This window comes from Leptopilina boulardi, unplaced genomic scaffold, assembly GCF_019393585.1.
Source record: "Leptopilina boulardi isolate dan_hultmark-lab unplaced genomic scaffold, ZJU_Lbou_2.1 LbouV2_372, whole genome shotgun sequence".
Lineage (NCBI taxonomy): Eukaryota > Metazoa > Arthropoda > Insecta > Hymenoptera > Figitidae > Leptopilina > Leptopilina boulardi.
Window position 1 is genome coordinate 2345036 of NW_026137943.1, and position 1153433 is coordinate 3498468.

Consider the following 1153433-nt stretch of genomic DNA (forward strand, 5'->3'; position numbering starts at 1 on the left):
AATATATCGCTGGTTCCAGTAAAACTTATTTCAATTCCAGGTGATGATTTTGTTTTAGGATTTCGTGGTTCAGGCCCGTCCGTCGTCATGACAACCGTTACCATGACAACCGTTACCATGACAACCGTTACCATAGCAACCGTTTCCATGGCCTTTTCTTTCCATAGCAACGGTAATAAGTATTACAGTAATATTAATTAAATTTTACTAATTCAAAAGCAAAAACTAAGCTAATTCTTAATTAAAATTTTTACTAATTCAAATTAATTATAAAATTTTTACTAATTCATAGAGAGTACTTTACTAACTTTCCAAACAAATATTACAATCTCCCAAAATGAAAAAAAAAAAATTAAAAAGATTTCTAAAAACAATGTGTTTTAAATTTGAAAAATAAGGGAAAAAAAAATTTTTTCCGACGGATAGAAGAAGAATTTTTCTTCTTTCTTCATTTTGTTATTGCGAAACGAACCAATAAACCGAGAGCATATTTGGCGAATTGTGTGCGAGTTCTTTGGAACATACATATATATATATATATATATAGGTATCTATATATATGAATAAGACGGATAAGGAAGGGAGCAGCCAACCAAAGAACAGCTACTGTGCGTGCACCGCTTCACGGATAAGAACTAAGAAGGGAAACACTTCCTGTTGGCGGTCGCTCTTAGCCAACCAAAAGTGAGTAGCTGGCTACTGTGCACCGCCCTGTGTGTGCTAAAATCCCAGCTACCGGTTTTTAGACCAGTCGCGGCTACCGACTTTCCTTTGGGGCCTGAACCACATATTCTCCCCTCCCCCCACCACCACCACCACCAACCCCTCTCATGTTTCTCGTTTGATTCTGATTCCCAAACTGTAAAAGGGCCTCCGGACCCTTTTATTATTTTTTATATCAAACCCAAAATGGTGGTTCCTTTCTATAAAAACTTCTGCTTTTAGAGTCTTTTTTTTAAAAATATTTTATCATTGTTTTTCTAATTTAACTATAAAAATTATTTAATTAATTTTCTAATTTAAGTATAAAAATTATTTAATTAATTTATATTATATTACTTTTCTGCATGGAATTAATTATCGAGAAAACATATTTGTAATATAAATATTATAATATATAAATATTATTATTTATTATTAATATTTATCAGGGGAAAAAATTATTATTTAATAAAGGGATATACGTTTCTTTAGAATAGTGAAAACATTCGCTGTTTTAGTGAAACATATATGTCTCTCTTTCATAATGAAATTTAAGGTGAACATTTTTTTCTTTGTATAAATATATTATATATATATTTAAAAGTATATCAAATTGATACTTTTAAATTAGTGTGATATAAAAGTATTCATATAATAAAAATATTTATAAAATATTTATATAATATTTTTTATTATATAATTATAATAGAATATTAGAATTTAAAATGAATAATATAAAATATGTTTACTAAGTCTAAGTCCGCTGATTTTCAGCGGAATGCTAAAAATTTCGCTGAGGGTTTGGTGGAACATCCATATTTTTTTTTGTACTACCAAACTTTATATCGAGCTTTTAGCATATAGCTGAATTTTTACTGATTTATGATTTAAAATACTGGATATTGTATTTACATAAGTTTTCAAAAGGGAAATTCTATTTTTATTCGTCACAATTTAGTCCTTAATAATAAAAAATTAAGTTATTATTCAATATTGTATTTTTATAATCGTACAATTATAAATAAAATAATTATAATTGTACAATTATGATTAAATTGCATTATTAAATCCTTCATATCCCAATGGTAATTAAATTTCCATAAAAATAATTCGATTTTTAATTAATCGAATATATAATTTATTTACTAATAACTACTTAATTTTCACTAAAGAAATTATATATTCCTAAATTATCCCCTTTTTAAAAAAAAACTTCCCTTATTTATTCGCAGTTTTTTTTTGGAAATTAAATATCCCAATAAAATAATTAAATTATAAATATATATACAACTTACGAATAATTGGAATGATGAAGAAACACTTTTGATGAATTTTGACAAAACTGATAGAATCACACGAATTTGTATTTAATTAAAAAAAAAAATGTTTTCCGATGAATTAATCCAATTAATTCGAAGCACGGTTTTTTTTTTTTTTGGAAGCTGCGTGAAGCCAAAAGGCCTGACAGGTCTGGACCGTTTGGGTGCGCGGCGTCGACTGAAACCGTCCGGTTGGTTGGTACTTGGTAGCCCGAATAGTAGACCGAAGACGGTAGGTCGTAGTGTAGCGCTAAAGGTCTTCGCTTCTTCTGGTTGGAGGACCGGGACCTCCCTACCGAACTCGGGCCTGGTGGTTCTTCTGTTCAACCTTCCGCGCAGCGCGATGCCGTTTTGAAGCTGCTGGATGATAGTAGTAGTAGTAGTAGTAGTAGTGGTAGTAAAAGAAAGAGAAGAAGAAGTAGTAGCGGTTTTTATCCCGACCCAATGGAGTGTGTTTCTGTCCTTGTCTCACCGGTCGCCGAATAGCAGCGCGGTTACTCACAAATCCTTCGAGACGCAGCTTCTTGAGCTCCCGCTTATAGGGCCCCGCAGTCAAAGGATGGGAGCGGGGTCCAATTCCCCCTCCTCTCTTTCCCTCTTCCCCTCTCTCTCTCTCTCTCTCTCTCTCTCTCTCTCTCTCTCTCTCTCTCTCTCTCTCTCTCTCTCTCTCTCTCTCTCTCTCTCTCTTCTTTTCTCTCCGTCCCTCCAATGTCTATCCCCACTTTGAAAAACTTAAGGACCGCCCTCATGAGACAAGAGAATCATCCCTCTTTTCCTCTATAAGCTGCGAAGAAATGATGATTATGATGATGATGATGATGATGATGATTGTATGTGCGGCTTCAATATCACGATCAGAAGAAGGTACTCCTACCCCCCCTCGGGGGCGGTAGCCTCCACTACTTTCAAGCGACGAGTTAAAACTTTGCTGCGTAGGTAGCACCTCATCCAAAAGGGCCACCAGTCTTCTTTTAAACCCTAACCATAATCTCTCTCTCTTCTATAATTAAGAAACTCGGTCAAATTTTACAATCCTTTTTCCGAAAAGAATTTATATGAAAAATTATTATTATCGAAGTCTGATGGAATGAGGATTTTTATTGAGAAAATCAGAATTTATCACAGAAAAATAAAAGGTATTAAAATAAGTTGCAACGCTGATTATTTTAATCTAATTTTGCTTATTTTAATACCAAAATGGATTAAAATAAGCAAAATTGGATTAAAATAATAAGCGTTGCAGCTTATTTTAATGCCTTTTAATTTTCTGTGATATCAAGATGAATGCATATGCAATATTTATATGCGGGATGATTAAAATTCCATTGGAAATGTAAGAATTTATTGCAAATAAAAAAAGTTTCATGTTGCTAATTATTGGCGAAATTTAGTTTTAAAGAAACATTCAAAATCTGTACTCTGGATCGTTTAAATCCAACACAGAAAATTATAAGGTATTAAATTAAGCTATGCAACGCTTATTGTTTTAATCCAATTTTGCTTATTTTAATACCAAAATGGATTAAAATAAGCAAAATTGGATTAAAATAATAAGCGTTGCCAGATTATTTTAATGCCTTTTAATTTTCTGTGAAGAATTTCTTTCTGCTACCAAATAGATTTCTAATTCTAAATCTAATTATCTAATTCAGTTTTTAAAATAGATGAATTAGAGCTACTTTTAAATCCAATTCTTAACTGGAATCAAAACTATTTTCTTTTTAATTTCAAAATTGTTTGAGTAGAATTTGGATTTGACTTTCGAAATCCAAGGATTTTCTAGGCTATACTATTAAGCTTTTCAAAATTTATAATTCTAAAATCTGTGTTAAATTAAAAAAAAAATAATTTCCTACCATCAAACAGTTTTACACTCTCAAATTCCTTAATTCCAACTTTGAAAATCTGAAAATCATAACCCCTTTTATAAATTGGAGAAGATCTTCTAAATCCATACAAGTTTTCTCTGATTATAATTCCAAACATTTTTATTATTCTTCAATTCCAAATTTCTATTTACATTCTAAATCCAAGGGGTTTAGGCTACTATCAATTTGCAGCTTTGATGCAAAATTTTGACTTTTAAAATCTGTATTAGTCTTTGAATCCAAAAATATTTCCTGCACAGAAAATTAAAAGGCATTAAATCCAATTTTACTTATTTTAATCCATTTTGGTATTAAAATTAGCAAAATTGGATTAAAATAATAAGCGTTGCAGCTTATTTTAATGCCTTTTAATTTTCTGTGTGCTCCTACTATTATATCATCTTGATTTGATCTTCTAAATCCAAGGATTTCATGATTGTTCTCCAACATTTTTCCCTCTAATTCCTAATTTATATCTGGAATTTGGATTCCATTTTCTAAATCCAAGAAATTTTATACCATCAATCATCAAAAATATTCACCTAAATTCTAAATCTCAAGCCTTCACAGAAAATTATATAAGGTATTAAAATAAGCTGCAACGCTTATTATTTTCATCCAATTTTGCTATATTTTAATACCAAAATGGATTAAAATAAGCAAAATTGGATTAAAATAATAAGCGTTGCAGCTTATTTTAATGCCTTTTAATTTTCTGGTGTTATGAACTACAAAATAAGATATATATGTATAAATACTACACTGATTCCTTGTATCGAGTCATAAAAGTCTACCAACACGAATCCAGGATAAAATTTGATCAAGGTATTCTAAAACTATTTGGGATTCGCAAGTTTTATAATCGTCACTTGTTTATACATTCATAATTTTTTCTTACTAAGTCTTAACGCTACTGGTTTACGTAATTTCTACTTCTAAATATATACAAAACTTTATAGATTCTCCTAAAATTCATCGCCGAATTCGCATTCCTCAATTACTAGGACTGAATTGATAATTTTCAAATTTCATTTTTCTCCGTATATATTAGAGAATATTCCAAATAATCAAAATCATCAACTGTTCTTAATGTACCTATATATAAATAATCCGAAGCATTCCAATCCTACCCACGTTATAAATATATAACGTATACGAGTGATTCACCATTCCTCGCAAATTCCACAAATGATGGAATGAGATTTTCCTTTTTCCGCGCGCACGTGAAGAAGAATTCAGTAGCTGAGTTTGAGGAAGCTCATGGAAGATACGCTCTTCATTCAACAAAGCGTGAGTAGCCTAGCGGCATCTTCGTCTCTTGTATATTTTTTGTCATTTTCTTTCTCACGATTCCTCACTCCCTCTCTTTCTCTCCCTCAAAAGAGAAAGAGAGAGAGAGAGAGAGAGAAAGAAACAGAGAGAGAGAGAGAGAGAGAGGACCCCTCTTTTAATGGGAGAGAAAGAGAGATGAAAAAGAGAAAGAGCTGAGATCGAATAGACATTGAAGATAAAAAGAGAAGGCGTCGAGAGCTGAAGAAAGTGAGATAGAGTGAGAAGAGAGCGAAGAGCCTGGGTATAGAGAAGGGAAGTGCGGGGGCTGCCTTACTGCCGCAAGGGTTCCCAGGGCACGTGGGAAATGAACAGTAGTCACTGTCAGATTCCCCTCCTCCTTCCCCTTGCACACACCCTCCCACTTATCGCGGGTCCAGCACCGCAATCTCCCTACTCCTCATCTCACGCTGAAGAGAGATTCTCTTCGTGAACCATCTCGTTCAGGAGGGTTTTGGCTCCGCCTTTTAAAAGATCTTCAACTAAGCTGATTGGATGCACCATTCACGTGGATGATCGCCTCCTTTTGTATATAAGATGAGAGAAAGAATTTCAAAGAGGAATTTCATTCCCTTGTGAAAGAAAAAGAAGAAAATAAAAAGAAAGAGAGAGAGAGAGATCTCTTCCCTTTAAGACAAATTCCTCTGGTGAGAGGGTTGCTTTTTAGAAAAGAAGAAGGATTTTCTATATATATATATATGTATATATATATATAGTCTTGGAATTTCTTCTTAATGATGATCAAGCATAAGAAGAGGACGATGATGATGATGATAGTGAGTATATAAGAATATAAAGAAGGAGGTTGGTCAAAATCGTGGGGATGATGACGATGAATATAACTGAGCGTGGGTTGCGCAACCAATAGTAAAGAATCCGCCATATTGCTCGTAAGACCTACGCCTTCGAACCACCCCCGCCAAACTTGAGACGTGACCACAGTATTTCGCATAATGAACCAAAAGAGAGAGAGAGAGAGAGAGAGAGAGAGAGAGAGAGAAAGAGTGAATCGTATGGGAATCACGAGGAGCTTCAGAGAACGTTTAAGGTTCACATCTTCGTGATTTGCCCTGGGCGCGTATACGACTTTTATATGCATATATATATATATATACTGCTTTGCTTTGCTTCTGTCGCGCTTTCTTCTTTTTGTGATTCACATAGAATATATAGAGAAGAGAAAGGATTTTATTCCCTCATCGAGGGAACGAAATTGATGAAAATCCGATTAAAATCGTTTGTGATTGAAAATTTTTTCGATAATGAAAATTCGGCACGATTCAAATACAGATTTAAATTCTATCCTGTTACTATGGTAACGGTTGTTATGGTAACAATTGCCATCGAAACGGTTGTTATGGTAACAGTTGTCATGGAAAGGGTTTTGCTAACACAGAAAATTATAAGGTATTAAAATAAGCTGCAACGCTTATTATTTTAATCCAATTTTGCTTATTTTAATCAATTTTGGTATTAAAATTGGTATTAAAATAAGCAAAATTGGATTAAAATAATAAGCATTGCAGCTTATTTTAATGCCTTTTAATTTTCTGTGATGATAACAGTTGTCCCATGGAAACGGTTGCTCTATGGTAACAGTTGTTTATTTAAGTAGAGTGTAGAGTTTAACTTAACTGTGTAGAATTTAACTAAATCAATTTTGTTTATTATATAAGCGTGTGTAGAGTTTAATAGTGCAGAATTTAACAAAACTACTAATAAAATTAAGAGAGTTTTAAAATTGCGTATATGTAACTATGTGTAGAGTTTTATGAAAATAATTTTCATTTTTTTAAAAATAAATTTATAATTTCCTTATTATTTAATAAATGTGATGGTAGAATTTACTCTCTAAATCTGAATTAGTAAAAATGTTTACTAATATTTAAATTAGTGACTCACTTTTTGCTTTAGTATTATTAGTATTAGTATTATTAGTATTAGTATTAGTAACCTTTACTATAGTAAAGGTTACTAATAATTAGTAAAATTTTACTAATTGAGAAGCAAAAAGTGAGTAACTAATTCAAATTAGTAAACTTTTTTACGAATTCAAATTTAGAGAGTAATTTTGTTGACACGCATATAAATTTAACATCGCAGTTTACGTTAGTTTTAATGATGTAGAGTTTAAATTTGCAGTATTTATGCGAGGGTCTGTTTTAATAATAGAAAATTAATTTTGCTAAAAATTCTACATATATATAGTTAAATTGCAGACCGTAAAACTCTACACACAGATTTATTTAAGTAGAATGTAGAGTTTAACATACTGCGTGTATAGAATTCAACAAAAATAATTTTATTTATTACATAAAAATGCGTGTGTAGAGTTTAACAGTGCGCAGAATTTAAGAAAGCTGATAAAATGTAGAGAATTTTAAATTGTAGAATTTACTATAACTGTGTAGAGTTTTATCATAATAATTTTCATTTTTTTAAAAATAAATTTGTATACATATGTAGAGTTTTTTTTGTAAGGTTTAGGTATATGTAGAGTCAAATTTGTAGTATTTGAACCGGAGTGAAATTCCAAAATCGAGAGTTAATTTATTTATATATAAATAGTTCCAAGAGTTTCTAAACAACTTCTTGGGTAGAGAATAAGTGCGCGTTGAGAATGAATGGACGATCGTGTCGAATTAGGAGACGATGGTGGTCCTCTTTATCACATTTCTAGCGCATATATATATATATATATATATTGTGGCTTCCACGCCGCACAAGTCTTCTTGGAAACAAAATGGCGACAAAACCACAGAAAGTTTGTCTCGCCAAGAGAATAACCCTAAACAGAAATTAATTTCATGGATTTAAGTGAAAAAAAAACAATTTATAATGCTAGGTTTTTAAAATGAAATTTAACTTCACCCACATAATTGCAACACATGTGACAAGAGTTCCAACAGGACTGAAACTAATTTTGAATTAATTAGAAACAAACGTCGCACTCTCATCTCGTCTTTATTTTTTATGTGAATTTTATTTTAATTAAAATTCTCATAATAATATAAACATTGATAAAAATTTGAAATTAAAAATCTGCTGAAAGTCGGTTCCCGCACTTGGAAATAGATTCCCCGGAAAGTGCCCCCTATGGAGGTTCTATCAGAATTCCGCCGTAACTTCCAACGTAATTCCGTCGGAATTCCATCGGAGTTCCAAAGAATTTCCGACGGAATTCCGGTTAATTTTTTTCAATAATTTTCGAGTCCTAATTCCATCAGAATTCCGATGGAATTTCGATGGAGTTCCGTCGGAACTCCGTCGGAAGTTCCGGCGGAAATTCTTTGAAACTTCGATGGAATTCCGACGGAATTACGTTGGAAGTTCCGGCGGAATTCTGATAGAACCTCCAGGGCGGGGCACTATCCGGGAAATCTTTCCAAGTGGGTTATATATAATATATTATTTAAGAGCATTTGAACCTTCGTGACGTCACAAATCATGGCGCATGACACGCAAACTTCTCAGGTATGTGAAAAGCACAATTTTGAATATTTTTTAAAAAAACCTTTTGGAAAATGTTCAGAATAACATAGACTCTGTCTGTTATGTGCGGAAAATTCAAAATTTTGCGTTTAAAACGTTTTTTAAACAATGCCTACATATAAGCAATTCGTGTATTTTTCCTTACTTGTGACAACCAACTTAAACATTGTTTAAAAAACGTTTTATACGCAAAATTTTGAATTTTTCGCACATAACAGACATAGTCTATGTTTCTCTGAACATTTTCCAAAAGGTTTTTTTAAAAAATATTCAAAATTGTGTTTTTCACATACCTGAGAAGTTTGCGTGTCATGCGCCATGATTTGTGACCTTAACATTGTTTAAAAAACGTTTTAAACGCAAAATTTTGAATTTTCCGCACATAACAGACAGAGTCTATGTTATTCTGAACATTTTCCAAAAGGTTTTTTTAAAAAATATTCAAAATTGTGCTTTTCACATACCTGAGAAGTTTGCGTGTCATGCGCCATGATTTGTGACGTCACGAAGGTTCAAATGCTCTTAATATATAAAATATTATTTGAAAAAAAAAATCTTTATCTGGAACATAGCGATATGTTTCTTTAATATAGTGAAAACTTTCTCCATTTTAGTGCAAAACATATCACTGTTCCAGAGAAACTTATCGCTATTCCAAATGAATATTTTTTTAACGTGCGCGTTATAATAATTTTTATAATATAAAAATTTAGAAGTGTATGATTCACATCCTCAGGTGACAAAATTTATCTATATATGTATATATATATAGTCGAAGTTTCGTGACGTGTGTCTCATCACCTCATTTTACTTGGTGACACATTCCGTGTTCTGAGGAAACCATATTCGAAGAGGATGAGTTGATCATCAGAGAGGTGCCGACATGTTTACAGGACAGCGATAGCGCAGGAAACGGAAACTGAACGGAAACAAAAGCTTAGCAAATAGACAATCGCGTCAACTTTAAAGAGTATTAACAGGACAAATATAATATATATATATATATATCACTATCGAAAAACCACTTTTATTTATATATATATAATTTCCAACACGACACACCTAAAAATAAATTGTATTTGTAAAAAAAATCACAATTTTTTATTAGAGTTGCCGCGCACACCATAAGTCATATATAATTATGGCATAAAACTCACTTGACATAAAATTTAAGTATTCACAGAAAATTAAAAGGCATTAAAATAAGCTGCAACGTTTATTATTTTAATCCAATTTTTCTTATTTTAATCTATTTTGGTATTAAAATAAGCAAAATTGGATTAAAATAATAAGCGTTGCAGCTTTATTTTAATGCCATTTAATTTTGTGTTGGCATAAGAACTCACTTGACAAAAAATATACATTTGACATAAAATTTACTTGGCATAAAACTCTCACTTGATATAAAATTTTCTCTGAAATTTCAAAAAAAAAATAATAATAACAAAATTATAATATTAAATTTTTTAAATAATAAAAGAATATTTGATCAAATCTATATGTATATACAATTCTCATGTCATTTCTGGATGATTTATATATAATTTGAATTTGCGCAAAGTATGTTTGTCGTAAATATAGTGAAATGTTTTCAGAAAATGTGAAGAAATTGTTGAATAAAATAACAAAGAGACGCAAATTCAGTATTTTACTTTATAATATATTAGTTGAGGTTATTTTATAAAATATTGCATAATAATGTATATATAATAGACCAAGTTTTAGTTTAAAGCAAGAAAATTTTTTTGCGACAAAAATAAGACAACAACAATGACGACTAGGGATTTTCATATTACTTCACAAACCATATAATATATATAAGAAAGTTCACCGTATGTGGTTTCTCAATCAAATAATTAATAGCATTACAAGTGGAGTGGCTTGTAATTACAAGGTATGTGGAGTTCCGGGGGAATGTCTGCCGAGATAGAAATTGACTTGTAAAATATAATTCATTTTACGATGAGAAAACTGTGTGTGTGTATAATTAGTATTTTTTTTTTAATTTAATCAACTTTTTCGAAAAAAAATATATAATTTTGCCTCTGTGGAAGTGATTTTTTCAATTGACACCATACATTCTTTTTTTTCTGTAATTATTTTTCTCTCTCTCTCTTCCTCTTTTTTTCCATCCAGATATGTGTAAGTTCTTCAAAAAGGTGATGGTAAATATTAATATACGAGTCGTGACAAATATTGTCAGAAGCAATCCCTTGCGTGCTAAAGCATTTGAAAGTGTATATATATATATACATATATATATATAAGAAAAGTCCATATAGGTGAGATAACGAGATACGATTAACGACTAGAGGGGGCCTTCTGTCAAAACGGCAGGTAAGACCCCGCGGGGTTTTTTTTCTTTTTCTTTTTTTTTTTTTGATTTTAAGATAACGAGAAGAGAAAAGCGACAAACCTCATCTTAGGAAAACAGAACAAGCTATAAAAGAGCGGCAGATAAGTGGATCTCCCAAGTTGTTCAGCTCTTTTTCTTGACACACGATGAATTATCGACAGCCACCCTGAAAATAGGCACTTTCTTAGAGAGAGAGAGAGAGAGAGAGAGAGAGAGAGAGAGAAAGGGGGGAAGCAAGTGTGTGTGTGTGTGTGTCCATAAGGGCCCCTTCATCGCTTCAGTGGCTCGTGGCTCGCAGGTATGCAGCCGAAAAGTGGAAAGTCGATATATCTTCTTTCTCGCCTTCTTAAGTATAATTTCGACTAACTTATTTTTTCTTAACTTTCTATCTCTCTCTTTCCCTCTCACTTGAGAGATGTTTCACTTGATGAGATTCAAAGTCATGATGAAGTTGTTTCCATTCAAACATACATTATATCCCCTTTTGTCTGTCATGAATGAGTAATTTAATTATATATATATATACGTATAATAATTAGGATTTTCATTACGCAGTATTGATAAATTAGGGCGGTATTACTCCTCAACTGACACTGATAAAAAGCGTAACTGCAAGATTTGCAACTGTAAGATTTTCAAATAAAAGATAAGTAATTGCCAGAATCGTAATTGAAGAATTCTTAACTGAATGATTCCTAACTGAAGGATTCCTAAGTGACGGATTCTTAAGTGACGGATTCCTAACTGAAGGATTCCAAAGTTACGGATTCCTAACTGAAGGTTTCCTAACTGAAGGATTCGTAATTGAAGAATTCTTAACTGAATGATTCCTAACTGAATGATTCCTAAGTGACGGATTCCTAACTGAAGGATTCCAATGTTACGGATTCCTAACTGAAGGTTTCCTAACTGAAGGATTTTTTAACTGAAGGATTCGTAATTGAAGAATTCTTAACTGAATGATTCCTAACTGACGGATTCCTAACTGAAGGATTCCAAAGTTACGAATTCCTAACTGAAAGTTTCCTAACTGAAGGATTTTTAAACTGAAGATTTGTAATTGAAGAATTCTTAACTGAATGATTCCTAACTACAAGATTCCTAACTGTAAGATTTCTAACTGCAGGATTTTTCTAACTAAAGGTTTCCTTACTGCAAGATTTCTAAATGCAAGAGTTTTATGACAACTCTTTCTTCACTGTAATCAAATTTTATAAAAACTTATCATATATCAATTATTTAAATTTTTGATATTTTTCTATTTAAAATAAAAAATTAAAAAGTTAATTTGTATTGTAAATAGTTAATTTAAAATTGCTCATAGAATTTCTATAATAAATGTATATAATATATAATATAGATTTTGAAATTAGTATAGAAAATAAGTCTCAGTAGCGCGAGATATAAAGTTTCTCAGTTACAAAATGATGAATCGCATTGGATAAGATCTTTCGCATTGCAAAGTTCTCTCTGTCAGCTTCTGGATTTTCAACGCATTGGTATCGCGCTATCATGCTCCATAATTTATATATATATATATATATATGGGACGTTCTTTGTCAACCGGACCACCCCATCTCTCCATAATTGGTTTAATTTAAAAAAATTTTATCATATTGGAAAAATTAGCTTGGAATGTCTACTTTTTAATCCCGTTGGGCGCTTTTTGAAATTCAAAATGGCGACTTAAATATGGCGCCTAAACCACATAAAAAACACAAAAAATCCACTAATATGATCTATATTATTGTTTAAAGCTTCACATATGACGATAAAAATAACCACAACATAATTTACTTACAAACTGATAACGTATCTCCATTCAAAATTCAAAAATTCAAAATGGCGGATTAAATATGGCGGATAAAATTAAAAATTGAGCTAGACTCGTGAAAATTACTACTTGGGGGTTTTCGAGGTCGCTGATTACGAATCCGGTGTTAGTTTTCAAAAATTCAAAATGGCGGATCCAATATGGCGGACAAAAATTTAAAAATTGTTTAGATTCGACTGAAACTTGTTACTCGGGGGTTTTTGGGGTCGCTGATTACGAATCCGTTGTTAGTTTTCAAAAATTCAAAATGGCGGATTGAATATGGCGGACAAAAATTGAAAGTCGTGTAGATTTGATTGAAACTTGTTACACGGGGGTTTTTGGGGTCGCTGATGACGAATCCGGTGTTAGTTTTCAAAAATTCAAAATGGCGGATCCAATATGTCGAAAAAAAAAATTAAAAATCGTGTAGATTCGATTGAAACTTGTTACACGGGGGTTTTTGGGGTCGCTGATTACGAATCCGGTATTAGTTTCCAAAAATTCAAAATGTCGGATCCAATATGATGGACAAAAATTAAAAAATCGTTTAGATTCGCCTGAAACTTGTTACTCGGGTGTTTTCGGGGTCACTGATTTCGAATCTGCGGTTACTTTTTAAAAATTCTAAATGGCTGACCACAAATCCAAAAAATTGAGCTAAACTCGTTAAAATGTCTACCTAAGGGTTTTTCAGAACAATCTTTACGAATTCATCGTTACTTTTTAAAAAATCAAATTGTGAATATAAAATGGTGGACCAACATATAAAAAATTGATCTAACTTTTTTATATTGAACGTAAAAAGGTGCCATTTGAACTTATCAAATACAACGCCAGATAACTTTTTATGGAAATTACGTGAGGATTATTTAATTAATAATCACAAGACTAGCTTAATTTTTTAATTCTATCTGCCATTTTGAATTTTAAATAGAGATTTGTCATCAACCATTTAAAAATTTTTTAAAACTGACATCGGATTTGTAATCAGCGACCAAAAAAACCCCTATGTAGACATTTTTACGAAATTAGCTACATTTTTTAAATTTTTGTCCGCCATATTGGATCCGCCATTTTGAATTTTTGAAAACTAACACCGGATTCGTAATCAGCGACCTCGAAAACCCCCAAGTAGTAATTTTCACGAGTCTAGCTCAATTTTTAATTTTATCCGCCATATTTAATCCGCCATTTTGAATTTTTGAATTTTGAATGGAGATACGTTATCAGTTTGTAAGTAAATTATGTTGTGGTTATTTTTATCGTCATATGTGAAGCTTTAAACAATAATATAGATCATATTAGTGGATTTTTTGTGTTTTTTATGTGGTTTAGGCGCCATATTTAAGTCGCCATTTTGAATTTCAAAAAGCGCCCAACGGGATTAAAAAGTAGACATTCCAAGCTAATTTTTCCAATATGATAAAATTTTTTTAAATTAAACCAATTATGGAGAGATGGGGTGGTCCGGTTGACAAAGAACGTCCCATATATATATATATATGTGTGTGTGTGTGTTAACTGTCTGATCAAAATGGCTATATATATAAAGACCTTCAAGTAGAGTTGCTCATATTTCAATGATTATGAATATATCACACATTTAGAATCGTTACAAATATATCCATTTCTAGAATATAATCTTGTAACTAGGGATTCCAAAGTGAAGGACTTCTAACGGAAGGATTCCTAAGTGAATGATTCCTAACTGAAAAGTTCCCTAACGGAAGGTTCCCTAACTGAAGGATTCCTAATTGAAGGATCCTAACTGAACGATTCCAAAGTGAAGGATTTTTAAATGAAGGATTCCTAATTAAAGGAATCCTAACTGAACAATTCTAAAGTATTTCTAAGTGAATGATTCCTAACTGAAGGTTCCCTAACTGAAGGATTTCTAACTGAAGGATTTCTAACTGATGGATTCCTAATTGAAGGAATCTTAACTGAACGATTCCAAAGTGAAGGATTTCTAAGTGAATGATTCCTAACTGAAGGTTCCTTAATTGAAGGTTTCCTAACTAAAGATTCCTGAACTGAAGGATTTCTAACTGAAGCATTCCGAATTGAAGGTTTCCTAACTGAACGATTCCAAATTGAAGGATTTCTAAGTGAATGATTCCTAACTGAAGTTTTCCTAACTAAGGATTCCCGAACTAAACGATTCCTGATTGAAGGATTCCTAACTGAATGATTCCAAAGTGAAGGATTTCTAACTGAAGAATTCGTAAGTGAATGATTCTTAAGTGAATAGGTTCCCTTACGTAAAGTTTCCTAACTAAAGATTCCCTAACTGAAGGATTTCTAATTGAAGGAATCCTAACTGAACGATTCCAAAGTGAAGAATTTCTAAGTGAATGATTCCTAACTGAAGGTTCCCTAACTGAAGGTGTCCTAACTAAGGATTCCCGAACTAAACGATTCCTGATTGAAGGATTCCTAACTAAACTATTCCAAATTGAACGATTTCTAACTAAAGGATTCCCAATTGAAGGTTCCCTAACTAATTACCCTAATCCTGAAGTTATGAATCCTTTATAGTTAGGAATCATTCAATTAGGAATCCTCCATTCAGAAATCTTATATAGTTATACGAGAGACAACTCTACAGTATAAAAACTAAAAAAGAACTATAACTGTAAAGATACCATTAATTTCATATCGAACATTTTGTAGACGTCAAAATAAAAGAAGAAGAGTCTTATGGAGAAGTTTAAGAGCCATATATCGAAATGTGTTGTACGCACGTCGTCTCTTTTAAATTATACTATATTCCGGTACATGCATATATGTAGGAATAGATTTGTCATCGGAAAGCGGTCCCTTCGAAAGGTATATCCGAACGAAAAACGCAAAAGTCAGATGGTCACATGTTCCCGTTTGGTTCATAGGTGTACGAAGAGCAATACAGATAAACGCGGAGTGTATTATAAGAATAGTATAGAGGGATATGCAATGGGCACAAGGGGTCTCCTAAGTCGATGATAATATCTGTCCCCCCGCAACGGCGGCATAACATCAAAGCAAGTTGTCTCCTCTCTCTCTCTCTCTCTTTCTCTCTCTTTTTCTCTCCTGTCTTTCTTATACTCAGTCGGCGAGAAATCGCGAATCGTAGATATGCGGACGCACCCAACACAAATGTGTGTATGCGTATATATAATACACAACTCTCTGCCCCCAACGACTCCTAATGGTGGTTCCACAAGAGATATGAGGGCCCATCCATGGGGCTTACATCTTACATTGTATCCTGCATTCCTAACCGTCCTCTTCCGAGAACAAACGAACTTTGACACCATACTGCCCACGCAAATTATTTTCTTGATTCAATTCTCACATTTTGTTTTTACACAAATTCTTTGAAAAAAATAACTTTTCACTTTTGAAAATGTCAAAATGTAAAACTTTATTTTATTTTTGTCAAGCTAAATTCTAGTTATATTATATTCAGAATATCGATTTTATATATCAAAAAAAAAAGAAAAAAATTTAAGCCCTCGTAATATGAAACACGATGAAAATTAAAAGAATGCACTTTTCGGTGCGGATGATTGTGATTTTAGTAAGAGGTTCTTTTGTATATATATATATATATGTAGGGGCGCGATGATTATGGATGAGAAGGAGATGAAGGGCCTATTGTGAGGCAGAGGCTTTAAAGCCTCGGGCAAAAAATAGTCATATGGTGGAGTGGAAAAAGGAGTTGGTTTCGCATAATGGGAGAGACCCCATATAGGATGCGAAGTTAAAGATTGTGGATGAAGCCGCACCTTGGCGTTGTGCGTTATGCTCCGCCCGCAAACACGAGCGCGACGCAAAGTTTATTGCGACCACCGTAGCATTTGCAAAAAAATTCTTCTCTTATATATATATATATAGTAGACTTTTATATAAATCGCATAGTAAAAGCAATAAAAAAATCGATTATATTACTCGCTTGGAAAATAAGTATAGACAACAAAAAAACGTAGGTACTATTATATAGCGATCAATTTTCAGTGAAAACGACAGTTTTTAGTCAGACCTAAACATCAAATGCTATAAAAACAGTCGTATTCGTAATACCAAGATTCCTAACTGAAGAATTCCTAAGTGACGGATTCTTAAGTGAATGATTCCTAACTGAAGGTTTCCTAACTAAAGGATTCCTAAGTGACGGATTCCTTACTGAAGGTTCCCTAACTAAAGGATTCCTAAGTGACGGATTCCTCACTGAAAGATTTCTGAGTGAATGATTCCTAACTGAAGGTTCCCTAACTGAAGAATTCCTAACTGAGCGATTCCTAACTAAACCACTCCTAACTGCAAGATTATAAACTACAGGATTCCCAACTGCAAGTTTTCTAACAGCAACATTCCTAATTAAAGGATTTCTAACTGATGGATTCCTATGTGACGGGTTCCTAACTGAACAATTCCAAAGTGATAGATTTCTAACTGAAGGATTCCTAACTGAAGGATTACTAAGTAATGATTCCTAATTGAAAAATTCCTCACTGATGGATTTCTAAGTGAATGATCGTAACTGAATGATTCCTAACTGAATGACTCCTAACTAAAAGATTTCTAATTGCAACATTCCTAATTAAAGGTTTCCTAACTAAAGGATTCCTAAGTGACGGATTCTTTACTGAAGGTTCCCTAACTAAAGGATTTCTAAGTGACGGATTCCTCACTGAAAGATTTCTGAGTGAATGATTCCTAACTGAAGGTTCCCTAACTGAAGGATTCCTAACTGAAAGGTTCCTAACTAAAGCATTTCTAACTGCAAGATTATAAACTACAGGATTCCCAACTGCAGGTTTCCTAACAGCAACATTTGTAATTAAAGGATTTCTAACTGATTGATTCCTAAGTGACGGGTTCCTAACTGAACAATTTCAAATTGAAAGATTTCTAACTGAAGGATTCCTAAGTAAGGATTCGTAATTAAAAAATTCCTCACTGAAGGATTTCTAAGTGAATAATCGTAACTGAATGATTCCTAACTAAAAGATTCCTAATTGCAACATTCCTAATTAAAAAATTCCTAACTGAAGGATTTCTAAGTAATGGATTTCTAAATTAATTATTCCTAACTGAAGGTTCCCTAACTGATGGATTCCTAAGTGACGGATTCCTTACTGAAGTATTCCTAACGGAAGATTTCCTAACTTTAGGATTTCTAATTGAAGGATTGCTAACTTTATGATTTCTAACTTAAGGGTTCCTAACGAAAGATTTCCTAACTAAAGGATTCCTAACTGTTAAATTGTTAACTGCAGGATTTCTAACTGCAAGATTCCTAACTGCAACTTTTTTTATAATAAAACCCTGCTATCATAACTGCATAATGACATTATTAATTATTATCAATGTCAAATATAATATAAAAAACAAAAAAAAATCATAATTCTCATACTGCAAAATATCGATACATGAAATCTGTTTTTTTTTCTTATCTTTTTATATTGACAAAGAAACATAAATACATATATGATTTGAAATAAAAATCAATTTGAAAATCCGGGCTAATTATATTGGTTGTCATTTTTTTTTTATTTATCAGAGAATTTGCGATTGATAAGATGACTGCGTTTGAAGATTATAAATTGTAGGTTTACTTCACAAGTCCTGTTACTGTATAAGATATACTATTTTATCGATATATTGCCCGCTAATAAGAGAATCGCATTAGCCGCGGATTATTTTACAGGTTAGATAAATTTGCTCGTATTATCACCAGCTACAGATTTTTTTTTTTGCGCTTTCGATAATATACAAACTGATAAATATTATATTATTTTACAATAAAAGTTCTTTTTTTTGTTTATTATTCTAAATAATAATTATTGGAAATAAATTAAAATTGGTGAACGTCTAATTTTAATACTTTTATTATAGCTTGGAAATTTTTTTTTTGGGGTAAATTTAATCCATGACATATGTGTATATATATATCAGCGCGCAATGCAAATGGAAAAAAAGAGTGAGTTTCGAGTATGCAAATTTTTTTTTTTTTCTTAACGAAGGATTTAGAAACGAGATAAGTCGAGCGTCTTTCCTTTTTATTTCAACGATCCTTAAAGGAGCTATATATATATATATATATATATATATATATATGGGTGTGTGTGTACAGAATTTCAAGTTTTTGCTTTTATTTTCTTTGGAAACGACTTTGCGTATCTTGTCGTTCTGGTTATATTTGGAAAAAGATTAAAACACAAAGGAAACCTATCCCCTTCACACACCCCCCCCCCTGCCATTGCCATTCACACCCTTCATTCTTGTCTAATCCTAGAAATATCAACCACTTTCTCTCTAAAACCCAACATCTTATAATTCCAACACCTTTTATATATATTTTTTCTAATTAAATATTTATCATGATAAGATTTATAAATTGATAGCTGGGCACTTTTATTCAGAAAATTATAATTTATTTTTTAAATGCAAATTAGAAAGCCAAATATCGTCATTGTGAAGCCTGCGTCCTGCCCCCGTATATTTTGAATGAATTACAATTTTGTTTGTTATTTTTGAAATTTTTTTTTTTAGCAAAAATTGACAATTGCTTGTTGTTAATTTTTGTGGAAGAGTATGAAATTTTTTTTATTTTTTTTAAGCAAAAAGTACATATATGTAATTTAATGGTCATCAGTATAGAATCAAGTGGGGTAATATGTTCATTCACGCTCTCGCTCTATACATGGAAAAGGAAGTGAGGGAAACGAGACAAGACTGCTTTCATTCATTCATTCATTCATCATTCTGTGTGTTCACGCGGCTCATTCAGAGATTCTTCATCTTCCATTGTTCCACGTTTGCTAGTCCATATATAATATTCTAGATATACCAAAATATTTGAAATAAATTTTTTTTTTTTTTTTGCTCTACTTAAAAAATAAAAAAATTTCCATTTTTCTTCTATACCAAAAAAAGTATATATTATTCATTATAACTTACATAAATTTTCATAATTCACAGCATATAAGTTTCCGTATAAATTACCTCTAATTTTCGTAAATTATCATAAACAACCATATATAATAGAATTTCATTTTTGGTTGTAAATTATTATACCTATAAATTTCCATAGTATTCTATAATCAGAAATTTGTTTTCATTTATTATTAACAATTATCATAAACTTTGAATTACATTAAAATGGTAAAAAAAAGTTACACTGAGGTAGGAAATGATATTTACTTATCTTTAATTAAGTAAACAATTAATTAATTAATTAATTGTTTATACAAATTATTGCTATTTATTAACTTTTATCAATTTATATTTGCATGAACGGAATTTTTTTTTAATTTTTTAATTATTATTATTATTATATTTCGGAGGGAAAAATTATTATAATTAATAATATCAACTAATTATATATGATATTGTGAATCGATAAATAGTTGCTAATGAAAAGAAAAGAAAAAAAAAAAATGTTTTGAGACATATATTTCTTTGGCGCCTCATCTGCACGAGCCGCATGTGGCGACCATGACATCGTGAATATTTCAGTGAATTCCTTTCGTCGAGCTCTGTCATTATTATATTCAACAATGTGGGGCGTCAATTATTATTCGTTATTCTCTTCTCCTTTGATATATATATATATATATATATATATATATATATATATATATATATATAGGCAATTTGAATAACGTCAAACAATGACTGGTGTACTTGAACTTTATATCAGTCATTTACAATTCAAATTTGCATTATCATCATCATTTTTTGTTTCATTTATTCTTAAAGAAAAATCAAAATTATTTCAACAATTTTAATAGTGTATAAATTGTAAAAATTTATGCCTTAAATTAGGGAAATTAATTTGATAATTTATACATACATACATATATATATATATATATATATATATATATATATTTATATTAATAGAGAGAGAGAGAGAGAAAATTTAATTAATTCAAATAATCGGTTACTTAACTATTATTAAATAAATATTTATTTGAACCAAATAATTTTTATTCGAATTAAATAAACTGTATTTAAATTAATAATTTTTGTATATTTTAAACAAATACCATTCAATTGGCTCAAATAATAAATTATTTAATACAAATAAATATTTATTTGATAATAGTCAAATAATCGATTATTTGAATTAATTTTTTTCAGTTCTATATACAATTTTCAATAATTTACCAAAAAATTTTGTAAGAATTCCAAAAAATTCGAAAAAAAAGTTAATTTATACTGCTATTAAATAGAAAGTTGATTTTTTTATCCATATATCTATATAATTTAAAATGAATAATGTGGGAGTGTTGATTTTTCAGAAAAAAGAAATGATTAATATATATATATTATATGGTTATTAATGGATTAGACCAGGAAATTACAAATCATCGACATTGTAAAATGACGTAAAATAAAGAAGTTAACTATTATGGATAAAACACACCTGAAAATTCAGGTTTATGTCCTTCGTCATTTCTATTTGCCTTCAATTTAATCGCGTATATAAGGGGTAAACGATAGGTTATTTCCGGCAATCGTAAAACTACTCCTCACTCGTTTAACGCGAACGTTATACATCTATATACGTCAACCATAAAACCGAATGTAAATAATACTTAATAGTCTACAAGTATATATATATGTATTCCCCAGAGTATGTCTCGACCCACTTGATTAATATAATATGAAAATATTTATTATATTTTTATCTTAATCATTAAAATTTTATACTTTTTCTTATATTAATATATTTTTTCCATTAGGATAAAAATTCGAAACACAAGGTGTATATATATTAAATCGAGTTTAAAAATGTTGCTTACATGTGTGATATATAGATACAAAATTTGGGTCAGTTAAAATTTATTGTTATACAACCATTTCTTTTTCTAATTTTGTATTTGATTTCAAAGAAATCTATTTTTTGGGTTTATTTAGAAGTACTTTTATTATTGGCCGTTAAATTATCACCAATATATTGTGAAATCATGTGACTTTTAACAATAATAAAAATTTATAATGATGGCTGATGCAATAATGCGCGGATTATTATATTTATAAATAAATATTACAATTCTTTGAAAAAAACATATTATCTTTAAAATATGTCAACTATTCTATCACACGGATTTCATTTTTTTTTCAACGTTTCCGATAGAAAAAAGTACGTTTTTTTACGAATTTGATGACAGTTTTATAGTGTTTTTTTGAATCTTTTACTTTTATTTTATACAATTTTTAATAATTTTATTTATTTTTTATAATTATTATGTAAATATTATATACATATTTATAAATAATGAATGTTAAAAATAACTAGTATTATTTTAAACATCGTTTCTTCTCTTTTTTTAAATTTACCCGCCTCCTCGTTATTACGATGGCCGCTAGACGGCTCTTGCGTTAGTTTCTCTAGTGGCGTTTTGTTTATATTTTACAGACAATTTTATTTATCTTTCCTAAATATTTATCACAATTAATAGTGTTTCTCGAGGACTTTTCGGGGTGCAGTATTTTTTTTCTTTATTAGTAAAAACAATTTCCATCTATAGAGGACTCCATATATTTCCAATATTTCTGCTAGACTTTTCTACCATACATTTGGAGGTTGGGATCTACTTTACATGAACTTTAAAGCAAAAAAATTTTGTATCAATCATTCTAAATAAAAATAAATTTACAAAAAAAGAGAAAATGTCAAATAAAAGAAATTATGTATGGCAGTTTTGCAAATTTTCTGCAATTGGTTTCGGACTTAAGTGAATAAAAATAAATAAAATAACAAGATTAATATTAAAATTGATTATCTATTTTTAGGAAAATTTTTGTTAAATATAAAAAATTATGTGTGGCAGTTTAACAAATTTTCTGCAATTGGTTTCGGACTTAAATAAATAAAAATAAAATAAATAGATTAATATTAAAATTGATTTTTTTAAATAACTTTCGTTGAAAAGAATTATGGTTGGCAGTTTTGTAAATTTTCTGCAATTGGTTTCGAACTTAAGTGAATAAAAATAAATAAAATAACAAGATTAATACATATTAAAATTGAATATTTATTTTTAGATAAATTTTCGTCAAATAAGAAAATTATGTGTGGCAGTTTTGCAAATTTTCTGCAATTGGTTTCGGACTTAAGTGAATAAAAATAAATAAAATAACAAGATTAATATTAAAATTGATTATCTATTTTTAGGAAAATTTTTGTTAAATATAAAAAATTATGTGTGGCAGTTTAACAAATTTTCTGCAATTGGTTTCGGACTTAAATAAATAAAAATAAAATAAATAGATTAATATTAAAATTGATTTTTTTAAATAACTTTCGTTGAAAAGAATTATGGTTGGCAGTTTTGTAAATTTTCTGCAATTGGTTTCGAACTTAAGTGAATAAAAATAAATAAAATAACAAGATTAATACATATTAAAATTGAATATTTATTTTTAGATAAATTTTCGTCAAATAAGAAAATTATGTGTGGCAGTTTTGCAAATTTTCTGCAATTGGTTTCGGACTTAAGTGAATAAAAATAAATAAAATAACAAGATTAATATTAAAATTGATTATCTATTTTTAGGAAAATTTTTGTTAAATATAAAAAATTATGTGTGGCAGTTTAACAAATTTTCTGCAATTGGTTTCGGACTTAAATAAATAAAAATAAAATAAATAGATTAATATTAAAATTGATTTTTTTAAATAACTTTCGTTGAAAAGAATTATGGTTGGCAGTTTTGCAAATTTTCTGCAATTGGTTTCGAACTTAAGTGAATAAAAATAAATAAAATAACAAGATTAATACATATTAAAATTGAATATTTATTTTTAGATAAATTTTCGTCAAATAAGAAAATTATGTGTGGCAGTTTTGCAAATTTTCTGCAATTGGTTTCGGACTTAAGTGAATAAAAATAAATAAAATAACAAGATTAATACATATTAAAATTGAGTATTTATTTTTAGATAAATTTTCGTCAAATATGAAAATTATGTGTGGCAGTTTTGCAAATTTTCTGCAATTGGTTTCGGACTTAAATAAATAAAAATAAAATAAATAGATTAATATTAAAATTGTTTTTTTTTAATAATTTTCGTTGAAAAGAATTATGGGTGGCAGTTTTGCAAATTTTCTGCAATTGGTTTCGGACTTAAGTGAATAAAAATAAATAAAATAACAAGATTAATATTAAAATTGCGGTTATCTTTTTTTTAAAAAAGTTAACAGTGTTTCTCGCGGACTTTGCGGGGTGCAGTATTTTTTTTCTTTATTAGTGAAAACAATTTTCATCTATATGGAGGAACCCATGTATTTCTATAGCATTTCTGACAGACTTCTTTTCTACCATACATTTGGAGGTTGGGATCTACTTTAAAAAAACCTTAAAGCAACAAAATTTTTATCAATCATCCTAAATAAAAATAAATTTACAAAAAAAAAGAGAAAATGGGTATAGAAAAAAAATTGGTTAATCTCATATCGGTTTCTCGCACGCGCGCATCTCTGTTGGAAATGTTTTACGACATAGGCAAAAAGAGAGGCCATTATAATATACAGCGCGAGATATACCTCTTTACTCGCGGCTCTCTTGCGCTGACTAAAAATCGACAAACAATCTATTCCAAGGAGGATAATATAAGCGCAAACGGTCATATATATATGTATATATACCTGTATGTTGACGAGGCGTTACAGATGATAAGTCGTCGTTTGCGATGATGTCGGCGGCGGCGGCTTTCTGTGAAAATTTCGGCGTAACTCAAAAGCTAAGACAAACATGGGCGTGTTTCATGACAACCGCCAGGTCGGTAAATCCGGTAAAGAAATAAGGCATAACGCAGAGAGTCAAAGTACATAGATATATTATATATATATATATACACCTGTGAAATATATCAAAATTCTTTCGATAAACATTTTCAATCAAAATTTGAAAAATAGTAAAGGTTTAATTAATTATATTTGGTATTAATTAATTTACCTACTAGTTCTACAAAGTACATAATTATTATACTTTAAAGGGAGAATTAAAAAATACCCAGGCATGGGGAATCGAACCCTAGACCCCTAAGGACAAGTAAACGACGAACATGACCACGCAGCCACAGTGACTTTTAATGATTCTTTTTTTTCTTTCTTTCTTCGCACTTGTATATATTATATATAATCGACTAATTTTTAAATAAATTAGAAAAATTCAAATATTTTTTACTCGTTTTCCATTGTTTCTATTGGTATAAACCAAAAATATTTTAAATGGAAAAAAATAATTTATTAATAAAATTAAAAATAGAAATATTTAATGTATCATTACATGTGATTTTTAAGATGTGTATAACCGCACAATGAATACAATGAGCATCCTTGAGATTTAAGCGGGAGTGATTAGCGGTATTATAAAGCGTTATTAGTATATCATATATAGCAGTTTAATGAACAGTCATGCCGCCATTTTCTTTCTTTTTACATTTTTACCTGTACATTATAATCTACAGATGATGCACAACGTGCCATTTTATTGGCTTAGATCTTGTATATACTGACTATATACATATATACGCACGTCTTTAATATTATTGTTACGCGCGACTCACTATTCCTTATACGGCAACTCCATGACGCATTGTCAATTATTTCTGCTATTAAGTCCATTTTTGTAACGTGAGAAATATTATTCCTTACCATCTCTATATATATATGTGACACTCCATGAGATCTGAAGTCAAAAAAAAATTTTAGGTTATGTTTAATGATAGTTTTTAATTTTTTAATCATATAATTAGAAAAAAAACAATCACTAAACATAACCTAAAATTTTTTTTTTACTTATCTTGTCGAGTGTCACATATATGGATGAGCCATAAATTGTTTGCGCAAATACAATTCAAAATAAATGTAGAATTATTTGTAATTTTTAGATTAAAATATTACTTTCAAAATTTAATTATTTTTGAAAATTTTTAAAAGAAAAAAAAGAGGGGGAAATAAAGGGCCCCAGCCAACGCCCTTTATAGTGAGGTACAACCATCTTTACTGCTTTTAAAAAACTCATGCAGTGAATTTAATATTTATCACATGTGATTTTTAAATGCAGTTTATTTACCTCTCCTTAAGGAAAGGGATAAAAGGAAAATGGTAATAATGGCTGTTGGTAGTAATACCTATAACTTAACCTAACCCAACCTATCCTAACCTAACCTATCCTAACCTAACATAACCTAAAGGTTTTTGTTTACATTTATAAATAGTACAAGTAAAACGACTTTAAGTAATAAAGTTTTCTAAAGTTTCCGAGTTTTCAGTGATGCAATTTCCCGGGAACTTTTTCACGTGGGGATGACTGTTAAAATCCGGATTTACTATATTTATATACAGATTTACTCTTATTTATATCATATATGCAATAATTGAGAAAAATTTTACAATCGAAATTTTATTTTGCAAAAGGCATAAATTCCTATAAGAAGAAAGATTATATTTGAATTTTAAAAACCAAAATCTGTTTAAACGACGTTATCGTTCTTTTTTTCATAAAAATAGAAAAATGAATGAACGCATTTATTGATGAGCGAAATATATATATATATATATTTTTTTTGTGCGTGCGCATACATAAAGTTATTCAAGCGGTTGGAAAGTAATCGATGAATTTTACGTTCATCGACGAAAGGTATAGTTTTTACGAGCTGGTTCGAGATAAAAGGGGTTGCTTTATCGGTTGGGGACTTATATACCATCAGAGAGGTGAGTGTATATGAGGGACCATTTTCAATGTCCCATATGTGTATATATATATATATACGTTGTTGGGACATTATACAATTCGTGCATGGAGGTCCATTTCCAATGCGCGCGAAACGATGGACACGCGTGGGCGAAAAAAACGAGAGAGAGAGAGAGAGAAACGCGCACACGTTTCAGAAGGATGTGTGTAAAATAACTTATGGTAATCCCCCCATATAGTTGTGTTTGTACCAGTGCAAGCTTGTCTCGCCGATAAATCGTTCACCTTGGCCTTCCGCAAGCATTTCTTTCTTTTCACATATATATAGATGATTTTTGCTCGACAATTATATGTATGTTTGCGTGACAATACCCATATGTGAATTATTTTTTTGTATCCTATTATAAAAAAAACATTAAACAAAAATATGTTATTCTCTGGGCGATCAGATGTTGGCTTTATCATTTGTTTTTAACTTTTATATTTTTTTTGTTTCAGATGCGACTGTGGACATAAAAGAAGATATAAGAAAAAAGGTGTTTTATATTAATGATGAATAACAAATAATAGAAAAAGAATAATAATTTCTTTACCGACAGAAAAGAAATTCCCGAATCTGATTGGTTGACGGCAATTAGAATTATGGACAATCAATCAAATTTGTTCATTTCTGTAGATAACTTTTTTTTTCTTCTGACAAACGTTTAAATAACCCTTTACATTTTATTTTACTAAAAAGAATAGTCCATCTGCCTGATTCGTGTAAGAATAAAAATATAATTTTGCAAATTTCCTGCATTTGGTTTCGGACTTCAGTGAATAAAAATAAATTTTTTTATTATGTGTGGCAGTTTTGCAAATTTTCTGGAATTGGTTTCGGACTTAAGTGAATAAAAATAAATTTTTTTATTATGTGTGGCAGTTTTGCAAATTTTCTCGAATTGGTTTCGGACTTAGGTGAATAAAAATAAATTTTTTTATTATGTGTGGCAGTTTTGCAAATTTTCTGCAATTGGTTTCGGACTTATGTGAATAAAAATAATTTTTTTTATTATTTTGGCAGTTTTGCAAATTTTTTGCAATTGGTTTTGGACTTAAGTGAATAAAAATAAATAAAATAACAAGATTAATATTAAAATTGATTATCTATTTTTAGGAAAATTTTTGTTTAATATAAAAAATTATTTGTGGCCGTTTTACAAATTTTCTGCAATTGGTTTTTGACTTAAGTGAATAAAAATAAATAAAATAACAAGATTAATATTAAAATTGATTATCTATTTTTAGGAAAATTTTTGTTAAATATAAAAAATTATGTGTGGCAGTTTTACAAATTTTCTGGAACTGGTTTCGGACTTAAGAGAGTAAAATTATTAATGACGGGGGAAATAAAAATTTTTGAATTAAAAACGTTAATTTTTTATAATTAATCATGATAAAGCTGACAAGTCGCTTCTGAAGATTCATCCTCATCCAATGTACCATAATATCTATCTATCTATCTATCTAAACAATCAGTGTGAAAAACGGACATATGAGCGTTTCTCATTTTTTCATGTCCTTCATTTTCTTTATTTTTTTTTTATTTTAACTTTACTCAAGCGAACAAGAAATCATTATCGTGAATAATCGACGTCACGTCAATGCGATTAATGCTTTTCATTGATCATATATAAAGTACGCCGTTCAAAGGCGGTAGGATTGCTTTATTGCTATTATTATCGTTGTAAAACATGTATCCGACTTCCGATCAAGGTTCGAGTATCGAAGCCATCAATCAAAAAGAAACTCGCATTTCTAAAGAAATATATATATATATATATATATATTATTGTAATTATATTCTTATTATACAATTTAGACATTTAATTTTTTTCTTCTTCAATATAAATTGAATAATTGTGAAGAATAAATTACTACAAATTTTGATTGACTCATTAATAGTTTATTACAATTTTCATTCATTATTGTTATTACTAAATTATTAAGTATATTTTATTTGTAAACATAAATTATGTGTTTAAAAAAGCGCTTCTTTGAAAAATTTGAAAGGAAAAACTACTTTAAGAACGCGTGGCTCCATCTAACGAGAACTCTTAAAAATTTGACCCGATCTGTCGATAAAGAATTTTAAAATTACCTACAGATGGTAAAAATTATGGGTTTTCATTTACCATTCGTTGATAAATTGTTTACAGTTGGTAACATTGTTTAGTTATCGACCAGTAATAAATTATAAATTATTCATTCCTTCCTTTTAGTGTTTAAATAATCATCATTATCATCATTATCTTTCTTTTTAAAAATTGCAAAAATTTCCTTATAAATTTTTTTAAAAATTAATTTTATTCTTAACATAAAGAAAATGTAATTAGAATTAATTAATTTTTTTTATTTTATTCAATAAATTAGAATTAATATAATTATATTTCATTAAAACAAAAATAATAATAAATTTATTATTATTTTTTATCTATCACGAAAATATTAAGAATTCGTAATTAAAAAAGGGTGAAATTTTTCGATTCTATTTTTTATTGTTCTCTTCTTAGTTATAATTTACAAAAAAAAACATTCTTAAATCAACGCTTCGTATAAATCTAAAAATATATATAGGCACTTAATTAAGGCGTAAAATTACGTCCTAAAAAATAACAGGAAAGCTGCAATTACAATCATACATTTGAAATGTCATTTTTTGCGTCGCTTTCGTTGTATACATATATATATAATAAAAAAAAAATTGTACATTTTTATGAATGAACTATTCATATATCAATTTGTTTTCAAAAAAACATTTATTCTATAAATATTAGGGACGGAGTTATTCGACTTCGCGTCACTATTATATATTGCAATTTTCTAAACGAAAAAATAACGTCATATTGGAAGACCTTAATTTTCATACACACACACACATACATACATACATACATATACAAAAATTATCACATATAATGAAAAAAAAATTCTTTTTTTAAAAAATTCAACGTCCCAGGGGGTGAAAAATTTTTGAAAATTTTCAATTTACAAAAATCTTTTTGCTCATGTTTTTTTTATTTTTGAAAAATAGTGGATAGAAAAAAAAAAGAAAGAATTTGTGACGCAATGGCATTTGTGGTCTATATGCATTTTGAACCAAGAAAAAGAATCACTTAATGTTCATCCTTCGGAGAAGAAAGGAACTGCCAAAAATTGTGAGAAGGGTCCGAAAAGATTTTTAAGAGTTCTTAAGTTCGAGAGCAGGTATATAGTAGTATAAAAACCAAGATTTTAAAAGTTGTTCGAAACATTGGTTTTACTGGTATTGCACCTGCCACCGAAACAGTGGCACATGTTTCTCACGTGACCACAAAAATTTGCATTCTCTTTTATATTTAAAATTTACACATATCCAACAAGGACAAAGAATCTGGTTTTTTAAATTTCTATTTTTTTTGTCTCAATCTTTTTCTTCTTTTACAAAAAAAAAAAAAATTTCTTTTAAATTCACCGCGCTCACGAAATCGAACTCACATCCTATAACTTTGAGTTCTGTTTAAAAAAAATAAGAAAATTTCTATTATCATTTTTTTCAAATTTTTTAATTTGTTTACATTTTTTTTCAATTTTTATCTTTCTGTAACATTTATTTTTAATTGATAGAAAATTTTCTTTTTTTTTGTTGTAAAGATTTAAAATGTGATAAAACTAATTTGTTGATAATATTCGGGATTTTTTGTGTAAAATATCAATTGTCAATGGATTTAAAATTTTTTTTTTTTTTTTTAAATAGAATCTCAAAGCCGTCGACTATTTCTACCTGTATATATAGACACCTGCATAAAAGGTGTATATAATATGTACATATATACGTGAAAAACCTATGTAAACTCGAAGGTAGACGATATCTGTGTATTTTTGTCTTCGCAGCGTGAAAAATATGAAAACAATGATAAACGATAGAATTGAGTTTGGAAATTTGAAACCAAAATTCGAGGAAGTTGATGTGTTTTCTTTTCTGTTTGACATATATATGATTTTTTGTACTTCACACTTTCCTTTAATATGTATTTTTCAAATTATACTATATATTTCCCTGAAAAAAACGAATCTTTTGTTTTCTTTGTTATTTTTAAACTTCATTTTCAAATTTCCAAAACTTTGAAGTTAATAAAACATTTTTTTTAGACACAATTTTTCAAAAAAAAAAAAAAAACTTATTTTCTACCAATAGAATTTTGTAACGAACAAAAACTGAGAATTAACAATATAAATTAAAAAAAAAAAAAAATTAAAAATTTCACAAAATTTTCTATTCACATTAGTTACTTCGAAAAAAATTACTACTTATAAATAAAAATTCTGTTGATCTCTTAAAATGTAAAAAAAAGCTACCACTGAGCACCGGTATAAAATACGCATCACGTAACATTTAAAATGAAAATGTATTATAACATAAGCCACAGATCTTCGCTTATGTGATATCACATATATCAGGTTCTTGTCGCATCAACACATTTTAATCAAATATTTTAAAAGTTATAAACGATTGATTTTAATAAACAGCATGTGCTATTAACAAATTTTTTTTTCCTTCTTTTTTTTTTTAAATCTAAATGTCAGTCATTGTCGAGGAAGACAAATTTAAAAATACATTTTTATTTTTAATAAAAAAGCAATCTTAAATATATCTAGTTTTTACATTTTAAGTATATTTATATATATAATATATTCGCTATGCATTTTATATACACAAAACTATATTATAGAAAAACACTTTTAAAATTTATCATTAAAATATTCATTTTCTCAAAAAAATTTTCAAGTTTGAAAAATTTTTAATAAAATCTATTATTTATTATTAAAATAATTATAAAAAAAATAACTATATAAGATAATTTTAAGAAAAAAAATCGAAAACAATATACTTTGTAAAGTGTTTTAAAAATATAATTTTCACCGGTTATAGATATTTTAATACATTTTTACAAAGTTTTGTCCACCTCTAAATATGTTTAAAAAAAAAAAAAAAAAACAATGACTGATCGTATATCATTCATAAAAATTAATAATTATTAAAAACTAGAAAACATAAAAAAAACGCTATACGTTTTTTTTGCCGCTGGTTAATAATATCACTGGAAAAGAAAAAAAATTATTTAAAATTGCACCTTTAGCGCGGAGTTTTATATATATAAAAAAAAAAACGATTTCGTATAATTATAAATTCGTTCACCTCTCTCGTATGGAGGCGCAGAAAAATTGAACGCCGAGTGCTTTCTACGCCAACGCTCTTATAATCTATTAACAGTTTAACGGAAATAGCGATTTTAAAAATTATATATATATATGTATATACATATATAATATACTCGCATGATTTTTTTTCCTTAGTATTAAACTCTTCATTTCGAAAAATGAATAAATTGTACTTAATAAAATTGCCTTCAATTGAATATGACATTGCTTTTGTATTAATTAAGAAGCAAAAAGGGAAGCAGAACTTTACCGAAATGCTGTTGTCAACTATTTCCATAGCAATCGTTACTAAGGAACTGTTTCCGTAGCAACCGTTTCCATGGCAACGATTACTAAGGAACTGTTTCCATAGCAACCGTTTCCATGGCAACGATTACTAAGGAACTGTTTCCATGGCAACGGTTACTAAGGAACTGTTTCCGTAGCAACTGTTTCCATGGCAACGATTACTAAGGAACTGTTTCCATAGCAACCGTTTCCATGGCAATGGTTACTAAGGAACTGTTTCCGTAGCAACCGTTTCCATGGCAACGATTACTAAGGAACTGTTTCCATAGCAACCGTTTCCATGGCAACGATTACTAAGGAACTGTTTCCATGGCAACGGTTACTAAGGAACTGTTTCCGTAGCAACTGTTTCCATGGCAACGATTACTAAGGAACTGTTTCCGTAGCAACCGTTTCCATGGCAACGATTACTAAGAAACTGTTTCCATAGCAACCGTTTCCATGGCAACGGTTACTATGGCAACTGTTTCTATGGCAACGATTCCATAGCAACCGTTTCCATGGCAACTGTTTCCATGGCGACGGTTACTATGGCAATAATTCCATAGCAACACTTTCCATGGCAACGGTTACTAAGGCAACTATTTCCGTAGCCACTGTTTCCATGGCAACTATTTCCGTAGCAACCGTTTCCATGGCGACGGTTACTATGGCAACTGTTTCCGTTGTAACCGGTTTCACAGTAACTTGAAAAATTTTTAAATTGTTGTTCATCTTGGCCTCAATACCCTAAGATGGAGATCTGCTTCTCCAATATTTTCATTTTGACAAAATATTAATAATTAATTATTCCAACTTCCAATCTTTGTTCTCAATTAATAAACAAAATTTTTTAATAAAAATCAATAATTGGATTTTTATATTACCCAAAAAAAAAATTCCCATTACTCTATCGACGCATAATATCGGCAATGGTGAAACCTTGCCTCGCGGGTGTTGGTCTAGGTGGAGGATGAGCTGGTGTTTGAGGAGTAGGTGCCCTGGGAGGTCGAACTTCCTCTTCACGTTCCCTCTCACGTTCACGTTCTCTTTCCCTCTGTCTTTCTCTCTCGAATTGTCTCTCTCTTTCCAATTCTCTCTCCATTTCGCGTTCTCTCTCCTTTTCTCTTTCCTGTAATTCCAAAAGAACACGAGATGGACCCGGTGAACCAAGCCTTCGTCGATATGATGACAATATTAATGGTGGAGGCGGTGGCAATGGTGGTGGTGGATTTTGTGTAACAGCCAAATTTCCACTGTTCACTGTTAATGATGATGGTGGTTTCACCTGAAGAAGATCTCTTCTTATTTGCAACTGTGGCCTTGATGGCGTCGATTGAGGATTGGAATAATTTATCGATGATCCTGATGATGATGATGATGATGTGGAAGGATTTATTGATGAATTCGATGAACAGGATGAGGAGGAGGTTGATGGACCAGGTTCTGGAGCACCGTCCTCCTCGGGACTGTCTTCATCGCGTAGTGCCTCTTCTAATGCCTCAGGTGGAACATCACCAACAGCATGTGTTAATGCGTGTCTTCGAAGATCACAATTTCTGCGAAATACCTTACCACAAGATGTACACTCATAGGGTTTATGATCCGTGTGAGTTAAAAGATGTGTCTTTAAATTTGAACGTTGATTAAAACTTCGTGCACAAACCGGACACTTATGTGGTGACTCCTCCATGTGTAGAATTTTGTGTACCGCCAATGTTCGACTTTGACAAAATCCTTTGCCACATTCACCACATTTAAATGGTTTCTCCTTACTGTGAATATATCTAAAAGAAAAATATTTCATCATTACTTATATATATATATCTCTCAAGGGGGAAATATTCAAAAAAGAAAATTACTTACCGATGATCCCTGAGATGATCCTGTCTTCTAAATGCCTTTCCACAAATATCACACGAATAGGGCCTCTCATCAGTGTGCGTTCTCTCGTGTATAAGTAAATTGTAGCTCTTGGTGAATTGTCGATTGCAAAATTTACAAATAAATTGCTTTTTTGGTCGGGAAGCTCTTCCTGGTGCGCGAAGAAGTCGACGATCAAGATGCTGATGTGCAAGAGGACCACCAGGTGGATAGAGAGCTGAACCACCAGGAAATGGTCCTGAAAAAACTGGATAACCAGGTGGTGGTTCAAGAAGTGGTGGAGGTGGCAATAGAAGACCCCTGGCTGCTAATTCTTTTCTTTTGTCAGCCATCATTGCCATTATCTCATAACTTGATGATGTTTTTCTTCCTGATGATTCTGGATTCTCATGATCGGTATTTGATGATGATGATGAACTCGATTGTGGCGGTGCGGTTAAATGATGCATCTCACCGGGATATGGAGCTAGATGAAGTCTCGATGGTACTACAGGTACAAACGCAGATGATTCACGATGATGTGGATGACCTAAACCAGCCACTAAACTATGATGATGATGATGATACGCCGCTAATGCTCCCGATGGATCAAAATTTCTTGATGATGAAGATGGACCAGCATTTGATGAGGAACTTGACGATGGTCTTGGACCCAACATATCGCGACCTCTGGAGGAATCATCCACGGCAGAGGCCGACGACACCACAAGATCTGTCGGCATTTTTTTCAACTGGAATAAAATATTTATTTTAGATATTTTTTTTGTTAGCTGATAATTGGTTACAAAACAAAAATTAGAGCTAATCTCAATTATTAATAATCAAAACAAGTTTAAAAAATTTCGTTTATAAAATGACACTGAAAAACGGTTTCTTCCTTTTTGATTGTATCTATTATTTTTGTTATGGTAAATTTTGTTTCAGATGGTATTTAATTGTTTCTAATGTTATCTATATATTAATCTGAATTACTGTTGTTTTAGGTGTATAGTATTGGTTATTAAGCTGTAACTGTTTTGATGCTGCTTAAATAGTATCTGCTGTTTTTGATATAGTATCTGCTATTTTGGATAGTTTCTAAAATTTTGGATATAGTATATGTTGTTTCAGATGCTGTATTATTCCTAAAAGAGATTATACAGATTAAAAATTTTTCTTGCATGTTTAAAATCAGAATTTTTTATTCAGTATTCACTCTTTTGGATGTCGTCCAAAAATTTAGTATAGGATAACAAATTTTTTTGGATTATTTTCTTTTATTAGGTATGATAACAGTTGATTTTAATGGTATCTATTGTTCTAGATAATATCTGTTCTTTTGGATAGCATCCGTTAGTTTGGATAGTATCCGTCAGTTTTGATAGCATCCATTATTTCGGATAGCATCTGTTATTTTGAATAACATCTGTAAATTTGAATAGATAAATTCAAATGTTTTTTTGTTTACTATTTACTCTTTCAGATGCCATCCAAATTTATAGTAAGATATCAAATTTATACAGCATCATAGACAAATTGTAGTATATTTTTTATGGTACTTTTGATTTCGGATAAGGTTTTTTTTTAATATACCTTAGATAAGAATTAAACAAGAGATATCAGTGTTATGACATTTTAAATGATTTTCTTGAATTTATAATACATCTAGATAATTTTAGTCTTAAAAAACCTATCGTAAATATTACTTTCGTTTCATTGCATCATTACAAAAATATTAATGTTAGGTTTTCTAATGATTTTGATTGAGGATTATGACCTCTTAAACATTACACCAGAACTCAAAAGACAAGTTCTATCAAAATTTGTTGACAATCAACATATAGATAAGCCATATACATTTTGGAGTCATGGACTAGTATCCCATCAAAGTACCGAAATTTCTACAACCGGTTTTACGTTACGGCCCCGCGCTTCTATTATAAAGAAACCAATCAGGCAAGAGGATGAGAAAAAAAAAACCTTCTTTCGTATATAGCAAAACTTTCAAATATTCTCTTGATGATTTGTTGGAGGAATAAAGGGGCATAACAAAAAAAGAAAACCGAAAGTATAATGTGAAAAAAATGTTTTCAATAGAGGACATTTGCAATCATATGCAATTTTCAAATGAATAGTGTGGGAAACAAAATTTATCAAATATCGTTACATATATATTGATGCAAGAAAGGTATACACAGTTGTAATAATTGTTTCCAATTTTTCTACTTTCACCTTATCTCTATGAACCGAAACATTAACGCGCTTATGGGTGACCCAGAAAATATATGTCTCTCACGGGTGAATATAAATATTTCGATTCACTTATAGAAAGTATTTCTTTGAATTATTGATATTTAAGAAGAAAAACAAGAAGAAGCAGGGTCAATGCTCCAAAGAATATGTGATAAATGTCTAATAAGCTTTTTTTTTTATCGAATCCCAAGATTCACGGCCCAATGATTGCACAATGTCTATCAATATTAGAATGAAATAGCACTTTTTTACCCCCACCCCTTCTCATCTCTAAGGCAATCAAAAGCGGAAGAAAATTCCAAGGATAGAAAACAAAAGATTTAGAAGAAAAAAAAATGATTCAATTGCGATAATCTTTTTTAATTCGTTATCAAACGTATTTCACAAAACGTTTCATGGGACTGGTTTATCTGAACAAGCACACCTGCCAACATGGCTTCCGCGGTCCCGTCATGGCTGGTCCCAGCAGCCATGTTTGATCAGAAATTCTCCTTGGGATTCAGAGAACATTATATATTCGAAAAAGATCATCAAAATGATGAAAAGAAACTAAAAATTCTGAATTATTAAATTCTTTTTACCTTAACTGTAAAAAAAGAGATGAGTGTTTTTCTTTTTAATCCTCTAGAATGATCATCTTGATGATGAAATTATTGGAAACCATTTGAAAAAATACTTCCAAAATTTTGGTATCCCAAAATTTTATTGATGGTATCAAAGTTGGCTTCTTTTGATCTCGTTATGGGAAACCATTTCACTTACACATGAAAACACATACACACACAGACACAGTTACACTTACACTTATGGTTCACCTTGGCACTATGATTTCCACTAAATGTTAACTGTAGCACATATTTGATTAAAAAAATCACTATCTATTTTTTTTTTCCTATTGTTTTGCAAAAGTTGGGAATTGTTGAAATGAGCGCGGTTTTTAACTGCGTGTTGGACGCCGTCAGGTAGGCTTCTCCGCACACCCACGCAGGTGAGGCCTCACGCTCACTCTACACGCACACACCACAAAATACACTATACTACAAACAGCAACTCGAAAGAAACTCACGGGGAGTCTTTCCATTTGGCGGCCGCTAGTAGCGCTGCTGCTGGATGCTGAGCGGCGTTTCTCTGTCTCACTTTGACTCTTGCCTGCGTTTGAATTCCCTTTGAAGAAAAGAAAGAGGAGAAGAGAAAGAGGGATAAAAACCAAGGTAACCCACCTGAGAGAGAGACAAGGAGAGATCCTCTATATATATATATATGTACTATGCCAACCTCGTGCAGGTTGAACAGGAGGTTTTTTTTCTTTTTCTTTTTCTTCCCGAAGCGGCCGAATGGTATGAGAAACAGGTGCGGATCAAAAAAGTGATGTGCCCCTGATTCAGTGGCATCTAAAAAAACCAGCTGCTTTTGTTTCCCCTGTCTATATATATATATATCCGAGATCAAGCTGTTACGGTAGTAAAACTAAAGGGAAGAAAAAAAACTTCTGATAATTTGACTATGAACCCTTCGGGGGGGGGGGGGGGGGATATTGAAGAATTCTTGTAATTCGGATTCTGGAGTGATTATTTTTCACGTGAAGAATATACTGAATGAAGAAAAATGAATATTATACTTACTAAACCTGAAGGTAATTTTTGTTTACACGACTACCCAAGCAGCACGGTATATCCCTTGAATATCACTGTGGAATATTCCCATAATCTTCCAGGAAAATCAAAATGTCCGCATCATGGGAATATTCCACAGTGACATTCAGGGTATATTCCAGTGACATTGAGGGGAATATTAAAGGGAAATATTCCAGTGATATTGAGGGAATATTCCACGGTTATATTGAATTTTTTTTAAGTGTTGAAATAATAGAAATATCCCTAACAGCATCCGGATATTTAGGATATCCTACAGACGTCCCATGGATAACCGACGATTAGGATATCCATAGGATCTCCCAAGGATATCCGTTAATATCCTATGAATATCCTAGGGATAACCTAATTTCCGGATACGAGTAGGATGTCCGTCGGATATCTTAAAATATCCGTTGCTGTTATAGGGATATTATAAATTGTTATTTGAATAAGCAGGAAGATTAAAAACACATTAAAAAAAAATTCAATGTAACCGTGGAATATTCCCTCAATATCATTGGAATATTCCCTCAATATCATTGGAATATTTCCACAATATCACCTGAATATCCCCTTAATGTCACTGGAATATTCCATGAAATGTCACCGAGGAATATTCCCCTCAATGTCACTGGAATATACCCTGAATGTCACTATGGAATATTCCCATGATGCAGACATTTTGATTTTCCTATAGAAGATCATGAGAATACTCCACTGTGGTATTCAACGGATATTCAGGGAATATCTGCTTGGGATACTTTTAATCTGTAGTGTTAACAATATATTACTAAAACAAATTGTTAGTGCAACAATACAGATTTAAAGTAGTGAGAAAACAAAAAATTCGAAAAATAAACAAATCTTATTAATAATTTGATTAGTAAATGAATGTTTGTTTACATTTTCGACCACTTTGTTGACAATCAATTTAATCCATTTTTCTATATTGCAAACAGCAAATTTTTCGTTGAAATATTTAGCTACATAAATACAAACAAACTTTCGGTGGACCTTAACAAGACTCCACTAAAAGTTTGTAGACATATTCTGAGACATTCAGCGGACTCTCAATTTTAAAATCTGTATTGTTCATATGAAAAATATTGTTTATTATACCGCTTAATGGTTAATTATATCATCAATTAGTAGAAAATTGATTCTTGCCAGTGATTTTGATTTAAGAAATATTATTGAATTCAAAAAAAAAAAAAATAAAGAAAATGGTATGTATATATATATTGTGGTACCAGTAGGAAGAAAATTTTCTATCCGGCACTGAGACAAGATTGAAGGTTGGTGGGTAGAGTGTGGAGGGAGCGGTCGGTGTATACCCCGCTAGCCAGAGGCACTCAACGAGGAGATCGAGACTTGGTCTCTCTTGGCGGCAGCCGCCGACGCCCAGCCGGTTTTACACAGTAAAACCCGCGATCTTGCTCTTCTAAAAGCTGATCTAAACTATATATGTGTTCGAAAAGTTCGCCCTCCCTCCCTCCCTCCCCTTTTGACTTCATCCTTTACCACTGGCTTTAGAATTCTCTTGATCAATCTGTATAGACTATATAAGAGTTGTTCTCGTGCAGAATCAGGCTACTGACCTCCGACAATCATCTCTCTTATATATACATATATATATGCGGCATTATAATGATTCAAATCATTCTTGATTGATCATCGCTCAAAATTGTCATTTATGTATCTATAATATATATATATTTCGATATTTTATATCAAAAGGGGGGAAAAGTAGAAAGGACACAGAAACATTTATTGCGGAATCAGGTAAACCATGTTCGTAAGCGAGACAAGTGTCACACACGATGACCGACTGGTGTTACGTACTACCCACGAGAACCGCAAGTAATTTAAAACTTCATGATTCAGGTTTACAAAAAAAAATATTCTAGCAATTTTTTCAGTTATCATTTTTGATTTAGAAATTTTGAAATTCGAAACAGGACCTGCGCTAATACAATATAGCAATAATGTATAAAAAAAAAATTAGAAAATTGTAATGATGAGTCAATTCTCTAAATTTGATCGAATAAGTGAGAGTTTTCTGATAAATTAGTTGGAATTAGCAACTGAATCAGTTCAGTAAGATTACCACTGAAATTACTGATTCAAACAGTCAAATTTGCTTTATCATTAATCGGTAAAACAGTCAAATCTGCTTTATCATTAATCGGTAAAAACAGTCAAATCTGCTTTATCATTAATTGGTAAAACAGTCAAATCTACTTTATCATGATCGGTAAAACAGATTTGCAGGTTCAATCAGTAAGAAATTCTACTAATTTTCAGTGAAACATATAGTGAAAATTTTACTTTCAGTAGACAAAATAAGTCCGATTTAATATAAGGGAAAACTTTTATTAAAGTGGTTCAATTCAAATCAAAATTTTCAAAAGAAACACAAATCTTCAAACATATATTTTGCTTTTAAACCCGTTCTTTATATTGTATATGTAACCGCAAAGAATAGATATATATTTTTGTTATGACGAATATAATCAATCTTGAATATATATGTAGTCGGTACAAAACTCGACATCACAAAAGATGATCAATCATTCAAAAATGTAAACTTGATTCTAATCACATATGTATATAGCATATATACATAATCTTATAGGATCTTTATACCGAATTACAATTTTAATATATAATACTTAACATGTGATTTATAAAGGCACTCGAAAAATTCATTAGAACAAAGAAAACTTAATCTCTAAATCTGCGAATTAGTAATTTTCTACTAATCAAAAAGTGCGTATTCGTTTACCAATTGAATTAGTAACAGTTTTGACTAATTTTTAGTAAAAAAAACTACTAATTGCTAGTAGAAAACTACTAATTCATGGAATAAATCGGCTTACTAATTTGAATTAGTAAAAAATACGATTTATTCCATGAATTAGTAGTTTTCTACTAGCAATTAGTAGTTTTTTTTTACTAAAAATTAGTCAAAACTGTTACTAATTCAATTGGTAAACGAATACGCACTCTTTCATTAGTAGAAAACTACTAATTCATGGAGTAAATCGTATTTTTTACTATTTCAAATTAGTAATCCGATTTATTCCATGAATTAGTAGTTTTCTATTAGCAATTAGTAGTTTTTTTTATTAAAAATTAGTCAAAACTGTTACTAATTCAATTGGTAAACGAATACGCACTCTTTCATTAGTTGAAAACTACTAATTCAGATTTAGAGATATTAAAAAAATATTTATTTGAATCAAATAAAAATTTTGTTTGAAGTAACCAAAAAATTGGTTATATTTACCAAAACTTTTCTTTGAGTATATTATAATGTATAAATGATAAAGAATTTTGTTCGAAAAAATTTAAATGTATATATCTTTTTATAAAAATATATATAATGAAGTAACTTGTTGACGTTTTCTTTTTTTATTCTAAAATTTTGAAATTCATCAATTTTTAAATGAATCGAAGAGTTAATAAATCATATTGTATATTGGCTTTCAGTGCTTTATATACATTGTAATATATATAATCGAATTCATTTTGGAAAAACGGTACAAAAAATACATATATGTATATATGGTGGCATCATCATGATTCATCGATATATTCAAAAGAGCAATGAGAAAATTTTTTGATAATGACCAAACAGAAAATGGAAATTTTTTTGTATATATATATATATATTTATAATAACAAAATCTTGACATATGTGACAACAGAATTTCATCATGATGAAATGACTGAATATATATTTCTATATCAAAAATTGATTACTGGCACGGTACTGTAATTTCTCTGACAATTTCTGGTAGGTACACGGAGAAAAATGGAAAAACGAATAAAGTAACACTTTTACTATATATTTTAAAAGTAAAACCGGAACTGTGCGCAGTTTCTGCGCATTTCTATCAATTTTTACTACAGAAATAGTAAAATTGACTCCGAAAATATAGTAAAAATTATTCCGGACATAGTAAATTTTACTATATTTCCAAAGTAAAAATTGCCCAAAAAACTGCGCAGAAACTGCGGACAGTTTCGGTTTTACTTTTAAAGTATAGTAAAATTTACTTTATTCGATTTTCCATTTTTCTCCGTGATAAAATAAAAGGTAACGTATAAGGAAAAATAAGGTAAAGTTTTAAAAAGATTTTTGTAACTATAACAGGTGTGCAACGTAAATATTTTGACCTTTTATATATAGTATATATACAAATTGAATGTATACGCGAAAAAGTGGTTTATCTCTCTCTCTCTCTCTCTCTCTCTCTCTCTCTCTCTCTCTCTCTCTCTCTCTCTCTCTCTCTCTCTCTCTCTCTCTCTCTCTCTCACACTACTTTGGAAATAAATTCCTGTCAAGATCCACCTGGTGGCTCGTTGAATTTCTTTTGTGTTCCTCTGCACCTACTTACATTTCTTTTTCCTTCTGCGCTTCTGCTCATGACTCTTCTCTTTTTCTATACTTACGCGAGGCGCAAGTGTTTGTATCAGCCCAGTGAGGATGGCACGCGAACTTACAACCACCATGGGGATCAACGCGCATTCCTTTGGGCTCCTCCGACTTCTCCCACCATCGCTTTTAATTTTTTTCTTTTCTCACTCTTACCATCTTTTTTCATCTCTCTTCATCTTCTAAATCCCTATTCTATTTTTTTAAATATTCATTCTTCTAAAAACACTTTTTATTCTCTAATTTTCTATACGCTTCTATTTTCTTTTTATATTCCGACAATTTTTTTTTCTTATGTTTTGAGAATATGTATTTTCTTGCTAAATGTAAAAAAAATTGTAACACGTAATATTAGAATAATATTACAGTAATATTAAGCTGTGATATTACAGAAATATATTACTGTAATAATTTATATTAAAAATTACAGTAATATTACAATAACATTACATTAATATTTAAGTAATATTTCAGTAATATTAAACGGTAATATTTAAGTAATATTACTGTAATAATTTAGATTATTTTTACAGTAAAATTAACGCACGGAGAAAAAGAAAAAGTAATTTTTACTACTTTCAGAGTAAAACTGGACCAACTCGAAGTTTCTGCGCATCTCTGGCAATTTTTACTCCAAAAATAGTAAAATTTATTATTTCTGTAGTAAATTTTACTGTTTCCGTAGTAAGTTTTACTATTTCTAGAGTAAATTTTACTATTTTTGGAGTAAAAATTGCCAGAGATGCGCAGAAACTTCGAGTTGGTCCAGTTTTACTCTGAAAGTAGTAAAAGTTACTTTATAAAAGAAATCTTTTTTCTCCGTGCGGGTAATATTACAATATTATTTCAGTAATGTTAATGTAATATTACAGTAATATTAATGTAATAATATGTTTAACAATACTGAAATATTATTGTAATATTATCCGGTAATTTTACTGTAATATTACTGTAATAATTTATATTTTATTACAGTAATATTACCGAGTAATATTACAGTAGTATTTTAGTAATGTTAAGCGGTAATATTTAAGTAATATTGCAGTAATGTTTCAGTAATATTTCAGTAATGTTAAGTGGTAATATTTAAGTAATATTGCAGTAATGTTTCAGTAATATTTCAGTAATGTTAAGCGGTAATATTTAAGTAATATTACAGTAATATTTCAGTAATTTTAAGCGGTAATATTTAAGTAATATTACAGTAATATTAAACGGTAATATTTAAGTAATATTATTGTAATAATTTACATTATTTTTACAGTAAAATTACCGGGTAATATTACAATATTATTTCAGTAATGTTAATGTAATATTACAGTAATATTTTAGTAATGTTAAGCGGTAACATTTAAGTAATATTGCAGTAATATTTCAGTAATATTTCAGTAATGTTAAGCGGTAATATTTAAGTAATATTGCAGTAATGTTTCAGTAATATTTCAATAATGTTAAGCCGTAATTTTTAAGTAATATTGCAGTAATGTTTCAGTAATATTTCAGTAATGTTAAGCGGTAATATTTAAGTAATATTGCAGTAATATTACAGTAATATTTCAGTAATGTTAAGCGGTAATATTTAAGTAATATTACCGTGTAACATTACTGTAATAAAACGTGCTACTTGGGAATTTACCTATTATGTAATAACATGAGAAGTAATGAATATTTCTAATTTTTATACATTTTGCATGATAATTCAATTTTGAAAGCAGTAAAAATTTTAACTCCCGTAGCAAATTACAGATATTAATTTATAATAAATAAAAATGACTGAGAAAATAATTTCTTACTTTTCTTTGTTTTGCCGTTTGTATATATATATATATAAGATAAATTGCATTGTAAAGAAAAAAAAATAAAAGCACGATAACTCGTTTTATAATATGCTGAAAGAGAACGATATTAGCAGTAGTAGTGGTTAAATAGCTGTTAAATGTCCAGAACGGCATGAGAGAGTATTGTCGCGTTTGGTCTGATGCTCACAGAACCGGAATAGACATGCGTTTTATGAGTAAATGAGGCTGTTAAACATCGTCTCTCCCAAGTTGCGTTTGGTGCGACTTATATGAAGTTTATATACAAAAACAAAAAACCAGTTGAGAGTAATACAGTGTCAGTATTTTTTTTTTTCTCTCTCAACAAATGTTTACCCGAAAGTTTCACACAACTTCTGAGTTTTTCGTATAATTCTTTTTGCATATAAGCTTTATACAATGCAATTAATTTTTAATTATATTTTTAGTAAAAAAAAATTGTAAATTTTTTTTTAGTAATTTACTATATATTACTATTTACTAATTTTACTAGTCTAGAAAAATACCAATAGTTATATAACACAGTTACAAGTAGTGTTACATACTTCATTGAGTATAATTGGACATAACTGTTGAGAAAATCGTATATATATTGTATATATATATATATATATATATATATATATTTATAACGGTATATTTTGATGAGCGGAACGCGAGAGAGTTTGATTTTAAAACTATAATCACTATCAGAGGATTAAGTGGATTAATTTTCTTTAGAATTTACATTTTTATATTCCGATTTTTGGTTGCTTCTCAATAAAAATACTTATTAATAATATACAAAGTAGCAGGTAAACGATTTTAAATTCGTGGAATTTTTTTTCTGACAATAAATTTTGGTCTTAGCATTTTATTTATTACATCCTGATTACATCCGAATATAAATATATACTCTTTCTTAATTATAATTTTATTTTCGTTTTCTTTTTCTTTTATAAAATTTTTTTTTTTTTTTTGTAAAATAATAATATAATTTGTAAAAAAAAAGAAATGTTTAAAAAATAATAAACTAAATATTATAAAATAATAATAGTCGCAATACTTCTAAGAATTGTAATGATTATGTTCTTTAGGACATATATATATTCTTCAAAAAAATCTTCACACATCTTTTGACATAATATTGTTCCCATTCATATCATATATTGCTTTACATACATATATTCAACTTAAAGGAAATATCTTTATATTTCCTAAGAATTCTTTGTCCAAAATGTTCTCTATTACGAAATTATAGCGCCCGTGTTTCTTTGTTCGCCTCGCGAAAGAAAATGTACTTTTCTTTTTGTAAGAAATCTGCTACTTTTTTTTTTCCATTGTCGTTTATTTTCCCTCTCGATAATAACCCAAAAGGGGCTTCTCCATCTTTGAGGGTAAGAAAACTATTCAGATGAAAAAAAAAAAAAAAAAGTTGGAAGCTAACTCCTGAGAATTTTCAACGCACAATAGCACGATTTTTTGAAAAAAGGCAAAATAATAATCGCAGTGGGTACATTTTTGGCTACCTGTCGTAACGGAATGAGTCGAATGAATTTAAAAAGAGACCTTGGAGTATTTTAGGATATACTGATGAGATTGTATTCATGTGACGTTTGAGGGGTCACGGATAGTGTCATGAATAGAATTTAAAAAAAATTAGAGAAAAGAAATTATTTCTTATTCCAATGAAATATATAATATTGTATATCTAATATAATTTGTATGATTTAAAAAATCAGCTAAAAAATGAAGCTGTTAAACCACATTTAAGGAAGATCAGAATTTGTTATACCATATCCAAAGTAGTATTAAGTAAATCCCCAAGAAGAATTTAAATCCTTTAAATTTTTGAAACTATCAGAATTCTACTACACCTAAAGGAATTGTAAAACCATCGAAAAAAGAAGCTAAATCAGAATTTTTGGTGCTATCATTAACTGTTAAACCATTTAAAGAAGAAGCTAAATAATTAAAATCCATTATATTAAAGCATCCGAAAGAAGTTAAATGATTAAAATTTGTATCAAAATTAGTTGTACTATCCAAAAGAGTATTAATTAAAATTCCCAAAGAAGAATTTAAATCATTAGAATTTTTCAAACTAACCAAAAAAATGATAAATCGGATTTTGTGGTGCCATCATTAATTGTTGTACCACCTAAATGATAGTATATAGTTAAACCATCCAAAACGAATCAAAAGAATTCGTTATGCTACAATTACATACAGCATAAAAAAAAGTTACATCAAAATTTTCGATGCTATCCGTGATTCTAATTCTGCCTATACAGCAATAAACCAAGTTAAATCCTTAGAAATTGTTATGCCATCAAAATTCTATTACCTAAAGGAATTGTAAAACCATCGAAAAAAGAAGCTAAATCAGAATTTTTGGTGCCATCATTAACTGTTAAACCATCCAAAGAAGAAGCAAAATAATTAAAATCCATTATATTAAAGCATCCGAAAGATAAATTAAATTATTAAAATTTGTATCAAAATTAGTTGTACTATTCAAAAGAGTATTAATTAAAATTCCCAAAGAAGAATTTAAATCATTAGAATTTTTTAAACTAACCAAAAAAATGATATATCAGATTTTGTGATGCCATCATTAATTGTTGTACCACCTAAATGATAGTAGTTTAACCCTTCCAAAGAAGAATCAATAGAATTCGTTATGCTATAATTAAATATAGCATCCAAAAAAGTTAAATCAAAATTTTCGATCCGTAATTCTAGTTCTGCCTATACAGCAATAAACCAAGAAGTTAAATCCTTAGAAATTGTTAAGCCATCAAAATTCTATTACCTAAAGGAATTGTAAAACCATCGAAAAAAGAAGCTAAATCAGAATTTTTGGTGCCATCATTAACTGTTAAACCATCTAAAGAAGAAGCAAAATAATTAAAATCCATTATATTAAAGCATCCGAAAGAAGTTAAATTATTAAAATTTGTATCAAAATTAGTTGTACTATCCAAAAGAGTATTAATTAAAATTCTCAAAGAAGAATTTTTCAAACTAACCAAAAAAATGATAAATCAGATTTTGTGGTGCCATCATTAATTGTTGTACCACCTAAATGATAGTAGTTAAACCATCCAGAACGAATTAAAAGAATTCGTTATGCTACAATTAAATATAGCATCCAAAAAAAGTTAAATCAAAATTTTCGATCCGTAATTCTATTTCTGACTATGCAGCAATAAACCAAAAAGTTAAATCCTTAGAAATTGTTAAGCCATCAAAATTCTATTACCTAAAGGAATTGTAAAACCATCGAAAAAAGAAGTTAAATCAGAATTTTTGGTGCTATCATTACCTGTTAAACCATCCAAAGAAGAAGCAAAATAATTAAAATCCATTATATTAAAGCATCCTAAAGAAGTTAAATGATTAAAATTTGTATCAAAATTAGTTGTACTATTCAAAAGAGTATTAATTTAAATTCCCAAAGAAGAATTTAAATCATTAGAATTTTTTAAACTAACCAAAAAAATGATAAATCAGATTTTGTGATGCCATCATTAATTGTTGTACCACCTAAATGATAGTATAGTTAAACCATCCAAAACGAATCAAAAGAATTCGTTATGCTACAATTAAATATAGCATCAAAAAAAAAGTTAAATCAAAATTTTCGATCCGTAATTCCAGTTCTGCCTATACAGCAATAACCCAAGAAGTTAAATCCTTAGAAATTGTTAAGCCATCAAAATTCTATTACCTAAAGGAATTGTAAAACCATCGAAAAAAGAAGCTAAATCAGAATTTTTGGTGCCATCATTAATTGTTGTACCACCTAAATGATAGTAGTTAAACCATCCAAAACGAATCAAGAGAATTCGTTATGCTACAATTAAATATAACATCCAAAAAAGTTAAATCAAAATTTTTGATCCGTAATTCTAGTTCTGCCTATACAGCAATAAACCAAGAAGTTAAATCCTTAAAAATTGTTAAGCCATCAAAATTCTATTAAAGGAATTGTTAAACAATCCAAAGAAGAAGCTAAATCAGAATTTGTGGTATTATCAGAATTTGTTGCACTATCTGAAGAAGTACTAATATTCAACGGGAAGAATTTGAATTATTAGAATTTTTGAAACTAACCGAACTTGTACTACCTAAAGGAATTGTTAAATTAGTACTATATGTTAAACCATCCAAAGGAAAGCAAAATCAGATTTTCTGATGCCATCAGTATGCCTACAGAATTAAACCATTCAAAAAAAGAAATTAAATCAAAATTTGTAACGTTATCAAAATCTAAAGGAGTAGGTTAAAAGATTCCATATATTTGAATTTTTTAAGAATTTGTTAAGTTATCAGTGCTGCACTATATATCTGTAGGAATAATTAATCCAAAAAAGAAGTTCCCTAAACTATTTAACTGAAACGTAATTTGGTAGATATATCTTTTCAGAAAATTTAAAAAAGGAAAACATGAAACTTAAATTCTTTCATAATACGAAAAACCGACTTATTGATCATTTCAAGCAGTCGTTGATCCAAAAGTTCGAAGAATAAGGGGGAGGTGGGGGGGGGGTTCAAAAGCCGGGCGCAATCGTCAATACCCGTTGGTGGTATCCGTTTGATAGTAGATAGCAGACCGGATGATGATGGTATGTTCTCATTACGTGTCGTGTAGGTATGCGGCGAGTCCGCGTTCTTCATGGATCGGCCGGTTTTATATATATATCCCTAGTAGAAATTTGTCCTAGCTATTTTAAAGGAACTGCCTAGTCGCGCTGGAGTCTGTCTAGTTACTTGACTGACCAGCTAGCTAAAAACTCGAATGTCATGTCACGCTTTTTTCATCAAGTTATTATCCAGCCCAACTTGATAATTATTTATCAATAGGACTTTTGAAAAACTAGTCAAATTAATTCTTTTAAATATTTCGAAATTCATTTAATAATAAGATTTAATGTAGTAAACACGTTTATTTTATGTAATTAAAAAAAATATTCCAATTATCAACAAAAATTATTATAAGAAAATATATTGCACTAAATATAGTAATTCGTTATAAAAATGTAATTTTTCATTCACAATTAAACTGGATTTAAAAAAAAAATTTACATAAGTAAAACGATTGAAGCAACATCTTGACCTGAACTGTTAACAACACTGAAACAATTATAATTTTTATATTAATATGAATGTCATAACATAAACCTTAAAACACTTCTCGCAGTTTCAACGAAAAAATCTTGGGGCTACCGGGGAGCGAACACGGGTCCGCTGGGCGGGAACGAAAGAAACGCACGCTTTACGCAACTCGGCCGTTCTGATCAGTGATATTAGAATAAATGCTTGACGTATTTCACTGTACCTAATAATATTATGAATTTGTGCATATTATTTTTATTATTTTCTAGGCAAATAAACATTTTAGATGTTTATTTGATTTTAAATGATTTACTTATAATTTAATTTAAACATTAGACAATTATAAAAAACTAATTACTAATTTTTTTTATTTATTATCCTCAAAAATTATATGTAAAATTTTATAAATAAAATTATTTTAATAAATTAATAATTATTGATATAATATATTATTATTATTATTATTATTATTATTATTATTATTATTATTATTATATTATTATAATATACTCAAACAGAAAAATAATATTCTACTATATTTGTAAAATTTGTCTGAAAATAATAATAATTGTTTAATCATTTTTTTTTAAAAACTAAAAACACTTTTTATTCAAGGTAATATTATTTTCATAATAATTTAATTTATTGCAATTATTTTATTATAATTTAATAAATTTTATTATTTTAAAAAAGCGCGCGCTATTTTGTCTTGGGCCAATCAAGTGATTTCAACTAAATATAGGTTATGTTCGTTTCTGATTCATGACAGCTGGCAAACATTTACAACAAATAATATTTTGCAAGTGTATATTTATTGCAATAAGATAAGTTATGCAAAAAATATATATGTGGAACAATAATTTACAGTGATTTTCATAAAATGAATATTGATTTAGATGCTCTGGAAAGCAAAGTTCATTTTTTCTTAAATTCAATTTTTTCGACCACCGAGATATTTCGATACATTTTCATGTGTTTTGTATGCACTGTCTTTTTTTGAGAAAGGAATATTAATATTATTATTATTAATTTTTATAAACAAGTTGTAATTTTTTTAAATCAAGCAAGCGAAATGTCAATACACAAAATCCTAGCATAGCTGTCCAGTTACTAGACTTATTGAAGCGCCACCGCCATGACAAGGATATGAATTTAATTTCGAGCAGCACTGGACAGTGCCATTAAAAAAACTGGATAGCTTTGAGTCGTGGAATTATCAAGTTCAACTTGAATTTCTTTCAAAAAGCACTGATCAGTAACTTCACAGTTATTTATCAGTTCAGCTAGAATCAGCGTCCGCGAGAAAAACTGTCAAGTAACTTGAGTCAATCTAGTGCATCCACGACAAATTTCTACTAGGGATATATCTATATAGCCAATGTTTAAAGCCATTCCACTCTCTCATGGAGCGCTGGATCTTATATATATCTGAACGATGTCTTTTGCACTGGTAGTGGTGACCGGGAGAACGACTTCCCGAGAGGTAAGAGGAGAAGGAACTAGTTCAGTGAACAAAACGACTAAAGAGCCAGTTGCACGCCAAGCAACCCGATTCACTCTGCATCTAAACCTTTAATATAAATAAACTTCTCATATATATATATATAAATATAAATAAATACAAAATCTTTTTTATATTTTCAAATTTTTATATTTTTATAATCTTTTTTTTTAGGAATATAATAATATTTTTATGATAAATTTTTTAGAGTAGTTAATTTAAAATTAATAATTTAAAAATAGAAAAATTATCTTGTAAACAAAAAAAAATTGGTTTTTTTTCCATAATTTTTATATAGAGGGAGCCCTTTTTGAGAATCGTGAGGTTCTATATAAGAGTATACCGGATTGCCTGTGGACCTGAACATTTCTTTGCGATTTAAATTATAGCCCGCGGCTGAGTTCGGCACGGCGGCCGCTGGACCCATGGTATACGTGTGTTATTAGAGCGACTCGGTTCAACCTAATTATGCAAAAACTCCATCCTATATATATATATATGTATTCTGATCCCGTATGTCTGAACGTATAACGCGTGAGAGTATATAAAGTATAATTCAATGTTCCTAAGAAGAAAAAAAAAACGCGATGAGAATAATTATTAAAGAGATGAATTTTAGGAGACACAAGTTCATTTCCCCCACCCCTCTTTCTTCTTTTGCACCCCCCTCCCCCCCTCTCCATCTTGTCTCATTCACATCAACGAAATACCTCCTGCCAATAACCCTATAATCCCGCTATAGAGGTGATTGCTATCGTCGTGAGAATATAGACATCCGCAATATTATTTCATGATGAGTAATGATCTAAAATCATGATCAAATATTACAATTGACATTAAAAGTTACATTTGAATTTTTATTGTTTTTTTTTTTTTTAGAAAGTTAGAAGTTTTTTAAGTTGCGATAAATTTGTCGAATTAGAATTTTTTTTTAATGATAAAGAGTTGGTTATCGATATAAAATCCACTCCAGTTTCTCTTTTCGACTAAATCCGCTTTTTTCGATTCCTTTTTGTTCACCTCATCATTTACTGGCTTTCTCTCTCTCTCTCTCTCTCTCTCTCTTCCTCTCTGTAAACTCACACTCATCTGGAAAGTACTTGTTATGTATCTCGTACCAGGTAGACTAGCAGGTACTTAATACAAACACATTTAAAGGAGTTTATATATGTATATACGAGACTAGGAAGGCCCCTTTGTAAACGCCTCGACAGGGCTGGCAACCACTAACTGTTTCCCGCTATACGATACACATCAACGTCAATATACACTGAGAAAAAAAATTTAGTGTTTGCAACAAAATTCTTTGGTTAGGCAATTTTTGGTTCTTGAAACCAAATTTTGGTTGGCTGAAACAAATTCGTAGAGTTATCTCAACTAAACATTTGGTTAGGCCAACAAAATTATTTGGTTGAACGTTTTTAAATTTCAATCAAAATTTGGTTACGACAACAAAATAATTTGATTACGACAACAAAATAATTTGGTTAACACAACAAAATAGTTTGGTCTAAAAAACCAAATGATCGTTTGTTGTCCTAACCAAAATTTGGTTGCGACAACCAAATAATTTGATTCGCTCTCAGCTCATAGCTTAAGAGAACAATTATTTAAAATCACTCACAAGGATGCTGCGTAGTCCAGTGGTCAGAGCTCCCGACCTTCAGTTTTAAAACAGAGGTTCGATCCCAGGCGGAGATGAGATTTTTCAAAGTTCACAAATATTTCAATTGGATAAATATAAATTCAATGTTAAATTGATAATAAATAAATAAAAAAGAAAAGAGATAAGGCAGAATAAAATTTTTAATTAAAAAAAAAAACCGGTTTGTTTGATCAACCAAACATTTTTGTTGACCTAACAAAAAAAAAAATTTGGTTGAGCTAACCATACATTTTTGTTATGCCAACAAAAAACACTCAACCCAATTTTTTTGGTTGACGCAAACAAATACTTTGGTTGCTTAAATACCAACAAAATTTTTTGGTTGACGCAAACAAATACTTTGGTTGCTTAAATACCAACAAAATTTTTTGGTTGACGCAAACAAATACTTTGGTTGCTTAAATACCAACAAAATTTTTTTTGTTCACCCAACCAAATTTTGGTTGCTCTGACTAAACATTTTTCTCAGTGTGTATAAATTCAAAAAATGCATATCATCCATATTTAGAAATCCCAGAGAAAATAATTATAGTAATAAATTTATAATTTAACAAAAATTTCTAAATCATTTTTTGTTCAGAATCTATTAATTTTGACCTGGCTCTAACAGGGCTCAGTTACGGAAGCTCCAAATTAAATAGAATCCAATTGGAAAAATAAATTCTATTTAAATCAATTAAAAACGGTGCCCGATCAGAGCCCTATTTGGCCCATGTTGACTTTCCAATTTCATTCAAAATTAGAGTAAAATGGTAAAATTTTTTTCTCCCTAATTTTAAATTAGTAAAAATTTTAACTAATTTGAATTGTCCACTTAATTTTTGCTTTTTAATTAGTAAAATTTAACTAATTAATAGTAGAAAATTTTTTTTAACTAATTTAAAGAATAAAAAAAATTCATTATTTTCTTTGTGTATTAGAGAGATTTTACTATCTTAGTAAAAATAGACTTATTTTACAATTTGCCAGGATAAGAAAATAAGAAATGGTGAGCGAATAGTTTTTCGCGTGATAAGTATATATCCTGATAGAACATATTGTGGTCAGTTGCGTGTCTTGTGGGAAAAATAATATGCTCTGCATTAGGTTGGAAAAACATAACAGAATTTTTTTATTTTAAACCTATATATAGTTTCTCAAGTCTGGCAATTTAAAAAACCATAAATAATAAAGGATAATTTTATCAATATTTCAATTTCCAAATTACACAGAAAATGATTAAAATTTAGAACCAAAATTAAAAAATACAATAGAAAAAAAAATTTATTTAATCGATATTATTAAATAAATATTTATTTATATCAGATAATTTTTATTTGAATCAATTAAATTTTATTTGTTTCCAAGTACAAAAATTATTTGTTAAAATAAAATTTATTTAATTCAAATATAAAAATTATTTGATTCATAATTAAATAATTAATTTGATAATAGTAATCAATTATTTAAATCAAATAAATTTTTTTTAATATTGAAAATAATGTAAAGATATACATAATTTTCCTATCGTTAGGTATTAGCTTTTTGCAGTTAAAAAAAATTCTAATATTCATTAAACTTTTATAAATAAGACGAAATGTTTTTATTTTATTTTTTTTTTTGATATATATAAGCTTAAATGACATTCCAATTACAATTTCAATTCTTATTACCTTGACCTACCTTCTTTTAAAATTACCTTACATACTCGACTGATATGCACGTTCTCAATATATATTCTTCAATACCTAACTTTGAGATTTATATATATATAAATATACATTACGAAATTCGTGCTTTCAACAAAATATATAATTAAAATTACAATCTTACCTTTTATTTCATTTACAAAAAAAACAAAATTCGGAATTATAAATTACAAAATTAACGAAATTTCGAAAATTTATAATTATAAATTACGAATTTTATTCATTTTATTTAAATTCGACATTTTTAATGTATACCTACACCAAGAGAAAAAAAAAATTTTCTTACACAGTAAAAATCTGAGCTCAAAATGAGTAACGTACTTTAATGTGCAACAAAAATGTGTCAAGTAGGTGGCGCCACGTTTTCGTTTAACATTGGCTCATTTTGAACGACCAAGTTTTTTCTGTCTAGAGATAAATAAATATTTACATGTTACAAAATAAATTTTTATTTGAATTAAATAAATAATTATTTAGCTCATAAGCAAATTATTTTATTTTTATAAATAACTTTATATTTAATAAAAACTGATTCAAAGACAAAATTTCTCTCGGTGTAGGAATAAATTTTTATTGCATTATTTTAATCATTATAATTAGAATTTATTTTTGATATTAACTCAATTAAAAAAAAATATATAAAATCAACATGTATATAAGACAAAATATAAAAATATATTATTATTAAAAATACATAGCAAAATAATACTTGAAAAAAAAACATATTATAAAATGAAAAAAATGTTTATTCCTAAAATAAAAATTGTAAATTATTTCTATAACTGAAAAATAAGATTTTTTTAAGACAGAAAAAAAAGGAGGATAATTATTAATTGGCATTCGCCGTTAGATAACTTGTATTAAAGTCTTTATTATTATCTCAGATTTTGAGCGGGTTATTAATTTTTTTTTTTTTTTAAATCAATTTCCTTGACCATTATTTAGAACACATTGTTCGCCATGACACAAAATGTTATTTTTTTTTTTTTTTTTAAATAAAATAATTAATCAGCTCTCATATATTATAACACGTAATTAGGTATTCTTTTTATATATTTGTCATGATTAGTGCTCTCTTTTATCTGTAGATTTTTATAAACATTTTTTTTTTTTTTTGTTTTTAAATGCAAAACCCGAAAGGGGTGTGCGCGCGAGGTATACAAATTCACTTTATTTTTTTTTGTCTTAATAAAACAACAACATTAAAATTTCACTCGTTGCACATTTACGCACAATTATTATAACTTTCAGACCACAATTATATTTATATGTATATATATATTATATATTATAAATTAATAACGATAAAATGTCACTTTGCACATTTGTTCAATAATTTTCGTACTTACACATAAATATATATATATACTATATTTATATCGTACACATCGACAAAATATCCGTAATTATGGATTTCTATACAATAAATATATATACATATATAAGTGAGTGTATATTTATATAATTTTTATATATTTTTTTTTTGTTAATATCGTTTTTTTTATGTTTACGCGCTTTTTCCGAAATTATAATCATAATTATATTTATATAAGCATAACAGTTTATATATATATAGCAATAATAAGAATAAACATTTTTTTTTATAAATTATTTTAAGAACCCGTTTCTGATGCGTAATTTTTTCTTTTTATATTCCATATTGAATAATTGTGGATAATGTTAATTAACTTTTTTATATTTAATATAATTTAATTATAATAAAAAAAAAATTTAAGTGCAATTTTTCTCTACAAATGAAAATTAAAATAATCCACAATATTCCATTCATTTACATATATATAACTATATATATATATCAGTATATATATAAATAATTCACAATAAAATTTAATCTCGAAAACATGTAACAATAATAATCGAATATTTTTATATTCAATAAAAATAAAGCACATTGTCAACAATATGTAATAATTATTTAAATAACAATCTCAATGTAAAATTTTCGTCTTTATATTATATATATATATTTAATTTTTTTTTCCGGGACGGTTAGGGACGTTGACACCAAATGGGAATAGAGACAAATATAATTGATTCATTACTGAAAGAGGTTGGAGATAGGGACAAAAGTCGTCAATATTTCGAAAAAAGAATTTTTTTTTCAGTTTTTTTTTAATCTTTATGAAAAATTAGATATCACAATTTATATATTTATATATTTAATTAAATGATAATTTTAGAACCTTTTTTTTTCATTTACTTTAGATTTTTTAGAGCTTAAGTCATGTGACATTTGACATTATGTTTAATCAAATTTATAATACACATTTTTATTCTTTTTCAGAAAAAAAAAAATTTGTCAAATTAAAATTTTTTATAGTGAATAGTTGTTTACATTGGGACAGTAGTGTCTATGATTGGAACAACAGTGTTCCAATGTAAACGACTCCAAGTAAAATGACAGGAAAAAATGCCAAACGAATCATGACTTTCTCTCATTAAATTCAATTATTTATCTAGTTTTGTCTTAAATTATCATCGTTTTTTTTACGATTTTTCAATTTTTTTTTTCGCCGCAATTGTCCTGCTCCGAATTATATCGGAAATGGATTCGAGGGACGGGGGAATTCGTAGTTTATGTCGTTTTTCTCATAAATCTAAATGGACTGCAGTCAACCTACCTTAATCCATCTGTCGATAGAATATTCTATCGCTGCAAGCCATCTGCAATTCATTTTCATTTTTATTATAAATAACAAATACGATAATAATCTGTAAATATATCTAAGCCTGTTTTAATCATGTTTAATTTAATCTTCCGAGAGGTTAATGGCAGTAGATATATTCTGCGCCTGCGCAAAATGTTTGTCGACAGCTTCAAACTGCTTTTGCGCAGGCGCAAAATGTTTGTCGACAGCTTCAAACTGCTTTTGCGCAGGCGCAAAATGTTTGTCGACAGCTTCAAACTACTTTTGCGCAGGCGCAGAATATATCTACTGCCTTTAACCTCTCGGCAGATTAAATTTACCCACACGGTAAAAACGATAAATGAAAAAAAAAAATGGAAACAGACCTCTTTTTATCGATTTCGGATTCAGTGGCAAATGTAAATGTCCTTTGAGTTGGATCAGGTGGTTCTAGTTCAAAGGCATGCTTTCTACCCCCTGAATTTGGTGCACTTGCATGAACCCTAAAGCCATGAAGACATGCAACTCCAAATGCTTGCTCGGCATTGGCGTCATCATAAAAATAGAGTGCTGCATCTTTTAATACACAATATCGTCGTGACCATCCTGATGATGCAGTGGCTCTTCTAATGTGTCTTTGTAATTTACTAAGATAACCAAAACAATCTGGTCTTTGAATTGAGCACGGTGGCATCAGTTGCATCCTTAGTGATGTATCTAACCAGGTACCAGCCTATAACGACAATTTTCTCAATTTTTGTTTTTAGAAATATTGCGTTAAAAAAACGGGGAGAAAATTTACTTTCTTTGTTCAATTTCAAAAAAAAAAAAAAAATTATAAACATTTTCGACACAGTTTTTAGTTCTCTTTTGATTGGCATAATTTATGTGTTTTATGCATTCTTTTTAAGTGAGATTAGTTACGATTTTTTTGATTCCTCTAAATGATCAAGTTTTATCATCTTCCCGGCAAAATCGACAGTGTCGAAAATTGCCACTTTTATAAACTATACAGAAATTTACATATATACGGAAAAAAAGTTTGCCTGATGTGCAGCTAAAAAAAAAAAATTGCGTTTATTATCAACATTTGTCGACAAAACCAATACAGCCGCCCTTTTTATCAGGTAGGTGGCAGCACTCTTTTTTTCTCTTCTTTAAATTTTTTCCCTATTTTTTTTATTAAAAGAAAAACTCTTATTTGTTAAACGGAAATATTGATAAAAAAAATTTGTATTATTTTATCAACAATATTGCCAAAAAACGATTAATTTTTTAATCAAAACTATTCCGAAAGAAATTAATTTTTTTTATCAAAAATTCACCAATATTTTTGATATAAAATAATACATTTTTCTATCAAAATTTCCGTTTAACAAATAAAAGTTTTGCTTTTAATAAAAAAAAAAAAATACAGAAAAAATTTAAAGAGAAAAAAGAGTGCTGCCACCTACCTGCTAAAAAGTGCAGTTGTATTGATTTTATCGACAAATGTTAATAATAAACTGTAATAGATTGAAAATTAATAAAAACATTAAATTTTTATAATTATTTAACAATAATCATCTTAAAATGCATAAAACTTATTGATTTTAATAATTATACTATCAATTTCATCATTTTTTATACATTTTAGACAGAATTTTAATCTCGTGTTCCACAAATGTTCGGCAAATTTCGTGGAACATTCGCATCATACAATCGGCCAGGGATTATTAAATACTGCTTCCTTTTTTGAAATTTTAATATTTTTCACGAATATCTTAAAGAAAGAATCAGATCAGATTTTAGGAGGGTAATTTTTAAGCATCTGGAGTCATTACGAAGAGATCTCAGCAATTTTTTTTTAGCTACATATCAGGCAAACAATTTTTTCCGTATATAAACATCGTGTGAACAAGATTGAAACCTAGGTTTTTAGGAAAAAGGTAAAATTAGATTAGATGAGGCTGTATTTTTAAAGAAAATTGAAAAAAAATCGAAATTAAAAATTATATTATCATTAGTTGATATACGTACTTGATTATTTCTTTCGACTGCTTCACGAATAACGGTGCTCCATCTAGCGGCAGCTTCCTCAGTATCGGCAGCCAAATGTAATGTCGGTGCTCCTTTCTTTCTGATGGCAAAGCTGTGCAATCGTTTCTCTAATGTTGGCTCCACGTCGTATTTTAAAAGCATCACTGCTCCTACTGGCTGTGAATCCTACAACAAAAAAATCAAGTATTAATAAAATATTCGTTAACAAATAAAAAAAAGTATTAATTTTCAACATACCGCGTCAGTCTTATAATAATAAAGGCAGTTGTCACGACGAAGAGCAAACCATCTTCGTACCCATTTATCGGGACTAGATGAAGTGGCAGCTTTCCTCCATAGATAACCGGCGCAAATTGGTGCTTCAATTGAACTTTCTTTAGTTCCACTTCTACCAATTTGTGGCGCTAAAACATTACACGTTGTTGCCACTTCAAGTTCGAGGACATCTGATCCAGAATGTGCCATTCTAACCACTTCGGAATGTGTTGCATCCATAACATTCCTTCCATTAACTGTCATTATTATGTCACCTATTTCTAAACCAGAACTTTCGGCTGGTGTATCAGGTTCAATAACTGACACCACAACTGGTTTTGAGCCATGAATTCTAAATCCAAATTCACCACCAGCTTCGCGTTTTATTATCACTCGTTTGTCACTTTCTGAAAGATGAAAAAACAAAAAATATTAGAAAATTAGGTGATGCATTTTATAGTTTAGATAATTTTTTATTTATTTTTGTTAATGATGTTTAGAGGCCTTTTACAGTTAAGATGTTTATTTATTGGTTGACATAACGTTGTTACTACATGTTTCGGGCTATTCAGCCCTCATCAGGTAACTTTTGAAATAAGTATAACAAACATAAGACAAACACGTAAGTAAAACAAAATCACGTGTTCGATCACATTATTTTAATCTATTATTTTGATTAATTTATTTAATTTAAAAAATTAAAAATTTGAAAAATTTTTATTTTTGTTTGTATATAAAAGCAGGAGAGGGATTTGTGTCAGTAAACATCAAATTTTTGGTGAATATTACAAGGTTTTCTGAAAACGCTTTATATTTTAACGGATCCAATATCGAAGCTCGTTTAACAACATGTCAAAGGGATTTTGACCAAATCTCATGAATTTTCATGTCTCTCGCTCCATCTACAGCATAATCAATCATCTTTATTATTCTCTTTTTTCTCTATACAAGCTTCCACATTTTTTTTTTTATTATATCCAATAGAGCGTACGTTTATATTAACCGAACAAAAGAAGGAACATTCTAAGGCATTTCTTTACTTTTTTTTGCTTCTTTATGGAAACAAAATAATTTTTTGCATTTTCTTATTGTTAATTTTTAAAAAAAAGTAGATTTTGTTTAATGTATGAAAAAATATTTTCCCCAAACAATAGGAAACATTTAGCAAAATGAGAAAGTAGTATGCAGTGCTGTACGTTGGGAAAACATTACTTAGGAGTAGAAAAAAGTTCAGAACAAAAATATACATTTACTTTCTATTCTCAATAAAGAATTCTTTTTTAAATAATATATTTTGTATATTATTTATTATTATTTTACATTATTTTTTATATTTTATATATTGTTTATTGTTATTTAGAAATTAATACCCCTTTCAATGTTAGATTTTATGGAAAATTCGAAACACGTGTTTGCGAAACTATGCCAATAATTTCTTGGCTGACGTCCGATTTTGTACTTTGATCACGTGTTCCTCAAATTTCATTCAAAGTACGAATGGAAAATTGATTGATTGAATATATATATATGTATATGTACACAAACGTCAGCCAAAGTGACGCCCTCGTTACACATTAATGGCCCTCTTATATATTGAAATCATTTCTAAATTGGTACTATAGTGCAATAATGAAAACAAATTTAGACTATATATACAATGATACAATTTCCATTTGACTATTATTTAATATAATTATATATAATATTATTTAATTTTATTAATTAATATTACTATTAATATTAATAATTCATAATGCAATAACAATAATAATATTACTGTATAGTATGGTTAAATTCAGCAATTTGATATTAGCATTAAATCTTTGTATAATATGTGATTGAAAGCACTCTAAGAACTTGCATGTTAAACGATTTGCATATTTCATCGGGAAACACTAAATTCTAGAAATCAAATATTTCATTTAATCGCTAACATCGATTTTTCATCTTTTCAAACTCATAATTCTTATATAGTCTATAGATCATTTATCATTGTCATTTTAAACACATTACTTCCATTTCTATTTGGAGAAAATTTTTTTTTGTATAAAAAAACAATACCTTTGACAAGTGAAAAATTATTACGAAAAATTATTCAAAGCAGTTAAGGTGAATTATTTTAACAGCTTAAAAAAAAGTTACCCCATAAATTAATAATTAATTGCACCAATTATAAAGTTTTATTTCAAGAAAAAAATTTAATTTTTTTCATGAAAAGAATAGAATTTAAAAAAACATGTTTTTTTTTATATGAAGTCTAAAGAAAGTGAAATTTCTTAAAAATTAAAAACAGGTAAAAAATTGTTTTGTTTTATATCGAGTCTAAAAAAGCAGAATTACTTAAAAATTAGAAACAGGCAAAAAATTGTTTTGTTTTATGTCGAGTCTAAAAAAAGTGAACTTTCTTAAAAATTAAAAATAGGTACACTACAAAAAGAAGTATCTTATTTTAAGATGTTTTAGTCGCCTTTTTAAGATGCTTTTCACAACTTGCTTCTAAGTTATCAAAAACATCTTAAAATCCATTAGTTTCTTAAGATATAAGATAGATAGGAAGATACTATTGGTAACTTGCTTATAATGTGTCTTATAATAAGATACTTCTTTTTGCAGTGTAAAAATTGTTTTGTTTTATATCGAGTCTAAAAAAAGTATAATTTCTTAAAAATTAAAAACAGGAAAAAAATTTTTTGTTTTATATCGAGTCTAAAAAAAGTAGAATTTCTTAAAAAAATAAAAACAAGTAAAAAATGTTTTGTTTTATATCGAGTCTAAAAAAGCAGAATTACTTAAAAATAAAAAACAAGGGAAAAAATTGTTTTGTTTTATATCGAGTCTGAAAAATGTAGAATTTTTTAAAAATTAACTAAAAAATTGTTTTATATTGAGTCTAAAAAATATAGAATTTCTTAATAATTAAAAACAGGCAAAAAATTGTTTTGTTTTATATCGAGTCTAAAAAGAGTAGAATTTCTTAAAAATTAAAAACAGGTAAAAAATGTTTTGATTTATATCGAGTCTAAAAAAGTAAACTTTCTTAATAAATAAAAAGTCAAAATTTTTTTTTCTGTTTTACATGGAGTATAAAAAAGTAGATTAGGTAGGGTTTTTTTTCCAATTTTTCAGAGATTCTAAATTATACAAAAAAAAAATTCTTTAACCTTCGGCTAAAATTGTTCACTGTAAATTAAACATAGAATCAAAGGTGGAATGCCAAGTTAAGTAATTGTAATGTTAATTGACCTTGCATTAGGAATCGTTTCGAAATCATTCACAGGTCTTGAAAGTGTCACGGTCACTTGAAAAAGGCTTTTATTTTTCTCTAATCACTAATATTTTAGATTTTACTGTCTAAGGGTTAAAATTTTTCTATATATTTTCAAATAGTTATAGAAATATGAAAATAGAAGAGAAATGTATAAAAATTAAGAATTAATAATTTATTTCTATACCGGTCGTTGGAACGCCAAGTTTTTTTAATGCTTGACTCTCCCTGCACCAAACTCGAAGCATACACTTGAGAAGTTCCTCCAGTGAATTTTTTAGAGAAATATCTTGCCCGATTTCGGGCACATAACTGCCCATAGAATCGCACACCATTTCACCAAAAAAAAGCCCGAATTTGATCTAAAAGGGATTTTTAAAAAAATGCGCTAAATTGTATTTTAAAAAAATGAACATTGGCGCAAAAAAAAAAAAAAAAGAAACTGAACTTTGTATAAGAAGCAAACCGAAAGTTTTAGGCTTTCAGTGGACGTCTATTTGGAATGCGACTCGGCGCCCTGACCCACTGACTGGTAGCCAAAAAGCTTCTTCTCGACCCATCGACCCCCTTTCCCCTAACCCCCCTCTCTTCGTTGGCTCTTCTTCTCGTCATAAGAGATCTTTGCGCTCTGCAGCCGGCTGCGTCGCGACGCCGGTATTTATTTTTAGCCAACGTCAGTATTACGCGAAATTTATTTAAAGAAAACGATGAAAAAAAAAAACATTTTTTTTTTACACCCGAACCCTAACACTCTCAATCCATCATCAGGTGAGGTCATGTCATTAAAATTCTTAATCTCGAAAAAATTTTTCTCTCCTAATCACATATATTTAAAAATAGTTGATGATTCTGTTTAGATAAAATTTAAAAATTAGTTTTCAATCTCAAAAATAAACTTTCAACTGTCTGCTGAAAGTCTACGAAATGTTTGTACAAACTGTTTTTGACTGTTTTACATATAAATTCTTTTAGAAAATACTTTGCAAAACAAAATTTCATTTCATAAATTCAAGTATGTGAATCTCACTTGAAATTGTCCCCCATTTCTAAGTTGAAAATAACTTCAAGAAGCACTGGAATCTCAAGAATGAGAATTAAAAATAAAGAATTTAAGAAGTTATCAAAAAAAATTATATTTTCTGCACTTGGAGAAGTAAAATATTTTTTTATTACTAAACATTTTTCAAAAACCTCTTTGCAAAATTATTTTAAATTATTCCAGTTAAGTTTATTTCTAAATGCTAATTTTGTCTTTAGAGCTTCACAAACATTACGAAATCTATACAACTGCAAATTCCATTGAAAGTGTTGGAAGAAAAATAAACTTTCGCGTCCGTTTACGATCAAAGAGAAATTATTTTTTTTAAATTTCACATCATTGAAAGTTTTACATTTTTACAGAACAAAAAAAATATATTATTCTTTTTTTTGTACTTCGAAAATATGAAAGATAAAAGAAAAATTTCATTGAATACTTACCGAAATTTTTTCGTTGAATTCTTTTGTACATTTCAATGCTCGTTTTTCTGTGTACCATTCGTCGAGTGGCGGCTTCATATTTTTTTCTAAAGCACTTTTCACTTCCAGTTGATTCCTGAGAGTTTCTTCGTTCCTTGGCAAAATATTCGGGAAAATCGTCGTCATCTCTACTGTCAGGTCTTTTCCACGCAAAACTCTCTTGAAGATCACCGATATAAATCCATTCTCCACTTGTGAATGGTTCAATATAAGTGCCCTCATCCTCTCGACCTAAAAAAATAAAATAAAATCATCTTTTGTTTGTAATTTTTTTTTTCTTCTGTGCATTATTATCGTTTCAATCCTTTTAAAACATGAATTATAAAACAAAACCAATTTAAAAGTTTTTGTGGACGTAAGTCTAAATTTAAAAAAGACAATTAAAATTTATATTTTGTTTTTAGAGACCTGTTAAAATTTCCAAACTCGCATCAGTACTTCGAGCTTGAAGTCTTCTTTTTAATCCATCTTCAACTGATCCCCGACTACTTGATCTCCCTCCTCTTTCTTCGGATTTTGCTCTAACATCTGAACGTCCTCCAGTGCTTCTATGATGTCGTCTATCGCCTCGATCCTCTGAACGATATCTTTTGTCAAATTTTTTATAAAGCCTAGGTGTTGTGTGCTTTGGAGTTGTTCGATGACTATCAGGCGAATCAGCAAAACCCGCCGGTGGCTGAACAATATCTTCCGGAACCTAAACAAACATAAATAACAAAATTTTGTTTCAAACGGATTTATCAAAAATTGATAATACCTCTCGTCCGCAATGATGACAATGTGGAGTATCTAAAGTTTGATCAGTTCCTTCACTGTAGAAAACACTATCACTACCTGGACTAACTGATCTCAACGATTCAGCAGAAACTGCCTTTAATCTTGCCTCAGGACTTGGTGATTTTACAATAACTGTCGTATGTCCATTATGTCCGGGACTTCTTTGATAACGTCCAGGACTCAATCTTGTCGTACAAATATCGTCCAATGCACGTGATCTTCTTCTTGGCAAACTACCAGTTATTGCTGCATTTTTATCCTAAAAGAATAAATCCAAAGAATAGAAGAATTATTATCTTTAGATTATAGCACACTGAGAGAAGAAAAGCACAGAATCCGTACTGTGACGAACGTCGGCCGTGTAAAATGGGTATCCGTTTTTTAGTTTTATTCAGTTGGTGTCGTTCATAGTTCAGATACTAAGCGGCGGCAGCGGTGTGAACTAAGTTATACGGAATCTGTCTCTTAGCAACCGACAGATACTGTACTTCTGAACAGTTCCATATCTGTGTCAAGCCAAGCACAACATCCATTTCACATTTTAGTACGGCATCTATCACACAGTGAGCAGCGCTCAACTTGGTGTACAGATGCTGAACATCTCCATTTCAGATTCCGTGCTTTTCTTATCTCAGTGCAGAAAAAAATTAACAACCTCGTTACTTCTTCTTCGAGAAGAAAGATTACTTCCAGTTTTACGTCGTGGACTTTCTCTTGTTCGTCGATGATGTGTACCATCTCCACTATCTCTATGCCGATGATGATGATGATGATGAACATGATGATAATGATGACTACAACTTGAATCATCAGATGTTTGTACATGTCCACCGTCTTCAGTTTGTTCACGCCATTCTTCTTTTTGTGGACTTCGAATTAATTGCTGTTGCGTTGAATCACGTCGTTTATTATTTCTATGTGGACTTTTTGTTGACATTGGTTTTGTACGCGATCTATGACGATGACTTGGCGTTGGACTTACGTCCATATTATCTAATATCATTTCAGTTGAACGTTCAACATCAATTTCACTACCGGGAAAATCAAGTGTAAATGTTTTTCTTCGTTTTCTACGCTCCTCCTCTGTCCACATATGATGATCAGGCGGTGATTCTGCATAACCACCTGATGACGATCGTTGTCCTTCCTAATGATAATTAAATTTAATTCTTAGATAATTAAAATTATTTAGAATAGAATTTTTTTTTTTATTGAAACAAAGGCAAATTTGTACCTCGCGATCTAATTCAACTTCGGAGGTGTGGCCACTGAGAGAAGCAGTTGGAAAGGGTTCTTGAACTACAGCAGTGTCTTCTAAATCATAACTTCCAGAACTGCTACTGGATGTTGATCTCGTTGGAGAAGGTGGTTGTTCCGTAGCTAAAGTTTCTTCCTTAATTGGCTGTGGACTACTTGGTTCTTCAACAACAGCCTGAAATTTGAGTATTTTTTGAACTCAATTTCAAGGAAATCAATGGAAAAAAAAATAAAATTTGCGTGATTTCGTAAAGAGTAGCAAAATTTTATTATCATTATCTTTGTTCACAAAAAAAAAAAAATGGGGAAATTAGTTCATCCAGTGTGGATAATGATGATAAAATCACGCGACTGGAAAATTGCTTCTACACTACTGAGGATAGAATAGTATCGATCAAAAGAAAAGAGAAGGTTACCTCGCTTCTAGCTAAACTGTATATAGAGCTGGCACTTTCAAAAGAACTTCCATCAGCAGCAGTAGCCGTTGCCGATGCTACTGATGGTGCAGCATTAGATGGTAAAAGTGGTGGTCTAGACCATGAACTTGTTGTCGCTGATGTTCCAGTACCAGTGGTTCCTGTTCCTGTTGAAGTATTGGCAGTGATATAATCATCGGTTGTCGAAGTCTCCGAAACGTCAGTTCGACCACCAGAATCAGTTCGCGCTAAACTTAATCCAAATTCACTTGATGATTGCGAATGAGTTTGTGAATAAGGAGGACCAGTGCGCCACAATGAACCACTCTTTGGTCTTCCATTTGTCAATAAAGACGATGCTTCGATGCTGAAGAAATATTATAATCAAAAGAAAAATTCTGCAAATTTTTAATAATATAGAAAAAAAAATATGGGAGATTAATATGAACCTTGGCGTTAATGTGACGGGTGTGGCAGCTTCGAGACGAATACGTGGACTTGATGGTGAAATATCGAGTTCATCTTCAACGTCAAGGGCCTCGGTATCCATTGACGATCGTTGTTGATGTTGAAGAAGTAAAAGATGCCTTCTTCTTGAAGAGGGCGTTAATAACGCTAATGAATCCGCCTGAAGTACAGTCGCTTGTGATTCATTCCAAATACCATCACTGTGATCTCTTGTTCCATCGTTTGCCAAAGAATCAGATGATGCAAATGGAGAGAGCAATCCAATTACTCGACCAGTGCGTAGGAAATTTCGATTTGATGATTCCTCTCTTGATATTTGAATAATTCTATTAGGCGCTACAATTTGCAAAAGAGAATATCATTATTAGAAAATTATTTTCATTATTTTTTTGCAAATGAAGAATGAAACAAATTTTTTTTTTTTTTAACAAAAATCTGTTACCTGCAATAGCAGTAGGAGAAGTGGGTGAGGTGGGGAGAGATCGTGGAAATAAAATCTCACTGCTACAGATACCTTGAACTCCATCTTCAAGTGAAACACTTCTCTTGCGAAAGAGACCTCGTCGAACAATGTTTTCATGAAATTCCTAAAAAAAATTAAAAAGGAACAGAAGATAAAAAAAATTTTGTTTTATATCGAGTCTAAAAAAGCAGAATTACTTAAAAATAAAAAACAGGGAAAAAATTGTTTTGTTTTATATCGAGTCTAAAAAAAGTAGAATTTCTTAAAAAAATAAAAACAAGTAAAAAATTGTTTTGTTTTATATCGAGTCTAAAAAAAAGTATAATTTCTTAAAAATTGAAAACAGGAAAAAAATTTTTGTTTTATATCGAGTCTAAAAAAGCACAATTACTTAAAAATAAAAAACAGGGAAAAAATTGTTTTGTTTTATATCGAGTCTAAAAAAAGTAGAATTTCTTAAAAAAATAAAAACAAGTAAAAAATGTCTTGTTTTATATCGAGTCTAAAAAAGCAGAATTACTTAAAAATAAAAAACAGGGAAAAAATTGTTTTGTTTTATATCGAGTCTAAAAAAAAGTATAATTTCTTAAAAATTAAAAACAGGAAAAAAAATTTTGTTTTATATCGAGTCTAAAAAAAGTAGAATTTCTTAAAAAAATAAAAACAAGTTAAAAATGTTTTGTTTTATATCGAGTCTAAAAAAGCAGAATTACTTAAAAATTAAAAACAGGCAAAAAATTGTTTTGTTTTTTATCGAGTCAAAAAAAAAAAGTAGGATTTCATTAAATTTCTAAAACAGATAAAATATTTTTTGTTTTATATCGTGTCTTGAAAAAAAAAAAAATTCATACCTCTTCCATGGGATCGTCCTGAGGTGAAGAAACCCTCAGGAATGAAAGATCGTCGGGTGTTGAGGAAAATTGTACATGAGCGCGAATATTTCGATTCCAAGGATCCTGATGATTTCTTTGACATGTGTGAGGATAACTTGGCTCACCAGTTTCGCCAATCAATTCACGCCTCTCTACCCTTATTTCACCATCCGATAAAGTTTTTTGAAGTGGTATAAAACGACGAATTGGTTTTGATATTCGATCCAACATTGCTCTTGCGTCAGGTGACACGGGCGCTGGTTTAAAATCAATTAAAATTTCCTGATCATCCAATTCAAAATGACCTTTTTTATCCTGTAGGAAAAAATTTTTTTTTAAAACTATATTCTATTTCATTGTTTTCATTTTTCTATATATATATATATCTATAATTCATTTGATTTCCTACATTAATTATTTGTGAATTGTTCAATTTTCCTTTTATTATTCTATTATAATTAGGTTATGCATATTATTATTATGCAAATATTCTGTACTGAATTTATAATTTTCATATACCAATAAATTAAAATTTTGTTGTTTTTAGCTAAATATAGAATTTTTTTATTGTTATTAATTTTTATCAATCTTCATTAATAAAGTAAATTTATTTTTCTTTATATTTTACAAATATTTTACATTAGCGTAATATGTTAAACTGAATAAATATTTGAAAAGTTAATTAATTAAATTTTACAAGTTTTATAATTTACTTTATTAATCTAGCTATGAAAATATTTATCTACTGTTTTTAAAGTTTTTTTTTTACCCCTCAACAAAGAAGTCTGTCTAAACTTCAGTGTATGTGAAATGCCGGAGGTTCAGACTGGCGTACACACCACTATTTTCAGACTTTGATCTTTTACATTTTGCTCCGGGTAGTTTGCTTTATATTTCACTCACATTTTTTCTATTTTAAATATTATATATCTACTTTTATATACATATATAAAAACCCCAAAAAAAATTCCAAGATGACCAATTTACGGTAAAATTTTATTTAAAAATAAACATATATATAATTTCATTTTCTTTTTAAATCTAAATATAGAAAATAAAAAAAAAAATTTTTCCCGTTTGTGAAAATTCTTTTAAAATTACAGTTAATGGTACGAAGTGCATTGTAGAGCGAAGGAGAGAGAGAGAGAGAGATGCGAGAGCAGCAGGAGTGAATTCTGCATTTTTGTAAAATTCTTTTGTCTCCTTTTGTTGGAAAAGTTGGTAATGGTTTTCCTGTAGTTTTGCTCGTTGAAAACGCCTCTTTATAATCGATATAAGAACAAAAATATTTCCTCTATTTTAAGAGAAATTCTTAATGCCTCAAGGGTTTTAAAAAAATAATTCTCAATTTTTAATCCGCAAATACAAATTTGTTTTTTAAATTAAAAAAAAATTATAATTATATTAATTATTTTTTCTACTGTATGTCTAAATATATATGAATATAATTGTACAATTGGACAAATAATATAAATTATAATTTAATAATTTTTTATTAATAATTATTCAAATTTTAATAATTAATATTAGTTATAAATTATTTTTTAAAAATAAACTCACTTGACTTATGTCACCGTTTTGAAATTGTTCCTTAATTGTTTGAGGTGAACGTGGTGGGGTATCGACCATAAACGGTGACCTTGGGGGTTCTTCACTTTGTGTCCTCTGAAGTGGTTCATGATCACCCTCCTCTTTTGTATGACCCAATGGTGATCCAAAATGACCAGCCTCTGAATAACTTTTTGTCAATTTTCTTCCATTACAAATGCCATTTGTTTGGGCTCCTTGCGATACCATTTTTACCCGATGAATTGTCCTTGGACTCAAGGTCACAGGTGGAATTCGCCGAAAACCCGTTGGAACATCAGTTTGTGTTGCTTGTGCTTTCATAGCACCTCGTTTCGGTTGTTTCTCTATATAGAAAAAAAAACATTTTCCCACAAAAAAAATTCATAAAAGAAAAATTTTTAAATAATTTTTTTTTAAATTTTCTTTATTAAAAATTAATTATTGAAAAAGTATGAATGTTTAAATGTGATTAATAAAAAGTTTTCTAATTATAAAAGATGTTAATTTCCGTATGGTGGTATATATATCGAGTTAAATGGAATTAAAGTATTTTTATAATGAATATAAACTAGCATTTTTTTTTCTTCTTTTAGTGTATATATATATATATGTATATTCAAAAGAGAGCAGTGCCTTTTCATTTACCTCTATTCTCTTTCGCATATATGGAGATTAGTTAGAAATGCAGATTATGAACATTTGTGTGTGCCAAGAAATGTGGTTATAATATAAGCAGTGAAATTAGCTTTCCAGGGGGATAGTTAATGAAAGAAAATTAAGGTAGGAAATTGACGATCACGGCAAATGGAAACTTAATGAAGAATTACAATCTAATATGCTGAAAGCTCATTGTAAATATATATTATTTAATTTTTCCAATTTCGAGGGAAAAAAAAAATTGTATAGTTAATGTTTTTTTTATTTGTGAATTAATTATACAATTAGAAAATGTGTTTATCTAATTTTTTTTTACTAATGTCAAATTTTGCAAAAAAAAACTCTAAAACTGTATTGTCTGACTAAAACTGGCTTTTACTACTTATTTATAGTAAAAAGTTTACTATTTATCCCAAAAAAAATCCGATTCGTCCGACAAAAACTAGTGTTTACTACTAATATATCAAACTTAAAATTTTTTTCTTAAAAATCTTAAAATCTTAAATTTTGTCTGACAAAAATTCACTTTTACTACTTATCCCCAACTTAAACTTGTTTATTCTAAAAGAAATTTCTACTATTCCCCAAAAAAATTTGAACATTTGTAAGGGAAACAAATCAAGAATAGTAGTGCCAATATAACCATCAAATAAATTATTCTCTGCCGCTCTATTTATTTTCCCCAATGTTAAGAAGAATTTTTCGATTAGATTTTCCCCTCCTTCTTCCTATATTGTATATATATATATATATATATATATATATATATATATATATATATAGTGGAAAACTTACCGAGAACAAGTATTCGAGGCTCGGCTACTGGATAAGAATGTGCTGAAGGCAACGTGGAACACACAGAGCCTTGCATGGTTGGTTGCGAGTCAATGAGTCGTTCTTGATTGTGAGGTCTTGGAGGACTTCGAGTACTGGGCATTTCCGTTAATGTATGTGACCTCGCAAAACTCACATGCTTTGTTTTTGGCAACGATGAAGTTTGTAATGATGACGGTGGAATTGGCGATATTACTGGTCTTGGTCCTTCTAATTTTGTCAATTCTTCATCCTCTGGGTCCCAAGTATACCTTTAATTAATTAGAAAAAAATTTAGAAAAAAAAAAATTATAATTATAAAACTTTTCTTTACATATTTATTTTTTATATCTATAATTGTTATTATCATCATCATCATCATCATCAATATCATAATTATTTATTATTAGCACGATTATTATTATACGGTATTTTATATTATTATCGTTTATTATATCAAGCATATGCTTGTTAAAGTTGACTAGATATGAAATCGATAAATATTAATAGCAATGGTATGACTAGGTCCAATGCCATGCATCTTCGATGCATAAAATTATATCAGTAGTAAAGGATGGTTTTAGTCAGACAGAATATATGAGTAAAGTATCAAATCAGTAGTACAAGTCAATATATAGTTCTACTTTCTAAATTTTTTGTAGCAAAAGATGTTTTTAGTCACACATAAAGTACAAAATTAGTAGTAAAAGTAAATATTAACCAGGCCTTTTAAGTATTTGTACACGGAAAATAAATCTTCACTTATAGCGATAAGTTTCACTAAAACAGCGATATGTTTCTCTAAAACAGGGAAAGTTTTCACTATTCTAGAGAAAAATATCTCTGTTTTAGATAAAGGTTTTTTTTCCATGTCTTTAGTGGTATAAGTTGATTTTAGTCAGACATAAGAAATAAATTGTAAAATTAGTAGTAATTGACAAATATATAATAAAAACGAAATAAGCATATTGTGAAAGAAAAAATGATAAAAGTTATAATAAAGATAAAAGTTACACGATATAATGAAATTCAATAGATTACTTGACATGACGAATTTACAATGTAAGCTTTCTATATATACATAAGAATATATAATCTATATTGTAGAGATAACCTACTTAACAGATGTTTTTTTTTCTTATTTTATTCTTTTAGTTATAAAAAGAAATGACAAAAGAAAGAATAAAAGCAAATAAAAAAATTTGAACAACGATGACGTAATTGATTGATAATTAACGATGTTAGAAAAGATGATTTATGGGATTAAATAATAATAAATTTCACAAAATGGTGCGAAAAAAAAAATTTTTATCGAGAAATATTTTTTTGATGTAATGTGTGTATATTAATCTCATGTAACATTAAATAAATTAATAGGAAAAATTGTCTAAATAAAAATAGAATGATTAGTAATGATTTTTTTTTACATTATTTATTATATGTCTGACTAAAATTTACTTGTACTACTGATAAAATTGCAATAAATTAGAAATTCCGATTAAATATTGACTTGTACTACTGATTTTATGTTTACTTCATTATGTCTGACTAAAAGTAACTTATACTACTGATATAAATGTAAATATTTAACAAGTCTGACTGGATTTTTACTTTTACTACTGATTTTATTTTTTATTCATTCTGTCTGACTAAAACCCACCTTTACTACTGATGTAAATTTAAAAATGTAGAAAGTCGAACTAAATATTGACTTGTACTACTGATTTTACATTTACCTCACTATGTCTGACTAAAACTAACTTATACCACTGATATAAATGTAAATATTTAACAAGTCTGACTCGATTTTTACTTTTACTACTGATTTTATCTTTTATTCATTCTGTCTGACTAAAACTCTCCTTTACTACTGATATAAATTTAAAAATGTAAAAAGGCGAACTAAATATTGACTTGTACTACTGATTTTATACTTACTTCATTATGTCTGACTAAAACTAACTTATACTACTGATATAAATGTAAATATTTAACAAGTCTGACTGGATTTTTACTTTTACTACTGATTTTATCTTTTATTCATTCTGTCTGACTAAAACTCTCCTTTACTACTGATATAAATTTAAAAAGTCGAACTAAATATTGACTTGTACTACTGAAAAAATTACAAAACTTTAAAATGACTGACTAAAAACTTACTATTACTAATTGTTATTTTATTCTTTATTTATTATGACTAACGTCTGACTAAAGATTTACCTGTACTACTAACAATATTTACAAAAATTTAAAAAGTCAAGCTAACTATAAATTTGTACTACTGACAAAATTTTAAAAATTATAATTAAATTTTTACTTTTACTATACTTATTTTCTAATTCTATTTATATTTTATTATTAAATATAACCAAATAATAGAATTTATTATTATTATTATTATTTTCTTCTTTCATATGTAATTTAGAAATTTTTCGGTATGATGTGGTTTAGAGGAACTTGTACATTCACACAAAGCATTCATTGCACTTTTTATTACACGTGAATCTGCCCTCCATACCCTCCTCCCCCCCAACCCCTTCTCTATTATTTCGAGTTTCTATAGTTCACATATATGACTGGCATTATCTTGTGAAATGTAAAAGCCACACTATGGATCCCCTATATACACTGTGCGGTATTTGAATCACAGACGAAAGACAACTGCTGTTGATTGTCTCAACTTTTTTTTTTTCTCACCTCTTGCTATAATCCCCATCAAATGAAAATTAGTCGACACTTTTTGCAAAAAGAAAAGGTATTTCACTTTCACTATATAATATCACTTTATTTTCATTTCGATTTCACTGTGCAAAGTGAAAGTGTAGTGAAAGTGAAATGAAAGTAGTGGAGGCAAAATTAACTGTGAAAATTTTGGTCCATCTTTAGAGGGATCATAAGAGTGACAAGTGGCTCTTTTGAAAGTCAAATAAAGTACTATGACCTTCTAGATATAGTGAAAAATGTGTTCAGACCTCTTATTTGAGATAAAAGTAGGAAACAGCTGAAAATCAATGTGGTATGAGAAAAGTTAGTGTTTTGATTTTTTTTTGTATGAGTAATTCTAAAAAAAAGAATCTTCTCCAGAAGTTGAATCTTTCATCTTAAATTTTTTCTTAATTTTTAATACTCCTCTTTGTTTAAATATTAACATTGCCTTTATTTACTTTTTCTTTTGCTCTTCTCATCTTTTTCATTAAGTATACATATACAGTAAATTGTCTCTTATTTTCATTAACCTTTAATTGATTCTATCTTTCTTGACTAATAAATTATTATCTAACTGAATGTACCTATTATTTTCTGTATTAAAAAATATGTTTAGTTTCATTAAATAATATTATCAGGGAAATTTAATTACCACTGAAATTATATATTATTTATAGAGATAGAGGGAGAAAGTGAGATAAATTTTGATCGTGTGAGGCAGTAAAAGGTTAAGAACTTGAGAGAGAGAGAGAGAGAGAGAGCAAAACCTCAGAGTAATCAGCACTCATAGTTGTTAAAAGTGTGTGGGGTTAACCGCTATTTCAAGGTACGCCATGAGTTAAACCACAATTCACCGAGTTTTGGTATGTATTAGTAATCATGTAGTCTACTCTTCAAAACAAGATACAAACTATTTACACAAGCCAAAACTGAATGGCCTTAATTACTCGAAATTTCATATTTCCCTCGATATTTAGTGTCAATGTTCCTTCGCTTCATTTTCACTTCATTTTCATTCTACTTTCACCCCACTTTTAGCTTACTATTACTTCTCTTTCACTTCACTTTTTTGTCGAAGTGAAAGTGAAGTGTAAGTGAAAGTTAAATGAAAATGTAGTGATAGTGAAGTGAAAGTTGAACTGTTTTATTTATAATTTTTTTTCCCCTCTACCTTTTAGGATCAGGAACAGTGCAAAAAGAAGTTGGCCTACGACGAAAATAGGAACTCTCAATTAAATCATCGTCGTCATCAGTTTTATAGCGATTTAATCCACGTGGATAAGTCGAATAAGGCTGTTCGTACATTATTTGCAATGGTTTACGTGGATATGGAGCATCGCAAAGATTCTCCTCACTTGGAGCACTGCGAACGCAAGCTGAAAGAATTGATGCCTTTGTTGAACTACATGGCGATGGTCCTCTATTGGTAAGGCACCCAAATATTCCACCTCCTGATCTTTCAACAGCATCCAATTGTCTACTTGTAATGCAATATTGTTCCTTAATATCTTCACGTGAATAGAGTGGCGTTGCACGACGATCCCAATCCATGTGCATTGAACCACCATGAAGATCGACCTGTGTCGATACATCAACCTTCAAGGAAAAAACCTGTGAAATTTAGAAAAGAATCTCCCATGTCGTTAGCTGATGTCAATAATCTAAATATTCTAACTCATTTTAAATATTAGAGGCAGAAACGTTGTCCCATTTTTTATTTCATCCTTTTCACATCATACTTTTTACTTTCAATTTTTTTATTTCTTAACTTTCCACTTTCTGTCTTGGACTTTTTACTATTCAATTACTTATGTTTTAGCACCTACTGTCCAATTCTTACTTTTCACCTTTTACTTTCTATTTTTCACTTTGCAAATTCCAATTTCCACTTTTCCCCTTCTACTTCTAATTTATCACTTCCTACTTTCCATATTCCACCTTCTACATTCTTTTTCCCACATCCCATTTCATTTTTCAATCAATGGAAGTAGAATATGGAGGTAGAAAGTGGAATCCTTATTTCTACTTCCCAACTTGACACTTTCTACTTCCCACGTCCAATTTATACTACTCTATTTCCTATATTCCACCTCCAACTGTCCAATTCCTTTTTTCCATCTTCTACTTCTAACTTTCCACTTTTTATTTTCTACCTCCCCCCTCCTACTGTCCAATTCCCACTTTCCCCCTTCTACTTCTAATTTATCACTTCCTACTTTCCATATTCCACCTTCTACATTCTTTTTCCCACATCCCATTTCATTTTTCAATCAATGGAAGTAGAATATGGAGGTAGAAAGTGGAATCCTTATTTCTACTTTCCAACTTGACACTTTCTACTTCCCACCTCCAATTTATACTACTCCATTTCCTATATTCCACCTCCAACTGTCCAATTCCTTTTTTCCATCTTCTACTTCTAACTTTCCACTTTTTATTTTCTACCTCCCCCCTCCTACTGTCCAATTTCTACTTTCTATACTATACCTTATACTTCCATATCCTATATTCTTTTTCCCAAATCCCTCTTCATTTTTTAATCAATGTAAGTAGAAAGTTGGAGGTGGAAAGTAGAAAGTGGACAATGAGTGGTGGAATATTGTATGTAGAATAGAGAAAACTTCAACTCCAACTGTCCAATTCCCACTTTCCACTTCCAACTTTCCACTTTTTACTTCACAGCACCAACTGTCCAATTTCCTATTTCCCACCTTCTACTTCAAACTTTTCACTTACCATTTCATACTTTGCACCTCCTACATTTTTTTTCCCAAATCCTACTTCATTTTTAATCAATGGAAGTAGAAGATAGAAGGTGGAAAATAGAAAGTAGAAAGTGGGCAATGAGTGGTGGATTATGGGAAGTGGAATAGTGAAAAGTGGGAGGTGGAAAGCGGTAAATGAAAAATAGGAAGTAGAAAGTGAACAGTGGGAGGTGGTAGGTGGAAATGAAAAGTAGGAAGTAGAAAGTGAACAGTGGGAGGTGGTAGGTGGAAATGAAAAGTAGGAAGTAGAAAGTGAACAGTGGGAGATGGTAGGTGGAAATGAAAAGTAGGAAGTAGAAAGTGAACAGTGGGAGGTGATAGGTGGAAGTGGAAAGTAGGAAACTGAAAAGTGGAAAATTAGAAGGTGGTAAGTGGGAAATGGAAAGTAGAAAATGGGAAGTAAAAATTGAAAAGTGAGAGATGGAAAGTAGAAAATGAGAAGTGGAAATTGAAAAGTGAGAGATGGAAAGTAGAAAATGAAAAGTGGAAATTGAAAAGTGGAAAATGGAAAGTAGAAGGTGGTAAATTGGAAATGGAAAGTGAGAAAAAAAAACATGTATGAAACTATTTTTTAATTATTAATCATAAAAAAAATTGCCCGGAAAAATCTATTTCTTACAATGTAAATATAAGAAAATGTTTTTTTTTCAATATGAACCAGTAAGATTAGATTGATATTAGTTGAAGCTTGGGATGATAACGATGTTACACGGTAACACAATATTAGCTCAATTCCGTACCTGTCTTTAATTTCCCATTGGGATTCATTCATCCTCGTCAACAAGATATACATATATATATATATATATTTAAAAAAACAATTTCAAAGTAAAATTTTAAACTTTTTTCCACTAATTCCTAAATTTGTTTATAAATAATCTTTTAATTTATTTTTTTTCAAATTAAATAAATATTTCATTTTGCTTCATTTTTAAAATAAAAACTTTCGTTATTTTTTTACTATTTTTTTTTCAGGAAACAATTTTATAAAAAAAAAGTAAAAGAAAAGAATATTTAAAAAAAATAGATAAACATTTTCTCAATAATCGTAGCCGAATTTTTTTTTTTATCCAAATGCATAAAAGATATACATATAGTTGAATATTTTGTAGTTCATATAATATTCCGCAAGTTTGGAATTCAAACTTTTCCATATATTTACATTGAACAGAGTAAAATTTCAATTTCAACAAAAATATTACTTTAAATCACATTATCTTCATATTGAAGGGGAAAAATGTTTTCGAATACATAACTGAAGCATAAGGGAACGATATATTTTTCTCAATTTGATGTTTTGGAAATTTTTAAAATTTTCTAGATTATTTATTATTTATTAAATTTATTTTCTATCGTCATATTGAATTTTTTTTTTTTTTTTGATAATCGGTTTATTATTAAATAAATATTTATTTAATTATTATGTTTGTTTTAAATACAGAAATTATTGGTTCAATTATTTGATATTAAAAATTATTTTGTTCAAGTAAATATTTATTTGTATACTAAAGTAACGGATTATTTGAATCAAATAATTTTTTTTTTTTTTGCAGTCAGGGTATTTTTCTTTTTTTTCATTAAAGCCCTCGAAAGTGGGTTACAAACAATCGTCATGCCTATCAGGAAGTTTTCCTCGTGCTTTTCTCGCGTAGTAAACGAGGGTTACTGACACACGAACGACGAGCCCACCCTCTTTGGGTAAAGGGTGTGCGCGGGCACTTTAAATCCCCACACATAAGGGAGGGCAAATCGCTGTCACGGTCTCTCGTCTCTCACCTAAATATAGAATTGGACAACGTGTCATGCCCTCTAACATCAAAACAACTACGTTCACATGGTTGTTTTAATCATAAAAAAAAACCAATTTACTTTTTTTTTATTTTTTAGAAAATCAAACCTGTGGCTGATAGGTGACTGGATTCGATCGAAGTAGTTCATTATCACCAAGAAACACAGCTGGTGTCATTGTATTGGGAAGATTTCTTGGATTCATTGAAATTTCCGCTGATTTTTTTATTTGACCTCCTGATGATGGTCCCATGGTGATTGGGGCCCCAGACATGCCGGAATTAGCCGCACCCCGATGTCGTTGAGCCTATCGATCTGGACCTTTCTGTTCTCGTGAGAGAAAGAGAGAGAGAGAGAAAAAAAAAGAAGAATAGATTTTCTTTTTTTAAAACTCGTTAGTTTTTTTTCAACACACAATTTATACCGTCGGACACTCTTTAAGAGAACTAAATTCTCGGAATTCACCTCGAGGGATGGTTTTTCTGTTATTGAATTCGAGGGACGGACACTCGATGATTGTAAAATAAGGAAAAAAAAAATATTTATAAATTTTTCGTTAAGACAAGGACGAATTTTTGTTGAGAGAAAATTAAATGACGAATGAGAATTACAATGATGATTATGATGATGATGATGAAGACGACGTTTAGGAGAGCACCGGGTGACGGGCGGCGTCCACACCGCCGCGACGCCTATCGTCTCTCCCTCTCGCGAGGTACTTGTATGTGCGTGGCGCAGAACTAAGCGCCACCATCGCAACATCCGTGAATATCATCCTTTTTCATCTTGAGCAAGCGCAAAACTTATGGTCCAGGCCGTCATCACCATGGTAACAGCGTCCAAATTTCTGAAATTCGATAATTTATTTAATTTTCTATTCTAAATTATTGTATTCTATTTTATTCTTTTTTATTCTATTCTTTTCTATATTTTATTCTTATATAAAAAAAATCTAATAACCACAAAAAAATATTAAAAAATTTCCAAAAATAAGTATTAAAAAAAGACATAAATTTCCAACTATAAAGCATATAAAAATAAATAGAAATTATCTCAAAAGATATATTCCAAAAAAATGAAAACATTAAACGAAATTGAATTTCATGAAAAAAAAGTCGATAAAGAAGATAACGAAAGTGCTTCAAAATTTTACGAGAGTGAGATTTTGTGCCGACCGAGAAATTTTCTAATTCAAATAGTTACCGGAAAAGCGCTTTCACAAAAACGAGCTGTACACATGGTTAAAGAGAGATGCTGCTGCTGCTGCTGCTACTACTACATAACTATACAAACTGAGAGGAAACATTGTTATCGTCTGTGGCGCATTTTCATCTTATCTATGTCTCGTTGAGTCAAATCGATCATGAACTAATCCACTGGGTTTTGATAATAACATGCGAGAGTGGTTTTTTTAGATTCTAAAGGGAAGGGATGTGTCTCTAAAACAACTTCCGCCTATCACGATAACATTTAGAACTTTACAATCCATAGTGTCTTCTATATTTATCTTAACTATTATTTTTATATATTTTATGCATAAAGATATGGTAAACTGAGAGAAGCTTTATTTATTGATTTACACTGTATATATATATATATATATATACGTATCGCAACATAGCGGAATTTACATTGAATAATGGAAATAACTTCAATCAATAGAGGAATAAATTTCTCCATTAATAATTTCGACTATTTTTATTATTTTATTGTAATAATAACAATAATAATACCTAATAATAATAACAATAATAATAGGTATAATTATTATAAGTTGTTGTTGTTAATTTATTTCATTATTATTACTATTTTATTAAACGTTTTTATATGAAATTTGCAGGATTTGTTAATCAGTCAACAGTGGCGCCATCTGTAGTACTTGTAGCCGAGGCAAAACAACAGCTGACTGTAGAAAGAATTAACCTCAAAAAAAATTTTATTGTCACATTGAACACATCGGATTCTAAAATACTGTATTTGAAATAAATTTTTTCACTTCAAATACAAGAGAAAAAAAAAGTTATTAGAATACCCAATCGTAAATATATTTCCACTGTATTTTCTCTTTTTTAATAATTTAAAGTATAAAAATCCTATATGTAGTAAAACAGAAAATTTATATTTGAAACAATTTTTTTCTATTTAAAATCAAAAAAAAAAAATTAATTACTAATACAAATAAAGAAATATTTATTATTTATTTATCTTTTTTCCAAAAAAAAAAATTGATAATTCCAGATACATAATATTTTTTGAATTTTTTTTTTATATCTTCGAATATAGAATTATTTAATAGTTTAATTCACAATTGAAATCAAAAAGAAAATTGTTTATAAACTAATGTGAATTTTATATTCAAATTATCTTTAAAGAGAAAACTTGACAAAGCCCAACCCTGTTTATATATGTATATATACATTATATCGAGACTCGCGTTTATGTTGACTGTGTATACCTTTAGTTTCTGTCGTATATATATATATATATATATATAAAGGTCACACATGAAATTTGCCAGGACTTGTTAATCGAAACTTGCTGAATTTGCTTTAATTCGTTTTTTTCACTAATATACATTGTAAATTATAATGTATGCATCATGACCTGTATTCAGAAAATCAACATATACTTAGGCAAAAAAAAATGTTAATTCTTGAAATCTTGCAAAAAAATATTCGTTACATTAAAAATAAAAAAAACAATTCTCTATAGCAACCGACCTTATATTATTTCTATTAATTTTCCCAGTTAAACAGTTCATATCATATTTCTAGAATAATAAATTATAATTGATCGTGTTCTTTAAATATATATTTATACCATTTTAATAATTAAACAATATTATATTATTCTTGGAAAAACCAAAGCATAGAAGTTCAATAAAACTTTCTGGTTTACAATAAACAAAAAAGAAAATACTTGTCAAAAATGTTTTTGTAAAGAATGGATTGTATTATATTACTGTTACTAAGGAATAAAAATCCCTAGCAACGGTTGCTATGAAAACGGTTGCTATAGAATCGGTTGCTATAGTTACAGTTGTCATGGAAACAGTTACTATGGTAACCCTAAACAAGATTAATAGTAAAATTAATTATCTTTTTTTAGAAAAATTTTCATTAAAAAAAAAATTATGTGTGGCAATCTTTGCAAATTTTCTGCAATTGGTTTCGGACTTACGTAAATAAAAATAAATAAAGTAACAAGATTAATATTAAAATTGATTATCTTTTTTTAGAAAAATTTTCGTTAAATAAAAGAATAAGGGTGGCAGTTTTGCAAAGTTTCTGCAATTGGTTTCGGACTTAAGTGAATAAAAATAATTAAAATAACAAGATTAATATTAAAATTGATTATCTTTTTTTAGAAAAATTTTCGTTAAATAAAGAAAATTATGTGTGGCAATTTTGCAAATTTTCTGCAATTGGTTTCGGACTTAAGTGAATAAAAATAAATAAAATAACAAGATTAATATTAAAATTGATAATTTTTTTTTAGAAAAATTTTCGTTAAAGAAAAAAAAATAAGGGTATCAGTTTCGCAAATTACACACACACACATACATCTGGACATTTGTTTTAAACTTTAAATATATGCATTGTAGACTAAAATAAGCCCATATAACCCTTTTATAAAAAATCAGAAATTGTCATGAATACAAAGCTTTCTCGTGAAAGCAAAATTATCTTTTATTAATTTTAAACCAGAAAGTCGCCTTAATTTAATCAATAAGAGTAATAAATCTTTTTAAAAAAGTTAATTAACTTGTTTTCCTATTTTTTTTATCATTTTCGTTATTCGCGATTTATTTCCTGCAAACTGTGAAACAAAATTTTTTTTCAATTCATAATAGAGAAAAAAAATTATCCATTTTTTAAAAACCTTTCTAATTTTATCGTTTTGTATGGTATTGTGTTTATATATGTGTATGTTGTATGTGTTAGTGTGTATGAGAAATGAAAATATAGTTTTGAAAAAAATAAAACACTTATAAAATTGAAATTAATATCTATTGAAATGGATCTCTTTCAATATATAGATATATTTATTTTGTTTGTGCAAGCAGATAGATATTTTTCCAATAATTACATTTGGCATTGCACACGGCAGGGCTAATAAAGTTCTGGGTATGAATCCCGTTCTCTGTACGTGACTTGGTTCTAAAATACTCATCTGATGGATATAAGAAAGAAAATAGAAGCGAATCCTCGTATTTTTATAATCTTCGATTGGCTTCTTGTTATAGCCCCCAATGTAACGTCACGTGACTTTTATTCTGGAATAAATTTCACTGATATTGCCAATTTTTTTTTTTTTTATCATAAGAGATCATATTTTATTTTATGTTTTTCGCTGAATTAACAAAAAATCTGAAATTATTATTGCGAGGAAATAAATATATATTCGAAATATTTATATCATTTGAAATTTATTCCATAAATTTTATATTTATTTATTGTTTTTTTTTTTTTTGAAGAAAGAATTTAATTCTACTTATTATGGAATAGAAAAATTGGAATAAAGTTGATTTTTTATTTATTGTTTTTAAAACTGACTTTTTTGGAAATTCGGAATTATATTTAATGTTTTAGTTGAAAATTAGGATAAATTATCAAATTTTTCTTTACTAATCTCAACATATTCCTCTAAGTTGATGCGATCCTATTATTAATTTAATTAAATGATCATCATAAGTTTCGAGACTTTGACGATCGACTGGAGGTTTTGCTTGAGGGTTATCTCAGCTAATCTAGTGAAAATTAATTCCTATGAAGTGTAATGTGTTTTTCTTCATTGTTTAATTAATTTATTCAATAAATGAAAGAAAATTTATTTGAATTTTCAAAATTACTTTTTTTAAGATGTAATTTTTTTTTGTCAATAGGAAAATAGTGAATAACTTTTTTTTTATATCACAGTGATAAAATTGACAAAACAATTTATTAAGTTTAGAAATTTTTGCATTAACAATAGAATATCTATTGTAAGTAAACCATGTAAACAGAATGTTGGTACTTTGAAATTGACCAGACTGTGGTGCTGTCAATTTGGCTAGTTTTGTGGTTATAATGTTACAGACATTTGTCGTTTGTAGAGATGATGAAATTAATACTCGTAAACTAGTCACGTATTCATACGACATCTGCATTTACTGTTAACCTCTAAACATTGTTTCAATTTATTGGATTTACTTACAATATCAAGAAAATTCATTTATCACATTTATTTTTTTTTTATTTATTAAATATTTAATATTATTTCGCTAAATAAAAAAGAAAAATTCTGAATTTTCTCAAAATAATAAAATTAATGTCAAAAGAAAATTTAAATTCTCCTCTAAAAAGTCTTAATATAAAGAATAAAAAAAGGTATTTTTACAAAAAAGTTAAACTAAAAAGTTCGACATGATTCTAGTTGAGTAAAGTGAACTTTTGAAAGTTAAACTCTGCGTCAAAAGTTAGACAAGATTCATGGTAATGTGTATTACAAGGAAGATATGGTACTTATATAACTGAAGGTATGCGTAATTCCAAACGTCATTGAGATAATTTATAAAGTGGGATAATTTTCAGCCAACAAAGTGAATCAAAAAGTTTAGTAAATCTTTTTATTTTTAATACTGATTTACTCAAAATTAACCAAAAATGTCTGACAAAAACTTACTTTTACTAGTTATAGTACAATATTCATGAATGTCTGACCATACTTGATTTGCACTACTGATTTAATGAAATTTTAACCAAGAATGTCTGGCTGAAATTTACTTTTACTACTTACAGTAAAATTTTTTTAAGTGTCTGACTACAATTTATTTTTACTACTAATTTACTGAAATTTAACCAGAAATGTCTGACTTGAACTTACTTTTACTACTTATTGTTCAATTTTCATGAATGTCTGACTACAACTGGCTTTTACTACTGAAGCGGAAAAAACATTATTCTTTTCCAAGAAAAAAATTATTTTTGTCTTTTTGAAATTCTCTCTCTCTTAAAATTTTCTTTTTCCATCTTAAGAAAAACTTGATTAAAAAAACAGTGTTTTAAAAACAATGTTAAAATAAAAAGGGAAAAATATTTTTCTTTTTTTTTTTTAAATAAAAAACGAAATTTTCTCTTTCTACTTTAACGAACGTTTTATGTCAATTACAATCCAATACCAAACGAAATATGTGTATACGATAGACATCTTAGATGTCTTTGCGCTCAAGTTCTCAATTACTGTCGGACAGGAAAACTCCATTACATTGCAACGAAGATGTCTGCGGCTTTTTTTCTCTAAGAATACTTGGTGGGAGTATAACTCTAATCAAGTAATTGAATCGATTCCAAAGAACAAAGTCTATAAATTCGTGTAAGAAAATTTAACGATGTACGTGATATAAAAAAAATCAATTGAAATAAAATAATTTTTCGTTCCAATTGTATTCATTTTTATTTTTTTTTTTTTTTGATTGACAAATATTTAATTTAATAACGATAAATTATAATTAACTTAATATATTTTAAAAACTTAAAATAAAACTTTATATAAACAAATTACTTAATTTAATTTTCTTTTCTTTTTAAATTTAATTTTTTTGGGGGGATTTGTATTTGTAAAATAAACTTTTGTTTCCTTTCTGTCTCATTTCTTCTACTGACATGTGTAGAAGGATCTAAAACTGTCCTGTTTTTATATTCTAAAGAAAGAAATGTTTGTACACTAAGTGGAAAATAAAATTCTAGTCTCTTAAAATAACTTTTTGAGTAAAGTAAAATATAGAACTTGTATTTTTTTTTGTGTTGCAACTCGAGAGAAAGTGCAAATACTTGTTCATTTTCTTTATCTTGGACTTATCAAGAGTGTTGTAAAAAGATATTTGCTGGTTTAAGTTTCTTGAGAAATGTCAATTCTCTCTCTCTATATGTACAGTGAAAAAAAAATTCTTTAATTTAAAACACTCGATTACTTGATTATCAAATTATTATCAAATAAATATTTACTTGATAATAGTCAAATAATCGAGTATTTGAAAAAAAAAAATTTTTTTCAGTGTATATATGAGGTATTTATTTATTATTACAAATAAATAAATTATAATTAAATGATTAAATAAGTAAATAATAATTAATAATAATAATAATAATAATAAATTACATTGTAATTAAATATTATATTATATTTTAATTTAACATTTTTTTTATTTTTTTTTTATATCGATGTTTCATACTGTAAACATTAACCTGAAAATAACAATAATTGCTCGTAAAAAATTGAGACATTAACAAACTTAATATCTTTCTAAACGATCTCAACACATTCCTCAAATTATATTGCTAGTTTTACTTTGTATTGTTTTATAATAAAATCTTGATAGTTTGTCGAGAGAATATTGAGAAGAAGAAAATCTCTGTTATAAACTATTTTTAAAGAGGCACTAACAATTCACTATAAATCTAGTTTCAAAAATTTATATCCAATCCTAAACAATTATCTTTTCCATTTAAAATCATTAAAAAAAAAATATTATAATTAAGAATTAAAATTCTTTTTTAACAAGAAATTTTTTTTTAATTCCACAATATTCAAAAAAAAGTTTAAAAGTATGACTCAAGGTCAAGGTCAAGTCAAGGTCGTTCAATGTCATTTGAAGGTGTATTTTGTGCAAGAATTTGCAATGAAATCGACTGCCTAAGAAAAACTGAATTTTTTTTGTGAGTTTTTTATGCTTTTGGATGAGTTTTTGGTCATAAAAATGGTCTTCCTCTACTCGGATCAGGGTGTCAATTTTTTTCTACACTTTTCGGTGTATTTTGTAAAAGAATATGCAATAAAATTGTCTGCCTAAAAAAATTGAATTTTTTTGGTGAGTTTTTTATGCTTTTGGATGAGTTTTTGGTCATAAAAATGGTCTTCCTCTACTTGGATTTGGGTATCAATTTTTTTCTACACTTTTCGGTGTATTCTGTGCAAGAATATGCAAAAAAAGGTCTGCCTAAAAAAAATTGAATTTTTTTGGTGAGTTTTTTATGCTTTTGGATGCGTTTTTGGTCATAGAAAAGGTCTTCCTCTACTCGGATTTGGGTGTCAATTTTTTTCTACCCTTTTCGGTGTATTTTGTGCAAGAATATGCAATAAAATCGTCTGCCTAAAAAAAATTGAATTTTTTTGGTGAGTTTTTTATGCTTTTGGATGCGTTTTTGGTCATAAAAATGGTCTTCCTCTACTCGGATTTGGGTATCAATTTTTTTCTACACTTTTCGGTGTATTCTGTGCAAGAGTATGCAATAAAAAGGTCTGCCTAAAAGAAATTGAATTTTTTTGGTGAGTTTTTTATGCTTTTGGATGCGTTTTTGGTCATAAAAATGGTCTTCCTCTACTCGGATCAGGGTGTCAATTTTTTTCTACACTTTTCGGTGTATTTTGTGCAAGAATATGCAATAAAACCGTCTGCCTAAGAAAAATTGAATTTTTTTGGTGAGTTTTTTATGCTTTTGGATGAGTTTTTGGTCATAAAAATGGTCTTTCTCTACTCGGATTTGGGTATCAATTTTTTTCTACACTTTTCGGTGTATTCTGTGCAAGAATATGCAATAAAATCGTCTGCCTAAAAAAAATAATTTTTTTTGGTGAGTTTTTTATGCTTTTGGATGCGTTTTTGGTCATAAAAATGGTCTTCCTCTACTCGGATCAGGGTGTCAATTTTTTTCTACACTTTTCGGTGTATTTTGTGCAAGAATATGCAATAAAATCGTCTGCCTAAAAAAAATTGAATTTTTTTGGTGAGTTTTTTATGCTTTTGGATGCGTTTTTGGTCATAAAAATGGTCTTCCTCTACTCGGATTTGGGTATCAATTTTTTTCTACACTTTTCGGTGTATTCTGTGCAAGAATATGCAATAAAAAGGTCTGCCTAAAAGAAATTGAATTTTTTTGGTGAGTTTTTTATGCTTTTGGATGCGTTTTTGATCATAAAAATGGTCTTCCTCTACTCGGATCAGGGTGTCAATTTTTTTCTACACTTTTCGGTGTATTTTGTGCAAGAATATGCAATAAAACCGTCTGCCTAAGAAAAATTGAATTTTTTTGGAAAGTTTTTTATGGTTTTGGATGCGTTTTTGGTCATAAAAAAGGTCTTCCTCTACTCGGATTTGGGTGTCAATTTTTTTCTACACTTTTCGGTGTATTTTGTGCAAGAATATGCAATAAAATCGTCTGCCTAAAAAAAATTGAATTTTTTTGGTGAGTTTTTTATGCTTTTGGATGCGTTTTTGGTCATAAAAATGGTCTTCCTCTACTCGGATTTGGGTGTCAATTTTTTTCTACACTTTTCGGTGTATTTTGTGCAAGAATATGCAATAAAATCGTCAGCCTAAGAAAAATTGAATTTTTTTGGTGAGTTTTTTATGCTTTTGGATGCGTTTTTGGTCATAAAAATGGTCTTCCTCTACTCGGATCAGGGTGTCAATTTTTTTCTACACTTTTCGGTGTATTTTGTGCAAGAATATGCAATAAAACCGTCTGCCTAAGAAAAATTGAATTTTTTTGGTGAGTTTTTTATGCTTTTGGATGAGTTTTTGGTCATAAAAATGGTCTTCCTCTACTCGGATTTGGGTATCAATTTTTTTCTACACTTTTCGGTGTATTCTGTGCAAGAATATGCAATAAAAAGGTCTGCCTAAAAAAAATTGAATTTTTTTGGTGAGTTTTTTATGCTTTTGGATGAGTTTTTGGTCATAAAAATGGTCTTCCTCTACTCGGATTTGGGTATCAATTTTTTTCTACACTTTTCGGTGTATTCTGTGCAAGAATATGCAATAAAAAGGTCTGCCTAAAAGAAATTGAATTTTTTTGGTGAGTTTTTTATGCTTTTGGATGCGTTTTTGGTCATAAAAATGGTCTTCCTCTACTCGGATCAGGGTGTCAATTTTTTTCTACACTTTTCGGTGTATTCTGTGCAAGAATATGCAATAAAATCGTCTGCCTAAGAAAAATTGAATTTTTTTGGTGAGTTTTTTTATGCTTTTGGATGCGTTTTTGGTCATAAAAATGGTCTTCCTCTACTCAGATCAGGGAGTCAATTTTTTTCTACACTTTTCGGTGTATTTTGTGCAAGAATATGCAATAAAATCGTCTGCCTAAAAAAAATTGAATTTTTTTGGTGAGTTTTTTATGCTTTTGGATGCGTTTTTGGTCATAAAAATGGTCTTCCTCTACTCGGATCAGGGTGTTAATTTTTTTCTACACTTTTCGGTGTATTTTGTGCATGAATATGCAATAAAACCGTCTGCCTAAGAAAAATTGAATTTTTTTGGTGAGTTTTTTATGCTTTTGGATGCGTTTTTGGTCATAAAAATGGTCTTCCTCTACTCAGATCAGGGAGTCAATTTTTTTCTACACTTTTCGGTGTATTTTGTGCAAGAATATGCAAAAAAACCGTCTGCCTAAGAAAAATTGAATTTTTTTGGTGAGTTTTTTATGCTTTTGGATGAGTTTTTGGTCATAAAAATGGTCTTCCTCTACTCGGATCTGGGTGTCATTTTTTTTCTACACTTTTCGGTGTATTTTGTGCAAGAATATGCAATAAAATCGTCTGCCTAAGAAAAATTGAATTTTTTTGGTGAGTTTTTTATGCTTTTGGATGCGTTTTTGGTCATAAAAATGGTCTTCCTCTACTCGGATCAGGGTGACAATTTTTTTCTACACTTTTCGGTGTATTTTGTGCAAGAATATGCAATAAAATCGTCTGCCTAAGAAAAATTGAATTTTTTTGGAAAGTTTTTTATGGTTTTGGATGCGTTTTTGGTCATAAAAAAGGTCTTCCTCTACTCGGATCTGGGTGTCAATTTTTTTCTACACTTTTCGGTGTATTTTGTGCAAGAATATGCAATAAAATCGTCTGCCTAAGAAAAATTGAATTTTTTTGGTGAGTTTTTTATGCTTTTGGATGCGTTTTTGGTCATAAAAATGGTCTTCCTCTACTCAGATCAGGGAGTCAATTTTTTTCTACACTTTTCGGTGTATTTTGTGCAAGAATATGCAAAAAAACCGTCTGCCTAAGAAAAATTGAATTTTTTTGGTGAGTTTTTTATGCTTTTGGATGAGTTTTTGGTCATAAAAATGGTCTTCCTCTACTCGGATCTGGGTGTCATTTTTTTTCTACACTTTTCGGTGTATTTTGTGCAAGAATATGCAATAAAATCGTCTGCCTAAGAAAAATTGAATTTTTTTGGTGAGTTTTTTATGCTTTTGGATGCGTTTTTGGTCATAAAAATGGTCTTCCTCTACTCGGATCAGGGTGACAATTTTTTTCTACACTTTTCGGTGTATTTTGTGCAAGAATATGCAATAAAATCGTCTGCCTAAGAAAAATTGAATTTTTTTGGAAAGTTTTTTATGGTTTTGGATGCGTTTTTGGTCATAAAAAAGGTCTTCCTCTACTCGGATCTGGGTGTCAATTTTTTTCTACACTTTTCGGTGTATTTTGTGCAAGAATATGCAATAAAATCGTCTGCCTAAGAAAAATTGAATTTTTTTGGTGAGTTTTTTATGCTTTTGGATGAGTTTTTGGTCATAAAAATGGTCTTCCTCTACTCGGATCTGGGTGTCAATTTTTTTCTACACTTTTCGGTGTATTCTGTGCAAGAATATGCAATAAAATCGTCTGCCGAAGAAAAATTGAATTTTTTTGGGAACATTTTTATGGTTATTTCAATCTTAATGCTTTCTTCACGAGGAAGCAAATTTTTTTGCTGATCGTAAAGAGGAAGCAAAATGTTCATGTAATGAACATCTAAATTTACAACTTGTTTTTTAATTTAAAAGTGAAAAAAAATTTAATAGTAAAATAAAAAGGAAATTTTTAAAATACTTTAGTATATATAATATATTATAAGACAAAACAAAATAAAAAAGATTTAACCAAAAGAAAAATGAGACAACATTTTTTTTACTCCATTTTATACCGACTCTTCTCCCACTGTAAAAATTATTCATTTATGATGAATAAAATATTACTAAACTACCATAAAAAAAATGTAAGCCTAGAATTGACTTGTGAATATTTTACAGATGTGGGAGAGAACTCGAAAGAATCTCAGTGTAATCACAGAAGCAAATGGAGAATAAAAAAAAAAGTGGAAAAAAATGAAATATTTACCAAAAAAAAATTTTTATTATTATTATTATTATTCTCTTAAGATTTAATTTTATTAACTTCTCTCATTGAGAGAAAAAAGCAATTATTAATTTAATCCCTCTTAAAGATTCCAAAAAGTCAATAATGATTTATTTATTTATTAAATAAATTAATTATTTATTAAATTTACACATAATTTAATCTGACTGAAACATTTTTTTTTACATTTATTTTAATTTTAATTAATAATTTTATTAACTAAAAAGTAAAAGCTTGTTGTGCTGCAACCAAAATGTATATATTTATTTTTGATGTAATTTCTCTGAGGTGAAACTATGTTGCTAAAGCACGTACGACAAACATTGGAACACACAAACGACCCCAGCAATACTTGACAGGGTAAAGTGCAACGGTGAGAGACCTATGATGGGGGAGAAGAGAGTGAGAGAGGGGGGTAGGGAAGGGGATATAAGAGATCACTCATCTCTTTGTCTACAGGATAAAAATTTCTAGAGGAATTGTTACCCGATTGTAAAAGCTTTTAAGTCGATTTCATCTATATTTTTGCAAATGAATTCTTCCCTCTTATATATAAATCTAAATTATCGAAAAGAATTGATATCGACAGATTATTAATATTTAAAGTAGAATTATTGTTTTTTTTTAATGGAAAAAAAATTTTTTTCACCTAATTTTTTGTTTTGGTAAAGTTTTTCACTTCTGTATTTATTCTTTTTCCCTTCGAGAATGAAATTAAATTCTTGAATTATATATATATATATACATATCGTCATTGTAAAATAATTTTAAGTAAAAAAAAAAAAGTTGAATGTATTCTACTTTGTCGAACGAAAAATGTAATCTACAAAAAGTATATAGAGAACAATTTTGCCAACTTTGGATTTTTCGTTATAAAAATTGAGGTAAAAAAAAAATCCTTTATTATAAAAGCGACATTATATAGGGAATTTTCTCTCAATTTCTGAATGGTCAGCTTATGATTTCCCTTGTGTAGAAAAGTTTTTATCATTAGATTTTTCAAAGAAATGCAGGGACAAAAAAAAAATTAAATTCACCGAAAACTATTTTTTCAAAAAACTTTTTTTTAATACAATATTTTATATTATAATTTTTTTTTATTTTATTATTATAATTTTCTATATTTTATTATAATTTTTTCATAGAATTTTGATTTTGTTTTAAAAACATTATTTTTTTTTTTGATTAAAAAAAATATATTATTTTTGTATTTTTAGTATTATTTTTTTTGGAAATATTTTTATAATTTTTCATCATTTTGCAGAGGGAAATATAAATATGTAACTCTTATATAAATACCTAGCAGTGATTTGCGTATTGCATTATTTTTCGATAAAATCGAGAATTTAGTACGTATAAACTATATTTGAACCTCCCATAGAAGTGTATCCTCAATAATCTATATCAAGCCGTTCGATATTTAAGTAACTTTGCTTTATTGACCGCCCGCTTCGCAAAACGCAGCCAAGCTTGCTACCTTATCAAACAAAAGAGTTCACTACACCACATTGCCTACAATCCTATACTTACATATATACATCTTTATAATAAAGCTTCTAAAAATAAACTTCATTTTGTTTATTTTTATATTATCCCCTATTCATCATCCTTATATAAACCTTTTTTTTTTTTTTCTTTTTTTTGTCTAAAATTCATCTACGAAAATCATAGTCAATATTTTCTAACATAATTATTTATAAATAAATAATAAAAATTAATTTTAATTCACAAAAAAAATCTGAATTTTTACAAATTTAAAAATAAAAGCTTTTTTAAAAATTCAAAAATAATAGCTTTTTTAAAAATTCAAAAATAAAAGCTTTTTTTTAAAAAAAATTAATTATTTTCTTTATAGAAAATATAAAAAAAAAAATTGTTTAAAATTTTTTTCTTTGACCTAAAACCATGAATAGAATTTTCGTCAATAAACAATCAGATTCAAGGTTTTTGTGGTGAAAAGATGGAAATTTGAACATATATATAGAATGAAATTATTTTTGGATCAATGCCAATTGAATTTGGTTCTTTGAAAAAAATTTTTCTAAAACTAATAAACTAAAAATTTTCAATGAACAATCAAATCATTTTTCTTTGTTAGGTATTATTAAAGTATTTTCTTTCAAAAAAAAAAAAAAATCTTGATTCAATAAACATGCTCGAGATTCTTTTTTTTTTCTTTATTTTTTTTTTTAACACTATTTTAGAATCTCTTGACTTCAACGAGATCAAGTGCCGAAGTGATATAACGTCTAATGATAAACTCTATCTATATTGAATATATAGAGGATGCAGTGTGATGTAACTAAGGTAATTAGTCTTGATAAATTGATAGCTTTCTTCATGAAAGTTGAGTATATAATATGTATAAGACAAGTATAAGGAGTTTAAGTGTAAAATAATCAGTTTTCATAATAATAATAATAATAATAATAATAATAATAATAATAATAATAATAATAATAATAATAATAATAATTTTAATCATAATAATATAATAATACAATAATTTTAATAATAATATACCGAAAAAAATTATTATAATATTAATAATTATTATTAATAGTGAAAATGTTTTTATATTGCTTTTTTAAAATTTTCTTACAATAAAGCATTTCATATAAGCGCGCGTTTTTCCTGCCAATGAGAGAGATATTGTGGCGCATGCGCAGTTGCAAAATGACAGAAAAAACAATTAGGTTAGGCTCTGTCACTTGTGACGTCAGAGCGTTTCGAGATGAGACTTCGTAGGCCTGAAGGGACAAGAAAGCAGACGACACATTATAATCTTATGGAGAAATAAATTTGATGTCACTTTTATTGAATTTACTCAAATCTTAGTCACTTAAAATGCTTATCGTTTTATTATGCATTTAAAATAAAAAATTATTGTTACTTCAAGCCAACAAAAGCATTTCAAGTGATTAAAATTTGAGTAAATTTAATATAAGTGATTTCAAATTTATTTCTCCATAAGATTATATTACATGTCGTCTGCTTTGTTGTCCCTCCAGGCCTCTGACGTCATATCTTGATCTCGAAATATATCGATGAACGCCTAATCGACAGAAAGAATTTGGCGCGATTTTTAAAATCACAATTTTATGGATCATTTTTTTATTGATTGATTTTAAAAATAGCGCCAAAATCATTCTGTCGATTGTTTTTTCAATTATATATAAAAATTCTGTAATATAGAAAAACCGTTTTTGAAAATTTTTTGAACGGACATTTTTCAGTATAAATATACACTTGACCAAATCGTGTATCTATCAAAAGTTTTAAGACACTCAATTCTATATATATGTGTTTTGTAAGTGCTCCTTTACAACTTGAAACACTTGTCAAACACTTTAACAAATTCTCATCATCATTGTCCACATGTTTCAATAGTCTTTTCAAGTGTGTTAAATTTCAAGATTCTCACATTGTAATTTATTTCAGTGGAAAATTTTGGCCTGTTTTCAAGTTTCATCAAACTATGTGTTGTTCAGCATCTTCAGCTTGAACTATAATGTAAGAGCTTTCGACTATATATATATATATATATATGAAGTCCAAAAGCTGTATTTGTAGATGTGTTGTGTAGTTCACACACACACACAGTATCATGGAAAACATGCTCTCATTGTCTTATATACGAATCCAATACGAACGACCCTCATTGTTCCACAATGGAATGGTAACTTGCGCGCCCCGGTTAATATTCCTGCCGTGTGAAATCTATAATTAGAGGGAGAGAGAGAGAGAACAAACTACAATACGAGCATTTCTCACAAGTTGTTTCTGTGGAATTTTATCGACATTATTTTCAGATTTTAGCTGGAAATTTCACAGATTTGCGTTAAGCGAGAATTTATCTATTTATTAATGAAAAAGATTCATTGAAATATTTTAATTACATATTTAGAATATTTAGTGATATCAATTTATATTTATATTGATAATTTATTTTTTTCAAGTACTAAAAAAATTGGGTACAAGTACCGTTTGTACAATTAATTTTATTTTTCAATCTCTAATAAAGAAGTGTAAAAATAGTTCAGTGACGCTAACGCTAGACGGCGCTTTCAATTTTATAACCGCAAAAAAAAAATCTAAACATTCAAATTTCTTTATTTCACTTTACGAAAAAAAAACAGTCGTAATTTTTGTGTCACATTTTTATGGACTCCAGTGAGTAGTTACTGGTGCGATAGGAGATAGCAGATTATAAACAACCGAAACCTTTTTTTTATAATGTTGATGTCAAGTGCGAAATACATACTCTCAAGGGTGCGTTAACCATTGTTTTTTTTCCCGGACATTTTTTTTTCTATGCTTCTGTTTTATTTTCTTTTTTTTTTGAGATGAATTCTTTTTTTTTTCATCGTCAATTTTGTTTATTGAAATTCCGATAAAACTAGTAAAGCAGAAGAAAACTGTCATGTATCAAATTTCAGAATGCATAAACCGATCAGAGGTGACTGCCCAGGGTCATTTGCTTTTGACGCCTATTTACCCTCGAGACTTGCAATGTTCCTTTGATGCCACATCCATATATTGCAAGCCATTCTGAACCAAACTAAACAGAGCTTTGCCAAATCTGACACGTCGTTTATTGAGAGAGCTTCACGCTGTATAACTATCTTCAACGATTTTGAGGTATATATATATATAAAATAGTTAAATAGGACCTTGTCAAACGTTTATTGATTTTATTAAATTTAAATTATTTATTTCTATTTCAAATGTATCAGAAGAATTTTCGGTAAAATAAGATAGATTTATTTTCAAGGGAAGGGAAAAAAGATATAAATTTTTTTTTTTTTTTATTACAAAGAGCAGAAGAAGTCGCTTCTGGCGCCATCTGTTACTGATTGATAAAATATTGGGTCAATTAACCTCATCATATGTTTGAAATCTCTATAAAGAATCTTTTTTTTTTTCTTGTTTTAGAGGAGTTTCAACAGAAAATAAATATTTAGAATATAAAATCGTATAATCTAATGTTAACTGGATTTACCTATATAAGGCTAAACAGTTTCTTATAAAGTCATTACAATTGGTTTCCTAATTCAATATTATCATTTATATAACCTAGAAAACGTTTAAAAACTAAATTGTAATTATATATTTATTTATTACACTTTTCTATATGTATATATAATAATGCGTACAAGAGGAATACACTCGTATAAGAAAATAACCTCTACAACTTGACGATAAGATAAAATTTTCTTAATAAAAAAAAAACAATTGCTTTTTAAAGATTTAAAGATATTTGAAGACAAAATATTTGACCAAAATTCCAAGCTGTACTTTAACGCAGGAAATTGTAATTATATTATTCAATTGTTTTTTTTTTTTTTTGGAAGTGATGATGACGTCATCATCGCTCGCGCCATTTTGAGTTTAGGTCTACAGTACCCCTATCTTCAGTAGTATAGTGGTCAGTATCCCCGCCTGTCACGCGGGAGACCGGGGTTCGATTCCCCGCTGGAGAGAATTTTTTTTTTTTTTTTTTAATTTTGCAAAATTGTTAAATATAAAACTTTTAATCTTTTTTTCTGTTTCAGATGCAGCAGTATGATGATTCCTGCACAGTACCTAAAATTTCAGCTATATTGCCAACATTCCATCAATATTATCATTATTTCTGGAATTCTGCTGCAATATTAGAATATTGAGGCAATGTTGCGAAGGGATGTATTAGAAAACTAAATCGTAAAAAAAAACAGTATCCCCTCCTGTCACGCGGAAGACCGGGGTTCAATTCCCCGCTGAAGAGAATTTTTTTAAAATAACTTTTCTCTATTTTTGCCAAACTCATGATTGTTCAATTATTATTATTATTATTATTATTATTATTATTATTATTATTATTATTATTATTATTATTATTATTATTATTATTATTATTATAAATTGACTAGCAATTATTTTCTGTAACCGTATTTATCCATGACATAATTTTCGTGCCTTGACGCTTATAACAGAATGTTTATATGACAAATGAAATGTCTGTGACATGAAACTTATGTAATTTGGAAATTATATTATATTGCAAGTCAGTAAGTGAATTTTGGATTATTTAGTTATTCGTAAACAGGCGACAAATGACGATTCTAATTTCATGGTAAATTTAATAAACTTGAAAATTTATAATAGAGAAAAATTAAGAATAAACGAATTCAAATAAATATTAAAAAAAAAACTTTACTCAATTGTAAAATTATTGAAAAGAAAAAGCCTCTGTTTATATAAAAATAGATGTTGTGAGAGAGAAGCGCAACGCCATCTACGGTTCCTTGCTCGAAGCGTCAATACGCTGCGCAGAAACTTGTGCGCACAGAGCGGGAATATTTGAAAATGTTAAAATAATTTCTATTCAATTATTTTTATATTTAAAAAGAAATTTTAATAGAAATATAAAAAAATATTTTTAGATTAAAATTTTTTCACTTATCTCTTTTTTGCTTTTGTTAAATATTGGTATGTATGTTTTTTTATTTCAATTTAACGATTGCTATGCTCTTGTCACACTTTTTGATATATATATATATATATATATATATATATATGTAAGCCGCGGGATTTAATGGTTTAAAATATGAGGAACTTGACGAAATTTTATGTCTTTCTCTTTGTCGGAAAGGGAGCTTTGGGTTTAATTCCACGCTACATTATGCAGATTAGAAAATTTAACGTCGGGAGTCTTGACACGGTGATACTATGGCTGGTGGGATACACATATATATTCCCTCGAGAGATTAGGAATATACATTGCGGACTCCTTTGAATCATGCTAGGCACGAATGGAATGGGATTTTCATGAATGTGTGATCAGAGTTTTGACACACACATATATATATATTTAACTGTTGTAGTTTTCTCACAATTTTATATTTACAACATTTTTTTCGTACAGATTTTTATTTAGTGAAAAAACTTTATTTTATATTCGATACACAAAATCTTTTGTTACAGATATAATCTTTTAGATTTTTTTTTTTCATTTTTATTTATTCACTTATTTTCCAGTTAGTTTCCAGTTGGTATGAGTTGAGAAAAGTATTTTTCACTTTAAAAAAAATAGTAGTCAACGAAATAAATGAGAAAGAAATTATTGAGTTAGTTTTAAAATTTTTTTTTCCTTTTCCAGGAAAATATTTTTTCAAAAAAAAAAAATTATTTTTCACGTATTTTCCAGTTAGTTTCCAGTTATTATGATTCGAGAAACATATTTTTTACTTAAAAAAAAATTGTAGTCAATTAAATAAATGAAAAAGAAATTATTGAGTTAATAAATATATAATGAAATGGAAACTAAAATTAGAATAATTTGCATGAAGTTAACATTTTAATTTTTTGGTCAATAATGTTGTTGTTCTAAAACGACAGTAAAAATAAATATTTCCTCTGGTTTTTTTTCTATTAACGTTGGAATTCTTTTTCTTTTCTTTTTTTATACGTCAAAAAATTTTACTAATTTTTGTAAAATTATATCTATAACCATCAATTTTGTGAGTAAATATTTTTTTTTTGTCCTCAATTTACATTCGTGGAAATTTTTAACTATATCCTCGCGCTCGATTTCTCGTTTCACTATACTCTAAATATCAAGATTCAAAAGAGAAAAAATAAATAACTATCAGTATACGACGATCTCTTCAAACAAAATTCTTTACTCTTTTGCCTATATGTGAATTTCATACGCCTTTAGAAGCATAAAATGTAAACAGAATACTGTGCCTTTTATCTTTTTTTTTTAAAAAAAAAAAAGTTTTCTTCAAACTTTTTTCTTTTAGGGAATAAATTTTTTTTTTAACAAGAAATTTTTATTATCAAAATCTGTAATATTAAATAGATAGAGTTTATGTATTTCTAAATTAATTATAAGAAATAATAAAAAAAAATTCAAATTATTCTTATCATTATCATTATTAAAATAATTATAAAATGATTTAAGAAAATTATGAATATTAATTCAATTGAATTATTATTTTTCAAAAAAAAGTTAATATTTTAATAAAATTTTTCTTTTTAATCAGAAATAAAAGTATGAAGAGAATTTTTTTTATTTCCTACTATTATATGTGTGTTTTAAGACACTCTTATTATTTTTAAATCACTTTTTAAAATACTCGACTATATCCCCTTAAAATAATCCCCTTTCGTAAACGATTTCTCGTAAAAGACTTATAAAGACATGGGATATTACGTTGAGACTCTTCTTTCATTCTCAATTTTTTTTTCTTCCTTTTAACACCTGTTCTCTTTCTATATATGAATCAAAGACTTTAAAAAGTTAGTGAGTGATAAAAAAAAAAATTGACGTATATTCCCACATGCAATCATTAAAAAAAAAAAAAAAAAAAAAATTGAGCGGGGAAATTTTTTTTTTTCTTCTTTTGTATAATGTTCAGATTTTTGTTGTTAAGTGTCAGATTCGACAAACGTCACTGCCAAGAGGCCACGAGGTATTTCCATGATTAACATTGCTTTTAGAGTTACAAATGAAAAGGCGCAAGCGCCTCATCGACCGCGCGAGAGTTCACTTTTCTTAGGGTCAGTGTCCCTATAGTGATGTGTTTAAACTAAAGATTGAAAAAAAAAAAGAAAAAACACAGTCCATGGCCTAGGACTATAAAATTATTTCCTCGCTCAAATTCATTTTTGCTAGAAATTTATTTTTTTTTCATGAAAAAAATAAATAATGAAAACCTCTAAACAAAAAGAAAGAATTTTTATTTATACTACCAAATTATTATTTATTTATTTTTTTACTATTATTATTATTCGTCAATGAAGAAAAGAAGAAAACATCTTTTTGTTAATTCAAATAAAAATAAAATTTCTTTAATGTGATAATTAATAATGCAATATTTTCATTTAAGCTTCTTTATAATTTCCTCTTTTCTGATTGTCGTCTTTTATTTTCTTCATGATACTGTCAGACCATTGTGATTGATAACATATAGACAAAAAAAGATATTGTATACACGTCATGAGAAGAATAACTCGTGTAATCCACATATTCTGTGTGGGTATAGCAACTCTATATATATATTTACCAGTGGACAAAACGGTTTTATTTTTTATCACATTTCAAAATAATCTCTCCAATTTAAATAAAACTTGATACTATGATATATTTATTTATCATATATGTGACGCTTTTGCGATTCAAAAAGATTTTAGGTTATGTTTTTAAACTGAAAATACACAATGCGAGTATCAACTCCCAACACAAATCATTGATGTTTTTTTTTATTTAAAAAAATATTCAATGCAATTTTTCATTTTTGCTTAATTAAAAAAGAAATTTTTTATTAAGGTAAAACTATCACTAAACATAATTTAAATTTTTTTAGGAGATAAGTATAACTTTTAAAATAAAACTTTACTCAATAGCAAATTATTGTGAACAAAAGTAAATTACTGCCTGCTTATATAAAAATAAAATAGAAGTAGTGAGAGAGAAACGCGACGCCATCTGTGGTTCTTCTCTGTTCGAATCGTCAATACTTGTGCGCACAGTGCGCGGGATTATTTGAAAATTTTAAAATAAATTTCTATTCAATTATTCTTATATTCAAAAAGAAATTTTAGTAGATAAAGAAAAAAAAACTAGATTACAATCTTTTTAATTTTTCTTTTATAAAATATTGTGGAAAATTTTTTTCATTTCTTTTTTCTTCTTAAAATCCCTGTTTTTAAATTTCCAAACTGCTAATTATTGGTCAATTTTCTTAAATAACGTTAAAGTTTTTTGCTTTTTCAAGCGCAGTGCAGTACTCACGGCTTATGTATAACTCACATATATATATATAGTATATGCTACGAAAGCATATAAACACGTTGGTCTGAATTTACAACAGGCACCTGCTGTTGCAATAGTTTGAAGAGTTGTAATTATTCTCTCTCAAAATATATATATATATATATATATATATATATACAATGTGAGACCCGAAGTAGACAAAAACAGATTTAGCACTCAATATAAATAATTGAAGATTACTGTCACAATTATAAATATATAAGCAAAATAAATTATTGACAAACTATATCTCAGAGCCAAATATTTATTTGATTTAAATAAAATTCTATTATTCTAAAAAGTCTATTATTTAGAAAAAACTTGTTTGAAAAATCAATTTATTAAATTTCTTAAAGTTTTTGTTTTTTTTTACTTTTTTAAAAAAAGGAATTTAATTTTATGAAAAAAAATTTTAAGAAAAAACTTTTTACACCACACTTTCAATCAGATTTTTAAATTTCAGTGGAACAACTTCGTCTCAGGTGCAAAGTCTTAATATCTTTCCTACCTTCTTTCTCTTTCTCTCTCACTCACTCTCTCTCTCTCTTTCTTTCTCATTAACCTGGATGGAGTGAGGAGTGATCGCTTCCATAGCACAACGTTCTTCTACCATTTCTAACTCCCTTGATTTACTACCTTCATAGAAGCAGAGTCGAATAATTGCTTTTCTAAAACCGAAACTAAATTTCTAGTTTGGAGATTTTCAATTGTCGGACATTTCATCAATATATAGTGTATGTGTTCGACAAATAGTACGTGAAATTTGTTTTTACATACATAAAATAAATATTCTCCATTTGAGAGGAAAATTCCTCAATTTCTCTCATATTGTTACTGTAGCAAGCGTTACTGTAGCAAGCGTTACTGTAGCAAGCGTTACTGTAGCAAGCGTTACTGTAGCAAGCGTTACTTATGAGAAAAATTTTTTTTCCTTATTCTAAATGAAGACATGAATTCTCTTGAATTGAGAGGAAATCGGTAAAAAGTTAAATTAAAAAAAAAAGAAACTATTTTTTTCTCTCTTTCAATGTAAATAAGAAACAAATATTTGACATTTACTTTTTTCTTTCCTAAAAAAGAAGAAAATCTCAACTATACATATAACCTACTGTTGTATGTACGTTGTTTTGAGCTTAAGAATTCATCTCGCATCGTCGACCCTGTTGTCGAGTTGAGAACTTAATGAGGCAACACCAAGGGGATGGTTAAGATAAGATAGAAAAGAAGAGGAAAGAATTTCACACTACCGAGAGCTAATCTCACTTATATCTTCTACTTCTATCATAGATATATTGTAATAACATTCATCAAGATTTTCTTATCTACAATATAATAATAAAGTTTTATATCAAAAAGTTGTATAAACCACATTTTTTTTTTTTAATTTTGAAATCCTGTTTTTTTCTTCGTCAAAAATTATTTATCAATGATTGATGAAAGTTTTTTAATTTAGAAAAAAAAATTGTTTTTCCAGCTATTATTATTATTAACAATAAAAATGAATTTGTTAATTTATTTTTAATATATTATTTCATATTTTCTACAAGTAAAAAGTTTCATTACACTTATTTATTTTCAAAAAAGATAATATTTTTTGTTTTCTTTTTATTTTTGTGTAACAGTAATGGAAGGAAAAGCGAGAGACAGAGAGAGAGAGAGAGAGAGAGAGAGAGAGAGAGAATGAGAGAAAATGGAATTAAAAAAAGGGAAAATAGAGAAAGATAAATTTCTACTACTGCACGAACTTGATTCTCGAAAAGACAAATATTATGTCTTATTGTGATGTTTCTTTTCCCACTGTCTGTCGTCTCCTCTATCCAATGTGTCACTTCACTTTAAGTAGTAATGGTATGACAAGGTGAGACAACTATATTTCAATTGTTATCTCAATACTGGGATAGTAAATGTATTTAATGACAAGAAATACAATTTTTTATTTTCATGAAATAAAAAAAAAAAATCTATTATAACCATTATTCTGAATGTGCTTTTTCTCTATACTGTGAATGAAATCAATTATCTTCTTTGTTGACTGAGGAGAAGATAAATTACAAATATGACATATGGGACGTTTTGTTAATTTACCTATACCAGTGAATATCAAATTTCATCACAGGATTATTATTTAAAAATTATAATTTTTATAAAAATAGTAATTTTTGTAAACAGTAATTTTTATAAAAATTATTTTTTATAAACAGTAATTTTTATAAATAGTAATTTTTTATAAACATTAATTTTTATAAATAGTAATTTTTTATAAATAGTAATTTTTATAAATAGTAATTTTTTTAAATAGTAATTTTTATAAACATTAATTTTTACAAGGTAAAAAAACCTTTATCTATAAAACAGCGATATGTTTCTCTAGAATAGCGAAAACTTTTGTTGTTTTCGTGAAACATATTATATCGCTGTTCCAGTAAAACTTATCGTTAATTATTTAATACAGTATATCTAAAGTAAATTATGTATTAAATGTAATGATAGTTAGAAATCCGACGGTAAATATTTATACTTATTATCGTATGTCGATAAACGTATTACCAAGCGCGGAGCGTACCAATGTAGTACCCAATTTCGCCGCTCGAGCCGCATCGACGAACTCTCTCGCATGCGCCCAGCCCACCGATCGGCTATATAAGCTGCGCTCCCGCACAGGATCGTCACTCTCGTGCTACACGGAGTCGAGGTGGGTCTTACCCCGAGGAGCCTTGTTCCAGGAATTTTACTCCGAACAAGTATCGTAGAGAGTTTTACTCTCGTTCGACGCGGTTTTACCCGTTGAACATTTTGTCGGTCTTTAATGTATAGTAACAAACTGTAAAGAAATGTAACGCAATGTAAGGTAACGTAACAAATGTATAGTAAGGTATTATAAAGTAACGTATTACGATGTAAAGCAAAGTAACAAAAATGTATTGTAAAGTATAGTAACGAAATGTTGTATTCACGCAGTTTAAAGTAGATTTTCCGTTTTATTTCCGTTTTTAGATATACTTAGAGTTTTACTCTGAATAAAAGTGGAACACGAGTTTTACTCGTGGTTTAACCAGTTTATCGCGAATTTTTAGGCGACGTTACTAGATTGATACCGATTTTCGATTCCGCGGCTCAACATATTTTGGATAGACGCCGACAAATCATTACTCGAAACCGACTTCCGCGATTTACTTGTTAATGTCCGTAAAATTTTTTTGCATATATACCGTTGTGAATAAATAATTTGTTTTAGTTTGTAATTAACCCTGTTATTATTATTTTTCGTATTGCTCGGCTATTGATTCTATAATTACAAACGTTACATTAATAACAGTCAAGTAACAAATTTATTTAAATCAAATAAATATTTTTTTACAGTGTAGTTAAAATATTTACTAATTCAAATTTAGAAAATTAAAATCACTGTTGAAAAATAAAATACTTTTCAAAAAATAAAAATTTCTTCTATATGATTGAAAATAACTATATTGAAAGAGTTTATGACCCGATTTTTTTAAGATCAGAATATATTCTCGAAATCTAGGTAAGTATGCTGAGACTCTCAACAAATGTCTTGACAAAAGACAATAAACCCCCTCCCTCCCCCCCAAAAAAAAATCTCTTCTATTAGAATCAACTTTGAATATATCAACAACAAAGTTCAAGATGAGTGTATATGGAGTTCAGTTTTCTGAAACCAGGCCAAAAGTTCTGCCTTTAGAGAGAGAGTAGAGGAACTACGGGGACGTTCGACTTATATAGAATTCTATCGCCTTTTTATCTTCACCGACAGAAGCATGTCCAATAAAATTCAACAAGTTAAACGTGATCTCAGCGTTCCTTTTCAAAACATACTCAATTACACTGGGAATATTTAATTTTCACTGCAACCACAATTTGAAGGAAAAAAAAATATATATATGTCTCTAATGCAATTTTCAATAAAATATTAATTTTATTAATAATTATTATTATTAAAATATCACAGAAAAAAACCTAAGCTCAAAATGAGTAACCGTACACTACTAATTTTGATGTGCAACAAAAATATGCCTCGTAGATGGCGCTACGTTCGATGTCGCTTAGAATTGGCGCTCATTTTGAATTGCAACAGAAATAAGTTAAGATTTTTTTTTTATAAAAGTTTGGTAAAAAAGAAATTATGTCAAAATAAAAATTCTCCCAATAAAAAATGTTCGGTGTCTAAAAATTTTGTCAAAAAAAAAAAAAAAATTCTTTTAAAAACAAAATTAACTCAAAAGCTAATTTGAAAAATGAAAATACAAAAAAAATAATTATACTATAAAATTTGTTGAATTAAAAATTCATATATTAAAATATTTAAAATATTTAATGATGAAATAATGAAAATTAATGGCATTTGATTTGGTAATTATCGAAAATTGAGAACGTCATCAATCCTCATTTTCAATGAGGCCATATACAATTATCAACAACTGGAAATTGCAATGAAGTTTTGAAAGCTAAGGTATACACACACACACACTCCTCACCCCTCAAAATGATTGTATGTGAAATCTATTTTGAAAATCCACATATTATATATATATATAAAGTAACTAAAGTTAAAATCCTTATCATTAAAACTTTGCAGCTGTGAATTTGAAACTTCCTCGTATATTATACTCTTAACCTTCTAAAAACACTTTAGGAGAATATATATTAAAATTTCAATATTGATGGGAGGTGTCTAATGTAGAATATAAATCATCAAATATTTCAACACGTAAAGAAGATTTCATTAAATTCCTTTAAATTCTCCTTTTGTAACTAACACAGCTTACATACATATATATATATATATGAAAACGTGTTAGTTGAATATAAAAAAGGGGTAAAGAAAAGTTTAAAATATGTGATAAAAATTCTAATCAAAAGAAAAAAAAATATTCATTGTTTTGTTAAAAAAAAAAAATTAGTTTACCTTGCAATTGATATTTTTTTCTTCTCTAATTTTGTAAATAGTTTTTTCTTACAAATTTTTCCAATCCTCTGCTGCATTCGACTGGTTACTTTCTTCATCTATACGCATGATTATTCGATAAAAAATAATTACCTAGAATTTTCAATTTAAAGAAAATTAACACAATTATTTTTTTTAGATGAATTTTCATTTTTCAAATTATGTGTAAAGTAAAAATTTGTTTTCAAATGCAAATTTTATCAAATGAAAATTCGTAAAAAAAAGAATTGAATTCCGTAAGAGGAAAATTGTAACTAATAATTTTTATCGGATAATCATCATCTTATCATCGTCTTCTTGAATTTCCACAGCATCTGAAACAAAAAAAAAACCTATTATATTAGTTTAAGTAAAACAATTGTTAAATTGATGGGTTTTTTTTGTCATTTCATGTTTTTGTTAAATTACAAGGATGCAACGATTAATTCTGAAAGTCCTTGGCTAAACTTAGGATGCAATATATATATATATTGCTGGTGGCTTATCGGTAACTCCGATTTCCATAGATACAAGCGATTTCATGTAAATCTGTCAAGAACGGTCGGAAAACCACACAGCATCAGCATTTATAATGCACGACGTCGTTCACACTAATGTATCTTCAGTTCTCTCCCTTTAATCCCCCCCCTCTCTCTCTATCTCACACACATACACTCATACGATACATTGCAAAATTGGGTAACATACGTCGACGATCGATTCAATACTAAAATATTAAGCATCCTTCAATTTCACGATGACGACCAATTCCTCAGGGAAACAGTCTCTATATATCATCTTTTCTGTTGGGATTCACCGGGGGGACAATATTAGTTCAGTGGTAAGTTAAATATGTCTAGTTGATAATTTACATCAAGGATTGCAAGTTGCCATGTGAATTTCAATATTTACTTATATATATTCTCTAAATTTGAATCAGTGAAATAGTTGGAATTTAGCAAATGAATCAAAATTTCCACTGGAATTCAGTGATATTTCACTGAAAATTAGTAGAATTCTACTTTATTGATTAAAACAGTAAAATCTGTTTTACCGATTATTGATAATAAAGACTTGACTGTTTTACCGATTAACAATAATAGATTTGACTGTTTTTACCGATTAACGATAATGCAGATTTGACTGTTTTACCTATTAATAATAATGCAGATTTAACTATTTTAGAAAGAGGAATTTTTTTTTTATCTAAAATGTGTCTTTTTAAATTAAAGATATACAATGATATTAAAAATGCTCACTGCATTATTTTCTTTTTTTTAAATTTTACTGTTATAAACAACTCTTGATGACATATAGAGATTTATATTGTAAGCGAAAGAGTCTTTTTATGATACAAAAATTATATATATATATATATATATATACATTTTTAGTACAAAGTTGTAAAACAAAAAAATGTACTATTATCATAATGTATAACCAGGTTTTTTTTTAATTTTCTTTTTTCCAAAACCAATTTCATTTAATGTTTATAATAATTCTGCAAAAATAGTCATTCAGTTTAAAATTTATTACAATTTTTTCTGCGGAAAGGAAAAATTCTCTTTTATTTTCAGGTACAAAAATAAAATATACTTTCATAAAAGAAAACATTCAGAAAATCCTGCAGAGTTTTCTGCGGATCGTTATTAAAAAAAAACAAAAAACAAAAAATTCCCAACAAAATTTGTTTGCGACAACAAAATTCCAATCAAAATTTTGGTTACAACAAAATAGTTTCGTCTGACAAATCAAAAATTATTGTTTCTTATCGTAACAAAATAATTTGCAACAAAATAATTTGTTTAACACAAAATTCCAATCAAAATTTAGTTACAACAAAAAATAATTTGTTTGACACAAAAAAGTCCCAACTATTTGGTTACAACAACAAAGTATATAGTTTCGTCTGAAAAATTAAATGTTCGTTTCTTAGTTTACCCACTTGGAAAGATTCCCCGGAAAGTGACCCCTATGGAGGTTCTATCAGAATTCCGCCGGAACTTCCAACGTAATTCCATCGGAATTCCATCGGAGTTCCAAAGAATTTTTCAATGGGATTCCGACGGAACTTCCAACGTAATTCCGTCGGAATTCCAAAGAATTTCCGATGGGATTCCGCCGGAACTTCCAACGTAATTCCGTCGTAATTCCATCGGAGTTCCAAAGAATTTTTCGATGGGATTCTGACGGAATTGGGACTCTAAAAATTTTGAAAAAAATTAATCGAAATTCCGTCAGAATTCCGTCGGAATCCCATCGAAAAATTCTTTGGAACTCCGATGGAATTACGTTGGAAGTTCAGTCGGAATTCTGATAGAACCTCCAGGGGGCACTTTCTGGGGAATCTTTCCAAGTGGGTAAAACAAAATTTTTGTTTGTTAGCCCAAACCAAATTCGTTAATATTTTTCAATTATAAAATTGTTGATCGCACAAAGTGCCATTTACAAACTACTTGTAAGAAATTACTAATTTTTTTTTTTTTTTTTTTTTCTTTCTGTGTGTCGCTTCTCTCATTTCACCTCTCAACTTAATGACAAATACTTGAAGATAATAAACTCTTCTGCAGTAGCCGATAATGACTTCTAATCCACGGAGCAAACTCGTCAAAGTACATTTAGCATTGCAGAGAGCAAACTCTCTCTCTCTCTCTCTCTCTCTCTCTGTTTCTCTCTCAGCTCATCCAATATTCGACGGTCGATCTCGACCTGAAAACTCTATCCATCACCTTCCGCCTTCTGAACTACTGCTATATAAGCCGCGCTCTTACTCACAAGCCTCTCGCGCGAGAACCTCGTAAACGCTTCGCATGTCAGCCATAAAATATGTCATCTATGACTGACGACACAAAATCCCATAAGGTTTCTCTATATATGCTAAAAGGGGTTCACAAATGTCACATTCAGAGTCCCCTCTCTCTAAATATATATATATATGTATAAAGAAAAGAATAGCCAAATCGTGTATATATAAAGGGATCCTTTCTTCAAAAGAAGCGAACCTACAGTGAGAGAGCGAGAAAGAGAGAGAGAGAGAACGACTTTTCTATTGACGCTTGCGCCTCAACTTTCTCGCCCTCTTTTCCTCCTTTCTTCACCACCCACTGATCCAAACCGCCACTTCCAGTTTGTGGGGTCAGTTCAGTTTGCGCTCGACCGAGGTCCTTAATGTTTCTCTCTTTCGTTCATCACCGTTTTAATTCGAAATTTCGATCTCCTTTTGTGCCGGCTATATGAAAACCACCTTCGCGACAAAAAAAAAATTAATAAATAAATAATATATCTTCCCAGTGTTAAAAGTGACTTGTGTGGAGCAAATAAATTGGGAACTTTATTTTTTTTTTCCCATAAAAAAAAAAAGTGTGTCACTAGTGTTTTTACAAAAAGAAGAAAAGAAAACGGGGCTATACAAAAAAAATTTCACACGGGAAGAAAAAAGAAATGGGAGAACAACTTGGCCATCATTGAGAGATGTGAAAACAAAAAGAAATTATTCCTGAGAGATGAGAGAAGAACCAAGGGTGGGTGTGTTTTTTTGTGATGTGACAAAAAAAAAGGAGAAATTTCTTTTTATCTCCAAAAAAATTCTTCTCATTTTCAGTAATTTATAAAAATTTGGACCCTATAATTTTGAATTTGAAATATTATAATTTTTTTTTTTATAATTGACAATAAATTCCTTAGGTTTTTGTATTTTTTGTTAAATTTTAACAAAATTTATTATATAAAATCATGATGAGGGTAGGAGAAAAATTAGAAAAAAATCCCTTTTTGTAAAAAACTCTTCAAATTTGAATTAGTAAAAATTTTAACTAATTTAAATTAGTGACTCACTTTTTACTTCTCAATTAGTTTAAAATTTTTGAAATTCCAAAGAATATTTAATTACGACAACAAAATAATTTAGTTAACACAAAAAAAAAAAAATTCCAACCAAAATTTTTGTTACGGCAGCAAAATTAACAATAACAAAAAATTCATTAATCTAACCAAACATTTCTGTTATGCCAAGAAAAAAACACTCAACCAAATATTTTCTCTCTAAATCTGAATTAGTAAAAATGTTTACTAATTTGAATTAGTGACTTTTTGCTTCTCAATTAGTAAAATTTTACTAATTATTAGTAACTTTTACTAACAATTAGTAAAATTTAACTAATATTGCAAATTATCTTTAATAATTACCTCAGTTTAGAGGTATTCTTCTGAATTAGTAAAATTTTACTAATTATTAGTAACTTTTACTAACAATTAGTAAAATTTAACTAATTCTAAAGCAAAAAGTGAGTCACTAATTTAAATTAGTAAACATTTTTACTAATTCAGATTTAGAGAGTTGATTGATACAATAACAATAAAATTTTAATTGTATCACAACCAAATTTTGGTTACTGAGACATAAATTTTTTTTTACAATTAATTATAGATAAATACTAATTCAAAAGCAAAAAGTGAGTCACTAATTCAAATTAGTTAAAAAATTTTACTAATTCAATTTTAGAGTGTAAAATACAGTAAGGGAAAAAATATGTAATTTTTTTTTCATTCACTCATTTTTCCCTGAGATGAAAAAATTAAACAGTGAAAAATTCCATGGAAATGATATAAAAATACGAAAATTAAAAGAGAAAAAAATTTCATTTACACAAAGAAAAATAGTTTTTTTTCAAAGAAAACTGAAATTATTCTTAAAAACATTTGACAATATATAATTAGAGAGTGAAATATTTTGTGAAAAACATCTGTCAAAGGATGAAAAAAAAAACAGATCTCTGAAGAGTTAAAAAAAATACATGATAAAAAAAATACAGGATAAGAATATTTATTTAAAGAAAAAGAACATTTCAAAGGCTCTGAAAACTTGGATGCAAAAAAAAAAAAATTTTAAGAGACAAATGAAATAAAAGTGAAAACCTGAAAAGAAAAAATTGCAATTATAGTGCAAATGATAGAAAAATGAGATTTAAAACCAAACTTGGTTTTAAGAAAACTAAAATTATGAGAAATTATTCAAAAAAAAAAAATACCAAAATATAAACCTCAAGATGATAAAAAAAAAATTGAAAATTAATATTCATACGTTTTTCATGCTAAATTATACGAAAAAAAAAACAAACTTTTCTCTAGTAGTGAATTTCAATTTATTTTAAATTGTGTGTAAATATTTTCTCGTGTGTGTCCTACTAAAATACTTTCGAAATGGATTTATAATTCACAATAATCTAGAAATACGCTTTAACCTAGGTGTTAATTTTGGTTCTGCTCTATTCATAAATAATGGAATTCATCATTTATTTCTCAACATATATGTGTGAAATTATTTCACTACTATATTCGAGTTTATATTTTTTTTACCAAAAACAAAAAGAAAAAATTCTTTTTAAAAAATTTGTTTAAAATTAATTTGCATTTACTAAAAATAGATTTGAATTTATTAACATTTAAAAATTAATTTTGATATAGAATTTCCTTCTTTCTTTTTTTAGTTAAATTACTTGTAAATTTATTGAGAGACAGTACACCTATAAAGTTTAATAGCATGTAATAATGTTTTTGTTCAATCAAGTGTATTTACAACTAAAACGCTTTTATGTTAACTTTGTTAGTAGGTTGATTAAATATTTTCTTGTTTCATTCAATAATAAATTGGCTATTTTTGAAAATTTCAATTGTTCAAAAAGAAAAAAATTATATTAGTTTCTATAATTGAAAAATGTTTATGAAAATTGTTCAAAAAAAAAAAATAATTTTAATTTTCTATTTAACTGTATATTACAGATATTTTTCAAAATTAACTATTATTTTTTTTCAACTTTGAATTTTGTAACAAACAGATTGTAATACAAATGAAGGACTTCCTTTTAAAAGCACTTTTAAATTACCATTTCCACCATTACCAGTTTTTCATTCGAGAATCTGGGTTCATTTCAAGTTGGTTGACCTAACTGCTCAAGATAATTTATCTTCCGACATGCAGCTTTATTATTCGCGTGAACTTTTTTTTTTTTTTAATGTCCTCCATACATTTTATTAGTTTGGAATTTTAATTCTCGCTTTTTTCTATATAAAATATGTGCGTTGAGATTACCGTTTAATGTGAAAAGATGTTATTTGATAAAAAGATATTTTTATATTTTTTTTTTTTGTATTTTTTAATTTTCTTTTGAGATTTTTTCTTATAAATTATTTTTTTGGTAGAGACATTACTGTATAAAGATATAGTTTTATATGTAAAAATATTTTATCAATTTGACTGCAAAATTTCTTTTAACTTTTATACTTGGATCTTAAATTTTTAAATCACATTCCTTCTTGTGAAAATCTAGTTTCACATTTCAAATTTTAAACTCTCTAGCCCATAATTTAAGCTGTGCTTCAATGTAAGCCAAGTATCCCGTAATTTACAAACCGCATTTTGTAATTCAATTTTACAATTCGTTTTTCAAATTTTTTAAATTCACTTTCACTTATAATTTATTTATCAATTATTTATTTATTTTTAATTATTTATTTTCTTATTTATTTATTTTTATTTATTTATTTTTATTTATTTCTTTTTATTTATTTAATTATTTATTTCTATCAATTATTACTGTTTTTATACTTTGTTTCCTATTTACTTTATTTAATATTCTTTCATTGTAAAACAATGTATAAATAAAAAAAAATTTCTTATCAAATTATTGTAATATTAATATCTTTTTTTTTAATAAAAATTTTTTTTTAATATTTTAATATTATAAATATTATTATTTAATATATTTATCGAATTGGTTTTAAATTGACAAAATTATATGGCATTTGGTTATAATAGTATTGATTATAATCCGAAAGGAACAATAACAATTTGTCAATTCGAATCTCGTTTCTCTAAATCGCCACTTTCACACCTAATAATAATACCTACATTTTGACAAATAGAGCAATTTGCTTATCGGTAATTACAATAATAGCCCTAATATATATATAAATATGCCTAATTTGATTGCAGTTAAAAAAAAGTTTAAAAATAGATTCAAAAAATAATTCAATTTTTATTATTTGTTTTAAAAAACTTTGATTATATTGAATATACGAAAAAAAACATTTACCTGAAACAGCGATAAGTTTCACTAGAATAGCGAAAGATTTAACTGAAACAAGTAAAACTTTTGCTAATATAGTGAAACCATTCGCTGTTTCAGGTAAATTTTTTTTTAATTGTATGTGGCGTTACTTGCCTCAATCAATGTTAACGTTTAATTAAAAAGTAACGGTAACGCAATTTTGAAATATAACGGTTATATTATATTATATTATATTATATTATATTATATTATATTATATTATATTATATTATATTATATTATATTATATTATATTATATTATATTATATTATATTATATTATATTATATTATATTATATTATATTATATTATATTATATTATATTATATTATATTATATTATATTATATTATATTATATTATATTATATTATATTATATTACATCAAATTAAATTATATCAAATAATAATCTTGATGAAAATTATTTTTCCTCCTTATAATTGGTATTTCGATTATCTTTATTGCACATATGGGGCTTCCGTGAATCAATTCGAAGTGATGCTGTTGTCTGGACAAAAATCACGATAGCATATGGTTTATTGGTAGACCTTGCGTGCGTGCACACGCAGCCTATCGATTCTTGTGGCTTAGCCGCCTGCACGACGTGTGACGTCACATGGGTCGAGTAGACAGGGTTTCGATCGTTCTGACGAGGTTAAAACGAGGTGAAAGCTTTTTTTTCTACTTTCTTCCTCCCTCGAGTCATTATAATTTATTTTTAACAAATCGTAAAAATAGTTTTTCTTTTTTTTTTCAAATTGCAAAATTTCACGTATATATAAATTAATCATATAAATTTCAAAGTAAAAAAAAAAAAAAAAATTTATTAATATTACAAGTGTCAAATGACAAAATAAAATTGATTTTCATTATGATGAAAGAAAAATTAAAATTTATTTTTATTAATTCAAATAAAAAGTTGTTTGAAGCAGGTGATGTTTTTTTTTTTACAAAAGCAGCCGAATTTCGATTCCTCTCTCTCTATATATGCGTATAAATTCGATATTCAAGGAACGTGCGAATGAGAGATGCAAATATTACATCATTAATTATTCATGGGAATGATTCCCCTTCTGGTTTTCTCTACTTTCTATCGTCGTCGTAGAAAAAAAAATCTCCCTAAGAAAAATATCAGATCTTCTTTTTTTATTTGTCGAATCAGTTGACTCGACAAATGTATTTTAAAGAAAAAATCCAAAAAGAAGACGCTATATTTAAAGTGATGTAAATTTTTTTATTGAAATTAAAATTAACACAAAGTTCAAATTTGTCGAGAACAAAATTCACTTTGGCTAATGACAAAAAAAATACGGCTATGTCTGACGTAAAAATTCTTTTACTACTTATTGCGAATGTTACAACGGTTCTGTCTGACCATAACGTGTTTGTACTACTGACTGTCCAGTAAAATTAAATTTTTTATATAGAGAAATATTAACTAAAAATAACTTTCACTACTTGAATTCGAATCTTTTTTGTCTGACTATAACTCACTTTTACTACTTATTTTACAATTAACTGCATTTAAATAGTTAAATAGTGTCTGACATAAAACTTACCCTTACTACTTGAAATTGAAATTCAAAAATTTATTTACTCCTGTCTGACTAAAACTTACTTTTACTACTGCTGCTGAATTCAAAGTAAAAAATAGTTATATGTCTGACTAAAATTTACTTTTACTACTTATTCTATAGTAACAGAAAATTTAAAATAATTGTTTTTTTTCTAACGACAATACAATAGCAGATGTGTCTGACTAAAACTTTCTTTCACCACTGACAATTTTACAACAACAAAAATGTTAACTGTCTGACTAAAAATAACTTTTACTACTTGGTATTTTTTTTCATCCTATTACTAATTTTCTTATTCGAAATAAAGACCAGTTTTTTTACGACTAATTTTCCAAAAAAAAAACCCTAAAAATTGTAGCATATTTTAAAAATTACATTTTACGAATAATGCCAGATATTGGAAATTTTTTCCCACCCCCACCACCCTTTACACATATACATGTATATGTACATTTATTCAGTGACCTAGATTATTGTGAAAATTTAAATGACCGCACCCCTTAAATATAGGAAAACTAATTTATTTGCTAAACATTCACGCAATAAGGCTCTAAATCCTATTAAACCAAAATGAATCCATTTTCACAAGAGGAATGAAACACAGATATATATATATATATATGTATATATATATATATATATATATATATATATATATATGTATATATATATATATATATGTGTAATATGTATGTGTATGTTATTAAATGAAACTTGGGTCAAGCTACTTTCATTGTTTACATTTTACTATTGGTTAAACTCATTGTTGACATTTTTATTATGTTGAGTTAAAATGAGAAAGAGAGAAGTTTATTGTTTACAGTTACAGTCGCACGCGGTATTTAAAATTTTATTATATATATGTTAGTAAAAGGACATGTATCGTAAAAGTAGATAATAGAATTACTGTGGCTAACTAACTGTATCGCAAAGATTTTCTATTTGCAAAGAAAATCCTTTGGTTATAGACAATTTTGTTTGTCGTAACAAAATTTTGGTTGTCGTAACCAAATTTTGGTTCTTGTAACTAAATTTTACTTGGCTGAAACAAAGTTCAAGTGTTAGGTGAACAAAAAATTTAATTGGTCCAACAAAATTAATTGATTTGACCATTTTTTTTAAATTACAACTAAAATTTGGTTAAGACAATAATTTGGTGATTTCTAACTGAAATCACAATTCCTTATTAACAATTTTGTCACTATTTGGGGAAATAGATCTCGTATAAATTTTCCAAGAATGAAGTGGTCTATTGCCATTATATCAATAAAGATGAACTATTAACAAGATGAGATTAGTGTGGTGTGAGTAAACACGATAATTTCAAGTAGTTTACGTATCAGAGTTTCAGCCAACGTTTCAGAAATGCCAATTGATTCTCCTAACTGATGACGGAGTTCAAGTACATACGATATAGATATATATATATATACACTACTAATTTAGATAACTTTTCACCTACTCTTTGTATTAAAGGTGAAAATGTCGAAAATAATTATTAAAAATGATGATTTAAAAAAAAAATCATTGAAACTTCTGACTAAAATGGAATTTTACTATTTATAGTAAATTTCGGTCTGACTAAAATATACATACTTTCACTACTGATGCGAAAAATCACAAGTTATATGGAAAAATCATTCGTCTGTGACTGTTTTTTTTCTACTGAAATCAAAATTCAACGTGAAAAATGTCTTTGAAAGCTAAAATTTTAAAAATCCTTCAGCCTGACTATAAATTTACCATAACTACTTAAATAGTGAAAAAAAAATTTTAATTCAAATTGTTTGCTTCAGAAAAAAAAAGAAATGAAATTTTTACAAATATACAAGCGAGAGTGTATTGAATTTTGTAAATAGAGAGATATACTCTATTTTGCCAGAGATCAAAGAGATATGTGAAATATTCATTTTACACGACTTTCATTCTATTTGCATCAGTTGGTCAAGACATGTAATGAAAATTTTACAAAATACAAAAGCAAATTTTTGAAAAAGAACCGCAAATTCAGGAAAAAAATAAAAAAAAATACCAATCACAATAATTTAATTTTATTTGCAAACTGATTTCTTTTATAAAAAATACTAACCTGTCTGACTGAAAATAACTTTTATCACTTAGTAAAACCTTTGGTTTCGAATATTCCCGTCTTACTATAAGTTACTTTTACTACTAGTACTGAAATAAAAATAAAAAATAGTTGTCTGACTAGAATGTACTTACTACTTGAAATTAAAATTCAATATTTTCTTTAAAAATACTATTTTTTTATTTATTAAATTTATAGAAAAAATTTCTTTAAAGTTTGTTAAAATTTTCTTCTTCTTTTTTTTTTTGCCCACCCAATTTTGATCATAGGTCAAGTGGCTGTCTTCGATTTGGGACCAACGGTAGCAGAGCCTAGATCAAGATGAACCTGATCAACATGGACGCGGAGAACCGCGTGGTTCTAAACGTGGGTGGAATAAGGCACGAGACATACAAAGCCACGTTAAAAAAAATTCCAGCAACGAGGCTATCGAGATTAACCGAAGCCTTAGCCAATTATGACCCAATTCTCAACGAATATTTTTTCGATCGACATCCGGGTGTATTCGCACAAGTTCTCAATTATTATAGAACGGGCAAATTACATTATCCAACCGATGTATGCGGTCCATTATTTGAAGAGGAACTTGATTTTTGGGGCCTTGATTCCAACCAAGTTGAGCCATGCTGTTGGATGACGTATACACAGGTAATTTTATAAAACAATTTTTTTACACAAAAAAAATTATTATAAATTAATTTTTTTTTAAATTGAAACGAAAATTGAATTATTATGTCTCAGCAAAATTCATTTTAATTGGTAATTTTAATTTTAATTTCACTTCCACTATCACTTTCACTTTCACTTTCACTTTCACTTTCACTTTGCTTTTCTTTCAAGTCACATTCACTTTCATTTCGCATTCGTTTCCCTTTCACGTCAGTTTTACTTTACTTTCACTTTCATTTTTATTTCGCTTTTATTTCCCTTACACTTTCCTTTCACTTTGCTAACAGTGAAAGTGAAGTGAAAGTGAAAGGAGAATAAAAGAGAAATGAAAGTGAAAGTGAAGTGAAAGTAAAGTAAAAGTGACGTGAAAGGGAAAAACGAAAGCGAAATGAAAGTGAATGTGACGTGGAAGGAAAACAAAAGCAAAACAAAAGTGCAAGTGAAAGTGAAAGTGAAAGTGAAAGTGAAAGTGAAATTACAAAATAGCACCCCAGTTGTTTAACTACAAAAAATAAAATTATTATTACCCTTCACAATTTTCAAAAAAAAAATATATTGCATCCTGCAAACATTATCAATATTATAAAAATATTTATATAAAAAAAATAAATTTCCAATTTTCCCCCTATCAATATATATATTCCCCCTAAAAATAGGTATTTTACACTCTCACATCACGTGACAAGGTATGATTCGTGCCGAAAATCAATTTCCAATTTTCATAAGATTCTGATTTTATATTCCATATAAAATTGTTTTTTCTCGAAATAGAAAATTTAGTATAAGACAAAAATTACACTCAATTGCAAAAAAATTTTGAAAAAATTTAAATATTAAATAATGTTATTGTTTTTTTTAAAGCAAAAGAAAAAAAAACCTCTTGAATCTATTTATTAGTTTAATGAAATATTCATAAAAATTATTTTATTTAAATAAACGAATAAAAAAAAAATGCATCAAAAGAAAAATTGTACGATGAAATTGAATTTTTATTCTCTGAGAAGCTGATTAAAATCTGACGTTGATCCAACCCTCGATTATGAAAGATCCTTCTACCTAGCATTTAGGGAGGAAAATCCACTTTTTAACTTAAGATCAATATCGAGACGATGAGAAAATATCTCAAAAGTTCCGTAAATTCTATTTAAACCTATTCAATCACAATGTAGAAAAATAATTTTAATTTAATGCACTTTTTTTTGGTAACGAAAAAAAATTTTTTCAATAATTAAAAATATGTTTTCTTTTAATTATATAAAATAAAAATTTAAATAACTATATAAATATATATTAGTTAGAAAAAAAATTGTTCCTTTAGAAATTTTTAAATGAAAACAATAGTTTATCCTTTCAAAAATGTGTCAAACATGGTTAGGATTTTGAATATTTCATTCTTTACATAGAATCAAACATTTATAGGCTTTTGAAAGCGAACATTGTCGATTCTCTCTGAATTTTATTCTTTTTATTTTATAAACTGTTTTTTTTTTTGTCAAAGAGAAGTAAACTCTACTAGCGAATATGTAATATTCTCACGGAATGGAATATAAAATTTTTCGTTGGAAAAATATTTAAAAAAAAGCAAAAAAAATTTTTTTTAAATTAAATTATTTTTTTAAAAATACTTTTCAAGCTTTTCTATGGTATTCCCGAGAGTTTATCTCGGAAATTTTCAAATTTTTTGTCTACTTTGGTCCATTGTAGGTCGGATGCTGTGGATTCTATCAAAAACTACATTTTACATTTTTTGTAGAGCACTATCTGGGATAACTCTCCTGCATTTTCGGAGAATTTATCTCGATAATTTGAAATTTCGAAATTTCTACTCAACTTTGGTCCATTGTAGCTCGGATGCTGTGAATCCTATCAAAAAGTCCCTTATACAGTTTTTGTAGAGCACTATTTGGGATAACTCTCCTGCATTTTCGGAGAATTTATCTCGATAATTTGAAATTTCGAAATTTCTACTCAACTTTGGTCCATTGTAGCTCGGATGCTGTGAATCCTATCAAAAAGTCCCTTATATATTTTTTGTAGAGCACTATCGACGGATAACTCTTCTGCATGGCCCGAGAATTTATCTTAAAAATTTGAAATTTCGAGATTTTTTCTCATCTTTGGTCCATTCTAGGTCGGATGCTGTTGATTTTATCAAAAAGTATCTCTTAACATTTTTTTTAGAGCACTATCTGAAGATAACTTATCTATCTGTTTTGGAGAAATTATCTCGAATTTTTGAAATTTCGAGATTTTTTCTCAACTTTGGTCCATTGTAGCTCGGATGCTGTAGATTCTATAAAGAATTTCCCCATTATATTTTATGTAGAGCGCTATTTGGGTATAACTCTTCTGCTATTTCGGAGAATTTATTTCAAAAATTTTGAAATTTCGAGACTTTTTCTCAACTTTGGTCCATTATAGGTCGGATGCTGTGGTTCCTACAAAAAGTGACCTCTACATTTTTTATAGAGCACTATATGTGAAAAAATCTTAGTCTATGCTCGAGAATTTATCTCAAAAATTATAAATTTCGAAATTTTGTTTCGACTTTGGTCCATTGTAGGTCGGATGCTGTGGATCCTATTGAAAAGTGACTTGTATAGTTTTTGTAATGCACTATATTTGTTGATAAATCTTATTCTATGCTTGAGAGTATATCTCGAAAATTTAAGTTTTTAAAATATTTTGTTTGGTCCATTGTAACTGGGATGCTGTTGATGTTCTATCAATTGAAATTATTTACAAAATTTTTTTTTTTTTTGTTCTAAATGATAAAAAAAAAAAGCAAACACTTGCTCTCTAGCGCGCGATCGGTTTGTCTTTTAAAACCGCAGCTCTGACGTCAACTTAATCAATACTATTCTTTTATTTTTTATTCTCTACCGTGGAATTCAAGATGCTGAATATATTTTTCTACTTTTTTTTTCATTTGACGTTTAGGAAATATGAATTTTTTACTACATCCAGAGGAAAAGATATATTTTTCTCAGAGCCAAATAAATGTTTATTTGTTGCAAATAAATATATTTATTTGTTGGAAATAAATTTTATTTTTTCCAAATATAAATATTTATTTGTTGGAAATAAATTTTATTTTTTCCAAATATAAATATTTATTTGTTGGAAATAAATATTTATTTGTTGCAAATAAATATTTATTTGCTGCTACAGAATTTTATTTGATTCAAATAAAATTTTTTATTCAAACCAAATAAATTAATTTAGACACTATTGTTTTATATTGCCGAAATTTTTAATTATCCATTAATTACAATATTCCAATATAATTTCTGCTTTAAACATAATAATATTTGTTTTAAAATTATAGATCAGGGAAACTGTATATCAAGAATTATAGAATTAACTCTCTTGAATAGTGTTTGTTACTTGAACTGAATGTAACTGAATTTAATTCAATTTATACTCATATTACATTGATTTGTATTAAGTTATAGTTTATAATCTCAATATATCTTCAGTAAATGGAAAATATTTCCAAAAAAATTATATTTTTAAATATAATTTTTTTTTTGGGAACAAAAATTTCGATTTCTAATGTACAATATTACAAAACAAGATGAAAGAAGGGAAAAGAGAAATTCTTTTTTTCATGCAGATTTTCCACTTTCTCTGAAGTTGTATATGTGTGTGTTAAAATGGTCCGTGAGGGATCGTTCATAGCCGCAAGGATTCAAATATTGGAAAAAAAATACGCAATCCGTTTCCGTTGAGACTTCATTGTGATTCTACATACATACGGACGTGAAATGTGTATAGGGATGAGTGTCATTCTTCAAAATCATCTCACATATTCTATATAAACGTCTCTATATATAGGTATACCGGAGATAAATGGAACAACATCTGCAACTTGTCAGATGTTATAATAATGCTCTATGCATAATATAAATAAATCGAGAAGAAAATATTTTTCTATTAAGCTCATATTCTACAATGTAAAAAAAAAACATATTTGCACATTTATTTTTTATTATTTGGAAAAAATTTATTTTTTTTGCAATTTTTTTTTTCTTTAAAATTAAATAATTTAAATAATATGGTGTCTGACTTTAATTTATAATTACTACTGATTTGTCTGACTAAAACTGTCTTTCACTACTTTATCTAAAAATTTATATCAATTATCCTACAATGAAATGTTTTATTTGAACCAAATATAAGTCTGCCGATTTTTTGCGGGAAGCGCAGCTTATATAGGCGATCGGTAGCCAGGACGCTTGCGAGAGAACTCGACGATATAGCTCGCGCGGCGCGATCAGGTACTACGATGCACATTACGATCGGTAACTTTTTTATCGACATGTGGTAACTATTTTTATCGACGTAGGGTAAATATTTATATAAAATATTTACCCGCGAATTTTCAAACATTCTTTACAAGTTAAATAAACATATAATTTTTCTCACAGCCTACTAGCCTATTTATTTGTCGTAAATAAAATTTTTTTTTATTTAAATCAAATAAATATTTATTTGAACCAAATAAATATGTATTTGAATCAAATAAATATTTTTCCCAATGTAGTAAAAATAAATTTTAATCTAACGTTTCTTTTTTTTTTTATTGAATAATTAAAATAAATATTAATTGAAAATTAATTAAATTTCAAAATAATTACATCAAAATTAATCTTTATAAAAAAATTGGTATTATTAATAATTAGAAAAATAATAAATTTTATATATTTATAGAGAAAATAAGTCAAACGCAACTGACAATTGATATTGACGCGTCTATAGTGGGCCAATATTGTGGTCCCAGTGCACGGTAAATGACATGCATAAATTGTACGGTAAACAGAAACAGTCATGTATTTGGTAACAAGATATTCAATAGACAACATGATTATACTCTGGAGGGATTATTACATCGTTTATACACACAAAATTGATCAATTTATTTTTTCTCCTAATTGAAAAATACACATTTTTTTTTTTTTATTATTATTAACAATTTATCATTCCAAAGGGAAAAATAATAATAAAAAAAAAAAAGATTGCAAAGATTATAAAAAACGTTATTGTTTTCTTTTTTTTTATCATTCATTTGTGCGTGGAAAACATCAAAGGAAAATTATTTTACTTTTTTTTTCTTTTTTTTTTTTTGATGAAACATTATTATTTGCCTTTTGTTCAATTTTATTCAATTTTTTTAATTACTTTTTTTCTAAATGTGAAATGAAAAAATAATACAAAAAAAAAATTATTAATTTTCAAATTCTGTTAATATGAAAAGATTTTGGAAAATTATTTTAATCTATAAATAAATGTTTTTGACATTTAATTTAATAACTGTAAAATTAGAAATTAAAAAAAATTTAATTTTTTTAGAAATAAAAAAAATAAAAAAAAAACACTTGGATTTCTGTATTAAATGGATATTTTTAAAAAAATAGACGCATAAAATTCGCTATATCAAACGAGGAAATAAAATTGAAATACATTTTTATTGTATATATATATGTAATATTATGCGTTTCTCTATATTATACGGTTGTTGGGATTTTTTTCCAAAATAAAAAAAAAAAAAAAAAATTTTTCCTTCCATTACGGTTTCTTTTTACTCGGAGAACATTTTCCATTCTGCATTCAACTGTAAATAATTTACTTCTACTCTACCTAAAAGTGCAATTTTCTCCGCGCGTATATATATATGCGAGAAAATCATAAAATGTACTATAGAAATTTATAAACAAATAAAATTTAATAGAGATTTTTTTTTCGAATAACGCGTATACAAAATTAAATGATAAAAATATTTTTTATTAATTTTATATGCAATTTTTCTTTTTTTTAATTTATTAGTAAGAACAAAAGTCAGTCGTAGACAAAGGTGACAACGACCGTTACGAAATGCAACTGCGCATGCGCTACTGCAACTCTCTCATTGGTTGAAAAAGGCGCTCTTATTTTAAATGCATCAATATAAAAAAAAACTGTTCGGAAAACAATAAATAAATTTTTATTTGTTTCAAATAAATATTTATTGCAAATAAATTTTATTTTATTTACGACAAATAAAAAAGTTTTAAGATAAATATATACGTTTATTAAACTTAAATATATACATTATATTTGTTTCAAATAAAATATTTCACTGGATGTAGTTAGAAAATAAATTAATTTCGTTTGAACTAAAAAATAATTTTCTATTCTCATCGAGATTATAATTTTAATATATAAAAAAAAAAATTAAATACCGTAAAAGCTTTTAGCAAAATTTTTCACTTTTATACAAACAGAAAACCTATATATATATATATAGAATTGAGAGGTTTACTGAACCATATTTATGCGCACACGTAGAACTTTAATTTCGTTTTGCGCGAGAAAATTTTATTCATCATCGTATTCTTCAAGTTTGAAATATATAGATGTGTGCTCGTAAGTTTAGTTTAAAAAAAAATGATAAGGAATTGAATTTTAATCAAATACACTTTAACGTCAAACTTTGCGAAATCAAAACCCATATATAAAATCGCTTTTACTCTATAGCAGAAAAAAAAGGCGCAATAAATCTTTTTCGGTTTTTTTTACATTATTTATTAGTGGAAAAAAAAAATTTCTGTCGCTATAAAGAGAAAAAAAGTTTTAACATATTGAAAATTTTCATTTTGAATTTCTTCCAACTATTGAAAAAGCAAATTTTCTTTTTTTCAATTTTATTTTTAATTGAAATTCTTAACATAGGATAAAAAAGAAATTTTCATTGTTTCTTTTATTAACAGAGAATAATAGTAAATTATATTAAAATATAGTAAATAAACATTAATAATAATAACTTTAATTATTTATTAATTATTTATTACTTCTATTTATTTAATTATTAAATTATTAATAATTAATAATAATTAATTTTTTATTAAATAATAATAAATAAATTGAGGTCGAAACTTATATTTTTAAATTTAAGAATATATTTCTTCGTTGAACGTATAATAATAAGATAAAACTTGTCGTGGCTTTAAATAGAAAAAAAAAGTTTGTGACTTATTATGAAAATGTGAATGAGAAATCGCGAGATCTCGAAATCGCTAAATCCAAAAACAGATGAATAAATGTAAATCTGAAGAATTTACAAGTTCATGGCAAAAGCTCTTTTGGCTAGAAGATTTAAAAAGAAAAATGATCCAATAGAGATAGAAAGAGTCATATTTATTATTCAATAAAAATGTGCACATAATGTAAAAATAGAATAATAAAGTGTTTTTATATTCATATAGAGCACATGTTTGGTAAAGTGAATAGAATTTCTATTTTTTCTTTTTTTTTTTTTGAATGTATTTCCCGTTTATATGAAACAAAAAAAATCTTGATATGTATCTGTTCTCATTTCCTTTTTCAATTCAGCAGGCCTCATTCAGCAGGCGCAACGAGTAAAAAATATAAAGTGTCATACTTCGCATATATGTAGAGAATTTTATATCTTGCAAAAAAAGAAAAAAAAAAAATGAGACACACAAAAATTTTTCGACACTCTTCACATATTCTCATCAAAAACCTATTTTTAACTTTTTTTTTTTTTTTTTTTTTAATCGCGAGAAACATTTTAATTTTCAACTTTTTCTCTTTTATTTTCGTTATTTTTTTTTTAGATTGTAAATAAAAAATTTTGTTTTTATTTACTTAAAAAATCCAATTTTTTAAATAATTTATTTATATATTTTATTATATTTATTAAGATATTAAATTAAATTAATGAAATTAAAAAAAAAAAATGATAATAAAACGTAATGTTTTTTTTAATTTTTGTAACATTTTCTATTTGTAATTTTGTAAAATCGAAACTTGTGAACAAATGAGCTGTCGTTACATCGATACTGTTTATCATTGTTATCTGACAGTTCTCGTTTGTTTACATCAATTTATGTTTCCATCAATATCTGTAAAGTGTTATTTCAAACGAGATTTTTCTTTTCTTTTTCAACAATACAGATAAGTAAATTTTTTTTGTTCCACAATTTATTGTTTTTTAAATTTTAATTAAAAATCAAGAAATTTAAATTAAATTATTCTTTTGATTAAAATAATTTTCAATTATTATTAATAAAATAATTAATAATAACAATAAATAATAATAATAAATAATAATAATAAATAATAATAATAATAAATAATAATAATAATAAATAATAATAATAATATCAAAATTCAATTCTCTAAATATGAGACAATGTAGCATGGACTATTCAGACACCATAGAGAAATGTTTTCAATTGTTACTGAATTTGATTCTTTTCAATGATAAAATGACATGAAACAATTTTCCGCATGTTTTTTTTTTACTTTTTCTATTAAAGCATTTGCTTTTCTCCAATTTCTCTCATATTTCAATTCTGGAATGCGATTTTCCGCCAAAATTCATGTCAACTAGTGAAGTATTATCCGCTCAGTGGATTTGTTTCAGTGCACGTATACACATATAGCAATTTTTAGATACCTATATATATATATAGTTTGATATGTGTTTTCCCCGTTAATTTGAAAAAAATACACATTGAGAACGTGAAACAATATTAAAATCATAGCCGGAAGTTAGAATTTATGAGAAGTTCGACAATGAGAGAAAATATAATTCGTGAATTGTTTCGTGAAAAATGTTCACTTTTGTGATGAAAAAGGACTTATTATTTCTGTACAATATGAAAAATTATACTCTTCAGTTATTGGTAAATAATATCTTTTTTTGTTTCTTTAATTCAAAAACCAATTTAGAATTTTTTACTTTGTAAAAAAAAAAAGAAAATTGTGTCTGACTGTAAAGAATGTTTGAAAATTCGCGGGTAAATATTTTATATAAATATTTACCCCACGTCGATAAAAAAGTTACCGATTGTAATGTGCATCGTAGTACCCGATCGCGCCACGCGAGCTATATCGTCGACCTCTCTCGCAAGCGTCCTGGCTACCGATCGCCTATATAAGCTGCGCTCCCGCAGAAAATCGGCACTCGGCAGTCTTCTCTCTAAATCTGAATTAGTAAAAATGTTTACTAATTTAAATTAGTGATTCACTTTTTGCTTTAGAATTAGTTAAATTTTACTAATTGTTAGTAAAAGTTACTAATAATTAGTAAAATTTTACTAATTGAGAAGCAAAAAGTGAGTCACTAATTCAAATTAGTAAACTTTTTTACTAATTCAGATTTAGAGAGTTTTTTTTTGTTAATAAACGTTATTTTTCGAAATGTGTTTGTAATTTTAATGTAATACCGTTGCTTAAAAACGAACCCTAATCCGGCGAGCTAATCCAACACTTATTTTATCATTACATTCATTACATAACTAAAATTGGTTTATACTACTTACATTGAAAAAAAAAATTCGAATTTGGTTCCGTCTGACTATAAACAAACTTTACTACTTAAATTGTTTACAATTTTTATTTTTGTCTAACCAAAAATTACAACCACTACTTATATTCAAATTAAATTTTAAAAATTGTAAAAATTTATTATCAAAATTTAAAAATTATTTATAATTATGATAATTATTATTATATGAAAATATTTATTATAATGTAAATTTAATTAACACTTGCTTTTGTTCTTGTTGTAATTACAATTAGTCGATTATTCATAAACGCCTAACAGCTAATTATAACCTTCTATCATAAACAAGCTCATAAGAATTGAATGAACTCATTCAACACTTTCATATTATTCGTTAAGCTAACTGCGTACAATTCTATGTTATGTAAACCTTAACTGTTATTTAAACATAAAACAAAAATACACATACTTTAGTTTTCTTTGCATATTATTCTTTTGTTTAAAAAAAAAACCTTTCAGAATTTGTTTCCTTACAAATATAAAATTATTTTTTTATTTTTTAAACATTTTTTTGCTATTTTTTGTCATCATTTTTTAACTCAAGTTTTTTTGGAATAATTTTTAAAATTAATTAGTTTTTCAATAAATTATTATCCTTATATGAAAACAATAAAATTTGAAAAAATAATAAAAAAAGGAGAAATTTTCAAAAAAAAAAAAAATTCCATAAAATTCCAGAAGGAAAAAAGAAAAATAAAATATAAAACTTTGTTCGCTATGGGAAAAATTGATTTAATGTTCCAACTTTCGATCTGGGTAAATAGAAATTTTCTTGCATGAATTAAAATTGAGTTAGATTGCACAAGCAAGCAGACCTTTAGCTCTGTACACTAATTAAAACTTTGTATTTTTCATAAATGTAAGACGGAAAATGAGCTCTTAAAATTTGTTTACTTTCTTCTTAAAAATAAATAAAATTATATATATATATACATTCAGCATTAAAAATCAAGAAAGAAAAAGTGTTTATTTAAAAAAAAAAAATTTCTTATTTATCTCGAGAGTATAAAACTTTCAACAAGTAAAATTTCATATTCATTTTTATATATAAATAAAACTTATATCTGTAAAATATTTTTTAAATATAAATTATTAGATTTAAAAATAATTATATTTACCTAATAATAACAAATTTAACATAATAATTAATAACAATAAAGTACAAGGCATTTTTTTGTCTGTAAAACTATTATGTAAAATTATTATATAAAATTATAAAATTATTATGTAAAAATTATTATTCATAAATTATTATTAATAAAATATGAATAATAGAAAAAAATAATATCTGTTAAAATTTATTATATATTGAAATTATAATTGAGATATATATAAATATGTGACAAAAAAGTGAATGGAGATTAATCTCAGCAATATATTTATCTTCTGTCTTCATTGCACTCTATTTTGCAACGTCTGACCGCATTAGCTTCATTCTACTGTGAGAATTTCTCACCCCACTCTTTCTATATACTATTTCATATTTAGCTTGGACAGCACAAAAACTTTCGTTCAGCTTTTTAACGCTCATATATAATTCAACATGCACAAGGAAATAAAATTTAACACACATAAATTTGATATATGTAACTCTAAAAAAAAAAAAAAAATTTTTTTTCCAAAAAAAACAAACAATGAGAATAACACTTTATATATAATTTTAAGAAAAAGAATTCATCATCTTTGTAAAAAAAAAAACACACAATAAGAAGGAGCTTAAAATTAATGAAAATCTTAAAACAAAGAAGACAATACTTTCTTTTGTTATACTTTTTCATATATACATTTTTTTTTTTTTGTTATAATAATAAGCCTTAGTTTAGCTATCCTGCAGTATAGAAACAAGAAATTTTTCTTCAGACAAAAATCTTTTCTCTATTCTTATAATACAATATATAGAGAGAAGGAAGCCCTTATTTTTGGTGAAAACTTTCGACGAAAGATTTGTGATAATAGGAAACTTTTGGAAGCTTTTACAAATGTAGCGTAAGGAAATACTTGAATGTAAAAATTAATCGACTGTGATAATACTTTTTTTTATTACAATTATTATAATTCAGAAAAGTATTTGTCTAAACGTTTTAACTATAAATTTTTCCATTATTATTTATTTATTTATTTATTATTATTATTATTATTATTATATTTTTCAGACCAAACTATATTGTTGTCGTTACCAAATTTCCCTTGAAATTTTGTTGTGTTAACCAAATTTTTGTTTAAATCAACTAAACTTATTTTAATTGTGTCAAAATAAATTAATTTTTAGGTTTTTTTTTTAAATTAATATTCGTTAAAGTCAAATTAACTTTTTTTCTAAATTTACCAAAAATAACACAGTATTATTAAGAGAATAGAATTTTTTTTTCCCCCTTTTTTGTAAAGTGGAAGTCAATTTTTTTTCTTTTTTTTTTTCGTCGTGAACTTTAGAAATTCTTATCGCGAAAGCCACCAATCGACGCGCGACAATGTAAGGGAATTTAGCGTTCCACTATGTGCAAGAATGCGCTCACGGCTTTGATCTATTTTATTTTATTTTATTTTATTTTTTTTTTTTAACTCGAGTAATCGATAAGAGACGGCGTTTGCTGTGAACGCTATATAAGCGCGCGAAGAAGACCACCTGCCGGACGATCGTTGGATGAGAGAGAGAGAGAGAGAGAGAGAGAGAGAGAGAGAGGGAGAGAAAGTGCAAAAGGAATAAATAGGTTTTTGCTACTACGGAAAATCGAGCTGGGTGCGATAAAGTTCCGCGTCGCCCTTACCATTCTCGTTCAAGCATTTCGAAAGATGTTTGAAGGTAAAAAAAGAAGAAAACTTTATATAAAAAAAAAAAAAAAAAAAATTCTTTTGTGGCTTATCTACAAGGACGATTTAGTATAAAAAAAATAAAAAATAACCAACGACATAAACTCACTTTTCTATTTTAGAGGTCTTAGATAAATTTTTTTTTTCAACCACTGATCTTGGTTTATATTTTTATTTTCAAATTTTTTTTTCCTCCAAAATACATAATATAAAGAATAATATTTTTTGTAAATAATAATAATAATAATAATAATAATAATAATAATACTAATAATAATACTAAAAATAATAATAATAATACTAATAATAATACTAAAAATAATAATAATAATAATAATAATAATAATAATAATAATAATAATAATAATAATACTAAAAATAATATTAATTATAATAGGTAATAATAATAATAATAATAATATTATTATTATTATATAGTAGTTTACTTTACTTATTCAATATCGGAAAATTCTTCAAACTTTAAATGAGCATTTTAATTAAAGTTAAATTTATTTTAATGAACCCAATTTCACAGTGTTTTATATAATTTATAAATATAATAAATTATAAAACTGAAATATGTTTACAAAACATTTTATAATTTATATTTTAATTCATTATATTTTTTTAATTCGAATAAATTAAACGATAATAATAAAAGTAGTGAATAGATTACTGTCTGACTAAAATATACTTTTACTACTTATATTTTAAGTATTTTAATTTTTTTTTTTTTTGCTAATTATAGATTTACTTACAGGGGATTTAATAGTTGTGTTTGACTAAAACCTACTTTTACTATTAATAGAAAAAATTACAAAAAAAAAACTGTTTCTGACAAGTAGTAAATGTATTTTTTTGGTCAGACAAGAGATTATTAATTCCCATTATTCGTTTGGCAGTAGTAGAAGTAAGTTTTAGTAAGACGGAAATATTAAAAGTTTTTGTAATTAAAAATTTATTTAAAAAATTAAAAAATTGACAGTAGTACAAGTAAATTTAAGTCAGACATTAAAAATTAAGCAGTCAGTTATTAAAAAAATTAATGTAATTTTAATGTAAGTAGTTAGTGAAAGTTTTAGTCAGACGAGAATCTATTAAATTTTATTATTCTATATTGTCAGTAGTAAAAGAAATTTTTAGTCAGACGGAAATATTAGAAAAAAAAATTTAGAAAAAATGTATTTTTTTCGTAATTATAAAAAAAATTGAAAAACAGTAGTACAAGTAAATTTAAGTCAGACTTCTGCTTTTTTTCATTATAAAAATAATAATTTTCATTTTTTAATTATAAAAAAAGAATCTCTTTTTTTAATGTAAAAATAATAATTTTCTTTTTTCTTTCATCTATTTAAATAAACTTTATCCAAGAGAAAGAGAATAAAAGTCGTCATGTCTGGTCGAATATTATACCGTTTCTATAGAGAAAATTGCGTCCAACTATATAATATTCGCAGATGTTTTCCACTCAGAAAATTACTTTTCAGTGAAAAAAAAAAACTCTTGACTTGTAATAAACAATTTTTTTTTTTTAAATTAAAAATGATTTTTTTTTTTTTTTAAGGAAAAAGTAATCTTCTTTCTCTTTTTGTTTTCAAATAAATTTTTAATTTTAAAAAATTTTTTAAAGAAAGAAATAAAGAAAGTTGTATTTTATAAAATCGTTTGAAAAAAGTTTTGCGGTGATCTGTCGATTACTTTCTTTCGAGAACTCAATCATTCCAAACGAGGCGCACTAACGAGTCTCTGGAATCTAAAAGTCCTTTGCCAGTCAAGAAACTTTTGTCGCAGACAAGAGAGTTTCTGATTGAAAAAAAAGAAGAAAAATGAAAAAAAGAAAAAAAAATTGTCATCCAGTATTTCAATAAAATTAAAATACGCCATGTTGCTACAAATTATCAATGACATTTCGATCCTCTACTCAAAGTAAATTATCAAAGACTTGAAATAAATAAAAAAAAAAAGAGAGTAAATTAGAGTTTTTTTTCTGTTTTTTGACTTGTAATCATGGACAATTTTATAAAACGCCGCCCTTTTCAAAATTATTATTATTATTATTACTATTATTATAATTACACTAAAAAAAAATTTATTTGATTCAAAATAATCGCTCATTTGATTATTATCAAATAAATATTTACTTGAACCAAATAATTTTTATTTGTATTAAAAAAACTTTATTTTAACCAATAATTTCTTTCTTTGAAACAAATACCATTTAATTGACTAAAATACAGTTTATTTAATTCAAATAAAAATTGTCCCGAAATATAAATAAAAAATTATTTGGTTCAAGTAAATATTTATTTCATAATAATAATAATAATTTGTTTCAACTATGATGTTCTTTATAATTAAATTTTCAAAAAGACAAAATCATTCCTTTTTTTTCGTTAAATTAAAGAAGAACTTTTAATGTAATTAAATTTTATATTATGGAATTATAAATAAAAATTAAATTTTTTTCTTTAATTAAAAATTCCTACTCAACATAAACTTTGGTGAAAAAAAAAAAAATTGTTTACCAACAATTATTTGTAACAGGATTTTTACATTTTGAAAAAAAAAACTCCACTATTTTCATTATCAAAGAATTTAATTTCATTTCATAATTTGGATATTAAATTTAAAAAAAAAAATTCCCACGTTTTTAAAATGTAAAAAGGGGAATATGATTCTTTTTTTTCATAAATTAAATCTGTTAATTTTGGCTTTCCCTGGAAGAGGAAATGTGCATCTAATTAGCAGAGATGAGCTTCAGTTCCCTTTGTGTTTACTATGCATGGAATAAAATTCTTCTATTAAGACAAATCCACGAAAAATCTCTCGTTTGTAGATTTCAGACTTTTTCAGTTTGTTTAACACATATATTTATTTAAATGAAAAATTGAATTGAAAAAAACATTTCCAAAAATTTTCTTCCGTTGAAAAAAAAGAAAATACATTTAAAAACAGAATTAATGAACCAATTAAAAAAAAATTGAGAATTTTTATCTAATTCAAAGCTGAAACTATTATTCTTCTAAACAACTTGTTTTTTTAGATTTATTTATATTAAAATTAGAATAATAATAATAATAATTATTATTATTATTTTGAATATTAATATTTTTTGTCTATTTATTAAATTATTATTATAATTAATAATATATAATATTTATTTACAATAAATAAAGTAATTATTTTACAAAAGTAAAAATGTTTTTTCTTGCATATTTTTGAAAAAAAAGATTTAATTAAAATAAATTGTGAATTTAAATTAAAATCAGAGCACTCTCCGTAAGGAATTACTTTCTCTTTGTAGAAATTTCTCAACTGAGGAATTATTTTAGTATAAATTTATATATATATATGATGAAAATTAAATAAATATAATTACTTGCTTCCTTTGATTATTAATAATAAAATACACTACTCTAGAGAGACAATTAAATTATTTATTTTCATTATTAATTAATTAGAAACCATTTAATGTTTATAATATTATTATTATAATCCAATACTACCATCAACTACAATAATTATAACATTTATTATTATTTTCTCTTTACTAAATTGTTATTATTATCATCCTACAATATCCAATATATATATATGAAACCATACAATATATGCAAATTCCAATTTTACAAAAAAATTAGATAAAAAAAAAAATGAAATTTGTTTTTGAATTATAAATCATCTTGTGCAATTTTTGTTTCATTGGAAATTTGTGTATATATAAATTCTGGTATATATATAGAGAGAGAGAGAGTCTGGCCTATAAAATGGATATATCCTCGTTGGTTTCTCCCCAAGGGAAATTCAATGGAATTAGAGAGAAAACGATTGCATTTTCTATTGACAAAAAACATTGAACGAGAAAGACCATTAGCCAAAAACCAATCGTATTTTTTTTATTAATTTTTACGTAATAATAATTTTTGCCATTAAAATATAATTTTTTTCTTTTTCAATTTTCCACAGATAATTATATATATATATATATATAACATATCACGTAAAATTGTAATCAATATTAATCGTATCGCAAATGCTAATGAAACATAAGTCAAGCTCACCTTTAAATATTTAATTAATTATCGAAACTCTATATCGCAATAAAATAAAATAAAATAAATTAAATGCTTTTCTTTATAGGTCAAAATCCAATTAAAATAATTAAATTTTAACTTTTGATTTTCTAATTAAAAGTATATATATATTAGATTAAATCAATTAATTAATTTTTAATTTGTCTTTTTCGATAAAAAATTAAAAATCACATGACAAAGTGTCACTAAAATTTTAATTATAACGAAAAAAAGGGTATTTTTTCGAAAAAGAGTCTTAATGACATTTTTTTTCCATAAAATCTTAATTATAAATTTAAAAAAAAAAATTTTTGGAAAAAAAGTCGCAATGAAAATTTGTTGTTTTTTTTTCAGCATCGAGACACGCAAGAGACTTTGACAGTATTGGACAGGTTAGACCTCGATACAGAAAAGCCAAGTGACGAGGAACTTGCCAGGAAGTTTGGATTCGAGGAGGCCTACTACGAAGGTACTCTAACGTGGTGGCAAAAGCTCAAACCAAAAATGTGGTCCCTTTTTGATGAACCTTATTCCTCAAATGCTGCCAAGGTCGGTAATTTTTTATTAAATATTATTATTAAGATTAAAAAAAAAAAAAAAATTTATTAAATTATTAAGATAAAAAAAAAAATTTTTTTCATTTATTTATAATTAATTTTTCTTTTTGGTTTTGACAATAAATTTTATAATCAATGATAAATATAATTAATGCTATAATTTTGATAAAGATATAAAAGCTTAAAAGCCCTTATAGTAGGCAGATGCTTTTAATGAAATGAAATAAATATAATTCTGACAATAAAATGTAATAATATAAATTATCAAGAGAGTATAATTTGCACGAATGGAGACAGAATATCTCTCCCCCTTTTTTTTGAAGATAATGGTTACAGATAGCATATATATATATTATATAAGAAAGAGAGAGAGAGGAATAACAATCAATAAATGTTTCCCTTGAAAACGACTGTTCCCAAGACATTTGATTGTTTTCCCAACCTCCCTTTTTATATAAAAAATAGAAGTGGTAGTAGTAAACCGTTTTTAATGTATCCCACATGATTTGCTCTCAAGTGTCTCACTAACAAAATTTCCTGAAAAAAAAATTATTGTTAATTAAGAAAAATAATTGAAATAAACTATAATTTTACTATCTCACCTTTCTTATTTCAAGGAAATTTTTCATTAATCTAAATTAATAATTATAGAATTATTTTAGCATATTTAAAAAAATAAATTATTTTAAAAAAAAAATTTTATATTTAAAAAGCATTTATATTAAAAAAAATTTATATTTAGTTCTCATTTTATATTTAATTTCAACTTTAATTTATTTTATTCCTTTAATTCGATAAATTTTTTTTTTATATCACAACACACAACCCTCTTGTGTGTTAATTACTTTTCTCATCAATCATATTTTTTGCCTTTATTCTTTGAATCTCGCTATATAACCATTTTCCTAATAGAATCTGTAACTCAATTTCTCAATTTATTAAATTTCGTATATATATATAGAACTATACAGAAAAGGGATTTCATTATTTATCCTAAAATCTATTACATTATGCATGAATGTTTATAAAAATAAAACACGTTTTATAATTAAACTTTTATTAAAAAATACTTTTTATTTCTTTTTTTTTTGGAATATTAATTTTTTTAGATATAATTTTCATTGTGTCGAATTTTTATGAATAATTCGAACATTTATAAAATTCGGCTCAGTGAAAATTATAACTAATAAAAAAAAAATGCAAAACTCCAACAATATTGATTTTTAGAACTTATTCATATATGTTTCTCTATTTTTAATATATTTTGAAAAATTGATGAAACAATAATTTATAATAAAAACATTATTATTGTTGATATATTTATAGTGGCTTGTTCAAAATATAAATCGTCATAGAAATAAAGAAAAATGTGACCATTTTTGAAAGGGGGGACACAAAAAATAGAAGAAAGATTTATGAATCGTATAATTCATTCATTTATTTATTTTATTCGAAAATCCAATCCATTTGTTGAATCTTGTGGTTTGGTAAAACATGGTTAGCATTATATATAGAGGGGACAAGTAGGGTATATGCCTTTTCGGATTGGAAACGCAAACGTTTTCTTCGCTAAGAGGATTGTCGAATGAGAAAAGTAAAACCCTTTATATTTGGCAACGATCCTTATTCAAGTAATACACCAACTATCCTATTCAATGTATTTATGTCTATATAATCATGTTGTTAACGCTCTACTTATCATTCTAAATAGCCACCCCCACCCCCATCACCTCCTTTACTGTTGTATCGATAAAAAGCATTTCATCAAAATATTTCGAAAAAAATATTTTTATATTTTACATTCTAATAAAATGTTAAAAATTTATTTATATTTAATAAAATTTCTTATATTTTCATCCACAATATGTTTTTCTTTTTTTTTATTTTCATACAAAAAAAATTAAATTTAAACTCTTTTAATAGAATTAATTAAAGTTTTTTATTCAAAGTAAACTCTGAATTGCGCATAGGTATTTACATTAATAACTTCAGAGTATTTCAGCACATTTAAGTTTATTTCTAGAGGGTATAATTTGACTTGTTCATAATAAGAAACCCATTTTAGATTCTTAATTTTCACTAATTATATACAAAAAAAAAAATTAGACTACTTGAGAGAAAAAAGAAATACTCTTTGGCTTTTTTTTAAAGAAGAAAATTTAAGTGTTCACATATATATTTTTTTTATTTCACATCCACTACTCGAAATATATCATTAATGGAGTCTTAATCTGTAGATTCGATTTTTTTTCGTTGAAATGACCTACTTTTACAATAACGGATGTCGCGCCCTCAAATATATATATATATATATATATATATATAGTATATATGTATATGGCAATCAAATGACAAATATACGTATGTGTGTTTGTCGTAATATTTTTATTTTCTCCTCAAATGATTTATCAATGTCCTTTTTCTTTTCTTCAAATTAATAAAGTGTCTAATTATATAATATTATAGAATTGTTTCATTTCTCTCTCTCTCTCTCTCTCTCTCTCTCTCTCTCTCTCTCTCTCTCTCTCTCTCTCTCTCTCTCTCTCTCTCTCTCTCTCTCTCTCTCTCTCTCTCTCTCTAATTATCTACAATCTTTAAATATATATATATACTATATTTTATCTCAAAATTTGGATTTTTGTTTGTCTTGTTTTTCCCCCTTTCTATTTATCTTTAATTATATACAAAGATTAATTGTTTTGATTAATAATCTATAAGAATCTATTTGGAGAAAACATTTCTATTATTTATGAAGAAAAATAAAAAAAAACCGATTAAATCGAAAAATAATATTACACAATGACAATATTGTATTTTTAATCTAACGTCTATAAATAAAGAAAAATAGTTGATTGTAATGTATTAATATATTGTCATAAGTATCGGAATAAGATTTTGTTTAAAAAAAATAGTATTTATATTTTTTATTTTAGTGTAACATTGAACAGTTATCATATTAACTGCAACACATAATTTTCTTACCTAACGAAAATTTTTCTACAAAAAGATAATCAATTTTTATAATAATCTTGTTATTTTATTTATTTTTATTCACTTAAGTCCGAAACCAATTACAGAAACTTTGCAAAATTGACACACATAATTTTTTTATTTAACGAAAATTTTTCTAAAAAAAGATAATCAATTTTAATATTAATTTTGTTATTTTATTTATTTTTATTCACTTAAGTCCGAAACCAATTGCAGAAACTTTGCAAAACTGCCACCCTTATTTTTTTATTTAACGAAAATCTTTCTACAAAAAGATAATCAATTTTAATATTAATCTTGTTATTTTATTTATTTTTATTCACTTAAGTTCGAAACCAATTGCAGAAACTTTGCAAAATTGCCACACATAATTTTTTTATTTAACGAAAATCTTTCTACAAAAAGATAATCAATTTTAATATTAATCTTGTTATTTTATTTATTTTTATTCACTTAAGTCCGAAACCAATTGCAGAAACTTTGCAAAATTGCCACACATAATTTTTTTATTTAACGAAAATTTTTCTAAAAAAAGATAATCAATTTTAATATTAATTTTTTTATTTTATTAATTTTTATTCACTTAAGTCCGAAACCAATTGCAGAAACTTTGCAAAACTGCCACCCTTATTTTTTTATTTAACGAAAATCTTTCTACAAAAAGATAATCAATTTTAATATTAATCTTGTTATTTTATTTATTTTTATTCACTTAAGTTCGAAACCAATTGCAGAAACTTTGCAAAATTGCCACACATAATTTTTTTATTTAACGAAAATCTTTCTACAAAAAGATAATCAATTTTAATATTAATCTTGTTATTTTATTTATTTTTATTCACTTAAGTCCGAAACCAATTGCAGAAACTTTGCAAAATTGCCACACATAATTTTTTTATTTAACGAAAATTTTTCTAAAAAAAGATAATCAATTTTAATATTAATTTTTTTATTTTATTAATTTTTATTCACTTAAGTCCGAAACCAATTGCAGAAACTTTGCAAAACTGCCACTCTTATTTTTTTATTTAACGAAAATTTTTCTACAAAAGGATAATTAATTTTAATATTAATCTTGTTATTTTATTTATTTTTATTCACTTAAGTCCGAAACCAATTGCAGAAAGTTTATTACTACTATGGCAACTGTTACATTAAAAACGGTTACCATAGTAATTAATTTTCAAATAATATCTTTAAAATATTGTTTAAAAAATATTAATTTAAACTTCTTTTTTTATAATTATATGAATAAAAAATGATTAATATTAAAATGTGTTTCTCTTTGAATTTTCAGATAATCGGCGTCGTATCAGTGTTCTTTATTTGCGTGTCGATTCTCTCGTTTTGCCTAAAGACACATCCGGACATGAGGGTACCAATAATTGTCAATAGATCAGCAAAAGTTGGCAACGAAACAAAATGGGTATTGGACAAAACACATACAAATGCACACGATGTATTCTTTTACATTGAATGCATTTGCAACGCATGGTTTACACTTGAATTTCTCATAAGAATCACAGCAAGTCCAAATCGTTGTGATTTCATCAAGAGTTCAGTGAATTTAATCGATATGATTGCAACATTAAGCTTTTATATTGATTTGGCATTACAAAAATTTGCATCACATTTGGAAAATGCCGATATATTGGAATTCTTCAGTATAATTAGAATAATGAGATTATTTAAATTAACAAGACATTCGTCGGGTTTGAAAATTTTAATACAAACATTTCGTGCCTCAGCTAAAGAATTAACCCTCCTGGTGTTCTTTCTGGTGCTCGGCATCGTCATCTTCGCGAGTCTGGTTTATTATGCCGAGCGTATTCAATATAATCCAAAGAATGATTTTAAAAGTATACCGCTTGGTTTGTGGTGGGCGTTGGTCACAATGACCACCGTCGGCTATGGTGACATGGTGCCAAAAACATATGTTGGAATGTTTGTTGGCGCCCTCTGCGCTTTGGCCGGCGTACTCACAATCGCACTGCCAGTGCCCGTGATCGTCAGCAATTTTGCGATGTATTACAGTCACACGCAGGCGCGAGCTAAGCTCCCGAAGAAGAGACGTCGAGTTCTACCAGTCGAGCAACCCCGGGTCCGTGCACCTGGGGCTCCCGGGGGAGGTGGAACTGGAGGCGGTGGCGGCGGTGGTGGTGGTCCACTTGGTAGTGGACCACAAGCCGCCCTCCTACCCCCAGGAGCTGGAGGATGCGGTGGAACAACGGGCGCACAAAATCGTAGGACAAATGCCATTAAGACCAATCATCCTAAGGATCCGTTTGCCAGTAAAACAGGTAAATATTTATAAATAACTCATTTACTTTTAGAAATTAAATTTTAGAAAAAAAAATTTCACTCATTTTTGTTGCAACTTATTTTTTATTTGATATAACGAAATAAGTAAGCGACAAACTTAGTTACTCATTATGGTCCTAGCAGGAATTTTAGATTTTTAGGTTGGGAGCATTTGTAAAGTACGGTTTCCATGGCAACTGTTAGCCTAGCAACCGTTTCCATAGTAATCGTTTCCATAGCAACCGTTTCCACGGCAACTGTTACCATGACCGTCTTTTCCTTAGCTTCCGTTGCTAAGAACTTTTTTTCCTTAGCAACGGTAATATAAATATTGACCACGAAACAAAATGTTAAATATCATTAGCTAAAGTAGTAAAAACAATTTTTATTAACACAAAATTATTTCATTTTTACATCAAATGATGCAATTTGATTCAAACAAAAATTATGATATTTTTACTATAAGTAGTAAAAGCATATATTTTAGTCAGACATATACCATGAATTGCACTTTTATTTAAAAAGAAAATTTATTTTCCTTTTCCATAAACCATATTTCGCGTGAATATAACCATTAAATCAAAAAACATAAAGCAAAATCTCAATAATATAAAAAGGAATAAAATTTTTTCTATTGATCGGTTTCGTTATTTATAAACCAAAGACCTACATTACTTTTTTTTGGCAAATGTCCCTATATTGAAAACGTTAAATTCAACTGAATGCAAAAAAAAATTTGAAAGCTAAAAATAAAATATAAAAAAAAATCTCTTTATATTTTTGATCCAAATAAAAAAATTGTTTTCATATATAATATCTATATATAGGTTTCGGTATAAAATTAATATTGGAAAAATCATCGCGTGTACAATTTCAAATTTTAATAAAAAAAAATATATATATATATACATTAAAAAAGGTAAAGTTTATTGGAAAAGTTTTGCAAATTTTTCTAAACTAATTTAAATTTAAAGTAATATAAATGTAAATTTGAAAAATAAGAATATTATTGGAATTCGTCAAAATTATTTGATGAAAAACTATTTTCAAAGTTGAAGAGAAACTCGTAGTACCCTAACTTTAAAGTACACGTCATAAGTTATTCTGTTTACTATCATAGTTACATAGGTATATATAACAAACTTAATGCATAAAATCTCTTTTAGCTTTAATTTTCAAATAATTAACAAATCTTCATTTTTTTTAATGACAATTTTCATATTTTATTTTAAAAATAAAAAACTTTTATATTAAATTATCCTTCTTTGATATTTTACTCTTTTAACTTGAAAGAAGAGAGAAAAAAAAAATTTGTTTCCAAACAGCAATTGAAAAAAATATTTAAAGTTGTCACTCTATCTTCCCATATAAAAATACTTTGCCCCGTTTTTTTTTCAATTTTCCTAAGTAAAAATTCTACTTTCTCATTTAAGTGCGACATAAATCCAAATTGTGCCAAGCGCACTGAGTTCTAAAATGTTGGAAAATTTCCTTCACAAATTTTGTTGAAAATAAAAGATTCATCACTCTACTCACTTGGAAATAAATTTCTATGAGAATGCATTCCAAAACTTTACTCTATATATATGTATATAGAATGCACCCTAGAGAGAAATATTTTTTTCCCCTTTCATTTTTTCGCTAAAGAAAGAAAGATAGATATATATATATATATATAATGATTTCCGGTTGAACATTGGTAAAATTTGGATCAAGTCCAAAAATACGAGTAAAATGTATTCTGAACAACACTGTATCCCATGACAAATTGTTCTATTTTATCCTTCCCTTTTTCCAATCGCAAAAATATCGTTTTCAGTTTTTATCGCATCACAAATTTTTCATGTTTAATTATCAATACCAAACACGACTTCACCAATGTTTCCATAAAAAAAAAAAAATGCTTTCAAATTTTCTCGTTTAAAAAAAAAATAAATAACTAATCCTACAATTTGCCAAAAAAAATATTGCGAATTCGTATTTTTCAATTCTAATAATTTTTGACTCGAAAATGAAAAAATTTCATCCAAATTTAATTAATTTTTATTTCAAATTTTAATTTTTCCTAGGGATCAGTTATAAAAAAAAAAAAAAATAGTGAAAAAAATTTATTTGCTTCAAATAATCAGTTACTTGACTATTATAAAAAAAAAATATTTATTTGTATATCAAATAATTTTTATTTAAATCAAATAAACCCTATATTTATAAATCAATTATTTCTGTGATTCAAACAAATAAAATTTAATTTACTCAAAAATTATTTGGTTCAAGTAAATATTTATTTGACATATTTTATGTCGATTATTTTAAATTGAAAATTTTTTCTCATATTTATTATTTCATTAAATTAAATTTTTGTGAAAAAAAAATTGTATTTTAATTTTTATTTAAATTGAAATATGAATGGAAAATAATTTTAATATATATATGTATATATTGTTTTTGAAAATCAGTTGTGCTTCTATCTATTATCAAGGTGGAGGTCAGTGGTCCATATGTTTACGTAATACTATCTGCTTTGTTTTCATCGTGATTAAATAGATTCAGGCTCATCGTATATATATATACATATATATTAAACAGGTCCATGAAAATTGCTTTTATCGTTGAAGATTGAATCGACCTATTCGTCCAATAATTCAATAACGTTTATACACAATTAACAATTTTTTTTCGTTTATTCCTTTGAAAAGCACCTTTTCAAATTATTGATATTGTTTAATTCAAATATTTTATATAAATTCCTTTAGAAATATAATAAATCATTTCAAAAGAAAAAAAAAAAATTAAAATTATATCCATTATTTCTATTCACATGCAAAAATGACAAATTTTTAATTATAATTTATTTACCACTTTTAATTAAAATACAATTAATAAATTTCAAATATCGTAATTTTTTTTTATTTACATCTTTTTAAAGAAATAAAGTCTCTTTCAACTACTATAGTATTTTATCAAACTAATTAAATTCACTAATTTAATTAACATGCACTTATAACACAAAATACGTCAATGCAATATGAATAATAAAATTTTAAAAACAAAAACCCATTATAAATTCTTTTGCGCTTTTTTTTCCCCCGTATCCTTGATTTAATTGTAATTATAATTTTTATATTTTTAAATTGAAACAAAAAAAAATTAGAATTATTAAAAAGAAAATAAAGCAATAATTTTTGTGAATAAGAAAAAAAAAAAAAAAAAGATTTTATGCTACATAAAGTGGGACTTAGATTAATTTTTTTTAATATCATATAAATCAAGAATAAATCAACGAGAATGAAGAGAGAAAGAAAGTAAATTGTTGAAAGATGTTTTTTTTTTTAAATTCTGAATTTTTTTTTTGAAACAATTTTTGTGTGAGAAAAATTCAAAGGGGATGTAGATAAACAAGAGTTTCTTTTCTCTATACATTTCCTTGGGAATTTTTCACTTTCTAGAAGGTATATCATGAGGTTTTTTTTATGCGATGAATCGAGCTAAAAAAAAAAAAATTCCGGGTCAACATTTCTATCTTTTTCGTTTTTTTTTTTCGGTACTAGCTCGTTTTAAATTAGAAGTTTCCGGAACAACGGGGCTTTTCAAATGAGTAATTACGCAGTCTTGCTACCACTTTTCTTCTTGAAAAAGCTAAATGGATTCTTACATATATAGAAATGTCACTGAGGTCAGAAAAGACGCAATCTTAGCGTTAGTCGCACTCAATATATATATATATTATATATATATATATTATATATATATATATATATATATATATATCGCAAAAAGAGTCAATCTCTAATAAAATAAAAGTCACAAATCTTTAATTAACACAAAATCAAATTTTATCCCATTCATAATTTTTTTTTTTCACTTTTAAATTTTTATTTTATTATCATGAATAGTTCCAATTAAGCAAGTTAAACTTTTTTCAATTTATATTTATAAATATATAAGAAAATAATTTTAAAAATTTTACACAAATGATACAAATTTTTCTCTCAATTATGATATAAAAGATTTATATATATATATATATATATACAGTGACAATAATATTGATTTGTGTAACACATCGCGTCGGAAATTGATTTAAAGTTCATTACGAGAAGATTGTCAATAAATTGGTCTACATATATTAATACGATAACTAACAACGTAATTGAGGCAATGAATCGATTAATTGAAATTCAGCAACGTGCGCTTGTCTCAGTTAATTATTATTCAAAGGAAGCTGAAACAAATTATTAATTTCCTTAATGAGTCCCTCAAACTTGAAACAAATTCTTAATTCAAATTCTAAAGGTGCAAATTTCAATTATTTATTATTCTATTACATTGGTTTTTTTTCTTTGAATTTATTATTATTATTATTATTATTATTATTATTATTATTGCTTGTTTATTATTATGATTATTATTTTTATTTTTACTCTAAAATAGAAAAATTTAAACAGTTGTGTCTGATTGAAAGTGAATTTTTTACTTATATTTAAATTTAAAAGAAAAATTAAAATTCTATGTCTGACCTGAAACTACTTTTACCACTTTTAATGAAAAGTACAAAAATTTATATGTAACTAAAAGTTACCTTTACTACTTGCAACGAAATAAAATCGATTTTAAACATTTCTGTCTGACAAAAACGCACTATTACTACTGAAATACCAAAAATATGAAAAGTTATTAATATTTACAAAAAAAAATTATGTTTTACTAAAACTAACATTTGTTTCTGAAATAAATTCAAAAATTATAATTGTCTAACCAAAATTTACTGTTACTACTGAAAATAGAGGAAAAAAAATATCATTTTTGTCTGACTAAAAACAACGTTTACTACTGAAAGTAGAAATACAGAAAGTTCTGTCTGACCAAAACTTATTTTTACTACTGAAATACCAAAAATATGAAAAGTTATTAATTTTTTCTTTTAAAAAAAAATTTTATGTCTAACTAAAACTAACGTTTACTACTGACAATAAAAATTCAAAAATTGTAGCTATTTTGTCTGACCAAAATTTACTTTTACTACTGAAATTACCTAAAAATCGAAACTAAATTCAGTTTTAATAATTTATTTCAACTTATCGACAAGAAAAGTAGTCTCTCTCTCTCTCTCTCTCTTAAAATAAATCCCCTCAATTCTTATAAATTTTGCAACTAGACAAGTAAGATGTACCCCATTGATGTCAAAAAAAAAAAAAAAAAAAAAAAAAAAAATTTCCAATATAAAAGTTCTTTTTTTTTTATTTCGTTGATATACACGAGAAAAGTTAGTTTCAGTCGTACAATTGAGATTGGAAATCTGAATGCATTATCGGCTGTGAAAATGCAACAACGAAGCGATTTCGCGAAGCCAGATCTTTCTATAACGCTACTTCCGTGTCAGTCAGAAAGATTTATAGGTCTCTAGTTTTTTTTTTGCCCCCTCTGCAACTGGAAAATACGTTATCTCCCACTGGGAAATAAAATGCAGTGTCGAAACTTTACGATAGGTGACTTATGTATTATAGTACCATCTAAATCTCGAAATTCTGGCTCGTTTTTTGTTCGTTGCCTATATAATAATAATAATAATAATAAATTTCCATATATTTTATTTATTTTAGTATTATTATTATTCATTTTATATATATATATATATATATATATATGTATATTTATTTATGTATTATTTCGAAATACAATTTCCCAGGATTAACATGAAATTTCATTTGGGAATTGAAAGAGCGGGAAAATAAGAGTAATACCCAAAATGAAAATTTTAATTAACAAATGTTTCAACGTAATTTAAAAATTTAATTTTTTTTTAAATTATAAAAAAGGAAATTATTGTTATTTTTTTATACTAGTAGCAAAATACTGTTTTTTTAAAATTATTTTCTCAGTAGTGTAAGTCAATTTTAGTCAGACAACAACGTAAATTAGCCATGTTACATTACTTTAAGTAGTACAAGAAATTTTTAGTCAGACAAGAGTGATAAATATTCGTTATTACAATATTATAAGTAGTAGAGGCAAGTTTTAGTCAGACAGAACTTTTTTTAAACTCTTGTAGTTGTGATTTAAGTAGTAAAAGATTATTATTTTTAAATTTTATCAGTAGTCTAAGTCAGTTTCAGTCAGACAGAAAAAATTAAATAATATCATTGCAGCAGTTTAAGTAGTACAAGAAAGTTTTAGTTAGAAAAAAATATATCATTATTATAACAGAAAAAGTAGTAGAAGAAAGTTTTAGCCAGACGAGAACGATAAATATTATTTTTAGATTAATATAAGTAGTAGGGACAAATTTTAGTCAGACACAACATTTTTCAACTGTTTTATAAAGTCACACTTGATAATTATTTTGGTTACAGTAGTTAAGTAGTAGAGGTAAGTTTTAGTCAGACATAACTTTTTTTCAACTCTTGTAATTTTATGGTAAAAAAAATATTTTTAGTTTTATCAGTAGTTAATGTCAGTTTTAGTCAGACAACATCGTTAATTAACATGGTTATATAAATAAAAGTAGTACAAGAAAGTTTTAGTCAGACATTTTTTTTTCATCAAATGTAAATGTAAAATTCCACTGAATGCAAAAATTAAAAAAAAAATAAAAAAACTAAAAAAATTTAGAAAAGTAATGAATAAAAATTATTTTTATTTAATTTTAAATAATTTTTTTTTCAAAAGTAAATTAAGTTAGTGTTCTTTGATTTTAGCTAAGATTGGATTAATTTTTCTTTTTTGGTCGTTTTTTTCGACGACAAAAAAAAAAAAACTTTGAAAGCAAGTTCCAATGCCAATAAATCGCACTGCAACCGATAAGCTAGAACAGTAGAAACTCGAAACTGAATTGCTTCGAGAAAGGTGTTCATCCTTTCAAAAGCTTCTTCAGTAAAAGAGTTTCCCGTATAGTTAATCCGTGTGATAAAAGAAATTGAGAAGGTAGGAAAAAAAGAGAGAGAGAGAGAGAGAGAGAGAGAGACCATAAATTTTCACTCTCCTAAATTCGCCATAATTCTATTCTTTCACGAGAAAATTTCCGGTCAAGCAATTTTTTTATTTTTCAAACTTTTTTTCATAGTAAAACGGAAGTAAATTTTTTGTTACACAAATAAATTTTGAAACTAATAATTCAATTTTATATTTAATTTAATTTAATTTTTTTTTATTTAATTTTATTTAATTTGTATAAACAATTTAATTTTTAAATAATTCAATTACAAAACAATTGTTTCTTTTAAAATGAACGTTGCATTAAATTAAATTAATTATTTAAATAATTTAAATTTCTAATAAACTTGAAACAAAAAAAATTATATATTGTTTTAATTTGACACGATTCAAAATCTCTTAATGCTTAATAAACTTATTAAATAAAGCATGACCATTAGGTAAATCGAAGCGACGCGACGACCCTCTTCAAATCTCATTCATTTTTAATAACTTTAGAAGTAATGAACACTCTTTTAACGTTCTTGGCCTAATTTTGAAATATAATTCTAATTTTCGATATAAGTAATCATTAAAAAAATTGAATTTTCTCTTCTAATGTTACTATATATTATTGTCAGGGATTTTAATTTTTTATTTTTAAATTTTTCAAAAAAAATTTTTTTTTATTTTATGTAAAAATGCATTTTTTTTTTAAATATAGTTTTTATATCTTCATATTATTCTGTCTCTAAGAAGATAAATTCAGAAAAAGTGAGGAGAATAAAATTTTCTTAAATGATTTATGTATACGAATGAATATTAATTTTTGTTGAAAAATATTAAGACATTGGTAAAAAATGTAAGATATATTATGAATATGAATTGAACAATATGAGAAAAATTATTATCTTCATGTAAATTTTAAACAAGAGCCAACGAAAAATTGTTTTTTGTAAATGGAAACAATTTTTCATTTCAAAAAAGAAATTTCTGTAGAAAATGGAAATTTTTTTTTTTCTAAAATGCATTAAAATATATTCTACACTTTTTTTTTGTAAATAAAATGATTTTCACCTTTTTCAAATGATTGAAAATAATTTTTTCTATCATTTATTTCAATAATTCTATTAAATAACGTCAATTTATTATTCGTATGAAAATGTTTTGCCATCATAAATTCGATAAGAAAAACTTTACGTCAACTCCAGTTTTGATAGTCGAATTAATGTTTTATTCTCCTCATTCTTTTTTTCTATTTTTTTCTTTTTTTTTTTTTTTTTTTTTTTTTTGTTAATGGTCTTCAGACTGGTTTGCTCCAATTCTACATTTTATCCTAGTTTGAGGGAATATTTTCATTTTCCAATATTTGCTCCAATTTACATCTTCTATGATTCATTTTACATATTCCATCTCGTATACTTTTTCCTGTTCTTTTTCGTTTCTATGTATATATTTTCTTGTTTTTAGAAAACGCTTTATATAAAACCAAAATGTGTCTCTCATTAATAGAGTGATAATAAAAAAAAAAATTACTTCTTGAATAAATATATATATATACTTTGGACTCATTTCAAAAGTTGGTCAATATTAAAAACTGACATTCTGTATAATATAAAAGTAATTCCAATAGTTTTTTTTATCACGTCTTTATTTTTTATTTATTTTTACTTTTTTTTATTTTAAAGGGGAAAATTATATTTTATTTTTTTCAACTAATGAACATGTATCAAATTTTCTAAATAACAATGCTAATTTCGAGCAATGCAACTCAAAGTGATATTCACTTTAATTTAGACGCTGTGTAGTTGTTACTTTATCAGCCTTTGTTTCCTAGAATATCACTCATCTTAAGAGAATCAATTTTCTAACGGTAAAATACATCGACATTTCTGCTTTGAGAAAAAAACGGAAAATTTAAATTTAAATATAATGAAAATATCTCTCAAGTAAAATAATTATAATAATATTCAAATTATAAACAATTTTTCTGTCTGACTTAAATGTTCTTTTACTACTTATACTGAAATTTAAACAAATTCAACAACTAAAACTTACTTTTACTACCTGTGATAAAGATTTAAACATTAATGTGTCTGACTAAAACATACCTTTACTACTTACACTGAGAAAAAAAGTTTTTAAAATAATTTTTTTTGCGACTTTTTTTTCTTTGTTTTAAAGCACAAATTTCTTTTGATTCAAAAAAAAAATTATTTATTACATAAAAAAATTATCTCATCAAAGAAATTTTCTTTAAAAAATAATTTTTTTTTGTAAAAATTTCTTTGATTTAAAGCACCAATTTTTTTGATTCAAAAAGAAGTATTTAAATCAAAACTTTCTTCTAATCCAAAAAACACTGTTTTTATTTTAAAGAAAAAATTTATTTTGGATGAAACAAAACGAGTTAAAAAAAACTGATTTCTTCTTTAAAAAAAATTTTTTCTGGTGTACGACTTTAATAACCAGAATTTTAATAGATGTCTGACTAAAATTTACTTTTACTACTGACAATAAAATTTAATTTTACTTTTACTGTTGACAATAGAATTTTAGTTTAATTGTTCCGTCGTATCAAAACTTAATTTTACTGTTTAAAACACAAAAATATCAACTTTTATATATATATATATATATATGTCTGACTAAAATTTATTTTTACTACCTACAAAAAAAGGAAAACAAATTTTTTAAATAAATCCATATTTTTCTACTTTTATTCTATTTTTTAATTTTTAACTTTATTTTACTCTTTTTTTACTCCTTTTTAACTTCTTTTTATCTTTTTTTTACCCTTTTTACTCTACTATTTTAACGTATTACTTTTTAACGTTCAATTTTCATTGATATCACAATAATTTCTTTGGTTTTCAGTATAAATGCTCGTTCACTTTTTTTTATGGGGAAATATAATCCTATCACGACTAAGTCCATTTACTGTTTTTTCTTCTTTGTCAAACGTTATATACCAATAGGATTATTGTCTTCGATCAGTTTGTTCAATTCTTTTGTATTTTGTCATTTTAGATAAAGTCTAACATCTGACACTATTTGTTTTCTTTTCAGAAAGTCACATTTATGTATTTTTTTTTTTTTTTTCTTTTTTGAAGAGGCATTACCTTTTTTACAGATTATAAAAACAAAACATAATCTCTTGGTAATTCTATACAATAATAATAATAATAATAATAATAATAATAATAATAATAATTTTTTTTTCTTCAAAATATATAATATAAGAAATAATCATTTTTCTAAATAATAATAATAATAATAATAATAATAATAATAATAATTTCAGTCCATTAAATAAAATCTAATCAAGCGTATAAAAGAAAATTTGATATCAATAGATTTTTCTTTCAAAGAAATATATAACAAGAAAGGGAGATTTTTTTTCTTTTTTTTTTGCAAAAAGAATCAAAACATAGACTCGTCTCAAAGGATCTGTCTATACTTAATCCAATATCTATTGTAAATATTCTTTAATAGAAAAATGTATTACAATTTTATGTTTATTTAAAATTTTTGGTAACTAATTATATCAGATAAATAATTTTTTATTCAATTTAATTATAATAATTTTTTTTATTCAATTTACTATTTATATAAAATAAGTGATATACACTAAAAAAAAAAAAATTTATTTGATTCAAATATAATCGATTACATGATTTAAATAAATATTTACTTGAACCAAATAATTTTTGAAATCAAATAATTGAATAATTAAATAAACTTTATTTGAACCAATAATTTATTTATTTGAAACAAATATACCATGTCAAATAATAAATTATTTAATAGAAAAATAAATATTATATAAAATTAATTTTTTTTTATTAATTTATATTTATTCATTTTCTTTCGCATTATTTAATTTGAAAATAAAACTTAATATAAATTTTTCCAATTGTTCTAGATGACGATAGGAGGAACTCAAATCTACGGACCAACGGGACCAAGACAACCGGAGGTTTGGGGTAAAAAAAATAAAAAAAAAAAAAAAAATTGAAGGTACCAAAAAAGAAATTTATTCTCCACTGCCGAGTTTCCTCGACTGAATTTTCAACAATGAAAAATAAGGGACAAAAAAAATAAAGGAGAACAACAATATCATATACATTATATGAGTATTAGTGAGGACATTGTGTATAAAAAAAGGGGGGGAGGATATAATCGACAAAAAAAAAAAAAAAAAAAACCGCAAACAGATTAAGAAAAAGACGATCGGACCATCTTCGATCCTCCCCATGTTATTCTTTGACATTTACACATACACACACGTGTAAATCGAATGACTTTATCAATCACCATCATAGCATGTTACGCACCATCTCCTGACTATATATATATATATATAGGGTGTCACTCAAAAAGCTAATTTTCCATCATTCAAAAAAAAAAAGTTGACAAGAAAAAAATACAAAAATATTCCCAAATTATTGAATGTGTTTATTCTGTTAATAATATATTTATATAAAAAATCTCATCGATTTTGGAATATTTTCTCAACAAAATAAAAAATAAATCTTGTCACTTTTTTTTTTTTTGTCTCCCAAAAGTAGATCATTAAAAATAATTTTCCCATTGAAAACAAAAAAAAAAAATACAATTTTCAAATTAACTTTCACCCATAATTTTTGGGTTTCCATGTACAATTTTTTTGTACATTGTATAATATTATTGTAAAATAAATTTGTACAGTGCTAGAGTTGAAAAATAGTACATATTATTCTATAGACATAAAATATTATTATTAATTAATAATATTAATCTTCGACATACACTCATTTTATACGATTCAGATAACATATCACAGCGATTTTTTTCTAAAAAGAAAAAAAAATACTCCGAATTAAAAAAAAAAGTTTTGTTTTTTTTTGAAAAATAATTTTAGCTACAAATTCGGAGTCAATTTTTTATCAATATTTCAATATATATATATAGTGATTTTAAATATTGTAAATGACAAAAACTATAATCGCATCGAAAAAAAATATAAACTGTTAATAATATATATTATAAGGGGGGGGGGAAGGGGAAAGTGAGGATATTTGAAAATGAAAAAATAGTTTGAAAAACACATAAAAAAAAGGGCGGAAGAAAGTGAGTGCAAAAAAAAAAACCAAAAGGGAAGAGAGGAAAAAAAAATGTTTGAGTGGCACCCTAATCGTCTCACTGCCTTTGTCCAACCTACGCCCCCTCACAATCACTCTCCTCTATCGCTCGTGTACATTTTACCCCATCTCCATTGTGCCCCGCCACACACCCCCTTCTTTTTTTTTCAAGAAGCCACGCTTCGAAAATCGTCGCTTAACCGACTTGTTAAAAAAAAAAATAAAAACTTTTTCTATTGTGCGAAAAACGCAGGAAAAAAATAAGACACAAAAAAAATGAAAAACAAAAACAATAGTAAATAAAAAAAAAAAATAGAAAACAATACCAAAAATTAATTTTACCTAATTGTATATAAAAAATCGGAAAAAGAAATTTTTTTATAAAAATATTATTATGGAAAATTAAAAAAATCTGTTACAAATGTTGCGTGTGATAAAGAAAAAGCGCGCCTTTTTTAAAGTCTTGACAATAAATTGTAATTGCATTTTTCTAAATATATATATATGTATAGTCGTGGTAAAAAAAAAGAGATTTTCGAAACGTGGCCGTGAATTTTTATTACAAGCACACACAACCCCCCCCCCCACCCCCCTTGATGCCGCCGGGACCAATCAGCAGCCTTTCCTATATAGAACCTTTCATATTCACAAAACATACACACACGAATACATACACAGGCCGCGAGAAGGAAAAAAAAAAGTAAAGTCTCTCCCTGACGTCCAATCATGTTTACTTCCCTTGGCAAAAAAAAAAAAAAAAAAAAAAAATACGAAAAAAAATAAAAACAGCTTCCATGAAAAAATCCATTATCAGTTAATTTAGCGCACACCTCGAATGTGAGAATTAATTTCCGGTCAAGTTTTTTTTTTTTTTTCTTCGAACAAAAATAACGAGAGAGAAAAAATTTTAATTGTATTGAGAAAATATTATTTTATAAATTTTTAAATTCTAATTTTTCATTTAAAAAATTATTTTTATTTTATATATTTTTAAAGAACTTTTTTAGTGGACAATTAAAATTTTTTTTACCTCTAATGTCCACCCTCTTCCCTATATTAATTTTTTTTAACAATACTTTACAACGTTTTTAAGAAAAAAAAATTTTCTCTATTATCTTTAAGGGGATTGTTACTAAACGAAATTTTTAATTTCTAAAATGGATATATTATTTTTTAATAACAAAAATATAATATTTTTGCAAAAAAAAAAAAAATTTCTTATAATGTAAAATTAAAATAAATATATATATTTTTTTATTACACGGAAAAAAAATTTACCTAAAACAGCGAAAGGTAGGGAAATATACTCAGGGTTAAACACCGTTTTGAACTTTGTTTATAATCTTTTTTTTAAAAAAAATAAATTTAGTCTAGTCAGGGTTGGACACTTTGTGAAAATTAAAGCGAATTATGGTTAAAAAATTATAATAACATTTATAACATTACTGAAAACGTTTTTCATGTTAATTTTTTCATTTTTACATTATTATTTATAGTTGACAATTAATATTATTTATAACGTTAATGTTTATTTGTATATTTATTTATAAATTGTGTCAAATTCATAATTAACAAAAATGCTATTTTCGAATTGTGCTAACCATAACCAGACATGTTTCACGATTCTATTTTTCACTTAATTCTTTCTTCAATCATGAACCCCACAATACATGCAATAAACTTATCTTGCCGATTTCTTGTTTTCTTTATTCATTTTTTATGTTTAATCACATCGTTCACAAAACTTTTTTCGTTTCTACAAATGCACCGACGTCACAGCAGACGCTACTTTTGATTCTCCAAAAATGTAATGGCACAAAAAGTTAGGTTTCACTACGAGATGCTTCGCCACCTCCATGCATAGATGGCGCTAGTGTTTTTATTTTAAGAAAAGCTAAGTGTCCAACACTAAGTATATTCCCCTATTATACTAGAATAGAAAAAGTTTTAATTGTTTCAGTTAAATCTTTTACTATTCTTATAAAATCTTTCGCTGCTACAGATAAAATTTTTTTTTCGTGTACAAAAACTATAAATGAAAAAAAATTTTATTTGATTTAAATAATCTGTTACTTAACTATTATCAAATAAATATTAATTTGTAACAAATATTTGTTATTTGAATCAAATAAACTCTACTTAAACCAATTATAACTGTAATTATTGAAACAAATAAAATTTAATTGACTCAAATAAAAATTATTTGATTAAAAATTATTTGGTTTAAGAAAATATATTTATTTGACAATTAGTCAAGTAACGGATTATTTAAAAATCAAATAAATTTTTTTTTTCAGTGTATACATAGTTTTAAATAGTATTTTTTAAGAAATTTTATTTTTTTATTGCCTTTAATTGTCAATTATAATAATTTATAAGAATTTTTCCCTCTTTTGAAAACTTATAAATTCAAATATTATTCTATTAAATTATTTTTACTCAATTTTTTTCTTTTCAATAAAAACTTGGTGGTTGTAAAATCAAATTATTTCTCCCAGACGTTTATTCTATTTTAAAAGCATATGAAAATATGAAGATAAAAAACTCTTCAGGCGATGACAATTTTTTTTTTTTTAGTCCCAAGGGATCTTCATGCTAAAAAGCGTGGGAAGATCTATATCTTCTGAAGGGATGGGGGGGAGAAACGTTGTAAAGTACAGTTAAACATGAAAAATATAATTCACACACACACACTTTTTTTTAATTCACCAATTATTAAACGCTCATACTAATCAAAATGATGCTAAAAGAACTAAACTAAAAAAAATTATTCTAATAAATAAATAATTCAAAAAAAAAATAATGCTAAAAAAATAATATTAAAAAAAAATAATAGAAAAATAATAATAGCAAAAAATTCTCCCAAAATAGAAAGCGCAATTCATTTTTAAGATCAAATTTTTTTTTTTTTATTTATTGAAAAAGAAAAATGGAAAAAAATTCGACTTTCCTATTAATCTACTTAAAAATGAAACGTTTCATTTTTAAGTAGAATCTATTCTTTAATCAAAGTAATTTTTTATGTCGCACATCACTTTTAATAACGAAGTAAATATTTCCCCCGCAATTTTGTATTTTAGAGATCATATTTTAGTGCAGAAAAATGAAACGACAGGTTTCTCAAGGAATTAAAAAGTTTTTCTTTCATTAAAATTCAAGTGCTACGAAATTTATTCGTTTCAATAAATTTTTTATTTAATGGATTTAAACATTAAAAAAAAAAATAAATTATGTACATATAAGTGTTACTAAATTTTAATAGAGTATAATAAATTATAAATTAGCGTTTTTTTAGTTAAAATTTTTTTATATATTAAAAAGATAAATAAAATGTCATTAAATTTTTTTATTACAAAAAATCTTTTATGTTTAATATAAAATTTTAAAAATTGTTACAATATATATAAAAGGCTCTATAATCGCAAATTCCTATTAAATTTGGTCGAATATTTAAAATTGTACTTTGAAAAAAAATGTTTATTTGATTTAAATAATCGGTTACATTAACAAATAAATGTTTAATTTGAATCAAATAATTTTTATTTGAATTAAATAAACTGTGCATGAACAAATAATTTATGTACTTAAAACAAATATCCCAGATAGCACGTAAGCTTGTGGCAACCTTGCCGCGCAATATTGCCAACCTTTCACGGCAAACTTGCCGCAAGCTTCAAATTCCCACCTGATCCAAGCTTGCATGGTAAACTTACCGAAGATTGCAATGTTAGATTACCATGCAAGCTTTCAGTCAAGTGGAACATTTGAAGCTTGCAGCAAGTTTGCCGTGTAAGGTTGGCAATATTGCGCGGTAAGCTTGCCGCAAGGTTGCTGCAAGCTTACGTGCTATCTGAGATCATTTAATCGACTCAAATAAAAATTATTTGGTTCAAGGAAATATTTATTTCATAATAGTCATCAAATAATTATTTGAATCAAATAAATTTTTTTTTCAGTGTAAATACGCAACAAATAAGAATTGAAATATATATATGAAAGACGAGAGAAAAAAAGAAACAAAAACCTGTTCTTATTTTCTGCTAGCGGTTCGATTTTGCAGGTCAATGATCCTAGGAAAGTTAGCCTGCATTTCCGAGGGTGCGATATTTGAACTTTGATAAGCGTGAGTGCACTCTCAACCGCGCTTAACACTTGGAGCATATCACGTGCTCGCGGTTTCGATACGCATCGGCGAGCTGAAAATAGCCACCCAAAGAGAAAAGAGGGCGCGCCATGCTATGAGGGTTTTGTGAGGATCGAAGAGAGAAAGAAACTACAAAAAGAAAAAAAGGGACAGAATTGTCGAGAGAGAGAGAAAGAGAAAAATGAAAACCAGGAAAAAGAGAAGAGGAATGCGACATCGAGGGTGACGAGGAAATAGAGAATTCTTCAAATTTCCTCTCGAATTCGAAATCTGGAGCATACACCCACTTAAATAGCGAAATGAACGAGTTCACATTGAGGGAACAACGTGGACATTTTCACCCCCCCCCCTCCCCCGCTTCCCCTCTTTTTATTTGTTTTTCTCCTCTATATATTCTCTCTTTTATGTCCCTTTTCCTTCTCTCATAAAAAATTACAATTTTTTTTTTTTTTACTGAACTGCGAGCACGGTCAATCGAAACAAAAAAAAAAAAAAAAAACTCACATATCCTTCCTCAACATACGTATCTTATGTATACCTCTTATGGATTATTCATCTGCACATATTTATAAATAATAGTGTATTTAAAAGTGTCTGTGTATCATACACAGACCCATGTATACAGAGAGAAAGAGAGAGAGAGAGATAGAGAGCTTGCACGACTCGGGCCGCGCCTTTGGCGTATCGACGAATGTCGCGAACCAATCAGTGCCAGGTTCCGATTTTTCCTCTGCACTCGTCAGCAAATCAGATCTATTGAAATTGCAAATTTTAGCAAAAAATAAAAAGCACATACACAAAAAAAATAATTGACACGCAGAAAAAAAATATTCAGAATGATTATAAACAACGGAAGAGCACAAAGTGAATACCAAAATAGACAAACTTTATATATATATATATATATATATATATATATATATATATACAATATGGTGTATGTATACAATATCTCTTGACACGTATGGTATAGACAACGCTTACGATATACATTATTTATAACCATCCATATATGTGAAGATACGACCATATGTATATATTATAGACTCTTGATTTAAATACAGCTGAAAAATCATAGAACACTGTTTTTGATATGTAAAAAGAATATATATAATGATTATGGTTACAATCATAACAACCATTACACAGAAAAAACGTTGGATAAATTTTGTTGCGGATAATTTTAACCAATGCTAATTCACATAGACAGTGGCGCCCTCAAGTAGGATAAAATTTTTTGCAGTTAATTCTTATACCGATTTTGGGGTAAAAATTCTACTTTTTTTTTAGTGTCATTGTACGACAATAGTGACCTAGTTCACTTTAAATACAATCCACGCATTCGCAATGATTTTTTCACACACCTAATAAGTTTATTACTTGTTTTCAAAAATATTTAAAGTACATTTATGGTGATTATGGTCATAACCAACAATCATTGATCAACCATTGCCTTCTTAAAAAATCACTCAAATCACGTCAGACTGTCCTAATATGTTCCAAGTTCTTTATTCTGAACTAACGAGCCAAGTACATGTTCCCAGTCATGTTTAATGTACATTTATGGTGATTATGGTTATTATTAACAACCATTTTATCAACTATTGTAGTTTTCAGATGACTCATATCACTAACGGACTAACTTAAAATATTTAACGTTTTAATTAAAGACCTGACAAGCCTAATACTGGTAAATAGTCTTTTATACCCACTTGGAAAGATTCCCCGGAAAGTGCCCCCTAGAGGTTCTATCAGAATTCCGTCGGAATTCCATCGGAGTTCCAAAGAATTTCCAAAGAATTTCCAATGGGATTCCGACGGAGTTCCGACGGAGTTCCAACGGAATTCCGATTAATTTTTTTCAAAATTTTTAGAGTCCTAATTCAGTCAGAATTCCGTCGGAATCCTATCGGAAATTCTTTGGAATTCCGACGGAATTAGGTTGGAAGTTCCGGCGGAATTCTGATAGAACCTCCAGGGGGCACTTTCTGGGGAATCTTTTCAAGTGGGTATAGTCCTAAAAAGTGACTATGGTTAAAACTGACAACCATAGTAAAATAACAGTGATATACAAAATAAGTTTCGAGTGTTCTTAATCGAAAGCATAAGAAATAAATACAATGGTTGTTACCATAATCACCATATATATATTCTTTTTACATATCAAATACGTGTTCTATGATTTTTCAGCTGTATTTTTAAATCAAGAGTCTATATGTCTATGCAGTGTTTACGTTGTGTCAAGCTTTGTTAGATTTCCGTGATTTTTAGTTCTTTAATCGCATATAACAAAAAAAACTGTTCATTTTTTTGGTATTTGGCATTAACATTTTTTTTTGTTCAGGAGGTCATAAACTACAAATGGGCAAAGTTTAAAAAAATTTAGCCGGGAACTTTTGCGGGGTCCTTTGTTTAAATTAATTTACATAACTAGAGAAATTTTTTATTTGTTACAAATAAAATTTATTTAAATATCAAATAAAAATATATTAGTCTTCACAGTTTAACAACTATTTATTTGTTTCAAATTAAAAAGTTCAGTTAGCACAAATAAAATGTTACTTAGTACAAAGAAAATTTTAATCAGCACAAATAAAATTGTAATTAGCACAAATAAAATTTTAATTAGCGCAAATAAAAAATGTTAATTTAAATAAAATAAAATTTAATTAAACCAAATAAAATTTTATTTAAATTAAATAAAATTTTATTTGAAACAAGCAAATATTTCTTTGACTGTGAGATAAATATATATATAATTTCTCTGGGTGCAATTTTTTTTATCTAGATAATTTTCAAAAGTACTCGAGTCTAAAAAAAATTTGGTAAATACAATTATGGAAAATTTTTATAATTTAATTAGTTCAAATAATACAATGTTAAAATTTAATCAGTTATATAGATATCTATATATATATTTTTTTAACTTTATCTCTCCTTTTTAAAAATTTAATTAAAACCAAAAAAAAAAGAAAAAAAAAAATAGGTAAAATATTTCACTTTTAACACAGCATACACGTTAATTGAAATAAATTACAGGTCACGTGTTATATTGCGTTACCGATGAGAATTATTCTGAAAATGAATGTTATCCCTGCCTTTAGATAATATTATCCATTAATTTGACATATTTTCTCTTCAATATTCTGTAAAATGAAATATTTCATTTTATACATGAAAATGAGTTACGAAAGGTAATTTTCAAAAGAGAGAGAGACACTAAACTTAAGGAAAAATTGGTACATAAAATTTTACTATTGCTTGTATTAAACTTTAATGTTGTTGAATTAAACTTTATTACTCTTGTATTAAAATTTTATTATTTGTATATTAAACTTTATCAGTAATGCTATAAACTTTACTATATTGTTTATATATTAAAAATTGACTATTTTCAGTTTAAATAAAAAAACAAACAAATATTTTTATTATTAATTTTTTTTTTCCTAAAATGAAAATATAATGAATAACCAACCAAATTTTCCAGTAATTACAAAAATTATTATATTAAATTAAAAAAATCAAATTTTTGTAAAAACTGAAAACTCATTTTTGACGTGTAAAATTAAAAAAAGAGAAAATATATTCCTATCAAAATGAGAAAAAAATTTTTTTTTTTTTTTTTTTTTTAATTTTTGTAACATACACCTATAAAGTTACTGTTCATGGAAATTGTTTTGAATGAATGGATGTTTAATTTGAATTCTGTTAAAAGCATATACAAACACATAAAAAATAAACAAAAATAAAAATTCACAAAAATTTACATACATATACTCACGAGGCAAATGAAAATTAAATCACTCCCGGGAACTGAAAAATCCATGTTCAGTAGATGCAACAAAAAAAAAAAAAATTTGTTACAACTGTTGCAAGCAACAAAGAGTCGTTAAGTGAACTCTCACTGGCCATTGTTTATCTCGTAAAAAGAATCATTATAATAAGAGATTCGTAAAAGTTACCCAAAAGGCGCTTTATAGACTCATGAACTTAAAAAGTTGTAATTTTAAAAATACTAAAAATTCTCATAAAAAAAAAATAAATTATTTCCAAAATGAGGTTTTTTTATTTGAATTTAAAATGATTTTTTCCCAAAAATTTATATTCTCTATGCTTAAAAGAATTTATTAAAAACTAAAAAATAATTTTTAATGTAATTTTAAAAAATGTGTTTTTATGGAAAAATTAATATTTTGTCTTCCTATTTAAAAAAAAAAAATCCCTTCGGAAATAATTTCATTTTTATTTTATTTTTTTATATTCAGAATGACGAATTAAAAAATATATTTCACGCACACAATATTCTTGAAACGCACAACGACTTGAAGACGATCCTCAATTAGGTTCGAGGCCTGCTCTCGTAACATTATCCTTGCTTTTTAAAAAAAAAAATCAAAAATAGTATACGAGAACAAGCGGAGGAAAAGAAATCAAGTAAAAATTGAAAAATAAAGCCGATTTACGTCATTTGTGGCGTTTTTCACATCTAGATTATGAAAATCAATTTAAATAATTGATTCGAAAAAAAAACAGTGAAAAAGTAGGTAATCCTGACTACAATATTTGAGATTATTTTATTTTTAATTAATTATTTTTAATTATTTTTGATTATTTTTAATTATTTTTGATTATTTTTATTTATTTTTATTTATTAATTATTTTTAATAAATAATTATAAAAGTCAATTAATTTACATTTTTATTATAAATTATTTTAATTAATTATAATAAAAAAGTAAAAATTTAAAAAAAAATTGATATATTCTACCATTAAAAAAAAATACAATTATTCTTTGAACAAAAGATACAAAAATAATTTGCATTTGAATAAACGAAATTTTGTCATTTTTTTTATTTTATTTTATTCGAGAATCATATTTCTTCTTCTTTTTATATTTGCGTGTTAAAAAAATTGATGGGAGACTCATCTAGTTCACGAGTTATGAATATTTAACGTCTATATACGCGAATCAAATGTCGAGTATTGTCAGCGTCGCACACACATTCGGCCAAATGTAATTTACAATTGAGAATTTTTATTTCATTTGAAAAAAAAAAAAAAATTTCTTTTTTTCAAACAATGACTAAATAAACTGAATTCAAATTTTTTTTTTCCTTTTAACATTATAATTAAAGTTTTCATATATATTCGAGTATCAAAATATTTAATATTGAAATTTATGTAAAGAAGAATTTTTCAATTACGTTTTTGATGAAAAAAATCGTCGACAGGTCAAATAAAATTTTCATGTGAATAAGTCAGGGGAAGAAAACAATAACAACACCACTTTCAAAAGCTCAAAAAAAAAAATGCGCTTTTGATTATATTTAAAAATTCCCGCCATAAAAAATGTGGAGGGAAACATTTTTGAAAAAGTTCGAATGCACCAAAAATACATCTAGACAAAAAAAAAAAAAAAAAAAGTTCCGCCCACGCTCCTGCTATTTTACTGCCACAATTTTTGCCCAGGCGTGTATTATATATAAGTATATAAATGGCAATTTTGGGTGCGAGATAAAAAAAAAATATTTTAGTATTCCCCTGTAATTTCCGGACGAGAGGATTTATTATATTTGAAAGATGTTTTTTGTTTTCTCTTTTTTTTAGGGGGGGAAACTAAAACTTGAATGGTTGATATATCTAATAATAGTTTGTTCGTGTAAAATTTGAAATTTATCAATAGACAAATATTTAACGCAAATATTTCTTGACTTTTTCATTTGTTATAATCTAAATAAATTATTACTTGAAAAATTTTTTTTCAAAACATTTTTTTTTTTTTTTTGGTAGAAGACAAGAAATATTTGTTAAACAAATTTTTAAAACCAAGAATTTTAATTTCACCGAAAAATGGATAAAGAAAAGATCCAAAAGTAAGAGAAAAAAAATTTGTAAAAAAGGGTTGAAATATGGGGACCGTGAAAAAATTTTGAAAAATTCTCTTCTAATATAGAAAACAGAAAACAGTATTTCTAAGAATTTTATTATATTGTTTTTTCCATATATAACTCTACATTTTTTTTGTAGAGAAAAAAAAAATTAACAATCCCTCTAAGGGGATTTACTACTTCAAATCAGCTTCAATAGCCAGTATTAATAGAAACACTTTATTCACTCACTGTATCAAATTTTGATTAATATTTTTAGTTTATAATTTGAAAAAAATTTAAAGAAAGTCCATCACTTGACTTTTCGAATAATATTGTATAATAAATTTTTTACTTAATATAGCATAAATGATAATTAATATTATCGAAAATAAAAATACTCCTAAATAAATGTAAATAATAAATAAAAAATAATTAAATGTATAAAAAAAAAATATATTAATTCAATTTAAATATAAGTCTTGTTCATTCGTAATTAGTAATATTGTAAATATAGTTATTTTTATCCTAAAAATTCTTATTAGATTTTACTATAAAATAGATAATTAATTAATAAACAAAAAAAAATTGTGGTCCCTTGAAATTTCAACCTTTAATTAACAATATCAAATTTTTATAAAATATAATAAACAGCTACGAGATAAATTTTTTTTAAACTCGTGTTTCTTTCTCTTCTTTATATTGAAATTAAAATTCTTTGGTGAAACATTTCAATTTTAGAATTTTAAGCATTGCTTTTAAAAGCGACAAACTTTTTTAAAACGGAAAACGAAAGATAAACGGTATATATGGAGTCTAACTTTGTAAATAATTCATGAAATCTCTCGATATCGCTTTCCTAAAAGCTTGAATCACATTTCTGAATCAGTTTATTAAGAAATTCAGTTATATAAATAAAAAAAAATAAAAAAAAATGTTTGAAATTCTTTTCCATTGTCGTTGCTTTGGATTAACTAAATAAATAAATAAAAATAATATTCCTCCGTAAAAATAAATTGGTTCAATAAAAATAAAAATACTATTTGAAAAAATTCGCATTTTAAATTATAATAATAGAATTTTATTTTAATAACGTCTTCTAGAGTAATAATTTTTTATTAAGATTCATTTTTATTGATATTTCTTACTTTAATACAATTCACGAATATATTTTCCTTTTTTTTTTTCTTTAACAACTACTTCGCTTCAACGAAATGATTCATGAAGCAAAAGAGGTTCCTTATTTCCCCTTTTTAAAACTTTTTCCCAATTTTTTTTTTCCCCGGAAGTTTGTAGTTTTCAACTTGAGAAAAAATAGAATGACATTTTTTTCAGTGACACAAAAATATTTTACAATCCTTTCTTTTTAATTATATTTCTTATTTGAAGAGAGGAAAATAATTTCAATTTTAATTAATTTTAACTTCATTTTTTGTTAAATACGATTTTTATTTATTTTTATTTATTAAATAAAAAATAAATAATAATTACATATAATTTTAAATAATTTTATATTTATATATTAATCAATAAATAAATAAAATAAAAATATAGATTTTCTTTTAAAATTTCCCGCCATTAATTATTCAATGTGATAAATGGTTGGTACACCTGTTTCTCACAAAAATGAAAAATCCTTCTCATTGGGGAATCCCGAGTTTCTTTTTTTTATTTCCTTTAGAAAAATAACATTTCTAAAAATATTTTATTATTTACTGTTTCTTTGTCATAAACAATATTTCTGACTTTTAATATATATGAATTGTAAAAGAAATTTATTTCATGAATTCGTTTGATGTACACTGAAAATATGATAAAGAGAAAAAACTATCAAATATGAGAAAATATAAAATCTCATTGTGTGTCTGACGTAAAGGCAAAAATCATTTTTTCCAATATATAAAAGGATAAAAGAAAAATTTAGAAAAAATAAAAAATACAGCAAAGTATTTGTAAAAAAAAAAAAAAAAAACAGTTGTCTTTGACTAAATCTTTTCATCTCATAGTAATGATAAGAATTTTGTCACATTTTTTTTATTTTATATTTATTTTTTTCCGCAATATTTTCTTTATTATAAAAAAAGAAAAATACCTATTCCTTATTTTAAATTTACTGATTCAGAAAAGTGTCATTTTTTTTAGGAAAGCGTGTAGACTGATATAATAATAGTTCTTATATAATCCTCGAGATTTGGGATATTTTGAAAATTTAGAAATATGTATATATTTTCATTAAATAAATAAAAATATATAAGAAAAAAAAATATATATATAAATAATTAATACGTACACTATATAAAAAACAATAAATCTCAAAAATCAAGATCTAATTTTGCAATAAATATAAAATTTGTCAGACAAAATAAATTTTGATTTTTGGGAAAAATTGCAAAATTCAGGGAAACAGAGGGAGACGATTCGATTGGTTCTGACAGTAGAAAAAAAAAGAAGAGGGGAAAAAAAGCGATAGGCAAATTTTCAGAATAAAAAAAAAAAACAACCATATCCGAGGCGGGCACAAAAAAAAAAAAAATTTTCTATAGTGTCTTTGCGCGCACGCATGCCACGGAAATAAGACTTGCATTCACACACAAATACAATTTCACCCAAAAAAAAAGTGATTAATAGATTTAAAAAAAAAAAAAGAACACAAATTTCGCGAATATTCTATATTCCCCTCCCCCCTCCATATTCACCAATTATTATAACACACCTACGCATATATTTTACCTTCCATTTTCCATCACAAATTAATAAATAAAAAAAAAATAAATAAAAAAAAAAAAATGTAGTCATTCACCAAATCACCAATTTATTACGACATTGCGTCACTTTGCCGAATTCTAATATCAATATCATTATACCATGGTTAAAGTTATGGTTGCTATTTCTAATGTAAAATAAAAAAAAAAAAGTTTCACATCATTACTATAATGTTACCATCATCGTTATAATTATTCTTGTGATTAATGAACGGCCGTTTGTCCGTTCAATGTCACGCGCTGACTATATTTATAATAATTCATTTATAAATATAAATATACATAAGTATTTGCGGTGACCCAAGTAAAAAAAATTATACACATAATATAGAAAAAAAAAAAAAAAAAAAAATTAACATGAAAATTGTTAATAGGAAAAATTGCTCATGACTACTAATTATTCAAATACAAGTTTCATGTCATTTTTCACATAATTGTGTATTATTATTTTTTTACTTGGGGGGGGATTTATTATTATAAATAAAATAAGAAAGACTAATATTATTATTATTATTACTAAAATTATTATTTGTATTATCCTCACGATAGCGACCGCCATTATTGTAATTTATTAATATTTTTAATATTATTGTTATTAATATTATTATTATATAATTATAATTGAGGTATGAAGCGTTGCAGATGATTTTAAAAAATTATGAAACACAAAAAAGAAAAAAAAAAAAAAAAAAAATGAATTATATATTATTGTGCCGCGAGCTGAACGCTGCGTTTACGATGAGCTAGCTGATTTGTAAATAAACTATTTGACTCTTTGAAAAACTATTATTTTATTTATTATCCCTCGATTTGTCTCTCCTATTTTTTTCTGCGTAGCTTTAGATTAAAATATCCAGGGATTCCCCGAAATATATACACAATTCTATTGCGCATAGACGTCTGCGCATAATAATGCAGTTTGACCAATTGCTAATAGATGGCGAACACTCTTTTCTCACAATCATTTTTTTTTTTTTAATATTAAACGTTTTTTTATAAAGTAAACTGAAAAAAAATTTATTTGATTTTAATAATCGGTTACTTGACTATTATTAAATAAATATTTATTTGTATTAAATAATTATTAAGTCAATTAACTTGTATTTGTTTCAAATAAAAAAATTATTGGTGCAAATAATAATTATTTGGTTTAAGTAAATATTTATTTGATTCAAGTAAATTTTTATTTGTTTCTAGTAAATATTTATTTGAATCAAATAAAATTTTTTTCATTGTAAAGTAGAAATATTTTTTAATTTCTTTTTAATAATTACAAAACGAAACAAAAATCAATTTCTCTTTTTTTTTGTGATAAAATTTAATATAAAGAAGTGTAATATAAGTAGGTAATACATCATATGCTCTTTCAACTGCATTATTTATACGCGTCAGAAATCTATACGCTATCTGCAGTGGGGCAGTTTCCCCTATCTATTTTCAGTTGAGATAATGGAAGGGACGTAATTAGGACACTAAGTCACATATGTACGTATATTTATAAATATATATATATATATATATATATATATAGTATCATAAAAATAAAAACTTTTTTAATTATTCAAAGTGCAATAATAAAATATTATATATAAAAGATTCTTAAGATTGAGATAAATAACATTCTATAAGACGCGGGAGAAAGGGACCATAGAACCAAAAAAAAAGTTATAGGTTATGTTAACGAGAATTTTAACTTAATTAAAAGTTTCTTTTTATTTCTGTAATATAAAAATCAATTTTTATTGATTATTTTAGACTTAAATATTATTGTTTTGCATTAAGAATTGATTTATTTAGAATTATTTATTTTCACTTGGAAATTTCAAAACATAACCTATAATTTTTTTTTTTTTGCTTAAGGTCCCTTTCACCGCGTCAAATATTGTATATATATATTTTTCCAAACAAATTAAATACAAAAAAAATAGTTAAAAAGATTAAAAATTACAAATATTATTTTGTTCTGAATTCTCAAATTCTACGACGTGATTTAGAATTTTTAAAATACCCCAACTTTTTCGAATATTTTGAGTAAATGAGATATTAAAATTTGAAAATTAAAGTAACTTGGGAGATTATGTCACACTAACATTCTCAAGTACAATTTGTAACTTTTAATGAGAAAAGTGCGCGTTCTGCATTTCTAATGTTATTTAAGTCTAATACTTAAAAGGCAGAGACAGAAGGACTTCATATTGCAGGGGATTTCAAGTCGTTATGAGAGAAGGACGAGATTAATTCTCAAACGTTCCGGTCAGAAACTGGAAATCGAATTTTTGAAATTTAATTTTAAGCTAAACATTTTAGAAACTAAAAAAAAAATTGTGTTCTCTTCCGCATCACCCAGGAGGTGGAACACTAGACGCGTTTTTTTAACGTGCCTCCCCATTCCACAGTTTGTCCATTTACAAATTAAAACTAAATTTTTAGATTTGTGATTAGGCAACAAAATGTGTAATTAGGCCTAACCACGATACACAGTAAAATTTATTACGCCAATATTTAGAATATTTCCAATATTGCCGGCACATATTGGAAACATTCCAAATTTTGTCGGAATATCTTGTACTGTGCAGGTGACCTGAAAGAGAAAAAATTAATTATTAACAACCTGAAAAGAAAAAAAATTTCATTAGTAACCACCTGAAAAGAAAAAATTTTTTATTAGTATCCACCTGAAAAGAAAAAAATTTCGTTAGTAACCACCTGAAAAGAAAAAATTTTTTATTAGTATCCACCTGAAAAGAAAAAAATTTCGTTAGTAACCACCTGAAAATAAAAAAATTTTTATTAGTATCCACCTGAAAAAGAAAAAATTAATTATTAATAACCTGAAACAGAAAAAAATGAATTATTATCAACCTGAAACAGAAAAAATTAATTATTAATAACCTGAAACAGAAAAAAATTAATTATTATCAACCTGAAACAGAAAAAATTAATTATTAATAACCTGAAACAGAAAAAATTAATTATTAATAACCTGAAACAGAAAAAAATTAATTATTATCAACCTGAAACAGAAAAAATTAATTATTAATAACCTGAAACAGAAAAAAATTCATTATTATCAACCTGAAACAGAATGAAAATCATTATTATTAACTTGTACATAGTTTCATTATAAACAATCTGAAAAAAAATTTTATTAATAGAAATTTTCAAAAAATAAAAATATATAATAGAAAAAAATGTTTCATACCACGATGATCTTGCTGAAAGAAAAATTATTAGCAGCACACAAAAATTTTAGCTCACTTGCACTTTTATTTGGAGAAAAAACAATTTTTTTTCCCAAATAAATGTAAATGAACATTTTTTTACAAGAAAAAAGAAGAAGATAGCGACACGGTTGTATCATGCAAAAATTTTATAACTACAAAACGTTCACACCAAAAAAAAAAAAATTTCCTACCTATCCCTATATTTAAAAAAAAGAAAATTTACACCACATTCATAAAACTATCGACCTCCCTAAACGTTTCTAAAGGGCGCGAGTTCCTAACGAATATGGCAATCTCACATACCACCCAGGTGCAAAAAGACCTACACTAGGGATTACGTCCCGGGACACATCCGTCACCTGAGTTTAATCGCTCACAAAAATCACAAAATCACACAGGGATGAATCTAATTACTTCCAATTTGATTTGAATTTAAAATAATTTAATATAAATTTATAATAATTTAATTTTTAAAGAATTTAATATAAATTTACAATAATTTAATTGTTAAACAATTTAATTTAAACAACTGTAAGTTAGTAAAAAAAAAATTTTTTTTTAAGTATTATCAATTAGATAAGAAAGAAGGGGGGGATAAATTAAAACATGTTCACCTGAAATAAATAACAATTTTCCAAAATTTTTAATGTAGAAATTAAAATTTCATACATTTAAAATAATGTCTTGTTATTTTTGGTAATTAATTTCTAAAATAAAATTTATATTTGAGAAATTAAACATTTCAGGTGGTGTCGCTATGTTCGTATAAAAAAAAAAATTTCACTCACCGATCGCGGATTCCCTCGACGGAGCGATGGCAGCATCGCCTCTTCTGGACCAGTCCCCCAGTGGCCCCTCTTCTATGCGGGGAGACCGGGGAACTATGCAGGGGCCATGCTTTCTCTGCATCCTCCTTCCTGTCCTTCAGTCTGAAAAATTAAGAAAAAAAAAAAAATGTTAACATTGAGAATAATCTTTTTTTTTTAATTTTAATTAATTATTAATTATAAAAAAAAATATTTAAAAATTGAGAACAAAATAAAAATTTAAAAAAAAATTAAAATTATATTTTAAATAATTATTAATTTATAAAATGAAAACTCTTACCGGTGACACCCTTCGCCCATGCCCGATCTCCATCCCGGAGCGGCACTCGAACGGTGATTTCCAAAATTTGGCACAAAAAACACTCACTCGCGGTTTTAAAATTTTTTTCGGACACTCCCGAACCACGTGTTGTCAACTATTAAAATGAATTTTTAATTTTTAATAATACGATCGCGGTTTTAAGTAATACGAACACTCCCGATATGAAAAAAAATTATTTCAATAAAAATCAATTTACAAAATAGAAAATTTAAAAAATATTTCACTCGATCGCGGGTTTAAAACAGACGAGCACTACCGAAATGTGAAATTCACTAATGTAAAAAATTAAATAATTTCGCGAACACGTGGTTATCAGGACGAAGATACTTTTCCAAAATGTCTGACCGACGCGACGCAATTAAAGTGTTCTCCCACACCCCAGTTTGATGCAATGAATTTATAACCACGTGGTCGTACGAAAATTAGACGCGCTAGGAGAATTTCGAATTTTCCACCAATCACATGAAAGGAAAATAATCGCGCAATAGAGGGGGTAGAAACGCTTCTCTGTTTTTCTTTCTCTCTCTCACACTTTTAATTTCTCTTATTTTATTTTATAATTAAATATTAAAATATTGAAAAAATAAAAAATAATTTTCTATTTTCAAATAAAATGTATTATAAAAATAATATAATAATAATCGAAAATATACAAAAAAAAAATTTATTCCATTTAAAGTGTCACATGATAAGGTAAAGAAATATTTGCCACAATTTTGATTGGTTGAATTCTACAAATCTAACGCACGTAACTGAACTCAGAAAAAAACAGGTGCGTCTGATTTTTGTAAGACCACGTGATTTTAAAATCAGTGCAAAAAATGAAATTAATATTTAGATAATAATGAATCAAAAATTAAATACGTCACAAAAACTTTTGTACTATATGTGACGCTCGACGAGAGAAAGGAGCTTACGTCAAAACAAAAAAATTTTTAGGTTATGATAATTATTTAGTTCGTGGCATATGGTGTATACATTGTTTAAAGTATTCTATAAAATTATAGAAGCTAAAATAATCAGTTTCTATAAATTTTTTTTTAAAAATGAATTTTAAGTTATTTTTTTACTTTCATATACGACAACAATAAGTATTAAGCCAATTTCAGAAGTTCTTAATTTTTAACTGTGACATTTTGGAGAATAATCCCCCTTTATATATATGTGTGTACAGTATATATGTATAATCCAGTGTGAATTAGAGACTATAGGAATTAGCCAAGAACAAGCTGATGGTCAACCCGCAAGCTCAACCACAAGGTAAAGATTCCGAAGTAGAGATTAACTCCTTGACGCATTCACGCATATTCCCAAAAGTCTCGCCAGTTGAAAATTTCTCCCAAGTAAGAAAATGTATTTTATATCTTCTATTAATTTCAATAAACTCATTTAATTAACATCGCATTGTTTATTATATTTTAATCTCGTTTTTCGAGATTACACATTGTAGTTCCTTATACTTCCGCCAGGCGACACCACACGTTTAAAGTTAAGAATGGAAGAAACTACTTTCCTATCTATATTATTCGCTATGTACTCATACATAAAGGCCTAAGCAGAATAGAAACGTAACGTAACGCAATCGTAAACGGAAGAATAGAGAAGGATAGTCATATGTTGTTGTTCTTATCTTACTAATTCTTTCGTTTTGCGATTACGATTCCGGTTACGTTTCTATTGTGCTTAGACCTTTAAGTTTGTCCGTGGCACACGATATTATTAAAGCTCGCAAGAAATAATTAATACACGGAGAGAAATTTCTCACCTATTTTCGTATGAAAACTATTTACTCATTTAGTAAAACAACTACTGCGACATTAATAGCATAAAATTTATATCAATACCACTCTTGGACATACTAAAATAGTTTGGGTTGTTCCCAAGAGATAAAGTGTTGTTGATTCTTCCATATTAGTAGAAATTTTATGGTCTTGTATTGAATTGCTATACAAATAATTATTATTATACTAACTAGCGATGTAGTCCTCGCTCGCTAACGCTTGCTCGGTTATAGTTGTACTTATTTTTGTTTACTTAATGTAGTTTATGAATATTATATATATAATTTATATTTTAAATTAATATCTTATTAATATTGTATAAAATTTATCTTAATTTTGATCAGTATCATTGAAGAAAGAAATGAAAATTGTTAAATATTAGATGTTATTTTTATTATAATTCTGACAACAATCTTCTATTATATTAAATTAACAAATTTCCAAAAACGACACCGACCCCGTGACCTCGACACCGTCCTTGGAAAATCTATTTTCACTTATTTTCAAATAAATTAAAATACTTTGCTATATGCTTTTAGAAAATCTTACATACTTTTTTTTGTAACATGTTTTTTTAATTTTAACCCGAAAAAGGGTTATTTTGCAACATAAAGACAATAATATAAAATTATAATAATTGATTAATAACATCACTAGATGTTTCGTTTTAAATTAAGAAATGTTAAAATTATTAAATAAAAACATTTGATTTTAATGACACTTAAAATTAAGACACAATATTATAGGTTACTAACTAAAAATTGAAAAAACAACAATAAATAATAAAAAATAATAATAAAAAATTGAAAAAATCAAAAAATTCTTAAAAAATTGCAAAATAACCCTTTTTCGGGTTAAAATTGAAAAAAGATGTTACATAAAAATAGTTTGTAAGATTTTCTAAAAGCATATATGCAAAGTATTTGGATTTATTTGAAAATAATTGAAAATAGATTTTTCAAGGACGGTGTCGAGGTCACGGGGTCGGTGTCGTTTTTCGAAATTTGTTAAGTTAATATAATAGAAGATGTTTCGTTTTAAATTAAGAAATGTTAAAATTATTAAGTTAAAAACATTTGATTTTAATGACACTTAAAATTAGACAAAATATTATAGGTTACTAACTAAAAATTGAAAAAACAACAATAAATAATAAAAAATAATAATAAAAAATTGAAAAAATCAAAAAATTCTTAAAAAATTGCAAAATAACCCCTCTTCGGGTTAAAATTGAAAAAAGATGTTACATAAAAATAGTTTGTAAGATTTTCTAAAAGCATATATGCAAAGTATTTGGATTTATTTGAAAATAATTGAAAATAGATTTTTCAAGGACGGTGTCGAGGTCACGGGGTCGGTGTCGTTTTTCGAAATTTGTTAACTTAATATAATAGAAGATTATTAGTAACTTTTACTAACAATTAGTAAAATTTAACTAATTCTAAAGCAAAAAGTGAGTCACTAATTTAAATTAGTAAACATTTTTACTAATTCAGATTTAGAGAGTAACGCAAGAGCCGTCTAGCTATTTTTTGCTAGAACTAAAATCCTTTTCATTAATTTTTCTCCTAATTATACAAAAAAACAAGAAACGTACGTTTTTTTCGATAAAAAAAAGAAATCAATATTTATAGAGGAAGTTTTTTTTAAAGTTTTGAATTTAGAACTTGAATGAAATCGCGTGACAAAGTGATTTGATTATTACTATATATATATATACGAGTACTATTCTTACAGTGCTGACATTGCAGACATGTTACAACTCTTTTATTGTTCCCAACTTCTTTTGTGTGAGAGTTCATTTCAAGAAATCGTTAAGTGTCACCGATTTCAAGTATATAGAAGAAATGCATTTATTTTCCATGAATATTATTTTTAAAAAAATAGTATTTTTTTCAAATAAAAAGAAAATTTATAACTTTTCATCATGATATAAATTTCCATTTTTTTTTGTTTTAAAATTCGTAAAAATTTAATTAACATGGAAAATTGTCGACCAAAGGGCTCTTTTTAGTCAAGTTTCTTCAAAAACTTTAATTGCTCTCGTTTTTTATCGTATAAAATCGCATTAAATACCAATTTATTAGAGAGCTCTTTTAAAGTTCTTCGATTTATCACAAACCAGATGCTGAGTCTCCAGTCTTTCGACAAACCACTATTCTAATTTGTGAAACTGTTACAAAAAAACTTTATTTAAAAAAAAATTAAAAATTTACAAAATAAAATAAATTCATGAAATGTAATTAAATTATTTATAATAAATTTTAAAAAATACTAATTGGATTTTAAAAGGACCTTAATTTGTTTAGAATAACAGCGTTTTTTGATTTTGTGGCCTTTGGTCCAAAAAAAATAAAATAATTTATTTCATATTAAAGATGTGTTTATTATTCTCCAATGTCTAATGCATTTTCGCCATATAACATGGCTCATCAGGACTACAGAAAAAACATGTGTTTCATTATAATAAATAGGACGATAACAACATTTTCAATAACAGAAAAAACAATGGACACAGAACTTACCACATTACTATTGGAATTTATAGTTTAAATTTTGAAAAAATATATGACATGTGGTATTTTTACCAAAGGCCACAAAATCAAATAACGCTGTTATTAAAAAATACTTACAAACAGGAACTGATTTTTTTATGACAATCTTATAATAGAAGAGAAGAGCTTGTGCGAAATAAACTTTTTTGATTTAATATACTTTGATGTTTTTACGAAAGATTCTAAAATAGAGAAGAGGAGAAATGAAAGTTAATTCCATAACTTGAGTTTCATATATAATAAGTTGTTCCTTGAAAATATTGCTCGACTTGATTCGCGCACGTGTTTCTCCAAACAATATTCGCACAAAGCTCAGTTTCTCAGAAATAGCTACTTCTTCCAGTCATAAATCACATTTTCCAGTTCTAAGCGCGCAAAATAATTTCATTCTCTTGATGAAAACTGTATATATAAGTATACATATATTACCAACTCGTTTTTACCCTCTATTAAACCATCTTCTCACTAAACAAATTTCATTCCACTTCAGGTGGTAAATTTAATAAGCATTTGTCTTTTTTTCATTAAATAAATATTATTTTAATTACCATAGTCACTATAATAAATTATATACATTTCAATAAATATATTAATTTTATAAAATATGTTTCAATTTACAAAAAAAAAATCAGAGTAAAAAAGAAGTTACGTTTTTCATAAATGGATTTTATATTAAGGTTCTTCCAAGTGCTTTTTATGAGAAAAACATATTTGACTTTTCTAAAAGGCGGGACGTTAACTTTTTGATGAAATTAGACAGAAATTGGTGGCAGTGATAAAAGAAAAGCAAAAAAAAAAAAAGTTTTTTATTTCAACTCTCCTGAGTAAAGTTTGCGTCCACGAAAGACAAACTTTGGAAGAGTTTTTTTTTTTTTTTTCTTTTTTTTTGCTGATGACTGAAACCTTTAGACTAGTGGAGAATTTCAGTTACAATCAATTTCAAGGAACACATGGCAACTGTTCGTAATTCAAGCACATTCCCACATAGTCCTCGAGCGAAGTTCCAGTATCTTCACCAGGACCAAATGCCACTCTTATATGAAATGGAGACGCTGAAGTTTCAACACGACAATTTCCATCTGCATCGAATTCATCAGGATTACATAGCGAAGTTCCACAATGTTCAAGGTCACAGAATCCGGATCCACGATTTCCAGGCTAACCATATAAATACCAAATACTATTATTTATTATCGTTAATTAAATAATTTTTAATTCTTTAACAAAATTAATTAAACAAATAACAAAAAATGTGCTATAATTAGTATAATTATCAACAAAATCTAATTAAACAATATATTCAAAAAACCAGACACCAATACAATAATATAGTTTAAAAAAAAAAACAGCCGGAATAAAAACTAAAAACAGAAAGATATAATGTCCAAGAGATAACGAATATCCAGTCAATTGGGGTAAGCTTCCCTAAAGCTTCTTTCACTTTTAATCTCATTAGCGAATATAATTAACATCGAACAAAACTCTACGGGTATAATTATTCCTTTAATCTCAATTGCGACATAAATTTTGTGGAACGTAAAATATTTTCTTTTTTATACTGTGTTATAACATCAAATTATATACCACTTCGTGTAAAGGTTATATAATTATTTTTTTTTCTTTTTAATGAAAAGACGAGATGAAAATTTTTATGTCACTTTTCGACTCTTCTAAAAAAAAAGAAAAGAAAAAAAATTCTCCATGTCCAAAAGGAACTTGTAATATATTTACTAAAATATAAACTATAAAAATAATTATACATTTTTAAATTGCAATTTTTTTGACAAAGAATATTTTTTTATATTATGATAATAAAATCTAAAGAAATAGTTTTATGAGAAAATTTTAATCAATTTTTAACCAGGATATTGAATGTTAAAAATTTAATGATTCTTTCGCGTAATTATAAATTCTAAAGCTATACATCATAAATTATTTTTCTTCAGAGAAGTAAAATTTTAGATACATTAAAAGTGACAGCTAATCAATATATAGAAGAATATTATTAATTGAGTTTGCTTCATAAAATATTTTATAATTTTGTAATTTAATAGTAAGTGTTATTAAATAACATTAAATAGCCGTAGTTATTAATTAAAAACTTAAAAAAATCTGTTATTTTTTTTTTTTACTTTTTGTTCATAGTAAGAATTTCAGTTCATATTTTGAAGTCGAGAGATGGCAAAAGCAATTATTTGTATAGAAATTTAGAATATGTCGTTATAACCAGACGAATTTTATCAATTCGTCGTTATAAGCAAAGTCGTAATAATATTACAGCATCCGAATAGGAACCTATATATATAGAAAGATAGATAATTTTATTGCGAACACGATGATATAAGGTCACTTGTTTTGTGGTTATGGTTCATCTTCCCTGATACGCATGCGTCACAGTTGCCAATGATCGTATCGAAAAGCAACTGCGCTTGCGCCACGATAACTCTCTCATTGGTAAGAAATAGCGCGCTTATATAAAATATGCTTTTATTAAAAGAAAATATTAAAGAAATATAAAAATGTTTACTGTTAAATTGATTGTTTTTTTTAAACGCTCAATATTAATTTTCTTAACGTCTATATAATAAATATAAAAATGTTTTATATAATTACCGTAATAAATTCTTCAAAGTCACAGGGAATGAGTACTCTGTTCCTACAGCGTTGAATTATTGTTGGTTCTGGTCCAGTGCCAGAGCCCTCGACATCCATGTTAACGGATGTATCATTCCGCCTGAATCGCGGGGGGCCAATTCGAAACGAATCGGATGTACATGGTGCGTAGGAAATGCTACACATACCAATTTTTTGTTTCACACAAATCAAATAATCTTGTGATGCCAAAAATCTTCCATTTGGCAAATAATTGAGTGTCTTTAATATTCCATTTATATCCTCAAAATATTGAAGACATCCAGCGGGAGCACGTTGAGCAAACGGAAGTTGAACAATTCGCATTTCCCACATCCGTGATTGAAGTCCACGCGGTAACCGGAAGTCAATGGACATTGTACCATCGCTTATGTCTGTGTAAACTAGAAAACAGAGAAACGTCAGCTCTCATATACATAGATATATATATATACATATACTATACTCCAGGGGACAGCAACGATCAATCAAATTTGAATTCATCACTGATAACCGCACACGAGCTTCATCAAGTGAATTTACAATTAAACTCATAGAAATTATACGCGCTTTAATCATTACTATAATTATATTTATAACCTTATTTAACATAAATATAAAATAAATAAATTGACAATATATTTTTTTTAGTTGCCAAAAAAATACATCCAATTGCATAAATGCTCTCCTTCCGGTTTGACGGCATTTTGAATAGTCGTGACATTTCTATAATAATTTTATTAGTTCATGGCATATGGTGTATGCATCCACCATAAACTAATAAAATTATTATAGAAGTGTCACGACTTTTCAAAACGCTGTCAAACCGGAAGTGCAGCATTTATGCAATTGAATGTTAAATTAAAAAGAAAATATATTTTTTATTTCTATTTATCAGAATAACCTACAATATGTAGATGGTTAAAAAATTAACAAGATGGTAAAAAATTTGAAAAATAAAAATATAAAAATTACCGACACAGAAATCTACCTTACCGACTGATGGTAAAACAGTTTTTGAAAAATATATAAATTACCGACACCGAAATCTACGTTACCATCAGTCGGTAAGAGAGATTTCTATGTTGGTAATTTTTTATATTTTCGTTTTTCAAAAAACTGTTTTACCATCAGTCGGTATGGTAGATTTCTGAGTCGGTAATTTTTACATTTTTATGTTTCAAAAAAAATTTTCACTCTAAATGAAATTTTTTTTGGATATAGCGCTTCCTCTAATATATCGGATACCCGCTTACATCGAATATTTTTCCATGTCCCTGGAAATCCAATATACATGGGTTTTACTGTAGAATAAATTTTCCCTTTATTATTATTATTTTACAAAAAAAAAATAAAACTTGAAGAAAATAAATTTTGTTGGCAAGTAAAAATTTCGTGTGGAAAAAAGCTGTTTTCTAGAAATTAATGGAAATAAGAAATGTCTCTTATGTTTATTTTTCTTGAGATGTCGTGATATTACTCTCAGTCCTTTATTACCTGCCTTTATGCTTTTCTTACTTTCGTGATTAGTTACTTCCTGCATTGCATTGCAATTTTTTTTTTTTTTTTTTTTTTTTTGCAAAAAAAATATTGCTTCATTTGTTACATCTACTATTTTGCATACACTTTTGCATTTTATTTACATTTAAAATAAAATGTTACATTTAATCTGTACAAATATTTTCCCTATTTATCATTAAAAAAAAAAAAAAAAAATTAAGTCAAAGCAAAAATAAAAAGAAGAGTGAAATTTTTTAATATAGAAAAAATGTCATGCAATATAGCGTAATGAGATTTTTAACGTGGTTCCTTAGTATATAAAATAGTATAAAGAATTTTCATGTTATGAAAATATATGATGGATTATAAAAATGTCAGTAAATTAAAAAAAAAAAAAAAATATTTCTCAAATATTGGAGAAGACCGTTAAATTTTTACACATAAATAGTCAAGAGTTTTATATGTTTGTATATTGAAGTTAGACTTGTTTTGGAGAAAAGTAAATTGTGTGTATATATATGTCCGCATAGGTCTAGAATTTGACATGTGGTTTCCTGTATAGAAGATCAAAGGAGTTTCTAAAGCTTCCTAACTAGTTATGCTGCAGTGACAATCTCGTTAGACGAAAAAGGATGAAGGAAAATTACTCTCCAAGGTACAATCGTATTTGTCTATTACGAACGGTAATTTTCCTACCTTCATCCAATTTTTTTTTCCTTCCTCCCATAGAACATTTAATTAAGATTTCCAATTTTTTTTTAAACATTTTTAGTAATATCACGAAAAAGAATATTCCAATTAAATATTTCGAAGTAAAAAAAAGAAATTAAAAAAGAAAAGTTTAACAATTTAAAATACACTTAACGCATTTCGTGCAAAAAGAGAGTGGGGTTGAGAGTTCAGTGATTGGACATTCTCACTCTACCAAAGTTGCGCGCGCATTATTCTCATCTGAGTTATCGACAAACTATAACCTAAAGTGACGCTATTTGAGGTCATCGTTATATCATAAATAATTTAGCGTTTGATAAAAAATATAAATAAATAATAAGTCTTTCAAAAATACTTACTATGCTGACCACTGTTCCAGCCGCACAATTTTAAACTCTTATTTCCACTTCTTATCTGAAATAAGAATAATTTTTACCTACTCAATCTTTATTAATACTAAATTAAAATTAAAACTATCCAATAATCAAAGATGATTATTAAAATTTCCTATAAGACATAAATAATTTTAATTAAACTAAACGAAATCTACAAAGAACTCTTTGATTTCATTTAATAAATTATTTGAAATTGATTTCCATTTAATTAAAATTTTTTTTATTATCTAAAAAATTTACCTCCATGAAGTCCTCATCACAAATACCAGTTCTTCTATTAGGTTGTCCCTGAGAAAATAAAGAGTAAATTTTTTAAAATGAAATATCATTTAATAACCAGCTAATTTTTTAAAAAATTTTCTTATTTAAAAAATGAAACTATATGCACAAAAAACAAGGATGAAAAGAGAAAACAAAAGCAATGTTAACATTAGAGAATTTAATTAATTCAAGATAAATTATATTATTTTAGAGGAAAATGTTTCCTGAATTATTTAAATTACATTATAATGTTTAAAAATGACAAAAAAAAATTATAAATGCTATATAATATTTTGAGAAAAAAAAATAGTTTTAATTATTTCAGTGTAATTAAATAATTAGAGAAAGTCCACAATGGCACATCTGTGACCCCTCTCTGAAAGGTCAAACTTTATATACGAAAATCCTTTTGTCTTTCATTGCGCAATTGTTCTCATGTTTCTCCGTATACTGAAGACGTACACCTACTAAAACAGTTACAGTTCACAATTATTGTGAAACAAGTTTCGTAGCAGTAAACTGTCCAACCTGAGTATTTAATTTCATTTCCATTTTAATTGCAAAAAATAATATTTCATATTCTAAGTACTTTCCGCTATATTCTCTAATGACCCTCAAAAAAATTTTCAAATTTTTTTTTTTTTTTATTAAAATAGAAAAAAAATCCAACTTCTCATATGAATAATTGTGCAGTTTTTGAGGTGAAATTGCATTGGCTCGCTTCCCACCTTGTTTCACTGTAAATTTCTCATACCAAAATCGTCCCAACCTAAACTCGCTCGAGGCACACTCACAGACTGTGCAAGTTAAACTTTTCCCATCTTAAAATATATAGTACATTTTAAATGTTATCAAGGAAGCCGCATGGTTTATAATGCTCTTATGAATATGTCTTCTTCTTGCTGGCAAGGAAACGATAGACTGTGAAATTGCTCTCTTTTGTAATTTATATGATAACTTTCTAACAGCATGCAATTTAAATATGATAATGAGCCAAAAATTCTTTACAAAGGAAAAAAAAATGAAAGTTTCTTTAAAAAATTACAATAGGGTATAAAAGGGTATCGTTTATGACCACTGCACCAGTTGTGGATACTTTCAGATTAATGTTGGTATTATTCCCAAAAATTACTATTAAAGAAAAACAGTAAAAGTAACGAGATCTTTTTTTTGTAAATAAAAAAAAAAATTTTGTTATCGCAATAAAATTAGGGGTTTTTTTTTTTTAAGCAAGGTGATAGGAAATGGTTGACAGATGTGACCTTTGACGTTAACACATGCAAACGAACTTAATAGAGTCAGGGAATGATATAGGATGCTGTTACCTGATGGAAACATGCAGTGTGAGTGTGTATGTATAACTTTTCGGTTGTCAGAGAGAAACCACCGTATCGCTAGTAGGTTAACTTAACTTTATTGAACCTATCAAATTCTAGCTACTACGCTACTATGTCCAAGTCCATTTGAATTAAAATTCTTTTACCGCTTTTCCATGTTTCTTCAAATTAAAATTCAAGTTTTGTCCAACGACATTTTGAAAAATCGTGACACTTCTATAATAATTTTATTAGTTTATGACATATACATTGGTTACGAACTAATCAAATTATTATAAAAGTGTCACGAATTTTCAAAATGTCGTCGGACAGCATTCATGCAATTAGGTTGTAAAAACTAAATTGTTTCCCAGTGGGCAAAAAACGTTCTTAAAACATTGGAAAAAATTCTTAAAATGTTTTTAGAACGAACATGGAACCCACTGGGTTCCTAAGCGTCCCTTACGATGGCGCCAGTGTAGCGCCCGCGAATTTTAAATTACTAAAATTCCTAATTTTAATAAATGTTTAGAAATTCCAAAGGTTTTTGTAAAATGAAGAAGCATAAAATGTTAATCAATATTAGATGTGATTTTAAGAAAATAAATTCGAATAAATAATCTCCACCGCTAAAGATGAATGTCTTACTATGTTAAAATGTAGAAAGTCAATCCTTAGTTGGCTGATTTGTTGCTCGATTTTCCTGATGGTCACTGTACAATTCATAGGCTGATCGATGAGGTTCGGGAATCCTGGACTGGTAACGTAGGTCAGATTATTCAGCACCTCTCCACCGCAACCAGTCGTGACTTATTGGGAAAAGAAATAATTAAATAAATATCACTAATGCAATATACGATTGACCTAAATATTCCCCTATGCTCGCATATAAATGTCAATGTAACTAAATATAATATGTATATATATGTGAATTGACAATTTTAGAGAGTGCACTTTGGTCAACGATTGAGGATTCTATATATATATAAGGCTTCGCATAGTACTGTTCAAAATTCAAGTCCCGATAACGAGTTTCCATTCAGTAACTTCCCAGCTTTAGTTGGTCCTTTATTCAGTCAAGCTCCCTAGCTGAATGTTTGCACGAGCTTCTCGTATGCGAAACAACTCAACCCTGTGAAAAATTCAGTAGCTCTCTCTCTCTCTCTCTCTCTCTCTCTCTCTCTCTCTCTCTCTCTCTCTCTCTCTCTTTTCTCCCTTCAAAAGTCCCTTACTCCTCTATAACTTTCCCCTTAACTGACATATATCCTTAAAGAGAAATTATATATACCCAAATTTCAATTTCGAAAACTAATTAATTAATTCTCAAAATTCCGAAAACCAATAATTAACTTTAAATATTATTTAGAAAAAAAAATGTAACGATTATATTATTATCAGTGTAGATGACTAAAACCAGGACATTGCATGTCAAGAAAAACATGAAACATATCTGGGACACTTGTTTACTGCAAAATTTGAAAACATGCAAATGTAATTATTCGAATAATTAATTTTAAATACTTCAGAAGAAAACCTATCCTGCAAATATTTACTGAAAACTAAATTTATTTTTTTTTTTTTTTATAAGCAATGAAATGACTCCAATGCGAGGATATTTTAACTAAACTTTTAATTAAAATTTTATATGTGAAACAAGATTATCCCTATATATATATAACTTTAAATAATAGAATAATACAATTTTTGCAAATACATCACCCTTTTGCGCATTTATATTCAAAAGTTTCAAAGAGTAACAAAAAGTTTTAATGAAATAGAATTTTTTTAAATTTCTTTTCTCTTAATACTTTTTTAAAAAGAATAATACTTTTTTTTTTGGTTATAAATGCTAATGATCTGAAAACATAAATAATTCAATGGAATTATAATCATGCCATATTTTCATAAATTTTAATTAATTTTTTTTTTTAAATAAATTTTTAACTTATATATATCGAATTTTTAATGTAAAGAATTTTTAAAACGACGATTTCGTTCGAAATTATAAATAACCGAACAAATAATCGACAGAAAGAATTCGGCGCGATTTTTAAAATTCACCAATCACGATTTTTTTTTTTACAATTTTTGATTGGTTAATTTTAAAATTCGCGCCGAATTCTGTCTGTCGATTTATTTGTTCAGTCATTTACAATTTCGGACAAATTCGGTACATAAAAAAGTAAAAATTCATTTAAAAAAGAAATTCTGTTAAATTCTAATTTGAAAAATAAAAATTAATCTAAAAAATGAAATTTTTTAAAATTAAAATTTATGATTTTTATAATGCGCCCCGAAAATAGAGGAGGGAAAAAATGAAATATGCAAAAGGTACGTCGAAAGGATATAAAAAATAAGAAGGTAGAAATAAGGAAATCAATAATAAATCCCTTGTCAAATACTTGGAAAGATTCCTATTTCTAGTCTCAAAGGACAAAACAAACTTTTTTCCAAAAGGTTTCAAGAAGGTTCCAATTACCTTAAAGTTTACATCACTGTTATATATATATAGATAAAGAAAAAGTGGATTTTTCCCAGCTGGATGAAAAGCAAATTTTTCCCCACAAAATATTATTTTTCATATATTTACCCAGAGGAAATTTATAATAGAGAGAAAATTGCTTTTGAGAATGCATACATTTCGAACATATGCGAATATATATATATATATATATATATATATATATATATATATATATATATATATATATATATATATACATAGTAATTCTACATTTCAAATAAAAATTATTTTCTAACTTTTATTACATTTTACGCTAAATATTTTTTTTTATTTCCAACTTTATAACAAATACGTATTATTATAAATATTAATATAAAAAAAAAATTTATAAATTTTATAAAATAAATCTTGAATAAAATGAAAGAAATTAATAAATTAAATTTTAATTAATTAAATTTTTTTCTATCAAATTAAAGTTAAAAAATAAAAATATTTTATTTTTTTACGAAAATAAGTTTAAATATTATAATTAATTTTCAATTTGAAAAATTGTATAAAAGTAAAAATTCGTGACACGTTCTTTTATTTGAACGTTAATTAACATTAAATGGAAATTAAAGTAATTATACATAAAAATGACGAATTTATAAAGTACATCGTAATGTTTTTTTTTTATATTTATTTAATTATTAATTCTGGGCACGTGATCGACTGGAAATTCCAGAAGGCAGGTTATAAGCAAGGTACCTCACTTATGTGGGACATAGAACCGAACTGAAAGGCAATTAAATAACTGTACACGCGAAAAGTAAGAGACGAGTTCTTCAGAGCAAAAATCTTTACTATATATATATAGCGCACTTTTCTGCGATTTTAAGCTTTTAAAAAATTTATATACAAAACACAAGAACCAGAGGCAAGTATTTTGTCAAGAAAAGAAGACGTTTTATATAAAGAAAAAAAAAAGAAAAAATCTTCAAAATTCTTGTTTTCTCGTACATTTTTTTTTTTATTATTTTTTCGAGAAATCTCCCGAGAGTTAAGTATGATTGACTTGAACTTTACTTGCTTGCCCAAATAACTTTTCATATTTTTTTTTTATTTCTCTAAAAATGCAGCATAGACCGAAGCCAAAGTTTTTCATGGCAAATATTTACAGTAATAAAGTGTTTTAAAAATACCAATTATTCACAAAATTTTGATACTCTCTTGATATTACTGAATGTAATAATTACGATTTTGTTTTCATAATCAAATAACTTTTTTCTCCAATACAAAACTGTGATCTTAATAAAAAAGATGCCAACGACTGTCACCAAACTCAATTGCGCTTGCGCAACTATAACTCTCTAATTGGTAGAAAAATAGGCGCTCTTATTTAAAAAGTAAAAAATCACTTATTTAAATTATTTTCAATACATCTTGTTACTAGATTATTTTCTTAAGGAAAAAAATATTATTTTCTTTATTTTTTAACATTTTCCAAGAAAAAAAAAATGTTAATAATAACAAAAAAAAACAAATTAGAAATTTTTAAAAAAATGTTTGAACTTACAAATGCAGCATACACCAAAGCCAAGTGCACAAGGGCCATGTGACTTTCCTTGTTGAATGCGACACTCATACGTGTTCATGCATATTCCCCGAAGTCGTTTATCTTCCGAGAGACATTCTTCCTCAACCGGAATAGGAAAAAAATTCAAAACTGTAACAAAAATAAAATATTTTTCTTATTTATTTAAATAAAAGAAGAAGAAGAAAAAAAAAGAGGTCAAATTTCATGGAGAAAAATCTCTTTTTTCAAAATTAAAGGACACTTATATATATCGATTGAAATATAAATCCCAACTTTTTGTTTGACGCTAAGTGATAATGGACAGAATGCTCGTATCACACGGGGCAAATATAGTGAGTTGCTTTCAAACTAAAACCTTTAGTGGGAGAATGTTTTCAATATATGGACAGTAGTCCAAAAAAAAAAAAAATAATAATTTTATGTCATATGACAATATTCGATTCTTTTATTGAGAAAAAATAATGCAATATATTTTTTTTTTATCATTCTTATTGTCACTGTAACAAATGGTAATGTAAACATTAATGTAGAGCAATGTAAACACTAATTAAAAAAAAAAAAAAAAAGAAAAAGCTGGAGAACAATGTTGAAAAGGTTTTTTTTTTTTTTTTTTTCCTCTTTTGAACTTTGTTCTCATCTACTGCTGACTCGACTCATTGAAGATCTGAGTTTATAAGTGGGTGTCGAGACTGAATTAGAATCTTAAAAATGTTCGCCATAATTCGCACCTCTTCTACTTTGTTTCGGTCTTTCGTATTTATATATTTAAAATCATCATTCGCGAATAAAATTTTATCGAGTGATTAATTGCGAAAGTTAGATATTTTTTTTATAGATAAAAAAATTTTATATATATATACACTTGTATGTATACAATATTATCAAATATCGCTATATATATATGTAATATAGAACTTGTTTCCCCTTGAGAAATTGTTCTTGAAATTTAGATTCATGAGCGACGACAAGCCTCAACTGAATAATTCCTTAGAGTACTTTATACTTTGGCGAGACATTTCAGCAAGGGAATCTGGCATTGCTTGAATATTTCCATGTAGCTTGAAAATTGCATTTAAAATTTGACGAAGTACCACAAAATGAGGATTGTGATTTTCTTAACATTATATTTTTCTCCGAAACTTTTAATTATCAAAAAAAAAAAAAAAAAAAACATGAAAAAAGTTGTTTTTTTAATATCAAAATTTTTATTATTATAAATTAAATGGATTTAGGGAAAATTAAATTTCAAACTTAAATTGTTATTCATTGTATATATACGTGTATAGATAGTGAATTATTCAAATATAAGTAATTAAAATTATATATTCACAAAGGTAGGATGATTCATCGGTATTGTATAGATGTGAAATTTGTATCTGCTTTCTGAATAGTTTAATTTAATTGATACTTGAACTCTAAAAGTCCTATATAGTGTGTTCCATGGCGTTTCACTTTCAGTAATTTCATTCAATTATAAAGTTAAATTGCCTCAGTTTAGAACTTTTATTGTAATAAAGTCATTAGTACCAACATATTACATATATTGACATTCAAAGGAAACGCTACTTGAAAGTTAATAATTAATTATTAATGTTTGAACATTTGATCATAACATATCTATATAGTTATAATATAATAATGGATTAAAAATTTTCTTTAATTTTTAATTCAAATTTTTTTTTTTTTCAAATATTTTTAGAGCAAACATATCCTTTGGTAATTAACTTTATACTCGTCTGTTAATTTATTAGATTGTAGATTTAAATTAAAGTTTTGATGTATATATATGAAAATGATGATTTTGATTTGAAAATCAAAAAGGATAGAGTTTATTGAACTGGAGGTCATAGGTTCAAATATACACCGTTATGAAAATTAATGTACAATATAAAAACATCAGAAAGATAAAATCATATAAATACTTGATAATAAAGCGATGTCCTATTTGATAAAAATGAAATCGCGACTCGTATATATACGCGCGCTGTATTTTACTTCAATATATATATATATATAATTTTCCGCTTTTATAATATAGAATCGATTTTTAATTAACGTTCTCTCGAGAATATACAATAAGTTATTTAAAATAAGAAAATAATATTCTAACAGAAATAACCAGTTTATTTAAAATTGTGTTTAACATTCACAAAAAAATTATTTTTATTTTTTTTGATTTCGTAGTTGGAAAATTATTTTCAGTTATAAAAATGTAATAATAAAGTTATTAGGTAACGTCTCTTTAAAAAAGACATATAATCCACACCCTAGATTAATAGAGTATCATTTCATGTTCTATTTATTCTAAAACTCGTAAATTCAGTCGTAAATCGTATTTGTTTTAGCTTTTTTTTTTAACGAGAGTTCTAAATGAAGAGTTTTTCTCTTACAAACTGAATCCCGAACACCAACTGTCGTGATAGGTGGCAAGGCAATTACTACGAGGCAGTGATCGACGAACGAGTAATTAGCAAAGTACACACATACAGTGGAGAGGGACTATAGATAGAAAGGGGGAGGGGGAGAAGTTTATTGAGGCGATTGAATACTCACCCCTTGCAAGTCGAGAACTAGAATCATTGGATTCTAAAATATTCGAATTCGACTCAAATTGAGAAGTGGACCAAAATTTAAATGAAGGCCACTGATAACTTGGTATTACAAGAGAAACGAAAATAAATGCACAAGTAACACACTCGTGATGATATTGTCTATAAGTAAATAATTCACGTTTTGACAAATTAAAAATCAAAAATATTATAAAACACCATGAGATCATGATCGAGAGACGTCACTGACCGATGTCCAAACCGCATCTCTTTTACTGGCAAACGTTATTGCTATTCGTGTATTCTCAAGGTCTACCCATCACGGAAGACCATAAGGAAACTGGGTGACCAGACCCCCTTCTCTTTTGCGAATCTTAAACTCATGAGAATAGTATACTGCTTCTGAATGCATTCATTGAAGTTTTATATATCTAACATAACATGCATTCTTTAATCTCGTAATAAAACATAAATATAACCTCAAAATAGACATTACATTTTATTGAATTTATTTTGTCAGGTAAAAAAATAATAGAGACATGCTGATTAATTTTATTTAAATTTTTTAAGAATTTTTGCATTTTCCAGGAAAACATTCTATTGTAAAAAATGGAATAAAATTGATTATTCTTAGTCTACTGCAATTTAGGTTCAATTGGTAGGTTTTTTTAAAGGTATTTTGAAGGTACAAAAGGTAAAAAAATAATAGAGACATGCTGATTAATTTTATTTGAATTTTTTAAGAATTTTTGCATTTTCCAGGAAAACATTCTATTCTAAAAAATGGAATAAAATTGATTATTCATAGTTTATTGCAATTTAGGTTCAATTGGTAGGTTTTTTTGAAGGTTATTACGTGTTTTGTTAAGGTAAAAAAAATAGAGACATGCTGATTAATTTTATTTGAATTTTTTTAAGAATTTTTGCATTTTCCAGGAAAACATTCTATTCTAAAAAATGGAATAAAATTCATTATTCTTAGTCTACTGCAATTTAGGTTCAATTGGTAGGTTTTTTTGAAGGTATTTTGAGGGTACAAAAGGTAAAAAAATAATAGAGACATGCTGATTAATTTTATTTGAATTTTTTAAGAATTTTTGCATTTTCCAGGAAAACATTCTATTCTAAAAAATGGAATAAAATTCATTATTCTTAGTTTATTGCAATTTAGGTTCAATTGGTAGGTTTTTTTGAAGGTATTTTGAAGGTACAAAAGGTAAAAAAATAATAGAGACATGCTGATTAATTTTATTTGAATTTTTTAAGAATTTTTACATTTTCCAGGAAAACATTCTATTCTAAAAAATGGAATAAAATTGATTATTCATAGTTTATTGCAATTTAGGTTCAATTGGTAGGTTTTTTTGAAGGTTATTACGTGTTTTGTTAAGGTAAAAAAAATAGAGACATGCTGATTAATTTTATTTGAATTTTTTTAAGAATTTTTGCATTTTCCAGGAAAACATTCTATTCTAAAAAATGGAATAAAATTCATTATTCTTAGTCTACTGCAATTTAGGTTCAATTGGTAGGTTTTTTTGAAGGTATTTTGAAGGTACAAAAGGTAAAAAAATAATAGAGACATGCTGATTAATTTTATTTGAATTTTTTAAGAATTTTTGCATTTTCCAGGAAAACATTCTATTCTAAAAAATGGAATAAAATTCATTATTCTTAGTTTATTGCAATTTAGGTTCAATTGGTAGGTTTTTTTGAAGGTATTTTGAAGGTACAGAAGGTAAAAAAATAATAGAGACATGCTGATTAATTTTATTTGAATTTTTTAAGAATTTTTGCATTTTCCAGGAAAACATTCTATTCTAAAAAATGGAATAAAATTGATTATTCATAGTTTATTGCAATTTAGGTTCAATTGGTAGGTTTTTTTGAAGGTTATTACGTGTTTTGTTAAGGTAAAAAAAATAGAGACATGCTGATTAATTTTATTTGAATTTTTTTAAGAATTTTTGCATTTTCCAGGAAAACATTCTATTCTAAAAAATGGAATAAAATTCATTATTCTTAGTCTACTGCAATTTAGGTTCAATTGGTAGGTTTTTTTGAAGGTATTTTGAAGGTACAAAAGGTAAAAAAATAATAGAGACATGCTGATTAATTTTATTTGAATTTTTTAAGAATTTTTGCATTTTCCAGGAAAACATTCTATTCTAAAAAATGGAATAAAATTCATTATTCTTAGTTTATTGCAATTTAGGTTCAATTGGTAGGTTTTTTTGAAGGTATTTTGAAGGTACAGAAGGTAAAAAAATAATAGAGACATGCTGATTAATTTTATTTGAATTTTTTAAGAATTTTTGCATTTTCCAGGAAAACATTCTATTCTAAAAAATGGAATAAAATTGATTATTCATAGTTTATTGCAATTTAGGTTCAATTGGTAGGTTTTTTTGAAGGTTATTACGTGTTTTGTTAAGGTAAAAAAAATAGAGACATGCTGATTAATTTTATTTGAATTTTTTTAAGAATTTTTGCATTTTCCAGGAAAACATTCTATTCTAAAAAATGGAATAAAATTCATTATTCTTAGTCTACTGCAATTTAGGTTCAATTGGTAGGTTTTTTTGAAGGTATTTTGAAGGTACAAAAGGTAAAAAAATAATAGAGACATGCTGATTAATTTTATTTGAATTTTTTAAGAATTTTTGCATTTTCCAGGAAAACATTCTATTCTAAAAAATGGAATAAAATTCATTATTCTTAGTTTATTGCAATTTAGGTTCAATTGGTAGGTTTTTTTGAAGGTATTTTGAAGGTACAAAAGGTAAAAAAATAATAGAGACATGCTGATTAATTTTATTTGAATTTTTTAAGAATTTTTGCATTTTCCAGGAAAACATTCTATTCTAAAAAATGGAATAAAATTGATTATTCATAGTTTATTGCAATTTAGGTTCAATTGGTAGGTTTTTTTGAAGGTTATTACGTGTTTTGTTAAGGTAAAAAAAATAGAGACATGCTGATTAATTTTATTTGAATTTTTTTAAGAATTTTTGCATTTTCCAGGAAAACATTCTATTCTAAAAAATGGAATAAAATTCATTATTCTTAGTCTACTGCAATTTAGGTTCAATTGGTAGGTTTTTTTGAAGGTATTTTGAGGGTACAAAAGGTAAAAAAATAATAGAGACATGCTGATTAATTTTATTTGAATTTTTTAAGAATTTTTGCATTTTCCAGGAAAACATTCTATTCTAAAAAATGGAATAAAATTCATTATTCTTAGTTTATTGCAATTTAGGTTCAATTGGTAGGTTTTTTTGAAGGTATTTTGAAGGTACAAAAGGTAAAAAAATAATAGAGACATGCTGATTAATTTTATTTGAATTTTTTAAGAATTTTTACATTTTCCAGGAAAACATTCTATTCTAAAAAATGGAATAAAATTGATTATTCATAGTTTATTGCAATTTAGGTTCAATTGGTAGGTTTTTTTGAAGGTTATTACGTGTTTTGTTAAGGTAAAAAAAATAGAGACATGCTGATTAATTTTATTTGAATTTTTTTAAGAATTTTTGCATTTTCCAGGAAAACATTCTATTCTAAAAAATGGAATAAAATTCATTATTCTTAGTCTACTGCAATTTAGGTTCAATTGGTAGGTTTTTTTGAAGGTATTTTGAGGGTACAAAAGGTAAAAAAATAATAGAGACATGCTGATTAATTTTATTTGAATTTTTTAAGAATTTTTGCATTTTCCAGGAAAACATTCTATTCTAAAAAATGGAATAAAATTCATTATTCTTAGTTTATTGCAATTTAGGTTCAATTGGTAGGTTTTTTTGAAGGTTATTACGTGTTTTGTTAAGGTAAAAAAAATAGAGACATGCTGATTAATTTTATTTGAATTTTTTTAAGAATTTTTGCATTTTCCAGGAAAACATTCTATTCTAAAAAATGGAATAAAATTCATTATTCTTAGTCTACTGCAATTTAGGTTCAATTGGTAGGTTTTTTTGAAGGTATTTTGAAGGTACAAAAGGTAAAAAAATAATAGAGACATGCTGATTAATTTTATTTGAATTTTTTAAGAATTTTTGCATTTTCCAGGAAAACATTCTATTCTAAAAAATGGAATAAAATTCATTATTCTTAGTTTATTGCAATTTAGGTTCAATTGGTAGGTTTTTTTGAAGGTATTTTGAAGGTACAGAAGGTAAAAAAATAATAGAGACATGCTGATTAATTTTATTTGAATTTTTTAAGAATTTTTGCATTTTCCAGGAAAACATTCTATTCTAAAAAATGGAATAAAATTGATTATTCATAGTTTATTGCAATTTAGGTTCAATTGGTAGGTTTTTTTGAAGGTTATTACGTGTTTTGTTAAGGTAAAAAAAATAGAGACATGCTGATTAATTTTATTTGAATTTTTTTAAGAATTTTTGCATTTTCCAGGAAAACATTCTATTCTAAAAAATGGAATAAAATTCATTATTCTTAGTCTACTGCAATTTAGGTTCAATTGGTAGGTTTTTTTGAAGGTATTTTGAAGGTACAAAAGGTAAAAAAATAATAGAGACATGCTGATTAATTTTATTTGAATTTTTTAAGAATTTTTGCATTTTCCAGGAAAACATTCTATTCTAAAAAATGGAATAAAATTCATTATTCTTAGTTTATTGCAATTTAGGTTCAATTGGTAGGTTTTTTTGAAGGTATTTTGAAGGTACAAAAGGTAAAAAAATAATAGAGACATGCTGATTAATTTTATTTGAATTTTTTAAGAATTTTTGCATTTTCCAGGAAAACATTCTATTCTAAAAAATGGAATAAAATTGATTATTCATAGTTTATTGCAATTTAGGTTCAATTGATAGGTTTTTTTGAAGGTTATTACGTGTTTTGTTAAGGTAAAAAAAATAGAGACATGCTGATTAATTTTATTTGAATTTTTTTAAGAATTTTTGCATTTTCCAGGAAAACATTCTATTCTAAAAAATGGAATAAAATTCATTATTCTTAGTCTACTGCAATTTAGGTTCAATTGGTAGGTTTTTTTGAAGGTATTTTGAGGGTACAAAAGGTAAAAAAATAATAGAGACATGCTGATTAATTTTATTTGAATTTTTTAAGAATTTTTGCATTTTCCAGGAAAACATTCTATTCTAAAAAATGGAATAAAATTCATTATTCTTAGTTTATTGCAATTTAGGTTCAATTGGTAGGTTTTTTTGAAGGTATTTTGAAGGTACAAAAGGTAAAAAAATAATAGAGACATGCTGATTAATTTTATTTGAATTTTTTAAGAATTTTTACATTTTCCAGGAAAACATTCTATTCTAAAAAATGGAATAAAATTGATTATTCATAGTTTATTGCAATTTAGGTTCAATTGGTAGGTTTTTTTGAAGGTTATTACGTGTTTTGTTAAGGTAAAAAAAATAGAGACATGCTGATTAATTTTATTTGAATTTTTTTAAGAATTTTTGCATTTTCCAGGAAAACATTCTATTCTAAAAAATGGAATAAAATTCATTATTCTTAGTCTACTGCAATTTAGGTTCAATTGGTAGGTTTTTTTGAAGGTATTTTGAAGGTACAAAAGGTAAAAAAATAATAGAGACATGCTGATTAATTTTATTTGAATTTTTTAAGAATTTTTGCATTTTCCAGGAAAACATTCTATTCTAAAAAATGGAATAAAATTCATTATTCTTAGTTTATTGCAATTTAGGTTCAATTGGTAGGTTTTTTTGAAGGTATTTTGAAGGTACAGAAGGTAAAAAAATAATAGAGACATGCTGATTAATTTTATTTGAATTTTTTAAGAATTTTTGCATTTTCCAGGAAAACATTCTATTCTAAAAAATGGAATAAAATTGATTATTCATAGTTTATTGCAATTTAGGTTCATTTGGTAGGTTTTTTTGAAGGTTATTACGTGTTTTGTTAAGGTAAAAAAAATAGAGACATGCTGATTAATTTTATTTGAATTTTTTTAAGAATTTTTGCATTTTCCAGGAAAACATTCTATTCTAAAAAATGGAATAAAATTCATTATTCTTAGTCTACTGCAATTTAGGTTCAATTGGTAGGTTTTTTTGAAGGTATTTTGAAGGTACAAAAGGTAAAAAAATAATAGAGACATGCTGATTAATTTTATTTGAATTTTTTAAGAATTTTTGCATTTTCCAGGAAAACATTCTATTCTAAAAAATGGAATAAAATTCATTATTCTTAGTTTATTGCAATTTAGGTTCAATTGGTAGGTTTTTTTGAAGGTATTTTGAAGGTACAAAAGGTAAAAAAATAATAGAGACATGCTGATTAATTTTATTTGAATTTTTTAAGAATTTTTGCATTTTCCAGGAAAACATTCTATTCTAAAAAATGGAATAAAATTGATTATTCATAGTTTATTGCAATTTAGGTTCAATTGGTAGGTTTTTTTGAAGGTTATTACGTGTTTTGTTAAGGTAAAAAAAATAGAGACATGCTGATTAATTTTATTTGAATTTTTTTAAGAATTTTTGCATTTTCCAGGAAAACATTCTATTCTAAAAAATGGAATAAAATTCATTATTCTTAGTCTACTGCAATTTAGGTTCAATTGGTAGGTTTTTTTGAAGGTATTTTGAGGGTACAAAAGGTAAAAAAATAATAGAGACATGCTGATTAATTTTATTTGAATTTTTTAAGAATTTTTGCATTTTCCAGGAAAACATTCTATTCTAAAAAATGGAATAAAATTCATTATTCTTAGTTTATTGCCATTTAGGTTCAATTGGTAGGTTTTTTTGAAGGTATTTTGAAGGTACAAAAGGTAAAAAAATAATAGAGACATGCTGATTAATTTTATTTGAATTTTTTAAGAATTTTTGCATTTTCCAGGAAAACATTCTATTGTAAAAAATGGAATAAAATTGATTATTCTTAGTCTACTGCAATTTAGGTTCCATTGGTAGGTTTTTTTGAAGGTATTTTGAAGGTACAAAAGGTAAAAAAATAATAGAGACATGCTGATTAATTTTATTTGAATTTTTTAAGAATTTTTTCATTTTCCAGGAAAACATTCTATTCTAAAAAATGGAATAAAATTCATTATTCTTAGTTTATTGCCATTTAGGTTCAATTGGTAGGTTTTTTTGAAGGTATTTTGAAGGTACAAAAGGTAAAAAAATAATAGAGACATGCTGATTAATTTTATTTGAATTTTTTAAGAATTTTTGCATTTTCCAGGAAAACATTCTATTCTAAAAAATGGAATAAAATTCATTATTCTTAGTTTATTGCCATTTAGGTTCAATTGGTAGGTTTTTTTGAAGGTATTTTGAAGGTACAAAAGGTAAAAAAATAAGAGAGACATGCTGATTAATTTTATTTGAATTTTTAAAGAATTTTTTCATTTTCCAGGAAAACATTCTATTCTAAAAAATGGAATAAAATTCATTATTCTTAGTTTATTGCAATTTAGGTTCAATTGGTATGTTTTTTTGAAGGTATTTTAAAGGTACAAAAGGTAAAAAAATAATAGAGACATGCTGATTAATTTTATTTGAATTTTTTTAGAATTTTTGCATTTTCCAGGAAAACATTCTATTCTAAAAAATGGAATAAAATTGATTATTCTTAGTCTACTGCAATTAAGGTTCAATTAGTATGTTTTTTTGAAGGTATTTTGAAGGTACAAAAGGTAAAAAAATAATAGAGACATGCTGATTAATTTTATTTGAATTTTTTAAGAATTTTTGCATTTTCCAGGAAAACATTCTATTGTAAAAAATGGAATAAAATTGATTATTCTTAGTTTATTGCAATTTAGGTTCACTTGGTATGTTTTTTTGAAGGTATTTCAAAGGTACAAAAGGTAAAAAAATAATAGAGACATGCTGATTAATTTTATTTGAATTTTTTAAGAATTTTTGCATTTTCCAGGAAAACATTCTATTCTAAAAAATGGAATAAAATTGATTATTCTTAGTCTACTGCAATTTAGGTTCAATTAGTATGTTTTTTTGAAGGTATTTTGAAGGTACAAAAGGTAAAAAAATAATAGAGACATGCTGATTAATTTTATTTGAATTTTTTAAGAATTTTTGCATTTTCCAGGAAAACATTCTATTCTAAAAAATGGAATAAAATTGATTATTCTTAGTCTACTGCAATTTAGGTTCAATTGGTATGTTTTTTTGAAGGTATTTTGAAGGTACAAAAGGTAAAAAAATAATAGAGACATGCTGATTAATTTTATTTGAATTTTTTTAAGAATTTTTGCATTTTCCAGGAAAACATTCTATTCTAAAAAATGGAATAAAATTGATTATTCTTAGTCTACTGCAATTTAGGTTCAATTGGTAGTTTTTTTTGAAGGTTTTTTGAAGGTACAAAAGGTAAAAAAATAATAGAGACATGCTGATTAATTTTATTTGAATTTTTTAAGAATTTTTGCATTTTCCAGGAAAACATTCTATTCTAAAAAATGGAATAAAATTGATTATTCATAGTTTATTGCAATTTAGGTTCAATTGGTAGGTTTTTTTGAAGGTATTTTGAAGGTACAAAAGGTAAAAAAATAATAGAGACATGCTGATTAATTTTATTTGAATTTTTTAAGAATTTTTGCATTTTCCAGGAAAACATTCTATTGTAAAAAATGGAATAAAATTGATTATTCTTAGTCTACTGCAATTTAGGTTCAATTGGTAGGTTTTTTTGAAGGTATTTTGAAGGTACAAAAGGTAAAAAAATAAGAGAGACATGCTGATTAATTTTATTTGAATTTTTTAAGAATTTTTGCATTTTCCAGGAAAACATTCTATTCTAAAAAATGGAATAAAATTGATTATTCATAGTTTATTGCAATTTAGGTTCAATTGGTAGGTTTTTTTGAAGGTATTTTGAAGGTACAAAAGGTAAAAAAATAATAGAGACATGCTGATTAATTTTATTTGAATTTTTTTAAGAATTTTTGCATTTTCCAGGAAAACATTCTATTCTAAAAAATGGAATAAAATTGATTATTCTTAGTCTACTGCAATTTAGGTTCAATTGGTAGTTTTTTTTGAAGGTTTTTTGAAGGTACAAAAGGTAAAAAAATAATAGAGACATGCTGATTAATTTTATTTGAATTTTTTAAGAATTTTTGCATTTTCCAGGAAAACATTCTATTCTAAAAAATGGAATAAAATTGATTATTCATAGTTTATTGCAATTTAGGTTCAATTGGTAGGTTTTTTTGAAGGTATTTTAAAGGTACAAAAGGTAAAAAAATAATAGAGACATGCTGATTAATTTTATTTGAATTTTTTTAAGAATTTTTGCATTTTCCAGGAAAACATTCTATTGTAAAAAATGGAATAAAATTGATTATTCTTAGTTTATTGCAATTTAGGTTCACTTGGTATGTTTTTTTTAAGGTATTTTAAAGGTACAAAAGGTAAAAAAATAATAGAGACATGCTGATTAATTTTATTTGAATTTTTTTAGAATTTTTGCATTTTCCAGGAAAACATTCTATTCTAAAAAATGGAATAAAATTGATTATTCTTAGTCTACTGCAATTTAGGTTCAATTGGTATGTTTTTTTGAAGGTATTTTGAAGGTACAAAGGGTAAAAAAATAATAGAGACATGCTGATTAATTTTATTTGAATTTTTTAAGAATTTTTGCATATTCCAGGAAAACATTCTATTCTAAAAAATGGAATAAAATTGATTATTCTTAGTCTACTGCAATTTAGGTTCAATTGGTAGGTTTTTTTGAAGGTATTTTGAAGGTACAAAAGGTAAAAAAATAAGAGAGACATGCTGATTAATTTTATTTGAATTTTTTAAGAATTTTTGCATTTTCCAGGAAAACATTCTATTCTAAAAAATGGAATAAAATTGATTATTCATAGTTTATTGCAATTTAGGTTCAATTGGTAGGTTTTTTTGAAGGTATTTTGAAGGTACAAAAGGTAAAAAAATAATAGAGACATGCTGATTAATTTTTTTTGAATTTTTTTTTAAGAATTTTTGCATTTTCCAGGAAAACATTCTATTCTAAAAAATGGAATAAAATTGATTATTCTTAGTCTACTGCAATTTAGGTTCAATTGGTAGGTTTTTTTTGAAGGTAATACGTGTTGTTTTAAGGTAAAAAAATAATAGAGACATGCTGATTAATTTTATTTAAATTTTTTAAGAATTTTTGCATTTTCCAGGAAAACATTCTATTGTAAAAAATGAAATAAAATTCATTATTCTTAGTTTATTGCAATTTAGGTTCAATTGGTATGTTTTTTTGAAGGTATTTTAAAGGTACAAAAGGTAAAAAAATAATAGAGACATGCTGATTAATTTTTTTTGAATTTTTTTTTAAGAATTTTTGCATTTTCCAGGAAAACATTCTATTCTAAAAAATGGAATAAAATTAATTATTCTTAGTTTATTGCAATTTAGGTTCAATTGGTAGGTTTTTTTTGAAGGTAATACGTGTTGTTTTAAGGTAAAAAAATAATAGAGACATGCTGATTAATTTTATTTGAATTTTTTAAGAATTTTTTCATTTTCCAGGAAAACATTCTATTCTAAAAAATGGAATAAAATTCATTATTCTTAGTTTATTGCAATTTAGGTTCAATTGGTAGGTTTTTTTTGAAGTTAATACGTGTTGTTTTAAGGTAAAAAAATAATAGAGTAAAATTTTTTTCTTTTCAATCTATTGAAGCAAATAAATTTTTTTTATGATTGAAAAATGTTGATTTTTTTTTATAAATTTGTAATTTTTTTTTATCTTTAGGCAAATTTACATATTTTATTCAACTTTAATGTAATTGATATTTGACTTACGTGAAGTGTATGTGTACTTATGTTTCTTTGGAGAAAACATATTTCGCCTAAGCATTTAAGGAACTAATAAATATTAAATTCAAGTTATAATTATATTAATGTTACGAAAGAAATTATCGCAATGTATGGTATCTATCTGTTTTCAACTCGGCGCCCGAGAAGTTTCGGAACTAACAGCTATAACTCTCTCATTGGTTGAAAAATGGGCGCTCTTATTTAAAAAGTAAAAATCACTAATTTAAAGTATTTTAAAGATTTGTATTTTTACCAATAAAAATTGAGTATAAAAACTATTTTTATACAATATTTTAAAATATTTTAAAAAATTCATATATATTGAAAGAATGTTTATCGCGTTGAGTGTATAATAAAATTGAATGACTCTAATTTGAATGATTTGGAGCATTGAGACCATTCCAATCAATTTCATTCAATTTGGATATACACTGAGAGGGGAGAAAAATCCCAGGACCAATATATATATTAAACTATGTCACGCTTTTTAGCAGAATATTTTCACTTCTTCACCGAATGATGTGTCACGTGACAGGTGTACAGAAGACATATATTATACTCAAATCGACAAAATTTATATATACCACTGTATCCCCTTTCTTTCAATTTGCCTCACGTTCTCTCTTTTAATCATTTAATAAAATCGATTGATAGATTGCATTTGGGCTCTGGTTTTATAAAAACTTTGTCGAATCAATCAATTTTCCCTAAATGGGTTAAAGTCTTATATATATATATATATATATAGAGAGAGGGTAAAAAAGGTTCAATATTGCTATATATGACAAGTTGACGCATTTAACTTTAGGTTCTCACGTTTTTTATTTTAAAATATGATAAATTCACTCCGTATATTTGTAAAAGAAATTTATTTCATTCAAATAATCGATTATCATATAAATATTTATTTTTATTTAAATTAAATAAATTGTATATGAAGAAATAATTTGTTCTCTTTATTAAGAATAAAAAAAACATTCTTTTCTTTTAATACGAAAATAAATGGATGACAAAAGTATTGTATATGAAATTTTGATGCGCGTATACAACTTTTATAGGGAATAGTTTATCTTCACAGGTATTTCGTGAAAATGTGACAAAAAAAAAGGTTCGCAGTTTTTTTTTCGAAGAAACCTATTCTATTATTTATAAGACGATAAAAAAAAAAACCCCCCCACTGAAGAAAATGGCAAGCTATCAACACATATATTTTTTATCGTCAAAAAAGGTTTGCGTTCAAATATCTCTTATCTTACGATTGATTTCTCATTTTTTTTTCATGCCGAAACATATTATTAAAACATAATATATAGTGAGAGGACATCGAAAAAAATTTTATTGTTGAAAACAATAATGGTAAGAAAAATAATAACACATTATAATTGAAATAACGTGATTGTCCCTCGTTAAGGAACAAATTAATTTAACGACTCAATATAATGTTCACTAAATGACCACAATTTTCGAATATTATTACACCCTAAAGCGAGCACACCCTGTTGTATATTATTTCTGATTTATCTAACTTTATTATCACCGAAATAGGGGTGAAAGCATTCTAATGTATTAAAATTATAACACATGGATAAACATTATTTGTATATATATTTAAATAATAAATTTAAATATTATATGTTTAGGGAATAAATTTAAATTTAGTTCCAAGACTGGGAAATATTAGAAAATTTATTTTCATGAATGTTGAAAGGGAATATGAACAGGAAGTTTCATTACTGCGACATTCGAGATTTTCTCTTGCTTGTATATATATATCCACCGCTTTATTTTGTCTATACATATTAGAGTGACCCTTGTAAAGTTTGCTTAAGTTAACCATTAGAAGAAGCGTTGTACAAAACCGAAACACTGTAACTTGTTTTTTTATTTACGTTATGTTACCCATTATTTTTCTTCTTTCAAAAAAGTCCACCAACTTCGATTAAGTAGTTAATTCCCGATTAGTTTAATGATCAGCCTTATGTCCCACCATCTTTGCAACGGATAACGACTTAACTTAACCGTCTGATATTTTTTTGAAACATGAAAATGTAAAAATTACCGACACAGAAATCTACCTTACCGATTGCTGGTAAATTATTTTTTTAAGGAAATTCTAGGAATTTTTACCATCAGTCGGTAAGGTAGATTTCTATGTCGGTAATTTTTGAAATTTTCATTTTTTCAGAAAACTGTTTTACCATCAGTAGGTAAGGTTGGAACTTGGTAATCCAAGTTCCAAATTCCAAGTTCAAATCGAATCGAAACCTATAAGTAAAAAAAAGAAGAGGCGTTTTATCTTATGTTTAGATACATACAACAAATCACATCAATTATGCGAAGGCTTAAATGTATTTAGCACATAATTGGACCACCCCTCTCTCACTCTCTCTCTCTCTCTCTCTCTCTCTCTCTCTCTCTCTCTCTCTCTCTCTCTATATATATATATATATATATATATATATATATATATATATATTCTTGCAAAATATGCGTGGGTCGTGCCAGAATTTGCGGTTGAAGTTGCACCCCTTAAGCTAAATAAGACTTGTTAGCTGTGTAACACGTGGAAAGCTCAAATTTGAATAGTCTTATTTGGATTACATTTCCTAATTGCCCTTACTCCTTATTCAAATAGAATACTTATAATGCAAAAGCATATTGAAAATTATGTTTAAATTAACCGTAATTAAACCGCATTTTAATTTAAATTTCACATTACATTTAAATTTCATTTCATATAAAATAAAATTCATTTAATTTGGAAATAAAATGTTTGGAAATATATATAAATTAAAATATTATTTTCATTGTATAAAATTTTTTCTCGGTTAAAAAAATCTCGTAAAAAAAAAATTGATGATTAAAATTTACAATATGTAACTTTTTTTATTGCAACGTAATAAATTTCTAATAAAAATTATAATGATAGAATTTTTTTTTCTTACTAAAAATTGATGTATAGAAACGCCAACGTCTATGGTATATATTTTTTCGAGTTGCCTGCATTTATTGTCTGTACACGTCTCATCGATCGTGTTTTCCACGAGAAAGGCTCGTTTGTCTGATTATAGGGGCAAGATATTTTCAGCGTGTGCGTACAATAAACTGCAAATGTGTAAGCAACACTAAAACAGTAACCCTCTGAATATAAATGTAAATTATGAAAAAAAAATAAAAATTTATAAAATATTAAATTAAACGAGCGATATGTCCTATCTAAAAACAAGGGAATAGAAAAATAATGCTATCTCTACCTCTTATTTCATAAGTATCGAAAAAAGAAAAATTAAATTATTGTTTAATATAATAATTTAAAATTCATAAATTAAAATTCTGTTTTTTTTTATTAATTACTTGATGTAATGATTATATTATTTTTTTCACCTTTTCTTCAGTTTAATTTGTATATTTATTGCAACAAGAAAATAAAACATACATAACCTTAAAAAATATTTGAATAAAACAGACATTGACATGGTAAAACACAAGAGGGGCCATCCATAAATTACGTTGCGCTTGAAGGGATGGGGGGTCCAGAATTTGCAACATTCAATAGAAAAAATGGCACTAATGTATGCAAAATGTGCAACATGGGGAGGGGGGGGGAGTCGAAAATGGTGAAAAATAATGCAACGTTATTTATGGATGGCCCCTAAGAGTACAAGAGATGAAAATAGTATTTATTTCTCATAATAATAATTATTATTATTATATATTATTCGAAATTGATTTTCGCCATCTTGACATATGATACGAGCTTAAGCTTAACAACTACGCAACTACGTTCACTGCGATTACGAACCCAGCTCTAATTTGAGATGGATTCTTTTTCCTCAAAGTTTAAAAGTTAGACACTTAAAATGCTCAGTTTCAGCAAGTCTAACCAGAAAATGCGAGCATTCGAAAACCATGATTTCTGGTTTCTGAGTGCTCGCATTTTCTGGTTAGACTTGCTTGAACTAAACACAAGTGTTGCACAAAAAACACCTAGAAGTGTAAAAAAAAAATTGACATCCAGATACGAGTAGGGGAAGACCCCTATTACGTCTCTTTAGTCAACCCCTAAGATAAAAAATTCTCAAAAAAAATTTAATTTTTCTTAGGCAGACGATTTCAGTGCAAATTCTTGCACAAAATACACCTAAAAGTGTATAAAAAAATTGACAGCCAAATACGAGTAGAGGAAGACCATTATTACCACCTATAAGTCAACCATAACCAATATAAAAGTTCCCAAAAGAATTCAATTTTTGTTAGGCAGACGATTTCAGTGCAAATTCTTTTCCAAAATACACCTGAAAGTGTAGAAAAAATTGACAGCCAAATATGAGTAGAGGAAGACCCCTATTATGTCCCTTTAGTCAACCCCTAAGATAAAAAATTCTCAAAAAAATTTAATTTTTCTTAGGCAAACGATTTCAGTGCAAATTCTTGCACAAAATACACCTGAAAGTAAACTGCCTCACTTTTCCAGATTCTCCAGGTTTCCAGAAAGTGTAACAATCCTGAAAATGACAAAAAATAAAAATTTAGAACAAGTAATCATTTAAAAAATTTCGTTTTGTTTTTATTTATATTTGAACGAAATTATGTTTATATAATGTTATAATATACTTATAAATTCCATTATAGTTATATAAAATTATGATAAAAATTTTTCTTTAGGCAAAAAATTGTTTTAATTACAATTTGTACAATTTAAGATTACACAGCACAATGATTATACGAATATTTTGATTAAAATTTTAAAAAGAATTAAATTAGTAATTAATGGTTATAGGAACAATGTAATTAAAAAATGGATCAAAATGTTTTCTGATGAAAATGCTTTTCACTAAACAGTCAGCGTAGGCAATAAAAAATGCCGTAAAATTACATTTTTTAATAGATGAGAAATCCCTAAACTGACTAAATAATTTGTCACTCTTATTTTGCCAGTAAACTAGCGAAATAGACACAAAATAACGATAATTTAAATAATCTTTTCCTGAAAGAAGTTCTAAATTTATTATTGTAATTATTATTAAAATAATTTTGAAATACACAAAATAATAAAATTAAAAAATGTTTTAAGTCATTTAAAAATTCAGAACATGTGTACACAATTGCATTTAATATATGTTGGGCGTTTTGAGGTTAAAATGTAAAAAATATTTTAATAATTGGTACAGTTACAAAAAAATTAATAAACAGGTTAGGAAAAAAAGTTCTACATTTACCAATAGTCGTTTTGCTTTTGTTAATTTATCAATTTGAAATCTGCACTGCTTTAATATTTTCATTCTTTTCTTTATTTTTCGGCCGGCAACTGTCAACAAATTGTAAAATTATTTCACATTCACAAGTTTTGTTTACACTTTTTAAAAAACAAATTAACTTGTATACTTTTTGCGAGATTTGAAATAAATTAATTAAAAATGAAATATATTAAATTAAATATTACACTTTTTAAATAAATAAATAAATTACTTTAATGTCATTGAAGTCTATGCGTTTAAAAAAAAAGAAATTAAAACTAACCTCAAAATGTAAACTTGGAAAATTTATTTGCACAGCGCATTCTAAAAATATTAAATAATAAAAGGGTAAATTAAGTAATTAAATAAACAAATGCGTTTAATAAATAATTAATTAAGCACTAATTAGCAACAATTAATTAAACATTATTTGCATTTAAAAGTAAATGTTCATAAAAAAACAAACAACAATATGAACTTTAAAAACTGTAAACATATAATAGTAAACAATTTCAAATTAAAATGTTAAACAAATAAAAAATAAATCACTAATATACAATAATAATAATAATAATAATAATTAATCACAAATTTTCTCCCTGGCGGATTGGGTAAACCGAGTTGTAACCGAATTGGGTTACGTTTCGGTAAAATATTGTCGTTAATCGATGAAATATGTTGTAAATAACTATTAGGAATGGTTAATAGACATTTAGAGTGCTTATTTATGCAATAATAAGAATAAATTAAGATATAATTACTTCATAATATGTGTTTTAAGTGTACAGTGCATACAGTTGTTGAGTTACCATATATGTATATTACCATCAGCGGCAGCTGTGATACGCGCTTTAAACACTAGATGGCGTTGAAGATTACTTTGTGAATGAATTTCTAAAATTAAACCCTTGAGTGTCAAATGTGTAAGTGAATATAAGTTTTAAAAAAATAGATCGATTTATTAAAACAACTTTTTTCATTTGTACAAATAAAAAAAAAAAAATTATTAGGAACTTATATTCACTTACACATTTGACACTCTAAAGTTTAATTTTAGAAATTCATTCACAAAGTAATTTTCAACGCCATCTACTGTTTAAAGCGCGTATCACTGCTCCCGCTGATGGTAATATACGTATATATGGTAACTCAACAACTGTATGCATTGTACACGTATAAAACACTTATTATGAAGTAATTATGAATTAATTGTCTACAAATATATCAAGAATCAAGTACATAATATTTACAATATTATGACATTTATGACCACAAATCAGAAATGGAGCTCCATCTCCTTGACGTTTTTCAAATTAACCTTCATTACATTTACCGACAGATTGTGTACTAATATTTATAATTTTATATTTTAGGGTTAATATTTTGAATCTTCTTCTTCTTATTAATGACTTGAGGCACAGCCAACTGTCAGAACAATAAATATTTTGAATAAAATGTGCTTCTGCCGGAAAACCATATATCACGATGTATGCTGTTAACCAAGAATCACATGTGAATTTTAGAACTTATGGTTTCTATCTGTTTTCAACGCGGCGCGCGAGTAGTTTCGGAACTAACAGCTTCCGACGAAAATTAGCCGTTTTCTTATGCACTACATTGGTCGTAGTCTATTCTCCATGACCGTGAATACAGAAAACGGGGCCATCTTTTATATACAGCCGATATGTCTCCTTATACTACTTCGTGGTTCTTATGAAAATTTGTAGATGGCACCACAAACTCAGAAAAAACCGCATTGGTTTCTTTATCCTCGTAAAAAAAAATAAAATTGTTTATTAATATTTTTTTCTCTAAAATTTGTATATTTATATTTATTCTTTTTAAAAAAAGAAAACAGTAATTATTAATTTGAATTTAAAATTCAAACAATTCTTGCAGATGGCGCCACTTTTCATGTGATTCCCCTATTTTCATTTAGAAATTGAAAGCAAATGAATTTTTTTTTTTTCTATTTACGTATTTAAAGTATATATATATATATATATAACTTATCTTTATTGCGTGACTCACAAACACACTTGTGTAATCCTATAAAACAATTGTTCAAATACAAATGTAAAATAATCAGACCTAGTTGGACTAAAGTATAAAAATTTCATTAAAAAAACTAGTCGCATTTCTTATATATATATATTGGATGTGAAAAAAAAGAATTTTTATTCAAATAGACATTTTGGAATAAAATTATTTTTAATATAAACAAAAAATTTGGTTTATTAACTTTAAAAATTTTTTTAAATATTTAAATGTAGAAAAATATTTTTTTATTGTTTATAAATATTGTGTGTGATTAAGAAATAGAATTATGTTAAGAGACTTAATAATAACAAATAATTGGACAAACTTTGAATAGATTTGGAAAATTTGCAGTCGAATCTAGCCAATCGGATAATGAATCCCAGAGAAATATGTAACTGATTTATTTTTGGGAAGAGATTGGAGGGTCGAGCTTGGCTATTTTGAGAAGGTTGCCGCACTGAAACTGTTATTGTGTCTGTTATTCTTTTCGTCGCAAAATGTATGTATATGTACATTCCCCCCACTCTGAAAATGAGTTTAAGCAGGTCTAACCGGAAAATGCGAACAGTCGAAAAATTGCGACCCCTCAGATTCTAGAAGTGCTAATTTTCCGAGTGTTCGCAATTTCCAGTTAAACAATTAAAATTACATTCCCCCCACCCTATAAATGAGTTTAAGCAGTTCAAACCGAAAAATGCGAGCAGTCAAAAAATTGCGACCACTCAGATTCCTGAAGTGCTAATTTCCGAGTGTTCGCAAATTAATATTCAAATTTTTCAATATTGGTATTCTTTAAAATTAAAATACAAGTATAAAAAATTTCAAAAAAAATGTAAATTTCTAAATTTCAATCAAATTTTAAAAACTTCGAAAAAAAATTTTTAAATTATAATACTCGAAAAATGTTTTAAATTAAAAATTAATTTTTTTTTAATAAAAATCTCTATTTAGGAAAATAGAAAAAAATTATTGTGTTAAAAAAAATTGTTTTGGAATTCACTCTTTAATTTAGGTAACTTTTATATTCTAAAATTGACATTAACACCCGAAGGGGTGGTTTCCAAATTATATACATTAAGATATCAGATATTAAGTCCCTTTAAATCTAAATATATACGAAATTTTTGAGTTGAATGTCCTGGGATTTCCGGTCCTTGAGGCGATGCACTTCGCTTTTATTTCCATGCAGCAGATTTGTCCCCAACTTTTTTTTTTTTTTTCCTTTTTTCCACCTATATTTTATCCGTCTCTCTATCTCTCTCTCTCTGCTCATTGCCTCTGTTTCCTTCCTATACTCTTTTTGATCTGAGATCTCTCGTCATCCCCACTTTTTTCTCATTCGAAATTTAATAGCCCTATATCCTCTAGGACACTTCAGGACTATTTCCTGTGAATTCACGTCGAACAAGCCGGATGAGAAACCGCAAATGCAAAACCCTTTTATGGGTAAAAAAGAAATGCAACACATGAGACACGAGCTCATTCAGTTGTTTTATTTATGAAAGTGAGAAAATATAAAAAAATTTGTAAATCTCGTATATATAATTTGTTTTACCAAATGGTCTCTTTTAATATATGAGACATATACAGAGAAAAAAATTTCTTTGATTTAAAGAAACTAATTTCTTTGACTTACTTTCTTTCATTGAAAATAAAATTTTCATTGAAAGAAAAAAGTTTCTAGTTTTTCTTAATTTCTTTGAATCAAAGAAATTTGTGCATTAAATCAAAGAAATTCTAACATTGATATTTAGGGTCAAAGTAACATTTATTTGAATTAAATAAAAAAATTTTTTGAAACGAAGATAATTTTTTTTTGTATCAAAGATAATTTCTTTGAATCAAATAAATTTTTTTAATCTACACAGAAAGTGATAATTTATTTCATTTTGTTTTTTTAATATTTTAATGTATTTTTATTCCATTTTTTGTATGTAGAAAAATTTTATTTTGTACAAAAAAAAAATTTATATACATAAAAATAAAATAGTAAGAAGTAAGTATATATATATAAGGAAAAAATAAATGGTCTATAATACTTTATTATTGATTCTTTCAGTTTTGCCTTGTATTTCTTTTAAATTGCAAAATGATCTATGGTGAACATCGATTTTTCAGAAATTATTATTCTTATCTTATGTGACCTCATTTTATGGAAAAATTTTTCTTTTTTTTTTCTAGAAATATAAAATTTTTTCAAAGGCCACGTTCTAGAATTCCAATTTTGATTGGGAATTATATATGTTATTCTTTAACAATAATAAAGGACACGTGTAACTTGGTTGCTAAAAACTAAAAATTAGATTTAAAAAAAAAAAAATTAAAGTAAGCAACTAATTTTTTTAAAAATAATTTTAAAAGAAAATAGTTGCTCCAATATACACCAAAAAAAAAAAAGATTTCTATAATTCAAAGAAATCGCAATTTCTTTGACAAATTTTTCTTTGATACAAAGAAAATTTATTTGTTTCAAAACAAATTAACTTTGATTCAAAGAAAATTATCTTGGTTTCAAAGAAATTTTTTATTAAATTCAAATAAATGTTTCTTTGACGCTATATATCAATGTTAGAATTTCTTTGATTTAATGCGTACAAATTTCTTTCGTTCAAAGAAAATTTCTTTGAATTAAAGAAATTTTCTTTGAAACTAAAATTGTTTTGTTTCAAAGAAAATTTTATTTTGAAGGAAAGAAAAATCCAGTCGAAGAAATTGATTTCTTTGAATCAAAGAAATCTTTTCTCTGGGTGTATAGTAGAAGAAAACTAATAATTTAAGGTTAGGTTATGTTTGGAATTTAAAAATTTAGTTCCCTTAGAATAAAGTTGCTTCAATTTACAGCAAAAAAACTATATCAATTTAAGGTTATGTTATGTTTGGAATTTAAAAATTTAGTTTCCTTAGAATAAAATTGCTCCAATATAAAGCATAAAAAAAACTTATTTAAGGTTATGTTTGAAATTTAAAAATTTAGTTCCCTTAGAATAAAATTGCTTCAAAATACACAGCAGAAAAAAACTAATTTAAAATTATGTTATCTTTTTACACATTTTTTTGAAAATGAATCTCGAATTTATTTATTTTTTTTTCGTACAAAAAAGGGGATTCCCCAAAAAAAGTATATAAAATTTTAATATCAGGAATAAAATTAAATATATAGTTGCTCTGGGCATAGTCTCTAAAGTTCACTGCCTATATATATATATATATAAAATACACGTGCGCTAAAGAGACGAGTCGAGCGGGACATTGTATATGTACGGGGCAAATGCACCATGGTCGGGTAAAGAATCGCTCGTATGGGGGGGACACAAGAAGACAGCTGTGGGGCAGCTGGCAGCGCGTGCCACAAACCTATGGGGTCGCCTATACCAATGTGTGGATGATGATATCCAATATTCACTATACACAGTAAAGGCTATAGTGTGGCTCATAACTACCGGTGCTGCACGTATATATATATATTCCAGACTCACGATTCTTCTTTTCAACCTGATTTCTTATTTTATAATTGTTTTCATTGTTCACACAATTCATCTAAATATAAATTCAATTTTAATTACCAAAAATTCATCTTATTTCTTCATCCATCAATTAGATGTGAGGAATTTTAATAAAGTTTTAAGGCTAGAAATTTTTTTTTTTATATTTCTTATTTTATCTAAATTTATTCCTTTCAACAATTTATTTAAATAAACCAAACGTTTATTTAGATCAAATAAATATTTTATTTGATACAAACATAATTTAAAATACATCCAGAGAAATGTTTTATTTTGAATCAAATATATAATATATTTGAATTAAATAAATGTATATACATTTGTCTCACAGCTTACTAGTCTAATTTATTCGCAGTAAATAAAATTTTTTATTTAAATCAAATAAATATTTATTTGAATCAAATACAAATTTATTTGATATACCAATTAAACTATATATTTGGCCAAATGAGACTTGTGTTAATTTAATTTAATTTTTTTTTTTGCGCGCCTTACAAAAATTTAAGTTGAAAAAAGAACAAAAAAAAATTTTCTCTAAATGTTTATTGAAAATGAAATAAATTATTGAAATATCTTAATAATAAGGGAACTGAAATTTAAAAATTAAAATTCTTTCTTAATAAATAAATAATTAAAATATTCTTTAAATAACTATAAAATTTAAAAAATTTCAACCCCCCCCCCCCCAAGAAAAGATTTCTGCAACATGATTTTATTGAACATAAATTCTACAAAGTGAAAATAGAATTAGCTTATAGGTATATATATATATATGAAGGAGTTTCTTGCACCAAGTCCTTCTATATAATAAAATTTAAAGGAACATATGTCTATCTTCTAACAGGAGTTAGAGAGAGGGGGGGGGGGGTTCAATTCAGTGAATGTCGGGTGAATGTCTGCAGTGGCGAGTTGAACGATAATAATATTCGAACAGCTGATGTTTCTTGTAAGACCACCACCTCTACTCGTTGACTCGTTGGGGATGTTCCCAATCTTCGTCATTTAAATTTAATTTTTAGAACTCTGTGAGACCAGCTGCATCGTTTTGGTCTCTTGGACTTGAAGAATCATATATATATATACCCTCGACAAAAATATATTCCGCAAAAAAAAAAACAACAAAAAAAGATGAGAATCACAACCAAGGGAGTGTAAAATTTTTATTTTTCATATAAAATACTTTTTTTAAAAATCATTATCTACATTCGAATATATTCGAAATTTATAGAATATAATTGGAGAATTTGTATTGAAAATAATTTAACTAATATTTCAAAAAAAAAAAAAAATTATTAACGTATATCTTTTGCTTTTTGCAAAAAAGTTTTATTGAAATTAAAAACATAATTTTCCTTGTGAAAATAAAAGTCATTTGCAAAATTTGACTATAAAGTCGCCCACATAGCCACAAATTTAATAGATTGTAAATTTTGTCGACATTCAAAAAAAGGGAAACCACAAATTGTAGTAGGAGATAGTTTAAATTTTAATGTTCTTTTAACATCCTAGCTGAAATTTTTAAATTAATTCCAAAAAAATATGATTATATGATGGAGAAAAAAAAATTGTTACATTAACAGTTGGATTGTTAATATAAAACGAACAAATATGGTTTGTAGTTGCCAAAAATTTTTAGTTACAATAACAATTCGAAATTGTATTAACTACTAGTATATTAATACTACAAGTAGTACTATAATAGTAGTATACTAGTAGTAAAATAGTAGCCTGTTAGTACTACTATATTACTAGTACATAAAATATTATAACACTAGTACTAGTAGTACTATACTACTATTGTACTAGTACTAGTAGTAGTATACTACTAGTATACTAATACTACAAGTACTATACTACTAGTATACTAATATTAATTGTAGTACACTACTAGTATATTAGTACTAGTAGTACTTTATTAGTAGTATACTAGTCCTAGGAGTACTATACTACTAGTATAATAGTACTGGGAGTACTATACTACTAGTATATTAGTACTAGTAGCACAATACTTCTAGCATATTAGTATTATTATACTACTAGTATATTAATACTAGAAGTACTAAATTAGTAGTTTACTAGTACTAGTAGTACTATATTAGTAGCATAATAGTAGTACTACACTAGTTGTATACAAAAATCATTAAACTAACCTAATTTTTACATTTATAAAATACTTATTTAACATTATATAAGAAATTCTAAAAAATAAACATTTTTATTAATAAATTGAATTTATGAGAACCATAATGTCTTTATTGACATAGAAAAAAATATAATTTTCGTGCAACATTATCAAAATTGATACGACATTTCGTATATTGGTATATATGTATATATATACATATATTGTAAATATGGAAACTAACAAATTGGAAACAGGTGTTAAGTTCAATAACGAGTTATTCCCTTTTATTTATATATATTTTTATGACGTTAAGTATAACTTCTTTCCCTCGAGGAATATAATGTAATTTGAGAAATAAATACTCACACGTCATTTATTTAACATATATATATATATATATATATATATAAAATTATTTAATAATTCAATTCATTCAATTGCCCTCTCATTTTTATTTTTATTTTAATAACATCTTTTAACCAAATTGAACGTTTATATGTTATATATATATAATAAATTTTACCATGTAGTGCTTTACTTTTTTTGTTTTTACTGAATTCTGTTGTAAATATTTTTTTACTACAGTACTTTTTAGAAGAAACGCATTTTTATATTGCGTAATTTATGTAATAAATAAATAAATAAATAAATTATAATGGATATTATATAGGAGAATAAAAAAGAAGAAAAGTTATCAGATTGTTTTAAAATTGCCTTTCCTTATCAAAATTTGACTATTGGCGCGAACACTGCGTCAGTACTAGTAGTACTATATAAATAATATACTAGTACTACTAAACTACTAGTATAAATATAATAAAAGTACTACACATAGTACTATTATACTACTATTAGTATCACTAAACTACCAAATCTAGTAATAGTAGTATTACACTATTAGGATATCCATACTAGTAGTACTATACTACTATTACTAGTATACTAGTAGTATAGTACTACCATTACTAGTATACTAGTAGTATAGTACTACTAGTAGTATAGTACTACTATTACTAGTATACTAGTAGTATAGTACTACTATTACTAGTATACTAGTAGTATAGTACTACCATTACTAGTATACTAGTAGTATAGTACTACTAGTAGTATAGTACTACTAGTAGTATAGTACTACTAGTAGTATAGTACTACTAGTAGTATAGTACTACTAGTAGTTTAGCTCTATCAGTAGTTTAGCTCTACCAGTAGCATTATTTTAGTACTAGTAGTTGTATATTAGTAGTACAGTAGCAGTAGTATACTAATAGTAAAATTAACTACTATCGCAGTACTGACAGTACTTGTGCCAATACTTCGCCAGTACTGTGCCAGTAGTAAATTTTTGATAGGGTTTTTTTTTTCTAATCAGATAACAAAAAAATAAGAAAAAAAATTTTTTAAAAAAAATAAATAATATTTAACTGAAAATTGTAAATTGTTTTTAAAAGTGAATAATTTAATTTAAAAATTTTGCGAGGGTACGTCACTGAACCAACCGGTGTGGTGGAATAAATGTATGGCTCATAGTGGGGGGTCAAATTGAGCCAATGGTAGAAGGGATTTGAGAGGTCTACACAGGAAGCGTTCGTAAGCGGAACGGTTGCCGCGAACTTGAAGCGGCATTCGCACGTGGACCATCGTCGCTGCCGGTAGTGTGCAACCATTTTATAATAAAAATAGAAACATAAAATTAAATAAACAATTTACGTCGTAAATTGCGTCACCATTTTTTGTTCTAAAAATTCTTATCGTTCGCTGCCAGAAATAATTGTAATTGAGAATTATACTAGATTGACTTCGTTTTGCTCACCCCGGTAATCGACGAGAGTGCATTGTTGCTAGTTTCTTTTTTTTTTTTTAATTATTATTTTGTTGCATATATTTTAAAAATATATATATATTTATATATATTCAACTTTGTGTTAATACTGTGCCATTTTTTTTCAACTGTGTGATTATTTCAAAAAAAAAATTTCGTGCTCTCTTTGGATTACGATAAAAGGATAATTTGAAAGTGAAGTTCATAAAAGAAGAAACAAAAATGTAAGATTTAATGAGTTTTTATATTTATTGTTTTATTAATTTGATTTTGTTTAAAAAAAATTTATTTCAGTTTTAAAAATGTAGAAGAAATATTTTTTTTTTTTTTTGAATTTTTAGATATGAATTATATTTCTGTGTGGCAATATATCTGGCAAAACAATTTTATTGTCAAAAGAATAAATAATATTTCTATTTATATTATGAAATTATGTATATTTTTGGTAATAAATTTTTTGTTATTAATTTACTTTTTGTTAATTTTGAGTACAATTTTTTTTGTACCTTTATTAACTGTTGAGAAGCTATTAATTTTTTTTTTTTTGTTAATTTAGGGGAACAATCTTTTGTACCTTAATTAACTAATGAAAAGTTATTCTAAAAAGAATAAATCTTTTGAATTCTATTTAAGAATCAAAATCCTCGATTTTCTAAGTTTAAAAATTTGTATTTTATTTTTAAATAAGAGATCCAATTTTTAAATTTAGAATAACATATTTTTTCGGTAGAGAAATTTATGAGGACTTTTAACGTTGACTGGTGAAAATATTAGAAAATTATTATTTGTAAATTTACTAAATTTTTGCTATGAATTAGTTAAATTTTACAAATCAATAAGTAAACAAATTTTTTTTCTATAGTTTATTGATAAAATTAAACTTATTCATGGGGAAAAATCAGTTACTAATTATTTAAATTAGTTTAAATTTTTACTTATTCAGATTTAGAGAGTATTTCGTATTTATTGTTTTTATTTGTTTTTTATTTGTTTCTTATGTTTTTTTTATTTATTTCTTATTTTTATTTATTTGTGTTGTTTTATTAATTTTTTAATGTATTACTTAAATTTCGGTGTATTTAATGAAATTTTTATATTTCCTGACTAATCATTAATTTGTATCATCATTAAAATGACTCTTTTTCTTATTTCGAATTGTTTTTTGTTTTCTTTCAAAACTTCACTGTTTGTTACAGTTAAAATTTCTCGAAATTTAATTTCACATTTCCTCTTTTTGTTTATTACATATTTTTTTTTACAAATATTTGTAAATTTATTTATTTTTCCCTTCACGGGCAACATACTAATTCAAAAAATATTGCAAAAAAAAAAAAATTGAATCAATGGATCGATTATTATACGATCGCCATTTTATATTTATAGAAATTGCACAGATTTGCACAATAGTATATGAGGCATGACTCATTCAATGTGAAGGATGATATGTTTTAAAATTCCCGCGAATAAAGTTAAAAAATTTTTTGAAGCAAATTTCATTGTCAATTTTATAGAGAAATTTTTATTATTTATTTATTTGAAATGATTATTTTTTCTTTTGATTTAATTTTTATATTTTTTTTTGCCTTTCCATTTTTATATTTTTTTAAAAATAGAATTTCAAAAATCCAAATTTGAAAATACTTAAATGGAATTCAAAAAATATAAAAAAAAAAATAAAATCTTGTGCGTATAAAAATCAGTGATGAATGGGGAGATTCTATCAGGTTGAGGAAGGGGAATTAATGCTTTTTGCGTTTGTCGGCAAAAGGGGGAGAAAAGAAGGTGAAAACTATTATTATGTTTATTGAACCAAAAATTTCGATTCAAATTTATAGTTGAAAAAAAAAAATTCTCGTTATTTATTATTTAATTACTAATTTATTAATTTTTAATTTCAGATACTAAGAAAATTAATTGATGAAAAGTAATAGAATTTCTTTTTTTGTTTTCTTGCAAAAAAAAAAAAATGATCACTGTGAAAATTCACAAATAATAATAATATACTAATTAGATTTCTTCACTTGTAAATATATATATAACTTTTTCCTTATACTGTACTTTTATTTGAAAATTATAGTTTCCTGAGTTCGTTTACTTGAAAAACATTTTCGTACCAGCAATTTTAGTAAAATGTATTATAATTATAGATAATATATTGTTTAATTTGTGCTAAGGAAAGAAGTTATCTACGAAGATAAAAAAAAAAAGTCACTGACCAGCCTAACGTATATCTTAGTTGAGCATAAAGCATTGTATTGCATATCATTAAAAAATAACTTAATAAATATTTAGAAACATGGAATATAATGAGAAGAAATAAAATTTAAAGAAATATTTTTTAAATTAAATATAAAAAATTTTTTTTAATATTTTAACTAAGTATAATAACTTACACGAAAAAATAAAAAATAAAGGCCTTTTATTATTTGAAAACGGCTGATCCTTCTTTATATACAAAAATACGGGGACAAGTTTTTTTTTTTTTTTTTTTGTTGCCTCAAGGTTCTATATGAGATCGTAATATTAAAATATATTTTACATACAAAAAGATATCATATTTCATATTTTTATGTATATCAAAATTTATGATTACAAGAAAGTATAATTGTGTCTTATTTCCTATTTACAAACAGAGTGAAAATACCTTTTTTTTGTATACTACGATTTAAATATTAAATAAAAAAAATTAATTTCAAAAATATAAATTTTATAAAATAATGAAATTAAAAAATAAATTCCAAATTATAAATTTGTTTTATACAATTTAAATATAATTTAACTTCAAATGTTGACACAATCGTTTAGTTAAAATTTACGATGTTCAATCTGATGACGACTCTTTGCATTAAAAGTTATTTGGCATCAAATCAAACACAATAATTAATTTAAAATTGAAAGATATAAAGTATTTTGCAAAATACTATTTCTATTTTTATCTTCTGTAAACAATAAATATTGTTCAATAATGATTTTATTAATTAATTATAATTATTATTCCTTTTATATATTTTCTTAAAAAAAAACACATCTATATCAAAAAGTTGGAAAAATATAAATATTTTTCTGGTGGATAAGATAAAAAAAAATATTGTTAATCTGTAAGAAGAACCTTGAATGTTTTTGCAAATAAAAAATGGAATTTAAACATTTTTTAGATTTTTGTCTTTTATTTTATTTTTTTTTTTTACTTTTCTTTTTTTTATTATACTGATTTTGCAAAAAAATATATATATATATATTTAAACGAATGGTCGAACAAATATGGCGACAAAGAGGACTAGCAGAAGCACTGCGGGCACGTGTTCTCCACAACGTTTATTAATAAACTCACAGTCGGTCGACGATTTGTGAGCTTATAACGAGATCATGAAGCTTTGCAGCTTTGTTAATTCTCTTTTAAAAACTTATCTAATTTAAAGACAATTTTTATTTGTAATTCAATATTGAATTCAAAAAATTTTCGAATAATTTTGGGGGGGGGAAAAAATTACTTTTATAATAAATCATGTCTCATATTTGATTGGATACTCATAATTATTCTTATTATTTTTATTATTATTTTATTATTATAATTAGTATTATTATTATTGTTATACTATTATAATTATTATTATTTTCATTATTTTATTATTATATATATTATTTTTATTATTATTATTATTATTATTATTATTAGGTATTATTTATCAATAATTTTTTTAATAATAAAAGTTTATTTGTAAAGACAGAATTATTTGTATGTATGTACTATTATAATTGACATAATCAGAAGACGAAATCTAGAGGGTTTTCTTGAGCATGTTCAACACCCTTAAGTGCCACTTATATATATTAACAAATAATTTTAACTCCTTGAGAATAATAAAAAAAAGTGACACACATTTTTATCTTCTGTTTTCTTAAAAAAAAAACTGTAGTTAATATAGAGACAGCGAATATTTATTAAATTCTGGATATTTTTTTTTGTGTTTTACACGTCACAACTAATTTTTTAGCATCAACAGCAAATTTTTAAAATTAACCAATCAGTAGTTATAAAAAAAAAATGATTGGTTAATTTTAAAATTTACGCTCAAATTTTTTTTGACCAAATATTTATTCGGACAATTGAAAGTTCGGTAAAATAAAAATTCAACCTTTTAAAAATTATTTAATTATTTGTTAGTTATTAAATTTACTTAATAATAATAATTAATAGTAATTAATAATAGTATGGCGATCCTTAATTATTATTTGAGACAATTAAATGTTTTGTTTTTTCAAATACAGAAATTATTGGTTCAAATAAAATTTATTTAATTCAAAAAAAAATTATTTGTTACAAGGTAGTAATTAATTAGTTATTTAGTAAATTAGTTATATTTAATTAATAATATATATATGAATCTCAATAAATAATTAAAAAGTAACCGAATATTTCAATGAAATAAATTTTTTTCAGTATATTAATTAAAATTTCTCTCTAAATTTGAATTAGTGAAAAGTGAGCTACTATTTTCACATTAGTAAGAATTTTTTACTAATTTTTTAGTAAAATTTTACTAGATTTAGTAGTTTTAAAAAATTTTTTTTAACTAAAGTTTTAGTAAAAAAGTGACTAAAAATTAGTGAAAATTCTTACTAATTTAAATATTTAAATAAGTAGCTCACTTTTTACTAATTCAGATTCAGAGAGTAAATAGTTATATTTCTGTGTGAAATTATTTATGAATATACGGGGAAAAAAAAGAAATTGCTTACAGACGCTAACTGATGTTTGCTATCGAATCTATCAAAATTAGTAACCACAGCTAAATTTTCGACAAATTTTTTTGCTACTCTCTAAATCTGAATTAGTAAAAAAATGTTTACTAATTTAAATTAGTGACTCACTTTTTGCTTATAGAATTAGTTAAATTTTACTAATTGTTAGTAAAAGTTACTAGATTAGTAAAATAATAAAATAATATTAGTAAAATTTTACTAATTCAGAAGCAAAAAGTGAGGTACTAATTCAAATTAGTAAATATTTTTACTAATTCAGATTTAGAGAGTATATGACAACGAAAAATTTTGCTATAATATACAATATCAGTCGTAATTTTTAAAAATTTACTGTCACAGTAAACTTTTTTTTTGTCTTCACAGTAAATTTCTTCGCTGTCCCTATATATTAGCTATAACGTAATTTTATTGCTCTCTAAATCTGAATTAGTAAAAATGTTTAACTATTGTGAATTAGTGACTCATTTTTTGCTTCTGAATTAGTAAAATTTTACTAATTATTTTATTATTTTACTAATCTAGTAACTTTTACTAACAATTAGTAAAATTTAACTAATTCTATAAGCAAAAAGTGAGTCACTAATTTAAATTAGTAAACATTTTTACTAATTCAGATTTAGAGAGTGTGACAGTAAATATTTCGCAAAAACTTTTTCTATGCGTGTAGTAAAAATAATCATAATTTTCTAAAAAATTTTCTAAAATTATAAAATGAAATTTTTGGAGGAAAAACCTAATTTTCCAATGGAAATACACCGGAAACGGATTAAAGAGGAGGCTATAGCAAATTATTATTTGCCATGAACAGCAGTAATGTAATGGAAAAAAAAGTTCGACCGTGCCATGGAACTCAAATGATGTAAACAGGGCGAATATATATATATATATATATAGAAAATGATTGTAGAAACATGCACCGGTTTTCTGCAGCAGCAGCAGCAGCTGTTGTCGAGTTTTAAAGGATCTACCGTAAAACCAGCATTGGCAGGGTCGAATAGTAAGTTGGCAAGGATAGTGGCGGGCGGTAGTGGAGGGGGGGGTTATTTTTTCCAGAGGGGGACTAAAAGGCCCATTGGCTCTAGGTATGTACCGTTGTACACAATGAAAGCGGGGACCCTTCGGTATATATATATATATATAGTTAAGTTCCAAACAAGGCCCTTTCTAAAAATCATATGGAGGCTTATGCCCATGTACTTTTGTACGAAAATCCTCTACCTGGGTTCTGTGTAGCCCTCTTCTTGAAAAAAAAAAATCACAAGTCCTGCCCTCACACTATATGTATTGCAGCAAAATTTCCTCCTTGATTTCATAAAATGAACGAGGTCATGGTCCCAAAATGAGAATCTAGAAAAATATCAGGCCCTTTCTTCCCTCCTTCTTTTTTTTTCTCTCTCTCTCTCTCTCTCTCCGGTTTCCACACTGGGAAAGAGAAATTAAATTTCTGCAGCTGACATTAATTTGGCATCCATATGGCATTGCTGTGCTTTTTTTTTCCACATTTCAGCAGGAAGTGAATTATTTTGAAAATATTAACCATTTTTTCACTATTTCATTTTTACAAATAACCTAGAAATATTACAGTAAAAATTTTTTTTTTTAAATTAGGAATTATAGTACCTACAATGAATTTTTTTTTTTAAATTACGAATTATACAAATATTTATATAGGAGACGTATGATTATCCCATAAAAATTAGTTAAAATTTTCAAGAATTTTATTATCATGCAAAAAAATCTTCACCTGGAACAGCGTTAAGTTTCTCTGTAACTGCGATATATTTCTCTAGAATATAGCAAAAATTTTCTATATTTTTGTGAAATATATCGAAAATTTTTTTACTTGTAAAAATAATTAATTTTGTAGATGAATTTTCATTTTTCGAATTAACATTTGATTAGAATTTCGTTTTAAATAAATTTTTAACAAAATTTTTGTGTGTCGTATTTTTATTCTACAGAATTCTGAAAATGACGAATTTTTATTTGTCCGAAATTGCAAAATGACCGAATAAACAATAATCGACAGAAAGATTTTTGTTTTTGGACAAATAAAAATTCAGTGCCTAAAAATTTTGTTAATTAAAAATTCTTTAAAAAAGAAATTCTGACAATAATGTTAATTCGAAAAATGAAAATTCTAACTAATGATTTTTATGGTATAATCATTCGTCCCATTTATAGGTACAGTGAAAATTTTTTTTTAAAAAATTAGCAATTATAGAAATATTTATTAGTACCTATAAATTTTTTTCTAAAAATAGTTTGGAATTATTTTTTTCTTAAATTTTCGTACTTTTTTTCTGTTACAGACAATCATTCCAGTCAATATCAATGCTACGTAGTCTGTGATAAAAAAAAGAGTTTTAGAATCATAAGGCTGGTTTTTGAAAAAAAAAAAAACCGACAATTTTCTGTCATTTAATCTGTCGGGCGAAATAGGTACACATTTTTTGAGAATGCTCATGCCTGGAGCAGCAGGTCTCACTGCAGTTGGTGCAGTGGGCGCTCCAGCTCCAGAAGATTTGGTGACTGGTTTAGGTGCATTGGCTGGAACGACACCACAACAAAAAGATACCACGTGGACAAAATTATTTGTTGGTGGTTTACCATATCATACAACAGACAAAAGTCTCAGGGAACATTTTAATGTTTATGGCGATATTGAGGAGGCTGTTGTCATCACAGACAGACAAACTGGCAAAAGCAGAGGATATGGTTTTGTAAGTATATTTAAAAAAAAAAAAACAATTTTTAGTATTAATTTTTACTATTTTTATTATTATTTTAAATTATTTTAAATTATTTTAAATTATTTTAAATTATTTTAAATTATTTTAAATTATTTTTTAATTATTTTAAATTATTTTTAATTATTTTTTAATTATTTTTTAATTAATTTTGTATTATTTATTTTTATTTAATTATGTAATTTATATTTTTAATTTTGAAGCCCAAGAGCCACTGGAGCCAAAAATTTTCAACAATAATTTCTAATTTCCAAAAAGTAATTTTAAATATTGTTTTTGAAATTTTTTTCTTCATGTATTAAACTTTTAATTAATATTTTTTTTCCATTTCGTTTCCCTTATTCATGAATAATTTACTGGCTTGTAAGTAATTTACGAATGATTGTGATTACTGATTAATGGTATTTTCTTTTAACGTTATCATCTAATTTTCACGATGCTTCGACCCAATTGAAATATAAGGGATAATTTCTTTCATTTTTTTTTAAAAATGCTTATTGCTTTATTCAAAGCCTAATTTTATTTTACATTAAAAAAAAAATGTTCACTGAATTAAAAAGTGGAAGAAAATAATTTCTCCAAATTACTATTTTTGAATATTCTTATTTTTTTACATTTTTAGAGATGAAAAAGTATTATTTTTTATTTTTATTTTGTATTTATTTTATTTTATATATTAAATATATAATTATTGTAATTGTAAGAGTGAAAAATTAATTTTCATCAAATTTTATTAGTTATAGTAATAATATACAGTGAGGTTTATTGTATATGCGTTAGTTCATCATCAGTTGTCAGAAATACCATAAAATTGGAAATACAATAGAAGGATACATAAATCTATATGTATATATGTGTCTATATAAAATTAATGTATGTCCATAAATAAGTCATAATGTTTAACATAAAAATTTTTGTAGATTTTTTTTTTTTCAGTGACCTACGATAATTTATTTATCTTCAATAACTTCCTTGAAATTATCAACAACAACAAAAATGAATATTTTTGAGTATTTTAAAAAAAAATAAAAACTAATATAAATTCGAATTATATAGTAAATTATTATTATTATTTTCATTATTATTATTATATATTATTTTTTTTTATTATAACGGTAAAGTAAATGGATTTTGATTTTTTTTTTTTTTAATGGAAAATAAAAATTGTGATACAAATTTGAATTATTTAGTAAATTATTATTATTATAATGGTAAGCTAAGTGAATTTTGTGAATTGTATCTGATTGGGTGAAAAAAAAAAGTTTTGCAATAAGGTATCTAATGAAACATGTAATTACGATATTCCATTGAATATATGGAAGACGGTTCTCAACGATAACAAAACAATTTATCACAATAAGCTTTACTAGCTCTCACGGAATTGTTCAGACAGATATGTTTTTTTTTTTTTTAAAAAAAAAGAAAAAAAAACACGTTTCGACGACTTTACGCAGCTGATAACGTCAGGCTGTTCTTATAACCTTTGAGAACCATATAGACTTGTTTTTATTATCGCCCTTACAGAAAATACTAATTTGTAATTTTAAAAGGAGCATTCATATTTTACTTTGCTATTTTCATTTTCTGTTTTTTTTTTCTCATTATCATATAAATAATTTTTTATACATGGACCAAAACCAAAACCATCTATTTTGATTTAAAAAAATATATATATAAAAATAGAAACTAAAAAGCAAGAAAATTGTAGAATTTATGAAAAAACTATTTTTTGCTAAATTCTTAAAATTACAAAATTTCAAAAAAAATTTTTAAAAAAGTGAAAAGTAAAAAAAAACCCATTATATTTGTAAAATTATTTCTAAAAATCCATTTTAAAAAATGGTATAGAAATAATAGGAAACAAAATTTTTATGTTAAAAAAAATTAATCTTATAAAAATTGAAAAATTTAAACAAAAATTTTTGTGTGAAATAACTAAATTTCAGGATACGATTGATTCATCTGATTTTAGGTAATCATGGGGGATAGACCAGCGGCTGAAAGAGCTTGTAAAGACCCCAACCCCATAATTGATGGTCGTAAAGCGAACGTTAATTTGGCGATACTCGGCGCAAAACCCAGAGGAAATCTGCAAGCGAGTAAGTTGTGTGCAACTTGTTGAAAGAGTCTTAAAGAATTTTTTTTTTTTTTTTTTCTTTGCTTCTTACATACCTTCTAAATCCTTTTTTTCTTTCATTTAATTTTTATTTTCAAAAAATTTATGTGTGTATTTATAATTATTAATAATCTAAATTATATACAATATTTCAATTTTTTTGCAATTGAATTCTTTTCGTGAAAAATAATTTCAATTACTAAAAATTTTAATCTTAGTGACTCACGAAATACAAAAATTTAGTAAAAGTTTTTAATTAGTAAAAAAAAAGTTTGCTTTCGAATTAGTTAAATTTTACTAATTTAGTAAAAAAAAAAAAGTAAGCAAAAAGTGAGTCAAAATTTTTACTAATTTATAGAAACCGTACATTTCTCGGTAATTTTTACTCCGAAAATAGTAAAATTTACTATTTCCGGAATAAATTTTACTATTTGAAAAGTAAATTTAACTATTTTCGGAGTAAAAAATTACTAGTTTGTAGAAACTTCGAACAATTTAGATTTTACTTTTAAAGTAGTAAAAGTTACTTTATTCGTTTTTCATTTTTTCTCCATGTAAAAAATATAGTTGTATAAAAACTATATTTTTGAATAGAAATCTAACAATTTTTTAAAAGCAATTTAGGACACATGGAAAATTGTCTTTGCCACATTTTTTTTTTTTATTTCTTTCATTGAATATAGAAAGTCACATGTTTGATTTAAAATAGAAAAAAAGGGGTCTATCGATTTTTTGTCCATGACCTGTTTATATATATATATATATGTAGAGTACCTGTAATTTTAGAAACCAACGAAACCATAGAAAAAAAAATTGCAGCTGTTTATACATCCCGTATGCATATTTTTATTTGATGATTGTCAGCATTTTTTAAAATGATTTTCTAAAATAGTCGTAATTTATTAATTTCAATGTTTATTGGGGTAAAAGTAAAAAAAAAAAAAAAAAAAAAAAAAAAAACTCTCTTACAATTAGGAACCCTGAAATTACATTTTGAATGGTTTTATATTGCATAGTAGACCTAATCGATTATTTGTCATGAATTTTTTAACAGCCACCGTGTATTCAGGAAAAATATCATTGGTCACTTGACAAGCGAATAAGATAAACAATAATTAAGAAATAGAGTAGGATTTATTTTTTTCATTTTATCTGTAAAAATTAGTATAATATACAAATTATTATAAAAATTACGATTTTATTAAAAAAAATTTTTTTTTATTCTTAAATATTTAATTTTTCTAATTTTATTTCTTCTTTTATTTTTTCGAATTTTATTTCTTATTTTCTAAATTTCTAATTTTCTAATTCCAAAAATGATTAAAAAATTTTTGCGAAAAAAAAAAATTATGACTCAAAAAAATTTCCAAATAAAAATATATTTAATTAACATATAGAGAAAGTAATTTTTTATTTTGTAAATTTACAATTTCCCTTTTTTTTTACAATGAGGCCACTTTATGTTTGACTTTCACTCTAATGATACTTCTTCAACAACAATAGGTATATTACTATATATATGTTACTTTATTAGCTTTTACTGTCATCCCTCACCTATATTCAACTAAATTCAATATATTGAAGCAAAAAAAAAAAAATTATCACTTTTGACTTTTTAGAAATTCAATTTCTTTGTTTTCATATTTTATTTTATAATTTGTATTATTTTTGAAAAAATTCCTTGACATGAAAATTCTTAATTATTAATAAAAAAAAGGGGGGGGGGAGAAAAATGTAAATTACAGTAAAAATGTAAAATTTTGAATGTAAAATTAAAATTTGAATTATTTAAATTATATTGAATAATTTTTTTTCTTTTGACTTGAATTAAAAGAGCAAAGGACAAAGTGTCAAAGAATTTTAGACGACAGCAATGTGCATTTCGTTATAGAAAAGATAGAACACATACTGAGTCACTCACTCTCATATGGCATTGAGCCAACATAACTTGAAGATTTCTTCTTCTTTTGCGCGCCCTTAGTCTAAAATTGCCTTTAAGCCGAATGCTAAGAAATTGTTTTTCTTGTTTTGTCACAAATTATTCACTAAAAGTCGCGACAGCCGACGCCGTCTTGTATCCAAAACTTGATTCTCTCTCTCTCTCTTGTTTATTTTAGTTTCGAAACAGAGAGAAAGCTCCAAATGTCTGTTTTAAGAACATGTCAAAGTATTCTTAAGACCTCGGACAATGCCTCTTTAATTTATATTTTCATTGAAAAAAAAAAAAAAAAAAAAATTTTCTCCTATTTTTTTTTCATTTTTAGTTCCGTTATTCACTTTCTAAATTAAAAACTAATTTTCTCTTTCTAAATAATAATTTTCTTTTTATAATTAATAATAATTATTTTTATAAATAATAATTTTATTTTTGCAAATAATAATTTTTTTTATAAATAATAATTTTATTTTTGCAAATAATAATTTTTTTATAAATAATAATTTTATTTTTGCAAATAATAATTTTTTTTATAAATAATAATTTTATTTTTATAAACCAAAATAATTTTGAAAATATATATAAAAATAAATTTTGTCTTTTTTTTTAGCATTCCCATTCGCTGCAGGTATTCGCGCTGGATATCCCACAGTCCTTCCCAGCCAATATAGGTGAGTAATGATTTTACAAAAAAAAAAATAATAATAATTTTTCAAAATTAATTTTGTCATTTGAATTATACACAAATTAAGTGCAATGTGTTTTGTCACTGCAATCATAAACTCTCAGTCGAATATTACGTTCTCCCTCTTACGAACGAATATTAAATTATCAAAAATTCATATATTCCCCAAGAAACAAAAAAAAATTAAATTTTTCCATATTTTTTTCTCTATTTCCATTTTTTCTATTTTGCTAAATTTTTGAAAATTATTTTTTTTTAAAAAAACATTTCGAATTTTTCAAAATCATTTTTCTTTTATCAAATAATATTTTTTTCATTTTCGAATAAAAGTATTTTGTACAATACAGGGTGATTTCTACGTTCCGGACCCCCAAAAAAAATTTTAATCTCATTTTTTCTAAAAAAAATAAATTTTTTTTCGGCAGTCCGGAATATAAAAATCACCCTTAATTTGTCAATAAATATCTAATAAAACAGTCCGCAAACTTTGAGTTGATTTTCTTTTTCAAATTTTAATTTTATGCACATAATTCATGCGCATTTTTAAATTTAATTTAAAAAAAAATTATTTTTGATCGATAATATTTTTATTATATTAAAATAAAGAAGGGAACGCGATATCGAAGGCAGAGATCCGAAAAGGGAAAAAAAATCCCGTTTTAATTTAATTTTTTTCATTCTTTTTTTTTTTTTTTTTTTTTTTAAATTTATTTTGAAACGGATCCCTGGAGAGAGTTATTGAAAACAAAAAAAAAATTTCTGTTAAAATATCGACAATGACGTTTCAGCATCCTGAAGCGCGCGGGTTCTTGAAGGAGCTACGATCCTATATAAATGATCGAGAGTCCAAAAAAACGACACAGGGAAAGAGCAAAAAAAAAAAAAAAAATAAAAATGAAAATCCTGTGAAATGAGAGATGAAAGAAAAAAGAGAAAGAAAGAAAGAAAAAAAAGGGCTCGCGGCACACGCACACGTAAAACGATGCCATCAAGTACCTACGTGCGAATTTCTTTCGGTACATGAGCTGATCTTTTTTAGATCATCGATTTTTTTTTTTTTGGGTTGTGTTTTTTTGTTTCTTCTTTCTTGATGATGAAGTGACGTGATGATTGCGGTTGTTGAAAGACTTTGGAATTGTTTGTTACTAGTTTTCAGTTTCATTTTGTTCTTTTTTTTTTTATTTTCTCTTTACCTCCTTTTTGTTTTCTTCGCACTTTTTCTTAATCATTAATAATTTGATTAATCTGATTAATATATTTACTAGAAAAAAAAAAAAAAAAAAAATGAGGTCGATTTTAATTTGGTAATATATTATTTACGTGAGGGTTTCTATTTTCTTTTTTTTTTATTTATTTGATATGAAAATTGTGGCTAGAGATCAGATAGCGTGTAAAAATGGAATTAGAGTTGCGAATGGTGCGCGCGCAGCTAGTTAAAAGTGGGGATAGGGTGCATGAGCGAATCACAACGATTTCACTATTTTCGTGACCAATTGCGATTGATGCTTACACCTTATCCCCACTATTTGCGCGCGCAAGTTTCTCAATAGCGATTTTCAAACGCTTTAACGACTCTAATTTTCTTACATCTATTCTGAACTTTTATTGAATTTCAAAACATATTTTTATTGAATTTTTATTTTCATTAATTTATTATTTATTTAAAAATTATTTATTGTAATTTAAAAATTTTCGAATCCAAAATTATATGATTTAAATTATAATAAATTTTTATTATTAAATTTTATTTATTAAATTTTATTTATTAACTTCTATCTAAACTCCTTTTTCTCAATTTTGCACTTTTTTTCATTTTAATCTATTTTTATTATTTACATGTAGTTTTGCTTCGATTAGTAGAATTCTGGGTTTTTTTTTCTATTTTTTTTTCAATTAAATAGGTTTTGGTAGCGGTACTAAAATATTGTCATGAAATGAGATCCAGGCAGGAAATTTCGTCGAAATACCGACCTGTCCGTTCAAATAAGGAAAATCTATCAATATTTTATTTGCCACAATTCTGTCGGGTTAAATCGATATATCCTGCTTATAAATTATTTTTTTTCCAAATTGCATGAATCGATCTTGATACAAAGTCAGCAACAATGAAAAAAAAACAAAAACTTTTTTGTCTTTTATTTAATTATAATTCATTATTTTAACTATTTTTTCATTAATAGTATTCACAAATGTTCATTTTCATATAACCCTGTTGATATTTTTCAAAAATTATAATTTTTTTTTTTTGTATTTTCATTTTGTATATTGTATAAAAATTCAGGCCAAAAATCTAACATATTCTTTTTTTTTTATTAATAACCTTGTGTGTGTGGTGAAGGCTTACACTACACTTGGTGTCGCTATTGGTGTTGTATTTTTTTTTTTTTGGTGTTGTAAATGGTGATTTTTTTTTAAAATTATATATTATAACACACATTATATAGAGCTGGGATAAAAAAAAAACCAGAGAAAAATAGTAAAACGAAAAAAGTAGAATTTCAGTGAGAAAGAAGGTTAGTCTATTTTTAAAACGAGTGTCAAAACGTTTTTTTGAAAAAAAGTATTTTAACAGGTTTTCTAGTTTTATATTTTGTACTTTTTAACAGATTTTTAAATGACAGAAATCTATTTTTATTCTGCATGTTTTACATATTTTTAATTTTTCATTCACGTATTTATGAAAAGTTATTTAAACGACAAGTTTTTGGTTATGAATTCGTACTCTGCGCGCGCAACACGCGAAGAGTGGGAGGTAACCAATCACAGCGCGCTAAAGTGACGCTAACCTCCAAACAAAAAAAAATAGTAGTACTTAATTTTACATTAAAATTAAAAATAATTAACAGTTATTTTTTTCCTAGAGATATAATTGAAAATCTTAAATATGAGAATAATTATAAATAAAATAACAAAATTTTGATTGTAAAAAAAATAATTTTTCTAAATGTGTTTATTTAAAGTGATGGATGAATGATTTTTTTTTTTTTTTTTTTTTTTTGTTATTTGTGAGGAATGAACATGTCGTATTAAAGAAAACGATGCTAACGACGCTGAGTGTCGCGGGCGGCCATTTTGGATCCTGGCGTCAGTCCAATCTTAATTTAGATCCACCTGTCCCTCTTGTGTCAGCCTCTATCTTCGCGCACGAGTCTTCCTTATACTCGAATATGAGATTGCCTTCTTGTTTGAGGATTTAAGGCCGTTTCTTCTCGCGCGTCTCTGAACCTTCTAAAAAAGACTCTCTGCGCGCCGTTTCTATTTCCGCCTATAGGCGACGGATCCACCTGTCGTCGTCTATCTTCTGACGTAAATTCATCTCACTGCGATTTCAAAATGAATAATCTTTATTTTATAACTTTATCTATATTTATGGTTTCAATTGATTTAGATTAGAATTCTCAATGGTGATGGTGTATTTTAATTTATAGAAAATTAATTTTTATTTTTTATAACAAATTTTATAAAAAATGAATTTTTCAATACATTTATCTGGGGGTTTTCAGGGTCACTGATTATTAATCTGATGTCAGATTTTCAAAATTCAAAATGGCTGATTCAATATGGCGCGCAAAATTTTAAAAAGTTATTAATTTTTTATTTTATATCCGCCATTTTGAATTTTGACAATTTAACATTAGATTCGTTATCAGCGACCCAAATAAAACCCCTAGATATTAAGGTTTAAAAAAAATTTAATAACTCAAAATTTTGAGCGCCATATTGAATCCGCCATTTTGAATTTTGAAAATCTGGTATCAGATTGATAATCAACGACCCCGAAAACCCCCAGATAGCAAGTTTTATAAAATATTAATAATTTTTAAAAGATATCTTGTCACTTTTCATTTAGGGGTTGTTTTCACCCCTAAAACGACTTGATCTAGAAAAACGGCCAGATACGGGTATTTTTTTTTTTTTGGTCCTAGTTTCCAAAAATGTTGGATTTTTTTTTTGGGTCAAAAAAAAGTTGAATTTTGTGTAATATACAATATAAAATAGAATAAAATACACACCCTTAAGAAATTATAAATATTATATAAATGAATTTTTTGTATAAAGGCAGTTTTGTATTTTTTTTTTCTTCTTTTTTTTCGTGTAAGAGTTTGAATAGATACGGTTTTTTAAATATTTTTTTTATATGGAAAGATCCAATGGGGGGAATAAAGTTAAATTTGTATATGAAAGAAACTTCTTTGTTGCCATTGTTAACCACCGCTAAGAAAAATGATTGGTTAAGGGATGTTTCTTCAGTTGATGATTCTGCCTCTTTAAAACGAGTTTTTTTGTTCCTTCATAAATATAATAATATAAAAAATATATTATTTAATTCTTCTCTACTTTTTGTTATTTCTTTGTTATTTTTTTGTTTTTATTATTTTTTTTTATTTATTACACTTTGTATGAGTTCTTTTTTTCTAATTTGAAATCGGATTAAAATTTTGCATTTTAAGACAGTTTTTTTTTTTTTTTTGCAATAAAGGAACAATGCTCTTCTATATATGTGTATACTTAAAGCAATATTTTTAATTTGCAAAGTTTATGTGTGTTGCGCTAAGATTGACATCAAGCACAACATTGTTGAACTAGTTTAACAAAAAAATTTTTTCAATTTCACAAAATTCTTAGAAAAAAATCTATTTTTCATTTCAAATAAAATGTTTCATTATTTTTAATAAGAAAGTTTTAGATTTTTAAGAAAAGAAACTAAAATGTAAGAATGAAAAATAGAATTATTCTATAATTATGATTGAATCAAATATAAACTTTAAGTTGCTTCAACTAAAAGTTTCGTTGATTCAACTAAAATTTGGTTTTTTGTTCAAAAATTTGATTGTTTCGAAAAAAAAAATATTTTTCAGTGTTCCAATAAAGATTTTAAAAATAATACTAGACGAAACGTTATATCTTATTCATCATTGATGACTAAACTGATTTTAAATTTGGCAATTTTCCAATAAATTTTCCAGGAAGCGTTTCACACTTTCATGTTTTCCATTGCACTTATCTAAAAATATATCTTAAGTGTCTCAAAAGAATTTATAAGTAGAGAATTTTTTTTTCTATATCATTTACAAAAATGATGAAATAAAATTCATTTAATATTAATTAAATAATAGAGTACTATAATCCCCTTTTATCAATTAGATTAAAACGCTAGGTAATTTTCAATTTTGTAATTTTGACCCAAAAAAAAAAAAAAAATTCAACTATCCAGTTTTCCTTCTGGAAAAATAGATAATAATATAATTTAATTCTAATCGTGAAATGTCTATATATATAATAAGCAGCTGCACGTGTGGGTGACATAATGAGGACTTAAAAATGAAAAGAGGGGAAAAATGAACTCGTTTCAACTTGTTCCCCTTCCCCTTCTTTTATTTTTCTCCTCTCTTGAAGAATTATCCTTAATGACTTGGCCACATAATAAGGTACATGTGTTTTTTCAGGCACATGTATATATATATATATATATATATATATATATATATATATATATATGAAAATTAGCATCACTGCGGTTATTGAAGTAAATTCTAGACTGTTTCGTCCTGTGGGGATTCACAAGCAGTGAGGGGGTTGGAAAGTGAAGGTGTAGGTTCACCACGCGACAAACTACCCAAGATCGTAATCACTTCCGCTACCACTTTGCGACGGAAATCGTGAACACTTTAGTTTCCGTCACGAAACACCTAAGTCCCTTTTAATATTCTTTTTTTTTTTCTTCTCAAGTTTTGTTACTTTACTTTTTTTCATGTGACAAAAATTTGAAAAAAAACAAAATTTCTACTATTCACGCAGTTATTAATTTTTTATCACAGTAAATTGTGGAATTAATTTTTTTAACACCGCAAAATAAATTAAAATTAATACCAAAAAAAAGAGAAATTAATAAATTTCATTTACATCGAAAATTAGAAGAAAGGGACGTTAGAAGCAAATAAATTATAGGTTATGTTTATAAAATTAATTGGTTCAAGTAAATATTTATTTAAGTGAAATAAATTTTTTTTTTCAGTATAGTTTATTGTGTAATTGTCACAATAAATTTTTATTTTGTTATATAAAATAAATAATACTAATAATAATAATCATTATAATAATAGTAATAATAATAACAATAATAAAAAAAAATAATGGTGTTAATTTATAGTCATTTTTTAAAAATAGAATTACATTTTTAAAATATTCGAAAAAAAAAAATTGTAAAGGAACAAGTCACCACATCTGCTTTTGGGTCCCCAAATACCGTCCAGGGGGGTCTCACACACGTAGAAGGGGAGTTTAAAATTCAAAAGCTTTCAGTTTTTTTTTTTTTTTTCTTTCTGCTCGAAAAATTTTAAATATAATTATGAAAAAAAGAACTTTCTAATTTTTTTTCTTTTTTATAAAATTTTTAAATTTTGTTTGTGTAATTGATTAATATGATTTTGTTAATTTAATTTTTTTTTTTACTTTTTTGTGAATTCAATGTGAAAAAAAGAAAACTTTTGAAAAAAATCACTTTTCTCTTAAGTTATTTTAGAATATATATATATATATATATGAAAATTGTTCATATTTTAACAATTGCATCGAGATTTGAAATTACAGTAGTGCAAAGTAGACTTCTGGGGACAGTGAATTTCAAAGACACGCGAGCTATTTATAATGCAGGGACCTGCGTTTAGATGAACCGAAAGATAATTGCCTTGAAAGAGGTCTATAGAAAAATGTTGCAAATTTTTTTTTTATAGAAAACAAGAAAAATTATAAATAAAAAATATAATAAATAACAAAAATAAATAAAATAAAATAAGTAACAAAAATAATAAATAAAAAATATTATTATATAGGTAATAAATAAAAAAAAATTAAATTAAAGAAAATTGCGTGATTCCTAATTATCCTAATTGATTGCAATTAATAAATATTCACATATAAACGAATTAACATCATTTTATATTTATCATTCAAATATGTAATGTTCCATATTTGAAAATGATAAATTTAAAATTAAAACATTAAAATAAATACAAAAAAAAAAAGTAATTTTATCCTAAAAACATTTTTTTTTTCAAAACCTGAGAATGACATACAAATTAATTCAATTTTTACAAGCAGAATACATTATAAAAATTCTCTTTATATATTAAAAAGAAATTTTTTAAAAAGAGAATATTTTTTCTTATTAGTTCAAAGGTATGTCGCAAAGTGGTAACAGGTGTCATGGAAAATATATATATAACAATTTTAGAATATCTAGATTAGCCTTCCTCTTGGCGGGGGGAAGGAGGGGGGGAGGGGAGAGATGGAAATTTTCTGAGAAGATATTTGGATCGATATATTGTTATTGATTTTTTTTTTTTTTTTTTTTTTTTTAATATAAAATATAATAGAAAATAAATTATCTATTTTCTTGAGCGCGCTTTTGAGGGCAATATTGTAAACGGACGCAATTATTGTCTTTGGGACACTAATCTATTTCCGCAGAGTTGACATTCGAGGTCGCAGGACGAATATTGATTCCTTTCGTAGACTGGACACTGGTCATTATCGATCCAATGGAAAGTTCAGGGCTGTCCAGGAAATGGAACCTTTGGCACCCGATTCCTCGAATTGACTGCAAAAGTTCTTTTTTTCAATTCTATATATATATATATATATATATATATTTTCAAAAATCAATTTTCCATCTTAAGTGATTGCGAAAAAAAATATCTTCAATTATATCTCGTTTTTTTCGATTATCTCTTTCAACTTATTTTTAATTTAATAATTCAACAATTAAATAATTATTAATTAATAAATTTAATAATTTAATAATTTAATAATTAATAATCTCAGGATTAAAAAGAAAAAATAGAATTTAAACAAAAAATCTTTACCTTGAATAGCGATAAGTTTCATTGGAACAGCGATATGTTTCACGAAAACAGGGAAAATTTTCACTATTCTAGAGAAATGTATCGCTGTTCCAGATATATAAACTCACAGAAATGGTAATATATTTGCTCCAGAACCAATATTTATTTGATTCAAATAAATTTTTATTTGATTTAAATAAATATTTATTTGTTTTAAATAAATTTTTATTTGATTTAAATAAATATTTATTTGATTTAAATAAATATTTATTTGATTTAAATAAATATTTATTTGTTTCAAATAAATTTTTATTTGATTTAAATAAAAAATTTTATTTACCCCAAATAAATGGGCCAAATAGGCTGTGTGACAAATATACGTTTATTTAATTCAAATATATTATATTTAGTTCAACTAAAACATTTCTCGTGGTCTAAATTTTTTTTCCCCAACAGGTGAAAATGGATAGAAAAAAAAATCATATGTTAAACATGCATAATAAATGAAAAAATAATTTATCATCATTCAATAATAACATATATAGCTTTATTAATATAATTTAAATCAAAATTTTTTTTCACAATAAAAAAAAAGTCTAATTAAATTTCTGTCATTCTGTTATGCTTTTTTCCTATAAATATCATATTGTTTTGGAATTTGTCATTTTTTTCCATTAAATATTTAAAAATCTATCACGGAAAAAAAGAGGATTTATTTGAAATAGCGAAAAGTTTCATTAGAATAGCGAAAAATTTAACTGAAACAAGTAAAATTTTTTGCTAATTAAAAAACGTTTCGACTATTCCAGATAAATCTTTTTTGGCGTCCTACTAAAGAAGTATATCGCGTTTTTATTTTTCAAATTAAATTAGGTACTAACGTTGGTGTTAGATAATATCGTGTGTCGTGTGCCGAGAAGTATTTTTTACTATACAGTACCTACACGTTTTGATGTTGGTTTGCCGTTTCTTTCTATTTAATTTTTTTTTTATAATTTCTATTTTTTTTTTTTTTTTTTTTTTTTGGTGACACTATTTCTTTGATTGTTTTTGTGTCGCCTCTAATTTATTCACGTGAGAGCATTGTCAGTGTTTATCAATGCTTCCTTACGCTTTTTCAATTTTTAGAAAATATTTCTATTTAATTATTATTATTATTATTATTATTTGAGTATGAATTAGCGTCTGTTGAGCGCGCAGAATTTTATTGCGTGCGCAATATGTGCGGGTAAGGGCGCACTCACACCTTCTGGCTGCCTGCCTGCCTGCAGGAGTTGTCATGGCAACGTGCAGGAGTAAGAGAGAGAGAAAATTCAAATTTGAATTTACTATCTCTGTTACTCCTATACGTTGCCATGACAACTCCTGCAGGCAGGCAGGCAGCTGAGAGGTGAGAGTGCGGCCTAACAAATCAGTTTTCACGATGCCCCACTCCAAAAATGTTGCGCGCGCAGAATTTTCTGTGACACTAATTCAAACTCTTGGTTTTTATTTTCTAAATTACTTTTTCTCATGTTTTACACACTTTTTTTTTTTGAAATACTTACACATAAAGCTTCAAACTTTGGGCAATTTGTCCCTTGATTATTTTATTTTTATTTTTCGTTTGCTGTTATTTGTTTGGTTTTTGGTAGTTTTTGGGACATATTGCAAAAATCGAAAGTTTCAGGCAAATATTTTTATCAAAGAGTTTTCGTTTAAGTTTTATAATTTTTCTTTATTTATAAACACTGGAAAACAAATTTTATTTGATTTAAATAAATATTTATTCAAATAAAAATTATTTGATTCAAGTAAATATTTATTTGATTCAAGTAATCGAAATATTCGAATCAAATAAATTTTTTTTTCATTGTATTCACTTTGCAAAAAATTGAGAATAACAAATTCGATTTTCGAAATAATAGTAATAAATAGAAAATTTTGTTAGATAAATAAAAGAAAAAAATTTTGCAAATTTTATAAGGAAAGTTTTTATGAAAAAATAGAACTTTAATTAAGAAAGTAGCAAAAATATTTTTATTTCTTGAAAAACGTGGTTAGAATTTTATGAGCTTCTCTTTTTTTTTTTTTTTTAAAGAAGACGCATGTTTAAAACGAAGATAACGTTTAATCTCAATTATTCTGCTTCAACACCATTTGGTTTTTTATTTACTCAGTTTCACAAACTCATATAAACACAATGAAAACAGCCGTAACAAAATACCTTCTTATCAAAGCCACAGGTGTATCGAAAGTTGTTTTTTTTCAAAAAACCATTTTTTTTTATTATCTAACAGTTTTTTTTCGATATAAAAACATTTTTTTAATTCAAAAAAAAATGAAAACCAATTTTCTTCACTATGGCTTGAAAAAAGGCATTTCATAACAAAAAAACATATTTCCTTCATCAATAATAATATTTAATTAATTAAATAAAAATTTCTAAAAGTTAAAACAAATTCTAAATTTTACAAAAGAAGTGAAAATTATTATTATTATTATTATTGAAAATGCGAGGAAATCTGTTAATGGGAAGCTTCGGTATGTACACTTCTTAAAACACTTTCTCCTTTTGAATATTGACAAAAAAAAAAAAAAAAAGAAAAAAATCGTAATTAAAAAATTGTTTTTCTTGCAGCGTGCCACCTGGTTATATGTATCAATCACCATATTTGGCAGCGGCAGCACCAGGAGGTTTAGTTCAACTTCCGGCAACGCAATTGAGTCATGCGGCAGCAGTTGCTGCAGCTTCGCAATTTTATGAATATCAAAATGCCGCTGCAGCGGCGGCAACATATCCTGGAACGTCGTATAATTTTGCTGAGGCCTATCCATATACAAGTGCTGCAGCCGCTGGTATGTCTTTGAAAAATGCTACAACCAAGAGCAACGAGATCAATTTGACACACCTACACCACAGTCAGCACAGCAATGGCAACCAGACAATGCTGACACATCAACGTTTGGGAAAAGTGTTCCTGCCACAATATCTGCCAACCATACTCCGTGGCAATGGTAGCGATTCTAATGAAAAAAAAAAAAAAAAAAATGATTGGCAGAATTTTTTTTCTTTTTTTAATCGTGGAAAAAATTTATTCACAAATTAAGATAAAACTAGCTCTGATTAATATGAAACGGTTGGGTATTTTGAAAATTGCATTTATTTTTTAAAATTTTGAATAATATTCTGAAAAAGAATAGTATTCTTAAAATTAGAATAGTATTCGTCAAAATGAAATTGTATTTTCAAACTTAGGAAAGTACTTGGGAAATTGGAAAAGTATTCTTAAAATTGGAATAGTATTCAGAAAATTAGAATAATACTTCTAACATTGGAATAGTATTCTTAAAATTGGAATAGTATTCCTAAAATTGGAAAAGAATTCCTGAAATTGGAATAGTATTTCTAATATCAGTTTATTATTCATAAAATTGGAATAGTATTCTCAAAATTAGAATAGTACTTCTAAAATTGAAATAGTATTCTTAAAATTGGAATGGAATTCCTAAAATTGGAATAGAATTCCTGAAATTGGAATAGTATTCCTAATATCAGTTTATTATTCCTAAAATTGGAATAGTATTCTTAAAATTGGAATATAATTACTAAATTTGGAATAATATTCTTAAAATTGGAATGGTATTCCTAAAATTGGAATAGAATTTCTGAAATTGGAATTGTATTCCTAATATCAGTTTATTATTCCTCAAATTGGAGAATAGTATTCTCAAAATTAGAATAGTACTTCTAAAATTCTTAAAATCTTAAATAAGTACTTCTAAAATTGGAATAGTATTCTTAAAATTGGAATAGTATTCCTAAAATTGGAATAGAATTCCTGAAATTGGAATAGTATTCCTAATATCAGTTTATTATTCCTAAAATTGGAATAGTATTCTTAAAATTAGAATAGTACTTCTAAAATTGGAATATAAATTCTAAATTTGGAATAGTATTTTTAAAATTGGAATATAATTGCTAAATTTGGAATAGTATTTGTAAAATTGGAATATAATTGCTAAATTTGGAATAGTATTCTTAATATTGGAATATAATTGCTAAATTTGGAATAGTATTCTTAAAATTGGAATGGTATTCCTAAAATTGGAATAGAATTCCTGAAATTGGAATAGTATTCCTAATATCAGTTTATTATTCTTAAAATTGGAATAGTATTCTCAAAATTAGAATAATACTTCTAAAATTGGAATATAATTGCTAAATTTGGAATAGTATTCTTAAAATTGGAATATAATTGCTAAACTTGGAATAGTATTTTTAAAATTGGAATGGTATTCCTAAAATTGGAATAGAATTCCTGAAATTCGAATAGTATTCCTAATATCAGTTCATTATTTCTAAATTTGGAATAGTATTCTTAAAATTGGAATAGTATTCATAATATCAGAATAGTATTCCTAAAATTATAATAGTACCTTCTAAATTAGAATAGTATTTCTGAAATTTGATAACAGCATTCCTAAAATTGGAATGGTATTTTTAAAATCAGTTTAGAATTTCTAAAATTTGAATAGTATTCTCAAAATTAGAATATAGTACTTCTAAAATTGGAATAGTATTCCTAAAATTGGAATAGTATATTTAAAATTGGAATAGTATTCCAAATATCAATTTAGTATTTCTAAAATTTAGATATTATTCTAAAATTAGAATATAATTGCTAAATTTGGATTAGTATTCATAAAATTAGAATAGTACTTTCAAAATTAGAATAGTATTTCTAAAATTTGATAACAATATTCCTAAAATTGTAATGATATTTCTGAAATCAGAATAGTATTTCTAAAATTGGAATAGTATTCTCAAAATTCGAAAGAAAAAGAAAATTCCAAAATTTATTCTTAATTTCAAAATAAATTTTTTTCAGTCTAAAATAATTTTGCTTCCGTCCATAAGTCTGAGAATGTCTATATTATCGTTCTTATTAATAAATACTGGCAGTCTACATTTTTGACACGAAAAAAATAATCATAAATTTTAAAATAATGGATCCAAAATGGCGGTTTTTTTTAAGTTTATCAAATTCACTTGAAACTCATTACTCTGGTGTTTTTAGTATCGTTGATTACAAATCTAACATCAAATTCATAATCAGCGACCCCAAAAACCCCGGAGTAACAAGTATCAAGAAAATTTAACGAATTTTAAAAAAATCATCCGCCATATTGGATCCGCCATTTTGAATTTTTTAAAATTTCACTTCAAATTTGCAGTCAGTTACCTCAAATCCCCTATAAATACGAAATATAGAAAAAATCAAATCTAAGGACATATTGTTAATTTATTTGAAGGATATAGAAGAAATATTTACAATTCTTTTTACTTTTGGATGGAAGCAAAATATATAGTAGGTCGAGAAAAATTTTTTCACTGTCATATAAATATTTTTAAAAAAATATATATTTTAAAACATCCCCTAAAAAAAAGACTTTTAAAAAACAATTTTCGACCTATTTTATTCAGATTAAATTTTTAGATAATAGAATAATTTTTTTATTTAGTATTTTTGCTTTATAATAAAAAAAAAATACTGCAATCTATATTTTAGAGTTTATTTTTAATTATTTTTTTTTGTGCAAAATATCGAAATATGCACATCAGAGTTAAATATTTTTCACTTCTGCTTTTGCTTAAATGTACAAGAGTTTTTTTTTTTTCATGCAAAATCTTTCTCTCTAGAATATTTAAATAAAAATAATTTATAATTTTCAATATTCTATGATTGAAACAATTTGCAATTAAAAAAAAAAAAAGTAGTTAAAATTTTCAACATTTTTTTTTGCCACTACTGCAATTATTTAATCTTTTGCTTTGGTCATCAGGGTCGCTACCGATATTATTTCTCCTCTCTCGCTTACTTATTTTCAACTTTTGGAACTGTTTTTTTTTTTTTAAATTTATTTTCTATTTAATAAATTAGAAAAAAATATTGCGGAACATGTAAAAAAAAAAAAAAAAAAATTAAAATCAATGACGAGAATGAATAATAGAAAAAGTAGAAAATAGGTAAAAAGAAGTAAAAGTGGGAGAAAAATTCAAAACGCAATCTTGCATGTTTACGTTCCTATATCATATCTATTATGCGATCGACATATATACATTAAATGCTGAGCTGTCTGTGGTGGTGGTGGTGGGTTAAAATGACCAACGGTAATCTGCAACGATTGAGCATCGCTTGCGTTCAATGTTTGGATTTTTTTTTTCCACATATATTTATAATAATAAAAGAAGAAAATTTTTTCTTATAGAAAAAATAAAAATGAAAATAAAATTAAATGAATAAAATTTTGTAATTTCTTTTTTTTCAGCAAATGCAGCAGCAGCGGCGGCAAGTTATGTAACGCCATATACGTACGCAACTTTACCAGGAGCAACAGGATTACCAACTGCAGCGACAGCAGGAGCAGCATTTCCTGGATTGCCTTATCAAACGACTCCTCAGGAAGCTAGGCTTCAGTAGAAAAGCTCAAATTTTATTTCTTGATCATTATTTAATCGACGAATCTCAAAATCGTAATTTATAACTATATATAGATATCGAACATCTTTCTACTAGAAAAAAAAAAAAATTTGTTGAAATTTCTTGTCTCTTTTTTAAAATACGTCTCTTTTACACAAAACAATTCTATCTCTCTTGAAAAATTTGACAAATTTTTTTTTGACAAAACAAGAGAAATTTATTCTAAATATGTTTTAAAAAAGAATGAAATTTTATCTAGATTGTTTAAAATTTTACAAAAATCAAGAGGCTGGAAATTTTATTGTTCATTGTTGAATTGTCATCATTTAAAAAAAATATATACAAAACAAGTTTTTATTCTTCTAAAACTTGATATTTATATTTCTTTTGAAAAGGAAAATCTTTCACATTCAACATACGTCCTCATATTAATTACTCTCTAGCTTCCCTAATCTTCCCTTTATATAGGAGCTAAAAAAAAAAATTAGCGCATACGCCTCCAAAGAGAAGTAGATATTAATGTTATACTATTTATAAAAGAAAAAAAGAATGAGACCTTTTCCTTCGATTCTCAGTATAAGGAATCGAAAGAATAGGTCGATTGTAAAATAGAATTAATCATAGAGTATAAAATTAGAAGAAAGAAGCATATAATAAGGGTCTCTTGTATCCACTGTTCTTCTGTATAATGTCACTTTTTGAGAAACCTCTTTTTTTTTTTGAAGAGTTTCTTATTTTATATTATTTTTTCTAAGACGCAATTGTATTTTTTCTTTGAAGCAAATATTTTTTTTTTTTCAAATGTATTTTAAAAAACTTTTTATTCTACCATTTCAAGAACTTTTCTCAAGAATTAATTGTAACGGCAAAAAAAAAAAATGTTTTCTCTTCGACTGATTTTAAGTTTCGTCTTCTTTGTAAAAAAAAAAAATCAATGACAGAAAATTTATCGTCATTTACAGATCAGCGAAGTTAGGAGTTAATATTGTTAAAACTCTAACCGAAGTTGCCTTATGAGAATAATGTCATCAGAAGTGTCTTAATTTTGAGGCCTTGTAAAAAAAAAAAAAAATATTCAAGAATCCCTTTTTCTACATAAAATATTAAAAAATTGTAATAGAGAAATGAGTCATTTCTATATGAAATTTGAAAAAAAAAATGAAAGAAACAAGTGCCTTAGAAAAGCGCTCTTGGAATCGGTTAGAAACTAGTCAGTGTCACGTTTGTGTATGAAACGCAGAGAGAAAAGTGGATGAGTGAACAAGTTTAAAAAAAAAAAAGTGTGAGAGAGGAAGAGCGAGAGTCAATTATCAAGGATCGCGTTTTGAGGTCATCTAGTCTTAAAATTAGAGACCTTTGAGACTTTAGAAATCGATGATTTAAAAAAAAAATTAGGTGGCTTAGTAGACGTCGATGAAGAGAGAATCATCGAAATGTATAAATAAAGTAGAAAAAAAAATCAAACATAAGTCTCGAGAAAGCAGAACATAGTTTCGGATATTATTATTATGTAATAGGACGATTAGTAATATAATACAGTTATTAGGAGGAAATAGTAATTACCTAATTATTATATTATTATTATTGCCATTATTATTATTATTATTATTATTATTATTACAATTATTATTATTATTATTATTATTATTATTATGACTATTATATTATATTATTATTTTATCTATTTGATAATAGTTATTACTGTTTTGATATGTCTCAATATCACTTTCAATTACAACTAGAATTATTATATATATATAGTATTGCTACTGCATAGGTAAATATGTACTTAAAAGAAAAAAAAAATCAAGGAAAATTAGAAAAAAAATACGCTAAGCGTCAATGACTGTGAATGTCATGACATTCTAAGTGCTTAGAATTAACGACTGTAATATATATATACCTATATTGTCTGTTAACTACAATACTATCAAATATTGTCGTTCAACATATTAGTTTAATTAAAAAGAAGCAAAATATATTGTCTCTAAGAGAAAAATATAAAGTTTTAATTTTTTTTTCTACTTCTACCTATATATATTAAATTTAATCATGCAATTTTTTGTTTTTTTTTATTGGAATTTTCTCTGCATTAGTAAAAATATGATTACGATTTAGTTTTCTAAGATAATTTTTTTTTTGCTGCTGCTGCTACATCTGAAACAGAAAAAAAGATTAGAATTGTGTGTTCTAAAAATGAATTAGTGTTTCTTTTTGTTTCCTGATTTTGGGTCAAAAAACCGTATCTAGAAGAGAGAAAATTTATTATAGTAGGATTGCAATTTAGTATTTAAATAATATTAACAAAATTTTATGTTGCATTAATTTTTTATGATTTAGTTTTCAGAAAAACCACTTTTTTTTATCGATGAATCTGCTGCTGCATCTGAAATAGAAAAATAAATTAGAATTCTGTATTTTAAAAAAGAATTATTTTATTATTTATTTTTATACCTTATTTCTTGATTTTGGGTTAAAAATCTATATCTAGAAGATTGAAAATGATTACTGATGATGATTTGCTGCATTTATAATATTACGATTTAGTTTTCTAAAATAATCTTTTTTTCGCTGCTGCTACATCTGAAACAAAAAAAACAAAACATCAGAATTGTGTGTTCCAAAAAAGAATTATAGTATTTCTTTTTACACCTTGCTTTTTGATTTTCTTATTTTAGCTCAAAAATCTGTATCTAGAAGATTGAAAATGATTGTAATTTTTCATTTTCTATCAATAATCCTTCTGCTGCATCTGAAATAAAATAAAAAATATTACATTACATTTCTACAGTTTTGTGTACAGTGCATGTTAAAGTTGCTCGCACTATATCCACTCTTTGCGTCGATACGTTACCATTGGAGTTTCACCTCACTCAGTTTGACTGTAAGATGTCAGCACCTAACTCTTATGAACATAAAACATAAACTTTTGAATTACTCTTCTTTTATCATTTTTATTGTATTTCAAGAGTAGGGGAAGCAAAGTAACAACTAAAGCGGATGATGCTCAGTTATCCAGTGATTATTCGACATTAGAGTGTTCCTTTAATTCTCAAATCACCTCTTGTCATCTTTATCCTTGAATAAAATCAATTTTTTCAAAAAACAATAATATCGAAACTCTTGTTATTTTTTTTGCAAAAAAAAAAAATCGTTCTCCAAACGAACGATTATAAGAAAGTGGATTATCCTTCCGGCGTCCATGCAGGAGCAAGTCACGTGACCTGTCATTAAAAACGGTAAAATTTTAATTAATTTGAACAAAAATATCGTTTTTTTTTATATCGTTACTCGATTAATTTATTTTTTAACAAAAAAATTTTTTTTAATTAAAATTCTATTGGAAATAAAAATGTTTAAATTTTGCTTACTTTTTTGGAGTCGATAAATATTTGTAATCGCAATAATAATGCTCAGTCATTTAGATTATCGAGATTTGTAATCAGTAAAAATTGTGGAAAAAAAAATGAGAATTCTCTAGTTTTCCTCTGAATGTACTTTATCAGTAGTTTTTTTTTTTTTTGAATTAATCGCTGTGAAAAATTGAGATTTTTAAACAATTGCAATAATTGTCACAGTCACGTTCGAATATTTCTTTTTCTTAATATTAATAGTAAAATTAAATTATTTAAAATTGTAAGAAATGAAACTTAAAAAATTTTGAATTCTAAGAATTTTTTTTTGATTATTCAATTATTTATTATTTAGTTTTCAATTATTCAGTTAAATTTTTTTTTTTGTATTATTCTGAGTCACATAATGTAAATTCAATAATTCCAAAAGGAAAAGTTAAATAAAAATAAATTTTAATAAATTTCATTTGTATAAAGTGAATTTATTTCTAAAGCACCAATTGGATTATAATATTTATAATGATAATCGTGCACTATAGAGAATACGTGCTACTTTTACAGATCTTAGCTATGACTGCGCCCTTTCACTTCATTATAATACCAATTTGTGTCAAAAAGACAACAATGACAAATCGGTTATATCACAATTTCTTATATGGACATTAATTTTTTTTTTTTTAATTCAAGACTAAATTATAATTTCTTTTAAATTCTATTATAACATGATTATAAAAGAAATTGTTTTTGGTATTTTTTAAATTATTGATCCAATTTTTGTGTAATTTTGTTTTTACATGTTTTATGTCATCAACAAATTCGTCTATATAAGATTAAATATTACTTTACTAAAAGCGAAAATGATTGATGTCATTACACTAAATATTTAAAAAATGTTCGATTAATAATAAATAATCTCTTTTTATGAACGTGCTTAATATGTTTGTTGATAATTACACATATTTTACGATTGTACAGATTACAAATACATTCATGAATATTATAGTATAGCCGTGTATTTTATGAAAGACAAAATATACATTATACACGAAGGAGATAATAAACGTTTCTTAGGATATGCGCGCATCCTGTAAAATTTCCACAATCAATTTTAATTTTATTTAAATGAAAAAATTTTCACTTAAAAAATTAATTTTTCTCTATGTAAAAATATTTTCTTTAGAATTTCAACGAAAATTTTCTGTAAAAAAATTAATTATTATATATTCAAAAAAAATATTTTTAAATTCAACTGATTAAAACAATTAGAATAAGATATTTTTTTTCTTAAAATAAGTATTTTATTGTATTGTTATAGGATGAAAAAAGTCTTATTTTAGGTTTTGCAATATTTTTAAAACTCTTTTTTGATTTTTCAAAAATTTATCAATTCAGGTTTATTCAAAGTTTTACTATTACTGGGAAAATTTTACTGTAACAATGAATTTTTTTTTTTACAAAAAGCATTATCGATCTTATCTTTCTATAAAAAAAAAAAAATTGAGTACCGGAAATAATTATAAAATTTTTTGTTTTAGTCATATTTAATATTAATATTTTGAAAAAACTTTTTTTTTCTGCAATGAAAAAATTGTTTTTAATTGAAAAAACGTTTTTATTTATATATATATATATATATATTGTTCAATGCATTTTAGTAGTGACTGTACAAGATTCGCAGAGAACAGTAATTTACCTCTTGTTACATGCCTTTAAACAGATTTAACAAATCGTGTACAATAATTGTATAGAAATGCATTTGTCGAACTCACAGGTCAAACAATGTTGGTAGTTTCATTATATAAGAGAAAATTGTGCATTTAGATAACAAATATCTTTCAATATAATACAAAAATAATTAATTTTTATGTATTATTTAAAGTTGTGTCGCACGATGTCATAAAATATAATAACATCATCAAATATGCATTTAAACATTTTTTTTTTGCAACTATTAAAAATTTATTTTCTTTCAACAATGCGTTTTTTTTTTTTGGTCAAATTTTAGTAAAATAATTTTTCATTTATTGACAATAAAAATAAGAGTTAAAATATGTAAGTAACAAGCAACAAAGTATGTGTAGCTCTTGAGTTTTAATAATTTATACATTTGCGATAAATTTCTATTTTAATACTTCTTTTAAAAAGAAAGATTTATATTTAAGTAAAATATTTTATTATTAGAAATTCATTTATTATAAATTAGAAAATTAATATTATGGAGTAATTTTTTTGATTTTCCGGATCCCCTAAAAAAATTTTTTTTTAATCTCACTTTTTTTTGTTTAAAAAAAAGTGGAATTAAAAAAAACAATTTTAGGGGGTTTGGTACATAAAAATCACGCTCTTTATTATTTATTAAGGACTGCCGGAAGGATGGACGAGGATGCAAAATGCGGTCTTTGTGGAATTTATCCCAAATGGCTTGCAGGAAGAGCAACGTCAAAAGTTTTTATTATAGTTTATGGCCTTCTTGGCACTGTTCAAAGTATGGCTTTTGTGTATGTCATGGTCACGTTAACAACACTTGAGAAAAGGTTTAAAATTCCAAGTCAAACAACAGGTAATCAATTTTTTTTTCTTTCAAAAATTGATTTTTTTTTTGTACACAGCAAATTTTAATGATGAAAATATGCAAAAATTTTATTTTATAACATTAGACTAAAAAAAAGAAACATTAAAATATGTTCCTAATTTTATTATAGTGACATATTTTTTTTTTCGAAAAATATTTATTCAAAGCAAATAAAATAGTATTCAAATTAAATAAATACGAAACTGATATAATGAAATAATATAACAAAAATAAATAGAGATTAGTAAATTTTTTTATTATAATCAATGAAGTAATGCTTACTTTTCCGATTAAGTTTTTAGTGAAGGTTAACTAATTTTTTGTAACAGGCATTATTTTAAAATATTGTTTTTGATTAATATTTACAAATTATAGAAGATTTTTCAATAATTAGTTAATACAAAGAAGATTGAAAATTATTTGTTATCAAAAAATGAAAATTGGTTGAGAACACTGGGAGAGGAGTGAGACAAACCAATCATTTTCCCAGTACCCCCACTTCTCATGCGGTGATTGGTATTCGTCTACCCCCACCACTCTTTACACAGTGGTTCTCACTATGATCAAAGGCTAAACTCATAATATCAATCTTAATTTAATTAAATATATAATATTTTTTGTTTTAATGATAACAATGATAAAAACTAATAATTTGGGTGTTAAAAAATAAAAATTTTTTTTTTTGTTAACAAAACGAGTTACAGAATTGTTTGAAATTTTCTGTTTAGGAATAATACTCTCAGGAAATGAGATATCACAAATTTTATCACTAGTTTTAACATATTATGGAGGATCAGGTCATCGGCCAAGATGGATAGCAGTTGGCGTTGCATTGAGTGGACTCTCATGTTTTGTATTGGCCCTTCCACATTTTATATATGGACCGGGTAAAGATGCATTGGCATTGACAAGTGAATATCTCGATCAAAATTTAATTAATTCAACATCAATTGACGATCTTCCAACTTGTTCGGGAGAAAAAAATCAACCACACTGCGATGAGGAATCATTGCAGGATATAAGCATTCTTCCAAGATTATTGGTATTTTTGTCACAATTTATTTTAGGAATTGGTACCACACTTTATTATGGCTTAGGACAAACTTATCTCGATGATAATACTCGAAAGAAAAATACTCCAATGCTATTAGGTACGTTAAAAAAAAAGTAATTAAAAAAAAATTCAATTTTTAAAAAATGCAGTTTTCCAATAAAAGTAAGAAAAATAAAATAATCAATTTCTTATATTCCTGGAATTGTGAGGAATTTGTTTATTATAATTTCTGTATATATACATTTCGTAATAAACGATGACCAACATATATGCGAGTGCATATATCGTTTAATTGAGTCCCAGTGTCAATGCCACGATATCAATGCGGGAATTTTATTTGCACACCTTGAAAACAGTTTGATTTAATCAAAATATTTTGTTACTACAAAAAAAAAAAAATTAAAAAACCACATTTATTTTTGAGATGATGTAAAAAAGGATAAAAAATGAGTAGTATATATTTTTTTATTAGGGTAATTTTAATTTCTTTTTGAATATACAATTCTTTTGTTGTTAATAATAAAAAATTATTGTGGCAATTCATCCCTTGGCATATATATATATATAGGTATTTATATGTTTTGTCTTATCTAACTTGATAAATGACCGATAAAAAGATTAATAATGTTAATTTCTTTTTTTAACTTGTTTACCTCTTTTTGTCTGCTACCTGAGATAATATCAAAAGTTACTGCAAATAGTTATTTATATTTATTCGTTTTCGATTTATTTTTTCTATTTTTTTCCAAAGAAAAAAAATTATTAATTCTCATAAAGAAATGTTTTTTTTTTTTTTTTTATCGAAATTAATAAGAAATCATTAAGAAATTATCAAAATAATTCAGTTCTTGTTTTTCTTTTCAATAGGAAATTTTGAAATATAAATTTCACATTAAACAATGTCAATATTTGATAAATATACGTAATTTTTAAGAAAAATTTTTTTTTATGTGAATATTGTATTTGTGATATAATGATAATATTATTTTAAATTCCGGTAAAAGTTTTGTACGATGTATATATATATATGAGGATAACTTTTTTTTTTCTTATTTTTTAATTACAGGATTCACATTTGCACTTCGAACACTTGGACCTGTTGTGGGATTCGTTTTAGGCTATGCTTGTTTAAGTTTATATATAAATCCTACTTTACATCCAGTAATTACTAAAGAAGATCCACGATGGTTGGGAGCATGGTGGCTTGGTTGGATAATTCTTGGAACGACTATGGCAATGTTTGCAGTTTTTATTGCCATGTTTCCTCGTCATTTGCCAAAATCAAATACATCTTCAAAGAAGGTAGTGTATGCTTTTTTTTTTTTGATTTTTTTTTTAAATATAGTTGTAAATATACAGAAAAAAATTAGACAAACAAAAAAAGGCTTTCATTAAAATGTTTCGAAGCTATTATATATTAATTTTAATAAAAAATCATTACCATTGTAACCGTTACTATGGTTACTGTTACTATAGGAACCGTTGATATGGTGACGGTTGCTGTAGAAACCGTTGCTGTGGTTACTGTTGCTATAGGAACCGTTACTTAGGTGACGGTTGCTACAGTAACTGTTGCTATAGGAACCGTTGCTATGGTTACTGTTGATATAGAAACCGTTGCTATGGTTACGGTTGCTGTAGGAACCGTTGCTATGGTTACTGCTACTGTTGGAACCGTTGCTATAGGAACCGTTACTATGGTGACGGTTGCTACAGTAATTGTTGCTATAGAAACCGTTGCTACGGTTACGGTTGCTGTAGGAACCGTTGCTATGGTTACGGTTGATATAGAAACCGTTGCTATGGTTACTGCTACTGTTGGAACCGTTGCTGTGGTTACTGTTGCTATAGGAACCGTTACTATGGTGACGGTTGCTACAGTAATTGTTGCTACAGAAACCGTTGCTACGGTTACGGTTGCTGTAGGAACCGCTGCTATGGTTTCGGTTGCTGTAGGAACCGTTGCTATGGTTACTGCTACTGTTGGAACCGTTGCTGTGGTTACTGTTGCTATAGGAACCGTTACTATGGTGACGGTTGCTACAGTAATTGTTGCTATAGAAACCGTTGCTGTGGTTACTGTTAATATAGAAACCGTTGCTGTGATTACTGTTAATATAGAAACCGTTGCTATGGTTACTGCTACTGTTGGAACCGTTGCTATAGGAATCGTTACTATGGTGACGGTTGCTACAGTAATTGTTGCTATAGAAACCGTTGCTACGGTTACGGTTGCTGTAGGAACCGTTGCTATGGTTACGGTTGATATAGAAACCGTTGCTATGGTTACGGTTGCTGTAGGAACCGTTGCTATGGTTACTGCTACTGTTGGAACCGTTGCTGTGGTTACTGTTGCTATAGGAACCGTTACTATGGTGACGGTTGCTACAGTAATTGTTGCTACAGAAACCGTTGCTACGGTTACGGTTGCTGTAGGAACCGCTGCTATGGTTTCGGTTGCTGTAGGAACCGTTGCTATGGTTACTGATATTGTTGGAACCGTCGCTATGGTTACGGTTGCCATAGTAACTATTACTATAGGAACCGTTGCTATGGATACTGCTACTGTTATTACCGTTGCTGTTTTTACGGTTACCATAGTAACTGTTGCTATAGGAACCGTTGCTAACACTGAAAAAAGGGTTTGATATTGACAACCAAACGTTTGGTTGGTATCTAAGCAACCAAATTTTTTTTATTGAATCAACAAAATTTTGGTTGTCCCAATCAAACTTTAGTTAAGACAACAAAAATCCTTTTTTTCTAATTTTGGTTGTGTCAAACAAATTTTGATTGAGACAATTAAAATTTTGGTGATTCAACAAAAAAATTTTGGTTGCTTAAATACCAACCAAACGTTTGGTTGTCAATACCAAAGCCTTTTTTCAGTGAAGGAAATCGTTGCTATGATTACTGCTACTGTTGGATCTGTTGCTATGGTTACGGTTGCTAATAGAAACCGTTGCTATTGTCACGGTTGCTGTAGAAATCGTTTCAAATGCTTACGGTTGCTATGGTTAAGGCAAAGAATTTTTTTTTTATAGTGCATATAAAAAGAAATTATTAATTTTTCTTTTACATAAATTAAAGCCACAAATTGGAGAAGAACCATTAAAACATGATTGCTCACCAAAAAAAATGGAGAAAATTAAAGAAAATTCAAATAAAAAAATAATAAATACAGAAATTGAATTTAAACCAACTGTAAGTGATTTCATGACATCAATGAAACGATTAATGCTGAATCCAATTTTAACTTGTAATAATTTAAGTGGAGTTTTTTATATTCTTGGTGCGTCAGCCTATATTACATTTATGTCGAAATATATGGAGGTTTTATTTGGTGTTTCAGCTGCAGGTAGTTCAATGATAACAGGTATGATAAAAATAGTTAAAAAAAAATAGACAAATTTTTATATAGTTTCTCAGATAAAAATAATTTTCTATTTTCTAGGACCCATCACATTAATTGGAATGGTATTAGGTTTTTTGGTATCGGGAATTGTTATTAGTAAATATAAACCGGGACCACGAATTTTACTTGGTTGGAATGTTATTATTGGTTTATCGTATATTTTAGGACAAATAGCATTTTTATTTTTAAGCTGTCCTGGTACACAAATACAAGGAATTGATCCAAATTCAATGCAGTGAGAATTTTTTTTATTTTTGCTTCTTTCTTGCTTTTCAATTTTATAAGAATTTTTTGGGGGGTTTTTTTTAGGATAAATCTCAACTTTCCATGCAATGCTGATTGTTCTTGTGATAATGTGAAATATTCACCAGTTTGTTATGAGCCAACAATGACAACATTTTTCTCAGCATGTCATGCGGGTTGTAAAAAAGTACTTTCAAATGGTGAATATGGAAATTGTAGTTGTACACAAAATCAAATGAATATTCAACATTCATATTATGAATTAAATGCAAATATATCATCATTGACTGAAGATGGATATTTGACGACAAATATTTTTGATATTGTTAAAGCTGGTGCATGTAAAAATGATTGTAAAAAACCCTATTTAATATTGACAATTATAATGTGTCTTATTCAATTGTTGACATGTTCGGGAAAAATTGGCAATGTTTTAGTTAATTATCGAAGTGTTGAAGATCGAGATAAAGCATTTGCTCAAGGAATAACATTAATGTTGATCTCACTTCTTGCACTTATTCCAGGACCCATTATCTATGGGGCACTTATAGATTCCACTTGTCTTGTGTGGGACGAGGCTTGTGGTATGAAGGGAAACTGTTGGGTTTATGACCCAGATAAGTTTCGTAACTATATTAACAGCACGGCAATATGTGAGTTTTTTGATTTAAAAAAAAAAAATAATTTTTGATTAGCTTCTTTCTTTAAAATTATTCTATGTTAAATTATAATCTGAAATAAAAATTTTTTTGAATTATTTCAGGTTTTACGATAATTGGCGTTATATTTGACATTGGAGTTTGGTACCTTGGCAAAAATGTCGATTTGTATGGAGCAAATGACGATATGAGACATGATTTTGTCAAATCATTAACAGTAGAGCAAACAAATAATGCAGAAAAACATGAAAATAAAAATTCAACTTAAATTTTCTATTTCAAAATTCAGTTTTATCACACTTGATAAAATTTTCACTTATCAAATGCATTAAAAAGTATTTTAATTTTAATGATTTCTAAATAGAAATTTAATGACTATAGAATATCAATATGTGATAAAATATATTTTGTAGAAATTTTTTTTTTAAATATTGAATTTTCTATATGTCGTTTAATATATAATATTAATATTTAAAATGAAACGATTGTAAATAATAAATTTACAAGATATATTTTAATTTATATTATAGAAGAAAATAATATTGAAAAATAATTTTTAAATAAGAGATATTTTATAATTCAATTTTGCGAATTTTTATTCGCATTGTGATAGTTTATTTTCGTGATATTCTATTTTGATAATTCCAAGTATAATTGTTCAAAGTTGTTTATCAAAGTATGTAATAAAATGTTATTTATCGACAAAAAAAAAGAATTGTTTTATTTGAAAGATTTAAATTTTTCAGTTTGTTATCTACGAACAAAATTTTCTACTTTATCGACTATTATAATCATCTGTCGATAAGATAGTTTGTCATAATTGAATATTTCTAAATCAGATAGCTGAAAGAGAATTAAATATTTGTCGAAATTGCTTTTCTTTAAGAAAATAAGAAAAATAAATCTTAATCATTGAGACGTTACTAATAAAATTGGAACTTAGCGCATTTCTGTAATTTTTCCACTGACAGTAATATTTCACTAAAAAAATAGAATTCTAATTCAGTCAAATCTGTTTTACCGATTAATGATAATGCAGATTTAAATTAGTAATCAACTTATTTTCAGCGAAATGTGACTGAATTTCCGCATTGAAAAATTTACTGAAATTTTCTAAATTTCTATTAATGATTTGATTCAGATTTAGAGGGTTTATTTACGTTTTTATTGAATGATTTTTATAGAACTAATTTGATTTTAAATTATGTTAAATGTATATAAAATGACACACGTTGACCGTGACCTAGTTGTTGAAATCAAATTAAATTCAAAATTTTAACTCATATTTTTTTAATTTATGTTGTTTTTTGAAAAATAAAAAAATTGACTGAAAAAAAAATATATAATATATATGGTGATAAGTGGTATCAAAAGCACGTTCTAAGAAAAGAAAAACGTCGAACTAGCCTAGACTATAATGATTCTAATCTCACTCGTCCGGCCTTGATTCTTCTACCACTATATGAATGCTGTAATTTAAACTCGCAAGTGGGTGGTTGCAACTGCAATTTGCGATTCGTTTGCAAAATTTCATGATCTCTCAACTACGTGTACACCTATTTTTTTTCAGCATATTTCCCTATTGTACATTGTTATACACGATCTTTTTATAAAATGGTTCATTTCGTTTTGTTTTATAGTTTAAGAGTTACATAATAAGTCCACTTTTTGCTAATTTCTTTAAGAATTTTTTTTTGAAAATCAAAGGGAAACGAATTTATAAGAATTAATTTCATACTAAATCATATTAATAAAAAAAAAATTAATTAAAATTGAAAATTAATTTTGAATGTAATTTTTAATGTTAATTAATTTTTTTTTTAATAATTTTTTTATATATTTACAAAATATTTTCATTTAAAATTCGTTCTAATGTCAAAAAAAAAAAAAGAAAGTCACGTTTCCAACTTGTTTTGTATTTTGACTTCTGGTATTTAATTAACGTAATTGAAATATTTAATCTTATGTGCAATTCGTTTGAATTTACGACCCTTATCACACAGGAAACTGATCCTCCTTAAAACTCTTTTCAAATAAATACATAAAAGAATTGCAAATCACGATGTTCATCAATTTTATTTATTTCCTGTTTATCGAAAAATGTTCTCTCTTTTTTTCCCTATTGAAAAACTCTGACGTTTAAAATTTTGTTTTAAAAAAGAAATTTTTTTTTATATTTTTATCTTTTCAAAAAATGTTTTTTTCTTAATTTTTTTTTTCAAAATCAATTTTCCCCAGTTTTTTTTTTGAAATTTAGTTATTTTTTTTTTGTTTTATATTGTAAAAAATTAGTAAGATCTGTAGCAATAAGCTCTTCTTCTTCTCATACACGTGGCTTCATAATGTATGACAATTTGACGTATGTATACGCTACCGCGCTATTGTCGATGTGTGTTGTAGATTAAGGGTAACAAATTATCTTTATTATACCTGTTGCTCAATCCAAATATAATGACAAGCAAATTATATTTTAAAACATATATATATAAATATCTTTAGACTTGATTTAAAACTACAAACTCAATATTTCTTTTTCTCTTCTTTATTTTGTGATACTAAAAAAAAAAATGTTTGCTATAAGAAAAAATTACATTACCCAATGGTAATCCTACCTAAAAATACATTACAAATAAAAAAAGATTTTCTTTTTTAAAATTTTAAAATGATTTTTCAAATTCTAAAACAGGTTTTCATTTCTTATGATAACAAAAAATTTTAATATAATTTTAATAAAAAAAATTTTTGAAACCAAATAATTTTATCACTTCTTTCATCTTATCAAATCTCTTTTTATTTTTTTTTTTTTGAACTGATGTAAGTAATCGTGAAATAGATCGACAAACTGTCGCATCGAAGATTTCCTCTGGGTCTCTAGAGCGTCTTCAAATGATGAAAAGTGGGGACAAGAAATCACCTCGCTTCTGAATACAACTTGTCAAAAGCCAAGAGTTGAATTCAGTTAGGAATGAATATCTAACGTTTTCGGACGCGAATTCATTTTTCCATATAATCAAAACGGTCATCATCATCGCATTGACTCTTTCCCACCTCCTTCCTCCCTCCAACCCTTTCTTAATTCACAAAAATGATATCTCTTTGTAATAATGAATAATACAATTGAAATTTTCATTTATTTTTAATAGAAAATACTTTTCAAAAAAAAAAAATTTATTTTCAAATATGGATTTAGAAATTTTTTTTTTTTTTTTTTGAAAAAATAAAAAAGAAAGATGTTGAACGTAAAAAGAATTGAAAGAATAAAAAATATTTATTATAAATTGTGAAAATTAGATTTCAAAAAAAAAAAAAAAGTGACGAGAAAGAATAAAAAAAACACGGGGGGGATAAAATGAAGAATTCGAAAGATTTAAATAATACAAATTGTGAAAAAATACGCGAGGAAAATGCAAAACTTCTTAAAATTCCAACGACACCGACAAAAATACCAAGAACACCATCGCAAGAACTCGATGAACTTTTTAAAGATTTACCATTAACAGAAGAAACAAGCTGTGGAATTGGTTGTTTTCGTGGACCATTTTTACAAAAATTTGCTAATAAAAAAGCATACGTTTTTCTTTATGGAGTATTAGGATGTATATTTGGCGCAAGTTATGCATATTTTAATGGTACAATAACAACAATAGAGAAAAGATTTAAGATACCATCGAAAACAACGGGTAATTTTGTAAAATTTGAAATTTTATCATTTTTTTTTTTTACAAAAATATATTAGAATTTTTTCTGTGTTTAATTTTTATTTTCGAAAAAAAGTGAAATTTAACATAATTGAGTTCCTTTTTTTTTTTTTTTGCTAAGAAAAAGTGTATTTTTTATTTAGGTATCATCACTGTGGGAAATGATATTTCTCAACTTTTTGTATCTGTGGTATTGTCATATTATGCAGGAAAAGGACACAGACCAAGATGGATTGCCATAGGGATTTATACGGTGAGAATTTAAAAAATGTTTCAACCATTGAGAAAAAATTTATTCTCAATATAAGACAATTTCAATTATTTTATATTGCATTTTTTTTTATTACAATATTATGCTCACAAATTATTTTAAATTTAATTCCTCTAATTCATTTTTTAATTTAATTTGTAATTTGAATAATTAAATAAAATTTCTAATTTTAAATACAAAAAGAAATTATTCTCATTTATGGAATAATTTAAAATAAAGAAAATAGTTTTAAAAAATTGAATAAAGAAAAAGATAATTTGTTACAATTTTAGAATTATTTTTTTTTTATTCTATTTTTCGTACAGTAAAAATTTTCCAACTAATTTAAATTTAATTAATTTACTTTTAAACTTTTTTTTTTTTGGTAATTATTTAAAGCCTCGTGGTTTTTATGATGTAATTATATCAAATTTACAATTTTTTTTCGAAATAAGTAAAATTTTACTTATTTGTATTTTAGAGCGTTTTCTTTTTTTAAAGAAAAAATTAAATAACTAAGAAATTAAAAAAAAAAATGAAAAAATAGAACTATAAATAAAGGAAAAAATCTCTAGTGTAACGTTTGATAAATATTTTATTCACCTCATTATTAGACAAACAAGAGAATAATAAAATTCTTTTTATCTAAATACTTGATGTGACAATATATTTGTACTAAGATATAAAAAAAAAGTAATTCCATTTTTTCTAATTATATCATTCTATGAAAACCATAAATCTTAGTTGCAATACAAAACAAAAGTTACAAAACTTATCCTCACAATTTTGAGAGTATTAGGAATTTAATGTTAAACTAAAAAAAAAAAAAATAGAAAAAGATAATTTTTATCTAATTTGAGATTTTTCTATTAACATGTCAAAAAGAAAAGAAATTTATTTTTTTTTAAATTTTGTTGTTTTATATATAAAATTTTCTTGTTTTCTCATATATATATATATATATACATTGTAAGTTGAAAGATATATGAATGAAAGCATATTCGTTTGCGACATGAAATGACGAAATCCATCCATATAGTAGTCACTTGCAATATACACCGATGGCTTAATTAAATTACGAGACACTGGAATCGCATCCACGTTCATTCACTAAAACTTACAATATATATATATATATCAATATTTATTTTGTTTATTAAAATTTTTTTTTCATATTATAATAAATAAGTGAATCTTCAAAAAAAATTGAATTTATTTCAATGAATAACGAATATCATTTCCCCCTAAAAAATTAATGTTAAAAAATTATCAAGTTAATAATTTTTTTATAATCATAATAATAGTGATAATAATAGTAATAATAATAATAATAACAGTAATGATAATAGTAATAAATAATAAAAATAATAGTAATAATAATAGGTTTTTGAAACTGTTGCTATAGTGATGGTTGCTATAGTAACTATTGCTAAGGAAACCGTTGCTATGGTTACGGTTGCTATAGGAACCGTTGCTATGGCTTCCGTTGTCATGGTAACCGTTGCTATAGTTACCATTGCTATGGGAACGGTTGCTATAGTAACTGTAATGAATTAATTTTTAAATTTTAAATTTATCTAATTTTTTTAATATAAAAAAAAAAAAATGTTGAAAAATTATAAATTCTTTTGCAAAAAAATTAAATTTACTTTATATATATATTATAAAAAAAAAAGTCAATTAATTATCATTTAAGTGAATTTTAATTCTATCCGCAGACGTTTGCGCAATTTTGTAAACAATAAATGTGTTATCAATGCTCTCTATATACCTGTGATGCGTTCAATAAATAATTTTTCCATTTTTTTTTTATTTATTACTACTCCTATTAATTATAAAGGGAAAAACGATAAAAAAATTTTTTAAACATCAGCAAAAACAAATCAGATTATCATTAGACAAGATAAGCTTCGATAAATATCTCAATACTATATAATAATAATAATAATTAAAGCCTTTAAAGTTGCACTTTTATTCAGAGCATTTTTTTATTTACTCATTTTGAACTTATAAAAAGTTCCATTTTATAAAACTAAAATAACTTACTAACTAATAATAATAATAATAATAATAATAATAATAATAAAATAATAAGAATAATAATAATTATTATTATATAATAATAATAATGTAAATATTAATTTAAAAAAAAACAATTATAATTAAAAAACAAAAAATTGTTCTCTCTCTATTTTTGTAGGTGGTTTTATTTTGTTGTTTAACAATGCTTCCACATTTTCTTTATGGTCCAGGAAAAGATGCATTAATGTTAACAAAAGAATATGGTATTGCCGAACAAAATATAACAAATGAAAGTCTATTAAAAATGAAGGAGGGAAAATTTCTTTGTCAAAATAAAGAGAGAAACGATAGTTGTACAGAGGAAGATGGAAATTTTACACCACAAATTATACTTTTTTTAGCACAAGCAATATCGGGCGTTGGTGGTTCATTATATTATACATTAGGCGTATCATATATGGATGATAATATACAAAAATCAAAAACACCAGCACTTATTAGCTTTTCTTATTTTATAAGAATGTTGGGTCCTGCAATTGGTTATGGTTTAGCGTCATTTTCACTTAAATTTTATATTAGTCCAACATTAACACCAACAATTACAACACAAGATCCAAGGTAATTTGAAGAAACAAAAAAGAAAACATTTTTTTAAAAAATAATTTTCAGAAAATAAAAAAAACAGAAAGAAAAAAAAAACAGAAAATAAGAAAGGTATTTTCAACATTTTTTGGTTTTACTAACAAATTTTTTTTCTATAATATTAGTTCGGAAATTATTTTCACCGAACTAATTTTAGTTTTTTTTTTTTGGAAATTTTTTTCCAATTATATTATTGAGATATATACGATATATAGAGAGGGTCAATGATATATAATATAAATTAATAAAAAATCAACGTATTTGAGTGCATGAGATTATTATATTGTTCTATTGATAAGAAATAATTGTTTGTGATTACTTACAAATTATTAATAGCCTTATTTTTATCTCAATAAATCAGATTTTATAGTATATATCTTCACGTACATTGAAAAATATTGTATATTATAAAAAAAAATTTAGAATTTTTGTTAAAAATCATTATAATAAAATTTTGTTTCTTTTTTTTTTCATTTACCGTTTCCATAGCCACTGTTACTATAGCAACTGCTTCAATAGCAATGGTTGCTATAGTAACCAATGGTATAGTAACCGGTGCTATGGTAACAATTGCTAAGGAAACCGTTGCTATAGGCACGGTTGCTATGGTAACAGTTGCTATGGAAACCGTTGTTATGGAAGCGGTTAATATAGTGCCGTTGCTATAGGCACGGTTGCTTAGGAAACCGTTGCTATGGAAACGGTTGTCATGGAAACGGTTACTATAGAAACGGTTACCATAAAGCCGTTGCTATAGGCACGGTTAATTAGGAAACCGTTGCTATGATAACAGTTGCTAAGGAAAAAGTTACTATGGACACAGTTGCTGTATTATAATCGTTGCTATGGAAACGGTTGCTAAGGAAACCGTTACTATGGAAACAGTTGCTGTAGTATAATCGTTGCTATGGAAACGGTTGCTAAGGAAACCGTTACTATGGAAACAGTTGGTGTAGTATAATCGTTGCTATGGAAACGGTTGCTAAGGAAACCGTTACTATGGAAACAGTTGCTGTAGTATAATCGTTGCTATGGAAACGGTTGCTATAGGCACGGTTGCTATGGTAACAGTTGCTAAGGAAACCGTTGTTATGGAAACGGTTACTATAAAGCCGTTGCTATGGAAACGGTTGCTAAGGAAACCGTTACTATGGAAACAGTTGCTGTAGTATAATCGTTGCTATGGAAACGGTTGCTAAGGAAACCGTTACTATGGAAACAGTTGCTGTAGTATAATCGTTGCTATGGAAACGGTTGCTAAGGAAACCGTTGCTATAGGCACGGTTTCTATGGTAACAGTTGCTAAGGAAACCGTTGTTATGGAAACGGTTACTATAGTGCCGTTGCTATAGGCACGGTTGCTTAGGAAACCGTTGCTATGGACACGGTTGCTATGGTAACAGTTGCTAAGGAAACCGTTGCTATGGAAGCGGTTGCTATAGTACCGTTGCTATAGTAACAGTTACTTAGGAAACTGTTAATATGGAAACGGTTACTATGGAAGCAGTTGCTACAGAAACGGTTGGCATGGAAACGGTTGCTATGATATCTTATTATTATTTTGTTTTTCTTATTATTATTCTTAATTTTTATTAATATTCTTATTACTTTTGCAGATGGCTCGGTGCATGGTGGTTGGGTTGGATAATTTTGGCAATTTTACTTTTTCTTTTTGCAAGTATTGTTGCCCTATTTCCAAAAACATTACCACGTGCAGCGGCTAGAAAAGTACTTGCTCAACAAAAAATAAAATTGGCTTCAAATTTAAAAAATAATGATGATGATGATGATGATGATAATGAACAAGAATTACCATCAATTAACGATATGATACAAACATTTAAACGTCTCTTAACAAATAATTCATTTATGTGTAATAATTTTGCGTCTGTATTTTATTTTATGGGCTATATGCCATATTGGATATTTATGCCAAAATATATTGAAACACAATATAAACAATCGGCATCTGTATCATCGTTAATAACAGGAACAGTTGGTCTTGTATTTAGTGCATTTGGAATACTTTTATCGGGTCTTATGATATCGAAATATAAACCAAAAGCAAGATATTTAGCTGCATGGAATGTAATGATTGGAATAATATCTGTTTTGGGAATGATATCATATGCATTTTTAGGATGTTCAGCAAATGATAATCAAGTTGCATTACAATCGAATGGTTCATTGAAAACAATTCTTCCATGCAATGAAGATTGTCATTGTGATTATGTTACATTTAATCCTGTTTGCACACAAGCTGGACAGACATTTATTTCTGCTTGTCACGCTGGTTGTACAACTGTTGAGGTTTGTATGAATTTTTATTTGTAAATTCATTTTTTTTTTAAGACACTGCTTTTTTTTCTATTGAAGATAAGGAAATTATATAATTTTTCAAATTTACTGATATCGTTTGGGGAAAGCCGGAATTTTTTTTTATCTACAAGATAAATATAGTAACGTTTATTTATAAAAGTAAAATTTACTGTTTTAATTAATAAAATAATGAAACATAAAAAAATTAACAAAAAAATAATATAAATAATAATTAGAAATGAATTTTAAAAAGTCACTATTTTTTACGCTCTAAAACAAAAAACGATTTTTATAATTGAAATTCTTTTTTTTTAACTAAATTTTTGTATTTATATGAGCAAAGGAAACATTTCTCTGATTGGTATAATGTACCGACTTTAACAGAGAGTCACTTCCTACCATATGAGTTCTTATAACCTTTTGTAGTTATTCGCAATTACTGCATCAGGCTAATTATTCTAAATGAGTTCTTATTGTGACCAGTTATCGAGTGATCTAAATATTTTATATGTGTCAACAATATTTAATGGTTACATCCCTTTGTCGATAATTTGAAGATTTGTCAAGGGCAAAAATTTATTTTCTGATGAAAAAAATATTGGTCAGTTAGATAATGAGACAATTATCTCGTTGAGGCAATATTTATTTTTTTAAGTAGTAAAAGTCATTTAATGAAATTTAATGTATTTTTAAGAAATAGTTGTAGTTGTCTGTCGGAGTGAAAAAAATTCAATATTTTTAAAAGGAAATCCCCAGTTATGATGAGAAAAAAATTTATACGTTTCAGTAAATAAAGTTGAGATCATTTATATTTTAAACAAAAAAAAAAAACACTTTTCCGAACTAAAATTTTGTTTTGTTATAAAAAAATTGATTCATTCGTAAAAGTATAATGTAACACTTTTTTGTATAAACAAATTGAATTTTCAAAAGAAATAATTGTATTATTAAAGTACGTATAATGTTGAAGTAGAAAAACCTTTCATTATCAGACAAAATTGAATTTTTAATATGAAAAGTTGTCTTACTATTAAAAGCAGATTTTTGAGTAGATAAAACCTTTTTTGTAAGACAAAAATTATGTTACAGTAGAAAAAGTAGTTTTTGTCAAGACAACATTTATTTTTAAGTAGAAAAATCCTTCTTCGTCAGACCAAATTAAATTTCGAGTAGGAAATTTTTTTTTTAATTTCGAAAGCAGATTTTTTAGTATGAAAAGTCTGTCATAGTCAGACGAAATAAGTAGATAAAGTAGTTTTTGGTTTGACAACTTCCGGTTTCAAGTAGAAAAAACTTTCTATGTCGGACCAAATTGAATTTTCAGTAGGAAAATTCTGTTTTTGTAAGTCAAAATTTACGTATCAGTAGAAAAAGTGATTTTTGACGAGACAACTTTTTTTTTGAAGTAGAAAAAATTTTCTTTCTCAGACAATTTCATTATTTATTAATTATTATTTATTCAAAAAAAAAAAGAAAAAAATGAAAATATTTTCAATTTTTCTTCCATTTTATTTTTTCCTAGTTACATGAGGATGGAAGGAAAATTTATACAGATTGCAGTTGTGCAATGCCAAGACAATCACGAATCGAGTCAAATATTTTTCTAAACAACACAACAACATTCACTCAAGAACCATCTGAGATTTGGAGTGAATCTGAAATTTTTGGTTCAGCTATTCCCGGCTCCTGTCCAGTTGATTGTCAGGAGAAGTTCTACATTTTCCTCGCAGTTGTTTGTTTGTTGAAGTTTAGCGGCGCCACCGGAAGAGCGTCTAACTTTCTCGTTTCCGTGAGATGTGTCGAGGAAAAGGACAAAACTGTGGCTATGGGCTTTGGACTGATGATTATGAGTCTCTTTGCATTCATACCGTCACCTATTCTTTTCGGCTATATTTTAGGTAAATCAAAGGAAAAAAAACGATACAAAAAATATTTTTATTTCAATCAAAAATATTTTTATTTCAATTATAAAAATATTTTTAATTTTTTCTAAATTGCAGATAAAACTTGTCTCGTGTGGGGTAAAACGTGCAATGGAACTGGAAACTGTTGGCTTTATAATGGAGAAGTTTTGAGATATTTAATGAATTTTACAGCTGCCGGTATTTGTATAATAATTATTTTGTTGTTGTTATTATTATTAGTATATTTAATTTAAATAAAAATGATTTATTCTCACAGGTTTCGTAACAATCGGTACATTCTGTGATGTAGGAGTTTGGTACTATGTTAAAAATGTAAAAATATTCGATGAGGAGGCAAAATTAGATGACATCAATGAGGATCCAGGAGAGCTTTAAAGTCTGAATTAGTCGTGAAAAAATTCAGCCAGCCAGCCAAAAAGACCTGCTTAATCAATTTTAAAAATTACTTTTTCAAAAAAAAAAGACGAAAATAATACAAAAAAAACAATTTAAAGTGCCTTAGGAACAAATTAATATAAATTAATTAACATTATATTTATTATAATTTCTGTTTTTTTTTCATCAAAATTTACATATGGAAATTATTTTCATCATTGTGGATTAGAAAAAAAAGGACTTGATTGTTGAAAATTATGAAATAAAAAAAAAATTGCTTGCTTTAAACGTCGAATTTTTATTATTAATAAATATATGTAGTTTTATTATATATTTTGAAAAATGCCAAATGGCTGAAGAATTTATTGTGATTGTATAAATAAAAATACAAATTATAATTCTTGATATAAATTATCATATATGATTCCTACATTATCTACAAACAGTATCTGAATTATTAATATTTGAAAATTTCCTCACTTTATTGGAAAAATTATTATATTAAATCATTGCAACATTTTCTTTTTTTCAATAAAATAAAATGTATTTTTTATTTTCATTATTCACATAAAAATATTTATAGTTAATTAATAAAAAGATAAAAAATATCTGGCAGCACTAGAAATTTTTTTTATAATATTTAAATGAAAATAATGAATGAAAATTAGATGTATTTTTTTTGAATAATTAATTTCCCTATTGTTTAAACATTAAATATATAATGTTTCTATGGATACAGTAAAAAATAATTTAAAAATGCATTTTTAACTGTAAAAAAATCCTATTTATTAACTAATAATAAAAAATGTGTTCTGTTTTATTTTGTACTTCCTACGCATTTCATGAATTAAAGTTTCTTTGGTTATTTATAAAAAAAAAAGAAAAATATTTTTCATACTGAAAATTCACAAACTATCCTAGTAGAAAATAGAATATATTTTATATTTTTATAAAATTCGCGTAAAAATTTCATATATATAAAAATGTTTTCAATCCAATATATTATCGGAAATTGATAATATATTATTTTTAAGCTACTTCCACAATAGCTAAATCGCATCGAGACGATGCGCGCGCTCATCCATTGCCAACTGTCGATAATAGTGGAATAGGTAAAATAAATTTTTTATCGACAGTTGGTAATGAATGCGCTCGCATCATCTAAAAATTTTTTTCGTTCATGATTTAGCTATTTTGGAACTATTTCAGCGAAACAGTAAAAAAATTAGGTTATGTTCGTGATTTTCGAATTAAAAATAAAATAGCAGAAAATCTTTATAAATCTGTGCAAGCGAATGATGATGTTTTGAAATTTTTACTCGTTAAATTATCCCTAGATGTGGAATTCAATTCCTGTAATTGTGGAGTTATTCTTTCTCTAACATCAGGTAAACTTCCAAATCCAGATGATTCTTGACCACCAGAAGGTGGTCTTATTGAAAGTGGTTGATCATTTACATCCGATTGTGATTTAAATCTTCCATCCTCCATTGTTTTGAATAATGTTCTCACAGTATCCAATCTATCTTGACTAGCTTTTTTCTCATATTGCGGTGAGAGCATTCTCTCCTCTAAAACCTCCTTAGACGATCTTAAATCCTTTGCCTGTTGAACAATGGGCTCAACAATTGGAATTCCAATTTCATTAAAATCACCCGTTTTTCTCCAAGGTTTCTCAAATGGACTCGTTGCTCTCGAACGTCTTGGATCTTCATAATGATCCGGATTTGGAAATCTACGTGCGCCTGATTCAATTGGAGACAATTTACTCTGTGGAATTGTTTTAGGAATTGTTTCCGTTGCATCGTGATCTGAATCAAAATCAAGGGGTTTGTAGGCAACTTTAGGACTTGCTTTCTTCAGAGGTAGACTACCATCGTCACTCGATGTATCCAATTCATTATCAGTGTCATAGTCTTCGGATTTTACTTCAGTTATAACATTTCTATCTTGAGTTCTTCGATCTCCAGGTCCAAGGGGACCGTATTTCAAAGGTCCATTGTTCTTTTGATGATCGTCTTCGATTTTTTTCGGTAGTACCTGAACAGCACCTGGTGGTAATGATCTTCTCTCTTGTACATCACTGGGACCTGCTTCTACTTTAAAAAATAAAAATTCGTTATTAAAAATTAACAAGTACTTAGAAATTAAAATTTACCTTCAACTTCTGCGGCTGGAATTTCCTCAATCAATAACGGTTCTCTTTGCATTCTATTTATCTCCTCTAATTCCCTACCCGGTTCCTCTTCAACAATTGGTGTATCGTAAAGATTTAAATTTTCACAGAACCACCAAACCATGATTCTAATTATTGCGCTGATCGCTAAAAACAAAATTGTCGCATAACACAAATAATCACCAAGATTTTTTGAATTATGCAAACGACAAATATTCGACTCAGCCGAACCCCAATAAACACAAGTGGTGTCGGCAATTTTTTGATAAATCAATTTTCCCGGTACATGAATGAATGCAGCGACCAATGTCATCCAAAAACCAATTGAAAGTGCTTTATCTTGAACGTAGACGGATCTTAAATTTATTAGTAAATCTCCAACGATTATTGATGCCAAAAGAGAATAGGCAACAATAGTAACAGCCTGTTGTGAAAAAAATATTAGGTATTTATTTTGAAAATCGAAAAATACGGACCGTAAATAAAAAAAAAAATAATTTTGATAATTGAAAATAATTAAAATTTGCTTTTTATCATCATACCTCAAAAATAAGCCAACCAAATTGACAATTTTTATATTCACAAGAGCCATCCCGTGCTCTGGCATCAGTCAATCCAGCCGACAAAAGGCACTTGCAGCCAGTGTATATTTTTTCATCATCTATATAATCAGATTGAGTGCAGCCAGCATGACAGGGACTGTAGTATGTATATTTCCCACTGCTGTCACATACTGGTCTAAAGTTAGCATCGCGTGAACACTGACAATCATAATTGCAATGTCTCGATAAAGAAAACCTATATATATATAATTTTCGTAATTTATTAAATTCAGCGTTTTATTGATCAAATAGAAAAAAATTATATTTTCAATTAAAATAGATTAAAAAAACAAAACGATCGACTAAAAACGAAAAAATTTTATATTTATTCATTATGTTGAATTTGTTTTTTTATTTAATTATTTTTGTGTTTGGTTTTTTTTATTTATATTTTTATTTAAACACTCGTACGGTTGCCATGGTAACAGTTACGATAGGAACCGTTTCCATGACAACAGTTACCATAGAAACCATTTCCATAGCAACCGTTTCTTTTTCCTTAGCAACGGTTACTAAGGATTTTTTCTTAACGGTACTTAACGGTACTTAATACTTAACGGTATTATTAGTATTGTCCACTATAAATTATTTAATTTTTTTGTTTGTTGTTTTTAATTGATTTTTATAATTTTTATTATTTTATTAATTTAATACTTTTTATTTTTAAACTACTTTTATTTTCATTTATTTTTTATTTTGTGCTTCAGTTTTTTATTTTTTGAATGTTTTTTCTTAGGGGAGAGTCAGTACTAGTCGGGCCAGTACTTCGTTAAAAGCCCTTTCACATTGGCGCCATCTACCTTTGCATGCAAATACTTACTAGCGTTAGTAATAAACTTTTAACGTCACTTTTAGTAACTCTCAGTGAAATGCGCAATTCGTACAGATGTGTTTTGTAAAAGTGCACTAAAGATTAAAAGGAAAACTTGTTTGTGGTGTCCGAAAAAATGAATTGAACAAAAGAAGAAGATGCAAACAATAAAGTAAGTTGACTAAGTTTTGTTGTTCGTTTGAGTGTTCTTTGAAAATGTGGTGCCTTATTTGATGTTTGTATCATGCGTTTTTTTGTCTGGTGCAATAAAAAAGTAAAACAACGTGATAGTGATGGTTGGGCCAATAAATGTTGTGTTAGTTGGGCCACTTAAAATTTTGCAATTATGATACGTTCTGACATTATAAATTTATTTTTCCACGTAGCGATGTGTCAAAAACGTCGTTTACCGGTGGAAAAAAAAGATTTACGTTTTAGAACCTAAAACGATTTATAACGTCTTATGTCGAGTCTACTGCAATGACGCATTAAAAACGTTTCGTGTTCTGAAAACGTTTTGGGGGCGTTCATTAATTTAAATCAGATTTTTTTTTAAATTTGTATCCCCTCCCGTTTTGTGAGATTTTTGGGAACCGTAACGACAAAATTTATTTTTTTGAAATGCCTATAACTTTTACACTTTTGGTCCAATCATTTTCTGTTGTTCAGAGAAAATGTTGCACTTGAAAAGATCTTTCCAATCATACGTGAGAAAATCCGAAATTTGGTTTAGAACGGAAGTTATGGCCACAAATCAAAACATGGCCCAACCGGACAGACTCTTCACTATTTTTGTCAAATTTTGTTATTTTTAATATTCTTTTCATCTTTTTGTCAAATTTTGATATTTATAATTTATTTTTGTATTATTTTTTTGTTTCTTTTTGTCAAATTTTGTGATTTTTAATTTTTTTTTTTAATTATTTTTTTTGTTTCTTTTTGTCAAATTTTGTTATTTTTAATATTTATTTTTATAGTATTTTTTCTGTATTTCTATCAGTTTTTTAATTTATTTTTGCTTTTGTCAATTATTTTTTAATTTTTTTACCGTCTTTTTATTATTTTATTTTTTTTATATCATTTTTAGTCAAAAAAAAAAAAAATTATATTTTTAGTACAAAAATAATTAAATTTTTAGTAAAAAAATAAAAAAAATAATTACAAAAATTAATAGAAAATAAACTTACATTCCATTTATATTTTCGCCAACTATTGGTTTCTTGTCACAGGCAACAAATGTAAGAGAAAAAAGTATAATTCCCGTTACGATAGTGATTACTATACTATAAATAGCAAGTGTCCTGGCTGTGGGTTTTACTCTTGCGATTAACAAGCCCGATACTATCACAACTAAACCAATCACGACTGGTTTTAGAAATGCTGTAAAGTACATTTAAAAAAAATTATAATTTTTATTCGAAAACTTCAAGTTAAATTTTTAAAATCCTTAGGGAATTTTGAATTGATTTTTAAAATAATTTTTAAATAATGAAATAATTTTTAAATAATGAAATAATTTTTAAATAATGAAATAATTTTTAAATAAGTTTGAATTAATTTTTTAATTAATTTTTGAAACATACTTGTAGCAATTCTTGAGGTGAGAGGATCATTGAATCCTAGAAGTAAACCAGTAGGCCTGGGCGCATAAAAACGAGACTCAAGGAATATGTTTTCGTTTGCTATGAAATTAACAATGGCCATGGCACAGAAAGCCGCTGCAAAAACATTAGAGATCAGAATTTTATTAGTAACCAGTCTCAATATCGAAGGTAGAAAACGAGTACTGCCGACTTTTTTAAAGGTCATTTGTGAAGTTCGTGCCGTTCCACTTGCTTCATCCAATATTGTTGCCGCTGCTTGCTGCACCATCTTTAACAAGTTCAAGTTTATTTGCAATTACGACACATTCCATTATTTTTAATGTAAATTTTTTCCTAAATTTTTATATTAATAATTTTTAATAATTAATATTAATAATCCTTTTTATCAAAATTTTTTTCTATACCTCCGATGGTAATCTTCTAGGAAACCATGATAAAAAAATAGCTCCTATTAATATAAGAACTGTCAATATTGGCCAACCAAGCCACCATGCTCCAATTTGTTCTGTATATGTCTGTACAATTTCCAAATTTTTCGAATCTATTCTACAAAAAAAAAAATATTTATATGATTTTTATGTTCCAGACCGCCTAAAAAATTTTTTTTTTTTAAAATCGAAAAAAATGAGAACCCCCCTATATTTTTAAGGGGTTCCGGAACATAAAAATTACCCTCTTAATTTTCAAATTGTTTTGATTTATAAAAAAAAAAAAAATTTATTTTTGTGATGAATTATTTTTACCTCAAACATGACCATGCGAGAATATAACCAAATAATGTGCCAATAATTTTGATAGCAACAATTATTCCAAGAAATGATGAGATATGTATTTTTTTTGTATTATCATCTAAATAAGAAATTCCAAATGCATAATAACCAATGTTTGCAACGCCATTGAGAATTTGAACGAAAATTTGAATGGGTATCACTCCATTTTGTATTTGTTCGTCTTCAAATATAATTCGTGACGATGCACTTGAACATAATTCTTGACTTGCGTCTAAAATAGAAAAAATTTAACTTTTTAAAAAATATAATATTCTATATAAAATTCTTTATAATAAATCGATTCAAGTTTCGTGAGCAAGATAAGATGCCGCTCACCGTATACGATAACATAAAAGTAGGTCGCTATACCCGAAGTAGATTGACAATGACAAAAAAAAAAAAAATAATGCATTTCTCTCATAAAGATGCATTTTTTAAAAAAAAATTTCTCAGGAAAATTAGTATTTTACTTCAAATTTCTATTTTATATATAAAATTTTTGTTTTTTTATTTATAATTTTTTATATAAATTTTATTTTTATTAATGAGAAAACAAGAGTAAACTAAAATTACCTGCGTACAATGACATGTGAGTGTTATTTGTCGCTTGTTCTATTACTCTAAAATGAGTGTCCCATTCTGGCATTATAATTAAAGTAAATCCTAAACATTGTATAAATGTAACACCACCTAGCCAAGAAATTCTGTGAATTCGATCGCCCCAATAGGCAATTATAAGACCAAGAAAAAATGGTGTAATTTCCGAAACTGTGAGTATCCAATCTGAAAAAAAAAAAAATTTCACCCAAATTTAATTACATACTTGTATAATTAAATAAATTAATTAATTAATACAGTAATTAATAAATAAATTAGGAAATAATTATATCTCCTACGGAGGAAGCAATAAATACATTAATTAATAAATTACAAATTAATTAATTAATTAATTAATTAACAAATTACAAATTAATTAATTAATTAATTAATTAACAAATTACAAATTAATTAATTAATACTAAATCAATAAATAATTTTGATAATAAGGAAGCAATAAATAAATTAATGAACAAATTACTTAAAAAATTAATTAATAAACAAATTAACAAATAAATTAAATAATTAACAAATGAATTAATTACCTAACAAATTAATAATTTAATATATTAATTAATTAATAAATTTACTAAATAATTAATTTAATTTTTCCCCTTCGAAGGAAGCAATTAATTAATTAATACAGTAATTAATAAATAAATTAACAAATAATTACTTCTTCTATGGAAGAAGCAAAAAAATTTAATTTATTTATTAATACATTTATTCAATAAATAAATACTTCCAAGGAGGAAATAATAAATTTATTTTTTTAACAAATTACTTAATAAATGAATTAATTAATAAATTAATAAATAAATTTATTAATTAATTACCTAAGAAATTAATGTTTTAACAAATTAATTAATACATTTATTAATTAATTACTTAATAAATTAATGAATTATCAAATGAATTATGAAATTTATATATTAATTAAATATAATTACGATTTTTCATAGCATATAATTTTTTTTTTTTTTGTGATTAAATGTAAATAAAAAATTGACCAACCCATCCAATAAGGATCAATTTGAAATCTTCTTGCTATTGTGGAACTAGTTACATATAAATAGGAATGTGCTGCTGCTTGTAATAGGCCCAACCAACACAGGAGGCTTACAAACACACAACGTGTCGCAAATCGTTCTAATTTCGGGCATCTCACTTGACTGCAACCACAATCTATCGATTGCTCGGAAATGGGATGCGCTGGTCCTGTCAGACCTTCAGCCTCCGACCTCATCACCTCCCGAGGTCCTATTGTCATTGCCCCACCTATAAGACCAATTTTTTTTTTTTTTTTTAAATTATAAATTGAATAAATCTTCCATAATCTGACATAAAAATTATTATATTTTATTTATTTTTTTTTTAATCCACTTTTATGTCATAAAAATTTGTCCACAAAAATAACATGTATCACTGATAACACTCATAATATATAATGAATCATCAGTTTCATTATATCTCTGTTGTAATGTTTTTTTTGTCGATATTTCAATTCACGTTAAATATTACAATAATATTCATTTATTAAAAGAAAGGCGATTAATTTTTAATTATCAACTTTAGAAAAAAAAAAAACAATATTTTACAAGTTTACATTCAGAGAAAAATGACATATTTGTCTCAGAGCCAAATAAATATTTATTAATAAATTATTATTATTATATTATTATATATTAATAAATTTTTGTTTGTTTCAAGTAAATTTTTATTTTATTTAAATAAAAAATTTTATTTACGCCAAATAAATGGAATAGTAGGCTCTGAGACAAATATACGTTTATTTAATTCAAATATATTATAGCTGGTTTAAGAAAATAAAATTCTTTGGGTGTATAGTATAGTGTAATATAATATGATATAATATAATATAATATAATATAATATAATATAATATAATATAATATAATATAATATAATATAATATAATATAATATAATATAATATAAGAATTATTATTATAATTATAAAAATTTCCAATAATTAAAACGCGAAATTTTATTTTTATAAATTATTTTTACAAATTACATTACCATTATTCTAATTTTGGAAAAAAAAACAAATTTTCTAATAGAAAAACAAAAGAAAAACGAGAGCAATAAATAAAAAATTGTTAGTATGTCTCGTGTGTGTAATAGAAGACTCGTTGCTCACGTGTACAATGCCACTAATTATGATGATGAATGCTCACGACATTCGGACGCGAATATTATTAATCCAGTCTCTTTCTCTCTCTCTCTCTCTTAATCTACATATATTTATCTACTTACCGTTTTATAAAATGAACACACGCGATTTTTTCTCTAAAACACTAAAGTTTTTAAAATCGACACTTATTTATAAAAAAAAAAAAAAAATTCATCTATGGCGGCATTAGTCGTTCGTTTTTTAAATAAAAGGTCACGTTTTTTTTAGAAATTCATTTCATATTGACAGAATAAAAAAAAAAGAGGAACATCTGCGCGTATTCAAGAGACTAAAACCGGCAAACAAAAACTGATGACTTTAGAGGTGTGGTGTACACGAACACGCATGTTATCGTATACTAGATACGACCTGAAGATATCTTCTGATAAAATTCACAGCCACACATATATATATATATATATATAGATTGTATAAACATGTGCGCGACACGTATACCTATATAGGAATAATATTACTCAGCGAGTACCTGTTATTCTTGAAGCGGCGTTAGCGCAGTTGTTTTATCTGGAATCCCCTCTGCATGCGCTCAATTCTACGTGAGTCAGTATATATATATTTTAGTATAGTCAAGTTCCAGATGAAAGACTCAGCGACACCTGATATCTATTTTTTTCTAATTCTCTTTACAGTTCACATTTATATACTAAAATTGAGAATATAATTGAAATTAAATTTTGATTTAAAAAAAAAAAATTAAGAAATTGTCTTGTAAGGTGAGCACGACAAGAAATTCCTCAATTATCGATTGACGTGAGACGAACAATAAAAAAAATATTATCAAACTTATATTGAAACTCAATTTATTTTCTAAAGGAATTAGAAAAAAATTTTATAGTTTTAGGTTAAATAATCTTTGTTACGATTTAGTTTTCTATAAAAAACCTCTTTTACTTTTATTTGCGATAATAATTCTCCGCAATAACTGAAATAAAAAAAAAACGAAAAAAAATATTAAAAATACAGAAAATTTGTTTATTACATAAATTTAGCTTTTGCCTTTGGAAAATCTTGGTCAATTTTTTTTTTCAAGATTTTGTTCGCAAAAAGGAAAGAAGCACCTGGTCCGTTGCCTTGCAAGGAGTTACCTTAACTTAAGCACACTTAAGTCGATGCTGTAAGAAAATGACGAATGCCAATTAGCATATGAAAAGCCCCCTGGCTCTTGCACCCAAGTCTTGGTTCCGGTATTCTCTTTCTCCAAGCGCTTGGCAGGGCGATCACGTTTTTGAATATTAAGGGCAGGATTACACCGAGAGCTTAACGCGCAAAATTAAGTCCGTCGCGCCTTCGGAAAAATCACCCTTAAGACCCAACCCCGTGCGTCAGCTTTCAAAATCGAGAGACACTTTACCTTTTTTTTTTCACGTCACTCGACAATTTCTTTTCTAATATATATATATATATTTCTTTAACCAATATATCAAACAATATAAATATAAAAACATGTATTTAATTCAAAAAAAATTATTTCTGTTAAAAAATAATGTTATAAGAGAATTGAATAAAAATATAAATTTAAATATATATACTGTTAGTTGAAAGTACAAAGTTTAAAAGTAATTAAATAAGGGTATGCAAAAAGGGGTTGAAAAAACATTCATGGTGAATGCGCCCTATTTCCTGAGAATTAGTGAAACATTGTTAGTCGAATAGAATTAGTGTTGCTCCCATGAAAGCAAAATTCTTTTATTAACTCTCTCTCTCATATAGAGCAATTCTCTCCACTGCGATAGATTCGTGTAAAATATTGGCAACATATATATATATATATATATCTATATTATAAATATGATACGCGAGGACTATATATTCGAAAGTATATATATATATTGACAGATATTCCTATATATGTATATCTGACACTGGAGGATGCGAGGCTTTCCATTAGTCGAGTAAGTGACCAGCGTCCACATTTTCTTTGATGTCAGTTAATTTACTAATAACATCGTTGGGTCTCGTCGCGAGAGCGTCCTCTAAATATTTGTATCGTCAACACATTGATTTGACTTTACTTAATGAAGATTCATTATTATTTAAGCTTCTAGACGAGGTCAAACTTCATATTTAAGGTATAGGAAAAAAAGTATTTCTAGGATGTGAAAATTTGCCTCATTTTTGTAGCTATTTTACTTTATTTTTATCTCATTTCACTTTTGCAATTTTACTTTCAATTCCATTTTCACCTTTTCGCATTCACTATTCCACTTTTACTCTTAATATTCCATTTTCACCTTTCCAACTGTTTCTATAGCAACTGTTTCCATATGACAACCATTAACATAACAACCGTTTCCATAGTCACCATTTCCTTAGCAACTGTTACCATAGCAACGGTTACTATAGCAACGTTATCATAACAACGGTAACTATAGCAACCGTTTCTATAGCAACGGTTTCCTTAGCAACTGTTACCATAGTAACGGTACTATAGCAACAGTTACCATTGCAACCGTTTCCATGACAACCATTATCATAGCAACTGTTTCCATGACAACCGTTACCATAGCAACCGTTTCCATATTAATGGTTTCCTAAGTAACTGTTACTATAGCAACGGTACTATAGCTACCGTTTCCATAGCAACGGTTTCCTTAGCAACTGTTACCATAGCAACCGTTTCCATAGCAACGGTTTCCTAAGCAACCGTGCCTATAGCAACGGCTTTATAGTAACCGTTTCCATGACAACTGTTACCATAGCAACCGTTTCCATAACAACGGTTTCCATAGCAACTGTTACCATAGCAAACGTTTTAATGGCAACCGTTACCATAACAACCATTTCCATAGCAAATGTTTCCATGGCAACCGCTTCCATAGTAACCGTTGCTAAGGATTTTTTTCCTTAGCAACGGTAACATTAAAATTGTTCACAAAACCCTGCAATGAAGGCGCCATACGCCTACTTCTCTCATATTTATGTATTAACCTGAAATCTTCTAAAAGTGTGGTTCTTCAAAAAGAATCAAAATTTTTTTTCCCCATTTTTTTTAAATTAAATTATTATTTTACACATAAAGGAACAAAAAATACCGTTGCCTAATAATTTTAAAATCTCACTTAACAAAAGAAATATATATTACACTCGGTAAAATCAATTCAATAGACTCATCAGATAAAATTGATATGACAGAGGGAGAAAAGAGTTTCTTTTTGATCAATCTTAGGAAATATTAAAAAAAAAAAATTTTTTAAAAGAATCTTCGAGGATTAATTTATACAAAGAAAGGGGGGGTTAAGGGAGAAGTTGAAATCAAAAACTTTGAATGGTAAGATACGTGGGTTGTATATTAAGGTAAAAAAAAATGTTGCCAACACAGAGAAAGAGTGAGAGAGAGAAAAAAAAGAGAGATGTTGGAAAACCTTAGTAAGGGATTACGTCGAATTAAGTAGGCGAAAAAGGGGGCTCGTGGCCCCGTAACACTTAATTTTTCCCTCGATTTTTTAATCTCCTGGTAAATATCGTCTCTCTCTCTCTCTCTCTCTCTCTCTCTCTCTATCTCTTAGTGGCCCCCGCGCTTTTATTCCCTCTGTCTCTCTTATTTCTTCCATTCTCTCTCTCTCTCTCTTTTCTTGCCAATGTCTGGCAAGCCTGGGCACAGCCATCAAAGAAGAACCCATTTAAAAACCTCATCAATGCCTAAGCTCCTGCGCTACCGTTGGAACTAATCCCTCCTATTTTAACGCGACGGAAGGAAAAGGAAACGCTTTTAAAAGTAAGACTCCGCCTTTGTTGGTTGGGATACAAACGTTTTATTTCGACTTGAGAGAAGTAAAAATTGCATAAATGTCCGTTTCTTTCTGTTTTGCACAATCCCTCCTTTGCGATGTGCATGAAGGGTGGGTTTAAAGGCGGGGGGAAGGGGGGTATTTTTTTTTCTCCTCTACTTCAGTTTCATTCTATATACACTCTTAATTAGCCTCTTTTTTTTACAAGCCACACACACAGGTTCATTTTTAAAATAGACTAATTTTTTTTTTATATAAAAAGAATTGGAATAAAAAACGGAATTTTTTTTTACATATTTATGATTAGCCTCATTCTTTAAACTATTTCACTTTCATTTTCATCATTCCACTTTCATAATTCAATTACAACTTTCCTGAAAGTATCGTTTACTATCATGGTAACGGTTGCTATAGTAACTGCTGTTATAGTAACTGCTGTTATAGTAACTGTTGTTATAGTAACTATTGCTATAGTAACTGTTGCCATAGAAACCAACGGTTTCCATAGAAACCAACGGTTGCCATAGTAACTGTTGCCATAGAAACCAACGGTTGCCATAGTAACTGTTGCCATAGAAACCAACGGTTGCCATAGTAACGGTTGCCATAGAAACCAACTGTTGCCACAGAAACCAACGGTTGCCATAGTAACTGTTGCCATAGTAACGGTTGCCATAGAAACCAACGGTTGCCATAGTAACTGTTGCCATAGTAACTGTTGCCATAGAAACTGTTGCCATAGAAACCAACGGTTGCCATAGTAACTGTTGCCATAGTAACTGTTGCCATAGAAACCAACGGTTGCCATAGTAACTGTTGCCATAGAAACCAACAGTTGCCATAGTAACGGTTGCCATAGAAACCAACGGTTGCCATAGTAACTGTTGCTTTAGTAACTGTTGCTATGGAAACGGCTGCTATGGTAACAGTTACTAAGGAAACGGTTGCTATAGTACTGTTGCTATGGTAACAGTTGCTAAGGAAACCGTTGCTATAGAAACAGTTGCTATAGTTACCGTTGCTATAGTAACCCTTGCTATGGACACCGTTGCTATGGTAACAGTTGTTAAGGAAATCGTGGATATGAAAACGGTTGCTATGGAAACAATTGCCATGGTAACGGTTATAGAAGTGGAAATGAAATTACGTAATCTAGTACTTTGTTTTAAAACATTTTTCCAGATTTGTTACAGAATTATTAAATAATTAATAATTTTAACAATCTACATTACAAAAAACGGTATCGATCTATTATCTTTAAATCTGAATTGCAATAAAAAAATATATTTCCAAATAAAACATTTTTTTGTTTTTTAAATTAAATTTATTCAAATTGATATTTATGATTATATTAAACCGTGGAGAAAATAAACAAACATGTTTACAGTTGACATAAACAGTGAAAGGGTTTGTGTATTTTGACAATGCGCTTTAAACTATAGCTAAAGGAGGGTGTTTTGACTGTGCGCGGAGTTATTCTCGAGTGTTGGGCTAACATTCATAATGAAATTAATCTGCGGACAAGCCGATAGACCGCTGATGAGCGACTGAGTGGCTAAAAAGCTTGATTTTCATCTGATGTCCTCTATATCCTCCCATATATGTCACGCCCTCTTGTCAACAAGAGAGATCCATTTCTGAAATTGAAACATATATTTCAAAGTTTCAATATTTACAAATCTTTTCCGCATATAAACGATGAATATATTTTCATTAAATGATAAAATATTTTTGAAATCTTTTTGTAAAAAAAAAAAAAATAATAATTGAAATAAAAGATGTTTTATGAAAGCGAATACTGAGAACAAGAGAATGAGAGAGAATGAGTATTTAACATCACAATAACTTAAGATCTCAGTGAATGAAAACGTTCAGGGTGCAAAGGATTAGGAATGTCTTTTATATGACATTTCAGATCACGATTAATCATTATAATCAATTTTCTTCTCACATAAATCGTAATTTCGCATAATATATTTTAATAATTTTATATATACAACAGACTATTTTTTTTAATTTTACTTAATGATAATTTTTAATTTTTATCATTAAATAGAAAATTAAATTGAACAACCAAAAAGGAAAGAGTTTCCAATATTACGTTGACATTTTATTAATATGTCAATATAAAAAGTTTAAAAAAAAAAATAAACGTCAAAATCAACAACTCATTACTATCATATTACTCTCGTTTCATTCAAGGTATCCACGACGCAATCACAAACAAAAACGAAGATATCGTCCCAAGAGCGCAAATTAAATTAACCATAGGTCTTTTGGTGTGTATATATATATATATCATGATGGCAAAAGACTGGAGGGATGAAAAGCTTTCATATCTTTCAGTTGAGCAGTATTGGCCCTTTGAGATGGTTTTTCAAATAGAAATAAGAGTTTTAAAAATCAACACACGACAAGCTTTCTGAGGCAGATCAAAAGGCGCGTATCGATAATTGGTAGAAATCTTTCCACTCAACGAAAGAACTCTCGACATCGTTTGGACTCACAACTTTGAGGATTACCTTCTTTTTTTTATCAATGCAAAAAAAATAAACGCTTCTTATTTTTTTTACTATCTTCAAGCAGAAAAAAAAAAATTGGTGATTATGAAGAATTTGGCAAAACTCTTTTTTTTGAAGAGAGATATTTTTTTTTTTTGTCTGATTTTCACAATGTTTGCATATAAATAAAAGAAGCTCGCCTTAATCCCATTTACTTAAGAAACGAATCGATCAAGAAGCGTTGTCGTATACTTATTTTCGCGAAAGGCCGATTCAAATGAAAGAAAAGAAAGAAAGGGCAAAATAACGAAGGTAAAAGGAAAGGGGTTAATTTCTAATTGTTTTGTTAAATGACGCGCGAGTAAGAATCCTTCCGAAGGACTTAAGCCCCAACGCGAGAGTCGGTGGTTTCATTCCGCTTTCCTTGCTCCTACTTCTTCAGCGCCCATCTTAATTCTTAGCTTTATTCTCTATAAGACCTCTCTCTTAATTTCTTATTTCTCTTGCTCCAATCCCTCTCCCACTCTTTCACCTTGTGCAATTTATACTCGATTCCACTAGCCACAAGAACTGGAGGAACCCACATTGGGGTTGTGAGCTTGAACAAAAAGAGAACAGAGAGTGAGAGAGAGAGAGAGAAAGAAAGTCAGTAAGGGTTGAAGAGAGGGACACAAAACTGAATGCCAGGCTTAAGAAGACAATGCTTCGCTTTCAAACGCCGGCTTCGAAGACCTTTCTTTCGTATTAGATACTTTAATTCTTTAAACGTGTCCCTTGAACAACGTCCGCGAACTGTAATCTATATTCTTTCTTTTCTTCTTCAGTTACTTGGGCAAAATTATTTAGATTTGAAAAATGTTTTATGCAAAAGGGTTACTTTAGGAGAGAAAAAAAAAAGGTAAACACGCGATTTTAATTGAGATTTTAGAGAAAAATTATTTCAACACTTTTTAACGCGCGTGATCATAATTTTAATGGATGGGGAAAATTGGGATTAATTTACGAAGAAATAAATTTAAATTAGTTAAGATTATAAAATTGGGAACATTTCGTCAATATTTTGATTGAGAAATTATGAAAATACATGTATGGAAAAAATAAGAATTTACCATCGGAATTGTTAATATATCTAAAATCACTAAATTTATTTCCGTGTTACAATTTGGTTTTCTAATTAAATTTTTTTTTTAAATAATGAACCTTCTGCTGCATCTAATGCTGCATTTTCCGTTACAAAAGTACGTCAAAAAAATGTTGTATTAATTTAATCTGCATTGCTTTTTAATGCATATAGTTTACTGTGAATTAACAATCCAATTTTAGATAAATTCTATCCTAATCTGACTTCATAACTCGAAAATGAGAACTTGACATCATTTCAAAATTGGTCAATATAGTTCACTCGGTTATTCTGGTTAAGTAACGACATAAGAAATGAAGAGAATTCAAGTTTCAAACTAATTTCCCGACAGTTAGCCAATACTTTAGTTATTGAACATGTCATGGAATTTCTCTCCAGATATATACCGAAAAAAAAAATTTTTTCTTTCCTCACTATATTACTTTGGTTAATTCTAATTTCTAATTCATTTCATTAATTCAAATTTAGATAATACGAGATGAAAATAAATACTATTTTCTGATAAATATATATAATTATAGTGGAAACCTCAACTTCATCAATAGAATCAAATGGAAGTAAAGCGATCGAGAGTTGCCTTAAGATTCCTAGACTCCTAATTAGACAAGTTGCATCAAGTGGTATCGAAAGATCCACTGAATTGAGTCGGCCACTGGCTAGTAATGGCCACTTTGAGGGCACCTCATAAGCTAGTCCTAAGAGTCATAGCCACTGTCCTAAGTGGCCTTAGGACACTGTTTCTCCACTCTAAAGGAAGTGGTTGAGTTCAGAGAAACCAAATCGAGTTTAAGTCTTACTTGAAAAGCCCATTATATATCAATTGTTAGACCTTAGAAATTATTATTTTACTATTGGTTATGCGGTTTACCTCCAATAATCAAAATTGTTAATTTAGAAAAAAGGAATTAGTAATTTTGGTTATCATGATGAATTGTAAAAATACAGTATCGTAACGATTTAAATTTTTATATTAATGATTAATTAAAATCGGTACTATTTCAGTATGTTTCTTTTCACAAGGAAAGAAAATAAATATTGTATATAACCTTGTAGACAGGGCCATTCTTCTTTCTCACCATTCGTTTCACAGAGATAACTTGGAGAAGGTTACACAAATTTTAAACAACAATGATTATCCTTCATTATTTTTCGATAAATACATTAAAATTCGTCTTAAAAAAATTAAATTTCATAATGATAGTTCAAAAAGTACAATTACACTTTCTCAATTATATAAAAAAATTCCAAACATTTGTTTACCATTTAATAATTCCAATTTCTCTAAGTTATCGAAAATTTTGAAACCATACAACATTCTTTCTATCCCAATTGTTAATAAAAACCTTAAATCAATTGTCAAATTGGGAAAAGATGCAACTAAAAAATGGCAAGAAACAAATGCAGTTTATAAATTTAACTGTAAGAGTTGCCCTGCAAATTATTTTGGTCAGACGAAGCGTTCACTAAAAACACGTATAAATGAACATAAAAATACTAAAAATGAAACTTCTGTGGTACGTGCACATCAATTAAGATTTAATCACGATTTCGATTGTAATAACACCACCATATTAGATCGTGAACCACATTATAAAAAACGATCGATTTCTGAAATGATACATATACTAAGCAACGAATTTACAATAAATAAGAAGGAAGATATTTGTTTTCTCAATAAGACTTATTTTCCATTGATTAGGAAACTTAATTCATAACATACGATCTGATGTTTTCTTTTTTCTGTTTACTCTGGAGTTCATTCACCTTATATTTCAGTACGTGTGGTGTTCTTTCAAAAACAGAATTATATTTTAGTTTTGACTCGATGTTCTCATCGTAATGACGAAAATTGTCGCGTGCTCCGTTTTTCTGTTTATATTAATTTATTTAATTTTAATTTCTGAACTGATTGTTATAACAAATTTTAATTTCGACTAGTTGTTATGTAATATGACTTTATAAATATTCAGGTATTATTGTTGTTTGGTTTATGTTAATTTTGATTAATTTGTGCTGTGTATTTATTAATTTTGGTGTTTTTTTCAAATAAATTAGCCTGAAGAAGATAGCAAACCAAGCTATCGAAACGTAGCAACTTAACATGACATAGACTTGATTTATGTTTCTTTTACCTTCCTTTGGATCGAATTTACCTTTTACACATAAAGAATAAATCTATTGATACAATAATTTACTTTTGGTGAGAAATCCTGGATAATTAGAACTTCGGATATCTGAAATCTACTGTTATCTATACTAAATTAGACGATCGTCTATAATTTTGAGACGCTGAATAAAAATATTTTTTTCAAAAGATGATCGTTTTATAATGTTGCAAAAGGCCTTTTAACACAAATTCTAAAATTAAGTGACTTTCGATACAATATAGAAATTGTATTAATGATTATAAACTTTCGACAAAGCCGCACTAACATTTTGAACCAAAGTAGAAGTATAGGCATATTATATATGCCTTAGGTATATATACAAAATAGCAAGTGATTTTAATATTGAACATTGAGGAAGAGGGAGGAGCACACTGTGTATATATATAGGGGTGCAAGAGAGAGTGAGAGAGAGAGAGAGAGGAGTAAATGGAGTCACCGTTGGAAGCAAGGGTTAACTCAATAGAGCTATAAGTGAATTACTTATCGCGTACAACCCAGTATACAGACTAGATGCGTTTAGCTATAGGTCTCTCGACTTTATATGTCAGCGGAAGCCGGCTTGTCATTTCCCTCCGCGTGCCTTCGTCCTTACCAGCCTTCCGGAATACGATCTTGATGGACGCTTGCTCAAGAAAATTCAGTTAGTCCTCCGACCTTTGTGTCCTCTTCTTGTATAGAGAAAGATGATGAAGAGAAAGAGCCAACTAGTAAAGTACCCTGGACCCGGATGGATGTCTCTTTAGAATTTAATTAAGACTTAATTGACTTCTGATATTGCCCGAACAATTGAGCGAATTATCCAAAGAGTTTCACAATTCTTTTACTCTTTTGAAAAAAAAAAAAAAAAAATGACAAAGAAAATTGTTAGGAAAAGTTAGTCAAAGCTTTATCAAGGGAATAATTCAAATTCGGAAAGATAATGCCTCAGAAACTACCATACATTCCAGAGACGATGTTACGCCATCAAGTTATGTAACTTCTCATACTCTCCATCTGTATATATATATATATATATTCTACGACAAGGGAGAAGTAGGTGTGCCCTCCGACGCTTGGTACTTGCAGATATGTTATATATCATGAAGAAAACTTCCAGCATAGATAACCTACTTGAGGAGTTAGCCCGCGTACATGCAAATTTCTGAATTATTATGCCGCGCGGAGTATATTATGCCAAAGCTTCGACCACCTCCCACTCATTCCTTTTTCGTGCCATATCTACGAATTTCTACTTCCAGTCGACTTCCAGCAAATTTTCACTGTAATTTATTTCTTATTATCCATAAATAATTTCAATTAATCATTATTATATTGCACTATACAAAAGTCGCTTAGTTGAATTTATATTATTAATATTTAAAAATCATTATAAAATTTATTATTCTTAAATTTTTCTTTCAGGTATATTGCCTTTGTCTGATGTATATATATGTGTGCTTCCTCTATCTATATATGTCTCTCTTTTTGGCCCTCAAAGGCTTGAAGTCGAAGGATTATGCCAAACAACTCGTCGTCGTTTCCAACGAGTTAGAATTTAGTAACAGAGCGACATACGCGAATTATTGAACGTAGCGGTATTAAATTCTACATGTGGCGACTCGACAGAATTCTATATCAGATTATAGAGGATGAAAACTGGGAACTCACCGATACACTGTCGTCAGATGTACCACTGGAATTAGAAGCAGCATAATTTTCACAAAATTGCTGCGCTACTCACAATTGAATTTTCCTATCTATCATTAAATTTCATTAATTTATTTCCCTTTTATCAAAAGGTTCAAAGTCTATATAAAAATAGTACAAAAAATCAGCTATATTTAAATTGGAAATAAAAGATGTTCGTCTTTTTTTTAAATAAGACTATCTGCTACTAAAAGAATATGCTGAATCTGCAAACTTTCTCTTTTGTAAACGAAAAGTATAAATTTATATTTACAGCATTAATGAAAAAAAAAAAATTTATTTGAAAACAAAATCGTAACAATATTAATAGTATTTTCTGCAACAAAGACATAGTAATTTTTTTCTACTTCGCTCTAAAGGAATTTTTAAATGATAAATGTTCTTCAAGTTAAAAATCTGATAATTGTCATTCGGATCGCGTACGAACTATATATTTGTATTTTTTTTTTTAAACTCGATGCATGTAACTGCGCTTTTACGTAAAGTATATATATATAAACGTGTGCTCGAAGATCCGTAACGCTACCCTCCAACCCCTCGTAAACCTGAATTTATTAACACTTCGAACGACGAGGGAGATTTGCCGAATGGTTTTCAATTTGTACCTTAACACCCTGAACACACATGTCGCGCGGTGTAGATATAGAGTACCAGACATAAACTTCACGATTTACAAATGTACAAGCTTTAAAGAGCAATCTTTTTGACATGAGTACCTTATTTTTCTCGAAGTAGATATTCAATGTTATATCTTATACGCATATATAACACAACATTCTCTTCCTTATGGAAATTTTTTGATTAAAACAATATTTTCTGTTAATTATAAATTAACGTTTATTGAAAGCAAATTTTTTTTTTCTTTTATAAAAACAAATAATATTTCTATTATAGTCAATTAATTACTAATTCCTAATACGCGTTTTAACTCTTTACGGCCGAATAGGAACTATTGTTCCCAGAAACGTATAAAAAAATTTGTATCTTCTAGCTAGCTTTTTAATTTTTTTCGGTTGCCATATTGGATCCGCCATTTTGTATTTTGAAAAACTGACCTCGAATTCGTAATTAGCGATCCCAATGTAGTAATTTTCAGAAGTTTAGGTCAACTTTTAATTTTTTTCAACCGCCATATTGGATCCGTCATTTTGTATTTTCGAAATTTGATCTCGAATTCGTAATAAGCGATCCGAAAAACCGCCTAGTAATCATTTTCAGAAGCTTAGCTTAACTTTTAATTTTTTCGGCCGCCATATTGGATCCGCCATTTTGTATTTTTAAGAACTGACCTCAGATTCATAATCCGGAACAAGAATGAACAGGGAAAAAAAAATTTCTTTTTTCAGTAATTCTTATCTAATTTTTATCAATACAATTTGATTTCATACAGACATGTAAAACGTATAGCAGTTCTATAGGAGTTTATTCTCAGAAGCATTCAACCTTAAAGAAGGTATAAAAAAAAAATTCCCAAAGAAATTATATAAGTTCTAAAAATTTTTTTTTTTCAACATTTTTCAAAAGTCCTTCACTTTTCCATACTGTGATATAATATAACTCCTTTGGATGCATCTTGCGCTGTCCTCGTAATTTCCAATGAAAGCTCTGGGAAATTAGCTTCAGGCATACGTTACCCTCTTGTTACCCAGTTTTTTTTTCCTTTCTTTAAAACTTGATTCTATCTACTTTCCCTCACTCTTTTTTTTTTTCTAGAATATAACCGTGGTGAACGATAATGCGTGATTAGAAAGAGAGAGAGAGAGAGAGAGAGAGAGAGAGAGAAAGAGCCAAGTGGAGAAATGTCTCTCTGCAAGAGAGAAAAAGTGGGGAAAAAAAAATAAAATAAAATAAAAGCGGCCAAAGTAAGTCGCGTTTGATGGTGGAGGTTTTAGGAATCCTACCTTCACAATTTCTGGAAAGCTCACAGGGAAGGCGTTGCTTTAAAGCTCCGCCTGCAAGCTCATTGGAACGCCTATAGATGACACGCCCCAAAAGATCGTCTTTCCCTAAAACGCATACATGTGAACTTCACCATTAATACATACACATACACATATTTTACTATTTATACAAACACTGTGAAAAATATTTATACATTAAAGAAATGTGCATCTATATATATAGTCAATCTGGTAAATCCTTGCCTCTCTCTCTCTCTCTCTCTACCCCATTTCTAAGAAGTCTTGCATTTACTTATTCACCTAGGGGTAGAAATTTATAGAAGCCATATACACATTCAGAATACTTGAGACATATATACCGATAATGCAATTGATGCTGTACACTACTCCGCAGGTATTGCATCCAATCCGCAAGTCAGATGCTATCGCTATACGATGTGACTTTTTATCATTTATGCGAGCCGATAAATTTATGAATGGAGATCAATTACAAATATTAAAAAATAATGCAAAAAGGAATTTCTTTTCTTCATTTGTTGACCTCATAGAGAAAGTATAGAATTAGTTTTATTTTCTCAGATTTTGACCAACGGCAGAACGTTTTGGATTTTTTTAACGAGACAACTTATGTCTTAAAAGGAGAACCCTTTTTTGCAAGTGTGGATCTAAAAATAATTTCCTTATAAGAAGGATTTTTAATGAAACTTTAAAATCTGATTTGTTATGAATTTTTCTTTCTGAACAGTTTTGCTGTTAGTACAACAGTATTATACTGTTATTTTGCATTGTTAGAAATCGGACTCATAACTTTACAACAGAATATAATTTGAAGTTAGTTTCAATCTCGAAAAGTGTGAATCTTTTTAATGAAAAGTTGAAGTCCGATTTTTAATAGATTATGAATTGTTAGATGAACAAAAAATTTGTTTGCAACACCAAATCACTCTCTAAATTTGAATTAGTAAAAATTTTAACTGATTTTGAATCATTTTAACTAAGAATTAGTTAAAATTTTTACAAATTCAGATTTAAAGAGCAGGTTTGTTACTTCCGTAAGAACAATCCAACTGTATTTATTGGAAACAATTTCGAATTGTTGGACGAATAAAAAATTTATTGCAACAACAAACCAGATTTATTGGTTCTCCAACAATCCAACTTTTTTCTGTGTAGATGTAAACCTATATTTGCATTTAGTAAAATTAAAATTGTTTTTTTCTGTTTCAGATGGAAGGTAATTGGTATATGGAAAATATAAGATTTAGAAAACCAAATCGTAAGAATTTATGTTTCCATCGTTTTGATAGAGAAGAAAAATCTAGGGACGAGTTTTCCAAGGAAGAGAAATTGCGATATTTTTATCGTAGAAGAATCATCAAGTGGAAAAGTGTGTTTATTTTAGAAAACCAAATCGTAAAAATATATTTTTTTTCCTTTTCGATATCGTAGAAAAGACATCGATTTGCTATTTATCCGCACTCGGTAAAAACGGACTCGCACAGTATAGAAATACAGTATGTAGAATAATACAGTACAAAAAAGTTGATCGCAAAAAAAAAATTGAACAAAGACAATTGCCAACCCTCATTAAATACAGTCTAAAATCTGTTCTAAACAGAATAATTTATTTTCTATTTCCTTAACAAATAAAACGTGTATTTACATTAACAATTTAAAATTTTTTCTACTTTCTATCCATTTTTTTTTCGTTTCATCATATCTTGTTGGAATTTTTGAGCCGTGGTTCGATGAAAAAAAAAAGAAAATCGAATTCATTCAATATATACCTGGAAAATGTATTACTTAATATATATGTATATTTGTACTTTGCGGATATATATAGTGCAAGTATCACACTAGCATTTATGCAGGGAAATTGTACACAGTGCGCCTTATCTCGAAACTTGAGACACACCCTCAGTTATTTTGTATACAATCTAGACTTGCGCAAAATCAAGGAAAGTTGCGAGGATGAAGTGAATTGCGTGGGAGGAGATGAGTACGAACAGAATCGTGAAACACAAGGAGAAATCAAGTACACAGAGAGGGAGAGTGATAACTGTTTTATTAAAAGGGGAAAAAGATATAAATATATATATATAATAATACTAATTTTGATAATGAACAATTAATATTTTCTACTTCAAGGTCATATAGAAATATTTATTTTGTAATAATAAATAATAAAGCAATAATAAATTACATTGCAAAAATTTACTCACTAATTCAAATTAGTTAAAATTTTTACTAATCTAAACTAAAAATTAGTGAAAATTTCTACTAATTTTTAGTTATTTTTCACTTAAACTTTCAGTATATAAAAATATTACTAAATCGAATAGTATATAATATTCTCTAAATTTGAATTATAGTTAAAGTTCTAATTAATTTGAATTAGTGACTTACTTTTTTTTGCTTTTGAATTAGTTTAAAATTAGTTAAATTTTACTAATTTGATAATACAAAAAAAATTATTTAATAAATAAAATTTAACTAATTCAATAACAAAAAAGTCACTAATTAAAATTGGTTATAAAATCTTTACTGATTCAAATTTAGAGAATGTTTTACTCAAAATTAGTTAAAATTTTTAGCCATTTTTCACTTTAAACTTTAGTAAAATGAATATTACTAAATTAAATAATGAATTATTTTGAATTAGTAAATGAGTAATTAGTAAACTAAATTTTAATCAGTAAATTAGTAAACTAAATTAGAATTAGTAAAAATTTTAACTAATTTCAATTAGTGACTAATTTTTTGTTTCTGAATTAATCAAATTTAACTAATTAAAATTAAAAAAAATTTCTACTATCGAGTTAGAAAAATTTAACTAATTTAAAAGCAAAAAGTAAGCCTGTAATTGAAATCAGTTAAAATGTTTATTAATTCAAAATTAGAATATGTATTTAACTAGAAATTAGTGGAAATTTTTACTCAGTTTCCATTTAAAAATTTAGTTAAAAAAAATATTATTAAATCAAAATAGTGAATTATTTTGAAGTAGTAAACTAAATTTTAAATAGGAAATTAGTAAGCTAAATTTGAATTTTTAAAATGTTTAACTAATTTCAATTAGTGACTTTTTGTTTCTGAATTAGTAAAATTTAACTAACTAAAAGTAAAAAATACCACTATTGAGTTAGTAAAATTTAACTAATTCAAAAGCAAAAATTGATTCTCTAATTGAAATAAGTTAAAATTTTTTGCTGATTCTAATTTGAGTGTATTTAACTAAAAATTAGTTATAATTTCTACTAATTGTAACTCATTTTTCACATAAAACTTAAGTAAAAAAAAAATCGTTACTAATTTCTAGTCATTTTTAACTTAAAACCTTAGGGAAAAAAATAATACTAAATCAAAAAGTAATATTTTACTAAAAATTAGTATAAATTACTAACTCTTTGGAGAAAAGTTTGCAGTGGCAGCAAAAAATTCGTAAACTTTTTCAAGTTTTTAAGTTTGAAAACCCTTTTTTTTCTTACAACTAAAAATATTGGTTTACTCAACTAAATAGTTGTAACTGATACCAATAAAAAAATTTTTTCTCCCAACCAAATATCCAAAAACAGAAATTTTATTTTCACAATTTTTTGCTTAATATTGTACATAAAATATTTGTTTTAACGTGCGATAGCATTAATTTGACTAATTATTGTGAGCTGTTAATTTATTCCAGTATTTAAATTTATTAGGAAAAAAAAAAAATTAGAAAAAAAAACAAAAAAATTTAACAATATCTCCCCTCTCTTTTCCAAAAGAAAAGCTATAGCTCCTCTCATTCCCCTCTCTTATAGAAAGGATCTTTGAGGAACCGCCCCAGCGTGGAAGTGAGACAGAAATTCGAGATCTGGGGATGATGAGGATACCTCCTTAAGACTGAGGGTGAGCCATCCGTGGACCAGGATGCTGGGCGATGGTGAGGGAATCGCTAAAGAAGTGAATATGGAGGGGTGTAGTCGAGAATGTGATCGTGTATGGGTAACGGTGGGGCAAAACGTGCGCCGCGACGCTTCAACATACTAAACACGCACAGTCGCGGTTCGGTTGCCGTACTCAACGAATCTGTTTGTATCTTCCCGCTTTATCATACACATATATATATATATATGTATACCACACCACGTGGTACACTATCTGCAAAAATATTACGTTTTCATATTCAAAAAAAATTTATTTTTCAAAATTAACAAAATTTTCACATTCTTTCTCAGTATTGTGACATTATTGTGATATAAAAATTAAGAAAAAAAAAAATTGTTTTCCCTATTTTGAAAAAAATATCACGCTAATACGTTGAACTTTAGTTATAGTGCTAATAAATAAACATTCTAAAAAATTTTTGGTCAACTTTTTAACCGTTTGAAAAATAATAAACAATTTTAAATATTACAATTTAATTAAGAAAAAAAAATTATTTTCTAAGTGTTTTTCGGTAAAAAAAAAAAAATAAGTGAGAAGAATTTTGATTGTGGATTAAATTATAATTATTCGAGAGTGAAGTGATTTTTTTTTTGAGAGAGAAAATGTCAATGAACTGTGAGAGGATTTTAAAATGTTTCCCGCTAATTTGAGAGGTTGTCGATTTAAACTGAAGTGATTCAGCGAATCGCAATATTATTAAAAATTTATAGTGCAACACGCCAGTGTTTGCGGTTAATTTAAGATTGAAAATTATTTTTTTTTTTAAATATCGATTAGGATTGAGATTAAGAAAATAACATCTCGCTCCGAATGGCGTCAACATTCGACTCGGGGGATCATTGAGAGGTTTTTGAAGGGAATGGATTTTCAGAGCGTAATGGAAACGATGGCAGAGGCATGGGTGGCTGCTAACACCAAAAATGAAGTGCAGGTACTTTTTGTACTTTTTTGTACTTTTTTTTTAAATTTAATATGCGATTTGTAGAATGGTAAATGTTAAAAATTACACACAATGGTTTGTAAAAATTACTAGCATGTATAGTAAATTTTACCATACTGACTATAGAATATGTATAGTATATCAAAGATTACAGTACAGTATGGTAAATTTTAACATTTGTTAAAACTAATTTCTACATTGAAAATAGAACAATTTTTTAAACTAAGAATTCTTTTTTCTTTATTTAATCACCAATAAATTAGGATTTAAGGAAATAAATAATTAATAAAAAAAAAGTGATTAATAATTTATATAATTTTGATAATTTCGGAAAAATTTGACCTGAAAAAGAAGATCAGAATTAAATCCAATTTATTGTTTTTCACAACTAATTGGATTATGAATTTGCAAATCCTCTTATAATTTCATTTTCATTTGTAAATATAATCGCTCGAGGAAATTTAAAAAAAAAATCATTATAAATAAGTTATTACATTTTTCAATGTAAATGGAAAATTTTATGGATGATTTGGATAAAAAAAAGAAGGATAATATGGGATTTACAAGTCAAAGTGATAATAATTTTACTATTCAAAAGTTAATGGAACATTTTTTTTTTATTATGAATAAATGATATATACGCATATGAGAATGAGAAAAAAATTCTCTCAATGGCAAATTATTTTTTTTTAGATCTACATTGAAAAGGAAATGTATAAGAAATTTTCATAAGTGGAGTATAGAAAATTTTTTGCTATATATATGTTACAATTTACACCCAGAGAAATGTTTTATTTGAACCAAATATAATATATTTGAGTTAAATAAACGTAAATGTTTGTCTCACAGCCTATTAGCCCATTTATTTGTCGCAAATAAAAATTTGTTTGAATCAAATAAAAATTTGTTTGAATCATGTAAAAATTTTGTTTGAATCAAATAAACTTTAATTTGCAACAAATAAATATATAATTTCTCTGGGTGTATTAAAATTTTTACTAAATCTATTGAAATTTCTTAAATATTTTCTTTTAGTTTACCTATATATTTTTATTGTTTAGTGATAAATTATAAATTATTTCATTAAAATAAAAATTTATTTGAGCCAATGAAAAATTAATTTAAAATAAAATTTTTATTTACTACAAATAAATAAGTTAGTAGGTTTTGAGACAATTATACGTTTATTTAACTCAAAATATAATTTATTTGGTTCAAATAAATCATTTCTCTGGGTGTATAAATTATAAATTACATATTACAAATTATAAATCATATAAAGAATAATATATTAATTTTAAATAAAAAATAAAAACTATTTACAGTTTCATATAATGTGAGATAAATATTATAACATATTTTCAAATATACACAAAGAACGAGAGGTATTGAATTTTGTTTTTAAATGCTTTTGTGTTATTGTATGTTTGATTTTGTAAGGAATTAGTGGATTAGCAAAATTGTTGGTATTGGTGAATGGAGCATCACACAAGGATGGTGTGTAATGCCCATTCAAGTGTCTTTGGCTGGCAATGAATGCACATATATAGAACTATGCTTTTGAGTCGCAGGTTTGTAAGGGCGATAGCCATGAATATTATATATATATATGTATATACGATCGCTATAGCTATATATATATAAAGCGACTCGAGGGTGCCTCGAGGTCGAGAGGCAACCCCTTCTAACATTACACAGCCAATTGGACACCCTTCTGATTTCTGCTCCCTTAACATTCACAACCGTTGCCATATCTAATTCAGACCAATTCACTTCCTGGACACCTTTTTTTTTGACTTTTGTTTATATACACATTCTGCGACCCAGAAATTCTTCAGTTCAAAAAAGAAAGAAAGAAAATACCGATATATCAACATTTTTATTCGGTATTAAATTTTGATATACTTAAAACCAGAGAAATATTTTATTTGGACCAAATATAATATATTTGAGTTAAATAAACGTATATTTGTATCAGCCCATTTATTTGGCGTATAAATAAAAATTTTATTTGTCATAAATATAATTTTTATTTAGTCACTGCTGCCAACTACAGCCGTATGTGTGCGGTATAACCTCACAAAAGGCACGATTACAGTTGGTAGCCTATACAAAATCGCTCAAAGTAGAAATAGTTCTTTCTTAATGTTATATATTATTCATCATTAATATTAAACAAACCTCTCCACACTGACGAATTACTGAAATTGCACTGATTCGCAGAGTAAGAGACTATACTAAACCACAATCCCTCAAAATAAAATTAGTTTTTCCTTAATGTTACTTATTATTCATCATTAATATAAAACAACCTTTTTTCACGTTTCATTTTTTCTTATATCATCTTTTGGGTCGCCAGTCATCTGAAACAAAAAAAAGCACAGTTCAATACAAATTTTTAAGGTTATGTTTTGTTGAAACTTGCGAATAACGTAAACTTTTACTATTTCCATTAATATTAATATTATTTTTTCCACACCGACGAATCACTGAAATTCAACTAATTTAGATACAAAATCGCTCAATATAGAATTAGTTCTTCCTTAATGTTATTTATTATTCATCATTAATATTAAACACCCTTTTTTCAAAACCGTTTCACTTTTTCTTACATCTTCTTTTGTATCGCCAGTGATCTGAAACAAAACAAAAAATAAATTAGTACAAATTTTTGAGGTTATGTTGAAACAATAATTACTTATCATAAGATAAAAGATATTTGTTTTTATTATACTTTATACCTTAAGTAGCAGTAAACAATCGATTCAGAAATAGATCAATTATCGTTAATTTAAAAAAAAAAATAATTAAAAAATGAAAATAAAAATTAATTTAATACGAATAAATATGAGAAATAATATTTGTAAATTCACTGGGGAAAAAAAAAATTATGAGATTTTATCCCTATATATATTCTTTTTTTTCTTTTAGTCGTAAAGACGAGAGATTTCCGTTTCGGTAGTGGAGAGTGGCTTTATAACGACATGAAAATAGGCGCATAACCACTGGGTGGACTGAAATATCATGTTGAAAAGACTAGAGGAGAGTTTTCGAGGGTGGGGGGGATAATCCTCGGTAAAACCACGGGCAGCTTTATATATGCGTTTGTATATATATATATACATATATGTACATGTGTGTGCAGGGGGTCACGGGTTCTGACCACGATACGGATGTGCCCCTGCCTTCTTCCTGTGTGCCACGACCACGTTTATGGCTTGGCATTTGGGTGCAATAAGACCACATTGCATATCCATTCGCAAAAACCAAATCTTCAAATAATCGACAATTTGTCGTCTCAGCTATTCTTTTTCAGTTAAAATCGAAAATCGTACTAAATTCGATTTGAATGTTTACTCTGTTGAAAGGAATAATTAAAAAATGGAAAGAATTAAAAAAAACCTTTTTTATTAACTGAAAATTTTAAGTAACGTGTTGGGTTGTAGCATATTCTAGATTCACAAACTATTCGCGTTTCAATTCGTTTACATGAAGCACTACAAATTTTCATGATACAAACACTGGTACGTTGTTATTTGTCTACTGCTGGGATTAAGCTTCCATAGTCTGACGCATCGGTACATGCTTAATTTCAGTTTCCTGCGGAAAAGAGTGAGAGAGAGAGAGAAAAAAAAGAGAGAGACAGTGAGAATAGGACCCGTGAATAGTGAGGGACGTAAACAGACGGAAAGAGAGAGATAATCCTCCCGAGTATTGGTGACATATTATTTTTAATGAGAAAATTCATTTAAAACACTACATACTTTCAGCTATGTGTAAGAAGAAAACGAAAATTGATGAAAATTTATATATATACTAGTTCTAATAACGAATTTGGTTTTAATTTGGAACGTTACTCTTTTTTTCTTATATTTTAAGAATAGTATTTTTCCTATGGAGAAAATTAGCGAATATTATAAATTGAAAGATTTTAATAATTTAGATTTAATTTGATTTTTTTAAAATAAAGTTAAATTAAATTATTTGTATACCTAAGCAGAACTTCAGAGAGGTTAAAGACAGTAAATATATTCTGCGCCTGCGCAAAAGCAGTGGATATATTCTGCGTTTGCGCACAACAAACATTCTGCGCAGACGCAGAATATATATACTGCCTTTGCATCTGCGCAGAATATATACAGCTTCTGCGCAGACTCTGAATATATTTACTGTCTTTAACCTCACGTAACAATATAAATTTATCCACACGGTGAAAACAGTCTCTAAGTATATAAAAAAAAAAATTTTTTTAAATAATATCTGACTGTTATGAAATAAATATTTAATTATTATTTGAATTAATTAAATAGCATTTGGTACAAATACAGAAATTATTGGTTCAAATTATTTAATTCAAGTAAAAATTATCTGATTTAAATAATTATTTTATAATAGTTAAGTTTTTGATTATTTAGAAAAAATAATTATTTTTTCTAGTGGAACACTTTTTTTTTGTGGTAAAAAAAATATCAAAAAATTTTAAGAGACCGTTGACTGTTTAAACCGCTACCACGTGTGCGTATCAACAATTCAGGTAGTGTACAATCAGGTATGGAACTATATATATATATATATATGAGTGTGTATGGTCACGGTATTTGGCCACCCCTTTTGCCCGGAATGATTGTAATCCATCTATCCGGCCCGATGCCGATACATCAAACCCAGGAACTCGCGTCTCTTTCGCGTTGATTTCATTTCGCTCCAGTTCCTCTTTCTCATTTCAATTCATTTTTTTTTACAGTTTCTATATATTTTTTTTTATATTTATTTACCAGATTTCTCATCAAAACCTTATTGTGAATAAAGAATTTTCTATTTACTATTTTCATTCATTTTACACCTAGGGAAACGATATATATACGTTCCACTAAAGGGACCTTATAATAAAAAAAAAATTGTAGGTTATGTTTATGATTTTCAAAGTGTAAATGCATAAAAAGATTTAAAGTTATTATTAAGTTTTCATTACATTCGAAAAATTCAATAGAAACTATTTTTTATTTTACCTAATTAACTAGAAACTTTTTATCACGGTAAAACTATCACTAAACATAACCTAAAACTTTTTTACCATAAGGTCCCTTTTCCCGTGGGGCATCATATATATATATTTGTCTCACAGGCAAATAAATATTTATTTACTTTAAATAAATTTTTATTTAGTTCAAATAAATTTTCATTTGGTTTAAATAAATTTCATTGAATTTGAATAAAAATTGTATTTGCCCTTGATAAAAAATATTTTTTGTATAAAAAATAAAATTATTATATAAAAATAATAAATATATATCTATTGAAATGTAAAAAAAAAATTGATAATAAAATGATAAATATTATATCGTTCATTATAATAAGCTAAATCCTTCGTGGGGGATAAACCTTTGGAGTGAAACGTGATTTTCGCAACGTAATCGTATACACATATGCATTATCCATAGAGGATTATCTGCAGTAGCGAAAGCGTTCAATTATCTACAAATTTCGAGAATTTGATATTTTGATCTCGATTTTGATAATATCTGATTAGTATAGATATATATATATATTAGATTAGGTTATTGTTTTTTGATCATCTTCTAGAAAATATATAATATTTCATTAATTTTTTCTTATAGCAAAATTAATCTGTAAATAATTTTCTCTACACTGAATAAAGAATTTATTTGATTCAAATAATCGGTTACTTGACTATTATTAAATATTTACTTGAACCAAATAAATTTTAAAACCAAATAATTAAATATATAAACTGTATTTGAAGTAATTTTTTGTATTTGAAATAAATATCATTTCAAATAATAATTATTTGAAACAAATGATAATTAATTGAAACAAATTAAAATTATATATTTGATACAAATAAATATTTATTTGATGCAAATAAATATTTATTTGATACAAATAAATATTTATATGATTCAAATAAATTTTTATTTGATTTGATAAATAATAAATAAATAATGAAATAAAATTCTCTGGATTGAAATATAATAAGCAAAAAACAAAAATAACAAAAAAAAGTGTAAATGTGAGAATATCAGGAATGTGATTTCACTTGGCTTCTTCATCCCTTGGTGGCAGCGTTAACAACGGTATCACTTTGGGCGTTAGCTGGATAAGCCTCCTAACCCCATCCACCTGTTGCCCCTTCTTACGTCCCTCGTGCGTTCATTCTCGTCTCTTTCACGTCTGGCTATATCCTCTGATTTCTCTTGCTTCAACTAAACGAGAAAGAGAGAATATCATTGGACCCTCATTCTCCATCCTTTTTCTCCTTCAACAAAATTTCAACTCCTTGTATCATCCCTGAATTCACTTTAATTTCTCTCACTCCTTTTAAAAACCCTTTTTTTCTCTCTCATCCCTCCTCTCTGAATTTTTATCTCTTTTTATTCTCCGCGCTTCTTATATATTTTGCCTTCCTTTTTTATTTCTCTCCCCTCTCTCTCTCTCTCTCTTCATTTCGTTTTCGATTCTCTCTTCATACATCATCCTTCTCTCTTTATTTTACTACCCAGGACCAAAGGCTGCTTCGCTCTTTTGGGCTGTTGGACGTGTTTTTTTGCGTGTGCATACCACAGAGCAGTAGCTCCCGAAACAGTAGCTCGTATACCGGTACAGTCCTTGCAAAGAGAAAAAATTGTAAGCGCTATTTAAAAATTTCTTCTTCATCGCAAATAATATATTAACGATAATTACTATTTTTAATAATAAACCATTATATGAATTATATATATATATATATATATATATATATATTTTATAAATTTTCTCTACCCAGATGATAAATCCCAATCCGGATTTATATACATAAACATTTATTTTGATGTGGTATCCAAATCGAATGAGATTTTAACTCTTGCATTCAATTATTATTGTGGGAGATGATAATCCTGTACAGAGAGAGAAAGAGAGAGAGAGAGAGAGAATTAATAAATTTGATGGGGAGATAAAACTTTAAAAATGACTATACGATGAAAAAATAATGAAGCGAAAGAACTTTTTTTTTTGTACATTTATTATTATTTATAATTTTAATGAGAGACGGAGATTAAAATACAAAAATGAAATTAAAAAAAAAAATGTTTAAACACTATTTGAAATTAAAAAGAAAAATTTCAAAAAAAATAATATTAAAACTGATTGAAAACTAAAAAAATTTTTTTAAATTTATTTTTAAATATTAATTTTTTCCATGTTCCTAATAAAAATCTGTTCAGATTTTGCGTGTAGTAACTTCGGGAGTGGTATATATATATATGTATATATATATAGAGCGCATTCTGGGTCTAGTTAACCCTCATTGACACCGTGGATGGCTTAGCCGTTAGTGTTAAATTCACTCATACATAAATCTAAGTCCGCGCTTATGCCTTTAGCACAGCTTGTGCGGAATATTGTTGAGAGAGAGAGAGCACGTGCTCAGATTTCATCGTGCCACGACGTCGACGGTTAGATCATCCGGTTTAATTCGGTCAAACCGGCAGCCAGTGTCGACAGCTTCAATATAAATCCAAACGTTCGAGGTCGTTTCTTTTTCAATTCATAATAATATATTTTTAATCAAAAATTATATTATATTGCATTTACATTTTTGAAATATATATAATTTTTTTAGAGTAATCTCTAATCTTCTTTCTTTAACATTCAGTCGAATTTACATTGCATTATCAATTGGAAAAACAAATTTTACTAATTTTCCTAATTGAGTAGAACGCATGCGCAGAATGCGCGCGCATCCTAATGGCGTTGCCATGACAACACGTGCGTTAGAAAAGGAAAAAAACTGTAGGCCACGAGCGTACAATTAAAATACTTTTATTACAATTAAAATTTAATCTAAGATTCATTTTTTTGGGGTGGTAACTTTAGTATTATTAATATTATTAGTATTTTTAATATTATTAATATTCTTTTTCAGAGTCAGGCTTTGGCATTGACGTACAAGGCTTCATCACCTACGAGACCAAATAGTGTACCCTCTTTAACACGAAGTCCACAATCCCAACCATCTCATCAGTCACAGAGTGCCCCTCAACCTTCAACTGTTCAGTTCCATCAACAACAAACGCCAGTGAGTTCAACTCAACCAACATTTTCGACTCACAATGATCACCCTAAGCAGGAGGTCACCAGTAGTCCAAAACAGGAAGGTTTTGATCTCAGCAAATCTACTTCCGGAACCGGTAAGCAGATGATTATAAAAAATTAATGGCAATTGGATTATGACATCCGAAATTTATACTAAATCCATTTCTATTAAATTTTAAACAATTAACAAAATACTTGGGATTTTTTGTCGTATCTTTTTTTTAAATGATTTTTTAAAGAAGATTCGGAAACAAAAAGTATTTTTTATGATTTTCCTTCTCTGGTGTATATATACGCGGTTCAGAATTCGTGAACATCCCATTACATATCACCCTTCGTATATCTCGTAGGGTAGCTTCTCATGCTCGTAAATCTTGGGTGCAAACGAATTAAGTCACCTTTACGGCGAAAGAGAAAGAGGTATTTGTGTGTGTGTGTGTGTGTGAAAACGGGCTTTAGCCCATTTAGGTATTAAGGATTACTTTTCTGGGAAACGAAAAATCTCAGATGACATACCTACACGTCTCATTCTCTTTCTCAATTTCTCAGGTATAATATTTAATATTGACTTTTTACCAAAAAGACTTTCAACCCGGATTATAAGATAATCACTATATGGAGATAAAGGGGGACACGAAAAAAATATATATTATTTGAAGAAATATGTTTTCTAATTAATCTTTTTTGTTACAATGAAATGAAAGATTTTGTATCTGCATTAACAAAATCTTCTGGTTTTAGCATATTTTGTCCTAACCAAATTTTGGGTTTTCCTGTAACAAATTTGTACCAACATTAAACCAAATGTTGTCATAATCAAAATTTGATTACGACAACCAAGTAATTTTGTTAATATAAAAAAATATTTTGATCAGAAAAACTAATGGTTATACCCTATCCGAAATTTTGTTACGACAACCAAATAATTTAGTTCGCTCTCGTTTCGTATACCTTATGAGAATTACAATTAATTTAAATTCCTTATTTCATTTTCTCCCCCAATTTTATAGACAAAAGAACAAAAATTTTAATTGTATATGGATTAAAAATAGGGTGTTTCAAAAAAAAAAAAATCTAAACAACTCACCCGATACATTATATTATTGCGCGAGGTCTTCTTTCACGAAAATTTTCTCGGGGCCATGGAGATTATACGATTACGACGACTTATCGTTAGAGAGAGAGAAAGGTGTGCGTGTGTACCCATGGTATCGTTCGGATTTAGTTATCTTCTTTATTGTATATTTGTGTGTATATATAGATTCATGCATGAATTTGTGTGTGTATTCGCTTGCGCGCGCTTAATCGCGCATAATGTACACTCACATGGATGACATTGAGTTTGTGTGCATGGGATTTGAGAGAGAGAGAGAGAGCAGAGAAACCTACATACGTACTGGCATAAAACGAAGGGGAGGATATTGTGACCCTTACGAACTAATCCGGATTAAATCCCAATCCCCGGCTATGCGGCTAGGCGACCTGCGAAACGTGCATTGTATATGTATATATATGCGCGACATACGATCGACCTCGACTATATGCTTAAAAACTTAAATCCTTCACTAATCATTCATCTTTCAACTAAATCTTGATAAACGTTCGATTTTTCACGAAATTATCTAAATCATATTTATAATTTATTATTAAGGGCTTTAAATATTCGTTTTGAGATTTTCGACTTAGGTCGGTTCAATTGAAGATCAACAGATATAAATTAACCGAGCAAAAAAATTATAGGTTATGTTTATGATCGTTTGGAGTGAAAAGTATTTTCAGACTGTTCAATAAAAGCTGATTTTGATTTTACTTATACTTAAAAACAGATAGGGTAACTAAATACAGTGTGCAAGAGAATTAGTCACTGCTGACAACTGTGATATAATAAAAGTCACGATTACAGTTGGCAGACTACAAAATCGCTCAAAGTAGAAATAGTTCTTCCTTAATGTTATTTATTATTCATCATTAATATTAAACAAACCTCTCCACACTGACGAATTACTGAAATTGCACTGATTCGCAGAGTAAGAGACTACACTAAACCACAATCCCTCAAAATAAAATTAGTTTTTCCTTAATGTTACTTATTATTCATCATTAATATAAAACAACCTTTTTTCACGTTTCACTTTTTCTTATAAATCATCTTTTGGGTCGCCAGTCATCTGAAACAAAAAAAATACACAGTTTAGTACAAATTTTTAAGGTTATGTTTTGTTGAAACTTGCGAATAACGCAAACTTTTACTATTTTCATTAATATTAATATTATTTTTTCCACACTGACGAATCACTGAAATTCCACTAATTCAGATTAAGAGAGTAAATACAAAATATCGCTCAAAATAGAATTCCTTCTTCTCAAAACTGTTTCACTTTTTCTTGCATTTTCTTTTGTCATCTGAAACAAAAAAAAAATTACTACAAATTTTTGAGGTTATGTTGAAACAATTATTACTTATCTTAAGATAAAAAATATTTGTGTTAATTATCCTTCATACCATAAGTAGCAGTCATACAACAGACTATACAGGAGACCAAACTAATGTATTTGAAGGCAAGTTTAGTCGGATGTTCAAGTTTAGCAAACTTCTCGCTAGGGTGTATCATAGTCGATCGTGTCAGTTTACCATATATGTATTTAAGAAATTAAAATATATAAACTTCTAAAAACAGACGTAAGTCGAAATAATATCAGTAAAAAAAATTGCTTAGTTTATTTTAATATTTTCATTTTTGCAGATTCGGTGCAATTACTCGGTCATTATTTCGTGTGTATTGTAAAGTTAACCTCAAAAAAAGTTTGAGTTGCCATCCACATCTTTCTTCAGTGCTCTCGTTATATAAAAAGTATATAAATTATAGTATACTTTTTTTTTGTTATCACAAAACAATATCTTCAGGAAGTTGAAGAAAATAAAAAATATTTGCAAAGAGAATAAAAAGAAAAATTTTAAAGTAAAATACAAATAACGGCGCAGTTGTGTATATAGTCATGGGTATTTATAAGAACTTAAGAAGATTTACTTTTGTTACACCCGATGGATGAATATGGCAAGAGAGGGAGAGAGAGAGAGAGAAAGAGGGGGGGGAGGGTACCAAGTTTGATATCAAAAGAGAAAGAGAGAAGGGGGATCCACGTATCGGGTGGGGTTAGGATTATCTGAGTTGTGTGCGTTGGATTTCGGATTTGGAAGGCACGCGGGCAACTCGAAGCACACACGTTCAATAATACTGGATTAATCCTGTACACACAGAGAGAACCTCCATACATATACGTAACTTTCTACACACATCTTGACAAACATTCCTACTACCTATAAAGGGCCTTGGTCAAATCCAGAGCACACACACACATATATATATATTCTTGTGAGTCACGTGCAAACATCAACACATGTACAAAACACAAACGCTTATTTTCGTCGTGACACATTCTCAAATCTGCGTATTTACACACATACACATTATACATATATATATATGTATACTTTATATAGCGTCAGCTACTAAAGGATTTGGCAACTACACTCACATAGAGATTCCATTTGCTCTCAAAGATAATCCCGGTGAATAGAGAGTCTGGATAATCCTCGTACAGGGCTTCGCGTATCTGTTAAAATATATGGGTTTTGAGCTAAATATGTGTATGTGTGTTTATATCAGTGTGATTGTGCATTATTTACGATTTGTTATGTATGCATTAATGTATATATGCGGTGGGGAGATATACTGAAAGAAAGGAAAGATATATACTAATATATATGTGTGTGGACCACATACGTTTTGATATACTAAGCGGCTTTTTTTTGAGTTTTACATCTCCTATCATAATTCGTTATTGACGTCATTAAAATATATGTGACGTTCCGCGAAAAAGATATTTAAAATCAAAAAATTTTTAAGTTATATGTTTTTGATTTTTAGGCACAAAATATCATAAAATATTGCAAATGGCCGAACAACAATCGATTTTAACGCGATTTTTAAAATTCACCAATTTCTTGTGACAATTATACTGATTGGTGAATTTTAAAAATCGCGCCAAAATTTGTAAAAACAGATTGTAAACAATGGGCTTAGTTAAAAAATTATTTTTTATGTATAAGTAATTAGTAAAAAGATTCAACTAATTTTCATTTTAAATTTGCATTTTTATCCTTTTTGTTAAATTCAAAATTTCCAACATTGATAAAAAAATTTATTGCTCAGCGTGAATTTACATATTTTGTCCTATGTTGCAAAATTAAAATATTATAAACAGATTGTAATAATTTTTTTTCTTTTTGATCAACGAAAACCTGAAATTTAGAAATCCATGAGAATCAGGCCGGTATATCCCTTGGGACGTGTCCGGAAGGCTTTCTCTCGTTCTGAAATCCTGATTGTTCCATCCGCTCCTTATCCCAAGACTCGTCTCAAGGATAACGCTGGAATCATCTCTTGTAGAGTCTATCCCGTGGGATCACTCCCTCTCTCTCTCTTTAAACCTCAACATTTCCACTATGTATACATATATATATGTATTTTCCTTTTCCCTCTCGTAGATTACCAAAAGCAACAGGCGACTATACTTGGCACGTTGTATTTTCACTCTATACTGAAATTATCGTTTGCTTATAAAAACGAAAGATATTTATATAAATTAAATTTATAGAAATTTTTTAATTCCTTAAAAAAAGCAAATTGAAATTTTAATTCTATTTATCTTAAACGCTAAGCGGATCTAAATCAAAGCTTTTAGCCTTGTAATCCGTTGAGAACAATGGCTTAACTAAGTCTATGTTCCCAACCAAAGGTTAGAGAACATCTGATCGTTTTGAAAAAAAAATTTTTTTTTGTCCTTAACGAAAAAATTATTTAAACAAATTTTCCTTAACGCCGAATTTTTAATTTAGAAAAATTTCATTTGTCCAAGTTGGTTTTTGCCAATTATGAGTAATTAACGATTAAATTAACTGATCGATAGTGAACAGTTAGAAAAAAGATTTAAAAATTACTGTTATATTTTTAAATTTAAATAAATTCTCGCGCCATTTTTATTGCAGCGCCACCTTCACTACCTAACCTTTTTTTTTTTAGTTTAGATGTACACTGTAAAAAATCTTTTTGGACTTATTACAAATTTTAACACAAATTTATTCAAGTGGGACATTTAAATCTTTACACAATTTTCACTAAACATTGCAATTAAATATTCCGAACATTTCAAATAAATCTTTAGGAAATCTTTAGAGAAAGTTTCGGTGCTGTGGGCGATCTTATATAAGAGCCCATAGTTAACCTTAAAATTTTTTTTCATCAAAAATATATGAAGCACTTTGTCAAAGATACTTATTAACATCTTAAACTAAGATATTTCAAATAACTAAAAAGTGACTATATCTTATATTAAGATACTTCTTTTTCATTGAAATATATTGGCTTTAACCTAGAAATTTTAGTTTTTAAAATTGATAGTGATTTTACGCAAAAATATATAGGTTATGATATTTAATCAAGAAATGTAAACTCGGGTCATTTTTTACAAATAGATTTAGAGACATATGAAAGTATAAAGTGGCTCGTGTCCATGAATGAGAGAGAGAGAGAAAGAGGGGATGAGATCGATCGTTACTTGATAATTTGTAGGCCTACCAGACGTCTCCTGTATCAGGAGACCATACATTCTAGTATATATAGTTTCTTGTGTGTGCGTTTTATATACACAACACATAATATTCGTGTCTCAACTCAGTGAAATAATATATATGCAAATAAGATCTTTTGTTCAATACATGATGGCTTATTTTTACGAACCGGACAGTAGAAGATAAGTGAAGGTTAATGGTATTCCCGAAAACCTTATATAGACAGAGAGACGTCTCGTGACCCAAATAAGGGCTTTTTGTAGGACCCCAGCGAATAGGATAACAGGAATATTGCTGAATATATATATATATAACATCCTTACGCACCCTCAGAACGCATTCGTATATATAATATACAACTTTCCTCCTGAGGAATTTCGTCCTGGATGTGTATATTCCTGTGGGATGCGTATGCTTTCCTGCTAGTTGTTTACGCATGATCTTCTGAAAAAAAAGAACGCGTTCACTCTCATATATATATACATATATATATTCTTTGTGGAGTATAGGAACCAGTTGATAAATAGGGAATTTTTCAATCTCTATAGATGGAAAAAACAGAGTTAATTTTTTTAAAATATAATATGTATTTGAGTATTATATTATATTATATTATATTATATTATATTATATTATATTATATTATATTATATTATATTATATTATATTATATTATATTATATTATATTATATTATATTATATTATATTATATTATATTATATTATATTATATTATATTATATTATATTATATTATATTATATTATATTATATTATATTATATTATATTATATTATATTATATTATATTATATTATATCATATAACAGTGAAAACTTTCGCTGTTTTAGTGAAACATTTCGCTGTTTAAATTATCCGAAACTTATCGCTGTTCCATATATAAAGAATTTTTTTTCCCTGCAATAACAAGTTTATTTGGCTCAATCAAATTCCTTTCTTTGTTCGGCAAAAATTTATTAAAATAAACCAAACGTTTATTTAGATCACATTTGTTGGTTATTTTAAAAAAAAAAAATTATTTGAAACAAACAAATCGCTAAGTTAGTGGAGAGAAATTTTCCAGTTTAATTTTTTTTGAAAAAACAAAATAAGAATTAAAAAAATTTGTTATTTATTAAAAAGGACATAGAAAAGAACTTTTTTTTTCATGGCTATATACTATCCTGTTATTTTGTAACACGTATATCCCCTCTAAATCGCCCCGAGGTATTTCTCTATTTATATATACAATAATATACATATATATATATAGAGGTTGTTTCCTTCCTTTGTGGATATATTTTGGATTTTGTTAATACTAGTTTGTCATTTATATATAAAGCGCGCGCAAACCTATGTTTGTGGTGAAGGTGAACGCGGATAAGGCAATTGATGGGGGTTAGTAGACACCCCCATGGGAATGTGGGTAAGGCTACTGTGTGACCTCTCCATCCCAGGAGAACAGGATAATCGCAGAAGACGTGGAGAGGTACTAAAAGAGATTCGTTAAGGGAGAGCGAGAGAGTATAAAGGGGAAGAAGGATAGAAATATACAAAAAAAAGGGGTTGGAAAAACAAGAATTTTTTATTATACAATTTCTGAGAAAGTATTTCGTAATTTTTTTATTTAATTACAACGAAATTTATTTTACTTACAATGAAAAAAAATTATTAATAATAATAATTATTATTATAATAAAAAATTATAATATTGTAGGTAATTATTATTATAATATTATAATTATTATTATAATATTAGTATATATTAACATCTACTTATAGCAAATAATTTTTGAATTGAACTAAATAAACTGTATTTCAACCAATAATTTATGTATTTAAAAAAAGGTACCATTTAATTGAATTAAATAAAATAATTATTTATCACGGAAGAGAATATTTACCTGAAACAGCGAATGGTTTCACTAGAATAGAAAAAGTTTTTTTTATTTGATTCAAGTAACCGATTATTTGAATCAAATTAATTTTTTTCCACTTCATATTTTTTACATCCATAGAAATTATTAAATTATTTAAATTAGCAAAATTAGATTGTATTTTAAAGATTAAGGATACTTTTTCTTTGAAAAGAAAATTTGAATTAAAAATTCCAAAAATCAAAGTGATTTTTTCTAATTTTCTCACTTCAAATAAAATTTTATAAAATTTCTAATTTTATTTTGAAATAAATAAAATTTATGAATATGAGGAATACAGAAATATATAGAATAAAGAATATATAAAATAAGAGACAAATTTGAACTAGGACTAAAATCCTTTGAATTGTTTCATGAGCTCCTGGTAAGAGAACCCCTTGAAGTTTGGAGAAATCTAGGATCGAAGGATGGGAAGCACACATATTTATTTCTTCACAAGTAATTTGCTAATATTTCAAACGAATGCGAAATCTTTTTTTTTCTATCGTTAAATGATATTCAGAAAAAAATCTTGATATATAGAAAAAGAAAGTTTTATTCTTCACAACCAGGCCAGGATCAAATACCTTGTCGATTTTGCTAATCGTGCGAATATCGCATGCGACCACTTTTATGCTTTCCTGTTCTCTTAAGGATTCGCGTATCCTTAGAATTAGGCACAATCAATTCTAAGTTACTTTTTTTTAACGCTCTCGGCATTGAAGCGAACGATAAAAATTCTATTTGAACTAAATAAAAAATTTATTTAAACCAAATGAAATTTATTTGAACTAAATAAAAAATATTTTCTAGCAAATAAAAAATATATTTTTAAATATCAGAACTAAATAAATATTTATATGTTTCAAGTAAATTTTATTTGGACTAAAGAGAAATTTATTTGGTACAAATAAAATATATTTGAGTCAATTATAATTTATTCTACCAAAATAAAAATTAATTTATTTAAACCAACTGAAATTTATTTGAACCAAATAAAAAATATTTTCTAGCAAATAAAAAATATATTTTTAAATATCAGAACTAAATAAATATTTATATGTTTCAAGTAAATTTTATTTGGACTAAAGAGAAGTATATTTTGTACAAATAAAATGTATTTGAATCAATTAAAATTTATTCTACCAAAATAAAAATTAATGTATTTGAAATATATTTTCCATCTCAAAACTAAATAAATATTTATAGGCTTTAAGTAAATTTTATTTGAACCAAATGAAAATTTCTTTATACTAAATAAAAATTTATTTAAAAAATGAAATTTATTTAAACCAAATAAAATGTATTTGAACCAACAAAACTTTATTTGAAATCAATAAATAGTGTTGTGACAAATATATTTTTATTCAATTCAAATAAAAAATAATAATTTACCCAAATAAATTCAGTTTTATAAATTTTAAAGTTTGGAGAATAACAAAAATTTCTCCGGTTAAATTTTGTTTTGAACCATAAAAAATAATTCCCACGTTAGAAAAAAATTGTTGGCCCTGAAAAGGGCCGATTTTTGTTAAATTCGTTGATTATCGATAGATATTAAAACCATATTCGATAATAACAGCTCTTTCAAGTGATGTCTTCAATAAAATACTTCTTCGAAGATCACTTTTCGACACTCTTGTAACTTTCTTCTTCTTGACAATAATAGCGTTGATCCATTGGGCGTTTGTTCTTATTACTCGCTGTTGGTCCATTGTAAATATTCAATTATTCCAACAAGACTGACACTTTTCTTCTTTGATTTCACTGGGCTAACTGGTAGAGGGAAAATTTTTCATCTATCTTTTATACGCAAATGAATCCCCATGTTTTCGAAAAAACCCCCCTTCCAATTTAGCAATAGCCAATCAGAACAAAGGAGGAAGTTTATAAATACAAGTTGAAAATATCAAACAGTAATTAGTATCACTTGAAACTTCTTTGCGCTAGGACGAAAGGAACAATAGTCCTTTAAAGGGTCTTCCGCGCCAGGCGCCAGACGGGACAACACTTTAATTATCTCACCGCAGGTAGCAAAGACATTGGGAATTGGATAAATCGATACTCACACAGTGTAGTGCTAAATTATTTTGAATTTGTTTCTCCATATCGAAAAAATATAATTTCCACATTTATCCGTTAATTTTTTTATTTATTATTTGATAATAATTAATAATAATAATTAATAATTGAATTTATTATAATAATATTAAAATTTAATTATTTGGTTCAAGTAAATTTTTATTTGAATCAAATAATTTGTTTTTTTTCTATAAATAAACAATTTATGTAGCTGCATAATTTTTCATGAAAATAAAAATTAATTTCATTTCTATTTTGTCTTTTTTTTCAATGTGCAAAAATAATCTTTTTCCAAAGAAAGAAGTACTATTTCTTATATTTAAAACCGCTTCTGAAAAAAAAATCCTACATATATAGTGAATTGAATTCTCTCAATAAAAACCGGATACAGGAGTGCCGCTACTAAGTATATATATCGAGTTGCGTAAAGAAATCGCGATCTTAACTTTAATCCTAATCCTCTCGACGTTTCTACTTCACGATAGATAGAGAGAATATTATAATCTTCAGATTAAAATGCTGCGGGTAAATGGGATTTTTGATGAGGAAGAGGTTATTATAGGGATAAGAAAAAAAAAAGTTGGTGGGGGTACAAGAAGAATAAACGGGGGAAATAAATAAAGAACAGGAACATGATCTTAATTCTCCAAGTCCCCAGTCAGCTTAAATAATCTCTATCTTTTTTCTCTCTCTCTCTCTCTCTATATATGTATAACGTTATATTGCCCAAAAATTTTGCCCATCAGAAAGAATAAAAAGAAGAGGTGGGGGAAAGTTAAGATTCATAATTTACGATCTTTGAAAATAATCCCCGCGACAGTAGCTATATATGTGAGTGTGAGGTGCGTTCTCCCGACAGGCAAAAAATAATATATAAAAAAAAGCCTTATCCTTTGATCCAGGATTTATTTAACTATGTCCCGGACCAGCTTATCCCGAGGGAGGCTTTAGGCTTTTCTGTATAGGAAGGGGGAAGAGTATTGATTTTTAGCTAGGGATTAGTGCATAGTTGAAGCGAATGTGCTTTGTGTTGTATATTTTATAACAAGAAGCGATTTTTTAAATATTTATTTTCACGTAATTTATAAATTTATGTTTATATGATTTTGCAATAATTACGAGAAAAAAAAAGATTCGTCTCTTCACGTTCTTTAGTCTTCTTTTTTTTAAATTATTAGAAGATCGAGATTTGTACACCCAGAGAAATATATTTGAGTTAAATAAACGTATATATTTTTCTCACAGCCCATATTTATTTGGGATAAATAAAATTTTTTTTATTTAAATTAAATAAAAATTTATTTCAATCAAATAAATTGTGGAAAAAATATTTCTAAACTTTTTTCTATTTTTCCTCAAAAACGAAATTTGGTTCTTCTCAAGATTTGATTTGTACTTAGATTCGGTTGTGTGTACTTAGTGTATCGACTTTTATGAGCTAAGTAGCTTGACGGTTGGTAGACTGCAGATAAAGATAACGAGGGACCCTTCTTATTCTTTTCGAACTTTTTTCTTTTTTTTTTTTTCCTTCTTATGCAGCTGAAGATTAAGCTGAGATCACTGACCCGCGTATAGATAAACCGTCATCCGAAAGCTTACTCACACAAATAAATATATAAATTTGTGTGCGTGCATTTATTAGTTGGCAAAAGGTTTTTATCAACCCTTGTTTCGGAATTGATTCGTCATAAATGTTCGTTGCACTTTGAACCGATGAACATTAATAAATGTGTTTCACTCATTATTGGCCTGGTCACCGATAACGTAAAACGCAGTATATAAAATCTCATTTTATACAGAGGTTCAAGAGCGCATAAAGAAAAAAGAAATAATTTAATATAGGAAGACAATCTGTCTAGTGTGTAAAATAATTATTGCATTATTCCCTTCGCTTTTGTTAAAGATAATTAAATCCAAGTGTGTTTTTGATAATTTTTTTTTAAAATACAAAAGCTTTTTTTTTTATTACAATATAAATGGGATAGAAATTAGAAAAAAATTTATTCAAAAAAAATGCTGTTTATTTTATCTATTTTGTTTTTTTAAATTTTGTAATCCGATTTGTAATATGTATTTTGTAATTATGATTTTCAAACGATTTTTATAAAAATATATCGTAAAGAAAAAGATCTAAAGTAATGTTTTTATATTTTGCATCATAAACGATTCGTAAAAATTATTTTAAATTATTTGTTATAATTACTAAATTATTTATTATTAAAATTCAAATTAATTAAATATGTTAATTCTTGTAAATATATTTTATTGTATTTTTAATTAGCAACACTTTCCATTTTAATAAAAGACAAATTTCTAATATAAAAAAAATTTATTTCTATTTTTTTCAATCATGAAAATTATTTAATTAATTATTAATTATTAATTAATTAATTATTAATTATTTTAATTATTATTTAATTTTAATTATTTATTATTATTAATTATTTGTTTCAATTGGAAGATTAAATTTTGTAAAACGATTTTTGCGCGATTTGTTTTCAATTTTCTGTTAGAATTATGTGACTAATGCTTTTGAAATAGTTATATATTACAACCGTGTGTGGCGCTGCTGCGCTGTGGTTCTGTTGCAGTGAGTGAAACCTCTATATTACTTGTTCTTTGTTTTTAACAATATAATATAATAGAAAGAAAAATAAATTAAATAAAATATAACATTTTTGTATAAGCAGCTGATTGGACAAATAAAATAACCTATAAACTATGATTCAATATGAGATAATAGAATATAATAAATAATAATAGAATATAAAAAATAGAATTTTTAGGTTAGGAATCTTGTTGACGTCATTGATAACCCCATTAAAAAATTCGAGATTAATTAAAAATAATTTATTAATACAACCACTTTGAAATGTTTTTCTGTTCCCTCATATATATTTTTCCCAATTATTCATTATCTAGTATGAAACACTTGCTTTTAGCCACTAAATCCAATACAACGCACTAATCACATTCAACGAATATTTTTACAGTTTTTCTATACAGATTTATTTTAAGTAACGTGAAGTTGTTTCTTAACTCATTTTGATGCAGCAAAAATGAGTTCAGTTTTTTTTTCTATGCATAAAAAAAACAGGTGCACTAGTGCCAAATAATCTCGTTGGGATTTCTAGATAAAAAGGTTTAATATACATAAATATTTAAAATTAAAAATAGATTACTTTTTTAAAAATTGTTTTATAATCCTCAAAAAACAAATTTTATATATTTAAAATAATTCAAATTTAATAATTAGATATATCGAAGAGCAGATAATATTTTGTTTTTTTTTGGGAAAACGAGCGAGCATACGTGATTTTGGAGAAAATCATATTGCAATATAGTGAAATGAAGCATCCGGCAAATGGGTGTTGATGAGAATTGCTGATTGTAAAGAGGAGGCAAATGTGTGTGAGCACGTTCCTATATGAGCATGAGAGAGCAGTGTAAATCGTATTAGGGATTATTGCGCGATCAAAAATATCCCCTGGAGGATAATCCCTAAAGGCAGTGTCAATGTGTGAGTGGAATTAACTTTGCCTGTGTGTCCAACAATTCTCTCTCTCTCCCTCTCTCTTTCTCTTCATCCATAATTTTATCCTTCTTCCTTGCGTTTAATAATTCTTTCTCTCTTTTTACATATTCCCTCTCTCTCTCTCTCTCCTTCTAACTCTGTTACTCTCTGTTACTTGGATCGTTAAATCCAAGTACACACGAATATCTCGTCATTTTCTACCTCTGTATTCAGCTATTAATTTATATCTTTCATCTCTCTTTCAAGGACATGTTAAATGTATATATATACATGAAACGTATTCGTTGATTGTCACATGCATTTTGTGAACATTTTTTTATTTTATTTACTTTTTTCGTTTTTGAAAAAATATCCATTGGTATTTATGTAATTGAAAAAAAATTGTAGAATACTACGAGTAAAAATAATAAAAAAAAAAAAAAATAATAGCAATAATAATAAGATTATTATTACAATAATTTTTATATGACAAAATTAAGTTTAAGTAAAGAATAATAAGAAGGTAATTAAGAGGGAATATTTACTAATTACTATATTAACTATAATGAATAGGGAAGATTATTTATTAAGAAACAATTTTTGGGGAAAATTATTTTTTTCAAAAGAAAGCATCGGGGAGATGGGATTTCCCGACATTGTGTATTCATAAATGGCCACAACGTCGTGGCCTTAATGTTCTAAGACTCTTAAGCAAAAATGTAAAGGTAGCCTTTAAGTCCGTATTAATGTAGTCGGTGTCGTTATATCAAAGGCCCTCGTCTTCTATCTATATTTTTTAATAGGATTTCATTTCTACTCTCTCTCTCTCTCTTATTAAATTTTTAAAAACTTCAATTTGAATTTAAACATTTTTGTGTATTTTCCCCTTTTTTTAACTAAAAAGAATATTGTTTTTGAGATGGTATTTGTTTCAAATACAGAAATTATTGCCTAATAAAGTTTATTTAATTCAAATAAAAATTATTTGGTTCAATTAAAAACAAAAATTCTTTTAAGAATATATTTTTGACGCCTAAAAATATTTCCCATTCTTCTTGCAGTTAGAATATATATGTTAAAATAAGAATAATATTCTTAAAAGAAGAATATTTTTTTTTTAAAATTGTTTTCTATTTTAAATTATATATTCTAACTGTAAGATTAAAATACATGTTAAATATTCTTAAATAGGCGCCAAGAAAATATTTTTAGAGTTTTGTTTTTTCGGTGGATCCGGTTATAAATATATATATATATATATATATGTTGCAATTGACGATATCGCAAAAGGCAACGCGCGCGCGCGCTACAATCCTATTTCTTTCTTATGCAAAATCTAAGGCGTACAGAGCGTTAAGGGATTAAAAGTCTACTCTATAGGGTCAGCTGAAGGCTTAGGACGCCTAACAAGATTAGCCTAAGACGTCGAGTTCGCATATACCAAGGATTATATATTATGTATTCACCTGATGTATATTCACAAAGATCTAGTTCGCCTAGAAGTGGTCAGTGAATTTACTTGCAAGAAATTCTCATTAAAATTTGCCAGTTAGACATTTCATTTAAATGCCCAACTATTATGATTTCATCAGTCTTACTTTTGTATAGTCAAATAAAAAGATTTTCCATTTAGTAATAGCTTTTTGATTATAAGTTTTAGAAAATATAAAATTTATTTTTTAAAATTATAATACATTATAATAAAATATAATAATCTTAAAATATAGTAATAGTAATATTATATATATAGTAATATATAATAATAATTTATTTTATATTTATAAATTTTTTTTTTTTAAATAAAGCGAATGGAACAATTGCGAATTCGTTAATGATTGAGGTTCTTGTAACTTTCTTTCTCTTTTTCTCTCACACGTCATAACAGAGTGCATTCGAAAAGATATAGACATATATAAATGGAAGAAAGAACGTCAAGGGGAAGCCTTATCTACTCCCTGGTCGACTAGTACTCCATTTCAAGTTGAGATACGAGAGCAGCCACGGTTTTAATGTCTTTTCTCCTGTTTTTGATTAAGAGAGGCAAACCGACTATATAACGACAAAAGAAGGAAAAAGGGCTCTCTCTTCCATATCACGAACAAGAGTGAGATACAAGATTATATATATATATATATATATATACACTTTGAGTAATTGTCGACTTATGATTATAAGATTGTCAAAAGATGCTTTCGTTCCTCTTTAAAATGATACCACAAAGAATTTTTTTTGATATTTTATCATTATTTGTTTTTTCTTTTTTTTTTTTGATAATTGATATTATAAAGGGCTTTAGAATATAAATTTATGTAGGAAAATTTTTAATGGAAGAAAGTTTTGAAATTCTGTTCTCGCTTATGTATATAGAAGGGGCTAAAGGGTATAGCGGTTTTTGTAAGGGGGATGCTCTGATACGATTTCACGCTGGATTTGCGTAAGATCTCCGCTAAGGAGCCCTGTATAACCCCCGTTCAACTCGCCGCATACTCCTTCTTCAGTTTAGAAATTGCTCAAGAAGATTAAGGAACGATTTTAGTCATTGTTTCCCAAAAACAAATTTTCACGACGAAATAATAATAATAATTGTAGCAAAAATAAAATATGTCCTATGACTTAAAATTAATAATTCATTGAATTAAATATTATTTAAATGATTTTAATTATTTTTATTATTTGAAGTTTTTTTTACTTCAATTAGAATATTCGAGTTTCAAAATATTTTTATATTGAAATTGGGATCGGCTAAACTGCAATACGCCATCTGGTGGGGACCCATTCTCTCCCTCCATTTTCTTTCTTTGTCTCTCTTCAATTAATAGGTTAGAAAGAGTAGAAAAAACAAAATGGAGGGAGAGAATGGGTCAAAGTTACTAGATTGTTACTAGACCACCGTTCCCAATACTATGTATTTTTTCGATCAAATATTTATTGAAATTAAAATTTTATTTTATTTAAATGAACAAAAATTTATCAAAGAAAAAATTCTTGAAATTTTTTTAAGTTATCCCAAAATTCCAACCTCAAGTCTCTCCTCGGGATATATATATAACTTTTTCACGTTTTCCTTAGATCTTATTTTTAAAATTCTTTCTTCTAATAACAAAAAATACGTAATTATAATTTTAATATTTTATTTTATATAAAAATTTTTGTTCTAATAATCAAATATTTTATTTTCATTTTTAGGTTAAGTTTGCGAATTCGTTATATTTACTTTCAATGCGTTTATATATTTCTCCATGATTTATTTTCGGAGAAGTTGCACTAGTTCTTCATTCAACATTTTTTGAATAATAATTAATATTTACTTACTAATATATCAAAGCATTTAACAAAACTTTTTCATCGTTAACTGTCCATGCCTTTTGACGTTAAGTAAAACTGACGTCACGCAGAGTTGCCAATGAACGCAACTGCGCTTGCGCTGCTATAACTAGAAAAAGGCGCTCTTATTTAAAATGCCTTATTATAAAAAAATGTTTAGAAAACAATAAAAACTAATTGTAAACGTTAAATTTATTGTTATTATGTTTTGTAATCTAATTATCACGGGAATTTTTTTTTATATAATTAAAAAATGTTGAATTTAAATTTCTAAATAATAATAATTAATAAACACATACGTGCTTTGTTAAGACTTAAAATTATTTTGAAAATAATGAATAAAACATTTAAAAAAAACATAATTAAAAATAAAAAACAATAAATATAACGCTTACAATTTTTTTTATTCAATATATTAAATAAAAAAAAAATATTTTGCCAGTCGATGCGTGGAAAATTTGAAATTGTTTGACAAGTTTTGGTGCGAGTGTATAATAATAAGAAGAAGGAAGGGTTAAAACTTGTACTAAGATGCTTATAGAGTATAAGCTCTTATACAAGACTGAGAATAAGAGGGGTTGTTTCGTCGCCTATTCTTTGGTCCACACATCCACATATATGTACATATAATCGTTCCTTGCAAACTCTCTCTCTCTCTCTCTCTCTCTCATTTTCCATCGTAAATGTTTTCTGCGTTCAAAAAGTATATGTTCTAGTCTATTTGTAAACTCCCCCCCAAATTTTCTAGTTACGTCTATAAGATTAAAATTACTTTAGCAAACTGCGAAGGGAGCAAGAACGCGTCTCGTAAAGGAGCTTAATTTAGATATTTTCCTATATATATATATATATATTCAGAGATAATTTACATTTAACTGTTAATTTCTTGTTTTTTTTATTTTTTTCAAAAAATTGTAAAAATTTTCAATTTAAATGAGTCAGTTTCTTGTGTGACAACCTGATTTAGAATTAGGGACAGGGAGCAGTTGAAATCCTCAGAAGGAAGAGGAGCTGATCCTTCCGGCGACCAAAGTGAGGGAGAGAGAGAGAGAGTCCTGCAGGATGACGTAGTAATCCCAAGGGGAACCTCCGTACTCGGCCTTAGCCTTGGCTTAAGCCATAAGGGTTTGCATACACATTCTCACATATATATGCACACATACATTCAAGATAATTCACATACGAATCTAATCCGAGAGGGGTTTTAGCGTGGCTGACCCTTAGACGTCGAGAAATAGGTATCCTGGACTTACAATTAGTTGTTATACACGGATTTATTATTCACTATAATCCACCCCTCTTCACCCTTGGATTTTAAATCTTCAATCGAAAAAAAGAATTCAATCGAAATATATATGATTCTGAAAAAAGGGGGAAAAAATGTCTCTTTTCAATGTAGGGAACATTAAATTCCTATCTTTTTAGTTTGTTTCTAAGTAAAAATTGAAATGAGGCAAATTTGTACCAAAAATACGCTCTCTGGGTCAAAAAGCATTTTTTCTATATATGTAAGGTGGAAAAAAAATTCTTTTTAGAAAACAATAACCTAAAAATCGAAATATTTCTTCCTTTTCTCTTCTTTTTTATGTATATTTTCGAGAAAAAATGATTTTTATTAGAATATAAAAAAATATATATATAATTAAAAATCGTGCATGTAAAATATTGCGTGTCGTCGCGTAAAGTTCGCGTGCGATTTAAGCTCTCTGTATAGCCTAAGTAAAGTAAAGTATAGTATAAAGAGAGTATTGGCGAAAGCACTAGATAAGACATAATGAGATAACCTTCTGGGCTTATAAGATCACTAGCCACGCGACGAAACCCTCCAAAATCCCAGCGTTAGCATCACATTTTTAGGATTGGATCACGCTATACCTTTTTTTTTTTCTTAATCTTTATATATTTTCTTGCATTTTCCATACAATAATTTATCATTTTTAATCCTATTTATTTATCAATTTAATATATTTAATGAATCACCATTTTTTTTTGGTGGTGGAGGACAAAAAAAAGTATATTCCTTTTCAAGAATATTTTTTCTTAAAAAAAATTATTTCCTATGAAAATAAATATTCCTGCTTTGTATATATATATATATATTCAAATTATGTCATTAAATTAATTAAAAATTTCAAAAAGTTATAAAATTGAAATCGGAAATCACGAAAATGGATTTTAAGGGAGTTTGGATCTTTAAATCGTGAGCGTAGTTTCTAACATAGAGCTCATTAAGCGAGATGAAAATACAATTGAAAAAAAAATGGATGGAAACGAAAAGAAGAGAGGAACGGGAGAGAAATATAGAATCGAAAAATGAAACGAGAGAGAGAGAGAGAGAAATATTTTAGAAAGGGAAGAGAGGAACTTTTATGCGGATGAGAGTGAGGGGTTCATGATAAAGACTTTCGAAAGAGTTGGTCCCTTATCTACAAAGTACGACATCCGCCGGATCAGCCTCAGATAACTGAAACCGCCTACACTTCCTTCTTTGGACGTTTAGACTCTAAATTCCAGGATCGAAACAAAGCCTCATTTACGTCCGGTTAACCGTGAAAATATACATATATATACAATTTTTTTACTATATACATATATATATAAATGCTCACTAATCTTTCACGCTTCCATATGGTTCTTATAATTGGCACTGATTTATTGCATATTTGATAACGAAAAACTTCCGTTTCTCAAGTTCAACGAGCTCAACAAAAATAAAAGCTATTATATATATATTTCTGATTCTTTACGTATATAGCGTACAATTTCTTATCCCTTATGTTTTTTTTTTTTAAAGAAATATGTAAAAAAAATTCAACGTGAAAAATTAATTTCTGTGTTTACAAACAAAAATAATAATCAATGGCCACTTTTAGTCATAACGTTATATAATTTATTTTTTAAATGCCAATTTGAGAGCCAAATCGTATTGGCCTCGTACTATTCTATTTAGTACGAGTTAGTAAGTTAGTAGAATTAAATACTAATATGGTTCCAGGTGAAAAAAAATTTTTTATCTATATTTTTCGATGTTAATTTTTTTTTTTTGCGTCATAGTGAAGCCTAAATTATTTCATAAAAATCAAAACAAAACTTTGTTATATTTTAGCAGAAGTAATATAATTAACTTCCCCAAGTAGATTATTACATTACATTACATTACATTTTGAATTTTTGAAATCTGACTTTAGATTCGTAATCAGCGACCCTCAAAACCCCTGAGTAATAATTTTTAAGTATTTTTAAATCATTTTTGCCATTTTTTGAAAAATTGTCCGCCATATTGGCTCGGCCATTTTGAATTTTTGAAATCTGACTTTAGATTCGTAATCAGCGACCCCAAAAACCCCCGAGTAACAATTTTTAAGTATTTTTAAATCATTTTTGACATTTTTTGAAAAATCGTCCGCCATATTGGCTCCGCCATTTTAAAATTTTAAAATCTGACTTTGGAATCGTAATCAGCGACCTTAAATACCATAGTATACACATTTGCACAAATTTTGGTCATTCAAAAATTTACTGACATTTTGGGCCCACTTATGAGATTTTGGCCTCGACTGCGAAGGGGTTAAATAAAGTGTAATTGCATTAATTTGGCAAGAATAAATGCCGTGAATACGAATCAGATTAAAAATCAGAATCTAACAGAATTGTCATGGTGAAGCCTTCACATATTTTATAATTTTCTCTGTTAAATAAAGTGTATATGTAAATAAAGTGTTGATATATTGTTTAAAAAATCAGTAATGGTTGTGCGTCATGGTAAAGCCTTTTTCAGTAAAACGCGTATTTTATTGATAAAAATTATATGGTAATAATAAAATTACATTATTTATAAAAATATTTGAATTAATCGATTTTTCCGAGACACACTATTCAATTTTATAAGTAAAAAGAAAAATTGGAATATAAGAATTCCTTTTTGTTATATATAAAAAGGAAATAAAAGAAAAAACATATTTTTTGATACCCTTCAAAGACGAAGTGATAATGGATTCATTCGACGGAAGCGAGAAAGAGAATTAAAGGGAGAAAGAAATCAGAGTTTACTAAGTGAGAAAAAGATTATTTTTTTTTATTCGCGCATTGAAAACGATTTTTTTTTTTTTATATATCTTGTGAGGGTTATTTTTTTTTATCTCGTGTTCTCCAGTGAATTATATGGAAAGTTAAGCCGCACATAAGGTGTGAGCATAACATTCATTTAAAAGCTTAAATAGTTTGTTTACAAGCTCGTAACTTGAAAATGGAGGGAAGAATGTAGGCGAATGGATGGGATTTAATTTTCTAAGGTTTCTTTCTTGACTTACTCTTTTATATATATACATATACAAAAAGCCCTTGATCGAAATCTAATCATAAAAACATATTCCATTTAATCAAAAATTTGAAAATATTTTTTTTTTTGAAATTAAAAAGAGGAAGTCGAAAAAAATAGTTGATTACTTATTTAAGAGGAATTTCGTAAATTTTAGCATTTAGGGTAAATATTTATTTATCCTAAATTTTGAATAATCTTCTACAATGAGCCGGCGATGTTGCATAAATCTTCTCTCTGTTAAACACGTGTGCACTAATTAACCTAATTTTTATTTTCCTCAAGATAAGATTTCTGACAAAAGTTTAAATAAATCTCATTCTCTCTCTCTCTCTCAAAAAAAGAGGCTATCAACTGCAATTTCTTTTTAATTGTTGATTAAGAAACGTTGCAAAACATTTGTTAATTATTAATTAATAATTAATTGGAATAATTTTTTTTTTTATAAAAAGAACTTTCACTTGATATTGAGAATTAAAGATGGAAAAAAAAGTGTAACGACGATAATTCGCCAAGTTTTTTTTTTTTATAATCTCCAACTTTTTAAAGACATTTCTCATTTCTGGTGTTGGTCTGACTTGGACTATCAGACTTCCGTTATCATTGCCGGGTTCCGCGTGACGGAAACGTCAAGTCGCATCGTCTTTGACAGTACCCATTGAAAGATAAGCTCCACCAGAGGACACCCTCCAGAGGACTTAAAATCTCTCCCTTTTTGTATATATATATAAGGCAAACTCGATTTCTTATTATTTTGACCAGAGATTCCCCTTTTTAGAAACGTCATTCTTTTTTCTTTTTGTTAACCTCTTTATTAATTGTTCTTACATTTTTTTTAATTCATTTTTTTTCCAAAATTGAAATTTTATGCATACTGAAACTAATTCGAGAGGTAAAGAAAGAAAATTGAAAATTTGTACCAAATTTCAGTTCTCTGGGTCAAAATGGTTTTGTTTTATGTTAGGATTATAAATCGGTGTAAACAAAAGTTTCTTTTGCTATTATTACCTTTGTGAAACCGAAACCAAAATGAAAATATTTCTTTCTTTTTAGCTTTTTTATTGGTAAAAGTAGAACATTGCAAATTTGTACCAAATTTCCGCTCTCTAGGTCAAAATGACTCTGTTTTATATAGTGAATATAAATTGGTGCAAAAAAAGTTATTTTTGCTAAGAAACCTAGAAATCAAAATTATTTTTAACTTTTTTGTTGATAAATATAGAAAAGTGCCAATTTTCAGCTCTCTAGGTCAAAATGGCCCTGTTTTATTTACGAAACAAATCAATGCAAAAAAAGTTCCTTTTTCTATTACGTTCATGAAATCAGATACCTAAAATTCCTGTCTCTTCATTTCAGATGAATATAATTTATTTCAAAAAATTTATTACAATAAAAAGATAATTAACAACTTTTCTGTTTGATAAAATTCTATTGAATGAAAATTTTCATTTACTTTTTCATAGCCAATAAAATTTATTTATTGATGCAAAAAATGATAATTAATATAATATATTTTTTTGTTGAAATTAATAATATATGCTTTTTGAGGGCAATAAAATATGCAATTTAATCTCAAAGGTAGATTGAGACATTACTAATAAACGTAGTTGTAGATATAAAGGGAGTTGAACGAGCAAATCCTTCGATGTAAAAGCCCACCTTAAACCAGCTGATCCTGACACAAAGACGGCGGCAGAGCAAGACCCTTTAATGAAAACTATACGTCCCTGGATTAAAGTGGCCACTGGTCAGCCCATGGAAACCAACTACCCGATACGAGAGAGAGAGAGAGATAGAGCTTGTCTTATGCAACCTGCTGACTAACCTATATATATATATACATACAGTTAGGCACTCTATATGGTCGTCGAGCGTATTAGATGGAAGTTTGGGCATTAATACCTAATAACATGACCACGTCGGTAAATCCTTTGTTGGCCATCTTGGTCCAGACTTAACACCTTCAGTTCATGGATACTGCGAAGACGGTGATCTGGACCGAGAAGAGATCGTAGAATTGATCCCCTTCACTTCTAATTAACAGTTTAATTTAAATTTTGTCAAGTTTTCAAAAATTAAAATCTCACAGAAGAGATTTTTTTTTTATATGTCAATTAATATCTTAAGATTAAAATCCAGGGTAAGACGCTTTTGGATTGGCACAAGTGGAGAAATGTCCTTTGACAGTGGTAAAGTGAATTCCCGTCTCTCTCTCATTTACTCTTTCACCACGTGTGCCTTCTCTTTGGTACTATGGGTTTTCAGAGAGGTCTGGGATTACACGCTGAAGTGGGATAGAATCAGAGACTTAAGTCAGGGTTAAACAAGGATCGTCGCTATTGTACCGCGAACCGAGGTTCCATTGTCTCTGGATAGACGAGTGGATCTGCATATGCTTAGCGCGGGGAACACTTGGGACACAATCTTCAACCCTCTATTTTCCACCTTCGCTTTTCACATGCCACATTTAGATTCTACCTTTTATAATTCAACCCCTTTTTGCGCATTTATCCGCCAATACTTGATTTTAATTCCTCAACCTTGGCTTTTACTTTATTGTTAGCTTCGGATTATGGATTATTTTAATATCTACAAAGAACCTTGACTTCTTATATTTCAAGGTTTTGATTATTAACAAAAGAAATAGTAAATAAACTCATTGTTTTATTAAACTATTTTTACCAAAAAAAACAAAGGAGATTTATTTGTAATGAGGATTTCTTTATTGATTTCAGTTAAAAGTCTTCCAGTTCATTGTGTCGTTGAAGCGATTCACAGTATTGTGGAAAGTCGCGCGACTTCTCGTGACAATTGGAGGAGGCCTCATGTTGAAAAAGACACCTATGTTTTTATTCCAGCCGTGATGCCATTTCAGGTGAGTTTTAAATTGTTAACATTAGAATTTGTTATTTAGAAGTTGAGACTAATTATTACCGTTAGAAAATAAACGAAATTCTGATACCACTTCTTACAACCAATGCTTCAAGAAATTTTGAACATTTGTAACTGATGCTACTGGTAACTGATTCTTGAAGTAGTACTGTTCAAGTTTCTTTAAATAGTTCTGTAAATGATACACAGCAAATTCTGAAAGTACTGGAAGCAATTCCAATAATACTTTAACAAATTCTAAAAGTGGTTTTGAAACTGATACCACTTCAAATCCTCAAAAAAAAAAACTTGAAACTGATGCTACATTTAAACCTCTACAAAATCCTTAAACTAATCCTTAACTAAATCCTACATCTAGTACTAGAAGAAATTCCATAATTGGAATTTTAACAAATTCTTGAAATACTCCTAAAACTGATGATAGTTCAAATCTTCTAAAATATCCTAAAGCTACACCAAATCCTCTACAAAGTTTTAATAGTAATGCTACATAAAATTTTCTACAATATCCTAAAATTAATGCTACATCAAGTTCTCTAAATGATTCTGGAATTGATGTTTCATTAAGTTCTAAAAGTAGTTCAGAAACAACAACAAGTCCATTAAGTATTCCTGAAACTGATGCCAGTTCAAATCTACAAAGAAGTCCTGAAACTTTAAAAAATCCTGAAACTAATGCTGCAGCAAATCCTCTAAAAAATCCTAAAACTAATGCTACATCAAAACCTCTAAAAACTCCTAAAATTAATGCTACATCAAGACCTCTAATTAGTCCTAAAATTGTTGCTTTAACGAGTTCTAAAAGTAATTCAAAAGCAATAACAAGTCCACAGAGTATTTTTGCAATTGATGCTTCCTTAAATCCTGTAATTGACGCTTCATAAATTTCTTGAAGTACTCCTAAAAATTGTTAAACACTATTTTTTTGAATTGTTGAATTATCTACAAATACTCGTTTCAGTACTTAAATTCGAATTCCGTGAACGTTACTTATAAATAACTTTCTGTTCATTAAAAATTAACAATCAATTTAATATATTAAAATTCAGTAAAAATTTTTACCTGAATAAAAAAAAAATGTTTGTCTTATTTCAGGATCTAGTTGGTGAAACATTGGTGCGATTAGGTTACTCAAATGATCTCATTCTTAGTGCTCGTGGGAGTATTGTGATAAGAAATTGGAAGCCATTGCCCACTGAAAAAGTGGCCGAAGGTCCACTTTTAACAGTAGGTGATATTTTGGCAGAATTAATTCACCTGACTACCCTCAAGATTCAGGTCTACAGATCAAGACCACCACCTCCTAGTCCAGCAACTGAGGTCAGAGATAAACTTCTAAGGTTTCTCCTACTTCACAGCCACGCATTTCTAGTCGGATGTCCTCTCGATGAGGTAATATTTTTTCGAAATTATTCTGTCCCCCATAAAATTCTTCAATTTTTCAAAAAAAGGTTTATTATTATTTTTTATTATTAAGAATTTATTATTATATAAATTTATTATTATATTATCATATTAAATAATTGATTAATAAAAAACAAGAATTTAAAACATTTTTTTTTTTGGTCTTTTAAAAGTCTTTAATTCCTGATGAATAAATGGGAAGCTTGTCAGAGTGAAACGGAAGTAGAGAATGTTGCGGTTAGACAACCGCTTAAAAATGTATAAAATGTAAATCTAGCCAGAGAGTGTTTGTCGCCAGGACACCTAATCTCATTAAGAAGTCCTCCGGCTGGTCTCTCTGCTTGCCTCTTCTACTTCTCCAAGAGACGCGCCACTGGTAATCTTCAGCGGAAGCTCGCTTGCGGTCTCTTGATCCCCACCTTAAATAAATGCTTTCTCGGTTTTTGACTCCACCAGCCAAAAAGCCCTCACTCCTTTTTCTACTTCTGACAAGTCAAACAAATTTCTTCATTCCCTTGAAATTAAACAGATTTAATTAAATACCCAAAAAAAACATATTTAAAAAAAATTATCAATTTCCCACAATTTTTTTGTAAAACAGTATTTGCTTATCCAATTATAATTCTAGGTATCACATTTTCCTTCAATTAAGACATTTTATGCGTGATATATAAAAATGTCTTGACAAAATTTAGTTAATGATAAGAAAGAGATTAAATTTTCCGAGGCCGTGAGTATAGATATAGAGAGAGAGATTTACATAAGACGTTTAAATGAACTATATATACATTTTCGAAAAGTGGATTGAGAGTGATGAGGCAAATGAAGAGACAGAGAGAGAGAGAGAATGTTATATATGTGTATATAAGAGCATTTGAATCCATGTAAGTAATGTGAATACAGAAAGCATCCTAGTGAGGTTGGTACTTCCTTCGACTATCTATAGTCAAAACGAAGATCTCATAGCCGTAGCGTATGATAGGATTACCCTTTACTCAACCGAATTCGCAGCCTTCATCAAAAGCCCCCTTTCGATATCGTGGAGGGGGGAGGGGGAGGCAGAGAGGGAGCCACCCCGGGCCAGGCATTATCTAAGTGCACTCTCTTTGAAGATCCAACGTCTCCACCCAGCGAACTTTAATGCCGTTCACGTTGGTCTATGATTACCAATTTTCTCTTGGTAGACGTTATACCCATCCAAATTCATCGGAGATGACTTCAGCTAATGGTAAATGATTGACGTGAATGAAGACTCCACGGGGCTACAAAAGTCCGTATCGAATTTGAAATTGTTTTTTATTAACTATTCTTTAATTTAAAATTTTTTTGTTTTCAAATTAGCGCGCTATTTTAGCAAATGTTATAAACAGTTGGCAAGCATGTACAGCTTCTGTTAGTTCAAGAATCCATAAAAATACTGAATTTGTTATTTGAGAAAAGAATATTCCAATTGCAACAGATTTTAGTTAATGCAACTCTTCTTTGTAGCTGCAGCAAAAATTTTGGTTTTATTAGATTTTAGTTGGCATAACAACACAACCAAAAATAAAGGAAGCAAAGTTTGGTTATGCCAACTAAAATCTGGTAAAATCAAAATTTTCTTGAAGCTACAAGAAAATTGCATTAACCAAAATTTTTTCACAGAAAAAACGATGCGATAAATTTTGTTCTGGGTTTTAACCAATGTTATTTTTCATAAACAGTGGCGTCCTAAACTAGAATAAAATTTATTGTAGTTAATTTTTATACACCACCGTTTATGAAAATCGACATTGGTTAGAACCCAAAAACAAAATTTTTCCAGCGTTTTTTTTTCTGCAAAACATTTTGGTTTATGAATTTCTGTGTAGCTTCAACAAAAATTTTGGTTTTACCAATCAGATTATAATTGGTATTTGGTTGTGTTAAACAAAATTGTTATGCTAATTAAAATCTAGTAAAACCAAAATTTTGGTGCAGGTACAAAGAAAGAGTTGCATTAATCAAAATCTGTTTCAAATCGAACCTTTTTCTCTTAAATAACAAATTCAGTATTTTTAGAATTTACTAATTTTTATGGATTCTTGAGCTAACAGAAGCTGCACATGCTTGCCAACTAATAACAGAATTGCTAAAATAGCTGTAAATTCATAACAGAAAATTGAAATGTTTAAAATTAAAAAATTAACCACTTTTATATTAAATAAAATTTATTTAAAATCAGATAATTAAGAATCTCGTTCAAAAAAATATTTCAAAGTCAACACCAAACAATATATATATATCTTTTTCTACGAAAACGTTGCATCATTTTCCGGTGCAATAAAACCCTTTTTGAGATTAGAATATCTAAAAAATTAGTTTACTTCCTAAAAAAACCATTTTTTTGTATTTAGATATACTGTTCTCTGTTTTTTCCACATTCTTGATATGCGCGATACGGAAACCTGTTTAAATTAGATTTTAATGAGAATGATTTATAAGTTCATGGGAGATCTCTGTCGACAGCTACGTCACGGACAATCTTTAAAGAATAAATATACGTGTAAATCAGGCTTAACCAGTCTTTCAGATAAGCTGGTTGTTACGACTCATTTTGACGCCTGTTTGTGTGTTTGCTAAATGATTTCTAAAATCTAGCTGATGTCTGTCAACTGTTCTTTGAATGATTAAGGAGAGGGTTGTAAAACTTGCCTCACATTCTTTTTTTTTAAAAAAAAAACTCAAGGGTCTTTTTGTATAAACGCTACCGCTCATATTAACTTCATTAATTGACGTCATCCTTGATCCTTCTATAGAATGTTTGTTTCTTATAAATCATATCGATAAGACACTCCTACTCTATTTCTTTTTATTTTCAACATTTCCATAATCTTAAAACCTTGTCTTTTCATCTTGTGACTAAGCGTCTTATTAAATTTTGTTTTTTTTTTCGTTTTTAATTACAAGATTAAAATTTAATTAGAGATTAAAATCTTAATTTTCTAAACTTACAAAATTTAAAGAAATGAATAAAATTTTCTGTTCTAGTTAACATTAGCTTCACTTTGTAGAGGTGGTAATGATATTACAGAAGAGACGAGAAGAAATTTTGAAACTTGGTTGCATCAGCAGCATATGGCTTTTGGAATGAATCATCTAATTCCGCAGACAAATCATCAAACCCAAAGTCCACAACCCGATGGAACGGGTCCAATGGGTGCAACAAGTCACATTGGTCATCCAACACATCCTGGTCTTCTACCCTATTCACATAAAACAAGAATGCGAACGAGTTTCGATCCAGAACTCGAATTACCAAGACTGCAACGTTGGTTTAGTGAAAATCAACATCCAACACGTTCACAAATTCAACATTACGTCACCGAATTAAATTCCCTGGAATCGAGACGTGGACGAAAACCATTGGACGTTCATAATGTTGTTTATTGGTTCAAAAATGCTCGAGCTGCCCAAAAGAGAGCCGAAACAAGAGGCGTTAACGGTTACAGTCCACCTGGTCTCAGTCCAAGAGGCGCTAGTATGATTAGCGAAGATTGCTCCGACGATGAGGAGGATTCTAGGCACCAGGTGAAAAATTATTTTGAAATTTAAAAAATTTTGAAATGTGAAAATTTTGAAAATTTGTTTTTTTTTTGGTTCTCAGTCGGCATCTCCGTATCCACCAGGAAGTCCTCCAGTGGGACCATTGTCATTAACAACACGACCTGAGGATCAACAATCATCATTGACACCATCGTCAGTGAAGCAGGAGGATGGAAGAGCGTCTTCCGGTTCTGAAGATGATGAAACTAGTCCAACTGATCCATTACCACCAGGATTTCCCTTATTACCAAGTCCGATGTTCAGTCAAAGTGTCATGTACATGTCACATTATCTCACACCACGTGGACCACCGGGATGTCCAACGAATTTATTAGACGAGAGAAGAAAACGTAACCGGACATTCATTGATCCCGTCACGGAAGTTCCAAAACTCGAGACATGGTTCACACACAATACTCATCCCAGTCATGCGGTAATTATTTATCACTGGATCATTTTATTTTTTGATTATCTCGTTAATTTATTTATTTTAACTGATTTATTTTATCTAATTTAACTAATTTACCTAATTTTTCTAATTTATCTAATTAATTCTTTTTTTTTATCTAATTAACAAATTTTGTAAATCATTTTTACACATTTTTGTAATCAAATTACATGACCTTAGATTTTTTTTTGTAAATCCAATTGATTTTTAAAAAAATTTCCACCATATTGGATCCGCCATTTTGAATTATTAAATCCTACAATCAGATTATTTATTCAAATTTAATTAATTAATCAATTTTGCGTAATTTTTACGATTTCTATTATCGCTTTACATGACGTTAAATATTTGTTATAGTAAATTCAGAGGATTCTTAAAAAATTTCCGCCATATTGGATCCGACATTTTGAAATTTTAAAAATAAAAAGAGGAATATTTTTTATCCAAATTTAACTAATAAAAAAATTCCTTAATAATTTATACAATTTTTATAAAACCTTTTTTTTAAAACCAATTTTTATAACCTTTGTTATTTTTCTGCTAGTATCCTAATTAATCTAACATCAGTTTTTCAAAATTCAAAATGGCGGATCCAATATGGCGGACGACAAAATTAAAAATTGATCGGATTCGCTTGAAACTTGTTACTTGGGGGTTTTCGGGGTCGCTGATTACGAATTTGACATTAGTTTTTCAAAATTCAAAATGGCGTATCCAATATGGCGAACAAAATTTCAAAATCAATATGTTTCGCTTGAAACTTGTTACACGGGAGTTTTCGGGGTCGCTGATTGTGAATCTGACATTAGTTTTTGAAAATTCAAAATGGAGGATCCAATATGGCGGACTACAAAATGAAAAATTGATCGAATTCGCTTGAAACTTGTTACTCAGGGGTTTTCGAGGTCGCTGAATACGAAACTGACATCAGTTTTTCAAAATTCAAAATGGCGGATCCAATATGGCGGACGACAAAATTAAAAATTGATCGGATTCGCTTGAAACTTGTTCCTTGGGGGTTTTCGGGGTCGCTGATTACGAATTTGACATTAGTTTTTCAAAATTCAAAATGGCGTATCCAATATGGCGAACAAAATTTCAAAATCAATATGTTTCGCTTGAAACTTGTTACACGGGAGTTTTCGGGGTCGCTGATTGTGAATCTGACATTAGTTTTTGAAAATTCAAAATGGAGGATCCAATATGGCGGACTACAAAATGAAAAATTGATCGAATTCGCTTGAAACTTGTTACATGGGAGTGTTCGGGGTCGCTGATTGTGAATCTGACATTAGTTTTTGAAAATTCAAAATGGAGGATCCAATATGGCGGACTACAAAATGAAAAATTGATCGAATTCGCTTGAAACTTGTTACTCGGGGGTTTTCGAGGTCGCTGAATACGAATCTGACATCAGTTTTTAAAAATTCAAAATGGCGGATCCAATATGGCGGCGACAAAATTAAAAATTGTTCAGATTCACATGAAACTTGTTATTTAGGGGTTTTCGGGGTCACTGATTATGAATCTGACATTATCTTTTCAAAATTAAAAAGGGTGGATCCAATATGGCGGCGACAAAATTAAAAATTGATCGAATTCGCTTGAAACTTGTTACTCGGGGGTTTTCGAGGTCGCTGATTATGAATCTGACATTATCTTTTCAACATTCAAAATTGCGGATTCAATATGGAGGCGTCAAAAATTAAAAATTGATCGGATTCGCTTGAAACTTGTTACTCGAGGGTTTTTTGAGGCCATATTGAATTTTAAAAATTCCAAAGGGTTAATTAATTAATTTATTTATTTATTTACATAATGCTAATTTTTAATTTTCAATTTTTTTTTTTGAAAATTAACAAAAATATTCTTCATCTGATTACAGTTGATATTGAAGTACACGGAGGAATTAAATAGAATGCCATATCGGCAAAAGTTTCCACGATTGGAAACAAAAAATGTGCAATTTTGGTTTAAGAATCGTCGTGCCAAATGTAAGCGTTTAAAAATGGCACTTTTCGATGGAGAGTCACCACAGCCTCATCCCTATCATGCAGAGTAGATTGCTCATATCCTGTGTAAATAACATATTCAAATACACAGATGATATATATACATTCGTAATAAATTTACAATCTCAGACCAAAAAAAAATAAAAACTACACACGCACTCATAATTAAAAAAAACAAAAAATTGAAAAACTACATAGAAAATATGTATTATGATATACATAAACGTGATTAAACTCAGCATTATATTATAGACAAGCGATATATATAAAAAAAAAAAAACAATTACACAGTAAAAATTATAAAAAAAAATACGCTTGTTAATTCATATTCCACGTTGATTATTCATAAAAGTCTGTGTAATTATTTATTCTTAAGTAGTAATATATTTTACTTTTATGTTTTACAATAAATGTAAATACGAAAATGATGTCCAATAAACTGTACGCCACTGTAGAGACTATTATTCAATTATTGTTATTTAATAACCTTCTTCTTATATGAGGATTATATATAGTAATTTATGTTTGTTCTCCACAAAATTTTTGTTGTTTCTATTCTATTATGTATTGTAATAAAAACAAAAAAATATTACTTCTTTGAAAAATTATAATAAAAAAAATAATTGAAAAATTATAATTTTTATATTTTCCTTTCCTTTTTTTAAATTAAATTTTTTGAAATGAAAATTTTTAAAATCTTATATTCAAATATTAATTTTATTCATCAATTTTTGGTTATTAATAAAGAAAAAAATTGAATTAACCTTCTTTTTCTTTATAATTCGTGTGATACGATTTTCGCATATCTGGGAGAATATTGCGGATGTTACAAGAGACAAGAGGATGGTATCTCCAGCAATGTGAAAAGAAAGGGTAGGTATATGTGAAACTGTTGTATAACACAATGAATCAAACGTTCATATTGAACCTAGAATATGATTTCTAAACATTGCATTCTCTCTATTTGCGTATATATATAATGTTTCGAGAAAATCATATAATGCGCCTCTCTCTCGTCCCTCTTAAAATCTATCTACTATAAGATAAGGCATTGGAACTGTCACAAAGCAAAACCCAGCTCAAAATTCTACAATGGTCATTGGATTTCTAAACACTGAAATTCTCATTGTTTTCTATCCTAAAACTGTTAAATTTATAAAAAAAAAAACAAATTTTCACACAATTTTTTACTAATAATAATAAAATAATAAAAAAATAAATAATTAAAATAATAAAATAAAAACAAAAATAATTAAAATATAATAAAAAATATTCTTTATAAATGGAAAAAAAATAATTTTCCTTTAAAAATTTATATAGAGAAAAAAAAAATTTAAATAATACATATACTAAGGGTTAATAAAAAAAGAAAAGGAAATAACTCATGATGACAGAGAGATATGATTTTTTTTTCTTTTCATCGCAAATTCTTAAGATGATATTTTATGTCGATTTACGAAGAAGTTTCTTGGTTAAATTAAGCCGATGTCTTTTGACAAATTAAGATCAGATAAAGGGATGATCCTCGTGGTTGCTGACTTTTAGATTTTTATAAAGCTTCCCCCTCTACCCTCTATATACTATCATCTCACCCAAACCACTTTGCTGTCGGCTTCAGTCCGCGTTCAATTTTCTTATCCGACCCTCCAGGTTTTTCCTTCGACCTTTTTTTTTTTTTCTTATTCGTGAATAATTCCTATTATTTTAAGATTAAATTTCGAAAAATTTATTTACCCTCAAAAAAATTAATTTGGATAAAAAAAAGAATTATAAAATTATAAATTTAATTTTAAAGTATAATTATTAATTATAATTATAAATTAAAATTATAAATTATAATTATAAAATTATTAATGGAAAAAAGAAATAATAAATTGTTAATAAAGATAAAAGAAAAATGGAATTTAATGGAAAGCTGAAAGTTTATATAAGAGAGAGAGAGAGAGAGAGAGAGAGAGAGAGAGAGAGAGAGAGAGAGAGAGAGAGAGAGAGAGAGAGAGAGAGAGAGAGAGAGAGAGAGAGAGAGAGAGAGAGAGAGAGAGAGAGAGAGAGAGAGAGAGAGAGAGAGAGAGAGAGAGAGAGAGAGAGAGAGAGAGAGAGAGAGAGAGAGAGAGAGAGAGAGAGAGAGAGAGAGAGAGAGAGAGAGAGAGAGAGAGAGAGAGAGAGAGAGAGAGAGAGAGAGAGAGAGAGAGAGAGAGAGAGAGAGAGAGAGAGAGAGAGAGAGAGAGAGAGAGAGAGAGAGAGAGAGAGAGAGAGAGAGAGAGAGAGAGAGAGAGAGAGAGAATTGATGATGTGTGTTATTGAGAAACGATAACGGGAAGGGATAAACATTTGTGAGGAATGAGGATAAGAAGGGACTGTGGCGCAGTATTAAGTGAACTCAAATTCGATGTTTTGCGAATGAACTGACTATAGGATGGATCCTTGTAAGACGTTTTAATTGGACAAATCCGCCTATCCTCATTAAATCCAGAAACTCTTGTTCCGCTTTTCTCTGTATGCGAACTATGCCCGTATCACCTTTCATCTTCGTGTTATTCCTACTTGTCCCGGAATTGTATAAATCCTGCGAGCTCTTTCCATCTTTCCTTTTTCTTCTTCTTCTTCTTCTTGCTTTTTCTTTCCAATTGGAGCGCCTTTTCCTCTTATATAATAATTCTATATTTATTATGCTCATAAAAAAAATGCTGCTAAACGATATTATATATTTTTTTTTGCAAAAGAAACAATTTTCACAAAATATTACAAAACGTATATAATTCTGTAAAAAAATACAAAGTAATTTTACAACGTCGCAATTTGGAAAAAAAAATTACCCCTAGGCTGTAGAAAAACATAACCTGTAATTTATTTTATAACCTAAAAGTAAAAAGAACCTTGTAAACAAAACCGAATGTAAATTAACCAACAAGTTACCCAAATTTTTAGGTTATGTAATTTAACATCTTTTAGTCAATTATATGGCTTTTAAAAAATTCTTTTATTAATATAGAGTCGGTTTTTACAGTTTAAATTTTTTATCCGCAAAAATTAAAGGAAATGTGCGTCTGCGCAGAATATTCGTCAATATTCGTAAATCTTCGTACACAAGAGTACGAATGTTCTGCGCAGACGCAAATTTATCCTGCTCCTTTAATCTGCGGGAAGATAAAATTTATTTCATTTTATTTATAATCATAATCTACGTTTTTCCCCAAAATAAGTAAAATAACAAAAATAAAAATAAATAATAAATAAATTACATAAATAAAGTTAAATTATAAATTCCAATAATGTAAATTGATCGAGATTATGTTAATTCATATGATGGCATTAGATATTTCTTTCAACACACAGTAAATCCATAGGATTCTTAAAAATATTCCGCCATATTGGATCCGCCATTTTGAATGATAAAAACCTCAAATGAAATTATTTATTTATCCAAATTTAACTAATTTTAAAAAATTCTTAAATATTTTTTCCCACAGGGGTTGCTGATTATGAATTTGACATCATATTTTCAAAATTCAAAATGGCGGACTACAAAATTAAAAATTGATCGGATTCGATTAAAATTTGTTACTTAGGGGTTTTCGGGGTCGCTGATTACGAATCTGACATCAGTTTTTCAAAATTCAAAATGGCGTATCCAATATGGCGAACAAAATTTAAAAATCAACATGTTTCGCTTGAAACTTGTTACACGGGAGTTTTCTGGGTCGCTGATTGTGAATCTGACATTATTTTTTGAAAATTCAACATGGAGGATCCAATATGGCGGACTACAAAATGAAAATTTGATCGAATTCGCTTGAAACTTGTTACTTGGGGGTTTTCGGGGTCACTGATTATGAATCTGACATTATCTTTTCAAAATTAAAAATGGTGGATCCAATATGGCGGCGACAAAATAAAAAATTGATCGAATTCGCTTGAAACTTGTTACTCGGGGGTTTTCGAGGTCGCTGAATACGAATCTGACATCAGTTTTTCATAATTCAAAATGGCGGATCCAATATGGCGGCGACAAAATTAAAAATTGTTCAGATTCACATGAAACTTGTTACTCGGGGGTTTTCGGGGTCACTGATTACGAATCTGTTGGTAGTTTTTCAAAATTCAAAATGACGGATTCAATATGGCGGAGTGAAAATCAAAAATTGATCGGCTTCGCTTGAAACTTGTTACTTAAGGGTTTTTGAGGTCGCTGATTATGAATCTTGCATCGGTTTCTCAAAGTTCAAAATGGCAAATACAATTTGACGGACGACAAAATTAAAAACTAATTGGATTCTTAAAATTCTTCCGCCATATTGGATCCGACATTTTAAATTATTAGAAACTTTGAGATTATTAGTTGAAATTTTAATTTAAAAAATCTTAAAAATCAAATAAAGAATTATTGGAACTTTTGTCCTCCAATCAATTAAACAGAAATTGGGGGCAATTTTTTTTTCATCTATTAATTATACAAGAGCATATAGAGTTTGGCGAGTTATGTTTGTCTATTCGATGATTGAAACTAACCTAGGAAACATTAGATATATATAAACACAACTAAAGGAGTGTGTATTGTATGCGCTTTGGCATTCAGGAGGACGTTCTTATCATCCTATCCGGAGAGCTGTCAGCAAAGTTCCTGAATAACAGTCGCGGAGAGCCGCGCACGATGTTCTCCTATCTCTGAGCTAGGATTCTGTTTCTATGTGACTACCGGACGTTTTGAAAATAGATAATATATATACATACATAGAACGATTCGAAGGTTGATTTTTGTCAGCAAAAAAAAAATAAATCTCTTGAAATAATTAAATTTTTAGCTATTATAAAAACCCATTTTTAAAAATTATAGTTGCTTTTTCTTTAATAATCTTGTAAAATAAAAATACAATGATAAAAAATAGTTGTCAAGTAAAAGTATAGTAAAATAAAAAAAAAAATGTATGGAGGGACTTGGGATATGAAGGGTGAAACGGGAGAATTGGAGACCTCGCAAATTAGCCGCAGGATTGGCCTCTTGATCCTTGAGGGACGCGAATCGTCAGTGATGTTAAAGGAAGAAGGCAAAGGGGTGGGGAGAAACAGGGGTAGTAGATGAGGTCGTATAAATGAACTTTGACCCCGCCTTCTTATTCTTTAATCCTACCCTGCTTGGCTGGCTATAAAAAAGCTATACTAAAAATTACGAGTCGGTAAAGCCCCCGGAGCTTCTAAGCAGTGGCCGAACGATTGAAAGTAATGAGACGCGATGTAGCGGATTTCAGTAAGCATCATCGTGGGAAATTTGTTGCAATTGATGCGGGGGAAAAGATAAAAAAAAAATCTATTTTTTATCCTAGAAAATAGATATATTTTTTATCCAAAAAAAAAAATCTTTTACAGCATTCGAAAAATATCTTGACAATTTTTGAATATTTCAATGCTATTGGATGATTTTTTTCAAAACATATATTATTTTCACGAATCAGTCCAGCGACAAATCATTCGAATCCGCAAATAAGCCAGGAAATAAGAAAAACAAAATGAGTTTTCTAAACGGATCAGAAATATATATATGTTTTAATCTCGAAAACACCTCCCTTAATTTGATCTATAGCCAAAATATTACATCATTAGAAGAATTAAGATGCCTTAGACGATTTTGGTCATTGGGAAAGATCTATATATACACGAAGGGAAGAAACTGAGATCATACCACTTAGCCCCCTTTTTTTTCCCTCCCTATCCTTTTTTTTCCAGTGTCGAAATATTTTTCGCGATCGTAAATAAAAGAAATCCTTGTAATGGCTTTCGCCAAGGACCTTCCTCTCCTTTTTCCCCCTACCGTTTCTCTCAAAGTTATTAAGACCCCTCTCTCTCTCTCTCTCAAACCGCGTTATGGCCTCAGCATCCCGAAACCCAGTTAATTCCTTAACCCTTATAGACTTGGAGAAAATTTAGAGACCTCACTTCCTAAGACGATGGGAGAATAGAAACCAAGGGGAGAATGCGGAGAGAGAGAGAGAAGAAGATAGAATTTGAGGGAGAAAATGAGAGAGACAAACAGAAAGTATATGATAGAGGTGAGTGAGAGAAAGATGTCGGGGGAGGGTAAAAGGGGGTGAATGTGTATACCAGGTGCTCTTAGGATCTCAGCATCTTATGCCCGGGCGATACATAATTTATGTTGCCAGGAGAGGCTTAAAGACAGTATTAAGATCGGTCGCTTCTACTCATGACCAGTTATTACCCATTTTAAGAAATCGAGTACCCTCATTACATTCTTTTTTTTCATTTCTCACATTTATTTCTTTTTCTATATACTTTTCCTTTGAATGAAATGTTTGTATTCTTATATTGATAATAGTGGACCACATTTTATAAAATTTTAGGATAATATTGCCATTAATTTAACAATACTTTTAATCATGTTAATTGATTATAAAGATCTGTGATTAATTAGAGAAAAAAGCAGATTATACTCTAATGAGTAAATAACAATAAACGTCTATACAAATGAGGATTTCTGATTTGAAGGGTTCGGATATTGTATATATATATATATATATATAATATCATTACTAAGGAACTATTTGTGCTGGCGGCTAAAACATGCGTAACAAACATTTGCTTTTTAAAGAAGGCAACCAAGCGCTTATAACCCAAAACATTTTGTTTGACGATTTGATCAAAAACTTTTCTTTTGACGAGTAAAACCCTCGTGGGGATGCGCGACCCGTCACACAGCTTTTATCCATGGCTATATCAATTGAGAGAAAATTCCCCCTTCTAACAGTAGCAGCCCTTCTAGCCCATGCAGAAACCTTATCCTTTCTCGGATCCGTCGACGCGATTCTCTCTGTTTCGATATTTATGGCTTTCTGTTCTGTATATGCACATACTCAATCCGTGTGCTCTTATCAAAATCGATATAAATTTATGAAATTAGATTTTTTTCCGCCCCAAATAAATTTAGAGAATCAAAAATTTTGCTAATATTTGGTATTGGATTTTTTGTCATGAACAAAATGGGATTAATTAAGAGGGGAATTTTATTTTTGTACATTAAGTATAGAGAAATTTTTATATATAGCAATAGGGTATTCTCATGCAAGTTCATTTTTATGTCTATAAAACATCCAAGTCTAAAGCTTTCTGAAGGTAGGTTATTTTCGCATCTCTTGGCTTATTTTAGTGCTAGTAGTATATATTTGAAAGTTGTTGGTGTTGGTATAGTATAAGCTTCTATCGTGCTGCGCAAGGCAATACAGATTTATGTAAGTATTTAGCACAGGCTCTTTGCTTTATCGCAAGCGGCCCAGCCTCAAGACGTCCTTCTCTGATACCGGCACCGCAACCTCTATTCCCAAGGATTCTAGGAAAATTTCTAAACTTTTTCTTTTTTTTAATTTTATTTTAATTCTTTTGGATACTCAAAAAAAAATATGTGTACTCAAAATAGATGCACTCAAAAAAAATATAAGATACAAGTACTCAAAAAAGTACAGAATTCTGGTTTGTTAAAATTAAAATTCTGAATTTTTGATATTTTATGAAAAATTGATGTAGACTTCTTTCTTGTCTTTGACGGATTTAAGAAAAGTCTTTTGTAAGACATTGATTAGCTTCATGATTCTAAAAGGCCAAAGAATTCCATTCCAGCTTAAGTCGAGGGCAATCTAAAAGGAAGGTTGATAGCATGGCTTTTAGCTCTTTTATACGCTCTATCAAACAATACCCTCTCTTGTCTTCTATTCTACTTTTTTTTTGGATTTAACACACTTTTTCTAATATTCTGATTAATATTGCTAATAGTAAAAATTTTAAATCCCTCACCTATTAACTATTTTACATTTTGTGATTAATTCTGCTAATTATTAGACTAAGGAAAAAAGGTTTGAGTTAACATCCAAATATTTCGGTTAATAGAAAGTGAAAACAAACAACTACTAAAGAATAAATCTGTTGGTACAATAATCTGTACTTTTGTCAAGAATTAAATAAATCTTGGATAATTCGAACTCCGGATCCTGGTACCTGCAGTTATCCAAAGACAATTATCCAGACTTAAACATAAAACTTCAACATTATTTGGGTATGTGTTACACGACTGCCTTACCTCAAGTTTTAAATTACAGTTTCGTAGGAATTTCGTCTATATACAAAGAAAGTAAGATTTAAAATTTTTTTGTTTTACAAAACTTTTCTATTTCTACAAATTCTTTTCTTGGTGTTTAAATTTTATCCTTGTTGCAGTGGAATGTTTTCATCTTCAGGTTACAAAGACTGTAATTAGTGCATCGTATTGGATTTAGTGGCTAAAAGCAAGTGTTTCATACTAGATAATGAATAATTGGGGAAAATATATGAGAGAACAGTAAAACATTTCAAAGTGTTTGTATTTATAAATTATTTTGAATTAATCACGAATTTTTGAATGCGTTAGTGATGTCAACAAGATTCCTAACCTTAAAATTCTATTATTTAATTTCGTTAATTTGTGTAAATCAACTTTGAGAAATTTATTTCTCTCAGTGTTGGGAGGTCAATATTTCGAGAAAATTACGATTTAATGTATGTTTAAAAAATATTATTTATTAAAACCATATTTCTCTTTTTTTCAATACCCTTATAGCTTAGAATCTTCTGCTCTGTAAATGAAACAGCAACCACCTTAGCGGACCAAATAAATTTTATTTCTCCATTTTGAGAGGTAATATAATACAGATAAGAGTAGTTTTAAAATAATCTGAAATAATCAGCATCTTGTAAAGGTCAGCATTTGAAAAGTATTTTTTTTTCACTTTTTTCCAAGCAGTATTCACATGGGGGGGGGTCATATAATGAATATACGCCAATCTAAAAAGGTGAAAAAAGAAAAATACATCATTTTTTTTTACCCCGCATGTGACTCTCCCATATTCGTTGTTATATAGTCTGAGAAAAGGAAATCTCGGAAGCTGTATAGCATGGGATGGGTCTTGTAGGGTCTTTACGGGATCCATGGGTGCTGGAGCAATAAATCTGGCGGGTATATCTGAGCTCATGAATGTTATTAAGATACAACCCCCCGCGAAGCTGAGCGAGATGGCATGGTGTGTGTATATACCAAGAAAGATACAGGTTGGAGCCGAACATTGAGAATAAAAAGAATGAAATAGAACACGCGAAAAGTGGGGTTTGATAGAGAGAGAAAGTGGGGTGGTAAAGAGAGAAGAAGAAGAAGAAGGGGCAAGATATTCTTTCTTTCCTGGTAGCCGCGACTTTGGTATCATGAAGGAATTGAAAAGGGGCAAAAGAGAATGAGAGGCAATAGAGGAAGGAGACGAAAGAAGGAACGACCTGGAGAAACGGTTATGAAGAAATACCGCCTAAGGTAATCCTACTATAGATCACTGAGCGCCCGGTGGACGCCTTCGTTCGCTTCTCTCCTTCGCGTCTTAATACTGAAGACTTAACTCATACTTAACCCGTACCCAACGAGGACGACGTGCTCCGTTGCTTAGCTCTCGCCTCGAAATCGTGTGCGCGGGGCTTTCCCTTGGGGTGCAACTTAACGTACCAGAGGATTGTCCCAGTTATCTTTTCTTCCTACTCTCTCTCTCTCTCTCTCTCAAACTAATTCGGATCGCGTTTTCAGATTATGTATGTCCTCTTGAAAGTTTCCTAATGGCTCATTTCGAGATTCTTCCAATTGCTCTTCACCAAGAGAAAAAAGAAGAAGGTGCGGACGTAAATTAAAATAAATGCAGACATTGTTGGCTAAGTTCAATTTGTTAGGAATCTGCTTTATAATTTTAAAAAAATAGTCATCGTAGTTTTTCCAATCCCTAGGAACTATGCAGGTTCTTGCCCGAGTTATTATACCGCAACTTACACGTCAACAATTTTGAAGAAATCTGAACACTTTTGAATCAGCTTCCTCTCCAGTGATTTGACTAGAGTCCGCAAACTTTCAGCGGACTTGTGTCTGCTAATAATCTGTTAAAAGCATCGAAATCTATCCGCTGAACGTTAGCAGACTCTCCGCAGACTTCCAGCGGATTTTTAGCGGACTACTGTCTGCTGAAAGTGATGATTCAAAACACTTAGAAAACGTCTTAAAAAATGATCTCTACTTGTTTATCATCGATTATAGAAAAATATCTAAAACGTTCCATCATTGGCTGAAACTTTGAAGACACCTTTAAATGTCTTACAAATCAGAACAAAAGTGTTATCCTTTTTTGCTGTTACGAGTATGGTGTCGTTTTTTTTTGTTCAGGTGTAATTCAAAAAAAAATGTAACGTTTTCTTAATAAATCGACTAAAGTATATAGAAAGGTAGGGTATATACTTTTCGTCTTGAATCTATGTGTCCCCCCCATGAACTTCCCTCCTAGTTAATTAATTAAGACTTTCATATGAAATGGACCACGACCAGGAGATCAAAGCAAAGATATGGTCTTCACTCAGTCGTGTCTTTCAAAGTGTTCTGTCTGCCAATTAATAAAGGACCTATATATTTGCCAGCACTCGCATCTTATCCTATATAACAGTAAGTAAATACGTCCAGATTTAATCGACCGGGAAACTATCTACACTTATCATAATAATTATACATACATACATATATAAATATAACTATAAATTTTTATATATTATAATTAATATATAATTAATTATTAATAACCATAATTATAAGAAATATTTTTTTTAAAAAAGAAATATATTTTCATTGAGTCGTTGCATTGATATATTTTTTGTTTTCTTACCGCAAAAAAAAGGCAACGAACGTTTTGGATTTTAAGATATAGAAAAGAGACATGTATATATATATATATATATATATATAAGCTTGAAGGGTGGTTTATGTATTACTGGTAAGATATCCGATGATTTAGCTGCGGACTCAAGGCTCCCGGGAATGGCGAGTCTTATCTCTTACCGGTACCGCAGTAACCGCGGTGTAATCTTTTATTAATTCTCCGACTTACCAAATTTATCGTAGCTTTTGTTTACTGTACTGCCACAATGTCTTAAATCTCACGAAACTGCCCTTCTTTTGCATTATCTCGCAACTTCTTATATATGACATATACTTCTTCTTGGCCTATCCCCTCTCTCTCTCTCTCTCTTAGAATTCAACTATCCAGCAAAAATTATCTTTGAGTTTTTAGTAAAATATTTCAAATTGAATCCGATTAGGTTCATTTTGAGTTCGAGAAATAAAATGTTTCCCTGTTCCCTCGGTTCCCTCATATATTTTTCCCAATTATTCATTATCTAGTATGAAACACTTGCTTTTAGCCACTAAATCCAATACGACGAACTAATCACATTCAACGAATATTTTTACAGTTCTTCTATACAGGTTCATTTTGATGCAGATTTCATAATAAGATGCAGCAAAAATGAGTTCAGTTTTTATAGACTGCAAAATCGGATTTCAAATTGAATCCGATTAGGTTCATTTTGAGTTCGAGAAATAAAATGTTTCCCTGTTCCCTCGGTTCCCTCATATATTTTTCCCAATTATTCATTATCTAGTATGAAACACTTGCTTTTAGCCACTAAATCCAATACGACGAACTAATCACATTCAACGAATATTTTTACAGTTCTTCTATACAGGTTCATTTTGATGCAGATTTCATAATAAGATGCAGCAAAAATGAGTTCAGTTTTTATACACTGCAAAATCGGATATCTTATATTTTAAGACACTTTCTTCCTATTTTTAATAAAATTTAGACAAAAAAAATTATTTTTTTCTTCACTTTTTTAATTTGAAAAATTTATTTTTCAAAGCATCCTTGTGGGCAAAAAACCATGTTCGTTCTAAAAACGTTTTAAGAACGTTTCATGTCCACCAAATAATGTTCTGGAACAATATTTGAACATCCATGTTTTTAAAATGTTCTAGAACATTATTTGGCGGACATGAAACGTTCTAAGAACGTCCTTAAAACGTTTTTAGAACGATCATGATTTTTGCCCACAGGGATTGCAAAAAAAAAATTTTTCAGTTTTTTAATTTGAAAAATTTATTTTTGAAAGGATTGCCTCACCTTAATTGAAAAATATATTTCCTATTTGCAAAAAATTTTTTTGTTATTTACAAGAATTGTTTTTTTTTTTTTTTGTGGTATATAAAGAAGCTCAGTCACAAAAGTTAATATCGACGCTCAACGTTGAGCCAGCAGATGATCCCCGGTGGTTCGTCTTGGTTATACGCATAAGGGACTACTCGCAGGTTTTGGTTTAGGGTGGTAGTTATTTTCAATTACCCCAGAAAACCCCCTTCCCCACCCACTCTAACTTCCTTTCTCACTCTCTCCCTCATCGTTTCGCTCAGAAGCGTATAATGTATGCGAGATAAAGGCAGGAGAGGCGCCGTCGTAGACTAAGATATTATAGGGAAATGGTATAAGGTATGAGTTGCCAAGAAGAAGGTATAGAGGGAGGGAGGGGGGGTGGAGAGGGGTGCGGGGTGCTCATAAGTTATCGCAGATTTAAGGCTCTTAGACTTAAGGGACTCTAATAATAATATAGCGCTATTCTCGCCCGCTATGGAATTCGCGAATACCACACACAAAATGCCAACTTCTTGTACATATATGTATATATATATATATATATATACACATAAAACAGAAATGTCATTCATATTTAATTACCATCAATTTACCGCTTCGTTTATAACTCCCATAAAAAATAATTTTAAATATTTTTAATTATTCAAAAAAAAAAAATTTAATACAATGCAATACAAATTCATCAGTTGTTCGGTCGGTAATTTATGTATATCACGATAGTATCGAAAGTGACCGTTGCAAACGCCGGTACAACGAAAGCAATAATTAGTAATGGGTTCTTTAAATTTTGTTAAAATATACATCTTTGAGGCCAAATATTACGTCTTCATTTTGGAATATTATAAAATGAACAAAAGAAAAAGTAAACGTTCATAATTTGATAATGTGATGTTACCCTCTTATTTTTGACAAAACCGTGTGTATTTTGTGCATAAAATGATTACTCCTGTACTTATAAAACTAATTTTTTTTTTGCAGTCTCGAAAACCATTTCAATAAATAACTAAAATATCTTTTTAAACACTAAAAAAATCATATTTTCTACTCTCTTTATTATAATTATTTACTAATTAGATTAGATTGAAAATCAATTAGGTTAGATTGAGTAATAAGGTTAGGTATTACTAAAATTTCGCGGTAAATTCAAATTTAAATTTTGCGGCAAATTTAAATTAAAAATTTTATATTAAGAATGAATAAAAATTACTTAAGTTATTTTTATCTTTCTGTCTCTAATAAATGTTAATGTTAATGAATTAATGTCTAATTAATGTTAATTAATTTCAATTATGACGTCATTAATTCACACGCGATTTTCACATAAGTTGCAAAATTTTCCATCTTCAGTAGTATAGTGGTCAGTATCCCCGCCTGTCACGCGGGAGACCGGGGTTCGATTCCCCGCTGGAGAGAATTTTTTTTTAAATTTCTAATCGTAAATTAAAATTTTTGAATAAATTTTTCTAAACTTATTTAAATTAGTTTAATTTTATCAAAATTTGCCTAAAATAATTTTTTTTCCAAAATTTTTTTTTTTTTTTTGTTTTCTTTTAATATTTTTCTTTTTGAATAAAAAAAAAATAAAATTTGCTGACAGCATTTGTAATAAGAGAAGTTATTTTTCACTTCAATTTGCATTATATTCGAGAAATGACTTATAAATTTTGAGAAAGCTGACGATCCGTAAGTTTTTCTCTCTCTATATATATAGTATAGACCTCTGAGGAAGAATAGGCTATTGATGTTATAAGAGCGTTTGCTGTAAAGTTTTTAAGTCCATGTAGCAACGAGTCTTCGTGTAACTTAGTCCGCGGGTTTTGAAGAGCGGCATAGCGGACGACTTAAGCTCAACGTCCGAAACTTAGTCGTCAGAAGAACTAAATCCGACATAACCAGGTTGTCAGATCCTCTTTTAATTTCCCTTCAACTTTTCTTTTAGATACTTATTTATATATTTAAAGTTTTCAGTATTTTTTTTTTCAATCAAAAAAAAAATTATGTATAAATAATTTTTTTTTTTTTTAAAATAACGTCACATGAAAAAATAAAGCAAAAAAACCATTTTCTTAACTGTCAAACAATTTTGAAAGGATGTTTTTTCTTATTTTTCTAATTTAATTAATAATAATAATAATAATAAAATTAATATTTTATTTATTTACACAATTTTATATAATATAAAATGTAATTAATAATAATTTATATTTATTTAGTAATTTATTAATTTATATATATTTATAATAATAATTATTATTTCTATAAAATAATTTAAAAAATAAAATTAAATATTTTTATTATTATAAAAATTGATAATAGAAAAAAAAAATAGTTTTATTATGTTTTAACGTTTCTTTAAATAATAAAAAATTATATAAAAGATTTAGTTTACAACTGTTTTTTTACAATTTGTATCGCGCCTAAAAATATGTTACCGAAAACGTCGCCGCGACAATCGCTGTAAAGATAATCATACATTAAGGCGCTGTTAACTGTTGTTTCAATTTTTCTATTAACGTCAAATGATATTTTTATTATTTTATTTTTTAAACAATTGTAATAGATCAAAAATTTTTTTTTAGATATGAAAAAAATTAATTAATAAAAAAAATACCATATTTTCGGTTATTTAATAAAATGAAGTTTTTAATAAAAAAAGAAGAAACAAAAATATAATTATATATCCTAATTAATTAATAAAATAAATTAATTTTATTTAATTATATTGTTTAAAAAAAAAATTTTTTTTGTGAAATGAATTTTGCTGATATAAAAATAAAAATTATTTTCTGTATATAATATATTTAATATCAATAATCTTGTGTTTTGTACAAATAATACATATAAATCAAAATATTTTATTGCCCTTCAATAATATTATATCCATTGGATATAAAGATATGAATCGTGTTTATTAAATAGAAATCAATTATTTCAATTCATATACTATTCAAAAATTTTAATTAAAAGTAAATTCTATATTTAAGAGAAAAATAATGACAAAATTTAACTGAATTCCTCAGTTATGTTTTATATTTTGCCAAAGGTAGATGTCTAAGTGAAAATAAAATGGAAAAAATTGAAGTAACGAAAGTTATCAAGGCGCTTATTGTGGCCAGAAAAGGTGGCATGCCTATTGAAGATTTGGACAGTAAGTTTTTAATTTTTTTTTTTTAATTTATTTATTTAAACAAATTTTAATTTTGATTAAATAAAATAAATTTTTTTTGCAACATAAAATTATCTTTTTTAAAAACAACACGAAATGCTAATAATAATAATAATATGAAATAATTAACAACAGTACTAACATTATTAATAATAATATTAATCATAATAATAATAATAATAATAAAAATCAAAATAATAATTATTAAGTAAAGATGAAAAATAGAAATAATTATTATTACTTTTACTATTATTTCATACTATTATTATTATTTTTTTTTTATTGTTATAAAAAATTATTATTGCAGAGGACTACCAAGAAATGGAAGCAGCATCTATTCCATATTTAAGAATGGGTTATAATAGTCTCTTTGAATATCTTCGAGAAGTGAAAGAAATTAAATATAAAAAAAATAAATATGGAAATACAGTTTTGACTGTCGATGACGAAAAACTTAATCATTTAAATGAATTAATTAAACATCAAAAACCAGCTAGGGTAATATTTTTAAAAAATCAAAAAAAGAAAAACATAACTTTTAAATACTATAATTAATATTTAATAATTATATATATTCATGTAATTAATTAATATATAATAAACAAAATTTTTTACTACATTAAAATTTTTAATTTTTATAGACTAACAAGAAACGAAGTAAAAACAATAGAAAAACCACTAGTAACAAGAATTATGATTTTGAAAATAACAACAAGAATAACAATAGTTTTGATTATCATCAACAATACAACAATAATTCTGATTGTCATCAACACTATAACAATAATTTTAATTATCAACGACAATACAACAATAATTCTGATTGTCATCAACAGTATAACAATAATTTTGAATATCATCGACAGTACAACAATTATTCTCCGTCAGGTAGTAAAATTAATTCATTTTAATTTATTTTTATTCATAAAAAATTTATCAAAAATTTATAAAAAAATAATTTTAAAAAATTATTTATTTATTTATTTACATATATATACGGGCAATATGCGTCATATTTTATATTTAAATTATAAAATTTTTTTTTAAATAATAAAAATAATTTTAAAAAATTATAAAATTTTTTTTTAAATAATAAAAATAATTTTAAAAAATTATAAAATTTTTTTTTAAATAATAAAAATAATTTTAAAAAATTATAAAATTTTTTTTTTAAATAATAAAAAGTTAATAAAAAATTTATAAAAATAATAAAAAATTTAAAAATAATTATAATAATGAAAAAATAATAAAAATTTATAGAAGAAAATTAATTTTTCTTAATAAAATATAGTGAAAAATCTGTATAAATATTTGTTTTGAAATATATTTTAGTTTCTTCCGGTTATAAAAGTGCGTCCACATCTTTCTCTGAAACATCTGAGAAACCTATGATCAACATAGATTACAGAAAAAGGAATGTAAGTTTTTTTTTTCAAAAAATGGTTTTATAAATTATTTTTATTCTTCTTTTTATTTTACAGTAAATTATATATTTTCCTTTTTATTATTTTTTTTTTGAAATTCGTAGTTCGAATGTAAAAAAATTGTTTTTTTTATATTTTACAATAGAATTATATCTATGAGCCAATTTTCAATAAAAGGCAGCTCATTGGAGATGACTTTTTCCTTCAACTGGCAATTAAGGAACTAAAAGTTCCAATTTGGAGAAAAGCAGGTAATGTTTTGGAATTATTTAAAAAAAAAAAAAAAATATTAAATATTAAAAATAAAAATTAAAAAATTAAATATTAAAAATAAAAATTAAAAAATTAAATATTAAAAATAAAATAAAATCTAAATTTGAACTTTAATAAAATTAGGTTTATAAATTTTTTTTTAATTTAAACATTTTTTTAAAAATTATTTCTTTATTGTTTACAGAAAAAAGTGCCCTATATTCTGGACTATGTGTCTCAGGTCAAACTATTCGTCAATGTATAAAAAGATTGGGAAATATAACTGAAATCGCAGATAGAGTAACAATTTTGTTAGGATCTATGGACGTATACCAAGTACGTATTAATAGATTTTAAAAAAATATCAATTTCACAGAAAAAAAAAAAATATTTGATTCAAATAATCGATTACTTGACTATTATAAAAAAAAAAAAATATTTATTTGCATTAAATAATTATAAAATAAATTTATATCAACTTATATATAAAATGTATACATCCAGCAAAATAATTTATTTAAACTAAATAAATAATATATTTGAGTTAAATAAACGTGTATTTTTGTTCAGAGCCAAATAAATATTTATTTGATGTAAATAAAAATTTTATTTATCATAAATAAATATTTATTTGGTGTAAATAATAATTTTATTTATCATAAATAAATTTTTATCTTTGGCTCAAATAAACTTTCCTTTGGCTTAAATAAAATTTTTTTTTCAGTAGCAGTGATAATAAAAATAATTTAATCATAATTAAGTGAACAATAAAAAAAAACACAATTTCGATTAATTTTGTTTTTTTTTTTAAATTTCAGGGAAGAACTTTGGAGCAGATGCAAGCTGACTATAGAGAGCTTTTGAACATCCTTGAAGTTGACTTCAATCTACCAAGAACGTCAATTACAATTTGCACTATACCACCATTGGCGAATTTGAGTTTTAGAATTGATTTCGAAAGATCCAGTACATTACAAATGTTCAATAATTGGCTGCGAAATATTTGGCGTGATTATTATGATTTCGACTTCAATGGCGTTTACTGGAACTACAATTTGGCTGATTTTGATGAAGTTTTCAGAAATGATATCGGTGCCATTAAATACCATTATTTTCAAAAGTAAGTTAAATTTTACTAAATTTTATTATTTCTTTTTATATTTAATTAATTTTTTATTTTAAACAAGAAATTAAAAAAATTGTAACTGATTAATTTTTCTTTTATTATTTATTTAAAATTTAAATAATAATAATAATAATTACAAAATTCGTTAATAAAATAATAAAAAAAAAATAAGTAGGAAAAAAGTAATAAAAAATAAATAATAAATAAATAAAATACATTTTTATTTCAGTGATGCTCGTTATGTATCAGGCACTCGACAACCATATGTCCTGTTCAATGGAAGAGGACGAGAATTAGCTTTACATCTTCTACAATATTCATAGGCGAAAAAAACAATATCTGATTTTATTTGTTTGATATAAATTCTCTTTAAAATATCCCCATTCCATCCCCAAATTTTAAAGAGGAAATATATCACCCAAATATATCAATATTTTCCATTCCCTATTTTATTTAAAAAAAAGAAGATTCAACGAATAAACGAAAAAATTAATTAGAAAAAATCTCATTCTAAAAGTAGAAAAATATTTTTTAATTGAACAAAAAAATTGTTGAACTTTTTTTTTAAAACAGAAAAATTAACTATATTTTAAATACCATTCTCCAAGTCGACTATTGAAATGGCTTATTTTAAAAATATAGTTATTTTGCTCTTTAAAAAAAAATAGTACAAAGAATTTTTTAATTAAAAAATATTTTATTCTATTATTAAGCAAAAAAAAAAAGAGATTTTTTAATTCATTGAAGATCATCTATTTATGTGCGTGTGTGAATCTATTTATTGTATGTAATTTTTATGTATAAGCGTATGTGTATATATTTATTTATTTATATTATCAATTGCGTCCAAATCAGTATTATAATAATATATTGTGAAAAACGATATTTAATTATAAAAGTTTATTGACCGATAATTTTTTTGTTTTATTTACTAGTACCTATTTGAAAAAAAATTATATACATAATAAAAATTAATAATAATATTTTTAAAAAAATAATACAATAAAAAAAAATGAAAAATTCCATTAAGTGGAATTCATTTTTACCTCTATTACATTTTTTTACAATTTTTGTCACTAAATGGAAATTTAATACAAAATTTTAATTTTGTTTTGTAAACATAATTTTTGTGTTAGAAATTTAAGGGAGAAGATCGTAATAAATTTTTCAACAATTTTTAATTTTTCTTATAATTACACTATAAAAGAAATTAAGTAAGTTCAGTAATGGAAAAATCTACTTTTATTATTTTAAACTGAAACTACAATATATAATTAAAATAGTTCTGTCTGACTGAAACTTACTTTTACTACTTATTTAAATTTTGGAAAAAATATGAAATAAAATATGAAATTTTATGAAAAAATATGTCTGACTAAAACGTATTTTTCTACTAATATTTAAACTAATAAATTTTCAAACGTTCAGTTTGTTAACTTTTACTACCTAAATTACAAAAAGTTAAATATTTTCACATGCAAAAAAAAAAACTTACAGTAAAATCACAATAATCAGAAAACTATACTATATAAAACTTTTCTACTTAATGAGAAATTACAAAAATTGGAAACAAATCAAAATTCTGTCCGATTAAAACTTACTTTTACTACTAATAGAATAATTATACAAAAATATTTAAAAAGTCTGACTTAAAGGTGCATTTCTACTGATAAATAAAATTTTGTCTGACTAAAATCCACTTTTACTACTTTTACTTCAGTTTATAAACTTAATCATTCGTGTCCGACTAAAATTTTCTCTCTCTACTGAATGTCAAAATTATTGTTATGTAAATAGTAATGTCTTGCTAAAATTTACTCTTACTACTGATATACTTAAAACAGCAAAAACTTTCAAAAGTTCTGTCTGACTTTAATTAACATTTCTTACTTTTAATAAATTATAAAAATTATAATATTTATGGCTGACTAAAACATACTTTTTCTACTAATGATAAAATTACAATTATGTCATCACAGAAAATTAAAAGGCATTAAAATTTTTGATATTAAAATAAGCAAAATTGGATTAAATAATAAAAGCGTTGCAGCTTATTTTAATTTTCTGTGTTGCTAAAACTTACTGTTACTACTAATAATTAAATTACAAAACTGTCTAGACTAAAATTTACTTTTACTACTTAAAAAATAATTTTCCCTGTTTTTAGTAAAATACGGCTAAGACAATAAACTTTTTTTTGTCTTTTATTTTTCTCTAAGTACACTGAGAAAAAAAATTTAGTGTTTGCAACAAAATTGTTTGGTTAGGCAATTTTGGTTCTTGTAAACAAATTTTGGTTGGCTGAAACAAAGTCGTAGGGTTATCTCAACCAAACATTTGGTTAGGCCAACAAAATTATTTGGTTGAACATTTTTAAATTCCAACCAAAATTTAGTTACGACAACAAAATAATTTGGTTAACACAACAAAATAGTTTGATCTCAGAAACCAAATGATCGTTTGTTGTCCTAACCAAAATTTGGTTGAGACAACCAAATAGTTTAATTCGCTCTTAGCTCATAGCTTAAGAGAACAGTTAGTTTAAATCTCTCACAAGGATGGGTAGTCCAGTGGTCAGAGCTCCCGACTTTCAGTTTTAAAACAAAGGTTCGATCCCAGGCGGAGGTGAGATTTTTCAAAGTCCATAAATATTTCAATTGGATGAATATAAATTCAATGTTAAATTGATAATAAATAAGCAATGAAATAAATAAAGAAGATAAAAAGAAAAGAGATATGGTATAATAAAATTTTTAATTTTACAAAAAAAACTGTTGGTTTCATCAACCAAACATTTTTGTTGACCTAACAAAAAAAATTTGGTTGAGCTAACCAAACATTTTTGTTGACCTAACAAAAAAAATTTGGTTGAGCTAACCAAACATTTTTGTTATGCCAACAAAAAACACTCAACCTAATTTTTTGGTTGACTCAAACAAATAGTTTGGTTGCTTAAATACTAACAAAATTTTTTTGTTGGCCCAACCAAATTTTGGTTGCTCTGACTAAACATTTTTCTCAGTGTAGTGAACTTTTTTTTGTCAATAAATTTCGCCATAACTAACATTGAAAATTATTTTTTAAAACGAAGAATAAGAAGAAATTTTCTAAATTTGTAAGAATGGTCCATTTCAGTTAAGACGGATGTGACATCTTTAGTATATAAAGTGAGTCTAATGGACGTGGGGTCAGCGTAGCACGCGGTTGTGAATCCAAGCCTAAGTGGATGGATTTCACGTTGAAATTTGAATGGGCGCTTTGCTGTTTGTGGTTCGTTGCGCCCTTAACAAGATCAGGATGGAATAGTATCACGACATCGTATCTCTCTCTCTCTCTCTCTCTCTCTCTCTCTCTCTCTTCGTAAGGATGAGGTGTGTGCTGAGCGCGGAGAGAGCACATCTGTCAGTACTCCCAACCCCCTCCCCCCTCTCTTCCAAACGCGACTCACGAAAAGCGTGTTCACGAACGACATTTGAGAGATATATATATATACAGTTTCCGGCGCATTGTCTAATCGTCGTTGAGGATTTCACCTCTGTCGTCACCTCTCTTTACCTCTCGTAGTGACATTCGATGTGCGTCTCACTTTCTTGTTTCGCGAGACGCTTTCAGACGCGACAAATCCGTATTCGAATTCGCTGCTAAGTCTCTCTCTCTCTCTCTCTCTCTCTCTCTCTCTCTCTTTCTCTCTCAGGGGGTTTACGAAGCATCCTTTCAGATGCTTCTTCGTATGTCAACGTTCTTCACTTTAAATTTCGACATATATCGAATGTAACGAAACGAGACTTAAAATCCTTTTTTTGTGAAAAATCAGAACTGTCGTAGTTTTCAATAGAAATTTCGCATTTTCTTCATTTTCTTTTTTTTTCTTTTTGATTTTAGAAATAGTTTTTTTTTATACGGAAACAAATTTTCACTTCGAACAGCGATACATTTTACTGGAACAGCGATATTTTTCATTAAAACAGAGAAAAGTTTTCGCTATTCTAGAGAAACATATCGCTGTTCCAGGTATAAAGTTTTTTTCCCCGTTATTTTTCTTATCTATATAGGTACTGATAAATCGTAGAACAGTTTAGTCTAACTAAAATTAGCTTTTAGTACACGGAGAAAAAGAAAAAGTAATTTTTACTACTTTCAGAGTAAAACTGGACCAACTCGAAGTTTCTGCGCATCTCTGGCAATTTTTACTCCAAAAATAGTAAAATTTATTATTTCTGTAGTAAATTTTACTGTTTCCGTAGTAAGTTTTACTATTTCTAGAGTAAATTTTACTATTTTTGGAGTAAAAATTGCCAGAGATGCGCAGAAACTTCGAGTTGGTCCAGTTTTACTCTGAAAGTAGTAAAAGTTACTTTATAAAAGAAATCTTTTTTCTCCGTGTACTTTTTAAATTGTAAAAAGTTAATAAGGTAGGGATGACTAAAAATTACTTTTACTACTTATAAGAAAATTGGACTTTTTTTTAGCAGTACTGGTCTGACTAATACTTACCTTTACTACTTAAAAAATATAAACTAACTATAACGTATTTTTCTACTCACAAACAGTTATACAATTTAGTTTTGACTAAAAATTTTCTTTTAGTACTTTTACTAAATAATAGCAAGTTAATATTTAGGGTTGACTAAAACTTACTTTTACTACTTACAAGCAAAATAGAATTTTTTGTTTAGTTACGCCTAACTAAAGCGTATTTTTACTACTTATATACAAAAGAATTTTTTTACCAGTACTGTCTGACTAATATTTACTTTTACTACTTAAAAAAGTAAAAATAACATAAAAAGGTCATGTCTGACTATAACGGATTTTTCAGACTGAAGTTGACTTATAGGGAAATCAGAATTTTTTGTTTCGTTATGTCTGACTGAAACGTACTTTTACTACTAGCATATAAATTACAATTTTTTTTACACTACATTTACTATTTTCAAATACTTTTACTACTTCTACTAACTTACAGTAATTTAAAATTTACGGCGTACTGAAACTTGCTTTTACTACTTGTAGTAAAATTGTCTGACCAAAACGTGCTCTTACTACTTATACAAAATTAACAAGAATTTTATCAGTTAAACTTACTTTTACACATACTCTTTCTACTTGTATAAAAAATTACAAAAATCCCAGCAATTCTGGCTGGCTAAATCTTACTTTTTCTACTTAGTGTTAAATTGCATATTTAGTACTGATAAAACATACTATTTCTTATTTTTATCCAGAACAAAAAATTACAATTTACAATCTTATTTAGAAAAAAATAAGCAGTTTTGTCTAATTAAAACTTACTTTTGCTACTAATCTAGAAATTACTATAGCATATTTTTCGACTAATAAACAATAAATGTTTTTTAAATGTTGTCTGACTGAAAGTCGCTTTTACTACTTTTTCTGAATTAAAAAAAATTTAATTCTTACCAAAACCTACTTTTACTACTTATTTAGAAAAAACGGGAATTTACAAAATCTTATCTATAAAAAAGTAGTTTTGTCTGACTAAAATTAACTGTTTCTACTAATAAAAAATTTACAGTAAAAAAAATTGTTACGTCTGGCATATATTTCACTTTAACTTAAACTACAAACGATATAAAGTTTTCGTCTGACTAACATTTATTTTTACTACTTTCACTAAATTAGAAAAAATTTAAACATTTACGTCTGACTAAAATCTACTTTTACTACTTATTTAGAATAATTCAAGAATTTACCATATTAACTACAAGAAAAGTAGTTTTGTCTGACTAAAGTTGACCTATTCTACTAATACAAAATTTACAGTAAAAAAATTAGTTACGTCTTTTACTAAATTAAAAAATTTTATTCATGTATGACTAAAACCTACTTTTACTACTTATTTAGAAAAAAATCTCCAAATTAAAATCTTATAAAAAAATGAATTTTTTTAGTCTGGCTAAAACTTACTTTTACTACTAATAAAAAATTTACAGTAATAAAAATAGTACATACATATTTTACTACAACTTAAACTACATACGGGTATAGTTTTCGTCTGATTAAAATTTACTTTTACTACTTATACTACATTAGAAAAATTTTAATATTTACGTCTGACGAAAACTTACTTTTACTACTAATCTAATAATAACAAAAATTTCATCAGTGTTTTGACTGACTAAAAAAAAAGTTTTAGTTTTTTTTTTTTTGTTAAGGTAGTGCGATGATATAAAACAGCGTAGGGTTGAAAAAGCAAAATTGAAGCTCAGGAAAAGATTGGATTTAATTTTAGGGACATGCCAGAGCAATTACGAGTGCACATTTCAAAAGACACTGAGCACCCTTTTCGTTTTTGAGACACGTGAAAGGTGTCAAGCAAACGATAGAGGGTTCTCCTTAAAAGCCGACAGAAGATAAGCTCTTATTTATACCTCTGATTTTAAAATGTATATATATATATATAAGGGAGCAACGAATCAAAATAAAATAACAGATCTAAAAAAAAATTCATTGATCTCTCTTTAATTTAAATATAAAAATTATTTATAAATATTTATTTGTCAATAGTCAGGTAAATTATTTGAATAAAATAAATTTTTTTTTACATTTAAATTATTATTCGCAATTACATAAATTAGTAATATTCAAAAAAAAAAATTAAAATCTAAAGTTCAAGGAACTTTGAAAAAAAAAAAAATTGTCGACGTTGAAACGAGTCTTTGGGTGGGGTCGAGACTAGGAGTCTGGTAGAGGTAGTACCAGTCCCCCCTCCCCCTTCATGAAGGAGGGAGGGGGGGTGGAGATGGGGGTGAACTTCCAGGTCCTCGAACTGATCAATACTTGAAACACCGCGAGGTATCGTCCCGCTATTTCCGGTGTCCCCAGCCAGCGGAAATGAAGGCGTTAAAAATATATATAGAAAGCCGATGTGAAACTCCATCCCGGCCGAAAAAGATAGCGATTCCAATGGTATTATATCCTGCCATTCGCTCGTTTCTTGTAAAACTCTTGCTGTGTGTGAGACTGCGCGTCTTTATCTATGAATAAGTCTCTCTCTCTTTCTCTCTCTCTCTCTCTCTCTCTCGCTCGCTCGCTCTCTTTGGAGCCAGCCGCGAGAGCCTGATCGACTTTTAATTATAGCTATCTTTAGGTATGAAAGAGAGAGAGAGAGAAAGAGAGAGAGGGGGGGGGGGTTTCGCTAGACTATATGCAGATGAATCGATACAGATCATCGACGAGATAAAAGAAAATTGATGTATTTCAATCTAATGAGCTCGCCAAAGGACATTTTCTCGATTCATCTTTTTAATTTACAAAAAAATTTCATTATTTTTCGAATTTTTTTACCTTTCTTTTTAGTGCTTCTTCTCATTTATTCACATAGAGGAATGTTTTATTTGAACCAAATACAATAAATGTGACGAAGGGACCTTACGTCAACAAAAATATTAGGTTATGTTGAACGGCAGTATTATCTTGCATAAAAAGTTTCTTTTTCTCTATGTAAACTCAAAATTAGTTTTTTATGGGCTTTTTTGAATGGAAAGTTAAACAAAAATATTTGGTATTGAGAGTTGAGTATTTTCAGTTCACAAATAAAAAACATAACCTAAAATTTTTTTTTGACATAAGGTCCTTTCTCTCGTGGGGCGTCAAATATTTAAATTAAATAAAACTTAGATTTGTCTCAAAGGTAACTATTATAGCCCATTTCTTTGGCATAAATAAATCAGTTTCTCTGGAACAGCGATATATTTCTCTAGAATAGCGAAATATTTCTCTAGAATAGCGAAAACTATCGCTGTTTTAGTGAAACATATAACTGATCTAGGTTGAAGATTATTTTTACGTGCTTTGAGCAAAATAAATTTTTATTTGAATTAAATAAACCATATTTGAATTAATAATTTCATATTTTTTAAATATGAAAAAAACCAACAGGGAGGCGTAACCAGGATTGAGAGTGGAATCTCCGGATTTGCGAAATCGTAACCAAAGGGGTTGGTTGGCATCAACAGGTAGAGAGACCATACTCGCGCCCACTTGGATAAGCCGCGGTTTAAGCGCCGGCGCTGGTTAAGCCGCTCACACCCTCTAAGGGGTGTGACCCACCTTTCATTGGTCCAGTTGGACGTGTGAAAAACAAACTTTGCCCTGCGCAAACAAGAAACATGGATTTTATTTATTTTTTGCAAAAAAAAAGTGAAAAAATTCCTGATTTTTACCATAGTTAAAGTGAAAGTAAGGCTTTTAACCAGGCATGTCTGACTAAAACTTACTTTTACTACTGGTGGGAAAAATTAAAGTAATATTATCGTAGTTTGTGTCTGAATAAAACATGGTTTTACTATTTAAGAAAATTTTATGGTCTGACTAATATTTACATTTACTACTTGTACTAATTAACAAGAAAAATGTATGTCTGACGTAAACTTACTTTTACTACTTATAGAAAACTTAAAGTAATATAAAAAGTTCATGTCTAAAAGTGCTTTTCTACTGATAAAGTGTAAAAGTTTGAAGCGTCTGACTAAAATTCACTTTCTCTACTTTTTACTAAATTAAAACTTTAATGACTGACTAAAACTTACTTTTTTTACTTATAGTAAAATTAAAATTATGTCTGACTATAAACGTAATTTTGCTACTATTAAAATTACAAAATTTCGAATAGTTCTAAAAAAAATATTTAATATTTACGTCTGACTAAAGATTTCTTTTACTACTTTTAGTAAAATTATAATTTTCTGGTTAGTTATATCTATGTTAAACGTATTTTTCTCCTCAAAAATTTGACAAAAATTGTCTGACTAAACTTTTACTACTTATATTAGTTTAGAAAAATTGAAAATGTACGGCTGACTAAAGGATACTTTAACTACTTACAGTACAATTACAATTATTCTAGTTATGTCCGACTAAAACATACTTTTACTACTTATATAGAAATTATAATTTTTGGCCTCACTAGTAGTTACTTTTACTACTTAAACAAAAATTAAAGTAAAATAAACAATTTACGTCTGACTAAAACGTATTTTTCTACTAATAAACAGTAAAAATTAGTTTGAACAAAATTCCCTTTTACTATTTTTACTAAATTATAGAAGAAAAAAAAATTTACGACTGACTAAAATTTACTTTTACTACTTACAGTGAAATTACAATTATTTGGTTAGTTATGTCTGACTAAAACATACTTTAACTACTCATATAGAAATTATCAATGATTAATTGTACTGCCTGACTAATACTTACTTTTACTACTTAAAAAACAAACAGTTTTTGTTTGACTAAAACGTATATTTCTACTGTTAATTAAACTTGAAAAAAAGTTTTCAATTCTCTTCTGTTTGACTAAAATACACTTTTACTACTTATACAGAAATTACAACAATTTTGCCTAAGTAAAATATAAACTTTTCCTACTAACAGTAAAACTACAATAATAAAAGTTCTGTCTTAAATTCTACTTTTATTAATTTTTATTAAGAAACAAAATCTTTAATTGTTTTTTCACTTATGATTGAAATTTGCTCGTACTATATAAATTTGTTTTCAATTTTTCTATATACAAGAAGAAAAAAAATATGAAGCGATTATAGAAAAAAAAAATGCAGAATCCGAACTCTTTTTAGAGTTTAAAATTGAGCAAATAGGACTTTGTAAGGAGGATCGCGGGTTTGTTCGATAAGGAAGTAAGTATTATATCAGTAGTTCAAGCGGAAGGGGGAAAATATCCGCATGGGTCAGCCAAGAGGGGCTTAGACGACCGAGAGATGGCCGCGCTCAATATCGGCTTTACGGATACTTGAGGTATTTATCTAATGTCTTATATTTTCCACTGTCCTGACCATTCAAATTTCCATTTGTGTGGTTGACAACTAAAAATCCTCAGAGTCGAGAAGGAGAAAGAAATTCTTTCAAAAACAAATTCTTATCCCCACAATTATGTAGAAGCAAATTTTTTTATAATTATCTTTTCCCAAAAAAAAATTAAATAAATAATATAATAAAATTTCCATCAATAAATTCAATTTTCTATGGATTAATGATAATATTAAACATAATAATAATAATAATAATAATAATAATAATAATAATAATAATAATAATAATACACGGACAAAAATTTTCACCTGGAACAGCGATATGTTTCGCTAAAAGAGAGAAAGTTTTCATTACTTTAGATAAACATATCGCTGTTTCAGCTAAAGATTTTTTCCCGTGTAATAATAATAATGATAATAATAATAATAATAAAAATATAAAAAAATTACATTTTTTAAGTATTGACATTTTTAAAGAAAATTTTCACTTTAATTTATTAAAAATAAATTACACAATTTTCATTAATTTTGTTGATATAAATAAATTTCAATATTGAACAGCGGAAAATCTTGGTTCGCTGAGTTACGTTATATATATATATATATATACATTGGGTCAATAGCTGTGTTAAAGCAGATAATTTCATTTGAAATTTTACTTTATTTTGCAAAATTTTATATGTAATTAATTTTTTTTTTATAGAAAATTTTTGCAATTTACAAAAGACAAATTTGGTAATTAGATAAAAATTTCAAAAATCTCTGAAATTTGTAAGTTTTCATAAAATTAAAAAAAAATAAATTAAAAAAAAATACAAAAAAAATACAAAAAAAAATACAAAAATAATTTTTTTCAAATTTGTCTATGACAAAATTTTGGATACTAAAATTTTTTTTTTTTTGGAAAAGAATTCGATTTCCCGCCGACTTAAAATAACAAAAAATAAAAAACGTCACAAATCTACCGTTATAATATACGAAAGAGAATATATATATATTCATCATCAGATAACTAGTTATCTTGTTAAACAACGTGCCCGCGTTTGTTATCAAAGATAAGTCAGTAAGTTTCTACTCTCTAGAGAGTAACCGCTCCCATTGAATTGAATTTTTAGTGGGAAATTGAGAATAAAATTTTTCTTATATTTTTTTTTTTGATGAAAAATGACAAATATTCAATAATTGTGCGGATAAAAAATTGAAATAACACAAATTTTTAATACCAAATGAACTCTAAAGATGATTGTTATCTTTATCAAAGTATTAATATGTTGGAAGTGATTTTTCATGAAAAAAGTTTTATGGGTGATACAATAATTTTTTTAAAATGGAATTATTACAAAAAATTGTGTATTCAAGAACAATTTTTAAAATTAGAAAAATATATTTTTTTTTATTGTGTTTGATATTATTATTTTTAATGATTGATGCCGAAAAATTGTGTCCACAAAAATGCTCGTGTCATTTGGATCAAAATCCACGTATTATAATTTGTTCCGGTCAACAATTATTAGAATTTCCTAAAAATTTGAGTGATTTGGTGAGTAAGAATAAAAAATTGATTTTTTTGCTTTCAATAAATATATGACGTAAGTACCGAATATAGAATTAATCTGATTATTTATTAATTAATTAATAATAATAATTATTATTAATGAATTACCATAATTATCTATTATTAATTAATTATTAATATTATTATTAATAAATTTCCCCAATTATTATTAATTATTAATATTATTATTAATTAATTTATAAATTATTAAAATATCGTTCTCCTTTTCAACAGGTAGAAGATTTGGATGTTTCACGAAATAATATATCTGAAATTTCAAATGATATAAATCGCTTAAAAGAATTGGATGAATTAAATTTAGAAAAAAATAGACTGACTTCATTGCCTGATAATTTAAATGGACTTCAAAAACTTCAAAAATTACGTTTAAATGGAAATAATATTTTAACAACCAATGCAATTGCTTCATTGAGTCAATTAAATTTATTGAAAGTTTTATATTTTTCTAATAATCCAATATCAAATTTAAGTGGATTGGAGATTCCAAATCTTCAAGTTCTTGACGCCAGTCATTGTGGTAAATTAATTAATATACAAAAAAAAAAAAATTTTATAAAATAAAATTTCAATTTTTAAATTTGTTTACAAAATTTTTTTTTTTTTTTTTACACGTTCAAAATATTTTTCTCTTTTTCAGAATTCAAAGAATTTGGAAACAATTATTTGAATGGACTTAAAAATTTAAGAATGTTGAGTTTAGCTGAAAATCCATTGACAAATATTGATAATCCAATAAGTGAAAATCTTGCATGGTTAAATCTTTCGTATTGTGATTTAAATTTTTTACAATCAGACACTTTCAAAGGTCTTCCAAATCTTGTGGAATTAATTTTAAAAGACAACAAGCATTTAACATTCAGTACCAGGTAAATAATCATAGCAACCGTTTCCATAACAACAGTTTCCATAGCAACGGTTTCCATAGTAGCGGTTGCTATGGTATCAGTATCCATAGCAACGGTTGCCATGTTAACAGTTTCCATAGCAACAGTTTCCATAGCAACGGTTTCCATAGTAGCGGTTGCTATGGTATCAGTATCTATAGCAACGGTTGCCATGCTAACAGTATCCATAGCAACGGTTGCCATGGTAACAGTATCCATAGCAACGGTTTCCATGTCAACAGTTTCCATAGCAACAGTTTCCATAGCAACGGTTTCCATAGTAGCGGTTGCTATGGTATCAGTATCTATAGCAACGGTTGCCATGGTAACAGTATCCATAGCAACGGTTACCATGGTAACAGTTTCCATAGTAGCAGTTGCTATGGTAACAATATCCATAGCAATGGTTGCCATGGTAACAGTTTCCATAGTAGCGGTTGCTATGGTGACAATTTCCATAGCAACGGTTACCATGGTAACAGATTCCATAGTAGCGGTTGCTATGGTATCAGTATCCATAGCAACGGTTGCCATGTTAACAGTTTCCATAGCAACGGTTTCCATTAAACGGTTACCATGGTAACAGTTTCCATAGTAGCAGTCGCTATGGTAACAATATCCATAGCAATGGTTACCATGGTAACAGTTTCCATGGCAACAGTTTACATAGCAACGGTTGCCATGGAAAGTTTGCATAGCCACGGTTACCATGGTAGCGTTTGCTATGGTAACAGTTTCCATAGCAACGGTTACTTTGGTAACAGTTTCCATAGTAGCGGTTGCTATGGTGACAATTTCCATAGCAACAATTTCCATAGCAACGGTTACCATGGTAACAGTTTCCATAGTAGCAGTTGCTTTGGTAACAATATCTATAGCAACGATTGCCATGGTAACAGTTTCCATGGTAACAATTTCCATGGTAACAATTTCCATGGTAACAATTTCCATGTCTATAGTTTACATAGCAACCGTTGCTATGACCGTTTTGTTCCTTAGCAACCGTTGTTATTTGATATTTTTTCCTTAGCAATGGTTGCCTAAGGATTATTAATATTAATATTGTCCATGAAACCCTATAATTTGTTATTATTAAAATTTAAAAATGTATTTTCTAATATTTGTAATTTAAAATATAATTCTTTTTTTTTTTTTTTAGAAAAGAGGCACTACGTCATAAAAATTTAAAACGATTAGATGTGAGTAATTGCAATTTGGATAGACCTGGAATTCATCAACTTCCATTTCTCACTCAAGTGAAACTTTCTCACAATGGAATTCATTTGCTTCCCGATCGAATATTTGCTAAAAATCGTGCACTCACACATCTTTATCTCGATTATAATCGTATTGTTTATTTAAATAAAAGTTCATTTATTGGTTTAATGAATTTACGTGTACTCGATTTATCTGGCAATCAATTGGAACAAATTCATTGGTCATTATTTCGTGATAGTATTGTATTAAATATATTAAATTTATCATCGAATAATATTAGAGATATTGGAAATTTAACAACATCAGCGTTAACAATTGATTTTTCTTCAAATCTTATTTCAAAAATTGTCACCAATTCATTGATAAATATGCCAAAAATAAGAACATTAAATTTAAGTGATAATATTATTGAAACTATTTTTCATTTAGAATCAATGAGTTTGAGAATATTGGAATTAAAACGTAATCGTTTAGTAGAACTTACTGCACAAATATTTAAAGGATTGCCAGATATTGTGAAAATTGATCTATCTGGTAAGAATTTTGTTCAAATAACATTTTTCTTAACTTTAATTTAACTTTTTCTTTGGATTTTTAAAATTGATATTTTTGAATTTTTTAGGCAATCGACTGACAGAGGGTCCTAATCCTCTAATTTTTGCCAATAATCCCGAATTGAAAATAATTCAACTCGAGGATAATCCATGGCGATGTGATTGTTCACAATTGCATCCAATTTATAATTTTCTAATTCAATTGCCAGTGAAAACAGAAATGGAATATCTAATTTGTCAAAGTCCAACAAATGTCTCTGGATACACTTGGGAAACTGGTTGTTACGATCAATGGTTCGATCCACCTTATACTCCAAAAAATAAAACTTGGGGTTTAGTGGCAATTAGTATATTAACTCTAATTATTGCCGGTGGTACAATAATGTCAATAAAACATGCAATGAAAACAAAAAGAATTGCCCGTAATCAACGTCAACAATTAGAAAGAGCCGAAGCTAGAGAAAGATTAAGATTACTTCAAAGAAGGTACTTTTTTTAAAAAAAAAAAAACCCCCATTTTAATTTTATAAAAATAGAAATATTTTTTTCAGAAACGAACGACTCGAGGAAGAATTAAGGGGTCAATCATCAGAGCCAAGAATTCATCCAATGGAATTAATTGGTCCACCAAGCTATGAGGAAGCTGTTCAAATGCCACGTATTGCACAATCATTGGACAGGCTTGATGTTGCAATAACGGAAAATACAACGCGAATTTTAGGATCAGTTGATAATTTAAGAGTGAAAAAACGTCGTACAAAACGTATCACAAGAAAACGAACAGTGAGCGAAGATAATTTAGCAAGAAGAGAAGAACGTCGCGTGGAAAGAATACGTCGTAATGCATCGCGAACAACAATAACAAGTATACCATCAATACAACATCAATCAAGTAATAATTTGGAAATATCATTAAAAATAAAAACAGATTCCGATCAAAGGGAAAGTGATTCGACAAAAATACAAACACGACCACCAACGCCAATGAGTAAAAAGAAGAAGAGAATTGTTTTATCAAAAGCAGGTACATCAACAGATGATGAAGATTCAGATTTTCAAAATACTCATCAACGAAGCCGAAGAAGTTGCATCATTAAAAGTACAATTAATCTTCCAAATTTATCTCGCGAACCTCGAAGTGGTTTTAGGCCATCTTCAACGACTGATAATAATAATGCGAGTCCATGAATATATTTCATTGGGAAATATTTTCAATGTGTGAGAAAATTTTTTTACTCTTAGATCAGTTATTAATATATATATAGGAGCATTGTAATTATATAAATGTGTGTTTAGAATTTATATCATTTTTTGTTACGTTAATAAAATTCAATTTACTGTAAAGTAAAATTAATAGTTCTTTTTTTATTACCTTGGATTTAATTAATCTAAAGTTTCAATTTTTTTTTTGATTTAATTAAGCAAAATCATTGAAAACATTTACCATAACAATGGTTGCTATGTTTTCCTTAACAATTGTTACCATGGTATTGGATTCCAAAGCAATGATTTCCATAGCAACTGTTGCCATGGTAACAGTTTCCATAGCAACGGTTGCTATGGTTTTCTCACCAACTGTTACCATAGTATCGGTTTCCATAGCAACGATTTCCATAGCAACGGTTGCAATAGTAACTGTATCCATAGTAACGGTTGCTATGGTAACAGTATCCATATCAACGGTTACCATGGACACAATTTCCATAGTAACCGTTGCTATGGAAACGGTTGTCATGGAAACCGTTGCTATGAATACTGTTTCCATAGCAACCGTTACTATGAAAACTGTTTCCAAGGTAACGGTTGCTATGGAAACTGTTTCCATGGTAACGGTTGCTATGGAAACTGTTGCCATGGCAACCGTTGCTATGGAAATTGTTGCCATGGTAACCGTTACTATGGTAACCGGTACCGTGGTAACAGTGGATAAGGGAACCGTTGCTATGGAAACTGTTGCCATGGTAACCGTTGCTATGGAAACTGTTGCTATGGCAACCGTTGCTATGGAAATTGTTGCCATGGTAACGGTTGCTATGAATACTGTTTCCATAGCAACCGTTACTATGGCTATGGAAACTGTTGCCATGGCAACCGTTGCTATGGAAATTGTTGCCATGGTAACCGTTACTATGGTAACCAGTACTATGGTAACAGTGGATAAGGGAACTGTTGCTATGGAAACTGTTGCCATGGTAACCGTTGCCATGGCAACCGTTGCTATGGAAATTGTTGTCATGGTAACGGTTGCTATGGAAACTGTTGCCATGGCAACCGTTGCTATGGAAATTGCTGCCATTGTAACCGTTACTAAGGTAGACGAATTACACTAAACAAAAAAAATATCACAATTATATTATTTTAAAAAAAACTTCCTAAATTACAACTTAAAAAATTAGAAATATAATTTTATTTTTTTTTCGAATAATATACGTATATACAATATTTTCAATAATCGACTACAATAGAATATAAATTATAAGTTTTTTTTTTTTTTTTTTTTTTTGTTAAATTTACATTTTTTCTCTAACAGTGAAAATCTTAATAATAAATTTATTTGTAATACATATATGATTTAATTGATTAAATTATCGATAATTTTCTCAAAAAAAAAAAAACAAATAATAATAGTAATATTAAATAATTTTTGACGGATTAAAATTAATTTCAGTTTTGTATATAATAATTATATACATATATTGACACAAATATTCATAACAAGATATATAATTATATATTATATGGGATGTATTATTAAAAGACTGCAAATGTAAATATAATAATATAAAGTCTTTATATCATGTTAAAATCTAATCTTAATTTTTTTTTTTTTATCTTCTAGTTAGAATCTAACGAGGTGAGATTGATGATGTAACATACAGGTTTTTTTTTTTCTTGTGATGTACATAATATGAAAATCTAATAGATGTGAACCTTACAAAAAAAAAAAGGAGGAAAAAAAAATTGTCAAGACGGAAATCCCACTTACTCGTTTAAATCGTAGTGTTTAGTTCATTTGGCTTACAAAGATGTAATAAATACTTGTCGTTCACAAATAAAAAAAAAAAAAAAACGTGACTTAAAATGACACATTTTTAATCACTTAAAAAGTAAATAACGGTTCACTGCCCTCATATATTTAATATATTTATATATATATATATATCTACTATAATGTTAAAACGTTCTGAACTCTCATATTTCTACGTAAAATTATTCTTAAAATGTAGAAAATGGTCACAGCTTATTATTTTCATACAATAAGAGAAACTGTCGAAAGATTAAAATTTTTTATTATGTGAAAATATATTTAAATATTTCACAAATTGATAGAATTTTATTACTATAAAAAGGTGAGATTTTTTTTTTTGTTTCTGCTAATTAAAGAAGTAAAATATTTTTCACGTAACGTAACTGTAAAAACGAGTTTTTTTGAAAAAATGCAGTCAAAAGTTTCCCTCATGGTGTATTATAAGGCTTATATTTTAAAGCTACTTAGAATTAACACCTGGTAAGTAGAAATTTTCATAAATGACAAAAAAAAAAAAAATAAAAAAAAAAAAATGCTAAGAATCCGTTGTTCGTTTATCACGAGATGACTAATACAAAAGGTATTCATTCATGCAGCACTCATCGTTACTTAATTTATTGTCATTAATAAAAAGTGTGCAAAATACATGCATGAGAAAAATTCTATTTCTCTTGAACCTGAGTTCATTTATATTAAATGTTTAAAAACCAATCCCCCATTAAAATAACGAAAAAATATATAAACAAATATTTATCGAAATGTATTAATAAAAAAAAATTCGATTTTGTTGGAAAAATACAAAAATTACTAACGAGGAGTAAAAAAAATATTTTTTTTTTGGGGCACCAGTATTGAAAACTATTTTTCTGTTATGAAGTAACTATTTTTTTTTTTTAAATTTTCTTATTAATTGTTTGAAGAGTGACTAGCCTCAACAAAAGTCTTTTCTTCGGAACATAATAATCTTGATTAAACATATATGACTGTAATGACAATTATTTCTTATCAAAGAATTTTTATTTTCTTTTGAAAACTAGAAAAATAATTCAAGCGATTCTTTTTTTTTCTTGTAATATTATGAAAAAATTGTATTATAACAAAAAAATTGGTTTCTATTAAAAGGAATTGTTTTATACGACACGGAGACAATTTGTAAAATGGACCTCTAATAGATTCACCTATAGTACTAGTCCCATTTAGGAATTAAGCATCTATTACGATACGTCCGTTTTGTTATATATTTCTGACTAAAAACTATTAGCACTTTATAGACCACTTAAACAGAAAAAAGAAACCTAATTTTTTTTTTACATTCTCATTATGAGAATATATAAAATATTTTTTGTTTCTATATTGTTTTTTCTAATTTAAAAAAAAGAATCACTGGTGAGTGGCGAAATAAATTGATTTCAAGGTGTTTTGACTAGGTTTTCACCCATTTTCGTTCGTGTGATGAGAATTGGCGTTTTTGGCACACTATCGGGATTTTCTTGTAGAATAATTTTCACTCGTTGTGCATCGGGACTTAGAGGTGGACTACCAATATCCGTCATTGGTGTATTTGGTGGTGCTTTTATTTCATTTTGTGATAAATTAAGTGGTGGGATTTTAAATTTTTCGGGATTTTGATGTGATTTTCCATTTGTTGATGGTTGTACTTCGTCTTGGGATATTGATTTTCTTGGTGGTTTCACTGGATCCAATTGATCGGTTACTGATGATTCATCAATAGGAGATGATGTTTCTTTAACACCATTTCCATTTCGATTTAGTACCACCTTTTCCTTATCGTCCGTTTGTAAAGGTACTTTAATTAATGGTACATTTTCTGCATTTCCATTTATCATTTTTGGTTGTACTGCATTACCACCACTTTCGAGTAGGGATTTTCTCATTTCCTTGAGTTCAGTACCACGTTCAACGTCATCGGGTACACGTTTCTTTTTGCAAAAATCACCTTTGTAGGCGGCAAGAACAATGAGAGCGATAAATATACCAAGAAGCACTATTAAAACAACCATTGGTGCATTTCCAGTTTTTGCCTCTTGTGAAGCGTCAGCTAATTCTTGTTTTGTTTCACCATCTTTTATTGGAATTTCATTATTTTTAACAACTACAGTTTTATCAATATTTGATTTTTCTGATATTTTATCAGATTTTGTTGGCATTACATCAACATCTGATTCTTCATCTGGTACAACGGGCATAAATTCTTCATTTTCAATATCGGCAAATTTTGGAGCTTTTGTTGATGTTGTTTCACCACAACTACCAAATATTGTATCAAATAAACTACAATTATTTGTCGGATCTTTGTCAAAATTTAAATCCTTAAATACAGATTCTTCTTCTCTTTTTTTGGTGAAATCAATTGGCGGTGTTAGTGTACCGGAACCTTCGTCATCATCTCCAGAGCCTTCGTTTAAAAATAAATCTACTTTATTTGTTGTCTCCGTTGGATTTGTTGATGTTTCGGTTGATGATTTTTCTTCGCTGTCAAAAAATAGACCATCGTCAATTTTTAATTTTGGTTTTTCCAATGATTTTGTTGTGGTTTCTTGTGTTGGTTGAGTAATTTCAATTGTTGTTTCTGTAATTGATGGTTCTGTTGGTTTTGGAGCTGGTGTTTCAGCTTCGGTTGTAAATGGTACTGGTGTTTCTGGTGCTGGTGTTTCAGTAATTTCTGGTGCTATTGGTGGTGTTTCAACATCTTCAAATTCACCATCGTCATCATCTATTACATCCTCATCACCTGAACCAAATTCTTCTAAACCATCGGGTTGATCCTTCTGCATACCTTCATCTTGTTCTTCAAATGTACAAACCAATTCTGAACTTGGCTTCAATAGGGACCATCCCTTAACTCCAAGTGGTCCACTGCAAATTGCTCTTTTTGATAGTTTAACTCCTTTTTCCACTAATTTATCTCGTACTTTTAAAGTTGCACAATTACAATCGATATGATTTCTCGTGATATCGAGAAATTTGAGATTTTTCAAATTGAGCAATGCATCGGGAAGATGACGAATGTTGTTCTTTTTTAAACTAAGAGTGCGTAATTTTTTTAATCCCTCCAAAGAACTCGAGTTCAATTGTTTAATATGATTTTCAGCTAAATTTAAAGAATGTAATTGTGATAAATGAAGAAATGTTCCTGGTGAAATTTTTGATAAATTTCCTTTTGAAAGATCTAAATGTTTTAGGCTTGTTAAATTTTGTAGTAAAATTGGTGTTAGAATATTTTCCGCTACTGTTGTCTTCAATGTAACAATATCCTCGGATTTTATGTTCTTGATGTCCTTTAATGAATGACAGGTAGCAATTGTGAAATTTTCAATACTACATTGTGCTTCCGTTGGCCTCCAAAAGTCCAGGAGGAAAAGTAGGAAGAACCCAAAGAGATCAGTGGACCGCATTTTTACTCTGATAGACCTGAAAAAAAAACATTTCATTAGAGACATTTTTCAAAAGATTTTTGAAAAAGATTTTTTGGAAATTACTTTTGTAAACGATTATTGCGTTTAAAAAAGGGCGCCTTCATCGGAGGGTTTCGTGGCCAATATTAATATTACCGTTTCTAAGAAAAAAAATTCTTAGCAATCGTTGCTAAGGGAAAAAATGGTTATGGAAACAGTTGCTATGGAAACGGTTACTATACAAATTGTTACTATGGAAACGGTTACTATAGAAACGGTTACTATGAAAATTGTTACTATGGAAACGGTTGCTATGGAAACAGTTACTATGGAAATTGTTACTATGAAAATTGTTACTTAGTAAATTGTTACTATGGAAATGGTTACTATGGAAATTGTTACTATGGAAACGGTTACTATGAAAATTGTTACTATGGAAACGGTTGCTATGGAAACAGTTACTATGGAAATTGTTACTATGAAAATTGTTACTATGGAAATTGTTACTATGGAAATGGTTACTTTGGAAATGGTTACTATGGAAATTATTACTATGGAAATGGTTACTTTGGAAATGGTTACTATAGAAACGGTTGCTATGGAAACGGTTACTATGAAAATTGTTACTATGGAAACGGTTGCTATGGAAACAGTTACTATGGAAATTGTTACTATGAAAATTGTTACTATGGAAATTGTTACTATGGAAATGGTTACTTTGGAAATGGTTACTATGGAAATTATTACTATGGAAATGGTTACTTTGGAAATGGTTACTATAGAAACGGTTGCTATGGAAACGGTTACTATGAAAATTGTTACTATGGAAACGGTTGCTATGGAAACAGTTACTATGGAAATTGTTGCTATGAAAATTGTTACTATGGAAATTGTTACTATGGAAACGGTTGCTATGGAAACAGTTACTATGAAAATTGTTACTATGAAAATTGTTACTATGGAAATTGTTACTATGGAAATGGTTACTTTGGAAATGGTTACTATGGAAATTGTTACTATGGAAATGGTTACTTTGGAAATGGTTACTATAGAAACGGTTGCTATGGAAACGGTTACTATGAAAATTGTTACTATGGAAACGGTTGCTATGGAAACAGTTACTATGAAAATTGTTACTATGAAAATTGTTACTATGGAAATTGTTACTATGGAAATGGTTACTTTGGAAATGGTTACTATAGAAACGGTTGCTATGGAAACGGTTACTATGAAAATTGTTACTATGGAACTTTCGGATCTGGGTCATGAAACCCTAAAAATTTAAAAATTATAATTAACTAATAAATAAATGATAATTTTAAAAAATTAATGATAATTCATTGTTGAATGATAAATTTAAAAAATAATCATATCGTCGACGATAAAAAAGGAAGTTATTATTTTTTTTTTTTACCCAAAAGACATTAAAAGAGTTTTTATTGTGGAATAAAAAAAAAAAAATTTTAATTGATTTCAAAGTAAATTTGTCGGAAAGACATTAAAAACAGAATAACAAAGAGCATCATTATATTTACTACTTACATCAGTTATATGAACGTCAGTAGAGAGTAGAGAGAGAAAAAAAAAATTGGTAGTTATAGAGGTTAATGGCATTCAATGATTGAACACTAACGATTAATGAATCTCTGTCTTTCTTTGCAAGAGATGATAAACGATAAAAAAAAAAAGAAGTAAATGATAATTTAAAATTAAAAAAAAAAAATTTTTTTTAAATCAACATATTAGAGGACAGGTAAACATTTTATTATTTAAAACTAACCGCATGAGAACAAATGAATTTCAATTATTTTGTTAATATATAGTTGATAAGAAATTCTTATCAAACTGATGACACAATTGAAGAAAGTGCGAGTAACGTATGCAAACAAAAAAAAAAATAACGCAAACAAGAATTTAATATACCTATTAATCAAATTTTTTTTTAGAGTTTGTAATTGAATGACTAGAAATTAGAAAAATTATAATTTAATTAAAATAGTCTTTTTTTTTTAAATACGAGGTTATTGAATAAAAATGTTTAATAAAAACTGTTCATTGTTTTGTGTTTTTTTTTTTGTCAGTAGTTCCTGTAGAAAAAAAACGAGGCCACTAATAAATCAGAAAGAAAATTGAGAAAAATAATTATTGTTTAATTCAACACAAGTTTTTTTTAATTAATAATTTTTAGTACCATAAATCAAGGAATTATACAAAATCTCATATTTTTCCATGCAACTTGTTTGATTAATTTTTTTCAACTTTGAAAGAAGAAGGTAATTATTTTTTTTTGTTTTTGCATAAGAATTCATTAAAAAATTGTTTTCCTGCACATTAATATTATTATTGTCAATATTTAGTATTATTATTATTATTATTATTTTCCAAATAATTATAAATGAAACCTTTTTCTTTTCTATAGAAAATCGAAAATTTATTTTTGCAGCAAATAAAAAATATGAAAAAAAATAATTTGAAATAAAAAAAAAAGTTTTATTTTGAAAAACGTGAAATTTTGGAATATAACGATGAAAAAAAAATACATATTTGTTTACATACAGTTTAACATAAAAATGTGGTTCTACGTTCCAAAAATATATTTTTTTCCTTTTCCTTTTTTTTTGCAAGATTGATTGCTTTAAGACATTTTTAGATTTGGTGAAATGACTTTATATATATATATATATATAGGATCGGTGAACTTTGAAACACCTTTTCATCAATGATTATAAAGATAAACACAAAAGTTTATTGAATGTGTAATTCGCGATTCACTAACGCACTTTGCAAAGACTTTTCGTATAGGCAGCATCAGAACAAACTTCCTTTGCGCGACGCGATTCTATACATAGCAACGCAACATTCGGCATGCTATTTGCACTATTTTGCATACTATTCACCAAATGGCGACAAACTCTGACGTCATTGACGATTCTATGTATCTATATGTGTGTGTTTATATATATATATACATTATGTATACGATACGCGTAAACGATATGAGTCGCGCATAATATTATATACATAAAAAAGGAAGACAATGGATAATAATCAAAACCTTTTTCGAGGAAATTTTAAGTAGTGAGAATTATTATTATTTTTTTTTTTAATAAATAATAATTATAAATTATTTATTTATTTATTTATTTACACGGGCAATATTATAAAATAAATAATTATAATAATAAAAATAATAACAATAATAAGAAAAAGAGAAAAAAGAAGAAGGCTAAGATTTATTAAATAATATTTTCTTAATAAAAGTAGTTATAACTTATAAATTTTCTACCAGTTTTTTTTATTTAAAAATAAATCCTTATTCTTTCTTATCAGTAACTCCGTTAAAATTTATCCACAATTATCTTGATGGTGATGTTGACTCATTTAATCAAAGTAACAATATTAAGTCGAGAAATTTGTTCATAATCAAAGCAAACAATTTAAAAAAAAAATTATTAACATTACGAATAATTTTTTATAAATGAAAATTAATTTATTGACAATAATTTTATTGTTTGTATTTCCTTTTTTTTTGGTAATATTCCTTTTTATAAGTTTAATGAATTAAAAGAAACTTTTACTAAAATACAATAAAAATTTATATTAAAAAAAGTAATAACAATAATAGTAATAAAACTTATAATAAAAATAACAATAATAATAATAATAATTTATAATAATAATAATATTAATAATACATAATAATAAAAATAATAATAATAATAATAATAATAATAATAATAATAAAAATAATAATAATAATAATAATAATAATAATTTTTAATAAAAAATAATAACAATATTAATAATAGTAATAACAATCCAAATGATTATAATAAAAATAACAATAAAATTTTTCTTTTGATATCAATTCTTTAAAGTAACCTCAGCATATATTGCCCATTATCTATTATTCAATTTACGTTGTACAATAAAAACGTAATTATTGTTTACTTCATCAAAGAAGTTCAATAAGACAATATAATTATAGTAATGAGTTATTATATGTGTTGCGTGTTAATTTTTAAAATTAATATTTATTCTAATAAAATAACTTTTTTTTTTGACGATAATTTTTATTTTATTCGAAATTTTTATAAATTAATCAATATTACAAATTTATAATAATATTTATTGTTACAATTTATTTAAATAAAAAAAAAATATTTTTTTGTTTTGATTAAAAACATAATTTTCTTTTTGATGAATCATTTAATGAATAATTCTTAGTTGACATTATGAAAAAAAAAATTATTCAATATAAAAATCACTATTTATTTAAAAAATAAATATTTTTGTCATAAATTTAATTTATACCGTCATTAAAATCCTAATTTTAATTATTGAGTAACTCCTGTTTGTAATCGTATAACTGGTGTTAAATAGAATATATAATAGAATTAATATTTCATTTCATATGAAGGATATTAATTTTATTTATATATTCAAAACGAAATTTATAAATTTATTATATATTATTATATTTTATTATAATATTAAATATATTATTAAATATATTATTAAATATATTATTAAATATATTAAATCTTGCATTAGCGTACATATATCCTGAAAAATTGAAAAAAAAAAAAATTCGAAACACAAAATGATAAATAAACTGGACCAAAGGAATGGATTGAAATATACTCACGTTTCGTTTACTCAGATGTGGCTTCAGGAGGAGCGCGGCTCCGGTAGCATCTGTAACATTTCAATGAATTCGCACATGTAAAATCCTGTTTACAAAACAATCTTTAAGATAAAAGGTTTTAAAGATATAAATGACGCAAAAAAAAAAAAAAAAAAACGAAACTACTATTATTTTTGCAAAAATTTCGCATAAAATATTTTTTATTGAATCACGAATGTAAAAAATTTTAGTTGCAATTTTACTTATTTTTTTTGTTTTATTTATTTTTTAATTTTTTAGTTTTTTTTTAATTTATTTATTTTTTAATTTTTTATTTTTTAAAAATATTTTTTAGTTTATTATTTTCTTTTGTTCTTATTTTTATTTTTTAATTTTTTAGTTTTTTTTATGTTTTAGTTTATAATTTTTTAGTTATTATTTTTGTTTTTTAATTTTAATTTTCAGTTTTACATTTTTTTTTTATTTAAAAATTAAAGAAAAATTTATTTAAAAACAAAATTTCTTTTTTTTTAGAATTTTTTTGAAATTAAAAAGTATTTTTGTTTTAAAAAATGCAATATAATCAGTTTGTAGAAAAGGAATAAATATTTATTTTTATGAAATTAACAAGAAGCACGTGGTGTATTATTCTATTAATAGTTCATTCTTGGCTGGCTTGATGTCACTCGAATACCATCGCACGTGGAGAATATTTCATTCATGGTGTGTATCTATATGCATGACACATTATTGAATGGAGAAATATTGTTTTTATATGTGTCTATATCAAAATTTCATCACTTTATTTTAATTAAAAAAAAAAAAATTGAATCACGATGAAAAATTTATGTAATATTTGCAAAAAAGAAAATTTGATTTTTTTGAAATAATAAAATAATAATTTTTTTCTCAATTTAAAAAAAAGAATTTTTTTTTTATTTTTTACATTATTTTTATTTATATTTATTTATAATATTTATTTGATATAATTTTTTATATTTATACTTATATGTAATTTATATAATATTTATTTACAATATTTATTTACAATATTTATTTACAATATTTATTTATAATATTTATTTATAATATTTATTTATATATATTTTTAACTAATTTATATTATTTATTTATTTAATATTTATTTATTATATTTATTTATAATTTATACAAACGGAGAAAAATGGATAACAAAAATAAAGTAATTTTTACTATAGTCGCAAAGTAAATTCTAAAGTGTTCAAAATTTCTGTCAACTCTTGTCCCGGAAATAGTAAAAAATACTATTTCCGGGTTTTAAATTTTATTATTTCGAAGTCATTTTTTCTATTTCCGGAGCAAAAGGTTATTTTACTTTCTAAGTAGTAAAAATTTACTCAAATTTTTTTTTCAGGTAACATATTTATTTAATAATACACAGAAAAAAATCTTCATCTGGATCAGCGAAAAATTAAATCACTAAAGTAGGGCGAAAGATTTAACTGAAACAATTATAAATTTAGCTATTTTAGTGAAAACTTTCACTGCTTTAGGTAAATCTTTTTTTCCTTGTATATTTGTATAATATAATATAATAATAATAATTATTATTATAATTATAATATTAATTAAAAAAAACTTATCTAATATAAATAAAAAAAAAACATTTTTTCTCAAAATAAAATAAAACTTTTTAATTTTCAAATTTCACAAAATGAGAAAAATTGAAATTTTACACGCTTTCTTGATTTCTATTTACAAACAAAATTTGATTTCATTATAAATGAGAAAAAGGATCGATTTGTGAAAGAGTTTTTTCTTTTTTTTAGTTTTGTATGAAAAATTTCTCTTTCCTTTCGATTAAAAGAAACGGTAATGTACACACAGATTGCGAAGAAGCAATAAAGAAACGCATATATAGAATTTCGAGAAAATCTAAAATATATATATATATATATATTCTCTTTTTCGCATTCATTATATGGACATGTCAATCGAGTGTCAACAACGATATCCGTCAGAATTGATTAGAGAGAAGTCATCGAATGAATTCCAAAAATGATGAAACGAGTGCATACAAGTGTGACAAGTTTGGTTCAAAAGGAGGCTATTTAGTTGTTTCGAGAGTATAAATAACGGTTTTGTCTATATAGCATATATATATATATATATATGGTCCAGTTTGTCGCACGTGTTTTGTATTAAACTCTTAAATGAGAAAACCATCTCTCTCGTGTGATGAGCATCTCAATGTCAATTTCTATATAGTATAGAAGCCGGAAGTAGAAAGTGCTTTTACGGAAAAATTTATACACAAATCTCACTTGAAGATTCAATAAAGAAAACAGTATTTTCTAGCACCCATATAATTCTTTCTATTTTATAAATAAAAGATTATTTAGAAGAACAAAAATTTATATTTTCTTCAAATAATTTATTTTTATTAAATATTTAATATTTAAATAAATATTTAATTGAACCAAATAATTTTTATTTCAATTAAATAAATTATATTTCCAATAAATTGTATTATTTATTTTATTTTCAGTATTTAATTATTTTTTCAAATAAATTTTGAAATTGAATAAATAATTTTTGTATTTTAAATAAATATCAATTAATAAATAAAAAATAATTATTTTTTATATAATAAAGTAACAAATTTGAATCAAAAATTTTTTTTTATAATCCTTTTTTTATTATCTACAATTAAATAATTTAATTTTTATTATTTTGTTTATTTCCTAAACTTTGTGAATTTTTAAATGAAAAACAATTTTTAAGATTTCAAAAATGGAATTTTAATGAATTAATTTATGAATGCAAATTTTCGTTGGATGATTAATCTCTGAAGGCAAATGTCATAACAGTAATATGAATTTAAAAAAAGAATAAAAGAAGCACTATTCCTTTTTATATATTAAAGTTTTAACTGTGAATTCAAGTATTGAAAGCGCCTAAAATACAAACGCAACACATTTTTTTTTTCCTCTACATATATATGTAGCCGAAGTGGTCAAATCGATTAAGTCACGCTCGTCGAATGACTTTGAAGAAACCCGACGAAATTGCATTCACTCGAAAAGGAAAAAAAAAACGAGAAATTCAATTTTTAAACTAAATGATTCCAAGGATTTCAATATACACAAATACAAGATTTACCTCTTTTAATCTATATAATCCATTTATGGAATAGTTCTTTTGATCAAATACCTTAAATTCTAAATTTTCTCTAAATTATTTGCGATTTCGAAATTATTTACAATTTTCAATAATTATTTCCATTTTTCGTAATTTGTATTTTTTTCTCTAATTATTAGCATTTTTCAAAAATTATTTGCGTAATTGTTTGCATTCTATTTTTTTTTTTTTTTTTGTAATTATTTGCGAAAAAAAACTCCAATTTGTTTATTAAGAACAATAACAATATTATCATAGACAAATCATGTGATATAAACAAAAAAAATGACTTGCAAATTTTTCTAAGACAAAATAAAAATAATAATTTAAAAAAAAAATCTACTCAATGATAATTACAATAATAGCTCTATTGTGTAAAAGATAATTTGAAAATAAAATCATTATAATAGAATGTATATAAATAATTATCTAAGAATAAAATTTTTATTAAATCAAGAAAGATGATTTTTCAGAAATGAAGATGTCACTTCACATATATATCTATGAGTTTGAAATTTAAGAAGAGAAATGAACACTTGATCAAGACTTGTTTCGAGAAAAAATCTCATGTAACCTCATTTTGAATAGATATTGATAACACATTTAGTCTTGCGGAGAAATTATTAAACCATACATACCGTAAGGTATTAATTATCATATAATAATTACTGTCACAGTTTCTTTTTTTTTATTCTAATTTTCTTTAAAATTCACTTTTCTATATTTAAATAATTAAAATTTACTTAAATAATTAAAAAAAAAATTATTTTTTAAATAAAATTTTAGAATAGAAAAAAAATTGGATAAGGCAATTGTTATCATAACAACGGTTGCTATGGTAACTGCTACGATAGCAACCGTTGCTATACTAACTGTTGCCATAGTAACTGCTAACATAGCAACGGTTGCTATGGTAACCGTTGTCATGGTAACCGCTACGATAGCAACGGTTGCCATAGTAACTGCTACATAGCAACGGTTGCTATGGTAACCGTTATCATGGTAACTGCTAACATAGCAACGGTTGCCATAGTTACTGCTACATAGCAACGGTTGCTATGGTAACTGTTGTCATGGTAACTGCTAACATAGCAACGGTTGCCATAGTAACTGCTACATAGCAACGGTTGCTATGGTAACCGTTGTCATGGTAACTGCTAACATAGCAACGGTTGCCATAGTTACTGCTACATAGCAACGGTTGCTATGGTAACCGTTGTCATGATAATAGCTGTAATAGTAACGGTTACCGTAGCTACTTTTACCATATAGCAACCGTATTTAAATAAATAAATTTCACGTATTTAAAAAATAAATTTTATTTATTTTAAATAAATTTTTGTATGTTTTGAAAAAAATAAATTTTATTTATTTGAAAATAAAAAAAATTGGTCCATTTAAAATATATGCCATGAAAAATTTTTAAATCAACGTTTGGTGATTCAGATAAAGAATAAATAATGTCCGTTAAACTTTCAATGGTGTTAATATATTGTCGACATTAAATCAAAGATAAGTAGGTAAATGCTATTAATAGAAAAAAAATATATATTTTTATCATTATATCGTGAATTAAAGAATTCTGCGTTTTTAATAAATTAAAAAAAGGAAAAAAAAAATTTTTTTTTTCTCATCTCGACAATAAGATACTTTATATGCGAGGAAGCCTTTAAACCTTGAGTTTGTCACAAACATTTATAAATTACATTTAAATAATGAAAGTCATACTTAATAATAAATAATTATTATTTAACAATTGAAATGCAACTATGTTTATAATTCTAGTTACATAATTTTTTTTTTTTTTTTTTTGCTACTATATTATGGCAGTAAAATTTTATTGACAGTATGGTAAAATTTTCATTTTATTCTCTTTTTTAATTTTGTTTACGTTTTATAATGAAAATTATTTCAAATAATTATTATTTGTGTAATAATTAAATAGAATTTGTTTCAACTACAGAAATTATTGGTTCAAAAACAGTTTATTCAATTTAAATATAAAAATTTTTTTTGGTTCAAGTATAAAAACAATACTTTGTTGGCGATAAGATTTTTTAATTTTGTTTTTCAAAATGTTTAATTGTCAAATAAAAATTAATTATTAGCATATTTTTTTTGGTGACAAAATTTTTTTTTTTTTTCAAAGACAATTTGATTAAAAATATTGAAAATAAAAAAAAACAGTACAGTTATAACAGTAGAATTTTTTTTTTTCGATTATTTATATAGAATAAATAGAACGAGTTAAGTAGAGAAGTCAGATCAATGACCATGATCCTTCCAGTTCTTCGATCAGAAACGACCTTCCATGCGATCTTGCAATTTTCAACCATTCAAAGCAACGACTCAACATTTATCATATATGAATAAATTTTATGTATATATATATATATATAAAGTATAAATCTCATCCTTTTTGAAGCGCACGTAGGCTTATTTGAATTTGGTTAAAGCCGGAAGTGACGATCTTTACCGGAATCATTCACAGGAAACGAACAAGACATTCCCAGATTTAATAATGGTTTTGAATTGGGCATTTACTTTTTTGAAAAATATATTGTTTCCGTTTTAGAATTTAAATATATTCTTATGCAAATTAAATATTTTAGAATTTAATTTACCTACATTTTTTTTATAATTCAAAATTATATTGTTTACTTGATAATATTTTAAAAAAAAAAAAAAATGATACATAAAATATATTTTAACATTTATTATTATAATATATAAATATAATTTATATATTATTTTTTTGCATAGGAATTTTGTACAAAAAAAAACCAGATGAAAACAAAATCGTATCAAAAATATAAAATAGCGTGTTAAAAAATTACCAGTTAGGTATATATATATGAAATTGCAAAACAAGAAAATAAAAGAGGAAGCGAGAATAAAAGCAAACAATATACCGATTTGTGTGGATCAATTAAAAATTGAAGAATGCCTTGTGTGTTTAATTTAGCAGAAATAATAGCCTCCAGAATCCTTGATTGGATATACACGCATTATTAGCGCTCGGTGGTAACGAGTTTTTTTTTTTTTTTTTTTTTAAATTACATGTTGACATCTTAACAGAGAGAACAATGTCTGTATAATGGACCAGAAACCTGATAGTTATTTTACAAGCCAGTAATCTCTCAATTTACATTCCTTCCTTATAATTTAATTTTACGCAATGAAAGTCACTGTCGAGTGCAATTTGTGTAACATGCAATAATTTAACTCTATCTATATTGTCGCCCCCTCTGACATAACAGAATTTACAAAGATTTATATATATTTCTATTGAGCTCGCGTTATAGTTTATTTACGTATATATATAAGAAAATTGCCCTTTTTTCGTTTTATCGATTTTTAAAAACTTTTCAATAATTGCTAAAACTGTTAATTATAGTTTTTTTTTTTAAATTAAATTTCCGGGTGGAAAAAAGTTTGGATAAGGAAATTGTTATCATAAGCAACGGTTGTCATGGTAACTGCCACGGTAACAACGGTTGCTATGGTAACTGCTAGGATAGCAACTGTTGCTACGGTAACCGCTACGATAGCAACGGTTGCCATGGTAACTGCTACGATAGCAACGGTTGCTACGGTAAACCGTTGCCATGGTAACTGATAGGATAGCAACCGTTGCTGCGGTAAACCGTTGACATGGTAATAGCCAACGATAGCAACGGTTGCTATGGTAACTGCTACGATAGCAACGGTTGCCATGGTAACTGCTACGATAGCAACGGTTGCCATGGTCACTGCTACGATAACAATCGTTGCTATGGTAACCGTTGGATTCTATGGCAACAGTTACTATAGCAACAGTTACTATGGCAACCGTTGGTTTCTATGACAACAGTTACTATGGCAACCGTTGGATTCTATGGCAACAGTTACTATGGCAACCGTTGGTTTCTATGGCAACAGTTACTATGGCAACCGTTGGTTACTATGGCAACAGTTACTATGGCAACCGTTGGTTTCTATGGCAACAGTTGCTATGGAAACTGTTGCCATGGTAACCGTTGCTATGGAAACCGTTGCTATAGTTACTGCTGCTCTAGGTACTGTTGCTAAGGAAACCGTTGCTATAGTTATGGTTGCTATAGAAACCGTTGCTATGGTGATGGTTGCTATAGTAACTGTTGCTATAGAAACTGATATCATGGTAAAAGTTGACAAAGAAACCATTACTATGAAAACTGTTGCTATGGATACTGTTACCATAGCAACCGTTGCTATGGTAACTTATCAAATAGCAACGATTGCCAAACTTCTATGATAGCAACCGTTGCTATAATAACAGTTGTCATAACAGAAGTGGCCGCAAAAAATAAAATATATAAAAGAATTTTTGTTGCCTTTTTCTTTTTTTTTGCATGGCATTTAAAATTTTACTATACATATATATATATATTTAAAATAATGAAGAATGCAAATTTCAATTGAATTCTAATTTTATATTCAGTGTGTCTATATTTATTTATACAATTTTAATCGAAAGATAACGAATTTTTTTTTTTTTTTTTCACTCGTGTGGTAAGTTGTGTCGTAATGTTGATTTTTTAAATAGACTAGGCGCAGGTTAATGAACCCACACCTATGCATTGCCGAGGAGGACGAAGACATTTTTCAACCTCTCTGGGTATAGAGTTGTACCAGTTATATATATATATATATATATATGTATGTATATGTGTGTGTTTGTTCTCCTTTTTTGCGTTATTCTTGAGCCACTCTGTCCTGAGTTGTTCTCATGCGTGTTTGCGACGACAAATTGTACAACACTTTCGCGGATTACCGCATTTTTCTCATAATCCATGTTTTATGGAATTTTTATATTTTATTATAAACCACTTGCAATTTGTAACAAACTGTTCTGTCGTTTGCCTTTTACAGTTATAGTTGCAATAATTTTTTTTTTTATGTTTTTTCTTCGGTATATTTTTTTATATTCTTTTGAAATTTTTTTTTATTTATTTATTTATAAATATATATAATAATAAATAATAATTATAAAATTATATAATAATATAATAATTTAATAATAAATTTATAATTTATTTCTGAATTTTTTATGTTATTTATTCATTATGTTCTATTTAAATTTTTTGTTCTTTTGTAAAATTTTTTAAGCAAATTAGATAATCTATAATACATTACATAAAAGTAGACGGTAACAAATTGATATAAATCTCATTTTTCTCATTATAGTCAGTTTTTATATTCGTTAATAAATTCGACAAGATTAAATTTCAAATAATTATTCTCTTTTTTTCAAACTTTTTTTATTAGATGTTATCAATGACTATAATTTGAATCAATTATTATTCATTAGATTCATCTTCTTCATCATCGATATTATATTTCTTTTTAATAATTTAAAAAATTCTTAATACAAATAACATGTAACAAAAAGGATTTTTTTTTTTATTAGCATTTTTGAAAGTTTTCAATTTAATGGGATTTTAATTTTTTTATTATTTTTTAAAGCTTATTAAAATTTACAAATACTTTTTTGATAAAATTCCGCAAAGATTACAAAATATTTGCAATTCCAAACATTATGCACTAAGCAATTTACCATTCATTACCAATTTCATTGACCAACAAACATTTTTCTTTTTTTTTCTCATCAAAGGCGCTAATCCACATGAATGTAAAATAAGTACCGTTTTTTTTTCTCTCTTTTGCTGTCAAAATTTGAATAATATAAGCAATCAATCGTAAAATTGCGTTGGTATGTTAATTTTTAATTGTTGGCATTTTGACCTCTGCATTGAGAAAAAAAAAAAAAAAAAAATGAAAAAATATATTCGAAAATATAGAAAAATAAAAGAAATTGACATTCGACAAATTCTCGAAATAAAAGGCGTCGGCCAAACGAAGATGTTAATGTCACAATCTGTACCTAAGTATATATATATATATAAATATTCTGAACGAAACGAGACGAGACAAGATAAAATAAATGTGCGAGGTCATAGGTCATCTGCGCCTCGTTATATCAAGTATATATAATGCTAATATATACTGACCAGTGACCATCGACGTCCTTCAAAAACCTAATCCATTTGTCTCATCACAATTCTAAATCATTTTTTGTCATATATATATATATATATATATATATATATATATATATATATATATATATGTAATCTCATATATATTCTTTATTATGAAAAACCTGATCCAGACATCTAATTAGCATTTAATTTATTTTTGTTTTCAATATATGACACACTAACTTGATTATTATAATATAGAATCATTAAAATGTGTCTAAATTGCAAAAAAAAAAATTAAATTTCCAAAAAGTGAGATAAAAATTAAATATATTTTTCGATTTTTCTATTTATAATAAAATACAATTTTTTACAACGAATTATTTCTGTATTTATTTATAAATAAATACAAAAAAATGAAATAAGTATAATAAATACTTAAAACTAAAAATTTTCAAAAAGAACGAAAATTTGGAAAAATATTTTTTCTATTTTAAGTAAGAACAATATTTTGTTATATGTTTTGAAAGATGTAATATTGCTTTTTGTTGGAAAGAAAGCACTAAAGAAAAGAAAATATTTTCAATATTTTTCAAAGTATGGTGGATAAGATTTGTCCTTGGTAAAATTTTAGGGTGAGACAATTCTCGATTTACGAAATTTTTCCAAAAATATCTCTTTATGGACCATTCGAAAGATTTTCTTGCTTTAGGGAATTTTACAATTGAATTTTATAATTGCTTTTTACAACTGTTACTTTTTTTTTATTTAATTTTATAATTCGTATTTCCCACCAAAAATGACATAAATTTTGAGGTTATGTGTTCATTTCAAGACTTTCAATATAGCCGCAAGTCTCCCGCCAAAAATGACATAAATTTTGAGGTTATGATGGTTTCAAAACTGAATAGGGTCGAAAGTCCTCCCCTCTCTTCGTATTTCCTGCCAAAAATGACCTGAATTTAAAGGTTATGTTCGTTTCAAGACTGTGAATATAGTCGCAAGCCCCCCCCCCCCCGCCTCCCTCCTTACGTTGAAGGAGAGGTGGATTTTCCGCCGAAATTGAACTAAATTTTAAGGTTAAGTTATTTTGTCGGGATACGATCAAGAAACAAACATAACCTCAAAAATTTAGGCCAAAATTTGGCGCAAAAATACAATAAGGAACAAACATAACCTCAAAATTTAGATCAAACTTTGAAGGAAAATGACCAAAAAACGAACATAACCTTAAATGTTGGTAGCTATTGGTAACTATTACCATGGCAACCGTAGAAGTGTATGACGGACGGACGACAAATCGAAACTATAAGGCTTTCGGACCAGAACCAATCTTAATCCTAAAAATCTACAAAAGACAGTAAAATAAAAACATTTTTATTTAAAAAATGAAAAAGTAAGTTTTTTTTTTTTGTTCAACACAAAAAATGGAAAGTGAAATTTTTACAGTAAATTTAATTAAAAATTGTTTGTTGAAATTGCCCTCATAAATTATTTTTTAACGAGCAATTTAAAAAAAAAACCGATATGGTTTTTTGTATAAAAGATAATAAAAAAAAAAATTAAGTCAACGAATTTTCCCATTGTCGTTTTTTTTTTTAAAAATAGTTGAAGATAAAATGATAAAACCTCATAAACGACTGTCTTTACTTAATGACATTTTATGTCACCTAATCGCAAAATCATAATCTCTAAGAGTCGATGTTATCTCATTTTCATCTAAAAAAGAAAAAAAAAAAGAAAAAAGTAATAACTTTATTAAAAGCGTCGATAAAGACATATAGTCGTTCTACTTTCTAAAATCTGGAACACATATAGAACTTTTATTTTTTTCATTGAATAAATATGTATATATTCATTATCAAGCATAATTTGTAAATAATTACTTATTAAGTATTCTCCTGTAATTAATTAATAATAATTACCGTTATTAGTTTTCGATTACTACTATTTGAATTAAATTTAACTTATTAAATATTTTTTTAAAAAAATTTGAAAATTGAATATTTCCAATAAAATAGAAAACTGACATAATTTTTTTTTTAATTTGAGAATACTATTTAAAATCGTGAATCAAATTAAATTTTTATTTATTAATATTTTATATTAAAAATTTGAAAATACAAAAAAAAGACAAATTTTGTTAATTTTTTTAATTTAGTATTAGAAATATTAAAATAATATATGTTAAATTTTTTTATTATTTTGAGAGAGTAAAATTGCAAAATGCAAATAATTTTGCGGAATTAATTAACCGATCCTGCGGTGGCGATTGTGAAAATAATTCTTGACATTGGAATCAAAGAATCAATCGATATGTAATGGATGATGGATATATAAAAAGCCTTGACCATCAGGAGTCAATGCACGTTGAACAATAAGCGTCAACATTTCATTTCTGAGAAATAAATACCAGACATCGCAGTCCCATATACTGCGGAAGAATATTTTATATATAATTAATAAATAATTAAAAATAAAATTTCTTATATTAATACATTCAGCAATTGAGGAATTTCTTTATATAATTTACACCTTCAAAAAAAGGCTTCAATTCTTCATCGTTTTGTAACAATAATTCAAAAAAAAAAAATTTCAAATTAAAAATTTAATTTTTGTAATAATTTCATTATGAGAAATATTTTAAATGCTTTCTATCATTTCAATAATTTAATTTACGCGAATAAAAAATTGAATCATTTTTTTTTCTTTTTTTTTCTTTTTGAAATAAATATAAACAGAGTAAAAAAAATATTGTTCTGAATTTGGCAATTAGCAATAATATTGTTAATCTTCATCGCTTAATATGGATTTCTGAACCTCCTCGACCTCGTTATCAGACCTGAGTAAAATGCAGAAGATATTGCTTAATATATATTATGTATATGAAAGTAAATTCAGGAAAAGAAGCAGAAAACGAATCCAAATGAGCTTTCATCATATATGCTGAATTTCGTAATTTCTCTCTTTCTTGAGTTCATTTTACTGTTACTGTAATTACTATAATTTTGTAATTATATAACACCTAAAGAGAATGCAGTTAACATTGAAGAGAAACTGCAATTGACATCTAATTAGAGAAATTAAAGGCAATTTAAACACATGTCTTTTTCATATATTTTATATATATATATATATTTATATGTATATAAATACAACATGTATATAATACAACAACCCGCCATTTATTCAAGTACTTAATTTAATCAATTATATATTAATCAATAATATTATTTGTTCTAGAAATTGAATTTTCGATGAAAGGGTATAAATTTACGATAATTTATATATTAATCAGTTTTCTTCACATGAAAATATGTTTAATTTACTAAAATTAAATTATTTAATTTACTTACTATGAAAATTTTAATTAGTAAGAATTTGTTCACTAATTCAAATTATTAGAAATATTTTTAAAAAATTTTTACTAAAATAGTAATATTTGTTTTAGAAATATTTTTTAAGTTTTAGTAGAAAACAAGTAAGAATTATTATAAATTTTCAGTAATTTTTAGTATTTTTTTAGTCTATTTGATTTAATAATATTTTTTTACTAAAGTTTAAGTGAAAAGGACTAAAATTTAGTAAAATATTACTAATTAGATAAAATTTTTACTATTATTATTTTTTTTACTAAACTTTTACTTAAAAATGACTAAAAATTTGAAGAAATTCTCAATAATTTTCAGTAATTTTTAGTATTTTTTAGTCGATTTTATATAGTACGATTTTTTTTAACTAAACTTGTACTGAAAAATGACTAAAAATTAGTAAAAAATTTCACTAACTTTTAGTATATCTTTTTGTCCAATTCATTTAGTATTAATTTTTTTTTTATCTAATATCAGTCATTTTTTGTATTTTTTAATCTATTTTAGTTTGATATTTTTAGGAAAGTTTTACTGAAAAAACACTAAAAATTAGTAAAAAAAAAATTTCATCAATTTTTAATAATTTTTAGTATTTTTCATTCTATATTTGATACAGTATAATTTTTCGCTTAAGTATTAGTAAAAAATAATTAATAATTAGTAGAAATTTTTACTAATTTTTTGTCACTTTTCTTATTTTTTTGCCTACTTGTCATTTATTTTCTAAAGTTTTAGTAAAAGGGACTAAAAATTAGACGAATTTTTAAAACTAATTTTTAGTAAAAATATTACTAATTAATTTAATATTTTTACACTTAATATATTTTTTTTTAATAAACTTTTACTCAAAAATGACTAAAAAGGAGTAGAAATTTTCACGAATTTTTAGAAATGTTTAATATTTTTTAGACGATTTAATTTACTATGATTTTTACTAAAATTTGAGTAATTTTTAGTATTTTTTAGTCTATTTAATTTAGTTTAATTTTTTTTTACTAAAGTTTTAGTGGAAAATTAGCAAAAATTAGTTGAAATTTTTTACTAATTTTTAGTATTTTTTAGTTTATTTGATTTAATAATATTTTTTTTACTAAAGTTTTAGTGAAAAAGACTAAAATTTATAGTAGATATTTTCACTATTTTCTAGTTGTTTTTAGTCATTTTTAAAATATTTTTTTCTATTTGCATTAGTAATATTTTTTTTTTTTTACTAAAGGTTTAGTGTAAATGACTAAAATTTAGTAAAATATTACTAATTAATTAATATATTTACTATTATTAGTTTTTTTTACTAAACTTTTACTGAAAAATGACTAAAAATTTGGAGAAATTCTCAATAATTTTTAGTAATTTTTGGTATTTTTTAGTCTATTTTGTATAGTATGATTTTTTTACTAAACTTGTACTGAAAAATGATTAAAAATTAGTAGAATTATTCACTAAATTTTAGTAAAATATTACTAATACTAATATTACTAATATTACTAATACTTTCATAGTAAAACGGGAACTGTCGGAAGTTTCTGCGCATGTCTGGCAACTTTTACTCCAAAAATAGTAAAATTTACTCCAGAAATAGTAAAAATTACTACGGAACAGTAAAATTTACTACAAAACTAGTAAATTTTACTATTTTTGAAGTAAAAGTTGCCAGAGATGCGCAGAAACTTCGGACAGTTCCCGTTTTACTATGAAAGTAGTAAAAATTACTTTTTCTTTTTTTCCGTGTATTATTATTTTTTTTACTAAACTTTCTCTGAAAAATGACTAAAAATTAGTAAAAATTTTTTTTTCAATTTTTAGTCATTTTTAGTATTTTTTAGTCTATTTAATTTAGTTTTATTTTTTTTTTTACTAAGGTTTTATTTTTTAAAAAAATTAGTAGAAATTTTGAATTATTTTTAAATTTTAAGAAAGAGGTAAAAAAAATTTTTTTTTCAAATTTTTTCACGTGAATGTTGAATTATTGTAAAATTGCGTCATTAATATTCACACACAGTGCAAAAGACAAGAGAGCAAGTATATATTGTCAAGGTCGAAGATTCAATTTCAAAAGTTTTTAATTTCCTTCTATATAATGAATCCCCAGCCCCGGATTACTCTGCTTTTCTGATTAGTGACATTGCGTAACTGAAAGTACCTTTAGCCTCGTCTTATCCACACGTGTAATAAGGTGCAATCATGTTTATTCTAGATACATACTTCATAAACTCAAGAGATAAAATGTCTTTAATCACACTTTCTTGACAATTTTACAATATTACATTTCATTTAATAATATAATCGAAAATATTTCCAGTTTTGTTTTTTTTTTTACGCATAAGAAATATTTTCTTTCAAAACTCCTAGAGATAGAAAAAGGGAACAGAAAAAATATTTGTCTTCATTTTTTATTATTTTTCCAAAAAAAAAATTATTATTCCAAAAATTAATTAAATTTTTTTTTAAATTTATGTTCACAAAATTAATTATTTAAAAAAATTTTGTTAACAAAATAAATTTTATTTGTTTGTATATTTTTTGTTTGTTTGTAAGTAGAAAAAAATAAATAAAAAGAAAATGGGGGGTGAATATAAAATATTTAACATATTGTAACATTGTACATATGCAAAAACAGAATTACATGAAGCTAAAAGAAGATCTTGCTGAGAGTTGAGAAAATATATTTGTTAACCAATGAAAACAAGATTAAAAAGATAGATACCAACACAAGTGTTATCTTGCAAGCCAAGAGTCACGACTTTTATAACAGTTTTTTTTTCAAATTATTTTTATAAAAGTCAAGGTTATTTTTTTATTTTTTTTCTTTTTTTTTAAAAAAACGAGTATTAATGAACGAGCGTTTATTGTTCAAGAAAAAGGAATATAATTATAATCGCATTGTTTTTTTTCGTATATTAAAAAAAAAAAAGAAGTATATATATACTTTGTCGAGACATATAAAATAACAAGTAATTTAAAATCTTAGTCAAAAAAAAAATATATTTATGAATATTATAGAATTTTTGAATAAAAAAAAAACAGGTTGACTTCAATTTTCCGGTGAATTCATTTGCAGAAATTAATTCAATGAGCTTAAATTAGATTTCCATTAATGTGTCAATGAACATTGATCTATACAAAGACTATTAAAATCATCTTGTAAATGACATGTCCCCAATATAGATAATTAAATATAGATAATGTAAATAAAAATTTTCAAAATAGATAGTATAAAATTTGCATTAATTTTCTTAATTCTTCAAATATTAATTTTTTTCCAACACACCTATTAGCCTATTTATTTGGCGTAAATAAATTTTTTTGTTTAAATCAAATAAAAAATTATTTGAATCAAATAAATATTTTTATTAGGCTGTGAGACAAATTTCTCTGGGTGTAATTCAAAAAAATTACATCACTATTTATCTAAAGTTATATATATGTAAACCGTCTAGATAATGTTTATTAAAAAAAATATGCAATTTGAGAGGAGGGACACATGTGTGGTTGAAAGTGAAAGTAAAAGTAACAATCAAAACAATAATCTAGGTCTGGGTCTGAGGTTCCGCCCAAAGAACTTATATATTTATTATTACATATAAACTTTTGTCAAAGATGAAATCTTAAATATAGAATTCCTTTTTTTTTTTTAATTTGAATTTGAAACCCAACCTTAGATGCGAAGGTTGAATTTATAATTAATTTTTATCAGGACTTTTGTGTGTGTGATTTCTTCATTTTTTGTCATACGATACAATCAAATGTAATTAAGAAAGTTATCCTGAAAAGTGAAATGAGGAAAAGTGAACCGGGAAACACGTTTCTAAAGAATGTGATTCAATTTAGCATGATAGAGCAATATAAAAATGAATTTACAAAAAAAAAAAAAATGCTCCGATTAGTCAATTTTCATAGTAAAATACAATAAAAACATTTGGTTAATTTACCGTTGTTTCACAATGGATTAAAAGAAAGAAAAAAAACTTGGTTTACTCCAATAATTTTAGAAAAAAAATTTATTTTAATCAAATATATGTACCATTTTTTGTATTAATTTTTTTGTTATTTCAAAGAAACATTTGACTTAAATAAATCTTTATTTGATCTAAATAAACGTTTGGTTTATTTTAATACATTTTTTTTTTGAAGGAAGAAAGAAATTTATTGAGACGAAAAAACTTTTTGTTAATTCAAACAAAAGTTTAATTAACTGTACAATTTATTTGGTTGATTTTAACAAAATTTGGTTATTTAAAGACAACATTTGTTGTTTATTACAAATTTTAGATGCTTCAAAAAAAATTGGGTTCCTTCAAACAAAATTTAGATGTTTTAGATAAAATTTGATTCTTTCAAAGAAATTTTGGTTATTTTAAACAAAAAATTTATCATATCAACCAATTTTTTTTTGGAGCAACAAAAATTTGTAAGAAACAATAAAATTTTATTTTTAAACAATCAAAATTTGTTTGAAAATACCAAATTTTGTTTATAATATCTAAATTTTTCATGTAATGCCGAATTTTGATATAAAACAACCAAAATTTTGTTAGAAATAACTAATTTTTGTTCGAAACAATAAAAATTTTTTTTAGAAATGATAAAATTTTGTTTGATTCAACCAAATATAGTTTGAATCAAGTTGATTAAAACTTTGGTTGTTTTAAATAAAATTTCTTTATTCTAAACTAAATTCGGCAGTTTTAATCACACTGAAAAAAATATTTGGTCAATACAACCAAACTTTGGTTGTGCCAACCGAATTGTTTGGTTAGCCTAACCAAAGTTTGGTTGTACTAACCAAAGTTTGGTTGTACTAACCGAACATTTGATTGTTCGGACCATACACAATTTTTTCAGTGCAAATTTTGGTTGTTTTAAAACAAAATTCGGTTGTTTCAAAAAAAAATTTAGATGTTTTAAACAAAATTTGTTTGTTCTAAACAAAATTTAGTTGTCTCAAACAAATTTTGGTCGTTTCAAAAAAAATTGTGTTTATTTAAAGAAAATTCTGTGGTTCCAAACAAACTTTGATTGATCCAACCAAAATTTGGTTGATTTCAACAAAAAAAAATGGTAGATTCACACAAAATTTGGTTCTTTCTTACAATATTTTGTTGATTAAGACAAACTTTAGTTGAATCAAGAAAAAATTTTGTTGTTTCAAACAAAAATTAGTAGTACAATTAAATTTTGGTTCTTTTAAAAAAATATGTATATTTCTTCTAAACAAATTTTGGTTGTTTCTAAAAAATTTTTCTTGTTTTAAAAAAATAAAATTTGTTTGTTTCTTACAATTTTTGGTTGGTCCAAATAAAATTTTTCATGTTTTAAACAAAATTTGGTTGTTTCTAACAAATTTTGGTTGATCCAAACAAAATTTGGTTGAATCTAACAAAATTTAATTGTTTCAAACAAAATTTAGATGTTTTAAACAAAATTTGTTTGTTCTAATCAAAATTTAGTTGTCTCAAACAAATTTTGGTCGTGTCAAATAAAATTGTGTTTATTTAAAGAAAATTCTGTGGTTCCAAACAAACTTTGGTTGATCCAACCAAAATTTGGTTGATTTCAACAAAAAAATGGTAGATTCACACAAAATTTTGTTGTTTCTTACAATATTTTGTTGATTAAAACAAAAATTTAGTTGAATCAAAAAAAAATTTTGTTGTTTCAAACAAAAATTAGTAGTACAATCAAATTTTGGTTCTTTTAAAAAAATGTATATTTCTTCTAAACAAATTTTGGTTGTTTTCTAAAAATTTTTCTTGTTTTAAAAAAATAAAATTTGTTTGTTTCTTACAATTTTTGGTTGTTCCAAACAAAATTTAGATGTTTAAAACAAAATTTGGTCGTTTCTAACAAACTTTGGTTGATCCAACCAAAATTTGGTTGATTTCAACAAAAAAATGGTAGATTCACACAAAATTTGATTGTTTCTTACAATATTTTGTTGATTAAAACAAAAATTTAGTTGAATCAAAAAAAAATTTTGTTGTTTCAAACAAAAATTAGTAGTACAATCAAATTTTGGTTCTTTTAAAAAAATATGTATATTTCTTCTAAACAAATTTTGGTTGTTTCTAAAAAATTTTTCTTGTTTTAAAAAAATAAAATTTGTTTGTTTCTTACAATTTTTGGTTGGTCCAAATAAAATTTACATGTTTTAAACGTCGTTTCTAATAAATTTTGGTTGATCCAAACAAAATTTGGTTGAATCTAACAAAATTTAATTGTTTCAAACAAAATTTAGATGTTTCAAACAAAAATTAGTTGTTTCAAACAAATTTTGGTTTATTTAAAAAAAAATGTATTTCTTCTAAACAAATTTTGTATGTTCCTTAAAAATTTTTTCTTGTTTTAAAACAAAATTCGTTTGTCTCTTTAGAATTTTTGGTTGTTCCAAACAAAATTTAGATGTTTAAAACAAAATTTGTTCGCTTCTAACAAATTTTGGTTTGTTTCGAATATACATTTTTTCTTAAGTATAAACAATATTGAAAGTAAAAGAAAAAAAAAGTCGAATGAAAATTTATCCAATATTTTGACAATAGAAAAACTTGTAAAAAAAATCCTAAATTATTTTGAATATTAGAAATTTGAAATTGTCAGTTTTATTACTATCAGTAATTCCTCAAATATTTGCATATATGGACGTCATGTGAAGTCAATTGATTCTCAAACAAGGAAAAACCACAATTCATTGAAAAATAAAAAAAACCGTTCCACCTTGTCCCACCTACGTCAGTAAATCTTCACCATGATTATGAGGCAAGGATGCAGGGGGACGAAAAAAAATGAGAAATAAGAAATAACACATCAGGAATGTCTTTGATTCGTAACACACAATTTTTGTATTGAACAAACGATGTATATATATATATATATATACGAAAGTGTTATAAACGCCATGCTAAATGCCTACTGGTTACCTAACATGAAGAAATGAGAGAAAGAGAATATAACCGAAGACATGAACTGCTGACATAAACCCAGAGGAGTGACATGATACTTTTATTTTCATATTGCACCAGTTTTACAACTGTGAATGTGGACCAATGAAAGCAACATTTCGCCTCCAACGAAATTGTGAAATTAGAGAAATTGTCATATATATATATATGTACACATATAAAAAGAATGTCACAAAAGAAACAAATTGTGGAAAAAAATTATAAGGAAATAAAGTGAAACCTAATTTGGAAAAAATTGCTCCATTTTGTTGATTTTTCTACATTTATATATTAATTTTGACAATAAAATTTTTTAACATTTCGAAAAAAGGTGATGAAGAAATTTTTTTTGTATTTTTGTTGTTGTTTTTCAAAACTGTTATTGTTTCTTTATTAATTGTTTATTAATTGTTTATTAATTGTTTACTAATTGTTTATTAATTGTTTATTAATTGTTTACTAATTGTTTATTAATTGTTTACTAATTGTTTATTAACTATTTATTAATTGTTTATTAATTGTTTATTAATTGTTTATTAATTGTTTATTAATTGTTTATTAATTGTTTATTAATTGTTTATTAATTGTTTATTAATTGTTTATTAATTGTTTACTAATTGTTTATTAATTGTTTACTAATTGTTTATTAACTATTTATTAATTGTTTATTAATTGTTTATTAATTGTTTATTAATTGTTTATTAATTGTTTACTAATTGTTTATTAATTGTTTACTAATTGTTTATTAATTGTTTACTAATTGTTTATTTATATTTTTCTATTGTTTATTTTCTCGTCAACTGTTTCAAAAAAAAAAAATTTTTTTTCTATTTGCTGAAGTAGAAAGTCAATCAAAATTTCACTAAAAATTAGTCATTTTTAACTAATTCAGAGATTTCAATAGAGATTAGAAAAGATATTTATAAATCAATTGCAATTTTGGAAAAAAAAAATGACTAATTTTTTCGGAATTTTATCTGAGAGAGAAAATTATTTGGCACTAATGTGTTATAAAGCAATTTATAATAGTGCTTGACCTGATACAAAGTTCGAGTGTTATTTCCCTCCCCCCACCCCTCCAATTGAACAAAGACTTTTCAACTGACTGATAAAACTTAATGTATACAATCATTATATGTAAGTTTGTGCGTATGAATTAATTACTTTTTTTTGACACATCTTCATTTTTCATGTATCGTAACTATTTTTTTCTGACATGACGTGCCACGAGCGTCTTCCATGATCCATACGATTTGCTATATACATTCTATATATATATATGTATACAAGAATTATGAAATTCTTATTAGTGTCGAAATAACTTTACTATGATTTATTTATTTCTTTCAAATATAGATGATTCACTGCACTTTTTTTTTAAATTTCTCTAAACTAATAATTAGTAGAAATTTTTACTAATTTTTAGTCATTTTTAGTATTTTTTTTAGCCTATTTGATTCAGTATTATTTTTTTAAATTAAATATTAGTAAAAAAATGACTAATAATAATTAGAAGAAATTTTAACTAATTTTTAGTATTTTTTTAGTCCATTTTATATGGTAATATTTATTTCCTAAAGTCTTAATAAAAATTACCAAAAAGTTACTAAAAATTAGTACAATTTTTAGTAAAATATTACTTATAGATTAATATTTTTTATTAGACAGTTAGTACTACTTTTAGTGAAAAATGACTAATAATTAGTAGAAATTTTCACTAATTATTTGTAATTTTTAGTTTATTTAATTTATTAATATTTGTTTACTAAAGTTTTACTGAAAAATTACTGAAAAATTTATAAAAGTTGTAACTAATTTTTAGTATTTTTTAGCCGATTTGATATGGTAATATTTATTTCCTAAAGTCTTGGTAAAAATTACTAAAAATTACTATAAATTAGTAGAATTTTTAATAAAATATTACTTATGACTTAATATTTTTTAGTAGACTTTTAGTTAGTACTACTTAGACTAAAATTTCTAATAATTAATAGAAATTTTCACTAATTATTTGTAATTTTTAGTAATTTTTAGTAATTTTTAGTAATTTTTAGTAATTTTTAGTAATTTTTAATTTATTTGATTTATTAATATTTGTTTACTGAAATTTTACTGCAAAAATTACTAAAAATTTACAAAAATTTTAACTATTTTTTAGTATATTTTTTAGCCGATTTGATTTAGTAATATTTTTTTTTTACTAAAGTTTTCGTGCAAATGACTAAAATTTAGTATAATTTTTCACTAATTTTTAATAAAATATTACTAATAAAAATTAAATAACATTTAATATACATGAATTATGAAATTCCTTATGACTGTGATTTATTTATTTCTTTCAAATATAGATGATTCACTGCACTTTTTTTTTTCTTAATTTCTCTAAACATATACTTAAAAAATATATATATATATTATAATTTTTTCTATATTCTAATTTAATGAAATGTAAATAGCATATTATATATGAAAATCTTTTCTTTGAAAAATGAAAAAGAAGAAGTAGAAGAAAAAAAAAGAAGAAAAGAGTAGCGGGAATGATATGATAATTTGTGACATTCCGTATAAGAAAAGGGTCTTCTTTGTCGGTATGAAGTAACATCCGGTGCATGTACGTTTGATAACTTCTTGCATTTAAATTTTTCAGTTAAAAATAAATAAACATGCAATTGCATTAAAGTTGAAAAAATAAAACTTAAAAAAAAATTGGAAAAATATAAAAACAAAAAAAAATTATTTTTTTAATCTTAAAATTTTGTTATTTAATTTAATTTATTTTGAAAAAAATAATACCGAATAAAATGATAATATAATAAATTCTTATTATATATTCAAATAAGAATTTAAAGAAATTTTTTTTAATTTATCGTATTTTTTAAAATTACTCCCGTTTATCATTTTGCATAATTAGAATCTTCTCATGATAATCGGAATAAATTCAATTTCTCAACGGATAAATAATTAAGAAAAGAGTTATTAATATCGTCAAAAGTCAAAGAGTTCAAAGTGAAAATATTTATTTATTATTTCAAATTTTGAAAAAAAATACACTTTTTAAAGAAATTTTTTATTTAATACATCTTTTTTTACTTTTTAAATATTATAATTATAATTAATAATATATAATATTTATTACCTATTATTTATTTATTACCATTTGTATATTATTTGTTTATAATTTAATAATAATTTTTATTCTTTGTGACACTCCACGAGAAAAGGGACCTTAGAGACAAAAAAAATTTTAGGTTATGTTACTGATTTTTAGATTGAAAATACACAATTTTGAATAAAAACCACCTGCTATTTATGTCTTTATTCGATTCAAAAATATTCAATAAAAATTAATTTTGATTTTACATTATTTATAAATTAACGTTTAATCAAACTAAAATTATCACTTAACATAACCTACAAATTTTTTTTGCCTATAAGGTCCCTTTTCTTGTGGAGCGTCACAAATAATAAAAATTGTAATTAAACTATAAACAAATAATAAGAAATAATAAACAAATAGTAAAAACAAATAATAATAATAAATATTATATATTATTAATTATAATTATAATATTTAAAAAGTTGAAAAAAAAATTATTAAATAAAAAATTCACCGTCACTTAAAATATAACGGAAAAGTGATAAAAAAATAATACAAAAAAAATTGGCTTGAAAAAAATTTCGGGAGCAACAATTTTCATCATCATCATCATCATCATCATCATTGAATTCCTCTCACTTTCGAGGATCAGCGAACCAGAGATAATTTAAATGAATCACTGCGAAGCACACGTTGACGCGTGTGCTAACGTACTTTCTTTTGAATGTCCACTGACTCAAAAATTTCTTACCTCTTAAATCTCCTTCAGTTCCTTGTAGAGACTAAGTTATTGTTTCCTGGAAATTTGTCGTTAAATTTCTTCTTCTTCTTCTTCTTCTTCTTCTTCTTCTTCTTCTTCTTCTTCTTCTTCTTCTTTTTCTCACAAGATTATTATTCCCTCCTCGAAAAATTGTCCTTGAAAAATTTGATTTCAAATTTATCCTCAAATTTTATTTCTCGTATATTATTTATCCTGGGATATTTTTATCAAAAAAATTCTTGAACAGAATAAAGGAAATATTTTTTGTTAAAAATTTATTCTCTTTTTTTTGGGGAGGAATTTTAAGGACGTAACCCCAAGGAAAAAAAAATTTTTTTTTTTGTAGATAAATGAAGGAATTTTTTTTTTAGAGAATTTATATAGCCTTAAAAGGTGTCAAGAATTTTTATTTAGAAAAAAAAAAATTTATTCTTTTAAAATAAAAACAAAATTTTATATATTTTAGATTTTCTAAAAAAAATATTTTTATACAAAAATACTTTAGATTTTCTACAAAAAAATATTTTTTGCAAATACTTTAGATTTTCTATAAAAAAAAAATATTTAAAATTTGTTGCAGAGAAGACACTTTAAGGAAATGTTTTTTCATCAAAGAAGATGATTTATCATTACAGCAAGAAATATTAGGCAAAATCCTGAAGAAATTAAAAAAAAAAAATTTATTTTTAAAGAAAAAAATTTATTTTTTATTAAATAAGATCTTTGAAAAAAATATTAAGACAAAAAACGTTGATAATGAAAAGTTAAAAAGAAGCAATATCCTTTTTTAAAAAAACTGAAACTTATTATCCTTGATATTTATTTCTTTTTTATTTATTATTTAATCCTTAAAATAAGAAAAATCCCATTTTTCGAAAAAAACTATCCTCAAATTTCCCAAAATTCAAAATAAATTTTGAAGATAAAATCAAATTAATTAATTAAATTACAAATTCACGAACTTTAATGGTTCTTTAGTGAAAAAAAATTTTGGGATCAATTTTTTTTTAAAAATGTGAATTTTGAAAAAAAAATTTCTTCGGGTTTAGGTAGGGTTTGGGGGGTGGATGGGGGGGGTGAAGAAATCCTTAAGAGAAAAATCCTTGGGGTTGCGATATCCTTAATATCCTCAGAGGGGCACTTTTAATTCTTAGAAGGACATTCGAGTCCTTTTAAGAGTGGATTGATTTCAAAACCGGTAGCACTTTGCGCGCAAAGACTAATTCTCACCGGATATCGATCTTGGATCGAAGACACGATACGAATCTATCACAGTCTGAGGTTGAGTTAGGACTGTGGTTCGAACTGCCACCACATGCCTTCCTCTCTCGTGGACAGCCAGCGGTATACTCAGAGTAGACGTCCCCACTATATACGAGGGAATGTAGGTGTGTGTAATCTTTCTTTCTTTCTTTCATTCTTTTTTTTTTTTTTTTTTTCTTTTTTTAAAAGAAACCAGAGGAATCGCTTGAAAACCGGTGAAATTGAGAAGCTTTGATGACTCCCTGGGAAATAATCTCAATACTTCTCTAATGCAATTCATAAAAAAAAAATGAAGAGGGGGGAAGTGATAATTTTTTTTGTCAAAAACTATAAATACTGATTACAGAGTTTTTTTTTTCAAATTCTCCTTATCTTGATGAACTCGTTTTTGTTTAGAAAAAAAAATGACCCTTTATTTATCTCTCTGTTATATAAAATGTCTTTTATTGTGGGAAATAATTTTATCGGAAATTTTTTTTTTGGAATTTTTAAAAAATAATTATTTTTTAAAATTTTGTAAGTTATATTTATTTAAATTTTTTAGTAGGAAATTTTCTGTAAACAATAATGTATTTTTAAGTGAATTTTACTTTTTTTTTTATTTAATAAATTTTATTTGATTCAAATAATCGATTACTGGACTATTAGCAAATAAATATATTTCCTTGAATCAAGTAATTTTTAATTTTGTCAATTTTTTATTTTCTTTCAAATACAGAAATTATTTGATTAAAATAACAATTATTTCATATAAATAAATATTTATTTGATACAACTAAATATTAACTTGCTACAAATAAATATTTATTTGATACAACTAAATATTTACTTAATACAACTAAATATTTATTTGATATAACTAAATATTTATTTGATACAACTAAATATTTAGTTTATACAACTAAATATTTATTTGATACAACTAAATATTTACTTAATACAACTAAATATTTATTTGATATAACTAAATATTTATTTGATACAACTAAATATTTAGTTTATACAACTAAATATTTATTTGATACAACTAAATATTTATTTAATAATAGTCAAGTAACAAATTATTTGAATCAAATACATTTTTCATCTTTTTTGTAAATTGATAATTCGATAGAATAGTTTCAAAAATAATTTTAATTGCAATAATTAAAAAAAACAATGATTTATTTAAAAAAAAAAAAAATTTTCTTTTAAATAAAAATTCCAAACAATTTAAACATTTGATGGATAATAATATACTTATATTTTTCCACAAAAGTTTAAGTCGGATAATTCTATTTCTCTAATTTTAAACTTTAGGGGAATATAAATACTTAGGGAAATTATGACGTCATTGAGAAACATATGTTCTTAAATAGTACTTAAGTACTTTACTGTATTTACAGTTAAATAACAATAAAAAATGGTTATTATTATTATTATTATTATTATTAAATTATTAAAATAATTATTCAAAAACTTAATAACAATTTAGATTCAGAAATTGTTTAAAATATTTTATATTTTTAAATAACTGAAATGGTATTTATAAAATATTTTTTTTTTTTTTTGAATAACAGTCATTTTTGAAGATCTCTGAAACTTTTCAAACAAATGTTAGTAACGACTGACGGTTCAAAAAATGAATGAAAGTCTCTTCTAAGATGAATAATATGATAGATTAGTTGCTTAGGGAGGATAAGAATCATGCTTCTTTGGATTATGGACCTGAAATTTGAAAATATTTTTAAATAAGCTTAGGTCGAGAAATTCTCTGACTTCTGATCTTATTTTGAAATCTTAAAAATATATTTATATATATATATATTTATTTTCTCAAAATATATTTTTATAGTCGAATTTAAAAATTGATAAACAATAAATTATTATTAATGTCACAAAAATTTATTAATAATTATGTATAAAAATAAATATTTTTTATAATTTATAATACCTATTTTTATTTTTTAATATACTTTATAATAAGTACAATTCAATTTTTAAATAAATAAATACATTTTTTTTTATTAAATTAATTAAATTGTTTTTAAAAGTAAATAAAATTTTAATTAAATAAATAAAAAAAAACTATGAATTAAATAATTATATAAAAAACAGTAATTAATTAAACAAATCTTTTTAAAAAGTAATATTATTTTATATTTATGTTACAAAGAAAAAAAGGACATTTCAAAAACGAAATGAGACTTTAATATAGAAATAAATGCAAACTTAAAGGTAACTATGTTTTATTGCCTGCCAGTAACTATTAACGCACAGTGATTAAGGCCGTATTATATATACATATATATATATGTGAACGTTAAAAAGTTGAGGTCAGTTTGTTGTGATGAGCTTAGAAAGAAACACATGAAAAATGTTTATTGAAATCTATCCCAACCGTGAAATTGACAATTTTCATGATGTAATCATTATGTCTTTTAGTAAATTAACTAAATAATTTATTTAATAATTAAACTTCTATAATTATTAAAAAAAAGCACGATTAAATAAAAAAGAAATTCAAAATTTTCCAAAAAAGAAATATTTTTTATTCATGAAAAATATTTTAACAGAAAAAATATTTTACAGTTTATTTAATTATTTACTACTTACAATAAATTACTAATAATATAAATAATAATATGTATACGTGACGCTCTACGAGAAAAGGGACCTTAAAGGCAAAAAAAATTTAGGTTATGTATGTTTAAAACTTTCACTAAACATAACCTAAAAATTTTTGCCTTTAAGGTCCCTTTTCTCGCGGAATGTCACATATTATATATAATAATAATAATAATAATAATAATAATAATAATAATAATAATAATAATAATAATAATAATAATAAAATTAATAATAGTAATAATAATAATAATAATATATAAAAATAATCTATACACATTTTAGACACCTGTTAATCGTATTTGCACATCTTAAATTCTAGAGTCCTTGACTGAAAGAGATTGATTCTCAGTCTTATCTGTGACGCAAGACTTTTTACAGACTGGGTAACATTTTAAATTTAAAACATTCACAAGCAGGAATTGTCTTTTATTTTTACTTGTTTTTTTTATATATATATAATTTTAGTTTTGTTTTACATTTATATAACATCGATTACATAATGTAAGTTTAAAAAAGATAAAAATAAATAAATTATGAATTAGAATTTTTTTAAAAATAAATTTTTGTAAATATTTTAGATATTTTGATTAATAAAATAAAAAATGTTCTATATGAGAATCGCTTACAGTAATAAGGACTAAGGTAACGCGTCGCAAAGAAATGGGACCTTAAAGGCAAAAAAAATTTGAGGTTATGTTTTTGAAATTTTTAAGTAAAATTACACAAAGAGGATCAATTTTAAATGAAAAAAAAACATTGTATCCAAAATAATCAATAGAAATTGATTTTTTAGAAACAAAAAGAAACTTTTAAAGGTAAAACCATTGTAAACATAACCTATAATTCGTTTGCTTCTAAAGTCCCCTTTTTTCACAAGGGGTCACAAATAGATTTAATTGAAGTGTGTGTAAGTGTTTATTTTGCTGAATTAAATTATAAAATGTGAAACAATAAAGCTTTCAACGATATATATATATATATATATATATATATATATATATATATATATATATGTCGCGCTGTTAGAATGACCCGAAGATCATCGTTATAAAATTAGCATGCATTGTAGAATGTTGCACAACGAGGTAAGTTTTCTGTTTACTGCTGAAAAGAGAGCGTCATGATACGAATGTAAATGGACTTTGTGTATATATATGTATACATGACTGAAAATGAGGTCCCCAATAAGATAACATCGGCTTTCATTTGTTACAGTATATATATATATACGTATATTCCGAAAAAAGATATTCAAGAGTCATTATGCCATTTATTCATTTAAGGCACTCTTTAATCTAAGATCAATCATCTGCAATTAACATTTTACAATCTCATTTTGCCTCATTATTGTAATAATAAGAAAAACTGTCAAAAAAAAACAATACTTATTTAATATATATATAGATCGGTTTAATTTTGTCGAATCTTTATTTCAAGTATACTTGTGGAATTTATTTTACAGTATTCTTGATTTTAGTATATCTCTTGTACTAAATTTTATTACGATTTGGTTTTCAATAAAAACAACCCCTTTGTTATATGATGGATAATTCTTCTGTTTTATATCCGCCATTTTGGATCCACCATTTTGAATTTTGAAAAACTGACATCAAATTCGTGTTCAGCGACCACAAAAACCCCCGAGTAATGATTTTAAGCGAATTCAGTCAATTTTAAATTTTTTTGGCCGCCATTTTGCAACCGCCATTTTGAATTTTTAAAAACCGACATCAAATTCGTAGTCAGCGACCCCAAAAACCCCTGAGAAACAAGTTTCAAGAGAATTCAATCGATTTGTACATTTTTACGCCATTTTGGATCCGTCATTTTGAATTTTTGAAAACAGACATCAAATTCGTAGTCAGCGGCACCAAAAACCTCCGAGTAATGAGTTTTAAGTGAATTCAGTGAAAATTGATGAAAATTCAGTATATGAATCTCGAAATCAAAAATATGTCTGCTTTTTATAAAGTTCTGTATTTTATATGAAATTTTTAAAAAAGGATTCAAGTTCTATATATGAATTAATATAATCTAAACCGGTATTAGTTTTTCAAATGGACGACAAAAAGAAGTAATATATACTCGAAATAGAAAAAAACGGAGGAATTTGCAGCATAACCATTGCCGCACAGATTATAAAATATTATTGAAGACATATTTTGCGAATAGAAATGAGATTGATCATAATATATATATATAGAAAAGAGGACTGACAAAAAATTAACGATCAAAAACAGTTAATAGTTATGGTAATAAGATAACTATAATTTATATCAGAGTCAAGGTAATGAGTAATTAATTATTAGTTATTAGATTGTTTCATCTTTGGCATATTTGTAGTATATTTGCATCTTGAGGGAAGCCTTAGTAATTCTATATAACATAAGCGTGCCAGTTGGAAGTAAATTTGCGGATGTGTGCAATTGCCATTTGCTGAGTATATATAAATATATGTCTCTTTTTATATATATGTATATATACGTCTCTCTCTCTATATATATATATATATGTGAATCTACTCAAGCTACTGCAGTTGTTCAATCGTCTCTTATAACGCATTTAACTTAATCTCTACACACATATATACACTATATGAATCTGTGCCATCGTCGACCTCGAGGTGTTCCCTAGGTCAGTGCTAATTGTCACCCAGTTGCAATTATTGTTCCCTCTGTACGTCGTTGTCTTCTTAAAAAAAAAAACTATTTTATGTCCTTGACATTTTTTTTTATATTTCCTTTCATTAATTTTTATGATGTAAATAATTTTATTTACTTATATTGTATATAAATATACAATACAATATACCCCCCAGTAACAAGTTTCAAGCGATTTCAATACATTTAAAATTTTTTTACGCCATTTTGAATTTTGAAAAACTGACCTCAGATTCGTATTCAGCGAGCCCAAAAACCCCCGAGTACCAAGTTTCAAGCGAATTCAATCAATTTTTAATTTTGTTGCCGCCATATTGGATCTGCCATTTTGAAATTTGAAAAACTGACCTCAGATTCGTATTCAGCGAGCCCAAAAACCCCCGAGTACCAAGTTTTAAGCGAATTAAATCATTTTTTAATTTTGTTGCCGCCATATTGGATCCGCCATTTTGAATTTTGAAAAACTGACCTCAGATTCGTATTCAGCGAGCCAAAAAACCCCCGAGTACCAAGTTTCAAGCGAATTCAATCAATTTTTAATTTTGTTGCCGCCATATTGGATCTGCCATTTTGAATTTCGAAAAACGGACCTCGGATTCGTATTCAGCGAGCCCAAAAACCCCCGAGTACCAAGTTTCAAGCGAATTCAATCAATTTTTAATTTTGTTGCCGCCATATTGGATCTGCCATTTTGAATTTTGAAAAACTGACCTCGGTTTCATATTCAACGAGCCCAAAAATTACATTACTTCAAAGGCAGAAGACGTTTACTAATACAGTACCTTAAGGTTTTTTTTTGCTGTCAAAATAAAACTGGAAACTAACCTCAATTAGTGATCCAGGCCCGTAACATCAAGGGGGAACTGAAATATCTATTTTCTTCTTTATTAAATTATTTGGTTTATATTTATCGGCTTTTAAATTGTATATAAATAAAAAAAGTGTAAAAAAAATCTCACGTTTCTTATTTATTCTATAAGTGAAATTTAAAGGCACTGGCAAAACTTTTTTTTGCTTCGCACCTGCTTTATAAAAATGTCCGATGGTGTCAACTAGGTTATGATATTTGTTCATATACAAAATTCATGGGTGAAATTCTGAGCTATATCCAAATCCATTATTATAATTTTGTTCTTTTGTATTTAAATTATTATTATAATTTTTTTTTTTTTTTTTGCCAATTGGCCGAACTGAATTATATTTTACACACGCACAAGTGCCGAGTAACATTAATAGGCAATGTTATTAAGGCAAAGTTAATAGTCTAACTTCCCGGACATAGCGAGTTTCATGGAGCAATCGTCACCACTGACAATGACATTGACAAAACTACCTATATATGTATAGATATATACACATAATACACGTGAATTTAATGTCCAATTTGCAACGTGTGGTTTCTCTCTTGTCTCGCCACCAATTTCATTTTACCTCGCACAATTTTAAAAGAGGTGTGTCTTTTATTAAATTTATATACATATATATATATACGCGTATATATATTTGTATATATATATATATATACATGAAATAATAATGATGCACTTCTTATTTTAAATTGTCCGTCGAAATTATTCTCATGCAACCAACCACAGACTAAAGGTCAATTACCCTTCTATGTCGATTATTTCCCAAAAAAAAGAAATCATGAATACATTTAACGACATATGAACGTAAAATCCTTTAGAAGAGTTTTTTTTATGAGTCGAGGGTTTATTTATTACCTCAATGATTTTTGTCCGTTGGCCCAATTAGAAGAGGGATCCTATAGAAATACATTAAAAAAAAAGTAATTTAAACAATTTTTTTATAAACGATTTTTCTGCTTTTAATATTTATGTTGCTTCTACCAAAATAAACTTTTGCGAAAAGATCGTTTAAAGTAAAAATAAGTTTTATGTGTTAAGTGGTTTTTGAATTTAGTTTACTGTAAAGTCCGTCAGGTGGCGCATAAGTGTACTTGAATATTTCCTAAGTTACCACTCTATATATATAAATATCGAAGTTCGTAGACAGATCACAATCTATCCTAAATTGTAAAAGTTATTTTATTCTTATTTCTATAATAATGTAATCTTTCTACCAAAAAAACATTTTTGTTCAATAAAGTACAGTTGATTAAACTAAAAATCTAACATTTTCATTACATTAAATATTTACCCATGTAACACGTAATATTACAGTAATATTAAAATATCCGTCTCATGGTAATATTATCAGTTAATATTTGTAATATTATTGTTATATTACAGCAATATTACTGTAATATTTCACATGCTTATTTGAAATACATAAAAATTTCAAAGTTTTTTTTATGATAAAGCAGAAAAAGATAATAATTAATCAGTCAAATATTTTTAAGGTTATGGTTGTGATTTCACATGTAAATATTTTCCGCAGATTTTCTCACAAAATACATTTGATATATTAAGCTAAAATTTTGTAAAGAACTTAAAAATAGTATAAAGATTCGTTGTCATATGCAAAATTGATTTCATATTTGGGAAAATAATCAAAATCCATATTGCCGATATATTAAATTTTCCTCAAATATTCAATTTTTTAAAAATAATTTTTGTTAGCAAAATATTAATAAACTTTCGCAAATGACAACGAATCATTATACTATTTTTGAGTAAAAAAAAGTAAAAAAAAAATTTATCTGAAACAATTTCGCTACGAATAGTTTTACTAAAAATTGAAAAGATTTTAAAAAAATTGAAAAATTTCGTTATTTCAGATAAATTTTTTTTTTTTCAGTGAATTGAAAATGTTTCCGAATTAATTAAATATGTAATTATTATAATAAATAATAAAACTGTAAATTAATTATCGCTAATAATATACAATTATCAGAAACAAAATATATATTTTTCATAAATGAAATTAAATTTTCTTTATATTTTTAAAAAAATGATTTAACACTACTTCGACGTATGTCAATTAATATAAGGAGAGGAACTGACTCGCACTTTCTCCAATGCAATCAGGTTATTCTTTAACGAGAGAAAAAAAAATCGAACAGGTGTAACAAAATATAAATAAAGGAATTTTCAACACACATTTAAAAACTGTTTTTGTTAAATAGGATTATTATTTTTTTTTTTTTGTCAATTGCCTTTTATTATTTTGATATTTAAAGTTTTGTTATGTTTTGCTCAATAATACAAATGTGAAAAGAAATATATATTGATGATGATGATGAAAGGAAAACACCTGTGTGTGGTGCAATAAAAATTCATGTTTCTTCTGATGATCACACTATGATCCAGCATATTTGCATTCATTCAAAGATTTTTCATATATAATTATAAAATATAGGCTTTATATTATAGAGATCTAACGCAATATTTGAAAATAATAATTCGATGAGTGACACCTCAATGAAATATAAACTTGAATATTATACAAAAGAACCCTGATATTTAAACTTGATTTCTTGAATGTCGTCATATTTATATATTGTACAATAAATTATAAAGAAGGAAATATTTTGAAAATTTGAGACAAATTTTAAGACAAAAACCCTTTTAAACCTTTTTTTTTAACAAAAATAAAAAAAATAAATAAGAAAACAAAAAAATAAAACAGAAAATAGATAATAAAAGAAAACAAATAAGCAAAAAAGTAATTAATAAAATTTATAACACACGAGAAACATAAATCTCTTTTTTAAATTTATTGTGTCTACATTTTAAAAATTAATTTACGAATGTTAGTTTTAAAGTTCAGTGATTATGAAAAATTTCAACTTTTAATTTCTGACATTATAAAACTGCGTATACAAAAGTTTATGGTCATCTCTAACTATATTTAATTTAAAGAAATATTTGGACTCTGAACCTAAACTCGCGAGAGAGAAAAAATTTTTATCGAGATAATTATTAAAAGCAAAAAAAAAAAAAGAGAGAGAGAAGACGGTGCGAATTCGTCAATCAGGGTCAACAAGACTACTTAGAATGACCATGAAAAATTTGCATTTATTCGACTGAACATTTCCAGGTGTGCTTCCTTATAAAAATTAACGACATAAACAAAATGTAAATGATTATATATATATTAAAAATTGAATAAAATTTCAGTAAAATCTTTCTTCAAAAATCCTTTTTTTTTTGTTCTTTCTTCAGTGATTTTTTTAAGGAGCAATTCAATTTTCTTTTTGTATTATATATATACGATTTCCTAGGCGCGACAACTTCCTTAGTGATACGTTTAGTGTAATATATATATATATCTGATATGAACTCATTCTTCAGGTGACATAAAAAAAGTATTACATTTTTCTTCACTTTGTTTAATAGGTGGTAACTGCGCAAATATAACAGTGCCCTTATCTGATAACTGTGTGCGCGAGATAAGTTGTTCAACTTTGATAAATTTCTTTTTATAACTTCTAACTAATGCTAAAAGTTAGCGCATTAAATTTAGAAGCATTTTCAAAAAATTACCGTATAAAAATAAACTTTTTTTTATCAATTATATTTTCAATAAATAAATAAATAAATATGGCAAAAAATTGCAATTTGTAGCAATTTTTCTTTTACGCAAAAAAAAGCTAGAATTACGAAGAGAAAAATGAAAATTAGTTTTCTATATAAAAAAACGAGAAAAATTTAATAAGTTATCGAAAAAATGAAAAAGTAAATAGTTATTTTTTTGCTCCAATTAAAAACAAAAAAAAAATTTAGTCTTACCGACTGTTGGTACAAAACTGTAATTTCCTCCCTTATCAACGGATGCCGTTCTGTTTTACCAACCACCGGTATTGAGATTCTTACCGACATTCGGTAACACTTTGTATAAGTACAAAAATACCGCATTAGATGACACTACTTCTTTCTTCTAACTTACTTTTTTCAATTAGATCAATTTAAATTCAATTTAAACTATTTAAACAATTTATTTACATAAAAGAACCTAAAAAAAATCTTCATTAATACTCTATTAAAATCAATCTAAATCTAACTAATATGGTATTAAAAGATATTATAAAAATTATTTTTAAAAAACCAGGAACTTCTTCAGTGGATCATCTACTGGTTTATTTCTGAACTATGACCCTATCAAATCTTGTCTACCAGTTGCAATTGTTTCTGTATACATCTTGGACTAAATAATGTCAGAGTATCAAATGTCGTTTCTTTTTAATGAACATAATTTATCAAATTAATTGTCAATGTTATAATATTATTATAAAAACGTGTTCAAATGCAATTTTTGTGTATGTGCAATAATGTTTGAATCAACGAAAATTAATGACTTAAATTTAACAAGAGATGTAAGTCTAACCTCAAACAACAGACAATAGGAATAGTTATTTGGTTTAATTTTTGAAAACATATTTAAAAAAAATGTATACATTTAAGCCATTTGTGTTTATGAATCATAAGGCAAAAAGTTATGAAAAACCAAAAGCGCGTAGTGGTCATAGAATTGTATGCGATGAATATAATTTATATTCATATGGTGGTTTTAATCCAAGTATAACCAATGATGATCCAGATATGCAAAATGATCATACATGGACTGAGAGTAGGCCTCTATTTAAAGAATTGTGGAAATTTAGTCTTGCAACACAACAATGGAAACGTTTACCAGGTCAGGAGAGAATGCCAAATGAATTAGCTTCAAATGCTGTTGTTTTAAAAGGGAATACATTATTGGTTTATGGTGGTACTGGTGTGCCATTTGGTGAAAGTTGTAGTAATCAACTATACAGTTGTAATATAAATGATGGTGAAATGTCAATTGTTAATGCAACGGGTGATTTTCCCGAACCACAATATGGACAGGCAGTTATTTGTGATGGTCCATTTCTTTATACAGTAGGTGGTACAAGTGGTTATGAATATACATGTGATATTCATCGTTTTGATTTGAGAACAAAATCATGGGAGGCTGTTTATATTTGCGCTGGTCGTGATCCACATGAACCAAAAGGAAGATACAGACATGAACTTGCATTTGATGGTAAAAGAATTTATGTTTTAGGTGGTGGAACAGCAATGGAGGCTTTTGGTTTTGTTGTAAGTTTTGGATATTTACAATTATTTTTCCAAAATAGCACGGCTTTTTGCTGTGAGGTTACTGTAAGGATATCTGTAGGGTTCCATGTGGGCAAAAAATCATGTTCGTTCTAAAAACGGTTTAAAGACGTTCTTAGAACGTTTCATGTCCGCCAAATAATGTTCTGGAACATTTTAAGAACATGGATGTTCAAATAATGGTCCAGAACATTATTTGGTGGACATGAAACGTTCTAAAAACGTTCTTAAAACGTTTTTAGAACGAACATGGTTTTTTGCCAACAGGGTTTGTAAGGTTACCGTGTAAGCCTACAGTAAACTTGAGGTTAACTTAAAACTTTCGCCTTACGGTAAGCTTACTAAGGTAAGGTAAGTTTACACAGTAAGGTCGTGGTAAGTTTACGCGGTAAGGTTGTGGTAAGCATACACGGTAAGGTTGTGGTAAGCATACACGGTAAGATTGCTGTAAGCTTCTTTTAAGATTACTGTAAGATTGATGTAAGGTTGCTGTAAGGTCACTGTAAGGTCACTGTAAGGTGACTGTAAGGTCACTGTAAACATAGAATGTTGTTAATAAATAAATTTTATTAATATTTATGCGCAGTAGTTTTCTATGGCACATACGGCTGCGCAGTAAATTTTATTTAACAAACCCTATTGGGGTTCATATTACTTTATGTTTACAGTAACCTTACAGCAACCTTACAGCAACCTTACAGTAACCTTACGAAAAACTTATAATAATCTTACCGTGTAAGCTTACCACAACCTTACCATGTAAACTTACCACGACCTTCCTTAGCTTACCTTAGCTCTACTGTGTAAGCTTCCTATAAGGCGGAAGTTTTAAGATTACCTCAAGTTTACTGCAAGCTTACACGGTAACCTTACAAACCCTACAGATATCCTTATAGTAACCTCACAGCAAGAAGTTGTGCTATAATATTTATTTTACCTTTCTTTGTCACACTGAGAAAAATATGCTATTGAATCAATAGCATTTCTACTAAAGGCATAAAAATTTATTAATTCTGAAGCATATGCTACAGAATTTGTAAAATATTACATAGATTTATATGATTTTCAAATCAATAATTTTTATGCCTTTTGGTAGAAATGCTGTTGATTCAATAGCATATTTTTCTCAGTTCATACAATTTTTTTTTTTTCGTATTTTACAGAAAATACCAGCGTACGATTTGAAGACAAATAGATGGATGACATTAAATACATTAGGTGATACAAATCCAAGAGGTGGTAGTCAACAGAATTTAAATGAAATTCCACGTCCAAGACGTTGTCATGGATCTGTACAATATACTGATGAAAATACAGGTGTAACAACTGTTGTAATATCAGGTGGTTACAATGGATCGGAAGTTTTCAATGATATTTGGAAATTGGATTTGAAATTATTACAATGGACACGATTGAATCAATGCAAATTACCAAGACCTGTTTATTTTCATTCCACTGCATTGACTCCAATGGGACGAATGTATGCATTTGGTGGAATCATCAGAAAACGTGATGAGGTTATTATTATTATTATTATTCTATACAGTGAAGATAAACGACACTGCGCATGTCTAATATGGCCGATGAGACATCTCTAGTCGTAAATCTTAAGCTTTTACATAAGAGAGAAAAGGATAGAAATATCTTTTGTCCTTTTCTCTCTCATGTAAAAGTTTAAGATTTACGATTTCATTCTGCGTTGGCCCAACTCAAAAAATTAAAATTTTTTTTTTTTTTTTGATGATTTAAGGCCGAGAGAACCGATGCAGTACTATCAGTTTGGTTGACAATTCCAAAATTATCAGAAATTTGTTGGGAAGCTATAAATTATTATTATCCAAATTTACAATATCACACGGCAGACGATTTATTGAGAGTTGGAATTCCATTGAAATATGTTAGAAGATTGGACGATTGTTATAATCACAATGAACGTCAAGCTGATTGGGTAAAATTTTAGCCAAAAATTCAAGGTCTAAATAGGTGCTATAAGAATGTTTTTTTTTCTTTTTTTTTTTTTTAATAATTTAATAATAAATTATTTTGTAAGTTTGTTATTAAAATTGTATATTTTTTTTTGAGTATATTTAATTTAAATAAGAAACTATTTATTTGTTTCAGTTAACTTGCCATTCTTTTTTTTTTTTTTTTTTAATTATTTTTTTTTGATGAAAAATTATTGTAAAATTATAATTTCATTTCAGAACATTCTTACGATTCTATTTTTTTTGTTGTTAGTGTATTTAAATGTAGTTAAAAATTTAATTAATTACAAATCTAAAGACGATAAGAATGTATGTGATGAAAATGTGATCCTCGTAATTAAATATTGAAATATTAAAAAAAAAAAAAAAAATATTGTAAATGTGACAAAAATAAGAATTAAACAATTTTTTTTTTTTCGTATTAGCTTGCAAATTGCATATTTATGCCAATTTTGGTTTTGTTTTTGACGTAGTTTAAATTGTATTAGACACGTTACTTTAATTATAAGAATAATTTACATTAACGCAAAGTTTTAATATTTATCCAAAAAAAAAGAAAAAAACGAATTTACTAATATTCTTGTATAAACATTTTAAATTTAAGTTCTTCATTTACGCGTGGATAAATTAAAAATTAAAATATGCAAAATCAAAACTAGAAATTTATTCAAACATATATAGAACATGAAATTCTAATTAAGTAAATTGTCATTTAAGGAAACAATTCGAAAATTGTTGCTCATATCTACGTAAGTTTAATTATTCTTTAAATTTTCAATTTCCAATGAATTAAAAAAAAAAAAAAATTAAAAAATCATAAGAAATTAATATCTTAATAACACCTGAAAACAAAATTTATTTATCAAATAAATATTTACTTGAAGGAAATAATTTTTAAGTCAATTAAATGAGATATTTTGTTTTAAATACAGAAATTTTTTGTTCAAATAAAAATTATTTGGTTCAAGTAAATATTTATTTGTTACTTATAAACGATTATTTGAATCAATTTTTTTTTCAAATATCAATTTAAAGAATCAATTTAAAGTTATAAATTGTGCACAAAATTTCATGTTTTCTTTTTGTAGTTCGTTATGCTATTTAACGAAAAAAAAACCACTATACAAATATTTATGGATTGTATAATGTTTATTAAAAATGACATTTACGAATGTGATCTCAAAATGCAAATAATATATATGTACTTATGAATATAGATGTAGTTTAAAGCAATTTAATGACTGATGCAAAAAATAGATTCAAAATCTATATCAAATGTTTGGATGTTGATGGCAAAATGTTTATTGTAGTAAATCTAAATATTATTGAGCTAAAAAAAATAGTTTCTCAAAATATATATTTCAAAATCTTTCGAATAATTCTTATCAAATTCAGCAAAAAATATAGATTTTCAATTCTTAAGAAACTTTCAAAAATATTTAACAAAAAAAAAAAAATTTACTATTTCACTTTGTTTATTAAAAAAAAAAAAATTTCTTCTTAAGTCTCTTAACTCTTTCGCTCTAAACAATAATAAAATTAAAACTCTTTTTGGTAATTATTTCTAAATTGAATTTAGGTGTAAAAAAAGAATTAAATTGTACAGCGAGAAAAAAAAATACACGCGAAAGGGTTAAATGTATCATTGGCCTTTGTCCTTATAATGGACAATGATTACGTTAAAATATATTTTTATAGAAAAAAAAAAAATTCTATAAATTTTCTTTTTGTAGACAATGTACATAAAAAAAAATTAAGTAAAATTGTTAAAGGTTATCTATTCATTTATAGCAGTTTAAATATCTCAACCACCACCACCGTTGTAAATATATACTGCAATATTTAATGTAATTATATAAATTTGCTTTAATGTATATTCACATTCAATACAATGTTTTCTTTAATTTATATTTTATTCAAAATTATATAGTCATTTTATTCGCTTCAATATATCTAAAAAAAATCTGTTGCTACTTAAAATTGTAAATGCTGGAAGTTTAATTGAAACTAAAAACACGGAAAGAAATAAAGATAATTTTATGAACAGTTATTCTTTGCTGTTTTAATTATTATTATTATTATTATTATTATTATTATTATTAATAATATTATTATTATTATCATTATCATTATTAGTATTATTATTTATTTACTTTTTTATTATTATTATTATTATTCTTTTATTTCTTCTTTATTTATCTTTTTTCATTTTTATTATATAATTGTGAAATACGCTTGTTAAACGACTTATATTTTTTAAAAATGGAATAAAATTTTTTTTATTTGAATTTTTCCGCTCAATGACGTCAATAAATATCGTCAATTTGATTGGCGGAGAAAGTTAGTCAGTTCATGCGCATAAATGATGTCAGAAAGACATTCTATATACAATTTCCTGAAAATTTATCAAAAGACCTTGTTAAAAAAAATCACGTCATTTTATTCCAGTTTATTTTGTCGACAATATTAATAGTTAATTATTTTTTTTTCTTTTTTGGTCCCCACGTATATAATTAAATAATAATTCAAACTAAATGAGGAATTTGTGAATTTTTTACTACGTGGCATCTATTATTTTGTGATAATTATTTCTTGAACTATTGTGGTGAGTACTGGATAATATTCAATATTTTTTTTTTTTTTCTTTACATACACGAAACCAAACAAATGATAGCAGTTTTTTTTTGGGGCTAATATTTTTTTACAATATTTTTGAAAATTTAATTGGCATTTGGAATTTTTAAATATGTATTATTATTATTATTATTATTATTATTAGGATGTTTATAATTACTAACGTGGGAATTACTCGAAAGTGGGAATGATAAGTTTTTTACATTTAACACGTTAACTACGTTCTAATTATCAATTTTGACATTTTATTTTGTATTACAAAATTTAATAATTTTCAAGGTTTTTTTTATTTTTTGTATTTGAAAAATAGTGATTGATTTGATAATGTATTGTGTTTGGATTTTATTTTCTTTAGATGTATTTTTTTTTATTATATTGTTAATTGTTTTCGAGATATTTCTGTGTGTATCTGAAATTGAAGTTATTTCTAAATAACCTAACCTACAAATGCTTTATAGATCAATATTCATAATGTTTATATACTATTTTAAGAATTATTTTACATATGAAAATGAATTTTAAGTTTTTTGTTTTTTTTTAAATAAATTATTAACCAATTTTGTGAATAAATAAATTATTTTTATTTATTCATTACATTTATTTATTATTTAACTATTATTAAATATTATTTAATTAATATTAGTCTGTATCTTCGGTGCTTGGAAAGGAAGATACCTACCTTTTCATTTTTTAATACTTCGTAATACTTTTAAAGAAATAAAAGAAAATAACAAAATTATTAGTTAGTAAAACATTTTTAGAAAATTTTTTTTGCAAAATTCCTTAGAATTCACTTGGGAAGTGAAGAAAAGTTACAAAACTGAATAGTAGATATTTTCCCTGTAAACTGCTGCCATCTATGTTGAATTCAATATAACTTTTTAAATTTCTTTACATTTTTTTTTTTTTTTGAAAAAATTAAATTGAAATACTATTATTTATAAATATTTATAATTTCTATTTTTATTCTATGCTTCTTTCAAGTAAAAATTAAAACCTGATTTACCTCTATTTAGAAACAGAATTCTTTTTTAAGAATTTTTAAAGGTCAAGAATGAGTTACCAAGGAAAACGAGATTTTTTTTGAATAGTATTTTTCCAAGGAGAGAGAAAGGAATAGAGTTCATTGATAGGCCTATATTCGTACTATTCCTATTATACCAAAATTTATTGTTACATTCAGAGAATTGTTTTATTTGAATTAAATATATAATATATTTGAGTTAAATAAACGTATATTTGTCTCAGCCCATTTATTTGGCGTATAAATAACAATTTTTTTTTTTTTTTTTATTTAAATCAAAGAAAAAGTTTATTTAAATCAAAGAAAACATTTATTTAAATCAAACAAAAATTTATTTGAATCAAATAAATATTAATTCGACTCTTGAGACAAATATATCATTTCTCTGGATAAACATTATTAAAAATAGAACAAACAAACCATAAATTATATTCAATTTAAAAAAAAAGTTTTCCAAAAAAAAACCATAATTTAAAAAAAAAAAGTTTTCAGAAACAAAAAAAAAATGACTTTAATCGAAGGAGTCGGCGAAGAAGTAACAGATTTCTTCATAATTGTTGGCGTTTTATTAATTGGTTGGCTCGCATGGTGTTCAACTAATATAAGCGATCAGCCATTAATACGAACAGTACTTATTTTACAACATCGAACACGCACACGTATCGCCGAATTGGCAGTCAACAATAATATTAATTCGGCAAGTCAAACTTCAAGTTTAGATATATCAGAAGATGAAACACGATTAACTGATCCAGCAAATGCCAACGATCCACAAACTTCTGTCGATAGTAAGAAATTTTCAATTAAAAAAAAAAAAAATTATAAAAAATAGGGCATATGATTAGCCAATAAAAATCATTAGTTAAAATTTTCATTTTAAAGAATTTTATTCGATATAATATTTTTTTAGACAAATTTCAATAATTTGAGAGAAAAGAAAAACTGTTAAACTAAAATTTTCTTTTTTTCCCTTTTTTTTTTTTTTGCATTTTTTCCCTCTTGCCCAGATGGAACGGAAGTTCCAGTTGAAACGAATGCAACAACAAATAATGCTGAAACTGCATCGGAAGAAGTTTTAATTGAAGCAATGGATTCATTTAATAATGACGAATCACGTTTACTTCAAAGACCGGCAAAATTGAGTACATCAGATTCAACTGATTCACAAACAACTGTCAGTGAGACTAATCAGGATGTTATTGAAGAAACTGTTGCTGATGATTTATCAACAATGAGTGAAGACACGAAAATAAGCATTAAATTGAAATTTATTAACGATGATCAAAAATTGGTCACGGGAAATCTAAAGGAAATGCTAGGAGATTTTAAAAGGTATTAATTTTATTAAATTAAGACATTTTTAAATTCTTGCAATTTTTTTTAGTACAGTAGTAGTAGTAGTGTCAGACAAAACATTTTGTACTTTTTTTGTTTTTTGTTATAGATTAATTTTTTTTTAAGTCGAACCAACCAGTTTTAGTCAGACAAAATATTTTCTTGTGCTTTTTTTTTTAGTAGTAAAGGCCAATTTCAGTCAGAAATTTTTAAATACACTGAGAAAAATATGCTATTGAATCAACAGTCTCTCTCTTCTTTTGTTTATGTTATAAATTTAATTTTTTAAGTAGAAACAATCTATCATAGTCAGACAAAAATGTTTTCATATTTATTTTTAGTAGTAAAGGTCAATTTTAGTCTTAACTTTTTTTTAAAGTTTTTTTTTAATTGTATCAGTAGTGTAAGACAGTTTCAGTCAGACAAAATATTTCGTCCTTTTTTTGTTTGTTATTAATTTAACTTTTTTAAGTAGAACCAACCTATTTTAGTCAGACATAAATATTTTGTGATTATTTTCAGTAGTAAAGGTCAATTTTAGTCAGACTTTTCATATCCTTACAATTTTATTTTTTAATTGCATCAGTAGTGTTTAAAGAGTTGTAGTCAGGCAAAATGTTTTTCAATCCTTTTACTTTATTTCATTGTTATTGTTAAGATTTGTTTTGTTTCAGTAGAATTAACCCGTTTTAGTCAGACAGAATAATTTATTTTCTTATATTATATTTTTCAGTAGTAAATGACAATTTTAGTCAGACATTTTGAAATATTTGCAATTATGTTTTCTAATTGTATCAGTAGTATGAGTATGAGTATGAGTTTTCAATTCAGTAGTAACAGTCAGTATTAATCAGCCAAAAAATTAAAAATTCTTTTAATTACACTTATAGTAGTTAAGGTTATTTTTTAGTCAGACGATTTATAATCCTTGCAATTTTTGTATATAAATTTCCATAACAGTAGTGTAGGTTAGTTTCAGTCAGACAAAAATGTTTTAAAATCTTTTATATTTTTCCAACTATAATATTTTAATTTCATGTTCGATTTAAGTAGAAACAAATATTTTTAGTCAGACATTTACAATCTTTTACATTCGTTTCAGTAGTAAAAGCAAATTTTAATCAGACATTTTTAAATCCTTAGAATTTTTATTAAAAAAATTTTTTCGCAATTAGTGAAAGATAGTTTCAGTCCGACAAAAAAATTCTAATTATTATTGTTTGTGTTTTGGTTTAGAAGAAAGAAGCAATTTTTGTCAGACAATTGTAATTTATTTTCAGTAGTAAATGTCAGTATTAGTTAGACATTTTTATATCCTTGCAATTTTATTTTTAAATTGTATTTTGAAATTAAATTGTAAATTGTTTTAGTTCATATTTTGTTACAGTAGTAGACAATTTTTTTAGTCAGTCACAAAGTTCATTTCTTAAAGGTTTCATTTAAAAGAGACGGTTTTCAGTAATCAAATTGCAAAAAATTGTAATTTTAGTTCGATGAGTAAATTTACAGTTCAGTAGTAGCAGACAGTATTAGTCAGACATCTGTATATTCTTTTAATTCTTTTCCTAGTAGTAAATATCAATTTTAGTCAGACTTTTCAAATCCTTGCAATTTTATATTTATATTCTCGTTTCAGTAGTATAGGTCAATTTCAGTCAGACAAAATATGTTTTTTTTTATTATAATTACGGTATTATTAGAACGTTGTCAATAGTAAAAATACAAAATAAATCGGACAAAACGTTGTATTTGCTCTTAACAAATTTCAATAGTAAAAACTACTGATTAACATTCTGATTTTACTTCTAGAAGTAAAAGACTAATTTCAGTTTTACTCTACCAAATTTTGTTTGCAATTTTCGTACCAGTAGTAGTAGTTATTTTTAGTCAGACTAAACATTATATAACATTTCTTGTTTATGTTATTTGTTTTTTTATCAGTAGTAAAAATCATTTTTGGTCAGACAGAACTTTGCTTGCTTATCTTATCGTTTTAGTAGTTAAAATCATTTTTGTTCAGACAATTCGTTTAATATTCAAAATTTCACTTTCAGTAGTAAAATTTCATATATCATCAAATAAATATTCCTTATTTTTTATATGTTAAAAATAATTTTTTTTGAAAATTACCATTATTTAGACGACATTTCCAAGATGAATTGGAATCACAAAAATTAGTGCGTCTCGTATTCAATGGACAAGTTCTTCAACCCGATAGTAAAACATTGGAACGTTGTGGTCTTTTTAATAATTGTGTTGTACATTGTTTGGTCCATCAACCACGACCAGCATCAATGACAACATCGTCAACATTGGAAAATTCATCGTCAATTTATTTTAATCCACAAACATTTCAGGATATTCCTGATGCCACGGGTCTCAGTTCGTTACAAGACGAATGGGATTTAAGTAGACTTTTATGCAGCATTTTAACACTTGTATTAGGACTCGCTTGGTATTCACATTTTCATTATTCACAATTATTCACTGTAACAACGACACTTGCTTTATATGCATTAACTGCAGTTTTCACTGCTTCCTTATTTGGTCACTTTTTTTCAAATCAGGACAATGCCCGTGTTGTTGAATAAAAAAAAAATCCTCTATATATATATTTATAATTTTTAAATATATATATATATATATATATATTTACATGTGAAAGCAATAATGAATTGTGATTTAAAAAAAAATATAAGAGAAGCAGGCGCATGGCGCCTTTATCGCAGGATTTTGTGGCCAATATTAATATTACCGTTGCTAAGGAAAAAAAAATCCATAGCAACGGTTGCTAAGAAAAAACGTTCATGGAAACGGTTACTATGGAAACTATTACCATGGCAACCGTTACTATGGATACTGTTACCATAGCAACCGCTACTATTGAAACTGTTACCATGGAAACGGTTGCTATGGAAACGGTTGTAATAGAAACCGTTGCTATGGAAACTATTACCATGGCAACCGTTACTATGGATACTGTTACCATAGCAACCGCTACTATGTAAACTGTTACCATAGCAACCACTACTATTGAAACTGTTACCATGGAAGCGGTTGCTATGGAAACTGTTGCCATAGCAACCGTTACTATAGATACTGTTACCATAGCAACCGCTACTATGTAAACTGTTACCATAGTAACCACTACTATTGAAACTGTTACCATGGAAACGGTTGCTATGGAAACTGTTGCCATAGCAACCGCTACTATGGAAACTGTTACCATGGAAATGGTTGCTATGGAAACTGGTTGTAATGGAAACCGTTGCTATGGTAACTGTTGCTATAGTACCGTTACTATGGTAACTGTTGCTAAGGAACTTGTTACTATAGCAACCACTACTATGAAAACGGTTGCTATGGAAACCGTACAAGTGTACGACAGACGGACGGACGTCAAAGCGAAACTATAAGGCTTTCAAGTCCTGGGCCACAAAATCCTAAATAAAAACAATGCGGCTTGTCTTTATTGTGAATAATAAATTGCCATGCAAATATAATTGTTGAACAATTTGCCACGAGGTGTTTTTTGTTTTTTTTGTTTTTTTTTTATTATTTTTTTTATGCTACAGTGGACAAATGTCGCATAAATATTTTGCTGGTGAAATACTGCGATTTCAAATATATATTATATAATGAGAATGTGCGATGATCCTAGTCTTACTTTTTATTGTTAAGAATAATAATATCGTTTTGTATACAAACAAAAAAAAGATCGAGTCGATATACAAAAAAAAAAAAAAAATGTAAATTATAATTCGTATATTTAATGTTTAAAAGAAGAGAAAAAAAAATGTAAATGATTGTGCGACTTAATTTGACTGTGTGAAAAAAAGTACACAAAATTAAGTTCTTTAAATTGTGTCACTTAAATGTAGTTTTTGTTTTTAACATATATTTTTTTTTTTAGATTTAAAAATATATTGTTATACAGAAATGAAAAATAGAATAATAAACTATGTAGACGTGCGAAAGATTTAAAAAAAATTACATTTCAATGATTTATATACAAAAATTTAATTAAACTATGTATAGATTGAAATGATGGAACAAAATTACAAAAATAGAGATTTTCAATATTTTTTTTTTAAAGATATTAATTGTTTTATTTATTTATATTGCAAAAAAAAAAATTAAATATTCTGTAACGAAAATCTCTATTATTATAATCAGAATAAAAATTTTCAAATAAGAAAAATAAATGAGAAAAGTGTATATTAGAAAAATAAATTGTACAGTGTATATATCTATTACTATTAAATTACTTATAAATTCATGTTATTGTAGTGATTTACTAACATTTATTTTGATCAAAAAATAAATCCACGAAGAAAATTTTTTTTTTCCGTAAATAAATATATATATACATATATACATATCTCCGAATATTTATCTAGAAAATAACAATTTTCATTGTATATTATCATTTTGTCATTATTTTTAGTTTATTTTTTTTTCTATTTTATATCTATATTTTAATGAGAATTTCAAATTTAGATTGTCATATTTTTATTTGAATTCTACTTAAAATATTTATCAGTTAAATCTACAAAATGTCGAATATAAAAAATTAATTGAAACTACATGTCATAATTTTAGTTTTTAAAAAAAAAAAATAACAAAAACTCGAAAAACCGAGAAAAAGGTTTATTTATCCAAAGAAATAAATTTTGTCAGTGCCTGAAGAAAAAATTAATTTAAGATTTTATTATAACAATTTTTGAGCTGTAGATTAATTGAAACAATATTTTGAAAGTATCTCGAAGTCTCGAATAAACAATAAGTTGTAATATGAAATAAATTTAATGAAAACAAGTGAAGTGTAATTTTGTTAAAATTAAAAAAAAAAATTACACGCGGCACGAGACTCATTTTATTGAGAAATGAATCTTCTATTTTTTAATTCAAACCTATATATGCATATATTTTCATCTAAACTGATAAAAAAAAAAAAATTTTACTACTATTCTTATTTCAAATATGTGAATGGGAAAATAAGTTAGTAACTGAAAAAAAAATTTATTTGATTCAAATAATCGGTTATTTGACTATCAAATAAATGTTTACTTGAAGCAAATAAATATTTACTTGAATCAAATAAATATTTACTTGAACCAAATAAATATTTACTTGAATCAAATAAATATTTACTTGAAACAAATAAATTTTATTTGGACCAATAATTTCTGTATTTGAAACAAATACTATTTAATTGGCTCAAATAAAAATTATTTAGTTCAAGTAAATATTTATTTAATAATAAAATAATCGAATATTTGAATCAAATAAAATTTTTTTAGTGCATTAAACATTTTACTTTTTGAATGAATTTTGCAAAATGTGTAAATGGCAAAAAAAAAACGTGTGTACATTAAACATTTAATTTTGATATTAAATGGCAAAAAAGAACGTATATGTATAAAATCATTTTGTTTTGAATGAATTCGCAAAAATGTCATTAAAAAAAAATGTATGTAAAACATTTTATTTTTGAATACGTGCAAAACTAATGTAAAAGTGTCAAGAAGAAAAAAAAATTGTGAAGTAATTATAAAATATTATAGAAAATATAATTCCTTTTTTCTTTCAATATTCTATATATGCTAAAATTGCATTAAATAATTAACATTGCTGTTGGTCATTGTATTGTAACAATACCTTTGTTTGTTATATATTTAACAATATGAAATCAAATAAACAAATTTTAACAAATCTTATATTTAGTGTTTTAGTAATCAATTTTTTTTTTTTTTTTTATTTATCCTTTTCAAATAGGAAATTTATTATTGCAAGTAGTACAACTACATTGTTGGTCAGACGATGAAATTTTTCTAAGTACACTGAAAAAAAAATTTATTTGATTCAAATACCGGTGTATTTGGTTATTATCAAATAAATATTTACTTGAATCAAATATTTCTTATTTGAATCAAATATTTCTTATTTGAATCAAATATTTCTTATTTGAATCAAATATATAATATTTGTATCAAATATTTCAGTATTTGAAGCAAATACCATTTATTTCATTCAAATAAGAAATATTTGATTCAAGTAAATATTTATTTGATAATAACCAAATACACCGATATTTGAATCAAATAAATTTTTTTTTCAGTGTATTATTATTACAATTATTACACTGAAAAAAAATTATTTATTTGATTCAAATACTCGATTACTTGACTATATTATCAAATATAAATATTTACTTGACGCAAATAATTTTTACATATTTGAATTAAATAAATTTTATTTGAACTAATAATTTCTGTATTTGAAACAAATTGACTTAAATAAGAATTATTTGATACAAATAAATATTTATTTGATGATAGTCAAGGAATCAAGTATTTAAATCAAATAAATTTTTTTTTCATTGTAGTATTTTTATTATTATTATTATTATTATTATTATTAGTAGTAGTAGTAGTAGTATCTATTAGTATTATTAGTATTGTTAGTATTATTAGTATTATTAGTATCATTAGCATTTATTATCATAATAAATAGTATCATAGTATCATAGTATCATTAGTATTGTTATTTCTGTTATTAAAAACAATATGTAAAAAAATGTTAGTAATTTAAAAAAATGATTAACATATATTGAGATTTGTTTTATTTAATTTTCAGTGTTTTGAAAATTAAATCCATACCAACGCGCCATACTGCAACGCCATCTATTAACGAAAGTAGAAAATTGTGCGGCGCGAGCATGTATTTTATCCTCCTTTCTTCCAACAGCAGTCTGCTTCTAGGAACTTAATATCAGTTAGGCTTTGGCTGCCGGCTGACTTTCGTTGATGTGTAGTCATTGGTCCCTTATATTATTGTCATTGACTCGTACATCGAGTGTATAAAGTTTTTCAATGAATGTTGATTGTTTTTGACATATGAATGTGTAAATTGTGTAAAGATCTGACAGACAAACATTTTGGTAGTGTCGTGTGAGTGTTGTCAAACGGGTGATATTTTTGTTTTTAAAGAAATTTTTATTTGTGTATTTGTATAGTTGATTTTTGTGCGAAGTAAAAAAGAAGAGAAGAGAGACATGCGGCGCAATGTGAAAATAGTGCTGCTGTTGTCATGCGCCTGGATGTTCGTCTTTGTTTACTACTACCACACGTCTAGAGATCCCAAGGTAAGAGTGCCGGGTGTCAAGTGCACGAGTGTATATATATATATACATTTGAGTTTACAATGTGATTGATTGGGATTTAGTTTTCATTTCAATTTTTTTTCACATAGTTAAGATTATAAAACCAATGGATGTTTTGAATTTTTTTTTTTAGGATTCTACTTTTTTTCCAGGCAAGAAAACAGGTTTTCAGTCATAAATTGGAGTAGAAGGAGTCGAGTGCGTGGAATCTTATATTTTGAAGAGAAGTGTTTTTTTAATGTCTCATCTTTATTATTAATTTAAAACGTTAGGATTAATAAAAGTAATTGTAAGTTTGGTTTTATAATAAATGTTGTTGATCTGGTCTCTCGTGTTACAAATCCTTTCATAATCTAATTATAAAAATTAATTACTTTAATCCAAATCAAACTTTAGAATTAGTAAACGATTATTTCTTAATTGTTTAAAATCGATTCCAACAACACTTAATTTCTTTCTAATTGTATGAAGCCAAAAATTCTGAACAATATTTTGTAATAAAATTCCTACTTAAAGAAGTTGCAAAACAAATTTCGTTCATTTGAACACTTTTGGCTCATCTAATTGTAAGTTTTTGGATGATTGTCCTAAAAAAAACCCTAAAATTCTGAACAATATTTTGTGATAAAATTCGTACTTAAAGAAGTTGCAAAAAAAATTTCGTTCATTTGAACATTCAAAACTTTTGGCTCATCTAATTGTAAGTTTTTGGATGATTGTCTTCAAAAAAACCCTAAAATTCTGATATAGTTCCTTAATTTTCAATTGCGGTTTGAAAAGTACAAAAAAAAAAATACTTCCTGTGCATAAATTAAATCCAGAATCTGTATTTGAAAAAACGATAACCAATTAAAGATCCTTTTCTGTGTATACTGACAGTCTCAGGAGGGAAAAAGAAGCTTTTTGGCACAACTGCCAAGATGTATTCGAGACTTCGGAAAGGGGTTTCTTTTTTTTGGACGATGTGTCTTTTATAGTCTGTGGATTGTTAGTTCCGCATTGCAAAGCATGTTCATTCACGCGCAAAGAGGATTCGGTGACCTTAAATCCTTGGTATCTTTTGAAGAAAACTGAAACAGATCTGAAAGGCGATCAATATATATATATATATATAAAGTCAAAGTACCAAAAGAGGAAAAAAATATATATCACGACAGTCTATTGACCTCAATATATATATTCAAAAGCCAAAACTTTTCTATATTAAGATATTTTCCTACACAATTGTTTGACTTCAATGTAATACTTTTTTTTTATCCATAAATTCTTATATATTCAATTGGAACAATTTTTAATCTTCTTTTTTTCTTTTCTATTTAATTTGTTCTTGATTCGATTGACTTTTTCCCCCCCAGTGAAAGCTATCAATTTTGTATATAAAAGAGCAAATTTTTTTAAAACCGTTCTTCCATTATACTTTTACGTGAATAATATTGTTAAAAGTCCTGTATCACTCATTCAAACGTTAAGCACTTCTATTGATGTCAATTGTTTTATTGGAATTCCAATTCTGGTTCGTCGATATTTTAAATTCGATTCTTTGATAAAAGGAAATTTCCTGGAATATCTATTTTTGGAGAAAAATCACATTTACTAATAGTATTGTAAAATACAGTCAAAAAAAATTGATTTCGATTTTATAAATTGAAAAAAAAAAAAAAATTCAATTCTATGATAATTGCATGAATGTTTTGTCACGGTAATGATGTTACTGTTCTGTTCAGTATATATATAACGTTATTCTAGAGTTTTGCACGCTGTGATGATCGCGTTTATCGATGCATGATGCATACATTTATTGACGCATGAGTGCGTGTGAAAACGTTATGCACTTGTCACGTTGGTTTACAGTGAGCAAGCACCAAACTGTCTTTTCTTGCGTTCTCTACTGAGAAATGCATCTAAATAGAGAGAGAGACAATGGTCTTATATACATATATATATATCTCCACTAGAACGCTTTTATATAAACAAATTATATCATCCAAGACATTCACCAGAAATTATCTATATATTATAATTCATAAATTAATTTTTTAATTCTAAGAAAAAATTTATCAATTTTTCCATGTGTTTTCAATAATAAAACAACAGAAAGTAGTAGTTGCAAAAATTAACGTTGGTCCATACTGGCGTTACGGAAAAAAAAATCTTCACCTGGAACAGCGAAAGTTTTTTCACTATTCTAGAGAAACCTAAAGATTTTTTTTCCATGTGTATATTAAAATTTTATAATAAAGTGTTTTTCCTAACTCAACAAGCTGAAAATAATACAATTGACAACAATTACATTTGTAATACCAACAATCAGAATTTTTAACAACAAATTTTCCAAGCAATTCAAAAATAGTTAAAACATTTTTTCGGTGTAGAAATATTTAATGGCTTTTATATTATTAGTAATATCATTCCATTAATTTAAAAATTTATCGTGCGCTTTTTTTAAATTATTTAGAATCTAATAAATCAATGCTCTTCCATTAGTAATATATATATATAAAAGTGATAAATCGTTTGGAATTAATTCAATTTTAGCCTTTTTCAATTTATATTTTTCTTTTATTTGTTTGATTCTAAGTGCTGTTTCCTGTTTTTCAGCATTTTCTATCAGCGATTTCATTTAAGCTTCGCTTTTAAATTTGTCTCTATTTACCTCCTGATCTTTTTTCCATTTGTGCGCAACATTGTCTTTTTTAATTTCCGTACTCTTTTTCAATTAAATATTGAATTGTTCATCCTCTCTCAATGAATTTAATTATAAAAATCTTGTTTTTCATCACTTATTTCTTTTTTTTTTTTACTTTTTTTCGCAAAGAGTTTTTTGTATATCTATAATCCTTTATCTTGGAATGTCCAATTGAATGCAAAATTCATTCGGGAACTTCTTTTTCCTTTCAGTTTTTTTTTTTTTTTTTCTTTTTTTTAAGTCAATCTTCTTGCTCCTGATCGTGCCCAGGAGCCAGGAATGCAATATTTCCGGTCGTGACGTTACCGTGATTAGAAGCGGTAACTCGTTTCGCATCAAGGATTCCACCTCTTTGCAAGTTGGCAAAGTGCAAATGACTGCACGTAACCGCATTTATCGGTGAAAGAAAGCGATTTTGAGACATCGAACGACTTTTTACCAGATAAAGAACTGGATTCTTTTAATTTTTGTCAAATTAAATTTTCAAATATGGTAAAAATTTAAGAATTTTCACAGTGAACCTTAACGGGAATTAAACTGTTTTTGCAAATATGATATTATTGATTTTGAATCAGTGATTGCTGATCAAAATTATCATTTTGGAATAGTAAATTGTTTTGTTTAAATCTGTCAATAAATTCTCATGATTAGGGAATCTATTTGGGATTATTTTGAATTTTGTTCGTTATTCATGCGTGCGAAACATATTGCAGGAACTATCGTTTTATGCGGTACTTAAACTCTGTCTCTCTCTCTCTCTCTCTCTGGCGTTCGATATACAACAAACATTTTGACTATGGTGAATCGAATAGAATGAGAGTGTGACTCGTTGAGAGATTGTCATAAATGCGTATAGAAGTTTCATTGTACATGGGGTCTCTTTGACCGAGTGTGCAACATAATTGCAATATTCCATATATTGTGTATACCATCTTCCATTGTGAAACAACGATTCGGTTACGTGCGTGCCTACGCACCGGATATACATTTTGCCTTTATAGTTGCGTGTAAATTGATGATTCGTCACTGTTCTAACAACCAAAACTTGTCTCTTAGAGTAAAATAGAGCTGCTGATACAGAGGAAATTCTCTACGCCGCAATGAATATATATGTCATTTCATTGATGACCTGAAATCTGAATCAGCAACGATGTTTTCACACATTAATTTGCCTATGATGAGCTTTCAACTAAAACTTTGGTTAGTAAAAGTTTATCAAAAATTTTGAAAGTAAATTTTTTTTTCCATGTGTATATTAAAATTTTATAATAAGATGTTTTTCCTAACTTCTGAAAATAATACATTTACTAGCGATGTATTCCTCGCTCGGTTAAAATTGTACTTATTGTTGTTTACTTATTGTAGTTTATGTATATTATATATATAATTTATGTTTTAAATTAATATCTTATTAATATTGTATAAAATTTATCTTAAAATTGAAAAAAGATGTTACATAAAAATAGTTTGTAAGATTTTCTAAAAGCATATATGCAAAGTATTTTGATTTATTTGAAAATAATTGAAAATAGATTTTTCAAGGACGGTGTCGAGGTCACGGGGTCGGTGTCCGTTTTCGAAATTTGTTAACTTAATATAATAGAAGATGTTTCGTTTTAAATTAAGAAATGTTAAAATTATTAAGTTAAAAACATTTGATTTTAATGACACTTAAAATTAGACACAATATTATAGGTTACTAACTAAAAATTGAAAAAACAACAATAAATAATAAAAAATAATAATAAAAAATTGAAAAAATCAAAAATTTTTAAAAAAATTGCAAAATAACCCTTTTTCGGGATAAAATTGCAAAATAACCCTTTTTCGGGTTAAAATTGAAAAAAGATGTTACATAAAAATAGGTTGTAAGATTTTCTAAAAGCATATATGCAAAGTATTTTGATTTATTTGAAAATAATTGAAAATAGATTTTTCAAGGACGGTGTCGAGGTCACAGGGTCGGTGTCGTTTTTCGAAATTTGTTAACTTAATATAATAAAAGATGTTTCGTTTTAAATTAAGAAATGTTAAAATTATTAAGTTAAAAACATTTGATTTTAATGACACTTAGAATTAGACACAATATTATAGGTTACTAACTAAAAATTGAAAAAACAACAATAAATAATAAAAAATTAAAAAAATCAAAAAATTCTTAAAAAATTGCAAAATAACCCTTTTTCGGGATAAAATTTCAAAATAACCCTTTTTCGGGTTAAAATTGAAAAAAGATGTTACATAAAAATAGTTTGTAAGATTTTCTAAAAGCATATATGCAAAGTATTTTGATTTATTTGAAAATAATTGAAAATAGATTTTTCAAGGACGGTGTCGAGGTCACGGGGTCGGTGTCCGTTTTCGAAATTTGTTAACTTAATATAATAGAAGATATTGACAACAATTTTTTTTTTGCAATTTTGAAAATTATTCTTTTGACATTATTAGATCCTGTTCAAAGAGGAAAATAATTATATTTGTCACAGTGTTGGTCAATAATCACTGAAAGCAATGACCTTTGCAAATTATACGTCTGTGGTTAGGTACAATAAAGGTATAATTTAAACATATACTGATTGTTAATCTGCCATGACGAATAACTGTACCTAAGAGTCATTTTTTGCAATATGTGGATTACCGACCATAACGTAATCAGATTATAGCTTTTTTTAAAAAAATAATGTAAACATATTATTAATTGTAAAAAGTATTGAAAAAAAATAATAACAAATAAATAATTTAATCAAACTTTTTCATTTTCTGAAACACAGTATCAAATTGCTCGAAATTTTGAAAATCAATTTGATACTTTTAAATTAACTGCAAAAATGAAAAATGGTATTTGATTAAAGTTAAGAGTAATTTTTTTCTGAAAAGTCACATTTATAAGAAAGTATATAGACATTTCTCACTTATTGCTTAATATCACTTGTCTTACTAATTTCAAAAAGAAATACTACATTATGAGGTATAGAACAAGCTCTTAATAATGCGTTACCAGGATACAGGGTATAATTACTTTCGTAAAAGTTACTTTGATAAAAGCACAAGTACAATATTAGTTTATCATTTCATTGTGTAAAGTGTTCATCTCGTTTACAGAGAGATGGTAATTAACATATATAAACTTTATATAAACAATAGAATTACACCTCTTTATCTCATTGAATTCTTTACATATATTAAAAAAGTCATTCTTTCTGTCAAAAACGATAATTTTTTTCCCCAATTGAAATTAAATTTTATTTTTAAAAAATACTATCACTGTAAAAAGAAGGTACTAAAACAGTACCGATTTTAGGTATCAAAATAGAACCAAATAACAATTTAGTACCTAAAGTTGGTATTAAATTAATACCTTTCGTTTTTACACTGATTCTTTAAAAGAATCATGTGTTACCATAGAAACTTGTGTAGCAGCAAATGACCAAGACGAAGATAAAAACTTTATTTGTTATAAAATTGTTAATTAAAAACATACAGAAAAAATACTTTAATTATTGTTTATTTAAAATATATTTTCAAGATAATATATATTTGAAAATTTGTTATGCAAATCTTTATTACTGTCGATAAGTTATTATCTATATTTGAATAGTTGATCATTAAAATTTTCTAAATTGGAAAGAAAATTGCTAGTACTTTTTTTAATAGTATACATTATACTTTTAAGAGGTCATTATACAGAAAAATGTATTCTTAAATTGATGTTTTGATTATAATCGTCTTTTACCATCGATGGCGTCAGAATGGCTCTCAAGTTTCCTCGCGTTTCATTTCAACATTTATATATATGTATATATATATATATATCTATACCTTCAATACTCTGTGACAATTCCTTTTTCCGCCAAGATTGCGCGAAACAATTTCATTGGGGGACGTACAACTCATCCCACTTTTAGAAAAGGAAAAAGAATTCTTCACTCTCGTGTGACAAGATCTAAAAGCAAATCAACCTCGCCTTTTTGAACGCATGAAATTGCATCAATAGTGCTTTCTGTATTATCGCTATTTTAAAATCAATTAAATTTTATTTATCAATACTTAATTTTTTTAATTTAATTATTTGTTAATCGATGTTTATTTTTTTTTGCATTTATCGAAAGCTGTGCTTTATTGAGTCTACTTCTGCGCGAGAAACAAATTAAAAAATGTTTCTCTTAAAATGAGAAATAAATTTTAAGCAAATCCGAATGATTTTTTAATTTGTACCTCCATATTGAGTCCGCCATTTTGTATTTTAAAAAGCTGACCTCATATTCGTAATCAGCGACCCCAAAAACCCCAAGGTAGTAAGTTTTAAGCAAATCCGATCAATTTTTAATTTTGTCATCCACCATATTGGATCCGCCATTTTGAATTTTTGAATTCTGATGTTAAATTCGTAATCAGAGACCCCAAAAACCCCAAGGTAGTAAGTTTTAAGCAAATCCGATCAATTTTTAATTTTGTCATCCACCATATTGGATCCGCCATTTTGAATTTTTGAATTCTGATGTTAAATTCGTAATCAGAGACCCCAAAAACCCCAAGGTAGTAAGTTTTAAGCAAATCCGATCAATTTTTAATTTTGTCATCCACCATATTGGATCCGCCATTTTGAATTTTTGAATTCTGATGTTAAATTCGTAATCAGAGACCCCAAAAACCTCAAGGTAGTAAGTTTTAAGTAAATCCGATCAATTTGTTTATTTCTTCATCCACCATATTGGATCCGCCATTTTGAATTTTTAAATTTTGATACTGAATTCGTAATCAGCAACTCCGCTAACTCCCAATTGACGAGTTTCAAGCGAATTTAATCGATTATTTATAAAAAAATTATCCGCCATATTGGATCCGCCATTTTGAATTTAAAAAAAAACTACCATCGGATTCGTAATCAATGTACACCTTTTATTAGAATTAATATGTTAATTAATACTATTAAATATTAATCAATGTTGTTTTTTTAATCCTTAATTTTTTTGTGCAGTGACGATCACATTAACAATTTCAATAAACTAAAAATAATTTTTTTTAAGTGCAAAATATTTAAATTCCAAAATTATTAATTTCGTACCATATATATATATGTTGATGCGATGGCGAAATTTTATTACATTTTGCGTTCCGAGCTGTTTGTTTACATTGAAGAACAAAGGACGCCATAACAATTTAAAACGGGAAAACCCAAAGATAATAAAATCAGTTACAATTCGTGTATTGACCTGTTCAGACGTGCTCAACGTGAAATGTAATTTTTTTTTTAATTTTAAAATTAAAATTTTTCATAATTCTATTTCTTTTATCGCGCGTCTCTTATATTGTTTCTCATATTTTAATAAGTGAAATTGCTTCGGGAGTGCTCGATATATTTTTTTTTAATCGCAAACGAAAAAATTTTAATGGATTTATTTTTTGTCTTTTTAGTAAAATTCTTTTATTCCGGGAGTGTTCGAAATTCTTAAAACCGCGAACGCTTAAATTTTTAGTGAAAAAGTATTTTATAGCGCAAACGTAAAGTTTTCGGGAGTGTTGGAAATTTTTTTAAATCCCGTGTAAGTGTGTATTTACTGAAGATCTTGTCATCCGAAATGTTACAGCGGTTGCATTCTCAAGGTTAGAGAAAATATTTTTTTTTTCCTTTTTCTAGTTTTATAAATAATAATCCATTTTTACATATAATTTACAGATATATGGATTTTTGTTTTGGTAAAAAAATTTAGTATACCTTTTTAAAATTGACAAAATTATCTTTTGGAATGCTAGAATGTTTAGAAGAGAATTTTTTATTTTACCTAAAAATTTAGATTTTGATAAAGGGCACAAATTTTGTAATGCCTCAAAATATATTTTACCGAAAACTAATTGAACTCGGGAACTTTTATCAGAGATCTTTTATAATTTTTGTCAAATTTTTACAATAAAGGAATTTTTAAAATAGAAACAGAAAAATTTTAAAAATTCGTTACCATATTTGTATTTGAAAGAATATTTACGTTTCGTGTTTTAGATAGACAGGGTATATCTTTTCATATAGTGCATATATATATATATAATAGAAATACACTAAAATGAAGAAAATGTGGTTTTGAAGCATTTGTGCAAATATTCAGTTATAACGGACAAAGGTGTATATAGACTCACACATGACCTTTAGAGGACGGTTTAACAAGGTGGTCCTCTAGGGGTTGCAATCTGCATATGCATGCAATCCTCTCTACGCTTCCTCCACGTTGACTTTTCAAGGCACAAGGTATACCATATACACACTGCTTTTATTCACATTTGTGGGAATATACCACTGAACCTGGCTAGTCATTCACTTGAAACATTCAAATTAGCTCAGTGTGATACATTCTTCTTTTCGTTTGTGTTTACTTTCCTTTTTTTTTTTTTCTTTCATTCTTCCTTTAAATGACAGTGTAAACTTGACTTAATCAGTACTTAAAATAATTATTAAACGCTTGAATATTTGAAATTATTTTTTTAAATGACCCACTTGGAAAGATTCCCCGGAAATTGCCCCCTGGAGGTTCTATCAGAATTCCGCCGGAATTTCCAATGTAATTCCGTCGGAATTAGGATTCTAAAAATTTTGAAAAAAATTAATCGAAATTCTGACGGAATTTTTTTAAATTTTTACCTCCATATTGTGTTCGCCATTTTGTATTTTGAAAAACTGACTTCAGATTTAATCAGACTCTATAAACCACTTTTTCTCTTGAAATATTCATCATTTTCCATGAATGGAAAAGGGTTAAAAATTGTCAGAACAAAATTTGTTAAATTCTTTTAAAAATTTTTTTGAATATTGATACTTTATGACGAAAAGTTAATAACAAAATATGTGTCGGGTGCTTTAGTTTTGAATGAAATGAACCTTGTTGAAATATGTGTGTACATCGTATATATGTGTAGGATGGAAGTATTAGAGATTCAATTAAAGCAAGGTCTTTAGTATCGTATCCTCTCTCGCAGCTTAAGCTCCTCGTTCAAGATTGGTTTCCGCCGACTTTAGGTGGCTTCTTACACTTGGCTGCTTCCATGGTGTCTCTCTCTCTTTCTCTCAAAATGTATTGACAATAGTTAAACAGAATGATTTTCAATTATTTATACCACAGCGTATAAATAAAAATTTTCATTGAGAGAAATTTCGAAATCTCATAATCTTTATTAATCACTCGTAAAAAAAAAGTGTAGAAAAAAATTTGTTCCATTTCAACAAAAATAAAAGATAGCTAGAGAATTGAATAAAAAAGTAATTTTTTTTTCGTTTATTTAGAGTACTCTAAATCTACCAAATGGAGATTAAGTTCGATGGTGATTTGTTTTTTATTTTAAACAACAGAGGAGTTTTTTTCAAAAAAAATGATATTAAAACAATTTATAAAGATTGTGTACACAGTGGTTTATTCTGATACGTTCTTTTATTAGGATTATAAAGAGTGCGTTGCTCATACTTGGTTAGAGAAACGTGAGCTTTAATACTGACTGCATAAACGGTGTAGTAAAATTGCAGAACCGTCGGAAATCGAAAACCAGGATTAATCACTTAACTCGTTCTTCATGTGCCTTTTATATCCTTTTTTTCTGTTCATCTCTCTCTCTCTTTTCATTTCTCCCCTTTTTCGTTTTCATGCACGCGCACAACTTTATGTGAGTCAGCTTTTGATTTAAACTTGGTGAAAAAGATTTCACGATTATTCAATGAATGAAAGTGAATGGTATATATACTTTTTTTTTGTGGTGTTCATAAAATTTTTCAGATTAGTTTTAATTACATTTTTGTATATATAGTGAAATATTTTTAAAAATATGTTTAAAAGAAATTTTTGAAAAATATATTTGAAACATATTTTTCAAAAAAATTCTTAAAAATATTTTTTTAATTTTCTATTTTTTGGTAACATTTCATTTTGATGAACTTTATTTATCGTGTCGTTGAAAGAGAAAGTTTTCAATTTAAATAGATTTAGAGTGTATGTGTAGGTTTACTTAAAAAGCCAAACGGAAAAGCGCGAGCGGTCGATCTCAGTAATCCCTATTCTGAAAGCTTATAAAAGCCTACGCTTTCAGTTGCTCCTTTTAGAACCTTCATTAAACTAAACTTTATGAAACTAAACATGCGGCTTTTCAAGACTCCTTTCCAAAGCCGTAAAAAAGTATTGTTTTAATTGACTCACGACAGAAAAAAAAACAGTAGAGAATTTTTTTAAAAATAAATTTCAAGGTTCGGCCCTTAAGACATTTTTCCCTACTTTAAGAAAATTTCCTCGTTTTCACCATTTTACCCCTTAACATTACAAACTCAAAAATGGTAGTGTGGACAAACCATTAAAAACCTATGTTTCTGTACAATATATATTCAGTTGTCAATAACCGAAAAGATTGCTTTTCATAAAAATTTAAATTCAATTACAAATTTTCTTCAATTGAATTGAAGATTTTGAATTTTTGAATTTCAAATATTCTTTAGATAATATTTATTCATCCATGATTGATGGGAAAATTTTGTTTGCGTTCTTAATTAATGTTGAGAGAATATAGCTATATTTTCCACTGCACACCACGTTTTGTATGAAATGAATCCCAAAAGATTTGGGCTCTGTGCCAATCGGTTGTTTCACATGATTTTACAATCTGTTTGGAAATAAGAATCTGAAATTGGAACCCTTCTCATTTGCTTTCAATTTTTAGGAAAATTGCATTTTTCAATATTTCCATAATGAAATGTTAAATAATAAAAAAAAGTTTGTAAAATAATTAATTTCATTAAAAGTTGAAATTTTTTAATATATATATATTAAAAAACTACTACAGCAATGAAAAATATTAATTTTTGATACAGAATGCAAATTTTTTTTAATTTAAAAAAAAGTGGTAAACAAATATTTCGTTCGTTGGAACCTTTAGAATTGTAAAAAGTTCCATAATTAAAATTAATTATGAAATAAAGAATTTTTTTTTAATTTTCCTTTGAGTAAACAAATGTAGTTTTGAATGTTGAGAATTTGAAACAAATCGTTGCAGAAGATTATTAAAGTTTTTTGATAAATGTACAGTATTTACAGTGCAGGTGGTGCAAAAACGAGTGTTTTCAATTTTAACCTTCACTCCAAGATTAAGGATGTTTTTTCTCCCTTATTTACCTTTTTACAGTAAATCCAAAAGTTACCTATATGTTATTAAATTACAATGGAGGAAAATTTTTTTTTTATATTAAAAAACTTTGAAAATAACCGCAGAGGAATTGAGATTATTATTATCATCATCGGCATGACTATTAGAAGTAAAATACTGCCTTTTCTCTATTGGAATCGATCCACGCTGTTAGAATTGAACTTAAATTTGAAGTGATCTTCTGTTTTATATAGAAGACATTTCCTTTGAAAGTAGGTATATATGGCCTATTGGAAGTATTCTTCAACGTGAATTTCTCTCTATTGAAAAAGTTGGAAGCAATCTTTTAGAAATGACCTTGTGATTTTCTATCAAGAGAGTGACCTACTGCTTGAAATGACTGTTATTTAACATGACCTTATATGTTCAATAAACCATTGTTCTATTATAAAAAAAAAAAAAGATTTTGTAATTCTTACCAAAAAAAACCGGAGGAACAAAATTATTAATTAATTACTAAAAACACTTTCTTTTAAACAAGAAAAAAATAATAGAAAGAATTAAGCCTAGTTAAACAGAGTTAATTCCTATGGATTCGTGTATTAGGGCGCCATTTGTTAATTTTCCTGGCCAGGTCTCTGCAAACCGAATATTGCTCTGACTTTATGTCGCTAACCATAGTATTTCGCCATTGGCTTAATGCCACCAACGTCCGTTTTAATCCAACTTGCTAATTGTACGTTATATGCCATAAGCTTCAAAAATTTTCCAACTTTAATTCTCTTCTCACATATGGATAAAAGTTGGCATCATTATTTCATAGCGAACAAATTCACAGATTGTTTCTTTTGAAAAAATTCTAATAACTCTTTTTTATACCCCCAGTTAAATTAATTCCAATTTTTTTTTTTTCTTTGCATATAAAAAAAACGGCTTTTGATGATAAGCTTTGTAATAAATTTTTTTTGTATAAAATCTAAGCTTCTTGAATATACTCTCTAGCGAGATTTTCAAGATTCTTTGAGGGCCAAAACGCAGCAATGTCTTCTTAAGTTCTTCAACCCCCTCCCCCCTAGCGTTCGTGTAACGTTGACTTCGTCGAGACTTTGAGAGGATAGAATAGTGCCCCTTGTCGCGATTACATTTTCCTCTCAAACCCCCTTACCCCTCTTGCGTCTCAATCTCGGTTTTTTTTTTCTGTCGCACACTTTTTCTTCCAACCTTTTCCCTATCGTCATGTTAGCTTTTACCCAGACGAGAGAGAACCCCTTTGGCAAAAGTGTACGTATGTTTTTATTTTTCTTTTTTTTTTAATTTTTTACCCCTCGTTTCTTTTACTTTTTCCCCTTATAACCACTCACGAGGCTTTTTAGTACGCAAATCGCAAACGCACTAGAGAATTTCGATGCTAAATCTCTTTACCACTTTCGTGTATATATATGTATATTTTCGACGATAGAGCAATCCTATGACAGATACTAGACATGTTGCACATTTTTATTCTACGGATCGCCTTCATGCCATTTTACGAATTACGTGTTTTCACACACACATATACACAAGTCTCAAATTTTTCTTCCTTCAAATATAGAATTACCATTTCAAAAAAGAATGGGGAATTTGCATAAAAAATTGTTTTTTTTATCATAAAATCATAAATTGTACTTTTTTTTGAAGTTACTCTAAAACGAAATTTTAATTTTCGTATTCGAACATCTGCATAATTGTTAAAGTACATGATCCAAATAGGAACCGACAGTACGGTTTGAATTTTGTGTTCATAACTTCCGTTCTAAACCGAATTTCGGATTTTTTCACGTATGGTTGAAAAGATCTTTTCAAGTGCAACATTTTCTCTGAACAACATAAAATGATTGGACCAAAAGTGTAAAAATTATAGGCATTTCAAAAAAATTAATTTTGTCGTTACGGTCGGACCAGGGTTTCACGGTTGGGCCACAGTAGAGAATCAATGTTATATGAAAGAAAATGATTAAAAATGTCCGGCCACAGAAGAAACACAGTATTTTATTTTCAACCCTAAATCTGTATATTATTTGTCTGCAACAAATTTTATCCCATTTGAGAGCGCCACCGTCTATGTGAACTAATATTTGTTAAAATAGTATTTTTCGCGCAGTTTATGCTTGTATTACGTCAAGCAAATCAAAATTCCCGCGGTTTGTTTTTCTCTTTCTTCTCGAAGTTGGTCTGAAAATGCAAAAAAAATGACAAAAATTAATAATATTTAAATGTTTTCAATAAAATCTATTAGATTCACTTTAAATGCCCCCAAAAAGTTTTCAGAACACGAAACATTTATAATGCGTTATTGCAGTAGACTCGAAATAAGACGTCATAAACCGTTTTAGGAATGGTTCTAAAAAGTAAATCTTTTTTTTTCACGTTTTTGACACATCGCTACGTCGAAAAATGAATTTATAATGTCAGGACGTATCATTGCATAATTTTAAGTGGCCCAACCAACACAGCCTTTATCGGCATCTTCTTTTTTTTGTTCAATTTACTTTTTCGGACACCACAAACAAGTTTTTCTTTTAATCTTTAGCGTACTTTTACAAAACACGTCTGCACGAATTGCGCATTTCATTGAGACTTGCTAAAAGTGACGTGAAAAGTTTACTACCATCGCTAGTAAGTATTTGTATGCAAAGGCAGATGGCGCAAATGTTAAAAGGCTTTAAACGCAGTACTGGCCCAACCATACTGACTCTCCCCTATAATAATTTTTTTTCTCCCTATTACGCTCACTTGTTTACCAAATAAATTATATACCAATCAAAAGTAAAAAACCTAAATTCGCCATTGATAAAATCATTTTCATTTACTCATAGGCAAATTATGTTTTTATTTTAACTATTAATTTATTATTAAATTTTTTTCACACCTTTACCTATAGGTGTAAAAATAAAAATTTCCTTTCTTTTTATTATCACACTGCACTTTGAAAAAGATAAATCTTTTGAATTTAAGATAGATAGAAAGAGAGAGAGAGAGAAATGAGAGAAAAGTATTGTGAATTTGTCGTTTCTACATATTGTACTAAACTAAACGTGAAGCTTTTGTGTGTGCAGTGAAAGAATGCGCCTTGGGATCGAAGCAATTTTTCCTCGCGAGAACTCGACATATTATTGGCATCCTCGTCTCCGTGAACTCTCGTAAGATCTGAGGTGAATGGTATAAGGAAATCGAGATCGTCGCTTTTCGCTATCTTATTTCTCTGTCGTTTTCCACTAGTTCGCTTGGACCCTTTTTCTCTTTATTCTTATCTCTCTCTTGGGAATAGGTGAATGAGAAAGATATATCCTCAATAAATTATCTATAATATCTATTTTTAATGAAAGAAAAGGTTTTGTAATTTTTTTTTTTATTATCAAATAAATATTTATTTTTATTAAATACTTATTATTTGAGTGGTATTTATTTTTAAAAAAAAATTATTGCTGCAAGTACAGTTTATTTAAATTTATTATTTGGTTTCAAAAATTATTTCATTGAAGTAAATATTTATTTGGTAATAATCAAGTATCCGATTATCTGAATCAAATAATTTTTTTAGTTTATAAAATATAATTATAAGGAAAGATTTCTAGTTCCGCTATTCGGTGAATGATGTGGAAGAAATTCCGCCGCTCCTTATATACGAAAGTACGACGCGTCGGAGACTAATGGTGGGGGGTAACGCTCGCTGATTGGTCGGCCGTATTTCATCCAATCATTTCTATAAATCGCCTGATTTACTGTACGGACTGATTGTTTTTTTATATACATGATTTTTAAAAAAAGCATTGCGAGGTCAAAATTAATTAACAATTCAAGTAAATCCTGTTTTTTTATTTCATTTATTTTGTATATACTTTTCTCGTAGTGTGACATGTTTTTGATGGATTAAAACTAATCTGACACTTGAATTTTATCATTATTGTGATTCAATCCGGTAAATATACATCTTTTCCAACATATTTGTATCGTATCGGATGTGATTCGTTGAATATATATAAATGGTATAGCAACGTGAATGTTGACACAGCATAAAATCAGCCTCTTTCTGCTTCGTTTGAATGGAACATTTACAGCTGAAAATCCGGTAGCCGTTCAACGTGAGTTGTTACTGTACATGTTTACATTCTACTCCAGAAGAATTGTTAACGATAAAATCTTGTTTGTATAAAAAAAAGAGAATTTACTTTTTTCTGCCACTCGTGCATTTCAATCATGGACGAGTGTATTTACCGTAAATGTTATATAATTCACTCTTTGGTACTGTAAACAATCTTAAAAAAAATGTTAAAAAGATTTTAAAATTTTACCAGTGAATTTTTTTGTCATGTTTTTAAAATAATTACCGAGTTTTTTTTCAAATATAGCTTTAGGGAATTATGCAAATATTCTTCAATTGGTGATCTGATAATTTGATATTTTTTCCGCAGATAAAAAAAAATTGTGTGCTTTTAATTCCCTTGTGAAGTTAATTTTTTATCCGAAACTTTTTTAATTAATAAATAAAAAAAAATGAAGTAAAGGAAAAAGGTTTAATTTTAATTTGTAATAATTGTGTTTTCAGTGAGGTCTTTGAGTATGACACATTTTCCATTATATATCCTGTCATTTCGCTTAACCAGAATAGTAGTTGAGATGAGATTTACCTAGTATTTTCTCACGGGATTTAACCCTGATTACATTATGGTACGCTCATATTGAACCCGCACCAACATTCGACGTAACTACACATTGGGTTTTGCGATTCTACACACATTCGTTTATAACAGTGGCGGTACATTTATCTTCCTTCCAAAACGAAGACCGCAGGTATTATTTTTGCAAATTGCAGCAACACAAACTCGAACCAAATTCATGTCCACACGAATTCTTTTTTTTTCAATAAATGTGAATATCGACGAGAATTTATTTGCAAAAAATAAATATCGATGCATTTGACTGTGAAATTGCAGTTTTCGTAATTTTATTTTTTAAAAAAGTTTATTTCCTATGTGATTATAAATGTAAAATTCTAGTTTATTGAAAAAAAAATTTTTTGAATTTTATTTAATTTTTTTTAATTTCGAATATTCAAGAACACCAGGAAGACGAAATTGCTGTTTTGTTGACGATATGTCAAATCAATACTGGCAGTCAATTGCCTATGGACTTCTCGCATTAATCAATTTAACATCGGATAGTGTAGGGATCTGCGTTACCGACGACTGCGTATCGATTATCGGTCACGGGTATTATATTATTGAAAATTAATTAATCTCAATGACACCAAAAAGAGAGGCCGCTGTTTTGCGACGCTTTCGAGTTTGACTCGTCAGCCATTTTACTCTCATTCTCATCCTGGTGTTCGTAGAGTCAAGTTGCATTCTATTCTTTTTCTTGTAAAATAATTAAAATTATAAAAATGAGATGAGGCGTCATCGTAGTCGTCAAATGGACGGCGAGTCCCAATAAATTAATTAGGAGTCATTTCCTTCAGAATCGATCTCATTATTATTAAAGTATAATTGAATAAATAAAATATAAATCTTATTATTCGGCCTTCTGACATTTTCATAAATTCAGAAAATTTGAAGTGACTGATAAATAGTGTTATTGTTATAAATTTTGTCTAATTAATGGTGTTTTTCCTTATCCTCCCCTCTCGGCGGTCTATTGTTGCTGTAAACTTGTAGAACATAATTCATGATTAAGGCGAGTTTAGATATAAAAAAAAAAATAATAATTAAAAAATTAATACCAAAATTTTCTTTAAAAAAAAGATAATATTTCATAGATAAAATCAAAACATAAAGGAAAAACTATTTATCAAAAATAATTCAGCGCAATTTTACATAAATTACGATCAGCAATATCGGGTATTCTGAATTGAAGTTAAGTTGATCGAATCAGTGAGGAGGGTATGACTTCAACTGTCGTACCCTCATCATATCATCTAACCACTTTCGATGAATCGAATATGAAATTTATATAAAATAAACTCTTCTACATATATGTTTCACAAAAAAAAAAGAAAAAAAAATGAGAGGTAGAAAAAATATGTAGATGGTTCTCAAGATGCCACCCTGTGGTATGTTTGGATTCTGGGATCATCGGTATTCGAAGGAATTCCCCTGAAATTATATTGGACATTCCTTTTCATGAGATGAATAAAATGGGTATAGAGAAAGAGAGAGAGAGATAGCAAATAACTAGATAAAATCATGATATTTTTGCTAATAATATATTATTACAAAAGTAAGTTATAAATCAAAAATTGCACAATTTTTGTTCGAACTTCCAAGATAACTTTTTTCGATAAAAAAATTGAAGATTCTTTCAAAAATCCTCATTGAATGTAGGGTTGTTGGTCGATTAGTAGTTCTTATCTCGATAAAATAAAAAATTTATTTTAATTTAGAAAATTTCTTTTCGACTTAAAAAAAACTTTTTTAAAATATGTTTTTTTGCTGAATATAATTATATTTTTCCCGAGTGTTATAAAATTTGAAAAATTGAATTCAAAAAATTTATAAATGAATTTGAATAATGTAATTATGTAAGGCAACTTTTAATAGGGGAATATTCATTTTTTTCTGCCAAAAAAAAAAAAATTGCGTAGCATAACGTAATTCTTTTTTACTCTAATTTCTTTGCCTTGACCACTCGACATTTATCGCAACTTTGCCCGAAAGCCAGTTATAAATGACCCACTAGTGAGGCTTTTCCCTCTTTCTCGTTTACTCTTGGTAAAAGATAAAGAATTATTTAATATTTTTTTCTCTCGTTTTTTTTTCTTTGGAAATGTAGAAAAATGTTTTCTGTCAAAAGGCAAGTTAAGACATATTTACTGACTTAATAAATACGTGTTTTGATATTAAATTTGATTTTTAGTGGTTGCGGAAAATATGCTCGATTTTACACTTTTTTTAGAAATTTTTTTTTTTATCTTTTACAGGAAGAATTAAAACAAGTGAGTTTAGATTATTGAACTAATAAATTTTTGAAAATAATTCTTTTTCGTGGAATTTTTCCTAATTCTGTAAAGACGAAAAATACATTTCATGATTAAAATTGTAGCAGCTTTAATAACAATCCCTTTTGATAAGCCAATAGATTTACCAATGGGTGGGGCAAAAAGGGGTGAAGGGGAGTATTTGCTAAATCCAGTTTTGTGTACCCCCGAGAACCATGTTAATGTTACTCCATCGGACCAAGATATAATCCACGATCGTACAAAAATCCCCGTTTCGATAGAGAAACGATTTTTTCACTCTACTGGACTGGAAAATGACTAAGTAATTCCGTAGTTTCAGAATTTTATAAATAATTCCTAAAAAAAAATTATCACTTTAAATTTCACCTTATTTTTATATTTTTTATTAAACTAAAATTAGTAGTTTTAAATTATATACTAAAATTATAATAACAAAAAATTTTATTTTTTATTTTGATATTTACATATATAACAGAAAGCAGTTATATTGTAAAATGGTAAATTTACACTAACGTGTATCAAAATGATGTTTACACAAAAATAATTTAATGAGGATAAGTTTGCCATGTACAATAGAATTTCGCATATAAATTTACCCCTTTTAGACATCTAATTCATATTTGAATTTCTGAAACGATGTTTAAAGTTTCAAACACAAATAACACTTTTGCATATATAGGGAGAAAATTCCATATGTCATGTTTAACAGAAAGTTTTCTGTAACTCTGCTGTTTAAAAAGAATGATAAAAATTATAAATTAACCTCTTATGCGATTCAGACTTAGAAAATTTTGAATTTCATTTAATGATTTTAAATTTACAACCTTTTCAACATTATCTTCATTAGAAATAGAAAGTTAATCTTTATACACTAAACAAGTTAGCGAATTATAATTTGTAATTTCTTACTAATGTTTCAAAATTCAAAAATATTTGACTCTTTTTTTTAAAATAGAGATTTATAAACAAACAAAAAACTTTATCCTCTATTTTTACTTTATTACAAGAACAGAAGGTACAAATTCCGTTAGAGTGCATAAAGTATAATTACTGAGAAACCTAGATATTAATCAGTAAACACAGTGTGCGGATGTTAAGTTTCTTTCACGGTAACCATTTAGTTCAACGTATAACTACTGTAAATTATACTGTTCTTGCTAGCATCCTCCAAATTACAAACGCAATGCATATATAAAACATTAGACAAAGTGTATATATATATATATTTATTATGGTAAATAATTACAAAAGATATAAACAGTTAAGTATAAAGCATAAACATTGTATGCAATATCACATTTAGGATTATTATTTTTTTAATTAGAAATTACAGAAACATTCTTGACTTGAAAATTTTTAGTGTGCAAATTTACAGAAGAATAATAATTCTGTTATGTACGGAAGGGACAGATAATTTAATTATTTTAATTTTATTTTTCTCCGATTTATTTACAAAGCAGAAAACTTTGAACTAAGAAAACGGGGTAAATAAATTCACTGCATAACACATTTAATAAACTTTATTAAAATACATTTGAGTTGAGAGAAGAATCTTTGACAATTACTTTAGGAATAGATTACATTAACAAAAATAATTCTAGAACATTGTTCTGTAATAAATCGATTACAATTGTGCAACAACGTTAAATTAAAATTTTTAACCTTTTTTTCTAAAATATTGTAGTAACGTTATAGAATTGTTGTGTAAGTTTTGATGTAAATTGTTTTACCTCAAAACGTCTGTTACTTTTTTTTCTGAGTATATAGGGAAAAAAAAAGTTTTCTGTTAGTTTCAGAATATATGTTCGGGAATAGGGCAAGATATATAAAGCACAATCGTTGAGGGCTACTTTGCATGAAAACCATCTCTCCCTGATGTTTCTATATGCAACTTGGGCGAATTTAACCTGCCATAGCAAAACGTGCGTCGTTATGATTTATGAGAAATAACATAGAAGGCAAGGGGGGTTGAACGAAACGCGTAAGCGCTCATTGTTCAGGGAGTTTCGCGCCACATCACCTCTTCTATCCTATACACCGACGTGTATATATATATATAAATATATATATATAGGTATATATGAATATATATATGTGTGGTCCCATCCTATAATGGTCACAGTATGAGCTTTATTTTACTAACCAGGACCAAGAATAAATCCAAATGTCCCCCAGGGTATTTAGAATTCGAGTATAACAATTGCAAATTCTAGATTTATCATTTTAACGCCATTCGCAAAATCACAATAGCCTCTCATATTTGATAATTTGTGCGTACATATTTATTTTCTCTAGATCCAAACCATATGTATTTTTTTAAGTTATGATTCACGTCATAAAAAACAAAGCAAAAGTAATACAAAATTATGAAAAATTAAAAACAACAAACAAAAATACAAAGAAAATAAATTAATATGAGACGAAGACTATTACAAACTTCAAAAAACAAAAATACAAAAGGTAGTCAGAGTATTGAATAAATAAATAAAAATATATACATACAAAATTATACAAGAACAATTAACAAAAATATAAATCAATAAATAAGGTTAATTAATATCTAGAAAAATTGAAAAATAAATAAAAAGAAAATGAATACAATAAATTAAATAATAAACAAAATACAAGTTACCAAATAAAAACGATGAAAACAATTATCCGTCAGTCATTCTCATAATCGTCAATAAACAATAAAAATGGAATCAACAAAAAAACACCCATACGATAGAGAAATAGAATCTATAGTCAGAATTAAAATTCAATTAAAAATTAAAAATGAATAAAATTGAGAATTAATTGAAGGAATAGCTTTATTGATAGATTAGTAAATGATTAAAATAGTAATAATAAATTAAAAAATTATAAAGATAAAAATAAAATACTATATCTTCCTTACAATAGTCATTAAGTAACAATAAAAACAAAAGAGACAGAAATCAAAAACAAAAATATATAAGAACGGAGAGTGCATATAATGAGTATTATTTAATCAATCTGTTAGAAACAAACTTCAAAATCATTTCCTACGATTTACCAAAGTTTTCACAATTCAGTTTTTTTATTTAAACTATTATTATCTTCTTTTTTTATGAAAATCATTTCAGAAAAAAGACGGTTACTAAGATATGGTTCAATATCTAAAATTTTTAAATCATCCCATTTAATAAAATGTGGGGTACTGTCATTATTGCAATTTATCAAATGATTACTAATTACGTTGTGATACTTTTTATTTTTTTCAATGCTCAGATCGGGCTGTCAATTTTTTTCTACACTTTTAGGTGTATTTTGTGCAAGAAATTGCATTGAAATAGTCTGCCTAAGTAAAATTGAATTTTTTTGGAAATTTTTTTTTGGACCTGGATGAATTTTTGGTGGTAATAGAGATCTTCCTCTACTCGGATTTGGCTGCCGATTTTTTTCTACACTTTTAGGTGTATTTTTTGCAAAAATATGCAATAAAATCGTCTGCCTAAGAAAATATGAATTTTTTTGGAAATTTTTTTTTGGACCACGATAACTTTTTGGTGGTAATAGAGGTCTTCCTCTACTCGGATTTGGCTGTCGATGTTTTTCTACACTTTTAGGTGTATTTTTTGCAAGAATATCCAAAAAAATCGTCTGCCTAAGTAAAATTGAATTTTTTTGGAAATTTTTTTTTGGACCTGGATGACTTTTTGGTGGTAATAGAGGTCTTCCTCTACTCGGATTTGGCTGTCGATTTTTTTCTACACTTTTAGGTGTATTTTTTGCAAGAATATGCAATAAAATCGTCAGCCTAAGTAAAATTGAATTTTTTTGGAAATTTTTTTTTGGACCTGGATGACTTTTTGGTGGTAATAGAGGTCTTCCTCTACTCGGATTTGGCTGTCGATTTTTTTCTACACTTTTAGGTGTATTTTTTGCAAGAATATGCAATAAAATCGTCAGCCTAAGTAAAATTGAATTTTTTTGGAAATTTTTTTTTGGACCTGGATGACTTTTTGGTGGTAATAGAGGTCTTCCTCTACTCGGATCAGGCTGTCAATTATTTTCTACACTTTTAGGTGTATTTTTTGCAAAAATATGCAATAAAATCGTCTGCCTAAGAAAATATGAATTTTTTTGGAAATTTTTTTTTGGACCACGATAACTTTTTGGTGGTAATAGAGGTCTTCCTCTACTCGGATTTGGCTGTCGATGTTTTTCTACACTTTTAGGTGTATTTTTTGCAAGAATATCCAAAAAAATCGTCTGCCTAAGTAAAATTGAATTTTTTTGGAAATTTTTTTTTGGACCTGGATGACTTTTTGGTGGTAATAGAGGTCTTCCTCTACTCGGATCAGGCTGTCAATTATTTTCTACACTTTTAGGTGTATTTTTTGCAAAAATATGCAATAAAATCGTCTGCCTAAGAAAATATGAATTTTTTTGGAAATTTTTTTTTGGACCACGATAACTTTTTGGTGGTAATAGAGGTCTTCCTCTACTCGGATTTGGCTGTCGATGTTTTTCTACACTTTTAGGTGTATTTTTTGCAAGAATATCCAAAAAAATCGTCTGCCTAAGTAAAATTGAATTTTTTTGGAAATTTTTTTTTGGACCTGGATGACTTTTTGGTGGTAATAGAGGTCTTCCTCTACTGGGATTTGGCTGTCGATGTTTTTCTACACTTTTAGGTGTATTTTTTGCAAGAATATCCAAAAAAATCGTCTGCCTAAGTAAAATTGAATTTTTTTGGAAATTTTTTTTTGGACCTGGATGACTTTTTGGTGGTAATAGAGGTCTTCCTCTACTCGGATTTGGCTGTCGATTTTTTTCTACACTTTTAGGTGTATTTTTTGCAAGAATATGCAATAAAATCGTCAGCCTAAGTAAAATTGAATTTTTTTGGAAATTTTTTTTTGGACCTGGATGACTTTTTGGTGGTAATAGAGGTCTTCCTCTACTCGGATTTGGCTGCCGATTTTTTTCTACACTTTTAGGTGTATTTTTTGCAAAAATATGCAATAAAATCGTCTGCCTAAGAAAATATGAATTTTTTTGGAAATTTTTTTTTGGACCACGATAACTTTTTGGTGGTAATAGAGGTCTTCCTCTACTCGGATTTGGCTGTCGATGTTTTTCTACACTTTTAGGTGTATTTTTTGCAAGAATATCCAAAAAAATCGTCTGCCTAAGTAAAATTGAATTTTTTTGGAAATTTTTTTTTGGACCTGGATGACTTTTTGGTGGTAATAGAGGTCTTCCTCTACTCGGATTTGGCTGTCGATTTTTTTCTACACTTTTAGGTGTATTTTTTGCAAGAATATGCAATAAAATCGTCAGCCTAAGTAAAATTGAATTTTTTTGGAAATTTTTTTTTGGACCTGGATGACTTTTTGGTGGTAATAGAGGTCTTCCTCTACTCGGATTTGGCTGTCGATTTTTTTCTACACTTTTAGGTGTATTTTTTGCAAGAATATGCAATAAAATCGTCAGCCTAAGTAAAATTGAATTTTTTTGGAAATTTTTTTTTGGACCTGGATGACTTTTTGGTGGTAATAGAGGTCTTCCTCTACTCGGATCAGGCTGTCAATTATTTTCTACACTTTTAGGTGTATTTTTTGCAAAAATATGCAATAAAATCGTCTGCCTAAGAAAATATGAATTTTTTTGGAAATTTTTTTTTGGACCACGATAACTTTTTGGTGGTAATAGAGGTCTTCCTCTACTCGGATTTGGCTGTCGATGTTTTTCTACACTTTTAGGTGTATTTTTTGCAAGAATATCCAAAAAAATCGTCTGCCTAAGTAAAATTGAATTTTTTTGGAAATTTTTTTTTGGACCTGGATGACTTTTTGGTGGTAATAGAGGTCTTCCTCTACTCGGATCAGGCTGTCAATTATTTTCTACACTTTTAGGTGTATTTTTTGCAAAAATATGCAATAAAATCGTCTGCCTAAGAAAATATGAATTTTTTTGGAAATTTTTTTTTGGACCACGATAACTTTTTGGTGGTAATAGAGGTCTTCCTCTACTCGGATTTGGCTGTCGATGTTTTTCTACACTTTTAGGTGTATTTTTTGCAAGAATATCCAAAAAAATCGTCTGCCTAAGTAAAATTGAATTTTTTTGGAAATTTTTTTTTGGACCTGGATGACTTTTTGGTGGTAATAGAGGTCTTCCTCTACTGGGATTTGGCTGTCGATGTTTTTCTACACTTTTAGGTGTATTTTTTGCAAGAATATCCAAAAAAATCGTCTGCCTAAGTAAAATTGAATTTTTTTGGAAATTTTTTTTTGGACCTGGATGACTTTTTGGTGGTAATAGAGGTCTTCCTCTACTCGGATTTGGCTGTCGATTTTTTTCTACACTTTTAGGTGTATTTTTTGCAAGAATATGCAATAAAATCGTCAGCCTAAGTAAAATTGAATTTTTTTGGAAATTTTTTTTTGGACCTGGATGACTTTTTGGTGGTAATAGAGGTCTTCCTCTACTCGGATTTGGCTGCCGATTTTTTTCTACACTTTTAGGTGTATTTTTTGCAAAAATATGCAATAAAATCGTCTGCCTAAGAAAATATGAATTTTTTTGGAAATTTTTTTTTGGACCACGATAACTTTTTGGTGGTAATAGAGGTCTTCCTCTACTCGGATTTGGCTGTCGATGTTTTTCTACACTTTTAGGTGTATTTTTTGCAAGAATATCCAAAAAAATCGTCTGCCTAAGTAAAATTGAATTTTTTTGGAAATTTTTTTTTGGACCTGGATGACTTTTTGGTGGTAATAGAGGTCTTCCTCTACTCGGATTTGGCTGTCGATTTTTTTCTACACTTTTAGGTGTATTTTTTGCAAGAATATGCAATAAAATCGTCTGCCTAAGTAAAATTGAATTTTTTTGGAAATTTTTTTTTGGACCTGGATGACTTTTTGGTCATAAAAAGGGTCTTCCTCTACTCGGATTTAGCTGTCGATTTTTTTTACACTTTTAGGTGTTTTTTAATCAGATCAAAACTATTGTTAATATCAGAATTTGGGAGATTATAAAATTGCGCTGAAATCTTTCTATCGATTGTTTGTTCGGACATTTGTAATTTCGGATAAATGAATATTCGGCGTCTTAAAAATTATGTCAATTAAAAACTCGTACAAATAAAAATTCGAAGGTTCTGAATTTCTGTCATTTAAAAATTCTCTTAAATAATAATTTTGCTAAATTAAAATTTCTCTTAAATATAAAGTCATGTAATGAAAATAACAGTAAAATAAAAATTCGGACAAAAATTCGGTAACTAAAAATTTTGTTTTTTGTTTTGACGTTACTATTTTTTTTTCTTTGTTTTTTTGGGGTATTTGAAGGTAACAAATTTTTGATATCAGACACTTGGAAGCGAACTTTATGGAGTATAGATCAAAAGGTGCTTTGGTAGAAAATGAGAGATAGTAGCAATTTCTTGCTCGCACGTGCGTGTGGAATCGGAAAAGTGTTTGAGAAAACTCATCTTCTTGTATTGCTCGTATTCGCTATGCAGTATCACTGTCTTCTCTTTTTGCATTTGTGCCCGTTATAATAATACTCTCTTTCTTTTTCTTCTCTTTCTCTTTCCTCTATTGCTCGGCTGCGAAAATCATTTCTTTCAGAATCTTCCATTCTCAGAGTAACCATTTTCTCTCTTTCTCTCTTTACGTTTTCGTCCACAGTCCGTTGCTTTACTTTATTTACCGTGAAATTTGTCACGACATGTAACATTACAGTCGCTACTATAAACTTTTAAGTGAAACATAATTTTTCCATGTATTATTTTTTTCATCTCCAAATATTATTTTAGATTAAATATTTGTTTTAGGAAAAGTATATTCGGGAATATTTATAATAAGTTATTAATTTTTATTAAAGAATTTAATATTAATTTACATTAAAGAATTTAATATTAATTTATATTTAAAGAATTTAATATTAATATGAAGAGATTCACTTCTTTAGAATTTTTGTATAATTTAAATATTTAACATCTTCTATATTGATATAAAGTCTCGTAAAATGTTATCATCATGTAAAATTCTTTTTTCCCAGAATCTTGAATGATATATATATTATAAAGAATGCGTGCATAAACTTTTATGCAAAATAAATTATTCCACCATAAAGCTAATAAGTTGATGCAAATTATAATTCAAAATATGTGCTTCAAGTTTTCGTCGATTAAATGATGGAAAGTTTTTGTTTGATGTTATAATTTAACTTTAAATTAGTTTGCAAAATAAATATTTATTAATAAATAAAATATTTTGTTTCATAAACAAATAATTTTTAATCAATAAGAAATTTATTATTATATCACAGTATTATAATTATTATAAATTATATTATATTATACGTTATAGTATAATTATATTATTCACTATTTATCTTCATTTATTTATTTGCCATGATAATAACCGGAAAAAAGAGTAAATATTGGATTATTTTTGAAAAAAAAAAACAGTTAATTTATTCCAATATACAAATAAATACAGTGCAGCAGTGATATTGATCATATTATAACATGAGTGAGGCATTAATTATATTTTATGGGCAATTCTTCATTGACATAAATTTCCTAATATTCTCCTATCCATATAATATGAATATCTTCCAAAATAGTAATTTTGGTATTAAATTTATAGGTTGCTATCAAATTGTTAATCCAATTGAGCAAATTAAATTGACATTGTATGCTAATATTATACATATTTGAAGAAATATTAGTTTCACGCTATAAGAATAATTTTTAAGCATCCATAAATTTTTTTTAAATATTATTTATTATTTCAACTATATATTTTTATTTTTTGATTTTAAAGAAAATAGGTTTTTTTTATTTTTAATCAATATATCCAAAACAGGTTTTTTAAAGCAAATTATTTGTCATGTACAGTTTCTTACCTTCCAATTAATTTTAATTTATAACCATGATGATGAAAATTGTGAGAATAATTACTAGAAAGCGTGATATGATTTTTGTTGTACTCGAAAGCAGCTCATCTGTTCTCACGATGTATATGTTTATAAAGCAATATCATTTTCCATATAATATCTCATTTTATGTAACAGAATATATAGAAAGTCGGATAAAAACAAATTTAAAGAATAAATAATATACATATAATATAATGTTACGAATAATTTTCATTCGGATTGTAATATTTTCTATTAAAAAAAAAATTTAATTTTTTAATATTTTTAAAAGAATATCATTGTAAGAATTTTTTATTTTATAAATTAAAATTTTTACAATAAGTAATAAATGAATAAAGTAATAGTGAATAATATAGAATTAAAGTTAAAAATTAATTATAAAAATTAAAATAAGAAATGATAATTAAAAATTAAATTATAAATTAAAATTTGAAATAAATTTTTTTCGATTGTATACATCTCTTTAATGTGTGGATGCTCCAATTGAGTTGAGATTCGAGTTGGCCTTGATATTTTCAGAGAATTCAGAACGGGTCTTTTCAGTCCCTCATCATGATTTAAAAGCAAAAGGAGGATTCATGCCTCCGGGCAAGGGGTCCACAATCTATATACATTGCTTCGTGAGGCCCCGTAATATTCTATTTGCATTCTTGATACTGTCTGCAGTTACGCAAGTGCCACCACACTAATAAAACTATTCCTCCATATATGTACTATTTTACATATATATAATATTTAAATATACTAAGCCTACCGGTATTAGTCACACTAAACGCACACCTCAGACCATCCTACGCTAATTTATGTATAACAGTATTACTTTCCATTTCACTTCCGTTTTTTTAGTTCACGACCTATGCGCGCATTTAAAGAGAATTTTTATATATATATATATATAGAATCATCCGCTTTATATAGAAAACATTGGCCTTTTATATTTATATATAAAGTAAATCAATAATTCACGGCATTATAAATATTCTTTATTATTAGAAAATTAATTTGCCGTATAAAATAATTAGTTAAAATTTGTATTTTAATGAATTTTATTATTATTCGTTTTTTAGACGAATTAAAATTGGTTCGAAATAAAATTTGTTCCAACTAAAATTGGTTCAAACTAAAATTTATCCGAACTAAAATTTGTTCCAACTAAAATTGGTTCAAACTAAAATTTGGCCGAACTAAAATTGGTTCAAACTAAAATTGGTTCCAACTAAAATTTGTACGAACTAAAATTATTTCAAAATATAATTTTCCCGAACTAAAAATGGTTTAAACTAAAATTTGTTTCAACTAAAATTTGTACGAACTAAAATTTGTTTGAAATATAATTTGCCCGAACTCAAATTGGTTCAAACTAAAATTTGTCCGAACTAAAATTATTTCAAAATATAATTTTCCCGAACTAAAAATGGTTTAAACTAAAATTTGTTTGAAATATAATTTGCCCGAACTCAAATTGGTTCAAACTAAAATTTGTCCGAACTAAAATTTGTTCCAACTAAAATTGGTTCAAACTAAAATTTATCCGAACTAAAATTTGTTCCAACTAAAATTGGTTCAAACTAAAATTTGGCCGAACTAAAATTGGTTCAAACTAAAATTGGTTCCAACTAAAATTTGTACGAACTAAAATTATTTCAAAATATAATTTTCCCGAACTAAAAATGGTTTAAACTAAAATTTGTTTCAACTAAAATTTGTACGAACTAAAATTTGTTTGAAATATAATTTGCCCGAACTCAAATTGGTTCAAACTAAAATTTGTCCGAACTAAAATTATTTCAAAATATAATTTTCCCGAACTAAAAATGGTTTAAACTAAAATTTGTTTGAAATATAATTTGCCCGAACTCAAATTGGTTCAAACTAAAATTTGTCCGAACTAAAATTTGTTCCAACTAAAATTGGTTCAAACTAAAATTTGGCCGAACTAAAGTTTGTCCTAACTAAAATTGATTCAAACTAAAATTTGTTCCAACTAAAATTGGTTCAAACTAAAATTTTTCGAAGTAAAATTTGTTCCAAATAAAATTGGTTCAAAATATAATTTGTCCGAACTAAAATTGGTTCAAACTAAAATTGGTTCCAACTAAAATTTGTCCCAACTAAAATTGATTCAAACTAAAATTTGTTCCAACTAAAATTGGTTCAAACTAAAATTTGCCCGAACTCAAATTGGTTCAAACTAAAATTTGTCCGAACTAAAATTATTTCAAAATATAATTTTCCCGAACTAAAAATGGTTTAAACTAAAATTTGTTTGAAATATAATTTGCCCGAACTCAAATTGGTTCAAACTAAAATTTGTCCGAACTAAAATTTGTTCCAACTAAAATTGGTTCAAACTAAAATTTGGCCGAACTAAAGTTTGTCCTAACTAAAATTGATTCAAACTAAAATTTGTTCCAACTAAAATTGGTTCAAACTAAAATTTTTCGAAGTAAAATTTGTTCCAAATAAAATTGGTTCAAAATATAATTTGTCCGAACTAAAATTGGTTCAAACTAAAATTGGTTCCAACTAAAATTTGTCCCAACTAAAATTGATTCAAACTAAAATTTGTTCCAACTAAAATTGGTTCAAACTAAAATTTGCCCGAACTAAAATTGGTTCAAACTAAAATTTGTCCGAACTAAAATTTGTTCCAACTAAAATTGGTTCAAACTAAAATTTGCCCGAACTAAAATTGGTTCAAACTAAAATTTGTCCGAACTAAAATTTGTTCCAACTAAAATTGGTTCAAACTAAAATTTGCCCGAACTAAAATTGGTTCAAACTAAAATTTGTCCGAACTAAAATTTGTTCCAACTAAAATTGGTTTGAAATATAATTTGCCCGAACTAAAATTGGTTCAAACTAAAATTTGCCCGAACTAAAATTGGTTCAAACTAAAATTTATCCGAACTAAAATTTGTCCCAACTAAAATTGGTTTAAAATATAATTTGCCCGAACTAAAATTGATTCAAACTAAAATTTGACCGAACTAAAATTTGTTGCAACTAAAATTGGTTCGAACTATAATTTGCCTGAACAATGAAAAGGAATTTTTTTATTTTAACCATTAATTTTTTGGGGAAGTTCATTAACTCTTTTTTTCTATATTATTCATGAAAAATGTGAAATATTTTTCTAATTCCTTTTTTCTTCTATTAATATTTTTGAAAAAAAATGCATTAATGTCTACTATAAATTTTGCCAATCGTTTGTAAATTTGGAACATCCTTAAAGTCCGTTATATATATATATAGACTTAGGAGCAATGAATAGCGAACATTCCTTTCAGTGAATGACCCAGTTTCAAAAGGAGGCATGTATTTAGTTCTGCGCGTGTTAATTCAATTGAAGTCAATTGAACTCGACCTCAGGTACGATACGATAGCACGATTTCGTGATCTGGCAAACGCAAGCGAAATGAAGAAAAAAGACAAAAGCCAGAGAAAATGCACCCTCTAATGTATAGATATATATATATATATACTATTCATTGCAAGTGGTGTCAATTTATCTATATTGGATGATTCAAATCAGAAATTGATTAGTCACGCTATTTTGCCTCATGACGCCAATCGAACAAATTACCTGGATTAAATAATCATTGAATGCATTATTAATTATATAATTAAATTTATTTGAATTTCGTTCATAATATTTACTGATTTTTGATTAATTGCCTTTTTTAAAAAAAAAAAATTATTCTCCATTTTTAATATTTGATTTATATAATTTAATTTAATTATTTGATTTCATTTATTATTTAATTCTAATTTATAGCAAATTTTTCTTTATATTAAAAAAATAAAAGAATTTTTTTTACGTTGCAAATACCTTTAATTAACATTAGTAGTTTTGAAATTGACCTTTTGAGGTCATTGTGATTTGAATTTTTTTAAATTTATGCTAAAGAATGTATATTTTTTATAATATATTGTTGAATAAAACATTTACGGTATTCGCGCGTTGTGTTGAGGAATTTTTAGAAAAGAATTTTACGAAAATAGGTCACGCGCAATTATGCGTGATATATAAAAAAAATGTAATATAATTTTAATGTAATAATTAGAAAAATATTTAAAAATTAAACAAACATTAAAAAAAAACGTTAAGTATTTTTTTTTTATTGAGATTTAAAAATAATTATTTTCATAAAAATAAGTATTGAAAATTAAATTAAAATTCCTTTTTTTTCTAATTTAGTAAAATTTACTTAGACAAAAAAAAAAATATATTTGTTCTAATTAAATTAGATGAATCCAATTTATCCCAACAAATTTACCTGACTTTAATTGTATTTGCTTGGAACATCGGCAAGTGTGTTGGATTATTTACTGCTAGACAAGTAAATGCATTTTCTAGCCAAGTATATATCGACATGTGTAAATTCACTTTTGACGAAATTAAATATAATTGTAATAGAAATGTATTTCACTTATTTAATTTACAGTTCAATAATAAATTACTGAATCGTTTTTTTTTTTTTGGTGTAAAAAATTAACTTTCTTCGAGACAATTACTTCCTTACACGTCATTAATGAAAAATTAGTAATTTTACTATTATTCAATTAACTGGCGTACTTTTTTTTTTTTTGAAAAAAAAATCCCAGTAAGAGAAAGGAGAGGAGAAAGTGATGTTCACGCTCCAGAAGTAATTTGCAACTCTCCGAGAGAGAAAGAGAGAGACCCGATTAAATCCGCAAAAAAATAAAGAATCGAAAACAATTTCTATGTTAAAATGAAAAAAAAAAATGTTATTCTTATTCTTGGAAAAAAATGTTTTTAAAAAAAATTCTTAATATAAATTTTATCTGCATTTAAATCTACGTCTATTGACTGAAATTTATCATAACGAGATATATATGTAAAGGATTTTGCGTCTTGATTTATGTAAAAATATTCTTTTCAATCAAGGGATGAAAATTTTTCTCTTTAAATTCTATTTCTATGGATAACATTTTTTTTTACATTATTAATTGGAGTTTTTTTTATACAATATATATTAATTTATCTTTCGATTTATTAAAATATTTATTATTAATTTTTTTGGTGAAAATATTTTATTTTTGTAAGTTTAGAATGCTAAACCACCATGTGTCATTTATTGATTTTTTTTTAAATAGCATTTATCCGAGTACGTAGACCTCCACTTTGTAATAATATACTGATACAATTAGAGTACAAGCGGTGTGTAAAAGTCAATACAATATAGAGTATCATGTACAAGAAATAATTGAAAAAATTTATCTTCCCAATATCGAATATCCACTGATTAGTGGAGGAGCACTCTCACAACTCAAATTACAACATTAAATCTGATAATATTATTTTATTTAATTCCATAATTTTTTTACATTTTACAATATAATTTTTTTTAAAAAAATTTCCTCTGAAAGAAATTAGAATAATTTTTATGTTTTGTTTCATACAAAATGAAATGATTTAGATGCGAAACAGAGAATCAAGGATAATTTTCTCTCGGAGAGTAGAAAGAAAAAAAAAATTTTTTTGGGCTATATATAGGATTTGACGATATTGAAAGAGGCAAAGAGTGAGAAAAGAAATAGTCTACTATAGAGTGAGGTGCATCGAAATAAGGCGATCACTATGCATTCGACGCAACCAGTATACCACTAACTATATAGCAGATTCTCTTAGTACCGTATGTACACCCCCAAGTAGAAGGATATCATTCGTTTTCAAAAGGATTTTCTTTTTATTTTAACATCAGACAATTCTCAAATTGCCAATTTTCTTTGAACGTGCCAATAATTTACGAAACAATGATCGAAAAATCGACATTTAGATTGATTTAACGGATTTGTAAAAAATATATATACCAAATTTTACCATACCATTTACTACTGTATGGTAAAAATTAATATTTTTATATAAGTAATTTTACAATGCCACGGTATGGTAAAATTTCAGATTATTATCACTGTAAAATGAAAGGTGGTTTTAGGTACTAAATTGTCATTTGGTTCTATTTTGTTATTACTATTTCTTTTTACAGTGATATAAGAAATGTTACAATACCACGGTATAGTAAAATTTTCTATTTTTGTATAAGAAATGTTACAATACCACGGTATAGTAAAATTTTCTATTTTTGTATAAGAAATGTTACAATACCACGGTATAGTAAAATTTTCTATTTTTGTATAAGAAATTTTACAATACCACGGTATGGTAAAAAAATATCTATTTCTGTATAAGAAATTTTCCAATACCACAGTATTGGTAAAATTTTCTATTCTTGTATAAGAAATTTTATAATACCACAGTATGGCAAAAATTCACATATTTTTCCCTAAATGCATTCATGGAAATATGTTTCTACGATCGAAATAAAAATTGTAACTCATAAAACTCATACCTATCAATATGTCATTACAAGTACTGCTAGTCATCTTTTAATATGGATCACTGTGGCATGTATGTTCACCAATTTTTTTTTTTGTCCCTATTTTTGAAGTCCAGTATATGCCTCTCTATTCTTTTCCCCCAATAGAAATTGAGGTGGAGGGGGGGGGGGAGGGTGCAAAATATGACAAAGCACGGGCGAGTCCTCTCCTCCTCATTCAAGGGTAGCGAAGTGAAAAGAGTCGTGCTGCGGAAAAATCAAATCGATTTCATTGACGAGACACAATATTCTGCGGTTACACGGAACATCGGATCCGGCACTACTATCTCGGTTATTCTCTATTCTATCTCTCTGACCCTATCCGCAAGTTCTCCGCACATATATCCTGAAAATTGGCAGAGTATTCGCTCTGTAATTTTTTTTTTAGCATTTATATATATATTTTTTTTTTCGAAAAAAAAATGAATAAGAAAAGAATGAGAAAACATTAAATTACATGAAATGGTATTTTAGAATGAAAATAAGAAGTTTGAAAAAAATAAAAAATTTAACAAAATACTTTATTTTACACTAGAATTGTGTAAATATTGTTGTAAATATTTTTTTTTCAATGAAAATATTTTTGTTAAATATTTTTTTTTTGAAAAAAAAAACAAAACTCGCGTTACAACTATTATTTCCGATTTCAATGTTTAATTTAGTGGAGAGTCCTTCCGATTGGAATGAAGTTTGAAAACATTCTTTTTAAAGTGGATAAAAAATTCAATTTCCACAATATTCGATTCTCTATTTGTCCTTCGGTTTTGGAGCATATTAATTTCCTGTATTTTTTGATATTCAATATAATCTTAATAAAAATTTTATTTCATTGCAGTTTTTTTGTTTGGATTTCTAGAATTTTCAATATTTTTTAGTATTTTTAGTATTTTTAGTATTTTTAGTATTTCTAGTAATTTTAGTATTTCTAGTAATTTTAATATTTTTAGTATTTTTAACATATACAGAAATTTTAATATTACTAGTATTTCTAGTATATTTAGTATTTTTAGTATTTCTAGTACCTATTTCTACTATTTTTAATATCTTTAGTTATTCTAGTATTTTTAGTATTGCAGTATTTTTGTTTGGATTTCTAGAATTTTTAATATTTTTAGTATTTTTAGTATTTATTTTGGTATTTTTAGTATTTTTAGTATTTCTAGTAATTTTAATAGTTTTAGTATTATTAACATATACAGAAATTTTAATATTACTAGTATTTCTAGTATATTTAGTATTTTTAGTATTTCTAGTACCTATTTCTACTATTTTTAATATTTTTAGTTATTCTAGTATTTTTAGTATTGCAGTATTTTTGTTTGGATTTCTAGAATTTTTATTATTTTTAGTATTTTTAGTATTTATTTTGGTATTTTTAGTATTTCTAGTACCTATTTCTACTATTTTTAATATCTTTAGTTATTCTAGTATTTTTAGTATTTATTTTGGTATTTTTAGTATTTTAAGTATTTCTAGTAATTTTATATTTTTAGTATTATTAACATATACAGAAATTTTAATATTACTAGTATTTTTAGTATTTCTAGTACCTATTTCTACTATTTTTAATATCTTTAGTTATTCTAGTATTTTTAGTATTTTTAGCATTTTTAGTATTCATACTACTCTTAGTAGTTTTAGTATTTCCAGTAGTAGTACTTGAAGAACCATTTTCCAAAATTATTTTTCAAAATATATTCAAAAAAAAATATAATTCTCGTTTTTAAATTAGTAAAAAATGTTCAATTTTCTTTTTTTAATTAAAAAATTAAAAAAGCAATAAAAAAAATACCATGAAATCATTTTTTTTTGCACTTCTTCTGCTTTCATTAATAATTTGTAACTGAAAATTGAAACGAAATGACTGAAAGTTTGTGTTTTCATTAGTTTTTAATTAAAACAGTTTCTGGTTTTATTAAAATTTGTGGGGGAAAAAAAATTTTTTTTTTTTCAAAAAAAAATAAAAGTTACATAACAATTGGAATATTGAAAAGCAGATATTTGATATTCTGAAAAGCAGAACTAAAATTAATCATTATAAGCTATATACCTCTATATATATTTATAGAATTTTACATTAGGCGAGAGAATATTATTATATTTTTTGAAGAGTTTTTTCCATTTAGGAAAAAGTTCTTCGCGAGAGGGGTGTTGTTAGAGAAGTTTTCAGTCCGGAACTTCTATTGAAGGGCTTATTGAATGTGATATTGGATTTTACCGACATCATGGCCCCATCTGATACCCGATCGCTAAACGACGGGGGAAATTTAAAACTCGTCACGCAGCACCCAAATCACGTTCCTTTTGGCTGTATTTTTCAATCGATTCTATGACGGACCACATTCGCATATAGAGGGGGCTAAAATATATATATATAGCTCCTTCTTCTGTAAGAACCATCCCCCTTCAGATCTATTTAAATAACGTTTACAATATATCTTAGGGAATTTAAGAAAAATAGCCATTTTAACAATATGCTTCCAATATGGTCTAAAATATTATCAATCTTAAAGGAAATAGCACCATTTCTTTCAAATTACACTCAATTCATAATAAATTTAATATATTCCCCCTATATAATATATATTTAATACCCTAAGTTACAATAAAAATTTATAATATATATTAATTTAAAAAAAAAAGCATTTGAATTTCCCGCCTATAAAAAACTGCATTACCGACAGTACATAGATTGGAAATCTCATATGAAAAAATTAGTCCAGAATTTTATCGATAAAAATATTGTGTTTTTTTTTTGCAAAAGAAATATATTTATGTAAATGAAATGTTTTGCAATAAAAGAGAATATTAGAAAATGTAAATTTTTTTATAATTATATGTATGTATATGTCAGTTTTTTTCAATTTTGTTCGTTTGCTATGCGCATGTAAAATATATATATATATATATGTATATATATAAGACTCTGACTTTATTAAAAAGTATTGGAAAACAAGTCCATTCGAAAAGTTCATGTCTCCATAAAAATTGCTTTTGTAAGAATTCAGGGACACGGCAGCTAAACTAAGGGGAAAGTATCTTCTCACTTAACGTATAATTTTCCAGTTCAAAGACTTTGTAAAAAGTTCCCACATTCCAAGGTTAAGGGTCTTTTTAGCTGTATATGAAAAAATATGTATAACTTATTATAAAAACGAGTGTATTGATTTTTTTTTACACTTCCTTTTATACTGCAGGATGTAGTGGATGGAGGATTTTGGTTTTTTTTTTTTATTGTCGCGGCAAAAGAAAAATCAAATATATATTTTTTATGTTAAAATTCGTGTAACGAAATTTCTGGTTACTATTTTTATTTATTTTTATTATTAATATTATTATTATTATTATCATTGTTATTGTTATTTTTTTTACAAACAAGTTTAAGAGAGGAAAAAATGCATTATTGTTATTATTATTATTAGTTATTATTATACTGTTTATAAGTTCATAAACTACTTTTTACACTTTTATATAAAAAAAAAACTAAATCTGTATACACGAAATGTAATAATATATTTGATTTTCGTTTTTAATGCGGTAAAAAGTTTTGGTTTCATTCACAAACTTGTGATATGTGTTTAGAGGTAGAAATTTATAATAGAAATTCTGAAACTTCAAAATATGTATATATATTCAAACAAGGAAAACTTTTTTTTCAAATATATTTATGACATTCACGAAATACAATTTTTTTTTTTTAACATTTCATTACTTATTTAAAAATTTTAAAATAGATTCAATTAAAAATAATTATACATTTATTATCTTGTCATTAAATTTGATTTATTTCTAAATTTCCTTTCAATTGTTAAATATAGAGATTGAGAAATTATTTTAAGGTTTATATGTCATTAATGAATTTATAATTTTTAATTGTCAATTCCCTTTCACTTTCGAAAATCAATATGCATTGAAAATAAATTTTTGAAAGAATTTTTATTAGACTTTCTAATGAAATTTTAGCATTTTAGATATTGATATTTAATTTAGAAAATGTATTTTTATTATATGAAAAGAATTAAATTCTCTTCAAGTTTGATTAAATTTTTTTTTTTTTTTTTTACACAAATAATTTACTTTATAATTGACACAAGTTATTTATGTTAATGAAATTAAATGTTTAAAAAGAATTAAAAAAAAAATCAAATTTGATTTCTTTTTAAAATTGAAATAAATTAAAATATTTGTTTTTAATTAAACCAATGTTTTTTTTTTCGTAAATAATTATTGTTTTCTAGTATAGAATATCAAAATTGACAATAATTAAACCGAAACTCGTGGCTATGCAGCTCTTTACATAAATTATACATTAAACGTTATTACCTGGCATTTATAGTAATAACCATATTACAATGTGGATTAATAATTAGCGATTATTTTAATAATTATTAAAAGCAAATTACTTTGATGTATAATAATAAGCCTTTTAAATCCATTTTGTATAAACGATCCCGGATTTTAATGACATACTGTTAAATATTTATCTAATTTCAAATTTCTTTTTATGTTTCAGGTTAGTTTGGAAAATTCTATACATATGGACACTGTGGTAACTTATATTTTGTAATAAACAATTATTTATATAAAAACAATTCTGCTAATTGTTTACTTTTAGTAAAAGTTAATATTATTTTTGTTTACCTTTCTGTGTGAAAAAAGAAAAAAAAAAAAATTTTGCAGTGAAAAAAAAAAGTTTAATGAAAAACTTTTTCTATTAAGGAAGGGTAATATCGTAGCAGCAGACCCTGAAGGTCGTGAAAGTGGGTGCAGGAGTCGGTAATAAAATATTTTATGAGAAGCGTTGTTGTCGCAGCCGTTAGCGCCAGGAGTAACTTTACCTTGATTATGCAGTGAGTTTAACACACGATTATCGTGAAACTAGATGCCACTCAGCATTATATATACATTTACCAATAAAATTCTAAGGTCGAGTTTAACAGTGTTATACACGATCTAAAACGTCATTTTCATTATATTATTCTCGAAATAACAGCTCGCGATTCGCCAAATTCTCATCTTGTTTCGTATTATATATATTATATTCAATTATACTCGAAATTTCCATTTACGTATATAATTGTTATTATTCAAATTATTAATTATATCTAATTACATTACCATATATTAAACATATATTATCAAATAAATAATAGTAATAGAGACAATATTATTTTATATTAATTGTCTAGTTGTATAATCAAATAATATTTAAAACTAAAAATAGGACCTTGAATCGAATAATGATTTTTGACTTTAAAAAATTGCAAAAATTAATTTGTTTAAACAAATTGTTATAAACAAATGGAAAAAAATTGAAAATTATAAAAAATAGATTACCCTATTCGATTCTACGGGAAAAATTACTAAAGAAACATAATATTTCGATTTTTTTCCATCTATTTGTTATAAACAAAAGTTAAAAATTAAAAAAAAAATTAATTTGTTTAAACAAATTGTTATAAATAAATGGGAAAAAAACGAAAAATACAAAAAATAAATTACACCGTTTGATTCTACTGAAAAATTACTAAAGGAAAATTCATTTTTTAATTTATTTGTTATAAATAAAATTATAAACAATTAGATTCATTCTGTATTCGTCTTCAACAAATATAAAATCTTTAAAGTCAAAACAAAAAAGTAAACCGTAAAGGAAATACTATTTTTTTCTCTAAAAATTATTAAAAAATTTATTTGTTTATAACAAATTGTTACAAACAAATGAAAAAAAATCAAAAATTTCGTCACCATTCGATTCTAGGGAAAAATTACTAAAGAAATAGATTATATAACAACATTTTTTAATCCATTTGTTATAAACAAAATTATAAACAATAAGATTCACTTTGTACTCGTCTTAAACAAATGTAAAATCTTAAAACTCGAAACAGAAATAAAAATTGTCAGGAATATAATAGTTTTTGTGTTAAAAGTTAATAAAAAAAAATAATTTGTTTATAACAAATTGTTTTAAACAAATGGAAAAAATCGAAAATTACTATAAATTGATAGTTTCTAGGAAAAAATTACTTAAAAAATACATTATATACCAATATTTTTTAATCCATTTATTATAAACAAAATTAGAAACAAAATTTACATTTTACTCCTCTTAAACAAATACATATATCTTTAAATTAAATACGAAAAAGAGGACAAAGGACTAAATCAGGATTTTTGACTTTAAAAGTTATTAAAAAAATTAATTTTTTTGTAATAATTTGTTTAAACAAATTATTTTTTTTAATAACTTTTAACGAAAAATAAATTATTATTTTCTTCGCGGTTTTCTTTTCTGTTTTGAATTTGAAGATTTTTTATTTGTTTATGACATAAGTACATAGTGAATTTTATTGTTTATAATTTTGTTTATAACAAATTAATTGAAAAATGCTTGAATATAATGTATTTCTTTAATAATTTTTCCCTAGAATTGAATAATGTCATTTATTTTACGTAATGTTCATTTTTTTCCATTTATTTATAATCAATTTGTTTAAACAAATTAATTTTTTTATTTATTTTTAACACCAAAAATAATTATTTTGTTCATATTTCTCTTTTCTGTTTTAATTTGGATGGTAGATGTATTTATTTAAATATACGAGGACAAAATGAATTTTATTTTTTATAATTTTGTTTATAACAAAATAGATTGAAAAATGTTTAAATATAATGTATTGCTTTAGTAATTTTCCCCTAGAACTGAATGTTGTCATATATTTTTTGTAATTTTCGTCTTTTTTTCCATTTATTTACAAAAATTTGTTTAAACAAATTAATTTTTTGAAAATTTTTAACGCCAAAAATCATTTGATCTACTGTCCTGTTTGGTTATAATTATATATTGGTTATTATATAATTATAATTATATTATAATTATGTTATAATTATAGCAATATAATTTTATTGAAATTCAAGTAAGTTTAAAAGTATTAAAAAATTCATTAAATAAAATTGAGATATAAATGTTATTAACCTTTATAATGAAAGTGAGATTTTTTTTTCTTTGGCGTGACAGTGTTTATAGCTCGTTAATTTTTAGGAAGTTTCAAGACATTTTTTTCTAATAAGATGTAACGGACAATATTTTCAGATCTAAGAAAGTGTGACGAGAGAATCGTTTTAAATCTCATAATTTCCGTTCTTCTATATTTGGTTTTGCCTTTTTCTTATTTTATGTAACTTTCTTATTAAAAACATTGCTCCACAACTGAAGGTATATATAATTTATTAAATTTTTATTTATTTTTATATATTTATGAAAAATTATCGGAAAAAAGAAGTAGAAAGAAGAGTATACTACTTTTGGAAAAAAGAATTCCACTTATAAAAAGAAGAATTTAAAGAAAAAAAAAAATCAAACAGAATATAAAAAAAAAATTTTAAAACAAAAATAGTCTCGGAACAAACAAAGATATATGACCTTCCTTAATAATTGACTAACCTTCATCTCTCGCGAGCTTCTCTTCTCGTACGGTTTTTTTTTGAGAATATAAAATATGAATAACAATCACTCCACAAAGTGGAATGTGATTTGAAAAAGAAATGATAATATTCTTCTCGTTTTTGGTCTATAGAGATTGGCGAATTTTTATTGAGTCGTAAAATCGAGAACTTAATGGCTATAAGCGTTCGTATAGAATTGTATATATATAGTAATTCATGTTATTGGGTGTATACAGTTTCGAGAGAGTCAGTATTTTTTTTTCTTTTTTTCCTAACTGTGTCTGTGTTAAAATTGAGTTTAGTTCTTTAAAGAAGATAAAAATGCGTACTCTGCAGGCAAGTCACGCTTGCGCATAGAGAGTTCCTTCATGTACAAAGTTAAGAAAAATTGGTTGAACAAAGCCTGCGAAGACGTGCATAAGATTATGCGTCCTTTTTTTTCCTCCCCCTACTTTAAGGGACAATTTCAACTATTACTTTATTATATAACAAAAATTAAGACAAAATTTTTCTCAAAAAATGTAGGTTTCCTAAAAAACAGTTTTCCTAAAAAAAAAGTATTTTTCCATTCTCGAATCGAATTTAACAAACATGGCTAAAGCCTACAATTTTTTTTTTATTTTAAACCTATTATTGTGCTGTAAATATTGTATTTGTGATAAAATCGGCTTGGTGCCCAGCCAAAAGTAAAACCGGCTTACCTATATATATATTGGCTAAAGTTGTGTGAAAGGTGATTTCACCCTTTCTTCCTATACTATACGGGATCGTAACTTGCTTGTGTTATCTCGCAACTTATTCGCAGTAAATGCCATCCCATAATATATTAGATGTATTATGTATACCATATATTTGCATAAATATGCTCCGAACCTCTTTCGACAGGTGCACACACGAGCTTTTGTATTCTTCTCCTCGTATAAGCATTGGACAAATTTCATGAAAAATGCATTTTTAATGTATCCCATTAAATTGTAATTACTGTCACTTGATATATATATAAAAATTTCTTTTTGCAAATAAATTTTATTATCATATAAATTCTTTTTTACTTATAATCCAAAATTTTTCAATTAGAATAGAAAATATTTTAATTGTTTCAAAAAAATTTAATTACTCTAGAGAAACTTTTCTCTTTGTGAATATAAATTATTCCTAAGGGTTATTTCGATAATTGGAATAAAAGTGTTATTTACTTAAAAGGAAGTAACTAAAAATTTATGGATTACGGTTGTGGAAGAAGCAATTATATATTTTTCAGTTGGCGCTTGTATGCTTTTTCCACGCCAAGTCGGTTTATATGTATATATATATATATATGTAATCAAAAATAAAACTAGTACACTTTATCAGGTGGATGGCATCAACAGTTTTTGCGAGTACAACAACAATTAAACATATAACAACATTAACGAGAAATGGTACAATGTACGATATATACAAAATCGCACATTTTACACGTGTTAGCACTCTACATACATATATATACATACTCTGTTCGCATATTTTCAAATAAATAAGCAGATTTAAAATAAAATTTTAGAATAAATTTATATACCATTTCTGTAATAGAAATGAAAATAACAAATCTTTAACAAAATTAGTTTAAAAAATACAAACTTTTTTTGCCTCCTTCATAGAGGAAGAAGAAGAAGAACAGAACAATATATTTTGAAACATTATTCAAGAATTGTTACAGAATTCTTGTACACTCAGTGCTATAAAGACTATAATGTTGCTACAGAATTATGGATCTTTTACCATAACACGGTACAGAATTTTTATGTTGGTTCTAAGTTAAATTGTACAATGTATCCAAAATCTGGAATTAATTTTTAAACCAGATGTTTTAGAACAATCTGTAAGGTAATTTTAGATTTTTAGAACTAATTTAAAACTGATGTTCTGGATTCTAGAAGATCTGTTACGTATTTGTTGTAGATCAGAAAATAAGTACAGAACAAATTAAAAACAGTAGTAGAACAATTGTATCACAATTTTGTAGCAGTTAAGAAGCAATGCAGCAAAAATTTTATAGCCTAATTCTAGAACTGATGTTCTACAAAATCTCTAACATGTTTGTTGTAGATCAGAAATTTAGTACAGAACAAATCTTCAACAGTAGTAGAACAATTATAAAACAATCAACAGTATTCAATTAACAGTATATATATTATATAAAAAACTAACAGTATTCAACAGCACTGCAGCAAAAATTTTACAGCCAAATTCTAGGCTGTATCTTCTATCTTAAATGTTTTGCAACATCTGTTGCATTTTTGTTGTAGATCTGAAAATTAGTACACAACAAATCTAAAGCAGTAGTAGAACAGTTGTATCACAATTTTGTAGCAGTTAAGAAGCAATGCAGCAAAAATTTTATAGCCTAATTCTAGAACTGATGTTCTACAAAATCTCTAACATGTTTGTTGTAGATCAGAAATTTAGTACAGAACAAATCTTCAACAGTAGTAGAACAATTATAAAACAATTAACAGTACTCAATTAACAGTATATATATTATATAAAAAACTAACAGTATTCAACAGCACTGCAGCAAAAATTTTACAGCCAAATTCTAGGCTGTATCTTCTATCTTAAATGTTTTGCAACATCTGTTGCATTTTTGTTGTAGATCTGAAAATTAGTACAGAACAAATCTAAAGCAGTAGTAGAACAGTTGTATCACAATTTTGTAGCAGTTAAGAAGCACTACAGCAAAAATTTGTACAGGCTGATTCTAGAACTGATGTTCAATAAAATCTCTAACATGTTTGTTGTAGATCAGAAATTTAGTACAGAACAAATCTACAACAGTAGTAGAACAATTATAACACAATTTTCTAACAGTATTCAACAACACTGCAGCAAAAATTTTACAGCCAAATTCTAGGCTGTATCTTCTATCTTAAATGTTTTGCAACATCTGTTGCATTTTTGTTGTAGATCTGAAAATTAGTACAGAACAAATCTAAAACAATAGTAGAGCAGTTGTATCACAATTTTGTAGCAGTTAAGAAGCACTGCATGAAAAATTTTATAGCCTAATTCTAGAACTGATGTTCTACAAAATCTCTAACATGTTTGTTGTAGATCAGAAATTTAGTACAGAACAAATCTACAACAGTAGTAGAACAATTTTTCGCAATTTTGTATCAGTTAAGAAATACTGCAGCAACAAGATTACTGCCTAATTCTATAGAATTAATTTAAATGTTCAACAACATCTGTTATGCATTTTTGTTGTGGATCTGAAAATTAGTACTAAAACACTACCAGAACAGTTATAACACAATTTTCTAACAGTATTCAATAACACTGCAGCATTAATTTTACTGCCTAATTCAAGAACTAATTTCTAACTAATATTCTAAAACATCTATTTGCTATGGATTCAGATAAAGAACAAATATTACAAAATAAATCTAAACCAGATCCAGAACTATTTCCATACATTTTATCTATACCCATATTGTAAAATATTACAAATAAATATTTTACAACATTTACATAAAAATATTGTCCTTTGTTGATCCTCCTTTTGTCAACACACTGTATGTATATTAGCGTGTAGAATATAATGGATTTAGTATTTATGTTATCGTTTTTGAAATTAACCATAGCAGGAACGTTATACTCTTGTTATTACTTGGGAAACGTGTCACAAGGATCGTTATTAGAAACTAATACACCTGTGTGTTTCTGAACTGTCCGAAGCTTCGAATATTAGATGGACCAGTAAAGGTTCACCGTAAACTAGAATATTAACCAAGTTACTTGGCGTTGGCTACTTTTATATCAGTTTGATTACGTGTGAATCTGTCAATATCGAAGAATTAATGTTTATCAATAAAATCTCTATTTTCAGTTTATATCATCAAATCCATAATATCTGAAATCAATACTATATACTTTATATCTATATAAATATTTATAATTTTGTTTTTTGTTTGCATTTCCTTAAAATTAAATAATTATATATAATTACAAAACAGATTATCCTTTTCAATTACCATTCATTAGTAAATCTTGAGTAGAATTTAAATCGGAAAATAGAGAAGAAATGGTATATTTTATTTGTAAAAATCCGTATAAGTTACATGAGAGTACAAATTAGAAAACTTCTGCTAACATTACTTACCAGTTTCTCCAGTTGAGGGTGAAACTTGTGCTTTTCGCGAAGTTGCAGAAATACTATGAAATCTGGTATATATATATATAAATGTGAATGTATAAAGCAGAGTAATGTTACATACATTTTATTTGTGTGCTGACAGCATGAGTCGGCCTCGGAGTTACAAAATTTTGCAGTCATGCACTTGACGTCTTGAGCCGCGATGTTATTAAAACGCTTTAAGCTTATTCGTATATGATACGATCGATTTACTCAAAACCGCATGTATAACTAAATAATGAAAATTATTCATTTCCAAACCGTATTTTGATTACAATTAGTTTTCTTTCCATTACTTATGAACTCCTTTTAATTCTCATCTTGCAACATATAAGCAGATGCAACCTCTCTTTAGAATCTATTTAGAATTTGTTTTCACTTTTTTCGAAATTTTTAATTAAAAATACTTTGATCATTTAAAATTTAAATGTGAATAGGGAATAAACAAAAGCAGAAAGTAATAACAGAAACGAAATACACAATTTTGAATTTGTTGACGAAGAAATTCGAGGGGAATATTATCAAATATTCAGAGCATGCGCAAACATAAACAGTGTATGTTGTGGTTTTTAGACTATGCTCGATTCTATTTAGTACTTCTTGCCTTATTGTTAGCTGTTGGGTGTTGTACACTGTTGCACATTCCTTTGACTTTATTAGATTGCTCTTAAAATTACGTAGAAAATAAAAAAAAGGATCAAAAGAATCCTTTTTTATTAGATTAGAATAATTCCACAAAGAGAAAGGAATTAAATTTAATAAGCAGATTTTTAGTATATAGAACAAAATTTTGTTTGTTATAAATTTTTATATCTAAACAGATTTATATTATTATCACAACAATTTAGAATTATTACCCAAAAAAAAATTGTAGCACAAAATCTGTCTGCTACAACAAAACAGATTTGTTGGTTTTTATAATTAGATTTTTTAAAATGTGAATTCATAAAATTAACATTGTTTTTGTCCCTCTCTTGACCCCTATATAAGTCTATATCTGCTGTATACTGCTAAACGTATTGGAAAATTTGAAATTCTGAATCGTTTTGCATATTTATTGCGAAGTGAGCTTTGTTGCATAAAATAATCTTTATGCATAAGATTTCTGTCAAGTGCGCCCCTTTTTCTTTGCTCTCGTTTAATACCATCCGACAAGAGTATATACACCATCAATTAATATTAAAATATTATTTTTGTTTTTTAATTAAAATTCTTCAGATGCAATCTTTTATCAAATATATATATATATATATAAACCTACGATTTAAAAAAATGTTTTTAATTGATAAATATGTCATAGCGGATATTCTGGAAAAATAGTCCGATATTTATATACCTGTCAAAAAATAACTAGACTTTTTAAAATTATATATATATATTTATCAATCGATCATTGTGTTGGAAAAGTTGAATGAACTGTTTGACATTAAAATCCGATAATAATATAGTGATGATTACTTTTGAGTACAGTAGAACTTTAAATTTGTTAAATGAGACGCTCGTGAGAATGGAACCGAAATGAATGACTTGTGATTGTCGACCGCAAGTTATCGTCCTAAAACTTTTCCTTGTAAAAAGAAATCAGAGAGGACATCAGAAGTTTTCAAATGAATTTACTATTATGTTTGAAAAATTCGTTCACGTTTTTATCAAATATTCATTCCGTCAATATTCATACTCGTAATATGATTTTGACAGATCACTATCTATTACCCGACAGGTTTAAATAGAAAAAAAAAATATATATCATTCATTTTGAAAGCTATTCATAATAATTATTTGACAACAACTAATGCACTTCTTTTGTCATTTATTATAGTAATAATTTTTTTCAAATAAAAGAGAAGTGATAATAAATTCATATGATGAAGAAATATAGAATTTTTTTTTTTGAATTTGGCGTCTTACTTTCTTCTTGACGGAAGAAAAAGATGGTTAGAAAAAAAAATTGTATTCTTTAGGATCAGATAAGAAATAATGCCAAGGTAGTCATGATAATAACTGCAAAGGTGAAGAAATAATTAATGAAGTCTCTTAAAACTAAAAAAAATAATTAATGAGTTGAGGATCTTCTATTAGCTGTATATATATTCTTCACATTTAATGAAGAGGCATCCATGAGATTTCATCTCTTGATTTTTTTTCCCTCTTTTGCTATTGCACCCAAGAGTCGCATATATATATATACGTCAATATCGGAAGTCTTTGTATAGTCACACAAAGCACACATTTGGACTTTTTCTTCATGGAAAAAAATATATAGTACCATAGCTTCATTATGAAATTCTTATTACATAATAACTAGTGCTTTAATGATATCTCTTCATTATTTTCTTACAAACTTTCTATACAGACTTCTTTTTTTTAATAATTAAAATATCATTTACAAGATTTCCTTATTTTACCGCGGAAAATCAATAATAAAATTTAATTATACTTGTATTTTTCTAAACAATGAACAATGGGAACCAGTTGCTCGCATTATTATTATTATAATTATTATATTATTATTATCATTATTATTAGAGGATTCATTAAATGGAATCCAGTTTATAATTTTCGCAATTTCATCTTTCGATTATTGTCCTTATAATGTATATTATATAATTAATGTAATAATTGATTCGAAATATCATGTTGTGTGTGTTAATTATTGTTTTCTTAAATATACGCTAATGTGTACTGAATTTCATTTGAGGTTCAATTAATACATAGTTGCAATTAGGCTAAGATGTTCCATCGAGCGAACAATGCTTCTCTCTCACTAATTGGAGATCCACACCAATAATTATTTCACTGAAATTGTATCGGCGAATCGTTTCTATTATGAAATAATGCTCTATTAATTTTAGTGGTCGACAAGTAACAACATTTCATTTTACACTATATATATAAAGTCAAAAAAAAAAATACCAAAAATTTTTTTGTATTCGTGTATTTACGATTTGGTTTTCAAATTTTTATTTTTTTTTACAAAGATAGTAAATAACAATAATAATTTTTTTTTGTTTACAATTTAGTTTTCAAATAAAATTTGAAGCGAAGGAAAGAAAAAAAATGAAGAACATCTTTTGCAGCATCTGAAACAGAAGGAAACTTTCATTACTATATATATATATATCATGCTATTACTTAGTAATTTTTGTCAGTTTATGCAATTGGGAATAAAGTCAGGAAAAGTCTGTTGATGAATTTTTTATGTGAGTTTCGAGGAAAGGAAGGCAGATGGCAGTATATTGAATTACAGATTTAGCAGTTTGCTGTGTACATATATATATGTGTGTGTGTGCTGTACGAGTTCACAATTTTATGATGGTTTCGTTACATCTGCCTTTTTCCGTTATACCCTTTTCATACTTAGAGCCCAGAGGAAAGAAGCGATTTCGCAATAGTGTGTAACAAATAAAACGTGCTATGACGATGTCGTTACCCACCTCGTCCTCTCCTGACGACCATAAATTTCTCATGTGTTGCCTCTCTCATGGTACTGTGTACTGACGACACGTGTAAGTCAATACGTATTATCAACAGCCTTTACGAGCTTCAAGTCTCTTTCTCTCTCTCTCTCTCTCTCTCTCTCTCTCTCTCTCTCTCTCTCTCTCTCTCCTTCTTCCTCTCTAGGGACAAATCAAAATCTCCTATATGAAATTGAGAATCGTTACAAATAAATTGAAAACATATTTTAAAGATCTAATGTAATTTCAAAAACTGAAAATTGTTTTAATGCAAACAAAAATAAATTATTTTATAAAAATAAAATAGTAAAAGTTTGCAGTACCGGATTTACAAATAATTTTACTGTTGGCTATTTTTTATTTGTAAACACAAAAAAAAACTGAACTCATTTCTGCTGCATCAAAATGAGTTAACAAACAACTACACGTTACTCAAAATAAACCTGTATTGAAAAACTGTAAAAATATTCGTTGAATGTGATTAGTGCGTCGTATTGGATTTAGTGGCTAAAAGCAAGTGTTTCATACTAGATAATGAATAATTGGGGAAAATATATAAGAGAACATGGAAACATTTCAAAGTGGTTAAATTATTTTCAATTAATCTCGAATTTTGTAATGGCGTCAATGACATCAACAAGATTACTAACCTAAAAATTATATTATTTAATTTCGTTAATTTGTGTAAATCAACTTTGAGATTTAAAGTTTATGGCTTAAATTATTGGTAGAAGTTTGTACGTAGAGGTGGAACTCGATGCTATATAAATAGTACTAGAATAGGTGGAGCTGCAGTCGGCTTGTTCATTAAATACAATAACGTCATCCCTAACCTCAAATTTTCTAACAACAAGTATTTTTCAATAATTATTTGCGAAAATTATTACAATTATTAGCATTAAAAAAAATATGTGAAGGATATAAATTCTTTTAATTTTCAGTCAATTTTTAGTAAAGATAAAAATTTGTACAAATTAAGCATTTATTAAATGCAAATTCTGAGTTGATTTCTTGATTTTTTTATATAAGAAATATGTCAACCAAACATGGGATGGCTTATGCGTCTCTGTGTACATATAAGAAGCATCCAGCGCGTGACTGTGATGAACATCGTTTTCCCATGTGTGAATTATTCGAGAGGTCGCATATCGACGTTCTGGATATGGTGAAAGGAGTTCGTTGGATTTCAAATATCACGAGATGCAAGGAAAAAGGGAGCGACTGCAAAACTTGAGACGATCACTACCAGGAATGCAATTAATGCATCCTACGTGAATGTAAAATAATAAAAAGTAAATTTCCTTTTCATTTAACATCACTTTAAATTCAATATTCGCATATATATATGATTCTGATTTATTGATATAATTCTATTTTTCAATAAAAATGAATTAAAATAGTAATTTTTATTATCACTGTTAAGAAATATTAAGTTCGGATAAAATTAACCTAAAAATCTGTTAATGTTCAACTTCTTAAATTTCATAATAACGATTGAAATTGTACTTTCTTTTATAAAAATTGTCGGCATGATTTTTTTAACTTTTCAAACTTTAATTACATTTTATATAAAAATATAGATATAAAATATAGAAGATGTAGAAACACAGATGGAAGAACTCGCCTAGAACTTTATCAGGTTTCATGTAATCAATTAACTGAAAGTCCGTTGACGATTAATAACTTTTTGATGGAGTAACTCACCAACTGGACTATAAAAAGAAAGAGAGATATTAAAAGAACTGAGAATTTACTCATCGGAGAATTTCGAAAGAAAACTATAGAAAAATATGATTCAGCAAAATTAAATTTTTAAATTAAATTTAAAAATTAAATTTTTAAATTAAATTTAAAAATTATATTTTTAAATTTTCCAATTGAATTTTATAGAAGATAAATGTTATTTATTGCAACATACCGTATATAAAAAAAAATACAATTAACAATGTTATCAGGCTAAATAAAATTTAATGAATACTTATTCTTGATTTAGCCTGACATTTATATATGTATAAATGTAGATAGACTTGGAAAAAATTATATATGCAAAATTAAAGAAGAAATATTCATAAGATAAGTTTAATTGAATCTCTTTCCATTATAAAATCCCCCTCCACAATCTGTTCTCAGTGTGAACAATGCCAGTAAGAGTTGAAAATGCATTTTAAGAAGAAAGGGAGATTCTCCCGGAAACCTTACTTCACCAAAAGTGGTACTCTCGTTATTCAATGTTTCTAATTGGTTCGTTAAGAAGCTCACTGTATATATATATATATATCTCTGACACAGAGACTTTTCTTTTATAGACTTCCGGTTTTTACGGAGGAATAACGACAATCCTCTTTCTTTTCCGATGGAAAGAGATAGGTAAATTAACAACAGTAGAAGATCGGAAATAGAGCGAACACTTAAAAAGTGTAACTATGTCGATAAGGAAAAAAATCCCAAAGATGAAACTAAGAATTAATTGTATCGAGACAACAACAAAAATTAACAACATTTTATCAAAATTTTTTGGGAAAAATTTTTTGTTTAGAAAAAAATGTCTTGATTTCTATATAATTTCCATCCGTGTATATGAGGGAGAGAGAGAGAGAGAGAGAGACTTTAACATAGTTACGAACCACAAACCGTTCGTATGGTTCCTGAATTCTAAAGATCCGTGATCAAGGGTCGTATAAGGTGGAAGCTGAAACTTGTGGAATACGATTTCAACTTTGACTATAGGGTGAAACTTTCATGTCAATGTCTTTTCTCTACAAAATCCGATACAGTAAAATATTCAAGAAAACTGTTTTTAAAAACACAATTGAATTTTAATTTTCTAGGCCTTATAATAATTAATTAACAAACAATTTTAAATCTCTTCGTCAAGGGGGGAAAAAACAAAAAAAAATCTATTGTCGAGATTTTTAGGATTTCGTGGCCCAGTTTCGAAAGCCATAGTAACGGTTTTCATAGCAACGAATTCATTACCATAGTAACCATTTCATTAGCAACCGTTTCCATAGTAACGGATCCATTACCATAGCAACGGTTTTCATAGCAACCATTACCATAGCAACGGTTATCATAGCAACCGTTACCATTGTTCTTAAACAAATTTTTTTCAGTATACCTAGAAAGGTGAATTTTTTTCTTATACAATTTTGAAAAAAAAACAAGTTAAATTTTATTTATTGTCAAGTGTTAGATTTTCATTAAAATCCACAGTATTAAATTTTAACACGTCTGGGATTGCCTTGAAAATATATAAAATTTTGTGTGTATGCTTTGTATTATTCTCTCACGGAAATATATAATAAAATACAAATTTACGTCAATATTTGTGTTTATATATATATAATATGTATATGTATTTATGTAGACTATAATAACTCGACACATTTGCCAATCGATGTGAATGAATTTTCACCAGTTGGCAAAATAATAAATCCTGGAATGGCATATTATTGGTCTATACGTTCGTTATTATCAATGAGTTGTTTTTTTTTTGCTCTACCATTCTCATCCGTTATTCCCTATATATATATATAGCAATATTCGAAACGGTACTTCTTTTTTGTACAATTTAACGGAAAAATTGAACGTAAATTTACGTCATTCCACTTCCGTTTTTGAAAATGAAATTAATAACTGCGTGGTAAATTGAATTGAACGTTTTACTAACTATAGAATTTATATAAAGCAATAATGTTCAGAGGTTATAAAAGGCATCATTTTCTGATGACAAATTGAAACACACATTTTATGTGTTAGACGTAAAATTTAAAGTGATTTTCTTTTGGATATTGATAAATACAAAAAACAGTATTTATTCAATTTTAATAAGGTTTTATTTCAAAATTTATGTACATATTTATAAGCTTTTAATTATTGAATTTTTCATATTCATTTTACAATATTGAAATCTGTTTTATCGACTGTACACAGATGGGAAACTCGAAAGCAACACTTTTTTTTTTACATATTCTGTAGACGCTATTGTTTTTTTGTTTTTATATTTAAAATAATGGAAATTTTAAATTTATCATAATTTAGCAACTTGATTTATGAAGAAGACAAAGGAGAGAAGTTTTTCCCGTCGCAACTAAATCACACTTTGATCAATTCCTCATGTCGCGTCGTCTGCTTTTTTTTGTTCTCCCTTTCAAAGGAACTTTTCATTCTCTTTACTCTCTGTTAAATTTCAGCGCAACGAATAATCGACCCCTCTTGAGAAAAAGACAGAGAGAGACGTTTATCACTTAGAACTAATAATAATATACTAAATCAGTTTTGTATTCGTATTTCTTTGAAAAACTCAACACTGAAATCAGTATTGATATCGAAGTCTTTTATACAGTTGGAAGGATGCAACCGACAGAGCAAAAAAAAAAAGCTTGATACAAAAAAAACAGAGAGACGTCAAAATGAGAACAAGAAAGGGAGGTTTATTGTTTTCGGAACATAAAACTCTACGCAAAGAAAAGCCCTCGAGTAGTTATATGGAAAAAGGAAAATTAAACGCCCAGTTAAATATGGAATAAAAGGGTAATTTAATGGAAGAAAAAACCCATAATTCCGTATTATGAATATGGAATGGCAAATATAAAAAATTTTTGTTTTAGAGCAAATAAGAAACTATTGTCAATATAATAACAAGAACTATATATAACAAATTGGCCATAATTTAAAATATAAGAAATTCTGAACGTACAATTAAATTATTTGTGTTGTAAATTTTTCGCAAGAAAGAATTTAATTTTACTGTTATTGGTTACCGGAACAGTGAAATCTATACATACATACATATAGTATAAAAGTGGAAAATGGGTATTTGATGGCTTTGTGTCCTTTATATAAAAAGAACGACTGGGGGAAAAAAAAGTATATAACAGTTACTCGAGATATTTTATTTTTTTCCATTGCAGTAATATATTAGTTCAAGACTATAAATTGCTATTTTTTTTGATGATTTATTTTTGCAATAACTAAATTTTAAATTAACAAAAATTATCAAGGCAGGAATGATTTTAAAATGCTAAATAAGAAATGATGTTACTTGAGATAGTAAATAGAACGTTAATGTTAATGTTTGGCTTTCGACATAGATTGAGATTAACGAGGATATAAGACAAAGTTGGGAAAAGACGAAGACAGAGAAAAGGGACGGTTAAGTCTGGAGGGATAATTGATGTACGGCGAGTTTATGTAGCGCTTTGAAACTTCCTATACAACGAAACCCACAGATCCTTGTGTATATGTCGACTATTGCGTTTCATCCATCTTGTCTACCCTGCATGAAGATTCTCCCCCTTTATATATATATATATATATATGATTATCATCACTTTATTCTCAGAGGCGTGAAATCCTTCCGGGTCATGTCACTTAGACCATATATGATTCACCTGAAGAAAATGACTGCATCTTTATGATCAATCTTGATTTTCTCCAGCATCGTGATAAATGTTGTATACATCAATTCTAAATAAGTTCTAGACTTTTTCAGTAATATTCTTATTTTTGAATAGTGCTGGAAAATTGTGATATAACTGTTCAACTAGTGATTAAATTTGTTTTGTAATAATTTTATGACCTACAACAAATTTTGTAGAACATCAGTTTTAGAATTAGGCTGTAAAATTTTTAATGTTGTGTTTCTTAACGACAAAATTTTAATACAACTGTTCAACTACTGTTCTAGAATTGTTTTGGTTAATAATTTTCAGATCCAAAACAAAAACGGCAACAGATGTTGTGGAACATCAGTTTTGTAATTACACTGTAAAATTTTTGATGCAGTGTTGTTGAGAACACTGTTAGAAAATTATGTTACAACTGTTCTGATACTGTTTTAGATTTGTTCTATAATAATTTTCTGATCTGCAACAAAAATGCAATAGATTGTCTAGAATATCAGCTCTAAATTAATTCTAGAATTAGGCAGTATTGTTACTGCAGTATTTTTTAACTGCTTTAAAATTGTGTATAATTGTTCTACTACCGTTTGTAGATCTACAACAAACATGTAACAGATTTTGTAGAACATCGATTCTAGAATTAGGCTGTAAAATTTTTGCTGCAGTGTTTCTTAACCACTACAAAATTGTGGTACAACTGTTCTACTACTGTTCTAGAATTGTTTTGTAATAATTTTCAGATCCAAAACAAAACTGCAACAGATATTGTGGAACATCAGTTTTGTAATTACATTGTAAAATTTTTGATGCAGTGTTGTTGAGAACACTGTTAGAAAATTATGTTACAACTGTTCTGATACTGTTTTAGATTTGTTCTGTAATAATTTTCTGATCTGCAACAAAAATGCAACAGATTGTCTAGAATATCAGCTCTAAATTAATTCTAGAATTAGGCAGTATTGTTACTGCAGTATTTTTTAACTGCTATAAAATTGTGTATAATTGTTCTACTACCGTTTGTAGATCTACAACAAACATGTAACAGATTTTGTAGAACATCGATTCTAGAATTAGGCTGTAAAATTTTTGCTGCATTGCTTCTTAATTGCTACAAAATTGTGGTACAACTGTTCTACTACTGTTTCAAATTTGTTCTGTACCTATTTTCTGATCTACCCCAAATATGTTACAGATGCTTTAGAACATCTAGAATTAGTTCTAGAAACTAATGCTACAGAATTGCCATGGATGGATTTGTTACAGATGTTCTTAATCTGTTAAGATTTTTGTTTTTTTTTGGCAACTAAATTTTCGGTACCTTATTAGTGACTTTTTCAATAAATTTTTATTTTGTGTTTAAGATTATAAAAATTGAGTTTTATTCTCTCAATCAAGTTGAGCATATACTTATTGCTGTTGAATACGATTGCAATCAGCGCTATATGGTACTGCTGGACCATTTTAAAGTAGCAGTTAGCATTATCGTGACACTATTGGCCTGAAGACGACGCACGTTAACGATAACGGCATACTTCGAGCCTTCAGGCAGGACACCTGCAAAATGCCATTGCACATACCACTTATACTGAGAGAGAGTGTGTGTGAAGAAAAAGGGGGGAAACAGAGCAAAAGTAAAAGGACATTTTGTTGCCCTAACTGCGCGCCTCTACTCTTATCTAAACTTTGCCCTTAATGCACTCGACGTTATACTCTAAAAGCATTTAGTAATGTGTAGGAGAAATGATTGTGTCATGCAGACATTTTGCCATTATATGAGTGTATTGTGACCGCAAGCCTCGCGGGGATTCTCTATATATGACCCGTGTATATATACATTACTCCACCGCGCGCTGCCACAGCCTCGAGGACTTGATGTAAATCAACGATAAAAGAGACACATGCAAAGTATAAATTTTCTTGAAAAAGAAGCTCCGTTATACGTATACTTTATCTTCAAACATCATTATGTGAAAAATAGTCTAAAATTTTTGAAAATATGCAAAAAAAAAAGTGATATTAAAAATAATTTTTAAGATATTTAATATTCAGATTCTTCTTCTGGATTTGAATTGAACAAATTTTTGTAATAATTTTTGAACTGTTAAGAAGGCAGATATTTATTTAGATGATACATTACGATAGTACAATTATATGTAAATCAAGTGTATACTCTATAATGTACTTCACATAATGTGTAAAATTCCATTAAAATGCCATGTAGTTTCAACATGAAGTGTCATTAGTGTCGAGCTGGTTGAGAGAGAAAGAGAGAGGTAGAGAGAGAGAGAAATGAATATATTAATCAGAAATTCCGAAATAATTAAACTTGCTACATGTTCATCTCAGTTTCTACACGGTGTCTTGTATTTCCTTATTAGTTTTGATATGAGTATAACGATTTCTCGTCTCTCTTTCTCTTTCTCTGAACGAGTGAATCTTGTACGTGAATGAAAGTGGGCCGATTTTGTGCGACGGCCTTATAATGATACACACGTTTCTCGACCTTGCTTTTGACTTTCTATTAAATTGTTATGAATTTTCTCTCGCTGAACTTTGATCCAGTTCAATCGAAATCTGATTATGTAAATTTTGTCGAAATAAATTTTCCACAAGGTAGTATTTATCTTTTCTTTTTGACAGATATTTATATAGTTAGAGATAATCATTGTAATAATAAGTTACAAATGAGAAAAATTTAACATAAATTCTGTACTTTCGAGCAACATTGGTATGTGCGTTTTCTGGTGGACAGATATTGTACTAAATCGTTTGTCCCACAAGTTAGGTCAGAATCTGTACTCGATTGGCGCTGTTCGATTTTAGTACTGCGTCTCCTAATCCTAAATTTCTTAGGTTTTAAGTTCGTTAATCCTAAAATTTTTAGGTTCTAACTTTCCTAATCCTCGATTTCTTATAGTTCTAAATTTCTTAATCCTAAATTTTAAGTTTCTTAGATTCTAAGTTTCCCAATCCTACATTTCTTAAGTTCTAAGTTTCTAAATTTTAAGTTCGTTAATCCTAAAATTCTTAGGTTCTAAGTTTCTTTATTCTAAAGTTCTTAGTTTGTTAATCTTAAAATTCTTAGTTTTTTAGATTCTAAGTATCTAATCCTAAATTTCTTAAGGTTTTAAGTTCGTTAATCCTAAAATTTTTAGGTTCTAACTTTCCTAATCATCAATTTCTTATAGTTCTAAGTTTCTTAATCCTAAATTTTAAGTTTCTTAGATTCTAAGTTTCCTAATCCTACATTTCTTAAGTTCTAAGTTCCTAAATTTTAAGTTCGTTAATCCTAAAATTCTTAGGTTCTAAGTTTCTTTATTCTAAAGTTCTTAGTTTGTTAATCTTAAAATTCTTAGTTTTTTAGATCTAATCCTAAATTTCTTAGGTTCTAAGTTTCTTAATATCCTAAAATTCTCAGATGTTGAGTTAAACTGAAAGTGTAGAGATAATAAATCAGTTTTACTATTTCTTCAAAAAAACTCTATTAGCAAAAACAATAATCTTCTTTACTAAATAATCGATTCTTTTCCTTTTGGCAAAAATTTGTATTATGTTTCTAAAATTTTTTAACGACTTGTAAAATTAAAAAAACGAAAACGTTTGTTGAAAAGTGCCTGTTATAAACTCCATTCTATAATACACGTCCTTCGATTGAAAGTTTGCCTTGTAGGGCGTATAATACCAAAGTTTAAAAATAATTTGACTTGTTCACTAATTCAAGAGTTTTTGTATGCTGAATAGAGTTGAAGAGGTTAATTAAAAGTTTAAATTCTAATGAAGATACATATATATTTATTATGAAAAGTAATTAACTATACATAGTGTTTGCATTTCAAAATTTGTTTATTTTTCAAATTTTAAGATCTTTTTGAAAACTTAATATATAAATTCTATTGTTAAACATTTAAAGTTATCCAATTGAAATAGAAGGGGATGTCCATGTTGGACGAAAGTTTTGATTGTCGTACATAGTAGGTAAATTCTGTTGTCAGAGAGCTTCAAGCATTCCGGCTTTGGTTAGTCAAAAGGAGTTAACCCGTCAACAGAATACCTTCTATTTCCTTCGTATATATATATCTATATTATATTTCACTGTTTGTCTATACCAAACAGAGGGTAAAATTTTTTTCATTTAAAACAATTTTAGATTCACATATAAACTATTTTTGATACCTAAATATTTTGTATTTGCTTTTTGCAAATTCGGAAATTTTTTTTTTCAATGTAGCGTTGCAAGCTGCTTTTTATATGCACTGTTTCGAATTGATTGTTTTTTATCTTGATTGCTTTCACTGTATTCAGCAATGTTTCAAAATCACTGTCAGCAAAATTTTTTTTTTTGTCGACAAAAAAAAATAATTTTAATTCTAATAAGAAAAAAAAAGCATGAGTCATTTGTCTTATAATTTGAATAATATATTCCTCTCTAATGTCCCCTTTGTGACTTTTACTTTATATTACTTTTTTTACATGGAAAAACTTCTTTAATAATTACTGCTCCCTTTTCTCTGATATTTGAAAAAATAAAGTTTACTGATTTTTCTTTCAAGTGTTTTTTATTTTATTTATTATTATTCGGAATATTTTTTTCTCATTAATATATATATATTTACTTCATAACTTTGAAATGAGATGAATATTTAATAAGCTGAAAATTTACAACTTTTTCCACTAAAAGCTAAAAATACTTTTGTTAACTAAACTGACCTGACATAACGAATGTATTTTATGTTTCCTTTATGTGTCCTTTCTGCTTTGTCTGTTCTATGACATAAAAATAAAAGCAAATCAACAATGTGAATAAAAAAAAAAAGAAAAAAAAAAAAAAAAACTTTAGAAACGAAATTACAACTAGTACGCAGTTACACTCTTCCACATCTGTCAAGTCCTGTTGTGCCTCTCATGCTTTATATCTCAAGGGATATAGAATACGTCCAACCCTGCAATGCAAAATTAATTCACAGACATTGTTTTTCACTGCAGAATATATTAAAATAGTCAGTGGAACGTAATATAACTGATGTAATTCACATTTTCTCTTTTAATTTCTTTCTCGAAAAAGTATACAATATTTAATTCAAACTTTTTTTTAAAAAAATGATGTGTCACATGTCCTTGTGTCGTAAAAAGAAAAACATTAATCAAAGTTCAAGAAAAAAGTCAATAATCGAGAAAAGTATAATAACGGAAAAAAGAAGGAACTTCTAATGGGGCACTATTAAAAGAAACAGCGAAATACCCGTCATTACAGTTAAAGGACTAACAGTGAAAATAGGTAGAAACGGCACAACAAAGCGACTCCAATAGGCAGTAAAACGAAAAGTAAGAGAGAGAGCCTTTGGATAAAAGAAGAAAAAAAAAATAGAGTATAGAAGAAGAAGGGAGAAAAAGAGAACATACTATATAGAAGCAGCAAACTGTCCGGGAATTTAATCGATCGATCGACGACGGCCCAAGCGACAAATTCCCGGAGAAACTTTGTGCAAAAAAAAAGAAGAAAAAAAGAAAGAATAAAACTTTACCGGGACAACTAGGGAATCCCTTGAGAGCCGTTGGTAACCGGGTGCACCCGAAATAAACGAAAGAAGGGACTTTGCGGCTCCTGAGACCAAGTCTCGTCGGGGACTCTCCAACTCACACTCCCCTCAAAATAGTACCTTTACCCCCCCCCTCAACCTCCAGTTCTTTAAGCAGTTAAGCTTCGGAAAATTGAGTGCGCATCTCTCGAAAAGAAGCTTCGCGACCAAGATGTGGACTCGAGATCCAGTAAAACTTTTGCAACGACTTTTGCACCTTTACCCTTCTCTATTATTTTTCCGCTTCAATCCATTTTTATTTTTTTACTTTATTTTTTTTATTCTACTATATTTATTATTAATTAACGAAATTTGGTTATTGCATTTGTTGTATTTTACTGTATTTGGTTGTATTTTGCTGTATTTTTAAGTATTTAGTAGTATTTTTCTGTGTTATATTGTATTCTGTTGTATTTTGCTGTATTTGATTGTATTTTGCTGTATTCTGTTGTATTTTACTGTATTTAGTTGTATTTGGTTGTATTTAGTTGTATTTTGTTATATTCTGTTGTATTTTACTCTATTCTGTTGTATTTTAATGTATTCTGTTATATTTTACTGTATTTAGTTGTATTTTGTTGTATTTTATTCTATTCTGTTGTATTTTGAAGTATTCTGTTGTATTTTGCTGTATTTGGTTGTATTTTGATGTATTTAGTTGTATTTTGCTATGTTTTGTTGTATTTTGTTGTATTTGGTTTTTTTGTATTTTGTTATAGTCTGTTATATTTTGTTGTATGCTGTTGTATTTTAATGTATGTAGTTGTATTTTGCTGTGTTATATTGTATTCTGTTGTATTTTGCTTTATTTGGTTGTATTCTGTTTTATTTTGCCGTATTTGGTTGTATTTTGCTGTATTTTGTTGTATTTGTTCTTTTTTGTATTTTGTTATATTTTGCTGTATTCTGTTGCATTTTACTGTATTTAGTTGTATTTTGCGGTGTTATATTGTATTCTGTTGTATTTTGCTGTGTTTTGTTGTATTTTGTTGTATTTGGTTTTTTTTGTATTTTGTTATATTTTGCTCTATTCTGTTGTATTTTAATGTATTTACTGGTATTTTGCTGTGTTATGTTGTATTCTTGTATTTTGCTGGATTTGGTTGTATTCTGTTGTATTTTGATGTATTTGGTTGTATTCTGTTGTATTTAGCCGTATTTGGTTGTATTTTGCTGTATTCTGATGTATTTTGTTGTATTTTACTGTATTTAGTTGTATTTAATTGTTTTCTGTTATATTTTACTGTATTCTGTTGTATTTTAATGTATTTAGTTGTATTTTGCTGTGTTATATTGTATTCTGTTGTATTTTGTTGTATTTGGTTTTTTTTGTATTTTGTTATATTTTGCTGTATTCTGTTGCATTTTACTGTATTTAGCTGTATTTTGTTGTATTTGTTCTTTTTTGTATTTTGTTATATTTTGCTGTATTCTGTTGCATTTTACTGTATTTAGTTGTATTTTGCGGTGTTATATTGTATTCTGTTGTATTTTGCTGTGTTTTGTTGTATTTTGTTGTATTTGGTTTTTTTTGTATTTTGTTATATTTTGCTCTATTCTGTTGTATTTTAATGTATTTACTGGTATTTTGCTGTGTTATGTTGTATTCTTGTATTTTGCTGGATTTGGTTGTATTCTGTTGTATTTTGATGTATTTGGTTGTATTCTGTTGTATTTAGCCGTATTTGGTTGTATTTTGCTGTATTCTGATGTATTTTGTTGTATTTTACTGTATTTAGTTGTATTTAATTGTTTTCTGTTATATTTTACTGTATTCTGTTGTATTTTAATGTATTTAGTTGTATTTTGCTGTGTTATATTGTATTCTGTTGTATTTTGTTGTATTTGGTTTTTTTTGTATTTTGTTATATTTTGCTGTATTCTGTTGCATTTTACTGTATTTAGCTGTATTTTGCTGTGTTTTGTTGTATTTTGTTGTATTTGGTTTTTTTTGTATTTTGTTATATTTTGCTCTATTCTGTTGTATTTTAATGTATTTACTGGTATTTTGCTGTGTTATGTTGTATTCTTGTATTTTGCTGGATTTGGTTGTATTCTGTTGTATTTTGATGTATTTGGTTGTATTCTGTTGTATTTAGCCGTATTTGGTTGTATTTTGCTGTATTCTGATGTATTTTGTTGTATTTTACTGTATTTAGTTGTATTTGATTGTTTTCTGTTTTATTTTACTGTATTCTGTTGTATTTTAATGTATTTAGTTGTATTTTGCTGTGTTATATTGTTTTCTGTTGTATTTTGTTGTATTTGGTTTTTTTGTATTTTGTTATATTTTGCTTATTCTGTTGCATTTTACTGTATTTAGTTGTATTTTGCTGTGTTATATTGTATTCTGTTGTATTTTGCTGTGTTTTGTTGTATTTTGTTGTATTTGGTTTTTTTTATATTTTGTTATATTTTGCAGTATTCTGTTGTATTTTAATGTATTCAGTTGTATTTTTCTGTATTATGTTGTTTTCTTGTATTTTGCTGGATTTGGTTGTATTCTGTTGTATTTCACATTAATTTTTTGTAAAATATTAAAACAAGGAAATAAAAAATTGTTTCTTTTTGAAATACAAATCAAAACGAAAATTGTCTACCACTAATGAAGTAATTTGTCAATTTAAAGACTGTTTTTTTTTTTTTTTTTTTTGTTAAATTATATAAATACTGTTTTACACAAATACGTTAATGACTTTTCCAAACTGAAAATATATGTATCGTTAATTAATGCTTCATTTGCGCGCAAAGTTAATTAAACGAATGATCAATCGTAAACAATATGAGAAATAAAAAAAAGAGTTAAAATGTCAATGTAAAATTTTTTATGGAAACGCGTCTCATTAAAAAATAAAAAAAAAAAAACACGAGTATTTAAACCCAATAGCGAACTTATTCGCTGTATAGTAAACCTGTGGTAGAAAAAAAATTCGCAAACATTTTCAAGGCGTTAAAAAATTTTCTGTGAGATGATGTGGAAGTTATCTAAATAGATTTTTTAATTTTTATTTTCAAAAATTTAATTTACGTTTTTTTTCACTTTTTACAAAGAATAATTATACTCTGATTTATATATTTCCTTTCTCTTTCTCCTTGACACAGGCGGTGACAACTTCCGGTATTACGCGAGAAAAGCGAAATTTACATTTCTATTTTCAATTCATACTGACAGTGATACCTTCTCTTCAGCTTGAAGAATCTTTTCGTGTTCTTGTTTAAACAAGGTGTCGACGTCGTTTTTCCCATGAGAGAAGGGAACCTTTGTCTTTCTTCTTAATCAAACGTATGTTTGAATTTCAAACGTCTCGCGCCACCTAAAGTAAACGTAAACTAAACACATTGTCAAAATTTAATCACATTTGTGTTTTTAATAAAAAAAAGTTTATATAAATCTAATAATATTTTTCATAATTTTGTATTGCTTTTGAAATTGAAAAAACCCGCGTTAAATTAATATCAAGCGCCAGTTATTAACGGTCGGTAATTTAGAAATCAAACAAATTTTCCAAATTCAAAGAAAAATTTATATAGCATCAAAAATCTTGAAAATACGACTTATAATTTTCAAGAAATATAGTTGATAATTTCTAATAGATAATAATTTCCAGCCTCAAATTATGATTGTCGATAAAATTCAATTCTCTGATTTTAAATATATTTTATCATCAAATTTCCATCCTTTTACCATCTTTATCATTCTTGAATGTTAATCTAGGTTATAAACCTAGTTTCTTCTTTCGTTATATATATAAAGTTTGTCATCTTTACTAACTTCTCTTTTGCATATATAAGAACATCTCGAGTGTATGCCTGTTAAAGCTTTCCACTTTGCTCTAATATTCCTGTTACCATGTTTTCAGGACATATTTTGAATATATCTAGTTTACTGAACATTGCCTGCGAGTCTCATCATTCCACTTTGTGCACTTGAAGAATCTATGATTGGCGTCTTCTCCTTTTTTTTACATATGTGATAAATTCTTATTTCTCCAGTTATTTTCAAAAAAGGTGTCTTTATTAAAATTTTCAAATTTAATTTAAAAATATAATTGTAATAAAAAAAAAATAATTAATGGAAAAATAGATTTACGCACTTTATTCACTTTTCTTAAATCCCTTTAGGGATTACAGGGTTACTAAGGTTGCATTTCAAGACATTTATTTATTACTACGACCTTGTTCTACATTCATTAAATCGTGAAACCAATCCTCGGGGAACGTAAATCTCGTGACGAGTTCTTAACTGTTGCTGAAGAAGCTTGTTGAGTGCCACGTGTGTGGTTCCCTTTATTATAATTATTTTCCTAACATATATAACGCTTTAGTAAAAGCACACTTTGCTATCATCATTAACATCTCTTGAAAATTGTAATGATTAATTTCTTCTCAGCTAATAAGAAATATTTTTTTTTTTTTTTTTTATGACACATAATTTACCCTCTCACCACAGTTTTTTAAATTTAATTAAAAAGTTCTATAACAGAGGGTTCATTTCATGCAGTGTATGTGTAGAGTACTTTCTTTACCCTTTTCACGATAAATACTATCGACCGCCTATTAAGCTCCAAAGTAGGACAAGTCTTGGAAAGTGGGATGAACTCCACTTTGTGCTTGCATTTCAACAAATAAGACTGAAATTAAAGAGCGTTTTCTGTTTTTTTTTTTTTTTTTTTTGTAAATAAAGTCTAATTACAAGTTTACTGTAGTTTTAATTCCATAAAAGAACAATTTAGATTCATTTCTGCAAGTTGAAAAATTGCATGAAAAGAAATGGTCTTTGGTAAAAACAATTATTTTCATCTTCCGGCGATGATTAAATTTTTTGTAATCCTGGAAAATTGTTTTTTTTTTTTTATTTTCAAATTTAATATTTACAAGTTTTAAGAGGAGGAAAAATGTTAATGAAATTGTTAGGATCACTACATGGAGAAAAATAATTTAGTTGTAGCAGCAAATATGCATTAGCTGAAATCTGAAAATAATTAATAAAAATTAACATTGATTACAAAACATTATAATAAAACATAAAAACAATAAATTTAACGTTTACAATTATTTTTTATTGTTTTCTAAACATTTTTTTATAATAAGGCATTTTAAATAAGAGCGCCTTTTTCTACCAATGAGAGAGAGAGTTATAGCAGCGCAAGCGCAGTTGCGTTCATTGGCAACTCTGCGTGACGTCAGTTTTACTTTGCGTCAAAAGGCATGGACAGTTAACCATGAAAAAGTTTTGTTAAATGCTTTGATATATTAGTAAGCAAAATATTAATTATTATTCAAAAATGTTGAATGAAGAACTAGTGCAGCTTCTCCGACAAATGAGACATGGAAGAATATATATAAACGATTCGAAAATGAATATAACGAATTCGCAAACTTAACCTAAAAATGAAAATTAAATATTTGATTATTAGAAGAAAATTTTTTATATAAAATAAAATATTAAAAATAAATTTCTTTTTATAATTACGTAATTTTTGTTGAAATCAAAACGAACCCTGGCTCGGCGAGCTAAAATATTGATTCTACAATTACAAACGTTAAAGACTAATTGAAAATAAAGCCTATTTAAGCAAGTCATAATGTTTTTGAATTTAAAAAGTTAATTAGGGGACTGCTTTTTCGTTTATACCTCACTGTCCCAACAAATTCAGGTTACTTGATACTGCAGATCAGAACAGAAAAGACAGAAAGTCGAGCGAAGAGACTGCTTTCATTATTATCTGGAGACGCTAGAAAGGAGAATTCTTTCTTTTTTTTTGTACCTTTTTTCATTTCAAACCCGGGTCTCTTCTTTCATTTGTCTTCGTTTTCATTACATTAGCCAAGGTTTTGCAACAAGAGTGGTTAATTCCCTTACACTGGATTGGAAAATGCGATTCCACCTGCAAACAATACCTTTTCATCATCACTGAAAAATTCATTTTAATTTCTATAACACGAAACTCATTATTTCTTTTAGTTGATAAATTTTTAACTTTTATATAAACTCTTCTAATTTTAAATATTAGATTCAATAAAACAGTTTTGAAGCTAAAAAAAAACGTTTTAGAATTATTTTATTTTTTCATTTTAAAAACATACTTGTTTATAAGAAAAACAATTTAGATTTAAAAAACAAGAATTGCGCGCATTTTAAAAAGGACATGAAAATTCAATGAGGGCTTGTTTCAACAGCGTTGTGAGTTTTTTTTTTTTTTTTTTTTTTTTGTTTCCATTCTTTGCTCGATTCTGTTTCGTTGTACGCGAAAACAGAGCATTCATGTATATCTATTACTGTGTATATTTCTCTGTTTCTCCACTGTTGATTCTAGCAGAAAAATTCACAATAAGTTGAATGAAAAATGAACAAACCTCTCTGTCTCTCTCTCCCCCTTAACCTCACAAAAAAAATTATAGTCTTTTAAAAATGTTTTCTTTACTTGGGATCATCTTTATGTTTGTATTATATCCGCTCGCATAAAGTTGAATTAAAATTAAAACGTAAACATCTTAAATCATGTTTCATGTATTTTTCTATTTGTTCAGGTTTTTACGATTAAGGTAACATAACCTAAAATTATTATTTTTGGGTTATGTTATCTAAATTCAACCAAAATTTGGTTATTTCAAACAAATTTTTGTGTCTACATGATTTAAGATGAATGCGGTAAATTAACAAAGTTACAGAAGAAGAAATAAATAATTTTCAACATATATTTCCACGTGGTGACGATTATATCGTTTGCGAAATTAAAATTTAGTATTATGGATTCATAGAAGAGGGAAAAGTTTATTGCACGGCCTTGTGACGTATTGTGAAACAGTGCTGAGACTTTCTCTATCTCTGTTTCTCTTTCTCTCTGTCTCTCTTAAGATGAGTACTTTGATCTGCGCACTTGAAGAGTGGTTGGAGTAATTGTTAACAAAGGTTCCGGCCCCTCTGGATACCTCTTGAGTCCTTATGTACCAAACAACGTTGACATAGTACAACCGTTATATCCTAACGAGAAAACCAATTCAGAAATTCCTGTATAGTCAAATTAATGCCACAAAGGTGATGTTGCCTTTTATGACGCGCATAAATTATTCAATTAGAACATTTCGAAACTTTAAACTTGAATTTTCAAATTATATAAATTATAAGCATCTTGAAATCTTATTCCTTTGTATATTTATATATAAGGTGTGAAGTTGTCATTAAATGATTTTCACATATTTTGGACATACAGTCGGAAAATTAATTCAAAAAAAAAATAAAGCGATAAAATAATAATTTTCTGTTAACTTGATTTCTTTCTTCAGATTATTTAAAAAATTGTATAAAAAAGGTGTTTTTCTTAACTCAACTGATAAAATTTTTTTTTCATAAATATCGTAATTTTTCATGTTGTTTTAAAACAATTAAAATAGTAATAATCTTTGTTCAAAATTAACAATCAATTTTATTCCAATTTTTTTAGATAGAATGTTTTCCTGGAAAATGAAGAAATCCCTTACAAAGTCAAATAAAATTAAACGAATTTATCATTCAAGTTATTTTAATTTATTTATTTTATTTTAATTTAAAATCATATAAATATTTTTTTTTTCCCCCTATGAGAACAAATTAAATTTGTCCCATTGTTTTCCCGTTCGTTCATATATGAAATTTCGCATTTTTTTTTTCACCATTTTCCTTAATCCGATAAAATTTGATTATATTTGTATACTTTATTTTTAGCACAGACAGAATAAAACAGTAATAAAGCAAAATTTTACCCATTTAATTGTTGAATTCAATTAAATTCCAATTATTTGCTTCACACTTTTCGTGCGCGCACTCTAAAAGAGAAAATTGTCACATATTTTTAAATATTGTTTTTAAATTAAATTAAATTAAATAATTGAAAATTTATTGTTCTTCAACGATAATAAATATTTAAAAGTAAAATTAAATTTTAATTGAATTACAAAAAAAAAAAAGAATCGTTAATTGAAAATTAAATTCACAATATCAATAGATTCTGTTTTATTAATCGATACTTTAAATACTTATTATTTATTTATTTAATACATATAGAGAGAAAATTTTATTTATGAGTTAATATATTTATTATATTGAATATTTGTTATTCCAGTGAATAAAATAATATATTGAAACATGCTATAAATTATTTATTGATGTAACTTTCACTTATTGCTTGCTCATCCTTATAAACTTTTTACTTGTGTGTGAGAGAGAGAGAGGTTAAAATTCTTTGCGTAAGAATTAATCTAGATTATTAAATTCCCAACTGGAAAGCATTCTGCATTTTAAAGCGTCGATCCCAGTGAAGCGTAAAGATTTATGTTCTGAGGCAAATATTATATATTATATATGTATGTAGTAATAAACTTTCGTCAGTTTGAACATCTCAGCAAGTTTGAACATTTTCATTATATATAATTATATATATCTCTCTCTCTTTCTCTGACAATATATATAATTGACAATACTAAAGTTACGGTTTTAAGAAAATTTTTTTCACACCATTTTTAATACATTAAATATACAATGTATTTTATCCAAAAAAAAAAAACTATTTAAAAAAATAATTTATCGTTAAATAAAAATATGTTTTAGTTTCAGAGAAAAATTTTTTTAAAATCAAGTTTGTGAAAAAAGGTTTGCTTTGCCAGTCACTTTCTTTTATTTCTTTTCACTTGAGATCCGGGAATTATAACTGGACTGGAATGTCGTTATTTTCAACACCACAGAATTAATCCATGCATGCATTTTAAATCTACAAAAAAAAATAATTATTTTTTCTTCACATTCCTGAAACAAAAATACATAATGTGTTTTTTTTTGGCATGTATGAAGAATTTTAAAGTGTTAAACTATTTTAAAATTAAAATCTAATAATGCAAACACCTGTTAAGATTAATAATCTCTATGAATTTTCTATAAATAATTAATAATTATTATAGTATAATTCTTTTTTAGCCAAATTTTCATGTTTCGATTTTGTATTTTGATAGAATTTTCTTTTAAACGAATTTTTATTTGCACGAATTAATTATCAAAACGCCGAGTTTCAATTTGTCCGAAATTGTAAATGTCCGAACAAGCATAACCTAGAAAAAGAATTTGGCGCGATTTTCAAAAATACGACCAATCAGAAATTATTAAGAAAAATGTGATTGGTTAATTTTAAAATTAGCGCCAAATTCTTTTTGTAGGTTATGCTTGTTCGGACATTTAAAATTTCGGACAAACATTTTAAGCATTCTGTGAATTAATTACTCGAGGAAAATAAAAATTCGGACAAATGAAGATTCGGTGAATTGAAAATTCTGTGATTTAAAAATTCTAATCACTTTAAATTTTAATTCTAACCAAATTTTAATTTTCTGTTGAATGAATTTTTAAATTTTTTATTTATTTTTAAAATTCAATTTTCTATCGATATAATAATTTTTCCTTGCATATATATATAGACAAAAAAATGACAATGTCAAAGTGAGAAAGTTATTATATCTAAATACCGCAAGTATTATATTACGTAATTGATCTCAATGACGCGATGATGATTCGTGAAAGGATTGAGCATGATTTTTTTCATGTTGCCTAATCAAGTGAACGTTTTGCTACCTTCACGAGCGACATTTCTAGACGACTCGTATATATATATAGAGAGAGAGATTCACGAATCGTTTGTCTTGCTTACCTTTCGAAAAATGCCTTGGATACGCTTCAATGCCGAATAATACGTTTAACCATTAACCTGCAGTCAGAAGTATAGTCGGTGAATTTACTGCCAGATATACGAACTTTATGTGGAAGATCAATCCGGATATTGGAGACTCTCAAAGAAAATGTGATTTCCCAATAGACGACTGATGTTGACCTACTTATTGTTAGATCACTGAGTACACATATATATATATACAGTATTTATCAAATAGAAAATTTAAGGAGGAAATTTATTTTGGAATTTCCAGTTCTTTAGACACAAATTACTTTAATTTGTTCTAGAACAATATTTGATTTTTATTTTATATTTTATCTTCAATATATTTTATGGTTTTTTAATTTTTATTTTATATATTTATTATTTCTCTCAATAAATAAATATTTTTTATATTTATTTTTATCAAATAAAATTATAATACGAAGGGGAATAAATTATTTCCGAAACTTGCAAATTGTTTAGACCCAATTAAACAAAAATTTACTTGAATTTATTTAAACAATTAAACTTTTTGTATAAATTTCAATTTTATATTCAATAAACTCCTAATAATAATTTTGTTTGTTTCAGGTGAGTTCCAGTTGTTATTGATATTTAAAAGCCGTGCGCTTTTGGTAAGTTTTTTTTCTCACTATAATGATTAATTTTTTAAAGGCTTGCAAGTATTAAAATTATTAAAATTTTATCTAAATTTTGAGGTTATGTTCGTTTTTTGGTTAGGGGAATTTGAAGTTATTTTTGTCGAACATAGCCTCAAACTCAACGGTCGCTTGACCTATGTTCTTGAATTTTGAGGTTATGTTTGAACTAAGGCCTTGAATCCTGCGGAACCCTATGCTCTTGAATTTTGAGGTTATGTTTGATGCATGACCTTAAATCCTGGAGACCTAGGACCTTGAATTTTGAGGTTATGTTCGTTTTAATACTATATTATAATTATTATTAATATAATAAATATATAATTTTATATTAAAAATATATCCTATGAATAAAGCTTAATTTAAAATTAAAATTTTATACAATCGAAAGAAATATAATTTTTATTAAATAGAAATTAACACAATAAATTGATGAGAGATTATTTATTTTAATCTTGTTAAAAGTTGAAATTAACAAAAAAAATTGTATATAAATATAGCTAATTAGTCCTTTTTGTAGTGGCAATTATATAAGTTTAAATAAAGCGCACAAATCAAATAAAATTCTATGTAATTGGCTAATTACAAGGGTGTTGGAAATCGAAAAGGATTAAATGACAAACGTTATCGATTTTAAAGTCACACTTAAAATGACTCTGCAGATTTAGAATGATATAATAAAGTATATAAATAAATTAATAAATAAATAAATTATATTAATTATTTGATATTTATTTATAATTTACATTTTATTATTTATTATTTAATTTCATTTCTATTAATGAAAATAAATATTTATTTAACTTAAAAAAATTGACAAAAAAATTATATTGCTGGAAAATATTAGTTTATGGTTTTTTTTTAAATTATATCGATAAAAACATAGAATTTTTGTAATATTTTAAGTTTTTTTTTTTTGAAATTTGTACGAGCAATTAGATTATGCTCGCAATATTATGCCGGAAGTGTTTATAATGCACATTTAGTAGCTCTCCTTGGTATCGCACTTTCTCAGCATATATATATATATATATATATATATATATATATATATATATATATATATAGTGATGCATCCTTGAGTGAAAGGACGATTCTTCTAATCTTGAATACGCGTTCTGCTTCTCTTTTCCCATCTTGTTTTCTTTTTTTTTTCCCTCCGCTCATTTGCAAAGAGGTTATCGCTCTCGTAATCTTAGAAAAGCTTACAACATTTCCTTCCGAGTGGTTCTCACGACCTTCGCATAAATTTGGACACTTAAAACTGATATTATTCGTAAATTTATTTTTTTTCACTTTTATTTATAAAATTTATATTAAATTAAATTAATAAATAAATATATTAATAAATTAATAATATTAATTAATATTAAATTAAATAGAAATATTAAATATAAATGTTTTATATAAATATTTATATTTAATTTATCTTATATTTATATATTTAATATTAACATTCAAATTATTCAAAAATAATTATTATTTATATGTTAAAAAAAAAATTTTACTACTTAGGAAATTTTTTTCATTTCACTTATATTTTATTTATGTTTTCAATATTCTTTTTATGTCACTTTTTATATTCAAGGCACACTTCCATTATCAGAATTACTGTTATAATAATTGACATAGAAATTTTTGCACTCCCTTTATTATTTGGCAAATACCAAACATTCAGTTGACATAAAAAAAAAATTTACATTTCTTTTAGTGCGATAAGCACAAAATTGGCAAATTTCGAATATGTATATATATATATTTATATAAAATTCTTTTTTAGTTCTTGCAAGAAATGATATTAAAAAAATTCACGAAGCAATGTCAAGCGAAAATTTAAGATTGACTTAAAAATATTTTTTTTTATAACCATCGCACGGATAATAACGATCATAAATTTATGATACTCGTGCATTTATATGGAATTGAAATAATATGTGTGAATATATCTTAGAGAGTTGCGAAAAATTTATTCAAAGTTATAACGATTAATGATCACAGATTCTAAATAGCTATATATATATGCAACTGTATATATATATATATGTGATCAGTAACATCCTTTCACCTGTCGTGAAGCTATTCTCAAACCGCATCATTTAAAGCACAATATATACTCTCCATTCAATATTATACAGAACTACCATTAATGGATAAATAGTTATTTATGCGTTCTTTGTATAATGAATACAAACTAATCAATATATTTTTTCATATATATTAATATTCTGCAATTTTTTTGTCGTATTTTTTGTATTATTTAATTTTATTGAATGTAATTTAAAAATTTTTTATATTAAATTATTAATTAATAATTAAATTTATCAATTTGACGTACTGTGAGAAAGAAAATTTTATTATAATTATAGTAACAGAAACTGAACTTGATATAGGATACTAGTCATGTTTCCCTATCTGGTCCTAACAGGAAAACTGACCAGCGCTCGACTTTTTACGCTGTTCCCGATCATTACAAACTTATTCGGGTCTTTTTACTTTTTCTTCAAATTTTCCTACTGTGATTATTTTTATTTTAAATGAGTTATTCCAATTTTTTACATTATAATTATATTATTATATTATTATATTATTATTATTAATAATAGAGTATTATATTATTATATTACAATATCATTATTAAATTATCATAATACAGAGTGATAAACACCTAAGAATAATTTTAGAAAAATCTCACACGCATGGGGGATCGAACCCAGGACCCTTAGGACGCGAGCCGTATACGCAGACCACACAGCTACATTGACTTAAAAATTCTTTCGTTTCTTTCTGAATATTAAGACAGTAGTATATTTTTTATAACAAAATAACTGCATTTATACATGTTTACATCCAATAATAATTTTTACATCTTTTAAATAATTTATTTAACAAACATTAATAAAAATTAAAATTACATTTAATTGGTGAATTATAATAAAAATAATAAATAATAAAAAATGTTCATTATTATAGTAATATATAAATCATAAAATCAAAATTTTTCGATTTAAAGTTAGAGTAAACATAAGAATTTCGAAACTTTTTTTTTTATATATAGAACAAAAATAATGCTTAAACATTGAGAGCCTGCAACACGCTTTTAGTAACAATACATAATTTATTAAGGAAAAGCGGATTTATATAGTATACTTTAAAAGGAAATTCCCAACCCTTTTAGAATTAAAAGAAGACAATATTACATTCTTAAAATATACTACTTTTGTTTTCTTTTTAATTTTTGATAAAATACTGGACAATTTATTTTTTCTTATAATTTATACATATTAAATTCTTAACTAACAATAAGCAAAATGTCGGATTCAATATGGTGAATGACAAAATTAAAAATTGATCGGATTTGCTTGAAATTTGCTATTCGGGGTTTTTTGGGGTCGCTAATTACGAAAATGACGTTCGATTTCTAAAATTCAAAATGGCTGTTTCAATATGGCGGGTAAAAAAATAAAACTTTATTTGATTTGTTTGATACTTGTTACTCGGGGGGTTTTTGAGGTCGCTGATTACGAATCTGGAATCAGAATTTGTAAATTCAAAATGGCGGTTCCAATATGGGAGATGAAAAATTAAAAATTGATCGAATTTAATTGAAACTTGCTACTCAGGGGTTTTTGGGGTCGCTGATTACGAATATGATGTTGGATTTTGAAATTTAAAAATGTCGATTCCAATATGGCCAACAAAAAAAATTAAATTTGATCAGTTTGCGTGAAACTTATTACTCGGAGGTTTTTGGGGCCCCTGATTACGAATATGACATTAGATTTTCAAAATTCAAAATGGCGGATCCAATATGGCGGCGGCAAAATTAAAAATTGTTCAGATTCACATGAAACTTGTTACTTGGGGGTTTTTGGGGTCGCTGATTACGAATATGACGTTAGATTTTCAAAATTCAAAATGGCGGATCCAATATGGCGGCGGCAAAATTAAAAATTGTTCAGATTCACATGAAACTTGTTACTTGGGGGTTTTTGGGATCGCTGATTACGAATATGACATTAGATTTTCAAAATTCAAAATGGCGGATCCAATATGGCGGCGGCAAAATTAAAAATTGTTCAGATTCACATGAAACTTGTTACTTGGGGGTTTTTGGGGTCGCTGATTACGAATATGACGTTAGATTTTCAAAATTCAAACTGGCGGATCCAGTATGGCAATAACCATAAAAAATGTATGCTTCAAAGAATTAAAAATCAATTTAGTAAATAATCGATAAAATTTTATAATTAGAAAAAAGATATTTTATGATATATACAATTAATTTTTATTTATTCATATCATAGAAATTTTGTTGAGATTTTTTGGCACTTTTTTTTTGAAAACAAAGTTTCCTTCACTCTAATATATGTAAATGAGATAATCTGCAGGTGTCAGTTAAGCAGCAGTTTAGGTTTCCGGCATCTGACAATCATAATCGGAGATCCGGTTTGCAATTCATCTCTCTCACTCTCTCTCTCATGATCAATTTTAGGGCACAAATTTGTAATACGAGTCTGTAGGTAGGCAAGCGTGTAAATCAAACTCGTTGTGGTTTCAGCGCCCAGCCATTTAGAATTTGCATGCGGAATTCCGTTAGCGCGCGCATTCTACGTAACTTTATGTAATACATTATAGGATTCTCTTCTCGTCGTACATGTTCGTATAATTCTCAAAACATGTACGAAGAGATTCACTTCGTTTGTGTACATATATATATATATATATATATATATATATGTGTGTGTATTCCATTTCGAGACTATTGCCACTGCTTCTATGTCATCAAATTAGTATTGCAATTAGAAAGCATAATAAATTAATGTTATAAATTTTAGATTAGCTTCAATTCAATTTGTTGTCTATTTCCAAATATAGAAATTATATTAGAATTTTTAAGAGGGAAAAAAAATGCGAAATTAAAAAATTTACATTGTTTTTTTTAATATTTTTTTTTTGGTAATAATAAATGGACAAATAAATAAATGTTTTGAAAAAGATGTTTAAAAAAAGATGGTCAACTTTAAAATAAATAATTGACAGTTTTATTTTCTAGTTTTATAAATGCGAAAGTAAATTCAATGCGTTGGATATTCAAACGATAGTGTGTGCACTAGCTATATAAATCACTATATTGCTCTGTCACGTTAACTTGTAAACAAGAAGTATGCAAGACTGTAAAGTGCATCTTCTATACACTGATATATATATATTTTCACAAATAAGTTTCACATTCTTTCGTGGAAAGCTGCGTTTTATTATGCGCTCTTCATTTCGTATATATATCTGACGACATGCATTAAGAGGCAGCTTTTTTTTTTTTATTTTTTCTTTTTATATGAGAGACCGTAAACGAGAACAAAATTTTTCATGATTATGCATTTAAAAAAAAGAAAAACTGTTTTGATTACCCTTTTTTTATTCTATGAATGTATTTTTTAAGCTGTCATAAAGTTATAAATTATTTTTTAAAACTAAAATAATAAATTGTTTTTTATAATAAAAAATTTTTTCAAGTGACTAAATTATATAGAATAACTCGAAATTTAAATTTTAATGAAAATTAAAAATAAATAATTTGATAGCAATTTACTTTTAGGTTATGTTAAGAAAAAAAATTTGTTCTTGCCTTCTTTTGTTTGTGATAGAAATCGATAAATTGAATCTTTTTTTTTTTCCTTTTCGGCACGTGGATTGAAAAAGTGTATTATATATGTAATTTAAACCTGAGTGCCGCACGCAAATTCAAAAGGAAATTCATTTTTGTAATGTGTGCGCTGAGAGTAATACATGAATGTGCTCCACAGGGATGTGATATTTGCTATTCTGCCCATGTGCAGGCCAGTGTTTTTCGAGTTTTGTTAATTAAAGAGAACGACTGCCGAAGTTAAAGCCAGGAAACTAACCTAATTACCACGCAGGTTGAGGCAAAATATCGCTAGCTACAACAACTGAATAGCATATGTGAGCGATTCTCGAAAAAAAGGCATTTTTTAATTTCTTTCTTTTTTTTATACTTAATAAAAAAAAAAATATAATTGTTTCAAGGAAATTTAAATGTCCTCAAAATTCTTTTTATGCAGTTACGACAACTGTTATCAAAAAAAAACTGTATGCATTTTTTATTTTTAAATTAATAGGAAATTAAAAAAAACATCTTCTCGAATAGTAGAAATAGAAATTTTTTACATGTCTCAAGATCAAATTTTCATTATTGTTGTGTTTGATGATTCAAATTTGAATAATTTTCGCGCCTTAAGGTAGTAGAAGTGTGTGATGCTGAGCGCAAAATTCTCAGGTTAGGTTAGGCTCATCGAAAACCATTAAGCAGATCCTTTTTGGACATTGTTAGCGTAACGTAGCATGGAAGCATTATTATCGTCTCGTACAGACAAAATATCGCCTTATATTAATTAGTAAGAATTAGTAGAATTTTTTAAAAAATAACTTTAATTATATTTATTTTATAAGCGTTTATGTGAAACCATTATTACGATTTAGTTTTCTAATACAACCGGTTCCGATGGGATTCCGATTAATTTTTTCCAAAATTTTTAGAGTCCTAATTCCGTCGGAATCCCATCGGAAATTCTTTGGAATTCCGACGGAATTTCGTTGGAAGTTCCGGCGGAATTCTGATAGAACCTCCAGGGGGCACTTTCCGGGGAATCTTTCCAAGTGGGTTCTTTTTTTTTTTTTTTGAAATACAATTTTCAAGTTGATTTCATCTCCTTTGGTTTTTGTCCCCCTTTTTGCCTGATTTCTCAATTTTGCTCTTTGCCGGTTCAATTCATGTCACCCCTTGTGTGTGTCACGTCTCTTTCATGGGTTGTGGTACCAAAGACAATGGTTGCATGGCACTCTCCGCGCGTACTGTTACAAACCTAAACTATATATATACTATACCCCGGTGCGGTGATTCTTCGTTGAATGGAGAAAAGAAAATATAGGAAAAAGGAGAGAAAAACAATGACCTTTTCTATATACTATATATATATATATATATAAAATGGTGTGCGAGCAGGAACATCACAAATGAAGCTCCTTTCAGTTAACTGATTTTTATAGGATATTTTTCCTAGGAAAATAGTTAGTCAGGAAAATAAACTTTACCAAGTTTTTTTTCCCCGCAAAAAAAAATAGGAAAAATCCGTTTTTATTTTTATCCATTTAATTAATATTCAAGGAATAAGAACAAAATTTTCAACTTTAGAAATTTGTTTTCTTTTTTTTTCAAGAAGCGGAAAATATTTTTCCAAGGAAAAAGTTGTAAATGAAGTTTTCTTTTAGTAAAAAATTTATAAAATTCTGTATTAGAGGTGAAGCACATATATCGTCGAAATGTGGACCAGTTTTGTTGGATGGAATATAATAAAAGTTTAAAGTAGCCAAAGTAAATTGAAAAATTTTTACATTAAATTAATAAATATAGAGGAAGAGAAGAATTCAGGTTTTTTTTTTAGCTTAAGTTATGTAAAATTATGTTTTCAATTACATATATGGTTCGCAAAACTAAATATTTAACTAATAAACTAACCTCTCTTTCATTTTTCAACCAAAAAAAAATTTTTTTAAATTGTGAAGAAAAATAATTTATAAAATTACGAATAACTGGAAAAAAGTCAGTATAATATTTGGATTGAAAGAAGCCTTATGCAGGAAATAGAAAATGTCTATAAAATGATGTATGATGCAAACAAACATTCTTATATAGGAAAAATTTTCCTCTACACTCCAAAAAAAAAGAGGAAACAAATTTTTTTTTCCATTTTTTTTTCTGTGAAAAAATTTTCTTACCTATTAAAAATTCAAAAGACATCATTTCCGTACGTCATATGCACATATTTATTTTCTGAATATCAAATCTTATTTATTTCACAATTTTCGAAAAAAAAAAATTCTGATATAAAATTAGGTTTTTTTTTTAACAAACAGGTTCAAAATTATTTGATTATTAATTATTATACTTTAAAAAATCAAAAACATTTAGTTTATTAATTATTTCAAAATTATTTGCATATTAATTATTAAAAAAAAGAGGACACGCTTCTTATATATAAATAAATAATTTTTAAATAAGATTTTTGATAAATTAATGTTGATGGCCAACGGAATATTTAACAGGAATAACGTGCGAGTTTATAATAAAGTTAGGCCAATTTTCGTAAAATGCATCAGACGTCTAAGCCAAGTTCTTACTCGAATCAAAAGTTCATGAAACTAGGGCTTGTAATACATAATCCACTTAAGCTCCCTATGAACTTTTGATGTTGAGTGCATTAACGTTAAGATTATCCGCGTATATCGTGACGCGAATACACGAAATTTTCCATCCTGAAAAAAAGCTTCTTTTTATTTCCATTTATTCTCTTGTTTATCGCGCGACACATTTGCTTTAGTTAATTTTTCTTTTATTTTTTTTTCGACCTGTCTTTTTATCTAGCAATAATGGAGGTTTTTTATTTCTTTTCAAAAAACACAAAATCCTTGGGGGAGAAATTTTTTTATCTACTTGAATAACTAACCTGAAAACAAAATAATATACTGTAACTCTTTTTGCAAATCTTCTATTATATTAAGTTAACAAATTTCGAAAAACGACACCGACCCCGTGACCTCAACACCGTCCTTGAAAAATCTATTTTCAATTATTTTCAAATAAATCAAAATACTTTGCATATATGCTTTTAGAAAATCTTACAAACTATTTTTATGTAACATCTTTTTTCAATTTTAACCAGAAAAAGGATTATTTTTCAATTTTAACCCGAAAAAGGGTTATTTTGCAATTTTATCCCGAAAAAGGGTTATTTTGCAATTTTTTAAGAATTTTTTGATTTTTTCAATTTTTTATTATTATTTTTTATTATTTATTGTTGTTTTTTCAATTTTTAGTTAGTAACCTATAATATTGTGTCTAATTTTAAGTGTCATTAAAATCAAATGTTTTTAACTTAATAATTTTAACATTTCTTAATTTAAAACGAAACATCTTCTATTATATTAAGTTAACAAATTTCGAAAACGGACACCGACCCCGTGACCTCGACACCGTGCTTGAAAAATCTATTTTCAATTATTTTCAAATAAATCAAAATACTTTGCATATATGCTTTTAGAAAATCTTACAAACTATTTTTATGTAACATCTTTTTTCAATTTTAACCAGAAAAAGGATTATTTTTCAATTTTAACCCGAAAAAGGGTTATTTTGCAATTTTATCCCGAAAAAGGGTTATTTTGCAATTTTTTAAGAATTTTTTGATTTTTTCAATTTTTTATTATTATTTTTTATTATTTATTGTTGTTTTTTCAATTTTTAGTTAGTAACCTATAATATTGTGTCTAATTTTAAGTGTCATTAAAATCAAATGTTTTTAACTTAATAATTTTAACATTTCTTAATTTAAAACGAAACATCTTCTATTATATTAAGTTAACAAATTTCGAAAACGGACACCGACCCCGTGACCTCGACACCGTGCTTGAAAAATCTATTTTCAATTATTTTCAAATAAATCAAAATACTTTGCATATATGCTTTTAGAAAATCTTACAAACTATTTTTATGTAACATCTTTTTTCAATTTTAACCAGAAAAAGGATTATTTTTCAATTTTAACCCGAAAAAGGGTTATTTTGCAATTTTATCCCGAAAAAGGGTTATTTTGCAATTTTTTAAGAATTTTTTGATTTTTTCAATTTTTTATTATTATTTTTTATTATTTATTGTTGTTTTTTCAATTTTTAGTTAGTAACCTATAATATTGTGTCTAATTTTAAGTGTCATTAAAATCAAATGTTTTTAACTTAATAATTTTAACATTTCTTAATTTAAAACGAAACATCTTCTATTATATTAAGTTAACAAATTTCGAAAAACAACACCGACCCCGTGACCTCGACACCGTCCTTGAAAAATCTATTTTCAATTATTTTCAAATAAATCAAAATACTTTGCATATATGCTTTTAGAAAATCTTACAAACTATTTTTATGTAACATCTTTTTTCAATTTTAAGATAAATTTTATACAATATTAATAAGATATTAATTTAAAACATAAATTATATATATAATATACATAAACTACAATAAGTAAACAACAATAAGTACAAGTTTAACCGAGCGAGCGAGTAATACATCGCTAGTTTTAATTAAATAGAAGTAAATTTAAGGTTACACTGGCGTTGTCAATAAATAAAAAATTTTAAATTAATAAAATTATCCACGGGTGCCAGATCGAATGATCACACAAATAAAATAGCAACGGTTTGATTTTCTCGGCTAATCAAAATAAAACGGTAGAGAGGGGGGATTCGCTAAAGAATACTGCAAGAATTGTCACAAAAAAAATTAATTTAAACATGTCGTAAACTAATATAACACTTCAAAAAAAATTAATAAAGAAATTCAGTAAAGGAAATTCAATTTAATAAAAAAAAATGGACGATATTATCACAAAAAGACAAAAATTGAAATTTAAACAGAATTAAAATTCTTTGCTGAATTTTTCATTAGGAAAAATTCTCTTACCGAAGAACAATATTTAACAGCCAACATAATCACTATTTAATAAAAGTTGACTAATTTAAATTAATTTAGACACATACAAAAAAATACGACTTCTCTCTTCGGAGACTGCTGACAGAAGAGGGCGATTCATTTGTCTTCTGCTATCAAACATAATTTTCGTGTCTTGATCCAGGGACGTATTGTAAGGGTATTTTAGGGGCCCCTTTTTTTTCCTTAATCATAAAAATTATTATTTAATTTTTCATTAAATTTCTGCAATATCAGTGTAATTTGAAATTTGTTTTTTATTAATCAAAAATTATTAAAGGGATTAAAAAGAAAAATATTTGTAATTGTTTTATAGAAATATTATTTAAAAAATTAAATTTTATACGAGAAAACAATTTCAATGTAAATTTTGATGTGTAAAAAAAAAGAGTACAAGATGTTACGCTAATATCAAAATATGCAAATGCCTTGAATCGTGAAATGCATTGAATCGTGGAATGTCGCGAGAGCCATGGAAAATTGAGTTATGAAGCTCAGAGGTGTCGTAATTCAAGCGTTACGATCCGGAAAAGACGTACAAAACCGTATATATATATACATATAACGCATTACATCCTTTGGTGCACGTTTTAATAAAATTTTCGTGAAACATTCAGTCCTTTATTCGCATTAATTTCTGTGTGGTTTTCTCATGTTTCGAATTTTCATCAAATTTTCTCATTTTGTTATAACCACAGTTATCATGCAATTCTGCATATATATAGAAACTTTTATTATTTAATTTTCAACTTTTTTTTATATTTCTTTTTTTTTCGTTGTAGAAAAAATGGTTATGAATTATAAATTTATAAAAAATTTAAATTTATAAAACATAAAATTAATATTATAATTATAATTAATTAATTGAATGTTTTAATTTATTTAAATTATAAAATTTAATTTAATTTTATAATCAATAATTAATTTCATGAAAATTTAATTTCAATAAATTATTTAAAAAAAATACGTTTATTTAAAAGAGAAATGATGGAAATTTCAAAGAAATTGATTAGAAATGAAATGAGAGTTCATTAATATTCCAATTGAAAATTGAACGGTTTCGCGCACTTATTAAATAATTCCCCCTTTTTTTTTATCTCAATATTGGAAAATATAATTTTTTATTCCTGAAGACATCATATTTCCTTTATATTATAAAATAATGAAGTAATAATAAAATAATAATGAATAAAAATCATAAAAAATTAAATTTTTTTTCTCTTCAAGGACTTTGATTTATTTTTTTTCTAAATTTCCACATTTTTACAAATCAAAGTGCAGTTGAGATTTGAAGATGCCCGTTTGCCAGTCTTTAGAGGAGGAAGTCGTATAGGTTGAATTTCAATCGATTGTGAGAAGAGCAAAGGCCAAGGGAGAAAAACATACCGAATAGGATGGTCCAGAAAGAAGAAAGTCTCGATTCCTTTGCTGATTTCTTCTTCAGAGTTTCATTGCACGCAAAAAAAAAAAAAAAAATACATAAGAGGATTCCTTTGACTAAAAAATTTTTTATAAGAAATTCTAGGCTTCATAAAAAAAAGTAGAAAAAAATCTTCAAGGACAAATTTGAAATTTTCTTTAAATTCTTATTTAAATTTAAAATTATACTTTCTAAATTTGAATTAGTGTGAATTCGGTTAATAATAATTACATAATATTTCTAAATTTTAGTAATTTTTCATTAAAACTTTAGTAAAAAAAAAAAATATTTGTAATTTAATAATTTGTAGGGTAATAAAAGTAATATTTTGCTAATTAAAATTTTGGAAAGTAAGATAAAAGATAAAAAATTGAAGAAATATATTTTAGTTAGTTTTTTTATATATTGACAAATGCGGAAGTTCTTTCGAGTAAATTTTTTATGGAATGAAAAGAAGCTTTCTTGTCTAATTAAGAATTAAGCTTTTTCGCTTCTTCGTCTCGATAAGCTGACAGGAAAAAAAACATTTAAGTTTTGCTATTGATTGGACATGCTTTTTTTTATTTATTTTTGTTTCTTTTTTTTCCCTTGCTTTTCCATTTTTCGTTCTTTACGCGCACTTACGTTATATACGTTAGCAAGTAACTTTTTTTTTTTTCTCTCTTCATTTGACTCTCCGACTCTTTTTACTCGAGCGACGAACTTTGACTTTACCGACAAAGGCAGTCAAATATTTTCCTGACTAAAAGAGGCGAAACTTTCTCAGATTTTCAAATGAAATCACGTCCATACTATATTCACCCTTCAATTTTTTTTTCTTCGTATTTTCCTTTTTCTTAATAATATGTTTTGTCAATTTGAAATTTATTTTAAATTGAAAATATAAAAAAGCGAATTTCTGTAGAAAAATTAAGTAGTGCCTATTTTTTTTTTATTTGTTCATGTTTTCTTCGTGAATTCGTTGTGATGTCAATTTATATGGAAAGAATCGCATCGAGAATTGTGGAAGTTCATTCATATATATATAAAACTCGTAAAAGTGGGCCATTCTTAAGTCGTTTTAGAGATTAATCTAGCTTCACGATGGAACAAGACCTTTTGTATTTTGTGAAGAAACTGCTGAACGTTAAGAACGAGAGTAGAAAAAAAATAAAGGAAAAGTTTAATACGAATAAGTCTGACACTCGCTATATATATATATTATTCAGTCGAGCATATTTTAAATGAACAATTGAATAATTCAGTATTTAATGAATAATTCACTGTTTTGATTTATGATATAATACATTATGATCTAATGGAAGATATAGAACCAGAAATTCTCTCTATCTTGTAGAAACTTTTTTTTCTCTCTTCCTTTCTTCAGTGAAAAACTGTTTTTCAACAAACTTGATTGAACAGTTTCATTACTTCAAATGCTATTTCTAGATAATTATAAGTTAATTTATATTTCTGACTTTTGTAGTCTGATATTCATTAAATTGGATCAGTAATTTGATTTTAAATTATAATAATATTCTTTATTGTTTCATTAAAACTTTTTTCCGAAATTTTTGTGTTTTCTTCATTTCATCTATATATAAAAATATTAACTGTTTAAGAGTTTGTATTTTATTTCTTTATTTATTTTAATATTTTAATATTTTAGTATTTTAATATTTTTAATAATTGAAAAAAATATATCGAAGAACATTTTGCTTTTTGTAGATAAATAAATTAAAAGTGAACTCGCCACTCTTTATGGAAGAAAGTTTGATGAAAGATATTCATGTGTCATTGAAATTTCAATAGACGTACTTGGACTGATTCTTAATTCGAAATTAATTATTCAGTAAAGTTCAAACGAGACGAGTTACTATAGAGATGGAGGAAGCTCATAGTTTCATACTTTCTCTCCTTTACTTGTCTTCATATATTTAGTTCTTGACTCTTCTCTAAATTGAGAACATACTGAAAAAACCGTGAATTTTTAAATTAAGATAAAAAAAAACAAAAAAATATAAATAAGTAACGAAATTGGTAAAATAAAATAATAATAAAATAATACTTTAAATAAATAAGTAAAAAATAAATAAAAAGGTTCAGTACCGGACATAACCTTAAAATAAAAATACTTTAATATAAAAAAAATTAACATGCATGCTTTTAATTATTCGTACCTAATTCTACTAATGTCCGACAACGCAACATAATTAGTAAATTTTAATTTATTTTCGAGTCTACACACATTGTCCACAACTCAGGAATCTTTCAAATTGGTTTGTTTTAAAAAGGAGTAAATTTAAAAGGATTGAAAAGATAATAATGCACTAAATATACTAAAATCTTTTAGGAAGGTATATATAAAAAAAATAATGAGCAATTTTTTAAATGATTGATGGAACTAAAATTCACAAATTAATCACACTATTAATCGTTTACAGAAATGCATTTTGTCGTCTGCTCGGTTGACCACCGAGCGCGCCATCTATAACTTCCGCGCGGGAATATTTAAATTAAACATAAATAATGGAACAAATTGGAACGATATATTTAATGAATTAAAATGAATAATAAAATTTTTATTATCCTTACATCCTATCATACATTTTTTGCAAAGCAGATAATTCTCTCGAGATTTTCTTATTTTTTTGTATAAAAATAAACAGATTTATACAAGGTAGAATTTTTTTTCAATATTATTTTAATTTGTTCCAATTTTTTCCTGTGAATATTGTTTTCCGAGGTACAGAAAAAAAAACAATTGAATCAAACTGAGATGCTGAAAAAGCATTGTTGTGATTGATGCGGTTACGAAAAACGATTGCGATAACGAATGGTTACATTGATGGATTTTTTCTGTTGGTTGAACTGTTTTTTTGCAAAGTAAATAATCCACTTATGTTATTTTTTTTTTTTTTTTAATTCTCATCGCGATAACTTTATTAAATATTTTTTACTGTCGTCTAAATTTCTAATTGAAAAAAGAAATTAGAGGTAAATAGTTAATAAACGTAAAAGAAATATTTTATTTAGAAAGTGGGGGCAAAAGATGATAGTCTTGCGAGATTTCCTAGTCGGAAGTTAAATTTGTAATAAATTTGCGTTAGCGCCAGGAAAATTAACTGACTATCGCGGTGGTTGCATACTATGGAGGAAGGTTTGCTAAAGTGGAGTGTTCGTAAACCAAGAGGGGAGTTTCGTTTGCGGCCAACCACGTCGCTAAATCATCTTAAGCCTTGTTTATGTAGCTGCAAATTGCATTATTACTTAAATTTAAAGTAGTCCACAGTTTATTTAGTGCTTTCAATTGTTATACATTTATTATTATCAACGAGACAACAAATAATTTAATAATTTTATTAAACAATTTTTAACTATAATTTTTTTTCACCAAATTTTTTTGTATCCACTTCAAACAAATTTATGTAAATAACCAACATATACAACACAGGAGTGATTTTCGTTTTAGCACCTGCTGATTTTAATTAAAATGACACTTTCAGTAAATAGAAAATAATTCATGACTGACGTGTTTAATGACAAGTTATATCGTTTAATATTTGATTATTATAATAGAAATTATTTTTAAACATGAATATTTGATTTTTTTTAACTTTGTAAGGGATATTTTATAATAAACAATGAAACATAGAATTTTGCGCGCTTTTTTTTGCTAGTTAATGTAATATAAGAGTAATATGGTAAAATATTATGGAAACAAAAGAAGATTAATTAGTATTCGTTAGGGAAGATATGAAGGTTAATAGGGAAAGATATAAACGTTATTATTGTCCTTCTCTGGGATTGAAATAGCATTCCGGTCCATCGAATATGCTCTGTTATATGAACGTGACTGTTGATTTGATGGCCACAGCTTCAATCTCGCATTAAAATTCCAGTGGACCAACTCTCACACACCTTCCAATATCAATGCTCACTACGAGGCAAGTTTCAACCCCTCGAGAATACCAACGCTATTAGGTGCCTTGTAGTCGTCAAGCACGTATGCCGTTAACAATTAATTTCGATCGCTCAACAAAAGTTTCACGCAGTCATTAGTATGATAAAAAAAAAAAAAAAAATTTCTAATTATTGAGTAATTAATATTTTTAATTATATCCAATTTTAATGTTATCGTATAACAAAAAAAAATGTTTCTTTTTTTCTAATTTCTTTGTGAAATTATTTATATATTTTCTGATAAATTAAACTCATTTTGACTCGTGTTACAATTTGTCAGTCGCTGATATAGTCGGGAAGCTTCAATCCAATTAAAATTTAACTTCATTTTAGTCGTTCGTTACTTGAAATTAATTTTCTCGACACGTACAATTATTTTTTATTATTGGCAATTTACTTTATGAAATAGAGTGTTAAATTAAAAGCTAATTTATTAAAAGTTGCGAAGAAAGATAAAGAAGATTAAGTTTTGTAGAAGCTTTAAATAGAGTAATTGTTGCAAGAAAGAGCGATATGAAACTGTATATCAAAAGTGGAGAGATGAAATTAATGGTAGCTTACATTTTAAAAAGAAATATAATATATATATATATATATACTATATTAGAGAGAATGAGAATAATAAGTTCATTAAAGAAATCTGATGTAATTGAAGAAAACAAAAGTTTCTTTTTACAATAAAATTAATTATTATTTAAATTATTTGCTGATACTTTTAGATTTATAGTCAAATTAATTTATAAAACTATCGATGTATTCCTCGCTCGCTAACGCTCGCTCGGTTAAAATTGTACTTATTGTTGTTTACTTATTGTAGTTTATGTATATTATATTTATAATTTATGTTTTAAATTAATATCTTATTAATATTGTATAAAATTTATCATAAAATTGAAAAAAGATGTTACATAAAAATAGTTTGTATGATTTTCTAAAAGCATATATGCAAAGTATTTTGATTTATTTGAAAATAATTGAAAATAGATTTTTCAAGGACGGTGTCGAGGTCACAGGGTCGGTGTCGTTTTTCGAAATTTGTTAACTTAATATAATAGAAGATGTTTCGTTTTAAATTAAGAAATGTTAAAATTATTAAGGTAAAAACATTTGATTTTAATGACACTTAAAATTAAACACAATATTATAGGTTACTAACTAAAAATTGAAAAAACAACAATATATAATAAAAAATAATAATAAAAAATTAAAAAATCAAAAAATTCTTAAAAAATTGCAAAATAACCCTTTTTCAGAATAAAATTGCAAAATAACCCTTTTTCGGGTTAAAATTGAAAAAAGATGTTACATAAAAATAGTTTGTAAGATTTTCTAAAAGCATATATGCAAAGTATTTTGATTTATTTGAAAATAATTGAAAATAGATTTTTCAAGGACGGTGTCGAGGTCACGGTGTCGGTGTCCGTTTTCGAAATTTGTTAACTTAATATAATAGAAGATGTTTCGTTTTAAATTAAGAAATGTTAAAATTATTAAGTTAAAAACATTTGATTTTAATGACACTTAAAATTAGACACAATATTATAGGTTACTAACTAAAAATTGAAAAAACAACAATCAATAATAAAAAATAATAATAAAAAATTGAAAAAATCAAATAATTCTTAAAAAATTGCAAAATAACCCTTTTTCGGGATAAAATTGCAAAATAACCCTTTTTCGGGTTAAAATTGAAAAATAACCCTTTTTCGGGTTAAAATTGAAAAAAGATGTTACATAAAAATAGTTTGTAAGATTTTCTAAAAGCATATATGCAAAGTATTTTGATTTATTTGAAAATAATTGAAAATAGATTTTTCAAGGACGGTGTCGAGGTCACGGGGTCGGTGTCGTTTTTCGAAATTTGTTAACTTAATATAATAGAAGATTATAGATTAAAATTGTTTTTAATTTTATAATAAAAATAAAATTTTTTCTTTTTTTCTTTAATATTTTAACACTTTAAAGAACCATGATTATAAATCTGAAGAAAAAATTCAAAATGGCGGATCCAATATGGCGGATTTGGTCCGCCATTTTGAATTTTAAAAATCCGATTTCAAATTCGTAATCAGCGACACCGAGAACTGTATCGAGTAATCAATTTCAAGCAAATTTGATAAATTTTGAAACTGTCAGCCGCCATATTGAGTCGGACATTTTGAATTTTCAAAATCTGATCTCATTCATGTTTGGTGTTTGCGTAAAAATACAAAAATGTAAAAAATTCATCTTCTCCTAGTATAGTTTAATACGAAATCAAGAGGATTTAGAGAAAAACAAAAAAATATGTATAGATCTAGCTTAAAAGCTTTAAGTGGAAAAAGAAACAAAAAAAAGTTCCTGTTTTTCGGAGAAAATTCGTAGGTCTGTCGTATATAGTCGCTAGTACCTACAGGCTAAAACGAAAGTGTCCATATAGATTTTGTGACAAGCTTTTACAGGTTTCCCGTTTCCATCTAAAAGCTCAAAACTTTTATTTCGATATATTTTTTCTAAATCTTTCTAAAAGTTTTTCAACAAAGCATAAACTATTTAATAAGAAAATTAATATTACTATTATTATTATATATTAATATAAATTTAAATAAATTTTCTTGTTACAGGTAAGGATCTTTACATTATTGTATTGCATAAGAAGTAACTGGATCCAGGTAAGTTAATGCTATTCTTATAAGAAAAATGTACTTAAAAATGAAAAAAGTGTTACAAATATATTTTTAAAGAATATAAATTCAAAGCATGCTTGAAAAAGCATTGTCAGTATAAAAAATGTGTCAATTTGACAAAGAAGAGTACACTTGATTTTTCTGATCTATCTCAAAGTATCGATGCTCAACAAGGTTAAATGTCAGGGTGAATTATTAGCACAGAGTTCGTGACCCATTTTTATATTGAGTTGAATTCTCTCTTTTTTCATCTTAAGACGCACTTTTCACAAAATTTATACATAAGACAGAGTACCTACATATAAGTATTATACCAAAAAAGAAGATTTAAAAAGAAAAACAGATGGAAAAAGCAAATGGAGAATTTATTCTATATGAACCCCAATGTAAGAACCCCTAAGGTCCATATTTTCTAGCTAGAAAGTACAACGAGTTCCGCCGAGTTTCAATTATTTTCCCTTCTAACACTGTGTGCGCGCACTCGAGAGGAATGAAAAAAAAAAGAAGGAAGGAAGGAAAGAAAAAAAGGAATAAAAGGATTGCGTGTGCAAGGCAGTATTGCGCCCGACAAAAGTACAAAACCCCTAAAATGGAGAGTGTACTATACGTCACGTGTCGACTGTGTATTAAGAAAATGCCAGAGCGTGCGACACATGAATCGAATTGGCTGTTCGTTTCATTTCGCGGGTTGTAGAGAGAGAGAAAAAAAAATCACCCCCCGGAAACGATACTTTTACACATACATACACAGAAGAAAAAGAGACGATGAGATAGAGAGTAGAATTTATCTTTCCCGAAGAAAATTAGAAGAGGCATCTTTTTGGAACACGACCTTTTTCGTTATCTACTTCCTATACCTTTTTTTTTTTTTTTTCTTTTTTCCTATATACTGATGTTTCGAAACTTTTTCTCAATCCAGTTTGCTGTGACCTAGACCCTAACAATGTGGGAAAGAAAAAAAGTATGAATTTTTTCTTCACACCAAAGTCATTAAAATTTAAAATAATCTTAATGCATTTGAAAATTAATATATAAAACTAGATGAAAAGAAAAGGTTCATTTTTAAGGGAGTTTGCACCACAAAAAAAATTATATATTTGCAATGTTTTATTGTCTACATTTCATTAAATCCAAGCAAACATAATTTTTTTTAGGGAAAAATGAATGCAAAATAGCTATTTAAAAAGAAGTAGTATAATAAATTCCTTGTAGTAGAGATAATTTTCTCTTAATTGCTCTATGGGGATCTGTATAAACCATAAGCTTGTACAAATGTTTAATATTAGTGTTAATTATGGCACTAAACTTTGTGCTTTAAGTAGATTTTGTTACCTCGAGGTTCGTTAAATATAATACAAAATGCATTTTCAAAATTGTTGAATATAAATTATAATTTTATATAAATAAAATGTTTATATAAAGGAATATTATTATTTTTTTTTTATTAAATAATTTTAAATACGCTGTTAAGACTCGGTTGGAAACCACAAAGATCGAATTTGGTTCTTACAATTAGAAAGATCGAATCAGTATCAGATAACATATAAAAAAACGAAAAATAAATGTCTTTTTCTCATTTTTTTTTCTTTTTTTTTGAAATTCAAACCGCAGGAACATTCAAATCATGATAAGCTGTCAGTAACGGTTTTAGAATGTTTAATGTCATTCAAAAAATGTTCTAGAACATTATTTGAACATCCATGTTTTTAAAATGTTTTAGAACACTTTTTGGCGGACAAGAAACGTTCTAAAAATGTTGTTAACCCCTTCGTTGGCAGAAGAAAATCGACAAAAAGTATATCCAAAATGTACAGAAATGTTAGTTTTTCAAAATTCAAAATGGCGGATCCAATATGGCGGAAAATATTTTCAAAAATTACTTGGATTTGCTTAAAAATTGGTACACGGAGATTTTCCGGGTTGCTGATTACGATTTCGATGTCAGTTTTTCAAAATTTACAATGGAGGATCCAATATGGCGAGCAATATTTAAAAAAAAAATGCTTGGATTGGCTTAAAAATTAGCATCCGGGGGTTTCAGGGTTGTTGATTACGAATTCGATGTTAGTTTTCCAAAATTCAAAATGGCGGATTCAATATGGCGGAAAATATTTTTAAAAATTACTTGGATTTGCGTAAAAATTGGTACACGGAGATTTTCCGGGTTGCTGATTACGAATTCGATGTTAGTTTTTGAAAATCCAAAATAGCGGATTCAATATAGCGGAAAATATTTTCAAAAATTACTTGGATTTGCTTAAAAATTGGTACTTGAGGGTTTTCAGAGTCGCTGATTACGAATTCGATGTTAGTTTTTCAAAATTCAAAATGGCGGACGATATTTTCAAAAATTACTTGGATTTGCTTAAAAATTGGTACTTGAGGGTTTTCAAAGTCGCTGATTACGAATTCGATGTTAGTTTTTTAAAATTCAAAATGGCGGATTCAATATGGCGGACGATATATTAAAATATTGCTTGGATTAGCTTAAAAATTTGCAATTGGGGGTTTCAGGGTTGCTGATTACGATTTCGACGTTAGTTTTTCATTTTCTAAATTCAAAATGGCAGATTCAATATAGCGGAAAATATTTTTAAAAATTACTTGGATTTGCGTAAAAATTGGTACATGGAGATTTTCCGGGTTGCTGATTACGAATTCGATGTTAGTTTTTGAAAATCCAAAATAGCGGATTCAATATAGCGGAAAATATTTTCAAAAATTACTTGGATTTGCTTAAAAATTGGTACTTGAGGGTTTTCAGAGTCGCTGATTACGAATTCGATGTTAGTTTTTCAAAATTCAAAATGGCGGATTCAATATGGCGGACGATATATTAAAATATTGCTTGGATTAGCTTAAAAATTTGCAATTGGGGGTTTCAGGGTTGCTGATTACGAATTCGACGTTAGTTTTTCATTTTCTAAATTCAAAATGGCAGATTCAATATAGCGGAAAATATTTTTAAAAATTACTTGGATTTGCGTAAAAATTGGTACACAGAGATTTTCCGGGTTGCCGATTACGAATTCGATGTTAGTTTTTGAAAATCCAACATAGCGGATTCAATATGGAGGACAAAGTTAGTTTTTAAAAATTCCAAATTGGCGGATGAGTTTTTTTAAAAAAAATTATTGTATTTTCTTTAAAAAAAAAAAAATGAATTCCCAGGGGTTTTTAGAGTTGCTGATTACAAATCTGAAGTCAGATTCTTAAAATTTTGAAAAACTAAAAATGGCTGATCCAATAGGGTGGATGATTTTTTTTTTTAAATCACTGTATTTTCCGAAAAAATGGGGGGGATTTTTGGTGTCGCTAAAAATGAATTCCAGACTGGCCGCCTGGTTTTTTTTTTTTATCAAAGTTCGGTTGACCGTAGTGATAATTTATAACTTAAAGTTTGTAAATTCCACTTGCGTGCTGTATCTATATTCAGAAACATGTATAGTCTCTCCTGTAGTTACAACACTGGTTGCAAATAAGAGGAACACAATGAAACAACAACTATACTCGGTTCATATAAGATGTTATCAAATATGCGACACAGAGAGAGAGAGAGAGAGAGAGAGAGAGAGAGAGAGAGAGAGAGAGAGAGAGAGAGTAGGGGACGAAATGATAGTAAGAAGGAGATCTTGGAGAAGAGCATGAACGACAGTTGATGGTAATACCACAGGGGTTGAAATGCATTGGGAAAGGGTATATCAGGGTAGCATAGCGAAAGAGAGATATACTCGAAGGATGAGGTAAGGATAGAAGAGATGAGGAAAGAGGAGAAGAGAGGTACCAAGCTAGATCGTGGAGAACATACTCAAGATAGGAACGTACTGTGCATTGTTGAGTCAACGTGCTTGGTTGGCAAGGGCATTCCCTCCCTCAGTCATGAATATTGCGAACGTCACGTTCGTGACGTCTTATTTGCCCGAATGCATTTATATCCCTCGACGGGGATGTACCGAATACTATGTGTGTTGATTCACAGTTATATATATATATAGTGAGAGAGAAATCTATCTTGCTTTTTGATGGGCAAAAACGGTCAAACGCTCATGGCGATCACGTATCATCAAAGATCAACATGACGTCGTCAATTAAACGTTTGATTAATTGCAAGGCTGTAATTAAGACCCATCGATAACATTCGCAGATATTTAACGGTTTATTGCACTTGCTTATATGACCTGTACAATACTATAATCAATAACACCAAATTCCATATTATAATAAGGTCAGGGGTTCATTTACGTAACATTTTCCGAATCACACATTCCGTATTCCACTTTCCACATTTCGGATTTCATTTTTCAAATTCTGAATTTCACACTTAGGATTCCCCTTTCAAAATTCCGCATTCCACATCCCACATTCTGAAAGTGGAATCCGGAATGTGGAAAGTGGAATATAGGATCCGAAATACGAAATTTTGAATGTGGAATGCGGAATGTGAAATCCGGAAAAAATTACGTAATTGACCATATTCTACATTTCGGATTCCGGATTCCACTTTTAAAACTTCGTATTCCGGATTCTATATTCCACATTCCGGATTCCACTTTCAGAATGTGGGATGTGGAATCCGAAATTTTAGAAGTGGAATCCTAATTGTGCAATTCGGAATGAGAAAAGTGGATTCCGGAATACGGTATGTGGAATGTGAAATACGAAATTTTGAAAGTGGGATCCGGAATATGCGGAAAAAGTTACGTAATTGACCTCCAGAATTTCTCAAAATTGGCATTTAACGGAATTTGTTTTTAAAACAAATTTTTACTTTACTGAATTTTTAATTTTTTTTCTACAAAATGACATGAAACAAAGGCACAAGAAATAATAATAAAGAAGTTAGTGAAGATAATATTTTTCATTCATTTTTTCTTTTGCAATAAATTTCGAAACTTCATAAAAATATGGAGAAAAAAAAATCCTCCATTTCTCGAAAAGTTTGAAAACTACAGTTATCTGTCAAATTTAATTCTCTTCTTTTGACCTCGATTTCATATATATATATAGTTCAGATTCGATTACATTCAATTGGGTGAACATAGCTATTTGTTGATTTTTGTAAAAGTAAAAAAAAAATAGAACATTTTTCACATTTTGTAAATTTTTTCACTCATTTGAAAAAAATATCTGTATTGTTTTTAAGTAAATTGAAAAAAAAATTTTCATACGAAAAAACGATTATTTTAGATCCAATAGTTCTTTTGTAACCCTTTTGGAAATAAAATTGTATTATAATATATATATATTATAATATAAAAATAAAATTTTAGAGAACGTATTTTATAAATAGAAAAAAATATGAATAAAAATTTCCATTTATCTTATGAAAACAAAAGAAATTATTTTTCGATATTATCGAAAAATTGAAATATGTCGTTAAAATAAAAAAAAAAAAAAAGTCCGAGTCTTTAACGAGAATTAAGGAATAAGTAAAGGACGATGAAGAAACTTTCGGTAACTTTGCACGAAAGTGTGATTCATAGTGGTTTAAGTATTGTGAAACTTGAAAGATTCAAAAGCTTGTGATTCATTAACATAACTTACTCTTTGTCGACTCTCGTTTAAATCTTGATCCTCCCTCTTTCATCCACTTCATCTCTTTCATTCAAAATGTTATAAACTTCAACCAAAAATTAAGACAATTCTTTTGTCAAAAATGAAAAAAAAAAAAATTCGAAAAAAATTTATCAGATTTTTGGAATTATTTTTTGTTTTTTTTTTTCCAACAATCACATGCATGTTAGTATTAACAGGTATTTTTAAGGACCATTAACTTTTGTTAAAATGAACCTACCTTCATAGAATGCATGACCACAATCCTCATTAACTTCTCTCGACTGTGCGACAATGCATTCTTTTTTCCTCTGTTTTATTTCCCTTTGTTCATTCACCAACGAACAACTATCGTCCAAGCTTTTTCGTCTGGTTTTATACAGGACATTATAATACAGGATAATAAAAAGTATTATTCTCTTTATATTTCTCTACGTAAACTAATGTATTAATTTTTAAATTTAATTTTCTAATAAGAATTTTATTAATTTGGAATATTAATTAATTAATATTATTTAATACATTCATTTATTAAAGTTAATATTCTTTAATGAGAATTTTATTAATTATCAATAATAATTAATTGATATTAATTAATACATTAATTTTTAAATTTAATTTCCTTTAATAAAATTAATTAATTAATTTAATTTCTTTTACTAATAGAAAAAATAGTAAAATATTTTTCTACATCGCTTTTGAAAAAAATAAAATAATCATTAAATTCAATGCTAAATTTGTATTTTTTAAAATACATTTACTTTCATCCAATAATGATTGTGACATTTAGAAAAAAAAATGTAATTATGAATTGTAATATGTAATATGTGCAATTTTTTTTTCTTAATTCCTTGTCAGCATAAAAAATTGTCGCACAATTAATGGATTTTTTTTTATCGGCAATCACCCATGGCCCATCCTTGTTGTTTGTAACAATTTCCTGTACAACAATTTCCTAAACTTCCATCGGGTTGACAATTACGTCCATTAGCAATGCAAGCCATAGTTGAAGGAGCAATCATTAAAATTATTGCAACCAACATCAATAGAAAACCACTCATTTTGAAGCTCATCATTTTGTTTTTGTTTCTCTAAAAAATAAATAATTAATTAATTGAATTTTTTTTAATTAAATAAAAAAACTTATTCTAAATCGTATTTTCTAATTTTTTTTTTAACTTTTTTTAAAATTAAAGTTGAATTTATAAAAAACAATTTCTAATAAAGATCAATTTCTAAAAGTATTTTTCTAATAAATTTTTTATAATAAAAATAAAAATTTACTGTGAGTAATTGTAACTTACTTAAATCAACTTAATAAAATAATAATAACAATAAATAATAATAATAATAATAATAATAATAAAAATAAAAATAAAAATAAAAATAAAAATAAAAATAATAAAATTAATAATAATAATAGCTAAAATATTAACAATATATAATAGAAATAAATTTGTTATAAGATTATTTTTTTACTGATTTTTTATATTTACGTATTAGTTTATATTATTTATTTATTATTTAAACAAGTAACAAAATATATCAGATAATTTTTTTTTTATTTTATTTTTAAAAAATTAATATTTATTTAAAAAAAAAAAACAGTAAAAATAATCCAGTTTTTTTGTAAAACTTTTTAAAAACGATTTAGTACATAAAATTTTATTTTAATCTCCAACAAAATTAAAATTCCAATAAATGTCATAATTTGAATAAATTGCATTTGAAATTTATGTGTTATTTAAATAAAAAAATTTGGACGTAAAATTTATATATTCTCTTCTTTTTTTTTATAACTCAACATTTAACTCGTTTTACAGTAATAAATTCATGTGGAAAATTTGATTTCAAAATTTCGAAGCAAGAATATAAATAAATTGAAGTATTAATACGAAATGTAAATGCTATAAATTTTTAATTTTGTCATAAATCTGTAATAAAAAAAAAAAAAAAAAAAACGAAACGCAAAATCAATTTTATTTATGTACATCACAAAACTGATTGTTAATGAAAAATTGTTCGATTATATTCTATATTCATATACAATTTAAAACGAAACAAATTTGAAAATTTTTAAATTAAAATTTTGAATTTTTTTTATTTTTTATTATTATTTAGTTTTTTTTTTATTGAAAAAAAACTATATATCCTCTTTTATGAATTTTTCTAAAAAATTCAGTATTTTTTTTCTCCCGCTATATAAATTTTAGATGAGCATATCTCAACATTCTTTTAACTTTCCTTCAAGTGAGCGTGAATTGCGAATTCATAAGAATTCGATTGAAATGTTAAAAATAAGAAAAAAAAGAAGATATATAAGTTGGAGCAAAATTTTCTTAAAATTGAAAATTTTATTTTTTGTACAAAGAAAACGTGGATTTATTATTATTATTTTTTTTATAAAATTATAGTCTCTCTTTAGAATGTAACCAGCAAAGTGTAATAAGTATTCTTTTGATCTAAAAGCAATCTAATTGAGAAGAAAAGTTTATATTTCAAAATGAAAACATCTTAAAGTTTCAAAACATATTTTCTTTCCTCGTGTTTCTAAAGTATAAGGATACGAAAGATTTTCCTTTTTATTGATATGAAAAGGTAAGAAATAATTTCTTTAGAAATTATTCTGTCGACTTTGTAGTAAATTGATATTTATATTCGTTTTATAAAAAAAAAAAGTAATATGGAATATTATATTAAACATTATTTCTCAGGCGGAAAAAAAATATTGATTTGCACTGCATAGAAAAAAATTATAAAAGTTTTTTTTTTAGAATATTTTATTGTAATACTGATAAAATTTAAAAAAAATTTATAAAGTCTGACTTAATATTTACTTTTACTATTGGTTTTTTATTTTAGTTATTTTTTTTACTGAAACCGATTTAGTCTTACAATAAAATTATTTAAAAAATTAAAAAATAAGATGTTTGGCTCATAAAATTACAAAAAAAATTTATATTTCTGACTAAATATTGACTTGGACTACTTAAAAAATTATAAAAATTTAAAAAAAACTGATTACCAAATTGCTTTTAGTAAATTTATTCAGTATGTCTGACTTAAACCGTCCGGTACTACTGAAAATATAACAAAAAATTTAAAAAGTCGGATTAAATATTTACATTTACTACTAATTTTTTAATTTATGCAGTATGTCTGACTAAAACCGACTTGAACTACTGATAAAATTACAAAAACAGAAAATCTGATTAAACATTGATTTACACTACTGAAAAAACGACGAATAAAATTAAAAAAGAAAGGCTGACTACATATTTAGTCTTACTACTGATTTTCTAATTTATTCGTTATGCCTGACTGAAAAAGATTCGTACTACTGGTTAAATTGCAAAAAGTAGAAAATTTACCTCTACTACTTGTTTTTCCGGATCCCACATTCCAGATTAAACTTTTCAAATTCCGTATTTCAAATTCCACATTCCGGATTCTACTTTTAAAAATGCGAATTTCACATTCCATATTCCGGAAACCACATTCTCTATTTCACTTTTCATATTCCGTTTTCCGAATTCCACATTCCAAATTTCATATTCCGTATTCCAGATTCTACATTTCACATTCTGGATCCCTTATTCCGGATTCCACTTTTAAAATTCCGAATTTCATATTCCGTATTCCAGATTCTACATTTTACATTCTGGATCCCTTATTCAGGATTCCACTTTTTACATTCCGTATTCCACATTTCGGATTCAATTTCTAAAATTCCTGATTGCGCATCCCACATTCTGAAAGTGGAATCCGGAATTTTGAAAATGGAATCCGGAATGTGGAATATGTCTGGCTAAAAATAACTTATACTACTGATAAAATGTTAAAAACTATAAAAAATCAGTCTAAATATTGACATAAACTAGTATAATAGAACTACTGAATTCAATCAGTAGTTTAAGTCAATATTTAGTCAGACTTTCCAAAGTTTATAGTAATTTAATCATTAGTATAAGCCGCGTTTTTGGTAAGAAATGATGAATTAGAAAATCAGTAGTAATAGTAAACATTTAGTCAGACTTTCTGCTTTTTGTATTATTTTCAGTAGTTCAAGCCGATTTTAGTCAGACACAATAATTAAATTAAAAAATCAGTAGTTAATGTATAAATATTTAATCAGACTTTTGAATTTTTTTTTAAAATTTTATAACAAGCAAAATTTAGCAGTGACTTTATCACTGTTTCAAAAATTTAAATAACAAATGTAAATCGATTCTATTATTATATTGAGAGGAAAAATGGGAGTGGGGGGGGTGAATTTAATTGTCAGGAAGTAAGAATAATGAAATCTCGAATTTCTGACTCCTTAAGTAGCATTTGATGAAGGCAACTATTTACTAGATCTCTGTGGAATGTAAAGAGGAAGATTTCTAGAAGTTCCAAGGGAATTAAATGCAGTCATTCCCACTTGGTGGGTACAATCAGTATCAATACAAAGTTCTATAACGATGGAGAAACTCTCTGATTCGAGACCCAAGGATTCTCTCTCTCTCTCTCTCTCTCTCTCTCTCTCTCTCACTCTCCTTTCTTGTCGTAGTCAAGCATAAGGATTCACAAACGGATGGTTGCTCAGAAAGCAATGATAGCAGAACAAAGACAGTGCAAGTGTGAATCAAAATTGGAGAGACAGAGAAGACAATGGAACTTGGAATATATATATATATATATAAAGGGATGCAGCAGCAGCAGCGAGTGAAGAGAGGAGAGTGGCTGGCGTGATTGAGAATTATGGCCCCAGCTTCTGCTTCTGCAACAGTTTATGTCAGTTACAAACTCGCTTTGGTCAATTCTACCCACGGCCTTTGTCATATTTGATGGAAATATTAATTTAGGCAAAGTCACGTGTCAAAGACAACTTTCTACCGCTTCCTTAATTATCAAACAATTCATGCAATTAGCAAACAATTACATCTCTTGTTTATTTCGTTTCTCATGATTAATTTTACTATTAAATTAGTAAAAAACTATTTTATTTTTCGATATTATGCAATTAGTTAATTTTATGCAATAAACGAAAGTTTTTCCTAGAAAACAGTTTTTCTTTTGTAATTTATGAATAATTATATGCCTAATGAAAAATAGAACTTTTTTTCACCACTTTTGGTGAAGGAGAGACTTTTTTAATTTCTTTTAATTTTATCAGTGGTAAAAATAAATATTTAGTCAGACTTTCTAATTTTTTGTAATTTTATTACAACATACGATTTTTGTATTTTAAAAATGTATAAATTGATCAACGAATAAAATCACACAAAAAAGTAAAGAAAGACTGACATAATATTTACCTCTAGTACTGAGAAAATTACCAAAAAAAAGCCGGATTAAACATTTACTTGTACTACTGAGAAATTTACCTAAATTTTAATAATCTGCCTGAATATTGCCTTAAATTACCAGTAAAACTAAAAAAACAGAATTACAAAAAAGTGTGAATAACATTTAGTTTTACCACTGATTATTCTAGTTTACGTCTTACTAAAATCGTCTTATATACTACTGAAATATTTTTTAAAAGAATGAAAAAAAAATCTGACTAAATATTGACTTGAACTACTGGAAAAACGACAAATAGAATTAAAAAGAATGGCTGACTATATATTTAGTCTTACTACTGATTAGTAGTAAGACTTTTAGTACTGATTATTTAATTTTTTCAGTATGTCTGACTAAAATCGTCCGGTACTACTGATAAGATAGCAAAAAAAATTTCAAAAAAAGTCGGATTAAATATATACATTTACTACTTATTTTCTAAATTATTCATTACGTCTGACTAAATTCTTTCTATACTACTGATAAAATTACAAAAATGAATAAAAATCTGACTGAATATTGACTTGAACTACTGACAAAACTATAAAACAGAATTACAAAAAAGTCTGACTAAATATTTACATTTACTACTTATTTTTTAAATTATTCATTACGTCTGACTAAATTCGTCCTATACTACTGATAAAATTACAAAAATGAATAAAAATCTGACTGAATATTGACTTGAACTACAGACAAAACTATAAAACAGAATTACAAAAAAGTCGCATTTAATATTTACATTTACTACTTATTTTCTAAATGATTCATTACGTCTGACTAAATTCGTCCTATACTACTGATAAAATTACAAAAATGAATAAAAATCTGACTGAATATTGACTTGAACTACTGACAAAGCTATAAAACAGAATTACAAAAAAGTCTGACTAAATATTTACATTTACTACTGATTTTTAAATTTTATCATTAGGTCTGACTAAAAGTGACTTGTACTACTGATAAAATTACAAAAACCGTTGAAAATCTGATGAAATACTGACTCGAACTACTGATAAAATTACAAACATTTTGAAAGTCTGACAAAATATTTACTTATACTACTGAGAAAATAAAATATTAAAAGTCTGACTAAATGTTTACTATTACCACTAGTTTTCTAATTTCGTTTTTTTTTATTGAAACCAATTTTGATCTACAAAAAAAATTACAAAATTTGACTGAATACTTTTTTGTACTACTGATAAAATATTTTGAAAAGTCTAACAGAATATTTACTTTTACTACTGATTTTCTAATCTACTTATTGTGCCTAAGACTATTTTACACCACGAATAATGTTACAAAAAATTACAAAAATCTTGCTAAAAATTTATTTCTATTTTTGTATATAGTTCTTTCGTCATGTCCGACTAAATTTATACCTTTACTACTAATTTTCAAATTAATCATTATTGACTAAAATCAATTTGACTCTACTAATGAAATCACAAAAAAAAATCAGAACTAAATATTTATCTTTACTACTAATAAAATTTTTGAAAAAGTAGAAAAAACCTCACTAATTTTTTAAGCAAAGCCCAAACATGGAAAATTTCCATAATGTTGGAATATCTCGAACCACAACCACATTGCGTCTAAACACACGCCATTTGTTAATGCTACCTAATTTTCCCCAATTATTTATTCTTTCTAGAATTTTTTCTTTTTTTTATTTAAATTGTTGAACAAAAAATGTTCCACTATTTTTTTTTTGCCAGCCACACGCAATCTGTGTAAATCTTCCCGTAGAATGTGCGGGATTATATAAGTTTTCTTTTATTTTTCCTCTATAGCCAAGAGGCAGACGACTCGCATTATTCCATTTGGTCCAAAAGCATCTGTGGAAGTGGAAATTAAAGCGAAGAACATTAACAAAATTAATTCCCTTGAGTCTGGTTGTTCTTTGTTGAGTTTATGACTGCGATTTATGACTCGAACATCAAGTAGTCTTTACAACGGCAGTATAGGGATTTTATAGCTGGAAAACAAGTCATATCATGACATTAAGAAAAAATAGTAACAAATTTCAGAGAGAGAGAGAGAGAGAGAGAGAAAGATTAAATTGTTTGTTCAAAAACGAATTTTTAAGACTCCAATTTTTTTTCAGGGTAGACAAAATAATTTTTCTCTACATCTACTTTTGACTAAATTAGTTTAAAAAAAAAATTTTCTGAATATATTTGTTTAAATTTAATTTTGTTTTTTTTTCCTCGCCTCAATGAAAGTTTTGCGTGAAAATGTAATTAGCGCCCGGGTAACCAAAATACATAAAAAAAATCGAATGAAAACGATGAAGATAAGGCGGGAAGACACTTACAGTGGGAAAGCTCCTCCAATTCCAGACCAATGGAACTTAAAATCAGATAGAAAGTTGAGAATTTCTAAGTCGTATGTCTCTCTCTCTCTCTCGTAACTATCCTCGACTTCTGTTTCCGCTCCTTCCGTTTCGCCAGTTTGATATGAACTTTGGAACCAAACTCGTTTCTGAAACACCCTCATCCCCCTCTCAAGAAGAACGTCGTCCATTTCGGTATCCCGTTTCCGCCTTAAGTCATATAAGAGTCCCACAGCACGGTTTCTCTCCTAACTATGATATTTACGTGCGACGGTCGCACAGGACCAATTAAGAATGTAAATAATTTATTTCAACTTTAAGAACATTCAAAAAAAATTTTTTTTTTAAATTCAATCAAATAAATATTTATTTGGCTCTGAGACAAATATATAATTTCTCTGTGTGTGTAAAATTTTTGTAAATTTAATTATTATCATTTAAAATTTTTCAAAACCCCAGATAGCACGGAAACTTGCAGCAAGCTTGCGGCAAGTTCACCGTGCAAGCTTGTCTGAGCTAGCGAAATGTCCCACCCAGGGCAAGCTTGTCGTGAAAGCTTGCTGTAAGCTTTCCAGGAAAGATTGCTGCAATCTTGCCATGAAAGATTTCTACAAGATTGCTGCAAGCATACTAAGAATGATTGCGGCAAGCTTGCCGTGAAAGATTGTTGTAAGCTTGCTACGTAAGGTTGCAGGAGAATTTCAACAAGCTTCTGGAAAGGTTGCTGCAAGCTTGCTGCAATTTTTAAAAAATACATTTTAAATTTTAAAAAAATTTATTTGTTTTTTTTTTAAATTGCAGCAACCTTGCAGCAACCTTTCCAGAAGCTTGTTGAAATTCTCCTGCAACCTTACGTAGCAAGCTTACAGCAATCTTTCACGGCAAGCTTGCCGCAATCATTCTTAGTATGCTTGCAGCAATCTTGTAGAAATCTTCCATGGCAAGATTGCAGCAACCTTTCCTGGAAAGCTTACAGCAAGCTTTCACGGCAAGCTTGCCCTGAGTGGGACATTTTGCTAGCTCAGACAAGCTTGCAGCAAGCTTGCACGGTGAACTGGCCGCAAGCTTGCTGCAAGTTTCCGTGCTATCTGGGACTATTTTCCAAAAAGTAAAAATGCAATTTGCAAAAAAAAAATGAAAGTTCAATTTTTTTTTAAATTAACATCTTTAAAGAAACAAATTCTTTTGCTGTAATATATAGATAAAGTTTTTGTAATTTTTCTTTTTTTTGAAAATTTATACCATGCAATTGTAAACAATACTCCCGAAGGGCACCGTAATAAAATGATGTTGGCCTAATTTCACTTTAATTACTCAGGGGAAGCCTCTAGGGTCACAGTTACGTTGCATTTCACAAAACAGAATCTGCCTTTAGGTTTCGTATCTGCATAAATCAGGTCACATGAAACAATGGAGTAAAGATGTCTTGCTTCAATATTTATTGACGTTTCAATACCACAGCCGCTATTGTCAGCTCTTGCGTTGAGGAAAATGATATACATTATAATGTCATTATTTAAATTTTTCTTTTTTTTTATGCTAAATAATTATTATTATTGAGATAAAAGATTTTACTGATTAAATAAGATAATTTTAAATAGAATTTTTATTAACATACTTAGAGAAAAAGATATATTTTTCTTAGTGTTAATTATTTGTTTCAAAAAAAATTATTTGTTTCAAATAATTATTTATTTCAAATAAATTATTTACTTGTTTCAGTATAAATATTTGTTTCTTTTAAATAAATATTTCTTTGTTGTAAATAAATTTCATTTTGGTTAAAATAAATATTTTACTTGCTGGAAATAAAATTTTATTTGTACTAAATTAAATTTACTTGAAATAAATAAAATGTTACTCTGAGATAAATATATTTTTGTTTGATTGAAATAAATTTTATTTTGTTTTAAATAAACGCTAATAAAATATTTATCTCAGTAGTAATTATTATTATTATTATTATTATTATTATTATTAGTTTAAAAAAAGAGAAAAATTCTCATTGCTTGTTTTATTTTGATTTTTATAATTATAAAAATTCAATTTCTATTTCTACAAATTCCAGCAACCCATCCTTCTTCTTTGTAACAATTTCCCGAACAACATTGAGGCCATGCCCAAGGCTGACATCCATTTCCAGTTGCGATACACGACATTGCTGGTGAAACTATCATTAAAATTGCTACAATCAATAGCAACAATAGGCCGTAGAATTTGAAGCTTGACATTTTGTGTCGTGCGCCTCTATAAAAGTTAATATCATCAATATTATTTTCAAACAATAGACAGTTTTTTTTTTTGAAAAATAATCCCTATACTGAAAAATATAGGGAGAAAGCAAGAATTGTAAAAAAAAATTCTATAAAGATCAATTTATATTTTGCAAAACAAATGGAAACTTTTTTTCTCAAAAAAAAGAAATAAAATAATAATCTCTAGGATTAAAAAGCAAAAAAAAACTAAAAAATGGATTTAAATAGAAAAAAATTGAAAATTTACTTACACTGTGTCTTCTTTTATAGTCAAACGATATTCTGAATACAATTTTCAAAATGAAACGAGAATTTATATATGCACAATGATAAGAAAATTAAATAAGAAATTTAAACCAACTTTTTACCAGAAAAAATATTAAATTTTCATTTTTCTCTATTAAAGTACACAAAAAGTTTTCCTTATTTTCTTTTTATTCTTCTTTTATTTATTTAATTTTATTGTGCAAATATTTTTTTATTTAGATTCCAAATGTATATGACCTGTTATAAATTGTAATGACTTTTTTTTATATCTTTGGTTTTTATAGAATTATTTATTATTAAACGAGAATTTTTAAATTTTTCAAACATTTTTATATCTAAAACAAATTTCGAATATTGAAGAACATAAAAATGTTTTCAACGATTAAAAAAAAACGTTTTTGATGAATATAATGAAATTATCGTCAGTTTTTTATTTTTTTTTTTGGAATTACTGATACAAACCTGTTTCACACACTATATATATATATATTCACGTGATAACACAAATTGGTCCAAAAGTGACATTGTTTCTAAAGTACAACGAAACTTGACTAAAGTTTGACTTAACTTTGTGTTGTGGTTTTATTCATGACACTTGTAATTTATATACTGGTCTCTGTTTACCACACTCTAAATTTTTTTTTTATACTCAAATTTATCTCATTACTCATTTTTTGCAAAAAAAAAATAAAATTTCAAAGCAAAAAATAAATATTTTAAATTCATAGCAGAATTTATTTCCGATTCTAGGAATTAATGCAATGGAATTTTTTTTTGAAAATTCCACATGGAATTTCTATAAATAAGAAAAATGCCTTTCTTTTGATTTGAATAAACAAACGGAATTTTATTTTTCAACTTAGAATTCTTAGGAATGGAAAAAAAATTCTCGGGGGTAATTTTGAATTTTTCTTTTGAGAATATTCCCCACAGTATTTCTAGGAATTCGTAAAATAATTCTTGTAAATATATTAAATTCTCATAAATACATTCTTAATTTATTCCTGAGACGAATCTAAGTAATATTGGATTAAAAATGTTGGAGCCGTTATTAAAATTATTCCAATGAAAAGCAAGAAATTGTAGAATTTGAAAATCATTTTTTTTCTTTAGTACTAAGTACAGTAAAAACAAACTAAGATTAAAAATATAATATATTATTATAATAATTATATTATATTTAAAATATTTGAAATATTATATATATAATACTGTTACATCTCAAAATAGGAAATAACTGAAGAAATAATATTTTTTTTATATTCGCTTCGGTGATTCAGTGATTTTCCTGTTTTATTTACAGAGCAGAAGGCTCTGAGCTAATTGACGCGATACAAATGTGTTTTTATATTTAAGTCAAATAAATTTTATTTAATTCAAATAAAAAAATTCTCTATGTGTATGGAGAATCAAAAAAAAAAAAATTTTTTCAGTGTAAATGCTTAATTTATTCCTGAGGAATCGAAGAAAATTATTTTTCGAAAGAGAATTTGTTTCTTGTTGAAATAATCAAAAATTAAAATTACAAAATGTAAAAAAATACACCTTGCATTTTTTTTTTGTATAATTTTCTAAAGGCAAATTCCTCCTATTGAACCTGGTTCCACAGAACAAAATCCAGAGCAACATCTTCCTTCATTTATTAACTCAGGCCGACATAAATATCCACTGCTACTACAATGCGGCCAAGTTCTTGGAGTATAACAAAATCCTTGTTCCCAACTTTTTCTTTTGTAACAAAATCCTCGGCAACATCTTCCAAGTCTATCATCAAATTCACATTTATTTCTTTCCTGAATACATTGAGCCCAAAATATTGGAATTATTATTAAAATTATTCCAATGAGAAGCAAGAAATTGTAGAACTTGAAAATCATTTTTTTTTACCCTTGTCTTTTCTTTTCTACTAAAAGTACATATACTTTGATCAATCTTGTTTTTCTGAAAGAATGAGAATTTAGTTATAAAAATTATATTTTTCCTCTAATAGAGTATAGTCATTTTTTAGTAATAAGTATAGTAAAAAAAATATGAGAGAAGCAGGCGCATGGCACCTCTATCGCAGGGTTTCGTGGCCAATATTAATATTACCGTTGCTAGGGGAAAAAAAAACCTAAGCAACCGTTGCTAAGGAAAAAACGGTCGTGGTAACGGTTGCTATGGTAATAATTGTCATGGTAACGGTTTCTATGGTAACCATTACCATGGCAACTGTACAAGAGTCCTACGGATGGACCAAAGCGAAACTATAAGATTTCGATACTGGGTCACGAAACCCTAAAAATCTAATAATAAAAATATATAATAATATAATATTATAACTAATAATGTAATATTATATATATAATATAATAAAATATAAAAATAAAATCATTCTTCTAAATCTAAAGAATAGAATTAAGAAAAAAGAGTTGTACAAAAGTGATGTTCCAAAAATTTACTTACAGAACGTTGTTTCAACAAGAATTTTAAAAGTATAATGAATACCGTGATGCAAAGCGATTTTTATATCCAATTATTATAAATGATAAAAAAAATATCACATCTGAAATAACATTTTCTTTCATGAAAAAAGAAACAAATTTTATTTTCCTCCTTTCTAAAAAAGAATTTTCTTCCATTTTTTACTGTATTAATTTTTTAACAGTACACAAAAGAGGTAGTATTTCCCTACTTATTGTTATAGTTCTATTTTAAGTAAGGCTCTCTCATGGCCCTTGACAGTTTTTCCACAAGTCTGGCGTTTCCCAGATTAAACGAGAATTACTTGGTTATGCCACGTTTGCAATATAACCTAGAAAAAAAACATATCAAGGCAGTGGAATGGCACTTGCCAGTTTGTCCACAAGTATGGCCTAGAGTAACTTGATCTTGCCATGGTTTTATGACATAACCTCAAAATAAAAAGTAATTTTTAACACCAAATAAAACCGTAATAAAATTAAATTTCCATGCAAAATATTTTATCAAGTAATAATTATTTAATAATAACATTTATGAATTTTAAATTAATTAAATAATAATTAAGTAATTAATTAAATTAATTAATTTATTAAAATTATTAATTTTTTTAAAAAAATTTTTAGCACAAATTTTAATTTAACAGTTTTAATCTGAGAATTTTATCAGCAACTCTAAAGAAATAAGTGATTTTTTGTTTACAGAAACTAAAATTTATTTGTCTTTTTTTACTATATAGGAAAGGTCCTTGGGAGGTCCAGACCATAATTTCTGCACGGGATATTTGCAATTTTTGAAATTTAGCAATTTTGTTATTTATTTATTTTAAATTTGAAACAAATTTTTTAAATCAACGTTATGATTGAAGAGAAATAAGACAAATAGAATTAAAGGTGAAATTTTATTTCAAATACATGTATTTTAAAATGAAGATATTGTTAAAAACAATTGAAAATTAAAATTTGTTTACATTATACAGTAATTTTTAAAGAGTGACAAAAAAAAATTAAAGAGCCAAAATGTTTACAAATCAAAGAAATTGGTAAATTTATTGGATTTGTGAATTTTTTTCAATTCAAACATTGTCAAATATCCTATTTGCAATATCCTGCAACCCAATTTGCTTCTTTGTAACAAAATCCTGAGCAGCATACTCCTTGACTACCATCAGGTTGACATCCATCTCTATTTCTAATACATTGAGCCAAAGAAGTTGGTGCAATTATCAAAATTACAGCAAAGAGAAAGAAAAGTCCACATAAATTGAAGCTCATCATTTTGTTTTTTTTTGTACTGAAAATTAAAATTTAAATATTTAAATTTTGAAATCCATTAATTTATCTATATAAATTTCTTAACTATCAAAATCGAAATTAGAATTTTCGGCTTTAGGCCAAAAAATCCTAATTTTATAAGAATTTTTAATTTTTGAAATCTGATTTCAGATTCATAATTTACTGTCACAGCAAACTTTTTTTATGCGTTTACTTGTAAGAAAGTAATAAATTTAGTTTCGTTAATATTTTCTATTTTAATTAAAAATAATAATAATAATAATAATAATAATAATAATAATATAAGCAGAAAATTAACTTTAACGGTAGAAATTTTTTTTGTTCAAAAACAAATAGAAAATCGACATTTTGAAATTCGCTATTTTTCAAAAGTACAAAATTACTTACTATTTTTGTTGATATGTTCGAAGAAGCTCAATAGAACTGTAAGTACCTACTTGCAAATTTATCGAAGTATTTATATCAAAATGATTTAAGGTAAATTGTAAATGTTTGCACTGATACGAAACAAAAACATTTTTTTCTCTTTGCTTCAATTGCTTGACCCACTGACATATTGTTTGACAAATAAAATGAATAAACACTCTTTTAAATTGTAAAAGAAAGTTTTTACCTTCTTTTTCGATATATTGTTATTTCAGTTGAATTTGCAAAAAAAGAAAAATAAAAAAAAATTAATCACTTGATTCATTTTCTTCGTATAAATACGATGTTCAATCTTAATGTAATCACTTCTAACTCAGTACTTGTAATTTCAGCAATTATTGTCTTGTAAACTTTTTGTAAGTAAAATTTTTCACTTCTAAAACTAGTAATTTAAAAAGATTTCAAGTAAAAAAATATTTACCTGAAGCAACGAAAAGTGTAACTAAAATAGCAAAATGTTTTAATTGTTTCAGTTAATTTTTTCATTATTCTAGTGAAATATTTGGCTTTTCCAGATAAATTTTTTTCCGTGTTAAATGTTGTATAAATATTGATAGAAAAAATTATTCAAAAAATTAATAATCTTGCTTTAAAAAAAAATTTATAATAATATTTAACTTTCAGTACAAAAAAAAACAAAATGATGAGCTTCAATTTATGTGGACTTTTCTTTCTCTTTGCTGTAATTTTGATAATTGCACCAACTTCTTTGGCTCAATGTATTAGAAATAGAGATGGATGTCAACCTGATGGTAGTCAAGGAGTATGCTGCTCAGGATTTTGTTACAAAGAAGCAAATTGGGTTGCAGGATATTGCAAATAGGATATATGACAATGTTCTACTTGAAAAAAATTCATAAATCCAATAAACTTACCAATTTCTTTTATTTGTAAACATTTTGGCTCTTTAATTTTTTTGTCACTTTTTAAAAATACTGTATATTGTAAACAAATTTTAATTTTCAATTGTTTTTAACAATATCGTCAACTTAAAATACATGTATTTCAAATAAAATTTCACCTTTAATTGTATTTGTCTTATTTCTCTTCAATCATAACGTTGATTTAAAAAATTTGTTTTGAGGCTATAAGGGTTCGGCTAGGAGAGAAATTTCTTTGAAAAATAACTAGTTTTCAGGTGGAAGCAAACCTAAGCAAAAATTTACAACCGGCACAGTGTTGCGCCAGTACTGGTAATTACTGGCAAAGTACTGACCGCCAATATTGAACCAATACTGGCATATGTTTGGGATGATAACGTTTATTAGTACTGGTCATTAGTAATGGCTTAGTACTGGCGTTCAGTACTGGTTCAATCATTTTGTTGATTGTCATGTATTTCAAAAAAAAATTTTATTATAAATTGTAAGCATTTCAATTATGGTATATGAATTAAATAAATGAAAATAAATTTGTCTTATTCTTTCAATTTTTCTCCCCTTATTGTAATTTTTTAAGGACTTGTGACTGTTACGTAACTGTTACTTACTGCACTAAAAAAAAAATTTATTTCATTCAAATAATCGGTTACTTGTCAGTTTTTAAAAATTCAAAATGACGGATCTAATATGGCGGATGAATTTTTAAGAATTCATGGAATTCACTTAAAATTCATTTCTCGAGGGGGTTTGGAGTCGCTGATTACGAATATGGCGTCAGTTTTCAAAAATTCAAATGTCGGATCCAATATGGAGGATGATCTTTTATAAAATTCAAATAATTCACTTAAAATTCGTTACTCTGGGTTTTTTTTTTGGGTTGCCGACATCAGATTCGTAATCAGTGCTCCCAAGAAACCCCGAGGAACGAATTTTAATTGAATTCCTTAAATTTTTAATAATTCTTCCGCCATATTGGTACGGCCATTTTGAATTTTTAAAATCTGACACCGAATTCTTAATCATCGGCTTCAAAAACTCCCGAGTAACAAATTTCATGTGAATCTTTTGTTTTTTGATTAGGAAAATTTTATATCTTTGATAATGGACCAAAACAAATACAAAATGGTGAATATTTTGAAAATTTGACCAGATTTTGAAACACGGCTATCGCACCATATGCCCAGTATATTAATATATACTATTATTTGTTCAAATATAATTTATTTAATTAAAATAAAAATATTTTTTATTTGTTGAATTTTGTTTTGTTCATCTAAAGTTTTTGTGAAAAATTACTGTAAAATTAGTAGAAATCTTTACTAATTTAAATTAATGAATGAATTCAAATTTAGAGAATTTGTATAAGAAGTTTGCTGAGATACCGAATTTTTTGCTGCCTCAGCAAAATTGTTAGTTGTCCTAGTAGATTGAATTCATATAAAAAATTAAAATAATTATGTGTTTGGATTAAATTCGATTTTGAATGTCGTAAATGTAAAATCTAATTTTTGAAAGTTTGCAATTTTTTTTTTTTTTTTTACTAAACTAATACCACACAAATTTTTTATCAAATGATTAAAATCAAAGTCATCGTAAAAGGAAGAAAATTAATACGAATTGGAATAAAGGTAAAAATTTATAATTTTTCAAATTTCAAATACATGAATTTTATGTTGAAGACATTGACAGAGACAATTGAAAACTGAAATGTGTATACAATATGTAGTAAAATTTTGTAAATATTTTTAAAATTTTGAATCAACAGAATTAGTATTTTTATTGAATTTATGATATTTTTTAACGGCAATATCCTGCAACCAAATTTGCTTCTTTGTAACAAAATTAAAGAGCCAAAATGTTTACAAATCAAAGAAATTGGTAAGTTTATTGGATTTATGAATTGTTTTCAATTCGAACATTGTCATATATCCTATTTGCAATATCCTGCAACCCAATTTGCTTCTTTGTAACAAAATCCTGAGCAGCATACTCCTTGACTTCCATCAGGTTGACATCCATCTCTATTTCTAATACATTGAGCCAAAGAAGTTGGTGCAATTATCAAAATTACAGCAAAGAGAAAGAAAAGTCCACATAAATTGAAGCTCATCATTTTGTTTTTTTTTGTACTGAAAGTTAAATATTATTATAAATTTTTTTTTTAAAGCAAAATTATTAATTTTTTCAATAATTGTTTTTGTCAATATTTATACAACATTTAACGCGGAAAAAAAATTTATCTGGAACAGCCAAATATTTCACTAGAATAATGAAAAAATTAACTGAAACAATTAAAACTTTTTGCTATTTTAGTTACACTTTTCGTTGCTTCATGTAAATATTTTTTTCCTTGAAATCTTTTTGAATTACTAGTTTTAGAAGTGAAAAATTTTACTTACAAAAAGATTACAAGACAATAATTGCAGAAATTACAAGAACTGAGTTAGAAGTGATTACATTAAGATTGAACATCGTTTTTATACGAAGAAAATGAATCAAGTGATTAATTTTTTTTTATTTTTCTTTTTTTGCAAATTCAACTGAAATAACAATATATCGAAAAAGAAGGTAAAAATTTTCTTTTACAATTTAAAAGAGTGTTTATTCATTTTATTTGTCAAACAATATGTCAGTGGGTCAAGCAATTGAAGCAAAAAGAAAAAAATGTTTTTGTTTCGTATCAGTGCAAACATTTACAATTTACCTTAAATCATTTTGATATAAATACTTCGATAAATTTGCAAGTAGGTACTTACAATTCTATTGAACTTCTTCGAACATATCAACAAAAATAGTAAGTAATTTTGTACTTTAGAAAAATAGCGAATTTCAAAATGGCGATTTCCCATTTGTTTTTGAACAAAAAAATTTTTACCCTTAAAGTTAATTTTCTGCTTATATTATTATTAATATTATTATTATTATTATTATTATTATTATTTTTAATTAAAATAGAAAATTATAAAGAAAGAAAATTTTTTACTTTTTTGCAAGTAAACGCATAGAAAAAGTTTGCTGTGGCAGTAAATTACGAATCTGAAATCAGATTTCAAAAATTAAAATTTCTTATAAAATAAGGGTTTTTTGGCCTGAAGCCGAAAATTCAAAAATTTAATTTCGATTTTGATAGTTAAGAAATTTATATAGATAAATAAATGGATTTCAAAATTTAAATATTTAAATTTTAATTTTCAGTACAAAAAAAAAACAAAATGATGAGCTTCAATTTGTGTGGACTTTTCTTTCTCTTTGCTGTAATTTTGATAATTGCACCAACTTCTTTGGCTCAATGTATTAGAAATAGAGATGGATGTCAACCTGATGGTAGTCAAGGAGTATGCTGCTCAGGATTTTGTTACAAAGAAGCAAATTGGGTTGCAGGATATTGCAAATAGGATATATGACAATGTTCGAATTGAAAAAAATTCATAAATCCAATAAACTTATCACTTTCTTTAATTTGTAAACATTTTGGCTCTTTAATTTTTTTGTCATTTTTTAAAAGTACTGTATGTTGTAAACAAATTTTTATTTTCAATTGTTTTTAACAATATCTTCAACTTAAAATACATGTATTTGAAATAAAATGTCACCTTTAATTCTATTTGTCTTATTTCTCTTCAATCCTAACGTTGATTTAAAAAATTTGTTGAGGCTATGAGGGTTCGGCTAGAAGAGAAATTTCTTTGAAAAATTACTAGTTTTAAGGTGGAAGCACACCCAAGGAAAAATTTACAACCGGCACAGTGTTGCGCCAGTACTGGTAATTACTGGCAAAGTTTAATTTTTCAAAATTTTTAAAAAAATTTATCTGAGTGTAGCTCAGCATCCGCTGGACCAATCAAAAAGTGCGCCATACATTTTTTGTTCGAGACTCCCGGGTTAAGACTTTGGCGGTATTCCCGATCAATTATCTCGCAAATTTATTTTTTCGAAATTTTTTAAAACATTTATCTGAGTGTAGCTCAGCATCCGCTGAACCATTCAAAAAGTGCGCCATACATTTTTTGTTCGAGACTTTTTGCTCAATTTTATGGCAATAATCCCGAGACATTATCTCGCGAATTTAATTTTTCGGAAATTTTTCCAAATTTGTTTTCTAGCGTAGCTCAGCATCCGCTGGACCAATTAAAAAGTGCGTTATACATTTTTTGTTCGAGACTCCAGGGTTAAGACTTTGGCGGTATTCCCGATCAATTATCTCGCAAATTTATTTTTTCGAAATTTTTTAAAAAGTTTATCTGAGTGTGGCTCAGCATCCGCTGGACCAATCAAAAAGTGCGCCATACATTTTTTGTTCGTGACTCCCGGGTTAAGACTTTGGCTGTATTCCCGACCAATTATCTCGCAAATTTAATTTTTCGAAATTTTTTAAAAAATTTATTTGAGTGTGGCTCAGCATCCGCTGGACCAATCAAAAAGTGTGCCATACATTTTTTGTTCAGAACTTTCTTCTAACTGCTTAGGTGTTATTCCGAATCGATTATCTTGCAAATTTATTTTTTCGAAAAATTTTCCGAATTTGTTTTCTAGTTTAGCTCAGCATCCGCTGAACCAATCAAAGAGTGCGCCATACATTTTTTGTTCGCTACTTTTTGCTAAAGACTTTGGCGGTATTCCCGAATGATTATCTCGAAAATTTTATTTTTTCGAAAATTTTTCATAAATTTATTTGAGTGTAGCTCAGCATCCGCTGGACCAATCTAAAAGTGCGCCATACATTTTTTGTTCGAAACTTTTTCCCTATTTTATTGGCGGTATTCCCGAACGATTATCTAGCGAATTTGATTTTTTGAAAATTTTTCCCACTTTTTTTGAGTGTAGCTCAGCATCCGCTGGACCATTCAAAAAGTGCGCCATACATTTTTTGTTCGAGACTTTTTGCTCAATTTTATGGCAATAATCCCGAGACATTATCTCGCGAATTTAATTTTTCGGAAATTTTTCCAAATTTGTTTTCTAGTGTAGCTCAGCATCCGCTGGACCAATCAAAAAGTTCGCCATACATTTTTTGTTCGAGACTTTTTGCTCAATTTTATGGCAATAATCCCGAGACATTATCTCGCGAATTTAATTTTTCGGAAATTTTTCCAAATTTGTTTTCTAGTGTAGCTCAGCATCCGCTGGACCAATCAAAGAGTGCGCCATACATTTTTTGTTCGAGACTCCCGGGTTAAGACTTTGGCGGTATTCCCGATCAATTATCTCGCAAATTTATTTTTTCGAAATTTTTTAAAAAGTTTATCTGAGTGTGGCTCAGCATCCGCTGCACCAATCAAAAAGTGCGCCATACATTTTTTGTTCGTGACTCCCGGGTTAAGACTTTGGCTGTATTCCCGACCAATTTTCTCGCAAATTTAATTTTTCGAAATTTTTTAAAAAATTTATCTGAGTGTGGCTCAGCATCCGCTGGACCAATCAAAAAGTGCGCCATACATTTTTTGTTCGTGACTCCCGGGTTAAGACTTTGGCTGTATTCCCGACCAATTATCTCGCAAATTTAATTTTTCGAAATTTTTTAAAAAATTTATTTGAGTGTGGCTCAGCATCCGCTGGACCAATCAAAAAGTGTGCCATACATTTTTTGTTCAGAACTTTCTTCTAACTGCTTAGGTGTTATTCCGAATCGATTATCTTGCAAATTTATTTTTTCGAAAAATTTTCCGAATTTGTTTTCTAGTTTAGCTCAGCATCCGCTGAACCAATCAAAGAGTGCGCCATACATTTTTTGTTCGCTACTTTTTGCTAAAGACTTTGGCGGTATTCCCGAATGATTATCTCGAAAATTTAATTTTTTCGAAAATTTTTCATAAATTTATTTGAGTGTAGCTCAGCATCCGCTGGACCAATCTAAAAGTGCGCCATACATTTTTTGTTCGAAACTTTTTCCCTATTTTATTGGCGGTATTCCCGAACGATTATCTAGCGAATTTGATTTTTTGAAAATTTTTCCCACTTTTTTTGAGTATAGCTCAGCATCCGCTGGACCATTCAAAAAGTGCGCCATACATTTTTTGTTCGAGACTTTTTGCTCAATTTTATGGCAATAATCCCGAGACATTATCTCGCGAATTTAATTTTTCGGAAATTTTTCCAAATTTGTTTTCTAGTGTAGCTCAGCATCCGCTGGACCAATCAAAAAGTGCGCCATACATTTTTTGTTCAGAACTTTCTTCTAATCACTATGGCGGTATTTCCGAAAGATTATCTAGCGAATTTAATTTTTTGAAAATTTTTCCAAATTATTTTTTAGTGTAGCTCAGCATCCGCTGGACCAATCAAAAAGTTCGCCATACATTTTTTGTTCGAGACTTTTTGCTCAATTTTATGGCAATAATCCCGAGACATTATCTCGCGAATTTAATTTTTCGGAAATTTTTCCAAATTTGTTTTCTAGTGTAGCTCAGCATCCGCTGGACCAATCAAAGAGTGCGCCATACATTTTTTGTTCGCTACTTTTTGCTAAAGACTTTGGCGGTATTCCCGAATGATTATCTCGAAAATTTAATTTTTTCGAAAATTTTTCATAAATTTATTTGAGTGTAGCTCAGCATCCGCTGGACCAATCTAAAAGTGCGCCATACATTTTTTGTTCGAAACTTTTTCCCTATTTTATTGGCGGTATTCCCGAACGATTATCTAGCGAATTTGATTTTTTGAAAATTTTTCCCACTTTTTTTGAGTGTAGCTCAGCATCCGCTGGACCATTCAAAAAGTGCGCCATACATTTTTTGTTCGAGACTTTTTGCTCAATTTTATGGCAATAATCCCGAGACATTATCTCGCGAATTTAATTTTTCGGAAATTTTTCCCAATTTGTTTTCTAGTGTAGCTCAGCATCCGCTGGACCAATCAAAAAGTGCGCTATACATTTTTTGTTTGAGACTTTTTCTCTATTTTATTGGCGGTATTCCCGAACGATTATCTAGCGAATTTGATTTTTTGAAAATTTTTCCAAATTATTTTTGAGTGTAGCTCAGCATCCGCTGGACCAATAAAAAAGTGCGCCATACATTTTTTGTTCAGAACTTTCTTCTAATCACTATGGCGGTATTTCCGAAAGATTATCTAGCGAATTTATTTTTTTGAAAATTTTTCCAAATTATTTTTTAGTATAGCTCAGCATCCGCTGGACCAATCAAAAAGTTCGCCATACATTATTTGTTCGAAACTTTTTCCCTATTTTATTGAAGGTGTTCCCGAACGATTATTTAGCAAATTTAATTTTTCGACATTTTTTCTAAAATTTTTTTGTGTGTAGCTCAGCATTCGCTGGACCAATTAAAAAGTGCGCCATACATTTTTTTTTCGCTACTTTTTTTTTTTTTGTTTGAAACTTTTTGACTATTTTTGCTTCCTCGTGGAGGAAGCTTTGTAGTCCTTTCGTTTATAAAACTTTTCAAAGTGGCGAAAACAAATTTTTTTCGTTATAGAAACATTTTATATGAGATCCTGATCAATTGTCCGGATGTATGTATGTGCGTGTGTGTGTGTGTGTGGATCCCTTTTTTGTTGAGAAGATAACTTTAACAGGTTGTAATGGATTTAGATAAAATTTGGCAGGCTCATTTATCATATTAATATCTCAAATCTGACCAAAGGATTTTTAAAAATACCTCAAAAAAAATTTTTATCGTCTTTTTTCCAAAAATTTTTTTTTTATCGAAAAAATTTTTAAATGGAAAAATTTAAGGTTATATATAATAAAATCGTATTCCTTACGTCAAGACGAATCGATCGATATATATATAAAGTATACATTTGAGGTAAATTTAAAGAATTAATGAAAGTTAAAAAATCAAAAATTCACATTTTAGCAATAAAACTTTGCTTTCTCCACGAGGAAGCAAATTTTTTTGCTGATCGTAAAGAGGAAGCAAAATGATCATGTAATGAACATCTGAATTTACAACTTGTTGTTGATTGTCATGTTTTTCAAAAAAAAATTTTATTATAAATTGTAAGCATTTCAATTGTGGTATATGAATTAAATAAATGAAAATAAATTTGTCTTATTCTTTAAATTTTCCTCCCCTTATTGTAATTTGTTAAGGACTTGTGACTGTTACGTAACTGTTATTTACTGCACTAAAAAACAAAATTTATTTCATTCAAATAATCGGTTACTTGTCAGTTTCCAAAAATTCAAAATGACGGATCTAATATGGCGGACGAATTTTTAAGAATTCAAGGAATTCACTTTAAATTCATTTCTCGAAGGGGTTTGGAGTCGCTGATTACGAATATGGCGTCAGTTTTCAAAAATTCAAAATGTCGGATCCAATATGGCGGATGATCTATTATAAAATTCAAATAATTCACTTAAAATTCGTTACTCTGGGTTTTTTTTTTGTGGTTGCTGACATCAGATTCGTAGTCAGTGCTCCGAAGAACCCCCGAGGAACGAATTTTAATTGAATTCCTTAAATTTTTAATAATTCTTCCGCCATATTGGTACGGCCATTTTGAATTTTCAAAAACTGACACCGGATTCTTAATCATCGACTTCAAAAACTCCCGAGTAACAAATTTCATGTGAATCTTATGTTTTTTGATAAGGAAAATTTTATATCTTTGATAATGGACCAAAACAAATACAAAATAATGAATATTTTGAAAATTTTACACGATTTTGAATTTGTTGTATTTTTTAGTATCAGTTGTAAAAATAAATTTTATGTACACAAAATTTACAAATTATTAGAAATTAATATCAGTAGTAAAAGTAGATTTCAGTCAGACGGGATTATTTATTAAAAATATTTTTTAGTATCTTAAGTAAAAATAAATTGTAATTACAAATAATTTTTAAATTATTGCAATTTAATATCAGTAGTAAAAGTAAGTTATAGTCAGACATAATTGTTGAAATTTTAGTAAATATTGTAAAAGTAAATTGTACAGTAATTTAATCAAGTTAAAATTTTTATCATTTTATTTTTGATAGAAAAACACATTTTAGTGAAACAATTAATAATTTTTAAAATTAGTATTTGCACTTCTCAAAGTTATAATAAATTTATTCCAAATACAAAATTTTAAGATTAACAAAAGCGATAAACTTTTACATTTTTCAATTTTCAGTACATTCATTTCCAGTCGAACATTGTCATATATCCTATTTGCAATATCCTGCAACCCATCCTGGCTCCTTGTGGCAATATCCTGAGCAACAATTACCTTGACTTCCATCAGGTTGACAGCCATCTCTGGTTCTAATGCAGGCCCATGTTGTTGGTGCCATTATTATCAAAATAACAGCAATAAGTAAGAAAAGTCCGTAAAATTTAAAGCTCATCATTTTCTTTTTCACTGAAATAATTATAAACAACAATAAACATCAAAGATAAAAATTAAATTATTAAGAAAATTAAGAAATAAAAATTAAATAAAATAATAATTATAATAATAATTATTATTATTAGTATTATTATTTTGTTATTATTATTATTACTATAGGTAAATTGTTATCTAGTCCTGATAATACACTCTAAGAAAAGTTTTGCTTAAACTTAATAAACCTTTTTTTTATATTAACATAAATTTTTTGTTATTTCAAACAAAATTTGTTTGATTCCAAAAAAATATTTATTTGATCTAAATAAACATTTGGTTTATTTTAATAAATTTTTCAAAAGAAGAAAGAATTCGATTGAGCGAAATAAATTTTTTGTTGATTCAACCAAAATTTGGTTGTTTCAAAAAAATTTTTATTATTTGTTTTGTTCTAAACAAAAATTTGTTAATTCAACCAAAATTAAAAGATTTTAAACAAAATTTGGTTGTTTCAAGAAATTTTGGTTGATTCAATCAAAATTTGATTGATTAAATAAGTTTTGGTTATTTTAAACAATATTTGATTGTTCCAAACAAAATTTGGTTATTTAAAAAAAAAAAATTGTTCTAAACAAAATTTGGTTTATTCCAACAAAGTTTGGTTGTTCTAAATAAAATTTGGTTCATTGAAACCAAATTTGATTGTTTTAAACAAAATTTGATTGTTCTAAACCAAAATTCACTAATTCAAACAAAATTTTGTTGTTTCAAACGAAATTTGGTTGATTCAATCAAAATTTGGTGGATTAAAAGAAATTTCGGTTATTTTTAACAATATTTTGTTGATTCAAAAAAAGTTTGATTGTTTTAAACAAAAATTTGGTTGTTGAAAACAAAGTTTGGTTGTTTGAAACAAAATTTAATTGTTCTAAACAAAATTTAGATGTTTTAAACAAAAAAATGGTTGTTTCAAACGAAGTTTGGATGATTGTATCAAAATTTGGTTGATTAAAACAAATTTTGGTTCTTTTAAACAATATTTGATTGTTTTAAATAAATTTTGGTTATTTTGAACAAAATTTGGTTGATTCAAACAAAGTTTGGTTGTTTTAAACAAAATTTAGATGTTCTAAACAAAATTTGGTTGATTCAAACAAAGTTTGGTTATTTTAAACAAAGTTTAATTGTTCTAAACAAAATTTGGTTGATTCAAACAAAGTTTGGTTGTTTTAAACAAAATTTAATGGTTCTTAACAAAATTTAGATGTTTTAAACAAAATTTGGTTGTTTCCTACAAAGTTTGGTTGTTCTAAACAAAATTTTGTTATTTTAAACAAATTTTTTTGCTAAGTATAGATAAACCAAATAAATTTTTTTTAAATTCGTAATTTTTTTTTGTTTTTAAGTACGAAACTCATGGTTTTAGTAAGAGTTACACTTGTCCAATTTTTTTTTTTTCAAAACTGACACTCATATTGAAATGAAAAATTGTTTACTTACATTAAATGTAGAACACGCAATTGAAGCAAGAACAACTGAATTGTGATTATTTTAGAATTGAACATGGCTTTTATATACGTATAAAATGAACGAAGAAAACTGGTTAGTCATTAACCAGTTTTGTGATGGCCAATGTATGGGAAAAAAGGACATATGGGAGCATGTTGTTTACCCCCACCCATAAACCTGTGCTTTCAGGATAAAATTTTATTAAGCTATTTTATTTCTTATTGGAATATTTTTATTTATTATTGAGAGATTATTTTTTAAAATTTATGGGTTTCTTATTTTATTTAGTGTTTTTTTTTTTCATTGTAAATTGTTTATCACTAAAATTTTGTTTCTAAAATAAAATTCACACAAAACAAGGCTATAATTATTTTTTGAGTTATTTTTAATCATCAAAACAAATGTTAATTAAAAATAAAATAATCTGCTACTCATTTATTTGCATTAGTGGAAGGGGCTTAAAGAGGAAGTGATTTCAGAGTGGTTGGCCTTTAGTATTTTTTGTAAAAACAATTGGGAAAACAATATTAAAAAGATAACCGAGAGAAGAAGTTTCCTCAACAGATTAAGATATTATTTTATTATTTTCTTTTTTATCAGTCAATATATATCAGAGCGGTTCATTAACATGTTTAATATAATTTTTTTTCTCAATATTTTATAATATATTGGTGAATTTAAAAAAATAATAAAAGGAAATTTTTTTTATCATCTATTAAATATTTGCATTTCGAGTATATTAATTTATCATAAAATTGTTCTATTTACTTTAGCCATTTCACAATTTATTATAAAATTTTTTTTTTTTTTTTTAAATTCAATTAAGAATGAAAAATTAATCGTCAAAGAAACTTTACTTTTTAGAGAAGATTTAGAATGTTCTTGAAGTATAAGATCAACAGTGTTATGAGATGTTTACTTCGAAAAGCAAAAAGGATTTTATATGCATGAAACGTTAAGGGAACTTGCACGTTTAACAAGAGATGCTGACATTTTTGCTGTGTAGTAACTGGAAGAGCAAGTTTCTTTTTTCCTTTAAAAAAAAAAAACAAAAAGAAAAGGGAAAGGATCAAAAGTTTCCTCCTTCTTGTTTGTAGTTTATCTCAGGATCACAAAGTGATCATAGCTCAGTAAATGAAGAAAAACACGAATATGGTTTAATGAAAGATGTAACCTTCAAAAAACCGGTCGTAATTCAGAATCTCCGCTTAATTTTTCTTTTTTTTTGAAAATCCTTATTTTACTTGCTTTTCATATTTATTCATATTTTATATCCTTATAAGGAAAGTAAACTCGTTATTGAGAAAAGTGTGTAAATTTTTAGAATATTTTATTTTAAATATTTTAAATTTTTATATATTAATGATATTATTTGAAAATAATACAAGGAAAAAATTATTTTCATAAAATTATTTTAAAAAAATTATTATAGGAAAAAAGAATTATTTAGCTACAGTAACTAACAGAATATTAGCTGAAAAAAATAATTTGCTACAGTAACTAAAATATTTGCTAAAAAGTTAGCTGAATATAAATTTAAAAAGAAATATAAAAAAAATAGTTTTTTAATACTCATGAAATTTTGTTGAATTTTAATTCATTTTATTTAAACATCCTTTAATTATTTTTATTGACATAATATAATTTTTAATATTTAATTTTTTTGGAGAATATTTTTCACCAAAAATGTGATACTAAGTTTTTCATTAGAATTATTATACCATATTGAAAGCTTTCTTCTAGCTCAACGGGTTTTTAATTAGTGATATCGAAAATCCCCGAATAATTACCTTTAAGCTCATTTGAGCAGGAATTGCAATTTCATGAGCCAGTGTAAAATTAGATTGTTCTTTGATTTTGAACATTGATGACAATTAAACATGAACAAATTTTCAAAACTGTCATTTTATTTTTTTTTTAAATAAATAAATCTAATTATTATTTTTTTTTTTAATTTTATTAATAAATCTAATTTTTTATATTATTATAATAATTATTATTATATATTCAATTTTACGAGATAAATAAATTATTATTATTATTATTTTTATCATTTTCAGTAAAAAGTATTTTAAATAAATAATTATTCAATTAGTATTTAAATACCAAGTTTTATTCAAGTCCAGGTTTTTTAAAAAACATTTGTCCGCCATATTGGATCCGCCATTTTGAATTTTTCAATTTAACTGTCATATTTGAATTTTGTGACTTCAAAAACATAGGAATACTAAGTTTTGAACAAATCAATCAATTTTTAGAAATTTAATTGAAATAAAAAAAATTCAAAATGGCGGATCCAATATGGCGGGCTAAATTTTTAAAAATGCTTAGATGTAAACAAAACTTTGTATTTAATCGACATATTTTAATTCAACGGCCTCAAGAACATTAGAATACGAAAGTTTTTTTTTAAATCTAAACATTTTTAAAAGTTTTCAGTCCTCAATATTGGATCCACTATTTTAAATTTTTCTATTTATTCGTCATATTTAAATTAAGTGACCTCAAAATTATTAGAATACAAAGTTTCGTTCTACATTTATTTAGTTTCATTTTAATCCAAGGATCATTAAATTTAGTCCATTTGTTCAAGAAATATTAGGTTTAAACAAAATAATACACTGTGATTTCTCCATATATTAATTTTTAATTACTTACAATACTACTATTATTATTATTTTTACATTTGTTGATTTCTGTTCTAACTTTAATTATTGATTTTAGAAAAATAAAAATAAGAAGCTATTTACGCTTTCGAACATTAACATTTTCAACTGAGGAAAATTGCGATGTACATACAAATTCCCAACAGTTTATGAGTTGGAAACTCGGCTAACTGGAGAGTTTTCTTTATTTGCTTAAATAGTATACATATATATATGTATATAGTCACATTTCGTGTTGCAAACCGATTTTCATTGGAGTTAAACTAAGGTTTCTAGTTTCTAATGAGAATTCTCACACTCAGGTAACTAGACATAGTGAGAGCAAAGTGTAACGGTTCGAATGGTACGACTGATATACAACAGTTTGCTAGCCCGTATGTATGATCAATTTAGTGATATATATTCTACCACACCTGGGAATCAGCAATTGCTTCTCTACTCTGTATCCTGTACCAGTTGGTTCCTCTTCCCTGCGATATGCATATATATATATATATATATATATATATATATATATGTATGTATGTCTATGTATAACAGCAGAGGCTTGGCAACTATTCATCGACGAATATCCCTGTGAGGCTATGAGGGTTCGGCATGCGACTTCAGTTCAGATGAGTGCCGATTTGCCCAACAGCCTGCACTAGATATTGGAGACAATTTCCAACAATTGCTATAACTTTGCTCGGCCTCTGGATACCAATTATCGAACGCTCATATGATGATTGGATTCTCCGATGATTGTTTCAAGTTGCACTATATTTTCTAACTATTATATATACTCTAATCAAATTATCATTCATTCGAATCAACCGGCAATATTCATTTCTAATATACAAGGGGGTATTCCAGTGTTTTTTGAGATCACTAAATTCAAATATGACAGTTAAATTGAAAAATTCAAAATGGAGGATTCAATATGGCGAACAAACTTTTTTTTTTTAAATGCTTGGATTTAAACAAAAGATATTGAACTTCGAATTTTCATAACGGCTTCAAAAACATTGGAGGTTCAAAAATGTTTGTTAAATCTAAGAATTTTTAAAACTTTTTTAGTTCGACATATTGGATATGCCATTTAAAAATTTTTAAATTTAACCATAGAATCAGCTCCCGCTCTTTTTTTTAAATACGTCTTTAAATTTTTATCTGTATTTTTTGTTGTCATTTACAAAAAAAACACAATTATTCTACGTTATTACGCAATATTATGCGTTATTATATGTTATTACACATTACTAGGCGTCATTACTCGTTAATACAAGATCCTTTAGAAATTACAATATGAGGAAAAAAATTTGAAGAATAAGAAAAATTTATTTTTACTCATTTATTTAATTCATATACCATGATTGAAATCACAATAACAAATCAAAGAAATTGGTAAGTTTATTGGATTTATGAATTTTTTTCAATTCGAACATTGTCATATATCCTATTTGCAATATCCTGCAACCCAATTTGCTTCTTTGTAACAAAATCCTGAGCAGCATACTCCTTGACTACCATCAGGTTGACATCCATCTCTATTTCTAATACATTGAGCCAAAGAAGTTGGTGCAATTATCAAAATTACAGCAAAGAGAAAGAAAAGTCCACATAAATTGAAGCTCATCATTTTGTTTTTTTTTTGTACTGAAAATTAAAATTTAAATATTTAAATTTTAAATCCATTTATTTATCTGTATAAATTTCTTAGCTATCAAAATCGAAATTAAATTTTAGAATTTTCGGCTTCAGGCCAAAAAACCCTAATTTTATAAGAAATTTTAATTTTTGAAATCTGATTTCAGATTCGTAATTTACTGTCACAGCAAACTTTTTTTATGCGTTTACTTGTAAGAAAGTAATAAATTTAGTTTCGTTAATATTTTCTATTTTAATTAAAAATAAAAATAATAATAATTTAATAATAATAATAATAATAATAATAATAATATAAGCAGAAAATTAACTTTAAAGGTAAAAATTTTTTTTGTTCAAAAACAAATAGAAAATCGCCATTTTGAAATTCGCTATTTTTCAAAAGTACAAAATTACTTACTATTTTTGTTGATATGTTCGAAGAAGCTCAATAGAATTGTAAGTGCCTACTTGCAAATTTATCGAAGTATTTATATCAAAATGATTTAAGATAAATTGTAAATGTTTGCACTGATACGAAACAAAAAACATTTTTTTTTTTTTTTGCTTCAATTGCTTGACCCAGTGACATATTGTTTGACAAACAAAATGAATAAACACTCTTTTAAATTGTGAAAGAAAATTTTTACCTTCTTTTTCGATATATTGTTATTACAGTTGAATTTGCAAGAAAAAAAAAATAAAAAAAAAATTAACCACTTGATTCATTTTCTTCGTATAAAAACCATGTTCAATCTTAATGTAATCACTTCTAACTCAGTACTTGTAATTTCTGCAATTATTGTCTTGTAAACTTTTTGTAAGTAAAATTTTTCACTTCTAAAACTAGTAATTTAAAAAGATTTCAAGGAAAAAAAATATTTACCTGAAGCAACGAAAAGTGTAACTAAAATAGCAAAAAGTTTTAATTGTTTCAGTTAATTTTTTCATTATTCTAGTGAAATTATGGCTGTTTCAGATAAATTTTTTTTCCGTGTTAAATGTTGTATAAATATTGACAAAAAAAAATTATTGAAAAAATTAATAATTTTGCTTTAAAAAAAAAATTTATAATAATATTTAATTTTAGTACAAAAAAAAACAAAATGATGAGCTTCAATTTATGTGGACTTTTCTTTCTCTTTGCTGTAATTTTGATAATTGCACCAACTTCTTTGGCTCAATGTATTAGAAATAGAGATGGATGTCAACCTGATGGAAGTCAAGGAGTATGCTGCTCAGGATTTTGTTACAAAGAAGCAAATTGGGTGGCAGGATATTGCAAATAGGATATATGACAATGTTCGACTTGAAAAAAATTCATAAATCCAATAAACTTACCAATTTCTTTGATTTGTAAACATTTTGGCTCTTTAATTTTGTTACAAAGAAGCAAATTGGGTTGCAGGACATTGCCGTTAAAAAATATCATAAATTCAATAAAAATACTAATTCTGTTGATTCAAAATTTTTAAAATATTTACAAAATTTTACTACATATTGTATACACATTTCAGTTTTCAATTGTCTCTGTCAATGTGTTCAACATAAAATTCATGTATTTGAAATTTAAAAAAAATATAAATTTTCACCTTTATTCCAATTCGTATTAATTTTCTTCCTTTTACGATGACTTTGATTTTAATCATTTGATAAAAAATTTGTGTGGTATTAGTTTAGTAAAAAAAAAAAAAAAATTGCAAACTTTCAAAAATTAGATTTTACATTTACGACATTCAAAATCGAATTTAATCCAAAAACATAATTATTTTAATTTTTTATATGAATTCAATCTACTAGGACAACTAACAATTTTGCTGAGGCAGCAAAAAATTCGCTATCTCAGCAAACTTCTTATACAAATTCTCTAAATTTGAATTCATTCATTAATTTAAATTAGTAAAGATATCTACTAATTTTACAGTAATTTTTCACAAAAACTTTAGAAGAACAAAACAAAATTCAACAAATAAAAAATATTTTTATTTGAATTAAATAAATTATATTTGAACAAATAATAGTATATATTAATATACTAGGCATATGGTGCAATAGCCGTGTTTCAAAATCTGGTCAAATTTTCAAAATATTCACCATTTTGTATTTGTTTTGGTCCATTATTAAAGATATAAAATTTTCCTAATCAAAAAACATAAGATTAACATAAAAAACTCGGGAGTTTTTGAAGTCGATGATTAAGAATCCGGTGTCAGTTTTTAAAAATTCAAAATGGCCGTACCAATATGGCAGAAGAATTATTGAAAATTTTTAAGAATTCAATTAAAATTCGTTCCTCGGGGGTTCTTGGGAGCACTAACTACGAATCTGATATCGGCAACCCAAAAAAAACCCAAAGTAACGAATTTTAAGTAAATTATTTGAATTTTATAAAAGATCATCCGCCATATTGGATCCGACATTTTGAATTTTTGAAAACTGACGCCATATTCGTAATCAGCGACTCCAAACCCCCTCGAGAAATGAATTTTAAGTGAATTCCTTGAATTCTTAAAAATTCGTCCGACATATTAGATCCGTCATTTTGAATTTTTGAAAACTGACAAGTAACCGATTATTTGAATGAATTAAATTCTACTTTTAGTGCAGTAAATAACAGTTACGTAACAGTCACAAGTCCTTAAAAAATTACAATAAGGGGAGGAAAATTTAAAGAATAAGACAAATTTATTTTCATTTATTTAATCCATATACCATAATTGAAATGCTTACAATTTATAATAAAATTTTTTTTTGAAAAACATGACAATCAACAAAATGATTGAACCAGTACTGAACGCCAGTACTAAGCCATTACTAATGACCAGTACTAATAAACGTTATCATCCCAAACATATGCCAGTATTGGTTCAATATTGGCGGTCAGTACTTTGTCAGTAATTACCAGTACTGGCGCAACACTGTGCCGGTTGTAAATTTTAGCTTGGGTGTGCTTCCACCAGAAAACTAGTAATTTTTCAAAGAAATTTCTCTCCTAGACGAACCCTTATAGCCTCACAACAAATTTTTTAAATCAACGTTATGATTGAAGAGAAATAAGACAAATAGAATTAAAGGTGAAATTTTATTTCAAATACATGTATTTTAAGTTGAAGATATTGTTAAAAACAATTGAAAATTAAAATTTGTTTACATTATACAGTATTTTTAAAAAGTGACAAAAAAAATTAAAGAGCCAAAATGTTTACAAATCAAAGAAATTGATAAGTTTATTGCATTTATGAATTTTTTTCAATTCGAACATTGTCATATATCCTATTTGCAATATCCTGCAACCCAATTTGCTTCTTTGTAACAAAATCCTGAGCAGCATACTCCTTGACTTCCATCAGGTTGACATCCATCTCTATTTCTAATACATTGAGCCAAAGAAGTTGGTGCAATTATCAAAATTACAGCAAAGAGAAAGAAAAGTCCACATAAATTGAAGCTCATCATTTTGCTTTTTTTTGTACTGAAAGGTAAATATTATTATAAATTTTTTTTTAAAGCAAAATTATTAATTTTTTCAATAATTTTTTTTTGTCAATATTTATACAACATTTAACACGGAAAAAAATTTATCTGGAACAGACAAATATTTCACTAGAATAATGAAAAAATTAACTGAAACAATTAAAACTTTTTGCTATTTTATTTACACTTTTCGTTGCTTCAGGTAAATATTTTTTTTCCTTGAAATCTTTTTAAATTACTAGTTTTAGAAGTGAAAAATTTTACTTACAAAAAGTTTACAAGACAATAATTGCAGAAATTACAAGTATTGAGTTAGAAGTGATTACATTAAGATTGTACATGGTTTTTATACGAAGAAAATGAATCAAGTTGTTAATTTTTTTTTTATTTTTCTTTTTTTGCAAATTCAACTGAAATAACAATATATCGAAAAAGAAGGTAAAAATTTTCTTTTACAATTTAAAAGAGTGTTTATTCATTTTATTTGTCAAACAATATGTCAGTGGGTCAAGCAATTGAAGCAAAAAGAAAAAACTGTTTTTGTTTCGTATCAGTGCAAACATTTACAATTTACCTTAAATCATTTTGATATAAATACTTTGATAAATTTGCAAGTAGGTACTTACAATTCTGTTGAGCTTCTTCGAACATATCAACAAAAACAGTAAGTAATTTTGTACTTTTGAAAAATAGCGAATTTCAAAATGGCGATTTTCTATTTGTTTTTGGACAAAAAAAATTTCTACCTTTAAAGTTAATTTTCTGCTTATATTATTATTATTATTATTATTTTTAATTAAAATAGAAAATATTAACGAAACTAAATTTATTACTTTCTTACAAGTAAACGCATAAAAAAAGTTTGCTGTGACAGTAAATTACGAATCTCAAATCAGATTTCAAAAATTAAAATTTCTTATAAAATTAGGGTTTTTTGGCCTGAAGCCGAAAATTCTAAAATTTAATTTCGATTTTGATAGTTAAGAAATTTATATAGATAAATAAATGGATTTTAAATTTAAATATTTAAATTTTAATTTTCAGTACAAAAAAAAACAAAATGATGAGCTTCAATTTATGTGGACTTTTCTTTCTCTTTGCTGTAATTTTGATAATTGCACCATCTTCTTTGGCTCAATGTATTAGAAATAGAGATGGATGTCAACCTGATGGAAGTCAAGGAGTATGCTGCTCTGGATTTTGTTACAAAGAAGCAAATTGGGTTGCAGGATATTGCAAATAGGATATATGACAATGTTCGACTTGAATAAAATTCATAAATCCAATAAATTTATCAATTTCTATGATTTGTAAACATTTTGGCTCTTTAATTTTTTTTTTGTCACTTTTAAAAAATACTGTATATTGTAAACAACTTTTAATTTTCAATTGTTTTTAACAATATCTTCAACTTAAAATACATGTATTTGAAATAAAATTTCACCTTTAATTCTATTTGTCTTATTTCTCTTCAATCATAACGTTGATTTAAAAAATTTGTTTTAAATTTAAAATAAATAAATAACAAAATTGCTAAATTTCGAAAATTTCAAATATATTGCAAATATATGCCCGTCTTTAAACCATTTTACTGTCAAAAGCATTTGACTTCTACTATTTCTGTTTTTGCAAATGACAGAGCAACTGTAAATTTATCGATTGCCATCGAAAACTCAAAATCGATTATTTTGAGCTAAGGTCCCTTTTGTCGTGGAGCTTCACATATGATGATTGGGTTCTCCGATGATTGTTTCAAGTTGCACTATATTTTCTAACTATTATATACTATTATATACTAAAAATACGCAGAAATTGAAGTTCATCATTTTTTTTTGTAGTGAAAGTTGTAAAAATTATTGTAAGAAATTGTTAATATTTACACTTGAAAGAAAAAAAACAATTATTTTGTGTCAATTTCTGCTAGGAGAGAAATTTCTTTGAAAAATTACTAGTTTTCAGGTGGAAGCACACCCAAGCAAAAATTTACAACAAGCACAGTGTTGCGCCAGTACTGGTAATTACTGGCAAAGAACTGACCGCCAATATTGAACCAATACTGGCATATGTTTGGGATGATAACGTTTATTAGTACTGGTCATTATAGTAATGGCTTAGTACTGGCGTTCAGTACTGGTTCAATCATTTTGTTGATTGTCATGTTTTTCAAAAAAAAATTTTATTATAAATTGTAAGCATTTCAATTATGGTATCACAGAAAAAACCTGAATTCAAATTGAGTATAGATTCTATACTCAATTTGATTCGCAACAAAAATGAAACTGGTTTTCATTTCATTTCGAGTTCTAAGGTAAAAGTATCAAAATGAAACAGGCAAGTTTCATTTTGAGAAAAAGAAAAATGGAAAAATATTGTGAAATAACGAATAATTTTGCACAAAAACATGAAATATAATAATTACAAAGAAGTAAATAACACGCTAGACTTAATATATTTGATTAAAAATTGCTTGTAATCGCGTAATAAAATAATAAAGGAAATATGTTTTTAGGTTAGAAAAATGAAAACATGTGTTTTGACAACAGGAACGGTACTGCCAACTTAAATAATAGCGGTAAATTTAAAAACTTATGAAATTAATTATTATCTACGTAAATAATAATAAATAATTTTTATTTAAAAACTTCTAAATATTCGTACTGGTCAAAATAATCTTTCTGGTGTTGTTGAAATATTAGAAACAATAATTGAAATACAAAATTACTCTGCTTATGATGCCAACTTAGAAATCTGAAATTCCAGCCAATATCATTTTGAATAACATGAAGTTTGTCCCATACTCATTTCGATACCCAAAAGAAAATGAGTTGCAACAAAAATGAGTCCAAGTTTTTTCTGTGATATGAATTAAATAAATGAATATAAATTTGTCTTATTCTTTAAATTTTCCTCCCCTTATTGTAATTTTTTAAGGACTTGTGACTGTTACGTAACTGTTATTTACTGCACAAAAAAAAAATTTATTTCATTCAAATAATCGGTTACTTGTCAGTTTTTAAAAATTCAAAATGACGGATCTAATATGGCGGACGAATTTTTAAGAATTCAAGGAATTCACTTAAAATTCATTTCTCGAGAAGGTTTGGAGTCGCTGATTACGAATATGTCGTCAGTTTTCAAAAATTCAAAATGTCGGATCCAATATGGCGGATGATCTTTTATAAAATTCAAATAATTCACTTAAAATTCGTTACTCTGGGTTTTTTTTTGGTTGCCGACATCAGATTCGTAATCAGTGCTCCCAAGAACCCCCGAGGAACGAATTTTAATTGAATTCTTTAAATTTTCAGTAATTCTTCCGCCATATTGGTACGGCCATTTTGAATTTTTAAAAACTGACACCGGATTCTTAATCATCGACTTCAAAAACTCCCGTGTATTTCATGTGAATCTTATGTTTTTTGATTAGGAAAATTTTATATCTTTAATTATTTATGGACCAAAACAAATACAAAATGGAGAATTGGCTTGCAGTATTGGCACAGTATAGAATTTAATCCATAGCAGTACTGAACCAATAATGGTAAGCCAACTGTCGGCCAGCCAGTATTAGTGCATGATTGCGCCAGTTGTCAATATCGGCGTTTGACAGAAATTTTTACTTGGGCAGTAATTTTTTTAAAGTTTCTATCCGTGTGAATGACCTATTCACATTATTTGTTTAATAAAGAAAATGAATAAACAATTTCTATTTAGTTTTTTGAGGAAACTTTTTATCATTGTTTCTTAGTTTGTTATTTCAGTTTTTCTTTAATAAACACTAACTGGTTTTTTCTTGGTTCATTATACTCGTATAAAAAGCATGCTCAATCCTAATATCATCACTAATAACTCAGTTATTATCTTGCTGTAAACTGTCTTCTGCAATAGATGTGAGTAAAGTTTTCTACTTCTTAGACACAATTAAAAGTTTATAAAGTATTTAATTTTTTTCAAAAAATTAATAAAATAAATAAAAGAAGTTTTAGTTTTTGCAATTATAGAAAAATAAATTTTAGCGTTAATAAAAATTTTAGCGACAATAATTTTCACTTTCAGTACCAAAAAAAAAAAAAATGATGAGCTTCAAATTCTGTGTATTTTTCTTTGTCATTGCTACAATTTTGATAATTGCACCAACTTCTTTGGCTCAATGTATTAGAAATAGAGATGGATGTCAACCTGATGGTAGTCAAGGAGTATGCTGCTCAGGATTTTGTTACAAAGAAGCAAATTGGGTTGCAGGATATTGCAAATAGGATATATGACAATGTTCGACTTGAATAAAATTCATAAATCCTATAAACTTACCAATTTCTTTGATTTGTAAACATTTTGGCACTTTAATTTTTTTGTCACTTTTTAAAAATACTGTATATTGTAAACAAATTTTAATTTTTAATTGTTTTTAACAATATCTTCAACTTAATATACATGTATTTGAAATAAAATTTCACCTTTAATTCTATTTGTCTTATTTCTCTTCAATGATAACGTTGATTTAAAAAATTTGTTTTAAATTTAAAATAAATAAATAACAAAATTGCTTTTTAAAAATTGTAATTGTTGCTCAGGATATTGCCACAAGGAGCCAGGATGGGTTGCAGGATATTGCCGTTAAAAAAAATATCATAAATACACCCAAAGAAATTTTTAATTTTGATTTACTTGAGACAAATAAATTTTATTTACCTCGAAAAAATATATATATTTGTCTCAGGCCTAATAACTATTTACTTATTTCAACAAAAAAAATTGTATTTAGTACAAATAAAATTTTACTTAACGCAAATAAAATTTTTATTTAAAGCAAATAAAAATTTTATTTCAACCAAATTAAAGTTTTATTTAAACTAAATACAATTTTTACATAAAACCCATTAAAATTCAATTGAAACAAATAAAAATTTATTTGTCTCTAAAAGATGTTCCCCTCGTGTGTTATAGCAATCTAATTAAAAAAATTCAAAGTGTCAGAATATTTTTAATAATATGATACACGAGAGAATTCAATTTATATAATATTATATAAATTAGATTAAACTACTAAATGTAACACTCAAGTAGGTCTCTTTTGCAATGTATATATAGTCTTTTGTAATGAATCGTCTCGTTTTATGTCTATGTGCATTCTCCGGCCAGATTGACACCTGACTGGAAAGTAAATTCAGCAAGTGAATCAGATTTTCCATTACAGCTCATTTCAGTATCGCTTTACACAATGCTTCACAAAACCCTGTAAGACGCCAGGGCGTCTTTCTTCTTTGGACGTGACGTAGTTAACTGTTGAGTTTTCCTCTCTTAAAATGAACTCTATAACGATTTTCTTTCTCACGTATATATATATATAACCACATTGATATAATGCTTAAAGTGCGGTTTCCCTTTTTTCTTAATTATATTTTAATTAACTAATTTCATATTAATTAAAATTTATAATTATTTTAATTAAATTTTTTTTTCTTTTAATTTATTTTTTATTTAACTCAAGTTTTTATTAATAAATTGTTACTGTTTTACGTGAGAAAAAGTTTTAAATAAATTTAAAATTTACGTTTCATTTCAGAACTTTTTTTTACTTAGAAAAGAAAAATAGAAAATGTAAAAAAAGAGAAAAAAAACAAGTTAGAATAATAAATAATGTAAAAATACGGGTTGAGGAATTTGAAATTTAAAAAAGTCGTTTTTGCTGTCTAGACTTTAATTTTTATTCCTCATGTATTGTAGCGGACACTTGAGTAGTAAGCGCTCGATACGAAGGGAGAAAAATGATCCTAAAATTTATCTCTCACCGGCAGCACCTCGTTTCTCTTCCACGATATGGTATAGATAGGTGCAATACTATATATAGGTCTACCATCATAGACTTATACATAAAGAGATAGTCATATGCAGCATATTTCATTTCATATTTTATATATATATATATATATTATTAAGTGCACTTCATTTTCAACGCACACAACTCAACTATTTTTTTACAACTTGTTTTGAAACTATCAATATATTTAAAGTTATATTCCATTTTTACTTTCAGAAAAAAAAATTGTTTGAAACAACCAAAGCTTTGGTTGAATTATCCAAATAAATGTATTGCTGTCCAGGGGATCAATTACGTAACTTTTTCCGAATCCCACATTCCGTATCTAATTCCGGATCCCACCTTTCACTTTCAAAATTCCTTATTCCGTATTTCAAATTTAGTATTCTACATTCCGGATTCCACTTTTCACATTCTGTATTCCGAATTCCACATTCTGGATCCCACTTTCAAAATTTTACATTCCGGATTCCACTTTTCAAATTCCGTATTTCACTTTTGCATTCCGTATTCCGAATTGCACTTTCCACACTCCAGATTCGACTTTCCACATTCCAAGTCCCACATTTCGGATTCCCCATCCCACATTCTGAAAGTGGAATACAGAATGTGGAAAGTGGAATGCGGAATGTGGGATCCGGAATGTAGAAAGTGGAATACGGAATTTGAAAAGTGGAATATGGGATTCGGAAAAAGTTACGTAATTGTCCACCAGTTAAACTAATTTTTAGTTGAATCAACAAAAAAAGTTATTTGGTTCAATAAAATTCTTTTTTCGTTTGGAAAATTTATTAAAATAAACCAAATGTTTATATTTAGATGAAATAAATATTTATTTTACTAATTCAGATTTAGAAAATAGTAAAGATTCGAACAATTCGAACAAAATTATTTAAAATTTGTACTAAATCAAATTTAGAGACTAGTAGAGATACAATTCATTTGAATTTCGATTGTATAGGTTTAATCGAGTGGTGTTAAAATTTCCACCCGGATCTTTAATTACATTCATATATATATATATATATATATATATGTATACAAAATTGACGACGTGGATCGAGGAATTTAATCGATTTTCTTGGACGATTAGATAGAAATTCGAAGAGGGAATATATTGAATAAAGAGGGCGTAGCTAAGGGTGAGGTTGGTTCTAAGTATCGGGATTGCCTTTGCGGTAGTGTTGGCTTCTCGGTGAATGATCGGAGTCGAGTGCAGACTGAAACCACTCCCGAAGCATTGTTCCCGTATCTACTGGGAACCGGTTTTGCCAATCCATTCCGAACTAGTTCAACGACCCAACTTACAACCCTTCTCCCAAAACAACCCTCTCAGGTAAATCGGGGACACTAATGCCACATCGTTGCAATGCTCGTTTTCGCCTCGCTCGACTCTCTCTCTCTCTCTCTCTCTCTCTCTCTCTCTCTCACTCACTCTCTACAAATGCAGAGCTATGCGAATTTTCTGCTTCTCTCTATCGAGAACACATCACGTGACCACCTCAAAGGAATCTGTAAATTGCCACGGCTTTGATTGTCATATTACACTATAGGTATCAAATTTCATGAAATATAATTAGAAACTTTGTTTGTATAAACAAATATTTATTGACGCTACTGAAATTGCTGAGGCTGCGAAAAAAAGTTAGTTGTGGCATTAAAAAACAAAAAAAAATCGTGAATTTAAACCCCATAGCAAACAAAATTTGCTGTCACAGCAAACTTCTTTTATATACGTTAAGAAATAATTTGACTAAATGAAAATTTACACAGAAATGAATTAATTAGTTTCAGATGCTAACGAGTGCTAAATAAATTTTCTGCAGCAACTAAAATGTTTTGCTAGTGCTGCTAAAAAAGTTTAGTTGTGACATAAAAATCAAAAAAATCGAGAATTTAAATCTCAAAGTCTCTACATTAACGAGCAAAGTTTGCAAAAAAAATTCGCTGCCACTTTAAATTTTTTATACGTGTAGAAATAATTCGACTAAATGAAAATTTTAGGAAAGGAATAAATTAGAGAATAATTGGGAATTATTATATCCGATACTAAATAATGTTTGGTGACAAAATTTTTTGCTAAAGCAACTAAATGCTAGAACTTCTAAAAAGTTAGTTGAAATTAAAAACAAAAGAAAAATTAAGAATTTAAAACCCATAGCAAAATTTATTTTCTTTTTCTATATTAAACGAGCAAAAAAAAAAATTCGCTACCACAGAAAACTTCTGTACGTGTAGATTTTTAATCGTTGTTTATATAGCTACATATACATTATAAGAGAATTATTTTTAAGGGAAGTAAGCAAAAGATTGGTCAGCCATAGACGCGATGTTTTTTTCTTTTCCAGAATGAAAAAGTAGATTTATTAAGGCGTGAAAGAACTATGGAGTTTCCTATCACTTGGCTGCTCTGCAAGTGGAAATAAAGCGTTACAGTCAGACAGGAACCTCACTCTTGAGTAGAGAAAATAGTTTTGTCGATTTGCCAAGAAGGGAAAATCTGTCAAATACTTTGAAACTTATCTTAACTTGTATAAAAGCACTCTTCTTTTTTTTCTCTTGGCATTCTTCAGTTTTTTTTTTTTTCATTTCAAAATTAAACATACTTAAAAATACAATGTATTTTTTTGTAATTTCTTTTTTTTTTAATTTTAAAATATTTTAAAAATACAATTAAATTATATGTAATTTCAATAATTAGAAATATCGAAAATAGGATTTTCAGGGTTCTTAATATAAAATAAATAAAATTTAACTTCAAAATAAAGCCGCAGAGTTCAGGAAATTAATGAAAGTTGGATGATTTTTCGGTTTCTTTGATTGACAGCGTAATTCATCATCCTGTCAGTGTTTTTTTTTTTAGCTATACCTATATATCATTCATTGAAATCACGGTTAAATTTAATCAATTCGAATATATTTTTTATTTGAAAAAAAACATTCCTTTTCTTTAAAATAAAGTAAATATAAATTTTCTAACAATTTATAACAAAATAATATATTTGGAACAAGTAAATATATAGTAATGAAGTTGAAAGAATTTTAGTAAAAATATATAATATTGAGTAAAAAATAAATATTGTAATAAAGTTAATATATAAATTTTTGTAAAAAAAAATTTGAAATTTCTCGTTTTTTAATTCTATGTGTTTAAAAATAATTTTATTTTAGCTATGACATTGTATTGTATCCATTTAGTGGAAATATCATATATATATATATTAAATAACATTGTTTTTGCAAAATATTTCAGTAATCAGATATTGGTTAACCTTTTAGAAGATATTAACCTATTTTGCTTTTTCAATTTGCCCAGATTTTATGTTGACATAAAGAGCATATATAAATTCTATATATATACAATGTTTATATATATATATATTTCGTGTGCTTGGATTTCGCGCACAACGTCATTTTATGAAAGGAAATCAGCTGTAAACGTAAAACAATGCTGAAATTACCATACGCAGATGAAACACAAAAAGGCTTTTGTTATATTTTTCTGACATGTTAAAAAAGTGATATATATATATATATGTCATTTTCGAAAATTCGTGATAATAAATTTTTGTTATTTGATATACGATGGTCATTTAACTGAATTTATAATATAACTGCACTTTATTTGTATAGATGTTTGTATAATTATAAAAAAAGAAACATAAATAAAACATGTTTTTTGTATTAATAATTATAAAATGAAACCATTAAAAGTCTTTTCATTTTATAATTTTCTAAATATTTAGTATATAAACAAATAAACTAATTGATAAAATTAATTTTTTTCATAATTATTACACTGAAAAAAAATTTATTTGATTCAAATATAATCGATTCCTTGACTATCAGCAAATATTTACTTGAACCAAATAATTTTTGAAACCAAATAATTGAATTAAACTGTATTTTCACTAATAATTTCTTTATTTGAAATACCATTTCAAATAAATTTTTATTTTAATAATAAAGTCAATTTATTTGAATTAAATAAAAAAATTTTTTTCGTTATATAATTGAAATTACCAAACAATTATTTGTGATATTATGTAATATATTATAAAACTTCAATTCTCAACTAAAATACCATGAAATTGGTAATAATTAAAGTTATCAAGGTTTGAAACTTCAAATATTTGATAATACGCAATTGTTTGAGGAACAAACATTGTACAGTCTAGGAAGGTTCGACATACATACATACATATAGTTATGTATGTTACATCGATAGGTTTTCAGCGATATCGACATCAAATACGGCAAGTTTTATCAAGTTCCAATCGTGCGGGAGTTCAAAAGAAATTTTCAAAATCCTGATAGATTATAACTGAAAATGCCTCAGGACAAGTTACATCTATCTCAGCAATATCGAAAGCGAAGCGCAATAGGATTTCTTATTCAATTTCACTGAGATTAATAGTAACCATTCTCTGTATATATATATATATGTAACCCGAGGGCTGAAACGTATATGTATACACATATGTATACGAGTCAGAACAGTTAAAGTGGATCGTCGAAAAGGAAGAACCTGTTGATCGATAAGCAAACATTTTTTTTATTATTTCACCTTTATTTTAATAGCTTAATACATTTTAGCTGACCATTTTTTTTACTATAAAAAGAATAACTTTTTTTACTCTTTCTTCAGTGCCACTGAAGAAATAAGGATTTATATGCTATACATTTATAATTGTCTATGTACCCTTTCTTCAATGCACTGAAAAAATATGGGTGCTGAAGAAAGAGCAGGTAGACATATTGTTGACAATTATAAAAGTTGTAACGTTTGTAATTAATGAATCTATTTAGCTCGCCGAGCCAGAGTTTTTTTATTCAAAAAAATAAAATAATAACACGGTTGATTACAAACTAAACATCTTATTTATTTACAATACTATTTACATATAACATAAAATTGTTTGACACTTTACGTTAGTCGGATTCAAGTTTCATTGTCTTCTTTAATAGATGAAGTACCGTGCGATCGGTTTTGTTACATGAAAAGAATAAGACAGTATAATGGTAGTGATAAAAATTATGTTAACAATTATAATGGCGATCAGCTCGCAAGCTTTGCGAAACATTTACGGATTAATACAGAACCTATACCTATACTAAGAGTAAAACTCTTAAGTATATCTAATACCATGTTTAAACAACAAAATCATTCCAACGTTTGAATTCAATGCTTTCGAGTAATACTCGCCATACAAAATTGATTACAGTAAAACTCTATTAACAAATAGTAACACTCTAAGTTATTGCAGTGAGGTAACACCGAGCACCTTACTGCTCTGAGTAAAACTCAGTTCTGTCTCGATTTAGAAAATTCGCCTCCTTTTATACCCGCTCGACCGGCTGGGAAGTGGTGGGGGCGAACGATCGGATCGGGCGTCTGGAGGGAGAAATCTTTTGGCCTGCGCGGCGCTAGGTCGATTCTGGGTTGCTGACGCGCAACTTTTCGCTCCGTGCACTGGGGCCTTTCTCCACCGTCCGTGCCTTTGCCTGGGTCTTTCACCTGGGTCTCGCGTTCTATAGTTTGCGTGCGCACGCCTGTCAGCTGACCCTCGGAAAATCAATAATCGGGACATTATTGATTTGACGCGTATTTATTTATCGGGTTCAACAATATTTATTTCATTCGCTTTCACATTACAAAGTAAAGCATAATTCTTTATTTCTTCAGTGCACTGAAGTAAGGGTAAGTAAGTAAGTAGGCTATAAATAAAAGTGGAAATTAGTATTAGTAGAGATTTTTTTTTTTAAGATGAAACGATTAATTAAATGGAAATAGATTATCCATAAATGGATTTAGATTTGACATGTATAACAGTTTAGGACTGCTGGGATTAACTTGGAAGATGAATGGACCTTGTCCCAAATGCCAATTTAGTCAATACGCATTCCCCAATGTTGGATTCTAATACCTATCGAAATTCTCCATTCGACCTTCGATTATTGCTTAAACGGAGGTCATTTCCAGCAATCCCATCTAGGATCCCATTAAGGTCGTTACCACGGCGTCGCACTGACTTTGAACGTCTCCTTTGCGCTTCTCTCTCAGAGGTAAAGGGTTAGAACTGATAATGGCAACAAATTAGAACTGACACTGTAGACCCCCTTGAAATTGCACTGTCCAACATCCACTTTGCTTCGCAAACTTCTCTCTCTCTCTCTCTTATCGCGTGTGTACATGTCTCGACTTGTCTACCCAGTAAGCAAGGTGTAACTCTACTTGTGTACTTTGCCAACTGTCAACACTACTCTCGATTCTCGTAAACAATCCTCGCCAAAGATGCTCGGAAAGTGAAAACAAAAATTGAGACAATCTCTATTTTTTTAAAAATAATAATTAAATAGTAAAAAGTTTGTACGTTTAAGAATTTATTATTAAAAGTAAAAAAAAAGAGAATAAATAATTTGCCCAAAAAAAAAAGAAAATTTTAATACTTGCATTCTTTTTTTGCGACACGGGAAAATGCTGTGAAAAATTTTTCACGCATATTATAGGCGCCTGCTAAGGCCATGATATGAATGGTAGTCCGGGTAAAGTCGTAAGTCACTGGCTCTCGTAGATTTCATGCAGACGAAGAACTGGTATTTCTTCTCGTAATTTTCGCGGGAGAATGAAATTTTCCGGGCATCCCATTTTGCGACAGGCGAGGCGTACAAAAAGAAGAAAATGAGAGAGAGAGAGAAGATGAGGAAGAGAAGTAAAATAAAAGAGTGGTATGAGTAACATGTAAAAGAGAAGGGAAAATAGAGAGAGAGAGAAAGAGAGCCTGAGTATTTTCTAGACTGATGTATTCTTGTGAGTTATATGAAAAGATTTGCATAGAAACCATTCTGGTCAGAATTTACCAGAACACACAAGGGTGGACAGCTGACACTCTCGACATTTTGGTTCTGGGAGAGAGGAAGGGGGGTGTGGTATTAAATTTTGCGCTTTGGATCATTTAGACTATCTGACATTGTGGATATGGCAAAACTTACCATTTCAGCTTTTACGCAACAGAAATTCGCTAAGAGAGAAAGGAGAAAAAAGATTTTTCTAAATCTGCGTGACTCGTAAATTTCACGGAAAGCTCACTGATTACCAGCTTACGTTTGTCTACTTTTCATAAAATACTCTCAGGAAATTCAGAATTATTATTATTATAAAATACTTTCATCTGCACACTAAATTAGTATCATACTATATCTCTAATAAAAACACGACTAATTTAAAAAAAAAAATTAGTTTTTAAGTAAAACTAATTTTAATTGGTGATTTTTACGATTTGGTTTTCTAAAGATATATTTTTTTCTGCATCTGAAACAGAAAAAAAAGAATTAGGTTTCTTATTATGTAATTTCTTCTTTGTGTACATTTTAGGTTAGTATAACCTCATTTCGGAGTCGCGTATTATTTCTAATTGTTAGTATTTTCCAAAAGTTAATAAACTTCACATAAATAAAAAAAAACACCAAAAAAAAGAATTGAGAAATTCAATTGTGAGAGAAAAATGATCGCCACCTATGAGCGCTCAGTGAAACTAAAGTGCGATGCGCAGAAACGTACGCGCACGCGGTAAAATTTGAAAATAATAATTTTATTTCAAGAATACGGTAAATAAAAATTATTTCAGTTAGTATTTTCTAAAATTTAATAAATTTTGAAATAAATAAAATAAAATAAAAACGAAAAGAGAATTAAAAAATAATAAATAATGTTTATTCTGACTCAAGTTACTTATTTAAAATAAGAGATAATTAAAAATTTTAATTAAACTCGAATCTAAATTGCAAATACTAAAGATTCTTGTAATTTTATATAAATTCCAAAATATCACGAGAAATTTAATATTTTTTTTTTTATCATGAAATGAAATTCAAACAATTTGGACATTTTATGTCGTCATCAGTAAATTATTTCTCCTTTTGTGGAACAGTTTATACATTTAAAAGGAGGTTAACGTGAAATTAATTCGCAAATCACCAGCGATAACTGGTGGCACCATGAAACCCTTCAAAGTAGACCCAACCCTGAACAGTGTAAATAGGACGCTTGTGGTTAATGGTCAGGATCGTTTAATGTTGCCGCGATTACTATTTCAAACCACAATTTCCTATAGCAATTTTCATGATTTTCTAATCCTTCAGCATAGAAAACGAAAAACATAAAAAAAATCGATTTTATGCTACAAAAAAAAAAGAAACTAAAAAACAAGAGAATATTGGATCAAAAAAAAAAAAAAAAATATTCGATTATTGTCAGTATTGACATTTATATGTACACATCCATATTCCGCGAATCGCTTTTTATTGTCCATTCCATAAAACTGTCAATAAATTTTTATATATATATTTTTTTTTATTTTCTAAAGTCCCATTAATCATATTATACATTACTCTCGAAAAAAACTCAAGATACGATTATAAAACCGCATTGTAGAATTGGAAATCAGTCAATTATGAGAGAGAGGGGGGGGGTATTATAATTAATTATGGATCCATTTAGCGATAATGGAATTTTTATCCAATCATCCGCACAGCTTTGATCCCCCAAGAGTTTTCAATTCATTTCACCAATATATATATATATATATGTTAAAAAAAGGAAAGAAAAAAAAAGAGTCTTGATCTCTGAGCACAATAAGCGGCGTCGTCGTCTATCGACTCGAGTTTCTGAATAGATGAAGTGAACTGGTGGCAGTAGCAGCAGCTATGCAGGAAAGCCTTCAACAGGGCAATTTAATCTTCCATCAATTCTCATAATTAACCAGCAACAATAGCAATTTTTTTTTATTTTTCTCGATTATCAAACGCAGTCCATTTATATATATATATATATGACCAAAGTTTTAGTTAATTAAAACTTTTTTCCCTATGAATTTTCTTAGTTTTTAATTAAAGAATTAAATTAATGATGAATGTAATGAAAATTTAATAAGAATTTAATGATAATTAATAGTTAATAATAATCAATGATAATTTCGTAATAATTTAATAATAATTGTTGAAATTTTGATCAGAAAATTTTTGATTGAAAAGTAAAATTCGGATATAGGTAAAATTTTTAACCATGACACTGGAACTTGTTTCAGCAAAATGGTACACGCGTCTCGTTGAAACGGATGCAACAGCTTGCCTCACCTCGGCAACCAAGTATCCCATCCGCACTTCCACTTTAATATGTTTCGCGATCCGTGAATTAATATTTCAACATAGTTACGTTAATTCACGTTTTATTCGAAGCGAATTATATTTTTATATATATATATTACTTTGGGTTCTTCACGTTCCACTTCAAATTCAGATATTTCGTTTTGGAATTTTCATTAAAAACACTAAACTCTAATTGCTTTCTTCTACAGTTATTATTTTTAACTGAAAAAAAATTAAACTTTATTGATATTTATAGAAAAATTAGATGCAAAATTAATATTTATTCAAAAAGTATTTAATATCTTCTATTATATTAAGTTAACAAATTTCGAAAAACGACACCGACCCCGTGGCCTCGACACCGTCCTTGAAAAATCTATTTTCAATTATTATTTTCAAATAAATCAAAATACTTTGCATATATGCTTTTAGAAAATCTCACAAACTATTTTTATGTAACATCTTTTTTCAATTTTAACCTGAAAAAGGGTTATTTTAAAATTTTAACCCGAAAAAGGGTTATTTTGCAATTTTTTAAGAATTTTTTTATTTTTTCAATTTTTTATTATTATTTTTTATTATTGATTGTTGTTTTTTCAATTTTTAGTTAGTAACCTATAATATTGTGTCTAATTTTAAGTGTCATTAAAATCAAATGTTTTTAACTTAATAATTTTAACATTTCTTAATTTAAAACGAAACATCTTCTATTATATTAAGTTAACAAATTTCGAAAAACGACACCGACCCCGTGACCTCGACACCGTCCTTGAAAAATCTATTTTCAATTATTTTCAAATAAATCAAAATACTTTGCATATATGCTTTTAGAAAATCTTACAAACTATTTTTATGTAACATCTTTTTTTAATTTTAACCCGAAAAAGGGTTATTTTGCAATTTTTTAAGAATTTTTTGATTTTTTCAATTTTTTATTATTATTTTTTATTATTGATTGTTGTTTTTTCAATTTTTAGTTAGTAACCTATAATATTGTGTCTAATTTTAAGTGTCATTAAAATCAAATGTTTTTAACTTAATAATTTTAACATTTCTTAATTTAAAACGAAACATCTTCTATTATATTAAGTTAACAAATTTCGAAAAACGACACCGACCCCGTGACCTCGACACCGTCCTTGAAAAATCTATTTTCAATTATTTTCAAATAAATCAAAATACTTTGCATATATGCTTTTAGAAAATCTTACAAACTATTTTTATGTAACATCTTTTTTTAATTTTAACCCGAAAAAGGGTTATTTTGCAATTTTTTAAGAATTTTTTGATTTTTTCAATTTTTTATTATTATTTTTTATTATTGATTGTTGTTTTTTCAATTTTTAGTTAGTAACCTATAATATTGTGTCTAATTTTAAGTGTCATTAAAATCAAATGTTTTTAACTTAATAATTTTAACATTTCTTAATTTAAAACGAAATATCTTCTATTATATTAAGTTAACAAATTTCGAAAAACGACACCGACCCCGTGACCTCGACACCGTCCTTGAAAAATCTATTTTCAATTATTTTCAAATAAATCAAAATACTTTGCATATATGCTTTTGGAAAATCTTACAAACTATTTTTATGTAACATCTTTTTTCAATTTTAAGATAAATTTTATACAATATTAATAAGATATTAATTTAAAACATAAATTATATATATAATATACATAAACTACAATAAGTAAACAACAATAAGTACAATTTTAACCGAGCGAGCGTTAGCGAGCGAGGAATACATCGCTAGTTTTATATAAAGATTAAGGACATATAATTTATAAATAAAAATATTTAAAAATGAAATATTTATTTCACTGTTTCAATGATAGCTAACATCATTTTTAAAAGATTTACATTTAAAAATTTAGTAATTTAACTAAATTACTAAATACTTATTACTAAATAAATACTTTTAGTAATTAAAATACTAAATACTTTTTACTGAATACATATTAGTAAATACGTTTAGTTACGAAATTATAAAATACTTATTACTGATTACTTATTAGTAAATACTTTTAATTAGCAAATTACTAAATACTTTTTACTTAATACTTTTAGTTACTTAATTACTAAATACTTTTTACACAATAGTTTTAGTTAATAAATACTTATGACTGAGTACTTATTAATAAATACGTTAGTTACAAAATAATAAAATACTTCTAACTTATGACTAATTAGTAAATACTTTTAGTTAACAAAGTACTAAATACATATTACTAAATTATTTTAGTTACTAAATTATTAAATATTTATTACTAAATACCTTTAGTTACTAAATTACTAAATAATTAATACTAATTACTTTTTACTAATACTTATTACTGAAAACTTATTAGTAAATACTTATAGTTACTAAATTACTAAATACTTATTACTAAATATTTCTAATATTTAAAATACTAAATACTTATTATTAAATACTTCTAGTAATTAAAATATATTATTGAATATTTTCTACCAAATACTTGTAGTAATTAAAATACTAAATACTTATTATTGAATAATCTTTACTAAATACTTTTTGTTGCTAAATTACTAAATACTTGTTACGAAATAGTTTTAGTAATTAAAGTAATAAATACTTATTACTGCAAACTTATTCGTAAATACGTTAGTCAAGAAATTATAAAATACTTATTATTGATATTGTATTAGTAAATACTTTTAATTTCCAAAGTACTTAATACTTCTTTGAATATATTTTTAGTTATTAAATTACTCAATACCTAATACTAAATACTTATTACTTAATACTTATTAGTAAATACTTTTAATTACCAAATTACTAAACACTTATTACTATATAGTAAATACTTGTAGTTTCTAAATTACCAAATAATGATTACTAAAAACTTTTTACTAAATACCTGTTACTGTTGACTTATTAGTAAATACTTTTAGTTACCAAATTACTAAATACATATTAATAAATATTTTTAGTTAATAAATTCTTAAATACTTTTTACTAAATGCTTATTACTGAATACTTATTAGTAAATACTTTTAGATACTTAATTACTAATTGCCTATTACTAAATACTTTTAGTTTCCTATATTACTAAACACTTGCTACTAAATACTTTTAGTTACTAAATAACTAAATACTTTTAGCATGAAATTTTCTATAGATAATTAAATAATTTTAAAATAAATAAAAATTCTGCAAAATAAGATGATTTATGAAAGTTGTAATATAAAATTGAAAATCCATAAATATGCTTTCAATATGTGTTTATTTTCATCAATACATGTTTTCTCTTCACATATGAGTTATCTTCTAACTCTATTCAGTCGTTTAGCCTCTGTCTATCATGAAAGTAAATTGTCAGTGACAGAATATAGTTTTCCTTTATGATAGCAGTTTGTAAAATGTCAATATATTCAATACCTATATATATATATATATATATATATATATATATGATAGAAGATGCGACAATGTTCAATGCTAAAAAGATATATATCAGATAGAGAATTGAGAACAGGCTTAAAAATTTTAATATCACATTCAATGAATTGTCAATAAATAATTTCTCTCAATCTAAATCCAAATAAATTATATTTCTAAATAAAAGAAATATAAATAATATTTTTTTTTTTAATAAATAAATCAAAAGTGATAGTAAAAAAAAAATTATGAAGATAAAAATATTAAATTTTTCTATAACACTATTAAAAATATTGATTATTTTTGTTACAGAATGAAAATAGAGCATTGAGATTAAAGGAACCGGGATCACTGGTACTTTCGAGTGGAAATTCCAATGGTTACATGGACGCAGATGGAACGGCCATCGTCATGTCCTCTGAACTTTTGCCTGCTCCTAGTCCCGATCCCCAAGTTACGTGGAATTATTTCGACGAGCAGGGGTGAGTTTAATACGACTTGGGAATTAGTTATAACGAGCTGCTATCATGAAACGGACATAGTTTACTATTCCGCAATATTCTACTTTTTAATTACATTTTCACTACCGCATATTTCAATATTCATTATTTTCAATATATATATATAATTATTTTCATTCAACAAAAATTACATAAAAACATAACAAAAATAGACTTCTTTATTTATTTAATGTAAAATTTTACTTTTAATTAAAATTTTTGAATAAAATATCCATTTGAATTAAAACAAGAAAGAATGGAATGTTTTTTTATTAAAAGAACAAAATTTTTTTTTTTGATTTTACAATATATATATATATATATATCAGAATGTAAAATCTTTCCGCATAGAGAATTCTGCAGATTTTCCATATTTAAATTACTTTTCCTCAGGTACGTCTCAAGGGGAGGTTTGAGAGTCGGTGAGGACCCTTATGCAAGAAATAAATTCAATCAAGAAGCCTCGGATAGTCTATCCAGTAATCGAGGAATTCCTGACACTCGCAGCCCAATGTAAGTACCATTTATTTAAAAAAAAAGACCCTCTTTGCATTATTTATTTTTTCATTCGAGAATAACTATATGGAAAAAAGTCTTCACCTGAAACAACGATATATTTCATTAAAACAGCGAAAGTTTTCACTATTCTAGAGAAACATATAGATTTTTTTTTTCCGTGAAGAATTTGTCCCAGGAATGTGAATAATATTTTATTGATTTAAAAAAGAATCAACTTTGCAAGATTTTAATTTAAACACTTCTTTTTTTTACAATTGCAGAATTTTTGAAATTGATAAATTAGAAACTCTAATAAAAATTTTATTGAAATTCAAAGTAGAAATTTTAAAAAATATTCCAAAAAGATTAGAGAGAAAATAAAAGAGAATATATGTAAAAGGAAAAAAATAAAAAGCGTATAAAGGTTGTCTACTGGTCCATCAATCCTTTTATTATATAAGTATCGGCAGCTTCGCGCAATGCTCTAGGGAACAATCATTCGTCTCAGATGATTGCCAAGATCACCGCATACCGCAGGGAATTCATGATCCACCATGCCAAACGTGCAATAAAAATGCCCCGGGACTTAAATTAAAAAAAAAAAGAAAAAACATTTTAAAACAAGTCGCTTGCCTTGAAACCGACAAAATCGTTATTTTATTTTTAAATAAAAAAAAGTAAATAAATAAACTTCTAAAAAAAATTAAAGAAGATGGTTTCAATTCCTAAGGAATCAAATGATACCAAAAATTTAGTTAGAAATATTTTTGATTAAAAGAAAAATTTAAGAAGCAAAGATAAATATGTTTCAATTCCTAAAGAAGTAAATGATAAAAAATTTATTTGCAAACATTTAAAAAATGTGTTATTCTCAAATATTATTCTTCTAAAAATCAAAGAGAAACAATTGAGAAGTTTAATTGTGAGAAAAAAATGATCGCCACCTATGAGCTCTTAGTGGAACTAAAGTGCGATGCGCAAAAACATACGCGCACGCGGTAATATTTAAATTTTCACCGAAAGCTCACTGATTACCAGCTTACGTTTGTCTACTTTTCATAAAATACTTTCAGAAAATTCGGAATTATTATTATAAAATACTTTCATCTGCACACTAAATTAGTATCATACTATATCTCTAATAAAAACACAACTAGGAAATGACTAATTTAAAAAAAAAATTAGCTTTTAAGTAAACTAATTTTAATTGGTGATTTTTACGTTGGGAGAGGAAAAAAAATTACGATTTGGTTTTCTAATGATATATTTTTTTCTGCATCTGAAACAGAAAAAAAAGAATTAGATTTCTATTTATTATGTAATTTCTTCTTTGTGTACATTTTAGGTTAGTATAACCTCATTTCGGAGACTCGTATTATTTCTAATTGTTAGTATTTTCCAAAAGTTAATAAACTTCACATAAATAAAAAAAAACAAAAAAAAGCGATTGAGAAATTCAATTGTGAGAGAAAAATGATCGCTACCTATGAGCGCTCAGTGGAACTAAAGTGTGATGCGCAGAAACATACGCGCACGCGGTAAAATTTGAAAATAATAATTTTATTTCGAGAATCCGATAAATAAAAATTATTTTAAATTGTTAGTATTCTGCAAAATATAATAAATTTTGTAAGAAATAAATAAATATTTATAAATAATAATAGAAAAACATAAAAAAAACACGAAATAAAAGATAAAATATATATTTTTTCAGTTGTAGCAAAAATTGTCAAGTGAAACTGTTACAAAGTCAAATCTTATTTCTTATACAGTTTGTAAAATCTAATGCTTCCGGTGAAATTTTGTGCCAAGAGACACTTTTCTCTTATTTTCTTTTACGAAAGCGGAGAATCAAATCCCATTTCCAATCCCCCTAGTATATATATATACTATATCGTGGCGAGAAAACGGACAAAAATAAAACTGAAGACAATTGACTTGGTGATTTTTAGAAAGAAGTAGAGAAGTTAGAAAATGGTCGATAGACTCTACTGGACCCGCAAAACTTTCTATTCTTTGTGTGTGTGTATATATATATGTGGGGAAAACATGAACGACAGTTTTACTCGATGGTGGGATTTTGCTTCGCGAACTCGCGTCAAGGAAATCCACCGTGAAAACGGGAAATCACAGGAGAAGCAATGGAATTGAGTTTTGCCAAGTTTAAGAGAGTCACACCTAATGGTATTGCCTACTTGGAAAATCCGCAATGTCAAAGGTTGCATTCAATGTCCGGGATAAAAGAAAATAAAAAACAATATTTCCCATGACAATAAAAAAAATTTCAAAACATTTTTTTTTTTTTTTTAATAATTAACATTTTTTCTTTGTCTAATATTTTTAAAATTTATCATATTTTTGTTTTTATTATCCTTTTTAATTAACTTTATAGTGTTGTATTTTCCCCTTTTTTTTTGTCTGCTTGCAAAAACGAAGAAAAGAATTAAGCAAAAAACTTAATTACTGGATTAAATGTACATGTTCATATTATCTGTTTCTCGTGGTATTTTTTTTTTATACGAAACAAAAAGCTGAATACAATGAGAATTCTTTTTGTAACAGAAAAAATTATTTATTAAAATTAAAGTATTTAATTAAATAAAATTATTTCTTTTTACAAAAAAAATTGTTATTATTTTCTATTGGAAGATTTTATTGAGAACTTATTTAGTAAACTTTTTTTTTTAAAGTAGAGAAATAAAAAAAAAATAGTTTCTTTTTTGAAAAAAAAAACAACTTTTATAAAGTTTCTAGCTTGAACTCAAAAGTAAAGCAGCCGCTCAAATCGAGTTTCTTTTGCAAGTATTCGATATCTTTTTTTTTTGCTAGGTGTGTGTGTGTGTGTCGGTGTATATATCCTGACGGAAGCGAGTTATTAAAATGCTTCACGTGGTCTCAAAAGTCCCCGGGGGTGTTCTCGGCGAATGCCAGAGGATACTGAATGCAATCCAGTGCCATGTGGCAGAGCGCGCAGTCTTTCCGTTGCATTAAACATACGAAAGGGAGCTTTGCTCCAAGAAAAATTGAGATTAAGGCAATACGAGAGCATCTCAAACTTATTTGTAGACTGAATTTCGAACAAGAAATTGAGAAAATTGAACTGCACTGAATTTTATCTAATTTCTTTTATTAGAAAATTCTCTACAAAAAACAAATTATTATTTATCATTATACAACAAAATATATTAAAGTAGTAAACAAAAATAGTATATGATTTTTTTTTAAATTAAAAATATTTTAATTTTCCAAAATATTTTGTTTAGATTCTTAATTTTATTTAAAAATTATATATTACATTGTATTCTAAAATATAATTGTGTGAGAGAAAATTGATTACCACCTATAAGCGCTCAGTGGAACTAAAGTTCGATGCGCAGAAACATACGCGCAGGCGGTAATATTTAAAAATGATAACTTCACTTTGGGAATATTATTAATAAAAATTATTTTCAATTGTTAGTATTTTCCAAAAGTTAATAATAAACTCCAGATAAGTAATACAAAATAAAAAAAAACACAAAAAGAGTGATAAAATATATATTTTTTTTTAGTTGTAGCAATAATTCTCAAGTGTAATTGTTAAAAAGTCAAATTTTATTAGTTAAAAACATTTTTAAAAAATTATTCTCAAATATTATTATTCGAAAAATAAAAAAAAAAACGATTGAGAAGTTTAATTGTGAGAGAAAAATGATCGCTACCTATGAGCGCTCAGTGGAACTAAAGTGCGATGCGCAGAAACACACGCGCACGCGGTAATATTTAAAACTTTAAAATATAATTTTATAAAATATAAATCATAAATGTATATAAAATAAAATAAAATATAATATAATAATATATTATTTATAATTATAATATAATACTGAATTAAATTATTGTTTACTTTATTAATTAAAATTATTTGTCTAATTTCAATTAATTGCAATAGCATGTTTTCGTAATGTTTAGAATAGAATTCTCATTTCAGTGTAAGATAGATTTTTTTTTTGCTATCAATTTTCAATGAAATAACCGCCTCCCTTGGAATGGTGACTTTTTACTTGGAAAATCATGATATTCTTCTGATGATATATATTGTAAAGGAATAAAGAGTTGATTGACTTCCACAGATAAGCATCCTGTGATCAGTTTCCTTTTTCTATGTTCAGTCTTGATTACAATGAAATTGAATCAAATAGTGCAGAAGAGAAATGATCAATACCGATTTATCTTCAGAATATTTTTTTTAATAATTTCCTCTTTATTTTCTAAAAAAAAATTCAATATTCTTTATTATTATATTTTATCAATTAATTAAAGAATAATATTATTCAAACACATATATAGAGGAGAATTAATACAGATTCTCGTATGTATAATATAATTCTAATCCGAAACAGGTAATCCTTTATGAACATAGACGTGAGATGCCTAAACAGTCTCAGATGTCCGTTCTTGACAGTTAGTTATGCAAATGTCGAATGTGTTGATATCACCAATATGAGTCAACAGGTTGAAGATTGGCCTGCTTCAAATTTATTGATTAGAGAGCTTAATTTCATTGGATGCTCAAAATCAATTAAGAATGAATATTCTATTTGAATATTTAATTATATGACTTATCTGTGGTAAATATATTTAAAAATAGTTCACATTTCAATATGTATATATATTGATTTTACTGGCGTTGTTATATTAATGTTTCACTGAAGCCTCTAATACATATATATACAAACATTAATGTGATTAAAAAAAAAATTTTAATTAAATCATTAATTAAAAATTAAAAAATACATAGATTATAAGTCATTTTGACTGACTATAATTGATTGTAATCGATTACAACTGATTACAACTGATTACAACTGATTACAACTGATTATAACTAATTCTAACTAATTTGACTAATTATAAATGATTGTAACTAATTAAAACTACGGATAGCCAAAAAAAGAGAAATTAAAAAAGTGTCTGACAAACAATTATTGTAACTAATTATTACTGATAACTACTGATTACCACTGATAATTACTGATAACTATTAATAGTTACTGATAGGTACTGGGAATTATTAATAACTACTGATAACTACTGATAATTACTGATAAATTTATATCTGCCTTACATTGATTGTAACTAATTATTACTTATAACTACTGATTACCACTGATAATTACTGATAAATTTATATCTGCCTTACATTGATTTAACTAATTATTACTGATAACTACTGATTACCACTGATAATTACTGATAAATTTATATCTGCCTTACATTGATTGTAACTTATTATTACTGATAACTACTGATTACCACTGATAATTACTGATAACTATTAATAGTTACTGAAAGGTACTGGGAATTATTAATAACTACTGATAACTACTTCTAATTACTGATAATTACTGATAAATTTATATCTGCCTTACATTGATTGTATCTAATTATTACTGATAATTACTGATTACCACTGATAAATAATTATAACCACTGATAGTTACTGATACCTACGGGTAATTACTGATAATTACTGATAATTACTGATTACCACTGATAAATAATTATAACCACTGATAGTTACTGATACCTACGGGTAATTACTGATAATTACTGATAATTACTGATAATTACTGATAATTACTGATAATTACTGATAATTACTGATAATTACTAATAATTACTGATTCTAACTGACTTTTACTACTCAAATCCAAAAAAACAAAAGAGCTGAACACAATGTAAGACCTAAAACTAATGATTACTGCTAAAAAAGTAAAAATTTTTAAGTCAGACAATGTTTTAAGTTCTTTTTTTGATCAGGAGTAGCTTAGTAGTAATTTTTCGAATTCTCACCATTTAAGTTTCAGTCAGACGATATAATTTTGAAAAAAATTCGATGCTTTCGTTATCAATAGTAGTAGTTAGTTTTTCTGAGACAATATTTAAAATTAATTATATATACAAGAAATAAATATCAGTCTTCAATTTTCCTCTAATAATTGTAAATCGACACTTTTATTCGAATAAGAAATTATTGTTATTAAACACCAAGAATAGTTAATTCAAATGAAGTGAAGTTATTAAAAAAAAAAAAAAACCTCAATATTATAATTTATAACAGTCGATCATGTAAGTCATCATCTTCTCGAACCCTCTAAGTTTTAATTTCAAAAACCACTATAACTTTTAGTATAGAAATTCAGAGTTTCACTCAGAAGGAGTTGGATAACGCTATGTATATATATATATATGTGTGTACGTTTCCTTAATATCGCGAGCTCAGCATCAAAGTTTTAGTGCGGAGACAATGAATCGTAAGTACCACAATTATTGCTCTCTGGTATCAGTTGAACCACCCTCAGTGCAGATTTTTCAGTTTAACAGATGGAAGACCAAAAAAAAAAGAAGAGAAAAAACCAAAAAATGAAAAGGAAAACCGTCTGCCAAAGTGACGTATATATATAAAACTCGTGTGTGTATGTGTTCAACGTCAGCGGTTAAAACGATAAAAAAATGCGAAATGGAGAAGAACTATAAGAGCTTAAATATAAGGAATGGGTCTCTCTTACCAGCGATAAACTTTACGAGGCCTCATTGCAGACTCTCATTCTACGATATCAAGAGACTAGAAGGAGCTTCTCTTGATTAAGTGTTCTTATTAAATTCCTTCTCCTTTACGATTCTTCAAAATTTTCAATTCAACCTATATATTCAATGAAAATACTTGTCATTATGAGAAACAATCTTATTCAAAAATTATATGATTAATTTATAAATTCCACTTTTGTTAAAAAAAAAATTAATTTTTTTTTCAGCTCTATAAAAATGAATTTTTATTAATAGAATAAGATTTTATGAATGGAAACCGATAAATTTTCAAAATCAAATGTTTATTTCGTTCGTAAAATTGTAATGTCTTGTTTCGTATATATAGGTTCGATATTTATTATTTCTATTGTTGAATTTGAATTTTATTGGAAAAATATTTATGGTAATGAATAAATTTATGTATTAAAATGCAAAATTCACTTTCAAGAGCAATGAATTATGCAATATCTGAAGTACATGAAATTACATTTCGACAATTATACATAAAGATATGTATATATATATATATATATAGGTTAAGTCAGCTGTAAACTATACTCAAAGTACTGAACGTTATAGTCTACTCTAAGCTCCATCACGTCAGACTAATCAAAACTTTGGAACCATCTTCAATTGACGTTCAAGTATCAGTTTAAGGTTCCTCGTAAAGTTTAGTTAGACTCGACCACTGTGATGGTCTTAATCTCTTATGAAACGACTCATCAATGGTTTTATACACATATATATATACAAGTATTATAATGAGTGTAACTTCCATAAGTTTGCATACTATTATATAATCTTTAAGAATCAATTAAATAATTACTTTGATTAAATAATTATTACTCATAACTATTTCTATTATATCGTATAAATTTTAAACATTGAAAAATTATTTAACAAAGTACAAATTATTATTTTATTATAGAAATCTTAAAGAAAATTAAAAAAAAAGTCTATTCTATTTTAAAGAAATATTCGATTCTATTAAAGAAATATTTATTTCTTTAATTTTACAATAAATAAAAATAATTTCAAATTTTTGTCTGATTGAAACTTAGATTTAATACTGAAATGATGAGAAATCGAAAAATCATTGTCTGACTAAAACTGTCAATGACTACTGATTCACAAAGTACGAGAATTGATGTCTTTGTCTGACCCTAAGTGGATATTACTACTGATGCGAAAATTATTATAATAATAATAACAAGATTGCGAAAAAAAACTTGTCTGACTAAAACTGACTATTTCTACTTATACGTGATTACTATAACTATAGTATACTATAATTACTATAACTTCGAACCGTGTCTAATTGAAAGTAACTATTACTACTAATAAGAAAATTACAGGAAATAAAAGCGTTGTCTGACTAAAACTAACTTTTACTACTGATTTAATAAAAATGAGAAAAATTTTTTATTTCTTCTATGTAATTACTGATATGATAAGAATTCTAAAATTTTCCGTCTGACTGGAAACTGTCATTTACTACTAAATTACAAAGTACAATAATTAACGTCTGACCATAATTGGATATTACTACTGAAACGAAATTTACAATAATAACGACAAGATTTGGAAAAAAAATTATCTGACCTGAACGGACTGTTTCTACTTATATGTTATTACTATAACTTCAAAAGTTGTCTGACTGAAACTGACTATTACTACTAATAAGAAAATTATGGAAAAAGCGTTGTCTGACTAAAACTAACTTTAACTTCTAAATAAAAAAAATGAGATTTTTTTTTCTTTCCACTCACTAAGAGAAAGAAGATAAGAATTCTAAAAATTTCCTGTCTGACTTATACAAAAGCTAATTTAATAATTTTTTTAAATACTCGTCTGACTTAAAGTAACTATTACTACTCGTTTCCAAATTACAAGCACTTAAAACGTTTTAATTAAGTAAAATTTACTACTGATGTGAAAATTTCTAATGATTTGAAATTGAATTAGAAAAACTATCGTCTGACCATGAACTGATCTTTACTACTGTAATAATAACTATTTTCCAAATTTCCAACTATTTATACTACTGATTCGTACTACGGATTAAAAAAAAAAAATTTCTACTTAAATAGTCCTTTAGTACTAAATAATCAAAACATTGTTTGAATTAAAGTGAACTTTACTACTAATTTAAAAAAAATTTTAGCCAAATACTAATGTCTGACTAAAGCTGAAATTCACCACTGACTCTGTAAGAACTTGAAAAGACATTGTCTGACCTAAATTGACTTTTACTACTCATACTCAAAAAAAGGAGAACTTAAAACATTGTCTGACTTAAACTTTTTTTATTTTTCTTATTATCATGAATATTTAGTTTCAGTTCTTACATCGTCTTCAGATGCTTTGTATTTTGGGTATTAGAAGTAATAGTCATTTTAGGTCAGACAAATTTTTTTTCAATAATTACCAGTAAGTATCAGTAGTTATTAATAATTACTAGTTGTTATCAGTAATTATCAGTGGTAATCAGTGGTTATCAGTAATTACTAGTAGTTATTAGTAATTATCAGTGGTAATCAGTGGTTATCAGTAATTACCCGTAGGTATCAGTAACTATCAGTGGTAATCAGTGGTTATCAGTAATTACTAGTAGTTATCAGTAATTATCAGTGGTAATCAGTGGTTATCAGAAATTATCAGTAGTTATCAGTAATAATTAGTTAAATCATGTAAGGCAGATATAAATTTATCAGTAATTAGCAGTAGTAATCATTAGTTATTACTAATTATCAGTAGTTATTAGTAATTTTCAATAACTTTCAATAATTATCAGTAATTATCAGTAACTGTTAGTGATTATCAGTAATCATTAGTAATTACCAGTAATTTTCAGTAGTTTTTAGTAGTTATCAATAGTTATCAGGAGTTATCAGGAGTTATCAATAGTTATCAGGAGTTATGAATAGTTTTCAGTACTTTTCAGTAATTATCAGTCGTTATCAGTAATACTTAGTTAAAATCAATATAAGGCAGACATAAATTTACCTAACACTCATCTTATCAGTTACAAAGACTTGTATAAAATATTTTTTTGATAATTATTGAAAAAAAATTAATTAATATTTCATAATCAAATGAATATGAAACAATTATGTCTCAAATAACATAACCGAGTGTAAATGACTTTATAATATAACTTTATCAAATTTTAAAATAACTGCATCCAAGAGATGTTTATTAAATTCACATTAAATGCAGTTATCATTTATTACTGACTATTTTAGCATTAAATAGATGATTTTGATCACTTTATTATGATATCGCCTGTATCAATAATAATATTAATATAATATAAAATTATTTAATCAAATGAAGAACAGAGGAATCCAAATAAATTAAAGCTATATCCTCTAAATTAACAATCAATTTCTATCTCATAATTATATATATAGCATTTTTTAATTTAATGATTCGTTAGACTATTATGATTATTAGTTACAATAACGCTAAGGTTATTTATTTGTTAATTTTACAATTGTTGATTAATTATATATTATTAAATTATCACAATTAGATGATTATTGTTATAAAACACTTGTCAATTAGTTTTATTTAGTCAATAATTTTCCAATGATTTTAATTAACTATTTATCATGTTTCTCATAATCATAAATAATAATGATAATAATTAATAAATAAAATTGTTTCTCATATTTAAATAACGATAAATAATTGAAAAAATAAAAAATATCGTTTCAATAATTTGTATTAAATTGCCTCTTTTTTTTAACTGTATTATTTTGTTTTGAAAAACAACTGTGATTTTGTTATTAGCTTAATCCTCTAAGCACTGTGTGAAATACACCATTTTATTTTTAAAAATAAATAAATTCGTTTTAATCTTTTTTTTTTTTTTTTTTTTTTTTTTTTATAGTGACGATCGAACGAAACGAAATTTTTTCCTGATTAACGGAACTTTTATTGTTGTATTTTATTGAGAGACGAGAGAGAGAGAAAGAGAGTGAGGGTTTGGGAATGGAGAGGTATATAGCGCTTTTTTTCCCACCTCTTTTCGAATGAAATAGCATCTAGCGGAATGAAAACTCGCAGCAATTGCGAGGGCGGACAACTCGTTACGGCCGAGTTGTTGTTAACGTTTGGTACTGCGGGTAATTAGGGAGGTGCTCGTAAATAGTTCATCCTCAGGTCTTCAAGAATCTTGCCACGGGGAAACAAATGAGAATAAAAACGTGATTACTGGCTCTCATTATTATTTTCAGACGGATTATATATATGAAAATGTCTAGCCAAGAGGGCTTGATAAAATTTCTCTGAATTATATATATATATATAAACGTAAAATAAGTTTTGCTTTTACAAAAAGATAAAAGGCGAGCAACAAGTCGTCATAAAAGAAAAAAGTTTATTTGATTCAAGTAAATATTTATTTGATTCAAGTAGATATTTATTTGATTCAAGTAAATATTTATTAGATTCAAGTAGATATTTATTTAATTCAAGTAAATATTTATTTAACTCAAGTAAATATTTATTTGATTCCAGTAAATATTTATTTAATTAAAGTAAATGTTTATTTGATTCAAGTAGATATTTATTTAATTCAAGTAAATATTTATTTGATTCAATTAAATATTTATTAGATTCAAGTAGATATTTATTTGGTGCAAGTAAATATTTATTAGATTCAATTAGATACTTATTTGGTTCAAGTAAATATTTATTTGATAATAGTCTCACACCCAGAGAAATGATTTATTTGATCCAAATAAAATATATTTGAATTAAATAAACATATATATATATATATTTGTCTCAGAGCTTACTAACTTATTTATTTGGCGTAAATAAAAATTTTATTTGTCATAAATAAATCTTTCTTTGGCTCAAATAAATTTTTTATTTAAATGAAATAAAATATATTTGCAACAAATAAAAAGTGTTCGTAGACTCAAAGACAAATATTTCTTTGAGTGAAGTAACCAATTATTATTTGAGTGAAATAAATTTTTTTTCAGTATGTATATTGTTTTAAATAAAAAATGATTTTATAAAATAATTTCGAAAAAAAAGAAATAAAATTATACAGAAGCAAAACAACAACGTTTGTGAGAAAAAAGTTAGAAATTAATTTTTAAAATATGAACAAAGATTTTTATTATACTTTCTTTTTTTTCTGTCCATATATAAGATGAAACTTCAAGGCTGTACTTGCGCGGACTTTTATTGAAATTACCCTGCTAATGAATTTACAAAGGAAATAACATGAATTATCTTTTTATTAAAGTTTTCGCTAAAGATATGAGAAACATGGAAAATAATTTGAAAAAGTTTTTTTTATTTAATAACTTTATAGATAATTTTAAAAATAATTGGCAAATTTAACTTTTTGATTGTGAGGATAGAGAAGACAAAAAAAAAAAAAAGTTTCTTGACGTTATTATGATATCGCTATTTTCCGCCTGAGAAACACTGAGAAAATATATATAATATTTATCACAGGGACAAATAAATATTTGTTTTAAATAAATTTTTTTTTTTAATTAAAATAATTTTATTTGATTTATATAAAAATTTTATTTGCGCTAAATAAAATTTTCTTTGTGTTAAATAAAATTTTATTTGTGTTAAATAAAATTCGATATTTAAGATAAAGTAAACGTTATTAGATTCTGAGAAAAATAAATTTTTATTTGATTCAAGAAAATTTTTATTTGTTACCAATAAATGCAATGTAAAATATTTAGCTAAAGTAACTAAATATCAGCTAAGGTGAAACAAACAGTAAAATGGTATATTTGAGCCTACTAAATCATTTATTTGTTGTAAATATATTTTATTTTATTTAAATAAAAAATTTATTTGAGCCAAAGAAAAATTTATTTATGACAAATAAAATTTCAATGAATCCTTATTTATTTATTATTTTATTTATTTATTGTAATACTTAATAAAAATGTAATATTTTAATTTAGTAAAATTTGTATTTAACATTATTTTATAAAATATTTCTAAAAACATTTGCGCTATGTTTAATTTTGAAGGTGCATTTTGCAGAGTTACCATTCCTTTAGTTTATTTAGAAACTAAGGGATATTAACTTAGACAAATGCAAATGTCTACTTAGAGCAAAGTTGTCTTTTCTTGAAACAAACACACCCTTTCAGGCTCTCTAAACGTCTTCTACAAACTACTCTCTCTCTCTCTCTCTCTCTCTCCCTCTCTCTCTCTTTATATGTATATATATCTTTGTTACAGCAAAACATTACGCTAGTAAGCATTTTACAACTAAAAAAACTTTTAACAAAAGAAAACCATAATAAAAAAAAATTAATGTTTACATTGCGTTTTTTCTTTTTATATTTAGTTTCTTATTTTTTTTTATAAAAAAATTTTATTCAACTTTTTAATTCACACAGAAATTATTTTATTCGCAACTATTTGAGATAAATAAAATTTATTTGAAGCAAATAAAAATATATTTGAAACAAATAGAAAAATATATTTGTAGCAAGTAAGAATAATATTTGTCTCAGAGCCCGAAATAACGTTTTATTTGTTTTAAATAAAAAAAAATTAATTTATCAAAAAAATTCTATTTAGGGCAAATAAAATTTTTATTTAACTCAAAATAAAATTTATTTGAAACAAATAATTATTTATATATTTGGCTCTGAGAAAAATATATCCTTTTCTCTATGGGTGCAGTAAAAACCTGAAAATCAAATTAATTGTTTAAAGTTTCTATAAGATAAATTAAAAGTTAAAAATTTTTAAGAAATATTTGATAGAACTTTTATAAAAAGTTGCTTTCAGAAACTGTGTATATATATAAATACTTTCTTTAAAGAAAAAAATCGATTTACTGATTCGCTTTCAAGAAAAGCCAGTGAAGAATATTGACGAAATGAAATTCTATAAGAAGATAAAGTTAACAAAGGTTCGCGAATTTCGAACGAAAGAACGTGATAAGAAATATTAAATTGAAATAATTTTGTAGGAAAACCTTTATTTCATTCTTTTTTTTTATTCCTTTTTCTTTTTGTATTTCTTTTGAAAAGTTTTTAAAATCGTCTCTATAGTTACATAAATTGTATGATAACATTATAATAAAATTATGAATTTTTATTAACTTCAAAAAACAAGAAAAAAAATATCATTAAAATTATTATTTGAAAAAAAAGAATTGAAGAAAATAATATACTTATTCTCATATTATATATATGATGGAGAATGTAAAAAGGAAGTATTTAAAAACAAAAATGAAAGTTTCAAATAATTTCATTTAACTTTGAATAAAAAATAAAAAAAGCGTAGAAAATCGAAAAAAAAAAAATATTTTTTTTTCTCTTATAAAAAAAATATATGCGCCTGAATATTTAAGTTTAACGAGCACAGCTGGCGTTGCATTATAGCTGAGTTCGTCTATTGCAAAGGTCAAAGGTCTTTTATTTCCACATGGATGATTCTTGCGTATTATTCCTCTTCCTTTTGTTAAATTTCAAACGTTTGTGATTTAATATAATGTATAACAATATGTGTCATATTTATTTTAATACCAATAATGGAATATAAAATAAAATACAACGCTTTAATCCATTGAAAATTAATAAATATTTACTTGAATTAAATAAATATCTATACTTAAATCAAATAAATATTTACTTGAATTAAATAAATATCTACTATGGAAATGAAATACAGTGGAACCTCGATTATCCGAACCTCTATTATCCGAACCGAAAAACATTTTATCCGAACTTCTATTATCCGAACTATTTTTTGGCCTCCCGAATTTTAAATTTTATTTTCTCTATTTATTTTATCATTCAAAGCAAAATAACTAAATTTATGCCAAAAAAAATCTTAAAAATTTCCGAATTTTCTGAGTTTTTAATATATTATTAATTAATATATATTTACATATATGTATATACTTATGTATATTTAAAAACATATGTATTAAGTTAAATATATAGTTCAACTGTACATTTTTTTACTTTAATTATTAAAAAAAATTAAAATCTTTATTATCCGAATTTTCGATTATCCGAACCCGGCCTTGCCTAGATTAGTTCGGATAATCGAGGTTCCACTGTAAATATCTATTCTCTAAATCTGAATTAGTAAAAATGTTTACTAATTTAAATTAGTGGCTCAATTTTTGATTTAGAATTAGTTAAATTTTATTATTAGAAAAAGTTACTAATAATTTGTAAAAATTTACTAATTCAGAAGCAAAAAGTGAGTCACTAATTCAAATTAGTTAACATTTTTATACTAATTCAGATTTAGAGACTACTTGAATCTAATAAAAAATTTACGTGAAACAAATAATTTTTACATATTTAACTTAATTAAATTGTATTTGAACCAATAATAATTTTCTATATTTGAAATAAATACCATTTAATTGACTGAAATAATAATTATTTAATAAAAATAAATATTTATTTAATAATAGTTAAGTAACCGATTATTTGAATAAAATAAATTTTTTTCAGTGTATATACTATTACATATGTAATAAAAAATGCAATACAAGTTTTCAGTTCAATTTTATATATATATAATATTGATTGCAATTTTTATTTATTTTGATCTCACCTCACGTTCAAAACGTGACCCGATCTTGAAAAAGTTTCTTAGAATTGTAGGGTTTCCTTCTTTCATTACCTTCTTAAAGAGATTGGTCGACGCTTTTTTTGTTTTATTTTTTTTTTTTAGAAAAATATTAACAAAAAAATTATAGGAAATTGATAAAGTTGCGACAAACTTAAAAATATTTGAATTTTTTCAGTGAGGGGGGATTTTCATAGCATAATTTAGATAATAAATAAAAATAAAATAAATAATAGATAATTTTGATAAAATATATATATTGTGCAGTTAATTATCAATAAAAAAAATCAGTGTTTGAAAAGTAATTTAAAACTAATTTTAGTTGAATTTCGGAGAAAATAAAAGTAAAATGTGCTATAGGGGGGAAAGCTTTCGTTATTACATAGAGCCTTTCTGTATTAGGCGATGTCTCTCCTTCCTTTCTTTTCGGTTTGGAAACTCATTACCTCAGTTTCGAGCGGGTGCGAGCTTTCTTCTGGAAGACGAGCAAGCAGCTTCGAATTGTTCAGAGAAAACGTATTAAAGCCAATTTCGACGCGATCGCACTTCTGAAGTAGTTTCCTTCCCCTATTCCTTCATTCAAGTGACATATATATATATATATATACCCTAGCGACAATCTTAAAAAAAAAAAATAAAATAAACAGCAATATTCAAAAAAGCAACCCACTTGGAAAGATTCCCCGGAAAGTGCCCCCTGGAGGTTCTATCAGAATTCCGACGGAGTTCTGACTAATTTAATTAGTCGGAATTAGTCGAATTAGTCGAATTTAATTCCGATTAATTTTTTTTCAAAATTTTTAGATTCCTAATTCCGTTGGAACTCCATCGGAATCCCATCGGAAATTCTTTGGAACTCCGTTGGAATTCCGACGGAATTACGTTGGAAGTTCCGGCGGAATTCTGATAGAACCTCCAGGGGGCACTTTCCGGGGAATCATTCCAAGTGGGAAAATTCAGAGTCCTCGCAGAAATTGATAAATTATTTTCCAATTATCTATACCGCATATATATATATATATATATATATATATATATATATATCGATTGCATTCAAAACTGAATCGGTTTCAGGATAATTTTGTGGTCCAGCTAAAATGCGAACCACACTCGATTTAATATTGCAGTGCAAACCGCTGATGACATTTTACAAAAGTAAACTTTCATTATGTATTTTTAATAAAGTGAATTAATTTATTGATTTATTTCCATTTTTTATGTATATGTAAATTACGTTTTTGATTTTGATTTAAAAAAACAAAAAATTCACAAAATTTTTAAACATTTTACAAAAAATATTTACAAAAATGAAAAATAACAGGACTCTAAATGGCGTGTATTTAAAAATATTCTCATGCATTTTATTCTTAAAGTAAGAAATAAAATAAGAAAATAAAATAAGAAAGAATTTTTAAAAACTATTTTCTTAATTTAACACCGAAAACGAAATAAATTCTTGAAAGTAGAGGAAAATTCCTCTTGCGAAAATCCTCTTCAATCAATAATATTACTCTTAATCGGAGAGTATTTTCCTCTTATTTTATAAGAGGAACATAAAGAATAATCCTATTAAAATAAGAGGAATCCTCTTAAGTCAAGAATTATATTTATATTTATATATATATTTAACTGAAAATCAGTAGAATTCTTACTGAATTAAACAGTAAACATCTGCATTATCATTAATTGGTAAAACAGACAGTCAATTCTGTTTTACCGATTACTATAATAAACTGTTAAATCTGTATTATCATTAATCGGTAAAACAGATTTGACTATGTCAATCATTAAATCAAATTCTACTGAATTCGGACCAAATAATTTCTATATTTGTAACAAATACTATTTAATTGACATATAAATACACTCAGAGAAATGTTTTATTTGAACCAAATACAATATATTTGAGTTAAATAAACGTACACTGAAAAAAAAAATTTATTTGATTCAAACACCGGTGTATTTGGTTATTATCAAATAAATATTTACTTGAATCAAATATTTCAGTATTTGAAGCAAATACCATTTATTTGATTCAAATAAGAAATATTTGATTCAAGTAAATATTTATTTGATAACAACCAAATACACCGGTATTTGAATCAAATAAATTTTTTTTTCAGTGTATATTTGTCTGACAGCCTACTAATCCATTTAACTGGTGTAAATAAATTTTTTTCTTTAAATCAAATAAAAATTAATTTAAATCAAATAACTATTTATTTGATTTGATTTGATTTTGATTTTGATTTGATATTTATTTGATTCAAATAAAAATTTATTTGAGTCAAATAAATATTTATTAAGCTCTGAGTCAAATATATCATTTCTCTGGATGTAAATAGTAATAAATAAACAAACAAATAAATAAATAATAATACAAAAAAAGAAAATGAAAATAACAATAATGGTAAGCCAAAACAGTATTTTACGAAAACAAGGAACATTACCCAAAGTTAACAGTGTAGACAAAACAAAATAAAAAAAAAAAAAAAAACTCAGGCAAAGTAAGTGGAAACCATAATAATGTTTGGTCGGAGGAAAATGAGATCGCCACCAGGAAAAAAAAGAAAGAATAGCAATAAAAGTCCTTAAAAACAGTATTTTTCACGTATAGGTAGAAGACAAAATATATAAAGTTGTGAAAAAAATTTAAAGAAGCAAAAAAAAAACATTCATGCAATACGAAAGAAAGGGGGGGGGGTTGGGGGGTTGGGATTAAAGCTTAAAAGTTGAGGGCGATTGCGGTGTTGCGAGAAATTACGATGGCAGCTGCAAAAAGAAAACCTTAAGACACGTCTTGAGTTGAGTGAAGAGAGAGAGAGAGAGAGAGAGAGAGAGAGAGAGAGAGAGAGAGAGAGAGAGAGAGAAACAGAAAGGGGGGGAGAGAAAAAAGACTCTTTTCTGAAAACTTATGCGAAATTAGATTTTAAATTCCGTTGCCTTTTCTGTGCGCGCTATTGCGCCAACGCCACCACAGTGGCGCGTCGAAATTGCAAGAAAGGGGGGGAGAAGAGAGAGAGGGAGAGTAGAAGTGTGAGCTTGATGTGGGTGTGAGCGCGCTTAAGCACAAGCAATTCTCTCAAGAGTTATGTCCTGCGGCCAAGCTAAGGAACGAAAACGAGAGCGGAAGAACGTAGAATGGAAGAAAAGATGTGAAAGTACCGGAGAAAAGGATTATTTTACATTAATAGTCCTTAAAACACTGAAAGTGTTTTTCTGTGAATGCTTTTTTTACCCTACAAACCCCCCCCCCTCCCCAACCTTTTTTTCCATTCTTTCATCTGATACATTTTTAAACGCATTCTTTCTTCGCACACTCGGTTAAAATCACATTAAACATTAGTAGGAAATGTTCCCTTTTTAGAAAAAAAAGGGCAAAAAAAAAGAATTTTTATTCCAAATTGAAATTTTTAGAATATTATTTATATTATATTTAAATTTATTTTTTAAACATTTTTATATATTTTTATATATATTTCTAAATATTTGTATAAATTTTTATAGTTTAAAATAGAGAAAATCTATTAATAGTTACAATTAATCTTTAAATCTATTGTCTGACTTAAATATATCTTTACTACTGCGATGAGAATTATATATAGGAAATAAGTGTCTGACTTGAATGGACTATTACTACTGATGTCCAAAAATCAGAAATTTAAAAAGTTATAATTCTCTTTTTTGATGAGATTTCAAAAAAAAAATTCTTGTCTGACCTATATTGACTGTTACTACTGATAACTTTAAACTATTACTAACCGTCTATTGGCGGTCTGACTGAAACCAACTGTTTCTACTTAAATAATAAGATTTCTGTTCAGATTTTGAAGTCTGACTTTAATTGTCTTTTTCTACTGATATACAAATTTCAAGAATTTAAAACGTTTTCTTACTAAAAAATAGACCTTCACTACTGATATGATTAAAATTCTTAATAATTATGTCTGACTCTAACTGACCTACACTACTATTGTGCTAAGAAGTCGGAGAAGTTTGACTTTTGGAATAAAAGCTATTGATTATAATAATATCAATAATAATAGTAATTATAATACACACAAAAAACAAATACTGAAACCATTAACATCTTAAAATTAAAATGCCTTAAAACTAGTGTAATTTTAATCTTAAAACTAGATTAAGTCAATTTTAGGACTTAAAATCATACACTCAAGGCTGAAATTCAGTAAAAATGGTTCTAATGTTAACGGTTTTAGTCAAAAGTGAACTGAAAGTAAGTATTATTTTTTAGTGTGCAATAATAATAATAATAATAATAATAATAATAAAAATAATAATAATATAAATAATACTAATAATAATATTAGTAGTAAATAATAATAATAATAATGGTACACGAAGAGAAATAGATGGTACTAATAATAACTAATAACTAATGTTCTAATTGAAATACGAAACAGAAAAAAATGAAATAAAAATAATTAGAAAATTAAAAATTGCGTCTAAATTTTGTATATATATATATATATATATATATATATATATATATATATAGAAAACAACTATGAAGTTGAAGCGCATTTATAGTCGCGGTCGGAGAGTTGTTCATGTAAACAGATCGTAATGGGCGCGAACAACATCGCCAGCTAGAATAATAGGTACCGCGCGACAATTTCGACTACCGTATATATATATATATATATATATATGCACCCGTTGTCAATGAAATCGTTGGCTCTCGTTTGCATAATTTATTGGGTCACTCTCTACTTGCTCGTAATTTACACAATGACCAACATTCACTTCGTACACGGTAATACCAATTATGTTAACATTTTTCTTTTCTTGTCCAACAAAATAACAAACGAATTGAAATTTAAAAAAAAACAAATTTTATATAATAAACGTATCATTTTAATTTCTTTTTTAAAATTCATGATTTTTGGTTTTTACTTTTAAAAATATTTGATTTAAATATACATGTATAAGATTGGGTAGAAAAATTTGTTTGAATCAATCAAATTTTTGTTTGAAACAACCAAATTTTAGTTGAAATCAACCACAAATTTTTTATTTGGTTTGATTCAAACAAATAAATGTATTTTGCTATACAGTTAACCAAACTTTTGGTTGAATCAACAAAAATTTTATTTGGTTCAATCAAATTCTTACTTCATTCGAAAAATTTATTATAATATAAACCAAACACTTATTATTTGAATCAAAGAAATATTAGTTTGAATCAAACAAATTTTGTTTGAATCAAAGTTTATTTAAATCAAATAAATTTTGTTTAAATCAAATAAATGTTATTTAAAGTAACCATAAAAAATTATTTTAATACAAAAAAAATGGTATATTTGGTTCAAACAAAACTTTTTTTCTGAGCGTAAAAGGAGTTTGCTGTGTCAGCGAATTATTTGCTGCCACATTAAATTAAAATAGGGACAGCGAACAAATTCGCTCTGATGACAAAAATGTTTACTATAAGAGTTAATTTAAAAAAAATAATATATTTTTTTTGTATAAGAAACTGAAACCGAAACTTGGTTGCCACAGCAAATAATTTGGCTGCAATTACTAATTTATTTTAGATTCTATAGCAAACATAAATTAGCATGTACAAGCAATTTTTTTTTTCATATAAAAATTAATTTATTTTTCAATTTTTTTTGCAATTAAAAATCTTAATTTTAAAATTAATATAAACGTTTTTCGATAAAATTAATTTTATTAAAAATTCTATACATTAAAATTGAAATTTACTTAAAGTATATCTCATGTTTGAATGACATTTGATTTATATAAATGTTATTTTCTATAGATCGAAAATGTGAATTGAAAACGTATTTATATATATAGCGTGATATAAATTGTAATGACTATAAATGTGATGAATCAATTTGAAGACCATTTCCATTTCCTGTCGCTTAATGCAACGATTGGAAATCGGTCACTGTGCTTGAATCAAACCACGATCGCTGCGTTAGTGATACCATGAATTCCAGTAATTCGCCTCTGTGGGGATTCGCACTCATGAACTCAACGTTGTCGTTTATGTGGTTTTCCTGTTTTACAAATGAATAGGGGTCCAGATATAACAACATCAAATTGAATAAATTCTAAACTATATATATATATACGCGGTCCTTCTCATCACTTTGCGATATAAACAATATAATATATATATATTCTTTTGTCAAATTTACTTCTTCGCGGAAAAAAAAATATTTTACAAATAATTGCAGCAAAAAAAAATAATTTTAAAAAAGGATTTTAAAATATATATATCTTTTTACATATAATTCAACAAATAATTGTTTTTAAAAAATTTGGAAAAAGATTATTTTTTAAAATTATTTAACAAATAATTAATTTTTAAAAAAATAATTGAGAAAATAAGATTTAGAAGAAAATTTAAAAAAAAAGACAATTTTTGATAAATTATTTTTGATAATTACATAACTATTTTTTAAATACTTTTTTCTACTAGAAATTTACAATTTGAATAAAAAAAAAAGAAAATATTCTGACTATTATTTGTCGCAATGCCGGAAAGTGATATATTTTAAGTTCAGAAATGTAGAAAATTCGATATTCAAATGCGGTATATTTGACGACTGTCATAATTCAGATCAAGAAAGTGAAGTTCTTAAGTAAATTTGACCTCCTACAGTAAATCTAGAATCATACTTTAGCTAACTCAGATATTTGCCATTTGGGACCGGTGCCATAATACTCGAAAAAAAGGAATTTGGCGGAAAGTACGATTTGTACCAAACTACCATAGTAACACCGTTTTGTTATCGCGGTTGAACGGCTAGAATTCACGGAGATTTTAGTGCCATTATCGCAAGTCCTTCGAAAACGATTGTCGCACCTAACTTGCACCTTTAAAAGAGGCGCATAATAAATATATTCAGAAAAGCGATTACAAAAAAAACCAGTTGTAAATTCAGATGTTCATTACATGAACATTTTGCTTCCTCTTTACGATCAGCAAAAAAATTTGCTTCCTCGTGGAGAAAGCAAAATTTTATTGACAAAATGAGAAATTTTGATTTTTTAACTTTCATTAATTCTTTAAATTTACCTCAAATGTCTACTTTATATATATCGATCGATTCGTCTTGACGTAAAGAATACGATTTTATTATATATAACCTTAAATTTTTCTATTTAAAAATTTTTTCGATTATAAAAAAATTTTTGGAAAAAATACCATAAAATTTTTTTTTGGAGTATTTTGCAAAATCCTTTGGTCAGATTTGAGATATTAATATGATAAATGAGCCTACTAAATTTTATCTAAATCTATTAAAACCTGTTAAAGTTATCTTCTAAACAAAAAACGGATCCACATACACACACACACACACATATATATATATATATATATATATATATATATATACACATACATACATCCGGACAATTGATCAGGATCTCATATAACATGTTTCTATCAAGAAAAAAATTTGTTTCCTCCACTTTGATAAGTTTTATACACAAAATACACCGAAAAGTGTAGAAAAAAATTGACACCCAGATCCGAGTAGAGGAAGACCCTTTTTATGACCAAAAACTCATCCAAAAGCATAAAAAACTCACCAAAAAAATTCAATTTTTCATAGGCAGAAGATTTTATTGCATATTCTTGCACAAAATACACCGAAAAGTGTAGAAAAAAATTGACACCCAGATCCGAGTAGAGGAAGACCCTTTTTATGACCAAAAACTCATCCAAAAGCATAAAAAAATCACCAAAAAAATTCAATTTTTCATAGGCAGAAGATTTTATTGCATATTCTTGCACAAAATACACCGAAAAGTGTAGAAAAAAATTGACACCCAGATCCGAGTAGAGGAAGACCCTTTTTATGACCAAAAACTCATCCAAAAGCATAAAAAACTCACCAAAAAAATTCAATTTTTCTTAGGCAGAAGATTTTATTGCATATTCTTGCACAAAATACACCAAAAAGTGTAGAAAAAAATTGACACCCAGATCCGAGTAGAGGAAGACCCTTTTTATGACCAAAAACTCATCCAAAAGCATAAAAAACTCACCAAAAAAATTCAATTTTTCTTAGGCAGAAGATTTTATTGCATATTCTTGCACAAAATACACCGAAAAGTGTAGAAAAAAATTGACACCCAGATCCGAGTAGAAGAAGACCCTTTTTATGACCAAAAACTCATCCAAAAGCATAAAAAACTCACCAAAAAAATTCAATTTTTCTTAGGCAGAAGATTTTATTGCATATTCTTGCACAAAATACACCGAAAAGTGTAGAAAAAAATTGACACCCAGATCCGAGTAGAAGAAGACCCTTTTTATGACCAAAAACTCATCCAAAAGCATAAAAAACTCACCAAAAAAATTCAATTTTTCTTAGGCAGAAGATTTTATTGCATATTCTTGCACAAAATACACCGAAAAGTGTAGAAAAAAATTGACACCCAGATCCGAGTAGAGGAAGACCCTTTTTATGACCAAAAACTCATCCAAAAGCATAAAAAACTCACCAAAAAAATTCAATTTTTCTTAGGCAGAAGATTTTATTGCATATTCTTGCACAAAATACACCGAAAAGTGTAGAAAAAAATTGACACCCAGATCCGAGTAGAGGAAGACCCTTTTTATGACCAAAAACTCATCCAAAAGCATAAAAAAATCACCAAAAAAATTCAATTTTTCATAGGCAGAAGATTTTATTGCATATTCTTGCACAAAATACACCGAAAAGTGTAGAAAAAAATTGACACCCAGATCCGAGTAGAGGAAGACCCTTTTTATGACCAAAAACTCATCCAAAAGCATAAAAAACTCACCAAAAAAATTCAATTTTTCTTAGGCAGAAGATTTTATTGCATATTCTTGCACAAAATACACCAAAAAGTGTAGAAAAAAATTGACACCCAGATCCGAGTAGAGGAAGACCCTTTTTATGACCAAAAACTCATCCAAAAGCATAAAAAACTCACCAAAAAAATTCAATTTTTCTTAGGCAGAAGATTTTATTGCATATTCTTGCACAAAATACACCGAAAAGTGTAGAAAAAAATTGACACCCAGATCCGAGTAGAAGAAGACCCTTTTTATGACCAAAAACTCATCCAAAAGCATAAAAAACTCACCAAAAAAATTCAATTTTTCTTAGGCAGAAGATTTTATTGCATATTCTTGCACAAAATACACCGAAAAGTGTAGAAAAAAATTGACACCCAGATCCGAGTAGAGGAAGACCCTTTTTATGACCAAAAACTCATCCAAAAGCATAAAAAACTCACCAAAAAAATTCAATTTTTCTTAGGCAGAAGATTTTATTGCATATTCTTGCACAAAATACACCGAAAAGTGTAGAAAAAAATTGACACCCAGATCCGAGTAGAGGAAGACCCTTTTTATGACCAAAAACTCATCCAAAAGCATAAAAAACTCACCAAAAAAATTCAATTTTTCTTAGGCAGAAGATTTTATTGCATATTCTTGCACAAAATACACCGAAAAGTGTAGAAAAAAATTGACACCCAGATCCGAGTAGAGGAAGACCCTTTTTATGACCAAAAACTCATCCAAAAGCATAAAAAACTCACCAAAAAAATTCAATTTTTCTTAGGCAGAAGATTTTATTGCATATTCTTGCACAAAATACACCGAAAAGTGTAGAAAAAAATTGACACCCAGATCCGAGTAGAGGAAGACCCTTTTTATGACCAAAAACTCATCCAAAAGCATAAAAAACTCACCAAAAAAATTCAATTTTTCTTAGGCAGAAGATTTTATTGCATATTCTTGCACAAAATACACCGAAAAGTGTAGAAAAAAATTGACACCCAGATCCGAGTAGAGGAAGACCCTTTTTATGACCAAAAACTCATCCAAAAGCATAAAAAACTCACCAAAAAAATTCAATTTTTCTTAGGCAGAAGATTTTATTGCATATTCTTGCACAAAATACACCGAAAAGTGTAGAAAAAAATTGACACCCAGATCCGAGTAGAGGAAGACCCTTTTTATGACCAAAAACTCATCCAAAAGCATAAAAAACTCACCAAAAAAATTCAATTTTTCTTAGGCAGAAGATTTTATTGCATATTCTTGCACAAAATACACCAAAAAGTGTAGAAAAAAATTGACACCCAGATCCGAGTAGAGGAAGACCCTTTTTATGACCAAAAACTCATCCAAAAGCATAAAAAACTCACCAAAAAAATTCAATTTTTCTTAGGCAGAAGATTTTATTGCATATTCTTGCACAAAATACACCGAAAAGTGTAGAAAAAAATTGACACCCAGATCCGAGTAGAAGAAGACCCTTTTTATGACCAAAAACTCATCCAAAAGCATAAAAAACTCACCAAAAAAATTCAATTTTTCTTAGGCAGAAGATTTTATTGCATATTCTTGCACAAAATACACCGAAAAGTGTAGAAAAAAATTGACACCCAGATCCGAGTAGAAGAAGACCCTTTTTATGACCAAAAACTCATCCAAAAGCATAAAAAACTCACCAAAAAAATTCAATTTTTCTTAGGCAGAAGATTTTATTGCATATTCTTGCACAAAATACACCGAAAAGTGTAGAAAAAAATTGACACCCAGATCCGAGTAGAGGAAGACCCTTTTTATGACCAAAAACTCATCCAAAAGCATAAAAAACTCACCAAAAAAATTCAATTTTTCATAGGCAGAAGATTTTATTGCATATTCTTGCACAAAATACACCGAAAAGTGTAGAAAAAAATTGACACCCAGATCCGAGTAGAGGAAGACCCTTTTTATGACCAAAAACTCATCCAAAAGCATAAAAAAATCACCAAAAAAATTCAATTTTTCTTAGGCAGAAGATTTTATTGCATATTCTTGCACAAAATACACCGAAAAGTGTAGAAAAAAATTGACACCCAGATCCGAGTAGAGGAAGACCCTTTTTATGACCAAAAACTCATCCAAAAGCATAAAAAACTCACCAAAAAAATTCAATTTTTCTTAGGCAGAAGATTTTATTGCATATTCTTGCACAAAATACACCAAAAAGTGTAGAAAAAAATTGACACCCAGATCCGAGTAGAGGAAGACCCTTTTTATGACCAAAAACTCATCCAAAAGCATAAAAAACTCACCAAAAAAATTCAATTTTTCTTAGGCAGAAGATTTTATTGCATATTCTTGCACAAAATACACCGAAAAGTGTAGAAAAAAATTGACACCCAGATCCGAGTAGAAGAAGACCCTTTTTATGACCAAAAACTCATCCAAAAGCATAAAAAACTCACCAAAAAAATTCAATTTTTCTTAGGCAGAAGATTTTATTGCATATTCTTGCACAAAATACACCGAAAAGTGTAGAAAAAAATTGACACCCAGATCCGAGTAGAGGAAGACCCTTTTTATGACCAAAAACTCATCCAAAAGCATAAAAAACTCACCAAAAAAATTCAATTTTTCTTAGGCAGAAGATTTTATTGCATATTCTTGCACAAAATACACCGAAAAGTGTAGAAAAAAATTGACACCCAGATCCGAGTAGAGGAAGACCCTTTTTATGACCAAAAACTCATCCAAAAGCATAAAAAACTCACCAAAAAAATTCAATTTTTCTTAGGCAGAAGATTTTATTGCATATTCTTGCACAAAATACACCGAAAAGTGTAGAAAAAAATTGACACCCAGATCCGAGTAGAGGAAGACCCTTTTTATGACCAAAAACTCATCCAAAAGCATAAAAAACTCACCAAAAAAATTCAATTTTTCTTAGGCAGAAGATTTTATTGCATATTCTTGCACAAAATACACCGAAAAGTGTAGAAAAAAATTGACACCCAGATCCGAGTAGAGGAAGACCCTTTTTATGACCAAAAACTCATCCAAAAGCATAAAAAACTCACCAAAAAAATTCAATTTTTCTTAGGCAGAAGATTTTATTGCATATTCTTGCACAAAATACACCGAAAAGTGTAGAAAAAAATTGACACCCAGATCCGAGTAGAGGAAGACCCTTTTTATGACCAAAAACTCATCCAAAAGCATAAAAAACTCACCAAAAAAATTCAATTTTTCTTAGGCAGAAGATTTTATTGCATATTCTTGCACAAAATACACCGAAAAGTGTAGAAAAAAATTGACACCCAGATCCGAGTAGAGGAAGACCCTTTTTATGACCAAAAACTCATCCAAAAGCATAAAAAACTCACCAAAAACATTCAATTTTTCTTAGGCAGAAGATTTTATTACATGTTCTTGCACAAAATACACCGAAAAGTGTAGAAAAAAATTGACACCCAGATCCGAGTAGAGGAAGACCCTTTTTATGACCAAAAACTCATCCAAAAGCATAAAAAACTCACCAAAAAAATTCAATTTTTCTTAGGCAGAAGATTTTATTGCATATTCTTGCACAAAATACACCGAAAAGTGTAGAAAAAAATTGACACCCAGATCCGAGTAGAGGAAGACCCTTTTTATGACCAAAAACTCATCCAAAAGCATAAAAAACTCACCAAAAAAATTCAATTTTTCTTAGGCAGAAGATTTTATTGCATATTCTTGCACAAAATACACCGAAAAGTGTAGAAAAAAATTGACACCCAGATCCGAGTAGAGGAAGACCCTTTTTATGACCAAAAACTCATCCAAAAGCATAAAAAACTCACCAAAAAAATTCAATTTTTCTTAGGCAGAAGATTTTATTGCATATTCTTGCACAAAATACACCCAAAAGTGTAGAAAAAAATTGACACCCAGATCCGAGTAGAGGAAGACCCTTTTTATGACCAAAAACTCATCCAAAAGCATAAAAAACTCACCAAAAAAATTCAATTTTTCTTAGGCAGAAGATTTTATTGCATATTCTTGCACAAAATACACCGAAAAGTGTAGAAAAAAATTGACACCCAGATCCGAGTAGAGGAAGACCCTTTTTATGACCAAAAACTCATCCAAAAGCATAAAAAACTCACCAAAAAAATTCAATTTTTCTTAGGCAGAAGATTTTATTGCATATTCTTGCACAAAATACACCGAAAAGTGTAGAAAAAAATTGACACCCAGATCCGAGTAGAGGAAGACCCTTTTTATGACCAAAAACTCATCCAAAAGCATAAAAAACTCACCAAAAAAATTCAATTTTTCTTAGGCAGAAGATTTTATTGCATATTCTTGCACAAAATACACCGAAAAGTGTAGAAAAAAATTGACACCCAGATCCGAGTAGAGGAAGACCCTTTTTATGACCAAAAACTCATCCAAAAGCATAAAAAAATCACCAAAAAAATTCAATTTTTCATAGGCAGAAGATTTTATTGCATATTCTTGCACAAAATACACCGAAAAGTGTAGAAAAAAATTGACACCCAGATCCGAGTAGAGGAAGACCCTTTTTATGACCAAAAACTCATCCAAAAGCATAAAAAACTCACCAAAAAAATTCAATTTTTCTTAGGCAGAAGATTTTATTGCATATTCTTGCACAAAATACACCAAAAAGTGTAGAAAAAAATTGACACCCAGATCCGAGTAGAGGAAGACCCTTTTTATGACCAAAAACTCATCCAAAAGCATAAAAAACTCACCAAAAAAATTCAATTTTTCTTAGGCAGAAGATTTTATTGCATATTCTTGCACAAAATACACCGAAAAGTGTAGAAAAAAATTGACACCCAGATCCGAGTAGAAGAAGACCCTTTTTATGACCAAAAACTCATCCAAAAGCATAAAAAACTCACCAAAAAAATTCAATTTTTCTTAGGCAGAAGATTTTATTGCATATTCTTGCACAAAATACACCGAAAAGTGTAGAAAAAAATTGACACCCAGATCCGAGTAGAGGAAGACCCTTTTTATGACCAAAAACTCATCCAAAAGCATAAAAAACTCACCAAAAAAATTCAATTTTTCTTAGGCAGAAGATTTTATTGCATATTCTTGCACAAAATACACCGAAAAGTGTAGAAAAAAATTGACACCCAGATCCGAGTAGAGGAAGACCCTTTTTATGACCAAAAACTCATCCAAAAGCATAAAAAACTCACCAAAAAAATTCAATTTTTCTTAGGCAGAAGATTTTATTGCATATTCTTGCACAAAATACACCGAAAAGTGTAGAAAAAAATTGACACCCAGATCCGAGTAGAGGAAGACCCTTTTTATGACCAAAAACTCATCCAAAAGCATAAAAAACTCACCAAAAAAATTCAATTTTTCTTAGGCAGAAGATTTTATTGCATATTCTTGCACAAAATACACCGAAAAGTGTAGAAAAAAATTGACACCCAGATCCGAGTAGAGGAAGACCCTTTTTATGACCAAAAACTCATCCAAAAGCATAAAAAACTCACCAAAAACATTCAATTTTTCTTAGGCAGAAGATTTTATTGCATGTTCTTGCACAAAATACACCGAAAAGTGTAGAAAAAAATTGACACCCAGATCCGAGTAGAGGAAGACCCTTTTTATGACCAAAAACTCATCCAAAAGCATAAAAAACTCACCAAAAAAATTCAATTTTTCTTAGGCAGAAGATTTTATTGCATATTCTTGCACAAAATACACCGAAAAGTGTAGAAAAAAATTGACACCCAGATCCGAGTAGAGGAAGACCCTTTTTATGACCAAAAACTCATCCAAAAGCATAAAAAACTCACCAAAAAAATTCAATTTTTCTTAGGCAGAAGATTTTATTGCATATTCTTGCACAAAATACACCAAAAAGTGTAGAAAAAAATTGACACCCAGATCCGAGTAGAGGAAGACCCTTTTTATGACCAAAAACTCATCCAAAAGCATAAAAAACTCACCAAAAAAATTCAATTTTTCTTAGGCAGAAGATTTTATTGCATATTCTTGCACAAAATACACCGAAAAGTGTAGAAAAAAATTGACACCCAGATCCGAGTAGAGGAAGACCCTTTTTATGACCAAAAACTCATCCAAAAGCATAAAAAACTCACCAAAAAAATTCAATTTTTCTTAGGCAGAAGATTTTATTGCATATTCTTGCACAAAATACACCGAAAAGTGTAGAAAAAAATTGACACCCAGATCCGAGTAGAGGAAGACCCTTTTTATGACCAAAAACTCATCCAAAAGCATAAAAAACTCACCAAAAAAATTCAATTTTTCTTAGGCAGAAGATTTTATTGCATATTCTTGCACAAAATACACCGAAAAGTGTAGAAAAAAATTGACACCCAGATCCGAGTAGAGGAAGACCCTTTTTATGACCAAAAACTCATCCAAAAGCATAAAAAACTCACCAAAAAAATTCAATTTTTCTTAGGCAGAAGATTTTATTGCATATTCTTGCACAAAATACACCGAAAAGTGTAGAAAAAAATTGACACCCAGATCCGAGTAGAGGAAGACCCTTTTTATGACCAAAAACTCATCCAAAAGCATAAAAAACTCACGAAAAAAATTCAATTTTTCTTAGGCAGAAGATTTTATTGCATATTCTTGCACAAAATACACCGAAAAGTGTAGAAAAAAATTGACACCCAGATCCGAGTAGAGGAAGACCCTTTTTATGTCCAAAAACTCATCCAAAAGCATAAAAAACTCACCAAAAAAATTCAATTTTTCTTAGGCAGAAGATTTTATTGCATATTCTTGCACAAAATACACCAAAAAGTGTAGAAAAAAATTGACACCCAGATCCGAGTAGAGGAAGACCCTTTTTATGACCAAAAACTCATCCAAAAGCATAAAAAACTCACCAAAAAAATTCAATTTTTCTTAGGCAGAAGATTTTATTGCATATTCTTGCACAAAATACACCGAAAAGTGTAGAAAAAAATTGACACCCAGATCCGAGTAGAAGAAGACCCTTTTTATGACCAAAAACTCATCCAAAAGCATAAAAAACTCACCAAAAAAATTCAATTTTTCTTAGGCAGAAGATTTTATTGCATATTCTTGCACAAAATACACCGAAAAGTGTAGAAAAAAATTGACACCCAGATCCGAGTAGAGGAAGACCCTTTTTATGACCAAAAACTCATCCAAAAGCATAAAAAACTCACCAAAAAAATTCAATTTTTCTTAGGCAGAAGATTTTATTGCATATTCTTGCACAAAATACACCGAAAAGTGTAGAAAAAAATTGACACCCAGATCCGAGTAGAGGAAGACCCTTTTTATGACCAAAAACTCATCCAAAAGCATAAAAAACTCACCAAAAAAATTCAATTTTTCTTAGGCAGAAGATTTTATTGCATATTCTTGCACAAAATACACCGAAAAGTGTAGAAAAAAATTGACACCCAGATCCGAGTAGAGGAAGACCCTTTTTATGACCAAAAACTCATCCAAAAGCATAAAAAACTCACCAAAAAAATTCAATTTTTCTTAGGCAGAAGATTTTATTGCATATTCTTGCACAAAATACACCGAAAAGTGTAGAAAAAAATTGACACCCAGATCCGAGTAGAGGAAGACCCTTTTTATGACCAAAAACTCATCCAAAAGCATAAAAAACTCACCAAAAAAATTCAATTTTTCTTAGGCAGAAGATTTTAATGCATATTCTTGCACAAAATACACCGAAAAGTGTAGAAAAAAATTGACACCCAGATCCGAGTAGAGGAAGACCCTTTTTATGACCAAAAACTCATCCAAAAGCATAAAAAACTCACCAAAAAAATTCAATTTTTCTTAGGCAGAAGATTTTATTGCATATTCTTGCACAAAATACACCGAAAAGTGTAGAAAAAAATTGACACCCAGATCCGAGTAGAGGAACACCCTTTTTATGACCAAAAACTCATCCAAAAGCATAAAAAACTCACCAAAAAAATTCAATTTTTCTTAGGCAGAAGATTTTATTGCATATTCTTGCACAAAATACACCGAAAAGTGTAGAAAAAAATTGACACCCAGATCCGAGTAGAAGAAGACCCTTTTTATGACCAAAAACTCATCCAAAAGCATAAAAAACTCACCAAAAAAATTCAATTTTTCTTAGGCAGAAGATTTTATTGCATATTCTTGCACAAAATACACCGAAAAGTGTAGAAAAAAATTGACACCCAGATCCGAGTAGAGGAAGACCCTTTTTATGACCAAAAACTCATCCAAAAGCATAAAAAACTCACCAAAAAAATTCAATTTTTCTTAGGCAGAAGATTTTATTGCATATTCTTGCACAAAATACACCGAAAAGTGTAGAAAAAAATTGACACCCAGATCCGAGTAGAGGAAGACCCTTTTTATGACCAAAAACTCATCCAAAAGCATAAAAAACTCACCAAAAACATTCAATTTTTCTTAGGCAGAAGATTTTATTGCATGTTCTTGCACAAAATACACCGAAAAGTGTAGAAAAAAATTGACACCCAGATCCGAGTAGAGGAAGACCCTTTTTATGACCAAAAACTCATCCAAAAGCATAAAAAACTCACCAAAAAAATTCAATTTTTCTTAGGCAGAAGATTTTATTGCATATTCTTGCACAAAATACACCGAAAAGTGTAGAAAAAAATTGACACCCAGATCCGAGTAGAGGAAGACCCTTTTTATGACCAAAAACTCATCCAAAAGCATAAAAAACTCACCAAAAAAATTCAATTTTTCTTAGGCAGAAGATTTTATTGCATATTCTTGCACAAAATACACCGAAAAGTGTAGAAAAAAATTGACACCCAGATCCGAGTAGAGGAAGACCCTTTTTATGACCAAAAACTCATCCAAAAGCATAAAAAACTCACCAAAAAAATTCAATTTTTCTTAGGCAGAAGATTTTATTGCATATTCTTGCACAAAATACACCCAAAAGTGTAGAAAAAAATTGACACCCAGATCCGAGTAGAGGAAGACCCTTTTTATGACCAAAAACTCATCCAAAAGCATAAAAAACTCACCAAAAAAATTCAATTTTTCTTAGGCAGAAGATTTTATTGCATATTCTTGCACAAAATACACCGAAAAGTGTAGAAAAAAATTGACACCCAGATCCGAGTAGAGGAAGACCCTTTTTATGACCAAAAACTCATCCAAAAGCATAAAAAACTCACCAAAAAAATTCAATTTTTCTTAGGCAGAAGATTTTATTGCATATTCTTGCACAAAATACACCGAAAAGTGTAGAAAAAAATTGACACCCAGATCCGAGTAGAGGAAGACCCTTTTTATGACCAAAAACTCATCCAAAAGCATAAAAAACTCACCAAAAAAATTCAATTTTTCTTAGGCAGAAGATTTTATTGCATATTCTTGCACAAAATACACCCAAAAGTGTAGAAAAAAATTGACACCCAGATCCGAGTAGAGGAAGACCCTTTTTATGACCAAAAACTCATCCAAAAGCATAAAAAACTCACCAAAAAAATTCAATTTTTCTTAGGCAGAAGATTTTATTGCATATTCTTGCACAAAATACACCGAAAAGTGTAGAAAAAAATTGACACCCAGATCCGAGTAGAGGAACACCCTTTTTATGACCAAAAACTCATCCAAAAAAAACACACACAGACATACACACACACATACATACCTCCGGACAATTGATCAGGATCTTGTATAACATGTTTCTATAAAGAAAAAAATTTGTTTTCGCCACTTTGAAAAGTTTTATAAACGAAAGTACTACAAAGCTTCCTCCACGAGGAAGCAAAAAGTAACCGAATTTTTACATCTTACTTTTTATTACTTTTTTTCTTTTCTAAATTTTCACATTAAATTTGTATTAGTGAGAATTTGTTTAATAATTTTCATTTGTGAAAATTTCTACTAGATTTTTAGTCAATTTTCACTTAAATTACAGTGAAAAAAATTTTTTTTTTAGTTTTACTAAAAAGCGTTCTTAGCAACCGTCGCTAGGCAAAAAATATCCTTGGCAACCGTTGCTAAGCAAAAAAATATCCTTAGCGACCATTGCTAGGTGAAAAAGGTCCTTACCAACCATTGCTAGACAAATAAATATCCTTAGCAACCGTTGCTAGGCAAAAAATGTCCTTAGCAACCGATGTTATAGGTGAAAAAAATATTCGTAGCAACCGTTGCTAGGCAAAAAATGTCCTTAGCAACCGTTACTAGGTAAAAAAATATCCTTATCAACCGTTGCTAGGTGAAAAAGGTCCTTAGCAGCCGTTGCAATGTGAAAAAAAACAATTTTTTTTTTACTTTTCAGTAGCAAATTTTTTAGAAACTGCAAAGTTATTAAATAAAAAAAAATTACAAATATGTACACCTTATAAATTATTTTAAAAAAATAGTAAAACTATAAATTTACCAAAAAAAAGAGAAAGTTAAAAAAATTCAATTTTTTAAAAATAAAATAAATTTTTAAAAATAATTTAATTTTTTTTCATATTAAATTGATATTTAAAATTTTTTTCGGTGATAAAAACATTGTTTACCTCTGGATTTTTTAAATGCTTGTGTTTTCCCAATTTTTTAAATTTTTTCCACAGCGGTAAACTAATATTTGTACAGTGAGATGAAATATGCGCGGATAAGGAAAAAAAAAACTTGTTTAATTTTTTTTTATCTCAACAATTTTCTATTCATATATATATATATATATATATATATATATATATAGAAGTTGTTTGAAAATTATTGAAATATGTGAATTTGTGGCTGGAAGAATGTAAACATGACATACCTCTCTAGAATATTATTTGTGAAACTAAAATTCCTGCTTGTAATACGAGATTCCTGGCAAAGTTCCTGGCTATTCCTTAACGACTTTCGATAACGAAGATTAATGTAGTTCAACTACATACAAATGCCCAGTGGTTTTACCTGTATGAATATATATATATTTTCCACGTGCGTCGATAAAATTCACTTTTACTATATAATAAATAAATTATTTCTATATTAATTTAATAAAACAATTTTTCACCTCATTTCTAAAACGAATGTATAAAAAATTACACATGAATACACGGTTTTGGACCCGAGCAACGAAGACCTGTTCCTAAAGCAAAATTTTAACGCTGAATTCAAATCCACAGACAGATAATTGCAATTTTAAATTCTTGATGCTTTTAACAAAATTGTTATTGTTAATTAAACTATATATTACTTATAAAAAAAAGTCATAACTTTGTTCAACGTTTCTGGGGTCGCTAATTACAAATATGAATTCAGATTTTTAAAATTCAAAATGGCGGATTTAATATGGCGGACAGAAATTTAAAAATTGATCGGATTTGCTTGAAACATGTAACTTAGGGGTTTTTGATGTCGCTGATGACGAATATAACAATAGATTTTTAAAAATTTTTAATGGAGGATCCAATTTAAAGGATGACAAAATTAAAAATTAATTGGACTTGCTTAAAACTTGTTACTTGGGGGGTTTTTGAGGTTGCTGATTACGAATTTGACATCACATTTTTAAACCAATTTTAAGCAAATCCGATCAATTTTTAAATTTTTTCCGCCATATTGGATCCGACATTTTGAATTTTAAAAAACTGATGCCATATTCGTAATAAGCGAATTTTTTCTGCCATTTTGGATCCGCCATTTTGAATTTTGACGTGATACGGAAAGTCTAAGAATGGATTCGAATTCATCATAAAAAAAAATACGTTAAGAAATGCTCTTGCCTTTCTGGGTCCAAAAGTTGACCTCAAATTTGTAAACCTGTGTTATTTAATATAAATTTTTTTATTTATTTTTATTTATATTATTTAATATAAAATTATAAAAAAATTAAAAAAAAAAAAGCAATTCGACAATTTCGAAAAATTTTCGAAGAAAAAAAAATTCGAATATCTCGAAGTAAAAAAAAAAAAAGTAGATAACCGAAAAAAAAAGAAAAGTAAAAGCACTTGTGGACCACTTTGGATATTTGTTATAGATTCGAGGCCAAAGTATACGCTCGCGATGGGTTATGAATTGCTGCGCCGAGGAAAAAAAAATGACACTCAAATTCTTGTTTCGTTGAAATTTATGATTTCAATTTTCCTAGGTGCTATTGTTACATATACAGGCAAGCTAAGAGACGCAGGGGTAAAATAAAAAAAAAAGAAAAGAAGAAGAAACATTGACAGTTTATATTCACTCAGGGGAAACTTATTTTTCTCTATATGAAATCTTTCTCTCTTCCTCGTCACTTTAAAAAAAAAAAAAAAAAAATTGCATTTAAAAATTATTTTTTTTCTTGCACTTTATTGTCATTTCGTAACACTTTTTTCCCGACATTTTTTATTATGTAATCTTCTAAATGGTTTTTCTTAGTTATCTAACAATATGTTATCTAAAGCTTTTCAGTTTTAAATTTATTTTAAATTTTTTATTTTATTTAATAAATTGACTAAATAAAAAATTTTAATTGATTTTTTTTCTAAAAAAAATAGCATATTTTTTTAGAAAATAGATAGTAAAATCAAGATTAAGAAGTTTTTACAGTAGTATTTTAATCTACTTGAAGTAAATTTTGCACCTAGGCAAAAAACCAGACACTTTAATCAAGTTTTCAACGCGCATAATGTAACAGTGTACTATAACGATAAAGCACGGAACGTTAGGACAAAATGCAAAAAAAAAGGAAAAAAAAAAAAAACCCTGTTGGATCCTGGCACTAGATTACTTTACCTACCCGCGACTAGTATAAAGTTTATGTTAGCCCAGCTCGACCAAAGTAGAGTGATTTTATTACATAGGAACATACATATATATATATATATATATAGGATATATGCCGAAAAAATATAGTGATAGAGAGTGATAAACCTTTCTGGCTTTAAAAAGAAATTCTCTTGGTTATAAAGAATAATGAAATTCTATACAGGTTCCATATGTAAGTCGACAAAGTCAATAAATACTTTGTTTTTTCTTTCAAATTGGAAATTTTTTTTTTTGGAAAATTCCACTATTAGAGTGGAATTTATTATATATCATTTCTCCGGGTGTAATAATTGAGGGTAGTTTCCCATTTTATTTTTAACTAAAAGTACTTTTATCAGTAAAAATTTTCTGCCTTCAAAATGTGATTACTTCAAGTATAACTTTATTTTATGCCAATAAATAAAAAATTGATAAAAGAAATCGAATTTCCAGAAAAAAAAATTTCTCGAGATTTTTATATAATGGAAGAAAAAAAGGAAGGCAAAAGGAAAAAAAAGTTGAAACTTTTACAGAAAACGAGATATATTCAAAGAAATAATAATAATCAGTTGGAAAAACATATATGATGAAAGATAATATAAGTTTAGTAGTATAAATAAAGTTATAAAGTAAAACACAAACGTCATGATTATCTTATATATAAACTTAAGTTTAGAGCTCATATTAGGTTTTGAGTGAATAAAGGAGTCACCTCACTTGAAAGTTTCTTATCCTATTTGAAGCATGGTAACGAACCTTTCGCAGCTCTCGTTCATTATGTTTCACATCTCGGTGTAGAGTTTGCTCAAGGGATGGAGAATGAAGCTGAAGCGTCTACTAAGTTGGTGAATTGGGTTTATGTGGAGCACTTAAGCTCTCCAGGACTCAAAGATACTTTCAACTTTTGCTCTTGAATTTTTATTCTCCAATGTCTATTTCAACAAATAGCCAATTCACCAAATATATATTATTCTAACAATAAAATATGTTTCACTAAAACAGGGAAAGTTTTTCCTATTCTAGAGAAACATATCTGCCAGATAAAAAATTTTTCCATCTAGGAAAAAATATGTAATTGAAACTATTTTTCTAACAAAATGTAGAAAATTATCGAAGCAAAAAATAATACGATACCCCTGCGAAATGCAACCCGAATTATCTAAAGAATAAAGTAAAAAGTAACACGAGAATTATTGGAATAAAACTCCTGAATCATTTTCCTTTCTAGCGTGTTTGTTATTTCCTTGAGATTCGGGTTTCCGGTTTACATCCATAATACCATTGTCTGTTTTCTCCTTTGGAGTTTCTTCCATTGGTATTGTGACTGTGTGTGTAGGTAAGAGGATCCTCTTCTAGACAGGGAAACGTTGAATAATGATCCTGACATAGGTCGACGGGCTCACAAGCTTCACTAGCCAATTCGGTAAACCGAGACGTAGTGGAGCTTGCAGCCACCGCACACAGCTTCATCAGTCGATCCCGTCCCTTCTTGTTTCGAGTCCTCGGTTAATTAGTCATTCCTCTTTCCCCTCTCTTCTTCTTCACTCTCTCTCTCTCTATATATTCAGAGGGATTCTATATAGTTTTCGACCTGTTTATCCCACGCGACGTAGCCATATACAAAAGCACCCATTCGTCGCGTCAACACACACACACCATTCATCTTGTTTTGTATCCAATAAATCTTTCTTGATTAGTGCACAGCCCACAAACTATGCTATCATGATTATAGACAAGAGCCTATATATGTGAAATTTATTATCACATTAAGTAATACAGTCATTGCTGATAAGAGAAATTAAAATATGATTCATGCATTTTTTTTTTCAAGTGAAAAATTTATAATACCGAAAAAAATTGTAAAAAAAAATTAATTAAAAATTAAATTAAAAAAAAATTATTTGATTAATATATAAATAAAGTCAATATGTCGTTACTGACAGCTTATCATGATTTGAATTTTCCCGCGGTGTTGAATTTCGAAAAGTTGTAGATGGCGCTTTTAGCCCTCGTCCGAGCAGACGGTAAAAAAAAGAGAAAACGACGCTCAGAAGCGATTTGCATTCTAATTGTAACATTCGTTTAATTCCACGGAATAATTGTAATAGAATCACCGATTATAAGAATCAAGATTTATAATAAATGTGTCGTTTTATATGAATTGTTTTATTAATATTGTGAACAAATTGAACGAGAAAATTATTGAATTATCTGAAAGGCTGCTATTGTTATCTGATACTGATTCGATTTTTTGCATTGTGGGAACCGAATAATAGAAAATTGGTATAACATGTTAATGACCAGTTTTTATTTAAAAAGTCAATATATTCTTTTAATTCTATAATTTGAATAAACATAGATAGTTTTGACATTTAATTATCAATACATCTGGTCACATTATTTAATTTTTATAACATTTTATAGGTTATATATCAGCACAAAATTTGGATCCAAAATTTATATAGAAATTCATTAATAGTTTTTTATGTCAGTTAACATTATCAATCACATTACAGTTACATGCAGGTTATGATAACACTTAAAGGGAAGAAGTACATTATAATGACAACTGTAACGAAGATCTATTGTAGGTGGCGCTACTTCATAATAGGTGATTAACTATATATTCTGATATTTTATATTATTATTTCCTACTCTTTAACATTGAAAATGAAGTTTTTGTAAATTTTGATTTAAATTTGTAGTATCAGTTCTACGATTGACTGTGTTATTATTTTTTATTGTTTGATACATTTCTAGAAGTTACGTTTAAACCAATTGTCACGTCACCGTAACATTTTTTTATATTTATTTATGTAAAATAAATATTTTTTAAATACATTTTTAAATAAATAATTGTTTTTAAATAAACAAATATTTGTAAATAAACAATTATTTATAAATAAAACGAATATTTGAGATTAAATCAATTATTTATAAATATTAAATATATAATAAAATAATAATCTTAATAATCATAATTAATGTTAAAATGATCAATATATAAAAACTATAATATTTCTTTGGGATGTAGTTTTCTTGACATTTTGTATTATTAAAATAAAGAAATCAACATACAGAGTCACCAACACATAGAAGAAAAGCAATAAACACTTTTCACGTCAGTGAGCTACCGATCTTGAATCTAACCCAAAGAGGCGAGCTGGTACCGCCGCGAAGAATACATTGGAAAATATACCTATATAAATGGAGACCTTTCACTACAAAGGCAGTCCCAAATTATACACACGGAGTTTGTCATAGCAAGTGTTAGATACAGTTTCCAAAATTATAATATTTCTCAGTGGTTACGTGCGGTAATAAAAATCTTAACGACCAAGAAGATCCAATCTTAAGAGGTCAATACAACAGGTGCCAATAGAAGACTTCTCAATATAAACATCTTAAAGATAACCATACCAAATATTCAAACAAGGATTTATTTGATTGTATAACACAAATTGTTAAGAACATTTTACATTTTTATAATTTTTATATTATATTAAATCATTCATTTAATAAACCTCTTCCCAACTTAGTTAATTTAACTAAGTTAAATTGAGGAAATTAGAATAGGGAACATAAGTTCAGATTAGTTAAAAATAATATTTATGACATAACACAATTTTGTTCTGAACTTAAGATTTTAACATTATTTAAGTCAAATACATGATCATTGTCAATGATGACCAAGGACTGATACATTTGTATATTTTGAATATGAATTCAATTTTCTCACTCTCTAAATTTGAATTAGCGAAAATTTCACTGTTTGAATCAGCGAATAAAGTTTTCACTGCAAATCAGCGGTTACAGCTAATAAAATAGCGAAACACGAATCGGCGAACGTCGGTCATTTTCGTTGGAAGATAAATTTATTTTAAAATGGAGTATTCCGCTGATTGAAATAGTTGTTAGTCGATGATTCGCAGCTGCATACTTATAGCTTTTTCAATCAGCGACTATTCGCTGCCAATCAGCGGATTTTAGCTGATTCAAATTTAGAGAGCACAGTTTGATCAATGTATAAATTAGAATCTCTATAAATAGAAAAATTTACCAATAATTTTATAATTCTCAAACACGTAGTATATAATCATATTTTCGTAGTATCTATTTGAAGCAAACTGCATTTACGATTGTTTTACCATTGTACGCGGTATATTTGTGCATAAGAAAATAAATTCTAAACACGTTTCACAACTTTATCTTAGAAATGAGAAAAAGTAGAAGGACTGACATATTGGGATCGTTTCGGCGTCTGCCTGCCTTCATGCATCATCCACTTCGATCAGTGACATATATGTATGTTGGTGAAGAATTCTCTTACACGAAAGAACAAAGAGTTCCACTTTGGAGTTTTCCTCCTTTCTCTATATATATATATATAATACTTGAGAGTTGGAATTCGGATATATAAGAGAACTGCCTTCATTTTTGTAACGTGCGTGACTTGTTCTATTCCCAGTATTTCTAAACAATTTGCTCTCAGCGAACAACGAATACGAACAAACATATAAACGCGAACACGTACAGCATTTCGAATGAAAGAAGTTTTTCCTCTACTTTGCCTCGTCAGGAGTTTACTCTTCACTTGCATTCAGTTTTCGGACTATACAACCTCTAATGATGTATTGTGGTTGATGGTATACAGTATTCGTTTAATTCTTTCGATTCTAACATCTTTTTTTTTTACAAAATGTGAAACGCTTATTTTTTTCAAAAAAAAAACAAAGAACGAAAGTTGTCAGTTAGTCAAATAAACACAAAAGAACAGTTATTTTTAAATGTTCTATTTCAGATGCAAACAGCGGATAATGTTTTATAGATAAAAATTTAACAGAAAATTAAATCATCAACTTTTCTAGAAAATCGAGAAGAAAAACTAATTTTTAGAATACTAAATCGTAAATAAATATATACCAGCTAAGGTAGCTGAATTTTGGCTAAATATTAGTTACCATAGCTAAATATTACATAGCTAATATTACCATAGCTAATATATTAGCTAAGATAACTAAATATTGGCTAAGATTACTAAATATTAATTATAGTAACAATATTATTATTTTTATAGCAGGTGTATGACTTTAACTTGAATAAAATTAATATTTTGTATTATTTATTCATAAATGCAGTGACGTCATATAATAATATTGATTTTATATAAATTTCATTTGTATGAATAGTATGTCGCGTTTGACCCACCGCCAAATCATCATTAGTTGCTGAATTGCATTCACAGTCTGACTGCAATCTGTACGTGACTAACGTTACTTATAAGCTGCTTGAGTATTAAATATTGGTTTGGAATTCATCTGCAAAAAAAAAAAAAGATTCTAAATACTATTTTACGCACAAAAAAAAATTCCCCCAAAAAAGTGTGATAAAAAAATAAATAATTAAATTCATTATCGCGAGTAAATTAAAATTATATATAACTATAGGAATATGCAACTGACTTTAGCGAATTTTTTCCACAATCTTCTAACAATATAAATGAAGAATAAAAATATAGAATGCTTTTAATATTCTAAAAGCTTTTTCCAATTCATATTCTTTACGTTTTTGTTTTTTTTGCAATACCAAAAAAAAAAGGAAAATGATGTTTAATTTAAAAAGTACAGATAAAAGTAATAAAAATTATTTTTTTTTGGCAAAAGTTTTTGGAAATATTATTTGATATTTATTTTATTTTGTAATATACGTCAATTAAGAAAAAAAATGAAAAATGTAATTAAAATTTTCATTGAAAAAAAAAAATGTTACTCACACTGTGAGTTATATATAATTAATTCAAAATAATTGGACTTATCATTTAAAGCGACGACACTCCTTTGATTTATTATCCACATGTGAAATTTGTGCAACGTTAAATTAAACTCTGAGGACCGACACGATGGAACTTCATTTGAACATAAGCACTATATATTAACGACATCGTGTGTGACGTGAACAATATAAGTTTCTAATTTCTAATTAAAATTTTACTCAATTGTCAAATAAATATTAAAATAGAGAAATAAATAATTATATTAATAATTTCTTTTTTTAAATTACATAAATAAAAAGGAAAATTATTAAATTAATTGAATTAAAACGCCGAATTTTCATTTATCCAAAATTACAAATGGCCGAACAATCGATTTTGGCGCTATTTTCAAAATTGACCAATCACGATTTTCTTGATATAATTTCTAATTGGTCAATTTTAAAAATTGCGCCCAAAATTAATTTGTCGATTGTTCGGACATTTGTAATTTCGGATAAATGAAAATTTCGCGTCCTAATTCTATTAATTAAAAAATTCGTATATAAATAAAAATTCAGGCAAATTAAAATTCGGTCAATTGAAATTTTCTGTAGCTAAAAATTTGTATAAAAAGAAAATCCAACAAATTTTAATTCGAAAATTCTGAAAACAAATTATTTCTAATAGAATATACTTTAAAATAAATAATTCTAATTAGAATTTACAAAAAAAAATAGTTTTTCAAAACTTATTAGAGAAAACAAACAACTATTTTTTACGTCCTGCACATGAATTTCAATTTGTAGAAAAAAAAGAGCGCGTTGAAAAATTGTTTTTATATCCTCGGAAATATTAAAAAAAAAAAAAAAAAAAAAAATTCATAAAGCAAGATTATAAAAAAGGTGAAATGATTTATTCTCAGCTCCATTGAGCTATAAAGCGTAGATTAAAGCAATTTTATGTGTACTCTACCTTTCAAGTTTTCGGAAGATTACTATATCGCTATCACTATATTATATGTATACTGCACTTCTCTCTCGAAATTACTTTGATATTTTGCACAAATCTACTGACACACACACACACACATATATATATAGAAATAGGAGAAACTGGTGCCAAAATTGCAGAACCTTCGCATGTGAATCAGTGAACCTAGAACTGTACCAGACGGATGATCCTGCCTATGCTATATGTATAGTGTAATGCAAAACTTCAATTTGGTTTGAAACCGGCACTAAAGTGGATAACGTGGCTGAAGGTTGTCTACGTGAACATTTTCATCCACTTCCACGCGTGAATAGGTGCCAATGTATATATATATATGTTGCCGCGCGCTTACATTTTACAAGGTGAAAAAACATGTATGTAATCCGAACGAGTGAATTTAATCCTTTACGAGAAACAACTTTCTTAAAAAACGAAAAAAAAACATTTTTTTTTTTTAATCGATATTTTTATTTTACCCCTCTTGTACGTATTGGAAATACGAAAAAAAAATTACACGTGCCTAATTAATAAATAAGGCCTGAGAAATTAAAATTTTTCTATGCTTTAAAACCTATTTTTAAAAATTATTTTACGATTTTTTTCTGACATTTTGCAATTAATACTTTTAGTTACGTTATAACATACATTTTTCCTATATATAGCCACCTTAGAAAAAAAATACTACACTCATTGTCAGAGAAATGGTATATTTGTCTCCGAGCCTACTAACTCATTTATTTGTTGCAAATATATTTCATTTCATTGAAATAAAAAATTTATTTGAGCCAAAGAAAAATTTATTTCTGACAAATAAAATTTTTATTTACGCCAAATAAATAACACAGAAAAAACGCTGGGTAAATTTTGTTGCGGGTAATTTTAACCAATATGCTAATTCACATAGACGGTGGCGTCCTCAACTAGGATAAAATTTGTTGCAGATAATTTTTATACCGATTTTGGGGTGAAAATTCTACTTTTTTTTTCGTGTGTAAGTTAGTAGGCTCTGAGACAAATATACGTTTATTTAATTCAAATATATTTTATTTGGTTCAAATAAATCATTTCTCTGGGTGTAAACATAATTCGATTTGAAAGTTTTTAGGATCACTGAATCAGAATTTGATGTCAAATTTAAAAAATTCAAAATGGCTGACACAATATGGCAATGAATACAAATTTGAGGTTAGATTTAACAAATTCCAAATTTAGAATCACCCCAAAAATCCCTGAGTAACGAATTTTTAACGAATCGAATCAATTTTTAAATTTCCCGCTATATTGGGTCCGCCATTTTGAATTTGTTAAATCTGACCTCAAATTTGGATTCAGCGACTCGGAACACACCTAAGGAATAATTTTTAAGTAAATATGGTCAATTTTTAGGGTTTCATGGCTCAGGCCCGAAAGCTCTTTGCAATAAAAAAAGCTTCTTAGTTTCAAAAAAAATTTGTGCATTAAATCAAAGAAACATTTATTTGAATTAAATAAAAAAATTTCTTTGAAACAAAAATAATTCTTTTTTTTTTTGAATAAAAAATAATTTGTTTGAAACAAATAAATTTTCTTTATATCAAAGAAAAATTTGTCAATGAAATTGATTTCTTTGAGTCAACGAAATAGTTTTTCTGTATATAGAGAGTATAGAATTATAAATAATTTAGCTTATAGAAGTTCTGTTATATTGATTTTAGAATTATATAATTTAGCTTCAATATACAATTTATTATACTGAGAGAAAATCAAGTAATAAAAAATTTTTTTTTTTCTTACCAATAAATAAGTGTATTTTTTTCTATTTAACAGATTTTTTTATTCCAATTTTCCAATGTTTGAGGGTGTGTTCACCTCTCTCTCTCTCTTACACTATACGTAATCTCAAAATCCAATAATTCTTAAAGTGCTTTTCAAAATTGAGGAAAACAGTCACATTGTTTAGAATCGACTTTCCAGGAGAGAGAGAGAGAGAGAGAGAGAGAGACTCGAGTGCATTGTCGAGAAGAAATAATGGATTTTAAATTCAGTATAAATTGGAATAAATAGAGATAAAATAAAGAATTCCTTAATCCCCCTTTTTTTTACTGCCCCTCCAATTTACAGGAGGAACATTAAAAATGAAAAACTAACCATTATTGAAAAATAATTTTCAAATTTTTTCAAAACAAATTTTCAATTTTTAAACATTTTTTGGTGGAAGGGGAATTTTTATTATAAAAATTACAATTACATTTGTTTATTATATATTTACTATATAACAAAAATATAAAACCAAAAAAAAATATTATACAAAAAAAATAAAAATTTATTTACTAGGTATATATTTATTTATTTAATAATTTATTATATATTTTTATATTATATTAATACTTTGCTATGAAAGAAAAATTAACTTTTTTTTAATAACAAAAAAATTAATTGCGAAATAAACATCAAAAAAAAGTTGGCTTTTAATTCACGGGATAAAATTATTATTATTATTTTGTTTTCTCATTGAGTTTTGCTTCATTAGGAATATTTTAAAGATACTTCTGTATTTTTGCATCGACTCAAAGAGTGTTCTTTACTTAAGAGAACTTCATCTTGAAGAAGAAACTTTACACTTTGATCTCTTATAATTAAAATTGGCTGCACCTTGCAATTTATCGGTATATGTGTGTTGAATATCAAAGTTAAGAATATTAAAAAAAAAAACTTATTCATTTTTTTATAATTTTAACTTTTATTCACTCTATTAATGAATAAAAATTTGAAAACTATTTTACCATTTATATTTTTAAAAAAACATATATATATATGAGAGAAATTAATTTAATCCATTGAATTCGAAAAGTTTAAATAATTGAAATTTATGTTTCAGGTGTCGAGTAAAACAATGGAAGCAAGATCTTCCGCCCACTTCGGTCATTATCACGTTTCACAATGAAGCTCGTTCGACTCTTCTGAGAACTGTTGTTAGGTAAATTATATAATTATATAATTTAATATATATACTAATTAAAAAAAAAATAACAACTTTTTAGGGTAACAATGACAAAAAAAAATTTTTTCATTTCCTTTTTTTTTCTATTTATTTTACGAGATACATTTTTTTTTTTTTTTTATGTCAAAGTAGAAAAATGTTTTTGTAAAGTATTTTTATGTCTCAAAAGAGAATGAAAAATGTTGTAATAAAATAAATCCAGTAAGAAAGAATTGAGCTATAAAATGAAAAATCCAATAAAAGTCTTATGAAAATAGGATCATGAAAATTTCAATTTTTTTTTTTTCTTTTTCATCGAAAAAAATAAAAAGCAATTTCTTTTACTTATAGCTTTTTGTCTCAATTACACAAAAGAAAATGTGAAAAAAAAAAAACTTTGACAATATAAGAAATATTTGAATGTAAAATCAAATTAAGAAAAGAAAATTGAATTTTAAATATAATATAATGGAGAAAAAAAAATGCGGAACATTTAATTTATTCTCAGGCATTAAGTTATTGATTTGGCTTGGATATATGAATGCACATTTGCATAGCAAGAGAGGTTTTTCCTTTGCAAAAGAGAAACGTGCATTTCAAAATGGAATATCAGAATCGAATATATATATCGAAGAAATAATCGAAGATCAATTTTTACCCCCTTTTTCATATATGTGTGTAGGTCACGACAAATTTATTTCGAGAAATAAATTGCTCATGTCATTTATTCTGTTTCAATTTTTCTGACCGATGAAGAACTTTAGCTTTTGACACTTTCGAATTTTTGTCTTGATTTTAAAAAATATTATTTATACAATATTTTATAATAATAAAATTAATTTTTTCTATTTATTTATTTTTTCTATTTATTTTATTTATAAATTTATTTTACTAATTATATATTGAAATTAATTTCTCTATAATAAATATAATATTTTGAGAATAGAATTTCAATTATAATTTCATTAAATTAAACAATTAATAATTGAAGAAATAAATTATCCGTTTTCATTGAGAGAATATCTCCCAAAATTTAGTTACAATAATTTCTATACGATCGAAATTTATGTTATGGACCACCTGCTATTATTCTTGTCTGCTTTAGTTTTCATTTAACCAATTTTCAATTTCATGCTTCAATTGTAATTACTGGGTTGAATTTTTAAATTTTGAAAAAAACCTTATTTCAATGATTTGTTAATGAAAATTGATTTGAAAAATTAAATTATTGAAAATTGATTTGAAAAATTAAATTATTGAAAATTTATTTCAAAAATTAATTTTGTCAATTATTTTGTAAATATTGTCAATATGAAATATTTAGTTTGCTTTAATAAATATTTGATGAGTTTAATTGGAATTTTCAGTATTTATAATTCTAATTAAACGAATTAAAAGCATATTTTCAAATAATAGTTCAAAAAATATATTTAATTAAGAAATTCATAAATATGGAAAATATATATGCATATAAAATATGTAGAAGATTTTTATTAATTTTTATATTAATAAATAAGAAAATAAATTCTTTTCCAAATGATTTAATGTGAAATTTTTTTTATCAACGATTTTATATTTAAGTTCTCAAGCCTGTCTGTGTAAGATGAAATTTATTATGGCATCATTTCTTTAAAGTGCGAAACTAATTATGAAATTTTTTCCTTTAATATCAAACACTTGAAGAAGATTTACATAATTTTTGGAATGTGTAAATTATCGAGTTTCCTCGCAAGGAGGAATGTTTCGAAATTCCATACTTTTTTAATTTAGAAAGTAATAAAATACTTGAAATATTTTTCAATGCAATCAAACAGTTATAAACGACTGCAATCTTTTAAATTACAAGATTATTATAATCATTGGATAAGAAAATTATTTTTGATTCAAATAATCCACTATTATCAAAATAAATATTTTTATTTTTCATTTATTTTTTATTTTATTTTTTATTTTAAATAATTTTTATTTGAATAAAATAAATTTTTTCTTCTGTATAAAGTACTTTACAAATACACTGAAATAATAATAATTATAATAATAAATAATAAATTAATGGATTCCAGTTACACTACAATTAAAAAATATTAAAATTAATAAAATTTGCAATTAAATAAAAAATTTTCGTGAATTTATTAAATTTAAAAAAATTTAATTGAAATGAAATACATATTTTTTTTTATAGCGTTCTAAATAGAAGTCCTGAGCACCTCATAAAAGAGATCATCTTAGTGGATGACTTCAGCGATCACCGTAAGTGCTTCTCTCAATAAAATTCCTCTATATATTAGCTTTATATATATATATGATGAAAACGCAAATAAAAGTTTTTCTTAGCGTGTCTTTAAAAAAAGAAAAACTTTTTCTATTAACTTATTCAACGCAATGATTTACATATTATTTTACTTGGTTTTTTTTTTATTGTATTTTCATTTCCCTTTTTATAAATGAAAGACAAAATTCTTTAAATTTTTCCTATTATTTATAAATTATTTCACTATTTAAATAATATTTAAAATATATAAAAAATTATTTTTAATTATAATAATTAAAATAATATTTTACAAGGCCTTTTACAATACAATAATAAATAAATAATAAGTAATAATAAAATTAATTTAATATAATAATAATTATTATTATTATATTATTTTTATAATTATTATTATTACTATTAATTACTAAATTATTTATTATTATTATTACTATTATATTTATATAATTAATAATAATAATACTAATTTATGAAAAGAAAATTTTTTATATTGGAAAAAAAATTTTTGCACAGCTGAGGATGGAGAAGAATTGTCAAAAATTCACAAAGTCCGAGTGATCAGAAATGAAAAAAGAGAAGGTCTTATGAGGTCGAGGGTGCGAGGTGCAGATGCAGCAACGGCCAATGTCCTCACTTTTCTGGATTCTCATTGCGAGTGCAATGCCGATTGGCTCGAACCTCTGTTAGAAAGAGTTGCTGAAGATCCAACCAGGGTCGTTTGTCCCGTTATTGACGTTATCAGCATGGATACTTTTCAGTATATTGGTGAGAAAAACAATCGTTTTTTTTTATTTTTTTTTTAGTCAATATTTTTTCACCGAAAAATAACAACGCAGAGATAATTTACTTTTTATTCTTTTTTTTTTTTTTATTTACTGTGTAAAATAAAAAAAAAAAATTTCTTTTAAATTTTCTATATAAAATCAAAATTAGATTTTAGTTATTTTTTTACGAAGAACGCAGGATAAAAAGTAAATATTTATTGTAAAAGTTATTTATTAATATTTTTTGGTAAAATTTTTATAAAATCAAAATTAGTTTTTTTTCAACCAATTTTTATTTGACAAAGCTTTATATATATATATATATATAAATTTCACTGATGCGACTTAAAGCGAATTGACATTTGAAGCCTGTAAAATTTCGTTGACATCACAGCAAGTATATACATATATATAGATAAGAACAAAATACGCGGTGAATCCTCCCCGAAGATAAGCTTAAGAGATTTTCCTTCATGATTTTCAGGTGCATCTGCAGATCTAAGAGGTGGCTTTGATTGGAGCCTAGTTTTCAAGTGGGAATATTTGAGTCAAGTCGAACGACAAGCGAGGCAAAAGGATCCCACTCAAGCGATAAGAACACCCATGATAGCTGGGGGACTCTTTGTCATCGATAAATCTTACTTTGAAAAGCTTGGAAAATACGACACGCAAATGGACGTTTGGGGTGGTGAAAATCTCGGTTAGATTAAATTTAGTACAAAAAAAAATTACTAAATGACAAAAAAATTTCTAATTTAAACGAAAATTTTTCTAATTAATAATAAAATTTTCTTTTAATCAACAATAAAAAAAATAATTATAATTATAATATAATAATTGTAATATAATAAAATAACAATTGTAAAAATAATATTTTTATTATAAGATTAAAAAAAAAAATACTACATAATTGAAAAAGTTTTTATCTAAAATTTTCAGGAAATTAATGCAAAAATTTTCTTCACAGAAATCTCGTTTCGCGTTTGGCAATGCGGAGGAAGCTTGGAAATTATACCCTGCTCTCGCGTGGGACACGTGTTCAGAAAACGTCATCCTTATTCCTTTCCTGGTGGTAGTGGAAATGTATTTGCAAGAAATACGCGAAGAGCTGCTGAAGTTTGGATGGATAATTACAAACAATTTTACTACAATGCCGTTCCCTTAGCAAGAAATATTCCTTATGGAAAGTATGTAATTTTCATATATTTTAAAATTCAAAATAAATTTTTCATTTTTATATTCACAATTTTTTTTTAAAACTAATTTTATCCTACACTTCTTAATAATATTATTAATAAAATAAAAATAACAAAATAAAATTTAAATTTATAATATATATTCACAATTTTTTTTTCCACCCAGAGAAATGATATATTTGTCTCAGAGCCTAATAAATATTTATTTGATTCAAATAAATTTTTATTTGATACGAATGAATTTTTATTCGATTTGAAATAAATTTCTATTTGATTTAAATAAATTTTTATTTGATTCAAATAAATATTTATTTAATTCGAATAAATTTTTATTTGATTTTGAATGAAAAATATTATTTACGCCAAATAAATAGACTAGTAGGCTGTGAGACAAATATACGTTTATTTAACACAAATATATTATATTTGGTTCAAATAAAACATTTCTCTGGATGTAAAAACTTATTTTATCTATACACTTTTTTTCAAATATTATTAATAACAATTAATTTTTAACAATATTATTATTTCTTTACAGTATTCAAGATAGAATGGAATTGAAAAGAAAGTTGCAATGTAAGCCATTTAGATGGTATTTGAAAAATGTTTATCCCGAATTAGTAATACCGACAAATGAAGGCGGGCCTGGAGGAGCTTTAAAACAGGGATCAGCATGTCTAGATAGTATGGGACATCTTTTGGATGGAAATGTGGGATTGTATCCTTGTCACGATACTGGCGGAAATCAGGTAATTAAATTATTTCTAATATTAATTAGAATAAATTATAAAGAAAGTTCTTTTAAATTTATAATTTTCTAAAAGTTGAAAAAAAATTTACTTTTCTAATTATAAATTTACAACGAGGGGTAAATTTATTGAATTAAAGTGTAAACTAATGTTGAATTATTCGGAAGTATCTACAAGTATTTAAAAATACTCCAAATTATATTCAACAATTTTAAATTATTTATTAAGTGTTTTCAATTTTTTCGAGAAAAATTGATTTTTCTTATTCTGTTGCGATTTAGGTTAAATTGGTATGTTTTTTTAAACGTAATACGTGTTGTTTTAAAGTAAAAAAATAAAAGAGACATGCTGATTAAGTTTATTTGACTTTGTAAGGAATTTTTTCATTTTCCAGGAAAACATTCTATTTTAAAAAATCGAAAAAAATTGATTATTCTTAGTCTATTGCAATTTAGGTTCAATTGGTAGGTTTTTTTGAAGGTATTTTAAAGGTACTAAAGGTAAAAAAATAATAGAGACATACTGATTAATTTAAATTGACTTTGTAAGGAATTTTTTCATTTTCCAGGAAAACATTCTATTTTAAAAAATCGAAAAAAATTGATTATTCTTAGTCTATTGCAATTTAGGTTCAATTGGTAGGTTTTTTTGAAGGTATTTTAAAGGTACAAAAGGTAAAAAAATAATAGAGACATGCTGATTAATTTTATTTGACTTTGTAAGGAATTTTTTCATTTTCCAGGAAAACATTCTATTATAAAAAATCGAAAAAAATTTATTATTCTTAGTCTATTGCAATTTAGGTTCAATTGGTAGGTTTTTTTGAAGGTATCTTAAAGGTACAAAAGGTAAAAAAATAATAGAGACCTGCTGATTAATTTTATTTGAATTTGTAACGAATTTTTTCATTTTCCAGGAAAACATTCTATTTTAAAAAATCGAAAAAAATTGATTATTCTTAGTCTATTGCAATTTAGGTTCAATTGGTAGGTTTTTTTGAAGGTATCTTAAAGGTACAAAAGGTAAAAAAATAATAGAGACCTGCTGATTAATTTTATTTGAATTTGTAACGAATTTTTTCATTTTCCAGGAAAACATTCTATTTTAAAAAATCGAAAAAAATTGATTATTCTTAGTCTATTGCAATTTAGGTTCAATTGGTAGGTTTTTTTGAAGGTATTACGTGTTGGTTTAAGGTAAAAAAATAATAGAGACATGCTGATTAATTTTATTTGACTTTGTAAGGAATTTTTTCATTTTCCAGGAAAACATTCTGTTTTAAAAAATCGAAAAAAATTGATTATTCTTAGTCTATTGCAATTTAGGTTCAATTGGTAGGTTCTTTTGAAGGTATTTTAAAGGTACAAAAGGTAAAAAAATAATAGAGACATGCTGATTAATTTTATTTGACTTTGTAAGGAATTTTTTCATTTTCCAGGAAAACATTCTATTTTCAAAAATCGAAAAAAAATTGATTTTTCTTATTCTGTTGCTGTAATTCAAATTTTGATTGTATAAAAAATAAATATTTGTACATAAAATAAATGTTTACATAAAATTTGTTAATTTTTTCAAGGAATGGTCACTGACAAAAGATGGACTCATTAAACATCACGATTTATGTTTAACTCTAACGACATACGCTAAAGGAACAACGCTTCTGATGCAAATTTGTGACGGCAGTGAAAATCAAAAATGGCGTTATCTCGAGGGTGGTCTTATAAGTCATTCGAGAATTCCAGTTTGTATAGATACAAAATATCACGCGCAACGTGGAATCACAGCGGAAAAATGTGATTCCAATTTAGAAAGTCAAAGGTGGCATCTCTATAATCATGGCCATTAAAATTATCCCAAAAAATGGACCACAAGACTAAAAATTTCTTGACACACAAAAAATATATTGAGTAGCAATATTATTTCTATACATAAATAAAATAAAAAAAAACAAAAATATATATAAATATATATAAAAAGCGCATTGAACCGAGAAAGCGTTTACAATTCGCGTCGATTGAAAATTTATTATATAAAAAGTGATAATAAACCGGAATGTGACTATATAGAAAATTGTGTCAATACTATATGGAATGAAGAAGAGTCTCGAGAGGAAAACCGGTGACAATTTCTTTCAGAGAAATTTTTTTTTTTTTTTTTCTTTTTTTTCTGAAAAGACATAAAATAAAGTGATGACGTCCGAGCGTTGATCTCTGTATTATATTGACTGTAAAGAGAATGAAAGGAGCTTGTGAAAATTGTAAAATATCAGTTCGTAAAATCGAATTGAATTTTTTTTTTTCGTTTAATTCAATTTTATCAAAAGAAAATATTTTTCTTTATCGAAAAAATTAAAATTAAATAATTCACGAACTGAAATTCAAATATTGTCAAACAAAAAAAAAAAAAATAATTTCCAATTCTGTTCAACTTCTCTAAAATGTTTTATTAATTATTTTTCACCGATCGTCAAGTACCTATTGCAGTCAACATGAAATTTGAGCTCTCGAGTTTTAAATATTGAGACTGGAATTGAATTACTGACATATTGGATATTGGAATTAAATAATTGACAATTACGAATATCGATTGTATATTATATATATGCAAAAAAATGCAATCTTAAAAAGCCATTAAATCTGCTTTTTCTGCTCCTATTGTAAATAAAATAGTAATAATTAATGTGTTCGCAAACTTGGAACAAAGCAGTTCCACAAAACAATACGAAGACTAAAAAAAAAAACAAACTGCGAATGCCAAAGACAAAGAAGCATCTGCTTCAAAAGCATTTTTTTAAAAAAAAAGTACTTCCATTCGTTATGAAGGTTTTAAGCACAATTAATTTTTTTTTAAACTTTATGCCAGTACTTATTTTAGCGAAATTTTTTTAGTTATAGATTTCTATGACTTTTCGATTAGTTGAAAATTTTTAATACTCATTATTGATAGAGAAATTTTTTTTCAAGAAAGAAGAAAATTATTAATTTTTCTAACGTGAGATTGTAAAGCAGAATTATAAAGAAATTGATAATTATATCGATTATTGTAATTTAGAAAATTATTTACAAGACTGTTTTTAAATTAATAATTAAATGTCGTCTTTTTATTATATTGTACAATATAATCGTTTAATTTATTAAATTATGATACGAAAATTAATTACTTGGGTAATTAAAAATAAATTAGTCGATTATATCGTACAAATATACTAATTATAATTGTAATTTTATAAATAATTATCGATTTTTCAATTTTTATTTCTGTTTTAATTTTGAAATGAGGTACAGAAATATTTTTAGTCTCCAAACTAATTGTATCGAAACAGAGAATTATTTTTGTATTTTCTACAAATATAAATTTGTACATTTACTTGGTTGTGTGAATGGATAGAATGATGATTCGACAGCTTAATTGGAGAATATTTCTCACATAAAAATATATTTAAACATCAAGTCAAAAAGACTTTTGTAATGATGATTTAAACAGTAATATTTCAAAAAAAAAAAAAGTGATAAATATTTGAAATCACGCTGTGCGTATTTTACAAATACATATATTAGTAATTTTTACTAAAAACGCCTGGCTGTGTCATTTACATGATAATTTATCATAAATGATATTGAAATTTTAATTTTATTTTTTTTACTAAATTCTAAATTATGACTTCAATTATATAATTACAATTATTGTTATTGTTTTATATTTAAATCGTTTATTTTTTATATAATTTTTTTTTCTATTTTTCTGAAAAGAAATTAGTGTAGAGAAAAAATTGTTTGATTTTATTTTTATTTAAATATAAGTAGAATTGTTTTTTTTCGGTAAAAATTAGTTTTGTTGCGCAATCAAGAGTATAATATCAAAATTATTTTTAAAATCAAAAAAATTTTGTTAATGGAATTTTTAAAAGTTAAAAATATTTAAAATAAAATAAATGTCCGATACAGCCATGCATTGAAATTTCTATAGGCATATTTTACAAAAAAAAAAATGTTGTGAAATATTAGTTTTTGTACACATTAGAATTTTTATACCTGCGACATTTCTTGTTAAGACACTAATAATAATAATATTACAATTTTTTAGTTTCCAATACCTAATTTTCGTTATATTAAACATTCAAAATTTTTTTTTTATTCTCTTAATTTAAATCTTAAAAATTTTTAATGTTTTAATATTTTAAGTTTCCGTTACTTAATGTCTTAAAAAAAAAAACATTTGTAATTCCTTCTTTTATGTTTTTCTCCTTTTTTTTAATTTTAAATTCCTATAACAAAACCTTATACAATTTTGTTAAAGAGAAAAACAAAAATTTGAATTACAAAGTGTTTTAACGCAAGTGATTTGTTAATTAGTGAAATTTAATTGTGAATGGCGAATGATATCGTAATCGCATATAATAATTGTAAATACACATATATAGATTTATTATTCTCTAATTATAATAAAAAAAAAGCATTGTACTTCCAAAATTAAAAAAAAAAATGTAAAAAAATAGTAGGAATATCGTGAAAGCATGTGTACTAGAAAAACTCCATTAATGTTAATATCAATGTATATCAGAAAAAGTTTTATTCCAGAAATGTGGTTCATATGAAACATATATATAGATTTTTTTAATACTTGTACATTGTCTGCCAGTGATTAATTATTAATTATTAATTAATTATTGATTGTTAGTGATCATCATAAATTATTACAGTTTAAAAAAGTCATTTTTTACCTACTTTTTAATTGTTCTTACATTTTTAATGCGTCGATACGTTTCATTTTTTTTTTTTTTTTTTTTTTTTAACATTGGAATTGTAAAATAATAAAAGAGATTATTAAGAAATAATAAAAGAATTGCTTGTACTTCATAAGGCAATGAAAAATTGTATCATAATAGTTAAATAATGAAACATGTATATTATCCATATGTTTACAATAAGGAAACTCTATCATAATAATTATACCTAAATAGGCCTTTTTTAATAAAAACTATGGATATTTCCATAAAAACTGTTTCGTTTCATTATTTAATCATCCTTGTATTTAAAAAAAAAAAGTAATTTTCTTATATTCAAAATTTAAAAAAATTTATTTTGAAGTAAAAATAGATTTGAATTTTAAAAATCAATTTTCCCGGCTATTTGCGCTCTCTGGTGGTAAAATAATAAAACTTCGATGAACTCTAACGATAATTTACCGTACGAGCTCGTTGAGTTTAATTATTTTACCACCAGAGAGCACAAATAGCCGGGAAAATTCAAAATAATCAACAGAATTTAAAAATATTCGCTAAAATACATCTAATAGAAAAAATGAATTTATTCATTAATTCATACATCAACGATATAAAAGTGTAATTATTTTTTTTTTTATACATAAATACTTATAATGCAAACTTTTATCCCTATTATATCACGACTTTTTATGTTTTTTAAAACTTTTTTTAACTTTATCTCTAAATTGATTAACATTAAAGTCATTTTTCTTTTGCTCTGTTATTTTGGAAATTTCATCTGGTGGTACAAATGCTTCGGCACGTTTCTCCTCACGTTTTTTCGTTGCTTCCTCATGCTTTTTATCCAATTGTTTCTTGGCTCTAGCGCGTTTTTGTTCTTTTGTAAGGAAATATTCTCCAGATGCCAATTGTTTATCAACTGTTCTCTCCTCCTGAGCTGGTGGGAATGGTGTATATGGTTTTTTAATTTTCTTATTCTTTGGTTGCTTTCGTTTACTAATATTTTTTGTGGTGAATTTCGGTAAATATTTCTCCCAATTTTCATTCTTTAACGTTGGATTCTTTGATAATTCCCGTTTAATGAATAGAGCCTTTATATTATAAATTGGATGAACAACATTTTTCATATTGTCCTCAACGATACGTCTCACCTGAAAAAAAAAAAAAATTTATAAATTTTGATTTTTATTAAAATTATTTATAGTTTTCAAAAAGGGAAAGGATTATTACCTGTTGTAGGCCCTTGTATGGACCAACAGCAGAAACGGTGTTACCCTGAACAAGAACATAACAATCAGTGAGTAATTCAATAGACTTCAATGTACATCCATTTGGTCCAATGAGTCTTTGTCGTCTTTTAACAAATTTCTCTTTATTTCTAACTAAAGAGGAAATTTTAATAATATCCGAACCACGATCATCTTGTAAAACTTTAACAGCCTGTTCAAAGGGCACAGAACGTGCTATTAATTTTATCATGTCACGACCTTTTACAATAATATAGGGATCCCATGTTTTTCTCGTTGTTCGTACAGTCATGCTACCTTCAATAAGATCCAATTCAGCTTTAATACAATGTTCATTGAGTGCTTTTTGCACTAATGGCCAACATTGCTTTAAATAATGTTCACGATATTTTGGAAAAAGTGTTGCAAATGAACTTTCCTCCAGTAGACGATTTGGATTGTCCTCTGCTTTAAATGTTGGTACTTTTAATGACCATGCATTTTCCACTGGTCCATTAATTTTTCCAATATCTTCACTTTCGGAATCAGTCATTTTTTTGGCGAATTATTTCAATTTATTCTTTTTATTTTTGCATTAAATATGATTATTATTGTAGTGGCACAATTTTTTTTTTTTTAGGTTAGGTTCGTTAATTTGAGTATTTCTTCTAAAAAAAAAGCACTTTTTTGAACAATTTTTTTTCACTGTTTTGGAGATTTTTATTTAAACAATATTATATGATTTTTGTATAAAACGGCACTATTTTATATTTTAAAATACCAAAAAAAAAATTGTATTTTAAAAGTTATCATTCGCACGTGTTGTACTATTATTTTGAGAAGTTAGTTCACAATTCTGACGCGTGAAGACGCTGCTAGTATAGAAAACTGAGAAAATATTTGGAAACTAAATTTTTGACTTTTTTGTCGCATTTGATAGAGAATAAAATTATCTTTTTTATTAATTATGTGTTTTTAATGAAATTGAATGTAGTTAAAAAATTATATTCTTTTAAAATTTAATTAAAAGTCTAGTCTGCTCAATGAAAATTTTTAAATAGCTGCAATATTTTAATTGTACAAATCATTGCATTTTTAGAGTTTAACCCTTAAATATTTGAAGAGCTCCACGGAATAACGATCTATGGCACAATTGAAAAGTTTGGTTATGAGCTTTCAAAAAACGTAAATTTTCATGAAATTTGTAATAAGTATGTATATGTAAATTGTTATTTATTACACTTTTGGTAACTATTATTAATTCTATTAGTTACAATAATTCATGCCCGTGAAGTTAGCACCACAACTTAATCAAAATCAATTTTTTTTTATTCTAAACGTTTGTTGGTCGTTTGATAGTGTTTGATAGTTGATATTTAACGTTTGATAGTAATAATTAGAAAAAATAAACAAAAATCAAATTTTGGTGTGCTATTTTCACACTGCACCCCAAATTAAAAAAAATACTAATTTTTCATTTGTAAACGTTTGTTGGTTGTTTGATAGAGATTGATAGTCAATTCTGAACGTTTGATAGTTGAAATAATAATAAATATAAACATTATCAAAAACATCTATCCATGTCGCATCCCTCCATTTGCACATGCGCAAAACATACTTTCGCGGCATTTTCAAAAAACAGGAACAAATTTTCCTCTTCGATTTTAGAAACAAAATGTAATACTTCAAATTTTTATTCATATATCATACAATTAAATACTCTCCTTTCAAAATTGTCAAATTTTAATTCCAAACGTTTGTACGCAGTTTAATATTGATTAATGGTAGACTAATATCGTTTGATAGTGATTGATAGTTCATTATTTTCGTTTGATAGAGATTTAAAATTAACTAAAATCATTTGATAGTGATTGATAGTTGATTATTTTCGTTTGATAGTGATTTATAATTGACTAAAATTATTTGATAGTGAATAATAATTGGCTGAAATCGTTTGATAGTTAATTATTATTGGCTAATATCGTTTGATAGTGATTGATAGTTGATTATTATAGTTTGATAGTGATAGATAGTTAATTATTATCGTTTGATAGTGATTTATAATTAAATAAAATAGTTTGATAGTGAATAATAATTGGCTGAAATCGTTTGATAGTTAATTATTATTGGCTAATATCGTTTGATAGTGATTGATAGTTGATTATTATAGTTTGATAGTGATTTATAATTGACTAAAATCGTTTGATAGTGAATAATAATTGGCTGAAATCGTTTGATAGTGATTGATAGTTAATTATTATCGTTTGACAGTGATTTATAATTGACTAAAATCATTTGATAGTGAATAATAATTGGCTGAAATCGTTTGATAGTTAATTATTATTGGCTAATATCGTTTGATAGTGATTGATAGTTGATTATTATAGTTTGATAGTGATAGATAGTTAATTATTATCGTTTGATAGTGATTTATAATTAAATAAAATAGTTTGATAGTGAATAATAATTGGCTGAAAGCGTTTGATAGTTAATTATTATTGGCTAATATCGTTTGATAGTGATTTATAATTAAATAAAATAGTTTGATAGTGAATAATAATTGGCTAAAATCGTTTGATAGTTAATTATTATTGGCTAATATCGTTTGATAGTGATTGATAGTTAATTATTATCGTTTGATAGTGATTGATAGTTAATTATTATCTTTGATAGTGATTTATAATTTATAATCATTTGATAGTGAATAATAATTGGCTGAAATCGTTTGATAGTTAATTATTATTGGCTAATATCGTTTGATAGTGATTGATAGTTAATTATTATCGTTTGATAGTGATTAATAATTGACTAAAATCATTTGATAGTGAATAATAATTGGCTGAAATCGTTTGATAGTTAATTATTATTGGCTAATATCGTTTGATAGTGATTGATAGTTAATTATTATCGTTTGATAGTGATTGATAGTTAATTATTATCTTTGATAGTGATTTATAATTGACTAAAATCGTTTGATAGTGAATAATAATTGGCTGAAATCGTTTGATAGTTAATTATTATTGGCTAATATCGTTTGATAGTGATTGTTAGTTAATTATTATCGTTTGATAGTGATTAATAATTGACTAAACTCATTTGATAGTGAATAATAATTGGCTGAAATCGTTTGATAGTTAATTATTATTGGCTAATATCGTTTGATAGTGATTGATAGTTAATTATTATCGTTTGATAGTGATTGATAGTTAATTATTATCTTTGATAGTGATTTATAATTTATAATCATTTGATAGTGAATAATAATTGGCTGAAATCGTTTGATAGTTAATTATTATTGGCTAATATCGTTTGATAGTGATTGATAGTTAATTATTATCGTTTGATAGTGATTAATAATTGACTAAAATCATTTGATAGTGAATAATAATTGGCTGAAATCGTTTGATAGTTAATTATTATTGGCTAATATCGTTTGATAGTGATTGATAGTTAATTATTATCGTTTGATAGTGATTGATAGTTAATTATTATCTTTGATAGTGATTTATAATTTATAATCATTTGATAGTGAATAATAATTGGCTGAAATCGTTTGATTGTTAATTATTATGGGCTAATATCGTTTGATATGCTGATTTATAGTTAATTATTGTCGTTTGATAGTGATTTATAATTGACTAAAATCGTTTGATAGTGAATAATAATTGGCTGAAATCGTTTGATAGTTAATTATTATTGGCTAATATCGTTAGATAGTGATTTATAGTTGATTATTATAGTTTGATAGAGATTGATAGTTAATTATTATCGTTTGATAGTGATTTATAATTAAATAAAATAGTTTGATAGTGAATAATAATTGGCTGAAAGCGTTTGATAGTTAATTATTATTGGCTAATATCGTTTGATATTGATTTATAATTAAATAAAATAGTTTGATAGTGAATAATAATTGGCTAAAATCGTTTGATAGTTAATTATTATTGGCTAATATCGTTTGATAGTGATTGATAGTTAATTATTATAGTTTGATAGTGATTGATAGTTAATTATTATCGTTTGATAGTGATTTATAATGGACTAAAATCATTTGATAGTGAATAATAATTGGCTGAAATCGTTTGATAGTTAATTATTATTGGCTATTATCTTTTGATATTGATTTATAGTTGGCATAAATCGTTTGATAGTGTATGATAGTTTATCAATATCATTTGATGCTGATTGAAAGTTGATTAATATCGTTTGATAGTGATTTATAGTTATCTAAAATGGTTTAATAGTGATTGATAGTTGATTATTATCGTTTGATAGTGATTTACAATTGACTAAAATCGTTTGATAGTGATTGATAGTTGATTATTATCGATTGATAATGATTTATAATTGATTATTATAGTTTGATAGTGATTTACAATTTACTTAAATCGTTTGATAGTGATTAATAATTAATTATGTATTATCGTTTGAATGTGATATGCAATGGACTAGAATCGTTTGATAATGATTGGTAGTTGATTTTTAACGCTTGATAGTGATGTATAATTCACTAGAATAGTTTGATAGTCTTTGATAGTTAAAATTCAAGGTTTGATAGAAATAATTAGTAAAAATATTTCACACACAAAAATTGTGTGTCATTTTCACAAAGCACCCTATTTTCAATAAATTATTGATTTTCCTTTTACATTCGTTTGTTAGTCGTTTGATAGCAATTGATAGTATATTATAAACGTTTAGTAGTCCAAATTAAATTAGATATTAAAGTTATAAAAAAAATCTGTCCGATCACTGCAACCCGACTCTGCGCATGCGCACAAAATAAGTGGCGGACGATTCAAATATCTTCAAATAACATTTATTTATTAGGGTCACTTCAACAACAGCAATAAATACTATACATTATCAAAAAAATTTTAACAAAGAAAAATCGGTAAAAAATAATTATTTTCATTTAAAGTGAGGAGTAAAAACTCAGAGGCCAGACTTTGGTGCAAGTTGAAATATTTTATCAATCATTCGAATATTATATTGTATAGTGGAAGATTTTTTTAGCAAATACCGAATTTATATCGATTAATTTAAAAAATCTATAATTCATTACAATTTGGGTGCTAACTTCATGCCACACCCCAATTTAATTGTTAATTAATTTTTTTATTTATACCGTTTGTTAGTCGTGTGTTAGTTAAGGTTTAGCGTTTGATAGTGAAAATTAAGTAATTAACAATTATTTTCAGTTGAGCACAGGAATATGTTATCGAATGCCAGACTTTGGTGCAAGTTGAAATATTTTATGCATCATTCTGATATAATTTTATCTCAAGAAAGATTTTTATTAGCAAATACCAGTGCTAAAATCAACGTGACGCAATCGGAACGCATAGTTTTAGATCCAATTGGAGAAAGGCCTTTTTTATACATTTTCTACGTTAGAAAAGGACAGTGATACACCCTAATGCATATAATTATGTATACTGTTCTTCCGGTCTTCTGACATTTTGAATAGTCGTTTACATTTCTATAAAAATATTGTTAGTTCATGACGAATAAGTTAGTTCATACGTCACGAAATAACAATATTTGTATAAGAATGTTATGAATTTTCAAAACGTCGGCAAACTGGAAAGACAGCAAATATGCATTAGGGTGTATGTATGTGTCCTTTTCTATCACATGCACCTCATTCGCGAAGCTATTATGCGTTGGCCTTTAAATCGCGAATGGTGATTTTGGCGAGTGGGACAATGGAAACATACCGTCTCTGGGGTGCTACCTTTCATCTCAAATTGAAAGTAAGGGTACGGTCACACTATCTCATACATGCACTGTGTATGCATGAGATAGTGTGACCGTACCCTAAAGAATGTGTATTAAATCGAATTCACAATCTTCAAATGACTAGTTTCACAACTCTCTATTTATACGAATTGTAAATTGAACGAAAAATTATTTTTCGAAAAAACATTTGATCTAAAGGCCAACGCAGAATAGAAACGTAACCGGAATCGCAATCGTAATCGTAAACGGAAGAATGAGTTAGAGAAGGATACACAATATACCTATCCTTCTCTAACTCATTCTTCCGTTTACGTTTGCGATTGCGTTTACGATTACGACGCTATTCTGCTCAGGCCTTAACTTGAAATTGTGCTAATTATGGAGCATTTACACCTAGGGTAAAAATTGTCCAGAATGGAAAATCTATATTGGAGTAAGAGAGACAGACTGTGTATCTGTCTCTCTTACTCCAATGTAGATTTTCCTTTCTGGACAATTTTTACCGAAGGTGTAAATGCTCCATTATATTTTAATCAAATTCCTATTTATTATAATGTGAAATTACCATAATTTCTATATGTCGGAATCACCACTTGACCTAATTTTCAGCTGATCCAATTATCAAATGCTATAATGTAGAAGTAACTGAAATGCCAATTCATAGTTCATAGAATGATAATTTTTATTAAATACAATACTTCATAATTTTTATTATCCGATTAATAACATAATTTAAACAGCATATTTCATATTTTTATTTATCATAAACTAAATACGTTGTAATTATTATTTAGCAGAATTTCATTTATTTCGTTTCACATCTTAACCTAAAGTGAAAATTCAAGAACTTTAATTTAACGTCTACGTTTATGCTAATGTCACAAAAAATTCTATTCTGGAAACTCCTTAACGAAAATGAATAGCTTCGGGAAAGACATTCGCGAACGTGCAACATGAGTTAGAAAAGGACAGAGATATATTCGTATCCTTTTCTATCTCATGCATTTCGTTCGTGAACGACTTTCGCAAATCTATTGTGCATTAACCTTAAAAGCGGAAACGCTATCGAGAGAATGAGTAAGAGAAGGATGGACACATATATCTGTTTTTTTCAGCTCATTCACTTTCAAGAGTCTATTTTGCGTTGGCCTTATGGAGCATTTACACCTTCGGTAAAAATTGTCCAGAACGAAAAATGTACATTAGAGTAAAAGAGACAGATTCACAGCCTGTCTTTCTTACTCTAATATAGATTTTCCATTCTGGACAATTTTTACCGTAGGTGTAAATGCTCCATTATGGCGATGAACTGTGACTGTACCCTTATATTCCGGAGAGTATATTTTTCTCTTGCATGTGGTATAAACCGTTGTTTGCAGTCATTGAATTATTATTTTATCCCACTGGAATGTCTTTTATTAAATAAAAATACATTAATATAAATATATTACGTGGCAGCGTATGTGAATTTGGGAGTTTATAAAGCTACTTATTTGTAGTTTTAAACAATTACAAATTATATTGACTCTTAATGTGCAGCATTTATAGTGATGATTCATAGATTCAAAAAAATTGTATAATATGTGACACTATGTGAATGTGCAAGTTTATAAAGCTACTTAATTGTAGTTTTATACAATTATAATTTTTATTGACTCTTATTGAGCAGAATTTGTATAGTGATTCAACGATTTTAAAGAGAATATTTAATATTTTATATATATTAAATAAACTCTTGTATAAAGTTATATAGTGTTCTGCACTGAATAAATTTCGGATAACTTTCATAAAGTGATGATTTATAAAGGTAAATGTGGGCAATACATATGTGCCTTTTTTCTGGATTTGTCATATACTGAGAAAAATTTTCCGTCGCTTCAAAAGCGTTTAGTATCAAAAGTATAAAAATCACTCAATGTGACTGTTGTGATTTCACATTTAAACATTCTTAGCAGGTTTTCTCGCAAAATACTTGATAAATTAAGTTAAAATTTTGTAGAGAATTCGAAAATAGTGTAAGTACTCGACGTCATTAAATTGTCTTTAAATGTGCAATTATTCAAAATTAAATTTCCATTAGCACCCAACAGCGTTTTCTTATATCTTCTTTAGCTCACTCTATCCAGTATTTTGCGAGAAAACCTGCAAAGAATATTTCCATGTAGAATCACAGCAATCACACGACCTAAAAGCTTTTGCTTTTACATAAATTATTTTCCTACTTTTAGCAGAAATGTTAAAGATTCAATAAAATATATTTTTCTTAGTGTATAAAAGTACGACTCTGATTAAGTGTGAAGTTCCATGACGATAGAATGTAAAAGTTGCAAAAGAGATTTATATTACTATCATGATGTCGCTTCACTCATATTTATAACTTGCTGCACTTAACATCGTCATGGTACTTCACTTTTTATATTTCACTACAATTTTCACATGTATGTTTTCTATTCTTAGATGCCACCTTCAGCTTTAGTTGACATCAGTAGCGCTGTAAATGCTGTGTGCTTATTTGCAGAAAATTTATCTGATGGCAGCATACCTGTATATTCTGATCAATTTTATGCAAACATTAGCAAAGCATTAAATGGAAAATGGACTGCACACAACGTCTACATAAATTTTAAAAATAATAGAAGAGAACTTCGAACAAAAGTATTTCAAAAATTAGGAATAAAAGAAAAAGTAACCGACGATGTAGCAAATGTTGAAAAAGAAATAACAAACAGTGATGATTCATCGACTGAAAATGAAACTTCTGATGGTGAAGGTTCAAAATATGAAATTCCAATTATTTCTAATTTTTCTAAAGGAAATATTTTCGATTTAAAAATTGAAAGTGAATCATGGGAAAAAATAAAACCTGTTATTCGTGAATACGGTAACAGAGAATATATAACATTAAAACCTGGCGAATGGACCGACGTTATTGCTGATACGTTTTTAATGCAATACAGATTACCTTGCGCTTTTTCTTTCAAGTTTTGCAAAGTATCAAATAAAATTGATCGTCCTTTTTTATACATTTACGCAAAGTGTAAGAGTAGTAAGTGTGGAAATGAATTAAAAGCATTGTGCAACGAAGAACCAATTGCTGGTGCGGACGTGTGGTTACAGGTAAAATGTACTGATACCAGATTACATAATCATGAAGTTGTTCAAAGACAACTTCGCAACAAGAAACGTCGGGATGTAGGAGAAAAAGTTTTGAGAGAAGGAGCAGCAAATTGTAGAAGAAATATGGCAAGAGGAACGGTTGAATTAGGAGATTTAAATGCTCCTACTTTGCCCACAAATGACGTTTTGAGAAAACTTCTACAAGAATGTAGGGATAAAGAACTTGGAATCAATGTTAAAGATGGGAATAACCCAGTGGAGATTTTAACAAAATTAAAATATAGTCCTCCTTATGCTGGTTCCATTAACTTTGTGGGTGCTGATCCTTTCCAGTTACAATACTTGTTGCCGGAGCAAATATTTTTAACGAAAGAGTACTTTCGTTTTACGAAAAACGAGTCTTTTGTTTGCTTAGATAGCACATCAAGTTTAGTGACTCCAGTAACTTCCGTAAAAGATGTAAAAGCGCCGGCTATTTTTCTATTTGAAATAGTTATCAATTTTAACAAAACTACTGTTTCCGTAGGACAAATGTTGTCTGCAGGTTTGGATACTAACACAATTTTATTTTGGCTTAATTCTTGGTTAATAAAAGTTGGCATTGTACCGAAACAGGCTGTCTGCGATTATTCGTACGCATTGTTAGGAGCCATGTGTCTGTCTTTTAATCGTCTGAGTATAAATGATTATTGCAGAACATGCTTCTTAGCATTAACTGAATCTAAAACTAAGATTCGTCCTGCAACTACATTTATAAGAGTAGATGTAGCACATCTTATTGCCATATTTTGTAGACTTAAATGTTTCAATGTTAACAACGTAGCAGTTAAAGATTTTTTTTTACGCTGCATTGCTTTAATGATATCGTGTACAACTTTTGAAACATTCGAAAAAATTTTACTTTTGACTCTGATCGTATCATCACACAAATACGACGGCGAAATAGTAGATTCATTACAACCTTCTGCGGCTGAATCAGCTAGACTAGAGTTATTAGATTACATGGCAAAGGAAAAGCATAACGCGATGCAATTAATACCTGACGAGCATAGTATTCAATTCAAAAATATCTCCAAAAAAATGGAATCAAGTGGGCTAAATATAAATTTTGAAGACTCCTTAAACGAAGAAGTTGTTGATGATATCAACATTTTACAATGGATAAACCGATTAAAACTTGAAGCCGAAAAAGATAAAAATACTGTACACTCGAGAGTAAATGCATATTATATGCCACAATTTTTTGAGCACTTACTTCTAAAATCTAAAGAATTTGTATTGTGGACTGGTGTGATGATTACTTATTTTCAAACGCAATGTATAAGAGCAACGAGTTGTTATGTAGAAGGAAATTTCGGAGAGTTAAAAAACAATATAATTGAAGGTATTCTTGCAAGATTCCGAGCTGACAAATTCTACAGAATCCATTTTAAAGCACTAAAAGGTCAAACCTTAATAGCGACAACTGCCATTACTAAAGCCTTTGTTTCCCAAATGGAGGAATCTCAGCAAACATCTATAATTGTTGAAGAAAAATCAGATATTAATGTTAATAATCTGGAAAGCGAAGTAGACTCTGAAATTTTTGCTAACGAAAGTCAAATACCTGCTCACAGTACTGCATTAGAAATTAAAGTAAACAGCTCAAAAGGATTCGATACTCCAACAAATGACCTTCTTTTCTCTGAAAACTGGAGAAATCAGGGAGAAGATGTTTCAAAGGAAGAAATAAAAGAAAATGTTTATTTCCAGCAACCAGAAAGAAAAATTCAAGTTTTACATGGTAGACAAGATGTAGCTCCTTTGATAAAAGAAAATATGACTTCGATACAACTTTTAGAAAATGGAAACAATTTTACAAAACCCATAAACATTAATAATCAGAAATACATCATTACAAACACGTGTCCTTTTGATGCAACCGTTCAAATCTTAGCAGTGGGTGCCAAAGATTTACCAGAGTATTTTCACCACATTCAGAAGTCAAAAAATTCAACATGCAAGTTTATTTTAGAATTTATCAAAAGTGGCACAGAAAATTCTATTTACGTTCAACGATGTGCAATTTTAAAGAACTTTATTGATCCTACAAGATCATCAACTAAAATAATGAAACTTGACGCAAAATCGCTAAATAATGAACATGAAGTAAGTTGTTTTTCTAATGTATTAGATATGTGGACTTTTCTTATGCAAAATGAACCAAGTGTTTTTCGAATTTCAAAATGTTCATGTAATCACAAGAAAATCGATGAGATTCCTTATTTACGGATTAACCATAAAAATATATTGAAAAACAGTTTTAAAGCACTTCCACAGAGTTTAATATTTGAAGACACTAACATTCAAAAATGTTCAAATAAAAACTGCAGCCTTTTGCATTCAGTAGAGTTGCAATACAATGCTCACATCATAATTGAGGCCGATGTCAGAGAAGCTATTGATTTAACGAAATCACTTACTTGTAGAGTTGACGATATTTCAGTTTACCTAACATTGGAAGGCAACAGTTACAGGTATGATAATTATAAATTTTGTTCTTTTATGATTATAGTTTGTTATACTTTGGTATATGTTACTAGATTTTTTTGTATATTCAAAAAGTTATTATTCAATCAACTAAAATGAAAATTGTTATTAATTTTTACAATATCTTGTTCAGATAATATTATTTACAATGCGCAAATTTTACTATATATAAAAAATTTTTACAGGTTAACTGGCATTATAATTTACCAACCAAACCATTACGTAGCTTTGTGTAGGAGACTTGATGGTAGGTGGGAAAAACATAATGACTCGGAAACAGAGATCCAACCCTTTACGAAAAAGGATTACCAAGAGCAATACACTCCATCAGCTTTCGTGTATATTAGAGAAGAAAGAATAACAGAAGATTATGAAAAATCAACTCCACTGGAAAATATTCTTTCAACACAAGTACATATAAATGAATCAGAAAAAGATACTTCAATTGCTGCAGATCAAAGTACTGTTAATTTTGATCATCCGTACTCAATTTTAAAAGAGAATGAAAATTGGCGAAACAAATTTGAAAAGGAAAATAGTTTAATAAATAAAACTATTTGCATTTCTTCACCAGATGATGATAAACAAACAGTCAAAAAACGCAAAAGAAACAATGAAATAAAACAGAGAAAACCATCTAAATACTTTAAAGAATGTCCAGATATACATATTCGACAAGCTGACATAGCTTTAAATAATAAACAAAAAACATCGATTAAAAACATTGATAAAAAATTTTTACAAAATGGAAGCAAATTTCCCAAGCCACTGGAAATCAAAAACCAAAAATACATCATCACTAATACTTCTACCTTTGATACGATTGTTCAAATATTAACAATAGGTTCAGCAGAGTCGCCAATATACTTTCAACATATGGAAATCTCTGAAAATTTGACTTGTAAATTCATTTTGTCATTTCTTAACTCTGAAAAAGTGAATGACATTATATACATTAAAAGATGCTCCATTTTAAAAGAATTTATTGACCCGGATAGTCTGAAAACCGAACGTATTAGAATAGGTGTAAAATCGCAAAATGTGTTACATTCGGTGAGTTGTCATTCAAATATTTTAAATATGTGGAATTTTCTCATGACAAATGAACCAAGTGTTTTCAGAATTTCGAAATGTTTATGTAATTACCAAAAAGTCGAAAACATTCCTCATTTACGCATTAATAAAAAAAATATATTAAAACACGGTTACAAAACATTACAAAAAAATATAATATATGAAGGAATTTCTACTAGCAAATGTGAAAATGAAAAATGTGATCTTCTTTCTTTGTCAGTACAAATAAAATACAATAAGCACATTATCATTGACACTGAGATCAATAAAGCTGAAGATGAAGAGAAATTGCTTACTTGTAAAGTTCATGATTTTCCAGTCTACTTAACTTTACTCGAAGAAACCTACAGGTATGCTATAGTCATAAAATTATTCTATTATAATTCACTAAAATAATAATCCAAAAAATCATTGAAGCATATAAAAATTCATAAGTTTACATAATTTTACTAAAAAATTGTACAATTTTATTTTAAATTACTACATGTCATATATTAACAATTAATACCTAGTAATAATTTCTCTTTTTCATAAAATTAATCAAATAATTTATACAGAATAATATTTTTAAATATAATAGGATTGAATTAATGTAATTAAAATACTTTTATTTACAGACTAACTGGAATAATACATCGCAATTTAGAAAATCAACATATAGCTTTATGTCGAAGATTAAACGGAAATTGGGCGAGATATAACAACTTCGAAAAAAAAATTCATCCATTTACTGCAAAGGATTATAATACAGGATATACAACATCAGCAGCAGTATACATTAGAGTATAGAAAAGTTTGATCATATTTTATTTGAAAAGAAAGTGAAAACATTATCTTTGTCTTATATATTTTATGTAATACTTAGGTACATATTGATGAACAAAAAGAAAAAAGTTCAAATATGTACTGGGAAATTTTATAAAAGAATTATTTTTATAACATAAATATTAGGTATATAAAAAAATATATACATTGTTGAAACTGAATAATAATTTATAAATATTATCTGTATTTTTTCAAAACATTTGTATTGCGATACTTGCAATTAAATTGTATGAACTAATGAAATGTCTCTTCATTCAATTATAATCGGAAAACAAATTTTAATTTGTATCAAATCATGATCTATTACTAAAACTTTAAATTATTTTTTCAAACAATTATTAATAATTAATAAATAATTCATAAAATAATTCAATTGTTAAAATGAAATAGCTTATTTTTATTTCAATTTAGACTTGTTATTAATTAAAGATTTTTTAAATTAATCGCTATAAATAAATAAATGTTAGTTGAAGATATTTGAATTGTCCGCCACTTATTTTGTGCGCATGCGCAGAGTAGGGTTGCAGTGGTCGAACAGATGTATTTTATAACTTTAAAGGTATGCTCTCACCTTTTGCTTGCATGCACGCATGCAGAAGTTGTCATGGCAACGTATAAGAGTAATAGAGATAATAAATGCAAATTTGAATATTTCCTCTCACTTACTCCTCCACGTTGCCATGACAACTTCTGCATGCGTGCATGCAAGCAAAAGGTGAGAGCGTACCTTAATATCTAATTTAATTTGGACTATCAAACATTTAAAATATACTATCAATTGCTATCAATCGTCTAACAAACGAATGTAAAAGGAAAATCAATAATTTATTGAAAATAGGGTGCTTTGTGAAAATGACACACAATTCTTGTGTGTGAAATATTTTTACTAATTATTTCCATCAAACCTTGAATTTTAACTATCAAAGACTATCAAACTATTCTAGTGAATTATACATCACTATCAAGCGTTAAAAATCAACTATCAATCATTATCAAACGATTCTAGTCCATTGTATATCACATTCAAACGATAATAATTTACTATTAATCACTAACAAACGATTTAAGTAAATTGTAAATCACTATCAAACTATAATAATCAATTATAAATCATTATCAATCAATAATAATCAACTATCAATCACTATCAAAAGATTTTAGACAATTGTAAATCACTATCAAACGATTATAATCAACTATCAATCACTATTAAACCATTTTAAATAACTATAAATCATTATCAAACGATATTAATCAACTTTCAATCAGCATCAAATGATATTGATAAACTATCATACACTATCAAACGATTTATGCCAACTGTAAATCACTATATCAAACGATATTAGCCAATAATAATTAACTATCAAACGATTTCAGCCAATTATTAGTCACTATCAAATGATTTTAGTCAATTATAAATCACTGTCAAACGATAATAATTAACTATCAATCACTATCAAACGATTTCAGCCAATTATTATTCACTATCAAACGATTTAAGTCAATTATAAATCACTATCAAACTATAATAATCAACTATCAATCACTATCAAACGATATTAGCCAATAATAATTAACTATCAAACGATTTCAGCCAATTATTATTCACTATCGAATGATTTTAGTCAATTATGAATCACTATCAAACGATAATAATTAACTATCAATCACTATCAAACGATATTAGCCAATAATAATTAACTATCAAACGATTTCTGCCAATTATTATTCACTATCAAATGATTTCAGCCAATTATTACTCACTATCAAATGATTATAAATTATAAATCACTATCAAAGATAATAATTAACTATCAATCACTATCAAACTATAATAATCAACTATCAATCACTATCAAACGATATTAGCCAATAATAATTAACTATCAAACCATTTCAGCCAATTATTATTCACTATCAAATGATTTTAGTCAATTATGAATCACTATCAAACGACAATAATTAACTATAAATCACTATCAAACGATATTAGCCAATAATAATTAACTATCAAACGATTTCAGTCAATTATTATTCACTATCAAACGATTTTAGTCAATTATAAATCACTATCAAACGACAATAATTAACTATAAATCACTATATCAAACGATATTAGCCTATAATAATTAACAATCAAACGATTTCAGCCAATTATTATTCACTATCAAATGATTATAAATTATAAATCACTATCAAAGATAATAATTGACTATCAATCACTATCAAACTATAATAATCAACTATCAATCACTATCAAACGATATTAGCCAATAATAATTAACTATCAAACGATTTCAGCCAATTATTATTCACTATCAAACTATATTAGTCAATTATAAATCACTATCAAACGACAATAATTAACTATAAATCACTATCAAACGATATTAGCCAATAATAATTAACTATCAAACGATTTCAGCCAATTATTATTCACTATCAAATGATTATAAATTATAAATCACTATCAAAGATAATAATTAACTATCAATCTCTATCAAACTATAATAATCAACTATCAATCACTATCAAACGATATTAGCCAATAATAATTAACTATCAAACGATTTCAGCCAATTATTATTCACTATCAAACTATATTAGTCAATTATAAATCACTATCAAACGACAATAATTAACTATAAATCACTATATCAAACGATATTAGCCCATAATAATTAACAATCAAACGATTTCAGCCAATTATTATTCACTATCAAACGATTTTAGTCAATTATAAATCACTATCAAACGACAATAATTAACTATAAATCACTATATCAAACGATATTAGCCCATAATAATTAACAATCAAACGATTTCAGCCAATTATTATTCACTATCAAACGATTTTAGTCAATTATAAATCACTATCAAACTATAATAATCAACTATCAATCACTATCAAACGATATTATCCAATAATAATTAACTATCAAACGATTTCAGCCAATTATTATTCACTATCAAATGATTTTAGTCAATTATAAATCACTATCAAACGAAAATAATCAACTATCAATCACTATCAAATGATTTTAGTCAATTTTAAATCTCTATCAAACGAAAATAATGAACTATCAATCACTATCAAATGATATTAGTCTACCATTAATCAATATTAAACTGCGTACAAACGTTTGGAATTAAAATTTGACAATTTTGAAAGGAGAGTATTTAATTGTATGATATATGAATAAAAATTTGAAGTATTACATTTTGTTTCTAAAATCGAAGAGGAAAATTTGTTCCTGTTTTTTGAAAATGCCGCGAAAGTATGTTTTGCGCATGTGCAAATGGAGGGATGCGACATGGATAGATGTTTTTGATAATGTTTATATTTATTATTATATCAACTATCAAACGTTCAGAATTGACTATCAATCTCTATCAAACAACCAACAAACGTTTACAAATGAAAAATTAGTATTTTTTTGAATTTGGGGTGCAGTGTGAAAATAGCACACCAAAATTTGATTTTTGTTTATTTTTTCTAATTATTACTATCAAACGTTAAATATCAACTATCAAACACTATCAAACGACCAACAAACGTTTAAAATAAAAAAAAATTGATTTTGAATGAGTTGTGGTGCTAACTTCACGGGCATCAATAATTCGGTTACAGCTATTAATTTATGAAATTTTTATATTTTTTGAAAGCTCATAACCAAGCTTTTCAATTGTGCCATAGATCGTTATTTCGTGGAGTTCTTCATTTATGCATTCCAAATCTCTCTATTCTACTATATTTTTATATATACTATATTTTTTTTAATGATAACAAACTTAAATAACCGTTTATTTTAATGAAAATTATGTTAGTCTTAATATTAAAAATCGTACATTTGAAAACATTTTGCAAAATTCATTATTTTGGGTTGATATTTGACTGTGCAGTTTAAACAAACTTGTTTATGGGTTATGAAGAGATTTTTTGTATTCCGTGCGACTTTTACAAATACAGAAGGTTATAAACTTCATATTTGCATGAATTTCATTTATTTTTCGAATTATCTGAAGCTTCCAAATAATAAAATTGCTGTCCTGAAAAATTGTAAAAAGACGTTTACGTTGTTTCCAAATATTATGTTGTCAGAGTTATGCGGTTTCTAAATGGTTTTGAGAGTTACGTCTTTTCTACTTTGTCTCTGGAACTTACGTCTTTTCTAAATATGCTCTGAATCTTATTGCTTTTTTTGAATGGGACAAGCGAAATGTTGATATAATAATAAATAAATAAATAAAATCTGTTTTATAATTTCAAAATTTTTGTTTTATTCAAAATCTGTAAACTTGTAAAAAAAAACTATATGTTAAGAATTAACTAATGAATTGCCTTAAAATAAAGTTTTAATTATAAAAAATAATTAATTTTATTAACATTTTTTTTTTTTATATATACATTTTGAAAATATTTTATACATTATTTTCTTACCCCAGACTTAATTCCAATCGTCTTTTTTGAGCAAATTGAAAAAAATTAAGTAAATTTTTCATATTAAAAAAAAAAATCTAAAAAAAAATTATATTATTTAGATTTACTTGAATATTTATCTTCATATTCTTCTTTGAGTAAATATTTCTGTATCTTTCCACTTGTTGTACAAGGAAATGTATCTCTAAATTCCAAATATTTGGGAATTTTGAAATGTGCAATTTTTCCCTTACACCAATCACGCAATTCATTGGCAGTTAATTTTGATCCTTCTTTCAATCTAATACAAGCACAAACTTCTTCACCATAAACATCATCATTTATACCAATTACATGATTTTCCAAAATATCTGGATGTGTTCCCAAAAAGTCTTCAATTTCCTAAAAAAAAATGGAAAAAATTTACCAATAATTAAATTTTTTTAAAAATATTTTCTTATCAAATTTATTTTCTTACTTTAGGGAAAATATTTTCTCCTCCTCTGATAATCATATCCTTTAGCCTTCCAACAATTTGACCATAACCATCAGCTCTCAATAAAAATTGATCGCCTGTTTTTAACCAACCATCATCAGTCAATACTTTTTTTGTACTTTCCTCATCTTGCCAATATTCAATCATATTGTTATAACCACGAACCCATAATTCACCAGGTGTCTCGAAAGGAACTGTTGAACCATTTTCATTCACTATCTATAATTAAAATTCATAATAATAATAATAATTTGTAAAATTAAAAAAAAAATTTCGAAATTCTACTACCTTAACTTCTACATGATCAGAAAGGTATCCAACACAAGTTTCAGTGAGATCTTCTTTTTCATTTGGTAACGATTGAAAAACAATTGCTGTTGTTTCTGTTAATCCGTATATAGACTGAGGAAAAAAAAATTTATTTTATATTAAATACAATTATTCGAACAGATTTTTTTGGGAATGAATAATAATGGTAATAAATGAAGGTAAATGTTTTGAGGTCATCTAGGGTAGAGCTTTTATGCTACCATGCGTATGCATATGAGTTCTAAACTTCCAACAAGATATGTGCATAGATAGAAGCGAATAGGTCGAGTCGTCGACCCCTCGTGAGGTAAAACCTAACATTGCCAATAAAATTTAGATTTTTAGATTAAAAGAAGCCAATATTGTATAAGTCTAATCTTATATGACAAAGTTCTATTTTTATTATCAAAAAGACCTCAATTCAAAAAGTGGTTAAAAATTATTTTCATCGGCAATTTTTTAAAATATTTTTTTAATGGTTACCATAAAAATAAGCAAAGTCGTATTTGATTTTTAAAATTTTCAATTTTTTTAAAAAATAAAAATTCTAAAACAAATATTTTTTTCAAATTTCAATAATTCGGAATAATTTTAGACTCTAAATTAATGATAGAAAAAAAAATTGGCATAAAAACAACGTAAATTTTGAAAGGCTAAAAAATTTCACTGCTCCTTTCTCTTAAAGTGGCTAAAAATGGTAAATCTATCCTAATATTAAATTAATAATGAATTACATTCATTCCATTGAAATTGAAGGTATCCTTTATTCTTCGATGAAGTTCTTGCGAACAAGGTGAACCTCCAACTGCTCCAATTTTAATATGATCCAAATAAGTACCAACTCTCTTAATTACATCAATGAGATGCACCTGCAGATAATATGAAATTATTAAAAATGAAATGTAATTAATTATTTTAATTATTTTATCGTAATCAGATTTACGATTGATTGATTTGTTTACTATTTCATTCCAATCATTCAATATGTTTCTTTAATCATATCCAATACTGTTATTGACCGATAATTGTACATTGTATTTGTTGTCATAATTTGCTGTCAATTTTGTTTCAACTCATTCAAATCAGATATTTCTTCAATTACAATCGACGTATATTTTTTTATTTAAGGTCCATGTGACTATTGTAATTTTACATATAAAATATTCTCCTCAGATTTTCTCCCAAAATATAATTGATAAATTATTATAAAATTTTGTGGCGAATTTTTTGAGTTCTCCATAAAATTTTATTAATATTAATTTGGCGAGAAAAAATCTGCGGAAAATATTTACATATGTACTTAATTAATTTATAATATTCTGTATTGAATTTTTTTTGTTTTAAATCTTACCCACATTGTTGGGGTGCCATAAATACCAGTACATTTTTCATTAACAATTGCATCGACAGAACTGACTGGATTAAATGTTGGTGCGGGAAGAATTAAAGTTGTTCCCGAGTGCCAGGCTGAGGTCTGTGCTATCATTCCGAATGCATGAAAAAATGGCACATTTACACAAATTTTATGATGATTATTGTACAATTGAAAACGTTTTGCTGCCTGAAAATAAAAATTTTTATATATTTAATTTCTTTTTTCATTTTTTTGGTATTTCTCCTTACTTACCTGATGTGAATTGTTTACTAGAGATTTATGAGTTAAAAATGTTGCTTTTGGTTTTCCAGTTGTTCCTGATGTGAATTGTATATTGCTACCATCGTATGGTGAAACAGATTTTTGTTCTTTACAAATTGCTTCAATTTCCTTTCCGGTTGCCAAATTAATTACATCAGTCAAAAGTCGTGTGCCTCTAAATTGAAAATTATTAGAATTGCAAATTTAAAAAAAATGAATCCTTAAAATTTACAAATCTAAAAACAAATCGTATAAAGCGAGATTCGAAATCCACTGGAAAAATTAGTACACATTAACAAAAATGAGATTATTTTTTAAACGCGACCTAAATTCAAAGTAATTTCCGTCTTGCGAGAATAATCAGCAAATATATTTATATGCTTTTAAGATTACAGTAATATCCCCCCATGAAAAAGATAATAGAAGAAAAATGAATCAAAGAATACGATAAAAAAAAAGCTAATATAAAAATTGAATTTTTTTTTCCCCTTTTGTTCCTTATACAAGGCTGTATCAAATAGAAAGAATATTAAAATTATTACAGGAAATTAATCTAAATGCCATTGTATCTTATAAGACAAGCTTTTTAAGTAAACTTTGACGAAAAAAAAAAATTATTCTCTTTTTAAAAATTGCAAGTCACATTCAACGATCGATTCGTTTACGCAAATCATTTTTTTTTTTTTATTCAGGCTCTAATTTAAGAATATTTTTTCCAAGGCGCATGAGGAAATTTTTAATTCCCTAATAAATTTTTATTTTTAAAATAAATAATTTATATAACAAAATTTTAAGAGCTCCGTTCAAAAAAAAATTATTTTTTTCTTTTTTCCTTTAAAAAAAGTCGATTTAGAAAAAAAATTTATCATGATACAATTTTGAATAAAAAATATTTGTAAAATTAAAAAAAAATTGTATAGAAAATATTTCCAATTAAAATAAATTATTGACGATATAAAGAAGAATTTTGCTCTTAAATTGAGAAAATAATTAGAAAGTGCGTGACTCAAAAATCATAAAAAAAAAAAAAATTCGATTCCAAAACATCAGAGCGTTCATTTAACCCAATTCTTTGAGAATATAATAAAGTTTTCCGTCAGTTATTTTACGCGATGTTGCACGCGATATTCATGAATCAAGCCCACGAGTTAGTGTGGGTAGTTTGACGTTAAAAGTCAACAAGAGAGAATTATTATGCGATTTAACGTCCCTTCGGTTAAAGTCTATTCAAGAATATGTCACGTTTGACAAACCCTTTATCTTGATTATCATTAAAATATATTCCCTAAATCCATGTAACAATAAACAATCAAGATCAATTAATTTAATAAACTTTCTTCGAATCATGAAATATTAAAATGAATTTGAATAAACTACTTTCCACAAAATTCTTCCAAGAAAAAAATATTTTAATAGAATTTTTAAACAATTTTACAAATTTTTTTTGTAAAATAAAAATTTCTATTTTCAAGCAGCAAAATAAATAAATAATGATAATAATAATAATAATAGCAAATAAATAATAAATAATAAATAATAATGAAAAATTAAATACTGGCAAAAATCAATTTTCCCCTCAAAGAGAAATATATTTTTTTAATTCAATAAAACTTACCTAACATGATTATCTGAGTAAATAATAATATGCTCCAAAAATGGACATTTTTCTTTACATTCAAGTATTATAGAGGCAAAATTTTTTTTTCTAAATACATCAGGTGCAATAATTGCCTTCACTTGTACTTTTTCTAAACAAAATTGTATTTCAGCTTCTTGATATGCGGGATTAATTCCAACCATAATCAAACCCAATCTCATTGACGCAATAAATCCAATAAACCATTCAATATCATTTGGTGCCCATAAACCAATGCGATCACCTTTTTTTAAACCAATTTTTTTTAAACCAGCTGCCAATATATTTGCACGTCTATAAACTTCGGCATATGTTAATTGTAATTTTTGATGAATTGAAAATATACATTCACGATTTGGCCATTTTTCAACGGCCGATTCAAATAATTCGCCAATTGTCATTTCCATTAATTGCAAAGAACCTGGATTATATAGATGCGAGAGATTTTCATCTTTATTTTCAAGTTTTTTTATTGCATCAATGCAATAATCACGATTTTGACAATAGAAAAATGTTTTATTTAAAATTGATGAGCATCCTTAAATAAAAAAAATTAATTTATTAAAATTTATTTAAATTAAAATTTTTTTAATTAAAAATTTTTAATTAAAATTTTTTTTAATTAAAATTTTTTTTAATTAAAATTTTTTTTAATACAGATTGTTCAAAATAAATTTTTTCACACTTTTAATAATAAATAACGGATCAGCATTATTTTTTACACAAATTTTGTAACAATTGTTATATTCTAATCTGTACATGGAAAAAAATCTTCACCTGAAACAGCGATCACAATAATAATAATAATAATATTAGAAATAATAATAATAATAATACATAAAACTAAAAAAAAATTAATTTATTCTTAAAATTAAAAATATAATAATTATTATAAAAAAATTTTGTGCCAAAATAATAGTGGTCCTGAAAAATATAAAAATGCAAAAAAGTAAATGCACTAAATTTTGTTTAGACTGATTCTTCATTAGAATCAAAAAATGAAGTTGAATTCCATTATAAGGTAAAAATAAGGTAACAATAAGGTATAAATAAGGAGACATAAAAAAATAAAAACTCTTGATAGCTTATCAATTGGATATTGTAAATAATTGCACTCTATTATAAGGAAGTATTTAAATTGTTATTATAGTTTTTTACGTAACTAACAATTTTAATTGATAGGAAAAACTATTTTTTTTTTTAGAAGAAAACAATTTATGGTAAATTTTTTTTAATAATTAATGAAAAAAAAACATATTTTTCACACAAAAAAATATTTTTGTTCTACAAATTTTTTCTATATTAAAATTTCACGATTAATCAATGATTAAAAAAGAAAAAAAAATTTTCCACACAAAAAAATAATATTTTTGTCAAATAAACAAAAATTTTTCTATTAAAAATTGACGATTAATCAACAAAAGAGAAAAAAAAATTTTTCACACAAAACAATAACTTTTTTGGCCTAGAAATTTTTTCTATTAAAATTGTTAATCGTGAAAAATTGCAAAAATTTTTTCACTAAAAAAATTGTAATAATTTGAAATTTCTAAAATCGTTGATCATAAACGTTGTGAACTCTGCAAACGTATTATTTCCGTAAATAATTTATACAAATTAAAAATGCATTGAATAAATCAAACTGTTTTTAATATGTTATTAAAAAAATAACAAAAAATAGATTTAAAATTTTTATGTAATATCTACTGTATATATTAAGCAAATGGGGCATTCTTTCTCAAATGTCCCAAAAAAGTTATTTGATATGAAACTTTGGTAAAAAAAAAAAAAAAAAAACTTAATATTTTGTATAAAATTAACAAAATCTGAAAATATTCATTTCAAAAAAAAAAAAAGAAACGAAAGACCCTTTTTAAAATAGAAAAATATTTTAAAGACAACAATTTACCAAAATTTCAAATATTTAATTTCAACAATGTCTGATAATTAATTTGGAATTAATTTTTATTTACGAAAAATATACCAAAAATTATCATTATTCATTTTCTATTTTGGAATTGAAAAAATTTTATTTAAAAAAAAAAATTTATTTATTCATAAAAAAAAATCATCTTTACCTCTTTCGCGTTTATTATTCAATTGAAATATATCTAATTTATCATTGCGTGCAATAGTAATACATCTGGATAACACACGAAAATTTTTGGTGAGCATTTTATTTTTTTTTTTTCTTTTTTTTTTCTCGAATATATAACGTACACACACAATACTGACAAAGTCGGGAGTAAAACTAAAGTCAAAGAGCGCTGCGATAGGAAATATATGAATTGATAATTGTATTATTTATCTTGTATGTCATATATATACATACGTCGTTAAACATTTTAATGATGTAAATTAACTGATTCAAGCAAATTTGCTCCATCACTATTTTATTATTTTTTAAAATTATTATTTTTATTATTTTTAATTTTTTTGAATTTTTATTATTTTTTATTATTATTTTTATTATTTTTATTTTTTTAATTTTTATTATTTTTTATTTTTATTATTTATTATTATTATTATTTTTTATTTTTATTATTATTATTAAAAAAGAAATGGATTATAAACTATTATATGTAGTTCAAAAAAAAATTTGTTTTTCAATGTAGAGAATGGCGCGATTAAAAAATCTTTGCAAAAATACAGTTTGGAAAAAAATATTATGTATTAAAAAAAATGAAACTATTTATACAGTGAAATATTAAATGTATGCGAATGCATTAAATTAATTTAAAATTGAACGACATATATATATATACAAACGGCGTAAAATATATATCACTTGGTAAAAGGGACAAGGACACTTTATAAGGTTTAGGAACGCGACACTTCACTATATACTAAATCACAATGAATTAGGTGATTAAATATACTGTTTGTAAAGTTCTTCAACCTATATCGAGGATTCATTCAAAGAAACTGCATTGCGGTTAGAATGTAAGTGTAAAATTCTAAAATGATAATAAATGCAACTCTTAAGGAAATTGAAGGAGAACAAGGATTACAAGTCCTCATATATTGATGATTCATTGAATGTCTTTTATATATATATATACTGCTTATACAAAATAGAATCAGATTTCACTGCTTAATGTATATAAATAATATTCATATATTATGCATTGGAAGAATATTATGCAATACACGATACAAGTCAGTTCAGTGTATGTGTACTTAAGAGAAAAATAGTAGGGGAGACTGCCTTTACAATGTCAACTTCCTATTCAAATGATAATTTGAAATAATTAACACAAAAATTTTGTTAATTAATCCAATAATTAATCATTTTTTTTCCAAGCTAATATTAATTTATAATAAAATAATTAAATTTTTATTCAGTTTTTTAATAATTTTCGGTGGAAAATTTTTTTTAAAAACTTTGTAATAAGTAAACAATGGAGAAAATAAAATTAAAAAAAAAAACTAATTAATTATTAATTAATAATAATTTAAATAAATAAATTCAATAAATAAATTTAAATTAAAATTTAAAAAATACAATAACAAAAGAAAAAATAAGAATTGTTTTATTTTTTTATAAATAGAAACCTTTTTGTTTTATTAAATCCAACATTTTTATTTCCTTTTTTTTTCCAAAAATGACAAACTGTAAATTCTCACCTAAAAAAGTTATTTGTAAAATAACTTCTTTTTTTTTTACAAATTTCTTATTATTATACTTAACGTACTTTAATTATCAAATTATTTGTTCTGTAATCTTGATAAAAAAAAAATCAAGATTTTCAATAAATAATAATTAACTTAAACAGGAATAATTATTGCAATTTTATTGATGAATTATCAATAAAAAAAAAAAAATTTTTTTTTCTATTTAGGTTCAGGAACTTCTTCCCATAATTTTGCATGACTTCCATCGCCTCTTTTTTCACATGTCGCTTTAATAAGATCATTACTTGCAGTCTTTAAATCGTAGGCCCAACCTATTTTTTCAAATTGTTTAATTAAAAATGATGTTAAATTAAAATCATATTTATCAATTCCACCAGCACGAAAATCCCATGGAAATGTATGATGAAAATTATGCCATCCTTCACCTGTTGTTAATAATACAACAAGTTTATTTTCACTTGGCATTATATACCTATTATGAAAAATAAAATTGCAATTAATTTATATATTAAATATTAAAAATAATTTCTTTTATAAAATCATTTTTTAATTTTTTTTTTATTAATTTTTTACTAAAATTTACCAAAATATTAGTTTCTATTTGTAATAATAGATTACCTATTAAAGGGCTTTGATCCAAACATATGTGCTGCACTGTTAATCAGTAATATTGAATTTAATGCCAATACATAACGCATAAATGCTTGTGACATAACAGCCCAATATAAACTCTCGTTCCATAAAAATATTGGTACCAGTGATGGTAAAATGACTGACATTAGGGTCAACATACTATAATAGTATCTGTGGAAAAAGAACAAATTTTTATTTTTAATTAAAATTAATTTTTTAATAAGTATTAATTTTTTTAATTAAAATTAATTTTTTAATAAGTATTAATTTTTTTAATTAAAATTAATTTTTTAATAAGTATTAATTTTTTTAATTAAAATTAATTTTTTAATAAGTATTAATTTTTTAAATTTATTATTAACTATTTTAATTAATATTAATTTTTTTTAAATATTATTAATTTTTTTTTTGTTAATTTCAATTTTTTTGACATTAAATAATTAAATTTTCGATAAAAAAAATTAAATACCACATTGGGTTTTATATTATTTACTCACTTATCTCCAAAACGTGCTACCGGATCTGCCTTCACATCACTCATATCAATTTCTTTCAATCGTTTCAAAAATTCTGGATTCTTTTTTTGTATCCACCAACCAATGTGCGAGTAAAAAAATCCACGAGATGCATTATGAGGATCGGCATCCATATCAGTGTATTTATGATGAACTCTGTGTATTTTCACCCAATCGTATATTCTAAGCTTAAATAAAATCAGAAAAATTGATTATTTTTCGTTATTTATTTTTTTTTTTTCAACAAAATTTTAAAAAAAGTTCTTTTTTCTAAAATCCAGTTTTACTTTATCTAAAAATAGTATATATCATTGATTCTTTTACTTGTCAATATTTGATCAACTAATTTTAATTCCAAAAAAATTAATTAATATTAATTCAAACTAATAAAAATTTTTTCCAAAAAAAAAATATTTAATCAAATACGTCTAAATGGGTTTTCTTGAATCAATACTATTTTTTTCCAATGTATAGTTTTTGTGTTTTTAACTATAGAAAAATGTTTTTGTTATTCAATTACAAAAAAATTTTTGTTAAAAAAAAAATTATTTGGTACAAAAAAAAAAAAAAAAAACTTACGATGCCCACTGTATAATGACCACCGGCTAAAATAATTTGCAGTGGTAATTTTGCTTTGAAAGAACGATGAGACCAATAACGATGTGCACCACCGCATAATCCAAAAACAGCATAAAGATACACAATAACAACTGTAAATAAAACCATAAGATGTAAAAAAATTGCAATTTTCATATTTAATATGGAAAAAAAAAAAATTTATCTAGATCAGTGATATATTTCTCTAGTATAAGAAAAACTTTCCCTATTTTAGTGAAACATATCGTTGTTCCAGGTAAAAAAAAATTTTTTCCAAATTTAATTTAAATTTAATTTTTTTTTTTTAATTACATACTCCACAAAAATGTTAATTTATGTGTCGAATAAGGAAATGTCAAAAATCCATAAAATGCAACGATATGCCATAACGACATGAATAAAAAATATCTCCATATCAAATTCTTTCTCCATCCATTTAATTTTTCCCAAATTGTTTCTTCATCTCGTTGAGACACTGTTTCATCTTTAGCAGTCATTATTTCTTCTTTAATTTAACGTTTTCACTTTTTTTTGTTCTTACTGAAAATAAATTATTAACAAACAATGAAAATTATTAAGTAGCAATTCCTAAAATTGCTATTTTACAATTTAATGACATAATTTAAAAAATATTCAAAAAAAAAAAAAAAAAGAAAAAAAATTATTTTCAAATTATAAACCCTATCTATCATCAGATGGTCTCGTTAATACTATTTAACTGCATAAGGTTCGCTCTCGGAGAAGTTAATTTCAAGTGTATATATCAGGGCCGGTTTCAATACAGGAACATTGGGGTCATGACCCCTAGGGCTTTTGTTAATTTTTAATTAAACTATTAAAAAAAAAAAAATTCAATAAATTTTCCTTCTTTTCTTTTAAGGCTAATTGTAATGAAAAAAAAAAATTTTGTATAAAATTTCAAAATTTAGCATCAAAATCCAAAGGGATACACCTTTATCCAGCACTGAAGTGAATAAACTATTAATTGTTTAATGTGATCTAGAATTACGGGTGAATAGAGCTTGATGTGGTTGCGGACGAATTTTTAAATATTCTGTTACGCTACATTCAATATTCTTTCTCGACAATAATTTAGGGTCTAAAATTATTCTAAATTATTGAAATTTGAAAAAAAATTTCAATTTTTTTTTCTTATATTTTTATTTTATATTTTAATATTAAAATATTTTTATCATTTAAAAATTTTTTTTTTTTTTTTTAAATTGCAAAATTTTTAAAAGCCCACACGATTTATTGTTCAAAACTATAAAAAGAGGATATAAAAAAATTGTCGATGAAAAATAATAGAAATTGAATTATAAAAGTATAACAGTGAAAAAAAATTTATTAGCTTCAAATACTCGTTTACTTGACTAGTATCAAATAAATATTTATTTTTATGAAATAATTATTATTTGAATCACTTAAATTGTATTTATTTCAAATACAGAAATTATTTGTTTAAATGCATAATTCAAATAAAAATTATTTGGTTCAAGTAAATATTTATTTGATTCAAGTAATTAAGTATTTGAATCAAATAAATTTTTTTTATTGTATTTACAGTGTAAAAAAAAACCAATGAAAGTTATTTAGAGGTGTCAATTTTTTTTCAACATATTTTTGGAACCTAAAACCATAGTCTAGGATAAAAAATTTAAAAAAATATTTTTTTAACCATTTTACAATTTTTAAATATTTATTTTTTTGAAAAAAATTGATATTTCTTAAAATCCCTATACGATCGATTGTTCAGAATCATGAAAAAAGTGTAAAAAAAAAAAATTGGCAGTGAAAAATAATTAAAATTGTTAGAGAAGTTCAAATTTTAAGTTTTTAAGAATTTCGAGTTCTATTTAAAAAATTATTACACTCAAAGAAATGTTTTATTTGAGCCGCAAATATAATATATTTGAGTTAAATAAATGTATATTTGTCTCACAGCCTACTAGCCCATTTATTTGGAGTAAAAAAATTTTTTATTTAAATCAAATAAATATTTATTTGAATCAAATAAATATTTATTTTGAATCAAATAAATATTTATTTGGCTTTGAGACAAATATATCATATATCATGTGACGCTCCACGAGAAAAGGGACCTTACGTCAAAAAAATTTTAGGTTATGTTTTAGTAATAGTTTTTCCTTTGATAAAAAGTTTCTTTTTAATTAATGGTAAAATAAAATTGAATTATTTGATAATGGACACAACATAAATGTTTTTTTTATTAAGAGTTGAGTATATTAAGTCCAAAAATTACAAACATAACCTAAAATATTTTTTTCCCTTAGGTCTCTAAGCGTCCATATAGTATATTTTTATATAATACTAGAGGGGCTACGCCCCCCTGTGCGCTTCGTGCGCCAACCCCCCTGTTTTAATCATTTTTTTTTAATTTTCCATTGATCTTATTTTTCCAAATGAACCACCTATTTCAAAGAATTATTATTACAAATTCATTGAAATCTGAATAAATATTATTAAAATTAAAATTATTAAATTTTAATTAATAAATTAATTAAATTAATAATAAATTATAATCGACATTAAGAAATTATTTTGAAAAATAATTTCAATGAAATTGCCTAAAAACCATCAATAAATTATTAAAAAGTCTTGAAACGAACATAACCTTTAAATTCAAGTCATTTTTGGCGGGAACTCCACCTCCACTTGCGGCTATATTGAAAGTCTTGAAATTTACATAACCTCAAAATTTAGGTCATTTTTGGCGGAGGAGGGGAAATGAGAGGAGGGATGAGGGACTTGCGGCTATGTTCAGAGCCTTAAAACGAACATAACCTCAAAATTTAGGTCATTTCTGCCGGGGGAGGGAGGGGACTTGCAGCTATATTCAGTCTTGAAACGAACATAACCTTAAAATTTAGGCCATTTTGGAGGAGGAGGGGAAATGAGAGGAGGGAGGGGGGGACTTGCGGCTATATTCAGAGCCTTGAAACGAACATAACCTCAAAATTTAGGAGGCGGGACACCCCCCCTCCTAGGTCAAGAATTCTTGAAACAGCGTCGGCGATATCTTTTTGTAATATAGGAAGATATTAATATTATAATAAAAATTTATTTCTATTTTTAACCAACATGAAAAAAATCCCAGACACGGGGAATCGAACCCGGACTCAACGCACACAAATCGGAAACGCTAAGCTTACAGCTACAAAGCAAATTTTATTTTTCTCCCATTGAAAGTTGTTTCTGTGATTGAAAAATGGATTTTCTGATAATTTCACAAGTAGAACCTTGAACAAAACATTCTTTTGACATGAAAAATAAAGTTATTATTACAATATACTGATAAGATTTATGTAAAGAAAAAAAGAAATAAAAAAAAAAGTAAATTTAATATATATTGCATCAAAGAATGGAGACAAAGGAAAATTGGAGTATATAGATGGAGAGAGACAATCACAGTAGGCCAGTTTTCTTTTTTACAATGAGGGTGATAACCGTAGGGTACTGAATACCACGATGGCGTGTCTACCATCCAAAAACCGGAAGTCGCGTGTCGACGGTAAAGTAACCCTCCTCCCCATCTCAGAAGCGTTTCTTTGGCCGTCTTAGTTACCCCCCCCCCCCTTATTCAAACCTTACGACCTACCACCTTAGAAATTTGCATACATATATATATATATACATGTATAACTACATTTGTGAATATGTTAAAATTGTGTTGGTAACGTTTTATACCTGAACAAACCACGGCAGTGTACCTGTGATTGGTCGATCCTGCTTTGAAAGCCACCCTCTTTTGCAGCAAAGAGAAACGAGTCCTCAGAATCGTGAGGAAATTCGTGAGGAAAACATCTAATATCAAATAATTGTCTCACGCGAAAAAAAAAATTCCTTTTTTTTACCTTTTAATTAAAAAGTTTTTTTCATTCTTTTTTTTTTTTTTTATTTCTAAGAGTAACTATTGTTCAAGTGCCGGAAAATTACTTTAAATTCTTTGTTACCGGAAATTTTGTGCAAGTGGTATATGTGGTGTAATAATTTTTTTTCTTTTTGTCAAAAAGAAATTATTTTAAATTTATTTTATTAATATTTATTATTTTAATAGAAAGAAAGAAATTTATTGAAGACTTATTGAAGAAATTTTTTTTTTTTTTTCGCTGATCGATAAAAATTGATCGAGCGATGATTTTGGAAATAATCGGTGACGTAAGATGAGTAGCAATAAAAAATCCTCGGTAAAGGATGATAAAAAGAGCTCTTCGAGTAAAGAAGAGAGTCCAGTGGGTGCTAAGGAAGATGGTGGTTCGGGATCAACGGGAAGTAATGGAGCGGCAAGTGGAGAACCATCGCAACCAGGAAGTAAACCTGGTTCAGCGGGTGCAACAACAAGGGAAGCATCGCAAAGACTTTTGGGTCTTGCATCCAGAGGAGAATGGTCACCCGTGGACCAGTTGCTCAAATCTTTGGAGAAGGCGGCACAAAATGCAGGCGAGGATGGAAATCCTCAACCATTGTCCGGTGTCTTGGACACGGTACAAAATTTTTATTTATATAACAAAATCCAAAAAAAATAATAATTTAAATCCATATTTAAAATTTTATAAATTTAGAAAAACAATTAAAATTTAAAAAAAAAATTAATTTTAATTATAAAAAAAATTTAATTACCGTTTAAATATGATTAAAATAATATTGTTAATTGTATTTTTTGAAAAAAAAAAATCAATTTTTAAGAAAAAAATTTACAACCTACAAAATTTATTTATTTATAGGGAAAAAATTTATTTGATTCAAATACTCGACTATTATCAAATAAATATATTTATACTTGAACCAAATAATTTTTATTTGGATTCAATAAATTCTATTTAAACCAATAATTTTTGTATTTGTATATTTTTGTCTCAAATAATAATTATTTGCTACAATTAAATATTTATTTGATAATGGTCAAGTAATCTGAGTATTTGAATCAAATAAATTTTTTTTCAGTGTATACAGAGTGATTTTTATGTTTCGGACCCCCTAAATGTTTTTTTTATTCCATTATTTTTGTTTAAAAATCAAAAGGGAATTAAAAAAAAAATTTTAGGTGGTCCAAAACGTAAAAATCATCCTGTATATAATTATTTACCTATTTAGGTTGTTTTTAAAAAATTCTGTATGCAATATTAATAGAAAAAATTTTTATCCTACGCAAATTGTGTAAAAAAAAATAAATTTTGTAGGTTTTTGAATTTTTTTCTTAAAAATTGATATTTTATCTTTCAGAAAGTACAATTATTTTAATTATTTAAATGATAATTAATTTTTTTTTGGGGGGAGGGTTAACATTTCCGTGGATAAACGTCCTTACATAATCAATAAATTATATTTTCTTGCAGTAAATTGTCAAAATTTACTGTAACTATAGTAAAAATGATAATTTTTAATCTATTATTTTTGCCAAACCACCAAAAAAAAAACATTATTTAAAAAAATTACTAAACAATTTTTTTAAAAATAATTATTAAAAGATTTATTTGAATTGTAAAAAAAAAATATTAAAAATATAGAAAATTGAGATAATTGAAAAAGATTATTTTCTATTTTACAACAGTTTTTTTTTCGATAATAAATATTAAACTTTCAAAGAGGCAGTAAAACAAAATGAAATATCTTATCCATTTCGTGTCTTTCACTCTTTGATTGACATTCCCTTTATTTTAAAATGTTAAAAGAAACAATTCTTATCTCTTTCAAATGCAAAAATTTTATTGTTACTGTTATTCATTATTTTCGCACTGAAAAATAATTTATTTCATCCAAATAATTTTTATTTGATACAAATAAATATTCATTTGTACCAAATAATTTTTTATTTAATAATAAAATATTTTATTATTATTATTATTATTATTTGAATTTGATTATTAATAGAATAAAATATTTTCCAGTGTATACAATTTGAAGATTAACTCAATTTTCATGATATTCAAATACAATTAATTTTTTGTTTCCAAAATTTAATAATTACAAAAAATTACTTCGCAGCACAAAAAAAATGTTCACCTCGCAAAGAGTGAAAAATTTACATTACTATTAATTATTATTTCAAATAAAAATTGAGACATGTACAAAAAAAAATGGTAGAATCTAATTTCCTCAGAAAATGAGTTCGATCGACAATAACTTTTTTTTGCTCCATAAAAAATATGCTTTCATTTTAATGCAAATATGATTTTTATTTGATTTTTCTTTATTTAAAAAAAAATAAACTTTATTTTGAGAGACAATATTATTTATTAATAAAGAAAGAACAAATTTTTATTTGAATTAATAAGTTTGAAAATAAAATTAAAAATTTTGATGAATTATTGAATAATTTTTATTAATTACTATAGAAAATTTGTTTTTTTTTTTTACAGACTACTGGAATGACACCGTTAATGTATGCTGTAAAAGATAATCGTACAGCATTTTTGGATAGAATGATTGATCTTGGTGCGGATATTGGAGCAAGAAATAACGTATGTTCAAATATTATTAATTTTTTAATGAATCAAAAAATATGTGCAAAAAAAAAAAAACCTGTTGCTTTTATACTTTTCTTATATTATATAAGTTTCACAAGCTTGCAAGATATGTTGAAAGTTTTTTTTTATAAAACCTTGAACAAAACTTTTTCACAACTATAAATACTTTATAAAAAGGAAAATTAAACAATTTTCTAGAATTAATTTTACCACAAAATTGATATATATTTCTTGCATTTAATTTTTCAAAATAAAATTTTGAATTCATAAATATTAAATAAAGGGAAATTTTTCTTGAATCAAAAATCAATAATAATTATTTTACTTAAATTAAAATAATTAAAATTTTTAATAATTGTAAAATTGTATTTTCCAAAAAACAAAGAGGATATGATATTTTTTTAATAATCGAAGGATTATATTTGATATTTTTCCAGTACTAAGAAAAGATTAGAAAAAAATTACTAATTGTTAATAAGCAAAAAATGAGAAGTTAAAAAAAAAATTTTTTTAATTGAAAAAAATGGAAAAAAAAATGAAAGTTCAGTGAAATTAAATTTCAAGAGACATAAGAGAAATCAAAAAAAAAAAATTGTGAGAGAGAAAAAATTTTACTTCACAATGGATTAACACTTTGCGGGTAACGTGTACCTTTTACAAAGAGTTAATGATCTACCCTCGGATCTACCTGTAATCCATGCTGCAAAGTCGTGTCAGGGTAGTAAAGATTGCGTGAAGGAGGGCCAAGGCCAAGGGGGTTCTAGTAAAAAGAGAGTAAATAAGTAAGCAGCAAGTAGGCCGTTCAGTCAGTGGTACAGAAAAGTGGCTCGATTTTTATTTAAGATAAACATGCCCGGAAAACTTGAACACAGTCCTCGTCAATGTAATTAACTCTTACCGACCTATGAATTTTACTTTCGATTATTTTTTTTTTCTCACACACAGAGAAAAACAGAGCAAAAAAAAAAAAAAAAGAAGTATTTCTCTTGTTTACTCAATTTATCACGCAAACTATTGTTGCTTTTCTCCTCAAAAATATTTTCGTACAAAAAAAATATGGAAATTATATAAATCAAATTTTCTTACGAATTCTTAAATAAATGTTAAAATATATAAAAAAAAATTGTTTTTTTTATTTTTAGAATTTTTTTTAAAAATAATTTAAAAAAAAAAATAATAAAATTTTTTAATTAATTTTTTAATAAATATTTATTTTAAATAATTATTATTTTCGTAAACTACAATTTAATTTTCATTACTATTACAGTGAAAAAAATTTATCAAATAATTTGGTTACTTGACTATTGTCAAATAAATATTTATTTTAAAATAATTATTATTTTATTATTTTCATACTATGGTAAAAAAAGGGCTTATTTTTAATAATTATTAATTAATTATAATTTAAAATAATAATACACCCAGAGAAATGATTTATTTGAACCAAATAAAATATATTTGAGTTAAATAAACGTATATTTGTCTCAGAGCCTACTAACTTATTTATTTGGCATAATTAAAAATTTTATTTGTCATAAATAAATTTTTCTTTGATTCAAATAAATTTTTTATTTAAACGAAATAAAATATATTTGAAACAAATAAATAAGTTAGTAGGCTCTGAGACAAATATACAATTTCTCTAATTCAAAAAAATAATTAAATTATTTAAGTTAGTTAAATGGTATTTGTTTCAAATACAAAAATTCAAATACAGTTTATTTAATTAAAAAATAAAATCTATTTGCTCCAAATAAATATTTATTAACAATCAAGTGACACGATTAATTGAATCAAATAAAATTTTTCCCCAGTGAAATAATAATAAAATTTTTCATTTTATAAATTCAAAATACAACTCTCCCATATATACGTATCATCAACAAAAATATTTTCTTCAAAAGGTATGACACGTGACAAGGACAAGTAGCATTCAAATAATCAATAACATTTTTTTTTATCTCCAATTTTTCCCATGGAAAAAAATATTCTATATTTTAAATTCATTAAAATTTACATATAATATTCAAAAATTTCAACACATTTTGTTTTAGAACATATTCAAAATTGCCCTATGGAAAATTTTATCAATTACACACAATTTTTCAAAATACGAAATTTTATATTGTATTTAAAATATTATCATATAATATTATTAATATTAAATGAAATAAAAATTTTTCTACTTACCAAAAAAGAAAATGTGAACTTTTTCAAAATTTTATTAATAAATTTTTTTAATGTTTTCCATGAAAATTTTTGTATTCCTCGGCAGGTAAAGAAAAAAAAAAAAAAAACTTTGTTACGAATACGATGTTCTAGATTAAAATAACGTTATGGCAAGGACATAAACTAGTAATATGAAGCTGAACATATATGGCAGCACCTGTCTAGAAAAAGCAGGGGTACCCGGGTTGATCCGCCTACCCTGTTTCGTCCCTCGCACCCTTTGTATAATATTCTCAAATTGAGGGGTGGATTCACTGTCAGGGGAAAAGAGAACTTCTTTTTGTATACACACAATAATACCAAAAAAAAAAAAAAAAAAAAAAAAAAAAAAATCGAAACGAAAACAAAATTTTATTTCATTTTTACATTATATATTTTCTAAAATCAATTGCATAATCAAATTTCATACCAAATAAGATTATTTGCATAATCAAATTTCATTCTAAATACGAATCAAATTGCATAATCAAATTTGATTCCAAATAAGATCAATTTTATAAAGAAAAAAAAAAACTGAACAATTTTTTTAGTCTCAATTTTTACGAATATTCAAAAAAAAAAATTATTTGATTCAAATAATCGATAACTTATTTTCAAATAAATATTTACTTGAATCAAATAATTTTTGAAAAGAAAATTATTAAATTAAGTAAACTTTATTTGTACCAATATTTTGTATTTGAAACAAATACCGCACTCAAAAAATAATTATTTAGTTATTACTATTTTATTATTATTACTATTATTATTATTTACTATTTACTATATTATTATTATTTAATGAAAATAAATATATTTTTTTTTAATAATAGTTAAATTACACTCAGAAAAATGGTATATTTATCTCCGAGCCTACTAACTCATTTATTTGTTGCAAATATATTTTTTATTTCATTGAAATAAAAAATTTATTTGAGCCAAAGAAAAATTTATTTCTGACAAATAAAATTTTTATTTACGCCAAATAAAAAAAGTTAGTAGGCTCTGAGACAAATATACGTTTATTTAACTCAAATATATTTTATTTGGTTCAAATAAATAATTTCTCTGCGTGTACCGATTATTTGAATAAAATATTATTTTTCTGTAAACTTAAAGAAATAAACGAAAAGTTTTCAAAAAAAAAAAATTGAGCATCATCAATTTATATAAGAATAGAAAATAAAAATTAAAAATGAATGTATTTTTTATATAAAAACTTTTGAAAACTTTTTAAAATAAATCGAAATTCTAAATGATAAGCAGAAATTTCGAATTTTATTTGTAATTTTAAATAAACTATAATATTATAATGTATTCATGAAAGAACAATAAAAATTATTCATTTGCATTTACCCAATAAAGAAATATGACGTGTAGCCCCACTATATTCCGCTTTTTGATATATTTTTTTTTTCTTTACTTAAAAATAGAATTAGAAAATTTCAATAGAAAAAAATTTTTAAAACGTCAAAGCAGTTTTCCATAAGCAGGTTAGTTGTTAAACTAAAATAATTTTCTTTTTGTTCAGCATCCAAAATCACTGCAAAAGTAAAAAGATAAGATATATTTTTGATAAGAATAAAAAAACGTTTGTTTGGTCATTAAATATGAAGGTAGTAATTATTAAAATATTTCTTGACATAAAAAAAAGATACGGGGTTTTGTGCTGAAATTAAAAAAAAAAAAAAGATTTTTTTTTTATTATAAAAATCCTAATTCTGAAAAAAAATTTATTTGATTCAAATAATCGGTTACTTATGACTATTATCAAATATATATTTATTAGTATCAAATAAATATTTATTTGTATCAAATAATTATTATTTGAGATATGATATTAGACAAATTCTTTCAAATATAAAAATTATTGGTTCAAATACAGTTTATTAAATTCAATAATTTGGTTTCAAAAATTATTTGGTAAATATTTATTTGATAATATTCAAATAATCGAGGATTTGAATCAAATAAATTTTTTTTTTCAGTGAATTACATTCAAATTATTCTTACAGTTAGAAAATAAAATATTTCTAAAATAATAATTTGTTAATTTTATTTATTTTTGTTTTACAAAAAAAAAAAAAAATAAAATTGTAAAATGCATAAATTTTTTAATACCGCAATAGGAAATTTTTTAAATAAAACAACAGTTAAAATTATCATTTTGTAGTTTATGTCTATAAATTTTTAACTTACAAAAACTTTTTTTCTTTTAAATTTATATCTCAAATTTACAAATTTTATTTCTACTACAATATTTAATTTTTATTTCAGATTAAATAGAAAATTAAATACGTGAACCAAAAAGGAAAAAAAAAATGAAGATACTATCATGTATTTTAGGATTCATGTCATTTTTACAAATTTTACCATCACAACCATGTGAAATGCAATTTCAAAATTGTATATGTACAATAGAATCTATCTGGATAAGAAATTTAACATGTGGTGATTTTATCATTCAAATTGATAACAGTCATTCAAATACAGTGAAATTATCATGCAAAAATAATGCAAATTTATCGAATTTCAATTACAATATTAATTTTCATCATAATTTGAGTGAAAAAATAAATTTTCACAGCAGAAAACAACAATTTAAATTAATAAATTGTCATATCAAATCAAATACAGACTTAAGCAACATTTTTCAAGTAAACAACGTTAAACCTCGTTCCATTTCTCTCTTTATTCTCATGGAAAATAATGTCACACTCTCGAAATATAATAATTTTCAAAAATATGAAAACATAATTGAATTAAAAATTAAATCAAATAATTATTTAAAAATTCAACCAGAAACATTGGATAATTTAAATAATCTCAAAACAATTATTATTGAAAATAACAAATATGTATTCTTATCAAAAATGGTACTAAAAAATTTAAAAAATCTTTATCTGTATAATAATGAATATTTAAATTTTACAAATATTATATTAGAAAAACTCGAGATACTTGAAATTTACAATAATAGTTTGAAATTATTACCAAATTATTTGTTTAATAATTTGAATAATCTAAAAATATTAGATTTAAGTTACAATAAATTTGATGAAATTTCAAATATTGGAGAATTGAAGAATTTAAAAGAAATAAAATTAAATAATAATTTAATAAAAAACCTTTCAAATGATTTATTTAAAGGTTGCAGAAATATAACAGAAATTAATCTTTCCAATAATTATTTGAGTAAATTACCAGAAAATTTATTTTTTGGTTTAAATAAACTAAGTACGATAAATTTGGGTAGCAATGCATTGACAGAAATTTCAAAAACAATATTCAACAATTTAAATAATTTAGAAGAAATATTGTTGGATTTCAACAATCTGATTACACTACCTGTGGAATTATTTAAAAATTTATCAAAACTAAAATTCATTTATCTTAATGATAACAAATTTTTGTCATTACCTGACAATACATTTTTTGGCCTATGGAATATCAAAATAATTGACGTCAGTAACAATATGTTAATAAAATTTCCAAATGAAGTAAATACACAATTTTTGACGGACATCAATCTCAATAATAATAATTTAACACAACTCTCAAGTGATTTGTTTAAAAATGCAGAGAATTTAATAATAATTGAACTTCAGCACAATAGACTTAGCGAAATACCCGATTATTTCTTTCACGGTTTGAATAATCTTTATATTATAAATTTAACTGACAATATTTTAGTACGACTTTCAGAAAATTTACTTGGCGAGTTGAAACATTTAAGGCAAATATCATTTAAGATGAATCGAATAAAAATTATTTCGGAAAATTTATTTAATAATTGCACTAACTTACATTTTATTAATTTGGAAGAAAATAATTTAAATTCAATACCTGAAAACTTATTCTTTGGTTTGAATTATCTAACTTCGTTAAACATTGGTAATAATAAATTAGAAACACTTTCGGAGAAAATATTCGCAAATTTGAATAACTTAAAATACTTGTATCTAAATCACAATGAATTTGTTAATCTACCAAACAATTTATTTAAAATTTTACAAAATCTCATTCTACTTGATCTTAATAATAATTATTTATTTTCATTATCCGATAATCTATTCTCTGAATTAATAAATCTAAATTATTTATACTTAAACAGTAATTTCATAAAAAATATTTCAAATAATGCATTTAATGAATTAATTAAATTACGGGAAATTGATTTAAGTGATAATAAATTAATAACAATTCCAAAAGATTTATTTAAAAATTGCAAAATGATAAAATATATTAAACTCAACAGGAATAAATTACTTACAATATCTGACAATCTTTTATATTTAAATCATCTTAAAAATTTGGATCTAAGCAATAATAAAAATTTACAAATAACTGAAAATTTATTTAGAGACTTAAAAGAATTAAAATACATAATAATGGACAATAATAATATAAAAAATCTCCCAAAAAATTTATTTCAAAATTGTAAAAAAATAGTTTCCATCAAACTTATAAATAACAAATTAAAATATTTACCTGATAATTTATTAAATAATTTAGAACTAAAAGAATTATATTTAAGCAACAATTTATTGATGACACTTTCTGAGAATACATTTGGTACTTTATTGAAATTAAAAAAATTATTTTTAAATAAAAATCAATTAAAAACACTTTCACATAATTTATTTAAAAATAACAGTAAATTACAAACTATTGATTTGTCCTACAATGAATTGAAATTATTACCAGAAAAAATATTTAACAATTTGTATAATTTAAAATTTATTTATATAAATTATAATAAATTGGAAAATTTACCAGAAAATTTATTTGAAAATTGTACAAATTTAAGGGAAATTAATTTAGGTAACAATGAATTGAAATCATTGTCTGAAAATTTATTTATTGGCTTAAATAATTTACAAATTTTATTATTAAAAAATTTTATTTTATTTATTTTATTTTATTTAGAACATAACGGGACATGCCCTTTCGTACAAAAGTACTCCTAAATTCTAATAGTTACGTAAGTAACAATACAAAATATAAAATATTAACTAAATCTAGGTAGGCGCTATAATGGCTAAAGTTCATTATAAGTTTATACAGTAAAGAATAACATAAATCAAATTACATTATTATCAAAAGAGAAGATTAATTTTCGATAAATAGAATCTGCTTTACCATTATATCAATTAATTTCAAAAATAATTGTTATTGTTCAATAATACTGATTTTCTCTAAATCACAATGTATACATTTAGTTCTATATGTATTTCCTTAAATCACTTTCATAGATAGAAATAAAATAAGTTTATCTCAAGGAAGGGACACAACCTTGGGCACCAAGTGGGGAAATCACTATAGATTCTCCTTACACGCATCTATTTGGACTGTAAGAGTGGATGTGCGATTTCTAGGGGGGATTTTAATTATGGTAGGGATTCCACGCCGGTAGACCATTGACACATTCATTTCTCCGTCTAATCGACGGGTCTCTAGTTCCTCCCTCACTCTCTTAATCTCCTCCCTCTGCATAACCGTCCTGTCATTCGACATCCAAAGATCTTCCAACTCCCTTGAACGTGTTGAGTCTCTTTTGACACTTACAAATTTTTTTAGAATTACTTGTGCCTTCTCTTCCGTCTCACATACAATCTTAACAGGGCGAGGCTTACGAGAAACCTGCGCATTAGAACCCATTCTAAATGTGCGTATATTTTCAAGATCATCTGTTTGAATGAATTTTTTTAATTTATTCGTAACCACAGATTTCAAAGAACAACTATTATTTGACGAAGTGTCAAATTCTGGAAGATTAAATAAAACAAGATTGTTCTTTCTTTCATTTCGATCAACAAGTTCATTTATACAGACATTAGTTACTGAATTAGAATCAATATTTGTAGAACCATTTGCCTCAGATTTATCAAGTCTCTCTTCAACAACATTAAGACGCTCTGTCAAATCAACAACTCTGCTTTCCATATTACTCAGCCTACACAGTGTGTCATCGAGCTTTTTGTTGATATCTGACATGTTTTCAGTCATATTGGCAAAATTATCAGAAACTGTTGTTGATAAAACCTTAATAGCTCTCAAAATACTATCCAAGTTAACAGAGGTTTGTGAAGATTGAGAATTATTTGAAGGAGACAATGACCTAGGTTTACAACATTTGGTGAACGACCCATCAGGCAAAGTAGACAGCTGTAACGCACAGCTGGGATGATAAGGAAGATTACACTTCCTACACAAAGTAGGAATAGCACGTGTAATATCTTTACCACATTTTGCACAATTTTCAACACTAGAGGCCATTTTTGCACACAAATAATCATTCAAATAAAAATAAAAAGTAAGTTGAGCGAAAGCAGTTTCAATTGAAGTTAATAAACAAAAAACAAGTATATCAGTCCAATGTTAGGTTAGAAAAAATTCAAATCAGAGAGCCAAGTTAAGGCAAATGGTGCAGATAATAAAAAACTTTCACTAAAAACCAGCACAAAATAATGTTTATAACTATAAGGTTGTAAAAGAACAGACCAAACTTAAACCGTTTTATTTAAACAAAATCAACCGAGACACATGTGAACACGTGTTTAGTAGCTGCCACCTAGCGGCATTCATTATTATTCAAATAATAAATTGTTAAATCTTCCAGAAAAAATATTTAAAAATTTGTATAATTTAACATTTATTTATTTAAATAATAATAAATTGGAAAGTTTACCAGAAAATTTATTTGAAAATTGTACAAATTTAAGGGAAATTAATTTAGGTAACAATGAATTGAAATCATTGTCTGAAAATTTATTTATTGGCTTAAATAATTTACAAATTTTATTATTAAAAAATAATAAATTGTTAAATCTTTCAGAAAAAATATTTAAAAATTTGTATAATTTAACATTTATTGATTTAAATAATAATAAATTGGAAAATTTACCAGAAAATTTATTTGAAAATTGTACAAATTTAAGGGAAATTAATTTAGATAACAATAAATTGAAATCATTGCCAAGGAATTTATTTTTAGGTTTGAATAATCTCGAATCATTGTATATAAATAATAACATGTTAGAGAAACTTGAAAATAATTCATTTCAAAGTTTGATTAATTTAAAGTATCTAGGTCTTAATAATAATCATTTTTCTTTATTAAACAGTGAAACTTTTAAGAATCTCACAAAATTACAAAGTTTGGATATAAGCAACAATAAACTCAGAGAAATTTCAAATAATTTAATTATCATTTTATCTAAATTATCATTTTTCGATTTACATGGAAATCCAGTTATACAAAGAAAAAAATTTTTTAATTAAAAAATTTTACCTTCTAAATTTTTGAAATAATATAACAATATTTATAATTTTTGTAATTATTAATTGATTTGACAAATAAATTAATTAAAAAAAATATACATCGTTCAAATTCTATCTTGTCAAACTTTTATTCCTTTTGTTTTTTTATGCATCTTAATTTTTACATATATTTAGAAGAATTTTATATACAAAAAAAATATTTCATTCAAAAAATTAGTTACTTTACTATTATTAAATAAATATTTTTTTTTCGATTTAATAAATATTTATTTGTATTAAATAAATATTTCTTTGGATCAAATAAATATTTATTTGTATCAAATAATTATTCATTAGTACCAAATAATTATTATTTGAATAAATTAAAAGTTTATATTTTAAATACAGAAATTATTTATTCGAATACAGTTTATTTGATTCAAATAAAAATTATTTGATACAAATAAATATTTTTTTGATACAATTAAATGTTTATTTGAAATTTGAAAAAAGAAATTGAAATTAAAAAATACAGTTTATAGCTGTAATTAGACGCTTTATGTAGAAATTAGAAATTAAAAATCAAGTGTTTATGAATAGCACCGCTCCCATAAGAAATTTCAATATAATTTTCAAATTGCATGCTAATGGACCGTGATTGAAACGACCATAAGCCATATAGTTAAAGTTCTTTCGGTTAATGACGGGTGCGGCAAAATGCACGACCTTATTACTTGATTACCATCCATACATCGTATTTCTTTCTATATAGTATTAGCTGAAATCATCATTCAAATGGTTAAAAATCAATTTCAAGGTTTTGCAATATTTTAACCCAAATAGATTTTTAGAGTCAAAAAAATTATTTCACTCAAATAAAGTCACTATACAAAGTGAATTAAATTTTAATATATATAATATTTTTTAAAAATAATATTTATTTTATAAACAAAAAATAAAATAACAAAATTTATAATAAAAAAAAAAACTATTTGAAAAAAGATGAAATTTTTGTTTTTTTTATTTACCTGCAGGATAATTATAATGCACTTCACATTGCGGCTATGTATTCTAGAGAAGATGTTGTCAAATTACTATTGTCAAAAAAGGGTGTCGATCCCTATGTAACTGGTGGGGTATGTATGAATTTTATTTAAATTAATTGAATATTTATATTATTTTCTTTGTAATTTTTTTTATATTATTTTTGTTTTAATTTTGTATTTTTTTTTTTGACATGAACAGCCAAGACATCAAACGGCTGTTCATCTTGTTGCTTCAAGACAAACAGGAACTGCAACTTCGATACTTCGAGCTTTATTAGGAGCTGCAGGACGAGACATAAGACTTAAAGTTGACGGAGTGAGTATAATTTATTTGTAATTAATTAATTGAAATTAATTCATTGAAATTCAGTCACATTTGCCCTAAAAATCAGTAGAATTATTACTGATTTAAACAGACCATCTGCATTATCATTAATCGGTAAAACAGATTTGACTGGAATAAATCTACATTATCACTAATCGGTAAAACAGATTTGATTGAATTAAATCTGCATTATCACTAATTGGTAAAACAGATTCGACTAATGAGAAAATAAATTCTACTGATTTAAATATACCATCTGCATGATCATTAATCGGTAAAGCAGATTTGATTGAATTAAATCTGCATTATCACTAATTAGTAAAACAGATTCGACTAATAAGTAAAGAATTCTACTGTTTTTCAGTGAATTATAATTGAAATTCAGTCACATTCCCACTGAATATCAGTTGAATTATTACAGATTTAAACAGACCATCTGCATTATCATTAATCGGTAAAACAGATTTGAGTGAAATAAATCTGCATTATCACTAATCGGTAAAACAGATTTGACTGAATTGAATCTGCATTATCACTAATTAGTAAAACAGATTCGACTAATAAATAAAGAATTCTACTGATTTTCAGTGAAATATAACTGAAATTCAATTAAAAATTTGACTAAAACGAATCAAATGCAAACTGAAATGAAAAATTCAGTAAAATATTCATATTTAGAGAGTATTAAATTTTTTTTTCAAATTTTTACTGTTGAAATTTTAAACAATATTTCGTTGAGAGAAAATTTTTTCGCGTGGTTAAGGGCATAGCTCCCAGAGGTAAAAGTTTGAATTAGCAGATAAAGATTTTTTCTATGATGGTTCCATTTTGAAAGCTCTAGCTGCTGCATATAGCTCGCGTGACAAGGGTTAGCTAGGTATCACAGCCTGGCACCGAGTTCACCATATAATTCTTCTTCTTCTTCTCTCTTTCTCTCTCTCTCTCTTTCTCGTATTCTTATTCATCGACATCAACTTTTTTTTCCCTTACTTTTTTTGTTCTCTAGTTTTTTGTAATGCTTTTGCCAATGCTCCATATGTAAACGTTGAACTTATATATATTTTCTTCGTTCGTATATTGACTGTCGAAGAGAGTGCCAAGAAACACGAGAAGATATGAGAATACGTCCCATTAGAATAATCTGTAATCGAGCTATGCCCTTCGACCGACAAATGCATTTCTTTTGCGAGTGTTAGTTTCCAGCGCAAAGCTCATCCTAACACTTGCATATTTTAGTCTATCGCGAGTTCTTCAACTGTCTTCATCAACTTTTTTTTTCTTAAATAGACAAAAAAAAAAGAAAAGTGTCTCGAGTTTTTAGAAAAATAGCCATTTTCTCGATATGAAGACATGCCCATTAGAAAATACCCGGATGAAGTCGATGGAATTCATGATAGAACTGATGTGCATGTTATTGACTTTATACACAAGAATAAACTTTTGGCAGGTGTTGCCAACGTTTGGAGGAAGGCTTTCAAAACTGTTGAGGATGCACGAGTAGGTTCAAGTTTTAAGCCTGTTTTTTTTTTAATAGCTTTGCAAAGTTAATATTTCTTAATTTTATTGAAGTATTTAATTAAATCTCAATTCTATATTTTTCAATAGAATTTAAACCTGATTCTTTATACTATTTTCATATTCTTCTTTATTGATAGGTCTTCAAAATTATTGTGTGATTTTATCCAATTCTTTGAAATCTGAAGAATCTTATCTTCATCTTATCTTCATCTTGAATATTTCTGTCATTTTTAGATTCTTTTTTTATTTCCGCAATCTTTAGAATTGGTTTCCTATTTGTACAGAACATAAACTATAAAATCAATAAAATGCATGTTGTATATAGTAACTTGTGTCACGAAATCATCAAAGTGTTTCGACTTATGGAAAAGTTTAGCACTGGTTCATTAGTTATATAATTAGATTAAAAATATTTGAATACTTCAATATTTTTTGATAATTAGTCCCAATTGTTTAGGAAACAATTTTTTTTATATCTAAAACTGTAATTATATTAAAATTTTCTTTTCTAAATAGCGTGGCAAAATTCCTCTTCTTCTCGCAGTTGAAGCTGGTAATCAATCCATGTGTCGAGAACTTTTAGCCCAACAGGCTTCAGACCAACTTCGCGCCACAACACCTGCAGGTGATTCCGCATTACATTTAGCAGCTAGAAGAAGAGACGTCGATATGGTTCGAATTCTTGTGGATTATGGTGCTACAGTGGACATGCAGAATGTAAGCATTTTTCAAAAAAATAAAATTAGCATGTTATCAGAAAAATTCTAATTCTTTAAAAATTTAATGCCATTATATTTCTTCTCTATGATTATAAATTAATGTATTTAAAAAACAAAATGGTTTTTGTAAAGAAACCATCACGATAAGCCTTTTCAAAAGGTCAAGAAAGATTAAATTCCATGTTGCATATTTCTAACTAAAGGGTATACAAAGTAAATTCCAGTGCATACTTTAATTTATGTAATTACAGTTTTTGTGGGACCTAAAACCCATGCTATAATTATTTAAATGCGTCAAAAATACATTGGATTTTTCTCATCAGTTTCAAGAATGCTTTCGCGACAGTATTACGGATTTCTTTATAGTCTCCGAGTTCTTTTGTTTTCAGGGAGAGGGTCAAACAGCTCTTCATATTGCAAGTGCTGAAGGTGATGAAACTCTAGTAAAATATTTCTACGGTGTTAGGGCTTCCGCTGCAATAACCGATCATCAGGATCGTACACCTATGCATTTGGCTGCTGAAAATGGCCATGCTTCAATAATCGAATTGCTCGCTGATAAATTTAAAGCAAGCATTTTCGAGAGGACCAAAGACGGTTCGACTTTAATGCATATAGCATCATTGAATGGTCATTCAGAATGTGCCACCATGTTGTTCAAAAAGGGTGTCTACCTTCATATGCCCAATAAACGAGGTGCTCGTTCAATTCACACGGCTGCTAAATATGGACATGTGGGAATCATCAGTACTTTACTTCAACGTGGGGAAAAGGTTCGTATATCGTATATCCTAAAATTTTCTTCAGAATGATTCGAATTGAAAATAATTAGGTGGATGCAACTACAAATGACAATTATACCGCATTGCATATCGCTGTGGAAAGCGCGAAACCTGCCGTTGTTGAGACTCTCTTGGGTTACGGTGCAGAGGTGCACGTCAGAGGTGGAAAACTTCGTGAGACGCCACTTCACATAGCTGCCAGAGTCCCAGATGGCGACAGGTGTGCGTTAATGTTACTAAAATCAGGCGCTGGTCCAAATTTGACAACAGATGATGGACAAACACCGGTACACGTTGCAGCTAGTCATGGAAATTTGGCAACACTTAAACTCTTATTAGACGATGGTGGAGATCCTATGTTTAAGTCCAAAGTATGAAATTTTCAATATTGTATTTTTGTTTTAGAGGAAAATTGTCTTTTTTTTTATAGTCATGATTTTTGTAGAGTGGAGAGACACCATTGCATTTAGCATGTAGAGGTTGTAGAGCAGATGTGGTTCGACATTTGATTGAATTCGTCAAGGAGAAGAAAGGACAGGAATTAGCGACGGCTTATGTTAATAGTGTAACAAATGAAGGAGCAAGTGCACTTCATTATGCAGCTCAAATTGAACCACCCGATGTGGGAACACCTGGTGATGATAGGGCAGTGATTCGAGCACTTCTCGAAGGTGGTGCCGATGTTTCTCTACAGACGAAATTAGCTCAAGAGTCTGCATTTCATCATTGTGCCGTGGCGGGTAATAATGAAGTGCTATCGGAAATGATTAGCAATATGTCAGCAACGGAGGTTCAAAAAGCTTTGAATAGACAGAATGCAGTTGGTTGGACGCCTTTGCTGATTGCTGCACATCGGGGCCATATGGAATTGGTTACGAATCTATTGGCAAATCACGCGAGGGTTGATGTTTTTGATCTTGAGGGTAGATCGGCACTTCATTTAGCGTCCGAGCATGGATATCTTCAAGTTTGTGATGCTCTTTTAGCCAATAAAGCATTTATTAATTCAAAATCTCGTGTTGGAAGAACGGCTCTTCATCTTGCTGCCATGAATGGTTATACTCATTTAGTTCGATTTTTGGTACAAGATCATGCAGCGGCAATAGACGTGCTAACACTCAAAAAACAGACTCCTCTTCATTTGGCGGCTGGAGCTGGTCAGTTGGAGGTGTGCAAGCTGTTGCTTGAATTAGGCGCCAGCATAGACGCAACCGATGACCAGGGCCAGAAGCCAATACATGCAGCTGCGATGAACAACTACGCTGAAGTTGCTCAACTCTTTCTGCAGAGGCATCCGAGTTTGGTGATGGCATGTACCAAGGATGGTAATACGTGTGCGCATATTGCAGCAATGCAAGGAAGTGTTCGTGTCATTGAGGAATTGATGAAATTTGATAGACAGGGTGTTATTTCCGCTAGAAATAAATTAACAGAAGCAACGCCACTTCAATTAGCTGCCGAAGGTGGTCACGCTGAAGTTGTTAAAGCTTTAGTAAGAGCTGGTGCTTCTTGCGCTGATGAAAATAGAGCTGGTTTTACTGCTGTTCATCTTGCTGCCCAACATGGACATGGTCAAGTTTTAGAAGTTATGAGATCCTCTCAATCATTAAGAATTTCCAGTAAAAAACTCGGTGTCACAGCTCTTCATGTGGCTGCCTATTTTGGTCAAGCAGGTGAGTTCTAAATGTAATCTAAAATAATTTTATCTTCAGAACTTACTTCAAAAGCAAAAATCTAACCTAAAGATTCCAATCGTCATTAATGGGGCTTATTATGACATATGAAAAGATAAAATGGGATTTACATTTGGATAAAATTCAAATTATATTTCAACTTGTACAATTTAAGTTTCCTATACATTTACTTCCAGGAATAAAACCTGAGTCCATAAAAATTATTATCAGCTTTTCTTATGCTAGGTATCTTACTCCCGTTGAATTGCAAATTTCCTTCGGTCACACAATCCACCTCTGGCAGTAAATGCACGGAAAGGGTAATAATCTAGGCCATCTGCCTTTTTCCAAGGAATATGTTGCCTTATATTCCTTTCCTGAAATGACAAAATATTTTTCTTCAAATTATTATAAAACCGTTTATAAATATTCTTGAGTTTTCTTCATTGTTTTGTAATAATTACACAGTGAATAGAATAAATCTATATAGATTTGAGATTCAAAATACAAGATTGTAGTACATAAGGGCTAGAGTGAACTTGACCTATTGACCGTCATACAAAAATAGAGCAACAATTTTGTTACCTTGTCAAAGATCATAAAATTTGAACGTTAAGGGCATAATTACATAGATAAATATATTTTTTTTTTGTGTAAAAAAAAAGTTTCAGCCTTTTGCCTGAAATTCAAAAATAAATTTAAAGTTTTGTAAATGTTAAAAGTTAACAAACATATAAAGATTACAAGTATGTTTGAAAATAAAACAAGTAATAGTCTGATAGTGAATAATGAAGAAATAAATTAATTTCATCGTCAATTTTAAGATTTATTTGATAAAGTGATGAAGAAATCTGTACACAATAAATGAAATTCTTGATTGTTTTCATGACTGATGACATAAAAAAAACAGTTTTACAACATGATATCGTACAACAGAAGCGATTAAGTGGGTTTCGCGTGACTGCATAACCGGCAATCCCTCTCTGACACCTTTCGACTTGACGTTACGCCCTTATTATTAGATTTTCTAATAAGGAAAACGCATCACGCAATTTAGCTTTATTACATATTTATCAATCATAGCTTTTTGCCCTAAGGGAATATAGAAAACTGATTCATTGAGAGTCAGCTTTCATGTTTACATGATGAGGTTTACTATTTATGACGTATAGAAATGGATTTTGGGATTGGTGCCAGAATAATGCCAAAATAGCCCAAAACTTTAAACTCTAATTTTAACTGAACTTTATCCTTCTCAATAACGAGTGTGTTAAATTGAAAAAGCATTTAGTTGATTGAACTTTAACCTGTTAACTGAACTTTAAAATTAAAAGTGATGGATTTCGTTCTGTCAGGCGGAAATGTCTTCATTGTTACAAAAAAGGAATTTCCGACCTGGAATATCTTTTAGAGAAAAGCAATTTTAATTATAAGATAATTGAAATTCAAATTTTTATTTTAGACTTTATTGGTCTTATATATTTATTAATACAAACAAAGAATTTTATAGAAGGAATAAAAAAAATTTACTATTTTGTTAATAATGTAAATCAATAAATATATTTGCATATACATAAATCAACGAAATTGTAAAAAACTTTTTTAAATTCCCTTTTTCTTTATATATAAATATAAAGATTGTGAGTTTTCTAATCGTGATTAAAGTAATGAAAATAAATCATTGACAAAACTTTTAGGCAAAGATTTTTGCAAGAAGTCAAAACAATTTGAAAGTGTCGTGACGAAGCCGGGTGAAAACGATTGAATTTAAAGATTAGTAGACCTTGCGTCAAGGTCTCACATAATTTGCACGATAGGCACAAAAGTTTTTTATTCAGAGGCTAACTCGTCGTATACACATAGGGTCCGAGAAATCTGAAATCTTTATAGAAAAGTAAATGGCTCATGCGCACACATTTAAAAGTCAGATTGTAATTTTGTGATTATATTACTGTTGAACCACGTGGAATACCGTCATAATAATTCTGATTTTTATTTTCCTCATAAAATTCTATTGCAAAAAAGCGTGTGTGTGTTACTTTTTTTTGCAGGTTAAATCAATTCTCATTTTCTTTATGCTTGTGCGAGAGTTCTTTACAAATAAGAAAAATTAATGTAAATTGGAATTTCTCTTGGAACTTGGAAAAATCAGAAAGTTTTATTGTGAATTGAAAATTAATTTCACCCATGCCATGTACATGTATACCGTAATTGATTTTGTTTCAGATACCGTGAGAGAGTTACTGACACACGTTCCTGGAACTGTAAAGTCTGATCCACCGACTGGAGGATCATTAGTCGGTGAATTGGGAAGTGAATCAGGAATGACGCCTCTTCATCTTGCGGCTTATTCTGGAAATGAAAATGTCGTTCGATTACTTCTAAATTCCGCAGGAGTTCAGGTACACTAATCGTCCATTAATTTTAATTCCTTTCATTTTATCCAAAACTAAATGTCACGAAATTTTTTTGCTACTATTGTTACAATAGGTAGATGCATCAACAGTCGAAAATGGCTTCAATCCATTGCATCTCGCATGTTTTGGTGGACATATTACAGTGGTGGGTCTTCTTTTAAGTAGATCGGCAGAATTATTGCACAGCGCTGATCGTTATGGAAAGACGGGACTTCACATTGCTGCTACACATGGTCATTATCAAATGGTAGAAGTTCTCTTAGGTCAAGGTGCAGAAATTAATGCAACAGACAAAAATGGATGGACACCATTGCATTGTGCAGCGAGAGCCGGTTATCTTGACGTTGTGAAACTTCTTGTTGAAAGTGGAGCTTCACCAAAAAGTGAAACAAATCTTGGCAGTGCACCAATTTGGTTTGCTGCATCAGAAGGTCACAATGATGTTCTCAAATACCTTATGGAAAAGGAGCACGACACCTATGCTCTAATGGAAGACAAGAGAGTAAGTACCTATTCTGATTTTGGGGAGCGTCAAACCCTCCAAGAATATTTATTTTCCTCAACATGACCCCAAACATAAATTTCCTACCAAACGTCATTGAATCACGCAATGTTGTGACGATTTTCAAACCGTATTGCGAAATTTAGTTGTATATTTTAAATATATTTGACATGCAATCTCTGTCTATTGCATGAGTTTTTATTTTTCATTTTCTTTCACTTGCAGTTTGTCTACAACATGATGATTTGCAGCAAGAGTCACAACAATAAGCCAATTGAGGAGTTTGTCCTCGTTTCGCCAGCGCCAGTCGATACAGCAGCAAAATTATCCAATATTTATATGAAACTATCGGAAAAAGAAAAGGAGAGAGCAAAAGATTTAATTGCCGCTGGTAAACAATGTGAAACAATGGCCACTGAATTGTTAGCTCTTGCAGCTGGCGCTGATTCGGCTGGGAGAATTCTCACATCAATGGATCGAAGGAATGTGGAATTTCTAGATGTTCTTATTGAAAATGAACAAAAGGAGGTTATTGCCCATACAGTGGTGCAACGTTATCTTCAAGAATTGTGGCAAGGTAGTCTAAATTGGAATGCATTTCGGACAATTTTACTCTTTATTGCATTTCTTGTTTGTCCACCAGTTTGGGTGGTTTTTGCTCTACCACTTGGCCACAAGTACAATAATGTGCCGATTATAAAATTCATGTCCTATTTAACATCACACATATATTTAATGGTGTTTCTATTGTTAGTGGGTATCACGCCAATTTATCCAGTTGTTAGAGAGGCCCTTGTGCCCTATTGGTACGAATGTTGTCTTTTAGTGATGCTCTCTGGATTATTGCTTTTTGAATTGACAAATCCCAGTGACAAAAGTGGTCTTGGCTGGATAAAATTGGCTGTATTGCTTTTTGGAATATTCGGCGTTGCCTTTCATCTATTAGGTTTTGTTATTGTTAAACGACCCTATTGGCCAACATTATTGTACTTAAGAAATCAATTATTCGCCTTAAGTTTTCTATTGGCTTGTGTACAAATCTTGGACTTCCTGTCTTTTCATCATCTCTTTGGACCATGGGCAATCATTATTGGTAATCTAATGAAGGATCTGGCAAGATTTTTGGCTGTCTTGGCCATATTTGTATTTGGATTCTCCATGCATTTTGTTGCTCTTAATCAAGCATTTGAAAATCAATCTTGGGAGCAGGCGAGAGCTGAAGATCGTAAAAGGAAGAATAACTTTTCAGATGGTAAGTGTTACATTTATATTTTTATTGCTTACTAATGTTGTTTTAGATTCCCAAGATTACTTCTTGTTAGAGGTAACAAATTTTAGACCGTGTGGCTTGCTGTAAAATTTAGTATTATTTGTTACCTCCAGAGCCGTTTTTAATATTTAAAAGTAATGTAGTTAGTATTTTTTTTAAAAAAAAATGATGGTTTGATTACAGCAAGTAGTGGTAATAATGAGCATAGTTAAAAACTGAGTGATGAATTTTATACATTTATGATAAAAAGATTTAAACCGAAATTATGGAAAAAATTGATCACTCAGAGATGATCTTTGCTTATTTATTACTTTGAGTTTTTGTATTTTCTTTTATATGTAATCACTAACCGAAAATTAGGTCTTTTAATCCCTCAAGGTACAACGCAGCTGAAAAAATATGTTATTATCGTGTCGCACGCAGTCCTCGACAAATTGATTTTTTATTATAGAAAAATTGATGGTGTGCTTCCTAAAATAGAAGAAGCTTTGTATTTAGAATAGAATTCCCTTTGAGGTTGATTTCTAAGCAAAAAAAAATCAATTTTCATTCTTTAATATAAATAAAATTCTTAGGTTTGTAACAATATTAATTTCAATGTTAGAATTGACGATGCCCGGTGTTACCGAGGTTTTAACGTCATGGATAATGACGCCTCCACCTACGTCACTAGGTCGTCGCTCCGGACGCTATAAGAAAAAGAATGATTGTTGTGACGAAAGCTCCCGAGATTGTAAGTTTTACAGGATGCCGATGATTAATCGACACTCTGAATGCAGGACTTGCTCCACCCTCGATGTCGTTTCGTCTGTTAAATGCATTTTGACCGGTGTAAGCGCGTCTGTTATTGCCTGATGCTAAAATTAATGCCTGAATTTAAAAAAAAAAAAAAAAAAAAAGAAATTTTATCCAGCATCTCCTTTATTTTGTGAAACTATTTTTCTAACAGATAAATTATTATTTTGTTTAAACAAATTTTTTAACAAACCAACCTTTTTTTTTGTTCTTTCAGATTTTGTTTCTTTTTATTTTACTTTATTGTTTTTAAAAAAAAACCCGGAATTTTACTAAAACATTTCCCAGGTGCTCTTAATGAAAATAAAAAGAAAAAATTGTTCACAGCTCAACGCTCGAATGCAGAAACGACCTGCATTTTTGGAATGTGTGTGCATCTTTATGCTCGTACGACATTAGCGCATCGCTATTTAAACCATGTCTTTTAGCGCATCGCTGTACTGAAAAAGAAATAATTTTTGCCCAATAATGAATTACTTTAATATCAAATAAATTTTCCCGAGTCTATAATGATAATAATTATATAATTATTTATCAGATGATACTCAAGTTATTCATTATTTGTCTTAAATTTTTTTTTCCAGTGAAAAGGGTTCAAATTACATGTATGATGTACATCATGCCCATATATATATATATAACATTTATCCGGATTGTAAGCGCACTATTTTTTTTTTTAATTGATCATCACTGCGTTCTGTTTCTTGTAAGTCCGAATCAATCGATCGAAACAAGCTATCGACTTTTGATATACATATATATACATATACATAACTTGCATGTTCACGTGTTTGAAGTTTGTCTTTTGAGTGTTTTTAAAAAGCAAAAACAAGAAAAGTAAGAAAAAAAAACAAAGGGATCTGGCGAAATCATACAGACAAGGAGAGGAAACGAGAGAATGCGAGAGAGAAAGATTGTTACTAATGCATGCTGCACATTTTTGTGCAATAACACAGAAAAGAGCACCACTTTGCCAAAAAAAAAAAAAAATAATAATAATCAACAGGGACGACAATGATGACAAAATTTTTTTGAAGAAGACAAAAAACATTCCTCAAGGAATACAAGTGGTATACAAAAAAATGAATTAGCGAATTTTATCAATGAATGATTTTGAGCCAATGAAATGCGGCGATTTTTGTATCGCGGAATGAGCACGAATTTTTCATGTGTTTTGACTTTCTTCCATATACTTATATCAAAATATTGAGCCTTGCTGTCTGCTGAAATGCAACAATATTGTCGAGATAGCGAATGTGTCTTTTTTGCACGGATCTACGAAATCCTCTCCCCTCAAAAAAAAAAAAAAGTGATGTGACGCACGCTCATCGATGTGCAAAAAAAAAGCGATGTCTTCTGTTCGTCGCATGCATCGCATCAATTTTATCAACAAGCCCGAGCATGGCATAAATTTTTCCGTGTAGCATGAGCATGTTCTTTCGTACACGCGCGTAGAGAGTGAAATTTAACAAATATCCGAAAAAAAAAAAAATTTCGTTGCCTCGAATTCCAGTAAAGATGAATCCTGTACTTGCCTTCGAGTATCTCTTCTTTGCTGTCTTTGGTCAAACAACCCACAGCGAGCTCAAGGTCGAGTCCAAGCAACCAGAATGGACCTCGGGTCTATTCAAATTGGCCTTTGGTGTTTACATGTTGGTCTCAGTAGTGGTGTTAATTAATCTGCTTATTGCTATGATGAGCGACACTTATCAAAGGATACAGGCGCAGTCCGACATTGAATGGAAATATGGTCTCAGTAAACTTATTAGAAATATGCACAGGTAAGCACCATTTTTTTTTTACTTTTGCTTCAAATTCAATTCTATAATTACAATAGTGAAACAAAATTCTCTAATCATTTGGCTTTTTTTGGGTCTAGATGATAACTTCTTCATCAGATATAATTTCTATATAAACTAACCTTTGCAAATAATTTTTGTGCATCTATTCCTCTGCTTTTAAAATAATACCAAATCAAAATATTTAATTCTCGTTTTACAAAATCTGTATAGCTAATTTCTATATCCATCTTTTTCTTCTAAAATCCATTATACTGTTTCAAAATCATTGAAATCTCCTGTAAACTCCATGATAACTTATCTCAATGGGCGTTTTCTGCAGATGCTCCAGGAGCATTTTATGGTCCAATCATCTATTAATTCCATTGGATCGAGTCAATCAAAAAAGCAAAGCCCCAAAGCACTTCTGGTCGAGCATCTGCATAAAACGCCCAATGAGTTTATAGTGAATTCCTATTTTCCCAAAGAATACCTAATTTTTTCAACAGAAAGTTTCTTAATTTCATGAACAAAAGCTTTCTGCTTAAACTTGCTTGTCTGTCATCTGCAAAACTTTTTATGTACAAAGCATGCGTCAATTTTTGTCCTATAAAAGAAATAAGCCACAAGAAAAAAAAAACCCCCACCAACTTTTATAGAGAAGCAAAAATCACAGTGCACTATCACAAGATTACATATTTCAGAACTACAACCGCCCCTTCACCATTGAATTTGCTGACAACATGGATCGTTTACTTCATCAAACTATGGAAACAAAGGGCAGCCAAACGTAAACGTCCATCTCTTGTACATATGATGGGTTTACAACGTACGGGAAGAATGTCACCACGTTCAAAAATGGGTGCCAAGTGGCTCTCAAAAGTGAAAAAAGGCCAAGTTCGTCCCAAGGACAGTGTTGCACTTTCCTTAGTACACCTTAGTCCCTTAGGTAGTCAATTGTCCTTCAATAGTGCAACAAGAATTGAAAGTGTCGTTGATTGGGATTCAATTAGAAAGAAATATCTTGCACTCACTGGAAGTGAGCCTGAAAAGGATGTCGATAAAGATGAAAAAGAAAACGATGATAATGACGAGGAGGACATTGGACCAACTGCATCGAATGCCTCAACAGTTCCTGTTACAGCGACAACTCCACCAATATAAACTTTTATACTTGTTATTATTTCTAAATTATAAATATAAATCTAAATGTAAATCTAAATGTACATTATCAAGAGAAACAAGTAAAATGAAAATTAAAAAATTTGTGCCTAAATAGTTTTCAAAAGAAATAAACAACAATTTGCAAGGTGGTGCTTTGATACGTCCCGTCAACAGACACTAAATATAGAATCTAAGTAAGTAACAAACAAAAAATCTCAACGAAAGTCTGTATGCCAAAATAAATGTCATGTGGACCAATTCATGATCAGCATGCCACTGGAATATGTTTTCAATCATTGTCTATAATCATCCACGACGTCACATCATTCCTCATTCCACATGTCAAATATTAAAGGTAATGACAATTTTGAGAAATAGAAAGTCTCTTTACTAGTTCAGTTTGCATGGATGCAATATCGTCGAGATATATCCATATATATATATATGATTTATTATATATGAATATATTTATATCAAAATACTCTTTAGTAACCCTAGAAATATACGGCAAGAATCTGTTTGTAAATACAACGAATTTAGAATAGAATATAAGTTTATAATTTTCTTTTATCAAAACGATAGATTTTAGCGATTAAATATAAATATATATATATAATTTTTTGGCATGATAAGTGCGTGCGATTTCGAATTTTTTGGCATGATATTATGTAAAACAAATCATGTTTACGAGACAATATTGTTGACACGTATTTCCAGTCAAGATGAATCCAGTAGTGGCAGTTGAGCTATTGTTCTTCGCTATCTTTGGACAAACGACACATGAACAATTCAAGGTCGTCAGTCAACAGCCATCATGGACAACAAATCTCTTCAAGGTGGCCTTTGGGATTTACATGTTGGTATCGGTTGTTGTACTTATTAATCTACTTATTGCCATGATGAGTGACACCTATCAAAGGATTCAAGCACAATCTGATATCGAGTGGAAATATGGTCTTAGCAAACTGATAAGAAATATGCACAGGTAAAGTATAATACACAACCCGCTATTAAACCAAGGCACAAACACATTATTTTATTTAGTAACACTGATGGACGAATCTAGATTTCTGCATTGGGAAAAGTTTTTCTTTAATATAAAATTGAGCTGTCGGATTAAAGAAGGGTAAATAACCCATTTTAATTATACATTAGTTATATATGCCCTTCTTTGATCCCGCAGCTTAATTCTGATCCAACCATTTTGTAGTCATACGGAGGCGTATGAATTTTCTCCAAATTTCAATTGACCTAACACTTAATTGACCTAAAAGTCGTATGGACTAACTATTACTTGGCCTAATCTGTATATGACCTAATTCTTATTTGGCGTAATCTTCATTTAATCTAAGGCCTTAGTCCCATGACGGCGCGAATACAGAATGCAAAGTAGAAAATCATGAGAGTGAAAAGGATAGCGATATCTTTCCATCTCTTCTGCACTCATGGTTTTCTGCTTAGCATTCGGTATTCGCGCCGTCATGGGACTGCACCCTAATCATCATTTGTAATAATCATCACTTGTCCTAATTCTCATTTGGCCTAATCTTACAATAACCTAATTCTGATTTAACATAATATTTATCTGCCCTAAATCTCAAATATTCTGTAGCCTAATACTTTTTTAGCCTCATTTTTAACAGACCTAATTATTACTTGGCCTATACACAATTTACCATAATTATCATTTGGACTAACGGCGCTTAAACTAATTTTCATTTAATCTAATCTTTATAAAATCTAATTCTAATTTTGCCTAATCATATTAAAACCTAATTATTATTGGTTCTAATATTTACATGATCTAATTCTTATTTGGCCTAATTTTACTATGTCCTAATTTTTAATTGTTCTAATTTTAATCTAACATAATTCTCAATTCCCCTAATCTTAATGTAATCTAATTTTCATTTGGCCTAATCCTCACTTGACCTAATTCTCACCTGGCCTTATTAGTCACTCGCTCATAAACGCGAATCATGAAAGAGTAAGTGACAAAACATATTTTTCTTCTTTTCTCTCATTATTATAACGTTCATGAATGGGTAACAAATAAAGTTTAGAGTTTAGGCCAAGTGAGAATTGGATCAAATAAGGTTTAGATCAAAAGAGTATTAGGTTACATTGAGATTAGGCCAATTAAGAATTAGGTTTTATAAAGATTAGATCCAAATGATAATTAGGCCAGATGAAAATTATTTCAAATGATAATTATGGTAAATGGTGTTTAAGTAATAATCAGTTCAGATAAAAAATGAGGCTAAAAAAGTATTAGGTTACAGAAAATTTAGGGGATTTAGGGCAGATAAATATTATGTTAAATCAGAATTAGTTTATTTTAAGATTGGAGCATTAGGACAAATGACAATTAGTACAAAAGAGGATTAGTTCAATTAAGTATTAGGCCATTTGATGTTTGGAAAAAATTCATGCGCCTCGTCATACGAATGTTAGTTATTCGCTGCGTACCAAAATAATAGGCTAAACCTTAATTTAATGACATTAGCTATTAAATTTCCAATAAGCTGTATTTTTCATTTCTCTAAATTCGTCCATTCTTGTTAATCAATGTAAAGCTTATTGCATGACACAAAAATCATATAAAAAAAAATTTGCGCAAATTCAGGACAACAACGGCGCCGTCGCCACTCAATTTGTTAACAACATGGATAACATATCTATGTAAAGCATGTCGAAAGAGAGCAGCCAAAAAACAACGACCATCACTGGTACATATGATGGGTTTTCAACGAGGCGAAAGGATGTCTGCTCGTTCGAAAATGGGTGCAAAATGGCTGTCAAAAGTAAAAAAAACCCAAGTTGGACACAAGGACAGTGTGGCATTGTCTGTTGTTCATTTAAGTCCACTTGGCAGTCAATTGTCATTCAGTAATGCACCACGAATTGACAATGTTGTCGATTGGGAAGTTGTGAGAAGAAAATATCGCGGTTTAGTTGGAATTGAATCAAAAAAACAAATTGATGAACCTAAAGAGCCAACAGAAGATATTTTATCGGCATTTGAGGAACCAACATCGTCAAATTCAACTAGACATGAAATGGTACCAGCATTGTGAACATAAAAGAATTTTTAAAGAAAAAAAAAATTTTAACACCATCGTGATATTCCTTTTAATTTGCCTTGTACTTAAAATGTTTATCATAAAAAAATAAAACATTTTACATTGGATTTTGTACGCCTCTTGATAAAAATTAATTTTTTTTTTGGTAAAATCTAACTCTGCCTGCAACGTTTTTATAGAGGCAGCGAAGAAATGATCTCTGCGTACAGTTAATATCGACAGATGTCCTTTTTCACGGTTAGTCAGTATCAGTATATAATATTGTATGTATGTTTCTTATTTTCTAGCTGAATTTTTCTCGTAGAAAATAATACAAATAGCGTGCATGTGCATCTTTCAATAATAATTCGATTAGTCTTGGAGAAATTAGGTCCTATTATTGTAGAATTGTGTAATATCTCAAGACTTGATCAGCATGCACATTTGTCACGAACGACATATATATATATATGATGATTGCGTCATTCAATTATTTCTTATGTACCAAATAGTTTGTAGATATATTTTTAACTTCTTTTCTCATAATTACGAAATATTTACACTGAAAAAAAATTTTATTTGATTCAAATAATCCGATCAAATAAATATTTACTTGAACCAATAATTTCTGTATTTAAAACAAATAGCATTTAATTTAAAAATTATTTCGTTCCAGGTAAATATTTATTTAATAATAAAGTAACTAATTATTTGATTAAATTTTTTTTTCAGTGTAATAGCACATAATTTTGTGTGCACTTTTATATAATTTCGTTACATTTTGATATCTTGACTAATTCGATTTTCAGTGTTATATAGCATTTAGTAGATAATTCATAACAATGGTAAATTAAAAAAATAAATTGCAAAAATTTTGCAAAAATTTATAAATAAATTTTCCGAATTTGGAAATTTTTTTTTTATCAAAATTTGATGGGGGATACGACTATTTTATATAAAAGAGTAAATATTCTCAATCCTTAATCCAATTTCATTTGTATATATCTTATTAGTCATATTTATAAAATTATTATTAATAGACGAAAAAGAATCTATTTTTTTTCAATAAAATTTTTATTTGACGAAATATTAAAAAAAAAAAATTCTAAATAATTTTTATAAAAATAAAATTATTCTTTTTCTTTTTATAATAATTTTATAAAATATTTAGTATAATTATTTCTTAGGAAAAATAGAAATGCTTTTTAAAACTAAAATTTTTTATACATAATTTTGAAGTAATTTTTCTTATATAGTGGAATGTTTATAGAAATAGAAAATATAATCGACAACTATCTACATATTTTTATATATTTACTTAAACTTTTATAAACATTTTGATATTACTCTTTCTACACATATTTTTACTCTTCACTCTTTTAATAACAATTTATATTATATGCACTAGAAATTTAAATTTCTTCACATTGACAAAAATGTATCTACTTTTTTAATATTGTTTTTTTTTTTTTAAATTATTTTTTATTTAATATTAAAAATTTTTTATAATCCACCTTGAATGTTAATCTATTATAAATATATATTTAAAATATTTATTTCTAATATTATTAGAATTTATTTTAGTTAATTTAATTTATTTTAAAAAAAGAAATTTTTTTATTTCTCTCATAATATGACAAATTATTAGATTTTTTCAAATTGTAATGAGTATTTAGATTTTTTTTTTTATAATCACTACTTTTCGCATGATAATTAAATTAATTTTCATTTTTAAGTAGGTACATATATAAACTTTTAGGTACACTTATGTAGTTATTAGTATACTGATTATTTATTCTTCATATATTAGGAAATTTCTAAAAAAAGGTCATTAATTTAAATTCTAAAAATTTGATCAATTTTTTCAGTATTAGTGAATCCAATGGAAATTTACGAGAAACTTTTTTTCTCTATTTTTGGTCAAAAAGAAACTACTGACGTTGCATTACAACTCTTAAAGAGACCATTTTGGATAATAATTTTATTTAAGGTAAATTTTATGATTTTTTTTATTTTTATTTTTTTATTTTAAATAATTAATTAATATTTATTATTTAATTTAATATTAATTATTTAATTTAATACTAATTAATAATTAATTAATTAATACTTTTTAATAATATAAATTCAATTTTAGTTTTTATATAAAAAAAAATTAAAATTTCAAAATTTTTAATACGAAAATATTATTTGTATTTTTTAGATATCGTTTGCAATTTACATGCTGTTAACTGTAATTGTTTTGTTACCTCTGCTAATTGCCATGATGAGTGACACATATCATCACATTCAATCACAAAGTGATATAGAATGGAAATATGGACTCAGCAAATTAATTCGTACTATACAGAAGTAAATATTTTTTTTTTCAAATAAATTCTTTTTTTACCAAAAAAAATTAATTTTTAAAAATTTTAGAACAAAAACAGCGCCAACGCCATTAAATCTAATAACTACATGGGCAACACATTTGTATACATTTTTAAAAGACCAATGGAAAGCGAAAAAGCCTCTAAATAAATTTCGCAAATTTATAAGACAAAATAGATTTTTGGGAAATAAATTATTCAATGTAAGTTTATTTTGTCTCAAATTAAAAAAAAAAAAAATTTCTTTACATAAGAAAAAAAATTTTATTCAATTTAAAATTTTTTTAAAAGTTTTCAATTATAAAAAATATTTTTGTGTTTCATTTTTTTCAGAATAATAAAGTGATACCACAACCGGAAAATAAACGCAGTGTAACATTTTCTCCATTAGTTTCGCGTGACTCAATGAGCTCAAAAAGTAGTCATTCAGTCATCGAAACTATTAAAATTAATGATGTCGTTGACTGGGATATAGTTCAAAGAAAATATAGACAGCAATTTAGTGGTGAATTAGAGAAATTACCAAGAAAGTGATTATTATGAAACATGACAAAAAAAAAAATTATTTAAAGCCGAATAGTTCCTAAAACAAAAATAGATTTTATTCCTGAAAAGCACTCTATAGTATTTTATACGTAAATGTAAAATTGTATTATAATTATTATATATATATATAACAAAGAACATTTGTACAATTGTTCAATGCTTTTATAAAATTCATTTTATTATTGTTAGATGTTATTCAATATCCAAACTCTTAGAAATTCTCATATCTTTTTGTATATTTATTAAGTTTGATGAAAATATAATAAAAAAAATCAAAAATGGTATTTCATTAAGTTTTTATATTAAATAAATAATGAAAATTAACTAATAAAATTTCATTAAACTAATTTTAAAGAAACGTACCATATTTTTGAGAAAGAGAAATTATGTTTCACCTTTTCCGAATGGAGATTCAGAATTGGTTTCCAAAAAATAAGTTCCACGTGTATCGTAACTCAATTTCTCCCCCATAAATACAGGTGAATTTTTAGAATTGCATGTTCCAGATTTAAAATCCTTCCAGCTGTCACATTCAACGGATACAAATATTTCTGGACTAACAATGGATTCACTCATAAACTGATGAGATCTTGCATGACTGCAATATTCTGAAAAACGTTTTTTTTTTTTTTTTTAAATTAAATTCTATCTTGGATAATTTTTTTTTTTCATAATTTTCACTAACGAGTCATAAGAATTGGACATCCAGGTTGTCGGAAAGTGCCTCCATTAGGAAAAAAATCAGCGTGTCCTATGGATTTAGCAAATCCAATAGTTCCACCGCATGTATGTATAACATCAACAAAAACAGCATCAGAAGCGTCAAGACGATCTTTTGGCTCTTTAAATCTTGGTCTCTCAAATCCAGGTCCAGCAGGATCCATTCCTGTAATTCTTCCAATTTTTCCCGAGAGATTTGCACCAGCAAATCCAGCAACATGAGCTCCTAAACTGTGTCCCAAAATATGAACTGTATTCAAGTCCAAATCCACTTCTTTTTGAAGAAATTCCAAAAATTCTGCCAAGTAACCGCCAACCTGTATTAGCGTTAATTAATATTTTCCAAAATTTTTTTTTTTTCTTTCTTTCACATTATTTTATTTTCATTCTCTAAAAAATTGATAAAAATTAAAAATATTTAATGCTAACTTGACGTGTAACTTTTGCAGCTGCCGAATATTCCTTAACAGATCCAGCCAGCCAATTAATTAAAATAACATTATAGTCACCGGTATTTAAATAATTTGTTCGAATTTCACGAAGCCAAGGTGTCTGTGAACTATCAGTCCAGCCATGAATAATGATTTTTGTTAATAATGAAGAATTAAATCCCGATTGTTTCAAATTTTCTGAATCATTTAAATTCATCATATAGGCTTCATCGGAATTTGTTTTAGTAAAAAGTTGAAAAATTATATCTTTCTCAGGCACAACAATTGGATCTAAAACACCTGATAAAATTCCTCGATCATCAGGAATTAATACTGATGGATTTATTAAAACATTCACAATTGCTTGTTCCAGTGAAGTATCCTGAGAAGAATCTGGTTGTAGATTTGCAAGTATATTTTCAGCTCGGATAATTATAAATGAAGCTTTGAAAAATAAATGTTCATTTTTTAAAAATTCTTTTAAAAAAAAGTAAATTACGTTATTTAAAATTTTCCAATGTAATATAGAATTTTTATTTTACCTGAAAACATTAGAATCACAATAAACAATCTCATCTTGAATTAGAAGAAAATTTTATACTGAAGTTGAAGAAAAAGAATTGAAATCTTATTTACTTGAAAAATTGCGTGATTGAACACAATTTATTTTTGTCATTATATTTATTATAAATAATGATCTACAATCGTATTATTCTCTTTTCTTCTATTTTTAGAATATGTTAATACTTCGAAAAAAATTATCCGATAAATATCATTAATTACAATTTTTTTCATGGAAAAATTCGTATAAAAACAAATTCTATCAAATAATAATTCGAAAAATGAAAATTAATTTTATTTTTATTATTAGTATTTCATTTTTTTAAATAAAATATTTGATTAGAAATTATTTTTTAGAGGAATTTTCATTTTTCGAATTAGCATTTGGGAGAATTTTTGTTTAAACGAATTTTTACTTTTAAAAAATTTTTAGCTACAGAATTTTTGTTTCGCAGGATTTTTATTTTATAGTCAAAAGAATTTTAATTTAGCATTAATTTTTATTCAATCAAATTTTATGTGATTCGAATTTTTAAATGTCAGAATTTCCTATTCACCGAATTTTAATTTGTTCAAATTTTTATTTGTTCGAATTTTTAATTGATAGAATTTTTCATATGCCGAATTTTCATTTGTTGAAATTACAATTGGCCGAACAAACAATGGAGAGAAAGATTTCGGTAATTTCGGAAAAATGAAAATTCAGCGTCTTAAGAATTCTATTAATTAAGAATTCGTACAATCAAAAAAATTCGGACAAATGAAAATTCGGCGTCTTAAAAAATCTATTAATTAAAAATTCGTACAATTAAAAATTTGTACGAATAAAAGTTCGAATAAATTAAAATTCGGTGAATTGGAATTTCTATCAATTAAAAATTCAAACAAGTAAAAGTTCGGATAAATTAAAATTCAGTGAATTGGAATTTCTTTTTATTAAAAAATTTGAATCAAATAAAATTCGTATAAAATAAAAAATTGGTCAAATTTTAATTCGAAAATTTGTCTAAAAAAATAATTAAATTTCTAATAAAATTCTTTAATATGAATTTTCTCATTTTTATTAAATTTAATTTTTTACATAAAAGAAAGTAATTGCGTTCAATTAAATTCCAATTTATTTGAAATACAATGAAACAAGAGTACAATTTGTACTCTTAAAAGAAAATCAATCCATAAAAAATTTGTATAAAATTTTTATGATTTACATAATGATTACTGCCCTCTAAAAAGGGACTGAGGAATATAACAAAATATTTAAGTAATTCATTAGTAATGATCGGATTTATCCGAAAATAATAATAATTATCGTAGTTGTGATCTCACAACTTTATTACGAACCGCTAATTTTTTTTTTTATAGTTCGTAAATCTCGACAAATGACTCTTCAAATGAAAATTAAGAAGAGCAATTAATTGCAATCGCAATTGCAATTAGAAAAATTGAAAATTTTCAAGCTTGCTAAATATAAACAGAGCGCTAAATGTAAAAACCTCTGCATAGAAAAATAGACGCTGAAAACTAGCAATTTTTTAAAAACCGACTCACAAATCAGGTGACTAAGACAACTTGTTTAGAATAAGAACAAGTTTACTCGTACACTTAGAATTTGTTTAGTTTTGTGAGCAAATACTGCTCAGTAAATGCCTTTCTTTTATTCGTATTTTCATTACCAAGTTAATAACCAGAAAAAAAAATGTTAATCTACGTTTTTGTTATTAATAATTCGGCTTGGCAATGAAAACAATTTCTTTTTCATATCTAATATGGCTAACCACTATTAGTTTATAGTTTGCTGTCAATTCTGTAATAAAGGATTTCTCATCATTTGTTAAACTACTAGGCAAAATTATTCTCAAAACATTATTATCATTTTGTAATGTTTGGCATAGTTTTTTAGCAACGTTTATGAACTCTAATCGTACATCACCTTCAGCGGTGATTAAATAACTATTTTCTGTTAAATTTTTGGTCAATAAATTATACTTGGACTCCAATTGTTTTATCTATAAAAAGAAAAGTAAAATTAGAAACAGTCGAAAAAATGATTTTTTAATAATTTAAAAAAAACTTACTAATTTTATTTCTTCAGCAATCATTTTATTACCCGGTTCCATATTCTCGGAAATATTTAACTCCTTAAGAGCTCTACCAAATTCTCCCAAACGAATAAGCGCTCGTCCATGGCTAAAATTTGATTATTAAAAAAATAATTAAAAATTAAAAATAACAGAAAAATTAAAAAACTTACTTAAAATGAGATTTAGCATTTGGATTTGGAATTTGATTAATTGCCGAACATGCACAACGAGGCTTATTTTGTTTATTAAAGCAAACTGCTAAATTTCCATAAACTCTCGTTAATAATTCTTTCTGTCTTATTTCTTCCTCATCATTCGCTAAACGTGCTGATTCGATAATTTTTCCAGCACTGGTATATCTAAAAAAAATATTAATATTGTAATTTACACAGCTCTTTATAAAAATATTTTAACTAAAACTCACTCATTTATTGCCTTATTGAAATTTCCTTTTCTAAAATATTCCGAAGCCTTTTCTATTAAAGCTTCTGCTCTTTTTTCAGCAAAGAAAAATGCTTTTCTTTCTTCAATTGACAATTTATTAAAACTAGTGGTAAATTCATCGGTTTTATAATCAATTATATTAATTAAAAATAAAACATCTTCATTTGGAGGAATACGTGGTGGACAACCAGCTTTTCCAAATGCATACTCGGGTTTAATGATAAAAATTGATATTTCATGTTTTTTCATTGAACGAAGAGCAATTTCAAGTCCTGGAATTAAAATATCATTTCCTAATTGTAAATTATTTGATACTTCATGATTGTAAGTTGCATCAAAAGGCTCATCTTGATCTTCAAAATAGCCAATATATTTTGCCGTTATTAGCGCATTTTCTTGCATTTCTTCACCTACACCCCTTTTTCTTAACAATTTCAATATCTGTAATAAAAAAAATTAAATTTTTTTTTTTTTGAAAAATTAAAATTTTTTTCATTAACATTATTTTTTACCATTCCATTTCCAAGAAGATCAGTCATGTTTGCTCTTAATTGATTAAAATTTACTCCTAATGGTGAGACAATTTTATTCGTTAAATTATTATCAATTTCATCCATATATAAAAATTTTATCAAATCATCGTGTGACATATTGATATCATTTGTAAATTTTGGTTCGTCATTATCAAAAAATTCTCCATTCATTTCAAAAAAAACACCATCATCTGATAAGATATCCCTATAATTATTTTTAAAAAATTAATAGAAAATTTTAGTATGTTGTTTTTTTTTTAATTTAATTATTTATACTTTCAATTTTTCTAACTTATAAAGTTAATTTATTTTTAATTTTATTTATTATTCTTAATTACTTAAAAAAAAATCTTAATTATAATTTCCAATTCTTTTTTTGAAATTTTATTTGAGAACAAGAATTTTAAAATTGAAATTAATACAAGATAACTGTGTGTAGTAACAAAAATGTCCGAAAAGGGCAGCACCTGACGGACACAAAATTTTCATAATTTATAAAAGTTTTATAATTGTTTGCTAAAAAATTTTTTTTTTAGAATTATTTATTTACTTTTACACAAAAAAATCTAATATATAAAAGTTAAATTTATTTATTTCAAACATAAACGGGTTTCAAATAAATATTTAATAGCTGAATGATTGATCCTTTCGTGTTTTTAAAGGTTAGGTGTTGCATGGGAAGACTTAAGCATGGTCTTAAGTGTATACAACATAAAATAAGGTAAAATTTCATAGTGTACATTTATGTATACTTACTTGAGACAAAAGCCGTCTTGGGCAAAAATAGTTTTCGGCATTTTGCTAAAATTTGTTTAACTATTTTTTTTTAAAGTAAATTTCACTAGTATTCAAATATAGGAACAACAGATCACGTCCATGCTCGCCAACGAGGCTTTAAATTACAATTGAATAGTGACGATTGCTGACGTAAACATTTGAATATGACGTCATCATATCACGGGTCATATTGAGTTTAGGTCTACAGTACCCCTATCTTCAGTAGTATAGTGGTCAGTATCCCCGCCTGTCACGCGGGAGACCGGGGTTCGATTCCCCGCTGGAGAGAATTTTTTTTTTTTTTTTTTCATTGGATAAATTATTTTATTATTTTCAGATAAACATCCGATTATTACATATCTCCAATTCTTTGAAACTGCTGATTTCGTTTACAAATATTTTTGTAAATTTTTATATCTTCAGTAGTATAGTGGTCAGTATCCCCGACCAAATTGTCCCAATAAAAAAAAAAAGATAAAGATGGAAACCTTCCCTCCAGCTACCGTCCGATCTCACTTTTACCTAACATCAGTAAAGTTTTCGAAATGATAATAAATAAACAAATAATAAAATTCTGTGATGAAAATAACATAACACCGGAACACCAATTTGGATTTATAGATTCAAACATTCTTCAGCTCATGCAGTAGGACTCATTGCCTCAGATATAAATAAAGCAATCAATGACAATTCATTTGTAGGTGCAGTTTTAATCGATATTGAAAAAGCTTTCGACACGGTGTGGAGGGACGGTCTCCTTTTCAAATTATTACAATCTAAGTTCCCAGAACATCTGGTAAAATTAATATGGATTTCATTACAGGGAAAAAGTTTTATAACAGCACAAAACCAAATAGAATTGGAAGTGTCGTTCTTGCTTGCAGAGGGTCTGCAACAAGGAGCAGTGAACTCTCCTATTCTATATAATATCTTCATGGCACCCATGTTTTCTCTATATAAAATAAACAGTTCAAAATTAATCCGCGGAATAGCGTTTGCCGATGATTTTATAATCTATGTAACTCACAGGGATCTTGACGAAGTCAAAAAAATATTACAAAATGTATTCAGGCAAATATTAGATTTTTACAGCACATGGAAACTAAAAGTTAATATTGATAAGTGTGAGACTATACTCTTTCGCCCCCACGTACATAAAGTACATGTTATTAATTAGGCCTATATTGACATACTTATGCCAAATATGGTTCAATGTTGGACCATCTGTAATGGAAGCATTAAGAGTTTTCGAGAGGAACTGTCTAAGAGCATGCACTAAATTATACAGAACCAAAGAATCCAACTTTTTAAAATGTTACTCAAACAAAATTTTATACAACACAGCAAACATTACCAGAATTGATAATTTCATTTTAAAACTCACAAGAGATCACATATTAAAATCCGTTAAAAATTAATACAGGCAAATTTTCCAAAACATTTAATAAGACTAATCTGGATATCATATTGCAAGGAAAAAGTTTCATAGTTTGTCACAATCAAACAGAATCCCAAATATCATTCCTACTAATGGAATATCTTTGCAACAAGGAGCTGTAAACTCTCCTATCTTATATAATATTTTTATGGCACCGATGTTATTACTTTTTAAAATCAATAGCTCAAAACTAATTCGCAACTAAATAGCATTCGCAGATGATTTTATAATATACGTCACAAATAGTGACTTGGATGAAGTAAAAAAAATATTACAAAATGTTTTCCGACAAATTTTAGAATTTTACAACACATGGAAACTTAAAGTCAATATAGAAAAATGTGAGACGATACTTTTCCGACCTCATACACATAAAGTCCACAAAAAGTTCTGCGTTGCGTGGAGAAACTTCAATATAACACCCGGAGACAATAAAGAGTCGATTAATCACAAAACCGTTGTAAAATACTTAGGTGTCCACCTGGATGAAAAAATGCGATACAACCAGCATATTAAAATTCAAATAAAAAAAGCTACGGTCGCTTTTTTTAATGCAAATAGTTTATTTCATTCCAGAAATTTGGATCAAAAAGTTAAAATAGTATGTTATATGCTATTAATTAGGCCCATAGTAACATACTTAGGTCAAATATGGTTTAATATCGGCCCTTCGGTGATGGAATCGCTAAGAGTGTTTGAGAGAAATTGTTTAAGAGCATGTACTCAGCTTTACAGAACAAAAGAGTCAAATTTCACAAAATGCTACCCCAATAAAATATTATATAACACAGCAAATATCAATAGAATAGACAATTTCATAATAAAACTAACTAGAGACCACATTTCAAAATCAGCAAAAATTTCAGAAAACAGTCTTATTTTTAGCCAGTTTTACCCCAATAATATTTATATTGAAAAAATACGCAAAATAGGCAGGGTTAGTCCAGAAATGTTTCCATATTTGGATAACTTGGGTCTTATCCAGGACAAAAACAACGTCCCAATAATCTATCACATAAAAAGACATGCGTTTAATAAACAAATTCAGTACGAACCAAATATGGACTCTAACAACAGAAATGTACCATTACGGTTCTCCATGTCCATCCCGAAAAAGGATTCAAAGGACAAAAAAAGAAACAATATTACAAAAGTATTGGTAACCAAACAAAGTAAATGCTACATGTTATTAATTAGACCGATATTGACGTATTTATGTCAGATATGGTTCAATATTGGACCATCTGTCATGGAATCATTAAGAGCCCCCACAGCTCCGAAACTTTCCTGAAAATTTAGTAAATATTTACTTACAATATTTGGAATATTTAATTATAATGTTTATTGAAAGTTATATGTAAAGATTTAAATGTCCCGATTAAATAAATGTTTAGGAAAGTTTCGTGCTAAATATATTTTTTCAAGTGGGACATTTAAATCTTTACATAACTTTCAATAAACATTACAATTAAATATTCCAAATATTGCAAGTAAATATTTACTAAATTTTCAGGAAAGTTTCGATGCTGTGGGAAAATTTTCAGCGTAGTATAGTGGTCAGTTTCCCCGACAAAATTGTTTCAATAAAAAAGAAAGATAAAGATAAAAACCTTTCCTCCAGTTACTGTCCGATTTTGCTATTACCAAAACATAAATAAAGTCTCTTCATAAACAAATAACAAAAATTTACAATGAAAATAAAATAATACCTGAACATCAATTTGGATTTAGATTCAAACACTCATCATACTGTCGGGCTAATTTCTTCCGATATAAATAAAGCAATTATTGTAGGTGCCGTTCTAATTGATATATAGAAAAAGCAACAAAGGAGTCGTGAACTCTTCTATATATGTACTTTAAAATATTTTTATGGCACCCATGCTTTCACTTTTCAAAATAAATAGTTCAAAATTAATTAGAGGAAAAGCTGATGATACATAGAAATTTGGACGAAGTCAGAAAAATATTACAAAACGCGTTCAGACAAGTCCTGAATTTTTACAAACACGTGGTAAATGAAGGTTAATATTGACAAATATGAGATAGTACTCTTTCGCCCCCACGTGTATATAAAATACACAAAAAGTTTTGTGATTCGTTGAAAAATTTTAACATATCACCCGCCGATAATGAAGAATCCTTAACCGATTAAAAAGAAGAAAAAAAAGCCTTTTTTTAATGCAATTAGGCTATTCTTTACCAAAAAGTTAAAATAACATGCTGCATGCTATTAATTTTCAAAACCCAATAAAGATATTAAAAACAAATACAAAAAAAAATTATATTACTATACCCTACGTTAAATACTACCCTACGTTCTAACATGCCCTTTCTGAATATTACATAATAAATATAATTTAATACATATACCTTAATTTATTGGTTACGATTTGGTTTTCTAAAAAAACATTGTAGTAATTATACTATCTAAATAAAATTTTTGCAGACCACGAACATCTAAAACAAAAAAAGAACGTTAAAAATTGCAATAAATAAAATCTTAACTAACGGATTCTTGAGACATATAAAAATTAAATATAACATTATTATTCTATGAAAATTATAAATTAATTAGTAAAACTTACTGCGTCCTAAATTTTTTAGACAAGGAGGAGAGTTTGGAACCCTCGTCTCTCTTTCGAAATAACCACTGCACAGTTTTCCAGGTGCGCGGTCCAGTACTATATGTCGATATTGTCTATGCTGAAGCTGCTAGCTTGAAGCATGCCAGAAGGCTGCTCTGCTAGCTATACAAATGCAGACAGTTGCCAAAATGGCGGCCGAAGGATCAGCAAGTGTTAATCCAAATGCGGAAATTGTTCGCGGACAGATTTTCGAGGTTGGTCCTCGTTACACAGGATTATCATATATGGGAGAAGGAGCCTATGGAATGGTTGTGTAAGTTTTATTTTCACGTTAATTTTCATCACAATGAAAATAATCTTTCATTTTCTTTTTGTATCTATGCAGTTTGACATGTCATATGATAAACAATTAATGTATATAAAAGTATATTTAATCACTTTGTTTGGCATTTTCAATAATTTCCAATAACAATAAAAAGAAAGAAATTTTTTTTATAACAGTCAAAAATTTCTTCAAACATTTATAAATTTACTTCAATTTAAATAACTCAATTTTATTGGCGCCACTTTTGAAAACTTTGTCACACCCTTTTTTTTGTCACTGGCGAACTACAAACATTAGTGACAGTTTTTTTTCATTATGTTATCTGATTTTAAATTTATATTTACTTTTCAGTAAAAATAGTTCAATAAATTTACAATATTATACATTATAATTTAACGAAAATATTTGCCTTAAAAAATCAGAAATATAATCTAAATTATTAATTTTTAGTTCGGCTTATGATAACACTACTAAAACAAAAGTAGCTATCAAGAAAATTTCACCTTTTGAACATCAAACATATAGCCAAAGGACTTTAAGGGAAATAAAAATCCTCACCAGGTTTAAACATGAAAATGTAAGTTAAAACTATATTTAGTTTTATTTATAAATAATATTTATAATATTTTATTTTTTTTAGATAATAGATATAAGAGATATATTGAGAACACCCTCTATAGATCATATGAAAGATGTGTATATTGTTCAATGCTTAATGGAAACTGATCTTTACAAATTACTTAAGACACAGGTAATTTTTTAATTTTCAAAAAAAAAAATAGAATTTATATTTCAAAAATTAATAAAAAAAAAAATTTTTTTCTTAATATAGGCAATAAGTAACGATCACATCTGCTATTTTCTATACCAAATTCTTCGAGGGCTCAAATATATACATTCAGCGAATGTATTGCATAGAGATTTGAAACCAAGTAATTTGTTATTGAATACCACGTGTGACCTTAAAATTTGTGACTTTGGTTTAGCTAGAGTCGCGGATCCAGATCACAATCATGCGGGTTTTCTCACGGAATATGTAGCGACGAGATGGTACCGCGCACCAGAAATCATGTTAAATTCAAAGGTTCGCTATAAAAAAAAAAAAAATTAAAACTAACTTTTTCCTACATTAAATATTTTATTGGAAAAATTCCAGGGTTACACGAAATCGATAGATATTTGGTCTGTGGGCTGTATTTTAGCAGAGATGCTGTCTCGAAGAGCAATTTTTCCAGGCAAACATTATTTGGATCAACTTAATCATATTTTAGGTGTACTTGGTTCACCATCTCCCGAAGATCTCGGATGCATTATAAATGAAAAAGTAAGTACATTTGCTAGTGATAAATTTAGAAAAAAAAAATTTTAACATATTTTTATAATTATTTTAGGCACGCAGTTACCTACAGTCATTACCATATAAACCAAAAGTACCATGGACGAGTCTATTTCCAGAAGCAGATCCAAAAGCTTTGGATCTACTAGATAAAATGTTAACATTTAATCCTAATAAACGAATAGTTGTTGAAGATGCATTAGCTCATCCATATTTGGAACAGTATTACGATCCAGCTGATGAGGTATTAAAAATACACGTCGATTGGCGTCGACGCTCAGCGTTGAAAATTGTTTTTCACTGTACCAAAAAATATTAAAATTATTTTTTTTCATTTTCAATCCTTGAGAAATAATTTTCAAGGATCCAAAACCCTTTTTAAAAATAATTTAATAATTTTGGTCCCGCGAAAAATAAATCTAAAATTTTAACAACTTTTTTAGCCTGTAGCGGAAGAACCGTTCAGATTTGACATGGAGTTAGATGATCTTCCCAAGGAAACTCTTAAAAAGTACATTTTCGAAGAAACCATATTATTCCAACAAAATCATTAACAAGACTATATATAGTCAATAGGTAAAGTATTTTTTTCACTCAAAAATAAATTTTCCCTATGAAAAATAATCGCCATATGGCTAAAAATATTTAGAAAAGTTTTTTTTTGCTAATTTCCATAATATTGATCCATTCTTAATATTTTGGGGTTCTTTGTAAATATTTTCACCCTTCTTTGAGGTATTTAGAAATAGGCGATCAATAATTCGAAATAAAAAAAAAAATTATTCACTTTAAAAGAAAAAACAAAGTGGAATAATTAAAAGTTTAATTTTTTCTTTTTTTTATCTCAAGATTGCAGGATGACTGAAAAAATATAGTGTGAGATGAAGTAACATGGACTCAAATTTGTTTACCAAACTATCTTCTGTTACCGAAAAGATGAGATACAATATTAAGGTTAGTTCATAGGTTGGCAGTTGTAGTAAATTACCATATTTTCGGACACAATTGTGTTCAAAATACAAAAAATTTATGTGTTCTTATTTTCTTTCTTTTCTACTGATGAAAACACGGTGATTTTCCTTTTTTTTTATTTCAAAAAAAAATTATAAAATCTAAGTTGTAAATTGTAAATCATCGATATATTATAAAAAAATTAAATTTTCCAGTCACATATTTTGAATGTAAAATTTTTAAATTGCGTATAATTTTTATCATTCTCTCGGTGTGTGCAATAAAAAAAAAAAAAAAAAAAAAAAATGTCAAAATCACCAAAAAGGAAAAAATGTAATTATACAATCATTGAGAGATTGTATCGAATAATTTTTTTTATATATAAAGAAAAAACAAATCGATTTCATTTAAATTGATGCACTTTTTATTGACAAAAAAAAAAATTAAGACTTAAAGAAATTATGTTAAATTGATTTAAAGAAAGGGAAATGTTTTTTTTTTTTCTCAAAAATAATTGATAAATTATTATTTTTGTTATATTTATCACAAGATCTCAAATACTGTGAGCACAATAGTGAAAGAATTAGAAAATAATTCGTTTACGAAAAAAAAGTATATATTCAGTGACAAATTTATTATTGTACATTTCAGCTTTGTCTTTAATGGAATGTAATAATTGCATGATTTTCAAAGTGTACAAATGATTAAAAAAAAAAAAAAAAAAAAAAAAAACATTGTCAAAATTGATACACTTAAAGTGATATTATCGTCTACCCAAGCATTTATATTTAAAATGTGATTTCTTCATAAATGTTTTGGTATCATAATAATAATAAATAATAATAAATAATAATAATAATAATAATAATAATGGTTGAATCTATGTAAATAATTCATTTGATACTGCCATATTTGATTAATGAAGTTAATAAGCATGCAGCGTGCACGGTGGACTTTATTTACTAGTCCTTTAACAATATGAAATTTTTTTTTATTGAATAGTGTTCTGCATTAAAAAAATAATATTTATTAAAAAAAAAATATTTTAAATACACTTGGAACACTAATAATATTTAATCATTCGATCTTCTTTCCCATTATTATTTAAATTAAAAATATTTTCATTTTAAGTGTATAAAATTCAATTTTTCGATAAATTATAAACAATAACTGCAACCAAAGAATTTTTGAAATAATATAAAAAAAAAAAAAACCGTAAGAGCTGTGGTTGTATTAACTGTGCACGTTGTTTATGATATTATGTAAATGTAGTTCGTCTTTTAAATGTTTGATATTTCTTTGAAAAAAAAAAAAAAAAAAAATCCATGTTTTTCGAAAGCTCTTACGGATTGTGCTTTTAATTGTAATAATAAGAGAAAAAAAAACTGTATAACAAACAAATAAAAAGTGAAAAACAAACTTGGCTAGAAAAGTGGAATAATTTTTGTCATTAAATATTTTACTCTCAAGTATTTAATAGCAATAAATGGTACAAATATGCCTTTTCAACGATACGATGTTACTTAAGAAATATCTATTGATTACGGAAAATAATGAAAGCGTTATGTAAATATTGTACGATTTATTTGTTTAAACAAAAGGCTCTTGGCCCATGAAAATTAAATTGTTTTAAATTGTAAAATAAAAAGAAATTGCTAAAGAATTATGCTATCTTTTGTTTGTTAAACAAAAAAAACAAAAAAAATTATAAGAGATTCCTTTTTACAAAATGCATATAAATTAATATGTGAATAAATATATAAGATGCAAATTAAATTAAATTTTTGGTAAAGCGCCTTACGTGAATAAAAGACAATGATTTCAAAAAAAGTTAGAAAGAATAGTTAAATAATAAGAAGAAAATTTTATGTTATTTATTTTTTTTCTAGAATTGATTGGCATGTTTCATTTTAAATATAGTAAAAAATAATTTTTTTTTTAACAATTCAATGTGTTTGCTGCATTTTTTTTTCAAAAAAGTGTGTTTCTGTCAATCATAAAATACAAAAATGTATTCATTTTTAAATTGTGCTTTTCGAATAAATGTTTAGGTATGCTAAGATAAAAAGCATGTGCTTATGGAAAACCAAAGTTAATAGATTTTTATTTATTAATATTATTTAAAAGTAATACACTATACCGGTCAACTATTCAAATTTCTAAAAGAATTATTTTTTTGTCTAATTTATCAATTTCCTGAATTTTAATAGGTTTTTTTTTTTTTTCTAAAATCGCATAGTAGTCTTATAATTCATCAGATTAATTTTTTTCAGTTTATAACAGAAAATTCTTTTTTATTTACTGCTTACATAATTTTTTTTTTTTCAATAATCGTTAACAATTTATAAATATTAAAAAAAACGTTTTATATAAAAAAAAAATATATTTAACCGAAAAGAATTTCAGAAGAGTTTTATAAATTACAATCCATGAGTTAATATTTTCCATGTATGTTGATAATTCATTTTTTCAAAAAATAAAACAAGCTTTTAATAAATCAATAATTTTATATTGTTTGGAGATTTTTACTTTTCATTGGATGATCTTTAAGCTAGTAAACATTTTCAATTCCTTATTGTATGGTTGTTGTTGTTGTTTGTATTTAAAAAAAAATGTGTTAAATAATTTTAATGAAAACTAAAAAGTTGTATTGAAAAAATAAAAAATGTTCTCAAATGCCACACTTATTTTGTGGGCAATAAACAATGATGATAGACTATCTTTATATATACATATGTACTATATGTACTGTATTTATATTATCAATATAATCAGGCCTAATATACTTGTTAATAATTCATATCTTACATCAAATATTAAAAAAATACTTCGTCTACATAAATTTTCCATGTTACATACCTAATTAAAAAAAAACAAAAAAAAAAAAAAAAAATATCCGTGTTAAATTATTGATTATTAATGTAGCCGGATGTAAACTGTTTAAGACGGTTTTTTGTGAAGACAAGACTGATAAATCTTTGACAAAAATTATAATTACCACTTTGTGTGTCAGTCAAAGTCAGTCAAAAAAAAAGTTCAAGTTTTTATGATATAAATATATATATATATAGAATTCTTAATTATAAACTATTTCTTGAATTCAAAAATAAAAAAAAATAATCTATATGAATAATTTTAACAAATATGCAATAATGTACATTTGAATTTGGCTATAATGAAAATATCGGCTGTTTACTTAATAATATTAATCATATATAGGGCTGCTTAAATGGCGAAATGAGGTAAGATTTAAAAATCTCGTGCGGGCAGTCCTAATAATTTGTCTTGTTATTACTTAATATTACTTGCTAAATAAATGTGACGTTATACGCAGTGAAAAGGATTTAAAAAAAACGAAAATTAGATCCCTATCACTGTCAAACGTCTTAAATAATGAATGTTGATATTTATAGTGTGAAATTAAAAAAAATTATCTTAATTACATTAAGGCTGTTGGGACAAAAGACAAAAATAGAAATCTGATTTTTGTCAATGAATTAAAAATATAATTAAGATCTCAAACAGAAAAATTTCAGAAAAGATATTAAAAAAAAAGCTCATGAGAAAAGAATTGCAAAAAAAGGATTTTTTATGCAAAGTTGTTTTTAAAGCTTTGAAACTTGAAATTGGAAGAATGTAATTGAAAAATGAGAATATTCTGTTACAAAATCAAATTTCAATGTTACATTTCGCCAATTTCTTTTCTTGCAAAAAAAAACAAGTCTTTTCAATTCAAATGAGTTTACTTTAACAGCCTTAAATTTTTCGTTCGTCGTGCATATATTAAACTTTGAAAAAAAAAATCTTTTCGAAATGTGTTTATCAGAGATAAAATTATTTTCTGTATTACTAAAAACAACAAAATATAAATTCATCTTCATATGAATGAGAAAGTTATTGCAATTTTTCTCATAACGTGCCAAATGAAAAATATTTTATAAAAAGAAGATAATGGTCTGAAAGTTTACAATTATATATATATCCTTGTTGATTTATTTGTTAAAATTTGTAATTTTCCATTACTTTCTAATTTACTTATTCAAATAAAAATAAAAATTGTATTTTTTATAGATGCACATTTGAGCTTAAAAATAATTTTTTTTTATTTAGACCATTCTCTTCTAGATATAAAAACACATTTTTCTCACAATACATGTCATGATTTAATTAGATTAAAAAAAAATAAAGTGACAAAGAATAAAGCAATCATTCAATTTGATAATCTTCCTAAAAAATTTATGTAAAAAAAATGATTTTGTATATTATTGCAGGTACTAATAATAATTATTTAATGTCATGATGTATGTAAAATGAAAATCAACGTTGAGCGTGCTTCAAGATATATTGTTTTCTTTATTTCAGCGACAGAAATTATATGCACAATATATTAATTATTTATTTATATATATATATATATTAAAAATTATGAAAATTGTAAATGTATCACTGTACGCTTCAATATAAATATATAATTAAAATTATTTGAATAATTAATTTGAATATTTTTTAATTTTTTTGAAATAGACCCGAACCCCCCCTCAGGAAAAAAATGAAGCGAAAAAATAATAATACAAATTTTTAATATAATATTATTTAATTATATTTTTAGAAATTGCATTTTTTACATTATTATTATTATTATTACATATACCTATATGTAGATGAATTGGTAAGAAATTGTTTACATGAGAAAATTTTCATCAATCAGGTAAAATAAAAGATTGATTGAGAATTATAAAGAAAACATATATCTCACTCAGCTAAATGATCAAAAAAATATATGTTTACAAAAAACTAAGAAATCGATATTAATCTCAAAAAAAAAAAAAAATAATAGAAAAAGATTAATTTTAGATATATTAAATTTCTATTCAATAAACTTATTCTGAACCACTGTTTTCATTGGCGCATTTATCATTTTTTACTTCTATTCTCAATGGAGAACGACCTTTTGTTCTTGAATGGCTGCCGAGGCGAGATCGTAAATCGCCCCTTAATGTTTCTCTCAAATCACGTCGCGATGTTCGTTTTGAACTAAAAAATAAATAATTAAGATTAATATATATTTAAAAAAAAAAAATATTGAATATTTCAAACATACCTATTGTTCACAGCTTTTACTTCACTTTTCACTGCTGTACGATGTAATCTTGTCCAAACAGTTGAAGCAATTTGTGGTTTACGTGCCACTACCTTTATAACACTTCCTTTTGGTCCTCGCACTTCTTTTTCTGATAATTCATCTTCTTCATCACCATTATCACTATCTTCGCCTTCTTCTTTTTCAGTTTCTTCATCATCTTCATTCTCTTCAACTACATCTTCAATTTCGCCCTCCTCTTGCTCTTCTTCATTTTCAATCTCTTGTTCATCGCATTCCGATTCTAAAATTTCACCTTCCTCTTCCTAAAAATTTTAAAAAATAATTTATCAAATTTGAAATTAAATTTTGCAAATTTTAATATAATACCTCTGATATTTGTGCTCTTGAATTTTCATAATTCGTGATTACAATCTGAATCGCATCGCGGACAGGTTCTTTTTTTACTTTACCTAGTCTCGATCTCAAATCTTTGTGAATATTAAGAGTCTCCTAAAAAAAAAAGAATTATTTAAATATATTCATAAATAAAAAAATTACTTGACAATTTTATTAAAAAAATTTTACAAAACCTGTTTACGTTGTTGACTTCGACGTTTTTTAACTTTTGCTTCCTCATCATCGGCACGCATACGCATTCTTGGTATTTTACTTTTTTTAAACCATTCATCCTCACTTTCACTGCATGATTCACTTTCAGATTCTTCTGATTCGTGTAATTTTTCTTGTAATCGATTTTTTAAACCTAATCTCTCTTTGATATGACTCGATTGATCAATGAATGGTTGTTTACGTGTAAATTCCTCCTCAACAGTGTCGCCGACACCCCAATTTTGTGATAAATCACCCCAAGGATTTTTTTTAACACTAACATTCATCTCTTCGTCAGATGAATGACCTTTTCCTTTTTTTTTATTTTGCGTAGTATGTCTATATGTTCGTTTTCTAGATTCTGTTAAAATTCCTTTAACACCTAAAAAGAAAAACACCTTTCACCTGTAATTAAATTCATTGAAGTAAAAATACAATATCAAAAAGATTAAAAATTACCTCCAAAGTTAGGATTTCCATATTTTTTGTAATATTCACTCATTTTTTCAGCACGCGGTTGTTTCTTATCAGTTCTAGTAGCGAATCTCATGAAAATTCCTTTTGATTTTGAATAATTAATTCCTTTTCTCCAAATTCCGGGTGGTAAAGGATATTCAATATCCTTTACATGAATTTCAATATCATTCGAATTTTTTACATTGTTAGTGTCATCAATATTTTCTTCCTCATTTTCTTTTTGAGTGAAATTAATTTCATTAGATTCAGATGTATTTCGATTATTTAGTCCTATTATTTTTTTTGATAAACCAACTAAAGCCCTTGCTGCCGACGCAGAATCTAACCATACAACATTGCCTAAAAAAAATTAATAATTTAATTTAATATCAAAAAATTAGAAAAATAAATACTTACACGAAACATCATTGATCCATTCCAAAGAGGCTGGAGCATAATCTTCAAAATATTTAAATACATCTTTTGTACTCATTTCTTCAGTTCCTCTTATATGTAAAGCATTGAGACGAAAATTTTTTGTATTTTCATTTTCTTCCGTTATTCCCATGCTATAAAATATTTTACCAAATTAATAAATTAATAATAGTAATTTAATACAAAAATAAAATTTAAAGATTCCTCCCTGAAGAGGAAATCATGTAAATTTCGAAACGGAGTGAATTTTTATTAAACAATGCTCCGAATGTTATCGTTTTTATTCATACGAAACCTTCTAATTAATATAATTCTCGGACCTTAAACATTTTAATAAAAATTTCCAAAAATACAATTTTAAGAAATTACCTAGTGTACAAATCTTGATATTCTTGTAAACGAGAAAAAATTTCTTTATCATTTAATCCAAATCGTTTAGCACGTTCCTCAATTTTTTGCTTTCCCTCTTCACTAAAAATGTCTATTCCAGTTAAAAAAGCACCGCCTCTATTTTCGTATCTTGCTTCTGGTAGCTAAAAATTAAATTACATTTTAGAGGAAAATAAAATATTTACATTTTTCTTTAAATCACATACCTAACTATTATCATCAAAAATATATATGTTTTATCTAAAAGGAAAAGAAAACAAATATAAACAAGAATGTAACCTAAATTTCTACTTTTTTTAATTATTTATAAAAACCTAAACAAATTTTTTAAGAATAATATTTATATATATAAAATATAATAACAAACTAAATAATACTTACACTCTGGATTTCTCTAGAAATAGGTGATTCTGAATTACTTTTTAATTCAGATTCAATTAATTCATCAAAATTGGAAGCATCCTCTTCAACCTCCATTGGTTCAAATTCTTGATTCATTTTCAAAAAAAACTCAATTAATGTTGCAAAAATTTTTAGTCTTTCACTAATTTAAAATAAATTTTAATTTAAATAACAAAACAAAAATTTATTTATCCATAAATTTTATGGAAACAAATCATGTAAATAACCTGCTGGTTGTGGTTATGACATGGGGTATATAATTAAATATGATGGGAATGTTCATGAATAATTTGAGTCCCGAAACTCTCATAGGTAGGGTCCCTGTTATAGTGTGACAAAATGTTTCTCATATCAACCGATAATATCCAGGGCGCAGTGATCGAAATGTACATTATAAAAATAATTTGTTGTAAAAAAAGCCGTATAATACCATTATTTTCAAAATAATTTGCAAATAGCAAAAATTTTCCATATATATATATATATATATATATTTAGAAACATTATTTAATAATTATTAATTAATAATTAATTATTAATAAAGCTAAACATAGCTTTACAAAAATTATAACATTTATTATGCTAAGAAAAATATAATCGGTTGCCAAAAATGTTATATATATGAGTTCTAATTTTAGTTCTTTAAGTATGCACATAAAAAATCTCAATTGAACTTAATTAATTTATTTTTGAATAAGAGGTACTGTAAATTTTACAGTATACTTTTTAATTTATCCAATAATATCAAAATATTTATTTATTATTTATTTATTTATTTATTATTATTTATTTATAATAAAAAAAAATTAATTAATTTTTCTTAAGTAAATATTACATATTCCATGATTCTTTATACCAATGATTAATTTAGAAATCAATAATTTTTGTCTACCAAAATTATGAAATTTTCATATATTATTATTATTATTTTTTTTTTTTTTGACAACATTTATATATTGGTAATGATTGCGCTGTCTATTAACACTTTATTGTTGGCACATGACAAATGCGTGATATTGTCTTTCTTAATAGAATATAAACTTACGGGCATTAGTAAATACTCATCAGTATATTCTATTCCTTTGAATGGTTTACTTTACTCTTTAAAAATAAGTGTATAGAAAATATTTTATAAGAAAAAATAATATAAAAAAAATTTTATAATAAAATAATAAAATAATAATAATAATAATAATAATAATAATAATAATAAATCTTTAAAGATTTAAAATTAGAGTAATTGACAATATCATATATTCATTATGGAACACGATATACAACTTAATAATGTAGTAAGTACATCTTTCATTATTCTCAAATAAATAAATCTCGTTTATATATAAGAGAAATTTGAAAATTGTTCTTAGAAAATAAAAAAAAAAAATCATTCTTGTTTCTTTAATTAAACGATTAATTTATCAAATCTGTGAATCAAAGTTTCAAATAAATTAAAATGTAAAAATTTTTAATTTTATTGTAAATTGAAAAAGTTATTTATGAAAAAATATTTTACTACACAATTTTTTATTTTGAAAATGTATTAGAATTCTCTTGAAATTAAAATATATTTCAGATTTTAAACTCAAAAGTATGTATGCTATATATTGAACTGGTTTCGTTATCGTAACTACAATAAAAATTCTTGTTTTGTTACTGCATACTTTGAATAAAGAAATATTTATTTTAAATATATATATATTATTTTTACGATAAATTTATTTAAATATAAATTGACATTAGTTTTAATTTATTTAAACCACGAGGCTAACCATAACCGATGGAAAATTTTTCTTCCTAAAGATACGTTAACTTATTGTCTAATCTGTCTAAAAATGGTTTTAACTTATCAAAAATATTAAAAACTAATTTACTTAAATGATTTGTATTTTCCAATTCATTTGGTTGCAATAAATTTTTTGTATTCAATTTTTTATGTATTTAAAAAAAAAAATTTTAATAAAAAATAAAATTAATGATTTTAATTTACAGAACATATCCGTTTCAACAAACGCATCACCAAGGGATGAAAATAATTCGAAAAATAGAAATCCTGATATTACATATGGAATAGACGATGTTCCACCATGGTATTTATGTTTATTTATGGCACTACAGGTGAGAAATATTTTTTATTTTTTTATTTTAAAAAATTTTTAAATACTTTTTATCTTTCAAAAACAAATTATCTAGCACAATATTTATTGCCATAAAGTTTAAGCAAATTTTTTTACATTAAAATTTTTTTTAACATCAATTTATTCTAATTGCAGCATTATTTAACTATGATTGGTGCTATAGTTTCAATACCATTTATCCTAACACCTGCACTTTGTATGGCAGAAGATGATCCAGCAAGAAGTCATATAATTTCCACAATGATTTTAGTCACAGGATTAGTAACATTTATACAGACAACATTTGGATGCAGGTATATTTCAAAATTACCAAAAAAAAAAAAAATAAATAAAAATGCATTAATTAAGATGACTAATAATGATTCGGAATATAAATATTTTATTCTCATTCAATTATAGTTTTTTCTTTAATTGATTTGTCATATAAAATACCTTCAATTTTCATTTATAATTTCTAAAACATGAATTTAAAATAGAGCATTTAAATTCAATACATAATGCATAATTTGTCTTTGTATATCTTAAAGAGAAGGGATTGAAATTTATTGCAAATCTGGAATTACTGGTTCTTAATTTGAATTGAAATTCTTGATTAATGTCTAACTGAGTAATTATTAAAAAAAAAAAAAACACATTGACGCAGATTATTTTAATTTATATTATAATTGCAAAAGCATAATTGAGTTTGGATAATTTTTTTCTTCCAAAATTTATTGAGGAAAATAATAATAATAATAAAAAATTCTAGACTGCCTTTAGTCCAAGGTGGAACAATATCTTTTTTGGTTCCTACTCTCGCTATATTAAATTTACCACAATGGAAATGTCCAAATCAGGAGGTATTAGAAACAATGTCTCCTGATGATCGAACTGAATTATGGCAGGTACGAATGCGTGAACTTTCAGGCGCAATTGCCGTATCTGCTTTATTTCAAGTAATTATTGGATTTGGAGGTATCTCTATTTTAATTGTTATAATAAAAACATTTATTTATTTTTTAGTTTATCAAATCTTTAGAAAAAATTTTTTGATTTTTTTATATACTGAAGATAAAAAAAATCAAGGTTCTATATTTTTCTTTTTAGGAATAGTGGGATATATTTTAAAATTTGTCACACCACTGACAATAGTTCCAACGGTATCATTAGTTGGATTATCATTATTTGAAAATGCTGCAGAAGCTGCATCACGACATTGGGGTATCGCCGTGGGGTAAAATTTACTTATATTTATTTATAACAATTATATTTTTTTTTTTGTCACAACAAATGCGCCATTTATATAAATTATTTTGGTAATTATGCAATTATATAATTACCATTATTACTATAATTACCATTATTTTTCATATGTCATTATATTTTATAGAACAATATTAATGTTGACACTGTATTCGCAAATTTTGGTCAATGTCAAATGTCCAATAATTGTATATAAAAAGGGCCAAGGAATACGAATTATTTGGTTTTCTCTATTTAAACTATTTCCAGTAAGTTCTTTTTAGAATATTTTGTCCTACACATTTTATATGGAAAATATTCAAAAAACATTTTTAATGGCCTTTGTATATATTTTTTTTTTTATGTAAATAAATATTTTTTTAATGTCAATAATTATTTTTAGGTATTATTAACAATAGTTGTTATGTGGATAATTTGTATTATTTTAACGGTAACCGATACTCTTCCACCTGGACATCCAGGTAGAGCGGATACAAAAATAAAAATTCTTAACGACTCACCATGGATCCGCTTTCCATATCCTGGTCAATGGGGTATTCCTACTGTAACTCTTTCCGGTGTTCTCGGCATGTTAGCTGGAGTATTGGCGTGTACTGTCGAAAGTATAAGCTATTATCCAACGACGTCAAGAATGTGTGGTAATTTTTTTTTTTTTCAAATACCTGAAATAAAAAAATTTATTATCAAAATTTATAATCTAACAGAATGTGAGAATAATTTACAATTTTAATTAAATTTAATTATTTAATTAATTTAATTAATTTAAATAATTTAAATAATTTAATTTTAATTTTAGGAGCTCCTCCACCACCAGTGCATGCAATTAATCGCGGTATTGCAATCGAAGGATTGGGAACTATGCTGGCGGGTCTTTGGGGCAGTGGAAATGGAACGAATACTTTTGGAGAAAATGTTGGAACAATAGGCATGTAATTTTATAACATATTAATTAATTATAATTAAAATATAATTCATAAATTATAATTAAAATATAATTTATAATTTTATAATATAAATAATTTTAGGAGTAACCAAAGTAGGAAGTCGAAGAGTAATTCAATGGGCTTGCTTACTTATGATTCTACAAGGTATTATTAGCAAATTTGGAGCTGTTTTTATTATTATTCCAGAACCAATTGTTGGGGGAATATTTTGCGTTATGTTTGGAATGATTGCCGCATTTGGTATGTAGTAAAAAGGCTTTTAAAAATAAACAAAATTTTTTTTTAAACTAACACGGAGAAAAATGAAAAAATAAAAGCGGGGTCTGTATTTATTACGCGGACGGAGAATTTTTATCGTGACGTTTTTTTTTTAATTTTTTAATCTTTATGAACGACAATTTTTCTGATTGACTCCCAAGACCTTGGAGTAAGACGTTGTCGCGCGTCAAAAAATACAACTAAATTTTTTGTAATAAAATTTTTCCAATAAATTAAAATATTTACCTCTGAACGAATTTTCAGCTTTAAGGAGATTCTTTCAAACTAAATAGCCCTCGGAGATTCCTATTTTCAAGTTAAATTTCCATTCGGAAAATGTGAAAATTAGACCGAGATCTAAAAAGTCTGTGAATTCTGTGTCCTTCAAGATTTTGTGTTCCTTTTTTACTTTTGCCCTTATCTTTGAAGTACGTGAAACCACAAGCCATCAAGGATAGAATCTGTAAAAAGAAAAATTAAAATACCTGTAAAAATTACCAGGATAGCGCAAAAATTCCAGACAGTTTACTTTTAAAGTAGTAAAAATTACTTTATTAGTTTTTCCATTTTTCTCCATGAAGAAATAATAATTCCTCATTAATTAATGTTATTAATTTATGTAATAATTATTATTATAATTACTAGTCTGATTAAAATTATTATAATAATTATTATTTTCATATCTAAATTATAATAAAATAATCTATTGTTTCTTTTTATTAAGGTTTATCAGCATTACAATATGTCAATCTGAATAATGCAAGGAACTTGTATATTCTTGGTTTTTCAATTTTTTTCCCATTGGTAAGACATTTTTTGTTTTCTCACTTCTATATAGCCTTACTATAATTATTTAATTTATTTATTTGTTTTAAATTAAGTTGAAAAAAAGAAGTTTCAAAATAATTAAAAATTTTAGGTTTTATCTAAATGGATGATTCAACATTCGAATATTATACATACAGGAAGTGAAACAGCCGATGGTGTTATAACAGTTTTATTGAGTACAACAATTCTAGTTGGAGGAATTACCGGTTGTGTTTTGGATAATATTATACCAGGCGAGTAGTGCAGAAAAAATTTAATTAGTTTATTAATTCAGAATTAGAAAAAAATTATTCTTTTATTTTTTATAACAGGTAGCCTTGAAGATAGAGGTTTAATTGCTTGGGCTAATGAAATGGAATTAAACTTCGATGGTGAAAATAATGATGATCAAAATGAATATGTTCCAAATACATTTGATTTTCCCATAGGAATGAAATTATTAAGAAGGTGTGAAATTACTTTTTATTTTTTACCTTAATCAATACTAATTAATAATTTTTTTAAAATTATTTTTTTATATTTTCTTTATTATAGATTATTAATTATTTATTTAATTTTTTATTTTAGGTGGAAATGGACATCCTATTTACCTTTCATGCCAACTTATAGACCACGATCTTAACAGTTATATTATTCTGATATAATAATTTTTAAATTAACAAATTTTTGATATTCAAAAAATTAATAATTATGTGATAACAGTAAAATGTTAATTTTATACAGTTATAAAATTTTGCTACAATCAAATTGCTCACAATTATTTATAAATTGTGATTTTGTACAAAAAAATATTTAATAGGCAATTGTACTTATTTAATTCAATTTTATTATTGAAGAAATATAAGAAAAAAAAACAAATTAGTAATTTTTACTTCTATACAAAAATATATTAATTTGAAATTTTCCCGGGAATAAGAAACGCATGCGTAATGTTATAAGTAGTGTCAAGTTGAATTGTTGATCTAGACAGGATCATGAGTGTTTGTGCGTTTTTAACTGTTTTCTGTTATTTTTTTCTCTAAGTGTATTACTGCTATTATTTAGCATTAAAACAATTGCATATACTAAAGAAGTAATATAAAATATGCAACAATGACTACCTCATCAGATGTAGCAGCGGTAATTAATTTTTTTTTTTTTTCTCGAAAGCTAACCTCAAAATAGAATTTTACTATTTTTTTTTTTTTTTTTTTTTGAATTTATATTTATGATTTCGAAATTTTTTTTAAATTTATCATCGATTTTAATTTTAGGTTCGTCTTCAATCGTATCTAAATTTACCGCTTATTAATCGATGCAGAGAACTTACAATATTAATTGAAAAGTCAAGTACAGCTGATTTACAACATGTCTTCCCTGTTTTGATACATTCTTTATTTGGAATAAACGATAATATTGGTTGGGGTTTACATTCCATTAATGCAAAGAAAAATCCACAGGAATATGATACACTTTGCTATTTTCTTGGTCCAATGGGACCAATTTTTTCTCTATGTTACAAATTACTTCCAGATTGTTATTTAAAATATAATTTTCCCGTCTCCTATTTACCGGTAAGTTTTATTATTTCTCGAGATTTTAAAATTATTTTCAATTTTATATTTCATTTTTTTTTTTTTCACAGGCAAAAATACGTTTAATGTTGGAAGAAGGAATTATACCTCCGTTTTATTTAGATAAAATTAAAGATGATCATAATTCACGTTCGTTAACTGAACTTGCAATGAGTATCCTTTTTTTTTTGAATTATTTAAAAATATCGAAAAATTTCACTAACACTGGAACTCCTTATCAAAATTTGGAAAATATTTACTTTAAAATATAAATGTTAGAATTTTTATTACTTATAAATTAAGTGGGAATTAATTGATCGGAGTTCCAAATGTTAAAAAATTATTATCAAAAAATAATAACTCACCATTGTCCTTAATAAGCACATATCCCTTCGAGTATTATATATTTCATTTTGCCTATCATTTGACAAATCCTTGGCTTCAACAACCACAACAGGAAAATGTTTGGACAAATTGGGAAACTGTTTATGTTCAATTGGCGCACAATTATTTGAATCATTTTTTGCCAAGGGATAATTCTCCAGTTTTGCCTATAATTGGTCCTTATGTGAAGAAAACACCTCCGAGGAAATTGATGCAATCACCTGAATCAAAAAGGTTAATTTTCATTAATAAATAATAAATGAATTTTTAATTTTTTATCAATAATTAATTTAAACATTTATTAAATTTAGATTACAAACAACGCGTTTATTAAGAACTTCAATATTGTCTCCAACTTCAACAAGCCCTGTTTCTGGTGTACCACAACAACAATGTTTACCACAAGTTTGGAGAAGTGAAACTGTGGTACAAGTTTGTCTTGATTTTTGGTTAGAATATACGGAGGAGGATCAATATTCACCAAATCTTGTTACAGCAGCAACAAGCTCTTTACCACGTCGTGTAAGTTTTAAATATTTGAAAAAAAAATTATTTCTATTTTTATTATTGTTATTATTTTTATAGCAAAGTATACATTCTGGAGAACATATTCGTTTGGTACGCGCACTTTTAAAAACATTACATGAATTTGCTAATAGCGCAACTGGAGATAAAAGCGCTATTGACGAATTAAAAAGGTAAAAAAATTGCGACACTAAAAAAATTGTTTAAATATACAAAATTTTTTGTTAATTATTAAAATTATTTAGAGTTATACTTCCATCGGTTCAAGGAAAGATTTATCTATTTTTAAAAAAAGCTATTCATCATTGGCCACTTGATAGTTCATTTCGATTGATATTAGAAGCTTGGTTAAGCTTTATTCAACCATGGAGATATGTGTCGGGCGTTATGTACACTGAAGAAGGGTTCGTTTTTTTATTTTTTATTTATATTCTATTATTTCGTTAATAATAATTAGACCTAATAATAATTAAATTTTTTCCAATTAAGTAAACTTGAAGAAGAAGAAAAGGGCAAAATTCACGATCCAACGAGATGGATGTCATTTGTCGCGAATAATTTATTAGCCTATACGGCAATATTTCAACAACTTCTTCCAAGATTCATGAGAATAGATTTAGTGGCGCCTAAAAATGCTTTAATGCTGTTTCGTGTGACAAAAGTAATTATATATTTAAAAAAAAAAATTATTTTTAGAGAAATTATTTAATAGAAAAAATTTGTAATTACAGGTATTTTCTCAACCTTATTTAACTGAAATTTTATCCGATATTGAAAGTTGTATGGATGATGTTGCATTAAGTCGTGGTAGATTATCAAATAATCAATGGACTGCAATTGTACGACAACAAATTCTCGAACTTGAAGGACCGTCTTATCAATATAATCCCATATTTTCAGTTTCAACGAAAAATCAGGTAAAGATAATCTTTTTTTTGAAAATATATCGTATACATAATTTAAAAATAAAATCAAATTTTTAGGTTCTAGATTTTTTGTACACAGTGCGACAAGCTCAATTAACAGCAATAAGTTTACTTGAAGCATTAGAGAAACAAAAAAGTGGAAGGAAATTGCTTATATCGATATGGAATTTTTTTAATAGCGAAAATACTTCTTCAGATGATATATGTTTAGAGGAAAGACGAAAAGTTCCAGCATATTTAGCTTTTGCACAAGAACGTCTTATTTATATATTTCGAGTATGAGTATAGAAATTTGAATAGAATAAACAAAAAATTATTATTTGTTCGTCATAATTTTAATTTTTCTAGCTTGAAGAAGAGGAATTTCCACCAGCGAATTTAGTTGCTGATCAAGAATATCATGACACGATACTTTCCACTTCCTTTGGTCATCAATCTCAAGTAATAATAATTAAGTCTCTTTAAAAAGAAAAGAAAATTTTCCATTAAATTCAAATCGATTTTTATTAAATTTTCAATATAAGAATTTTTTTACAAACACGCAGATGGATTCAAGTCTAGATTCTACTAGACCTGGTGTTTATGTTCCAATTCAAGATGGAAAACAAAACTATAGGTATGTTGAATATTTGGGTGATCCAGAACTTCAACCGGTTCGCAGCAATGAAATAACAATTTTAGTCCGAGCCTTGTATAAATTGTGCGCATTTCTAAATAATAAGGTAATTTTTGTTTTTACATTTACCGATTTTAATAAATATTAAAACTAACTTTTTAAAACTAAATATTAACTATTTTTCAATTTTTACAGTATCAACACGAATTAAGCAGAATGTATATGAGAAACGATATTTTTGGAAGAATCGCACGTCAAATTATTAAACCACCAACGTTAGTTGTTAATTTACCAAAACGTACTCCAAATGGATTTACTTCCGGTTCGGAAATTCGTATTCCTCCACGAATCAGTTTTCGTATAATGGCAAACTATCATGTTTCTGGAAGCATATTTTTTGGAATATTATTTTTCTGGATATTAGGGTTTGTATATTGAAATTAATTTTTTAAAAAAATTATGTGCAATAATTAAAAATAATATTTTTTAGATATAGTATGCCAGTCATCTTTGGACTCTCTTTCATTTCTTGGTTATTCTACATATTAGCACGTGCATTATGTGAACCATGGCTTACAAACAATAATGCAACTGCAAGACAAACTTCGTTCACTCATAAATGACGTTTTCACAAGTATTTATGATAAATTCTTATCAAAACGGTAAAATTTTACAAATAACAAAATTAATATTGAAAATAACATTATAATTATAATTAAAAACTTTTGATTTTGAAAAATTTTTCGCTATGTAAAAATGTAAAAAATTAATTTTTTTACTTCTAAATTTATTATAACTTAGGACAAACAATATATACAAAAATGTGTATAAAATAAACTTATACGTTTCGGCACTAATGCAGTGACCTTCTCAGGAATTGATAATAATAAATAAGATGAAAGAAAATTCTACTGGGTTTTTCACTGTTATTACTTTTCGTAATATAAAATTTATTATTTAATCGTTTTTCGCCTCCAAAAAAAATTCTCATTAATGGGTAATAATTGACTTTTTATTAAATTCCATTTATGGGTCAATTCAATTTATTTTTAAGAAAACATAAAATTGTTTCGGTAGAAGAAATTCACTTTTAAGTTGAAATTTTTCCTGAATTATTTTCAACGATTCAATTTTTACTATCGATATAGGGGATTTCGAATATGATTTTCAAAATTTTAAATCTAATCTGAAGGGGAAACTAGTTTCAACTATTTTTTTTTCTAATTAGAATAATGGAGGGTATTGCTACAGATACTCCAATTATTACGAATTTAATTGAAAATACTAAGAAAAAAACTTATTTTACAGATTAGGGGTTATAAAATAACGATAATATAATTTTAATAATAATAATTACTATTTTTTTATCGAAAAACTTTTATGTGACTTTAGTCTCTAGACACTTTCGCAGTAATTAAAAAATTACCGATAAACTTTAATTTAAAAATTTTTTGTTTAAAAATAACTAAATGAAAAACACTTAGCTAGTAAAACCCTCAATCACCTCAAATGGAACCTCCTTATACTTGGTGACAAAATCTGTTTTCAGATTCGTGTTCTGTGCGTAAAAATACACAAGAAAAGTGTATTCTGGTCTTTGCCATGAGGGACACTTTGATTTATGGGACTGTTTTCTATCTTTTCTATTAATTTATTTATTTACATTATTGACTATTTTGGTCTTTTCTGTATGGAGCTAAGTTTTAATCTTTTATTGATTTTATGACAAAATGCATAAATATATCTTTTCGTATTATTTCTTCTATTTTTAGAAATGTAATTTTAAAAATTTTTTTTGTTTAGTTGGACATAGAAATTTGAGATTTTACATTTGTTTAAAAATTATGATTTATGGTACTGCGTATGTACCACAGGGCGTGAAAGAATTAAAATTCTTTTTTAAAAGAAAAATTACGTTTACGTGTGTGATCAATACATATATATATATATAGAATTAACACAAGTCTTTTTAAACCGCTCCTATATGCTATTATTACTGAAGAATAGGAACTATTTGTACAATTAGAACTTTTGTGCAAAGTCAGACACTCTGTTATATTCCTGTTAAGGATAATGAGACATATTAAATTATCATTATGAGATCCGCAAATTGTTATTTCTACTGTCACTGTCCGACAAATTTTTTAATTCTTAAATTGAAAAATTGTTTCTACAAATTATCAAAAAAGTTCAATGTACCTATAAATTAAAGTAGGAAATAATTATCATCATTTTTTAATACTTCGAAATTAATTATAAGTTTTTTTTTTTTTTTTACTATTTACTAGAATTTAAATCTGATAACACACCTTATTTTATGTCATTTTATATTTTATCAAAATGTAAAAGAATGTATTGTGAAAATAACGATTTTTAATTTCAACGCAACTAAATAAGTACTTTAACTGATTAATTAATTCAAAGAACATTTTTCAAAATGAAAAAAAAAAATACTAAATGACTGACATGACTGTCCATTTTCTGTTTATATATACATGTACCTCATCACTTTTACTACCTCTATTCCCTTGAGAGTAAAAAACCGCCACAGCCATGCGACTACAATCCACTATTATATCGCCCTATCATATTAGTAGACTTCTGAAGGGCAAAGAAGTTAGACGTATGTGAAAAACACGTGCGGAATAAATAATCGGATGAAAGCTTTGACGCAAAAAATAAAAATCGATTAAACGTTGTTCGAATATAATTAAGCAAATATAAGTAAAATATCATTAAAAAAAAAAAATAATCTTTTATATATGATTCAAGGAAGAAAGTACTTTTTTTTGGATATTTTTTGATTTCAATTATTTATTGATGAAAATAAATGTGTATCGAAATTAAAAATTAAACTAAGAAAATAATGTTATTTTAAAATATTTTCTTCACGCTATCACGAGAGTAAAATTAAATAAAAAAAAATTTTCACTGATTTCCAAAATGATTCTTCATTTATTTACAATTTTATGTGAATTTTATTCATACTCATTTTCTTCATAGAAATAAAAATTCCTAAACATTCTCTTAATGAAGAAAAGGACAAATAACTATTGGATCACAAAAAACCAAAATACTAAATTAATAATTATGTGAAAATTTTTTTAATGATTGAAAATTTTGTGAATATTATAATAAAGTGGAATAATAAACTCCAAGAATCGAGTGAAAAAGATTGATGCATTGAAATAAAAGAGAACGTTTGCAAACCTCAAAGGAAGATGGATAAGATATAAATTAAAGGAAGTGGAAAAAAATAACATTAATGCGCATTTGAACGTACAAGAACAATAATTAAATTCTAAATTGAATAATTTAAACAATTTTCTGAAAAAAGATATTTTTCATCACTTTTTTTTTTGTTCCTGTTATGGAAACTGAAATAAATTCAACTGAATTATCATCAATAAGTGTTATTAATCATACACTTAGCACATTAAATGATAGTTACACTAGTTCACAATTAAATATTCCTTATACAATTTGTGAAATTTTAGTGGCAATTTGTGCAATATTTGGTAATGGATTGGTGATATTAATATTTAGCAGAGAACGAAAATTACGAAGAAGAACAAATTACTATATAATATCATTAGCTGTGGCTGATTTATTAGTGGGACTTTTTGCAATACCATTTGCAATATTAGCGAGTATTGGACTACCAACTAATTTACATGGTTGTCTATTGACTGTATCTGTTTTAATAGTGTTGTGTACAATTAGTATATTTTGTCTAGTTGCAGTTTCAATTGATCGATATTGGGCTATTCTTCATCCAATGTTATATTCAAGAACAGTGACAACAAAAACAGCTATTGGTAGGCTTTTTTTTATACTTATAGCGGAATAGGATGAATTTATTTTTATATCTAATTTTCTTTTTACTGGTAAACAACTTGAAATGTGAAAAATATTTTTAAAAATCATTCTTTTATTTTCAGTGAACTGATAAAATTTCCACCACAAAAAAAAGAGTGACTGAATTTCATCAATTTTTTGTAAAAGTTTTGAAGTAGTTTTTCAATAACAGGCCTCGAATTGACTTTAAAGGCGCAAAAAAAAGTCGATTTTTTAATTTAATTAAATAATAAATATTTTACTTTAAATATCTAATTTTATTGTATATTATTTAATTTATTTTTTAATAAGAATAATTTTACAAGAATATTATCAAGTAAATTTATTTTTGAATATTTCAAAACTGAACTAGGACAAATTTTCAAAATTTTAATTAAGTAGGACAAATAATTTGAATTAAAAATTTTTTTTGCATAGTTTTTAGTATTAATGGACAAATAAAAATTTTGGAAAATAATGAAGTTGAAGCTTTTTTTAAATAATTGAATTTTTAAAGAATTATTAAAAATAATAATTGAATTTTGAAAGAAATATTAAAATTATTAAAAATAATAATTAGAGTTACAGTGGAAGTTTTTAGAGATAATAAAATTTCAAAAGATTTTTTAAAATTTTACAAAATTTAAAAATAATTTATCAAAGAATTTTTGATAACCATTTTTTAAAAATAATTGAATTGAAAATAGTTTAAGATAAATGAATTTGTAAAAAAATTTCATTCAAATTATTTAAAATAATTAATTTGGATAATAATTTTAGTTAAAAATTTGGTAATTAATTGAAATAAAAAAGATCTGTAATGTACTGAATTTTGTAATAAAAAAGTCAGAAAAAGTCGTATAATCCGAGGTCTGCAGTAATAAAAAAAAAGTGGGCTTACTTAATCCTTTTTCTATATTTTTATCATTAATTTAATTTTATTAAAAGAGTGAAAATTTATTTTCAGGTATAATATGTGTTTGCTGGATAGCTGGAAGTTTAGTTGGATTCTTGCCACTTATGGGATGGAATGCAGGAAAGAAAAATGATGACAAGTGCATTTTCACCGAAGTTATGGACTATGATTATTTGGTCTTTCTATATTTAACGACAATTATATTTCCAGCAATTCTAATTGGTGCTTCTTATGCCCATATATATCGAGTTGTAATAAAACAAGTAAATATAAAATTAATAAAAAAATTTGATATATATATATATTTTTATGCAATTTCATTACATATGTGTTTTTTTTTCTAGTTACAACAAAATGTTACAATAAATCCAATTGGATCAAAACAAGGACAAACTGGAACAATGCTTCGACTTTTAGGTGCTGCACAAAAACGAGAAGTTAAAGCAACACAAAATTTAGCAAGAATTGTAATATTTTTCATTATTTGCTGGTTTCCTTTGTATACAATTAATTGTATTATGGCATTTTGTCCTCATTGCTATGTAAATGAAATATTTCTCAATTTTTCCATTATTCTTTCACATTTAAATTCTGTGGGGAATCCTCTTCTTTATGCATATCATTTAAAAGATTTCAGACTTGCGGTTAAACATTTTTTATGCAGATAATCAGATGAAAAAAATTGTATTTTATAAAATACAAGTATGAAATATATCACATATCTCTGCTCTTGATGATTTCGAACATGTTGGTAAATAAGAAAGCAATAATTTTTTTTCATCAGAATTATTTTTCGATGTTTCTTCTATCAATGAATAGCATAAAATTGCATCATAACAATAGGTTGATGCTGCTATCAACGTTGAAATCATCTGTAAAAAAAATATATATATTTTAAAGACGATATTAAAATTGAATGAAAAAATTAATTTTTATAACTCACCAATATCATAACGGCCATTCTTTCTCGATAATTGGCTTCTTCATTAAATTCGAATTTAATAATAGCAAATACTGTATCACAAATTGTGTATATAACAAGGTATATATATTCCTAAGAAGAAAAGATTAATTAATATTGTTTCCTTATATGTATATGCAGTTAACGTGTTTAACATACAAATTTCGAATATTTAAAATAATTAACTATTTATTTTCATTGATCATAGTAGATTATTAATAATTTTAATGAAAGTTCGTTTACTGCATATAAATATATATATATATATAAGAAATGAATATGTGAACGTATACGAATTAATAAATTATTACCGAAAGAAGTAAACGAATTTTGTAAGTCTTCCAATAATCGATATGTATTCGATATGAATACACAATTAATATAAATAATGAAAAACAAGCTCCAATAATGCAAAAAATTTGTATATGCTTGCTGTGAAAACGACACAAACTAATTGAAACATACATAGTAATGCAGCATATCTAAAAATAAAAGCATTATAATCTATTTTTAACATTTTTGAATTTATAATGAATATTATCAAAATTTCACCTACCACTTGTGCAACTTTCATAAAACCCATTGAACTCCAAATATAATTATTATATTTAATTATTTCATATTCTTCAACAGGTATTACAATTTCAGTCTCTTGTGTAATTTCAATTTCATCACACGATTCATAGGCTCTATTTTCACAGCCTAAAATTTGTTCAATTTCTTCATCACTTAAATCGGAATCTGATAAAAATGCAAAATTATTTTCAACTGTTCGCCTTCGCATTTCACCTGTTGAATATGCAGATGATGAACTTTCATTTGACAAATCATTTATAACTATCACTGAAGGCACTGTAATATATAAAATTTTCATAAATTTAGAGAAAATATTTTCAATATTTGTAAAAAAAAAATATAAAAATTATTTATTTACCAATACCAGTTGATGTGGAAGGAATTGCCAAATCCTCTATTTCTCTCACTTTTCTTCCATAAATTAATGGACTTCTTGTTAGTTCTGTTATAGGAAATATTTGTTTATCATCTATTGTTATTTTTCTATCATCTTCAAATTTAGTTTTTTCTATTAAATTGCAATTTTTTATTCTATTATCGTCTTTTAAATTACTTTCTAAAACACTATTCAATTCTGCTATTGAATTTTGATTAGGTATTCTATTGTCATTTTGTGATAAATTATTTTCTGGATTATTATCGATTTCGTTGATTTCAATTATTGAATTATGATTAAATATTCTTTCATCTTTTGAATTATTTAAATAATCTGCATTCAATTCCGTAGAATCTGATGAATTTTTATCTTGAGAATCTGGTGTCATTCTTTCTAAAGGTTCTAAAAGAATTTTATTTATTTAAAAAATATATGATATCAGAAATTAAAATTAGACTCCTACCTTTATCTATCACAGGGAATTTATTTTCTTTAATTGTATCTGCCTTAATTACAATTTGTGTATTTTTTAAACTATCACTTTCAGGTAATAATCTCTTTTCTCCTTTATCTTCAATTTCTTCATTCATATTTGTCGAGTGACAAATTTGAGATTCACAATCAAATTTTTGTGCTCCTTCATTTAAATTTAATTTATTTTCCACAGACGAATCACATATTAATATTACTTTTCGAACTGTAAACAAAAAAATGAGAGATTATATTTTAAATATAACCCAAAAGTAAAAAATTACTTAATTTAAAATTTACCAATCTCGTCCAAAACATCAATTATTTCTCGATCCCTAAAAAAAAGTCAATAATTTTTAAATACAAGTATACAAATGTATAATAATGTCTACTATTGTTTAAATAAAAAAAAATATATATTCTGAATCTTATTGAGATAATGAAAATTTTATTAAATAGAAATTATTTTTCATTGAGAAATGATTTATCATTTATCGGAATTATTATTCAGTGATTTAAATGCTAGTATAGAAAAGGATAAATGTATAGAAGAGTTCGTTGACTTACATTTTGATCGAAGCACTTTAAAATATTACTCAAAACAGATTTCTTAAATATTTCCTAATAGAACACTTCACATTAATTATAATATAACTAAATTAGTAAAAAAAAAAAAAAAAAACAATTGTTTATATGTACATTTTATAAATTTACTAATATTATATGTAAAATATTTAAGAATATTTCTTCTATATGCCTTTCACACATATTTCTTTATATATACATTTGGATCCGCTTCTACGAAACTGTAGTAAGATCTTAACAATACTATATATATATATATATTATGTGAAAGTTATAATACACAGTCGGTAAAGAAAAATTAAAATATTAATTAAAAATAATAATTGTTTATAGTTCGATTTACAAGAAAAAAAAAAATTTTCTTAAAAAAAATAATTCTCAATTAATTAAAAAGGAAAATTAAATACTTATCTGTGACAATATTCGCCTTTAGTTAATAGCATTCGAAAATAATTTAAAAAACACTTTTATATATTTATCGCACACTTGAAAATTCTATTTTTCACACAAAACCTTGAAAAATGCGATTTTACACTTAATTTTATGGTAACACATCAAAAATCACTTCAACGCGCCCATGGAATTTTAATTGATGGTTTAATCGATTTTAATTAAAGTCGATAATAATTTTAATGATTAAAATCGACAATTAATCGTTAATAAAATTGTAAGTTAAAATCGTTAATTATTTATAATAGTATTGTCAATAGTACAAAAGCCGCGAGTGTACGGGATAAATTTGCCCAAAATCTCGAGAGAGAGAGAGATATGTAAAAAAAAAAATATTTTTGTAATATATTTTTGTAAAAATAGCATTCCAACAAAATTCTATTTTGTTAAAATTGTAAAATTTGTTGTCACCGAGTATACAACTTCGTATAATATTAATCTAGTTTTATTATTTATAATTTATATAATGATTGTCAAATGTGCACTCACCAGATGTCAATCGAGGATTTTCATGGCCAAATGAGTTTTCCTGTCCTTATTCCTGCTCTCAAAATATTCACTTCACCTTTTTAGTACTGCAAAATAAAAACAAAGATTAATAAAAAAAAATCTTGATCCTCCTCCATTGTCTGTTAAATTACTAAATTACAAATCTATAACATACATTTACATGCAACAAAATCTTCCGAGAAATTCACGATAGACATAAAATTATAATTCTAAATTAAAAAAAAAAATTAATATATTCAATATTATAAAATAGCAATCAACAAAATTCATTTTGAAATTACGGACAAGGTTCGTCAATTCCGAAAGAACATGTAATGAAATTTGCTGGGTATTGTAATTATTTTCTCGTCAAAAATTTCATATTTACCAACAAAAATTCCTCGAATTGTTAAATCTTCAGATAAAAGTAAATTCAAATATTAAAAAACTATTATATTATTCACTACGTTAATTAAAATAATTTGTTTTTTTTCGTTATAAATTTTTCAACAATGACGGTTACAGTATGAAGAACAATGATGAATGATGCAGTGTTGACAATAGCAGAAAATAAAAAATACATTGCAACCAACTTAACACTGAAAACTCAGTATTTGCAGATATATTTAATAGTAAAAACATATTTGTTGCGTTAATTCTAATTTATTCATTTTTTTACTATTTTTTGGTTAATGTTCGATAAATATAAATTTCATATATTTATCCTTTAAATATTATTTTACCTGTACTTTTTGAATTTTGCGCCGCAGCGCTATGTGCCACCAAGTGGCAGTAACGTAAATTTATTACATTGTCAAATTTTTTAGGTTATCTCTTTGTCGCAAAATTTTTCTTTAGTATATTGCTTTTATTCATTTAATTCTTAATAAACTTATACGATATATCGATTATTTAAAAAAAATGAAATTTAATAAACACAAAACTTATAATTAACATTGAGATGTGAAAGATTTAATTAGGAAAAACGCGGAGTGTTTTTTCAATGTCTTGCCAGATTACTGAAACTGATTCGATGACGGTCGTATGCAAGCTAGGTGCAAGCATGTCTACTATTCCTGCATTAAATAGAAAAAAAGTATATTTTTTTTTAAATATAATATAAAAAAGGTTGATACTAACCACAAATTACATTTCTCGTCTATTTATGTTCCTTTAATACATAAGGAATCCACCTAATATAATATTTTTGTTTTATATAACTTGAAATAATTAAATATTTAATTAGTTATATTAATATAATATTTATTATATAAATATAATATTGGTAATATTTAATTAAGTTATGATTTCTTCAACATTGATAGTGGTTGTCCAGTACCAATAACGAATAAAACATTTAAAAAAATATTTTTTCTGAGCAGCACAGATCATACGTCTTGAAGAGTTAACAGCTCACTGAAGTGGTGGGAGAAAAACGACATATATTTATAGACGTTGGTAGCCAGAGCGCCTGCCAATCAGCGCTACCGCAGTGAGTGCCCCGTCCAATCAGCGCACGGCAGGCTGAGACCTAGTATAAAAGTTAGCATCCAAGAAGCGCACGCTCAGTTCCATGTTGGATGTTTTGAAGGAAGGATCTGTGTCGCTTGGAAGAATTTTTAAAATCATTTTTAAATCAGCAATCATGGATTCCCCTTACTTTTTTGCAATAGAAGAGGAGAATTGGATGTCTTACAGGGAGGATGTGTGGCGCTTGGAAGAATTTTTGAAATCATTTTTAAATTAGCAATCATGGATTTCCCTTACTTTTTTGCAGTAGAAGAGAATTCAAGGACAAAAGAAGTCCTTTTCAACATCAAGAAGTTTGACAATACAGGTACAAATATGAATAATATAATATGATAATGCAATTAATATCATTAATTGTATTATTAAAAGTATATATAAATAATTTTTGTTTTTCAAATTAGGGATTTCTTTTTTAATATAATTACTATAGTATGTTTATCTATTTCAAGCGACCACAACTTCATAACCTTTTTTTAATTACAATTACAATCTTTTAGACTTTCTTTATCGAACAAAAAATAAATAAATTTCTGATTTCCTCGATTTAGTCGACGCATGCTCAATGCTACATTTCCGGTGTAAAATATCACATTTCGGACTTTCCACTTTATTCCATAATTGAAACTCTGTTTTAACTACCCAACACTGTTAGTATCTTAGTTCACAACATTGACGTTTCGCGCGATTGGTAGCACTGGTCATGGACTCGATGCAACAGTTACAGTTTCATTTCTAAATTGTACAGTTTTAATCCTTTTTTTAAAACGAAAAAAATGTATACAAAAAAAGTGTACTTTATTTAGTGTGATACTCGGAAAGTAAAATTTAATTCAATAATACAAGTTATTAATTAGCTTCTTTTGTGTCATTTAAAACAAAGTGTATAATTGTTTAATTCTTTTTTGTGGTTTCTCGAGAAAATAGAGGTTAAATACGAAGTTGAAGAGAGAGCAATGGCAAGCTAGTCTGGCAGTTCGCCAGTAACCGGCCACGCGTTGAGTAGTCGGGTTGTTTGAACTGTTTGCTCTCACTTTTCAACTTTTGTTAAAAGAAAAGTATCTATACAAGTTGTATTCATTGTAGTTGGTGTATAATTTAATTTCATTAAACATAAAGTGAATACAAGTGTGTGCTTCTGTGTATATAAAAAGTTCAAATTGAAAAGTGGATTAATTTTTTGAAAACCAGTTTGAAACATTATCTCGATAAGGTTAGTTTTACAAAATTTTCCTATGTAGACAAGAATTTTAATTTTTTTTTATCTTTTAAATTATATTTTGGGTGATTTTTGTACTTTTCTTGCTTATCAAAGAACGCGAGAGTCAAGTGTAATGAAAACTCGTATATAGGAAGTTGCTTGCCTTCTGGCAGTAACGGTTATCTTGACCAGAAGCTCAACTCATTTTTGAATTATTTTTCATTTGTTTTTACTTGCATTTTTCACAGGAATCGGTGTTTTTTTTTATTATAATCCTTTTTTTGCCGTAGATATATTTCCTATTTATACTAATGTTGTCTTTAGAGGAAAAAATATGTTCGACCTTTAGTTTACATCTATTTCGAAAGGTGTTTCACTAATTTCTAAAGTTTCATTGCTGTAAGGTTAAAATTGTTGAAAAATTAAATTACATTTTTTTTTCAACAGTAAGAATATAAAATTAGAATAAAGTAAAAATTTTGTCTTTAATGCGTGTGAGGATTAGTAAAAATATTATTGTTTTGATTCTATACGAATTTGAGAAACATCGTTACATGACGTGTATTTATAAAATTTTTTGGAAAAATATTTTATTAACTTGAATCAACTTGCTAAAGTAAAGTGCACGGCTTGAATTCCTTATAAAATACACAACACAGTAGATTGTCGTTGCAAAAGGAACGACGGGGTTTTCAGAAACCAGTTTCTTGCATTATTGATAAAAATAAAGATTCCGTGACAGATAGTCTTACTTAAAAGTAATTCAGTCAATTCCCAGTTTCGAATTGATTTACCTTTGTTTATAGTTTTCATAGTCTATAAAGAGAGGTTTTCAGTTTTTGTTTATAAATTATTAGAATTCCATTTTGTTATCAAAAATCAAATCCTTTTTCCGTTTTAAAAATTGAGCAAATTAAGACTTTTTGTTAAGAAAATTATCATCGAGTTTTTTTTTACACGTGTGACAAAGTACGCCGCGGGAATTCGAGAGGGTGAAAACTACGCAAATAGTCTTGACAATAAATGGTGCAAACGTCGAGAATCTTGTGACTAAAATTGCATTCAAAATTCATATGAATAGTATATTTTTTTTCTTAATGTAAAAAAAAATTTAGTAGCAAATTTTTTTTGAATGAATATAAAATATTTTTTCGGATACAATATTGTACATTGTTTATATTATTCGGGAGTTATGTTTGACATGAATGTGTGGATATTTTTTGAAACTTTTTGACGACTCACGTCAAGTATTCGACGCGAAGCGTTTGTATACGTCCAGATAAGCGTCGTAATTTTTGTTTCTCGGGCGACGAAGCGGGAACAAATGCCAGACGGTATTGTTTGTATGTGCATTACGTAAATGAGGGTAGCCCGTGGCCATTGTGTTCAACGTGCCATCATCCAGCCATGAGTTGTTTTGCTGTCCTTCCGTCACTAATCACTATATATATATATATATATATATGTATATACGTTAGAAAAATAAAATAAGAAAGAGAAAAACGTTTCTTTGCCGTTACGCCAAGTTACTTGTGCATCCGCCCTCTCTCTCTCTATAGTATATATATATGCTAGACCTCATTGAAATCCCTCGAAAGTCTCTTGATAAGAAACCAGGACAAGAGCCACGTAAAAAATTTGCATATATCTCAGAAAAAAATATTCCCTGATAAAGTTTTTTAAAAAATTACACTTTTTAGTAAAAAAAATAATTTAAGTTTTTTAATTATATAGAAAAAAATTGTTTTTTTTTGTAAAACAAAGGCAAAAGTAATATATTTTTTTAAAATTAAAATTATTCTTTTTAATTATACTAAATGACACAGAGGACGAAACGTCTAGTAAAAAAAAAGAACGTAAGGAAATCTCAAGAGAGTAAAACTATATATAAGAGAGAAAGGGAGAAACTTTGTGCTCGAGTGGTCGATAATGGTGCAACATCCGCGCGCGAAGAAAATCTTCAATGGGATATTGTGCTTTCTTTCGATATCCTCCACAATCTTGTAAAATCATCATATGTAATGTTCCTCAAAACAAAATACACATTATTAAATATTTAAATCATTTGGAATATTGAATTATTTTTTTTAATATTCCAATTGTCGTTTTTAATGACTTTAATTTTTTAGTCCAAAAATAATTATTCTTTCTTACTATATACATATATATGTATGTATTTATATATAAGTGGTAATTATTTACTACCTTTTTGCTTTATTATGTATAGTTTGCTCACCCTTCGTGCATTGTTTTTTTTTTTTTTTATCTTCAGTCGTGCGCACAACCTGTGGTATAATTGTCGACCATACTTTTCACTTGCATCCTACGGTTTCTTGAATGTTCCCGTTTCTCCATTTTGCCTTTATGTTCGTGGTAAAGACTCTGCTGCACATTTGATGACCACAGATAGTCATGAGATTTCCTCTTGTCTTATTTCCATTGAAATCCATTTATAACAATATATCTTTTATCTCTGCGTAAATAAAAAAAAAAAAAACAGTTTCTCTGTCAATGATAAAATTAATTTTATTTCATCTCTAAAAATAGAATTAATTTTATTTTTTTTTAAATTTTTATTGCGTTTGGAAAATTTTTTTTTCCCAATTACAAAATGTAAATTATGATAAATTTTTTTTTTACGGAATAGTAAAATAGAAGAATATAGAAAAATAATATGCGAATATATGTCGTCATGTGGAAGTCGTATAAGTATCAAATTTGTCGATTAAAATCTGTACTCTCTTTTTCTAAGCCAGTTGGGAAAAAGTTTTCTCATTGAAATTCGTTTTACTGTGTATATATATCTTTTTTTTTTTTTGGAAATCTCTGGCAATGGGAATAGACTTTTAGATTAGTTTTTTTTTTATGTTGAAAATTTATATGTCTAAAGAAAGCTAATATCGACTTCTTCACTCCCCTATATCACACACTATACGAGTTTCTGACTGTTTTTGTGAACTTAAATGCAGAATTGTAGACTCTTGCAATAGGAGGATAGCTGTTTGTCATGAACTCCCCCTGAGTTGGTTTTCCGTTAGTACAGACATTATCCACACCACCTGCCACACAAACCGCCTTCAGTCCTTTCCACCTGTACCTTCTCTATTTCAAACCAATTATATCGTTATGGCTTCACACAATTTTATTTTATTTTAGGCCTTTTAATTTTTTTTTTTAATTTCGATTTTGTTTATAAATTTATTATAGAGGAATTAGAGTTTGTTTTAGTCAGAAAATATATTTTTTAGTCAGACTAAAATTCAAACTTTTTACACATGTTCTCTCTAAAGAAGTAGTTAAAAATAACTAATTATTATTAACGATTTTTTGCAAAAAATAGTTAATTATTAGTATTTGTTTATAATTATTGTTTTATTAATTATTTTATAACTATTAGTATAATTATTAGATATTATATTATAGCATTGTTATTATTATTATTATTATTATTTATTATTATTATTATTATTATTATTATTATTATACTTATTAGTAAAAAATAACTAATTTTTTTTAATTAGTTATTTTTTTACTAAATTAGTAGAAATATTATTCTATTTAAATGGACTTTTTGCTATGTCAAATTATATATTTTTGACTAATTCAAATTTAGAGAATTAACATAAATTTTATTTTTCTTTATTTATATATAATTTTATTATCAGAATTGAATTTTGCTTATCGTAGTAGAAATCTAGCGGTTTTATGTGTACAATTTCTTCTTTAAGGAAAATTCCAAGTTTCTCAAATTACTTTCTGTTGGTTATTACCAGACAATTTTTTTTTTTTCATCTATTTTAACAAACAGTTTCTTTGCTACCCACAATCCTTACCTTTTATACTTACGAAAGACTCCCACGTATATGACACGTGCTTTTCTGACGCATCATATATATGCGTGAACCTTTAAATTAGTTTGTTGAACATAGGGCATTTTTTTTTTCATTCATATTCGTATATAATAGTGAGAATCAAAAAATTTTAGTAGATGAAAAATTCTCATTTTTTAATTAAATGATATCTTCAAAAATATATATATATATAAACAAATTCCTATATATTCTCGTATATTGTTAAAAAAAAAATAGTTCGTAATTTTCTAAAACGAAATATTTAATTTCAAATTTGTTATTTTTATTGAATCGTTATTATTACATTTGTTTCCAAAGAAAAGGAAACTACAAGACCTTGAACTTTTTTGAATTTCTCCCATAGAAATTCTTTTTGAGAAAAGAAGATCCAATGTATTGAGAATCAAACGTCATTCAATATTTTGAAAACTCTTACCTAATGAATTCAAACACTAATCGTTATTATTCAAAAAAAAACCATGACATTTCAGAAAAGAAGTCGTAAAAATATTTTCTGGAATTTTGACTCGACGATGAATTTGTTTTTATGAATATTAAGTATTAATATATTTATAATTTTTTTTTAAATACTGAAAATCCAATTTTTTTTTGCTTTACATGTTGTTTATATCAGCATTTAAAAAAAAAGTGACTAAGGAGTGAAAAATTCGACAAGTTTGTTGGGATTAAATAATTCTTTTCTCGATGAGGCGAACTTGAAGGTCGTAAAGAAGATAAACGAAATTTCTCGAGTTCCGGGTGGTCGAGAGAGAGAAGGAGACATATTCTGAGATTTGTTGGCGATCTTATCGAGAATGATGTAGACGCGCGATGATACTGAGCCAACTAAATCCCTTAAGAAAAAAAAAAGAAATAAAAAAAAAGACGATCTACCCTGCCACTGAGTGTCTTCGCTTCCGGTTGAGCGCATGATACAGCGACCAACCTTTTCCGGTCTTATATGCATCGTGTATACTACCTTTTTTTTTTTTTATTGTGTGTTGCTTTCTTTTTCTCTCGATTCTGCATACCTCGTCAAAAACGAGTTATGCAAAATTTCCATCATGGTTAAACTGATCTAGTATCAGTTTTTTTTCTTTTTTTCAGAAGTATTTTCCTTTTTCACGTATCAAAATTTTGATACAAAAAGAGTCACATTCAATTAATAATATATAATTAGAAATCAATTTTTATTTAACACGGAAAAATTATAAAATTGTTTACCTAAAATATTTTTTTTTTATTAATTTATTGATTAATAAAAGCTAAAAAATTAGTAGATTTATGTCTACCAAATATTTTAGTAATTTTTTTAGAAATAATTAGTTAAATTTGACTGTTAAATTAGTTGTTTTCTACTAAAAATTAGTTATTTTTTACTAATTGAAATAATAGGGCCGATTCGTTCACAGTTTTACTGTTAATTAGTAGTTTTCTACTAATTCAGATTTACAGAGTAATTTTTTAATAAAAAATTCTTTTATTTATAAAAATTTGTTTTTTAAATCTCTTTTTATAAGAAATGTTTCATTTTGTTGAAAACAAAACCGATTTTTATTCGATGCTAGTGAATTCTATTCTTTTTACCTCTTTAATTTTGTGTGTTCACATTTAGGAAATGTTTGAACAGTTTCAGCTGTTTGACATTCAAATTTTGATGTTTGCTCACTTGTTAAAAAGTCAATATCAGTTTCAAGCTACTTCAAAAAAAAAAAAAAAAAAAAAAAGAAGTTATATCGTTGAATGATAGTTGTCAAAAGTATTCAAAAATTTTTGTCACTTTTTTCTCGTATTTAAGTTTCTTTAGAATCAAAATATTTTTCTATATATTTAAATAATTCAATATAATTTGAAAAATAATTTAAAATACACACACACACACATATATGTTTATGGAAAAGGAAAATATGTTGACACGTGTATGTAAGTGCGTTAGCATCAATTTGGACGTAATTTCACGGCAATTTCCTGATTTGCCAAGGAAAGGATTGGTTATGGTGGAGAGGGTGAGAGAAGGGTTTAGGATCTTTGGAATCAGCAAGCACTTTCGGTTTCACTTCTCTAGTATGTTGTCGAGCTGACGACAAACTATGCGACCCCCCTTCCCCTCATTCTAGAACGCTTGAAAGGGTGCGATGTCGATAAAATTTTCGAGATACCGCCATAACTCGAGGGTGGTTTCCGTCAAAATCACCCGCAGGCCAACATCAGCCCTATATAGAAAATTCTACCTGGACGAAAGCCAGAACCCATATTTTTTTATATATTTGATTTAGGAAAAAAATTTAATATATTTTTCATCATTGGAAAAGAATTTATCTAAATAAAAAATTCAATTATATACAAAAAGCTTAAATAATAATTTTAAGAGATTATTGTTAAATTATCAATTTTTAAGAAGATTTTTTTTTATAGATACGGTACTGATTTTGATTCCTTCCTTGACCTTTAATATCGAAGTCTATCGCAATATTTATTGGCCTCAGATTATTCAAGTATACTTGAGACACACACGTATATAACATGTTGAGGAACCGGAAGCTTAAGCACTCGTCTTAAATATCTTAGTTCATATATATACATGTTGGTTTATTATGTGAGCGTCATTTATCGGTTCATAGACTTCGTATATGTGACGTGACTTTGTTGCTAATTATTTCTTAGTTGAATAAATCGCCCTTCTTGTTTCGACAGTCAACTATTATAGAGAGATAAGGCTATCTCAAAATGAAACGTTATAGAACAAAGGAAATAATAGTAATGCGTTATTTAAATCTTGTCACGCAACTTTGATTCCATTCATCCGTAACATTTTCACTTTTTCTTCAATGTTCTTCCTTGTTAAGGAATTTAATTCAATTTTTACATATATATATGAATGAGGAAAAATAATTTCATAAACACTGATTGATGTCTTAATTCTCATATTTAGAATTCGTTATTTTTGATTTAAACCAGTCGTTATTATACTTGAAATTTGTGATAAAATTCTTGGCTAATATTTTCAGCTCTCATTTCAAAGGGGTTCGATAATCTTCTGGAGTTGAAATCTTTAGTAGAATTAGATTTACTTTACAACAATTTCGAAATAGACGTACAAAAGTAGCAACAAACCAGATTTGTTAGTTCTATTCACAATCCAAGTTGCTCTAAAACTATTGGATTTTTTAGGGTTCCGTACTTCTAAAGTGTTGAAAAGAAATGATTCATTTTGTAAAAAAATAATAATTCTCTCTTTATTGCAATTTTACCGTTGGTGTGAATTGGATATATAGGCTTGACCAGAATAAGGCAGTGGACTGCTGCTGCAGCGGTCGTGAACTTAAAGCCGGTCGATAGACATATAGACATAAACGTGTACGTCCAACAACGAAAATAATCGATAAACAAGCAAAGGTTTGCTGACCATATAGACTTCCGCGAAAGGCTTTGTCTTCATACATGAACCCTCTTTTGATTTTAATTTTTTCCTCTTTAATAAGCACCTGCATCTCGTTCATATTATATATATAGGTTTGAATTTTACTCGATGTTAAATTTTATTTAGTCTCTTTTTATTAAATCCGATTTCTCTATTTTATATAAATTTTGTTCGTATTTCTATTTTATGAACATTTTTTTAAAAATATTATATACGGTATTTCTGAATTTTTTTCGTTGTTGATTTAATGAGTTTTACGAAAAGTTCTCCAACTCGTATATATTAAAATAGGGAGATAAGAGCAAAAATATACTTTCGAGGACAGGTTAAGATGCGTAACTTTTGTGCCAGGTGACTTTTACAACATTTCACCGCGTGAAAACATGTCGAGTTTATTATACTTCCAAGAGTGTAATTGTCCCCTAGGAGGCAGTGCATGACAGACGAAAAAGGAATACTCAAAATAAAAAGAGCTTCACAGACCTCTTTCAGAAAGACAATTTTCTACTTGCTCTATCTGAAACTGTATTTTTCAGTTTAATCTGTTTTTTTCTCTAAATTATTGTTTTTGTTAATTGATATACAAAATCTGCTCTATTAGAATTATAATCTATAGGAGTTTATCTCTATCTAGAACTTCCGGAGCAAGTTAGTAACCTGATTTTCACGTGAGAATATAAATTATACTGTAGAATTTCATGTATCAGCAATATTTAACTCTTGACGAGAGGTTAGAATGGAAAATTCGTAGAATCTTGACTCGCAATTTAACAAACGCGGAGAGTCGCGAGGCCGTGGAGGCTTCCCACGTGTCAATAACGTAATACACTTTCCTTTCTTTGCGATGCAGGAAATTTGTATATATATCTCTTGTCTGTTCTTAAGAAAGACTTTCGAAAAAGGCGGGTTAATTTAAAATGGCTGATTATTTTTCATATTTCCTCATTAGAACTGGTATTTTCATGTATGAATTTCTATAAATTTTGAAATTTGAAACACCTCATATTTTTTGAATTTACACAGAGATGTAGTGTATGCAGTTTACTCTCCTCGTATATGATGAAAGGAGACAAAATGAACAAAAAAAAAAAAAATCGAGAGGGAGAAAGAGGATGCTTTCCACTTGTTTCCGAACAGAAGCCATACACCATATGGCTGTAGTCCCGTGTTCATTTGTATATACGAAGAGAGAGAGACTATAGGACTTGTACATGAGCATGTGTTTGTGCATTGTCGAAACTCGATACGCATTCGCGAAGCTTCACTTCGGTACTTGTCGATTATCCGATCTTTATATGCCCCATAGATGTATTTATGCAAATATAAAAATCAACAAACGACTTTCATCCAACATCTGTTCAATTGATTGCGCTAATCTCTTTCTCTCACTTCACTTCTATTTTTCAAGAAGCCCATTTCAAAAGAGAGAGATTTCATATACTTGCATCCTAAAGTTATGACCTCAAAATCATCAAGGCAGTATTTTCCGCAGTGAAAATTGCATATTTTGTGTGTGCTCAAAAAATCTGGTCCAAGATTTTTCATCTAAGATTGAGGCCACCTCGAATTGCGCGAAAGCTTCGAGGGAAAAAAAAGGTCGAAAGTTCAGGGTTGGAGGCGAGTCTTAGAAAAGTTGAAATTAATATTTTCTTTGGATGTTCTAATTTGACACACTTTCCATAAAAAGGAACTTTTAAAATCCAAAACTTTGGAAAAGAGAAATCATCTTTACTGCATTCGAGAGAGAGATATACATCTAAAATTACAGTTTACTTCACACAAAAAATTCTCACGTTGAAGTAGGTTAATGTGTGTATTTGTGGTCCGAGCAATTACGAGGGCAAATTTTAAACAATGAGTTTATTATTTGTATTGTCATTAATTTAGACACTTCTGCTTTTCTGTAACACGAATACATATAAATATGTAACGGATACATATCAATTAAAATTGTTTTGAAGATGATGACAATAGTTATAATACAGTTAAATATTTCTTTTAATTCTTAAAAATATATATGTATAATGTTAAAGAACTGTATTCAGAATGTTATACATATGAAGGGATATATGCTCCTATTTCTATACATATATATACTTTGCTCACCCTGCATCGTTTGCGGAATGTTTGTAACGCAAAGAGCGACGATATAATAATACGATGAGAACTATCCCACGCACCGTTCCATCACGTAGGTATACGCACTCAGTATGGCCGTTATAAGTGTTTTACAGGGCGTCAACTTTGTATTTGTCTCACATCTTCTAGTAGTCCTTCAAAAAATACTCAAGAGAAAAACATTTGTGCAAGGGAGTAATTTTTGTCTTTCATATTAGAAAATTGTTTGTAGAATATTCTTTAAAAGAAAATTCTATAAATTATTTCGGTTACTGATATAGAAATCATCCGGTATTTTATAAAACCTGTAATTCGGTTTAGTAGATTCTACTTTTAATAGGATCTATTATCTGTTTAGTTAGCTCAAAATTAAAGATTCTGTTCAGTAAATCCTACTTTTATGTTAATTGGATCTGTTATTTGTTTAGTCAGTCCAAAACTAAGGATTCTGGTTAGTAGATTCTACTTTTATACCACTTGGATCTGTTATTTATTTAGTCAGCCCAAAACTGATTCTCTTTTGTAAATTCTACTTCTATGACAGTAGGACATATGCCCTTCTCTCCATGTAAACTATTATACTCTAATCCTCATATCATCTTTTAATATAGAATGATTTATCATTTTGATCTAATGATTTAAAATTATATTGGCTGTTTTTATTATGTACAACTTAATACGCAATAATATTCTAAATTTTAACATCCACAACTGAAACTCATAAGCTGAACATTATTCAAATTGATTTTTATTCTAATATATATTTACAACCTATATTTCTTCTTCAATTTCATATTATTCTGCTTCAGATTGATTGAAATCTACTAAATATTTGTATGATTCTATAATATATGTAAATCATGCGTTTAATTTAGATAACAATCATATAGGTATGTTGTGTTGTATTTGTGAATCTAATTAATAGCTTTAAAATTTTAATTACGTTTTACATAACATCAGCCAGAGCTCTCGCAATTATGAGAATAGAATAAAAAAAAAAGTAATGAAAATCAAAAGGCGGACAAAGAATTGAAACAAAAGAATGTTGCCAGGAGCAAAGTATTTTGTCGTGAATCGAGAGTATAGAGAACATGGCCTAAAGCTTTGCTGGTGGTTTAGAGAAAAAAAAAAATTAAAAGTGACATTCTCCCATGGTGAACAAAGTACCTGTCGCAGGTATAACCCTTACATATATAGAGATGAAAAGAACTTCAATTTATTGAAAAAGTAGATCAATAGGAAACTGAATTTTAATGAAAAAGTTTTTTCTTTACATTCTATTTCTTAAGCCGCAAATTTCCCTCGTTCCATATTTCACTCTTATCGTGGTTTAAAATCAATTTTCCACCAAACACAACCGAGGAAATGAGTTTGAGGGGTTGTATATTGAAATTAAACGCCCAACGTTCTTTATCGTGGAAATGCGTGCGGATGATTCAATAAAAATGTTATTAATCGATAATTAAAATTCTTTCCTGATGCAAAAATAACGGGGAAATTTTATTATAAAAAAAAATAACGAGAGGAATTTAATTATAAAGGACCTAAATGTATATATCCGTAAATTATTCTGGTGTAACACAATTTTCAGCGCGGATATATTTCGGTATCTCTTGACCTTTTTCTTATGGATACAAAAAATTATTTATAGTCGAATTGTGTGCTGCGGATAAATTGATCCAATTTTTACATTATTTGCTAACTTCATCCTTTGTCAGTAGGGCGGTAATTTGTAATTATCATATATAAATCATATTGAGTTGTGTGCTTTAGGAATAATGTCATACTAATAATATTCAGGTTAAAATTATTACGTGTCTTTTAGATATAATGTTCTTAGAAAATAAAATTTTACTTTATCATTACAATTATGATGCTGAAACTTGTCAGCATCCAGTTAATTTTAATAACAGATGATTACTTTTTTTTATAGATCTGATAATTAAGTTTTAGCAACATTTTTTTCAAATATACTAATAATGCTCATGTGTTCGAACATAATATGGTTTTTCAAAAGCTGGTACAAATTGAGACTAATCAAAAGGTTACAATGAGTATTATATTGACTAGGGTCTTCGATGCTCCGGAACAGTGTCGATCACTCGATAAAACCTTGGCCCATTAATCACATCCAATGTGTGATTAGGCGAGACGCTTTACGCAGTGGAAATGGCTCCTATATTCTAGTCGTTAATACGAGTACATCCTCATTAAATGCCGTATCGTCACATCCCTATATAGTGCATATTTTATCTACGCACCTTTTTTTTCTATCACATTTTATTAATTCCACTTTACTGTCTATATAAAGAGAGAGAGAGAGAGAGATAGAGATGATGAGTGCGCTAAATACTTAACTCTCTCGCACGATATGATATGCCCGTGTGAGACTCTTTCTGATTTTCCCACTATAAAACTAATAATTTAATTCCCTTTTCTCAAGCTTTCCCAAACAAATTGCAGATTTCCTCTATAGTATATAAAATATTAAAAAATTTTAAATTAGTATTTTCTTATCCAAATTTTTAAAATGATTGTGCACTAATCAGGTTTGTGCACTTCGTTTCGGATGGTAAAATTTCTTTCTTAGTCATGTAAATACTCGCATTTTACTAAATAGAATAAGTACTAAGTAAGTACTAAGTACTAAACTAAGTCTAAAATTAATCACTTCGTTTAGTAGATTCTAGTTGAGGATGTACTATATGCCCTTCACTCAATAAAGTTTTATGATAAAATATTTTGTTGAACATAAGTAAAACAATAAAACCGGAACGTAAAACCGTGTCTATAATTAGTTTATGTTTAAATAATCCTTATTTGATTAAATCATACACATTAATAATACATGAGTTGAATCATTATTATACAATTCAAAGTTAAAGCATTTTTAAGGAAAATGGTTATCGGATAGGATATTCCTAGAAATACCGAACCAGTATTTTTTGTTGTTGGATGAAATTTGGTCTTTAAGAAATGTTTCTCATTATTTTATATATAGTCAATTTGATTTACTGATAATGATTTACCCTTATTTAAAGAAGGGCCACCACATATATGAGTTAGCTAATTAAATTCATGAATTCAGGATCTTTTCGTGAAATTAGACACCTGTTTCCAGTTCACCTTGTTGATGCACTTACCTTCTGGCATATGAAATTGACTCGCACCGCTAGTCGCAATCCGTTCCGGTTCCCGTTCCATTTCCATTTTGTGTCTTCGCGCACCTTAGCATAAATGTCGGTACATTGTGCTTATAAGGTACACTATATACATATATTTATGTAATATATATATACACACAAACACAAACGAACTATACTTGTTTCAATGATCAACAGTGCGATATAGTCGCATCTTAAGACTTATTTTGAAATCGCACACCGTAAATCTAAATTCCGTGAACAAAAATTAGCTCTTTGTTTTTTTTTCCACCTATTATTTCTTACAAAACTCATATCGAAACAATTTTTTTTCAAAAAATTTTTACCATAAATTTTTAAGAGCTAGTAATTTGAGTAAAATTATTGCACAGGATGTGCACAAAAATCGGTACAACAGCAGAAGGTTTCGTATAGTTGAATTGTTACATAACAAAAAATTGAATAAACATAATACAGCGGATAGTAAATATTACAATAGCTTGATAATAACGGTTAATGTAACAACGGTCTAATGTTTAAATTTCTGATATAGGATTTCATTGATATATTTTTAATTCTTTTGATATTGAATGAATAATTATTTGTTTAATTATAATATTAATATAATCATAATAAAACAATTAATTGAAAATAATGCATATGACGTTCCTCTCTAAAAATGAAGAATGATACAGATTCTTGAATAGAATTAAATAAAACAATTTTTTTTTTATTCTCATGTTTAAAATGTCGATAACATATTGTATATGCCGTCAAAAGATGTGACAAGAGATGAATATATCATTTCTATATTAACCTGTTTCTTTTTCATCTGACAAAGAATTGACCTAGTTTAATTTCTAAAGCAAACTTTTTTTTTTTGTCAACTTTAAGTCAAATTTACCGCAAGTTTCGATGCAAAAATTCTATCGCAAAAATCGAATCAAAATTCAATTTATACACACGGAGAAAATTTATTGTATAACACACGAAAAAAAAGTAGAGAATTTTTACCCCAAAATCGGTTTTTGTTCGACTTAAAAAATTTGATTTGTTTTTACAATAAATTTTTTGTTCGGCTAATAAATCTATAGTTTGTTATTGCAATAAAATTTTTGTGTATAACAGTAAAGTATTATTTCCTTTCTGTTAATTTTTCTTTTTTGTAAAATTATTTTCTTCCTCCTTGCATAAGAAAAAAGCTTAAATTGTTTTTTTCGGAACTTTATTGCACTGAATAAATTGGACTCTATTCTAATAATACTCGGATTTTGAACTTTAGGAATAAGGCTTCTTCTGTGTGATATACGATGGCCTATATAGTCGTGTATGTATTTTTACCTACTGGTACTATATAGCATGTGTAGTAAAAGATGTCGTCTAGGCCCTACAGTATATATTACAGACATACGAGTTTTGAGCTTGTTTCTTGATTATTCTTATATACATATTCACATTTATTACATATGTCTCCTGTGAAAGCAATCTATGTTTAACATGCAATTAATTCAGTTATTTATGAAACAGAATGAGTCGATTCTTCTCATTTTCAATAAGAAATATTTTATACAAAACGAAATTTATCCTGTAGTTGAGAAAATCAAGCAAATAATTTTACATAAAATACTTTTTATTTTACTAAACATATAGAATTTTTTTTTTATTTTTCAAAAAACAAATTTTTGATTATAAAAAATGAAAAACCAAAAATGAACTGCGATATTTGGTTTTTTTTATATTATTTTATCTATATAAAAAAATGTGTGTGAGAAATATTTTCTGATTCACCTTTTTCAAGATATATATTTTATTCAAGCTAAAATCATTTGCAGCTGAATCAATTCAATTGATTATTTAGTTTCTCGAGGAAAATTATATATATTTTAATTCCAAGTGATATCGATTAACACAAATAACTATTTTAGTCAGTTTCATTATTGCTGTTTCTCATTTTGTTCAACTTTTATTTTAAAAAAATTTAATTCCAAATTTAAAAAATGAAAAAAATCAATTTTTAAAGATTCCGTTACAATATTTCGTGATATTTTCGTGACCTTGAATATTACCTTAAGATTCCGTTATAATTTAACAAAATTACAGGGTACTGGTATTATTACTCCATACTTAATATAAATATAAAAAAAAAATAAAAGAGAACAATCAAATTGAAGAGTTTTCTATAAAACTGAATTAAAAATAACTAATTGTTAGTAAAATTTTGGCTGACTTTTAGCTTCAGCAATTAATAAGAAATTATTAGTAAATAACTAATTTTTCATATAAAAATAACTGTAATAAAACTAAAAATTACTAACTAAATATAAAAATAAAAAAAATGATTAAAGACTACTCTCTAAATCTGAATTAGTAGTTTTCTACTAATGAAAAAGTGTGTATTCGTTTACCAATTGAATTAGTAACTAACTACTAATTCATGGAGTAAAATCGTATTTTTTACTATTTCAAATTAGTAAGCCGATTTACTCCACGAATTAGTAGTTTTCTACTAGCAATTAGTAGTTTTTTTACTAAAAATTAGTCAAAACTGTTACTAATTCAATTGGTAAACGAATACGCACTCTCTTTCATTAGTAGAAAACTACTAATTCAGATTTAGAGAGTAACTGAATTAGTTACCAGAAATTTTATTTATTTTAACATAACCTAAAAGTAAATTTAACTAATAGTTAGTTATTTTCAAGGATATTACTATTTTGAATTGACAGTTTGCTATCGCAAATTAGTTATTTGTAACTAATTCAAATTTTTGAGAGTAGTATAATTTTCTTTTATTATTAATCTAAATACTTTAATAACAAATATTATTATTTTTCTTTTTTTTTTTTTAAAAAAAAAGAATACCACACTATTTATTAGAGAAAAATCCTCATCTCTATGTACAATGGGTATTGTAACCAGTGACTTCCTGTTTTCATTTTCTTTCACTCGGCTCTTTTTTTTTCGCTTTCGTTGTCTTTTTCGTCCAACTATACAATAATGAAGTCTACTACTGCACTTTTTTTCAACCAATATCCGCGATGATATTACATTGACTTGGCGAAATAAATTTTAATTATAGATTTATTAAAACCATACTATAGTAAAAAGTGAATATTTTTCTTAAATTTCTAAAAAATCTAGGTATTGAATTTTTGTTAATTATTATTGAGATTTTTTATATGTATTCTCGAAATTTGAATTTGGTTAAAAATAACTAATTTTTAAGTAAAATTTTTTGCTTCAACGCAATTATGTAACTAATTTTAATCTGAAATAGAAATTAATTAATAATTAGTTATTTTTTAAAAGTTTAGTACACTGAGAAAAATATGCTATTGAATCAGGAGCATTTTTGCCAAAGGTATAAAAATTATTGATTCAAAAGAATATGCTATAAAATTTGTAAAATATTTTATAGATTCTAAAGCATTTGAATCAATAATTGTTATACCTTTGGCAGAAATGCTATTGATTCAATAGCATATTTTTCTCAGTGTATAGAAATATTAATAATTAAATCTGACTTTTTTGCTATCTAGTTATTTTTAACTAATTCAAATTTAGAGAGTTGAAATATAAGAAAGATCTATTATAAGAGATGAATATAATAGAATTTCATTCTTAATAATTTTGATGTAAAAATTTATATGGATTGGTCGATGTACTCGCGCACGTCTAAGTACTCTGACGACCTCGACTCGTTGCTTCCAAGGTAGTTAGGTATGTGGTTTGCGTGACGTCATTTATCCAAGGTCGGGTGATGAACCCATGAAGAACCATTGGTTCTCCAGCATCCAATTCCATAAGATTTTCCCCTAGCCCTTATCTTTAGAAAGATCAGCTTTTCTCCCATTGTTTTAGTATTATCTTTTGTATTTTCAAATTTACTGGAAAAAAAAGGTTTTGATGTGGAAATTATAAAAGAATATTTTATTACATACAAATATTGGAGTAAACATTTTTTGTTAGTCATTTCATTTTGCATTATTAATTTCGTGGTTGATTTCGATTTAAGATTAATATTTGTTTTGTTTTGTTTCTTTCAATAAATAAAAAAGTTTTTTCTCGTTATGAGAGCAGGTTTTTTTTTTTATAACAAGATAGACATTTTTTATTCGACCCTTGTACCTTTGGGTTTGATCGATATTGTAATATTGTTTCCTCGCAACGGTTTACCTGCGTGTCCGCACAAGTTCAACGATTAAATTGTTCATCTATCGAGAGTTATTGATAATAACCACATCGATATATTAAACCACACAATTCAATATATATATATATTGTAAATATTTTTTTTTATTATAAATATTGTTATTTCTATATTTTGTTTTTAAATTAAAATTTTCTGTAACTGATGGTATATTGATTTCAATTTCGATGGGATATCATTTTCAGCTCCGTGGTGATTCACCTTTATAATAGAAATTGAAATCAATATAATATCTTGATATTCTAGATTTAATCGAGGTTGAAATGGAAAATTACATGCGGTATTAAAATTTTAATTCAAAATAACAAGAATTAAGAACGTTTATACCTAAAAATGTAGAACAGAAAAAATGATTAATTTACATTCTAAAAATTTAGAATATTATTATAATGTCCGCCTGAAGAACAGATTAAAAAAAAAAGTTTTGAGTCTCTATTTGTTTCAAATACAGTTTATTTGATTTAAATAAAAAATTTTATATAAATATTTATTTAATATACAAACCTATATTATTTGAATCAAATAATTTTTATTCATAAAAAATTTTAAATTACGTCCGACACTTGTTTTTCATTTATTTATAAAATTTTCACTTATTATTTTCTATGTTTATTAATTGAAATTTGTTTTTCTTGTTACAGGAATCGATCAACAATCAAACACAAAAGTGATGTCAAATATATGTGAAAGTGTTTTACAAAAATCAAATTAAATATATTTACTATGGCGGGACATGAAAATTCTTGCCAATTGTAAAATTTCAATGTATGCTTCAATTTTGATTTTTGTTTGTGGAAATTGAAAAGGAAAAAGAAGAAGAAGAAGAAATGTGAAATCTTTTGTTTGTTACAATGGTTCGGAAAGTTTCGCGTGATAAATCACACGTACAAGCTGATGATCCATTAATTATTGTCGTTGGATTTTAACGATTATGACGGAATATTTGGATCAACATTTAATTCGGGCTCTCTGCCGTGATCCAGATCGAAGAACACTTCAGGTAAATGAAAAATTCTTTTTATATTATTAGCATTTTTTTTTTTTGTTTTAATTTCAAAAGTTAATTTTGAAAAGTAAACAAACTTTTTAAATTGTTAATTTCAACGGATGCTGATGTTCCAAATGTTTATGGATTTTTAAAAAAATATTCGTTTGCATGAAAAATTATATGAAATCACTTTTTTGTATTTTATAAAAACTTGATTTAAAGACCAAAGTTTGCGGGTGGATTAAAAAAATTAATTAAAATTTGTTTTTTTTATATATAATGGAATAGTTTTAGACTGTAATTTGTTTTTCGGTATATAGAAGAAATAAAAAACGATCTTTAAAACCTCTCTCGCTTCCTCTATATAACTTTCTGATTTAACCTGAAGAGAATATATTTAAGAAGGACACACACAAAGTTTGAAAGGCGATTACTGAAACAAGGTCTTTCAAACCAAGAATATATATTCAAACTCCCTTGATGATGTCTCTTCTATAACGGTATTTTTCGTGTGACAATGAAAGTATTTTTTGTGTACCCATCGTTTTTCACGTCCTTCACTATATGGCGCTAAACACCTTCTACTAATTTGATGAGAGTTTTCAAATTAATGATTTCCTTTTAAGACCAATAACAAAGATAAAAAAATAGAAAATAAAAAATATACAAAATATTTAAAAATAATTATAGAAATATATATATATTTAAAAAAAATTATTTTTATTTCTCTTTTAGTTAATTAGTTATTTAGTTATAGTAAACTATACTGCTGCTAATTTATACTATTTTTATTTGTTGAAATAACTATTTTAATAGTTTAACTAATTAGTTTCTTGTAATAACTATTTAACTCTTTGAGGACCAAATTATTTCTTAAATAATCGCGATTTTTGATTTTTAAATAAGTTTTTCAGCGAAATTAAGTAAGGTTATTTGTCTCAAAACCAGAGTTTAGAATGGGAAAATTAGACTAAATGAAAAACATATTTAGTTTTAAAAAACAAGGATCTTATGCTTAAAATAACAAAAAAATTGTTCCCTGAAAGCAACAATTGTCCTCAAAGGGTTAATTAGTTACCTTACTAACTAAATGGTTAGGCTGACTAATATTAAATGGTAACAATAATTAATATAAATTAGCAAAAATACTCTTACTAACAAAATGGTAATTGCAACCAATCGTTTATTCTCTATTAACTAGAAAATACAATGAATACATATATTTAATTTTTATTATAAACCAGATGTTAATTTTTCTTATCAATAATTGTCTATTATAATCATTTGAGATTGAGACACATTATTAGTTGGATCTTTAAAAATTGTGAATTTAAATTTGAATAAATCTATATAGAGGGATTTTCTGTGTCGTGACTGCAAAGGTGAGATTCTATCTCATCGTCAAGGTCGTCCGGAATTCTTAGCGGGCCCAAGCGGACGTTCCATTTTGAGACCTACAAAAAAAAGTCGGTCACGTGACTCTCATCTTTTCATTTCTGAATTAAAATTTGTTTATAAACATATAAATATTATCAAAGAGGCAAAAATGACGGCATTTTTTAATTAAAATTTTTATTTTATATTGAATTGGAATTTATTATTTTATTAACATCTGACGTATTTTTGTAAAAAAAAGAGTAAATACTAAAACAAAAAAAAGTGAATTAAATAATTATTAAAGAAACAACTTTTTTTCTGTTAGGTTTCTCTTATCAAGTATGAATTACAATGTTGAATAATTATAGAGTGAAAAATAATAGTATATTTTTTAAAAGGAAATAAATTGATAAGCAAAGGATATTTTATAGTTTATATGGTGACATACGTATATTGAAGTAAAGTTTCTGCTATGGTGTAATGTATATATATATATATGCCTCTTTGATTCTTGCATTCTGTGTACTATTACATGCAAGCTAAGCAACAACTAGCCATGCCACCTTAGTATTTTATGCCACTATATAGCTGTACTTTCGATCGTCCTGTACCACGCGACGTTATAAAGCAAACCTGACATTTAACCGCAAACTATATTCGATGCTATCTGAAAATAATTATTTCGATAAATGTACTACATATACAGACGTTTAATTTCGACAGTAATTACATTTTTTTTATAGTTAAAAAGAAAAAATCGTAATATTTTTGCAAAATATATATACAATATTTTAGTTCAAATAACAGTCAAAGAGAAATATTGAGGTTTAAAGTACATGTAATAAAGTTTGGAGAAAGTTCTATAAAAATTTAAAAAAAAAAAAAAAAATTGAATAAAATTGTAAATAAAACCTTTTTTTATAACATAAAAAAAGTCATAAAATAGTTTTTAATCAATTAAACTTTTTTCTTATAATAAATTTTGTTATAAATTTTTTTTTCTCTGAAATAAAAATTTATTTGGTTCAAATAATTGGTTATTTGACTATTATCAAATAAATATTTATTTATATATTAAATAATTTATTATACAAGTAAATATTCGATTATTGTTAAGTAACCGATTATTATTTGAATTGTATATAGAACATCTAAATTTAATAGAGTTTTGATTTAAAAAAAATTCGAGTGTAATCGTGAGGGTTCCGATTCGGTAACTTCGATTGTACTCCGAAACGATTAGTGGAGAGAAAGACATTTTTTTTTTTTCAGTGAATTGTAATTAAGTTTTGTGTATCATGTTTTAAGTCTTTGTTTGTTCTTCTTTTGTTTCAGGATTTACAGATCATTTATTACGGTTTGCTGGGACTGGAGGCGTTACGACCCTGTAGGGATTCCGTTCTTCGTGGTCTTTGCAAAATAGTTCGTTACGAGAGACATCATGCCAATCATGTTCTTTACTAGTAAGTGACATTTTTTTTTAGTATACATTAAAATTTTATTTTGTGAAAATAATCTAAACTCATGTTTAAAAATTAAATTTAATTTAATTAAATTTAATATTTACTAAATTTAATTTAAATAAATTGAAAATTTACTAAAGTTAAATTTACAAAATTTTTAATTTAAAAAAAAATTAATTTCATGTTTTTATTTGAAAAAAATCGTTTTTTTTCCTGCAATTTTCTCTGAGTAAATATAAAAATACTTGAAACATGTTTTAGATAATAAAAAAAAGTAAATAATCACAATGTCCACGTGCTATTTTAAATTATTTTCACATTCTTCTACGGATGGCGCCTCAATGCAGACGTAGAAATCTATGTTATCATTGTTGGAAACAAAACTACATTACCGACCATTTTTGTTACCTACCGTCAGTAACAAGTTAACAGCAGAGTTGGTAATTGATATCAAACAGAAAGAGTTTTAGTTTTCAAACGCAGCGCATAGATATCGCTCATAGTACTTTTTAACATTTTTGTAAATAATTACAATTTGAATTTTGCTCTTTCAAATTTTTAAGAATAATTTTCCTTTTTCTATATATAAAATTAATATTATTTATCAAAATTAATTATCAATATTTAAGATAAATAAAATTTATTTTAAATCGAATAAAAATATATTTCTCTCTGATTCTAATAACATTTTTAATGGTTTGGAATTTTTTAAATTTGTTTAGCGCAAATGAAATTTCTATTCAAAGCAAATAAAATTCATTTGTAACAAATAAAATCTATTTAAAACAAATAAAATCTATTTGAAGCATTTAAAATCTATTTCAAACAAATAAATATTTACTAATAACTGAATAAATATTTATTAATAAATAAATAAATATGGATAATATTTTACAATAATTTATGAATAATTAATTCAATTAAATATTTGTGCAAATATTCTTTAATATTTAATTTTCATGAAATTGAATTTGCCTTTAAAATTATAGTAAATAAATAAATTTTCTCTCAATGTAAATATTCATTGTACGAATTTCATAAAATGTTTCCAAAAAAGAATTGAATTATTTCAATTTCATAAATATTGTAAAATAATTGTAGATTTTCTTTGGTGCACTTGCCAAAAAAAAAAAATCGAGATAAAAAAACGATCGTGTTCCGATATATATACGAAAACGATCGTGCAAGACAAATGACGAAGAAAGAGAAGCGAAAAGAGACTCTCTATTTTTTTTTCTCTCTTATTGCACATTATAAATCACAGAACAACTGCTTTCAGCACTGGCGAACTTGCAACCAACTGGTACATTCTTCTCTCTGGTTCCGTGTTCATCGATGGTTCCATGTTTCTACCCCGCTCAAGGTAAGGAACCATTTAATATATTGTTTCTCCTATATCAAAATTATATGGCCGCACATGAGGAAAAAAATTTATATTTTTTTAAGGGAGAATTTTAAAATAATTTAAAAAAAAAAAAATTATTTGATTCAAATAATTGGTTTTTTTGACTAATAAATAAATATTTATTTGTATCAAATAAAAAAATTATTGGTTCAAATACAGTTTATTTAATTCAATTATTTTAGTTTCAAAATTTATTTAGTTCAAATAAATATTTATTTAATAGTCAAATAATCGATTATTTGAATCAAATAAATTTTTTTTTTCACTGTACTAAATCGATATAAAGAATATACAAAAAAGTCATTTTTTCCGCGCGAGTGTGTGCTTCATTCGTAAAGGTCTTTTGCAAATGGTAATCGTAGGAAAAGACAATCTTCTTGCACGATATATATGTTTCATATCCGTGGGATTTTTAATATACATTTCCTAAAGGGTAAAGCGCACCCCAATGACGTATAGAATTCTATTTATAAATATCTCTGTGCATTTATTTTTCGAGATCATTTATCAGTTTATCTCCTATTTTATAATAAAATTCAATTCACATTATTATTATTATTATAAATTGTTATTATTTTTATTATTATTATTATTATTATTATAAATTGTTTTTATTTTTATTATTGTTATGATATATTCTTTAAATGAGAAATTTGAAATTAAAAAATACCATTCAGTGAGAATTTAAAAATATTCTTATAGTAATTAAAAAAATATTGCTATATTAGAAAATATTCTTAATTCTTCGAAAATACATTTTCTCATTGAGAATGTGTAAAAATGGCATAAATATTAATTTAATAATAATATTAATGGAGGGAAAAAATTGACCTACATATACAGACAGACATATTTAAAAAAAAAAAAACAATTTTTTTTTTTTTATAATCAATGACTTGCGAGTTATCATTTTGAGATATTCCAGTTTTTAAACTTGTTTCAATATAAAATTGCCCATGGCATTGATTTTAAAGTAGCACACACATTGACGGTTGCATCGTGAACGCTATAAGGACCATGGACATGTTTTCTATCCCATCTTGCCAACTTATAAAGAGTGCGTTTCTCTTGCATTCCTCAGGGGCCGATAAGGAAATACCGCGAATTATTCTCTCGTTTTAACCAGTAACGAGTGAATCGAGACTTCAAAGAGGGAGATCCGTTCAATGACTAGGTGTATGTGTTCTTTTCTCTTTCTCTCTCTCTCTTTTTCTCTCGCTTTCTGTGATTTTCATATATATATTTTATAACAGACACTGATGAGAGTGAATGTTTGTTATCATAACTTTACATAATTTTCAAGTTATGTATTATGCATATTTTATTTGTTTGTTGTAAATTTATATTTTAAAATTATTTGAAAAAACGAATATTAAATTAATGAAATAGGTTTTAAGAGCAGAAAAAATTCCTAGGTGCGAAGAATCGAACCCGGGTCTCCCGTTTCGAAATCCAAGCTACTAACCAATAGACCATTCACGTACGTTAGAGGAAAGTTTCGTTTCTTAGGATTTAAACATTAATTTTAAGCATTTATATTAAAAATAAATATAAAAAAATAAAAAATACAATGAATAAAAAGAAATAAATATAATAAAAAAATAAATAAAATATATAAAAAAATAAATAATTATAAATAAAAAAAATGAATAAATATTATTTACATTTTATAAAAATGAAAAACACACGTAGATAAGAGTTACGAAAAGTGCATATAAAATTTCGATGGTGAACGTTAGGCGTGGCGATTCGCGAATACCTGTATATTCACATTATCGTATGTCTGTACCTGAATACTCAAAGTGCATTCACATTTATATGTTTACCATAGATATTGTGTTATCATATATATATATATATATATTTCTTGATTTGTTTCCAACTTTTTTATATAAATATTGAAATTTTTTTTTTTATGAAACCTCCCTCGAAATTTGCTGACAATATTCCCCCAAGGGGAAAAGAATATAAATAAAAGCTAGATAAAGATACATATACGTGAAATCAGAAAAGTCGGATAGAGATGAGAAATAAGAGCTATAATATACCAGAGAAAGGAGAATAGTGGTGGTAACAATGGCGTAACCTTGACCACAAATGGCCTTTGCCCTCAAATCTTTATCTTATAAAACAACTTTGTTTTGATATCATGAAAATTTGTTATTTCCGGACAAAAAAAATGTTAAACATATTAGGAAAAAAAGTGGTATATTCTATTTTGAGGTTCACTTTTTCACACAAGAATTTTTACTAAACTGTATATGTAAAAAATGAACATCTCTTTTTTCCTGTTTTAAAAAACTTTTTTTAAAAAAAATTTAAAGAATTTATATCAGTGAATTGTTTCCATACTTTGAAATTAAATAAAATAGTAATTAAAAATTCCATTAAATTTTTTAAAAACCATTTAAAAAATTTTTTTAAACCAATTTTCTAATTTAAAAAATTTAAATAATTTGGTTTTTAATTTGACAAGATATATTTTTTGACAATCCAAAGTAGAAAAAAATTTTTAATACTGAAAAAAAATTTATTTGATTCAAATAATCCGTTACTTTTAACAAATAAATATTTATTTAATGTAAGGATAATTTTTATTTGAATCAAACAAACTGTTTCCGAATCAATAATAAATATATTAATTTTTTTAATTGATTAAAAATTTTTTATTGATACAAATAATAAATTGTTACAAAAAAAAATTTGTAATTTAATTAATTATTATTTTTTGTTATAAAAAATAATTATTTTATACAAATAATAGTTATTTGTTAAAAAAAAATTAATTGATACAAATAATAATTATTCCTTAGAAAAAGTAATTATTTGATACAAAAATAATAATAATTTATATTACAAAAAACAATTAATTAATACAAATAATAATTTGATTATTTTTCTTTCCTTATAATACAAATAATAATTATTTATTGAAAAAAATAATTATTTGTTACAAGAAACAATTAATTGATACAAATAATAATTATTTGTTACAAAAAATAATTATTCGATATATGTAATAATAATTGAGACAAATAATAATTATTTGATATACAATAATAATAATTATTAATTATTTTCATCGAAATAATAATTATTTGTTGCAAATAATTATTATTTGATAGAAATAATAATTATTTATACCAAATAAATATTTATTTGATAATTATTGTAACAGATTATTTTAATCAAAAATGAATTTATTTTCACTTTACATAAAAGTAGATATTGAAAATTAATTATCCTTATGCAATTTTTTTTTTTTTTTTTTTTATACGCAAAAATTGAAAATAAAGGTAAAAATTTAAATTACCCCTCTTTAATGTGAAAGTTCGATGGAGAAAAAAAGTATTAATTTTAAGCACAACTTTGCAAATATGTTTTGAAAACTATTTTTAAAAACTATTAATATAAATTTAATATCGTATATACACAGCGAGAACAATTTTAACCCTTTGAAGCCAAACCATCTTTACGCCACTGTTGGTGGCTTTAAAGAGAGGCAAAGAGAGAACGCAACAGTGATTTTATATAAGTATGAGAGAAAAAGAGACATGCATTTCGCGTGAGAGAGAGAGAGAAAACCCAGAAAGAAGAGAGAGAAAAACAGAGACAGAGAGTGGGAGAGTGAGAGAGAGAGAGAGAGGCAAGCCTCACCTCCCGAGAGACTTCCAGTCTTCTCGAATATATTGCCGGAACTGGTGAGCGGCGAGTTCTTTAACAATTAATTTCAAATTGCATTCCAATCTCACTTTAAATACCAATTTTTCCCTAAAAATAATATCCCTTTTTTTTTAAAAAATCAATTTTTATTTTTTATCCAGACAATTTTTTTGAAAAAAAAAATGCCGATCCCTTATGTGAATATATGTAAAAGAGAATGACGACTTTAGAATATATTCTCATAGTGTATGTGTCTTTATAAAATTACATCAAATCAGCATATTTAAATTAACAGAAAAATTCCAAGACATAATATTTTTTCCACTTAAAAATTATTCTATATACAGTGAATAAAACAAAGTGGCAAACATTTTTAATGAGTGAATTGTGTGAGAAAAAAAAAGAAAATGATTGATTAATGCAAGAGGGAAAAAATTATTAAAATGAAGAAATCGAGACGATAAAAAGAGGTTATGAAGAAAAAAAGTGGAACTTGTTTTGCAAAAGTAAAATTGTATTCGAAAAATTGGAACCAGTGACCCGTGGAATATAAAGTGCATATAAAGCTTATGAACATGCATCGATATACGCAAGAGTATTTATGCACTTTATTATAAGTACATACTTGACTCTCCTATATATATATGTATAGATATATATGTACAAAAGTCTCTCCACATTATTAATACAACTACGGCCCTCGAATAGTCTTCGAGTCGCTTTCACCTGCTACAAAACGGAAAACAATCTTGGATATTGTCTATTCACTCACTATATGTTTTCATATATTGTGAATAAAACTCGGAAATAAACAATTTAATCAAGGGAATAATAATAATTAATAATAATAAAAAATAATAAAAATAATATAAGAATAAATAATAATAATAATTTAATAATAAAAAATTAAATTACAATCAACAACAATGGATACAAAAAATAATGATATTAATTAATAAATAATAATAATAATAAATAATTGTAATAATATGAATAACAATAATTTTCAATAAAAAAAAATTATTTTAGAAATTAGTTATTAATTTTTAAATATAAATAAAGAAGAATAATGTTTTCAGTAAAGATTTATTTGAAAATAAAAAAAAATTCCAATGAACATTTTTTTTTATCGAAAAAGTGAAAAACATTATTCAGAAATGAAGCCGGAATTAAACGTTTAAATGAACGGAAATTTCAACATCAAAATTTCTAGTGTAGAGAAAAGAGTGTTGAGTTTCATTTAAACGAAACGAGGAGTGAGAAATTAATTGTCGACGATTGGAATACAGAAAAAAAAAAGTGAAAAAAAACTGTTTTGATTTGAAAAAAAAAATGATTGGTTGGTGAAAAGTTGATCGAAGGGACAGTTTTTTTTTTTTTGAACTTTCGAAAGAGAGAGAGAGAGACACAGAAAACAACAACAAATATATATATATATATAGGGGGTGAAAAAAAGCCGGCAAACTGGATGCTACGGACGGTGCCTCTCTTCCCCCTCCCCCACCAGACATCACTGTCACTCAGGATGACCGGTGAGATGAAAATTGCTTTACCTTCCTCTGTTAATTTTTTTTTTACATAGTTCCCTTTTAGAGTAAAATTATTATTATTATTTGAAGAATACTTTAGGAAAATTGAATCAAGTGTTTTTATTAAGTTGGCGAATTTTCCGCTTGGTTATAATAGCCCCTAGGGAAAATTTAATTTAACGAGGAAAATATGATTTATAATTTAATAGGGGAAATATTGTAACATGTCTTTTTTAATATCATTTATTCCTGTGATGAATATAATGATAAAGAAGTTAATATTTTTTGAAATTTGATTTAATTTTCTTTGAATTAAACTTTTTTCTTTATAAAAACTAAAAATTAAAATTTTATTTATATATATATATATATAATTTTTTAATGTATAATAATAGTAATAATAATAATAATAATAATAATAATAAAAAAATTTAACTTTCGCTGTTTCCGTGTAATTATTTATTTATTATTTATTATAATAAATATAATATTATTTAATATTAATATATAATAATAATATTTTTAATAGAAATTTAATTTTATATTTATAAATAATATTTTTTTATATTAAGGACATAAATTTTTTTTTTCGCTAAAAACAACTTTTTTCGCATATTATATAATTTAAAATTACCGAAATGTTTGATTGTAAAAGAATATAAAAGTTTCATCTTTTAAAAGGTCTGAAATATCATCGATCATTTTCTTTCAAGGACAATATATAGCTGCGGTCCACAAAAAAGCTATATATACATGATGCTATTCATTTGACGTAAAAAGTCCTCTTTTATATAAATATAAAAAAAAAAGAAATGTTTTCAAGCATACCAAAATTTTTTAGAAAATATATCTCTTTTCATTTATTTTTCCTTTTTTTTATATTTGAATTTTTTTTTTTTTGAGTGAAATTCTATTTTCTTATTTTTTTCCCCATAAAATATTTTCAAATAATTTAAATATTTATTCTGAAATTTGAATATTTATCTTAAATTATATATTGTATATATATATTTTTTTTTTCTATATTTTATCGTCATATAATGCATTTTATAATTTTTAACACTTTCTTTTCTACATTGTTGTTATTGAATGGAAAGTTTGCTTTCCTTTTAGTAATACTTTGCAACTTGAATGTTAATTATTTTTATATATAAATCGTGAAATCATATAGTTATAGATAAATATATATTAATTTGATTAAAAAATAATTTCTCTAAAAAAATCAATAATAATTTGATTAATTAAATGAAAACCAAAAGTTTTTATTTACATTTTTATTTTGTTTGCGCAATATAAAAATGATATAAAGAAGCCACACACACACACATCAAAGAAACATTTTGGCAGGTATCATTTGTCGTCACTAATCATCACTTTAGTCACGTGTTTTCATACACGTGACGTTTTGTCGTTCTCTCAGATCACGTTCTGACATATATCTATACCTCAATAACTCTTTGTATAAAATATATATGAATAAGTGAAAATTCAATTTTTTTTTAAATTTATAAGTCGGTCCTCTCATTTAACATAAATTGTTATTAAAATTCAAAAGATTGAACCAATATTTCTTTCACAAACAAATAAAATTGTTAATGAAATTATAACAAAATATTCTTATTTAATATATTATTATTATTATATTTTTTTTATTTTTATTATTATTATTATTATTATTATTATTACAATAGGACCTCGATTATCCGAACTAACCTAGGTATCGGGTTCGGATAATAGAAATTTCACAACCAGAGAAATGATTTATTTGATTTAAATAAAAAATGTTATTTACGCCAAATAAATGGGGTATAGTAGGCTCTGAGACAAATATATACACGGAAAAAAATCTTCACCTAAATCAGCGATATGTTTCTCTAAAACAGCGAAAGTTTTCGCTATTCTAGAGAAATACATCGCTGTTCCAAAGAAACTTATCGCTTTTCCAGGTGAAGAGTTTTTTACGTGTACGTTTATTTAATTCAAATATATTATATTTTGTTAAAAACATTAATAAAATAAAAAACGAATTTTTAAAGATTTCTTTGGAATAAATTTTGTTATTTTGCTTTGGAAATTGAATCTATTCTTTTTTTTTTTTAGCGAAATTCGAGTGATGAAATTTTAAAACTGAAAAAATATTAAATTTTAAGATTCAGAAAGGCAAAAACATCAGTTCGGATAACAGAAGTTCGGATAAAATGCTTCTACGGTTCAGATAACAGGGGTTCGGATAAGCGAGGTTCCACTGTATTATTAATATTATTATTACTATTATAATTATTTTATTATACTTATTATTATTATTTTTATTTTTACAATTTTGTGGCAATAACAATAGAAAAATGTGAGTTAATTGTTTACATTACACTAAAAAAAAAAATTTATTTGATTCAATTAATCAGTTACTTTACTATTATAAAATAAATTATTATTTGAAATGGTATTTGTTTTAAATACAGAAATTATTGGTTCAAATACAGTTTATTTATAATTCAATTATTTGGTTTCAAAAATTATTTGGTTTAAGTAAATATTTATTTGATAACGGATTATTTGAATTAAATAAATTTTTTTCAGTTTAGATTTTTTTTACCGCGTGAGCGCATCACTCGATGAGTTTATAAAAATTGCAATTTATATATATGACTAATGTGAGAGACAGTCGTCGAACCCTTAAACTATACATGAGAAGATTAAATATTGGGGTTTGCAGACAAGAGAATTAAAAAAGGAAAGGGGAATTGATTCGCCGCTGGTTTATTTGATTAATAGACGGTTTTGCGTTATTCAATTATGAAACTATATATATAGAGAGAAAGATTATTGAGTCTTTTAACTGATTTAAGTAATCCAAATGGTTTTTATTTTTGTATAATTATTTTACTTTCCCACGATCTAAATTTAATTTTTTTTTTAACGCATTTCTACAATTGATTGAAGATTCAAATAGAAATTTCTTCCAAAAAGTTATAGGAATTTCTTTGTTTTAATTTCTATTGTTCTTTTAAATTGTCTTATATTCAGATCGAGAGTCTATATAGAAAAATAAAAAAGATTTGATATATGAGATTAAAAAAAAATGAAGCTTGATATCTTAGATATGCTTTTCAATTGATTATTCTGGGATGAAATTTACGGAAGGACAATCTCGTCGGATCAGTGGACATTCTGGGACACATTTTCTCTTTGGCTTCGTCATCTCCACTATATAACCCCTCTCTGACTATATCTAAGTATATCTCATTTTCCTGATCACGTACACGTCGTAATTTATCGATTTCCTATCGTTCAAATGAACCAGGAGCATATAGTCAATTTTATCTTGCGACCTCGCAAAAAAGAAAATCACGCGTATATATTTATTTTGTGTATACACGCAGGAATTGATCATTTTCTTGGTATTAGTTTGCCACACATACGACTATATTCCCATATTATACATATATAGTTTATATTTTTCCTTGTCTAAAAATTTAGAAAATAAAAATACACTAAAATTTTTAATTTCAATTTTTGGTCCATTGTATGTTGGATGCTGTTGGTCCTATCAAAAAAGTCCTACAGTTTTTGTATAGATTTTGGTATAACCTATTCTCGAGATTTTACTTAAAAAATTTAAAATTTCGAAATTTGTTGGTCCATTTTGGATGCTGTATAGGTCAAGTCAAAAATTGCGAAAAATTTTTTCGTTTCTTTTGGGTTAAAACTTTTTGTTGTTGTCCTTATTATTCATGAAACAAAATTTTAATGCGATATACGATCCCCTATTTACCAGAACTGGTGTTAATGGAGGGACTTTTAATATAATACTAAAAAAAAAAATGATGGGGTTGTCGAATGTGCCTTCTGTTGTGTAAACATATGGGGTTGTGTGTTAGTCCTTTTTTTTTACAAACACACGATTGTTTCGCTAAGAACACTCTTCATGGGTTTTGACCTTATGCTTGACACGCGCATGATCCATTATTTACGCAAAATTATATACAAAGGGTTCTCTTTTATTATATGAGAATAAAAAAAAAGACCGTTATAATTTCATAATTTTTTTTCATAAGAGATTATTTTTTCCAAATAAATATAATTTTTCTACTAAATGTTTTTGTCCAAGTCTCTTTTTATTGGAAATGAAAACAAGGAATACTGATGAGATTCAGTTCCTGAACAAAACTTATATATAGGTATATATACAACGACCCTGGAATATAGTGATACGACAGAATAGGTAATCCATCGTGAATTTTCTTTTCCTTTTTTTTCTCTCTCTTTTCAAACCGCAGAAGTATGTCAATAAAGTGAACAGTGGAAAGGCGAATGCGGATCTGCAAAAAAGTCCTCGGCACGAGTCGTCGATCGGTCCCGCTAAGGTCGTTTCATTCTCTTATATATATATAATGTACAAAAAAAACCGTAAAAGGGTATGCGGTTTTAAGCCAATCAAAAGGTATCCGCGGAAAGTTCTTTGAAAAAGCTATGCGTGCTTTGGATTGGTTAATTGGATTGTTACCTCGTTTCTTTCATTTGCTGTTCGTTTTTACCTTCTATTTTATATATATATATATATATATATATATAAAACACTGCTCTATAATTACCTTTTTGAAACCGTGTGACAATTTTGTCATTAATCAAAATTAAATTAATATTGATTCAAGATATAACAGGAAACAATTTTTTTTTTTGCTTCTTTTTCACAAAATTGTAAAAAATAAATTAAAATTCGCTGATTTTTCCAGTCAAAATATATGCTACATTATATATAATGTGATGCTAACATTAGCTACACAAAAATTTGAGGTTATGTTTGTGACTTTCATACACAAAAAGCATCAACTTTTATTACAAAGTTTAAATCTTCATTAGATCCAAAATAAAAATTGATTTTACAGACGTCGTTTTCACTGTGCGGGTTAAATTTAATCCTCCGAGAGGCTGTAAATATATTCTGCGCCTGCGCATAACGTTTACTTCTGCGCAGACGCAGAATATATCTACTGCATTTAACCTCCTCGGTGTATTAAATTTATCGGTGAAAATCGGCTTATAATTAAAAATGAACATTAAATCAAAGTAAAATTAACACTAAACATAATCTAAAAATTTTTTTTGCAGCTAAGGTCACTTTCATCGTTAATCGTCACATATAAATTTACTATAACCTATAACAATTTTGCTACTATATGCGTTTATATATATAAAATCGAAATTTAATATTCAAAATTACAATCTGCGTTGTAATATATTTATTTGATTAATTATTATAATTAAGTAATATGCGTATATATTTAAGATAATGCCAATAATATAATTCAAATGATATGTAACACAACAAGTTTATTTTATTGAAAGGAAAAATTGGCTTATCAAAAATATGATGAATAATTTTCATCAAGTTACATATATATGTTGAGTGCATCTCGGTCAAGACTTTTCCGTCCTACGTTGAGATTCTCTGCACCTTAAACCCGTTGTACGAGCCAAGGCTATCGAGTGCATTCCGTAGGTGCTCCCTCAACTTCAGCAGAGACCGCCAGGAAGGAATACTCTATACTATATATATTCCAGTTTATTTAGAATCTATTTATTGTTTCATAATTATAATAATAACAATAATAATAATAATAATAATTACCAAATATGGGTGTGGCTAAGAATTGTATATGTCAACCATAAAAATGGCTCCGTGTATGAATTAGAGAAATCGACCATGGGAAATTTTTATATTTTTCTTTCCATTTTTTTTTTCTTTTCATTTGAACTATATATATACATTTTACGCAGCTTTATCTAACGTGACACACGTGATTGGAAATTCAAAGATGTTACTATATATACAACAATGTTGTAGCGCATATATATGTATATATAAGTGTTCTTTACCGCGTGTGCATTCGAGATACAGTCCAATATCTTTTTCTTATCCGTTTTATATATATATATATATATAAAAGTCCGGATAAAAATGGATATATAAATGGACCGCATTGCGGAAAGATATCGCTGCCAAAAAAAGGCTGAAAGAGACCCTATATGAGAGGAACTCTTTGAACAAAAATGGCATCTCACCGCGCGCGCGGTCCTTATTTTTGTCGCCAAAAATTCTTTTCCCCCTTCTTCTTTTCATCTGGGCGCAAAGCTGTTTGGCGAGTTTTCTTTATGGTCAAGATTTATATCACCATAAAGTGCAATATCCTTTTAAAAATGTATTTCATCCCCTCTTCGCGAAGTTGAAAAACAAAGTCTTAAACCCCGTTTAAACATATATTGCTGAATTTAAGAAATCTATATCCTTGTCCAGTTTACATCTTGAAAATCAACTTCAAAAATAGATTCATACTACAGAATTTTTACTTAACCTAAAAATCATTTAACAGAATTTCTAATTGATAGAATTTTCATTTGTCCATGCAAATGGCTGAAATAAACTATTTAACAAACTTAAAGATTATAGGCGCGATTTTTAATATCAACTAATCAAAAATTATCCATAAAATTGTGATTATACTGATTAGTTGATTTTAAAAATCGCGCCAAAATCGTGCTGTCGATAATTTGTTCGGCCATTTGCAATTTCGGACAAATGAAAGTTCTATCAATTAAAAATTCTCTTCAGTGATTATTCGGTTAAGTAAAAATTCTGTTGTATGAAAAATCGGCTATATAGAAATTATATCAAATAATAATTCGAACAAATAAAAACTTCATCTGAAAGAAAATTCTATGCAATGAAATTCTACTTAACAAAAATTCCTTAAAATATGCCTATTATGTTAACTGAAAATTCGAACAAATAAAAATTCGGTTCAAAAATAATTAGGACAAATAAACTTCCATAAAATGAAAACTCTGACTAATGATTTTTAGAACATAATCATATGCGTCCCTATATGCTTTATATCAAAAAAATTGGAAATTTGTTTTTCACAAAAAAGTAAATGCGGAAAATTTCAATGGATTATATAAAATTGTGATTTTCATCTCGAGTTTATTCATAAATATATAAAATTTAGTTTCTATCAACTTTATATATAGAATTTTGAAGCATTTGAAAGAAGCGATAAGGATTCTTCAAGTAAAAATTAATTTACACGCGGGAAAATATTCTTTGCTTCTCATTTTTTTTTGTATGTGTCATATTCATACGTAACGAAAAAGCATGATATAATAATATAATCTTCAGAATATATATATACTATATAATATTATATCTCTTACCGTTACCGTAAGATTCTTGGTAACCGTTAAACTTCCTCTATCTCTAAAATTAAACCCAAGACAAGTTAAAAAAATAATTTTTTTTATAATAATTATAATGAACTTTTGTTGTTGTTTTTGTACATATAGGCTCGTGTGCTTAAATCAATAAACAATAATCATAAATAATAATAATAATAAAATACAAATTTCTTTATGGTATTTGAATGTATCTTCTTCAAAGAAATGATAAAACTTTCACGCTTTCTGCATAAAATCTTTTTACGGATGCCACCACAACTTTTTATAGCGAATAAATTTTCTCTCATTTTTTTTTATGATTTATGTTTAAAAAAATCAGTCATAGATGATTTTGAAAATTAAATTTGATTAAACACTCTTTTTAAACAAATAAAAAAAGGATTTTTTAAAAATACACTGAGAAAAAAATTTAGTATTTGCAACAAAAAAATTGTTTGATTAGACAATTTTGGTTCTTGTAACCAAATTTTGGTTGGCTGAAACAAAGTCGCAGAGTTATCTCAACCTAACATTTTTGTTATGCCAACAAAAAACACTCAACCAAATTTTGATGGTTGACTCAAACAAATAGTTTGGTTGCCTGAATACCAACAAAATTTTTTTGTAGGGCCCAACCAAATTTTGGTTGCTCTGACTAAACATTTTTCTCAGTGTACATTTGCCTAAAATTCTGAACTTTCAAATGAACGAAATAATTTTTCCTATATCTATAAAGTTTTAAAAATTACTATATATACTATAATGAAAAATACAAAAAAGAACATAAAAAAATGTAAATTAAAATACATTAATGTAAATAAAATGTCAAGTGACGTATATTTTTTTCTATATTGAATTAAAAATATTATTAACTGTGGATGAAAAAAAATAGAAAAAAATACAAGCAGGGATGTAAATAATAAGGGTCATATATATATATATATATATATATATATATATATATATATATATATATAAGCGCGAGCGAGCACACTCTATTGTTTATGGACCAGTTGTACGTTTTATTATACGGATATGCGCTCATTCTTTTTTCTCTCTCTTATATTTCTGCTTATTATCCTTTCTGCCTTTTTTATATTTAGGATAGCTTCAATATTTGCGGCCGGTTCGAGACCAGAAGGCCCTTAAGGACATGTAGATTTTGTAGAAATATTTACGCTTTGCTAGTTAAACCAATTGTTCAACTCTTGAAAAATGCTTTGTTTCAAGTGGATTTCTTTTTCTTCTTCCATTCTGTTTCAAGTTCTATATGCTTTATACAAACAACCCTCTAGGGATTCTGAAAGAGGGTCTTGATTGAGATAACACAATCTATTTGATACTTATATATAAAGAGAGAGAGAGAGAGAACAGATTTTCAACTTTAAAATTTTGTTACAAAATTTATTTATTTACTTTTTTTAGGAATTAAAATTGTTCTAAAATTTTAATTTCTAGGAAAAACTTTTAAATTAGTGTTTTTTTTTTTATTAAAATTGTTCTCAAAGGTTATATTATTCGTTCCGAGGAAATGCATCCAATTGAAATTTTTCACTCTCTAAATCTGCACCCAGAGAAAATATGTTTGTCTCAGAGGCAAAGAAATTTTTATTTGTTTCTAGTAAATTTTATTTGATTTAAATAGAAATTTTATTTGTGGTAAGTAACATTTTTTGTTTGTGGTAAATAAAATTTTTATTTTGATACTAATAAAAAGTTACTAGACTCTAAGGCAAATAAATGTAAATAAAAGATTTCTCTGGGTGCGTAAATTAGTCACTTTTGACTTATTTAACTGCGTCGATTCGTTTATTAAATGAATTAGTAACTAATTATTAGTCGAAAATAACTAATATTGTTAGTCGAAAACTACTAATTTCTAAATTACTAATTACTAAAGGAGGAAAATACTTAACTAATAATTTTTAGTCAAAAATGTCTAACTGTTAGTTACTACTAAATACTAAAATACTATTTTACTGAACCACTAAACTACTAATTTTTTGTCAAAATTACTAAACTAATAACTACTAAAAATGACTAATTTTTAGTAGAAAACTGTTAATTAATATAATGCTAATTACTTAACAACTAATAATTAGTAAGTTTACTTATTTTAATTAGTAAAATTTAATAAATTAGTAGTTTTCTACTATCAGTTAGTCAATTTTGACTAAAATTTAGTCAAAACGATTACTAATTCATTTAATGAACGATACAGCGCTATTGAATTATTCAAAAATATAATTCAGATTTAGAAAGTAGTTTCTTTTTTTTTTATTTCATTTTTTTTCAAGTTGATAAAAGTGACTAAATTCCTGTCGTTTAATCTTCGAGCTAAAATCGATAGTTTGAAAGGAAAAGAGAAGGAAAAAAAAAACTTGCGAATTCGCATTCGTGTGGAAAGAATTGCAAGCAAGCAAAGACGATGAACGTGAAAGTTTTGCGACAAATGTTAGGAAACTTTTGACGGTGAGGAAACTTTTTTAATGCGACGCTCTCTAGCAATATATAACGCGTTTTTTCCGCCTCACGTGGTTTATTTTCTTTATTTTTTTTTTTGTTTTCCTTCTTCTCTATATAAGATGCTTTATATATATGTAAAATTAGTTTGAATTTCCCGCCACGTAGTTGCCCTTAGACTCAAAAGAAACTTGTTTTACATTTCATGCGCTCTTCTGATATATAAACATTCTGAGAAAATTAATTTAGAAGTTTTATGAAAAATTTTAAACACGCTGTGAAAGTTTTATTTTGAAAACTTTTCTTGAATATATTTAATAAATATTGGAAATTAAAAAGTATTACGTTATTAAATATATTATGGTTCTAGATATATATATGAAAACGTCATATATATATATATATTTATCGTGCGATATAAGATTAATATATTATTAAATTAATAAAATATCCTTTGGAATCATATATAAATATAGAATTATTTTTAAAATAAGAATAGGGTTGATAATGTCGATATATGCGTCTTTAGATATTAATAAAATATTTTATTTTTTATATATAAAAAAAAAGAGAAAAAAAAGTCGAGTTTTATTTTTATTTAACATTTTAAACGGACTTACAAAAATTCAGAGCCAAATAGTTGGATAAATAGTTTTCTTTTATTAAATTTATGATGTTTGTGAAAAAATATATTTGTAGAATCCAATATTTTTCAAACATTTACTATATAAATGTAAAATATGTAAAATAATAAAATGTATTTTATTTTTTTGTTTCAGGTAAGTTCAACTGCCAGTCATTATTTTTTCATCACACGTGAGTAGAATATAGAAATATAACATATAAATATCAAAAAATAATATAAATACACCTGAAAAAAAAATTATTTCGTTCAAATATAATCAGTTACAAATTTTTACTTAACAGAATTCTCATGTAACAAATTTTTATTGAAAATAATTCTTAAAAAAACGTCAAATTTTTATTTGTCCGAAATTTTAAATGACCGAACAAAACAATCGATTTTGGCGAGATTTTTAAAATCCACCAATCAAAAAGTTATCAAAAATAAATCGTTATTGGTGGATTTTGGAAATCGTGCCAACAGCGATTATTTGTTCGGTCATTTGTAAATTTGGACAAAATTTTAGTACTTTCTTTTTTGAATTGGTACACTGAAAAAAGGATTTGGTATTGACAACCAAACGTTTGGTTGGTATTTAAGCAATCAAAATTTTGTTGTTGGATCAACAAAATTTTAATTGTCTCAACCAAAATTTGTTTGACACAACCAAAGTTAGAAAAAAAGGATTTTTGTTGTTCTAAATTTTAATTGGGACAACCAAAATTTTCTTGATTCAACAAAAAAAATTTTGGTTGCTTAAATACCAACCAAACGTTTGGTTGTCAATAACAAACCCTTTTTTCAGTGTAATTTTCTATATTATCAATTAGTCATTTTTTACACAAAAAATTAGTCAAAACTGTTACTAATTCATTTAATAAACGAATCGGTGTTAAATTACTCTTTAAATATTAATGCCAACAAAATTTAAGAATATAATAAGAATTAGAAAAATGCTTTTTCGATTATTATTAATGTATATCTGCAAAGTAAAAATACGACGGCTCATTAAAAAAAATTGGGTTGAAATGTCATCAGTGAAATATGTATAGGTGTTCCAGATTTCTCGGTTTATATACCGCGAGGAATAGGTCAAAATAGCTTCATTTTAGGGCTTCCAATATTCTCATATATATATATATATATATATATATATATATATATATATATATATACAGTGTGGCTTCCTTTGGCGGTTGCAATATTCTCTCTCCCTCTTGAATGTGTGCTTTCAGGAGACACTATGAGAGTTGAGCAAGTGTAACCATTGTATACACATGCCTTGTACAAAGCAAAAGTGCAACCAAGTGCAGCGGAACGCCTGATTGGCAGTGAATTTATTGCAGATTTAAAGGTGCTATATTAGTCGGACATTTTTTTTTACAGTTTAAACATATACATACAATTTGGGTCGCAAAATAATCGAATTTTTCTCTATCGATTTTTCCAGTATTCATTTTCGAAAAAAAATTGTAATATTTATTAGTGATTTATATTGGTTATAGCCTTTATTTTGGTTCTTAAATTATTATATAAGTGTAGAGAAAAATTTATGGCTGGCAATATTGACTTTTTTCACACCTAGAAGCTATTTTTTTCTGCCACAGTAAACTTTGTTATTTGAATTTTGAATTAGGGTTCAAATTTTTGATTTTTTTTTGCTTTTTAACCCATTACAGTTAATTTTTTTTGTAGCAAACATTTTAGTTGCTGTAACTTAAACTATTTTTCTTTTTATTTTTGATTCCTTCTAACATTGGTCAAAAAAATTCTATTATTTTTGGAAATTTTTCCAAATTGTACACGGAAAAAAAGGAATTGCTTACAAATGTTAACTGATGTTTGCTATCAGATCTATCAAAATTTAGTAACCACTGCTAAATTTTTTGCTACACTGAGAAAATATGCTTTTGAATCAACAGCATTTCTGCGAAAGGTATAAAAATTATTATTGATTCAAAAGCATATATATGCTATAGAATCTATAAAATATTTTAAAAATTTTATAGCATATGCTTTTGAATAAATAATTTTTATCTAAATCTAAATCAGTGAAATTTTCATCTGATTCAGATTTAGAGTGTACCTTTGTCAGAAATACTATTATATATATTTTTCTCAGTGTAGGACAACAAAAAAGTTTGCTGTGATAAACAATATCAGTCTTAATTTTTAAAAATTTACTAAGTTTACTATCTACTAAACTTTTTCGTTGTCGTATAGTAAAAAATTGATCTGTGATTACTAATTTTGATAGATTCGATAGCAAACATCATCAGTTAGCATTTGTAAAATCTTTTTTTTTCGTGCTTGTTCTGTGAGATATATATATTTTTATTTATACAAATTTTTGTCTATTAGAAAAATTAATTGAGGAAACTAGTATATATATATATATATATATATATATATATATGGTATAAACAATAGCAAAACGATTGTTTCCCATGTTTAATGGAAAAAAAAGTCTCAAAATGGTTTCGTGTTGAATTTAGTCTCGATTTGGGGACACGAATCTTGCATTGTCGTGTACCATTATTCGTTTCTCATTCTTTTGTCAAACTTTTACCCTTTGTATTCAAATATGGCATTGCATTTCGCGTGTGAAGCATGTCTCACGCACGTCACGTGTTTCTTTTATATATATATGTAGACACACACACACGTTTAACGATGCAGGCTATATGAATTTTATGTATATTTATGTAATATTACAATATTCAAAATTATAATGTTGATAATTACAAGTAACTATATTTTATTTTTTTTTTTTAATATATTCGATTTTACAAATTTCAATGTTTAATATTCGGCTTGAATTTAGCAAATGCATTTTAATTTAGAAACCTGCAGTAACATTTTTAATTCAGTTAAATTTTACTGAAAATATCAGTCGAATTAAAACTAATTCAGTTATTTCTGTTTTACCGACTAATGATAGAACAGTTAAATCTGCATTATCATTAATCGGTAAAACAGATTTTACTGTTTCAATCAGTAAAAAAAATTTGACTAGTTTTCAGTTAAAAACACCGAAAAATTTGATTTAAATAACCAACTAGTATCAAATAAATATTTATTTATATTAAATAATTATTGATTCAATTAAATTGAAATAAAAATTATTTGATCCAGGTAAATATTTATTTATTAAATAGTGAAGTAACCGATTATTTAAATCAAATAAATTTTTTTTCAACGTATTTCACTGAAAATTAGTCGAATTTTTTATAGATTGAAACAATCACTTCTATGTTTTATCGACTAATGATAATGCAGATTCATCTGTTTTGAATGAGTAATAATTCAACTAATTTTTCAGTAAACTTTAACTGAATTTCAATAAAAATATTTCTAAATTTCAACTATTTCATCAATAAAATCTCACTGATTCTAATTTAGAAATTTTTAGAAATATTCTAATATATGAAAAATGAAAAAAAAAAATGTTAGCCTCTGTGATGCTTTCCTTTATTCTACCGTGTGCAAAACTCTGGTTTTAATGTAGTTTTCTCTTAAAGTGCATGTCACTTGACCGTCGAGACACTCGCTTGAAAATACTTAGAAATAAATAATTACGGACACGTGCTCATTTCAAAAGTGGGAGAGAAAAAGTATATAGTTTATATATACATATATCAGAGAAATCTCGCTCTTTCTTTTTTTAGCCTTTCTTGGTGTGCCTTTAATATATACATTAGAATTATAACAAATTGCATCTGAATTGTTTATTTATAATTAAAATATTATATATCAATTCGATAGCAACTAAAAATTTTTTTAGCAATAAAAAAAAAATTTTTAGTTGCTAAATATTTGGAAATTTACACTCTACACCCAGAGAAATGATTTATTTGAATCAAATAAATATTTATTTGATTCAAATTAGTATTTATTTAATTCAAATAAGTATATTTATTTGATTTAAATAAAAAATTTTATTTTTCCCAAATAAATGGACTGAGACAAATATATACGCGTTTATTTAACTCAAATATATTATATTTGGTACAAATGAAATATTTCTCTGGTTGTAGAGACGAATATCCAAATATGGTGATTTTGAAAGTTTATATGCATATGCTAAAATTAGAATTGGCACTACTCTTATACCTTTATAGTGTGATCGAGGAGAATGAGATTATACGTCTCTGGATCAGAAAGCTCACTTCCTAGTATATATATATATATGCTGGTAGCCTTGTAAATCTTTTGAATTTTCCAGTCCCTATATATACTGACACGTGGTTTGCAAACTCAAAGGGATTAACTGGTACCACGTGTCACATATACATCTATAGAGGATGATTGATTTACTCACTGTTTGCACTGAAAGATAATATAATATATCCTTTCATGTAATGACCATCATTCATTACACAACAGCCACAAACTCTTAAATTATTTTACATTCAATGGCACATGCCATATGAACCGCATTATTTTGCATTTCCCTATATATGTTTCATTTCATCTCTTAAAGAGTAATGAATTTTTTTGCAAATTAAAAATATTTCAATTTACGTCACTTATAAGGAAAAAATTATTGTTAATTATAGATTTAAATTAGTTGGAAATAACTAATTTGGTTGTTAAAAGTCACTCACTGATTCAAATTATAATATTTGCTAAAAAAAAAGTAATTATTAGTTAAATTCACTTTTAGATTTTGTTAAAATAATTAAAATTACCTTAACTATTTAACTAATTTGTTTTATTAACTGATTTAATAACTAATTATTTCTTATATTAATTAAGTTTTTATTAATTACGAACTAATTAATAATAAACTATTAGTAGTAATAAGTAACAAATTCTTAAGTAATTAGTATTAGTCGTTAGTGAGTAATTATTTACTTATTAGTAATTAGTTATATTATAAATACTACTAAATATAAGTAATTAATTGGTAATTAGTAACTAATCAGTATTAATAATTAGGGAACGTCCATAAACTACGTTACCAATTTTTCAACTTTTTAGACCCCCTCCCCCCCCTTCGTTGACAACTTTACATACAATTTTATAAGTTTTAACATTAAGCGTAGGTTTAGCCCGGACCCCCTCCCCCCCCTAAATTGGTAACGTAGTTTATGGACGTTCCCTTAGTGTTAGTAAATTTAGTTAAATATAATAAAAGTTAGTAAATAATTCAATTAATCAAATTTGATTTCTTTCAATTTTGTTTTCTATTAAAAAGTAGTTACCTTTTACTAATAATTAGTTTTTTTTTCACTAATTTCTAAAGCATTCATTCAGGATTTTACAAAATTTAGTTATTTTCAACTAAATCAGATTTTGAAAGTAAAATCTGTATAAATTTTTAGTTATTGCAGCTAATAAATTATTTGTTATAGCAAATATGTTAGCTGTGAAAGCTAATTATAGCTATATTAGCTAAAATTAATAAATATCTATATAATGAAAATTGGAATTAGCTACACCCAGAGAAATGATTTATTTGAATCAAATAAAATATATTTGAGTTAAATAAACGTATATTTGTCTCAGAGCCTATACTAACTTATTTATTTGGCGTAAATAAAAATTTTATTTGTCAGAAATAAATTTTTCTTTGGCTCAAATAAATGTTTTATTTTAATGAAATGAAATATATTTGCAACAAATAAATGAGTTAGTAGGCTCGGAGACAAATATACCATTTCTCTGAGTGTAAGATAGCTAAATAGTAGCTAACTTTTTTCTTCTTGTGGCTGTAGAAATTAGTAAAAATAACTAAATATTAGTAAAAAAAATGACTAATACTCAGTAAAAAAAGTAACTGAAAAAATAGTCAACTTTGACTAATTGAATCAGTTATTTTTTAGATTTTGTATGACATAACCTAAAAAATAATTTAATTGTTAACTATACTGATACAAATATTACTAATCTTGTAGTAAAAATTAACTATTACTTAAAAGTTATTTAGGTTATGTTAAAAAAACTAATGGTAACAAATTCAATTAGTTTTTACTATTTTTCTCAGTTTATTTTTCCACTGAAAATTAGTTACTTTTTTTTCTTTTTACTAATAATTAGTCATTTTTTACTAACTGCTGAAGCAAATAATCTTAGCTAAAAATTTTACTAATTAGTTATTTTTAACTAATTCAGTTTCAGTGACTACTTTCTAATTTTTAATTACTTAAAAAATAATAATTTGACCTAACATTTTTTGCTGTGATATTTAATTATTAGCTACTTTATAACTAAAAATTTATTCAGATTTTAGAAAGTATTTTTCAAATAACGATAATATTTGTTTAAATACATTTTAATTTGACAATATGTCCAGTCTATGACAAAATATAGTAAGAAAACAAGTTATAATTTAAAATTGTTGATCCAGTAATTTAATTTTATATTGCGTTACCTATATTTTATTTGAGAAAAAAAATTTTATGAATAAATTGAGTCTAGGTAAATAATTTACAAAATACAAGGTGTCGTTTCGTGTTTGCAATTACTAATCCGTAATAAATATAGATATATCTAGGTATTTAGAAGTCTTGGACGTTGATTTTAGGTTAAACTATATGTTATATACTGTGAGAGACATTATAAGCCGCAGGGTAGAAAGTTTCCATTGGTATAGGTCGTATTATATACACATACATACACATATATGTAGAATATATCTGGTTTTTGAAGAGTTAGCCTCTTGTCGCAAAAGATAAACCGGCTGAAAACTGGCGACATTTAAAATGTAATTCTAATGGATCGAGAAATTCAAGAAGCAAAAAAAAACCATAAGATTCCACCCTATATTAGTGACTTTTTTAAGTCAAAAGATTATATTAAGATATATGGAGAGAAAGTTTTTAAATCAATTAATAACTTTCAAACTGGTTCGACGTATAGAGTATATGTCCTTAAGTTTTTAAGAAAGAAAATTATAATAATTAAATTTTATTCTAATTATTAGGAAAATTTTTACCTCTTTTTTGAATTAGTGAAAAGTGAGCTACTAATTCACATTAGTAAAATTTTTTTACTAATATTTAGTAAAATATTACTATTTGATTTAGTAGTTTTAAATTTTTTTTACAAAAGATTTAGTTAAAAAGTGACTAAAAATTAGTGAAAATTCTTAGTAATTTAAATTAGTAGATCACTTTTCGCTGATTCAGATTTAAAGAGTAAATTTAAATTGTTGAATAGAATCAAATTTATTTGAATCAAATAAAAAAATATATTTGTCTTAGAGCCTAATAATATAATTTTTTTTTTTTTAATAAAAAAGTTTATTTAGAACAAATATAATTTTATTTAGCGCAATTAAAAAAATTTTAATTACATAAACAAAATGAAATTTATTTGATTCTGAGACAAAAATATACTTTTTATATTCTTTGGGTATAATATATAAATTTTGTTATTAATAATTGTTCAGTAATAATTTATTAATTTCCATTTATAAATTACAGTTTCTTTTTCCAATATATCAATAATTGATGAGATTCATTCGTTAATAGATTTAAATTATTAACTGAGAAATCATCTTTAATAATTAGTCTAAAATAAATTTTTAAATAGTCTTTTTTTTTTGTTGTCAAATCGTGAGAGTTATCAATCGCTGAAATAATGAAATTTATCACTGTCGATAAAGAAGATTTTGTCTTGATCATACAGAAATAGTAAAACGTTGAAGGCAATTTCTGTTTTGTCGATTGAAGTAAAGAAGTACAATCTAGTTTTATATACGCTTACGGAAAATACCGCTAGGTAGCAGCAATTTAAAATATTCATACTTTTTTTTTCTTTTAATGTTATTTTAAATGTAAAAATCAAATAAAATCTAGAATTTTTTAAAAAATTATAATTCAGTTGGAATGTCAGAATTTCTTTTTTGAATTTGTAAAATTGTTACACAACATTTTTAATTAGGATACTTTGAATAACTAAAAATTTAATATTACAACATTTTCATTATCAGTAATTAATTAAAATACATTTCTTTAAAATAACTATTTTAATCTTCAAAAGAAAATATTACATTTTGGAATAATTTTTGTATAATCTAATTCAGGGGAAAACCAGTAGTATAAGAGTATATAATTACATTTCCATTAACTTTGACCCTGTTTCAAGTCCGACGGTAGCCAATTGAAGTGCATATACCTTAGAAATATCTCATCAGAGATGGAGTATGTCTACTTGACAGAATATATATGCAGAGAATATGCTCCAGGTTTATGCGCACCTATACATACAAATGAAGGGTAACATATTATACTTTTACCGCATACATATATGTATATATATATAAAATATATATGATATTGTACATCGAGTGTTTCTCGAGTGCCTTTAGAAACGTCAACCCTCACCACACTGCTTTACAAAGCAGCTTTTCAGGACATTGGTTTTTCGCATATCAAAAAAAAAAAAAAGAGAAATACTCTTCTCTTTTTCCGCGATAAGAATTTTTTTTTTTATCAAAATTTAAACAAAAAACAAGAATAAATAATCTTTATATAGGAAAAGAAAACTTTGTCTGAAAACAGCGAAATGTTTCACTATTCTCTAAATTTGAATTATAGTTAAACATAACTAATTTTTGCACGGAAAAAAGAAGTCTTTATCTCTGGAACAGTGATAAAGTTTCTCTAGAATAGGGAAAACTCTTTCTGATTTAGTGAAACATATCGCTGTTTGCAGTGAAACTTACCGCGAACATTCTTTTCCATGTTAGAAAAATTTTTGCTGTATTTATTTGCTTCAGCAATTAGTAATTTTGTAAAATTAGTAAAATCACAACTAACTATTAGTTAAAAGTTATATATTAGATTATGTTAAAATAACTAATGGTAACTAATTTAATTAGTTTTAACTATTTTTTTTCTCAGTTTATTTTTTTTACTGAAAATTAGTTACTTTTTAACTAATAATTAATTACTTTTTTTACTAATATTTAGTAAAAAAGGAACTAATTTTCAGTGGAGAAATAAACTGAGAAAAAATAGTAAAAACTAATTTAATTAGTTACTATTAGTTATTTTAACATAACTTAAAATAACATTTAACTAATAGTTAGTTAATTTTAACTAAAATAGTAGTACTATTTGTATCAGTGTAGTAAACAATTAAATTAATTTTTAGGTTATGTCATACAAAATCTAAAAAATAACTGATTCAATTAGTCAAAGTTGACTATTTTTTCAGTTACTTTTTTTACTGAGTATTAGTCATTTTTTACTAATATTTAGTTATTTTTACTAATTTCTACAGCCACTAGAAGAAAAAAGTTAGCTACTATTTAGCTATATCTTAGCTAGTTCCAATTGTCATTATATAGATATTTATTAATCTTAGCTAATATATAACCATAATTAACTTTCACAGCTAACATATTTGCTGTGACAAATAATTATACAATAACTAAAAATTTATACAAATTTTACTTTCAAAATCTGATTTAGTAGAAAAGAACTAAATTTTTTTAAAATCCTGAATGAATGCTTTAGCAATTAGTAAAAAATAACTAATTATTAGTAAAAGGCATACATATTAGTGTGTTTTCAGTAGTAGAAAATCGAAAAAATTATCAAATTTGATTAATTGAATTAGTTACTAATTTTTGTTTTACTAATTTTACTAAATTACTAATAGTAATAAATAAAATTTTCTAATACTAATAATTTACTAAAAATGAGTGATAATTCTTACTAATTTAAATTAGTGGCTCACTTTTCACTAATTTAGATTTGGAGAGAAATCAAATAAATTTTTTTTCAGTGTAATTAGTTACTACTCTCTAAATCTTAATTAGTAAAAATGTTTACTAATTTGAATTAGTGACTCACTTTTTGCTTCTGAATTAGTAAAATTTTACTAATTATTAGTAACTTTAACTAACAATTAGTAAAATTTAACTAATTATAAAGCAAAAAGTGAGTCACTAATTTAAATTAGTAAACATTTTTACTAATTCAGATTTAGAGAGTAGATTAATACTAATGTTTTATAAAAAATTATCGTTAAGACAAAATAAGATCTTTTTTTTAATATCAATAATAGCTATAACAACTGCTCATATCTCAGCGACATTTTTGCGCTCGTTACAGAAAAGAGGAATATAAGAACCCCAAGATCAATTCAAGTACTTCCGCGATAGTTTCAACTGTTCCTTTTTCCTCTCGTTTCTCTCTCTCTCTCTCTCTTTCTCTCTTCTTCCTCTCATCGTCTTTTTAACTTCTCTCTTTTATTTTCTTCCGCAATGAAGAATCTTCGTCGAGAGAGTTTCTAAGAATTGGTTCATCGATCATGGCATATACCTTATAATGGAACCATGACGACACGAACGCGCGAAGAAGAGATGAATCTTTCTATATACTAGAGAGTTTTGCCCTGAGGTTATACATTCTCGTAGTATATGTATATATATATATATATATATATATATATATATATATGATGATGATGTAGATAGTTTAGTGTCGCCATCGCCATTCTGACAAACCATTTGCAAGCAAGTTCGCTGATATTGCATCCCTTGGCGATGTGTATATGCAAGGTAGGAAACTATATAACGTGTGTAGTGTTTGCCACACGAAATAGCTCGACAGCGCTTTAAACCGGAGGTGTCGGATATCGACCTGTCTCGAGTCTAGACTGGACCTTCAGTACAATATCATCATATAACAGCAACAATACTTGTCTTTGCATTTCTTAAAAATTGTTTTTCAATTCCTTTTCGAAAACTTATTTCACTTTTTGGTGGATGCAACATATGTGAAAAAAAGAGTAAAAAAAATGATCGAATTCGATGAAAATTTACTAGTTGGGGAATCATTGATTACAAATTTAATGTTAAATTTGTATTCAGTGCCCAGATAGCACGTAAGCTTGCACGGCAAACTTACCGCAAGCTTCAAATTTCTCACCTGATCCAAGCTTGCGTGGTGAGCTTACCGAAAGATTGCTCAGTAATCCTACCGAAAGATTGCAGTGTAAGGTTTTGAAATATTCTAAGCGAAATTTTACTTATTCAGATTTAGAGATTACCGTGCAAGCTTACTGAGCAATCTTGCGATAATCTTATTGTGCAATCTTGTAGTAACCTTACACTGCAATCTTTCGGTAAGCTTACCATGCAGGCTTGTGTCAGGTGGGACATTGGAAACTTGCAGTAAGCTTGCGGCAAGTTTGCCGTGCAAAGGTTGGCAATATTGCGCGGCAGGCTTGCCGCAAGGTCGCTGCAAGCTCACGTGCTATCTGGGACAATAGAAAACTACTAATTCATTAAGTAAAGTTTACTAATTGAAATAGTAGCCTCACTTAAATGAATTAGGCTAATTAGTAATTCTTTGACAAATTAGTCATTTTTGACTTACTAATTAAGTTACTAATCCATTTAATAAACGAATTGGCGCAGTTGAATAGTCAAAAGATGACTAATAGAGAGTAGAATAAAAAACAGAAGGTTTTATTTAAATTTTGGTTTAGCCAAAAAAAAAAAAAAAAAAATGATGGAATAGGTCGGAACATGTGAACACATTACGCAGAACAGAAGGTATGACCTTGAAATTAAAAGACCCGTATCGACCACAGATAGTAATATATATATAGTGCGCGCACCCCCCTCGAGAATACGCACACACATGAGAGACAAAACTATTAATGAAAGAATTCATTTTATTTCACAACAAAGCAATGTTGACGTTCTAGAAAATGGCACCGCCATTTATGCGCATGAATTGAATTTTGGTTTATGATGAGGGGTCTCGTGCGTGTGGCAATTTATTTCAACCCTCTTTTTTTTTTTTTTTTTTTTAATGTCCCCAAAGCTTGATCCTTGAGGTCTATACGCGGTAACTGAATTGGGAATCAAGCTTTTATTTTTTTGCATGCCACGCCCCTCTTTACTTCGATTCACGAAAATTAATATTTCTATTTACTTTTTCCTATGAGATTACGTGCGTATATGTATACGAATAACCATAAGGCGAACTATATTTCGTATATATAACAAAATTACAATTGTGGCACATAAATCCCCGGCATCATTTAATACATCAAATTGATCGACAAAATCAAATTTTAGGACCTTCTGTTCAATTTCCTTTCTTTTCCATTTCCATACTTCTAAATTGTATACAAAATTTAGTTAAATACAATTAGAAAATTGATGAAAATATATTTTTGAAAATGGTTTAAGGAAAAAATTATTTGTCTGGAAAAGCGAAAGGTTTCAATTAAAATAGCAAAAGTTTTATAATTTTGTTTCAATTAAATGTTTCACTCTTTTACACGGAAAAAAATATTTATCTGAAATAGCAAAAGGTTTCACTAGAATAGCGAAATATTTAACTGCAACAAGTAAAACTTTTGCTACTATTTAGTGAAATGTTTCGCTATTTCAGGTATAAAATATTTTCACTTATCCACTTTTAGGTTATGTTATTATTTAAAAACCGATGACTTGTAATGTAATTTTAAAGCAATGACTATATTTATTTTTGTTGCATCATCATCATCATAATATACTGTATTATAGCAACACTCGTTTATATTAATTTCGAAAATCTATTTTCCTTCGCCCTTTTTTAAATATGCGTCCAGGTGGTATACTTATGTTCTTGTTAATTAAATTCTATTTTGCAAAAACGGTCTTTTAAATCAGGCGTGAAAATATTATAAAGAAACAAATTTTTGAAGGAAAATAAAACAATTTTTTTTTCGTTTAATAATAATTTGACATGTGACATATATTATCTCACCAAAAAAAAATATATATATGTATATAGGGTTGTTGAATTATGTAGAGGAATTTAGTGAATATAAACGTTAATTTGTTCGAAATGCATGAATCCAATATTATGAACGGTTCAAGAGGGACGAGAGAGCGAGAGAGGGAGAGTGAGAGAGAGAGAGAGGAAACACGTATTTCGCAGCTGACGTTAATTAACGTCCACTTTAATCAAGATCGATCAGACACTCGGTAGAGGTGTGGTATATATATATACAAACTATACTCGCGACTGGACCATATATATAACTCACACTAGATATAATAATAATAATAATACTACTACTAAGTGTTTTAATAATATTCACGGAGAAAAATGGGATTGTTGTGCAAACAATTTTTGGATTGTTGTCAGTAGATTTGTTGATATTACAATTCGGATTGTTGTCAATCCAAATGTATATGTTGTTATAACAACAATACGAATTTTTTGTTCAGTTTGCAATTTCGTAAAGTTGCAGAAGCAAACTCTCAGTCGATTGCTGATGGAACAATCCGTATTTGTTCAGCTGACAGGTTTATTGTTCCATGTCACGTGGTCATCTTGAATTCTCGCAAACTGATGGCGTCACAGAAAATTAAAAGGCATTAAAATAAGCTGCAACGCTTCTTATTTTAATCCAATTTTACTTATTTTAATCCATTTTGGTATTAAAATAAGCAGAATTGGATTAAAATAAGAAGCGTTGCAGCTTATTTTAATGCCTTTTAATTTTCTGTGATGCAGATCGTCGCTTCGTTTGCTTCTGGCACATGTGCCACTTTTGCTTTTATTATAAGTTTTTTTTTAAATGACAAAGTGCTGTTAAATATTAAAATCAGTTATAGTGAGAAAATGTAAATTTCCTAATCAGGGCCACATCAGGCGCAGCGTTTCATTCCCTAATAGGGCAGCCTGATTCGACCCCGATGTGGGCCCTGGCAAAATTTCTACACGGGACTTGACAATTTTTTAAAATTTTTAATTAATAATAAGAATAATATAGATGGACAAACGTAACAAAGTGGTAGCGCTTCAATATAAGTGCGCGTACCTGATGATTGTACATGTGCTTGGTTATATCTGACTTCCTATATACATGCGATAATATATTTATATATAATATACGTATTTGCGAATTGTTAAGTTCTTCTTCCGTACGATGCACCTGCCTTGCGAACTATACCAGAAATGGTCCCTCGAATAAATGAGGGCCTCACGTGCCGAGGAAACTGTAGATTCGACCACCCGTATAAAAATATACATATATATTATATATATAATATATATATATATATACACATATGGGCACCTCTATACAGTTTCTTCTCTTCCCTTCTCGAAAAAAAAGCACGCACAATGCTTATTACTTTAATTCCATATTTATTTCTCTTCTTACGCTTCTCTGAAGGTCTCAAAAAAGAATTCGTGATTTATCGCAGCTTTTCGATATATATAAGCTACATTGTTACATGTGTGTTTATTTTTTGGATAATAATAATTATATAAGTAATTTACATTCTTTTACAATGAGAAAATAGATTTGCTGAAAAATAAATTTGTGTTAGCATTTGTGGGTATAGAGAGAAAAAAAAAATCACAATCACGAGTTGGTGACAGCGGTGGGATTTCGCTTTTTCCATGGCTCATGATTAATCCCATAAAAAATTATTAGTTAGAATTTTCATTTTAGAGAATTTTATTAAATATAATTATTTCTAATAGCCGAATTTACGTTTTCCAAATTAACACAATTTCATTTTAAACGAATTTTTACCAAATTTTTATTTGTCATAATTCTTAAAATATATGCCAAATTTTTATTTGTCCGAAATTTGCAATAGGCCGAACAAACAATCGACAAAAAGCTTTTTGGCGCAATTTTAAAAATTGACCATAATCAGAGATTTTAAAAAAAAATCGTGATTGGTGAATTTTAAAAATTGCGCCCAAATCTTTCCGTCGATTGTTTGTTTGGTCTAGATATTGCAATTTCGGACAAATAAAAATTTGACACATTTTAAGAATTCTGAGGAATAAAAATTTGATAAAAATTCTGTTAAGTATAAAAAAATTCGTTAAAAATGAAATTCTATCAAAATTATCAATTTGAAAAATGAAAATTCAACTGCAAAATATTTATATATCTAATAAAATTCTTTAAAAATCAAAATGGAATTTTTATGCCTTTAGACAATATTTCTCTTTCTTTGCATTGATTTCCGGAATTTCAATTCTTTTTTCCATTTATTTTACGCTCGTTAGAAAATAAATTAATTTTTAATGTATACGTCGAAAGTGATTAAAATGGATACTAATGAATTAATTAATTTCATTGAATAAAACAATTTTTTAAAAAAGTGGAATAATTTCAAGTATTTCCTATATATATATATATATATGAAATAATAATAGATTGTTCTTTCCCATTTGGATAATAAAATTTGCCAAATAAGTGAAATTCAATGCACACGAGTTTCATTATATATGAGAATTAAATTAATGCAGCGTGGATAATACGGGCAAATTTTAATTTAATTGTTTAATAATTAATTTAATAATTTTTTATATTTATCAATATCTTTTTATTATTATTATTATTATTGGCAATTATTGTTATTATTATTGTAACAAATGCAGAATAATATCTAATAACTTTTCAATAAAACTAAAAGCACAGATACAAATCTATAAATCTCCTGAGTATATATAGTTTTCTGATATATATATATTTTTTGCCACGTTTTTTTTTTTTTTTATTATTGTATTCTTGGAAAAAAAAGTAATACAATGAGACTATGTTTCTTTTTTTTCACCTACAACAATTGTCGAAAAACGTGAGATTCTGAAGAAAAGATAATAAGTAAATTTACTACTTTTTTTTAAGTATAAAAAATGTCCCCTTATTTTAAAATCAATATACACACATAGCTTTTGTTCAATATATATATATATATATACAATTTCTTTCTTTATATTATAATACAATAATAATTGCCAAAAAACGTGAGATTTAGAAAAAAATAGAAGCAAATAAATTTACTGCGCTTTTTAAGATAAAACTATATATGTCCCTTATTTTAAAATCAATACAGATTATACGTGAGTAGAAAAAAGAAGGAGTGCCTTTTGTCTCCTCAGTTTTTTTTCTCTCTCTCGTGTAAGAAAAAAAAACTTGTGTCTCGACCTACAGGCATGTTCTTGTTTACTGACCCTCTTTTCTTTTATAAACTTTTTTTTTCATGGTCTTTTTTCTCGTTTTTGTTATTAGTATATATATATATAAATTCCTTTATTTTCTACGATTATATCTTATTTTTTGTATAAAAAATGTTGTACCAATTTTCAACCTGAGAGGGTGGTGTGGTTTTTTTTTTAATTTGCGCAGAATGTACCCTCAATGATGGTAAATTGAAATTATTCCCAAGACAAACAACTATAAATAATTAAAATTTACCCTCTTTTTAATGAAATGTAATTCAATGATTCAATATATATATATGCGAGGAGCAAGAGAAAAAGTTTGAAATTCTACATCAAGGAAAGATAAACGAACAGCAAAAAACGTTCTTCGATTAATGTGTTCAGATAATAAAAAACTAAAGGCGTTTATATATTTATAAGACTGCAACTTCTAATTAAATCTTTATTTGCGACCTCTTTAATGAGAGAGACACCATAAAAATGTTTCAATGTTTATTAAAAAAAAAAAAAAAAAAAACAAGATATAACTCAAAAAAAATGTATAATGCATGAAAAAAAATATTTATTTGGAACAGCTATTTTTTCTAGAATAGTAGCGAAAAATTTTTCTGTTTTAGTGAAACATATATCGCTGTTATAGTGAAACTTATCGCTGTTTCAGGTAAAGAATTTTTTTCGTGTGAAAAATAAATTTAAATCATTTTTTTAATGAATTTATTTTTATGTTTCAGGTGAGTTCAATTGATTATTTACATCTATTATACGATTCGAGTATGACAAGTAAGTTCTTTTAAAAATTAAAAAAAAATTAATTTTTTTAACAGCAGATTAACTATTTATAATATCAAATCTCTCGTTGAGAAAAATAGATAACTTATATGTATTTGCTGTGTAAATTGTTTCCAATCAGTACGGTCATAATGTTAAATATACGCCAGCAATAAATTTCTCAATCAGTGTATATATATATATATATTACATTAGAGGTTTTGCATTGAGGAGCATATCAATGAATGTGTCTGGCACGCGAATCTTCCTATATAAAGATTTGACGTTCCGCACAATCCAAATCAGTCTTGTTCGAAATATGCGTATTTAGATATCACAAAATATTTTCTATTCAAGTATATATATTCCAAGTGACCTGCTTCTTGAAACTCGATAGAAAATTATATATCTTTACAAAAACATATATTTTGAACGTGTGCAAAACTCATTTGAACTTGTCCGAATTTGTACAGGACTTGTATGGAAATCAGAAAAAACTAGTTTAAACTTGTACAAGACTTACTTGAACTTGTCCAAAACATGTTTGAACGTGTGCAAAACTAATACATATGAACTTTATTTAAACTTGTACAAGATTGGTCTGTATGTGGGCAAAACTAGTTTGAATTTGTACAATACGTGTTTGAATTTGTCCAAAACTTGTTTGAAATTGTTCAAAAACTATAACTCATTTGAACTGATCCAAAGTTGTACAAGAAATGTTTAGATGTATGCAAAACAACTTTATTGAATTTGTCAGAACTTGTACAAGATTTGTTTCATATTAGCCAAAATCTGTTTGGAACTAACTCATTTGAACTTGTTAGAACTTGTACCACAATTTGTTTGTAAATGAGTAAAGCTAACTAGTTTGAAATGGTCCAAACTTGTACAAAAATATTTCGGACGTATTCAAAACTAATAAAAAAAAAACTTGTTCAAAACCTGTTTGGATGTACAAAACTAACTCATTTAAACTTGTTCGAACTAGTACAAAAGTTATTTGTAAGTGAGTAATGCTAACTAGCTTAGTTTCTAAACATGTACAAAATTGTTTCGAACGTGTTCAAAACTAATAAAACCTTGTGCAAAACCTGTTTGGACGTACAAAACTAACTCATTTGAACTTGTTTCGAATTTGTACAAAACCTGTTTCATTTTAGCCAAAACTTGTTTAAAAATAACTTTTATTTGAACTTGTTCGAAAGTTGTTTCTGTGTGAAGCTAACTAGTTTGAACTCGTCCAAGCTTGAACAAAAACTGTTTCGGACTTGTTCATAACTAATAAAAACTTGTGCAAAATCTGTTTGGACGTATGCATAACTTGTTGAACTTGTAAATACTTGTTCAAAACGTTTTTTAACTTGTTCAAAACTTGTTAGGACACAGGGAAACCTAGTTTGAACGTATGTATAGTTACTTTGAACGTGTTCAAACTTGTACAAAACTTGTTTAAACATGTTTAAAACCTATACTTATACTTGTATATTAGAAAACATGTTTAAATATAAAATTATTGATTCAACAAAATTTGTGACAGAATCTTAGGAAATTTGCAATAAAATTTTGTCTGTTCTTTTTTTTTTTTGTTAAACAAATTTTATATATTTTGTGAGTATAAAATTTGTTAATATTTTTATAATTGGTTTTGCGTGCATAATGTAAATATATAAATAAAATCTTATACGATTCTTTTATGATTATTACATGGTTGAACAATTTTCATGAATTACGAGAATTTGGAGCATAGTAGAGTTGGAGTTTATTTATGAGGTGAACAGTAACTAGAACGATTCGTACTTGCTTGAGTTATGACAGGCATTATCCAAGGTGTCGCAATGTGGCTCTTGTTCTCAAGCTCATACCCATCTGGTATAACATTGGGAGTTACATGAAATATACGAACAGTATATTGCACTTTCTATGATCATATATATATATATATATATATATATATATGAACTTGGTGCTCTATAGGAAATATATATTGTGCACATACAAAACCGCAAATCTACTTCCTCAATGTGCTCGCCTTTATCCGTATAAATTTTCCTATAAATCAAAGTTTTTTTTTCTCTTTTAAATTATATCGAAAATTTTATTTTAATATCTATTTTTTGTAGATTCAATTATTTAACTTTAAATTTGTTTGTAAGTGAGCAAATCTAGTTTGAACATTATATCTAAACTGAAACATAACTATTTTGGACTTGTTCAAAAACTAAATTGGAACTTGTACAAAACTTGTTTGAACGTGTACAAAACTTGTTTGTAATTATTCAAACTTGTACAAGACTTGTTTGAACTTGTGCAAAATTTATTTGGAAAGGTGTTCAATCTAATTAGTTTCTATTTGTCTAAACTTGTTTTAAAACTGTTTTGTACGTGTTCGAACTTGTACAAAACTTGTTTGAACGTGTGCAAAACTAGTTTGAACTTGTTCAAAACTGTCTTGAACGTGTACAAAACTTGTTTGTAATTATTCAAACTTGTACAAGACTTGTTTGAACTTGTACAAAATTTATTTGGAAGGGGTTGTTTCTACTTGTTTAAACTTGTTCGAAAATGTTTTGTACGTGTTCAAAACTAATTGGAACTTAAACAAAACTTGTTTGAACGTGTCTAATACTAAGTTATTTTAACTTTTCAAACTTGTCCGAACTTCTATAAAAAAACTTATTTGTAAGTGAGCAAAACTAGTTCGAACTTGTCCAAACTTAAACATATAACTATTTTGGACTTGTTCAAAACTAAATGGAACTTGAACAAAACTTGTTTGAACGTGTTTATAACTTATTTGGAACTTTTTTCAAACTTGTTCAAAACTTGTTTGAAAGTGTACCCAAACCAATAAGTTTCAACTTGTCTAAACTATTTCGGACGTGTTCTGAACTAATTGGAACTTAAACAAAATTTATTTGAACTTTTTTTTTCATGAAAATTTTAAATTATTCACGAAAACATCATTCACACGAGAATGTATATATATATATACTGCCGCAGAGAAAGACGCAATCACTGTATGGGTATAGTCGTCACGCTTGCTATAATTCTTGTGCGCATTTTCTACCTTTATGCTTTATAAAAGCGCTTTTTTTCTCATGGCGCAAATGCCAACAATCATGTTCTTATTCTGTTTTTTTTTTTAATATTTTTAACGTTATTTAAAAATTTTTTCTTTTATTTTCAAATAGACGTTAAATATATGTACATGTATAATTAGTTATTATTTAAAGGCTATTTAGTTTAATTAAACTAAAATAAAATACTAAAATTTCTATAAAAAAATGACTAAAAATTAGTAATTCTCTAATTTAAATTAATGAATGACTTCTCACCTAATTCAAAAAAAAAAAACATCGAACTCTTAACTTTTAGGGAATAATCATAAAAATGAATCATAACCAAAACTCAATTTCGTAAAAGCCACAGAACATAATAATAATAACGAAAAAAAAAAAATTTGTGATTAATTATTCCGAAGGCTGATATAAACTTGTTCTGAATAAAAGATAAGGTATAATTTTGTTTTTTTTTTTTTCTTACTCTCATGTGCGACTTTTTGTTTTTTTTTTCAAACTTTTTTCCTGTTCTGAGTGCTTCTTGGTGTTTTCAAGTTTTCTTCCTTTTGACGGATAATTCAAGGGTGAATTTTTCCCCTTGAGAATTGTGTATATATATATATATTTCGATCCCCAATTTTTTCCCGCTTGGGGAATTTAGTAACTCGATAAACCAGCAGAGAGCGCGATTGAAGTTACGGTGCAGCGTTTCATCTTGAAAAGCGAACACACTACAGTTAACGTTGCTCAGTACACTTTCAGACGGTGAAGCGGGCGCGAGTTCAGTGTGTTTTGTTTTGTTTTTGATTCAAAATAAGAAAAAGGAAAAAAAAATAAATTTCTCTTTTCAATATTTTGTTAGTGTGTTAAAATTCAAGTGAATTAGTGAAATATTAGTGTTTTTCTTTTTTTTTAAAAAAAAAAGTGATTTTGTTCCTCTGTGGATTATAAATTTTTTTTTTGCCTTTTTCAAAAAATATTCCTCAAAGGGTTTGTATTTTTAATATTTATTAAAAAAAAAAAATTATTTACTCTCAAGAGTCCTGTGAACCAAAAAGTGACAAATTTTCAATTTGGGTTAATAATAATAATAATTCAAAATATTAGGGCAAAATTTTTTTTTTTGCTAGAAAAAAAAAATTTGCAAATTGAAATTAACTGAGAAAGACCCAAATTTTGACTATTTGGAAAAGAGACCTTAGATTATTATTAATACGAAAGGTGTTTGAAAAAAAAAAATTTCTTTTGGTAACTATAAAAGATACACCATATGATAATTGAATCTTAAAGAGATTTCTCAACCTTTACTTAAAACATCGAACTCTGCACCATGATTATCGTAATTGGTTCGCTTGCTCAAGCTTTACGACCCACTCTCCTACATTTAACTTTTCTTTCATTTTTTTTTTGTCATTCTACATTAAGATAATTATATCAATTCACTTTTAGATGCATTCTTCAATCACTTTCCCTCTCTCTCTCTTGATTTTAATTAAATATATAGACTGGTTTGAAGTATAGTTAAAAAAAAGAATAAATTTTTTACGATCGAAAAAAAAAATTCTTCACCGAGATATAAATCAAGAAGACAATCTCATTGGCACTGGGTTGTCAAGCTTTTTTGAAAGGTTGTCAATATCGATAGTTAGTCTCTTGGACGTTGCGGGTGATAACGTTCAATGCCCGTGAAACGTTGACAAATTAGTTTCCCCGACAAAATGATATCGAATATTTATTACGCAAAAAAAAAAAAAAAATAATAAAAAAGTGAATTTAAAATTTTTTAAATGAATTTTTAAACAATTTTAAATGTAAAATTACTTTTTGTATTTTTTAATTAATTTAATGATTCGAGTTTCTCTCTATATAACCAAAGTTGAAGTGAAATATACTGAAATTACTTTTCCACTCGCGAGATTTGAAAAGTTGTTTAGATAGTGATTGGTTTGCTAAGAATGTTTCGCAGTTGAGTTTCCTTTATAGAATAAGTGATCTGTGTATATATGTGTGCGAGAAAATATATTGTGAACAAGCGAAACGATGATTTTCACTTTTATTTCAAAATTTCCTACATATATATATATATGTATTTCCGTTTCACATAGTCGTTGAAATTCGATCATTTCCATTCAAAAATTTAAATTGTCAATGTGACATTGGACTTTTACATATATTGTGTTTGTTACAATGGAAATCCCACGGGCATGCATGCCATGCCACCACTAGCATAATCTTTTAATCTCACGTGCCACTGTCGACCTTGCTCTCTTGAGGAGAAAGAAAAAAAAAAAGAAAGAAAGAAAGAAAGAAAAAAAATACTTCTTAAACAGAGCAAGCATTTTTTAATTACTATTTATTCTGCGAATTTTGCTTTTAGACAAATAAAATTAATTACACTATATACTTATTTTGAGTATCTATTTCATTATGCTTAATTATACAGTAGAAAAACAAAAGGAAGTTAACCGTATCCTTATTAGCTTCCTGAATATTATTTCAACGTGCTTAAAACTAATTTGAATTTTTTCCAAACATGTTCAAATTTGTTACAAAACTCATTTAAACTTGTTCAAAATACAAAACTTTGAATCTATCCAATACTTGTTTGAAAGTGTGCAGAATTAACTCATTTGAACTTGTCCGAATTTGTACAATACTTGTTTGAAAGTGTACAAAACTAATTCATTTAAACATGTCCGAATTTGTACATAACTTGTTTGAAGGTGTGCCAAACTAACTCATTTCAACTTGTCTGAATTTGTCCTAAACTTGTTTGAACTTGTCCAAGATTTGTTTGAAATTGTACAAAACTAACTCATTTGAATTTGTCCGAATTTGTACAATACTTGTTTGAACTTGTCCAAGACTTATTTGAAAGTGTTCAAAACTAACTCAATTGAACTTATCCGAATTTGTTAAAAAAAAACTTGTTTGGAACTTGTTCGAAAATTGATTGAATCTGTGCAAAACTAACTAATTTAAACTTGTCCGAATTGGTACAAAACTTGTTTGAATTTGTCCAAGACTTGTTTGAAAGTGTTCAAAACTAACTCAATTGAACTTATCCGAATTTGTAAAAAAAAAAAACTTGTTTGGAACTTGTTCGAAAGTTGTTTGAATCTGTGCAAAACTAACTAATTTAAACTTGTCCGAATTGGTACAAAACTTGTTTGAATTTGTCCAAAGGCTGAAAGTGTGAATAACTAACTTAATTTGAACTTGTCCGAATTTGTACAAAACTTGCTTGAAATTGTCCGAAATTTGTTTGCAAATGAACAATAATCTAATTAGTTCGTACTAGTCTAAACTTGTACAAATTTGTTTTAAATTTATTCAAAACTAATTAAAACTTGAGCAAAACATGTTTGAACGTATGTATAACTAATTTTGTTGAACTTGTTCAAAACTTGTTTGAAATTGTCCAAAACTTGTACAGAATTGTTTGTAACGTGTTCGAAACCTATTGGAACTTGTACACAACAAAACTTGTACAATTCTTGTTTATAATAATAATAATTTTTGTGTAAATTATTTTTTTTTTGAAATTATTATTTAAATAGATTGCATTATAAAAATCAGAATCTAAAATTCAGTTTACAAAAATTGCTGAAAAATTGAGCTTGAGAAATTGAAAGGATATATATTTATATATATTGTTGGGAAAAAAGACGTTTACATTAAAATAATGACTCGTAAGGTATTATTGAAATAGGAGATATAAAATAAAGAGGGATATAAAGTAACTATGATATTGTGGCCCTAAGCACGATTTGTACTTTTCCTTCTTGGTAAAGTCGTAATCACGTAATCACACCCCATAATTTTACACGGACAAATCATTGCGGAGTTTCCTAATCTTTTTGTTTTTTTTTTTGTTAGAAACTTGGTACTTTTTTTTTTCGTTTCTGCCGGTGTAATAGAAGTTCAACTATCATCATAATCGATCAGCATTTCTGACGTAAAAACAGAATAGTATAATTTTCTCTCGTATATTAGCGCAATCATGTCGATTTTTGCATATATTTTTTTTTTCCTTTTTTATACATAAACCTGGCAGTGGTGCCAGAAATGAATAGCTGCAATGCATATATATATATATATATATATATATACGCGATTGTGACCCTTGACCTGCACACTGGTTCCTTTTGACCTCTTACCAAAATGGAAAAATGCAAATTGAATTATTCTGTTTGCAAAAAAAATATATTTTAATTTATTAACAAATTTTTTGGTTTAAATAAAATTAGTTTTTTATCTTCTTCATTTTTTAAATAATAAATTTTTTATTATTTTTTATTTTTTTTAATACAAAATTAATTAATATTTTTACTTTTAAAATATATTATTTTAATATATATGACGTACTCTGAGGAATGAGATCTAGCAAAAAATTATATAAGTTATGTTTAATGATAGTTTTATGTTAATTAAAAGTTTTTAATTTTAATTTTTGTAAAATTAAAATAAATTTTTATTAAATTTTTTGGATTTATAATTAAGACTCAAAATATTAATGGTTTTGGATTGAGAGTTGATATTCTTTTTTTCTAATTTCACTCCAACACTGTCATAAACATAACCTAGAATATTTTGTTTTTTAGGCCTCTTTATTTTAAGAGATTCACATATATCAAAAATAATAATTATTCTACCAATAAAATATATATTATTATTATTATTATTATTATTATTATTATTATTATTATTATTATTATTTACTATAATAATAGTAATAATAATAGTAATAGTTAAAACTTAAAAAGAATCTACACTAGACAAAAATTTATTTCATTTAAATAATCAGTTACTTCTCTCTCAATCTGAATTAGTAAAAAAGTTTAGTAATTTGAATTAGTGACTCACTTTTTGCTTCGCAATTAGTAAAATTTTTTCTAATTATTAGTAACTTTTACTAACAATTTGTAAAATTTAATTAATTCTAAAGCAAAGAGTGAGTCACTAATTAAAATTAGTAAACATTTTTACTAATTCAAATTTAGAGAGTTGATAATTCTCAAATAAATATTTGCTTGAACCAAATAATTTTTATTTGAGTCAAATTAAATGATATTTGTTTTAAATACAGAAATCATTGATTTGAATGAAAATTATTTGGTTCAAGTAAATATTTATTTGATAATAGTCAAATAACCGTTTCTTTAAATCAAATAAATTTTTTTTCATTGTAAAATAATAAATGAAACATTAATTTCTGAATAATTTTTAATTAATAATAATAATAATAATAATAATAATAATATTAATAATAATAATAATTCTGGTATCAAATTGAATTCATTCTAAAGTATATATATCTAAATAGATTTTCTTTTGAAAAAAACGTTCATTTAGGAATAATGAAGACAGAATAATTAACTGAAAGCATTAAAGTGAAAATTGATTGCTATTTTCTTTAACAGCGAATTTAAAAAGAAAAAAAAAATACAAGTTTAAAGCAGGTTTATTTTATACTTTCGTTAAACAAAACGTTATTCGGTTACTATTTAAAAAAAAAAAATTGCTTTTCTTTTTAAATTTCGAGAAAATATTATTTATACGTGGTAAAAATTTAAAACATTTTTAACAATTCTACGTAAAAAACGAGATATTTATGTTGAAATTTTTAACTTTTAACCTAATTCCATATATATACTTTTTGAATTCATATTTATTTATTATTATTATTATAATTATTATTATTATTATTATTTATTTATTTATTATTTTATTTCTTATTTAATTATTTATCAATTTTTTTTAAATTTTATACTGCTTCTCTTTATTCGATTCTCATTTTCATCATCATATTTTCTTATAATATTATTTACATTTGCAGAAGAAATACAAATACCATTACTATATTCATATAATCTGCTTGTGCATCAAATATCTCTTTTTTTCATTTTCTTTTTTTTCATTTTTTTTTTCTTTTTTCTTTTTACAGTCTCTCATTTTTTTTCTTCTTTTATTTCGACGTTATACACTCTCTCTATATATTATATAGATTCAGTAGAAGAAAATTTGATTCTGTTCAAGTACATATATCTAATAATATATAAAGAAATTGATTTTAAATTTCGTTTATAAGGGAAGAAAGAAGCCTGTGTCTGAAATTTTAAACGTACGCACACACATGGGTCTGAGATTAAACTTGGATTTTTTTTCTTATTGATTTAAAAAAAAAAAAAAAAAAATTGCCAGTCACATGGTAAGAATTTCAATGGTATCGAAAATCAATTTTTTTTTTACTCTGTAGGATTTTCTTACACGATTTCTTAATTAATCATCTGCGCCTTGAGCAGATGGCATTGACTTCTATTTCCTTAAAGAAGGAGGGGAAAATTTTTGTTTCCTTTTTGAGATGTCAGGCGTTGCTTTTTTTTACTCATTTAAAAATATATAGTAAAATTTTTTCTATTTTTTTTAATAAATAGTATATTAATAGTAATATTTAATAAGTGAATTTTTTATTTTTTTGGCCACAAAAAAATTTGTAATAAATATTAAAAACAAATTTGATTGTATAAAAAACAAATTTATTTTGTAAATTAATTTCTTTTTACAAAATCGCAATTTGTCGAATTTTTTCATTTGGAAAAAAATATTGATATGCTCTACATTGTTGAACTAGATTTTTTGATGAATACATTTGACAATAGTTGTAAGAGGCGACCTATTGAATTCGGAACGTTTATCACCCCTTTTTTTTCTCTTTAGAATTTTATTTTAATACTCTCAGCATTCATGTATAGCTTTTTTTTCATACTTTTAACATATATATATATATGGGTCTGTTGGGTCAGGATTCTAAGACCAGTTTTGATCCGTAATCACTTTGACATGGCAGATGCATTATTCACTCTCTGTCTTTTTTTTTTTATTCTCTCGGTTCGTCTTTTCAATCTTTTTTTTTTCTCTCAAATGACTATACATTGTTATACATTTTTCACTTTTTTTTTTCTTCTTTTTTTTTAGAAAACTATTTTATGAAAATTCTGTTTCTAGAGACAAAATTAATTTATATTTTTACCATTCTTTTTCTAAAAAATTAGAACTAAAAAAATATAATATATTTCTCTCTAAATTAAAGTAGAAAATTTAACTAAATTGAAAATATCAAATTGATACCAAAATTCGTATTAATTTTTTATTTGATCCACACGGACAAAAAGCTAACTGATGTTTGCTATCAGATCAATCAAAATTAGTAACTACAGCTAAATTTTTTGCTATGACAACGAAAAAGTTTGCTGTGATAAATATCAGTCTCAATTTTTAAAAATTTAGTGTCACAACAAACTTTTTTGATCCCACAAGTAAATTTGTTCGCTGTCCCTATATTAGTAAAATAATTGTGACAGCAAAAAATTCGCTACCACAGCAAATTTTTTTGATCCCACAAGTAAATTTGTTCGCTGTGTCCCTATATTAGTAAAATAATTGTGACAGCAAAAAATTCGCTACTACAGCAAATTTTATGCGTGCACATTTTAGATATCAATTCGCTGCAATTTGAATACTTTTAAGTTAACAGTAATTATAATACACGCATAGAAATTGTTTGCTGTGGCAGCGAACTATTTATACAATCGCAAATATTAATCAATATATATAGGGAGAGCGAACAAATTTGTTTGTGGGGTCAAAAAAAAAAGTTTGCTGTGACTAAATTTAAAAAAAATTAAAACTGATATTGTTTATCACAGCAAAAACTGTTTCGTTGTCATATAGAAAAAAAAATTTAGCTATGTGATTACTAATTTTGATTAGATGCGATAGTAATTATTTTTATATTATATTTATTTAAGAAAAATAAAATTTTTATTTAAATCAAATAAAAATTAACTTGATTTGGCTATATATTATTATTCATTGAAATTTTTCTTTAATTGCTCAACGCACGTAATCTAAATATTATAGTGACACGTGACCCCCATTGAAAATTTTTGTTGATCGTGATGAATGTGCTACTTCTACCCTTGAGATATATAGAGTAAGAGAGAGAGAGAGAGAGAAATGTAGAGATACGCATTTAGTATGGAAGCCGCTATACAAATTGTACTGAAGTCTGGACCAGTGTAGAATAAACACTGGGGTGCTCATCACAACACAGGAGCCCTATAAGAGTGTGCAGATGTTTCATTGAGTATGGTTTTGAATTATATATATATATATATATATATATATATATATATATATATATATAAAACCCATATATGTGGATTTTGTCTATATATGTATATTATACATATATATTTCCCTTATATGTAGATATATAGGTACTTTCTCCCCAGTCGCTTTTCTATGGATTCTCTTCATTTCTGCGGTTACATATTAGGGCGAACTTAAAAAGTTTATTTTACTGAATGGCGAGACGAAAAGTCTTTCAACCAGCAAATATAGATGACTTTTAAATTATATTCACCTGTTATATATATAACGTCAATCGTTGATATGGTCCATTTATCATCACAAGAAAATACATATACATGATGTGTGTGTGTGTTATGAATTTTAATTTGGCTTTAATCTTTTTCCTTTTCTTTTGACTTTAATCTTTTAATGAATCCTAATATAATTTTATAATAAAAAGGAATTTAAAATTTTAAAAAGAATGGTTTTATATTTTTTTTTATACACTGAAAGAAACGATTGATTGCGATTACCATTTCGTTAGTAAGAGTATTTTTCCTCATTTATATTAGTTACTGTTACCATTTAATTAGTCAGCCTAAACATTTAGTTAGTAAGGTAACTAATTAAATAGTTATTTCAACAAACTAATTAGTTAAACTAATTAATAAAATAGTTATGCCTACCTATAAAAATAGTAACCACAACTAATAAATTAGCAGCACCAAAAATGGTCACCTCAAAAGTGGTAACCCCACTCTCTAAATCTGAATTAGTAAAAATGTTTACTAATTTAAATTAGAGACTCACTTTTTGCTTTAGAATTAGTTAAATTTTACTAATTGTTAGTAAAAATTACTAATAATTAGTAAAATTTTACTAATTGTTAGTAAAAGTTACTAATAATTAGTAAAATTTTACTAATTGTTAGTAAAAGTTACTAATAATTAGTAAAATTTTACTAATTGTTAGTAAAAGTTACTAATAATTAGTAAACTTTTTTTACTAATTGTTAGTAAAAGTTACTAATAATTAGTAAACTTTTTTTACTAATTCAGATTTAGAGAGCAACAAATCTTTTCTCTCAGTGTATTTTTATAATAACTCTCTAAATCTGAATTAGTAAAAAGGCGAGCTACTAATTAAAATTAGTAGTAGTAAAAATTAAATTAGAAATAAGTAAGAATTTTCACTAATTTTTAGTCACTTTTTTTACTAAAACTTTAGTAAAAATATTCAAAACTACTAATTCGAATATATTTTAGTAAAAATTCCTATACTAATGTGAATTAGTAGCTCACTTTTTACTAATTCTAATTTAGAGTGTAAAATTACTACAGCAGTGAAAAATGAAAAAAAAAATACATTAAACATTTAATAAATCATTAATTTATTTTCGGATATGTAATAAATTTTTGAAATAAAGTTCAAAAGTTAAAAAAGTATTAAACAAATTTTCCGTCCAGAACTTGAAACTCATATATATGAAAATCATATTGAAATGATAAAAAAAAAAAGTCAAATTAAAATAAAATTACGACCCACGACATATGTTTTTCTTTTTTTATTTTAATACCAGTTTCGGATCAAATGTCAACAATATACTGAAGATTGTCCCTTTATATTCGTAATCAAGTCAAATTGTCTCTATATCTAAGACCATTTCATTTTCATGTGTGTTCCTTTTTTTTTTTTATTGCGTCACATATGGGAATCAATACGTGTGTCGTACATATATATATATATATACTCACATGTGCGAGGAATGTTACTTGACACACCCCTCATATATACTTGGGTCGGTTAGGTTTTCGGTTCATCCACTGATTAACTGCCGCACGCGTCCAAAATCCCCCTTTCAAAATATACATATATATATGTAGTACAGTAGAGGAAATTAGTGTATGCGGAAATAAAAAGAAGAGAAGGAGGCTTATCATCTTCTTTATAGAACATTCTATTGTATACATAATAATGAAGTGTATTTTATTTTTTTATATACACAATAAAAACTAGATGAAAATTCCAATTCTTTTTTTTTTTTGTATAAGAATGAGCAGGTATAATTTTTATTTCTTTACTCTTTAAATTTGAATTAGTAAAAATGTTTACTAATTTGAATTAGTGACTCACTTTTTGCTTCTGAATTAGTAAAATTTTACTAATTATTAGTAACTTTTACTAACAATTAGTAAAATTTAACTAATTCTAAAGCAAAAAGTGAGTCACTAATTTAAATAATTAAACATTTTTACTAATTCAGTTTTAGAAAGTAGAAGTAAAAATTTTTAACTAATTTGAATTAGTGACTCACTTTTTGCTTTCGAATTAGTAAAAAATTTAGCTAAGTAGTAGTAAACAAAATTAGTTTTTGTTTTAGTAAAATTTGACTAATTCAAAAGCAAAAATAGAGTCACTAATTCAAATTAGTTAAAATTCTTACTAATTCAGAATTAGAGAGAATTCTTTTTACCGATTTCTACATTAAAAAAAGTTAACTAATATTTAGTTACCTTAGTTAAATCCAATAGATTTTTTGCTTCAGCAATTAGAAAAACAAAAAAATTTTAGCAAAAAAGTAACTAATTTAACTGAAACTAAAAAAAATGGTCAAAACTAATTGAGTTAGTTACAAAAATATTTTAGTTACTTAAAAAAATATTAGTTCATACTTGAAAAAAACTAATATTAATTAATTTAGCTAGTTCAGTTACTTTTTAACTAAAAGATTAGTAGAAATGTTACTATTCAAATTAGTAACTGAATTTTATCAAATTAATTCCATTTACTCTCTAAATCTGAATTAGTAAAAAAATTTTACCAATTATTAGTAACTTTTACTAACAATTAGTAAAATTTTACTAATTATTAGTAACTATTACTAACAATTAGTAAAATTTAACTAATTCTAAAGTAAAAAGTGAGTCACTAATTTAAATTAGTAAACATTTTTACTAATTCAGATTTAGAGAGTAAATAATTCAAATTTAGAAAGTATATTTGTTTCAAAGAAACTGTTTATTTATTTATTTATTTATTTATATAAAAAAAAATTGAAACATTTTTTTGAAACAAATAAAAATGTTGTCGTTATAAAAAAGTAATTGAATTTTCCAAAGCAAATGTAATGAAAATAAAGGCTCATAAAGATTTTCATTTCATTTCGCAATGAAAATAATAAAAAAAAATGAAATAATAAGGCTCGTATAAGGAAAGTAATTTATCTAGATAATTTTTACACTCCCTTGCGGATAATTAAAGAGAATAATAATATATATTTAGGATATCCTCTTTAATTTTCTAAAGCGCAGACTCGTGTTTTATATTATCGCGAATTTTTTTTATTTTTTTTTTGTGCACACGCGAGTTATATATTAAAGAGAGAGTGTGTACACGTCGAATCGTTTCACTGCGAACAGGATTTTAATTCACAGAGTCAGGACCACCGACCACGTCGCGAGGGGTCAAAAAGTCAAAGGGACCAACGAAAGAAATACGTGAATTTCTGGTTTATAGTGCAAAAAAAAAAAAAAAAAGAAAACGAAATTCCTTTTCAAACGTTTTGTAATATTGATTTTCTCATTCAACTTATTATATATCAATCCTGCGAGAAAGGTCCGGATATATTTTATATCTATCACGTTTATTCTCAATATATACGTGATAAATTTATAAATTTTTTTTTGCAAGTTTTAATCTTAAAGTTTTACGTGCTCGAAGTTCATAAATGCGATTAATAAATGGGTTCTGAAGTTTTTTTTTTTTTTTTTTTTTGAATTAGAAACTAAAATTTTATCATCTAAACTTTGGTTTTTTCTTTGTCTTCGCCAAGTGGCCCATTGAAATTCTAAAGGCAAGGAAGAAAAACTTTTTGAAAAACTTTGGAATTGAGGGGGTGAATAAAAAAAAAGGAAGGAAGGAAGGGTGTGAAAACTAGGGTATGATTGAGTTTCAGTTTAGTGTAAAAAAAGGAATAAATCTTAGATATAGATACAAGAAAACCTTTTAAATTTCTTGATTTTATTTTGAATTTATTTTTTTATACCAAAAAAAAATTCTAAATCTACTTTGTATTTAAGAATATTTCCTCTTAAAATTAGAATTTTTTTTTCTAAATTTTTTCTTAAAACGGAATATACACCTAGAGAAAAGATTTCTTTGGATTTGAAGAAAACCAATTTTTGTTTTCTTTTATTAAAAATAAAATTTTCTTTAAAATAAAGCACGCAGTTTCAAAGAAAATTTTTTTGACTCAAAGAAATTCTAACATTGAATATTAAGGGTCAAAGAAACATTTATTTGAATTAAATAAAAAATTTCTTTGAAATGAAGATAATTTTTTTTTTTGAATCAAAGATAATTTGTTAAAAACAAACAAATTTTCTTTGTATTAATGAAAAATTTGTTAAAGAAATTGATTTCTTTGAATCAAATAAATCTTTTTTTTTTTGAGTGTTAATCGAAAAACTAAAATATTTCGTTCCTTTGAAAAAAGAAAATTACTTTTTAAAAAAAAATATATTCCCGATAAAATACTATGCAGCGAAAATCCAATGATATTTTATTTGAAATCCTATTTTTCTAAAGTAGTTTCGTTTATATATCGGATGTTCAGTGGAAAATGTTCAAATCACACTTTATCGTGATCCCCGCGAGGGAGAAAGAAACGTTTTATCTTGATGGAAGCACTTGTTTCTAAAATGAAATTAGAGCTAACGACATCGACGTTTCTTTTTTCGAAATAAAATCGCTTTAAAATATAGAAGGTTATACTGTAAAAATCGTAGAAAATAATTTACCCTTTTGAATAAAAGAAATTTTTGTTCAATATTATTGAAAACAAAATAAAAAACGGCGAATGAAAAACGCTTTTGAAATTCTTCTTTTCTTTTTTACGATTAATAATTTTCAAAAAAAAAAAAACAAAATCAAAAAAAAATAGGGGATTTTAAAGCAAGAAAAATGTTAAACAAACAACGTGAATTCTCAAGAAAAGGTGATGTGAAAATGATTTTTTTTTTGTATTCGCTAAAAGAGCAACTCCTAAGGCGATACCGTTGTCTCACGATTAGCGTTAAAAAGAAAGGCGCGAGCAAAAGAGGCGATATATATAAGAGACGAGAGAGAAAAAAATAGAGATATAACAATATACTTGAATATAAAGAAGAGGGAAAAGAAGAAGAAGAAGAATCTATTTGAGCATAAACGAGCGCTTCCTTTATTCTCGCAATTACCATTTTCCCCGTGATTTTCTTCATTTTATCATCAGAAAATGAAAATTAACATTGTAAGAGGCTCTCGTGAAAATTTCATAAATTTAAATTGAAAAAAAGATGAAAATAAAATTTAATAAAAAAAATAAATAAAATTTAATATTAAAAATAAATAAAATTTAATATTAAAAATAAATAAATAAATTTTTTACAGTACTGTAATTTAAATTCTGTTAAAAAAACTACTAAACTATCAAATATAACAAAAACTTCTGATTTTGTATTTTCAAATTTTCCCGCGTGTCATATATAGTTCGACTAACGACTCATAGGTGGCGAATCGTTCTCTCTCACAATCGAGATACTTTCAACCTTATATATAAGTCAGCCTTCTTACATTATTTTTACATATTTTTTTCAATTAACGTAAAATTTTAATTATTATCTCCAATTTCAATTAAATTATTGTTTATTTATTATATATAAAAAAAATTTATTTATTCATTTATAAAAAATGTTTATTAATTAAATAAAAATAATTGGATTATAAAGAGAATTGAATGAGAAAATATTGGTATATTTATGAAGAGTTAAGTATTTTTTTATAACAAAAGAAATCTAATACTGTATGATAGAAAAAAAATGGATAAAAATGCAGTAGTGGGTAGCTTTTATTAGAATGCTTTTTAGCTGAAAGATTCAGTTCTCGTCTTCGTTGAGAGTCTCTATTTCTCTCTCTTTCTCTCTCTGATTCTACCCCTTCATTTCTCTCTCCCTCTTGAACTGCGTCTTTCTCTCGTCAACCCTCATTCGCAAACGATTCAAGCACACTGTACAAGTACTGATTCTATAGAATTTCCCATGACTATATATATATATATATACAGTATTCACCAAAGGTTGTTCAAGTTCGTCTCTTTTTCTCTCTCAGGTTTACAATCCTGTGGGATCACCAACTGATATTTATTTCGTATTTCAATTTTTATCTCGTTCCATTAAAATTACATTAGAGAGTGGAAAATATATTTAAATAAAGAAAAATGTTTTTTTTTTAAATATAATATTGTTTTAAAAAAATACTCTCATTTTGAGTGGAAAATGCCTTTTCTGATAGCTTTTTGTATTGTCCTCTCAAAACGAGAATATTAACTTAAAAACGTTTTATTCTTATTATTACACAAAAAAAAATATTAAGAATATTTTCTTGGCGCCTAACTAAGAATGTTTTTCATGTAATTTTATTTTTATAAGATAGAATATTTAGAAAGAATTATTAAATTAAATTTTTCTTTTAAGAATATTATTCTTATTTGTAAATATTTTATATTCTATATATTTTACTAAAAATTAGTTAAAATTTAATTTATTTTTAGTTATTTGTCGCTAAGAATTTAGTAAAAAAAAAATATTAAAAAAAACAAATGGTAATATTTTTCTAAATGGTGTAAATTTCTAAGAATTTTTAGTAATTGTTTACTAAAATTTTAGTAGTATTATTAAATTAAATAGTAATATTTTTCTAAATGGTGTGAAAGTTGCAACTCATTTTTCATTCAAATTTTAGTAAAATAGTATTATTAAATTAAATAATACTTATTATTTTACTACAAAATAGTGAACATTTAATTTATGTTTAGTCAATTTTCACTAAAATTTTAGTACAATAGTAGTATTAAATAAAATAGTAATATTTTGTACTAGAAATTAGTGAAAATTTTAACTAACTTTTAGTCATTTAACACTAAAATTTTAGTAAATTAGTACCTATTATTAAATCAAATAGTAACATTTTACTAAAACTTAGTTTTAATTCATTTTTAGTCAATTGTTACTAAAATTTTAGCACTGTAAAAAGAATGGTATTAATTTAATACCGACTTCAGGTGCTAAATTGTCATTTGGTTCTATTTTGATACCTAAAATCGGTTCTGTTTTAGTACTTTCTTTTTACAGTGAGTACTCTCTAAATCTGAATTAGTAAAAATGTTTACTAATTTGAATTAGTGACTCACTTTTTGCTTCTGAATTAGTAAAATTTTACTAATTATTAGTAACTTTTACTAACAATTAATAAAATTTTATTAATTCAGAAGCAAAAAGTGAGTCACTAATTCAAATTAGTAAACATTTTTACTAATTCAGATTTAGAGAGTATATTAGTAATATTTTATAAAATATTAATATTGTGCCGTAAAAAATAGTGGAAATTTCAACTAATTTTTAGTCATGTTGTACTAAAATTTTATTAAAAATAAAAAAAATATAATATTAAATCAAATAGTAATATTTTATACTAAAAATCAGTGGAATTTTCTACTAATCTGAACGAATTCTCATAAACTAATTTAAATTTAGAGAGTAGAAAAAACGTGTAAAAATGGAAAAAATTAATTTTGAAAAAAAATAATTAAAATATTAAAAAATTAATTTTTTTCTTTAGTGCGTGGAAAATATGGGCACCAAGAAAATATTCTCAAATTTAGAGTATTATTTTTTTAACTTGTGGAAATATTCTCCTGCCGTTATAATTAAAATTTTCCTTCAAATTATATATCGTCTCGATATAATTGAAAATCATAGAAAATTAACTCGAAATGATTTATCAGAAAATAGAAGGAGGACAAATGATTTATTTAGCTACTTGTAAATGATTGCATAACATTAGATATTGTGTTTCATTTGCACTCTATATATATATATATATATATATATATATATATATATATATATATATATATATATATATATATATGCAATTTAAAATAGGCGTCATTAGTGCTGGATAATTGAAGGTGAAAAGGATGAATAACGAAAATTAAAATTAATGTCACCTTGGGAAGATCGTTTAATTTCCTGCTACACTATCGTAATCGAATTCCACCTCGTGGCGGGAAATTCAATCTCTCACGACGTGTAACGTTTTAATGACATTTCCACTACTGATATACACACAACAAAAAATTTTTGACGAAAAAAATTTATTTTTTGGCTGAAATTATTATATTATTTATTTTCCTTTTATTTTCTCAATATAATTATAAATTAAGCCTATCAGAATTTAACTACTGGCACTGACAATTTTTGGTAGGGAATAATTAATTAATAATAATTTCTTTTTCGAAAAATATTTCTGAAAATTAATTAAAATTTACATATTTGCAATAAGTATATAAAAATTTTGAATATATAGAGGTACATGTAATTAAATTCACGAGGCATTTAAATCTCTAAAGAATTTTTTTTTTTTTTTTAAATACTCAAGGGATTTTGGAATTTGTTATTTATGATGAAATTTGATTTTGTAGATTGAAAAAATTTTGATAGATAAATTTTTTTTTTCTTCTCTGACGAATATTTCTCTGCATCCCACGTATATTCATTTTCATGAACTGAATAGCATCGAAGCGGCAGCGAACTGCTCGTATTGAGCTTGATATATATATAGAGGTGGGTGGATACTGGAATTATCGTATTCACCTATTCTGTATACTATAACCCTATACGTCGACTCTGAACGAAGAGAGATAGTGATTATTAAATCTGAATGCGTAGAATATATGTATATATATATATATACACATAATCTGCTTAGAAATGCTCTGCCATATTTAAGAACTTTATCTCTCGTTTACCATTCACCAGAAAAAAAAGAAAGAATTCACTTTAAAGAAATTGAAGACAATGGCAGTTAATTTACTTTTCAGAAATAATCCATATTCGTTTCTATACTGACCCGAAAAGCAGAAAATGTAAATTTTAAAAAAATATTTGAGAAATTGTAAAAAATTACAAAAACATTGAATTGGTTAAATTCAATTTAAAATTTTAGTATTTTAGTATCAATTTCTGCTGTATAAAAAAAAAAGTTCCCAGAATTCTCATTCAATTAAATTTTATCTGATTCGAATTTTTAAATGCTAGAAAATCGAATTTCGCGAATTTTAATTTGTTAGAATTTTTATTTGTACGAATTTTTAAGTGATTAAATTTTTACTTTTTAAGACACCGAATTTTCATTTGTCCGAAATTAAAAAATGGCCGAACACACAATCGATTTCGGCGCAATTTTTCAAAATTGACCAATTAGAAATTATTAAAAAAAAAAAATTGTGATTAGTCAATTTTGAAAATACTGCGCCGAAATCGATTGTTTGTTCGGTCATTTTTGTAATTTCGGACAAATGAAAATTTTGCTTCTTAAAAATTCGGACAAATTATATATGTTTCAGTGAATTGGAATTTCATTAAAAATTCGAATCACATAAAATTCGATTGAATGAGAATTGTGTTATATTAAAATTCAAAAAAAATTAAAATTCTCTTAAATTACACGGAGAAAAATAGAAAAAACGAATAAAGTAACTTTTACTATATACTTTAAAAGTAAAACCGGAACTGTTCGCAGTTTCTGGCAATTTTTACTCTAGAAATAGTAAAATTTACTATGTCCGGAATAATTTTTACTATTTTAGGAGTAAATTTTACTATTTCTGGAAAGTAAAAATTGACAGAAATGTTTAGAAACTGTAAACAGTTCCGGTTTTACTTTTAAAGTATATAGTAAAAGTTACTTTATTCATTTTTCCATTTTTATCGGTGTACAATTTTATTAAATTAAAATTATCTTAAATAAAATGTCATGTAAATTAAATGACTAAAATAAAAATTCGGTAATGAATTTTATTAAATAAAAATTCGTATAAAAAGAAATTCTGTCAAATGCTAATTCAAAAAATAAAAATTCGTTATTTTCAAAATTTTCCCGCGCGCGTTGTAATCGAGTTCGCCCGCCGGCTCATAGAGGGCGAATCGTTCTCTCTCACAACTGAGTTACTTGTTTTAACCTAATAAATATCAATCATCCTACTCATAACTTATACTCTCTAAATCTGAATTAGTAAAAACGTTTACTAATTTAAATTAGTGACTTACTTTTTGCTTCTGAATTAGTAAAAGTTTACTAATTATTAGTAACTTTTACTAACAATTAGTAAAATTTAACTAATTCTCAAGCAAAAAGTAAGTCACTAATTTAAATTAGTAAACATTTTTACTAATTCAGATTTAGAGAGTATATTATACATTGAAACTTTCTCTAATATAAATAATTTTTTTTTTTTCGAAAAATGACATCAATTAATTATTATCAAAAATGAAAAATGGAGAGATTTTTTTCAGCTGTAAAAAAAATGTATACTTTGTCGGAAAAGAAGAAAGAGAATAAAAAAGAAATTAGTAATTTGTAGGCGCTTCGGGAGGCATGTAATAAAAAAGATTGAAAAATTGAACTATACACACAGACGAACACACACACAGAAAAGAGAAATATAAAAACGCGAATAAAGAAAAAGTGAGATTTAGTGAAAAGTATGAAGAATGTGGCTGAGTTCAGAAGGGCGTAAAAATATAAATTTGATCTTTTTTTTTTTATGCCGCATTGTGTAGGAGGGTTTTTTATTATATGGATTTGCACTTTGACAGTGACCGTTTGTTGCACGTTTATATTTTCTCGCATGCATTGGGGATTTTGTATAAGGACTTATTCCTGCGTAACCGCGTCACATATATATAGAATAGAGAAGAATTATGTGTGTACACCGCAGAATCCACCCACACTTGCGCTTACATCAACGCACTCGATTCTGTGGCACATACACCCACAATTCATAGCTCTATGCTCTTATTTTTCCATGGTCACGGAATCGATGCGCTGATTGCGAGGGTTTCAACGAAAAAAAATCTCGCTCGACAATAAATCGTATTTGAAAAATTGCGAAAATCAACAGTTGAGAATGTTCAATCATCTGTTTCGTGAAGCACTCAAAAAAAAACCACTCTCTCTCTCTCTTTTTTTCTCTCTATATTGATTGAAATTTAATATTGAATTTAAAAAAAAAAATTTAGCTTACTCTCTGAATTTAAATTACTAAATAATAACTAATTGATTGCAAAAAAAGTCAGTTACTGATTTAAATATTAATACTTTCTACTAATTTTTTAGTTCCAAATAAACAAACTGTTAAATTTACTTTTAGGTTATGTTAAAATAATTAAAATTTCCGATAACTAATTCAATATTAGTTTTGGTTACTTTTTCACTGAAAATTAATTAATTTTTTTTACTAATAATTAGTTACTTTCTACTATTTTTTTTTATTCATAATAGCTAACTGTTAAATTCACATTTAGGTTATGTTAAAATAACTGAATCTGGTTAGTTTTGACTATTTTTTTCAGTTATTTTTCCACTACAAAATTAATTATTAATAATTAGTTACTTTCTATTAATTTCTGAAGCAAATAGTTAGTTACTGATTCAAATAGTAATATTTCTACTAATTTTTTTAGTTCAAAATAAACAAACTGTTTAATTCACTTTTATGTTATGTTAAAATAACTAAAATTTCTGGTAACTAATTCAATTAGTTTTTGATATTTTTTCACTGGAAATTAGTTACTTTTCACTGATAATTAGATACTTTTTACTAATAATTAGTTAATTTTTACTAATAATTAGCTATTTTTTACTAATAATTAGTTATTTTTTACTAATAATTATTTATTGTTTACTAATAATTAGTTTTTTACTAATAATTAGTTTTTTACTAATAATTAGTTTTTTACTAATAATTAGCTATTTTTTACTAATAATTAGCTTTTTTTACTAATAATTAGTTATTTTTTACTAATAATTATTTACTTTTTACTAATAATTAGCTATTTTTACTAATAATTAGATTTTTAATTATAATTAGTTATTTTTCACTAATAATAATTTACTTTTTACTAATAACTAGTTATTTTTTACTAATAATTATTTACTTTTTACTAATAATTAGCTATTTTTTTTACTAATAATTAGCTATTTTTTTTTACTAATAATTAGTTTTTTACTAATAATTTACTTTTTTTTACTAATAATTTTTTACTTTTTACTAATAATTAGCTATTTTTTACTAATAATTAGTTATTTTTCACTAATAATAATTTACTTTTTACTAATAACTAGTTATTTTTTACTAATTGCTGATAAAAAAAAGTTTACTAAGATTTTACTAACAAGTATAGTTATTTTGAATTAATTCAGATTAAGAGAGTAAATAAATTTTATATATATATTTTTTAAATACATTTTATTTTTTTACTCATAAACATTTTTTTTCAATAAAAATTTTTATAGATAAAATGTAGAGGCAATTAATTTTTAGATATATATATATATTTTTTTTTTTATTTATCTCCGGTTTTTTTTAAATATAGAGCACTTTGCGACGCCTTTGCGGCAATTTTATTGAATATATATATAATATAGATGCAATCGTTAAGGACGTGGGTGTCAATAAAATATTAGCTACCCCGTTGAGTCCGGATTGTGCACTGAAAGAAATTATTGACTGAGGGAAAATTTGTTTGTGATTTCTGTATAGAATTATATTAAAAAAAAAAAAAAAAAAAATGTCAATATTTTTTAATATTCATTTTTTCAATTTTGTTTAATTAAAAATCTTAATGAATAATAATAAAAACCAGATCATATTTACTTTAGGTACTATTTTTAAAAATACAATTTTCTTTTTTGAATGGTGTTATAAATTCTTGTCAATAAACAATTTATTTATTATTTATTTATTTTTATCAGAAATGTGATTATTTTATTCTTAAAAATAAAAAATTTTTTTCTATAAATATTAAATAAAGTATACGTCAATTTAATTATAGGATAAAAAAATTATTATTTCCTTTTTTGACATATGAATCTCATGTAAATTATTAAATGAAAGCAAAAATAACTTTTGAAAACTCAATTTACCATTTAGTGAATATGCAATTCAATGCGTAAATATATATAAATACAAACATAAGCCCAAACGAAAAGGTGAATCGAATATAGTCACGTTATGGGAATATTATGGGAATAGTGCTCGTTAGCAGTTTTCAGTTATGGCAAACGAGAGAGTTTGTGGGAATCGAGAAAAGGATCCATGGGATTAAGGCGCACAGTAGTGCGACTATATAGTTATGCAGCAGGATGCTGCCCTACTGTATATAATCCTCAGTTTCAAAAAAAAAAAAAAAAAAAAAAAAAATGAAAATAAATTAAACTCAACGTTTTTGGAGTCAAAAAGGATTATGCAAACGAAAAAAGTATTTAAAACTTGTTTGAAAACTAGAATTTTTTTTCATTTTATTTATGTGTGTAAATTTTAAGTACAGTCGTCAAAATCTTAATTTTGTTTTAATGATAAAATTATAAATAGTTATTAAAAATAATAAAATAAAATTAATGTAATTGAAAAAAATTTATTTGTTTCAAATAATCGATTATCAAATAAATATTTATTTGTAATAAATAATTATTTTTATTAAATAATTATTTGTAATAAATAATTATTATTTAAGTCAAGTCCATTAAATAGTATATTTGTTTCAAATACAGAAATTATTGGTTCAAGTAAACAGTTTATTTAATTCAAATAAAAATTATTTGATTCAATTAAATATTTATTTGATAACATAATATGTTGCCGATTATTTAAATCAAATAAATTTTTTTCATTGTAATAAAATTAAGAAAACTAATAATTTATTATTAATAAAGTTAATAATAATAATAAAAAAAAATTTTTTCATCTAAACGTGGCAACTAATTTTTTTTTTTTTTTCATTTATAATGGCTTTGCATTGTCATTATAATATACGCTTGCGGCATTTTTGTTATTGTAGAGAGCGCAGTCAGCGCACTCATTCGTTTGAACACACATTTATCTGTGGGCGGCAATTCGGCCATTTTGGATTTCCGGCTCATAGAGTGGCACAAAGCGCGAGAAATGGAAACTAGACAAGGTCATTGCTGTTCGCAATCGATTTTCTTTTATAAAGAGAGAGAAAGAGAGAGAGAGAGAAAGATGGTAAACAGAAGCTCTAAAAAAATAAGATTTAATTTTTCACTAAATATTTTATTTTTCAAGAAATTTATTAAAAAAAATAATAATGATAAAATTATGAGGGTATATAGTAATTGATACATTTACCCTATATATAATATTCAATTTTGTATAGAATATAATATATTTTCTTTTATAATTTTCTTGTGAAAATAAAGTAATTTATTATTTTTATTTTGACCCTCTATATTGATATTAAAATGTCAAATATATATATACAATTCTGTGGATAATAATTCATGAGAACCATTTGAAATTTATATACAGGAGATGATGATCTTTGCGGTCGTTGTACATTTTTCCTGCGGTCACCGTTACTTTGTAATGTGCCAGTAAACATGGACCGGGAATAATCTTTTATAAACCAAATGCAATGCTATATAACCAAGAACCAACCTTATAGCAAGATAATTTGCAAAAGGAAACGGGGGAAGTAGATTGAATATACATATAAGAAAACGATAATTTTGTTTATTCAAAAAAAAAAAAGATTTATATTCACGAAAATATATTATTAATTTTTTTTTTGAAAATATTAATTTTTTTTTATATTAATTGGTAATTATTATTCAGATTTATTTTATTTTTTTTTGTCTTAATCGTGTGTTTATTTAATTTAATCTTTCGAGAGGTTAAATGCAGTAGATATATTCTGCGCCTGCGTAGAAGCTGTATTACAAATATTCTGCGCAGACGTAAAGACAGTAGATATTTTCTACGTCTGCGCAGACGCAAAATAAATCTACTGCCTTTCATCTCTCGGAAGATTAAATTTTTTCCACACAGTGAAAACGGGGTTTGAATTATAGTTAAAAATAATTTATATAATAGCAAAAATTCAGTTACTGATTCAGTAATATTTTTAAAAATTTACTTTTAGGTTATGTTAAAGTAACTATAATGGTAACATTAAATTAATTTTGACTATTTTTTCAATTATTTTTCTACTGTTCAATGGAAGCACCGAAACTTTCCTAAAGATTTCGATAAAGATGAAATTTTCGCCTAATTATATAATTATAAATTAGGCGAAAATTTCATTTAAATGTTTAGGAAAGTTTCACACTAAACATATTTATTTTTATCGGGACATTTAAATCTTTACACAATTTTCATTAAACATTGCAATTAAATATTTTGAACATTTCAAATAAATCTTTAGGAAAGTTTTTCGGTGCTGTGGGGGAAACTTAGTTACTTTTTACTAATAATTAGTTATTTTTTTTTTTACTAATTTTGAAAGTAAAAAAACTAATATTTTAACTAATCCTTTTAGTTAAAAATAACTTAATTATTTGTTAAATTAACTTTGAGGTTATGTGAAAAATTAACCACGATTTGACTAATGATTAGCAATTTTAAGATTTAAAGAGAGTTTACTAATATATATATATATATATATTGTGTGTTATAAGAAATGCGGAGAAAATTGTGATATTGCGATTGCAGTTGGCAGGTATATATAACGTATATATATAAAACCTCTGCAGTGAGTAGAGCGTGGATCGTTGTACCGGAAGATACGGTTCGTGAATTCCGCTGGAAATTAAAAATAAAAAAAAAAATCCCCTTGCTTCTCTGCATGTATATATCATGGAATATAAGCGCACGTCCCTTGGAACTGTTCCGCGTTATGTCGTTTCCCTATATAATCAAAATGTAATGAAAACTTGATAGGTAGATTGCTATTTTCTCTCTTACATATATCCCATTACTTTATTTGTTCGCTAAAGTTTTCATATAGGAACAAATTTATCCCTTTAAAGTACAAAAAATTAGTTTCCAAATCTCGAGAAATTAATTTTTCATTGAGACTTACTAAATAAATTATTAAGAATTTTGTCTAATTTATAGTAAAAAAAAATTACTAATTTGTAGAACGAAATTACTAATTCATATGGTAATTTTTACTTATTCATTATAGTAATGTTTACTAATTCATATAGTAATGTTTACTTATTCATATAGTAATGTTTACTTATTCATACTATAATGTTTACTAATTGTAATTAGTAAACTAATTAGTAATTTTCTATTATATAAATTAGTTAGTGACTAATTTTTTTAAAAAAATGACTACTTGGCAGTATGGTATTAGTAACTAATTAGTTAGTAATTAATTAATAGTAAATTAATAATTAGTTAGGAACTAATTAATTAATAATTAGTTATTAATTTTTACTAATTGCTGGTAGAAAACTACTTATTCGTATAGTATAGTTTACAACTTTTAGTTACTAAAGTAATTAGTAGTAGAAATTAGTAAATGTTAACATACGAATTAGTAGTTTTCTACTACCAATTAGTTTTCTATTGACAATTGATACTAATTAATACTAATAAATTAGTTACTAACTAATTAATTAGTTGCTAATACTTGATGACTAATTGATATAGCAGAAAACTACTAATTAGTTTACAAACTAAAATTTGTAAACCTTACTCTACGAATTAGTAGTTTTCTATACTGCTACTAACTAAAAATTAGTAAAATAAATTAGTTAAATTAACAAAAAAATATAAACTAGTTTCAAAATATTTATAATATCTAAAGAAATTATTGATTTATTTGTGAATATACAAGAGGGATTTGGATTTTAATGTGCGCGAGCCAGTATACGATTCGTTTTATTAATAAATTAGAGGGTGAATTTATATATTAAGGAGATTTTAAAGAATTTTCATTTAGCAATATATATATTGCGCAGAATTTATAATTTCGACATTAACGAGAATTTAAAACATTTAACCCCCCCCCTCCTAATAACAGTGTTATTATATATAAAGCGCAATAACACTTTGATCCAGACCTGTCTATATGAGAGACGGAAGTGCGACCTTCTCTAAACGGGATTTTCTTGAGACTGGTTTGCCAATATGTCACTATATGAAAATGCCACGTCGTGAAAGTTACAAATCCGTTTAGAGAGACTGTTTCGAAAAAAAAAAGAAAAAAAAATACTCTCTTATCTCTTTTATGTTTATCACCTTTGATCCCATTAAAGTCCTTTATCGCCATGAAGAAAGTATTCAACACCATATAATTTTATTTTAAACTCACACCTATATATAGGAAGTAATTACCCATAAGCTCTGTTTTAATATACTATATATATATATATATATATATATATATATATATTGTATATATTCATCAGAGAGAAATTTTTCAAATATTCGCATCAATACTTTTGGTAAAAATTTTAAAAAAATACAATTTTTACCTGGAACAGCGATAAGTTTCCTTGTCACAGCTATATATGTTTCACTTAAACAGCGAAAGTTTTCCCTATACTCTATAGAGAAACATATCGCTGTTCCAGATAAAGATTCTTTTTCCATGCGGAAACAGTATATTAATTATACTTATTATTATTATTGATTGTTAGGGAATCTTTTTTTTTCTATACAGTATAGTAAAAAATGATTTTCGCGCATAGTAAAATTAGAAATTTCATATATACACCTTGTGTATACATAGAATCTAATAAACGTGAAACGCCATGCACGCGTCGGTGGACACGAAACTGCACTCGCTTCTTATCGAGTATGCGCAATCTCCTTCACTATGAATTTCTTCGTATATATACAGATACATATATATATATATATATATATATATATATACGTTGTATATATATCGTGACGAGTCACCCGTTACCGATACCGTATTATGTCTCTTATAGTCAAAGATAAAAGACAATAATAAGAAAAGAACAGTGGCAAGATTAATGAGAGTTTGTATTCTGGCAAAAAAAGAAAATCGAATCTGAATATTTCAATATAATTACCGGTATAATTAAAGAAGTATTATGTTATTCGATTTTTTCTTCAAATCTATAATGATTACACTCGTACGTAAAATAATTTTCATTTTTAGGGAATAAATATATTCCAAAAGGGGATATGTTTTAGTTCTGAGGGGATAAAATTAGTATTTTAGACCCTAGGTTAGTAAAATAATGTAAACAAATTCGTATTCGATGCTGAAAGTTAAGATAAACGTTTCTATCCTTTGAGAGTATGACTATAACCCTACAGAGTAAAATACAGACGTTTTTACCCTAGGGAGTAAAATTACGATTTTTCACTCTAGGGGCTAAAATTACTGTTTCTAACCCTGGGGAGTAAAATAGACCTTTTTATTCATACAGAAGTTAAAATAGTTCTTTTTGTTTTAAAATATTAAATTAATCCCTATTTTTCACCCTAGGGGCTAAAATTACTCTTTCTAACCCTTGGGAGTAAAATATACTTTTTTAATCCTTATAAGAGTCAAATCCTTTTTCATTCCTAATTAAGAAGTAAAACACTATATTTTTACCACTGGAAATTAGAAGAAATGTTTCTGTTTTATAAGAAGACAATTAAAAGTATATTTTAACTAATCCTAATTATAATTTTCGTCAAAGCACAACTTAACTCTCCCTCTCTCAGTTCGAATTCATTTACGACATCCACTATCAAACAGTATCTCTGAAATTGTAATTTCGTTATGTGTTGGGAAATTCATTACAAGGTATAATAATAATAATAATAATAATAATACAAACCACCCAATATATACGAAATATTTTCTGTGATTCAAAATTAATATACTTACAAAATTTATATATTATATTTATAAAGAAAACATTTATTAAAAGGTTAACAGCAAACAAACAAAAATTATATATTCGATCCCTCTTTGATTGTTGCGCTTAAGTATTTTATTATTAAAAAAAAAAAGAAAAATTGAAAAAAAATTCCCTATACACGCCATCGTTCTCAAAAGCACAGAAGGCCGTTTCGGCTCTTTAAACTTAATTAACGAGTTCGACTTTCCGCTCTGACGTCCTTTGGAGCGGAAATGACGCCATATTTAATTACGCAACGGTATTAATGAAACCAGTTTTCTCAAAGCTTAGAATTTATATATTCCCTCATAGTTATGCTTTTATTTATTTATTTTATTAGTATTTATTATTGTATTTCGTATTTGTTATATTTGCGCGCAGAAAAAAATCACTATTATATAAAAAGTCAAAGTTCCTTACAAAGAAAACAAAAAGGATCGTATATATGATTTTAATATTGTATGTTGAAGAATTTTGCTATTAAATGCCTTCTATAGGGTCGTAAAAGTATAACCTGCAAAATACCTTTGTCCTTATATGTAAAAGCACGATTCTGCATCAGTGGTATCTCTAGGGAGATTCTTCAGGGACGCTGCTTTAATTTTTTTTTTTTTTTCGTAAATTCTGCAATTGCCAGATTTGCAATATAATTGAAAAATTTTCCTGAATTATTGATGAAACTCTTTTATTTTTATTAATAAGGTGTAAAATAACAGGTTTTTGACTCTAGGGAGTAAAATGAGTTTTTGAAACTAGGCAGAAAAATGACCATTTTTGACTCTAGGGAGTAAAATGACTATTTTTGACTCTAGGGAGTAAAATGACTATTTTTTACTCTAGGGAGTAAAATGACCATTTTTGATTCTAGGGGGTAAAATGACACTTTTTGATACTAGGGAGTAAAATGACTATTTTCCACTCTAGGAACTAAAACAACTATTTTTGTCCCTAGAGTTACATTAAATCGTACATCTATAACCTTAGAGAACAAAGCAAAATTCGCTCTTCTTTTTTTCTTGGGATTTATTTTGATTTATTTTCCTAAGAAATATATAATAGAAATGTTTCGTTTATATTTATTCTATTGAAAAAGATATGTATATCTACTTTCGAAGCAGAAAGAAACGAAATAATATTAAAAAAAAAAAAAAAAGAAACAAATGATCTTCACTGCCTACATTCTCATCATTCGATCATAAATCAAAGTAGGAGTTGTTATTTGATGCTTTCGAAATCGAATAAATTATTTATTACCCGAGGTGGTAATCGTTTATCTCGAAAATACTGTATTTTAACAGGATAAATACAACTAAATCACATATACTTAAAAAAAAGAAATTTATTTTTACTTTTATTTGCGTTTTTTATAACTCAAATATAGAAAATTACTAACACTATTTACAAATTATTGTAATTTATTTTCTTCGGATGATCGAATTTCATAAAAAAAAATATGTGGAAAAATCCTAAAATATTTGACTTTTTTTTATCTACTCCTCAGGTGCGTTTTACATTTATTTGTTTGGTTTATTGACATATAGTCGTCTCTCATACATACAAATCGATGAAAATTAAATAGGTCGTGTGAATATTTTAATGAATATCAAATTCAAAAGATTGATATCTAATTTTATTGCAGTCAGAATAAGAGGCAAATGATTATCCCACAAAAAAATCATTAGTTAAAATTTTCAAAGAATTTTTTTACATAGAATTATTTTTCGAATTTTGACAGAATTTCTTTTTGAACAAATTTTTATACTAAACAGAATTCTTATGTATCGAATTTTTATTAGAATTCTTAAAACGCCGAATTTTTATTTATTCGAAATTTGCAAATGGCCGAACAAACAATCGATTTCGGCGCGATTTTTTAAAATCCACCATAATCAAAAGTTGCCAAGAAAATCGTGATTGGTGGATTTTAAAATTCGCGCCAAAATCGATAGTTCGGCCATTTGCAAATTCTTTACAAAATAAATATTCTGACAAATGTTAATTCGAAAAATGAAAATTCGTCTAAAAAATAATTTATATCTAATAAAATTTGTTAAAAATACCTATAACTAATGATTTTTTAGGGCCCCCAGAAATAATTTGAAAACAAAAAATTTGTCACATTGGTTCACAGACTTTGAAAATACAATCGCAAAGAAACCCAAAAATCTTGTTTTAAAAATAGGTTCCCTCAAGAGCAAACAACGCGGAAAAACCTTGAAATTTGACCTTAAACCTTGACCCCGATTTCTTGATCTTGATACAAGAAAGTGAAGGATGTAGGAATGATCAGAGGATGGTGTACGATGGCCTTGCCGAGGCCAACGGATGCTGAGTGTCTCGTAAGAAGATGCACAAACATACCAATCAACTTCGTGGTTCCGGCGGAAGTAGTGGCCGGGGTCCCGTTAGAAGATGGAACAGTTTTCACGGAGGCGGTATTGTTTACGGGGACAGTGTTGGAAACGGAACTTTATTATCCGGGGGCGGTGGTGGTGGTGGTACAAGAATCATTCAGGAACCAATTAGAGCCGTGCCAAAAGCGGTTCAGGCATTGAGAAGCGAAAGCGTCGACCGAGGTCATCGTGTCCAGCCACCACCGCCTCCAGCATTTCCACGAAGACGCTTCTCCGTATGGTGAGTTTTTTTTTCAAGCACACACGAGTATATTTACCTCGAAGTTGTGAGGAAGTCGTCGTTTTGCCACAACTTTTTTTTTTTTTTTTTTTTTCTTGTCGCCTATATACGAGAGCAATACTTGCCATTTACTGTAATTTCATGTCTCGAGGTTCGCGAGTACAGTTTCTTTTCCCAGGAAGAGCTCAACAGTCAGTAGCATATAACTTTTAAGTGCAATTCTTTCTCTCAAGAGGAAAAATTATTTTACACTTTTAGATGTTTTATTTTCATTCCCGCGAACATTAAAACTTACTTTTCGGTAAAAAAAACGAGCGATTGGGGAAAAAAATTGTTAACTTACCGCTGTATTTTCATTGGTTAGAATTTCCGTCCGGCAGAGGTTGTAGAAAAAGAGTTTCTGATGGGGATAGAAAATTTGTGATTATACAGAATTTTCGTAACGAAGTTTCTTACAGAAATATTAGAAATTGTCCAACAGAAGTAGCATGGAACACAAAATTTTATTTGGCAGAATTTTCATTTAACAGAATGAGTATACAATAGAATTTTGATTTAAACAAAATGATAGTATTTAGCAAAAGTAATTAATAGAGGATTTTCTAATGGACAGAATTTTGATTGTACGAAATTTTTGCCTAACAATAAGTATCATGAAACCAAAATCTTACCTGGCAGATTTTTTATTTACTAGAATGAGTACAACAGAATTTTAATTCGGACATAGTGACAGAATTTAGCAGATATGTAATCATTAGCGGATTTGCTGCTTGACAAAACTTTTGATTTTAAGGAGAATTTTCGCCTAACAGAAGTAGCATGAAACAAAAATCTAAACCTGGCAAAATTTTTATTCAACAGAATGAGCATAACAGAATTTTGATTCGGATAAAATGAAAGAATTTAGCGGATGATTCTAAAATTCTATACAAAAGATTCTATCATTATATCTGAATCAAAATTCAGTCATAAAGTCATAATCATATTGATTATTATATGAATAAAAATTCTCTCAAATAAGATGTCTGATAATTTTTGCAAAACTCCTAAGTCGTAATTTTTCATCTTTACTTAAACTTTTAACCCCCTTATTTTTTGTAATGTATATACAGACAACTTGATCGTTTGTGGGCAAAGTTGAAACTAAGTGGCATACAACTAATGGAATCACGAAATGTTTCATCAAACAGAGTGGACTATACCTGGCAAAATAGGTCGTATATAATTTCCCCAAGTGGATGCGAAAGCTTTTGCGTGGTTTGTAACAATAATGGGTAACTTGACTCTCTACTCCTATATAGCGCACACGAGTATATAGTGCTTCTAAGATTTCTCATCATCTATATTTGTTTCTTTGTGAAAAGTTGGGGAAAACATTTACCACCATTAACGATATTATATACAATTTATTTACATATCCAATTATTCAAAAACTATTTTTCTCCATGTATCAGAATGTCAAACGATTTTGATTTTTAAAATTCGAATCAAGAAGCGTTACTAAATGCACCATAACGAATGGCATATATGAAAGGTCGACTCCTCGACCCTGAAAATGCGTGTCGACATTAATCTGACGACTGGAAACGTCGATTGGCATGATAAACGCGTATTTTGTGGTGAATGGCCGTCAAATACACGTAAAGTGTTGTTGTATCTGTGTTTTATGTATTCAAAAAGTTTTTTTTACAAACGGTATAACGTTTTGACTGTATAATATAAACTGTACATACATATAGGAACATTGTCAATATAACGCATTCCATACGTTTGTACCCTTGGTTTGACAATCCTATTGTTTACGATCGATTTGACTCGATTGAACAGACAGATGTTCGTGGCTCTCGTATATATAGGAAAGTTAAATGTGTATATACATGGGTCCAAAACCACTCCTCAATTTTGCCATCATCAAAATAGTCGGTCGTTGTCGCTCCCATTCGATTTCATATAAATAAAAGCCATCCCTTTCCAATGAAAACGATTCGACCATTACAATTTCGTCCGGTTCAAAATCAAGAGTCAATGGTATTGTTAAAAATTACGGATTAATGTGCAAAATCTGTACTGATATAATACTATGGAAATAAAAGATTTTTGTATTATTCTAACGGAATAAAAAATACGAATTTCTAGTGTCAAATATATTGTAAGGATGATTTCTGAATTATTCAAATTCGAATATAAATCCGTTGAATAATAACAAAAATTCTAACAATTTTTAGAGCTTCATACGTCTCATAAATGCAATAGTTTGAAAACACAAATAATAAAGTTTTGTAAAGTCAGACAATGAAAGAGAGGAGATAATGGAAGGTATATATATATACGAAACAGGTATGTATATTCAAAGAAACAAAAGATGCAGCGAAAAAGAAAAGTTTTAAGGCTAAAAATGTACAAAATGATAATATGTATGCTCTACAAATGTTTTGTTAACCAAAGTTTTGATTACGAAAATTTTACTATTTACATTCAGATATGAAATGCAAAAAAAAAATTCCATTCTAATGAAGAAGAAAATTCATAATAAATTCTGATTTTCGACTTCATTATACAATTTTCTTTATAGTTCATTATTTCCTAACGCTAAAGAAATATAACTGTGTGTATAACTGTCCTGTTTATTGTGATAAGAGTTTTAAAACTAATAAAAGTGCATTTCTTTTTTGCATTATAACTAATTCAACTGAATGTAGATCAGGTTTCATTGGGTTCAGTGACTCTACTTCCTGTTATGAGATCTGATCATTGAAATGGGAGATTAGGAATCTAAAAAATAAAATAGCAATATAATTTGAATATTCAATATCAAATATATGTTAAATTAATTATATATTAAAACTGTAGCAAAAAAAAAAAAAAAAAAACCAAAAATAAATTGTATTAAAAATCTGATATGAATCATTTGTTTAAAGTATAAAAGTTAATGTTTTGCAAACCAAATTTCAAAGGAAAGATAGAAACCAGACACTTTGTATAAATTTAAACTCTCTATATACAAAATTAGAAACTGTGAGTGGGAATATAAGCAAATAAACATTGAAATCATTTACTCCTTAAAAGACTGTTTTTTGAATTATTTTTCTGATGACAAAATTGACTGATATTGGAATAAACAGTTTAAAAATGTTTTTTATACTGTTTTAAAAATTTAAAAATAACCTTGGGTATTTTTTTAGGTTTTTTTGTTTTAAGATATAAAATATTTGATGGTTATTAAAGCATGTTACGTTAAAAATCTAACGTGTAATCGTACACTTTAAAACCCAAAAGCGCAAGTCAAAAAAAAATAAAAATTTTGAAAAAGTGGGGGTAGAGACACAAAATCAATTTTTTTGATTATTTTTGATATGGGAGTGGTTTTCTATGTATTTTTGCCCGCTGAACACGATTCCGTGTTCAAAAATTGTTTAGCACATCACGATTTTGATAAAAGTGGAGGAAGAGTTCCGAAATAAATTTTTTTTTTTTATTTTTGACATGGGAGTCGTTTCCTATGTATTTTTAATAGCTTATCTCGGTTCCGGGTTCCAAAAATGTCTATCACGTCAGGATTTTGAGAAAAGTGGGGGTAGCGACCCCAAATAAAATTTTTATAATTATTTTTGACATGGTAGTGGTTTTCTATGTATTTTTGACCACTGAACCCGATTCCGTGTTCCAAAATTGTTTAGCACATCACCATTTTGAGAAAAGTGGGGGAAGAGTCCCGAAATAATTTTTTTTTTTTATTTTTGACATGGGAGTCGTTTCCTATGTATTTTTAATAGCTTATCTCGGTTCCGGGTTCCAAAAATGTCTATCACGTCAGGATTTTGAGAAAAGTGGGGGTAGCGACCCCAAATAATATTTCTTTTTTTTTACTATTTTTGACATGGTAGTGCTTTTCTATGTATTTTCGACCACTGAACACGATTCCGTGTTCCAAAATTGTTTAGCACATCACGATTTTGAGAAAAGTGGGGGAAGAGTCCCGAAAAAATTTTTTTTTTTTTATTTTTGACATGGGAATCGTTTCCTATGTATTTTTAATAGCTTATCTCGGTTCCGGGTTCCAAAAATGTCTATCGCGTCAGGATTTTGAGAAAAGTGGGGATAGAAACCCCAAATAAAATTTTTATAATTATTTTTGACATGGTAGTGGTTTTCTATGTATTTTCGACCACTGAACACGATTCCGTGTTCCAAAATTGTTTAGCACATCACTATTTTGAGAAAAGTGGTAGTAAAGACCCCAAAGAACGTTTTTTTGTGTTTTTTTTCGAGGTATAATAATTTAGGCTTGTTAATATGACATTTTTGTCCAAATCAAATAATTTCTAGAATATTTAGCTGATATATCTAGACAGGGAAATTTCCTGTTTTTGGAGAATCGTCCATAAAAATAATAAAACTTTACAATGCTGTGAAAATGTATCTTTCCTGGAATCTCTTCTTGCTTTCTGGATACGAGATTATCCATTCTTGGTATATGTCGAGTTTTTGAATGAAGTGTGGAGATACTCAATTGAAAGTCCAAGATGGTTGTATGAAAGAAAGGGAAGGGAAAAAAAAGGCGTGTGAGTTAAAGAGAGAGAAAGGGGAGGCTGTTGACCCTATGCTGCTGCTGTGATTCTTCGATTCCTGGCACTTTTTATTAAATGCATGAGGACATTAAAGGTATACATAAAAAGCGTTGTGATTTTAGCCATACAAGTTTGCAATGTAATTTAATTCGACATATACTATTTACAAGCAGGACACGTGGCATTTTCTAATCTCATTTGGTCTAATAAATGTCATTTGGGTTAATGCCTTATATATAGGGTGCTTCGTGATATTTTCAAGCACATCTTGATTATTATCGACTCTGACAAGGCGTCGGCTTTAATAATACGATTAAGATTATATGGAGAGGGGAAGGTTATAATAACAAAGGGTGTTTGAAAATCACAGAATTCAATGAATTCTCTTTTACAAATAGTAGAAAAAAATAATAATAAATTTTTTTTAAATTTTATGCTGCAAAAAAAAAGATTGAAAAACACAATTTGAGGAAATTTTGCAGACGAATAAGGCGAATTATAAGCTTTTGGCTCTCTTGGGTGCTCCATTAACAGGATTTAGTCCTGAGTAGTGCGAGAATCCAAACTTTAAATAGCGTTTATATCCTTGGCGAGAGACACCCTTTCTAATTTCATCCTGTACCCGCGGTAGCAGAACTTCTAACTTAAATTTTCAGGTGTTAAACTTAAATTTAAAATTGTACAGAGTTAATTATAATTATTATATAACACCAATTATTATTTTTATTCTCTTTACTAATTAATATAATATACACTGAAAAATTAAATTAAATTTCTTTTTTTTTTATTTAATTTTCATTAATAAATATATTTTTTTTTTCATTTTCAGTTTTGGAAAACGGACAGGTGGCAGTGCAAGAAGACCCAATGAATGTTTCGTTCTGGAGCCCTCCGAGATGATAGTGGTAAGTAACATTCAAAATATTAAAAAAATTTATTTATTAAATAAATAAAAAATTTAAAAAAAATTAAATAAAAATTAGTAAATTTAATGAGATTTAGCAACATTTAGAAAATTTTTATAAGGTTGCTTTATATAGAAAAATAGTTGTCATAAAATTAATTGCGTATTATTAAATAAAATATAAAATTTTTTTTGTTCTATAATATTCTATTTAAAAATAGAAGAAAATCATTATTATAAAATGATAAAAAAAAAAAAATTTTTTTACAACGTAGAACACATGAATATTAAAATTAATTAATCAATCGTGTGACACATGAAACTTTTTTTCTATAAATAAATACATAGATGATTTTTAACGATGTAAGACAAGTTAATAAACTTTCGTGTTTGTTTTTAATTATTTACATAAAAACACACGCAAGTTTATAATAATAATAATAATAATAACATATATTTAATGATGTGAAAAATATTCTATGTCAAAAGTTATTTTTGATCTTTATTTTTGAACGCACTTAGGGAACACATTTTACATATATATATATATATATATATATATATATATATATATTAATAAACTTAATGAAGTCTCTATAGTATGTGCCAAGTGGAAAATTCGTAAATTATATATTTATAGTTATTATTATAAAAGCCTGTATGTTTTATTATTATGCAATGTATATAGTATAGAAAAACATATGTTCCTATATATATATATATGTATCAAAGTGAAAGACAATGCTTTAGAGACAAAAGATGACTTGCCAGAGATATATATGCTGTACGAGACAGTTAATCGATATATTCGCATTTCATTCTCGAGTTATATATGTGTTCACCTTGTTTTCACACAGTGAGAACCAAAAAAAAAAAAAAAATTTTTTTTGAAAAAAATTTATTTCTCGTCAATAGTAATTAATGGGGAATAATATTTAAATTATAATTTATTTGCAACTAAAAGTCTGTGTCTTGAAAAAAATAAAGATAAATTTAAATTTTTATCAAAATTTTGTAGATTTTCGAAAAATTGCAATATTTTTAAATTTTTCTTTGAGGTATTAAGGAATTTTTGCTGACTAATTTAAATTAGCAGAAATTTTCACTGATTTTTAGTGAATATTAATGTTTGCAAAATATTACTATTTTATTTAGTAATTTATTTTCATTTAGTAATTTAGTCATTAATTTTAGTGAAAAGTTACTAAAAATTTAAAATTTTTCCACTAAATTTCACTAATATTTAATAAATAAAACTATTAAAAAATATTATTATTTGATTTAGTAATTTATTTTAATTTAGTAATTTAGTAATTTATTTTAATTTATTAATTTAATAATTTAGTAATAAATTTTAATGAAAAGTAAATAGAAATTAGTAGAAATTTTAATTAATTTTTAATTAATTATTTAAAAATAATACTATTTGATTTAGTAATTTATTTTAATTTAGTAATTTAGTAATTTAGTAATTTAGTAATTTAGTAATTAATTTTAGTGAAAAAGAACTAAAAATCGTTAGAAATTTTTACTAACTTTTAATTAATATTACTGTATTAAATATATAATATAACTATTTGATTTAATAATTTTTTTTAACTAAAATTTTCGTGAAAAATGACTAAAAATTAGTAGGTATAGAAATTTTCACTAATTTAAATATAGTTAACGAATTATCATCAATTAAAATTTATAGAGTTCGAGTTATTTTTTTTCAGTAAATTTTAATTTCATTTTGCATTTCTCTAATTTTTTCTAACAGTATATTTATATTTGCTGAATTTTTCTCACACTTATACTGTTATTTGCAGTTTCAAATGCAAGAAAATAAACGTAATTAACATACCCACTGTCCTATTATGTTTCAAAATGTTTATAACAGTACAATTTTTTCTTAATTTATATATACACATATTATTGTTGCATTAATTTTTTTTCTACATTATTTGTTCGTTATTTACACACCTAATTATTAACGTAAAATTATTATTTATATCAAAATTATTTTATAACTAAATTATAAATTAATAATAATAATTATTATTATAATATTAATAATAATTATATTTATTATAATTATTATATTTATAATTATTATTATTATTTTTATTACTTTTTATAATAATAATAATAATAATAATTATTATTATTATTAAAAATATCGATGATTGTTAAATGAATTAAAAAATGATTAGTTATAGGAAATGACAAACACAACATTGGATAAAGTAGAAAACTATCGTATAACTATTTTCGATCTCTCAAGTAAATGCTGCCCCCTATATTGAATTATAGGAAAACTTCTTTACCACCGGACGAGTGAATCCGGTATATGTAATTTCATTTAAATTACTTCCAAAGGAAATTAAGGCCATGCGTTTAGTAGTCAATACTTATAATGTAATATATAGAAATCTTGCACTACTTTAGTTTCTTTTATGTCGCCAGGCTTTTCGGTTCTAGTTTTTTTTTTTTCTAAAGATTTTTCACATTTTTTTCTTTTGATTTTTTTTTCTAATGACCATTCAGCTTACTTACATTGAAAAAAAAAATTATTTGTGTCCGCGAGTGTAATACATTTTTTTTTCTATATTTATAGAATAATTATAGAATTATAAAATCATTTTATAATTTGAAAACCATTTTTTTATTTCTAAAAAACAATATTCGTTATATTTTTTTATTTATAAATTGAATTAATTATTTATAATTTATAAAATTTAATTAATTAATTTGTTAAATCTAGCAGAAAATCAGCTTTTCATATAATTTTAATTAGTTGGTTTTTTTTCATACATCGAGGAAAATGAAAATTTGAAATAATTATTTTGAAACTGAATCAAACATAAAATAATTAAACGTAAACTTTGACTTTCAAGTAAACTCTGACATATATTTGAATTTAATATTATAAATGGACAAATATGGAAACATTAATTATCACAATATTAACGTTAATTAAGAATTAATTTTTTCTTTTTGTAAAAAAAATTAGGTTAAAAAATATCAAGGTATTTTTTTATTTTTTAATATATTGTTTTATATTCTCGTGTATATGTTAAATTTTATTAAGAAATAATGTGTGTCAAAGGTAAATTTAAAAAAAAAAATGAAATAATACATTAAAGTAAATTATTATTTATCTTCCTGTTGTTGTTGTTGTTGTTGTTGTTCTCCCACGTGAAAATTTCAACCCTCGCATTTGTATTCATGTTTTTTTAATGATATAAAAGAGGCGTATTTAGGTTCACCCAGTGCCGGGAGCTGTTAAATCTGTAGCATATTAGACTCGTGACCTTTAACATTTATTTTTCATCGCATATATATAGTCTCGCCCATCCACCCCCTCTTTTTTTTTACGTTGATAAAAAAGAATAATATAACTTCTTTCTCCCTTTTCTCAACTCTATATATTTTATATATCTATTCTACCTGTCTTATACTTTTTTTTAAAAAATAATTTTTCTTTTTTATTTCAAAAACTATTTTTTATATTAAAAAATGAAAATTAATAAATTCTCTTTTGAAATTTATTTTTTTTTTTTTATTAACATAACCTCAAACTAAAAAGTAGATTTTATAATTGAAAATATAAAATTTATTTCACCTAAATTTGAAATACAATTTTAAAAAAAAATTCTTAGGTGTTAAAATTTTTTTGTTAAATAATAATTGTGAGACGCATTCTGAAGAAAGGGACCGTAGAAGCAAACGAATTATAGGTTATGTTCTATAGTTTTTCTTAAGTTAAAAGTTTCGTTTTATATTTATATATAAAATTAAAATCAATTTTTATTGAATATTTTGAATGTATAATTTTTTTTTATTGAGAATTGATATAATTTCATTTCATAACATAACCTTTTTTTGCTTTTAAGATCCCTTTCTTCAAAGCGCGTAAACATTTTGTGTTTCATTATTAATTTGCCTTCACCTCAAACAGTGAAAAGTTTTACTAAAACAACTATATATTTCAATAAAACAACTAAAGTTTTCCCTATTCTAGAGAAATAGATATTGCTGTCCCACTTGGAAAGATTCCCCGGAAAGTGCCCCCTGGAGGTTCTAGAAGAATTCCGCCGGAACTTCCAACGTAATTCCGTCGGAATTCCATCGGAGTTCCAAAGAATTTCCTATGGGGTTCCGACGGAATTAGAACTCTAAAAATTTTGAAAAAAAATTAATCGGAATTACTTTGGAAGTTCCGGCGGAATTCTTATAGAACCTCCAGGGGGCACTTTCCGGGGAATCTTTCCAAGTGGGGTTCCAGATTCCGTCAGAATTCCGTCGGAATCCCTTCGGAAATTATTTGGAACTCCGATGGAATTCCGACGGAATTACTTTGGAAGTTCCGGCGGAATTCCGATAGAACCTCCAGCGGGCACTTTCCGGGGAATCTTTCCAAGTGGGGTTCCGCAGATTCCGTCGGAATTCCATCGGAGTTCCAAAGAATTTCCGATGGGATTCCGACGGAATTAGGACTCTAAAAATTTTGAAAAAAAATTAATCTGTATTCCGTCAGAATCCCATCGGAAATTGTTTGAAACTCCGATGGAATTCCGACGGAATTACGTTGGAAGTTCCGGCCGAATTCTGATAGAACCTCCAGGGGGCACTTTCCGGGGAATCTTTCCAAGTGGGGTTCCAGATTCCGTCGGAATTCCATCGGAGTTCCAAAGAATTTCCGATGGGATTCCGGCGGAGTTCCGATGGAATTAGGACTCTAAAAATTTTGAAAAAAATTAATCGGAATTCCGTCGGAATCCCAACGGAAATTCTTTGGAACTCCGATGGAATTCCAACGGAATTACGTTGGAAGTTCCGGCGGAATTCTGATAGAACCTCCAGGGGGGCACTTTCCGTGGAATCTTTCCAAGTTGGGGTTCCAGATAAAGATTTTTTTCCATGAATATAATTTGAATCGAAAACTGTATTTTAACCAATAATTTTTGTATTTTGAACAAATACCCATTTAATTATAGCTGAAATAATAATTATTTGGCATTAAGTAAATATTTATTTAATAGATAAATAACCGATTATTTGAATCAAATATAGATTTTGTTTCTTAAAAAAATATTCTATATAAGAGTATTTATATTCTTAATTTTAGAATTTTTTTTTACATAGAAAAGAGTTAATATATATAAAATGTGTACATGTATCTGACGTGCGTTTTCATGCAATTATCCACCTCTTGAGATAATGGTGCGGTGATGATACTGCAAATTACCTTATAGTTCTTTGCGAGGCGCTCTCGTATATATATATATATATATATGCGAGGGTGAGTGGGCGCGAATAATATTTAATCCTCCTCTGCTTCCAATCTTGTTCGTTTTCACTTCAGCCATGAATTTCTGAGAGGGTAATTTTCCCTGCTTGAAAATCTTTGTCAATTTAATTTTAATTAAGATAAGTTATATATATAATACTCGGCTGATTAATTTTCATTAAATTTATAATATATATATAACTTCTTTGAAATTTTATTAATTTGAAAATTGATTTCTGTTACATTATACTCTATGTAGGTGTTAAATCTAGATCAGTAGAGATAGTCATTTCCATTCAATATCCTGTTATTTATATTTATGGAATGAGATTTTATTTTTTCTGAAAGTTTTTATTTATTTTATTTATTTTGTGAATTAAGTACTATAATATAATAAGATGCTAATAAATGTTTGCTGACAAAAATGTTTGCTACAGCAACTAAAAATTGTTAGCTGCTAAAAAAATTAGCTGTGACGTGTAAAAAAAAACTTTAATTTGTTAAAATTATCGCAACAGAATTTTATTATATTTATTTTTAGCCGAATTTTTATTTTACCGAACTTTCATTATATTTGTCCGAATAAATAACTGACTTCATGATTTAAATTTTAAAAAAATTTGCGCGACAATTTTTTCTGATGGAAAAAAATCTTTATCTGGAACAGCGATATCTCTATAGAATAGGAAAAACTTTTTCTGTTTTAAGTGATATCGCTGTTCCAGTGAAACTTATAGCTGTTACAGGTAAAAAAAATCTTCCATGGCAGATATTTATTTATTCGAACAAATGAAAGTTCGGTAAAATAAAAATTCGACGTTTCAAGAATTCGGCAAAATGTAAAAATTTCGAAATCCGGTTAAAAAAATAGAATTAATTTAATTAAAAAATAATTAAAAATTCTTATTCTGTCTAATTAAAATTGGATAAAATAATATTCCATCAAATTAAAATTCCATGGAATAAAAATTTGGTAAAATGAAAATTCGTTTAAATTTTGTAATTTAGAAATTCGTTCAAATAAAATTTCAAAATAAATTCTAACTTGTTTATATTTATTTATTCTTATTTTAGATTATTTCAGTAAAAGTTCAAAGCTCTCTTATCGAATTTCTAACTGATATAGTTTCCCTTACAGATGGTATAAACTTTGTTTCGAAAATCTCGTATCTAAATATATAACCCAGAGAAAGTATCAATTTCAAGAGAACTCTCGCGATAAAGATTTATCGATTATCGATAAATGTGGTACAAATTACAATACACGTTTATCAATTTTCAAAAAAAAAAAAGGAAAAATAGTCTATTTTTAGTATATTATATCTTTAAATCTCTACTATCAATATTTTATATTTAAACTAAAATTGACCCTACCAAAAATTATTACTGGCGCGGTACATCGTATTGGTGACAGCGTTCAGGATAATTTGAAGAAAAAAAAATGATTTCAAAAATTATTTCTATTAAAGATCTGCAATTATTCTGGAATTTTTTTTCTAATTTAATTAATTTTTTTCTAAAGGCAAATATTTTTCTCAAATATATATATAAAAAAAAACGAAGAAACTGATAAATTTAATATACGATAGTGATATTTATAAAGTCTATACAAATGACACTTCGTAATAGGATTACACAATATTCCATAAGTCTCTTGTCAATATTGGAACTATTTTTTTATTTTTTTTTTTTATCGTTTCCGCTTTTGTATAAAGTTAGTTCACTTCCCATGGATTCCCTTATACCGTTTTCTGAAGAAAAAGGTGTGGAGAAGAACCTCGATTATTTTTTTTTCCTTTTTTTTTTTTTTTTTTCTTTGAGAATCAAGTTTTTCCCCTTGGTGCTCGCTCGGGCATAAAATATATAGGAACCCTTTGACGTATTAGTATATATATAAATAAATATATACAAATATCTTTTAAATCTATTATTGAATTTTTCAATTAAAATGCAATTAATCATTCCGTATTACTAATATCGAATATTCTATTTGTATAATAATAATAATAATAACAATAATAAAATAAACAAATAAATTAATAATAATAATACTTATAACACAATAATTATTATTTATTTATTATTATATTAATAATAACATTAATACTAATAATAATTTTTTAATAATAATAATTTAAAACTATGTAGGTAATTTTGTTTTTTTAATAATATTAATGGAAAAGGGATACTGTATGTAAAAATACAGTGAGAAAGATAGAGAGAGATATATATATATATTTACATGTATTCGTGCGTTATATGTGTGAAATGCAGGATAGCGCAACGTCTTGCTTTTCCATTCATGCCTCGCGGTCACAACATATCACATATACAAATACACACACACACACATATACAAACATACGTTCCCTACGTTTGTGGCTTTTAATATCGTATTCTGCGAGTAAAATTTCTACTATTTTCTACTACTACATTAACAAAACCCCAAGCACTCTGGTTCTTACTCGCACGATCTCTGAGTCATAATAATTGAACTCGTGTGGGAAAAATTTAAATTAACTTCGTCTTTGTTGTGTGTTTGTTTTAATTCATATATTATGTGGCTGTGATTTGTTACTTTTTTCATATATTATAGACTGCTTTGCGATTTAGTGTAAATATTTTGGTTTTAAACAATTAAACAATTAAACATTATTTTTAATTAAATATATAATTTAAATACAAATTAAATATCATTTTAAAGAATTAAACAAAATTTATAAAACAAAGAAACAATTTCCAATAAAATTGAACATATAATTTAAAACACAATTAAAAATAAAAAAATTAATTAAACGTATAATAAATAACATAATTGTAAACAAAATTAAACTTAGTTTTTAACAATATTATGCACTATGATGTTATAAACATTAAAACAATTTTTAAACATAGTTAAACATAATGAAACATAATTAATAATTTATTAAATATTTAAATAACATATAGTAAATATAATTCTATTATGTAAACATAATTTTAAACAAACTTTATACATAATCGAACATAATTTTTAGATACAATATAAAATTATGTTTATTTACGTATTTCTAAATTGCCTTCCATCACAGAAAATTAAAAGGCATTAAAATAAGCTGCAACGGTTATTATTTTAATCGAATTTTGCTTATTTTAATCCATTTTGGTATTAAAATAAGCAAAATTGGATTAAAATAATAAGCGTTGCAACTTATTTTAATACCTTATAATTTTCTGTGATTTTAAACACAAACATTATTTTAATTGGAAAAAAAAATAATTTTGAAATTAACCATTTTTACACGAAGAAAAATGGAAAAACGAATAAAGTAACTTTTATACTACATTTAAAAGTAAAACCGGAACTGTCCGCCGTTTCTGGCAACTTTTACTCCTGTAATAGTAAAATTTACTATGTGCAATAATTTTTACTATTTCAGAAGTAAATTTTACTATTTCTGGAGTAAAAATTGACAGAAATGCGCAGAAACTGCGGACAGTTCCCAGTTTTACTTTTAAAGTATATAGTAAAAGTTACTTTATTCGTTTTTCCATTTTTTTTTCGTGTATAAGCAAAATTTTAACCAATAATGAAACATATATAGTAATTATAATTTTATCATTGAAACATAATTGTAAACAAAACTAAACATAGTTTTAAACAATAGAACAAAATTCAATAAATAATCAAACATAATTTTACACAGAAAATTAAAAGGCATTAAAATAAGCTGTGCAACGCTTATTATTTTAATCCAATTTTGCTTATTTTAATCCATTTTGGTATTAAAATAAGCAAAATTGGATTAAAATAATAAGCGTTGCAGCTTATTTTAATGCCTTTTAATTTTCTGTGTTATACACATGATCAAATATAATTTTAAACATAACTAAAAATAATTGATGATTTTTTTCAGAAATAAAAATAATTGCAGATAATTTCATATACAGAAATAAATGTTTTTTAAAAATACAAAATACATATAGAGATTAGACTGGCACTTTAATTGAAACTCTATAATATTATAATGGAACCACTTGAATTATTAAAAATGACGAGTGAAGTTTCCCATCAAAGGAGGGGAAATGTTAAAATTTCCAGTCATTTTTGAACAGTTTAAATAGTTAATTAGTTTGTTTTGGTTTTGTCAAGGGGCTTAAACACATACAGACTATATTTTTTATGGGCGGAAGTAGGGTCAGTTTTCTTTGACAGGTTGAGTTCCGGTCCAACTGATCCTTTCCATTGCAAGTTTCGAGACTCAGTATATTCAGTATATGTCTATATAGATAAATGAGTAAATGTATTTAGTACAGTTTATTTGAAAGTTGATACTTGAATCAGATTAACTGAACGAGCGTTTCACCACAAGCATTTCACAGTTCTATTAATTTCAATTCACGATCACATTGTATACATATATATATCACAAATACGGAAGGAAGTAATCTTCCAATTTCTTCTCTCTAAACTGTTTTATTATCAAATATTCTTCATTGTTAAAAGCTCACAAAATTTTCAGACACTTTAATAAAGTTCTAAAAATTAATTTTTAGAATTTATCTAATTTATTAATTAGGTATATTTTTCATTGAGCCGAATTTTAATTTGTCCGAAATTACAATTGTCCGAACACTTCGATTTTGGCGCTATTTTTAAAATCCACAAATCACGATTTTCTTGCGACAACTTTTGATTGGTGAATTTTAAATATCGCGCCAAAATCGATTGCTTGCTCGTCGGTCATTTTGAAATTTTGGACAAATAAAAATTTGGCGCTGTAAGAATTTTGTACTATAAAAATTCGTTGCCTAAAAATTGTGTAAAAAATTTTGTTTAAAATAAATTCTGTCAAATATTAATTCGAAAAATGAAAATTCGTCTAAAAAAAAATAATTATATCTAATAAAATTCTTTCAAAATGAAAATTTTAATTATTGATTTTTATGGGATAATTTCTAATTGATGGAATTTTCATTTGTCCGAAATTGCAAATGGCCAAATTCGCAAGCAAAAATCGACAGAGAGAATTTGGCGCTATTTTTAAAATCAACCAGTCACAATTTCATGGATTAATTTTTTATTGGTTGATTTTAAAATTCGCGCCAAATTCGCAAGCAAAAATCGACAGAGAGAATTTGGCGCGATTTTTAAAATCAATCAATCACAATATTTTATGGATTAATTTTTTTTATTGGTTGATTTTAAAATTCGCGCAAAATTCTTTCTATTGATTGCTTGTTTTGTTGCACTTGCAATTTCGAATAAGTGAAAATTCTATCAATTAGAAATTCTGTTAAATGATTTTTCGGTTAAATATAAATTCTTTAGTATATATAAAAAATCGGGATGAAAATTCCATTCAATAATAATTTCAACAAAAATTTATTATTATTATTTTTACCAATGTAGGTATACAATATATTATGTTTACAACAAACTTAACAAAAAAAAACCGTTTTCCTCTAAAAAAAAACTCTTATATTTATTTTTAAAGAAAAAAAAATGTTTGTATTTTGTTTAAAAATATTGTCGTCAGTTTTTTTTTTTCCTTTTATCTTGGAAAAGACGGTTTTCCAATTTTATGATTTGAAAATTCTTTAAGGGATCTTTTACTAAACTATGTATATAATATTGAAGACTAAAATAGCCGGTATTATAGAATCAAGTAGAATATATAGATAGCTATAAATTTTAGTGTTTAGTTTACGACTGCCAGCTTCGACCCTCATAAATGTTTTGTTCGACAATTCGAAAAATTATAAATTTTTTTTTTAAATTTCCAATATATTTTTTTTTTATCGATGGGAATTTAAATTTTAACGATTTTTAAATGCCTTTAAATTTTAAATTTCTCAATGACTTATTGGTTATTATTATTATTATTATTATTTATTGGTTATGTTTTAAATTATATTCACATTTTTTTCCATTGATTTGATTGTATAGAATTGTATAGTTTGAAAAAAAAGGAGATAAAAAAAATTAAGAGATTAGATTAATTTTTTCAACTTGAATTCTGAAGTGGGATATTAGACTAAAGAATATATACTTGATATTATATCTGTTTTTTTTTTTTTTTTTTCTTTTCGCACTTGTGTTTTTCCTGCTGCATAGTCAAGTGCAGTGACGCCAATACGGTCCTGACGAGACTGCAAGAAAGAGAACTAAAATAAAGTAGACAGGCGCCAAGTTGAACGCCATGGTTACAGTATGAATATAACACGTCCCTGGGCCTGGTTTCGGACCACCATCGCATTACCGGTGTTGGGACGTGAGGGGGTTGGGGTGGAATTTTTAGCACCGTCGACCTCGCTCGAACCTTTCTTTTCTGTATCGTTTCTTCTGCTAAATATCAATTTATATATATATATGTATATAGAAAATTTGTCTATATACACCCAGAAAAAAGATTTCTTTAATTCAAAAAAAAAAAAAATTATCTTCGCTTCAAAGAAATTTTTTATTTAATTCAAATAAATATTTTTTTGATCCTAATATATCAATGTTCGAATTTCTTTAATTTAATGCACAAATTTCTTTGAATCAAAGAAAATTTTCTTTGAAACTAAGAAAATTTTCTTTAAAACTAAGAAGTTTTTTTTTGTTTCAAAGAAAATTTTATTTTTGAATAAAAGAAAATAAGTCAAAAGAAATTGCGGTTTCTTTAAATTAAAGAAATCTTTTCTCTGGGTGCATCAATCCTATTTTCTATTATAATTTTCCACAATTGGAAATGAATTGTTTAATTAAATTTTTTTTTATTAATATTTGATTGAATTTATTTACTCTTACAATGGAACATAAAATTTATAACAAATTTTTTTTTTTAATTTGATTTACACCCAGAACCAGAGAAAAGATTTCTTTGATTTAAAGAAACCAATTTCTTTGACTTTTTTTCTTTTATTAAAAAAAAAAATGTTTTCTTTGAATTAAACAAAAAAGAGCTTTTTAGTTTCAAAGAAAATTTCTTTGATTTAGAGAAATTTTTTTTTGAATGTAAAAATTTTTTTGCATTAAATAAATAATTTCTTTGTAACGAAGATAATTTTTTTTTTTTTTTTTGAATCAAAGATAATTTGTTTAAAACAAAAAGATAATTTATTTCACTTAGAGAAATGGTAGCCTACTAACTCATTTATTTGTTGCAAATATATTTCATTTCATTGAAATAAAAAAATTTATTTGAGCCAAAGAAAAATTTATTTCTGACAATTAATAAAATTTTTATTTACGCCAAATAAATAAGTTAGTAGGCTCTGTGACAACTATATGTTTATTTAAATCAAATATATATTTTATTTGGTTCAAATAAATCATTTCTCTGGGTGTTGAAACAGATAAATTTTCTTTGTATCAAAGAAAAATTTGTCAATGAAATTAATTTGTTTGAAACAAAGATAATTTATTTGAATAACAGATAGATTTTTTTTGTATCAACTATAAAAATTTATCAAAGAAATTAATTTCTTTGAATTAAAGAAAAATTTGTCAAAGAAATTAATTTCTTTGAATTAAATAAAAATTGGCCAAAGAAATTAATTTCTTTGAATTAAAGAAAAATTGGTCAAAGAAATTAATTTGTTTGAAACAAAGATAATTTATTTGAAACAGATAGATTTTTTTTGTATCAACTATAAAAATTTATCAAAGAAATTAATTTCTTTGAATTAAAGAAAAATTTGTCAAAGAAATTAATTTCTTTGAATTAAAGAAAAATTGGTCAAAGAAATTAATTTCTTTGAAACAAAGATAATTTATTTGAAACAGATAGATTTTTTTTGTATCAACTATAAAAATTTATCAAAGAAATTAATTTCTTTGAATTAAAGAAAAATTTGTTAAAGAAATTAATTTCTTTGAATTAAAGAAAAATTGGTCAAAGAAATTAATTTCTTTGAATTAAAGAAAAATTGGTCAAAGAAATTGATTTCTTTGAATAAAAGAAAATTGGTATTTGTTTTTTTTTCTTTTTTTTTTTTTTTGAGGGAATATTCTAATACAGTTTTTTTTTTCATTGGAACAGTTTAGATTTTGATTTCTAGAGGCATTTTCAAGTCTCTGAAGTTATTTAACAGAGTATGTTAACACGTGTGAACCGTACGGTTCGTGTCACGTGACCAACTCCTCCAAGTTGCCTTGTCTCTCTTTTCAGTCTCTTGTTCCTTGGTTTGCTATATTCTACACTATATATACTCTATACACGTATTTAGTGTATACATATATGAGCGAATGCATCTACACACCACACAGAAATTCTACACTATATATAGTGGGAGAACTCACGTGGAAATGAAGAGAGTACACTCTCTCTTTCTTTTACATTGCAATAAATACAGAAAGAGAGAGGGGAAACGAGAAAGAGAGAGAGAGACCCATCCAGCTCCAAGTTTTTATGAGTCGAGCTTCTCATGCTCTTCCATGTTGATACAGCGTCATGGAATGGTTAACCGTTCCACAGTAAACGCTGGGAACTCGTACGCGAGTGACCTCGTCGTTGCTTTTATAGTTTAACAAAGTTGTTTTTCAATTTAAAAATTTTTATTATATTTTCAATGTTTTTTTTTCTTTTTTTTTTGAAAAAATCCTATATTTCTTTTCCAAATTTCCATATAGTTATTTCAAAAATGAAAAATAAATAAATCGTGAAAATATTCAACTTTTGTTATCGTTGCAAAGAAAAGAGAGTTGTGATAAATGTCTAATCTTGCTGAATAAATATAGGTTACTGCGCGAATAATAATAATAAGTGAAATAATTATATTGTGATTGAAGTGATTATTATTATTAATATACTAAATAATAATAATAATTATTGAAATAAAATGTTTTAAAAAGGATAAAAAAAAGTGTATAATAAATCTTACGTGATGTAAATTATGGATAAAATTTACTAAACAAATATGAAATACCAAAGATGGATTACGAAAAGTGATTATTGGAAAAAAAATGGATAAAAAATAAGTGTATATATGTATGTGCAACGTGAAATTGAAAAAAATTGATGAAGTGTAAAATTGAGAAGTGAAGAAATGTTGAAACACGCTGGAAGACCAGGTCGACCTCGGGTCACTATGAGGACAAAAAGAGGTCGTTCACTGTCCAGAAGTTGGCCTGGAACACCGAGTACACTTTCTGTAATCTCTTCAGAGGTATATATATATAAAAGAAAATCCCAAAATCCTTAAAATTTTATCTCTTTAATACTTCGACGAAAGAATGTTGAGGTCAATTTAGTAGAAAAAAAAAGTGATCGGAGCCTAGATAATAATTTTACGTTCATTTTACTGATTGGCAGATTTTTTTTTATATACCCAACTTTCTTAAAGGCACTTTCATTTTTAACTTCAGTAATCTATAATAGAGTATTTTGAAATTTATTTTTTTTTTTAATAATTAAAAGTACCATTAAGGTATATACTAATACCTCAAATTCTAGAGAAAGTTTTCGATAAGCAAAAAAGATAATAATAATTACAATGTGTAATAATAAAAAAAAAAAATAGTAATAATAATGTTGATAATAATAATTTATTACACTGAAAAAAAAATTTATTTGACTCAATCGGTTACTTCATTATTATCAATTAAATATTTAATTGAACAAAATAATTATTATTTGAGTCAATTGTATTTAAAATAATTTTTTATATTTAAAACAAATATACCATTTAATTGACTCAAATAATTAATTATTTGATAAATAAAAATATTTATTTGATAATAATAGTCAATCGATTATTTGAATCAAATAAATTTTTTTTTTTCACTGTATTATTATTATATTTAATTAATTTTTTCTAATTAGTAATAGTATATAAACATTTGAAATTAGTTCATTTCCTGGTTATATAAGAAAAATTATTTCTTATTATATAATATATATTTTGTCAATAATATTTGGAGAAAAATTTGTAAATTTTATTTTATATCATCGTTTTGCGATATATTTTATATTTCCTCATGAAAGTTATAACATTCTTTTTTTTTTCTGACGTAAATGGTAAATAATTTTAGCCGGTGTTGAAAGAGTTTTTGACGCACAAAAGCCGGTTATTTAATACTGTGAATAATTACAAATATGCAGTGATAAACAATACATTTATTATAAAGTGAATAAAAGAAAATGTTTTTTTTTTTTTTTGCAGAATGATTTATAAGTCAAAAAAAATATGAAAGAAAATTACTTTTTAAACGAAAATTTTTTTTGTGATTATATATAAAAATAATAATAAATAATACAAATAATATAAAAATAATGATAATAATAATAATAATAATATTAATATTAATAATAACAATAATATAATGAATAATTATAAATAGTTCTAATTTCTAATTTTCTTTCTTTGTAAGCCCGTTTACATGTAAATAAATAAATAAATAAATAAATAAATAGTCAAAAAAGAATAATTAAAAAATACTTTAGATAATAATAAAAAGTAAATAATTAAAAAATAATAAAAAAAATAAATAAATGAAAAATAAATTGATTTAAGAAAAATATATAATTGAATTAGAAATAATATTTTTGAATCAAAAATATTATTATTATTATTATTCTAGGTTCTGTATTTTTCTTACACTGTAAAAATAATAAAAATGTAAATTTTTATTGAAATTTAATTAAAAATATTGTTTCCTTTAATAACAAGTAGTTTTTATGTTTAAAATTAGTTTTAAGTTAATTTTTGATTAATAACTAGTAAAAACATACTTGATATTGAAACAACTAAAATTTTATATTTAAATTATAAATTTTTATTTCAATATTTAGATTAATATAAGTGGTTTCTGTCAAAAATAATTGAATTTAAAATAAATCTCTATACAAATTTTTTTTTTTTTTAATGTATATTTGTTTCTACACTCTTGGCCTATATATATTAAAATGAAAATTTACATCCATTTACGAGCGCAAATATGATCGTGTGGAATTTCACCCACGCAGGGTTGAAGGACCCACTCATAGAAAAAGATCTAGGAAAATAGAAAATAATTTTTTACATATAATTAAAACCAAGATAAATTTTTAATTAATTTTCATTTATAAAAATTTATATTTTTATTTCTTTAATTTTATTTATTTATTTATAATTTATTTGAACAAATATTTGAAATATAACAAAATTAGCTTGCAACTAAAAATTATTTTGCTGATTTCCAAAAATTATTTTGAAACTATACTTTTAAAATAACTTTTAATAGAATAATATAGATTTCAATAGAAATAAAACCATTTTTTAATTTTCTTTTAAAATGAAATTTTATGGAAAATTTTTTTTTATGAATGTAATTTTCTTCTAAGGAACATTTTTTTTCTTATAGGACGATAATTAAAAAAAAAATATTATTATTAGTATTATTAAAAAAAAAATTAAAATTAATTAAAATTTCATTATTGAAAAATATTGAAATCAGTGTCTGTGAGTATTCGATCGTGATAGATTTTAAATAAACGCGTAAACGTTTATATCAACCGGAAGTCCGGCCTACGAGTTCCGGCCAGAGTCTGTTGTTTTTCTCTCTCATTTTTTTTTTTTTTTTTTTTTTTGTTCCTTTTTTTCTGTACTCTACAACAAATACTACTGTTTGATATCTTCCCAGGAGTTAAATACTGTGGCACGAGTATATTATCCTCACTAGTAAAATGTTAATACAGCTGACATAAAAACAAATTGTAAACACCCCCCTATGATGACAGATAACTTCTTTCTTGACACTTAAGGAAAAATAAAATAATATAATAAAACCGGAAATAAGTTTCATTTATTTGAAATTTTTATTTTTTATTATAAAATTAGAAAACTAAATTTTTTTATTTACAAAAATTAAAAAAAAAATAAATAAAAGTGGACTTAAAAAAATTATTTTTTTTCAGATTGACTATCCGGAGGTTCACACTGGAAGGATGCATCGACCTCCACATCCTCATCCGATTACGGATCATCGACAGGTCAATCTCGTCTTCGATGAAACGGTATGTGTAACTGAAAAAAAAATTTTTTTTTGGCTCAATTTTTTTGGAATATTAATTAATTTTATTACACTATTAATGATATTTTAATTAATTGGTGAGATAAGAAGAAATTCTTTTTTTTTTTGTGGTCATTTGTGATTATTTCTTGCATTGTTGCGTGACCGACTGTATAAACTTTCCCACACACGCCCTCCTTGTCTTCCAAGCAGTAGTGCATTTATTTAACTCGATCCATGTTGATTCTCACTATATATGTAGATTACCTGTTTGTATATTATAAATCTGATGAAAGAAAGGGCTTGGTCAAAATTTCAAGTGTTAAGAAAATCATAAGGGCCATAACACTTGACCTATAAATTATTTTAATTAATAAAACAATCGCGTATTTGTTTGTAAATATTTATTTTAAACAATTTTCTTTTTATTTCTATAGAAATTGTTGTGTTTTTAAATATAATTCAATGACTAAATATAATTCTTAAACTAAGAAATAATTTTCAACTCAATATTATGAACATAAACAATGAAATAAATTTTTAAACAATGAAACATAAGTAAACGTAATTATTAAATTTTAAACAAAATTTTAAACATAATTAATAATTATTTTAAACATAATTTGAACCAGTAAAAGTAATTTAAAATACAAATTTGCATAATTATAATCATAATTTTAAACTTAATAAAATAGCAAAATAGAATTTAAAAAAAATTTCAAAAACAATTTAATATAATTATAAAAATAATTTAAAACAGTAATAAACATAATTATAATCAAATCTATTGAACATTATTTCAAAATAACTTTAAATCATAATTTTAAACAATAAAACATATAATTTGAACACCTGAAAAAAAAATTTTTTTATTCAAATAATCGGTTATTTTTACTATTAGCAAATAAATATTTACTTGAACCAAATAATTTTCATTTAAATTAAATAAACTTTATTTGATCCAATAATAATTTTTGTATTAGAAATAAATAAAATTTTAATTGACATAAATAAAAATTATTGGGTTCAAGTTAATATTTAATTTGATAATAATCAGGTAACGGAGTACTTGAATCGAATAAATTTTTTTTTTCTCAATGAAGTAGAATTAAAAATAATTATAATAAAAATTTTAAATACTATATAATAAAACATACTTTTAACTAAAATTAATTTTAAACACTGTGAAATATAATAAAACTAAATTTTTTAAACCTAATAAAATATAATTTTAAACAAAAAAAAAACAATTTTAAACACAATTGAAATTTAAATATAAACATAATTGAAATTTAATTATAAACATAATTTGAATAACAGTAATAAATATAATTATAATCAAATTTTGAAACATAATGGAACTTGATTTAAAATAATTTTGATCAAATATAATTCTTAACAATTGAATATTATTAAACATAATTTTTAACAATAAAATATAATTTATAAATACAATTGAAAATACTTTTAAACAAATTTTTAATCATAATGAAACACAATTTTAAACAAAAAATTACAAAATAATTTTAAATATTACACTGAAAAAAAAAATTTATTTGATTCAAATACTCGATTACTTGACTATTTTTAAATAAATATATTTATTTGGATCAAATAAATTATTGTTTGAATCATTTAAATTACATTTGTTTCAAATACAGAAATTATTTGAATTAATTAAATGGTATTTATTTCAAATACAAAAATTATTGGTTCAAATTCAATTTATTTCATTCAAATAAAAATTATTTGGTTCAAGTAAATATTTATTTTGATAATAATCAAGTAATCCAGTATTTGAATCAAATAAATTTTTTTTCAGTAATAAATTTTAAATTAATTAATTTAATTTTTTTACATAATTTAAAACATTGAAACAATACATAATATTAAAGAAAATGTTAAACATGATAAAATATAATTGTAATAATAATTAATAATAATAATAAATAATAATAATAATAATAATAATAATAATAATAAAATAATAAGAATAAGAATGCTAATATCATTAAGAATTTTGAATTAAACAAAAGGGGTATGTACTTACCTGGAAAGTTTGAAAATTGGATTACGAAATATAAAGAATGCAGTTTATGTTTATAAGCATAACAAATAGTATTATACTTTTATTGTGTTATTTGTATATATATAAAAAGAAAAAGTAAAAGCTTAACGGAATGGGAAGTACAGTGCATAATATTGAGAGGTACCAGTCGAAAAAGGAAAAGTGAGGACTGAAGAAGCATAATATAATGGGTCAAATAAATCATGAGAAATCTTTCTTTCGACGGTAACTGCACGTTTCTATTTGAGTCCCATATTTCTTATGCGCATTTTTCTTTTTCCTCTTTTAGAATATTTTTCAATAATTGTTTGGAATAACCAATGAAATTACAGAATCTGAAATAATAATATTTCAATTTATTTAAATTTTTCACAAAAATAATTTTTTTTTTTTTTTATTAATAAAAACTTGTGCAAATTGTAATATAGAGAACTATAGAATGAGAATTAATTTTTAAAACAAAGTCTGATTCCTTTTTTCAAACTTGATTTTTTGTATGAACGGAATAATTTATAGGATTTTATTATCAAAAGATTGTGAGTTTATTATTCATTGACGTATATACAATAAAATAATGTCGACCTACTGTATCCAATGACGAATATTGTAACCAGAGACTATGAACGTGAAACATCATTTGGATTATGTCTGGCGTCCTCTGATCAGTGGCACAGCAGTATCAGATTTTTTTTTTTTTAAACTTACGTTCACTTTTCTTAAATACAATTAAATTTATTCCAATGCATTTCATTAATTTTTAATATAAAAATAAAAATAAATTACACATGACCAATTTAATATAGAAAACATTTTTTTCCATACTATTTAAAAAAATTAATGTAATATGATAATAATAATAATAACAATTATTATTATTATTATTATTATTATTATTACAACACATTTATATTATTATTTTTATTATTATTATTATTATTATGTTTTTTATTATTATTTTTACTATTATTGTTATTATATTATGATTATATTTTTATTGCAATATAAATAAAGGGAAAATAAATTTTATTATGCGTATATAAAATACTAATGGGGAATTTCTGTTAAATAATAAAAGTTAAAGACAAGGGGTTTTTGGTTTGACAATGACGGCACTGCTTTTAGACACCCGCCGATTAGAAAGAGTCACGTGACCTTAGGGCAGGGACGTCACCATGGGAGGTATCCCTGAGGTGGTCCACCTGTAGCTTCCGAGAAACGGGTACATTTTGATGTACATATACAATACAATGTATAACCATAATACAATAAACTTAAAGTAAATCCAGTAAAATCCATTTAATCTTTGACCGGAAGTATTCATGATTTTATAATCTGTAGGCGTGACACTTCTTTTCCAAAAAAAAAATTTTACAATAATATACAATATATTTATGACAACAATAATATTTGAGAATGGAAAAAATTCTGAAAACTTATTTTATATAAATAATTTAATTTATTATTTTTAATAATTTTCTTTAAAATAATTTAATTTTGTAATACTAAAAATAAATTTTTTTTTTAAATTAATAATATACTTATTCATTATTGTTGAGTAGAAGTAAATTTTAATTTTTCACTCTAATATTATAAATTTATTGTGAAAAAGTTGAATTATTCTTTTTGTTATTCTATGGCACCTTAATTTTTCGCCCCTGCTTTAAATTTCTCTACAAACGTAGAGGGAGCCAGGACTCAGTTGATCCGTGGTTGTTCGTCCGTTAGTCTCTGTGTCGGGTGGTCGACTTAGCCTTATAGCAAAATGGATACATAACTTTGGTTCTGTGGGAAAACATGTTTCTGTCTTGATAAAAAAATAAAAACAAATTATCGCTCGAGCACGGCTCAAGTGAAATTGTGTGTGGTGATAAAATTAAATTCGACCCGTTTCAAAAAAAAAGAAAGTCGGTGAAATAGAAAAAAAGAAAATATGGAAAATTGTCGTCGCCATGAATGAATATTGAATGGCGTTGACGTACACCAATGAATTGGGAAGTTGTATGCACCGGTATTGAAAAAATGGATGCATTTGGCATGTATCAAGTGAGTATATTTATATACAAAAACTTGCACAAGATTTAATGTTCTTGTTAACATTTTCAGTAAAATAAAATTCTTTTTGAATCCTTCATTTTTCATGGCGGCAATTCATGTGTATTTACTAATCCATAAAGGTCCTGTCAAAAAGAATTTTTTTTTTTGGAGTAAAGTGACAGGTACTGATGTTTTTGTTTCTTGTCTTACTCTCTCTCTCTCTCTTTATCTTTCACCCCTATCCCCTCTCTGTATCTTACCTCTCACAAATCTTTGTATATACACGAATGTGTAATTGTGTGGGTGCTTGAATGCCGTTGGTGTTGCGTGATGTCATGACAAGCGTCCTAACCTAACTTACCAATACAACTCCCATCCCAATCACGCCTCACGCCCATTCCTGGTATTTCCTATTTCTATTCAGGAGAGAAAGAGATGCAGAGACTTCTCGTAAGATTCATTGATCCAATTTCAATTATTTCGTCTCTTACTCACGCTCTCATTCTTTATGAATAGCTGTATAGTCTGATAGACTTGGAATTAGATGTCTCTTTGAAGTTTGCCCGAACTTGAATTCTGATTCACATATATAGACAAGGACAGAATCATTATTTCATTCTTTCCGACCAACGACCTTTGGATCGTTTATTACTTTTGCAATTTTTAAATTTTCTTTCAAATGGATATTTATTATTTTATAGACTATTTTATTTTTCGTTCACTCAGGAATAAATTTTGTTTTGAATCAAATATACCCATTTTTTGGTATTAATTCAATTGTTTGGTTATTTTAAAGAAAGTTTGTTTCATTCAAATAATTGTATTCGAATAATAAATAAATATTCTAATTTGTTATTTGGGAGATTTTTGAATCGCTAATTACGAATTTGAAGTCAGTTTTCAAAAATTTAATATGTCGGAAAAAATTAATTATGTAATTAATAACAAATTAATGTTTTATTTTTAATTAATGGTTCCCGATTAAAGAACCGGTTATAATTTTTTTTTAAACTAAAAATCACTGGCCCGTAAATTCAAAATAATAAAAATTTGAATCTCATTTTTCTATCAGGTATTTTCACATATTCTTTATTATAAAAATAAATACTTACAGAAAAGTAAAATTCAAAGTTTTTTTTTTATTTAAGGGCCAACGATTTCGAGTTTTAAAAAAATTATATTGATCTTTCCGACTTTTTTTGATTTATTTTAATAAAATGTGACTTTTTGTACATTTTTTTTTTTTAATTTTTAAATAAAATATGGTTTTTTTAGTATACAATGCAGATCTTCTTTATTTCAATTATTTAACAAATTTTTAACTAAAATTCATCACTAAATTTATTATTTTAAATAATTTTAATGAAATTCTTCACAAATTCAATTATCTTAAACTATTTGTTGAATTAAAGAATTTATGAAATTTAAAAAAAAAAATCAACGGAAATTATCAAAAATTTTATTTCAAAATCACTTGAAATTTAATTGTTTGCAATAATTTCAATTATTTTTAATGATTTTTATAATATTCTTCGAAAATTTAATTAAAAACTTTTGGAATTCAATTTTTGTATATGATTTCTAATAAATTCTTCATCAACAGAAATCACTAAAAATTTCTCTTATTATAATTATATTGTCTGAAATTTAACACAATCTTTTGAAATTCAATTATTTTCAAAAATTTCAATTTAAAAGCTTCTAAAATTTAATTATTTCTAAAATTTTCCATCTAAAATTTTTTGAAATTTAATAATTTCAATTATAACTCTCCTGAAATTCAATTATTTTTAATGATTTTTATTAATATTCTTCGATAATTCAACTATCTGAAATCATTTTTCACTTAAAAAGTTTTCAAATTATTGTATTTTTGTCTGTAAATCTTTGAAAATTTAATTACTTTTAAAAAAAAAATGTTATCTAAAATTATTTGATAAATTATTTTTAGTTTCTGTAAAATTTAATAATTATTGTTTGAAAATTAACAAAATCTTTTGAAATTCAATTATTTTAAAAAATTTCCAAAATTTTTATTTAAAAATCTGTAAAACTTGATTAAGTATTGCCTGAAATTTTTTTCACCATCAAAAACTAATAACAATGACAAAGTTTTTAATTAGAATAAATTGCATAAATCAGACTTGAAAAAATTATAAAAATGAAACTTTTAGATTTTTTTTTTTAGGAATTTGTCCTACTTAAATAAAATTTTGATAATTTGTCTTACAATTAATTCGATTCTGAAATATTCGAAATAAATTTTCTTGATAATATTTATTATAGAATTATTCTCATTACAGAATTAATAAAATGAATTTAATATCTAAGTTATTTAAAGTAATATTTATTGATTATTTATTGTAATATGTATTGATTAACCAATAAAATTTTGTTAAAATAAAAAAACTTTTTTTTGGAATAAAAATTGACTTTTTTTGTGCCTTAAAGTCGATTCGAGGCCTATAATGAGAATCGTTTCTTTATTTATCGGAATATCTTATGTTTTTTTCTTGTCTAAATAGCAAAATTTGTTTAATAACTGTTATTTTTGTTTGTTACAGTTTTCGCAGGGCCTGACAGGCAGGCCGGAACTGTATCAAAAATCAAACAGAAGTAGTCACTCGAGTGACACAAGTTCGGCGTACAGTGGATCTGATACAATGACGTCCGTACAAAGTTCCTTGGACGCCGATCCCGACGAAGTGGATCTTTCTGGCTTAGTTGAGTCGATAGTTGACTCTGATGAGGAGGAAGATCTTGCCGAAAGCATGGATGTAGGTTTTAGAACAATTTTTCTTCCCATAATAATTAAAAATAATTGGATTAAATTGGAAATTTTCATTTCAGAGTTTGACTGTGCGTGATACAGTTCGTGAATGCCTGGAAAAAGATCCTCAGGAACGTTCGGAAGATGATATAGAAATTCTCCTTGAATTCACACAACATTTAAAAGCATTTACAAATATGACACTTGCAGTAAGAAGGGCTTTATGTGCTGTGATGGTATTTGCTGTTGTTGAAAGAGCTGGAATGGTTGTTTTAGCTGACGGTGAAGATCTTGATAGTTGGAGTGTATTAATTAATGGAGCCGTTGAAATTGAACACAGTAATGGAGAAATTGAACAACTTCATCTTGGTGATAGTTTTGGTACATTGCCAACAATGGATAAATTAAAACATCGTGGTGTTATGAGAACAAAATGCGATGATTGTCAATTTGTTTGTATAACGCAAGCTGATTATTTTCGTATTCAACATCAAGGCGAGGAGAATACACGACGACATGAGGAAAATGGAAGAGTTGTACTTGTCACTGAATTGAGAGGTGCATTGGACGGTGCATCGCGTCGTGGCTATGTTGTAATTCGTGGTACACCGGAAAGATTAATGATGCAACTCATTGAGGAAAACAGTATTACAGATCCGAATTATGTTGAAGATTTTCTCTTAACACATCGTACATTTATCAACAGTCCACTTCTAGTCGCAAATCAATTATTAGAATGGTTTGAACAACCACAAGTTCGTGATTGTGTTGCACGGGTTGTTCTTCTTTGGGTGAATAATCATTTTACGGATTTTGAAACAGATCCGGCGATGATGGAATTTCTTGAGGCGTTTGAAACTGGTCTTGAGAGAGAAAAAATGCAGGGTCAACAGAGATTATTGAATATTGCATGTGCGGCTAAGGCGAGAACGCGAAATGTCACATTGGCAAGGCCAAGTCGAGATGAGGTGCTTCATTTTAGTATATTGGGTGGATATGAACGTGGTTTTGGTATTTTTATTTCGAAAGTTGATAAAAAATCAAAAGCCGAGGATGTTGGTTTAAAACGTGGTGATCAAATATTAGAAGTTAATGGACAAAGTTTTGAGCATGTTAATCATGCGCGAGCATTGGAAATTTTACGTGGATCAACGCATCTTAGCATCACTGTGAAATCTAATTTATTAGCGTTTAAGGAAATGTTACAAATGCCGGATAATTCGCCAAGACCACGAGGTAGAGCAAATAAGCCAGAGATACCGAGACTGCCAACAGATCCACGTGCAAGACTTTCAACACACGTTGATCCCATCACGCCTGTTAATCCACTTAATCCATTGGTGGGTGGTGTTCCTCTTTTGCTGCCCGACAGTAATGTGTCACCATGTAAGGATACAAAAAAAGAGCACAAGGGTTTTATGACACTTGGACCCAAGAGACGATTACAGAAAGCTTTAATGAAAATGAATATTTTGCCAAAGAATACAATCAAGTAAGTAATCAAATAAGTGGAAAAATTGATTTTATTTATTAAATATTGTGATTTTTTTTTGAAGCGATGGCATTCACGTGGACGATCCATTGGGACCACCGCACACACCACCAGGTACAGGTCTCACGCAAACGACAACAAATCTTTATCACTCGAGAAGCAATCCTGATCTCACGTCACTTTATTGCTATGATGATCTTCGAGCTCCTGAATATCCGGAGCATGTTCTCAAAGTTTATAAAGCTGATCAGACATGCAAATATCTTTTGGTTCACAAGGAAACAACAGCTCACGAGGTAATTTGTTTGTTTTTTCTTCATTTGTATTTTATATTTGTAAACTAAATTTTCTTTTTTCCCTAGGTTGTGATGTTGGCACTACAGGAATTCGGAATAACTGAAAGTAGTTCGAATTTTTCATTAGCGGAAGTGAGTGTCGGCGAGGGGGGAATGATTAAACAACGTCGACTACCGGATCAATTGCAAAATCTCGCTGAACGAATTGGTCTTAGTTCGCGATATTATTTGAAAACAAATGGTATATCGGAAACTCTTGTTGCCGACGATCAGGCGCCAGAACTCATTCGAGAGTCTCAGGTTCATTTTCTTCAATTGAACGCAGTCGAAGTTGCGATTCAACTTACTTTGCAAGATTTTAGTATATTCAGGTAAATTTTTTCTACAATTGTATTTTTTTAATTATAATTTACCATTGTAATTGTAATTGTAATTGTAATTGTAATTTTTCCATTGTAGACAAATTGAATCCACGGAATATGTGGACGATCTTTTCGAATTAAAAAGTAGGTACGGAATTCCTATGCTCAGCCAATTTGCAGAACTAGTCAATAGAGAAATGTTCTGGGTTGTCACGGAAGTTTGCTCTGAGCATAATTTGGTTAGGCGTAGCAAAATTATTAAACAATTCATCAAAATTGCACGTAAGTTTATTTTTTTTTGATAACAAAAAACCAATGGAAAATAATAAAAATAAATAATGCAAATTATTAATATTTAAATTTTCATTTCAGGTCAATGCAAAGAGTGTAAAAATTTCAATTCAATGTTCGCAATTGTATCTGGTTTAGGCCACGGTGCAGTATCTAGGTTAAGAGCATCCTGGGAAAAATTGCCCAGCAAATATCAAAGACTGTTTAGTGATTTGCAAGAGCTCATGGATCCAAGTCGAAATATGAGCAAATATCGACAACTCGTGGCCTCTGAACAAACACAACCGCCAATCGTAAGAATCGTATTTGTATTTTCTTCTTTTATGTTTGTCTTATTATTTTTTTCAAATTGTTCGCTAATTTGAGAATTTTGTTTTTAAGATTCCGTTTTATCCGGTGGTTAAAAAAGACTTGACCTTCATACATTTGGGCAATGATTCGAGGGTGGAAAATCTCGTTAATTTCGAAAAACTACGAATGATCGCCAAGGAGGTGAGGACCTTGACGAATATGTGCTCGTCGCCTTACGATCTTTTGACAATGTTGGAAAGAGGCGGACAGCCGCCAAGTTCAGCGATGGTTGCTTTAAATCAAATGACAACGGGAAATCAAGGTTAGCCAAATTATTATTATTGAAATAATTTATTTTCTTAATTCAATTCATGTCTTTATATGAAATGGTGTTGTTTTTTCAGGTGGGCAAACGGCAACGGTGAAAAGACGGAAAAAATCGACAGCAGTACCAAATCAAAAGAAAATGTTTGAAGAGGCACAAATGGTGAGACGAGTGAAGGCTTATTTGGCTAATATGAAAGTAATCACGGACGAGGAAAAATTGCATGCACTATCGACGGATTGTGAACCACATGCGGGTGCAGTTGCAATTGCTGCTGCGGTACCACTCGCCGGAAGTAGAGGACGACGACATCCTTCACCAACGTTGTCGACAACCAGCAGCGCCAGTAGTACCAGTGAGGGCAGAAAGAGCATACAAGGTTTTTCACCACCTTGCTCTATTTTTTATTTTTCATTTTCACATGAATTTGTGCATCTTTATATTAAATTTCTTGTTTTTTAAGTAAAGATTCAAATTCATGAAAAAAAAAAAGAAAAGAAGAAACTACAACGAAATTGTCTTTTTCCTCAGGTACAAAATTTGGAGCGGCATCACCGCAAGCTGTGAGAAAAATGCTCGCACTTTCGGATCCGCACAAAACGCGACCTTATCAACCGAAACATTGTCCACCGCCACTTCCTGTACCGGGATTGGCGATTCACACTAGTGGCTTGGAACCAAGTCCTGGAGCGCCACGACGTGTTGGTTCTGGAAATCGTGTTCCCATGCATGAAAGATCACACAGCGACACACCCTCGGGACTTCCGCCACCTGTGGATCTTAGCGCCGAGAGTAGTAGCGTTACGAGTCTCAGCAATCTTCAACCATTGAGAAAAACGCTTACTAGTGGTAAGTTTCTATCAAAAAAAAAAAAAAAAAATCTCGAAATATTATTATTTTTCAATTTTTGAAACACGCTTCCAAATTCTAGTGCTTGCAAATTAATGATGCTTTTATTCAAAAACTTTTTCGACATTTAATTTTGGAAGCGCAATATTGCACCCTCGTTTTATACACTCGTCATGTACACAAATACGGGGATTATTATTATTTTTTTTTTTTTCATTGTTTTGCACGCTGCACCGCCGTATCGCAATTTTAATCATAAATGTTCCTTGTCATTTCGTTTTTATAATAATCACTTTGCACACGCATTTTGTACGCTCCTCAAGTTCGCGCTTTGTTATTTCAATGAACTCACAGGTACATCGTCATCATCATCATCTTCATCTACGTCGTTTTCATAATTCCCAATCCTATTCGTTTATAAAGGAAATTTAAAAATTCTTTTCTTTGTATTTTAATATTTTCGATTTCGAGAATTTTGTTGTCGTGATACGAATGCGGTGCAAAAAGTCATGACGAGATTTTGTTTTTAAAAATAATATATATTTAAAATTTCTATTTCCAAATGTTAAATATTGAAGAAAATTATTTTTGAAAATTATATCATTCATTAATGGTCACTTTTGTTTACCATACAAATGTTTCTGTCTCAAGGGGTCTGTTATATAATCGATTTTCAAACAGTATTTTAAGAATTATTTAAAATGACATTAACAAAAATTTCCATTTTCTTTGTTTATTTTTTAAATAGTTTATAGTTTCAAAATTTTTTTAAATTGTCTCAAAAATGACAATTTTAAATTGTGGACAAGATTCACAATCGCATCGGTCATTGGAGTTTAAAATAAAAAAACATAATTATTAAAAAAATAAACAAACAAAAAGATGGAAGATTTGGAAGAAAATTTCCAGTAGTTTCCTTTTTAAAAAATTCCGAAAAAACGGCTTGAATATCAATTTTTAAAACAATTAAACCTCCTTAATTATTTATTAAAATAAAAAAACAAAAAAAATGTTTATTAAATAAATACGTTACCTATATAATAATAATATATTTGTTTCAAAAATAATAGTTCATTCACTTTGTTTTTTGTGTGTATGAAAAATAATGAGGCGCATCAATTTATGCATAAAAATCATTTTAAACAAATTATCGGTATTACGAATTCTCAATATTGTTTCAAATGAATAATTAAAAATACGCTTTCAAATTAAGCAAAATGTACAAAATTAGAAATATATATTTTAGTTTTATCACTAAAATAATATTTCCAGAATATTTAGACGAATTAGCAGTTAACTGAATTATTATTTGTTTAAATCATCATTTATGATATATTTAAAAATGCAGAACAACTGTTAGAAATTTTTTGTAGCACTTAACTGTTATTTAAAAGAATTTTCTGATTTTAGAATTTTATTTAACTGCATGACTAGTTAAAAAAATTACAGTTTACGTGAATTTTAAGTCGAATCGTTCTGTTTCCTCGAATCTTTATTTTTGTATAAATTTCTATTTGCACGAATTAATTCTTATTTTTCATTTAATTAAAAAAAACCGAAATATTTCGGCGCAAATTTAAAAATTGATCAATTAATTTATTTTGCTTAAAATAATTCAGTTAACTGATAATTCGTCTAGATAAAACATTCTGGAAATATTATTTTAAAGTATTATAATAAAACTAAATTTTTTTTTTCTAATTTTATATATTAATTTGAAACAATGGAATACTGATAATTTGTTGAAATTATTTTTATCGTAAATTCATGTGACCTAAAAAAAAAAAAAAAAAATGTGAAATGAAGATGAAGAATTTTTTGTAGAAATGGGCTAGATATAAATTGAGTAGTTATATAGAAGTATCTTGGGGACGTGTGTAGGTTCGGTGACAAGCAGTGACAGCGGTCATAGTACACAGCTGGACAGCCACAGTGGAAGCAGCGTCGAGGCCGGTGGAAGTCCACCTCCACCACAGAGACGACACTCCGCCTTGCAAGGTATGTAATTGCGTAATAAAAAAAAAAAAACAACTACAAATTCATTCTTCTTGGCTTCCTCTTAATATCCAACTGTAGAATTGTATACAATTTTGGCATCGTAGCCCTATAGATTAAAAAAAAAAATTACCAGTAGTTTCATATTTTACTAATAGAAAATTTGATTTTTTTTTCCATCTATGTAGTTTTGTAAAATTATTTGATTATTTTCGTTAAATTTTGAAAAATTTTCATACTTTTCTATTTAATTTTTTCTAAGATTTCAAAAAAAAATTGAAATTAAATAAATAAAAAAAGTCTCTTATTTGAAATTGAAATATTTTTAAAATTTATAAATCTGCTTAAGCTGTCTTGATTATTGCTTTAATGAAGCTTCGCTTTTTGTTGACGTGATGATAAATTAAAAAAAAAAAAAAACGATCTTTTTCGAGAAAAAAAAAATATAAAAATTGTATTAGAAATTTTTTTTTTTGAGTCGTTTGTATATTATTGCAAAGCAGGATCGGTTTTGAGAGGTGGAATACTACCCCCTTACCCCCATGCCGTAGCAGTGTTACCTCCACTTCCTGTCAATCAAAATCAGAATCACAATCATCAATACCATCATCTTCATCAACATTATCATCATCAGCAGCAAATCTCGCCTCCTCAAGGTGAGTCGCTGCCTCGCTTTCGCTCTCTCTTCCTTTTTGGCTTTTTAAAAAAATTAAGCTTTCATTTATTTTCCTTATCCGCTTTAATTTCACTTTCTTTTCGATCCTCTAATGATAATCATTTCCATCTCTAGGGAAAATATTTTTTTCAGTATTTTTAGAGATGGAGTTCGATTATACTTGTTGGTAAAATGAAAAAATTGCACGTTATAGTTATTTTGCTTTAAAATTGGAATTTGTTTGGGTTGTATATTCATGGTCTTTTGCAGGTGTAATCTCTCGCAGACTAGTTTAGTAGGATTTATAACTAATTTTCTATGGTTTTCTGTTTTCTCCTTTGCTAGTGATAGATTGTTGTTCTTTTATATATTAGTGACGTTTTAAAATTCGACGATCGATTGCTTTGAAAAATTTTTTATAAATAATTGCATTTAATTTACATATATCGATTTAATGAGTAAATATTTGTATTTAATTTTTGTTTGAAAATATATTTTTTCGAAACATTGCGATCGTCGAATAGTGTGAGAGAATCGTGTTTAGAATCGAAGAACCAGAGCGTCGAGGTATTTCAGGTTCAACAGGAGTAGCAGTCAATTTGGGATTAAGTATGCCGCCACCTTTGCCACTTGGTGCATTATCAGCGGGGATGCGTCCTGTTGTTAGCGCAGTTCAATGTCGTCAACCACCGCAATATAAAGCCGCAGCACAGATGGCAAGGCTTTACAGGCTCGGTCGTGCTCACAGTCATGAAGGTGTCACCTACCGGAATGATCACGAAGATGGTATAATTATATAGAAAAAAAAACACACACACATATATCACCCCTTAAAAAATTTCATTTTAAAGAAATATAAACACTAATTCTGCAAATTTGAAAACAAAAAAAAAACTAATTTTTAGGGAATCATCTCCTTTTATTTCTTCAAATTCGTGATTCATTTTTTTTAAAAAAATGACAATAAAATTTATTTATATACATATATAACACTCTCTTTTTGTAAATAACAATAAGTCACACCTGTGTGTCTGTAATTTAATGTACTGTTTTTGTGTCGTATTCGTATTATAAATATCGTGTAAAGCGCATAAAATTAAGGCATTTGCACATGAAAAAAAAAAAAAATTTAATTTTTCAGCATCCCATTTGCACATGATCGCTTGCTTGCATCCGGTGATTAAGAACGCAAAGCATAAATTGATACGTTACACAATTCGTGAATTCAATCATTTTTTTTTTTTTCGAAATAAATTGCTTGCATCGTGCACGATTTTTTTTTCTCCTTTCAATCATCGATTTTCTCAATCGATAAGGAATTTTTTTTTTTTTTTTTTATTCGAGAATAATCAGAAATAAATATTTTAGAATTACAAAATAGATTATTCTTTTAAAAAAAAAAAAAATTCCAATGTTTGCTGATTTAATTATAAAAGATAATTCTCCTGTTTCAGATGACGAAGATGCACAGGTGTCGGCGGTTTAGAAACACAAAACAAAAAAAATGTCAATCGACGGCGTGTTCCAGTCGAATGCTTTAGTTAATTTTTCTCCAACCCCGCATCCAATTCTTCTTCGCTTATTTTTCATTAAATTAGCGACAATTAATTTGAGGAAGTATATACACAGGAAGTGCTTCCTTTTAGCTGCATCTTAATTATTATTGTCGAATAAAATGAAACAATACCGTCAGTATGAAAAAGAAAAAAAAAAAAAATAATAATGAACGTTCCCTGAAAAGAACGTGTATCAAAAAGAGACGCGATCGATCCATTTCACGAATTCTGATTTGAAATTTTAAATTAATTTTTCAATTTTATGTTTCTATAATGAAACTTGTTTGATTATTCAGGATTAATGATATGGATAGGCTCTTATTTAAATATAAAGAAATGAAAGGATGTTTGATATTATTAAAAATGATTTATTTAAACAAATTAACTTTTAAATAAACATTCTTTTTTTTTGTGTGTTTGTCGAAAAATATTTTTCGATTAAACACGATCGCGTGTTATTTATATATACATAAATATATATATACATATATATATATAAATGTGTAATAAATCGAGCCCAAAGATGTTAAATATCGTTTTATCGCTGAGTAACGAGACGGCGTATGTATTATATATTTTTTAGGTCTGTTCTTTAAAAAGAAAAAAACTCCGTAGCATGTAAGTTGGTGTAAATAGCGTATAGTACCTATTTAGTTTTTAGCAAAGAGAGAAAGACAAGGGAAAAAGAACAGGGAACAATATGAACAACTTTAGTAACTATTTAAACGCAATTTTTTCTTCTTGAAAAATAAACACATTTATAAAAAAGCAGGAAATAAATAAAAAAAAAAAAAAATAATAATCATTCCTACGTTTAAATAAAAATTTGTGTTTATAAATGTGTTTCTTTTTTAAGAAAAGAAAAACTCATTCTCAATTTAATGAGAACAGAAAAAATAAAGTCAAGAGATTAGAGTTTTTTGAGACACGAAGGAAATGGCTCGATTTTCATTCTTTTTCCCTGAAATTAAAAAAAAATCTTTTCAACGAAACCTTTGTTTTTTTTTTTTTGGGGTGAGATTGAACTTTTTGAAAAGAGGGCCTAACCTTTTAAGACGTCTCACAGAATTTTTGATTCTGTTTAATTTATTTTTTATTATTATATTATTTTTCAAGAATCGAGCCAGCGATTCCTTCGCTGTTAATAATCGTAATTCTTGTATTAATTGTATCTCATTGTACATATCGTAATAAGTTTTAAAAGAAAAAACTCGAACCCAAATGTTCTCGATGAAACCCCCCCCCCTCCCTCCCTCCCCCGAAGATTAAAAAATATATATAATTCCACTTCTCTTTTATTTAGAGTATTTTAAGAGTGCGCTTTTTTAATTATAGAAAAGAAAGTGAACTTGTTTATATAGAATCAATTTGTCTTTCCAATTCTCATTTTCCTGTCTGTCTCTTTTCCCTTTTTTAAAAAAAAATAATAATAAAACGTCGCGCATTATGTCCTCGACTTCATTCCAAAAAAAATGCATTTCGCGATTTTCAATCGTCTTCCGCTCGCTCGATTTATTTTTTCTTGGAATAATATTCGCGAGGTGATACAAAAAAAAAAAATATATATATATTTATTGCTTTTATAGAAAGCCCCCCCCATTCAGAAAAAAAGTTTGTTTTGAAGAAATTGAAAATCCGTTTAAATTCTTTTATTAAAAATGAAAAAAAAAAAAAAATTATTGGAAATTTGTTGAGTTGACATTTTACGTTTAAATTTTTAATTTAGTTCGAAAAATTTTTTTTTTTCGTACAATATTTTTTAATGTATAAATTAAAAATTATGCCACAAACATCGTATTTGATTGGAAATAAAATTTTTGCTCGTAGATCGAGTAAGTTAGGGAGTGCAATTGACTGAGAATTTTGTAAAAAGTAATAGGAAATAGTCGAAAAAGTAAAATAAAATGAAAAAAAAAAGTTGGTATAGTTCGACGATGAGTTTTACGATTATATGCGACTTTATAATTATATATATATATATATATATTATATATATATATGTTTTTTGGAAGTTCGAGTTTAGTTTTTAGCGACACTGAGTACAAGTTGTATACGGAAAAACACCAGAGACAGAAAACTTAGAACTCTTCCGCACATCTTGCACAATCGTGGAATTTTATTTTATTTATAAACTGCCTCTGTTGTTTGTAATTATTTATATTACGCGAAAAAAAGAAACTTCAAGCGAGAGAGATATACCTTTTGTATTTAATTTGTTTAATAAAAAAAAAAAAATCGAATCATAGTACAAAATTTGTTCTTTTTCGTTTTATTTTCTTTGCAGAAAAAAACCTTTTTAAAATTCTAAAATAGAATTTTTTTTTTTTAATGTTTTAGGAAGAGTTTTAAAATTTGTATAATGGTGAAATGATTTTTGGTCTTGTTTAAATATTTTTATAAATTTATTATAAGAAAAATGGAAAGAAATGATAATTATTCCTGTAGAAAAAATTTTTTTTTTTGAAAATATGAAGTGGAACTTATCTGCGAAATAATTTGTCAAAAAAAAAAAAAAAAAAATGAAAAAAAAATTACATCGCTGACTACTCTTTTATACGATGCGCTGTTTTTCTATATTATATCCGTCTTATTGCGTCAATATCTCCGTTTAATAAATGGAGAGAAATATACAGAGAGAGAGAGACAGATTCAAATTTTAGGTGGTCGTGATATATTTAACGAACGCATAATTTTACACATTAAATTTCCCTTTGTACTCTATTAAAAAGTTCGACATCCATGACATGCTCGTCTTTATGACAAAAATCCTCGTAGATGTTGTAACATGTAAATCTCGAACAATATAAACTTTATTTAAACCAAATTGTTTCGATTTTTTAATTTTATTAAATTATTCTACTTATTTCGATATATATATATTTTTAATTATATCGTTTTTTTCTACAATATCCATTTTTATTTTAATAATTAAATTTTTTTTCTTTTTTTTTTTATAGAAAAATTACATTTTTTATTTTATTATAAAAAAAATCTCTTAGAATTTAATTTTAAATTTGCGCGGTTTTTTGCGTAAATTTACGTTCCGAATACTGGACAAGTGGGGGAAGTACAAAAATTTAGTTCAAAATTCCACCGTTTCAACGCTAAAGTTATTTGTTGCTTTCCAACCCTGTAATGAAATAAAACGTGTGATAGGACCTTTACAAAACTTCAAGACTGCTACTACTCATCCTTGCTTATTAAAAAAACAGGTGAAAAAACAAATCTCAAGTGTAATGGAAAGTTTGTTATTATTTTTTTAGTGTCAAATGTTAATTTTATTGTAACTTGTAATTTGAAAGAACATATTGAGAGCTAATTAACGACAAATAATTGAGGTATAATTTTCATAGAAATTTCATAAATTCACAATGTTTTTCAAAGATAACCTCTTTTGAAAGATATTTCATAAACTTTTTTTCGATTTACTTTTTAAACAAATGAGAAACAGTTGTTTATTTTGTTTTTTTCTAATAATCTACATATTTTTGCTATTGTTTTGAGTTGTAAATTTTTAACTGTACAATTTATTTCTTTTAAAAAGTAGACATTTTTTTACTGTGCATAATATATATATATAGTGAGATATTGAGAACTTGTTTTTTGTAATGTTATATATTAATGTTTCATATTTTGTTTCAGTGTTGTATAATCATAAGTGTATCGAATACTAGTTAATATACAATGTCGGAAACAAAGGCATCAAATTTACGACAACCTTCGAAAATTGGAAGACCTTGTAGTGCTGCACCTCCTAAACCTGCAGTACCACCGACACCACCGAGAGCTTCAATGAGTAAGTTTTTAAAAGCAAATTTTTTTTTTTCTATTAATTTTTTAAGTGTATTTTACTAGAATAATAATGGAGCATTTTTTTTAATTTAACGACATTTTGAAAGGTAAGACATTTAAATTTATTCTATAATTTAGTAAATCGCAATTACTTTGAAGAGGAAAATATTAAAAAATTTCAACTATACTCGCACAGGTTTGATGTATTTTAGATAAATTTAATAGCTGTTTTTTTTTTATTTATATTTTATATTGTAATTTTGTATCAGTAGTAAAAGTGAGTTTTAGTCAGAAAAACTTATCACATTCTTTTCATTTAATTTCAATAGTTAAAATTAATATTTTATTCATACAATGCATTTTTCACATTTTTGTAATTAATATATCAGTAATTATAATTTCACTTTTTTTTTAATTGTATTAATATTAAAAATCAATTTTAGTCAGACAAAATATATTTTTTGTAAATTCGTGTTTTAGTAGTAAAAGACAATTTACGTTAGACAAATTTTTAATTATTTAAATTAGTGTAAAATTTAATTTGTTTTAATTAGTGACTGACTTTTTTTGTTAGTTTTTCTAATGAGTAAAAAAAATTCTTCATTGGCAAAACTTTTTTTTTCTTACTAATTTTAAGTTATCTTTTTTTTTATAATTTAATTTTTTATATAAATATAAATTTAATTAAAAATATATTAAAATACATTAAATTATATTAATAAATATATTTGAAATTAATGATTTTTATAATAATAACTCATTTAAATACAGAAATTAAAATTTTTTTTGTTAAATTAAATTATTTAGATTAGAAATTATTTAAAAGTGCTAAATAAATATGAAATAACCATTAAGAAAGAACATTCCCCACCAAATTAATGCATATAAACACATACAACGATATACACGACATAAACATCACCCACGGTTTATCTTAAAGTGTATATCGTATTGTGAGCAACAGTTACATCAGTATTAATCGAGTCTTGTGAAGGTAAATACATATACTTGAAACTTTTCTGTCAGACTCAGGTAGTCTTTCATATTTGTTTACTTCTCATCGCAACACACATCTGTTTTAATTAAACTGGTAAATATTAAAAAAAAAAAAATACACACAGTTTTCGCGGAAAGAAAATGTTGAATTAATACAATTTTTCCTAAAAATTGTTTTAAATTATTAATAGTGTAAATTATTTGAAGAAAAAAAATAATATTGAAAATTAATGTCTAAGATGAATTATTAATCTTTTAATTAAAAATAAAATAAATTTATTAAATTTGAATTTTTAATTAAAAAAAGTGAATATTTTTTTATTTTATTTTAATTTTTTAATAAAATTCAAAAGTATTTTTACTTTTTCCTCCTAAAATTTAAGGAATATATTTTTATAGTAAATTAATTAATTTTCTAATTAAAAATTTAAAAACAATTTTGTAAATTGATACATTTTCGTTCCGTAAAATTAGATAATAGGTATTACTTTTTATAAATCATATGCACAACAATTTTTTTATTTTGAAAATCAAGTCATAAAATATTAATATAAAACAAAAAACATAAAATAGAATTTTCAAAAAATGTAAATAATATTGTAATTTGTTTTCTTTTTTTTTAATTTAAGTGACAAACTGAAATAAATTTGAAAATTTAATTTTTTCCTCCTTTTTTTATAATCACGAAGGGCACACGTCGTAATATACACGAGTAAACAATCCCATAAATATTAAAATTTGGTCATGTGTTTATGATCATATTTTATTTTTAGAAACACGTCAATAATGTAAATTATTATTAAGAGATTTTTTTTTTTGAAAGAGAATTTACAATATCAAAAGACGTCAATTTAATTCAAATTTTGTTTTTATTTATTTTATTTTTTTCATTTAATTATTTATTTAATTCAAATTGAAAAAAAAATTGAATATGTAGGTGTATGACACAACTCAACAATTAGGAGAAACTAAATAAAGCAATATAGCGAATAAAAATTTATGAACACGCTGTCCTCGAATAACAACAGTGGGTCGAATTGATTTAAAGTGATAATTACTTTTTTTTTGTCATTTGGCATAATTTACTTTTTTTTTTAAATGAGACTTGGTTTTCAAAATTTTTTCAATTTTCCATTTGAAAAAAAAAACAATGAAACACTTTTTTGAAAAATTATATAAAATTAATAAATCAATTTATTTTCTAATTGAGAAAAAAATATAAATATGTATGTATCTACATTATGCATGTATGTACAACATAAAACTATGTATCTGCATGTAAATATTTATATATGTAATCATAAAAATGTAATACGGTCGATTAACTAGCCTCGATATATCTGATATTTACTTATTTTTAAACAATTTAAATTTCCAATTTATTTATTTAAAAAATCTTATTTAAAAAAAAAAATTAATATTTTTTGAAAATTAATTTTCTAATTTTTTTTTCTAATTTATTATTAATTTTTTAATTAAATACACTATTTCATTTATTTCAAAATCCTATGCTTTATAATAAATAATGCTTTTTATATGACAGATATAAATTTTAATTTATTAATCTTTTTTTTTATATTAACAATTTCAACCCTTAAACATTGGGTGGTTTTTAATTTAAAAAAAAAATAATAATTTTAATTTTTTTTTTTTCTTAAAATAAAAGGACAAACAAAACTAGTCACTAATTTTCATAATTTAGTCGGAATTTTAAGAATTAAGTATATATACAATACTTGATTTTTTTTCCGTGGATGTACTATATGGTTATGTCAACTAGCCACATAAGTATGTGCAAGGATCGAGGGCACATATCTTGATGACTGAGAGCGGACTGTTCAGTCATCATTGCATGACGCATGACTCTTATGCAATGCAATATTTATTGTTCATCTATATCAGTTTTTCATTTCATTCAATGGAACTTAATTTTCACAGCATGGCTTTTATTTTGGTTCCTTAAAAATGGTTATTTGTCAAAAATTCGAAAATTAAGCATTTTTTTGCATTAGTGTAAAATATTATTTAAAAAATTAATTAATTAATAATTTTAATAAAAAAATTAATAAATAAATTAATTAAAAAAATTGATAAAAAAATTAATAAATAAATTAGTAAATAATTAATTATTTTTATTAATAAATTTAATTATTAATAAATAAATAAAAAAATAAATGAAGGATTAAAATTAGCTTCTAATTCATTGCGAATAATATAAAAAATATAAAACTAGTGGGAAAGAAAAAATTGTAAAACTTTGTAAAAAATACACAATGGAGAAATAAAAAAATCTATCTATAAAAAATATTTTATATTTGAGAAAAATGAAAAATATTTTAATATATTAAATTAGAATTGGAAATTAATTTGTTATATTCATTTTAGTTTACTGTTGAAAATATTGAAATTATGGAACAAAAAAATTTATTAATAAAATTTATTAATAATTTATTTATTAATTTATTTATTTAATACAATTTTTTTTATTATTTATTAATTTAATAAAAAAAAATTTGTACTTATTAATAAAAAAAAAATTTTGTATTTATTAATAAAAAAAAAAATAATTGGAAAACTACTATTGTAAAAAGCAAGTTGGAACACCTACTACTGTGCAATGATTCCTCCTACAAATCTTAATAAATAATTAATGAAACAGAGACCCGGACATACCGGTCAAGACCATTTTTAAGGACTTATCTCTTTCTCTCTCTCTCTGTTTAGAATTATTAAATCGTAATATATAGGAAGTAAGCTGATCATCTTATGCCACTAACTAAAAATATAACCTCGCATGAATGAAAAGGAACGTGATTCAGATTCTGTTAATATGTTTTTCATTGTTGCTTTGTTTGATGTATATTTGCATATATATACTTAGATCACGTTTAAAAGTACACATCACATTTATAAATATACACATTATACACGCAGTAGTCGTTACAATATTGTAATACAAAAGTTCCAATTTATCGATGCTATTTAGTATTTTGTTCTTATATTACAAGTCCAATTTTAATAATTGATTTTTTATATAATCATTCTCAAAAGAATTTGAATCTATTTTTTATTTTAATAATTCTATTTATTGATTATTCAATATGTAACAATAATAATAATAATCAATGGCCCAACCCTAAAATATGTAATTTATTTTTTATTTTAATAGACAATGATTATAATAAATTTTTGTTTTGGTAACGAATTCAAAATTATTGAATTTTTATTTTTACACAAATTTTCTAAAAAGTTTATATTCAATTTTTATATTGGAAGAATTTTTAATTAAGTGAATTTTGATTAGACAAAATTTTGTATTTATTTTTGTATTTATTTTTATTTATTTATTTATTTATAAATTTATAACTTTTATAATTTTTATTTTTTTTTTATGTTTACTTTTTCATTAATTAATGAAACAAATATGAAACTAATGTCGATTAAATAAATTTGTATGTAGGTAATTTATTTGTTTATTATTTTTAATTAAATAATAATAAATTATTTATTTTTCTTAAATATAAAAATGCAAATTTTTTTTTGAATTAAAAATATGTTGGGCATTGTTGTACATATGGTTTTATATTTATGTGTCTTAAACACTATAGATACTTTTTAGTGCGCTTATTGCATTGCTTTTAGTTTGAAATGTATTGTGTTTGCATGATACGTCAGATTTCATGGAGCACCTTTGGGAAACGCATGGTCGTCGTTTGAGTGAGGCGGGTTTAAGAAGGGGATCAGGTAGGTTTTTAAATATTCTCTCCAAGATAAATAAAAAAAAAAATTTTTTTTTATTTAGAAAAAAAATCCAATTTTTTTTCAAATTCATATTGTTTTCTAAATAACGATTCATTTTCATTCCGCGAATACGTATTTTCATAAAAATCAAATTCCTTTTTTATATTTTGAATTACATTTTATAACAATTATTATTTATAATAATAATATAAAAAATAAAATAAAAATAGTAATTCTAAATTATTCTTTATCGATTTTATAATTATTTCAAATTTATATTTTCCATAAAGAAATAATAAAATATTTTCTAAATAGTTTTTAAAAATTTGTACATAAATTTTCCTAATACGAACTTGTTTTTTTTTTTTTTTTTTATTATAGAAAAATGATTAAATAACCATTAGCGTCAAAAGTAAAAATTTTTTTTTCCACAGATTTGAAATTCATGAATAACATTTTTATAGAATATTATATTAGTTGGTAATAAAATTTTTTTAAAAAAATGTACTTTTAATTTTAAAACAGATAATAGTGTGGTCCTAACGGAAGACACAGATAGCTTTATAATAGGTGACCGAGTATGGGTCGGTGGAACAAAAGCTGGACAAATTGCATATATTGGAGAAACACAATTTGCTCCGGGAGATTGGGCTGGAATTGTTCTCGATGATACAATTGGTAAGTTTAAAAACATTACAGTCAAACCTGCGTAACTGGGACACGTCTCACTTAACAAGGTTTAACTGTATAATAATAAAATTCTTCATCTACTATATTTTTTAATAATAAAAACAAACAATATTTTTTTAAATAAATAAAATAGAGAAATAATAATATTTAATAAATAAAATAAATTATAAAATGTTTTTAATAAAAAATTTTACTTTTTAGGAAAAAATGATGGCTCAGTTGCTGGTTATCGTTATTTTCAATGTGAACCAAAACGTGGTATTTTCTCCCGTCTCTCACGACTCACAAGACAACCATTATCTCGCGATGTGTCGATTACATCTCCAACATCACCAACTGAAAGTTCTAGATATTCTTTGAACCAATCCATGTCTCCCTCGCTAAGTAAGACACGTACCAAATACAGTTCAAATCGCATGTAAAGTGGAGCGTGACTTTGAAATATTAATATTGTTATTATTGACTATATATATTTACATAGTTATCGCCTAAATTAAGTAGTATCGCTTCCTTTTTGCCAGAAAAATTAATTTTCTTTTATTTTCTAGCATGTTCAATTATTATATTACAAAACAGTTTTTTTTTGTTGTTATTGGGACTAATACTTCATTACAATTAGTTTCGTTTAAAAAAAAAATTAGAAAAAGAATAATTTGATTCAAATATATAATTATCAAAATAAATATTTAAAACCGAATAATTTAATCTTTGAAACGAAACAAAAAAAGTAATTATTTAATATAAACAAATTCCTTTATTTGATATTTATAAATAATATAAATAGTTAAATAATGAATTATTTGAATCAAAAATTTATTTTTCAGTAAAACTTTTAAAAAACATGAAAGAAAATTTATTTTATTATTATCAAATAAATATTCATTTAAAAGAAATAAATATTTATTTGAAAAAAAAAATTAAGGTAAATGCCCCAGTCTTCGTCACTTCCTTAGTTACTGTCACTTTCATTGAAAATTACAAAAAATATTTTCTAAAACAAATAAAGATTATGTTTTTTCAATTTTAAATAATTATTTTTATACAAATAATAAATTATAATAATAATTTTTTCAATACATTGCTTAAAATTCTCAAATTACTTATGTGACGATTACTGAAGCAAAAGTGACGGTAACTAGAGCATTTACCTTATTATATATTAATTTTTATTAAAAAAATAATTTTTTTCGATCTGCAGTAATTCTTCTTATTTTTAATAAGTCTTCTCTTTATTTTATAATTTTAAACGTATAAATTATAATAATTTTAATTTTCGTATATAATTTATGCGTTGACGAATTTTTTTTTTTCATATTTGTAAAAATTTAGTGTGTAGTATATAAACTAATAAATATATTAAGTATTTTTTAAATTTATAATATTTGATGCTTTTTGAGATGTTATAGGAAATTTAATTTTGAATAAAAAAAATGGTTGTTTTAAATTTAAAAATATAAGAAGTCAATATTGTAGTGTGGAATAACTTGATGATATAGATTAAAATAATTACTGACACATTTCAAACACACATTATAAAGTCTTAGAGAGGCACGCAATATTAAAAAGAAAATAATTTTTTACATAGAAAAAAATAGAAAAATTTATTTAAAAGGAAAAAAATAGTATTTAACTAACTCTTTTTTTTGTTGTTGTTGTTGTTAATAATTGCTTAAAATTTTTAAATTATATAGATAAACAAATCGTAGTGTTTGATTTTTGGCCTTGTATAGTTGTAAAATTGTGGCTTTGGAAATTTTATTTTTAACTCGTTTTGTTTAATTATCAGATAATTGTGTGTTCCTTAATAAGACTTAGAAACTGGGTCTCAATAAAAATAGCCCCGCCGAGAGCTTACTAAGAATTTTTATTGTAATTCCATAAACGATTTTATATTTTTAACTTTGGTTTTTTTTTATGTAATTTTTAATTTTTTTGATAGTTTTTTTTTTTATTTTATAAACATATTTTTACAATATATTTTTAAAATTCGTATCAATTGCAACACTATTTCTTACAAAAGGATTAATATTTAACTCTAATTACGAATAAAAAGATTAAAAATTTTCATTTTTTTTTTATATTTGTCTAAAAACTGCGAGCCCAGATTCTAAGCCGAATTTAGTAATACAAATCAGTTACTTTTATGTGGATCGTACGATTATAAAAAAATTTTGAAATTTTTCTTTTTAAAAATGTAAGAAATGTTTAAAATTTTTAATAATTAAATCGAAAAAATTGAGTATGAAAAAAATGCTTTTATAAAATAGTATTTTCTAAATGAATTAAACTTATAGAAATTATAAAATTAAATTGACAAATTTATGGTTATAATACGATACAATCGTACGATTAACATAAAAGTAGTTTTTGTTGTTGTAAAGTAGTTGTACACTTACATACACCCAGAGAAATTTTTCATTTGAACCAATTTAATTGAATTAAAATAAAAATAAAAATATATTTGTTGCATCTCAGAGTTAAATATTTATTATTATTATGATAATTTATTTAGCGTAAATAAAATTAATTTCAATCAAATAAAATTAATTTTAATTTTAATTTAAAAAATAAAATAAAATTAATTTGAATCAAATATTTATTTTTATCGAATATAAAATTTATTTTGAAACAAATATAAATTTTTTTTTTGTAATCACTCTGAGACACAAATAAATAATTTTTTCCTTTTCTCTGGGTGCACGAAACACTAAATTATTAATAATCGTGCAGACACTTCCACCACAAGCCTCTCATCGGTAACTCACAAAGATCTTCGGATAGGAGAGAGAGTTATAATATCCTCTAGCCAAGGGAGTAAAATAGGAGTACTTAGATACCTGGGCATGACCGAATTTGCACCTGGAGAATGGTGTGGCGTTGAACTGGACGAACCTTCTGGAAAAAATGATGGATCTGTTGATAATAAGAGGTTTTTTTTTTATTTCAATTCCTGTTTTTTTTTTACAAAAATAATGCAAAATAGAAAATATGAATAATAAATAAAAATAATAATACATAATTGTAAGACACAAGAGATAAATTTTTGAGTGTAAATATAAAAAAATATATTGTAAACACTATATTTAATAGGTATTTTGAGTGTCGTCCAAAATATGGTCTATTTGCACCGGTACACAAAGTAAGTCGATCACCATCAAACAAGAAAGCAGGAATGTGCATTGTTCATAGACCCTCGGGAGCAGCATTAAATACATCATTGAGAAAATTGGGTTCACGTGAATCGCTTCTATCAACAACAAGTACAACAGCAAGTGTTGCTGCTGCAAAAAGTGTTTCTTCAACATCTAGGGTAAGATTTGTCATACCGGATGAATAACAACAAAATTGTATATATTTATATATGAGTCTCCAAAATCTTTATAGCTGTTTTTTTTGTGCTTGCTATAATAGTTATAGACATTTTGAAAGAAAAAAAAAAATTGTGCATGCTTTCCTGTATTTATTGTTATGTATTTAGTAGATTATTTTTTTAACGTTACTGTTGAAAAAAAATAATAATAAAAAAAAAAAATGTTGACAATATCTATCCATCCTGTATATTCCTAATCCTTTATTGTAGAAATAAATATATTAGAATTTTATACAATAGTAAAATAAAAATTGCATGCTTTTAATTTTTATTTATTTATTTAGAAAATATATTTAGTTTTGGTTTTTGAATAAAATTGATAATTATTTTTGCATGCAAATATGGTAGATGTATTTTTTTTTTTTTTTAATTTGCATGATCCAAGTTATTTTGAATTTGTCTAACATTCCAGAGAACGTCTATGTTTGTCAAAGCACCTGCTCGAACTTCACTGCAGGTGAGATATTGTAATTGTAATTTTTATATAAAAAAAAATATGGATATAAAATTTTTTTTTTTAATTGAGGAGACTAGAACTATCTTACAATTTTCTTTTGAATAAATAATGAAAAGAAAATTTATTTTCAATAAGATATAAATTTAAAAATTATAAATTAAACGTATATTATTTTTTCCAAATTAGAAACTATATTTTCCAAAAATTATCGATTTATTAATTCTTAATTTAATTACTATTATAATAATTCAATTTTGTTTATTCAATTTCTTTCATATTATTTAATTTTCTATTAATCGTTTTAAAAGAGAAATAAGAAAAATTACATTCACGCAATGAATCGATAGCAAAGAGAAAAAAATTGATAAAAAAATTTTTATTTTAAACAAAATTAAAGAATTAAGGCTAAAATTCAGAGTAACAGATAAAATTAATAAAATTATTATTAACGTCACACTAGAAATTTTTAACTTAATATAATTAAATTCAGAAAATAATTAAAAATAATTTTATTTAGAAAAATTGATTTAAAAATAATTAAGTTGTGAATTAATTGAATTTTAAGAAATGATTTAAAATTAAAAGAATTATATTACTAAGTAATTGTATTTAAAATAGAATTAAACTAAAATAATTAAATTATCTAATAATTAAATTTAAAAACTTAAATTATCCTAATTTAATTTTTTAATGAATTGAATTTAAACATAAATTATTTTTTTCTAACTGGCATTTTTCTATAACTGAATTTTTAAAATAAAAGTTTTTCTTTGTTTGTTCAAAATAAAATTGAAAGAATCTACTTTTCCTGCAAATTGTTTTTTTTATCACATTTACATTTTTTAGATAAAAAGATGAAGTATTTAGTAAAATAAAAATTTAATAACTAAAAAACATTTCCTTCAATATTTTTAAATTATAATTACTATTATTATTTGATCGACAATTGAGTGTATTAATTTATAAAAAAATATATGATTATTTTGATTCATTATAATTTTTATGATTAGATATTAGTCGAATATATACAAAAAAATATATTTTTTATTAAATTATAAATATAATATAAATAAATACATAATATACAGATATTATAACAAATTTTTTGCATATATAATTTAATAATAATATAATAATAATGATATAACTTTAAAAAATTTACAAATATTTTTATTTTTATAAGCACGTGATTTAATGTTCTGTTCTTCATTGTGCTTGCATGATATTTGCTGCGACATAAATTAATGAGAAATAAAAGAGAGAAATAGACTGACATAATTTATTTAAACAATTTGTAATGTTATTATATTTTAAAAAATAAATAATTTATTTTAATCACATGAATAATTATTTATTATTAAATAAATCTTAAAAAATTTAGTAAATAAAATTGCTTTGGAATTGTGAAATAATTAAAAATTAATAAAATAATAAAAAACCAATTTTTTGATTTTATATAGAAATTAAAATAATATTATTAATAATAAGTATAATAGTAATTATATTAGTTTTAATATAATATTTATGTAGAGTTTATTTATATTGTAGGATATGCTGAAAGAGAAACAATTAGAGATTGAGAACCTTCTTAAAGAACGAAATTTAGAACGCGAAAGAGTTACAAAAGCTGCTAATCAGGCAGATCAAGCTGAACAATCTGTAATAAATTTAAAACGTGAATATGATAAGGTAATTTTTATTAATATAATTAATTAATTTATTTTATTATTATGATTTTTCATTTTTATAATTAAAATTTTGTTTGATTTTGAAAATGTTTATTATTTATTTGTTTATTAAAGTATTTTTTTTTTAATATAAATTTGATAAATTTCAATGTACATATTAGATTTATTATAATTAATTGTTGAAAATATTAAAATAAATCTATATTTCATTTTATCACAGTTTCGACAAGACACAGAAAAAACTGTTCAAGATTCACAAAGTGTTATAGAACAATTAATGAAGGAAAAAAATATGCTTGGCACACAATTGGAAGAAGAGAAAAGAAAATGTGAAGATCTTCAATTTCGTTTCGAAGAAGAATCTATTGACAAGGATGACATTCAGGTATATAGAATATTTAAAAATAAATTTTTAGTTTTTTTTTTTTTTAAATACAGCCCCCTATAGTTTTTTTATTTATTGGTAAAAGATTCTTTAATTTATAAACAAAAGTCAAAATAAAATGTTGTGAATTATATTTTCAGAAATTTCAAAAATGTGACTGAAATGACAGAGTAAAAACTAAAAAATCCAGTTGATTTGTATTTATACTAAATAACATTATTTTGGTGGTGGGAATAAATGTAAAATATTTGTAATTGCCTTTCATAGTGTCATAGTGATTTGTTAATTGCAAAAAAAAAAAAAAAAATTATCAGCTTCTTAAATTGAGGGGAAATAGGGTTTTTGGAATTTGATAAAAAAAGCTTATTACATCAAAAGTCTTTTTTTTTAAATCATAAAATAAATAAAATTTGATGTTATTTTCAGAATCAAAAAAGTGAACAGAGCGTGAGTATCAAAAGGATGTCTTTTGATTCCGAGGAGATGTTGATGCTGTATTTCTGCTCTACTTGTCTTGTCATCATGCTAATCTTTTTCTTAAGCTTACCATCTCATTATTACAATAAGCTATTTCATATTTCTTTCTTTCGCTTTCATTACTAAAATTGTTCTATTTTTTTTTAAATTTCGCTTTATTTTCAAGTCTCAAAGAGATTTGATAACTATTTTTTTTTTTTACTAAAAAATGTATTAGAAAGAATTTGTTAAACTTTCTATTTTGTTGGTAATTAAAAGTTTTTGTTTTTCTATTTATTAAATAAGTAGATCATAGAAAATAATAATAACAATGATTATTATTATTATTATTAATAAAAAAATGAAACTAAAAAATTAGTTTTAGATATAAAAATGCATTTACTAACGAAACTGTAAAAAAAAAGGTTTTCTTTTATAAAAAGTAGTTGTTATCACGAATATCGTAATATAAATTCATCTTTTATACCATATGCATGTATTTATTTCTTTGCTATTAGTATCATGTAGAATTAATTATCATTGAAAATACACAAATACGTAAGATATTTTTTAAAAAAAAATTAAATTTCATTATTTTCCTATTTGCAAAATTTTTTTTTTCCGCAAAATAAATATAATCAAATTGAAAATTGATATTTCTAACCTTTTTGCAAGTAAAATCAATGAATTTTCTAACAGGTAATAAATACAAAAAATGAAAATACAATCAAGGAACTTGAGAAGCAAATTGTCGAAGAAAAAGAACGAATTGTTTTACTTGAAAAGGAAAATTCAAAATTATTCGAAGCTGAAGAAGAATTAACTCGACTTCGTATTGAAATTCAATCATTTCAAGATAAAGACGAAGTAAAAGGTATTATCCATTTATTTATTATTGTTATTTAGTTTTGATTCATTGTATTCAATAGAAAATTCAGTTTTATCAGAAAATAATAAAAAATTAGAAGAGGAAAAATGTAAACTTGAAAAGCAAATTGAAGAAAATGTCTCTGCAATTCATAAATATGTTGAGGAAATAGAAAAATTCAAATGTGAATTAGACAAAAAGGAAGTGGAAAATAATTCTAGTAAACAATCAGCATTATCGTGGCAAAAAACAGCCGAAGATGGACAACGAATATTACAAGAAAAATGTGAAATTATTGAAAAAATGCAAAAAGAATATTCCCTAAATGCCGAGGCTTTGAATAAAGAAATTCAAAGATTACAAGAAATAATCGAGACAATTACCAATCAATATAAAATAGAAAAAGATGATATAATTCTAAAACATGAAAACATAATCAAGGAACATTTAGCTGAGAAAGATAATAAATTACATGAAATCACATCTCAATTAGATGAAAAAATTAATGAAACTAATAAATTAATTGCCGATATCAATTTATTACATGAATCACAAAAAAATGCCAATGAAGAAATAAAAAAATTGACAACTAATTCTAATGGTGAGTACGAATTTTTTTATTTATTTTTCTATATTTAATAAAAAAAAAATTTCCTTTTTCTAGAATATCTTGAAAAATTGAAAATGACTGAAGAAAATAATAATATACTAAATCAAAATATAAAAGAGCTTCAAGAAAAATTAGAAGAAAACAATATCAAAAATTCTCAAGAGAAACATGAATTGGTAATTTTTAATAAATTATTCAATTTTATTAGATGATTTAAATTTAATTTCATAAATTTTTTTTTTTTTTAGGAACAAAAAATAACAGCATTATCAAATCAATTAGAAAATAATTTATTAGAATTAACCAAATTAGATAAAGACTTAAAAACAAAAGAGACTGAATTAGAAAATCTCCGAAATACAAAAGAAACGGAAGTTGAAGAAATGAGATGTAATCTTCAGCGTGAAATTGACGATAAATGTAAACATATAAATGAAATGAGTACTGACGCTGCTCAACAATGTTTAAGAATTAATAATCTCGAGAAAGAAATTGATAATCTTAAAAATATTATAGCCAATAAGGACGAGGAAATCAAGAATCTTTTAGAAAAAAATACAGGTAAGTACAAAAAAAAAAAAAAATAGAAAAATTAAATTTTATTAAATTAAATTTCTTTTTATACAGAATTGCAAGATGCTCTAACATTATTTGAACAAACGAAAACTAATCTTGAAAGTGAACTTGGAATGTATGAAACTAATGTTCAAGATTTGAATAAAACAATCAAACAGAATGAAGAAAAATTGTGTCAAATAGCACAGCAAAAGGCTAAATTGGTAATTATTTTTTTTTTTTTATTAATTTTGATAAATAAATAAAATTATTAATTTTATTTACAGGAGGAGGAAATAGCAAATGTGATAAGTACATCATCCGATTCTTCTCAGCAGCTTGCAAAATATAATGAGGATCTTCGAAAAAAAGAAAAAGAATTAGATAAAGCACAAGAAAAGGGTTATGAATTAGAAAAATTATTATCAACAGCAGAAATAAAATCATCAACTCTTGAGCAAGATATAATTCGTCTCAATACACTCAAAGAGCAAATAGAAATTGAAAATAATGAAAGAAAAACTCAATTGGAAATTAAAGTCAATGAAATATCATCTCTTTCCAATAAACTCACAGATTATGAAAAAAGAGAACAAGAACATATCCAATTTTTAGAGAAAAATGAAAATGCTCAAAGTGTATTACATCAAAAGACTGAAGAATTAAATAAATTAGCACAAGATTTAGTGAAAACACGAGAAGAAATTTCTGATTTAACTGAAAAATTAACAAATTCAGAAAATGAACATAAAAATGAAAAAGAAAATTTTGAAAAATCGATTCATGAATTACAAGATCAATTGACAATTTTCCAAGAAAAAATAAAAACCACAGAAATTTTGAAAAATCAACTAGAAAACGATAAAAAAGAAAATGAAAATACCATTAAAGAAATAAAGGAGAAATTAAATGAAGAAACAAATTCACGATCTGACACTGAGACAAAAAATACATCCGCACAATTAGAAATCAAAGAATTAAATAATCGTCTACAAAAATTAGAAACTGAAAATCAGGAATTAAATAACGAAATTAAATCACTTAATGCAAATTATAATGATTCAAAAAAAGAATTAAATCTTTTAAAATCAACTTACACTAACGTTACATCGGAAAATTCCCAAGAACTCATGAATTTAAAGCAACAATTAATAATTATTGAATCCGAAAAAGAAAAATTGGAAAAATCACTCAATCAATTGAATATTTCATTAAATGAATCGAATAATCAATTAAACGCTGCCAATCAATGTAAAAATACAACAAATGAAAAATTATCTGAAATCGAAGCAATAGCTAGTGAAAAAACTAACGAAATAATAAAACAAACAAAAATAATTGAAAATCTCGAAAATCAATTAAAAACAAATACTGAATATGTACAACAAATTTTAAATGCAAACAAAGAATTGGCAATGGAAAATTCAATAGTAAATGACAATTTAAAATCATTGGAGGCAAAATTAATTGAAATTCAAGAAGAATTAAAAAAGAAAAATAATCATCTTAATGAATTAGAAAATAAAACCGATCAATTGACAAAATCCGAGAAAATTGCATTAAATACAAAAAATTCTTTAGAAATGGAAATAAAAAATTTATTAAGCGTTGCAAATATTCAACAGAATAATGATTATGAAGGTATTAAACAACTTGTGGAATTAATGAATAAACAAAAATCTGAATTACAACAAAAAGAAACTTTTATTGTTGAATTAGAGGGAAAAATTAATTTACTACAAGAAACACAAAAGGAAAAATCAAAAATAGAACAAGATTCACGTAATAATGAAATTAAAATTATTCAAAAAGAATTGGACACTATGAAAAATGAGAAAATAAATTTGGAAACAACAAAAAATAATGTTGAAAAATTATTGAAAGAAACAGAGGAAAAATTACATAATTTATCAAATTCGATGAAAGTAAAAGAAAAGGAAACCGAAAAGAATGTACAAAATCTTGTGGAAAAAGTAAATTTACTCACTCAAGAATGTTCACAATTAAAGGATACGAAAAATTTATTGTACGTATATTTTTTTTTTCGAAAATATTGAAATTTTTTATAAATTAATGAATTTTTAATAAATTATTACAGAGAAGAAGAAAATAAACAACTTTTAGAGAAATCTAAGAAGAAAATTGCGACTAACGAAAATGTAAGCATAAAATACAATTTTTTTTATTTGAAAAATAAAATATTAATTAATTATTTATAAATAACGTAAAATATATTTATTTCAGATGGAAATGAATGCTAATAGTTTAACAAATCAAATAGCAGGCGGTGATTCAAAAATAAATACAGGTAATTTATAATATTTTCTATGTTATTCAATTTTTTTTCAATTTAATAATCATTTTTTTTTTTTTCAATTTTCAAGCACCACAAGATTCGGACAGTAAACAACTTATAGAAGAGAATAATTTGTTTAAAGGACAAATTGATTTTCTTAATTCTGTCATAGTTGATATGCAAAGAAAAAATGAAAATTTACTATGTAAAATTGAAGTTCTCGAAATGGGAATCCCTTCAAATGAAGCTGACGATTACAATAGGTAACAGAAAAATTTCTTTCTCTAATTAATTAAAAGAAAAATACAAAGATATTTTATTTTTATTGAATATTTTAATATTGAAATGAAATTTTTTAGAAGTACCTTAGAAAAAAGATCAGCTCCACCTCGAATGTTTTGTGATATTTGTGATCAATTTGATTTACATGAAACAGAGGATTGTCCACGTCAATCGCAAGATGCTGAATTAGAACAAAAAGATTCGAGAAAAGCTAAAAAAAGTCGAATTGAAAGACCATATTGTGAAAATTGTGAGGGTAAGTTTTGCAAAAATAAAAATATTTTTTATTCAATTATTAATAATTATTAATTATTAATGATTATTTTTTTTAGTTTTCGGACATGAAACAGAATCATGCGATGATAATGAAACTTTTTAATAATATATCGAATGAAGAGAAAAATATTGTAAATTACATGCTTGCCAAAATAGAATGACGAAATACTAGAAAAATTTGTTGAATTTTCAAAGTATATTTTTTTAAGTCTAACTTCTTCCGTCTACAAATATTTGTCTTCCTTGACAACATTAAATGTTCTATTATTTAAGAATAATTCATATTTTTTAGCTCTTTTATTGTTCATATATATTTAGAAAAAAAAATGTTAGAGCAAGCAAGTTTTCCTGAAAAATTATTGATATTTTTTCAAATTTTCAGGTTTTGTTATAAATTTTGCTCTAAACATTATTTATTGAGTATAAATGTGTGTGTGTGCGTATATTATAAAATAATGTGTGTTGATCTTTTAATTAAAAATTGTAACGCGTTAACGACAAATTTTGTAAAAGTAAATAATTTTTGAAATATTTAATAGAATTTTAAATTTTATTTTTCAAAAATTATTAAAATATTGTTCTAGCTATTAGTTGAGTAACGCGTTACTTTTAAATAAACTGGATAATCGATATTTATTTAATAATTTAGAGAAATTCAATATGTTCTTAGAAAAAGTATAATATTTGTGAATAATTATAAAAAAAAAAATATTGTTCATCAAAATACAATTAAACTTTTGTAAATATTAATGTATAAAATATTAAAGATAAAAACAATATTTATTTCATTTTAAGTTATGCTTAAACGCTTACAAAATTAATACATTGTACTGTTGAATATTTAAGAAAAAAAAGAATAAAGATCACGAATTGAAAAAAAAGAAACTAAAAATTTAATAATTTAACAAATTTTAAGATTTTTTTTTTTTGAAAAAAAATGGTATGAAAGAAAAAGTTTACAATTTGACAAAAACAATCAAATTTTGAAAAAAAATAAAATAAAATTATAACTACGTTAAATGTCATATACTATTGAATACAAACTATACCCAAATTATTCTATAGTGTGTACTTTTATGTGATTGTTTGCTCTTGTGTTAGATTCTTTCTTTTATTGATTTCACGAAAAAGAATAAATTTTTCTAAATGAAAGAATTTAAATTTAAATATACGCGGCTAGTCAAACGAACAACTAAATATTCGCATTGCGCAATATTTATGATTGTGATATTATAACCTGATTTGCAGCTCTGGATAAAATGGGGGAAACAATAATAACTCTTTGTATTATTATACAAAAGGCCACACAATTGAATTGTCTTATAAATATCTGTTTATAAAATCTCTCTTCAATTTTTTTTCATCAAACTTCGCGATTTGCTTTTACTTTCTGTAATTTTATACATCAATTCTTATTTCTTGTTAATCAAATTTATTCCTTTCCGCTAAAATTCAGTGCAAAAAATGGAAAATATGCAAGAAATTATACTCAATGATCATAAAAATATTAAATCATTTGCAAAAATTTGTGACAATTTAGAGTTTTGGATGACAAGGCTTCCGGCTCCACTTCGCAATTTACCCATAATTCATTTGTCCATTCCCGGTAAGTTTAAATTGTGCAATTACTAAAAACATAATTTCGAATAGCGTTATTTGAAAAAAAAAAAAAAAACCAGTAGTATTTACATTAAATTAACCTGATTTTTAAATTTACTATTTAAATAATTATAGGTTTTTTTATTATAATTAAAATTGTAAATTTGATTTTTTAAATTTCTTTCGAAAATATCAGTTTACATAAGTTTTCTGATGAGTAAGTCGATAATAGATCCTAAGTAAGTCTAATATAGACGCATTTGAATTAAATCAAGGTTTTTCTCATGGAATTATAATTACTTGCTTTTTTTAACAATATTTCCCAGGATCCTATATATAGAAAAATTAATCACTACATTAGACTTATATTTTATAATTATTTTCAAGTATAAATTTTTTTTCCAGGATCACATAACACAACGACCTATACAATCAATCGTTACAATGACATTGGAATTGATGAATCAAAAATATTACAATTTTTCGGACAATGTTTTCCATTTATTTTAAAACCAATAATTTTCAATTGGTCCATAAATCAACATGAATCGATAAATGAACAATTAAATGGAGGAATTCGTTATCTTGATTTACGTATAGCGACAAAATTAAATAGTGATTCAATTTATTTTCTTCATGGACTCTATGGATCCGAGGTTAGTGAACCTCTTCAACAAATTAATGATTGGCTCTCGTCACATCCATTTGAGATCATAATTCTTGATTTTCAACATTTTTATTCCTTCTCAGAGGATCATCATCGACGTTTAATTGGAAAAATTAAAAATATTTTTCGCTGGAAATTGTGTCCAGTTTATAATCGACTTGATCATATTACATTGCAATGGTTGATTAGTCAAAAATATCAAATTCTCATCATTTACAGGAATATTGTGGCGAAAAATTTTCAAGATTTATGGCCAAGTGGAATGTGGCCAACACCTTGGCCTGATACAACAAATTCCAAAGAGTTAAATGAATTTTTAACTGAAACAATTAAGAGAAGATTGCCAAATTTGGGTTTTATTTCACAATGTTTGCTAACTCCAAATATTTCCTATGTGATGAGACACTTGAATGGTAATTTAGATAAAGATTTATCGGAAAAATGTCGACTTGCCTCATTTCCTTGGATAAATTCAAATAAACCCGGACCTGGAGGTATGAATATTGTTATTACTGATTTCGTTTCGCATTGTGATTTTTTATTTTCAAAAACAGTGATTCAACGAAATGCAACTTTACTCGAGGATGGAAATTTAACCCGCCCTTAGAAAAAAGGCTTTTTTTTTTAATAAGACTAATAGGAAATTTTATTATTATTATTATTTTTTTTTTTCTAAAGGGATACAAAATTCTATAATATAATTGTGACATGCGGTGAATAATCTTCTGACATAATTTCAACTGAATACATATAATATATATATATTTCTCTGAGATAATTTTTTTTTATATACAATAAATATGACAATCACGATCTATAAATATTTATCGATTTTTATTAAAAAAAAAAAAAATCGTTAATTTGTGACAATGAATAAAAATGGTTTTTTCAGTGAAAAAGAATTTTAAAATCGATATTAAGGTGTATGTGTTGGATCTCATTAAAATATTTTATTACCTATGGATAAACCACTGGACTTCAAACTTCAGACTTTTTTTTTTTGAATTATAAATATAATGAGAATTAAAATTGGCAGCGAGAATAAATAATTCAATTTTAACTTTTTAAATTGTCCTCGCTTATCAATTCGTCATTATCATTACGGGGTCACAATGCTTTGACCTTAAGTTGTTTCATTCTTGGTGCTCGTTTTTTAGCGAGTCTCTTTTGTTCCTTCTCCTCCCATTTTCTCTGTTTATCTGGATCCTCTTCCTGGAGGATTCTCTCTTTTTCTTGTCGTCGACGTTCTTCACGACGTTGCGCTGCTGCTTCAGCTCGTGCAGCGTGAGTCGTTTTCAAAAAAGCCTCCTCCACTCGCTGTCTATTTTTGTCACTCTTCGCTCTTCCCTATATTTAATACAAAAAAAAGATCATTATTTATTTATTTGTTACATTTATCCAGGCCTCGGATCGACTTTAAAGTACAAAAAAATTCGTTATAGTCGATTTATATTCCAAAAAAAAGTCAAAAAAGACGGTTTTCTTTATTTTAACAACATTTAATTGGTTAATAAATATTTTACTTTATAATTTTTTGAAGTTTGAGTTAAGTAATTTATTCTAATTTAAAAGTTTTTTGTTTTAATGGTCAAAAAAATTTCCGTCAAGTTTTACAGATTTTTAAATCAAATTTCTTTTAAATAATAATAATTTTGGAAGAGATAAAGTTGAAATTTTTAAAAGTAATTTAATTTCAAAAGATTTTGTTAATTTTTGGACAATAATTAAATTTTACAAAAATAATTTATTAAATAATTTTAGATATAATATTTTTTAAAAGTAATTGAATTTTCAAAGATTTACAATTTCGATTTTTGAAATTAATTGAGCTTCAAGTAATTTTTTATTTTTAATTTTCGATGATTTTTGTTATTAAAAAATTTATTAGAAATCACATACAAAAATTGAATTTCAAAAGTTTTTAAGCGACAAATGCTTTCAGAAAGTTGAATTTTCGAAGAATATTATAAAAATAATTGAATTTTACGAGATTTATAATTGAAATTATTAAATTTCAAACAATTGTAGAAATACTTAAATTTTAAAAGATTTTAAATTGAAATTTTTGAAAATAATTTAAATTTTAAAAGATTGTGTTTAATTTCAGACAATAATTTATAATAAGAGAAATTTTTAGTGATTTCTGTTGATGAAGAATTTATTAGAAATCACATAAAAATTGAATTCCAAAAGTTTTTAATTAAAAAATGCTTTGAGATAATTGAATTTTCGAAGTATATTGTAAAAATAATTGAATTTCAGGAGGATTATAATTGAAATTATTAAATTTCAAAAAAATTGTAGAAAAAATTAAATTTTAAAAGCCTTTAAATTGAAATATTTGAAAATAATTGAATTTTAAAATCTTTTCAATTGAAATTTTTAAAAATAATTGAATTTTAAAAGTTTTTAAATTGAAATTTTTGAAAATAATTTAAATTTTAAAAGATTGTGTTTAATTTCAGACAATAATTATAATAAGAGAAATTTTTAGTGATTTCTGTTGATGAAGAATTTATTAGAAAGAATATATAAAAATTGAATTCCAAAAGTTTTTAATCAAAAAATACTTTGAGATAATTGAATTTTCGAAGAATATTGTAAAAATCATTAAAAATAATTGAAATTTTTGATTTTGAATTGAAAATTTTTTGTAATTTTATTTGTTATTTTTTTTTTTTAAATTATTAAATTTCATCATAAATTTTAATTGAAAAATAGTTGAAGATAATTGAATTTCTGAAGAATTTCATTAAAATTATTAAAAATAATTAATTTAGTGATGAATTTCAGTTAAAAATTTGTAAAATAATTGAAATAAAGAAGATTTGGATTGTATACTAAAAAAACGTATTTTGTTTAAAAATATTGTAAAAAAAAATGTAAAAAAAAAGTCGAAAAAGTCGCATAATCCGAGGCCTGCTTATCATGTAAATAATTTTTTTGAAAACGAATATATACAAACCTCCTTAGAGAGTTTAAATCGACGTAATTTATCCAATAAATGAAAAGTTAAGTGAAGAAGAGGCCTCATTCTCTCCTGCATTTCCGCACTTTGAATGCGCCCCTTAATACTAATATTTAGGCCCACCAAAAGTACTCGTTTCACTTCCGGCATGGTGAGTTGACTAGAATCTCTGAAAAATAATAATTTTTTTTTTTTTTTATATTATACAGAAATAATATAGTTAATTAAAATTTTGAAAAATCAACTCACTCTTGTTGTTTAGCGCCACTGAATTGATCACTGACATGAATATAATCAATATACTGAGCGTATTTAGTGAATGCTTGAAGAACCCTTGTGTCTAAAACTGTCGATGTTGCTTCAGCAATTTCTGACATAACATAAAAACCCAGGGGTAAATTAAATTTTTCCCCAGGTCTTTTCTCAGGACAATAAACACTAATGTCAGCAATATCTTTTGTAAAATGCATGGCAGTTTTTTTGGAAGCAACAGCAAGGACAAAATTATCAGTCTCATCTTTTGAGAATTCAATTCTAATTTGCGCCTGATCATTCTGTGGTCGTACAATTTGTGCTAAAACAGCAACTAAATCTTGTCGTTTTATTAATTTTAATTCAATTAGCATTGAATCACAACCAACTCGACCGGAACAATATAAACTATATTGTGATTCACTTTCTTTAACGACAGTACCGCCATTGTCAGATGATTCATCATGTGATTTTCCCGTATCGCCAACGAGAGAAAAATTATCCGTAAACAATTGATTGTGATCATTGAACCATGATTCGGCGATACGACAATTTTTTGATCTACCTGCAATATAATTTATAAAATAGACAACTAAACCAGTGACCATTAGAATTTCTAAATAAAAACTATCCCATCTTGCTCGCAAATGTAACGGGACTTTTGTAATTGTTAATGTTGATGGTTCATCAGGTTTTCCACCCGCATTCCCACCACCAACGTCCAATCCTTCAAATTCCTCTTCATCCTGATAAATAGTTTAATTTGAAAAATTAAATTTAATTGTGAAAATTATTTATTTTCGTTAATTTCACACTCACTTGAAAATGATCAAATTCACTGTCCGCATCCTCTACCATAACGTCATCCTCCTCAAAAGTTTGATCCTTTTCAGCTTCAACGAATTCATCTGGTTCGTGTTCTATTGGTGGCTGTGATTTTTCCTCTTCAAAATCTTCGAATTCGGCAAATTCATTGTCCTCATGTACATCCTCGTGAAAATGTGCCGTTACCCAAAGATTTGTACCAACTAAAATTATGTGAAGTACAACAAGCCACAGTTTCATTTTTGCCTAAAAGATATGAGAATTGTCATTTAAAAAAAAATTTACAATAATTTTATTTTTTTCAAACAGAAAAGAATGTTTTAAATTTAACTTATATAATATAATCCCTCATCCATCTTTAATTTAAATTTTATCAAATCAATATCATACCCTTGGACAATTTGATAACCTCAAAAACTTTTAATATAACCTTAAAAACTTTATTTATATATAAGTTTGTAAATTATTATCTAAAAATTAGAAATTAGACAGTAAATTTTTATTTATAAATAAATATTAATTTAAATTAAATTAATTTTTCTTTGAAAAAATTACTACAAAAAAAGTAAAATAAACTTATTAAAAGATGCATTTTTTTTTCTTTACAAAAAGATGTCTTACCTTATATTCAGAATCACTAAAAAAACACTAAATATTTTATAAATTATTTCATTAATAGAAGAAATTACTTAAAAAACATTCTCTGATTCTAAAAATCCTTTAAAAAATCAGTATATATAGCAAAAAAGAGAGAGTGAGTTGCACTAACTGAACATTGCCACGAGTCCTGCGCGTGACTATAATGATCAAGCAATTTCCGGTTTGAGAGAATTTTCAAAATATTATTTTTTAATTATCAAGTTTGTTAAAATTATAAATTTATTTCCCAAAAATTCAATTTTTTTTTTATATTTAGCAAATTTAGAATTTCATCCATAATGCAAATAAAAATCACGTCCAACATCTAAAATATAAATTTGGGAGGAGTCATTTCCCATGTAACTTGGTGTTTGATTCGACAATAAAAAAAATGAAAATTACAAAGTTTCGTTATTGTGAAAATTTTCTTTATTATTATTATTCATTGAACATTTAAATCCCCTATTGAATAATAAAATTTTGTTTAAATTTAAAAATTACAATTGACCGGAAATGCGGAAGTCCAATATGACGTTTTGAACTGATTCAAACTTCAGTGCGCATACTCGTTGCACACAAATGTTTTCATGTATACACTACTATTTGTCAAAATGCGGTGATGTGTTATTTTCTCCAACAAACTCGCGGTATATTTGTGATCGATTTTTATTATATAAAAGTTGAAAGATAATTGCCAAGACACCGTGGCAACGTTATCACGTACCAATTGAGCGAAAGACCGAAGAGAACAGTGAAACATTTAAAAAAAAAAAGGAAAAGAAGAAAAAAAAAAGGCAGATTGCGTGTTTAATAACGTGAAGACGTTTTTTCTGAAGCCAAACAATGGATCAATACCTTGCGGAGGAGGGTAACCACCACCAGGCACGGCAAATATTCAACCTCTTTTCCTCTTTATTGAGTCATTCTGGAATCTCTACTCGATAAAGGCTTAAATGTTCAAAATTTTTTAATCAACAAACAGTGAAATATTTTTTTTATAATTTCAATATTTGAATATTTGTATTATTCAAATAATTTCAACCGGCTTTTTATTCGTAAATGTCATCTGTTTTCATCTATTTTTAGCAGTAGGTCTCAAATATTTAATGGTAATGTAAATTTTATAAAACTTAATATTTTATTGGAGTAAAATAATTTGTTGTTAACTTTCAAATTTTGTCACTGCAATTATTATAAACAACGTTAAATCTTGTTATTTTTTGAATATTGAAATTTGTTATATTTGAGATATTTAAAAAAAAAAAGATGAAAAACAACTTCGCAGTGTTTTTTTTTATATAAAAATTTCGATTTATTTGTGTGTCTACTTGGAAAACCGGGAAATGTCAAGGAATTTTTTCTGTCCTTTTTGAATATCCTTGAAAAATATTTTTAATGTCCATAGTTTCAAAAGTTTTTAGTTATTAATTAATAGCGCGAGCAGTAATTCGCATTTTTTAAGAAAAGTCGATTTTTCTATAATTATTTAAAAAAAATTCGGATTTTATATTCTTCATTTATAAATTAATTGAAATAATAGCTAATAATAGAAAATGTTATTTTTAATGTAATATGAAAAGTAGTATTATAATTTATTTAATTACAATGTATAATATTTCAAATTAATTTTATATTCGTTATTTTAAAAAATAATTATTTTCTATTGAAGATCGTAATTTTGTTTAATTTTTTATTTTTAAATTTAATTTTTTATTTTCACTACTAATATTATTTTCTATGTTTAAAATTTTGTATTACAAATTACATTATTTTAGAATTTAGCAAAATTTATGTATTTACTTTACTTTCATTATTTTTACTGAAACAATAATTACAAATTAATTTATTTATAAATATTACTCAGGCCTCGGATCGATTTTAAGGCATAAAAAAAATTCGTTTTAGTCATATTCGAAAAAAAAGTAAATTATTTTTATTTTAACAAAATTTAATTGGTTAATAAATATTTTATTTTAAATAACTAAGTTTATTTAGATATTAAATTCATTTTATTAATTCTGTAATGAGAATAATTCTATAAGAATATTATCAAGAAAATTTATTTCGAATATTTCAGAATATTATAAGGCTTCCGATATTATAATGATAATTTTGGAAGAGTTAAGATGAAATTTTTAAAAGTAATTGAATTTCAAAAGATTTTATTAATTTTTAGACAATAATTAAATTTTACAAAAATAAAAATAATTTATTAAATAATTTTAGATATAATATTTTTTAAAAGTAATTGAATTTTTAAAGATTTATAATTTAAAATTTTCCATGATTTCTGTTACTTAAAAATTTTTTTTCTTCAATTTATTAGAAATCACATACAAACATTGAATTCCAAAAGTTTTTAATTGAAAAATGCTTTCAGAAAGTTCAATTTTCGAAGAATATTATAAAAATAATATTAAAAATAATTGAAATTTCTGGAGAATTATAATTGAAATTATTAAATTTCAAAAAATTGTAGAAATAATTAAATTTTAAAAGCTTTTAAATTGAAATTTTTGAAAATAATTGAATTTCAAAAGATTGTATTAAAATTTAAATATTTATTTATAATCATTTTTAGTGATTTCTGTTGATGAAGAATTTATTTAAAATCACATACAAAAATTGAATTCCAAAAGTTTTTAATTAAAAAATGCTTTCAGATAATTGAATTTTCGAAGAATATTATAAAAATTATTAAAAATAATTGACATTTTTGCAAATAATTAAATTTCAAGTGATTTTGAATTAAAATTTTTTTTTTGTATTTTTATTTGCTTATTTGTTTTTTTTTAAATTATAAATAATTATAAAAATTTCATAAAAATTTTAATTGAAAAATAATTGTAAGATAATTGAATAAATAAATAAATAATAATAAAAATAAATAATAAATAATAATAATAATAAATTTTATGTTCATTTATATTCTACATAAATAATTATGAGTTTCATTGAAATTATTAAAAATAATTAATTTAGTGAAAAATTTGTTAAATAATTGAAATACAGAAGATCTGCATTGTATACTAAAAAAACACGTATTTTGTTTAAAAATGTTGCTAAAATATTTTTAAAAAAAAGTCAAAAAAGTCGCATTTCATTAAAATAAGTCGAAAAAATCGTATAATCCGAGGTCTGATTACTAAAAAAAAGTTAATTTGATCTTTAAACAAAAAAAATAAATAAAATTAAGCAAATTAATCTAATCTGAAAACCTGGAAAAAAAATTAGAAATTCTGAAAAACCTGTAAATATTGGAAATTTTTTTTTCTAGAAATAGACACATAAAATTTCATTTTATGAATTTAATTTGCTATTTTATATTACTTTACAATATTTTTCTCCTTTATATTGATTTGAATTTTTCTCTATAATTTGAGTAAATAATAATTTATTGTTTAAACTTATGAAAAAAAGAAAGTAACTTACTATCAATATTTACTAAGAAAAATCAATATTTTTTTTTTCTTTACGTCAATTTTGATAATTTGTAAAATTTAAAATTCACAAAATTCTAAAATAAAAATTAAAATCATAAAATATTTATCTTAATAATATTAAAATATTTTTTCTAGGAAAATAACGTGTCAACAATGGAGAAAAGTGACAATCAGTTGAAAATCTCGAAAAAAAGAGTATCAAGATCGTTGATATCATCCGATGGTGGTACCCAATGCGTTCAAGTTGTTGTTCGTTGTCGTCCAATGGATGAAAAAGAAAGTAATCGTGGTTTTTCACGTGTTGTCGATGTTGTACCATCACGTGGTGTTGTTGAAATACGTAATCCACGTGAAGATCCATCACGTGATAATGTCAAAGTTTTTACATTCGATGCAGTTTACGATGGACAATCAAGTCAACAGGATCTTTATGAGGAAACAGTGAGACCATTGGTATCGTCAGTTCTCGATGGTTTTAATGGAACAATATTTGCCTATGGACAAACTGGCACTGGTAAAACCTATACAATGGAGGGTTCAAAATTGGAGATAAAAAAACGTGGTATAATACCACGTTCGTTTGAACATATTTTCAGTCATATTAGCCGTTCTGAAAATATGCAATATTTAGTGAGAGCAAGTTATTTAGAGATTTATCAAGAGGAAATTCGTGATTTATTACACGCCGATCAAAGTTTGAGATTTGAATTAAAAGAGCGACCGGATACGGGAATTTTTGTTAAAGATCTCTCGTCGGCTGTTTGCAAGAGTGCAGCGGAAATTCAATATTTAATGAATACGGGCAATCAAAATAGGACAATTGGTGCGACAAATATGAATGAACATAGTTCGAGATCGCATGCTATTTTTATGATAACAATTGAAATGGGTTCATTGGCCGATAATGGTGGAATTCGTGTGGGACGATTGAATCTTGTTGATTTGGCGGGGAGTGAAAGACAAAGTAAAACTGGATCATCTGGCGAGAGATTAAAGGAGGCGAGTAAAATAAATTTAAGTTTATCGGCATTGGGAAATGTAATTTCGGCGCTTGTCGATGGAAAAACAACGCATGTGCCCTATAGAGATTCAAAATTGACACGATTGCTTCAGGATTCATTGGGTGGTAATTCGAAAACAATAATGGTTGCGAATATTGGACCGGCGAGTTATAATTACGATGAGACGTTAACTACATTACGTTATGCGAATCGAGCGAAGAATATTAAGAATAAACCGCGAATAAATGAGGATGCAAAGGATGCATTATTGAGACAATATCAGGAGGAGATTAGTCGATTGAAGGAGAAGCTTGCTCAAAAGGGAACTGTGGTTCAGCGAAAAAAGAAGAAAATATCGAGGAAAAAAAGAGAGGATGTTATTGATTCTGAATCAGAGACTGAGGACAGTAGGGATGATAATAAGGAAGCTGATAAGAAACAAATATCGGAACAATTGAAGGCGGAGAAACAAGAGACGGAGAATTTGGTATTGAGAATTAAGGATCTCGAGAGTAAAATGCTGTGTGGTGGAAAGAATATTATTGATCATACAAATGAACAACAGAGAGCTTTGGAGCAACGTGCTGTTGAAATTGCAGAGCGAAAGAAACGTGAAGTTGAAATGCAACAAAAACTCGAGGATGAGGAATTGACGACAATGGGTGTTAAAGAAACGTACACAACTCTTCAACAGGAAGTTGATGTTAAATCACGAAAATTGAGAAAATGTTTTGCTAAATTACAAGGTTTGAAACAGGATCTCGATGATGTGACAAATGAATATAATCGAGATAGACGTGATCTTGAGCAAACGCAACATGAATTAATGAAGGAATTGAAACTCAAATATCTTGTGATTGATAATTTTATTCCAGTTGAAGAGAAACATAAAATTTTGTCAAGAGTTCGTTTTGACGAGGATGAGGATTGTTGGGTTTTAAAAGATCCAGAACCATCGAGTGTTGAATTAATTAAACGTCCAATTTCGATTCCTGGCGGTAGGCGACCCGTCACTGAACAAGCGAAACTTGCTCTGGCAATGGGACGTGGACATCGTTACGCTGGGGAAAATATTTTGAATTTAGAACTCGATATGCCTGCAAGAACAACATTGGATTATCAAGGACCAGCAATTGCTCCAACAATTCAAGCTGTTTTAGAAGAAGCATTACGCGATGAAGGTGACATTGATGTTGACGCATCGAATGTTAAATTAAGATCAAAATCACGTCTACAATCGGCATCACGAATTCGGCCTAAGAGCGTTGGTAAAATGCAACAAATTCCGACGCCAGTTTATCAACAAATGTCAGCTCAAATTTATCCAAAGACTAGAGGATTAGTACCCAAATAGTTAGCACAGTACTTTGCCACACTTCTCTCACTAAGAAACGAAACTCTTTTGTAAATAATGAATAGACATGAATTTTTTCATTTTAGACAAGTTTCCATTTTTTTTTTTGTGATAAACGCGATGAATGATTATTTAGACTGAAAACGTTAACTTTCTAGTCAACATGCTTAGATGTTTGGTGTCAAATACCGCAAAAAAAAAACGTAAATGTTGAAATAAACTAAGTAGATATTTTACTTTCATGAAAAAAAAGCATTTTTTTTTCTGGATTTATCAATTTAGTTAATTCGACCACAAAATTATAAGCACAGTGGTTGTGAAAGACTCATTATATTTAATTTTCATATTTTACTGCTTTAAAATTAAAAATTATATACAAAAAATTGATGTAGTAAGATAAATTAATCGTTATGTTTGAAAATTTTTTCTAATGTAAATTTTAATCAAATAAATGTAACCTATACATTGATCACAGCAATAAAATATTTAAAGCAATTAACTTGAATCCTTCAACGAAAATAAAATTCGATTAAATTGAAAGCAAAAAAAATAACAGCATTTTTGAAAATAAAAATTAATAATTTAATATTATTTTCAAAAACAAAGTCTTTCAAATCACTATGTAAAAAAAATTTAATTATTTTTTTTATTAATTGAATTTTGAGAATTTTTCTTAAATAAACGTATGATTTAATTTTTTTTTTGAACAAATATTTTTGTCGATTGCTAGATATTTTTATTATTTAAAAAACGCTATAAATTGTTATAAGCTCGACTTTAATATATTAAAGAAAATTAATGGCACACAAAATGAGAAATCAAATTGTAATCTAAATATTATTATCTATTGTGCTTTTTTTTAAAAGTAGACGCAATATTGTAAAAATGTCATTTTTAAAGTATGAATTTCAAATTAAATATCGTTTAATAAATAAATTTATGTTTTAACATTACACTTTTTTTTATTATGTTGAAAATGAATTTTTTTTTAATTAAATCTAATTATATATTGATATATTTTTTAAAATATAAATTTTATTTTTAGAATGAAAAAACTAAGAGAAAATACCAAAAAAAAAAATTGCAGAATTTAATATAATTGAATATTTTTCATAATGATCCGATTCTCATTGTTTTATTTATATTTATTAATTTATTTATACACACTAAATAATTCTAATTACATTTCAAATCTGAAACAATAATTATGTGAAAATAGAACGTTTACAATTTTTTTTTTTTTTTTTTTATAATCATTTGAAGGATACTTTTTTGACTAAATAAAAAACGAAAAAGTTACACAATTATAATTTTCGTAAAATTAAGAAAAAAAAAAAAGACTTACATTCTAAGTCGCTTAAAGAAATCACATTCTTTCATACAATCGTTCATAAGTGAAAATGTGTAAAATCCACTCTTAAAATTAGTGTAAAAGTTTGTAATTATTTTTTTTTTTTTTTGTTTTTCTTCTCAATTCTTATACATTTCTTTATTGTAAGGGAGGTGTTAAATAACAAAAAAAAGAGACAGAAATCAAATTTTAATTCGTGAGAAAAGATTGATTTTCGCAAAAATAGAAAATGTCGCAAATAATTTAACAGAAAAATTATACAAAAATTGAATTGATCCAATTAAAGTTCAAAACGTGTAATTTTTTTTTAAATAACATAAAACTAGTTATAATATAATAACTACAATGCCATTAGCATAATTATATTGATAATTTCTTTTTTTTTTTTTTTTGCTTTTAATTTCATTCACAATTCTGAAATAAGATTTGAAAATTTTTGTCTCATACAATTTAAGTATAAAAATATTAATAATATAACTACAAAAAAATATTTCAAATTACTTTAAACATAATTTTCTAATTTTTCCGAATACATGCAACATCTTCAAAAAAAAAAAAAATTTCAATTTTCTTCCTACAAATTTCATTTTAAATATTTTTGATAATTTTGAAAAAAAAAATTATAAGAATCTTACAAATCACGATGGATAAAAATAACTTGTAGATTTAATTTTAAAAAGGTTACAAATTAAAAAAATTTGTTTGTAACCATTAAAAATAAGAAAAATTACAAGTTATTAGAAAACCGAAATGTACTCACATATTTTTATGTCAATTTGCGAAATTCTCCAAATTCACAGCCCCCTTTGTAATAATGTCACTGAAAAATTAATAAAATCGCTGTTGCTGTGGATAATTGTTAAATTGTTGAGGAGGATAACCTGGTGGTGGTCCTATTCCAGGTGGTCCGGAAAATTGATTTTGTCCATAGGGAGGTTGCGAATACTGACTAGGGGGACCACCACCACCACCTCCACCGCCGCCTCCACCACCACCACCGAATTGGCTCGGATTTGGAGGAAAACCTTGATTATAATTACTATAACCATTATTCATATAACCTTGATTTGAATTAAACATCGATGATTGTGGTGGATAATTTGAAAATTGATTCATTGGAGGATAATTACTCGGTGGATTATTAATAGGTGGAGGACCGCTCATTGAATTAACTTGTGACAAATTACGTCCATAATTTTGTTTATAAGGACCGTCATCATTTTTTCCAATATTTGAATGTGATGATTGTTGTCCATCATTATTTGATGACATATGCGATGTATATTTATTCGGTAAATCGCCCATAATATTTGCAATTAATCGTTTTGTTTCATTTAAAATTGCATTTGGATCACTTGTTTTAATTGATTCTTTCACTTTAATAGGCGTTCTTGATCTTGATCTTGATCTTGGATTTGACCACGATCTCGGTGAATTTGATCGTGATCTTGAGTCCTTTGCTTTTTGATTTTCATTAACATTTTTGTCAGCTGCTTTATAAATATCCTCAAATGTATAATCATCGTCATCATCATCGGAGAATTCAAGTTTTTTCTTCTCATCATTTTTTGTTTCCTCATCAGCGGCAAACATATCCAATTTTGGTTTCCATTTATTTTCATCGTCAGTTGGATTTTGATTTCCTTTACGTGTTGAAAATGGTGAAATGCTACGACGAGTTTTTGTTTCAACATCTGGTGTGAGACTTTTTTCTTTTGGTTTTGTTGGTGCTCCAAGATTCACATAGGCTCGAAGTTTTTCAACTCGAGCGAGATCAGTGGCTTCGAGTTTTTTTAGAAAGCTAATAAGACCATGTTGTTCCTCAGTTCCTAATTCTTTGAAATTTTGCAATAAAGCTTTAAGATCCTCGTCTGATAAACTTTCCATTTTTTTTGCTTGTGACTCAACGGTTTTTTCAACGGGTTTCTTGATTGGAATAGGACTGGGAGCACGTGGTGGTGGTGGTGGTGGAGGTGATTCTTGGACAGGTGAATCGGTAGCTGTTAAACCTTTGACAAAATCGGCGGTGGTTACGGTTTTATTGCTTTGTTTTGAAGCTTCAGCCATTCCAACAACGGCATTGATTAATGTTTCGAGTTCTTCTTGTGAGACGTTTGATCTACCTTGAGCGACTAATGCTGCGGCGATTTGTTGCGCAATTGCAACTTTGTCAATAGCACCAACTCCGGGAACACTCATGGGTTCTGATTTTGTTTGAATATCTGTTAGTCGTGGATATGTTCTATTAAAAACATTCATTGATTTTGAGAGTTCCAGGAGTTCTTTTTGTTTCTTCTTTTCCTCTTCCATTTTTTTCTTGTTCTCAGTTGCCTTGTGCAAAAGTTGAGCGATATTTTGAATTGCTGTTTTAGTTGGTGCAATTGCCATTTTCTCGATCATTCCCGCGAATAATTGACCTTTTAATTTTTCTTTGACAGTTTCAAACATTACGCTCACTTCTTCATCGTAGAGTAATTCTTCGGCGGAGTTTGGTTTCGATTTTTCCGCAGCCAATGCTTTTGAAAGAAGGGAAACAATTTTCGGACCTAGGGAACCTAATTGACCCTCAAGAGCCGTGAGAAGACGTAGAAGTCCAACAATTTCGAGATCTTCACTGAGAATTTCCTCTTTGACGGGACTGGGAGATTTTTCAGGTGGATAAGGAGTGGAATGATATCTGGGTCTGGTGGTTGCGATTCTAGGTGGTCCATAGTAAGGTGGAATTGCTGGTGGACGATAACCGCGGCCTCGCGAATAAGGGAGATAGTAATCTCGATCTCTGTCCAAATCCCTTTCTCTTACGCGTTCTCTTTCTCTCTCGCGATCTTTTTCACGTTCACGATCCCTTTCACGTTCTCTTTCTCTCTCGCGTTCACGCTCTCGTTCTCTCTCCCTCTCCCTGAGAATATCGTAACGATCATGAAAATCGGGTCTGATTTTCATTGTCCCCACATATTCGACTTCATCATCACTTTCTTGATGTCGTCGCTTAGGACTCGGTGATCTTTCCTTTTTCCTCGACACAGTGACTTTCTCCGCTGGTGGTTTTTCTTCTGGAAGTTCGAGTCTCTTACGAATTTCCTCCTTGCGCTGATTTACCTGCTCATTGTGAAGTTCTCGCATTCTTTTATTCCAAAATTCAATCCATTCTGGTTTAAAGTCATGTTTACTTGGATCTTTACCCTCTGATTGAAGTTCTTTGTATCTACGATTCCAAAATTTCTTCCACTCATCAGGATAGGCGGGATGTTTCTCAGGATTTTTCTCATGAAATTTCAATGCTCTCTCAAGTGTCTCTTCGGCACGGCGAATTTGCTCTTTGTACTTGTCCCATTTATCGCGCTCTCGAACTAATTCCACGGAACGTGAACGCGATCGACGTCGATTACCGCGACGAGATTTATTATAACCTTTGTCTAATTGATTTGTTCTACCGCGACTACGTTCACGAGATCTCGAACGAACTGGCGATGGACTACTCGAAATACTCGACAACGATGATAGAGATTTTAAATCGTCTGGCTTATTCGATTTATCTTTAAGTGGCGATTTCTCCGATCTTTTATTTAATTTGTCCTTGGTCAAAATCCGAATTTTGTAATTCCTAGAATAAAAGAAGAAAATATTATCGAGCCTTGAACAAAATTTACATAAATATTAAACTAGAAAAGAAACTATATTACTTTGTATCCTTGTAGTCAGACCTTGATTCCCGTTTTTTAGAATCTCTCTCCTTTCCATCCCTGTAGCTTTCTCTTCTTTTTTCTCTCTCCTTCTCCTTGTCCTTGAGTTTTTCTTTCTCTTTCTCCTTTTCCTTTTCTCTTTCCCTCTCCAATTCTTTTTCTTTTTCCATTTCCTTTAATTTCTCCTGTTCTACATTATCTTCAATTGTTGCTTCTTCTTTTAGGGGGACAAAAAAAAAAAACAAATATTTCACACAACACTCACTAAATAAGAAAAATTAATTATTTCAAATTCAAATAATACTCACCTTTTTTTGCTTCATTCAAAACTTCTGCCATCTTCTCTTCAAAATTCGTCACCCATCGCACATCGTAAATTTCCATTAACGTAAACTCGGGCGTTTCTCTGCACGTGAAACGACCAACGATAAATAAAATATTACCGTATATAAATCAAATCGCATGTAAAATAAATTATTATTTTTTTTTTTTTAAATTGAGTTAAACTTACCTAAAGTGATAATCCTGATAGACTTTTTTAATAAACTGCATTTTGTTCTTTTCAAATTGACCTTTGTCCACCAATTGCGGTTGCAATCTACCCAATTGTTCTTCAATTTTTTTTGCAACTAACACCAAAATCTCATTCGCTCCGCGTTTATAGTTCGGGGTACGAGGCAATTCCATGATTGCCCGCGAAATTGTAGGAAAATGTCTATTCAAATACGCCATTCGATGATTGTAACTTGTGATATGGGCCATCACTGTTCTTGGATCTCCTCGTTTATCGCACAAAACACATGTGTAACTTGGCTCACAACTGTCGTTATCTACCAATTCAAGTAGATATTCTAAACCAACAAGAGGCGAACTACGATGACGATCCAAACTGACCTGAATACTTGTGTTCCTGACAATTTGATCCTCCATTCCTGGCGGTAATGGCTCACCAGACGCTAATGATGATGGATTAGGTTTAACCACATTTTTACTCACTGTATCAGATTTTTTCGACCATAATAAAACAGGATATGGCCATTCGTCTAATTTGATTTTATGACGATTGCAAATATTATGACTGAGTAATTTGTGAGCTCCAAATAGAGCTACATTACAAATATGACACCAAATATCACCGTCTTCTGTTTCCGAATAAACTGGTCTTAAAGTTCCATCCTCGGCCGTCACACTCGTTCTCATTAGTCGCTTTCGATCATGTTCCTCCTGTAGAAAAAAAAAAGAGGAAAACAATTAAAAATTTTTATTTTCAAAAAGAAAATCAAAATTTATCTCCGTTAATACGTTTTACAATAAAAGTAGAAAATTTGAAAATTAAAAAATAGTAACATTCAGTAAATTAAAACCTGTCAGCTTTTTTAAACTTTTATTTCTTTTTGGGATAAATTTTCCTCTTACATAAAAAATTAAAAAAATTTGAATCTTTACCCTAATTCGAGTAGAAAATAATGCCAATTGAAAGTCATTATTTTCAAATAAACTTACTGCAAAGTGGTGAAAACTATTGTTGTCATCCGGAAAATTTTTTTTATTCCACTTATATTCACAACATAGAAATTAAAATTCAATATTTCACTTTTTTTTTTAAAAAAAAATACACTGACACGTTTTTTTCTCTCTCCGTAATTATCAATAATTGAGAAAAGGTAAAATTTGTATTTTGAAAAAATTATCAATAACAAATATTCTCAAAATTTTTTTATATATCATACATGGATAATTTAATCGATTAAATAAAAGTTAATTTAAAAAAAAAAAAAAAATGTTTGCTGAAAAGAGAGCGAAGAAAAAATTCACCTGCAAGTAAGTAAAGATTTATAAAAAATTAATTATCTAATTAGGCACTAATTAAAAAAAAAAATGAAAATTAATTAATACAAAGTTTAGTAAAATTTCGAGAAAATTCAGGTAAATATTTTTGTAGACTCGTGAAAAATTATTTTAAAAAAAATTTTTTTTTTTTCTAATCAAATTTAAAATTGAAAGACTTTTTTTAGAAAAAATATAATATTAAAACAAAATTTATTGTCTTGTTTTACCTTTTCTCTTTCTTCTTCAGACTGATGGCTAGGATTTCTTCCCTCAATATCAAGATCATCAAAGTTCTGCATTTTGAATCCTTAATTCTCTCACAATCTAATCTGTAAAAAAATACAATTCAGGTAAGTTTCCAGAAAAAAGAAATTAATTATTCGACTCGGGATTCTTTTTTTTTTTTAAAAAAAAACGCTGATAACGGACTTAACCACAAGTTTCTACTTACTTACCATTTCATAAAACAGAAAATTAGAAAAAAAAAATTATGTAATCTTTAAAATTTACAACACTGTAAATTTTACTAATTATTTAAGGATATTTCTAACCACAAAAATCAAACAAAATCACTAACATCTTGGAACAATGTTCTTTTAACTTGATATGTTTTTATTAGAAAACTAAACTTAAGTTTTCTCTATGAGAAAACAATATTGTATTACATCATTAGTATTTAAATATTTCTAAATGTTTGAAATATTTTTTTTTTTTTTTTTTTTTTTTTTTTTTTTAATTAGAGAAAGAAATGAAACAAGATACAAATTGTACCTTAAAAAGACGGCTGGAAATAAACCACATTTCTCCAGCTACTTACCACTCAATTGAACGTAGTTATTTAAATAATGTCAGTCTCCGCAAAAAACACTAATGTCACAAAAACAAAACTTACATTCGCTTGGTGCAAAGTTAAGAATTTAACTTTGCATTTTTACACCATAGTTTTAATTATTATTTACCGATAATAGAAACGACAAAACAAAATAATATCGAATTATGACAAAAAAAAACTATATATATTAAAACTATTTTACAAATTAATGAATCAAATTGTTAATATTTAAAATGAAAAATTATTTTTATAGACAAAACTTTTTAAAAAATATTGCTAGGTAAAGATTTAACTTGAAAAAGATTTTTTTTTTTTTCGTTTAAGTTTTTTTCGAAACTTTTCGATGGATAGAGGAAGAGTAGAAGCACAGGATAAGGTTTGATCGATTTCATTTTAAAAATGGCTATACTAAAATGTGTTTTCAATTTCATTCTGTTCAAATGGAAATGATTATACAAAAAATTGAATAACACAAAATTTACCAATAAACAAGAATATCACACACAGTAAAGACAATATTGAAAGTTTCGATTCCTAAATAGAAGAAAAGATGAAACATAATATCACCCAAAAAAGCCCGGCGTGTAAAAATACATTTTTCAATATTATTATCAAACTCCTAACCTTTATTATAAATTTTTAAATACTAAAAAAGGGAGGATTATCGTGAAACTTACCTCCTCACCCATGAAAAAATTCAATTAAAAGTATTTTCTAGTACACCTAAGCAAATTCAACTTCCGTTGAACAAATTCTAGCAGCCATTTTGCAATATCACAATATTACATTACACATGAATACACACGAACACAAAATTGCCTTCACTTTTTATATCAATGAATAAATTAAACCAAGACAGGAAACTTCTGTTTTCAAAAAAGAAATATAGTTCACACAATCAACACGAGGGCGCGCATATTTTGTTTCCCAACCCTGACTTTCGATTATTCTCGATTTTCTCGATTCGTTGTCGTTCACACGTGACAATCTAACCTCACTTTTAAAAATGTTTGTGATTGTTTAATTTTGTTTAAATCGTTTAAATTTTTAGATATTAATTTATTTTTATACAATGAATGATTTAAATGTAATTGATGATGATGAGGAGATTAGTTTATGTCCTTCAACACTAGCAGCTCTTCAAGAATTTTACTCGGAAAGAGAAGAGAGAGAAAAATTACAAAAATGTTCAATGAGCAACGAAGTTTTGTTTGATGAAAATTGGGTAATTATAAATATTTCCAAAATTTAATTCTATTCTAAAGTAAAAAATGTAAAATACATGTTTACTTCTTCTTTTTCTAAATAAATAAGTTGATAATACACTAACATTCAACTGGAATGATTATTTTTAAAAATTTGATTCAAACAAACTTTTGATGTAGTAATGCAAAAAGTTAATTTTGTAAGCAAAAAAATGTATATTTTTGAACAATTAGAATTAAAGAAACATTTTTTAATTATAATTAATTTACTACAGCAATTGAGTCAATTTTGGTATGACGATGAAACAACTGATAAATTAACAAAAGGAGCAATAAATTGTACACAAGATAATGGAAAAATTGCTTTAATCTCGTGTCCAACTTTATATAAAAGTATTAAAAAAGTTTCTGGTAATAGAGAAGGTAAGATTTTTCATATTAATAAAATATAAATATACGATAGAATTAATTATTAATTATTTTTTTTTTATTTCAGTGACAATTTTTGAATTTGACGAACGTTTTAGCGCATTTGGTTCAGATTTTGTCAATTATGATTACAACAATCCCTTAAATTTTCCTTCAGAATTAAAGGAAAATTACGATTTAGTAATAGCAGATCCACCTTTTTTATCTGATGAATGTTTAACAAAAACTGCATCAACAATAAAATCGTTAGCAAAAGAAAAAATTATAATCTGCACAGGTAATAAAATTATAAATAAAAATTTCCTTTTTTTAAAATTATTTTAAATTTTGTATATTTATTATTTTTTTACAGGTGCAATTATGAAAGAACTCGTTGAAAAATTACTCGACGTTAAAAAATGTGAATTCTTACCTAGACATAAAAATAATTTAGCAAATGAATTTTTCTGTTATTCGAATTTTAATTTCGATAATTGTTTATAATAATAAATATTAAATTACAAAATTATACTTCTATTTAAATGATGATGAATAAGGGAGTCGAAAAATTATATCAGAAAATTTGGGTTCAATGAAAATTTCAGGTATCACGAAATTCTTTATTTCCCAATAAATATTTAACAAACAATAATTAATACTAAAATGTAACTTTACAATATTTAAAGACGTGATTAAAATTTTAATTAATCACTGTCTCTTCTCTCTCTCTCTCTCTCGCTTTCTCTCATTTCTTTTATTTCCAGACAATGTGTAGCATAATAGATCAGAAGTACGCGCACAAAATTTCAAAAGGAAACCTACTTGCAAACACCATAAAAAGTAGCTCGATTACAATTTTATAAGCAAATTATATTCCATTGCAAAGGCTAAACTTGTGTTTGGGCTTATTTTCAATTTCGTCTCGAAAACAATAAATACACTCATCTGACGTTTAAACTCCACCACATACAGGCAAATCTAAATTATTTTCTCTAATTTGCAATTAACAAGAACAAAACATCAAACTTTGCAAATCATTTAACTAGTTAATTGAATTCAAAATTAAATTAACTAAATTCTTTTTTTTTTTTGCTCTTCAATTATTTATTTGCAATTAACAAACATTTTTTTAAACTTTCAGTTAATAACAATTTATTTCGAGAAGAAAATTAAAATATTTAGTTAACAAAAAAAGGCGTTTAAAACGTCGATCAAAAGATAAAATAGATTCAGGTAATTTTTATCACTTTCATAATAGATTTACAAATAACATTAAAAGAGATGAATCGACAATTCTTTGGCAATTAGCCATTAACATTTTTTTTTTTTTTTTTTATTAAATTAAATCGAAAAATTTTCATATTAGGTTTTTTTGGCTAAATTAAATTTCTTTTTAACGTTTATCTAAAGCCAATATAAAAAAAAGTTTAAATATTTCTTTTTTCTTTCTAATTTAATCGATTTTCTTTTTCCATTAATAACACTAATCGCAACACTATACAATTTTGATTCAATCTCGTGATATATTTATTAACACGAGTTACAAAGACTAGACTACAATTTCAATTGTCAGAATTATAAATTTTTATCGCTTCATAGAAAATGTTTTTTTTTTTTTTTCACATATTGCACATATTTATTCTCTCTTTCTTTCTAGTCGTAACATTCAATTTTCAAGTACAGAGTCTCATAAAGCTTGAGAAAATTTGTATATCAAGAGCAACTTTTCAATGAATTTTTGAGAAAAAAAAAAGATGAGTCAATGAATTTTTTTAATTTCTAATAATTAAAATAGAGGCTTTGAATTGATTCAAATTTTTTTTTTTTTAAATTCAACAAAAATTGGAAATAATTCAGATGCCTTAAATATTTAACAAATAATAAATTTTTAACAATAAAACATTTTTAATTTAAAAAAATATATGTTTTTTTTTTCATTCACTTGTCTTTTTTTTGTTAAATATAAAAAAAGAGGTAAAATAATGTGTCTTTTTTTCCACGAAGTCTGCGAAACGAGTGATATTTTTAAATATAAAAATAAATAAGCGAAATGACTTTGCAGAATTTAAGACACAATATATCTTTTACTCTTTTGAAAATGAAAGTTGTCAAGATGCTGGTGTTTTAGTGATAGTAATGCAATTCGTTAAGCTTAAATAGAGAGCTCTTCGTGAAGCGATGACGTTTTTATAAGATCGCGCTGTTTACAGTAGGTACTTAAGAAGGTTTAAATGCTTCGAGATTGCTAAATCTAACGCAGTTTCATTTCTTTGAAACATTTATTTATTCACTCGTTGTTTCTTTTAAAATGTAAACTGCAAGGGAAATTCCAAAACAGTGAAATAATGTCAATTTTTCTCGTTGAAAAAAAAAAAAAAGAAAATTATTTTCTCAATTTTTTTTCTTCAAATATTTTTCTATTTTAATTTTCATTGAAAAAGCTTTGTATTTACAGTTTTATTGAATTGTAATTTACTTAAAATTTTTTTTGCAGAATATTTCAATGAGCACAGAAGAAGACACAAAAGAAATAAACTAAAAAAAAAAATTCGAGAAAATTTGAAGAACATTTTTCACTGAATTTTGTTTATTATGCCAAAATTTTTAAAGGAACATTAAACGCTTAGATTGGCCATTGTCTTACGAAAATCTGCAAGGGAATTATAATCTGGATCTAAATCAATATCGGCAAAGTCTTTATTCGAGCTACTATTCGCTAAATTTGGATTGTAACGACTTAGGGATAAGGGACATGGCAAAAGTTCCGGCATGACAGAATGATGCGTGATTAGGGCTGGCAGTGACGAGAATTCCTTCTTGAAACCCTGAAATTTGATTAAAACATAATTTTAATAAAAATTGTTGTTTAGAAACAAATATTTATTAAAACTACAGGATTATTAAGGGTAATTTTAATTTATTAATTATTTTTCTATTTTATTAATTGAAAATATTTTTTAAAAAATTTTTATTACATTTCTCCTGGAGATATTTTATTATTATTTATTTTATTTATTACAAAAATCGTAAAAGAAAATCATTTTCATTTTTGTTTTTTAATTACAGTTTTCTAATTACATTTACAATTTATTTCTTGATTTTAATATTAATTTAATTTTCAATTGCAAAATTACAAAAAAGAAAAATAACCGAAAAACTTATTACCAGCCATAAAAGAAAATTATTCTTATTTTTAATTCTTGGTTATAGTTTTCTAATTACATTTACAATTTATTTATTAATTCAAATATTAATTTAATTTTCAATTACAAAATTACAAAAAACGCAGAATAACCGAAAAATTTATTACAAAAGTCAAAAGAAAATTATTTTCATTTTTATTTTTTAATTACAGTTTTCTAATTACATTTACAATTTATTTCTTGATTCTAATATTAATTTAATTTTCAATTACAAAATTACAAAAAAAACTAAAGTAACTGAAAAATTTATAACAAAAGTCAAAAGAAAATTATTTTCATTTTTTTTTTTTAATTGCAGTTTTCTAATTACATTTACAATTTATTTCCTCTAAATGAATTTAATTTTCATTTTCAAAATTACAAAAAAAACCCCAAGTAATTTAAATAATAATTTTTTCAAAACCAAAAAAAAAAATAATATTTATTATTATTGGTTTGTAAATAGTTAATGATGCGTTAATAAAAGAGTAATGGAATAATAAAAGGGTTTTGAAATAAAATGAAAGGTGTGTTTGTTAAAATTAATGGAATCAACTCACTTTGATTTTGTAGCCTTTGTTCGTACGTAAAATGAGATAATGAGCTATACCGCTTGGTTGAAATTCCCGTGGAACACGAAGGGAAAGGGCAAAACACCCGGGTTTACTCGTGCTTTCACGAACCATGAATGCTCCTTCCGGCTCTTGGTTCAACACCTCCAGTGTTATTTCCCTATATCATAAAGAGAAGTCATTAAATTACAAAAGCATTTCTACTCCTCCACCCCGAAAAAAAAAAAATTCTACACTATTATTATAATTCCACTTCTTGTTCAAAATTAATTACTATAGAAATTTACAGTTAGACATTAATTCCTCTAATTTTTTTTTCAGAAAATTATTTACTTTTGAAATAGGTAGAAAGAATTAATTTTTTAATTTTTCTAATAAAATATAAATAAAAAAATTTTTTTTTCTATTAAAAATAGAAAATAATTGAAAATTTTGAAAAATAATCACCTAGGGATTCCCGCTTGAAACCAAGGGGCTTTCCTCAATTCACTCTCTTCACTTCGATTATTAAGACTATCGGTTCTTTCAGGAAGTGGAGGTGGTGTTGAGGTAACTCTGTGCAAAATTCCATCCACAGGACCACAAACACTTGGAGTTAATTGTGACTTATTTTTCTTTAATCGTAACTCCGTTTCTGTCTCCGAACCAGGTGAACTGGGTTCCACTCTAAAATGATTAAACATAATTTTCTAAATTAAAAATTTCATAGTAAATAATTTTAAAATCAAACAATTCGAAACTTTTAATAGCTATTTAATTTAATAAATTTATTTAATAATTTAATAATTTTTTTTTCAATAATAAATTTTATTAAAAATTTAATGATAGTTAATTAAAAATTTAACGATGCCATTATATATAAAACAAAAAATGTATGAAATTCACTTGGAAATCGTAATAACTGTTTAATGAAATTTTTTTCTTTTTGTCTACAGGGGACGAAATAAGTTGGGAGTGGATAATTTAGCATCGTGGTGACATTTTTTTCTCCATCGTTATTGAAGTATGACTAGCCACGTAGAGGTTGCAAGTAATGGAAGACGCAAGGGTCAGAAGCAAGATTTATAAGAGTGGTTCAATCAGCCGTGGATCATGAAGATAAATTGCATTTTTTTTTTTTCTTTTTTTTTTTTTTCGATGAAACATATCGCGAACCCATAGCGTATTGAGCTAGTCAATAAAGGGCACTTCATCTCCAATGAAATAAAAACTTCAACCTTGTTTATGAAGACACGCTTCACCGCCAAGAATTCCATGGTAATTAAAAAGTTTAGTAATTAAATCAAAATTCAAATTTACGAGCTAGTCGTTAAGATCTCTTCTTAGTTGCATACAAAAAAAAGTGAAAAAAAAAAATTCTTTCAAATAACAATTTTAATGTTAAGATTTATAAATTTGTCTTATTTATAATTTGATTAAAAATTAAAAAATTTTCAAAATTTTTTTTTCACCTTTCGTTTTCAGTGCAGAAATTCTTTTCCGTAATGGAGGCATTTATGGAATTGTCGATACTTTCTGAGGGTGCTAATTTATTGTATGATGATTTGGAACCTTCGGAGTCGATAATCGCCTCATTAACGTAGCCACCTGAATGGGATTTATTTCTACTATTATCGTTGACTAAAGGACAACTATCTTCGACTCCGTTAAATCCAATGAAATCTCTACCGCCAGTGAGACCCATCGCCAGTCGTTTTATCAACGGCGGTTTGTCCGTTAATCTTTTACAGGAATTGAGTTCCGTTGGCGAGTTACTTTCATTACTACTCGGACTATTTTGTTGCGAAGTACTCTTTGGCTCATTTGCATTTGTGAAGGGTCCTAGGATGTTTGGAAAATTGTGAACTGGTCGAAGGTCCGGTATTGAAGTTGGCTGAAACAAAAAAAAATATATTTTTCTAAAATAAAATTTTTTATGTAAGTAATTTATTTTCTTTATTAATACTTTTTTTTAATAATTATTTCTTTAGTTTCTTTCAATAAAATTTGTTTCGTTTTTGCAGGAAGGTCCAATGTGACCCATTTACTAAAGAAACTTGGAGTCTCTCATTTTTCCAAAAAAAAAAAAAAAAAAGGGAGAAGAGTGTGACGAAAACTAGAAATCTGAGCATTCTAGGATCAGAGTGTTTTGCCAAGCGATGTTAAAGTCCCCTTGTATCAAGAGTGGGCTTCAAGCTTCAAGGGTATTCCTGACGAGAGTTTGTTTGCTATCAGAGTTTTTTGCATCTAAAGCAAAGTTAGTTGACATTGCGTTTAACCTTTGACTAAACCGATTCACACAAAATTCGAAACAGATTCAATTTCAATGATCAAATTTGTTAAAATGCTTGAACGTTAAAAAAAATGCAATTTTGGTTTTACTGTTTAATTATTAAATTTTTGAACAGAATCTTAAAATAAAAAAAAATATTTTCTTAATTTTAGAAAAAATTTTAATTCAAGAAAAATGTATTTTTGTTTTCAGGAATAGAAGCAAAATTTTCTTAATTTTTTTCTAATTATAAAATTGTCCAAATGAATGAAAATCACTTTTTTATTTCGGACTTAATAGAAAAAATTGTGTTTGAAATGAAAATTTTGAAAAATACACAACTTTGAGAATATCAAATGTCTAATATATGAAATTCAAGATGAAGACGACTCCTGTGAATAAAGGATGTCTTGATAAGCCCGAGTAATATTCAAAGACGAGGGTTACAGAGAGTGTCAGCTTTCTGACTGCAATGATTGGCAGTTACTGTAAAATTGAAGAGAATCTTTGAAATTCGCGATATTGTATTTTCGTATTCAATCGCAACGAAAATAATAACAGAAAAATTGTCCAAAAAACTAATTTTCCAATTAAAAGTAAGATATATTTTTTTTATTTAAAAAAAAAAAACTACAATTATACAGTATTTTGAATATTTTTTTGCAACAAATACTTTGAAAATTATGAATAAAAAATGTAGAAGCTAAAAATAATTTAAAAATATTTTTTAAATAATTTTATAAAATATATTTTAATTACATTTTAATTATATTTCTAATTTATATTTTATATTTTAAAAAAATATTTTTAATTTATATTTTATGAAATGTTATATTTAAAAAAAAATGTAAAAATTAACCAAGTCTAGAATTTTTTTTTTTTTTGACAATTTGAAAGACAAGTAATCTAAATTTCAAAAGCTTCTGGTTTTAACGTTTCTACATTTGTGATTTCAATTTTTCAAAAACGTCTCTGTCAGAACTAAATTTCACCTGTCAGAGAATGCCAATGATGCCTGGGGTAATGTCGAGAATTCCGTAGATATTCCTCATATATCCCCCTCATATAACCGTGGAATGTTGGTGTTACGGAAAGAGCTACTAATTGAAATATACTCCGTTTTCTTTACACTCAACAGTTATGAGGGAAAATTTATTTTATTTATTTTTTTTTTTACAGAAGCAACTAAATAGAATTATTTGTATATGCGAAACTGTTTTAATTTCACGTTTAATTTAAATTTCCCATTCCACTGTAACTTTCATAAAATTCATTTAAACATACACTTTTCTATCTCAATAGAGAAATTATTTTGAAAATTAATATTTAATTATTAACTGTTCAAAAAAAAAGTATTCAGAAATTTAAATAAAAATTCTTTATAAATATTAAGAATATTTAATAATTTAATTATTTGTTTTTCAATTATTTAATAAATTTTAATAAATAATTTTCTAATTTATAAAAACTAAAATATTTCATATTTATAATTTGATATGTATCTAAATTATAAATTTCTTTTTGAAATTAAATTAAAATTAAAGCTAATATTTTATCATTCAAATTTATATTTATTATATTTTATTATTATTATAATTTATAATAATAATAAAATAATGGAAAAGGCATCAGAAATACACATAGAAAAAAATAAAATTTTGTTTTAAAGATAATTTTTTTAATTATTGCATAAATTGAGTTTTAAAAAATAATTGAAAATATAAATTTGGATTTGAAATTAAATTAAAATTAGAGCAAATATTTTAGAATTAAAATTGATATCTATTTTATTTTATTGTTATAATTTACAATAATAATAAAATAATGATAATTTTTTTATTTATTGTACAAAATATATTGAGTTTTGAAAAATAATTAAAAAGAAATTATTAAAAATTACAATTTAAACATTTGAATTTGTTATTTTATTAATTGTATAAATTTTTTTTTTATTTTAGGTTGGCAACAATGCTTACTTCCCTTACTACAATTTTGGCGCGAAGATGCCGTTGCAAAGGTTAGTGTTACCAACAAAATTGCTAAAAATTTCGATTAACAATTTTAACGAAATGTGATAAATAAATAATAAATTACTCAAATTATTATTAATATATTATACAATAGTCATATAAATTTTATCATAACAACCATGAAAGTGAAAATATATCGAAAATTTAAATATTATTTTCATTTTTTCCCTATTTATTAGGATTTTTTTAATTAGCCAATCAGAGGCTAGGAGTTCGAACCTAACGTTAAAAATTGTTAGTGTAAAAAAATTCTCCATCCGTGTCTGACGTCCTTTTTCACATCATCATTTCTCTCGAAAAGAAAGGTATTTATTTTTGTATTTTCCTAAAATATTTTAGTTTCAGCTGTTTATTAAGACAATGGGATGAATAATCTATGAAAATATTCATCGTAATTAATTACTAGTTGATGAAATATGAGTTGAAAATTTATTCGCCCCATATGTGTGCCTTGATAAATGGCATGGTTGATTACCTTGTAAAATGTTGAAAAATCAAATAATTTCATATTATCGAGTTCAAATATTGTCATATTACGAAAAAGCTATAGCCTAAAAATAGTGTCGTTTATTATTTTGTGTTAAAAGTTGCAAAAAATAAAAAAAAAAAATGATTGGAAATGTGCATTTTGCGAAATTTGACATTTTTCCAAGATGGCGGCTATAGTGAATTTGCTGCAACTTGATTGTTAATAGATCGGTTGACAGGTCTGATTGTCGATTTATTTTGTGTTAAAATTTGCGAAAAATAAAGAAAATTATTGAAAATACGTGCATTTTGCTTTGACATTTTTCCAAGATGGCGGCTATAGTGAACTTGCATCGTGCTTATTGTTAATCATCATTTTTTTTTTTTTTGTTGCAGATTCCTCGATGGCTTGTGGTGTATCACGTTAGATTAAGATAAGGGCAAAAGAAAAAAAAGGGTACCTTATATTAAAGCACGGGATTCTCTATATATTAAGGTGAGTTTCGTTTTTTCAATTTTTATCTATTTAGCAAAAAATAAATATATTATCGACGGGGTATATTCTCCCTTCGCATTCGCCGCTCTTTTATATTCTTAATAAATGAAGAATTTTTATGGTTATGTGACAATAATTACATTTTTGCCATTGTTGAATATTTTGAAAAATTATTATTATTATTATAGAGAGTTTTAGTTAAATTTATAGGTTATATTTTTTTAATCATCAAATTTTGTAAATCCCAATAAGTGTGGAATTCTCCGCACATTCAGTGCAATTTTTGTCGTCATACGAATAATAATTCCCGTTACTATTTATAATAAAGAATATAATGATTATGTGACAACATTTCTGGATGCTTTGAAACTTTATTATTTTAATTTTTAAAATATTTTTAAATATTATTTTATAGTGAATAATAATGCGACACAATTTTGGTTAATATTATAAATTATTATTATAAAATTAAAGGTTATGTTATTTATATTATAAATTTTTTAAATTTTTCAAAATTTGTCTATTTAAAAAATAATTATAATTTGAAGTATCAGCATCTATTAGTATAAATAATAATAATAATAATAATTTTCCTGTTTCGGTTTAATTTGAAGTTACAAAAAATATTTTTTAAAAAGTTTTTTTTTTTAATTTTTATTCCATGGAGAATTAAAAAAATTTTTTTTTTTTTTCAGATCCTGTCCCTGCGTGTACATCAAAGAATAAACTATATATCTCGATCTTGTTCACGAATAAAGTTGAGGATCAGTAAAAGCTCGGTCTTTTTGAATGGTAATGTTCGCAAATTTTTCACGATAAATCGTGGATAATTTGAATCATAACCTAGAGAAGGGATCTCCGAATGCTTACTGATCTAAACAGGATTATTTGGAAAAAAGATATTTTTTATTATGGTAAGTTGAAAAAATTAAAAACAAATTATATGAAATACAAAAATTAAAATTTATTTATTTATTATTTTTAAATATCTCGTTTTACTGAAAAGTAGATGAAAAAAAAATTTTTTTTTTTTTTCTGTTTTCAGAGCTATTTGAGGAGAAAAGGATAATAAAGTCATGGGGATTTTTTAACGGTTCTAAAAGTTTGATTTAAAATAAAAATTCGTAAAATTTAAATCGCGTTTATAAACTATTTAAATATTAAACTCAGTGCGCGATTTTAAAATATAAATTTTCTTTTTAAAATTTTGCAAATAAAAATTTGTAAATTTAAAACGCGTTTCTAAACTATTTCCTAAATATTAGTCAGAATGCAATTTTAAAAAATAATTTTTCTTTTTAAACATTTATAAATAAAAATTCGTAAACTTAAATCGCGTTTATAAATAATTTACGTTCGCGATTTTAAAATAAAATTTTTCTTTTTAAAATTTTATAATTAAAAATTCGTCAACTTAAATCGCGTTAATAAATAATTTACTAAATATTAGAGTTTGTAATTTTAAAAAACTTTTCAAAATTTTGTAAACATTTTTTTTTCGCAAAAATTAAATATGTATTCAGTTACAATGAGTGCGGGAGTGAAAAAATATTTGAATCACACGTCTTTGATGAAAAAATAGTCTTCTTAAAATTATGTAAAGTTAAAATCAATTTGAATCGCATTTCTTACATCCAGAGAAATAATATATTTGTCTCAGAGCCAAATAAATATCTATTTTAAATAAATTTTATTTGTTTCAAATAAATTTTATTTGTCACAAATAAAATTTTATTCCTGTTAAATTAAATTTTTATTTAAAAAAAAAAAAAAATTAATTTTATTTGCGCCAAATTAAATTTTTTATTATTTGAAAAAAAAAATAAATTTTATTCGAAAACAAACGCAAATATAACATTTCTCTAGGTGTAAAAATAGTAGATAAAAATAGTTTTTATTTAAAATTAAAGTATTGAATATTTTTTTTTTGGAATTTTTTATTGATTCAAATATTTTATTTCGAAATGAAGTGAAATGCTTTCGACATTTGAAAACTGGAAGGATTCCAATCGTGCAGTTCCAATTCTTCTGGCAAAGGTAAAATTTTCAACTAAATTAATATGTTGGGAAATAGTTTCTTTATTTTTTTTACTCTATTAGTATTGAATAATTTTTGGTAAAAATTTTCACAATAACATTATTTTTTAACTTTATTATTTAATAAAGTTATTGAATTTCAATATTTTTTTTGAAACACTTGGAGATTCTCCAACAAAACTCATGCAACTATAAAAATAACAAAATAACATTTTTAATACTTTTTTAAATATTATCAAAACACTTAATGTAAAATTTATGTTTAATTGCAATTTTTTTTTTTTAAATTAATACACTCAGAATATATTAGTTTGAGAGACAAATATTTATTTCTATCAAATAAATTTTGGAATTAAATAAATTTGCGCTAAATAAAATTTTATTTGTGCTAAATTTTTTTTATTCAAAATATTAAAACAAAAAAATTGTTAAATTAATTAATAATTTCTAATTCTTTGAGACAAATATTTGCTTCAGTTAAATTTTACTTGTCTCAAATAAATTATTTCTCTGGGTGTAAATATATATATACGAGATCGTTATAATTGCAATTTAATAATTGAATATTATTCAAATGGTAAATAATTTAGGGTGTAATATTGCACTGTTTATAGTGGAAGCTCGTTAGTTAGAATAGGTTCTAATTAAAGTAGATTCGCTTGGCATGATTTGAGGTGGCTTTAGTCTTCGTCTTAGTCTTGACCGCGTTAATGTAGGGTCTGTTAGCTCTTCGCCAATTGAGAGAGTGTTATATGTATATATATAATTGTACATACCTTTACGCTGACGAGTCTCAGCGTAGGTGAACCGGCGCTGTCGACTTGAACGTTCATATCCGCTGCGAGTGAACCGCTTTCAATTCGGGACGTGGGCGTCAACGGTGTTTGACTTTTCAGCCACGAAATTGATAATGGAATCCTACAACCTCCTCCTCCTCCAGTATTAACATTGCTCATACTACCATCTTCTAATTGTTTATTCTGCAAATAAATAATCCTATTAATTTTTCGAAAAATTTTCTCTATTTTTTCTTCTTTGGACTTTTTTTTGTTTTGCCTTTGAGAGATTTCTAAACAGGAATTTATTAAAAATATAAATCCTATTTAATTAAATACTAAAAAATAAATCACTATGAAATTTTCTAACAAATTTCTGATTTTTGTTACATTTTTAAAAAATAAATTCTGGAAAAAAAACTGTTGTATTGCTAAAAATTCTCGAAAATCAAGTGTATAATGGCAAAAGTGCATTAGTCCAAATTGCTTTAAATTGAAAATTCTTTTCTTTCGATTGTGCTTAATGGAAAATTATTTTATATATTTTTTTTTTTGAACAAAAATACAAGTTTCTTTTGTAATTCGAATCCTAAATTTTTTTTTTTAATTTTATAGAAAAAAGCAATTTTGAGTTTTAATAAGAAAAATACAATAATAATTGGCAAATACGAATTTATATGAATCGAACTCCCTCTCAAGAGAGGCAAAAAAAAAAAACTTGAGTAGAAAATGTTTATTTCCAAAGTAAAATAAGCCAATTATGATTTCCAATTAAAACTTTTTTTTTCCCGTTTACATTTTCTTTTTTAATTTTTTCAAAGGGTATTCTAATAAAAATTTATCAAGTATACAAACAAATTAAATTCCAATAAAATCAATTACAAATATAAATTCATGTTATTTAATGCGTTTTCAATTAATACAACAAGAATAATTATAATATTAAAAATAATATTAAAAATAATTAAAAGTAATAAAAATAGTAATAATAAAAATAGTAATAATAAAAATAGTAATAATAAAAATAATAATAATAAACTACTTTGATACCACAAAAATGTGGCAGAGCAAAGGTAGCAATTTTACTAATGAGAAGTTTAAATAGACTTTCAAAGCTTATGAATATTAAACTGGAGATACGTAAAAGTTAAGATTTTTTATTATTTTTTTTTTTTTAAACAGTAAAAGAAAACGTAAACCGCAGATGACCTCGATGTGGTTGAATGAGGAGGCAGAAGGCACTTCTCACTCGAGAGTCGATTCCATTCGAATTGACTGGATCACATTCCCCTGGGTCCTACTTAAATGTTAATTTTATTCCTCATAAAAAAAAATCATATCATTTTTTCTTGTGGATTTTAATTTTTTTCAAATTAAAAATATATTTTTTTTGGTGTTAGTTCGAAATTTTCTCTTTCTTAGAGTTTTGTACACCTTTGGTAGTTGTAAAATGGTTGTTAAATAATTAGTAAATTATTTTCATTAGTAATGCGCGCATATAGTATTGGACATCAAGTGAAATTAATTTATTTCGATTTTTTGTAAATTAAAATAATTATTATTTTGCTAAATGAATGGTTTTAGTGTGAGAAAGGCTAATTATTTGAATTATATATATATATAGAGAATATTTTAAATGAATCTCAGTCAGAACTTAATGGAGGGTCTACAATGATCGGTTGAAAACGTTCATTAATTTGGCGCTAATTCAGCGCTAAAGTTACGCAATCGTGTTCCACGGGGATTATTCACATTGTAGCTACTAGCTATCCTCAAATTAGTGGCTTTCGTTCTTCTCCAACCCTTTCTCTACCACGCCCAGTAAAGTTTCTAACTCCCAAAGACAAACTGTGGTTTCAAAATAATGGTCCAAACATTCCTCATTTTTATAAATTGCCCAAAAAAAAAGAAAAACCGGACACACAATAAAATTAAAGGGGTTTCTCGTGTATTTTAAAACAATAAGACTAAAATAGGGGACTAAAAAACATTACTTGAAAAACATTTCATGAAAATAGAAATTATTTTAATTATAAATTTTTTTTATTTACCTATAAATTTAAATTCGCTGTGAATTTTAAATAAATCAAAATAAAATTATTATTATTATTATTAACAATAATTATAATATAATATATATTATATTATTATTACTATTTACTATTATTATTGTTGTTATTTTTATTAGTAAACCACATGAAATAAACATGGAAAAAACTTTAATTAAGTGCATTTGAAAAACGTTAAAAAAAAAAAGAATAGAAAAGTAAATTAACGGAAACTTAATTTAAATTTCGAAAAAATCTCTCAACGAATGTAAAAGTTTATATTTGAGATCTAATTCACTTTCAAGTGATTCGAATTTAAAAAGCAATTTATCTGAATTCAGTCACTTAGCAAATTAGAATTTTAAATTAGAAATTTCAATGACCAAAACAGAAGACTATTTATATAAATAGAAAATACAATACAGAATTATTATTTAAATGAGCAATTTATGTTAAAAACTTAACGAAGATAATAAATCATATAGACGCAGAGAAAACATATTATATAAAATTGTAATTGATTTTAATGAAAAAATTTGTCCCATTTTCAATTTCAATTGAAATGAATTGGTAAATGAGGCAATAAAATTGACGATTGCGGTAATAATATATATAAGTAATGGAGTTTTTGCTGTCTATATGGGGTTTTTAGGTTCCATAAAAAGAGATTAGATTTGAAGAAGATGAAGCTATAGAGAGAGAGACGCAGTAACTTTTATTGGTCAAATATTAAGTGAAACTTGTTCTATATATATATATGTATATATACCCAAGTTGTCCTAGTATCTTGTTTATCCTTGCGGTAGTGAGGTGATGTTCGTGACGAAATTACGTCCTGAAGAATAGGTTGTCGTTGAAGTTGGGCCACGTACGCCATACGAAATGCATTACCCACAATAGCGTTTAGCTCCTCTGGCTGAAATCATATTTTACAAATTTCATTTTACTCGAGATTAAAAAAAAAATTTATTCGTTGTTTTATTTGTTTATTGATTCGTTAAATTGCAGTTTGGTTATAAATAGAAATTCAATTAAATATCATGTACAATATAGAAATTAAATTTGTTTAAAATTATTTGATACAGTTACATTTTTTCTCATTGTTATTTTTTTTATTTACTCTCTTAATTTGAATTCGTTAAAAATAACTAATTTGCACATGAAAAAAATTTATTTCACCTAGAGAAATGTTTTATTTAAGCTAAATATAATACATTTGAGTTAAATAAACGTATATTTGTCTTACAGTCTATTAGCCTATTTATTTGGCGTAAAATTTTTTTTTTTATTTAAATCAAATTAAAAATTTATTTAAATCAAATAAAAATTTATTTGAATCAAATAAATATTTATTAGGCTATGAGATAAATATATCATTTCGTGTTGATTCAAATACTTGATTACTTGTCTATTATCAAATAAATATTTAATTTGAACCAAATAATTTTTATTTGAATTAAATAAATTGTATTTGCACCAATTATTTTTGTATTTGAAACAAATACCATTTAATTGACTTAAATAATAATTATTTAATGCAGATAAATATTTATTTGATAATAGTAAAATAAACGATTATTTGAATCAAATCAATTTTTTTTATCAGTTTAATTAAATTCATTTTTAGATTATTTTAAAATAATTAAAATTTATCGTAATTACTTTAATTAGTAAAATTTGACTATTTTTTCAATTATTTTTCATTAGTTACTTTTTACTAATAATTAGTTCTTTTTTAATAATTGCTGAAGCAAAAAATCGGTCAAGATTTTACTAAGAAATTAATTTTTAACTAATTCAGATTTAGAAAAGTCGTTGTAGACTGTAAATAAATTAAAAAATAATTTTAGTTCTGCAAGATTAATTCCTTAAAAAATATAAGTATATTTGTATCAAAGCCTATAATAACATTTTATTTGTTTTTAATAAAAAAATTTATTTAGCATCAATAACATTTTATTTGTTTTTAATAAAAAAATTTATTTAGCGTAAATAACATTTTTATTTAACTCAAAAAAAAATTAATTTAGCGCAAATAAAATTTTTATTTAACTCAAAAAATTTAATTTAGCGCAAATGAAATTTTTATTTAACTCAAAAAAAATTTATTTGAAACAAATAAATAATTATTTATCTTAGAGATAAATATATCTTTTCTTTGGATGTATAATAATAAGAAATTAAATTTTTTAAAAAGTAAATTTAACTGCGACGATGAAATGTAAAAAAAAAATTAAACATTTTTCATATTAATGAAAAATCTCTTAAACATCCACCTGTTTATCGAATATGAAAAGTAAAAGTCAGAAAAGCATAAAAAAAATGCATTTTAAGTAATTGTAATTAAAAAAAACAGCTGCTGCAGTTTTCATTTGATGAATGATAAAATTAATTAAAAAAAAGAGAGAACAGGAGCATATACAGAGTCAATAAAGAATAAAATATTCAACTGGTCATAAATGGAGTCATTAAAAGCATATTTTATGTGAAAATTGTCTGGACAGAAGCACACATTGCCCAGCAGCTGCATTTATTGAATCTAGTGAGCTGACTTCTTTCTTTCTTTTCTTTTTTTTTTTTTTTTGTATTTTAGGGTCTCACGCACGCAAGATTTTTAAAGGCTTTGTGATTCATGTTAATATAAGTTAATAGCGGGCCTGTGATTATGACCACATGTACTTGTTCTCTTTTATGTAAACGTCTGATGTCAATTTGTCAAACTGTTGATATATGCAATTATTTTCTTTTTTTATTTTGAAATTTTTAATAATTATTGTATTTAAATCTGTCATATTTAATTTAAAAAATCTGACATTTTTTTCCTAATTTAATATACATCCAGAGAAATGATTTATTTGAACTAAATAAAATATATTTGAATTAAATAAACTTATATTTGGCGTAAATAAAAATTTTTTCATAGATAAATTTTTTTTTGGCTCAAATAAATTTTTTATTTGAGCCAATTAAAAATTCTGCTAAATGAAAATTCAGTTTAATAAAAAAGTTTGTTAAATGAAAATTTGATTTAAAAAAATCTTTTTTTGGTACCAGATTTTAAAGTTAAGATTTAAAATCAGAAATTTTGTTTATTTTTCTTAATTTATTAAAAGTAACTTTAAAAGTTTCGAAAAATATTTTTAAAAAAAGGGAAGTCGGTTATACTAAGAGTGTGTGTTACAGTTTCGCAAAAGGGTTTTTCATGTAAGATAGTTTGAGCCACAGCCAAGGCTACTTAGTTTTATGCTGCACCCTACATTGCTTTTTACTTGCTTTAACGATCTGCAACGAGCATTTACATCGTGTTTACTGGTACATAATTGTCTTATACTCCAGGGAGATACTTAGACGATCGAAATGGCGCGATATTAATTATTAAAGCCCCTTATTATGTTCACAGTACAATAGGTTAAATATTTTACTAACAAAGTACACACCAAAAGTTATGCCATTTTTTTTAAAAATAGGAAAAATTCGAAAACAAATACATTACAAAGTAATTTTTCTAAAATAAAAAATTAATTAACGAATAAATATATTATTTATTTAGAATTATTTCATTTTATATCTCAATATAATAATTACCTATTTATATTTAATTATTTATTATTATTATTATTATTATTTAGTTAAAATTATTGTTTGGTTTATTACATTCAGAGAAATTATATATTTATCTCAGAGTCAAGTAAATATATTTATTTGATTTAAATAAAAAATTTTATTTACGCCAAATAAATGGTCTAGTAGGCTCTGAGACAAATATACATTTATTTAACTCAAATATATTATATTTGGTTCAAATAAAACATTTCTCTGGATGTATTTTAACAACCTATGTATAATTAATTAATAAGTTAATTATTTTCTCTTTATTAAATTTAAATTTTGCTTTATATAATTGAATAAATTGAGCTATTACAATTAAATTGAAAAATTATATCAGGTAACTTGAGCTTTGTGCTAATTCATACTTTATTGAAGTCTGTTTATTCGGTTGGCGCAAACATGGGTTTAATTTAATTTATGTAAACAATTGCAACACTTGCAAGGGAAAAAAGATTTGTTGTTTTTTTTTTATTTTCTTCGCACTGGTTGGCGAAGAGATTACTTGCATCCTGAACGAGTTTCACGATGAAATCTATTTAAATTCCACATATAATTTACTATAGTTATTCTTCATGAGAGAATTTCTGGTTTTGTTAAAATTTTTTGAATTTTTCATGATTAGTGAAAATATTGGGAATTTCATTTTTTTTACAACGGTTCGCCTCTTTTTTTCCATAATTTAATTATATCTTTCGTTCAATTTTAATAAAAAATTTTCTCTATTGCAAAAAAAAAATCTCCCCCTTTCGTGTATGTGAAAAAAAGAACTCGCTTAAAAAAAATACCAATAAATGGACAGTTGCCAATATCAGTGGGATTTTTTTTTCCTGCAGAAAGACGATCGATCTCTTCCTTTCTGTCTCTTCATTCCCGTCTTATTTGCCCAATGTCAAGTCCTTTTTTTCATTCTCCTTTTTTTTCTTTCTTTATTCTTTTCTTATTCGTATCTCGCATGTACACATTCCTCTCTCCTGTTTTCTATTTTCGTATACGTTAATATCAACCTCGTTTTTTTTCATCCCGATTTCTCTTCTTCTTCTTCTTTTTCTTTTCCCTTATCTCTTCCGCCTTTTCTTTTCTTTTTTTTTGTCCTTTCTTTATTTTTATCAGACCCATCTTGTTTTGTGCCAATCCCTCTCTTAAATCTCTCAACTTTGGTTCGTTGTTACAAATCGACTGCTATTTAGATCCCGTCAAAAGTTTTGAACTTTTCAGTATTTCACGCGTCTTAATTAATTATTACTCATTTTTTAAATGTTTCTCATTATTCAATAGTTGAAAATTTCATCGAGAAAATATTTTTTTATTATTGAGAAAAGAGTAAAAAAAAATTCAAAATTATAATTTTCGTCGTATTTAAAAAAATTACCATTTTAAAAATGGATAATTTTAAAAAATTGCTTAATCATAAATATTTTGGTAGAAAATACTATATTATTTTTAAATAAATGGCCTTGTCAGTGTTGTAAATCAAGTTTAAGAGATGTAAAAAAATATTTTTTCTATAAACGCATTAAAGATATCATAGAGATGTATTGGTTGTATAAAGATTGCTCTATCATTTTTTATGGGAAATAAAAAATGTATAAATTTGGATAACTAGAATTTTTAAATACACACACACACACACGTGTGCATACATAACGCGAGGCAAAAGCGAAAGCAGTTTACATTTACAGAAGGGATCCTATATACTGAGGCAGAGTTGGGACTTAAGGAATGCGCTCGTCCGATCCCACGGCTCTTACCCCTTTCCCCTCTCAACTGACGAGGTATTACTCCTAAGGCTAACATTATTTAAACTTTGTTCATTTTTAGCACTTCTTATAAGAGACTTTGATATACTGTTCATTTCCTCTTTTAAACAAAAATTTTTCAACTACAAGTTGAATCAAAAAAATTTTTTTATTCTTTTGGCAAAAAATAGATATTCAAAGAAATATTTTATTTGAGGCAAATAAAATAGCACAAAAACAATTTTTATTTAAATCAAATAAAATTTATTTAAAATAAATAATTATTTTGCTATGAGATAAATATATTTTTTCTCTGTGTCTCAATTTATAATTATTTATCTCAGATTTTGATTCATTGGAATTCTATTTTAAAATTCGAAATTTCGTCTAAATTCTTTTTCATTCAATTTTCATCTGTCCACAGAAAAAAACTGATCTCATTTTTTATGCATCTCTTTATGAGATTTGCATCAAAATGAGTCAACAGACAACTTCACGTTATTCAAAGTGTATTGGATTTAGTGGCTAAAAGCAAGTGTTTCATACTAGATAATGAATAATTGAGAAAAATTTATGAGGAAACAGAGAAACATTTCAAATTGGTTGTATTTATAATTTAATTTTAATTAATCTCGAATTTTTTAATGGGGGCGTCAGTGTCGTCAACAAGATTCCTAACCTAAAAATTCTATTATTTAATTTCGTTAATTTGTGTAAATCAACTTCAAGAATTACAGTTTAAGGCTATTCGTTTTTTTTTATTAAAAACAATTATTTTATTTAATATTTTTTAAAGTAATTATTTGCTTGTCCACGATAATAATTTAACATTAATCTCGAACTCAAAATGAACCTGACCAGATTCAATTTGAAACATTTTTGCTGCATTTCAAAATGAGTAGTATACTACTCATTTTGAGTTCAGTTTTATTCTGTGTCCAAAAATTTCTCTTGTCTGAATTTTCCATTTGATTGTTTTTTTATTTAAATTATCATTTGGACGAAATTCCTTTTGATTTTTTTAAATTTCCATTTTGTCGATATTCTTTTCCTTTTTTCCCTTTTTTTTTATTCTTTTCGAATTATTTCTTTTTCATCCGAATAATCATTGAAATTTTAATTTTTCGCTAATGTAAGTTATAAATTTTCTTCTAATATTTCTTCTAAAAAAATGATTAAAATTCATTTTTGTATTTTGTGGCACCACATCTTAGAATGCACATGCTAAAAAGCAATGTTGGTAATTTCAGCACAATGACACTTTAAATTACGTAATCGCGTCGTCTAAAACGTATAATTTTGCGTTGTGTAACTGCACGTCAAAATGCAAATTGGTATTTGTAAAAACACTTGTGGAGGCGAAACGATAAGAATCAAGGCTATTAACCGTTTATTTTTTTGCACACGATATAAAATTTTATTTAAGGGAAATTTTTTTAAATAATATATCTCAAAACTCAAAATTTCCACATTTTTTTCCATTTGACATTTCGATAAAAATAAATGTGACTTATTTTTGAAATTTATAATTCTCTAGAATAAAATTTAATATTCTATATAATATTAAAGCATTAAATAATTGATCAACCACCTGCTCAATATACCAGTAGTTAAAATAGCTGTGGCTATTTTTGTATTCTTGCATAAGGAATTTCATACCGTCAAAAATAATTTATGTCGTGTATTTATATCCTTCCAGGAATATGTTTTCAGGACACAGAGTTATTTTCTGCGGCTCAATGAGTCGATAATTTTAATTTTATCTGTAATTTTAGATGAGGATGGTGTTGACAATATAGGTTTTACAAAAATTCCTCATGTTACGAAAAAAAACAAAAATTTATATAACAAAATTTAAGAAAAATAATTTTTATAATTTAAAATTAAATATTATCAAACTGAAAAAAATTTTATTTGATTCAAATAATCGGTTATTTGACTATTATCAAATAAATATTTATTTGTAACAAATAATTATTATTTGAGATGGTATTTTTTTCAAATACAGAAATTATTGGTTCAAATAAAGTTTATTTAATTCAAATATAAATTATTTAGTTCAAGTAAATATTTATTTGACAATAGTCAAGTAATCGAGTATTTGAATTAAATAAATTTTTTTCAGTGCAGATTATAGTATTTTAACATTGGTATTTATTTGTTTTCATAAAATTTCCATAAATTTGAGAGTAAAAGTTAAATAGGAATTTCTTTTGAGCTTTTTTTTTAAAAAAAGGGAAGCTTGTTAAAAATTTTACGATACCTCTTAAGAGGAGTTTAAGATAGTTATAATATATAACTTATATAGTAATGGGAACGAAATTATGTTGCTGGACAATAACAGTTAAATTATTTACAAATATAAATAATTTAGAAAAAAATCAAAAGCTGATTGTTGAACTATTTTGAACTAAAATTTTGGATTTGCATTGCAAATAAAAATAAATTTGTCTCAGTGCCTAACAGATTTTTATTTTAAATAAAAAAATTTATTTAGTACAAATAAAATTTTATTTAGTGCAAATAAAATTTTTATTTAAAACTGAAATAAAATTTATTTAAAATAATTGAATATTTATTTGTCTTTGAGACCCCTTTTTCTGGGTGTAAATATTTAATTGAAAAAAATTGTTTAAATATAAATTTTTCATGTAAATTAAAATTGAATTCTATTTAATTTTCATCAGAATTGAATAAATTTTTTAAATTAAAAAATATAACTTTGTTGACAAATTAATAAATACCAGTGGTTTATTTCATTTTTTTTTGTAAAAGACGGTAATAGTTTGTGAGTTAAAATTTATTTTTAATTACATAGCAAAACAGAATTTAATCCCATAGAAATGGCCGTCGTATCAGTGGTTTTATTAAAGTTTATGTTTTAAAGTGAAAATAAATTATTTTTTAAAGAGAATATAACCTTTTTTTTCTTTGAAGGAAGAAAAATAAACAGTAGCTGATGATGGAAGATAAAATTCCGGTTTTAAAGATAGTTATATCTATTGGTGAACCAGTTAGCATTAGGATAGAATCCAGTCTCACTGTCGGGTATTAAAATTAAACTGCTAAAATTAACTCGTTACATTGCGATACGAATCTTGTAAATTCATCGATTTCGAAGTTAATCCCAGCTTTTATCGAATCCTTTAATTGCCATTAATGCAACACGATTGTTTCATTTGTTTCTGTCAAAGATAAATTTGAAAAAAAAAGAATTAAATCCATTAGTATTAATTTTTTTTCTTTTTTGCAATAATAAATAATTCATATACAATAAATAATCAATTAAGAAATACATAAAATTAAAGATAATATAGAGGAAAAATAGATGTTTTTTTTGTTTTGTAAAACACAAAATTATCAAAATGTTGTTCAGAAACTGAACAGAGAAATGACTCGAAAGTTTCTTTCATTAAAAATAATGGTCTGAAATAATTGCGACAAATTGCGTGACCGTTGATAACGTCCGGTAACGATTTTTAATTAGCTTAATTAGTGTCAGCGACACATTTTTTTTTTCACGGAGTCGCTCACCACTGAACAGAAATTGCAATAATGTAAAAAAAAAATGGTGAAAGGTATTTTAATATTTTCACAAAAGTGTAATAGAAACTTTTCTTTTTGAATGACATTAAATTTTTTTGCAAAAGAAAAATTATTATTTTTATAAAGAAAATAATTATTGTTATTTATTGAAATACTGAAGAATATAAAAATTAAATGAATTTATTTTTAACTACTTAATTCTTAACTAGTTTCGGTTTATTTATTAAAATTTGATTTTTATTTGTGTACATTTACAAAATTATTAATTTTTCATGACATTTTATGATTTATTTTTTTAAATTGATATGTATTGTAATTTTTCGTTTTATGTAAATTTTGAAATCAGTATTTCAAAAATAAAATTTAAAAAAATTTTATGTTCTTTAAAGCGGATTTTAAAATATTAAATTTAAATATCGTGTTTTGTAAATTTTTGTCCGGAAATAAATTGTATTTAGTGTATTCAAGCATGGGTGTTCAATTGAAAAGAATTTAAAGAATCTCACATTTCACATTTTATAGAACTGCTTTCTAACTCACATAAATAAACGATTAACATTCTTTCTAGATTCCTTCATTTACGAAAAAGGGCTTGAAGTGTTGTTACACTCCTTTTTTTTTAATCAAAAACAAACCGTTTTGTAAAGTTCATTATTACTTTACTAGTTATAAGAGTTCATTTAAACATAATTTTTTTGATTTGAGTACATTGAAGAAAAGTGGATGTTTATATAATAATTTATGTATTTTTATATATATTTTTTTAATATATATTTTTATATTTATTTTTATATAATTTTTGGTTACAACAATTATTGAAATATAAAAATTATTGTCATTCAAAATATAAGGAAATTTCGTTACTAAAAAAAAAAAATATTAAAAAATCATTCATTTTAATCATTTATTTGATTTAAATAAATGAGCTAGTTGGCTTAGAGACAAATATACGTTTATTTATCTCAAATATATTATATTTGGTTCAAATAAAACATTTCTCTGTGTGTGAAAATTAGTTCAAAAAATGTGACAATTTCTGCATACGATTCTAGGATAAAAAATTTTTTTTTACGCCACAGAAATGATAAAAATTCCAATTTAAAAGAGTGGCGTGTCAAAAAGAAAGGAAAAATGTTTTATTATCCAAAATTAAAAGAATGTTTCCTCGACTCTGGAGAATTGAAAAGTTTGGAAAAAGGAAACTTTTTGGTTAAGGGATGTGGGAAAGGGATATGTAATATTCTGTGAAGAACAGTCGGACAATATATGTATAATAAAAAGTGAAAGATATGGCATCGGATCGGTAGATGGGTATATATATATATATGTATATAGTGAAGGAAAAAGTAGCTTGGCGAACTCTACTTGATATTTGAAAGTTTCCCATCGCGCTTTATGAGTCTGGTGATGATCGATAGCGTTCACCGAATACTTTGTGGGGGCCACTCGAATGCACTCGAAGCTCAAGTAACGAGCCACGTTAACGAGCGACGATCTTTCGTGATCGAGATGAGAATCAAAGAAATTGTCAAAAGATAAAAAAAAAAGTACAGACAACTAATAAAATTTAGTGAAATTTTTTTCTGTAAAATCAAAATGATTTTTTTATTTTCCCTACAATTTCTGTAGAGGACGGTTTTTTTAAGAATATTCAAAATTTTATTTGAAGCTTTATTTACCAGAATTCTGTATCACTTTTTAATCTGCAGTTTATTTCGGTTTTAATATTGTCTGAGATGTTGGGCTTTTTAAATAAGTATTATCATTTTGATTAAACGATCCAGAGAGGTGGAAAGTATTAATTACATTTTTTTTTTTGAGAAATCAGTTGCATTCCAACTTTATAAATTTTATTTTCATCTATCCGCAAAATGAACTTACTTTCAATTTTTGCGTGTGTCCACACTGACAGCAACAGTAAGACATGTATTCTGGTAATGTTGACATGCACTTCAATTGTTCTTGATGTTGCTGAAGATGATTTTGATTGTATTCGTCGTCGAGTTTACGATAATGTACTTTAAAGATGGGTCGAGTCGTATTCTGCAGACTCTTTCCGAGGCGTCCCATAATCGCCGAAATTGCTGCTAGGGTCTTTCGCCTGCGTGTGAATCTCCTCATACCCAACTTTGAAAAAAAAAAAAAAATTTCAGGATCAGATATCCCTTCTTTTTTGCCTATTGAAAATTTCATAGAAAATGAAAAGAACCTTATCATCGAGTCGCTCTACTGAATTTCATTCAACTCATGTTCAACCCATTGACATAATATTTTTATAGTGTACTTTCAAGTTTTGAATCCTTTTTACAAGAATTAAATTTTTATTTTATTTTCTACTGCATATAATTTCGAATTATATAATTTTTAAATAATTTAAGAAATGAAAGAGAATTACATTTTTTGTTAAATGAATTTTCATTCTATTGGATAAATAAAAATTTCTATTTAAATCTATTTATTGTTGAATTTGAATTTGATTTTCAATAATTTTATTAGGTATAATTATTTTTTTAGACAAATTTTCATTTTTTGAACTAACATTTGTCAGAAATTCTTTTTTTTTAAAGATTTTTATTTGGTTGAATTGTTAAAACGCCGAATTTTTATTTATCCGAATTTGCAAATGGCCGAACAAACAATCGATATCGGCGCGATTTTTAAAATCTACCAATCACAATTTTCTTGACAATCTTTGATTGGTGAATTTTAAACATCGCGCCGAAATCTTTCTGTCTATTGTTTGTTCGGCCATTTGCAGTTTCGGACAAATAAAAATTCGGCGTTTTAAGAATTCTGTACTATAAAAGTTCGATACATTGAAATTCTGCTGAGTAGAAATTTGTTTAAAAAGAAATTTTGTCAAATGTTAATTGGAAAAATAAAAATTCGCCTATAAAAAATAATAATATCTAATAAAATTCTTTAAAATTTAAATTTTAAGTAAAGATTTTTATTGGGATAATCATGCACTCCAAATAATCTGTTACTTGACTATTATCAAATAAATATTTAATTGAACCAATTAATTTTTATTTGAATTAAATAAACTGTATTTGAACCAATAATTTCTGTATTTGAAACAAATACCATTTTGTTATTATCGAATTTTAGCAAAAACCGTTAAGAAATAGAAATACTATATTTGATAAAGGTTTAATTACTTTCATTGTCAATGGGTTGATGAACAAGAAAAATGTAAAAAGAAAATAGAAAAGATTAAAAGAAACAAAAGCCTTTGTAAAGTACACAGCAATTTTGATTATTTTTTATAGAAATACCATTGACATAAAAATTCAATTAGTATTTTTTGTTAAATAAAAATTCCGGTATAAAGTTCCTTTTTAAATAAAATCTATTTTTAAAAAAATTAAAAATGAAATCTAACAAAATTTGTAAAAACAAATTCGAACCAATGATAAACAATTTTTTACTCTCTTGAACTAGTAAAAATTACCAATTTAAATTAGTGACTCATTTTTTGTTTTTGAATTAATAAAATTTGATAGTAAAAATTTTTTACTATCGAATTAGCAAAATTTAACTAATTCAACAGTGAATAATTCAAATAAAGTTACAATTTTTACTAATTCTTTAGAGAGTAGGTAATATTCACGCGTGTTGAGTTTTTATAGAGTATCAATTTCTGTGTACTTTACAATTTTAAGTACAGCACTTTAAGAGATATTTCATAACCCAGTATCTATATATGGTGGCACTAAAAACTATTTAAAAAAAAAGAAGTATTGAAAGTACTTTCAAAAAAGGCAATCTGATCTTTTATAAAAAAAATTATATTTTTGTGAAAACACATAAGAAGGCACTTCTCAGGTACCTTTCTAACTAGTTTTGAAGAGGTTCCTTGAAGATATACCTTGGTGAAGTCCCTCTTTAAGAAATGCCTCTTCCCAATGAGGGAAGAAATTCCTCACAAGAGGGCACACACAACACACAACTATCACGAGTCACATGGACATTTCACTTTTCACTTCTTTTCCAAGGATTCTTCGAAAACCCTTCCTGCAGCTTAGTATCATCATCATTATCATCATGGTCGTCGTCATCCTTACACTTTCTCACTTTACTTTACTTTTTTTTTGTTTTTTTCCCTCAAAATTCCTTTCGCTGCTTACTCATCATTCTTGCGATGGTCTCGTTCCATCGAATTCCAGAGGCTGACTCTGTTCAAGACTGTATGCATCGACGCGACACATTATATATCCTTTATTCCGTGGAGAAGGCTCTCTGCTTACGGTACCTTGTCTCGTCTTGCTATTAACACTGCTCATTGGCGCCCCAACACACTTGATTTCTCAAAGAAACTCTATAAAAGGTCCGTAAAAAACCGGTCTAGATTTTTTTTATCCCAAAAAAAAAGAAAAAGTATTGAACTAGGATTTCGAATATTCAATACCGCAAAATCATTTGCGTCAAATCCATAATTTGGAGCAGGTGTGTATCATCTGCTCTATACCAGAAATATAAGAATTTTATAATACACATCACGACTCTGAAAATCGAGGTCTTTCAAGATGGAAGCGAAATTTTTTATCGTACTGGAGAAAAAGAATTTTTATATAAAGAAATTGAATTAAAAAATTTTTAAATAAAATTTAAAATTCATGTTATAATGTAAAAAAGAAAATGGTTAAATTAGTTTCTATTATTTGCCAAACTATTTTATTCTAACACTTCGAACATACGGATTTTATATATGGCAATTTCATCTCACTAAAAGGCCGAGTGGATACGAAATTTTTCTTTTTATGGTGTACTGTAAAAATGTTGGTATATATTTCAAAACGTGTGCTACTAACATGTGCGTTACAAAATGTGAGCTGCAAAAAAAAAGGCTTTAAAAATATTTACTCTAAAATGTATATGTGTGTATTTCTAAATATATTTCTTGCATTGGCTTTTTATAGCACTTGTTTTTAGAAGACTTTTTTTTTAAAGGCACATTTTGAAACTTGACATTTTTGACAGCATGTTTTTGAAATTTTTAACGGAGCAGAATTCTTTTTAGTATAAATATTGTACTAATGGCGGAATATTACTGTACAGTAAAATATTACTGTATTAGTACTTTAAATTATGTTTTATCCGTTATGAATATTAAGATGTGCAACCATTTTGTTTTTTAATTATAAACTTCTTTTTAAAAATGAATTATCAAAATTAAAATGGAAATTGATTTTAAATACCGATTTTACCATATTTCAAAATCGATGTGTGTATTTATTGAAAAATAATTTGTCCGATATTATTAACACTTTGGAGCACGTGATAAGACACAAAAACGGAACAAGGGATTCGGTGTTTCCGGAGTTGGTATCCTCTGGTTATATGGTATCACTGGTTGACTAGGGACGACAAGGAATGGGTTGCCGGTGGGTAGGAATTTGATTTTTTTTTTCCGAAATCCACGTGGTGGCACGTCCACTCGCTACGAACATGCCAGTAGAACTGCACAGCATCACCATCACCATCAGTGAATCGAGTGGTTTGCGTGTGCAAGTGAGAGGTGACGAACTACTTTGGATAGGAGAGAAAGGATGAAGAAGAAGGATGTAGATATAGATATAAATGTATATATGGAGTGTGTATATATTAAAAGAGAATGTGTTTGTATGGAGTATAAGAATATATATTGGTGTAATGGAGAGACTGAAACCGAAGCCGATGCTGTGGCATGGCCTGTATGTACGAACTCTATCCCCACTTCGTTTATATGGAAGGCAGCTTTCTTGCTTCGACTGCGGCATTGAACACGATCAACGGCAGCTGGCAAATACCACCTTGACTTCAAGTTGAAGCGAGATCGTATAAGAGACGTTCTTTGACCTCCACGCGGATACCAAAACCGAAGCGCACCATGATCTTTTCCTGAATCGCAATTTTGATAACTTGCGGAGAAGGACCGAATGCGGTCCTGATGCGAATAGCTTTCCAGTTGAAAAAAAGAATGAAAAGAGGATGTGGATGAAAGCTGAGAAGGTGTGTCTTCAGGTTGTGGGCTCGAATCCTGGAAGTTGTGCGGTTTTCGTTTCTTTTTTCGCTTTTTTTTTAGTGGGTAGATTTTTCCTTTTTGATGAATATATATATTGCATATTTTTTTTATTAGTGATTTTTTTAGGCCCCAAAAATATTTAATAATTAACTCCCTGAGTTTAAAGACATTTTTGCTTCCACTCTGAAAGAGATAAACATTTTTTGACCCGTGATTCTGGTCTAAAAATATACTATAAAAAATATACTAAAAATATACTAAAATATACTATCTAAAATTTAAGCAGTGAGATTACACTGACGAAATAGTTGGAATTTAGCAACTGAATCATTTCAGTAAGATCTCCAAGTCACATTTTACTAAAAATTAGTAGAATTCTTTACTGATTGAGACAGTATTTGTTTACAGATTGGTGATAATGCAGATTTGCATGGCAAATCTGTTTTACCGATTAATGATAATGCAGATTTGACGGTTTAAATCGGTAATAATTCTACTGATTTTTAATGAAATGTTACTAAATTCCAGGGGAAATTTTACTGAAGTGATTCAGTCTCTAAATTTTAACTACTTCGTCAGTAAAATCTCACTGATTTAACTAATTCAAAAGCAAAACGTGAGTCACTAATTCAAATTAGTTAAATTGTTTACTAATTTAAATTAAGAGAGTACTAAACATCTTTTACACTAAGAAAAAAATTTGTTTGAAACAACAAAATTTTGCTTCTACATAGAAAAAAACTGAATTTATTTTTGCTGCATCTCGTTATGAGATCTGTATCAAAATGAGTTAATAGACAACTTCACGTTACTCAAAATGAACCTGTATGGAAAAACTGTAAAAATATTTGTTGAAGGTGATTAGTGCGTCGTATTAAATTTAGTGGCTAAAAGCAAGTGTTTCATACTAGATAATGAATAATTGGGGAAAATATATGAAGGAACATGCATTGCTATACTAAACTTTTGTTTGAATCAACCAAAAGTTTATTTGGATCAATCAAATTCTTTTTTTGTTCGAAACTTTTATAAAAATAAACCATACGTTTATTTAGATCAAATAAATATTTATTTGAAGTAAACAAATTTTCTTTGAAATAACCAAAAAATTAGGTTAATTCAAAGAACTGGTATATTTGCTTCAATCAAAACACATTAAAATATTTATTTGATCTAAATAAGCGTTGGGTTTATTTTAATAAATTTTTGCAAATTTTTTTCTGAGTGCAGTTAATTCTTTTTTTCCATGTAGGGTTTTGAATAAATAAAAAAAACTTATAATACCATATACAGAAATTTTATAAAGTTTTTTTTTCGAAATTTATATTATTAAATCATGTTGTTTCAGTACTTTATAATCGTCCTTTTATTGAAAATTAAAAAATTGCTATAAATTTTGCAATATTTTGTAAAATACATAAAGTCGGTGTGCGTTAGCGATTATAGACTGTAATTTCCATTATATGTGCTTTTTATCATTAGGTAAAATTATAGATCAATATACATTTATTACTTTAATAGTTAATCGGACGGTACAAAAAGCAGGTATAAACGTGAATATCAAACGCGTATATAGAATTAATATGATTCTTAATAAAAAGAAGATTTATTCAATCAACTTAGTTTTAAAATTTTATATTAATGAAACACTTTAAAATAATGAATAATTTCAATTTTCTGATGATGTTCTGAAATTTTATTAAAATTAATATTAATTACTATTAATTAATAAGTATTATTTTTATTTTTATACAATTTTATATTGGATTTCATTCCTAGAAAATCGATGAAGCATATTAAATTCTATAGAAACTAGAAGAAATAATTCGATTCACTTCATTAAAGTTTAAAGTTGCATTCGAAATTTAAGCAGTCGTTCGCCATCTGGCTGAAGGAATAATTAATTACAGGCTGCATCTTTTCTACTCAAAAATTAACTGAAACTTAGTCTCAGTTATTCACGCAATGCTTCTTGGGAACTTTTGAGGCTGTTAATTTTCGTCAAGTTAATTACAAAGTAGACATTCTCGTAAAAAAGTTTTTGTTGTTGTTGTTGTGAATTTTTTTTTTGTTTTTTCAAGATTTTAAATATCAAAGCACATTTTTTTAAATATTTTTTTTTCTGCTCAAGGGAGTAAAATAATTGTCCACGGAAAGGGTGAAATGACCTGAAAGGATTGAGGAGGGGTACAAGAGATTTAAAAAAAAAATCCTGAAGTATACAGTATATTTGAAAAAAAAAACGATTATCGTAAAAGTTTTCTATTTAATGAAAATAAAAAAATATTTTAATCTTCAGTTAATGAAAGGATTGAAAAAAATTGGGAATTTAAAAAGTATAAAATCATATAGTTTATACGAGGTTGCGAGGATGAAGTTTATATCGTGAAACGTAGAAGGTGAAGGGCATCGAACGTTGGGGTTGTGCTTTAATCCTTACGCAGGATTAGGAAGGGGTTAAAGTGTGCTGTAGTATTCTGGCAATATGTTTACCAAGGCAGCCACAGCATCTATTCCAACGCTCGTCTCGTCGAATCTGGGAGCTTATGCGATTATCCCATTACAGTCAGAAAAAGCTCTGTATTTATAATATATATATATATATATATTTGTCACCCCTCGGACTTTATCTGTATATATGTATCATATTATTTAAACATGTATGTAGTTGTCACTTTTTTAAGTGTAGATGTGATTTAACATTTTATCTAAAAGTGCTCTTTTCGTTTCTCTCTGCTTGTTCGAACTTTTGCGACATCCTCGAAAAACTTTCGAGTGATATGTGAAAGCTCTGTAGTCAATAATACAAGTTTTATGTAACCAATAATAAAATTTTTAGAATTGCTTTTTATTTCTTTTATTTTCTTTGCCCAAATAAATTATTCTGAAATTTAGAATATGTACTGACACCTATTTTAGAATATTTTATACTTAAATTCAGTATGTAATATTCTTAAAATTAGCATATTACATACTAAATTTAGGTATAAAATATTTTTAAATAGGTGCCAAGTATGTATACAGAAAAATCTGAGCTCAAAATGAGTAGTGTACTCAATTTGAAACGTATCAAAACTGTGCCTCGTAGGTGGCGCCACATTCTACATCTTTGGCTCATTTTGAACTGCAACTAAATTGAGTTCAGGTTTTTTCTGTGATATTCTAAATTTCAGAATAATTATTTTCTGTGTTTTATTTTAAATAGTTTTGAATATCTTTTTTCCATGTAAGAATACTATTACTAAGTTTGTATTTTAAAATTTAAGTATTTAATTTAAGTAATTAACATTATAAATGTTAGTTTATCATTATTATTAATAAGTTATAATTAACGTTTTATTCTTTTTTTTTTGTTTCAGGTACGAAATTATCGACGATCAGTAAGTTTTTCCGTTTAATTTTTTTTCCGTAAGAAAAATATGTTTGTTCTCTAATTGCTTAATTTTTCTACAAAAATTGTCTTTATTCATAAATTTTGATAATTTTCTTTAAAAACTGTTTATTAAATTATTATATATTTTTAGATAAAATGTACATTTGTTTATATTTTTCAATATGCCTGTGGCTCTGCAACGAAAGTTACATGCATGTATTACAATATGCTCTCTTGAAGGGGTTCATATTAAAAGGAAATTCATTTTTTAATTAAATTAAATTATTTGAAAAGAAATTCGAAACTTTTCCCTTTTTTAAAGTTTATAATATTATGTATAGACAAAATGTAATTTTTATCTAAAATTTAAAAAATAGTTTTTTAAAACATTTTTTTGTTAAATTTTTTATATTAAATGTAAGTTATTTCAAATTTAAATTTCAAATTTAAATTTTCTATTCAAATTTTTAATTAAAATTTTCAACTTAAATTTAGTATAAAAGAATTTAATTTTTACGAACATATTAAATTTTAACAAATCTTTAAAGGTACATAATATTTTTAAAACTACTTTTTTTTTTAATTTTAACCATTAAAACTTTTTTGATTAATTTCTATTGTCAACATTATGACGTCATTTATTATGAATATTCGAATATGGGAATTAAATTTTAATATTATTATTGAAAATTGAACATTTTGATTATATCTTGAAATTTTGTCACTTGAGACAAAAGTCGTGTGTGGTGATATTTGGAAAATCAAATAAATTAGAAGACACCTAATAAAGATGTCCTTATAGTCTAGAGGATGTAGAGTAAAGGCCGTAATATCCTTTCGGGACTTCGGATGCTATAAAACAGAGTGATGTAGCACCCGAAGATACCATTGACAAAGGTATGAGTCTCAGGGGATTGGAAAAGTAGTAAGTGAGTGTTCAGCCGCAGGCTTTTCGATTCGTTATGCCTCTAACTCTTTGGTAGCAATTTCCGACCTTTAATTTCTGGTGTTGAAATTACCTTCTTGAAAATTCTACATTTCGTATATATATATATATAATGGTTGACCATTTAAAAAATCTTCTTTCTAAATTTTGAATCAGTGAGATTTCACTGTTGAACCCTGATAGTACATAAACTTGTGGCCTCCCTTTTCTATTTTTGACTAAAAAATTAGTCAAAATGGTTACTAATTCATTTAATAAACGAATCGGCTTAATTGAATTAATTAAACGTGACTAATTCAGATTTAGAGAGTATCAATCAGTTTTCTTTTATTATAGGAAAATTTTTATTCTATAAATAGTTTGTTTCCATAAACGAAAAGTAAATTTCACTTAAATGTTGTCAATCCTACATCTGTTGGAAAGATTTTTTAGGGTTTCGTGATGACAGTTACCATGGCAACCGTTACCATAGTAACCATTTCCATGGCAACCGTTTCCATAGCAACTGTTTCCATAGCAACCGTTACTGCTTTTCTCATATTTTTTTATCCTAGTTTCATCTCAAAATAAGATTACTTGTTTCTCTTGGTATAATACTATATGCAAAAACAATTGATTTAAAATTTGCACTAAAAATTCAAAAATAAGGGAAAAATAAAAATTGACGAAAAATGTCAATACATATATAGAGGATATCCAATTTTCTCAGTCGTCTTTTCGAGTAGAAGTTTGAAGGATGCGAGGAAGTTTCTTTTCCAGACAGTATCAGGAAAAGGAAAAGGAAAAGAAAAGATTTTGAAGTAAAGGAGAGAAAAGAAGGCCGGACATTGCTTCAAAACTTGTGATCATTACGTGAGTGGCGGGTCGTCGTCTCTTTTCACCCTGTCTTCGTCCCTCTCTATTCGTATCTATATATATATAGGTAACGTGAAAACTGAAAGGAATTCTCGCTTGGTATCGCCAACAGAATCGCGGTCCCACGCGTAACAACCGCGAAAGTTTCTACCCTCTCACATGAAAAGGGTGGAATAGGAAGTTTCTGAGGGGAAATCCGGCCGTCGGCGTTTGCGTTTTGCCCACCGTATGTCATCGTCGCATGTGTGTCAAATAAGATGAAGGAAAAGAGTAGCACACTGTTGTGTACTTTGGTTGAGTAGAAAACCGAAATATAGGGGTTTAGAATAGACCTAGAAATGTATATATATACATATATATGGTGTATAGATATACGATAAGATGGTTCGTATTGCATGACATTTACGAAATAGGTATATATGCAGTTGGAGCAAAAGAAAAAAAAAAAAAAAAAAAAAGGAAAACAGGAAGAAATCTGAAAAAGGAATATCTGGTCGTGCCAGATATCTCTCGAGGAAATCCGGGTTTATCCGGAAACCTACTAACAGAACTTCACATTGATCAACCTTCCAATCCTTTACTTACGAGTATTTTATCCTTTTTTTATTTTTCTCAATACTTAGCTCCGAGCAAAGATATTCATCATTTTTAAGGAGAATCTAGTCGAGAAAACCTTTAGAAAAATTTCTGCTCTCTTTCTCTCTTGAGATTTAACTGCAATTTTTCATCTTTAGATTAGAATGCAACTAAAAGGAGTAGACAATATTTAAAAAACGGACGATTTCACTTTAAACGCGAAATTACGTTCTTTATATATATATTTTAGAGATTAAAAAAAACATTATTCATTTTTATTGATTCTTATTCTGAATTTGTTGTAATTTTTTTTTTTTTTTTAATACTTAAGTAAAATTAAAATTTTCGTTAATTATATTTTCTTATGGGAAGAAAAAATATAATTAGAGTTTCAATGTTTTGGAAAATTTGAATTTCTCAAGAATGCGCCTAATATTCTACGTTTACGAGGGAACTGGGCACGCATCCAATTGCAGGAATTATACACGAATCACATAACTCGTACACGATAAACATTATATTACGTATAATATGAAACTTGAATTTTATTTTAAATTTTTAGTAATAATTATACACTAAAAGAAAAAAAAAAATATATTTATCTCGAAGCTAGAAAAATATTTATTTGCTTGAAATAAATTCTATTTTAAGGGCAGGCAAGACCTTTATTTTGATCACTTTAAATTTTAAAGAACTCTCGATGTTCTATTTTTTTTATTACAACATTTTGGTCCTTTCTTTTTTCAAAAAATTAAAATTTTTTAAAATTTGTACAAAAGATTGTAAAAAATATAGTGTTAAAAAAGTTTGTAAAAAAATTGACGTAGAAAAATAGTCAAAACTGTGAAAGTAGTTCCATTTTGAAAAATCTTAATTTTTTGTAACACACAGAAAAAAAACTTTATCTGGAACAGCAATATGTTTCTCTAGAATAGCAAAAACTTTCGCTGATTTAGTGAAACAATTTAGCTGTTCCAGTGAAACTTATCGCTGTTCCAGATGAAGATTTTTTTTCCGTGGCACTATAAATAAATAAATGTAATGCCTCCCCTTAATTCACATAAAATTTATTTAGTTTAAATATTATAAACCAAGTGAAAAATATATAGATAAGTATTTATTTGATTGAAGTAAATCCTATTTAATTAAAATAAAAATTTTTTTTGTGGTTCAAATAAAAATCTTTATTTGAAACAAACAATTATTTAGCTTTGAGACAAATATATTGTTAGTAACAATATAAAAATGATAAAATAATAATTTATAGTTTCAGAATATATAAAGTAGTTTTTAGTTAATAAAAAAATTTTTTCTTTTGACGAATTTTTTTTTTTCTAACTTGTTTCAAATGAAATCTCGAGAGATAAAAACTTTGATTTTGCATACGTGAATATGAAAATGGAAATTATATATTAAAATTTGGTATTATTTCACATCCAAAGGCAATTTATTCTTCTTGTTCGAAATTTGAAATAGGTGCGAAGTGATGTTATATTGGGTTTGAGAATCGTGTGCGGTAAGTCTGGGCTCCAGAGACTGGGAACATTTCGAAAGTGATTGGCAGCGCGAAACTCATATCGTAATCCAAGCGGCAGAGACTAATGCCGGTCGCTCTTCTGTGTGGGTATATCGCCCTTATCCTGATTGATAACCCTTCTAAAATCCATTCTACTAGGGTATTTCGCCTACATTTCCAAGCGATCTCGCTCTTTATATGTGAAAAGGTGTTTTTTTTACACATTCAGAAAACTATCTTTTTTTAAAAAAAAAAACAGTCTTCACATTGTCAACATTGAAATATTCACCTAGAAATAAAAAACTAAAAAAAAACTTGACGAGGTTTAAAAAATATTTATTATTGATTTAGGAAAGAAATAATATTTATGTGGGAAATTCTAAAATTAGGAAAATTTTACTTTTTTTTCTACAAAAATATTTTCCTCGTTACTTTTTTTCCTAAAGTACATTTTTCTGAATGCAGTGAATTTATTCACATTTGATTTGAAATTGTTTTTCATTCCCTCAAAATTTGTATCTACAATAAAAAAAAAAAAAAAATTATTTGATTCAAATAATCGATTACTTGACTATCAAATAAATATTTATTTGTATCATATAATTACTATTTGAATCAATTAAATATGTTTCAAATACAGAAATTATTCACAGAAAATTAACAGGCATTAAAATAAGCTGCAACGCTTATTATTTTAATCCAATTTTGCTTATTTTAATACCAAAATGGATTAAAATAAGCAAAATTGGATTAAAATAATAAGCGTTGCAGCTTATTTTAATGCCTTTTAATTTTCTGTGTTGGTTCGAATACAATTTATTCAATTCAAATAAAAATTTGTTGGTTCATGTAAATGTTTATTTGATTATAGTCAAGTAACTGATTATTCCAAATTATTAAAATTAAATTAAACAAAAATTTTGGAACGAAAACTGCTTCTGGATGATTTTATTTATTATTGAACTTTGAGTGTACGAAAAGATTTAGGAATTTATTTTTAGGAAAATTTTATTAGGAATTTATATTTTTGGAAACATATAGGATATTCTAAAATTAAGAAAATTAAATTATGAAAATCAATAGGGAATCTTTTATTATAACTATTTTTATTTTCTGAATTATTTATGTTCATTGTATAAATTTTATTTATGTTTTATTGCTTTTTAAAATTATTTTTGTACAATGAAACAAAAATTTATTTTATTCAAATAATCGCTTACTTGATTATAATCAAACAAATATATTTACTCGAACCAAATAATTTTTGAGTCAATTGAATGGTATTTGTTTTAAATACAGAAATTAATTGTTTAAATACAGTTTATTTGATTCAATTATTTAAATTTCAAAAATTATTAGATTCAAGTAAATATTTATTTGATAATAATAGTCAAGTAACTGATTATTTGAATAAAATAAAATTTTTTTTTTCAGTGTACCTTTGCTTCGTTTTTTGTGTTTTTCTATTGCGCGTTATTTATTTTTGTTTTGAAATTTATAAGTGCAATTGCATTTTAACTTTGATGACTGAACTCAATATCGTTGAAAATTGAACAAAGCGATTTAAAATCAATACGTTTTGTACATGTTTAAAAGCATTTGCTATCACGTGTATAGAATATATATATATATATACATATACCCTATAAATACTAATTAAATGAAAAACTATCTATTGTACAAAGGGAATTGCTTTATATTTTACAAATAGAAAATTGAATGCATAAAAAAATAATCATTACAATTTACTTTTCTTTTATTGGGTCAGTTAATTAATTTCAGTAGTAAAAATGTCGTTTCACGTCTCTACGATATTAATGGATCTAGTGATTATTTCAGAGTATTTGGCCAACAACCAAATCTAAAGTAATGAAAACCGCGTGTTATATGGATATTCGCGTATACCTATCTGTCCGCAGTTATATGTCCAACATAAAATTATTCCACATATGAAATTATTTATTTACACAATAAATATTTACATTTTAACTGAAAGCCAGACAGAATGATAAACAATCAATTTTTTTTCGAAATAAAGAAAAATTTTCATTTTGATAATTTTATTAAAAAATTTTTTTATCAGAACGTATTAAATTCTTATGAGAATTAAATTTTAGAATTTTAAATTTTTATCTTCTTGAAAAAAAAATAATTAAAGAAATATAAGTTAAAAAGTCGAAAAAGGCAGAGCCATTAACGATTTTTATTAAAAAAAAAAGAAAAGTTTTTTGTGTATTTGAAAAGCAAGTAACGCTTGACAAAAGCAACCAAGAGATACTATATTTATAAAAAGCAGGAAACCCTTGTGAAGTATTCGCTTGAACAGCTGGCCCAGTTTCTTCTAAGCCGTCTACCAATGACACGGAAAAATTCCACTTTTTTCTTTTTTATGTTTTATGATTTGTCTCGAATCCACAGTTACAAATGAGGACAATCAAATTCTACTCACTCTTCCATTTGGTTTTCATATTCTCATCCACTTGACGTTAGGCAATCGATTTTGGTTGAATTTATATTCTGTGAAAAAAAAAAAGTATAAGAATTATTTTTTTATACACCTCGAAGAAATTCTATTTTTATATTATATTGTTTTTCTTGGTATATATAGGAGAAATAAAAGAAGTCGAATGATTTTAATGACATTTTTTTTTCTTGAATGAAAATCTTATTTTGTTTTGTTAAAAATAAGTTAGTGCAAGCAGAAAAATTAACAGAAGGAATTCTGATTTCACGAAGGAAACTCATTGTCTTAAAAACTGCTGAGGCGAATGAAAGATCGACTGAGAGTATTGCGGCAGTAATTATTGTAAGACAAAGAATGGCTTTTGTCGAAGGACGATGAAAACGGATGTAATGTCGGTACTTTGTGAGGATGATCATTGTTAGAGTATTCCTCATTTTTACAGTCCACTTACCCTTGTTTTTATTTCATTTACTTTCCTGCTCCAGATTTTATAAAGTATCTCATTTTTTTTTTTTTTTTACTTATATACAAGTCAAGATTCAAAATGCAAATATATTTTCATTTTCCGAGAGAATGGAAATTCCTCTTGTTAAATCTTCTATTTTATTATTCTATTGACTATATAGTTGTTGTTAGTTCAAAATTCGTTATTTTGGATTTTCTCGATTAAAAAAAAAATATTAATTTTTGTCTCGAAATGATTAATTTTTAGGTAGTTTTTTTTCTTTTTTTAAATTGAAAAAGCGATTTTCGTATGACACGAATGACGCGTCGTGAAACATATTGGCAGGTTATATTAAATTCTTGACTAATACACCGGAATAATGGTGACCATCCCTTGATAACGTAACTACTGGATTTGCGTGAGGGATGACCGAGAAAATCCGGATCAGGCTCGGGATTTTTAATACTGCAAAACAGTTTCGAGAGAGAAAACGAGTTGCACAGGATTTGCTATAATTTGAAATTTTATTAAATAAGTCATTTTTAGTCTATTATAATAAATAGAAATTTATATAATTATTTACATTTTATAAATGAAAATTAAAAAACTACAAAATTAAAATATTTTTAACAATAATTTATTAATATATCACATAGAGATAATATCACATAGAGAATTAATATTTATATAATTTACAAAATATAATTTATAAACATAGTAGAGGGATCAGTAATTAGTATTAGACGCATATATAAATAGTATTTGAACTATTAATCTATTTGATTAGATTGTATATATATATAATTAATTTTCAACAAAAAATGGAATAATTTTGGGACATAATAATTTTTTATACCATGAGTCGAGGGGAAGATTTGAACACATTTTGATTAATGGTTCAACTCCATTTTCGTGAATGAAATTTGAAATTTTTTCCTGTGTTATTTTTAATTTTTCAGCAGTGACATTTTCAAAACATGTGAAAAGTTTTTTTGAATTTTCTGAATTTGCAAAATTTTTTGTTTCCCTCCATTGCCAAATTTTTGGTTTTGTTTTGTCAATTTTGCAATTGTTGCATGTTTCCCACGAAGATAAATAACTGTAATTATTATTAAATTTTAATGAAATGTTAAATTTATTATTATTAATTATTAAATTTTAATGAAATGATAAATTTATAGAAAATTTTAGTGAAAAATTAAATTTATTAATTTTTATCAAAATAATTGGTTAATGATGATAATAATAATTATGTCTGAAAAATATGTACCTTTCTTCTTGAATACAATCAAAATAAGGATGATCAAGTGTAAAACATTGTGGTCTTAGTATATCAAAATAAGTTATTCCAATACTTAAAGCAAGTGGCGAGCAGACATTTGACAAGCAATTGTAAAATTCTTCATCACATGAACATTCTACTCTGTTAAAGGAAAATTTATATAGTTTTAATTTTTAATAATTTTAGTAATATTTATTTTATTTATTATTTTAATAATTTTAATAATTATAATAATTTTTAATATTAATATTATATTTTAATATAATATTCTATTCTATAATAATATATAGTTATTTGATATATTTGCAGAGAAGAGAAATATGAATTCATTTTATTTTGATAAAAAATCAGTCTCAATTCTTTTGGTTAAATGAAAAAAAAATTTTTCTGTCAGAATTTTTTTAATACGTATTTTACACGAAAAAAAAAATCTTTACCTGGAACAGCGATAAGTTTCACTGAAATAGCGAAATGTTTCACTAAAACAACGAAAGTTTTCGCTATTTCAGATAAAGTTTTTTTCCGTATTCAATTACAAATTTTATATTTAGAATATTTCTTCATTTTTGATTCTTTTCTATTTGATTTCATTTTTTTCTTATTGCTTTTTATTTTATTTTTATTTTTCTCAGTTTTTTCTAATTCAGTACTGAAAAGTTTTTTTTTTTTGTTTTATTTTGCACTGGAAATCTAAAAAAATTGTTACCGTTGTATTATATTGTGTTAGTGTATATATATAACTTTCAATTGTTTTGCAGTATATTTCGATAGAGGTTTTGATCCTGTTTGAGATCATTTTTGACACTTTAGAATTTACCGTGGTCCACTACAGTTTATCATCAACAATGGGAAATCGCATGAAATGTGGCGCGACCGAAGTCTCATTCATTTTTGTTACAGTGCGATTATCATTTTACCCACGTGTCAAAAAGATGAATTCATATTTTTTTTTTCTTCTCTATTATATCTATTATTATTTTTAATTATTTTAATATTATTATTATTATTTTTTATTTTATTATTAATTTAATATTCATTATAAATATTATTGTTTTAAATTTGGTTCTTAAATTTTGAATTTTTTTTGAATTTTGAAAATCTTAAATTTGAGATAAAAATTCCAAACCTTGAGAAATGTCCACCATTAGAAAGACCATATTTTGATTCACCAGAATATATTATATTAGAACAAAGATCATGTTGTCGACAACAAGCATCTGTTTCTTTAAAATGTCCCAAATCATCATTATTTTCTGCTATGTCTCCATCACCACACCAACGTGTTCCTATATATTATTATCATAATTAATAATTAAATTAATTTTTTTTGTTATTTAAAAGAATACTTTATTTTGAAACAATTTCTTCTAATTAATTTAATTTGATAAGAATTACAGTTAATTGTAAATTTAATTCAAAATTAATAAAAATAAATTCTCACCTGGAAAAATAATTCGAAAAGGTTTATTTTTCATGGTTCCATTTTCCGTTTTAAAATTAAAAAACACTTTTTCCGTTTCCGTTACTTTCACTGATGTGTTTTTTATCGCGGCGAGTTCAAGTAGCAATAATACAGTGAAAAAAATACGACGAAACATTTTTAAAAATTGTGTTTTTTTTCCTTATATTTATTTGTTATGTGATCATTTTTCTTTTATTTCTCTAATCGATAAAGTTTGTAATACAGATAGATTACTATTATAATTATCTTGGGATGATGAATTTAATCATCAAGATCACTACTTTCATTAGAGATATACTTTGACTCTGTTTTTGATTAAATCAGGTGATGTTTTATTTAAAGAATGAAGAGTAGATTCAGTACATGTGTATATACTGAAGACAATTTCTGATGCAATCAACGTTGCTTGTTCCAAAGTCTAGACAATCTTGTTTCAGTTGTTCATTGCCCCAACGAAAAATGACGCAATTATATTATATTCCATATGTGTGTGTGTGTTTCACAGGCGTGTGTATTTATTAAATATTATCATCATCGAAAAAGTGGTCGTTTGAATAGTTGAATTTAGAAATTAAAACACTTTAGTAAATTTCAAAACTGAAATTCAGTAATACTCAAAATCAGTAAGATTGTAAACTGAAAAGCAGAATTTTTGATTTTAAAATCCGTTTTACCATCAGTTGGTAAGACTCTCTCTTCTCTCGTGCAAAATTTTCTCTTTATTTATATTTCGAGAGAAAAGTTTATTTTTGTCGTTGAAAAATGTTGGATGCTGCATATTACATAAGTTCCTTGATGTTTTCTCAGACAAATGAAAAGGGTTGTTGTATATATATATATATATATATAACAAAAGAAGGATTTTGATACGAAGAAAAGGAGGTGCAAACTTAAGTGGTTTGGGAAAGAGGAACTTGACTTAGTATAAATTTGTAAAAGCCATGTTCTCCAGTGGGAGGTACGTCTTGTTATTTCATGTTCGTTACGAGAATAACATATCTTCTCTCTCTTATATAGGATATATCACATGATCCCCCGATGTTTTCTTCCAAAACCGCCAGACCTCATATAGCGCCTCTCTTCTCAAGTTAAGCGACGCGTGAGAGAAGGTTTTGCATATTCAAAAGCACTGCTTTGCCTGGAAGCTGACTTTTCTACTTCCTCTTTCCCCTCCTTCTTCTCTCTCTCTCTCTCTCTCTCTTGCTTCCTTTCTCTCTTTCTCAATTTACCCCTTTCGATCTCATTCCAACTTCACTTAACCAATCCCCAAGACGAATTTGTTCTCCTACTTTCCTTTTAATTATTGCGATTAATTAAATTGTAACAAGACATCGCGCGTTAAGAAAAGGGTTCCGGGAAGGGTAAAGAAAAAAAAAAAAAGGTTCAGAGAAGGTAAAATTTAATTATCGTGACACACTCGAAAACAACAGACTAATCACTTGTTGATTAAATTCTTTTTCATTCAGAATATTTTTGTCTTGAGATTTTTAAAAACAATTTTCCGATTATTTAATTGAAAAAAAAAAAATTTTTCATTTTGTGAAAATATTTCAATTTGTGTAAAATGAATGAAATATGAAGAAAAACAGGTCATTATAGGAAACTGTAGCCGTTCTTCTCTTATTTTCTGTGACAAAATTTTTATTTCTTTTTTTCCCCTCCGCATTGTAAATAGTCACGTCCGGTATGAAGAGGTTTTGGTTTTGTTGCGCGCGGCATTTTTAATTTTTGAATAAGATTCCTTCGTTAAATTTTCCAAACGGAAATGAACGCGGTTTTTGAGAGGTCAATTATATTTCGAGATTTCAATTGTTCATCCCTTGGCGCGGAAGTAAATTTAACGGTAATTATTTTTTGTTGTTATTGTCAATGAAGTTTGGAATTTTCTTTATTTATATTTAAATAAAACATTTTCTGATAAAAATTAGTTTTTTTGTGAAGGAACTTTAGCATAAAAAAAGTGCTCATGAATTTCCCCATAAAAATCATTATGGTTAAAATTTTCATTTTAATAAAATTTATTAGATATTATTTTTTTAGACGTATTATCATTTTGCGAATTAACATTTGATGGAATTTCTTTTGTAAACGAATTTTTAAACTAAATATTTAGGTACCGAATTTTTATTTGGCAGAATATTTATTTTACAGAAACTTTAACCAACTTTATTTAAAAAATTATAATTTAACCGATTAGTAAAAAGTAGAATTATTATCCGTGTAAATTAATATACGTTTTAATTAGAATTTTTTAAATAAAAAGTTGATTAAAGTTTCTGTAAAATAAATATTTTGACAAATAAAAATTTGGTACGGAAAAATTTTGTTTAAAAATTCAATTAAAAAGAAATTCTCTAAAATGCTAATTCGAAAAATGAAAATTTGTTTAAAAAAATAATTATATCTAATAAAATTCTTTAAAATGAAAATTTTACACAACGATTTTTATGGAAAATTCATGCACCCTGAGAAAAGGGATAAAAGTACAGTTCTTTTTTTTTTTAAGGAAAAAGATAAATTTCCAAGTTTTGTATATATAGTATAGGCTGTACACAAGGAATTTGGTAAACCAAAGAGATAATATGCGCATTACGATCCCTATGGAAACACTTTACACGTATGCGCACTCCATGTTATCTAGTTTCGAGTTCGGTTAAGTTTCACCATGTTTTAGCAGAAGAGGCATTAGATAACTGCAGTTGGGACGTTCCTTCATGAAGAAGGGAGGAGGATTACATAAAGGAAACAGTTTACATAAGCTTCAATGACACTTTACATATATTAAATTTCCCAAATCTTCTCAACAATCTCAACTTATTTTTTGTTTATAGTTTACTTTTTTTGACTATTTAGTGGATGTTACAATTAATTTTCACTCTCGCCAAGTATATTGTAGATTTTCTGAATTATCGAATAGGTAACTATTCTTGGGGGCACGTGATTATTCCATAAAAGTAATTAGAATTTTCAATTTAAAGTATTTTTTATTAGATAAATATATTTTTTAGAAGAATTTTCTCTTTTTGAATTCGTCTTTTTAGATGAATTTTTACTAAACAAAATTTTTAGATACCGAACTTTTGTTTGTTAGATTTTTTATTTCATAGAAATTCTTTTTATCTAACTTTTTATTTAAAACAATGCTAATTTAGCCGAATTTTAATTTAACATAATTATGATTCAATAGAATTTTAAGTTCTTCAAATTTTTAAATGCTATTTCTAATTCACCGAATCTTTATTCGTTGGAATTTTTATTTACACGAATTCTTATTTGATATAATTCTTAAGTCCTAATTTGTCCGAAATTGCAAATGGCCGAATGTACAATCAACAGAAAGATTTTGGCGCGATTTTTAAAATTGACCATTCAGAAATTATCAAGATTTGTTTGTTTGGACATTTGCAATTTCGGATAAATGAAAATTCGGTGTTTTAAGAATTGTATCAAATAACAATTAGGATAAATAAAAATTTGGACAAATGAAAATTCTGCTAAATTAAAATTCAGTTAAATTAGAATATTCTATTAAATAGAAAGTTGTGTAAGAAGAAATTTTGTAAACTAAAAATTCTACTAAATAAAAATTTGATGCCTAAAAATTGTGTAAAGTAAATTTCGTTTAAAAATTAAAAAACTGATTAAAAATTATCAGTTTTATTAAATAATTTGGTTTTTTTTTGAAATAACAAGGAAAAAATATTTTTGTGACTAAATTTTAAATTGACGGAACATTGCAGGAAGAATTTTATTTCATTTCCATCCTTTTTTGATCCCTTTTTCCACCCACCTAAGTGGTAATTTCAGCATCTTCATTTAAGAGGGACTTAAACCTCTGAGCTCCCATTCTGAACGTTCGCGATCAGTTAAATTTGAAGTTAAGCTTCCACTTTAATTTTAAGTGAAGTATTTCCAACTGGTTCTTATATATATATATAGAGAGAGAGAAAGGGAGAGTAAATATAAAAGAAATATTCCCTTTCGTATTATATTTATCTCTATATACACAAGAAGGGTTGAAAATATAAATTACAATTCGGTAAAAAAAAAAAATTTTTATAATTTTTTTGGAAGTTTATCCAAAAGTCATGTATATATATATATATATATATATTTACATTCATGTCAGTGCATACGGTAACGACATCAGCACTTGAGTCGTTGACAGTTTTTTTTCCTTGACTGGACGATAAAAGTTCTCTGCTTCTTGTCGATTGAAACTTCCACTTGAGTTTACTTTTTCCAATTCATAAAAGTTTTATCTTGTATTGTTCAAAAACGAGATGAAAATCTACGTAAATAATTCGTTGGCTGAAAGGTTTCTTTTTCAAAGTATTGCGAGGGAAATATAAAAAATTTTGTTTCATAACGGTTTCGTTCAGTTTTATACAATTGTAAATCTTTTTCTTCTATATACACCGTTAAAAAAAATGTGAATGAATTGGAAGTTTTTTCCATTCATGCAAATGAATTTTGAAGTTTAAGAATGAAAATTAAGTTACAATAACTTCAAAATTCATTTACATTAATGGAAAAAACTTCCAAATCATTCACTTTTTTTTAACAGTGTTGTGATAATATAAGGCTAAATATATGTTTAGTATTTTCTTTTCCTCTTTCATTTCATATAAATGTGATATATGAAAACTGGCTTGATTTCTCAACGTCTCTTCAAAAATCGTCAATGCTTTATAGATCCGTAGAATTTATCAGAAAAATTTTATTTATACAAAAATGAACTGTTTTCCGTAAATAAGAAAGTTCACTATACATATATATATGTGAATATGTATTGAAAACGAGATAAAATTTCGTTTCATCATAACATATAATATCGTTCACGGTTTTATTTTTTCATGCATATTGAGTTTTGCAAAACAGAGAAAAAATGGTAGGAAAAATAAATGTATAACATTATGAAACTTTTCAGAAGAAATTTTTATATATCGTATTACAATAATATAGTAAATGTTATTATTATTATTATTATTTTTATTATTATTATTATTACTATTGATTTTGTGTTCGTAATATCTATCAATTCATTTTATATATGAAAAATATCTTCAAAGGCGACTATTTCAATTTTTTTTTATTTAATATTCCGCTTTTCAAGTTTGATTTTTAGAATGTTTCAAATATTATTACATTCACGATCAAACGTAATTTGCTTTTTCGCTTATTGGAAAAATGTGAATTTCACCTTTTTACTCGCTAATGCAAATATTCATCGTAGACAAATAAACTTTTTGTATACTGTTGGAAACATGTATGTATATACATTTTTTTTATATTTATATATATATATATATATATATATATATATATAACGTATATTTTATGTATATGTATATGTACAATGTATTATATATAAAAATTTGAATTTATCGATATATATATAGCTTTTGGAGGAAGCGTCAGTTTGCGATCAATGCAACTTGAATTTGTATTCGTTCGGGTTGAGAGAAACTTTTATGTCTCTGTTGAAATGCGAATGCGTGGATTCTTTTTTATTCGTGAAATCGCCAATGCGATTACAAGGCAAATACTACGATCCGTGACATATACGCTCTGGTTATTGTTGTCTCTCTCTCTCTCAAAAAAAAAATAAATTCAAATTCTAGCTTTGAAAAACAAAAAAAAAAAATGTTTTGTTTGATATTTATATAAAACTTCACGTGGGCGTTGAGATGAAAATTTATTTATTTACTCACACGTGTTTTAAATAACTAAATCAATCATTAACTTCGTGTCAAATTTTTTTGTTTTCTTTTTTTTTTAAATCTATTTTTCTTCTCCATTTTCCTTCATTATTTTTGAATTTTAAACTATTTTTAGCGAAACTACAAAGTATTTATTTTCTTTTAGTTTAAATATTGTTTAATTAACTCATATTTATTGAATAAAAAATAAAAATTTTAAATGGAAAATAAAAAAATTAATTAATTTTCGTCAGCCAGAATTTGAATACGTTTTGAAATATGAGAACAATTCTAACATTGCATTTTTACAGAGGTTGAGGATTATATTATATGCTTGTCTACTTCCCTTTTCGAGTTTCAAGTCGTTTTCCTCGGAAGGGTAGAAATTGGAAAAGAGAATTGAGAAAGAGGATAAAGAAGATTGTCCAGTGGTTGAAAGTAATGCATATGTTAAGGCAGTGAAGCATTTTCTTACTCGATTTTAGATATTCCATTTTAAAGGTGTCATATATTATATACAAATTCTATATCTAAATTCTAAAAGATTGCTAAAAGGTTGCGTATCGTTGATATAATGAAATATGCCCTGTTGATTGTCTGGCAGATTCCCGCATTTTCCTCAAGAACCGCACTTTCACTTTTCCCACCGACCCCTTTCATTCCACCCTCGTTTTCTCATTCCCTCTTAACGTTTAAGACACTCGCAATTAGCAACGCTCAGAGGAGAAGCACTACTCTCTTTAGAATTCAGTCCAAGTTCACTGACAGTCAGGAAAAACATTCTCATACTTCCTTCATACCGGAAATTATTTACTCAGCAGTGCATATTGATTTCGAGTAAAATGTTTTGAGTATAATGCTATTATTATAATTGCTCGCAAATTATTATCTTGCAATTATAATCGAAATTTATTTTTTTAAAGCCTGTGTATTCGACAATTTTGCTAATTGAGTCTTTTGTGAAATTAATAATAATGATAATAATGATACCCAAGCAGCACGTGATATTACCTTAAAGAGGTTTGACTCCATTAACATAACCTCAAACTAAGAAGTAGTTTTTAATAAAACTAAAAATATAATTCCCGGTCAAATTTCTGAATCTAAAAATCCGAAAGCGAATTTCCTGAACGTCCAAATTCAGGAATATTTTTTTCCCGAATGTCCAGTTTCCCGAAAACTAAATTATCAAATTTATAACAGTGCATTAAATATTTACTTTACAGAAAAAAAACTGATCTCATTTTTGCAGACAACTTCACATTACTCAAAATGAACCTGTATTGAAAAACTGCAAAAATATTCTCTGAGTGTGATTAGTGCGTCGTATTGGATTTAGTGGCTAAAAGCAAGTGTTTCATACTAGATAATGAATAATTGGGAAAAATATATGAGGGAACAGGGAAACATTTCAAAGTGGTTGTATTTATAAATTATTTTTAATTAGTCTCGAATTTTTTAATGGGGGTGTCAGTGACGTAATATTACATTGTAATATTGAGGTAATATTCAAGTAATATTACATGCTGCATTGAGATACTTTTTATTTAATGAAAAAAAGCTAATGAGGCGGGAATCGAACTCTGAACCTAACGCACATCAGTCGAGAATCTTAACTAACGGACTAATTGTACTTAACCACACAAAAAATACAATTGGTCTGTTGGTTAAGGTTCTCGACTGCTGTGCGTTTGGTTCGGAGTTCGATTCCCGCCTCGTTAGCTTTTTTTCATTAAATGAAAAGTATCTCAGTACCGAATACAATATTACTTGAATATCACCTTAATATTACGATGTAATATTATATTAAGGCGGACATTTTAAGATTACTGTAAGGTAATTAACTATAATAATTTCCGTATTCATTCATTCATTCCGTCTGTCCACACTTGAAGTTAGTCGTATTTTGTTCCTTTTGTTTTTCTAAAATTTTGACAATTCTTGATTTCGTAATATTTTATGGTTAACACGACGGATATTTTTATTCATCGCCATTAATTAAGTCATATACTAAGTGACAGTTTAAAGTAAAAGAAAAATATTGTTCATTGTGTGCAGCACCAGTATATTTCCTACTTGGTATTTATAGAAAAAAAAGTTTCAATTATAATATAATTTTTATTATTATTTATAAATATATTATATTATATATACATTTTTTTAAATATAATGATTATTACAGATAATTAGAACATTTTAACTTATAATTATTATTTATCTTTCATTATTTTTTCATTATTCATTATTATTTATTATAAATTATTATTCATAAATTTATTATTATTAATTTGTTTTTATTATTAATTATTAAATTGTTATATTTTTTTATCTATAAACAATATAAAAATAGTTTGCTTTTTTAAAAAATTTTCAATTTGATTTTAATTTTTAATTTAAGTTTAAAGTTTAAAACATTACAAATTTTTTTTAGGTTTTATTTTTTCAAAATTTTTAAATATTTTTTAATTGCTTACTACTTTTTAAAATATAATTAATAATTTTCAGTTAATTTAAATTTCTTTTTGATTACATAATTTTTTAATATTTATTAATTATCAGTTAATTAAATTTTTTGAAAAAAAACATAAATTTAAAATTTTTATTTGCAACGAAATATTTATAGAAAATACAAAAAAATATTTAGCATAACTAATTTTTTGTAATTTGAAAGATTATAAAAAATTCATCGAACATTGACTTTATCAAAAATATTTATTTCTAAAATTTTAATATTTATATTTTAAAATTTTTACTTTAATTTATTTATTTATATAACATCAAACTCATTTTTTTCTGTGTATAAATAAATGATAACGTGAAAATTAGAAATATACCTATTATTAATTTAAGGGGGGAACACCAGTTGTAACTTTCGAAAAATCAATTTTTTTTTTTGTGCATTTTCTTAAAGTATACATATTTAGAAATGTGTCTGTAAATTTCAAAGTTGATCCGGTGAAAAATAAATGAGATATACAGAACACTGCATCGGCGCGTCCCGTGGCTTCATACAAGGTGGCCAGCCATAACTGACCCTAACGACAGATGGCCTTTTCCTATGATTTAGAAACGGCAACCACTGCGGAAGAGTTATTATATGGTCCAGGAATCGATGACTCTTTGTTACTTGGAAACAAAATTTCTTCTGAGCAAAAAAAAGTAAGTTGAAACTTTGAATGCGTTTTTCTCAAAATGACATTTTCCAAGTCGGTGACCACGATTACTCGAATACCATTAAACCGATTTATTTAAAATTTAGTGTGCTTCATTTACACATATAAGTCTAGTTCGTGATCGAAGGATTTTTTTTTTTATGCAAAACTTTTTTTTATATAGCTGAAAATCGACCGTATTTTTTTAACGAAAATCATACTTTTGACTTTGACAGGTCGCCATTTTGTCAAATTTTTTTTTTTTTTTAAATCCTTCGATCACGAACTAGATAATCTTATAATAAATGTAAATCAATTTCATTTTTGTATTTCAGACGAAGTATACTTGCAGAATGCTGGTCACCGCAATTCGCCTTTTTTCTTAAGACGCCACTTCAATGGCTCATATCTCCAAAAGTTTTTGTTAAAAAAATTTTTTTTTTCTTTTAAATTACAGCTTTTTACATGTACTTTTAACTAATAAATAGTATTCTTTAAAAAGATTCATTGTTCTTTTGGAAAATATTCTTGAAAAAAGCATTATTTTTTGAGTTACAACTGGTGTTCCCCCCTTAATACTCCACTGATGCAGAATTATTATTATTATTATTATTAATATTATTATTATTTTAAAATAACCAGTGCAATTAAAGTTGGACGCGCGCTTGCGCGCGTGTAATTTTGCTAGTAATAATAATAATAGTAATAATAAAATATAATGAATAGAAAATATAAAACAACAATAAAAATATATAATTGCATTAAATAATAAAAGAATAATAATTTTCATAATTTTTCAATTGACCCTTGAGAATAATCAGTGTTGTTGACAATATAATGAAGCACTCCAAGTTCCTCTGAATGATTCTTGAAGCAATTCTTATCTTCATTTTTTTTCGTACTTATTACGAAAATGGTACAAGTTTCGTCTTAAGGACTTAAGACGTATCACTTAAGAATAACGACCAACGAAAATCTTATTCCATAGTTCGCAATAGACTGATGTTCTTATTAAGCTCTCTGAACGCTCCGCTTCCTCTCTCTCTCTCTCTGTCTCGTGATTTAAATTCTTGAGCACGAGACTTGAGAGATTAGAGACTAAAGAAATGAGAAAAAAGAAGAAGAAAAAAAAAGTTTTAAAATGATATGGCAATGCCTGGAAAATGGCAAAAGACTTTCTTTATTAAATCTCTTTTTAATAACATTAAAAAAAAACTGAATACCATGTTTCAAAAAGTTAAAAGATTTTACGAAAGAATTTTATTACTGAATGCAAATATGAATGTTCATGTCCATTAGAAAATTAACTCTTCAAGTTTTGAAGAGAACTTTATATAAATATATATATATAGAACTTGAAAAGGGAATTTGGTTTGTGAAGTTTATATATATATGTTTACCTAATTATTAGTTTACTCGTTGAGTAGAAAATATTATGTAGTCTACGTTTCCAAGCCATTAATGAAAAGGAAGCAAGCCAATGGAAATTAAGCAAAACTAAACTAAACACCAAAATGCAACTTATTTAACGAGATACTGTTGGGAGTCACACGCACTCCTCTGAATTATACGTGTTACTCGAATATCAGCATTGATCAAAAGCAACTCTAATGGGAATACTCAGTTTGTATCTCAATTTACATTTCAACGATTCATTATATAATTTTCATTGGCAAGATATATTTACAATTTTGTAGAAGAAAAATATTTTTATTTTTAATTTATAGAAATTATGTACCTAATTCATTTAAAAAAAATTTTTTTTTACTTCATTTTATTATTTATTTGATTTCATACAATGAATAAAAATGAAAAAAAAAAAATTAGCAGGGAGGTTAAAAAAGTTGCATTTTTGTGTTTCGTTTTTTTGAAAATTGCACCAAAAAAAAACATTCTTGTTTTGAGAGGAAAATTTCTTTCTTTAAATTTTTTTATACTTAAAATAAGAGTATTACTCTTGAACTAAGAGAATTTTTTTTCTTTTTAAGAGGATCTTAATAAGAGGACTAATTTAGCACATTCCTCTTACATTGAGAATATTATTATTTAATTTCTTTTTGAGGTGTTACTCAAAATTCAATACTCTCAAATTAAAGAGCCATATTCTGGAGGAAAATATGCATCCAAATAAGAGAAATCCTCTGAAAACAAAAAAATTTGTTAATTTAAAATTTAATCCTCTTATATTAAGATGAATAATTTTATGTAGATGAAAGTACTTTCAAATTAAGAATATATCCTTTTCAGTCATATTATAGAGGAAAATATGCATTCAAATTTAAAAAATCCTCTCAAAAGAAGAATATATTTTTTTTCCGTGCATGAAACACACAAAATTTGTTATTGTTGTGCGCACTAGTTTTAGTCAAAGTATAATCTTCCTCTTTTGCGATATGAAAACAAAAGAATATAACTTGTTAAAAGCAACAATCGAATCCCTCAAGATATCTTGATGGTTTTCTTGAGCAAACCAAAAGTCTGTTTGAAGTCTCTTTGTCAACGTCACCACCCTAGGGTGGTTATGACTTGACGCTTTAACGCTCTAGCGAATTCTCAAGAGAGACGGTGAACGCAACCCTTAGAATTTATCCGCAAACATAAGCCAATGTTCACCTGCTTTAGGGCTAAGACTCTTTATTAACTTGAGCGTATACTAATTGGCGAATCACTCGGTTTTTTTTTTTTTTGGTTTATAAACATCTTGGGGGGGATTTTTTTTTCTTTTCGAGGCAATTTTTTTTTTTTAAATTTATTTTTGGATTAATATCGCTGCTTATTAATTGTGATTTACAATTTATATGCAATGTTCGTCTAAATTATATTAATGAAATTGAATATATAATTATTAGTGATTCATATATAATTTTGCGATTTGATTTAATTAATATCTCTAAATTGCTTTTTTTTACTAAAATTGTAATTAATATGTTAGATGAGAAATTATATTTGGAAAAATTTAATTGGATTAAAAAAATTATATATTTTTTTAAAGAGTAAATTAATTGAACCTTTATATTATTGTTGTTTGAGGTGAAAATTTTTTTTCCGTGTATAATATTTTATGTATTAGAATATTTTAAATATTTTATCACACAAAAAAATCTTTATCTAAAACAGCGATATTTTTCACAAAAACAGCGAAAGTTTCGCTATTCCAGAGAAACTTATAGCTGTTTCAGGTGAAGATTTTTTTGCGTGATATATTATAAAATTTTTTTGTATTTTCTATATTATAATATTTTTATATTTTATATATTTTAATATATTATAATATTTTCAATTTTTATAAATTCGTTGATATTTTTAAAATTATAATTTAAAAATAAAATTCTGTATTTTAACCAATTTTTTTTTTTTTGTAAATTTCAACTGACTTTGTGAATAATATTTTTCTTCTTTTTTTTTATTGAATCCGATTAAAAGCATAATTGATCTTGATTTAATATATTTTATAAATGATAAAAGATCTTTGTACAACATTTAATTAAATAGACGAGATTCAGTTTCCTTTGAGGTTTCTATATTTTCTATTTTTCTCGCAACTAGAGTACGCTTTAATGATTTACGAAGTCGTTTATCACTCTTAAGGAGAGTCAATATCAAAGTAAAATAAAGTTTGCTTTTTTCAACTATATGATTGTTGAAGAGGATAGGGAAGAAAATAACTTTGAACAGAGAGAGAGAGAGAGTGAAATGTGGTTGGGGAGAGGGGGTGAAAGTAGGAGATTAAAAAAAAGGAAAAAATTAAGCGTGAGATAATATTACGGTAGCTCAAGTGGCTTCCACAATAATATCAGGTTAATTGAACAAGAGAGGCCCACATCCTAATTATCAGTATAACGATGAAGGCATTGAAACATTATTATTATTATTATTATCAATTATCCGCCTTGTTTGATATATACGTCAACAATTTTGCGGTGAATTACATCCTGTAATCATATCATCTTACTGATAGATTATGTCATTTATAGAATGCTGGCTAAAGATAAGATGGTCTACATGTAGGTTTTAAAATTTAAAAAAAGGCTTTTTATTTTTAAGTTGTTTTTGAGATATTAAGTTGAATTTCTGTGCGAATGAAAATGTTTTTTTATTTACTGATATCTTTTTAGTAGAATTTAGATAGACTAACTGCAAATTAAAACTTATCACAGAAATTATGTAAAAAATAAATCTTGATTTCAACCCACTTTGAACTGAATCCGTTTATATAAGACTCAATTTCAAATTAATTTTATAGCAAAGATTTTAAGTCAGAAAATTATGGAAAAAAAATATTTAGCTGAAACAACGATAAATTTCACTGGAACAGCGATATGTTTTACAAAAACAGCGAAAGTTTTCGCTATGCTAGAAAAATATATAGCTGTTCCAGATAAAAAATTTTTTTTCCATGATGGACGGAAATTTATATTTTGAGCCAAAAAATTGTGATATTGAGTCAGTTTGGTTTTTTATCATGCTGATTCCAAATTTATAAGAATTTAAATATTTTTATCTGACTGGAATTGACTTTAACTACAGGCATGGGAATTGGAAAGTCTGACTGAGACTCACTTTTACTACTTATACAGGAATTAAAAGAATTGATTGGTCGTAAAAAGAATTACTAGAATTAAAATTCTTATAAAGGGCATTTTTACTACTGATTGCTACAGAAATTGAAACCTTTTGTCTGATTAAGACGTGCTTTAACTACTGATTCCAAGTTTATAAGAATTTAAATATTTTTGTCCGACTGGAACTAGTGACTTTTACTACTGACATGGGAATTGGAAAGTCTGACTGAAACTCACTTTTACTACTCATAAAGGAATTAAGAAAATTAAACATCTTTCGGCTGACTCAAACACAGTTTTACTACTTATTACTGACACTGAAAAAAAATATTCTTGATTTAAGAGGATTCGTTTTATTTTAATTCATATTTTCCTCATAGAATATCACGAAAAAAGGATTCCTCTTACTTTAAAAGGATTATTCTCTATTTAAAAATATTCCTCTTAAAATACGAGAAAAATACGTTTCAATTAAGAGTAATATTCTTGATTCAAAAAGACTTTCCCAAGTGGAATTTTCCTCTATTTTTAAGAATATTTTTTTTTCGGGAATGAATTACAAAAATTGAAATCTTTATATCAAATTATGACATACTTTTACTATTGATTTATACAGCGAAAAAAATTCTTCTTTTGAGAGGAAAATTCCAATTGTAAAATCCTCTAAAACTTTATATTTTAAAACAAGAGTATTATACACTTGATCAAAGAGTATTTTCCTTTTCATCGAAGAATATTTTCCTCTCTGTTTAAAAGGATTGTAATGAGAGGACTAATTTAGCAAATTCCTCTTTTATCAAGAACATTTTTTTGCACAATGAGAGTAATATTCTTACAACTTAGAATAATCTCTTTGCTTTAATAGAATATTCATCTAATTTCTAAGGTATTTCTTTTGAAGGAAGAGTATTTTTCTCTCTTTTTAAGAGGATTGTAGTAAGAGGATTAATTTAGCACATTCCTTTTAAACTGAGAGTAATTTTTTCCAAATGACTAATATTTTTGGAGCTTAGAAGAGTACTTTCCTCTCTCTCTTTAAGAGGATCGTAATAAGAGGACTAATTTAGCACATTCCTCTTAAATTAAGAACATTTTTTTTCGAAGTGACTAATATTTTCACAATTTAGAATAGTGAATATTTTTTCTGATAAATTCAAATAATCCTCTCAAAAAAAAAAAAGAATATTTTTTTCGCTGTAGGAACTTTAAACGTTTTTGTATGATTAAATCTAATTTTAGCTCTTTTAGAAAAATTATAAATATTGACTTGAAATTATCGATAACAAAAGCGCAAGAATTTAAAACAGCCTGTCTGACTGACAGTGAACTTTTCTACTGAAATTAAGCAATCTGTAAATTCTGACCCACTTTCACCGGTTTTTTTTTGGACTTATGGCTAGAATAGAAAAACCAAATCGAAGAATCAGGAAGTTTGCGTTTGGTTCATGAGCACTCGAGTATTATCCGCATAGGCCCAATTATCTCTTGGTCCATGCGCTGCAATGAATTCTGGAGCAGGGTTGTCGGGGTCAGGTTCCACAAGACGATTTCCCATCCCAGGAGATGTGTTCGTTTGACCTCTGGGTTTCTCTGGCGAAGGAAATCAGAGATGTTGGTGCGGATGACGGGTCTCTAGAGGAGGGATGGGTTGTAAGGGGTGAAGGGGGGGTGGGGGGTGGGGTTAGAAGAACGTGGAAAGCTTTTGGTATCAAGGGATGGGTGTCAGTCGCGGAAAACGTGGAGGATGGTGAAGAAGGAGTAGGAGGAGGTTGACTCCCCTCCCTGGTCACCATGAGGCGTTTAATTGTGTCGCGCGGAAATACTCAGACAGACGGATTCCTTTAATAATGCGCCTGACGGCGCGCTCAACCGTTCACCTCCCTCGTCTACATCGCTTTTCTCCCTTTTCTCTCTCATTCCCTTTACTTTCTTATATACATGAACTCTTCTCTCTCTCTCTCTCTCTCTCTCTCTTTCTCTATCTCTGTTTTTCCCTCTATGCATGTGTGTACTTATCTACAACTAAATAAAACTGAACGAGAATGGCACGAAGATGCACCCTCGAGAGCTTACTTCCAGGATCAAATCCTTCTCACAGGATGCACCAGAGACCAAAAAAACACGTTTTCCTTTTTTTTTTATTCCCTCTTCTTTGCAACTCTCGAAGAGTATCAAGAAAAAAGCTTTGCTCGATGCTCTGCTAAGTTTCGTCATTTTTTTTCCTCTCCTACCATCTTCTATATATGTGAAGTTCACATAAGGTTTTCAACTATTGTTATTTTCGTGAATTTCTCACGTAGAATAATTCTAGTTTCTTTCTTTCTTTTTTGATACCGAACAAAATTTTGGTTGTTTGAATTAACTACACAGTGAAACAAAAATTTGATTCAAAAAAAAAAGGTTACTTTATCATCAAATTAATATTTACTAAATAATTTTTGAAACCAAATAATTGAAATTAAACATGCATAGAAAAAAATTTGCAGTGACTGCGAACTATATTTGCTCTCACATCAAATTATGTTAGCTAATATAGGGACAAATTTGCTGTGGGGTCAAAAATTTTTGCTGTGATAGTAAATTTTTAAAAATTAAGACTGATATTGAATTAAACATGCATAGAAAAAAATTTGCTGTGACTGCGAACTATATTTGCTCTCACATCAAATTATGTAAGCTAATTTAGGGACAAATTTGCTGTGGGGTCAAATATTTTTGCTGTGATAGTAAATTTTTTAAAAATTAAGACTGATATTGTTCATCATAGCAAACTTTTTCGTTGTCATAGCAAAAAATTTAGCTGTGATAAACAGTCTAAATGTTTAAAAATTTACTGTCACAGAAAACTATTTTGACCGCACAGCAAATTTGTTTGCTGTCCTTATGTATTAGCTAATGTAATTTGATGTGACAGTAAAAAGTTTGCTGCCACAGCAAAACTTTTTCTATGCGTGTAATATCTCGTAAAGAAAAAAAAACGACATTTTATTTATTTCACGCATAGAAAAAGTTTGCTGTGTCAGCGAACTATTTATACTGTCACAGCAAATTATGTTAGCTAATATAAGAACTGTGAACAAATTTGCTGTGGTGTCAAAAAAGTTTGCTGTGACAGTAAATTTTTAAAAATTATGATATTGTTTATCACAGCAAACTTTTTTGTTGTCATAGAAAAAAAATTAGCTGCAGTTACTAATTTTGATAGATTCGATAGCAAACATTAGTTAGCGTCTGTAAGCAATTCCTTTTTTCCGTGTTTGTTTATTAAATATAAAATATACATTTTAAGCTTCATTTTGAGGGGTAAAAAAAAAATTGGTCCGTTTTAAAAAAATTTCAAAAATAATTTTCATTTTCATAAAAAGGAGTAAATTTTGAATTTAAAAAAAAATGTTGCACCTATTCGAAACAGCAGGAACAAACCTTTTGAAAAATATATTTTTTGTTTTTTTTTTAAACTAAAAATATGTTTGATTTTTGATATAAACTTAAATGTTAATATTGGATAATTTAAAATCAAGCAAAATTTATGTTTGAAATATGTATTTTTACATTAAATCAACCAAAAAAATATATTTGAACCAAACAAATCGTTTTCTCAGTATATAAATTCCCTTTGATTGGAAAACTTTTTTAGAATTGGAAAAGTTATTTTGAATATATCCACGGTATAAGTTTTTAATTCCGAATATAATTGAGAAGAGGAGTTATTATCTTGTCAATTTATTATTCTGTCCATTTTCAAGGAATATTTTCTTTTTCAGACTTTTTTGTCTTTTTTTTGTTTTGCTAACGATATATTGGAATTACTGTCGAAGCCATTAATAAAGAGAGGAGTCGGTGTTATTTACAATACTGTCATCAGCTGTGGCTGTGTTCCAATATTCTTTGCAGTGCGAACTTCCGGTTCTGCGTCTTTATAGTGTTACTATTCATTTGTTTTGATGCGTGAGGCAGTGAAAGCTCTTTACTCTGTCATTATATATATATATATATATATTTGACTGGAACTCATTGCGCCATTAATGGGATGAGAGGTGCACAATGTGAGAGAACAATCCTTTGCCAGCAAGTTTCGGCCTCGACGATCAAAGTCATTTTCCTCCTGTAATGAATCTTCTCGGTCATATCAAATGTGCTTGTAAGCTCTGAATTAAGACATATATACTCAATCGTCTCTGAAAATTGATAAAATGTTGACGTCATGTGATTACAAATTGGCATTTATTATGAGTGTAAATGTGACGCTCCACGAGAAAAGGGACCAAAAATTTTAGGTTATGTCTGTTTTTTTAAAGTGAAAATACCAAAAAAGAATCAACTCTTATACCACAAGTTTTTATTACATTTGAATAATTTAATAAAAACTATTTTTGATTTTACCTATTAGAAACTTTTTATCAAGGTAAAATTATCACTAAACATAACCTAAAATTTCTTTTAATGTTCCTCTTCTTCCTCTGAACATCTTATTTCTAAATTTGAATCAGTGAAAAAACAGATGTTACTTTTTGAGGTTATGTTGTACCCCTTCTAAAATTATAATTGACTTATTTGAATTTAGTTGCAAATTTAGAAATTAATTTAAAAACAGTGCCATTTTTACTGATTTAAATTCAGAGAATTGGGTACTTAATTGCATTTTAATTAAGTTGTCATTTAATTATTTAAAGATAGACTAATTACTGTTTCTTCATGTAAAATGTTATCTAAATACAATAGTAAATTCGTACATTTCTAAATTTGAAGAATTACTGATCTCAAATTCTCGACAGTTGCTACCCTTTAGATGCACATTATTATGAACGTTTTCCATGTTACAATGGCTGTCAGCATGAAGGCAACCTACATTAAACTTGCTCTAACCTGTCGTGACTAGAAGATGGTTTCGAGTGGAAAATCATGGTGTGCACACATACGGAACACATGTAAATAAATATTTTATATATATATATATATATATATGTGTATGTATATGGATAAGCATGTGCATTGAAAATGATCGTACATTACGCGTGGTTGTAGACTGATTTATAGGCAACAGAATATTGGTATATATATATGGAATCAATATTCTCCTCTTGCTAAACAATTAAAATATATTCTAATGACATAAACTCGATTCTTGTCCCACGAAACTCCATTACATATTGTAATCAGGCATTGCATTGTTACAGCTTTAAGGGCATGTCATACGCATATATGACGTGTATTATTATCATTAGAAATTCTCAGTTATTCATTGTTCCTTATAATTAGTATTTAATTAGTATTGAAATTTTTGGAAATTTCAATTTTTATAGAAGAGAATTTGAATTATTTTTTTTCAAATACTTTTTTGCTGTACGGAGAAAAATGGAAATAAATATTAACCTGAAACAACGAAAGGGTTCACTAGAATTGCAAAAGATTTAACTGAAACAAGTAAAACTTTTGCTACTATAGTGAAACGTTTTGCTGTTTCAGGTAAATTTCTTTTTTTTCCGTGAATAAAGTAACTTTTACTACATTCAAAGTAAAACCAGAACTGTCCGCAGTTTTTGCGCATTACTGGTAATTTTCACTCCAGAAATAGTAAAATTTACTCCGAAAATAGTAAAATTATTCCGAAAGTATTAAATTTTACTGTTTCTGGAGTCAAATTTGACAGAAATTCGCAGAAACTGTGGACAGGGGGTCAATTACGTCACTTGTACCGGATTCCACTTTCCACATTTTGGATTCCGTATTCCGGATCCTGGAGGTCAATTACGTAACTTTTTCCCGATTTTAGATTCCGGATTCCACTTTCCACATTCCGTATTCCAGATACCACATTTTGTTCTCTGGATTCCACATTCTGGATTCCACTTTCCACATACCGTATACCATATTCCGAAAAATCGGGGTACAAATCGTCCAGGATCCGGAATACGGTATGTGGAAAGTGAAATGCGAAATGTGGAATACGGAATGTAAAAAGTGGGATTCGGAATGTGTAAAGTGGAATCCGGAATATGGGATCCGAAATCTGAAATAGGTTACGTAATTGACCTTCTGGACGATTTGTACCCCGATTTTGCGGAATATGAAAAGTGGAATCCGGAATGTGGAATCTAGAGAACGAAATGTGGTATCTGAAATACGGAATATGGAAAGTGGATTCCGGAATTTGGAATACACGGAATGTAGAAAGTTGAATCTGGAATAAGGAATATAGAATCTGGAATATGGAAAGTGGAATACGGAATGTGGAATCTAGAGAACGAAATGTGGTATCTGAAATACGGAATATGGAAAGTGGATTCCGAAAATTTGGAATACGGAATGTAGAAAGTTGAATCTGGAATAAGGAATATAGAATCCGGAATATGGAAAGTGGAATACGGAATGTGGAATCTAGAGAACGAAATGTGGAATCTGAAATACGGAATATGGAAAGTGGATTCCGGAATTTGGAATACGGAATGTAGAAAGTTGAATCTGGAATAAGGAATATAGAATCCGGAATATGGAAAGTGGAATACGGAATGTGGAATCCAGAAAAAGTTACGTAATTGATCCCCTGTTTAGGTTTTATTTTTAAAGTAGTATTAATATTTATATTTTAACGGAAAAAACAACTTTATTTGGAACAATGAAAAGTGAGTAGTTGATTTAATTGAAATAATTAAAACTTTTGCTATTCTAGTGAAACGTTTTGCTTTTTTTGGTAAAATTTTTTTTTTTTACCTACAAAATAAATTATTAAGATGATATTTGATAAAAATTGGGGAGTTTGGAGAAAAAAAGTGTAATAATTCTAAGTGTTCTTTAACAGGATGATTCAACAGTCTCTGATCCATGCGATATATATATACGATTTTTCTTTTCTTTTCCAAGTTTCTTCATTTCCTATTTCTTTTTTCTCGTATTTTTCTTTTGTTTTGTGTCTCTCGGTGACAGACGGCGCGGTCTGCAATATATCCATTCCTCTTCAATAAAATAAGTATCAAACGGACTTCAATCGAAAACTACATTTACTATACTGCAAATTACGTTCGTGATGTTGAAATGCAAATATATCGACTTTCCACTGCTGCTACGTGACTGTTCATTAATTTCGTCCTTTCAAACAGTTTTGTAAACAAATTAAGTGCCAATCGCAAAAAAAAGACGAAAGAAGAAGTAATTAATTATTTTTGCTTTTAAAAAATTGACAATTTTTTTTATAATTTTTTTTTTTTGTGGAATAAGAATTTTGTTAATTAATATTTAAGGGGAAAATAAAAAAAAAATTCTGTATATAAAAGTTTTTTGTAGAATTTATTCTGTGAATTTTTAGGTAATATTCACGATTTTCTAGTTTCTTTTTTTTTTTTAACTAGTTCGTCTTTTATTACGTAAAAAAGGGCTATTATGCTGAAAACAATTTTATCAGTTTTGATGTTTGAAAACAATTCTGAAGTAAGGAAAAAGGACTTGTATAAAAGAGTAGAATAGCAACTATTCTCGGCTACTTATTCTAGTCACGGGATGAAAGCACGGACCAATAAGAATAGATAGAAAATTGGAGAGCCTGAGTATGTGCATATCAGATACAGTTTTTTTTTTATATATATATTATATAAAAGAGATGAAAATTCTGATATTTCTCAAAATCCATATTTCATGATTTTCTTTCTCGATATTTTATATGTAAGCCATATATATATATATATGATTTTGAATTAGAAAAACCAATATCAAAAATTCATGGAAAAAACAAAATTCTTTTATATAATATAATCTTGACTATAGGAATAAGATTCCTTTATGAAGTGGCCAAAGTCTTTTTTTCTTTGACGAATCATTCCAGTCAAACGACGACATAATCTGTCTGAGCCTTGAGGCGTCGAAGATTTTGTTTCTTAAATCAACCGCGTTGTGAATTTTTCAGAATTTACTTTGCTTTTAGAAAATTTTATTCTATGTTTTGTGAAAAGAATTTTCGATAACGAGGAGAAAATACATTCTCGGATTGTTATTTTTCGAAATCAAATTGAAAAGTAGAAAAGAAATTATTGCAAATTCTTTTTTTTTTTGTATCTGATAAAATTCTATTAAATTTTTTTTATCAAATAATGTCTAAAATTCTTGGTTAAATACCTTGATTAAGGTTTCTTTTTGAACGAAATGTTAAAAAATTATTATTAAATATATACGCATGTGAAATTAATCTTGGATAATGGAAAAATTCCTCTTGTAATATTACGTTTTAAATTCCATTTAAAAGCTCATATATTTTTATAAAGAATGTCGATTAAAATTTAATAATGTGGGTATATTAATAATAATAATAATAATAATAATAATAATAATAATAATAATAAAAATGGTACTGATTAATAAACAATTTTCACGTCACCAATCACATTATCGTTGCCGCGCTCATGTCATAAAAATTGTATGTGCATTATAAAATAACATGAAATACAGCCTGCGGTTTATACATTTTCATTGATAGCCTCCGGGAGAATACCTGATGATATTTATTACCAATGGATAACGAATCTGCGATGCAGTATAGCATTCGCATTGTTCATCAAAATTTCGACTGGTATAATATTTAAAAAAAAAGAATAAAAAAAAAAAAAAAATACGAGTCAGACTCTCGAACCTTCAATTGCTGTGTCTGTTGCCAATTGATGATAAAAAAAAATCCTATTGAAATAAAAATGTAAAAAATGGAATTAAAAAAACAAAGAGAGAACGGTAGAGTGAAAAAAGGTGATTTTTTTATACGTTACTGGTGTATCAGATTTTCACCCTACATTGAGGTAAACTGCGCAGAACTATGACTTATTTGTATAAGAGTAACTTTTGTATTTTTTTTGTTAAATATTGTATGCATTTTTCTTAATTTAGAAATCCACACCTAGAAAAAAGATTTCTTTGATTCAAAGAAATCTTACAAATTTAATTTTTGTCAATTTTTTCCAAATTTGTTTTCTAGTGTAGCTCAGCATCCGCTGGACCAATCAAAAAGTGCGTTATACATTTTTTGTTCGCTACTTTTTGCTAAAGACTTTAGCGGTATTCCCAAACGATTATCTCCAAAATTTAATTTTTCGAAAATTTTTCATAAATTTGTTTAAGTGTAGCTCAGCATCCGCTGGACCAATCAAAAAGTGCGCCATACATTTTTTGTTCGAGACTCCCGGGTTAAGACTTTAACGGTATTCCCGATCAATTATCACGCAAATTTAATTTTTCGAAATTTTTTAAAAAATTTATCTGAGTGTAGCTCAGCATCCGCTGGACCAATCAAAAAGTGCGCCATACATTTTTTGTTCGAGACTCCCGGGTTAAGACTTTGGCGGTATTCCCGATCAATTATTTCCAAAATTTAATTTTTCGAAAATTTTTCATAAATTTATTTGAGTGTAGCTCAGCATCCGCTGGACCAATCAAAAAGTGCGCCATACATTTTTTGTTCGAGACTCCCGGGTTAAGACTTTGGCGGTATTCCCGATCAATTATTTCCAAAATTTAATTTTTCGAAAATTTTTCATAAATTTATTTGAGTGTAGCTCAGCATCCGCTGGACCAATCAAAAAGTGCGCCATACATTTTTTGTTCGAGACTCCCGGGTTAAGACTTTGGCGGTATTCCCGATCAATTATTTCCAAAATTTAATTTTTCGAAAATTTTTCATAAATTTATTTGAGTGTAGCTCAGCATCCGCTGGACCAATCAAAAAGTGCGCCATACTTTTTTTGTTCGAGACTCCCGGGTTAAGACTTTGGCGGTATTCCCGATCAATTATTTCCAAAATTTAATTTTTCGAAAATTTTTCATAAATTTATTTGAGTGTAGCTCAGCATCCGCTGGACCAATCAAAAAGTGCGCCATACATTTTTTGTTCGAAACATTTTCCCTATTTTATTGGCGGTATTCTGGAACGCTTATCTTGCAAATTTAATTTTTGTCAATTTTTTCCAAATTTGTTTTTTAGTGTAGCTCAGCATCCGCTGGACCAATCAAAAAGTGCGTTATACATTTTTTGTTCGCAACTTTTTGCTAATGACTTTGGCGGTATTCCCAAACGATTATCTCCCAAATTTATTTTTTCGAAAATTTTTCCAAATTTGTTTTCTAGTGTAGCTCAGCATCCGCTGGACCAATCAAAAAGTGCGCTATACATTTTTTATTCGCTACTTTTTGCTAAAGACTTTGGCGGTATTCCCAAACGATTATCTCCAAAATTTACTTTTTCGAAAATTTTTCCAAATTTGTTTTCTAGTGTAGCTCAGCATCCGCTGGACCAATCAAAAAGTGCGCTATACATTTTTTGTTCGCTACTTTTTGCTAAAGACTTTGGCGGTATTCCCAAACGATTATCTCCAAAATTTAATTTTTCGAAAATTTTTCATAAATTTATTTGAGTGTAGCTCAGCATCCGCTGGACCAATCAAAAAGTGCGCCATACATTTTTTGTTCGAGACTCCCGGGTTAAGACTTTGGCGGTATTCCCGCCCAATTATCTCATAAATTTAATTTTTTAAAATTTTTTAAAAAATTTATCTGATTGTAGCTCCGCATCCGCTGGACCAATCAAAAAGTGCGCCATACATTTTTTGTTCGAAACTTTTTCCCTATTTATTGGCGGTATTTTGGAACGCTTATCTTGCAAATTTATTTTTTTGTTTGATTTTTTTTTTTTGTTTTCAGGTTCAGTTGGGGTAAGTGCGAACGGAATTACTATGTTTCACCAATAACGTAAGTTTTTTCTTTTAATTCGCAATTCTTCCAGCTTTTTTGGTTAGGTTATACAGTAAACATAATTTTGAATTCTAAATCCAATTTATCTATTTTAACAAAATATTTTTAGATTCTTCTGAGTTAAAAAAAGATTTAATTTTAAATAATACACTGAAAAAAGTGTTTGGTATTGACAACCAAAACGTTTGGTTGGTATTTAAGCAAACCAAAATTTTTTTTATTGAATCAACAAAAGTTTGGTTGTCCTAATCAAACTTTAGTTAAAAAAAAATTTTTTTTTCTAATTTTGGTTGTGTCAAACAAATTTTCATTGAGACAATTAAAATTTTGTTGATTCAACAAAAAAATTTTGGTTGCTCAAATACCAACCAAACGTTTGGTTTTCAATACCAAACCCTTTTTTTAGTGTAATTTGTAAAAAAAAAAATTACACTGAAAACAAAATTTCTTTGATTCAAATAATCGGTTTTAAATACAGAAATTGTTAGTTCAAATACAATTTATTTGATTTAAATAAAAATTATTTGGTTCAAGTAAATATTTATTGGATAATAGTCAAGTAATATAAATATGCTAATATATTCTAATTTTAAGAATATTACATACTTAATGTAAGTATAAAATATTCTAATTCTAATATAATTCTAATATATATTCTAAATTTCGGGATATTTTTTTCTGTGTAGAAATGTCAAAATTTATATCAATATAAGTGCGGAATGTAAAAATTCAAAATTTTACTGCTAAAAGCGGAGAATAAAATGGAAAACAAAAGTAAAGTAACTTTTACTATACTGACAAAGTAAATTCTAAACTGTTTTGGAATTTCTAAGCATTTCTAGCAAGTTTTGTTTCTAAAATTGTAAAAAATGCTATTTTCGAAGTAAATTTTACTATTTCAAAGGTAATTTTTTTCCGTAACAAAAGTTACCAAAGATGCGCAGAAGTTTAGTTTTTAAATTGTAAATAGTAAAAGATACATTATATATTTCTCCTTGTAGAAAGTTACAAGCATAAAAAATATTTTTTGTAGCACCAAAATATTTTCTGTCACATTAAATTACATTAGCTAATATAGGAACAGCGAACAAATTTTTCTGTCGGGTCAAAAAAGTTTGCTGTAACAGTAAATTTTTCAAAATTAAGACTGATATTGTTTATCAAAGCAAACTTTTTCGTTGTAATAGCAAAAAAAATTTATCTGTGGTTACTAATTTTAATAGATCCGATATAGCAAACATTAAGTTAGCGTCTGTAAGCAATTTCTTTTTTTTTCCGTGAATGAAAGAACAAAAAAATTAATTTTTTTTTAAAAGTAATAGATTTTTGCACCTGCACGAGCCACTAGACATTAGTTATTTTCGATTGACAACAACTCTTTTCTACACTCGAATGAATAGCTCTTGAAATAAAACTGCATTCATTATATGTTTGTCTCCCTGTCTCGTATTGCCAAATTAAAACTTCCTCTCCTATATCGAATTGTCTGCTTTCTGCCTGTTTCATCAAAAACGGCTTTTAATTAAACTTTTATTTTTAATAGTATTTCTCTAATTTAATGTGTGTAATTTTTTAATCGATTTGAGATTTAATTTTTTTTATATTACATTGAAAATGTCCTGACAAAAATTATTTACTTTTTTTTCTTTTCGTCTTAATGATCCTCAGAAGTAAGCATTACTTCTTTAATTGACTGGGAACGTTTAGTTTTATTTGAGTGAAAATGCGAGACGAGCGGAAAATGATTATCAAGGCGAATATACTGAGGATGAGTAGGGTTGAGAGGGCGTAAAATAAGTGGAAAGAATGGAAGGGTATATAGGGAGTGGAAAAATGGGAATAAGAAGAGAAAGAGAAAAAAAAGAGAGAGAGAGAACTTTGTGGAATAACGAGCGTACGAGGAAGAACTCTTCGCGTCGGTGCCAACGAGGGGGTTTGTTTGCAGGGTCAGCTTAATTCTTCGACCTCGTATTATGAATATTCTCCGGTTTTCGCGTCCTACCTTTCTCTCTCTCATTTTCTAGCCTCTCACGGCAATTCTAAAGCATATTAGACCCGCTCTCAACTCTGTTTTACGTGGCAAGGAAAATTCCTCCCCTTTTAGTTTACATACACTGACCAATCTGTGAATATTACGCTTCTCTCATGTTCCCTTGCATGGCTATTCACACTCATTTAACATTTTAACTATATCCCCTTCCACGCATCTCTTTCTCATCTCTTCAAACTCGTTTTTCACAACATTTTCTCTTTTCACATCCCAATATGTTATCGGGAGTATAGATCTTTCATTTACGTTTTTTTTTTTTGTTTTTCATGAATTCAATCACTGCTTTTTTGCGCATTATCCAAAATTAATGGAGCGCGAAAAGTGTGTTTTATTATTCCTTTTATTTCCCTCGGAATAAACGAAATAAAACAATATTTTTTATTCGAAGCTTGGTGGATAAAAGAGGATTTCAATTTTTATTAATTATTAAATATGCAATTAGTTTAGTTAGAATTTGAGAATTGTTAAGAAAACGATGGGTATGTAAAAAGTGTATATTTAAAAATCTATTTTGTTTATTGACGATATATAGATTGTCATAATTTGCTGTTGGAGCATTTACAGCTACAGTAGATTACTTTACTTTGATTTAACAAATTTGCTTACTGCAAGTCTGGACTTAAATCCCGGAGGAGATACGCTCAAATCACAGACAGACGTGAACCTCATTTGCGAACTTTGATGTGGTAACATCAAAGATTTCCATGATATATTTTCATTTTCGTATTTTTAGTCGAAATAAATAAAGAAAATGACTTTATCGATTGTGTGAAAATTGCAATTTTTTTTTTATGTACAACGTGAAATTTTAAATTAGTACTCTCTCTCTTATACAACTTTTATTTCTTATTTAACATGCACCCAGAGAAATGTTTTATTTGAACCAAATATAATATATTTGAATTAAATAAATGTATATTTGTCTCACAGTCTATTTATTTGGCGTAAATAAAATTTTTCATTCAAAATCAAATAAAAATTTATTTGAATCAAATAAATATTTATTAAGCTATGAGACAAATATATCATTTCTCTGGGTGTGAATTTTAATTTAGCAGAATTCTGCATTAATAGAATTTAAAGTGCTTCGAATTTTTAGATGTCAGAATTTCCACTTCAACAAATTTTCATTTGTCCGAATTTTTATTTACCCGAATTGTTAGTTGATCGAATTCTTAAAACGCCGAATTTTTTATTTATCCGAAATTGCAATTAGTCGAATATACAATCAACAGAAAAATTTCTGTTTTTAAAATTGACAAATTACGATTTACTTTGGCAATTTTTGATTGGTTAATTTTAAAAATCGCGTCAAAATCTTTCTGTTAATTTAATATTCGGTCATTTGCAATTTCGGACAAATGAAAGAAAAATAATAAATAAAAATAATTTATTTTATATTTTAACTAAAATATATAATAATTATCAAAGATTTGTTTATGATTTTAGATATCAATTTATTATATGCGAATCAATTTGGGAAATTTATAGGATTAGCGCAGTAGTGGATCAATGGATGATGTAATAAGGAGCTATTAGTCCCATTAGTAACATATTAATTAATAATGGACCAATGGGATAAGTACTTGCTATAGTGATAGACATTTAATTATATAATATATAATTAAATTTATTATTATATATAATTATACTAATTATTATATATAATTATATTAATTATATTAATTATATATAATTACATTAATTATCATTTACAATTGAAAATATAATAAAATAATAAACAAATTGTTTTATGTAAAAAAAAAAGAAAAATTATACATAAAGTGACAAAAAGAATTAATTTTTATTGTTGAGGGAGAAACTAAATAATTTAGAAAATGAATTTTCGCAAGTGATTCACTTTTAGTTTTCGATGAGATTAATAATAAATCAGAAAGTCATGGGTTCTTTAGGGTTTTAGGGTCTTTGTATATATATATATGTATAGTAAGACGTTGAGGACACACCCAATGGAAAGTATAGCGCAAGTACATCCCATTAGACATCCTGAATTCTGTGGCACGCTTCGCATCATGTGCCAATACACTTTACGCCCTTAGTAAGGGGTCATCGATCAATTACGAAATAGCTTCCCAACGCAATCACGGTTTATCATCCATTATTCGATTCCATTTCATTACGTCTATTCTATATCGAGAGAGGTATCGTTTCGCATCTGAATTACATGATGTTCTCTTAACTCCTTGACGGGGGAAATTTGTATATTTTCAAAACTAGAACACTGTAATCTTATAAAAATATGTTTTTTTTTATCATTTTAATTTTTCTTAAATCTAATTTTTATTTAATAAATATTCTGAAATTTAGATTATATACTTGGCATCTATTTTAGAATATTTTATACACTCAAAATTCAATGTGTAATATTGAAATGTGAAAAAACTGTAAAAATATTCGTTGAATGTGATTAGTGCGTCGTATTGGATTTAGTGGCTAAAAGCAAGTGTTTCATACTAGATAATGAATAATTGGGGAAAATATATATGAGGGAACAGGGAAACATTACAAAGTGGTTGTATTTATAAATTATTTTCAATTAATCTCGAATTTTTTAATGGTATCGTCAGTGACGTCAACAAGATTCCTAATCTAAAAATTCTGTTATTTAAATTCGTTAATTTGTGTAAATTAACTTTGAGTAGTGTACGCTACTCATTTTGAGTTTAGTTGTTTTCTGTGACTGTCTTTCTTTTCTTTTTTAAAAAATTATTTTAAAAAACTCCAATACACAATTTTTCAATTTAGATACAAAATTTTTTTGTTTTTAATTAATAATTTTATAAATGTTTTATTGTTAATATCATTGATTTTTTTTAAATATAAAATAACTTAAAAAATTGATTTTGAAATATTGGTTTTTAAATAAATTGATGAAATTTAAAAATATTTTCTTGGATGAAATTAAGGTGATGTAGAGGGTGGTCAAGATATTTATTTGGAGTGATCTCATATACGAGCATCCATCGAGTCGAGTGTGTAGGCAATCTAATCTGGGCTGGACAGCGGAAGGATATCCGCCCCCCTCTTTTCTTTTTCATCCCCCTCAGACCATTTCGAGAAGTTGCTCCACTCTCGTCGATCGTTCGTTCAATCATCCCTTCCTCGATTCACCTTATCATCTAGATTCTACATTTTCATCCTTACATCCTCTTGTACTATATATATATATATATTCTTTCTTCTTTTTCTTATTTTATACTCCTCTTAGTTTTCCGCCTCTTCTGCTCTTGACAAGTTTTCCCCTCCTTCCATTTCGTCGCTTGATCTTGTTTTCCAAAGCTGGTATTAGATCGTAAAAAGTGCCGCACTTGATTAGTCGGGAACAGCTTCGACTGGAGAAGGGTCGAGAGAGAGAGAGAGAGAGAGAGAAAACGGTGACTTACAAGATTCGAAATTGCATTGGTGTTGGAGGGCTTGTCCTGTTTTTCTCCTGATTGCTTACCCCTAAGCGATTACTTAACACCCACGGGAATTAGAGCCATGATTTTTGACACCAAACATCGCACCATTATTGTGTTTTTTTTTTTGGTAGGATATTCTCCTTTTTTTTTCTTATACTGAGGGGATTTTAACATTCAATTTGTTACTGTTTAATTGTATTTTATTGTAAATTAATTAATTTTCCTTTTTTCCGCAAAAAAAGGCTAAAAATTTCAATAATTTTTTAAATTCTTTTATACATGAAAAAAAATGTTTGCTATCGGATCTATTAAAATTAGTAGCCACAGCTAAATTTGTTTGCTATGACAACGAAAAAGTTTGCTGTGATAAACAATATCAGTATTAATTTTTAAAAATTCTACTGTCACAGCAAACTTTTTTGACCCCACAGCAAGATTTGTTCGCTATTTCTATATTAGCTAACGTAATTTGATAGGACAGTAAATAGTTGATGCCACAGCAAACTTTTTTTATGCGTGTATATATTTTTACAGTTTCTAGATTTTTGTTATCTTTTCAAGAATAATAGATTTGATTATTTTAATAAACTTTTTGTATTTACTATTAACATTTCGTCTTGGTCCTGAGGCTATTTTTTTTTTAAATAGACACGCGTATTCAAAAACTTTGTAATATCAAACATATCAAAAGCCGAGTTTTATATTTGAGAGTAAAATTTTTTTACTTTTTTATAAAAATTTTATTTTAACATTGAAAATTTAAAAAAGTTTTTAATTCAAAAAAATATTTTATAATACAAATAAAATTTTAATTATTTCATTTAATACTAAATCAAATTTTGAAGGAAATAAATGAATGAAAAATAACCTCGAAATTAACTTTAAAATTGGGGTCCAATTTTCTTGTAGAAAATTTTTGGTCCATTGGATGACTTGTTATAATTTGATATATTAACCGGTACACCCAGAGAAATGTTTTATTTGAACCAAATATAATATAGTTGAGTTAAATAAACGTAGATTCGTCTCACAGCCTATTAGCCTATTTATTTGGTGTAAATAAATTTTTTTATTTAAATCAAATAAAAAATATATTAAAATCAAATAAATATTTATTAGTTTGTGAGATAAATATATCATTTCTTTGGGTGTATATCTATATATAATAGCGGCTGTTTGTTTTGGGTGAAATTTGGAGGAAAATAATTTTGTGTGATCATATTTGCTATCTTTTTTTTTGTACAATCCAGAGTAAATATTTTTAATAAGTCGACGATTCTTTTATGGCAAAATAGCTTTTTTACCTTCTAGCAAAATTTTTTAACACAATATCTTGATATTTTCTGCCAAATAACATTTTTTTTTACCTCCGTCTAATAATATTTCTTTGATGTTCATGTTCCCTTTCCGTTTCGACGAACGTTACTCTTCGATGAATATCGTTCTCTATAAGTGATTATGCAGACTTTGTCAGGGCCATTGCCAACATCTCAAAGTGCACTAGGTTTCAATATATTATCGTAAAAGAGAGCGCGCCCACGAGAGAAATCGCTTGACTTTTCATCTTCAAATTTTTCAATGTAATCTTTTAATGTCAAAAAAATGTAGGTTAATGGAAAATTTTCTTTGTGCGAAAATTTTTTTCGTTTTATCTTTTTGTATCACGGTAATAAAATCTTTATCTGGAACAGCTATATATGTTTTTCTAGAATAGCGAAAGCTTTCGCTGTTCCAGTGAAACTTATTTCTCTATTCCAGCTAAATACTTTTTTTTCTGTGTATTATTTAATTTATTAATTTGTTTGGTTTCATCTAAAAATTGGTTTGAAGAAAAAGAAAATAGTAAAACTTTTTAAAAAAATAAAAAAAAAATTTTCGGAGGGAAAAAAAATGATGCGACCTCAATGTTAAGTCCATTAAAACAAAGTTACAGGTTTTTTCGAGTGAATGGTATATTGTCAAAATGATAAATCGAAAAAGCATAAGAAAAGAAGAGTTGACAAATGTGATATTCCACTGTCAACGAAGGAGAAATTCCCCCTGTGAAATCTCATCCCACTTGTCAATCAGTCTAGTTTCCATTAGTCTCAAGATGACACCCCCAAAAATTTCACGATATTTGGTGAGGCAAACTTCATGCCATCAATCATTTTCCAAAAGTGGTTTTTACCGTAGATCTTTTATTGCGGTTCAATCACAAATCACTTGAAAAAGAAAAAGTTAATTGCAAACATAAAAAGTGCTTTCCTTCTTTTTTTTTTGTATAATTAAATTTATTACTATATAAACATAAATTTCATAATTAATTTTATATCAAAAATGAAATTTTCCCTAATTATGAAAGTTTTAACGATGAGAAATTGAGGAAAATGAGAAATATGCAATTAAATGACACAAAGACATTCCGTGTATATTAAATGTAATTACAAGTGTCGTTTAATAATATTGTAATTATTTACAAAAATATTAAATGATTTTACATTCAAAAAAATTGTTTTTCTTTAAAGGAAATTATAATTTAAAAAGTTTTTTTTAACAAACTCACTTTAATATGAAGATCTCCTTTTTAAACACTTATTGACTAGTCACACTTTTTGGTAAATAATTTTTTAAAATTATAAATTGTTTCATTTTTTAGTAAATAGAACTTTCACAATGAGTTTCATATGAATAAAAATAATAACCAAACTTTTAATTTTTTATATTTGAACTTTTATATAAAGTCGTAATCTTTTTTTTTCTGTAGAACTTTTTTTTCTTCTCTTAATAAATTTTAAAATAAATTTTAAAATAATTTGTTTTTGAATAAATAAATTAATTAAATTTTTATTTAACGAAAAATGTTTATTTAAGAAATTAATATTTTAAAATGTTTTTTTTTTTTTTATTTTAAATGTTATTGAAAAATTTTTTGATGAAATTGAGATAAAATCACGGAATAAGTTGGACCCGCCACGGTTTCGCTAACGCGACTGAGAGAATCCACGTGGATCCGAAAACCCCGACCACTTCTCAAATATACGGCACGTTTAACATCCCCCATGGCACATGCGCGAAATCTCGGTTGATTTAATTCAGTTTTCCACCGATGTCATCTTGTTATGACCCATTAAGTACGCATTTATATCACCTTCTCTATTTTCAAATGAGTTCCAATCATATAAAATGAATCTACTTGGTTTTATTAAATTTCGAGAAAAGAAATTTCAATTTCTTGTCACGTTACGTTATTTCATTTTTGTATTTAAATTTATCGCAGTAAAAGACGCTTTAGAGATTTCGGTTTTTTTTTTAATTTTTTACAATTTAGTAATTACATATTTTTTTTATTTAAACAAAAGATTTAAATTTTTTTTTGATTTCGCTTTTATAGTAAACCGAAAAAACGAAACTCTAAATTTAAGACTATATCTTCTTGGCACCTATTTAAGAATATTTTGCATGCATTTTGTTCTTAAAATAAAAAATATAATACTCTTAAAATAGGAAGGAATTTTAAAATTAAGAAATAAATGGCAAATTTTTTTTTTACCTGGAACAGCGATATGTTTCTTTAGAATAGCGAAAACTTTTACTGTTCCAGTGAAACTTCTCAATTTAAAAGGATTTCTCTTATTTTAATGCACATTTTCCTCTAGAATATCACTCAAAAGGATTTCTTCCCATTTTAAGAGGATTGCTCTTAAAGAGGATTAAAATATTTTACTATTTCCTCTTAAAGTAAGAGGAAAATACTCTCCAAATAAGAGTATTATTCTTAATTCAAGAGGATTTTTCGGAATTTTCCTCTATTTTCAATAATATGTTTTTTTCAGTGTATTTCTTAATTTGAGAATTTCTAAATTTAAGAATATTTTATTCTAACTTTAAGACTAAAATTCGTAAAAAAATATTTTTAAATATGCGCCAAGAATATATTCTTAAATTTAGAGTTCTATTTTTTCTGTGTAGTTAAAGTAAATTTTAGCCAGATGAAATATTTCGAATTCTTGTTATTTTTTAGTGTAAGTAGTGTAATTAAGTTTTAATCAGACATAATTTTTCTTGAATTATTATAATTTCTCAGTAGTACAAGATAATTTCAGTCGGACAAAATTTTTTCCTGATTTTGTAGATAAAAGGCTTTTCTTATTTAGATAAAAATGTCAGTACACAAAAAAAAAATCGTAAACTGAAATTAAGAATATATTCTTGGCGCCTATTTAAGAATATTTAATCCTTAAATTTAGTATATATTCTTATTTTGAGAATAATATATACTGAAATGAAGTATAAAATATTCTTAAATAGGCGCCAAGAATTTATTTTTAATTTCAGTTTAAGGCTTTTTTTGTGTTTGTATTCTTATATTAAGAATAATATACACCTTAAAAAAAGTAATTTCATTCTAGAGGATTCCTCTAATTGTAATGCATATTTTCCTCTTAATTTTGGTATCAAAAGTAATAATCTTAATTTAGATGAATTTTCCTCTCGAAAAAATCCTCTTAAAGGAAGAATAATATTCTAATATTTTGACAAGTTGAAAATAACCGTAATACTTTTTTTTGGGTGTACTAAATTTAAGTATAAAATATTCTTAAATTAAGAATATATACTTGAGAATATTTTATACTTAAATTCAGTATGAATTCTTATTTTAAGAATAATATATACTAAATTGAAGTATAAATTATTTTTAAATTAAGTACATATTTTTATTTTAAGAATAATAATTTATACTGAATTTAAGTATAAAATATTCTGAAATATAGGCCAAGAATATATTCCTAATTTCAGCTTACAGGTCTTTCTGTGTCCTGAATGTCGTAGAAGTAGTAAAAGACAGTTTATAGTCAGACCAAAATTCTAATTCGATATTATTTTACACGGTTGAACAGCCACAATGAAAAACAAAGATTCCAACTGTATGATTAAAAAAAAATCATATAAAAATGTAAAATAAAAATTTGAGTTTAGCAATTTATTTTTAAAAATATTATAAAATAATGTAAATATTCTCAAGGGGATTACACATTTAAAATTAAAAATAATGAATAAATCCTATCAAAATATGAATTTTTCAAAAAAAAAAAAATTAACATATTCATTGAATTTTTCGCTTCGTTGATTCAATTGAACGTGTCCCCTCAATATGAAATTGTCTTTTGAAAATCAGACATTTTCATGGAAAAGACATTCTCAAAGCTTCAATACTTTGTACTGGAAAAAAAAAATAATAAAAAAGAAAGCCTTTGTTGACTTCAGTGTCCGTATCTGCGTTGGACTCAATAAACAGAAGAATTTTTCGAACGAATCCCAGGAGCTTTAGAGGTACCAGTATAGTAATCGACGTGGTATAGAGGGAAAGTGGGGTGTGCAACTCGGTAAAAACAAAGAGGAAAAATCTGGAGAATTAAAGAAAAAGTGAGAGGGGAAAAATAGCGATCGGAAAAAGAGAGAATGAGAGAGGGGTGGAGGGGGTGAGAGAAAGCGGATATTATAGTAAGCAAAGAAAGAATGAGAGCAAAAAAGAGTAGTTGGGAGGGGGGGGGGCAAATAAAAGGAAATGAAAAAAGATCAGAGGATATCAAAATTTTATTAACTTCTATCGGTGTCTTTTACGGCAATCGAACATTCGAGAGCGAATTATTGAATTTAGTCTCATTTTTTTTTTTCGTTGCTTTATTATATATATTATTCACGCTTTATTTCAAAATTCTTTTTTTTTTTTACTTGGTTCAAGTAAATATTTATTTGATAGTCAAGTAACCGATTATTTCAATTTTTTTTTCATGATTGTTTTATAATGAAGTGATTTCTCTTGATGAAAATGATATCCCCTTATTTCTGTTAGAAAAAATGTTGAGCGCACTTTAAAATATTGAAGAAGGGACAACAGATAATAATAAAAGATGCTTCTAAAGGAAAATTGGTTCCCCATTCTTGTTTCGTGTTTATTATTCTTTCTGGTTTCTTTGAAGTGATGCATTGTTGGCCATTTATTAGCCTGACCGAACAATGGTTTAGAACATGATTTCTCATGCAGCTTCCATCCCCCCCTTTTTTTTCTATATTGGCAAACGACACAATGGCTCGTGGAATAAATTCCATTTTTTTTTTTTTTTTTTTTTTTTTTTTTGCACAGTGTATAAGTCTAGCTGTGGAAATACTCTCTCGGTGGGATTGTAAGCTTTTTGAGGATTGACGGAGCTTTTCAGTGTTTCCATGTTTTAAAAGGTACGACGACGAGTCGCTGAAAACTCGACCACTCGACCCGCTAAGAGCCGCCCCCCCCCCCCACCACCAGCGTCTCTCTCTATGAATCTAACGGCACGTAACAAATGTACGTTAACCTAAAAGGTTTAATGCACCACACGATTGCCGTCCGTTGATGACAATGATCGGGTGCACGAACCTATTGTTTTCAACTTTGGAAAGCACCTTTGTAAAACTCGCTTCGGAATACCGGCAATTTCAAAACTTCAACTTGCCCCCCACAATGCGAAGCGAGATTCCTTTATTCTTCAAGGATCCCGCAGTTGAATCGACATTGAGAAACGACTCTGTGGATATCAGAATTTAAGGATTCAAAGTTTAATTGGAAGTTTAAGTTTTCATTTCCATTCTCTTCCTCTCTTTATTCAGCGTTTCTTATTCCTTTTTAGTTTGTTTTTTTTATTTGTTATTTTAACAGTTTGAGCCCTTAATACATTGTCTCCGTCAACTGGATGAAATCATTTTTAAATACAAACAAATAATGTTTAATTTAAAAAAATTAAATTTTTGATAAATACACTTTTCGATTTATTTAAATTCTTATCAGGGGGGTCGATTACGTAAATTCATTTCCACTTCCACTTTTTCCAATTAACAATCTCATTTTCATTTCCACTTTTTCTAATTTCTACTTACATTTTCATTTCCACTTCCATTTTCACTTTTTCTAATTTCTACTTCCATTTTCATTTCCACTTCCATTTCCACTTTTTCTAATTTCTACTTCCATTTTCATTTCCACTTCCATTTCCACTTTTTCTAATTTCTACTTCCATTTTCATTTCCACTTCCATTTCCACTTTTTCTAATTTTTATTACCATTTCCATTGGGAAAATTAGAAAAAGTGGAAGTGGAAATATGGAAATGTAGAAGTGTAAGTCGGAGAGGAAATTAGAAAAAGTGGAAATGGAAAATGGAAATAGTGATTGGAAAAAGTGGAAATGGGAATGAAAATCAGAAAAAGTGGATGTGGAAATAGGAATGAAAATGAGAAATTTCCACTTTTCCAATTTCCACTCTTACTTCTAGTTTTTTTAAATTTACATTCCTATTTCCACTATTACAATTTTTCATTCCTACTTTTATTTCCAATTTTTCTAATTTCCACTCCTATTTCCACTTCCGTTTCCACGTCCACTTTTTCCAATTAACACTCTAACTTTCATTTCCACCTTTTCTAATTTCCCTTTCCGATTCCATTTTCATTTCCACTTTTTTTAATTTCCATTTCTATTTCCACTTTTTCTAATTTCCACTTTTTTCTAATTGGAAAAAATTAAAGTGGAAATGGGAATGGAAATTATAAAAAGTGGAAATGCAAATTAAAAAATTTTAAAGTGTAAATGGAAGCGGGAGTGGAAATTATAAAAAGCGGAAATGCAAATTAAAAAATTTTTAAGTGTAAATGGAAGCGGGAGTGGAAATTATAAAAAGCGGAAATGGAAATGAAAATGGAAGTAGGAATAGTAGTGGGAGTGAAAATGAGAGTGAAAATTTGAAAAAACATTAGTGGAAATAGAAATAAAAGTAAAAATTGGAAAAAGTGGAAGTAACAGTGGAAATGGAAATGGATTAACACAATCGATTTTTATTTTTAAAGAGATAAATTGGTTTTAAATTTTGACTATTATCAGAAATTAAATTTTCTTGACTATATCAAAACTTTAATGAAATGAAATTAATGAAATTGTTTAACATAACCTCAAACTAGTAGTAGTTTTTCAAGTTTTCACTTTTTCAAAGTAGTTTTTAACAGAACTAAAAATATATTTAAAATTGATTTCACCCAAATTCAAAGAATCCAGTTCTAAAATTTTCAAAAAAAAAAAAAAAAATATTTTTAATTAAAATTTGTTGTTAAATAATAAAGTCGGTTTTATAAGGTTTTTTTTTTGAAATTAAAAAAATCAGTATCTTTTTTTACACGTAGTATATTTTTACAAAAACGTTTATAAACAATCTCTGCTATTGTATAATAAATACACTAGTTACATTGGACGAGGTACCAAGTGCTAAATATTTTAATTTAAAAAATATTTTTTGGAATTTTCTTAATTTTTTTTTTTACTACAAATCCTTTATTTTTTATTTGCGGAAATTTTTAACAAAATTCTCCTCATGATTATATACTGACAAAAGAAAATTTATTTCATTCAAATAATATCGATTACTTGACTATTATCAAATAAATATTTATTTGAACCAAATAATTTGCATTTGAATTAAATACATTGTATTTGAACCAATAATAATTTCTGTATTAGAAATAAATAACATTTTATTGATTCAAATAATAATTATTTGGTTCAAGTAAATATTTATTTGATAATAGTCAAGTAATCGAGTATTTGAATCAAATAAATTTTTTTTTCAGTGTGATATTGATAGTTTTTGTAGAATTTGGCTAGTCTGACTAAAACTTACTTTTACTACTGTCAATTAAAATAATTTGAAAGGTTTCCTTGACTAAAATTGTCTAATATAATACTAATATATATAATTTTATAATACTAATTATAGTTAACTACTAATATATTATAAATTATAAATTATAAATTATAAATTAAAAATTAAAAAATTGTTTATTTTATAAATTTTGAAATTCATGAGCATTAATTCCAAAAAATATTTTTTTCATACATGATATAATGGGCGTTATGAAAACATGTGTTTTTTAACGCGATTATAAAAAATGCTTCTTTTCGGTAAAATAATTTTAAAAAAAATTTGTTTACATGTTAATAAATATAACGGAAAATGCGTTTTTTTTAATGCTTGGCACCTTTTGGAAAAACAACAATTTACTAATAAACTGATAAATGGCAGTGTACATATATATACACGTATATCTTGTATTTATTTTTACTGAAATTCTGCGTAATTTAATGTAAATTTCATAAATTTTATTCTATAAAAAAGTTATAGAAATTTTAAAATTTGTATTATCAATCGTTACAAGGCACTTAAATTAGAAATTGTAACAAAAAAAGTCTTTCAGTTTTTTCACCAGAAAAAAATTTGTTAATTTCGTTTCTTGGTTCTTATTTTTAAGATAATCGAAAAATTTCCTATTTTAAAACTAATAATTCTATAAAGAATTTCAAGAATTAAGACTTGATTTTTTTCTTCTTCTTCTTTTTATCAGTCAAAATTTACTAGGCATTGTAAGGAAAAAAAAAAATTGTAAACCATTTACAAGCACACCTTAATCGAACTCTAAATCTGAATTAGTGAAGTTATCCACTAATTTTTTTCTAATTCTAATTCTTCTAATTTTTTTAGACTTAATATTTAAAGACAGTTCTATTTTTTTCCCTAGTTTTGATGAAAAATAAGTAGAAATATTCACAAATTCAAATTTAGAGAGAAATATTAACAATCTTATGGACGGATTCGAACATTGATTAATGATACACTTATCTAGATGCTTATCGATATCTATACACGATGGGAGAGAAAATTTGATTAAAAAAAAATTTCAACTTAGAAATGTCTAGTTTAAAAATCAGTCAAAGTAGAATATTATTGACCGTGTATTTTATATTCGAAATACCACTTTTCTCTGCTTGGTTAGATGAAAAGGAAAACTTTATCAAAAAATTAACTTCCTTTAAGATGGCGGTGTACTGCTGTCAGAGCGAAGATGTGAAGGCGCAGCCTCACTGTAGGCAATATCGAACACACTTTTTTTCTCTAACAATTGTTGATGTCTCAATTTTGTACCACCTTGAAGTGATACTGCAATACCCGAATCTAAATCATCTTCAATTTTTCTTCCTTCTTGATCGAGAAAATGTTCGGGTGAATTTTGTGGTGAGGGATATGGAGCAGGTGGCGGATGAAGATAAAATGGAGGTGGTATTTTTTCGTATTTATACTCGGAGTGTTGTATCAAATGATGTTTTGAATTTGTTTGCAAATGATTTTCCATTGGTGGTGGTGGTGGATTTTTAGGTGTAAAAATTTGTACAGTTACATCTTGTTCTGCTTTACCTTTTCGCATTTTTCTCCCTTGACGAACAATTGCTTTTAATTGTTCCGATTCAACGTTTACGGAAGGTTTCACTTTGTGCTTTAATTTTGGTGTTCCCTCTGATTTTGCTTCTGGTGATTTATTTGGTTCTTTTGGTATCGTCAACAATGAGGTTTTCATCCAACGAGGTCTTTGTTTTTCCTCCTCTACCAATTTTCGTTCCACTCTCTTCTTTTCCATTTCTTCTCTTTTTTGCTTGTACCACGACATGTATCTTGATTCAGCTTTAATGGGCTCTTCAGATTCGGGTTTAATATCAATTTTTGATTTTTTGAGATGATGAATTTCAGATTGATCGGAAACAAGAGGAGATTTATCTCGTATTAATTTTTTTGTTTCTCTTTGAGGTGATTTTGGAGAATTTTTATCTAATTGCTTTTCTTTTTGATGCAAACTTGGTGACTTTTCTCGAATTTTTTCTTCTTTTTTGGGAGATAAACTTCTTTGTCTTCTTTCTTGAGAAATTGATTTTTTTGAATGTTCTTCGGCTATTTTCTTTTGTCTTTCAATTTCTGTTGTTGAGGATGCAAAAATTTTCTTTGTATCCTTTTTCAAGATTGTTCTTTTTGAATTATCATTGATTTTAGTGGATTTTTCAACTGGTGGTTTTTTTGTATCACGTCCTAGTGTATCGATTCCATGTACCATTGGAGATTTATCTCTTTCGTGTTGTGATTTATGTTGTTTTTTTCCACTATCCTCAGGAAGCAATTTGCTTACTTGCTTTTTGGAATCAAATTTTGGAATCAATGGGGATTTATCTCTAAATTTTGATTTTTTAATTTCATTCTCCGAAAGAGAGTTCTTAATTTCTTTTCTTGGTTTTGTCACTGATGTTTTTGAAGATTTTTGATATTCTTTTACATTTTTCTTTTTTATATGCCCATTGTCGTCAGTTTGCTTTTTAATATCCGTTTTATCTTCAATATCGAGTGCAGCTTGTCGTGAAATTTTTAAAGAATTTTTCTTTTCTAAATTATTTTTTGATGCTTGAAGATTGTTTTCCGATTTTTTTGAATCATCAGTGTCAAAAATTTTTGGCGAATGTCGAGGAGTGTGATATGGTTGTGTTGTCAACATTGTTTTACTGGACATGTCACTTTCCGTTGATGAATCACTGTCAGATTCTGTTGTACCACTAAATTGTTTGTAAAGTAATTCTAATCTTTGTAATCGTTGTTGTTCCTCTTGTAAAATTTTAGCCATTTTTCTTTCGTGATCTTCATTTCGGAATGTTAAATTGTCTTTTTTTGCTATTGAATCAAAAGAAGTTTCCTTCTCTATTTTTTCCATGGAAGGTTTAGATACTTTTGTTTCGTCAACTGATTTCGAAGGCTCCTCTAAAATTTTATCAAATTTTTGTTGTAGAGTGATGGGTTTATTTTTATCTAAATTACTAGATGATTTTGTAGGTGAGATAATTTTCTTAGTGCTTTCATCTTGATTTGAAACAGTTTTTAAAGGTATATCCTTTGCAGTCTTTTTATCTTGAGTATGAATTTTCTTGTCATCTGCATCCTCTTTTAATGATTCTTCTTCAATTTTTGCGTTTTTTTTAACATCATTTTTTTCCTTACTTTCAGAATCTTGAAAACTTTGTAAAAATTGCTCGTGATCTACAAACGAATCAGTGGATGAACGAAGTAGTTTATAGGCTTTTTCTTTGGAAACATTTGCAGAACTGTCGGAACTTGTTTCGGAAGTTTCTGTTTGACTTGTTTCAATAATTCGTTCACCTTTTAATTCGTCTGAAGTTTCTTTAGATTCCACTGTTTTCTCTTTATCTTTACTTTCACTAGATCTAGTTTCATCGAAGGATAAGGTTCGTGAATCACTATCAGTCTTATTGATTTCTTGTACGTTTTTAAATTGTTTAATTGTCGAGTCAGTCTCATCACTTGTGTCTACTGTTGATTCTTGTGAATCGTCTATGAATCTCATGTCTTCGGTTTCTAGCATTAATGGCTTCATTTTTGGACTAGATTCTTCTTTTTGTTGTGTTACATTTTCGGATTTTTTTATTTTTACTTCTTCTGTTTCTTTTATGGGAATTTTAGGAGATTCTTTTGTAGTTTTGTCAACTTTAGTATTTGTTTTGTCAGTATTTTCAGCAGCTACATCCATTAGGTTGTCAATTTTATCAGGTGTTGTCATTAGCTTATCCATTACTTCAGTTACAATGTCTACTAATTTTTCTTTTGTTTCTATTTCTTTATCTAAAAATTGGTCCTTGTAATCTGTTGCATCTTCTAACAATTTGTTTTTCTGATCTGTAGCTTCTTTTAACAATTGGTTTTTTTTATCTGTTGCATCTTCCAACAATTGGTTTTTCTTATCTGTTGCCTTTTCCATTTGTTCGTCTATCCTATTTGCTTTTTCTATCAATTGGTTCTTCTTATCAGTTATTTCTTCTATCAATTGATCTTTCTGAATTGTTGCTTTCTCGATTAATTGATCCTTCTGATCCATTGTTGTTTTAATCAATTCGTCTTTAGCTTCACTCACTTCAGTTATCAATTGCTCCTTTTTGTTTGCATTTTTCTGAAGCAATTCATTCTTAATATCAGTTGTTTCCTTCACCAATTTTTCTTTAATATCTTTTGTTTCCTTAATTACTTTTTCTTTAATATCCATTTCATCTTTGGTTAATTTTTCTTTAATATCTTTTGTTTCCTTGATTACTTTTTCTTTAATATTCATTTCATCTTTGATTAATTTTTCCTTAATACTACTTAATTCGTTCTCGTTTGTTTCATTTAATTTTCCACATGTTCCCTGATCTATAGTGGCTGATTTTAGTTCCAAAAAGGGTGAACTAGTTTCATTCGTATCTTCTTTATTTTCTTCTAAAGTTGCCTTTGAAAATAATGTTCCTTTGGAAAAATTTGCTTCCGAAACTTGTTGTACTCCTTTTTCGGAAATTTGTTGCATTGAAATGTTTTCTTTTTTATTTGTATCGGAAAATTGTTCATTTTCATCTGTAACATGTTGTAGTATTTTTTTCGTTTTATTATCAAACTTTGCATTCGAGATTTGTTTTTCCTTTTCAGTCTCTCGAGAAATCCTTTCTTGTTGAGGAATTGAATATTTGCCTTCATCTTTGTTTGCTTCAGGTTTAGTCTTTGTTTCAGCTTTTTGATGTTTGTCAGTTATTTTCGATGGAGGACTTTCCATTCGGGTACTAATGATAGTGTAAGCTGATTTTGATATATCTGATAAATCATCTTTGGGAAGAATTTTAGATTCTTGGGTAACTTTTGAGCTTCTGATTAATTGCTTCTCGCCTGATGAGTCATCGCTCTTTTTTAATTCTCTCACTTTTCGTTTAGTGACTTCTTTAGTTCGAGAAATTATATTTTTCATTGTTCCCTTTGAAACTTGTAGTCTTGATTGTCGTTTTATTTTAAAGGGCCTTTTGCTAATTTCAACCTTTTTTAGATTTAATTCTTTAGCTTTGATATTTTCTGATTCAGAAATTTCGGAATTAATTGATTGAACTACTTCTTGATGTTTTAGGGTATGCTTTTTTATTCTTCCTTGATCCAATTTCTTCTTTCGAGGCACATCACTTTCTTTTGTTGACGAATCTTGATCCTTTGTTTTTGAATCATAATTCTGTCTAAAATCTTTTTTAGTGTCTTTTTTTGAATTTAGATCTTTGACATTTTTTGATCCTTTTTTTCTTTCCGTGTCATCTTCATCCTCCGTTTGCATATCGACCTTTTTGTATTTCCTTTGACCGAAGTTTCGAATTTTTTTCTGCAAGGATGTGATTTCTTTTTCTAAAATACGAAAGCTAGGCTCTTCTTTCTTTTTGGAGGATGGTTTTTCTTTGGCTTTTTTGATTCTGTTCTTTATGAATTTATCTTTCTCTGTTTCGGGTGAGGTGGAATCTTCAGTTTTACTAACGGAACTGAGTTCAATTGTTCTTTGTCGAATTTGGGGCGAATCCTCTTCATCTCTTGGAGAACTGCTATTTGCAACTTCATCGAGGGAATCGGAGATTTCTTGAAGTACATCCGGTGAGACTGGTGTTCGTTTAGATTCAGTCTTTCTTCGTATAGTTCGTACCTCGGGACTTCGGGGAATTTCTTCTGGTATTGATTTAATCCAACTGGTCTTTATGGGTTGAACTTTTTTCTTGACCTTTGCTTTCTTTCTCAGTCTATTCTCATCATCGGATTCGTCATTGTCACTTCTGCTTCGAATTTGACGATCCGTTTGCGTGGCGGTTGTTCTGTCAGTTTGGGTTGCCATTGCCACTTGACCGGGAAGACTTTGGGTTTCTAGATAGCTTCCCGCGTCGAGATTACCTGGAACACCTCTACTTGATTCTTTTTCTAAAAGAAGGCGAGTTAGAAGAGCATTTTGCCTCACTAGTTCCACTTCGTTTATCGTGTAGGTCTGAACGTTTGCCTGACGAGGATCTCTGGTGTCATCAGTGGAATTTTCAGCGCTTTTGGATGCTGGATCACTGGCCATTGCTTCACCACCTCCTTCTCTGATTTCCCTTCGAAGATTACCTTCATTTTCAATTCGTCGTGGCTCTGTGTAATCACTTCGATCAATTAAAATTCTTTGACCAGAGGGAAGGTACTTGAGTGTCTCGGCCTCTAATCTTTGTGGAATTAACAAAATCTCCTGACGTCTTGGCGATACTTCCTTTGGATGCTGATGAGATTCCATGCTCAAACCTTCGATATCGTGTCTACTACCAAGAAGATCTTGTCTAATTTCTTGATCCTCAATAAATCTTTGAAGAAGAATTTCTTTTCCGTCTCGATAGAGATGGGATTGTTGATCAATCACTAATGTCACTGGTCGATGAATTTGTCCACGTTCTTGAAGTTGTTCTCGCTCTCTGAGTCTCTGAGTCTCTTCATCTTGACCTCTGGTCACAAGTCGAAGAACTTCGGCGTTACCTTCTCGAAAAAAATGTTGTTCACGAACATTTGCTTTGTGATTAGCAAGTTGCCTCTGACGAGATATATCCGATCCCCTGGCGATTTCGTGTCTTCTTATTGAATCCATATCTGTTTCGTAATTTCTGACTTGTGCCTCAACATCCTCCACGTACATTCTATCGTCATCTGATCTTCGCATAAATTTGTGAATTGGAGCTGGACTATCGTTTTGTAATCTCAATGATAGTGCATTTCTTTTTGGTTCAATATCGACATGAGCCACATCACCAGGTAGTGATGCCAATCCATATTGTTTTGTATTTCTTCGATTAAATTGCCAATTTCGTTTTATGGGATCTGCACTCCATGCCTGTTTTTTCTCCATGTCTGGTCATGAAATAATTAAATTTTAAAAAAAAGCGCTTTATAATAATTATTTTTGGTTAATAATAAAAATTTACCTTCAGTACGTTTTCGACGAAGATGCTTTTTTGGTCTTCCATCGGCTCGATAAATAAGCGTCTCTGTTGAATGTATTCTTCTTTTTCTTGGCTCCATATAAAAGGGACATCCAGGACATATGCAGCAGATTATCAGGCATATAATAGCGAGGAGAATAAGAAGACCCAAGAGGATTAGTAGCCATGTCAAAAGCTTGTTCTCCGCCTTGTATGTTGTCTAAAATAAAACTTTAACTTTTTATTTCTCAAAAGTGAGTGATATAAAAAAATGATAAACAAATTGTAATTTAATTTTTTTCTAATTCCAATTTTTTACTCACTACTTCTTTTTGATTAATTGTAACCGAATTGTTAGTGATAATTTTAGTGTCCCCTGTTATTGTTTTTACTCCATCGTTTGGGTCCATTATCACACCCACTCCATAAGGTAATAGAGTTTTTCGAATTTTTTCAATATCCACCAAAGTGCCAATACCTTGTTGTTCAACTCGTGCGACAATTACACTCCTGAAATAATAAATTTTTTAATTATCGATTTTTATAAATTAAATTGATTTTTCAGTTGAGGTAAAAAAAATAAATATTTCACTTAATTAAAGTTAACGAAAAATTTCAAGGTGACATGATTCAAGGCAAAAGTCGAGTGGACTTCAATGTTACTGTCACTGTCCATTAGAACCTTTTGTTTGGATTCTCTTGATTTGGAGTGACAGTGAAGCAGACGAAAAAAAAAATACATTCTGGTTGTAAAAGTTTTATGTGATCAGACGAAAAAAAAAGTTACACTCCCCTCTATATTGTGTTGGATTTCGGAGAATGTTAGGGATGAAATATTGTATGTATATATATAGGGTATTGGTTATAAAATCTGACATTGTGGAAGAGAGCAACATTGCTCATTGAAATGGTTGAAAAGTGATGAGTTCGACACGCGCCATTAACACATGTGCGGTCCATCGAATCGATCGGCTGACCAAAACCGTTTGTATCCACTGCGCAATTTATACACTTCATCCTCGAAAGTGAATAAAGGTTTCCTAGTCAGACAGTCAATCTGCATTATTCATGCGAGCCCGATCATGGCTGAAAGACGCTTTTGGTAGCACTGTAAATTATTCCCTTTAAGATCCATTTCCTCTGATTTATTTCCGATATAGTCAAATGTTACTGATTTTTCACGCTCGTTGAAATGGTTTACAAATTAAACAATAATTTAGGCAATTATTATTATTATCATTTATCTTGATTTCGATTCTAGATCATAAATACATTATTTTTCAATAAAAACGAAAATCTTTTGTGGAGCCGTTTTTGAAAAAAGTCGATTTTAAAATTCAAAATGCTCAAAAACTTAACTTTTCATCAAGAAATATTTATTTAAGAAAGAATTTCATCAGATGGAATTTGTAGATATTAAAAAAAGAAATTTTTTTGTTCTTACGATTAATAATTTACTAAAAAAACGAAAAAAAAAATATAATGACTGGTTCATTACGTCCTGTCGCCGTCAGATGGCAGAAGCATACAGGAAGCACAATATCGCAGCTCTTATATTACTTTCCTAATTTTTGTTTTTCAATCGAATTGCAATTATTATCAGTATTATTATTATTATTATTATTATTATTATTATTATTATTATTAAAAAAAATTAATTCAATTTAAAAATATAATATTAAAAATTTTAATTTAATCAATTTACTTTTTTTTGCAATTCTTTTGAAATTTTGAAATAATTCTCAATAAAACGGAGATTTATATATATATTTTGTTGAGCATGGAATTCCAGCTGTTTTAATGATGAGAGCAACTATTAAAAGGCAATTAAAACTTTACGAGTGTTATTCAATGGACTTGAAATGTAAATATGGAATATTTGCATGATTTTATTTTTAATTATTGTACTCTTGAGACGATTTTGATTTGGAACAATAATCATCTTTTTCACTTTTTCAATTCGAAAATTTCAATTATTTTTTTTTTTTATTAAAATTTCATTCAAATAAAATATTGAAAATTCATTTTTATAACATATAATTTAACTTCGAAAAATGAACACCTACTGAGGTCAACAATAATAATAATAATAAATAAAAAAATTAATAATAATAATAATAATAATAATTTTCGAACAAATTTTATTTGAGGAATAAAAATTGATTTATGTGAGGAGATATAAAACAATTATGAAATATTAAACATGAGAGGGAAAAAAATTTTTCTGCAGTTACTAATAGACATTAATCATATGTAGTGAATAGAAGAAAAAAAACTGACTTTTTTCCACCCTCAGGATCACTTGGCTGTGGGTTGTAGGGTCGGATCTCTTGAATAATAACACTTTCCCCAGTAATGGTAGCTAATGTTTTGGCAGTTTTCGCCGGATCCGGATGTTCTCCAGGCATTACAAACAGCACAATGCGAGCTGCTCCCATCACAGCTCCTCTCAACACTCGTATTTGCGTCTGGCTTGAAAGATGTGGCACTCCTATAAAAGGACGCGAAAAAGATTTTTCAATTTCACACGTCTTATTAATATATGTATATATATACTCTCTGTCGTCGACATAAAAAGCTTTTATATAAAATGCCTCACACATTTTTTTTTTCATCTTTTTTTTTAATACATTGAACATTATTTTTTTTATTCATTCAAAGAATAAATTACTTGAATATTATTAGATATATATATATATTTCAAATAAATATATATTTAATTGTGGTAAATTATTATTTGAAAAATATATTTTTGGAATAAGGTATTTGTTTTAAATACAGAAATTATTATTTCATTAAAATAAATATTAATATTTTTTTCACATATATAAAATTATATTTGGAAAACAATAAAAATTGCGTACCCTGATCGTAAGCTCTTGCAGTTAATGTAAAAAGTGCATTCTCCTCTGCTCGTTTTGTTCGAACGTAACTAATTTTAGAAAAAATATTTTCACTATTTTTTCCTGAATAAAAATTTGTTGTTGGTTTGAATTTTTTTTTGAAAAATTGTGAAATATTTTCCCTTTTATTTCTATTGAAAACGTTGGCTCCTCTTTCTTTCTTTAAATGAGTGTTTTGTCTAATGTATCGCGTTTTGTTAACAGCCTCTCGTAAAACCAATTCACCTGTGACCTCGTTCAAATAAAATTTGTTGTCGTAGTTTCCGTGTATAATTTCGTAGCGTACCACATTGTTTGGCGGCTCGGCATCAGCATCGGTTGCCTGAAATCCATAGAGAATTGTTTTTACTCTCTGAAAATAAAATCTGACAAACACCATGCGCTATTGAATTATTTTTTCTTTCTTTTTTTGTTTTTTAAATTGTTTTCTTTTGTTACTATTGCAATTTATGTTTCTTTGAATAATCACGTAAATGTGGCTTGTTGAGGTGAAAAAAAATTTTACATAAAAGAATTTTTATAGAACAATAAACGTTATAAGTGGAATTTATATTCAACTGAAAGTTAAAATACTGGAAGTCGATTCCGTAACATTATAATTTTGCACTTTCTACCTTTTATTTTCTAGTTTCCACTTCCCATTTTCTACTTCCCAGTTATCACTATATACTTTCTACTTTCTACCATTCCATTTCCCACATTTAGGCTCCACATGTAAAACTTCCACTTTCTACTTTTCACATCTCACTTTCTACTTTCTACCTCCTACTTACCAATTCCTATTTTATAGTTCCCACTTACCACCATAAACTTCCCATTTTCTAAATTTATCTTTCATTTCCTACTTCTAAATTTTCACTTTCTACCCCCCACTTTACACATCTAAATTTACACATCCCATTTTCTACTTTCTACCTTACATTTCCTAATTTTTACACACCACTTTCTATTTCTAAATGTCCACTTTTAACTTATTACTTACCATCCTATACTTCCAATTTTGAACTTCCTACTTTTCAAGTCCCATTTTCTACTTTTTACCTCCCACTTGAAACTTTTAACATTCTATTTTCTATTTCCCACTAACCACCACCTACTTCCCATTGTCTACTTTTTATATTTTATTTTCTTATTTTTACACCCTACTTCCCATTTTCTACATTTATCCTTACTTTTTCACATTTTAGGCCCTATATCCTACTTCTAAATTTCTACTTTTCACACCTTACTTTTAACTTTCTACATCCCACTCTCCATTTCCCACTTTCTACTTCTCGCTTTCCACATATTTATTTCCACGTTCTACGTCCTTTTTTCCACTTCCCATTTTCTACTTTCCATTATTCACATCTTAATTTCCATTTCCTATTGTCTAACTTCTATCTCTCAATTTTCACTTTATATACCCCACTTTCCAGTTTCTACTTTCTACCTCCCATTCCCCATTTTTTGCACTTAACTTTCCATTTTCTACTTACCACTAGCCACCATATACTTTCCATTTTCTACTTTCCCAACCCACTTCCTATCTGCTACATTCAACCTCCATTTCCCAGTTTTAACGCTCCACTTCTAAGTTTCCACTTCCTACCTCCCATTTTTCACATCTAAATTTACAATTTACAAATTCTAATTTCTACTTTCTACCTCTAACTTCCAACTTTTAACATTACATTTTTCAATTTCTGTTTCCCATTTACCACCATATACTTCCAATGTTTAACTTTCCACTTCCCATTTTCTACTTTTTACATTCCATTTCCCACTTTTCTCACCTTACTTTCCATTTTCTACATTTATCCTTTATTTTCCACTTTCTACGCCCATCATACTTTTAAATTTCCAGTTTTCACTTTCAACTTCCCACTTTCCGCATCTCAAATTCCATTTTCTATTGTCTAAATTTCCACTTTCTACTTCCCACTTTTTACACCTTACTTTCCACTTTCTATTTGCTACTTTCCACTTTCCACATTTCAATTTCTACTTTTTACCTCTCATTTCTCACTTTTTATACCCATTTTCCATTTTCTACTTTTAATATCCCATTTCCCACTTTTCGCACTTTACTTTCCGCTTCCTACATCTCATTTCATTTTGAGTAGAAAATGTGAGGTAGAAAGTAGAAAATAAAAAATGGGGTATAAAAAGTGAGAATAAGCGATAGAAAGTAGAAAATGGGAGATAGATATTTAGATATGGAAAGTGGGAAGTAGAAAGTAGAAAATGGAAAGTGGGAGGTAGAAAGTAGAAATTTAGAAGTGGAGCGTAAATGTGGAAAATGGGAGGGTAGAAAGTAGAAATTTAGAAGTGGGGCGTAAATGTGAGAAATGGGAGGGTAGAAAGTAGAAAATGTAAAGTGGAAAGTATGAAGTGAAAAGTGGAATGATATGGTTGGTACAAAGTAGAAAGTGAAATGTGTGAATATGGAAAGTGGAAGTTTAAAAGTGAGAAATGGGAAATTTACAGAATTGACCTCTTGAAATTGTAAAAAAAAATATTCCCCAAAAATATTTAAAAACAATAGAGGAGAAAAAAAAATAGAAATTTTAGATAAAATACCTTGATGAATGCTGGCATTGTGAAATTAGTAAGATCGGCGTTGAGTGTGAATTCGTAACTAGATTTATCGAAAATTGGAGCATTGTCATTGACGTCTAATAAGTTAACGATGAAGGGAACAACGCCTCTGAGACCCCTGCCAACCTCGTCTCGAGCTTCCACTGACAATTGCAGTTGGGGAGTCCTTTCTCGATCGAGTTTATTCCCCATAGCGACGGATATTAAGCCGCTATTTGGATCCATTGTAAACGCTTCACTACCAGTTCCCGTGATGCCCGTATACAGTATCATTCCATACAATCCTGAATCCTTATCAGTTGCATGTACCTAACATGGTCAATAAAATAGACTTATATATATATAAAATGATAAGACCATTTTTCACCCTCACAGTTGGTAACCATTTATCTTTTTAAATTAAAATCCCTTTAAATTACTTTTGGTTAATATATATTTATTACTTGATAAAATTAACATTGAATTTTCAATACTTAATTTCGTTTTTTTTTTCTTGACTTTTTTTTATAAATTTTCTTTTTCTCATAAATAATGTTCTTCTACCTGAATAACTTTTGTCCCCATTGTTGTGTTTTCCGAGAGGTCGACTTCGTATTTTTTTTCATCAAATATTGGTATATTATCATTAACATCTCGTAAAAGTATTATTACTGGTACGCTTGTTGATAAATTTGTCGCTGGACCAACTTCTTGAGCTGTAATCTGAAAAAAATTTATAAATTTTAATTTATTATTAAATTATAATATCTACAAATATTAATAATCTCTCAATTAATAAAAAAAAAAATTTTTAATTTATTTCTATCACGGATAAAGAGATTTACCGAAACTTTTCAATAAAGTAGAAAAAGTTTTACTTGATTCAGTTAAATCTTTCGCTATTCTAGTGAAACTTTTTTCGCTGTTTCAGGTAAATATTTTTTTTCGTGTAGTAGTGATTGATTTTTTTTTAATGAATTCAGAGAGAAAAACTCACTATAAAATTGAGACTATGATACATTTCATAGTTAATAAGACTGTTATCTCTAACTGTGATAATAAAATTTGTTGCTCGTTCACCAACAGTTGGATTAATTTCAAAGGTACCATTGTTATTTTCTAATTTGAGTGCGAAAACTCCGGCTTTTCCAACATCATCGTCTTTGACTTTTGTCGAATAAGAATCACTGAACGTAACCATTGAACCCGGTTCTGCGTTTTCATTAAGCCATGCCATGTAACTAAAAAAAAAAATTCATTTTTTTAAAAAATTTTACAGTAAAACGAAAATCTTATTATAAGATAAAAGTATAAAATTTAAGAAATATTTATTTAATTAATCATTAATCATGAATTACTGTCTGTATAGTTATAAAAAAAGTTGAAACGAAAAAAAAAATAATTAAAAACTAAAACTTAGGTACCAACTTATCATTCTCAAAATGAGGTGGATTATTTCCCGGTTCACCGAGAAGAAAGCCAACTTCAACGACAGTTGATTGTGCAGGGGGTTCATCTTTACTCCTTCGAATTTCTTCGGCGACCACTTTTAACACCACTGGTGCTCCCACATAAGTAATTTGCGTCAATTCTTGTAATGGACGTGATAAAAATATCTCCCCTAAAACATTAAATTCAAGTTATTGACCCTCTTTTTTTTATTTTTTTTCATTCCCATTTAATTTTAATTCTGTTTATAATTTTCAAGAAACTATTTTCTTGTTTCAAGATCATTTTTTCAAATATAATGATAATTTTATTATATTTATAATAATGATAATAATAATAATAATAATAATTTATAATAATTTTTTCAATATAATTTTTAACTATTTCTGATTATTATTATTAATTATTTATTTTTATTTTCTCAGATAGCAAATTTTTATTCCAGGAATGTTTGAGGAATATTCCAGTGGAAGATTTTAGTATTCCGCTGGACTTTTTTTTGGTGGGGTCCAAGGAAAAAGGGAAATCTAATTTAAATGGAATATAAGAAATGTTCCTGTGGGTTGATTACTTAATTCCATTTCCATTTCCACTTTCACTTTTTCGAATTTTCATTCCCATTTCTACTTTCTCTTTCTCTAATTTTCATTCTCATTTCCATTTCTACTTTTTCTAACTTTCACTTCTACTCCCATTTCCACTTTTTCTAATTTTCATTCCCACTTTCACTTCCACTTTTTCTAATTTTGATTACCATTTCCATTGGGGAAAATTAGAAAAAGTGGAAGTGGAAATGAGAATGAAAATAAGAAAAATTGGAAGTGGATATGGGAAACAATGGAAGTGGAAGTGGAAGAGGAAATTAGAAAAAGTGGAAATAGGAATTGAAATTAGAAAAAGATGAAGTGGGAATTAAAAAAAACTGGAAATAAAAGTAGGAGTGGAAATTGTAATAGTGGAAAGGGGAATGTAAATTTAAAAAAGTGGATGTAAGAGTGGAAATTGGAAAAAGTGGAAATAGAAGTGGAAATTAAAAAAAGCGGAAGTGGAAATGAAAATGGAATCGGAAAGGGAAATTAGAAAAGATGGAAATGGAAGTTAGAGTGTTAATTAGAAAAAGTGGACGTGAAAACGGAAGTGGAAATAGGAGTGGAAATTAGAAAAACTGGAAATATAAGTAGGAATGAAAAATTGTAATAGTGGAAATAGGAATGTAAATTTAAAAAAACTGGAAGTAAGAGTAGAAATTGGAGAAGTGGATATTTCTAATTATCATTCCCATTTCTACTTTCTCTTTCTCTAATTTTCATTCTCATTTTCATTTCTACTTTTTCTAACTTTCACTCCTACTCCCATTTCCACTTTTTCTAATTTTCATTCCCACTTTCACTTCCACTTTTTCTAATTTTTATTCCCATTTCCATTGGGGAAAATTAGAAAAAGTGGAAGTGGAAATGGGAAAATAAATGGAAGTGGAAATAAGAATGAAAATAAGAAAAATTAGAAGTGGATAACGGAAACAATGGAAGTGGAAGTGGAAATTAGAAAAAGTGGAAATATGAATTGAAATTGGAAAAAGATAAAGTGGGAATTAAAAAAACTGTAAATAAAAGTAGGAGTGGAAATTGTAATAGTGGAAAGGGGAATGTAAATTTAAAAAAGTGGAAGTAAGAGTGGAAATTGGAAAAGTAGAAATTAGAAAAAGTGGAAATGGAAAATGGAAAATGGAACTAGAAATTGAAAAAGTGGATATGGAAACGGGAAATTGATAAAGTGGAAGTGGGAATGAAAATCAGAAAAACTGGATGTGGAAATAGGAATGAAAATAAAAAAAAAGTGGAAGTGTAAATGGAAGTGGGAATGAAAATTAAAAAAAGTGAAAATGGGAATATTCCTGGAAAGTTCCTGAAAATTTCCTGGAATAAGTTGTGCTATCTGGGGTTCTTGACGTAAAAAATATATTCTCGTTAAAAAAGATGCAAATTTTTTTATTTTAATTTTTCTTCGAAGAAAAAAATCTTTATCTAGAACAGCGATATGTTTCTCTAGAGTAGAGAAAACTTTCTCTGTTTCAGTGAAACATTTCGCTGTTCTGATAAAACTTATCGCTGTTTCAGGTAAAGATTTTTTTTCTTGTTCGGAAAAGAAAAAAATTCGATTCCACACCAATTTTTTTTTTTTTTAGTAAGGGATGTACATATTCTCAGCGTTCAATTACACAACCCTTTGCATTCTCTCCCGCTTTGTTAATTCCAATTCTCTTCAAAATGAATAAAACATAAAGCGAATTAGCGAAGAATTCCTTCTTGCTAAATGTCATTATATGAATATACATTATTTTGTATAATATATATATATATATATATATAAAATATTATATAGATGTGTAGAAAGTTAAAAAAGTGTTTGTGTGAACTATACGCAACGGTTTATTTTGCATATTTTGGCACGAGACCAAAAGGTGCTTGGACTAAGAAACCTCCTTTACAAGGGTTAAAAAAAGAGGGGGAAGTTTGGATCGCATGCGTCTCAGAGTGAATGATAACAATCACGAGAGAGTCTGACCATTCGATCGATATATCCATGTGCGGTGACTAAGTGGACTCCCTTTTGCTTCCTATTTTCCTTTTACAACTTTTAGCTTTGACTCATTTTGATTTCAAGTACAGTCGATTTAAAGGGCAAGATAAGAAAAATGGCTATTCAAAGTATCAGGGTCGTGTAGGGTAAATTATATATCCAACTGGACATAATTTTTGATGTCTGAGATTTTAGTTGTATGTTGTATTTATTGCTTTATCATTCAATCGATCGACGCGCTTTTTTTAAAGTCTTCTTCAAACTTTTGTTTTGAAACAAACAGAACAATTATTTATTATTTAGAACCAAAAAAAAATATTTCTTTGATTCGAAGAAATAAATTTCATTGACAAATTTTTCTTTGATATAAAGAAAATTTATTTGTTTAAAAAAAAATTTTTCTTTGATACAAAGAAAAATTAATTGTTTCAAGACAAATTATCTTTGATTCAATAAAAAAAATTATCTTCGTTTTAAAGAAATTTTTTATTTAATTCAAATATAAATGTTTCTTGGACCCAATATATATCATTGTTAGAATTTCTTTGATTTAATACACTTCTTTCATTCGAAGAAAATTTTTTTGAATCAAAAAAAAATTTCTTTAAATTAAAGAAATTATCTTTGAAACTAAGAAACTTTTTTTGTTTCAAAGAAAATTTTATTTTGAATGAAAGGAAACAGGTCAAAAAAAAATTGGTTTCTTTAAATCAAAATAAATCTTTTCTCTGGATGATAACATAATTTTTATTTTTATTATTTTTAATTTTTTATTATTTATTTATATTATTATATTTTTCAACTCACCTGTACTTTCCGAAATATTGAAAAATGTAACAAAAGGATTGTTATCCGGTAACAGACCATAAGTTATTTCTCTAGGAACTCCTTTATCTCCATCTTCTGCGTGAACTCTTAAGACTACGTCACCCTATGAAACAATAGAAAATTAAATTAACATTTTTTTTTTATAGAACAAATATTTTTTACAATTTTACAAATAATATTTACTTGTTTCAAATAAATATTTATTTGTTAAAAATAAATATCTATTTGTTAAAAATAAATATCTATTTGTTAAAAATAAATATCTATTTGTTAAAAATAAATATTTATTTGTTTCAAATAAAAATATTTATTTGTCCTTGAGATAAATATAAATTTTTTTATATTTACATTCAATGGAATAAAAATTCAAGTTTGACATTTTTTTTTTTTTTTTTTTTTTTTTTTTTTTTTTTTTTTTTTTTTATTTATTGAAAAAAAGGAATTAAAAAACAAGACTTACGGGTTTGACGGTATTATTAATTTTTGTTAATGGTGGTGCAAGTGTAAAAATTGGAGGAACATCCTGAACGTCCTTGACAACAACCACGACCTTTAACCCGGCAATGTTACGTGTATCCTTTCCTAATTCCGTGTATGCATCCTAATGGAAAAACATAATAAAAAATAAAAAAAAAAAAATTTCCTTTTAATTACCAATTCCATTGTTTGTAATTTCCTGGTAAAATAAATGTCACGTACCGTTGCGTACAGTGTGAGGGTGAACATGGATTGAGTTTCAAAATCCAATTCCCCGATAAGCGTAATTACCCCTCGTGTAGTGGCTGCGGTTTGTCGTTGTCTGATTTTAAACATCTCTTTCGGTTGCTAAAATAACGAAATTGATTTTTCCAAATTTAAATACTCCACAAATGCAATTAAAATTGCGTTGACGCGAAACTTGTTAAATGCTTACGTCAATTTTTCAATTAAAAAATTTTTTTTTTAAATTAATTTTTTCACATTAAAAAAATGGTTTTTAAATTAATTTTTTTACATTAAAAAAATGTTTTTTTTAAAAATATTTTCTTGTTAATTATTAATATTTTTTTTCACCACATTTATAAAATTAAGAAATTGCAAATATTTCTCGTACCCACAATTCTATGTAGACTGGTTTTCCACTCCAGGGATTTCCTCGAACTAAAATGTAATCTAGTTCTGTACCTGGCTTTGCATCCTGACAAAAATTTTTATCTTTATTATTATTATTTTTTTTCTTATTGTTTATTAGTAATTTTTATTATTATTATTATTATTACTATAATTTTTGTTATAAAATTTGTACGCAAAAAAAAATTTTTATCTAGAACAATGATCCCAGATAGTATGTAAGCTTGCAGTAAGCTTGCGGCAAGGTTGGCAATATTGCGCGGCAAGCTTTCCGCGAGGTTGCTGCAAGCTTACGTGCTATCTGTGATATGTTTCTCTAGAATAGCAAAAACTTTCGCTGTTCCAGGTAAAATTTTTTTTTCCATTTAGGAGAAATAAAATTATTACATTTATTATTTTTTATAAAGCAAGTTTAGGGGAAAGTAAAATTTTTATTATTATTATTTTTTATAAAGCAAGTTTAGGGGAAAGTAAAATTTTTATTATTATTATTTTTATTAAAAAGCAAGTTTAGGAGAAAAAAAATTTATTTTTATTATTATTTTTTACAAAGCAAATTTAGGGGGAAAAAATATTTTAAAAAATTTTTATTATTAGTAATTAGTGGTTTACAATTATTTAAATTTGATTGATTTAAAATTTAATTGGAATTAATTTTATTATATTTGTAAAAGAGAAAAATGGATGAAAATTTACCTCGGGTACCATGACAAGAGATGGAATGTGAGGAAATATTTTATCTTGAGGTGTTGTGCAATTGGTGACCGAAATAGTTGCTTGCATTGAATTAAATTCACCCTTAGTATCTTTAACTCGAACAACGAAGTCGTGAAGTCTTCCGGGAATTAACCGCCTCACAAGAATCACGTTAGCCTGACACACTTTGTTGTACAATGTGCACGGTAAATTTTCAACCCGGACAACTGGAGTTGCTGTTGCTGTAAATATAGTGTCAATTCACTATTTATTTTTTATTTCACAAAAATCAAAAATTATTACTGAAAAAAAAATTTTTAATATAAAAAAATTAATCACTTTTATACACGGGATGAAAAAATTATTTGATTCAAATAATCGGTTGACTATTATCGAATAAATATTTACTTGAACCAAATAATTTTTTATTTAAATTATAGAAATTCAAATTAATTAATTTGTAATTAATAATTATTAATTGATAATACAATAAATATAGGAAATATAAATTTAAAAAATATAACAAAATATTCTAAATATTTATAATTATAAATTAATAATTATTAATTATTACAATTAATTATTAATTAATTAGTTTTTGCCAATTAATTTAGATTTGTTCTTTCTGTACTCGTTTTTGTTTATTTAATGATTAGTTAAATTTATAATTTTATATTAAATCATAATATTAATATTGAATGAATTTAATATAAAAAAATGATATAGATTTTTAAGTCGATATCTTTAGAGAAGAGCAACAGGTTGAAAAGAAAAGAGAAAAAAGGCATTTTTTTTTTTTAATATGAAAAAAAGAATTAAAAATTAGATTGACGTTTCTGTGATTATTTTATTTTCACTGAAAGGTAATTAATTTTTTTTTTTTTTTTTTAATTTACCATAAATATCGAAAGTCAATGGAAAATCGGCATCTTGATCGGTGGCACGTAAACGGAAAATTGTAGAATTGACTTCGGCATCGGCTGGAACTAAAACATGTCCCATATCCGTGGAAATGTCGAATTGTGGACGTGTTGCCTCGAAACATCCAATCATAAATCCCAAGTAGAGCCATGCTTTGAGCCATGCTTCTATCAAGGGCATTCTAAAAAAAAAATTTTCTTTAAATTAAATTATTATTTCATTATTTAAATTAAATTTAAAAAAATACATATATTTTTAAATTTTTGAACAATTCAAAGAATAAAAAAAAAAATTGTTTCTTTCTCTTTTTGAATTTCCTAATCGTAAAAAATCAATTTGCATTTAATCAACAGATGGAATTTTATTTAGCATCAATTTTTAAATATTTAGAAATAATTAGAAATAATTAGAAATAATTGGAAGTAATTACAAAATATACCAATAAAAGTAAATAAAAAAAAAAAAACCAAAGTAAAGATATTCGGGAATTCATATGAGATAATAAAAATTGGTATCAACTCACCAGTACCTGACTCTCGACCTCATTTTTTGATTATAAAATCGATATTTACGATTTTATCAAAAGACTAGATCTTTCTACTATTCGTTTGTAAATAGTTGGTTCTACACACTATCGTTAAAAAAAAAACCAGACATTTACGTTTTTTTTTTTCCTAATATGAATCACATTTTTTATATGACAATTTTTAGCGGTTCATATCGTGTAAAATATGTAAATTAAAACAGTCTTAAAATTACAGTTTTAAATCATTTTTTCTTATAACAAACAGAAAAAAAAAATTTTTATTTAAATTTTTAATAATTATTAAAAAAAAAAAATTTGCTCTTTTTTTCAATAAACGTTTTTTTCTGTGAAAAAAATTGTAGTTATAAATATTTTAAATTTGATAAACTCAAAGAAATGGTAGCCAACTAATTCATTTATTTGTTGCAAAACAAATATATTTTATTTATTTTAAATAAATTTATTTGACTTAGAGAAAAATTTATTTATGACAAAATTTTTATTTACGCCAATAAATCTAAGACAAATATAAGTTTAGTTAACTCAAATATATTTTATTTGCTTCAAATAATTCATTTCTCTGGGTGTAGGAATTCACAATAAAAAAAAAAAAGTGAAAGGGGTTGTTTCAATATATATATGTTCTACTAATCCAGTAAAATTGAGAGTCGAGGAATTTCAATTAGAGTGTGACGAGAGAATAGTGGGGGGGGGGGAGGGGGATGAGTGTATACTTATAATTTTCTATTTGAAGTTAAAGCTATTTAACCCGTTGCATGCAAACTGAACTTTGGTTTTTACAACTATTGTAAAACTTGAGAAGTGCAAAATAGAAAAATAAATCAATTTTTTATTGTAAATAGAAAAAAATATTTTTTAAATAAAAACAACATAAAAATAAATTATTTTCTATTTTAAGGAAATTTTTTTTTTAAAACAACGTAAAATTTCTATCTTAAGGAATTTTTTTTTTCTAAACAATATAAAATAAATTTTAAGGAAATTTTTTTTTTCATAACTAAACACAAAAATATAGCTTAAATATTAGTGAAAGGCGAATGGAGAATTGTTACATAAAAAATTAATACCGATTCAAGAAGCAAAGTCCAGTAAAGTACAATCGATTATTTTGTAGTTCTGTGTATTTACCAAAGGTTTCGAAAGTATATATATATTCGGGCATTTACGTCCCTCAGAAATGAATCGATTTTTATTTCATTTCATATAAATTGTTAAGAAAAAAAAACACGTATACACACACGCTTGTTGCTCATTAAAACGCTTGTAAATATTAAATAGTCCATTAATTGTAATTACGATATACAATTTTAGTATACTAATTAGATTAATAATTTCTCTGCAAACAATATCGAATATAGAATTTAATTCGATGGAAATTAAAGGAGTAAATATAATTTTTTTTTAAGTATTAATAGAAAATTTATTTGTATATAATATTTAAAAAAAAATTAATTTAATTCCAATTATTAGCAAATCTGATTATCGTAATTAAAGGTATTTTCTTGTTTTAATTTGAAAACTTAAATTTTTAATCAATTATAACTATAATTAATTATTTATTAATTATTTATTTATTATTTATTAATTATTTTTTTGTTATTTATTTATTATTTATTTATTATTAATTATTTATTAATTATTTATTATTATTTATTAGGTACTTATTATTTATTATTTATTTAACAGAAAAAAAGAACTATTAATTAATTATTGAAGATATAAACAATTTATTTAGTTTTGCAAAATTACTGCATTTGGTTAATAATAAAAATTTTAAAAAAAAAATATAAATATAATTGCTTCATTTTTTTTTACAAAGTTGATGTGATAGCGAAAACTTTCGCGTTTTTATATGAAAACTGTTTGAAAAGTATACAACAAACATGACACCAAAATGTGGAGCGATAGTAGATTGAACAATGAGAATATTTGCGTGTGTCACGTGACTCCTTCTCTAGGGATTTCTACAATACATCTCTAGCAGGAAATACGCAATTTACATTTAGTCTTCTAATTTACATTATCAAAGGATTTATTCTCTTAAAATAAATCCCCCTATTGACACTTATTTCAATTATTTTCAATTTTTTGGTTTTAATTTTTTTTTTAAATTACACTGAAAAAAAAAATTTATTTGATTCCAATAATCAGTAAAATTTCTACTTTAATATTTTTAAAATTTTAAATTTAATTTAAAATTTTTTAAAAATTTTGTTACTTTTAATCAAGTAAAATAAATATTTTACTTGCGCCAAATAAATATATACTTGAATCAAATAAAAGTTTACTTGCGCCAAATAAATATATACTTGAATCAAATAAATTTTTACTTCAACCAAATAAATATATACTTGAATCAAATAAATGTTTACTTAAACCAAATAAATATATACTTGAATCAAATAAATGTTTACTTGAGCCAAATCTATTTGAATCAAATAATTTTTATTTGAATTTAATAAACTGTATTTGAACCAATAATTTTTGTATTTTTAAATAAACACCAAGAAAAATGTTTCTTTGAATCAAACAATGTATTTCCTTGAATCAAAGAAGTATTTCTTTGAATCAAAGAATTATTTATTTGATATAGGTAAAAGCTTCTTTTTAGTTTACAAAATGCTTTTTTAATTTCAAAGTTTTTTTTTTTTAATTTACAATTTGTTCAATTTAAAAAACAAAAAATAGAAATCTAAAAATTAATCAAAAAAAGAAAAATTTAAAACTTACCTGATTGGGTCATTCAATAAAATGTGGAATCGCAGAAGAATACATAATTAAATGTAATCACTCAATGAATGTGGTTGTTTGGTCAAAATGTTCGTATCCATATTTTCACTTTAGTAACATTCAAAAGCACTGATAAGTTTGTCTATTTGAAAAAAATTTTTTTTTTAGAAAAAAATTTATTTTTAATGAAAAATAAATATAATTCAAATGAAAATTAGTTGATACAAATAAAATTATATTTTCATTAGTTAATTTAAATAAAAATTTTTTAAAAATAAATTGTTAATCATTTATTAGTAAAAAATTATTTCTGATAATTGATGAATAAAGTAAATTATTTATAAACTTATTAATAAATAATTTTTATAAATTTTTTTTAATAAACAATTAATTATTTAAATAAATTTTATTGATAAATAATTATTTATATAAATTTTATCAGTAAATAATTATTTAATTTTTAAATAATTAATTATTTATAGAAAATTTTTTTTAGTAAATAATTATTTAAATTTTTAACAATTAATTATTTATAGAAATTTCATTGATAATTATTTACAAATAGTGTATTGAATAATTATTAACGTTAAGTTAAAATTTTTATTTCTATACAAAATATAAACAAATACTTTTGATAATTATTTTATTGAAAACCAACTGTAGTTAAATTTATTTATATAAAAACTAAAAAAAAATACAATTTTTTTTTACAAATAAAACTTGTTTTTGAATAGACGAGAATTTGGAGAACACATGTTCTCCAAAGTGATATGAATGATAGATATTCTTCCGTACCTCCATTGCAAAAAAAAAATTGAAAGAAATGAAGTAAAAAAAAAAGTCAAATTCACTTCCGGTCACCCGTGATCGAGGCACATTTTTTTTTTCCAAAGGGTCTCGGTTAATACGCGATGGCAAACGTTTGCTCGCCAAAGAAGCATGTGGAGAGAAAGGCTTGTGTCGCAGGATTCAACGACTCGGTCACTCCCACCCTTAGCCCTTTTTGCCCCCCTTGCCACTTCTTGAAAGGGGGGAAGAGGGGGGGGTGGGGTGGGGTTGAAGTTATCACATAAAATGTGTGGGGTCACCGTGTAAAAAGTAACGCTCTGCCGGAACACTATGTGTGGGAGGCAAAAAATATAGAGCAACTTCCCTTCGACCGCTGACCGCGGTCAAATTAAGCGACCCCTTACGTGACAGAAGAAATTGATAACGGTGTGTATATGAACACTATGAACAGTTTATATACGTATGAAAAAGCGTGCTGCGTCGCGTGGAAAATGTAGGCCATCGGGCCTTGTCGTCACGCTTCACTTGGCACTGACGCTATATGGCTCTTCGTTTCTCATATTACTGTCTATTATATAGTAGTAGTACGCCTTTCAAAAAGAGTGATTTTAATCCATCATTTTTATTCCTTCTATTAAACGTATAATACACTTTTAGTTGATTGCTTTTTTACCATCTTCTTTTTTTTTTTTTTTTTTTCTTTTTGTTAACAGACAGCTTGAAATGTCTGTCTTGTTTGCGTTCTTGAAAAGAAACTCAATTTTGAAGTGGAAAACTTTACAAGAATCCGATAATTGTTTTTAAATGGGAAAAATTTTACAACAATATGTTTCTCTAGAATAGGGAAAACTTTCTCTATTTTAGAGAAACATATCGCTGTTCCAGTGAAACTTATCGTTGTTCCAGGTGGAGATTTTTTTCCTTGTATATCATAAAAAAAAAGAAATGTTATATTAGCACTAAAGGTGTTAAAATAAAATGCAACAAATTTTAACTCAGCAGTGTTATTTTTGACACCGAACGGTATAAATATTCATTGTATTAAAACAACACCATCTGTGGTGTTAAAATAACACTGTAAATTACAAGCAATAAAAACACTTTTTTTGTATAAAGGTGACAGCGGTGGGATTTTCAATATTTATACTATAAATATGGTGTTAAAATAAACCATACAGTGTAATTTTAACACCAAACGGTGTTAATATTTTTTTTATTGTATTAAAATCTACACAAGCTGCGGTGTTAAAATAACACTGTCTATAAATTACTAGCTAGAAATTTAACACTTTTTTCTTGTTTAAGCAGTGAAAATTTCAATATTTATAAATAAGGTGTTAAAATTAATCATACAGTGTTATTTTAACACCGAACGGTGTAAATATTTATTGTATTAAAACAACACCATTTGTGGTGTTAAAATAACACTATAAACTACAAGCAACAAAGACACTTTTTTTGTATAAAGGTGACAGCGGTGGGATTTTCAATATTTATACTATAAATGTGGTGTTAAAATAAAACACAGTGTAATTTTAACACCGAACGGTGTAAACATTTATTGTATTAAAAAAACACCATCTGTGGTGTTAAAATAACACTATCTATAAACTCCAAGCAATAAAAACACTTTTTTGTGGAAAGGTGACAGCGGTGGGATTTTTAATATTTATACTAAATATGATGTTAAAATGAACCATGCGGAGTAATTTTAACACCGCACGGTGTAAATATTTATTTATTGTATTAAAATTACACCATTAGTAGTGTTAAAATAACACTATAAACTACAAGCAACAAAAACACTTTTTTTGTATAAAGGTGACAGCGGTGGGATTTTTAATATTTATACCATAAATGTGGTGTTAAAATAAACCACAGTGTAATTTTAACACCGAACGGTGTAAACATTTATTGTATTAAAAAAACACCATCTATGGTGTTAAAATAACACTATCTATAAACTCCAAGGAATAAAAACACAGTTTTGTGTAAAGGTGACAGCGGTGGGATTTTTAATATTTATACTAAATATGGTGTTAAAATAAACCATGTGGAGTAATTTTAACACCGAACGGTGTAAATATTTATTTATTGTATTAAAACCACACCAGCTATGGTGTTAAAATAACACTATCTATTAATTACTAGCTAAAAATTTAACACTTATTTTTGTGTGTATAAAAAAAGAGTTAGTTTTTAACTCCCAACGGGACTCTATAAAACTCCCACCCTTTTAGAGTTAAGTTAAAGAGTGTTAATTTTATGCCTTGGGAGTTAATACTAAGAGAGTTAATCTTAATATTAACTCACTTTTGGAGTTTATTTTTAACTCCAAAAATTTTACACCCAAGTTCGATTGCCATTGACTTTTTTTTGTATACTTTTACTATTGTTGAAATTTCATAAATATAAAATTTCCTGTCTTACTGAAATTTCACAGAAAATTAAAAGGCATTAAAATAAACTTTATTATTTTAATCCAATTTTGCTTATTTTAATACCAAAATGGATTAAAATAAGCAAAATTGGATTAAAATAATAAGCGTTGCAGTTTATTTTACTGCCTTTTAATTTTCTGTGTTACTTTTATTATTGATAAAGAAATTACAGGAATTTACACAATTTATACATGATTTTTTAATAGAATATTTATGATAAAAAATTGACCCTTTTTTTCTTGCGAAAATTTTTATAATCTTATCTTCATCAGAAAATGAAGTTCTTCTGAAACTTGTTACTTTCATTAATCTTGCGACTAGGAGAAGGGAGAATTTTTTTTTACTATCTTTTGTCTCCTTATAATCCAAGTTCAGCGAAAAAAAGGTACATTCCAGATTCTCTCGAGATTTTTTTTTTCTCTCGTGTCAAGAGAATTCTTTATACCATGATTAATTTTCCGTTGTTCTTTATTGTAGATCTGATTTATGTTTTTTTCAACTTCATTACATAATTGTTCTAGAAAGTAAAAGAATAAAAAATAATTTTAATAAATTAATATTAAATAATAATAATTATTTAATTGTTAAAAATTATTTTTTTCCAAATAGACCTTTTTTAACCTTGTGACATAAATAATAAAATTAATAATTTTTTCCTTTACGACGTAGATTGGACGTTTACCAGATCTCTAATAATATCTTGACAAAATCCCCCATGACTCATTTCTCTATGACCATAACGTGCAACGATAATCTTAATGCTTGTGGCCCAATTCCGTCAGGTTGACACGACAACACTTTACTTGATTCTTAAATATTTTCTTTTTCATCATTCGTTTATTCAGTAGTTTCTGGATGAAAGTAAATCTCAGATCTTACATATATATATATATATGAAACTCAATATTAATTATACGTTTTACACATTTTTTTGGCTCTATAATATGATGATTGATGGAATGAGATAAAAAAAAAAAATAATTATCGTTATCTGATTTCTAATAATTAATGGTAGTAAAAAAATAGTAGCATTTTTTTAATATATTGTTATTAATACTAAATAGCTTTTTTATTACTTTGATATTACTATTATTATTCTGTTACTATTATTATTATTTCGTTATTACTATTAGTATTTTGTTACTATTATTTTGATTTTATTTTTTTTTGTTATTACTGTTTCTATTCTGTTACTATTGTTATTATTTTGTTATTATTTTTTTGTTACTATTGTTATTATTATTTTTTTGTTACGTTTGTTATTATTTTGTTATTATTATTATTATTATTATTAATTTTTGTTATTATTATTTAATTTTTAAAATTATTATTTATTATTATTGCAAAAATAAAATACTAAAGTATTATGAGCTTAAAAAAAAAAATCGCGAACAGTGTTTTCAACACTAATTTTCTAAATGTTCTTCACGCAGTGATCACGCAACTTTTGATTAAGGGTCTGCCCTTTTCGATTAGTGTTTTGTATATATATGCAAAAGTAATCCCTCAAATTATACAGTCTGAGTCATAAACCGCAACCGTTTGTACACATTATTATGTCAATAATCAAGTGCAAGGATCATAAAGTAAAGATAACGTAGTGTTGACATTCTTTTTTTTGTATTTCTTTTTTGCAAATTAAATTCATTAATTTTAAATATAATATTCAATTTATTCTTCTACATATAAAAATTACATTTTTTTTCATATAATTAACAATTTTATTTATTATATGAAATTATATTTTTGTTTCAGGTACACAGTGAATTTGTTTTATGGTGAATCAACAAATGGTGAGTTTAAACAATTTTTTTTTTTTTTTTGATAAAAAAATTGATATTTGTTCTTATTTTACAAATTTTAATGAGTAAAATTATTTTAAATATTTGTTTTTGCCAATGAGTAAAGAAATTTTTTTTTTGCTATAATAAGTAAAATTTGGAATTTTTCTTTTCGTAAATTTTTATTGAAAATTTTTTTTTAAAGAAATGATTCGTCAAAAAAAAAATTGATTTTTTGGTATTTGGAAAAAAAATAAGCAGAACTAAATATATATGAAAACGCCCTGGGGGATATAGTAGACGGCTGACCAGCGGGTTACAGTTTCCTTACATTAGCATGAGGTTGCACGCGAGGCTGACGTTCAGGAAGGCGATAAGGTAGAAGAAGTGGTTGTGGTAGTAGCCCCCCTCTCTCATCCTCCGTCTTGGCCTCCTTGACTTTCTTCAACCCCTCTCATTCTATATATATATATATATATATATATATACACCTGAACGCGTATTGCGTTACTGGCTGCGGGTCACTTTAAGGGCCTCCACTTTCAACCCCTGCGGTCATCGATCCTATCTCCTTTCAAACCCTACTAATATATACCCTTGCAAACCGAAAGAATTCTAATTTATTCCCCCCACGCGTATCCTTATTGTTTCAATCGTTCAAAACTCATCGCATCTTTGTAGGAGTGAGTTTCTTTTTTTTCCAAATGTATTATGATTCTTTGTTTTTTTTTGCATTTATTATTTAATTTTATTAGGAAAAATATTTTTTTGGGATTTGAAAAGACTAATTTCTACTGTACTGTATAGTAGAAATTAATAGACTTGTTCAGTTTGATTAAAACGTTTTTTTTACCCCTAGGGATCGATTATGGAAATCCACTTCCACTTTTTCGATTTTATTTCTAATTTCTATTTCTACTTTGTCCAATATCTTCTTTCCACTTCTATTCCTTTTTCTAATTTCCACTTTTCCATTTCCACTTTTTCTAAAATCGATTCCTTATTTCGTTTCCACTTTTTTTTTAATATTTCAATTTTTTTAATTTCCACTTCCATTTCCACTTTCGATTTTTCTAATTTCCACTTCTATTTTTTTAAATTTCCAACTTCTACTTTCACTTTTTCTAATTTCCATTTTCACATTTTCCACTTCCACATTTTTCAATTCTCATTTCCTACTTCTAATTTTTCCATTCCCATTTTTATTCTCACTTTCATTTTTTTTTTTATCTAATTTCCATTTTTTATTTCCACTTTTTCTAACTTCTATTTCCAATTTTTCAATTTTCACTCTTATTTGCACGTTTTTAAATTAACATTTCCATTTTCCACTTTTCCAATTTCCTTTTCCATTTTCATTTTAATTTTTTCTAATTTCCACTTCATCATTTTTAAAATTCACGCCGAAATCTTTCTGTTCCTTTTTTTGTTCCGTCAATTGGAAAATATATGGAAATGGAAAAGAAAAATGGAATTTTTAAATAGTGGAAGTGGAAATGGAATAGAAATTAGAGAAATTAATTTTTTGGATGACTGAAACTTACCCTTACTAATGTAGTAATTTTTTTTAAAAAATTAGGAAAAACATATTCTGATACGAAATATACTAATAGTAGTTTGGCTGACTGAAACTGACTCTTACTACTTATTGACAGGAATTAGAAAATTTTTAAATATTTTTTATTGACTAAAACTATTTTTAAAATATTGATCATATTTTTTTACTCTCTAAATCTGAATTAGTAAAAATGTTTACTAATTTGAATTAGTGACTCACTTTTTGCTTCTGAATTAGTAAAATTTTACTAATTATTAGTAACTTTTAATAACAATTAGTAAAATTTAACTAATTCTAAAGCAAAAAGTGAGTCACTAATTCAAATTAGTAAACATTTTTACTAATTTAGATTTAGAGAGTAGGAAATTGAAATTCCTAATAAAAAAAAAATGCTGATATGAAATATACTAGCAATATGTCTGACTTAAACTGACTCTTACTACTCACGATCAGGAAGTAGATAAAATAAACATTCTTATTGACGAAAACTATTTTTTTTTTACATATTGGTACTATAATTTTTTCAGCAATTTAAAATTTCCGCCAAAACAATTCCGTTACGAAATATTCTTAGTGTCTGACTGAAACGGACTCTTACTACTTATAGTTAAGAATTAGAAGAATTTTAAACGTTTTTATTGACATTTTATTTCTAAATTGACATTTAATTTTTAGGAATTTAAAATGTCTGAAAAAAAAGTATTTTTAGGATATGTACTATAATATGTCTGACTGAAACTAACTTTTACTAATTGTAAACAGGAATTAGAAGAATTAGACGTTTTTATTGACTAAAACCGTTTTTTTTTTAAATATTTGCTACTAAATTTTTTTTAGAAATTTAAAATGTCTGATGAAAAATCCGATTCGAAATATACTCATGTCTGACTGAAACTGTCTCTTACTACTTACAGACAGGAATTGGAAAAATTTTTATTAATCTTTCTTATTGATCAAAATCTAAATACTATAAATAAATAAATAACAAAATACTAAATTTTTGAGAAATTTAAAATTGTCTGACATAAAAATTAATTTCCACTACTAACACTGGTAAGACTACTGAAAATATAGTAAAAGTCAGTTATTGAAGTAAAAAAATTTCTAATTCTTAAAAATTAAATTTTTCTTAAAATAAAAATTATTTATATATATATAGAAAAAGGAGCACGATTCATTTTAATTAGATTCAGCCTCCATCGCCTTTCTAGACAAGGTGAATTAAAGCTTTATACATATGAATTGTATTATAATTAGTGGATAGCGTGTTTTGCAAACGTTATAATGTTAAATATAGTTTCTGTTTTATCATTAAAAAAAAAAATAGAAAACATGATGCGAATAATTTTCAATTAACTTTTTTTATATTTTCAATATTATATATATTATATTATATTATATTATAATCTAATATAATGTCTAATATATATACAGTCTTCTTATATTATATATAGTTACAGTTTAAAAATAAAAAATTATTTAAAATATTATAATAAAAATGAAATAATCGTATATGAAAATTTGAATTTTTGCTCTGAAGAAAAAATGTTTTAAATGCCACTTAAACTTTTGTACTATCCACTGTTCTTCCACTTGATATAAAGTGCTAATAATCACGCGACCACATATAATCAGATTTGTTAAAAAAAATATATTTTTTTTGCATTATATATTTTTCCAACGTTGTGACATATATATTTCTAATTAATTTTCCGGAAATTTTCATCACGTAAATCATAATTTTTATAATATAAATATTTATAAGTTACAAATAATTAGTCTCTGTTTCGTTGAAAAAAAATTGAATTATTAAAAAAAAAGTTAATAAATATTCGACATCACTTAAAAATAATAATTATATAAATTTCAGAAATTATTCATTTAATTTTGGGAAAATTCTGCTGGATTTGATTATAATTATATGATAAGTTTCAATAAATATGATAATTTGTGCAATTATTTACACGCTTCTATACCCGTATAATCTAGGGTCATTGAGGGTCATTCTACTCTTATAATATACATATATATATATATATATATATTTATTATATAGAGTCGATTTTATAAATATGTAAAAAAGTATATAAGGATTTAATTTTTTTTTAGGATGTTATTAATAATTTTTTTTTTAAATATCTCCTTATTTATTTATTGACTATATTTATTTAGAAGAATTGCCTATAAAATAATTACAAAAATGATAATATAAAAATCTTATTCACAAGTTCGATGCGATTTCTGGCAAAAGTTTCTTAATATAATTACTGTATAGATATACCAGTTAATTAATTTTATAATTTAAAAAAATGAAGATATTATTTACATAATTGAAATTAGTGAATTTTTTTTCTTAATCGATCCTAATGAACCTTTTTTATAAAATTAATTATAATATTAAAAATAATAATTCCACCCAGAGAAATTAAATATTTGTCTCAAAGCCAAATAAATATTTATTTGATTCAAATAAATTTTTATTTGATTTAAATAAAAAAATTTACATTTTATTAAAATTCCAATACAGAAAAATTCTGAATTGTTATTATTTTAATTTTTCAATGAAATATTTAACTTTTCAAAGGAGGAAATTTTTTTTATCCAACAAAAGAAATTTTATTTAATTAAACTTGAAAAAATTTTATTTGATTCAAATAATCAGTTACATCACTATTGAATAAATATTTCCTTTGAACAAAATAATTTTTATTTGAAATAATTAAAATTTATTTGAATCAATAATTTCTTTACTTTGAAACAAATACAATTCAATTGACTCAAATAATAATTATATTTGATAAAAATAAATATTTATTTGAACGAAATAATTTTTTTTTAATAAATAAATTGTATTTGAATCAATAATTTCTGTATTTGAAAAAAAAACCGTTTTTTTATGTTTTTAATGATATGAAAAAGTAAAAATTGAAATTAATTTAAAAGGTTCATTGAATAAATGATATTATTTACAAATGAGTTTTCTTTATATTATATAGTAAATGGCTCAAAGTTCAGTTGTTTCAATCTTTTTGCCTAAAGGATTATTCGTTACTTGTTGACTTCGTGAAATTGGCGATTCATTTCCTTCGTCCGTGCTACCTTCCATACTACTAAAAAATAAATTTAATTTATTATTATAATAACTATATAAAAAAAAAAATTATTAAATGGAACAAAAATTTGAAACTAACCTCGATATAGAAGCGACTCTCGGTTGAATATAATAAGGTTTATCTTCAGTTGGTCTATCATTGGTATTACTTTCGTTTATAATTTCTTCATTGTTTAAAGCATTTTCATCTAAAGAATCTCTTTCAGATCCGTGACTATAAATAATTAAATTAAATTAATTAAATTTAAACTTCTTGTTGAAAATCTGATGGAAAATGTCTTTTGAAGAAATTTAATTTAATGCGTTGTTTTCATTTTAGAGGAATTTTAAGTTTCATGACCTTGAACGAGCCGAGCGTTAAACGCTTAAAGGGCCTAACGTCGCTACAAACTATAAAGTAGTGTAAAATTAACAAAATTTAATTTTAATTAATTTTTCAAAATTTTACACAGTAAAAAAATTCTTACATACTTAAAAAATAAAAAATTATTTTATTTGAATAATCTGTTACTTGACTATTATAAAATAAATATTTTTATTTGTATTAAAATTATTATTTGAGCGAATTTTAAATGGTATTTGTTTCAAATACAGATCTTATTAGTTCAAATACATTTCATTTAATTCATATAAAAATTATTTTTTCAAGTAAATATTTTTTTGATTCAAGTAAATATTTATTTTATTCAACTTGATTCAAATATTTATTTGGTTCAATTAATTATTTATTTGATAATAGTCAAGTAACCAGTTTTTCTAATTTCTATTTCAGCTATTTTAATTTCAATTCCTATTTCCACTTTTTTTAATTTTGTGCCGAAATCTTTCTGTCCGTTTTTTTTTTTTTGTTCGACAAATTATAATTTCGTACTAATGGAAATTCGGGGTTTTAAGTATTCTATATTAAATAACAATTTGTGCAAATAAAGATTTGGAGAAATGAAGATTTTCTGAATTCGAAATTCTGACATTTAAAAGTTTGAATCATTTAAAATTTTGTTGAATAAAAATTCCACTAAGTTAATATGTTTAGTTAAATTAGAATTTTTTATTATATGAAGTTGGGTAAATTGTAATTTTGTAAACTAAAAATTCTGCCAAACAGAAATTCGGTACCAAATTAGGAAAAGTGAAAGTGGTAATAGAAACCAAAAAATCTTGATAAAACTTTTTTAAATTTTAATAAAAGAAATTCCAATTTATTTTTTTGTTATTCTTTTCGAAAATCTAATGGAAAATGTCTTTTGGAGAAATTAAATTTAATGCATTTTTTTCGATTTCCGGCAATTTTAAGTTTCGTGACCTTGAACGAGCCGAGCGTTAAACGCTTTAATGGCCTAACGTCGCTACAAACTATAAAGTAGTGTAAAATTAACAAAATTTAATTTTAATTAATTTTTCAAAATTTCACCTACTTTAGAATTGTGTAAAATTATTTGAGAAATTAATTTAAAATAATTAAACATTTCTTAATAAAAAAAAATGTTCATCTTTACCTGAATGACTCGTCACTTTTGAACCATTCGTTCTCATAAGCGTGCATCCATATTGGATTTGAACCCTCAACACTGTGTTTATTTGTATTAGGAACTCTACCGGGCCCTCTTATAAATTCCGAGTCTGTTGCACCTATTTATTGAAAACAATCGAAATTAGTTAAAAAAAAAATTTTTTTTACTAATTCAAATTTAGAAATGCATATATTTTTAATTTAATCACCAAATGGAGTGGCATTGGCAGCTTTGAGTTTACGTTGAAACGATGCCCTTTGAGAGAGGCAAAGTGCAATGCAAAGTATCAAAAGTGCCCCCAAAAAGAGAGTTATCGCTAATAACCAAAAAGTGGTGCCAGCTTGTTCATATTGAATGATTGGCTGTGCCTGTGCCGCTTGTGTATCAAGAACATTGAAATCTTTAAACAGATCGTCCAATTTTTCAATGTTACGATCTATCAATTCCAAAACCTCTGACACTTCCAAAATTGAATTGTCCTGCCGATTCACTAAATGGAGGTATAAATCAGTTCTTGTTCTGTCGACTGATCCATCTTGATTTTCATGGATTTTGTATTCGTCCACATTCACAATTGCACCGGTTACATTTCCCAGAATGCTGAAAGAATTTTTTTTTTTTTTCAATGTTTATAAATAAATTTTTTTTTTCATTTGAGATAATACTCGAATAAACGATTATTATCATTGGAAAAAATTTATTTGATTCTCAAATAATCGGTTGTTTGATTATTATACTGAAGGAAAATATATATTAAATTTTAATAATTATAGTAGAAATTTTAGTAAATATTTTTCAATTTAGGGTAAAGAATGTCAAAATAGAAAATATTGTTATGAAAAGTACAAAATATATTTCAGTTTTAATAAATGTTTTTCAAATCGTAGTAAATATTTGCGAACTTTAATAAAAATTTTAATAATCAATATTTCACATTTTAATACGTTTTCCCAAAATTGAAAAATATGTCTTTTTCTACTGTATTTATTTAAATTTAATATATATATTTTTTTTAATGTATCAAGTAAATATTTATTTGTATCAAGTACATTTTTTGTATCAAATAAATATTTATTTGCATCAAATAATTATTTATTTTTATCAAATAATTATTTAATTGTATCAAATAATTATTATTTGGGTCAATTAAAAGTTATTCATTTTAAATACAAAAATTATTGATTCGAATAGTTTATTTGACTCAAATAAAAATTATTTGGTCTAAATAAATATATTTATTTGTTAATAGCCAATAGATTATTTGAACGAAATAAATTTTATTTTCGAGTTAAATAAATTTACCCTCGGAAATTTTCGATTCGATTTCTAACTTCCGGTGGATGTTGTCTCAAAACGAATCTCACTCTTTGATCTTCACGAAGCAAATAAATAAATACTCGTGCAGTGTCTTGAAGTCCATCTGTATCATTTGCCAATACCTGTAAAAATTACAAAAATATAATTTTTGTAATTTTATTTTTATTAACAGAATTTAATTATATTACTAGGTTAGAGGTTAATGGACCTAAAAAATTCCGTAAGTTTCATTTTTATAATGTTTTGAACTCTGATTTTTAGGAATTGTACATAAATGATAAATGCCAACTCTGCAATATGCATATTATAGGAAAGCAATACGCACTAAATACTTTAAAACTTTTTATTTGTACATAAATGATAAATGCCAACTCTGCAATATGCATATTATAGGAAAGCAATGCGCATCAAATATATAAGCAATGCGCACCAAATACTTTAAAATTCACTTATTACTACTAAATGATGAATGCCAACTTTGTAATATACATATTATAGGAAACCAATGCGCACCAAATACTTTAAAACTTATTATTTGTACTAAATGATGAATGCCAACTCTGTAAAATTTTATGTAAAAGCAATACGCACTAAATACTTAAAAACTTTTTATTTGTACTAAATGATAAATGCCAACTCTGCAATATGCATGTTATAGGAAAGCAATGCGCACCAAATACTTTAAAACTTTTTATTTGTACATAAGAGGTTAGAGGTTAATGGACCTAAAAAATTCTTAAAGTTTCATTTTTATAATTTTTTGAACTCTGATTTTTAGGAATTTATTGAAATTTTGATTAAAAAAAAAAAAAAAATTCGGACATTAAATTTCACAAATTTTTAAATTACATTTTTTAAAAATAATTGAATTGCAGAAGATTTTAAATTTGAAATAAATTTTCTGCAAATTTAAACTGCGGTAATTTTTTTTTTTTTAATTTCTGAAAATAATTCAATTTTAGGGTTTTTATTTAAAACTTTTTTTAAATTGTTGAATTTTTAATGAAATATTATAATTATTGAAAATAATTGAATTTCGGAAGAATTATAAGTTGAAATTTTTAGAAATAATTTAATTTCAAAAGATTTTTTTTAAATTTCAGACAATATTAAATTTTACAAAATTGAAAATAATTTGTCAAATCATTTTAGATAACATTTTTTTTAAAAGAAATTTAATTTTTAAAAATTTACAATTTTCAGATTTATGAATGTAATTGAATTTCAAGTGATTTTTGAATAAAATTTTCGGTGATTTCTGTTGCTGAAGAATTTATTAGAAATTACAGGCAAAAAAAAAAATTGCAAATTAAAAATTTTTTTAATTGAAAAATGCTCTTTCAGATTATTAAATTTTTGAAGAATATTATAAAAATCATTAAAAATAATTTAATTTCGGTAGAATATTATATAGTTGAAATTATTAAATTTTAGAAAATTTTTGATGGAAAATTTTAGAAATTAAATATTTCTAAAATTTAATTTTAGTTAATTTAGTTTTTAGTTAATTCAATTTAGTTAAATTAGTTTTAGTTTTTTTTTAAGGTAATTTAAGTCTTTAATTGAAATTTTCGAAAAATAATTAAATATTCTCACTTATATTTATGAAAAATATGTTTAAACAAACCATAAAATCAAAATATCCTTTCATTCCTCGTTGTGGATCAAAATTTAAACTAACCGCACCGGTAACTCTATCCACCAAAAATGGTTGAATTCTTATATCATCCAATCCTTCTGTGAGAGTCATTTGAATTTTTCCAATTTGATAATAATTGACATTTGCATTTTCCTCCATATCCAAATCGATTGCCTGGATAAATGTTTATAATCATTAAATATACCATTCTTAGTTTAAAAAATTAGTTAAATTAGTTGAAATTAATCAAAAAAAAGAAATAAAAGAATTAAAAAAAAGAAAAAAAATGAAAACCTTTCAAAATTAATATTAAATTTAGATCGTATTATTTTTTATCAAAAAAAAATGGAATCATTCAAATTACTTTAATAGTCATGAATTGTGTTCCAAAATCAGCTTCTGTTGTCACGCCACCGGTAAAAACTTTATTGATAAATGTCGGTGGATTGTCATTAATATCGGATACAGTAACAATGACTTTCAATAGTGTATCATCACTATTATTGAAATAATTCTCATTTGGAGGAGCGTTACTACAATCCTCGGTTGCTTTTATCAAAAGCACATGTTCTTCTTCTTTTTCTCTATCCAATGATTTCAAAATCTGAAAACAATTATCAAAAAAAATTCAATTTCAAAAATTCAACAAAATTCGTGGTTTTTTTTTTTGCTGAAAAAAAAATGAAAGTAAATTTAATTTAACTTACAGTTAACTCGTGAGTTTTATTGTCAAGATAAAAAAGACCATCATCATTCCCAGCCACAATATAGTAGCAAACTTGTGTTGGTGGATCGTCAAGATCATCAACCTCATCCCTATCAATTGTCTCGGGTAGAATAATTTTTTCAATTCCTGGTAATTTTTCTTCAGTAAAGTTTAATTTACAAATATCCACTAAAAATTGTGGCTCATAATCATTTATATTTCGTACATAAATTATTAAATCAAGATCAGAACTCAACGGTGTTGGTTTTCCCATGTCGTAAGCTTCAATTCGAATCTGCAAAATTGATGATAATGATAAAAATCAATAAGAAAATAAAAAAATAGTAGATTAAAAAATTAAAATTATTTTTATATTCAATTATCGTGTAAAGAATACAAAAATGTTTTAAAAAATTTTTTATAACGCTTGGGAAAATTTAAATTATTTATGAACAAAAAAAAAAAAGTAAATTACTTCGTATAATTTTTGTATTTCTCGATCTAAGGGAAGATTTAGTGTGACAAGACCGGATATTTCATCAATTTGAAAAGTACGCCAGTGACCTGCCAAGTCCTGTTTTAATCGAAAATGAACATCTCCATTTGGTCCTGTATCAGCGTCTTGTGCTTCAACTTGAATAATCGCTGAACCCACTGTTATGTTCTAGAAATAAAAAAACAAATTTTTAATTTTATTAAATAGAAATTGAAAAATTATTTTAATTTCTCAGTTTATTTTTAATTTTTACATTCTTATCATAATGAGAAAGTATTTTTTTTTTTTTTTTTATTATAATTAGCCTTCACCTCCGGAACTCGTATTGTTGTATTATGTTGGGGACTGATAAAAATCGGTGGATTGTCATTATAATCAGTAACACAAATATTCAAAACGGCATTGTCCGATTTAGCTGGAGTTCCAAGGTCACTGGCATCAAGATACAATGAATAATTTCCAAATTTCCCTCTCAATGATTTTGTTGCTTTTATTCTTGCTGTCCAATAATCGATTTGCTCCAGTAGAAAGAAACCTAAATGTGTAAAAAAAAAAAAAAAAATTTTCTTAGGATTTTTTTTTTTTTGAATTTGCTATTGAGTTTTTTTTTAGGTTTTTTTTCCTAGGGAAATAAAATTTTTTTTTTTTGTCGTACCCATTTCATTTCCACTGAGTATTTTTATTGTGACTCGTCCATTTGGTGTCAATGGATTGTCCACATCCTTTACTTTAATTACTGCCACATTTTCTCGAATATCATGAAATTCAGAAATAGTTATGCACTCCTTTGGTATTTCAATTTTTGGCGCATTATCATTAACGTCAATTACAATTACTCTGTGGAAATATTAAAAAAAAAATATATTAATAATAATTTTACAAATTGAAATTAAATTCAATTTAACAATATAGACTGAAAAACAAAATTTATTTGATTCAAATACTCGATTACTATTATCAAATAAATATTTACTTGAACCAAATAATTTTTAATTGAATTAAATAAATTTTATTTGAACCAATAATTTCTGTATTTGAAATAAATACCATTTTATTGATTCAAATAATAATTATTTGATAAAAATAAATATTTATTTGATAATAGTCAAGTAATCGAGTATTTGAATCAAATAAATTTTTTTCAGTGTAGAAGGGAATCATGGTTGACTGAAAATAATTTTAATTGCTGACTAATTAATATTTAATTAAATTTAATTAATTTATTATTATTGAATATTATTATTATTAAATTATTAAATTAAAATTAATTATTAAAATTTATTATGGAAGTTTAATTATTTTAATAGCTCTATAGACAGTTAAGAATTTTAATTTAAATTTAAAAAAAAAAGGAAAATTTGACAGTAAATACAAATCATATGTATAAGAAGCAAATACACCGGAACTTACTCGATTTGCTTGAAAGCATTTCTTGATTCTCCTGCCGTGTATCCAAATTGATAATTGTCCCAAGCCTCAACTACAAGAACATAATTACTCTTTGTTTCCCAGTCAAGCGAATCTGCAACGGTCAAGGAGCCAGTTTCCGGATGAATGGCAAACTTTCCCTAAAAAAAAAAAGAAAATAGTACAATTTTTCTAATTTTCCAATCAAGTTTTCTTTTTTTTTTTTTTTTTTTAATGTTATAAAAATATTTTTTAACGGAAGTAATTTTTATTTTTTGTAATTTTTTATATATATATTTTTTTATTTTTTGTATCTTTTGTATTTTTTATAATTTTTTTGAAATTCAAATTGTAAAAAAAATTCGAAATATTTAGCTCATTTACCTGTGCAGACGTTCGATCTAGGAGATATGTAATTTTACCATAATCATCACTGTCAGCATCTCTCGCCATTATTATGGCAATTTCTGTTCCGATTTTTGCATTTTCCATTACCGTCACATTATGAATTTCAACGATAAAAAACGGATTATTATCATTTTCGTCCAGTACTTGAATGTAAACTTCTGCCAAACTCGATCTGGAGCAGAAAAAAATCTAATTACAACAAATTATAAAATTATAAAAAATAATTTCTAATTATTAATTATTAAAATATAAAAAATAATTATAAATTATTAATTATTAAATTATAAAAGTAATCATAAATTATTAATTATTAAATTATAAAAGTAATCATAAATTATAAAATTTAATTTAATGCATTTTTTTCGATTTAGAGCAATTTTAAGTTTCGTGACCTTGAACGAGCCGAGCGTTAAACGCTTAAAGGGCCTAACGCCGCTACAAACTATAAAGTAGTGTAAAATTAACAAAATTTAGTTAATTAATTTTTCAAAATTTAACATACTTTTGAATTGTGTTTTTAATACAAAAATTTATTTTATTTAAATAATCTGTTACTTGACTATTATAAAATAAATATTCATTTCTATTAAAAAGTATTATTTGAACCAATTTTAAAATGGTATTTGTTTCAAATATAGAAATTATTGGTTTAGATAAAATTTATTTAATTCAAGTAAATATTTAATTTGATAATAGTAATCGAGTATTTGAACCAAATAATTTTTTTTTTAGTATGTAAATTATAAATTTTGAATTATAAATTATAAAATTATAGAAATTAATTAATTTACATTAATTATTTTTTTACCTTGGTGGCACGCCTGAATCAGTGGCTCTAACTGTTAAATTCAACCAAGAATATTGTTCTCTGTCAATTTTATTAGCAACAATCATTTCACCAGTTTCTGAATCGAGATCAACTAATTCTGTTAATTCTCTCGGACTTTCCAATGAATAACTAATGGTACGATTTTTGTCATCGTCATAAGCAACGACACTTGCAATATGCATTCCATTTTTACTATTTTCCGTCACTGATCTTCTATAAAACGGTCTTCGAAATCGAGGATTATTGTCATTCTCATCTTCAATTATAATATTCAAAGTAGCTGAAAAATTACAAAAAAAAATTGATCTTCAAATTTCTCTATTGTTTTCTCAAAATAAATTTTAGTTTTCGTCAAAAAAAAAATTTTTTTGTCAAATTACTAATTTAAAAAAAAAATTCTTATTAAAATTTTTTTTTTTATTTTAATTTTAAAAACTTATTTAAAAGGTTTTGTCGTGTCTTTAAAGTTTTGTTTTTTTTTTTGTTTGAATAAGTTTCAAAAGTTTTGTACAAAACTTTTCATTAAGAACGCGTAATGAAATTCCTTTGCTGTTGAAGAATTTTCTTTTTTTACTAAACTTTAATTTCTCACGAAATAAATATAATTTACCAGAGGCAATTTGAGGTCCATTTACAGCCGCCAAATCTTCAACAACGAGACCAAGTTTTATGGTCTCAACCCTCTCTCTATCCAATAATCGTAACACTCGAAGCAACCCATCCAGGGCATTCAACTCGAGAGCCGCCAGGTAATCGTATTCTTGAACACGAATCAGAGTTCCTTCCTCGTTTCTTGCCTCGGATGAATTGGGATCGATTCGATACCGCAAAATCGGTGCAATATCAGGATCGCTCGCTACAACTCGATGAACATACGCTCCAATCTATATTTTTTAAAAATATTTTTTTTTTCAATTTTTTTTTTAATATTTTTTTTTATTATTATTTATTTTAGTTAGAAATAGAAATTTCGATTTTTTCAAAGGAAAAAAAAAAATTAACCCCACCTGAGTATTTTCTCTAATTGTTACTGTTCCTGGATCGATAAATGTTGGCGATTTATTGTTAACATCAATAATGGAAATATTGACAACAACATCGGCCGTACGTTGAATTTCAGTTCCACTGTCAATGGCAACAACATTTAAAATATATCGTGTAGTTTTTGGTGACGTTAAATCTGGATCTAAATTCGATCCGGATGCCACTTTAATTATACCAGTTTCCGGTCCAATGACAAATTTGTCACCAGCTCCACTTTGAATTCGATAGACTATTTTATTATTTGGTGATGACAAATCTCTGTCCCAGGCTTTTACCTTCAAAAAAAGAAAAAAAAATTTCTTTTAAATTCTAATTCTTTCTAAATTAATTATTTTTAATAATTTTTAATGAAATTCTTTACAAATTTAATTATTTTCCAAAATTTCAATTCAAAAATCTAAAGTTCAATTATTTTTAAAATTTTCTGCTATAACTTTTTTCCGAATTCAATATTACTTTTTAATGATTTTTATAATGCTTTGAAAATTCAATAATCTGAAAATATTTTTCAATTAACAAAATTTTGAAATTAAAATTTTTTAACTGTAAATTTCTAATAATATCTTCAGCAACAAAAATCGATGAAAATTTTAATTAAAAAATCCCTTGAATTATTTTCAAAAATTTGAATTGTAAATTTAAATTTTAAATGTTATCTATATTAGTTATTTGATAAATTATTTTCAATTCTTGTAATATTTAATTATTATCTGAAATTTAATAAAATCTTTTGAAATTTAATTATTACCAAAAATCTCAACAATAATTCTTCAAAAATTCAATTATTATTATTATTATTATTTTTCAACATTAGAAATGACTAAAATTTCAATAAAAAAAAATATTTGATCTCAAATAATTAAATTAATAATTGTTTAAATGTGCATCTTTATAAGTAATTGTAACAAAAAATGATTGAAATAATTTTTTTTTTAATCATTTGGCAACAGTTTATATTAAATATAATAGTAATAATAGTTATTTTTTATGAACGCGCCGTAATTGGTACACTTATCCTATTGAATTTTCAGAAATTAAAAAAAAAACTTCTTGCAGAAAATTTATTTCAAATTTTTTCTAATTCAATTAATTTAAAAAAAAATTTAATTTACAAATCAGTAAAAATTTAATTATTGTCCGACATTTTTTTTTTTTGACCATTAAAACTAAAAACTGTATGCTAGAATTTTAAATTCGAATTATAATTATAAATTATAATAATAATTCGAATTTTTGTTTTTTTTTTTTACCTGTAAAACAGTAGTGCCACCGGGTACATTTTCAGGAATATTTTTTTTATAAACAGCTCTCTCAAAATTTGGTCCATTATCATTGACATCCTTGAAATAAATAATAACAGGTACATCCGAACTTAAACTCGGCGATCCCATATCTTTGGCTCTAATTGTTAATCGTAATGGACGAATTGCTATTTCCATTTGTCCTTTATTGGCGGGTAATTTTTCAAAATCCATTGGCATTGACGGTGAAATTATTCCTCTCGTTGGATCAATTGTGAAATTACGGGAATATTCGCTATTTACAATTGAATAAACAACTTCACTGTTTCTTGTTCCTGAAAAAAAAAAATTTTGTTTATTAATTTCTATAAAAAAAAAGAAAAATAAAAAAATAGAAAAATAAATAATAATAATAATAACAATTTACCATTTAAATCAATGTCAAAAGCCTCGACAATTAATGGTGATTCAAATTGTTCTTCATTCTCTAGTAGTACGACTTCGTATTTAGTTTGTAGAAAAACAGGTGCATTATCATTAACATCGAGAATATTGACAATTAATTGTGCTGTATTTCGATTTCCTCTTCCTAAATCGTCGCGTGCCTCAACTGTCAAATAATGTCGTGATACTAATTCTCGATCGAAACTTGACCCACTTTCTTTCACTGTAATTACACCACTTAAAGGATTCAGAGACAATCTGCAAAAATTATAAAATTATAAATGTCTTTTAAAAATTTTAATTAATTTAATTTTTTTTTAATTCCGGTAAATTAGTTTAAATTTAAAAAACAAAAAAATGTTTAATTTTCAAAATTAAAAAAAAAAATGAAATATAAATGAGAAAAATAAAATGGAATAAAATACATTGTGGGGAAAAATTAAATAAAATTCAAAACTACTTGATTCAAATTTAATTAATTAATTAATTTTTGATTAATTTCAATTAGTGTCAATTAATTTCGATTAATTTCAATTATTATAAAATAAAAAAAATGTAGTTCTTTAAAATAGATAACTAACACGTGAGCAATGCTGCCACCCAAATTTGTGTATCTAATTCCATGGGTACCAAAATTTCCACTATCAGCATCCAATGCTTGTACCCAAGCTAGCGTTGAACCAATCTCACAATTTTCCGGTATTGTTACTTCATAAATATTTTGAGTGAATTCGGGATAATTGTCATTTTGATCCTTGATATAAATTGTCACTGGCACAATACTGTATTTTGCGGCTGGCGTTACAATTTCTTTGGCAATTAATGTAAAGTTGACAACTGGAATTTTTTTTTTTTTTTTTTTTTATTAAAATAAATTATTTTTTAAATAAATTTTTATTAAAATAAATTATTTTTATAAATACTTTTTTTTATTGAAATTTTTTTTTTTTTTTTTAATAATTAGAATACAATTACAAAAAAGGTGGAATTTAGTTATGAATTTTTATTCACCAGTTCTTTCTTCAAAATCTAATTTTGAAGTATTTTTAACACGAATTAAGAATGCGGCTTCATTGATCCCACGGGATGGTGTGATGTCGAAAATTCCATTATCTCCATCGATGAACATTCCAAAAGTTCCATTCGTCCCCTAAAATAATAATATCTTAACCGAGTTCTTATTTGAAAAATAATATATATATTTATTAATGTCAAATCGGGAGAAAAATTTTATTTTTTATACAACTATATTTATAATAATTATTATATTAAAATACACCCAGAGAAATATTTTATTTGCATTTATTTGTAGCAAAAATAAAATTTATTTGACTCTATCATAATTATTATAACAAAATTTATTAAATTTTTTTATATAAATGAGATTTAAGGAGTGAACTTAGGCAAAAAAATTATTATTGTTATTATTATTATTATTATTATTATTATTATTATTATTATTATTATTATTATTATTATTATTATTATATAAAACTCTATATAAAACTCACCAAGTCGTGATCATAAATTTCGGGAATGGCATCGCCAATAAAATTGACTGGCGTATTTTGTGGTGCATTTTCATTTATTTCGGCGATATAACGTTGACTACGAAATGTTGGTGTTTCATCGTTAATGTCAGTGAGAATAACAGTCACTTCCGTTGATACTGAAGGAGCAGGTACAACGACACTTGATATTTCTTTAACAGTAATTTCCAAGATAAATGTACCATCACTATTATCACCAGCCTCACGGTCCAATTGCGCTATCGTGAACACTAAACCAGAAGTGGGCTCAATATCGAACAAGTGTTTTGGACCCTGAGTGATGCTGTATTTTATCTTGTTATTTATACCCTTGTCACCATCAATTGCACGAACTATTTTTTTCAAAAAAAAAAAAATAATTATTATTTCTTGTAATAATTCAAATCATATTTATTAAATAATAACAATAAATAAATAACAATAATAATAATAATAATAATAACAAAAATAATAACAATAAAAATAATAATAAAAAAAATAATTATTATTTTTATTATTATTGTTGGTATTGTTGTTGTTCATGTTATTGTTGTTGTTATTATTGTTATTGTTTTAGTTATTTTTATTATTTATGTTATTGTTATTATTGTTATCAATCATGTTATTGTTTTTGTTATTTTTATTGTTCATATTGTTGTTGTTGTTGTTATTTTTATTGTTCATGTTATTGTTGCTATTGTTATTGCTGTTGTTGTTATTGTTATTGATCGTGTTATTATTTTTATTGTTCATATTATTGTTGTTATTGTTATTTTTATTGTTCATGTTATTGTTGCTATTGTTATTGCTGTTGTTGTTATTGTTATTTTTATTGATCGCGTTATTATTTATATTGTTATTTTTATTGTTCAGGTTATTGTTGCTATTGTTATTGCTGTTGTTGTTATTGTTATTGATCGTGTTATTATTTTTATTGTTCATATTATTGTTGTTATTGTTATTTTTATTGTTCATGTTATTGCTGTTGTTGTTATTGTTATTTTTATTGATCGCGTTATTATCTTTATTGTTGTTGTTATTTTTATTGTTATTGTTTATGTTATTATTTTTGTTATTTTTATTGTTCATGTTATTGTTGCTATTGTTATCGCTGTTGTTGTTATTGTTATTTTTATTGATCGCGTTATTATTTATATTGTTATTTTTATTGTTCAGGTTATTGTTGCTATTGTTATTGCTGTTGTTGTTATTGTTATTGATCGTGTTATTATTTTTATTGTTCATATTATTGTTGTTATTGTTATTTTTATTGTTCATGTTATTGCTGTTGTTGTTATTATTTTTATTGATCGCGTTATTATCTTTATTGTTGTTGTTATTTTTATTGTTATTGTTTATGTTATTGTTTTTGTTATTTTTATTGTTCATGTTATTGTTGCTATTGTTATCGCTGTTGTTGTTATTGTTATTTTTATTGGTCGCGTTGTTATTTATATTGTTATTTTTATTGTTCATGTTATTGTTGATATTGTTATTGCTGTTGTTGTTATAGTTATTTTTATTGTTCATGTTGTTGATGTTCTTGTCATTATTGTTGTCATTATTGTTGTTGTTGTTGTTATTATTGTTATTATTTTTATTGTTGTCGTCAATCATCTTATAGTTATAGTTATTTTTATTGTTCATGTTATTGTTGTTATTTTTAGTTTTATTGTTCATGTTATTGTTGCTATTGCCGTTGTTGTTATTGTTGTTGTTTATGAAAAAAGTTTTCCTTATTTTTTCTGTCAGGTTTATTTGATTCAAAACTTAGATATTGAAAAATGTTTTTTTTTTAAAATTAAATCTTAATTTAAAAATTATTTTCTATATTGAATACCTTGAAGAACAGGTGTTCCAATTCTGACATTTTCACTGATTCTAGCAACGGGAGTCATTGCCACAAATTCCGGGGGTTGATCCTCTACATCCTGAACTTTCACTAAAATTGCTGTTGTACCTGTATTTACCTAAAAAAAAAAATGATTATAAAATTTTTATAATTTTATTTCAATAGAATTTATTTTCAAATTTTGTTTTCTTTTTACCTTTTCGTTGATTGCCCGATCGATTGCAAGTATTCGCAATTGATAAAGATATTTTCTTTCGTAATCCAAAGAGCCAATTAAACGAATGACACCTTTTCCATTGACTGTTGTAATTGTAAACATATCATTGTCACCGTCCAATTCTTGAATATAATAAACAACCTGTCCATGTGCACCTTCATCTGCATCGATTGCCTCAACAGTTGTTAATACACCGGGTGATGAATTTTCCTTAATTGTTATTGTTGTTGGATGTGGACGAAAAATTGGTACATTGTCATTTATATCTTCCACCAATAATAGAAGACTTTGAGTTATATAATTTCCTTCGCCTAATTTTCCATCGGTTAATGTCAAAATCAATGCATACTCATCTTGTAACTGAAATTGTTTATTTTTTATAAATAAAAAATATTTTTATTCAATATTAATTATTAATTTCATAGAAAAAAATCTTTATCTGAAATAGCGATATGTTTCTCTTAAACAGCGAAAACTTTAGCTGTTTTAATGATATATATCGCTGTTTCAAATAAAGATTTGTTTCTATGAAATTAATAAAAAAAATTTTTTTTGATAATACAGTGTTGGAAATATGAATAGAATTTTTTTTTTATATATCCTTAACTATCGAGAAAAGACAAATGTATTGTTTCAATTTTTCACCTAACTGATAATAATATGGAATATGTTGATTAGCTGTTTTACGATAATATGAAATCAGTGTTTAATTTACCTTGAAAATTTCTAGTAAAATAATAGCGTTAAATTGAGAATTACGAGTTTCGAGGTCGTGAAGCATTCAAGCATTGAGTTAATTCACTATTATTGAAGGACAAAAGATGTTCAATTTCTTTTTTTTCTAAATTTTAAATTGTATATATACTTTTGCCGCCAATAACTTTCATTTTTCGTCTTGTTAAATTCAACTAAATACGAAATCATTGCCAATTATATTTTACAATTGTGATTGAAAATACTTCTTTTTCTGCTTGAAAATAAATTTTAATTGTACAAATTACTATTTTCTATTTGGGACAAAAAAAATAATTAACTTAAAACGGTAATTTTTGGCTTAAAAAAAAGAATTATCTATTTAAAAATAAAATTCAATGAGAAAAATTATATTTTCCATTTTAGTTCTTCACATTTTTGTAGATCTAATGATTTTTAGATAAATCCAACATTATTGATTTATAGATCATTAATCCATGGATTATTGTTTTATAGATCGTGTATCTTTATACATATTATTATGGATCTATAGATCATTAATCTATAGAATATTGACTAATAGATCTTGATACAATTAATCCATACATCGATAGATCATTGATCTATACCATTATTGATTTATAGATCATCAATCATCTAGATTATTGTTTCATTAATCCATTGAATAATGACTCAGATCCTGATACGGTTGATCCATAAATCGATAAACTATTGATCTATAAAATATATGAAGTAATAGATCCTGATACAGTTGATCGATAAATCATTGATTTATAAATCATTAATCCATTTAAATTTTTGACTCATTCCCTGATACGGCTGATCTATAGATCGATAAATCATTTATCTTTAACATTATTGGTTTATTGATCATCCATTGATTATTGGTTTATAGATCTGAATCATACTATTATTGACCTATAAATTATTCATTCCTAGAATATTAACTCATAGATCCTCATACGGTTGATTCATAGATCGATAAATCAGTTACCTATAATATTATCGATTCATAGATCGATAAATAATTTATCTTTAACATTATTGATTTATAGATCATTAATCCATATATTATTGGTTCACAAAAAGTGTATCATATTATTATTGATCTATGGATCAGTCCACAAAATATTGTCTCAAATCCTGATATTATTGATCTATAGATCGATAAATCATTGATCTATAAATTTGAGCCTCTTGAAGGAAGTTATTGGCAGATGATTGACTTTCTGAATATTATATTGTTATATCATTAGGTGTGTTAGCATGAAACCGATTGTTCGAATTGATTGCCAGCGAGTGTAATGATTGACTGAGCGTAAAGTTCGTGATGCGTAAACGAAGCCGAACGGACGCGGTGCCTTTTACGCTAGAATACTTCCTTGATAGTGTCTTTTATTTACCGCTTCGAACTCGAACTTCACAGAAGAACAAAACATTTCTTCTTTTTCTTTCTTTTTTTTTTTTGCTTGCGCAATTCGTAAATATAGAGAAACGATCAACTCGATCAACTATTATATATATACAGTCATGCCGCAATTATTCCACAATTTTTAAAGTTACTCTGTTTCATGGACAAAAAGGATTCAATGTTTTTCTTTTCACAGAATATCTTCTTTATAAGAAATATCGTGACACCTGTTTTTTAAGGGATTAAAGAAAAATTTTTTTAAAAAATTTCATGCAATTTAATGAAAATAAACTATTTTGTACATTGAGAAAAATATTTTGTTTCATATTTGATATTTTTACTGATTTACAGAGGAAAAACATACGTAAGTGCAATTACTTGTCACTTGTAGGGCAGTGTACAACTAAATTTTTTTTGACATTTTTCTCTTTACTTTTTTAAAATTTTAAATTTTTTTTGTTGATCCTAACTACAGTTTTTTTTTTGTTATGATTAAAATGAAAATTTTACCTCTCTGTCCAGTGGTTTATTCAGATAAATATTTGCTTCATTTGGATTGAAGTTTTCTACTCTTATAACATCGCTACCGGGTTGATTTTTGATACCAAAAATCAATTCGTCTCCGTCTGGGTCTATTCCTCTTAATCGGTGTATTATGCTTCCTAAAAAGTAAATAATAATAATGATAATAAAAACAATATTACAAATAATTAGAATATAAATAAATAATACACTGAAAAAAAATTTATTTGATTCAAATAATCGGATACTTCACCCCAAAAAATGATTTATTTGAAACAAATATAATATATTTGAGTTAAATAAACGTATATTTGTCTCAGAACCTTCTAGTCCATTTATTTGGCGTAAATAAATTTTTTTATTTAAATGAAATAAATATTTATTAGGTTGTGGGACAAATATACCATTTTTCTAGGTGTAAACGTTGTGAACATCACCGACGTATATTTGTTTCATATACAGAAATTATTGGTTCATATACAATTTATTTAATTCAAATAAAAATTATTTAGTTCAAGTAAATATATTTATTTGATTTAGGCAAATATTTATTTGATTTAAGTACACAGAAAAAAACTGAACTCATTTTTGCAGCATCTCATTATGAGATCTTCATCAAAATGAGTTAATAGACAACTTCACGTTACTCAAAATGAACCTGTATAGAAAAACTGTAAAAATATTCGTTGAATGTGATTAGTGCGTCGTATTGGATTTAGTGGCTAAAAGCAAGTGTTTCATACTAGATAATGAATAATTGGGGAAAATATATGAGGAAACAGGGAAACATTTCAAACTGATTGTATTTATAAATTATTTTTAATTAATCACAAATTTTTTAATGGGGGAGTCAGTGACGTTAACAAGATTCCTAAGCAATGCGCACCAAACAATTTATCAATTAAATTAAAATTTTTAATAATTTAAATTAAATTTAACATTAATTTGTGTAAATCAACTTTGAGATATTTATTTGAATCAAGTACATACCTATTTATTTGGTGCAAATAAATATTTATTTGATTCAAGTAAATATTTATTTGCATAACAGCCAAGTAACCGAGTATTAATTTTTTTTTTTAAATTAAATTTTAATTTTTTTCAGTATACGAGAAAACAGAATAAAATAATAAAGAATAATGCGTGAAGCATATATATTTATATAAAAGAGCAGTAATTTGCACAAATATATAAAATTATTCTCACCAACTGGTGTTTTTGGCCCTTCCTTGAGCCTGAGGATGATTTCCGTTTGGCCATCGGTGAGGAACCGAGGTGGATTGTTTCTCGCAGTTGAGGGTGGCAAAAAACTCGCCAACAAAAAAAGAACAAAGCATCTTGTTTGAAAAGAGCTACAAAGCGAAGGAGTTGCTTTGAGTACTGTTGTCAGGGTCATATTAGGTGAAACACCCGTTCAGTCGTTGACATAATTTCCTTCTTTTGCACCTCCTTGTCCCAATGATGGTACTTGCGTTTCCTCTTTCATGTAGATAGATTTATATAATGATATCAAAAATTTTAGAGAATTTTTTTTTTACTTTCTCACTTGTTATTTCTTTATTTTCATTTAGAATTTCTAAACGCTTTTACTTTTCGTCATCATCTCTTCATTAACACTAGACGTAACATATTTTTGTCTGATTCTTAATTAACAATGAGAAAATCTTGATTTCTCATTCGATGTTTGTGTATATAGAATTTTCTGAAACAGTAAAAATTATCTCGTGGAGAAAATGTATCATTGTTGATGATTCGAATTTTAATGATTTTTTTTTATTGTGTGACAACCATTCATTTTGTTACATTTTATACAAAAAAATTGTTCAATTAAAAAAATTTTGTTTGCTTTCTAAAAAATTATTTATTGCTCGCAAATTTTTTTACCAGATTACGATTTTCTTAATAATTTCTAATTGGACAATTTTAAAAATTGCGCCGAAATCTTTTTGTCGATTATTTGTTCGGATATTTGTAATTTCGGACAAATAACAATTCAGCGTCTTAAAAATTCTATCAGTTAAAAATGCGGACAAATATTAAAATTCGGTAGCTAAAAATTTAGTTATTTAAAAATTCGTATAAAAAAAAATATTTTTAAAAAAATATTTTTTTTTGAATCATTTCTTTTTCTGCAACATTAAATTTTTATTTGTGAGACATAATGATTTTCTCTTTTTTGTTCATTTTAACAAAACAGTTTTTTTTAATGATGTGTAATTATTAAAATATGTCAATGTCAACTGGGGAGGGGAAAGTGAATTTTATCAATCATTCAAATGGTAATTTCATATATATGTATATATTATGTATATAAAAAAGAATTTCATGGGATGTTATTTTTGCTGAAAATTTCTGTTATTATTATAATAGTGAAGTAATTAGATACTCCATAGCTGATTTTGTTCTGCTATAATAATCTATGTTTAGTTGGCGTGACGATTACCCTACTATGTTAATAAGATATTACAACGTAATTAAAACGCTTATTATGTCATGCACGTTTTCAATTAAAGGAAATCGTTCAACTGAACCTCTGACATCCATAACGTATTTTTTTTCATATATATATATATATGATATTCCTACATTTTCTTCGGAAATAATACCGCGCGGCAATTTTAATGAGCTCTCAATTCATTTATTTAACTGTTAATTCGAGAAAAGACGGTTCTTATATTAGGATTTACTTATCGTGAAAATAATTATTATATTATAATTATTTTATTATTAATAATAATTATTATTTATTAATAAATAAATTATTTATTTATTACATGTAAATGATTATATTTAATACTAAAATAAATTTAATACTAAATAAATACTTGAATATTATAAATGAAATATTTGTGGTAAAGAATGGAAATATATATTTACATTAAGTAAATTTGGAAATATAAAAAATTACATATACGAGATACTTAATTTGCAAAATCTCACTTAAGTGCGAGTTCTTTGGTACTATAATATAAAGCTTTCTCTTAAGGAAACAACATGTCGTGCAATGTCAATCGCTCACTGACCACGAAAATAATTATACCAGAGAATTGAGTGAAAGCGAGTCGGAAGATCCTCATATAATACCCCATATCACATGGTATCTGCGGACATTCAAATCGGCGAACACGAATTTTAAATAATATATACTTACAAAAAAAAAATTGTGTATTATCATCTATATGTAGGTATATAAAAAACACATTTTTTATATAATTTTTTTTTTGTATAAAAAGGAATTGCAGATCGCATTAAAATATAAATACATATATATTCTATTAGGAAAAATTATGTTCGGAAAAAAATACTTTAGGAAATTAATTAATTAATTAAGAAAATGTTTTTAGGCAAAAATTAATTAGGAAAAAAATTTTTTTTGAGAATATGCAAATAGAAATCTATTAGGATTAAGAACTTTGTTTGGAAATGGGACAAAATATTTTCGTACACTTTTCTTTTTTTTTCATTATAGAAAAAAAGGAATAAGAAATTAAAGGAAAGAATAAAATAAATAGAAAGGAAAAAATTTTAATTGGAAAGGAAATAAAAATTATTTTTTTTTTTTTTGTATCTTATTCAGGAATATTAAATTACAAATTTAGAGGAATATTTCTTTTAATTCGAGAATATTTTCTTGTATTTGTTTTGGTACATAAACAATCGCTTATACCATCTCATGTGCTCTTTATATTTCTTTATAGTGATCTACTTTCCAACGCTCTTTTCTAATCGCTCAAAATAAAAAAAAACTTGCTATACCATATTGATCTTGAATAAACATTGATTCTCCAAGTTTCTCCTGTATTTTCTGTTTTGTATCAAACTAATGATGGCAGATATTGTTTTTTTTTTTTTTTTTAATTCAGTTTCTCTCATTTGTCGCAATTTCTTGTCCAATCAAAAGTGTTTAGAAAAATCATTTAAATAACCTTTCTTTTAAATTGTACTTTCGAATTTTTTTTTCATTTAGCTTTTTTCTATTCTCTAAATTTAAATTCGTTCACTAATTACAATTAGTGTAATTTTTAGTAAATTTTTTTACTAGTATTTACTAAAATTTTAGTGAAAAACGACTAAAAATTGGATTTTCACTAAATTAATGAATAAATTATTCAAATTCAGAAAATTGATAACACAGAAAATTAAAAGGCATTAAAATAAGCTGCAACGCTTCTTATTTTAATTCATTTTGGTATTAAAATAAGCAAAATTGGATTAAAATAAGAAGCGTTGCAGCTTATTTTAATGCCTTTTAATTTTCTGTGAAAACAAAATAATTAAAAAAATGTATTGAAAAAAATATTTTTTTTCCTTCTTAAAAGGGAAGAAATTTTTTTTTTTAGTTTCGATTTTGAAGTTTTGTTATTTGAAATTACAGTTTTTGCCCCTATTTATTTATGATAGAGAAAATGGGTTTGCGTGCGGGTACATATATTACAAGTACGCGGTTCGTCGAACTACTTGGTCGATGCTCATTAAACTTTAGTCGCTCTTTCGCGGTTATAATGGTTGTGATGTTGGTGGTGGTTTTCTTCGGCGGTACTTATGTTATATAGTGATGAGAGCGCATCCGCTCAACGGCCGTGGTCAGTGGTTGAAGGCCGACGCCCGGAAACCAGATAACCGTGTGAGATTGCAAAATATATTCGAGAACATTTTTTTTTTGTTGGAAAAATTTAACAAAAAAAAAAAAAAAATTATAGTCCATATTCGGAAACAAATATCTCTCGCTTCACACTTTTAATGCATGAGAAAATACAAAAGTACATTGTAGAAAGTATACATATATATATACTTCTATATCTTGAATTGTTTGTTCTTAATTAGCCACTGCAGAAGAAATACACGTGTTTTGCACCTTTTCCCCAATACAATATATTCTTATTATCTTCTTTTTTTTCGCCTCTTTAATTTATTTACTAATTAATGAGTCTTGTAAATTAATTTTACACGCCGAAAAAAATTATCAAAAAATTAATTTTAATACTCATTTAGCTAATTTTCAATATTATAGTAGAAAAAAATTTTATTTGAAATAATCAAACAAATTATTTTCCCGTAGGAAATTATTCCTAATTTATGTACTGAAAAAAATTTATTTAATTCAAATATAATCGATTACTTGTTAAATAATTACTTGAATTAAATAAATATTTACTTGAACCAAATAATTTTTATTTAAATTAAGTAAACTGTATTTGAACCAATAATTTTTGTATTTGAAACAAATATAGCCTTTTATTTAACTGAAATAATATTTATAAATAATATTTTAATATTTATAATATAAATAAATATATTTATTTGATAATAGTCAAGTAACCGATTTGAAGGAAATAAATTTATTTTCAATTCAACCTACAAAAATGAATTTTCTGGAAGTAATTGGAATAAAAAAGTAAATTGGAATAAACAAGCAAGTAGTGATTTAAAATATAGTTCAAATTTAAGTGATTTTGATTGTGATCATCACTGTAAAATAATTCAAATATTTTGACACTTATCTTTTTCTTGAAATTCAGACATGCTAGTACTTTGTAGAACAATCGCTCTCCTTAACGAAAAACCGTGTCGGCCACGCTTCTAACTCGTATACACCTCATTTTTAAAATTCAATCTGAATTTCATTACCCCTTTTATTTTTTAACGTAATTTTATATAAAATCTTTAATATAAGCTTTATGTTAAAGAAAATTATAAAATTTGACCCAGTGTGATAAAAAAAGAGGTTTATTTTCTTAATTTTAGTTCATTTCCTCTATTATATAAACTTTTATATTATTTGCGAAATTTAAAAGAATCGATTCAAATGTCTATTTGAAAAAGGTTTGCGTGCATTTCGTTGATAGTTGGAAACAAAACTTTTAGTACGTTATATTAGTGTGAAGGTGTCGAATTTTCTGAAATGTGTGTTAGAACCGGAAATTCATTTTTGTTTAACTCATTTCAAGTTATATAAAAAAAAAAAAAAAATGTGAAAAAAGCATTTAGAAACAACAAAAATCTCTCATTAAAATGCCATTTTAACTTGAGATTCTTCGTGAAGGTATATATGCTCTTAAAATAATTAAATGCTTTTCAAACTTTTTCTTGTATTGCATTTTGACGCAACGTTCCAAAAAAAACGGAAATAGCTGAATTTCAATTTTTTTCCGATGTTAATGTAATCGTAATCGTTTTGTATAAACAAAAGTTTATAGTAACTAATTTATTTAAAATAAGAATTAGGTATCTAAAAGTGAGCGAATTTTCATTTACGAATTTTCATTTGTTCGAATTATAATTTGACAGAATTTCCAAAAACCCAATTTTTCACATTACATAATTTTTAATTAACAAATAATTATTATTTGAATTAAATAAATTATATCTGAACCAATAATTTCTATATTTGAAACAAATATCATTTAAAATTGGTTCAAATAATAGTTTTAATATAAATGAATATTTATTTTACAATAGTAAAGTAACATATTATTTAAATGAAATAAATTTTTGTATTAAAAACACAATTCTAAAGTATGTAAAATTTTGAAAAATTAATTAAAACTAAATTTTATTAATTTTACACTACTTTATAGTTTGTAGCGGCGTTAGGCCCTTTAAGCGTTTAACGCTCGGCTCGTTCAAGGTCACAAAACTTAAAATTCCTCTAAATCGAAAAAAATGCATTAAATTAAATTTTATAATTTATGATTACTTTTATAATTTAATAATTAATAATTTATAATTATTTTTTATATTTTAATAATTAATAATTAGAAATTATTTTTTATAATTTTATAATTTGTTGTAATTAGATTATTTTTTCTACTCCAGATCGAGTTTGGCTGAAGTTTACATTCAAATATACTCGGTTACTTGACTATTATCAAATAAATATTTACTTGAACAAAATAATTTTTATTTGTATTAAATAAATTTTATTTGAACCAATAATTTTTGTATTTGAAACAAAAAAAAAAAATATTTATTTGATAATAGTCAAGTAATCGAGTATTTGAATCAAATAAATTTTTTTTTCACTGTATTATTAAAATTACTAAAAATATCTTTATTGAATTCTTTGATCAAATTGAAATTCTAAAAAACTACATTTTTAGTTGGTATTTAAAAATTCTATAATAAAGAAAAATTGGTTTAATGGAAATTCTATTAAAAAAAAAAATTATTCGAACAAATAAAAATTCGGCTCAATGAAAATTCTATATTTGAATGAAATTCTATAAATTAAAAATTTCAAGAAATGAATTTTATTTATGCATTTCTATATATATATATATATATATATATATCCAGGCGAGGAAAATTGTGTAGGAAATAAATGATTTCCGCTAAAGACTGAATTGTGAATATTTTGTGAAGGGGTCGGAGGTGCATGACGTCATTTCCCACACCTGCCATGCGTGTATCCGAATGATAGCAAAACGTACATATATGCGGGGCTATACTGACATATAGAGTGGCATGGACTTAACCAAGCCGGCTGTCACCCCGCGAAAGGAAACGTTGCGTGACGACCTCCCTTTGCTGATGCATTGAAGTCAAAAGCAATGAAAATATGTATATATATACATGTAGGCACTGTTCACGCATGTGTGACGTTCCTTTTTCATATCTGTCTTCGTCCTACCTTCTCTTCTATATATAATATACACACGCACGCGCTGATTGTAGGGGTGCCCTGCACTTCCCGTTAATGTAAATATCGCCAAATGCTTCATGAATGCTCTGAATTTCTCTAAAAAATTTAAACAAAGAGACCACTTTTAATTTTTATTTCTCGAAAGCAGAAAATAAGTCACCTTTTTTTTTTTTTTTTTTTAACTAACTAGCAACTGAAAAAAAAAATAATTATATAGAAAAGAAAGGGGTTATTCAAAATAATTTCGTTCAAGTGAATTGTGCCGAAAAGTGGGTCTTAGATTTCTCTTAAAATAAGCAAAATTTTTGAATTCTTGTCAATTTTTATTTAGCGCGAATTTTGAATATTTCTAATTAAACGAAAATTTACAATCTAAATAAATAAATTTATTATTTATTTATAAATTATTATTATTAACCCCTTGACTGCCATTGCAAAGATTTGCAAATCTTTGCCATCGACAGTAAAAGGATTAATTTATTGGTTAAAAAAAAATTATTTTTTTTCGAAAATTGGGGGTAAATCATTTTTTATGATAAACATCCAGGTCGTTATATATATATGAAAATTTCCAGCCTAGTTAAAGTTTATTTATTAGGTGAATTTATACAGGCTAATTATTATTATAGCAAGGAATGTGTATTCTTAACTTTACGCATGAAGTAATTTTTGTCCTGTAGAAAAAAATTATATTATTATTATTATTATTATTATTATTATTATTATTATTATTACGATAAAGTAATTAACATAAAGTAATATGTGTAAATTACAGAAATTTATAAAATGGAAAATTTTTTAATTAAAGACACTATTAAAAAATAATTTAATCTTAAATTAAAAATAATTTATATATCTCAATTGTTCATTTATTGCAAAATATTACTATCGCTTTTTAAATTGTTAAATCTTGTTAATGCTTTTACAATGTTAAAAAGTGAAATTGAAAATTATTAAAATATTAGTCGATAATGATCATTTTTGTAAATAAATTGTCTTTTATGCTCGCCAATAATAATAAAAATAATAATAGTAATAAAAACAATAAAAATAATAGTAATAATAAAATATAATAATTATACAATTATATTAATATAACGAGAATTTCTTTACCAAGCATCTTGCATAAGATAACAGTTATTATTTTCTTCTTACAACTCTAATGCAATTGCCAAGTTAAACAAAAGATTAGTTGACGATTTCCGGTGAAAACAAAGAGTGTACCTTTTACAGTCCTTCGACCGAAAATTGTGCTTCCTGAACTGCTTTATTTTTTTTTTTTTTATTCATTTTTTGCACAAAAAACAACAACAACAACAAAAAAGTTACACATTATCGTAAATGTAATTGTGATGTAAGAATTTCAAAAATATTGTAATTTTTTAAAATTATTTATTTAAACATAAAGTTATATCAAGTATAGTTGCAAGAAAAAAAAATTAAAGAATTATTTTTATTGAAGCATTTTTGTTTTTGTTTTTTAAATTTAAATACTTTAAATGATTAAAATAAATATAAATTAAAATATATAAAATAAATAAATTTAATAATTATTTAATTAATTAAATAAATAATAAATATAATAAATAATATAAATATTATATGATTATATAATTTATGTGATATAAATAGCTTGCCCGTAGATATAAATAAATAATTTTATTCAACTATAATTAATTAATTTATTAATAATTAATATTAAAATATAATTCTTTATAATGAAAACTTAGGGAAAAAAATGCATTTCCTTTGAAAAAATAAAGTATTTTTTAAAAAATAACAGAGATGACAACCACAACTCTTGAAAAGATATGGACCAATGAATAAAGAGACCGGAAAATTGTTTGTTAATTTTTCTCAGTGGTATAGAGTTTTTACCATGTAATTATCTATTCAAAAGACGAGAAAAAAAAGAAGAAAATATGAATAAGAAGGAATTTTTCAAAATAATGACAAGACAAACATTATTCAAATTTTTATATAGAATATAAAATATTAAATTATAATATCTTTTTGTATCGACATGCTCTGTCTACTTATTAATAGCGTGGGAAAAAATTTTTTTCACCTAACAAAACGATAATAATCTTATTATCTATTTATTTTCATTGTGCAATTTGCATATAATTTGGTAATAATTTTTTTCTTTAAGAAAAGTGCAAGCGCACCTCTTTTTTTTAATGCTGATATCAATTCCGAAAAATGACTTCGTAATATATTTTATTTTATTAATTAATAATAGTTACACTATATATTAAAAAAGTAATTAATTAACAAGAATCACGACAATTGAAACTATCATCGTTAATTATTCAATAATTAATTTTTATTATTATTATTATTATCAAAATTATTATTACTATATTAATTTTTACTATTATTTTTTTTACTAGGTGCTATTTTTATTATTATTTTTTTTATTCAATAATTATTATTGTATACCTTAATTGTTTTAATGAAAAGAAAATTATTATTTAATTCATCTGACAATATGATATAAAAAACGCGTTGACATCTAAGTATCGTAATATTATATCGTTCCACTTCTTCGTTTGGATAAAGAAATGCCATTACAGAAAAAAATTTAAAAAATACACTTTGTGTAATCAAGGAAAGAAAAAAGTAATTAATGTATAAACTTAGTTAAATTTTTAATAATTAGTTTGATTTTTTTGAACGATTTTTTGAATTAAAATTTTGTTTCTCGCGAAATTATTTTTATACATAAAATTTGCTGATTAATTTTTTTTATTGTTATATTAAATTAATATTATATTAAAATATTGTTATATTAAAATTGTGTGTTTACATACCAAAATTTCATAAAATCGAAATTCAATTTCAATAAAGTTTTTAATATTAAACTTTTTTTTTTGACATAGAACTTGAATTTTTTCACATACACTTTAAGTGAATAAAAAAAAAAGTTCGTTGCACTTGCACTATGTAAAGAATTAAATAATAGTTAACAATATATAAAAAATGAAGGGAACGATCAGAATATATACACTGAACACACCTGTTCGAGTAAAGCGCGTACAACAAACTGAATAAGCTGAAAGTATCGAAGACTGTTTCCCTACCTATAGTAACTTCTACAGTCAGTTCATACTTTAACATGCTATAGAACTTCAGAAACAAGTTGTAAATCCAGATGTTCATTACATGAACATTTTGCTTCCTCGTGGAGAAAGCAAAATTTATTGCCAAAATGTGAATTTTTGATTTTTTAACTTTCATTAATTCTTTAAATTTACCTCAAATGTATACTTTATATATATATCGAACGATTCGCCTTGACGTAAGGAATACGATTTTAATAGATATAACCTTAAATTTTTCAATTTAAAAATTTTTTCGGTTAAAAAAAAATTTTGGAAAAAAAGGCGATAAAATTTTTTTTTTTGGGTATTTTTAAAAATCCTTTGGTCAGATTTGTGATATTAATATGATAAATGAGCCTATCAAATTTTATCTAAATCCATTAAAAACTGTTAAAGTTATCTTCTAAACAAAAAAGGGATACACACACATATATACATCCGGACAATTGATCCGGATCTCATAAAACATGTTTCTATAAAGAAAAAAATTTGTTACCGCCACTTTGAAACAAAAAATGTATGGCGAACTTTTTGATTGGTGCAGCGGATGCTGAGATACACTCAAATCAATTTCAGAAAAATTTTCCAAAAATGAAATTTGCGACATAATCGTTCCGAAATACCACCAATAAAATGAGCAAAAAGTCTCGAACAAAAAATGTATAGCGCACTTTTTGATTGGTCCAGAGGATGCTGAGCTACACTAAAAAACATTGGGAAAAATTTTTAAAAAATTAAATTTGCGAGATAAACGCTCCGGTATACCACCAATAAAATAGGAAAAAAGTTCTGAACAAAAAATGTATGTCGCACTTTTTGATTGGTCCAGCGGATGCTGAGCTACATTTAAAATAATTTTGGAAAAATTTTCGAAAAATTAAATTCTCTACATAATCGTTCGGGAATACCGCCAAAGTAATTAGAAGAAAGTTCTGAACAAAAAATGTATGGCGCACTTTTTGATTGGTCCAGCGGATGCTGAGCTACATTTAAAATAATTTTGGAAAAATTTTCGAAAAATTAAATTCTCGACATAATCGTTCGGGAATACCGCCAAAGTAATTAGAAGAAAGTTCCGAACAAAAAATGTATGGCGCACTTTTTGATTGGTCCAGCGGATGCTGAGCTACACTAGAATACAAATTTGGAAAAAATTTAGAAAAATTAAATTTGCGAGATAAACGCTCCGGTATACCACCAATAAAATAGGAAAAAAGTTCTGAACAAAAAATGTATGGCGCACTTTTTGATTGGTCCAGCGGATGCTGAGCTACATTTAAAATAATTTTGGAAAAATTTTCGAAAAATTAAATTCTCGACATAATCGTTCGGGAATATTGCCAATGTCTTTAGCAAAAAGTAGCGAACAAAAAATGTATGGCGCACTTTTTGATTGGTCCAGCGGATGTTGAGCTGCACTAGAAAACAAATTTGGAAAAAATTTAGAAAAATTAAATTTGCGAGATAAACGCTCCGGTATACCACCAATAAAATAGGAAAAAAGTTCTGAACAAAAAATGTATAGCGCACTTTTTGATTGGTCCAGCGGATGCTGAGCTACATTTAAAATAATTTTGAAAAAATTTTCGAAAAATTAAATTCTCGTCATAATCGTTCGGGAATATCGCCAAAGTCTTAAGCAAAAAGTAGCGAACAAAAAATGTATGGCGCACTTTTTGATTGGTCCAGCGGATGCTGAGCTACACTAGAAAACAAATTTGGAAAAAATTTACAAAAATTAAATTTGCGAGATAAACGCTCCGGAATACCACCAATAAAATAGAGAAAAAGTTCTGAACAAAAAATGTATGTCGCACTTTTTGATTGGTCCAGCGGATGCTGAGCTACACTTAAAATAATTTTTGAAAAATTTTCGAAAATTCAATTCTCTACTAAATCGTTCGGGAATACCGCCAAAGTAATTAGAAGAAAGTTCTGAACAAAAAATGTATGGCGCACTTTTTGATTGGTCCAGCGGATGCTGAGCTACTCTAGAAAACAAATTTGGAAAAAATTTACAAAAATTAAATTTGCGAGATAAACGCTCCGGAATACCACCAATAAAATAGGAAAAAAGTTCTGAACAAAAAATGTATGGCGCACTTTTTGATTGGTCCAGCGGATGCTGAGCTACACTTAAATAATTTTGGAAAAATTTTCGAAAAATTAAATTCTCGACATAATCGTTCGGGAATACCGCCAAAGTAATTAGAAGAAAGTTCTGAACAAAAAATGTATGGCGCACTTTTTGATTGGTCCAGCGGATGCTGAGCTACTCTAGAAAAAAAATTTGGAAAAAATTTAGAAAAATTAAATTTGCGAGATAAACGCTCCGGTATACCGCCAATAAAATAGGAGAAAAGTTCTGAACAAAAAATGTATGTCGCACTTTTTGATTGGTCCAGCGGATGCTGAGCTACATTTAAAATAATTTTGGAAAAATTTTCGAAAAATTAAATTCTCGACATAATCGTTCGGGAATACCGCCAAAGTAATTAGAAGAAAGTTCCGAACAAAAAATGTATGGCGCACTTTTTGATTGGTCCAGCGGATGCTGAGCTACATTTAAAATAATTTTGGAAAAATTTTCGAAAAATTAAATTCTCTACATAATCGTTCGGGAATACCGCCAAAGTAATTAGAAGAAAGTTCTGAACAAAAAATGTATGGCGCACTTTTTGATTGGTCCAGCGGATGCTGAGCTACATTTAAAATAATTTTGGAAAAATTTTCGAAAAATTAAATTCTCGACATAATCGTTCGGGAATACAGCCAAAGTAATTAGAAGAAAGTTCCGAACAAAAAATGTATAGCGCACTTTTTGATTGGTCCAGCGGATGCTGAGCTACACTAGAATACAAATTTGGAAAAAATTTAGAAAAATTAAATTTGCGAGATAAACGCTCCGGTATACCACCAATAAAATAGGAAAAAAGTTCTGAACAAAAAATGTATGGCGCACTTTTTGATTGGTCCAGCGGATGCTGAGCTACATTTAAAATAATTTTGAAAAAATTTTGAAAAATTAAATTTGTTTTTGTTGAATCTTAAAAAAAAATTCTACATAATGTTTTTTTCGAAAGGCTTTACGCACAATTTAATAACTTGCATTGAACTTTATCTATAACAAATTAACAGTTCTCAGCAATTTTCAGGACTGCTTACCGTAAATGGTGCGTGAAATTTAATGAAAATCAATACAAATTATAAGTCAATCTTAGCAATAAAAAAAAAATTTTTTGTTAATAACAAACTAATAATATATTGTATTTTAACGTTTAATCATAATTTTCATTTTGTTTAAATTTGAAGCATTCATAAAGAAAAATAAATAAATAAAAAATTTAGTCACTGATTTAAGAATTAAAATTTCTACTAAATTTATTATTAAAAATAACTAATTTTCAATTATTTTTTAACTCTAAATCTGAATTAGTGAAAAGTGAGCTACTAATTTAAATTAGTAAATTTTTCACTACTTTTTACAGAAACTTTAGTAAAAAAAATTGTAAACTACTAAATCAAATAGTAATATTTTACTAAAAATTGGTAAAAATCCTTACTAATGTGCATTTAGTACCTCACTTTTCCCTAATTCAAATTTAGAAAGTACTAAAGAAAAATTAAATTTTACTAATAATTAGTTATTTTTAACTGATATTAGTTACTTTTAATTGATAGTTAGGTTGTTTTACTAATAATTAGTTATTTTTTTACTAATTTCAATTATTTATTGATTACTATTTTTTTAAATTCAATCATTACTTATTTACTATTTTTTAAATTATTTTTCTACTAAAGAAAAATTACTTTACTAATAATTAGTGACAGTTAACTGATAATTTGTTTTTTTTACTAATAATTAGTTTCTTTTTACTAATAATTAGGTTCCTTTACTAAAAATTAGTTATATTTTACTAATTAAAATTATTACTTATTTACTATTTTTTCAATTACTTTTCTACTAAAAATTAATTACATTTTACTAATAATTAGTTACTTTTTACTAAACACCCAGAGAAATATTTTATTGGCATTTATTTTAGACAAATAAAATTTTTTGAATCAAATATTTTATTTAGTGCCAATAAAATTTTTATTTAATCCAAATAAAAATTTTTTTGAAACAAATAAACATTTATTTGGCTATGAGATAAATATTATAATTTCTTTAGGTGTAATAATTAGTTATTTTTTATTAAATAGTTCTTTTACTAATTAGTTATTTTTTACTAATCAGTTTTTTTCACTAATTAGTTATTTTTTATAATTAGTTGTTTTTTTTACTAATTAGTTATTTTCTATACTAATAATTGGTTTGTTTTTTTTTACTAATTTCTGAAACAAAAAAGTCAATAATGAATTTAGAAGAAGTAAAAAATTGGTACAATTAATTGAAAAAACATTATATATAGAGTGTGGAAATACGAGAAATACTGGAAACTTGAATCTAGTTTCAAATTACTATGAAAACATTATTGTATGTATGAAGGTGCTTCTCATATGAAATTTGATGTGCACTAGGTATCATCGATTAGGATATAGTATTGCAATATAGGACTATTTGTAGGTTTCCGAGAAAATGCAAAACAATAAAATTTACTTGCACAATACACAAGATATATATATATATATATATCAATTGTGTAGAAAAAATTCTGTAAAATCAATGGGAGTTTAGTTCATGAATGCAAATCACAGTGAAGGAACTATAAAAAAAAAATTTTTTTTTTGCTCATTATTGACATCGAAAAAATAATTCAAAATTCGATGCAGAAACATCAATATTAGAAAAAGATCAGAATTTGAATTTTTTTTTTTTAAATTACTAATTTATTTATATCAATATTTAATATTATTTATACCAATATTTGATTAATATATAAATTTTTTTAAATAATATAACATTTAAATATAAATACTAATTTACATCCAGAGAAATGATATATATTTGTCTCACAGCCTAATAAATATTTATTTGATTTAAATAAATGTTTATTTGATTTAAATAAAAAAATTTTATTTACGCCAAATAAATTAGCTAGTAGGCTGTGAGACAAATACACGTTTATTTAATTCAAACATATATTATATTTGGTTCAAATAAAACATTTCTCCGGGTGTATTTTTAAATTATCATATTTTAAATTATTACCAAATTATTGAATTTTAATATTTATTTAGTTAATTATTTTATTTTAAATATATTTTTATTTTCAATTATTGGAAAATAATTATTGATTTCAAAATAACTGCTCGCTTGGAGCTATATACTGCTCCACTGATAAGTGACCGACATTCATAAGATAAAGAATACGATAAACTTTCACAAAGTATCGCTTGAACCATACAATGGTAACGAATCTTTCTTCTTAATATTGAAACTATTATTATTAACAATAGATTACAAATTTACTAAAAGATAATTTTTTTACTATTATATTTATTATAAATTAAATATTAATTTTTATTAATATTATTATCAGTAGTAGTAATAATTAATAATTATTTAAAAAATAATATACAAAAAAATTAAAATTTATACTTAAAAATTTTTATGAATTTTTTTTATATTATTACAAATTTTTTCCAATTGTTTACTATTGTAAATTTTAATTTTTATAAAAAAAATGTAAAATATATATATTTTTTAAAATGCGTGACAAGTGGTTTATATAAAAAATTTTTTTTTTTTTTATAAATATAGTTTAGTGTGCTTCTTATTCGTTTGAGAATATATATATGGTTGAGCCTCTTTCTATAACTACGTCAGAGGTATATGTTACGTAGTTTGACGCATAGAATGACGTTTTGTATGCAACTAACCTACCGTAATTAAAAACATAATGGTGCATCAATAACCGGAGTCTGGTAAATCTTTTTCCAAGGATAACATGTAAGTCGTGGCGGTACTCCAAGTAGAATGCTTTCTTGACTTCGACCTCGAGAATCAGGTGCGTCTCAACGTCTCGCGAAATTAATATAATACAAATACATATAAGGAAAAAATCCAATCATTTCTCTCTCTAATTTGGAATTATTTAAAATTGCATTTTTATATTTAATTAAAATTGTAATAAAAAATAATTAATTAACAATTAATAATATTTACTAATTTATTTAATTAATTTATTTATTTACTTATTTATTTACACAGCCTATAAAACAAGATAAAAAAAAACCCTTTTCTATAAAGTATTCTAATTAAAATTAAAAATTACAAAATATAAAAGTAGGAAAAAAAAAAAATATATTTACCTTTACTGAAAAAAAATTTATTTGATTCAAATAATCGGTTACTTGACTATTATCAAATAAATATTTACTTGAACCAATAATTTCTTTATTTGAAACAAATATCATTTAATTGGCTCAAATAAATATTTATTTGCACCCAGAGAAATTATTTATTTGAATCAAATAAAATATATTTGAATCAGATAAAATATATTTGAATTAAATAAACGTATATTTATCTCCGAACCTACTAACTTATTAATTTTGACGTAAATAAAAATTTTATTTATCACAAATAAATTTTTCTTTGGCTCAAATAAATTTTTTATTTAAATGAAATAAAATATATTTGCAACAAATAAATGATAGGCTTCGAAGACAAATATAGCGTTTCAGAATATTTATTCATTTTATATTTAAATAATTTTAATCATAAAATTATAATATAATTATTCTGTTAAATGAAAATTCGAGTTTTTGAAGAAAAAAGAATTTTTTATGGGAAATTGAAAAAATTAATTTTCTTTTTTTTAAAAAGAGCACAAAATAGTTTTTTTTATAACAAAAATATAAATAAATGATTTTTTAAAAAAAAATTAGTATGGTCGTTCCTGCTTGGGGTTATACATCTGACGATCTTAATTCGCGTTTTAACTCTTCTGTATTTTATGCGCTCCTGATAAAATACAACGGAGAGTCGTTCGCGACACATTCAGTGATGAGAGAATAACTAGAATTGGCAACAGCTCGAATGTTCCCAAGGTTACGGTATATATCACACGTATATGTATATACAGCTTTTTACCATCTGAATTTATAAGTCTAATACAATCATACACACTTGCAAAAAAAAATTTGCTACAATTATTACAAAAAATAATTATAGTGAAAGATTTTTTTTTCTTTATATTTTTTATTACATATAATATATATTTAGTTAATATTAATATTTATTTATATTATTTTTATATTAATATTAATTGTTAGTTTCTTATTTATAAATATATATTTATTATAATATTAAAATTTACTGAAAACACCTAATATTATCAGGAAAATAATGAAAACATAAAAAAGTTCTAGCAAATAGTAATACAATGTTAGTTATATAATATAAATGTAAATCGGATAACATTAACATTAACATTTTTTGGCTCAGTCGAAAGTCGTGAATTGTCAGAAAAAATTCCAAGCACTATATTTCTTTTCTGTCGTTTTTATGTAATATATTTTTATAGTCCCCGCAGTAGATCATGTCTTGCCTAGTAAGACAAATATCCCATGAAAAGACACTTCTCAAGTGCACATTATATATACATATATAGCTAATGTCCTATTATGTATAAACCAATTTTCAACTGAATAAAATCTCAAATTTATTTTTCCATTTAATTTTTATTCATTCCACAGAAAAAAAACTGAACACATTTTTGCTGGCATTATGAGAATGTGATTAGTGCGTCGTATTGGATTTAGTGGCTAAAAGCAAGTGTTTCATACTAGATAATGAATAATTGGGGAAAATATATATGAGGGAGCAGGGAAACATTACAAAGTGGTTGTATTTATAAATTATTTTTAATTAATCTCGAATTTTTTAATGGGGGGCGTCAGTGACGTCAACAAGATTCCTAAGCAATGCGCACCAAACAATTTAACAATTAAATTTAACATTAATTTGTGTAAATCAACTTTGAGAATTAAAGTTTAAGGCTATATGTTGATAAAATGAATTTTTGGATTTTGTAAATATGCAAAGAAAATTAGTTTGTTTAATGAATTTAAAAAAAAAGTTAAATTTGAATGACTACAAAGTTTCCTCCACGATGAAGCAAAACACTGATAAGATAATTATAATTATGTTTCTTTCCGCATATGCAATTACAAAATTAGCTTGCAGGAAAATTTTTTTATAATAAAAACACTTGTAATACTCATATTGATCCTCAATAAATGTTTTTGACATCATTTAGCCACTGAAAGTCTAATTAAGAATATACATAAAAAAAATATCTTTTGAGTTTAGTTTAAAAGTAGAAAAAAAATATAATTAATATGTCCCCGATTTTTTTAGTTTTACTTTTTGTCACTGTTATCTCTGCCAATGGAAATGAAAATTTATGTAAGCATAAAAAAATATTAGTTCAAATACAGTTTATTTATTGCAAATAAAAATTATTTGGTTCAAGTATAAATATTTATTTTGCTCAAGAAAATTTTTATTTGATAATAAATGAACCGATTATATGAATTAAATTTTATTTTAAAAAAATTGCTTTTATATTAATGTCTAATTATAAATTTTATGTATTAATTTCAATAGTACCGTTTATAATTCTTCCCCCACAAATTACCGCATGTGGACCAAATGGAGTTTTGAGTGATTGTGCATCAAGGTGTCCATTAAAATGTAGTAATTACAGGGAATCTAAACCACGTTTTTGTACCGATGTTAGTTGCTTTTATATTTTTAATGAATTTATTCTTTTATTATTATTAAATAATAATATTCTATAATTTTCAATTAATATAGCAAATAATTATTTTTTTCTCATAAACAGGATTGTGTAAAAGGATGTAAATGTCATCCAGGTTACATAATAGACGATGCATCAGGATTGTGCATTTCACCTCAATATTGTAATAAAATAGTTGCTTCTAATTCATAAATTATCAGAAAGCAGACAAGAAATCGATTTTTAAATTTAACTTATACAGAATTTATATATACATAAACTGAAAAATTATTTAACAGAATTTAGAATTAATCAAATTTTCATTTGTTGAAATTAACTTTCGGAGGCGAATTCTAAAATTAACGAATCAGAAATTACTGGTAAAAATTTTGATTGGCTAATTTTCCAATTCGCGCCGAAATTTTTCTGCCGAATGTTTCATTTGAAATAAAGTTTTTAATTATGTCATTAATAAATTTCAAAAATTATTTTATTATTATATTATATTAATTTTATATTATATATTCTCATGTTTTAAAACAAACTTTTTTTTTTTGCAAATTCCAAGTATAAAACTACATAAGAAAGTTGAGGGTACCATGAGTGACCTTGAAAACTGGTATATGGTATATATCTCGAAGAGTAAAAAGAACGTGCGTACTTAGTGTACTCACGAAGTTTAACTCCTTTGTCGTATAAACTCCGAATACATGTACTTCAAACAATTACGTACGGCAATTTACAAGACATGAAGCATCGTATGTACATATACACGATTCTCTCTTTATTACATTTGTTCTTTTTCATCTTATCTGTTTGGCGCGCATAACTCGTTAAATTCATTAAATTGATTTCTTCTTTTTTTCCCCTTATATTAATTTTTTTTAACTAGGTAAAAAATTATTATATTATTATAATAATTATTTTAATGATAAAAAATAAATTTTCAGAGGGGAGAAGGGATCAATTTTTGAGTTTAAAAAAATGTTAACAATTTTTATTGAAAATATAAAATTATCAGAAAAAAAAATGAAATAGATATAGTAGAGTTTTTTTTACAAGAGGTCAATGACCGTATTCGTGATAGTTGCCATCAGGACCTGAATTTTCGGTGGTATTGAACCTGGGAGTGAAATGCGCCCCCCCTTTCTTTCTCTCTCTCTCACTCTCTCTCTATATATGTATAGATATATACATATATATATATACATATATATGTATTGTGGTCCCGGAGACCTCTCCATAGATGATGTTATCCTGACGACTTCGTTGTCCGACGCGTTGCCAAAATTCGGTGATGATTGATGGCTATTAACTATCAACCCACTTGAAATTCCTACCTTTCTATAATAATATTTTCAGACCTGTATGACGACAAAACTGATATGCACGCAACTGGAGTGCATTCGATACATATAAGTAGAAGCACAATCAAAACGTGTTTGTGTGTATGTTCCTTCATCAGGAACGTATCTATCGTTTCACATGCCCTTTAATATTTTGAAAAAAATATATTTTTCCATTTTTTTTTTTCACAGAAATTTTTTCTACACAGAAATTTACCATTAACTGTCAATGTAATGTTATTCAAGTTTTACTTTTACGCCGACAGTGGGCGCAGTTTTAATATTTTGAGTAAAGGGTAAAAAAAGAACCCCGCAGTATCGTAATTTTCCCTATATACTATAGGGAAAGTTTACTGTAGCAGCGAATTATTTACTCTCACATCAAATTACGTTAGCTAATATATAGGGGGACAGGGAATAAATTTACTGTGGGGTCAAAAATGTTTGCTGTGACAGTAAATTTTTAAAAATTAAAGTAAACTTTTTCGTTGTCTTAGCAAAAAATTTAACTGTGGTTACTAATTTTGATAGATCCGATAGCAAACATCGGTTAGCGTTTGTAATTTCTTTTTTTTCCATGTATATAATAGAAAATTGATTACTTTTTAAAACAATTTATTAGAAAATAACAAAATTATAAATATTTTTTTTATTTTTATAATAAATAAATGCGTAACAAAAAAGTGTTTTATATGTAATTTTATGAATTCGTAAAAGTAGAAAAGAAATATTTTATTCGGGTAAAGGAACTTCCTCCCATAATTTTTTGTAACTTCCATCGCCTCTATTTTTACAAGTCAATTTAATAAGATCGTCACTTGCAGTCTTTAAATCGTAGGCCCAACCAATATTTCCAAATTGTTTGATAAAAAATGAAGTTAAATTAAAATCATATTTGCCAAGTCCACCTGCACGATAATCCCATGGAAATGTATGATGATAATTGTGCCATCCTTCTCCAGTTGAAAAAAGAACGACAAGATAATTTTCACTTGGCATTATGGAGCTATTTTTTGAAAATAAAAAAATTTATAAACATAATAACAAATTTTTATTATTTTATTATTAATTTATTATTAATAATAATTTTTTTTTCCTATATATAAAATAATACCTGTCAAATGGTTTTGATCCAAACAAATGTGATGCACTATTAACTAATGCTATGGAATTTACTGTTAGCATAGAACGCATAAAAAATTGTGACATAATTGACCAATACCAAGTTTCACCCCATAAATAAACTGGCACAAGTGCTGGTAGGGTAATCATTAGAGTCATAAATTTGCCAAAATGTCTGCGAACAAATAATATTGTTTTTTTAACCAGTGAAAAAATATTTTTTCTCAGAGTCAAATAAATATTTATTTGTTTCAATACAATATATTTATTTGTTTCAAAAAAATATATTTATTTGGTTTAAAATAAAAATTTTATTTATACTAAATAAATTTTTTTATTTAAAAAAAAAATAACCGATTATTTGAATGAAAAAAAAAAATTTTTTTTTGTTCTTTTTTTTGTCAGTGTAGATTGAATTTTATACCTATCTCCAAAAGCAACCACAGGATCTGCTTTTACATCACTCATATCACATTCCTTTAGTCGTTTAAGAAATTCCGGATGTTTTTTTTGCACCCACCATCCTATGTGAGAAAAGACAAAACCCCGAGTTGCAGTGTGAGGATCGGCATCTGTGTCCGTATATCTATGATGAACTCTATGTATTTTGACCCAATCGTATATTGAGAACTATATACAATATAAAATAAACACTAAAATTGTATTAAATGATACAATTTATTTATAAAATTAAAAAAAAAAATAATAATACTTACATTGCCTGCGCAATAATGACCAAAAGCCATAAAAATTCGAAGGGGTAAATTTGCTTTGAATGATCGATGAGCCCAGTAACGATGAGCACCACCACATGTGCCAAATGCAGCGTAAACATGAACAATTAACACTGAGAAGAAAATTTCTTTTTAATTTTTTTTTTCAAAATTTCTAAACTAGATTAAAAAAATCCAAAAATAAAATTTTTTTAAATTAACAAAAAAAAAAAATACAATAAACTGAAAGTAAAATTTAACAGAAATTTTATTATTATTTTGTAACATATATTTTTATATTTTTTAACGAAATTATTTGAAATAGAATAGAAAAATCCAAAAATGAATTATAAAAATTAAAAAAATTACTAAAAATCAAAAAATAAAAAGTTTCAATTAAAATAGAAATTTTTATTATTATTTTAAAACACATACACCATATAAATGTTAATTTGTGTGTTTTGTAGGGAAAAGTCAAAAATCCATATAAAGCAATAGAGACCCATATAGTGTACATAAAAAATCTGCTCCACAACATATTTTTTCTCCATCTATTTAAGCTTTCCAAAAATGTTTCATTTTCATATTCCAGACTTTTATTGTTATCTTCAGCTGACACTGTCATTTTTTTTGTGTATAAAATTCTAAGTATTTATTTTCCTTTATTTTTGCAGTAATAATTATATTTTAGTTTTTAATTTAAAAAAAATCCACTATATTTAAAACTATTTTTTATTTTTAATATAATATTAAAAAAAAGTAATTTTAATTTTTAAGACAGGTTCTTTAATACAGTACAGCCGAAGATGAATTGAAGACTAAATTGAAAATTTGAAATATTGCATTTTGAGCTTACATAAATTAAACATAAATAAATAAACAAAATTTTAACAATGTCCGACCTTCATAAAAGTTAAAGGAAATGATATTTTTTTTATGCTTTATCGAATTGTTATACCTATATAAGTAGAAATTATCGAAATGAATTATTCATTTTTTTTTATAGTCCATAGTTGAGAAATGATTAACCTCGGTGCAAAAATATTTATGAATATTGTGTTTATAAACCATTGTTTATATATTTTTTTATTTCACCATTTTTATATATTTTCATTTAAATTTTTTTAATCATTAAATTTTCTTTATTGCATATTCAAAATCGTATTTTTTTGTTATTACAAATTTGCACATTAAATTATTTTCATTTAGACGGTGGAATTTCTTCTCAATTGTTTTTTTTTTGCAACTTTCATTGACTCTATTTTTTACAAATTAATTTAATAAATATCGTCACTTTAAATAATAGGGCCCGCTGTCTATTATTCGAAATTGCTTTTTTAAAAATGAGATTCAATTAATTTAAAATTCAATTTAATTAGTTGATAATTGAAAAACAATGAACTTTTTCTCACATTTGAATAAAATGTTTTTTTTCCTTTCGATCGATTTTTATTAATTATATTTAAAATTGTGTTTTTTTTTAAATACTAATTTTTTGTTTCCTTTGTTTTTTAAATTTAAATTAACATTGATTACATAACTAAATTAAATTAACATTGATTACGTAACTAAATAAAAAAAAATAAAATTAACATTTATTACATAAGTAAATAAAGAATAATTTAACATTTATTACATAACTAAATAAAGAAATTAAATTAAAATTGTTTACATCGGAAAAAATTTGTATTATTTTATTTTTTTATTTTGTTTATTATAAGAATATTATTATTTTTTTCTAATTGGTTGCGCGTACTAAAATTAGCTTCGTAAGCTTTAAAAATATATATATATAATTATAATGAAAATTTGAGAAAAAAAATTCAATCGAAATAGAGAAAATACATTTGATGATTGTGAATAAAATGACTTCACTTCATTTACTTGCTTATCAGCAGTGACTCGACTTGCCTCTTCACTAGTCTGCTTGCCGTTGCCACAACAACATGCGTGGCTCTTTATTAACGACAATTAACATTCATTGAAATTGACTAATTTACTATACAATGTATAATAAAAGTTGCAAAATTACTCAATCTCTTATATAATTAACTTTTTATATTTTTCTTTTCCAAAAAAAAAAGCACTGTATAATATTTTCATTATATATTCTCTTTATGGGAAACACCCCTAAGAATTAATTAACAGTGAATAAAATAAGAAAATAAAAAAAAAATAAATAAATAAATAAAATTTAAATTCAAAATATAAATATGAATCAGTGATTAAAGTGTCGAATTATAAAAAACAATATTTATAATTTAATAAAAAATTTACTGTAATTTGTTATTTTAATTCTCCTTTCAAATGTTATTCGTCTTTTCAGGTTTTCAAAAAATTTTTTTTTTCTCTCGAAATTTGGAATTTTTTTTTTTTCAATTTTAGTTTAGTTTATAATAATTATATTGAACTAAATTATTATAAATATTAATAATTAATAAAAATATTTATAAAAAAAAATATTAAAAAATACAATATAAAAAAATTAGTAGTAGAAGAAATTAGTTTTTTGGATCACAATAAACTACTCTAGCTGTAACAAATATAATCATCTATTAAATAAATATTTTTTTGTATCAAATAAAATGTATTTAAACCAATAATTTCTCTATTTCAAACAAAATTTAATTAATTCAAATAAATAACAATAATAATATATATTAAATACCTCGAAATATTTATTATTTCTTTATTATATTATTTATTTTTATATAATTTAATATATATATATATATATATATATATATATATATATATATATATATATATATTAAGAATTATATTATTATTATTATCATTTTATTATAAAAATTTGTAAAAATTAAATTTGTTAAAAAAAATATTTTTTGATATTTTTTTTTTTAGTATTTTTTTCTCGCGTCGAGTTTAGTGAGAGGGGAGTGTAGAGGTATAATAAGAGAAAAAAAAGAGTCTCAGCCAACTAACAACGAGGCGAACATGCCAGAGTGAAAAGACAAGCTCCTACGCCGCGTGTTAACCGGATAATGGGTTAGCCAATGTGGATGACTCGCCGTCTTTTGATAGGCAGGTGAGAAGTGAGAAGTCTTGCTTGGCGAGTGTCAACGCTATATACGGAGACCAGCCCTTACATACAAATATATATAGAAATTTTTATTTTTTTTTTTTTATTTTTTTCTCAAACGTCTTAACGTCTCATATGGGCACACTGCATAATGTCGCCGCAAGGACTCCGTATCCCGCGGATTCTTTCCCAGGCAAACATAAATATCATAGAGATTAAAATACACTTTTCTTCACTTATATTTATATATCTCAGTGAATACAATCAATATATATATATATATATAGTATAATAATCTTACAACTCTTTATAGTATCCTGTTAATCTTGCGTCGAAATCGAGCTAAATCGGACGTTTTAACGATGTCCGTTTATTAAATAAATGCCTTTCTTTCGTTTTCTGAACCTTCTCTCTTCGACCCATTGATTCTAATTTGTTATTCGTTATCCGTCAGCTTAAAAAAAAATAATTACAATTTTCCTCCTGTATTTTTTTAAAAACCAAACATTTTTTTTTCTTTTTCCCATTTTTTTAAAAATTTATTTTAATATTTTTTTCTAAGTGGGGAAAAAAAAATGAAGGTCAATAAATTTTCCGATAAAGAAAAGTCAGTGAGAAATTAAAATAAGGTAAAAAATTTAAAAAAAAAAATTATTATTATTTTTTTTTTTTTTGAGAAAACGAAATTTAAAATTTAATGAACTATATAAATGAAGGTAAGGTGTATTGAGTTCGGTTTGGAGGTTTGGCGAAAGCGTTGGAGGGTCCACACAGATGGCAATGGAATGAAAATATTCAAAAGGCGACCACGTGCATTCTAATCGCGACTTCCCGATGTTAGGAAAACAGAAGAGCGAGAAGGTCTTTATCATTGAAAGCCGGTTTGTCAATATGATAAGCGTATATGTTGCTTGAAGTTATGGACTCCTGATACAAACGCGGGCTCCTTATTCGGTTGTAGGTGGAACGTGTCTGTCTCTCCCTCATCCCCACCTTTCTGCCAACTGCACTTGTGACGTCACTTTTGTCTTTATCATCGTTGCGAGCGAATCGCGATACGTCAGCAAATAATAATAATAATAATATTTAAAAAAATAGTATTGTTTTTGTTTAGGTCGTATTTTATTAATTAAAAATATGCGTGTATATACACGAATTACAAACGTTTCGTCTTGTCTCACGATCAGACCTCCTCTCAGTGTTAAGAATTTTCTGCGAAAAAACATATCAAAATGAAAAAGATTCAGAAGCACATGTAAAACATAACCTCACAAAACTATTTACCTTATATTTTGATATGAAGTAAATTCGATCAATGGAAGGTAAAGAAAAATACATAAAACAGATTTATATTATTTTGTCAAGTTGCGACGTTTCGATGGTTTGGTTTACCATATTCTTCAGGCTAATTTATTAAATAAAACACCAAATTAATAAATACACAAAATTAGACACATAAATTAAAACACTAAATAATAATAATACCTGAATATTTAAAATAATACTACATTGCAACTAGTCAATCCATTTTTAAAATTATCGTTAAAAATTAAAAGGTAAAACACTACAAAAATTAGATACGCGACAATTTTCGTCATTTCGATGCGAGCATCAAGTCAAAACTGAATTAAAATTTGTTTTGGAGGAATACTATACGTGTTAAAAAAAAGGAAGTCAATGAACTCATAGGTAAATAGTGTATAGAGGAAAAGACCTTCAAGATTCTATTATGAATTTAATTTTCTAATAAGAGGGAAATACGTTTTATTAAGAAAACAAATATCTTTTTTTCTTATTAATTGTAGAATCGTTACTTAAAATATGAATCATTTCGGAAATAGAGCATTTTTTATAATTTTTTTTATGATCAAGTATAATGGTATTCTTTCAATCGAAATCATGATCAAAATTTAGTTGATGTGCACGAACCACAGATTTATCGTTTTTATTATTTTTATGTTCATTGATATACGTGTGTTCAATGAACGTTTTGTTTGGCCAATATAATTTGCAGGGCAACTCTTGCAATTAAATTTGTAAACAACATTCGTTTCTTGCCACTTCTCGGTTTTACCTATTCTTTTAATAGTGAATTTTATAATTTGAATTAATATAAATAGTTTCGACATTTCACGTATTTCATTATCAATACATCTGTAACATTATTTAATTGTTATAATACTTTAAAGGTTATATATCAGCACAAAATTTCATAATTATATAACATTTAAATCGTTATAGAAATTCGTTAATAGTTTTTTTTATGTCAGTGAACATTGTCAGTCACATTACGATTAAATAAATATTGCACAAATAAATGAATAGATATTAATAAATAATGTCATTTGATAAAAGTCAAAAATAACAACAATGTAAACATGACGCTAATAGGTTATGCTAACACTTAAAGGGAAGGAGTACATTATAATGACGACTGTAATGAAGATCTGTTATAGATGGCGTAACTTGATAATAGGTGATTAACTAAGGCTAATATTTTATATTATTATTTAGTACTTTTTAACATTAAAAATCAATTTTTTGAATTTTTATATTTAAAATTGATTTATTTACTTATTTTATATTTATTTAAGATTTATATTTAAAATTTTGTGAATTAAAGAAAATCAAAAAAAATACGGTAAAATAAAAATTAAACGGGGTGAAAATTTGGTTGAATTTTAAAATATTTACATTTGTAAATAATAAATGTAAATGTTTTTAATATTCAATCAAATTTCCATCCAGTTTAGTTTTTATTTAACAGCTATTTTTTTTATTCTTTTCAATTTATAGAATTTTCATATTTAATAAAATTTATAGATATTTAAAATTTATTTTATTTACATTATTCTATTATTCTATTATATATAATTACATAAAAGTAAATAATTGTAAATTATAGTATTATATTATAGTAAATATAAATTATACACTGAAAAAAAATTTTATTTGAGTCAATTAAATAGTATTTGTTTAAAATACAATTCAAATAAAAATTATTTGATTCAAGTAAATATTTATTTCGATAATAGTAATCGAGTATTTCAATCAATTATATTTTTTTTATTTTTTTATTTTACAATTATAAATTATACAATGATTCGCGATTCGGTTCAATGTCAGATCAGAATCAATATTTGATATTTATTGAACGAGATAAATTTATAAAAAAAAAAAAAATTGAAAACTTTGTTATAATTGAAAAATTGCGAAATTTTGCAAATTAAAATTACTCTTCTTTGTGATTAATGGTGTATTTAAAAAATTTATTTATTTTTTGACAAAATATCGATTTATGAGAAAAATTAACATTCGTTTGACAATTTTCAAATGTTAATAATTTTAATTTATTGAATTTTAATTTTTTAAATTTAATTCTCAATTTTCTTCTCTTAATCAATGACATAAATCGTGAAAAAGTATTTTTTTGTTTAACTATTTTTCTATTTTTTTGTTGAAACAAATTTTTATCATTTTTTTTCCAACGTGAAACAATAATTTCAATAATAAAAGAAATAATTGAAATTGTATAACCCGATATTAAAATAATAATTAAAAGATACATTAATTCAGATGAGAATTTAGTTTTTTGTTCAGTTACAGCCATATTATAAAGATTAATTTTTGAGCGTATTTTCCATTTTTCAATTAAACCATTTTCAATTAATCGAAGAATAATATCATTAAAACGCTTTGCAAATCTTGAACTTGGTTCAAATAAATAAACCAATAAACTTGGCATCCAACGTTCGGGTACAATTTTTGCATCAGTGCGTGATAAATGTGTTAAAAAATAATCTTCAAATACATTTGGTTTTCGATGATCAACGAAACATGAGACATTTTTAAAATCAATCATATCTTGAAAACATTTCGCTGAATGATCAATGCCTTCATAAATATGTGCTTTCTCTATTAATATTCTATAATTAGAATCTATTAAATAATATTTAGAACTATAAGCGGATAATGATAAATCCATAAATGGCGTTAAATCAGAATTAACAAGATCTTCCAATGAATTTATTTCTAATTCATATTCCTTTCTTATACTAACATTTGTCAATGTTGTATGTAAATAAATTGAATAAACAAGACTAGTGAGTAATAAACAGCCAAAAATAAATTTTTCACGTAAACGTTGAGGTTCATTTGGTGCGACTAATGATAAAATAACTAAAAAAATATTCATTATATTCCATGTGAATTTATCAAATTTTAAAACAAATGCAAGAATCAATATTCCAATAAGTGTACCAACATTGGTAATAAATATAAAAAATAAATGTTTCATATCAATTATTGTTGTACTAATTGTTTTTCTTGGTACAGCAGCAACTATCCATTCAACTGATAATATTTGACTAACCAAAAATGGTTCATGACTACAAGCAATGCCAGGTTTAGTAATACGATTAACAATCATTTGAATTTCATTATTAACTAAATCTTTTGTTATTGAATAAAGAAAATCCTTTTTTTTACATCCAAAAAATTTGATTATTGTATTGTTTCCAGTGAAATTAATTTTAAAATTCATTAATTGCGATAATACTTTAAGTAACACAACATCGCCATTAATATTCATAAGTACACTTTCTGGTAAATTTAAATCAATATTTTCACCAAATGCACCAGAAACATTCATTACATGTTGATATAAATTTTTTATTTTATCAGGAAACCATATTGGTTTATGACGTATTATTTCTTTTCTATAACCATAATTAAATAAATTATAATAATGTAATTCACCAATTTCATTACGTTGATAACATTGAAAATAATCAGTTTCATTATTAATAATTATTGGTTTTAATAATGTAACATCGCTAAATTGATTTGACCAAAAATCAATCATTAATTCATTATATTTATTGGTATTATTTTTTGTTAAATGAATTATTAAACATTTTGGACGCATTTCTGTATGTGTGGAATCAATTAAAAAATTCATTGCTAATTTATAATTGAATTTTTCTGATGAATATATAAATATAAAAAATGATATTTCCGATTGATTACCCAATGATTCAATACGTGAATATAATCCCTTGGGTATTTCATCTAATGTATAAATAAATGATGGACAATTCAATTTATTTGGTATAATATAATTTAAATCATAATCACGTAAAATTTCATAATTTTCAACAATAAATACAATTTGATATTGTTTAAAGTCATTTGATAAATAATTTTTTAAAAGTAGTCGCCAATCATCTGATTTTAAACAATTTATTTGTTTATAATTCAATGTTGTTAGAAAAATTATTAATAATTTCATTGGATCCATTAGCATCGATTAATAAAAAAACTGAAAGAAAATTAAATTTTAATTTAAAAAAAATTGTTTTTTTTTTTTTTATATTTTAACAAAATTATCACTCACCATTTATTGTTGAATACAAGTAAGAAAATATCAAAATAGAGGAAAATTTTTTTCACATCTTTCTCAATAGAGCGCTTCTTTTCGACTGAATATTCATGTATTGTGTAAATAAAAAAATGTGTAATAAAAAAAAATAAATAATAGAAGTTTAAATAATAAATATTTTTGTTTTTATACTTTATGTAAGGATATTATATTTCATGTGAAAGTTTGAAAACTAAAAGTAGTTTTTCTCTTGGATGTTCAAATGTGATTCATTAAATATTCATAATAATTGATAAATATATGCAAGGAATTGTAATAAAACTTTTCCATTATTTTCAATGTTTATTTATTTATTTTACATTTAAATTTTCATATATTAAATTTTTAATTAAGTTCAAAATTAATTTATAGAAATTAATTGCATTATTTAAATAATGCAACTTCAAATTGGTTATTTATTACTTAAACAATTTGAAATTCAAATGTAAAACTGAATTAATTCGCTATTTTTTTCATATTGTAACCAAATTTTTTTTTTTTTTTTTATTAAGAAAAACTACCCTGAACATTATTATTCTTCTTGTTGATAAAATCCTTCCGTATAAAAATGCTTTATGTAAAAGATAATCAATATTGTAGATATTTTGTAAAATAAAAGAATAAAAATTTGAATTTCCTGAAAATTGAATTTTTTAAAATTTGTGTCTTTAAAATTTTTTTTCTAAAAAAATTTGATTTTAAAAATCAAAAAATTTAATTTTTTTTTAAATTAGTTTAAAATAATAATAGTTGAAAAATTTTTATTTTACAAAATTTATTATAGTCACACTTATTTTAATTTTATTTTTTTGTTTTTTTTTTTTTGTTTTGTTTTCGAGTAATTTTCAATATTTTTTCCAATTTATATTTTAAATTCCCTTGTGAACTAAATTGCCAACGATCATTCAGTTATCATTCTTTGATAATAAAAACTCAATAGAAATTCGAAGTTCTATTTTATTCGTAAAGATGGCACAGTGTTGTCGAGTTCTACATTAAACCTGCTTTACTGAGCGCCGATAACGTATGTGTATTTGAAAAAAAAAAATCGATACACTAAACAAAATTTTACACCAAATTTAATATTATTTATGACGATGAACAATTTTAAATAAATACAAAAAAAAATTGTTTTCTCTTTTAAATCATAAAAAATGGAATGAAAAGAAATGATAAATTACTGAAAAACGAATATCTAGCTAAAATTTTCGCAACATAAAACTTAATTTTCTATATTTAAATTTCTTCCTTTTTTTTTTTTTTGATGTGCAATAGAAATGGATTTTAACTTGAAAAAAAATGAAATGTGCAGAACAGAAATGTAAAAAGTCGAATTTAATCTTCGTCGTCGCTTACGATTATACGTGTTTGTTTTATTTTCTGAATTTTTCCGCTTTCGGGATCTTCCTCCTCTTCGTCGCTTTGCAACACTCGACGTTTTTTTGTTAGAGGCGTATCTATGTCTGAATTCAGAGAGCGGTCCCTCTTCAATTCTTCTAAAATGTAAAATTTACAAATAAATGAAACCATAGTCAAGAGAATTTTAAATTTTAATCCGTGAAAAAAAATATAAATTTTTTAAATAAAATATTTAGAATAATAATTGGCAATAAAAATAGTTTTGCAATGTTTTAAAAGAGAAAATTTAATATACTCACCCGAAGTTGAAATTTTTGTATTTTCTATTTCGGAATCTGAAGAATCTGAAACTAATTGAATTCGTCCCATTTTTGTTTTTGTTGACTCATCATTTTCTGTAATGGAAATAAATTAAAATTTTATTTGTTTTTTTTTTTTACAAGAGGAGAAGGATAAGTATTTTTAAAATAAATTTATAATTTTTTATCATTGTAAAAAATCAATTTACTTTGTTTTTTTTTAATTCATAAAATACTCACTTGAATTTAAATTCGTGATTTTTGTTGTACTTTCAATTTCGGAATCTGAAGAATCTGATATCGATTGAATTCGTTTTAACTTTGAGTTTCGATTCGTTGTCTTTTCTTTCTCTAAAAAGAAATAAATCAATTTTATGTATTTATGCATTCTAGTAAAAGAAAATCAATATCAATACTCACTTGAATTCAGAGTTGAGATTTTTGTTGTTTCTATTTTTGAATCCGAGGAATCTGACACTTGTACTTGTTCTGTATTTGTCGTTTCGTCTTCTTTTAAAAAAAAAGGAAATAAATTATAAAAATTTGTTTTTTCTTTTTTTAAATCCAAGTATATACTTACTTAAATCTACATTAGATATTTTTGTACTTTCGTTTTCTGAATCCGAGGAATCTGACGATATTTGTATTCGTTCTGTCTCTACTTTTTCTGCAAAAAGAAAAAAAAAGAACGTTGTGTTGATTTTTCGATTTCTATTAATCAATGAATGAATACTCACTCGAATTTAGAGTCGAAACTTTTGTACTTTTCATTTCGGAATCCGTGGAATCTGACACTAATTGAATTCGTTCCGTGTTTAATTTTGGCTTTTCCGGCTCTTCTATTTCTGAAAAACGGAAGTAATTGCATTTTCTTTTTTTTATAATTTTTTTTTAAAAGCAATTAAAAACAATAGTGTAGTAAATTTTTTGATTTTCCAATGTGTTTTAAATATAACGTGGCAATTTTTGTATATTTGTAGTTGAGTCACAATATTCGATATCTCTCTCTCTCTCTCTCTCTCTCTCTCTCTCTCTCTCTCTCTCTCTCTCTCTCTCTCTCTCTCTCTCTCTCTCTCTCTCTCTCTCTCTCTCTCTCTCTCTCTCTCTCTCTCTCTCTCTCTCTCTAAATGGAGAACGCGGGCAATATCGGTAAATGGTGAGAATAGCGAATCGAGAGCAGAAAACAGTTTTGAAAGCAAGCCAGTATGAGAAAAGTTGTGTGGAAAAAAATCCATGTTTCTTGATAAGAAATAAATATAAAATATGATTTGAAACCATAATTTTTTTATATACTTGAAAGTAGTGATATGTTTTCTTATTGGCTTTTTATTTACTTTTTTTTTTTATCTCTCCTTGGAGAAAGAAATATACTCGTGTGAATATTGAGATTTCATCAGATTCTGAACCAGATGTTTCAATAATTTCAAGGAAAAAGCAAAACTTGAAAATCGTAATTTAATCTTTTATCTGCCAATAAAGATGGAATTTTAATAAGATTTTCAAATTGAATTTCCAGCAAAATAAAAGTTTAGAATTGGATTATAGAAGAATAATTGAATAATTTTCCAGATTTTTATAGCGATGTTATAAGCAGGCCTCGGATTATACGACTTTTTTTTGACTTATTTTAATAAAATGCAACATTTTTTACTTTTTTTTTACAAATTTTACAAAATTTAAAAAAAACGCATTTTTTTAGTGTACAATGCAGATATTCTTCAGATATTTTTTAATTCAATTATTTAACAAATTTTTAACTAAAATTCTTCACTAAATTAATTTTTTTAAAATAATTTTAATGAAATTCTTCACAAATTCAATTATCTTAAACTATTTTTCAATTAAAATTTTTTTGAAATTTAATAAATGTTTATAATTAAAAAAAAAAATTAACAAATAAAATTACAAAAAATTTTTTTAATTCAAATCACTTGAAATTTAATTATTTGCAAAAATTTTCAATTATTTTTAAATGATTTTTATAATATTCTTCGAAAATTCAATTATCTGAAATCATTTTTCACTTAAAAGATTTTCAAATTATTCTATTTTTGTCTGCAATTTCTAATTGATTTTTTAGTAATAGAAATTATCAAAAAATTTTAATTAAAAATCACTTGAAGTTTAATTAATGTTTAAAAATCAAAATTGTAATTCTTTGAAAATTCAATTACTTTTAAAAAATGTTATCTAAAATTATTTGATAAATTATTATTTTTAATTCTGTAAAATTTAATTATTGTTTGAAAATTAACAAAATCTTTTGAAATTCGTATAAATTGCTTAAATTAGACTTACAAAAATTATAAAAATGGAACTTTAAGAATTTTTTTTTTTTTTTTAGAAATTTGTTCTACTTAAATAAAATTTTGAAAATTTTTCTTACAATTAGTTCAATTCTGAAATATTTGAAATAAATTTTCTTTAATTTCCAAAAATTAATTTTTTTAATAATATTCATTATAGAATTATTCTCATTACAGAATTAATAAAATGAATTTAATATCTAATAATTAAATTTTGTTAAAATAAAAAAATCGACTTTATTTGCAATATAAATCGACTTTTTTTGTGCTTGAAAGTCAATCTGAAGCCTGTATTTTAATTTTTATTTATTTAATTTCTTTTTTTTTTTGAAAAAATTCTTACCATTGTTCTTTTTGTACGATTGTCTAAGTTTTTCGAATACATCTTCGTCCTCGGAATCTGAATCGATTGCAGTTTTCTTGGGCTCTGAGGACAGTAAATAAAGAATATAAATGAAAATGAATTTTAAGTAGATGAAAGGGATGAAAAACGTTTTTTTTTTTTATTTTTATACCGACCTTCAGTAACAAATTCACCTCTTAGGGCAGCTTCAATGAGATTGCAGCGTTTTTTAATCGAAGCCGGAAGCATATTAGCTGGTATTCTCCAAAAATTTTGCTCCTGATCCGGAGGTTCAATTCCCATTGCGCGAATAAGTCGTTGAAAACTTGGCGAATCCATTGCAGCCGATGTTTCACCGGTCAATGGCACCAGAGCAATTCCTTCATCACTTTCCTCATCTCTATTATCCAAGGATTCTTCCAAACTTTCCGTAATCCACTTTAATGCCTCCTGCATGCCTAATCAAAAAAAAAAGTTTACTCCCATCAATCTAGTTTTTCTCCCAAAAAATAATTTTTTCTCTAATGGAAGATTAATTTTGTAGAATAGTGAAAAAATATATATATATTTACCATTATTAATCACGTCTTTCAACAATCCTGATAATTGAAAATCAGAGTAAATAAACGTGGCCTTTTTCTGCTTTCCTTTCTTTTGTTGTTTCCTTGAAGTTGATGGAACGTCACGTGAAGATGTCGATCCATCACTATCAGAATCATCAGAATCACTTCCGGATTCATTTCTCGATACAATTTCCCATGAAGATTTTGGCTCTGTTTTGAAAATAAATATTGTAAAAAAAAGAGGAAATTTTTTGTCAATGATCTATTTGAAATTTTCTTGTCTAATATAAAAGGACTATAAAGGATAATACATGAGCAATTTTACTTGGACCTATTCTCATGTATATTCCATTTCGTTTATTGATTCACTCACGAAATGTATATATGTAACGAAATGAGACTCCCCCCACTTCCCCAATTGTCAAGATAGTAAATCCTTAAAAGTATTTTCAAAAAGACGATAGATGTTTATGTATGCAGTAACATTTTATAAAATTCCCAAGAGCTTTCTTGCCATGGCAAAACAACCTTTAATATTTCATATACCTCTGCTTTTACCTCTGCTATCCGATCTATTGCGATGCATTGAATACAAATGAGGTTCGAGAGTGAGAAACAATTTCTATGGTAAATATGAAATTTTCTGCAACGCCACCACAAGAGACAAACAACAAACCACCCCTCATCCCCCTCTCGTTGGATTAAGTAACAAGGTTGTTTTAATTTTTTTCCACGCATATTAGATTAAAAAAGACAAAGGCAAATTTACCCATTTTTTTTTTTTTTTTTTTTGCTATAGCGGATTATTTTCTGCAACAAATTTTTTTCAACGCTTCATAATTAGTTCAACAATTTTTTTTTTTCCCCCTCTGGCAACGAATTCAAAATCAGAATAACAATGTTATGCCACGATTTTTTAAATAGAATTTCAAAGAATAATAACAAAAGAGGCAAATATTTATTTTTCAAATAATTAGTTGATTTAAAAAATAAAGAGGAATTAAAAATTAAATTTTCATTCAACGATAAATTTAAAGTAAATTTATTTTTTTTTAAAAAGTATTAAATAAATTCTGGAAAATTGCATCTTATCGAAATGGAGTTTAAAGGAATTTTGTAGATTCATAAAAATTTTATGGAACAGAAGGTAATGCGAAAAGATTGTAGACGATATTTGGAAATTCTTGAACAGTATAAAGATTAGAGAATACATAAAATTCAAAAATTCTTGAGTATTTTTTTAATATTGTAAAAAGAATTACTTTTCAACATTAAATCTATTTTTCCTCAAAAAAAAAACATTCTAATTTTTTTTTTTTTTTTTTTTTTAATCAGAAAAGATTGAAAAATTTTTTTCTAGAAAAATTCTAATTCTAAAAATCAATAAAAATCATTGAAATGGAAATATTGCAAAAAAAAAACCGCACTACAGAAATTTATTACCATTTTGAAAAAAAAGGGCTGTGTTTTTCATTTGAATATGAAAACAAGGGAATCAACATTGAAACTTGAAATTGATGGATATATATGCATCGCGATAGCAAAATGCGAAGAGAGAGCTATCGGGCTTATTGCGAAAGCTGAAAAGCTAACAGACAAGATGATGAGAAACGCTTGAACAAAAGGTGGCAACAACTGACACTAACGCCCCCGTTAAAGTGACATAATATGAAACTTTGGAAATGTTAAAGTTGAAATGCATATGAGGAGAGCTGCTTTATCAAATCACTCATTGTCAGTCGAGTTTCCATTTAAATAAAATAAAATATCCCGTCTAAATGGATCTTAAATGAAAACAAAAATAAAAAAGTTCATCTTTAACTTAAAAATACCGACGAAAATCAATGAATGCAATCGGTAAAGATTTTATCTGGCATTTTTAAAATATTTTCATCAAAGTTTTTTCTAATTCAATTTTTTAATTTTTTCTAATTGTATTCATTGAATATTTCTTTTTTTTAATATTTACTTTTTTTCTAAAAATATTTTTCTAATTTATTTTCTAATTATTTTATTTTTAATTATTATTAAAAAAGGAAATTTTTTTCGAATAATATAATTTTGTTTTTTTGTTTTAAAATTATTGTGTCAAAACAATACTAATCCTAAAATTTCTGTCCATATAGAAAATAAAAATTCATTTATATTTTGAATTTCAAAAGATTTTTTTCCATGTACAAAATAAAAAATAATTTGTGCTTTGAATTTCAAAAAATTTCCGCCCATATTAAAATATAAAAAAAATCATTAGAAAATTAGAAAAAATATTAATAGATTCAAGAATCAATTTTTTAGAAAAATTGTATAAGAAATTTTCGAAAATGTTTAAGAATATTCTAAAATTAAAATAATCGAAAAAACCGGTAGAAAATTATTTTTTTCATTACAATTTTAAATAAAATTTTTTTATGACAATTATTGAAGTACAAGATTTTAAAACAAAAGGAACTGAAAAGATTTTAAAAGAGAGAAAGAAACTAAAATGGATATTTATAAAAACAAAACAAAAAAAAAAAAAAAAAAAAAAAGTGGGAACATAATGGATATTTTGTAAAAAAGAAGAAAACGGAATATAATGGATTTTTGAAATAAAATGAAACGGAAGTTATCTCTTCAAGGTTCAACTTTTCAGGATGTAATTTCAAATATATCACCAAGAAAGTAGACAGAGGTCAGTGGTGTAAAATCCTTCAGTCAATAGGGTTATAACCGAACAGATTGAACTCAAATCGAGGAATGAGAGTATAAGGAAGATATATGGAGTTGGGAGAATTGGCAGAAACGATTTGAGGTCTAAATCAAACAAAAAAAAAAAAAAAGACGAACCTGCGTTACTTTTCTTGGTGCGTTTTTTACGCAGCTCCTTTCGATCCTTCGCCAATCCCAGCTCGAGAAGTTTCTCTTTGATCTTTGATTTGGGTCGCTTGATCCGCAATTCATCATAAATAAGGTCCACAGGATCTTGCGAGAAATATTTTCTTTTTAAATCATCCTTTTTTTTTATATAAAAAAATATTCTTTAGCAAGAAAGAAACTAATATAAAATTTTTTTCTTTTTAAATTCTTTTATTAATATATTTTTTCTTGAAAAATTTTTTTTTGAAATTAAAATAAATACCATCTTGTTCTCTGACATGTTCCCAGATTTCTGTCAATTGAGCCACTTCCTCCTCAGACCATTCTTTTGGTAGTCTCTTTTGAATTTCATTTCTCACTGCCTAAAATCAAAAGAAAAAGAACAGTTTTCCTTTTTTTCCATAAAATCCAATTCTGTAAATATATAAAGTCTTGAAGACGTAACTCCCTGTGGAATTGCGATGAAGAATGTGTCTCAAGTTTTGCAACGAAAAATAATCCATGCATAGCGGAGACATAAATTTCGTCGACAAATCCTAGAGGGGGACTCAATTCTGTTTTTTCGCATATGGTTCACTCGTTGCAAAAAAAAAAAAAAGGACAGTCTTAAAACGTATTTGAGGCCAGGCTGGCGACGATTCTCATAAATCATTCGAACGTGTCACAGCGTTGAGGGAAAACCAGGATCACGTGAATGGTGCGGTGTAAAAAAAAAAAAAAAAAAAAACCAGGGAGAAAAAAAAAGGTTATTCCAAAAAGAATGGAAATCGGAATTTGGTTCAGAACAAGCCAAGAGAAAAATGCAATATGTAAAACAATTCTGACTATGTGTTTCAGGTTCCAATCTAGTTTTGAACAAACAGAGGGGTGAAAAAAGAACAAATTTTTTTCTCTCTCTCTCTCTCTGGAGATATTAAAATACCTTTGAATTAACGATGAGACACATTTCCCTCAATTTTTTCATCACTCCTCGACTCGTTCTATCCTTATTGATCAAATTCTCCAAAAGCCAATCGATTAAATCTGTAAATTGAAGAATTAGATTTAAGTCTCATGAGATATAAATATATATATATATATATAGTTTCGGAGAAGTTTGTAAATAGTCTCATTATTTCATACTTTACCACCGTATAATAACATCCCAAGGGAACTTTTCCGATTGATTGCTTATTGTCATGGGGTGAATATATATTACCAAATTTTCCAAACATTGGGGAAACTATTTTTTCTTTTTCAATGTTATTTTAATGGTTTTTCTTAAATTAAATAATATTATAATCAATTTTCGTTTGTTATTTTTTTGAAGATTTAAAAAAATATTTTGTTTTAAGGAAACTTTTTGTAAGTTAAAAAAATATCAAAGATTTTGAACAAATAGAAGAGAAAAAAAAACTAAAACTTTTCAGTAGAGTTTAAAATATTCTGATAAAGTTTATGAAAATCCTTGGCAAAAACTTTAGAGAATAGTTGTTTTAAGTTTAACAGTAAAGGATAAACTAGAATGTTTGAAATTTTTTCAAGTATTTCTTAAATCTATTTCAATTATCAAATTTATGAATAAATATAATTTAATGAGTATTAAATTTATTAATATAAAAAAAATAAATTATAAAATCAATTAAAAAAAATTGAAAGAGAAGATATAATAATCTGGATTATCCATTAAAAATCATTATTTAGAATTTAATTAAATATAATTATTTTTTAGAAAAATTTTCCGTTTTCTAATTAGCTTTTGAGAGAATTTCAAATTTTTAAATGAATTTTTTTACTTAACAAAATTTTTAGATAGCAAATTTGTATTTATCCGAATTTTCATTTTATAGAATTTCTCTTTTTACACAACTTTTTATTGAAAAAAATTTTGATTTAATCGAATTTAATGCGATTCGAATTTTTAAGTGACAGAATTTCCAATTCGTCGAATGTCCGAATTTTTATCTGTATGAATTTTAAGCGATTCGAATTTATAATTTTCAATTCGTCAAATTTCAATTTGTTCGAATTTTTATTTGTTCGAATATTTTTTTTCGAGTTTTTATTTGTACAAATTTTTATTTATACGAAATTTATGCGATTAGAATTTTCCAATAGCAGAATTTTCAATTCGTCGAATTTCAATTTGTTCGAATTTTTATTTGTACGAATTTCAATTTGTCCGAATTTTTATTTATAAGAATTTTATGCGATTCGAATTTTAAAATGGCAGAATTTTCAATTCATTGAATTTGAATTTGTTCGAATTTTTTTGTACGAATTTTTATTTGTACGAAATTTTATTTATGAGAATTTTTATTTATACGGATTTTTATTTGTACGAATTTATTAATTGATAGAATTCTTAAAACGACAAATTTTCATTTATCCGAAATTGAAAATTGGTAAATTTTTAAAATCGTTTCGAAATTTTTCTGTCAATTGTTAATTCGTTCATTTGTAATTAAGGACAAATTCGGAATTCGACGAATTGGAAATTCTGTCATTTCAAAATTCAAATCACATAAAATTCGATTAAATGAGAATTCTGACAAATTGAAATTCGGCTAAAGTAAAATTATTTTAAATAAAATATTGTTTAAAGAGAAATTCGGTTAAATAAAAATTTCCTACTTAAAAATTTTGTTAAGTAAAAATTTGTTTACAAAGAAATTCTGTGAAATGCTAATTGGAAAAATGAAAAAATTCGTCTAACAAATAATTATATCTAATAAAATTTTCAATGAAAATTCTAATTAATGATTTTTATGGGATATCATTTTTAAAAAATATTTTGAAACGTATATTCTAAATTGCAAAATATTTACTAAAACTTCCACTAATTTCAGCATAAAAATCATTTTTAAAATAATATTCAATTTTTTTTTTTTTTGTAACAAAAAAATTACAGTTTTCGATGATGAATTCGAAAAATATGAAAATCAAATTCTAATAGAAGAATAAGCAATAAGCCATATTAAATATTTGTTATTAAAGGCGTAAAATTGGAAAAATGTCAAAGAGAATGGAGAAGAAAAAAAAATACGGAATCCAATAAGAAATTAGTTTTGTAAGAAAAGTTACTCTGTGTATGGGGAAGGAGACGATTCTTTTCTTGTTAGTCGAAGGCGACTTTTCTGTTGGTGGAAAGTCGATGGAACAACGATACCTTGAGGATACTTGTTAGTTTGATGCTCCATGAATAAGGTGCGTAGTTCGTCTTCTTCTTCTTCGGACCAGACGGCGCGAGAAACTTTCTTGTTTGCTGGTTCTGTGTCGTAGCCCTCAACCATTTCGTTTGCTTGGAGGGTCGTTTTCCAGAACAGCAATTCCATGTACGCTTTATGATTCTTTTGTGCGGTCTCCGTGAAACGGCGAATTATAAAGATGGCAAACTTTTGCAGCTCCTGAAACATCACCATTCGACTTAAGCTTCTTCCAAAATATATATATATATATATATATATATATATTTCTGCGTGAGACTTTTCTTAAAAATCTATCATTGACAGCAAACTCAAGAGTTCGCAAAAACTTTTTTAACATTCTACAAAAAAAAAATATATATATATATATAAAAAAATCAGATTTTTTATTTTTCGAACTGAAATTGGATTTATAGTTATAGAATAGAATTATAATTTAATATTAATATTAATTAAAATATTAATTAATATATTATAATTAACTTATCTCACAGGAATTATAGTTTAATATTCATATTGATTAATTTTATTTTTGAATTTGCCGCGTATTTCTGTGTCGGTAAAGTAGTAGTTTCAAATAGAGGCCGACAGAGTGAAATCTCTCTCACAAGCGAGTTGTAAACTAAAAAGTATATAAAGTGTGACGAAATATTGATAAAAACAATATCAAAAAATAATCAACAGTAAAAATCTCTTGAAAAAAAAATTTATTTGATTCAATTAATTGGTTCACCTGAATATATTATCAAATAAATATTTATTTTTATCAAATAATTATTAAGTCAATTAAATTGAATTTATTTCAAGTAGAGAAATTATTGATTCGATTACAGTTTATTTGATTTAAATAAAAATTCTTTGTTCTAAATAAATATTTACTTGATAAGTAACCGATTATTTGCTCCAAATAAATATTTATTTAATAATTAACGGATTATTTGCTTCGAATAAATATTTATTTGCTAAGTAATCGATTATTTGAATCAAAGAATTTTTTTTCGGAATTAGAGAAATCCGTTTTAATCTGACAATAATTTGATTTTATTTAGAAGTAAAAAAAATTCCAATTTTTTTTTTTTGCTCATTATTTATGATTTTAGTAAAAACCAAAAATTCAGATTTAAAGAGACAAAAATTCGTAGATTTCCAAATTTTTTTTTTTACCTTGTGCTGTGATGTTTTGGAATTAAGGATTTTTTGAAAAATCCTAAAAATCGATGCCTGAAATATCATTGCACTCATTTTACAATCCCAGGCGATGCGATGCAACATTTTGACAATGTAGTGATTCACTTCGATTGAATTTGTCTCGAATCCTTGTAGAAGAATTGCCATTGCTTTAACCACTTTCATATTTGCGAACCTGCAAGTCATTGTAATCTTCACTGTATATATAAAACGATTTTCCTGCATCTAGGGAAAAATAGTTTCCATAGACGAAATTGAATTTCACCATATAAAAGAAAATATATACCATATATAGAAAAAATTGTGAATAATAAAAATTCTGAAAAATTAAAATTCATGAAAAATTAAAATTCGAACAAATAGAAATTTTATGAAATAAAATTTTTTAGTTATTATTCATGCGTCTCGTTTTTTTTTTTGTTCTTTTTTTTATTTTAATAAGTTTTAATTAAATTTCATTATTTTTTGTGTAAAGTGGATTTGAGAATTAATTGAATAATTATTATTAGTAGAAAAGAAAAATTCACCTGCGAACGAAATCTATAAAAACGAAATCAGTTTCCACACAAGTGCGTTCTTCTCTTTCTTCCTCTTCTTCTTCATCGTCTTCTTCCTCTTCATCTGCGATGGTAAGACAATGGCGATTAATTAAGAAGTTTTTAGATTTAATCCATTTGTAGCGCTCGAGTGTAAAAATCAAACTTACCATTGTATTCCATCTGTTCTTCTGTTACTTGTTCTTGGCCATTCACGTTAAGAGTTTCTTCTGGAACTGAAATTAAGAGGAAAAAAAGTTTTTTTTAAAAAAATTTAATGAAAAAATGAAGATATTGAAGATAGAGCAAAAAAATTTAATTTAACTTATTATTTTTATTATTTTATTATTTAAACATTCTATATAAAAAAAAACAAAATAAATTAATTGATAAAGTGAATTTGAGAGGAAATTATGTTTTATTTTTGAATTTGCCGCATATTTCTCTGTAGGTAAAGTAGAATATAGTTTTAAATAGAAGCCGACAGAGTGAAATATCTCTCACAAGCGAGTTGAAGACTAAAAAGTATATAAAGCATGACTACTATTCTTATTACTATTATTATTATTTTTTTTATTATTTTTAATAGGTAAATGATGTTAATACTTTTGTTTGGCCTAATGGCTTTATTTTTATTATTATTATTATTATTTTTTATTATATTTATTAGAATTATTTTTTTATCATTTTTATTATTTTCATTACTTTCGTTATTTTAAATTTTAATTTCTATTTAGAGAGTAAATTAAGTTGATAAAGTATAAATATATTATTATAGGGAAAATAAATACTGATGGTTATAATATGAAAGTTGAAGCTTATCTTCATACTCTGATCTAACACTAAACATTCACGAAACTGCTTAACTTATATCGGATATGAAGTGTTCATGCCTATCCAGCCAACTACTCTGCATTACACAGAGCTTATTATTAGTTATTGAAGTGATAACGTAATCACCTAATCCTGAGTATACTCAGGAGAATGCTTGTTCCCTGTATTCAGAAGCTTCATATGTTGAGGTTCTAATATAAATTACAATAAATACAGTACTATTACTATTTTAAAACATTTAACAATTTTTTTCTAAACAATTTTTTTTATACAAAACTAAATAAATTAATTGATAAAGTGAAATGATAATTTGAGATTATATTTTATTTTTGAATTTGCCGCGTATTTCTCTGTCGGTAAAGTAGTAGTTTCAAATAGACGCGACAGAGTGAAATCTCTCTCACAAGTGAGTTGAAGATTAGAAAGTATATAAAGCGTGACGAAATATTGATAAAAACAATATCAAAAAATAATCAACAGTAAAAATCTATTGAAAAAAAATTTATTTGATTCAAATAATCAATTACTTGACTATAATCAAATAAATTTTTTTCCCCATTATTAACATTGAACTAAGTAATTTTCGAGTCAAATTTTATTTGTTTCAAATACTAAAATTATTGGTTTAAATACAGTTTATTTAATTCAAATAAAAAATTATTTTATAGAAATAAATTTTTTATTTTGATAATACTCAAGTAACCGATTATTTGAATCAAGTAAATATTTCTTTCAGTGTAGTATTAAATTGAAATAGTCAATTTCATTTAGTTAAAATTAATATTTGCAGTTCAAATAACTGTTATGACTAGTAAATAATTGAAATAATTTTTTTATAATTTTTTATTTTATTTATCAATAAAAAATAAATAAATTAAATTTACTAAAAAATTAGTATTTATTGCTATACTATATTTAAATATCTAAAATTTTAGTAAATATTTACCAAGTTTAATATAATTTTTAGTAATTTTAATAAATTTGTTTTTTGACATTAAAACTAAAAAATAAAAGTATTATAGATTATTTTCTTGATGAATTCCATCATCGTAAAAAAAAATCTGTGGTCAAGTATAAATCCTCTAAAATACCACTCAGACAAAAAAGAAAAAAATCGAAAAATAAAAGCTTCATAAAGTTCAATCTGTAGTTGTACCTGTTGAAAAAATATGAGGCGTAACATAAAAAAAAATCTTTTTATTATGAGCTCATTTTATGATGTAATAACGTAACAAACGTACTTCGCGAAAGGAGTATTGGAAAATTTTTTCGATCGAACTAAAAAGAAATTTCGACTGTGAAGAAATTTTTCTTCTTTTTTTTTTTTGTAGTATAAAAGTTGCTCTATATGAAGGGGGTATGAAATGTTAAACGCGGTTGGAAGGATGCTCGTAAATGCTCGAGTGTTAACGGGTCAACTATATACGGGAAACGAGACCCCATAACAAGTAGGGTAGAACGTATAAGTTTGCGTCGGAATCCTTGTAATATAATCCCTGGTGAAAAGGGCGAATAGAATGAGGAGTGGTGGGGGGGGGAAGGTTACGTCCAAATGATGAATTCCCTATATAAAAGAGACCACTTTAAGGAATGTGAATTCACCTGAATGTTATTGAATCAACTATAATTCATTTAACATTCAGAAAGAAAAAATTTGAATTATTTTAAAAATTATCAAAATTTCATTTTGAGAAGGATGGTGACTGTAATTATATTATTTCAAATTATATTCAGAGAAATATTATAAATAAAAAAATAAAATAAATAATTTTGTAATAAAAAAAAAATTTAGAGGAAATTATGTTTTATTTTTGAATTTGCCGCGTATTTCTCTGTAGGTAAAGTAGTAGTTTCAAATAGCGGCCGACAGAGTGAAATCTCTCTCACAAGCGAGTTGTAGACTAAAAAGTATATAAAGCGGGACGAAATATTCAAAAAACAATATCAAAAAATAATTAATAATAAAAATCTATTGAAAAAAATTTGATTCCAGTTAAAGTTTAAATTATAATTTAAAATATTTGAGAAAAAATTTTTTTGAAATTTTTTTTTTTTGGGGAAAAATTAATAGGGAATGGAATTAAATTCAAGGCTTAAATGTGTCGGTATTTCCTTTTTTGCTGAGTGTGAATACGCAGCTCGCGATACAATTTCTATGATTAAGAGGGATGGAAGGGGGTGGGGAGGGGGGGTTGGGGGTATAGTACAGCTGTGTTAATCTTCTTTTCAGGATCGCTTAATTAAAAGAAATTCATTTTGAAATTCCCATTGGGGAAGTTACATCGTCGTGTGATCGGATTCTGCGTTTCCCGCAGTAATTTGCCGGAACCAATCCGTTTTCTCATTCCCATTTGGTATAACTGTGGATTTTGCGTCGATGCGCATCCAAATCGTATTTTCTATATATGTATAAAGTTTGAATTTGACTCGACATAATTTTGCAATTTTTTTTTTTTTTTTTCTAATTCCGATTAATATAATTTTCTCACACACATTTAATTTAGTAACGCATGAATAATTTCTAATAGAATTTCATAATATAGAATTTTCATTTATTCGAATTATTTTTTGACACAATTGATAATTTTCATTGAACCGATTTTGAACAAATAATAATTTTGACAAATGAAAATTCGGAGAAATAAAAATTTGAAAAAATAAAAATTCGGCTAAAAGCAAAATTTTTGTCGATACAAAATTCTAACTAAAAATTTTTAGAATTTCTTAATACATCCCTTATGTGAATCAAATGATTTGGATAAAATTTGTTTCGAGGAGAAAATTTTACAAAATTCCTTTTAAAAAAAAACAGTTTAAAATTGCTGATCTTAGCAAATGGAATCGTAATCGAAGTGTAAAGAATGGAGTTTAATTAGTTTTTTCTTAATTTTTTTTTTTTGGACTTAAGTAAAGTAAAACCTTGAAATGCAGCATAGTGGGAAAATTAGGGGAAAGTTGAAATTTCTTGAAGCTAAAAACCCCTTTTAGCTTGATAATTGGTCTGATCGTTAATTTATAAGAAAAGTTGATGTTTTAACGAGATAGAAAAGTTTTTCTATGATTTTGCAAAGTTTTCAATGCAAACTTGATATATATAAACGTTCGTCTGTGACTGAAAACGATTAATGAATTTTGTTCAAAAATTTATGATTTATACAATATACTTCGATATAAAGTCGTCGTAAGGTTTTTTTTAAAATTTATTAATTTTTTTTTTTGCTAAACTTTAAATGAGAATTTTTACTAATTGTATGAAAAATAGTAGTTTTAAGCGAATAAAAAAAGAATTTTATTTTGTAAACTGGAAATTAAATTATTATTAAAAAAAAGGCTCGAGGTCCAGTTAATAGATTTAAGAATAAAAAGAAGGTTTTTCTAGACTTGGAAAATAATGGTAAAAAAATTATTTAATAAAAGTTAAGTTATCGATTATTTGAATCAAATAAATTTTTTTTTCAGTGTACTAGATTTTTATTATTGATTATTTTTTGATATTCTTTTTTGTAATACTTCGTCACGCTTTATATACTTTTTAGTCTTCAACTCGCTTGTGAGAGAGATTTCTCACTGTCGGTTTCTACTACTTTACCTACAGAGAAATACGCGGCAAATTCAAATTCTAAAATAAAACATAATTTCCTCTCAAATTATCTCTTCACTTTATTAATTAATTTATTTAGTTCTGTATACAAAAAATAAAAATATCTATCATATAACTTGTTTATTGTATAAAAAAATTATTTTTAAAAATATATTCAAACCAGTTTTTTGATTGTAAAAAAGGAGAATTTTTAATTAAATTTTTTTATTCCTTGAATCAGAATTAGAATAAATTTTAGGTGATTCGTTAAAGAAATTCTGATCCTACATTCGACGTTCCACGGAATTATGAGCTAAAATAAACAATTTTTATTGGGGAAATTTTTTTTTCGATAAGAGATGATTAGTTTGAAATTGTCCAAAACATATATATATATATATATAAGCTTGTCATTAGATGTGCTTTTCAAGACCCCTTCCAACTCTAATCCTTTAGGAACTGGCTTATTTCTCTAATTAACAAGAAGGGAAATTAGCCTTGACGAAAGAGAAATGTCTCCAATGGCGTCGTTCAGGTCACGTGGGTATAAGGTGAGCTTGTAGGAGACGATATTCGATACGGCTCATAAAGACAAGTAATTGGCATCATACAACACAAATAGATGACACAAACACTAACCCTTATACTTGTTATCTTCCACCTTCTTTAAGTCACAATTTCTTTTCAACTTTCTCGTGAAGGGGAAAAAAAAATCTTTTATCAAAATAAAAGTGACAATTTTTTTTTTCTTTCTGTCCAAAATTACGAAAATGTAGAAAAAAAATACTTAAAAAAATATTTTGGTTAAAAATTTTTCAAAAAAAAAAAAAAAAAAAAAAAAAAATAATAACTTTTAACTATTTTTTATTTGGTTGTCGTAACCTAATTTTGGTTAGGACAACCAAACTTCAATTACGGCAACCGACATTTGGTTACGACAACCAAACTTTGATTACGGCAACCGACATTTGGTTACGACAACCAAAAATTGTTTATGACAACCGAAATTTGGTTACAACAACCAAAAATTGGTTATGGCAACCAAACTTTGGTTACGACAACCGAAATTTGGTTATAACAACCAAACTTTGGTTACGCCAACCAAAATTTGGTTACGACAACCGAAATTTGGTTATAACAACCAAAATTTGGTTACGACAACCAAAAATTGTTTATGAAAACCGAAATTTGGTTACAACAACCAAAAATTGGTTATGGCAACCATACTTTGGTTACGCCAACCAAAATTTGGTTACGACAACCAAAAATTGGTAACAACATCCAAAATTTCGTTACGACAACTAAAACGAATATGTATGATTCTACTTTCAATAAAAAATATTGTATTTATGGGCCGGTTGGAAAATTTGAAAGTCAAATTAATACGATTTATTTTTCATCATTTTTCATAGAATTTAAATTACTCCAGTTAAAATAGCTTCATTTACAACTAACTGGGTAGAAATTACTTGGTTATTTTTCTGTTGGATAAAACCGCAATCAGGTCAACGATATTTCATCCATTTACTGAAGCGCGAGATAAATTTTTGACATTATTACTTTGGAAATTAAAGTCAATTTATCTGTGTAGATTCAAAAGATTTGGGAGAAGGGGGAGACAATTAGGGAAAAAATGGTTTGGAAAAAAAAATGAGCACAGCGTTATTATAATAATAGAATTATATTTTCAAATTAATGTGAAATAATTTGGTATAATATTTGGGATAAATTTGTTCGTAATTTTTAAATAAATTATATTATTATTATTTATATGTTTTTCCATCTATATATTCATATTCTCTAAATCTGAATTCAAATTAAAAAGGTTTGTTTGAACTAAATATATCATTTTTTGTATTAACACAAGGTTTTGGTTATTTGAAACAAAATTTGTTTGATTCAAAGAAATATTTATTTGATTTCATAAACGTTTTGTTTATTTAAATAATTTTTTCAAACAAAGAAGGAATTTGATTGAGCCAAACAAAATTTTGGTTGATTCAAACAAAAGTATGGTTAACTTTATAAAAATAAATTTATTTGATTGGTTCAAATAAAAGTTTGGTTAATTGTATAAAAATAAATTTATTTAGTTGATTCAACCAAAATTTGGTTGTTTCAAACAAATTTCATTCTGTGTTAAGCTTGGCTGATTTTTTTTTTTATCAATTAGTAAAAAATTTAAAAATTCTTTTTTTTTACGATATTTTATTGTAAAATTTATGAAATTTAAAATACTGACGTTTATGAAAATGCTTTTGAAACAAATTGATATTTTATTAAAGTTATATAAAATATGTATATTGTAGCTAAATAAAAAAGAATAATAATTTTAAAACTTTGAAAAGGATAACTTGAAATATTTATCATTTTTAAATGTTTTTTTTAAAAGGTGTATTCCATTTGTAAGAGCCTTTTATAAAGGCGAAATGTAATGCGAGAAAAGTGTTGTAGTTTGCAAATGTGCTTGCGACTTACATTTAACTATGGTAGAAAGCTTGTAAAATGGCCTTTAAAAGTATGTAAGGAAAACATTTTGCATTTTCTGCCTTCAATGCTATACACTAAACACTCCTTTTATGACTCTTCCACAAAAAGGGAATTCGCTATCAAAACTGTTTAATTAAATCTACTTTCAAAATTAACGTTCAATACAAGCAGCAATTCTATTTTCATTTTTATGCAAAAAAAAAAAATTACATTTTTTCTGATTTGAAATTAATATTTAGCAATGCAGCGGAAATGCCATTTTTATTTTTACCAAAAATTTTATTCGACAGGAATTTTTATTTGCTCGAATTAACTTTCGTCAAAAACTTTTGTGACCGAATTTTAAAATTAATCAAACAATAATAAATTCTTTTTTATATGTAAATAAATTTTTAAAAATATATTTAAATATCTGCTTTGTATAATTTTTATTTTTGATACTTTTACTCAATGTGAAATTTGTGTTACAATTTTAGCCAATATTGTCTGGTATAATCGTATGGTAACGTAGGCAAAAACGCGGACGGTAAAGAAAGGCCTCAATGTTTGCTCTTTACTTCCATAGTTGCGCGTCACGGTATAAAAATGAGGGTGACGCCGCGCAGTTCAGATTTTTTCCCCCACTGCAGCGCCATATTACCGGAGTGGGAGAGGCTTGTGCGAAAGCTGGTATAAATACAGGCCCGGAAACCGAACCAGCCCAGAATCAACTGAGCCTTTCAACTGCCACGTTATTTATATATTGTTTCGTTTAATACATTTTTTTTGCTTTCATAACTATATTTGTAAATAATCATTTTGAGTTTTGAACCCCTGTCCAACGAGCTAATCCGAATAATAAACCATAAATTAATCAGTAAATTTTTTGATGACCTAATATATATGAGAAAAAAGCAATTTTGTGGCGCGTAGGAAAGATTTTACGGCCCCTTTTAGATTGTATTTTGTTTTGGAGTCATTTCGCGAAAGTAAATGCGTTCAAAGAAAAGGGAACGAAATGGCATCCTCGTAAAAGGGAAACGAGTAAGGTGTTTATATGGTGGTTTGACGCGACAGGTTCAAGTATAAAGCTGTATGTTCTCTCTCTTTTGCTCTTTAGAAGAAATTTTGTATTCAATGGTCGTCACACTGCTGCCTTCTCTGCTATTAGGCTGGGTAACTATATACTACTTATTCAAACAGAAACGAACGAATCGGCCCCCCTCCCCTTTATTTTCTCATGGCTTTGTTGACAACACAAGCACGTTTGGACCTTGTTCCCAAAAGTCGAAAACTTTTTTTCCGTAACGATGTAGTTTAGGTTGCCTAACTTGTTTTGCTGCATACACGTTGTTCGAGCTCAGAATTCGCATTCTTTAAAATAAGAAGTGTGTTCAAAAATGTTTTTTTTTTTTTTTTTTTTGAAAATAAAATCAACAAAATTAATTTTTATTTCAAAAATTCGTTATTTTTCATTTATTTCTAAATACAATAAGAAATGTTTGTCAATTTAGTCATGAAAATAGAGAAACAAAATATGTGTGTGGGTCGAAATACTTTAAATTCTGTTTGTAAACTACAAATTTAACAGAATGTTCTCTCGGTTTTAAGAATGTGCCCTATTACATTCCTGTAGCTAATGGACGCGATTTTATCTGGATTTCAAGGAACTAACTTGTTTGTACATGTGTAATTTTGCAAATAGTATAAAAAAATATAGCGCTTGCCAAAAATTGGTTTACGTAAAAATGCGGAAAAAAAATTTCACATTCTCACATTTATATCATGACAAATTAAATTATTAAATATATTTTTTTTTTATTTAATTTTAATCCATTTTTCTAATAATATTTTAGTAAAATTTTTATCTATCACAAATTTATCCTTTACCCTGTATCCTAACGATTTTTATCCTCTATTTTTACAACTTTTTACCCACCTTTTTTTCTGTGTGAATAAGAAAAAAAATTCTAATTAATGTTTTTATAGGATAATTATGAGCGACATTTAAATTAATTAATATATTATTTTAATTCTTAATAATAATAAATAAAATCAAGTTTAGACATTGATTTTGAAAATGTTCTAATTAGAGTTATATATAAATATAAAGTCTATATATATATATACAAGTTGAAAATGCAAATTTTTAAACCGCACACGGATACTTGAAGTTGTAATAGTAAATCCGCACTCATTTCACGGTATTTTCATTACGCACGAATTGCTAAATGCTGCTAATGGTGCAAAACCGCTAGGCAGATTTGAGATACCGTGCGGTTTTATGGTTCCCAAAGGATGTACATATGGATCGGTACTATTTAATTTCAAATGAAAGAGAAATGTGTGCCCGTAAAATAACTTTTTTTTCCCCGAGAAAAAAAAAAAAAAAAAAAATGAGGAATATAAAGAAGTAGTAGCCTCATGCTAATAATATATTTAAACTTGAAAAGTGACATGATTAGGACAAAGGAGAATGCGAATGGTTTTGCATTTTAATTAGAGCGTTTACACACACATATATATATATATGAGAGAATCCCTTAGCTCTTGTGTCACTCTACATGATTCACATATGAATTTAATATTAAAATATATTTTTATGAAAATAAATTATATTATTCAATAAAAGATTAAAAGAAAATTATTTTTATTTATATATTATTTAATATCTGCTTTTTGTTGAAATTGTTTTTTTAATTAATTTTATGAAAAGGCCTTGTTAGGGGTAATAATATTTCTTTTTTTTTTAATTATTTAATCTATTTAGGAAAAAAAAAAATTTTTTTTTACAAATTTACTACTTTTGTACAAAAGGGAATTTTTATTCTTTTTTTTTTTTGTAATCCCTATATTGTGTAAATAAATAAAATTTTCACATTCTATTAAAAATAAAATCGTTTATTCTCATATAGAATATGAATAGAAAAAAAAGAAGTAAATTGTGAATATTTTATTAGAAAATATAAAACTATGTTATTTTACGAATTTATAAATTTCTATTTCTTTTTAATGGATTTTGTCATATATAAAATTGCACTTGAATCAATGAAGAAAATTGACATTTCTTAATGTGTACTCAATTATTTTATCAACTGTTTATATCACTATTTTCAGAACGATAATTGAATTAAAAAGCATTTCTATACTGTCATTTCAAATTAATATGAAATTTTTATTTATAAACGCTTTAACATATAACATGCTTCTTGACTTTTCTTCCTTGATAGAAAATTTTATTTTTAAATGTCTATATATTCTTTTTATTCTTTGATTTATTGAAATTTATTAATCGATTATATTTTCAAATTGAGTTTCACTTAAAAATTATTTTTGCTTTATTATTAAAAAAAAAAAAAAAGAGTTTAATATAGTGATGCACTATGAGAAAAGGGACCCTAGAGGCAAAAAATTTTTAGGTTATAATTTCATGTGTCTTAAGCATGGGCGATTATGTGTTAGTTTTACTTCATTCTTTTACTTTTCATAAAAAAATATTATTAAAATAATTTTTTTTATACTATTTTTTAATCCTTGACCAACGAACTTATTATTAATTAAATTAATATTTATTTTAGATTTTCCGAACTCAGTAAAGTCGGAAGAAAACTTGAGTTGGGCCTCTACCAAAATTTTGGGTAACAACGAATCAGGTAACATATATTATTATAATCTTTTAATGACTATTTATTTTTTATTTCTATTTATTTTTTATTAATAATGTCAAATACGATGATTATTTGGGGTTATGTTTTGATTTCGTATAACCAAAATGGTTTCCAACATATGCCTTTTCTGCTATCACGTGATGACATAAATCATCGCGCGCATCCAATTTTAAGCGGCAAATTTAAAAATAACTTCTCTTCAATGTTTTTTTCAAACTTCTCTGTAAATCGAATTGCATATTTCTAAATATAATTTAGCAAAAAAAAAAAAAAAAAAAAAAAAAATGATACCCAAAGTTTTAATTAAAAATAATTCAGTATAAAAAATCGGTATAAAAATTACCTGCAACAAATTTTATCCTAGTTGAGGGGGCGCGCCACCGTCTATGTGAATTAGCATTGGTGAAAATTACCCGCAATAAAAATTTATCCAGCGTGTTTTTTCTGTGATATATCACAAAAATTAAAAGTTTCGTGGATTTGCCCATATATAATTAATAAAATATAATAGAAATATATAAATAATTATAATTACCATATTATTAATGTATACAATAATGATAATTTTGGCCGCATATTATTTTTCTGCGTGGTTTCACATTTTAGCTTGATTAATCAACCGATCGGACATTTCTGAGAGTGATAATTAATTACGTTACCAAATCACATGCAGTGTTTCCATATAGAATATATACATGTGTATATAATATATATATATATATATATATATATATATATACATATAAGAGAAATTGGAAATGGAATATTATTCAGGCGTCATTTGTTTACTTTATAACCAGTTTACGAACCTTTGTTGGAATCAGTTTCCCCTCGCGCATAATTCAAATAACATGTATATATAGTTGGTACGATAGCTTCCACACGTGAAGGGGGACGAATGTAACTATATATATATATATATATATATAGATACATATACCTTATTTACACGCGTTAATTGTGCACTGAATGACAGTACAAAGATTACGTAAGCTCGATGAATGGGCATATGTTGCATAGATAGGTGGAATATTCGATGTGCGCTAATGATGGTACGGGTTATGCACCTGCAACCAAGGGACCGTCGAGATACAGTATAGTGTATATATAGGATGGTTGGTTTACGGATCGTGTCCAGCCTAGGGAAGCCAGACGGATCAATAACGCATTACTATAAATAATTAATAGATTGCCGCTATATTCTAGGCCCCTGTGTGTCACCCCAATTAATATACGAAAATTTTTAATCCCCTTATATAATATATATATATAGTCAAAACTTATTAATATGTGTCTATTGGGTTTATAATTATTTTACTTTGTGACATAACATTCCGGAAGGAAAAAAAAAGAAGAGAGAGAAAAAAAAATAAAAGAGGGTGACTTTTTAATTAAAGAGATTCCGTTAAACCAATTGTTCAAAGGTTTCGAATTATTTCCAATATAAAAATCGTATTTTTGCTTCATGAAAAAAAGGTTGATTTTAATAATAATTTAGAAAAGAAATATTAAAAATTTTCACCTTTTTATTCAAACTATCTTCACTTATTGAAATTTCTTATAATATATATATTTTCATTTAGTATAATAAGTGAAATTAATTATTTAAAATAAGATTATGTTACTATAATCAACCGTAAAGCCAGTCATACATTTTCACACATACTTTTTTTAGAATATTAAATTACTGAAAAAAATTTAAAGGATTACTTAAGTTGGTTCAACAAGCTGAATTTTTTTAATTGGTCCAACCAATTAGTTTAAAGCTTTTTATTTAAAAAAAAAAAAATAAATAATCTGTTTTACAATATTATTTTTGTGCTCTCTAAAATTGACGGAGTTATGAATATTTCACTAAAATAGCGAAAGTTTTAGCTATTCTAGAGAAACATATTGTTGTTCCAGATAAATATTTTTTTTCAGATTTAATAAACGAATCGGCGCAGTTGAATTAGTCAAAAGTGACTAGATTTAAAGAATAAAATTAGATTATTAGTATTTTAACCCTGAACTTAGGCTTGATTTTGAGGTTATGTTTTAACGTCAAACTCAGCGCTCTCTAACTTGTTAAATGCTCAGGATTAAAATCAAACATAAAAGGATAACCTCAAAATTAGGTCAATTTGCAGGTTAAGAACTCGTTGGGTTTGAGGTTAAAATCGGCTAACATAATCTGAAACTTAGCGGCATCTTGGCCTAGAAATTGACCTAATTTTGAGATAATGTTAGCCGATTTTATCCTCAAATCCAACAGTTTCTTGAATTAGAAATTAATCTAATTTTGAGGTTAAAATCGGCTAACATAATCTCAAAATTAGATCAATTTCTAGATCAAGAAGCTGCTGAGTTTGAGGTCAAAATCGGCTAATATAACTTCAAAATTTAATTAGTTTCTAGGTCAGGAAGGTTTGAGGTTGAAATTGTCTAATAACCTCAAAATTAGATCAATCTCTAGATTAAGAAGTCGCTGGGTTTGAGGTTAAAATCGGCTAACATAACCTCAAAAATTAGGTTAATTTTTTGGTTCAAAAGGAATGAGATTAAAATCAGAGCAAAAATATTAAGAAAACATAAAAAAAACATAGATTCTTGAATCAGAGATAGCGAGATCTTTCTTCAATATAGAGGGAGATACGTATCAAATGTTCCAATTCGATTTTTCTACATAGTAATTTATGATCCGTCCCTAAATACAAATTTATATCATCAGATTAACTACAATTAGTTGTTTTTTTTTTATACAATTATAGATAAATCTCGTTAACTCAATATCTTGTTGTTCTAATTTACTCCCAAGGTTTCTTTTTTTTTTCCCCCTTATGAGAAAAATGACTTTTTCTCCCTCTAGTCATTTGGTTGCTCATAATGTGGTATATCAAAGTGTAATAAAAATGAGAGAAACAATAATTAAAGCGGAAATGAAGTATAGAGGGAACCGTAATCGTGAGGCTCTCTCTAACTGACCGAAGATAACGAAATACAGTATATGGGGTAAAGGTTGGCTAACAGCTATAACGACGGAATGGTAAGCAGAAAGCAGGAGTCTCGCGAACGCATTGTTAGTTAAGCTGCGGGGAGATAGTTGTGATTTAAGGGGGGGGGAGTAGAGAGGGTGTTTGATATATAGGAGCTGGGGTTCAACTCGTGGAACAATGCTGAGCAATGTATACATACGTCGCGTCGCGTTTTGGAGCAAGTGTCGAGCGTCTAGTGTCGACTAGTGTCCTAGTGTCTAGTGTATACTAGTGTCTAGGAGCATCCGCAGAGAGAGAGAGAGAGAGAGAGAGAGAGCCTCGAGTCCCCAGCCAACTCGATTCCAGGTCGGTAACCAATGCCAATGGCCCAGGCGACAACAACGCCAACGCCAGCAATGGCAATGGGCCATGGGGATGCCTCGTAATTGCCGTGCGGTTCTCAAGTGGCAGAGATGCTGGTCAATTTCATTTCCCTCCCCCTATGGACCTTGATACCCCAACTTGAAAGGAGAGAGAGAGAGAGAGAGATCGAGAGAGAGAGAGAGAAAACGCCACCCTTTTACTGCGATCGGTGTGTGCACTCTCGAGAGCAGGATTTGGGGGCTGGATTATATCAGACAGGGGATACTTTGTAATTCGATAGTCTACAAGAGATAGAGTCCTCTTGCATACAGGATCCTTGCGTCCTTTGTCTCTTTATATGGCTACAGAGACTTTAACTCTTTTTCTCACCCTTTTCCTTTTTCTAAATTTGCCTCTTCTGCTTCTTTCTTTTTTTAAACATCTCCGAAATTCTCTTCTTTGAATTTTACATCTTTTTTTTTTTCATTCATTGAAGCTTTGATATACGCTAAATTTAAATTAGCAAAAAATTTTAATTACACTGCAAAAATTAAACCGAGAAATATAACGGGGTTAGTAGTTTTTTAGTTTAACTCTCTGTATTTAATTAATTTCAACTATTTTTTATGAAAAGTTAACAATTAGCAGATGACTTTACTCACAAAAAAAGTATTCACTAATTCAGAATTAAAAAAATGCGGATACATTATTAAAAATCCAATTCACTTAAAATTCATTACACGAGTGTTTTTGGGATCGCTAATTACACTGAGAAAAAAATGCTATTGAATCAACAGCATTTCTGTCAAAGGTATAAAAATTATTGATTCAAAAGCATATGTTATAAAATTTGTAAAATATTTTATAGATTCTGTAGCATATGCTTTTGAATCTATAATTTTTATACCTTTGGCAGAAATGCTATTGATTCAATAGCATATTTTTCTTAGTGTACAAATCTGGTGTCAGCGACCCCCAAAAAATCACCGAGTAACAAAGTGAATTAGTTGAATTTAAAAAAAAAATTAATCCACTATTTTGAATTTTGAAAAACTGACACCATTGAATTTATAGCCTACACAATTTAGGTTAATACACTCTCTAAATCTGAATAAGTGAAATTTCACTTAGAATATTTCTTTAATGTAGAAAAATAAGTGTATATACACTTAAAAATAAGTGAAACTTAACTTATTTTTAAGTGAAAATCACTTATTTTTAAGTGCATATACACTTATTTTTCTACGTGAAAGACTTTTGAAATATTCTAAGTGAAATTTCACTTATTCAGATTTAGAGAGTACAATATACCTAGTTTATTCCAAAAAAAGTACCTTTTTCGAGTACAGTGCAATTATAAAGAAAATTTTTTTGAAAAATTAATCTAATGCTGTTATTTAAACAATAGAATAATATGCACAGCTGAGAATTACATAAATTAGGGACTATGTATATCAAAATTATATGCATGTCGAATTCCCTAGAAGCTTTACAATACAGAATAATAATGATAATACTGATCTATTAACTAACAAGGTTATATCGAGCAGATAATCTTGATGTGATTATGCATGAATAGTTGCGCTTTGCACTATATAATCCACAATAACGTCATATTGTACTCTAAAACAAAAGGCATTTCTAATTCTCTCCAAATGTCAAAAATAAATTTTACAGCTCGTGATCTGCTTTTGTCAAAAAAAAAAAAAAAAAAAAAAAAAGTGATATAAAAAACCATTATTTTCCCAACAAAAAATGTTTTCGACAAGTTTTATAAATCATTTTATTTTTTATTTTATTTTTTCATTAAATACTTTTATCGCCGTTACACACAACACAAAAATATCAATGCAAAAATAAATAGGGGGTGAAAAAAAACGAGTTTATCGTAAAAAAGCAAATGGTTAACTTGAATTCGAATCAGAATCGAAAAGCATTTTCCCAAAGGTTTACACATCGATTTTTCCTCACCCGTCGAATGAACAGAGAGGTTGTTTGTAAAATCACCAATTACAGGGACAGAATGGCCTCCAACATAGAATGGTTGACGAGAATGAATTCAATCAAATCTAAAAGTTACTCAATACCACTATTATTTATTGTATTTTTCGATGAAAAAGTAAAAAAAAAAAAATCACCTCCGCAAATTTCGTTGTGTTTACCGCCATTTTATTAATGGTGAAATTAATGTTTTTCAATTGTCAGAAAACTCATTACATTGCACTCTTTAAATAACAATTGAGAGTCTCGAAATGTGTATTTGTAAAAAGAAAAGATTAAAACAAAGAATCAGATTTAAAATTTACAGGAAATTGTTTTTTTTCTGCAAACAATTACTTTTTTTTTTCTTAAACGACTTTTTAATAAGTTAATTTTTCATTTTTCATTTAGTATTTTTGTAAAATTTTATTATTTTACGTTTAGTTTTATGAATTATTTTTCAATTTTCTGTTATCTTTTGTCCTTTTATTATTATTTTTTTATATGTACCATGGACATTTTAATTTTTTTTTACATCTTTGTAATTATTTTTATATATTATTATTAGATTCCACAAAGAGAAAATCACTTTGATTTCGTTGGAGAAACATTTATTATAACCTAACTTTATATTTTCTCTCTCTACATTTTGTCATAAAATTAATTTCTCCAGAAGAAATTAATAATAATAAAAAAAAAAAAAAAAATAGTAATTTTCCCAACAAACCTTTTTAGAGAGAAATGTTTCGAACGTTATTTTGCAAGAGGGACAATTTTTTTCGAAACAGAAATTCGTTTATTTGAAAGCACTCGACGTTTAAAATTGAGAGAAGTCCAACGATCCCTTTAAAAACATTAGCGCCACATGAAACGTCCGAACTGAATTAAGTCTCTTCGTTGGATAATTAAGGATTTCGAGGCGAGGTCCAGGATATAAATGAAGCTGCGAATGGCAACAGAACAAAGAGAGGATTGGTTTAAATTATTCATGATTTCTCGCTTAGTATAGGATAAATCGTGATGCCACGCCACGTTGGGTTCTTCGGCCTGGATATTAGGGATTAGGCAAAGTAGGTTTTGGTCCTTCCTTCTAACAGATATATACTATATATAGAACATTATTTGGGTAATGATTGAATTTCCAACCGAGCGAAGATAAACACTGCACAAATTGATATTAACGAATTTCTATATATTATTTGACAAGTTATTGAAATTTATAATTAAATTCAATATAAACGAAAAATTTTTCAAATAAAAATTTAATAATGATTTTCTTATTTAGAAATTAAAATTTGATGAATATTTTCTAAAGTTGAAAAAGACTTAATTAGAACAAACTACAAGTAGGAAAAAATCTTTTAGAATTAAATTTATTTTGTTTATAGATTAAAAACAGTAATTTCTACTTCAGATATATATATATATATATATATATATATATATATATACCCAGATAACCAAGCGTACTAATCGTTATTTACGAGTACGGCGTACTAGTATTATACTAGTTTTATACAAGTACAAAATAATGATATATGTCGTACCAGTACGGTACTAGTACAATAAAAGTATGTCGTACTGTTAGAATTGTAAAATATGATTACTCGATAAAAGTATAGTACTAGTACAATACCAGTACGTCATACTTCTGAAATAAGAAGCACAACATACTTGTACGATACAAATATAATACTGGTACGTCGTACTGGGAGTCTTTGCTGGTAATGCCAACCCAACCTCACTTTCTTGACAATTGTCAAATATGAACGCGTCACTGAAAACGGTGCATTAAATGTTGGTGAAAAAAGTCGTTTATGATGCAGCAAAAGAGTTTTAACGTTTGTAACTTGTGCTTCTGTACTCATCTTGAATATCCAAGATTAAATTTATATTAAATTATCGATCTTTATAAGATTTATATTCTTTTACTTTGACATGGTGCCATGGTGTTATTTCATTGAAAAACATCAAAATCTTTTACATTTATAATGAGAAAAATTCATAAATTCGGTCTTGATCATATTGATATATTTTTAAATTCAATTGTGTGTTATTTCGTTATAGTTTTTCTTATACATATAACATATTTATAGGTTAGGATGTGATAATATGTTTTTCAAAGCAAATTTCAAAGCAATTTATAACATCAAGTTTAAAATTCTTTTGAAATAATGTTTAAATGTAAAGAAATAATCAATTAATATTTGATAAAGTTAAGTAATTAAAAAAATATAAAACACCAGATATTTTAAGATAAGTGAGAATACAAGTTACATATATGATGTAAATAAAAAAAAATGATTCAATAAAAATGAATTATTATTATTTCAGTTCTCCCACAGATTTTCTTTTGAATAATAAATGAAAATAATGAAAATACTATTGTGGGAAGAGAAAGGGGAGGGTATGTAATATTTTATATTGTACATCATACTAGTATTGTACCAGTACAATAACAGTACGTTATACTAAGTCACAAAAGTTTTCAGTACGTCGTACTCGTATAGTACTCGTATTCTACCGATATTGCATACCGGTACGCCGTACTAGTACAGTACCTGGTACCGTGCGAAGGTACATGGCTGGTACAGTACTAGTACGTCTAGTACGTCGTACTAGTATCATACTACTACCGTACTAGTACGTGTGTTATCTGGGTATATATATATATTCCCGTTGTATCATGTCTGACTATATTGATTTTTACTACTTAAACGACTAAAAACGAAATACAAGTTATTCCAAGTCATTCATTTGGTTGTAAATTTAAAAAAAAAAACTATATAATAATTAAGAAAGTAAAAATTTTTTTTTCTAATTTATCGTTGCTCAGCGAAAAAAAAAATTTATATCAAGAACCACATAAAGAAATATCTCTAAAGTTTCCTAAAGTTTTGTTTGAAAAACTTTTTGCAAAAAAGAAGGTGAAGTCATTTTAGAGATCTCGAGATATTTTAGTGGGAAAGTTTCGGTTGAAAAGTTCAATTATTATTCACTTGTCGGTAAAATTTACTGATAAATAAATTATCAACTATATAACCAATTTTCTGCGTGCCAAATTAAAAAAAAAAATTATTTATTTAATTTAATACTTAATTTTTTAAAAGGCTTTGCAAATTTTAAAATTTTATCTAAATTTTAAGGTTATGTTCGTTTCTTGGTTAAAGGGGGGTTTCCCGCCAAAATTTGACCTAAATTTTAAGGTTATGTTCGTTTCTTGGTTAGGGGGGGAGATTTCCCGCCAAAACTTGACCTGAATTTTGAGGTTATGTTTGTCGGACTTAGCCTCGAACTCAGCGGTAATCCAGGGTTATTGGTTATTAGTTTCTTGGGTTATATAAATTTTGAGGTTATGTTCATATAGTGATTAAGAAGGATGGTATTTTCCGCCAAAATTTGACCTAAATTTTGAGGTTATGTTTGACTTTTGGTTAGAGAGAAGTATTTCCCGCTAAATTTTGAGGTTATGTTTGTTTCTTGTTTAGGAATTAAAGAATGAACATGAATTACTGCCGATGTGATCAAGAATGAAATTGTAGTGTTGTAATTTATAGGTTTCCATCTTGGTGAGTATATATATATATATATATATATATATAACGGTTTGAAACTTGAAATTCTCAGAAGAGAGACAAATGTCCATCACATATCAGAGGGAAGACGACGACGACACGACGTTGCGTTCGAATTTGCGAATGGAATTTAGTGTGGTGCTTTTGACGATCGATGTAGAAATAGGAAGGGGGAAAACCCTCGAAATAATCGTCGTACTCGTGAATTGTAGCCATTAGTTATGTACGACTAATAGCCAAATCTCAAAATCTAGAAGGTGGAGGGTGAAGGGCATTCCCTTGCATCTGTCACTGAACCACTAAATTGTCGACTGCTATATTACACAATCTAACAGACTACAGACACCACTTCATAATCATATACCACCCCATTCCATTTTCCCCCAAATACCTCTATATACAATATTAGACGTGTAATTACACATTCAGCAATTTTTTTATTTCATCTTCAGGTCTTGGATTATTATTAATTTAAAAAAAATAAAAAATCTCGGAAAATAATTTTGAGTTTTTTTTTTTTTTGTCAGAAACAGCAAATTGGTAGCATTTTACTGAATTATTGGTATCTTTTGTTTGAAATAATAAAAAAAAATGTCTTTGACGTTCGTTAAATTCATTCTAATTCAAAGAAACCTTTTTTCATAACGAGCAAGTTATATAAACGTTTTATTTTACTATAATTTATATAACTGAATTTATTTTCCAAATCAATTTCACGATATTCTAATTATTTATCTCTTCACTTTATTCAATAAAATTGTTGATGAAAAAAAAAATGCATTTGGCTCTTGCATTCGGCAAATAAAGCCAATTCGATAGATTTTTATGTGTATCTATATATATATATATATATATATATATATATTTCTTAGAGAGTAATCAATTTGCATTTGAAAGAAACCACCCTTAGTAACATTGGGGATGAAAGAAAATCGAGGCATGGCATTTACCCATCGTAAATACCCCTGTTACGATATATACTTGTGTCTGGGTGGTGAGGAGGGGGAAACGCGACTCACAAGAATTTTCAAGTGAAAAAATAGACAGATAGTATTACACTAGGAAAAAGAAAAGTGAAAAAGCAAGAAGGAGAATCGACTTTTCAAAGCCAAAAACTTTTTAGTATATACAGAATCTCAAAAGAAAAATATGCTCTCGTTTCCCTTTTTTTTCACCCCTCGTCTTCATTTTCTGTGTATATATAGTCAAATCTATTGCACTCGGAATCGCCAGACGATGTTTATTGCCGGCGACGAGGGAACGCAAGTCTCAGAAAGTAACATACACAGAGAAAATGGAAACATAGATTAAAAAAAAGAAAATAAATATTTTATTGCTTTTTTATTTTTTGAGAGAGAGGAGGCTTTTTAATGTTTTGTTGTTATATTTTGTTTTTTTTTCAACTATATTAAAAAGTTTTTCGTACAAACAAAATTTCTCAAACAAAACTTACAGTTAAAGAACTTTTTGATATTCGAAAAAATTGAAAAAAAAATTTTATACTACTAATTCCAATTTTAGGAGAATTCCAAAAAGATTGTGTCTAAGTAAAAACGACATTTACGTATAATACTAAACCGTCTTGTTTAGTTTGTCTAACTCCTCCCATTAAAGGTGTGAATACTGTCGCCACGCCTTCAATGGGAGGAGTTACAAAAACACAAAAAGGCGGGGAATACTGAAGCGACACCTTCAATAGGAGCAAACACACAAAATAAACAGGGAGGAGCAAATACATAGAAGGCAAGGAATACTGTTGCAACTCCACCCCTCCCATTGAAGGCGTGGCGGCAGTATTCCCCGCCTTCTACGTTTTTGCTCCACCCTGTTTAGTTTGTGTAACTCCTCCCATTGAAGGCGTAACCATAGTATTCCCCGCCTTCCACGTTTTTGCTCCGCCCTTTTGAGTTTATATAACCCCTTCTATTAAACGCGTGGTGACAGTATTAATGGTTACATAAACTAAAAAGGGTAGAACAAAAACGTATTAGTATTAGATGGCATTATTGCCACATCTTCAATGGGAGGAGTGGAGTGGCAATAGTATTCAACGCCTTTTACGTTTTTGCTCCGCCTTGTTTAATTTGTGTAACTTCTCCCATTGAAGGCGCGGCGACAGTAATTTCCGCCTTCTACGTTTTTGCTCCGCCCTCTTTAGTTTGTTTAACTCCTCCCATTAAAGGCGTATTAACAGCATTAATGTTTGCACAAATTGAACAAGGCTGAGCAAAACAAAAGGCGGGGAATAATGTTGCCACGCCTTTAATGGGAGGAGTTAAACAAACTAAACTGGGTGGAGCAATAGAAGGCGGGGAATACTGTCGCCACGCTTTTAATGAGAGGAGTTACATAAGCTAAACAGGGCGGAGCAAAGAGTGGCAACAGTATTCCATGTCTTTGATGTTTTTTCTCCGCCCTGTTGAATTAGTTTAACTCCTCCCATTGAAGGCGTGGCAATAGTATTATTACTATTATTAGTTATTACATTTTTTAAGGTAAAAATTTTTTATTTAATTATTAATTATCATTGAGGTAGATTTATAGAAAAAAAACCAAGCGCTGTTTTTTTTTGGTTAAGTAAAATAAACAAAAATAATGATGCTTGTAAAATGTATTGGTTTGAATTGTCAAGAATAATCACGGCTATGTTATAGAATTTGTAAACGATTCACTGTTTAATTACATGTGGTAAAAGAATTGTATGTATACTCTGATGAAATCTCCGTTTACAGTAATTACATTAATGAGTATGTATCGAGAATTTAAACAAATGAAACTAATTTCAAATAACCACAGGCTCAATCGATTACAGGTACATGCAATTGCATCTCATTTTATATTCAACTGATGCGTAAACAGATTCATACAGAGGCTTATAGTGTATACCAATAAAATAATTATTTCAATGTAATGCAATTAGTAGTGTGACAAAATTATACCTATATTTATATACAAAATTATGAGAAAAATTTTAATATAATCAATTTTTCCTCGAATATATAAACGAACAAAATATTTATTCTTTATATTTGTTTATTTATTTATTATATGTACGAATAAGGACCTTTTGTAAAATGTACTAAAAAATACTCTTCATTTAAAATAAAAAAAAAATAAAATACTTCATAGAATATAAAAAAAATTATGTTTCATACTTGAAGAAAAAAAATTAATAACATAAATTTGGTTAATATTTTTTAAAAAATATTTTTTTTGTCAAAACATATACGTGTTTATTGTTATTATTTCTGTTTTATACGCAATTCTGATGAAAACATGATGTATATAAATGAAAATATGCAGACAAATAAATTAGCCTGCTATTTGAGCATCGAATTTTAATTCATCTGTCGGGAATTAAGAGACGTTCACATGACAATCCGAGGGTAAATTCCCGAAATCGATACGTCACAACGTTTTACCTTTGAAAAACCACTTGCTGTGACGTTATTTTTATTTTTTTTTTTTTTGCATCAGACTCTGACCCTTTACACAGTACTTCGAGTAATTCGAGAAACGTTAAAAAACGAGTAAAACATTTAAAGCACTCAAGTTTTTTGTTGGTCCCACAAATTGCAAAAAAAAAACCACTCAATTAAAATACAATGAAACAATAAATGAATTATTCTCTAGAAAAGATTATTGCAATGAAAATTTTAATTAGAGTACATGAAAACAAAATTATATAAATAAAAATAAAATTAATAACAATAAAAAAATAAAAATAATAGTAATAAGATCACAAAAAAATTTGTTTTTTAATATGAAAATTAAAAAAAAAAAAACATGCCGTCTTTATGTCTCATTCCAGTAATTTATTATGAAGAAAGGGAACTTCACTGTGATTTTTTATCATAAAACTATCTTACAGGGTTCAGATAAATTTTTCTAAGGGTGAATAAAAAGAAGAAAAAAAATATGAATCGCTCGAGAAACCTAATTTACTAAATTGGAAGATACACAAGAATATGAACCTAACCTGATACTTTTTCCTCAAGAAACTCAATCAGATTTTTCTTATCCTTCCTTTTTTTCTCCATCTGTTCTATAGAATCGACTTTATCAGCAAGAATCTTTTGGCATAATCTAACTATTTGCGGATCTCGATATACTCACTGAAATTCACTTCAAAATTATTATAACAGTTTCTTTTTTTGAAATTGAGGTTAAAAGAAATCAATATTAATGTTTTTCTTTCATTTTTCAACTATACTGCTAGTTGGGATAATAAAAAAATTCTTATATATATATATATATATATATTAAAAATAATTGATTTTTAGATAGAATGTTTTCCTGGAAAATAAAAAAATCCCTTACAAAGTCAAAAAACCTTAAACAGCATATCCCTATTATTTTTTTACCTTCAAACAACACCAATTACCTTCAAAAAAACCTTCCAATTGAACCTAAATGGCAAAGGAATAAGAACAATCAATTTTATTCCATTTTTTTAGATAGAATGTTTTCCTGGAAAATGAAAAAATCCCTTACAAAGTCAAAAAACCTTAAACAGCATATCCCTATTATTTTTTTACCTTCAAACAACACCAATAACCTTAAAAAAAAAACCTTCCAATTGAACCTAAATTGCAAGACAGTAAGAACAATAAATTTTATTCCATTTTTTTAGATAGAATGTTTTCTTGGAAAATGAAAAAAATTCTTTACAAAGTGAAATAGAATTCCGTTTTTGTCAGACAGTGAAATGTGCAATTTCGCCTCTCATGTCTCTCCTTTGCTTATGGTAGCATATTAATTATTAAAAGACAACACTTTGAGGTTTCGATGACAGTGTCTTCCTTTATCAAACAACTCCTCTTCCATCTCCCCTTTTACCCCAACCTCTAAAACCTCAGGACCAACATATTGAGTCCTTGCATAGTTCTGGATCGATTGGCTGACCAAAGTTGTCTATATCTACTGATAGGAATTCACACAATCATCGTCTATAATTACCATGTATAGAAATACTGTCATGAAATTAATTATTTTCACTTTTATTGAACATATTTATTGACGTGTGAGAAATTACAAACTTTTTTAATCAAGAATTTAATTAAAAAATTTTTTTTAAGTATTAATATAATATTATTTAAAACTTTTTGAATTAATAATATAATGATTTATTTTCATTTAAAAACTGTTTAATTATATTCCTTACGTCAAGACGAATCGATCGATATATATAAAGTATACATTTGAGGTAAATTTAAAGAATTAATGAAAGATAAAAAATCAAAAATTCACATTTTGGCAATAAAATTTTTCTTTCTCCACGAGGAAGCAAATTTTTTTGCTGATCGTAAAGAGGAAGCAAAATATTCATGTAATGAACATCTGAATTTACAACTTGTTTATAATTTTATATATATATATATATATATATATATATATAAAATTTGTATAATTTGATGTTTTAGAGTAGAGTAGTTTTAAAATATTTTCTACTGGAGTGCTTTTAAAAAACGGCTTTACCAACTGGTTCAATTTTACACTTAGTCAATTTTTATTATTATCCACTGCCTGGGATTTTTTTCCACTCTCCTGTAAAAAGTAATCTACCTAGTCATCAATTTTTCTGTACTCGGAATTTTTTTTCTTTTTCTTTTTATTTTATTTATCGTTACTGAGTTCACGGTCGACGGTGAAATACATTCTCCTTTAGTTTTCCTTTCCGTGATAATTCATATCAGACCATTACTTATGTCCCTTTTTCTAGAAGAATGATCGATTCCATTAATTCAAGGAACAGTTTATGTTTTTCAATTTTTTTCTTCTAATTTAAATTAAATCTCTTTATATTATTTCTCTATAGTGGGAAAAAAGTTACCAAAAAAGAAAAGAACTAATTCTACAATACTGAGAATTTTAGGTAAATTAGAATGTGAGAAGGTAATATTTTTAGAAATTGAATAGAATTCAAGAGAAATATATTTCAATATAAGCGAATCGGTTAACCGACTAAAACAAACCCCGCCGTTTATTCAAGTTTAGTGTACCGCGAATAAACGTATTCATAAGCGAAATTCCGTTGATTGCAGTGAGATGTGAAATTGGAAAGACGGGAAGATAATTTCCCCTTAAATCTCGATGATTTTCCAGCACTCAAATTTTAATTAAGTTACTCCCCTCAAATGTTAGGGAAAGTCGACACTGACATTTTGATGCGCTGGAATGAAAAAGAATGAAAGAATGAGAGGGAGAAGGAAAAGAAGGCGGTTAGAGTGGATTCTTTTCAACAACTGACTCTTCCATTTTGGTCGATGTCACGGTGCGAGGATTTATTATTTTTCTCGAGAGATGCGAACGACGCTCTTTAATGAAAAGACTGCGCGAAAAAAAAGAATAGAGGGGAATCACTAAGCGCGGTCAAGAAGATACTTCTAGTAATTGTTCTTTTCAAAAGTTTTGGACATGCCCCACAGTATATATATATACAGTTGACGTTTTTCATATTCGATCGTATCTGTACCTGTCAGGCGCACACATAAACACAAACACCAAGAAATGTTGTCTTCTCCACTACATGTGGCTGTAAATATCTCCGTTTACGAGATTCTACGGTTTAGATACAATAAAAGTTGTAGACACTATTCTATCCCAGCAGTTACGTTCCATTTATTGCTTCTTTCTGATGAAACCTAACACTAACGCAAAGTCAATTTCTCGAATCTCTAATGAGCAACTTCCACCTTTAAAACCTATAAAAAAAAGTCCTAAAGTTCAATTCTATTCCTTAAGGAGATCAAAGTTTAAGGTTTAATTTCAATTTATTATCCACGGACCTTTTATCTAATGATGATAAAATATAATTAAAAATAACTTTTCTTTCTCTATAAAAAAAAAAATTAACTTTATATATATACCGATGTCGAAAATATATTTACGAATTATGAAAGAGGAAAAAAAAAAAAATTGAAATGAGATTAATGACAGTCTAATTTCATTTTGTGAGAGTTCATTAAAAATGTTGGGGGATCACGGTGACTTTACGCTCAACTAAAAATCCAACTGGCTGCTCGTTTTTATGGCCGAAAGTAACGCCTCAGCACGTAGTGACACTCAGCCACTTTCCCGTCACCCTTCCGGAGTTATCTCTCGTTTATGAGTCGGTATACTTTATCGGAGGGACATGTTTCCCTCGTAAATTTCCAAGTTTCGCGAGCGACGTCGAAGTAGCTGAGGTAAGGTAGCAGCAGCAGCAGCAGCAGCAAAGCACAAACTCAACCAAGAGAAAGTACCACGCTCGTAATACTCCCACGACACGTATCTTCGTAAATTGGGGAAAAAATGGCGGTTAGCTCTATCTTAGATGTGGAAAAAAAGGGGGATATCGAAACTTCCTGTACCGGCAATGTTTATCATCAGTTTTTCTAGTTACAGACGAATTTTTTTTTGTTTTTTCTTTGCAATAGACACATAAAATATATGATGATAAATTAATTTGAAATAGTTCTGTTATTTATAGAAGCAGAAGGTTTAATATCTTTGTTTAAGACATCATAAAGTCATGCATCAGCAACGCCTATCTCTATTTCTCCGTCATAACTCCTCCCTCTTACACTGTGTTTAAAACATACTTTACGATTTAACTGCACTTTTTATTGTTAGTTCAGTGTAATACCTACTTCTAAACACTGACAAAACTAGGTTATTTATTTACAGTCGATTTTTTCCGAAACAATTCTACTCTGCTCCCTGAAGGCGTAGTTTAATGTTTGCCACGCCCATTTCATGTGATTCCTCCCATTGAAGGCGTGGCGATAGTATTCCCCGTCTTCTATGCTTTTTTGCTCCGCCCTTTTTTGTTTATATAACTCCTCCCATTAAAGGCGTGGTGACAGTATTCCCCGCCTTCTGTTTTTGCTCCGCCCTGTTTCATTTATATAACTCCTCCCATGAAAGGCGTGGCGACAGTAATCTCGTCTTCAACGTTTTTGATCCGCCCTGTTTAATTTGTGTTACCATTTATATTGGTACCACGCCCTTAATGGGAGGAGTTACACAAAATAAAGAGGGCGGAGCAAAAACGTAAAAGGCGGAGGATATTATAACCACCCCTCTCATTAAAGGCGTGGCAATAATATTCCCCGCCTTCTACGTTTTTGCCCCGCCCTGTTTAATTTGTAAAACCATTAATACTGTCACCACGCCTTTAATGGGAGGAGTTATATAAACAAAAAAGGGCGGAGCAAAAGCATAAAAGGCGGGGGATACTATTGCCACGCCTTTAATGGGAGGAGTTAAATAAACTCAACAGGGCGGAGCAAAAACGTATTGATTCCGCCTCTTTTAAATTTAATCCCACCTACTTTTATCCCTGCTTGACAATTTTGAAACTATTTACTTTTTTAAAAAATTGGCCATATGACAAACCTTTTTTTGCGTGATTTAAAATATATTTTGAATAAATAAAATTAAAAATTATTCAAAAGTGTAAATTAGAGGAAATTTTGATGCAATGAATGAGACGAAGCAAATTTTGGAAAATGACTCGCAACATCAGATGGAAATTCCAATGAAACTTGCAGTCGGTTAATCAACTGAAACCACAGTGTCAGTAGGCGTCTGTAGATACGTCACAGTTCGAGTTTAATACCTGTATATGTGAATTCAGGTGGGATGATGTGTAAGTGTGTGTGTGTGTGGATGTGTATATACATATATATAGGATGAAACGTCCAACATCGACACGGGACTAACATTCATCACCGCGTTTAACTGTAATCTGCCAAAGGCAGTACTCGGCTTGTCAAGCCAATCAGCGTGACAGATGGTAGCTAGAACGTTTCGGTACGCAAAAGTTTTTGCGGTCCCTGCGTCGCGCGCGTTCGAGTCGCAGACTGGAAATTCCAACTAAACGAAACTATGCTCTCACCCCCTAATGTTCCCCACATTTCTAGCTAATTTGCAGCTCATTTGGAAGACGGGAGCAATAATATTCTATTTTCTAAACATTGCTAAATGAGTTTAAATTTCCAACTTGTTCTCTTTTCTCTTAAGTTTTAAAGTTATTTTCAAAGTTTTATAGATAAAAATAGTAAAAAAAAAAATTCCTATCCTGAAAAAACGTAATCTAAAATTGGATCTTAAAATTATTGATCTATAAATAGTATAAATTTTTTTCTATTGTAAAGCAAATTTTTTTCAATTATTAGCTATTAAGACAAGAATGTATATATTTTATTTGTTAAAATGTGTGTAAATGTTTCTCTGCTTTTACAAATAGGCCATACATAAAATTTAAGTGCGAATTGTGATCAAGATATAGTTGAGTCCTCAATCGACAAGATTTGCGTGTAGATATGACTAAATCACCAGAAAGCTATTCTGTAGTTTAATATCGAAGATAACAATCTATATATATATATATTCAACCCCATTTTATTATTCACCCTCCAGCAATAGTGTTTATAGACAAATTTTCGAAAATTGATGTGAAAATTAGATATTAAAAAAAGGAAATATACTTTTTGCGACAAGATTTTCTTAATATATATCTAAATTATTATCATGCACAATATTCGAAGAAAGTCAAGCTAAAAAAACACATTCTTCGTAAAAAGTCTCTGTCGGAGCTTACACTCTGAATTCCTTTGGCAGTCAAAGCCATCTTCTATAGACTAACTTTATCGTTTTTTTTCTTTCTTTCCTTTTTTTTATCTTCTAAAAAAACGATTCCTCGTTACACCTTCTTCTTAGAAGTGTAAAAAATCATCCCCCTTTTTATATGATGATAAAATTTCATAAAAGATGAAAATTTGCTACAAAAAAAAAGGAAATTTTTTTTTTCTTTTTTGAATGTTGCAGACACTGTGTGAATTTTGAACGATTCATAAATGGAGCTTTATTCGATAAATCCGTTCTGACAATTATCTCATCCGCCTCTATATAGAAGTGAATTCAATTCTGATTTACATTCTCGTAGAAAGGCACCTTTTGTTTTTCATCGAAATCGAAATTCAGATTTGTGCAAAAAAAAGCTGCGTCGACTGAATGCCAAAATAGAAGGAACAATGAAAACCGACACCTCGTTTGGTCTATGTATAGGGTATGATATGACGGGAATATGTTGCATGGACCGAACAGCAGACATTGAATACACGAAACTCGTGGTTCCAATTCCAGCCATTCATACCGGTTGAATTGTAGGGTCATACTCTCGACATCCCGAGATACAATGCTTCCTTCAAGGACCACGATGCGATCGAGCGCAAGTTCATTAAACGCTTCATTGTTCCTCGTAAATACTCGCAAAAATGATGGAAAATGATTGTAATCTCTCTTTCTCTCTCTTTCGTGTAATACCTGTATCTAACAGAATCACGATTCACATTGGAGAAGGGGAAAAAGAAGAATTGTACTTTTTAAACTATTTATTTACAAAACAAAAAATGTGAAATAGATATTTATTTGTATAATTCTGCTCTCTGTAGGCATATTCTAATGTTTGCCACGCCCATTTTATGTCACTTCTCTCATTGAAGGCGTGGCAATAGTATTCCTCACCTCCTATGGATTTGGTCCGCCTCTTTAGTTTATGTAACTCCTCCCATTAAAGGCGTGGTCATAGTATTCCCCGCCTTCTACGTTTTTCCTCCGCCCTTTTTAGTTTATGTAACTCCTCCCATTTAAAGCGTGACAATAGTATTCCCCGCCTTATACGTCTTAGCTTCACCAAGTTTACATTGCGTAAATCCTCCCATAGAAGGCATGGCGACAGTATTCCCCGCCTTCTATGTTTTTACTCCGCCTTTTCAATTTCCGTAACTCCTTCCATTGAAGGCGTGGCGACAGAATTCCTCGTCTGTTATGTTTTTTCTCCGCCCTTTTTAATTTATTTAACTCCTCCCATTAAAGGCGTAGGGATAGTATTCTCCGCCTTTTGAGTTTTTGCTCCGCCCTTTTTGTTTCTGTAACTCCTCCCATTGGCGACAGTATTAATGGTTACACAAATTAAACAAGGCGGAGAAAAAAGATAGAAGACGGGGGATACTGTCACCACGCCTTCTACAGGAGGAGTTAGATAAATGCAAAGTATACTTGGTGGAGCTAAAACGTAGAAGGCGGGGAATACTTTTGCCACGCCTTTAATGGGAGGAGTTACAGAGACTAAAAAAAGTCGGAGCAAAAACGTAGAAGGCGGGGGATACTGTCGCCACGCCTACATTGGGAGGAGTCACATAAAATGGGCGTGACAAACTCCGCCTACAGAGAGCAGAGTTATTCAAATGAATATTTTTTTATACAAATAAATAAATAAATATTTTAAAAAATAGTACAAAAATTAAAATTCTTCTTTTGAGTAATATTCTAATATTTTTACAAATCAAAAATTATTTAAATACAGAGTACATCTAAAAAAAATGCACTTTTTTCCCCTAATTTCGCAATTTAACGCGGTAAATAAAGCAAATAAATATTAAATTTTTATTTCAGCTCATATTTTTTGTATTTTGATAAATATTTTTTTTCTGTATATAAGTGAGCAAAATTGACATAAGCATCGTGGATCGACAACAGTGTAATAAGAGCAAGATAATCAATGGCAAACCCCTCTTGTAGTGTAGGTATACACGAAGGCAGTAACTCGTTTCTCAAAGGCAATTTCGACTCTCGTCTTACCAAACTTTGGAACTGGTCCAAAGGACCAACGATCCGATAATATCGTTTGAATGACATAAAATACCGGCCATTATCGTGCAAAATGAACTTTAAGCCGAATCCAAGCGAATATAATAAAGATCTCAAGTTTGTCGACTGTTTATTTTTTTTTCCTCTTCTTTTTTTCCACATTCTTATAAGTATACTATTTTTTTTTTTTTTTTTTGAACAAATGAGTTTGTTTGGTATCTTAGAATTCGAATTATATATAAAGTCAAACCGCTAACTTCAATATTATTCCATCTTGAAGAAATCCAAGAAAAGGGATTTTAAAAACTTTTCCACACTGTGGGAGGGAAAGCGGATTTAAATTTAGCTACGCGCATTAAAGTAATTCCAATATATTTATTGACATTGGAACTTTAAAATTCCGTTGAATTCTACTTGAAAAAAAAAAAAATATATAAAAATTTGCATAATAAAATAAGATTCTTTTTGAACCAAGAAGGAGGATGAAGAAAGGGTGGATGGGGGGGGGGCAATTTGTAGATTAATGAGAATACTCAGTCTGCATCTCCGACGTTTCTTCTCCTGCACAACGATTCTTTGGGAAAATGGAGGCTATTTATTCTCTTGAAAAGACTAATTACGCAAAACTCAATTACAAGAATACAAGTACTACAACAAGACAGGCGTTAAAAACAATTCTATTAAAAGTGTACTCTCCGCTTGAGAAAATAACCAATAAACCTTTCAGTATCGTCTTCTTAATCTAGTTTTCAACAAAAATAAAATAAAAAATAAAAATATATAACTAATCCAATTGTGCATCTGCGAGACGGTAAAATAAATGAATAAATTTTATAAAGTTTTATTAAATGGATAAAATAATTGTTATTTGTGTCAATGAAAAGTTATTTTAAATACAGAAATTTCGAATAAAGTTTTGTTTGATTCAAATAAAAGTTTTTTTTTTTGTTTTGATAATAGCAAAGCAACTGATTATTTGAACAAAAACAAAATTTTTCTTTCATGTGATTAAATACCATTTTGTATTTTTTTCTAAATTCAAAAAATTAAAAAAAAAAAGACAGAAAAAATAATATCAATTTTTTTTCACTAAAGAAAAGATAGAGTTCTAAAATAACATCATTTCTTCTTTCTAACATAAATTATTCAAGTGAGATTCACAACCATCTCGAAATAAATTTAAAGGTGAAATTTTGAAATAGGAGAAGATTTTTTGATTGTTTTATTCGTGATAATAATGAAAAGAAAAGAGAGAGAGAGAGAGAGAAATAGATAGACGAGAGTGAATTCGCATTAGTTTAAATTATGTCCCAACCTTTGAAATTTGTGGAATAAGGTTTGACCCAGTTGAATTCATGGTAGAAAATTAGGAATCGAATAGAGAAATAGCACTTGAGCTTAAACAGAAGGTAGAAAGAGAAAGAGAGAGAGAGGGAGGGGGAGAGAGAAAGGGTATTTCAAAGCTTCGAAGGGAGAGTTTTCAATTCATTATTTATCTGAAACGTCAGACTTTGAATTTCAAGAACAGGCTTATTCAACATCCATAAATAACAATTGACTAGTGTTGAATCCCAACAAAGTTGGTAATGCGGAAATTATTCTGAATGTAATTCGCGTTGCAGTTGTATTTTCAAATAAAAATAAATTCTATTATAAAGAGCTAAATCCAAAAAGAAAGAAAGAAAAACAAACTAAATGAGAAAATTTACAAATGCACTTTTTATGCATTATTTTAATTAACATGTGATATAAATAAGACTTTTTATATTTCGTTAATTAAGATTTTATTTAATTAAATATACTTAATTAAATGTATAATAAAGTGAGAAAAATATTTTGTCTCAAAAATCAAAATTTAGTTGGTCCAACAAAACAATTTTGTTGGTGTTTAAAATTATTTGGTTGTAATCAAATTTTTGTTAGGATAATATTTTGGTTTTTCAGACCAAACTGTTTTGTTGTGTTAATTAAATCTTGTCGTAACCAAATGGTTGTAATTTCAAAATGTTTAACCGAATTATTGTCTTGTCGTAACCAAATTTTGATTGGAATTTCAAAATGTTTAATTAAACAATTTTGTTGGCCCAACCAAATATTTGGTTGAGATATCTATATACTTTTGTTTCAACTAACCAAAATTTGGTTAGTTAACCAAAATAATTAACAGCCTAACCAAATGATTTTGTAGCAAACACAAAATTTTTTTTTCCAGTGCATCTATAATCATAATCAATAAAATAATCCAAATCAAGTTTTTCTTTTTCTGTACATATTTTACTAAATTATTAAAATTAGAACTAAAAAAATCACAGTTTTACTACATAAGGGATTTTTTTTTTTTTTTTTTTTAGAAAATGCGTCAATTTTTCAGTTTTAAAGGAAAATTTACAAGTGGGAAATATTTTCCACTCATCCTTATTTTATGTGTTAATAAATATCACCGCGTAATTAAAAAACGCGTGACAAATAATTTTTCCGGGGCATGTATTATAACGATTTGTGTGAAAAATTTTTTTGGCAGGAAAAAGCGTTTAATATTTTTTTTTTTTTATTTTCACCCCCTCGTGCTTGAAATACTTGGTGAAATTTCGATGTTAGGTCATCCTTCATCGAACTATAAGCCCACCTCTCGCGCGGTACATGCACAAAATCTAAAGGATCGTTAGTCTTTCATCGTAAATTGGATTTTTTTTTTCGAAGTGAGGAAGAATGGCAATCCTCTTTCATTTACTCTGCCTCGTATTTTCACTGGAAAAATAAAAAAAAAAAAAGAAAGCGTCACTCTTCTTTTTCCGGTCATATATATATATATATGAAATGCCTTCCATTTTCATGACTCATTTTTTTTCCTGTTGCTTTTGCCTATCCACAACTTCCTTATAATTAAAATGTCACTCTTTTTCCACTGTCTATTTATTTTATCGATAAGATCCTGATAAATGTTTCTGTTTTGCTTTGAGCGAAGCTACTCTTTACTATACGTAACTTCCGGGCAGAATTGTGAAAGAAAAGAAATCTAATAACGTCGACTGAGCCGCTAACTTCTTTCCTGAATGTTTTCAATCCTCTTTTCAGAGAAAGAAAGAGAGAGAGACTCGAAATCGGATAAAGCGAGTTAAATAACAAGCGGAGATTGATATATCCACTTAGTTCGGAAAAATAATTTTTCTAGTATATTTCTCCAAAACGATACTTGATACACTACCGAGAGGGCAAAAAAAAAAGAAATAAAAAATGCTTCGAAATAAATTGATTTTCATCCAAATAATTTTTTTTTTTTTTTATGAAAATTTATACAACCTCTAAATCTGAATTTGTTAAAAGTAACTGGCAGAGAAATTTTTTTTTGGCTAATTTTTTAAGCTAACAACTAACATCCGAGTTACAATGGACCAAATATTTTTGAAATTAAAAATTTTCCAGATAAACTCTCGGGAATACTACAGAAGGTAGATATAGTGCTCAATAAAAAATGTATAGGGCACTTTTTGAATGGAGCAACCAACGCAGCATCCGACATACAATGGACCAAAATTTTTGAGATAAACTTTCGTGACTAGCAGAAGAGTTATCACAAGATAATGATAGACAAAAAATATATGTAACATTTTTGAATGGAAAAACAGCATCCCACCTACAATGGACCAAGATTTTTGAGATAAACTTTCGTGACTAGCAGGAGAGTTATCTCAAAATAGTGCTCTACAAAAAAATATATGAGGCACTTTTAGAATGGACCAACGCAGCATCCAATCTAGAATGGATCAAAATTTTTGAGATAAACTTTCCAAAATACGAAGAGATTTCTCAAGATAGTGCTCTACAAAAAAATGAACCAAGAGATTATGTTCAACAAAGAATGTATTTAACTTTTTGAATTTAACGCAGCATCCGACCTACAATGGACCAAAATTGAAAATATCAAAAATTTCAAAATCTTTGAAATAAACCTCCGAAAATACCGAAGGAAGTTTTCCAAGGTGTTCCATACATTTTTTGTAGAGCACAATCAGCAACAAAAAATGTATGTGATACTATTCAAATGAACCATATTATCCTCCCAGCTACGCTGGACCAAATTGGACAATATTTTTTTTTTTAAATTCTATCTACATAATCTTTAAATTTTCCATTGATATTAAAAATTTCAGTCTTGTTTTATTTTTTCAAACTGTAACTGAAAAAAATTATTATTATTCTTTAGCTAAATGAAAATGGTATTAAATGATTATTCAAATAAAGGGAATTTAAAAACATGCTTATTGAAATAAATATATATAACGAACAATTATTTCCAAATGAAATATAAAGCACACACAGTAGCAAATAATTTTTGTTTGCTAATAAAGATGAAAAAATAATTGTGAATTTTAATCCATATTTTATGTTTCATTATTCTGATTGCATATGTATAATAATATAAGCTGAATACGTGAATATTTGAGAGAAATAATACATATAGATATAATGTTCTAAACTCTAATGGTCATTGTCTTCCAAGGTATATACTTGAATATATTAATTTACAATAATTACCTTCATTGATAACAAGTTTCGTTTTAGCTTCGAGTTAGTAAATTTTCTATATTGTGCATAATAATGAAGGTACTTAATACGTGCATATATATATATATATATATATATATATATATATATATATATAGTTAAACTTAATATAGTTAAAGTCCTTTTGACACTGTATTTAATGATTCTAAACCATTAATAATTTAGTGTTTAAGTTCATCAGGTGCGTTTAATAACATTTTATATGGTTATCAAATTATAACACATTGTATAATATACTTTTATGTTTCTGTACTAGATTCTTTTTTAAAAATTAAAAAAAAAAAAAATTCAAAAAGCATTTAATGATAAATAAAATTAGGTGACAATAGTTGTAAATTTGATTATACTCACTAAATTTTTAATTCGTTAGGTTATGTCAAAATAGAAATAAAATTGAAATTGAATCGAATTTTTAGGGTTTCGTGCCACAGGCACGAAAGCCATTTGACGTCCGTCCGTCCGTCATACACTTGTACAATGGTAACAGTTACCACAGCAACTGTTTCCATGAAAATCACCATCACAGCAACCGTTTCCATGACAACCATTATCATAGCAACCGGTACCATAGCAACAGTTTCCATGGTAACTGGTACCATAGTAACGGTTTCCATAGCAACCAGTACCTTAGCAACTGTTTCCATGGCAACTGGTACCATAGTAACCGTTTCCATAGCAACCAGTACCATAGCAACTGTTTCCATAGCAACCAGTACCATAGCAACTGTTTCCATAGCAACCGTTTCCATGGCAACTGGTACCATAGCAACTGTTTCCATAAATACTGATACCATAGTAACAGTTTCCATAGCAACCGATATCATAGTAACCGTTTCCAAAACAATGGAGCCAGCTTCTCTCTTTTTTTTTTTTTTTATTTTTCTCACGTTGAAAAATTCCATTACGCCCTCTCTTGGATATATTTAAAGGTCCTACATTAGTATATGTCAAAGTATAGGGCCTTCAGATTTGCACTTATGAGGCCCTTGAAGAGAAAAAAAATCAAAAGGTTAAATTCATCTAGAAAAAGGCTTTTACGATACTCTTTCGGGTACTTGGTGGCCAAATGTCGAGCCATCCAAGTGAACAATGAAAGGCATCGATCCATCGTTGAAACGAAGCGGAGAATTCCACTTCTGATGGTGGTGCTTGCATCTCTCTCTCTCTCTCTCTCTCTCTCTCTCTCTCTCTCTCTCTCAGTTTCTTCCTCCCTTGTCCCCCCCTCATTTCCTTCACAGAGTTGGTTCTGCTCAACGTCGTCTTTCAAGCTCCTAACCATTTCACAACCCCCTCCCCCCCTCTTCTCTCCCCTCACACACAGCTTTTTGGATATAGAACGTCGTACACTTGGAGTCGCCAAGGTTTCGGCTCTCGTAAGCTTTCAAGGGTCTAATATACCCAGCATCTCTCTGTTCCCCCAAAAGAGTCGTAAGAGCATTGCATTTCAAGCGATTTCTTCAAATTATCTAGTGCGATGGAATCGAAAATCCTTGATGCCCTTTTGTTCCACGCTTCGTTGCCAATTTCCATTCGCGTAAATTGTCCTTTCAATTGTGTTTTCTTGAAGCCCCCCACCCCAACCCCTTTCTCTCTCTCTTTCGTCCCATCAACATATAGTATAAAAACGAGGTCACGCGACTAACACTTTCTCAGTTATAAAGGGAAATTTTCTTTCGGATGAAAAATTTTTTTCTTTTGAGCATCGAAAAGGAATTTTTGCAGCTTTGAAGGAATTGTAATAAGTTCCACTATATATACTTATATAGGATAAACTCGAGGAAAAAAAAAGGTTTCATTGGAAAGAGAGAAAAAAAAATTTAAAAAAAAAAACAATCGACATTTTTTTATTTAAGAAAAAATTTAAATTAAAATTTCAAAATATCATGTAAAGAAAAATAATTTGAAATTTAGTTTATTTAAAGATGTTTATTCCCTATGAATGAAGAACTTCAGAGAGAAATATTTATTTGACATTTCAAAAATTAAAATACTATTACGTAGGAATCTAAATTCGGATCAACTTTTTGATACAAAAGAAGAAAGAACGTTTATTAATGTATTTTATTACGCTGAATTCAAAACAATTGTTAGATTTTCTTTGATAAATAAAATCCAAAATGGCGGATCTAATATGGTGGAAAAAATTAAAAATCAATAGAATTTGTTTCAAACATATTACTCGGGGGTTTTTGGGGTCACTGATTGCTAATTTAAAGTCAGATTTTTAAAAAATTTAAAATGGCTGATCCAATATGGCGAACAAAAGAATTTTTATCCGACATATTGGATCCGCCATTTTGAATTTTGGAAAACGGACTCAAAAATTTGTAATCAGCAACCCCAATAACCCCTGAGTAATAAGTTTCTAGCAAATCCAAATGTTTTTAAAAATTTCTGTGCTCCATATTGCATCCGACATTTTGAATTTTGAAAATCTGTCTTCAAATTCGTAATCTTTTCTTAATAATTTTTTCCGAAAAATTGTATAATTAAATCTTCACACAGAAAAAAGATTTATTTTCTTCAAAGAATTCAATTTCTTTGACAAATTTTTCTTTAATACAAAGAAAATTTATTTGTTTCAAACAAATTATTATTATTATAAATCAATGTTAGAATTTCTTTAATTTAATGCACAAATTTTCTTTCATTCAAAGAAAATTCCTTTGAATCAAACAAAATTTTCTTTAAAACTAAAAAGCTTGTTTTGTTTTAAAGAAAATTTTATTTTAAATAAAAGAAAACAAGTCAAAGAAATTGGTTTCTTTAAATTAAAGTAATCTTTTCTCTGCGTGTTCTAAAATAGTTTAAAATTAATTTTTATGAAAATTTGGTTTGCGTTAAAAATAATTTTTCAGTTTTGAGGTTATGTTTGGGTCTCCATACTCCTTAAATTTGATAAATAAAGTAATGTACACGATTATAATATTTCATCAGAGCAGAAATGAAAAAATAGAAAAAAAAATAGAGGGGAGTGAAAACGATTTTTTTATGGAACTAGAGGGATAGAAAGTCTGGGAATAGTCTTCTTGTAACAATGAAGAACTTATTGTTATTACCAATGTTTTCCAATCTGGCGATGCTAAAATCGAAATCGTCTCTCTCTCTCTCTCTCTCTCTCTCTCTCTTTCTTTTTCCCCCCTCCTCTCTCGCTATAAATCCACCCTCTTCAATAACGTAACCAAGAAAAATTTCCCTTTACGTTCCCCCAAATTCAATATTCTCACTCCTTAGCAATTTTTTATCTTCAAACGGCAATCAATTTCGCATTTTTTTTTTTTTTTTTTTTTTTTTTGTTATTGACTTTGGAAAAAAAGTTTTTTTAAAATTTCATTACTGGCTCGAGTAATGGAAAAATAAATACCAAAAGTTAAAAAAAAAAACAACATTAATACACTAACTTTATATAACTTGAATGCGACTGTTATTTGTTTGCTTTGATTTATCACTTTTTAAAAATGATTTATTACTTTATTTTCTCATTTTCCATTTGTTTTGATGTAATTTAACTCACGTGACACTTTTCAAATAATTTTTGATAACAATGATAAATTATTATTGATAAAAAAAAAAGAATTAAATGTTTTCTACATTTTCACATATAATGATTTATCTGGCAAAAATATTTATAATGTCATCATAGTAAATGCAAAAATTATTTAATTGAATACTAAATAAATTTATAATTATGTTGAAACTGTAAAAAAGTGAATTATTTTCTTTTTTTTTAATTAATAAATGTACGTAAATACATTTCCATCGCTTGTAGGTATTTAATTTATTAAATTTTGTTAAATTATGAAAATAATATTAATTAATATTAGTAATTAATTATTTACATCTATATTTGATTTAATTAAATAATAATAATAATAATAATAATAATAATAATAATAATAATAATAATAATAATAATAGTATCTGCCTTGGATACCAAGGGTTATGCAGATTTTCCATTTCTCTCGTAAAACAAAAAAAAATAATAATAAAATAATAAAAATAATAAAAATAATAATAAATATTAATTCAATAATTTTAAATTGTAATTCAAAAAAAAATTTCAATTTTTATTGATTTAAGAAACATTTAACAATTAGTAATTTGAATTTATTTTTTATTTGATATTATTGAAATTAATTTATCTAAAGAATTTTCTTTTTATATATTGAAAAAGATTTTTCTAACTCAATGAATTATACAACGGAATAATATTATAATTATGAATTTTTAGCTTTAAGTATAAAGTTTGATATAATTTTTTCTAAAGTTTAATAGGTTGAGTGCACTAGTCATTAACACATCAAGAGAGAAAATTTAGACTTAAGGAAGTAAATTAGGATTAATTAAGGTAATTAAGTAGAATAGAGTTGGTGACGTGAATATAATTAAAATTTAATAAAGAATACAACTATGAGTTTTAAGTTTTAATGATTTAAAAAATAATAAATTGCTAAACTATATAAAAAAAAATACATTACTGTGACAAACATAAATATAGATTTTTTTTTCATTATTATCTGTCAATTTTTCAAATTTTTTTTTTTTTAAGTGAATTTTTTGATTTAGAATTGACAAAAAAAAATTAAACAAAAATTGTTACTGTATAAAAAATACAGTAACAATTTTTTTTTTTAAGAAAAAAAAATCCAATTTAGTAAGATTTACAATTTTCTTTTCGTTTTAAGTAGTAATATCCAGTTTAGTCAGACATGGTATAATGTGAATTTTATCCGCAAATACTATCTAAATTTGAATACTTCACTTTTAACTTATTTAACTGATTTCAATTAGCCAATTTTAATAAATGAATTAGCATTTTTCTACTATCAATTAGTATTTTCTACTATTGATTAGTAGTTTTCTACTATTGATTAGTAGTTTTCTACTATTGATTAGTACATTTCTACTATGAATTTTTAGTTTTCTACATTGAAATAGTTTTCTGCAATTAATTAGTAGGATTCTACTATGAATTACTAGTTTTATAACAGCTAATATTTAGTTAATTTTTAGCTTAATTAGCTAATTTAGCAAATATTAAGCTACATTAGCTAATTTAGCAAATATTTAGCTACATTAGCTAATTTTTAGTTGCCTTAACTACTGTAGTAAATATTTATCTACTATTTAGCAACGTTAGCTAAATTTAATTGCAGTTATATGAATAGCAATTTTCGGTATCTAATACAGCTAATAATTATATTTCACAACTAGCAGATTTTTTATAAACTACCATAACTAAAAATGGGCTATCCATATAATAGAAAACTCATTTTTCTCCATGATAAATCAGAAAGTTTTTTTTAAATCATTATTTTCCATAAATATAATGATAAAAATTAAAAAATTTTGTAGGTGAAATTTTTTTTTTTTCACTACATATTGCTTTTGAAGAACTAATAATAATAATAATAATAATAATAATAATAATAAAAAATCATATAATAAGTGGGAAATTAAGGAATTCTGAAAGGATCTTTTGAAGGAGAATAAGGTGATTAGGATGCTTGAGTGTGCGTCTTGACTGGAAAGGGTGTCTGGTCTAGTCGAGGGAAGAACGGAGAATGGACTCTTTTAATACGCGAAATGCCTTTAAACGAGGAATGTTCCACGATCGATTATTTGAGATATGCCGCTGATATGCATTCCAATGAAAATTCCTTTATATTCCCACACCTCGAGTTTTAACGACTACGTATCATCATTGGAAAATTCATTTTTATCGACTATAACTGAAAAAAATGAAATAACAAGTTATAATTGTCTATAGCGGTCAAGCTCATTGATGACTTTATAGTATACCAATATACACGTTACATTAATTGAGCGAAACCTCGGATAAATAAACTATTTTCGTCAATTTATTTTCTATAATTAAACATGCGTATAAAATTAGTTTTCATGATTAATTAATTATAATATATTACTGTAGACGAATATTAGCATTGAAAATTTTTCAGGTGGAAACTAATTGAATTCGCATTCTCTAAATCGAGAGATTATAATATACAAACGAGTAAAACTTTATTATTATATACAAAGAAATGCAAAAAGTCAGTTTTAAAAAGGTATTCAATGAGGCAGATTTTTCTACAAAATACAAAATTAAATAGAAATAATTTTAAGTAATACTATATATAGAATTTTCTACTTGATACTACTAATTCATTGTAGAAAGTTACTAGTCAATAGTAGAAAACTAATAATTCATTGTAGAAAGATACTAGCAAATAAAATAAAACTACTAATTTATAGTAGAAAACTACGAATAAATTGTAGAAAGCAACTAATTCATCGTAGAAAGTTACTAATCAAAAATAGAAAAATACTAATTTATCGTAGGAAGTTAATGGTTAATTGTAGAAAGTTACTAGTTAATAGTAGAAAACTACTAATTCAATGTAGAAAGTTACTAGAAAATAATATAAAACTACTAATTTATAGTAGAAAACTACTCATAAATTGTAGAAAACTACTAATTCATCGTAGAAATTTACTAATCAAAAATAGAAAACTACTAATTCATTGTAGAAAGTTACTAGTAAAAAGTATAAAACTACTAATTCATATTAAAAAACTATTAATGCATTGTAGAAAGTTACTAGTGTACGGTAGAAAACTAATAATTCATTGTAGAAAGATACTAATTAATAGTAGAAAACTATTATATCATTGTAGAATTTACTAGTCAATAGTAGAAAACTACTAATTCATTGTAGAAAATAACTACTAATTTATAGCAGAAAGTTACTAGTCAATAGTAGTAAACTACTACTACTTCATAGTAGAAACTACTACTAATTTATAGCAGAAAGTTACTAGTCAATAGTACTAAACTACTACTACTACTTCATAGTAGAAACTACTACTAATTCATAGTAGAAGGTTAATAGTCAATAGTAGTAAACTATTATTACTTCATAGTAGAAAGTTACTAGTCAATAATAGAAAATAACTAATTCATAATAAAAGCTACTAATTCATTGTAGAAAATTACTAGTCAATAGTAGAAAACCACTAATTCATATTAGAAAACTACTAATTCATTCTAGAAAGTTACTAATCAAAAATAGAAAACTACTAATTCATCGTAGCAAGTTAATGGTTAATTGTAGAAAGTTACTAATTAATAGTAGTAAACTACTAATTCATTGTAGAAAATTACTAGTCAATAGTAGAAAACCACTAATTCATATTAGAAAACTACTAATTCATTCTAGAAAGTTACTAATCAAAAATAAAAAACTACTAATTCATCGTAGCCAGTTAATGGTTAATTGTAGAAAGTTACTAATTAATGGTAGAAAACTACTAATTCAATGTAGAAAGTTACTAATCCAAAGTAGAAAACTACTAATTCGTTTGTAGAAATTTGCTAGTCAATAGTAGAAAACTAATTAGTGATAGAAAACTAGTAATTCATAGTAGAATACTAATAAATAGCAGTAGACTAATTAGTAATAGTATTAGTTCCTTAATATTGGCTAAATATTAACAAACATTGTAAAATGTTAGCTAATGTTTTATTGTAAAGTCTTCTTCTACTTATTCCTAATCTCTGATTAATAAGTTTTTCTTACTGAATATAAAAAACCTCATTAAAAGCAATATCACATAGAATCGAATTTTTCTACTTATTACAAAATTTTTAATTTACATTTCTATACAAATTGATATTTGTGCAAATATTAAGGAAATTTATTTAACGGAAATATTAAAAAAAAAAAAAAAAAAAATGTAATCTAATTGAGAAGTTAAATTACATATGTGCAGAATATCACTATTATTGAAATTGGTTTTAGAAAAAAATTTATAATTTTCTCTATATCAAATGTTCTGGTTTCGTTCAAGGCTAAACCAGTTTCAAATATTTAATTCTAGCAGGTGGTTTCTGGAAGACGTCACGTTCTCTGAAAATACCCATACGTGCTTTCCTGCGCATAGCGTAAAACGTTCTGCCCGGAATTTTAAGAATTTATGGACAACTGGTAAAAACGTTTGAAATCACACAGAACACTCGATACTTTATTTCCTTCAATTATTATTTTTTTCGCATATTAGAGTGGAAATTAATTTTTTTTTAAAAACGTTTTTTAAAATAAACCCTCTTCAATTATTATTATTATTTGTTCCCATATTAGAGTGGAAGTTAAAAATTATTTTTTTTTAAATAAACGTTTACCAAAGACATTTTTTTATTGTAAATTAAAATAGAGAAAATTTTTTTTAAGCACAGATTGTTTTTTTTTGGGAACGAGGAGAGATGGGAAATTTGTTTTTTTTTTTTTTTTTTTTTTGTATCTTAAGTGGCTCTGCTATTTAAGTATTGAAAAATCTGCCTGTTTCGAAACGATAAAAGTCTATAATAAATTGATTAGAGTAATAACGATTGATCGATGGACTTTGGTAGCACAGTAAGTGCTCGTCTTACTTCTTTATCTCTTAACCTTCGTAAATCAATGTCGAGATTCATGCTCACATTCGACTTTTATTGTCGACGCCACGACTTGACGGTAATACGAATTTAGTGGTCTCCGAGGTGGTAATGCACTGCAAGAAAGATACTTTTTTTTTTTTCTCCTATTTAACCTCCAGTCGAGAGAGAAATCTTCCGCTATTGTGTACCTAATTGTTCAAATTGTAACGAATCGTAAGGAATAACTTCTCTTTTTCAAAGCAGGAAAAAAAATTGCTATACACAATAAAAAAAAAAAAAAAAATCTCATTTACTTTAAACTACTAAAATTTGATTGTAATTTTTTTTGAATTTTATTTCCAAATCAGTATTTTACAATTTCGGAAATTTTTTTTTTTTAAATCTCAACTATAACAGTAAAAAAAAAAAAATGAAAAAAAAGTAAGTGGAAATAATAAAAAATTCCATTCGTGCTCAGAATTCATGTGACAGTTTCTATCTCTCTGACAGCTCCTGATAAGAAGGATTTTCTACAGCAGAATAATACAGGGTGTGGAAAATTGTATACCACGGAACAACAGAGAATATAGAAATAAATTTATTTGCCACGGAAATAATACAGAAAAAAAAATTATTATTATACATATTTTGTCGTTTAGATATATATATTTTTTTTTGTAATTTGGAAAAAAAAAATTCAATACTTTAATATGTCTTTATTGCAAAACTAAAATGGGGAAAATTTCAATAAAAAGGAGAGAGAAAAAAAAGTTTTTTTTTTTCCCCCAAGAAGGCTTAAGGGGAGCTTTTTTTTGCCACGCTGAGAAGAAAGTAGGATTTCTCTTTTGCGCCCTTGATTTTTCAAGATCTCAACGGAATATGCGTTTCTATCTCGAATGTCTTTTGGCGAGAGATTTGCGAAACGGCGGAACCGCATAGTACGCTGAAATTGAACAATTCCAATAAAACTGGGTTTGTCCGATTTGGACTTGAAATCGATTCCCCCCCCCCCTTCTCGCTACAATGGAAATATAAAAAAAAAAAAATCTCGCGCTATTTTTTTCTTTTTTTTTTTAATATAATCTGATACTGGTAAATGAAAAAAGAAAATTAAAAAAAAATCAATTATTTTAAATAAAAGAAGAAAATAAATTTTTTTTTAGACAATACAAATTATTATTTTCTATTTTTTGAATAATTAAAAAAAATATAGAAAACAAGGAATTATTGTATATTAAGAAAATTGTCATGCTGTTAGCTAGTGAAATATAGTTATAAAAGCTTTTTTTCAACTCCAAGAAAGTTTAGTAACAAATTTTTTAAAGTAGAGAAAAATAGGTAAAGAATGTTTAAAAGTTTGCGTTGAGACTTCGCTGTTATTTTATCTTGACAAATTTGTCTTCTCACAGTTCAAATAAGAAAAAAAAACAAAGTAACTTGTTTCCCTATGTAAAAAAACATTTTCCGAATTTTTGATTTCTATTATTAATTTTATTATTATTTTTTTTTATTTATAAACTTATTTAATAGCAGAAAATTACTAATTTATTGTATAAAAAGTTACTAGTCAAAAGTATAAAACTACTATAATTCATTGTAAAAAGTTACTAGTAAATAGTAGAAAACTACTAATTCATTGTAGTCAATAGTAGAAAACTACAATTAATTCATAGTAGAAAGTTACTAGTCAATAGTAGACAACTACTAATTCATTGTAGAAAGTTACTAGTCAATAGTGAAAAACTACTAATTCATATAAAAAACAACTAATTCCTTGTAGAAAGTTACTAGTCAACAGTAAAAAAACTATTAATTAATTGTAGAAATTTACTAATCAATAGTCGAGAACTATTATGTTATTGTAGAATTTACTACTTACTAGTAGAAAATTACTAATTTATTGTAGAAAATTACTACTAATTTATTGTTATCAATAGTAGAAAACTACTACAAATTCATTGTAGAAAGTTACTAGTCCAATAACAAAAAAACTACTAATGCATAAAAGAAAACAATTAATTGCAGAAAGTTACTAATCAATAGTAAAAAAAATACTAATTAATATAAGAAAGCTATTCATTTATTGCAATAAGTTACTAGTTAACAGTAGAAAACTAATAATTAATAGTAGAAATTTACTAGTCAATAGTAGAAAACTACTAATTCATTGTAGTTAATAGCAGAAAACAACAACTAATTCATAGTAGAAAGATAATTGTCAATAGTAGAAAACTACTAATTCATTGTAGAAAGTTACTAGTCAACAGTAAAAAACTACTAATTAATTGTAGAAATTTACTAATCATTAGTAGAGAACTATTATGTCATAGTAGAATTTACTACTTAATGGTAGAAAACTACTAATGCATAAAAGAAAACAATTAATTGTAGAAAGTTGCTAATCAATAGTAAAAAAACTACTAATAAATATAAGAAAGCTATTAATTTATTGCAGTAAGTTACTAGTTAATTTACTAGTCAATAGTAGGAAACTACTAATTCATTGTAGAATGTTACTAGTAAAAAGTGTAAAACTACTAATTTATATTAAAAAACTATTAATGCATAGTAGAAAGTTACTAGTGAACAGTAGAAAACTAATAATTCATTGTAGAATGATACTAATTAATGGTAGAAAACTATTATATAATTGAAGAATTTTCTAGTCAATAATCAAAACTTCTAGTCAATCAAAACTACAAAATCATTGTAGAAAATGACTACTAATTTATAGTAGAAAGTTACTAGTCAATGGTAGAAAACTACTAATAATTCATTGTAGAAAACTACTACTAATTTATAGTAGAAAGTTACTAGTCAATAGTAGAAAACTATTACTAATTTATAGTAGAAAGTTACTAGTCAATAGTAGAAAACTACTAATAATTGATTGTAGTAAACTACTTCTAATTCATAGTAGAAAGTTAGTAGTCAATAGTGGAAAACTACTAATAATTCATTGTAGAAAACTACTACTAATTCATTGTAGAAAGTTACTATTAATACATGATATTATACTTATTTCACGGTTACTACAAAAAGAGTGTATAAAAAATATTAAAATTAATATTTTTCAATAATAAAAAATTACTTATTTCGATTTTTTGGATTTTAATCAAAAGTTTTCATCATGTTTGATAAATTTAAAATTTTTGGAAGTATATTTAATTATGATTTCCCACAAAGTTTATGTAATAGTTTGCTAATTGAAAAATGTGCGACTATAGTCATAAATGGTTTGAGAAATTGTAAAGTTGAATTTTCAAAAGTTGCAAATTGTTGAAATAAACTCACCATCATAAAATGGGTATTAAAACTGTCGACAGTGTACTGGAATATTATCCATCTCTAGCCAGCGGATTACCCTCCGAGATAATGCCTATCGATAAATTTCACGGAGCTCGCTTCAGAGTTGTTTATTAATCACCCTTTATGCACAAAACATTGCCCAGATTACTTCAAACTGACTGCCTACCAACTCATGAATCTTATAAAATTTTAATGCCCCACTGAGTGGAAATAACGAATTTTACTCATTTTTCCCATTTTTCTATTTTCTTTTTTAAACAGTGACCAATAATGCCCTCGTTATCTTCATTTTCCATTTTTTTTACCAGACTTTCATAGAAAAAAAAAATTTTTTTTTTTGTTAAAATATTCACAAAAATTTTTTTATGAGAAAAAAAAATTCAAAAAAAATATATATTAAAGAAGAAAATTTGTTAATAGTCAAAAACCTAATTATAAAATTTAAAAAAAAACTACTTACTTTTCGTTACTTTCTCATTCGACTTAAACTGAAAAGACAAATTTTTCCCCAAAAAATAGAAAAAGACGTGTGTCCCAAAGCAAACTTTTAAACACTTTTCATTCTTTCGCTATACTTTCAAAAAGAGTTACAAGCCCTCGGGACATTAAAAAAAAAAAGCTCTTAACTTTTTTTTTTTCACCAGCTAACAGCATGACATGAATTTTTCACACGATTCATCGTTTTCAGCAAACGTTTATTTTTGTCCCCCTTTCCCTTTTATATGCATGAAACACATTCGTCTCCGGCAATAAATGCTTATTTTATTTTGATGGTTGAAACGAGCTGCCTCAATAAAAAAAAGAGCAATTAACGAGTTTGCAATTTTTAAAATAAAAAAAAAAAAACAAAAATAAATACACATACAAAAAAAAAAACGATAAAAAAGCAGAAAATTTGTGGTGAAGGAGCAAACTTTTGCATTTAGTTTCCTACACTTAATTAATCGCACATGACGTTGCTCGTTAGATTCTATTACGCGTGAAGCTACTATGATTCAAATGCCAATGCTGACGTTGGGTTCATTAATGAAATTTATTCTCAAATTTATATATATATATATATATATGTATATAGTCATGCGACATACATAACATGGTTATTCAATATTGAAATGTGAGTGACACTTATTCGATTAACGAGATTTTCAATTCATAACCATATATATATATATATATATATATATATATATATATATATATATATATATATATATAGCAAAATTCTAATACCATACGACGAACATACGGACAATAATAATCTATGTTTTTAGGTTTAATTTTACTCTGATTTTAACCTCAAATTTATTTCTTTGATTTAAATAAAAAATTTCGTAACATCAAAAAAATCTTTCTTTTGAGTCAACACAAAAAAAGTAATTAATTTCGTGCCACATTAATTTCTTTAAATCAAAGAAATTTTTCTTTAACTCTGTAACAATGAATAAATTTCTTTGATTCAAAGAAAATTTTTTTTAAAATAAAGCAACTTTCTTTGAAACCAAAAATTTTTTTTCTGGGTATAACCTCAAAAGTCAAAGTTCAAGGTTAAAATACTAACAAAATCAAAATAATCTTAAACCCAGTGGCCTTTTGATTTAGAAATTGACCTAATTTTGAGGTTATGTTAGCGTCCTGACCTAGGAACTGATTGAATTTTGAGGTTGTTAGTCCGACCTAATTTTAAGGTTATGTTAGCCGATTTAACCTAGAACCAAGTGACGTCTTGACCTAAAAATTGATATAATTTTAAGGTTATGTTAGTCGATTTAACCTTAAACCCAGCGGTCTCTTGACTTAGTTTTGAGGTTATATTAGTCGCTTTTAACCTCAAACCCAGCGGCGTCTTGAACTGTCCTTAAAATTTGGCCTTGAATTATGAGGTTATGTTTGCATTTTGGCCCTTACTTATATAACGTCAAAATTCAAAGTAACATTTCTAATTTTTATATCAAAAAATTAAAATCAGTAAACATAACCTTAAAATTAGATCAAACTAAAGCTTAAATACGAACATAACCTCAAAAATTCAAAATTTAGAGATGTTGGCATGCACAGCCTTCTTAATATAAGAATAATTATTACTTTTTTTTTAATAATAATTATTAATTAATAATAATATTATTCTAATTATTTACAATAATCATAATAACTATTAATTAATATTATATTATTATTATTATTATTATTATTATTATGGTAATTAATTATAATTATTACATGTATTTGAATTTGCAGAAATTTTCCGCATCTAGTTTTGAATATTGCAACGCAATAATTTTCAAGAGCAATTGATATTATGACAACTTGCTTATATGAGCAATATTAAGTTACGTATACTAAAATCATGCTGCATGATAAATGGAAATAATGTAGAGCAATTTATTGTATATAGAAAGGCCTTTGTGGTTTATATTTACTATTGGTGCACAAGGTACTGATATGCAATGTCGAAATGAAAACATCAATATTCATGAATATCGATATCCTTGCAAGTGAATATTGACATCAACGATATTATCGCTAAAAAAAATATAATAAATATATGATAAATATTGTTAGTGAGTTTAAAAAAGTTTATAAAAACATTATTTTAATTTATTATTATTATTATTATTATTATTATTATTATTATTATTATTTCCATTTATTTTGTGTTCATAAAATTATATCGCCCTTTAATAATAATATGGAATCATGAATAAAAGTTATGCATAATCTATTCCAAAAGATTTTCATTAAAAATTATAACGTACAAAATCTTAAAATATATAATAATAAATTCTTACTAATTACTAATAATTACTAATTACTAATAATTACTAATTACTAATAATTACTAATAACTAATTATTAATAATTATTATTATCAATTACTAATAATTAATTACTACCAATTAATATTAATTAATACTAATTACTAATAACCAATTATTAATAATTACTAATTATCAATTATTAATATTTGTAAATTACCAATTAATATAAATTAATAGTAATTACTAATTATTAATGACTAAAAATTACTAATTATTAATAACCAAATATTAATAATTACTAATTACCAATTATTAATAATTGTAAATTACCAATAAATATTAATTAATAGCAATTACTTATAATAACTAATTACTTATTATCAATTACTAATAATTATTAATGACTAATTACTAAGAATTAATAATATTTAATAAATAGTTACTCAAATAGTTAATAAATAATTAAATAAATAGAAATAATTGAATAATAAATAATTAATAAAAAATTTTGTGCTAAAACATTAAAATTGCTCAAAATGAGTTACTAGATAAACTACAATTTATTGTATACATTTTATATGATAATGTCAAATAATAATAATAATTATTATTATTATTAAAATAATTTCCAACTGTATAAATAAAAAATTGTTGGAAAATAAAATTGATATAATAAACAGTAGCTCGCGATTTTTTTTCTTTATATATATATATATATATATATATATATATATATATATATATATATAGAATTTGGTATATAAATTTTTCAACAACAGTAAATAAGAGTGGTTGTAAACATAAACAATTGCCAACGGAGTAATAACCTCGGGAAAGAATAAACATCTGAAATTATTCAAGGAAGAAAAGAACTCAGACCGATCCTTTAAAATTTTAAAGAGATGAGGAATATCGAAGTTTTCCTTTAGGAATGAAACAACTTGAAAAATTCACAACCTAAGTGAAATTTACAATATACATCTATACACTTTATATATATATATATATATATATATATATATATATATATATATATATATATATATATATTTATAGCAAAAGATCAAGTTCCTTACAACGATTAGATTTCACGTTCAATTTAATCAATAGGAATAAATTTGAAATTAAATTACTAAAGGATTTTGGTATCAATCTTGTTTTCTATAATTTAAGTTACAATTTTTTTAAGAAAATTACATTTGTTTTCCATGTATGTAAATCAAAAATAATTCAAAAACTAAATTGATAATTTACAGAATTTTAAGATTCCTAATTTTTAGTGTACCAAATTTTTAGGTAACCAAATTTATATTTAGCAGAATTTTTTCAATTTTACATAATTTCTCATTAGACAAATATTTATTTAATAGAATTCTATTTTATAATCAAATTTTAATTTAGAATAATTCTCATTTAATTGAATTTTAAGTGATTCGAATTATTGAATGTCAGAAACTTCAATTTACCGAATTTTCATGTAGCCAAATTTTTATATATCCGAATTTTAATTTGCACGAAATTTTATTTATTGGAATTCTTAAAAGATCGAATCTTCTTTTGTCCGAAATTTCAAATGACCGAACAAACAATAAACGGAAATATTTTGGCGCAATTTTTAGAATTTACCAAATATGAGAAACTCTAATTCACTAAGTTTTCATTTATCTGAATTTTTGTTGTCCGCATTTTTTTTAATACGAATTTTTATTTGATAGAATTCTTAAAAGAACGAATTTTCATTTGTCCGAAATTTCAAATGACCGAACAAAAAACAATCGACAGAAATATTTCAGCGCAATTTTTAAAATTTACCAATCACAATTTTTTTTTTTTTTGATAATTTTTGATTCGGCGAATTTTAAAAATCGTGCCGAAATCTTTAAGTCAATTTTTTGTTCGGTGCATTTGCAATTTCGGACAAATGAAGATTCGTCATTTAAAGAATTTTATCAAATAACAATACGTACAAATAAAAATACGGACACCTGAAAATTCGGTAAATTTTAATTTCTGACGTTTGGTAAATTTTAAAAATTGCACCGAAATATTTCTGTCGATTGTTTTGTTTGGTTATTTGAAATTTCGGACAAATGAAAATTCGCCCTTTTAAGAATTCTATTAAATAATAATTCGTGCAAATAAAAATTCGGACACATGAAAATTCGGTAAATTGGAGTTTCTGTCATTCAATAATTCGAATCACTTAAAATTCTGTTAAATTTGAATTATACTGAATTAAAATTCGATTAATATAGAATTATTTTAAATTAAAAAAATTATGTAGAGAAAAATTCAGTAAAATGCAAATTTTTCCTAAATAAAAATTCGGTTCCTTAAAAATTTGCCACCTAAAAATTCTTTAAAGTAAAAATTTGTTTAAAATTTGTCTAATTCGAAAAATAAAAATTCTAAAAATATCTAATAAAATTCTTTGAAATTCTAATTAATGATTCTCAAGAATAATTAAATAAAAAAAAAAAAATCATAAAAATTTTGTTTTTTTTTTGTGTTCTATCTTTAATTTTTTATTCTCGCAAAAAAAGTTGCTATATAAATGAAAAACTAGAAAGAAAGGACAGTGAACTCTCGAAATTCGGATCCCTTTTTCTCCCTTTCCATTCATCTCATGAATTTCAAATGTTGAGTAAATTTTCTGTAAATGAAATGTTTTTTAATGAATAAATGTAACTGTTAGTTCAATGTGATCATTTCTCTATTTACGTTTCGTCTGAGAGAGAGAGAGAGAGAAAAAAAAAATAAAAAAGATGGGAAATAGAGAGAAAGTGAGAGAGAGAGTGAGAGCTTTATATCAAAGTCATAAATTCTTGTCGGGATTTCGCGTAGTAATTTATTCCAAGCTTGCAGGACGCAATGTGTTGTACTGTACAAAAGAGAAGTTTCAAAGCGAGTATCCAGTTTCGCACTTTGCGGATGGTGAGTTTCCTGTTAATCGAGGTGAAATAGTAAGCGCGAAAGTCCTCTTACCGGTGGCTCGAAACTGATTATTCCGCTTGAGAAGGAAAAAGAATGCTTAACGTAACCGTCGTACACCCAAGACAAAAGCAACACCAGGTAAAACAACCAAGGGTCGTCTAACTCGGCAATGTTTTTCTTGAAAAATGAGACCGTAAAAAACTTCTTGACGACCTTATTGTCGAGTAACATGAAAACATACATAATTTTCAAGGGAAATAAGAAAACTTGCAAAATCTCTCTCTCTCTCTCTCTCTCTCTCTCTCTTTCTTTTTCTTATTTTCACAATGAGAACATAATCTTCATTTATTTTTCAAAACATCTGAAAAGAAATTTAAACTTCATCTAATTCATTAGATTTCAAAAATAAGAGATTAAAAAATTTTTTTTTTATTTCAGATAAAAAGTTTTAAAAACAGTTTTTTATTTTCTTTTTTTAAGATGAAAAGTTCTTTAAAAAAAAAAACACACAATTTTTCACTTCTTTTTATTTCTGATAAAAAGTTGTTCTAAGTTTCATTTTTAAAATAACATCTTTCACTATTTTCTTATGAGAAAGAAAAAAGGTTGAAATGAATTTTTTTTTCGAAATCTAGAATTGAAAAAATCAAAAATAAAATTGTGTTTTCGAAAGAAAAATATAAAAATTATCAAATTTTGCTATTGTAGAAAATAATTTCCTTTTTTGTTTTCTGTTATTTTTGGCATATTTTCTGTTTTTATTAATATTTGGCAAAGAGGAAAACAACCATTAATTTATAAACAGGAGTAATTAAATATTCGATACGTTTACATTCATCCTATTGTTTCCATGTGATATTTAAATATACATATATATATATATATATATATATATATATATATATATATATATAAAATTATTGAACACACGTTACGTGGACTATTATGGCATCTTTAATTAAATATATGCACGAGTATTTTACTCGTGTACTCGGCACGTGTGTTGGATTCATGCATAAAGTATAACGCTTCAAATATTCCAGAAATAATTCAGTTAAATTTTATATATAAAGAAAAAAATTATTTTTTTTTATATTTAAGTACTATTTTTTAAATTTTACCCACAAAAAAAAAAATTATTACAAATCCGAATTTAAAAAAAAAAAAAAAATTTTTAATCTATAGGTTTACAATTAATAAATTAATAATTAATTTAAAATACAAATTTTAAAAAAAAATTTTTTTTTAAATTTTAAATGATTTTATAACAATATCCAAAAAAAAACACGTGTAACTTTTATTTAATTTTTACATAATATTTCAACAGTTGTGTAAAGATTTCATGTTTATTTTTTAAAGATAAACTATATTAAATCTACATAAAGTCACAAAATTTGGCAATTACTTATCAGTATTAATTCTTATTTTAAAAAAAATATATGTAGTAAATTTTTTATTAATTCCCCCTGAGTTTATTGTTATTAATTTTTTAACAAATATATTTTTTTAAAAAAAAATTTTGTCTTTTTTGTATTAATAGACAAACAGTAGAAAAATTGTAAGAGTATAATAAAGGTATTTTTACGTAATTAAACTATTAGTAATTAAATATATTATTATTTACTTATTTTTTACATTTTACAAAAAGAAAGAGAAAAAACTATTTACTACTCTCAAAAATCTGAATTAATAAAATTTTACTAACTATTAGTAACTTTTACTAACAATTAGTAAAATTTTACTTATTATTAGTAACTTTTACTAACAAATAGTAAAATTTTACTAATTCAGAAGCAAAAAGTGAGTCACTAATTCAAATTAGTAAACATTTTTACTAATTTAGATTTAGAGAGTATAATAATTAATAATGATTAACAACTAATAATTAATCACTATTAATTGAATCCCGAATTTTGAGAAGGTCTTTACTCGAAAAAGCATAAGTGTCATTTCCGCATAACATATGATAGTGAAAATGACTAATAATTATTACAATTGATTAATATTGATTAATACTGATTAATAATGATTAAAAAATGATTAATATTGGTTAATAATGATTAATAATAATTAATAATACTAATTAATATTGTTTAAAAGTCTATAATATTGATTATTAATAATTAATAATGATTAATAATAATTAATAATAGTGATTAATATTGATTAATAGTCTTTAATATTGATTTATAATGATTAATATTAATTAAAAATGATTAATAATGATTAATACTGATTAATATTTATTTATATTGATAAATAATGATTAATAATAATTAATAATACTAATTAATATTGTTTAAAAGTCTTTAATATTGATTATTAATAATTAATAATGATTAATAATAATTAATAATAGTGATTAATATTGATTAATAGTCTTTAATATTGATTTATAATGATTAATATTAATTAATAATGATTAATAATGATTAGTATTGATTAATATTTATTTATATTGATTAATAATGATTAATTGTGATTAATAATGCTTAATAATAAATAATAGTTCATAATAGCGAATAATATTGATTAATAATAATTAATAAAACTAATTAATATTGTTTAAAAGTCTTTAATATTGATTAATATTCTTTAATATTGATTAATAGTCTTTAATATTGATTTATAATGATTAATATTAATTAATAAGGATTAAAAATGATTAATATTCATTAATATTTATTTATATTGATTAATAATGATTAATAATAATTAATAATACTAATTAATATTGTTAAACAGTCTTTAATATTGATTAATAGTAATTAATAATGATTAATAATGATTAATATTGATTAATATTTATTTATATTGATTAATAATGATTAATTGTGATTAATAATGCTTAATAATAAATAATAGTTAATAATAGCGAATAATATTGATTAATAATAATTAATAATGATTAATAATGATTAATAATGATTAATAATGATTAATAATGATTAATAATGATTAATAATGATTAATAATGATTAATAATGATTAATAATGATTAATAATGATTAATAATGATTAATAATGATTAATAATGATTAGTAATGATTAAAAAATTATTAATAGTGGTTAATAATGATTAATAATAATTAATAATACTAATTAATATTGTTTAAAAGTCTTTAATATTGATTAATAGTCTTTAATATTGATTATTAGTAATTAATAATGATTAATAATAATTAATAATAGTGATTAATATTGATTAATAGTCTTTAATATTGATTTGTAATGATTAATAATGATTAATAATGATTAATAATGATTAATAATGATTAATAATGATTAATAATGATTAATAATAATGAATAATGATTGATATTGATTAATAATGTTTAATAATTATTAATAATTAATAATAATTAATATTAATTGAGGTGCCGGATCAAAAAAGGGCATTTAAAATGGGTTATATGCCCTTCTTTGATTGTGCAGCTCATTTAATAATTATTAAATTGAAAAAATCCTTAAGTAATAAAATAATAATAAATTATAAAATACAAATTAAATTAATATTTAAATTTTTAATTACAGGTGAGGACAAATTAAATAATGGGAAAAATTGCCAAGTGAGTTAATAAAATTAATTATTTGATTAATTAATTTTTTTCAAACACGACAACAAAATGAACAATAATTCTACATTATTTATTGGTGTAACACCAAGTATACAATTGCTTTCTATAATTAATTGCATGAATATGTTATCTGACATATTATATTTAGAAAATTTCTTACAAAAAGAAGAACAATATCAACAATTTAATATAATAAACGCCTTATATAAATACATAAATGAAAATAATAAAAGAAAAGAAAAACTTATTAAACAATTATTAAATGGCAATTATTTATATGGTGGAGGTGAAAATGAAACTCTTGATGAAAATTATATTGACGAAACATTTGACTATATTGTCAGTAATGTTGTATTTTCACAATATGGAAATATTTATGGATATTTAGCAAAAGTTGTTAGTACAACGAATAATTTAAGTTCATTGTATTTAAAAATAGAAATGTATCGTCAACTTGATAATTTAATTGATTTAAATGAAAATGGTAAAATTTCCCATCTCAATGAATTGACAAAATTAAAAATTGCCGAAACATTAATTTGGCCACTATTTCCAATATCAAAAAAAGAGAGAAATATCATAGACATTGATTATATTTATGCACAAGCTGGTTTAATATTAGCACGTTCGGCAAAATTAAATACAACTAGAATTAAATTTTCAAAATTAATTCACCTATCATTACCAATTGAATCGAAAATAATTGAAACTAAATTAAATGATTCATTTTTGGAAATTTTCTTTCTTCCAGCCTTATTGTATTATGCGCACAAGGAAAAAGAAATTTTTCAAAAAAAACCAATTGCATTATTAATTGAAAATGAAAAAACATGGTTCAATGCTTTTAATTTACTTTTTAAATTCATAAATAAAACCTTTAAAACAATTAATGAGAAATTAACAACAAATAATTTATATCAATTTCAATTTTTCATGGCCAATTATAAAACACGTACAAATTGGGCAAAGAGAATTTTAACTAAAAATTGTCCCCTTAATAAAGATAAAATTTTATTAGAACAATTAATTATAAAATATAAAACATTTCCATCAAATACTAATTGTCCAATTAGCGGAATTAAATTACCAAATCTCAATGATATTTATTCACAACATGTTGATGAAATTAAGGAAAAATATTTTTTACTTTTAAATGATTTTCTTCAAGAAGCATTTGACAAAGCTAATTTAACGGATTTAATTAATTCATCATCTACAAATGTTGTTCGAGGTAAAACCACACCAATATTTATAAATTGTTATCCACTTGCTTGTGCACCTATTCAATCAAATGTAAAACAAAATGCCGCTTTAATTATAGTTAAACATGACAATAGAGAAGATTTATATGCAATTGTTATAAATTCAAATAATGTTACATTATTAAATTATAATGACAATCGTGTGGTATTTGTGAAAAAATTAGAATTACCCAAAGATACCGAATTTGAAGAATCTTTATTTCCATTAGTTTTAAAGCATTCAAGTGAAAATTTTGAAATTTTAAAAAATAGAATTGCTGAAGAAAAGACAAAATTATTTCAAAAACAGTTATTTAATTTTGGTTATGAAGAAACAACGGATGAACGTATAATTGATATTTTATTGCAATTTGTGCCATTTTATCATTGTATTAAATACAGTAAAGATGGTGAATTTTTAGACGCCACTCTCGCTTGTTTACAAGATGGTATTTCATTTATTCCCGTTGTTGGTGAAACAATGAAAATTCTTCTTCGTATCACTGATATGACAGTAATTTCAATGTTAAAATTATCAGGTACAATGTTAAAAACACTTACATTAAGAAATATTTTTCATTCAACAATAAAATTTCTAATTAAATCAACATTATCGATAAGAAATATAATTTTCAATCAAAACATTCTAAAAAGTCTTGCCACTAGTGTAATACAAGCAATAGATCCTGGTATTGAATTATCATATAAAATTTTAAAAAATGGAGGAATGCAAATAAAAAAAATAATTTCACATATTTCGAAAACAGTAAAAAAAACATCTCTATTGCATTATGATTTACGTGAATGTAAAAAATTATGGCAAAAATTATTAATTAATAAACGAAAATCAATGGATAATTCAGGAATGACTAGAATTGTAATTGATAGAAAAGAAGGTCACGATGTATTTCGATATATTTATCCCGGTGGTAATAAACAATTTGGAAGTAAATACATATCTCTAAGTAATGGAAATGCGGAATTAAAGCATATAATTGGTTTCAAAGAAGAATTTGCCGTTGTTGTATCAAGAGTTTCAACATGGGGTAAGGTTTATTATAGAAAAATTAATTTACACACTGAATTACCAGAGGGTATTGAATGGACATTAAACAGTAACAATGTATTACGTCCCGTAACATTACCATTTCGTGAACATATTACAATAATTGTAACCGAGGGACTTAGTGGTAAAAAAAAAATAAAATCCGAAAGAATTCAACAAATGAAAAAAGCTGTTGAAATAATGACGGGAACTAAAACAATAACAAGAGCAAAAGCACAAAACATTTTACTACGATATATGTTAACAATAAAACAAGAACCAATAATGATTGGCGATATTAAATTAGATACAATTAATCCAACAATTGAAAATTCCAAATTAATGGATTTAAATGATCCAAATATAATTCAACAATATTTAGGCGATGATTATAATAAACTTGATAAAAGTTTAGATAAATATTTACTTAATGCACCAACATATGAAGATTTTGCACGCGATTGGATTAAATTCAATGATATAAATCCAATTTATAATGAATGGTCAATACCAAATTCAATAGAAATTTATAAACTTCTTTATAGAAAAAATGTTGGTCCTATAAAACCTGATTTTCAAACAGCAAATAATAAAATACGCGCAATTCATGGTGATAATTTTAATATAATAAATGAAATAAAAATAATTGAAGTTTTTAATGCATACAATAAAAATAAAGCAAATCAATATATTTCATTTGAAGATTATTATTCTGTTCTACTTTGGATAAACAATGATTATACAATTAAAAATTTTAATTACATTACACAATTAAATATTCGTATGGCACTTAATAAATTAACAATTAGTCTCATTGATGAAGATCATTTACAATTACCGGGATTATTATTTATGGTACAAATGAAAGATCCATTAACAATTGAAAAAGAAATTAACGAATTAAAAGGAGAAACATTTATATCAAATAAACTTTTATATACAACAACTAGTAAAATTGTAGCGCATAATTATTTAAACATAGAACATTATATTGTTGACATTAGTAAAAATGAAAGACGTAAAAAAGTGCCTATTTTATATGAATTTAATTTGGATAATAAATATTTGACATCACATGTACAAACAGTTGCGCCAACTACTGAATTTCCTGTTGTTATTTTACCAGATATGGAATTTACATTAGAGAAAATAGAGAAAAAAATTATTAATGGAAAAGAGATAGATTATATAAAAATACATAATACACCAATAACAAAAGAAGTTTTTCTACTTAAAGTTATGCGAAATATTCAAAATATACATGAAAAAATATTTGAATTATCGATTTCTCATACGTAAAATACGAATTATTTTCTTTTTTCTTTTTTTTTAATTATTAAACTTTACAAAGAAAAGAGAAAAAACTATAATTAACCAAAAATAACAATAATTATTAATTATTAATAATTATTGATAATGATTAATAATGATTAATAATGATTAATATTGATTAATATTGATTAATATTGATTAATATTGATTATTCATGATTAATAATGATGATTAATGATCAATAATTAATAAAAGTGATTAATATTGATTAATATTAATTAATAATAAATAATATTTATTAAAATTGATTAATATTGATTATTAATGACTAATTTTGATTAATAATGATTAATATTGATTAAAATTGATTAAAATTGATTAATATTGATTATTAATGACTAATTTTGATTAATAATGATTAATATTGATTAAAATTGATTAATATTGATTATTAATGATTAATAATTATTAATAATAATCAATAATTATAATGACATAATGGTTAATATTGATTAATAATTAATAAAAGTGATTAATATTGATTAATATTAATTAACAATGATTAATAATGATTAATATTGATTAAAATTGATTAATATTGATCAGTAATGATTAATAATGATTAATAATGATTAATAATGATTAATAATAATTAATAATTATAATGACATAATGGTTAATATTGATTAATAATTATTAAAAGTAATTAATATTGATTAATATTAATTAATAACGAATAATAATGATTAATAATGATTAATAATGATTAATAATGATTAATAATGATTAATAATGATTAATAATGATTAATAATGATTAATATTGATTAATATTGATTAATATTGATTATTAATGATTAATAGTGATCAATAATTATAATGACCTAATGGTTAATATTGATTAATAAATAATAAAAGTGATTAATATTGATTAATATTGATTAATATTAATTAATAATGATTAATATTGATTAAAATTGATTAATATTGATTATTAATGACTAATAATGATTAATATTGATTAAAATTGATTAACATTGATCATTAATGATTAATAATAATTAATAATGATTAATAATTATTAATAATGATCAATAATTATAATGACATAATGGTTAAAATTAATTAAAATTGATTAATAATGATTAATAATGATTAATAATGATTAATAATGATTAATAATGATTAATAATGATTAATATTGATTAATATTGATTAATAATGATTAATAATTATTAATAATGATCAATAATTATAATGACATAATGGTTAATATTGATTTATAATTAATAAAAGTGATTAACATTGATTAATATTAATTAATAATGATTAATATTGATTAAAATTGATTAATATTGATCATTAATGATTAATAATGATCAATAATTATAATGGCATAATGGTTAATATTTATTAATAATTAATAAAAGTGATTAATATTGATTAATACCTATTAATTAATATTGATTAATAATGATTAATAATTAATAATGATTATTAGTGATTAATATTGATTAATAGTTATTAATAATAAATAAAAATGATTAATAATTAATAATAATTAATAATGACTAGTAATGGTTAATATTGTTTAATAATTAATAAAAAAATTGTTTAAATAATAAAATAAAATTTTTTTTTTAAATTTTTAAATAGAATTTCAAAAAATATTTCAACGTTACGATTCTTTTTTATATTTTGGAAAATTTTAACACAATTTTTTTATATCACGTTATTTTTAAGGCAATAATTGTGTTTTGTTTTTTCAAACAAAAATTGTTTTGGATATAACAGTTGTAATAAAAAAAAGAAGATAAATAAAATACCACTAAAGTATAGTTGATTGTAAAAATAAAATCATATTTAGTACACTTTTGTCGTTTAATCTGTTTTTAAATATAAAAAACGAGTATAGGTAATTATTATTATTATTATTATTTTATATGTGAAAATAAAGTGATAATAATTTATTGTATCGAAAAACAATCAAAGTGATAATTAATTATATTATTAATTACAAAGTATGTAAAATTAAATATTTACAATTATATTATTTTAATATATTATTATTATATTAAATTATATAGGCATGTATTATTTTTTTAATGTTGAATTAATTTAATTAATTCCAATTGAATGTAAAAATGTTTTAGTGAAAAATGTCTAAAAATTAGTAGAAATTTTGCACTAATTTAAATTTATAAAGTAAAAATATTAAAAAATATTTTCATTTTTAAATTATTTCCCTCGCTTCGAATTTTATTACCAACCATAGAGAAAGTGGTAATTATATGAAAATTGTAAAACGAATTTTAACTAATTTATTAACGTTGAATGTTGTAAACAAACTTTCCATGCATTTACTCTACTTAGAAACATTTAAAACTTGAGTAAGATGTAAGCTCTTTAATGTGAAATATGAGGCGAAGTTATAACCGTGTAAGACTTATATATAACGCAACATACAAATACATTTCAAGTTCTGTAAATTTTCCAACTTCTTCTCTTGATTTATATATTTATATAGGAAATAATTAAATTTTTTTTAATAAATACCATTGTTTTAAATTTATTTATTTTTAATTTAATTTAATTCTTTTTGTAAATTGAAGGAAAATATACAAAAAAAAAATGTAAATTAAATTTCAATTGTCATTAACAGGAAATATATTTTTTATAAAATGAAAAATAAAAGAATTTCTATTACACTGAATTTTCATTTTAAAATAATTTACACATGATAGAATGTTCAATTTTAGCGAATTTTTATTTATATGAATAACCATTTGAGTGAATTTTTCCCAATGAATTTCCCATCTATGTTCTGTCGGTACAATAGATTTGTCGAGAAATTGAAAAAAAAATTTTTCCATTAATTTTTTCACTTTAATTAATAATACTTTTATTATTGTTAACATATATTACAAATTTACAAATAAATTATTATTATTAATTGAAGAAAACAAAGTTTAACTGCCAACGCGTTTTAATTTAACTTATGTATCAAATTGTTCTACGAATTTCCACTCTATGACACGTCGGTAAAGTAGATTACATAGGCGGGAAATTCAAATAATTTAATTTTTATTTTTCAATTTAAGAAAGTTTAAAAAAAATTTCTTGCAAATAATTGATCACATTGAATACATAATTATATTAAGAGGAGAACATTATATTGATATAAAATAGTGTAAAGTAGCAAATTTTGTTTTTTGTATGTAAAATAGGTTGTGTAACACCGGGTTTAACATAGAGGCAAACGGTTGCTTTTGGTGTTGGTTCAGCTGAGCATGAGGTTGGTAGCATAGAAAGAGAGGATAGAACGATAGAAGTGAAATGGTCATCGTGGTCCATGGGATAAATACAGGACTGGTGGTTCACCCGCCATGCTATGTAGGCAGCAGCCTGTGCCTGTGCAGTGCCTACACAGCTCAATGGAGCATTTAAATGAATTAAGCCAAACGCGTTATGTACGAATTCGACTGGACATCCAAATGGAAATTCAAAAAGCGTCCAGTTTCGTGTTTCACGACCAACACCATTGGGATTTAATTTGATTGTGCAATTTTCATGGGAGAAACCCTCTTTGTTAAATGTCACGTCCTCAATTTTATATATCTTTCCATATTTTTTTTTCTTTTTACAACTTTTTTTTTTTATTTTTCCAAATCTCATAAACAACAAAAAAAAAGTATAAATATTTTTCGTAAAATTTCAATCGATTAAATAAAAAAAAATTTTATGTTTCACTTCAATAAAAAATAAATTATTCTCTCTTTTTTTTTGACAGCAAGGAAATTTATTTATTTTCTCATTTGAAAGTTATATATGTACTTTTCATTGAAGTAAAAATTTAAATTTATTCAATGTTCATTTAAAGTATGACAAGAGTATATATATATATATATATATTTAACCATATCGGTTTTCCACGCTGAGGAACATTTTAGTTAGATAGGTCTATCAATATATTAATATTTCACATTATTCTCTCTCTCTCTGTATGTATCTTTTCGTGTATTTTCAGTTATATTAATAAAAAAAAATTGTGTTAAATTACGAAACGAGTATAAAATTAACATTATTGAAAATAGATAGTTTAAAAAATTTTTAATAATAAAATTAAACACCAAGAGAAATATTTTAAGTTCCTCTTATTAGAGAATAATAAAATTTATTTCAATCAAATAAAATTATATTTGTTTTAAAGCTTAATAAACTTTTTATTTGTTTAAAAATTTTTAAATTTATTTAGCATAAGTAAAATTTTCTGTTAAAGCAAATAAAATTTATTTAAAGTAAATTAAATTTATTTAAACCAAATAAAATTTATTTACACCAAATAAAATCCATTTAAAACAAATAAATATTAATTTGGCTTTGACACAAATAATTTATCTTTTCTCTGGGTGTAATTAGTAATTTTAATAAAATTGTAAATAACTTTTTTGATAAATGTTTTTAAATTTTATTATAAATATTTTTCGCTCGCCGAAGAAAGGTTTATTTTATTTATTTTTATTTTTACTTAAAAATTTCAAAACATAACCTAAAATTGTTTGCTTCTTAAGTACCTTTCTTAAAGAATGCGACAAATATTTAATTTACTAATTACAAAAATTATTATGTATTTGTAACATTTGTAACACTCCACGACTGAAGGGATCTTACGTCAAAAAAAAAAAAAAAAATTTATGTTATGTTTATGACTTAAAATAAAAAAATACTTAACAGAGAATACAATTTAAATACAAAAAATTTATATTTTATTATTACATTCGAAAAATTAAAAAAAAAACTATTTTTGATTTTATGTAATTAAAAAGAAACTTTCTATTAGGGTAAAACAATCACTAAACATAACCTAAAAATTTTTTTTTGACGTAAGGTCCCTTCTCTCGTGGAGCATTACATTTTATATAAAATTTCAGTTTTTAAATTCCTATTATACAATACGAGTACTACTTTTCTGAATTGAATCAAAAAACACTAAAAAGTCAATAAAATTTAAATAAATAACATTTTTAGAAGAAAATCACACCTTTTGTTTTTTTTTTTTTTGGGGATAATAAAATTTATCTTTCTAAGCATGTTCTGTTTTTCCTTTACTCTTCCAACCAAAGAAAGTATCGTGCGATTCTACAAGCGCAGCTTATTTTTTTTCTAGAAAATAGCTTTTATATCGTTATATAAGAAACATTATAAAAAATATCCACGTTCGAGTTATGAAATACAATTTGAAATCCGTCAAAAAGCAGTTATAGGGGCATTGAATACCGATAAGGGGGCACGAGAGAGAGAGAGAGAGAGAGAGAGAGAGATAGAGAAAGATGGAATTGAATGGGCTGACCAATAGGCTATTGGAAAGGGGCAGAGAAAGGGAAGGGTAGGGGGTGGGGGCAAAAAGGAGAGAAGAGAGGGGGGCAGGTTAGATTGAGGCTCGAAGTAGCCCGACAATCACAGGTACTATCGTAGAGGTGATGATGTCCCGCATACTGATCACCGCTTTTCAACCCCATCCCGTGCATATTAATTGAGACGACCCTACCAATTCGAATCCTGTCGATTTTACCGGTCACTTTGCATCACAATAACTAAATGGGAAGAGGGGCGCGCCCCAACTGCTCTCCACACAACAAAACGGTTAATTTCTACCCTCGGAAACAGCCGGGAATCCCTGCTGTCGAAAATATATATATATATATAGTATATATAATTCGATGCTAACGATAAAATTGCTAATTTCATCCAACTCTATAATTGCAGACGAAATGCGCGCAGTCTCGTCATCATGTAATAAAGCGTCAATATTTAAATTATTTGTTTGTTGAAGAAAAATTTTGTAATTACATTATAGCTTTATAGAGACTGAATATTTTTTTCCAACTCTTTTAAAAAGTCTATTTAAGATAACCTATCCCTAATATATCCCTAAAGGTAAGGAATTTTTTTGATAAATAAAAATATAAAAAAAATTACCGACATAGAAATCTACCTTACCGACTGATGGTAAAACATTTGTGTCATATTGTCATTTTTTCCACAAACCTGTTTTACCATCAGTCGGTAAGGTAGATTTCTATGTCGGTAATTTTTTATATGTTTATTTTTCCAAAAAAAAACTGTTTTACCATCAGTCGATAAGGTAGATTTCTGTGATAGTAATCAAATTTAGATAGTAAAAATATAAAGTAAAGTAAATATATAGTAAAAAAATATTTTTAAATTATTTCCCCCTTTGAATTTTATTATCAATCGAGGGAAAATTTACTTCTTATTTGTCATATTTAGAAAAAATTTGTTTTCAATATTATTATTCGATCAAAAAATAATTTTTCTTCAACTTCTTCCTCAAGGGGAATATATATGAAGAAAATAAGATAAATAAATGTGGTCGGGGGGAGGTAAAAATTCCAAGTTTAATTAACGAAGGATCTTTTATGTCGTGGGACATTTTCCGGGAGGAGAAACGACATACAAGTATATATATATATATACAATAACTAGTTGGGAAGAATGCGCGCTGGTTGTACTTGACGCTACAAATAAAGCTTTTCCTCTTTAGCTTTTCAGTTGGGACCTTTCGTAACAATAGATTTTAAAGCTTGGAGGAAGATAATTTTGTCCTTTATTCAAAAAGCCTTTCAAAAGTGGCAAGATTTACTGTAACATTTCTTGATTAAAGAATATACAGAATAATATTTGCCTACTATAATAATAATAATAAATAATGTAAATTTTTAATTATCTCATAATTTTTCTAATTAATAAATCTTATTCGTTTATATTAAAACGAATATTAAAAGATAAATTTTACTTTTATGTTATATGTAGAGAGACTTTTATATATAGTTATAAAGATATATAGAGTTATAAAATAATCAATAATGTCAAATTTCATTGTGCAAATTTCTTAAAGTTTGATAAATTTTCATGCGTATAGAAACAAAAATTAATTACCGTCATATTGGAGAATTTTAAGAGCGTCTATAATATCAGCTACTTACCTGAAAAGAGAAAATAAAAATCGTTAATAATAGAAAATATATAAAAAAAACAATAACAAAAAAAAAAACGAAACGAAAAATCAATAACAGAAAAAATATTTAAAAACAAACAATAAGAAAAAAAATAACAGACGAATATTAAAAAATAATACTAAACCAAAAATATAAAAAAATATAGTGAAAAAAGTAACAAAATAATATTTAAAAAAAATAAGAAAAAAAAGGAAAACAGTTGCAAAAATATATTAAAACAAAAAACAGTAACAAAAATAATAATTATGTTATTTAATTAATTAGTACACTCTGAACGAAAGGGTATTTTATTTTGTAAGCCCCTTTATTACTGTAGAAAAAATAAATAAATAAACAAAAAAAATATAAATATAAAAAAAAAATTTAAATAACAAAAATAATAATTATATTATTTAATTAATTAATTAGTATATTCTCGACGAAACAGGATTTTATTTTGTAAGCTCCTTTATTACTGTAAAAAAAGAAATAAATAAAAAAAATATATATATAAAAAAAAATATAAATATGTAACAAAAATAAGAATAATTGTAAAATAAAAAATAATTCACTATTGAATAAAAATTAATTTTTCTTCTATTTTGATAAGGTCTTTGCCAGAGGGCAAGGTTACGAAAATATAGATTGACCTACATAAATATTGTACAATCATAGATATTCAATTTTTCTCGTCAATCACTTTTTTTTTGCTGTTATAAAACCTTCTAACCCCCACGGCATTTTATTTAAAAATGAACTTTTTAATAAAACGACAATAGTTAATTAAAAAATAGAAACATTTAACTGATATTTCAATTTCGTGTATCTATACAATCAATGTTTTAAAATAATAATAAAAAAAAAGAAAGAAAGAAAAAATATTGCATATTTCCCTAACATATTTTCTCGAAAATAAATTGTACACGAAAAACTAATTTTTTTTCCTCGATATTTATATATACAAGTTTATTGAATTTTTTTTTTACCTCGTCTTTTGTTCGCATCACGTATACAACTTTTACAATTCACTTCCTTTTTTGTGCGAGACAAAAACTTTTGTGAATTTGATACGTAATATAATTATTCGAAAAGCATAATAATAATTAAAAGGATTTTAAAAAAATAATATTTTTTTTTTAGTTACATTAGTATTTTATAACAGTTTTTATAATATGATATTGTGTAAAAAATTATTATGGTACGGATTTTTTTTGTATTTATTTATTTATTCAACAATATTTAAAGGCTTTTGTCTGTTAACATATTAAAATAAAATGAATAATAAATGAAAAATGGAATTAAAAAATATAAATATACATTTCTCTCATATTGAATTTTTTTCTGTGAAAAAAAATTTTTTAAAAAATAAAAATTGCTTAGAAATTAATAAATTATAAACGAACGATAAGTTAAATACCGAAAAATCATTTAATCGAATTTCTAATTAATAAAATTTTCATTTTTTCGAAATTGCAAATATCCGAACAAAGCTAACCTAAAAAAAAAGAATTTGGCGCTAAATTTAAAATCAACCAATCAAAAATTATCCATAAAATTGTGATTGGTTGTTTTTAAAATTAGCGCCTAATTTTTTTTGTCCGAACAAACTTAAACTACAAAAAAAAATTTTGGCTCTAATTTTAAAATCAACAATTTTATAGACAATTTTTGATTGGTTGATTTTAAAATTAGCGCCAAATTCTTTTTTAAAATTTTCAGGACTTTTAGAAAATAATTTTTTTGGTTCAATATAAATTCTGTTGTGTGAAAAATCGAATGGAAATTCTGTAATATACAAAATCGGTTAAATAAAAAATTCTGCAAAATAATAATTCAAATAAATAAAATTCGACTGAATGAAAATTATTTCTAATTCTATATTAAATAAAAATTCTAATTTTTATTTAATTCCCTGTTAAATTAAAAAGAAAAAAAACCAAATGAGTAAATAATAGTAATGGAAATTTTTTTTTTTTCTAATGAAAAGATCGATGTTGACTCATATAGCATGACGTGGCTAATAAGAAAATTACTGGAAAAATTGCCTACACGGAATTGACGTCTATTGTGTGTAGGAGAAAAAAAGGGGTTTGGGGTGGGGTGGGGGGGGGGAATAAGACTCTTCGTGTGACGCCGGTTTTTTTTTTTTTTCTAAAGTACACCAAATTGGAATGTTTCAAGGGGTATAATATGTGTTTACGACGACAATCAACGCACTTATCGTCACATCGTTCAGTCGTTACCTTCAACTCTAGTTGGCGAGTCATTACCGTACTTGGCGTCGTTATACTTATAACGATATCGTGCTCAAACCAACCCTCACTGCTTTTCCTAATTTACCCTTTGCAGGCTCTCATTAAGGCGGGAGAACTCCTTCCCTCACTGATGAAAATTGGTACACTTCTACCTTCTCAGTTTAAATTCATGTCATTTCTTATCAAATCCTTATAAAAAGCTTTAAAAAATCTGTTCTTCTTTAAGAAAACTTTTTTTTTAATATTAATTTTTCAAATAATTAGGTAATTTGTATAACTATTTTTTTTTCATTTCTACCTATTACCTATTCATTTTTTATACTTCTAATTTTCTAACTTTAATTCATGTCGAAAAAATCTACTTTTTTTAAAGTAAACAGTAAACTTTTTTAAAATTAATTTTCTAACTATATAAACAGTTACCAACACAGAAATCTACCTTACTGACTAATGGTAAAACAGTTTTTTTTTCGAAAAATGAAAATACAACAAATTACCGACATAGAAATCTACCTTACCGACTGATGGCAAAGAAATTATTAAAAAGTTATCATCTTTTCCAAAACTAGTCGTAATTACCATCAGTCGGCAAGGTAGATTTCTATATCGGTAATTTATTATATTTCCATTTTTCCAACAAAAAAATGTTTTACCATCAGTCGGTATTTAATACAATAAAACCCACGTATATCGGACCCGCATAATTCGCATTCCCGTCTACATCGGATTTTTTTTCAGTCCCATGAAATTCAATATACATTTTACTGTAATCAGTTAATTTCTATAAGTAAATTAGTTTTATTTCCGTTCTCTTCAATTCATATACAAACGCACTAATAATTCAAATTCAATTTCACGAGTGAAATAGGATTTCTAAAACAGAAAAAAAAAATATGATTAAATTATTAACTCGTATACCTGGTTGTCCAGAGATAAAAAAAAAAAAGAATAATTTTTTTTTTCATTTCGATAAAGCGCGGTTAGGAAAAAAAAATAGTGAACAGCGAGCTCAATATATTCACAAAGAATATTGATCACGTTTCGAGCGTAGCTCAACAACAGCTGTTATTGGTCACGTTTTAGGCGTAACTCAGTGTATGACTTGTAGAAAAAAAAGAATGTGAATAAAAAAAAAATTAAACTTCTCAATTGTAAGCTTAAAGACTCGTGTCCATATCATAAAAAAAGATTTAACATCCAGTTTAGATTAAAACATATCACCTCAGTCTTATCCTTATATGCTCTCATATAGGGTTCAATAAAAATTTATTGGACATTCACTTACTATCCAGGGAGCAACCACGAATAATCTTTCTAAAAGGACTTTTTTTTCCTTCTATCTATTTTTGTCGTTATCTTTTATCCATTAAATATCACTTTAAAATATTGCTGAAGGAAAATAATATTCCTCTCGAAAATTGTCAAATCAATATTTTTATATATAAATTTATTGTAATTTATTAATTTTTTAATTATATAAAATTTAATAAATTATGATAATTAAAAAAAAAAAAAATTCGATGGTAATCCTATTGTTGTCTTTTGAAATATAGTGATCATAAAAGAACGAGTTCCGATTAAGTCTCTCTTTCTCTCTAGTGCCAGCAATTTAAAAAGCATTTTATACCCAATTTGCTACTCTTAAGTTCTTACGCCAATATGAAAGAATCTTTTAAGTCTTTTTTTTCTACTTTTTTAATGCAAGAGATTTCCCTTTATATTTGAAAAGAAAAAAAAATTAAAAAAAAAACGGAAAGTTTTTTTTATTTTATGAAAATAAGAATTGTCCTTCCATCTTTTTAAATATTAGATTGAAATGGAGACTACGCTTTTTAGTATAAATCCTATTTCCATCGAAGCTTAAAGTTCAGATTGGCTTAACTCTCGGTAGCCCATTGACTCGACCGAGATTTCAGTCGAGTTTAGCTTTTAAGCTTTTTAAAAGGGTTGAAACAACTCCTTTCTTGTCCTTTTTTTTTGCTTCTCTGATGAAAGAGAGATTTACGGGATTGTCACACAGAAAAAAAAACCATATACTTAAAAAGTACGTTCATGTTTTTGCAAAAAGACATAATATCGATAAAAATTTAAGATTGACAATAATTTCTATACTCAATTCCAAAAAAAAAAAAAGAATTCTTATTCGTTCATCGGATTTGTTTATCTTTTTTAATCAATTAATTTTTTTTTGAATAGACCAAAAAAAAAGAATTATTATCGTAAGTCTGATGATTTTAAAAGGATTTTGAAAAATCCTCAACAAGTATATGAAAGAATAAAGATAAGAGGAATGCGACAATATAATAGAAGGCCAGAGAAGATTTTCGAGGATTTCAAGAAAATCTGGAATGATCCGCAAGTTTATTGAAGAATTCGTGAGATATATATATATATACATATAAATTCAACATGTCGTAGATTTTTCCCTAAAGGTTTTCTATTTCATATAAATATCTCCCTTTTGATTTCTTCACCTACTTCTTTTTCATCTTATTTTCCTATTGTTCATCGATTCTTTTTCACAGTTCTAAAAATCCTCATTCCATTGCTATTGAGAATGTCTTCTTGATGTACGGTGGCACTTGAAACAATTTTATCCGTCAGCTTTTCACTGACAAGAACCTAGTTCGACTATAACCTAGTTCGATGAGATCACTGTAATATTTCACTGCCACTGAGCATCCAAGCGAAAATTATTGTTTGCAATCTTTCCCACACCCCACCAAGAGTTTAAAAGCGTTTCAAACTTCTTTTTTTTTACCTTCTCCTAGAAGGGACAAAAAAAAGAGTAGAAAACTGAGAAAGCATTTACTTCTTGTTTTTTTTTTGAGGCAATAAGGAACTATATTGATAAGAAAGACTCTCTAATGGCCGATTTCTTCGCCGCCCGATGCCATTTATCTTAACGTTAAATCCTTCGACGAGTAATGTGCCTGGAGATTTAACCGTGTGTATATATATATATATATAGCTTTACTTTTATTCGAACGTGAAGAAATCAAATTTTTAAAATCGCTTTATTTTATTTAATATTCAATTCAGTTATTTCAATTTACTATATTTTAAACAGGAATATATTAATTATTTAACAACCGAGCAAAATTAGAACTAATTTCGTTTTAGGGTGTTTACGAAGTTAGTAAACACGAATTTGATGTGAAATTATTAATATATGACATGAAATTCGTCGTCAGCGATCATAAAAACCCCAAAATGTTTATTTTTATTAAAAATAATTACTTTTTGACAAAGTTGACCTGATTAAAAAATATTTATATTTGTAAAAATTACATTAATTTTTGAAAGTGGGAGATATATTTTCAAAATGTGGGATTAATTTTTTTTTTAAATTTATCAGATTTTCTTGAAACATATGTTACTCGGAGATTTTCTTAATTGCTAATTACTGAATTTGAAGATAGATTTTCAAAATTTTAAATGGCGGATGAATTTTTGTAAAAATTAATTAAATTTTCTTGAAACTTATTACTCGGGTGTGTTCAGAGTCGCTAATTACGAATTTGAAGTCAGATTTTTGAAATTCAAAATGGCAGATCCAATATGTCGGATTGATTTTTTAAAATTCATTGAATTTTCTTGAAACAAGTTTCTATGGAGTTTCCGGGGTCGCTAATTACAAATCTGAAGTTATATTTTCAAAATTCAAAGTAGCGGATTTAATATGGAGGACGAATTTTTAAAAATTCATCTTATTTGGTTGGAACAAGTTTCTAAGAGGTGTTCGAGGTCGCTAATTACGAATTTGATGTCAAAATTTCATAATTCAAAATGGCGGATTCAAAATGTCGGATGAATTTTTAAAAATTCAACTGATTTTCCTGAACAAAGTAAAAAGGGTATTTTTGGGGTTGCTAATTACGAATTTGAAATCAAATTTTCAAAATTCAAAATGGCAGATCCAATACGGTGAATAAATTTTTTTTTAAAAATCATCATATTTCCTTGAAACATGTTACTCCGTGATTTTCTTAATTCTTAATTACGAATTTGAGATCGAATTTTCAAAATTCAAAATGGCTCATCCAATATGGCGAATGAATTTTTTTTAGACCCATATTTTAACCACTTGGCGTTAAAGGATTAAATACTTGATATGAAATTTAACAAGGGAAATTGAATATTAAAAAAGAAATAATTTTTTTTCTTGCAATGAAACAATAAACAATAATTCTGACAAGTAAAATCGAAATTAGCGGAAATTATAAATTACCTTTGATGACGAAACAAACAAAACTGTCTTCCAACAATTAATGAATTTGTCACCGAGGTAAATGAATTGTCAACCGAAAATTAATGAAGTGTCAACTAAAAATTAATGGATTTTGAAACCGCAGTGAATGAAACGAGAATATTTTCAAGGAAAATTTTCTATACTGTCTTCAAAAAAAAAAAAATCAAGAAAAAAATAAATTCTATGTAAATTTAAATCATACTTTTTTTCTATTAAATTCTATACGAGAAAAATTTCACATTATTATTTGAAATATATTTTACACTTGTACGTATTCCTTTATGAAAATACGATAAATCAAACTATTGGAGTTTTGTGGGAGGGAAGATATTGTATTGTATATATATATATATATAATATTATGTTCGAGTATGTACAATAAATTTAACATGAGTCAAGAATAGTTAAACGTGCGTTATGTCATAGGGATGCTGAATAGTCCATTCATATAAACAGAAGTGAGGTCGGTATATATATTCAGTGAGGAATGAGAAAAGTTGAAATTAATTCATTTTATGTCCTAGTTGCACCCACTACAAGCAACCCCTCTCTCTACTCATTTAGCGGTCATCCATATTCATTTCATTCGCTATCGTCTTTTACCATGGCAGGGAAACCTCAAGAGAACATATTGCTCTACTTAGAAGCTTTACCTCCCCCTCCCTCCCTCCATCTTTCTTCCCTCTCCCGAACCATATAATGTTACTCAGCAATTTAGGCTAGTCCTCAAGAATTTACGGGGCAATGAAGAATTAATTAATTGTACCAAAGAACTTCTTCTTTTTCTTTTTATTTATTATAGCAGGGTTCATTCCTCTGACTTTTACCCCATTCTGAAAAAAAAAGAAAATCTCTACGTTTTTTCTTAAGTAAATTTTTCAATTCTAGATATTCAGTGTAAATTTGAATCAGTTAGAATTCGTTTACTATTCTCTAAAATTTGAATTAGTGAAATTTTTTTAACTAATTTAAATTTGTGATTTACTTTTTGCTTTTGAATTAGTTAAATTTTACTAATTTGATAGTAAAATATTTTTTACTATTATTTAAATTTTATTAATTACATAGAAAATTTTTTTGTTTACTATTAATTACTTAAATTTTAGTAATTCGATAGTAAACCATTTTTTTTACTATTAATTACTTAAATTTTACTAATTCGATAGTAAATAATTTTTTTTAATTAGTTAAATGTTACTAATTAGATAGTGAATATTTTTTTTTTAAATACTTAAATTTTACTAATTCAAATACAAAAAGTGAGTCACTAATTTAAATTAGTTAAAATTTCTACTAATTCAGATTTATAAAATAATTTAATTTTATAATTTAATAATTTTTAAAAATTTATACCAATTTTTCGTCATTTATAATTAAAACTTTAGTACAAAAAAAAATATTACTTCATCAAATAGTAATATTTTAATAAAAATTAGTGAAAATTTTCTACTAATTTTCAGATATTTTTAACTAAAACTTTAGTAAAAAATATTACTAAATAAAATAGTAGTGTTTTACTAAAAATACGGCAAAATTTCTACTAATTTTTAGTAAAATATTACTATTAAATTTAGTAATATTTATTTTTACTAAATTTAGAGTTAAAACCAACTAATAATTAATAGAAATTGTCACTAATTTTTAGTAAAACATAACTATTTGATTTAATATTTTTTATTACAGTTTTAGGGGCTCTTTAAATCTAAATTAGTCACTTTTGACTAATTCAACTGCGCCGATTTTTTTTTATTAAATAAATTAGTAACCGTTTTGACTAATTAGTCAAAAGTGACTAATTGTTAGTAGAAAACTCGCTAATGTCGAATCCGGTGTTAGTTTTTCGAAATTCAAATTGTCAGATTCAATATGGTTTAAATTTTGAAATTCAAACGTAATTCGTCTGGAAATTTTTTACTCGGGGGGGTTTTTGAGGTCGCTGATTACGAATCTAAACTTGATTTTCAAAACTTCAAAACGTCGAAACAAATATTTAAATTCTAAAAAATGAAAAATTTGAAAAAAAAAAGATATTTTTATAATATTAAGAAAAATTTTCAACTCTTTCGAGCACTATTATTTATTTATGAAAATGAAAGAAACGCATCATCTCGTAAAAAATTTTTATCCACTTGTTTCTTTTTTGTTCCTTACTTGCTATTTCTTTTGTTTAAAGTTATTTAGAAAATGAGATCTGACACCTGTGCAGTGTTAAAAGGAACGGCAAGTTATATCTGTGTTCTTTCTTCTTCGCGAAGGAGAAAGAGAGACACAGAGAGAGAGAGAGAGAGAGAGAGAGAGAGAGAGAGAGAGAGAGAGAGAGAGAGAGAAAGAGGGAGAGTTGCTATGCAAATTTTCTAGGTTCTGTCCTCGAAATACACGACACAGTGTCTAGAGTACACTGAAACTTTTAAAGTAACTTTAGGCACACGATGGAAACTTATGAAGTTGCCAAGGAGAACTTGCAGAGGAGACCTTAGTGTGCAACTACACTCACGGGTCTCCCTTCCATAGAGAGAGAGAGCGAGAGAGAGAGAGAGAGAGAGAGAGAGAGAACGAAAAGCAAAATCCTCTTACGACTCGTAGCTAAAATGAAAATTACTCTTGCGAAAATCTTAATATAACTTCAACCAACTATTCAATCTCTTTCTGCATTTTCATATAATTACTTCATAATTATTAAAAAAAAAATCAAAAAACAAAAATATCAATATTGTGAAAAACATTCAATAAAAGTTCAACAAGTATAATGAAAAAATAAATTATCTCAAAATAATTACATTTAAAAATATCCGCATTGAAAAAAAAATCTATTTACGATAATTTACATATAATGAAAACAAAGTATTCAATGAATATTGAAGCTCGTTCGTGCTTGAAAATAGTAAAGACAAGGGTTTAATTTAATCATGATCAGCTGCAGAAAATGCGGTTCAATGGTCCGTGATGTGGGTTGATATTTACCCGAGGTATTTTAATCAATAAGGAAACTAGTTAAGCTTACATAAATTTTTCAATGAAAAATTACACATATTGTTATAATTTTTTTTTTTTCGAAAACCAAGAAACATAAAAATTATTCTAAATAAAGGCAATCAATTATTTTTTTAGATTCAAGTAAACAATTCAATAAATAATATATCAAATATCAGAAAAAAAGGAGCCGATATTGAAAAATCTTTCGGGAATTATTAAATATCTTAATTGACAATATAAATGGCTTAATTAAAAATATAGCATTATATGAAGAATATGAAATCGAGAGAGAGAGAGAGAGAGAGAGAGAGAGAGAGAGAGAGAGAGAGATAGAGAATATGTGGCTCAGAGCAACTAACGGCTATAAAACGTAAAAGGCACTTTGAATAATTAATAACGCAATTTTCGGATCTATAAATAAGGTAATATTATAACCCACTAGGGATGAGAAAACCCTTTTATAACTCAAGGACGATAGAGAATTGGTAATAAAATTTAAGATTTATGATTCTCTCGAATCAAAAATTTCCTATAATTATCTCATACAACAGAAATTCAATTGATTATTAATTAATTTGCCATATTAGATTCGATAATTATTATTATTTAACTAATTTGTAAAAGTGAAAATCAATATCAATAGTTTAATGTTACTTTGCCCACGATTATTATTATTATTAATTATTGCCAATTTACTAGATAATACAATAATTAAATTGCCAATTTATTAATATTCCTTTTAATCTATTAATTTATTATTCATTAAATACATATTTATATGTAAATGTATAATTATATGACATTAATAATTAAAAACTCAATTAAAAGATTTCGTCTGTTATATTAATTTTAATTACAAACCGTTACCATGGTAACGGTTACAATAATAACAGTTACTATAGCAACCATAACTACGTTTCCGGTTGCTATAATAACTGTTACCATAGCCTTAAACTTTAATTCTCAAAGTTGATTTACACAAATTAACGAAATTAAATAATTGAATTTTTAGGTTAGAAATCTTATTGACGTCACTGACGTCAAATAATGTATAAATACAAACACTTTGAAATGTTTCCCTGTTCCCTCATATATTTTCCCCAATTATTCATTATCTAGTATGAAACACTTGCTTTTAGCCACTAAATCCAATGCGACGCACTATAATCACATTCAACGAATATTTTTACAGTTTTTCTATACAGGTTCATTTTTAGTAGCGTGAAGTTGTCGACTTATTTTGATGCACTTGAGTTCAGTTTTTTTCTGTAATGGTAACAGTTAATAAAACAACGCTGACTGTTGCTATAGTAACTGTTGCCATAGCAACAACAGTTACTATATTAATTTAATTCCTGAACCAAAACAGTAACCTTAAAAATGATATTTAAGTTTTTTTAGTATTTTATTTTAAATGAAAATATTGTTTCTATTTTTATATATTTTAAAAGAAAAAAAAGAGTAGTAAATATTTTTTTTTTATTTAGTCTAGCGAGAACAGTTTTTTTTGGGGGGGGGGAGAGGCAAAGAGTCCTAAGAGTTCACACAAGTTAAGAAAGTGAAATATAAAGAAAATTTCTCTCAAAGTCAGAGAAAATACGGGCAGAGTTTTCAAGTTAAAATATCATCTCCAACATCCAATAAATACATCACTTCTCTACAATGGAAACTTTTTTACTCTGGGAAAGAGACGAGCATTCCAGAAATTTTGCAGAAATACGATGACCTTTCTCTGATAAATATATCATTCCATAAATCTTTTTTAAAAAAAAATTTTTTTTTCCTCTTTCTATTTCCAAGGACAATATTATTTAGAATTGAAGCGCGGAAATTAAAAACTTTCAACGTTAAAAGCTTTTTTAAAAAAGTTATATTAACAATATTTCGAGATAGATGTATGTATACTAGCCGGAGGGTGTTGGAATGAAATAATCATGAAAGCATTTTTTATTCTTTAAAGGAAAAAAAAAAAAAAAAAAAATGAGAGAAATATATAAATAATTTTTCACTGACGAAAGCACTTCTTGTTTTCCGGACTCTTGATTCGTAACCCTTTTGGAAAAATGGTCTCTCTCTCTCTCCTTTTCTCTGTCAATGAAGAAATTCCCTGAAAGGTCAGCAGTCGCGCATTGAAAAGTATGTTTCCCAAGTGGCATTGTGCCAATATTAGCAACCACCCACCGAAATCGTATAGGATCGGGTCCAGTCAGAGCCAACATGGAGAGAACGCGCAAAGATGGCAGGGTAGAAAAAAAGGAGATATCTTCACTCTACAAACATACCGACATTGGGAAAAAAATATATATATAGAGAGAGAGTGAGGAAGGAAGCCTTTTTTTGCAAGCTCGATCAATTTACGATTTTTATGGTGAAAAAGTTTACTCGAAATCCCGGGGTTTTTTCCCCCCTCATATATGTGCGCTTGCATATTCCTTTCTCGAGCAAGAGAACATGAAATGGAGTTGAAAGCTCGGAGAAAATTCTTTCACTTTCTTTTTATATATCTTCTATTATTAAACGTAACTCGTTTTCCCACTTTATTTATTAATATTTAATAATAATAATAATAATAATAATAATAATAATAATATTAATATTTACTATTAATATTAATATTATTAAAAATTATGATTATTATTTGTTTTTTATTATTATATTTCTGGAATTAAAAAAATTTATTTGGAACAATTTTAGCTTTGAAGTACTAAAAAAATTTTTTATTTTGGAAATAAATAGGGATTCAATGAAAAAAAGCCCCACAAAAATTAAAAATTATTGAATTGGCTTCTTATATTGGTTAAAAATAAAAATAAATAATAATAAAACAAATAAAATTCTTTACGAGAGTAATAAATTCTTAGCTAAATTAAAAAACACATTACAGTAAGTACTATGAGGGTTAAAATTTTGACTTTTTAAGTAATAGATTTTCAAATTTGTATATTTGTGATAAAATAATTATCGATTTTTATTTATAAGATTTTGAAGAATTTTTTATTCCATATTTTAATGCAAAAAAAAAGTATTAAAAAAAATTTATTATTTAATATTTAATAAATATTGCACCAAAATAGACGTAGAATAAATCTACTGCCTTTAACCTCTCGGAAGATTAAATTTATCCACACGGTCAAAACGGCCTCATAGAATCTCTAATTGATTTAATATTATACTTACAAGCAATATTTAATTTTTTTTTTTAAAAAGGAGTAAAAAGTTATTAAAATATAAGTATTTATATATAAAATATTTTAAAAAAATTAAAAAAAAGTAGTAAAAGTTATAAAAATAAAAATATTTATCAATAAAATTTTTTAAAAATTTAAAAAAAGTAGTAAAAAGATATAAAAATGAAAACATTTATTGAAGGAAATGTTAAAAATTAAAAAAAAGGAGTAAAAAGTTATTAAAATGTAAGTATTTATCAATAAAATATTATAAAAAATAAATAATTGTAAGAAAATAAAAAAAAAATTTGTTTTAAAAATAGTAAAAAGTTATTAAAATGTAAGTATTTATCGATAAAATATTATAAAAATTTAAAAAGAGTTGTTAAAATAATATTATTTATTAAAAAAATTTTAAGAAAATTAGAAAAAAAGTTATTAAAATATAAGTAGGGGAATAGTGTCAGGGTTGGACACAGTTTTGGTTTTTTGTTTATAAATATTTTGTTTAGATAAATTCAGTCAATTGTGGTTTATGGGTGGAAAGATCTACAAAAGAGGAACACTTTTGCTGTGGACCGTAAATTGATTGGTCCAAAATTAAAAAAGTTATAAACATTTAAAAAAAAAAAAAATCTAGTCAGGGTTGAACTTTTCAGTCAGGGTTGGACACTTTTTGAAAATCGAAACGCATTATTGGTAAAAACGTAAAATAACATTTGTAATGTTTTTTATTCTCATTTTTTCATGTTTATCTTTACTTATTGTTTACAAATTGTAAAGCTTCATGGGTTTAAAAAAGGAATGAACTCAAATTACAAAAAATAACGCTTTATTGTTCCAAATAACTCAATGAAATGATGAACAAAATTTATACAATTTAAGTATTATTTTTCTAATATCTTTGGCACAATTTTGCACTGAAATATCAATAAAATTAAATTTATTTATAAATTGTGTCAAATTCATAATTAATAATGGGTGTCCAACCCTAACTAGAAGCATCATTTTCGAATTGTGCTAACCATAACCAGACATGTGTCGCGATTCGATTTTTCACTTTTTTTCTTCTTAAATTATGTACCCCACAATACATTCAATAAGCTTACCTTGCCGAATTCTTGCTTTTTTTTACACATTTTTTAGGTTTATTCACAAGTCAAACAAAACTTTTTTTGTCTCTTCGATTATACCGAAGTCACAGGAGACGCTACTTTTGATTCTCCAAAAATGTAATGCCACAAAAAGTTAGGTTACACTACTAGAAGATTCGTCACGTACACACACAGGTGGCGCTAGTGTTCTTATTTAAAAAAAAGCCAAGTGTCCAACCCTGACACTATTCCCCTATTTATCCATAAAATATTTTAAAAAAATTTTTAAAAGTAGTAAAAAGTCAAGTAAACGATTATTTGAATCAAATAAATTTATTTTCACTGCAGACTTTTATTTTAGTTTAATTTTTTTTTTAATTTTGAAAATTATTTTAAAAACAATTTGTAAAAGAGATTTTTTTTTTTGGTGCGTGAAAAAGATATTAATCGCCCGCAATTATATCTCAATTAGGACAAATTGGTGGCAGATTAATTACAAAACTAGTTTTCGAGTTAGATCCCGTAATTCTAGATAAACTTAATCTTGCTTTTGTTATCTGCTTTGATCTCAGTTCGATTTCCGACATATAGCCGGGGCTTTTCAGTGTATGTACACTATTTGTTTTAGACAAAGATTTAACTACATTTTGGTATTAGGATATACCTATTGTTCGTCGACCCATATTTATTCAGATTTGTTTTTGTATGTGAACATTTAAAGTCGTCTTGAATGCGACAAGTTAGCATTAACCCTTCCTTATAACACAAGATCTCGTCGTAGATTTATGGACTTTGACTTGCGTAAGTTCTTGGCTGAGCTTGCACGTAACTCTCGTTCCTAATCCTACTTCATAGTCATCGCCTAAGTAATAACGTGGAATGGTACTTTAACTAGAAGCAGTGGCTATGGAAATGTTAGACTTGCTTGCTTTTGACTCAGACTTTGCTTTTATAAAATGTTGCAAACGTTCTCTCTCTCTCTTCCCTGCCAACTTTTTCCCCGTACTATGAAAGGGTTTAAAGTTTTAACTTTTAAAGTATTTTCCGTGCTTGACGGCTAGTCATGTCGGCGTGGGTTTAGTGATTTTATCCTGAATCTCGAAATAGAAAAATTCCCACTGTAAATCTAAGAAGAGCTTTTTCGCCGTTTTTCCATTTTTTCAAATAACAAAAATCAATTCGATTTTTATTCAATTTAATACTATTTTCTTTAAAAAAAAAAAAATTAAATTTAAAAAAAATGGAACGCTATATTCTTTTAATTTATTTGGAAAAAATTGTCGGCAATAGAAATAAAGTAAAAAAAGGACTCATTATTTTTATTCCATTTTCCTCTTTTTTTCGCATAATGTCTTCCTATTATTAAGAAGAAAAATCTCGTTCTCTCTTTTTCTTTTTTTTAATCATTTTTTCTTCAAAGAGTTGTTTAAAAATAATTTAAAGAAAATAATTATATAACCTAACTTGCCTTTATTAAACAATTTGTGTTTTCATAGTTCGCTGCTTCCTTTTCATTATAAATTTAAATTTCCAGCACTGTGTTTAATAAATTTACATTTTTATTCAATGTGCTACCATTTTATCCACAGCTAGAATACCAGCTTGGAACAAGAGCAAAGTTTTTCCACTATGAAAACAAAACTCGTTATTTTTTTTTTTGTTAAACACTTGCTTCTTTTTTTTTTTTAATTAAATATTTACTTTTGTTTCCTACGTGCCTCAATGACAGATAAAAGATTTACATTTTTTTTTTTAATTTTAAAAACAGAGATTAGAAAAAAATTTTTTTCAATAATCCTGTTTTGTAAACTTCATTATAAATAACAAGATTGATTATTAAATAGAGATAAGGGAGAAATTTTTCAAAATGAAAAAAATACATTGATTGGAAGCAAATAAATAAAAAAAAAGGCACGAGAAATAAAATAATGAGCTGCTTTCATAACTAGTTGGAAGGAGTGAAGAGTCTTTACTTTTTTTTGATTCAGAAAAGTAGCTTTTCCACCCTTAGTTCCGGTTATATCCATCATAGTACACAGAGGAAATACAACGCGGTAGTGTGGATATTTCTTTTCATCTTATCAACCACTCCCTAGACAGGAGCCCGATAACAACGATGATAGGAGCTCAACTGACTCTTGGAAACTTATTATTCATGTGGTATAGAATTTCTCCCAGATAACCAACGTTTTCCCTGTTTTCGTATTTACTAATCCCAAGAGACAGTCGATAAACACAGTTTCAGCGCGTCAGACAGATCATCTCCCGTTATATTCCACAACTAATAATGGCAATTTTTCACTTATCAATAAAAAATAGAATATTGGAATAAAAGAAATACTTTTGCATTTATTGATAGAATTAAACAAAAAAAAAAAAAAAAATTTTAAGTAGTACAAAGTTATTAAAATATTAGAATTTATCGATAAAATTTTATAAAAATTAAAAAAAGTAGTAAAAAGTTATTAAAATATAAGTATTTATCAATATAATTTTATGAAAATTAAAAAAAAAGTAGTACAAAGTTATAAAAATTTAAGTATTTATCGATAAAATTTTATAAAAATTTAAAGAAAGTAGTAAACAGTTATTAAAATGTAAGTATTTATTGATAAATTTTTTAAAAAATTAGAAGAAAATTTTTAAAAATTAAAAAAAAGTTGTAAAAATGAAAATATTTTTTGAAAAAATTTTAAAAAATTAAAAAAAAGTATTAAAAAATTATTAAAATGTAAATATATATCCATAAAATAATATAAAAATTAAAAAAAAGTATTAAAAAGTTATCAAAATGTAAGTATTTATCCATAAAATAATAGAAAAATTTTTAAAAAATTTTAAAGTGTTAAATAGTTATTAAAATATTACCATTTATCAATAAAATTTCCAGAAAATTAAAAAAAAATAGTAAAAAGTTATTAAAATGTAAGTATTTATCAATATAAATTTATATAAATTAAAAAAAAGTTATAAAAATGTAAATATTTACCCAAAAAAATTTTTTAAATTTAAAAAAGTATTAAAAAGTTATAAAAATTTAAGTATTTATCGAAAAAATTTTATAAAAATTTAAAAAAAGTAGTAAAAAAATTTTAAAAATGTAAGTATTTACAGATAAAATAATATAAAAATTAAAAAAAATGTTAAGAAAATTAAAAAAAAATAGTAAAAAGTTATTAAAATGTAAGTATTTATCAATATAAATTTATATAAATTATAAAAAGTTATAAAAATGTAAATATTTACCCGAAAAAAATTTTTGAAATTAAAAAAAGTATTAAAAAGTTATTAAAATGTAAGTATTTATCGAAAAAAATTTATAAAAATTTAACAAAAGTAGTAAAAGTTTTTAAAATGTAAGTATTTACAGATAAAATAATATAAAAATTAAAAAAAATGTTAAGAAAATTAAAAAAAAAATAGTAAAAAGTTATTAAAATGTAAGTATTTATCAATATAAATTTATATAAATTATAAAAAGTTATAAAAATGTAAATATTTACCCGAAAAAAATTTTTGAAATTAAAAAAAGTATTAAAAAGTTATTAAAATGTAAGTA

General features: G+C 26.4%; 51 protein-coding genes, 10 long non-coding RNA genes and 3 other non-coding genes across 113 annotated transcripts in view; 33 read left to right on the top strand and 31 right to left on the bottom strand.

Moving 5' to 3' along the window:
* LOC127287688 (protein drumstick) overlaps positions 1-2527 on the bottom strand; it is a 17195-nt gene extending 14668 nt beyond the window's left edge. Inside the window, exon 1 of one of the 2 annotated variants that reach the window (XM_051314750.1) lies at positions 1998-2509. The gene's annotated coding sequence lies outside the window, so the exon portion shown is untranslated. Of the gene's footprint in view, positions 1-1997 lie in introns of both variants that reach the window. The other variant, XM_051314751.1, reaches the window with a different exon arrangement.
* A 26567-nt stretch (positions 2528-29094) lies between these two features.
* Positions 29095-37308, bottom strand: LOC127287687 (protein bowel-like). Its single transcript, XM_051314749.1, has 3 exons — positions 36786-37308; positions 33955-34703; positions 29095-33875 (listed from the first exon to the last, which is right to left on the bottom strand). The coding sequence occupies exons 2-3, from the start codon at positions 34692-34694 to the stop codon at positions 32999-33001; spliced, it is 1617 nt and encodes a 538-aa protein (XP_051170706.1). The 5' UTR covers positions 34695-34703; positions 36786-37308; the 3' UTR covers positions 29095-32998.
* Positions 37309-54902: 17594 nt separating this feature from the next.
* On the bottom strand, positions 54903-79054 carry LOC127287679 (gamma-2-syntrophin). 2 transcript variants are annotated; one of them, XM_051314739.1, is made up of 17 exons: positions 78438-79054; positions 74947-75386; positions 71052-71341; positions 69591-69943; positions 68010-68345; positions 67138-67282; positions 66677-67031; positions 66228-66594; positions 65789-65986; positions 65210-65701; positions 64535-64813; positions 64186-64474; positions 63739-64008; positions 58977-59401; positions 58719-58904; positions 57086-57432; positions 54903-56736 (listed from the first exon to the last, which is right to left on the bottom strand). In XM_051314739.1, exons 1-17 carry the CDS (start codon positions 78600-78602, stop codon positions 56685-56687), a joined length of 4989 nt encoding a protein of 1662 aa, XP_051170696.1. In that variant the 5' UTR covers positions 78603-79054; the 3' UTR covers positions 54903-56684. The 2 variants fall into 2 exon arrangements, with proteins under 2 accessions (XP_051170696.1, XP_051170697.1); XM_051314740.1 differs by lacking the exons at positions 63739-64008; positions 64186-64474; positions 64535-64813; ... (8 more) ...; positions 74947-75386; positions 78438-79054 and adding an exon at positions 62447-62802.
* A 16844-nt stretch (positions 79055-95898) lies between these two features.
* Positions 95899-95970, top strand: Trnad-guc (transfer RNA aspartic acid (anticodon GUC)). Its single transcript has one exon. It is a non-coding gene; the product is annotated as a tRNA-Asp (tRNA).
* Positions 95971-108383: 12413 nt separating this feature from the next.
* Positions 108384-151890, top strand: LOC127287701 (potassium voltage-gated channel protein Shaw). Its single transcript, XM_051314764.1, has 5 exons — positions 108384-108755; positions 116277-116655; positions 133264-133458; positions 137755-138757; positions 149593-151890. Exons 2-5 carry the CDS (start codon positions 116329-116331, stop codon positions 149655-149657), a joined length of 1590 nt encoding a protein of 529 aa, XP_051170721.1. The 5' UTR covers positions 108384-108755; positions 116277-116328; the 3' UTR covers positions 149658-151890.
* Positions 151891-172917: 21027 nt separating this feature from the next.
* Positions 172918-185706, bottom strand: LOC127287642 (uncharacterized). Its single transcript, XM_051314681.1, has 8 exons — positions 185680-185706; positions 185517-185625; positions 183106-183255; positions 179735-179895; positions 177750-177797; positions 177474-177528; positions 174886-175307; positions 172918-173430 (listed from the first exon to the last, which is right to left on the bottom strand). The coding sequence occupies exons 1-8, from the start codon at positions 185704-185706 to the stop codon at positions 173212-173214; spliced, it is 1191 nt and encodes a 396-aa protein (XP_051170638.1). The 3' UTR covers positions 172918-173211.
* Positions 185707-199873: 14167 nt separating this feature from the next.
* LOC127287804 (uncharacterized) lies at positions 199874-203328 on the bottom strand. Of its 7 annotated transcripts, none has more exons than XR_007843932.1 (4): positions 202482-202577; positions 202004-202044; positions 201703-201791; positions 199874-200988 (listed from the first exon to the last, which is right to left on the bottom strand). It is a non-coding gene; the product is annotated as an uncharacterized LOC127287804 (long non-coding RNA). The 7 variants fall into 7 exon arrangements; XR_007843931.1 differs by lacking the exon at positions 202482-202577 and adding an exon at positions 202309-202475; XR_007843934.1 differs by lacking the exons at positions 202004-202044; positions 202482-202577 and adding an exon at positions 202994-203328.
* A 7643-nt stretch (positions 203329-210971) lies between these two features.
* Positions 210972-239419, top strand: LOC127287757 (RNA-binding protein 24-B-like). 2 transcript variants are annotated; one of them, XM_051314851.1, is made up of 6 exons: positions 210972-211431; positions 218284-218694; positions 220694-220820; positions 223384-223444; positions 233923-234299; positions 237615-239419. In XM_051314851.1, exons 2-6 carry the CDS (start codon positions 218431-218433, stop codon positions 237764-237766), a joined length of 981 nt encoding a protein of 326 aa, XP_051170808.1. In that variant the 5' UTR covers positions 210972-211431; positions 218284-218430; the 3' UTR covers positions 237767-239419. The 2 variants fall into 2 exon arrangements, with proteins under 2 accessions (XP_051170808.1, XP_051170809.1); XM_051314852.1 differs by having other exon boundaries at positions 210977-211431; positions 233923-234140; positions 237615-239380.
* A 1325-nt stretch (positions 239420-240744) lies between these two features.
* On the top strand, positions 240745-249346 carry LOC127287758 (solute carrier organic anion transporter family member 74D). Its single transcript, XM_051314853.1, has 8 exons — positions 240745-241005; positions 243480-243679; positions 244420-244842; positions 245812-246047; positions 247836-248121; positions 248200-248395; positions 248470-249056; positions 249167-249346. Exons 2-8 carry the CDS (start codon positions 243493-243495, stop codon positions 249328-249330), a joined length of 2079 nt encoding a protein of 692 aa, XP_051170810.1. The 5' UTR covers positions 240745-241005; positions 243480-243492; the 3' UTR covers positions 249331-249346.
* Positions 249347-251940: 2594 nt separating this feature from the next.
* Positions 251941-260691, top strand: LOC127287759 (solute carrier organic anion transporter family member 74D). The gene is made up of 7 exons (XM_051314854.1): positions 251941-252742; positions 252904-253013; positions 255211-255650; positions 257291-257984; positions 259516-259891; positions 259994-260095; positions 260175-260691. The coding sequence occupies exons 1-7, from the start codon at positions 252412-252414 to the stop codon at positions 260291-260293; spliced, it is 2172 nt and encodes a 723-aa protein (XP_051170811.1). The 5' UTR covers positions 251941-252411; the 3' UTR covers positions 260294-260691.
* Positions 260692-260985: 294 nt separating this feature from the next.
* On the bottom strand, positions 260986-269637 carry LOC127287760 (solute carrier organic anion transporter family member 2A1-like). Of its 4 annotated transcripts, none has more exons than XM_051314857.1 (10): positions 269537-269637; positions 267868-268131; positions 266830-267039; positions 266230-266488; positions 265891-266032; positions 265466-265754; positions 265070-265262; positions 263012-263267; positions 262452-262893; positions 260986-262392 (listed from the first exon to the last, which is right to left on the bottom strand). In XM_051314857.1, exons 2-10 carry the CDS (start codon positions 268121-268123, stop codon positions 261569-261571), a joined length of 2871 nt encoding a protein of 956 aa, XP_051170814.1. In that variant the 5' UTR covers positions 268124-268131; positions 269537-269637; the 3' UTR covers positions 260986-261568. The 4 variants fall into 4 exon arrangements, with proteins under 4 accessions (XP_051170814.1, XP_051170815.1, XP_051170813.1 ...); XM_051314858.1 differs by lacking the exon at positions 269537-269637 and adding an exon at positions 269133-269510 and having other exon boundaries at positions 260986-262389; XM_051314856.1 differs by lacking the exon at positions 269537-269637 and adding an exon at positions 268896-269022.
* Positions 263666-265618, top strand: LOC127287762 (uncharacterized). Its single transcript, XR_007843922.1, has 3 exons — positions 263666-264054; positions 265112-265264; positions 265472-265618. It is a non-coding gene; the product is annotated as an uncharacterized LOC127287762 (long non-coding RNA).
* Positions 269638-286076: 16439 nt separating the features above from the next.
* On the top strand, positions 286077-326407 carry LOC127287761 (homeobox protein dve-1). The gene is made up of 7 exons (XM_051314859.1): positions 286077-287053; positions 294987-295251; positions 318676-318815; positions 319928-320224; positions 323246-323785; positions 323862-324233; positions 326134-326407. The coding sequence occupies exons 1-7, from the start codon at positions 286982-286984 to the stop codon at positions 326308-326310; spliced, it is 1863 nt and encodes a 620-aa protein (XP_051170816.1). The 5' UTR covers positions 286077-286981; the 3' UTR covers positions 326311-326407.
* A 13231-nt stretch (positions 326408-339638) lies between these two features.
* Positions 339639-339710, top strand: Trnad-guc (transfer RNA aspartic acid (anticodon GUC)). The gene has a single exon. It is a non-coding gene; the product is annotated as a tRNA-Asp (tRNA).
* A 1568-nt stretch (positions 339711-341278) lies between these two features.
* Positions 341279-345180, top strand: LOC127287690 (maternal effect protein oskar). The gene is made up of 8 exons (XM_051314753.1): positions 341279-341446; positions 341772-341962; positions 342106-342352; positions 342797-342882; positions 343034-343139; positions 343346-343476; positions 343959-344260; positions 344496-345180. The coding sequence occupies exons 1-8, from the start codon at positions 341365-341367 to the stop codon at positions 344587-344589; spliced, it is 1239 nt and encodes a 412-aa protein (XP_051170710.1). The 5' UTR covers positions 341279-341364; the 3' UTR covers positions 344590-345180.
* Positions 345181-354984: 9804 nt separating this feature from the next.
* LOC127287705 (leucine-rich repeat-containing protein 15) lies at positions 354985-359633 on the top strand. Of its 2 annotated transcripts, none has more exons than XM_051314780.1 (6): positions 354985-355597; positions 355847-356150; positions 356271-356499; positions 357677-358269; positions 358358-358775; positions 358826-359633. In XM_051314780.1, exons 1-6 carry the CDS (start codon positions 355385-355387, stop codon positions 359475-359477), a joined length of 2409 nt encoding a protein of 802 aa, XP_051170737.1. In that variant the 5' UTR covers positions 354985-355384; the 3' UTR covers positions 359478-359633. The 2 variants fall into 2 exon arrangements, with proteins under 2 accessions (XP_051170737.1, XP_051170739.1); XM_051314782.1 differs by having other exon boundaries at positions 358841-359633.
* A 1422-nt stretch (positions 359634-361055) lies between these two features.
* Positions 361056-394043, bottom strand: LOC127287678 (protein windpipe). Of its 3 annotated transcripts, none has more exons than XM_051314735.1 (4): positions 393915-394043; positions 392676-392922; positions 369382-369431; positions 361056-364749 (listed from the first exon to the last, which is right to left on the bottom strand). In XM_051314735.1, exon 4 carries the CDS (start codon positions 364731-364733, stop codon positions 362727-362729), a length of 2007 nt encoding a protein of 668 aa, XP_051170692.1. In that variant the 5' UTR covers positions 364734-364749; positions 369382-369431; positions 392676-392922; positions 393915-394043; the 3' UTR covers positions 361056-362726. The 3 variants fall into 3 exon arrangements, with proteins under 3 accessions (XP_051170692.1, XP_051170694.1, XP_051170695.1); XM_051314737.1 differs by having other exon boundaries at positions 392676-392839; positions 393915-394041; XM_051314738.1 differs by lacking the exons at positions 369382-369431; positions 392676-392922; positions 393915-394043 and adding an exon at positions 367290-367574.
* A 10247-nt stretch (positions 394044-404290) lies between these two features.
* Positions 404291-407287, top strand: LOC127287686 (kelch domain-containing protein 10). The gene is made up of 3 exons (XM_051314747.1): positions 404291-405243; positions 406425-406778; positions 407012-407287. The coding sequence occupies exons 1-3, from the start codon at positions 404569-404571 to the stop codon at positions 407219-407221; spliced, it is 1239 nt and encodes a 412-aa protein (XP_051170704.1). The 5' UTR covers positions 404291-404568; the 3' UTR covers positions 407222-407287.
* Positions 407288-409618: 2331 nt separating this feature from the next.
* On the top strand, positions 409619-416518 carry LOC127287769 (transmembrane and ubiquitin-like domain-containing protein 1). 2 transcript variants are annotated; one of them, XM_051314878.1, is made up of 4 exons: positions 409619-409851; positions 411390-411692; positions 411912-412236; positions 414380-416518. In XM_051314878.1, the coding sequence occupies exons 2-4, from the start codon at positions 411410-411412 to the stop codon at positions 414828-414830; spliced, it is 1059 nt and encodes a 352-aa protein (XP_051170835.1). In that variant the 5' UTR covers positions 409619-409851; positions 411390-411409; the 3' UTR covers positions 414831-416518. The 2 variants fall into 2 exon arrangements, with proteins under 2 accessions (XP_051170835.1, XP_051170837.1); XM_051314880.1 differs by having other exon boundaries at positions 411397-411692.
* Positions 416519-418998: 2480 nt separating this feature from the next.
* On the top strand, positions 418999-620755 carry LOC127287770 (polypeptide N-acetylgalactosaminyltransferase 2-like). Its single transcript, XM_051314881.1, has 10 exons — positions 418999-419386; positions 566531-566700; positions 567112-567231; positions 613516-613614; positions 615800-615867; positions 616403-616654; positions 617138-617353; positions 617621-617840; positions 618388-618598; positions 620175-620755. The coding sequence occupies exons 1-10, from the start codon at positions 419297-419299 to the stop codon at positions 620442-620444; spliced, it is 1716 nt and encodes a 571-aa protein (XP_051170838.1). The 5' UTR covers positions 418999-419296; the 3' UTR covers positions 620445-620755.
* On the bottom strand, positions 514919-515144 carry LOC127287774 (antimicrobial peptide Alo-2-like). The gene has a single exon (XM_051314885.1). The coding sequence runs from the start codon at positions 515125-515127 to the stop codon at positions 514945-514947; it is 183 nt and encodes a 60-aa protein (XP_051170842.1). The 5' UTR covers positions 515128-515144; the 3' UTR covers positions 514919-514944.
* Positions 523717-524321, bottom strand: LOC127287780 (uncharacterized). Its single transcript, XR_007843925.1, has 2 exons — positions 524224-524321; positions 523717-523964 (listed from the first exon to the last, which is right to left on the bottom strand). It is a non-coding gene; the product is annotated as an uncharacterized LOC127287780 (long non-coding RNA).
* On the bottom strand, positions 527794-527983 carry LOC127287777 (antimicrobial peptide Alo-2-like). The gene has a single exon (XM_051314889.1). The coding sequence runs from the start codon at positions 527974-527976 to the stop codon at positions 527794-527796; it is 183 nt and encodes a 60-aa protein (XP_051170846.1). The 5' UTR covers positions 527977-527983.
* LOC127287776 (antimicrobial peptide Alo-2-like) lies at positions 529054-529254 on the top strand. Its single transcript, XM_051314888.1, has one exon. It carries the CDS (start codon positions 529061-529063, stop codon positions 529241-529243), a length of 183 nt encoding a protein of 60 aa, XP_051170845.1. The 5' UTR covers positions 529054-529060; the 3' UTR covers positions 529244-529254.
* LOC127287778 (antimicrobial peptide Alo-2-like) lies at positions 532503-532707 on the top strand. Its single transcript, XM_051314890.1, has one exon. It carries the CDS (start codon positions 532514-532516, stop codon positions 532694-532696), a length of 183 nt encoding a protein of 60 aa, XP_051170847.1. The 5' UTR covers positions 532503-532513; the 3' UTR covers positions 532697-532707.
* On the bottom strand, positions 538219-540243 carry LOC127287779 (uncharacterized). Its single transcript, XR_007843924.1, has 2 exons — positions 540078-540243; positions 538219-538613 (listed from the first exon to the last, which is right to left on the bottom strand). It is a non-coding gene; the product is annotated as an uncharacterized LOC127287779 (long non-coding RNA).
* On the bottom strand, positions 544050-544820 carry LOC127287773 (antimicrobial peptide Alo-2-like). Its single transcript, XM_051314884.1, has 2 exons — positions 544797-544820; positions 544050-544387 (listed from the first exon to the last, which is right to left on the bottom strand). Exon 2 carries the CDS (start codon positions 544368-544370, stop codon positions 544188-544190), a length of 183 nt encoding a protein of 60 aa, XP_051170841.1. The 5' UTR covers positions 544371-544387; positions 544797-544820; the 3' UTR covers positions 544050-544187.
* Positions 545475-545863, top strand: LOC127287775 (antimicrobial peptide Alo-2-like). The gene has a single exon (XM_051314887.1). The coding sequence runs from the start codon at positions 545482-545484 to the stop codon at positions 545662-545664; it is 183 nt and encodes a 60-aa protein (XP_051170844.1). The 5' UTR covers positions 545475-545481; the 3' UTR covers positions 545665-545863.
* Positions 548453-549304, top strand: LOC127287772 (antimicrobial peptide Alo-2-like). Its single transcript, XM_051314883.1, has 2 exons — positions 548453-548513; positions 548894-549304. The coding sequence occupies exon 2, from the start codon at positions 548910-548912 to the stop codon at positions 549090-549092; it is 183 nt and encodes a 60-aa protein (XP_051170840.1). The 5' UTR covers positions 548453-548513; positions 548894-548909; the 3' UTR covers positions 549093-549304.
* Positions 620756-623887: 3132 nt separating the features above from the next.
* On the bottom strand, positions 623888-625401 carry LOC127287771 (KRR1 small subunit processome component homolog). The gene is made up of 2 exons (XM_051314882.1): positions 624552-625401; positions 623888-624472 (listed from the first exon to the last, which is right to left on the bottom strand). Exons 1-2 carry the CDS (start codon positions 625098-625100, stop codon positions 623999-624001), a joined length of 1023 nt encoding a protein of 340 aa, XP_051170839.1. The 5' UTR covers positions 625101-625401; the 3' UTR covers positions 623888-623998.
* A 5516-nt stretch (positions 625402-630917) lies between these two features.
* On the bottom strand, positions 630918-632128 carry LOC127287731 (uncharacterized). The gene is made up of 3 exons (XR_007843915.1): positions 632072-632128; positions 631611-631701; positions 630918-630934 (listed from the first exon to the last, which is right to left on the bottom strand). It is a non-coding gene; the product is annotated as an uncharacterized LOC127287731 (long non-coding RNA).
* Positions 632129-636440: 4312 nt separating this feature from the next.
* On the top strand, positions 636441-637799 carry LOC127287698 (uncharacterized). The gene is made up of 2 exons (XM_051314762.1): positions 636441-637359; positions 637627-637799. Exons 1-2 carry the CDS (start codon positions 636812-636814, stop codon positions 637796-637798), a joined length of 720 nt encoding a protein of 239 aa, XP_051170719.1. The 5' UTR covers positions 636441-636811; the 3' UTR covers position 637799.
* A 4416-nt stretch (positions 637800-642215) lies between these two features.
* On the bottom strand, positions 642216-648601 carry LOC127287691 (medium-chain acyl-CoA ligase ACSF2, mitochondrial). The gene is made up of 8 exons (XM_051314754.1): positions 648413-648601; positions 646314-646872; positions 644690-644873; positions 644414-644623; positions 643797-643931; positions 643042-643155; positions 642736-642972; positions 642216-642659 (listed from the first exon to the last, which is right to left on the bottom strand). Exons 1-8 carry the CDS (start codon positions 648507-648509, stop codon positions 642372-642374), a joined length of 1824 nt encoding a protein of 607 aa, XP_051170711.1. The 5' UTR covers positions 648510-648601; the 3' UTR covers positions 642216-642371.
* Positions 648602-650113: 1512 nt separating this feature from the next.
* On the bottom strand, positions 650114-660574 carry LOC127287633 (acyl-CoA Delta-9 desaturase-like). Its single transcript, XM_051314670.1, has 6 exons — positions 660394-660574; positions 652032-652255; positions 651698-651828; positions 651101-651306; positions 650589-650774; positions 650114-650442 (listed from the first exon to the last, which is right to left on the bottom strand). Exons 2-6 carry the CDS (start codon positions 652210-652212, stop codon positions 650169-650171), a joined length of 978 nt encoding a protein of 325 aa, XP_051170627.1. The 5' UTR covers positions 652213-652255; positions 660394-660574; the 3' UTR covers positions 650114-650168.
* LOC127287631 (serine/threonine-protein phosphatase 6 regulatory ankyrin repeat subunit B) lies at positions 655432-687628 on the top strand. 6 transcript variants are annotated; one of them, XM_051314665.1, is made up of 15 exons: positions 655438-656220; positions 658096-658197; positions 668709-668810; positions 668920-669036; positions 671080-671280; positions 671672-672055; positions 672115-672435; positions 672510-673737; positions 675964-676139; positions 676228-676656; positions 676882-677908; positions 686594-686715; positions 686929-687077; positions 687144-687297; positions 687428-687628. In XM_051314665.1, exons 1-15 carry the CDS (start codon positions 655900-655902, stop codon positions 687626-687628), a joined length of 5034 nt encoding a protein of 1677 aa, XP_051170622.1. In that variant the 5' UTR covers positions 655438-655899. The 6 variants fall into 6 exon arrangements, with proteins under 6 accessions (XP_051170618.1, XP_051170619.1, XP_051170623.1 ...); XM_051314661.1 differs by lacking the exons at positions 686594-686715; positions 686929-687077; positions 687144-687297; positions 687428-687628 and adding exons at positions 678531-678659; positions 680235-680502; positions 681204-682321 and having other exon boundaries at positions 655432-656220; XM_051314667.1 differs by lacking the exons at positions 686594-686715; positions 686929-687077; positions 687144-687297; positions 687428-687628 and adding exons at positions 678531-678659; positions 682381-682648; positions 684290-684853 and having other exon boundaries at positions 655434-656220.
* On the bottom strand, positions 673887-689408 carry LOC127287632 (pancreatic lipase-related protein 2-like). 2 transcript variants are annotated; one of them, XM_051314668.1, is made up of 5 exons: positions 689334-689408; positions 688790-689235; positions 688326-688677; positions 688036-688248; positions 673887-674114 (listed from the first exon to the last, which is right to left on the bottom strand). In XM_051314668.1, exons 1-5 carry the CDS (start codon positions 689365-689367, stop codon positions 674020-674022), a joined length of 1140 nt encoding a protein of 379 aa, XP_051170625.1. In that variant the 5' UTR covers positions 689368-689408; the 3' UTR covers positions 673887-674019. The 2 variants fall into 2 exon arrangements, with proteins under 2 accessions (XP_051170625.1, XP_051170626.1); XM_051314669.1 differs by lacking the exon at positions 673887-674114 and adding an exon at positions 687522-687677.
* Positions 689409-690452: 1044 nt separating this feature from the next.
* Positions 690453-693328, bottom strand: LOC127287692 (inactive peptidyl-prolyl cis-trans isomerase FKBP6-like). The gene is made up of 6 exons (XM_051314755.1): positions 693167-693328; positions 692390-692615; positions 691858-692318; positions 691604-691792; positions 691428-691539; positions 690453-691358 (listed from the first exon to the last, which is right to left on the bottom strand). Exons 1-6 carry the CDS (start codon positions 693205-693207, stop codon positions 691071-691073), a joined length of 1317 nt encoding a protein of 438 aa, XP_051170712.1. The 5' UTR covers positions 693208-693328; the 3' UTR covers positions 690453-691070.
* Positions 693329-693403: 75 nt separating this feature from the next.
* On the top strand, positions 693404-693475 carry Trnad-guc (transfer RNA aspartic acid (anticodon GUC)). Its single transcript has one exon. It is a non-coding gene; the product is annotated as a tRNA-Asp (tRNA).
* Positions 693476-697361: 3886 nt separating this feature from the next.
* On the top strand, positions 697362-700131 carry LOC127287649 (mitogen-activated protein kinase 1). The gene is made up of 8 exons (XM_051314690.1): positions 697362-697526; positions 697989-698115; positions 698179-698289; positions 698371-698622; positions 698695-698862; positions 698930-699118; positions 699318-699450; positions 699724-700131. The coding sequence occupies exons 1-7, from the start codon at positions 697384-697386 to the stop codon at positions 699426-699428; spliced, it is 1101 nt and encodes a 366-aa protein (XP_051170647.1). The 5' UTR covers positions 697362-697383; the 3' UTR covers positions 699429-699450; positions 699724-700131.
* Positions 700132-700272: 141 nt separating this feature from the next.
* LOC127287648 (nuclear cap-binding protein subunit 3-like) lies at positions 700273-707455 on the bottom strand. The gene is made up of 8 exons (XM_051314689.1): positions 707180-707455; positions 706778-706941; positions 706391-706542; positions 705977-706333; positions 705499-705899; positions 705296-705418; positions 704927-705231; positions 700273-704859 (listed from the first exon to the last, which is right to left on the bottom strand). Exons 1-8 carry the CDS (start codon positions 707294-707296, stop codon positions 704706-704708), a joined length of 1773 nt encoding a protein of 590 aa, XP_051170646.1. The 5' UTR covers positions 707297-707455; the 3' UTR covers positions 700273-704705.
* A 786-nt stretch (positions 707456-708241) lies between these two features.
* LOC127287675 (solute carrier family 23 member 2) lies at positions 708242-713439 on the top strand. 2 transcript variants are annotated; one of them, XM_051314732.1, is made up of 13 exons: positions 708242-708492; positions 709190-709315; positions 709471-709628; positions 710084-710289; positions 710422-710548; positions 710705-710825; positions 710960-711215; positions 711374-711502; positions 711603-711761; positions 712504-712583; positions 712699-712844; positions 712923-713054; positions 713175-713439. In XM_051314732.1, the coding sequence occupies exons 1-13, from the start codon at positions 708463-708465 to the stop codon at positions 713227-713229; spliced, it is 1725 nt and encodes a 574-aa protein (XP_051170689.1). In that variant the 5' UTR covers positions 708242-708462; the 3' UTR covers positions 713230-713439. The 2 variants fall into 2 exon arrangements, with proteins under 2 accessions (XP_051170689.1, XP_051170690.1); XM_051314733.1 differs by having other exon boundaries at positions 708477-708492; positions 709190-709287.
* Positions 711078-714635, bottom strand: LOC127287677 (uncharacterized). The gene is made up of 3 exons (XR_007843904.1): positions 714526-714635; positions 712026-712240; positions 711078-711239 (listed from the first exon to the last, which is right to left on the bottom strand). It is a non-coding gene; the product is annotated as an uncharacterized LOC127287677 (long non-coding RNA).
* LOC127287676 (sphingomyelin phosphodiesterase 4) lies at positions 713541-717517 on the top strand. Its single transcript, XM_051314734.1, has 14 exons — positions 713541-713726; positions 713861-714160; positions 714232-714334; positions 714547-714778; positions 714856-715066; positions 715130-715242; positions 715315-715473; positions 715559-715730; positions 715801-715986; positions 716053-716271; positions 716344-716436; positions 716541-716717; positions 716807-717036; positions 717102-717517. Exons 1-14 carry the CDS (start codon positions 713700-713702, stop codon positions 717232-717234), a joined length of 2355 nt encoding a protein of 784 aa, XP_051170691.1. The 5' UTR covers positions 713541-713699; the 3' UTR covers positions 717235-717517.
* Positions 717518-719223: 1706 nt separating this feature from the next.
* On the top strand, positions 719224-722032 carry LOC127287766 (adenosine receptor A2a-like). 2 transcript variants are annotated; one of them, XM_051314876.1, is made up of 4 exons: positions 719224-720288; positions 720355-720429; positions 721416-721627; positions 721709-722032. In XM_051314876.1, the coding sequence occupies exons 1-4, from the start codon at positions 719982-719984 to the stop codon at positions 722030-722032; spliced, it is 918 nt and encodes a 305-aa protein (XP_051170833.1). In that variant the 5' UTR covers positions 719224-719981. The 2 variants fall into 2 exon arrangements, with proteins under 2 accessions (XP_051170833.1, XP_051170832.1); XM_051314875.1 differs by having other exon boundaries at positions 719224-720429.
* Positions 722033-722053: 21 nt separating this feature from the next.
* LOC127287765 (uncharacterized) lies at positions 722054-724555 on the bottom strand. Its single transcript, XM_051314874.1, has 8 exons — positions 724316-724555; positions 724049-724083; positions 723741-723974; positions 723260-723679; positions 722882-723177; positions 722637-722807; positions 722308-722418; positions 722054-722236 (listed from the first exon to the last, which is right to left on the bottom strand). Coding segments are annotated over exons 1-8 (1452 nt in total). The 5' UTR covers positions 724318-724555.
* A 2300-nt stretch (positions 724556-726855) lies between these two features.
* LOC127287763 (rap guanine nucleotide exchange factor 2-like) lies at positions 726856-855294 on the top strand. 12 transcript variants are annotated; one of them, XM_051314862.1, is made up of 19 exons: positions 726856-727109; positions 745385-745743; positions 748444-748571; positions 749851-749934; positions 820178-820253; positions 837392-837490; positions 844153-844365; positions 844439-845850; positions 845915-846146; positions 846213-846517; positions 846606-846790; positions 846881-847092; positions 847181-847412; positions 847495-847794; positions 847947-848264; positions 850146-850262; positions 850763-850915; positions 851491-851700; positions 852369-855294. In XM_051314862.1, the coding sequence occupies exons 2-19, from the start codon at positions 745675-745677 to the stop codon at positions 852398-852400; spliced, it is 4377 nt and encodes a 1458-aa protein (XP_051170819.1). In that variant the 5' UTR covers positions 726856-727109; positions 745385-745674; the 3' UTR covers positions 852401-855294. The 12 variants fall into 12 exon arrangements, with proteins under 12 accessions (XP_051170819.1, XP_051170818.1, XP_051170825.1 ...); XM_051314861.1 differs by lacking the exon at positions 726856-727109 and adding an exon at positions 727759-728012; XM_051314860.1 differs by lacking the exons at positions 726856-727109; positions 745385-745743; positions 748444-748571; positions 749851-749934 and adding exons at positions 785982-786226; positions 814329-814780.
* LOC127287767 (uncharacterized) lies at positions 746895-747758 on the bottom strand. The gene is made up of 2 exons (XR_007843923.1): positions 747557-747758; positions 746895-747185 (listed from the first exon to the last, which is right to left on the bottom strand). It is a non-coding gene; the product is annotated as an uncharacterized LOC127287767 (long non-coding RNA).
* A 357-nt stretch (positions 855295-855651) lies between the features above and the next one.
* LOC127287732 (restin homolog) lies at positions 855652-873463 on the top strand. 7 transcript variants are annotated; one of them, XM_051314816.1, is made up of 22 exons: positions 855652-855808; positions 856113-856266; positions 860934-861002; positions 861525-861677; positions 861891-862073; positions 864420-864618; positions 864780-864999; positions 865472-865516; positions 867065-867205; positions 867425-867589; positions 868016-868036; positions 868745-868919; positions 868984-869514; positions 869578-869699; positions 869772-870084; positions 870151-870302; positions 870366-872104; positions 872177-872237; positions 872323-872386; positions 872463-872637; positions 872734-872912; positions 872989-873463. In XM_051314816.1, the coding sequence occupies exons 2-22, from the start codon at positions 856155-856157 to the stop codon at positions 873033-873035; spliced, it is 4866 nt and encodes a 1621-aa protein (XP_051170773.1). In that variant the 5' UTR covers positions 855652-855808; positions 856113-856154; the 3' UTR covers positions 873036-873463. The 7 variants fall into 7 exon arrangements, with proteins under 7 accessions (XP_051170773.1, XP_051170774.1, XP_051170775.1 ...); XM_051314817.1 differs by lacking the exon at positions 868016-868036; XM_051314818.1 differs by lacking the exon at positions 865472-865516.
* A 398-nt stretch (positions 873464-873861) lies between these two features.
* LOC127287735 (PI-PLC X domain-containing protein 3-like) lies at positions 873862-876100 on the top strand. Its single transcript, XM_051314828.1, has 2 exons — positions 873862-874538; positions 874937-876100. The coding sequence occupies exons 1-2, from the start codon at positions 874397-874399 to the stop codon at positions 875803-875805; spliced, it is 1011 nt and encodes a 336-aa protein (XP_051170785.1). The 5' UTR covers positions 873862-874396; the 3' UTR covers positions 875806-876100.
* LOC127287734 (PAT complex subunit CCDC47) lies at positions 875933-880016 on the bottom strand. The gene is made up of 5 exons (XM_051314827.1): positions 879864-880016; positions 879238-879487; positions 878416-879164; positions 878164-878335; positions 875933-876545 (listed from the first exon to the last, which is right to left on the bottom strand). Exons 2-5 carry the CDS (start codon positions 879481-879483, stop codon positions 876306-876308), a joined length of 1407 nt encoding a protein of 468 aa, XP_051170784.1. The 5' UTR covers positions 879484-879487; positions 879864-880016; the 3' UTR covers positions 875933-876305.
* A 212-nt stretch (positions 880017-880228) lies between these two features.
* On the top strand, positions 880229-886175 carry LOC127287733 (kinesin-like protein KIF3B). 3 transcript variants are annotated; one of them, XM_051314825.1, is made up of 2 exons: positions 880229-880991; positions 883461-886175. In XM_051314825.1, exons 1-2 carry the CDS (start codon positions 880989-880991, stop codon positions 885678-885680), a joined length of 2223 nt encoding a protein of 740 aa, XP_051170782.1. In that variant the 5' UTR covers positions 880229-880988; the 3' UTR covers positions 885681-886175. The 3 variants fall into 3 exon arrangements, with proteins under 3 accessions (XP_051170782.1, XP_051170783.1, XP_051170781.1); XM_051314826.1 differs by having other exon boundaries at positions 880229-880970; XM_051314824.1 differs by having other exon boundaries at positions 880230-880764.
* A 623-nt stretch (positions 886176-886798) lies between these two features.
* Positions 886799-894214, bottom strand: LOC127287737 (uncharacterized protein CG7065-like). Its single transcript, XM_051314829.1, has 6 exons — positions 894054-894214; positions 892772-892873; positions 891226-891938; positions 891023-891120; positions 890715-890931; positions 886799-890635 (listed from the first exon to the last, which is right to left on the bottom strand). The coding sequence occupies exons 2-6, from the start codon at positions 892841-892843 to the stop codon at positions 887860-887862; spliced, it is 3876 nt and encodes a 1291-aa protein (XP_051170786.1). The 5' UTR covers positions 892844-892873; positions 894054-894214; the 3' UTR covers positions 886799-887859.
* Positions 894215-894342: 128 nt separating this feature from the next.
* Positions 894343-895518, top strand: LOC127287741 (EEF1A lysine methyltransferase 1). The gene is made up of 4 exons (XM_051314838.1): positions 894343-894601; positions 894857-895004; positions 895078-895287; positions 895363-895518. Exons 1-4 carry the CDS (start codon positions 894449-894451, stop codon positions 895491-895493), a joined length of 642 nt encoding a protein of 213 aa, XP_051170795.1. The 5' UTR covers positions 894343-894448; the 3' UTR covers positions 895494-895518.
* A 70-nt stretch (positions 895519-895588) lies between these two features.
* LOC127287738 (EGFR adapter protein-like) lies at positions 895589-969047 on the bottom strand. 6 transcript variants are annotated; one of them, XM_051314835.1, is made up of 9 exons: positions 922951-923220; positions 921573-922061; positions 919622-919867; positions 909619-909765; positions 906802-907005; positions 900195-900616; positions 899191-899409; positions 898732-898903; positions 895589-897814 (listed from the first exon to the last, which is right to left on the bottom strand). In XM_051314835.1, the coding sequence occupies exons 3-9, from the start codon at positions 919859-919861 to the stop codon at positions 897605-897607; spliced, it is 1614 nt and encodes a 537-aa protein (XP_051170792.1). In that variant the 5' UTR covers positions 919862-919867; positions 921573-922061; positions 922951-923220; the 3' UTR covers positions 895589-897604. The 6 variants fall into 6 exon arrangements, with proteins under 6 accessions (XP_051170792.1, XP_051170791.1, XP_051170789.1 ...); XM_051314834.1 differs by having other exon boundaries at positions 921573-922087; XM_051314832.1 differs by having other exon boundaries at positions 921573-922200.
* Positions 897774-900248, top strand: LOC127287743 (uncharacterized). The gene is made up of 3 exons (XR_007843917.1): positions 897774-897895; positions 899679-900000; positions 900208-900248. It is a non-coding gene; the product is annotated as an uncharacterized LOC127287743 (long non-coding RNA).
* Positions 903209-905080, top strand: LOC127287742 (uncharacterized). The gene is made up of 4 exons (XR_007843916.1): positions 903209-903329; positions 903889-903988; positions 904684-904902; positions 905034-905080. It is a non-coding gene; the product is annotated as an uncharacterized LOC127287742 (long non-coding RNA).
* On the bottom strand, positions 934544-937098 carry LOC127287740 (phospholipase A2-like). The gene is made up of 4 exons (XM_051314837.1): positions 936646-937098; positions 936331-936490; positions 935193-935345; positions 934544-935021 (listed from the first exon to the last, which is right to left on the bottom strand). Exons 1-4 carry the CDS (start codon positions 936800-936802, stop codon positions 934727-934729), a joined length of 765 nt encoding a protein of 254 aa, XP_051170794.1. The 5' UTR covers positions 936803-937098; the 3' UTR covers positions 934544-934726.
* Positions 969048-975240: 6193 nt separating the features above from the next.
* On the bottom strand, positions 975241-995156 carry LOC127287643 (cadherin-86C). Its single transcript, XM_051314682.1, has 15 exons — positions 994948-995156; positions 994056-994299; positions 993343-993426; positions 992949-993074; positions 992710-992850; positions 992229-992352; positions 988821-989013; positions 988390-988633; positions 987957-988115; positions 987396-987722; positions 984795-985155; positions 984211-984421; positions 982254-982440; positions 981934-982150; positions 975241-981859 (listed from the first exon to the last, which is right to left on the bottom strand). The coding sequence occupies exons 1-15, from the start codon at positions 995154-995156 to the stop codon at positions 976146-976148; spliced, it is 8541 nt and encodes a 2846-aa protein (XP_051170639.1). The 3' UTR covers positions 975241-976145.
* Positions 995157-1007478: 12322 nt separating this feature from the next.
* Positions 1007479-1035894, bottom strand: LOC127287624 (cadherin-23). 2 transcript variants are annotated; one of them, XM_051314653.1, is made up of 26 exons: positions 1035677-1035894; positions 1026428-1026923; positions 1025210-1025361; positions 1022554-1022934; positions 1022346-1022475; positions 1020488-1020858; positions 1019988-1020126; positions 1019558-1019813; positions 1018960-1019234; positions 1018542-1018867; positions 1017255-1017566; positions 1016858-1017131; positions 1016227-1016527; positions 1015395-1015590; positions 1015014-1015171; positions 1014259-1014440; positions 1013915-1014138; positions 1013583-1013771; positions 1013109-1013402; positions 1012766-1013005; positions 1012390-1012575; positions 1010748-1010884; positions 1009654-1010045; positions 1009431-1009563; positions 1008014-1008148; positions 1007479-1007929 (listed from the first exon to the last, which is right to left on the bottom strand). In XM_051314653.1, exons 2-26 carry the CDS (start codon positions 1026615-1026617, stop codon positions 1007827-1007829), a joined length of 5676 nt encoding a protein of 1891 aa, XP_051170610.1. In that variant the 5' UTR covers positions 1026618-1026923; positions 1035677-1035894; the 3' UTR covers positions 1007479-1007826. The 2 variants fall into 2 exon arrangements, with proteins under 2 accessions (XP_051170610.1, XP_051170609.1); XM_051314652.1 differs by having other exon boundaries at positions 1007481-1007932.
* An 8260-nt stretch (positions 1035895-1044154) lies between these two features.
* Positions 1044155-1045519, top strand: LOC127287628 (venom peptide SjAPI-2-like). Its single transcript, XM_051314658.1, has 3 exons — positions 1044155-1044326; positions 1044528-1044655; positions 1044766-1045519. The coding sequence occupies exons 1-3, from the start codon at positions 1044260-1044262 to the stop codon at positions 1044871-1044873; spliced, it is 303 nt and encodes a 100-aa protein (XP_051170615.1). The 5' UTR covers positions 1044155-1044259; the 3' UTR covers positions 1044874-1045519.
* A 1144-nt stretch (positions 1045520-1046663) lies between these two features.
* LOC127287627 (acyl-CoA Delta-9 desaturase-like) lies at positions 1046664-1048635 on the bottom strand. The gene is made up of 5 exons (XM_051314657.1): positions 1048277-1048635; positions 1047845-1047975; positions 1047553-1047758; positions 1047121-1047303; positions 1046664-1047012 (listed from the first exon to the last, which is right to left on the bottom strand). Exons 1-5 carry the CDS (start codon positions 1048464-1048466, stop codon positions 1046739-1046741), a joined length of 984 nt encoding a protein of 327 aa, XP_051170614.1. The 5' UTR covers positions 1048467-1048635; the 3' UTR covers positions 1046664-1046738.
* Positions 1048636-1051105: 2470 nt separating this feature from the next.
* LOC127287629 (uncharacterized) lies at positions 1051106-1053255 on the bottom strand. Its single transcript, XR_007843899.1, has 3 exons — positions 1052370-1053255; positions 1052169-1052289; positions 1051106-1052096 (listed from the first exon to the last, which is right to left on the bottom strand). It is a non-coding gene; the product is annotated as an uncharacterized LOC127287629 (long non-coding RNA).
* Positions 1053256-1057242: 3987 nt separating this feature from the next.
* Positions 1057243-1117269, bottom strand: LOC127287626 (protein timeless homolog). Its single transcript, XM_051314655.1, has 17 exons — positions 1117224-1117269; positions 1069109-1069174; positions 1068930-1069023; positions 1068379-1068577; positions 1067178-1067415; positions 1064952-1065052; positions 1064292-1064391; positions 1064000-1064134; positions 1061183-1061383; positions 1060787-1061068; positions 1060611-1060694; positions 1058699-1058806; positions 1058542-1058628; positions 1058382-1058471; positions 1058202-1058312; positions 1057962-1058057; positions 1057243-1057799 (listed from the first exon to the last, which is right to left on the bottom strand). Exons 2-17 carry the CDS (start codon positions 1069119-1069121, stop codon positions 1057639-1057641), a joined length of 2100 nt encoding a protein of 699 aa, XP_051170612.1. The 5' UTR covers positions 1069122-1069174; positions 1117224-1117269; the 3' UTR covers positions 1057243-1057638.
* Positions 1117270-1123416: 6147 nt separating this feature from the next.
* Positions 1123417-1129204, top strand: LOC127287625 (uncharacterized). The gene is made up of 2 exons (XM_051314654.1): positions 1123417-1123554; positions 1125514-1129204. The coding sequence occupies exon 2, from the start codon at positions 1125606-1125608 to the stop codon at positions 1129140-1129142; it is 3537 nt and encodes a 1178-aa protein (XP_051170611.1). The 5' UTR covers positions 1123417-1123554; positions 1125514-1125605; the 3' UTR covers positions 1129143-1129204.
* The last annotated feature ends 24229 nt before the right edge of the window (positions 1129205-1153433 follow it).

Coding starts and splice junctions, on each gene's coding strand:
- LOC127287777 (XM_051314889.1), bottom strand. CDS start 527,976: ATGATGAGCTTCAATTTATGTGGACTTTTCTTTCTCTTTGCTGTAATT.
- LOC127287687 (XM_051314749.1), bottom strand. CDS start 34,694: ATGCCGACAGATCTTGTGGTGTCGTCGGCCTCTGCCGTGGATGATTCC. Junction 33,876..33,954: donor GATCATCTCAGGGATCATCG/GTAAGTAATTTT, acceptor TTTTTCTTTTAG/ATATATTCACAGTAAGGAGA.
- LOC127287627 (XM_051314657.1), bottom strand. CDS start 1,048,466: ATGACAGTGTCAGCTGAAGATAACAATAAAAGTCTGGAATATGAAAAT. Junction 1,047,759..1,047,844: donor GTCATTATTGCGCAGGCAAT/GTAAGTATTATT, acceptor TATTGTATATAG/TTCTCAATATACGATTGGGT. Junction 1,047,013..1,047,120: donor GGATCAAAACCATTTGACAG/GTATTATTTTAT, acceptor TTCAAAAAATAG/CTCCATAATGCCAAGTGAAA.
- LOC127287760 (XM_051314857.1), bottom strand. CDS start 268,123: ATGACAATAGGACCTCGGGAGGTGATGAGGTCGGAGGCTGAAGGTCTG. Junction 266,489..266,829: donor TCACATGTCATTGTACGCAG/GTAATTTTAGTT, acceptor TTTCTATTTTAG/ACGCAAGTCAAGAATTATGT. Junction 265,755..265,890: donor CTAGAAGATTACCATCGGAG/GTATAGAAAAAA, acceptor AACTTGTTAAAG/ATGGTGCAGCAAGCAGCGGC.
- LOC127287740 (XM_051314837.1), bottom strand. CDS start 936,802: ATGTTTCGTCGTATTTTTTTCACTGTATTATTGCTACTTGAACTCGCC. Junction 936,491..936,645: donor TTTTCGAATTATTTTTCCAG/GTGAGAATTTAT, acceptor AATAATATATAG/GAACACGTTGGTGTGGTGAT. Junction 935,022..935,192: donor GATTGTATTCAAGAAGAAAG/GTACATATTTTT, acceptor TAATAATTACAG/TTATTTATCTTCGTGGGAAA.
- LOC127287643 (XM_051314682.1), bottom strand. CDS start 995,156: ATGCCCTTGATAGAAGCATGGCTCAAAGCATGGCTCTACTTGGGATTT. Junction 993,427..994,055: donor CTCTTGTCATGGTACCCGAG/GTAAATTTTCAT, acceptor AATTTTTGTCAG/GATGCAAAGCCAGGTACAGA. Junction 982,441..984,210: donor GATCCTGAGGGTGGAAAAAA/GTCAGTTTTTTT, acceptor TTATTATTTCAG/GAGTGTAATTGTCGCACGAG.
- LOC127287675 (XM_051314732.1), top strand. CDS start 708,463: ATGGAACACGATATACAACTTAATAATGTA. Junction 709,629..710,083: donor CAGACAACATTTGGATGCAG/GTATATTTCAAA, acceptor AAAAAATTCTAG/ACTGCCTTTAGTCCAAGGTG. Junction 711,216..711,373: donor AACGACGTCAAGAATGTGTG/GTAATTTTTTTT, acceptor TTTTAATTTTAG/GAGCTCCTCCACCACCAGTG.
- LOC127287758 (XM_051314853.1), top strand. CDS start 243,493: ATGGACGAGGATGCAAAATGCGGTCTTTGTGGAATTTATCCCAAATGG. Junction 244,843..245,811: donor AAATACTCCAATGCTATTAG/GTACGTTAAAAA, acceptor TTTTAATTACAG/GATTCACATTTGCACTTCGA. Junction 248,122..248,199: donor AGGTAGTTCAATGATAACAG/GTATGATAAAAA, acceptor TCTATTTTCTAG/GACCCATCACATTAATTGGA.
- LOC127287741 (XM_051314838.1), top strand. CDS start 894,449: ATGAATGATTTAAATGTAATTGATGATGATGAGGAGATTAGTTTATGT. Junction 894,602..894,856: donor TTTTGTTTGATGAAAATTGG/GTAATTATAAAT, acceptor AATTTACTACAG/CAATTGAGTCAATTTTGGTA. Junction 895,288..895,362: donor AAAAATTATAATCTGCACAG/GTAATAAAATTA, acceptor ATTTTTTTACAG/GTGCAATTATGAAAGAACTC.
- LOC127287765 (XM_051314874.1), bottom strand. Junction 723,975..724,048: donor TGATGTTTTGGACGAGATTG/GTAAATTTTAAA, acceptor TTTTGTTTACAG/TTCGAAAAGTAATATTAATA. Junction 723,178..723,259: donor TTCCACATCAACTGGTATTG/GTAAATAAATAA, acceptor TATATATTACAG/TGCCTTCAGTGATAGTTATA.
- LOC127287686 (XM_051314747.1), top strand. CDS start 404,569: ATGTATACATTTAAGCCATTTGTGTTTATGAATCATAAGGCAAAAAGT. Junction 405,244..406,424: donor TGGAGGCTTTTGGTTTTGTT/GTAAGTTTTGGA, acceptor CGTATTTTACAG/AAAATACCAGCGTACGATTT. Junction 406,779..407,011: donor TCATCAGAAAACGTGATGAG/GTTATTATTATT, acceptor TGATGATTTAAG/GCCGAGAGAACCGATGCAGT.
- LOC127287771 (XM_051314882.1), bottom strand. CDS start 625,100: ATGACTGATTCCGAAAGTGAAGATATTGGAAAAATTAATGGACCAGTG. Junction 624,473..624,551: donor CATACAAGGGCCTACAACAG/GTAATAATCCTT, acceptor TTTTTTTTTCAG/GTGAGACGTATCGTTGAGGA.
- LOC127287692 (XM_051314755.1), bottom strand. CDS start 693,207: ATGCCGAAAACTATTTTTGCCCAAGACGGCTTTTGTCTCAA. Junction 692,319..692,389: donor ATCTTCTTGGAAATGGAATG/GTAAAAAATAAT, acceptor TTTTTATTACAG/ATATTGAAATTGTTAAGAAA. Junction 691,793..691,857: donor TTCAATAAGGCAATAAATGA/GTGAGTTTTAGT, acceptor TATTTTTTTTAG/ATATACCAGTGCTGGAAAAA.
- LOC127287679 (XM_051314739.1), bottom strand. CDS start 78,602: ATGTCTGGGGCCCCAATCACCATGGGACCATCATCAGGAGGTCAAATA. Junction 67,032..67,137: donor TTCTCCTACTGCTATTGCAG/GTAACAGATTTT, acceptor TGCAAATTGTAG/CGCCTAATAGAATTATTCAA. Junction 65,702..65,788: donor AAGTTGAATTAGATCGCGAG/GTACAAATTTGC, acceptor AATTATCATTAG/GAAGGACAACGATCGTCATC.
- LOC127287761 (XM_051314859.1), top strand. CDS start 286,982: ATGGATTTTCAGAGCGTAATGGAAACGATGGCAGAGGCATGGGTGGCT. Junction 295,252..318,675: donor CAAATCTACTTCCGGAACCG/GTAAGCAGATGA, acceptor TATTGATTTCAG/TTAAAAGTCTTCCAGTTCAT. Junction 324,234..326,133: donor ATACTCATCCCAGTCATGCG/GTAATTATTTAT, acceptor ATCTGATTACAG/TTGATATTGAAGTACACGGA.
- LOC127287648 (XM_051314689.1), bottom strand. CDS start 707,296: ATGAATCAAGAATTTGAACCAATGGAGGTTGAAGAGGATGCTTCCAAT. Junction 706,942..707,179: donor TTTCTAGAGAAATCCAGAGT/GTAAGTATTATT, acceptor TTTAATTTTTAG/CTACCAGAAGCAAGATACGA. Junction 705,900..705,976: donor TGGAAATCCTAACTTTGGAG/GTAATTTTTAAT, acceptor TTTTCTTTTTAG/GTGTTAAAGGAATTTTAACA.
- LOC127287776 (XM_051314888.1), top strand. CDS start 529,061: ATGATGAGCTTCAATTTATGTGGACTTTTCTTTCTCTTTGCTGTAATT.
- LOC127287763 (XM_051314860.1), top strand. CDS start 814,494: ATGCACAAACATACCAATCAACTTCGTGGTTCCGGCGGAAGTAGTGGC. Junction 850,263..850,762: donor ACGACACTCCGCCTTGCAAG/GTATGTAATTGC, acceptor ATTGCAAAGCAG/GATCGGTTTTGAGAGGTGGA. Junction 851,701..852,368: donor CCGGAATGATCACGAAGATG/GTATAATTATAT, acceptor CTCCTGTTTCAG/ATGACGAAGATGCACAGGTG.
- LOC127287770 (XM_051314881.1), top strand. CDS start 419,297: ATGCGGCGCAATGTGAAAATAGTGCTGCTGTTGTCATGCGCCTGGATG. Junction 613,615..615,799: donor CTTCTGAGAACTGTTGTTAG/GTAAATTATATA, acceptor TTTTTTTTATAG/CGTTCTAAATAGAAGTCCTG. Junction 617,354..617,620: donor TTGGGGTGGTGAAAATCTCG/GTTAGATTAAAT, acceptor TTTTCTTCACAG/AAATCTCGTTTCGCGTTTGG.
- LOC127287624 (XM_051314652.1), bottom strand. CDS start 1,026,617: ATGACCCTGACAACAGTACTCAAAGCAACTCCTTCGCTTTGTAGCTCT. Junction 1,019,235..1,019,557: donor GGTGGCAGCATTGCTCACGT/GTTAGTTATCTA, acceptor TAATTTTTGCAG/ATTGTCTCTGAATCCTTTAA. Junction 1,013,403..1,013,582: donor AAATACAAAAATTATACGAA/GTAATTTACTTT, acceptor TCAATTTTGCAG/ATTCGAATTGAAGCTTACGA.
- LOC127287732 (XM_051314816.1), top strand. CDS start 856,155: ATGTCGGAAACAAAGGCATCAAATTTACGACAACCTTCGAAAATTGGA. Junction 869,515..869,577: donor ATTGACAACTAATTCTAATG/GTGAGTACGAAT, acceptor TCCTTTTTCTAG/AATATCTTGAAAAATTGAAA. Junction 869,700..869,771: donor CTCAAGAGAAACATGAATTG/GTAATTTTTAAT, acceptor TTTTTTTTTTAG/GAACAAAAAATAACAGCATT.
- LOC127287733 (XM_051314824.1), top strand. CDS start 880,726: ATGGATCAATACCTTGCGGAGGAGGGTAACCACCACCAG. Junction 880,765..883,460: donor AGGAGGGTAACCACCACCAG/GCACGGCAAATA, acceptor TATTTTTTCTAG/GAAAATAACGTGTCAACAAT.
- LOC127287734 (XM_051314827.1), bottom strand. CDS start 879,483: ATGAAACTGTGGCTTGTTGTACTTCACATAATTTTAGTTGGTACAAAT. Junction 879,165..879,237: donor GTGAATTTGATCATTTTCAA/GTGAGTGTGAAA, acceptor ACTATTTATCAG/GATGAAGAGGAATTTGAAGG. Junction 878,336..878,415: donor AGTGGCGCTAAACAACAAGA/GTGAGTTGATTT, acceptor ATTATTTTTCAG/AGATTCTAGTCAACTCACCA.
- LOC127287632 (XM_051314668.1), bottom strand. CDS start 689,367: ATGAGATTGTTTATTGTGATTCTAATGTTTTCAG. Junction 689,236..689,333: donor TGTGATTCTAATGTTTTCAG/GTAAAATAAAAA, acceptor TATTTTTCAAAG/CTTCATTTATAATTATCCGA. Junction 674,115..688,035: donor TGAATCTCCATTCGGAAAAG/GTGAAACATAAT, acceptor TTGTCATTTCAG/GAAAGGAATATAAGGCAACA.
- LOC127287769 (XM_051314878.1), top strand. CDS start 411,410: ATGACTTTAATCGAAGGAGTCGGCGAAGAAGTAACAGATTTCTTCATA. Junction 411,693..411,911: donor TCCACAAACTTCTGTCGATA/GTAAGAAATTTT, acceptor CCTCTTGCCCAG/ATGGAACGGAAGTTCCAGTT. Junction 412,237..414,379: donor ATGCTAGGAGATTTTAAAAG/GTATTAATTTTA, acceptor ACCATTATTTAG/ACGACATTTCCAAGATGAAT.
- LOC127287757 (XM_051314851.1), top strand. CDS start 218,431: ATGCTCATGCCTGGAGCAGCAGGTCTCACTGCAGTTGGTGCAGTGGGC. Junction 220,821..223,383: donor CAGAGGAAATCTGCAAGCGA/GTAAGTTGTGTG, acceptor CTTTTTTTTTAG/CATTCCCATTCGCTGCAGGT. Junction 223,445..233,922: donor GTCCTTCCCAGCCAATATAG/GTGAGTAATGAT, acceptor TTTTTCTTGCAG/CGTGCCACCTGGTTATATGT.
- LOC127287691 (XM_051314754.1), bottom strand. CDS start 648,509: ATGCTCACCAAAAATTTTCGTGTGTTATCCAGATGTATTACTATTGCA. Junction 644,874..646,313: donor TACTCAGATAATCATGTTAG/GTAAGTTTTATT, acceptor TTTTCAATTTAG/AGGCACACGACTTTTGACTG. Junction 642,973..643,041: donor CTGATCATGTAGAAGTTAAG/GTAGTAGAATTT, acceptor TTTTAATTATAG/ATAGTGAATGAAAATGGTTC.
- LOC127287772 (XM_051314883.1), top strand. CDS start 548,910: ATGATGAGCTTCAATTTATGTGGACTTTTCTTTCTCTTTGCTGTAATT.
- LOC127287649 (XM_051314690.1), top strand. CDS start 697,384: ATGCAGACAGTTGCCAAAATGGCGGCCGAAGGATCAGCAAGTGTTAAT. Junction 698,623..698,694: donor AAATCATGTTAAATTCAAAG/GTTCGCTATAAA, acceptor GAAAAATTCCAG/GGTTACACGAAATCGATAGA. Junction 699,119..699,317: donor ATTACGATCCAGCTGATGAG/GTATTAAAAATA, acceptor CAACTTTTTTAG/CCTGTAGCGGAAGAACCGTT.
- LOC127287701 (XM_051314764.1), top strand. CDS start 116,329: ATGAACCTGATCAACATGGACGCGGAGAACCGCGTGGTTCTAAACGTG. Junction 116,656..133,263: donor GTTGGATGACGTATACACAG/GTAATTTTATAA, acceptor TTTTTTTTTCAG/CATCGAGACACGCAAGAGAC. Junction 133,459..137,754: donor ATTCCTCAAATGCTGCCAAG/GTCGGTAATTTT, acceptor TTGAATTTTCAG/ATAATCGGCGTCGTATCAGT.
- LOC127287625 (XM_051314654.1), top strand. CDS start 1,125,606: ATGAACAATAATTCTACATTATTTATTGGTGTAACACCAAGTATACAA.
- LOC127287633 (XM_051314670.1), bottom strand. CDS start 652,212: ATGACTGCTAAAGATGAAACAGTGTCTCAACGAGATGAAGAAACAATT. Junction 651,829..652,031: donor TAAATTAACATTTTTGTGGA/GTATGTAATTAA, acceptor TTTTATTTACAG/TTGTTATTGTGTATCTTTAT. Junction 650,775..651,100: donor GTAGCACGTTTTGGAGATAA/GTGAGTAAATAA, acceptor CTTTTTCCACAG/ATACTATTATAGTATGTTGA.
- LOC127287737 (XM_051314829.1), bottom strand. CDS start 892,843: ATGCAGAACTTTGATGATCTTGATATTGAGGGAAGAAATCCTAGCCAT. Junction 890,932..891,022: donor TTTGAATGAAGCAAAAAAAG/GTGAGTATTATT, acceptor TCCCCCTAAAAG/AAGAAGCAACAATTGAAGAT. Junction 890,636..890,714: donor TCTGACTACAAGGATACAAA/GTAATATAGTTT, acceptor CTTTTATTCTAG/GAATTACAAAATTCGGATTT.
- LOC127287759 (XM_051314854.1), top strand. CDS start 252,412: ATGAAGAATTCGAAAGATTTAAATAATACAAATTGTGAAAAAATACGC. Junction 252,743..252,903: donor GATACCATCGAAAACAACGG/GTAATTTTGTAA, acceptor TTTTTTATTTAG/GTATCATCACTGTGGGAAAT. Junction 259,892..259,993: donor TCTTTTCGGCTATATTTTAG/GTAAATCAAAGG, acceptor TCTAAATTGCAG/ATAAAACTTGTCTCGTGTGG.
- LOC127287626 (XM_051314655.1), bottom strand. Junction 1,067,416..1,068,378: donor CCAAAACATCACAGCACAAG/GTAAAAAAAAAA, acceptor GTGATGTTTCAG/GAGCTGCAAAAGTTTGCCAT. Junction 1,065,053..1,067,177: donor AACTAACAAGTATCCTCAAG/GTATCGTTGTTC, acceptor TTCAATTTACAG/ATTTAATCGATTGGCTTTTG.
- LOC127287698 (XM_051314762.1), top strand. CDS start 636,812: ATGGAAATCTCTGAAAATTTGACTTGTAAATTCATTTTGTCATTTCTT. Junction 637,360..637,626: donor TTACTCGAAGAAACCTACAG/GTATGCTATAGT, acceptor TTTTATTTACAG/ACTAACTGGAATAATACATC.
- LOC127287775 (XM_051314887.1), top strand. CDS start 545,482: ATGATGAGCTTCAATTTATGTGGACTTTTCTTTCTCTTTGCTGTAATT.
- LOC127287676 (XM_051314734.1), top strand. CDS start 713,700: ATGACTACCTCATCAGATGTAGCAGCG. Junction 714,779..714,855: donor CAATCACCTGAATCAAAAAG/GTTAATTTTCAT, acceptor TATTAAATTTAG/ATTACAAACAACGCGTTTAT. Junction 716,718..716,806: donor GCGCATTTCTAAATAATAAG/GTAATTTTTGTT, acceptor CAATTTTTACAG/TATCAACACGAATTAAGCAG.
- LOC127287628 (XM_051314658.1), top strand. CDS start 1,044,260: ATGTCCCCGATTTTTTTAGTTTTACTTTTTGTCACTGTTATCTCTGCC. Junction 1,044,327..1,044,527: donor CAATGGAAATGAAAATTTAT/GTAAGCATAAAA, acceptor TAATTTCAATAG/TACCGTTTATAATTCTTCCC. Junction 1,044,656..1,044,765: donor AACCACGTTTTTGTACCGAT/GTTAGTTGCTTT, acceptor TCTCATAAACAG/GATTGTGTAAAAGGATGTAA.
- LOC127287705 (XM_051314780.1), top strand. CDS start 355,385: ATGGAATTATTACAAAAAATTGTGTATTCAAGAACAATTTTTAAAATT. Junction 356,151..356,270: donor TCTTGACGCCAGTCATTGTG/GTAAATTAATTA, acceptor TCTCTTTTTCAG/AATTCAAAGAATTTGGAAAC. Junction 358,270..358,357: donor TGTGAAAATTGATCTATCTG/GTAAGAATTTTG, acceptor TGAATTTTTTAG/GCAATCGACTGACAGAGGGT.
- LOC127287738 (XM_051314835.1), bottom strand. CDS start 919,861: ATGAGGAGATTCACACGCAGGCGAAAGACCCTAGCAGCAATTTCGGCG. Junction 907,006..909,618: donor AAGATACTAGGACAACTTGG/GTATATATACAT, acceptor ATTTATTTGCAG/AATAAACAATTAGAAGATGG. Junction 898,904..899,190: donor TTTCAAGCGGGAATCCCTAG/GTGATTATTTTT, acceptor TTTATGATATAG/GGAAATAACACTGGAGGTGT.
- LOC127287766 (XM_051314875.1), top strand. CDS start 719,982: ATGGAAACTGAAATAAATTCAACTGAATTATCATCAATAAGTGTTATT. Junction 720,430..721,415: donor GACAACAAAAACAGCTATTG/GTAGGCTTTTTT, acceptor ATTTATTTTCAG/GTATAATATGTGTTTGCTGG. Junction 721,628..721,708: donor ATCGAGTTGTAATAAAACAA/GTAAATATAAAA, acceptor TTTTTTTTCTAG/TTACAACAAAATGTTACAAT.
- LOC127287773 (XM_051314884.1), bottom strand. CDS start 544,370: ATGATGAGCTTCAATTTATGTGGACTTTTCTTTCTCTTTGCTGTAATT.
- LOC127287642 (XM_051314681.1), bottom strand. CDS start 185,706: ATGATTCTAGTTCTCGACTTGCAAGGG. Junction 183,256..185,516: donor TGGTGTTCGGGATTCAGTTT/GTAAGAGAAAAA, acceptor TTTTTGTTACAG/TTTTGAATTTTTTTCCTATT. Junction 179,896..183,105: donor CTTTGGTGTATGCTGCATTT/GTAAGTTCAAAC, acceptor TTTCCCAATAAG/TCACGACTGGTTGCGGTGGA.
- LOC127287735 (XM_051314828.1), top strand. CDS start 874,397: ATGGAAAATATGCAAGAAATTATACTCAATGATCATAAAAATATTAAA. Junction 874,539..874,936: donor AATTCATTTGTCCATTCCCG/GTAAGTTTAAAT, acceptor TTTTTTTTCCAG/GATCACATAACACAACGACC.
- LOC127287631 (XM_051314661.1), top strand. CDS start 655,900: ATGAGTAGCAATAAAAAATCCTCGGTAAAGGATGATAAAAAGAGCTCT. Junction 656,221..658,095: donor TGTCCGGTGTCTTGGACACG/GTACAAAATTTT, acceptor TTTTTTTTACAG/ACTACTGGAATGACACCGTT. Junction 678,660..680,234: donor TGACGAAAGCTCCCGAGATT/GTAAGTTTTACA, acceptor CTCGAATTCCAG/TAAAGATGAATCCTGTACTT.
- LOC127287690 (XM_051314753.1), top strand. CDS start 341,365: ATGGAAAAAATTGAAGTAACGAAAGTTATCAAGGCGCTTATTGTGGCC. Junction 342,883..343,033: donor TAGATTACAGAAAAAGGAAT/GTAAGTTTTTTT, acceptor ATTTTACAATAG/AATTATATCTATGAGCCAAT. Junction 343,140..343,345: donor TCCAATTTGGAGAAAAGCAG/GTAATGTTTTGG, acceptor TATTGTTTACAG/AAAAAAGTGCCCTATATTCT.
- LOC127287774 (XM_051314885.1), bottom strand. CDS start 515,127: ATGATGAGCTTCAAAATGAGTGGTTTTCTATTGATGTTGGTTGCAATA.
- LOC127287778 (XM_051314890.1), top strand. CDS start 532,514: ATGATGAGCTTCAATTTGTGTGGACTTTTCTTTCTCTTTGCTGTAATT.
- LOC127287678 (XM_051314735.1), bottom strand. CDS start 364,733: ATGCGGTCCACTGATCTCTTTGGGTTCTTCCTACTTTTCCTCCTGGAC.